Raw genomic sequence first — 1,153,433 nt, 5'->3', positions numbered from 1 at the left:
TAAGGTAACCTCTTTCTTTCATTCTACTCTTCTTATACATTACTCCCCTCCTACCACTCCAAAACCTAGCTATAATGGACTACATGACGCTCCCTCTTTCATCTCATTTTTCTTCCCTAGAAAGTTCTCCCTCCTCATCTTTACCTGTTTAAATTTCTGGCTTTCTTCCCAGCTCAACACAAACTTTACTCTGGTGGCCATTTACAGTTCAGCAGCTGGTCACCCTTTATCCTATAAGATCATTTGTTATCTAGTTCATAAGTATCTTGCATATATCTACACACAAACATAAGCACATTGTATCATTGTGATTATTAAAATTTAAGTTTCTAGAGGGCATGAATTCTTCCTTCTTTAATTTTTTTCATGTCTCAGATTTAGTGTAATGTCTGGCACATGTCCAGGGCCTAATCAGTATTTCTTGATAATTTAAGAATAATTATTATTGTACTACTTACCTCACAAGATCATTGTGAGAATCAAATGAGATAAGGTTTGTAAAATATTTTATACACCTAATCCCAAGTTGGTGAAAAGTTAACAATTCACTAATAATAAAGTAAGTTTAACATTCATCCATCTATCAATCTATAAACATCTCTTATCTACTATGTCAGACACTTTGTTAAGTGTCAACAATAACAGACACAAGAAAGAAAGAAAGAAAGAAAGAAAGAAAGAAAGAAAGAAAGAAAGAAAGAAAGAAAGAAAGAGAGATAAAGAAAGAAAGAGAAAGAAACAAAGGAGAGAAAGAAAGAAAGAAAGAAAGAAAGAAAGAAAGAAAGAAAGAAAGAAAGAAAGAAAGAAAGAAAGAAAGGAAGGAAGGAAGGAAGGAAGGAAGGAAGGAAGGAAGGAAGGAAGGAAGGAAGGAAGGAAGGAAGGAAGGAAGGAAGGAAGGAAGGAAGAGGAAGGAAAATGCTCCTCTCTAAGTAACTTTTATTCTAGCCAGGAGAGATATGTACATATTTAATCTATACAAAATAGATGTAAAAACAATTTGGTGTGATCAAGGAGATGTTAAATTATTACCAACAGGGGTAGCAGTCTTCATGTGGAAGATGACAGTTGATCTTAGTAACTAAGGATTCTAAATAGTAGAAGTGAGGAGGAAGAGCCTATGAGATATTGGGGATAGTCAATTCCAAAAAGAGGATTGATAATATCTAAGGAACAGTACTAACTTTTATTTCCCCTGATTTGTCAATAGAATGAAAACAGAATCAGAATTTTAGACTTGGAAAGAGACGTAGACATCCAATCCAAGGAAGAAATTGAGGCTCATAAAGAGAAAATGAATTTTTCTAGATCACTCCACTAGCCAGCAGATTTGAGATCACAGCTCAGGTTTTCCTGAGTTTTAGTTCAGCTCTCTTCTTAGTATATGATATGGATTATTTCTGTTTTCTTCATATGACTAGACTTAAAAAAATAAATGATACCCAACGGTCCTGAGCCATTCTTTTGGAATTTGAAAAATATGAGGATATAAGCTCAAGAAGAGCTTTTCTATCTTTGTAATTGTCTTCATATGGTATTTCTAGCAAAGCATCACGCATGATTAGATGCTTCATAAATACTTAGGATAAAGATGATACCTAGTCCAGCCATTTGTTAATACAAAATAATGAGAAAGTCAGAGAAGAGAGGCTGAAGGCATTTCTCATTTGAAGTGTGATTCTTCTGCTATTTCAGTTTTTTTTTTTAAATACCTAATTGACATTCTGTCACAGAATTATCCCTAAGTGCTATTGGACATATGAAGAAACAATATGACATTTCTCAGGTTACTAAGGTTTTCTATGAGTGTACCAGAATGCAATATGACCTAGACTAGGAATCAAAAATCCTTGGATTAATCCCCACCTTTTTGTAACTTCATGGTTATGTGATCTTTGACAAGACACTTTAACTAAATAAATGCTATTGTCTTATTTTGCATATGTACATAGATAGATAGATAGATAGATATAGATGGAGAAATAGATACAGAGATATACTATCCACTTTACATATAGTGTTGAAGAAAGCACTTACAATATGGCATATTGTATATGGCAATAGGCTTAGAATCAGGAAAATAGGTTCAAATCCTGCCACTGACATTATGAGATCACTAACTTATGAGATCATGGGAAAGTGATATAACATCTCTGAAATTCAATACCCTTATCTATAAAATAAGGATAAAAAATGTCTCAAGGTTTTTTGTGATGGTCAAATGGGAGAATATACGTAAAGGGATTTGCAAACTTTAAGAAACTGTAGACATAACAGCTATTATTAAATCTCAAAGTATTAAATAAATGTTTCCAGTAAAACACACGCATATACACAGAGAAATATCACAGTTCACATCCTTATTTGTATCTGCAGGACAGAAATATTAATTAGTTTAGAGAAGAAAATTAACAAATCTGAGAGATAGGACCATAATTTAACCAAGGTATCTAAGAGGATTTTTTTATATATACAAAGATTTCTGGAAAACTGTCTGGTTGTTTCAATATCTTGGATTATTTTATTTGCAAGTCCTATAATTGCTGGATTCCTACAAGTGATCCAGCAAACAAGTCTATTGACCTTATATTGCTATAAAAATAAATACAAAAATATGCCAGAAAAACTGTTTGAATTGAGAAACATCAGAGTCGGGGGAATGGAATGGGGAGTGTATGGTTCAGAATAATAGCTCATATAACAAATAAATAAGATAAAGAGGCTGCTCAAACAGATATGTCTGTTCAGTTGTTGCAATTGGGGAAGATGAATGAAGGCTGATTAATTGAACAAGCCCTGGATCAGTTTATTAATAACCATGAGCAGACATAAGAAGAGTGTTTGATACTTTCACTCGTCTTTCAAAAATCTGTTATGTGGTCAAGAGTAGACCCCCTGGAACAAACTCTTCAGGAAACAGCTTTGCCCCAGTTGTTTATCCTCATGCTCAGCACATCAGGAATGAGCACCTTTCTCTTCATCCTGTAGCAGAAGAGCACATCATGAGCCATGAAGGCCAGAAATTTGGCATCTCCTTTCAAGGTGACCTAAATTAAGCAGCAAAGGTGAAGGTAGACAGTTTCCTAGATTTGGAATATTTTGACATGAATGAAGAAACTGACCACAAGTTGAGCAGAGAGTTACTGCTGCTTCTAGGAAAGGTATAAGAGGAGGTACATTTCTCTGTCTCAGGCTACATTCCTTCTTTTGATTAGCATTCTCATCCTGAAATGAAGACTTTGCCAACAGGACAGCTGGCATAAGGGCATTAGAAGGAGATACCTGAGGATGAAGCTCAGCCATTCTTATTTGATGAAGTTTTTGATTACAACAGAATGTTGCTGACTCCCAAGTTCTCTAGTGCAGAGATGAAAACAATTACAGAAATGCTCTGTCAAAGCAGACCAAAAAACTGAATAACTGATTTGGAATAATATTTTCTTATTTCTCTTGTTCTTATCAAGTAATTTTAAAATAAAAGGCAAACTAAATGCTGCATGTTATAAACATAAAAATTGTTTGAATTATTCATATAATTTTACCCAACAATCCCCTTATTGTGCATATATAACAAGGAGCCCAAAGATCAAAGGAAATTTTCCATATAGGAAAAGTTTTGTCCTAGAAAGGAAAAACAAAAACAAAACAAACACTGGAAACAAAATGAGTGTTGATCTTTTGAGAAATGGTTGAACAAAAAGTTGTCAATGAAGGTAATCAAATATTACTGCTCTATAAGACATGAGGAATATGACTAATTTACAGAATTATATGAATACTTGTTTAAAATGATGCAAGAATAATAAAGATAATCAACAGAATATATATGTGTATATACATATGAGTATATATGTGTGTGTATATATCTATATATCTATATCTATATCTATATATCTATATATCTATATCTATATCTATATCTATATATAGATATAGATATAGATATGAGAGAGAGAGAGGGTAATCATGGGTGGGGGGAAACTGGCACTCTGAAATCCCAAAGCACACGTCTCTAACGATTGAGCCAGAACACACATCTCTCTTGAAATCGTCCAGAGAACAGGTCTAGTACTAAGCAGGTTCTATAGGATAGCCTATAAAATAGGTCATCCCCAGTCTAACAGGGCAATGGCTCCTCTAATTGCCCAAATTACAGGCACTGAAAGACAACAGGACCTAGACCAATATTATATCCCATCTTGAGTCCAGATAACTGAAAATGAAGCATATCTTCTCCTGCCCCTTTTCTTTTAGCAGAAAGATAGTGCCCTATCAGTGCAGAATAAGGTAAATATTATCAGAAATTCTTGTCATTTTTATTTTAACTGTACTCTTATAGTAGTATTCTATCGGGGGTAAGTATTGGGATGTGGTAGTGATATGACAAGAAATGATAAAACATATTTTTCTTAGAAAAGCAACATTTAAGAAGATTATTTTTAAATTCTGTTTTCATACTCAAAATCCAATAAACGTAGCACAATGGTACCTCTACAATTTAAAAGTGTTCATGCTTTTCCCAGAGAGTAGATCATTCCTTCATTCAACTCATCTTAGCAAAGCTTTGTAAGACTTAAATGAAACTGAACTTTGTCAAAGAAATGTATGGCTTGATGAAGACTAAATTAAAATAAAGGAAATCTCCTTTTTTTTGAGCATGGTATAAGGAAAACAGTTCTGGTCTTCAAGTCACAGATCACAGAATATCAAAGTTAGAAGTAAAAACTGAGCACCTCTAATGCAATGTGAACCTGTGCAGGTATCCTCTTTACAACATTCTTGACAAGTGGCTATATACTTGCTTGAAACCTCTAGTATTGGAGACCACCTGAACCAGTCCTATCTACTTTGGGGCAGCTCAGCTTCTTAGGAGGAAGTTGCATATACCAAGCATACATTTGTTCTGTGGAACTTTCACTCTATGTTCTTAGGTTAGCTACAACCAAGCATTATAGGCTTAATCTCAGTGTGACAGTCTTTAGAGATTTTGGAGAAGAAATCCTCATTCCCTAGTCATATGAGAAACTGCAAAACAGTTAGTAATGTTATCCCATGCAGTCATAGACCCCAACTTTTCCTGTAAATCTTTGCTATTCAAAAATCAGTTCACAGCTACTCAGCAGAGCAGCAGCCCTTCTTGCTCCACAGCCATCAGCTATAATCCCCATTCCCCATTAACCTCATCAAGGGGTCCTTCAGTTGGCATTTATAGTGGCATTACTTATTCCTTTATGGGAATCTTTCAACATGAAAAAGTGGGGAACCTTGCTAATGAACAAATAAATAAGAACACCCCAAGCTATATTGCTTTAACCAACATAGGACATTTAATCACTAATGCTGCAAAGAACTAAGTTTCAATGAACACTACAAACACAGACTTTGATGCAAAATGTCTGATTAGCCATAGATTTGATGAAGTAATCATACAGTCAGGTGCAAATCATTGGCCTTTCACAGTGGTGAATGATTCAGACAGGCCTAAGGTCCCATTAGAGTACAAAAAGAAGACTGTAAGTTTCTATCCAAAAGAAGTATGTTCTATCATCTTGACTAATATCAAAGAAATTTCAGAAGTTTATTTGGGAACATTATCACAAATGTTCTCATCACATGATCTGCCTACTTCAATGATTCCCAGCTTCAGGCAACCAAAGAAGCTAGAACCATCACTGGACTCAATATGTTCCAGATTATTGATGAGTTAGGTTCTGCTGTTATTGCTTATGGCTTAAACCAAAAAAAAAAAAAGTTGGTACTGAAAGAAATGTGGTGATCTTTGACCTTGGAAGTGGTAATTTTGATGTTTTCATTCTTTCATTGACAATGGCTTCTTTGAAATCAAGTCCAAATCTGGGGACAAATACTTGGGTAGAGAGGACTCTGACACCCACATGGTCAACCATGTCATTGCTAAGTTCAAGCAAAGTACAAGAAGGACATCAGTGAGAACAAGAAGGCTGTCTGCCATCTGCATTTTGCTTGTGAACATGCATCTTGCATTCTCTCTTCCAATACCCAGATCATTACTGAAATTGTTGTTGCTGTGGTTTGATCTTCATTTATGTGTTGGAGGGCTGTATATTCCAAGAATGTGAAGAATTCCTCTAGTTGAATAGGTGTATGAGAAAAAATGTTCCAATGGCCATGAAGGTGGTTGAAACAGGCACTATGGAGTGTTTAAAGATTGGTTAGACTTTGAGACTGAAGATATCAAATTCTATACCTCCATCACCATGCCCATTTTGAAGAGCAGAATATTGTCCTCTTACATGGAACACTGGATCCTATGGAAAAGGCACTAAGAGATGCTGAACTAGATAATTCACAGACGCATAACATTGTCTTGGTGAGTAGTTCCACTGTTATCCCAAATTCAGGATCTTCTGCAGGACTTCTTGAATGTCAAGGAATTCCAAAGGAATTCAATCATGATGAGGCTATGGTCTATGGTGCAGCTGTCCGAGCTGCCATGATGTTTGGAGATAAATCTGAGAATGTGCAGGACTTGTGACTGTTGAATGTCACACTTTCCCTTGGAATTGAAACTGCTGATGGAGTGATGACAGTTTTGATCAAATGCAGTAACACTATACCCACCAGCAGATGCTGACCTTTACTACCTACTCAGAAAACTAGACTAATGTTTATGAGGGTGAAAATGTGCTTGTCAAGTTTGAGCTCCCAGAAATCCTCCTGACCCCAGGCGTATTTCTCAGATTGAAGTAACATTTGCACTGATGCAAATGCCAACCTTAGTGTGTCTGCTGCTGATCAAAGCACAGGCAGGGAGAAAAAGATCAGATCACCTATGGTCATCTGAGCAAAGATATCAAGTGTCAGCTCCAAGAGGCTACAAAATATACAGGTGAAAATGAGAAGCAGAGACAAGATGTCTTCCAAGAATTCTCTTGAAGCTTATGCTTTCAACATGAAGACTATGGCAGAAGACAAGAAACTCCAAGGTAAAACTGGTGATGAAGACAAAGAGAAGATCCTTGACAAATATAATGAAATAACCAACTGATTGGATAAGATCAGATTTCTGAGAAGGAAGAATTTGGCCATCAGCTGAAAGAATGAGAGAAGGTCTGTAACCCCATTATTACTAAGTTGTACCAGAGTGTAAGGGCATTTCAGGAGACATACCTGATAGGTTTCCAGGAGATGGAGCAACCCTATTAGAAGGTGCTTATTCCAGACCCATCACTGAAGAAGTTGACTAAATGCACCAAAAGGAAAAACATTTCACACAGCTTTCTAAAAACTGAATGACTCAAATTTATAGCCAAGGCAGTAGCAGTCTAAAAGTTATACTTAAAGTGCTGTGTAAATCTGCACATTCTGAATACTTTAATGTGTGCAGAGGGAAAGAAGTGAATAACATCACTCTTTATCAGTACTGTAAACAAGCAAAAGTGAAATTTTTGTCCTAGAAAACAAAATCTATTTGAAATTGGCACCATAAAGAAAATCAGTCCATAGTACTAAGCTTGAGTCCATGCTTTGATACTTAATATTTATACAGCCCTCAACAAATCAGTTAACCAGTGTGAACTATAGCTATCTCATCTACATAATGAATATAATGATACTTATATTGTCTATCATGCAGATTCACTGAGAGAAAGTCACTTTGTAAGCTTTAAAATACAGTTGAAATATAAGCTGCAGGAGCTGTTTTCTCAGGACACCTTTTTTCTTTTCATGGAAAGAGTCTTTAGACCTGTTCCATATTCCAGGAAACAGAACAGCAAGTTTAGCTCTCAGGCTCTGAAGTGGTCCTTATTATTATCTTAATATAAAACAATAGAAATACTATTAATTGACATAGCTAGTGTATATTCTATTACAAATATTATCAAATCATTGGCCTAATTTATCAACCTGAAATTATAGGCTGGGCTTTCAAAATGAAGGATCAGACTAACCTCTTTTTCCTAAGGTCCCTTTCACCAAAGTTCCTTTAGGTCTGTGATACTTTTCTCACCACAAGTCATAACAAGAAAAGAAAATTGAATTAAATATGAACATATATACACTTATGCAAACTTGAATTAAAAATATTTTTTCTTTAGATTCAATGATCAACTCAATTAAGGACCACACACCAAAAATATGTCTAATATTTCTTTTCTTAGAATGAAATAAATTTTCCCAAACTTTTAAAAATCAATAACAAATTAATATCAGATTTTATTTAGTATCTGTAAGTGAGGATTGATGAGAAAAAATGTTTACCATTTTCATATCATGGTCTTTTAACAGAGGATTAAAAAATTTTACATGATAAAAGATGAAGGGTGATTTTTGGAGGTCTTAGTGAGGGCAGGAAAGGAAATTGGAAGATGAATTCATTTACGTATTAAATCACTAGCAAATCATTTTTTCTCTTCTTTTTTTTTATTCTTCATTTCCAATCTATAACCTAGTTCTGTTGATTCTACCTCCACAATATCTTTCATCTGGATATTGTTCTGCATTCACACAGTTATAATCCCAGTTCAAAATCTGCCTGAATCACTGCAAAACCCTCCCAGCTGCTTTCCATGCCTCCATTTTCTTCCTTCTCCAACCTATTACAATCCAATCCAATTCAATGTCAACGTAATCATACTAAGGCATAGGTCCGACTATGTTTCCCCTCTTCTCAAAAATGTTCAATGGTTCTATGTCTCTTTTACAATTTAAGAATAAGGTCCAAACTCCTTAGTCTGAAATTTAAGGCCAAATACAGTCTACTTCTAATCTTTTTTTCCAGTTTTTTAATCCTTCTTCTTTGTGTACTCTATATTTTATTTGAACTTAATTATTAATCATTTTCTTAACTCAACATGCTATCTCCTAACCCCTAAAAATTCATCCAAATTATCCTCCACATAAAATGTTCTTCTATTTTTCTTTTTTTAAAATTATCTTCCTTTGGAGTTGGAGCCCAGATGGCAGAGTAGAAGGATGGACAGTAGAAGGATGGACCTGCTCTAGCTCTAAGTCCATTGCTCATAAAATACCTGAAAAGTAGAATGGGCCAAATGGAAAAGGAAGTTCAAAAGCCCACTGAAGGAAATAGTTCTATAAACATTAGTGGAGCAGGTAGAAGCTAATGAATTTATAAGAAACCAAGAAATTACAAAACCAAACAAAAAGAATGAAAAAAATAGAAGACCATGTGAAATATGTCATTGGTAAAACAAGTGATCTGAGAAGTAGATCCAGGAGACATAATTTAAAAATTATTGGTCTACCTGAACACCATGATGAAACAGAGCCTAGACATAATCTTCCATGAAATTATCAAGGAATATTGCCTTGATATTCTACAACCAGAGGGCAAAATAGAAATGGAAAGAATTCACTAATCACCTTCTGATAGAGATTCCAAAAGGAAAATTCCTAGGAATATTGTAGCCAAATTCTGGAGTTCCCAGGTCAAGAAGAAAATAGTACAAGCAGACAGAAAGAAAGAATTCAAATATTATGGAAATACAATCAAGATAACACAGGATTTAGCAGATTCTACATTAAGTGACAAAAGGGCTTAGAATATGGCATTCTGGAGGTCAAAGGAGATAGGATGAAAACCAAGAATCATCTACCCGGCAAAACAGAGTATAATATTTCAGAGGAAGAAATGGAATTTCAATGAAATAGAGGACTTCCAAGCATTATTGTTAAAAAAGACCAGAGCTGAATAGAAAACTTGACTTTCAAATACAAAAGTCAAAAGAAACATGCAAAGATAAACAGCAAAGAGAAGCCTTAAGGTATTCATTAAAGTTGTACTTTTTACATTCCTACATGGAAAGATGTTATTTGTAATTCATGAGACATTTTTCAGTATTAGGGTAGTTAGAGAGATTACATATATATGTGTATATATACATATATGTATATATACACATATATGCATATATGTGTATATATACATATATGTAGTATATATAGATATAAATACATATATGGGTATGGGTATATATGTATGTCTACATTATATATGTGTAGGTATGAATATATATACAAGTGTATGTGTATATGTGTGTGTGTATATATATTTAGATAGATAGATGGATGTTTAGATATACATAGATAGAGGGCACAAAGTAAGCTGAAGATGAAGGGAGAATATCTAAAAAAAATAAAATTTACTGTTGAATAGAATATACCGGGAGTAAAGGAAAGAGAGATGTAGAATATAAAAAATCACCTCACATAAAAGAGAGAAGAAAGATCTTTTACAGTGGAACGGAAGGGGGAGGAGATGAAAGGAGATAATTGAGTCTTATTCTCATGGGATTTGGTTTAAGGAGGAAATGACACATATTCAAGTGAATATGGAAATTTATCTTACCCTGCAGGAAGGCAAGGGGAAGAGGAATAGTAGAGGGAAGATAATAGAAAGGACAGCAAATTGGGGAAAGGGATAATCAGAAACAAACATTATTGTGGGAGGACAGGTCAAGGGAGAAAATAGAATAAATGAACAGCAGTATAGGACAGAGGGGAATGTGGTTAGTCTTTTACCACATAACTATTATGGAAGTGCTTTGTATTGTTACACGTGTATGACCTATATTGAATTGTTTGTTTTCTCAATTAGGGTGGGCAGGGAGAGAGTAAATATGGAACTCAAAGCTTTAAGAATGAATGTTAAAAATTGTTTCAGCATGCAACTGGAAATTAAACTACATAGGCAATGGAGTATAGAAATCTATTCTGCCCTACAGGAAAATAGAGGGGAAGGGGGATTGAAGAAAGGCGGGTAGGACAGAGTGGAGGAAGGAGTGGATGGGGTGCATGCTGTCCTGGGGGGATGAGGTGGGGAGAGATGCAGAGGAAATTTTGAATTCAAATTCTTGTGGAAGTGAACACTAAGAACTAAAAATAAATAAATTATATATTAAAGAATTATCTCCTTTCAGAAATCATATACACTGTCACCCACTCCTTGAAACTTTCCTTGAACTCTCTAGTTAAAAGTATGGTGTCCGTCCTCAAATTAATTTGAAGAACTTTTTATGGATCTCTTCTTTGTCTGCTAACCTTGTCTTATATTTAACTAGATTCATGCCTTACCTTTCTGCATTTGTCATATCAGTAAAAGGTAGATTCCTTAAGGACAGGATTGTATCAATTGTGATTTTTGCCTCAATTTTAAAAGAGTTTGAGGAAAGCTGTCACTACATTGTGTGAATGCCCAGGAGTAAATTTATAGAAGGACATGGATAGTATTCACACTAGAAAGGCAGATATGGATGGGATCTTATTTGCTTCACTGAAGAAAATATGCACACTGATGAGGTCACAAATCAGAGTAGCTCCGCACACAAGACTTTTCACATGGTAGGCACATAATAAATCTTTCTTGGATTTTTGGTGGCATTTCTAGATAGGTTTTAAAATATTGGCAAATATTAAGTACTTCTTTACAGGACCTAAGGAAGATATCACTAAAAGTGGAGAGCTAACGATTTTGATATGGGAAGGCCAACCAGATAGACCCACGTAGGCATTTTATTTCATTGAACACATCTGATGAGTAATTCTTTCTGAAGACCAAAATTGAAGTGGATAATTTCAGTGTGGATGAATCAGCAAAATGAGTCTAGTTATACTTTTTTCCCTTCACCAGTCATGAAGAATATAAGTGGGGAAAATCTAAACCAGTGCAACGAAGCAGCCACTAGTTTTAATGTAACATTTATCACTTGATGAGCTTAAAATTATATTTAAGTACTTTCATGAAGTGAAATAAGCAACTCACACTTTCTTCTTCCTTACAACGATGGCATTTCTTTATGATTTTGCCATAGCTTGCAACAATTAGAAATATATATCATGTAGTTGGTGAGTATTATGCCTACATAAGCTATGTAGATAAAACATAGATATAAATGCACTAGCTCCAAACGGGTCTTTGGGAGATGTCTGAGAATTGCTCACCTATTAGAAAGATGCATGAGGAATAAAGTGGGATCGTACCCATTCTTATTTTATGTAAGTTTATTATCAATGGATACTTAGCCACTCAGGGCAAGAGAGGCTAGTGAAAAGACAGATAATTTGTTTTCTTTCATCAGACCCTTTGTAGATTTTCAATTAAATTAAACTTATTTTATCTTTACTCTGCATATTTCAGGCTGGAAATGCAGTCATCAATTAGAAAAGTAGAATCCTGAGACCTGGGGACACTGAGGGAATCTAAGGGCATCAAAGCAACATTTAAAACTCAAACTAGAAACTTTTCATTACACTTCCCAAGTTTTCTATAAAGCCTTCCTATTTCTAATTTTCTCCCAGACTTTACAAATAGTATTCATGCTACAACACAAACTTGTTTTGCATAATAAACTCACTAAGAGATAACACTCTGAATTTGTGGTCAGAGGACATGGTTTCAACTCCTGTCTTTGCTTCTATATGTTTGATTTTTTCTGAACTAAATTTTCAATCTCTCTATAACAGTTTCCTCATCCATAAAATGAGGGAACTACTTATTGTTGTTCAGTCCTGTCCAACTCTTTATGACCCCATTTTGGATCTTTCTTCACAAAGATATGGGAGTGTCTTGCCATTTCCTTTTTCCAGGTCATATTACAGATGAGGAAACTGATGCAAACAGGGTTCAGTGACTTGTCCAGGATCACACAGCTGGTGTCTGATGCCATATCTGAACCCAGGAGAATATGTCTTCCTGACTACAGGCCCCGCACTCTATGCATTGAGCCACCTGCCTTTGTTCAGCTCTCCCTTACTTAAATCCAATTTATTAGCAAGTCAAGACATCCCTGTGCTGTCCTTTGTCCTCTTTGTCCCCTTTGAGAATGAAGGATGAACAACAACTGTTCTGAGAAATGCACTAAGTGATCTCTAAGGTCCCTCTAGCTCTAAATTCATGACTCCAATCTCTCAATTCTTGCTAAACTTAAAAAAAAAAATCTCTGCAGGGACTGAAAATGTGAAACTATTTTGTGTACAAGAATTTTGAGCAATATGTATATCTCTGGGCTTGATTTTTATGATTCTTCTCGAGAGAAATCTTAAGGACCTCAGAAGTTCAAACCCTACCTGAACACTAACCCCTCTATACAAAGCAATTATTCTAACTCCAATTAAAGACCTTCAGTGACTGTATGAGGATCAATTGAACAAAATAGGGATTTCTAGCCCAAAGAAAAGAAGATTCTGCATTACACAAATGAATTGTGTAAGGAAGAAGAATTATGTTTGTTTTGCTTGGCAAAAAGTATGCATTTCATAGGCACTGACCAACTAACTGTTTCTCCCCAGAGGGCAGGAGAAGTTGAAGAGAGAATAATTTAGATTTGATATTACAAAATACATCCAAATAAATAAAACTATTAAAAGGCAGAATGAAGTGCACATCTCAGAAGGTAGTAGTCACTCTCTCAGCAGAGGAATTCAAGCAGGGGCTTTTCACCTGTTTTATAGTGGGGATTTATTTTCTGAGATATGGGTTAAACTAGAGAGCCACCGAGACCCCTTCTAACTCAGAAATTCTATAACAATATAGTTCTGAGTATCTTCCTTAGTTCTATATCTGATATGCCAGTCCTCTGGGACTTCAGTCTTCTAGGGAGTGGAATTCCCCAGTCTCTATGGCTATTACTGTCATCTGTTGCCAGAACTCAGTCTGCCTGAAATTTCTCTACTACCTATTTTGAGCAAAAGATTCACATGGTCAGACTAGCATTTTAGAAATATCAATTTACCAAATGTGTTGAGGATAACTTGGGGAGAGGAAAGGTTAGAAACAGACAAAATTAGGAAGCTAATAGAATACTCCAAGCAAGAGGCAATATGGACTTGAACTAGGGTAGTGGTTATATATGTGAAGAGAATGACATAATTCTGAGAGATATTATGAAAATAAAATTAAAATGAACTGGTTACTAATTAGGTCTGTGGAGGAGAGAGGGTAAAGCATCGAGAGTGATTCCATGGTTTTGAACTCAGAATAGAAACTTCTGGCATTAAAACTATGTGTATTTACAAAACAGTTTAAAGTGTTTTCTGGTTTTAAATGTGTATAAGTAAAAGTGTTTTAAAGTGTATTTATAAAAAGGTTTAAGTATCTCATATTTTGCACCTCTCCAAAGTGTTGAAACAGGCTATTTTGCCTAACCTTAGTTCTGCCTCAGATGTCAAGAGATTTTAAAGAAAATATCTTTATGCTATCAAGAGGTCAGAGTTTTAAAGAAGAAAAGAAATAGCATGTTATTTTTGGATTCGAAATTTCATGTTATGAAAATTATCAAATATATCTCTGGAGGCCTTTTTATCAAAAATGAAATAGTCTAAAAAATCATATAAAAAATCTCCTTCTTGATCCATAAGTGCGTTTCAGTTTGTCATCAAGTCTGACCATATTTTAGCCTTCCAAATTTTTCAAAGCCACAAATAATTAGATCAGATAGCAAAAATAAATCCCCTTTCTGTCCTGAAATACTTTGGATTAGGAGAGACTTAAGAAAAAGAAAGGGCAATCAATGTGGTGGTTTAACCAACTGGATCTACTTAAAATCTACATATTTCCCCAATAATGAAAATAAGCTCTAATTAATTTTATTAGTGTTGAAGTCAAAATGTTCCTTCTGAGACTAGTCTTGGTGTCATGTGACACATACAGATGTATAGAAACTCCTTCCTCAAAACTCGTTACATATAAGCTCATTTCACATATACAAGAACCACACTTCTGAAGACACACATAATAACCTTTCTTTTGGTTATTCATTGCTCAGTAAGAATTTATTGTTTCTTTTTTGCAACATATTAAGGAGGATACACCTTTTATATAATATACTTCTTCACCTCATGGAGATTAATATTGGAGATATATGGAGATAACATACAAAAAACAAGTAAGTCATACACCTACCAAATCTGTCTCCTCTCTGTCCCTCTGCTTCTTTCTGTCCATTTGTCTTTATGATTTCCCTGTAAACAAACCCCTAAAAATGAATGGCTACATATAAAACTAAGATTCTGACTCTATTACAAATGCAACTCCAAGTTGGACTTTCTATCAGGTAATACTACTGGACTCTACTCAAATTCCAAAGACATGGGCTCAAAAGTGTTTGTTTTTTTAAGCTGGGTAACCACAGCCAAATAACTTCTCTCTGAACCTCAATTCCTTAATTTTTAAAAGGATAAAAATGATAGCAGCAGGAGTGGAGCCAAGATGGCAGAGTAGAAGGATGCACCTCTAGAACTCTCCACACACTGTCCATAAAATACCTGTAAAAATGACTCTAAACAAATTCTAGAGCAGCAAAAGCCACAAAACAACAGAGTGAAAGAGATTTCTGGCCCAAAGGTTATAGCACAGGGTACAGAGTGCAGCCCACTGAGCACAGCTCATGGAGTGTAGTCCAGCCTTGGTTGCATCCTGGCAAGGACAGGACTGGAGCAGGCTTCAAGGCACCACCAATAGCAGCTGTGGTTCCCAGATTCCTCAACTCACAAACCCCCAAAACAGCTTCAAAGACCAGTGAGAAAGCTCTTTCACCTAGGTGAGAAGTGAACTCAGTGGTCTAGCCCTAGCCCCAGGCAGTTGCAGCTTCCATTGTTGGAGGCCTGACCTAAAGGCCCTGGGGGAATTGAGCAGCTGATCTGATTCTCAGCCCTGAGTAGCAGCCTGGGAGTGAGGAAGAGTGCTGGTTGGCATGGTGGAGGCTCTGGAAAGGGAATTCTACTTGTAGGTCATGGGCGGAAAACAGTGCTTGTAGTAGCTCCCAGATCAGAGTGCAGGTCAGGAGAGGAGTAAACTCCTCTCCCTTGATTGTGCTATCCTGGAGGAACTGAGAACTTATAGATCTCCAGAGTATACCCTTCTTTTGACAAAGAACTCAAAAGTCAAGTAACTGGCTGGGAAAATGCCCCCCAAAAGGAAAAAGAATAAGACAATAAAAGGTTACTTTCTTGGTGAACAGGTATTTTCTTTCATCCTTTTGGGTGAGGAAGAACAATATATAGCATCAGAGGAAAATCTAAAAGTCAAGGCTTCTGCATCCAAAACCTCAAAATAAATATGCAGTGGTCTCAGGCTATGAAAAAGCTCAAAAAGGGTTTTGAAAATCAAGTAAGTCAGGTGGAGGAAAAATTGGGAAGAGAAATGAGAGCACTGCAAGAAAATCATGAAAAGTGAGCTAACAGCTTGCTAAAGAAGACCCAAAAAATGCTGAAGAAATCCCTAAAACTCCTCTCCCTTCATTGTGACACTTTGGGGGAACTGAGAACTTACAGGTCCCTAGAGTATACCCTCCTCTTGATAAAGGACTCAAAAGTCAAGTAACTGGCTGGAAAAATGCCAAAAAAGGGGAAGAAATAAGACTATAGAAGGTTACTTTCTTGGTGAAAAGGTATTTTCTTTCATCCTTTTGGATAAGAAAGAACAATGCATACAGTCACAGATCAGCAGCTCAATTCCCCCAGGGACTTGAGGCTGAGGGCTCCAAAAATGGATGCAGCTGCTACTGCCGCCACCACCACCTGGGTCCAGAGCTAGGAGAAGACTCTGCTCCCTTCTCACCAACATGAAAAGGCTTTCTCACTGACTTTTGAAGCTGTCTTTGGAGTTTATGGGTTGAGGTATCTGAGAACCACCACTGCTGCTGGGGATGCCGCACCCAAGGCCTGTTCTGGTCCTGTTCCTGTTGGTGCTGCACATCACCAAAGCTAGGCTGGGCTCCATGAGCTCCACTCCACATCCCCTGCAATAAACCTTCCCTATCTGCCTTCCAGGCTACCATGGGCTACAAATCTCTTTCACTCTGTTGTTTTGTGGCTTCTACTGCTCTAGAATTTGTTTATAGTCATTTTTTACAGGTATTTTAAGGGCTATGGGGGAAGAACTAGAGTATGTGGATCTTTCTACTCCACCATCTTGGCTCTGCCCCTTGTTTTCTAGATTTAATTTGTGGCATATTAATATATTGGTAGAATAATTTTTATTAATTTTCTAATATTTTCTAAGTAATTTTCACATAATATGCATAAGGATATAATTGTATCTTCTCTGTGATAATGCAATTACGGTTTTGTGATTTGGTCTTTTGTCCACTTATTCATTAGGATATAACTTTAAATTGCTCTGCCTCTTTAGTTCTTTTCTTCTTCTTTTCTTGATTACATCTTTATTGCATTACATTTTGTGAAGGATGTGATCAACTGTTGGTTTTTCAGCATTTTTTCATTAGTTCACTATGCTATAACATAATTTCTTAGAAAGTCTCATGGGAATCTATGCATATTCTCTAAGATTCCCATTCAGAAGTCTTTATAAACCTATCAAAATTCAAGGTTTATATCCCATTTTGCTGAAGTTTTTTAATATCCTTCTAATTTATATTTCTGTTGAATTTGCCAATCTAATAGGATTTTAAAATCAATAAAAAAGAAAGAAATATTTTACTATGTAGATCTTTTTTAAAAATCAGGTTTTTTTCTTTGAAAATTTTATTTTTGTTATTTGTTCAAATATATGTATTATGTATACAGTTTAATTTCAAATAGCACTTTTGTCATAATTTCTTTTATCGTCTCTTCACATTTTGATTGGTATTGTATTATCTGTAATAATGATATCCTTGAAGAATAGATATTCTTCTAATCATTCCATTTTCATTTGCATGAAAATCATAGGCTTTTAAACGTATTTCTTGTATAGAATGAATGAATAGATTCTATTTCACAATTCATTTCACAATTACTCAATAAACTCCAGTGGCATCACTTTTTTCTCCAGGAGTCAGGAGAGAAATCTTCTCTTTCCATTCAAAGTCCTTTATAAAATAGGTTAAAGGAAGCCAGAGAGTTCAGTAGTCAGAGTGTAAGAAGAATAGCTGTTCAGGCATAGGGGAAAGCCAGAGAAAATGCCTGGAGCTGAAAGATATAGCACCTTTTCATGAACAGCAGGAATCCAGTTTTCCTGAATTGAAGAGTGCATATTGGGGAGTACAAAATAAAAGCATTGGAAAGATATGAAAGAACTACATCTTTCTGCTCCAGGCATTTTCTCTGACTGTCCCTTAGACCTGGGCAACTAACCTTCCTGTACTCTGACTACTGAACACCATGGCTTCCTTTAAGTCCCAACTAAAATATCACCTTCTAAGGGAAGCTTTTGTAGCTCCTCTAAATTCCAGCACTTTGCTTTTTAAAAAGATATTTCCCAATTATCCTGCATATAACTTTTATATATTTCTTTGCATGTTGTCTCTCCCAGGAGATTGTGAGCTCTTTCAGGGCATGGACTTCCTTTTGCTTCTTTCTGTATCCCTCACACTTAGCACAACTTCTGACACATAGTAGGTACTTCACTGTTTTGTTTACTTATTGATTAGTTGATCCTCAAGTTTTTCCTCTCCAAATATCCAATGCATTTCCAAGTCACATTGACTCTATCTTCATAGTATCTCCAATATTCACATCCTTTTCACTGCTTACATAGTCCTTACTCTTGTTCAGGGCCTCATCATCCCTTGACTGCACTAGTCCAACAGCCTATTTATTGACCTCCTAGATTTCAGTCTCTGTCTGTCCAATCTATCCTCTACATAGTTGTCAAGTTATTCCTTCTAAACTACAGATCAAGCAAGTGGAGCCAAGACGGCAGAGTAACGGCAGGTACTCACCTGAACTCTTGCACAAATTCCTTCAGATACCTCTAAAAAGTAAATCTGAACAAATTTTGGAGTGGTAGAATCCACTGGGAGAAAGAGTGTTGCACATTTGCTCCTAGGACAGCCAAAAATGACTGTAGGAAGGATCTTTTATACCAGAATGGGGGAGTACAGAGTACATAGGCTGCACTAGTGCAGACTCAGCCTTATTAGAGTAGTAGAGGCCCCAGGCAGTCTGAATCACCAACTGCAGTGCCAATTCCCAAACTTCTTAGCATAGGAAGGGAGTCTAGCAGACCTAGATGAGAAAGAAGTGCAGGGTTCATGGCAGCAGAAGCTACTCCTAGAGCTATCAGCCCACAGACTAAATGTTTGAAAGTCACCTACTTTAACTTCTGGGAGTCAAGACAGTGGAATAAACTGTAAGTGCTCTCACACTCCCCTTGTAGAACTTGAAAAACACAGAGAATATTGACCCAAGAAAAATCCTGGAATAGAGGGACCAGCACAAGGAGAACAGCAATCTTTTAGCTTTGGAGGTCAGAGAGATTGATGGGAAGAGTCCTTTGTGCTGTGGCTGAAGGGGACCAGTACAAGATCAGAGGCATCCCAGAAAGCCCTACCACAAGAGACCAGCAAGAGATCCTGAACCCCAAGAGACTGGAGTCAGTAAGTACCAACACCAGGACCCCAGGTGGGCCTTAGCACAGTCAGAGGAATTGGGCAGACTCCAGTACAGATGAGGGTCTGCGAGCCACTGAGCTTGCCCCATGCTCTAGTGCATCCCTAGAGAAGGAGACCTCCAGTGGCCAGACTAACCCTCCTCTACTCCTCATGCCCCAAGCTTCATTGCAACTCTGGGAAAATTTAGAAGACTTCCCTTGGCTTCAGCTGGGGCACATACCAGCCAGTTCAGTACCAAGTAAGCTATAACATTATATAGCTTCTAGCTAAAAGAACCAGGAGCCACAGGATCTAAAACCATTAACTAGGCCCCTAACTCCCAGCACAAGAAACACGGGGCAGAGCCTCCTGTGCCCCAGAAGTAGAGATCCACTTTAAAAGACAGGGAAAAAGCAATCACTATAAGTAAGAAGCAAAATAGAAAAGAAAAGTTCATAGAATCTTATTACTGGGACAGGGAAGATCAAAATCTGAATACAAAAGAGGACAGCATCAACATTATATCCACATCTAAAACCTCAAAAGGGAACATGAACTAATCTCAAGCCCAAATACCATTCTTGGAAGAGCTCAAGAAGAAATTTTAAAAGCCAAATTAAAGAGGTAGAAGAAAAAAATGACAAATGTTTTTTTAAAAAATACTATCATCTCCTTAAGAAGTGAAATTGGGACCCACAACCCACAGAACAGCTACAGGGGAGTAAATCACGGCAAATTCTGCACCCAGAGGCCACGGAATATTGGAGCAAGGGAGATTTCTGTTCCAGAGGGACCTGCAAACCTCTTGCGGGGGGTTCTTCACGCTGCGGACTGGGCGCTGGGACTGGGAGCTGAGGGCAGCCCTGCAGCGGCCGCGGCACCGAGAGGAAAAGATCCCAACAGGCTTCGGGGAAGGGATCTCCAGCGGCCGCACAAGTCCCTCCTCCCACAGGTGATGGGGATCGGTGAGGGAGTCTCTTTGGCGGGTCGAGAAGGGAGTGGGGTGCCCCCATGATTCGGGCCCCCCCAGGAGGTAGAAGCTGAGAGGCGGCTGCAGATAGGGGCTCCCCAAGCGGGCGGGAGCCTGGATCCATTGTGGAAGGTCTGTGCATAAACCCCCTGAGGGAACTGAGCCTGAGAGGTGGCCCTGCCCTGACCTGACCACCTGAACTTAATTCTCACACTGAGTAGCAGCCCTGCCCCCACCAAAAGCCCTAAGGCTGGAAGCAGCATTTGAATCTCAGACCCCAAACACTGGCTGGGAGGATCAGGAGGCGAGGTGGGTGTGAGGAGAATATTCAGAGGTCAAGTCACTGGCTGGGAAAATGCCCAGAAAAGGGAAAAGAAATAAGACTATAGAAGGCTACTTTCTTGGAGAACAGACATTTCCTCCCTTCCTTTCTGATGAGGAAGAACAATGCTTACCATCAGGCAAAGACACAGAAATCAAGGCTTCTGTGTCCCAGCCCACCCAATGGGCTCAGGCCATGGAAGAGCTCAAAAAGAATTTTGAAAATCAAGTTAGAGAGGTGGAGGAAAAACTGGGAAAAGAAATGAGAGAGATGAAAGAAAAGCATGAAAAGCAGATCAGCTCCCTGCTAAAGGAGACCCAAAGAAATGTTGAAGAAATTAACACCTTGAAAACTAGCCTAACTCAATTGGCAAAAGAGGTTCAAAAAGCCAATGAGGAGAAGAATGCTTTCAAAAGCAGAATTAGCCAAATGGAAAAGGAGATTCAAAAGCTCACTGAAGAAAATACTTCTTTCAAAACTAGAATGGCACAGATGGAGGCTAAGGACTTTGCGAGAAAGCATGATATCGCAGAACAAAGAGAGAAGAGTGGAAAAATGGCAGATAATATGAAATATCTCATTGGAAAAACAACTGGCCTGGAAAATAGATTCAGGAGAAACAATTTAAAAATTTTGGGACTACCTGAAAGCCATGATCAAAAGAAGAGCCTAGACATCATCTTCCATGAAATTATCAAGGAAAACTGCCTTCAGATTCTAGAACCAGAGGGCAAAATAAATATTCAAGGAATCCACAGAACACCACCTGAAAGAGATCCAAAAAGAGAAACTCCTAGGAACATTGTGGCCAAATTCCAGAGTTCCCAGGTCAAGGAGAAAATATTGCAAGCAGCTAGAAAGAAACAATTCAAGTATTGTGGAAATAAAATCAGGATAACACAAGATCTAGCAGCCTCTACATTAAGGGATCAAAGGGCATGGAATAGGATATTCCAGAAGTCAAAGGAACTAGGACTAATACCAAGAATCACCTACCCAGCAAAACTGAGTATAATACTTCAGGGGAAAAAAAAATGGTCTTTCAATGAAATAGAGGATTTTCAAGCATTCTTGATGAAAAGACCAGAGCTGAAAAGAAAATTTGACTTTCAAACACAAGAATGAAGAGAACCAGGAAAAGGTGAACAACAAAAAGAAGTCATAAGGGACTTACTAAAGTTGAACTGTTTACATTCCTACATGGAAAGACAATATTTGTAACTCTTGAAACATTCAGTATCTGGGTACTGGGTGGGAGTACACACATACACATGCACACACGCACACATACATAGAGACAGAGTGCACAGAGTGAACTGAAGAGGATGGGATCATATCTTAAAAAAAAATGAAATCAAGCAGTGAGAGAGAAATATATTGGGAGGAGAAAGGGAAAAATGGAATGGGGCAAATTATCTCTCATAAAAGAGGCAAGCAAAAGACTCATTAGTGGAGGGATAAAGAGGGGAGGTGAGAGAAAAACATGAAGTCTACTCTCATCACATTCCACTAAAGGAAAGAATAAAATGCACACTCATTTTGGTAGGAAAACCTATCTCACAATACAGGAAAGTGGGGGACAAGGGGACAAGCAGGGTGGGGGGGATGATAGAAGGGACGGCATGGGGAGGAGAATGCAATTCGAGGTCAACACTCATGGGGAGGGATAGGATCAAAAGAGAATAGAAGTAATGGGGGACAGGATAGGATGGAGGGAAATATAGTTAGTCCTATACAACACAACTATTATGGAAGTCATTTGCAGAACTACACAGATTTGGCCTATATTGAATTGCTTGCCTTCCAAAGGGAAGGGGTGGAGAGGGAGGGAGCTAAAGAAGTTGGAACTCAAAGTGTTAGGATCAACTGTAATGTTCTTACCACTAGGAAATAAGAAATACAGGTAAAGGGGTAAAGAAAGCTATCTGGCCCTACAGGACAAAAGAGAAGACGGAGACAAGGGCAGAGAGGGATGATAGAAGAGAGAGCAGATTGGTCACAGGGGCAATTAGAATGTTTGGGTTTGGGGGGGGGAGGGGAGAAAAGGGGAGAAAATTTTTAACCCAAAATTTTGTGAAAATGAATGTTAAAAGTTAAATAAAAAAAAAAAAAAGAAGTGAAATTGGCCAAATGGATAAGGAGGTACAAAATCTAGCTGGGGAGAATAACTCCTTAAAAAGAATAATTCAACAAATGGAAAAGGAGGTACAAAAGCTCACTGAAGAAAACAATTTGTTGGAGGCTTACTGATTGGAAGTGTTTGTCTAGCCAAGACTCTGGGAAACCACTAAGGAACCCCCTCCCACCCTGCCCCTCCAGCTTTTAAAATTCAGATGTTGGTGCTTCTCCTCTGGTTACTATGGTCAGACAGTTGGATCTGTTTGTTGATCTGTGATGTATGTATTGCTTATGTCAGACATTTGGAAGCATGTTTATTAACCTTTGATTTCTCTGTATTTTCTCTGAACTTCAGGTTGCTGTCTTTTTCCCCTGAACTAAAGTGCTTTTGCTTGATGAAAGTGATCATTGACTCCTCAAAAGTTGCTTTTCCTTTCATAAATGCAGATCTAAGAACCGTGATAGCAGGCCCCCCTGTTATTTCTGGGTATTTACTGTTACATTATGGTGAAAAGGATGGGAAGGGAGAAATAAAAGCACAAATGTTGGTGGGTGGGGAGATAGGATGGAGAGAAAGACACAGATAGTAATCATAACTGTGAATAGAAATGAGATGAATTCTCCCATAAAAGAGAAGCAGATAGCAGAAAGGATTAAAAAATATAATCCTACAATATATTGTTTACAAGTAACGCATTTGAAACAGGGTGTAAGGTGAAAGGCTGGAGTAGAATATACTATGCTTCACTTGAAGTTAAAAAAAAAAAGCAAGTGTAGCTATCGTAATCTGATCCAAAGCAGAAGAAAGAATAGATGTAATCAAAAGAGATAAGAAAAGAAACTATATCCTGCTAAAGGGCATGATAGACAATCAAGTAATATCATTATGAAATATAGATCCAACAAGTGGTATAGCATTCAAATTATTAGAAGGGACTGATAGGAAGAAGTAGGGATCAAAACTATGCTAATGGGAAAACTCAACCTCTTCCTCTCTGAAAGTGATAAGTCGAACCTCAAAATAAACAAGAAAGAATTTAAGGAGGTGATTGGAATTCTGAAAAAGATAGATATGATAGATCTCTGGAGGAAACTGAATGTGGATAAAAAGAAATATACCATTTTCTTAGCAGGACATGACACATACACAAAAAATTGACAATGTACTAGGGCATTAAAAACCTCACAATCCAGTGCAGAAAGGCAGAAATAGTCAATGCATCCCTATCATGATGCAACAAAAATTATAGGAAATAAAGGGTCATGGAAAGATAAACAAAAAATTAATTGGAAACTAAATTATCTAATTGTAAAGAATGAACAGGTCAAACAACAAATCATAGAAGCAATCAATAACTTTGTTCAAGAGAATAATAATAATGAGACAACCTACCAAAACTTATGGGATGCAATAAAAGCAGTCCTTAAAAGAAGCTATATATCTCTGAGTGCTAACATGAATAAAATAGGGAAAGAGGAGATCAATAAATTGGGCATGCAACTTAAAAAGCTAGAAAAAGAACAAATTGAAAATCCCCAATTAAATACTAAGTTAAACACTAAATACTGAAAACCAAAGGAGAGATGAATAATATTGAAATTAAGAAAACTAATGAATTAATTTAAAAAAACTAAGAGAAAATTATAGACCCATTTCCCTAATCAACATAGATGCAAAAATTTTAAATAAAATATTAGCAAAAAGATTGCAGAAACTTATCACAAGAATAATACACTGTTCACGTAGGAATGCAGGGTTGGTTCAATATTAGGAAAACTATCAGCAAAATAGATCATATTAATAACAAAACAAACAGAAACCATATGATTATCTTAATAGATGCATAAAAAGCTTTTGACAAGATAGGATACCCATTCCTATTGGAAATGCTGAAAGGATAGGAATAAATAGAGCCTTCCTTAAAATAATAAGTAGTATTTACCTAAAACCACCAACAACCATTATATGTAAAGAGGATAAACTAGATGCATTTCTAATAAGATCCAAAGTGAAATAAGGATGTCCATTATCACCACTGTTATTCAATATGGTACTAAAAATGTTAGCTTTAGCAATAAGAGAAGAAAAAGAAATACAAGGAATTAGAATAGGCAAAGAAGAAACTAAGTTATCACTCTTTGCAAACAGTATGATGGGCATACTTAGAGAATCCCAGAGAATCAAGTAAAAGACTACTTGAAATAATGAACAATTTTAGCAAAGTTGCAGGATACAAAAATAAACCCACATAAATCATCTGTATTTCTATATGTTACTAACACAGACAAACAACAAGAGATAGAAAGAGAAATTCCATTTAAAGTTACTTTAGACATTATGAAATATTTGGGAATCTACCTGCCAAAACAAAATCAGGGACTATATGAACACAATTATGAAACACTTTTCACACGAATAAAGTCAGATCTAAATAACTGGAAAAAACATCAGTTGCTAGTGGGTAGGACAAACTAATGTAATAAAAATGGCAATTTTATCTACTCAGTGCCATACCAATCAAACTAACAAACAATATTTTATAGAGCTAGAAAAAGTAGTATCAAAATTCAACTTGAAAACAAAAGATCCAGATTATCAAGAGAATTAATGAAAAAAATGCTAGGCAAGATGGCCTAGCCATACCAGATTTTAAATTGTATTATAAAACAGTAATCATCAAAATTACTTGGTAATGGCAAAAAAATAGAGGGGTAGATCAGTGGAACAGGTTAGGTACACAAAACACAGTAATTAATGACTATAGCAATCTATTGTTTGATAAACCCAAAGATCCAGCTTCTGGGAAAAGAACACACTGTTTGAAAACTTCTGGGAAAGCTGGAAAATAGTGTGGTGGAAAAATGGACAAAGACCAATGCCTGACACCGTATACCAGAGTAAAGTCCAAATGAGAACATGATCTAGGAATAAAAGCTGATACTATAAACAAACGAGGGGAACAAGGAATAGTTTATTTGTCAGATTTATGGAGAATGGAGGAATTCGTGATCAAAGAAAAGACAGAAAGCATTATGAAATGCAAAATGGATTACTTTGATTACATTAAATTGAAAAGTTTTTGCACAAAGACAATGCAACCAAGATTAGGAGGGAAGCAGAAAACTGGCAAAATTTTTTACAACTAATATCTATGATAAAAGGTTCATTTCTAAACTATGTAGAGAATTAAGTCAAATATACAAGTCATTCCCCAATTGATAAGTGGTCAAAGGATATGGACAGACAGTTTCCTGGGGAAGAAATTAAAGCTATCTATAGTCATATGAAAAAATGTTCTAAATCATTATTGATTAGAGAGTTGCAAATCAAAACAACTCTGAGGTACCACATCACACCTATCAGATTGACTAATATGACAAAACAGGAAAATGATAAATGTTAGAGAAGATATGGGAGAGTTGGAACACTAATTCGTTGTTGATGGAACTGTGAGCTGGAGCAGTTTGGAACTATGCCCAAAGGGTTATAAAAATGTGCATATCCTTTCACCCAGAAATATTGCTTTTAGGGATATATCCCAAAGAGATCATGACAATGGAAAAAGGACACACATCTACAAAAATATAAATAGCAGTTTTTTTTTGATGGTGGCCAAGAACTGGAAACTGAGGGGATATCCATCAACTGTGGGACTGGTTGAACAAATCATTATATGTGAATATAATGCAATACTATTGTGCTATAAGAAATGAGGAATAGGAAGACTTCAGAAAAACCTGGAAGGACTTATATGAACTAAGGCTAGGTGAAAAGAGCAGAACCAGGACAACATTATACATTGTAACAGTTAGTATGTGAGGACTGATTTGGATAGACTTAGCTCTTAGCAATGCGAGGACCTAAAATATTTTCAGAGTACTCATGATGCAAAATGCCCTCCTTCAGAGAAGGAATTTTGGAGTTGGAATGCAGAATGAAGCAGACCATTTCCTTTTTTCTAATGTTTTTTTTTTCTCATGGTTTTTCCTATTTCCCTATAATTCTTTTATACAACATGACTAATGTGAAAACGTGTTTAGTAGGAATGTATGTGTAGAACCCCATATAAGATTGCATGCCATGTTTGGGAGGGAAGGGGAGAAAATTTAAAACTTATGGAAGTGAATGTTAAAAATTGAAAACAAATAAATTGTAAAATTTGGAAAAAAATTAAAAAATAAACTAGAGATCAGACTCTCCTGCTCAAAAACTTTAATCAGTTCTAGATTGACTCTAGGATATAATATAAACTTTTGAAATTTTTATGTATTAATTTGAAGTTCCTTACAATCTTGCTCCAGAATACCTTTCCAGACTTCCATTCCTTTCCCTTTCATGCATTTTACATCACAACCACGCTAATACACTCGTTGTCCAAATCTAGAATCTATTTCTTACCACTGTGTTTTGGCACAGTCTTCCAACTTCCCTAGTATGCCTGACACTCTGTTGTTCATTACCCAACAATAACTACTTTCTAATATTCTTCAAAATCTTACTGATATTCAAAAGTTGCACATTCTTGCTTCAGGTGTTATAAAGAAAATAAAAAGAAAATGGAGAGAGGAAGGAAAGAATGAAGCAAGGAAATAGAGAATGAAGGAAGACAAAAGAGAAGAAAGAGAAAAAAGAAAATAATTATGAGGGAGAAAAGAAGGAAGAAAAGGAAGAAGGAAGACTCAAAAAGAAGAAAAAAAACAGAAAAAGCAAACATAAGGTAAGAGGCATAATGTAACCTTATACTATGACAGGAGCTAGCAGTGAGGAAGAAAGTGCACAGAAAACGAAGGAAAGAAAAGCTATTGACTAAAAAGGGCAAAGTTATGAGGATGAAGCTCATTTGATGATTGGGGTAAGTAAACCTTAATGTACATTAACAAATGATGATGTAGATCCACCTATGTGTCAAGAGAAAAGTCATCCAAAGAAAGAGGATATATGGACTGTGATTGACTCCCTGCTCAGGCTTCTCAAGGCAGTTATTCTGTCCATCTGATGCTAGCATTAGAGAGGCCACTACCTTTCCTGAATATATATACAGCATATTATTGAGGCAGTGTAGTGGGTAGAGTGCTGGACCTGCAGTCAGGAAGACCTGAGTTCAACTTTAGCCTCAGACACTTACTAGCCATGCAACCCTGGGCAAATCACATAACCTCTCTTGGCATTGGTTTCCTCAGTGGTAAAATGGGGATAAAAGTACCTGACTTTTGTTTTGATGATCAAATGAAATAATATTTTAAAGTGCTTGGGATAGTGTCAGGCATATAGTAGATGCTATATAAATGCTAACTATAATTATTTTTATCATTGTCATTATTATGCATCATTATTATGAGTCACTTCTAATGATTTGTGTGAGGACAAATTACATCAAGATAAATTACCTAAAAAAAAAGAAAAGAAAAAAATAATCCTTGAATTAAACTATGTCTCTGACACAAAGAATTTTGCCTTATAAAATTCAACCCTCCTCCAAATCAGAAAAAAACAATCAATTAGCAATTAAAACATACATTTTAGAATGGTTTTCTAAATGACGTAACCTAACAGGCTTATTGAGCATGATAGAGTGAAGGCCTGGTAGCACAGAAACGAAAAGTGATTTTAAAAATGGAAAGAATCACAGAGCTCTTTTAGTTCAATCAGTACATGAACAAGTATCTAATCCTTGATTTTCGCGTCACTGACAAGTGGTTATCTCACTTCCACTTGAAAGCCTCCAGTTAGGGCACACTTACCACCCCCTGAGGTAACCCACTGTAATTTCAACAGCTGTAATTGCTGGGCAGTGTTCCTTCACAATTTCCCACCTACACCTTTTGACCAAAATGATTATTGCAGTGTTTCTGCTAAATAATAGAACCTAAAAATATTAGATGTATCATAAATAAAATAAACGTAAAAATAGACATAAGCCAATGGCAAAAATGGATCAAGTCGGCCTAATAAGTTCTCCTGCATGTACTAATTTGATCTTCAGAATAAAGTAGATGCTACAAGAATAGTTTTATACAGGAGTCAAGATAGCAAGAAAAAAAGCATTTATGAAACTTTTACCACGTGCCAGGCTCTCTGCCAAATGACTGGAATACAAATATAAGGACATAGGATATTTTCCCTCAAATAACTCATATTCTAGTAGGGGAAGAGAACATGTAAAAGGTAATTGAAGGGAGAGAGTAGTGTGAAAACACCCAGCTTGGGGTCATGGTGCAGAGTGTCATCTAGAGATGTCAGCAGTGCAGCTCTTAAGGTCATGAAGACAAGGTTAGTGTGGACTTCCTCCTTAAATTGGAAGCTCTCAGAAGAATCCAGAAATATAAAGAGGCTGCAAGGACAGCAAGCACTTCCAATGTGAGAAGGAACCAACGAGGAAAGACTCAGAGAGAAGAATTTCTATGATAATCACTAGCATTTATATAGCGCATTTAGGTTTGCAAAGTATTTTACATATGTGAACTTATTTGGTCCTCACAACAATCCCATGAGGTATGCGTTACTATTATCCCTATTTTATTGATGAGGAAACTGAGACTGAGTGTTCTAGAATCTTGCCCAGTGCTACACAGTTTAACAAGTGCTTGAATTAGGATTTGAACTCAATATTGTTGACTTCAAATCCTACACTTTATTTACCATTCCACCTAGTTACCTTAGATTTAATGTTTTAGAGATGGAAAAGAACTTCCAGGTCCTGTAGCCTGACCTCCCTCCTTCACATTTCCAGTTCTGAAAATGGAGACCCAAAGAAGTTAAGCAACTTGTCCACAATTATGCAGTTATCATAAGTCTCAGAAGCATGATTAAGTCACAAGTGTTTTTGATTCCAAGCCTAGAATGTGATCCAAGACATTGTCTGGGATTGTAGCACTGTGATTAGAGGACAGTGACATTTGAAAATGTCACCAATGGCAAATGAAGCTTCTCCTTCTCCTCATCCTTCTTCTACTTCTCCTTTTCCTCCTCCTCCTCACTCTTCTTTCTTATTTTGTCTCATTTCAAAATCATTAGCAATGAGGGAAATAGAAAATAAAATAAAATTTTCATCTGCATCAGACTTCTTTTATTGCATCCTTGGGCAAGAATTTAGTGATGAACATTTCAGAAAAATAGTGATTTCTCTTGGAATGCCTTCTCTTCTCTAATGAGCATTTACTGCAACTCCCTTGAAAGGACATCCAAAAGATCTCATTTTCATGCTGCATTTGCTATGGCTAAATCACTGAGCCAAAGAGGCTGTGTAGGGTAAATTCAAATTTACATAGGAGACGGATAAGCAGATCTACACATCAAAACAAGGTATGTGTAATTAAGAATCTGCCCAAGCTTATTGGAGGAATAACCTAGTAGGGCCAGATATAGTATGTTTTCTAGAAAACAAAAATTTAATCTCTCAGGTTTAGATGGGAGCCAATATTGTCTGCCCTTGGTCAGTTTCTGTGATATATGCTGTCATTTTTCATATTTTAATTCATAAATAATTTCTCTAAGATTGTTTGATTTTTTCCTATGTGCCATATTGAAAATTCAGATACTTGCTGCCAAACAGATATGGAGTGAGGAAGATGAGGAGTCACTTTAAACTATATGACCAAGGAGAGTAACTTTAACCCTTCTGGGCCTTTGTTTCCTTATCTGTAAAATAATATCTAAGGTTGCATAGGACACTAAAATTTATAAAATGTTCTACAATTATCCTCACAACAACCTGGGAGGCAGCTCTTATTATTATCCTCATTTTGGAGATAAGGAAACTGAAGCAGAGAGCAGTTGTCACATAGCTTAGTATCTGAGACTAGATTTCAATTCAATATTCCTGATTCCACTGTAGCACCTACCTAAACTAGATGATATCAGAAGTCTCATTCATCTCTAGATAGTATATCTGACACCTCTGTTTCATTTTCCTGTCTATAAACAAGGGGCAACTATATCAACTCACAAGATTGTTTTGAAACCCAGATGAAGTAACAGAAAATATTTTGCTTACATTAAGCAACTGCTTTTTTAGATAGTCTCACATTCTTAACACTTGGATCTGAACATACACATGCATAACCGAGTCACAGAAAATATACTTTTTTTTACTATGTTCTATTTTAAAAGCATAAAGATAGGATAGTTCTTTATTAGTTTAATGTAAGTAAAGAAAAATAATATGTTATTAATGACAAATATAAACAATTCAGAACAACATAAAGACTTCAATGATCTTCAGTGGTATAATTTCTACTTAATCATACTCTTATTTTCTTAAATATAAATCTCCAACTAATCAGCCTTTCCTGAGTCTGAAGCCCTTCAAGGAATATACATGATGCCAAAGTTTATCACAATTCTTGACACATATTAGGTGTTTAATAAATATTTATTGATTGATTTCCAATATTGAGAGGTTTCGGTGTAGCTCATTCTCCAAAGACCTTTCAATCAGATACAATTTAATGCTATCTCTCTAGGAAGGAAAAAAATTAGTTATGATCTATTTATAATTTCAATGAAAAAGGGTTATGTTGCTATTTATTTTTGGAATAATGTCTTTTAATTGCATTTTTTCCTCAAAATAAGTGACAAAGTATAGCAAAAATAGTTCATGTTACAGTTTACTGTACTTCAGTTACAGTTTACTACCATGGATGTACATTTAGGAAGAAAAAAAGGAATTATAAAGATATTTTTTTTTTCTAATCAGCAGAGACTTTCACAGTTGATTTTCTAACTAATCAAGTTTTATTCTTGCCTGTTGTATGACCTACATTTTTCTGCTTTATCCTCTCACTCTTAATTCTGTTTGCCCCACCCTCCTTCTTGCTTGCTGACATGCTGCATTTGGGGCTGGAGTTTGTGACAGGAAGTAAGGAGAGGAAAGTATATCAGTAGCTGAAAGTGTGTTGGCTCTGTGCTTGAGAGACATGAAGGGATAACACCTTCATTCCTTGCCCAAGTTGTTTGCCAGTGCTGCTAACCAAGATCTATGAAGGGTTCATTGCAGTCAAAATTGATCAAAAGTCTTCTCCTACCTCCAGACAAATCAAGCAATTTTTAATTTACTTCAGGCCATCCAAAAGACTAATGCTACTGAGTTCCTGTTGATGGCTGAACTTGCACACCAGTCTCAATGCCTTGATTGTGACCCTAAGTCCATAGTTCCTGCATTAACACTTGATAATGTCTTCAATGAAAAGTATGACAAACATCTCATGGAAAATGTTGCCCCACTCTTTTGTCTACTGAAGGGATCATTTAATCTGTATATGTTCTAGAAATCGTGGGTCAAATCAATGCTATTTCTGGAGGAATAACTGAAGATTAAAAGAGCGAAGATCCCATCAACTCTTAGTATTACATTTACATTTAGTAGACTTCTGTCTTGTTACTCATTTTCTAATCATTGTATCATATTTATTTACTCTGATTTCATGTGCAAAATACACCTCGTATGAATTTCCAAAATGTGTCTGCTTCTCAGGAAAAAGCAAAAACAAACTTATTGTGTCAAGATCATGTGACTAGAACTGCTTGAAATATAATAGTTCAAAAAAGGGAAAGAGTAGCCATTGGTAGGTGCTCAGAGTTAATTTTAATTGAGTAGATCAGCAAATCCACATGCAACTAGACTATATGTAATTCCACCCAGTAGTAAAGAGACAGCATTGAGGGATTGAAAGTTACTGACTTTTCGGTAACCATAGGGAACCCAGAAATGACTCAGAACTCTGAGTACTCAGCAAAGTAATATTTTTTAACTACCAGGGTGAGTTTAAGACCCATCCATCAGTATTTATCAATGCCACCTTTTGGCTCTAATCAGAGATAAAGGGATAAAGACACCTGAGCTGTCAACAATTCTAGGATCTTTCATTGTGATTGGTTCTGTGTGTGAGTATTCCTCCTGCCTCCCACATAACTCAAATGAATCTCTCATTTGTTAATTATTTGCTCTTTGTAAGAACTATTTACCTCTCATCCCTGGGATCTCCGGATTGCTTTTTGGTTGTCTGACTCCTTATTGTACTCTGCCTTAGTCTAGCAATTAGGGAACCACCAATCTCATAATTGGAAGGTATCTGAGCAGGGACATGATGACTAAGTCTAGACAATATGGGATAGTTGGTCTGGGCCCTGGAAATTTCTGCTCACATTCTGGAAAATTAGGATGGATAATCTTTTACCATTTAAAGAAAGAAGTTCCTCCTTCAAGGACTTATATCAAGAACCCTCTTTAGAAGCATCATCTTCACTAAGCTGATGTTGAAATTTCAAAAGTGTCAGAGTTGGAAGCCCTTTTTTTGTTCTTTTACATTTGATTATCTATTGTTTCCTGTAGGACCGTGATCCTTGCATATTAGAACAGAACTTCCACAGAGAATCAAAAAGACTTGAATGTGAACTATACTTGGCATTTTAGTTTTATAATTATAGAATATTAAAAACTCCATCTAAATAATTGAATTCATATAATTACAACACATTTCAAATTTTCTCACTCAGGTATAGTTATTTCCTTTCCTTTAAAAAGTCCATAAGCAAATTTCCTCAAAAGTATTGTACTTTAAAAAAAAATCCAACATAACATTTTCAGGAAATCAATAATATGCCCTTTCATTTTCATAACAATGGATATTTCAAAATCATTATTAGCACATGAAAAATGACATGGAGAATGCAAGAGTTATCCAAATTATTCAAGCTAAAAACTTTTGTTTGATGCATTCAAATAATTGAGCCAAAATCTCCTTAATCTACTATCATAAATGACTCATTTATAGAATCTTAGGTTTAGAACTGAAAGAGGTATCAGAGGTCTTCAAGATCATCTCCCTTATTTTACATATGAGGACACTGAATCCCAGAGGAATTAAGTGATCTGGCCTCCATCCTTTTCTAAGTCACTTTGTAGGCACTATCAAAACTCAAGGGCTAAAATGGATGTCTACAAATCGGGAAAACATTCATAAAAATGGACTGATTAATCCATATATTTTGCCTGAAAAATGATATAGTTAAGCTAGGAATATGCCTTGAACTAGCAAAACTTGAGACAGGCCACTGGGTGACATGGAACAGAAAAGACAAATGTCAGCATGAACATGCAGCTTGATTGGGAAGAATCATAAGACACGACAAAACAGACCAGATTTTAACGTGCAGATATAGGGCAATTTGGTATATCATGGAATAAGACTCCACACACTAGGTCACAGGGGACATGTGGAGAAACTGCCTTGTAGTAATCTGAGGTATATTTTTTTTTAAAAAGTGAAACAAAAATAAAACAAATAACAACTCAGGCAGATGTGGAGTGGAATACTGGCTTTGTCCTTCACTAACTGTGGGACCTTAGAACATTCAGTCCTCATTTTCCCTTTCAATAAAATCAAGGCCTTGGACAGGATAATCTCAAAAGATCAATACAATAGCACTAAGGGTCAAATCTCTGCTTTGAATATTTATCATTTGTATGACTATAGGCAAGTCAGTTGACCTTTATGAACCTCAATTTCCTCATTTGAAAGATGAGGGCACTGGACTAGATAGACTCTAATATATTATCTAACACTAAATTCATGATTCTCTGACTACCTCCTAATCCTATTGTGAAAATCAAATGAGATAATACATGTAAAGCACTTTGCAAAGCATAAAGCAGTCTCCAAATGCAAGCTGTTGTTTTTCTCATCACTCTCCTGTCTTAGTACAGCATGGTAACCTGATTATGAAAAGATATATGAACGTGGTTGAGTGAGGGCCACATTGATATAGTTAAACACTGCAAATAAGTTGCTGAAGCTTTGGAAGAAAGACAATTGTGATAAAATGGAATAATGCCTATAAAGTGCTTTTGAGTATTACTGTACTACATAAAACTAAGCTATTCTTATCACTAGTGCAAAAAGACACTCATTAATTGATACTGAAAATACAAAAGAAATGGCCTTTTAAATATGAATGTTTGGGTAATGTTGTAAGGAAGAATTACAATTTCCAACTCTTAGAAGTGGAAAGTGTCTAATTAGGATAAGAAGAGCACAGTGTCCAATTGTGTCAGGAAGGCAGGATTTCTGCAGATTGGGCATTAACTTTCCCCAAAACTTTTTCTCAGTGTAGCTTTTTTCTTTGCCTTGTCTTTATTTCAGACATTCCTCAAGCAGTGTTAGATTATATAGATCTTGACTATTCAATAATTAATTTACCTCAAAAACCACCCTGAAGATTACTTTATTTTATCAATGCTTGCAGAAATCAATGTACTAAACCTTTCATTTACCCCTAACCACAACAGCTTATACATTTCACAACACACTCAGAAATTTACTTTATGTTATGAAACCAGGAATATCTCATGAAAAATATGCAATAAAATTTGGGAATAACTATTTCTGGCCACAATTTCTACTTACAGAAACTATAGTGAGTCTAATATGACTTATGAGAGCATTTTAAGAAGGTTTTCTCATCTGGGGGCAAAATTAAATCTCTCATAAATATAAAAAATCTATTTTTCCTTTAGGGTGGTATGACATTCATCCTTGTAGATAACAAAATTGAATTAGTTGATGAAGCATCTCTCAAGTAAGATTATAGCCTTTTTTAAGAGAAAATATTATTAACTGGATTTTGCAGCTCTGGTAATTGAGGCATCATATTCAATGACAATAGGTTGGATCTGCATTCTACTTTTTAGATATATCACAGTGGAAAAGGCTCATCATGAAGTAAATACATTTAACACTTTCCCTCCTGTTAAAATTGACACTGACTGGTTTCCCTTTTACAAGTGGGCCTCTGAAATCTTTTAATGACTAAACAGAAATACTTGTTCATTTGTAAATGAAATTATTTTCCACTAATATTTTATAAGATATGTGCATAGAGTGTAAGGCAGGTATGATATTCAGTACCACTGAAGGGAGAGCTCACTTACCAAAATAAAATCACAGAATAATCAGACCATCCAAAGAAAATACCACGCAATATTTTCTCCAAGAAATTTGCTGATAATTATATCACTTATTGCCAGGCCTAGAGGCCTGTGGGCTACCCGAGTCTTCTTACCTCACCTCCCGAGGTCTTCGGTTGGCCAAACCGGATGCTCGTATGAGAGAAAAGACGTTCCAGAGTCGAACAAGGGTTGAGCTTTATTTCAGGGTCTAGTTACAAGTGCAGGGGATTCTTCCTTAGGAGGGAGAGAGAGAAGGATCTCCCAAGGAGGCAAAGATCTTACAATAAGAGATTGGAAGTAGAAGTACAAGCGGGGAGAGAGGGGGAGGGGAGAGAAGGAGAAGAGGAAAAGCGGAGCCTAGTGTCCTCTTTGGCTCCTCACGTGCTAAGAGAGCTTTCAGGCTTCCCTGATCCTACTTAACTCTCCAGCAGCATAGTTTGCATCTAAATACCGTGCTGTTAGGTAACTAGGTGTGCTCCAATCCGGGACAATCTCGAGGGTGGGGAGATCTCTCTCCCATCACGTTTCTCACGGGAAGAGGCGGAATTACTCGAGATAGCTCGGTTCACCTCGATTCCCTGCCGTTTCCTGGGGGGGTCTCGTGAGAGCTCTAAGATTTAGAAGCTCCCACCTTTACCCGCCTGAGACTGTCCACACGGAATTGAGCTTCCAATCCCAACAACTTATTCTCTTTGTTTGTTTGTTTTCTTGGTGTATGATCTGTCATGTAAATGGGGCATCATGAATTTATTTCTGTAAAAAGAACCAGTCATTTATGGAACTGTGAATTAGTGTAGATATTCTGGAAGGCAATTTGAAACTATACCTAAAACACTATTACACCTTTTGACCCAGCAATACCACTATTTGGTCTATTTCCCAAAGAAATCAAAGAAAGAGGAAAAAGAATCATATGAACCAAAATATTAATCACAACTTTTTTCATGGAAACTAAGGGAGTGGTCATAAATTGGAGAATAGCTGATGAAGTCATAGTATCCATATGTGATGGAATATTACTGCGTTGTAGTGATGATGAAGGAGATGATTTTAGAAAAATCTGGAAAGATTTGCATGAACTGATACAAAGTGAAATGATCAGAACTAGGAGAACCATTAATATAATAGCCAAAAGGCACTAAAGACAAATAAATTTGAAAGACTTAGAAACTTGGATCAATACAGTGGAACTAATAATATTTCTATAAGATTCAGGGTGAAAGATGCTATCTACCTCCAGATAGGGAGGTGATGGATTCAGAGTACTAATTGAAGCATATTTTGGACACACCTTATGCAAGACTTTCTTTTTTCTTGATTATACATATTTAAAACATTTTGTTTTTCTTATTTTCTCTGTGAGTGAGAGAGGGGAAAGTAGAGAGGAGAGAATTCAAAACTGAAAATAAAATAAAACAAAACAATCATCCAACAATATTCAGCACAGGAATAGAAGAAGTATGAAACCTAATAGCTGTCCTTGTACTTGCATTTGACTCCTTGGCTCCTAGTAGGAACTTAATAAATACTTATTTAAAGCCTCATTCCCTTCTTTTCAGAGGTAAAGGACTAGAATATGGAAAATTGCATATACTGCTTGAAATGCAGTTTAGGAGTGCTGGGAACCCCAAAATGTCAATGTCTCCTGGAATGTTTTAAGTCCTTGCATTGCTGAGAAGGGCTAAGTCTACCAGAAAAATTCCTTGCACACTATGGTTGTTGCTGTGTACAAAGTTCTCATCGTACTGCACCTTTCACTTAGCATCAGTCCATATAAGTCCTTCCAGTCCTCTCTGGAGTCTTCCTGTTCATCATTGCTTATTGTACAATAGTATTTCATTACATTCATATATCACATGTTCAGCCATTCCCCAATTGATGGGCATCCCCTTGATTTCCAGTTTTGGGCCACCATAAAGATTGCTGCTATAAATATTTTTGTACATGTGGGACCCTTTCCCATTTTTATGATCTCTTGGGGATACAGTCCTAGAAGCACTATTTCTGAGTCAGAGGGTATGCACATTTTTGTAGCCCTTTGAGCGTAGTTCCAAATTGCTCTCCAGAATGGTTGTATCAGCTCACAGCTCTACCAACAATGAATTATTATTCCAACTCTCCCACATCTTCTCCAACATTTGTCATCTTCCTGTTTTGTCATGTCAGCCAATCAGATAGATGTGATGTGGGATATCAGAATTGTTTTGATTTGCACCTCTCTAATCAATAGTAATTTAGAGCATTTTTTCATATGATTGTAGATAGCTTTAATTTCTTCCTCAGAAAACTGCCTGTTCATATCCTTTGACCATTTATCAGCTGGAGAATAACTTGTATTCTTGTAAATTTGGCTCACTTCTCTATATATTTAAGAAATGAGACCTTTGTCACAGACACTAGTTCCAAAAATTCTTTCCCAGTTTTCTGCTTCCCTCCTAATCTTGGTTATATTGGGTTTGTTTGTGCAAAAACTTTTCAATTTAATGTAATCAAAATTATCCATTTTGTACTTCATAATGTTCTCTGTGTCTTGTTGGGTCATAAATTTCTCCATTCTACATAAATCTGACAAATACACTGTTCCTAGCTCCCCTAATTTGTTTATAGTATCAGTCTTTATAGCTAGATCATGTATCCATTTGGGCTTTATTCTTGTGTACAGTGTCAGGCATTGGTCTATGCCCAGCTTCTGCCACACTGTCATCTAGTTTTCCCAGCAATTTTTGTCAAGCAGTGAGTTCTTATCCCAAAAGCTGAGGTCCTTGGGTTTATCAAACAGTAGATGGCTATATTCATTGACTACTCTGTCTTGAGTACCTAACCTATTTCACTGGTCTACCCCTCTATTTCTTGGCCAATACCAAGAGGTTTTGATGATTACTACTTTATATTAAAATTTGAAATCTGGTAGGGCTAGGACACCTTCCCTAGAATTTCTTTTCATTAGTTCCCTTAATATTCTGGACCTTTTGTTCTTCCAGATGAATTTTGATATTATTTTTTCTACCTCTAGAAAATAATTATCTGGTAGTTTGATTGATAAGGCACAGAATAGACATATTAATTAAGTAGAATTGCCATTTAAGGAATTATTTTCTTAAGTGAGCTTTTGTACCTCCTTTTCCATTTTGCCAATTCTATACTTTAAATTCTTCTCTTCAGTGAACTGTTCTGCTTCTTCTCCTCCCTCTGGCCATTTGTACATTTCTTTTTTCTTCCCAGTTTTTCCTCCACCTCTCTAACTTGATTTTCAAAATCCTTTTTGAGCTCTTCCATGGCCTGAGCCCACTGAATATTTATTTTGGATGTTTGGGATACAGAAGCCTTGACTTTTATGTCTTTCCCTGATGGTAAGCATTGTTCTTCCTCATCCTGAAATGATGGGAGGAGATATCTGTTCACCAAGAAAGTAGCCTTCTATGGTCTTATTTTTTTTCCCTTTTCTGGGCATTTTCCCAGTCAGTTACTTGACTTCTGAGTTTCTTCTCCACACTCACCTAGCCTTCAGTTCTGCCCAGCTAGTGCTTGGGATCTGAGATTCAAATGCTGCTTCCCAGCCTCACGGCTTTCAGCGGGGGCAGGGCTGCTATTCAGTGTGAGATTAAATTCAGGTGCTCAGGTCGGGGCAGGGCCACCACATGGGGCTCAGTTCCTTCAGGGGTTTTATGTGGAGATCTTCAAAAATGGATCTGAGCTCCTGCCTGCTCTGGGAGCCCTTGTCCACTGCTGTCTCTGCTGCTGCCTCCCGAGGGGGCCTGAGTTATAGAGACACTCTGTTCCCCTCTCAGCGAGCTAAAAAGACCCTCTCACTGACCTTTGGTGCCTGTGAGTGGAGTGACCTGTGAGGCAGCTGGAGATTCTGTCCCTGAAACCTGCTCAGATCTGCTCCCCTTGGTGCCTCGTTGCCAAAGCAGGGCTGGGCTTTGCTCTGGGTCCAGGTGTACAACAGACCTTTTGCGTTGGTTTTTCAGGTCTCTCTGGAACAGAAATCTCCTCCACTCCATTGTTCTGTGGCTTCTGCTGCTCCAAAATTTGTTAGGAGTTCTTCTTTACAGATATTTTATGGGCTGTGGGTTCGGAGCTAGCATATGTGTATCTTTCTACTCCCCCATCTTGGCTCCTCCCCCCCATTTTTGTTTTCCAAGAAATCTTTCCCGTCATTGGACTTTTGTACCTCTTTTATCATTTAGCTTTATCTTTTAATGTGTTATTTTCTTCAGTACTTTTTTGTGCCTCCTTTACCAAGCTGTTGACTCTTTTTTCATTATTGTTTTATATAACTTTCATCTTTCCTCCTAATTTTTAATCTACCTCTATTACCGGATTTTTGAAGTTCTTTTTGAGCTGTTTCATGGCCTTAGACCAATTTACATTTTTAATTGAGGCCTTGGATTTAGGAGTTTTGATTTTGTTGTCTTCTTCTGAGTATGTGTTTTGCTTTTCCTTATCTCAGTAACTTTCTATAGTTGGAAATTTTTTTATGTTGTGTGCTCATTTTTCCAGCTTATTTCTTTTTTTATCTTTTCCCTTTTATTTTTATATCATTAATAAATATTAATGGAATAAAAATAATTTTCATAACATAGTACAATAAAACAGATGATTGTACATGAAACTGCAAAACTACTATATTCAACTTGCTATTCATTTCAAATATACAACCAAATTATCATGTAAATTTCTTTTTTTCTCCTTTTTGATTTACTGTCCCCCATCGTGTCCTAGAGATGGCTATCATTAGACACAAATAGGGGAGTGTGTATACAAACACACACACATATGTGTGTGTATGTATATATTGTGTATATATGTGTGTATGTGTATGTATAGTGTATATGTGTATATATATGGTGTGTATGTATGTATATAGTGTGTGTACATATACATACACATACATACTCATATATCTGTGTGTGTAAAATTATTCTATACATCTATGTGTCAGTTGTCTCTGGATGCAGATAACATCTTTCTTCATAGTTAATTTGGGTATTTATAATAGTCAAAATAACTTATTCACTCAAAGCCATTCTTAAAACAATATTTATGTTACTATATAGAATATTCTCTTGGTCCTGCTCATTTTACTTTTCATTACTTCATGCAAGTCTTTTCATATTTTTCTGAGATCAGTGAGCTCATCATTTCTTACAGCACACTAATATTCCATCACAATCATATACCACAACTTGGTCAGCCATTCCCTAATTGATGGGCATTCCTGCCATTTCCAGTTTTTTTGCCACCACAAAGAAAGCTGTTATACACATTTTGGAACACATTAGTTCTTTCCCTTTTTCCCTAATCCCCTTTTGAAATAGACCCAGTAATGGTGTTGCGGGACCATGGATATAGGTAATTTAATAACCCTTTGAGCCTAATACTAGATTACTCTTTAATGTGCTTAGATCAGTTCACAATTACACCAACAAGGAATTACTGTCTCAATATTTCCATATACCCTTCAACATTTGTTGTTTTCCCCTTCAATCATTTTAGCCAATCTGGTAGCTATAAAATGATATCTTAAGGTTGCCTTAATTTGCATTTCTCTAACCAATAAAGATTTGGAGTATTTTTATATGACTACAAATTATTTTGATTTCTTTAACTTCAGCTTATTTCTTGACTTTGAATCTGCTTCAGGGTGGAGGTTGCACTGTTTCAAGCTTCAGGGGTTTTGTGAAGGTGTTTGCAGAGCTACTTCTAAAGACCTGTGACTTTTCCATTCTTCTAAGTTGGTATGATCTAAGGAGAGGTGTTTGTGACTCTTTTGGGTTGTGCTGTGATCTGTGAGTGACCACAAGCACTCTTTTCTGCCATGGAACTGTTGTGTTGATTTCAGCTTCCCTCTAGCTCTGAATTCTTGGGAATGCCTTCTAGGACTGTGACCTGGATCTGCATATGGGCAAAGCAATAGAGTCCTTCTCACATCTCAGAAAAGACACTCCTGTAATCTTCTGACCCGTTGTTCAACCCCCTTGCCATCTGCGAGTTGAGAGCTCTGGAAGCAGCTGTTGCATCTGCTGACTTAATCTGTCCGAAGGCCTGCTCATCATTTGCTGGGGCCAGGTCTACATTGGCACAGCCTGCACAAGACTGTTGTCTACTCTCACCCTGGTGCAACAGATATTTCCTGCTGAATTTCTAAGTTTCCTTTAGCTGAAAAATTGTTTCAACTAGCCTTCTCTGGGTTTTGGAACTCCAGAATTTATTTCAAGGAATTATTTAAAGGTGTTTGGAGGGATGTTGATATGAGGTAAGATGAGTCTCTGTCTTTTCTCTGCCATCTTCCAAAGGATTCTTGTCCACTCTAGAACTGTGACTGTGGTTTCAGCTCCTCTGGGGCTTGCAAACAATGGTGTATTAGTGTTCCTCCTCACCCTTGGATTGTGACCCAGATCCAAACTATGGGCAATGAAACAGCAAAAAGACACCTGTAATTACTTTCTGACCAATTGTCTGATCTCCCTTACTATCTATGGTCTGAGAGATGTGGAAATTGCCACTGCTGCCACTGATTCAGTTGCCCCCAAGTGTTCTGCTGATTTTCTGGTGCAAGGCCTGTGTTAAACTGTGCTCCACTCTCATCCTGGTGCAACAGACCTTTTCAACCAACCTTCTAAGTGATCTTGGACAGGAAAATTGTTTCACTCCATCCTTTTGTTGTTTATGCTGCTCCAGAATTTGTTTTGAGGCATTATGTAAAGTTCAGAGGAGTTTGGGGAAGAGCTCAAGTGAGTTCCTGCCCCACTCTACCAAAAAGGATCTACCTCATGATTTTGATTTAAAAATAATAAACATTTGATTGATTGAATAAGGATCTTACCATCTTGCTGGGAGACAATATTTACACATACAAATCAGCTAGGAAACAAAACAGTATTTCAGAAAATACTAAACTTTGCATGACAGAAAGAATGAACAATAGGAATAAGAGATGTGGGAATGAAAGTATGATAAAAATGGTAATTATATTATTGTTAATTAGATTATCTCTTCATTGACATATGCTGGCAAAGTGTGAAAAAAACTCTAGAAATCCCTAATGGCTTGTTTACACATTGTCAAACACTCAGATATTTTGTATGATCTGAATTTTTATCAGATTTTTTATTTCTGAATGAGATGATTTGGCATCTTGAAGAAAAAGGCGTAATCTTGATGTATTCAACATGATTAGATGTGTAATGCTGTCCTTTACTCTGTATAAGAAATGCATAATGTATAAGAAATAAGAAAGGGTAGGACTTTCAGGATCTTGCCTACATTCACTCCTATTTAGCCACGACATGGTCACAGTATATTGCTTGCACTGAGTCCAAGATGCAAGATTCAAAGCATCATAAATTTAGGTCTCGAAGGAACCTTGTAGCCATCAATTCTATTTTTTATTTCACAGATGAGGAAATGGAATCCTAGAAATGTCAAATGACTTAATCAAAGTTATAAAGGCTGTTGTTGTTGTTGCTCAGTCCTGTCTAACTCTTCTTGACCCCACTTGGCATTTTCTTGGTAAAAAATATTAAAGTGGTTTGCCATTGCCTTCTACAGTCTATTTTACATACAATGAAACTGAGTCAAATTGACTTGCTGAGAGTCACATAGCTAGTGTCTGAGGTCAAGGTTGAACTTAGAAGATCTCTGATTCTTGTCTATTTTCTGGGATTTGGAAGCCCTTTCATTACAGAAGCAGATGAGGGTTGTTTGCCTGATTCACAACAAAATCATAGCCCTCTGTCATCACCAAGTATGCAGGTATTGGTTTAGACATCTAACTTATTTCAGGGTCAATTGACACAAATTTCTTACAATCACATAGTCTATTAGATGCCAATGTTTGCTGTGAGGGTGAATCCATGAGGTTTTATTGTGTTTACATAAGTGGAAAACAGTATTGGTGATGAGGTCATGTGATGCACAAGTCTTCAGCAGTAAATGACCATTGCTATTGCTGTTTCCAACTCCATTCCTCCCTAGGACTCTCTGCCAAGTCTGGTAGTTTGAGCCTACTCTAGCATTAAAATCACCCAGAATTACAAGCTTGTCCTCTTTTGGCACATTGATGATAATGGTCTAGGTCGTCATAAAATTTTTCTTTGACCTCATAAGAGTTCATCATGGTGGGAATATAAACACTGATGATGGTGGCATGGTCTTTACCTGCAAGTGGCAATCACATTGTCATGAACTTGTCATTCACTCCTTTTGGCAGGCATACCAACTTGCTGACTAGATTAGTTTTGATTGTAAAACCTATAGCAGTTTCACAGCACTCCCCTTCACTACAACCACTCCAGAAAAACATGTATCCAGATCCAACTTCAGTCAGCTGACCTTCATTTGCAGCCTTGTTTCACCCAAGGCTATTTGGATGCTATACCTATTGAGTTCTCTTGCAACAAAAGCAGGTTGTCTTTCAAGTCTACTGGGTTTTGTGTTGTCTATAAGTGTGTGCATGTTCCATGTGCTGATGGAATTTGGGTGGAATCATCAAAATGATTTACCAGGGTGTGGCAACTGTGCATGCTGCAGCTTCTTGAAGCCACAGATAAGAGGTGGGTGGAACAGGTGGACACCAAAGGTAGAAAGAGCCCTGAATAGGGCTTGGCAGCTATCACACCAAAAGTACTGATCCTCCCTGAACACACCCTACACCCCAGTACATACATAGAGAGATACACATAACACATATATACATAGATATCAACACTGATATAGATGATATAGATATAGTTAGATATGGATGGAGATATATACATATATGTGTATTTGTATAAATATACATATGTTTTTATGTATTTGTGCATATATTTATATGTGTACATATGTGTATATATTATACATAGTATGTACTATATATGAACATATATGTGAGTAGATATTGATATATGTTTATATCTACATGTATCTATGTGGGTATATATATAATACATATACATACATACATATATAAATGTGAACATTGTATTTCTTATTTGGTCATAAATTCTTCTCTTCTCCTTAGATCTGACAGATAAACTATTCCTTGCCCTCCTAATTTGCTTGTGGTATGACTAAATCATGTGTCCATTTTGACTTTATCTTGGTAAATGGTGTGAGATGCTGGTCTATACCTACTTTCTACTATACTATTTTCCAGTTTTCCAAGAAATTTTTTGTTACATTGTGAGGTTTTATCACAAAAGCTGGAGTCTTTGGGCAGTAGATTATTATAGTAATTGACTACTGTGTCTTGTATCTACACTATTCCATTGATTTCATCCCCTCTATTTCTTAGCCAATACCAAACAGTTTTGGTGATTGCGCTTTTATAATGGAGTTTTAGATCTGGTAGAGCCAGGCCAACTTCCCTTGCATTTTTTCCATTAATTCCTTAATACTCTTGACCTTTTGTTCTTCCAGATTAATTTTCTTGTTTTTTTTTTTTATTGGTACAGCACTGAATGAGTAACTTAGGTAGAACTGTCATTTTTATTATGTTAGATCTTCCTACTCATGAGCAATTGATATTTTTTTCCAATTGTTTGGATTTTACTTTATTTGTGTGAAAAGTATGCTGTGGAAATATTTATATTGTATACAGATTTTTTAATATATAACATTTATTTTTCATTCTCAACATTCACTTCCACAAGAATTTGAATTCAAAATTTTCTCCTCATCTCCTCCCACACCCCACCCCAGGACAGCATGCACCCCATCCATCCCTTCCTCCATTCTGTCCTCCCTTCTATTACCCACCTTTCTCCCATCTCCCTTACCCTCTGTTTTCCTGTAGGGCCAGATAGATTTCTATACTCCATTGCCTATGTAGTTTAATTTCCAGTTGCATGCTAAAACAATTCTTAACATTCATTCTTAAAGCTTTGAGTTCCATATTCTCTCCCTCCCTCCCCACCTACCCACCCTCCTGGCAAAAACAAGCAATTCAATGCAGGTCATACATGTATAAAAATGCAAAGCACTTCCATAAGAGTTATGTTGTAAAAGACTAACCACATTTCTCTTTGTCCTATCCTGCCCTTCATTAATGTTATTCTCTCCCTTGACCTGCCCTCCCACAATAGTGTTTGCTTCTTATTATCACTTTCCCCAATTTTCTGTCCCTTATATTACCTTCCCTCTCCTATCCTCTTCCCCCTTGCCTTCCTGCAGGGTAAAATAGATTTCCATATCCAATGGAGTGTGTATTCTTCTCTCCTTAAGCCAAATCCCATAAGAGTAAGGTTCAATTTTTTCCTTTCATTTCCTCCCTCTTCCCTTCCATTGTAAAAGTTCTTTCTTCCCTCTTTCATGTGAGATGATTTGCTACATTCTACTTCTCCCTTTCTCTTACTCCTAGCTCATTCCATTCAACAATAAATCTTATTTTTTTAGGTATTCTCCCTTCATATTTGGCATACACTATGCCTGCTATTTATGTATATACATATATAATTGCACACATACACACATGTAGATATACATACATACATATATATACATATATATACACACACATACATACATACCCATACTGATCTACACACACATATTCCCTCTAAGTACTCTAATACTGAAAAAGGTCTCATGAGTTACAAATAGCACCTTTCCATGTAGGAATGTAAACAATTCAGCTTTAATGAGTTCCTTAAGGCTTCTCTTCCCTGTTTCCTTTTTCATGTTTCTCTTGATTTTTGTATTTAAAGTCAAATTTTCTATTCAGCTCTGGTCTTTTTAACAAGAATGCTTGGAAATCCTCTATTTCACTGAATGACCATTTTTTTCTCCTGAAGTATTATATTCAGTTTTTCTGGGTAGGTGATTTTTAGTTTTAATCCTATCTCCTTTGACCTCTGGAATACCATATTCCAAGCTCTTTGATCCCTTAGGTAGAAGCTGCTAAATCCTGTGTTATCCTGATTGTATTTCCACAATATTTGGATTCTTTCTTTCTGGCTGCTTGTAGCATTTTCTCCTTGACCAAGTAACTCTGGAATTTGGGTAAAATATTCCTAGGAGTTTTCCTTTTGAGATCTCTTTCAGGAGGTGATCAGTGAATTCTTTCCATTTCTATTTTCTAGTTCTAGAATGTCAAGGCAGTTTTCCTTGACAATTTCTTGGAAGATGATGCTTAGGTTCTTTTTTTTGATCATGCTTTTCAAGTAGACCAATAATTTTTAAGTTATCTCTCCTAGATCTATTTTCCAGGTCCATTGTTTTTCCAATGAGACATTTCACATTGTCTTTTATTTTTTAATTCTTTTGGTTTTGTTTTAAAATTTCTTGCTTTCTCATAAAGTCATTAGCTTCCATCTGCTCCATTCTGATTTTTAAAGAATTATTTTCTTCAATGAACTTTCGAACCTCCTTCTCCATTTGGCCCATTCTACTGTTTGAAACATTTTTCACTTCATTGGCTTTTTGGACCTCTTTTACTTTTTGGGTTAGTCTATTTTTAAAGGTGTTATTTTCTTCATCATTTGTTTGTGTCTTCTTTAGCAAGCTGTTGACTCGCTTTTCATGATTTTCTTGCATTGCTCTCATTTTTCTTCCCAATTTTTGCTACAGCTCTTACTTGATTTTCAAAATCCTTTGTGAGCTCTTCCATGGCTTGAGACCACTGCATATTTTTTTAGAGATTTTGGATGAATAATTCTTGTCTTTGATGTCTTCCCCTGATGGTATGCTTTGTTCTTCCTCATCTTAAAGGATGGAAGAAAATACATTTTCACAAAGAATGTAACTTTCTACAGTCTTATTTTTTCCTTTTTGTGGGCATTTTTCCAGCCAGTTTCTTGACTTTTGAGTCCTTTGTCAAGTAGAGAATATATTACCCTAGGCTTCAGAGATTTTGTGCAGCTGTTCTCTGAGATATCTCTAGGGATCTATAAGTTCTTAGTTCCTCCACGGTATCACAATAAAAAGAGAGGAATTTACTCCTCTCCTGGCCTACATTCTGGTCTGTGAGCAACCACAAGCATTCTTTTCTGCCCTGGACCTGTGAGTAGGATTTCCTCTCCACAGCCACCACCAGCTCCACCATGCCAGCACTCCTCCTCACCCCTGGACTGCCACTCAGAACTGAGACCCAGATTACCTGCTCGATTCCCCCAGGGTCTTTAAACCCAGGGCTCTAAAAGTTGAAGCTACCACTCCCATGGGGCCAGAGCTAGGACTAGAACACACTCCACTCTCACCCAGGTGAAAGGGCTTTCTTACTGACCTTCAAAGCTGTCTTTGGCATTTGCAGGTTGAGAAATCTGGAAACCGCAGGTGCTACTCATGATTCCACACCTTGAAGCCTGCTCCAGTCCTGTCCATGCTGCATGGCCCAAGCTGGTCTGCATTTTGCTCCAAGCCCTGTGTAATAGACTTTTTCTGTCAAGCTGTCTTAAGCTGGAAATCTGTTTCACTCTGTCATTTTGTGGCTTCTGCTGCTCTAGAATTTGTTTAGAGTCATTTTTACAGGTATTTTATTATTATTATTACCATTATTTACAGGTGGGATATGAGGGGAGAGCTACAGTAGGTTCATCCTTCTACTCCACCATCTTGATTCCACCCCCCCATCTACAGATATTTTTATTGGAATTTCTCATCCACTCTCTTGCTGCTGGGCTTTGTTAGTAATATATAGAAATGCTGATAATTTCTGTGGGTTTATTTTATATCTTACAACTTTGCTAAAATTGTTTCAAGTGTTTTTTTCAGTTGATTCTATTAAATTTTTTAACTAGCTACTCAACATGGAAAGAGGGCACCTGTCATGTTCACTGTCTTGAACTATACACTGATAGAGTTTCAGATATAACCCAGTGAAGTAATCATTTTGGCATTTGATATTTGATCATTGTAATTTGTTTTGAAATATAGGCATTCTATATATTTTCAACCAGCAATTTCTTGAGTTGTTCAGTAACTTCCCCCTCTCAACACATTTAACCTTTGCTATTTCCTTCTGTTTATATTCCTATATCAATCTGCAAATAATTGGTCCTTAACCATTTAACATGTTGATCTCAAATTCTATCTCAAATAGTTTCTCTATCTCTCTCTTTTTCTGTCCCTCTTCACACACATATACATTGATGCACATGCACACAAACACATATTTTTGGAGGTACCCCTTAAGATATGTGTTTAAATTGCAGAACATATTTCTTCATTCTTAATATAAGTAGTTGTGTACTGTACTATAATTTATCCATGCAAGGCAATCTTTAAACCTGGAATTTTTTTTTTGTTTTTCTCCAGTAAGGCATATAGATATAGATTTATATACACATATACCTATATACATATATATGTACATATATAGAAATATATACACATATAGATGCACATAATGCATATATATACACAATGCACATACTTATATGTGTGTATATATATACATCCATCTCTAGCTATATCTGTGTCATCTATTTCAATATTGATATCTATGTATAAATGTGATATGTGTTTCTCTCTGTTTATATATGCTTATCTCTCTGCCTGTCTATCTATCTATCTATCTATCTATCTATCTATCTATCTATCTACTTATCTGTGGGATAGAAATGAAGCCAAGTAGGAGGCAGTAGGAGGGAACAATGTAAAAAGTGTTATTTTTGGAGTCAGGACAATTGGTCAATATCTAGCCCTTGCAAGATGTCACAGTATTAATCATAGGGGGAGTTACATGACTACATGGTAAATTAAATTCTAGGGAAAAAACAAACCTTTTCTTCTTACAAGGGTTGGATATTGTCATTCTTTAGTTTTCCAGATGACTTGCTAACTGAACTATTATTCAGACTTATGTATAAGGGTTGAATAACATGAGATGCTCTAGAACAGAGAGGCTGAATATATTCATTTGTCCTGTGGCTTTTAAATTCTGTGCCATTTGATTTTATTGGCTTATTTTCTGTCTTTAAGGCCCTGCATTTAGCCAGCAGTGGGAATTATTTTCACAATTAATTTGTAGCTATATCTATACTGTCAATTTTCTTTCTTTCTCAAGATTTTAGAGAATTTTACAAGTGATTTTTTGTTATTCTTTATGATACCACTATTAGAAAAGATAGGCCACCTTATTACATTTTCATACCACTATTACATTGTGTTGTTTTGTTATATACCCCTAGTTAATTATGAGAACTTATTGTGTAAAACAGAAGTATTGTATTTAAAGAAAAATTTGAAGCATGGCCTCAAGTTGGGAAGCAGAGAGATGAAAGAAAAGGAATCTGCTTCTGAAACAAGTAAGCGATATTACTGTGCAACTTCATTATAATAGTTTTCATATGAGTAATGCCAAACTATCATCTACCCTTTGATTGGATGAGGAAGAAATCATCTCTAAGAAACAGTAATATTTCTCTATCTCTCTCTCTTTCTCTGTGTCTTTGTTTCTCTGTTTCTCTTCATTTATGTGTGTATTATATATATATATATATATATATATATATATATATATATATATATATATATATATGTGTGTGTGTGTGTGTGTGTGTGTGTGTGTGTCTGTGTCTGTGTGTCTGTGTCTGTGTGTATCTATATGTATGTATAAAAATGATCTATTCTCTTCATGTGGAAGAAATAAGAAATTCTGAATTTCTACTATCCTTACATGATGGCTACAATACTTTTTAGTCCTGGGAACTGTCAAAGCCCAATATATATATTTTCAAGCCAGATAACTCCAGGATACTCTTAATCCAAATCAAATTAGGGCTGTGAAAAACAACAGAAGCTCATCATTCTTCCATGTCAAAAATTAAGGCTTCCTTGCTTCAATGCTCCCTCAAGGAAAAGGGCCCCATATTTATTTAGATCAGTATCATCACCACCCATTGTAAAATGTATATTGAAATTCTTAATGCACATTTGGGGGTGGGGGAGGCCAGTCAACACAAAAATTATTAGCTACAGTTGGATTCTTAATCTTGATCTTCCCCTCCTCTGTAACAGCTCTTTCATATCACTTTTATGAGATAATTTACCTTATTCTTCCTCTCCCTTCCACCTTTTCTCAGTGGGTATATTTTTCTTATCCCTTAATTTTATTTTTAATTATCAGCTCATCATAGTCATATCTCTTTCTCACCTCTTTATTTTATTTTATTTTCTATATTATCCTTTCATACTTAATTCACTCCTGTGCCCTCTCTCAATATATATTGCTTCTAACTGCCCTAATAATGATAAAGTTCTTAGGAGTTACAAGTATCATCTTCCCATGTAGTAATGTAAACAGTTTAACCTCGTTTGATTATTTATAATTTCTCTTTATTTGTTTACCATTTTATGCTTCTCTTGAGGCTTGTATTAGAAAGTCAAATTTTCTGTGCAGTTCTGGTCTTTACATCAGGAACTTTGAAAGTGCTCTATTCCATTAAATACTAATTTTCTCCAGGGGATAACAGTTTGGTTTTTTGTTTCTGCAAAGGTGATTCTTAGTTAAAATCCTAGCTCCCTTGCCTTCTGGAATCATATTCCAAGTCATCAGGTTCTTTAACGTAGAAGCTATTACATCTTGCGTTTTCCCGACCATGGCTTCACAATATTTGAATATTTTCTGGCTGTTGGCAATATTTTCTTTTTTTGACCCGGGAGCTCTTGAATTTGGATACAATATTCCTGGGAGTTTTCATTTTGGAATTTCTTTCAGAAGGATATTGGTGAATTATTTTAATTGCTATTTTACACTTTGAATCTAGGATGTCAGAGACTTATTTCCTTTGATTATTTCTTAAACGATGATGTCTAGGCTCTTTTTTTATTATGACTTGTAGTCCAATAATTTTTAAATTATCTCTCCTGGATCAATTTTCTAGGTCAGTTGTTTTTTCAATGAGATAGTTCACACGTCTTCATTTTTTTCATTCTTTTTATTGTGTTTTATTGTTTCTTGATATCTCATGAAGTCATTAGCTTACACTTGCCCAATTCTAAATTTTCAGGAATTATTATCTTCTCCCTTTTGGCCAACTTTGCTTTGGAAGGCATTTGCTTTTTCCAATATTTTTGTGCCTTCTTTACCAAGTTTGTGGCTTTTTTTATGATTATTTCTTTTGCATTACTCTCATTGTTTTTTCCTAATTTTTCACCTACTTTCTACTTTTATTTTTAAAATTCTTTTTTGAGTTCTTCCAGCAATTCTGTTCTGGCTCCAAGACCAATTATCATTTTTTTTTTTTTGTTTGAGACTTGGCATGTAGCAGTTTTGACTTTATTGTCTTCTGATTTTGCATTTTAATATTCCCTGTCACCTGGTAACTTTCTATGGTCAGATTATTTTTTTTATTTGCTGTTTGCTCATTTTTCCACCCAGTTTCTTGATTTTTAATTTTGTGTATAAACTGGGATCTTCTTCTGGGATTGAGAGGGCACTGTCCCTAACTTCAGCTTTATTATACTGCTTTTTGTTCAGAACTAGTTCTGAAGTTCATAATTTTTCAGCTATTCCAAGGTAGTATGATCTAAGGAAAAACAAAGTCACTGCTCTCGTATTCTCCAGTCCTGTCTGTTAGTCACCACAAGCATTCTTCCCTACCCTAGAACTGTGACCAGGGACCCTGCTCTCCTGCCTCCATACTCTCTAGTGAGTACTGCTCATTGTCATCCTGGGATTGTGACCTAAAACCAAAAAAGGTCATGCAAAGGATTCCCTGTAATCTCCTTCTGACCATGTCTCACCCTCTTGTCAACTGTGGGTGAACAGATCTGGAAGCAATCACTGCCAATTAAGTTGTTCCTAAAGCCTGGTACTAGCTTGTTGGGCTGTGGCCTATGATAGCACTGACTATACTGATCCACTCTCACTGCAGTGATGATGGGCCTTTCCTGCTGACTTTCTAAGTTGTCTTTTGCTGGAAAATTGTTTCATCCCATCTTTTTCTTGGTTCTGCTCCTCCAGAATTCATTTTGAGATGTTAAAATTGTTTGGAAGAGAATTTGGGAGAAGGCCAGATGAATTTACAAGTGAATCTTATCAAACATTTAAAGTATAATAAATTCCAATACTATATAGACTATTTGGGAAATTTGGGGAAGGAGTCCTCCCAAATTCTTTTTATGATACAAATATGGGTTGAATACCTATACCAGAAAAGACAAAACAGAGAAAGAAAATTATACAACAATTTCTCTACTGAATATAGATGCAAAAATTTTAACTAATATTTTAGCAAAAAGAATACAGCAACTTACCTTGAGAATAATAAAACATGATCAGGTAGGATTCATACCAGGAACGTAGGACTGGTTCAATGTTAGGAAAACCATTTGCATTATTGATCATATTAACAACAAACCTAACAGAAACCACATGATTATCTCAACAGATGCAGAAAAAGATTTTGACAAAATACAACACCCATTCCTATTAAAAGCACTGGAGAGCATGGGAATAAAGGGAACTTTCCATAAAATAATAAGCAATATCTACCTAAAACCTTCATCAAGCATTATATGCAATGGCGATAAGCTAGATGCATTTCCAATAAGATTAGGGGTGAAACAAGGATGTCCGTTATCACCACTATTATTCAATATGGTACTAGAAATGTTAGCTGTAGCAATTAGACAAGATAGAGAAATTGAAGGAATAAGAATAGGCAAAGAAGAAACTAAGTTATCACTCTTTGTAGATGATATGATGATATACTTAGAGAATACCAGAGATTCAAGTAAAGAACTACTTGAAATAATAAACAACTATGGCAAAGTTGCAGGTTACAGAATAAACCCGCACAAATCTTCTGCATTTCTATACATTACTAACAAAGCCCAACAGCAAGAGATAGAAAGAGAAATCCCATTTAAAGCTAGGGTAGACTATAAAAATTTGGGAGTTTACCTGCCAAAACAAATCCAGGGACCATATGAACAAAATTACGAGATACTTTAAAGCATAAGTAAAGTCAGATGTAAGTAAGTGGATAAACATCAGCTGCTTGTGGGTAGGCCAAGCCAATATAATAAAAATGACAATTCTACCTAAATTAATTTACTTATTTAGTGCCATACCAATCAGACTATCTGATAATTATTTTCTAGAGCTAGAACAAATAATATCACAATTCATCTGGAAAAACAAAAGGTCCAGAATATCAAGGGAACTAATGAAAAGAAATGCTAGGGAAGGTGGTCTAGGTCTACCAGATTTCAAATTGTATTATAAAACAGCAATTATCAAAACCACTTGGTACTGGCTAAGAAACAGAATAGTGGAATAGATTAGGTACCCAAGACATAGTAGTGAATGAATATAGCAATCTACTGTTTGATAAACCGAAGGACCCCAGGTACTGGGATAAGAACTCACTGTTTGACTAAAATCAATGGGAAAGCTGTAAAAAAGTGTGGCACAATCTAGGCAAAGACCAATGCCTGACACCATACACAAGAGTAAAGTCCACATGGGTACATGATATAGGTATAAAGAGTGATACTATAAACAAATTAGTGGAACAAGGAATACTCTATCAGATTTATGGAGAAGGGAAGAATTTTTGACTAAAGAAGAGATAGAAAACATTATGAAGTGCAAAATAGATAATTTTGATTACATTAAACTGAAAAGTTTTTGCTGAACCAAATCCAATGCAATTAAGATTAGGAGGGAAGCAGAAAACTGAGAAAGAATTTTTTGCAACTAGTCTCTGTGATAAAGGCCTCATTTCTAATGTATATAGAGAACTTAGTCAAATGTACAAGAATACAAGTCATTCCCCAATTGATATATGGCCAAAGGATATGAACAGACAACTTTCAGAGGAAGAAATTAAAGATATCTATAGTCACATGAAAAAATGCTCTAAATCAGTATTGATTAGAGAGATGCAAGTCAAAACAACTCTAAGATACCACATCACACCTATCAGATGGGATAACATGACAGAACAGAAATATGATAAATGTTGGAGAACATGTGGGAGAGTTGGAACACTAATTCATTGTTGGTAGAACTGTGAGCTCATCCTACCATTCTGCAGAGCAATTTGGAACTATATCCAAAGGGCTACAAAAATGTGCATACCCTTTGACCCAGTAATACCACTTCCAGGACTGTATCCCCAAGAGATCATAAAAATGGGAAAGGATCCCACATGTACAAAAATATTTATAGCAGCATTCTTTGTGGTGGCCAAAAACTAGAAATCAAGGGGATGCCCATCAATTGAGAAATGGCTGAATAAATTATGTATATAAATGTAATGGAATACTATTGTGCTATAAGAAATGATGAACAGGAAGACTTCAGAGAGGCCTGGAAAGACTTATATGATCCTATGCTGAGTGAAAGGGGAAGAACCAGGAGAACTTTGTACAAAGCAAAAACCACAGTGTGCAAGGACTTTTCTGGTAGACTGAGAACTTCATTGCAATGCAAGGACTTAAAAAATTCCCAATGGTCTTTTAAGGCAAAATGCCTTCCACATCCAGAGAAAGAATCATGGAACTCAATCACAGATTGTAGCAGATCATTTTCTTTTGTATTATATTTTGGTTTGTTATATGATTTCTCCCATTCATTTTAATTCTCCTATATGACTATGGTGAAAATATATTTAATAGGAATATATGTGTAGAACCTATATAAAATTGTATGCCGTCTTGGGGATGGAGGGGGGAGGTGTGGAGGAGTGAGAGGGAGGGAGGGAAAGAAAAAATCTAGGTAGTATGGTAGTGATTGCGGAACATTGAAAATAATAATAAAAATTTAAAAAAAGAAAAAGAATCAACAACCGAGCAAAACTGAGTATAATCCTTCAGAAGAAAAAAAAATGATCATTCAATGCAATAAAGGACTTTCAAGCATTCTTGATGAAAAGACTAGAGGTGAATAGGAAATCTGACTTTCAAATATAAGATTCTAGAGAAGCATAAAAATGTAAACAAAAAAGTGAAATCATAAGGTACTTAATAAAATAAACTGTTTAACATGGGAAGATGACATTTGTAACTCATAGTAACTTTCTCATTATCAGGGCAGTTAGAGGGAGTATATATAGACAAATGGCACAAGCATTAGTTGAATATGAAGGAATGATATGCAAAAATAGGAAAATTAAAGGGTGAGAAAAGGATGTACTAAAAAAATGGAAAGTGAGAAATAAAATGGAGTAAATTATCTCACATAAAGGAGGCAGGAAAAAGTTTTTATAGTAGAGGGTAAGAGAAGGGAGATATCGAGGAGTGAGTGAATTTTACTCTCATCAGAACAGACTCAAAGAGGAAATAATACACACACACACACACACACACACACACACATATGTACTCAGTTGGGTATAGAAATCTATCTTACCCTACATGAAAGTTGGAGAAGAGGATAAGGGAAGCATGGGGGGAGGGGTGATAGAATGGAAGACAAATTGGGGGAGGAGGTAGTCAGAAGCAAAACACTTTTGAGGAGGGACAGAGTGATAGGAGAGAGAGATTAGAATAAATAGTCAGGGGGTGGACAGGATGGAGGGAAATACAGTTAGCAATAGTAACTGTGAAAAGAAAAAATATAAAGCCAGTTTTTCTGATAAAGAACTCATTTCTTCAACAAAGAGAACTAAGTCTAATTTATAAAAATAAAAGCCCTTCCTCAAATGATAAATGATGAAAAAAAAGTGAACAGTTTTAAGATGAATTAATCAAAGTTATTTATAGCCTTATGGAAAAATCTCTAAAACTATTGATTGCAGAAATGCAAATTAAAACAATTCTGAGTTACTCCCAAATGAGAAATGTTGGAGAGGCTGTGGGAAAAATGAGACACTAATGCACCGTTAGTTGAGTCATGAACTGATTCAGCCCTTCTATAGAGTGATAAGGAACTATGCCCATGACTCTAAAGAACTATGCATACCTTTGACTTATCAGTGCCACTACTGAGTCTATATCCCAAAAGAGATTTTTAAAAATGGAAAAGGACCTATACTTCCAAGAGTGTTTGTAGTGGCTCTGCTCTCATGGCTAAGAATTAGAAATTGAGTGGATGTCCATCAATTGGGGAATGACTGAACAAATTGTTGTATGTGATTGCGATGGTATACACACTATTGTGCTATAAGAAATGATAAGCAGGATGCTCTCAGAAAAAAAAAAATCCTGGAAAGACTTACATGAGCTGATGCAAAGTGAAATATGCTGTGTACAAAGTGATAGCAATATTGGAAGATGATCAGCTGTGAATGAATTAGCTATTCTCTGCAATACAATGATCCAAGGCAACTCTGAAGCACTTATAATTAAAAAATGCTATCCATCCCCAGAGAAAGAAGTGATGGTATCTGAATACAGATAAAGCATAATTTATTTGCTTCCTTTATTTTTCTTGAGGGGTTTTTATGTTTTTTTCTCAGCATAACTATTACAGAAATGTTTTGCATGACTACACATATATGACCTATATTGAATTGCTTGCCTTCTCAATGAAGGGGTTTAGGAAGGGAGGAAGGGAGAGAATTTAGAACTCAACATTCTAAAAATGAATGTTTAAAATTGTTTTGTATATGTAACTGTAGAAAATAAAATACCATTTTTCAAAATGAATAAATAACATAATGTGTTCTCTCACTGGGAACAAGGAATCTCAGCTCAAAAGAGAGTGAGACACAGAGAGACTAAGACAGAGACATAGAAAGCATCAAAGAGATAGACAGAGAAGGAAACAGAAAGACATAGATAGGGACACAGAGGGAGTATCAGATCTCATTCAAGGAGAAATTTCTGAATGTCTCTTGTCTAGTAAGCTGGGGATGCACACATAATAGAGGTGCTTGCTCTTCTATATGTCAAGTTCTTTCCAGAGACTTTCTCCATGGCCTTTTGACTGAGTCTAAGTTTTAAAGAACAAATGTTTTTATTAAGGGGGTTTATTCTGTGAAGTTTGGATTCAGTCAAGGGCTGTACTTGAGCACAGAGAGGGCCACTTGTCACCTTGAGACTGAAGCTTCCCCACCTGTGTGATAGTGTTTGACCTGAATTCTAATGCAGGCAGACACAGGTTCAAGTCTACCCTCAAATACTTATAAGTCATTTAACTTCTCTGTGTCTCAGTTACCTCATCTAGGCATAGGAAAGAGACACAGTTTCTTATGGTGATACTAATAGCACTTCTAGAGCTGTGAGTTTCTAATGACATAACATTTGTAAAGTATTTTGTAAACCTTAAAGCTACACATAAATTCTAGCTATTATTATTTAGATGATGTGGTAGGAAAAAAGTCTGAGTTTCAGATTCAGAAAACCTGGGTCCAAATCAAGTCACTTAATGAACCTCAGTTTTCTCATCTGTAAAATGAGGTTGGACTGGATTGGCAACCCCATATGGGGTCACAACCCACAGTTTAAAAATTGCTGATGCCATCACGAATGGAAAATCTTTATGAGGCCCTGGCCTAGATGACTTCAAAAGTACTTTCAGCACTAAATCCATGATCATAAGACATTATAATATAATACCTTCCTCAGTAGAAAGGTTTGCTATGTCCCTCAATACTTAACAATTAACTAGGTGAATTAAAGGGGGCAGAGCTAAGGAAAGCAACCAACTCTCTATCAGCAAAAAGATCTTGGCTATTATTTCAAAGTGCCCTCTTGTGTTAGCTAAGGCACATGACATATAAGGCTAAATGCTTGGCTGACACCTTAAACTCATCTTGGCAACTTAAGTGGATGAGGCATTGGTTGCAGTGCTCCCTTTCATGTCATTTTCATTCACTATTAATTTAATAACTTTATGATCCAAACTCTAGATTGATACAATGAGACAAGACCTTAGTTCTGTATCTTTATGGGCTATTTGTTAATTAAGTTGACCTTTCAAAGCCTTACCTTATAGAGACAGTAAAAGATATTTCACCTATATCTCCAATAGAGATTTAAATAGCTTAAAAATGGTGACAGTCCTTCAAATTCAGAAATGCTCTATTTTAAATCTTACACACTGTTCGTTCTAGTGCCATTATTACTGAAACATTTTTTTAATATTTTATTCCTTCCTAAGGAGATCCAATTCCTCTTTCTCTTTAAGAAAAGAAATAGAAATTCATTACAGTGCTACTCCTAAGATTACTTTAGTGCATTTTTACCTTTATCAGTCTATTGTGAATGTATATGAGAAAACTTTTATGTGAATTAAAATTTGCTAAGAATGTGAATATGTTTATTATTAGAATCACTCTTGTGCTTCTAATTATCCTTTTCTTTCTTTTTATGTTTCTCATTTCTTCTGCTTAGAAGATTATTTGTGCAGAACTTCAAAAAAAATCTGATTAGTGTTTTCTGGGTTCTTTACCTCCCAAGCTCTTAAGCACCCCTCCATCAAACATTTGCTATTTATAGTCAACAGATTTATGTGAGTATTCATATCAAGATCCCAAGGGGAATTGCTATTTCATATTTCTTTCTTCCAAATCAATACAGTAAGAGTATTAACATTTATTTCCTCTATTTTCACTGTAGCTTTGCAGATCAGATTGCACAAAGATATTTTATGTCATGTGATGGAGCCTTGCACCAGTTTCAAGACACATACTTGATCTTTCTCTAATGATTGTGCACAGGTTCATCTCTTCTTATATGAAGCAAAGAAAATATGTGATCATTTCTGTAATATTATGTGAAACGATGTTTAGAACGACTAACAACACTTGCTTGAACTCACATGTTTTCAACACTTTTCATAGTAAAAATATATCTAGATTAAATCTTTTTATCAAAGATTTATCCATCCATCAGGATTTGTAAGTGCCTTCTATGTCTCAAGCACTGTGCTAGTGAAATTCAACGATAACAAAATATTCTGATTCTTTGACATTCTTACATGTTCTTACACTGAAAGGTGTACATCACAAAGTAAAACAGAACAAAATGCCTAAGACAAAGGATATAAAGTTAAAATAAAACAAAGAAAGTTAAAGATCATTCATTTGTCAGGATGTTAGTAGGATAAGGAAAAGGAAATCATAAGGAGGAATTCTAATATATTTTGGGGGAGTGTTCTCCACTCAATTAAAATGATAAGAACATGTAGTCTTAACATAATCATAGACATATTTAATTGGAATGATGCATTAAATATAATTATAAGTTTTATATTAGGATAGAACAAAACTGAAAACAAAGGTTCATGATGTTCAAGATATTTATTATCCTCAAACAGTGTTTATGTACTAGAAATCAGCTAACCTAAGTCTCAGGAATTTAAAGAATATGGGGTCAAGAATGATTTTGGAAATTAGAAGGTAAAATTATAACTGTATGATTTTTTTTGAATAAAAACTTACAACTGCAGTAAGACAAAAGGTTTCACCACACTATGGACTAGTGCTTTCAACTGCAGAATATTTAGTGGAACAGTAATTATACCTTATAACCAGGGCTTAGTTAGAATCACTTTGGGAACTGATTAAGAATACTTAATTCATTGATTCTCAGCATCTTTCTGATAAGTTTCTGATGAGTCCCAGATAAACACATAGACAAATACACACACACACACACACACAAAAGTAAAGCCATCAGTCAGGAGTCATGTTAAGGATGCCAGATTGTTATCAGAAAGTAAAAGATTGGTATTTGACCAAAGTTAGGTACAACAATTAGAAATCAAGGTAAGAAATGTAGGAAATCAGAGCTAGAAAGTCAATGTCAAAAGCATTTGATACCTTTCTAATACTTTCTCCATCACCAACCACCAGGCTTCAAATAGAAATGCAGCCACATTAGTCACTCAATCAATGAGTCTGCAACTGAATTCAACTTCACATCTGGTTTCACTCTCTCTCTATTCAGTTTTCAGATATCCAAGCTCTTAGCTACGGACATTTGCTGTATCGTCAATAGTCAGTACCACAGCACAAGACTCAATATTGCAAAAGATTTCTCCAGAAGAGTGAAAGAATAAAGAGAAAAGGGCATGATTATGTCTGGGCTGAAAACAGAGCTCAGCCTCATAACCTGTATCTCCTTTCCTCCCAGATCTTCAGAGATCCAAATTCCAAATGACGGAAAACATATCTCACTGCAATGACATCAGTGTGGTAGAGCCCTATATTGCTGGACCAGAGAACTAAGGAATAGAGGGAATGGGATAGACCATTGTCGGGGAGAGGGATGTAGTGACATATGACACTCTACTAATCCTGACTCAGAGTCTAACACTGGGGTAAATTCTGCCTTCCAAAAGTCACTTAGGGCTGGGGGAGTGTGAATTGTCCATTTTGGAAAGAAAATGAGGTGCTTTAATAATCAGCCCACAGGGAAACCACCATCAGAGAGAAAGTAAGTAATAGGAGAAAATAATGGGCAAAAAAGATTACTATTATCAAAGATCTAAGGAGAAACAAAATTCAAAGATGTTGAGCCTAATCAGGTAAATTAACAGGGAAAACATTAATAGTAGAAGGAAATATGATCACTGGGTCAAGTAAATAAGTTCAGGCCTCTGTGAATAAATGTTGCGAAAAAAAAAGAAAATAACAATACTTAATAAGTCAGAGGAGCCTGTGGAATCGGAGGAGAACATATATTCCTGAGTGGATCAAAAAAGAAATGGGAATGATAAGGGCAGAATTTATAGCCTGCACAAAAGAAACATTTGCAAGAATAGAAAAACTTGAATCTCTAAGGAAAAGTCTAATCACAGAGACAAAAGAGAGGACAAATTATTGGGAATGTGAGTACTCAGAAGCGAGGGCAGTCTCCAAGAAGTAAAATAAACACATTAAAATAAAACATACTTTCAATTCAAGCAAAACGTATTGACCTTGAAGACAGGTTGCATAGAAACAACCAAAATATAATATAATAAAATAATAAATTTATATATATGTTTCTATATATGTAAATTTCTATCAATATAAATAATAAAATCATAAAAGTATAAATTTATATAAGTTGTAAAATAATAAAAATCTCTCAGAAGAATGTTACAAGTAAAAAAACTAAATACTATAATACAAGAAATAATATAAGAAAACTTGCCAGAATTTCTGAAAATAGAAAAGGAAATGCCAGTGAAAAGAATGCATAGCTTTTCTCCAGAGGAAAAAGAAAAAGTAAAAGAGGAGACACTGTAAACTCCAAGACAAATAGTGATTATATTTAGAAATTTCCATGAAAAATAAAAGATTCTACAAATGATAAGGAGAAATACCTTCAAATACCCAGGAAAGAAAGCTCAAATAACACACTATTCTCTACCCACCAGAAAATGAGAAAGATATAAAGTATTCTGAAGAATAATGCAGCTCAGGATTCAGCCCAGGGTTACCTACCCAGCAAATATGAACTTACCTATAAATGAAAAAATGATATAAAGGTGTAAAAAACATTGTTAGAAAGAATACCATCCCGGAAGAGATTATTTGCCTCACAAACAGCCCAGACAACAGAAATATAGGAGAGGTGAATAAATGTAGAAGCCAAGGAAAACAGAAACAGAGTGACAACATAGAGACCAGTGAGAGGATACACAAGGAGATAAAAGTTAAGGTGGAAGTCAAGTGGAAGAAAGTCAGATGAAGAGGCAAACCTGGGGCATTATGGGCAGAAACTTAAACAATCACCTATGGATCAATCAATGTCTTTTGTAGGACTGCACTATAAAATGTGATGGTGCATGAAAGAGCAAGGGAAATAAGATAGACAGGAGTCTGTGATGTTCTCAGATCGAATTAAGGCCTACAAATAAAGGGAAGATTATCCTTATGGTTTCCCAGAAAGAGTCTATAGGGAAGCAGATGAGGAAAAAAGGGAAGGATTGAAAAGTGGAGGAAAGAGAAAGCCTTTGCTTTCAACATAGGTGGGGAATCTACTGATGAATGTTTCTATAGGTGGAAAATTATATTCTGTGAAGAAATATTGAAAAAAAATGCTGGGAGATTTGGTACTTGAAAAGACCACTGGTCTTGCTTTGAGAGAAGAGTTGGAACTCCTTAGGGAAATGTTACCTAAGAGAGTGGGAGGACATAGACCATGGCAGACAGGGTTGATGTGGGAGTTTCCTCTGACATGTAGTAACTGCTATTTTTCTGGGAGTGATGTATCATGTAAAAGGGGAATCTATGGGTCAAAATGTACAAGGCAGTGACAGAAACTGTCCGGAACAGGAGAGACTAGAATGGATACCTTACAAGTTTTAACTCAATGAAGAACGCAGAGAACAGGGAGGGAATTGATGAGGGCAGGAGTCATAAACCAGGAAAAAAGAGCCTAGTGTAGACAGGGAAAGAAAATAGAAAAGATAGAGAAAGAGTGAGAGAAATCCTCTTTGGAAAGGGGTAAATAAAAGGGTGAAAATCAAAACTAATGAACAGGACTATGTGAACAGGGGAGAGGAAGTGAGAATCTACTTGAGTGTGAAGAAGGAAGAGAATAACCAGATACAAGCAAGCAAGAAAAAAGGTACTAACAAGCAAAACTCTATAGGGAAAACTCTATAGGGAAACAAATGAGAAAGGAGATTGGGAGAAAAGAGAAGAGAACCAAAGAAAATAGGCCAGACTAAAAAAAATTAAGCTAATGTAATTAAAAAGACATCATGTTCTGCTTGCAGTGGAAGAACGAAAGAATTGTAGCTTGATTAAAAATCCAATATTAGAGACAAATGGAGGTAAAAATAAACCTAATGTAACATAATTTTTAAAATTTATTTATTTTAACATGTATTTTTTATTTTGATCTCCATTTTTTTCCCCCTGGAATCTCTCCTTCATTCGCTGAAAAAAAACAAACAATAGGATACTCATTGTATATGTGAAGTGATACAAAACATATTTATATGTTACCTATGTTTCAAGTTTTTTCGGAAGTCTTTTCAAATAGTGAGATCTTATCCCCAAAACCTGGATCTATGGGTTTATCAAACACGAGATCACTGTGGTCATTTACTACTGTGTATTGCGTATCTAATGTGTTCCATGGATTCACTATTCTATTTCTGAGACATTACTGGATTGTTTTGATGATTACCATTTTGTAGTACAATTTGAAATCAGCTAATGCCAGGCCACCTTCCTTTACCTATTTTTCATTGAATTCTTTGATATTCATGACCTTTGGTTTCTCAAGACGAATTTTTAATTGTTTTTTTCTAACTCATGAAATAAGTTTTGGTAGCTTCATTACTATGGCACTAAATAAGCAAATTAATTTAGGTAGAATTGTTATTTTTAATATATTACATCATATTTAATATATAATACATATTATGTTATCTATTTAATGTATTATATTACTATAATATATTAATATATTATATAATTATAAATATATTAATATAATATATAATAATGTTATAACTATATAAATAAAATATATAGTATAATATATAACATATATATTTAATATATTAGTTTGACCTACCCATGAGCAATTATTTTTCCCCAATTTGGATCTATCATAATTTTTGTGAAAAGTGTTTTATAATTGTGTACATATAGTTCCTTTTTATGTAGTCTACAATCATTTTAAATGAAATTTCTCCTTCTATCACTTCCTTCTGATTTTTGTTGGTATTATATAGAAATGCTAATTATACATGTGGGTATAGTTTATATCCTGAAACTTTGTTAATAGGGTTAATTATTTCAACTAGGTTTTTTTAAGTTGATTTTCTTGAATTCTCTAAAAGTATAATCTGTAAAAAGTAATAGTTTTATATCCTCATTGTGTAGTCTTATTTTTTTAATTTTTTCCTCATTGCAAGAGACAGCATTTCTTGTAACAATATTGAGTAGTAATAGGGATAATGGACAACCTTACTTCATCTCTAATCTTATTTGGAAAGCTTCTAGTTTATGTTCATAGCAAATGTTAGCTCTTGGTTTTATTTAGATAGTACTTATCATTTTATGAAAAGTTCCATTTATTCCTAAGTTTTCTAGTATTTTTAATAGGAAAGGTTTTAGTTTGACAAAAGCTTGTTCTGCATTTGTTGATATGTTTACATCATTTTGCTGCTATTGCTATTAATATGGTCAATTATTCTTACAGCTTTTTTTCCCTTATACTGAAGCAGTCTTGTGTTCCTGGTATAAATCCCACCTGGTCATAGTGTATGATCTTTGTGATATATTACTGTAGACTCCTTGCTAGTATTTTAATTTTTTGAATCAATATTAATTAAGGAAATTGATCTATAGACTTCATTTTCTGTTTTTGCTCTCAGTGGTATTGGTATCAATATCATATCGGTGTCATAGAAAGAATTTGGTAGATCTCTTCTTTAATTATTACTGTTTGTAGGTTGTTTCCTTGAGAAGAGGATTGAGAGGTATACTAGTGATAATCATGATGTAAAAAAGAGAAGACTAAGTTATGTTGATAACTTGTCAAATATATGGTAAGGGAGATTCTTTTTTAGTTATGGGTTGAACTATATGGCTATTGAGGTCTCTTCTAACTCTAAAATTCTTATATTCAGTGATTGTTCAATTAAATGTACTCAAGGATTTTCGCCATCCTATTTGTCCTCCACTGGAATCCTTCCAGTGTTTTTCCTATGTTGTGTCAGCTAGAACTAACTTATAATAAAACATCACACACACACACACACACACACACACACACAGACACACACACACACGTTAAAGACACATATTATCCTGAAAAGGAGAAGATATTCCTACAAGTAAGATGGCAATGAACTATGAATAGTGTTTTAGGAATTATGAAATTATCAGTACCTCAATGACCACCAAATCATTTGATTTTACTATTTTCTTTCCATGTTCTAAATGTTTTAAACCACCTTATAGGCCCAGTCTACTAAACAGTAGACAGGAAATATTTATCCTCTAATTTGCTTAAATCACAAAACAGATGAATTATTTTTCTTTCCATTATCATTATTGGTTCCTAAGAAACTATCAACGAAACATCAGAAACATAATGAATACCTCTAATTTCATGATGTTTGAGTTGGAATCTTGTAGTTAAGTTTTCATTATGCAAATTGAGACTGTGACAAAATTATGCAATGCTCTTGAGTGGAAATACTTGTAATGAAAAATCACTTTCCCTCTGATTAAATTAATTAATGAATGTATGCTAATTTTACAGACTTACTAACATGTTTCTATCTTGTACTAGAACCAGAAGGCAGGAGCAAATTGATAAACCTAGGAACATTCGTTTTGAAATGTGATGTCTGTGGCATTAGCATAATTGAGCATCTCCAGCTTAAGTAGTCAGTCAGTTTCTAGGAGAGGGATGTCTTTGTCACAGTGGATTTGAAGTTTCCTTTTTTGGGGGGATGGGGTGGTGACCTACATCTAATTACATTTTTAGTTCAGTGTTCTAAGCATTTTCTTTAAGCTTTCGCACTTGTAATTTTCTCCATAAAAGAATGGTGAAGGAATTCAAAATCATGTATATTAATATGATTTTATTTTTAATGGAAATAATTTTAGTAATATTTTATTTTCCCAATTGCATGTAAAAACTATATACATACATACATACATACATATACATATATATTTAATTTTAGTTCCAAAAGTCTCTTCCTTCCTCAATCTTTCCCTCTCCTTTCCAAATCCTGACATGGTAAGCAATAATGTATAGATTACACATGTGCAGTCATACAAAATATATTTCCATATTACTCACATTGTGAAAGAAAACACAGACCAAAAAAAAACCCACCAAAATGAAAAAAAATAAAAATACTATAATTGGATCTATCACTTCTTTCTCTGATAGAATTTTTCATCATGAATTCTTTGGAAATTTCTTGTATCTTTGCAGCGCAGAAAATAGCTGTCTTTCACAGTTGGTCATTGCTCAATATTGTTGTTACTGTATACAATGTTCTACTGGTTGTGATCACTTCAATTTTTATCAGTTCATGTAAGTCTTTTCAAGTGTTTTCTGAAATCATCCTGCTCTTCATTTCTTATAGTACAATAGTATTTCATTACAATCATATACCACAACTTGTTCAGGCATTACCCAATTGATGGACATCCCCTAATGGATATGATTTTAGAGATCTGAGGATGTTAAATTTAAGGAAGAGAAGACTTGAAGAGATATTCAATTCACGTTAATTCGAAACATTTATTAAACATCTCCTTTGTAAGTGGTGCATTGCTAAGAACTGAGAATATCAAGATTTTTTTTAAAGAAAATAATAATTTCTACTCAAAAGACTCTATCAGAAGGCTAGTGCCAGTGCACAAATAATTCTAATGCAAATCCAATATAGAGGAGGTAAAAAGGAAAATAAGTGTGAACATATATTTATGGTAAGATCAGGGGAAATTTTGTGGATGAAGTCATACACAGGCAGAGCTTTGAAGGTAGAAAAGTTCAACAGAGAGAAATATAAAGACATTTCATTCCAAATATGTGGGGCAGGTCACTCAAATTTGCTTCAGCAAGGTGTAAAGGATAAATTGGAAAGAGGTGCAAACATGCAGGGGAAGACAAGCAGAAGGCTTTTTATAACAGCCCAAGCGGGGGATAACAAGGATCTGAACCAGGATTGTGGCCATATAAGCTAAGTAGTTCTGAGCTTTGATAAGATTTATATTGATTAAGATTCATCATTAAGTCCAGCACCAATATTACGAGCTTCCAAAAAGAAGGGTCTTCAAGGCGACCTAATGAGGAATCAAGTGTTTAGGTTAGAAATGGAGCAGGCCAAAATTTCTACGAAAAGCAGCAGTGAGATGAAGTTTGTATCTATCCCTTCTAATTGCTGTCTTCATGAGATAGGGAATGGAAGAGAAGGAGAGGAGAGAAGAGGAGAGGAGAGGAGAAAAGGAATAGAGGAGAGAAGAGGAGAGGAGAGAAGAGGAGAGAAGAGAAGAGGAGAGAAGAGGAGAGGAGAGGAGAGGAGAGGGGAGGGCAGGGGAGGGCAGGGGAGGGGAGGGGAGGGGAGGACAGGACAGGGTAGGACAGGAGAGGAGAGGGGAGGGGAGAGGAGGGGACGAAAAGAAATTAGAAAGATAGAACTGAAAGGAGTTGAAAACTCTTCAGATCTGGAGGTTCAGCCAGAGACAAGAATCACAAATGACAGATTTTGAGTTTGAACTTCCAGGTAATGATAGTGTTAAAAGTACAACTAAGAAAGTTAGGGGAAGAGCAGGTTTATAGAAGAATAATATGAGTTTAGTTTGCAGAAGAAGGGTTTGAAATATCAGCAGGAAATCTAGCTGGGTTTGTATACCAAGCAGATAAAAGTGAAAGGGAATGGATCTTAGGAGTTAGGTATGAAAATATAGATTTGAGAACTATCTACTTTAACAACTAAGAAATATCATTAAAATTAGTGAGATTGCCAGGGGAGAGAGGATAGGGGAGAGGTCTTAAACAATGAAAGCCTTTGTAAATGTCCGCAGTTAGGGTACAAGAGAAGAAAAGTGAACAGAATTAGAATAAATATTCAGCGGAGAAATGAGAGTAGGTTTTGCAAAGATCAAGAGAGAAGAGGTTACCAAGAAGGAAGGTTTCTTCCTTCCTCAAAACCTAGTGATAAAAAAATGAACAGAAAAGTAAAAACAAAAAAAGAGAGTTAAATAAAATCTATTGGATTTGATCGTTAGTGACTTGGGAAAAAATGGTTTAAGCAGAGTGGTGGAAATTGTAGCTAGTTTGTATGGGACTGAGAATTGAATGTACTATGAAAAATTGGATGCAGAGAATCTATTGACTCAAAATTCTGTTGTGAAATAGAAAGCTGAGATATCTGACTTAAGGCAGTAGCAGGGAGAAAGTTTTCAAGCTCATCAGTATTTTTTCTTTACCGTAAGTTCATAGTTGAACACCACTTCAGATGCAGTCCAATCAGAAAAAGAATACAGGTATATTATCACATCCCTGGTCTTAAACACTATGCCTCTTATCACAAAGTGTGAATTAGCTGCTATATCACACTGTTGACTCATATTGAGTTTGCAGTATACTAAAGTCCTAAGGCCTGCTTATTTTTCAGAAGAACAATTGTATAGCAACTGTTTTTTCATGAAATATTCAAAGGGTTGCCCTCATAGCTAGTGATTTTCTATAATTTTTGTCCCTGCTCCACACCTTGAAGCATCTCTATTCCATCCTTCATCTTGTTGGAGTATATGAGGAAGAGATGCCCCTATCCTTTGCCAAGGTACCCCTCGTACTTCCAGTCTTATTGCCACTGACCTCCCGTCTCCTCAAGAAACTTGTTCCTTTAATCATCCTTTTTTTTAATATCTTCAATGTCTCCTCATCCATGGGCTACATCCCCACAGCCTAACAAGATTTCTGGATAGGTCACTCCCTGATCCAATAGTTCCAGTGGCTCCTTCTAATATCAGATAAAAACTACTCTATTTGGCCTACTAAGCCCCTAGCAATATGGCAGCCGCCTACTTTCTAAGCTTATTGTACATTGCTGTGCTTCACACAAGCTACAATTCAGACTGAGTAACTTGTGAGACCACTGTCCAGTTCAGTCTCTAAGAATCCCTAGTTTCTTTCAAATTTCATATTAGCTCTCAATCCTAATATGAAATCTTGCCTGAAACCCTGAGGTTCAAATACCTCAAATACCAAAATTATCTTTTTTTCTTAAAATTTTGCACATATCTGTACTTCTCACATGTAGTAGAAGAATATAATCTCCTTAAAGGCAGGTATTATTTTATTTTTCTTTTTATTTCATTACTATCTATCACACTTACTAGCACATAAGTTCTATTATCATCATCTACATTGTATAGATAAGAAAACAGATGCTCATAGAGATTAAGTTACTTTTCCAGTATAAGATGCTCATATCTGAGGTGGTATTCAAAGACAGATCTTAAAAGCAACCTGACTTAGTACCTTTCCTTCATCTATAAAATGGAGTGACAATAGCATGTAACCTACAGAATCGTTGTAAGGATCAAACAAGAAATACACAAGTACACTCACACGTACACGTATATATGTGTGTATATACACACAAAAAATGTACTATCTAAATGTTAACTATTTTGTTCTCTTTCCTTTTTTCTCTCTTGCACCTCATAAGTTCCTAAGTGCACAATTATCTCTACTGTTGTGACAATTTCACCAATTGCTTCTGAACACTTCAATTTAAATATCTTTTTTCTCTTTGTTTTTATATTAATTTTTAATTTTCAACATGCACTTTTCAAAGATTTTGAGTTTCATATTTTTCCCCTCCTTCTCCTCCCCCCTCCCCCAAGTAAGTATGCAATCTGATACAGGCTATAGTGTACAATTTTATTAAACATATTTCCACATTAGTCATGTTGTGAAGGAAGAATATGAACAAAAGAGGTAAACCACAAGAAACAGTAAACAAAAAAGAGAAAATAGTATGCCTTGATCTGCATTGAAATTCCAGAATTCCTTCTCTGGATGTGGATAACATTTGCCATCATGATTCTTTTGGAATTGTCTTAGATCATTGTATTGTTGAGGAGAGCTAAGTCTATCAAAGTTGATCCTGCACATTGTTGCTGTCACCAAGTACAATATTCTCCTGGTTCTGCTCACTTCATTCAATATCAGTTCAAGTAAGTTTTTCCAGAATTTTTTTGAAAACTGCCTGCTCATCATTTGTTAGAGAACAATAGTCTCACAGTATATTTATGTATCACAACTTGTCCAGTCATTCCACAATTGATGGGCATCCCCTCAATTTCCAATTCTTGAACACCACAAAAAGAACTGTTATAAATATTTTCACACATGTGGGACTTTTTTCCTTTTTTATAATCTCTCTGCGATGCAGACCTAGAAATGTTTTGACTGGATCAAAGGGTAAGCAGTTTTGTAGCTTTTTGAGTACAGTTAAAAATTGTTCTCCAAAATGGTTGGAACAGTTCTCAACTCCACCAACAATGCATTGGTGTTTGAATTTTCCAATATCTTCTCTGACATTTATCATTTTCCCTTTTTTTTGGTCATATTAGCCAATCTGATAGATATGAGGTGGTTCCTCAGAGTTATTTTAATTTTCATTTGTCTAATCAATAGCATCTTAGACCTTATTTTTATATGACTACAGATAGTTTTACTTTCTTCTGAAAACTGTCTATTCATATCTTTAACCATTTATCAATTGGGGAATGACTTTCATTCTTATAAATTTGACTCAGTTCTCTATATATATTTTTAAAATGATGTCTTTATCAGAGACACTGGCTCCTAGATTTCTGCTTTCTTTCTAATTTTGGTTGTATTGGTTTTGTGTAAAATGCTTCTAATTTAATAAAATCAAAATTATTCATTTTGCATTTCATAATGTTCTCTATCTCTTATTCGGTCATAAATTATTCAATTCTCCATATGAATCCAGATGATAGGTAAACTGCCCCTTACAATCCTAATTAGTTTATAGCATCACCTTTTATATCTAAGTCATATACCCATTTTTACTTGGTATACAGTGTAAGATGTTGGTCTATGCCTAGTTTCTGCCATACCATTTTCTTGGTCAAATAGTGAATTCTTAGTCCAGAAGCTGGATTCTTTGGGTTTATCAAATAGTAGATTGCTATAGTCAATCTCTACTGTGTCTTGTACACCTAATCCACCACTTTGTTTCTTAGTGAGTACCAAGTAGTTTTGAGGATTGCTGCTTTATAACACAGTTTTAGATCTTGCACGACTAGACTACCTCCCCTTGCATTTCTCTTCATTAGTCTCTTTGATATTCTGGACCTTTTATTTTTCCAGATGAATTTTGCTCTAGTCCTGTAAAATATTTTTGGTAGTTTGATTGGTATTGTACCGAATAAGTAAATAAATTTAGGTAGAATTGTGATTTTTATTATATTAACTCAGCATACCTATGAGCAATTGATAATTTTCTAATTATTTAGGTTTGCAATTATTTGTGTGAAAACTGGGGGAAAAATGTGTACATATAGATCCTGGGTTTGTCTTGGCAGGTAGATTCCCAAATATTTTATAGTGTCTACAGTAATGGGATTTTTCTTTCTATCTCTTGCCATTGGATCAATTTAAATATCTTATGGGTATCTCAAACTCAACATGCCTAAAACAAAACTCATTCTTTTCTCTCCTAAACTCTCTTCTCCTCCAAAATTCCCTATTTTGGTTGAGTGTACAACCATCATTCCAGCCATTCATGATTGTAGCTGTAGTCAATGATAATAATAGATGATCTCGCAGACATCCTTTGCTGATTTCTGCTCACACTATTCCCCACTGCCAAGTAGTAGTTAAGTCTTGGTTATTCTACATCCACAATATCTCTCTTATCCTTCTCTCTTCTTATATGACTACCACTTTTAAATCTATTTCCTACTTCGAAAATTCCCCCTCTAATATTCATTCTCCACATAGCTGCCAGTTAGAATTCGTAAAATATATTTCTTATAATATCACTTACCTACATAGAAACCTCAAGTGAAATCCTATTGTTTCTAGAATAAAGATAGATTGTCATTCAAAATCTTCCATCATTTCAGTCAACATGAGAGGCAGCTTGGCATGGTGGAGAGGTCATTGATGTTTATAATCAAGAATACATAGGTCTAAATCCTAATCAAACACTTGCTTATTATATAATCATGGCAAAATCACTTACTTTATCTATGCCTTAGTTAGCTAGAATTATAAAATGAACTATACTTGATACCCTTTAAATTCCCTGCAAGTTCTTTATCTATGATTCAATCTTTGCATACTTATATTACTCACCTTCATATACTTCATATTTGAGTCAAATAGTTCCTCAGACTAAACATTCCATCTTCCTTCTCCCCATCCTTGCATAATGTAATGGTAACTTAAATGAGATCTTTCAGATTCATTAATAGCCCCATGGGACCTGTCTGGATCACATGGAAGTCTGAGTCACATGGAGACTGTCATGGATGAGTTTGCTGAATGGGTGGAACAGGAAGAGGGGGAGGTAGAGCAGAGCTGAGAAGAAGTTAGAGAGCAGTCAGAACTAGAAAGGATGTAGGCTGCTGGCTAGTGTGAGTAAAAGGATTTGTTTGTGATTTTGTTTAAGAGGACCTGCTTGTGATCTGTTTAATGGAATTGGTTTGTGGGAAGCCTAGAGGGGGCGACGGGGTGGAGGGAAGGCTTGGGGATGGTGTTGTTCTCTGTATTGTTATTGTATGTAGGTTTTTGTTTCTATGATGGATTTGGCTTTCTGGTGTCTGAATAAATGTTTTGGTTCTGTCTTCCTTGTGGAGACTCTGTTTTATTTTGTGATTCAGAACTGCACATAGCCACCTTAGGCAAGTGAATATCAAATCAGTGCTATATAAAGTTCCCACAATTCTTCTCACCCCTACCTCTTCAAATCCCTAACTTCCTTTGAAGATCACCTTCTATGCAAAGCCTTTCTTGGTCTTTGTAGATTTTAGCTTTGTGCTTTCTACAATTATCCTATAATTACTTAACCACTTAACTGTTCTACCTTACTCCACTCCCAATAGAATGTAAACTTTTGCAAGCTGATCCTGCTAAGTTTTTGTCTTTATATCCCCTATGGCTAACATAATATATTGGATATATAAAAAACTTAATAAATGTTTGTTGAGTGAAATGAAAATGAAAGAATTGAACTGAACATTCTTGAATTTCAAAATTTAGATGAATACTAGTGGAGATAAGCTAATCTGGAAAAAAATTCAACTCAACATAAATAAAAACCTCCCAACAATTCAAATTGTCCCAAAATATTAAAGATTGGTTTTCCAAGTTATCATTTCACTGTCACTTGACACATTCTAGTAGATTGGACTATATGGTTTCTGAAGTACTTTTCAACTCTGAAATTCTGTGATTCTTTGTGTTGTTTTCAATAATCCTAGAGCCAGCAGTCACATGAATACAAATTAATATGGGGCAGTGACAATTGGGATTTTTCAATCAGGATTGCTGCTGCATTTTTTTTTCTCAGAAGGGACACAAATCTGAATATCATAATTTTTTCTTAGGGAAGGTTCTGACAGAGAAATAAACTTTTTAAATACAGAATAGGGGTATAAACAAAAAGTGACATTTTTGTTAGTCTTGTTAAATTACATATATTTCTTTTAAAAACTTTACATAACAGAATTTTATACAATACTTTTTCTTGTTCTTTGCATATTTAATATCTTTGGTGACAAACTAACACTTTTTTTTTCCTTTTTAAGAAAAACATATGAGATTCAGGAGAGAACTGTGATATTTCAATATTACAGTAGTTAAGAAAATAAAGGACAGACATCAGGGAAGATGTAGAAAGTAGCCCATTCATCTCTTTCTTCTGTGAGTAAGTATAGTGTCATCTCCAGGAAAGAGCACTCAAAGAGAGATGGTATTTTTTTTTTCCATTTCTGACTCTCTCAGTGTGATACTATCCTAAAAAGAGATAGAAGGGACACAAATCAAGATGAACTAGAAAAAAATTTTGTTTGCTTGTTTGTTTTTCCCCTAAGTGCATCAATGATTTTCTAAAATACAAAATTTGTCAGGGAAGATGAAGAAATGTATTAAAAAGAGTTGCAAAATGAAAAGGTGCTGTGATCAATCTGAATGGTTCTTTCACAGATCCCTTATTATCCTATTACTACCTGTAATGTGTACCACTCAATACTAAAAGCCATTCTGGGGAATCAGTCACAGCTTCCAGGTCTTTCCAAGGTTTTCAGGCTTCTGTGATGACTTGGCTATTGGCTCCACCCCCTTTGTAAATTGTGTATCTTATTCCTATATTGTCTAGGATTACTGTAGATTATTAAATTAGATCATATAACTCAGCTTTCATTGATTTTAGGGAAAGTCTTCTCTTTCATGTAGTGCCTGCTGCATTTCATTTCAGATCATAAGTAGCATAGTTCTACAGTGCTGATCTGGAATTGGAAAAATATCAGTTCAAATTTTACCTCAGACATCAACTAGCTGTGTGACCTTAGGTAAATCTCAACTCCTCTTTGTTTAAGTTTCCTTATCTGTAAAATAGGGATAAATATAGCACCCACCTTCCAGGATTATGAAGATCAAATAAAATAACAGGTCAAGCATTTTACAACCTTTAAAACTCTTATGTAAATAGTAGCTCATTATTACAAAAGAATGGCTGTATATAGCTATGTAATTAGACTTCTAAATGAATAAAAGAAGAAAACTTCATTACACCCAGTAGAATTAATGTAACAGATTTGGAAGTTGACACAGGCAATATGATTTAGTGAATAGAATATTGAGTTTAAAGTCCTATCACTTCATCTAATACAACCTCACTATCTTATAGATAAGGAAATGGAAATCTAGATATATGTAAGTTCACATAGTAAGTCATAGAACTGATTTAACAGAGATTCTCTGTCACTAAACCCATTACTCATTCCATTATATCATTCAGGGGAAGTCAGGTCATCTTCAAATAAGATGTCAATGCCCAGTGTCTCCAAATCACAAAAATCAATTCCCTTGACTATTCCCAATATGAAGCCACCAAAGACAAATGTCTAAGGTGTTTCTCTTCAGCACAAAACTCCACAACAAGGGAGTGGACAGCCTATTGTAATGAATTAGGAAGTTGAATGACACTATAGATCTTTCCAAAATAGTAGCTTTAAGTTTTTCAGGCAAGTCAGGGAAGATAATTCCATTAACAGATCTTCATCTCTCTAAGATATACCCCTCCAATTTCATCTCTCTGCCTTTCACATTAGGCAAGTATGAAGGGCAAGTTGCCACTAGCAAACAAGTCTCCATTTTCTCTTATCTTTTCCTTAATAAGACCTTACATTGCCCTGCTCCTGACATGGTTTTCCTTTAAGTTGCCATCACTTAAGACTCATTGATTTCTAGGAGGCAAACAAAACAGATGAATCTATGACAGAAAGTCAATTCACTGCCACGAACAAATATCTACTCGGTACCAGGAAAATGGCACTTCAGTTGACACCTCTGGTATCACATTCATTTTCATCTGCCACAGTATGTTTACTCCACATTTTTAATCCTTATATTACCCATTTTTCTCCTTTACACACAGAAACTAACAAACTGTTAGAGAAGAGGGAAAATAAAGTTTAGTTCTCTTGTTTTCCTTAAGATGAAAACAGATAAAAAGAGAAAGGAGAATAGAAAGATCTTGAACTTGGAGCCAGAAAACCTAGTTTCATGTACAACACTTCTACCCATAAGCTATGTGAACAGTGTCAAGTTAGGTCTCCTCTCTGTGTCTCAGTTTCCTTAAAGGGTAATTCTTATATATCTTCCCTTACAGAATAAAAGGGAATGAAATGCAAAGTACCAGATAAATGTCAAAAAATAAGATAATTAGGATGAAGTTTAAAACTTAACACAATGGTGCTGGTTATTGTCCTTTATTCCTGAAGAGGATCAAAATGGCATCACTACATTAGAAACAAGGTTTAGTGTGTCAGACTGTGGCTGATCTGGCCAATCTGAGCTCGAAAACCTCTACCACATGTCAGGCACAAATAGCCCATATGAATGTAAGCACTTCAGTTTCCTGGCATGGCATTGGTAGACTGTCCTGATTTCACAAATATACTGCAAAGAAATAAGAACAATGGCTCTGTAGACCTTTAGTTTGGTAGGCAGTCTAATACTTCTTCTGTCTCACACTTCCCTTTGGAGATTATCAAACGCTGAGCTAGCTCCGGCAATGTGTGTATTGACTTCATGATCTAGATGGACTTTGCTGGGAGGTATACTACCAAGTTAAGAGAATTTATCTGCATCATTCAAAATTTCTCCATTTCTCCATTTCTCTGTGGATGGCATGGTATGCACTGGTGGAGAACCTGTGTTTTATTGGTGTTGTTAGCCAAATATTGCTACAAGCAAGAGAGAATCAATCCATACTTCATTGTACTTCAGCTTCAGAGGCTGCACAGAGTGCACAATCATCTGTAAACAAAAAATCATGCACTGACTTCCCTTCTACTTTAGTCTTGGCTTGTAGCCTTTTCAAGTTAAATAATTTACTATCAGTTCAATACCTGAACTTGAAACTGTTTGTATCCTTGTTGAAGGCAACTGCTAACATTACTAAAAAAAAAAATCATGCTAAAAAGTATGGGAGCAAACACAAAACTGTACTTCACTCCAAAAATTTACTTCACCAAGAAAGCAAAAGAGTTTTGTCCATTATCCAGAACCCATGCAAGCATGCCATCATGGAACTGGCATACAATATGATGAACTTCTCTGAGCACCCAAATTTTGACATAATTTCCTACAAGTCCTTATGATTAACAGTATCAAAGGCTTTTGTCACATTGGTCTGTACATTGTACAGACCTCTCTTCTGCTCCTGGCATTTATCATGAAGGTATTTGGCAGCAAACACCATATCAACCATTCCTTGGCCTTTTCTGAAGACACTGACTCTCAGGTAGATGATCAACTTCCAGGAGAAGAATCAGTCTATTAACAAGGACTCTAGTAAGGATCTTTCCAGCAATGAATAAGAGAGTCTCCCCTCCATATTGCACAGGACAATCTATTTATTTTGCTTTTAGAGAAATGTATAATGGAAGCATTCTTGAATTCCTGGGGGATAACTTCCTCTTGCCATAAAACTCAGAAAATTTCAGTCAACTTTTGCATGGGCAGTGGACCTCCTACCTTGTAAATATCATCTGGAATAGGATCAGTACCAGATACTTTAACATATGAGAGGAGTTCATCTTCTTCAGTTGGAAATTTGGATAGAGTGGGATTGACTTCAGCATTGATTGATGGTGGTCTGTTGAGAACACTATGGAAGTTTTCAGTCCCTCACTCCAGCATCATGTCCTTATTATCAATCAAAGCAGCTTCATCTGCACTGAACAATTGGGATTCTCCATAGGTCTTTGGCCAATGAATAGCATTTGAGGTAACATAAAAGTGTTTTCTATTGTTGCTATCAGTGTAAAATTAAATTTCGTCTGACTTCTTACTAAGACAAGAATACTGCATCTCTCTAAGTTTAGCTTGTTCTTTACTTTTGATGGAATTAAATGCTTCCTTCTTAGAGAAGGATGCACAATCTGCTGGAAAATCCTATGAAGTGCTTGTTTTGTCTTTCATTTAGCAGCTTCTGAATTTCCCCATCATTTTCATCAAACCACTCTTAATGTTTTCAAATGTTCTGGCCCAGATAAGTAAATGTAGTGGTGCACAACAGATATCTGAAAACTCCCATTCTGCTCCATTGTCACCAATTGTGTATTGGTTCAGCTTTCACTCCAAGTTAGCAAAGAACTGTTCCTGTTCAGAGAAGTGCTCTAGTCTATTGATATTGTCATCTGAAAGTTATCTTGCAAGTTGAGGGGGCGGCAAGGGAGCACTATTTTGTTTAATATGAATATTTAGCTTGAAAAAGATAAGTCTATGATCAGTCCAGCACTCTGGACTACACATTGCCTTCATCACTCTCACATCCTTGTCTGTCACTTCTCTTTACAATGACAAAGTCTATTAAATGTTAATGTTTGCTGCAATGATGCATCATTGCATTTAGGTAATTGCATTTAGGTAAATAGAAAACAATGTTGGTAATGAGAAGGTCATAAGTTTTCAGTAGTAAATTACCATTGCTATTGCTGTTTCCAATTCCATTCCTCCCAAGGACTCCCTGCCATGTCTGGACTTGCATTAAAGTCACCCTGAATTATAAGCTTGTTCTCTTTCAGCACATTAATGATGAAGGTTTTCAGGTCTCAGTATTTTTCTTTGACCTCATCAGAGTTCATCATGTTGCTAGCACATGCACTGATGATAGTGGAGATTGCCATGTGAGAATCAGCAACATGTATATTACTTTTGTTACAAAAACAATTCTGTTGTGGTAATTAGAAAAGTACTGGGTTACAGAGGGAATGGTTTGAAATGGAACTTGGACCTTCTTGAAATATTTTGAGAATTTTTGTTGTTCAGTCTTTTTACTCATGTGCAACTATTCATGACTCCATTTTTGGTTGTCTTGGCAAAGATATTGGACTGGTTTGCCATTTCCTTCTCCATCTCATTTATAGAGAAGAAAACTGAGGCAAACAGAGTCAAGTGACTTGCCCAGGATAATATAACTAGTAAGTATTTGAAGTCAAATTTAAACTTGAGTCTCCCTAACTCCAGGTCTAGTGTTCCTACCTACCTATCCCAATAATACATAAGTGTACCTCTTTTCCTATTTCTACTCCAGCATTTATAATTTTCTTTCTTGTCAGACAATCTGATGGATTTGAGGTGGTATTTGAGAGTTCTTTTAATTTGAAATTCTCTAATTTTAGCAATACAAAGTGTATTTTCATATCTCTTTTGATAGCTTTGATTTCTTCCTCTGACAAGTAAATGTTCATATCCCTTGGCTATTAACCAATTGGAAAATGGTTCTTATTCTCATAAACTTAGTTTGGTTCCATTTATGTTTGAGAAATGAGGTCTTTATCAGAGAAACCAAGACTTTCCCCCAAAATTTCCTGAATTTCTTATCATTTTAGCTGTCTTAGTCTTATTTGTGCAAAAACTTTTTTAATTTTATGTAATCACTGTTTCCCATTTTACCTCCCAGAAAACTTTCTTTCTCTTATTTAGTCATGAACTCTTCCCCTGTCCATAGATATAACATAGAGTTTCTTCCATGGTCTATTAATTTGCATATCATATCATGCTTGATGTCTAAATCATGTACTCATTTTGAGCTTATGTTGGTATTGGATATGAGATGTTGATCTATGCCTGCTTTCTATCAGACTACTTTCCAGTTTTCCCAACAATTTTTATCAAATAAATAATTCTTGTACCAGTAACTGGGAGATATCAGAAGCTTATACAGCTCATCATGACAAATGTGCTGTCATAGACATAACTAAAATATCCCAATACTGCATGCTTGATAATTTGATATACTTGATAACTCAATATGTGGAATCTTAGAACCAAATCACATGAAAGGAGTGTGCTCAGTGAAAATTACACAGTGACAGATATCAAAGGAGTTGCAAAACTTCTTAACTTCTGCAATTATTATAATGACTTATTTTTTGCCCAGTTCTATTCTTTAGGTGACATTTTTATTAGGCACTGAGCAATTGACTTCACAGTGTCATCTGGCATTTGGTGAGTAGATATAGCTCCAACACCAGAAGGTAAAACATCTGTTGGAAGAATCAATCATTAATGTTTATTGTACCACCCAGTGGTCAGCCAGCATGAGCCCTTCATGGACTTGGGTTTGTGTTTCTGGGAGTCATTTTCTGCTAAGGAAATCCAGCATGGATCAAGTTCCTATACCATTAGGAAACAGAGGACCTGTAATGTCAACTCAAGTCTAGATGCTTAGTTACTACTGTGCAAATAGAAACGTTGGCAAACTACACAATAAGCTCAATCTTTGAATTAGAACAGAAAAGAAATTATAAAGACATGAAAAATATTCTCAGCAACCAAGCCAAGGACATCCCTACTTAGAAGAAGCTCTACCCTCCCCCATCACACACAGAATTTATCTGATATCCCAAAACAAACTGAAGAAAACATCTTAGTGCCTTGACAGCAAAGGGGCTCATCAAATAGAGCTCCTAGTCATCCCTAACCCACTAGAAGATTTAAAAAATCTATAGCTAATTCTCCACCTCACTGTTAGTAGTGCCAAAATGATATTCACAGTGTCTATGGTGGCCCTGCACAATTCTGAATCATAAAATAAAATGGACTGTCCACATGGAAAACAGAATTAAAACATTTATTTAGACACCAGAAAGCCAAATTCATCATAATTTATACACAATAACAATAAAGAGGACAACACCATCCCCAAGCCGTCCCCTGCTAGACTTCCCACAAACCAACTCCATTAAACAAAATCACAAGCAAGCTCTTTCACTCACAACCAGTGCTTGCCTGCATTTTCCCTAGCTGTGACTACTCATGACTAACTTATTCTCAGCTCTGCTCTTGTTCTGCGTCTTCCTGTTCCATCCATTCAGCAAACTCTTCCCACCATAGATTCCAGGAGACTCAGACTTCCATGTGACCCAGGCAGGTCACATGGGCCTATTAATGAATATGAAAGCTCTCCCTGTTTAAATTACCACTATACTGTTCCAGAGAAATATTGAAGCTATTGCTTAGTTTTGTTTTTAGAGTGAAATCATAAAAAAAAAAATCTACTAAGTGTATAATCATGACCATGAAATAGAGAACATCATAATAAATTATAGAGAGGGAAAATAATATAAGTGGGTGAAAAATGCCCATTTTCCACACTACGACATGACAAGCAATATTTTTTTATAGTTTCTTTTAAATGGTCATGAGTCTGTGTTTCAAATGACATTAATCTAACTAAAAATATGGAGCCACATTAAGCTGTTTATCTAACTTTAGTTAGCCGTCTGTCAAATCAGTGTGAAATATCACACTATACACAGGTTTGATTGATATTTTGTGTTGTGTACTTAATTCTATGGTTCTTAGGAATGATTATTATTTCAAAGACAGAGGCAAAGGTTTTATCTCTTGAAAACAAACTTCAAAGACTCAGAAATATTTAAGCATATGCTGATTTGGAGATGTCAAACACTTCAAAGATCATTCAAACCTATCAGTTACACCAAAATGTAAAAAAGTCTCAAAATGAAAAACAATGCAAAGACATGACAAAGTACTAACTGGAAAATGGCTTAATTCCTTCTCAGAAAACAAGCAAAATCCTTCAGAGTAACTTTTCAACCAGTTGGTGGGCAATTTAGGATAGACAAGTATGACCTTATTTTAGGAGAAGAAGTAGAAGAAGGGGGAAATCAAATAGAGAGAAATGGGATGGAGTTTTCTGGGGGGATATGTGGAATTGAAGTGACAGGATTTATTTATAAAGTTAGAAAACATAAAGGAAAGGATAAAAAAGAGGAGGTAACCAAATATTTCACAAATGTCAAAAAACTCATTTTCATCTAAGACAGCATGGTTGAAGTAAAGATTAAGGCACAGCTAGAGGTTTCTCTTATCCAAGGCCAACAAATAAAGTTTAGAAGAGGAGATAAGACCATTTACTTTACCTTGCTCTTGTATAGTTAGTAATGTTTTATTTCTCCTTCAATATCTGTGTTGTGTGGTTTCATGATGAAAGAATATTCATTAAATTCTTATGAATTTGATTCTGTCATGCACAAGTAATTTCAGTAAAAGAACATATTAAAAGTTTTTAGATGGAGAAAATTATAAATGTTATTGTTTTTCAATAAATTTAATTATTTTACTTTGTCCCTGTTAATTTGCATATCACACTATACCTAAGAAGGCCTGACTATTTCTCATGTCCGTGGCTTTTGTTCTTTTTTGACCCTCTGAGCCAATAAGAGTAAGTCCCTGATCAAGTTTAACCACTTATCAATTCAGTTTCACTATTTAATCAAGTTTTCAACTCAGTGAGCAGAAGTAGAAAAGCTCTAACTGGGGTCAGGAACCTGTGGCCTTGAGGCCACATGTGGCCTTCTAGGTCCTCAATTGCAGCCCCCTGCTAGCTCTTTTCAGGAAAAATAAAATCTAGAGCGAAAATGTAACTGCCTAATTCCTAAGTTGTACCCCTAGTGGTGGGAAGTTCTTTGCAGAAAAGGAGTCTCCATCATGGTTACTTCTGTTTAGCTGGGACAACTCAATGTTCCTTGTCTCTGGAACACTAAGCTCTCCCCAAAATGAGTCACAGTTACATTTTTATCTTGTAAATATTCATCCTTTTTCAAAGTTTTTCAGTTGGGTTGCAATATAATTGGACATTATAGTCTCTGATGATTTTCACTTTTTCTTAATTGCCTGTGAATTTGATGAGGTACAGACTCTGGGAACCTCTTTTAACTTCCCTTGAATCTTCCCACTTAGTCTGGCCTTTTCATTCTCAAATCTGTTACACTTGATATAGTCTAGCCCTCCATTGTCTGTTAGCTCTGGATGGCCCCACCTGCTTCCCACCCAAGCCCTCCATTATCTCCTGATTGCCTCCAGCTGTTTCCAACCCTTGATCCTCAATTTCACTACTGGACACTCCCATCAAGATCCTCCCAGGATTTTATCTACATTCCAGGCGTACCTCCCCTATCAAGACCATACCTGGGGGACCAGACTACTTGGTGACGCCTGGATTCTTCCCTCAGTCTTTTTCTGTATTTAAGTTCCATCTCACCTCCATGAAGGTGCTCAGATTCCATCCAGCTCAGACTTTGTCTAGCTGAGATTCTATCTGGCCTGCTTTTTAGTACAAAGGTTACAAATGCTTACGCTCGTTAAGAGTCAACCCAGTATGGAGAATCTTAAATAAACTTTGTTTTTCTTTAGCTTTACGAAAGCTTGTGTCGAAATCATTTGAGCAGGACCCAGTGTGTCGTTACTTTCTGATCCCCAGCACTTCAAACCTCAACAAATTCCTTTTCTTCTTTTTTCCCTTAATTTTCACAAAGCATCATACATATGGAATTTCATAACTCTGTCACAAGTGCAATTTAACAAAAGGATAAACTGAGTCAATTCTTTGTGCAAGACTTCATTTATTAACAGGTACATGCAACTTGATAATAAAGGGGTCAATGACCTGCCTCCATTTATGCCAAAAAGACACAGAGTGAGAGCCAACAGGGTCTTTTAAACCAAGTGTTTCTTCCTCCTGATTGGCAAAGGCAAAGCAATCTCATTAGACTTACGTATTAATGAAGAGGTAGGTTAAGAGCTCTCAGCTCCTCCCTATTACTTCATCATTGAGTTGGGGGATGGGGAAGACTAATCCTCAGGTGGTAGTATTAGTCTGCATTTGAGGAAGAGGGCTGGCATTCAGATGTGGTTGATTATGCCTGTGTTGGGCACTTAAGGAATGCTAGTTGCCTCATGAGACTCAGATGTCTCTACCAACCTTGCCTAGAAAAATAAAAAACAGATCAATGAGGTTACCCTGGATTTGGACTGCCTCTAACTTTGATAAAGAAAAAAGAAAGACAAGAGACCTGTCCCCTACAGAGGGCATAGCCCAAGCAGATAAAAAACAGATGCCTTGGGGACTGGAAGTGATCAGGTTACTGGATCATTACCTTCAGAATCTCCTTGGCTTTCAGAAGTGAGGTCTGACAAAATGATAAAAAGGATGGATCACAGGGTAATATTGTGATTAAATGATAAAGTATATAATCTTCCTCAGCTGGAAGATACCTCTCTCAAGATTCTCTTTGGGTTCTAAACTCCAGACTGAGAACTAAAAGTCTTCTTAGTTACACAGAGGTTACTTTAACCTTTGGGCAGTTACATATTCTTGTTTCCTGTTGAAGGGCCTAAGATTTTGTCCCAACTTGCTTTCCCTCTGGCAAGTAGAATAGTTCCCAAGGCTGCAAACCGATTGAGTAGTTTGTAGCTGTATTTTTGTGTTTCTAGTTATATAAATTCCCAGGGTATTTTATACATTGTGTGGTTACTTTTAATGGAATTTCTCTTTCTGTCTTTTCCACTAAGATTTTGTTAATAATATACAGATAGGCTGATGGTTGTTTTGATTAATCCTTTTCATTGAATTTCTAGTGTTTGCTAAGTGAACTCTCATATCTTCTAATCGAGATCATTTGCCTCATTCTTTACTTATGCCTATTCTCTGAATTTATTTTTTCTTGTCTTTTTGTTATATTTAGCTCATCTAGCAAGGCATTAAATAATAAGGGAGACAGCAGGCATCCTTGCTTCGCCTCTCTCATTAGGAAAGCTCACAGGCTTCTTGTATTATAAAAAAAAATACAATAGGTACTTGTTAAAGTTCTTTTATGCCTGGTTTTTTAGTGTTTTAACAAAGATGAATGCTGATTTTTGTCTAAATCTTTTTTCTACTCTGCTAACAAAGAAATATGGTTTTACCACTTCTGTTAATATGATTTGTGATCACTGTAGTTTTCCTAATGTTAAACTATCCTTACATTTCATATATAAATCCAACCAGGTCATAATGGATATTTTAATTATCTCTTTGCTAGTATTTAAATTAAATTAAAACTTTAATATTAATTGAGGATACTATTTTCCAGTTCACATCATAAGAAAGCCCATTGAAGAAACTGGGAATTTCTAGATTAAAGATGAAAAATGTTAAAAGAAATCATAGATGGTTTCAGATATTTGAAGGGATATGCCTTGCAGCATGACTTTGACCTCAGAATGCAGAATTATAAATGGTCAATTCAAGTCAATAAGTATTTCATAAGCACTGATATACTAGATAATACAGTAAATGCTGAGAATACAAATACACACATACACACACACACACACACACACACACACACACACACACACACACACACACAAACAAAGATGGCCCCCAGCCTCAAAGATCTTATACAGTAATGGATGATGGAAATATAACACATTTCAGAAGAGGAATGAATATACCCAAAAAAAAGACTTGTTGGAGCTTCCTTGTGAATGATGCTCTGTGAGAATTAAAAAAGAAAGAAGAGAAATTTAGAGAAAATAAAAATTATTATGAATTATTTTTTTAATGTAAAAAACTATGCTTCAATCTGTATTCAGACTACATCAGTTTTTTCTCTGGGGATGGATGGCATTTTTCATCATTAAGTCCTTCAGAGTTGTCTTAGATTGTAGTATTTGCTGAGAACAGCTAAGTCATCATCTTAAAATATTGTAGGTGATCATCTTAAAATATTGCTGTTACTGTGTACAATATTCTCTTGGTTTTATTCATTTCACTTTGCATCAGTTCATGTAAGTCTTTCCAGGTCTTTGCACAAGCATTTAGCTCATCATTTTTAGAGCACAATAGTATTCCATCATAAGCATATACCACATCTTGTTCAGTCATTCCACTATTGATAGGTATGCCCTCAATTTCCAATTATTTGAGAATAGAAAAGAACTGGAATAAATATTGTTGTCCCTTTGTGTATTTTTCTTCATCCTTTTGGGATATAAATCTAGTAATGGTATTGCTAGGTCAAAGGGTAGGCATAGTATAGTCAATTGGTCATAGTTCCCAATAGTTCTAAACAATGTTTGAATAAGATCACAATATCATGAACAATTCCACACATCCCTTCCATTTGTCATTTTACTTTTCTGTTCTATTAACCAAACCAATAGGTATGAAGTAGTAACTCAGAATTATTTTAATTTGCATTTCTCCAATTAATAATAATTAAATGGATGTAGATAGTTTTGACTACTTCATCTGAAAACTGTTCATATTTTTATTCATTTATCAATTGGTGAATTGTTCATTTCTATAACTTTTATTCATTTCTCTATCTATTTGAGACATGATGCCTTAATCAGAGAAACTTGCTACAATTTTTTTGCAGTTATGATTGCTATTTATCTCCATCCTATTTTTCCCCACCCTCTTTATTCTATTCTCTCTCTCCTCCTTTCACCCTGTCCCTTCTCAAAAATGTTCTGCTTCTGACTACTGCCTCCCCCAATCTGCCCTCTTTTCTATGAGTGCTGACCCCTTTATCTTGTCCTCTTCCCCTCCTAATTTCCTAGAAGGTAAGACAGATTTCTACACTCAACTGAGTGGGTATATTATTCACTCTGAGTCAGTTCTGATGAGAGTAACCAACTTCCTGATCATCCCCTCTAGTGTAAAAACTCTTTCTTGCCTCTTTTATGCAAGATAATTTAATCCATTTTATCCTTCTTTTTTCCTTTCTCCCTGTGCATTCCTTTTTCTCACCCCTTAATTTATTTTTAGATAATATTCCATCATATGTAACTCATACCTATGCCATCTGTCTATATATACTGCTTCTAAATGTCCTAATATTGAGAAAGTTCTTATGAGTTACAAATATCATATTCCTATATTGGAATATTAACAGTTCAACCTTGCTAGGTCCTTTATGATTTTCCTCTCCTATTTAACTTTTTATGCTTCTCTTGAGTCTTGTATATGAAAATCAAATTTCCTATTCAGCTCGGATCTTTTTATCAAGAATGTTTGAAAGTCCTCTATTTAATTGAAAATCTTTTCCTTTCCCTGAAGGATTATACTCAGTTTTTCTGGGTAGTTGATTCTTGGTCATAATCCTAGCTCTTTTACCCTCTGGAATATCATATCTCAAGCCCTCTTATCCTTTAATGTAAAAATTGCTAATTCTTGTGTTATCCCAACTGTGATTCCATGATATTTGAATTGTTTCTTTCTGGTTGTTTGCAGTATTTTCTCTTTGAACTGGGAACTCTATTACTGGGAGTCTTCATTTTGGCATGTCTTTCAGGAGGGGATATGTGGATTCTTTCATTTTCTATTTTTCTCTTTGGTCCTAGTTTTGCTTGATAATTCCTTGCAAGGTGATATGTAGACTCTTTTTTTATCATGGCTTTCAGCAAGTCCAATACTCTCTAAATTATCTCTCCTGGTTTTATTTTCCAGGTCATTTTTTTCCCAATGAAATATTCCATTTGTTATTATCTATTCTTTACATTCTTTTGGTTTTGTTTTATTGTTTCCTGTTGTCTCATAGAGTCATTAGTTTTCATTTGCTCAATTCTAATTTTTCAGAAATTATTTTCTTCAGTGCTTTTTTTGTACCTCTTTTTCCATTTGGCTAATTCTACTTCTTAAGGAGTACTGTTCTTCAGTGAATTTTTGTGCTTTTTTCTACTTGGCCAATTCTGCTTTTCACGGAAATCTCCTCACTGGCTTTTTGGAGCTCTTTTATCATTTGACCTAGTCTGTTAAGGTGCGATTTTCTTTAGTATTTTTTTATGTGTGCATCTTCTTTAGCTGTTAACTTATTTTTCATGATTTTTTTACATCACTCTCATTTCTCTTCCTGATTTTTCCTCCAACTCTCTTACTTCCTTTTTAAAAACTCCTTTGTGAGCCCTACAATGCCCTGAGACCAATTCATTTTTATTTTCTAAATAGTTTTTCTTCTGAGTGTGTGTTTTGATCTTCCTTGTCACCATAGTGATTTCTTATAGCCAGAATTATTTTTCTGTTGTTTGCTCATTTTCCCAGCCTATTTCTTGACTTTTAGCTCTTTACTAAAGTGTGTCTCTGCTTCCAGAGTGGAGAGCACACTGTCTCAAACTTCAGTGGTTTTGTGCAGCTGTTATCAGAGACATTTCTAGGAACCTATAAGTTTTCGATTCTTCCAAGGTGGTATGATCTAAGAAAGTGTAATGTTAATGATCTGTAAGATCTTCCACACCCACTAATAGGCCTCACATGGAGCCCATTAAGGCAAGCTTGCTGGGGGAGACTTGCTTGTAGGAAGGCTTCCAGACCTTTTGGCACTAAGTTGATTAGACACTGGTCAGGAGGGTTGTGGTACCTTCTGGCTCTGAGAAGTGAATATATACTCTGAATTGAGGTTTTGCTTTGGAGGCTTGCTTATGAGAAAGATCTTATGATTCCCTGGTCAAGACTCTGAGTAGCAGTATATTCAGAGCTGCCTAAATGCTCAGATATAAAGGCCCTCTCAATCCAGGGATGTATGTAAAGTGTATAGCAATATTACTTGGAATCAGGCAGTAGTGCCCTGTCTGTTGGTCTTTATTTCTCAACTTGTATTTTCTCTGTATTTTCTCTGAAGTTCAGGGTGCTGACTTTTCTCCTGAACTAGTGAATGTAATTTAAAAAAAAAAAAAAAAAGATTATTGACCCCTTAAACAGCTATCTTTCCTAGTAAAGCTGATCCAAGGACCTCTGCTAGCAGGTCTTCCTAGGTATGGCAGAGTGCTTGCTGTTATGGAAAGGTATGTTTACTCCTCTCTGGCCTGTGCTTTGGTCTGTGAGAGATCACAAGCACTCTTTTCTTCCCTGGAACTATGAGAGGGTCCCCACTGCACTGAAGCTGCAAATTCTGGCATGCTAATATTCCTTCTTATCCTGGGTCTGCCACTCAGGATTCTGACCCATTTCCAAGTATAGGACAAGCAGTAATGTCCTGCCCTCAGTGGCAGCAAAGAGACCCCTGTGACCTTCTTCTTACCAGTTGTCCAACGCTCTTATCATTGGTGGGTTGAAAGCTCTGGAAGCACATGCTGCACCTCCTGGTTTGTTAGGTCAGGAGCTGTTCTGGCATGGTGGGTGCTGGACCATCCGAGACTTTAACCATGGTGTGACCCAATGACCACATTTCCTGCTGATCATCTACACTGTCTTGGGTAAGAAAGTTGTTTCACCTTGACCTTCTGTGGGTTCTTCTGCTACAAAATTTGTTTCAGGGCATTATTTAAAGGTTTTAAGAGGGGTTTAGGGGAGAGCTCTGGTCAGTCCTTCCCTGCCTTTTCTCTGCCATCTTGGCTCTGCCCTTTCTGTTCTTCAAATAAAGCACTCAGTATTACACCCCTGTACCTATATACTGCCCATCCCCTCATTCCTGAAATGCATTCCTTTCTTACCTCTACCTCATAGCTATTACAAATTATTATGCCCAATTTTATTGTAACAAAACCGAAAACTTTGAAAATGGATAAATATAAAATATAAACTATTTAGATTAGCAAAACAAAAAATACAGAATGTAAACAACCTCAAATCAGCAAGAAATACTAAGGAAGTCAAAGAATTCTACCACCCCTCAAAAAATGGGTAAAGATGGATTTACAAATGAATTATATAAAAAGAAAAATTAACACATGCTACATAACCTGTTCACAAAGCAACATTTTTTTGTCTCAGCTTTGCCTACACTTAGTCTTTCAATTAGTTTTTTCTTGTCTTTACTATAGCTAATATTTGACCACTGCATCAAATATTTGTATTTATGTATTTTTTATATTTGTCTTGCATATACCTATGTATATACGTGTTTCTGCTTACACTGTAAACAACTTTTGAGTAGAGATAGCTTCTTTCCATTTGCATCCTGGACTCTTGGCCAAAGCTCTTAGCACATAGGAGACAATTAGTAAATTCCTATTGATTGACTGAATAGGAAAACAAATGGCATCCTTGATTCTCTCTTGATCTTACTAGGATAATTGTTACAGTTTCTCAATAACAAAAAAGAAAATCCAATTTTTAGTTTTAGATACATTTTCAACCACATGAAGAAAATACCATTTATATTCCTATGTTTTAATGTTTTAAAATGAATGTTATATTAAAATTATGTTTAGCATAATTTTAAACATTTGAGTGTTTTTGTTTTCATTTATATAAAACTGTGATTTTTGTTGTGAAAGTTATTTATTGAATTTATTGGGGAAACTAGTTGGTTTGAATGACTTCAGATCTGGCCTTGAGACACTTACTGTCTGTGTGATCCTAGGTATGTCATTCAACTGTGTTTTCCTTGGTCTCCTCATCTGTAAAATATGCTGAAGAAAAAAATGGCAAACTACTCCAGTAGCTTTGCAAAGAAAATCCCAAATGGAGTGACAGAGTCAGATATGACTGAAATAACCGATTAACAGTAACAATTGAATTTATCCCTTTCCTCAGGGACAGTCATGGCATGGGAAGTAGAGAGTCAGTCTCAGAGTCTGGTCCCATCTCTCTCTCTCTCTAATATTCGATTTGCTATCCTAGACAAGTCACTTAACCTCTCAGTGTTCCCAGGTAATTGTTTAAAAAAAAATGCCAAGCAAATGCTCATCTGCGTTGGTAAAAGGTTCTCTTCACCTATAAAAACTCAGGTTTACTTTTTTTAAAAAAGTTATTTTTTTCTCACTGAAAAGCACTTGAATATCATGCCTGAAGTTTGAGTTAGTGACAGAGAAAAGAACTGTCCAAAAAGGAAGTCTGAGTAGCCAGTAGGCCTGTTTCATTTGTTCTAAAGCTGACCCTGATGTGAAGTTGCCTAGATTGACATTTCAAAGACTATTCTGAAATTTGCCCTGAGGCTTCCAGGCCAGTTCTCATTTCTAAATCTATTGAATAGCAGTAAGGGAAAGAAAGGGGTGATAAAGTAGAGGAAATTCTTATAAGTATCTTAGTAGCATAGAATATCTCCTAGCTTGCTTTTTGTAAACACTCTGTCCCTAGACATGATTCCAAGTACTTTTGAAAGTCAAATCAGTGTCAGAAGAGAATTCAAGATACTAGGTCTTAAAAAAAAGAGTTGTTATCTCCACTTGAGAAACAAATATGAAATCATAAATGTACAAAATGATAAACAAAATGTTATTTTCAAAGTATAGATGAACTTTAAATGCATTTCCAAAAACTACAATGGATGAACAAGTTGTGGTATGTGATTATGATGGAATACTTCTGTGCTTTAAGAAATAACGAGATCAACAATTTTAGGAAAAACATGGAAAGACTTGCTTCAAATAATAAAGAACAAAATTATCAGAACCAAGGGAACATTGTACACAGTAACAGCAATATTGTTTTAAGAATGACTTTGACAATTCCATTTAAAGTTGCTATAAACATTATAAATTATTTGGGAATCTACCTGCCAAAACAAATCCTTAAAACTATATGGACACAATTACAAAATACTTCACACAAATAAAGTCAGATTTAAATAATTGGAAAAATATCAATTGCTCATGAGTAGGCCAAGCTAATACAATAAAAATGACAATTCTATCTAAATTAAATTACTTTTTCAGTGACGTACCAATCAAACACCAAAATAAAATTTTATAGAGCTAAGGAAAATAATATAAAAATTCATCTGGAAGAACAAAAGGTTCACAATATACAGGGAATTAATGAAAAGACATGCACTGGAAGGTGGTCTAGCTGTACCAAATGCATATTATAAAGGAACAATCAATCAAAATTACTTGGTACTGGCTGAGAAATAGAGCAATGGATCAGTGGAATAAGATCCAATAGCAAATGACTACTATTTGACAAATCTGACTTGATGTCACTTCATTAGAATGTAATCTTGAAAGTAAGGATTATTTTCTTCTTTTGTATCCTACCACCTAGCACAGTGCTTCTCTATAAGGTAGGAGTTTAATAAATTAATTGAATATCCCTATTTTAGAAATAAGGAAACTGAGGCTGAGTCCAAATGACTTATACATCCTTATTCATCTAATAAGTGTTGGAAATGGAATTTGAATATATGTCTCTCCTAGCTCCAAGTCAGGTGCTCTTGCTCCTTGCTTACTCTCTGGAAGTTATAGGGAGGTAGATTTTATTTCAGCATAGAAAGAACCCTCCACAAAAGTCTGCCTTAAATTTCATGCCATGATGTAAGCGTCACCCCAGGTTTTCAAAAGTAGTGCCAGTAGATCAGAGAATCTAACAATTCTAGCTAAACCACAGTGACAGTATAAGACTGGTTAGAGACTTTGAAGCTATTATCCAAAGATCAGCCAATACAAGATTGACAGATTCATTATGAGGTTGCCTAGTGGGTGAGTATATTTAAGGCAGGGAGGGATGGGTGCAACAGCAACTCTCAAACTCTTTTTAAAAAACACCTGTCATAAAGGGGATATTTGTGTTGTTAAATGTCTACTGAGTAAGTATAGCTGAATATTGGTATAGACTCTGTATGGTCCAAGCAATTATAAGTCTCTTAGGAAGCCAGACCAAGGATTTGATATATCCTCTTATCAGAGGTTGTATTCTCTGTGATGGGTGAGGAAGGCTGGCAAATAAGGAATCAACATGCTCATATTTGCCCATCCTGGTAGGTTATAAGAATTCACAGTATTTCTTTCCAGGTTCTCATTACATATATGGATGCTTGGTGGTCCTTTTCCTAGCCAATGGAGTTTTATTGTGTGGTAAAGAAGAGTTTTCTAGGTAGGTGAGAAGTCAGAAAAAATTGCTGTGTGCAACCAGGTAGAGAGATGGGCAGCAACTGCCCAGTCCTTGCACAGAGCCAATATGTATCAATAAATAGTGAATCTGTTTTGGTGTGTGTCTGTGTATGTGTATATTTCTTCTTTCCTGATATTATTCTAAGAGAGAAATTTCTAAGTGACTGGTAAGTTTGTGAGATTCATGAGAGCCATCACAGAAGTTTCACTAAAATCAAGAACCAATAGTAGAGGTAGCCAAATCCAGTGAAGAGCTTGTGTTGTTGTGTTTGTACTTTGTTCTCAAAGAAGACAATGATGACATGACCTGCAGTTGACTTTGATTTGAGTGAGGAAGGGCTGTGCCAGGTCACCAACCTCACTTTCTTCTCCTGAGCCATCTGAGTCCAATGGCCTAATATTCATCAGGACAGTAGAGATGACCCAGGATGCAATGTGAGACTTTGGCTCTTTCAGGCTAAGGTCTTATTGCATTCTGACTTTGAGTGAGATACACCATTCAATGAATAAGCTTCAAGTTACTGAAGGGATGGTCCCTTTAATTAAAAAAGCAAAACAAAACTGGGAGGGGTGGACTCTCAGGGTTCCTGGGTAAAAGAGAAATAATTATTATTTAGATGTAATAATATAACTAATAACTAAGTGAAGAGCTAGCACAGTAGTCAAATAACTTGTTTGATCCAGCCCATGAAAAGACTGACTTGTCAGCTGATACCCTGAGCTCCTCAGGAGTAAACCCCTCAGAGCAAGGAAGTGACTTATCCTTCAAAGTTAGTGCACCAGAAATTATACTTAATAAGTACTTGGAGGGAGAAAAGTACTCCCAGGGTCAGGACTATCAAGACAATCCTTATCCTTTCATGTGCCCTACATCTATGCATCACTATGCTTGTACTCTGCATTTGAGTCTATCATTCCCAAGGACCAGCACATACAGAAGAAAGAATTTGCTCTCAGTTTCAGGGAGGTTTTTTGTAACTTCCCACTTCAGTAAATATATTTTTGTCAAAGTTAATAAAGTACTACTTATTAATTGATTTGGAGAAACAAACTGGATGTGAACTCATGAGTAATAATTCAAAAAACCGCAAGAGTACTGGAGTAACTTCTAGCCTCCTCTATTTACCTGTAGGTAGCCCTGGCCAAAGGAACCATTATCAACAAACCTCTTAAACTAACAAGGTGAAATCAAAGACTAGATATATCCATCTCAAAATTATTATTTATTCACCTAAGTTTAAGAAAGGAAAAATAAAAGTTAGTCCCAAATCCAGGATCAGGTTTATTTAAGCAGGAAAAGGGATTTCACTGTCCTATGTTCATGTCATGACAGCTGGGGTAGAAGAGAGAGTGAGTTGATCTTCTTCCAACCCTTTTAGGAAATCCCAGAATTATTGTATTAGAAAACACTTCAAAATACACAGGGGAAGGGGGCTGCTTCCACAGGTTTTTTGATCTGCTTCTCAAAAAGGAAAGGCACTTAAATCAAGCACATGTATCATTCAGTTAGTTCAGGGGGAAAAGCACCCTGAATTTCCAAGAAAATACAGAGAAATCAATCAAAATACGTTTCCAAAATGTCTGACCATTAACATACATACATCTTTACCAGAGAGGGAACATCTGGGTTTCTCAAAGCTGGGGGGAGGATGCCTTAGCAACTTCCCAGAGTCCTGTTCTGGCCAAACACTTCCAGTCAGTAAGTTCCAAAGTAAAACCTCACCCTCAGAGTACTTATATACTTTTCAGAGCCAGAGTGCAAAACCCTCTGACCCACTGCCTCAATAGAAAAAACAAAAGGTACATGGGACCCACCTACAAAACAACTCCCCTAAATCAAGCTTCTCTCAATGGGCAGGTCTGTCAGTGGGTGAGGAAGATCTTCTTTTTTCAATCAGAGGCACTTTCGTAAAACAAAAACAACAAAAGATCCTAATTTGTTTGCCATCACAATTACTTGACCACGCTAAAGAGTGCAAAGAAGACATGGGGGCAGTTATTACCTTTTTAAAAAACACTCTCTATTTCATCAACATACCACTCTTGGCTACTATGTCCCCAAAGGGTGTTTCAATGCTGAGTTCCTGAACACAGCCAGAGACTCCAAAATACTCAAGCACTGAACTAGTACCTTTACCTGTTCAACTTTGTTATAATTTTATTATACCTCCCACAGAGTATGGATTATGTAAGTGAAGCATCTTGTAGAAATAAAGCATTATACAAGTATAGGTTATCATATGTAAAAATTATTATATAAAGAAACACTAAAAACAATTAAAATAATCTAAAAATGTAATAGGCTAGCTTATGAAATAGAGTGTTTCCCATCGCTTGAGGTCTTCAGCAGAAGTAAGATGATAACTCGTCTGTAATACTGGAGAGAATTCTTGAATCTGGAAAGGACTTAGAGTTTAGTATGAGTTTTAACATATTTTCAATATTTCACTATAATTCTAAAAATATAATTCTCCAACTTCTTCTGAGTCAGGAGCCAGGGTAGACTCTGACATACTGCTTCCACTCTAACAGGAATGTATCAATTTAATTCAATCAACATTTATTCATCACATACTAAATTCAAAGGCAATCTTTATTACTTGAAGAAATTGCCACTCAAGTAAAGCCTTACTCAAGCCTTTAATTCTATGATCTAAATTGTACAAAAGAAATGATCAAGATACTAATCTCTTTTGTAGTTTTCACGTATATAATATATATTTTAGATATATGTGTGTTTGTACGTAAATATATAAACAAATATATGTACATGTATGCATTTATAATATATAAGCACAAATATTCCTTATAAAACTTTGCTTATTACGTTGGGATTTACCTTTATCTTGCAATCCAATAAAAATCAGTACTACTAGTATTGATTGCTGTTTACACAAATTGGGTTTTACAAACCAGACTCACCTCTAGGGGTTGCTGGTCAAAAATAAGCAGTACATATTGATTTATTTGCATCTGTTTAAAGCACTAAAATAAGCATCTTAACATTTCAGAGTACAATTGGCATTTTAAAAGCATATGATCCACAATATGAGTGAAAAATTACCTAGAATGAGAGCTGAATATCGGGGTTTTCATGGATGATCTTGTAGTCGTGCTCTGTAGAATGAGACGCAAATGATGCAAATTTTAGGTATCCTAAAGCTTTAAGAGGGTATGATCTATATTTTAAGATTCCTTCTATAAATCAAAGGCACTAGTAAATGAAAAGTTGTCTTTCTAGTAGAATCCACTATTTAGATTTAATTATGAAACAAGGCTTTTCAAACCATTTTACAAAGATCAGAAATGTCTCCAAAGTATTAGCAATTTTATGTTATCAAAAATATCATTTATTAAATTAAAAGTTCACCTACAGAGAGGAAATAGGCAGAATTGACTGTTTTCCTTGGTTCTAGTTCAAAATAGATCTAACATTATCTTTAATGTATTAAAAGAGAAACTCTATTCTGTGTAGTCATGTGACCACAAATTCGTCTGCTTTATGTAAAACTAAAACCATGGTTTGTTATACATTTTAAAAACAGTTTTAAAAAACACAATCAGCAATATTCAGAAAATGTGTTTTAGCAAAGCTCAATAAATTTTCTTTCGAAACCTGACAAAATGAGTCTTTTTTGTTTTCTAGCAAGAATTCTCAATAAAACTTTTTGCACCTTGACTCACTATGAATTCATTGTCCAACTAAATGTATTCCTTCAGGACAAAATGTTCTGCAAATAAGACCCTTTTAAAACTCAGACACTACTTCACTTACGTTGAAAGCAATACATGAGAGAAGTAAAAATCAGATCTTTGTTAGCTCTTCAGCACAATTGGCCAGATCATATTTGATGCTCCTTTTCTGAGAGAGGAAGAAAGTGACATCCTTTTCCTTTTCATGGAGAGTATAGCCTCCTATTTAATCAATCTAATATTCAACCTGCTCTACTAGAGTGTGGTAGGGTATTCAAAAGGCCTAGAATACCTGCCTTATTTATCTTCCCAATTTTGGTGGACAGGAGCAACATAAAGTATTATCAGAATTCAGGAATGATTCCTCTATAACAAGGATTCATGGATACAGACAATAAATGGCCATGATTTTTTTTTCAGAGAAAAACCATACCTATGCAAGGCACATGGATGGTATAGTACATTCAACTGTGATCAAAATGGTCATAGGCTTGAAATACAAGAATAACATTGATTCCACTGTTGCATGCATGAATTCCTTCCTGCAAGTATGTGTTCATCCATTGTCAGCATGGGGGCTGATGGGAAGTATAATTTTCCCATCTAGAAGGAGAGACTAAAGGAAGATGAGAGGAGAAGGGGTCCGGGGGCATGGATAAGCAAGTGTCAGCAGCCAGCTGATATAAACTGACAAGTACAATTACCCCAAAATGAACACAGTCATGAGTTAGTTGGAGACTTTAGTGGCTCGAAGATTCATTTAACAAGTGATCTGCCTAGATAGAATTGTTCTGTTTCCCTGACTGTTACTAATACTGGGACTAGTTGAAATATCCTCTTCTCCATTTTCTTTCCCTTCCCTTCCTCATTGCCTCATTGTTGCTTATAGATCTGCCATAGCTTGCTGAAAGTTCTTGCTTTCTTTAAAAGCAGCTTATTTTCTATCTGTACTTTTCATCATAAGTTGTGTCTCCAGATAAAAATAAGGTAATTTTTATTGAATGCTGAGTATTTACCATAAAGAAATCAACCGCACAATGGAGAATTTCAAAAGAGAATTCATGAAACAATCGCCATAGACATGACTGGAAGTCTATGTAGACTCAGTCTCTATTTCTATCTCTGCTTCTCCCTGTACTTTTTTTTCTCTATCCCCCCTCCTCTTTCTCCCTCTCTCCCCTCTCTCTATTAATCATCCCCTCCTTCTCCCCCCAAATACTACCTTCATAGTCAATAAAAAGTCATTTCCTATTGTATATAAAACATTTCATTAGGCACTGCAGGAGATAGTTTAAGTGGGACATATTCCCTAACTCTAATCATATCTAGCATTTTACTAGCAGAACAAGTCATCAAGACAGAAAACTATAAGAGACAATGATGCCTGCTCAATGAATTAAAGAAATATACAAACAAAGTGCTCTGTGAGATCTGAAAAGGATGGTCTGTACCAAGGAGAAAATCAAGGAAAATTTCTTGGAGGAGGTGGTAGTGAGGTGAGTTTAAAAAGCTGGTGTGGTAGGAACTTGGGCTTCTGGAGGTGTAGAAACTTTTGTGGCAACTACTGAAGTTTATTCTTCTCCTATACTCTGAACAGGCCTTTATGGATCCCCTAGCTTAAAGTATAAAAGGATTAGCCTGAGCACAGGAAAAACTGTCAGAAGTCTTCCTTGAGTTCAGTAGGAGAGTTATATTTTTTTTTTCAGATAAACTCCTATCTGACTTTCACCATCATTTATTTGATAAGTTGATATTTTGAACCTAAATATAATTGTTCACATTTGTCCCTGTTGGATTTCATCATTCAATTCAGCCCAATACTGTAGCCTGTCAACATATTTTTAAATCCCTTCTCTACCCTCTAGGATATGATTAGCTATCCCTCACAGCTTTGTATCATCTATAAATTGCATTAGCATATCATCTATGTCTTTTTCTAAGTCACTGATAAAAATGTTTTAACAGCAGAGGATCAAGCCAAATATCCTTGGGACACTCCACTCGAGACTTCTTGCTATACTATGCTTCTAATATCTTAAGAAGCAGCATAATCCAGTAGAAACAGTACTGAATTTGCATTCATAGGAGCTGACTCTACAGCCCCTCTTTGCCGCTTTGTACCCACGTGACCTTGAACAAATCAGCAACATTTCTAGGCTTCAGTATCCTTATATGTAACAGGAGTTGGAAAAATAATCTAAACTCCATTTTTTAGCTCTAAATCTATGACAGCAATAAACATCAAGTTGATACTGGACTATTAAAGTAGAACTTTGGGTTTTGCCATTCAAGCAGGGAACATGGCCTTAAAATGTTCAGTGTGAGTTCAAAAATAACTTATTGAATGAGGGTTTCTTCTTCCAATTGTATGGAAAAATCATGTTTAAACACCCTGAAAAAAAAGACATGGTCATTCCAAAGAATCATTGAAATAAATCCAGAATTATACTAAAAAACAACCTCATATTACAAGCTGAGCATCTTGTTTTAGCATTTGTTATCGCTTAGCAGTGCCTACTGAAATTAGAGCTAGTCAGGCACCAAAGCAGAAATTATGCTTTGAAATATTGACATATTAACAAAAAATGGGACACTCCAAAGTGCTACCTTTATGACATTGCCCTGAACTTCTGCAGAGGAAGCTTTCTAGATTAGAGGGTACAATGAGCACAATTTTCCAAATGGCTGAAGTATATTATCCACATCAGTGGCCACCATTTTCCAAATGGTTGGATATGGAGTGAGAATTTACCCAGAGTGACAACACTATTCTGGCTTTTCTATAACAGCTGGATTTCTTTACTAAAGAGGCACATTTTATATTGCTTTTATCCATGTAATTCAGGGCATTATTACTACTTTTAGGTGTAGGTATTAGACAAAGGTAAGACATTCCTTTTGCTATTCAATTTTCCTCAGATGGTTATTACAGAAGCTAGAATAATAGCCAACATAGAATGTCATTTTGCAATATGCTTCATATGTAATCCTTTATAGCCTTTAGATAATCCTGTAGCCTTTATATCAATCTTGTGAGATAGCTACTATTATTCCCATTTTACAAGTAAATAAACTGAGAATTGGAGAAGTTCAATAACTTATTTAGGATCAAATAGCTAGAAAATATCAAAAGTAGGCTTAGAACCTTTCTTATTTTAAATCCATTTCTTTTTACTAGGTGATCTCACTTTGGTTTTTCCTATACCATGTCGAAGAAGGGTTTTATAGAGGCTAGAACGGAACATCAAATGTTGTTCATATTATAATTCTTTTGCTCTCCACTGGGTCTGTCAGATCATTTCTTTGTCAGGTCAACACTTTAAATAATTCCTATACTTTTTTTTTTTAATAGACCCCTAAAGTTAATCTATCTGACAATAGGGTATGCAGTTTTAAATGACTCGATTTCTCTGATATTCAAAGAAGATATCTTTATTTCCTTTGTGACATCAATGACTATCATCAATTTCATTCATTTCAATCTGTTCCCTTTCACAGAATTAGACCTTTCATTGTAGTAATAAGACCACAGTTCATAGTATCTGAAAACCTGGGTTCAATACTGACAGTAGTGATGTGATCATGTATAAATCAACTTTACCACTCCATGACGTAGTTTCCTTATCTAAAAAATGAAAATAACAATAACATGTATGTGGAACTTAAAAGTTTTCAAAGTACTTTGCCTATATTATCTCATTTGATACTTATATTAACCCTACTAATTAGATGCTGTTATATTCCCCTTTAGAGATGAGATTAGTAAGCCTGAGAGAGATTAAGAGTAAAACAATTAGTAATTTAAGGAAATAATAGTATCTGCATTCCTTATCACACAAGGATGTTATTTAAAATGTATTTTGTATTTTAAAGCACTAGAAGAATGTGAAGTATTACTGGTTTTGTTTTTTACAGGACACAAGTCCAATCATCAGCATTTTCTCTTAACAGGTTGTTTCTGTATCTTCCACTTCAGCTGTTTCACTTGTAACAACCTTGAATCTCTTTGCATTCATCATTGATCACCATCTTTAATAAAGTTCAGTTTCCAAGCATTGATCACTAAGTTTCTTACTAATAGATATATGTTAAGGATCCTAAGCATGGCTGCTTAGCAGAGTAGACAGAGTGATGGAATTGAAATTAGGAAGACATAGGATCAAAATGACAGCTTTAACATTTACTAGCTATATGACTTTGGTCAAATCTTTTCATCTTTTTAAGACTCTGTTTTTTTCATCTTTAAAATGTGGATAATAGAGCCTGTAGTACATACCTCATATATAGAGCTATTGTGAGGTCCAGATGACAATGTATATTGCAGGTTTAGCAAGTCTTAAAGTCTAACAAATGTCAGCTATCTTTACCACTATCATCATCATTAATTATTATCTCCTGGAAAACATTTTTAAACAAAATAATTCCATAAAGCAGATAAGGGTTTCATTTATATTTATAGAAATTTTGACAAACTATTGTCATTCTAAAGCCTCAACATCAAAAATTTTCATGTATAGTAGTGGGCTTAGTCTTAATAAAAATGAATTTTCTCAGAAATTGCCACAACTCCTAAACAAAGTATTACATGTGAAAAAAAAAATCATTTCAACATCACGTAGTAGGAAATATACTCACATACAATAAAACTTGTGTTACCTAATAATATTTTATATTTCTATATTACTCTTGGTTGCTGATGTTCTTCCATAAATGATATCTCAATTACTAGGTGGGTGACTCTAGGCAAATCATTTTAAAATTCTAAGCCTTAGATCCAGTATCTATAAAATAGGGATATGATAATTGTACTATCACACAATGTTATTCTTAAGACAACTCTTGTAAACTTCAAAGTAACAGGCTGAGGTGAGTTGTTAATAATAACATTGTCACACCCTGTAAGGGTACAATGACCTTAAGCACTTTTGTCCCACAGAAGATCTTCAAGAAGAAGTCAGATCAGCATTTAGGGATGCTGTGGCAGGATTCATGATTTGTAGAGGGAATGGACTAGATGAATTGAAATTTTATTTTATTTTATTCTACATAGGGAAGATTTTTCAGATGTGGAAACTGAGATACAGAGCCTATAAGGCATTCAAAGTACACCAAAAAGACAGTTAAAGGCCACCTTGGGCCTGAAACATAGATCCCCTCACTACCAGCCAGGAAGTGATCTTTTAATTATCCGTCCTTCCTTGAATGGAACACAGTTGTGTTGAAAACTGGATTTCTTGGCTGTTGCAAAGGACTTGATTTTTTAAAAATACTACCAAACCTCAGAACTTTAAGAATCTCTACACATATACTCTATGTTATGGAAGTTTTTGGCTAATATGAAAAGTAAAACTTTTAAGGAAATAAGTTGTCCTTTAAAACCTTCCCCCAATATCTTGTATGTAGATGATGATCTGGTTTCAACTTCTCAGCTGTGATGTAATTCTATTTCAAATTTCCAGTCTTGCCACTGGGAACAGAAAACTCAAGCCTGAAAAATCTTTACTTAGGAAGTTGAAATGAAATGATTAAAAAGGATGATAGCTAATATTCCTATAAATGCTAATAAATTAATATTTCTAATATTTGTACAATTGCCAATAATTTCTGCGTCCTTTCTTATTGAAGAACCCATCTATCTGGTCCGTTTAAAAAGTAGTAACTATCAGAAAACAGTCAGGGGAATAATATCATTTCATGACTTCTGCACAAGCTTAAAAGTGAGGTTGGAGGTCTCTGATTCTCAATGGTTGAAGGCTTTGTAAGTCTTAAAGCCTTCCATATTATCATCATCATTATCATTAATTATTACCTCCTTATAGAAGATTTCTCTGGGCAATATGATTTGTAGTATTATTACGCAAAGGTTTTCTCCATTAAACTCTAAGAGGCCCCAGACAGATAAATGTATATAAAAATCATTGCCAACTTTGCTATAGGCAAAGTTCTTCCACAAGCAGAGCCTCCTGCCCAAGCTCTCTTCTAGCAGACACTTTATGTTAATATTCTAAGGATCTGATATTGAATCAGTATGGTTCCTTCTTAGGGCTTTCAATCTTCATGAGGCATTATGACAAAAAGAAAAAAAAAGAAAAGTAAAAAAAATTAAAACACCTGGTAAGTGACGTTATGTACTCATGGCCGTTTTCCATTATATGAGCTAGAGGGATCCTTAGCTATGATGGACAACCTCTTTGTCACAGAATCCAAATTCAAATCCTCTCCAGTTTCTTATGACTGGTATAGTCTTTGAAAACCCGGGGTTTTGTGCTGCAATGAGGCATTCAAAGAAACTTAAGGAAGGTTAGGGAGACCAGATGCCTTGATGCCTGAAATTCCTAGTCACTACTTTTTTTTGCTAAGGCTTTAAATGTTTCTACTAAAATGCAAATATCTTCCTTCAGAGGAAATGCATGAACAGTTAGTCAATCAAATTCTAAGGCTATCATACATAAGGGAGCTATATTTTTATGGATACAGAAGACAAGAAAGTTAGTAACATCAGGACACAGGAGAGTCCTAAGTGAAGTGTCACAGTGTCCTCTACAGGCAATGTGAATCTATTAGGCAAGGAGATACTATAAGAACTTATAAACATTATGGGAGTCATTTTAATCAAATGGACCAAAAAGACAGAAAATTTAGATTCAGGTGATAAGACTATCTCACACATTCCATAGTGCAATTCATTCTTTTGATGAAAAGAGAAATGGGTCAATGTTGCCCTCATCTTCAAAACCAGAAGAGAATAGAGTCTTGTCAAGCATATTGATGAATGAACTTGATTTTGATTGCTAGTAAAAAAAAAAAAAAAAAAAAACACTACTAAAGAGTTGGATAGTGAGTACTTGAAAAAAGGATCACAAAGAGATAATATAGGTTCATCAGTCAAGAACATGTGAGATTATCTTACTTCCATTTTCTTTGGCAATATTTCTAGGTTGAAAAATGCTAAAGATAATGTTAAGTTGATTTTGGAACATATTTGATAAATTGTTTCATGAGATTTTTATCAAATGATCAAAAGATACAGACCAGATGATAATACAATTAAGGAGATTCAGACTTGGTTGAATGGATGAACCAAAGGAATAGCCGTTAATGGTCTAATGTCAGCTAGGAAGTGCAGTGATGTGACAATCAGTGGTTTACCCTGTTCTGTTTACCCCTTTTATCAATAACTTAATATAAGCATTGATGGAATGCTTATTGAATTCTTTGGTGACACAAAGCAGAGAGAAAAGCTACCACATTTAATGACAGAGCAAAGATTTTGCCACTTTAGAATGTTGAGTTCAATATTGTAGAATACAGGAAAATAATGATAAAGTCTTAATACTTAAATTTTAAAAATCAACTACACAATTAAAAGATAAGTTAGACAAAGTGAGACAGCTATTTATCTGAAAGAACATAGTAGAGTTTTCATGGACCTTAACCTAAATATCAGTGAACAGTAGCTGATGAAGGCCAAGAAAGGAACCCCTTTGCTAAGCTCAGTCAAGTTCCAACTGCTCAAACAAACTATCATTAGGCCTATGGGAACCTGGAATACTTGTCCTTTTCCTTTTCCACTCAGTGGTTTCAGTTAACACCAAACTTTTGCTAGCCTAGTTTCTTAATATTGGGGTTATACTGAACTCCTTTTTCTCACACAACCTATACATCCAGATCAATCAGTGTATCAACACCCATTAGGCATTTACTGTATGGCAGGCACTACACATTTGCTGGTAATAAAAAGAAAGGCAAAATATAGTACGTGTTCTCAAGGAGTTTGCAGTCCAATGAGGTAGACAACATACAAAGAACTATATACGAACTACCTATGAGATAAATTGGAAATAATCCCTGACTTACACTTGACTTTGTTGTGAGGGAGGGAGGGCTGTGCAGGTCACCAGCCTCACTTCTCCTCTAGAACCATCTGAATCTAGTGATCAGATATTCATCAGGATGACTGGAGATGACCAAGGATGAGGCGATTGGGGTTAAGCAACTTGCCCAAGGTCATACAGCTAGTGAGTGTCAAGTGTCTGAGGTGAGATTTGAAATCAGATCTTCCTGACTCCTGCACTGGTGCTCTATCCACTATACCACCTAGCTGCCCTGGAAATAATCCATAAAGGGAAAACATTCGAATTTAGGGAGAATTAGGAAAATTTTCCTGTAGAAGGTGACATTTTAGCAAAGACTTAATGAAAGGTAGGAGGCAAAGATGAGAAGGGAAAGCATTTCATATGTAGGGGACAGTTAGTATCCCAGAGTAATCCATATATTGAGTGTCCTATTTGAGAACAACAAGCAGGCCTTGGTTACAGAGACCAGTCAATTTTAGGGTATCCTTGCCTATACACCCATATTTAAGAAATTTAAATGCCTGAAAATCTTCTTAAGAGTCCATCCTGAGTTACCTTTTATTTAGTCTGAATGTTGAACTTGTGGACTGACATGATATTATCATACATCCCTGTGTCCATTTTCTGGACTCAAATCCTAGCTTCCATTTCTCAAACAGAAGTCATCCTAACAAACCTTTTATTCTGTACTTGTTTTGCCCAAGCTTTAATAAAAGCTGAAAAATCAGTGTCATTTTCATCTTTGTCTTGGATTCCTTTAAAAGTGATATTCTATGCTGTTGGGTTTTTTTTTCTTTTTTTCTTTCAATAGTAAGTTACAATGGCAAGAACACTCATTCTTCTTATCTCTTCATACTTTCTACAGAAGATAAAGCATGTCCATTTTCTTCTCTAGACCTTAATTTCTTCCTCTACAAAATCAAGGGGATGATTGAGATGTGCTCTTAAAATTCTTCCAGATGTAAATCTAAATTCCTAATCATATGCAGTTTCCACTCTTGGTCCCTCAGAATACAACAAATTGTCCTTTGCAGTTCTGCAACTACAGAGGAATTCTTCTTGGTCATTTGAAGATTCTCTTCATGAAATGAACCCACTATTTGGCTCCTTTAAGAGAATCCATGCATGTGGAGACCGAAAATGAAAGCTAGTATCTAACATATAGATCATTTACTATACTAATCAATTTACAGATTTTACCTCATTTAATGCTCACAACAACCCTGAGAGGTCTGTGCTATTATTATACCCATTTTTATAGATTAGGAAACAGAAGCTTATTGACTTGACAGAGCTAGTAAGTGTCTGAGGCCAATTTTGAATTCATATCTCTCAACTTCCAGATGAGGTTCTCTATTCACTTGTACCACTTACCTGACCTACCTGTTTATACATTCGTATGAGAAGTTAAAAAAAGATATTAGAACAGGTATTTTAAGAAGCTGCCCTCTCACCCTAGTATATTGCCTTTAGAGTGTATAAATACCTTTATTAGCCACATGTGATAGGAGTGGAAGAGCCATATAGAAAAACTTCTGTACTCTCATCTAGAGATAAAGGCAATTCTTTCTACCTCCAGTACAACAAACATTTCTAAAGTGTCTACTGTCAGAAAACTGTAACAGGTAGAGGAGTAAGGGACAAAAAATGCTTTGCCTTATGTAAGTCTCATGTGGGGTAATATTGCACATAGAGAACTAGAATTCTCAGCTAATTCCCTCACACATATAACAGAATTACATAATATATATTACATATCATCCATGTAATACATAATATCACATGAAAAGTAAAATACAAAGTGCTACATAATGTCCAAAAGAAAAGTTGCTGAAAGAAAGTATATAAATCTGAGCTGTCATTGACTTGGGCTTTAAAAGATGGGTAGCCTTCCTTCTACACTTGACCAATAATTTATTCAAGTAAGAGAATCGAATAGATTAATGATATAAACTTTTCTTTTTTCTCTTTATGCCACTAATGAACTTAAATCAGTCACTTTCTCTTCTTCAGCCTTCACTTTCACATCCTCAAAAAGAAGGGGTCTGATTAAATGATTTCCAAGGTTACACTGAGCTCTAAAATTCCGTGATTCTAACACAAAAAACCGAGTAGCATATGAAAATGAGATTAATTGTTCTTTTCCCATTGTTCAGTTATTAATGTTAAAATCATTTGAGAACTTACTAGAATGCAACACTATAGAGCTGTTAGGAATTCATATTCCCACTCAACACTGGGAAAGATTTGAGACTATCGTAATCTTTGAGGCAGAAATCAGACTTGAATTAATACCAAGAGTTCTTAAAGAGATACATATAATAGCCTGTGAGAGACAGACGGCCGGGAAGTAGTAGGGACTTCAAAAGCTAAACAGCAGTAATGGGGAGAAAACACCCCTAGCCTATACAGGACTTAATAGGCTGAGCCAGAAGGAATTGTTAGTACAAGGGAAACAAGGGAAAGGAGAAACTGAAAGGAAAATCTGAAAAACAAAAGTGAAAGAAGGGCTTAGAGAAGAAAAGGAATCAGTTGAGAAGTGTGATCAATCTCTTACAGACATCTAAGAACAGAAGACTCAGGCTGCTGAATTTCTCAGTTGTATCTATATATATTATCTATATTTTCAAGGTCTGAGGGAAGTTCCAAAAATGTCCTGCTCTCTCCCCTAATTCTCCTACCCCATGACTTTTCAGATATTATAACATACTCTGCTTATCTCTCTTACCTGAATGTTTTTGCCTGATTTTTTGCCTCAGCCACAAAGAAGTTAAAGGTTAAATAGAAATAGACAACAACAACAAAAAATATTAAATTAGGTCAGAGAGCTAAATCTCCGCTTGAATGTGAGTAGTCTTTTTCCTAACTGGGTGTTCTGAGCCAATATGATTATACTACTAACTCTTCATCTGCTATAAACTCCATAAAATAGCCAAAGAGGAGAACAGTTGGTACGTTGGATCATTATATTTGCCCCATAATAGAAACTAATTATGGTAACAAAATGTGGTTATTTCAGTTTCCAGAGTGAAAAGGAATAGGGAGGATAGATCAATGATCAGTGAAAAACTTCTGTCCTAACTATCCTTCCCTTAAACATGGTAGCAAAGACCTGGAAAAGATTCAGCTGTGTTCATATTGAGCAAGAAAAAGGGAGATAAGGAAGCAAATACCATATAGTCGTCTGCACTCTACAGAAATCTACAGGGTTAGATTAACAAAATTATATCATTATTCTATTCATGGGTATTTTATATATTCTAGAGTTTAAATTCATCAAGGAGTATAATTTAACTCAGAGTGCACCGAAGATCTTTCTCCAAAATACACAATTATTTTTAAAAGTGGAGAATATATGTAGAAATAGATAATTAGCCTAATAATGTATTTTAAAATTCATAATTTTGGAAATATTTCATGTTTTAAAGTGAAAAAAATGCAATACAGTTCTAAGTCTTATTTTTCCTCTCTATTTTATTTGTGTAAGCATTTAGAAATATAAAGCTTCTCCTAAGAACCACTTTTGCTGCACCTCCTAAGTTTTGGTATGCTGTCTCATTTTTGTCATTCTCTTCAATGAAATTGTTGATAGTTTCTATGATTTGTTGTTTGACCCACTCATTCTTTAGAATTAGACTATTTAATTTCCAATTAATTTTTAGTCTGTCTTTCCCATGGCCCTTTATTACATGTAATTTTTATTGAATCATGATATGAAAGGATGCCTTTAATATTTCTGCTTTTCATGGCCAATTTTTTTGTGTAGGTGCTATGCACCACTGAGAAAAAGGTATGTTCCTTCCTATCTCCATTCAGTTTTCTCCAGAGATCAACCATATCTAACTTTTCTAAAATTCTATTCATCCCCTTAACATCTTTCTTATTTATTTTGTGGTTAGATTTATCTAGTTCTGAGAGGGGTGAGGAGTTGAGATCCCCCAGTAGTATAGTGTTTTTTGTCTATTTCTTCCTGTAACTCCCTTAATTTTTCCTCTAAGAATATGGATGTTATACTTCTTAGTGCATATATGTTTAGCAATGATATTACTTCATTGTCTATGGTATCTTTTCACAGGATGTAGTTTCCTTCTTTATCGGTTTTAATTAGATTTATTTTTTTTCTTTGTCTGAGATCAAGATTGCTATCCCTGCTGGGTTTTTTTACCTTTATTCTGTATGTTTCTTATAAACAACATACTGTAAGATTGTGGTTTTTAATCTACTCTGCTCTTCACTTCCATTTTATGGGAGAGTTCATCCCAATAACATTCACAGTTAGGATATTATCTATGTCTTTTTCTCTACCTTATTATCCCCTACTCTTGTTTATGCTTTTCCCTTTCCCTTCTCCCTTTCCCTCCTCACTAGAGTTTTGCTTTTGGCCACTGCCTCCCTCAGCCTACCCTCCCTTCTATTAGCAGCCTCCCTTTTCTTCCCCCTTTCCCTCACTACTTCTTCCCTCTCTTCTATCCACCCCTTCCTTTTGTCTTCCCTTTCCCCTCCTACTTCCTAATGGGTAAGTTAGATTTATCTACTTGTTTGCTATTCTCTCTTTGAGTCAAATCTGATGAGAGTAAGGATCAGACAATATTCATCTCCTTCCCTTCTTTCTCTCTACTGTGATAGGTTTTTGTGTCTTTTCATGTGATGTAATTTACCTTTGTCTGCCTCCTCCTTTCCTCTTCTCCCAGAATAATCCCCTTTTACCACTTAGTTAGATTTTTTTTATCATTACATCATAGTTACCTTATATACATCTCCTCTGTCTATGTGTATCTCTTTTAAATGCCCTAATAACAATATAGTTCTCAAGAGTTACAACTGTCATCTTCCCTTGTAGAGATGTAAACAATTTGCCCGTATTAGTAACATGCTGTTGTTGTTTTTTCTTTCCTGTTTACCTTTTCATGCCTCTCTTGAGTCTTGTACTTGAAGATCAAATTTTCTGTTCAACTGTGGTCTTTTCATTGAGATATTTTGGAAGTCCCTTATTTGGTTGAATTTCTATATCCTCCCCTGAAAAATTTTACTCACTTTCACTGAGTAGGTGATCCTTGGTTGTAATCCAAGCTTCTTTACCTTATGGAACATTGTACTCTATATCCTCTCATCTTTTAATGTAGAAGCTGCAAGGTCCTGCATAATACTGACTGTTGTTCCATGATATCTAAATTGTTTCTTTCTGGATATTTGCAACATTTTATCTTTGACCTGGCAATATTGAAATTTGGTAATGATATTCCTTGGTGTTTTCAATTTGGAATCTCTTTCAGGAGGTGAGTGACGGATTCTTTCAATGATTATTTTACCCTCTGGTTCTGAGACCTCAGGGTAGTTTTTGTAGATGATTTCCTGAAAGATGCTATCCAGGTTCTTTTTTATCCTCATGGCTTTCAGGTAGTCCAATAATTTTAAAATTGTTTCTCCTGGATCTATTTTCCAGGTCAGTTGTTTTACCAATAAGGCATTTTATGTTTTCTTCTATTTTTTTCATTTTTTGTTTCTGTTTGACTGACTCAATATCACAGAGAGTCATTAGCTTCCACTTGCCCAATTCTAATTTTTAAAGAATTACTTTCTTCTATTATATTTTGTATCTCCTTTTCCACGTGGCCCATTTTGCTTTTTAAAGAGTTCTCTTCTCTTCAGTGAGAACACCTCATTTTCCATTTCACCAATGCTATTTTTAAGAAGTTGTTTTCTTCAGCATACTTTTTCCCCCAATTTGGCCAAGGGTATTTTTTTTAAGGACTTATTGTCTTCAGTGTCCTTTTCCACCCCATTTGGTCAATTATATTTTTAAGGAGTTGTTTTCTACAGTCTATTTTTGTCCTTCCTTTCCCAAGGTATTGACCCTCTCTTGCATACTGCTCATTTCTTTCTCCCCTTTTTTTCTTCTACCTCTCTTATTTGACTTTCAAAACCCTTCTTAAGCTCTACCAAGAAGGCTTTTTGGACTTGGGACCAGTAGATCTTCCCCTTTGAGGTTTCAGAGGTGAGTATAATGACAATATTGTCTTATTCTGAATGTATGCCTTGATCTTCCCTATTCCCATAATAAGAATCTATGACCATTGTCCATTTCTGATTCTTGGCTATAGTGTTTGCCTTTTTCCTCACTTCAAATTTGAGCTCTCCTTATAGGGCAAAGGGGACACTAACACAGGCTTCTTTTGCTGGGAGTCAAGACCTGGTCACTGACTTTGTGTGATGGGGCCTTAGGTGCCAGCAGCTGGAGGCTGTAGGGATCTGGCAGCTTACCTGGTGCTGAGCTGAGGTCAGCAACATTGGAGCTCTCATGGTGGGGTGGGGAATCTGGCCCCTAGAAGATGTCTGCTCACTCGGGCTTCTTTAAAGCACTGGAAGATTTGGCTGCTCGAGGATGTCTGCCATCCTGGAATTGTACCTCCTAGAGTCATGCTTCCTGGAGTTGTGCTGAAGCACTGGAGATTTTAGCTCCTGGAAGATACCTGCCCACCAGCAGCAGGCGGTGGTTTTCTAAACTGGTGTCTTCCAGTTCCCTTACCTGTGCTAAGGTACTCAGGGGTCCTGGGGGTCCTGGTGTTGGCACTTGCCTACCCCACCACCATGGGGCTCAAGATCTCCCCTTGGTTTGCTGAGGTGGGGTTTGCTGCTGGCTTGCTGGGACATCTCCCATCTTGTACTGCTCCCCCTCCTCCCGTGTGAGAAGGGCCTTCCCCATTAATACCTCAACCTTCATGGGCTACAAGACTATTGTGCCCCATCTTTCTGTTAGCTCAGCTGTTCCAGGGTTCTTCTTGGGGCTATATTTTCTAGATTTTCAGAGGTCACTACGGGCAAGTGAAAGCACCTTACTTCTTACTCTGCTCCAGTTCTAAGTTTGATGACCTATTTTCTCTTTTCCAGTTACCTTGATGTAGTGATAGAAAAGAGATAGTTTCTAAGTGGATTGTAAATATTAATTTAATTGTTGATACTTTAAGTGTTCAATCCCTGTTCAATGACCAGTGAGGAGACATACTGCTTGATAGACTGAAACACATCAATATTAACACTGGCAATATAAATGAAACTAGAAAACATAAATAAAATATGATTAAATGGAATGCAAGTTCATAGGTTCTTCTTGGGATAATAGGTAAAGGGAGCTGCAGTGTTGGTCCCATCATGTGCCCAAAGACAACAAAAAATATAGTTTGAAAATACAGGAAAAAAGCAAAAGGACTGCTAAGAAGATAATTGCAGCTTGCACACAAATAAATATATCAGAAGATTTTTAAAAATACTTTGAAAAATCTAAGTATGCCCTTTCATCCCAGAATCTTTTCCCATGAGATCAGAGAGGTTCTCTGAGGGCATGGCTAGTCTCTCCTGGAAAACAGGGAGTCAGGAAGCACCAGAAGGCCACAGAGTACCTCCCTACCAGGTTGCTAGATGTCGATAACCTTCAATAACTCATGGACATGGTCTTGGTCTTTACCTGAGAGGAGTATGGCCACCAGGGCCCTGTCCAGATGGAACTGTATGGAAAGATGTTGCTGGAAAGACTACAAGAACCTGTCTACCTGGGTGAGGAGACTCCCCCAGCACTGTTATTGTCTCAGTGAATGTTGTGATATGTCTCACATTTGCACCAAGTTATTGTTTGCCAGTTGGAAACCAAAGATTGCTATCCTCTGGGGGCCATAATTTTCTTTGATTCTAGAACAAATAAACTTTCTTTCTGATTAAAATAAAAATGACAATATCCTTTAAAGCAATTGAATATATATTATATATATATTCATATATATATATATATATATATATATATATATATATATATATATATATATATATATATATATATATATATATATATGATTGTCAGGGATTTCAATATGATGGTTGGCATGACCACAAAAAAGGTGGAAAATTGAATATGAGTCAATGGTTTGCAGTTTTCAAAAATCTTATATACTTATATAAGTATAACATAATACTGGCATAACATGAATACTTTCTTCAAAAGGAGATTTTGATAGTACTACACATGGCAAGTATACAATACTTGTAATATCAAACAGAAAAAATTGTTATTATTATTGTTAACTATATGTTAATGCGGAGGAAACAGCAGTTTACTAATGTGACAATCATTTACGAATTATGCATCTATATACAGTCACACTATGAAATAATTGGCACAATGATGAAAAAAAGGACCAAATTGGAAATTAAAAAAAATTGAGAAGGCACTACATAAAATTGTATTTCCTCCCTTTACTCTAGTATGTCCCCTTCTCATGAAGGTGAAACCATCTACAATTCTCATTTTATGTGAGAGGATCATTCTATAGACCCCTATGGAAATATACACAACCCACTCACCTCACTTACCTTAAGTAACAAAGGCATATACAAAATTCTTTCTTTATACAAGTCATAAAATGTATTAAAATGCAGGCATAATATTGTACCATGATAATAAATAGAATTGTAAAATGAAAGGTAAAGTTAATGATAAAGTATGCACAGCACTATACAGTAAAAGTAACATAGGTGTTCAGTATGCTGCCTTTTGCACACCCATTGCAACTAGCCTTTACACCGGTAGTTGAAATTATTGAGATGTTTGGGCAGTGGTTTTCTCTTCTTTTCTCTCATATATCTGACTATAGCAAGCAATATTATCTTCAACAGGTCTTTGAATTTTGAAAAATCTTGAAATATTTGGATAGATCTTTTCAACATAAGAAAAAAAAACATAATACAAATGATGAAAATCTTGTGCCAAGAGTTTCACTGAGACCCTTTTTTGGTTGGACCATGGTTTCAAAGTTTTCTTTTCTTTTTCTGCAATCTTTACAGGCAGCAGTTCAATGAGATCCTCATTCAGAAATCTCATTCAGATTTCTTTCAGAATTGTTAAAGTCAGATTTGGATAATGTGAATTTAAGTAAAGCAACAAACTATCTGTATATTTTCCCTCCATACCATTCCTTCCAAATTATTCTCCACCATCATTCTCAATCTTTTCTCACCCGTAGAAAGTCTTCATTTCACCCTGTTTTCCTCTCAAACTATCATCATATATTGCCATTCCTTTCTTAGACAAATCCTTAAGGAAACAAACCTGTGTGCTCTCTTGATCTCCCTTTCTTATCCTTTCACTCCCTTCTCAAACCCTTATAATGTGATTTAAAACTTTTTCAACCATGAAATTTCTCTCCTCAAAGTCACCTCTTATTGCTTAGTTGCCATCCTATGATATATTTGCCTTTTTTTCCACTGTTTATTCTTATTTACTTCTCTGTAGCATCTGACACTGTTGCCTACCTTTTTTCCTCTCTTCTCTGTTTTTTTTTTTTTGTGACAAGAGCCTTCTCTTGGTTTCTTCTCTGGCAACTTGCTCTCGGTCTTTTATGGCTGCAAATAATCAGCCAACAAGCATTCATTAAGACATAAATATGTGCCAGACACTGAGCTAAGCTCTGGAAAAATGCAAGTAGAAAGACAGTCCCTATTCTCAAGGAGCTTGCATTCTAAAGAGGATAGACAATATGTCAAAGGATGTCAAAAAGATGGGAAAGTACCTGACAGGGGAAGCATGGTAGAGAAAGATTTGTGTACAACCACAGGAGGAATGAGACATGATTGGCCTGGGTGCCCTTCTTAAATGCAGGCTCTTGGAGGAGATATTCAATCAAAGGGAAAAGCCAAAAGCACAAAGATTAACAGGGATGCTGGGGGCTTATCTATATTGTTCCTCTTAAGTTTGTGTTTTCCAATGCTTTGTCCTAGGTCCTTGATTCTCTCTCTACATTTTCAGTTATCTCATCAACCCTGATGTGTTTAAATACTGTCCCTTTGCAAATGACCCCCATATCTGTTCATGCAGCCCTGCATCCAGTCCAAAATCACCAACTGGCTATTGGACATATCAAATTATATATCCTGTTTAGTCATGTTAAATTTAAGATATTCAAAACAAGACACATGTATTTTCCCTCTCCCCCAAGAAATACTTATCCATATTTCTAATTTCTCATTTATTCCCAAAGGTATATTTTTTTGCCCATCACCCAGGTTCACAACCTTGAAGTCATACTTTTTTGATCATTTTCACTCATCTTACCTACCTATTCACTTGCCAAGAGCTCTATTTCTATTTTTACATCTCTCCTACCTGTCCCCTTCTCCTTATTCACACAACCAGAACCCTAGATCAGGTCACTTCTAGAATCCCCATACCTGTAATATCTCAGTCTAAACCTACCTTTCAGTAGATTTAGTTTTCTTCAAAGTTCAACTCAAGCTTCATCTTCTGTAAGAGAATTTTCCAGATTTATCCTTCCCAGGTGTAAGTACCTCCTCTCAAGATTTACCTTGGAGTTGTGAATTTTTAAACAAATTTTGTGTTTACTTATATATGGTCATTGTTTCATCCCAATAGAATATAAGCTCCTTGAAGAATGTAAGAATCTTCTTTTTTGCCTTTCTATCCCTAGCAATTAGCACAGTATATGACATATAGTAGGCATTAAAAAAGATTTTTTAATATACTGTTATAATATACTGCCTTTATTTGCATAATTGTAGTCAATTATCATATAGGACTTACTTAAATGCTTTTAGACTGATTGCATGTATATATGTGTCTATGTGTGTGTGTGTGTGTGTGTGTGTGTGTCCTTTTGGATCTGTCTTCTTCAGTCCAGATAACTTCATCTTTGAATAATTCACATCCATCATTACTCACAGCACAATCAGGTACCACAATTTGTACAGCTGTTCTCTAATTATTGGACACATAATTTGTTTCCAATTTGTGTTATTATAAATAGTGAAGCTAAGAATATTTTTGTATAGATAGGGATTTTTCTCCTTATAATTGCCAACTTAAAGTCTAAATTTCAGAGTAGGATTGCTGTGATGAAAGGTGTAATCAGTTTCATAATATTTCTTGGATAACTTCCTATTGGTTTCCAACAAAATTAGGCCAATTAATAGTTGCAAAACTTTTGAATTGAAGTGACTATTTTTATTATGTCACCACTGAATTAATTTCTGTTTATATGTATGTATGCATGAATACACACATGCGTATACACACACATACATACATAATGTATATATGTGTGAGTATACACATGTGTACACACACACATGTGTGTGTGTGTGTGTGTGTATAAATGAGAAGTATGGTTCTGTGGAAAGAGCCCTAGATTTGGATTCAATGGATCTGAGCTGAAATTCTGCTTCTGTCACTACCTGTGTGATCATGGAAAAATACCTTTACTTCTCTAGGTAGCAATTTCCTTATTTAAAAAATGAGTTAGTCATGCTGTCCTCTAAGATCTCTCTCAGCACTGAACTTGGTTTAAATATTACCTCTGATATATACTGTTTCTTTGAAACTAGGCAAGTAAAATTCTTAGATTACACATTGCAGAAAAAAAATAACTTGCATTAGTAGAATAAATTTCTTGTCTAGGGGATCCATATACTAAGGAAGGGTTTCCTTATACTTTCTTCCTGTGGGTATCAGGAAAAAAATTTAAAAGGAATTTCTTCAAAAGCCATCTTTCTCTCTCTCTCTCTTTTTTTTTTCTAGGCCTGGCACTGGAATAATGTATTACTTAAATGATTAATAGAATTCACTTGGGAATTTATTTGGTATTGAAGTCATTATCTATGGTAATTAATTTGTGGTTTATTGAATTTCTCTTTCTGAAATTGGATTGTTTAGATTTTGTAGTTTCTGTTTTGTTAATCTGGGAATTTTGTGGTTTACAGATGCTTATGTATTTTATATAAATTGACTTAGAAGGTAATTGACTTAATAGTTTTGAATATTTTAATTTTTCATGATTCGTTTTAGTTTTTCTCTCCTTTTGGATTTTGGTAATTTGATTACTCTTTACCTTTACCTTCATAAAATTAGCTAATTTTTCTAAGTATTTCCAAAGAAACTCTCATCCTTATTAAGTTAATTGATCAGATTTTTAATTGTATTTGATAATTTTTATTGTCAAAATATCCTTTTTTTAGAGTTTAGGGATCAGGAATATATTGGTTTGCTAATTTTTAAAAACTATTCTGTTTTTTTTATTTCCATTTTGCTATTACAAGTACAAAGAAATAAAAAAAGCTGAATAAAAATTGAACATTCAAATGCAAGATTCAAGAGAATTATCAAAAGGCAAAGAGGAGAAGGAATCATAAAGGATTCAATAAGATTAAACTGATTACATTAGCACATGAGAAGGTGATATTTATACCTCCTAAGAAAATTATTATTAAGGCAGGTGGAAAGTGTTTGCATTGATAGAGGGCATAAATGTTAACTGGTAATGTTGGGATGATCTCAAAAAATGAAGGAATGAGAAAAAGAGATGTTTTCTGGGAGGGAAAGAAAGAATTAGAAAAAAAACTCACAAAAAAGAAGCACACAAGGAAAAATCTTTTACCAGTAGAGAAAATGGGATTGGACAGGCAACACTTGAACCTCACCCTTATCAGAATTAGTTCAAAGAGGGAAGAATTTATATGCACACTCAACTGAATGTAGACATCTATCTTACCCAACAGGGAAGTAAAAGGAAAGGGGATATGAAAAGGGTGGGAGTTGATAAAACAAAAGGTGGATTAAGGGAGACAGATGCAAAATAGACATAAGAAGGGACAAGGTATAAAGAGAGAGGGAGGGATAAAGAGAATAAAATAGGATGTAGGAAAATACACAGATAGAAATCATAATTGTGAATGTGAATTGGATGAACTCACCTATGAAATAGAAGCAGATAGCAGAATAGATTAGAAAACAAATCAGCAATATCTTGTTTACAAGTGACTCACTTGAAATAGAAAGACACACACAGGTTTAAAATAAGCAAAATCTATTATGCTTCAGCTGAAGTAAAAAGGTAGGAATATTAATTATGAACTCAGACAAACTGAAGCAAAAAACTCCTAATTGAAAGGGATAATCAGGGAAACTATATTTTGCTAAAAGGTATCAGAGTTGGTGAAGGAATATCAAAAAAATTTACAGCAAATTTCTCTGACAAGGCCTTATTTATCAAATATGTAAATTGAGTCAAATTTGTAAAAATAAGATATATTTCCCAATTGATAAATGAACAAGGGATGGGAACAGGCAGTTTTCAGAAGCAGAAGACAAAGCTATCAATAGTCACATTAAAAAATGGTCAAAATCACTATTTATTACAGAAATGCAAATTAAAACAACTATTAAGTACCACCTCACACCTATCAGGAACTACAGTAGCAGCACAAAAGTCAAGATGACTAGCGATGGCCTGGAGACTTCAATTACTCAGTAAGAGAGTGAAGTTGATGACGCCTTACTATAATATTTTATTATTCCTGTGATTTGCTACTTGGTCCATTCATTATTTAGGGTTGGTATCTACCTCTTCTGATTAAATTTCCTTCAGTGATTACTCTTTTCTTAAGGTTACGATCTATAAGAGATAATATGGCATAATGGAAGAAAGCTAACTGTTGAGTCAACCTGGATTCAAGATTCATCTTTGAAATATGACAGTGTGACCTTGAACAAATTCTTTCTGCCCTTAGTGTTATATTGTAGTTAGAGTGTATAGTTGATAGCACACTAAGTCTGGAGTTAGGAAAACTCAAATCTGACCTCAGACACTGAGTAGCTGTAAGATCCTGGGTGAGTCACTTTAACCTCTATTTACCCCAGTTTCCCCAACTGTAAAAAAGGAAAGAACACCCCATAGGGTTATTGTGAAGGTCAGTGAGATAATATTTGTAAAATACACACACTTTCCCACTCTGTAGAATTTATGTCTTTTGCTTTCCCTAGTTTCCTTTTCCTCAAAAGAACTAGCCAATGCTCTGGAACCTTCCTATGAGTTTTTTGATACCACAAAAGTTTTCTAAAAATGCTTTTTAAATTTTCCCCCACAATACCTTTCATGCTGAGAGTTAAGAAAAAGCAAGGCAGGAGGATCTTTTGTATATGTGTGTGTGTGTATGTGTGTGTGTGTGTGTGTGTGTGTCTGTGTGTGTCTGTGTCTGTGTCTGTGTCTGTGTCTGTGTGTGTGTGTGTATGTTCAAAAAATAAGATACTCAAAAAGCACCAACTCTGGGTAAGACATTACACTAGCTAAATATTCACTATACAAGTACTCTCTTCTTATTAGGATAAAACATGACATAGTGGATAGAGTGCTGAATTTTGAGGCAATAAAACCTGTATTCAAACCCCACCCTTCATACCAAGTGTTATATAACTGTGGACACAAAAATTAACTTTTCTGTGCTTCAGTTTCACCATTTCTGAAATGTGGATAGTAATAACTATCACCTTCCTCTGTGGTTTGTGGTATACTCAAATGTTATAATACAGGTGTGTGTTTGTCCTTTGTTGCCAAAGACCATGCCATCAGAGAAATGATGACATGACTTGCACTTGACTTCATTTTGAATGAGGGAGGGCTGTGCAGGTCACCAGCCTCACTTCTCTTCCAAAGCCATCTGAATCCAGTGACCAGATATTCATCAGAATGACTGGAGATGACCTAGGATGAGGCAATTGGGGTTAAGTGAGTAGTAGCCCAAGGTCACACAGCTAGTGAATGTCAAGTGTCTGAGGTGAGATTTGAACTCAGGTCCTCCTGACTCCTGTACTGGTGCTCTCTCCACTGCACCATCTAGCTGCCCCTTTATAATACAGGTAGAATACTTTGCAAATACCAGGCATGCAGAGATAATGGAGGGAAGTTTGATCTATATGCACCTTCTCAGTTGGTTTTTCCCAACCCAGTTTACTAGATTATAAAATTGCAGAATGTAAGAAGCAGATAACAGAGACTAGGGATTGCTAAGGTTTAAAATGAAGTGCAGAGAAGTATGTGTATATATATATATACATATATATATATATATGTATATATATATATATATATATGTATATATATATATATATATACATATATATATATATATATATATACATATATATATATATATTTGCCACTTGTAAGGTTTAAAAAATAAGATCTCTAGGAAATGGTGAAGAACAGAGATAGCTCTGAGGAATATGATATATGGCAGTACAGAAGACATCTATGTCTTTGAGAAAGAATTGATCCCTGCCTTTTAGGGAAAGGGAGATTTCTTTCTCCTTGCCCTCCTGTGATATCTTATGGCATAGCTATTCTTTCATTAAGAGATATTGAACCCAGAAAGCTAGAAGTGTAAGTCAAGAGAAAAAAAGAGATCTTTGAGAAACAGAATAGTGCTATTGAGAGGAACAGTAAGGACAAGGGATCTCAGCTAAGTGATGAAGAGGCTTCACCTAAGGGAAGCAGTGTGAGGACATCATAAGAAAAGAAAGGAATATATTTCTACAGTGCCAGAAATATAAGCTGCCCACAACACATGAGCTTCCTGTGCATATGGCCACTCTTCTCAGTCTTTATACATGTGTGTGTGTGTGGGGGGGTATCCTCGGGTTTGTTTGTTTTGTTTTTTTTTTTTTGATGGGTGCAGAGAATATACTTTGTTACTATTATTTTTCTCTAGTACTGTAATCAATACCTTTACTTTAAACTAATTTTGTCTTGTTGACTGTTAAAGATAAACATGCTGGTAAGGGTTCATGACATATTTCTAGGAACATGGGCTCACAGAATATCTTGAATCTGTGATAGCCATTCCCCAGAAGAACATAAAGGGATCAAAATTGAGGAGTACAACATATGTGTCTTTTATTGTTAACTATCTAAATTTTATTGATCCTTCAAGACCCAACTGAAGTGCTACTTTATCTATGCATTCTCCTGGGATGAACCAAGTTTGATCTCCTCTTAGTGTAATGGAAAGTATCATGCCTTTTGAGTTAAAAGACCTGAATGAGAATGCTAACTTTGTTGATTCCTATCTATATGACTTTGAATAAGTTGTTTCCTCTTCTGGTATTCATTTTTGTCACCTGTAAATGAAGTGTTTGCCTTTTAGTTCAAAATCCTAGGAACCTATGATCTCGCTTTCCTCTGACTTTTTACCAGACATCAGCATGCCTGGAATGCTCTGGCCTTCCACCATGATCTGTTGATTTATATGTATTCCTCCTGTTTTTCTTTGGGATAAGAGTTTTCTCCCTCAGCTACCCTACATGTAATTTGCATATATCTTGTACCTATTTAATACTTTGCACATTGTCTCCCCCAATTAGAATGCTTGAGGATAGAAACTATTTTTTTTTACTTTGTATCTCTACCACTTAGTGTTAGTGTTGATATATTATTGGCTGAGTTTGTGTGGATGTCACATATTGGGGTTGCTTTGATTCCACTCTTAAATATGATTCAATTCATATGTCTGTCCAGAAATAAACTAAATTTGCTTATATTCAATACGTCTGTGTGTGTATATAAAATCACCATGGGGAATCTTCAGTATCCAAATTATATGAAACAAAACAATGAAATCAAGATCATGTGGGAATAGGACAAGGTAGATGTTTCTATTGCTATGTCAGTTTTGGAGTTACCCTGCAGACTGATGACTTCAGCATGTTTACAATTTCCTCTAAAGGCCACCTCTTTTATGAGACTTGGATGAAGGAGAAGCTAGTAACAAAATATATATGAGAAGTTCACAAAAGATGGCTTAATATTTTCTATAACATACAAGACAAGATTCTCAGCTAATAGTCAGGGGAGAGGAAATGATGGAAAATTTGAGCAAGGACAAAAAGGTTTGGAAGAACCACTGTGGAGAGTAGGGTAATGTCTTCATAAGGGAGGTGTGATAGAATTGCCTAGAAGTACTGAAGTCCAGTTGAGGTTGTTTAACATATTGTAGTGGAACCAGTAAGAACACCTGATTTGTTTTCTCTTTCTTTGCTGAACAGTACATATGTAAGAGTGAAGTCAACGAATATTGAAAGTGATGCAAGTCTGAGGCTTGGCAGGGCGTAGTTAGTCATGTGATAAGGAGGCCAGGACTCAAAAGACAGTGTAGAGTTGAACTGATTCATCAAAGGGTCAAAATGGAGAAAAGAAGGAAGATCAACTTGTGTAGCAATACTGGTCTGAAAGATAACTGAAGGGTCAAGGGACTGGCCTTCCAGTCAGAGGGTGATGATTGTGTATTCACAGTTTCTCCTCCCCTAAAAGACTTCCTTCAGTGTTTCAATGCAAGCTCTAGCCAGTTCAATCAAATGAAAGACCAAGTTAGTGCATAAAATTATTCGATGTGATGGTGTGATATAAATGCATGAACATGGTATTTAGGCTAATATATACAGTGTTATATATATTGACCTATCATAAGTGTATTTTTTTTACAAACTGTCATTTAAACATAAATGAATGTAATTTTGTAGATATGTACTAGGTTACGGAAAACAATTGGGAATAGGATATGATAATAGCTCATTTTCATGTGGCAGCTGATGATTTCCAAAGCCCTTTCCTCTTACATTATTGTGTGGTAAGTAGTACAGGTATTAATATCCCAATTTTACAGGAGAGAAAATTAAAGGTCAGAGAAGTTCAAACACTTTATCAGCATCTTACAGTCAATAATTATGAAACCTAGAACACAAACCCAGTCTGTCTTCTAATTTAACTGAATTCTATGCACATGCCCCTGGGCAAGGGCAGGGAGCTTAGATTTGAAATTCTGAATTCCTCAGGTAGGTTATAGAGGTGATACTTATACAAGTAGACCACACTGACTCTGAAGACTGTTTCCATGCTGACAATCAGAGATTATCTAGCATTCTATCTACTCCATGAAACTTTTTCTTAGGTTGTGTTCACAAGTTTCCATGCTAAAAACCCTTATTCAAATTAACAAGTAGAATGTATCACCAAACTATCATCTCTTTACCACAACAAAGGATCAGAGAAGAGCTTTAATGTAGATGGAAACAAATAGGTCAAATCTATTGACCTTCAAAAGTATAGGAGCGTGGGATAGAGTACTGAGGATCTACATGAAAAGTGATTGGAAGATAAATTAGCTTATGATATAAACCATGTGGACACTACTTCTATGTGCAATCCTTGTGCATGATACATTTCTACTTGAAGGAATCCAAAAGTCTAGGTCTGGAAGGCACCCTAGATATCATCTACTGTATGCCTTTCTTTTTACAGATGAGATCATTGAAATCAAAGAATCAGGAGTGTGATACTTGAGATCACAAGGTAGCAGCAGAGTCAGGATGATACTGATTCCAAATTCAGTGTATGTTATACTCTTTCTTCCAGGTTCTCACAAGGTTTGAGTACTCCTGAGAAGTCATGGAAATTCCTGGTATAAAACAGCATGAGCCTTCTGCTGTAGAACTGCTTAAGTCACCATGAAACATTTACAAAACAGTAAGGACTCTGTTCAGCATTGGCTGGTTCCACTACCTTACCTTCTCCCCACTTCCTTTGGGAGGTCTTCCTAAGGTTGCTTATTTCCAAAAGAATTCAACAGATTGCGGCACAGTAGGTTTTGAATTATTAAATTCAGGAAAAGAGGATGCAGAGGAGGGAGCATATTATTACTTAGTGAATCTGACAGATTTGTAAGAAATATAACATAAAGGGAAGTACAAAGTATAAAACTAACTGCACAGTGAAAGATGTGCTTTTAATAAACTACACCCAGTTCTAATATCAAGGGCCTAGAATGCCTTTTGAGTTACTTCAAGCCTGAATATCATACCAAATAGAAATTTTTCTGTATGCATTTGTATAAGCCAGTGGCTAATTTGTACTCCAGTAAAAGACATTTTTATATTGAATTTTCACATTGTGGTTTACTAAAGTGCAAATTAGCAGAATTACTGTACTTAGAGTGGGAAATGAATAGCGCATAAAAGCAAAGTAAACCATGAATAACATTGTATATAGATATAAGTAATATTCAAACACAAAATTTACAAATAATTCCCTTGTATGAGATGAAGGTAGCGTACTACAAGTCTCACTTTGAATCACTGCTCTATCACTTAATGCCTGTATAACCTTGGGCAAGTAACTTCAGCTCTCTGAGCCTCACTTTTCTCATCCCTAAAAGGAAAGAATTAAACTAGATAATCTCTGATTTCCTTTCTAGATCTAAATCTCTGATTCTATTTTATTTTATTTTATTCTGTTAGGTTATGTTGCTATTATACCACATAAAAGGAAAGGCAGAATCAGATAGTGATACAGACTTAGTCTCAAAGTCAGAAAGATGTGTATTCAAGGCCTTTCTCTGACTCCTTATGTCTGTGTGGCCTTAGGGAAGTCACTTCAGCTCTCAATGACCCCAGACAACACTCTAAGACATTATGTTGCCTCAAAGATGTGTTCTAAACTGGTAAAGGGAGTTCCTCATTGAGTTCTCCCTCAATTAAATTCACTTCAAGTCAATAATCATTTATTTTACTTATGCCAATTTATCTACATCAAAGAAATAACACTATTATTTTTTAAAAATGCATAAAAGGAATATCCCTTAATTCAAAATAGGTTATTTATGGAATGTATATCAAAGGAAATTGATAAAAATTTCAAAGGCTATGAAGGCATGAATGAGTTGAGATCTTTTCTGGTAGAGGGTGGTTCTACACTGGTTAGTTCATGGTCCCACTGAAGCACCAAGGAAATATGCTGTTGTGTACTGTTCTGTTCTGTTATACTATGTTGCATTCTTTTAGACCATATTATAACTGTTATTCATATTGCACCATGATGTTATCAAAGGTATTGCTCACAAATACTTATAAAGTAAAAACAATCTATATCAGTTCTACAAAATATGAAAGAGAAAGAAAGAAAAGAAGGAAAAAAGAAAAAGAAAGAAAGAAAGAAAGAAAGAAAGGAAGAAAGAAAGAAAGAAAGAAAGAAAGAAGAAAAGAAAGAAAGTCCATGGTCTGTTACAACAGCTTAAAATCAACATGTTTGATGTATTCGAGATGGCAATCCATATTTGGTTATATAGAAATTGTTATCCACTATACCACTATGACTGAATGGGAGGACAGCTATGTGGCTCAGTGAATAGATTGTTGATCCTGGAGTTAGGAAGACCTGAGTTCATATCTAGCCTCAAACACTTCCTAGCTATGTGACCCTGGGCAAGTCACTTAACTGTTTGCCTCAGTTTCCTCATCTATAAAATGAGAGAAGGAAATGGCAAACTACTCCAATGTCTCTGCCAAAAAAATCCCATGGACAGTATTGGCATGCTATGTTCTATGAGGTCACAAAGTTAGACACAGCAAAATAATTCATTACAATAATAAACCCACTGTTACAAAATGGTGGCAGGATTAAGGACAGGTGTCATTCAAAACCCCAAAGACTCTAAGATTGCTTTTATTAATAGTTATTCATTACATCTTTTCATTTTCACTCATAGGACATAGAATAGAAATGGCTGTGAGAGTTGAAAGTTGAGAGGGTCTTACAAAGGTACGCAACAGACCTTAAGTAAGCATAATATTCCAGTGAGTATATAAAATAATTTTTAAAAGCTATACCATTTATGCAAGGCCAGGACACTGGACTAAGTGATAAGGATTACATATATGTGAGTTTTGCATTAGTGTGAGCTTGGAATGTCCTAATATTGTCAAGAACTTCAGTAGGAATATTGATTCTTTGGTTCTGATGCTTCCAAATTTAGCAATTATATCTGGTATGTTAGCATTGATTGGGAATAACTCTTATCTTATTGGCAGTAATAGCAGAATATTTCAAGCAACAACCTGGAGCAAAAAAAAAAAAATAAACTAGGAGAAAGTCAATCAATGAATGAACTGATCAATCAATCAAAAAAGCACTTTTTATGTACATGCCAGGAATGGCCGGAAAGGGGTGAAATCACAGGAAAGTGAAGTCACAGGGCAGAAGCAATGGTGATCTTGCATAGATGGATCACTATTCCCATAGTAAGAGATGAAAAGGGTGGGCATGGGGAGAGCTGTTGAGACTTGCTGTTATTAATAAAAGATTATAATGATATATAACAAGGATTATACCAGGGTTCATCATGGTGAGGGCATAGATGCTGAAGATGGTAGCATGGGGCTTTTCTGCAAGTGGCGGTCACATTATCTTGAACCTATCATTCATTCTCTTTTTGAGGCATGCAATCTTGTTGGCTACATTGGATCTGACAATGAAACCTGTGACTGTTTCACGGTACTCTTCACCATGGTGGCTACTCCAGGAAAAAAAAAAAAGTATATCCAGTTCTGATTTAAGGAAGTTGGGCTTCATTTCTCAGCCTTGTTTCACTCAGGACTGCCAATTGTTCTCTCACTAAAAGAAGCATTCATCTTCCAAGTCTATTGGATTTCATGTTTTCCATAAATGTATGCAAATTCCACATACTAATGGTGAGTACAATCATCTTCCTATTTTTTATTTTGTTTTGTTTTTGTGTTTCAGTTACAGTCTAGTTTTAATACCTGTTCCAATAAACAGGTCAAGATAAAGCAGACAATATTTAAGGCACTTTTTTTAGCCCCTTCCTCATGCCTAGAAGTAAACAGTAGGGTCCTTAAAAAGACTGATCAGACAGACACCCAGGGGCTGCCAAATCCCACTGATGATTTGGTCTGGTAAGAAGACCTAAGTAACAAACCCAAAACCCTTGGCTGCCTTTGGGCAGGGTTTTGACTCTAGCTCCCGACTACTTTATTACTTACCAGTTTTCACAGGACTTCAAGGTGCATGAAGTAGTCAATGATGGGCCTTGCTTACGAACTTGATTTAAGTGAAGCAAAGTTGTAGAGTTTTCAGCTTCACTCTCTCTTCCAGAGTCATCTATGTGCAATATAAAGACTAAGGTCAGAAAGACTGGCAATAGCTCAGAATGACTTTGTTGTCTGGTTTTTAACCAAGCTCAAAACACTCCAAACACCTGCTTCAGCCACCTTCATGGCCAATGGAACAAAATCTTATCCACCCACTCCATGTGCTTCAGTAGGTATCCCTCTAACTCACTGATGGTTTTGAGGCCTCTTGGCTACCCTCTACCTGGTTTGTTCTCTCTACTGAGACACTCTTACAGGGGTATGACCACAGGGCATGTGTAGCGCCAATATGATATTCACAGGGCCTACTGTAGCCATGAATATGCTGGCGCAATTCTGAATTGCAGAATACAGAAGACTCTCCACGTGGAAGACAGAATCAAAACATTTATTCAGACACCAGAAAGCCAAATCCATTGCAGTAACAAAGAAATCTATACACAATAACAATGCAGAGGACAACACCATCCCCAAGCCTTCCCCCTACTGGGCTTCCCACAAACCAGCTACATTAGACAAATCACAAGCAAACTCCTTTAAACAAAATCACAGACAAGCTCTCTCACTCACACTGTCCAGCTGTCTGTATCCTTCCTAGTTCTGACTATTCTCTGACTAACTTTCTCTCAGCTCTGCTGTAGTTCCCACATGGACCTATTAATGGATGGAAAAGATCTTCCCATTAAGAAGAAAAATTACATTAACAATAAACAAACGTGTATGATAAATAATAGCATGCAAAATCTTGGAGCGAGAGGACAGAGTTAACTAACAATTAGACATCAAAAGTGGATGAATAGTCCTGAAAGAGCTTAACAAAACCTCTCCCCGGAGGCACTGATCCTTCCTGAATATCACTTACAGGCAGTACAAGCATAGCAGCATTGGGGGAAAATGGCATGGTCAGGTGACTTGGGCTGCCTAGATCAAGTGAGTTTTCAACAATCAGCATCTCCCCAGGGTGAGAGCTGAAGGTCTAGGATTAAGTGACTGGAATGGCCACAGCCACAAGAAGGATAACATAAATATGGTAGAGTAGGGTGCCTGTGGCAGTGCGATGTCAGAAAGCATCATGAGCAGATTAAATTGTTCACCTCAAGAATGAAGATGGAGATATTTAACCGTGGCAATTCTCCAGTGCCTAAAGAATGGAAAAATTATCCAGGAAAAATGCTCTGCAAGGGCATTTATTTTTAATTATACAAATGATTTGTATACCTGAGATAAAACTACCCAGATTCTACCTCAATGATTCCAGTCCTTTACTGAGGACAGTCTCAGAAAATTTACCTTTCAGAAATAGACTTCAGAAATCACCAGAAAATACTATCAGTCAATTGTGCCTTCACAGATTCCTGTAGTCTACATATATTATCTATAGAGTTGATAAGGAGAAACACTAGAAAAATCTGAAAAGAATTGATTACCAGATATTGAACAAAAGATCCAAAATGGCCTAATACCTCAAATTAGAGATGCCCTGGGTTTCTTTTTTTTCTTGTTCTTTTTTTCTTTTTTAATTAATTAATTTATCTACATTCTACATCTACATCTACAATAATACATTCATTTCCACAAGATTTTGAGTTTCAAATTTTCTCCCTATCTCTCCCCTCCCCTCCCATAAGACACTATGCATTCTGATTATCCCTTACCCCTATCTGCCCTCCCTTCCATCACACTCCTCCCTTCCCTTATCCTCATCTCCTCTATTTTCTTGTAGGGTAAGATAGATTTCTATACCCCATTACCTGTATTTCTTATTTCCCAGTTGCATGTAAAAACAATTTTTAACATTCATTTTTAAAACTTTGAATTCCAATTTCTCTCCCTTCCTCTTTCCCCACCCATTCCCACTGAGAAGGCAAGCAATTCAATATAGGTTATACATGTGTTGTTGTGCAAAAGCCTTTCATAAAAGTCATGTTGTAAAATACTAACTATATTTCCCTCCATCCTATCTTGCCCCCCATTTCTTCTATTCTCTCTTTTGACCTTGTCCCTCCCCAAAAGTGTTTACTTCTAATTACTCCCTCCTCCCGTTTGCCCTCCCTTCTATCATCCCCCCCATACCACACTTATCCCTTTCTCCTCTGCTTTCCTGTAGTGTAAAATAAATTGTCATACCAAATTGAGTCTGTATCTTATTCCCTCTTTAAGCCAAATGTGATGAGAGTAAGCTTTACTTTTTTCCCTCTCACCTCCCCACTTTCTCCCTCCATTGAAAAAGCTTTTCCTTGCCTCTTTTATGAGAGATAATTTGCCCCATTCCGTGTCTCCCTTTCTCCTCGCAATATATTCCTCTCTCACCCCTTAATTTTACTTTTTTAGACATCATTCCTTCCTATTCAACTCACCCTGTGCCCTCTGTCTGTAAATATAAATATAAATATATATATATGTGTGTGTGTGTGTGTGTGTGTGTGTGTGTGTGTGTGTATAATCCCTCCAACTACCCAAATACTGAGAAAAGTCTCAAGAGTTACAAATATTATCTTTCCAGGTAGGAATATAAACAGTTCAACTTTAGTAAGTCCCTTATGATTTCTCTTTCCTGTTTACCTTTTCATGCTTCTCTTGATTATTGTGTTTGAAAGTGAATTTTCCATTCAGCTCTGGTTTTTTCATCAAGAATGCTTGGAAGTCCTCTATTTCATTGAATGACCTTTTTTTCTTCTGAAGTAGTATACTCAGTTTTACTGGGTAGGTGATTCTTGGTTTTAGTCCTAACTTCTTTGACTTCTGGATTATCATACGCCTAGCCCTTTGATCCCTTAATGTAGAAGTCACTAGATCTTGTGTTATCCTGATTGTATTTCCACAGTACTCAAATTGTTTCTTTCTGATTGCTTGCAATATTTTCTCTTTGACCTGGGAACTCTGGAATTTGGCTACAATATTCCTAGGAGTTTTTCTTTTTGGATCTCTTTCAGGATATGATCTGTGGATTCTTCCAATATTCATTTTACCCTTTGGTTTTAGAATATCAGGGCAGTTTTCTTTGATAATTTCATGAAAGGTGATGTGTAGGTTCTTTTTTTGATCATGGCTTTCAGGTAGTCCATTAGTTTTTAAGTTGTCTCTCCTAGATCTATTTTCCAGGTCAGTTGTTTTTCCAATGAGATATTTCACATTGTCTGCTATTTTTTCACTCCTTGGGTTTTGTTTTATAATTTCTTTATTTTTCATAAAGTCATTAGCTTCCATCTGCTCCATTCTAACCTTTAAGGAATTATTTTCTTCAGTGAGCTTTTGAACCTTCTTTTTCATTTGGCCAATTCTGATTTTCAGGGCATTCTTATCCTCATTGGCTTTTTGGATCTCTTTTGCCATTTGGGTTAATCTAGTTTTAAACTGTTATTTTCTTCAGCATTTTTTTGGGCATCCTTTAGCAAGCAGTTGACTCATTTTCATGATTTTCTTGCATCACCCTCATTTCTCTTCCCAGTTTTTACCCTACTTACTTACTTGATTTTCAAAATCCTTTTTGAGCTTTTCCATGATCTGAGACCAATTCATATTTTTTGGATGCTTTTGATGAAGGAGTTTTGACTTTGTTTTCTTCTGTTTGCATGCTTTGGTCTTCCTTGTCCCCAAAGAAAGATTCTATAGTCTGATTCTTTTTTTCCAGCTTTTGCTCATTTCCCCAGTCATTTGCTTTACTTTTGAACTCTTTGTCAAGGCTGTTCTCTGCTTCCAGTGGGGGTAGGGGAGTGTACTGTCAGCTGCTCAATTCTCCCACAATCTGTGGGCCTAGAAATTCAAAAACAGTTCCTATCTCTGCTCCTGCTGCTGTTGTAGCTGCTGTGGGTTCATCTGCCTCCTTCACCATCTGTTGCCCTGGGGCTCGGCCTGGACCACTCCACTATCCCACACTGGTCCCACAGGTTTTTTCCACTGACCTTCCAATTTGTCCCCAGTGTTTTGGGGTCCTGAAGTCTAGAAATTGCCACAGGTGTGAGAGATTCAGTCTCACCAAGGCCTACTCTGGTCCTGTCTGTGCAGGCTCGGTCCATGCTAGACTGTACCTTGCCCCCTGCATAGTGCAATAGACACTTCCATGGGACCTTCCAGGCTATCTTGGACTGGAGATTTGCTTCACTCCATCATTCTGTGGGGTCTGCAGCTCCAGAATTTGTTTAGAGATATTTCTTACAGGTATTTGACTGGACTTGGGGGCAGCGCTCAAGAAAGTGTGTGCTATTACCAGTGCCCTGGGCTTCTTGTCAGTCAGTCAATCATTTCTATTGCTGAACTATCAAGCTGATTACTACCTAATATGAATAGCAGAAGAAGACAAAGAAAGAAAACTTGTATCTGTCCAATAGAATTATACTGTTAGTATATAACCCAAGGAATGTCAGGAGCAATGACCATATTTCAAAGGTATATAGAAAAGTTTATTGGAAATATGAACTATCTAGAAGTGCTTGTGTACCTTGATGGTCTCATGATATTTAAAAAGTCTTTAGAGGAACATGAGAGAAAACTGATGAAAGCGTTAGATTTGTTAGAAGTTTGTCTGAAGCTATCACTTAACAAGTATAAGACAGAGCTTCTGTCAATTACATAGGAAATAGTATTTCAGCAGGCATTGAGAACTGACTTAGAGAACATACTGTGGAAATATTTACCAGATATTTTTCTCTAGATATCTAGATAACCTATGTTAAGTGAAGACTTTTATAAAAAGAATTTATTGAGTATTATTATAAAATTTATGAAGAATTATTTTAAAACTGGCATGTAGTCTGACTCAGGGATATGTATGTGGTTCGGGGAAATGAAGGGCAAGAAAAGTTAACCTATCCTGGTCTCTTCAAGTCATTTGTAGCTAATTGGTACAAGAAGAATGAACAAACTTTTGAGGACTTAGTCAATTTCCTCTACATGCATATCAGTGTATTTTTATGCAGATCCAATCTAAGTCTATGCCCTGCACATGGACACTGGACAAGAAATTATGGGAGCAGGTTCATACCAGTTGTGGTCAACAGGAACACCTTTGATTTATCAGTAAATAGCTTACAGACCTTGAGACTAACTATCTCATAGTTCTTGGTTTTAAAGTGTATTGTTGTTAAAAAAAATTAACGGGGTGCAATTTCAAGTACAGCATAAAAACAACCCACTGACTTACCTTTTGACCTTTAATCTGGACGCTGCTTACTAGAAGTATGTAACAGCATTAGAAAAATCTAGAAGTTCTGTGTTCTCTCTAGATCAGGAAATAATAGCATAGATGTAAGTACTCTGCCCAGTAGGCAAAAGAAATGTGAGCATATGATGATAACCATATAGGTGATAACCATAAGGAAAATCTGAGATTGAAAACAAGCTGGACTTTGTCACATGACAAGGCAACTGAGACCCTTGGGCTTCCACCAGAACATGTACTAACTGTGTATAAACTTTATTTATTTCCATCAGTTAGTTACTTTTGAACGACTAGTGATAGAAGTAACTACAGGATGAAGGAATACAGTAGATGACACAATCCAAGAAGCAAGGAAATACCTCTCAGGGATATGACTTCCATTTCCAAGAGTGAGGATTCCTTTTGAGAAAAAAGAAGAAATCAAATTCATGCAATAAAACACTAAATTGGACTCTATCTGATTCCACACATGGGATATACATTCCACTACTCTATTCTTATCTTCTTACTAATTAAATATTTTTGAGTCACAGGCATGGCACTGAGGAAAGATGAAGAAACCACCATCCTTGCCTTCAATCAACTTACAGTCTAGTTAATGAGAAGAAAATTCACACCATGTTCATAGTAATAATTCAAGACAGACTATGGCAAATGCCATAATAAGAGATACAACATGCCATGGGAATATAAAGGAGAGAGAAATCTCACTCATTTGTACTGAAAAAGGAAATTTGCCTTCACAGAGAAAGCAGGGGGAAATGGAGGGGAAACTTCCCAAATATTATTAGTAAAGTAATAATGAACTTACTGGACCATTATTCTATTTCATCATATAATATTGAAAGAAAACATGACATAGTCGATGGAGAGCCAGCCTCAGAGTAAGAAAGACCTGAGCTCTTATATATATATATATATATATATATATATATATATATATATATATATATATATATATATATATATTGGCTTAGATAAGAGACTTAATTTCTCAGTGCCTCCATGCAACTCTCTAACACTTCATGCTACAGAACAGTTGTAGATCTGTATCAATGAAGATAATTTCTAGTTCTCTGTACTGGAGAAATAAAAGATCGAGAATTCTCTTAAAGCATGGTAGAGTTTGCTTTGGAGAAAGGAAATAAATGTGTTAATTAAGGGAGAATAAAGGAAATCCTATACCAGTAACCTGAAAGAGTGACCACAACTCCCCAAAGTGAGTACTCTTTCCTGATGGGATTATGTACTTAGGTTACAAAGTGCTTTCTACCCCATTATAGTTATCTCACCTGTTCATTAAATAGTCAAAAAAGATTATCATGTGAAATTCACAGGGGTATTAATATATAAGGAATTGCTGAGGAAAGCAAAAATAGAAGAATGATCTAATGATCTAATGGGATGCTCAGAATGTTCTTTTACAGGAAATGAATCTATAGGCCCAAATAGGACAAACAAGATATAAACCACTGAAAGGAAAAATAGACAGATAGGTATGAATAAGGATGGAGAAATTTTGAAATGTCAGTCAGTTGGTATTTTCAATTATCAAAGTTAATTTGCAAAGCAGACAATGGATTTGGATGCTGTTCTGAATTATAGATGTTATGTTTTCTTTATATGCTACTCTGTTGAGGATAAACCTTGAATTTAATTTTCCATACTAGGAGGGGAGAATTCAAAATCCAAAGGTAGGAGACAAGGAAAAGTGAATTTGTAAGGAAAGATTAAGGAACTAAATGTGTGTGTCACGATCAAATGAAAATTAAGGAGGACAATCAGTGTTGCAAAAGTATTTGATAGAAATCAATATTTAGAATAGAAGGAAATTATTCATAATGAGAAAATGATTATGTATCTGGTATTCTATAAAAAATCCATTTTACAATGAATATCAAAATTTCTAGTAATAGTACAAGAAACTATAAAATTATTAAGCAGTATTTCATAAGTCTCAAAAGCGTTCCTCTAAAGCAGTGACCAATAAAATCTTTTACTTGGTGGGAGACTCATATAAAATCCTCCTCCACATGCTTGTAGTGGAACCTTTGGAAGAGGCTGAATCTGGATAGATTCCCCTCTTCTCCAAGAAGCATTTGTAAAGTGTTTGTTACACGCAGCACAAAAGAAGAAACAATCCTATTCCAAAGAAGTTAATGGTTTGCTGGGAAGATAAAACATTTAAACAGATAAGTAGATACATGAAAATTTGGGAAGAACAAGACCACTCATAACTAAGGGGATCTTTAGTAACTGGTTCAGACTGAGAATTCCAGAACCCCGTTAAGAAAGATAGAACATGCGTAAGGAAGCATACTAGTGGGTATGGGACTTGTTATCCCCCAAGTAGCAACCTTACCCTCTCTAAGATGTTTATTCAGAATAAGTCACAATATAATTTCTATTGGAATGACTTCTTTCTACTTAACTGTTTTTCAAATGTTCACGTGTGAAAATCCTATCCATCCTTTAAGGTCCACTTACATGACACCTTCCCCATAAAATCTTTCCTGACAACCCCACATCTCACTGAGACATTTTTCTCTCTTCTGATCTGTCATGGAACTTTGTTTCACTTGTATGTGCCTATCACATTTTCCTTTGTAGCCCTTATAAGCATTCCTCAGAATTTTCTTCTTCTTGGAAGCACATTCAAGACATGGGATTCACACACTGAAAGTACCTGACATCTCCATGACCTCTCCCTCTGACTGGATAGCTCCTCTCAGATCATTCATTTGAGGAGGGCATCCAGGTCAGCCATGTCTTATTCGTTTGCAAGTTGCACTCTAGATTTTTTCTACCATGCCACACCACCAAATATCTCTTTCACCCTCAATTCTCATTTCATTGTTCTTTTATGTATTGTCTTTTCACCATTAGAATGTAAACTTCTTGAAGGCTATCTTTCTTTCTGCTTCTGTTACTATTCTCAGAACCTACCACAGTGCCTGGTTTAGGTAGGCACATAATAAGTCTTTGTTGACTGACTCACTTAAAGTGTGGTCTGGCTGTGTAGAATTTTCTGTCTATCTAAATATACCTGTTTGACACACTGTGGGACATGGTGAAATCACCCCCTTTCTAACTTTCTTTTTTGTATCATATCTTCCCATATAACTGGCATCACTACCCTTAGTTTTTTTCTACACTATTAAAATTTCTTTTAACAAATGGTGTCTGAACATTTATGCTTTATTCTCAGTATAAAGAAAAGTTCATTTCTATTGGATTTTAAATGTATTAAATAGTGTTGACTATAAAGATGTAGACTATGCAAGGGAGATGAGGATAAAAGGAAACCTGAGACCAATTACCTTAAAATTCACCATGAGTCTAAATTAAACTTCCCTTAAGAGTGCATAAAGTGAAACTTCAAATAAGAAAGGTATTTCAGAAAAAAAAAATTGTTTGGACTTTTCTCTACTTGGGGTTATATACTCTAAAAATGGAATTGGGTTTTTCAAATCTTTTTGCTAGCTGCGTTGACTCACTAGCTATCGAGGTTAGTAATGACTGGAGCTTGAAAACACCAAAATGAGGATGTGATCATTTTATACTGAGTTTTCAAGACTTAAAATAAAATGAATAAGTAGAAGTCCAGTTAAATATACAAAATCTTAAGCCAAAACCACCTAGTTAATAGTTTTTATTTTAGAATCAATAAGTAACATGAAGTTACCTAAGCCCAGAGACATCCAGAAGGAAAATCCCAGCTCAAAATGATTTGTAACATCTGCTTTTCCTTTCCTTTCCTTTCCTTTCCTTTCCTTTCCTTTCCTTTCCTTTCCTTTCCTTTCCTTTCCTTTCCTTTCCTTTCCTTTCCTTTCCTTTCCTTTCCTTTGTCTCCTATTCTTTCCTTTCTTCCCCTTTACTTTTCTTATTTTATTTTCTTTCTTCCTTGCTTTTAAATATATCTAGTTTCTGAGACTGACCTTGAATTCAGGTATTCCTGACTTCAGGTCACTATCCACTGTGACAATGAATATCATGGCTCTGGTTTGTTTGGATCATTATGTGTTAATGAAGTGTCAATTCTCATTGGGTACCATTCCATTTTGCTTAGAATATTAGTAGAACACTGCAAAAAACAAGTTGACTCTATATCTACACACTTTGAAGCACCTATGAAGGCATACAGGAGAATAAAATTAAGTAGTGACAGTGAACATAATTAAGGGTACAAACTTTTTAATGAATGAATTATACCATGATGTCTTTGAATTTGGGATTCCCCCCTACTATAAGATTGGAAGGAGTGACTAAGGAAGAAGTCCAGACAGAGGACACATGTAATCTGTCTCCATAAATTGGATGTGAGAAAAACCCCAGAGCTAAATCTGCAATATCCAACTTAGCAACTTTTATTGATTCCAGAAAAATATCTAGAAAAATCCCTTTGTCTGTGATAGATGACCTCAGATACCATCTCAAGAATCTGTTGTTGGATGGTGTAATCAAAGCAAGTCCATGTATTTTTGCCCACAGTAATGGTGCCTAAGAACAGAAACAGATATACATACATAAACTACCTAACCGAACAAAAAGAAACACAATGGACTAATACACTTTGCCAACAGTTCAAGAAATGCTTGATTGTCTACTATGCATCCAGAGGTTTTCTGTACTAGATTTATTCAGGAGATAGTATTAGACTTCTGTAGTAGAGGAAGATAGGAATTTTCTTCTCTCTGACTAGATTTTACAAGATTGGATGTGTTTCTAAAGACATCTGGGAGAATCTGCCATCTTCTAATGATGAATAGAGAAAGTAATTGGAGACATGAATTATGTGCTAATATTGGTATACCTTGACAACATCATTGCCTTTGGGAAAACTCTAAAAGAACATGAAAAACAACTGAAAAAAAGCATTGAAACAGCTGAAGGAAAATTACCTAAAACTTGCAGTTGACAAGAGCAAGCTTTATAAAGCTCTGTCAAGTATGTTTGTCACGCTGCACCAAAACAAAGTACAAGTACTAACACAGAAGAGTTAAAAGTCCCGCTGATATGGCTACATGTTAATCTAAGGACATTTCTCACACTCTCAATTCTATAATGGAAATCAAATGAGTTCTAATAATGGCATGAGAAGAGGAGGCAATTTACTCTTTAATAAATCCACCAAGTATCCCTGGGTTTTTCCCAACCAAATCCCCTACTCCTGGAAACTATTCCCCTATGTACCACCTACCTTATTAGATTATAGACTTCTTAAAGACAGAAACTATTATTTTTCTTTTTTTTTTGAGTTTTTAATTATAATTTTTCTTTTTTTCTTTTTTTCATTAATTTATTTGTTCTCAGTTTTCTACAATCACTTCCATAAGTCTTAAATTTTCTCCCTCTTCTTCCCTCCTCCCTCCCCAAAATGGCATGCAATCTTATATGGGTTCTACACATACATTCTTATTATACACATTTTCATATTAGTCATGTTGCATAGAAGAATTAAAATGAAGGGAGAAATCATGAGAAAAAACCCAAGTAAAACAAAACAAAACCTAAGAGAAAATATTCTACTTCATTCTGTGTTCCAATTTCATAGTTCTTTCTCTGGATGTGGGTGACAATTTGCCTCAAGGAGACTATTATTATTCTATTTGAATGTAATTGATACTTGGTATGCGATCAATGATTTTTAGTAATCATAAATAATGAAGTCATTGCTATAATTATTGTATGTAATAATAATCATGTAGTCTTAGAGATAGTCATGGAGGCCTGAGTTCACATTTTTCCTCTGATATTTCTCAGACACATGACCCTGAGATAATCTCTTAACTTTGCAGACAACCTTTTCTATTAAGTCCTGGTGTAAAAAAATCCTCTTCTAATAGGAAATATTCCTATACTTTCAAAACAGATTTTTATAGTTCTTGAAGTTTAATAATCTTGGATAATTCTATATAAACCAAGCAGCCTGTATATAAATTGGACATAATTTAGTCCTTCAAGAATGCAGTTTTAGCAGTTTGAGTTGGCCTACTATCTAAATGCATGTTGTAATTCCTGTGTGACTCAATAAATGGTCTTCATTCGTTACAGTGGTTGAAAAAATTCATCTCTCTCTAGCCAGTTAAGTAATGAGTCTCTCCAAGTGTGGATAGGCCCATACTTGAACAGTAGGTATATAGTTCATCTGCAAGTTGATCCTTGAAACTTTGCCAGGTCGTAACAACCTGCCAAATCACTTTTCTAACATAATTTTCAGGAACCCAGATTTATCTCCTGGTATTGATGATGCTGAAGAGTAATTATAACATATAATATATACACATATATACATACAAATACATATAAAATTAATCTTTCCTTCAACACTTACTAGTTATATGACCTTGAATAAGTTGCTTAACTTCTATGAGTTACAGTTTATTCATCTGTAAAATGGTTTTATAATACCTACTCCATAGGTTTGTTGCATCACATGAGATAATGTATATAAAGTCCTTTGCAAACCTTATATATGTGTATATGTATATGTATATATGTAGGTAATTATATATGTATTTGATGTGTCATGTCTTCATAAGTCCATGACAAGCAAACCATCCATTATGCAGTGCTACTTTTGAACAAGGGAGGATGTAAACTAGAAATTGTATGCATTTATTATTTGGAAAGTATATGAAGAACAATTTTTCCAACTCCACTTTTCTCCGTTTCAAATAGGCTTGAGATCACTTCCTTCCTGTGGTTTGTATACCATTTATTTTAGTGTATCTTCATGGCATTTAGATTGTTGCTAATATTTTATATATAAGAATACAAGGCTACTTTATTTCTGTAAAAAAAATAATTTGTAACAATAATTAGGCTGCAAGTAAGAAAAGTAAGAAATGAAGCTCACTAGGTTTTGAAACAATAGTGATTTCCTTTTTTATTATTCTTTGCAATCATTAAAATGACACTAATATCTTGTATTTGTTGAGTACTTTAAATATTCCGAAGCATTTTTATACATGTTACTTCATTTGATCCTCCTAAATTCCTGAGAAGCCCTTATGAGAAGCAGTTTAATACTGAGAATGGTGAGTCATGCCCTGAAACAGGAAGACCTGGGTTTAAGTCCCACCTCTGACATACTAGCTAAGTGACCCTGGGACATTAATCTAACCTCTGTATGCTTGTATTCAACTCTCTGAAACTTTGATTTGCAAAGAACGTATAAAGTACAGTGGGGGTGAGGAGAGTGTCAATGAAATCACAGATCCAAGCCCTATCTTTACCAGTCCTGATAGGCAGGCAGAATATTTTTTATTACTATCCCCACTTTATAAATGAGAAAACTGAGGGTAAACAACTTGCCCATGATTATGCAATAAATTAGGGTCAGAGACAAGATCTGAATATAAACTTTCCTGATTCTAAATCCAATTCTGTGTTCATTGTACCATGCTACCTTTCCCCCTGGATCTATGTTTAGCTAACTCAATTTAATAACACTATTCACCAACTATATTTAACTTTTTAACTAGTGTAAAACCTCACTATAGGATGAATATCACCAAGTATATAAAATGTGAAGGAAACAAGGGCATTCATTTTATAGTGACATTAACAAATAGGGAAAAGTTTGTTAAAAGATCATGTTAGAGATAAATTCAAAGTTTTCTTTAGTATGAAGAATAAAGATAATCTCCATATTTTTTAGGATCTAAAAAAAAGATTTTCTGTTGTATAACATGACCTAATGCTCTTTTTGTGCTTTTTTTTCTGGGGATTAAAATAATCTAAATGTACATTACATAATCTTTACCATTTTGATAGCTAGAATATTATACAAGTGTGAGGTCAAGTGAAGTAGGATTTTTGTTGTTTTTGTTTGAGTATATAATGCCTCTATTTCAATGTGATTAAAGAAGATCTTCCCCACAGATTGATGGGCATGCTCACTGAGAGAAGCTTGATTAGGGGAGTTGTTTTGTAGGAGGGTCCCAAGTACCTTTTGTTTTTTCTACTGAGGCACTGGGTCAGAGGGTTATGCCCTCTGGCTCTGAAAAGTGTATAAATACTCTGAGGGTGAGGTTTTACTTTGGGGTTTACTGACTGGAAGTGTTTGGTCAGAGGAAGACTCTGGGAAGCTGCTTTGAAAACTCAGATGTTGGGGCTTCCCTCTCTGGTAATTGTGGTCAGACAGTTGGACCTGTCTGTTGAATTGTGATGTATGTATTGATTATGATCAGACAGAGGAAGTCATGTCTGTTGATCTTTGATTTCTCTGTATTTTCTCTGAAGATCAGGGTGCTGAGTTTTGCCCTGAATAAACTGAATGATACATGTGCTTGATTAAAGTGATTGCTAACCCCTCAAAAGTTGCCTTTCCTTTTAGAAAAGCAGATCAAATAACCTGTAATAGCAGGCTCCCCTGTGTATGTCTGGGTTCTTACTGTTACAATGTCACCCATATTAGAAATTGTCTATCCATCTGTCTATGTATCTGTCTGTCTCTCTGTTTGTCTGTTTGTTGCAGGCAAGTCAACAACAATTCTAGCTGTTTTGGGGTATTGTTTACTAAAAGAGATACCATACTCAAATCTAGTGTTGTATTGTATTATCAGTATACACTTAATATTGTAGTTGGCCAACTGAATAAATGAACTTTTTAACAGCACAATAAATTCAACAATTGCTAGTATGTGCCAACATTAATACAAACATTGAGGGTTCTGTGTCATTTACGTTTTATAAAATCATTAGGTAGATTTCATTAGTTATAAGACTATAAAGAATAATTGAATTCACCTCATCAGGTGTACATGTTCCTTCCCCTTCAACCCAGATGAAAGTAATTTTCCAATATTTCCAGTCCTTCACCATACCTGCTTCCTCTATCTTAGTTCTTCCATTCACATTTCATTTTTATCAGATAAATTCTCCTTTTAACCTTTTCCTAACCTTAGCCTCAACACATACAAACCAGCCTCCAATTACTTTACCTTAGTAATGATAAATTGTAAGAATATTACTAATAATAATAACTAATAATTGCTACTACTACTAATATTTTCATATATCACAAATAAATAGTTTCACCTCAATCTGTGCCTTATAATTAGTCTTTAATGATTTCCTTATGTTTCTTTTGGCTCATTTATATCAAATTTCCCATTAGGTTCTCGTCTTTTTGTTACAAATATCTGAAAGTCTTTAAATTCATCAAATATCCACAATTTTTTTCATTCAGGATTACACTCAACTTTTCTGGATAAGTTATTCTTTGGTGCAACCCAAGCACCTTTGCTCTTTGAAATATGATGCACAGTCCAAGATGCACAGTCTTTTAGTGTAGAAGCTGCTAAGTCTTATAAATTATTGATTGTTTTTCCATAGTATTTAAATTATTCTTTCTTTGTTGCTTGAAATGTCTTCTCTTTATCCTGGGAATTTTGAAATTTGTCTATGACATTCCTGTAGGTTTTCTTCTTGGGATAGCTTTCAGATGATGATTGGTGAATTCTATTCCTACTTTACCTTCTTGTTCTAGAACTTCAGGGCAATTTTACTTAATAAATCCTTGTAATATTGTATCCAGATTTTTTTTTTTGATCCAAATTTTCAGGAAGTCTGACTTTTTTATATTATCTCTCTTCAATCTTTTTTTCCAGATAAATTGTTTTTCTATTGAGATGTTACAGATTCTCTTCTATTTTTTTTCATCTTGTTAAATCTTGGTGTCTTATAATGTCATTTGATTTCACTTGCCCAATTCTAATTTTTGAGGGGATATTATTTTCCTTCAGATTTTATATCAGTTTTTTTTTTCTAGTTAGGTAAATTTCTTCTCAAAATTTTATTGGATTGCTTTTGTTTGTTGTTTTTTTCCTAATTTTTCCTTGTCCTCTCTTATTTGATTTTTAAACTCCTTTTAAAATTTTCCCAACATTTCTTTTCAGGCATGTGATCCTTTGACATTACTGTTTAGGGTAGGAGTGGATTTTTTTAACCTCACTATTTTCCTCTGAATGTGAACTCAGATCTTTTACACCAAAGATGCTATTAATGCTTGGGTTCTTTTTCCTTTGCTTATTCATTTTTATTTTTAACCTATCTTATTTAATTTAATAATTTAAGGCAATGATGACTGCTTGAACTAAGGTTGTAGCAGTGTGAGTGGAGAGAAAGGGTCACATGAGAAATATTATGAAGATGGAAAAGACAAGATTTACCAAATGATTGGATATGTGGGGTGAGGAGGAATGAGGAGCCCAGAATGAAATCACAAACATAAATCTGGAACCCAGAAATAGGGTATAGTGTATTCAAGAGGGAAAAAAAGGGAGATTGGAAGAGGGATGAGTATGGCAGAAAAATAATGTATTCAGGGTTTTTTTTCCTTTCTTTTTATCCATTCTCCTTAATCTACACATCTTTCCATATCCCTCATTATCCTGTTCCTTCACCCTTTTATTTCTTTATGATTATGGAAGACATTTATACCCTTCTAAATGTATATGTTGTTCCCTCTTTAAGGCAGATCTGATGTGAGTAGAGTTCTAGCACTATCAACTGTCCTTCTTATCTGATTCCTCTATATCATTTCTTCCTTTTAAACCTCATTTTTATGAAATAATTACTTTTTACCTTTTCCTACATCATTTTGCTTTTTAGAATCACATTGTGCTCAACTCTACCCCAATTTTTCCTTTGAGCTACCCAATTACTAATAACAATCTTAGACATCTGGTTTATATTCTCATGCATAAAAACTACTTTGTCCTTATTGAGAATTTTGTAATTACTCTTTGATGTTTACCTTATATTTCTCCTGGATCTTGTATGTCAATTTTTAAAATTAAATTCTGGTCTTTTTGCAACAAAATCTGAAAGTCTACTAATTCACTGAATATCCATTTTTTTCATTTAGAATTATACTTAGCCTTATTGGGCAGGATAGCTATCAAATTCTGTTTTCTTCTCTGAGATTTAATTTATGCCATCAATTGCCTGCTAGATACAACTAGGTTCATTAGTTAGATTTCTTTGTCTTTTTTATAACTAATTTCTTTGTTTTCAGTTTTCAACAATCATTTCCATAAGTTTTAAATTTTCTCTCCCTTCCTCCCCAAAATGGCATGCAAGCTTATATGGGTTCTACATATAGTTTCTTATTAAACACATTTTCACATTAGTCATGTTGCATAGAAGAATTAAAACAAATGGGAGAACCATGAGAAAAGCCAAAGCAAAGCAAAACGTAACAAAAGAGAAAATAGTCTGCTTCTTTCTGCATTCTGACTCTATCGTTCCTTTTCTAAATGTGGATAGCATTTTGCATCATGAGGAAATCTTTTAGGTCCAGGCATTGCTATGAAGGGCTAAATTTATCAGATATAGTCCTCACACGCTGGGCCTGATTACTGACTTTGTGTGCTGTGGCCTCTGGTTCTTTCGGTGATGGGTAACTGCTGTCTCCCTCCCCTTGTTGACCTTGACCAGCCCAGAGATTATGTCCCTGGAAAAAACCCTGGAACAGTTGGAGCAGGAGAAGGGGTAAACAGACTCTCAGCCCGGGAGGCTAGAAAGATTGCTAAGGAGGGTTCCTCTTGCTGTGGTCAAAGGCGACCAGTGCAGGATCAGAGCTGCCCCAGACAGTCCCACCTCAACAAACCAGGTGAAGATCCTGAACGCCAGGGGGGTGAAGCCAGCAACTGTCAACATTAGGACTGCAGGCATGCCTAAGCACCCCAGTGGAATCGGGAAGACACTAGCGCACACAGCTGAGCTTTCCTATGCTCTAGCTCAGCAGATGAGCCTCCCAAACCACCCCTCCCCCACACTTAACAAGCTACCTCCAGCATAACTGCAGGGAAACCCAAAAAGACCTAACGAGCCACTGCTTTCAAACACCAGCCAGCTCAGCACCAGGTAAGCTGCAGCATTTAATTTCTAGCTGAAAGAACCAGAGGCCACAACACAAAAAGCTTCATCACAAGCAGGCTCTCCTAAGCAAAATCACAAACAGTGGCCAAAAACTGGAAATCAAGAGGATGCCCATCAATTGGGGAATGGCTGAATAAACTGTGGTATATGAATGCAATGGAATACTATTGTGCTATAAGAAATGATGAACGGGAAGACTTCAGAGAGGCCTGGAAAGACTTATATGAACTGATACTGAGTGAAAGGAGAAGAATCAGGAGAACTTTGTACACAGCAACAACCACAGTGTGCGAGGACTTTTTCTGGTAGACTTAGAACTTCATTGCAATGCAAGGACATAAAATATTCCCAGTGGTCTCTTAAGGAAAAATGCCTTCCACATCCAGAGAAAGAACTATGGAATTTGATCAAAGAATGTAGCAGATCATTTCTTTTGTATTACATTTTGATTTTAGGATTTCTCCCATTCATTTGAATTCTTCTATGCAACATGACTAAAGCGAAAATGTATTTAATAGGAGTATATGTGTAGAACCTATATAAAATTATATACCGTCTTGGGGAGGGAGAGGGGAGAAAGGGGTAAAGAGGAGGAAGGAGGTGAAAAAAAAAATCTAAGTTATATGGAAGTGATTGTAGCACATGGAAAACAAATAAAATAATCATGATAAAAAGAAAACTATTAAAGCCCTGAGGAATGTTATTGACATTTACATGAATATTGCCTATTTGATAATGAAAAGAAACTGATTTAATGGAATCCAGAAAGCAAAAGAATGTTAGAAAGTCATCTTTTAATCAACAAATAAAAGCAAAAAGCCAAAAGACTAAGCAGATACTGAGGGAAATGTGGCTATAGAACAGAAAAACACAATTCCACAGCATTCAAAAGTATAGGACAGGGGCAGCTAAGTGGCACAATGGATAGAGTACTTTCCCTGGAGTCAGGACAATCTGAGTTAAAATCCAGCCTCAGACACTATGTGACCTATGTGCACCCTGTGCAAGTCCCTTAACCCATTGCCTCTCCTTCCCCTCTACCCTGCAAAAAAAAATGTATTTGAGGGAGGACTGAGAAGCTAAGAAATCTGAAGAGAGAGAAGCAGGGGAAAAGTTCTGGTGATTTATAAAGTTTCAAAAAGTCCAACAGATGAAAAATGTAAATTGACTCAAATCAAAAAACAGTTAATATATTCTTAACATAATGAATGACAGAAAGTTTACATCAAGAGAGGTGACTGAATCTCTAGCTTCTGTGCAAAGTTGGAAAACAGAAATCAGTTAAGATCATAATTGTTTGGCTCAAAATATTTTACTAAATTCCTACTAAAGCACTTTACCAGCTTTCATCTGGCTGTTTTACCAGAAGGCATAAAATGTATTATCCAACAGAGAATACCAATGATTCTTCAGAACATTCCAAATACATGTTCATGTACTTTATGCAATGTATTCATAGCTTATTCGTCTTTTAAAGAAAACCTATAAACAACTACAGACAATAAAAAAAATAAACAAATAATATATTGACGGAGTATGAAAAGCATGGTAAAAGGTCTTGGGATTTTAATTTGGTGAATAATGAGTACGTCACCTAAAGTTACTGTAACATTTATACTGCCTTTATTGATTATGCAAAATCTTTGACTGCATCCTGAAATCATTGTTTATCATGTATCGCAAATATATACAATAGATCCAAGCAAAATGAGAATGCCAGAGTATTTGATGTCCACATGGAAAACTATTTTCTGTTTAAAGTAGCCCACCAACACAAAAATTTCAGTAACAATGGATATAAAACAGCACCTCTTACTGGGAGATCATTAAGACTCCCTATGGTTTTATCTTTTACTAAACCCAATACCATCATTCCTGAATAGGTTAGTATAGCTTTCAAAAAGAAGAGAAAAATGGTACCAAAGCATTTCATTAAGTATTTGATGTACATGTATGATGCTATTTTATGGATTCTTTAAAAATCACATTAAATAGCTACTTCAATTCATGGAGCCTTTCTCCAATGTTAGCAAAATTTGTATGTAATAAGTATAAATTTATTAATATCTGCAAAGGAAGAATAGATACTGAAGGCTTTTAACTTGAATTGGAAGTTCAACAAAATCATCCTAAGAGAACACTTAAAATAGCTCTCCAGGCATTACACTTTGCAGAAAAGGCTAGAAAGACATAGCTCAGGGTGTGTATGTTAAGAGACTAACTGGTGTCCTGAAGATGAAGCTTAATGGGACAAACAGAGTTAAAGAAAATTATCACCTATACAATACTACATATTAACATATATGTTTGTTACATTAAAATATATGGCAGTGTATATTGATTGGTCAATTGTCCTTTGTTCTTGAAGAGGATCAAAATGACATCACTATGTCAGAGTCAATATACAGTGTGTCCAACTGTGGCTGATCACATATGGAAAGTGCACAAACAAAAGTCAAATCAACAAACATAGAGCTCATCAATCCAAGGCTTTTTTAGAAAAATCGACATTTCCCCATTGGAAAGGAGTGAAAGGATGTTCTCATAGTATAGGATAAATAGTATATAAATAAAAATTCAGATAAATACTTTTTGAATAAAGAGATCAAACTTCACAAGAAATAGTAAAGCTGACAAATTATTTGTTCTTCCAGATTTGTGTAATTTACCTGACAAGAGTTAATATCAAAATGGATTTTCTGAAATAGCTAAGACCCAAGATTGGAGTAAAAAACCCCACTGAAGTTGACATCTGTATCAAATTAAACAACAATATGTCTCTAAAGAAATATCCAACAAACATTATCTAGATTTATTTATTAAAAGGTAGAGATTTATGAGAGTGATTCAATATTGAATTTTTGCTTCCAGAAACTATAGCAAATACATCCTTATGAAGCCAAGACAATGACCAATACAATGAAGTGCTGAAAACTGCGTCATGTCACTGAAGTTTGCATGAATTTACCATGTACCAGATACATAGAAAGACACAAATGTATAATTTATACTCACACACATATGTATGCATACATGTATAATGCATCAAACTGTCTATTTTTAATCTCCTAGTTTCGGTCTTGCAAAGAATATTATCTGAGTTGCTTTTCTGATTTCATTAATTTGGGTGCTCTTTCCCACATCTTTATACCTCTGTAAGTGTAACCTTAATATTTCTTGATGTGTCAAGAAAATTCTCTGGGATCCAACCCTCTATTTTCATAGCCAGTGAGACAATATAATCACCTCCATGTCACAATAAAGTATTGGAAGATATTTTTAGTGGAAGAATGGAAAAATTAGTGATTTTTAAAAATGGAATAATGAATGAACAATCTTAGGAAGGAAATAGAAGGTTAAAGCTCTTTTGTTAATTAGTAGTGGAGCTGGGCTGCACTTCCAATTTAGGTAAGATAGGAAGGGAAAGAAAGAAAGGCGGGTGGAGGAAGGAAGCAAGGAAAGAAAGAGAGGAGGGAGATAGATAAGGAGGCAGGAAGAAAGCAACTTAATTGAAGCAACTTGCTCAAGGTCATACTTACTGAGACTAAATTTGAACTCAAGTCTTTCTGAAACCAGTCTCAAAGATCTATCCATTGTACCACCAGTTATTTCTGACCAGTGAAAGAAAGAAATTAAGGATGGCACCTAGCTTACTCACATGTAACACTGGGAGGAGGTTGGTGTCCTTGATAGTAATTGGGAATTTTAGAAGACAGAAATGTTTGGATGAAAAGTATATAATTTCAGCTTTGGATTTATTGAATTTAAGATGTCTACTGGACATCTAGTTTTAGTTGTCCAACAGGCACTTTGAGAAATGAGACTGGAGATCAGAAGTGAGGGTAAGGGCTGGATAAGCAGATTCAACAGAATCAACAGAAGAGAGTTATAATTGAATCCTTGGTAGCTGATGAGATCCCCAAATGTAATAGCACAGAGGGAGAAAGGAGCCCAACATAAATAAGAGGACAATGCAGTGTTGAAGTGGTTCATCAAAGTGTCAATATGGGGAAAGGAGAATAGTGTAGTTAAAGCAAAGATATCCAGGAGTAGAATTTTGTGATTTTCTCCAGATTTGGATCTTTGAAATTGCCATTATTATGCCTATTTATTTTGCTCCTCTTTATCACTTATTTTTGCTCAATACTGAAGGATCTCGATCTCATGTGATTGGCTGTAAATAATTATAAACATATAACAAACTGATAAGCTGTACAGTGAGCACAACATCATTAGTTTTGTTAGAGTGTGTGCCATTCCCTTTGTGGTAAACAATGATGGATTAACAAAAATTAGCACTTATATATTGTTTAAATGATTACAAAATGCTTTATATGTCATCTCATTTGACTCTTTTAGCAACCATAGAAGTAAGCATTTTAATGCATATTTTACAGATGACAGAACAGCACAGAAGAGTGAAGTTAAGCACCTCAGGGTTTTAAATAGCTAAGCCCCATGAAGACTGAGGAAGTCAAGGCTTAGAGATATTGGACTCCCTTTTTGGGGGAACAATGGATTGCCCTCTTCTTCTACTTCCCAGCCCAATAACCAATATGTTTGATTCTAAGCTATTTCAATAGTCCAGGTGAAAGAGTCTGAGGGCCTGAACTAGGGTATCATGCATTACATGTAGAAGTAGCAATAACACAAGTTGGCAACTGATTGGAAATTCGAGGATAGGAGAAGAAAAAGTGAAGATAACACTGTGGATGCAAGCTTGGGTCACTGGAGGGTGAGTGTTTCCTTGACAACAATAGAGAAGTTTGGAAGAGGAATGGGTTTGAGGGAAAAAATAGCAAATGAGATACATGATATAGATTATAATCCATTCATGGTTATTCATCCTGTATGACCCATTTTGTTCCTAAAATAAAAAATTGAGAGTTAGGCTTTTATTTACCAGTTAGTGCCCTGGAATATAAAAAGTGCCCTCCAAGGAGTTCCTACTATAGCTAGGAGGTGATGGGGACAGGGCAGGGATTTAGTGGACAATTATCTCAATGGTACCTGTTGACCTGAAAACTTGGTTAAAGAAAAGGCAACAGGCTAAATGCATACATTTTATGATTTAATTAATTAATCAATTCCCTATTAAAGAAAACGGTAACATAATGCATTATGGAGCCAGAAATGTTCTGGCTACCCAGTGCAGAAATCTTCTGGCTTATATACATTTTGCCGTGAGAAAGGAACTCTCCTAGTTGAACAAATCATAAATTTAGTAAGACAAGACAATTAAAGTAATGTCAGTCAGGCCTTGCGATTCCAGGCTGTGTAAACATATGTCTCGGTGACAAGGAAGGAAATCCCACCACTAGTGAGTGGTAACCTTCCTGCCCTAAACAGATAACTGACATAGGAAAGGGTAAACAATATTCAATAGAAATTACGACCTAAGATGTCTATATTTTCTTTACCATTAATATACCATAACATAGTATATGTAAAGGAAAGTCCTATTATTCAAGATAGTGTCTCAGGTCAAAGGTCTCCCAAAGAATGTAGAGTCAGCTTTGGCTGGCTTTTGCTGACATAGGAAGAGGCATTCTCTGAGTTTGCTTCAGAGAGAAGAAAGAGATTATTCCAAAATTTTATATTAAACATTATCATACCTAAGCAGTTGCCTCTGTGGATGACCATGTACCATAACCTGTATAACCACTGAAAGAGCCAATACCAGCTTCCTAAGATAGAGTTTGGCATGTAGTTAGGATAGATAATGTATATAGCAGTGGGGAACAGCAATAAAATAGTGCTGGGGGACAAAGGTAAGTGTGATTATGTTGGAGAGAAACCTACAAATAATTTTTGGGGAGGGTGGGATTTGATCTACCTTCTCAATCTCTAATTGTTTGATAACTTATCTCTTGGAATCAGGCCAAAGAAATCTTGGTTGAGCAATGACCTGCCCCTACCCACACCCCAGGGTGCTTTGGTACCCACTTAGGAAATGACTGTGCCAGACAATAATCATCTACCTATTCAGTATGAAGTATTTTATTTATTTGTTTGGCATATCAAGAAAGGTGATGAAGATGCCATATTATTCTTTTAACATTGTATGAACCTAGTTTGTGTAGTGAGATATTTTTTAACCCAAAATATACAGGATGTGTAGGTCATGCTGACCCCAGAGACTGCCCATGGGATCCAGAGATTGTGGACCTGTGATAGCTACCAAATTAGGATCTTTTGCTGTTTTTGTTATACTAAAAGTGCCTCTGATTGAATAATGTGATTAAAGAAGACTATCCCCACCCACTGATGGGCCTGCCCATTGAGGAAAGCTTGATTAGGGGAGTTATTTTGTAGGGGGGGTCCCAAGTACCTTTTGTTTTTTCCTACAGAAGGACAGGGCAGAGGGTTATGCCCTCTGGCTCTGAAAAGTGCATAAATACTTTGAGGGTGAGGTTTTACTTTGGGGTTCAGTTTTTGAAAGAAGATCTGTGTGCCAGATGAGACTCTGGGAAGACACTAGGCTTCTCCTCAGCTTTTTGAAAACCCAAATGTTGGGGCTTCCCTCTCTGGTAAAGATGTATGTATGTTAATGATCAGGCAGTTTGGAAGTACTCTTGATTTTTGATTTCTCTGAAATTTTGATTTTGATTTTCTCTGATTGTGCTTGACTAAATTGATTGTTAACCCCTCAAAAGCTGCCTTTACTTTATGAATGTGATAGAAGCCCCTGCCCCCATGTATATTGGGGTGCTTACTGTTACAGGACAACACCCTCATCTGGAGAACTTGTACTTTGGGTTTGCCCAAATTTAATCAATGTTTAGATTTACTTGTTGATATATGTCTCAATCAACCTACATGTCTAATGTAGAAATTGCACCTTTTTGGAAAACTCCCTATGTTCAGGCCACTTACCTGATTGTGTATTTGTACCCTTATCTGAACTCTATTAAATGTAAAACTTACAGAGATGCAGGGGAAGCCAGCTATACCTTTTTCAGTCTCTTCTCTCTGCCTAATGACTTAATAAAATTCTTTCTAAAACCTGTCTATGGTTTGAGTTTGTTCACAACTGACATAAGATGCTAGTATATGGGAATAAAAACACTACTTTGCCTAACTCAATAAAATATTCCAAGAAAAGAACTTTGCAAATTATAAAAGAATAGACACACACATACATGTGTGTATACATATGCACACAATTATATTTGTATATGTGGCCATGTGTGTATCTATGTATATATACACATTTGTGTATATGTGCGTATATAAATATGTATATGTGCATATAGGAATATATATGTGTGCATATATACATACTTATACTACATATAGACATACCATATAGACATATATACTATATGCACTATATCTATTTATCTACACACATAGCTAGGTGGTGCAGTGGATAGACTGCTGGCTCTGGTGTCAGGGAGTCTCATCTTCCTGAGTTCAAATCTTACATCAAACTCTTACTAGCTATGTGACTCTGGACAAGGCATTTAATCCATTTGACTCAGTTTCCTCATCTGTAAAATAAACTAGAGAAGGAAGCAGCAAACCACTGCATTACCTTTGTCAAGAAAACCCCAAATGGGGTCACAAAGAGTCAGAACCAACTGACAATGACTGAATAACGAACATGTATCTATATCTATATATGCTATATGTAGCATATATAGATATAGATATATGTAGATAGATATAGATAGATAGATGTACATGCACCCACACACATATATACACATATATATCCACGTACATATGCATACATATTATATGTATATGTATGTATGTATACATACATGTTCATACAGATACATATATACGTGCATATACATACAGAGCTATTATTAGAAATAATGAAATGATTAAGATTGATTCTGTAATTTTTTTAATTGATCCTATTTAAACTTATTTTTGTCTGTAACTGCTTTTGTCCTGTGATTGCTGAAGTCATGGTCCCCTGTCTCTCAATTTAGCTCAGAATCCAGTTGGCCTGTAATGGGTTAAGTTTAGAAAACCATTTCTCTTCCTAATCACTGTTAAATTAAAGAGAAAATATGAGTTAGAGTTTAGAAGTACAATTCTCTCATAAAAATATTCTAATTCTACGGGAACTGTCATCTCAGCAACACCTGCAAATAACTCCTGCCAAGCAAAGTTTGTCATCCTGCATAACTCAAGTATCTGAGAAACACTGTGGCATTTATGTGCTCTCCTTGAGAAGTGAACCAGCTGACCTTGTTCCATCTTAGCCATTTCACTGACAGTAAAAGGGGTTCTTATCTGATACCTAGGTGACCATGATTCTGCTACTACCAGTTCATGCCATTGCTTTAGGGATGTAACTGGGTTCCATAAAGTCATACAGTGCATTCCTTAGAGAAAGAAAAAGTTGGTGTTTTTGCCTATTTTCCTTAGTGTAACCAATAACGGGCCTCCCCCTCATGATGCTAGACAATTGTATGATTTTTGTTCTACTCTTTGTTCTTATGCTTAAAAAAGTGAGTTGCACCTTCAATTTGAGGTCTATGGCCAGAGTCTGAGTCACTGACCCTTTTTGCTGGCAGGTTGCACACCCCTGTTAATAAAACATCTTGCTGAGAGAAATATGTCTCAGTTTACCTTTCTGTCAAATTTCATTTGGAAAGCAATCTTTTCTTAACTTTCTTTTTAAGTTGCAATTCCATCTAAGTAGGGAACTCTCTGACATGAAAAGTCCCTGAAGTACAACACATTCAAAAAATGCCTGTAACTTATAATCTTAGAGAGATACATGAAACATTAAGGAACTAAATGCCTGCCTCATGGTTGAATGACCAGTACATACCAAAGATAGGAATGAAGCCAAGTCTTCCTGACTTTCAAGGCTAGATCTTTATTCACTCTGCCATTCTGTTTCTTCTTAATAACATTTATAAAATAACAAACTTCTCAATTATTACATTGAAAACAAAAAAAATAAGCTTTCTGTTGTTTTTAAAGGCCACTTTACATGCATAGATGTGTATCATATTATAAAGCATTCTCTTGAAAAAAATAATGGTATAGAAGAAGAAGCATTCATAAAAGTTTTATTCAAAGTATTTCTCACATAGAGATTGATGAATTTCCATAAAAACTAACCATTGTTATATGATTAATAATTAAGAATAAGGATTGCATTTGGAATTTCGTTGACCTATGACAACTGTAGGCTCATGCTTTATCTGGAACTTATAGCCTTAGAAAGCTGACTAAAATACTATACAATATGAACTGTTAATGGTAATGTTTTTCTTCATTCCAGACATGAGACTTCATCCAGGTAGGAAACAGCCCTTGTGAGTACTCCTTGCACTGTGACAGATTCAGTAACTCATCTTAAATCGTGATCTTGAAGAACTGGAGCACTGAGAGATTAATGATTTGTTTTAGAGTTACACAGTCTATATGTTTCAGAATTGGGAGCTGAATCCTTGCCTTTTAACAACTCCAGCCAATACACATGCTACCTCTGATTTTATCATCCAAATTATGAAAAAAAGAGAATTATAATAACAGCAGATAAAAGAATGGATATTTTGTCTTTTTTTTTTTTTATTTCTTTTCCCTAGTGCCTGGCAGGTAGTAGTCATGTAATAAATATTTCTAGGTTAATTGATTGAATAATTAAATTAAGACACATTTACTAAGCACCTACTATTCACAAGGAATTGTCTTAAGTATTAGGAATACAAGGAAGAAAAATGTAAAAATATCTGCCCTCAAGAAACTTACAGGGTAATATGGGGAAGAGTAGAAAGTATGATATGCATGCAAAAATATGTAGAAAACAAAGTAGGATGTGTCTGAGGATAAAAAAAGCCTAGCAAAATGGTATGAGATTTTAGAGAGGAGATCGAGGGGCTGGAGCCAATATGGCAGAGTACAAAGACGCACATATGCTAACTCTCCCCCCACAGCCCATAAAATACCTGTAAAGAAAGACTCTCAACAAATTCTAGAGCAGCAGAAGCCACAGAAGAACAGAGTAGAGGAGATTTCCAAGCCAGGGTGACCTGAAAGGCCAAAGAGAAATGTCTGTTGCACTGGACACAGAGCAGAGCCCAGCCCAGCCTTGGCTACGTGGCATGGCTTGTCTCTGGGAGGAGGATACAAACAGGGCTGGGGGGTGGAATCTCCAGTTGCAGTAGCAGTGGTTTGCACATCCCTCAACCCACAGGCACCAAAGGTCAGTGAGAGAGTTTTTTCAGCTGGCCTAGAAGGGAGCAGGGTGAAGGGCCTTCCCATAGCTCCAGCCTCAGGCAGAGGCCACATTAGGCAGGCAGTGACAGTTCCCACAGCAGCCCCTACAGGAGCCTACATCCATTGTTGGATCATAAAACCCCTGGGGGTACTGAGCAGCTGATTCTTACCTCAACCCTGTGTAGAGGCCCTGCAGCAGCTTATCTTTATCTCACACTGAAGGCAGCCCTGCCCCCTGCAGCTTATCTGAATAAGCCCCCAGTGCTGGCTTGGTGGAACTGGAGTCCAGGTGGTTGTGAAAAGGAAACTCTGCTAAGATTCTGGGCAGAAAATTCTCTACCTGCTCCCAGACCAGTGTACTCATTTGATTGTGGCTCTTGGAAGGAACTGAGATCTTACAAATCCCCAGAGTATACCCTACTCCTGACAAAGAACCCAGTCAAGTAACTGGTTGGGAAAATGTCCAAAAAAGGGAAAAAAATAAGACTATTTGGTGAAGAGATATCTTCTCCCATCCTTTCTGATGAGGAAGAACAATGCTTACCATCAGGGAAAGAATAAAAGTCAAGGCTTCTGCTTCCCAAACATCCAAAATAAATATTCAGTGGTCTCAGGCCATGGGAGAGCTCAAAAAGGATTTTGAAAATCAAGTAAGAGAGGTGGAGGAAAAATTAGGAAAACAAATGAGAGAGATGCAAGAAAATCATGAAAAGCAGGTCAACACCTTGCTAAAGGAGACCCACAAAATGCTGAAGAAAATAACACCTTTAAAAATAGGCTAACTCAATTGGCAAAAGAGGCTCAAAAAGCCAATGAGGACAAGAATGCTTTCAAAAGCAGAATTAGCCAAATGGAAAAGGAGGTTCAAAATCTCACTGAAGAAAATAGTTCTTTCAAAATTTGAATGGAACAGATGGAGGCTAATGACTTTATGAGAAACCAAGAAATCACAAAACAAAACCAAAAGAATGAAAAAATGGAAGACAATGTGAAATATCTCATTGGAAAAACAACTGACCTGGAAAATAGATCCAGGAGAGACAATTTAAAAATTATGGGACTACCTGAAAGCCATGATCAAAAAAAGAGCCTAGACATCATCTTTCATGAAATTATTAAGGAAAACTGTCCTGATATTCTAGAACCAGGGGGCAAAATAAATATTGAAAGAATCCACTAATCACCTCCTGAAAGAGATCCAACCCCCCCTCCCCCCCCAAAAAAAAACCTCCTAGGAACACTGTGGCCAAATTCCAGAGTTTCCAGGTCAAGGAGAAAATATTGCAAGCAGCTAGAAAGAAGCAATTCAAGTATTGTGCAAATACTATCAGGATAACACAAGATCTAGCAGCTCCTACATTAAGGGATAGAAGGGCGTGGAATAGGATATTCCAGAAGTCAAAGGAACTAGGACTAAAACCAAGAATCACCTACCCAGGAAAACTGAGTATAATAATTCAGAGGAAAAAATAATCTTTCAATGAAATAGAGGACTTTCAAGCATTCTTGATGAAAAGACCAGAGTGGAAAAGAAAATTTGCCTTTCAAACTCAAGAATCAGGAGAAGCATGAAAAGGTAAACAGAAAAGAGAAATCATAAGGGACTTACTAAAGTTGAACTGTTTACATTCCTACATGAAAAGACAATATTTGTAACTCTTGAAACTTTTCGCAGTATCTGGGTAGTTGGTGGGATTACACACGCTCACACACACACACACACACACACACACACACATACACACACACACAGAGCACAGGATGAGTCAAATAGGATGGGATCATATCTTTAAAAAAATGAAATTAAGGGGTAAGAGAGAAGTACATTGGGAAGAGAAAGGGAGAAATGGAATGGGGCAAATTATCTCCCATAAAAGAGGCAAGTAAAAGACTTTTCAGTGGATGGAAAAAGGGGGAAGGTGAGAGAGAAAACATGAAGCTTACTCTCATCACATTTGACTAAAGAAAGGAATAAAATGCACACTCATTTTGCTATGAAAACCTATCTTACCATACAGGAAAGTGGGGGAGAAGGGGATAAGCAGGGTAGGGGGGATGATGGAAGGGAAGGTAATGGGAGGAGGGAGCAATTAGAAGTCAACTTTCTTGGGGAGGGACAGGGTCAAAAGAGAGAGTAGAAGAAAGGGGGGGCAGGAGGGGATGTAGGGAAATATAGTTAGTCTTACACAACACAACTATTATGGAAGCCATTTGCTAAACTACAGAGATATGGCCTATATTGAATTGCTTGCCTTCCCAGTGGGGATGGGTGGGAAGAGGGAGGAAGAAAAGTTGGAACTCAAAGTTTTAGGAACAACTGTTGAGTATTGTTCTTACATACTACTAGGAAATGAGAAATACAGGTAATGGGGTATAGAAATTTGTCTTGCCCTACAGGACAAAAAGAGAAGATGGGGATAAGAGAAGGGAGGGATGTTAGAAAGGTGGGTAGATTGGTGATAGGGATAATTAGAATTTTTGGTGTTTGGAGATGGGGGGAGGGGAGAGATGGGAAGAAAATTTGGAACTCAACATTTTGTGAAAATGAATGTTGAAAACTTAAATAAAAAAATAGAGAGGAGATCACTTTAACTTTGGGAAGTGAGGGAAGGGAGGCTTCTGTAGACTAATGAGGTGGTATATAATCTGGCCCTTAAAGAATGGGATTGGCTAAAGCCAAGATGAAGCAACGATGCCAGAAAGTTGTCTGAGCTCCCTCCAGTTTCTCTCTGAAAAAAAAAAACAAAACATTAAATCAAGCCTATAAAAGAATTCTGGAGTGACAGAATCCACAAAAAGACATAATGAAACAATTTTCTTGTCCAAGATAACTGAGAAAGACTTCAGGAAAGGTCTGTTTCACTTAGGTATGAAAGGAATGTAACCCAACACAGGCAGTATCCAGGCAAGCACATGGGGAGCTCTTCGGGACAGCACAGATGAGCATCTGAGGCCTCACAGTCCTGGCTCAACAGGCAAGCAGTACAGCAGGTCTGCTGTGAGGCTTCCAGCTACAGCACAGCAGGTAAACTGCCAGCCTGGAACACAGGGCACAACAGGTATGACTAGCATGAGCTACCCTAGTGAGCAAGCTGCCAGCCCCAGAGACCCTGACACAGAAATCCAGTAACCAAGTCCCTGGCCTTCCATGCACGAAGCTTGGGACAGTACCCCCTGTACCTTAGGAACAGAGCTCACTTGTAAAAAAATTACCAAAAAACAAAATAGAGGCCTGATAATAGAAAGATACTATGGTGACAGGGAAGATCCAAACACAAACTCAAAAGAGGGCAATAATGCCAAAATGCCTAAACATCAAGCCTCAAAGTGGAATATGAATAGGTCACAAGCCCAAACAGTTCTTTTGCAAGAACTCAAAAAGGATTTTTAAAATCGAGGAACAGAGGTGGAAGAAAAGTTGGAAAACAAAATGAGAGTTGTGCAAGAGTGGAAAAAAAAGTCAGCTTGGAAAAGAAAGCACAAAAATTGACTAAACAAAACAACTCTTTGAAAAATAGAATTGGCCAAATTTGGGGAGGGGTAATTTACTGAAGAAAACAACTCCTTTAAAAGTAGAATTGACCTAATAGAAAAGGTGATACGAAAGCTAACTGAAGAAAAGCATTTCTTAAAAATCAGAATTAGGCAAGTAGAAGGTAATGACTCTATGAGACATCAAGAAACAGTCAAAGAAAATCAAAAGAAGAAATATGTAAAATGCCTCACTGAAAAAACAAGTAACCTGGAAAATAGATCCAGGATAGATAATTTAAGACTTATTGGACTACCTGAAAACTATGATCAAAAAAAGATCCTGAACTGCATTTTTCAAGAAATTGTCAAGGAAAGTTGCCCTAAGGTCCTAGAATCAGAGGGCAAAATATTCATAGAAAGAATCTACTAATGGCCTCCTGAAAGAGATTCCTAAGTGAAAATTCCAAGGAATATTGCAGCCAAAGACCAAAACTATCAGGTCAAGGAGAAAAGACTGCAATCAGCCAGAAAGAAATATTTTAAATATCAAGAAATCACAGTCAGGATTATACAAAATTTATCAACTTCTGCATGAAAGAATAAGGGGGCTTTTAAGAAGGCAAAGGAGCTTGGATTACAATAAAAAATCTATGACCTAGCAAAACTGGGCATAGTTTTTCAAGGAAAAATGGATAATTCACCAAAATAGGGGACTTTCAAACTTTCCTGGTGAAAAGACCAGAGCTGAACAGAAAAGTTGATCTTAAAACACAAGACAAAAGGAGCATAAAAGCGAAAACAGGAAAGAAAACAAAACGAAACATGGTATTCAATAAAATTAAACTATACCCCTATGTAGGAAGATGATAATTCTGACTCTTAAGAACCATATGTCTAATAGGGTAGTTAGAAGGAGTATACTTATAGATAGTGTATGAGTGTAAGTTAACTTTGATGGAATGATAAAAATAATTATTAAGGGGTGAAAAAAAGAATTGTACTAGGAGAAAAGGATTGGGGGAGGTAAAATGGGATGAATTATATCACATAAAGAGGCATGAACGACCTATTACAGTAGAGGGAAAGAAGGGATGAGGTGAGCATTGTTTGAAACTTGCTCTCATCAGATTTGATTTAAAGCAAGAATAGCATACAGAATTAGATAAAGAAATACATCTTACCATATATGGAAGTAAAAGGGGAAGGGAGAAGAAAAGGGGAAGAGTGATAGAAGGAAAGAAGAGTGAGGGAGACAGTGGTCAGAAGCAAAACACCAGTGAGGAAGAACAGGGTGAAAGAAGAGAGAAAAAATGTATAAATCAGGAAAAATAGGATGGAGGGAAATACACAGGAGTCATAACTGTGAATGTGAATGGGATGGACATAAAATGGAAGATAGCAAAGTGGATTAAAAACCAGAATCCTACAACATTTTGTTTACAAGAAACACATATGGAGCAGAGAGATATACAGAGAATAAAAGTAAAAGGCTGGAGCAAAACATTTTACACTTCAACTGATGGAAAAAAAAAAACAGGGATAGCAATCTTGATCTCAGACAAAGCAAAAGCAAAAATAGATCTAATTAAAAGTGATAAGGAAGTAAACTACATCTTGCTAAAAAGTACCATAGACAATGAAGCAATATCAATTCTAAATATGTATGCCCTAAGTAGTATAGCATCCAAATTCTTAGAGAAGTTAAATGAACTACAGAAAGAAATAAATGGCAAAACTATACTACTGAGGGACTGAAATCTCCCCTTTTCAGAACTAGATCAATCTAACCACAAAATAAACAAGAAAGAAGTCAAGGAGGTAAATAGAATTTTAGAAAATTTAGATATGATAGACCTCTGGAGAAAATTGAATAGGGATAGAAAGAAATATACATTTTCCCAGTGGCACATGACACCTAGAAAAAAATTGCCTATGTATTAAGGAATAAAATTCTCACATTCAAACGTAGAAAGACAAAAATCCATACTCTACAAATCATGATGCAATAAAAATTACATGTAATAAAGGCTATGGAAAGATAGATTAAAATTTAATTGTAAACAAAATAATCTAATCCTAAAGAATGAGTTAATCAAACAATAAATAATAGAAACAATCAATACATTTACCAAAGAGAATAACAATAATGAGACAACATACCGAATTTTATGGAATGCAGCCAAAGCAGTGCTTAGGGAAAATTTTATATCTGTAAATGTTTACATGAATAAAATAGAGAAAGAGCATATCAATGAGTTGGGCGTGCAATTAAAAAAAGGTAGAAAAAGGAACAAATTAAAAATCCCCAATTAAACACAAAATTAGAAACTCTGAAAATCAAAGGAGGGTTTAACAAAATTGAAAGTCACAAAACAATTGAACTAATAAATAAAAGTGAGTAGTTTTGTGGGAAAAACAATAAAATAGAAAAGTCTTTGGTGAAGTTGATTAAAAAGACAAAAAAGAAAACCAAATTATCATTTGTCAAAAATGAAAAGGATGAGTTCACCACCAGTGAAGAAAAATTAAAGCAATAATTAGGAACTATTCTGCCCAACTGTAAGCCAACAAATTTGAAAATCTAAATGAAATGGATGAATATTTACAAAAAATATAAATTTCTTGGCCTAACAGAAAAGGAAATAAAACATTTAAATAACCTATTTTAGAAAAAAGAAATTGGACAAGCTATCAATGGACTCAACTCCCTAAGAAAAAATTTCCAGTGGCAGATGGATTTTCAAGTGAAATTCTACCAAACATTTAAAGAACAATAATTCCAATACTACATTAACTACTTGTAAATAAAGGTGAAGAAGGATTGCTACCAAATTTGTTTTATGACACAAAGATGGTGCTGATACATAAATCAGGAAGAGCCAAAACAGAGAAAGTTATAGACCAATTTCCCTAACAAATATTAACGCAAAATTAAAAAAAATATATTAGCAAAGTAATTATAGCAAATTATCATGAGAATAATATCCTATGATTAGATGGAATTTATACCAGGAATGCAGGGCTGGTTAATATTTGGAAAACTATTCGTATAATTTACTACATCAATAACAAAACCAGCAGAAATCATCTGATTATTTTACTAGATCCAGAAAAGGTCTTTTGAGAAAATACATCACCCACTATTATTAAAACACTAGGTAACAGAGGAATACATGAAGTTTTCCTTAAAGTAATAAGTAACATTTATCTAAATCCATCAGCAACCATTTTTTGTAAAATGAATAAGGTACAAGCCTTCCTGATAAGACCAGGCATGAAACAAGGATGACCATTATCACCACTACCATTCAATATTGTGCTGTATTGTATTTTATGATAGCATTAATGATAAGAGAAGAAAAATAAATTGAAGAAATTAGAACAGTCTGAAAGGAGTCAAAGCTATCAATCTTTGCAGATGATATGATGGCATACTTACAGAATTCTAGAGAATCCACTAAAAATACTTGAAATATTTAACAATTTTAGTAAAATTGCAGGATACAAAATAAATCTACGCAAATCATCAACATTTTCACAAAAATAATGCCAGATATAAATAACTGGAAAATGACCAGAAAAAACCCAACTACACAACTGGAAAAAATCAATTGTTCATGGATAGGCTGTGATAATATAATAAAAATTATAATTCTACCTAAGTTAATTTACTTATTCAGTACCACACCAATCAAAATACCACAAAATATTTTATAGAACTAGAAAAAATAATAACAAAATTCTTCTGGAAGAACAAAATGTAAACAATATCAGGGAATTCATGAAAAAATGCAAAGGAATTTGGTCTGACTGTATCAGATCTAAAACTGCATTATAAAGCACCAATCATCAAAACTATTTGGTACCAGCTAAGAAATAGTGTAGTGAATCAGTGGAATAGATTAAATTCACAAGACATCTACTGCTTGATAAATCCAAAGACTCAAGCTTCTGGGATAAGAACTCATTGTTTGATAAAAACTGCTAGAAAACTGAAGAACAGTATGATAGAAATTAGACATAGACTGACATCTCACATTATATACCAATATAGGGTCAAAATGGATACATGATTTAGTCATGATACCATAAGCAAACTAGAAGAGCAAGGAATCCTTTAACTGTCAGATGTATGGAGAAGGGAAGAATTTATGACCAAACAAGAGTGAATATTATGAAATGCAAAATGGATAATTTTGATTATATTAAATTAAAAAAAGTTTTTGCACAAAACTAATGCAATCAAAATTAGAAGGGAAACAGAAAGACAAACAATTTTTATAGCAAGTGTCTCTGACAAAGGCCTCATTTCTCAAATACATAGAGAACTAAGTTAAATCTTTAAGAATACAATTCATTCCCCAGTTGATAAGTGGCCAAAGGATATGAACATGCAATTTTCAGATGAAGAAAATAAAGTTATCTATAGTCACATGAAAAAATGCTCTAAATCACTATTATTAGAGAAAAGCAGTTAAAGCATCTGTGAGATACAGCCTCACACCTATGAGACTGACTAAAATGACATAAAGGAAAAATGATAAATGTTGAACATGTTATGGAAAAATTGAACCACTAATGCATTGTTGGTGGAATTTGAACTGTTCCAACCATTCTAGAGAACAATTTGGAGCTATGTCCAAAGGGCAATCAAACTCTGCATACTCTTTGGTCCAGCAATAGAACTATTAGATCCAAAAACATCATAAAAAATGGAAAAAGGACCCACGTACAAAAATATTTATAGAAGCTCTTTCTGTGGTAGTAAAAAATTGGAAATTGAGGGGATGCCTGTCATTTGGGGAATGGCTGAACAAGTTGTGGCACATGAATGTAATTGGAATACTATTGTTCTACAAAAAAATGATGAGTGGGGGGGGCGGTTTCAGGAAAAACCTGGAAAGACTTAAATCAACTGATGCTGAATGAAGTGAGCAGAACCAGGAGAACATTGTTCACAGTAACAACAACAATGTGAAACAATTAGCTATGATTGACTTAGCTTTTCTCTGTGACACAGTGATCCAAGACAATTCTAAAAGACTCATGTAGAAAATGTTACCCACATACAGAGAAAGAAGATCAAAGTACGCTATTTTCACTTTTTTTGTTTTTTTTTTCCTTTTTGTTGTTTCTTCTTTCACAACATGACTATTGTGGAGCTATGTTTACATGATTTCACACATATAACCTACATCAGCTTGCTTGTCAACTTGGGGAGAAGGCATGGAAGAGAGGCAGTGGGAAAAAATTGGGGGATAAAAATTTTATTAAAAATGAATGTTGAAAACTATCTTTACATGTAATTGGAAAAAATGAAATATGAGAAAGAGAGAGGGATGGAGGGAGGGAGAGAGACAGAGAGAACGAGAGACAGAGACAAAGAGAAAATGAGGAAGACTTCAACAGAAGGATCTAGAAGCCAGGGATCCATTCTGAGGATGTCAAAGAAAGCAATGGAGCTTGAAATTAATCCAACAGAATAATATATTAAAATAAAAGGGGAGAGAAATGTTATTACAATAATCATTTTAATAATTATGTAGTTTAAAGAATGTTGGTTTTGAAATAGTCACATATATTTGAATCCGGTCTTTGACGTTTCTTCACTGTGTACCCATATGCAAGTCTTCTCAGCCTTAGTTGCTTCATCTTTTAAATGGAAAAAATACTAATAACTGGAATAACCAACTTCACAGGCTTGTTGTGGAGGTCAAATGATATACTGCATATAAAACATTTTACAAACCTTAAAATACCATAAAATGCCAACTTTTAAGAAACACATTTTTTCTTCCTTCTGTACCACACATTCCATCTCAACTATTGCTGAATATGATGATGCTTAAAAGGAAGATTACAGCCCCATGACTCTTTCTTTAATGGATGTTCTTCTATAACAACTTTCATTTAAAGTACTTTTGCCTTTCTTTCATACAACCTGGGGACTCTAAAATTCTGTCTTTTCCCAGACATAAATGGTTGGTTTGAGTAAATATGTAATTGGTTGGGTATTTATGCTCCCCCCATACAAATTGCCACAGACATCATCTAAGTTAAAATCACTTAGAACTCAAAATTCTCCAGATATTTTGGTCTAACACTGACTGGAAAACAAGAAAGGGGAAAAATATGATTTGGGGGGTGGTGGTGATATTGGCATCATGCGTTTTCCTTAATGTAGCCTTAATGTAGTTCCAGTGCATAAAAATCTATAAAGCTTTCCATCCAATTCTCTTTTTCTTATTGCAATAACTTACTCTTTAGGCAAATAAAACGAGAGTTTAAATTTTAGATTTTGACTGTGCTTGTGGGACCAGTGCCTATGGTTCAGTGTCTTTGGGCAAACAAACTGAACTTACATTCAAAACTTTTAGAGTTTTCAAATTATCATTTTTATGGAGGAGGTTTATTCTTTTGCAAGCATCCTGGGGCATTTGCTTCCATTTGAAGTAAATATAAAATAAAGAATGTCTTTCAGGCTCAGTAGAGCTAGTAAAAGTCACAAAATCTCTGAGCTGGATAGACCCTGAGAGGCCATCTAGTCCAAAGTCTACCTGGCTGAGAGGCCCCTCTCCAATATTCTTAGCAAGTAATAATCCAGCATTTGATTGAATACCATTATTGAAAAGGAAACCACTACCTCTAGAGGCAGTTTTGTACAGCTCTTAATGTCAGGAATGTTTTGTTGTTGTCCTCATTTTTGTTTTGTTTTCTATTCACATCGGCTGAAATCTGCTTCTCTGCAACTTCCCCTGGGACCAAGCAAAGCAAATCTAATTTCTTTTTCTGATGACAGCTCTTCAAAACTTGAAGACAATTCTCAAACTCCCTCTTCAGTCTTCTCTTTTCTAATGTAAACACCCACACCTTCTCTAACCTATCCTGATGTGCCATAATGTTAAGGCACCCCCATCATCTTAGTCACTTTTCTCTGAACACTGTATAGGTTATACATTTCCTACCTAAAACGTATAATACCTCTCCAAACTATCCACAAGAATACCTGTGTGGCAGACACACCCTCATGGCGGCGGTGGCCGCTGTGGAGGCCCGGCTTTGGGATGGTGACGGAGAGCACGAGCCCAGCCACCCATCTTTCCCCTACCCCTCAATGTTGTGCACCCCCTGATGCTTCCCCTACCCCGACCCCAGCAGGGAAGATGATGAAGTATTTCCTAGGGCAGAATGTGCTCTGGAGCTGCTGAGACCAAGTGTTTGCTGCCTTGTGGCAGCGTTACCCAAACCCCTACACCAAGAATGCGCTAACTGAAGACATTTCGCACTGGGAGGTAACTCCTAATCAGAAACTGCTGTCCAGGAGACTTTTAACGAAGACCAACTGGATGGATGCCCCGCTGGGCAAAGCGCTTCTTTTCTACTAACGTAGTGTACATCCTTGAGGACTCTATCATGGACCCACAGAACCAGACCCTGACCACTTTCACCTGGAACATCAACCATGCCTGGCTGATGGTGGTGGAGGGAAGATGTTTTTACTGTGTGAACCCTGAAAACAGTGACTAGACTGAAATCCGACGGGAGGTCTGGGTCTCCTCCAGTTTGTTTGGGGTCTCCAGAGCTGTACAGGAGTTTGGTTTAGCTAGATTTAAAAGTAATGTGACCAAAGTCTTTGAGTAAATCTTGGGCAAACTGCAAGGTGAAGCTTATTCTAAGACACTTGTTGAAACAGCTAAGGAAACTGAGAAGGTGAAGGAAACTACTCTGGCAGCTACTGAGAAGGCCAAGGACTTGGCCAGCAAGGCAGCCACCAAGAAGCAGCAGCACTAACAGCAACACTATATTTAAAGGAGGCACCCTACTGCTTCCCCTGAAACAACAAAAAGGCCCTGCTGCCCTGCCAGATAGCTAGTACCCAAGGCTGAGAGACTCTTGGCAAGACCTGGCATTGGGCCTGGACCCCCAGAGCAGATCATCAACACAATGCAAACCCACACAAAATCCAGTTCTTATCCCATTACCCTCCTAGTGTAAGAGGTGTAATTTATTAATAAAAATCAGTTTTCAGTGCAAAAAAAAAAGAACAATCCATGTATGTTCTAAGCAACCAGGAAAAGCATAATCATACCATCATTTTTCATGTTCCAGACACAATTTCTTTCCTTATGTAGTCTAAAATTTTATCAGCTTTTTTGGTTGCCTTAATTTATTCCCAGCTCTTACACAATTTGTGGTACTCAAATATCTCCAGATCTTTTACAATGAAGTGAATTCTTCTGATTCCATATAGAAGAGATTTGGAAGGAAAATCGAAATAATAGCACTGGATTTGTGTTAGAGGAACTGGATTCAAATCTTGCCTCTGAAAGTAGTTACTTGTGTTAACTTGGCATATTACTTAACTGCTTTCTGACCTATTTGTCAAATGAAGAGATTGGACTAGATGTCCTGGATGGTCATTTCCAATTTTAAAATTGTTACTTTGTTTAAAACTGTATGCTTATCATAGTTAAATATCATTTTATTAGATTAGGTCCAATTTTTTTTGATTCAATCATTTTCGTTTTGTCTAATTCTAAATACACTAAAGTGGTTTGCTTTTTTCCTTCCCAACCATTTTACAGAAGAGAAAACTGAGGTAAACAGGGGTAAGTCATTTGCCCAAACACACAGTATCAGAGGTTGAATTTGTCTTCCTGACTCCAAGTATGATGCACTATTTTCTCTATATTTTTTTTTAGTTTGCATTGTGTTTATTCTATACGTTGTAACATCTGAAATATTACTAGAGTCACTTCTTGACATTTCCCATTATGCTTAATAGTGTTTTTTTTTTTTTCAGGGGGAAAATCTAAAAAACTAGACCTAGCCTTGCATACGTTTGGACTGATTATTTGACTGCCTGGCCTTAATTTCTTCATGTGCTAAATAATAAGGTTAAAGAATCTCAAAGTTTTTTTTCAATGATAAATTTCTTTCTTCTGGAAGATCTAGAAGATGTTTTTCAGTCATGTCTGACTCTGTGTTACTCTGTTTGGGATGTTTTTGGCAAAGATTCTGGAGTGGTTTGCCATTTCCTTCTCTAACTTATTTTACAGATGAAGAAAATGAGGCAAACATGGTTAAATGAATTGACAGTTACATAGTATTCATCTGAGTTCAGATTTGAATTCAAGAAAATTAATCTTTCTGATACCAGGCAGGGCACTCCATCCTCTGGATCATGTAGATGCTCCCTAGATAATTCATAACTGAGCAAACCACAGCTGAACTAATACTAGAAGCTTTCTATTGTCAGTTTCACTGGTAAGTTTTATCAAGACACATAAAGGAACTTCACTGGAAACCTCAAAATTTCAGCATAAGAAACTATAACCAACACTGTACCAGTAGACACACGTAAGCATCACTTATGTTCTGGCAATATTATTTTTCTTTTTTTAATAATTTCTTTTTTTTCCAAATTAATTAATTTATTTCTTTTCAGTTTTCAACAATTCCTTCTGTAAGTTCCAAATTTACTCCCCATCCTTCCCTAAAATGGCATGCAATCTTGTATGGGTTTTATATATACATTCTTATTAAATACATTTTCATATTTGTCATGTTGCATAGAAGAATTAAACAGAATGGGAGAAACCATGAGAAAAACAAAATTAAAAAAAAAACATAACAAAGGAGAAAATAGTATGCTTCATTCTGCATTCTGACTCCATAGTTTTTCTCTGGATATGGACGGAATTTTGTGTTATGAGTCCTTTGGAAATGGTTTAGGTCTTTGCATTGCTGTGAAGGGCTCAGTCTATCAAAAACGGTGCTAGCACACTGTGGCTGTTACTGTGTATAATGTTTTCTATTTCTGCTTACTTTACTCAGTCCATATAAATCAATCCATTTTTTTCTGAAGTCTGCCTAGTCATCATTTCTTATAGCACAATAGCATTCCTTTACATTTATATACCACAACTTGTTCAGTCATTCCCCAAATGATGGGCATCACCTTGATTTCCAATTCTTGGTCATCACAAAAAGAGCTGCCAAATATTTTTTGTACGTGTGGGTCCTTTTCCCATTTTTATGATTTCTTTGGAATACAGCCCTAGAAGCAATATTGCTGGGTCAAAGGGTATGCACATTTATATAGATAGTCTTTTGGCCATAGTTCCAAATTGCTCTCTAGAATGGTTGCATCAGCTCACAGCTCCACCAACTATGAATTACTGTTCTGACTCGAAAATTTTCTCCAACATTTATCATTTTCCAATTATGTCAAGTTAGACAATCTGATAGGTATGATGTGGTAACTCAGAGTTGCTTTGATTTGTATCTCTCTAATCATTATTTATTTAGAGCATTTTTATATGACTTTATATAGCTTTAATTTCTTCTTCTGAAAACTGCCTGGTCATATACTGTGACCATCTATCCCTTGGGGAATGCCTTGGATTTTTGTAAATTTGTCTCTGTTCTCTATAAATTTTAGAAATGAGGCCTTTATCAGAGACACTAGCTCTAAAAATTTTCCTAGTTTTTCTGCTTTCCTACTAATCTTGGTTGTATTGGCTTTGTTTGTACAAAAACTTTTCAATTTAATATAATCAAAGTTATCTCTTGCATTTCATAATTCCTCCATTCTCCATAAATTTGACAAATAAACACTTCCTTGCTCCCCTAGTTTGTTTATACTATCAACCTTTATACCTATATTGTGTATCCTTTTGGATTTTATTTTGGTATATGGTGTTGGGCATTGGTCTATGCCCAGTTTCTGCCACACCATTTTCTAGTTTTCCCAGCAGTTTTTGTCAAACAGTGAGTTCTTATCCCAGAAGTTGGGGTCCTTGGGTTTATCAAACAGTAGACTGCTATAATCTTTGAGTACTGTGTCTTGTGTACCTAACATATTCCACTGATCTACCACTCTATTTCTTAGCCAGTACCAAGTGGTTTCAATGAATGTTGCTTTATAGTACAATTTAAGATCTGGTAGGACCCAGCCACCTTGCCTAGCATTTTTTTTCCCATTAATTCCCTTGATATTCTGAATCTTTTGTTCCTCCAGCTGAATTTTTATATTATTTTTTCTAGCTCTAGAAAATATTTTTTCATAGTTTGATTGGTATGGCACTGAATAAGTAAATTAATTGAGGTAGAATTATCATTTTTTTATATTAGCTCAGCCTACCCATGAGCAACTGATGTTTTTCCAATTATTTAAAACTGCCTTTATTTGTGTGAAAAGTGTTTTGTAATTATGTTCATATAATCCCTGGGTTTGTTTTGACAGGTAGACTCCCAAATATTTCATAGAGTCTACAGTAACTTTAAATGGGATTTCTGTTTCTATCTCTTGTTGTTGGGCTGTGTTAGTAATACGTAGAAATGCAAATGATTTGTGCGGGTTTATTTTGTACCCTGCAACTTTGTTAAAGTTGTTTATTATTGCCAGTAGTTTTTTTTTACTTTATTGTCTAGGATTTTCTAAGTATATCATCATACCATCTGAAAAGAGTGACAACTTCGTTTCTTCTTTGCCAGTTCTAATTCCTTCTCTTTCTTTTTACTTCTCTTATTGCTAAAGCTAACATTTCTATTATTATATTGAATAACAGTGGTGATAATGGGCATACTTGTTTCACCCTGATCTTACAGGAAATACATCTCGCTTATCTCCATTACATATAATGCTTGCTGATATTAGGTAGATATTACTTGTTATTTTAAGGAAGGCTCCATTTATTCCTATGGTCTCCAATATTTTCAATAGGAATGGGTGTTGTATTTTGTCAAAAACTTTTTCTGCGTAATCATATGGTTTCTGTTAGTTTTGGTATTGTTGTGATCGATTTTGCTGATGGTTTTACTAATATTGAATCAGCCCTGCATTCCTGGTATAAATCCTACCTGATCAAAGTGTATTATTCTCATGAAAAGTTGCTGTAATCTTTTTGCTAATACCTTATTTAAAATTTTTGCATCTATATTCATTAGGGAAATGGGTCTATAATTTTCTTTCTGTGTTTTGACTCGTCCCGGTTTAGGTATCAGCACTATATTTGTATCACTAAAAGAATTTGGCATGACTACTCTTTTGCCAGTTTTCCCAAATAGTCTATATAGTATTGGAATCAACTGTTCTTTAAATACTTGATAGAATATGCTTGTAAATCTGGCCCAGGAGATTTTGTCATAGGGAGTTCATTGATGGTTCATTCAATTTCTTTTTCCGAGATAAGATTATTTAAGTATTTTACTTCTTCTGTTAATATGGGCAGTTTATTTTTTGTAAATATTCTTCTATTTCATGTTAATTGTCAAATTTATGGGCATACAGTTGGGCAAAATAAATTCTACTTATTGTTTTAATTTCTTCTTCATTGGAGGTGAATTCACCCTTTCATTTTTGATACTGGTAATTTGGTTTACTTCTTTTTTTTAAATCAAATTGACCAAAGGTTTATCAATTTTATTTTTTTCATAAAACCAGCTCTTAGTTTTATTTATTAGCTCAATAGTTTTCTTAGTTTCTATTTTATTAATCTCTCCTTTGGTTATCAGTATTTCCAATTTGATAGTTGTGTGGATTTTTAATTTGTTCTTTTTCTAGTTTTTTCAGTTGCATGCCCAATTCATTGACTTCATCTCTCTCTATTTTATTCATGTAAGCATTCAGAGGTATAAAACTTCCCCCTAAGAATTGCTTTCACTGCATCCCATAAGTTTTGGTAGGCGTCATTACTGTCATTCTCTCCAACGAAGTTATTGGTTGTTTCTATGATTTGTTGTTTGACCCAATCATTCTTTAGGATTAGATTATTTAATGTCAAATTAATTTTTGATCTATTTTTCCATGGCTCATTATTACCTATAATTTTTATTACATTATAATCTGAAAAAGATGCATTGACTATTTCTGCCTTTCTACACTGGATTGTGAAGTTTTTTATGCCCTAGTAAATGGTAAATTTTAGTTTATGTGCCACGTACCACTGAGAAAAAGATATATTCCTTTCTATCCTCATTCAGTTTTTTCCAGAGGTTTGTCATATCTACCTTTTCCAGAATTCTATTCTCCTCCTTAACTTCTTTCTTGTTTATTTTGAGATTAGATTTATCAAGTTCAGAGAGGGGGAGGTTGAGATCTCCCACTAGTATAGTTTTGCTATTTCTTCCTATAATTCTTTTAACTTTCCTATAAGAATTAGTATGCTATACCACTTGGTGCACATATGTTTAATAATGATATTACTTCATTGTCTCTGGTGCCTTTTAGCAGGATATAGTTTCCTTCCTTATCTCTTTTGATTAGATATATTTTTACTTTTGCTTTATCTAAGATTAGGATTGCTACCCCTGTTTTTGTTTTTTTTTTTTATTTCAGCTGAAATATAATATATTCTACTCCAACATTTTACCTTTACCCTGTGGATATCCCCTTGTTTCAGATGTGTTTCTTGTAAACAACATATAGTAGGATTATGATTTTTTAATCCATTCTGCTATGTGCCTATGTTTTTATGGGAGAATTCATCCTTTTCCCATTCACAGTTATGATTACTATCTGTCTTTCTCTTTTATTTCTCCCTATTTCCTTCCCTTCATCAAGGGTTGTACTTTCTACCACTACCTCCCTCAGTCTTTCTTCCTTTCTATTAGCCTTTCTCTCTTTTCTTTTCCCTTTCCCCTGCTATTGGCTGTAGGGCAAGTTAGATTTCTATACTTAACTGAATATGTTATTCCTTCCTTGAACTAAATCTGATGAGAGTAAAGCTCCAACAATTCTCATCTCCCTGCCTTCTTACCCTCTACAATAATATGTTTTTGTGCTTCTTCATGTAATGTAATTTCCCCTTTTTTGACTCTTCCTTTCCTCTTCTCCCTTTGTACTCCTTAATTAGGCTTTTATCATCACATCAGTTAATTTATACCCATTCCCTCTATGTATATCCCTTTTAAATGTCATAATAAATATACAATTCTCAAGAATAACAAGTATTATCCTCCCATATAGAGATGCAAACAGTTTGTCTATATTAAATAACAAGTTGTTTTTTTTTTCCTGTTTGCCTTGTTATGCTTCTCTTGACTCTTGTATTTGAAGATCACATTTTCTATTGAGCTCTGACTTTTTCATCAGGAAGGTCTGGAAATTCCTTATTTCATTGAATGTCCACCTCCTTGCCTGAAAGATTATGCTCAGTTTTGCTGGGTAACTGATTCTTGGTTGTAGTCCAAGCTCCTTTGCCTTATGGAATATCATATTCCAATCCCTCTGATCTTTTGCTGTAGAAGGTACAAGGTCCTGTATTATCCTGACTGTAGTTCCTTGATATCTGAATTGTTTCTTTCTGGCTGCTTGCCATATTTGCTCCTTGACCTGATAATTCTGGAACTTTGCAACAATATTCCTTGACTTTTTCCATTTGAGATCTCTTTCCAGAGGTGATCAGTGGATTCTTTAGAGAACTATTTCTCCCTCTAGATTTAGGCCCTCAGGGCAGTTTTCCTTGGTGATTTCTTGGAAGATATTGTCCAGGTGTTTTTTTTTCATCATGGCTTTCTCATAGCCTAATAATTCTTAGATTTTTCTCTCCTGGATCTATTTTTCAGGTTGGTTGTTTTTCTGATGAGATATTTTACATTTTTTTCATTCGTTCAATTTTGTTTGACTAATTCTCGATATCACATAGATTCTTCACTTGCACAATTCTAATTTTTAAAGAACTGTTTTCTTTGGTTAGCTATCATGATTCTGTTTCCATTTGTCCCATTATTCCTCATAAGGAGTTATTTTCTCCAGGTAGGATTTGTATCTTCTTATCCATGTGGCCAATTTCAGTTTTTAAGAAGCTGATTGTATTTTTAAAATCATTGTTCCATTTTTCTTCTACCTCCTTATTTGCTTTTTAAAGTCCTTCTTGAGCTCTTCCAGGAATGCTCTTTGTACTTGATACCAGGTCATGTTCCCTTTTGAGGTTTCAGATGTGGGCATAGTTTCAGTGCTGTAATCTTCTGAATTCACATTTTGATCTTCCCTCTCCCTGTAATAAGATTCTATGGTTTTTACTTTTCTGATTTTCTTCTTGCTCATGGTGATTGCCTTTTCCATGGCTCTTAAAATGGATTTCTGCTTCTGGGACACAAGGGGCTCAGTCCCATGTTTCTAGTAGCCTGGTTACTGGCTTTGTATTCTGTGTCCTCTGGTTCTTTCAACTAGAAGCTATATAATGCTGCAGCTTATCTGGTGCTGAACTGGCTGATTTGTGACAAGGCCAAGGCCAGGTGAAGACTCTCTGAGTTTCCCTGAGGTTACACTGAAGCTTGCAGCTTGATTTATGGGGGAGAGGTGGTCTGACAACTGGAGCCCCTCCACTAAGGCTGTGCTAGAGCATGGGAATGCTCAGAGACTGGTGCACTCCATCTGCACTGGTGTCTGTCCAATTTCCCTGGCTTTGCTAAGGCATGCCTAGCATCCTAGTGTTGGCACTTACTGGTTCCATCCCCTGGACTCAGGATCTCCTGCTGGTCTGCTAAGGTGGGGCTTGCTGGGACATCTCTGGTCCTTCAAAGGTCCCCTTCAGCCACAGCAAGAGAGACTAGTCCCATCAATCTCCCCAGCCTCTTGAGCTAAAAGACTGCTGTACCTCTTCTATGGGCTCCACTATCCCAGGATTTTTTCCTAGGGCAATATTCTCTGGGTTTTTCAAGGTCAACAAGGGAGTCTGAGAGCACTTACTGTTTGCTCCTCCATCTTGGTTCCCGGAAGTTCAAGTAAGTGACTTTCAAACATGCAGTCTGTGGCCTGTTAGCCCCAGGAGCAACCACTTTTACTGCCATTTACAGTCAAAGGCTTCTCTCTTACCTAGCTCTAGATGACTCCCTGACTGACAATTTTCAACCAGGATTTTGAAGGGGCTACAAATTATTGCTTCTTAACTTTACAAAAAAAAAATGAACCCATTCAATATGATCTCCTTCTTCTCCCATTCTCTTCATCTCAAAATCCCTTGACATAATCTCCTGGTTTCCCCCAGTCTCTGACAAAGAAACTTCCCTTTTTTACTTGATCTCATCCCCTTTCATCTTCTCCAACCAGACTGCATGTTTGATCAATGCATTACCTCATTAAATCTTTAACCTCTCCCTATTACTGGTTCTTTCATATTGTCATTAAATATGCACAAGTCTCCCCATCCTTAAAGAAATCACACACACACACACACACACACACACACACACACACACACACACACACACACACACACACACACCCCTCTAATTTCTCCTCAAGCCACCACCTGTATTTCTCTTCCCCTTTTCAGCCAAACTCCTTACAAAACTCTCTCTACTTGATGCATGCTTTTTTTCTCTCCCATTATTCAATCTTCAATCTTTTGTAATCTGGTTTCTGACATCATCATGCTACTGAAATTGTTCTTCAAAGTTACCAATGGTCTTTTAATTACTTAATCAGATAGACTTTTCTCACTTTTAATTTTCCTTGACCTGCTGCATGTGATAATATGACCAACTTCTCATTCTGGATACTCTCTCCTCCATGGGTTTTCATGAAACTGTTCTTTCCTAATCTATTGGACCTGCACTTTCTCTGTCATCCATAAGAATGCTTTCAAAAGTTCTATCCTAGGTCCTTTTCTCTTTATATACTCCCTCCCTTAGTAACATCAGCTACTCCCATGGGGTTAATTTTAACTTTTATATGATGATTCTCAATCTCTACTCTGAGCTTAGACTCCACATCAATAATTGGTTACTGAATATTTTAAGCTTTATAATGGTGTCTAGTATTTATGCAACACATTAGGGTTTGCAAAGCACTTAATGTATAATAACTCATCTGATCCTCTGAACCACCCTATGAACTAGATGTTACTATTGTCTCCACTTTACAGAAGAGGAAAGTGGGGCAGAAAAAGATTAAATGACTTGCCAAGAGTAAAGTCAAATAGATTGTATCTGAGGCAGGATTCAAACTCAGGTTTTCCTGACTCCAAGTCCACCGTTCTGTGCACTCCACCAACTCGCTGTCCCTAGGTAGATGTCCTGGAGTCATTTTAAACTCAGTATGTCCAAAATTGAAATCACTCTTTTCCCTCTTAAACTCTCCCTTCCACCAATCTTCCCTATTTCCCAATTTTCCTGATTTTAGGCACCTCTATCCTTCTAGTCCCTCAGGTTTGTTACACTGGCATTATTCTAGACTCATTCTATATTTTATGTCTCTCTTTCATTTCTTTTTTTTTTTTTTGGTTAAACTCCTTGAGAGGACAATCTACAATATATGCCCCCACTTTCTTTCTACTTACTCCCTTCTTAACTTATTGAAATCTGAATTTCAATCTCATCACTCAACAGAAACTATTTTCTCCAAAGTTACTAATGATCTCTTTTTTTTTCCATCAGTAAACTTTTATTAAGTACTGAGTTTGTGCTAAGCACTGTGCTAACCCCTGGGAGTACAAAAAAGAGGCAAAAGTGAGTTCCTGTTCTCTTAAGGAGCTTACAGTCTAATAAGAGTCATAGACAAAGTCTGATGTAGATATTGGAAAGGAACATTTGGGAAAAATAAATGCATTCATCCTCCTTTCAGAAATGCATTCTCTCTTTCCCTCTTCTTTATAGAATCTTTATCTTCTTTCAAAGCTAAGCTCAGGTAACATCACCAAGATGAGATTTTTTTCCTGATCCCCTTGGTATCATCCTTTTCTCAGTCTCGAAATTCTTCTGCATTAACTTGTATTTACTCATTTGTGTATATTTAGTATCTCTTCCTGTTACTTTACTCCCACTTCCCACTCCAACAAAGTAAGCTCCTTGAGAACGGCTGGGATTGCTTTTCTTTTTGTCTTTATATTCCTTGAAAACACCCCATTGCCTTATACATTGTGGGTAATTAATAAAAGTCAAATTGAATTTGATACTTTTGTATCTTGGTACTTTTTCTATGTACCCAGATTATCAAAAAAAAATCATTTCACATATCGATATATAGTTCTCATATCAATACATAGTTCTTTATGAATTGCTGTGCCAAAACAGAAGACTCATAAAAAACCAAAACAATCAATAGGTATTGAACCTCACAGGACAATCAGATGATTTGTCTGTACTCAAAATCTTCCCAGTTTGACAGAGACTACAAGGGCCTACACCTAAAGAATCTAGGGTCAATTTCATAACTTGCTAATCTATGTAGAGACCTGATACTTTGTAGAATTTCTCTACCTCTTTATCCTCTATAACAGATAGGCAATCATAAAATTCAGTTAGTTTTGTCATTTTCCTATATCTGATATTCATTAAAAAATATATGCATATGAATTCTGCCAATGATTTCTTTGGTAGAGAGATTCCTGGTTAGGAAACTACTGTCAAAGCATATCAGAACCTAGTCTTCAACTTAGATTCTTTTAAAAAAAATTTTTTTTTATTTTTCATTTTTAACACAGTTCATATCACATAAAACTATTACAGCTTTTGGTCAGGTGATACTTCTTTTACAGCATTTACAATATAGACCACAAACGAATTTTTTTTAACATTAACCAACTGAGACACAAATAATAATTATGTATGCTAAGTTCACAAGCCCTTGACCTAATTGTCTCCACAATATTTCTAAGAATTAGAGGATCCTAACATATTGTTGTTGGTCTAAAGTCCTAAGCCTAAGAGCTTAATTTTAGACTTAACCTCAGATGTTCTCCTACCAACAATCTATAATTTAATAGATCTGGTATTAAGCTTACAAACCTTTTGACTATAAGAAATTGCCACTAAGAGTAGGGACGTTGCAGAAAAACAATATCTCCCCAACTTCATATCAATTCCAGGCAGAAGTAGATTGTCAACTTGCATTCATTCAGGCTTAAAGTCTGCCAGGTATCAGTGGGGAAATTGAGTCAGGAGAATCCTACCACAGCCCAGGCTGAACATCTGATCTCCCACTCTTCCCATGAGATCACCATTTTCAGTTCACACCAGCATCTCACAAGCTTACTGGCATCATGGATTGAAGGCTCAGACTGTCTTTCCTGAAGTTATCCATACCTGATGTTAGACTCAGAAGAACAGTCAGTTAATAGTCCCATAGCATCTTAAAATAGCAAGTTCCAATAACCAGGTTTCAGATGTGACTATAATTCCACACTGGCTAAGGAACATCTTTTCAGGAAAATCTTAAGTGGCTTACAAGCCTTTCTATACATGTTCTAGTTTGTGATTAAATAACAATCATAAAATCAAATTTATCATTAAAACCTTAACTTTTCCATCAATGCCAAATTTTACCTCAGGTTACCTGCCTCTAGGAAATTTAGACTAAAATTCTTTTCCCCAATCTAAAAATGTCTCTGATTTAGTCTCAGTAATTAATTCAGTCAATTGTTTTAGTACTAATTGTTTTTACATCACTTTGTAACATGTTCAATTTTTCACCCCATCTCTCCCCTCCTCCACCCCCTAATACCTTGAATTCTGATTACCCCTTCCCTCAATGTACCCTCCATTCTATCAGACCCCACTCTTCCCTTATCCCCATCTTCTCTCTTTTCTTGCAGGGCAACATAGATTTCTATGCCCTATTACCTGTGTTTCTTATTTCCTAGTTATATGCAATAATATTTCTCAACATTCATTTCTAATACCTTGAATTCCAACTTCTCTCCCTCCCTCCCTCCCTACACATCCCCACTGAGAAAGCAAGCAATTCAATACAGACTATGTGTCATATTGCGAAAGACTTCCTTAATAATCATGTTGTATAATACTAACTATAGTGTCCTCTATCCTACTCTAACCCCCTATGTTTTTATTCTGTCATTGGACCTTGTCCCTTCCCAAAAGTGCTTATTTCTAGTTACTTCCTTCTCCCATTTGCCCTCCCTTCTATCATTCCTCTCACCCCACTTGTCGTCTACTCCCCTACTTTCCTGTAGTGTAAGATAGATTTTCATACCAAATTCAGTGAGCATGTTTTTCCCTCCCTAAGCCATAGATGGAGAGAGTAGCTTCACTTTTCCCCTCTCCCCTTCTCCCTTTTCTCTTCCATTGAACAAGATTTTTCATATCTCTTTTATGAGTTATAGACTGCCCTATTCCATTTCTCCCTTTCTCCTCCCAGTATTTTTCTCCCTCACCCCTTAATATTTATTTTATTTTATTTTAATTTTTTGTGGATAACATCTCTTTTGATTCAACACAGCCTGTACTCTCTGTCTATGCGTGCGTGTGTGTGTATGTACAATCCCTCTACCTACCCAAATACTGAGAAAAGTCTCAAGAGTTATAAATATCTTTCCATGTAGGAATGTAAATAGTTCAGCTTTAGAAAGTCTTTTATGATTTCTCTTTCCTGTTTACCTTTTCATGCTTCTCTTGACTTGTGTTGAAAAGTCAAATTTTCTATACAGCTCTGGTCTTTTCATCATGAATGCTTGAAAGTCCTCTATATCATTGAATAATCATTCATTCCCTTGAAGTATTATACTCAGTTTTGCTGGGTAGGTGATTCTTGGTTTTAATCCCAGTTCCTTTGACTTCTGGAATATCCTATTCCAAGCCTTTTGATCCCTTAATGTTGAAGCTGCCAGATCCTGTGTTATCCTGATTGTATTTTCACAACACTCAAATTGTTTCTTTCTAACTGCTTGTAGTATTTTCTCCTTGATCTGGGAATTCTGAAATTTGACCATAATATTCTCTGTTCGGGTCTCTTTCAGGAGGGGATTGGTGGATTCTTTCAATATTTATTTTTCCCTCCGGTTCTAGAATATCAGGGCAGTTTTCTTTGATAATTTCATGGAAAATAATGTCTAGGCTCTTTTTTTAATCATGACTTTCAGGTAATCCCATAATTTTTAAATTGTCTCTCCTGGGTCTATTTTCCAGGTCAGTTGTTTTTTCCAATGTGTTCTTTCACATTATCTTCTATTTTTTCAAACTTTTGGTGTTGTTTTTTAACTGCTTGGTTTAATCTCATAGTCATTCATTTCTCTGAACTCAATTCTTTCTTTCAACGAACTATTTTGTTCAGTGAGTTTTTGAACCTTCTCCTCCATTTGGCTAATTCTTCTTTTTAAAGCCTCCTTATCCTCATTGGCTTTTTAGACCTCTTTTTCCAATTGATTTAGCTTTTTTTTAAAGGTTTTATTTTCCTCAGCATTTTTTAAGTTCTGCTTTAGCAAGCTGCTAACTCCCTTCTCAAGCTCTTCTATTGCCTGAGCCAATTTATGTTCCCTTTGGACGCCCTGGAGGCAGGGGCCTTGACTTCCTGTGACAGTATGCCTTGTTCTTCCTCATCTGAAAGGATGGGAGGAGACAATTGTTCACCACAAAAGTAACCTTCTATGATCTTATATTTTTCCCCTTTTTTTTGACATTTTCCCAGCCAGTTACTTGACTTCTGAATCCTTTGTCAAGAGGATGGTCCTATTATCCCTCCTCTCTCCAAGGCCATGTTCAAGACTGAGATTATACTCAGCTACTCAATTTCCTAGGGCTTTGTGTGGGGACAGGGCTGTCATTCAGGGCTGAGGTTTAGATAGCTGCTCCCCACTGCCAGAGGCTTTAAGCTGAGCTTCTTGGACAATGGACCCAGGTTGCTTCCTGGCCACCTTAGCTGCCTGTAGTCTGCTGCTGCTGCTGTTGCTGCTGTGGTCTCTGCCATCACCTGGGGCTATTGAAGGAGGAACCATTTTCTCTTGCCCAGCTGGGAAAGCCCTCCCACAGTGGCCTTTTGAGCTTTCTTTGTCACTTGTGGGTGGAGGGATCTGGGATCCTTCCTGCTGGGAAGTCTGCCCAGGAAGTCTGTTCAGGTCCTGTTCTTCCCAGTGCCAAGTGGCCAGGGCTGGGCTCCATTGTCCCATGAGATAGACCTTTCTTTTCAGCCTTCCAGGTTACCTTTGGCTGGAAACCTCTTTCGCTCTCTTGTTCTATGGCTTCTGCTGCTCTAGAATTTGTTGAGAGTCATTTTTTACAGGTATTTTGTGGGCTGTGGAGGAAGCACTAGAGTATATGTGTCGTTCTACTCTGCCATCTTGGCTCAGTCCCCTTAATGATCTCTCAATTGACAAAGTTAATGACCTTTAAAAAAATCTGCTTTTCTCCTGACCTCTCTGCTGCCTTTGACACTGTTGATTACCCTAATTACTCCTAGATATCCTCTTCTCTCTAGGTTTTCATGACACTGATCTCTCTTGGTTTTTTTTTTCCTATTTATCTGACAACTCCTCTATCTCTTTTGCTGATTCTTCATTAGTATCAAACCAGCTGACATTGAGGGTCTCCCAAGACTCTGTCCTTCTCTTCTTTCTCTGGACTCTTTCTCTTAATGATGTCATCTGTTCCCATGGGTTCAATTATTATTTCTATGTATATAACTCTCAGATCTATTTCTACAAACCTACAAACCCTCTCCTGACCTCCAATCTTGCGTCTCCAACTTCATATTAACCATTTTGAAATGGATGTCCAGTAGATATCTTAAAATCAACATGTCCAAAAAAATACATTTTCTTTTCTCCCAATCCTTTCCCTCTTCCCAACTTCCCTTTTATTGTTAAGGGTAACACATTCCTCCCAAACACCCAGGCTTGCTACTCAGATGTAATCCATTACTTCTCACTCTCTTTCATCCTCCATATCCAATTAGTTGTCAATTTCTGACATTTCTACCTTCTTAACCTCTCTTCTATATGCCCCCTTCCCTCCTTTGATACTACAAAAACCCCAGTGCAAGTCCCTGCCACTTCAAGCCTTGGTTGTTGCAATACCCTAATAGTTGGTCTCCCTCCCTCAAGGCTCCTTTTACTTCAATCCATTCTTCACTCACTTGTCAAATTTTTCTTCCTAAAGTGGAGGTCTGCCCATTATCATCACTCTATTCAATAAACAACAGGGCCTCCCCAATGTCTCTAGTATTAGGTAGAAAATACCATGACTTTTAAAGTCCTTCATAATGTGGGTCCTTCTCATCTTGCCAGATTTCTTATACCTAATTCCTCTCCACATGCTCTGTGATCCAGGGACACCGATCTCTTTGCGGTTCCTCTTGCAGGACATTCCCATTAATGGTAGGCATTTTCATTGACTGTTCTCATACCTATGAATGTTCTCCCTCCTCATGTCTGTCCCCTAGTTTCTCTGGCTTCCTTCAAGTATCACATCTTCTACAAGATGCCTTTCTTCATCCTTCTTAGTACTTTCCCTCTGATATTACCCTCCCTATCTGCAGCTTGTTTATGTATAATTGTTTTCATCTTGTCTCCTCAATTATTCTACGACTTCCTTGAGATCACAGACTCTTCCACCCCCCTTTCCTTGTCTCCTCAGAGGTTAATACAGTGCCTGATGCAACAGAGGTGTTTAAATGCTAGTTGACTGACTCTCCCTCATTGCCATGTTCAATCAATTGCCAAATCTTCTTAGCATCTCTCATATCTGATACTTTCTCTCCATTCTCAGTGCTACTGTCTCAGTTAATGCCCTCAGTGCTTCTTTACCTAGATTATTGCAACAGCCTCCTAATTTTCTTTCCCTTTCTCAAGTGTTTCCATATTCCTTCAAAACAGATCTGACCATCTGACTCCCATATTCAACCAATTGCAAGGGCTTCTCTAGAAAGAAATATTAAGTTGTTTTTAACTGTCAAAGCCTTAAACAATCTGGCTTCAACATGTCTCCTTCCCCTTCCTTATTCTATAATCCAGTCAAATTAATCTTCTTTCTATTCCTTAGAAAAAGTCTTTTGTCTCTTCTTTCTCCATATCTTTGTACTGGTTATCCCCTATGCTGGGAATGTACTTTCTTTTTACCTCTTAGAATCCTTCCCAATGCATCTTATGCAATACCTTCTTCATGAAGCTTTTATCTGATTACCCAACTGTTGTTATCCTACCAGCAATCCACCTTATAATTAATTTTATGTATTTATATTTATTCTCTTTATATTAATTCTATACATACTTAAAATAATTCTTGTTGTCTCTCTCATAGGAATGGAAACTCCTTGTGAGTAGGAATTATTTCACTCTTATATCCTAGAACCTAGTATAATGTTTACTACTGTGAAGGAGCTTACTGTTTTTGATGAATAACATATGACAATTTTAGACATGATAAGAGATTTGGGGAAGCATTATATCTGTTTACAAGTAATCAGAAGATTATCTATATATGAGAGATTAGACCTATTCTACTTGGTACCAAAAGGCAGACTGAGAGCAAGGTTCCAAAGTTACAAAGAGACAGTTTAGTTCATTATTATGAAACGATCTTTCCATAATCACAGGTATCCAAAACAAAAAGAAGCATCTTCCTCAGAAGTCATCAATTCTCCCTTATGGACATTCTCTAATCGAAGACTGGATGGCTATTTGTTCTTCTGGAAATTACTGTTCAAATATACATTGTACAAAATGATCTCTGAAGTAATAACTAGCATTTACATAATGACTATTATGTGCCATGCACTATATTAAGAGCTTTACAAATTTTATCTCATTTGATCTTCATAATAACCAAAGAAGGTACTTGCTATTATTATCCCCATTTCACAGTATAGGAACTGAAGGAAACAGAGATTCAGTGACTTGCTCAAGATCACACCTCTAATTTCTCTGCATTTGACCTCTGGCCTTTCTGACTCCTAGCCTAGCATTCTATCAACCATGCCACTTAGCCTCAAATCCTATTCTGTGGTCTTGGAATTTTGAGACTTAATTGAGAATGCACTGAAGTTGTCTTTATTTATTTAATTTCTTAGGGGAATGAGGTATATAGAAACTAACTTTTGAAAAAAAAGTTACTCAAAAATCTTGCCAGTAATGTTCTTATACAATGTATGAAATAGACAAAAACGTAAGTCATGTACTTCACAAAGAAATCACCACTTGTTCGGTTTCTAGGGCCCATTATAAATATTCTGATTTGCTCAGAGAAAGTGTCAGTATGCTTGGAGCCCCTGAAACTGGAACCGAAATCACAGACTGTTAAAAACCTTGGAGATCATCTATTTCAGTAAACTCATTTTACAGAGGAGCAAACAATTACCCAGGTTGGTGCAGTGACTCACTTAAGTCATGAAGTGATGCAGTAGGGTCATAAAAAGCTTGGGTTAGGAAGGCTATGAGAATTTTAGAAATCAACTAATTTAACTTCCCCTTTGTTATAGATAGGACAATTTAAGGGCAGAAGGGGAAGGGATTTATTCACTGCCACAATTTGGTAGTAGCTCAGCAAGTGTTTGAATCCTATTCTCCAGATCCTTATCCTAGTGATTTCTCCACTGTGCCACAATTGCCTTAAGACCAAACAATAATTTATTCCTTGGAATATTGACTCAATTTCAGTAATATCATGAGCCAGCTGAATATGGACAACAGGATTTACAGCATGATGCAAGGAAGAGGGAGATAGATTTGGTTTCAAGGGATCTGAGTTTGAAAACTGGCTATGTTTTATGCTACCTGAGTAACCTTGGACAAAAAGTTTCACCCCTTTTCAGTTTGATAAGGAACTTAGAGGGAAGTCTCTCCCAATGCTATATCTTTAATCCTAAATTTGCCTAGAATGTAGTCAAAGCATTATTTCCTGAATTTTGATCATTTGATCTGATAATCTCCCAAGAGTAACATATTACACTACAAATAAACCTACATCGAATGGCTTCCGTTGTCTGAGTTACTACTATGGTTGAATCTCTAATAAAGATTTTCTTCTACCTATATCCCTTGATTTAACTTCAAATTAATTGTTAATAGAGTATTCTTTTTCCCCCAGTGACTGATTTTTTTCCTCTGGTTAATGTTATTGTTGGCCATTTTCTCCTTTTTTCCCCCAATTCTTCTTTGTCAGGAAATGGAGTCTGACTGGAATGAGTATTATAGAATCTAAGCACTAAAAAGGCATGTTCAGAAGGGTTTTGGTCACAGGTAGGAATATCTCACTCTTAGACACAGCTAGCTATATGCTGGCTCTCAAGTGTTTTTGGATTCACTTCTTTTTCTGGACTCTCCAGAAAAGAGAAGGGAAATTTGGGTGCAATAAAATCCTGCATGGGAAGAGGGGAACAAAAAAGGGAGAACAATGTATGTTTCTTTTTGTAAAATAAAATAAAATCTAACCAGTGTGGTACTCTTAAGTGCTATTTGTTACAATCTCAAATGAACTCCCAGCTACTCACATACCATGTAGAGCAAAGACAATTTTTAGAAATTAATGCAGCTTGCTGTAGGGTGACTAGGATGATGACAAGATAGTACATGAAGTTAAATTGAAATTGGAGACATTTAGTCTTGTAAAGAAAAGAGATAGGACAGTACTCCTCAGAATTAATAAATCTGTTAAGTGGTAGAGGGTTTGAGCTTGTTCCGTTTCACCATAGAAAGCATAATTAGGAGTAAAGATTAACGGGGCAAATTTTAGCTAAATAAAAAGTATTCCAAAAGCTTTAGTTTTAAGCTTTAATAGAAAAGAAAAAAATAATAAATCTTTGCTAACGATTAAAGCTTTACAAAAGTAGAAACTTTGAAACAGTGAATCACAGTGAAACAGTGATTTCTTCCTAAAGAGTCTTTCTTCAAAGAGGTTAGATGGTCATTTGTTAGCAACGCCATAAAAATATGACTTTTTATGTACTGTTTTGAATAGATGTCCAGTGGAAATGGGAAGAATATTGAATTTATTTTTTAAGATGACCTGGTTTGGAATTCTGGCTTTGCTATTTACTACTGGTGAGACTTTGGGCAAATTGCTGCCTCTGTTTGGTCCTCAGTTTCTCCTCTGTAAAACAAGGTATAGATGGTCTTTTCCAGTTCCAAATCTTATGATTCAAGGATTCTCTTCCAACTCTGCAATTCTATGAGATTTGTTTCAGGTGAGGTGCTGAATAAGTCAGGGACAACATGTGTTCACTAAATGCTGTTTTTCTGAGACTCTTATTTTATTGGGGGGGGGGGGGCGGATCACATAAATGGAAGTGAGAAAAGCACCACCCATCAAAGAAGAAGGATGGAAAAAAAAAAAAACCCCAAAAAACCTGAGCCAATGCTTGCCAGGCAATGGAAGGAGAGGCAGAGGGCCAAGACCAGCAGGTGCAAATTGTAGGAACTCCAGTGAATGAAATCTGGGGAGCACTTAGTACTTTGCAAGGGAGAGATGGCAGCTCCATTTATACACTAAAAAGACAGAATAAGATAGTTTTCCTAGGATGGAGGTGAAATGATAATAAACCTTAACGTGGGCCAGACGCTGGAATATGATTCAGTGTGCAACAAAGTATCTTTATCCTTTTGAAAAGTAGTTCAAAGGGTGTGAAACATTTTCCCAGGGTGGAAGAGGGGCGGCATGGGGAAAAACCCATGGGTAAAAGCAGAAATGTAGCCGCTCTTGGTGGCGAGATGGCTGTAAGAAACTGCGGGGTCTACGCGGACTAAAAGGCTGAGTGGAAAGGAGACAGCAGCACACAGAGCCAACTGAAGGAGCAAACTGAACTTACAGCTGTCCTCCCTTTCGAATTTGTTAATCGCTTTCCTTCAAAGCGCCCAACCTGGTGAGAAGCAGCGTTCATTCGTTCCCCTCCCTGGCTCGGCGCCCCTCCCTTTCTCGAGCCCCCTTGTGCAGGGAGCGTGTCGTGGCCCCTGCTCTTGAGCTGCTCTCATTGGGAGTGCGGAGCTGAGCTCATGGCCTGGCTGAGATCTGCCATCGCCACTGCCTCTGCCGCCACCGCCCGTCTCCAGCTGGTGTGAGCTACGGACCCACTGACTGACGGACTGACAAGCGCCGAGCAGTGGCCGAGCCCGGAGCCGGGGACGCCGCGCTGGGTTGAGCCCGCGGCTGCCCCCGCTCCACTTTGGGATTATTCAATGCCTGATAAAGGAGCGATACAGCCGAGTACCGCGCACAGAGGACCCGAGCTGCATGGGAGGAAATGAGTGTGGCGGAGAAGCAGCCACCCCCCGCACCGCGTGAGCGCCCGGTCACCCTCCTGGTCCCCACTTGGGTAAGTACGAGGCGCTCCCTGGATTGCGCGTCTCAGATGCTGCTTCTGCGGCCATCCAGCTGCATCTACTGCCTTTCGCACCCCGGGATAACTTTCCTCACAAGGAGGAGGAGCAGAGAGCAGAGACTGGGGGTGGGGGGCCTTTGGGGCACCCTTGGGACGGAGCTCAAACAGATTGTGAGAAAAAGTCCTTCCTGCCCAAGCCGTGGGGGGGACTCAACTCTCCTTCCTTCCCTTTTCCTTCATCTCCCATATCTCTAACTCTAAGAGGAACTTCTTGTTTTTACCCATCTATTTAGAAGTGGCGTGGAGGGTTTTGCACGACAGGGCAGTTACTTTAACTGGACGTGAGGAAAATCCTCTTTCCCCCTTCCCCACATCCTCCTAGTAGGAGCATTTAAGGATTTACGTGCAGCTTTTCTTTGGGCTTCTGTCCCAGATTGTAAGGGAGATGTCTCTTCCACCTCCCCCCACCCCTGCCCCCTCCAATCTCGTCTTCAATCTTCTTATCTTGTCCTTCTACACCAATAGACAGCAGTGGCATAGGGGACTTCTGTAAATTTAGGTAAGTGGTTGATCTGAGTTGACAGCTAGCTCCTCAGCTGTCTGTCGTTTGCCAGGGGTTCATCCTTACTCACTGTCCACTACAGCATCTATCCACCCCGCCCCCAGGCCATTCAGTCAAAACTTCTAGTGTTTGTAGATGGTGCACACAGTTGAAAAAGTTCTTGATCACCATAAAGGGGGGGGGGGGAGGGGGAGAGAGAGAGACAGAGAGAGACAGAGAGACAGAGAGAGAGAGAGAGAGAGAGAGAGAGAGAGAGAGAGAGAGAGAGAGAGAGAGAGAGAGAGAGAGAGAGAGAGAGACACAGAGACAGAGAGAGAGACACAGAGACAGAGAGAGAGACAGAGACAGAGAGACAGAGAGAGAGACAGAGAGAACAAGAACGAACGAGAGAGTATACACCATCCCATCAGGTTACAACTAGGCACAAGAAGCTTTCAGAACAGGACGCATGTTTGTATTCATACAGATGAAGTTAGAGCCAACTACTTCAAATACACATTTCCCTGCCCTCCCCCCACCCCTTTACCACCACTACCAAAAGACTAAAAACAGTATAACCATTAATACCTTTTGCCAGCTTTCTCAGAATGGCTGAATGATGTTCCAAAAGGCAATAGGCTTTGGAAAAAAGTGACTGAATTGTCTCCTTTGTGATAATGCATCTATACTTTCATTGTACTTCGGTTCCTAAATGAAGATTCTCACTCTAAAGGCACAAAAATCATAGATGAAAGTTGTCTTGTGTTGAAATATTGCTAGTAAATCTTAAACTTAAGCTTCAGATGAGTTTATTAAAAGTATCTTTTTTTAAAATGAAATTTCCTGTCAATTTGTGGCAGGGTCTATAATCAAAGCTTTTCATATGTTAAAATGAATTTTGTCAAAATAATAGGCTTCTTAATTATAATTTTCATAGAATTATGAATGTTCTACAACCAAAAATTTTCTTTTGAATGATTGTTTAAATTTATAAATTATGACCTGCAATGGTTAAGGATTATATACTTTGTATATCTGTGGGACCCTTTAAAGTATTCTGGTGCAACTCAAATGCTCTTCAAAACCATTAATATTAACATAGGTTTGAAATTATGAACAATGTATCACGTTTACCCAGTTGATGACTTAATTCTTGAAAATTGTTAATATAGAAGATGAATCTGTCACATTTATTCCAAGTACTTTTCAGAATGCTAATGGTTTATCAATCCATTGATTACCTTAATGTATTGAATTTGGTGACTAATACATAGCATTTAAATATATATTCTTGAGATATAGATTGTTACCACAACTAAATTAAGACCAGTTTGAAAGGACAAATAGCAGTTTGGTATATGAAATGACAAATGGGTTATATCACAAGAAACTTTGTGTCAGTATTGGAGACCAAATATCAGACTGGTGGCATATGGGAGATTGAAAGTAAGAAGTCTAAGATTTAATAAATTTATTTTAAAAAATAATGAAATATATGCTGTGATCCTTATTGACATTCAAATGAAACTGGTGAAATATGCTACACTTTCATTATCTAATTATTTGTTTATATTTTAGATAAAGATTCATCACATAGCATATAGCTTTTACTTTTTCAATGTGTGTGTGTGGGGGAGGAGATATACTGATTTTATATATGTATATATAATATTCATCTTTTGAAAGGTAATATAGTATAAGCTACTGAGTGCTGTTTGATTTCTCTTAGAACAGATGACCAAAAGATTAGCCAAAGGTTAATTAATGTTGGAAAGAAACCAATTTTAATATCCACAAGTCTGTGGTTTTCTTAATGATTTGCAATAATATTTAATGGTTTTAGTTAAGGAGAATTCAAATCTTTTATTAACTTCTAAAAACACAAATACATGAGTTAACCCAAACTGCATTTCTAGAGCAGATACTTTATGTAATATGAGATATATTCACAACTTCTGTAGGACCATGTGAATGTGACAAATTTTATGAGGATGTCATGAGTGTTTACTTGTTGATTTTATGTTTTTCCCTTTTGTTCTATTTATAGTATTGCCTCTTATTTTTTACAATTTAAGAGAGTCCTATAGTTCAGATTTCGTTGTTTATTATATTATACATAATATTATTAAAATGCTTATTATATCACTCTGCTAACACATGATCAAATCTGCTTGTCTTCACATCACAAAATCCCATTGCAGTGAACCATTAATACAGTGTGTACTGTGTGTTTTCTGCTATTGATTAGTATTTACAGCACACTTTCTGTTTTTAAATAACAATGCTACTTCAGTCTAGCAAGCTTGAAGCATCAGACTGAGGGAGACAATAACGATCTGTTTCATATGATGGATTTGTAGATTGAAAGGTGAGGGGGGGAATGCTAGGTCATTTGAAATGTACATTTTGCAATATAACCACTTAACCATCTCCTTAGAGGTTGAATTATTATAAGCAGTAAATTAAACACCTAATCTCCCCAAGAATCTTAATCATTCGTTTCATGCTTTCATTATGTGTGCCTCAGCCTTGCTGACTCATCTTTCATTTCAACTGTGGAATTTCTGATCATGGCCATGACATCACAAATAAAACACAGCAAGTACACTTATTTTTGGAAAGGGCAAAATATTCTGTTCTAACAGATGGGGGAAAACAAATCAATGGGGAAAATTTTTAGCAGGTTCTAGTGCAGAAAATCAGCTTATGTTTCATAGAAATTTTGAAATATTAACAAAATAGAGTATATTTCAAACTAAAATATATTAAGCATTTTCTGTGGAAAAGTTTAAAAGTTTATTTTACTTCAAGTTATTTTTTTATAGAGCTATTGCAGCCCAAGAGAGAGGTGGAAGATAATTCACTTTTCTCTATAGAATATCATCATCTATTAAAAGGGTATGCTCCCAAAACACAATTTTCTCACAAAGAATGTAAAAGTAATTAGAATTGGATTAATTCCAGCTTGGGATCTCAGATTCCCAAAGTCCTGGGAAATGCTTATTATATCACACTCCTAACACATGATTAGCACTGTGTAAGTATTAGTTTCTTCAGATATTTTCATTTCCACTTCCATGATTCTGTTTTCTGAAAATTGTTTTAGTTAGGCTTCTCTCTTTCTCTGTCTCTCTGTCTCTGTCTCTCTCTGTCTCTGTCTGTGTGTGTCTCTCTCTCTATACACACATACACACAAACACACACACACACATACACACACGCACATATATGTTAAAGACTGAGAGATAGAAGATTTTCAAGATTGTTTAGAACAAAACCCATAGGAAAATTATTTTAAAAAGTCATGGTGGAAAGAACAGTAAACCAAATAGGAATCAAATACTTAGTGTAACTCATCCAGCTGTGTGACTTCGAGTAAGTAACTTACTTGCTTTAGTTCATAATTTTCTCAGCTGTAAAAGGTCCCTTTCTATGCTACCATTCTGTGAATTTATGCATTCCTATTGAACAAGCGCATTTTTTTTCCATTATTAAGTCACCTGGATAAAGCATTTTTGGATTATGTTAGGTGAACACTAGATGTCACTTTACCCCAGACCATCAGGATTCTTAAATTTTCTAGTATTAAGAATATGAGACCTCATTTACCCCATTATTCTTTCTCTAGCGAATGAAACACTGAGTGAAGTGTCTTCCTTAAAAAAAGGTTTGACAGAGAGCCATGGCAGAGGAATTGATTTTGTGAACATTCTCAGCAATGAAGACCCTCTCCTTTCCTTCTGTGATGACTGTTAACAGATGCATAGGACTCTGGTACTCTTAGCTACACTTGGAGATTTTCCCATATTGGACTGATCATATCATCAGTACTACTGTCTTCAGAGATTTCAACTGAAATGACTCAGGAAGACAGTTTCTAATATCTAAATTGTCAGTGTTTTGTGTGTCACTTTCTTTATATTTTAGACAGGAAGAGAATCAGGGAGAAATAAACGTATCTTTTTACTGACTAAATAAATGATTATTAAAACTGGAATTTCTAAAAGACACAGACTTGAGAATTTCATCATTAGCCTTCATTGTATTCTTTCTCTGTGTGTCTTTTGCATCTGGAAGTTCTCAGAATTGATTCCAGTACTCAAATAGCTACACAGTGTCAGACTAGCAATCCACCAATCACATGTTGAATGTCTCATCTGCTGTGCTTTGATAAGCAGTTAAATTCAGTATAGTAAGTTTTGAATGAAGAATAATATTCAGGGTTGATAGTATCAGTAACATGGAATTTATAATCTAAAAACAATGGTCACGTTAATGTTAGACAACATATTTGTAAAGCCAATCGGCATTATAGGGATGTCAGCATTGATTTTCATATTTTATTTTTTAACATTGTCTTGTGGTTGGATCATAACTTTAAATAGTGTACGAAATATTAAAGATTTAAGCTAACAATAGTGTTCAGTAAAAGCAGCTTCCAGTTAAGCAGCTAGACATTTAAAGGTGAGGAAGTGATAATTAATTATGTAACTTCTTAATGGAAAGTATTTAAATTTAGACTTTCATAGGATTTAGAGCTGAAGGATTCTTGGAGATTGCATATTCTAGACTCTTTATTTTACAGGTAAGGGAGCTGAGGCCCAAATTGGGGAAATGATTTTCTCAGTAACAGGAGTATCAAGTGTCTATGAATCAAACTTAAGACCCCTAACTTTAAATCAGTCTATTTTCTATTATACCCCGTTGTTTCGGGTAGCATACTTTTATAATTGTCTTCACACAGTTTATTTGAATAATTAGATAATTTAATCTCTAAATATTTAATGTTTCTGTTGTGAATGACTTTTTAGTGATTTAAAAAATACTTATTGCAAGTGTATAAGATTGTGAATGATTTTTGTGGGTTTATGTTATATTTTAGAGGCATTATGGCCTATTGGACAACTTGTTGGACTTGAATTTAGAAAGAGAGTTCACATCCTGCCTCTGAGGCTTTCTAGTTGTGTAACCCTGGTTAAGTAACAACCATTAAAGGCCTCTGGCAAATCTCTAAAAGACTAAAGGGCTATAAACTATTATGCTCTATCTTGATGTAGGTTGTTCCCTATACTTACACAATCACAAATCCTTTTTAGATTCACTTTGTGCTATGTTGTAAACTTCCCGAACTTACATATTGTCTCAATTCATCAAATAATTATTAAGCACCTATTTGATAGAATCAGTGTTGCGGACATTAGGGATGTAAATAAAGCCAAAAAGGAAAAAAAAATAAAATACTTATAATAGTTATCTATATTGCCTGTAAACTATCTCCCTGAAGCTTCCCTAATGAAATTTCATTTCCATTGCATACAATCAGCTTTTAATATAATGATTTATATTTAAGTCTCTTGGATTATGAATTATTGTTTTCCATGACAATCTCTTCAGGAGGTTTCCAGCCTTGCAGAAGTAGGATGCCAAGGTGTTGACTTACATTTTGAATTTGGGAGAGAAGAAGAGAATTGTATAGAGTAGGTACTGGACCCCAAGAAAATTCCCAGAAATATCATCTCTACATATTCTACCATAAAAGATTCATCTGAATAAACAGATCCCTTTAAAAAAATGTGAACTTAAAAGAATTAAAGGAGATAATGACTTTTGGTTATTTATTCTTTAACATGAATGCTTTTTCAGATATTTTTAGTATTTAGAGCTGAAAGGAATCTTAGAATCCACCTCGTTCAACTCTGATTTTATAGATGAGGAAAGAGATGACCCATGATGGGGAGAAAGATCATTGAATTTGGAGTCAAAAGACTTGGGTTTAAATTCTGACAGCCACTTGCTGCCTGTTTGACCTTGATTTCAGGTTCCCTCATTTCTAAAATGGGGAGACTGTGGTAAAATATCCTCAAGTGGCCTTTTGAGTTCCAGAAATACTGAGATCTCATGATCAGTCTTTGGTAGTGGAGTGAATTAATGAATGAACCAGGACTAGGAAACCATAGTATCCAAGCTATCAGTTTAGTACTCTTTCTCTTACTGTAGCATGTTGCTTCTTTTGAGCAGGGACCCAAAAGGATATTGAGTGTTCCCAGAGACTTCCATTATTTTTTAAATTAATTTTATTTATTTTCAGTGTTCTACAATCACTACCATATAACTTAGATTTTTTTTCCTCTCCCTCACCCCTACCTCCCGCCTCTCTCCCCTGAGATGGTGTACAATTTATATAGGTTCTACACATACATTCTTATTAAATACATTTTCACTGTAGTCATACTGTGTAGAAGAATTATAATAAATGGGAGAAATCATCTAACAAACCAAAACATAATACACACACAAAAATGATCTGCTACATTCTGTGATTGAATTCCATAGTTCTTTCTTTGGATGTGGAAGGCATTTTGCATTAAAAGACCATTGGGAGGTTTTTTAAGTCCTTGCATTGCAATGAAGTTCCAAGTCTACCAGAAAATACTCTCACACTCTGTGGTCATTGCTGTGGCCAAAATTCTCCTAGTTCTGCTCCTTTCTCTCAGCATCAGATCATATAGAGACTTCAGTTATTTTAAAAAGTTTCTGTGGGTTGGCCCATGTGGCAGCAATTTCTATCTGTCATTTTTCATCTTTTTGTGTGCTAAGGTTCCTGATAACTGATTTCTACTAATCCTGGCTTCTCAGCCTTAGAAAAGCACAGTCAGGAATATACGTGAATCATACAACAGAATATGCTTACTGTAGCAAAGGTGTTCATACTTCAGGGATATTTATTTGTATGTACTTCTCCAGCAAGACTGCTCAGAATCTTTCCACAGTTTCTCATGCTATGCAGTTCATATCTACATCTCTCTTTAAATCTTCTGTAGAAGAGCTGTACACCATGATGAAATCTGGAGTCTGTTCTCTGTGTCTCTTAGTATTTAACGAGAAGCACCACAATTCCTATTTAAGTAATATAGGTTATTAATGTTACTTTATTTCAAGGTAATTTTTACCTGGATTTAAAACATTTTAGCACAGAACTATTTCGGGTAAGAAATATATAGATCATGTGTTCCATAATTATATTAGTTGATGTTTATATGACATTTTAAAGTTTGCAAGCACTTTATGTGTACATTTGATCCTCACATCAATTCTGTGAGACATCAATCAATCTACAAGTATTTATTAAGCACCTACTGCATGCCAGATATTGTTCTAGGTGCTGGGATACAAAAGCAAAGAATGAAACAATTCCTACCAGCAATGAGTTTGTTAGTATTGTCCCTCTTTTATAGATAAAGGAAATGAAGCTCATATAAATCAAGTGGTTTGCTTAGGTGTCATAGCTAATCAGTGCCTGAAGTTGGATTTGAATCCAAGCTTTCCTCCTCTCAAGTATAAATATTCTAGTGTATCCACTCTTTGATATTTTTTTTGTCATCTACTGTAATATAACATAGGACATGACAAGTGTTTAGATTATCCTTATGTCGAGTTAACAAAAATGCCTTAAATATGAAATTATTTTTGCTATATGCTTCAATATTTTGTAGTGGAAATCATTCTCCATTTGGGGTGAGAAAACCTGGATATAAGACCAGGCTCCCACATTTACTTTTGTGACCTTGGGTAAGCCTTTTAAACTTTCTGAGTCTTAGTTTCCTTGTCTATAATAGAGGAATAATGGTATTTGTATAACTCATTTCACAGGGTTGTTGTGAGAAAAGTACATTGCAAATCTGAAAGTGTGATAGGTAACAGTTTTGTGTAATAGAGAAAGTACTGGATTTGGAGTTAAATGATCTGAGTTCGAATGCTTGCTCTTTTATTTACTACCTGAGAGTCCTTGAACCATTCCTTACCTGTAGCCCTCAGTTCCCTCCACAGGCTGTAAAGTGTCAGTGAATGGACTAGATAATCTGCATAATCTCTAAGAACCCTTAAGATTCTAAATTTATGATCTTTTGTTATAGAGATGATTTGTTAGTATTATTTTGGAGTCAGAACTCCAAAATGGACTGTAAATAAAATAATTTTATTTTATAAACAATGAGAAAGGAGAAGCATCCTACTTAAAGGTCATTTCAGTGATAGCAATAAGTGTATTGGGTTTATAGATTCTTATATGAGATATTGGAGATATGACTTCTTAGATCCTAACCTATCGTACACATTTGTATGTGTGTTTGTGGTTGTTGGGCAGTGATTTCAGTCACAGAAGTATCGTTGGAGCCGTATAAGAACCAGAATGGCATGCTTCCTCCAAAGCTAAAGAAAAGAGTGTTTACAAGGAAAAGTTTGACGGGGTCAAAGGCCTTCAAGGGAAAAAAAAGATGAATATTGATTTCAAAAGCACATAAAAGCAATAAGATTTTTTAAATAAGAGGACTGTAATGACCTGTAAAGAGGTAGTTTTGGAAGTAGTGGTGACTGAAGCCAGATTGCAAGAGATTGGTGGTAAGGAAGTGAAGATACTGCCTGCAGACTACTTTTTCAAGGCACAGCTACATGGAGGAGGGTATCAATAGGATATAATATGAGTTTAAGGAAGGCAACCTTAGCATTAGAGAAATCCAACCATATTATACATATATATATGTGTGTGTGTGTATGTATATAGATATATATACATATGAAGAGAAGGAAGCAACAAAAAAGGGGAGATAAATTGCATTATTTTTCTTTTTTTCAAATTTAGGATAATATTTTCCTTTCCCAATTTCTTGTGAAAACAATTTTAGCATTCATTTTTTAAAATTGAGTTCCAAATTCTCTCTCCCTTCCTCCCTTCTCTCCTCCCTCCCTGAGAGGATGAGCAATTTGATATAGATTATATATGTGCAATCATACAAAATATATTTCTGTATTAGTCATGTGAAAGAAAACATAGATCAAAAAAATCCCCATAAAAAAATAAAGGAAGTGAAAAATTGTATGCTTCAATCTGCATTCAGACTCCATCCATTCTTTCTCTGGGGGTCAGTAGCACTTTTAATCATGAATCCTTTGGGATGGTATTAGATCGTTATATTGCTGAGAACAGTTAAATCATTTAAAGTTGATCATCATACAATATTACCGTTAACTCTCTGTATACATTGTTTTCCTGCTTCTGCTCACTCCACTTTGCATCAGTTCATCTACATCTTGCAAGATTTTTCTGAAAACATATTGCTCGTCATTTCTTATGCCACAATAGTATTCCTTAATAATCATATATCACAACTTGTTCAGCCTTTCTCCAATGGATGGCTAACCCCTCAATGTCCAATTCTTTGGACAAAAAGAAAAAACAATCACAAAAAGAACAGCTATACTTTTTTGTACAAATAGGTCGTTTCCTCCTTTTCTATGTTCTTTTTTGGGATCCAGACCTAGTAGTGGTATTGGTGGATCAAACAGTATGCACACATAGTATTAAGAGGTTTGGGTATATTTCCAAAATGCTCTCCAGAGTGCTTGGATCAGTTCACAACTCCACCAACAGTGTATTAGTTTACCAATTTTTCCATGTCCCCTTCAAAATTTATCATTTTCCTTTTCTGTTATATTAGCCAACTTCATCACCATGAAGCAGTACCTCAGAGTTCTTTTAATTAATGATTAATCAATTATAATTTAGAACATTTTTTCACATGATTAGAGATACCTTTTATTTCTTCATCTGAAAACTGCATTTTCATATCTTTTGGCCATTTATCAATTGGGGAATGACTCACATTCCAAAAATTTGACTCAGTTCTCTGTATATTTGAGAAATGAGACCTTTATGAGAGACACTCAAAAGAAATTTTTTTGCACTTTTCTGCTTTTCTTGTAAATTTGGCTGTATTGGTTTTGTTTGTGCAAAACCTTTTAATTTAATATAATCAAAAATTATCCATTTTGCATTTTGAATTGCTCTCTATCCCTTGTTTGGTCATAAATTCTTCCCTTCCTGATATATCTGATAGGTAAACTAGAATGAAATTATATTTTAATTGAGGAAACCACCTGTACATATATAAGTATATGTAAAATATTTGCAAATTAGATATAAGGTGTCCATCAGCAAATTATAAGTGTGATTTTCACCATTGACAAAGGATCAGAGAAGTCAGATGAAAAAGGTTACATAAGGATGGAAATTAATAGTTCTGGAAGGCAATAAGAAGGGAAAATGAAAGACAGAAGCAAATTTCAAAATGGTTGCTTCTGAGGTGATCCAGTCCTTCTCAAAACAGGTCTGAAATTTTTGTAAGTTCATGAACTGGCTAATTCTTCTAAGACAGCTTTTAGAAATTGTCCTAAGAAAGAAAATCACATTCATCCAATTCCCTGACTGATTGTTACAAGGGGATATCTCTACCTTCTATATCTCCTTTCTACCAAAAATTGCTACTATGATGAATAAATGCGTGGTGTTTGCTGTTTTTTTAAAATTAAATCACTTATTATGAAACTAATTTTAAACATAGAAAATATGCTTAAATTGTTCAACATTTTTCTGCCATTAACTATCCATAAGACTTATTCCTTCCATTGCTGTGTTCATTTATAAAATTCTCTTTTTTATTTAATCATAGGCAATTTATGTATTATTCAACAGGTTTTGCTTCATTTACCTAAGATTTAACCAAAGCAACATAGTTTAGTGGAAAATATTGAATTTAGAGTTAGAAGATTTTGGAATTTCACCTCTGAACCAGAGCGATTGTTGATGCATATAAATGATGAAATTAGGAACAGAGTGTAAAGGAAAGTGTACAGGGTGGAAAGAAGGAAATCTAATAGTTGCACCATTAGTCATCTAGCTCTGGGATTTGTTTCTCTAAAAAATTCAGTCCATGTAAAACATTTAGGTAAAACAGATGCAAGTGTGATATATTGTTAGGGACTTGGGTAGTTCCATCAAATGCAAATGCTGATACCAAGAAACATCATAAAAATAACTCATAAATACAGTTAGGGTTCCTGAAGAAAGGAACATATTGTGACACATAAATTAAATGTTTAAACCAATCGTTCAAGCTACAATCATTTATTAAGCATCAGTGTCAGGTATTATGCTAAATACAGGCATATAAAAATAAACAGCCCTGACCTCATGTAGCTTAAATTCTATCAGAGAAAGACATAAAAAAGAGTGGTATGTAAAATATAACCAACATAATGATTTAAATATTGCATTCAATTTATTGACTTATTATTCTGTGTATGGTGATCCTTGAGCTCTTACCACTGTTTCACTTTCAGAAAACAGAGATTTCCTTTCCATAATTGTAGAGTAAGTGAACTTCTACACTGATATCTATTTTCCTTTTCTTTTAGTCTTCTCACTGTTTCCTAACCCCTGCCCCATCTAATCCTTACAGGACTTACCTTATTTCACTGACTGATTTTCAAGACTAAAACATGTATAAATGGATTTCTTTCTAGGATGTAAGCTGATAGTGAACTTAAGGCACCTCCCAATGCAGATTGGTATCCATTTTATTAGAGCATCCTTGAAGACTTAACAGCCACTAGATCCAGAAGGATAAATTTCTAATGGTGGAATATTAGAACTTATAATGGAATGAACTTTATTTAGGTGGGAGAATTTGAGTACAAAAGGAACTTTTATAGCTCCTTTCAAATCATATTCTTTATCAGTAACCTATTTGCAAGGATGACCTTGCCCTGAATGAAAATACTACATTTTCCTAATACTACCCCTTGAATACAAGGCTTCATGATTGATTTTGGAAACATGTTCTATCTTTGAGTAAGTCATTTAGATGAAAACAGAAGTCCTTATTTTTTTTTCCTGGTGTAACTTTAAGCATGGGGCAGTAGCAATACTTAATAAATTTATGAAAGCAATTTTATATAATAAAAAGAGCACCAAATTTGAATTACTGTGACCATGAAAATTTGTAGGATTTAGATACGTGAGAATCTTAGAGATTATCTCATCAAAATGTCTCACTTTGCAATTGAGAAGCCTGAAGCCAATAGAAGGAAGTCTGCTTAGGGTCATACAGCTAATAAATTCTGGAGATGGGATTCAAATCTAGTACCTCTGACTCAATATTCAGAGCCCTTTCTAATGCTATCACATATTTTGCTGAATACACTTGTTCCTTTGTTATTTTTACCCTTGATTGAAAATTGGGGGTAATGTAATGGATTTCAGACCTTGGGAGCATTTGGGATGTTTTATTTCAGAAAAATGTCTATTACTTTATTTTTTCTTGTTTTTTAGTCATGTATTGTATTGCATTTTTTTCCAACAAGATTTTAGTGTACAGTTTTAATTCCAATTCACTGTTTTTTAGTACTCTCAAATGTTAATTTATCTTCCAGTGGATAATTCTGAAGTGACTGTTTCAATCTTGTATTGAATAAATTTAAAAAAAACTAGGAGAAAATTGCAAACAAGGAAGGATTTATATGAAAAAAAATTAAGACTAGTACATTGTGGGATGATACTGGAAAGATTTTTATCCTAACAATACTTCCTAGAAGCTTTGTGCTAAAGAAATAGCAAATAATAATTTTGAGTTTTGTTTCTTTTTTTTTGAAAAAGGAAACTACATTTTTGAAATTCAAACATAACTAAATGTATTATTTTCATTTACAAAATTAAACCCTCATTTCAGTTATGTGTCATGAGACACTGTATAGGTACTGGGTTCCACTACCTGCTTAGCAAACTTGTCTGTAGTCAAAGTCACCAATGCATAGAGGAGAGATTGCTAGACCTAGAATCAGTGGTCTGTTGGTTTGAGTCATGAGTCCAATACATGCAACTGGGACCTTGGGTGAAGTCGCATCTTTATTTTGGGATGTCACTTTCTTAATAAGATGATGGCATCCATCTCACAAGTGTAGTGAAAGAAATGATTTGTGAATCAATAAATCAACACATTATATTAATTGTAAGTACTTACACTCAGAAACCCCCACCTTTCTAATTTTACTCTCTGACACATATTCTTCAATCCAGGGACACTAACCTCCTTGCTGTTTTGTGAACAAACCACTTCATTTTTATGATCTGGGCATTTTCTCTGACTGTGCCTCATGCCTGGAATACTCTCTTATACTCTCAGACTCCCAACATTCATGGGTTCCATTATGTCCCAACTAAAATCCCTTCTCCTACAGGAAGCCTTCCCAAACTGCTCTTAATTCCAGTGCTTTATATCTTTTAATTATTTCCCTAGTTATCATATCTATATATATAGTTATAGAAAGATAGAGAGATATAGATCTCAGTGTGTATATGTGAGTATGTGTATGTGTGTGGTTGTTTACATGTGAATTCCTTGAGAGTTGGGACTGACTTTTGCCTCTTTTTGTATCCCCATTGCTTACCATAGTGCGTTGCATGTAGGAAGTACTTAATAAATGTTTATTGATTGAGAAGCATTATGCTAAACCTTGGGGGATATGAAGAAAAAAGTGAACCAGTCCTTTGCCTCCAAAAATCTCAAGTCTAATGTGAGACTCAACATGTATACACATGAGTACACATGTAGAATTTATACAGAATGAATAGAAGCATGTTCTGGGAAATTGTGACAATCTTTGTGGGGACCCAAAAAAGCATCATAAAGAAGATGGTGCATGAATTGAGTATTGAAAGAAAAGAAGGAAGGATTCTCTAAAATGTAGAAGAGAAGTGAGAGCATGTTCCAGGCATGGAGGATAAGCAGTACACAATTTACTGTTTTCTGGGGGATACCCGCTATGGTTGGAAGCAATGAACTTGAAGTCAAAATGTTTGAGCTCAAACCCAACTTTTGCTACTGACTGACTGGATGACTTTGAGTATGTCTCTTACCTTCTCTTGGCCTCAGTTCCCTCATAAGTTAGAAAAAGATTTATATGTAAGCTGATTTTTTATAAGGTCCTTTCTAGTTCTGCACTTCTATGATTCTATATAATGGCATATACTGTTGAATTATCTGAGACTTTTATAGGTTATGTAAAAGTAAAATATAATTTCTTTCAAACACAGCCCTTGAGCAAAGAGTTTGTTTCTTATTTTGGACCTTGTCCAGGACTGAAGTTATTTATAGGTCTATCTGCCTTGGAAATAAATAAAATCATTTGGTGCCTTAGTCAGATTCATGGAGCAATGGGAGAAAAGGAAATGAGCCTGGATCCAGTTGAGTATGGTGACTTTGGTTTATGCTATTTCCTAGATTCATATTTTGTTGTGTTGGGGGAAAACAGGCATATCAATGTCAGAGAAGACATGAAGTGTCCTTTAAAAGTGTGTCATAGGGCAAAGAGCATATGAATTTCAATCAATATATGTTTTCTTAAATCCAACTCTGAAAAATGAGAACTGTGGAAGCATAGAGAAGTTGAGAAGTATGGAACCCTAGACTAGTCACTAAACCTATTTAAGTGTCAATTTCTTCATCTGTAAAATTGTGATGATACTTATATTACCTATTTTATGAGAGTGATATGAAGAAATGGTCTGTAAAATTTAAAATGTTATGTAAATGGGTGTTATTCTAAGTGAATAGGTGAAAGGTATTAGATTCTCCCATTTTGGGGACTCTCTCCTCCAATAGATCTCCAACAGTATGACTTACTGGGTAAATCTAAGAAAGTTTACTTGAGGCATTTAGAGATTGAGTGACTTGTGCAAGGTCACAAACCTAGCAAGTTTGGCAAGCAGGCTTTGGCTCCAAGCCCAGGATTCTATCCATTAGGCTACATAGTTTCTTCTTCATCATCATCATCATCGATTTGTGGGTTTATAGAATCTTAAAATTCCAAAGTTAAAATCTCACCTTAGAAGTCATGTAGTACAGGTTTTGATCCAATGCAGAAAATCTTTTTTAAGATATGCAGGTAATGTAGGTCATAAATTGATCTAGACTAAATTTAAGTACTGCGTGTAATGGGGAACTCTTTGCCCTAGGAATGTCCCATTCCACTTTGGGATAGTTCAAATAATTTGTAAGTTATTTATCTGATTAAAGTAAGATTTGTTTCCCAATCCATCTTTTACATGATACATATTTTAAAAAAAACCTTTGTGTTTTCACTCCTTCCAAATATTTTCTTTTTTAGCTGACCATCAAATTCCTAATATTTTGTCATATGCCATTTTTTTAAGTTTCCCTAAAATTCCTGTTACTTTCTTCTGGCCAAACTCTGGTTTATGAGTGTCATTATTCATGAGTTTTATACATAAATTAAGACAAGAGTCTATCTGTGCACTGATCAGCATCCTGTTAACTCTTTTGGTACGACTATTTTGATTTTTCAATGTAACTTGTCTTTTTCCTGAAGAGGAGATATTGTACTGTTGACTAAGAATTAGCCTATATTCAATTAAAAACTAAGGTCTCTTTTCCCCCCACATGAGTTTCTGTTAAACCACATTTTCCCCATTTTGTAGCTGTATAGGTGATTTTGTAAAAAAAAATTAAAAGCACATATTCCCTTAATCCTTATTAAGTGTCATCCCATTTGATTTGACCCTTCTTTCCAGTGGGTCAAGATCTTTTAGGATTTGGATTCAGCCGTCTATTGGTTATTCTCTGCAACTTCTTGTCATCTCCAAACTTCATAAGCATTTCTTCTATGTTTTCATTCAAGTCATTGATAAAAATATTGAACAGAAAAGGAACATGAACCTTGTCCAAAGTCAGTAGAGATTGCTTGGGCTGACAGAGTATTTTCAGGTACAGGTATTTAATCAGTTCACATATCCAACTTTTTCTGTTGGTTCTAAGAAGCCATGAGATTGTCAAATTTGTTCCTGATATTTGGGTCAATTGTGTCTTCTGGTCAAGTAATTCTCCAAAGGAAAGAAAATAAATATCCTTTTTTATTCAGTGTTACTTGTGATCAGGTGTAAAAGTATGCATGGTCTTATTAAATCCTAATATTTCTATTGACAAGTTAATGTACGTAAGATCTCCATTACAGAAAGCATGTCCCCTGTAGTGAATTTATGGGAGGACACAGAACAGAGTAGCACAGAATGGACAGGCATGGATAGATTATAATTTGCAGCATTAGAAAACAAAATTCACATTGGTGTGACAGCAATGCTGAAGATTTGGGGTGTTAGAGTGTTATATTATATTTTAGGTACAATATTAATAAATGTCTTTGACTAAATGAAGCTAAAATACCTTTACTGTAATTTCAGAAATCTTTTATTTGTATGTTTTCAGAAGAATCAAACTTGCTTTATTAAACTTGTCTAAAATTAATATACATGAAGTAAAATCTCTATTCTAATGATGTGAACTTAGTGTTCGCAGAAGGATACCTGTTCCATTATAGTGTTCAATCATTCAGCCATAGTAAGAACTTCTTAAATGCTTCAGTGGATCCATGATTACACTGGTGTGGATATTCCCTCTCTTTCTACAAATTCTAATCTATTCACATGTTCCTTTGGTTCTTTTGCAATTTTATGAAAAAGAGTAAAACAATACAGCCATCCATCAATCTCTCACTATAGTTATATGAGCACCTTTTCTGGTTATATAAGTCCTTTTTGTAGGAGGTAACTCAGTTACCTACTTTGGGGAAAACTGTATATCTGAGCCATAGCTAAGTTTCTTTTTAGAATTTTCATGGAATTTTACTCTAAGGTAGAAGAAAGAGTTAGAGAGAGAACCTGTTCCCTGTGAGCAGAGGGTCATAGGATCAAACTTGTATCTCTGTAAGCTCATAGTTCTCTTTGGGGAGGGGGCGGGGAGAGCAGGAGAGTAACACCTGTTGAACCATGGATGATTTCTTGGAATCTCATCTGAGATTTTTGGAAGATGGACTTTCAGTCAGTTCTGTGATTAATACTTTTTTTGGGGGGGAACTCCATAGATCTTTGGGATTCCTTTGAATTTGTTTGATCTTTTTTTTTCCTCTATATACGTAGATTTGTATGTATGTATGTATGTATTTGGACAGCTAGGTGGTATGGTGGATAAAGCACCAGGCCTGAAATTTCAAACCCAGCCTCAGACACCTTCTAGTTGTTTGACCCTGGGCAAGTCACTTAACCCTGTTTGCCTCAATTTCTTCATCTGAAAAATGAGCTTGTGATTTTGCTTCATTTCAGTCTTGTTTGTCTCTATGTGATCTCATTTGGAGCATTCTTGTCAAAAATACTAGAGTGGTTTACCATTGTTATTTCCTATACCTACTGCATTGGTTGGCATATATTAGACATTTTAAAAAATATTTGTTGATTTTTTCCTTTGTGAATTTCTATATTTGCCTCTTTTGAGTGATGCTGGATTAAACTGATAAGTCCAGTGTTCAATATAATTGTCACAATGTCATCTTCCAAAAGGGCAGCTAGGAAGCTAAATGGACAGGTAATGGTCTTGGAATCAGAAGACTGTTCTTCATAAGCTCAAAACCAGCCTCACACATGTATTAGCTGTGTGACCCTAGGCAAGTCACTTAATTCTGTTCGCCTAAGTTCCTCATCTGTAAAATATGCTGGAGAAGGAAAGGACAAATTACTCCAGTACATTTGCCAAGAAAACCCCAAATGGGGTCATGAAGGACATGACTGAAAAATAATCATTCTCTGAAAGGAACATATATAGTATATTCCTCAGAAGACTGGCGAATATCTTTGTTGAACATATATCTACAGTATGCCTTATTTGATGTTTATATTCAATATGTGATTAAAAAGTGTTATTTCATAATAACATCTGTAAAGGAATCTAAACATATGCACAAGTAAGAGAAACTTTAAGGTCCTCGTTCTACCACATAGTCTTTCTTTCCCCCAATCTGCAAACACTATTGCCAAGAATGTATACTTTCTGTATCTCTCAGTGAATTGTGTGGTTCGCTACAGTGAACAATTTCTAAAAACCTTCCTGTGCTTTTTTTCCCCTTATTCATATTCTTCAGTATCAATTTTACTTCCTCCTTAAGGTACTTAGATAATAATCTTATTGTGGAAGTTTCATCATCATTACTGATAAGAATAGATCTCCACAGAAATGTTGATATGCCTCTTCTATTATATATCTTTTCTTTTTCCTTGTCCTCCATCTATATTCATCTGCAATTGCTTTAGGATGACCAAGCTGGCTTATCTGAGTCTCACAACATAGTTTTTTCAGGCTTATTTTCTTCACTGTTGTTTATGACTATTCTGTGAATGATATTGCCTATAAGCTTCTATAATGGTTCACAATGCTTCATAAACAAGTTAGTTTATATTCTGAAGTGATATGGCTGTTGTCATACGTAATGGAATATTGATTGACCAGCAGTTTCTGAATGCTTTTGGCTACTTTGTTATGGTGATAGTTTTATATTAGTTAAACTTGTCCAAAAATGCTAAAAGAGTCAATGCCTTTAATTTTGTCCATTTCTAATTTTTCTCAGGCATCCTCTTGGTTAAACAGGTTGGATTAGAGCTTTGGTACTTAAACAGTGACCCTTTTTTTTTTTTTGAAGTTTGTATTTGCCTTAAAATAGAAATTAGCTGCTTATAGGATCATAGATCTTAGATCTAGATCACAGATCTAGACCTGAAAGGGACACAAGAAATCAATTAATCCAAATCTTTGCATTACAGCTGAGGGAACTGAGGTCCAGGGCAATTAGGTAATTTGCTTAATGTTTCACTCAAATACATTTGTCTCTAGGTCCTCTGATTCCTGAGCTAATCAGAATTCCACTGATTTCACTCTATCACTTTGTCTTTCTAATACAAAGCAGAGTGAGAATCTGTCCAAATTGATCAAATGACAGTGTTCTTTATCTTCTAACTTAAGTTGCTTTCCAGTAGAACAGCATTACTTCCTTCTTGACGTGTTAATGAACTGGATACCAGATATTCTATTATTTCTACCACTTATCTTTGTAGTTGCCCTTTGCTACCTGGAAATTGGTAGTACCCAATATTGTTCCTTATAGTATACTACTAAAAAGACTGAATTTACATAGAAGAAATACAAGAAATATATAACTGGAAACGAGTCATGCTAACGTTTAGCTCTATTTTTTTTCCCTTTTGGGCATAATTCCTGGTTTTGATCTCATGAAGTTAACATTAAAGTACTATAAATGTAATAGACTATATCTTAGTCTGAAATTAAAGTCTTACATGTGATTTATCCTAAATTCTAATTCTTAAAAAAAACCAGATTAATAGTACTAAAAGATAGAAATCCCTAACAATCTCAAAATAGAGGACTAACAAGGAAATAAATCCTTTATATAAACTGACCTGACAATATCAGAAAAAGTCTAATCACACATTGTTACCCATTTCAACCTAATTCTCTGCATTCATCTAGTTGGAAAATGACTGATTCTTTTGTTTGATTGTCCTTAATCTTGTCCTGAATATTCAATTACAAGAACAGTAAGTCTTTTCAGTCAAAGTCAACATAATGAAGTCATTCTTTATGTAGATCAGCAGGCAGGTTGATATAATTAGATTTACCTATTTCCTAAAGAGTAGAACCTTCATATGCTGGGGCTACTTAGCACAATCCAATGAGTTTTATCTCCTTTATCAAATACTGCTCAGGCTCTGTGCTCAGTGATGAGCTAAAATATATTTTTTTTAACATTTCAGACTTTTATGAAAAAAAGTTATAAAAATTAAATTTCATGTAATTTTCAAGTCAAATTTCTATTGGGAGAATATATTTACTTGGGATATGTCAAATTTCCAAGCAGTGTGAACAGCAATTTTGTTTTCCTTTTTTTTCCTATGATTTCTGCAGATGAGATGACAGTTTTGGGTCACTAGGTAGGGAATGGATAAAGAGAAGAGTATGTTAATTCTTTCATTCCGAGGTAACTTTTCTAATATTTAAACCAATTAGTTTCATCTAATTGTTCTCAATTACTCTGGCTATGTTTATTAAGTAAATCCTAATAATGATGGAAATTGTTCAAGCTTTGTTGCTCCTTGTCAATGATAAAAATCAACTTTTATACAGAAGCATCACATTCTCTGAAACCATGCACAATAAACATCTTTCAATGATAAGCCATCAGAATATCACTGATACTGCACCAAAAAAAGGGCATCCTTTATGCCAGTTTTCCCTAACCTTTTCCTAATGAAAAACTGCTGTTGATTTCAGAGAGAGAGAGAGAGAGAGAGAATCTGATAAGTTGTCATATAGATTCCCAGTGAATTTTGATTTAAAGGGAGAAAGGTGTCTCGTGCTCTAAGCAAACATAAGCTATTATGTATCTAATTTAGTGGATATGCACTGTGGCCTGAATTTCATTGAATGTATTGTTGGTTATATAGATAGAAAGTATGATAAAAAAAAAAAGAAGAGGTTTTGGTCTTACCTATGGAATTATTAGGAATAATAAAATTATTACCTATAGAAATTATGGAATTTTTATTTCAAGAGTATTGTTCAATATTTGATACATTTGCTGCTTTCACCCATAATCTTTAAGAGTTGCTATCTAAGATATATAAGAAGGATTTACCCTGCTACTTTCTAAAAGGAGGAAAATGTCAGTGTTGTAACTCTTCATTTTCCATCTGTGACTCTGCTTGGTTTTGACTGCACAGAACATCATGCCTCACCCAGGATATTCCGATCACATGAAATCTCATCACCATGTTGATTAATTCAGTTTTTGATACTCAACACCTTTTCAGTTCCCTCTGTTGCCTCTCCCCTATTATTAGAGGGCTGGGAGGTGGAGCACTAACCTCTTCCCCAAAACTTCCCTTAAAGAGGGCTGGTATAAGGACTTTCCAGATAATTCTCTATTTTCTATCTACAGTTCCACTTGATTTTGACTCCATGGAATATCATGTGTTTGCTGTGGGTACTCCTTGTTCTGCCCTCTCGCTACCAGTTCTCTCTCTCTCTCTCTCTCTCTCTCTCTCTCTCTCTCTCTCTCTCTCTCTCTCTCATCTTACCCCATTTGTTTTTAAACTCCTTGAGGATGGGGGAAGTCTTTCCATTTGTATGCCCAGCACTTAGAACAATACCTGGCACATGGTAGATGCTTAAAGAACATTTGTTGAATTAAATTGGTACATTGTATAAAAGGTCAGGCCTTTTTCAATATTTTGATTAGTTTTGATTAACCATTGTTAATTAACCGTGTGTTGATTAATCACACATACACACAAACATATATATCCCTTGTTTTTTGACTCAGTTGGAGACAGAAAGAATACACTGGGAAATGTAGGTGACAAATATTATCAATAAACGCTTTTTTAAAGTGTTAATAAGTCCTCAAATTTCATCACCCTGTAATCAACCTGGAAATGAGACTCTCCAGTTCTTTTCTTGAGTATTATCAGGATGGATGAGACTATATATGATCCTTTATCCAATGCCCTAATTTGACAGATAAAGAGATCCAAAGTTACATGGGAAAGGAACTTGCCCAGTTTTACAGTAATATTCAGTGCAGACCCAAGATTGGAATCTGAAACTTCAGATTCCAAATATAGCACTTTCATATATACATCTCATAATGAGTACTTTTCTGATAAGAGAAACTAGTTTATGCCTCTTCATTGTTTTCTATTTTTAAGTTCCTGTCCTGCCTTGAAAAAACAAATATTCATTTTTACCCCATCACATGGTGCCTCATTTCTCTTTTTTATTTCCTTGGTGCAGAAACTTGTCAAAGCACTTTTGAAAAGTCCAAATCAATTATATCTGCTGGTTACTTTTTTTCCCCATGTACTTATTTATCCACTTAATGAATACTGGAAAATTAATCAGGCATGGTATTTCCTCATTGCAACAAGTTCACCTTTCCCTTTCTTCCTATCTACTCCATCCTACCCTGTAAAGGAACCTGTTCAGTGGTCCTAGTCTTCATTGTGAATTCCACATGTTTGCCCCTTACAAAAGGGAGTCTTCATTGGCTTCAATTCCTATGAATTCTTGTGGAGTTCTTTTCAATGTAGATAAATCCTATTGGCAATCATTTTGATGACATTAAGCAATCCCATAATAGTCATTTATCTAGCACATTTGTTCAGTAATTCAGTTTCCTTCTTTAGATCTTTCAGCATTCTAGAGTGGCTAGAATCCTAGTAATTTAGCTAAATGTAATTTGTCTGTTAGGCATTTGCCATTATATGATCTGGTGCTTTCTGCTTGGCTGCTTCAAAAGATAATCTATAAACAAGCATTCTTTTAATATTTTCTCCTAGTAAAAATCAAAACAAAGAAATTGTTTTGCTATTATTGAAATAGCTTTGCTATTTTATTCTTAGAATACTTTTTTGCCTTATAATCTTTAAATATATTTTTTTCTACCCAGTGAATATAATATTTCACCACACCACACCAAACCAGGAATCTGTTCAGTTTGTGGCCAAAACATAAATAAAATTTCACTAAAGATTACACAATCTTTATTAGTCGCATACTTCAATTCTTCAAGGATTGTGATTTCTTACATTTAGGTAATGGAGACCACAACCCCTCCATGTCTTAGAAGGAAGTTAGGAGTTACTTTAGCAATTAAAAAAAATTATCACCTGCTACCCAAACATTTGATGATAACATGTTTTAGTTTAAATTGATTGTTCCTTGGATCATGGACTGCATATTTGTTTCCAGACCATTACTTGAAGTCTTTCTATTTGAATAGAACTTACTAGAGTTATTGCTTGGCAGAAGACTCTAACAATCATTTAACCAATAGTCAGTAAGTACATGGTAAAGCTTACTAAATGCTAAGCATATTGGTGATATGAAGAAAAAGCAATAAATAGTTCCTGCCTTCAAGGAGTTTACATTCTAATGAGGAAGATGACGTATATGAATCAGAACATACATGATGAATATAGAGTAGGTGAAAGTTAACCATAGAGCAAAGGGATGATCCTAGCAACTGGGAGAATAGTGATAAGGAAAGGCTTCTTAGAAGAGATGGCACTTGATGTAAGTCTTAAAGGAAGCCAAGAATTCTAAGAGCTAGTGTTTGGGAGAGAGAGAATTTCCTATATGAGAAACAGCCAGTGCAAAGGCACAAGAGATGGAGGGAAAAAAAGAATCTTCTGTTCAACAAACAGTGAGTAAGCCAGTATAGCTGAATGATAGAGTACATAGAGGGGAGTAAAGTGAAAGCAGACTAAAAAAATGAAAAGACAGGAAAGGGCTAGGTTTTAAAGAGCTTCAAACAGAGGTAATAGAAAAATTGGCAAGACTTCAGAGTATTTGTAGGAAGCAAGGAAGGATACAGTAAATATGAAGAAATTGAAGCTTAGTTTTTAAAAAAAAGTGTAAATGATGGCGAAAGGAGTCTTCTGGAAAAGTGGGAAGGGCATAAGTTCAGTGGCACTTGTGGAGCCATTGGCCTATGAAAGCAGAAAAGCCATCTCATCATCAGAGATGGAAGTAGAGTAAAACATCATGGGGGCTGATGTCAGAGGGATTTGAGATTAGGAGGGGAGAAGATGGAGCTCTTAGATAATCATCTCATTTTGGGGGTGGATATCAAAATTTGGCAGGACCTCAGTACAGGAGAGAGAGTTTTGAGGAGGGGAGGGGAACCTTTTAGAATAGTTACTATTACGTATAGTTTTGGAAATCAGTAAGACAGAATTAAGTTTGTCTTACCATAGTGAGGACCTAGTTGAGATTTGCTAGCAGAAATTTATGGTGTATTCAGTCAATAAACCTGGCTCACTTCCCCGTTCCTAGGAAACAATCAATTAGGCCTTTAGTTACATATTAAAATAAAATGTAGCTTATATACTCTGGCTTTTCTCCTTTAGCCATGGTGACTACATCTGTTCCCCAATGTTCCAGGGTACTTTGTAGGATTTGGGAAAAGTTTTCTCCACTGCTATAGGCTCAAGCCCCTACTGGCTGTGTCCTTCCCATTATTAGGGGCCAGTTACTAGGGCCTTCATTTCATTTAATCATTTATTATTAGTATTTTTTTAATAAAGGGATATTTGTTATGAAGATATACCAATAAAAAGTATACAACAAGAAGATTTTTCTCAATACTCAAGGGCGTACTATCACCTCCATCATTTTTAGGGGAGAAGGCTCAAAATAAAGTTCATTTCTGAGATAGTCTTGGTCACCGAATTCATGTGGATATGCAGCTTGGTTACTGAACGAATCTTTCCTTTGGCTTGGGATGCTAAAGCCCATTCATGAAGGTGATCCTTTTCTCCTCGAGGCATCGATGGTATACTGTCTCTGGAACCTAGGTTCTGGAATGCCTGGATGCCATAGCCCTTCCTGATTATTCTTCTTTGTAAGGCTGTACTTCCTTCTCCTAGAAAGGAAAAGAATATAAATGAAAAAGTCCAGAACTAAGGTCTATCTCTCAAGGCAACAAGATTGCAGAGAGTCCTCTGATCCTAAGGCCTTCCCTTTGACCACATAGTCTTTCACCAAAGACTGTAATCAATGGACTCACCAGATGAAGTGAAGAAAGATAAAAAGAGAGGAAAGAAGCCAACAATTGCTTTCTTTTAAATGCCTCCACAGTTAATTAAAGGAACTTCCATTTATTATGTGGTTAGTCAGCTTGAATCAAATGCAGAATGTCTACACATCCTCTACAATCTCTCCAAGATACTGCCATTACAAATGCACGATTCCCTCAGAAGCAAATTTCCTGATATCCTCTATATGAAGAGGTTACATCAACAGAAAAAGCTAAGGGGGGAGGGATCTGCAAATGTTCCCTGTTACTCAGTCCCCAGTTACAAAATATAATTTGCATCTAACGGTAGTCAAAAGAAGTTTAAAAAACACAAATATTTCACATAAATCAACATTCCTTGAGCCTAAATGCAGAACAAATAGATGCACCTTGTGGGACTGCTCTTTATTTTAAATTAGAGAAAAAGAATGTCTTAATTTTTTTTTCTTTTTAATAGATGAGCAGTATCTTTTAACACTATACATTTTTAAGCCCAAAGTGATCACACCCAAATAGCACAGCCTGATCTCAGTGGTTTTCTCAGTAGTTTCTTTTACATAGACTTTTGCTGTAGAAGGAATGATAAAGTTCTTCAAACACTGTATAAATTTCATCAATTATATCTCCAATAATTGTCATTTTATTTCTGTTTTAACACTTCCAGTTATAAGGAAGTGACAAAGAATTCATTACCTAATGAGTTTTTGGATAGCACTTAAAGCATTTGTAATTTCATTTTCACACAGATCTATTAGGAAGTTTCTCTTTTACATTGAACTGAAATCTGGTTCCCTTTACTTTTACCCACTGGCCATTTAGAGGCACTTGGAGTAAATCTAATCTCCCTTCCATGTGATAATTCTTCAAATACTTGAAAGCTATGTTTTCTTTTCTCTAACCTGGACATATGTAGTCTTATTAACTGTTTCTTACTTGACATGGTTTTCAGTTCCGTCACCATCCTGTCTGACATTGTTTAGATTATCCATAGCTCATTATCAATATACTTCTCATTATGGTGGTACCCAGTGCTGAAATCAATATGCAATATGTTCCCTGATCAGCACAGAGTACAATGGAATTATTATCCCTGTTGTTCTGCATATCATACTTCTATTAATGTAACCTGAAATTGAATTTCTCTACTCAAGTCCTCTAATGCTTCATGATGACACAGAAGCCATCCTGGATTTTTGGTGGCTATGTCTGTAAAACATAAACTCTGGCATGCCCAAACAAGTTAGTAAGTCTTTGAACATAGACTGGAAGTTATCATCCAAGTTAAATTTAAAATAAGTCATTACTGTAGGAGTGAACACATTTGTTTTTGGTATGGGAAAAGAGGAAAGCTTACAAAAAACACTTATGAATGTATGGAGGAAGTGAAGACTGTAGTGGTGGGAGATTGCCATGGACAGAACTTGATTAGGTAGCAGATAAAAAAAGCTAGTTTAATGGTGAGGTGGGAGCATGAACACGGAGTTCTTTTTCGTACATTTTCATTTGGAAATGCTAGTGGTATCTTCAGGCAAAGATGATTATTAGTTTGTTGAACATGCACATTTCTTTGAAGAAATGTATCTCTTCACTGATATGTATGAGATTGTGTGAGACTTCCAGATCCAATATCATTCCAGAGGGTTCTCAGTGAGGGTTTCTGAATGGACTGTGTTGCTTATTTAATTGACAGATGTGTGTCTGCTGTATGTATGTGTACACACACACACACATATATACACATATAGATACACTAAGGGCTTCTTCTGATGCCTTTTCATAGCATAAAGTTTGCATTCTGTTTAGTATTTATGAAAATCAAACACACACATATACCCCATAAACACATGTGTAGATGCGTGTGCACACACACACACACACACACACATATACTTTGATGCTCAATAAGCATCCCCCAGAATAAAAATCAATAATTGAATACCATTTTTTGTATATCATTTATAGCACATATACCATATCTTATAAGAAGCCTTTCCTAATCAACTCTTACTTCTATCCCTCAGTTATTAAAACTCATTCCCCTTCATAATTTTTTTAGTTATTTTATGTTTACTTATTTGTGTACATGTTGTATCCATCTAATAAAATGGGGGCAGGAATAATTGTGTTTTTGTTTCTCTATTGCCTAGCACATTGTCTTGGAAGTCAAATCAAGACGTAGTTATTATCAGCAGTCAATCAGTATTTATTAAATAGTAACCACTGTGCTAAATGCAGTGAACGCAAAGAAAGACAAAAAATAGCCTGTACTCTCAAGGAACTTGAACTAGTTTCTTTTTTTAATTAATGTTTAATTGAATTAGATGAACAGTTATAGAACCTTAAATTTGAAAGGGATTTCGGAAGCAAGCCATACCTGAAAAAGAATACACTCTACAACATAGCTACTGTTTCTATGGTCTTTGCTTTGAAGGCTTCTAGTGAAATATAATCCCCTATCTTGCAAAGCAATTCATTCCATTTTGAATAGCTTTGATATAGATTTTTCCTTATGTTAAGCCTAAATCAGCCTTGCTGAAATATCACCTGATGGGGAAGGGGCACAGGAATCTGAAGTCAGCATATCTTTTGTTCACAGTTCACTTAAAATGTGAAATATTATTTATAATCAAATTCAGTTGACTTAGCCATGTGTACTGTCAGAAAGTTGGCTTTGGAAACATCATTAGAAGGCTCGATATAGCTGATGAAAAAGTCAGAATGCTTTTGGCTTCTTCAGAAAACTCATTTTTGTGTGGTGATGAAATCCATTTATTTTGGTAATGTTTGACAACTATTCTGGTGGTTGCCAGTGAGTCAAATATTCCAGTGTTTCAGCAGAGTAAGGTGAGGTTTCAGTGTAGTGTTCAAGTTCCCATAAAATCAGGGATTATTAGAGGCTTGTGAGGGACTTTGAATGCTAGCCTGGCTTTTATTCCCTGACTGAAGGTTCCCTGACCTGTTCTATCAGCAACTGGATAACAAGTTTCATATTTCTTTCTTTCAATATTTGCTTATGTTTATTACCTTGGTATATTTTAGGTTTGTGGGATTGGAGCCCACAATCTCAGTGGGTGCTAAGGATAAATTAAAACTCACCCTAAGCCATGTCTTCCTACCCTGAGAAAGGGGTGGGAGTTGCACTGGAACTTCAGTAATGACCAGAATTCTGTAACTATTTGACTTGTATGGAATCCTATGCAAAAGACAACCTGAATGAAATCTGAGGCTAGATTTTTTTGAATGTTTTTTTCAAAAAACTGGAACAATTACTTTTGCTCTCCACAGTTTTCACTATTTCTTGAGATATAGCTTTAAAAAAACAACAGACTTTATAAAATCCCGTTGTGTTTCAAACACAGCAACCTGACCATACCTTTAAACTCAAATCATTCTGGCTTTCATTGAAAGGCCAATATTATCCTTCAGGAAGAGTCAGACAAGACTGAAATGACTGAACAAGAATAACAACTTCTAACTTCAGGTCCAGCACTCTCTCCCCTATACCTTCTAGGAGTCTCACAATAGACACTATAGATGCCAAGAAAGAAATTCTGCAGCTTTTAAGGAATTCAAAATATTGAGGCTCATTTGTTTCAGGCAGGTAGGTGACAAAGTAAATAGAGCACAGGGTAGTGTGCTCTATCTGTATTCTGTAGTCAGGAATGCCTGAGTTCAAATCTAACTTCAGACACTTACTAGGAGTGTGACCCTGGACAAGTCACTTAACCCTTTTTGCCTCAGTTTCCTCATCTATAAACTGATCCATAAACTGAGTTGGAGAAGGAAATGGCAAACCACTCCTGTATCTTTGCCAAGAAAACTCCAAAAGGAGTTATAAGAAGTTGGACGTGACTGAAAAAATGGTTAAATTACAACACTAAAAAGGAGGCAGGGGATTTTAGATATTCTCAGAGCACATAAATAGACCTACAGAGGTATTTTGGGGGCAGTCAGCTGTGTCATGCAACGGATAGAGTCCCAGTCAGGAAAACTTGTCTTATGGAATTTAAATCTGGTCTCAGACACTTACTACTGTGTGATGCTGGGCAAGTCATTTCCCCCTATTTGCTTCAGGGGCTCATCTTTTACTCTAAATGAGTAAAATGATCTGGAGAAGGAAATGCCAAACTACTCCAGTGTCTTTGCCAAGATAACCCCAAATGGGATCACAAAGAATCAGACATGGCTGAAATGATTGAACAACAAAGATCCCCCAACCCAAGCCTCTATGTCTCACAGCTTAGGTTTTTGATGATGTATAAATAGCAGTTGTTTTCTGTTCTGGTCAGAGAAACTCTAAGGGTCTTCCCTTTTCAGATTCATATTTTTGTGATGATAAATTGGGCCACCTTTTGTCTCAATTCTGACTTATCCCTTAGTCAACGAGTGAGTGTTGCCTCAAACAAACTGGGACTTGGGAAAGATCTTGATTTAGAAAGACCAAGGTCACCCACTGCATCCTGGGTCATTGCCATTCATCTTGGACTTTGAAGACTAATGCAAAGAGTGAGGCTGATGATTTTGTGTATCTCTGCCTCACTTCAGTTCACTAGCAAGTCAAGATATCACCTTGCGATGGTACTGGTCTTTTTTGAGAAGGAAGGATGAACAACATTATACCATTCCTTGGGCATTATTCATTAGCAAGTCAATTAGTTCTATTTCTCTGAAACTTCGTGAGTACTGCAGCAAAGGCACTGTTACCTACTAGTGAGACAACCATTGGGAGTGGAGAGGAAAAGGCAACAACTGGGTCACTCTTGATGAATTCTGTAGAAAGATAGTAATGCTTATTGAATTCAAATGAAATGAATTTAATTGTTAGTGAGATCATGGAACTCTACCTTTATGAGTAATGGACAAATACCCTAAAACAAAGCTGAACTCAAAGACTTTTCATACTGATTTTTTTTGCCCCACTATTAGCCTTTTTACCAACACCATCTCTGTTTGGATCTACCATTCTTCTCCTCATGCTAATAAGGGCCATCATTATAACCATAAGTTATCAAGTATAGTTGAAGTGCATTTATTATATTCTGCTTTTTCTATTAAAATACTTTTCCACATTTGCATCATGATTTGGAAGGGTCTCTGAATTCTTGAAGACAATGTCAGCAAAGCACAGAATTTGTCAGGGCTTATGAAGGATGAAGGACTTTGACTCTAAGCCCAAGACAGACTGTGTGTCTGTTATCTGAAATATAGGCCTAGCTAGGTTTGTAGAGGCTCATTGCCTAGGCTTGCTATGGGATAATATTTTTTTTTTCTACAACCATTCTCACACTTTTAAGTCATAGAGGGAATCTGGTCTACCCTGGAGAGAGAAACCTCTCCATCAAATCTTAGATATTGGAAACAGTGAAGGACCCTGACTAAATTAACAAGATTTCCATCAGAAACTAGTCTTTTGGAAATAATAGTGTATTAGCTTTCACCTTCCAAGTATCATTATTTTAACAATGTGGAACCAGTCCCAATAAGGCAAATGACTTTCCCAATGTCACAATCTGATAAATGATCAAAACCAGAAGGCAGGTTTTCTTCATCCTAGACTAAAATCACCATATTCATAATGCTATTTGAAATGAAAGAGGTAAAATATCTGCAAATTTTCCTTATCCATCCCTGTTCATTGTAAGAAGGTTAAGTAACTATACCCTGACAGCCTTCCCCAGAATGATTCAGATTTCTCTTATCTTCTTAGTAGTTTTATAGACCCTAAAGGACAGATCGTAAAACCTATTGTCAAAATCACTAGTAAGATAAATGCTTTAGCAAATATTATTTTTCACAGTAATGTTTACAGAATATATGTTCTTCCAAGAGATAGCATACCAAAACTATGTGTGATGAAGGAAGAGCAGAGAAATATAAAAAATAATGCGAGTTGCTGCTTACATAGTATGGCATATGGAAGTTAGAATAAAAACCAAGACATTTATTTTGTCTTGCCCAATGAAAGGAAATACCAACCAGTGACTTTGGTAACTATGAATGTACCTTGAATAGATGAAGCTACTGCTGCCAATTATTCAGCTTGGCTTGGGTACACCATAAACAGCTGGGTATAGATTAAAAGGAAAAAAAAAACCATGAAATATACCAGAATTTCATTTGGATCTAGTGTGTAAGTCTGTATTCATTGTGGTATGACTGCAGTGGGAATTAGGTGAAAAATGGATTATGCAACAACTTGTAATGCATTCTGGCAATAGAGAAGCAGTATAGTTATAGTGGCTAATGAGAGTTGTCTTCAAAACCAGAAAGATGTGGGTTCCAGATATACCTCTGACATTTCTTCCAGGGTCCCTATAAAAGATACAAGCAATTGAAGGTACTCTAGTTCAGTACCCATAGCTCATGAGCCCCCACCAACATATATACTTTTACCAGTCAACTAGTAAATTACTTAACTTCTCAATATTTTAGGAAGCTGCATTAATTAAGTCTATCAAAGCCAGAGAAGACATCAACCTGCTTTGATAATAGAAGTTCCTCACCAGGAACTCCTTACATCAATGAAATCACATATTCTATTCTTCTTTCTAACTCCCTGTAAACCTATACTAATACAGTAGAAATCCCATTAGTCTCCAAATCAGAGAAGCTGGATGTAAATCCTGGCTCTGCTGCCTATTCCCTTTGTGACCTTGGAGAAGTCTCTTACCCTCTTTGGGACTCAGTTTCCTTATCTATAAAACTGTTGACTTTGATCTATAGATGACTACTAAGGTTTCTTTCATCCCTAGATATTAGAAATAGACACATCTATGAAAATTTACTATAATAGCAGACTCATTCCCAGATTTGATGGCGTATTTTTAGATTCCATGTAGTCTTGCCACATCAACTACTCTTGGAGTTGTCAGACTTTTAGCTTGTTGCTATTAGAAGGTTTTTCCTCTGAATGGTATTGTTGAAGCTATCGTTAGACTGAGGAGGCTGAGTGTGGTTCTCACTCTATCTGCTGGGTTAGATGCCTTGGGCTGAAGAAAGACAGATTTATGAATGCACTTGGTAATGCCGGTTGCTCGCCAGTTATTATTTTAACAAATGTCAGCTACAGGGATTGGAATACTGTTAGAAGTCTGTTAAAACTAGGATGGCGCTTGGCAACTATGCGTGTGTATGTGTATTTTAGTGACTTTGGTTCCACTGAAAAACTAATTTGTTTTTAAAGTAGAAAATGCATGTCTTTCAATCCCCGTTTTAGAATAGATCACAGAAGCAGAGACACAAGTGTTCAAATATCAGTGGATAAGATTATACCAGTAGAACCCAGGGAGAGGATTTTCAATTTACTCAAGAGTTAAATGCAAAGTCCTTACTTCAAGTAGTCACTCTGCTTTGCTTGCATTTGGTACTAGTTGGTTTTGCTGGAATTTAAGCTTCCAATTCATTTCACAATTTAGTCTCTAGCAAAGAAGTTGGGAGACCATATTAGAATTCATTTCCACAAAATATTCCTAAATTTAATTGTACTCCCTAGTGTGACTTTGTAAAAATGACATCTTAGGAGTTCATGCTCTTCCCATGACAAACTTCACCAGTTTTAAATGTCAAAATGTAATTTCTCTAACTGCCAACGTAGTAAATTTAGCATTGAATTTAAAAGCAGTATCTTACATCAAGGTCACACAGTTTTTAACTTAGAATTTAGCCAAGGAATCCAAGAATTTATTTGATGAAATGGAATAACTTCTTATTCTTCATTCTCTTGCAGATGGGCTTTCCAGTCCAATTCAGCAAACATATATTAAGTATCTATTTTATGGAAAGTACTGTACTGGGTACTGGAAATGACAATAGTCCTTGTCCTTGAGGAGTTTTCATTGTATTAGCTCTATAATATTAAACACTTTGAATTCGTTATAGATCATATGCATATGGGGAAGAGATATAACTAGCAATTTTGCCACTGTGGAAAGCAGCACATGAGCCTTGGAGAAGTAGCCAAAAATATATATTTCATTCATTTGAAAGGAAGGAGGTGGCAGAAACTCCACTGGCCCTGTTAAGAAGAGAATTTACCTGGTCCAGGAAAGAAGTTGTCATCTGATAAGTTACCAATGTAACTAGTCACTCTTGCTAAATATCTGCAAAACCCAGTTGCTTCTCTGCTGATAAAGGATATAAAATGTTAGCATCCCCTTCTAATTTCAGCACCCTTACACAAATTTCAGATTGGTGTCATTGCAGCCCTGGATGGGTGATGGATGTATCATGTGACATGACATGATCCAAATATCAAGAGGTCAGATAACTAGGACTCACTTTTAGAAAAATGGTATCTTCTCACCTTATTATCTTTTACAGCAAAATTACAAAGCCAAAGCAGATTGTTCAAACGATTTGCTGGTGGTTTTGAGAAATGGTTCAACAGAAAGGTGATCATTCAGAATCATGAAAATTGGTGCTAGGACACAGACAAGATCTTGTTTGGCAAATCATCTCTCAAAAATGTAGGAGTGAAAATTTGCAAATGCTTTGAGAGTTGTGGCATCATAACTGAACACATAGAGCTCCTACTCCAAGACTCACTGAGCAAAGAAAATAACTCAGCTGCCATCTCTGAGAATGGGGATGGCTAGCAAAAGTTTGGGAGCCTTAACCTATCATCTTGCTTAATAGTCTGCCTTTTCTGAACAAGTATCTAAATACCAGTGAGTTTCCAATTTTTACAAGTTCTCAGTCTTAGCACTGCCAAGTGGTTGACCTGTATATACTTAACTCTCTGCCGATTTAATGATTTCTTTTATTTGAGTAATGAAGCTGTCATTTATATTTTTTTTAAAAATGAACTCTTCTGGCTTGTCATCAATAGAATGAGCTTGTGATTTGTTCAGAAGCAGTAATAAGTAAATTATAATTCTAATTTTTGGAAGGCATGCTAGAGTTATTTGTATAAATATCTTTTCTCCCTTAGTAGATAATAAGGTCTTTGAGGATGGTAACTAGTTTACTTATTTTTGCATCCCCTAATTCTGAACACACAGTAATACACAAAGACAGTGTAAAACAAATATTTGTTGAATTGAGTTGTTGAACAAACTTTCATTTGGACTCCCATTTTACCAGTGGCATATTTTCTTAAGATGAATGCCAGATTTAGCATGCCTTTAACCATGATAAAAGGGTACAGAACCAACTATCCCAGTTTTGAGTTTAAACACTGATGCTGTGGTATCATTATCAACAGGCTATTGTGATAATATAGCATATGATATTCTACTTAGAATGAGGGGAACAAATCAAGATGAGAAAGCTTGTAAAACATAGTCACACATGAAATTATGTTAAATGAAATTTTGATGGATTTACTGACCCTTACTTTGAACCATTAAATTTGAATATGTACATAATTCAAATTAGATATGAGAACAAGAGGTTGCCAATATATTTTCTATCCTTTATACTGTAATGCTTATTACATATAGAGAAAGACAGATTTTCACTAGCCAAAATAGAGTCCAGGACCAAGTATTTTGTTTGTTTGTTTTTATTTACCTCTTAAAGACAAATTTAAGAAAGGGACAGAGACAAGATAGTGGAGTAGGAGCAGGAACCTGCTTGAGTTCTCCCCCAAACCCCTCAAAATACCTGTAAAATAATGACTCTAAACAAATTATAGAGTGGCAGAAGAAACAGATTTCCAGGCCAAGATAATCTGGAAGGCTGACAGGAAGGGGCTATTGCCCTGAGATTGGAGTGGAATACAGCCCAGCATGGGAACAGAGGAGAAGACCCAGGGTGCTGACTACTAGCAGTTGTAGCAGTTTCCAGGATTCTCAACCCACAGATGCCAAAGACAGCTTCAAAAGTCAGTGGGAAAACTCTCTCACCTGAGTGAGAGAGGAATGGAGTCTAGCCCCAGCTCCAAACCAGGGTTGGCCTGCAGACTGTGAGGGAATTGAAGGGCTGATCTAGGTCACAGTCCTTGGTGGCAGTCCTGGGGCAAAGAGGAGTACTGGCATGGCAGAACTGGTAGCACCTGTGGAGAATGAATCCTGCTTGTAGTTCCAGGGTAGAAAAGAGTGCTTGTAGTTCCTCATAGACCAGAGTGCAGGCCAGGAGAAGAGTAAACACATCTCCTTTGATCATACCACTTCGGAGGAACTGAGAATTTACAGGTCTCTAGAGATATCTCTGAAAACTGCAGCCAAAACACCTGAAATTTGGGGCACTATACCCTCCACTTAACAAAGAGCTCAAAGGTCAAGGAATTGACTGTGAAAATGACCAAATAAGTAAAAATAAGACTGTAGGAAGTTACTTTTTTGGAGAAAATGTATTTTCTTCTGTCCTTGGGTCCAAAGAAGATCAAAGCAAACAACCAGAAGAAGACACCAAGGTCGTGGCTCCTACTTCCAAAGTCTCCAAGAGAATATGAAATTATCTGAGGTCATGGAAGAGCTGAAAAAGGATTTTGAAAGTCAAGTAAGAGAAGTGGAGAAAAAATTGAGAAGAGAAATGAGAACAATACCAGAAAATCATGCAAATTGAGTCAACAGCTCATTAAAGAAGACTCCCCCTGCAAAATGCTAAAGATTGTAACACCTTAAAAATAGATCAACTCAAATGGCAAAAGATATCCAAAAATCCAATGGGGAAAAGAATGCTTTAAAAAGCAGAATTGGCCAAATGGAAAAGGAGATCCAAAAGCTCACTGAAGAAAATAATTCCTTAAAAATTAGAATGGAGCAAGTGGAAGCTAATGACTTTATGAGAAATCAAGAAATTATAAAACAAAGCCAAAAGAATGAAAAAAATAGAAGACAATGTGAAATATCTCATTGCAAAAACCAAAAACTCTCCTGGGAAATAGATCCAGGAGAGATAATTTAAAAATAACTGAACTACTAATAATTGGATCAAAATGAAAAGCACAGATATCATCTTTCAAGAAATTATCAAAGAAAACTGCTCTGATATTCTAAAGCCAGAGAGTAAAATAGAAATTGAAAAAAATCCATTGATGGCCTCTTGAAATAGATCCCAAAAGCATAACTCCTAGGAATATTCCAGAATTCTCCACCTACAGCATCCATAAATATCCTGGTGCAATTCTGAATTGTGAAATACGACATATTTTCCACATCAAAGATAGAACCAAAACATTTGTTCAGACCCCAGAAAGCCAAATCCATCATAGTAACAAAAATCTATACACACTAAGAATGCAGAGGACAAAACCATGCCCAAACCTTCCCCCTGCTAGGCTTCCCACAGATGAGCTCCATTAAACAAAATCACAAACAAGCTCTTTCACTCACACTAGCCAATAACTGCCTGCTTACCTGCATTCTTCCTACCTCTGACTAGACTCTGACCAATTTCCTCTCAACTCTACTCTAGCTCCACCTGTTCCTGTTCCAGCAAACTCCTCCCACAACAAGCTCCATGTGACTCAGACTCATGTGACTCAGGCTTCCATGTGACTTAAGTAGGTCAGATGGGCCTATTAATTGATGAGAAAGATCTTCCTATTAAGAAGCAAAATTACATTAACAATTAGCAAAAATGCATTATCAATACACCAGGTCAAGGAGAAAAGATTACAAAGCACCCATAAAGGAACAATTCAAGTATTGTAGAAACACAGTCAGGATAACACAGGATTTAGTAGCTTCTATAATATTCCAGACGTCAAAGGAGCTAGAATTAAAACAAAGAATCACCTACCCACCAAAATTGAGTATAATACTTCAGGGAAATAAATGGAATTTCAATGAAATACAGGATTTGCAAGTATTCTTGTTGAAAAGACCAGAGGACCAGAGTTGAATAGAAAATTCAACTTTCAAATATAAAAATCAAAAGAAACATGAAAAAGTAAAAAGGAAAGAGAAGTCATAAGTAACTCATTAAAGTTGAACTGTTTATATTCCTACATGGAAAGATGTTATTTGTAACTCATGAGACCTTTCTCAGTATTAGAGTAGTTAGAGGGTATGTACATACATACACACATACTTGTGTGTATTATATATATACACATACATATATACAAACACACATATGCATGTGTGTGTATGTTATATGTGTGTATGTCTATATATATATCTATATGTAGACAGATATCTATATATCTATGTATATATACATCTATATATAGATATCTCCATTTATCTATCTAGATATATCTATCCATCTATCTATCTATCTATCTATCTATCTATCTATCTATCTATCTATCTATCCATCTATCTATCTATCTAAACAGAGGGCACAGGTGAGCTGAATATGACAGGAGAATACCAAAAAAATAAAATTAAGTGTTGAGAGCAATGTACTTAGAGAACGGGTTCATGATAGAAGGGTGGGAAGTTTGGGGGAAAGGGTGGTTGGGGTGCATGCTGTCCTGGGGTGGGGGAAGAGGAGAGATGGGGAAAACATTTGGAATTCAAAATCTTCTGGATGTCAATGTTGAAAAGTGAAAGTAAATTATATTTAAAAAAATAAAGACAAATTTAAGAAAGGCACCAGTGTGAACCAGGAGCATGCAACAGAATGACTTAGTCACATTCTTCAACTTTTTTATTCTGTTTCTAGTTAGTTACAAGCTGATAACCAGAGGATCTTGGATTAAGCTAGCTACTGAAATGAGTTTTGTAGACACAATACTTCTGTAAAGGATAAAATGGTAGTTACAAAAATGTCCAACTTTAAGCAAGATATTTGTTTGGGACAATGGGCTGTGAGCCAATCCTAGACATAGGTGGACAACAGAAATGGCTTAATCTTCATTTGGATTCACTTTTCCTTGCTTTGAGTAAGACTTCACCTTAATAGGTAAAGTCCTTATAGTCCCCTGCACTCCAACAGATGGGAACTAAGATGTTTAAGTGGCCCTGCAGAGAAAAATACGAAAGTGAGGGTAGAAAGAAGACTGGTGACTCCATCCCTAGCAAAGATATCCATTTACAACCAGCAGAGCAAGACCTTTCTGAAAAGATGTGCAAATGCAAACAGATCCAATAGAAAACAGCAGGTGACCTCACCAGAGGATATCATTAACTGTATTATATCAGAATTGTAAGTTGCCTCAGTCACTTGCATTCCCTTCATATAGATAACTTGGCTACTGTAGTTACAAAACATCAGCAAAAGATAGGCATCATCATGCATGTTTTCTGTCTACACATGCTCCTCAAGCACTTGCTTCCTATGCATCATCCCTCATCATACATATTTCTCACATGTGGCATTGTTTTAATTTCCTTGGTTATGAGCATCCTCTGAATAAATGCCTTCCTCACCAAAGCAATGGAAATCATTAAGTGACTGCACATGTATACAAATTTGGAGATCCTTTCTTGCCACCTTATTTGCTGTGTTGTTTGATTAAATAGGATTGCTTGAACTAATGTGTTTCTCTAGCAAGCAGCAAAAATAAACACATTGGTAAGGGCCAATGAGCTATGATGCTGATTGAATACTGAATTGTAGAGTTCTTTCTACCCCTGGAGTTTTGTTAAGGACTCATATAAGAGTAAAGGTGCCTCAGAGACTATAGATATATTTGTGGAATGATGGAGAATGATATTCAGATAAGATGATTGGAAAACAAATCATTACAAACCTATGAAGAAAGAAATGGCAATATCTGTAGACTTTGAAACAAAGATACCTATGCAGGTGTTGTTTGTTTGTTGGGGAAGTGATTACATTTCTTCAATGAAAGGTTGTGGTGGGCTAATCTTTGCTCTCTCTCTCTCCCTCTTCCCTTCCAAAAAAAACCAAAACAGAGCAAAAACAAAAAACAAAACGCTTGAATTTTTAAAAAAATCTGTGTTCTGTGTCTTTTCCCTTCTTGAGGATGGATACTATGTTTTCTCTAAACTTTGAATTTTCTTCAGGATCCAGCACGATATTCTGCACACTCTAGACAATTAATGAAAATTTGTTTTAATGACTTAATGAACTAACAAACATTTATTAAATGACTCTTATAAGGCAACTCTATTTCAAGTGCTAGGGTTACAAATACAAAACTGAGACTGTTTAACTGACTATATATTTACTAGGATGATACAAGATATTCACAGAAAAAATGTAAGGCATAAAGTAGAAATATGCAATAATTATCTTGGCCATTAACAGCTGAGAAAACCAGGCAAATTCTCTTGAAATACGTGTCACTTATACTGAAAACAAAGGAGGAGTTCCAAGAGGCACAATTGAGGAGGGAGAGCATTACACGGATGGGAGGATGGTCTATTCAAACACAGGGAATCAGGAAATGCAGTATCGCATACTGGGAACAGTAAGCTTGCTAGTTTAGCTGGAATGTGGAATGTATGGAAGGAGGGAAAGTAATATATAATTAGCCTGAAAGGTTAGTTGTGTAACAGAGGGATTAGTATCTTTAACCTAAACATAATGAAGAGCTTCTAATGCTTTTTGATGAGAGGAGTGACAGGATGAGGGCTTCGAGAATATCAGTTTGTCAGTTGTGTGAAAGATAAGAAAGGACACAGACTGGGCCACCCACACTGTACAGTGGATAGAGCACTGGCCCTGAAGTCAGGAGGACCTGAATTCAAATCTAGCCTCAAGCACGTACTGTACCCTGAGCTGTGTGACCCTGGGCAAGTCATTTAACCCTGATAGCCTCCTCCCCTCAAAAAGAAAAAAAAGAGTATCTGAGTGTGGAAATATGAATAAGGATGCTATTACAATAGACTGATGATAAAGGTCTGAATAATTTTGGCTCTGCTGTGAATGGAAAAAAAGAGGTGCATAGGACAGCTGCTAAGATTTGTTATCAGTGACATTTAGCAAAGATTGGGTATGGGGGAGTGAATCAGAGAAGTGAGGAAGATGATTCATATTGTGAACCTGGTTGACGGGAAGAATGGTGGTGCCTTTGACAGAAATAGGGAAGTTATAAGGTGGGTTGGTTAGGAGTGGAGGGGGAAGATTATGAGTTCTGTTGTAGATCTATTGAATTTGAAATGCCTAAGGAATATCCAGATGGAGATATCCAGCTAGAACATGGAGATGGAAGGCAGGAGCTTAAGAGAGATAAATGCTAAATATATAAATTTGGGGGCATTGGGACAGAGATGAAAGCTGCATCTTTAGGAGTTTATGTTATTACTGAGAATGTAGAGAAAGAAGAAGGGCCAGAATGTAACCCTAAGGATTAGGAATTTGCAAATGAGGCTGAGAAAAATCAGTTCTACAGATAGGAAGAGAAATACAATTTTACAGAAACTGCTGGGCCTCTCTTTCCCTCCCTTTCCCTCTCACTTTTAACCAGCCTTTAAGATCTACCACAAATTCAGAAAAATTACTTTAATTCAAAGAAAACTAACTGGACATCTTTATGCATCTGCTCTTGCTATATTGATTTAATATGGAGAATGGAAATTTTTTAAATATTAATTTTTGCTTGATTGTTATGTTAAAGCTCACAGTCTACTTTAATCTATAGATTCTTTAGAGAGATTTTAGAGTCATCTGTTCACTTAAAAAAATGAACAAATTGAACAAAGTAAATAAAAATGAATGAATCTCATTGTTACTGTATTTCTGCTGCTCAAATTTATTGGGCCTCATAGTATTACTATTGAGTAAGTTCCTATACTGGACCCTTTCTTGTGTTAATGCTGTCATTGGAGCCCTTGAAATGGGAAGTTTAAGTGAAAGTGCTTTTTATGAGATCATTTTTGTATTTCAATAATTAATCTTCTTCAGGTGGATGACATAACATATCCTGTTCTGTCCTGAAACACCTGTCATACTGTCTTTGACTTTATGGCATAATTAATTAAAATGTTTTCACGTTAATACACATTCCATTTCTTTTGAGGATTACCATGATCCTTCAAGTCACTCAGGTTGAAAACCCCAGTTTCATCCTCACATCCTCAACCTCACTTTCCCCACGTGTCCAGTCAGTTGCCATATCTTATTCTCTCTTTTCATATGAAACCCCTTGTCTCTGCTTTAAGAGCTACCATCCTGGTTCTGGCTTTTATCACTTCTCATCTATATTATTGCAATTAACCTCCTAATTGGTGGCCCTGCCTCATGTCTTTCCCTACTTTATTCTCTGCACAGCTGTCAAAATTGTTTGTTTCCTAAAACACAGGTCTTACTATGTCATCTCCTTATTCATTAAATTCTAGTGACTCTCTATTACCTCTCAGATCAAATGTAAATTACTCTTGAAAGAACGTTTAAGGTTTTTTTGAAATTTTCATCCTTCCTATCTTTCCAGCCTTTCTACACATTACTTCATCAATGAATATTGCAGTCCAGACATACTGGTCTACTTGCCCTTCCTCAACACAGGACAATTCATCTGCCTTCTTCATGTGTTTGACTGGCTTTCCCCCATGTCTTGAATGTTCTATCTGCACACATATTTCTAAGGATTTCTGGTTTCCTCCATGGCTCTCTCAAATCCTGCTTTCTGCAGGAAGTCTTACTTCCCTTAACAGCTAGGGCTTTCCACTCTAGCATTCTCTTCCATCATCATTTTGTCTATTTTTATTCATCTATTTATATACATTTTCTTTCCTCCATTAAAATAAGAACTCTCAATGAATGAAGGGGATGTTTTTGCTTTTTATATGTATCTTCAGCTCTTAGAACTTATTTCTAGCACATTGTAAATGCTTAACAAATGTTGATTGTTGAGTTGATAGTAATGCTTACTATATTTGTTAAATTATATATGGAACTTTAGAGAGTTCTCATACATGTGAAAGAATGTATTTTTTATTTCAAGTAAATAGACAGATGGAATCAGATATAAATTGAGTAGGTTGGAATTACATGATACCTAAGGCCCCTTCCAGCTGTCAATCTTGTGGTTCTAGTTTAGACAGCTCCTAAATAAACCTTCAGTGCACACATTCCTAGACATTCAGCACAACAAAGTTCACTGGCTTTTCTGTGGTTGTTTAGGAGTGTTTCCTGAAGGCATCTGATACTTTTAAAATTGTATCACTTTAAATATTTATAACCCCATCAAACAATTGTTGTTATGAACAGAATAGACATATTGTGATACTTAAAATTCTGTCATCTAGATCTGTATTTGGTAATAGTGCCTCCACCTATCTTAAACTTCATATTTCCTTTTTGGTTCAAAGGCTTGTGCATTTAAATTGAGACAAATCCTTTACCAATCCAGAAAGCTCAATTAAGAATCTCTTTCCTTTAAAGTTAATTCTTAATTACAGACACCAACCTAGTTAAACACTACAAAATAAAATGCATGTGTAGTTGATATAATACACTTAACTTCTAATCTGGTAGCATCCTTTTGTAGGAGAACAGATGAGGATGGATAATGTCGATGTTAAATACCAAATAAGAGGGAAGATTTCCTCAAGTAAAATCATAAGACATCTGATGTTGAATAATTCATAGAAAAATTCTCTGATTCTTAAAGACCAAAATAAAAGATATTGCCATAGGGGAATAAAGTTCTTCAGAGTTACTGGGATTGTGTAAACACTCAATAATCATGTTTGTTAATGTTCACCTTCTGGTCCCCTAATCTCTGCAGAAAACTAAGCAAAGCAAGGTTCTCATAGTTCAGTACATTGGTTCCCTTGGCTATATGATGACTTTGGTGAATGTGAAGTTTTCCTTACTATGATTTTTATGAACTTCAAATACATTTGAGTCATCCTTAGCACATAATATTAGAATGCAAAGGTAGCTTCCTAGGTTAAAGAAAATTATCAAAATTATTAATATGTATTTTTTTAGAAAACATGGAAAGAAAATGACATCATGAGGGAAGTAAATGGAAAACCATGAATTACGTGCTTTCTATATGTAAATCTTGGGGAAACAGAGAAGGAAGGTAGTCCTTGTTCTGTAGTTCACATTCTAATATGGAGACACAACACATAATAAAGGTTTATTGACTGACCAATAGCACACATAGGAATAGCCGATTATTGTGCGGGGGGGATTACGGAGGGTAAGAAGCATTTTGAAGAAACAAAGTTTAATTTGTATTTTAGAAAAAGGCCATAAGACAAAGAGTAGTAGATGAAGAATGCTTTTATGTGGGTGGGGGCAGTTGTGAGTGCACACATACACACACACACACACACAAAGAGGTAGATAGATAACTGAATTTGAATAATAGTACCTAGCATTTTTATAGTTCTTCTTAGGTTTACAGAGTTCTTTATATATGTTCATTTGATCCTCAAAAACAACACTGAAATCAAGGATGCTACTAGTATCTCTGCTTTATATCTCAGACACAGAGAAATTAAGTGACTTGACCAAGGCCATTCAACTAGGGAATGAATGTATGAGTAAATACTTAAACTGGGGTCTTCCTGACTCTGAGTTCTTCATTCTAGCTACTGTGTCACATGATTACTCAATATATGCATAGATAATTCAAAATAATTAATTTCTTCTGTAATCCTATATATTTTAAGATATGCATCGAAACACATTCTGAGAGTCTGTAGACTTTGCCAGATTGGGGTCCATCATTTGGGTTCCCAGAGGAGTCCATATAATGTGTGTTCACATTATAACACTTTGCTATAGAATGATTTTGTAGGCAGGAGTTCTGAGCCTTGGTTTCTTCCTCTGTAATAATGATATATATATATGTTTTATATATGATGTGTATGTGTATGTATATATATATATACTACCTATGTAGTAAATGGTTTATAACCTTAACAGATATTAAATATCTGAGGTATTATTATTATTATTGCTAACATATTCCATTAAATTCTACTTCTAAAGATTCAGAATTATTTAAAATAGACCATGAGTTTTCAAAACCTATGCCAAGAGGGTGCAAAGTCTGGCAGGTCCTATTAAATTGGAAAAGTTTACAGGATGGACCTAGTTGTAGATTTCATATATCATCTAGTACCAGACTCTTTAAGCTTGAATAGGTGCATTTCAGGATTGTCCACCAGGTAATGATTTTTAAAAAATCATAGCTACTTAATTATCTGCCAAGTCATAGAGAGATTACAATTTGTTTTGATACAAGGATTACTCTCACCATTGAAACCACTAAAACCTTGAAGTAATGAAAAAAAATCTGTTCATAATAGAATTAGAAGCAACTAACAATATTTGTAATTAATATTTTTATATATAGTATATTTTTATCAAATTTAAGTATACTAATTATAGTATACCCCATGGCCAGCATTCTTAAGTTCCAGGCTTATGTAGACTAGATATAATCTTAAAGATGACATCTATATATATCTCCCTGGTTTATTTTATTCCCATTCAGACTTTCTTTTCAGAATCTGAGAATATAGTTTGTGTGAAAGTCACAGAAGTTGTGGAAAGTAAGAATGTATGTCATCGTCCTGTGCCTCTAAAAGTAGAGGAAAACCTTTATTTCATTCCATAAAATAATATGAAACAACCTAAAAGATCCATATAAGGCTATAACAGTCAGTGCAATTTGCTTCCCTCTTCACTGAATCCCACTTTTCCTCCCAGGTTTCTATATAAGCTTGTAGCAATACCTTTGGTTTGGATTCATCTAAGAAGGGGAACTGTTGCTACAGAAGCAATCCTATTACATTCTGGTGAATCTCTTCTTCATTCAGGAAATCACATGGCCTCTAGCCTTATGGTCCTATGCTAAGGGCTGCCCCAGATTTTACACATGTCAAAAGAGGTTTAGGGTTGGTAAGAAGAGGAGGGGGAAGGTCTAACACCTAATGGCACATCATGTGATTACTGTCCAAATAACTTCTTATAGAAATGGCAAAGGGCAAATATATTTTGCTTTCACTATTCTGGTTCGGTCTCTTACTGCTCCTCTACCTTGAGGGGAAGAGGTGTCATGCCATGATACATGCATGATTTTCTCCCCAAGAGGCAGCTTCTCTTTCTTTGTGTAGAAAGTGGGTCCCCAACTCTCTAGAAACTCAAAATTGTTCAGGAAATCAGAAATTTTGACTAGATTTCTCAGGAGATAGATCTCTGGACCTGGAGTCAGGACAACCTGAGTTCATATGTGACCTCAGACACATACTCTCTATGAGACCCTGGGCAAGACACGTGAACTCTCTTTACCTCAATTTCCTCATTTATAAAATGAGAATAATAGTGGCACCTACCCTCTTGGGTTATTATGAGGATCAAATAAGACAATATTTATAATTTGTAGCACAGCACCTGGTCCATAACAGGCACTCTCTAAATGTTTATTCCTACTCCCTGCTTTATTATCTCAGAGTGTCATGGGATTGTAAAGCATTAACACTATATCTTGCTGCCATTAGTAAGTGGGAATGTAGGAGGAACTACACCAAGGGCTTGGACTCCCCTCAGAAAGAAATAAACTTGAGGTTCTTAGAGAGACAAATTCATTTCTCATCATAACGGAATCATACAAGTAATTCACAGTAATAGTGTGAGTAACAGATTTCTCCTTTTATTTTATTTTTTTTTTGCACTTCCCTAATATAACTCGTTGAGCAGGTAGGTGGCACAGTAGATAGAAGCTGGAATAGAAGTAAGAACGACTCATCTTCTTGAATCCAAATTCAGCCTCAAACACTTATTAGCTGTGGGACCCTGGGCAAGTCACTTAACCCTGTTTTTCTCAATTTCTTTATCTGTAAAATGAGCTGGAGAAGGAAATAGCAAACCATTCCAGGATCTTTGCCAAGGAAACCCCATATAGGGTCATGAAGAGTCAAACATTACTGAAACAACTGAACAACAATAGACAAACTTGATCCCTTTTAATTTTCTACTTCTGGGAATCCTCAGTCCAGAAACTCTTGACATTCCTCCGGAAGATTGGGTTATAGAAACTCTGTGTCCTTCAGAAGACAGGCTTTCGAAATTCTTGCCACTTGTTCACATGACTCTCTTTTCCATGGGTTCCATCTTTTGGGTATTGAGGTCACAACATTGCCTTCCTTGCTTGGACCAGAAATACTCCTGAGGCCATGTAGTTAAAAGGCCCTCCCCAAATACTACCTCTTAGATTTTGTAAGTCATAAATCTCAAAAATTAATTTATTGCTTGAGGTAGAGATAGAAGCTTAGGACTTCCAACTCTTGATCCTTTGCTTTTTCCTCTATATGGTGATTATCTGTGTACCATGAAGTCATCATGATCTATGGCTAAACTTGCTACTTAGGCTTCTCTGGTTTGTCACTTCTTTTCTGTTCAAATTTCCTGATTCACTTCAGAAGTCAAACTAGCTGTGTTTAAAAGGGAATTGTCGCCACTGCTTTGCTCTTCATTTCCCTTTTGCTTGCTAACTACAGCAAAATGGAACTGTTCCTTCTACAGGGTACTTGTTCCACTTACCTCCCTCTGTATAATTTTCATTCTTAAAGAAAAGAGCCCCTAAAATAGACAGAAGAAAAAAGCAGCAAGATGATGCAGTATGGGGAAAAATAACATCTCAGAAGCAAGGGACAGATTAACAAAGAAACCATTTAATTAAGAAAATCGCAAGGAAGGCATAGTGATTGTGATTAGTGTCTATTACCTTGAAGTAGATACACTATTTCCCTTAGTTTCTCAAATGGACAGGGCAAGGCAGTGAAGAGGGAGGCAGATGGCACAAATGTACATTATTATCTGTATATAGCATCATGAGATCTTGGATCAAGAATTGGAAAGAACCTCAGAGGACATGGAGACCAGCTCCATCATTTTATAGATGAGGAAATTAAGATCCATGGAGAGTAAGTGGCTTACCTGAGGTAAAATAAAATGCTTTCTTACAGGAAAAGAACAGTCCTTCAAAGGTCTGGTTAGTCCTAAAAGGCAGGTCAATAGAGGCAAAATAAATTAGGTTTGCAAGATCATCATCTCTCTTGGATTAAAATAGAAAAAAATGGAGTTAACCAAATTCTCAGTATTTATGTATGAATAGAGCTATCCAAAGACACTTGATACTCCTTAAAAAAAACCCAAATGTGTTTAAGAAAATGGCAGTCTTAGGAAAATTTTGCTGTAGTTAGTACAGACTTTTCTGACCCAATAATTTGTATTTTCTAACAACAACAAAAAAAATTAAAAACAATTTTTAATGAAGGGTTGCACTATGGGTTATTTTTTATTTGTTTTCTCAGATGCCTTTATTCATTTCTTCCCAAAGTAATCACCTCATTTTCTGAAGATAAAAACTATAATGATGTCATTTTGTCAAAAAACTAAAGTGTATAAATTATTTTTATTCTCAGACACGATCTCACTTCTGGGAAAAAAAATCACCCACAGGAAACAAGCCTGCCTCTGATAGAGTAATGGCCACTCCCTGGGTTACTATATCTTGTTTCTATCAGAGAAGATCTAGGAAGACTTATGTACCTACTTTCATTAAACATCAGGTTTATCTGATTTCTTTTCAGATTCAGGCTCTGAATAGGAAGCACTTCAGGCCACAATGCTCTTTGCAATTAAGTTTATTTCCCCTCCTTCAAAATGGAAATGTTTGTGTGTACTTCTGTATTAATATGTTTTATTCAGCATTCCTGATGTTCTCCCAGATGAAATAGAAAAACCAGCGTTTGTCCTTTATGCTGGAGTAGTGCTAACTTTACATCTTGGTCATACAGGCTGACACTGCCCATATTTCTCAGCAGCACAGAGTCACTAGTGACCTATGGTTGTTGTCCAGTTGTTTTTCCAGGCATGTTTCGAAATCATCATGACCCCATTTGGAGTTTTCTTGGAAAAGATACTGGAGTGGTTTGCTATTTCCCGGTTCATTTTACAGATGAGGAAACTAAGGCAAATGGAGTTGTGACCTTTCCAGGATCACAGAGTTGGTAAGCATTTGAGGTCAGATTTTAATTCAGGGAGTGTTTCTGAATCCAAGCCTGGCACTGTATTCACTGCACCCTCTAGCTGCCACTTTGGCTAGTGGTCAGTTACATACTGTTTAATGAGAAGTGTTTATAGGCCTCTAACAAAGATGATTTCATTACCAGTTGTAAGGCAAGGGAAGAATCTTTGCACAAATGGCATACTTTCCTAAATGGAAAATAAATATATGTTTTATTGTTTTGGGTTTTTTTATTGACGTTTGGTAAAGGGCTGACTGATGATGTCTAGTGGATCATCAGGCTTACCTAGGTCCCCTGCTCAGAGGAAGCACCAAGGAATATGGAGACATGCATACCTAGGATGACTTCTTCTGTTCAGTCTCCTAAAATAGAATTGTAGGAGCATAGTTAGATCTGAAAGGAATCATAGACGTCACTTAGTCCAATTGTATCCCTTTATTGAGAGCTAAGTGATAAGCCTGTAATGAAGTTTCTGATAACCAAAGTACTTCTGCCAACCTCTGTATGCATCCTTACTTAACGTGTTCTTAACAGTGCATTCAAAAGGTAACTCGTGTACACTTACCTTAATGCATTTGAAAAAGATTCCAACTCCCCACATCTCCTTCAGTTGGAAACAACTCTGGCCCCAGTTATTAGGGATGTGCAGATCCAATGTCTCTTTCTGGGGAGGTCTAGAGTTGCATTTCTGTTTTTAAGATCTCATATTGAATGAATTCTTCTAGGCAATTTCAGTAATATATCTCTAAAATGAAGGGGATATACTGGAAGATGCAGTGGAAAGAGCAGTGGATTAGTAGTCAGACTACTTGGCTTCTAGTTTCACTTCTGTTACGTACTATTTATGTGACCTTGGACAAACCTCATCAGCTTTATGGGCCTCTCTCTGTCCCCTTACCTGTAAAATTAGGGAGTTGAACTAGAGCATTGTGTTTGTTACAGGCTTTCACAGTCTTGTGAAGTCTATGGAGTTCTCATTATAAAATAAAACCCATTGAATTATAAAGAAAACCAATTATACTGACATGCAGTTATCAAAATATTTTTAAAAATCACAAGTTCACTTCAGGTGAAGAAGCCCTGGACCAGAAGATCTCTGAGACTGGCTCTGTTATTCTGTCCTTTGTTTGATTGTTCTCTGGCTTACAATAGAAGTCTCATTGTGCATTGAATGTCACCCCATTCCTCCAAGCTACTGTGAAAGAAGGACCACAGACCAATCCTGAGCTTGACAAATACTTTTGAATTGTTACATTCCACTTTCACAGTGTTATTTGCTCCCCTAAGCCCTTTCCTAGCTATCTTATTTTCTCCACAACTGATTTTAGGATTAGTAAAGGCATATGCTATTCAAATTTTACTGGAGGGGAAATTCTATTTTGACTCAAAGTAGTTCCTCCAAGGCCACATGGCATCTAAATCGTATGGTTCCTAGCCTAAACATTTTATCATTCCCAGAAAAAAGAAACTGATGCTTTGAACTTTTGCTCTTGTTTATTCAAATTAAAATGAAACAATCTTAGATGCTATGCAGTGTTTTTGAAGGAACCTTAGAAAACTGGGGAAAGCCCACAAAAAACTGGTGACTGATAATTCCATAGATCAGATATATAAAATGATGATGGGGAAGATTTGGAACCATTATCATCCTATGTCATGAATATTAATTTTGGAATAGTGTGCTCACTGACCTGAAGGACCATCCCAGGGTCCAAAAGAAGAAAAAAAATCTTAATTTCAAAGAAAAAAGGAAATCTCTTATGTTGTGATTTTATGGTATTAGCGCTCTTTATAAATTAAGCATCATTATCAAATGCATAAGAGCTTTAATCATTAATTTCACTGACTTTAAAAGTTAGAGCTTAGCAAATTTTGTTGAGCCAAACAACCCTAAATGAAGCTGTCCTCACCAGTATGTACTTAGAATTTCCTCCACTGTGCCACAGAAATGTCTTCAACCTAGACGCTCACACCAGTTCCAGAATTCACTCGTTGGAGGAACTATTTTTCCCTACGTCCTCCCTCTCCTTCTATTTGGATGGCTTCTTTAAGAACCTCCATGTAAGGAGAGTGCTCAAGCCATCCATGTCTAATTCCTGTCTAAACTTCAATCCAAATTCTCCCTACCACTTTTTTCCCCCTTTTAGCTTCCTTCTGAGTGTTTATCTTCCTCCATAGAACTTAGGATCCGAATGTAAGTTCCTTGAAGGTAAATAATGCATGTTTGTTTTTTGTTTTTTATTTGTATTTACAGAATTTAGCATACTGTCTGGCACATAGTACATACTCAATAAACACTTGTTGGCAGATTAACTGGAGTAATGCCATCTGGGTTGTTCAAGATTAATCTGGCAATTATAATTTAGTAGTCTTAGTCTAGGTGAGATATAACAAGAGCCTGAGAAAGAGATATTGGGGAGGAAGACTCAAAAGGACTTTCTGAATATTTGAAGTGAGAGAAGAGAGAAAATAATAGGAGTCAAATACAATTGTGAGGTTTAAGGCATGGATAACTAGGACACTGCCCCCCACTAAATCATTTCCTTGTTATGGCAAAAGGGCTTGTGTATCTTAATGAAATCATGCACTGTGCCTTGCAAGATTACCCAAGACAGATAGGTCATACTGGAGAGTTCTGACAAAAGGTGATGTACTGGAGAAGGAAATCACAAATCACTCCAGTATCTTTACCAAGAAAACCCCATGGACAATACTAAAATATTTTTTTGAAAGATGACATTGGAAGATGAGTCTCTTCCATTGGATGATGTCCAATACCCAACTGGGGAAGAGTGGAAACAACCAAAAATTGCTCCAGTACTAATGAAATGGGTGGGCTAATGGTGAAAGCAAGCTCACCTGTGGATGTGTCTGGTGAAAAGAAATTCTGATGCTGTAAAGATCAATAGTGTATAGGAATCAGAATAAAAAGATCTATGAGCCAAGGTAAACTGAATGTGGTCAAACAGGAGATAGATTAAAAAATGACATTTTGGGTCTTGGCGAACTTAAATGGCTAGGGATGGATGAATTTAATTCAGATAATCACTACATATCCTACTGTGGGCAAGAATCCCTCAGAAAAAATGGAATAGCCCTCATAGTCAATAAAAGGATGAGAAAAGGAGTATTGAGGTATAATAACTGAATGATAATCTATTCAAATCCAAAGAAAACCTTTCAATATAACAGTAGTACAAGTCTGTGCTCCAACCACTGACATCAAAGGGGTCAAAGTTGATCAGTTCTATGAAGAACTACAACATCTTCTAGAAATAATACCTCTTTCCAAAAAAAAATAAAGATGTTGCATTCATCATAGAAGATTCCAGTACTAAAGTAGGAAATCAAAAGATAATTGAAATCACAAACAAAAGTACAGAATAAAGCAGGGCAGAGACTAATAGAGTTTTGTCAAGATAACTCAGTGGTCATAGCAAGCCCTCTTTTTTTTAAAAACCCAAAAGGTAATGCTACATACACATGGATATCACCAGATGATCAATATAGAAATCAGACTGATTATATACTTTGCAGCCAAAGATGGAGAAGTTCTATTCAGTAAGTTAAAACAAGACTTGAAGCTGACTATGGATCAGATCATGTGTTAGTTATTGCAAAATTCATTTGTGAATTGAAATAAATATAGAGAAAACCATCAGACCACATAGGTATGACCTAAGTAACATCACTTGTGAATATGAAGTAGAAGTGATGAACAGATTTAAGGGATTAGATCTGGTAGTAGACTTCCTGAAGAACTATGGACAGTGGTTCATAATATTATACAGGAGGCAGCAACAACAAAAAAAATCCAAAGAAAAAAAGAGCAAGTACACAAAAATGGATGTTTGATGAGGCTTAACAAATAGTTGAGGAAAGAAGGAAAATGAAAAGTAAAGGAGAATGGGAAAGATATACCAAACTGAATGCAGAATTTCAGAGGATAGCAGGAAAGATAAGAAGGTTTTCTTAAATGAGCACTGCAAGGAAATAGAAGAAAATAATATAATGGGAAAGATCTCTTTAAGAAAATTAGAGATATCAAGACAAAATTTCCTGCATAAATGGACATAATAGAAGACAAAAAATGGTAGGGATTTAATAGAAGTAGAAGATGTTAAGGAGAGATGGCAAGAATACACAAAAGAACTATACAAGAAAGAGTTTAACATCACCAATAACCAAAATGGTGTAGTTACAGATACAGAGCCAGAGATACTGGAGAATTAGTCAAGTGGGCCTTAGGAAGCATTACTCACAATAAGACCAGTGGAGGTAAGGGAATTCCAGCTGAGCTATTTAAAACCCTAAAAGATAATGCTGTTAAAGTGCTGCATTCAATAAACCAACAAATTTCAAAAACTCAACAGTGACCACTGGACTGGAAACAGTCAGTTTACTTTCCAGTCCTAAAGAAGGGCAATGCCAAGGAATGTTCAAATTAGTCAAAAATTATATTCATTTCCTATGCCAGCAAGGTTATGCTTAAGATTTTTCAAGCTAAGTTTTAGCAATATGTGAATTGAGAATTAACAGAAGAGTAGGCTGGTTTTCAAAGAGACTGAGGAATTAAAGACCAAATTGCCCATATTTGATAGGTTTTGGAGAAAACAAAGGAGTTCTAGATAAACATCTATTTATTTCATTGACTATACTAAAGGCTTTGATTGTGTGGATCATAACAAAATGTGGCAAGTCCTCAAAGAAATGGGAATACCAGATCATCTTAATTATCTCCTGCGGAAACTTTACGTGGACCAAGAAGCAACAGTTATTACCAAACATGGAACCACTGATTAGGTTAAGATTGGAAAAGGAGTACAAGGCTGTATATTGTCACTTTATTTAACTTATGTGCAGAGAACATCATATGAAATGTCAGGATAGATGAATTAAAAGCCAAAATTAAGGTTGTTGATGCAATCGCAGATATGCAGACAATACTACTCTGTTGGGAAAGTGAAGAGGAATTAAGAAGCCTCTTGATGAGGGTGAAAGAAGAGAGTATAGAAAGTACTTGAAACTTAACCTCACAAAACCCCTAAGATTCTGGCAAGTGGTCTTATCACTTTGTAGAAAACAGAGGGAGAAGAAAGGAAAGTAGTGTAAGATTTTATATTTCTCGACTCAAAGATCACTGCAGATAATGACTGCAGCCATGAATTTAAATACACTTGTTCCTTGGAAGGAAAGCTTTGGTAAATCTGGACAGCGTACTATAAAGCAGAGCTATCACTCTAACCACAAGGGTCCACACAGTCAAAGCTATGGCTTTTTTTTTTCCAGTAGCAATATATAGCTGTGAGAGTTGGACCATAAAGGAAACTGAGCATCACACAATCGTCACTTTCTAATTATGATGCTGGTGGGGACTTCTAAGAGTCTTTTGGACAGCAAGGTGATCAAATTAGTCAATATTTAAAGAAATTAATTGAAGCAATTCACTGGAAAGTTAAATACTGAAGTTGAAGCTTAAATAGTTTAGTCATATAATGAGATGATGGGACTCATTGAAAAAGACTGATGTCTGGAAAGATTGAGGGAAAAAGGAAAAGGGGGAGAAAATGAGATGGATTGATAGTATCATGGAAACAACGGACAGGAACTTCGACTTTAAGGGACAGTGGGGGATAGAATGACCTGGTGTCCTGTGGTCCCTGGAGTGATGAAGAAGCACAAATGACTTAACATCAACAATAAATTGGGACCCACTTCAATCATTTTGAATACCTCTGCTTGAAGCAGTCCCCATCCCTCAAAGTGACTTGTCAGTTTTGTCCTGGGCCAAGTCTTAGAGTTAATTCTGACTCCATAAAGCACACCTGTGCAATTCCCACAAACTTGATTATAAGTTCTATGAGGGCAGAAGCAATGTTCTATACTTCTCTATCCCATGTAATTTCTTGCACAATGCTGGGCATGCAGCAGATAGTCAATTAATATTTTGTGATTGGTTCATTGGTGACAGTTAAGGAAATCTCACTAATTAAAACATTATAGAATGACAGTCAATTAGTGAAATATAGACTATATCTCAGACAACTATATGTGACTTAGGTCACATATCCTGACCTAAGCAATTAATGATGTTTTAAAGAGAAAGCCTTCTGGCTATGATTTAATGAATAGATAACTCATTTTTAATCAGTACCATTTTTATAGAAACAATGAGTATGCTAAGTTCTTTTAAAAGAGTTTGTTTTCTTGAATAGGCTAAAGGTACTCTATTTAATCTTATTTACGTATATAATTTCATTAGCTAATCTTTTTTGTTTGTTTATAGATACTAAAGCATTCCATAAAAAAATAATACAAGTGAAATTCATGAGATCTTAGTGTTTTTCACTGGATTTTAATTAAGCACATTTTGAAATATACAACCTAAATTTTATTTTTTATGTAAAAATCTTCTGTATGATGACCTCATCTAACTAGAACATAGCTAAGAAACAGAAAGGAATAATAAAAAGCTTCTGAGAAGATAAATACTATGCCATAACATGCCAGGCCTAGAGGCCTGTGTGGGCTACCCGAGTCTTCTTACCTCACCTCCGAGGTCTTCGGTTGGCCAAAACCGGATGCTCATATGAGAGAAAGGACGTTCCAGAGTTGAACAAGGGTTGAGCTTTATTTCAGGGTCTAGGTTACAAGTGCAGGGGGGTCTTCCTTAGGAGGAAGAGGGGGAGATTTCCTAAGGAGGCTAAGATCTTAAGGGATTGGAAGTAGAAGTACAAGCGGGGAGAGAGGGGGAGGGGAGAGAGGAAAGAAGAAAGCGGAGCCTACTGTCTTCTTGGCTCCTTACATGCTAAGAGAGCTTTCAGGCTTCCTCAATCCTACTTAACCTTCAGCCACACAGTTTGCATCTCAATACCGTGCTGTTAGATAACAATAGTGTGCCCAGATCCGGGACCATCTCGAGGGCGGGGAGATCTCTCTCCCATCACGTTTCTCACGGGAAGAGGCGGAATTACTCGAGATAGCTCGGTTCACCTCTATTCCCTGCCGTTTCCTGGGAGGGTCTCGTGAGAGCTCTAAGATTTAGAAGCTCCCACCTTTACCCGCCCGAGACTGTCCACACGGATTTGAACTTCCAATCCCAAAAATAACATCTATATTCTATAGCTCAATTAAACTCATAGACGTGTCCGCAGACTGTAATTCACTGCCTGTTCACTTTTACTTTACATGGAGTTTCAGAAGTACTAGCACCTCTAGAGTGAAGGCTCCTCATCCACCTTTGGTGTCTACCTTCACTCACCTCTCACCTGTAGTTCCAAGGAGCTGTAGCATGCACAGTGATCATACCCCACTTAAAAGTGTCTCAGCAAATAGGCTAAACCAGGCATCAAATCTCATGAGTAACAGGGATGTATACCCTAAGCTTGTGAAGATTTCCCCCTTAGAATTGGTAGATAAGAACAATTTGTTTCAATGGCCATGAAGTTGGCTGAAACAGGTGCTGTAAAGTGCTTAGAGCCTGGTTAGATATCGAAGATGTCAAGGTCATCCACTGCATCCCAGGCCATCATAATTGTCTTGATTTTTGTCTTGCCAATAGACTTTGATGACTCTGGAAGAAAGATTGAGGCTGATGACTTTATGCAACTCTGCCTCATGTTCAAGATATCACCTCATGACGACCTCTTCAAAAACAAAGGACAAAATAGCAACATGTAGTTTCAATTATTTTGGTAATAGTTCATGGGATCATTGATTTAAAAATGGAAGTGTTCATAGAAGGCTTTCAGTTCATTTTCCTCATATTATAAATCAGGAAACTGAGTCCCAAAGACATTACATTATTTCTTCAAGGTTTAATAGGAAATAATATTGGAACCCAGGTACTCTAAACACAATCCCAGTATGCTTCTAAGTGCATCCTGATGCCTTATCTTGTTTTTTAACCTACCGCAGATAAGAAGCAGCAAAGTAGAGAGGAAGTGAGAGGGCCTAAAAGAGACTGATACAACAATCATAATTGGAAATGCATATGGCAGTTTAATGGTGAAGAGATTTAAAAAGAAACAAACTGTACAGCACTGGGGAAAGAGGATTAAGAAACATAGAGGCAAACTGCCCCATAGACATCCCATTAACATAACTGTATTATAGTGCAAAACAGTAACTGATGTTTATAATATTGAACTTGAGTCATAAATAAGAGGTTCCATTATGTATGGCATCTTCTTTTTAATAAGGTGAGAAAGAGTGTAATACACATTAGAAAGATCCTTTTTCCTAGCTAGTAAGATTTTGACAGACAATTTGATGTTCTAAAAATAAACCTTCAGCTATATGGTAAAATCCTTATTTAGGTAGATTACTCTGTTATGATTCTAGATAGTTGGAAGTTTGATTGTACAAAGTAATCGTAGAATCACAGAATCTTACAGTTGGAAGGAGGCTTAAAAATGATCTCATGCTATAACCTTTGTGATACAGAAAAGGTGCTATGTTTCTACATTACAACTGATGCAATGTCTCTACATTACACCTGGCATATAATGTAATACATCTTCTTAATAAAATGTATCCAGTGGACAGAAATTCTTTAACTCATGAAGCAGCCCATCCAGCTTTGATAGAGCTCTAAAACTTCAAATAATTTCCTGTGTTAGACCATTGTTTTCCTTTCAACCATTCATTCTAGTTCTGCTCCCAAGTCTCATTTCTAGATAACAACCCTTTAAATATTTGAAGGAAGGGATCACATTCCCCAACCCCAAAGTCTTGCTTCACTTTTTCAACCTATTCCCAGTTCCTTCACTACTTCCTCATTTGGAATGGTTTTAAGTTTACCTCAAGCGTCCTAGGCTCTTTTGAAGATTTTTTTTTTGTGCTTAAAATATGACTTCATTAACTAAACATGACATTCTGTGACCTGTCTAGTATTGAGAAGTAACCTTACCTTTCTTAAAGGTATTTGTTAATTCAGCTAAATATTGCACTAGCATACGTATCACATTGCTGGCATATTTAACTTCGAACAAAGAGATTTGGAAGGGATGTCAAGGGTTATTTTGTTCAACCCATATATGAATAGGAAAACCCCTTTCCCTGTGCTATAACTTAAATGATAAATTATAATCCAGAATGATTACATTTTAATGAATTTTGAGGAGTGGAGGTAGGGAATAGCAATATAAATAGGGTTGTGAGAATAGTGCAACAAAAATGCAAATCAATACAAGAGAAAATAGAATACAATGATTCCATAAAAGGCATTGATCAAACTAGATAGATAGATAGATAGATAGATAGATAGATAGATAGATAGATAGATAGATACATAGATACATAGATAGATAGATAGATAGATAGATAGATAGATAGATAGATAGATAGATAGATAGATAGATAGATATGGATGGATGATAGCCTTTTGAATACAGAAGTGACACTGCAAATCCTCTTTTAGCAAATCGTGGTTGTTGACTTGGGAATTGGGTGTAAAATCCAGTTGCTATGCTTTCATAAGTGAATTTGATTTAAAATTGGGAAAACATAATTTTAACACCCTTTTCTGCAAAAGAGGAATCCTTTTGTTAAATATGACATATTCTTCAAAATATACATTTTCCATATGTCTTCTAAAAAGGAAACAAGTATTTGGAGTTATAATTTTAGTTTTTTTTTTTTTGAATTAAATTTTCAGGTACATAAAGAAACTAAGTGCTGATACTGGCAAAACTAATTGGTATAGATACTTGTGGAATCCTTAGATCAGTTATTTCAGCTAACAGATTAATCCTACATATTTGGTGTATGTTCTGCTGCGCTTCTCAGGAAGACAGAAGCTTTCACTTAGACTGATATTTACATGTCTTCATTCATAGAAAAAAAAAAGAACCATTATTCATTCTAAATATTGTCTTGCCTCTTAGCTAACACCCATATATATATATATATATATATCTGAATATGTATTTTATTCACACATCTAAAATTGTTTTTTTAAACAAAATGACAACAGAAACAAAAAAAAAACACAACTTTTTTTTTGCCAGGTAAATAGGACTAAACTAAAAAGATACCTACAATGTAGTTACCTCAGTCCTCATCTTTCTATTCCTATTTAGTCATAGTCTGAAGGGGGGGGGGGCAAAACAGAGCTTTCCAGCCTATTTATATTCCAAAGCATTTTTTAAATTTTAGAATGAATTCCTCCAAAGAAAGAAAGCATTTATACTCCCCAAAGGAAGTTAGTTCTATTAAAAGACCTAAAGGTTTTTCTTTTGACTACATTCAGAGCTTCATGTGATTTCAATAATAGGATTAGTTAACATGTATGTAATAATTTTAGATTTGCAAATTATTTTACATTCATCTCTATCCTGCAAAATGGGTACTAGAGATATTGAAGCAAATTGAAATGAATTGAAAGCATAAATGAAACAGTGAAGTGGCTTGTCTATGGTCACACAGTTATTGTATTGGAGGTGAGATGCAAACTCAGGTCTCTCCTAAACTCCAAGTTCAGCACCTTTCTCATCGTATTGTGTTGCCTTTATTAAACCTTAATTCTCACTGATACTGTTCTTGCATACCTAAGTCTTTATCCTGAAATATACTCTTGTTGGCATAATTCGGTGATAAATGTTACAGTTTCTGTTTCACAGCCAACATTATTTCATATTTTAAAGATAAACCCTGTTATCTAGCATCAGAAATATTAAAAAGTGATCTGTAAATAGATGTAAACTTTTATTATCTACGCATGCTTTTTTATTAAAGTGGTATTCCAGAATTGATACATTTGCAAATTGAAGTTAACTGAAAATCTTAAGCACCTACTATGTGCCAGACACTGAGATTATACAGAAAAGTGAGATAGTAACTGTTTTCAAGGAATTCACAGTTTAATTGGGGAAACAACATGCAAATAACCAAATACAAACAAAATACACACAAAAAAAATAAATTGAGGGTAGCTTCAAAAGGAAGGCATTGATAGTAAGAACTGGGAAAATCATCTTGCAGAAAATGGGACTTTAGCCGAGACTTGAAGGAAGCCAATGAAAGTAGGAATCATGGCTAAGGAAAGAGAATTTCCCAAGTATGTCCAACAGCCAATTAAAATATCTAGAGTCAAAGGATACAGTGCTTTATAGGAAGAGCAAGCAAGGGGGCCAATATTACTGATGGAGGTGTATGTGGAGAGAGGAATAAGAAGTGAAAGGACTGGAAAGATAGGAAGAGGACAGGGTACAAGGAGTTTTAAAATCAAACAGAGGATTTTATGTTTGATCCTGGAAATGACAAGGAGCTACTGAAATTTATTTTATGGATTTTGAAGTGATACAGTTATACCTGTGCTTTAGGAAGTTTAATTTGGCAGTTCAGTGAAGGATGGATTGGGGTGCTGAGAGAGTTGAAGAAGGGATACCAATCATAAGGTTTTTGCAGTAGTCAAGTTGTGAGGTGATAAGCATCTGCAATGTGTTTGCAAAGTCTGAGAAGAGAAAGGAGCATGAACTAGAGATGTTAAAAAGATATGACTGGACTTGACATTTGGATGAATATGGAAGGGTGGCAGAGTAAAAAGAAGAGGGTGATACCTACGTTGTGAGCCTTGATGACTAGGATTGTGCTACTCTTAATAGTAGTAGGAAAATTGGGTAGAAGGGAGTGTTTGAGAAGAATGTTAATCAGTTCTGTTTTGGATATGTTGAATATAAAATATCTACATGGCTTCCAGTTTGAGATATACAAAAGAAATTTGGAGATGTGAGACTCAAGATCAGGAGACAAATTAGGGCTGGATAAGTAGATCTGAGAGTTAGCTGCATAGATGATAACTGAAACCATGGGAACTGATGAGATCACCAAGTGAAATCCATCATGTAATATTCCTAAAAAGAAGCTGATAGAGGTGATATGTCACATAAATTCAGTAATTAAAAAAATTTGTTTTTATAGTCCTGTAAGTTGTCTTCCATCTCCATAATGATATGCTTCTATGAACTATTTCTGATGCAGATTCTCTTTTCTCAAGTAGACACATATGTGTTTGTGCCCAAAAATTCTTCACCTGTTATTGTTTGGAAGTGAGCTTCTCCTAACTTTTGTTTATTCTTTTAATCAATCAATCAGTCAATCAATCAACATTTACGAAAGGCCTTTGTGCCAGGCATTGTACTAAGTACTAGGGATACAAAAAGAGGCAAAGCTCAATCTCTGAACTTAAAGAGCTTATAGTCTAATGAAAGAGACAACATGCAAATAAATACATACAAAGCAAGCTATATAGAAGATGAAGAGGAAATAATTCAGAGGGAAAACATGAGAATTAAAAGAAGTATGGTAGGACTTTTAGTAAGAGATAGGATTTTAGTTGGGACTTCAAGGAAGTCTCATAGACAGTAGTCAGAGTGGGGGAGAGAGAGTGAGTGCAAACAGAGAAAATGTTCCGAGACAAGAGAAAGAGTGCCTTGATAGAACAGCCAAGAAGCCAGTGTTACTCAATCAAAGATTATGTGGCATGGGATAAGTTGTAAGAAGATTGAAAATGTAGGAAAAGAGCTAGGTTATGAAGAATTTTTAATGCAAATGTGGCATTTTTGGTCCTGGGGGCAATAGGGAGTCACTGAGTAGGGGGTGGTATAATAAGATCTGTGCTTTAGGAAAATCACTTTCTCTGGCAGACAAATTGAGTGTCACTGGGTCAAAGAGTGGAGTGATCTGGGAAATTATACGAATAATGAATGGAGCCAGAAAGCAAATGACTGACTGATCCTTTCCAGGAATGGTCTAAAATTCAGTCTTTCTTTGTAATACTCTCTGCCAAAGCTAGGATTTTGTTAGCTTTACCTTTAAGAAAAGAAGACCTTCTCCATGTCATATTAAGTCAATGAATATATTTCTATCTTGCTGTGTTAAATCAAAACTATCATTTTAAGTATTCTTTGAAATTATAATTTTTAAATTGCCAATTAAAATTGATTTTCAATTTATCAAATAACTTGTTGTTGTTCAATCACTTCATTTGTGTCTCACTTCCTGTGATATCATTTGGGGTTTTCTTGGCAGAGATACTGGAGTGGTTTGCCTTTCCTTCTACAGTTCATTTTACAGATAGAGGAACTAAGGCAAATAGAGTTAAATGATTTGCCCAGGGTCATATAGCTAATAAGTATCAAAAGCCAAATTTGAACTGAGAAAGATTTCTTCCTAACTTTAGGCCTGGCACTCTACACACTGAGCTCCCTAGCTGCCCTTATTCCATAATACCTAACTTTTATACAATGCTTTAAGATTTTCAGAGCACTTTAGAAATGTCATCTAATTTGATCCTCACAAGACCCCTATGTTGAAGATGTTATTATAATCTCTACCATACCAGAAAGGAAATTGAGACATATAGTGACCCCGTGACTTGCCCAGGGTCACAAAGTTAGTGCACTATCTATCTGCTTGTGTAGTATTAGCTCCATTTTTTTGCTCCATTCCATTCCCAAGCCACCACCAAGAGCTCTGTAGGTGGAATTAGGTGTTGACTCAGTTACACTCATTCATCTTTCTGTGCTGGGCAAGGGGAATACAAAGACAAGAATCAAACAATCGCTCCTGATCTCAAGGATCTTACATTTGAGATGAGGGGGAATGACCTGTCTATAGATAAATTAGTCAAGCAATAAGCTTGACTAATGTACCAGCCACTGTGAGAAGCATTAGGGATGACACGACTACAGGGGAATAGTCCCTGCTATAAAGGAACTTAATGTACTCACACTGGCTTTCTTGGAAAGAATGAATCAGTTGCTTGTTTTATGGCTCCAACCACCTTCCTATGATTTCCCAGGCCACAATACCCCTCTATGGAGACCATTTCCTTTGTATGTGTTTTCTTCTATTATAAATAATTATAACTGGTATTTATATAACACTTTAAGGTTTATATTGTGTTTTATATATTGTAACTTATTTCATCCTCTCAACAACCTTGTAGGGTAGAAACTTTTATTTTCCTCATTTTACAGAGGAGGAAACTTAGGAATAGAATGGTTAAAAGATTATGCAACGTCATACAGCTAAGAAGTGGCAAAGGTAGGATTTGAACTCTGGTCTTGGCTTCAAGTCCTCCACTCTCTCTATAATAACACAGTTTCTTGAAGGCACGAACTCTTTTGCTTTGTGTATTTATATTGCCTGTGCCTTACACAATGCCTGGCACATGAGAAGAATTGATAAATACTATTTGTGTATTCATGCAATGTACAAAGAAGTACAGAATATAAACACAATTCATATAGTTTTGGAAATGAGGGTCCTAGCATTTGAGGGGATCCACTAAAGCTTATGAAGAATGTAGTGCCTAAGTTGAGTTCTAAAAAGAACCAAGTATTTTAACAAGATGGAAATAAAGAGGTAGAGAGCCTTTTAGACAAGGGGTGTCAGCTAGCTCAAAATCAGATATAGGAAATGGAATGTCATGTGTGAGGAGCAGCATGTAAGCCATTATGATTGAGTAATAGAGTGCGCTGAGGGCAATGACATGTGGAAAGGGAAGAAAGGGCCAAGTTATTAGTTTTAAATGGGAGATGGTGGATTTGAATTCAATCGGAGAAGTAATAGATACTGGTCAAGTGCTAGAATTTATTGAGTGGAGGGGCGACGTGATGAAACCTGCACTTTAGGAAAATAATTTTGAAAATTGAGTGAATTGAAGTGAGCAGAACCAGGAGAACATTGTACACAGGAAAACACGGTACACAGTAACTGCAACATTATGCGATGAGCAACTATGAAGGACTTAGCTCTTCTTAATAATACAACAATCCAAGACAATTCCAAAAGACTCATAATGGAAAATGCTATCCACCTTCAGAGATAGAATTAATGGAGTGTGAATGCAGAATGAAACATAATATTTTCATTTTTTTTCATGTTTTTCTTTCCCTTTTGTTCTGTTTCTTCTTTCACAACATGACTAATATATGAATTTGTTTCACATGATTGCACATATATACATATGCATGTGTACATGTGTGTATGTATATACACATGCATACCTATGTATGTACACATGTACATATACATCTATTGATACATATGTGTATATATGTGTGTGTGTGTGTATATATATATATATTATATAGAAACAAAACATATTGCCATCTCAGGGAGGAGAGAAAGAAGGGAGGGAGGAAAAAATGGAACTCATTTTTCTAACCTTTCCTTTCTTTCATTTGTTTTTGTTTTTTGTCCTATCATGTGACTAACTTGGAAATGTTTTTGCATAACCACAAATGCATTACCTATATGAAATTGCTTGCCTTCTCAACGCGGGGGAGAAGGAAGAGTAAGGAAGGACTTTTTTTTTTAATTAATGTTAAACATTGAGGTTTTTGTACATGCAATTGAGGAAAACATTAAATAAAACAACAATAAAAAAAAGAAAAATAGGAGAAATGCATATGGAAACAGCCCTCACAGGAACCACAGAGAAGGCAATGGGACCAGGTCAGCAGAGACCAGCAGAGGAAATGAGGAACTGCAGTCAAGGGACCCAAGGTGGGTATCCTGGCTCTACCACTTTAATGAGATAGAAGACCTCAGACAAGTCACTTTACCTCTTGGGAATTCAGTCTTCCTTATAAAAAAAGAAGGGATATAATTGATAACTCCTAAGGTCTCTTTCTAGATTTAAATCTGTAATCCTGGGATCTTAGAATAGGTGATAAAGAGTCAAATTGAGCACAAGCAGACATGCAACCTATATTGAAGGATTTATATTGGAGGGATGGAAAGGAGGCAAGGAGTGTTGGCAAGTCCTAAAGCAGGAGATGTTAATATTTTTTTGTGTCCTGGAACTGTTGAATATTCTGGAGAAGTTGTAATGTTAATGTAATGTTAATGGGAGTTAAAAGATCTTTCCTACCCATTAATAGGCCTCTGATGGAGTCTGTTAAGGGAAGCTTGATTAGGGGCAGCTTGTTTTGTAGGAAGGCCTACACCTTTTGTTTATTGTTAATGAAGCACTGGGTCACAAGGGTCATGATGCCCTCCAGATCTGAAAAGTGTACATATATTCTGAGGTGAGATTTTCCTTTGGGGCTTACTCCTGGGAAGAAGGTTCATGTGCCAGATGAGACTCTGGGTATCTGTTAAGAAGCTCCCCAGGTTTGAAAACCCAGATGTTGGTGCTATGTAATGGTCAGACAGTTGGATCTGTCTGTTGATCTGTGATGTATGTATTGCTTATGGTCAGACAGGTAGAAGTCCTGACTGTTGGTTTTTATTTCTCTGCTTGTGTTTTTTCTGTTTGTATATGAGATTAAAGAAGATTGTTGACCCCTCAAATGTTGCTTTCCTTTTAGAAAAGCAGATCTAGGTGCCTGGGTTAGCAGGCCATCCTGGATGCATCAGGGTACTTACTGCTACAGAAACCTTTGGGCTCCTTCTCAGAATAATAATTTTAAATGCACAAAATAAAATGCATAGGAATACAAAGGAAATTTTTATTATGTTAGATAATCAAGTGTATCATGATGTTAAAATAAGTTCATGTACTATAGCTAAGGATTGCTTTTCTAGAGTATAAAAATTCTGGGAACACATTTTTTTTTAAATGGATTTTTAAATTGCTTTTACATGTAATTGGGAAAAATACTATTTAAAAAGGTTTTAAACTGTAGATTCCATGATCTAAAGATTCCAAATTTATTTCCCTAAATGTAAAATAAAAAAAATAACATGGAGTATATAGAAAGCACATGTGTACAGTAGCAATACCCTACACTGTGTGATACTTTTTTTTGATGAACACAATAGAAAATACAATTTATTGTCCAAAAAAAGAAAGTGAGTGGAGAATGGATTGTATGGACAAAAGACTTTACTTAGAGAGACCTATTAGAAGGGTATTACAATACTCTGGTGAAAGGAAAGAAGTAAATGAACTTAAGTCATGGAGGCAGAGAAAAGAGTAGATGAAGGAGAGATGTTATAGAGGTAGAAATGACAAGGTTTGACAACTGGTTGGATTTGTGGGATGAGGGAAAGTGAGTAATCCAATGCAAAAGATATGCAAAATTAATTCAAGGTCATGTCATGGAAGAAATCATATCATGTACTAACTTTTTTTTTTTTTTCGGATGAATTGCTGTGAAGCCAGATCTTCCCTTACTTTTCACATTCAATTAGGTTTTTTCAACTTCATTGCCAACTGAAATCAACAGAGGAATACACCCAGCATCACATAGAAAGAGTTAAGGATGATGTGCTTATGGCCTCTCTAGGTCATTAGAGGCTAATCTCATCACTATACATAGATTTTATCTCTGTCTTGTCCTATCTGGGTAAGCATTTCATATCTGAAGTTCCATTTAGTTCCCTCATCCTTATCAACACTTTCACTATTATAAAGTTTGTTCTCAAAACACAATTTACTTTGAACAATTTTCCCCCTTATGTTCTGTGTGTTGGTGAACTTTTTAGATTTGAAATGTCCTTGACTGCATAGAAGCCTTTTTCTAGGGCGTGACTCCTCAGTTTTGATGGCTCCTTTCACTTACAGTTGAGGGGGAGTCGTTAAGTGCAGTGAATCTTTATTTCTCATTGACATCATAATGCATACAGTACCACATGCCCTCATTAATGTGTCTGAATGTGTAATAAGCTCTTCATGCTTTCTGCAACATAAAGCTGGCAGAATTTTTGTTCCTTTTTTGAAATAAAGAAGTTTGAAGCTATATTTATTGAATTCCTTTTGATTTTTAAAAAATTCTGTTATTTATGTGCAAAGGTACTTTGTAAGATGCTAGAGAGAAGATAATGATGATGATAATGATGATGATGATGATGATGATGATGATGATGATGATGATGATGATGATGATGATGATAAATGGGGAACCGCAAGGTTGTGCAGTATAATGTTCACTGACTGAGTCTGAGGACCTGGGTTCAAACCTTTATTATGCTTCCTGCTCAGGTGATCTTAGACAAGTCATTTCACTTCTCTGGTCCCTCCTCATAAGTAAAATGAGGAATGTGGACAGGATGGCTTCTGTGATCCTTTCCAACTCTAGATATGTGATTCTGATTTTTTACAAAATGCCTTAAAGTGGACAATATAAATGCCGTATGTTATCTTATTTGAGCCTCACATACATCTTTGAATGTATGGTCTATCAAAAGACGTAGAAATCCCAGACAGTGGGACTGACATAAATAGATACATAGGATCAAAAGAAAAGGGAATGATTGAATGGAAGCAAAAGCCCTGTTTTTCCTAAGCAAAGCATGAGTTGAAGAATTATTACCACATGAAATCACTGTGGTAGAATAGAGCCACTTACGGCTTTTGAGGAGGACCTAAATGCCAGTTTTGTTCCATACGCAAAGATTTTAAAAATCCAACCTTAACAATTGCCAAATGTCTCTCTATACTCTGCTGCTTCTTTCCAATATTAGTGCTGCTTCCTTGTAGGCGCTGCAAGAATCACCTCTTTTTTCTTTAGGTCCTCATAGTTCAATATAGTACTTACCGATCATTGGAAAAAGAGCAAGACCCGAGATAACACAACTCTATTTTTTAATTTAATTCATTTTTAACTCTATTTTTAAAAATCAAACTACCATTTTCTCAAAGTAACATTTGTTTTGCTTTAGAAAAAGATAATCTCAGTTTATCTAAATTTATAACTACTCAAATATCAACCAGTATTTATGCACAAGTTTTGCTGCTTTTGAAGTGGGGAAGCTACCTGAAATGGAATTGACTCGTGGGCATATTATTAAAGAAGTTAGAAGTCATAGTTAACCAAGTTATCTTTTGTTACACCATGACTTAGCTTATGAAAAGTTTTTTAATTTAGGCAATGACTTGAATTATTTTGTCAGAAAATTTGGAGGTATGGAATTTGAAATTCTTTAAAAACTGATGAGAAAAATCACCTTTATTAAAGTAAGTTAAGGGAGTTGGCAAGTTGTTTTGAAGCTTTAGACTATAGTAAAACTTGTCTTTGTTGTGAGAATTAAATAATATATATAAACTATTTTTCAAACCTTTAAGTATTCTATACAGAATGACCATTTTTATTATTATTCTTATTTGGAGTAATTGTTTCACCGATCCTTTTTCTTCTCTGTATACTCACCATAAAAAAAGAAGAAAATCTTTCAGTCATATTGCTCTTGTATGCTCCTCCCTACCCCAGGGAAAAGATTTATTTTGTCTATGTGTGTGCCCTTTTCTTTTTTTTTTCCTTTCTTCTAATCAGGAAGTCTTAATATTGAGTATAGAGAACCAGATGGTGACTTATATTGTTCCATAACTTTAGGGAATTATAGCTGTGTCTCACTTCACAGTCTGTTCCAGGTATGCATTTCTGATGCATATCAAGGATGAGTGCTAATACCTCAAAGACATTATTCAGTTCTCTCAACCATATTAGATATACTCAGGATGTTAAGAGAAGAGAGAGACTCTGGAACATGTTTTTAGAAAATTAGAATTTTTTTCTCTGAAAGACAGAGTGTATTAAGAATTTTCTTTCCAGAAAGTATCTTCTTTAAATGTTATCTCATGCAGGGGTTCTTAACTTTGGGTCTGTGAACACACACACATATACACACATATAAGTTATCTATCTATCTATCTATACATATATATATGTAGGTATATATAGATGGAGATCTATATCTATATATCTCTCTGTATATACTGTAGACCTGAAAGTTTGGTTAAAGGAGGCAAACAGGCTAGGTGATATGTACATCCATATTGTTTATTCCCTTAAAGCTACAGTAGATACATGCTACATGGAGCCAGAACATAAGTTCTGACTGTCTGATGCAAGAATGACTGGCCTTAAATAAGTTTAGAACAATCCCAACTCGGTCTCTATGTCACTGAAATTTATGATCTCTATATTTTTAACTATTCTATGAGAAAGGAATTTTCTTAATTAAAAAAGTAGTTAACACAATAAGATAAGAGAATTGATAGAATGTCAATTGAAATTGCAACCCAGGATATCTGTGTTTTCTTTACCATTAACATATTATAACATAGTATATGTCCATAAAATATTAAGGTAAGGAAAATGTCCCATTATTCATGATAGTGTCTTGGGTTTAATCTCATCTTAATGCCCTTAAACAGAGGAAAAATGTCCTCAGTTAGTCCCATCTGAACTTGTTGACATACGAAGAGGTATTCTGAGTTTACACAGAGAACAAAGAAGCTTTTAGGTTCAGGTTCTTCTTCTGGTTGATTAGTTCAGGCTCTGGCCCTTACTGAGGTTATTAAATTGATATTACATGATTTTAAATTGATATTAAATGATTATCAATACATACATACATACTCGTACATATATACACTATATATATATAAGCATATATGCATACCAATATACATACTTATATATTTCAATTTTATTTGTTTCTGTCATAATCCTATATATTATACTTTGTGCATTTAGAGACAGTCTTCTGAGAAAGGGTCAGTATATAGATTTTACCAGACTGTCAAAGAGATCCATGACACACAAAAAGGTTAAGAAACCCTAATCTGGTAATTGACTGTAATCTTTTCCTCTTTCAGGTCTTTTACATTTGCTAAGGCAAAGGGGGTTTACTTGGATCGTTACATATTGGGAAGCACTCAACTTAACTGTGCACTCAAATTAACTGTGTTAATTTCTTGGAAATAGAATTGTGCACAGTTGCTTCTGGCCTGTTGTGATAAACTCTGTTCCCTTCCTATTGCTAAACTCTGTATAGTTGGTTTTCAAGCTTGAACTCCCATTATAAGCAAAGTGTTCTTGGTGTACCCTCCTCTTCCCTCAACCCCACATTTTTCTCATGTATCTTCCATTTCTCAACCAGAAACCTTAATATCTTCCCAAATTTCCCCCCAGATTAATTCCTGAACTAAGTTTTTTAACGTCCCTTGGGTATATTTATTGCTATACCAGACAGTCCATTTGTCATTGATATTTCAACTACATGACTGGTCTCTTAGCTCTGGAGTCACAAGACCTGTGTTAAATTTCTATCTTTGATCTTAGTTATTTCTGTGGCTTTGGACAAATCACTTATCTCTCTGTGCCACTTTTTCTGCATCTGTAAGATGATAGGGTTGTGTTGAAGAGAGAGATGGGAGAGCTGGTTCAGATGTGAATGAATTCACTTAGACCTTCTCTGCAGATACAACAACAGTGGGCCTGAGAGTTAGCAAGGAGCTAAACAAAGACACTGATCTAGGAAAAGGATCAAGCTTATATAGGATGATTTTAGGGTTTCCTTATGGGGGTAGGAGATCTAGGGTAAGTCTTGTAAGATAAAGAAGTCTGGCATGATAAAGACACAGGATAAGGACAATGAATGACAAAAGATAAGGGAGACAAGGAAATTCCATTCTCCAGGATGGGAGAGGGACAAGGAATTTTATGGTCCAGGATAAGGGGAAGTTTTGTGGTAAGGGGAGACTTTAGGGCTCCTTCCAGTTAGAAAATAAACCAGGGGCTTCACAAAGTCAATCCTTAATATTATTTTTACCTCTTAGGGCACTGTTTGTATCCACATCAGTTGGAGTTGGAGGCCTCTAAGGTCCCTTTAAAACCTAAAGTGATGATTCTGTTTTCCCTTTTAAGTCTCTTCCCTTTGCCAAATACCTCCTGTTCCTTCAACGCTAGTTTGAAATTTTGTAGATAGCCTATGTTTTACAAATCTAGATTATCTCCTTTGATTTTCACAACCATCCTTTGAGGTGGGTGTTATTATTATCTCCATTCTACTGTTGAGAAAACTGGGGTTTTGAGAGAGATTAAATTACTTACCCCAGGTCACCCAGTTACAGTATCTGAAGTGGGATTTAAAACTAGACATTTCTAATTTAAAGCCTAGTAGTCTTCTATCCCCTTCAAAACAGTATTTACTGCTATGGGAATATGGGAAGTTTTACTAGATGAAATGATATCTGAACTAAACACTGAAGAATCAGCAGGATTTCAACACATGAATTAGGAATAAGCATTTATTAAACACCTATTATGCTCCAGATATTGTGCCAGGTGTTGAGGATAAAAAACCAAAACATAAAATCGTCTTTGCTGTCAATGAGGCTGTAGTCTTTCAGGGGATATCACATATATAATGTGATATAAGAATATAATGAGTAAATATATACCAAATTAATAGACATTAATATAAGAAAGTTAGAGACGGGTAATATTATTGTTCTGGAAGTCTAGAAATGATAAATGAAAGATAAAGAACAAATAAATGAATGAATGACTGAATATGAACTGCTACTCTGTCACAATGAGTACAAATAATAAAGTGAAATAAATCCTTCCCATGAGAATGGGAAGGCAATGTGCATATGGGAAAGATAGCCAGGACCTGGAGTTTTAGTCTGGGGAGTCATCAGGATTGTCATGCTCTCTCTAGGAGCAAAGGTAAAATTGATTTGATTGCTTGCCAGGCAGATTATTGGAGGTTCTGGTATAACCCGGTTTACTGGTAAACAGTTAAATGAATGGGAAATATGTTCTGGGATGGACCAGGTTATTGTGGGTAACATGAGGGCTTGAGTTTGTTTTATTTTAATTTATTTAATTTTTAATTTATGGAATATAGTAAACATTCCCATAGCATAGTGTAATAAAAAAAGATGATTGTACATGAAACTCTAAATCTGTTATGTACAACTTGTTATTCCTTTTTAATATATAATAAAGCTATCTTATAAATTTCTTCTTCCCTCCCCCACTCCACCTTAGAGATGGCTACCATTAGAACATTAGATGTAAATGGATGTGTGTATATATGTGTGTGTGTGTGGGGGGGGGGTGTACGTGTATGTGTAAAATTATTCTATATATACTTCTATTTGTTAGTTCTTTTACCTGGAGGCAGATGGCTTCTTTTTTCATATGTCATTTATTTTTTCCGTATTTATAATGGTCGAAATGGCAGTCACTCAAAATCATTCTTAAAACAGTATGGCTATTACTGTATATAATGTTCCCTTGATTATGTTCACTTTGTTCTCCATTTTGTGTAAGTTTTCCATGTCTTTCTAAGTTCAGTAAGCTCATAATTTCTTATAGTACAGTAATATTCCATCACAACTCTATACTACAACTTGTTCAGCCATTTCCCAGTTGATGGCAGTTTCCAGTGTTTTGCCGCCACAAAAAGAGCTGCTGTAAAATATCCCATTCATATTTAGTTGTAATTATCATTTGTGAATTTCCCTCCATCTTGCTTTTTTTCTTTCTCATCTTCTCTTTTTACACTATCCCTATTACCTTGTCTTTGACCCTAACTTTCCCACTCCCCATCCCAGTTACCCCTCTAAAAGTTCCCCCATTCTGCCAATCCCAATCCACAAACCCTACAAAAGTCCCTCCTCTACCCTATCCCTTAGTTTTTTCATCTCTCTAAATGTTCAGAAGATTTCTACACCCTTCCAGAAGTACATGTTGTTTCCTTTTCAAACCAGATGACAGTTAATTTCCAACATTACCAGTCCTCTTCTCCAACCTGTTTCTCCTGTATTACTTTGTCCTCTCACGCACCATTTTTATAATGTAATTGCTGACTTTTATCTTTTCCTAATTTTTTTTAGAATCACCTCATCATACACAATGCAACTCCTATTTTTCTTTCAAACTACCTTAGTAATGACAATTCTAAGAATACTGACAACATTTTTACATATATAATAAGTAAACAGTTTGACCTTAATGAGTACCTTATAGTCTTTAACATTTACCTTATATTTCTTCTGGATCTTTTATATTGAATTTTCCACTGAGTTTTTTTTTTTTTCTGTTACAAACACCTGAAAGTCTTTAAGTTCATCAAATATCTTTTTTTCATTCAGAATTATATTCAACTTTGCTGTGTAAGTTGTTTTTTGGATGCAACCCCAGTTCCTTCATTTTTCAAAATATAATGTTCTAGGACCTATGATCTTGTAGAGCTACTAGGTCTTGGGAAATCTTGAATGTTTTTCTCCACAGTATTTTTTTTCCTTGTTGCTTGCAATATTTTCCCCTTACCCTAGGAGTTTTGAAGTTCAGCTGCAACATTTCTGTAAGTTTTTCTGTTTATAATTCTTTCAGGTGGAAAATGGTAGATTTTCTTTTTCCATTTCTCCTTTACCCTCTTGTTCTAGAACAGACCTGTATAATTTGGCAGTAGGTAGGGTCAGAATTAAAATAGGCAAATTTCTTGGCCACAGATAGGTTTTTAGCAACTCACTTTACAAGTAAAGATATAATTAAGGATTAAACTGTTTTGCAAATAAACCATATTTAAAAAGGGAAATTTCAATTAATATCAATTAATTATAATTTTTACTTAAGATTTTTATTCCTCATGAAGTCATATTAATGTTAAAATTACTTTGTTAAGTGGTATGTTTTAATACATTTTTCAGGTTTTTTTACTGTTTGCATTTAGTTAATGAGGCATATTCTACTTTTTATTAGCAATTGGTGTATCATCAAGTACCCTTCATTGCACTGTCATAATGGGGCAAACATATTCTCAAAAAAAATTTTTTAATTGGACATAATTCAGAAAACTGCCCTGAAATCTAACCTTAGTAGCCGCCTCATTTTCTGAGTTTCCTTTCTTGAAAAACCATTGTTCCCCACTGAGATTTCTCAACAATTTGGATGCTTTAATTTGCTTTTCATTGGTGTCCAATTTGCCTAATTCAAGATATTTTGATTTGAATTGGTGATGAAGATTGTATTCTTTTGAAATGGCTAGCTCTTACTTCTTGGCGAATAAGACACAATATTTAAGTAAACAAATATGTATTTTTCCACTCTGTATTAAACCCCATATGTTCTGATTCAGTCTTCCATTTCATCAGCCATTTTACATTGTCACCCCAAAAACTTTAATGTTAGAACAAAAAATTCTTCACAGCAATTGCTCACATATAAAAAAAATACTGAACAGAGTGTCTGACCTTGGAGTGCCAGAAACTCATGTAACTTGGAGGGCGGTCACAGAGCAAAGGGCATAGTGAGTGTCAGCTATGTGGGTTCATGGTTGCATTCATTTTGTCCTTGTTCAATGCCAGTAACAACCAAAAACACAGCAAAAAGATAAGAATCTTGCCCCTCTCAGACTAGGTACAGACCAACAATGGTTGGTTGTCATGAGTCATTTGGAAAATAGGAAAGAGTGGTAACCCCAAGTTACAGGATGGTCACAGTAGTGACTATTGGAAGGCTGGTTGGTTAAGCAGGGCATGGATTAAACCCTTGTTGCACCTTTATTCTCTTTTATGTCCTCTACATTTTTTGCCAGCCTCCTAAAATCCTTTGGTAAGCTACAAGTGGCCTGTGGGCTGTATATAGTGGAGACCTCTTCAAGACTATTTTCCTTAATAATTTCTTGTAATATTGCATACAGATTCTTTTTTTGATCATAACTTTCAAGTAGCTTAGCAATTCTTATGTTGTCTCTCCCTGATCTTTTCTACACATCGATTGCTTTTCTAATGAGATGTTGGGTTCTCATCTATTTTTTTTCTAGTTTTATTATTTCTTGGTGTGTGATAATGTCATTCATTGTCTCTTACCCAATTCTACTTTTCAAAGAGTTGTTGGCTTCTTTAAGATTTTATAACTCTTTCCACTTTTCATTATTTTCTCGTGTTGCTTTTATTTATTTATTACTAATATTTCCTCAGTCTCTCTTATTTGATTTTTGAATGCTTTTTAAAATTCTTCCAAGAACTCTTTTTGGGTTTGTGACCATTTTATTATACTTTTTGAAGTGAATGGCTTTTTTTTTACTTCACTATCTTCCTTTGAATATGAATCCAGATTTTCTTGTCCGCCAAAGTAGCAATCTATTGTAGGTTTCCTTTATCTTTTTAAAAACATTTTTACTCGTTTTCTTTTTATTTTGATAACATCTTATTATAATAATTAAATTTTAATCCCAAGTTGTGGGTAATGTTGCCCTAGGCCTCAAGTCCTCCTTATTGTTATTTTCTGAATTCTGTCCAGGGTCTCAATTTCAGGGACTCCTTTACTCTCCTTAGCCATAGCTGGGCCCTCAACCATGCTGTTCTGAAAATCTTCTTGCCCACTGCAGTTTGGCACTCACAGGGCATGAACTCACTCCTCCTCACCCACAGCTATAGCTGGGAACACTTCTGCTTAGCACCACTAGGCCTGACTTCCTGAAACAGTGAGGGTGGGAGGCGGGGCGGGGGGGGAGGGCTGTGAGGAGAGCAGGTTGACTTCAACCTTACCCTACTCAGCCGTTCTGTTTCTTAGATGAGTTTATGAGGTAAAAGTTCAAGAGGTGAAAGTTCCTCAGATTATGAGGTGAAAGTTGAGATGACATTTCTTGAGACCTAGTTGGCTTCCTGACAGAGCTGCCCTTGGACCTGCTGTTTTTTGTAGAGGTGTCTACAGTTCACTCAGATCAAACCTCAACCACTAGAGGTCTTGCCTTTTCTAAGATCGTCTCAGGTTAGGAGAACAACTTACTGCTTTACCCTTTATTTTTGCTGCTATAAATTCATTTTGTAGTGTTTTTCTGTCTGTATAGGAAACCTGAAGATTCTGGAAATTTTTAACCTACTCTGCCATCTTCCTAGAATACCACTTTGAGATCAGTCTTAGAGAAAATGAGAGATTGTGTGAGGTGGAATCCGAGGTATTTGCTGATATTGATCTAGTTAAATCTGCAGAGGTAAAAAAATTAAATTCATGTGAGAAGATAAGTTACATGGAGAAATGAGAGAAGAAGGCCTAGGACAGAGACCCACATTCCCATGAGTAGAAAATTGGATATGCATGATTCAGACAAGGAAGCTTTGAGGGTATAGTTGGGTCAGTAAGATGAGAAGCTGAAAAGCAATGTTATGAAAACTCAGGCAGAAGGGAGGATACAGAAAGAGAGATGGTCATTAACAGTGGAAAAAATAGAAAAAAGGTCAGGAGGGGTGAAGATTGGAGAAAAAAAACACAGAATTTAGCAGGTAGGACATTGTTGGCAGCCATGGAGAGAGTTGTTTCAAGTTAAATGGTGAGTTTTGAAGAATAATTGCAAGAGACTGAGAAGTGAAGTAGTTGATGCAGTAAGTGAATGAAAATTGAGCATTTTCTCTAACAGTTTCACTGTGATAAGAGAGAAAAGATATATGACAATGGTTTAAAGGTATGACAAAAATCAAGTAAAGATTTTTTTTAATGTTTATTTATTTATTTTTAGTTTTCAACATTCATTTCCACAAAATTTTGAGTTCCAGATTTTTTCCCCATCTCTCCCTCCCCCCACCCCATAATGCCTTGCATTCTGATTACTCCTTCCCTCAATATGCCCTCCCTTCTGTCACACCCCTTCCTTCCCTTATCCCCATCTTCTCTCTTTTCTTGTAGGGTGAGATAAAGTTCTATACCCCATTACCTGTATTTCTTATTTCTCAGCTGTATGCAAAAACAATTCTCAACGTTCTTTCTTAAAACTTTGAGTTCCAACTTCTCTCCCTTCCTCCCTTCCTACCCATTCCCACTGAGAAGGCAAGGCTATATATATGTAGTTTTGCAAAAGACTTCCATAATCATCATGTTGTGTAATACTAACTATATTTCCCTCCATTCTGTCCTGCCCCCCCCATTTTTTCTATTCTCTCTTTTGACCTTGTCCCTCCCCTAAAGTGTTTACTTCTAATTACTCCCTTCTCCCATTTGCCCTCCCTTATTTCATACCCCTCGCCCCATTTGTCCCCCTTTCCCCTCCTCTCTCACCCCTTAATTTTATTTTTTTAGATATCATCCCTTTTATTCATCTCACCCTGTGCTCTCTATGTGTGTGTGCGTGTGTGTGTGTGTGTGCATGTGTGTGTATAATCTAGCTCTGCTTATTTTAGTTGGTATCAGTTCATCAATTCATTTCTTCCAAGTTTATTCTTCATATTGCCTCTTTCTTTTGGTGCAGTAATTCATTATGTAATAATGTACATTTTACATGACAATTATGTAATAAAATTTGTTTGGATATTATCTAATAAATAAACATTTAATTTGTTTCCAGTTTGTTGCTACTACAAAAATTGATGTTGCAAATATTTTGGTCCATATGAGATCTTTCTGTCTTGATATCTTCGGTGTATGTCCTTTTCTGTGGGATCTTTGGGTCAAAGCATATGAACATTTCAGTCACAGTTCAATCAACAATGTATTAGTAAGCCTATCTCAGCAGCCTTTCTGATGTCATCTATTTCTATTTTTTATCATCTCCGATAATTTTCTGGGAATCAGATAAGATGTCAGGTTTTTTCTTTTTTAATTACATTTCTGTTTTCGTTACTGATTTGGAGCAATCTTTCATATGGTTGTAAATAATACACAATTCTTTTCTGACAGCAATTTGTTTATATCACTTGAAATTTATTCAATGATTTTTTTTAAAAATTTTAGTCCTACATATTTTGCTGTTTCCATATACAGGGTCTTCCAAAAGTCTTAGTATAGCTTTAAGGTATTAAACCTAAAATAGTTATTTAGTTTTAGTATGGAGCCATTTAAATATAAGTGCATGCCTTTATTAGTAGGGGAAACTACTTAAGAATGAATATAAATATGATAAAAATGACTTAGCTATTTAATTTTAATGGTAAAAACTACATTATGTAAAATGCCCTGTGTATCTTAAATATAAGATCCTTTTGAGAGATATTTGATGAAGGGACTTCTCTCTCTAATCAATATGTTCCCTTGTTATGCTAGTCACGTTAATTTTCTTTGTGCAAAAATCTTGTAAATGTCATTTAATTGGAATGGCTTATTTTATATATTGGATTTATTTTATCCCCTTTTGGATTGTGAATTTTCTCCCACAGTACAGTTGTGAAAGATAATTGGTATAGTTCTTTTTAATATTTAAGAATGATGTGAGCTTTCATATCCATTTTCCCCTGTATTTTCAACTTATGTTGGTATATAGTATAAGTTGTTGATCCAAATATAATTTTTATGTAACAGTTTTCCAGTTTTCTCTATTCAGCAGTTCTTCCTCCAAGTAATTTATATTCCTGGTTTTACTGAATACTCTGTTATTGATTTCAGATATTGTTTATTGTTCCTTATCTAGTCTCCTCCACTATTATATTTTTTTTTTGTTTTTACCAGTACAAAATAGTTTTAATGATTTCTGGTTTACCGCATAGTATAAGATCTCATAGTGTAATACCTCATATTTTGCTATTTTATTCTTTAATTATTCTTGACACTTAAGAAGATTTTTTCCCCTTTCTAAATGAATTTAGTTATTACTTTGTCTAGTGCTAGAAAATATCCCCTTGTTAGTTGATTTGTAGAGCATTGTCTATAAGTTAATTTACGTACTATCATTTTATTGAAGCAATCTAACCTGGAACATAAATATCTTTCTAGTTTGTCATTCTTTATCTCTTTAAAGACTATTTTGTAATTATATTTATATGTTTTGAATGTGCCTTGTTATATTGGCTTCTTGATTTGTGATACTTTTTTGCAATTATGATGAAAGGTACTTCTCTTTTTTATTATTTCCTCTGGAGTATCAAAAAAGTTTTCCTAAAATGCTTTTGATTTCTCTGGATTTTGTTTCTGTGTTACTAATCTTTTTAGGTTAGCAGCTAGGTAGTACAGTAGATAGAGCACTCTGCTTGGAATCTCATCTTCCTGAATTCATATCTGATCTCAGACACTTACTAGCTGTGTGACTCTGGGCAAATCTTTTTTTTTTTTTTTTTTGCCTCTATTTTTCATCTGCAAAATGAATGGGAGAAGGAAATGGCAAACAACTCCAGTATCTCTTCTAGAGAAACCCCCAAAATGGGGTCACAAAGAGTTGGACACTTAAGAACAACAAAATTTGCTTGTTTTTGATTGTTTCAATTGATTACGTGGTTTAGTCTTTAAATTTTTCTATGTAAAACATTATTTCACTAACAAATTAATTCACATTCATAGGGAACATCTGTACCAAAGTTGTACCTCATTAAGTCTTAGTACCTGTAGAATCCTTACTCACTCTGTTGTAACTTTCATTTGGACTCCAAAGTCTTTGTAAAGTCAGTAGACATCATGTTCTTCACCATACAGAGTCACATTACCTGAAACTGTTTCATCCTGGCTGTGGCTATCCTTTTATATTTGCTTCTTTCTGTGTTTGGATTCCTCTGTCTCTCTTTGCTTCAGAATGAATGTGTTCTTTTCCACTGATTCAGCTTTTCTAATAAAATGATCAGTTAGGGGAGGAGGAGAGAAATAGTGAGAATGAAACTAGCTTCTCCTAACAAAGTCACTTTGTTTTCAGAAACTTGGCTCAAACAAGAATCTCCAGTTCTCTTCCTTTTTTTTTTTTTTAATAATTAAATTTATTTATTTAACTTCTAACATTCATTTTCACAAAATTTTAGGTTCCAAATTTTCTCCCCTTTTGTCCCCTCCCCCCACTCCAAAACACCAAGCATTCTAATTGCCCCTATCACCAATATGTTCTCTCTTCTAGCATCCCTCTCTGCCCTTGTCTCCATCTCCTCTTTTGTCCTGTAGGGCCAAATAACTTTCTATACCCCTTTACCTGTATTTCTTATTTCCTAGTGGCAAGAACAGTACTCGACAGCTGTTCCTAAAACTTTGGGTTCCAATTTCTTTTCCTCCCTCCCCCCTCTCCCCTTCCCTTTGGAAGGCAAGCAATTCAATATAGGCCAAATCTGTGTAGTTTTGCAAATGACTTCCATAATAGTCGTGTTGTATGAGACTAACTATATTTCCCTCCATCCTATCCTGTCCCCCATTACTTCTATTCTCTTTTGATCCTATCCCTCCCCATGAGTGTCGACCTCAAATTGAACTCTCCTCCCCATGCCCTCCCTTCTCTCATCCCCCCCACCCTGCTTATCCCCTTATCCCCCACTTTCCTGTATTGTGAGATAGGTTTTCCTACCAAAATGAGTGTGCATTTTATTCTTTCCTTTAGTGGAATGTGATGAGAGTAGACTTCATGTTTTTCTCTCACCTCCCCTCTTTATCCCTCCACTAATGAGTCTTTTGCTTGCCGCTTTTATGAGAGATAATTTGCCCCATTCAATTTCTCCCTTTCTCCTCCCAATATATTTCTCTCTCACTGCTTGATTTCATTTTTTTTTTAAAATATGATCCCATCCTCTTCAATTCACTCTGTGCACTCTGTCTCTATGTATGTGTGCGTGTGTGCATGTGTGTGTGTGTAATCCTACCCAGTACCCAGATACTGAAATGTTTCAAGAGTTACAAATATTGTCTTTCCATGTAGGAATGTAAACAGTTCAACTTTAGTAAGTCCCTTATGACTTCTCTTTGCTGTTCACCTTTTCCTGGTTCTCTTCATTCTTGTGTTTGAAAGTCAAATTTTCTTTTCAGCTCTGGTCTTTTCATCAAGAATGCTTGAAAATCCTCTATTTCATTGAAAGACCATTTTTTCCCCTGAAGTATTATACTCAGTTTTGCTGGATAGGTGATTCTTGGTATTAGTCCTAGTTCCTTTGACTTCTGGAATATCCTATTCCATGCCCTTCGATCCCTTAATGTAGAGGCTGCTAGATCTTGTGTTATCCTGATTGTATTTCCACAATACTTGAATTGTTTCTTTCTAGCTGCTTGCAATATTTTCTCCTTGACCTGGGAACTCTGGAATTTGGCCACAATGTTCCTAGGAGTTTCTCTTTTTGGATCTCTTTCAGGCAGTGTTCTGTGAATTCCTTGAATATTTATTTTGCCCTCTGGTTCTAGAATCTCAGGGCAGTTTTCCTTGATAATTTCATGAAAGATGATGTCTAGGCTCTTCTTTTGATCATGGCTTTCAGGTAGTCCCAAAATTTTTAAATTGTCTCTCCTGGATCTATTTTCCAGGTCAGTTGTTTTTCCAATGAGATATTTCACATTATCTTCCATTTTTTTCATTCCTTTGGTTTTGTTTTGTGATTTCTTGGTTTCTTATAAAGTCATTAGCCTCCGTCTGTTCCATTCAAATTTTGAAAGAACTATTTTCTTCAGTGAGCTTTTGAATCTCCTTTTCCATTTGGCTAATTCTGCTTTTGAAAGCATTCTTCTCCACATTGGCTTTTTGAACCTCTTTTGCCAATTGAGTTAGGCTAGTTTTCAAGGTGTTATTTTCTTCAACATTTTTTTGGGTCTCCTTTAGCAGGGAGCTGATCTGCTGTTCATGCTTTGACTTCAAGTCTCTCATTTCTCTTCCCAGCTTTTCCTCTACCTCTCTAACTTGATTTTCAAAATTCTTTTTGAGCTCTTCCATGGCCTGAGCCCATTGGGTGGGCTGGGACACAGAAGCCTTGATTTCTGTGTCTTTGTCTGATGGTAAGCATTGTTCTTCCTCATGAGAAAGGAAGGGAAGAAATGCCTGTTCTCCAAGAAAGTAGCCTTCTATAGTCTTATTTCTTTTCCCTTTTCTGGGCATTTTTCCAGCCAGTGACTTGACCTCTGAATATTCTCCTCACACCCACCTCGCCTCCTGATCCTCCCAGCCAGAGTTTGGGGTCTGAGATTCAAATGCTGCTTCCAGCCTTAGGTCTTTTGGCGGGGGTAGGGCTGCTATTCAATGTGAGATTTAAGTTCAGATGGTCAGGTCAGGGCAGGGCCACCTCTCAGGCTCAGTTCCCTCAGGGGGTTTATGCACAGACCTTCCACAATGGATTCAGGCTCCCTCCCGCTTGGGGATCCCCGGTCTGCAGGCACCTCTCAGCTTCTACCTCCTGGGGGGGCCTGAATTATGGGGGCACCCCACTCCCCTCTCGACCCCCCAAAGAGACTCTCTCATCGACCCCCGTCACCTGTGGGTGGAGGGACTTGTGCGGCCGCTGGAGATCCCGTCCCTGAAGCCTGCTCGGATCTGTTTCTCTTGGTGCCGCAGCCACAGCAGGTCTGGGCTGGGCTCCGCGTCTGCAGCACGACGGACCTTTTGCGAGAGGTTTGCAGGTCCCTCTGTGGGTGGAGGGACCCATGTGGCCACTGGAGATCCTGTCCCTGATGCCCTCTCGGATCTTTTCCTCTCAGTGCCGCGGCCGTGGCAGGGCTGTACTCAGCTCCCAGTCCCGGCGCCGAAGGACCCCCTGCGAGAGGTTTGCAGGTCTCTCCGGAACAGAAATCTCCCTCGCTCCAATGTTCCGTGGCCTCTGGGTACAGAATTCGCCGTGAGTTACTTCCCTGTAGCCGTTCTATGGGTTGTGGGTTCGGAGCTATGTGTATGTGCGTCTTTCTACTCAGCCATCTTGGCCCAGTTCTCTTCTTGAAATACACTACCATTGATATGAACTACTCTTGACTAGGAACTACTGAAATTTTCTACAGGCATAGTTAATATGTTTGGTTAGCCACCCATGATTTTTTTTTCAACTTAACCCAACCAGAGAATTATATATTGATTGTGTTTTAAATATTTGATAGTACACATCTATAATGAATGAAAACCAGGGTATTTTTCCCTTCTGTAGTTACTTAAAACTAGTCCATTCGCATTTTCTGAAATTAGTTTAAAAATCACCATTGCACATACATGTAGTTTGGATACTCTATAAATTTGTAGACAACATAATAAATATTGTTGGCATAAAAATGTAGTGTATATTACAAAAATTATTTTTTATTTCTTCTCTGTTGTGATTTTCATTTAAAGGATTTTTATTTTTTTCCCTCTTTTTAATCAGTTTAGTAAAAGTTTATTGATATTGTTACTTTTTTCAAGAAATCAGCTTTTAATTTTGTTTCTTAATTCTGTAGTCTGCTTTGTTCCATTTCATATATTTCTCTTCTCATTTCCAGGATTCCATTTTTGTGTTTATTTTAGGTTTATTTTTTCTTTACCACTTTTATTATTATAGAGTTAGTGTATTAATCCAATTTTATTTTGTTAAACTCCATTCTCAGAGATATCATTTTTCTCTCAGTACGACTTTTGCTGCATCTCAGAAATTTTGGTATCCTGTCTTATTGTCATCATTTTCTTTCATATAGTTACTTTATGTTTCTACGATTTGTTCTTTGACTCAACCATTATTCAGTATATACTTGTTATATGAGTTAAGGAATGAATGATAGCATTATTTATCTCTTATCATGTGCCAATCACTCTGCTAAATTCTGAGAATATAAAGGCAAAGTTAAAGGTAGCCCTTCTTCTCAAGAAACTTACATGATAATTAGGAAAAACTAAATACATGCATATGGTGTGTGCATATAAACTTATATTTGTTATATATGCATGTGAACATATGTATGTATATGATTGTCATATTTATTATGTGTGTGCATATATACATGTATTTGTACATATATGCATAGATAGATAAATAGATATTAAGTAGTGTGATAAAGGACATTTTAGTAACAAAGTTAGAAAGTTACTGTTACTGGGGTGGTGAATGGGGCCAGTGGGGTGTAGAACTATATAAATCCCATCCAAGTACATTGGGAGAGTTGATTTCATAATCATAAGAGACTTCTTAAAGTTGAACTGTTTATATTCCTACATAGAAGGATGATATTTGTAATTCATGTGACCTTTCTCAGTTTTAGGGTAGTTGGAGGAGTGAGTTGAATATGAAGGGATGATATATAAAAAAATAAAATAAAATTCAGGGGTGGGAGAGGAATGTACCAGAAGAAGCAGAAAGGGAGAAGTAGAATGCCACAAATTATCTCACATAAAAGAGAGAAGAAAAAACGTTAGAGGGGAAGATGGGGGAAGTGAGAAGGAAGGAGTGAATCTTACTCTCATCATATTTGGCTTAAGGAGGGAATAACACACACAGAATTGAGTATGAAAATCTCTTTACCCTACAAAGAAGTAGAGGAGAAGGGGATAAGGGGGAGGGGATGATAAAAGGGAGGGCAAATGGGAGAAGGGGGTTATCAGAAGCAAACACTTTTGAGGAGAGATAGGGTCAAAGGAGAGAATGGAATAAATGGGGGGCATAGGATGGAGAGAAATATAGTTAGTCTTTCACAACATGAGTATTATGGAAGTGTTTTGCATGACTACATATGTACAATCTATATAAAATTGTTTGCCTTCTCAAAGAGGATGACTGGGGAGGGAGAAAGGGAGAGAATGCAGAACTCAAAGTTTTAAAAACAAGTGTTAAAAATTGTTTTTACATGCAAATGAGAAATAAGATATACAGGCAATGGGGTATAGAAATCTATTTTACCCTACAGGAAAATAGAAGATAAGGGGATAAGAGAAGGGGGGATGGTGATAGAAGTTAGAGGAGAATGGGAGATGCAGTAATTAGAATTTACATTGGGGTGGGTTGAGGGGAGAGATAGGGAGAAAATTTGGAACTCAAAATGTTGTGCAAGTGAATGTTGAAAACTAAAATTAAATTAATAGGAATAAAAAAAGAAAAATTGACAATTCATTTTTTCTAGGCATACAGTTCCTTGATTTATAAAATGTTGTTGATAATACTATATCACCTTGTCTCAAAGATAGGAAAAGAGGAAAAGGAAAGAGGAAAGAGGGCTTGTTAAGCCTTAAAGACCAACAGGAATGTCAGGTATCAATAGTTCCTATGATTTTGCAATTAGGAAGTGGCAGAAGGTCCTAAGTTGCATAGGACCTTAGAAATCATCTCTTTCAGTCCTCTTATTTTACGTAGAAAGAAATTGAAGTCTACCACATGGAAGCAAATTACCTCCAGTTATATGACTATTAAGTAGTGCAGCCAAGATTTGAACCCATGTTTCCATGATTATAATGCAGTATTTCTTCAACCAACTTAGCTATGTTTTCTCTTCATCAACTCTTTCTATTTTTTTCTAATATCTTCCTTTAAAGGTCATAGTTTCTTTAAAAACTTGATCATCTTTAGAACTTTTCCTTCTTTGATAGTTATATTTCTAGGATTCAGTGTCTTAGAGCAGGAGTTCTTAACCTATTTTGCCATGAACCTTTCTACTGATTCTTTCTCAGAATAATGATTTTTTTAAAAAAAATCATATTTTAACAAAGTACAAAATTTTAGTTAGAGTTTAGGGAAAATAACTATGATTTTCCCCCTATACAAGTTTACTAACCTTTAGAAATTTGTCCACAGACCCCTTGAAGTTCCATAAACTACTAGTAAAACAACTGTCTTTGATGAACACAAATATGAATGTCAGCATGTTTAATTCTCATCAATTAGAAAGAATTTTTTAAGTCACTGAGAAAGACTATATGAGAAAATAATAATCAAAAGTATAAAAATGAAAATAGTACATATATTGTTTTCAGGAATCAGTGGATTTGGAATCAAAGGAACTGGGTCCAAAATTTTGAATCACCTTAGATAGCTCACTTAATGTCACTGGGTCTTCAGAACCCTCATTGGGAAAATCAGAGAGTTAAATTAAATGATCTCTGATCTCTTCCATCTCTAAATTTATGCACCATCAAGGTTTATCTATCTCTGAAAATATATGAGAAAAAAATGTATTTCTTTAAAAGCAATGAAGGGAAAGCTGGTTCTCCAGTGAGTTATATTGCATTTCACTACTTTTAAAAATAAAAAGTCTACCTTTAAGGTATTTTAGTTGATGTCTTTAAATCATCAAAATACTATTTCATATATTCAAAAATTCCAGTGTTTAGAATGTTTAGTTATACAATTGTATTACTGTTTCTATCAACCAACAAGCAAACACTTATTAAGCACTTACTATGTGCCAAAAGTGACATTTTTTTCATTAAATGATGAATTCTTGTACTTTGATCCTTTCTACTGAAAAGTTAAATTCGCAAAAGACTGCTTTGGAAAATATGAAGTACAGACAACCATTTTTAATATACTCAAATCATGTCACTAAGTTTTATGGATACATTCAAATTGTTGGCAATTACTATGGTTTAATTATTTATAGGCTTATACAAAAGACTAGCTTCAAAGCATTTATGAACACACTCAGATAATAGCTAATGACAAAATTAATAATAAATGTTGACATTTCAAATAATTTTAATGAAAAGCACCCAATACACTGAAGTAAATTTAACCTTTCCCATATTGTTAGTATTCTTTCAGGTGAAATGCTGAATAATTTCTGTAGATTTTCTAAAAGAAGCAAAATAGTTTAAAATTCCTTTCCTTGGTGTCACATTCACTGCCTTATATATGTTGCTTAAATGAAGTAAAATTTATGTAAAAAAGACAAACCTGATTATGTTTTTCATGAGGAAAAATGCCATTGTGGTTTTATGATATTCTTCTGTAACATCTATAGTCACATAATTTTCCTATAGAAGCCTTTCTATAATGCCTCATTATGACTTAGAAGTTATCATTGGTTCTTGAAGGCTCTGCCAATGGAGTGAAAATTGTGACAGATCTTAAATATTAGGAACCTGTGGCCCAGGGATATAAAATGATTCTACCAAAATCGTATATATAAATAACTGGCACATACAACACTCTGGGTGTTCTGATTCTGGTAACAGGGTAGTTGTTTTTGTTTTGTTTTTTTTTTTTTAATAGTAATCTTTAGAAAGAGGTGTATGAGGCAGTAGATGATCATTGCTCACCAACAATTCACTAAAACTTTAAACTTGTGTTCTATTGTGAGGTAAGACTCACTTCATATTCTTCCTCAAGGAGAAGCAGACCTGACTCAGAGATGTGGACTCATCTTGCCCAAGGCTCTGATTCCTAAGAGGTGGAGTTCAGTTTTCCCTTACTTTCTAGCTCGTTGCTCACCATATGGTAATTACAGGGAAATCTTCAAAAGGAATTCCTGCTCATTGTTTCTTCCCAGCACTTCTTGACTCTGCAACTACTCAAGTAATTGTCATTCCAGTTCCTCTGTAAAATATCTAGGAAGACGTACAACATAAGAAGCTACTCTAAGATCTGTTTTAATCCAGTATGCCTGACACATAATTTATTATTCCTTTCCTTTTCAACAGATTCTCTGTGGGCATTGAGAATCATGACACTGGATAGAATTGTTGATTCTGAGGTCCCCAGATACATGCCTAGTCTTCCTGTTATCTTGAGTGGGCTAAATGAACTAATATTTTGTTATCCTTAGAGTTTTAACCTCCACTATTGTTCCTTACTCTATGTCAAGGCCAGATTTTTGTACTCTCCTAAATTCTTGAATTAAATGTCAAGGCCTAGATACTGACCCTCATTGTGTTCAAGGTGGGATACCATTATTTCGGTGAGAAATTCCTCCATTCCAGTCTGGGCGTGACATTTGTGGTTCATGAGAACAAACCCCACAATCTAAAATAGTATTAGAAAGAAATTTGTTAGATCATTTGCTATAAGAAAGTGATCAGTAAAGGAGTGTGCCTTCCTCTCCCCCAATTTCTGGAATTTAAACAAAGGTATGCATACAGGAACCATATATGCATAGTTAAGTATAGCCCACAGGGCAACACCAAATCAAGGAAGATTGAGATGAATCATTCGATGTAAACATTCAGTTTATTTAAATGAAGTCAGAACACAAAGGGAACCTAAAAAAACAAGCTTGGGTGAGAACAAAACAAGACCTTAGAGAGGAGACTCACAAGACTGTTTTGGATGGATCTAGTACCTGAGGGAAGCCAAAATTCCTTGTAGCCATTTCTGGCAATGCTAGAGTTAAAGAGGTCAGGATGACATTTTAGGTGGAAACTGTCTAATCACATAAAGTTGGATTTAAACAATTTAAAAATTCATGTTTTCTGTACAACATAATAAACATTAGTCAATTCTGGCTGGATCTTGGTCTTCTCTCTAACACTGTAGTTACTGGCCAGGAACTGTGTGGGTTCAGGCTCAACCTCTTTCCAAAAGTCCATCCTTAAGTTCATGTCAGCTTTCTTGAGCTGAAACACTCCCTCTCCAGTCCCTCAAAAGGATTATTGTCATTTTATCATGTCTTACTGTAGCCCTGAATTGAAACATCTGACATGTTCAGTCTTTATGTTCTGAAACAATGTGGAGGAACTCACTGATGTTTCTCTTTGTGTTTCCTTTTCCTTTGATTCATATGACCTCATTCTACATCATTCCAGAGGTGATTCTTGGGGGAGCTGGAATTGACTTTGTTTTTACATTTCCATCTTTGCTAGGATGTCATTTTGGTCCTCTTCTAGAATGAAGGACAACAAACATAATTATTAATATCTAAACTATGCTTGCAAAAAATATGTACTTTCAAAAATCAGTCAATAGCACTAATTTTTCCTATATTTAGAATATTGGATAAGTCACTCAGCCTCTCACAGTTTTTGTTTACTCATCCTTTAAATGAATGGTTGGACTTCTAGCAAAGATAAAAATATAAAAATGTCATGTATGACTTTGAGGTGACAGAAGATTTGGGATTACTCTGGGCATAATTCTCCCTATTAAGGAAGAAATGATTGAACAAATTCAATTATTATGCATCTTAGAAGAAAAGTGGCTTTATTTACTTTAAATAATGGACACCAACAAAAGAAAGAATATTTGACATAGCCAAGTATGCACTTCTTTGTGGGAAAGATGATTCTGCAACATTATAGAGAAACAATTTGCAATATCTTTACCAAGATTTCATGACGAGACATTCTGAGAGAAAAGATGATTAAAGTGAATTGAAGAGTCTGAAAAAATGAATTTATGATAGTATAATCATAAACCTGATGGGGAAAGGGGATGGGAAAATTAGCTCAAAGAAACCAATGTGACTGCATAGGGAGTTCTCTGACATCAAACATGAAAACAACATGGAACAAAAGATAGAGGGAAACTTAAGAATAGATAGAAAAGAATGGTTTTAATGTATAAGGTTAGGGTTCACATGTCAATTAGGTAGGATGTGCTGAGGTTGTGAAAAATGCAGAGAGGGAATAAAATGAATTTTTGTGCGTTTATTAAAAGTATATCTTGAGAAGGAAAAATAGTCTACTACTTGTGATAGATAACATAATTTTAAAGCTGATAGAGATAAGATGCATTCTATAAAATTCTGGTTTCATGTCTTTATTTTGGAGTAAAGATAATTGTTATTAAACAAAAAGAAAGCATAGCATTAGCATGTGTTTTAAGAAACTAAAGAGCCATATAGCTGAGGATGTATTAACAAGAAACTTACCTGGCCTAAATCAGTCTGTAAACATTTATTAGCTGCCTACTACATACCAGGCACTATGTTAAATACTACATTAATTTTAGTTTTCAGAACTAAAAAAAATCTATGTATCAGGGTATGCAAAATGTTGGCAATTGTGATTAGAGAATCATTGTCAGTAACTGAGAAATTCAGAATGAAAAAGGTACCAGAAAGCTGAAGAGTGGCAAATGTTGGTTCAATTAAAAAAAAAAAAAACAGGGATAAAGTAGATTCAGAAAATTATAACTTGTTTGATTTCAGTCATCTTCAAAATTCTAAAACATGTTATTAAATAGCATATAAAAACTTAGGAAAGAGATGTTATCAGCAGTCACCATGAACTGTCACTTCATTTCCTCCAAATAATTATTAAATTGGTAGATCAGGTGAATGCCAGAACCAACATGTCTGCTTTTTTCTACGTGGACACTTGACAAAAATTCTGATGGCATTGAAACCAAGATGGAATAATGTTTATTGATTGATCATATTGTTCCTAAGTTGCTTCACAGTTTATTGGTCACTGCTACTCCAAGAGTATGATTAATAGATTGAGTTCAATTTGGAGGCCCCACTAAAATCCTATTATTGTAGCTCATCTTGGAATAAAAGTAAGAGACCTCTGTCCTGCTCAGACCATGTCAAGAGAGTTACAGCAATATGAAGTCTGGTCATTTGAGGGAGGGAATTATTCATGATTAACTTTGTAACTCTCCCAGAATTTTCAATAGTACTTTCCAGCATAAATTCTTAATAATTTATTGAAGGAATGGTCAAATGTATGAACTAGCAAAAGACACTAATGAAAATACTCCTAATTTAATCTCATTGACCCGAAAGCTTCTGCCAGGGATGCAGATTATAATTTACCTATGCAACTTCTGTTCATTTTCTCACCAAACAGGATGTATATCCAATGTATCAGAGGCTTTCTTTACTTTTCCATAAATCATGACATTACCAGTAGAGTTTATTTTTTTTAAAAATCCTAAAAGGTAGTTAGATGGAAATGTTTTGGGCAATTTATTTAGATCTTTGTATAAGTGATTAATGAATTTACTAAAAAAGGTGGCTAGGCAACACAGTAGCTAGGAACTGGAATCATAATTCCAGAGTTTAAATCTAATTTCAGATACTTACTAGCTACGTGAGCCTGTGAATCACTTAAATTCTGTTCATCACAGTTTCATCATATGCAAAACTGTAATAATAATAGAACCTCTTATTATATAAAATATCCTATTATGTTTGTTGTTCATTCATTACTGAAAAGGGAAACATATTGGATTCAGTATAACAAAATGTTGCTTTAGAGAATAGTTTACAGCAAGATGTCTTCCTTTAAGATATTGAGATTGGAAGATGTAAAAATGCTATTCAGTGACTCCCTGATATTATATTATGTTAGGAGACACGTAAAATAAGGGTACGTATCATGCATAAAACAGTGATGTGCATTCAACAAAAGTAGTCATTATTGTGATGGAATAGATCCAGGTTAAAGTCCAGGTTAAGTAGATAGTGAACTTTTCCAGTTTGTCGGTGACTTTGGGTTGACTGAATCAAGCCATAATATATCATAGTACCAACTAGAAGAGATCCGTACCTAATTAAAGAAATTTGGCCTGCCCATCCATACAGGAAATATAAAATATCATCCGATATTTATATGATGAATGAAATTTTCATAGAACTATAGTCTATTTGGGGGAAGCAATTTGCTATAATTGGCAACCATATTGAGTCAGAAGAGAACTGAGTTCAAATTCAGAATAAAATTAAGATTAAATGTGCTAACATAGATTTTTCTCCAAGGTTCCATTTAAGATGGTGACTTTTAACCATCTGTAATGTTAGCTTGTTGGACTTAGGATGTACAAGTTTAGTTTAGTTTTGTTTTTGTAAATGAAATATGTGGAATCTTTATAATTTTGTACCTCAAAATTATAATATATTAGAAGACTGAGAATGGAATGGGATATTGGAATTTTTTCAGAGAAAATATCACACAGTTGGGACTATATTTGCCAGGGTTCAGGGAAATTCATGCAACTGAGTAACAACGTAAGTAATGGAGTTCTACCCTTCTCTAACCCCACAGACCTCAATGAACTATGTGCCTGGTACATTTATCAGATAAGAACAAATCTTAGGTGGGGTTATAGAATCAGTCAATGGACATTATTTAAACAATATTTTCCATAGGCTGAGCTGGAATTCTCTTTTGTGCCATCAAGTTGGGAAAAATGCAATTGCCTAACCAAGTAAGCCACCTGAGACTTTCAGACTTTTTCTAAGTTGCAGAGACATTCCTACATTTCTGTAGTCCAAAGGGATTCATCTCAGCAGTGGAAGCTTACAGATAAGTAGTTTAAAATTCCACTTTGAGTCAAAGGCCCTAGTGGGAACTGTTCTTGAAAAAAGGAAAGTTTCTCCCCATTTTCCCCTATCTGCAGCAATTTTTGGTCACTTTCTGGTCCATTACTGTAATGTCCTGGGCTTTCTGCACTAATTTAAATATCCCAGGCTCCTTTCACTTATTTAAATGTCCGGGGCTCTCTAAGCTAATCCTCCCTCCCTGGGGCTTTGGTTGGAATCTTACCTCAAGATCTACGTCTTTGTCGGTCCTCAGGCATCCCTGGTCCCTCCCGTAGGGGAGGGGAATAACTAGACAGAACACCCGAGTTGGCAGCAGTCCGCTCTTTAATTGTTCATTCACTTTCCCCCGGGATCCCCCCAATGCTCCAGTATATCTTTAGGCACCCGAGCTCCTCCCATGTTCCTCCCCATAGGCAGAGCCTACCCTGTTACTGAGGCGGTCCCAGTACCTCGTAGCTTGCTAGACCAGCTAGCATGCCACGTAGGCAAGTTAACACCTCCAGGTGTCTCTACTTTCCATACAGGAGGCCACGGTCCAGAGCTGGGCCCTAACACATTACCGATATTATTGAAATTTGCAGCTCTTAAGACTGTTTTATAAATAGCTTCTGAAATAGAGACACCCAGGTCCTATTATTTTATTTTGTGTCTTTAAATTTTTCTTCATGTATTTCCTAATGAATCCAGAATTTGTATTTTTTCTGCATAGTATACACTGTTATTTCACACTTTGTTCTTCACATCCCGTAATATTTTCTTTCAATAAAGGAAAATGGTAAGGAGATAGTTAGGTGTCACAACATTGTTTAACCCAATATATATAATTTCAATTCTTGGATAATATCCAACATTCAAATGTTTTCTTTTTCATTTATCCCAGTATCGATTTTGGAACATATTATAAAATGTCTAATATTGCAATACACATATTTTGGCATATCCCCTTTCCATTATTTTCAAATGAGATAGAAATTTAACTTGGCAGGTGCTGGGTGCTATTGCAGCCAACTCTACCGTTTATGTTAGATGTTATTGGGTAGTTTTGTCCTAAATATTTCTTAAGCTTCTAGACTCTGAGGGCTATGGCATTCTTTGATGCTATATCTAGTGATGTGTTTAAAGCACTGACTTATATAATTTTATTTTAAATCATTTTGTCCATTAAAAATTGCAAACTAGCAACTTACTTTCACTATAATTTTGATGACAGCATTAAGTACTTCTTGCTTATAACTAAATGGTTTGTTGTATTTTTCTAAGGAGTACTTGAACAGTGATCAGTGAAGGTCTTGAAAGCTTTAAGAATATCAGTTTCTCAGTCATGATCAGAAAGATCGTAAGTATGTAGAATTGATTCTGTATTTGCTTAGATTTGAATGTGAGTTTTGTCAGTACCTGTGTGATATAGGGTAACACCCACTGAGACTCATTTTCTTCTACTGTAAATTGTAGGGGCCAAGACTAAATGATTTAAAGTGTCTTCTAGCATTTCAACTTTTTAAGCCTGAATTTAAAAAAATCTCCCCAAACAGTACTGGGGGGGAGGGGTGTGTGGTGAGGGGGCAGAGCCAAGATGGTAGAATAGAAGGAAGGACCTGTTAAAGCTCTCCCCCCACAGCCCATAAAATACCTGTAAAAAATGACTCTAAACAAATTCTAGAGTAGCAGAAGCCACAAAACAACAGAGTATAAGAGATTTCCAGTCCAAGGCAGCCTGGAAGGCTAACAGAAAAGGTCTATCACACAGCTCAGACCAGAGCACAGCCCACAGAGCCCAGCCCAATCTTGGCCACGTGGCATTGCAGGGACAGGATAGGAGCAGGCCTCAGGGGGCAGAATCACAGGGAGTAGCTGCAATTCTCAGATTCCTCAATGAACAAATGCCAGAGACAGCTTCAGAGGTCAATGAGAAAGCTCTTTCACCTGAGGGAGAAGTGAAAGCTGTCTAGCCCCAGGAAGCTGCAGTGTCCATTTTTGTAGCCCTCAGCCTAAAGACCCTGAGGAAATCGAATTGCTGATCTGGGTCTCAGCCCTGAGTGGTGGCCCTAGAGTGAGGATGAGCACTGGCTGGCATGGTGGAGGCTCTAGACAGGGAATCTTACTCACAGATCCTGGACAGAAGACTGCTTATGGCTGCACCCAGACCAAAGCGCAGGACTAGAGAGGAGAAAACTCCTCTCCCTTGTTTGTGCCACCTTGGAGGAACTGAGAAATTACAGGTCCCTATAGTATACCACCCTCTTGACAAAGGACTCTAAAGTGAAGTAACTGCCTGCAAAAATGCCCAAAAAAAGGGGAAAAAATAAGACTATAGAAGGTTACTTTCTTGGTGAGCAGGTATTTTCTTCCATCCTTTTAGATGAGGAAGAACAATGCATGCCATCAGAGGAAGACATAAAATTCAAGGTTTCTACATCCAAAACCTCCAAAATAAATATGCAGTGGTCTCAGGCCATGGAAGAGTTCAAAAAGAATTTTGCAAATCAAGTAAGAGAGGTGGAGGAAAAATTGGGAAGAGAAATGAGAGCAATGCAAGAAAATCATGAAAAGTGAGTCAACAGCTTGCTAAAGGAGACCCAAAAAATGCTGAAGAAAAATACACATTTAAAAATAGACTAACTCAAATGGCAAAAGAGGTCCAAAAAGCCAATGAGGAGAAGAAAGCTTTAAAAAGCAGAATTAGCCTAATGGAAAAGGAGGTTCAAAAGTTCACTGAAGAAAATAGTTCTTTAAAAATTAGAATGGAACAGATGGAGGCTAATGACTTTATGAGAAACCAAGAAATCACAAAACAAAATCAACAGAATGAAAAAATAGAAGACAACGTGAAATATCTCTTTGGAAAAACAACTTACCCGAAAAATAGATCCAAGAGAGAAAATTTAAAAATTATGGGACTACCTAAAAGCCATGATAAAAAAAAGAGCCTAGACATAATTTTTCATGAAATTATCAAGGAAAACTGCCCTGATATTCTAAAACCAAAGGGTAAAAGAAATATTGAAAGAATCTACTGATCACCTTGGGAAAGAGATCCAAAAACAAAAACTCCTAGGAATATTGTAGCCAAATTTCAGAGTTCCCAGGTCAAGGAGAAAATATTGCAAGCAGCCAGAAAGAAACAATTCGAGTATTGCGGAAATGCAATCAGGATAACCCAAGATCTAGGAGCTTCTACATTAAAGGATCAAAGGGCTTGGAATATGATATTCCAGAAGTCAAAGGAACTAGAATTAAAACCAAGAATCACCTACCCAGAAAAACTGAGTATAATACTTTAGGGGAAAATTGGTCATTCAGTGAAACAGAAGACTTTGAATCATTCTTGAAGAAAAGACCAGAACTGAATAGAAATGTTGACTTTCAAACACAAGAATCAAGAGAAGCATGAAAAGGTAAACAAGAAAGAGAAATCATAAGGGACTTATTAAAGTTGAACTGTTTACATTCCTACATAGAAAGATAATATTTGTGACTCTTGAAACTTTTTTCAGTGTTTGGGTAGTTGGAAGGATTATACACTCATACACACACACACACACACACACACACACACACGTATGTATAGAGACAGAGGGCACAGGGTGATTTGAATAGAAAGGGATGATATCTCAAAAAATAAAATTAAGGAGTGAGAGAGGAATATATTGGAAGGAGAAAGGGAGACATGGAATGGGGCAAATTATCTCTCATAAAAGAGGCAAGAAAAAGCTTTTTCAATGGAGGGGGAAAGCAGGGAGGTGACAGGGAAAAATTGAAACTTATTCTCATCACATTTGGCTTAAAGAGGGAATAACATGCACACTCCATTTGGTATGACAATGTATCTTACACTAAAGGAAAGTAGGGGAGAGAGGGATAAGTGGGGTATGGGGGGGATGATAGAAAGGATGGCAAATAAGAGGAGGGATTAATGAGAAGTAAACATTTTAGGGGAGGGAGAAGGTCAAAAGAGAGAACAGAAGAAATGGAGGGCAGGATAGGATATAGGGAAATATAGTTAGTCTTTCACAACATGACTATTATGGAAGTCTTTTGCAAAACTACATAACTACAAAACTACATATAGAAATACATAACCTATATTGAAATGCTTGCCTTCTCAGTGGGGATAGGTGGGGAGGGAAGAAGGAAGAGAAGTTGGAACTCAAAGTTTCAGGAATGAAGGTTGAAAACTGTTTTTGCATGGAACTAGAAAATAAGAAATACAGTTAATGGGGTATGGAAATCTATCTTGCCCTACAAGAAAAGAGAGAAGACAGGGATAAGGGAAGGGAGGGGTGTGATAAAAGGGAGGGTATATTGGGGGAAGGGGTAATCAGAATGCATGGTGATTTGACACAGTGGGAGAGGAGAGATGGGGAGAAAATTTGGAACTCAAAATCTTGTGGAAATGAGTGTTGAAAATTAAAAATAAATTAATTAAAATTTAAAAAAATAAAAAAATTTAAAATTCTGTCCACTTTGACCCAATCAAACCTATGTTGGAGCAGGTTATGTTTGTTCTTTTTAAAGAAGTACATTTAAGGTACCCTCCTCTGTGTGTTCAGTATCTGCTAAACAAAGTATCTATTGATATTTAGTAACAAAGTGTGATTATTTTTTATGATTTTAGGTCCTACCTGACCTCTTATGAGAAAGCTGGAGTTGGGCATTATATTAGAGCTGACTTTTCTTTCATCTATCTTTTTAATAACTACCACCTGAGACCCCCTATTGCTGACAGAGAAGTAGAGAGAGAAAAAAAAATCACTCCTCAGGCAAAGTGTGAAGATTTTAATCAGCTTACAGTGATGAGTTTAAATTAATTTTTGGCAGGTCAGTTTTGCTTTCTTAGACAAGGTTCACTGTTTCAAATTTGACAGTGTGGTATGATTGTATCTGTTGCTCAGGCATTCTGTCTAATCCAATAACTGATTAATGTGTCATGATTAATGTATTTCTCAAAATCCCTAGAGACATACCATAGCTAAAAATATCGCAGCTTCCTAAAATAATCTTAACAGAGAAGAAATGTCATTTAGTTATAGTTTGAAATCACTATCATTTTTCTGGGTGATAAATAATTTTCAAAAAAGTAATTGAATCATATGAGATGTTGTAAAGAAGGTCATATTTATTGTCTCAGTTTGTTGACCTTGTAAGAACCAGATTTTTATTTGATAAAGAAAATCAAATAGGGCCTTAGTCTTCATAAATCTGGCCTAGTACACTCTTTATGTCATATGCTGCTTTACTTTTTTTGAATTAAAAAAAATTATCCATAGAGAGGAATTCTTAGTTCATTTTCTCTGCTTCATATTAAGCAGACCACAGTAAAGTATGTTGAACATTGTTACTAATGTCATTTTATTTTTATCATAAGTAAAAATGACTGACATGGAAAGAAAAACCACACTCCTCATATCAGTCATAGTCTAGCAAAACAGATCCATAGATTTGCCATATCACTTCTCACTATGCACTGAGGCTCCATACTTGCTCTGCCGGGAGGTGGGTCATATATTTCATTATTAGTCATGACAGGTCATCGTTTGTTGTTGCATTTGTTAGAGGTTTTTGTACTACTCAATGATAATTTTCTTTGCAATGTTGTTGTGACTGTTCTGGATCTGTTTACTTTAGTCCGCATATTTTTATTAAAGTTTTCAAAGGTTTCTCTAGAACCAGCACATTTGTGGTGTACCAATATCCCATTTATATGTTTCTGCCATAATTTGTTCATCCTTTCCCCCAATTTTACTCTCACACAATTTCTAGTTTCTTGCAGGAAAAAAAAACTATTTTGTATGTTTTTTTTTTCTTTTTCTTTTTGTCTCTTTTGAGTGTATACCTATTAGTGGTATCACAGTATCAAAGGATATGTCTAATTTAGTGGTTCCTTAAACATGTTTCTAAGTTGCTTTCCAGAACGGACCACTTCTCAGCTGTAATAGTCATGCACTGATGTGACTTTGTTGACCCCCTCCAGCAATCATCATTTTATTCCCCCCCCCCCACCTTCTTTGTCATTGTGGCAGATTGTTACTTTGAATATCTCTAATTATTATTGATTTGGGGCATTTTATATGGTCATTGATAATTTGAATTACTTGTTCTGAGAACTGTTTATTTATAAACTTTGATAATTGTTCTATTGGAAAGTTATTGTCACTTTTTTACAGTTCAGAGAAACAGTGAAAATATGTTTTCCAGTTAAGATTTTCCTTTACAATTTTAAATGCATTCATTTTGTTTGTACAAAAAAAAAACCAACCAACTTTTCAATTCTATGCAGTCAAAATTGTCCATTTTAACTTCTGTTATCATCTTTACCTCTTGTGAGGTTATGAATGCTTCCATTGTCTATAATTGTGAAAAGTATTTTCCTCCTTGCACTTCTAGTTTACTGATGTTAACTTTTATAACTAGTCTAAATATAATTTCTGTCAAAATGTTTTCCAGATTTCCTAGCAGCTTTGTTAAGGAGTTTTGCCTTGTTAATAGTTTAGAAGATCTTTGGTTTTCTCAAAACATATGTTAATATATTCAGTTGCTTTACATTCTGTTTACTTAATCTGTGCCAGGGATAGACTTTTATATATTTTTCTTTTTTTAAAAATCAAAACCAAGCACTTTTTGATACTTACTGCTTTGTACTATGCTTTGAGATCCATATTTTTGATACATTTTTTCCCATTATTTCCCTTGAGACTCTTCTCCCTCCAGATGGTCTATTTTAGTTTCTTGCTCTCTAAAGTAATCATTTGATAGTTTGATTCCTATTAAAATTAATTAGCAAAGTAATGTTTTTTTATATCACATTGGCATCATCTAACCTTGAGCAATTCATATCTCTCTTTTGAAAAGAGTTTATTGATATCCCTAAATCATTTACCTATTAGGGACTGGTTCTTGGCTTTAAATATATTTAACAGTTCTCTGGGTATGTCAGATTCTAACCCAGGGGTGGGGAGTCTGCAGCATTGAGGCTGCATACGATCTTCTAGGTGTTTGGGTGCCACCTTTTGATTGAGCCCAGGTTTTACAAAACAAATTCTTTTATTAAGTGAATTTGTTCTATGAAGTTTGGATTCAAAGGGCTAACACTTGAGGACGTGGAAGGCCACAGGTTCCCATTATGAGTAATATTTTATGCAAATATTTTTCTACTTAGCAATTTGTCTTGTAATTGCAGTTACATTGATTTTGGTTGTATAAAAAGTTTGGGATAGAATATACTCAAGATTAATTTTCTTTTTTTTTCAGAAAATTTTGCCTCTATCTTATGTGTAAGAATTTTCCTGGTAACTATAGTCATGAAAGTGATTCCTTTACAATATATTAGTTGCTTTTTATGTGGCAATTTAGTGTGGGCCATGTCAGCATAGACAGGATCAGAGCAGGTCTCAGGGGACAGAATCACTGTCATTTGCAGTGGTTTCCAGATTTCTCAACCCTAAAACATCCAAGACAACTTAGAAGGTCAGTAAGAAAAGTCTGTCAGACTTGTGTGATAGAAGAGCATGTCTGGCCAAGACTCTGAGTGGTGGCGAGTAGCAGTGGCAATGGTTTCTTCCAGATCTCTTGGCCCACAGATGGTGGGGGGATCAATCAGCTGATCAGAGGGAGATTGTAGGGATCTCTTCACTGCTGCTGAGGCAAAACTCTCTTGCTTTGTCTGTGCTTAGATCTGGGTTGGAAGCCTGAGTGGTGGTCCTAGGGTGTGGTAGAACCTGTGGCAGTGATGGAGAAGGAATCTCCCTCACACTCCAAGGCAGAAAAGAGTACTTGAGGTCACTTACATACTAGAGTAGAGATTAGCACAGGAATAAACACTTTTCCTTTGATGTCACCACCTTGGAAGAACTGAAAATTTGCAGGTCTCTAGAAGTATATCTGAAAAGAGCTGCATAAAACCCCTAAAGCTTGGGATAGTACACTGCTCCCCCTCCCCAATGGAAGCAGAGTCCTACCTTGACAAAGAGCTAAAAAGTCAAGTAATTGGCTAGGTAAATGAGCAAAAAGCAGAAAAAAAATCAGACTGTAGAATCTTATTTTGGTAACAAGGCAGATCAAAACACACAACCAGAAGACAACAAAGTCAAAGCTCCCATACACAAAAGAAAATATAAATCTGTCACAGACCATGGAAGAGCTCAAAAAGGATTTTGAAAATCAAGTCAAAGCAGTAGAGGAAAAAATGATAAGAGAAATCAGAGTGATGCAGGAAAATAAAGAAAAATGAGTCAACAACTTGCTAGAGACCCCAAAACATGCTGAAGAAAATAACACCTTAAAAAACAGACTAATCCAAATGGCAAAAGCAGTCCAAAAAGCCAATGAGGATAAGAATGTCTTAAAAAGGAGAAATGGCCAAATGAAAAAGGAGGTCTAAAATGTCACTGAAGAAAATAATTATTTAAAAATTAGAATGGAAACAAATGGCTGAGAAATCAAGAAAGTACAAAATGAAATCAAAAGAATGAAAAACATAGAAGACAATATCTCATTGGAAAAACAATTGACCTAGAAAATGGATCCAGGAGACAGGATTTAAAAATTATTGCACTCCCTGAAAGTCATGATCTAAAAAAGAGCCTAGACGTCATCTTTCAAGAAATTATCAAGGAAAACTGCCCTGATATTCTAGAAGCAGAGGGGAAAATAGAAATAGAAAGAATCCAGTGATCACCTCCTGAAAGAGATCCCAAAAGGAAAACTCCTAGAAATATTGCAGCCAAATTCCAGAGTTCCCAGGTCAAAGAGAAAATATTGCAAGCAGCCAGAAAGAAACAATCCAAGTATTGTGAAACACAATCAAGATAACACAAGACTTAGCAGCTTCTACTTTAAGGGATCAGAGGGCTTGGAGTACGATATTCCAGAGGTCAAAGGAGTACAGTTTATGTCATCAGATGTGTTTTAAGGAGGGAATAACATACACACTTAATTTGGTATGAAAATATATCTTACCCTGTGGGAAAGCAGCAAGAATAAACTGGGGATTAGAGAAGGGAAGGCAAATGGGAGGATGGGATCATCAGAGGCAAACACTTTTGAGGAGGGATAGTGTCAAAGAAAAGAATAGAATAAGTGGGGTGGAATATGTTGAAGAGAAATATAGTTAGTCTTTCACAATATGGCTGTTATGGAAGTGTTTGCATGACCACACATGTATAACCTATATCAAATTACTTGCCTTCTCAATGAGGGTTGGTTGGGAGGGAAGAAGGGAGAGATTATGGAACTCATAGTTTTAAAAATGAGTGTTAAAAATTGTTTTTACATGCAACTGGGAAATAAGACATACAGGAAATGGGGGGGGTAGGAAATCTGTCTTGCCTCAGAAGAAAATAGAAGGGAAGGGTTTAAGAGAAGGGGAAATATGTGATAGAAGGGAGGTCAGATTGGGGGAAAGGGTAATCAGAATGAATGCCGTCTTGGGTAGGGGGAGGGGAGAGATGGAGAGAAAATTTGGAACTCAAAATTTTGTGGAAATGAATGTTGGAAACTAAAAATAAATAATTAATTAAAATTATATTTTTCTGCAACTTAATAAAACAATTAAGATTTATATACTGTTTTAAGGTTTTTAAGGTGGTTTACAAATATTATCTCATTTGATCTTCAGAATAACCTTGACAAGTCACCATTTTATGTCAGTAAAATGAAGAATAGAGAGTTTAAATGTCCTCTCTAAATCATACAACTGGTTATTGTCTAAAAGATTTCGTTTCAGGTCTTCCTAGGCCCAAATCTATCTTCTATCAACTGTGTCACTTATGGGTCTCACTCTGGTTAGATTGACATTTATGAATTTAGAAGTTCTATCATATAGGGTATATTTATTTAGCAATGATATTTCATTTTCAATGATGTCTTTAAGGAAAATGTGGCATTATTTTTTCTCTGTTTATCTAAAATTATTATTTCATCTGCTTTTGGGGGGAATTGCCTGAGGCTTAGTAATTTTTTTTTTGAACTCTTCATTATCTTTCAGTTCACATCTTTGCTTTTAAAATGTATTTTCTGGTATGGAACATATATTTGGATTTTGTTTTCTTGCCCATTTTGCTACATTCTTTTTGTTGGAGAATTTATTTATTTGCATTGACAATAAAAATGTTTAGATTTATATTGATTTGCATCTTTCTATATCTTTTAAGTCAAATTGGATTGCTTAGCTTAGTTTATGTTAATTTTATAGCAGTCGTATCAAACATACTTTCCCTAATTCCTCCATCTTTCCTTGCTTATCTTAATTTTCACAAGTTTACTTAATTTTCTATATTATCTATTGGTTATTTTTTCCTACCATTCTATCTTCTGACCTAGTTAAGAGTGTGCTTCAGAATACTACCTATATCCCAAATATATCCCATTCATATTTATTTATGTGATAATAATTTTGGGAACTTTTTTATGACTAAGATAATTTTTTTCCATCTTAATCATTTCTTTCTCTTAAAGCATCTTAAGAATCCAGCCTTTCATTTCTGACCTATATCTCACATAATCTTTCTTTGAAAGGGGTAAGGACAAAGTCTTTCCTTCTTACATTCATCAATGAGAAGGATCCCATATCTTTCTACTCCTCCCTTACTGATCAATTTTTAAAAATTTGTTAAACATGTTTTAGAAGCATGTTATTCTGATGGTTATCACTCAAAGACATATAATTAATGAAAGAGATAGTGTGACATGGTCACTATGTTTTGTGTATTAAAGAACTTGATCTGATTCCATGGCTTTATTGTATCCAATATGTGGAGTAATCCTTCCTGCCTCATAGTCTGAATGCTGAATGTTCTTAGGGGCCCATTGATCTGTTTCTAAGAATCATGGCCATTGTTTGGAGAAGGGAATGGAGAAAGATCCCCATTTCTCTATTCCACTTCATGTTAATATATTTTGAGTAACCATGGTTATTTTTCCATTCAAGATGTGACATCCTTCCTACTTCCATGAAAGGCTCTATTTCTTTATATATCTAATCCTACCATCCATCATCCCCCACAAAGCATTCTATTCATCTACATACACACATACATATACATATATATACACACATATACATGTATATGCACACACAGACATACATACATCCACAGACACATCCACAGACACATACATTAATTCGTTCTATGGAATATAAATTCAATGATTTCTCCTTCCTTTCCCTTGATTTTATTTTAGCCCCTTAGGACATTAGCCTGTTTAACCTTAACCAATATCATTTTTTTAAATAACATTGTTTTGCCCTAGATTAATTAGGGAGCTGCTGATTTTTTAGTAATTTCTTGTCAAATGACTTAACTGTTGCCTTATTGGAAAATTCATATTTTTTCATTGAAGATTGTGCTATATTTTATAACATATTAATCTACCGTGCATTCTAATTACCTTTGTCACAATATGTTTTTTCCCTTTGATTTCTAGAAGACAAGAAATTGAGTGTATTCAAATTAATTAACTTTGATAGTTACAGATCTTGTTTTTGGATTCTTGTCACATCTGTTTTTGGATGTTGAAATTTTGAAGTTTAACCAGAACATTCCTTTCTGATTAAAGCTCATTTGCTACCAATGAGCTGCTATTACACACAATGACTCATAACAGAGTTTTAAAATTTATAAAGTGTGTTGCAAATATAATTTCATTTTCTATTCACAATAACCCTGGGAAGAATCTATTGCTTTCTCTATTATAAAGATGAAAAAAAAAATTGAGGAAGACAGATGTTAGATGATTTGCTCATGGTCACACAGCTATAAAGTGTCTGAGGCTAGATTTGAACTTATAACATCCCGACTTGAGTTAAAGCATTCCATCCATTGCAACACCTAGAAGTCTTGTAATTAGTATTTTGTCCTCTGCTTTCATTCTTTGTAGACATTTTACTTGTAGTTGCTATTAATGATCCTTCCAGCTCTAATACTCTGCATTTCTGTGATTTAACTACTCCATAAATGCTAACATAAATATACTTTTCCATTATTGAAGGGCTATCGTATAAAAAGAATTAGCTTTGGGTTTTTTTGGTATATTTTTATGGGATGAACTAGGAGCAATGCTTAAGTTTCAAATAGGTAAATTAGATTGTGTCTTCACATCAGTTTAGAAAAATTTAAATATGAAATGTAGCTTTGAAGTTGATGGAGCTTCTCTTCTTGAGGCTTTAAAGAAAAGGCTTGATAAACACTTGTAGCTTATATTATAGCCTTTCATAAAAGCATAATTGATAAAGAAAAGAATAAATATTTTCAGAAGAGTATCTCATTTGTTATCTATAAAATAATCATGTATTTTTATTGAAAAATGTTTTCAAGTTTACACAGTAAACACAGTTTATTGAAGCTATACTTTATATACAATTCTTGTGTACTTACTTTTTGAGATGCATAGCAGTTATCAGAGGAAAAAAATAAGGGTCGCAAGAAAAATGATGATTGAGGAAAACAGCTTATTTAAACTCATGCAAAGCTATTGGCAAAGATCGTAATAGACCAAAGGTAAATAGACATAAGTTCAGCTTCCACTACAAGGCACTACACATAGATTATGGTAAAACACGCCTTCATTTTGCTTTTATGATTCCCTTTTCTTGAATGTAAATTGTCATATTATTGCCTATAAATGACAGGAGATCTGCATTCTTAAAAGAAATAGCTTTGTATGATATTAAAGAATAAATTACCCACTTCCTTGGGCTTACAGGAGAGAGCGGTTCTAAATTTGTCCCTCTAAATGAATGTCTAATGTTATTCAGTTGTTCATTTGCGTCCAATTCTTCATGACCCCTTATAGGGTTTTCTTGACAAAGATATTGTAGTGGTTTGCCATTTCCTTGTCCATTAAATTAAGGCAAAAAGAGGTTCAGTGATTTGCCCAGCGTCACAAGGCTAACAAGTGTCTGAGGCTGGGTTTGACCTTAGGACTTCCTCACTTGAAGCCCAAAAGTATATTCACCGACCCACCTAGCTGCCTGAACTCAACATGTACAATATATAATTTATCATCTGTCCCCCAAAGACTCCTCTCTCCATCTTCCTTATTATTGTGGAACATAACACCAGTCTCCCAGTGACTTATGTTCCTAATTTAGAAGTTAGCCTTGTCTGCTCACTATCTCTCACCACCTCCACCTCACTCCATATCCAAAAGGTTGCCAAGGCCTGTTGATTCACCTTAGCAACATCTCTCAAATAAAATTCTTTCTCTTCTTTAAATCTACCACCATTATCATCTCATGAATGGAATACTGCAGTAGCCTCCTGGTGAATCTGCCTGCCTCAAGTTTCTTCCCACTCAAATCTGTCCTCCATTCAGCTTCCAAATAATTTTTCTAAAGTGCAGATAGAGCCCTATCACCCTCATTAATAAATAAACTCCAGTGACTGCCTATCACATCCAGAATCAAATACAAAATGTTCTTTTGGGTATTCAAAGCCCTTCATAACTTAAATCCCTCCTACCTTTTCAGTCTTTTGACACCTTACTCTCTGCCATGTGCTCTTTGACCGAGTGTCACAGGACTACTTGGTGTTCCACAAATAAGGAACTCATTCAATCTCTCAACTCTGGGTATTTTTTTTCAAACTATCCCCATGCCTGAAATGCTCTCCAACCCCAATTTTACCTACTGATTTCTCTGACTTCCCTAAAGTACCACCTAAAATCCTGTTTTTTACAGAAAGATTTCCCAGCTCCTCTAAATTCTAGTGCCTCCTCTCTGCTAATTGTTTATTTGTTTAATAACTATAAATAATAGTACAAAAACTTAAAAAAATATATTCTGCGATTTCTTTTAAGTTCTAATTGGTCTTGCCTAAGTTAATTTTCAATTATTTATTCCATATTTAATGTTAATATTCATAAATTTTCAATATTTAATGATAATGATATTTAAAGATACTGATGGGAGAAAAATATTTCAATTTTTACAAACTCAGTTTTCAATGAATGTTCAAATATTGTTATTTCTAAGATTTTTCATTTTTCCAGACTTTCCTAATGTATGTCACTGCCCATTGATTCTAATATGTAAATTAACCTTTTGAATTTCAGTTTCATCACATATAATACAAAAATTGGGGGGGGTACAAATAGATCAGGATTTTTTTAGCTTGTTGTCTGTGGATTTCCTAAGAGTCAAGGTGTCCATGAATAGATTTCAGGAGGTCCATGATCTTGATTTAAAAAAAAGAATTTTAAATTGATTTACACTAACATCTACCTGACATTTACCATTTATCTTCATTACATTTTATCTTTTTAGATTTTTTTCCTAATGCATACATGTCATTTTGGATCCTTACTCTGCCATCTTATGTGTTAACTATCCCTCCTGTTGGAGACTTAGATAATTATGCACTAATTCCTTTATCAAAATTATTGATAAAAAGGAAAGCAGAAATATTTATAGTTTAACAAATAAAGGTCTCATATAAAAATGTGTAAAGAACTTCCTTAAATATATGAAAATATGAGTTACCCCCTCCACAAATTAATAGTCATATGATCCAAACAGGCTAATTTCTTCCAATGAAGAAATCAAAATAATTTGTGTTCATATAAAAATAGTCTAACTCATTATTGATTAGAGAAATGTAGATTTAAACAACCTTGAGATAACATTTTACACCTACTAGATTAACTAGAATGATGAAAGGGGAAAGTGACAAATGTTGGACAGGATGTGGAAAAATTGGAATAATAATTCATTGTTGGTGGAATTGTGAACTGATCCAACCATTTTGCAGGGCAATCTGGAATTATGCCAAAAGAGTTATTAAATTACCTATACTCTTTGACCCAGAAATACCACTTTTTGGTCTATTTCCAAAGATGATTAGAAAAAGGAAAAGAACTTGTATATTCTAAAATGTTTATGGGAGTCTTCTTTGTGGAGGCAAAGAACTGGAAATTGCAGGGATGCCATCAATTGGGGAATGGCTGAAAACATTGTAGTATATAATTGTAATGGAATACCATTGTGCTTTAAGAAATGATGAGCTCAATTAATTTAGGAAAAAATATAGAAAGACTTGCACGAAATAATGAAGAGTGAAATGAGCAGAACGAAGCACACATTGTATATGGTAACAGCAACATTGTTTTAAGAGTGTCTTTGAACAAAGTTATTTTGTCTATTATAAATATCCAAATTAGCTATAAAGGACATATGAAGAAAGACACTATCTAATCCAGAGAAAGAACTAATAGAAGTATGTATAAAATAATTTTACACGCACACACACACACACACACACACACACACACACACACACATTTGGGTCTAATGGTAGCGTCTCTAGTGCTAGGGGAGGGAAGAAAATAAAGAAAAATATACATAATAATTTTATTGTATATTTGAAAGGAATAGCAAGTTGTACATAGTAGATTTGTAATTTCATATATAATCTTTTTATTATAATATATTATCGAAATGCTTATTTTATTTCATAAATTTTTAAAATAAAAAATTGAAAAGGAATCTTGTCTTACAAGGCCAATCAGTGATCTTTACTGAGATCAGCTTCCGTACTGAAACATAACCGTTAAAGAACACCCTTTGCATCCAGCCAATCAACCAGTTCAGTCCATTGAATTTTAATTAATTGAGCCCATATCTCTGTACCCTTTTCACCACTTTATCAAATGTTTTGCTAAATATGGGGAAACTACATTTGCAGTATTTTCTTGATCTTCACGTTTGGCAATTATGTAAAAAAAAAAGTATATAAGTGTAATGTGACATGCCCTGTTCATGTTGAAGGCCTTCTGGGTCATTGTCCTCAACTATTCCTTTTCTAGGTATTCCCTGGCTATCTATTTAATTATATGTTCTGAAATTTTGGCAAGAATATAATTCAAGCTCACTAGACCAAAAAATTCAGAGTATTTTCTTTTCCTCTATTTGAAAATCAGGGCACTGACCTCCCTCTAGTCCTATTACCGATAGTAACTCAGCTGTCTAGTCATCTATTGTTTCCATAACCAGCTCTTATATTAATATGTCCCAGGTGCCTTGAACTCATCAGCTAGATATTATTGTACTCTTTTTCCTTATCTTCTGTATCAAGGCCCTCTTAATCATTTCTTGGTTTGTTTAGCTCTTACCAGTCAAAAACTTATTCTTCATGGTTTAGAAAACAGAAACAAGGCAGGATTTTAGTAGTTTTCTTTTCTACCTTTCAGCATTCATCAATTACTTATCTACTCAGAGTGATAGTCTAATCCATGCTTTGATCGTCCTCTTCTCCCACAATGTAGTTTAAAAATAGAATGAAACAAACAAAAAATCTAAAGGTGATATATTATACTCTAATGATACTATGAATTCCCTTCTTGTATCGATTAATTTTTGCTTGAATATTCCCCACATTGCTTCCTTCTTCTGGTCTCCGAATTTATCATATAATTATATCTTCTCTATATACTCCTCTTTTAAAGGGGGGAGCCTTTTCTACTTCCTTTTCAAAATCTGATTTGTTTTCTTTTTGATAAAGCAAAACTTTCTAGTGTCTTCCTGTAGTCATAGTTATCATCCCTCCCAATTTCAATGACACTTATGATGTCAAATTTGCCTACTTTCCATAGGACCTATAGTACACCTTTTTTTGTCTGTAATTTGTTCACTTTCTTATAGACATTAGATGCCATAGGTCTTACTAATGTTTCCTTTCTTAAAGATTTTTTTTTTCTGTAATAAACCAGAAGTTTTCTTCCTGCATTTTAACTTCCTCTATACTAATTTTCTGAATAGGTACATAGGCAGTTTTCTCTGTCCTGCATTACATTTTGATTTTGATTAGATTACCAAGATACCAGTTTAATACAGACTTTTGAGTCCCTGTTCACATGCCTCTCATATTTATTTTTTTAATCCATTATCAAGAAATCCATTCCCCAAGTATTAGCTTCCAGACCAACAGCTTATTTCCCAAATCTGGTTTCTGTTCTATGTCCCTTACCTTTGATGGATGTTAATTGCAAAAATACTGTCTATACCCCATGGTCTTCAGTTTCTTACCTATGATTCTGGCATCATTGACACTTTTTTGGGGAGGCAGAGGTTTCTTCAGGTTCCCATTGTTATCATTAAATTAAAATAGTCATCTGTTCCAATAAATCTTGAGATTTTCTCTCGTCATGTATACATCCCCTTAAAACATAGTGTACCTTTTTATTATATCTGCTGAATAGATGGCTATCTCAGTATCCCTCAATAGGGAATCCGTAACCATTATTTTTCATATCTTCTTCCTCTAACCCTTACTGGATTGTCTCTAGCTAGAGAGAATTTGTGGATATACTTAATTATTCTTTTGAAAGCAAACAGTTGTTTCTTATTCAGAACAGTCTGCTCCCTCATCTTCAGGAAGAATCTTCCATTTGTTTCTTAGTTCCACTTGTTCAGTGGAACATTTTCTTCCTTTCCTTTTCTGATGTTATTCCAACTAGACTCTGGGTCCTTGAAGCATCTTGGGATCCTGCTGCCATTTTGTTTTCACATTGAAGCCATTGTTGTGGTTTTTGTGGTTGTTCCTTTTCTTCTTCTCCTTTTGTTCTTCTCATTCTTCTTGTTCTCCTTGTTCTTTTTCTTATTTTTTTCTTCTTCTTTCTCATCCTGCTGTTTCCTTTCCCCTTCTTCCAGCTTTCTTTGTTCAACTAATCTGCACAAAACTCCTTTTTACTAAGACTCTCAAATAAACTGCCTTGTTGCTACTAATATTCTAGTGTTACAGAACCTAATTTTACTTATTATTGGATTTCTTTTTAGTCAAAATTTTTTTCATTTTTTTCCCACTCATGAAACCATCTTGAAATATCCCAAATCAAATTAACAAAAAGTCTGACATTATTGTTAAAAATTGTGCTTTTCAAATATACATATTTACTTTTGTTTTGTTTATAATGTATAGTAGAGGTGTCAAATGTCTCAATACCTTCTGGCTACAAGCATTCTTCAAAACTCTTTAATCCACTTGAACTAGATTAAAAAGTACTTGGGAAATGTTTAACAAAAAAAAAAATAGAAGTACAATACAACATAATGTTTACTTTAGGTTCACATTTCTCAGTCAACATCCAGCCTAGGTTTCTTTTTGAGTATAACGCTTTTGTATAAGATTCTCTGGCCTCTTTTCTGACATTTGACTTGTATGTTGAAGCATGCAACAATTTCTAATGTAATAACTAGAAAAATCACAACTTATTATTATTGTTACATTTAGCTAACTAGAATTGAAAAAAAAATGATATTTGTCCTATAAATAGGACTAGAGGGAACTGAAATATATACCGAGACATAAGTAAATCATAAGAACTGACGCAAAATTTTTGAATAAATAGTAAGAAATGTAAACAAATGATATTATCTTGTTAGAACTAGACCACAAGCTCATTACTGAAAGGAGGAAATAGCTTGCTCTTTAGAAGGGACGCTCAATTGGTAAGTGAGAGAATTTGGAACTACAACTTCATACTTTTATATGAACTTTAACAAGATGGTTACTCATTCAGTCTGTTTTCTTATCTAAAATTGGGGTATTTGGACTAAGTGACCTTTAATTTTCCTACTAGTTATAACCTTTGGACATTCTGATGAAAGCTTTAGATTCTCTCTCATATTAATTTTTTAAAAGAAAGCAAAATACTTAGCATAGTTAAAGAATCCAATTGTATTAAAATACTTTTATTATTGTCTTTTAAAGTTCCCTAGCTTCGTGTGAAGAACTCCTGCCTAAAAAAATCAAAAACCTCCTCTAAAAGGAATCAAATCATACATTTATTTGCAACTTACAGCCCACTTGACCCAGAACCTTAGACGTTGGAAAAACTTAGGAAATACTTGTTGATTGATTGAAGAAAACTATGTAGAAAAATGAACATATCCTGTAGTGGGTTCAAATTAAAGTAATTAAAAAAAACATAAGTTAAGTTGTCTCAATAAATCCAGTAGTTACAATGATGGGATGGTTTCATATATATGAATTGAAAGTCCTATGAATGAGAATTTTTTCATGTGTTGGCATTCATTTGAAAGGAGGTACTTTGAAGTTTTGTCCATGTGTCCTGCAAGTTTCCCTCACCCCAATAGTTGATTATTAAATGTTTTTGTAATGACCCAATGCCATATTTATTGGATCTATAAAAGCAAAATTATGCAACATTTGTATTTTAATCTGTTTTTGGAGACATATTACAGTCAACTTGTAGATGGGAAGGAATTGTGTGATTTACATAACTACCATTATTCAGTAAATCTGGGAACTTTAAATCACCTATTGGAGTAACTTGCATTGTTCTAAAAGTTCAGCAAGGGATACTAAGACTACGTTTGTTTTATTTAAACACTTTGAGTCTGAGTATATTGGTTAATGCTTATTCAGCTACTCCTACCAAGCTTTTAAAAAGATATTCTAATGTTCTTAAATAGACTTAGAAGCCTTTCAATGGTAGATTCAGAAAAAAACACAAATTGGCTAAGATTGAGTGGAGGAAGGTAGCAAAATATACAGGTGGGAAAATAAGTAAGTAACTGCTTCTAAATTTACATTTATAAATAACACATTTGTGTGTAGGTATATGTATATAAGTATAGTTGTATATATGCACATATACTTAACAATATAAAATAGTTTTAGCTATTCAGTTGATATCCATTTATCACTGAAGTTTAATCACACCATTCATATTGGCCACATAGAGCAAATGAGTTTAAATGGATTTTTGGCCCATCAAGGTCAGTACTTCAGCATCAATTCAGGTCACAAACCCTGTAAGTTTTCTCATCTAGGTTAATTCTTGTCCATATCTGCATTTAGTATGCTAGGTGCTTTCCTCTAGTTCTTTTAATATTTCCCAGATATCAGTGCATGGACTGGTGATCTTATCCCTTGTTCTTCCCAGAGTAGTAGTACTACATTTTCTGATCAAACATGTTCTTGAGTATGCTTTTTATGCAAATTCTTACTTGCCAATAATCATTGGTAATATTCTACAGTCCATGAGTGTCCTGATTGCCATTTGAGTTACATTCATTCATACATACATACAAGTCTTCTGAGATCGTGACATTGATGGACAGGTACACAGTATCATCTTGAAATATATTGTTATTGTGAAAGAAATTTTTGGAGCACTAGAAGCATGTAATTATTATTAAAAGTACTATGTAATTTTGTACTTTTGTTTCAGTCTGATTTCTATTTGAATTCTATACTTAGCTCATTTTCCATCTACAAGTAAAGAAATTCCTTGAAGAACTCAATAAGACTCTCCAAATTAAATCAACTTAAATAAAATAAGCAGGTGATTTGATATTCAGTGAATATAAAAGAGAGACAGGATTAGGAGAAAATAGTGAGAAATATATGGAAAACCGTAAGTCATGAAGAAAGAATGATAGAGACTAGCATTGGGCATTATACATATATTCTTCAAGGCAACAATTGATAGGTACTGGCCATGGCAAGCTATGAATAACATCACAAATATTAAATCAATTATAATCTATGATTTATAATTATACAATTAACAGATAGAAAATACTCATCGTTGGTATGGAATTCATACTTTGGAGCTAAATTTTGCTGAATTCAATCAAATTCTTTCTTCAAAAAATCCACTAATGGTATAAACAATGAGGTCATATATTGGTTTACATAGGTGTCAGTTGTGCAGCAATTGAACCAATGATATGTTGTAGAAAATCATCTTAAAGTCATAGAGCTAGTTCTGCAAGGGAGCTCAATGGCCATCTAATTTCAATGCCTCATTTTACAAATAAAATCTTGGGAACAGATTTGCCTAAGAATACATAGTTAATAAGTGTCATAGTGGGGATTTGGACCCAAATCTTTTTGAGTCTTGAGCCAGTGACTCTTTCTACAGTGTTGTCTCCTCTCTGAAAGGGTACTGATTTTCTCATAATTTCCTAAACTACATATCCAGTGCATGAATGAATCATTCTTTACATTGGTGAGAAAAATAAATATGTGAGTAATTGCTTATGTGTTACTTTGCTATTGTGTTGGTAATTAAAATAACTGAATTTTCCATTCTTTTCTAAATCGTTTCCTCTTTGTGATATCATGAGCTTCAATCTCATAGCTTCTTTATGATTGTGTTGTATTGATCACAGATGTCTTTCATGTGAATTTGATCAGGCCTACCTCCTCTTCACAACTTCATCTTCTTACCTACAATAGATCCTTGGGTATGGAGGCGGTAGAATCCAAATGAGATAGTCCCACTACTTTTGCTGAAAACCATACACAGGCATCCAAAAGCTTGTGGGGTCTGTTGTGGGGTCTGTTCCATTCATGTTTGTTTATTTTCTGACATCCAAAATCACCCAAAATTGCTTTCCCCATGTTCTGACTTATCTGAGTCTCATACTAAGGTTGTCACAGAGTCTTTTTTTTTTTCACAAAATGCTACTTTTTATGCAGGGAAGTAGTGCTCTGTAATTTCTGTCACCCTTTTTAATGATATTTTGTACATGAGTAGGTACTTTGAGTGATACTGTTCTTCCATGCCACATTTATCTGCTTAGCAAGCAAATTAAGTATTGCTAGCCAAGGTAATTTGTGGGTTCTTTAACTGTGTCATTGGGCTTCCTCTTTTCAGTCAGGTAATCTCTGAGAAATGTTAATAACCTGAACCGGTTCCTTTACTTTGGACCATTGTCCACTTTTTGAAGGATTTAGAAATGTCTTAATAGGTCATCGTGGAGCTCCTGCAATTGAATGCTGTGTATTATTTATATTTTTCTGCATTCTATTTAGTTTTTATTTTAATATTTGCTACAGGCAAAAATAATACATTTAATAAGCACCTGTTATGTGCTAGACACTCTTTATGCAAAGGCACTTACTATTCTCAATTATCTTTTATTATATTGAGAAAGGTGACTTGAGTATGTGTGTAATATATGTATATATATATACATATATGTGTGTACATATGTGTATATACACACAATTAAATTCAAGGTAATTACATGCAGATTGCACTAGAATTTAGAAGTGAGGAATCAGCAAATGCTTCATGTAGAAGGTGGTGCTTGAGATGAATTTTGAAGAAATTCAAGGTTTCTAAGCAGTTATTTTACTTGATAGGCACATAGAAACAATCTATTCTGTTGGCTATTGTATCATTATCCAGTTGTTTCTTCTCTGTTAAAGGGTTCTATACTTATTTTTATTTTGCAAATATTTTTGGTGTATATATATATATATATATATACACATATGTACACACACATATACACACAGATACATATACATACCTACATATACATGCATGTATATTTATATGTATGTATGTATATATATGTGTATATATATATATATAATCTCCCTCTTTATGGAGAAACCCTTTATGTATGCCGTTTCTTAGTAATCTGTAATATTTTACCCTCTTTCATTTCTTGATTCCAAGTTTCATTTTTTTCCAACATTTTCCTACCATCCTTCCCTCTGTTCATTTGTATATTGAAATAATGAAGTCATCATATAACAACCTAGCTTGGAAGATATTGTCAGATTCTTGAGGGAGTATCAATATCTTCATGCTCTGCAACAAATTTGTTATGTAAAGTTATCTTCATGTTGGTCTGTTTGCTTACATTTCTTATAAGGATTATAATTTCAGATGATTGTCATCTTAAGAAAGGAAGTTTGTGCTTGATTAAACCAATTTTATCAATTCATTCACTTCTCACAGGAGAAACCAGGAAATATCTTTTCTTCTGTAACTTCCTTATTTCTCCTCGTTTTACTTAGCATAAGAATATTAGTATGACTATGGCCCAGTTCTTCCACTTGCATATGTACAAATGGATCATTAGACAAAGATCACATGAGTGGAACAAATGCAACAATTAATACAGATTTATTAATCACCTACTACATCCCAGACTTTCTGTGCTAGGTTCTGGCAATAATTTTTTAAATGAAAAGTAATCCTCATTTTCAAAGACTACTAATTCCTGAAGAGAATTCCATATATGTAGAATAAATATTAACAAAAGCAGTACCATTTGATGGTATTCACAAAATTTTTATCATATTCTAACATTCCCTTCCATGTGGCATTAGGCAGAAAAGGTTGATGGTGATTTTTGTGTTTTATTGGTAGCTGTGATCCCTAAATTCAGTAATTAATAGCCAATCCCCTGCTAATTAGTCTCTCTGTACTAGTTAGTTCTCAAACAGCAGGTACTGTTTGTTGCCAGGTCTCCATCTGAATTCTTTCCAGCTTCTGCTGTGCTTCTAGGGTTTATATTCAACTGATATAGTCTCTGATGTCACAGGGTGACCTGCAGAGTAGAGTGGTGAACTTGGAGAAGACTTACGGCATTACCATTTTACATGTGAGGAAATTAAGTCACAAAATCTATTCAAAGTAGAAGAGACATGCTTACAATCCAGATCTTTTACCCTTAACAGTATGCCCTTTCTGATAGATCATCCTACCTCCTGTAAATGTTTTAGTTTTGTTAAACCATTAAAATATTACAGTTATCCTATATTAAATATTAACCATAATTATTATAATTTTGTGAGTTAACTGGATATTTTTACTCCTTACTAATTCTCTATGGAACTGACATTTGAAAATATATTGGATGCCTCTGAATTTCAAATGGCAAAATAGTTAACATATTTCTGGAGGGAATCATAATTGTAACCTTTCTCATTATGAAATGTACCAAACATTTTATTAAATTGGATTACAGAATAAAAATATTTGTCATCATGAACTCTAATTAAAGGCAGTGATCTTTTTGCATTTTATTTTATGCAAGTTGCAAGACACTAAATACATATTTATTACAGCTATATTAAAATATTTCATAAAATCTCTCCTTAAGTAATGTATTTAGAAGTAATAAATGAGGTTTTAAGAATAAATGCATTTTAAATGTTCATGTATTTGATTTTTAAATATCTCTAAACCTTTGTTTGCTCTGTTACCCTGACCTGGAATATCTTCTCCTATCCTGTTTATTGAGATATTGTTCTTCCTTCAAAGTCCATTTCAGTTTTCCCCTTCTTTATGACATCTAATAGCTCATTACTGCATCTCCCTGCACTTAACAGCATTTGTTGTCTGTATTAATTTCTCAGTTCTTTGATCCATCACCCTTATCCCAAAAGTCTGGAGAAAATGCTATCTGACCCTATTTAATATGTTTTGTTCCTACTCCATTTGGTTTCAGGCAGGTAGTTCATGCATTTTTTAAAAGCCATTTAATTGAGAGTTAAAACAATAAAATAAAACCCCAGGTTTTTTAGAAAATAAATGGATATTCTTTAGCTATCCTCTTTGAGGAGTCATTGTGGATTTCAGTCTCTTGTGGTTCTAAACAAACATTTTATCCTTGTTCCTCTCAGCAGATAACCACCAGATATGATGGTTTATATGTTTATGAAAACAGACCAAATAGGTCTTCAAAGTCACCAAGGAGGTAGGGACTCTCTCTCTCTCTCTCTCTCTCTCTCCCTCCCTCCCTCTCCCTCTCTCTCTCTCTCTCACTCTCTCCCTCTCTCTCCCCCCCTCCCCCTCCCCCTTCCCCTCTCCCTCACCTTCTCCTTCTCCCTCTCCCTCTCCCCCTCTTTCTTGTCTCTCTCTTTCACCCTTTCCACCTGTTAAAAATCACCATGCCACTATTGATTCTTCACAAATAAATGACCTAGAACTTCTAGGCAATAATGAAAACTGGAAAAAAAAAAGTGTCAGAGATAGTACTTTATTTGTATTTAAAAGTAAAGTTGGGAAATAATTTTTGGCACTAGCCCCACAAGTTGATCTAATGTAGAAGTGAAGTCTTGTATCATCCTTTGTCTCTATCCTTATTTAGGTTTTGGTTGGCTATAAATAATGTACTTCAGAGAAGCTCATTTGGATGCAAATTAAGTGTCTATGGTCTCTCTTTACTAATGTGGATCCTGATTTACCACAAAAGCACTTTTTCAGAGATCTAATCAAACAATATACCAAGTAATAAGGTCAGGAGAGATTAATCAACTCCCCTTTTCTTTTTAAGAAAAATCTTGAAGACCCAGAGGATAGTGACAATCTCTGTACATCTTATGATGTGAATATTTTTTAAAAGTAATAAAAAGGTACATAATGAGGAAACAACTTCTATTTTCTGGTCCTCGATTTCCTCCTCATTCCATAATGAGGAGGTTGTGTCACATGACCCATTTAGAGATCTTGAACTCAATTAGATTTTATTTAAAATATAAGGAACTTGGTAGAATTTTCCAAATTAGAACAAAAAATCTTTTATTGGGAAAACATCCCAAACACCTGGTTAAATTCAAGCAAATAAAAAAATACACAGTTGATGAATGTATTAATGTAATTCCACCAATGTGTATGTTTGTAGGATTCACACTTAATTTGGAGCACACCAAACAAAAAAATATAATCCATCTTGTATTTTTTTAATCAAGATCTGTAATTATATCCATTTAAGGAAATCCAGCATTATAATACTGATATTCATAATATCTAGTGCTTCCAACGTTCCAGACGCTGTACTAAGGATTTTACAATTGTTATCTTATTTAATCCTCACAATACCCCGAGAGGTAATTGCTTATCATTATTGGTCTTGTTATTATTTTCGGATGAGGAAACTGAGACAATGACTTGCCCATGGTCACACAACTAGTAACTGCCTGATGCTGCATTTGGACTCAGATGTTCCTAACTGTCAGCCTGGCACTTTATCAAGTATACCACCTAGCTGTCCAAATCATTCTGCCTTTTCTCTAACCTATAGGATCCTACTTACAGTATGATATAATAGAAAGAACATTGAATTTGGAATTTTAAAATATAGGTTTAAGTCCCATTAATCTCACTTATTTGGACCGCAGGATTCTCCTTTGTAATCTTTAATCATAAGAAATTTCACCAATATTTCGGCATCAGAATTGAACAGAAACTCTCATAGTCTGGGTTTCTATTCAATTCAATACATATAATTATGTGCCAGCAATGTGTCAGACACTGTATTAGCATTGGGGACAAAACGTTTGAAAGAGTTTGGTCTGTGGTGGTACTAGTTAGACCAGTGATGGCCAGGACCAAGGCACTAGACTGACCAGCAGGGCAGGGAAGTCCAGGCATGTAGTATCAAAGAGCTGCAGCACCAGGAACACAATCACATGATCTGGTTCAGGGCAGGAATTTAGATCTCAGAAGCCTTAGGAGGGAATAGCAAAGTGAGATTTGTCTCCAATTCTGGGATGCCACATAATTAAAAAGTAGTATTAGTAGACCCAAATGTTGCAAGGTTGCAAGTAGATAATTACACCAATGCACTGCTATTCAGTCCAGCGTTTTGTGCAACATAATATGTCACTCACTTCCTACCTCAATTTTAAGTCTTTTATGTTGAAAAGAAATAATCTATAAAATCATTCCCCCAAACTGAAAGAAAAGATTAATTTTTTGTCCTGTGTGTATATTTTTGAGGGAGGGAGGGCAGGCATCTGTATGTGTGCATCACTGTGTGAATTAATTGGCTTTCATTCCACTTACATCAGTGTCTTTAAATAAAATCTAAAGTATTGTAAATAAATTTATTTTATATATTTGTTAGACTTTTGGAGAGTATGTTTAATATCTTACACTTTTCAAAAAGATTTAAATAATCTTGAATATTTGTCTTATTTAAATTATTTGTTGGCTATATATCAAGATAATGTAAAACATTTATGCTACTTATTTTGAATACAGAAAATTAGATGCAGCATGGTATAGCAGATACAAAACCAATCTTGGAGCAAGGAAGACCTGAATTGAAGTCTTACTTCTAGCACATACTGATTGTGTGACCCTAGACAAGTCACTTGACCCCTCTGTTTCAGATAATTTACTGACTGGGAGATTTTCTTCACCAGATAGTTCTATTCCCTATCCCTACCTTTCATAATAAATTATGGTTTCTGAACTAACTTCATCATTTTTCATCAAGGCAAAAAAACCGCATATTTAATAAGCCTTTACTTGAAATCAAAAGCCTTTTGATAAAGATCAGCAGTTGAATCCTTTGTTTTGAATGTTATGCATACATATATATGTACATACATATATGTATTTGTGTATCAGTGAGATAGAATGATAAACTTCAGCTACTGACTCAGTGCCTGAGAAGTTATACTGAAAACCACATTTTGTTGTATATTTATCAGCTGTAGAGAATCATTTCATGTTGTGGAATTGATGATAGATGATCTAGTGCTCCACTTGGTATTGTAGTTGTGTCTTTGAGGGGTAAATGGACAAATTCTATAGTTTTATATATTTATTACTATTATAAGCCAAAAATAAAACCATACTAACAAAATTACAATTCTAACCATGAAATTATTTCTTTTTTCTTACAAATTTATTACTTTATCTACTTTATATTCCTTTTAAAATTTTATTTCCAAATCTGTCTTTCCTGATGGAAACCAGAGAGCATCATGTCATATTTGACAGAATATGGTATTTCAATTATTAGACATCAGGAAATGTAGGAAAAGATGGCATTTATGACAGCATGAAATTGATTATATGAATAATTGTCCTTCAAAAAATTCTATGACACTGCAGAAGGAAAATATGCCATTTGGAGGAAAAAATACAAAAAAAGAAGAACACTAAACCTATCATTTGCACAGTATTTGTAACCATAACAAGACATCATTTATGTAAGGGTCATTGATTTAGAGTGAGCATCAGCTTTAGTCACTCAGTAATATCACTGTGTTCTACTCGTACTCTAGCTCACAATCTGACAAGAAAATTACTTTGCCCTTCCTACTAAATTGTTCAAACAAGTAGAAACAGAGTGATCTTTCATTAGCTTAATTTGTCTAGACTTGTATTTATGTCCAAGAGTGAGTAAGGTCCTTTTCAACTAGAATCTACATTTTAGGTCTCTTGGTTCATACATTTCTATAAGCATAAAATAAAATTGTTCTATCTGCATAATTAATATATTTGAATAGCTAAGCCATTGAACAGTCAGTATAGACCAAAGGACTTAAAACTGTCAAAGCATAACACCAGCCTTTTTCAGATGAGGATATTGTACCTCCACAAGGGCAGAGCTGGAATTTAAATACAGGTCTTCTGACTCTAGCTTTCTTTGGTATCTTACTTTAGTCCTTAGCTTTGTACAGTTTAATAGCATATGTCCTTACACTCTTAGTGAAATTTTAAGTCACATTCTATTCATTCACTACTTGTTTTAATTGATAACTTTCAAAGAAATGGACTCAACTCTTGGCATTTATCAAAAAATTATTTTTGAATGTAAAAGATTATTAATTATCTTATTTGCCCTAATTAAAAATGATGAAATTGATTCAGAAATCATAATTTTCTATAGCAGACAGGAATAGTTAATAAATCTGTGATTACAGGAACTGTTTGGTAAAGAAAATCCCTCTACTATTCCTCATTTTTTCCTGAAATTTATAGTGTTAAGGAATTGATAGGAGCATTGAGAGGTCAAATAACTTGCCAAGGGGCACACAGCAAGTATGTGTCAGATGCAAAACTTGGGTTCACATCTTACTGGCTCCAGGACTGGCTCTCTATCTGCTATACCATGCTGCATTTAATTTTTCTGTAAAAGTACTTAAATAATCAAAAATTAGTATCACAGCCAACAGGAATGTTTATTAGGGAGTGTTTTAAAATAATCCATACTTAATTTATTGGTAACACCAAATTGGATAAGGGTTATAATGGATTACAAATCAGGATGTCTTGAAAAGTGAATGGGCATAACCTGCATGGATATATATTACTCTTGTTAAATCATTTCTATAGTGTCTCTTTGTGATGCCATTTTGGTTTTTGTTTGATTGTTTGTTTCTTTGTTTTTGGCAAAGATATTTGACTAGGTCACCATTTCCTTCTCTAGTTCATTTTACAAATGAGAAATTGAGGTAAACAGAGTAAAGTGATTTGCCTAGGGTTACAATGAAATAAGCCTTCCTGATTCTAAGCACAGCATTCTATCCAGTATACCATCTATGGATATGTAACGGGGAAGAATATATATATATATATACAATTGTATAATATATATGATTGTATAATATATATATATAATTGTATAATATATATATAAAATTGTATAATATATATAATTGTATAATATACACACACACATATATATATATATATATATATATATATTGCTAAGGGAGCCTGCAAATTTAGTGGACATTTAGAGTATAAAATAAGATAAATAAAGAAAAATCTACAAAGATTTGAGGCAGGTTCAGCATGACTAATTTTATTGAAATCAAATAAATGGTGTTTCTTGAGTACCTACTTCCACATTATTTACCCAAAGTATTCCCCACTGCTGCACTGCTCCCAAGTTCAGGGTAAATATAAGTAAGAAAGATAATATTTTTTACTATATTGTACTAAAATTTTAGAAGAAAAACTATATAACTTGATGACATGTAGATAGAAATGTGTAAAGTTGCAATTGTGAATGAATTAGATCCAAAACTATAAAGGCCTATGAAAGAAATCTGTCTTATTTTGGTGTGATACAATCATATTGTAAACAAAAAGCTGGAAGTAATGTGAAGAGTTTATTCTCCTCACCCCTTTTAATAACAAAAACAATTTTGCTTTAATCTTTGCATAAGAAGGTATCCTTATCAGATGTAAGTAATTTTATACTTGAAAGAGATAGAAACCACAATTATAAAAGGAACACTGAGAAAATAGCTTCACAAAGGCCCTTATTGAGGGCAAAGATGGTTAGAGTGCTTTTATTTTCCGGCATCTGATTTTCATATGATTGACATGAGGATTTTTAAATTAATATATGGTAAACCCTGACACTTAGAATTGTTTGCCAAATATAGGACAAATGTATAGGGCTTAGTTATTCAAAAAATCAGTAAATACTTATTGTTTATTATATGCCAAGCACCGTGCTAAGTGCTAGGGATACAAAGAAAGGTAAAAAGCAATCCCTGCCCTCAAGGAGATCACAATCTAATTGTGAATCTCCCTCTGAATAGGGAGAAATGGTATCCAGCGTGGAAACATGACAGTCTTGTAGGTGGATGAAAAATTCTGAGATGACTGTCCTGTGTCCCCTCATTAAAACAGAGGCTCTTGGAGGAGCTCATTGATGTCCACACTCAACCCTCTCCAGTAGGATGGAGGAAGGGAGGGACTTGTGGGGAGGGGATATTGAGGAGGTGTGACTTCAAGAGTTAATGCAATCTTCTAGAAAGATTTCTTCCAGAAAGAAACAGAAAATTCTGCAATCCCATCCAGATGAGAAATGAATTTAACTATCAGAAATGAGATGTTTCACTGAAGAGACCCTGATTTGAACCAATCAGGTAGAGTTCACAGCTGAAGCTCAAGAGATCTCAGAAAAAATGAGCTCAAAACTGAGAACTCAAGAAATCTCACAAAAACCAAGATTACAATAGCTCTTATCTCAGGCTAGACATGCAGTTTGATCTAAAAATAAACTTTAGCGATAGAATTACTATTTGATGCTTAAAAGAGCTAAGTGGATTAAGAAAGGCTTTACTTTTCTTTTACTTCCCTTGCCTAAGACATAGAAACTCTAGAAAAGCTCTAGATAGGCCAGGCTTAAGGTTTCTTCTTTTGATGGAAAAGTATAAATATTACCTCAGCATCCTAGAAGATGAGTTGAGCATAGAGTGAAAAACTGGGCTTACAAAGCAGTCTCTCCAATTGTGCAGATTCTCCACAATGCAAGATGGAAAGTAGCCCTAGGACATGTGTTCTGTGCACATGGGCCTGAATTTTAGAACTTAGTCAAGAAGCATTTGTTAGTCATTTACTATGTGTCATATACTGTGTAATTTCTCCTCCCAAGGGCACTGTGTACTTTAGTGGGACAGTGTTTTCTTGATTTATAGGAATAGTATTATCATTATTCTTGATTCACCTTCTCTTTAATAAATATTTTTGATCAAGAGGTTATTGAAATGGAGCCAAGATGGCAAAGCAGAGACAGCAACCCGGCTGAACTCTCCTAAAATTCCTCTCCAAATGACTTTCAAATAAATCATCAAATCTATTTTGAAGCAGCAGGATCAACAAAAGGTTGGAGTGAAACATTTTTCCAGTCTAAGGCAACTTAAAAGGCCATCAGGAGAGGTCTGTCACTCTGGAGTGAAGGTCAGTTTAGAGCATATGTACACAGTGGCATCATACCAGGGTAGGACTTGAAGGAGCCAGCAGCCAGAACAGTAGCTGCTTTGGAAGCTCTCAGTCCAGAAATAGTAAGGTGGTTGTACAATCCATCAAAAAGAGATTACAAGTGACACCTTGCGGGCCCTGGGTATAGCTGGTGTTGATTGGCAACTCTATTGCCCAGAATCAGTTCTGAGTCACAATTTAAAGGCAGAGAGAAACACTTTTGGCCAGGCACAAAGGAACAGCGAGGCTCTGACTACAGATTCAGAACAAAGAAGAGTAGTAGCTCTTATAACTGCAGGGGACCTGAGGCCATTCCTGGGTAGGTAGAGTGACTACACCTCTCCTTGGATCTTACCATATTGGAGGCACTAAGGAAAAAAAAACCCAGAACTAGCTTTGAAAATAGAAACATGAAAAAGCCTGAAACTTTGAGATGTGCTTCTCTATCCCCAGGTGAGCAGAGCCAAACTTCAATATAAAATTCAAAGTCAAGAAATAGACTGGATAAATGAGCAAACAGAAAAATATTGCTTGGCCATAAAAAGTTACTACAATGTCGGGGAAGACTAAGACATGAATTTAGAATCATGTAAAAACAGATATCAACAAAGCCTCAAAGAAAATGCTAATTAGATCAAAGCCCAACAAAAATTTCTGGAAGAGTTAAAGACATGAGTGGTAGTGGAAAACATTGGAAAAGAAATGAGTGTGATGCAAGAAAATTACAAAAATCACTTGGTTAAAGAAGCACAAAAAATACTGAAGAAAATAATTTAAAAAGCAAAATTTGTCTAATGGTAAAAGAGGCACAAAAACTCACAAAGGAAATAATTCCTTAAAAATTAGAACTGGGAGGCGGAGCCAAGATGGCGAAGTAGAAAGATGCACATACACATAGCTCCGAACCCACAAACCACAGAACGGCAGAGGGGACTAACCCAGGGCGAATTCTGCACCCAGAGACCACGGAATATTGGAGCGAGGGAGATTTCTGTTCCGGAGAGACCTGCAAACCTCTCACGGGGGGTCCTTCGCGCCGTGGACAGGGTGCCAGGGCGGGTAGCAGAGAGCAACCATACTGCGGCAGCGACACCGTGAGAAAAAGATCCGAGAGGGCTACGGGACGGGATCTCCAGCGGCCACGCGGGTCCCCCCACCCACAGAGGGACCAGCAAACCTCTCTCAAAAGGTCCATCGCGCTGCAGACGCGGTGCTCAGCCCGGACCTGCGGCGGCGGTGGCAGCCGCGGCTCCGAGAGACACAGCTCTGAGAGGGCTCCGGAGGCGGGATCTTCAGCAGCAGCACGGGCCCCCCCACCAACAGGTGACTGACGGGGGTAGGTGAGAGAGTCTCTTTGGCTGGTTGAGAGGGGAGTGAGGTGCCCCCATGGCTCGGGCCCCCCGCCGGGAGGTGGGGGCTGAGAGGCGGCTGCGGACAGGGGCTCCCCAAACGGATGGGAGCCTGGATCCATTGTGGAAGGTCTGTGCATAAACCCCCTGAGGGAATTGAGCCAGAGAGGCGGCCCTGCCCCTGACCTCAGAACCTGAGCTTAATTTAACACTGAATAACAGCCCTGCCCCCGCCAAAAATCCTAAGGCGGGAAGCAGCATTTGAATCTCAGTCCCCAAACGCTGGCTGGGAGGACCAGGAGGCGAGGTGGGTGTGAGGAGAACATTCAGAGGTCAGGCCACTAGGTGGAGACAATGCCAAGAAAAGGGAAAAGAAATAAAACTATTGAAGGGTACTTTATCGGAGAAAAAACACTTCTTCCCTTCCTTTCTGATGGGGAGGAACAAGGCTTGCCATCAGGCAAAGACACAGAAATCGAGGACTCTGTGTCCCAGCCCACCCAATGGGCTCGGGCCATGGAAGAGCTCAAGAGGAATTTTGAAAATCAAGTTAGAGAGGTGGAGGAAAGACTGGGAAGGGAAATGAGAGGGATAAGGGAGAAGCATGAAAAACAGATCAGCTCCCTGCTAAAGGAGAACCAAAAAAATCTTGAAGAAATTGGCACCTTGAGAACTAGCCTAACTCAGCTGGCAAGGGAGGTGCAAGGGGCCAATGAGGAGAAGAATGCTTTCAAAAGCAGAATTAACCAAATGGAAAAGGAGATTCAAAAGCTCACTGAAGAAAATAGATCTTTCAAATCTGGAATGGTACGGATGGATGCTTTGGACTTTTCGAGAAAGACAGATATCTCAGAACATACCGCGCAGATTCGAAAAATGGAAGATAATGTGAAATATCTTATTGGAAAAACAACTGACCTGGAAAATAGAATCAGGAGAGACAATGTAAAAATTCTGGGACTACCTGAAAACCATGATCAAAAGAAGAGCCTAGACATCATCTTCCATGAAATTATCAAGGAAAACTGCCCTGAGATTCTAGAACCAGAAGGCAAAATAAATATTCAAGGAATCCGCAGAACACCGCATGAAAGAGATCCAAAAAGAGAAACTCCTAGGAGCATTGTGGCCAAATTCCAGAATTCCCAGGTGAAAGAGAAAATATTGCAAGCAGCTAGAAAGAAACAATTCAAGTATTGTGGAAATACAATCAGGATAGTACAAGATCTGGCACCTTCTACATTGAGGGATAGAAGGGAATGGAATAGGATATTCCAGAAGTCAAAGGAACTAGGACTGAAGCCAAGAATCACCTACCCAGCAAAACTGAGTATAATACTTCAGGAGAAAAAATGGTCTTTCAATGAAATAGAAGACTTTCAAATTTTCCTGATGAAAAGACCAGAGCTGGAAAGAAAATTTGACTTTCTAACACAAGAATGAAGAGAACCATGAAAAGGCAAACAGCAAAGAGAAATCATAAGGGACTTATTAGAGTTGAACTGTTTACATTCCTACATGGAAAGACAATATTTATAACTCTTGAAACATTTCAGTATCTGGGCACTGGGTGGGAGTACACACACACACACATGCACACACGTACACATACATAGAGACAGAGTGCACAGAGTGAATTGAAGAGGATGGGATCATATACTAAAAAAAAAAATGAAATCAAGCAGTGAGAGAGAAATATTGGGAGGAGAAAGGGAGAAGTTATATGGGGCAAATTATCTCTCATAAAAGAGGCAAGCAAAAGACTTATTAGTGGTGGGATAAAGAGGGGAGGCAAGAGAAAAACACGAGGTCTACTCTCATCACATTCCACTAAAGGAAAGAATATAATGCACACTCATTTTGATAAGAAAACCTATCTCATAATACAGGAGAGTGGGGGCCAGGGGCACAAGCAGGATGGGGCGGGGGATAGAAGGGAGGGCATGGGGAGGAGAATGCAATACGAGGTCGACACTCATGGGGAGGGAAAGGACCATAAGAAAATAGAAGTAATGGGGGACAGGACAGGATGGAGGGAAATATAGTTAGGCCTATACAACACAACTAGTATGGAAATCATTTGCAAAACTAAACAGATATGGCCTATATTGAACTGCCTGTCTTCCAAGGGGAAGGGGTAGAGAGGGAGGCAGCTAAAGAAGTCGGAACTCAAAGTGTTAGGACCAAATGTAATGTTCTTACCACTGGGTAACAAGAAATACAGGTTAAGGGGTCAAGAAAGCTATCCGGCCCTACAGGACAAAAGAGAAGACGGAGACAAGGGCAGGGAGGGAGGATAGAGGAGAGAGCAGATAGGTCACAGGGGCAATTAGAAAGCTTGGGTCTGGGGGGGGGAGGGGAAAAAAGGGGAGAAAATTTGTAACCCAAAATTGTGTGAAAATAAATGTTAAAAGTTTAATTAAAAAAAAAAAAATTAGAACTGGGCAAGTAGAAGCCAATGACTCCATAAGACATCAAGTTAATAGAAGTTAAATAGAAGTTAATAGAAACATCTAATTTGGTAAAAGGAGAGTACATCAGAGAGGTCTCCAGAGCTCAATGTTTAGTAGTGCAGTAGTATCTGATATCTAAAGTTTATCCCTGTAATCCCCACTTGAGAACTACTGTGACCTTCAGGCAATGTGGATGAGTCAACTCAGTGGAAAAGTGATAGAAGAACCAAAATACAGGGAGAGACTGGTCCAATATTTGTATGGCCAGAACCAAAAACAGTGCCTGAAAAGTACTGGCGCACTAGTTTATAGTAGGGAAATAAGGTACCAATGCAGATTGCTAACATGCACATGGCTATATAAGCTAATAGGAAAAATTAAAGAGTTACATAAGGTCTTAGAGTGACGGTTATTAATAATTAGTGACAGGGAACCATGAAAGTCTTCTTGGAGGACACAGTATTTGAATTGGGCTTTGAAGGATGGAAGAAAGCCCATTTTACTCGTTTAGAGGATTCATCTTAAAATCAGAAAGGCTTGGATTTGTGTCCTGACTCTTCACATATTTCCATGTATGTGAACATGAAAGCATACTTATCCTTTCAGTACTGCTGCAATTCTGTAAGATGAATGGTATCTCTTACAATGAGCAGGGAATTTGATCTTTTCTAGACCTGGTTTTTCTTATCAGAAAATGAGAAGTTGGACTCATGATTATTAAGATCAATCTCAAGTCTAAATTTGTGATCCTGATTCTGTGGTAATAAATTCTCATGTCTGATTTTCTCTTATAGAGGAATTTTATACACTGGGAATTTCCTACACAGATAAAATCATAACTAATAACTAAAAGAAAAAATAATAGGTACTGCAAGGAAGGGAGTATATTCTGGGCATGGAGAAAAATATAGAGAGAGGAAAGAGCATGGTGTTGTTCAGGAGACAAAAAAAAAGATCACTCTAAATGGAATGGAGATTATTTAGAAGTTAATAACATTAGATTAATGCTTCTGAGATAGGTTAGCATCAGATTGTGGGAGGGGGTCATTGAATTCCATTCAGAGGTATATTTTTCTTACTGGACACCAGATAGTCACTAAAGATTTTCAAACAGAAGAGGGATGAAATGTGATCTGTTTACAGGAAAATTTATTCTAGGAGCAGTACCCATGGTAGTTTGGAAGAGGCAAAAGTGGAGAGAAGAGTAAGGATGGATGATAATGAGAGCCTTTAGCAAGCCAGTGGCAGCATATATAAAGAGGATGTAACAGAATTTCAAAATGTGGTAGAGTACTTGGTAACAGTAAAAATGAGTTGAAGAAGAAAGAAGAGCGAGGTACAAACAAAAAAGCAATAGAAAAAAAGGCAAATAGAAGGGGAAAGTCCTCAGAGTATTATTTTATTTTTTATTTTCCTCAATGTGCATTAACATTGAAAGATAAATCCACAGAGGATAAAGAAGTTCTAGTTTCAGTACTCAGAATATTCAGTTGCATAGGTGAGTTTCTTTTAATGAAATGACTGGGGAAAAAATCATGAACCATCCCTCCACATTTTAAGATGATAACTTAGCTTTTAAATTTATTTAAATTAGAGAAAATTTGGATATTGTTGAAACTAATTAGCTGGTTGTTTACCTGTAAGTGTTCTTTATTTTTTATTCAGTTCTTAATCTCCTCGATTCCAAAGTTGCAAAGCTTTCTTTAATTCTTTCATTGTACTATATTTTACTCTGTATCCTTAATTTATTCTACTTGAGCTGGGGGCCAACATCATCATTAAACCTTTGAAATGTTTTTATTCTTGATATTTTGCTTAGAGTCTCACATTCTTTGTTAATGGGAAAATGTTAATATAATCACATTGATATTCCTAGATTTGCCCTTATATTTGACAAGGGGGCTTAGAACCTGATTGTGCAAATCAAGTAATTCTCTTTTCCTGCTCTAGTCCACTTAGGTTTCAGTAATCCTTGCTTATTATAAACTGAAATGTAACTCACAAAAGATAAATCATATAGTAACTTCTCATCTGTAAGTGTAAATTATTATACTAGGTGTTACTGTAATTTAAATATGTATAACATTCACAAGAAAACCATACTGAGATAAATTATGTGCATAGAAATATAATTCTTTAAAATCATATTATCTGAGAACCAAATATAGTCAGAAGTGGAGTGTTTGAATCACTGATATTAGGAGCTGATTTTCCTTGCTAATTCTAATGAATACCAAGTATTAAGGTTATTAGATTTTCTTCCGTTGAAAATGCTGACAAGCATGCCATGACGGATGTGCTGAACATGCTTTGAGAAAGCTGCTATTACTTGCCATAATGAAAGACCAAGTAGCTTGGAGGATCTGATAAAGAGTCATTTCTACTTCTAAAGTTATCCATATGCTTTCAAGGTAATTTCAAAGTCAATCTCATCTCTGAATGCTACAAAATCATTGCATTGAGTTAAGAGGCCCGTTTTAGCTACCAATATGTCCTTATTCTCTCTCGTCAGTTTTGTCATCTGTATATAAAAGAGCTGAACCCTCTATTTATGAATCAACCAAATAACATTTATTAATAATAATAAAACTAGGATTTATATATAGCACTTCAAAGTTTGCAAAGCACTTTGCCTATAGTATCTCATTTGACTTTCACAACAGCTTTGGGAGGGAGATTTTATTATTGTACCCATTTTAGAGATGAGAAAACTGCATCAGACAGAGGCTGTGAGTTGCTCAGTGTCACAGAGCTAATAAGTATCTGAAGCAGGATTTGAATTCATGTATTCCTGACTCTAGATCCTGTGGTCCATCAACTCTGTCACCTTGGTGCCTCTTACTGTATAGGTAAGGCCCTCTCCTAAACAATGGTCATGAAAAGAAAAACCCAAATCACTGCCTGCTCTCAAGGAGTTTACATTGTAATGAGGGGGACAACACGTATATGAAAACTAATAGATAATATCTATGGATCCTACCTTCTCTCAACATTAATAAATAAGAATCCTAGAACTATTTTTTTTTTAATTTACCATTTCTTGTTCTAGTTTTGGGGAAGAGTCTCTTCACAATATAGCCAAAAGCCATGAACTTCCCCCCAGTAGAACATGTCATAAATCGTAGCTGGCTACCCTTATTACTTTCCTAGGCCAGCGATCCTCCAAATGAAAGGATTTGATGGTGTCTGAAAACCCAGGCATAGCTGTTGCTTATCTGGCTCTATGCCTTTCCGTCCAAAGTTAGTATATATGAAATGGTTGTCCTAGCTCATTGTATTGCTGAGAATAGCTGTCATTCAAAGTTTGTCATCAAATAATAATTCTGTTACTGTGCAGAATGTTCTGGTTCTATTCACTTCAATATGCATCAATCAGTTCATGTAAGATTTGCTAAGTTTTTTCTGAAATCATCCTGCATGTCATTTCTTACAGCACAATAATATCCCTTTGCAATCATATTTGTCAGTTTGTTTAGCCATTCCAAAACTGATAGACATCTCTTCGATATTGAATGCTTTAGCTCACTGTGTATTCCTTCTTAGCCGAATGCTGTGTTATTTAAATTCTATGGCATGATATTCAATGTTTAATTTTATTTAATTATTAATTAGTATTTAAATTCTTTCTATTCCCAGAAACTAGCATGGTGACCTGTATCTGGTAGATACTCAAGAAGGGTTTTGAGGAGATGATTCTTTCTTATATTACTGCATATTAGTACATATTATTTTTATCTTTCCAGCTACGTTATACATTCTGTGAAGTAGAAGTCATGTATTTTGCTTTTATACTACTCATAGTACCTAGAACAGTTATTGATTGCAAATAGAGTTGTTATTCATCTACTGACTTGAGCACCTTGTAGAATTTATAGGTTTTTTTGGAAGGGAAACTCCAGTGGAGCTTAGCAGGGAGATTTTCAAGTAATTTAAAAGAAGTGAAAATACCATTTCTGCTTTGGGACTATACAAGATGAATCCCCAAATATCTTTGTTTACAATTCGTCCTACTGGAAGTGGAGGTGCTTTTTATTCTCCAATACTATGCTGGCCGAAAACAATTTTTAACAGGTGGTAAGAAAAACTGGGAAATTTTCCAATAGAGAGCCAGCAGTAGACTATGTTTACTATTGCCTTAGGACCAATCTAGCTAATTTCAAAGGAACTCATCACCAGATATTTGGCAATTTTTTGGTCACTGCAACTCTTAAAACAATTAAATAAATATTGAATAAAAATAATTATTATGGAAATATGTATCAAATATAATTTAATGATGAAAATAAATATTTAGAATTTGTATATGTCAAATTAGAATTTTCATTTAAATTGATAAACCATTCACAAAATGTGTATCATAAATATCTTTACATATAGGATGTAACCTACATACACACATATACATATATATGCATGTGCATAGATATGTACACATATGCATGCATATAAACATATTCACACATATAATACACATGTGTACATATATACATGCAAATTTGTTGCAAATATGCACACACATAAACCTTAGCACATATACACACATGCATGTATATGTATATATAGTATGTTTATGTATACTCATGTATATATGTATGTGTATATACATTCTTTTTTACCTTCCCCCACCCCTCAGAAGGCTACGATAAACTTTAGATATGTTTCTCTAAAGATATATATATATAATGTACATATATATATATAAACATGAACATACATATATAGACATATACTTTCCCAAATATATTCTACTTTTGATCTTTTCTTTATGTTTCTGCATATTTCCTGTTTCCTATCCCTCCTGCCTCCCCTACTTTACTTGTACTCACCAGCCTGCCCTCCTATTACTTGTCTACTTCCTTCCAAAGATCTGTCCCCTATCCTCTCATTCCCAGAAATCCTAACACCCTTCTATACCCTCCTTTACCATATATATACATATATATGTATATGTATATTTATAGATATATAGAGATATATGAAGTTACCTGACATGGCCATCCATCTTTTGCTTGAAGACCTCCATGCTACGGTTACTCAAGTCTACCCATTCCACTTTTGGAGAGCTTTAATTGATAAAAAGTTTGTGAATTTTTTTCCTGACATCAGGATGAATTTTGGCTTTTTGCAATGTCACCCCATCCCTCCTGGTTCTGCTGTCTATTCTGGAGTCAGAACAAATCTAATCCAGTCTTCACAGGACTGCTTTTAGACACAAAGATAATTATTGTGTCTTCCCCCAATATCTTTTCTTCCCCAAATAAATATATTAATTTCCTTCAGCCAATCTTTATATGACATAGATTCCAAATTTAGATCTTGTCCAGTTTATTGATGTCCCTCTTAAAATCTGGCATCGAGAACTGGACAAAATATTACAGAGATGAGCTCTGTTGAATGCAGAATACAGTAGGGCACTTAGCTCCTTGCTTTGGGAAGCTATGCCTCTGTTAAAGAAATTCAAGATTTCATGAGCTTTTTTTGCTCCTATATCACATTTTTTTAAAATTATTGTTCAGTTGTTTTAAGTTGTGTCCAACTCCACGTGACCCAATTTGTGATTTTCTTGGCAAAGATACTGGAGTGGGTAGCATTTCCTTTTTCAGCTCATTTTTCAGATGAGGAAAACTGAGGGAAATTGGGTCAAATGACTTGCCCACAGTCATACAGGTAGTAATTGTCTGAGATTTTAACTCAGTAAGATAAATCTTACTGAATGCAGGCCCATCACTCTATACACTGAGCCACCTAGTTGCCTGCTATATGGTACAATACTGATTCAACTCTCTGATCTTAGAACAATGACTGTCTAACCATAACTCTACTTTGTATTTATGACTGATTTTTTTTGCTTATGTGCAAGACTTTATATTTTCCTCTATTTGATTTCATTTTATTAGGTTCAACCAAATGCTCTAATTTGTAAAGATTTTTTTTTCACCTAATTCTGTCATATACTCTTAACTGTCCCTTCCAGCTTTGTAAAATCCACAAATCTGAATGAGCATGTCATCTATGCCTTCATCCAACACTCTGATAAAAAAAAATGTTAAGCAGAAATGAGCCAAGTCCAGGCCTTTGGGAGTACTCCATTATACAATCCTGGCACACTGAAATTGAACAGCGAATGCTCATTTCTATCTTTATAGGAATAGTGGAAATAATTTATCAATGCTTTGATAAAATAATGGTAAAATATTTTCATAGTATTCTCTTTATCTATTGGGTGATATTTCTTAAAGATAGAAATGAAGTTAGATTGGTATGATCTGTTCTTAATGAAGCCATAATGGTTCTTTTCTAATCAGAGTTTTCCTTTATAAGATGCTCACAAGATATCTCACTAGGAACATGTTCTAGTCAACAATCAAATACAAGTTCATTGACCTATATGTTCCTAATATTGTCCTCTTCCTCTTTTACTTTTTGAAAATCAAGACATTTGCCCTACTCCATCTTTTAATACTTATTAAGTTTAACATGACCTTTCCAGATTTCACTAGCTAAAGTTCAGTAGGCATAAGTATTACCTCTTTTAGAATGTGAAGATATAGTTTATCTGGCTCAGGTAAAGTGAATTCATCAGCTTATCTAAGTACTCTCCTGCGATCTACTTATTTATATTGGACACCAACTCCCACTAGTCATTTTTTAAATTATTTCTAGTGTAAGACAACTAAGTGGCACAATGAATGGAGTGCTGAGCCTGGATTTAGGAAGATCTGAGGTCAAATATGTCCTTAGACTTGAAAATTGTGCCACCATGAACAATTCACAATCTGTGTTTTCCTCAGTTCCTTCATCTGTAACATAGGGATAATAATAGCACACATGCTACATTTAAGTTGAATCCTGTAGGCTTCTTCTTCCCCATTTAATTATTTATGTGGTAACTAGAAATAGAATTTCTCATATCTACTACTACTCCTCTCAGGTGAGCCTGATAATGAAGGAATTTCTACTCTCCTCCAAGTTATAATATTGCCCTTATAATCAACAGTTCAATTCCATGACATCCTCTATGATAGATCTCTTTGTCCTGTTGATTCTCCTTACTTGCTAAAGCCCAAGTTCCTATGCTGTGAAATAGAACTATATAGAGTCATACAACCAAGCTGACTGAATCTATAACAGATTAATATTATCTAGCCTCACTGCAGCAAGAAATTCCTTTTGCTTCCCTTTAATTGATTCCTGTCCTATTTTGCACATGGACTGGAATAGAAGGTAGAAGAAGCATGGCATCCTGGATAGAGATCTGACTGGGGAAGTAGGATTACCTACATTCAAGACTTGCTCCTAACATATACTGACCATATGACCCTGGACCAGTCACTTAACTCTCAGTGTTATATGCAACTCTCTAATATTATAAGTTGCAAAGAAATTGCTGATGTTCCTTGGTAGTAGGAGCATCATCAATTTGCAATTCCTTATGCCCATGCAATCACAGGTTTATTCCCTTTCCTCATTCCAGTTCACCACCTGTGTGTTTTAAACTTTTCTTCCCTCAACATTTCTATACCTCTTATAACCTCCAACAAAATACTACTACGTCCAAGAAAAGAGAGGTCTCTCACCATGAGTTCCCTCTTTTTTCCCCTTCTCTTAATCTCATAACCCCTGGACATCTTCCTCATCTATCTACTCTTTTAGTCTGGTTTATGATAATGTGGTAGCCTTTCTCCTGCCATCCCTGCCTGCCTTCTACAGATTGCCCCCTTGAATCACTCTTTATCTCTCTAAAATTTTAAAATTCTCTCTCTTTACATATTTCTTTGAAACATACCTCATCATAAAGCCACAACAATACCTTCATTAGACCCTACCATTCCCTGAAGCTATCACACTATACTTCTCTCCTTTATATCCAAATGGAAAAAAAAAAAAGAATGTGTGGAACTCTTTGCCTCCATATCCTCTTGTGTTAGCTTGCAAACTGGCTCTTTCCACAGCTGCCAATAATCTTAATTGCCAAAACATTCCCAATGTGCAAGGGTCAAATCTGATGGACGTTTTTTAGTCATTATCCTTATTGGTCTTTCTGTAGCATTTTCTACCTTGAACAAAGCTCAACTGGATAGTCCCTCTTCTCTGGCTTTACATGAAATTACTCTTTGGGTTGTCTTCTTATTTCTTTCTTAGTCTGTCCTCTCCTCAGCTTACAATTCATATGCTACTTCCTACCCAGACTGTCAGAACTACTTTTTTAATATTTCCAATATATTAGTAGACTAAAGAACACATATTTTAAAATGAACATAATCTTGTGGTTAAAGGACCTGTCTTAGCCCTCTTCACTGCCAAAAGACGTCATGGGAATATATTTGTACACAATACATGTATGTATATAGGTATGTATGTGTGTATGTATGTATATATAAACTCTGACATCCATAACCTCTCAGCTTACATGGCCACTGTCCCTTATCTCATGACTTTTTGCCTAGATATTGCAATAGGCTCCTAATTTGTCTCCTTGATTTAAATCTCTCTCCTATTCAGTCCCCCTCCATGTACCTGCCAAAGTTTATATCCTCACATAGCAGTCAGAATATGTCACTTTTCTACTCACCAAATCCCACTGACTCCCCATTACTTCTAGGTTCAAATATGAATTTCTAAAGTTGACTTTTAAAACCTGACTCCAGCCTAGTTTTCTAACCTCTTTATATATTACTCTGTTTCCTGAAATGTCTGGCGTAACCAAACTTGCGTTCATTCTGTGTCTGTTCTCTACATGCATTGGCGCTGGATATCGCATGACTTTGAACTGTTAGAAAATTAAAATAAGCACAAGTCATCACTTGTTTCATCTCTTGGAGCCTGGACTTTCATGGAGAACTATGTTTAAATCCCACTTCTGACACTTATCAGCTATGTGACAATGGGGAAACTGACTTAATTGCCCTGAACTTCAATGTCTTCATCTATAGAATGGGGATAATAATACCTCTAGCATCTATCTCCTAAGGCTTTTGTAAGCTTTAAGTGATATAATGTATGTAAAATGTTTCCCAAAATTTAAATAGCTGCATAAATGTCAGTAGCTATTATTATTATTTTTAGAATGTTCTAATTTTATTCAATAGGATTTAGGTAGAAATAATCCTGTGACAAGTCATTATCCTACCATTATTCTTTCATATTAAGTGTTCACAGACTATAGTATATGAAATAATTGCCTTTAAAAAAAAAGTTGAATAAATGGAACTGGACTTGCAGTGAGGAAGTCCTAGGTTCAAGTTGCTTAATCTCTCTCTTCCTTCATTGCCTTATTTGTAAAATGAAGAGGTTGGAATCAGTAGGCTCTACAGTCTCTGTCAACTCTATTACCCGATGAAAAGTATGAGACCCTATGAAAAGTTCATTTTCTATAGTTTCAGTGAAACTGCCCTCAGTAAAACTCCAGTAACACAGAAAACAACAGAGATCATATACATGGAATGGGAGATCTGGTGCATGGCCAGAGCTCCTGGGATAATATCTATCCACCTGGAGAAATTAAGGAGCTTAGGTCTTTGAGAATAGTGAGGGTATGTAAGGCAAGTGCCTTAGAGAAACTGTGGGGCCTGGGTAGAAAGTTCTGGGCCTTGGAGAGACTGTGAAGCATGCATAAAACTCCTTTAACTGATTGACTTCTGCTGCCCAAAGAAGAAAATCTTGTTTTACTATGGAGGCATTGAAATAGACCTGGCAACCTCAGTCACCTTCTCTTTATCCTTATTGTCTTTTGACTTCAGTTGCTAATGTCTTGGCTCACGGCATCTTGTGAGAGTGCATGTCACTCTGAAAGTTTCAAAAGTTTGAGAGATTAAGCCCCAGAAATCTGTGACTAAGAGTCCAGTCTGGGTTTTGCAGATAGTATAGCATCTATGCCAAAAATAATGCCTGGGACCCTACCCTAGTGGTACCTAAGATGTGGACTCATGAGACGAGTGTGTACTATCTGCACAGGGACTTGGTGAGATCAAGTTGGGTAGGAGCTATGTTTCAAGTCTACACCCTCTGAGGTCCAAGTGGTGTAGGGGAGAGTATGCCTCTTAGGTGCTAGAGAGGAAAAGTTTGTATTTTTGTTGTTGTGATATCTTTGAGGTAAAAATATTTTTTGAAAGTCAGTTGATGACAAATGGTTGAATAGAACTGGAATCCTAATCACTGGCCCACAGCAATGCAGGGAAATCAAGTTAATTGAGACTGTCCAATGGTATTAGAGAGAAAGTCATCTCAAACACTTCCTCAGCATTTCTTGGCAGATATAGCTTATGTCGCACTGAGGGAATGGGGTCAAGATTTATGTTCCACATTACTTTGATCTGTTCTCATATGACTTTTCCAGTCTCATATACTAGTTCTCTATGTTATTTAAAGCTTTTTGTTCCCTATATCATGGTAAATATGAGCTTTTGGTACTTAAGCACAAAAATCTAAGAACATTAGTTTCTACAAACATTGTTCATAAGATTTTATGAATCTATATTATGGTCCAAGAAATTGTGTAGAATAATTTGATGTGTTATAATAGTCTGTTTCCAAAACAATATATTGATCCAGTTCTCCTATATATTTTGAAGGCTTTATTTATGATATGGTGATATTGTTGTCTGTTAGTTCATGAAATATAGGGAGTTTCTGATATACAATTCTAGTATCATTGTTATATATTCAGTAGGTCAGTCAATAATAACAAACATTTTTGAAGTGTTAAAATTTTGCAACTTGAAATATGTGATATAAAGTTTGCAACTTTACTTCATAATCTAACAGGTACTTGTTAATATTGAAAGTCTCACTTTCATAATTTTATGAAAATGGTTATTTGAATATATATTGCTAATTTTTATTGATTTCTTATATTTTACGTAATAATAATGAATGTGTAAGGCATACCTCCCTTTCTTACCTACCAGTTTTGAACTATTTACTTTATGTAACAAAGAAAAAATTATTAATCAAATGCAATTGATTGAATGACAGTGTCTGACAGTGTATGTATAATTCTGCTGCATCATCTCTCACCTTTGTCTCTTTGATGAGATCTCCTTTGAGAATATGGAAATATGTTTATTATCTATTCTTAAGAAACAAGTGTGGTTATTATATCATAATTTGTAAAATTTTAGTGTTTTTATTTACATTATTTTTATCACTTTGTAGATTCATTTTTACAAGTTCTTATAAGCTTCTCCCTATTGGTGTGAGCTCCTTGATATCATGAACTTTTACCTTTCTTTATATCCCCATCACTTAGCACAGTGCCTAGAATGTTGTGGGTGATTTGTAAATATTAATTAACTGATGATTAATTCATATTCCCTCCCCTTTTTTGTTTTTTGCAACACCCCTGTGAAATCATTGGTGTTGGTGTTTCTGACTACAGCACAATAATCAGTTATGTTTTTATACCCCAGACTATTTAGCCATTTCCCTGTCAATTGGCACCTAATTTGTTTCAAGTTCTTTGCTACCAGAAAAGTGCTATTTTCTCTTTTCAAGACTTTCCTTTTGTGTTGGGTCTCCTTAATTCATTTTTAGAATATCTGTATAAAGCTTTAATTTAATAAACATATAATAAATGTTCTTTTGTTTTCTAGTGTTCTTTTTTTCTACTTTTGTCTTCTAGTAAGTTCCATTAAGAATATTAAAAACTTTGATAAGGGAAGAAGGATTTTCTTTTTTTTAAGGGAAGAAATATTTTCATTTATACCCAGACTAAGAGATTGTAACTGTCTAGACTTAGATGAGGACTATCGGGGAAAATTATTTTATTACTTTTCTGTATTGTATTTGAACTTCATTATTCATCCAATTCGATCAGCATTGACAGTGTAAAGAATAGTGGATTTGGAATCGGTCAACATGGAAGAGAGTATGATACCCTTCTACCTTCTAACTAAGATAGACCTTTAAACACACACACACACACACACACACACACACACACACACACACACTTTTCTTATTTACAAGATGGAGAATAAGGATGTCATTTCAACTATCAAAAGCAATAAGTACTTTGTAGATTGTAAAGCAATAATATAAGATTTTAGGTTTTAGGATTTAGAGATAAAGGGAAATATTCTAGGTTTGCTAATAAGTAATTATGGTTCCAATTTGTAATAACAGAATTATTACCTACATTCTTGAAGAAATTGAAGGTACTTGCCACTGTATTAGAATATTGAAAACTACCTTCTTATTCATATGATATTATGCAGGATCAGTGTGTGATTAACAATGAAATAACTTAGTTTTGGTTCAGTAAAATATCCTATTTAACTGGTGAAGACTCAATAAAAAAATTTTGGCAAACTTTAATTGGATAATCTATAATTTACTATAATGAAAATTTTATGAAGCATTGAAGTAATCTTTGTTTACTCGGCTGTAAAAATTTAATTAATTTCACAAATTTCTGATTGTTGTAAAACCTCATTACATTATGAGAAATCCCAAAACTTTAAAAGATAATTTGTAAACTATTAAATGTAACAATTGGTTACTTATGATCATTAATAAATGAAACTATTGGAAATTGAGTATCAATTTTATTACTTTAACATATTTATGATAATGTAGCATAAGCTTTTTATATCTGGTTTTAAGGCTTAGTGCATTTTCCTTAAGATGAGAATGAAAAGAATCATGTAATAGTAGACTCAAGAAGAAGCAGCCTGAGTTAGAGCTACCTGCATCTGAGGAAAGTGGCAGTCTCAGTGGCTTGTTTCACATGTGGGAACCATCCCCAAAGAAGGGGCTCATCATGTCAGATGATTTGAAGAGATTTGTAGCATTTGCCAGACTCCAAAGTATAAATGCTCTCACTGAAAATTTAGTAACTCTCATGAACTATTCTGAGTGAGCTCTAAAACATATCTGATACATATACATATTTCTCTTGTATATATATTTTTAAAAGCACAGCTAACATACCAGAGCTTGTAGTCACAGAGTATTGAGGACCTTGGTTCCAGTTTCAGGGCAGAAAAGTATGCTTGTTGTTGCTTGTAAACCAGAGCATAGATTTGGCCATAACCACAGCTTTCCTTACATCATTCCTCGTTGGAAGATCTGAAAGGTTACAAACCCCTAGACATAGTTTTGAAAGCAGTGGCACACAAAACCTGATCCTTGAAGCAATGCCCCCTCCATACCAGGAGCATTGTCCAATCTTAATATAAATCTAAAAGTCAAATAGTAGCCTAGAAAAAGTGACCAAATACCAACAAGTAAACAAACAAAGAGATCCTGACCATACATGATATCAGGAAAGATTGAAACACAAACTCAAAAGACAACAAATTTAAAACAGCTACATCCAAAGCCTCAAAGAAAAATGTGAATTGGTGTCAGGTCTGAAAGAATTCCTGGGACAGCTCAGAAAGGATTATAAAAATTAAATAGCAGAGGTAGAGCAAAAATAGTAAAAGAAATAATAGTGATACAAAAAAGTCAGGAAAAAAGAGTCAATAGTAAAGCAGGCACAAAAAATACTAAAGAATAACACCTTAAAAAGAGAATAGGACAAATGTCAAAAAAGCACAGAAATACAATGAAGAATGCCTTGGAAAGGAGAATGGACTAAATAGAAAAAAGATGAATGGAAAAATCACAGAAGTAAAAAAAAAACTCCTTAAAACTAGAATTTGCTAAATGGAAAAAGAGAAAGTAATGATCAAAGAAGGAAATCATTATTTAAAAAATAGAATTGGTTGATTGGAAGCTAATAACTTTATGAGACGTAAAGAAACAATAAAACAAAATCAAAAGAATGAAAAAATAGAATTAAATGTGAAATTTCTCATTGGAAAAACAATTGACCTGGAAAAACATATCAAAGTGAGATAATTTAAGAATTATTAGACTACCTGAAAGCCACAATCAAAAAAAGAGCCTAAATATAATCTTTCAAGAAATTATAAAGGAAAACTGTCCTAATATTCTAGAACCAGAGAATAAAATAGAAATGGAAAAAATCTGCTAATTTCCTTCTGAAAGAGATACCAAAATGAAACCTCCCAGGAATATGATAGTCAAATTCAACAGCTCCCAGGTCAATGAGAAAATAATGTAAGTAGCCAAAAACAAACAATTCAAATATCATGGAGCCATAGTCAGGATAACAATATTTAGTAGCTTCTACATTAAAGGTTCAGAGAGCTTGGAATGTGATATTCTGAAAGGCAAAGCAGCTAGGATTATAACCAAGAATCACTTACCTAGCAAAACTGAAGTTAATCTTTCATGGGAAAATGGATATTCAACAAAATAGAAGAGTTTCAAGCATTTCTAATGAAAAGACCAGAAGTGAGTCGAAATTTTGACTTTGAAGCACAAGACTCGAGAGAAGTTGAAAACGATCAACAAGAAAGAGAAAGCATAAAGAATTCAATAAGGTTAAACTGTTTACAATCATACTTGGGAAGATGAAACTTGTAACTCTTAAAAACTTTTTTTTTTCACTTAAGACAGGAGTTTTCATATAGAGAAGGCATGTGTGTGAGTTGAATATGATGGGATAATTGCTAAAAAAGAAATTAAATGATGAGAAACAGAAGCACACTAGGAAAGGGGGAAGTGAGAGGTAGAATGGGGCAAATAATCTCACATAAAAGGCATGAGATTTTTATAGTGGAAGAGAAGCTGGATAGTAGTCCTTGTACCTCAGTCTCTTTGGAATTGACTCAGAAAGGGAATAACTTCTATGCTCAGTTGGGTGTAGAAATCTATCTTCCCTACAAGAAAGTAGGACAAGAAAGGGATGAGAGAAGGAGGGCCATTTGAATCCAGTAGTGATTATCAATAGTAACTGTTGCTGTTTCCCTCCCAGGCTGATGTCTTTCTTTTTCTTGGCCTCACTAAAGGGACCATGCCCTGGCTACTTCTTAAACAGGTCTATTCAGTGAAGGAGCATTGCCTCAGCCTAAATGAGTACCTGCCAAGACCTTGGCCTAAAAGACCCGAGGTCTCCCAGTGCATTCTGGGTCATCTCCAGTCATCCTGATGAATATCTGGTCACTGAATTCAGATGTCTCTGGAGGAGAAGTGAGGCTGGTGACCTGCACAGCCCTCCCTCACTCAAAATAAAGTCAAGTGCAAGTCATGTCTTCATTTCTCTGATGGCATGGTCTTCTTCAGCAATGAAGGATGCACACAAAACTACTACTAGGTCAGCATACCAAAGATATATTTTTTTTAAAAAAAGAAAAAAACCTATGTACAAACATATTCACAGCAGGTCCTTTAGTGGTAGCAAAGAATTGGATATTGAAGGGATGTGTACCAAATGAGGAATGGCTGAAAAAATTGTAGTACATGAATGTGATGGAATACTATTGTGCTATCATAAGGAATGATGAGCAGAAGGATATCAGAAAAAGCTGGGACGATGTACATGAATTGATGCAAAGTGAATTGATAAGAACCAGGAGAATAATGTACACAGTAGCAGCAGTGTTGTGCAATGATCAACTATGAATAACTTAGCTTTTGTCAAGAAGACAATGATCCAAGACAGTTCCAAAGGACTCATGATGAAAGATGCTATCCACATCCAGAGAAAGAACTAATGGATTGTGACTGCAGATCAGAATGTGTTTTGAACAAAAAAAACAAAAAAAAAACTTTTTTCTTTCTTTTGTCTTGTGTTTACTATCACAATATGATTAATATGGAAATATGTTTTGCATGACTGTACACATATCTCAAAATGCTTGCCTTCTCAGTGAGGGGGGGAAGTGAAGGAAGGGAGAGAATATGAAACTCAAAATTTTGTAAAATGTTAAATTATTTGTTCCATTTAATTGTCAAAAAAATAAAATATCAAATAAAAATATTTTGGAGAAAGCTGAAACATAGAACTCCAGATGTTTTATCTTGTTTGCTTTCCTCTAACTCTCCCTGATGCTTTGATGTACTGCATCTGATTCCCAGTCATTTGGAATTTGATTAATTTCACATTGGAGAATTAGGGACTCGGGAAAGTAAATATTCTGCGGCAGCACCTCTAATTTAACATCTCATATAAGAACAATCATGTATAGATAGAAAACTTCCCTATGCCGTTCTGTTTACATAATGAACTACAAATACAAATGTGTGTGTGTGTGTGTGTGTGTGTGTGTGTGTGTGTGTGTGTATCAACTATCATATGAGATGGGTAATGGAAGCCCAGGAAAATTAAAATAAAAAAAAAAAAACCTGTTTGATCTTGGGAGAGTCACTACTCACTTGACTCTAGGTCCTGGATTTTCTGTCACTACATCAAACTGCCTCCCTTCACAACTTAAAATTTCCTGACAGCAATAATGTTAAATGTACTTTGGTATCTGCAAGATGCTAAATCGCAATTTTCTTCCTCAGTTACTTTGAACAATTATTTTACCTGTATAAATAAGTAACATAATTAATCCTGTTTTGATTGACTATATTTTGGTAATGGCTATTGTTTTCTTATGTTTTTAATGGGCAGCCTGGAGTGGAAGAGTGATGAGGTAAATCTTGTTTAAGTAAAGCAAATTAAATATTTTTTAAAAAAAAAGATTCTGAAAGATTTTAAAATTATGTTGGCCTTTTATAATTTTTATTTTAGGATTTATTCTAGGTAAAAATAGGAAAACAATTTAAAAATGTTTTGACATGTTTTCTTACTTTTTATTTTTCTGTCAGCTCAGTCTGAAGCCTTCACTGTAATCTCTGTGAGGGCTGCGTCTGTTTTCATTTTTTATTTTTTTCTTTGTGTCTGTAGTATCTAGGACAAGGGGTCTTTCACAGAGTAGCCACTTTTTGTTCAGTTGTTTCAGTTGTGTATGACACTTTGTGAACTCATTTGGGGTTTTCTTGGCAAAGATATTCAATGGTTTCCTATTTCCTTCTGCATTTCATTTTACAGATGAGGAAACTGAAGCAAACAGGGGTAAGTGAATTGCCCAGGGTCACACAGCTAATGAGATCTGAGGCCAGATTTAAACTCAGGTAAATGAGTTTTTCTGACCACAGGTCAGATACTCTATCCACTGTGCTATAAAGCTGTCCTATAGTGGTCACTTAATATTATTTAAATTGAATGAGAGAAATCCTTGAGTTAATATTATTTAAATTGAATGAAAGTCATTTAGCCTGAAATCTTTGTCATAGCTGAGGAAACTAAGTTGTAGAGATACTAAAACCCTTAAGTGACAGATTCAGGATGATAAGGAAGGTTCTCTGATTCTAAATCCAGAACTCTATCTATCTCTGCTAGGTAGATTTGTCTTTATTTCATAGGGCACAATGTCTTTTTTTTTTCAGCTGTGGAGTGAAAAAACAATATTAGTCCTATCATGAAATATGCAGTATATATAGGGATGGGACTGACAAGGAAACCAATTAGCATAGTAGGATAGGAGATTAAAGTTCGATGATATTCACTTTAACTAGAATGGCAGGTAGAATGGTTTCTTTAGATAAACTAATCCATGTGAATTTTTCTGTTGAGTACTATTTAAAATCATATTCTTCCTAATACAAAAATACTTGTATATTAAATAAGACCTTTTACAAATGATCAGTTCATTGAAAGATGGATGAATCTAAGTATTTTGGGGTTAAGGTGGAGCTTCCAGGGCATCTCATATAAGAACAGTTATGTAGATTTGTATTCACCTACATGGAATAAACCAAATGTTTGAAAATGGCCTGTACTGTTATTTAGAATGTAAATGGAATTAGAGTAAAAATGTTCAATAATTTTGACTGCATGGGTATATGTAAGTGTTTGTGATGTATAATGAGTACTATCTTTTTAAATCTAAAAATAATAAAATACGTTTGATATACTTGTTAAGGAAGATCTGAAATAAAGCAAAATTATCTTAGTTCTGTAAGATAATTCTGAGGCACTTGTTTAGGAAAGTTAGGTCCACTGTTCAAATACTTGGTCCAAGCATGGCAGAGGTTTAATTGAAAATCACTCCAGCATTGTTTTTATGATAATCCAAGGTTATTAATCAGTTTCTCAAGCAGGAGTCTGCTCAGGTAATGGTACTTAACCTGAATGCTGAGTGAGAGACTGTGTGAAGTGGGATTAATACTTTCCCTCCCACATCTTAGGTGCTTTGGGGTCTCAGTTCAAAACTGGTTAATTATTCAGTTTCTACAGAACTCAAAGGGTAGAATAGTACAGAAACAAAGTAAGCCTAAATGTGATATTATGGGATAAAACTTTACTTACCTCCCTCCAACATTGCAAGTGAGAATGATCAGGGATTTTTTTTTTATTTTCTAAGTTGCCTGAGAAGACTGTCAGTAGTTGCAAATAACCTTTTTTGGTTGTTTAGACAGGTTCCTTAAATTAGAGTTCCCATATACTATTGTATGAGTATGTTCTCTTTCACCTTCTCATGATACATTTTGGGATGCTCCCTTTATCTTCCTTCCCTAGTATAGTGCCAATGCAATATTCACAGTGCCTACAGCAGTCATGAATATGGCTACAGATTCTGAATCACAAAATATAACATACTCTCTTCATGGAAGACAGAATCAAACACCAGAAAGCTGAATCCCAGCACCAGAAAGCTAAATCCATCATAGGAACAAAGAAATCCATACACAATAACAATGCCGAGGGCATTACTATCCCCAAGCTTTCCTTCTATTAAATTTCCCACAAACCAGCTCCCTTGAACAAATCAGAAAACAGGCTGTCTTAAAAAGAAGCTCTCCCATTTGTGCTAGTTGCTACGCCAGATACCTGCTCTCTCCCAGTTTTACCAACTTTCTCTCAGTTCTACTCCACCCTTCCTGTTCTACCAGTTCAGCAAGCTCCTCCCACCATGTGATTTAGGTTTCCATGTGACTTAAGTAGCTCACAAGGGCCTATTAATGAATGGGGAAGATTTTCCCATTTAATTTTCCCACTTAATTACCATTACATTCATCCTCAATGTCTTTCACGTTCATTACATAGGTTTGTAGGGCAACTGTTATCAATAGAACTGTAACAGCCATAACAGAAAATAAGCATATAAAACAGTATCTTAGGCAAACTGTTGTTAACAGAACTTTACACCAATATAACAAGGATCACACAAAATAAGCACATAATATGTCAGGGTGGGGCTTGAGCACAAGCAACTCATCATTCCCCACCTCAAAGGAATGGGACCCCAAATCTTGGGGTAATGGATGAAGGTTTCTTCTGTAGCTACTTCCTGCTGAAACTGGATGTAGAGCTGTCCTTGCTCCAAGAAGTCCCATTTGAGGGGTCAATTCTTTAGCTGCCATCCAGATCTTGGGCAACACCAGGTCTAGGGGTGATACATCACAGTCAAGGACAGGGGGTGATATCTGACTTAAGTGATCATCTATAAGTGGAGGTTACTAGGGCTGCAGGAAACAAATCCAGGAAACAAGTTTAACAGACAAAAATAAACAAGGAGAAGGTAAGCAGAAGCAGGGTATATATAGGGTCATCCATGCTTCTGGAGTCCATGAACCCACTATTATTGCCTCATTCGCTGTTGTTTACTATTTCTAATTTGCAGTTTCGGGGTCATCATTCTGGTTAGAGGTATGCTTTTTATAATCTGAGCTAGGGCCTGGCCAATTTCCTATTCTCCCTGCAGGTGGGAAAAACTTGAATACAATGTTTCAGGAGGATCTCTAGGGGCAGTTCTTATTTTCCTGCTCAACCTAATATCAACCTCCTTTTCTCCGTACATTTTGTATAGTTCATTAGTTGGAATGCCATCTGTCCTTCCAAAATCTACTCCTGCTCTCAAAAGAGCAGTAGGCAATTCTTTTCTTGTCAATCTATTCTGACTTTGAATCCTCAGGCTATATAGTCTTCTCTCTCTCTCTCTCTCTCTCTCTCTCTCTCTCTCTCTCTCTCTCGGGAATTTATCTTTTTCTCTGATTCTTACCCTCCAAGATACCAGTGATTCTTCCATTCTTTGGTTGAACCAACTCAAAATATCTGTGATTCTGCTGAGTAGAATCCTCAATTACCTCCCCTAACACTGTGTAGCCTCCCTGATTCTCCTGTTTTTGCCCTAGTATTGGATGTGCTTCTGCCTGAGACGCCTTCCCCTCTTCCTCTGACTTTGCTGTATTTTCCTCCCCCACGGTCTCCTGGCAGTTGTCACCATAGCAAACAATGCTGAATATATGCAAAGGTCGCTTGCTCTTTTAAAGGAGAGTTTGAATGCTATACCATAAAAAGCTTTTCATGCAAACCAGCCAATTCCCTTTCCATCTGAGCTTTCTCTTCTAGCAGCTTGTCTCTCCTTTTACACATAAGGCAATAACTTGTTAGCAAGACCCAGCCTCTCTGACATAGCCCTGACAGTTCTTTCCCTTGTTTTATTGATACTCTTTGCAAACACCTTTCCAAATCTCTCAGTTCTCCTTTCTGTAATCTCAATTCCCAGTTTTCAAAGAGCCCTGTGTTTTCAGACCTTTCTCTTGCTAAGGAAGCATAAGGTAAATCCTCCCGTCATGGGATATTCATTTCTCTCTCTAAAGCATTTCTGCCTCCAAATAGAGGTTTGATATTTCACAATCCCATTCTCATCACCAAATGTAGCATCCATGTGATTTTCACAGTGCCTATGATGGCCATGATTATGTCCTCACAGTTCAGAATCACAAAATATAACAGACTCTCCACATGGAAGACAGAACCAAAACATTTACTCAAACACCAGAAAGCCAAATCCCAACACCAGAAAACCAAATCCATCATAGCAAAAAAGGAATCTATACACAATGACAATACAGGGGGCAATACCAGCCCCAAGCCTTCCCTCTCTTAGGCTTCCCACAAACTAACTCCCTTAAACAAAATCATAAATAAGCTCTCCCACTCACACTGATTGCTGCCCCATCTTCCTGCTTTCTCTCTCTCCCAGTTTTAACTCGTCTGACCAACTTTCAGCACTGCTCTACCTTTCCTATTCTACCCATTCAGAAAGCTCCTCCCACCACATGTGACTTAGGCTTCCATGTTATTTAAGGAGGTCCCATGGGCCTATTAATGAATGGGAAAGATCTTCCCATTTAAATTACCATTGCTCCTAGTTAATCTACTTTTGACATACTGGTGCAGTTTTTAAATTGTCTAATCTAATGGCCTCAATATTCATGTTTGCCAATCTGTGTAATGTTCAGTATTGTTGGTTACCTTCTTTTCTTACATTTTCTCTTCTTTTGAGGTTTTCACAAAACTTTCTCTACTGGTTATTCAAACTATAACACTACTCTTTAGTTCCTTGACCCCCATAAGCAGTTCTAATAATATAATTGATATGATATGATATAAAATGATGTCATATAACAATTATTATTCCATATGATATTATTATTATAATACTAGTTCAGTATATGAATTCAGGTTTATCTTTCTTTTTCATATAAAAGACACTCCATTTCCTATCCTTATGCCTTTGTATTTACTTATTCCATGCTTGGAAAGCTCTACCTCTTTTCTTCCCACTCTTGGATTTCTAGTGCTTTTTAAATATATTTTATTTCATTAATTATTTCACAATCACACACAAAATTTTAATATTCAATTTTCAAAATTTTGAATTGAAAATTATATGCCTCCCTCCAGTCCCTCTTTCCACCTTGAGGAAGCAAGCAATTTGATATCAATTGTGCATGTAAAGTCATGCAAAACATATTTCTATATTAATTGTATTGGAAAAGAAAACTTAGCCAAAAAAAGGAGAAAAATAAAGAAAATTAAAAATACACTTCAATCTGTATTCAGAGAACGAGTTCTCTGTCTGGAGGAGAATAATATTTTTCATTGTGGGTCTTTTGGAATTGTCATTGATAATTTTCTTAGTAAGAGTAGCTAAGTCTTTCATCGGTGATCAGTCTTACAAATTATTGTTAGTATGGGCAAAGTTATTCTGGTCCTGCTCACTTCACTTTGGATCAGTTCATATCAGTCTACCAAATTCTATTTTTCTGAAACCATCCTCCTTATCATTTCTTATGGCTTAATAGTATTACATCACATCCATGTGCTCCAAGTTTTTCACCCATGCCCCAATTAATGAACATTATCTCAATTTTAAATTCTTTGCCACCACACACACACACACAAAAAAAATTCTTTAAATATTTTTGTACATATAGGTTCTTTTCCTTTTTCTTTGAACTCTTTGGGATACAGTCTGGGTTAAAAGGTATGTGCAGCTTTATAGCCCTTTGGGCATAGTTCCAAACCATTCTCAAGAATGATTGGACTATTCCAATATTCCTATTGTATTCACAATTCCACCAACAGTTCACTAGTTTCCCAACTTTTACATATCCCCTCCAGCATTTGTTATTTTCTCTTTCTGTCATATTAACCAATCTGATAGTTGTGAAGTTGTATCTCAGAGGTGTTTTTATTTGCATTTCTCTAATCAGTAGTGATTTAGAACATTTTTTCCTATCTATAGCTTTGATTTCTTCTCAAAATTGTCCTTTTTCCTATGCTTTGAACATTTATCAACTAATAATTGGCTCTTATTTTTAAATTTGTCTCAGTTTTGTTTATATTTGAAAAATTGGGCCTTTATCAGAGAAACTGCGGTTCCCCCTACCCCAGTTTCCTGTTCAAATTTTCTTTGATTAATATTAATATTAATATTGTCTGTACAAAAATTTTAATTTTATTCAGTCAGAATTATCCATTTTACTTCCTGTCATCCTTTTGGTCTCTTGTTTGCTCATAAAGTTTTACCTTATCCATACATATGACAGCTACATTTTGACATTCTTCTATAATTTACTTATGATACCACCCTTTATGTTTTATTGATTGGTCCACTTTGATCATATCTTGATATGTGGTATGAGATGTCATTCTATGTTTAATTTTTTTCAAACAGCTCTCCAGTTTTCCTAGCAATTTTTGTCAATTGGTGAGTTCTTACTCCAAAAGCTTGGATCTTTGAGTTTATCAAACAGTAGATTACTTTATTTCTTTGTATTGTCTACCTAATCTATTCCACTGATCTATCACAGTTTTTCAGCTAGTACCAGGCTGTGTTCATGTTTACCACTTTGTAATATAGTTTAAATCCTGGCACTGCTAGGATGCCTTCCTTCATCTTTTTTTCTTCATTGATTCCAATTATATTCTTGGCCTGTTATTCTTTCAGATTAATTTTGTAGTTATTTTTCTAGCTCTATAAAATAATTCTTTAGTAGTTTGATTGATGTGACATAGAATAAATTAACTTAGAGTTATCATTTTAATTATGTTGAATAGGACTACTCATAAGCAATAAATGGTTCTCAGACTGTTTATATCTGACATTATTTGTATGAAAAGTGGTAATTGTGTTCATATAGTTCCTGGGATTGTCTCAGCAAGTCTCCCAAGTATTATATATTGTCTACAGTTATTTTAAATATAATTTCTCTCTCTTCCTGCTCAGGTTTGTTGATAATATTTAGAAAGGCTAATGATTTAAGTGTTTTTATTTTATATATTGCAATTTTACTAAAGTTGTTCATTGTTTCACATAGTTTTTTTTGAGTTGATTCTCTAGGACTTTCTGGGTATACCATCATGTCTTCTGCAAAGAGTGATAGTTTTTGCTCATTGCTTATTTTTTACCCCTTTAATTTCTTTTTCTTGTCTTATTGATATAGTTTGGACTTCTAATATCATATTGAAAAAATTGTGATAATAGGCATCCTTGTTTTACCACTGATCTTATTAAAAAGACTTTAAGTTTGTTTTCATTATAAATAATGCTTGCTCTTCATTTTAGATAGATAGTACTTATCATTTTAAAAAAGATAATATGTATTCCATGATTTATAGTGTAAGAATAGATGTTATATTTTGTGAATTTTTTTCTGAATCTATTGTTATAATCATATGATTTTTGTTGCTTTGTTTTTGATACAGTAAATTATGCTGATTGTGTTTTTGCATAGTAATGAACCATTTCCACAATCCTGCTATAAATCCGACCTGGTCATAGTGTATGATTTTTGTGATATATTGCTGTAATCTCTTTGTTAGCGTGTTATTTAAAACTTTTTGCATCAATATCCATTCAGAAAATTGGTCTATAATTTTCATTCTCTGTTTTTGTTCCTTCTGGTTTAGGGTATCAAAATCTTATTTGTGTCATGAAAGGAATTTGGTAGGACTCTACCTATTTTTTTTTTCAAATAGTTTGTATAGCATTGAGATTATGTTTCTCCTTAAATGATAGAATTCACTTATCCATCTGGTCTTGGGTGGTTTTGGTAGGGAGCTGATTGATGATTTGTTCAATTTATTTTTCCAAGATAAGGTTATTTAGATATTTTATTTCCTTTTCTGCTAATCTGGGCAGTTTTGTTTTTGTTTTTTGGGTTTGTTTATCTTTTTTTTTTTTTGGTATTTCCCCATTTCATTTGAATCATCAGTTTTGTGGGCATATAATTGGGCAAAATTATTCCTAGTAATTGATTTAATTTCATCTTCATTGTTGGCTCACTCATCATTTTCATTTTGATACTGGTAACTATGTTTCTTTTTAAGTCAAATTAACCAATGCTTTATCTATTTTATTATTTCTTATAAAACCAGTTCCTATTTTTATTAGTTCATTTTTTTAACATTCAGTCTTATTACCTCTTTTGATTTTGATTTTATATTTTGGTGTTTATTACGTTGTTTTTTTGTTTGTGTTTTTAGTAGCATGCCCAATTCATTGATTTTCTCTTTCTTCAATTTATGTATGCAATTAGAGATAAGTATTGGTTAAATTGTATCCTACAAAATTTGGAATGTTTTCTCATTGTTGACATTCTTTTTAGAAAATATTGTTTCTGTTATTTGTTCTTTGACCAATTTTTCTTTAAGGTTAAATTTTTTAGTTTCCTATTAATTTTTAATGTATGTTTCCATCTCTGTTGAATTTCATTTCTATTGCAAGATATTCTGTAAAGGGTTCATTTTATATTTTGGATTTTTTGAATTTGTGAGATTTTATGCCATAATACATCGTCAATTTTTGTGAAGGTGTCATGTATATCTGAGAAAAAGTTATATAAGCATACCTCAAGGATATTGTGGGCTTGTTTCCAGATGACCACAATAAAGTGGACATCACGGTAAAGTTATGTCGTGCCTTATTTTTGGTTTCCTAATCCATATAAGACTGATTCTTCTACTATACTGTAGTCTACTAAGTGTACAATAGTATTATGTCTAAAAATGTACATATATTGATTAAAATAATTCATTGTTTAAAATGCTAATCATCAACTGTGATTTCAGTTGTAATTTTTTACCTAGCAGAGGGTCTTGCCCCTATATTGATGGCTGCTGACTGGTCATGGTAGTGGTTACTGGAGATTGGGGTGGATGTAGCTATTTCTTAAAAAAAACACAGTGAAGTCAGCTGTATCAGTTGACTTTTCCTTTCACTTGAACACTTTGAGGTCATTTTAGGATTATTAATTTGTCTAATTTCAATACTATTGTGTCTCAGGAAAAAAGGGAGGCTAAAGGAGAGGGGGAGAGATAGAGAAATGATAGTTTGGTGTAGCAATCAGAAAGCACACAGTATGTATTAATTAAGTTCACCATCTTATAGAAGCATGGTTCATGACATGCAAAAAATAATTGCAATTGTGAAATCAAATGTCTTTGAAGACAGCTCACCATAATGTAATAATAATGAAAAAATGTAAAAATTATTCAAATGTGATAGAGAGACCTGATGTGAACACATGCTATTAGGGAAATGGTGCCAATAGACTTTGTTGCCGGAGTTGCTATAAACTTTCAATTTGTAAAACAAACAAACAAACAAAAAGTGTAGCTCAATAAGGTGAAGTGAAACAAAATGAGTTATGACTATACCCTTACAATTCCCATTCACTTTTCCTCAGAAGTCTATCATATCTAGCTTTTCTATGATTCTGTTCTTTGTTTAATTTATTTTATTATTAGATTTATCTAATTCTAAATCAAAGAAAGAGAAATTCTAATTCTGAAAGTTGAGGTGCCCCACTAGTACAATTTTCTTATTTCCTCTTGTAATTCATTTAATTTTTGCTTTAAAAATTTAAATGTTATGCCATTTGGTGCATGCAGGTATACATACATACATATACATAATTGATATTGCTTTATTGTCTATGGTTATTTTAAGTAAGATATGATTTCCTTGCTTATCCCTTTTAATTCATTGCTTTTGCTTTGTTGGAGGCCTTGATTTCTGTAATTCCTTTTATTTAACCTTAACTGAAGCATAATATATGCTGCTCTCCCCCCCCCCCCCATTTTTTTTAACTGTGTATCTCTATATTTCTTACAAGATTATATTGTTGATTTCTGGTTTCTAATGCATTGTCCTTTCCACTTCTATTTTATGGGTGAATTCATCCCATTCACATTCACAGTTAGGATTGCTAACTGTATGTTTCCCTCTGTCTTATTTCTCTCTCTCTCTCTCTCTCTCTCTCTCTCTCTCCCTCCCTTTCTCTCTCTCTCTGTCTCTTTCTCTCCCCTGTTCCTCCTCAAAATTCACTTTTGCTTTTAACAAGTGCTTCTTTTATCTGCCCTCCATTTTATCACTTCTGGCTTTCTGCTACCTCCTTCCCCTCCTGCTTCCACATTGGGTAACATGAATTTCTAATATCAATTCCCTAGTCTTAGACATTTTTCTTTCTTTGTGCAGGAAGTGTTGTTGTCACCCTCTTACACCATATCCTCATCCACTGTAAAATCTATTCCTTGCTTATTTCTTTTATGTGAGGCAATTTTCACCATTCTTCCTCTCCCTTTCTTTTTCTCCCAGGGTACCTCTTTTTTTCACCTGTTCATTTTTTACAGCATCCTAACATAATTTACTTACTTCTGCAGGTTAGTTCTATGTAAAATTCTTATAACTGCCCTAATAATGCTGAAGTTCTTAAATGTTACACGTATCATCTCATATGCAGTTAAGAGCCTTATTGAGCCCCTTATGATTTCTTTTCAATATTTTCTTTGTAATGATTGTCTTCAGTCTTGTATTTGAAAGTCAGATTTCCTATTCAGTTCAGATCTTTCCATCAGAAATGCTATAGCAGATGGCAGAGTAAAAGCAGGGACTCACCTGAGCTCTTCCACAAATTCCTTCAGATACTTCTAAAAAGTGAATCTGAACAAATTTTGGAGTGGTAGAATCCATTGGGAGATAGAATGCGGTAGATTAGCACAAATCAAGTAAGAGAGGTGAAGGAAAAATTGAGAAGAGAAATGAGAGCAATGCAAGAAAATCATGAAAAGTAAGTCAGTATTTTGCTAAAGGAGACCCAAAAAAATACTGAAGAAATAACACCTTTAAAAATAGGCTAACTCATTTGGCAAAAGAGGTCTCAAAAGCCAATGAGGAGAAGAATGCTTTAAAAAGCAGAATTAGCCAAATGGAAAAGGAGGTTGAAAAGCTCACTGAAGAAAATAGTTGTTTAAAAATTAGAATGGAGCAAATGGAAGCTAATAACTTTATGAGAAACCAAGAAATTATAAAACAAAAGCCAAGGAATGAAAAAATAGCAGACAATGTGAAATATCTCATTGGAAAAACAACTGATTTGGAAACTATATCGAGGAAGAACAACTTAAAAATTATGGGACTACCTGAAATCAGTGATCAAAAAAAGAGCCTAGACATCGTCTTTCACGAAAGTATCAAGGAAAACTGCCCTGATATTCTAGAACCAGAGGGTAAAATAAATATTAAAAGAACCAATCACCTCTTGAAAGAGATCCAAAAACAAAAACTCCTAGGATTATGGTAGCCAAATTCCAGAGTTCCCAGGTCAAGGAGAAAATATTACAAGCAGCTAAAAAAAACCAGTTTGAATATTGTGGAAATGCAATCAGATAACACAAGATATAGCAGCTTCTACATTAAGGGATTGAAGGGCTTGGAATATGATATCCTAAAAGTAAAAGGAACTAGGATTAAAGCCAAGAATCACCTACCCAGCAAAACTGAGTACAAAACTTAAGGGGAAAAAACACAGAGGGCACCAGGTGAGTTGAATAGGAAGGGATGACATCTAAAAAATAAAATTAAGGAGTGAGAGAGGAATATATTGGGAGGCAAAAGGGAGAAATGGAATGGGGCAATTTATCTCTCATAAAAGAGGCAAGAAAAAGCTTGTTCAGTGAAGGGGAAAAGGGGGAAGGTGAGAGGGAAACAGTGAAGCTTACTGTCATCTCATTTGGCTTAAGGAGGGAATAACATGCACACTCCATTTGGTATGAAAATCTTTCTTACACTACAGAAAAGTAGGGGATAAGGGGATAAGTGGGCTTATGGAGGAGATGATAGAAGGGAGGGAAAATGGGAGGGGGAAGTAATTAGAAGTAAATATTTTTGAGGAAGGCAAGGTCAAAAGAGAGAACAGAATAAATGGGGGTCAGGATACGATGGAAGGAAATATAGTTAGTCTTTCACAATATGACTATTTTAGAAGTCTTTTGTAAAACTACACTATATGTAGCCTATATTAAATTGCTTGCCTTCTCAGTGGGAATGGGTGGGAAGGGAGGAAGGGAGAGAAGTTGGAACTCAAAGTTTTAGGAACAAATATTGAGAATTGTTTTTTGCATGCAACTGGGAAATGAGAAATACAGGTAATGGGGTATATAAATCTATCTTGCCCTACAAGAAAATAAAGAAGATGGGGATAAGGGAAAGGCACAGTGTGATAGAAGGGAGGGCAAATTGAGAGAAGGGGTAATCAGAATCCATGGCGTTTTGGGTGGGGTGAAGGCAGAGATGGGGAGAAAATTTGGAACTCAAAATTTTGTAGAAATGAATGTTGAAAACTAAAAATAAATAAATAAACAAGCAAAAATGAAAAAAATTTAAAAGAAAATTTTAAAAAAGGATATACATAGGTAGAAGGTGTGGGTATAAATTAACTCATGTGATGATAAAAGCCTAATTAAGGGGTACAAAGAGAGAAGAGGAAAGGAAGAGGCAGAAAAGTGTAAATTGCATCACGTGAAGAGACACAGATCTTATTATGGTAGAGGCAAAGATGGGAGGGAAATGAGCATTGTTTGAGCTTTACTCTCATTGGATTTGGCTTAAGGAGGGAACAACATACTTGGTTAAGTATAGAAATCTAACTTACCTACAGGTAGTAGGAGGGGAAAGGGGAAAGAAAAGACAGGGGATAGTTAGAAAGAAGAGAAGATGTAGTAAGGGAAAAGGGAAAGAAAAGGGAGGGGGGCTGATAGAAGGCAGGGAATATTGAGGGAGGCAGTCATCAAAAATAAAACTCTTTGGAGGAGGAGAAGGGAGAAATAAAAACATAAAAAGGAAAGGAAATAGGATGTAGAGAAAGACCCAGATATTAATCATAATTGTGAATGTAAGTGGGAAGAACTCTCCCATAAAATGAAGGCAGATAGCAGAATGGATTATAAACCATAATCCTACTATATGTTGTTTACAAGAAATACATTTGAAACAGGGGGATTCACACAGGGTAAAGGTAAAAGGCTGGAGTAGAATGTATTATGCTTCAGCTAAAGTTAAAAAACAAACAAACAAAAAAACCAGGGGTAGCAGTCCTAATCCCAGAGAAAGCAAAAAATAGATCTGACCAAAAGAGATAAGGAAGGAAACTATATCCTGCTAAAAGACACTATAGATAATGAAGTAATATCATTAGTAAACATATATGCACCAAGTGGTATAGTATCCAAATGCTTACAGAGGTTAAGTGAGTAACCAGAAGAAATAGATAGCAAAACTATACTAATGGGGGACCTCTACCTTCCCCTTTGAATTTGATAAATCTGACCTCAATATAAATAAGAAAGAAGTTAAGGAGGAGAATAGAATTCTGGAAAAGTAGATATGATTGACCTCTGGAGAAAATGAATAGGATAGAGAGGAATATACTTTTTTTTCTCTGTAGTACATGGCATATAAACAAAAACTGACCATGTACTAGGGCATAAAAACATCATAATCCAGTGCAGACAGATAGAAATAGTTAATGCATCCTTTTCAGATCATGATTCAATAAAATTTGTATGTAATAAAGGGCATGGAAAGATAGACCAAAAATTAATTGGAAACTAAATAATCTATTCCTAAAGAATGCGTGAATCAAACAACCAGTCATAGAAACAATCAGTAAGTTCATTCAAGAGAATGACAATAATGAGACTGCCTACCAAAACTTATGGGATGCAACAAAGGCAGTCTTTAGGGGAAGTTTTATATCACTGAATGCTTACATGAATAAAAAAAAAAAAGATCATTGAATTGAGCATGCAGCTGAAAAAACTAGAAAAAGATTAACCATCCCCAATTAAATACCAAATTAGAAATACTGAAAACCAAAAGAGAGACTAATAAAATCAAAATTAAGAAAATGATTGAACTAGTGAATAAAACTAAAAGCTGGTTTTATGAAAAAAACAATAAAATTGATAAACTTTGGTCAACATGATTTTAAAAAAAGAAAGAAAACCAAATTACCAGTATCAAAAATGAAAGGGGTGAATTCACTTCCAATGAAAAGCAAATTAAAAAAATAATTAAAATTATTTTTCCCAACTGTATGCCCATAATTTTATAATCTTAGTAAAATGGATTCATATTTACAAAAATATAAATTTCCTAGATTAACAAAAGAGGAAGTAAAATACTTAACGCCATCTCAGAAACAAGAAATTAAAGAAGTCATCAGTGAACTCCCTAGGAAAAACTCTCCAGGGCCAGATTTACAAACAAATTCTATCCAATATTTAAAGAACAGTTAATTCCAATACTCTATAGACTATTTATGAAAATTAACAGAGTCCTACTAAATTGTGTTTATGATACAAATATGATGGTGATACCTAAATCTGGCAAGAGCCAAAACATAGAAAGAATATTATACACCAGTTTCCCCAATGAATATAGATGCAAAAATTTTAAATAAAGTATTAGCAAAAAAGATTACAGCAATTTAACATGAAAATAATACACTTTGATCAGGTAAGATTTATACCAGAAATGCAGAACTGGTTCATTATTAGGAAAATGATTGACATACTTGATCACATGAACAACAAAACTAACAGAAAACATGATTATCTCAATAGATGCATAAAAAGTCTTCTGACAAAATACAACATGTATTCCTATTGAAAACAATGAAGAACATAAGAATAAATGAGGCCTTTCTTAAAAAAATAAGTATTATCTACTTAAAACCATCAGGAAGCATTATATATAATGGGGATAAGCCAGAGGCATTTCCAATAAGATCACGGTTGAAACAAAGATGTCCATTATCACCACTGTTACTCAATACTGTACTAGAAATGTTAACTTTAGCAATAAGGGAAGAAATAGAAATAGAAGGAATTAGAATAAGAAAAGAAGAAACTAGGTTAGCACTCTTTGCAGAAAATATGATGATATATTTAGAGAATCCTAGAGAGTCAAGTAAAAATAATACTTGAAATAATAAACAGCTTCAGAGAAGTTGTGGGATACAAAATAAACCCACATAAATCACCTACATTTGTGTAAGTTACTAACAAAGTCCCATAGCAAGATACAGACAGAGAAATCCCAGTTAAAATTTCTGTAGACACTATAAAATATTTTGCAGTCTACCTGCCAGACAAACCCAGGGACTACATGAACACAACTACAAAACACTTTGCACAGATAAGGTCAAATCTAAATAATTGGAAAAACATCAGTTACTCATGGGAAGACCAAGCTAATATAATAAAAAGGACAATTCTACCTGAATTAGTTTACTTATTCAGTGCCATACCAGTCAAACTACCAAAAATTATTTTACAGAGGTAAAAACAATAATATCAAAATTCAACTGGAAGAACAAAAAATACATAATATCAGGGGGATTATTGAAAAAAATGCTAGGGAAGGTGGTCTTAAACTGTATTACAAAGCAGCAATCAGCAAAACCACTTTGTCCTAGCTAAGAAACAGAGGGGTAGATCAGTGGAATGGGTTAGGTATACGCAACAAAATAGTCAATGACTAAATCAGTTTACCATTTGATAAACCCAAGGATCCCAGCTTCTGGGAGAAGAATTCACTTTTTGACAAAAACTGCTAAGAAAACTGGAAAATAGTGTGATGGAAACACTTGATGCTGTATACCAGAATAAATTCCAAATGAGTATGTGATCTACGTATAAAGGCTGATACTATAAACAAATCAGGGGAGCAAGGAAGAATTTATTTGTCAGATTTATGGAGAATGGAGGAATTTATGACCAAACAATAGATGGAGAACACTATGATATGCAAAATGGATAATTTTGATTACATTAAATTGAAAAGTTTTTGCACAAACAAACCAGATGCAAACATGATTAGGAGGGAAGCAGAAAACGGGGAAAGAATTTTTATGACTAGTGTCTCTGATAAAGGCCTTATTTCTAAAATATATAGAGAGCTGAGACAAATTTGCAAAAATACAAGCCATTTCCCAATGAATACATGGTCAAAGGATATGAACAAGCAGTTTTCAGAAGAAAAAATTAAAGCTATCTATAGTCATATGAAAAAGTGTTCTAAATCGCTATTGATTAGAGAGATGCAAATTGAAACAACTCAAGAAGCAGCACATCACACCTGTCGGGTTGGCTAACATTGCAAAACAGGCAAAAGATAAATGTTGGAGAAGAATTGAGAGAGTTGGAACGCTAATTTGTTATTGGTGGAGCTGTAAACTGATTAACCATTTTGGAGAGCAATTTGGAACTATGCCTAAAGGACTATAAAAATGTGTATACCCTTTGACTCAGCAATACCACTTTTGGGGGGCAGCTAGGTGGTACAGTGGATAGAACACCAGTGCAGGGTCAGGAGCACCTGAATTCAAATCTCACCTCAGACATTTGACACTCACTAGCTATATGACCTTGAGCAAGTCACTTAACCTCAATTGCCTCATCCTGGGTCATCTCCAGTCATCCGGATGAATGGATTCCGGATGAATGGTCACTGGATTCAGATGGCTCTGGAGGAGAAGTGAGGTTGGTGACCTGCACAGCCCTCCCTCACTCAAAAGAAAATCAAATGCAAGTCATGTCATCATTTCTCTGATGGCATGGTCTTCTTCAACAACAAAGGATGAACACACACCACTTCTAGGGCTGTATCCCAAAGAGATCATAATAATGGGGAAAGGACGCATATGTACAAAAATATTTGTAGCAGCTCTTCTTGTGGTGGCCAAGAACTAGAAATCAAGGGGATACCCATTAATTGAGGAATGGCTGAATAAGTTGTGGTATATGAATGTAATGGAGCACTATTGTGCTATAAGAAATGACAAACAGGCAGACTTCAGAAAAACCTGGAAAAATTTATATGAACTCGTGCTGAGAGAAGAGAGCAGAACCAGGAAAAATTTATACACAGTAACAGAAACAGTGTGTGAGGACTGTTTTTGATATACCTAACCTTCACAGCAGTTCAAGAACCTCAAACATTTCCGAAGGATTCATTATGCAAAATGCCATCCACATCCAGAGAAAGAATTATGGAGTCAGAATGCAGAATAAAGCAGACTATTTTCTCTTTTGTTATGTTCTATTGTTTTCATAGTTTGTCCCATTCATTTTAATTCTTCCATGCAATATGACTTATGTGAAAATGTGTTTACTAAGAATGTATGTGTAGAGCCCATATAAGGTTGCATACAGTCGGGGAGGGAGGGGGAGAAAATTTAAAACTTATGGAAGTAATTGTTAAAAAATTAAAACAAATAAGTTAATAAATTTGGGGAAAATAGAAATGCTTTAAAGCCCTCTATTTCATTAAATATCCATTTCCTTTTGATGTTTTGGTGTGAATGTTATTCTTCTTGTAATCATAGTTCCTTTCCCTTCTGGAATATCATATTTCATGCTCTCCCTTTCTTTAATGTGGTAGTTGCTAAGTCTCCTGTGATCCTGACTGTAGCTCCATAGCGTTTGAATGGTTTCTTTCTCATTGCCTGAAATATTTTCTCTTTGACCTGAGGGTTCTGAGATTTGATAGAATACTCCTAGGAGTTTTCATTTTGTCCTCTTTTTCAAATGATGATTATTGCATTCTTTCAATTTTTATTTTATGCTCTGGTTCTAGTACGTCAGGGAAGTTTTCCTTCATAATTTCTTGAAATGTAATATCTAAGCTCTTTCATTGATCATTGCTTTCAGGTACATCAATAGTTCTTAAATTGTCTTCAATCTATTTTGTAGGTCAATTGGTTTTTTTCCAATGAAATATTTCATATTTTCTCTTTTTTCATTCATTTGACTTTGTTTTATTGCTTCTTGATTTGTCATAAAGTTATTAGCTTCAAGCTTTCCAATTCTAATTTTAAATTAATTTTCTTCAGTAAAGTTTTGTACCTCTTTTTTTCCATTTGGCCAATTCTGTTTTTTTTTTAATTCTCTAATTTTATTTTATTTTAAAATTAGTTAATTTATTTTTAATGTTCAACATTCAGTTCCACAAGTTTTGAGTTTTCAGTTTTCTCCACCTCCCTCCTCTCCCCACCCAAGACGGTATGCCATATGATATAGTCTGTACATAGACATTCATAATAAACATATTTTCACATTAGTCATGTTGTAAAGATGGCATGAACCATGAGAAAGAAGAAACGAGAGAGAGAGAGAGAGAGAGAGAGAGAGAGAGAGAGAGAGAGAGAGAGAGAGAGAGAGAGAGAGAGAGAGAGCGCAAATAGTAGGGTTAGATTTGCATTCAGACTCCATAGTTTTTCTCTGGATGTAAATAGCGTTTTCCATCATGAGCCTTTTAGAGTTGTCTTAGAACCCTGCATTGCTGTGAAGAACTAAGTCGATCAAAGTTAGTCATTGCACAATGTGGCTACCAAATCTTTTTAAGGAGAATTATTTTCATCCGTGATTTTTTGTAGCAGTTTGTTTCCATTTGACTAGTTTTGATTTTCTAAGGTGTTATTTTCTTAACTATTTTTTGTTCTTTTTTAACAAGTATGCTCTTTTCATAATTACCTTCCCTTTACTCTTATTTATATAATTAATTTCTCCTCTAAAACATTCATTTGATTTTGAAAATCATTTTTAACTCTTCTGGAATCTTATTGGGGTTATGTTTAATTCATTTTTTTGTGGTTTTGCTTGTAGCTGTTTTGACTTTATTATCTTCTTTTGAGTTTGTGTCTTGATCTTCCCTTTCATCATAGCTTTTTATGAACTGCTTCTTTGTTTTCTTTTTTTTGGTTGCTCATTTTTTCACCCTATTTCTTAAATTTGAACTTTATGTTAAAGTTGAGGTTTTTCTTCCAGTGTTGAGAGGAAAGGGTAAATCTTAAGACTCAGGTATTCTCATACTGCTGGTTTTTTTAGGTTTGAAAGTTTTCAGTGCTTTCAAAATGGTGTAACATGGTGATGTGCTCTTCTGGTCTGCATGCCATTCCTTACTCAGGAAGGACTCCTAATCACTTTGGATTGAAATTGATATTTTTTCTCAAGGCCCCTGTTCCTTTGGGAATGGAAATTATACTGTTCCTCAGTTTCCCTAAACTCTTGGAACTAGAAGGTATTCTGCTCTTCAAGAGCCCTGCTGTCTTGTGACCGGAAGTGATACCTTTCCTCAGTGTCATTAATCTCTTGTGACCAAAAGTGAAATTGCTCCACAGGATTCCCACACCCTGTTAACTAAGAGTATTCCTCTTTGTTCTTGAACTATGACACAGAAGTGGTTATAAAAAAATGGATTTGCCAAAGAGTTTCTGGTCCTCTATTCCATGCTAGCACAGATGTTCCTGTAATCTCTTTCTGATCAGTTCCCAGGTTCAATTACCTTGTCTGGCTTGAGATTTCCGAAAGCTGCTGCTGCTTCTGTCATCACCACCTAGGCCCACCACTGGTATTTCATCCACATGGACTCTAGGTCCATCCTTCTCCCCTGTCCCCCACCCCCACAACCCACATCTTTTTTTCAAATATTCTAAGTTCTTATGAATGTCACCCTCTGACCTTTTTTGGTGACTCTGACACTCTAACATTTGACTTGAGGCATAATTTTTAAGTTATTTGAAAGAGAATGTTGGGAGAGCATAGATGAGTGCTTATTCTACTTTGCTATCTGGGCTCCACCACCAGAAATCTATTAGATTCCTTGTTTTCTTTCAAGATTTAATTCGTGCTATCTTCTTCATTAAGCCTTCCCTGATTTCAGCTTGCAGTGCTTTGTCTTCAACTGCAGCTACTTTTAAACCCAGTTTTGTGTGTATATATGTGAGTGTGGGTGTGTTTTAATAACCTTTTATGGGCATGCTCTCTCTGCTCCTTGAATGTAATCTCCTTGATAACAAGGACTGTTATTTTATTTTTGCTTCCCCAGTGCATGTAGTTAGGACTTAATGCATACTTCTTAAGTGACTTTTGGATTTTAAAAAATGTACAATTGCAACAGATATAAACCGTTTTAAGTCTTTGTGGGGTAACTTTAGCCATAGAGTCTTAAGTATAAAATCTAAGAGGAAGAGACCTTTTGTGTTATCCCATATAGTCCTATTTTAAAATGTAATACACAGACTGGTAAAACAAATGCTCATTGTGTAGTGGTGTAGATTACTCGCTCATCATAGGAAGATACATGGCACCACTTTCTTTGTTTCCCTTTTAATATTTTACTTCTTTCCAATTACATACAAAAACAATATCGACATTTATTTTTAATATGAATTCAAAATTCTCTCCTACCTAACCCCCCATCCCATGTCATTGAGAAAGCAACCACTTGAACATAGATTACACATGTACAAAATTCATTTCATATTAGCCACGTTGCAAAAGAAAATGCAAAACCAAAAACCAAAACAAAACAAGAAAAATAGAGAAAGGTTTTTTGTTTTTTTTTTGAAGTATGCCTTGATATGTGTTCAGACTCCTTTAGGTCTTTCTCTAGTGTTAGGCAGCATTTTTTATCGTAAGACCTTCAAAATTATTTTGGATCATTGTACTACTGATAATAGCTAAGTCATTCACAGCTGATCAACACAGAATATTTCTGTTATTGTGCACAATATTCTCCTGATTCTTCTCACTTCACTTTGCATCAGTTCACATAAGTCTATCCTGGAACCACAGGGTGCCCCCTCCCCTATAGGCTCTAGTGTGCTAGTGTTCCTCCTTGCCCTGGGACTGCGTCCCTGAACTGAATATGGGCAATGCAATGGAGGTCTGTGCTGGTGCCAGAAAAGGGAACCCTCTAATCTTCTGACAAGTCGTCTCAACCTCTGTGGGCTTAGATCTCCAGAAACCACTGACACATCCTCAAGGCCTACTTCTGGTGTGTTGGGGCTTGGCCTGCACTGGACTGCTTCCCACTCTCACCCTGAGTAGACAGACCTTTCCTGATTCTCTTTTAAGTTGTCTAGGGCTGGAAAATTATTTCATGCTGTCTTTTTTGTTGTTGTGTTGCTCCAGAATTTATTTTTAGACATTATTTTTAAGTTGTTTGGGGGGTATTTGAGAGAGCTCAGGGGAGTCCCTACCTTTACTCTGCCATCTTGGCTTTGCCCCTCGCATGGTCTCACTTTCTATGATAGTAACGGGGATAAGAAGCATATATTACCTACCAACATATATTACAGATTATCTATACTTCAGTTATCTCAGTGATTTCATTATTGTGGATACATTTTTCACTGATGAAAATAAAATGTTCTATGATAGTTGGAAGAAAGTCTTCAATAATTTTTCCCCCTATCAAATCAGTTCTCCTGTCTCTAACTTAGTAATGAATTTTTTTTCCATACAATTCAATCTTTGGGAGAAAGATACCATTTAAAACCAGGACTGCCATTGAAGTTTTTCCAACTTAGTAGGTTCTGGCAGGGGACCTATTGTAATACATAATCAGCACTTTAGAGAGTTCAAAAAGAAAGCACTAATATTAGTCTGATGGGGAAGATAATTTCCTATAAGTGAGATCAAAGAAGCCTGCCTAAAGCAGGATGCACTTAATATAGATTTTGCAGGATGAGTATGAATTCAGTAGGTTAAATGGAGAAGAGAAGGAATGGATGTTAGGCATTGGTAACAGGCTTAGCAAAGGAATGGACATATAGAGTATATATTCAAGGAGGCCAAAAGCAGCACATTGTTGCTGGAATAAAGTGGAATTATATTAGACTAGAATGGTAAAATATCATTGTATATTAGAAGGATTTGAATGGCTTTACTAAGCAAGCAATTATTAGCCACTGAAGATTTTTACATAAAATGGTTTATATTGGCAAAGGTAGGAAGGATAGTTTGAGAGTAAAGAACATAACTCCTACTAGGCATCTGTTACAGTATGAATATACAGTATGAATAAGTTAGGAATATATATACATATATGTACATATATGTATATATATAAGGCTTTAGTATACGCAAGGCTCTGTGCTAAGCAAGGCAGAGAAAAAAGTCTTTGGTCTCAAAGAGATAGCATTCTAATGGGTCAACACATACAGGAGGATTCCAGCCGCATATGTAATTGCAAAGCCTAGTGGGTACAGGAGTAAAGCAGATCATAATGTGTCATCTTTAGTGTCATATATATTAAGAAAAATCTATTTGTTTTCTGATGTTAAATCATTTGACAGTGTCCAGAACTTTCATACTGAAAAAAGTCTTTCCTGCTTTTTAAGTAGAAGGTGGAGGAGGCCTGATCGGATTACAGTTAGTGGAAATGTAACCAGGATGATGAAGTATCACAAAATGATGCTAGTTGAGAATCTATCAAAAGAAAATGGAAAAAAATGGAGAAGCAAAGACTTAGGAATTAGGGTTCTTTTGCTTGTTCTATAATGGCAATGGGAAGAAGTCAAAAAGAAATTATTAGGTAAAGAAATCTTTCTTGACAAAAGTTTTCAAAGGTACTGTCTTGAGAAGTGGTTTCTCTCTATTTGTTGTTAAAGTAAATGCTAGATAGACATTTGTCTTGTTTTTTGAGGAGAAAATTCTTGCTTAGGCATGGGTTTGACCAGCAGACCTACATTCATTCACTCGTTTCTAACTGCATTTCTACAATTTTGAGAAGAAATCAACAGGACTTAATATTGATGAGGAAACTAAAGTCTTGTCACATTGCTTGTTAGTTTCAGAGCCAGGACTGGAATCCAGATCCCTAGTCTCTTATTTCTCCACTAATCCATCCTAATCTATACATTCAGTCATATTCTATGTTAGCTTTCCTCCCTCTTCCCTAGCCAAAGCCATTTTTCTCATGTTGTCTCATTCCTCTAGTGTTTTTTCACTTGTTTATAACTCAGAGTGGTCAAGATGACCATTTATAGTCTTCAGGATATATTGATTTGTTTATTACATATTACTCACAGAGATTTGGGGAATGGTTGTATCATGATCCAGTTTAAAAAATGATAAATGATCACCACCCAGTTTCTGATTTTTTTTAATAACTGCATGCATTTCAGAACTTGCCTGCCATCTCTTAGAATATGGGAAGAAAACATTCCAATTTTCCTGTAATGATTTCCCTCCAGATTTATAAGGGAAATGTAGGCTGCTTTGTGGTACATTAAAATTCATTGTATTTCAAGGTCCTTTTATCCCTTGGCATTTGAAGTAGGGTTCACAGGTATCCCATGACTAATACCAAGTCAGATTTAACTGTCAATACATTTAGGGACTCTGTGGTTCACTACATTTTAGCATTAGTTCCCCAAAGTAGGTAACATTCTCTTCAAGGTAAACTGAAATCTTGCTGCATAATCCACTATTCTGTGATTCCTAGTTAGAATATAAAGAGAAATTTGAGCTAACTACATTATGCCAATTTGGATTAGGACAACATTTGGAAGATAGATTATGAATGGAATATACATTTTGAAATATTAAAAGAAGTTATGAACGTCAGTGTAAATAATCAACATACAAGGGCATACATTTACCTCATTAGGGAAATGGTAGAATGTTGCACATTTATAGGATCAATGATAATTTTTCTAAAAACAAAAGTAACAACTGAAATTACCATAGGTCTTTAAAGCTTACAAAGTTATTAGTCTCTCAATGATCCTACGTAGTTGACAGTACAAACTTTTTTTTTCAGTTTGCATATAAGGAAATTGAGGCTTGAAGACTATTTTCAAAGTCCTAGGCCTTCCTCTGGACAATGCATGATTCTCTCAGAGAGAGAATCAGTGTCACTGAAGAGCCAGTAACTTTGGGCTGTTGTAACTGTGTCAAAGTCTTTTTTATAAGAATGAAATTTCTACTCTCAGGATAAATAGAGTGTTGGGCCTGAAGTCTGGAAGACCTGAGCTCAAATCCAGCTTGAGACATTTACTGGAAATATGACCATAGGCAATTCAGCTAAACCCTATTTGCCTCAGTTTCTTCAACTGTTAAATAAGAATGATAATAGTGCCTACTTCATAGGATTGTTATGAGGATCAAATGAGATAGTATTCATAAAGTGATAGGTATGGTTCCTGGGACATAATAAGTATTTTATACATGCTATTATTGTTGTGGTGGTGGTTGAATCCTATAAGTCTATGAAATATGAAATAATGTTGAAATCAAGAAAGAATTTATATTGGAGTTATCTGAAAGTGTAATTCACCTATGAACTGAGGCAAAGTGAAGTAAACAGAGTTAAGAAAATAATATGTAGTACTCATTGACTACAACAATGTAAGTGAAAAGAATAACCACAAAATAAGCAAAAAATAATGTTGCAAAAGTACAAAGGAGAAGTTTGGCCCCCAGTAAATGACATGAGAAGAAAGCTCCCTCCACTCTTGAAGAAATAACAGTGTGGATTACTTGCCTCCTTTTTGTGTAAAGTTGGATTCTTTTTCTCCAATGCATAGATTAGTTTTTGCTATTTTTTCCCTTTTTTTCTTGCTTCAATTCTTAAAAAAAAAATTGATGGCTTCCTGTGAGAGGAATGGGAAAGGAATAGAGCAGCAAATCTAGGTGATATAAAACAAAAATATATAATTAAAAATCTGCTTTTCTTAAGTGCACTGAGTTATTTTGGGGACTATTTGGGTTCTCCCTTACAGGCAAAGGTTATATAACCATTTGTATAAGATGAATTCATCAGCTAGTTAATAAAACATTTATTAAGCACCCACTTTGTAACAGGCACTTCGCTAGGAACTGAGAAACAAATGCAATGAATGAAATAATCTTTACTCCTAAGAAGATCATGTTCTGATGGAAGATAAGAAATATACATACATATGTACATAAATACATATACTCACATACACATATACATATATGTATGCATATGTGTGTATATATGTACATGTGCGTATACACACATATCAAGCAATAGGTATGTATTTTGGCAACTAGGTCCTGCACTAAATAGAGTAGTAGAGTCGGATTCAGAAAGGCTTGAATTCAAATCCTTAGCCTTTCAGACTGAATTCTCTACTCTATTAAATGGCAATAATGATAGCACTTGCCTATCACGGTTGTTATGAGATTCCAGTGAAATGATATTACATATTTATAAATAATATGCCAACTGACGTAGCTACATTTAAAATGCTATATAAACTCTATTTATTTTATCAAGCATCTATGAAGTGCCAGGTCCTGTTCTAGACCCTGGGAATAGAAATAGAAAGAATAAAACAATCCCTACTTGCAATGAACTTTCACTATAATGGAAGATAGAAGTGCATATTAAAATATACAGAGCACTAATTAGTATAAAATTAATAAATAGTTGTATACACATACATACAATGTAGTTAAAGGAACAAGTACTAAGGGAGTGAGGAAACTGACATGTGGGGAAATTGGGAATGACTTTATTATGCTCGAGCTGCATCTTAAAGGCAGAAAAGGACTGCTTTGTGAGGTAGAGGCAATAAAGGAATAAATTCCAGGCATGAAGAATGGTGTCATAATTGTAAATTTTATATTAGTAGCTATTAAAGTTTAATATTAAAGTTATAATGGTATTGTAGTATCATTTCAGTCATGAGTGACTCTTTGTGACTCCGTTGGGGATTTTCTTGGCAAAGGTACCAGAGTCCTTTGTCATTTTCATCTTCAGCTCTTTTACCAGATGGGAAAACGGAGGCTTGACTGGGTCACCAAAAAAAATTATTTGCCTGGCTCATACAGCTAGCAATTGTTGGAGGCTGGATTTGAACTCATGCAGATGAGTCTTCCTGATAACATGTCTGGTGCTCTAGCCATTGTGCCATCTAACTGCACAGTTATAATGATGAGACTCCACAATGGAGATGTTAAAGTTAAGTGGTTCTAATGCCTATAAAAGCATATGGGCAGACAATCTGTGTCAGGCAGATAAGATCTATAACTTTTTGATTGTTGATTGTCAGACCTAGTCCTCTCTTCAGCTACCTTAGATAGCTAATATGAGAACCGTTCCATCCCCTACATGTGGTCTCTGTAAAAATAAAAATTCCCCCTACCCAAGCTTTACCCAAGCTTGGTATTGATAGGTGACACCAAGAACTTTTTTAGTACATCAGAGTCTAATTAAGAATGGCCCTTCTCACATCTGGCACCAATTACCTGTTCTCAATCAAATTCAATGCTTAGGGTATAAAATTGTGCCACCTAAATTACAACTTTAAGTGTGTTTCTTCCCTGATGCATTTCTCTCCCTCTCAGATTGCTTAAGTTTCTTGCATCTATGGAAAGGTACTTCCATTTATATTCACATATGGTGTTTATATGATTTGTTTACCTGCTTACTATGGTGCATAATCATTAAGCCTGCCATTGTATTATATTCCAAAGTATTTTTTTCTAGAAAATCCGATATTTGCTTCAACCTAAGCAGTGAAACCAAATCAAGCAGATGGCCAGTAAAAGAAGAATGGAGGAGTATCATGAGTGAAGAACTTAAAGAGAAAAGTAATCTGATTATATAATACAAACTGGATACAGAACGAGACAGCAGGGCAGGGGGGAGACAGGGAAAGGGGAGGGAGGGGAAGAGAGAGAAAGAGAGGGAGGGAGGAAGGGAAGGAGGGAGGGAGAGAGAGAGAGGGAAAGAGAGAGAGAGAGAGAGAAGAGAGAGAGAGAGAGAGAGAGAGAGAGAGAGAGAGAGAGAGAGAGAGAGAGAGAGAGAGAATATAAAGAAATATTAAAGTAGGTAAATACCAGGAATTTGGGAGAGATTGTACCAGACAGAAGGTAGATGGGGGACTGACCAGGAAGGGAGAGAAAGGTGCTTCAGTAAAGAGAGGCATTCTATGAAGAGAGCATCTTTATCTTCAGGTATAGCTTGACTAAAGTTCTTTTCTTCCAATTTTAAATTTCTGTAATAGAAAAAAAAGTTTTTGTTTTTCTTTTTTACTTTCCAGATTGATGGAAAGCAACTTCCTTGTTTTGATCAATCAACATGTTCCCATATATGGGCAGGCTTTATGATATAACTGAATATAGGTTTAGGAACATGATTAAATGAAGTTTCTAGTTCAAGCCAAAATAAACTTGAAATTGTAAGCTTCTTACAGGCTACTGAGAAATGTTTCTTGGAAACATTAAAATAGATGAAAGGCAGATGAGCCAAAATACATTATCGTATTTCACTCCATTTCTTTTTGGTAAATTCTACTTTTTATTTTTTTTAATTTGCAATTAGATTACACTAAAACTTAATGATTCAGGCAGTTCTAAAAATATATTTCCCTGAAAAATGGCTTATTCAACTTGGAGTAATATCAATTTCTAATTTAATATTTCTGTCCATTCATTAGATAAGCTTTTCTAGATCTCTGTAATTTTTAACATTTTCCCCTCCCCCAATTATTTTTTTTATTTATACATCTATGCACATGGTATTTCCTCATATAAAATGTAAGTTCACTAAAAGCAAGAAATTGTTAGTTGTCTTAGTCTAGTTTCTACTTAATTGTGGATAGTTGACAAAGATTTAGAAATTTACAGAATTGTTAGTGATAGAAATAACCTTGAACGTTAGTCATTTCATTGAATCCTCTCATTTTTCACGTGAGAAAATTGAGCCTTAATGAGGTACCGTGATTTGTCAGTGTAACATAGCACATAAGTGACCTATCTGAAACTGAAATCCATGTTTCCTGCAGCAGTAGCAAGACATGTCCTACAACAGGATCCCATATAATCTACTGTATGTCCTTTATGTAAACCTTTCCACCTGCGTATATGACAGATGGTAGAAGATTCTTTATTATAGATATACAGTCCATAAAAGGAAGTTATAATTGCAGATCTCATTTAAAATGACGTCTTTTATATAGCAAAAGAAATGTATTGTTATGTTGTTCTTACATAGAGTAAGTTTCCATGGCATGAGCTCCATGGATATTGTTATAAATGAGGCCACCACTCATATTAGTTGATACCATAAGTGACTTGAATTCAGTGATTTTTTTTAATTACCAAATCTTTATCTTAGGTTTTGAAAGTTTTACTTTCATTTTCAAAAATTAAAATGATTTAATTTAAGATCTCACCTTCATCAAGCAGTTAACATATCCCTATTGCAATATGATACTTTGGGAAACATAGGTCCATTAAGTGCAGATTTTATGAATTCTCTTCTAAGTTTATTCTTTCCCAATGATCCCTGTCTTCTGATGACATTGCTGCCTTCTTCCTGGAGATGACATCTGTGTTCGGAAATAAATATCTTCCCAATTTACAACACTTGTAAATCCATATAAACCGCTGAGGGGTGGATATAAAAGCTTCATGTACTTCAGTTTAGAAAGCAGGTTTGAGCACTTATAAGCAGCTATACCATTTCATCTTAAATGGGACTTTTTGGAATCAAAAATTTCCTATTTAGAAAATTTAAAGAGTTGTTTTGACATATTGAAAAGCAATGCCTGACTAACTGACATTAGAGTCTAAGTAGCACTGTGCAGTGACTCATTTCTGTTTTCATGTATGTAATGGCCTTTTAATCTAAAACTTGTGAGTGCAGCAAGTTTTTCCCCACAATCATTTTGCTCATAATTGGATTTTATTTTAAAATATAATGTGAAAAGGCAGATAACTGTTTTATGTATAATGCTGAAATATCATTACTCTATGAAAACCTGAGTTATTCAAATGTGTTGCATTTCAATTAAGTGGTTTGTGATCTCTGAAGTACAATGTGTTTTCAGCTTTCTGTTTTGCAGTAATGGAAAACATCCAATAATATATACTAGCCACAACTATCATTTTTATTGTCTTTCTAACTATATGGTAGATGACGTATTGATGCCAGTTTCTGGTGCGTGCGTGCGTGTGTGTGTGTGTGTGTGTGTGTGTGTGTGTGTATTTTTCTTATTTCATTGTTTTTCAGTCCCTTCAGTAGGACAAACTGAAATGCTTCATGTCAGACAATTTTGTAGTAGATATGTAGTGGATATTTATTTTGTTAAAAGATTTCAACTAGGACCAAAAAATTTAATCCTCAAAATAAAAAAGGAAGCTGATCCATAACACTTTTGTTCATAATTTTAAAAAAAAGGAATACCTTACTCTTATGGCTTATCAGCAGATATCTTGTTTTATGGATTTTTTGCTAATGGAAAATTATCTCTCAGTCTACTTATCTTAGAATATAAGAATTAAAAGAATACATAGAATTTAAGTTAATCTCTTAGATTTTTCATCAGAAATGCTCATTTTGTTTATATTGAGTAAAATCTGGACAAGCTGTTCATAAATCTCATTGGCCATTTTCAGATTAAGAATCCTGAAATCCAACCATCCTCAGTCTTGTAGAGGTAAACTAACTACTCCAGTATAGCACGTTGGTCATTTGTTCATTTAGCTATAATAAGCGTTTACTAAGTTCTTAACTTTCAAGGTGCTGTACTAGGCACCAGAGACAAAAAGACAAAAGGGAATAGCTCTTATCCCTCAAGAAGCTTACCTTCCAATTAACAAAACTATATATATATATATATATATATATATATATATATATATATATATATATATATATATATATATATATATATATATATATACTTGCAGACATGTATATATAAATAATTAGAAACAGACATATCTAACTCAAATTATTTTCTTCATAATTAAAAATGTAAACTTTACTACTATTGAAGCTTATGAGAATATGCTATGATAGGTAGGTCTATCTATCAATCACTCTATCAAATCATCAATAAATCAATAGATAGATAAAATTGTATATTCCTATATCTCTGTAGATAAATAAGTATCTGCAAAATGGATATGATATACTTGGGGAGAAGATCCTAGCAGCTAAGTAGAACAGAGAAAGTTCTCAAACAGAAGGGAGAGTTTGAGCTGTACTTGAAAAGAAGAAATTGTGAAGGGGGTTTGGGAGTTCGTTACAGTTAAGGGAAAAAGTGGGTACAAACTCATGGTGGTAAGAGAAATGGAATGTTGTGTGTGAGGAATGAAAAGCTGGGATAAGAAAGACGTTGTAAGAAACAATGAGCTCGATGATCTTAGAAAAATCATGGATAGACTTGCACAAAATAAAAGCAGAACCAAGAGATAGCAATATTATTTTAAGAAGAACTTTGAGTGAATAAAGTCAATTTGATTACTATTCCCAAATTAGTCACAAAGGACATGTGAAAGAAGATACTATCTAGAGAAAAACTGATAAACTGAATTATGTATGGAATGATTTTTTATATGCATGTGTATATGTATATGCATATGTATGTCTATATATATATATATATATATGCATACATATTTGCCTCCAGTAGTAGCCATCATTAAGGAGAGTGAGAAAGGAAGAAAAAAAGAGAAAAAAAGAAATTTATATGATAACTTTATTATGTATTTAAAAGGAAAAGTAGTTGCACATACAAATTCTATGAGATAACTAACCTCCAGGGCTATTTCTATCACTAACAATTCTGTAAATTTCTAAACCTTTGTCAAATATTCCACAATCAAGTAGAAACTAACTAAAACAACTAACAATTTCTTGCTTTTAGTAAACTTACATTTTATATGAGGAAATAGCATGTGCGTAGATGTATAAATAAAAAATAATAATTTGAGGAGGAGAGAATGTTAAAAAAAATACAGAGATCTGGAAAATAGCAAGTTACACATAGAGATTGTGCAGTCATTTTTTTTATTATTATTCTATGTTATGGACATGCTTATTTTATTCTGTAAATTAAAAAATTTTAAAAGACCAGTTTGTCTAAACCATAGAGAGTGTAAAGTGGAACAGCATGGTAAGTTTGGAAGGTATGATGCACTGAGAGTGTGAAAAACTTTAAATGCCAACAGAAGAAATAATATTCATTTCTTAAGATAATGGAGAGTAAGAGTTTATTGAGTTAAAAGGTGACAGACTCATGCTAGAAAAAAATCACTTTGGTGGCTGTGCAGAAGATGATTTGAAGTGGAAGGGTCTGAAGCAAGGAGACCAATTAGGTATACCTTATAATAGTCCAAGTAAGAAGTGATGAAGGTCTGCAGTAGGGAGGTGGCACCATGTAAGTTATTAGAAAGAAATAGATGTGACAAATGTTTTGCCAGTAGAGAAAAATAATATTTGATGGATTATAGGCTGTGTATTAGAAGTTAAATATGAAGCCAAGAATACAAACCTGAGTGAATAAAAGGATGATGTTACCCTAAGGAAAAAATATAGAAATTCAGAGCACAGGTCAGTTGTAGATAATGAGTTCTACTTTGGTTATTTTTTGTTGATATAGGATAGCCAGTTTGAAATGTCAGAGAGGCAATTGTAAGGTAATATTGGAATTTAAAAAGGTGACTAGGCTCCTCTATGTACACAGCCACATTCGTAGAAGATGTATAAGGGAATCTGATGCATAAAACTGACATTTTACCCTATTGCACCTGATGAGGTCACCGGTGGGAGCCTGACAGCCTATAGATATAAATGAGACAAGTCCATAGAACGGAACCTTGGGATATACCCAGAGTTAGGAGGTATGTTATGAATGATGATTCAGTAAAGGAGGCTAAAATGGAGCAGACAGGTAGGAGGAAAACAAAAAGAGAAAAGGAAATCCAGAAAAACCCAGAAAGGAGACAGTACACACAAAAAAGGTGGCCAACAATACCAAATGATGCAGAGTGATCCAAAAAGGATGAATAAATTTAAAGATTATTGGTAACTTTGAGAACAGTTTTAGTTAAATGATAAAGTTGAAGACTAAATCACCAAGGATTTAGAAGAGAACTACATGAGCATATGCTATTAGTGAGGATAGCTTTTGAAAGTTATTTGACTGAGAAATGAAGTGATATAGAACAGTAGCTTTTAGGGATGGTAGAGTATAGAGATTTTTAAAAATTTATTTATTTTTATAGAGGTGACTTAGAGATGTTTCACGTAAGAGGAAAGGACCCAGTAGAGAGAGAATGATAGTGGGGGCAATCTGCCGTACAAGATGTTCTATGAAGTTTTTTAAATTAAATTTTATTTTGTTCAATCAGGAAAAATCAACCTCTCCTTTCTATATTTCTCAGAAATGAGAATGAAAGGAAAAAAACCCTACTAGAAGCATGTATACTCAAAGAAATGTCTGCATTATATACACATCTATGTATATTCATATATACATAACATATTCTGTGTACCTTTACACTCTGAGTCTTTCATATCTCTATCAGGAAGCAAGTAATATGGTTCATCATTAGTCCTCAGGAATTGTGGTTGGTGACTACCCTGATCAAAGTTCCTAAGTGTTTTGAAGTTGTTTGTCTTTACAATATTGTCATAATAAATTGTTCTGGTTCTGTTCACTTCACTCTGCATTATACCATATAAGTCTTTCTTGGCTACTCTACAATAATCCCTGTCATCATTTCTTATACCACAAAAGTGCCCCATCAAATTTAGATACCATAACTTCCTCAGCATTCCCCAATTGATGAGCATCCCTTGAAATTCTAATTCTTTGTCACTTCACAAAGAGCTATAAATATTTTTGTATATTATTTGAGTTCATTTTGCTTAGGATTAATTCTTCCTTTATTTTACCTTTCATTCTTCCTTTGTCCTCCTCTTTTTTACCTTCTACATCCCTGTTGAGTGAAATGTATTTCATTCATACCCAATCTTGTATATATATTCACCTCTCTTTTGATCAAGTTAGAAGACAATTAGGTTCAATTATCAGCCAGTCCTCCACCTCTTCCTCCTTGTTTTTACAGATTTCTGCTTGTGCTGCTTGATTATGTGAAGCAAATGGTTCAATGGAAAGAAAATAGTGTATTTGATACTGGAAGGCTTGGGTTTAATTCCTAATCGGCTATTTGTGAACCAGAGAGTGTTTACAGAACTACTGTAGGCGATCCTGTTTTGAGTTCATGACATATAAATCAGTTGAATGAACTCGATAGGTTTAGCCTGGAGAAAAGACTGGAGCTGGGGAGGAAAGCATGATAAGTGCATTCATGTATTTGAAGGGTGAGGAAAAGAGATTACATTATCCCCAGAAGAAAGAACCAGCAGTTAACAGGTGGAGTTTTCAGAAAGGCAAAGAGGCTAATCTAGGCTGGATATTAGGAAAACTTCTTTAGCAATGACGACTATAAATGCAGATCAAATCATTTTTTAAACTCTAATTTTCTTGGGGTTTTTTTGGTCTGTGTTTTCTTTCATAACTAATATGGAAATATTTTTTTGCATGACTTCACATATATAACAACAAATTACTTGCTTTCTCAAGGAGAGGGAAGAAAGGGAAAGGGAGAGAACTTAGAGCTCTAAATTTTAAAAAGTGAAAAAAGTTGTGTTTATGTGTAATTGGAATAATAAAATAATATATGAGTCTTGAAAAACATTTTGAAAATAAACAATGACAGCTATGTAACAGTGGAATAAGTTGCTTCAAGGTTATGGACTCCCCCTATTTGGAAGTCTCTAAGTAGAGGCTGGATGAACAGTTTATTGAGTATATCATAATAAAGATTCTTAGTTTCTTTTTAGCTTTCAATTTCATGATTCTGTGACTAAAGTACAGATAAAACACTCCATGCCTACGCCTATAATAGTTGCTACTCGCTCATACATGTTGCCTTGACTCTTTAAGTTCCACAGACTTTCAGTCTTGATGTCAAACTTATTAATCCATCCATTATGGCTACAGTACCTTTTTGTTTCTCTACCCTTGACCAAATTTTTGATTGACTTACTGAACTTTGTGTTTTCCAGAGTTCTTACCCATGCTCCATTGATCAATACCTTCTGTACATATTTTTTTCTATCTTATCCTACAAAGTGCACTACTTTTTCCAAGCAAATTCCTTCTTGACTAATTGCTTCCTTCCAAGTCCCTCTCATTCCCCTTCTAAATCTGGCCTACTCTTTGTGCCGATTTTAAATCATAATCTCTTCTAATCTCCTTCATTATTTTTGTACTTTGTCCTATACTCAAGTCTTGTTTTCATTGAACTCTTCTTGCTTGCATGACCTTCCATGTTCCTGCTCTTGACTACATTTCAGAATTTGAACGTTGCCACAGAGTCAGCATGTAACACTTACACGTAGTCCATTTTTAATTCACAAAGAACTTTCGTCAATATTTTGATGATGATAAGCAGATTTTTCTGACAGAAATATGAATCCTCCTCTTGTTTCTGGCACCAAACAAAAATAATGAGATAATATAACAGGTTTTAAGCCTTACAATTAATGTTAAAGATGACATTGAAGTAGAAGAAAGGTTTGAAAAGATGTGGGAGGCAAAAAAAAAAAAAAACAGTAACTAAAAAGGCTAAAAGGCATGAATGACAGTGTAGGCAGCTGAATAATTTAACTATGCAGCTCTTCACTTTTCTCTTTGACTTTTCATGTTGATTTTGCTATAAAAATGTAGCTTTATGTCATAGCTTTGAGTGCAGAGTCACATCGAATTGATTAATTTCTGAATTTTTCATCCCTATTCTGTGCACTTAGATTTTATTTAGTTTCTGTTTGTTGACTGTAAGGAAGATTGGTGGATTTTCTGTGAGGAGTGTTATTAATTTCTAATTAGATTGGTGGATAGAAGAAAGAATCCCTTGAGAAACTAATCTATCGCATAAAAATTATGGAAGAATCCATATTTTAATCCCATGCCCTATCCCCCTACAGTATAGGCTACTTTTTTTCCTTTAAAAAACGTGGGGACCATCCTCCAAAAGTTCAAACTGTTTACATGGCATTCTGATCTCCTGAATACAACAAAATAGCAATAAAGAGTTCCAAATGCCTGCTCTAATTCTTAGATGATAGACCACAATAGGCAATCCAGGCAACGGAACTTCATTCAGCTGCATCAATTCAAAGTATCCTCAATGACTTTCCTTATTGAATATCCTCTTCCTATATATTTTGTTGACTGTTGAATGACTAATTAATTTATGAGAATGGTGAGCCCTTTAACCATCAGACTGAATACTCTTACCTAGAAAAAGATAAAAATCTTCCCTACGATCTCACTAAAGTGGCCTCAATTCTGTGTGATCTTTTCAGAGAAGAAAGTTACTTGGGCACAGAAGTTACTACCTTTGTCATATGGCATTCTTATCTCTTATACTTGTGGTTCTAAAATTAATCACTTGTTTGGCATTAAGTTGCATTTGTATGCTAAACTCTACGGCTTGGCCACTTTTGAGTTATCCCTATCTTTAGCCAGAGATTTTTGCAATTTAATCTTGTATTGATAGAAACAATTATCTGTCTTACTGGACTCATTCAAACCTTCCATGCGCTGAACAGAATAACAGAGTGGTATGGCTGGCATAGTCTTTAAAGATTATCAAGACATGACTTCATTATTTTATAGATGAAGAAAATGTTGTGAATTGTCCAGGGTCACATAGCTAATAAGTGGCAACCCTCTGTTTTCTTTAGCCCTTCCCAGTGCATTTTCCTTGTACTATATTTCTTTGATGGCATGGTCTTCTTCAGCAATGAAGGATGAACACACACACACACACACACACACACACACACACGCGCCCACGCACGCACACACATACACACACAATTTCTTCTTCCAAAGGATTTTGAATGCCAGGCTAAGGATTTGTGGCATTAGGCAGTAGAGAAGAATGGGAGTTTTTAAAGGAAAGAATGATATGAAGAAAATGAAAGATTTTTTATATGATTTTCTTATAAAGGATAGATTAGTAAAAAAAAAAAAAAGAAATATTAGTATAATTTTAGTATGCTTGAGGAGATGCAGTGATGAATTCAGTTTTGGATATGCTGAAATTTATCATTGTTCCAAGACTCACTTTACTGGGTTCCATATTAGCACAGTTGACAGTGCTGTTACAGAATTGTTGGGTACATAGGGAGTAACGTTAGATATGATAGAGTTTACATGAAATAGTCATTGACCACAGAAGCTAACATACATACATATATATACATATATATGTACATATGTAAATATATATACGTATATATATAAATTTTAATTATAGGAAATCTTGAGTACTATATACTGAGACTTAAAGGGGATGGTAATGTTCACTGGTAAAAGGAGTATCTCACTGATTAAATTACAGATCCTTGAAAATTTTATCTGAAGTTCATTTACTTTGTCCACTTAGTATAAATTTGTGACAGAATTCCACAAACTTTTCTTCTCTGAATGATTTCACTGCTGTTTCTTTTTTTTTTTTTATGTGGTTCCTGTTAAACTGAACGACCCTTACCTCATAAAATAGAGATAAACTGAATAATCCAACCCATTGAAAATGCCACATGAATACTTCCTGGTCACTAAAATATAAAACTAAATATCAAGTACATATCAATATAAGCAACAGCTGCTTTTAGATATTGGCTATTTATTAGGATGGCATCTTTTGATATGAAGAGAGAGTGTCACTACTTTCCCTTTCACTTGAGTGCTAATGATGCTGCCTTTGTTTGAAGAATAGAGTGAAATGGTACAAAGTCCTATAATTAAAATTGACCTGGGTTCAAATCTGGTCCTTTATACTTACAAACTAGTTGTGTGATGATCAGAAAGTTACTTAACCCTTACATGTCTTAATTTCTATATATGTAAAATGGAGATAGCAATGTTTGTGATCCTTACCTCATAGACTGTTGACAGGACACAATAAGATAATATTTGTAAAAGCATCTTGCAAATCTCAAAGCAGTCAGGTATTTTCATAACTGTGAAATAAGCAGATAAATGAAAGAAGTGAATAGTAAGTCTTCACCTAAGTATCTTCATCTGAGTATCACCTATGCAAAGTGGGAAAATTAGATTAATAACAGTGCCAGTAATATAAACATTACTTTTTCCCCATTTGAATCAAACACAATATCATTTAACAAAATGTAATTTAGATTTTGTTTTACTCTTAATAGAGAGATGCATAGAAGCTAGAGCGATTGTTAGGAACTTAAAAGTTATAACTACATTTATTAGTGACAAGCAAAGTTTAGACTTTAACTGAAAAGAAATGAGCATTCCTTCCGTATGCTGGTGTCATGGAGTAGGATGGTAGTCAGAGTGGGAGACAGCTGCCATGAGTCATGATTTCTGCATATGAACATACCTGTGGATGAATGATCTGTTTATTCTTCTTTGAGTATTATCATGTCATCTATGGTGATTAGAAGTGCATATAGGAGATTTTTTTCCTTGTAAATTATGAAACTAGATATCATCATTAATCCACCTACAGTAAGTACACTGATGCATATTTTTACCAAAAAAGTAGGTGGTGACATTATCAAATACTGCGTGTACTATGTGGGTAGATTGATAGATTTCATGAATTTTCAAAGCAAGGACATTGTTAATGAGAAAGTATTTTTTTAAATTAATGTGAGCATTGAAAATCAGCTTCAACAGAAGCATTTCCTGGACATCTTCCATCTTAGAATCTCTGGAGGTACAATGGACATCAAAAGGCGTCAAGTTCAAAAAGGTCCCAAATGTGAATCTCTTCAACACCATAACTGACAGATTGTCAACCATTCCTCTCCTAGACTTCCAGTGATGTGGAGCTCATTATCTTGTGAAGCAGTTCATTCCAGTTTTAGACAGCTCCAGTCATTTGATTATTTCTTAGATGGAGCTATAACCCTAAATCTTTTTAACTTCTACCTGTTCTAGTTCCACCCTGTGGGGTCAAGCAGAACAAGTTAATCCTGTTTCCATATTTTGTTGTTGGTGATTTAATCATTTTTCAGTTGTGTCCAACTCTTCATGACCCCTTTTGGAGTTTTCTTGGCAAAAATATTAGAGTAGTTTGCATTTCCTTTTTTAGCTCATATTACTGATGGGGAAATTGAGGTAAACAAGGTTAAGTGATTTGTCCATGGTCACACAGCTATTAAGTATCTGAGACTAGATTTGGCCTCATGAAGAAGAGTCTTCCTAACTCCATGCCCAGTATTATATCCACTGTACCACCTGGCTGCCTCACATAACAGAACTTTAAAATAACGTCAGTTACTACAAACCCCCTCCACATTTATTCATTTCTTATCTAGGCCAAATAACACTATTTCCTTCAAGTGATCTTCATACTACATGGTTTTAAGTACCCTGACTATCCTGGTTGCCATTTTTGGAAGCATGTGGTTTTTCAGTGTTCTTTCTAAAATTTAGTGTACAAATCTAATCTCAGTAGTATAGATGCTATATGTTCTAACTTTTAATTTGAAGCAACCATTTAAGCCTTATAAGAATTGGGACAGTATTTCTTTCTTTTTTCAATTACACCTTTTCATTTCCCTCAATTTTTTTAAATTAAATTTGTTTTCCATCATCAAATATTTTTCTCTCTCCTGCTTCCTTCCCGTACCTCACTGGAAGAGAAAAGAAAAATAAAAGTCTTCCACAAATAAGCATGGTCAAACAAAAATAGTTTCTGTTCTGTCTATGTCCAAAAAAGATTTGTTTCATTCTGTATATCAGTCCATCACTTCTGTCAGGAGGTGGGTAACATGTTTCCTCCTTAATCCTCTGGAATCAAAAGTTTGTTCCCCCATCACTGATGTTATAGTAAAAGTATTTTTGGTTCTAATCACTTAACTCTTTATCAGTTCATATAAACCTTCCTATTTCTTTAATTCTTGCAACGTAATATTATTACTTATATTAATATATCATGACTTATTCAACCATTTGTCAATTAGACACTAATTTTAGTTTTTCATTCTTTGCCACCACAACAAAAGACCTACAAATATGTTTCAAAAAATAAAGGACCATTCTCTCTTTCTTTCATTTCTTTGGGGTATAGACCTGTTAACTTTCTTTGCTGGGTCAAAGAGTTTGCACAGTTCATTGACTTTGAGGACATGATTACAAATTGCTTTCCTGAATGATAGTTTTATTTCACAGTTCCACCAAGAATGGAACAAATTCCCTGTTTTATTGAATCCCTTTCAACATTTGTCATTTTTCCTCAATTTTGCCAATCTTTTTCAATGTGAGATGGGAACTTTAAGTTGCTTTAATTTTCATTTCTGAATTTTTAATGACTTGGGCCATTTTTTATGTGCCTAATTGGAACTTGGGTTCTCTCAGCTTTTCACATATAAGGAAGAGTGTCTTACCAGTCACATCTGTATTTTATAGTACTTTCAGCATGTAGTTATTCTGAGAGTGTCAGCTTGATCTCACTAAGTGCAACTATGTACTCTTTTACCACCTCCTAAATTATTTGGCATTTCATTTTCTTGAATGTTAATTTTGTTCTATACTTCTAGTCTGAAAATCAAGCTCCATGTTAGAGAAATAGATGAAGCCAAACAAGAATGATATGCTTTTGTCTTTCTGCTGTCAGTTTTCATCATCCCATTCACCGTCAGCACCTGTCCTGTCTCTTCTTTGTTCTTCCTTTTAATGCACCCTCCCAAATATAATTTTACTTTTTGTTCTTAATTGTGTTTGTTTCCTTACTTTGGTTTATTGGGTTTTCATTTTCCTGATAGTATTATTACAAAAACATGTCTTTTTAAAAAATTCTGCTTCTGTGCCTTTTACTTTCACCTGTCATTTGCATATATTAAAAAAAATCTGAGCTGGTTGTTGGTTCTATGTATGATCACATATGTCTTTTTAAAGAGCACCCCTTTACCTTTTCTTCCTCAATAAAATCATTTTTAGTTTTGTCATCACAATTTCACTTATAAGATTTTTTTCCTTTCCCTATTGGTTTTCCCTACAGAATCTCAGTACCTGAGATTCTACCTGTCCTTCAGACTCTGTGATCTATTCTTTTTAAGGTTATTGTATGAGAGACTCTGTCCTGATACTTCCATTTCTTCTAATTCACTTTTGTATTCTGGCTTCTAACCTGTTTATTCTTCTAAATGTTTCAAATTATTGAGGTTCTCCTAATTGTCAAATCAGGATCTTTTCTTCTCATACTCTTTCAGTTTTGTAGACTTTCAACTTTTTCCACTCTATAGCATCCAACATCATCAGCATTTTTCTCGTTTTGTATGCTGTCTTCTCTGGGTTTATATTCCACTATGCACTCCTGATTTTCCTTTTATAGTCTTATCACAGAATCATAGAATCTAAATGTTGGGGGGGATTTCAGCAACAATACAGTGCTACTCACACCTAAAATCAATTTCCACTATGCCATACCTGAAAAGTGGTGGACCCTTGTTTGAAAACTTCCAAGGAAAGGGGATCTTTTGTGGCAGCCCATTTTACTTGTCAGCAGTTCTAAATGTAAAGAAGGTTTTCTTGACATCACATTTGAATTTTCTGCTTTGTGACATTCAATCTTTGCTCCTGATTCTGTCATCCAGAGCCAAACAATACAAAGCTGATAGTTTTTCCAGTTGAAAGTACTTCAAATACCTAAACATGATTATCATTTCCTCATGCTGTTTCCCCAGTTTCTTCAATGATTCCTCATATGACATGAACTTAAGATGTCTCCCACTACTCTATTTGCCACCATCTGGTACATATATATGACAAGGGCAGAGATTAGGGGAACCATGACTTTTTATTCTTGGAAGCTCTGCCTCTGAGTAAAGCTCAAAATCATGATTTTTGTTTTGACCTCAAGATCATGCTTTTGACTCATTAAGCTTATTATCCATTAATAATAATCTCAGGTTCTTTTTTTCGCCGTCAAATTGCTGTTCCTCACATTTTGTGGTTGCAATTTTTTTTTTTGCCCATTGAACTTCATCTTATATGATTTTATTAGCTGACTGATCTCACCAAGATATTTTTGGGTCCTAGATGTCATCAAGTGTGTTTGAAATCCTCCTTTTAGCTTAGCATCTTCTATTAATTCATTGTCTATATCTCTATCTGCTTTCTTAATACAAACATATAATGGCAAAAGGCCAAGAAGAAATCCCTGGTTTTCTCCACAGGAGTCTTTCTGCCAAACTGTCATTGAACCATTAATACACAATTCCTTCCTTCTGCTATTCCAAAAAGTTATGAATCCTTGCAACCGTATTATTTTTAGTCCATATCTCTCCATCTTCTCTGTAAGAATTCTGTGAGATATTTCATCGTAAGTTTTGTTAAAATGTTGGTAGGTAAATTATATTGTCATATTTGTTTTTATCAACTAATTCAGTAACACTGCCAAAAAGTGAAAATAAGTTGAGTTCACTACGACTTATTCTTAATGAAGTCATAAGGGCTCTTTTTAATCACTGCTTCCCTTTCTAGTTTTTTACCAATGGTCCCCTTAATGATCTGTTCTAAGTATTTACTGAGGATTGAAGTAAAACTCAGTGGCCTATAGCTTGCAAATTGCAGTCTCCCTTTTCCTGAAAACAAGGACAATATTTGTCCTTCTACAATCTTGGGGGTGCCACACCCCTTTTCTGTGATATTTCAGATGTTACTTATAATCATATTGGTAGTTCTTTCACTTCCTCAGACTAAATATCATTTAGACCAGGTGACTTGAATTCATCAAAGGCAAATTGGAGTTTTCTTACTATCTTCATACTTATATTGGGTATCATCTACCCAGTAGGCATTTCCATCTGTTAGTAAAAACTAACATCACTTGTGCTCCACAAATCCAAATCTATGGCAATCCTTGTCATTTCTATTTTTTACAACTCCTATATACATATATGTGTATATATATATATATGTATATATATATATATATGTATATTCTCTTCTCTACACATACAGCAGCCACGCTAGTGCAGTCCCTCATATATAGTCTATTGCACACACACACGCACACACATACACTAGTCTAGCTTCCACTCAGCTGCCAAAATAATTTTCCTAAAGTATGGTCTGACCATCTCACCCCCATCTATTGGCTCTTCATTGCTTCCACAATATAAAATAAAAATACTTTGTTTGGTATTTAAACATCTTCACAATCTGGCACCTTTTAATTTCCCAAAGGTCTTCTTATGCTTTACTCACATCCATTTACCCTATAACATAGCTACACTGTGCTACTTGCTGTTTCTTGAATATGACATTTTTATGACCTTTGGCAAGATACTTAATCTCCTTGGTCTTCATTTAGATATTCCCTAAAATTACGTGGTTGCATTCTGATGTTCCATCCTGCCCCAAATCTATGAACGTATGATTTGCCCTCCTTGATCTCAAGTTACCGTTTTTCCCTTCTGAAACCTCAGTTCTGTTTCTTTTAGGAAATCATTATCCTAAACAACTTGGAAATTGGAAAGATGCTCCTCAAGTACCTTCATATTCCTTTCCATGAGAAGATCAGGCTGTACCTAGAACAAAGAAAAGTCACTTGTCACATGACAGAAATCTGAATGAACGTCGCAGATTCAATTCAAATCTCTATATACTTTCCTCTAATCTGCATACTGATTGAGCATCCCTCAGTCCCATTTGCTAGAACTTCATTCAAATACTCTAACATGAGTATATCAAAGTTTATGCCTTGACCAGTCTTCTTTCTATCATTTATCTGTTTTCTTGGTAACTTTTTTTCGCCTTTTATCACTTGAATTATCTCTGCATAAATCTCTTCCAAATCTATTTACCTAGCCCTAGTTTCTCTGTTCAGCTCTCATCCTGAATCACCAATTACCTATTGAATATTTCTAACTGAATGTGTTATAGGCATCTCAAACTCAACATGTCCAAGAAAGAAACTCATTATCTTTTCTCCCATTCTCACCTAAACTTCACTATTTTCTGCGGAGGGTACTAGTTACCAGATCTGTAAACAGATCATTATCCTTTGCTCCTCATTCTCACTCATCACATATAAACCAACTCTGGTCAATTCTTTGAATTCAGGGGTTCCCAAATGGTGTGCTAGATTGTAAAGTTATGTGGTAAATTTTTGACTAGCTATGCTGAGAATTATATGGAACTTATATTTACAGTTGAATTCATATGTCTCTTGATTTTCCTGTGCTATCACCAAAAATGTTACAGAACTGCTTTGCAACATTTTTTATGTATGCCCCCCCTCTCTCCACTGTCATGACCACCACCTCTTGCCTGAGTTATTTCAATGGTCATTTAATTAGATTCCCTGCTTCAAGTTTCTCTATCCAACCTGTTCTCCACACAGCTGCCCATGTGTAATTAATTCACAAAGTACAGGTATGCCCATACCACTTCCCTAAATCAATAACCTGCAGCGTTTCCCAGATTAAATTCAGATGACGCTTTTTAGCATTTAAAACCACAACATTGTGGCTCCAACTTACTTTCCAAGCCTTATCTAAAGTGCTCTTCCTTTCCTTACTGAATCTGGCATTCCTTTTCCATCCTATGCCTCTTAATATGGAGGTTTCCTACTTTTGGAATTCCCTCCCTCTTCATTTCTGTTTCTTTGAATCCCTAATTTCCTTCAGAACTTACCTCCTACACAAAAACTCTCATGATCCCCGGGCGTCACTACCTCTGCTCCCAAATTACCTTGCATTTATCTTGTATATATTTTTATGTGTATATATCTTTGTATCTCTAGGGTTAGACACATAAATAGGCACCTACTATCTTCTCATTGTTTGATTTGCAATTAAAAAATAATTGAGTACAATAAGTAAATTAGTTTTGCTTTCCCTGTCAGTTGTATAAGAGTAAAAATAGTTTCATCTTCTTTCTTGCCTTACAGTTGAATATAAAAAAAGCATAAGCAATATAGGAGGGTGATTTTATTTTTAAATTCTACAACTCAAAAAGCATTTGGGAAAATATTTTAAGTACAGAAAATCTTAGTCAAAGATTCGTTTACTCTTTTTCCTTCCTTAAGAGATTCATTCTTTTTTCTAGCACTTCCCACGTATGTGTGTGTATGTGTAGTTAATTAACATGCGTACATAGTCAAGTTATTCTGCTCTTGACATATACTGGATTTTTTTACAACTTGCCTTGAGGCTACTTAATTTTAATGCTGTTTGATACAGAAGCAACGGTAATGGCTAACATGTATGTGGTACTTTAAGGTTTGCAAAGCATTTTCCAAAAATAATCTCATTTAATGGTTTTATCTTAACAATGTTGAGAGGTAGCAATTCTGATTATCCTCATTAAACAGATGAGGAAACTGAGCCAACTGTCTTTAAACTTACTTACAGATAAAACTCACATAGTTATTTTATCTGAGATGAGATTGGAACTCAGGGTCTTCCTGACTCAAAAGTCCAACATTCTATCCATGAAGTAAAAAAAAAAAAATGTTGATTCAGTGGAAGGAAAATTGGCACTGAAACTACAGGATCTGAGTTAGAAATATCAGTTTTATGCTTTATTTGTTTGGAAGAAAGCATTTCTCACTGGGACACAGGTTGTTCATTCATAAATTAGAGACAGTAATAATTGTATTTCCTAGAGCACTTGCATAGTTTGTGAAGGTAGAGCCCTGTGTGCCCTCCATCCCTATGGGGCCCACCCAACTTCATAGCTTCTTTCCATGCCTAACATTGAATAAATACCCTTCCTCAAAGGCAGCTGACATTTGGGGGTGGAGAAACCACAGGAAAGAAGCTAGTGCAGACATAGTTTCTACTTCAGGGAGTTTATTTGGCAGGAGAAATGTTTGGAGTTGACCTACAAAACAGTCCACCTACAAAACAGACATGAAAGGAAAGATCCAGAGGCTTTTCATGTTTCATCTCTAGCAGATGAAAAGCAAAGATTCATTTTGCATCAAAGCCAGTGTAACTGGATAGACACTCCTGTCAATATTGTACAATCCACAGCCCATGGTTCCAACCGTCCCCCCCACCTCCACCAGAGACTTTATTCTCACATGGACTACGTCCTAACCTAGTAGGCTGACCCAAATGAAGTCAGCTCTGATTTTTCTCTTTGGCTCATTGCCCTCACTTTCATTTTTTTGGGGGGGGGAGGGGAATCTTCACAATAATGTTTAGTTACAACACATCTGTAGGTATCTCCAGATGTGAATAACAGAGCCTCAGATCCCACAAATCTCTCAAATATACAATATGAATATAGAGAATAGTATTTTATTTCAGCTCCACAGAGAATTCAGCATAAGGTTCCAAAGACAGGTGCCAATGAACACATACAGAAACATAAAAACATTGAAATAACCAGTGAAGCAATCTGGAACTCCCCTTAGGAGACAGAAACAATCTTTGTGACTGCTAAGCAAATGTTACTTCTTCTTGAACTTGTACTATCCAAGAACTCACTGTTATTGATCTCCAAGTACTAAGCTTCTCCTTGTGTGGAATTTCTTCCTCGTCTAAGGAGTATATTGTACCAGGAAACCTTTTTTAACAGAAAGACTGGTGCTTGAATCTCAATCTTAGTAATTCTCAATTTCTTAAGACTTCTAAAACTATGCAATTGGTATTTCATATTCTGGTATTTATATTTCATAGGATTATTTATCCTTGTGAGCTTTTTGTTCAGTTTTTGGTTTTGTAGGGCTTTGAAAAGGCATACTTCCATGCATAGGTAGCTATCTAAAAACCTTGTGTAATCACTTAGTACATGTATTATGAGAATCCTTGGGTATATTTCAAAAATTCTGAATATCGTTTGAGGTAATCACCTGAGATGTTAATTTAATTTTTATTCAAGGGAATTTACTCCTTTTCAGTTCTCATTCGAGAGAAGTTGAAAGACATTTTTCCATATATTCGTTGATTATCTATAGTTTGGTATTGGCCACTGTTATATAGTACTATTTGCCATAACAGAAATTTCTGTCAGAAGTAACTAAGTTGTTTTTGTGGCTGGACTTTACATTTTAGTTATGATTTCAAAAGCTGTCCGAGTTATTGGATATTTTTAAAATTCAAAAAGCACAAAGGAATCTGATAGCACAGCTAATGGATGCCAACGATTGATGTTATTCAAGTCTTTAAATTAACATCAGATTAGCTGAGCTTGAAATTCCCTGGAACATGTCTCTAAGCCTATTATTAAGTTATTGTGGTTGCTTCTCAGTGATGTGCGGATGCACAGATGCCTTTGTCTTTTACCATTGGAGAGAATAATGACCGTAATCAAACGGCATTTGTTACTTTTTTATTTACGAGTTTTCGTTGATGTCCTTTCCTCCTGGTGAGCTTTTTTTCCCTAGGACTCATTCCCATTTTCTTATGTTTCCTAACTGTCTTCACATTCAAAAACAATAAAGCAACCACATGTTTGTATTGCCTCTTAAAAGTAATTTTTCCTCTGCTTGTCTTTGTGTCACATACTAAACTCTGGTTAATGTTATAGATTTATGTGCTGCTCTTTTCATAAAATTAGGAAAGATATAGTGTTGCAGACTGAAATTTCTGTTTCTTGCTAAGAGTAGACTTCCTTTTCCAGGTTCTACCTTCAGTTACACTGGAATTGGGTGACAAATCCACATGATTTAAATCTGGAAGGATTGACCTTAGAGACAATCAAGTTCTAACTCATTGTTTTATAGAGAAGGAAACAGAGACTAGAGTGGGAAAATTACTTGCCAAAGTCAGACATAGTAGAGAGCAGAAGGAGGACTCAAACCCAGGTCTTCTAACTCCAAATTTTAGTAGAAGCTAAAGTTCTGTTTATTGACAGTGATTTCTAATTTTCTTTGCTTGAAGATAGTATGATGGATCAAATTATATTTCTCAGTTTTAAAGAAGGAAACAAAAAATTAAAATGTAAAACAAATTTTGTCAAAGAATATTATATATTGTTCTCTGGCAAAATGCTCCTTATTTCAAGGTTACTCTAAAGTGAGTAAATATACTTAAAGTTTTTGAGTATGAAAATTGAAGGAAATGAGTACCATGAATAAGTACCATACATGTAATGTACTAAAATATATGAAGAGAGAACTTGGTAAATGAAAGAGGTATATTTATTTTATGGCTGGTTCAATTATTTGTAATGTGGAATTTGAAATTCCTTTCCTTTTCCTCCTTAGAGGTCAGTTGTTTATTTACTTATCCCTCTTTATATTTGACTTAAAAATTGGTAAGTATATAGAGAGACCAGAGATATATTATTAAAGTCTCTGATGGGTCTGGAGATCTACAATACCCCCACTTTAAAAGGATATCTATGATAGAAACAGAAACCTGGTTTGTTATTTTTATATAATATTCTATAAAAATGTATGCATCTGATATCACCTGCAAAATCGGGATAATTTCACAGATTCTGTCTTACAAAGGATATCACAGGTCATTTAGCATACATTTATAGTATTTAGAGTTAGAAGGAATTATAGAGATGTTTCCCTTTCACCCATTTTAGAAATGAGAAAATTGAGGCCTAGAGAAGTGATATAAATAACATGTTCTGATTTTATATATCTATATTTATCTATATAAATCTACTCATTTTTGTCTTCCCATTTACTTTATAGGTTTTCATATAATATGGTATGATATAATGTAATGTGTGTGTTCATCCTTCGTTGCCAAGGAAGACCATGCCATCAGAGAAATAATGACATGATTTGCGCTTGACTTTGTTTTGAGTGAGGGAGGGCTGTGCAGGTCACCAGCCTGACTTCTCCTCCAGAGCCATCTGAATCCAGGGACCAGATGTTCCTCAGGATGACTAGACATGACCCAGGATGAGGCAATTGGGGTTAAGTGACTTGCCCAAGGTCACACAGCTAGTGAGTGTCAAGTATCTGAGGTGAGATTTGAACTCAGGTCCTCCTGACTCCTGCATTGGTGCTCTATCCACTGTACCACCTAGCTGCCCCATGATGATATAATATGACATAATGTAATCAATATATAACATATTTTATAATATATATTATTTATGTATGTCTCTTGCTTCCCTGTTTTTCAATCTCATTTTTCTTCAACACCTGAAATCCCACTCCCTCCCCAAAATAGTTTAAATATTTCAAGTCCCAGGTCATATACTTTTTTATCCATATAGCTCTCTCTATCTCCTGCCTCAAACCAGAAATCAGTCCTCCCACCATTGTTTGCAAACCATCCAGCCACCTACCCTACATATCTTGCTACACACCATTCCTCTGTCTTTCCTCTTCCCACTTGCAACAGAAGGGAAAACAAAACTTTAGTTTTGGGGGGAGTTCATGCGCTTGGCTTTGGAATCCTTCTTTTGGAACTACGCTATTTGCATTAGTGAGCAAATACATGGAAACTCAACCAGCCTGCTATTTTCATTAGTAACCAGACCAGAATCTGCTTTACTCCCGGTCCTGTTTCCTGTATTACCCATCTGCTGCTATTTAGGCATTACTTCCCAGTCCACCTCTCCTTTCTGTGTTTTGCTCTGGGCTTCATGATAAAGCCAATACTTCCATATTAACATTTTTCCTTAGAAAAGGTGACAGTTGACTGCCTTAGGAATCGTATTAGAATGTGAGCTCCTTGAGGGTAGGGAATTTCTCAGATCTGTGTGTCCTCAGTGCTTAATGCTTGCTGATAATTCGGTGGCACAGTGGATAGAGTGGTAGGCCTGTATTCAGGAAGATGCTGAGTTCAAATGCAGCCTCAGACACTCACCAGCTGCGTGACCAAGACAAATTATTTAACCTCCGTTACCCTCAGTTTCCTTAAAGGTAACTTGGGAAAAATAAAACACCTATTTCCCAGGATTGCTCCAAAAAATCAAAATGCTTGGGTTAGAGTCTGGCACAAATTTACTGTTTATTCCACCATTCATTTACCTATGCTTAATAATAATAAGAAACCTTGGGAACTTATTCAACAGTATGTCAACAAAAAAGCATTGAATAAAAGGCTGGGTTTTAAGATAGAGATATAAAACCAAGTAGTTGCTATCAGAAATTAAAGGAAGCTCATCCTTAAGGAACACAAATTCACTTATGGGAACACCAGTGCAATACCCACAGCAACTCTGGATGTGCATGTGTATTTCCAGGATAAATTCACAAAAAAAATAAATAATAAAATAAACTGTCTTCCTCCAAGACAAAACCAAGACATTTATTCAAACACCAAATGGCTAAATCCATCATAGTAACAAAGAAATCTATACACATTTCAGTGCAAGGAGCATAGCCATTCCCAGGTTCTTTCAGATCTCCTCACAAACAAGCTTCCTTAGACAAAATCACTCCTTCTCTCACTCCCTCTAGCTACTCTGCTCTGCCTTCTCTCTGTCTCAGCTCCATCTCACTCTCTCTCTCTCTCACTGCACCCTTCCTGCTCCACCCCTTCAGCAAGATCACCCCACCATTGGCTCCCTGTGACTTAGGCTGTGGTCTGGGCCAAAGCTCAAAGCAGGTCACCTAGGCCTAATAAGGGGCAGGGAAGATCTTCAAATTCCCTTACCATTATACTGATCAATACAGATTTTGCAAAGAAGTAATAGATGATATTTATAACAATCTTTAAAGTGCACGTAAAAGAAATCAGCATTTTACAGACAAGGAAACTGAGGGTCAGAGAGGTTAAAAGAATTCCCTCATGGTGCATAGCTAGGAAGAGTCAACTCATGCGGTCCTTTGTTCATAGCCCTCTTATGCTCATTTAGCTTTCACTTTGTATTATTCCAAAGTCCTGCATGCCTGAATACTCTCCCTCTTCTGTGACGGCTGACCTTCCTGGTTCCCTTTAAAGTCCAACTAAAATCCCATCTTTTAAAGGAAACCTTTCTCCAACCACTCTTAATTTTAGTGGCTTCCTTCTTTTAATTATTGCCTATTTGTCCTGAATTTGCATGTTGTCTCTCCCCCACTAGATTCTAATGTCCTTGAAGGCAGGGACTAATTTTTGCTTCTTATTGTTTGGCACAGTTCTTGGCACATTTAATAAATGTTTATTGAATGATTCCCCTGCAAGCCTCATTCATTCAATGATCACTTCCTTCAGAGGTCAGATTATAGTCCTCTTTGTTTTCTTCTCAGAACCCAGTACTCTATCTCCAGACTCACTGGCCATTCTCCACACCTGGAATGCTTTGCTTCCTCATCTCCACCTCCTGGCTTCCTTCAACTTTCCAGTAAATTTCCACTTTCTGCAGAAAGCCTTTCTCAGGTCTTCTTGATCTTAGTTTCTTCTTTTTCAGACTTCCTCTATTTAATCCTACATATGTCTTGCTTGTATATAGTTTTTTTTAAATTTTATTTTAAATTTATGGAATAAAACAAGAATTTCCATAACAAAGTACAATAAAAAAGATTATTGCATATGAAACTGCAAAACTACTCTACACAACTTGCTATTCCTTTCAAATATACAACAAAATTATCACACAGATTTCTTTTTTCTTCCCTTCCCCCACTGTTTTGGAAATGGCTACCATTAGACACCAATAGGTGAGTGTGTGTGAGTGTATATGTGTGCATAAAATTATTTTATACTTTTATCAATTCTTTCTCCATAAGCAGCTAGTGTCATTCTTCATATGTCCTTTATACTCAATTTTATATTCAAAATTACTTATTCACTCAAAGTTTTTCTTTAAACACTGTTGCTATTACTGTATATAATGTACTCTTGGTTTTACTCACTTCTGTTCACTTACTCTTCATTATTTCTTGTCTTTCCATGATTTTCTGAAAGCACTGAGCTCATCATTTCTTATAGCACAGTAGTATCCCATCACAATCATATGCCTTTCCCCAACTGATGGGCATACCTACAACTTCTAGTTCGTTTGTCACCACAAATAGAACTTCCATAAACATCTTAGTACATATGAGTCCTTTGCTGTTTTCCTGATTATCTTTGAAAACAGAGCAAGTAGAGGAAGAGTATAGGTAGTTTAATAATTCTTTGGGCATAATTCAGATTCCTCTCTGAAATGATTGGATCATTCTATCAACAATGAATTACTGTCCCAATTTTTCCCCTCCGATATTTGTCACTTTCCCCTTCCATCATTTTAGCCAAATCTTGTAGATTTAAAATGATGCCTCATGCTTCTTTTAAATGGCATTTCTCTATATTTAGAGCCTTTTTATATATGACTATAAATTATTTTGATATCTTCATTGGAAAACCATCTGTTCATATCCTTTGACCGTTTATCAGTTGTGAAATTGCTTGTATTCTTATAGATTTGATAAAGTTCTTTATATATTTTAGATAGGAGACCTTTATCGATGAACCATCTATAGAATTCCACCCCCTCCCAAATGTTCTGCCTTCCTTCTAATCTTGGCTACATTTGTATAAAACCTTTTTTGTTTAGTGTAATCAAAGTTAACCATTTTGCATCTAACTTTGCCATCTATCTCTTGTTTATTCATAAATTCTTCACCCATCTATAAGTCTGATAAGTACCATGTTCCATATTCTTCTAATTTTCTTGCAAAATCTTTCTTTATATCTAGGTCGTGTATTCATCTTAATCTTATCTTGGTAAATGATGTAGGATATTGATCTTTGCTCAGCTTCTACCATACTCCTTGGCTTTCCCAACAATCTTTACCAAGTAATGAATTATCTCAAAATCTTCTTTATACTAGTCATATACATGATTATTGTGCTTATTTGCTGCTCTAAATTCTATGCCTATTCTATTCCGTTGATCTACCTTTCTGCTTTGTTTTGTTTTTTGTTTTGTCTTTCCCATTAGAGAGTTAGCTCAGTGAGAGCTGAGACTGTTTTTTCTCTGTCTTTTTAAATTCCCCAACACTTAGCACACGGCCTGACACATAGTAGGTAATTAATAAATGCTAGTTGCCTTAGTGATTGACACAATGACTTTCATATGACAGACACACTAACTTTCATTCAAAGTTAAATAAAATTATCTTAATACATGAGTAACATCAAATTTTAAAAACTGGAAGTGGTTTTAGAGATTATTTTATTAGGTACCATCATTATGTCCATGAGAAATGTACTTACTGTCTCAACCACTTCCTGTGATAGCTCGATGGCTCTGCCATTATGTCATCCCAACATAATGAAATTAATCAACATGGTCAGAAACTGACTATGAGATCTACTGGGTCGATTTAATCCGAAAGGATTTTTAAAGTATCTCTCTTAAGATGAGAATTCATCTTTTAAATATGTTTGTATCTTTCTGAATGTCCAGCACAATGCTTTAAATACACTAGGTGAGAGGTGTCAAACACAGAGCCCACCACATCCCAAGTATAATCCAAACCAGATTAAATATAATTAGGAAAATAAATTATGACAAGATATAGATAATGTTAATGTGATTTTTCTAAGGCACCCACAGCCATGCCTACATACAATTTAGTGGCTTGTTTTTCTCTTTATTAAGTTTGACCCTGCTGTGTTATATATTAGTAAATATTTGAATAGTTGGGTAATAAATTCTAATCATAATAATAAACACACATTTATGTGACAATGCATTATTGCATTGTTAAAATGATTTTTCCTTCTAGAAGAGCTTTCAGATGGGGCAGAGGAAAGTATCACATAAATGATGATGCTGATAATGAGAATAATACACATTGATACCATTCTTGAAGATTTACAAAAGGCTTTTCTCACAACTGTCCTGTGAGGATAGATAAGGCAAGGTGTATAATCTTCAATTTACAAACGATGAGACTGAAACTTAGAGAGGATAGGTGACTTAACTGAGGTTATGCAGGACTAAGAGATGTATTATACATTATTCTCATAAAAACCCTGTGATGCAGATAAGATTTGCTGAGCCTGTTTGATAGATGAAAAGCCTGAGACTTGTTGAAGAACTTCAGTGATTCACAAAAAGTCACAAAAGTAGCCAAACCAGACCCGAACCGAGGGTCTTCTTATTCCAAGTCCAACCTTGTTTCTGCCATATGCAATGCATTTATGCATATATGACTGAAGCAATTTCATCTCTTCTTTCTGATAGGCTGCCCTCCCTTGTGACCTTAATCACACCTTGATTCTCATTCAGACAAAAGTGCTGGATTTAGAATCTAAGAACCACGTTCAAATTCTCAGTCTGCCAACTTCTAGATATTTGCAAGTCACTAAATTATGATGGGTCTAAGAAGTCCCCATCTGTAAACTAAGGGAGTATAACTAGAATATCTTTCAGTTTTTCCTGTTTGCTTTTTCTTTCGATCTGTGTTCCTTCCTTTCTTTCTTTCTGTCATTCTTTTTTTCATGCCCTCTTCCCCTCCCTTGCCTTCCTTTCTCTTTTCATTCTCTAGATCTCTATCCTGCACAGACTGGATGTACAAGTACCACTCATGGGTCATTTCTCAGTGATAATCCACAGGAAAATTTAAACCTTTTTTCTTTCTGTCTTAGGTCAGTTTACCTCTCCTTTGACAACCTGGTGTCAGGCTTCTTCCCAGAACCTTTCCATATTAATGCTAGATATAGTAAAAAACCCCTATTAACTTTTTTTTCCTACCATAGCTCAGAACTTACTGACTCAAGTGATTTGCCAGTCTCAGCCTCTTCAGCATTAATTTAACGATGAACAGTAAATTAACACATTTACTTGAAATCAGAACACACTCAGTATCTGGTGTATTTCTGTCTTTCATAATCATCTGGATAACTGTCAGATAATTTTTTAAAAGTGCTAAAGAAAAGGCAACATTTGTGCTTGGACTGATTTTTTTTCATCATTTTGGGCTTTTTATTTTTTCTTTTCTACCACATTTTCAAAAGCATATACCTTATTTTAAAACAGTACCCATGACAAAGTGTTCTGACAGATCCTTAAGCCCACAGTCTTCTTTAACACAAATGCATATTCTGAAAGTTTCCATGAAAGATGCAGTACAGAACTTAAATGTTTTTGCTTTCTACCTTGAGAGACACTTAAGGATGACAATAATCAATCATATCTAATTAGCTAGTGACAAATGGTTCTTAGAGTAATTAAAGAAGACATCAATGCTTACTTTCTAATGATTAAGATCATGTAGATTAAGAACCAGCTGTTAATCATTTTTGTTGCAAGGCTAATGACATTAACAGAAAATGCCAACATTTTACCTTAGGGTTTATTTTTAACAAAGCAATGAGCTGAAAAACTGATTTTAGTGATAGAAATTTACATTTTTAGAGGTTGAATTTGTAATAGCTTTCTAAAATACAGATGCCTATTTAGCACAACCATTAAATCAACTGCATTATTATGAGGGAAGGAATTTGATAAAATAGTTTAAAGGTTAGTACATAGAGTATCACTGTAAATCCTTATGTCTAATTATACCATATTTAGTCAAGCTGGCTTGTTTTATTTTAAGTTGTTCTTGAGCATATATTTTTAAAATGCAACTTTGTGCTTCCATGAAAAGTATTATTATAGAACTTCATTAAATGGGAAAATGCAAAAGATGCTAAAAATGAAGAAAGAAGATCCTGCAAATTATATATTCTAGAAAATAGGAAAAATAGTCAGAAAATATTTTCTTTGAAAATAATCATTTCTTCTTTCTGTTTCCCTAATCATATATGTCTTATCCTTTGAATCACAACTCCATGATATTCTTTTGTCTGAAAACTTCTTAGGTACACATTGAGAGAAATAGGTGAATTGTCAGAGTATTTATTCAGATATAATCTAAGTAAAAGCATACAGAGAAGATATTCTTAACCCACAGATATATGAGTACCTTTAAACAATATCACCATATCTATGCCAAAGGGAGAAGAAAACATAAACATGACAAACACTCCATTGGTCTCCTTTCTAGAAGGTAAGAACATCAATACGCATACACACACATAGAGACATACACACACACACACACAAATAAATGATAGATAATTAAGATAGAACTATATGATAGACATAGATACTGAAAATTATCTTTACATATAATTGAATAAGAAAATGGAATCCTGAAATCTTTCCAACAAAGTTAGCGGTGAAACAAGGATATCCATTGTCAACACTTTTCTATTTGCCAAAGTACTAGAAATGCTGACTATAGAAGTAAGGCAATGCAAAGGAAATTGAGAAAATAGCCATGGTAAAGAAGAAACATACATATCTCTTTTTGCAGGTGATGTGATGGTATACTTAAAGAATGAAAGAAGTCAATGAAAAGTTAATTGAAAGAACTTAAGGAAATTTTCAGGATTTCTAATAAATCCATTCAAATTATCAGCGTTTCTATATAATATTAATAAAATGTATCAAGAAGAAATAGATCTTATTTTAAGTTACTACAGAATATATAAAATAATTGAAATACCACCTTCCAAGATACAATACAGGAATTACATAAATACAACTAAAAAGAACTATTTGCAGATGTAGTAGTATTTTGTCTGTTTATTTTTGGAGCATGTACAGTTAGGTGATCTGAATATGCTCAGCAAAGACCCTGTTGCACAGATATAATGTCAGACATAAATAATTGGGGGGGGGGGAAATTAATTGCCCATGGATAGGGTGAGCCAATATGATAAAATGGCAATATTTATAAAATAGCTTTCTTATTCAAATCAAAATATCAAAGGATTACTTCATAAACATAGAAAAATAATATTGAAATTCATATAGAGGGGCAAAATGTTTTAGAATCACAAGAGAAATAAGGAAAATAAATGGAAAGGAATGGACTATAATGGTGCTAGTTTTCAAACTATACTTAAAAGCCATAATTATAAAAACAATTTAGTGCTAATAAAAATAGATCAACTTGTAGAAGAGATTAAGTACACAATTAGAAGATGGATCTATTTCCCTAGTATTCAGTAAATGCAATACTTCTTTATCAAATATAAACAGAACATAATTCTTAGGGAGTGGAATAACTAACTATTCAGATAAGGCCTTACTGTAGTATTTGACAAAGTTTGCTTGGAAAATTGAACAGTACAAAAAAAAAATAGACTGACCTCTCATACCTTATGCAAATATTAGGTTCATATAGATACATGACTTAAATAAAAAGTTTGCAACATAAATAAATTATAGAGTACAAAAATATTTATAGCAGCTCTTTTTGTGGTGGCCAAAAACTGGAAATCAAGGGGAGGCCCATCAATTGGGGAATGGCTGAATAAATTGTGGTATATGAATGTAATAGAATATTATTGTGCTGTAAGAAATGATGAACAGGAAGACTTCAGAGAGGCCTGGAAGGATTTATATGAACTGATGCTAGGTGAAAGGAGCAGAACCAGGAGAACTTTGAACACAGCAACAACCACAGTGTATGAAGAATTTTTCTGGTAGACTTAGTCCACGCCAATGTAAGGACCTAAATAATTCCCAAATGGACTCTTGAGGCAAAATGTCTTTCACATCCAGAGAAAGAACTATAGAATTGGATTGAAGAATGAAACAGACCATTTTCTCTTGTGTTATGTTTTATTTTGTTTTATTTTGTGGTTTCCCCTATTCATTTTAATTCTTCTATGCAATATGACTAAGGTGAAAATGTATTTAATATGAATGTATGTGTAGAACTGATAGAAGATTGCACGCTGTCTCAGGAAGAAAGGGAGAAGAGAGGAGGAAAGGAGGAGGAGGGAGGGGAAAAAAAATCTAAGATATATGGAAGTGATTGTAGAAAGCTGAAAACAAATAAAATAATTTAAAATAAATAAATAAATTAGAGAAACATGGAAGCACACTTATCAAATGGAAAACTTATCAAATCTATAGATTATTTTAAAAAGTCATGGAAAGACTTAGATGAACTGAAGCAGAGTGAAGGGAGCAGAACCAGAAGAGGTATATACAATATGATATTTATATTTTAGAAATAATCAATTTGGTTAACTTATAAATCGATGAAGAATGAAGTGAGCATAACTGGGAGAATGTCATGCAAGAAAACAATACAATAAGAACCAAGCTTTGAAAGTTGTAAGAACTATTTATACTAATACTTCTAATAAAAAAATTATCATGAAGTAAAGGAATATTGGAGTTCTTGAGTAAAGAAGTGGAATACTTGTAGATGATGACCAGATCAAGTGTTTGACCTCCCCTGTGTGTAGCAGAGATAAAGTGGAGAAGTATGCTGTAACTGACAAGAAAACTTCTCTGACTCTTCCATCATGCTCTAGGAAGCTCATTATTGGAAAATTCTCATTGTCTTGCAAGATTCCATCAACCTAAGTATTCCCCTTCATCACCACCCTCTGTCCATCTGATTAGAAGGTAGAGCCCTGATTAAAAAAAAAAACAAAAAACAAAACCCCAAACAGTCCTTCTTTTAAAGAGGGATCTCAGCTCAGTACATTTCATTTCCTTCCTGGCTTCATACTTCTCTCATATTTCCACCATACTCTTGTTCGTGGGGAATATTTTCACATATATTCAGTTTCATTTTGTTTATTGTCTTCTACTATTAGATGATAATTTCTTTAAGAACCAAGATTGTCTTTTTTTTTTTAATTTTATCCCCATTGCTTAGCAATGGTACTTAATAAATATTTATCGACCTACCAGTAAGGAGGTCAATGAAGGAGCATGACATGGGAGAAAGTTTAACAAATATTGGAAAGGATGAGTAGGAATAGATTCAGTGTGTTCTCTGAGGAGCCAAGTCGCAGGGAGCACCAGAAAAATAGGAAATATAGAGAAGGGTTCTAAAATGAAAATGTAAACTGAATGTCTTGAAAGTCTTCTTACAAATTCAGGTTTTAATATTTTAGAGAGATTCTTTCTTCATGTCCTGGACTATCTGAATCACTTTTATTGTCTTATACTTTTAGTAATAGACAATTTCTGATATTTTCAATGTATGTGCAATCTATTTTTAAAGTTGGCACAATCATACTGTTAAAAAAATTTAATGACACTGCTTAAATTTTAAACCTTAAAATGCACTAAGACTTTTGGGACCCTCTACATATTAAGGCTGTTTCCTTAATAATGATTCCAGAGTGAATTCACATCTAAATTCTCTCATAATTGTTTATTTCTCATTGTCTCTTGTGTCTATCAAGACAACATGCAAATTTTGATCTACTACCTTTATTTTACAATAAGAGAAAGTAAAAATGACACAAATTAAAAAAAACTAAAATTCATTCTCATTTATCTGGGTCTCTTTTCTGCCATTATTTTTATACAAATAGTAAGTTTTCATATCTACATAGAGGTCATATTCTTAGATGGATGACGTTTTAATGGAGCTATATTTTGCACATTAAGTGAAGTTTGACTTCCCTTCTATATTAGGTACTCAAGTCTTCAACTTCTCCCTGTTTTTGTTCATTAAAAGAGCTGTATTGTGTCCCCCAAAGGAATATATATTCTGTTCTTTCATCATGACATATTAGGATACTTCTTTTTTTTTAGATGGTTGTTTGGGTTTTCTTTTTAAGCTAGTGTTAGATCATCGGCAAAGGCAATTTTTGCTATTTTTTTCAAGTGAAATAATGTGAATTTGGTGTTCATTAAAAAAGAGAATAAGAAATAGAAACAATTTTTCATAAAGTTGTCATTGACAGCTGAAAACTAGTGTGTTTACAAAGTATTTTAAAAGTCTTGTTTCTCCCTAGGTTTTTTTCATTATCATGAATTTTTCCAACAAAATATTTTTTTCTTATTAATACTTTCCCATGGGGCTGAATACTTGGGTCAAGGATAAATTTACCATATAATATAGAAAAATAAAGAATAGATGTAATTGCAAGTCAATGCTTTTTGGTTTTTGGGTTTTTTTGCCACCTGTGATCTAACAAAGAAGCCTCTTTGTGCCATTGTCTAGAAGTCATGAGATCTGAGCTTTAATCCTGTCTTTGTCAGTGATTTGCTTTGTGACCTTGGGGAAGTCTTTTCATCTATTGGAACTTCTAATTTCTTAATATATAAAATGAAAGAATTGGACTGGAAAAGTCATTAGTTTGTGAGCAGTGCTACTATTGGTATAAATAGCCTACAATATCTGCTATGTTTTGTATTTTCAGATTTCCTTAACCAGAGTCCCCCTTCTCTTAGTCTAAACTTTCTACATGTCTACATAGAGATTTATATAGAGAGTGGTGTTTACCAAGAGGAGAAGCTTTAGAAGAGTTTAGAAAATAACTAGGAAAAGGGTAACAGAGAGGCAGATGTGATATGTGGTAGCTAAGAATGAGGAAACAAAGTAGAGGAGAGGAGGTGCTAACTTACCCAAGTTTGAGGTAACCCAAAGTGGAGGCCATCAGTTGGCAATTCTTTTCTTTTCCTACTTTTTCTTCAGTCATTTCAGTCATGTCTTGCTCAGTGACCCCATTTGAGACTTTCTTGGCAAAGATACTGAAGTGGTTTGCTATTTCCTTCTCCTGCTCATTTTGCAGATGAGAAACGGAGGCAAAAACGGTTTAAGGGACTTGCCCAGGGTTACACAGTCTGAGGCCAGTTATGAACTCAGGAAGATGAATCTTCTTGACTTAAGGGCTCCCCCACCTCCACCCTTTGCTTCTACTTTGCAACAGTCTTAGAGGACTTGGATGGTGATATGCCTGTTCTAATTATGTCTTCCTAGTTTTCTTTTTGTCCATGAAAACTTTTACCTCTCATTTATTCATTTAATTTTCAGAACTCATAATTTTCCATCTCCTTAATTTTCTCCTGAGAAGTTCTCTCTTCATCTCCTTTTTAACTTCCCTTCTTAACTCCTTTCCCCCATTCATAGAGCCATCACTCTAGAATCTCGTTTCTATCCATATTATTTTCACCTGAGCTGTTTCAGTATCCTCTTAATTATTCTGCTTGCCTCAAGTATCTCCCCTCTCCAATCCATCCTCCACATAGCTGCCAAAATTATTTTTCCCTAAAATGCAAGTTTTTCCACATCATTGCTCTACTTAGTAAAATCCAATGTCTTCCTATAACCTCTGGGAACAAATATAATTTCCTTTGTTTGGTGTTTAAAGCACTCAACAACCTGGTACCTTCTTAACTTTCCAGTCTTCTTATACATTACCCCTTTCCATGAACTCTCTGGTTTAGTCATATTGACTGTTTGTTGTTCCTTAAACATGGCATTATATTACCTCTCTAAAAGCCCTTGTTCCAGTTGCTCTTCATATGAGAGCCCCTGTTTTCCTGTGTTCAACCCAGGCACCTCTTTCTACCTAAAGTCTTTCCACAACCACAACTGCTTTCCCAGTCAAGGTTACTTTGTCCTGCTTTGGTTTAGATAAATACCTGTCCATATGCATGCTTATTCCCCTTTTGTAATATAAGCACCTCCATAGCATTATTATCTTTGAATCCTTAGAGTTTATCACAATGTCTGGAATGTAAAAGTGCCTAATAAATGATTGATCAATACGTGCTAGGGATGCTTCATCACTCCTTGGAAGCTCCAAGATCATGATTAGTGGGGATGCAATGTATTATCTGTTACCTCTTATCCCCAGGAGGCATCCTGTAACTGACAAAAAGAGCTCTGGTTCTTGAATAAGATGTCCAGAGTTCAAATCCTGTCTTCAATATTTACTTGCTACCTACCTGGACATTGGCAGGCTGCTTAATTGGCTGGGTCTGAGCTTCTTCAACTGTTAGAGGTGGGCATTGGACTTGATGTTCTCAGAGGTTCTGTGCAAATATATTTCAGTGGTCCTATGATCTATACTTTGAGATTTTTTTCATTCTAATTCTTTGAGGGGATTAGGGACACAAAAAAGGAGTAGTAGAGTCTCTTCTCTAGGAGAGGTCAGCTATCAAGTGAGAAAGGAAAGTCTTATCTGTGGCACCTAGAGGCATGTGTCTATTCTATGTAGTCATAATTGTGGAGACCTTCTAGTCAGAGAAGCAATGAAAAATGCATAGATATGCATAATAATAAAGGGATTCTTATTGATCTAAGTACTCCCAGGGAGGTTTTTTTTTTTTTTCCTGTATCAGAAGATCAAGGAAAGAATAATGGTCTTGGCTCTTTTCCTCTGATGACAGCTCGAAGTTTCTTGGATATGTGCTTTCCATTAGATGTCAACAAATTAATACCAGCTCAGATTCTGGCAGAGGGGAAATAATTATAAATATTCAAACATTTTAGCATGAGAAAAGAAGACCTCAGTTATTAAAATAGTTACATATAAATGTTCATATACTTGTATACAGAAGATAGTCATTTACATTGAAAAGAAAGGATGATGTTTGAGTTTAAAAACACATAGAAAAAGCATTTATATTTGAGCACATCAAAGAGTAGCAATCCCATATTAGATGCTAAGATATGAATCTGTGAAGTCTTGGACACAGCTAATCAATAGTGGAGGTGGGACATGAACATAGATATCTTGATTCAATGTCTTTCTCTTTCATCCACATCAAATAACTTCCATAAATAAAATCAACAGAGTGACAAATATGAGCCTGAAATAATGAGAGAAAAGTCAACATGATAATATATTAATGCAGTCTTATTATCCTTAAGCGTATGTATCTGTTGGTTTGTATGCCTATTAAGCATGTATATATACCCAATATGCGTTTTGTTGTTTTTTCATATTTAAATGCTCCTCTTGGTTTCTTTTACTACAAGCTAAGGATTTTTCTATGTTTTTATCTCCACCACCACACCACTCCCAAGGAAGGGTCTTCCAGGCCTACTTTAATGAACAGATAAAATTAATTTGTATAGAATATCATTCAATTGAAAATGAACAAATTTGATGATGGAAGAATGGTGAAGATAGAGCACAGGAATTGGAGTCCTGATATGGGTTTGAATCCTGCTTTAGTAACTTTAACCACAAGCAGATCATTTAATCTCTCCACATTTCAGTTTTCTAATCCATAGCAAGAAGGACTTGATGGTCAGCTTTGTCCGGATCTGAATTTATGATTTTATGAATTTAATTCTTTTCAGTGAATTAAAAGATTTATCAAAGAGCTTGTTATACTATAATTTGTTTAATAAATCTCTAAAGATTCAAAGGCAACCTTCAATCTGCTTGAATTTGCATGATTGTAATCCAGAAATAGCCAACGCAAAACAATAAAATTCCCAGCCCTCACGGTTGACTTCAGAAATGATCTGGTTCAACCCAAATTAGAAAAGGGACTTGCTCTACAAAATATTTCATTCTTGGTCAGTTCTAATTTTATTAGGAGAGTCTTAATATTAAAGTCAAATAAGGCTTTTTTTGCAAGTCCTATCCCCTTCATTTTTTCCCCAGGGCCAAGAAGAAGAATACAACCTTCTTCCATATGACTTGAATATAGCTATTCATGGTTTATTATTGTTATTAGTATTATCATAAAACAATAATATTATTAATCTTAGTATTATGATAATACAATCTAGGTTGGGGCAGTGGAGAGAGCACCAGGCATGGTGTCAGAAAGATTCATCTTCTCAAGTTCAGATCTGTCCTCAGACACTTACTAGCTATGTAACCCTGGGCAAGTCACTTAATTTTGTTCATCTCAGTTTCCTCATCTGTAAAATAATCTGAAAAAGGAAATGGCAAACTGCTCCAGTATCCTGGCCAAGGAAACTCCTAGTGGGGTCACAAAGAATCAGAGATGACTGAAAAAGGACTGACTGAATGATGACAAAATATAATTATATCTACTTTTATTTATTTATTTATTATTGTTGCCATTCCACAGAAAAAGAACCTGATGTGCATACAGTTGAAGTAACTTGCCACTACTCACACAAATAATTAATGTCAAAAGTGTAACTCAAAGCTAAGATTTTTTCACTTTGTCTGCATCATTATATAGGTATACTATGGTTTTATAGTACATGTATGCTAAACAAAAAATAAGTGCTTTCTCATAGAAAATATCATTTTGAGTTTACATTGCTTCATATATATAATAGATATATCTATCTATCTATATCTTTATGTGTGTATATATATATATATATATACATATGGAGAGAGAGAGAGAGAGAGAGAGAGAGAGAGAGAGAGAGAAAGAGAGAGAATGCCAAATAGAGAAATTTGTAGAGTTAATCATGAACCATTGTAATTTAATGAGTATGACAATGATGTGATCTTTAGGAACTTTACTTTGGCAGCTATGGAAAAGCTGGCTTAGAGAGAGGAGAGACACGAAGCAGAGAGAATAATTAGGAAGTCATTGCAGTAGTCCAGGGAAAAGAGGATGAGCATCTGTCTGGATTTCTCCTCACTCACTGTACACAGGAAAAGGAGGTGGTGAGAAAAACATTTTTTTAAATCTTAAAACACAAAATATATTCATAAGGATAAAAAGCAATTTGATCTGTACCTGTTACTTCATTGGTGTATGGGGAAACTCGGTGTGAAAATTTTGTACCTTGAAATCTTATAGAGAATTACTTAGTGCCCTAGAAGGCTAACTTGCCCATGTTCACAAAGCTAGTATGTGTGTCAGAGGCAGGACTTCAACTCAAATTTTCCTAACTCCTAGAAATTCTTTTTATCCACTATTATTCACATAACTCTCAAGACCAAAAATGATAATAAAAGATGACGAACTCTAGAAACTCTGAATAAAAAATCTTCTATCCTAAAGCCACTATCAATGATGAACAGGAAGATAACTAATTAATCTGTAATGCATACATATATAGTAAAGGTATCTATAACCAAAGCTGAAGTCATTACCTGTATACATCAGATTAAAGTCAATTCCTCTCTAGCTGAAGCTCTAACTGAAGAAGAGATTTTGATTGCAGTTTGGCTCCTCTTGTGGCAAAGTGCCCGGTGCTGATTCTATTCCAGTTGAGATTTCCAAGACATTGCCTATACAAAAGCTAACTGAAATTTTCTAGATTACATAGCAAAATGAAGTTATCCCCCAGGAGTTCAAGGATTCTTCCATTGTCCATCTGTATAAAAGGAAAACAGGTTGTCCTGTAATAATTACAGGACTAAGAGAGAGATTAGTCATTGCTGGCAAGACTTTTTTTTTCCAGAATCTTCATTCAAAGCTGATTGTTCACCTGGAATATAGTCATCTATCTGAGAGCCAGTTTGGCTTCAGAATGGGCCAGGGGAAAGGTTGATATGGTGCTTGCTACCTGAAATTTCTGTGGCTGAGCAGAGGTCTGTGCACAAGGTTTTTCAATATAATGAAGGCATTTGATACTGTCAGTCATGAGGTTTTGTGGAAGATCATGGAAAACTTTGGTTGCTTGGATATGTTTTTCAGTATTGTATGCTAGTTTCATGATGGTATGTTTGTATGGATTCTGCATGATATGTGATTTTCTTGTGCCTTCCCAGTCACCAGCAGAGTAAAGGAGGTCTGTGTACTTTTTTATTTTTTTAGCATGATAGGCTTTTTAGCATGATATTTTTAGCAATACTTTGACACCTTTAATGAGAAAAATAATAGCATCAAGGTCAGCTACTACACTAATGGTAAATTATTTGACTTGAGAAGTCTACAAGCCAAGACTAAAGCAGAGGGAGAGTTGATGCATGACTCGCTCCCTCCTGGCCCTAGATGATTTTGCACTTAAGGCAGTCTATGAGACTGTGTGTGATACAACAGAGTATGAAATGATTCTCTGTCTCTTGTGCTAATTTCAGCCTGACAATTAACACCAAGAACACAGAAAATACATACATGGAATCATTGGTTACAGCAAATAGAGAAATGTTAAATGTTGCGGATAAGTTCATTTATTTTTGCAGTATACTTTCCAGGGAGGTATGCATAGATGATGAGGATGATACACATAGTATCGTGCCCTCTATGAGCTAAGCAGAATTGAAGTAGCTAAAAAAATTGATGAGATGTACAAATTTTGAGAAATCCACAATCCAAATATTCATGTAGGCTATTTGTGCCCAAACTGTGATATCTGTGCCCTTTGAGTTTTTATTGGCCTAATCAGCCACAGTGACACACACTCTACCTTGACTCCAACAAAGTAATATCATTTTGGTCCTCTTGGAGAATAAATGACAACCAGCCAACTTAGCTACTTAGTTACTTAGATAATTAGGGACTTAGGTACTTATGAACTTAGAAATTAGGTACTTACAATTAGGTGATTAAGTATATAGATACTTTATTAATTATACATTTGTCTTCAAACTGACTTGAACCAGTTTTAAACCAGCTTGAAACCAAGTGAACCTGTCTAAACTGGATTGACTTGGTTTGAACTGTCCTAAGCTGGTTCAAACTAGTTTGAACCTAATTGAATCTATCCCAGTGTTTCTAAAACAAATTAAACTGATTTTAGCTGGTTTAAATTTAATTGAACTTTCCTAAACCAGATTTCATCAATTCAATTTAAGCCTATTTGAACTGATTCAAGCATAAGTACTTAAGTATGTTGGTACTGAAATAATCACATCCTTCCATAATTACTAACAAATGTATCTAGATATTTACATACTTTTAATTAGGTAATTGAATCCTCTTGCAATTGGGCATTTAGGTGATTAAGTAATATTTTCCTTGGTTATTTAATTAAATAGGCACTTATGTTGGTGGGTCCTTGCAATTAGATAATTAAATATATGGTTACAATAGTTACCGCTTATTTAACTTTGCCCTCTCTTTAACCATTCTGAAATAGTTTGTACTGATATGAACTGGTTTAGACTAGTTTGAAGCAATTAAAACAAGTTTGAACCTGTTGAAACCAGTCTGAATCAGACTGAATGAGTTTCAATCAATCTGAACAGGTCTAAACTGGTAAATTGGTATAAACTTGACTGCATCCCTTTGAACAAGATTTAATCTAATTGATTTTTTTTTTTAACATAGGTACTTAAGTATCTCGGTTCTTGGGCAATGAGATAAAAAAAGTAATTAGGTATTCCTATGTTTAGTACTTAGACAATCAGATAATTAGGGACTTAGGTACTTATAATCATATAATCAGATAATTTTGTTTTTAAGTAGTTATGTGATTTATTAATTATTTACTTAGGCACTTGAGTACCTAGGGACTTATTATTTGACATAATTTGATTCTTAAGTAATTAGGTAATAAGTTAAATGTACTGGTTCTGAGGTGATCATATCATTTGACAATTAGGTATTTAGGCATATATTTAATTAGGTATTTGTGTAATTAGATGATTAATTTACTTCATCCCTTAGGCATTTAGTCCCTTAGGTACTTATTCATTTGGCTACTTAGGTAGATAGGGACTTAGGTGCTTTTAGTTAGTTTCTCAGGTTATTTGTTACTATTGATTATCTATCTCTGTAAAGGTAAAGGGAATAGATTGTCCTGAGACAATCACAGGGGTTCTCTCTCTTAGTCATTGCTGGCAAAATTCTTGCTAGAGCCCTCCTTAATAGACTGATTCTTCACCTGGAAGATGGTCATATGTTTGAGAGCCAGTGTGGCTACAGAAGGTGATTGCTGCCCGACAAGACCAGGAGAAATGCCAGGAGCAGAACAGAGTTCTGTATACAAGGATTGTAGATGTGACCAAGGCCTTTCACACTGTTAGTCATGAGGGCTTATGGAAAATTATGTAAAAATTTGGTTGCCCAGAGAAGTTCATCGATATTGTACATCAATTTCATGATGGCATGTTTGCCTGGGTTCTGGATAGTGGACAATGCTCTTGTGCCTTCCCAGTCACCAGTAGAGTAGAACAAGATTATACGCTTGCTCCCATGGTTTTTAGCATGATGTTTTCAGCCATGTTGTCAAATGTTTTCAATGAAGATGAACACGGCATCAAGGTCAACTACTGTACTGATGGTAAGTTCTTCAATTTGAAAAGGCTGCAAGCCAAGACCAAAGTGGAGGGAGTGTTGGTGCATGACTTTCTGTTTGCAAATGATTGTGCACTCAATGCAGTCTCTGAATCTGAGATGCAACAAAGTATAGACCAATGCTCTGCTGCCTGTGCTCAATTTGGCCTAATAATTAACACCAAGAAAACCCAGGTGCTTTCTGCCGCCATCACAGCATCCATATGTGGAACCATTGGTTACAACAAATGGAGAAGTTTTGAATGCTGTGGATAAGTTCACTTACCTTGGTAGTGTACTTTCCAGGGATATACACATGGACAATGAGGGTGACGCACACATTGCCAGAGCTAGCTTAGTGTTTGGGAGGCTCTGAAGAAAAGCTTGGGAGAGAAGAGGTATTAGAGTGACCACCAAGCTGAAGATCTGCAGAGCCGTTGTGCTGACCTCATTGTTGTATGCCTGTGAAACATGGACAGTCTACCAGTGTCATGCCAAGAAACTGAATCACTTCCATCTGAACTGTCTTAGGAAGATTCTGAGGATCACCTGGCAGGATAAGGTACCAGACGTTGAAGTACTTGCTTGAGGTGAACTACCAAGTATTCAAACAGTGCTTCAGAGAGTGCAACTCTGATGGGCTGGCCATGTTGTTCAAATGAAAAATGTATGCTGGCCAAAAGGGCTATTTTATGGAGAACTCACATGGGGCAGGTGATCACATGGAGGTCAGAAGAAGCAATACAAGGACACTCTCAAGGTCCCTCTCGAACTTTGGATTCGACTGCGCAACATGGGAGACACTGGCACAGGGCTGCTCAGCATGGCATGTCCATATCAGAAAAGTTGCTGTGCTCTATGAGCAAAGCAGAATTGAGACAGCAGGAAGGAAACATAGGATGTGCAAATTTGGAGTAACCACCCCTAATATTCACACAGACTCTTTGTGCCCAGTCTGTGGTAGAGCATTGTGAGCTCCTATTGGCCTGATCAGCCATAGTAGGGACACACTGAAACTTCACTTTATCATGGTGATGTCATTTTGGTCCTCATCTAGAGCAAAGTACAACTAATTATGTATTTAAGTGATTAGGTATTGTAAATGGTTTATTAGATACTTAGATACTTAAGACAAAAGGTGTTTAGATATTTATTCAAAGATAGTAACTACTCAGTCAAGTGGGTTGTTAGGTACATAAGCATTTAGAATTGAGCTACTTTCAGCCATCATAAAGTACTTGTTTAGTGTACTTTATGATGGCTGAAAGTAGTTCAATTCTTTTAATGTGATGGCTTGTAGAAAATCATATTTGTTTTGTTATTGAGCTGAAAATGTATGTAACCATTCATCTCTTCTAAGTCATAACTAAAGATCATATTATCATGTTTCATTTACTTACATACTCTTTGATACCTAAAAACATAAAACTCAATTCTGTGAGTGAAAATTAGCTACTGACTGTCAAAAGCTAGTGCTTTTAAAAGATTTTCTTTTTAAAAATTGTTTGGAGTTAGCTTCCTGCTTTAAAAAATGCAGGAGACAAATGATGTCCATTTGAAGCAAGCTTCTGAGAAGTATTCTCTAAAAACTGACGTCATTTTGTTTTTATTTATTTGATCTTTTTCCTTGATTCTAAAGAAAAAATGAGGAGAAAGGGACATGTGTTTCTTTTTTTTTCATCCATTGTTGCTTTCCCTGTTTGAGTGAAAAATGTTGTCTGACTGAGATCAGATTTCTATGTGACAGTGATGCTACTGTTCTTTGTGGGGAAAATATAGCTTTCTGTTTTTTTTAGTTTCAAAGAATTTGTAGGTGAATTAACCCCATGATAGTTTTAATTTTAATTTTGACTTAAAAGGCATTCAGGCATCATTTTCATAACAAAACATCTCAATAACTAAACAACATGCACATCTCTATCCATCCATCTATACATCCATCTATCTATCTATCTATCTATCTATCTATCTATCTATCTATCTATCTATCTATCTGTCTGTCTGTCTTTCTGTCTACATGTATGTATGTTTGCACCCTGTCAACTTTAAAAATAAGTTAACATTTAATATATGTTGTTAACCAGTGGCATGGTGTTAAATTCTGATACCTCATCATTTTTCCCAAAGCTGTCACTTTTTTAGGGAAAAGGAAAACTTTATTCCTTAATTTAAAATAAAAAACTATGGAAAAACAGTATCTTCTTTCCTTTGTGAACTCCTCAAAGAGGACCATGACATCAAGATGATGACATGACTTGCAGTTGACTTTGATTTGAGTGAGGGAGGGCTGTGCAAGATCACCAACCTCATTCTCTTCTCCTGAGCCATCTGGGTTCAGTGGCCTGATATTCATCAGGATGGCTGGAGATGGCCCAGGATGCAATGTAAAACCCTGGCCCTTTCAGGCTAAGGTCTTTTCACATTCTCACTTTGAGTGAGATACACCCTTTCAATGAATAGGCTTCTTTAAGTAGTTACTCAAGGGATGGTAGTAAACAATTGTTAAAGCTAGGTAATAAATGAGGCAAAGAATGATCTCTTTAACCTAATTAAAAATAAAATCTGGGAGGGCAAGACGCTCAGGGTTTCTGGGCAAAACAGAAACAATTGCTATTTATAATCCCTTTGAGCCAATCAGGACGCAAGCAATGACCAAATTCTGCTTGGCCTGGGAACTATTGACCAATCAGTGAGACTCAGAGTGATTTGGGTTTTAAGGCATGAACCTTAAGAAAAAAAAAATCTAACCCATAAAGCCTGGGTATCAAAATTTACATTCTTTTGGGTAAAGCACCCAAAGGTAAGGGTATGATACCTCTATGTGGACAGAAGAGAAGAGATAAGTAGAGTCATGTTATGTTAAGTCACCATAACAAGGAAAAACAAGGGTAGAGGTGTTGTAGGTAGCTTCCTATGACTAAGCAAGTGATTGTACAATTTGCAATTCACAGCTCTGAGGCCTGCTATCAGAACTTGTAATGACTACCCATAAGAGTCATGTCAAACTGATTAATACTAATTGTAATAAATTAGGGGTCCAATAAATCCCACCCTCAGTGGGATTCTTGAAACATTCTTGAAATGTTTTATTTTTAAAAAGTTTTATTTAACTTTAATGTGTTTAAAGTTTTATTTAATTCCCACCCCTTTCATGTAAGGTCCTGCCTATTCTACCTCTGTATTTTTTTATTCCCACTTACACTCCCCAACTTCACTCCACAGGTATAAGCTTGTATTTTCACTTGCCTGGAAAAAGTATCCTAACTGCATTTCCTACCTCTAGACTCTACTTTACTTCACATAGTAGGTATACAAGACACAGTGACTAATTTGGAAGTGTTGCACAGCTTCATATGTATAATAGGTATCATATTTCTTACTTCCTTAATGGGTGGGGGTGGAGGGAAGAAAACAACTTGGAATTGGCAATGAAAATATTTTTTTAAAATAAAAATAAAGGTATCTTTTCTTGGATAATGACATTAAATGCCCAAAACAAATTAAACATTATTATAGTAAGGGTAGAGCAGGATTCAGCTCAACTTAACTCATAAGAACAGACTGTTGTTAAGCTTTCAGTGGGAGAATTTCAACTGGCAAATGCTACAAGTCAGAGCTTAATTTTTTTTTTTAATTGTTTAGTCTTAAGAAAGTGATGGAGGAAATGTTAATAATGCAGGTTAAATTTAAAAGTTTGTTGTGTGTGTCATTTGTTAAATGTCTACCAGCATACCAATAGATATCCTTGTCCTATTAACTTAGTGATCAAGGTTAATGAGATGTGAGAAGACTCTCCCACCTCTCACCTTACAGAGGTTGGAGGTCCAAAGTTGTGATGCATTCCATATTTTTCATATTTTTATAAATAGTTTTCGGATTTTTTCTTAAAATACTGTTCATTATATGAGATGGGATGTTATATAGGAAAAGAAGAAGTAAAACTGGGAGAAATTGTGGTCATGTAAAAATGAAGGATATTAAAAATCAAGGGATGGTAGTAAACAATTGTTAAAGCTAGGTAATACATGAGTTTTTAAATGGGATAGTGATGGGATAGAAATAAAGAGACGATCCTAATTAGACTATTAGGTAATTACATGGGGCTACTAGAATCTCTGTATACTGTGATCTTCTTTAGTAGTATGCACCGTACAGTTTATAGGCATTGTACAGTTTATAGGCATTGTATAGTGACATATGTGAATGGTATTGAAATCTAATATGTATATATGTAGAGAGAGATGTATGTGTGTATATATATATGTGTGTGTATATGTATGTGTATGTATTTTAGTGATAGATTAGGAAACATATGAGATTAGGAAACAGTGAATGAATTAAATTTTCTCTATGCTCTATGTACAAGTGAACTTAAAGGGTAAACATAAAGAGCTGATATTTCACTTAAGATTATTGTTTTTTGTCAACAAATAAGGGAAAGTTATGTCACTTTATATTATGGTTGTTATCTTTAGCAGTAGTTATAGGATTTAATAAAAGTAGAATATGACACATTTTGATCTTAATGCTAGAGGGTTTAATTACATTTACTATGAAAATTAGCTTTAGACAAGAAAACATTGGATAAACTATTTGTTAATAATTACTTCCCAGCTACTTTAACCCTAAGCATGAGTTAACTGATAGTAACAGAGGAATTACATGAAGAGAGAGTTACTCAGACCATATTCTATCAAAATGAATTTCTAGCAATTTTATGAAAATTGATTATTCAGCAGAGTAATAAAGGAAAGCGAAATCATAATTTCACAAAATCTCAGAGTTGAAAGGGACCTCAGATGCCATCTATTCTAACCCATTGTTGGAAAGAAAAAAAAAATATCTCTAAAACATGCCTAAAAAGAGATCTTCAGCATTTGCTGAGAGACCTTCAGTAAAGAGGAACTTACTACTTTACCATTTTTTATACAGCTCTTATTGTTAGGAGATTTTTTTCTTGATGTCAAGCCTAATTTTTTTCTTTACAATTTCTATCATTAATCAATGTCCCTCTGGCACCAAGTGGGATATCTCAAATCCCTCTTAATCATAACAACCCTTTCAATACTTTAAGACAGATGTCAGATCCATTCTAAGTCTTCTTCAGGGTAAACATTTATAGTTTCTTCTTCCTCATTTGGTGATCTCGAGACCCTTGACTATCCTAGTTGCCTTCCTTTTGGATAATCTCCGGCTTATCGATGTTATTCCTAAAATGCAGGGCTAAGAACAGAACACAGTAATCCAAATCATAGTATCACAACCTTGGAGGCAGAAGAGACCTTACAGGAATATTACTCTGTGACATTACAACTCAGTTTCCTTATCTGTAAAATATGGTAAGTTTCGTAAGGTGATCTTTAATTTTCTTGCATTTTTTGGAAGCAATTCTCTATGAATTGTGTGATCTATAAAGAAGAAGAACTGTAAGAAGATATCTGGCATAGAGTCAAATATTTTTACTGTGTTAGCAAATGAAGAATTAAACTCAGTCTTCAAGTTAAGTACTTAAAGCAATTTGGCTGTGATCATTAAAACTGATTAACATCTAGTCGACTGAGTTCTACTTTCCAAAAATTTCTATTTGGGGGTCATCACCAGATTTGATGGTGCATGATTATGCAGAGTTGATGAAATTAGCAAGTAAATGAAGAGAAGAGTCAGAGTCTCTTACTAATTTCTTTGGAAGTAGGAATTTAAAATTAATATTCATATTCCAAATAGTTATTTTTAATGGAAACCTAGAAATTGGAGGTTATTAAATGGTCCGACTAAGAGACTGAGATGCTCATTTTCTGGAAAATTTATTGGGTGAACACACAGCTTAGCCAATAACAAAAAAACCTTTGCCCAGTTTTTTAAAAACTCTTTCATACATGTTTCTGATGGTGCTCTCATTTATATCAGGATTTTTTTCTGAATAATAATTTTCTGAAACAATAATTTGCTTGAAGTTGGAGCCTGTTGATACCCACTCATATCCCCCTATTGTTCCTTCAGTGATTCTCAAATTCAGTTCTTCAGAGATAGTAGTTTTTTAATATTCACATGTGTGAAATATCACCAGAAAAATATTAACGTATCTTTAAAGTATGGACTTTTAATGCAAGGAGAACTTAGGATCATTCATGCCCCATCCCCCATGCAATTTCTCAAAGGTGATAGGGTCTACTTTCATATTCATAATAAATTCTGGGCTCAATTTATTGTCCATTTGCAGTATTCATGAGATAGATAGGTAGGTAGAAAGAAAGATGAGTTTCTAGGTTGTCTGTGAAACTGAAGATAATGATTTGTGCAATATTCAAGCTCTGATTCTAAATGTATTGGGGGTTTTTTAGTAGGTGAAAGTGCTGCTTTAGAAATTACATACAAAAGATATGTAATTTTATTTTTGTCCAAGTAAACAACTCCTGATGGTGGAACATACTCTACCAATGCAAATGATATAATGTATTTATAACATAGTATATAAACTGAAGAGAACTGTTTAGGGACTTGAACATCTACCAAATGTTAGAAGTGGGATTTGAATTCAGATTGGTCTGACTCTAAGCCTAGGGCACTATCCACTAGACTGCATTGCTAAGTATTATTTAAATTAAATAGCCATCATTTCGCACAAGAATAAGTATGCAATGTCATGCTGCCATACATGACAAAATGTAATTTTCAGATAAAATATTGATTCTATGGGGAATTTTCCAGGTTCAAAATCAGGGCTTTATTCAATACGGTGTGACATTCTCTTTTTACTTCCTGAACTGGCCATATAATATAGTTCTCAGTGGTTAAGAAAGTAAAACAGTGATCTCAGGGTGCTGGGTATGGACATCTTAGATAATAGAGAAGTCACAGGTCCTGTGACTGAGGATTTGATGGAGTTTCAAGAATTGGCTCTGCTATCTTTCATTTTCTTCTCCATTGTAAAAACTTCTTTGTATATTTTATGTAAGATTATTTCCCTCAGTTTTCTCCCCTTCCCATTCTCCTAGTACATCCATTAGTCTCTGCCTCACATTTTTGTTTTGAGATCATCCCAACAAAATATTCTGATAACCATGTCTTCTAAGTTACCTTCTGCTTACTTCTTGGAGCAGTTGGGAGGTAACTAACCTGAGCTTTCCATTTTTATGGCTTGCTTTTTTCATAGTTAAATCTTGTTTTTTGTTTTTGTTTTTTTAACCTGCATGTGTTCAGTGCTTCCTAAGTGTTATGATCTGGATTGCTGTCTGCCTGGCTATTGCCCTCCTGGTCAGTGCTGTGCTGCTTAAACTGGTAAAGCCCCTTGCTCCCTTAACATAAAAACTGTGCCTCTCCTCTACAGACTGCAATTGTACCCAGTTAGGGCCCTTACTCCCTCAAAACCACAATCACTCCATTCCTCCCTGGAACTGCAACATTAAACTTCATGATGGTATAACAGTAAGCACCCCAATATACAACAGGGGGACCTACTATCACAGGTTCTTAGATTTGCATTCATAAAAGGAAAGAAACTTTCAAGGGGTTAACAATCACTTTAATCAAGCACATGTATCAGTCCTTTAACCAAGTACAGATGTCATTCAGTTAGTTCAGGAAGTCTGTACCCTGAATTTCAAAGAAAATACAGAGAAATCAAAAGAACAACAGACATGGCTTCCTCTGCCTGAATTCAACAGACAATTGAACACCAACTATCTGATCATAGTTACCAGACAGGGAAGCACGACATTTGGGTTCTCAAATCTGGGAGGCTCCTTTAGCAGCTTTCCAGAGTCCTCATCTGGAACTCAAACTTTCTTACCAAAAACTAAGCCCCCAACATAAAACCTCAACTTGGAGTAATTATACCTTTTTTAGAACAATAGGGCATCACAACCCTTTGACCCAGTGCCTCAATAGAAAAAACAAAAGGTACTTGGACCCTTCTACAAAACAACTTCAAATCAAGCTTTCCACAATGGGCAGGCCCATTCATGGGTGGGAAAGTTCTTTAATCATATTAAAATAATTAACAATACAAATTGTTTCTAGTTAAAGAAACAGTTGTTTCTGTATTTTACTCCTTGTAAAGACTCTTGATAGATACAGGCAAGATTCAAAAGGTCCTCTTTTGATTGCCATCACAGATGGACATGATAAAGAGTATCCATTCCTATACCCAATGTTGTCATAGAAGTCTGCCTGTAATTAGCATTTCTCTCTCTCTCTCTCTCTCTCTCTCTCTCTCTCTCTCTCTCTCTCTCTCTCTCTCTCTCTCTGTCTCCCTCCCTTTCTCCCCCCTCTCTCCCCCGCCTCTCTCTCCTCCCCCCTGGCTACAAAAAATTACTTGTAAATTTTCTTGATTATCCTGATCAGAATTAAGTCTGATATACTTTTAAAGTTGTTTAGAGAGGTGTAATGGGAGAACTTGACAAAATTGCTGATTTCACTCTGCCATCTTGGATTTACTCTTTTGTATTTCATGGTAGACTTAGATCTCTAGCCTTTAGAAATCCATTTTTTTTCCTCTATCTCAGTTTCTTCCACTGTAAAATGAAGGGGTTTGACTAGGTGATAACTAAAGTTCCTTCTAGCTCTGACATTTTATAATTTTAATTTCTGTTATGCTTTCTGGACTTTACCTATGATTTTGTCCATCTAGGGAACTCCCTGTGAAGAATCTTCTTTTTGAAATAGATATCAGTTAAGTATTACAGTAGGCATAGTGCTGAATTTCGTTCAAGAAAAAATCTGAATTCAAATCCTGCCTCAGAAACTTATTAGTTGTGTGGCCTTGGACAATGCTCTGACTCAGTTTTCTCATATTTAAAATGGGAATAATAGCATCTACTTCCCATAGTTTCTATGAGGATAAAATATAACATATATAAAAACCCTTAAGAAACCTTAAAACACCATATAAATGAGGATGATGGCAATGATGGCTCTTTACAAGTGCTCTACAACTTATCTAACTGGGTTATTGAGAGATACTGTGATCAGAGAGGGTGACTTAAACTCAGGGTTCTTCACTCAGAGGCCAACTCTCCATAAGGAGAAGGGAGAAGGAAGAAGGAGAAAGCTAGACTGAAATTAAAATACACAGAAAAAAATATTGTTTGTGGAATTTGAATGACCTGATTGTTTTTAATTATAACACATTAAGAATGTGGGTAATTGTCTTCAAAGCTCATTAGTGGATTTCATTAGGAATCCTAATTCTATTTAAATCTTATTGAATAGAAGACATTCTATTATTTTATGGGTGTGTGCAATTTAAAACTTCAGAAAGAGGATATTAATAATCTTATAGCATATTTTTCAGTGAAAGATTTTTAAAAAGAAGTTTGTTACTTATCAACTCTTTTATTTGCATTTTTACTTTGTCTCTGCAGACTAAAACGGGTATTGCACTGTTGTATGATGAAGGGTCTGAAAATGCTTTTGACATCCGATTGAAACTTACAAAAGAGGTACTCACAATTCAAAAACAAGATGTCATCTGTGTTAGTGGAAGCAATCACAGTGCAAATGTAAGTGCTTCTCTATTTCTTTGTGCCTAATGATACATTTGAATGTCTATGAGAATTCTAAGAAAATAGAACAATACTCAATTTAACTGTTTAATTGAAGCATGCCACTGCTTGTTGAAATGAATTTAATTTTTATAAATATAATGAAAAAGACCCATATTTTTGCAATATATTTACTTTTGCTTAAAATATCCCAATCTACTGTGCTTGATTGTCATTAAATGGTAGTTTTCGATTAATAATAGAAATAGCTTAGAAAAAGTTATACGTTTAGATGTCTTTATTGTTTTGTTCTGTTTTTTTGTTCATTTTTTGCTTTCTCACCCTGAGATTTTATATGTAAGATATTACTTGAAACAGTAATAAATTGAAATTTAGTATATTTTGCTTCAAATTTATAGAAATGTATCAATTAGTAAATAAACATTTATAAATATATTAATATAACAACTATTATATGTTGGGCACTGTGCTAACCTCTATGGATACAAAAAAAAAAAAAACAACCCAAAAAATCCCTCCTCTCAAGGAGATCACAATTGAGTAAGAGTAGCAACAACCAAATGCATATGTAAAAACAAGCTCTATATGTGATATGTAGAAAACAATTGGGAGATGGAAAGCACTAGAATCTTAAAGTTTAGAAAAGTCATCAATTGTAAGATGGGATATTACTTTGACTTAAAGAAGCCAGGGATGGCTATAGGCAGAGAAAAGGAGAGAGAACGTTCTAGGCATGGGGAACATCCAGAGAAAATACCCAGAGTCAGGATATAGAGAATCTTGTTCATGGAATAGCATGAAGGCTAGCATTACTGGATCAAAAATATGTGGAGGGGAATTAGGTATAAGAAAACTAAAAAAGTAGGAGGTGAGTTGACTTTGATGAGCTTTAATGACATATAGAAGATTTTATCTTTGATCTTGGAGGTGATATATAGAACCACTTTTTCCTGAAGTGATTTTTTGAGGGGGCTAAAGGGAGGATGAATTAAAGTGGGAAGAGACTTGAGGCAGGCAATTCCACTAGCATATATTTGCAGTGGTCCACGTATGAAGTGAGGTGGCAGTATCAAAGGAGAAAATTGGGAATATTCGATTAATATTACAAAACTAAAATCAACAGCCTTTCAGCAACAGATTGGATGTAGGGGATGGTTAAGAAGAATTGAGGATGATGCCAAGGTTTTGAACCTTGAGGGACTGGAAAGATGTTGTTGCTCTCTGTAGTAATAGGGAAGTAGAGTATACATAGAGTGAAGAATTTAGGGAGAAAGATAATAAATTCTATTTTTGACGTGTTTAATTTAAGATCTCTATTGGAGATCCAGTTTGAGATGTCTTAAACATAGATGGAGATGTAAGATTAGAGATCAACAGAGATGTGTGGATAGGATTTGTAGATTTGAGGACTGCCAGCATAGAGATGGTAATTGAATCCATGGGAGATGTTATGATCACCAATTGAAGTAATATAGAGGGAGAAGAGAAGAGGATCCAGGACAGAACCTTGGTGGACACTTAGTGAACTTAAGGGCATGTTTTAGATGAAAATCCAACAAAGGAGACGGAGTAATATTCAGATAGATGGGAGGAGAACTGGGAGTGATGTCCAGAAAAGCTAGAGAGAAGAGAGTATCCAGGAGGAGAAGGTGATCAAAGGCTGTAGAGAAGTCAAGGAGAATAGCGTCCATTTAATATTGTATCAGTAAGCACCACAACATACACAGTAGGGAGCTGCTACCACAGATTCTGCATTCATAAAAAGAAAGGCAACTTTAATCAAGCACACATATCATTCCTTCAGCCAAACACATATATCATTCACCTAGTTCAGGGGAGTCAGCACCCTGGAACTTCAAAGACAATACAGAGAATCAAAGATCAGCAGACATGGCTTCCTCTGCCTGACCATCAGCAGACAGATTCAACCGTCTGGCCTTAGTTACCATAGAGGGAAGCAGTGACATCTGGGTTTTTCAAGCCAGGGGACTCCTTTAACGGCTTCCCAGAGTCCTTGTCTGGCCAAAAAAGTACTTCCAATAAGCCTCAAAGTGAAACCTCATCCTCAGAATATATTTATACCTTTTTTAGAGCCAGAGGGCATCCCAACCCTTGAGAACCAGTGCCTCATTACAAAAGTTATGGGTCTTCCTACAAATCTTCCCTAATCAAACTCCCTTTAATGGACAGGCCCATTAATGGATGGGGAAGATCTTTAATCACATTAACAATACAAATAGATATATTGTTTCTAATTAAATGAGCTCTTGTTTTTGTGCTTTACTCCTAGTAAAGACTCTTGGTTGTTAAAGGTAAGATTCAGACAGAGGTATTTGATGATACCAAAATAAAAATAGCAAACGATTCCACTTGGCTGGCCATCACAGATATCACAACTAAGAGATCATTAGTAACTTTGGAGAGAAAAATTTTAATGAAATATTTAGGATTTAAGCCAAAATGTAAGGGTTGGAGTAGAGAGTAAGAGAAGAGAAAGTGTAGGCTCCTATTGCAGATGACCTTTTCACAGACTGTAACTACAAAAAATAAGAAGATAGAGATTGATATTGATATAGATAGATATTATCTAGATAATATATGATATTATGATATAGATATGCTATGATATGATGTGATATATAGATATGATATGATATATAGATATGATAATATGATATAGATAGATATCTATCTATATCAATATCAATCTCTATCTCTCTATAAGAATGATAACAGAAATGGAAAGATCATATGATGTGTTTTTGAGAATGGGAAGGATATGTGTATGTTTGTAGGTAGCATGGAAGGAGCTAGTGGAAAGGAGAGATTAAAAAAAAGATAGAGTGAGAATGACAGAAGGGACAACATATTAGTGAAGATGGAAAGGAATGGGTTCACTTGAATAGGTAAATAAGTTAGCCTTGATAGGGAGTAAGGCATCATGTGAGAGAATTTTGAAGGAGGAGATAATGGCAGAAGGTATATGAGTGATATGAGATGAGGACGGGAAGAAAAGAAAGAACTCATGGTGAATGGCCTCAATTTTTTTTCAACAAATTATGGGGAAAGGTTCTCAGCTTAGAGGGTGAGGGAAGAAGAAGCTATGGGAGGCTTGAGGAGGGATGAAAAGATTTAGAAAAGCTACTGTGGAGAGTGGGATAATGAGTTGATGAGGGCAACAAAGTAGAATTGGCTAACATCAGTGAAGTTCCAGTAAATGCTGTGTAACAAATCTGTAGGGGACACAGGTCAGTCACATAATTTTCTCTACCTTTGTTCAGCAGCACATGTGTATGAATGAAGGCAGTGAATGGCAGGAGTGATCCAAGGTTGAAGCTTGGCAGAGCACAAGTGGCAAAATGATAAAGGGCAAGGCATTCAGGAGGAGATGGAAGCGTAGAGTTGAATTGTTTTATCAAGGAGTCAAGATGGAAAAAAGAAAATGGAGTGGCTAGGGAGATGGTCTTGGAGAGAATTGAGAAGCTCAGGGATTGGATATCACAGTAGGATCTGATGAGGAGAAAGAGGTGGAAAACTAATTGGTTATAGGAAGATAAGAGGATTTCAGAATTCTTGAACTTTAAGGTTGTACATTTTTGGGTGATGGGAAGATCAAAGGTATGACCATCTTTGTGTATGGCTAAGTTTGTGTGGAGTAGTAGTTCATGAGAATTGAGTAGGCTAAGGAACTGGGTGGTTAGTGTTTGAAGGTAAATCAATATGCATGTTGAAGTCTACCAGTGTGAGGGCAAGAGATGAGGAGAGTGCTATTTTGAGACATGTATTGAGCTCATTGAAGAAGAAAGGGAAATTACCTGGAGATCTGATAATAGCTACCAAGATTATAATTGGGCAATAGAAATGAATTACATGAACCTCAAAGGAGAAAAAAAATATTGAGTGAAGAAGAGAGGGAGAGAACCTGGATGTGTGGCAATTGGGAACAAGTATTCTAATTTCCACACTTTGACCAGGTGAGAGGTCAGTTGATGTTGTGTAACAGAAATAAGTCAAAATGCAGCAGTACTAGAAAGGGTAGTTGGTGGTACTGTGTCATTAGAGGTAAACTGGGTTTCTGTAAGTGGTAGAGGATGAATGAGGTGGGAGAGGAAAAGATTTAGTATGAAGAGAAGTTTGTTGTCTATAGAACTGGCATCTGAGAGGCACCACAGTGGGTGGTGTTTGGTTGGAACATTGGGGTTGGAGGGTTGAGATGAAAAGAGTAAAAATTCTTATGGGACAGTATAGAGAATAGGGTTTGAATGATGAACCAGAATGTTTCAAAATCACTAGGATGTGTAGGGTATGAGGGAATGAGTATTCATCAGTGAGGGGGGGGGGGGCACTATCCTCTTCTCAAAGGAGGCTAGAAATTGAAGTGGAAACAAGCCCACAAAATATCATGTAATTTATATTCCAAGTATAGATTTTGGAATCTATATTGGATATCACATCCAGTAAGAAAAAGCAAAACAAAAATTAATATCATATACTATTCATATGCCTGTGTAAACACTATTTTACTTAGAATTAACTTCCTTTGTATTCTTTCCCCTCTTCTTTATAATTAACTTCCTCTTCTATCATAAGTAAAAGATAGTGAATGATGCATATTGTAATCCTTCATTTATCTATTGCTGTAAGTTTTTTAAGCCCTATGACATGAGGTAGTATTATCTCTTTTACAGATAGGGGAACTGAAGCAGAGAAATGCTTTGTTCACACTTGCACAGTGTCAGAGGTAGAACTAACTCCTCTATATGGTTGACAACCAAGTCCAGTTAGTTCATTCTCTATACCAAAATTTCTCAGAGCTTAAATGAAAAACAATCATTAACTTACTTGCTTTTAGAAAATATGTCCCACCTTGGAGGTTTTCACAAATTTAACAGCAAATGTGTTAGAATACAGTTGGGGCCCAATTAGTTAGACTAATTAATCCTGGCAATTGGTCTCATTATTCTAATTCACACTGCATATTTCCATTAGGTTGGAACCAATTACTGTAATTACAACTTCAAATAGTGTGAATTCTACTGCCTGTGACCATTCCATGGGATTCATTGTTCATACTATTTAGGTGTTAAACTGTTTTCTTATTTGTTTTGTACTTTAAATCGGGGATCCAAAACACGGAAAACCAATGTTTTGTTTTGCTTTTTTTTAGTTCACTAAAGGAATATTTAAAAGGAACATAAATGTTGCCTCAGCTTTAGTAGCTAAACTTTATTCAGAAGCGGTACCTTAGCTACACAAGAGATAATCTTTCTTACCGGATAATTACACACTTTCTCATAAGTAGACTTTAAGTGTTCCTAGTTGTGTTCTAAACCAACAGCTCTTGGCTTTTTTTTTTTAGTATGGTTCAGTGGAAATGCTAGATTTGTAATCAGATTATTTAAATTCAAATCTCAGTTCTACAACAGCAATTTTTTTTAAACTTTAATTGAATCATTGGACTGTATTTTCATCATATGTAATCTGAAGGGGCTAAACAAGTTATTCTATAAGGTTAGACCTTTCAGCTCTAAGTTCTACGTAAGAACAAGTTTACAAATCAATCCTTGCTCTACCTTTTCCTATTTGTGTGAACTTTTGCAAAATTTTAGGTCTCTCTGAATCTTAAGTTTGAATTCAGATTGAAGATGATAAGTCTGATATACTTTGTTTCATAAGATTTTTGAAGCAGTTTGTAAACCTCCAAGGGCTATAGAAATATTAGAAATGATTATGATGATTCTGACAATTAATGGTATCCTATCTAGGCTTCAGTTTAATCAGATGTAAAATAATATGAGCTCCTTCAGGGAAGGGACTGTTTTTGCTTTTTCTTTGTATAAGGAAGGGTTTACATCCTACCACCAATTAATATCAAGTACAAAAGGCCCAAACAAGAAGTAATTTAAAGCTAGTTAATGCAGTAATTAAATCAATCTGTGAAGGAATCTTAAGGCAACTGTCTTCAGGAAGGATAGAATCCATCATTTTGTCTACCTTTATCTCTCTTTCTGTCTTTTGTTCTCTCAGGAAAATGGAGAGGGAGGGAGGGAGAAGGAGGGAGAGAGAGAGAGAGAGAGAGAGAGAGAGAGAGAGAGAGAGAGAGAGAGAGAGAGAGAGAGAGAGAGAGACATTGAGGGAGAGAGAGAGAGATTGAAGGAGAGAGCGAGATAGAGAGAGTAAGAGAGACAGAGAGAGAGACTGAAAGAGAGTGGTTTGTTTTCACAGTAGCAGGGTCCCTGGAACAGCAGTCACTAACTAACAGTTGCATCCACATCAGGATCTGAAAGACACCAAGAACAAATTGTATACAATGACAAAAGACTATATATAAGAGATTGTTGCTCCTTGAAGCTGAGAGAAATGCCAGTTCTGGACTCTAGAAAAATAGACTTGGAGCCATCTAAGAGGAACTTCATAAGTACTCTACAAAGGGAGAAGATAACTCCTAGCAACCAGAATTTGGGAATTATCCCTCTGTTACATATTCTCTCCGCAGTGTTCCTCTCTACCCTTTCTACTTTAACGTCACTACCTGAAAGACACATAATTTATATGATCAAGGAGAAAGCATTACAGAGTTTGATGGAGAGAGAAATGTTTGTTTTGTCTTTTTTTCCCTCTAGAAACTATCCTTACTATGCTTCCTAAATAGTTTTTATAAAATCTAATTGAGTTTGGCTAATGGTTAATAGGATGCACGCACTGGTTGGGGCTCAAGAATAAATACTATAAACTCCAGCAATGCTTGGGATTACCTGTAGAACCCTGTGAAAGTAGTACCAACCGCTTTCCAGAGATCCAGTCATCCATCCCCAAAGAAAAAAGGAAAGTAGCCTTGTTGAAGCTGTTAGTCCTAGAACTTAGCTCACATATTGCCTGGCACATAGTAAGTGTTTAATAAATTCTTCTGGTTTACCTATTTATTTGGCACTTCTGAGCACTTGTTTAGAAGATAAATCTTTAGAAGATATATCAAACCCCCAAGTCAGTAGATAAACTTCTGGCTATAAAGTCTAGGTGTCTTGATTCTTTATTGAAAATATTTAATCATGCTGTGGAATATAGATTTACAAAATGTGTCTTGAAATGTAAATGGGTGAGTAAATAGGTGACACCCCCCCCCCACTAACATACATGCACACACACGCACACACACACACACACACACAAACCGACTTTAACTACAGTTCTTATTATAGATGTAATTAAGACCCCTTTACAAAAGGGATGGAAGTGAAACCAGGTGAACCCATTTCCATTATCAATATTGTTGAATGCTCCAGGAGCTCCCTTCTATTCTTCAGTGGTTTTGGCTAAGTTTCAACCCATTAACTATGTTTGCTCTTCATGTATGTCATGAAGCTGAAGTAATAATCCTCTTGGACATAATCTGGTTATGAAAACAAGTAGATCAGATATTAGGTAAGGGGAACAGAGGAAAACTCAGCATCATGGAAATCAAAGTTGATAGGACCTAAATTCTCATTTAGTCCAACCCTCCCATTTTATATATATGAGAAAACTGAGATCCAAATTAGTGAATCCATGATTATTGTTATACAACTGGTAAGTTATAGAACTGATGTTCAATTATATATCTACTTATTTCAATGCCCTCCCTTTTATTGTTTTTCCATCTAACTGGCATCTGAGACCGACTATATGATGTGTCCCACTATTATAGACATGAGTTCCTTGGGAGCATAGCTTGTCTTGCTTTACTTTTTTGTATTCTGAGCACTTATCACAATATGTTGCATGTAGTAAGCACTTAATAAATGCTTTTTCATTCGGTCGTTTGTGTATGTTACCAGTCTTCTGTATAAATATAGCTGATTTTTGAATTTAATATTTTTGTTAATCTTAGATCTGATGTGAAGTCTTATTGACATCATTTTTAGTATTTGAGACCTTACTTAAAACATGTGAATCTGTTATAATATATTTTAAGTATTCTGGAGATAAAATGACTGACCCTACTCCAAGTACATTTTTAAACAAATGACAGGCAGGACAATCTATACCAACAGGAATGTATTACAGAATCCCAGGAGTGAAAGGGGCATTAATGGTAAACTTCTCATTTTACAGATGATGATACTGAGGCTCAGAAATATAGAGGAATGTAGGTGTATTTACCTCCTCAGGTTATATATCAAATCAGCGGCAGATATATCACTCAAAAACAACTCTTATTGGCACAATCATACATACTCAGTGATTCATAAATGCGTGTTGATTATTCCATTATTTAGAAGTCATTTGACTACAACTCCAGAGTTTGATCTACTGTATCACAAATATTTCTAAGATTTTAGTTGGTAACCTAAATGAGATAGGAGGCAGTATGATTGAGGCAGATAAAATCATGACTGCCATCCCACACTAGGCCTCTGGGGAGGCACCCATCTAGAACCCACATTTAGAAATCCCATGAATGAGTAGTGCATCCAGGCCACTGGCCATGACCCTTATCTTTGGATCCGCTACCATCATCCAGATGAGCATGCCCAGTGGAGAAATGCCTCCAGTAGAAATACCTTAGTTACAATCAAAGCATTAAGATACTCTGAGGGACAGAAATAAGACAGAATGAACAAGGCTATTCAGACTACAATTACTAACTCTTTCTGCTGTTAGACCCCTATTGAGATGGCTATGCAGACCCTAAAATCCTGTGAATAGCAGTGCTTCTCCTAAGTCGACATCCTTGCTACTAGCCATGCCTTTTCCCCTGTCCTCCAAGGAAATAAGGCCAATGAATAGAGGGCCCAAGCACTTATCTTTAAAACAGCTGAAGCTTCCTTCCCGTTCAGTAGTCATAGATTCAAAAAAACTGAAAAGCAAAGTTCTTAACATCAAAGTCCTTGACAGTATCAAATGTTCAAGCATTAGAAACAGATATAACTTTTTAAATCATAATGACACTAAATAAGATATATCTTTATGTCAACCATATCTCCCCTCTATATTGTAACCAAAGTTGAGCCTTGCTACCATCTCTGTCCCCTGTATTGTACTATAGATTTCATCTAACCTATTAGAGAGATTCTTGTGAACAGTTATCTGACCTGTATGTCTGTCTGTCTATCTATCTATCTTTTATTAGCAGGGTTTTCTACTTGACAATATTATTTTTTTTCATTCTTGAATTCATGTATCCATTTATTCCTCAAGCTCAGGCATCTTCCCAGATTTTCTTCCATTAGTAAGTTTCTTAGGGGACAAGATTCACTCTAATCATGTTGCTTCTTAGATTCCTACCTAGATTTAGCCTATCCTAATTCCTACTTTGAGATTTGGTTTGCTGAGCACCAGTAGCTTTAAGGTAGTTAAAATGTGTTCCTTCTAAAAGCAAGTCACTTTACCATCCTAAAGATGACCCAACATTCAAGGAGTTCATCTAAAATCACTTCATTCTGTGATATGTAGGAACTGAATCAATCAATCAACCCTCTAATTATATCTTTGTGCCAAGACACCAGATTTACAATTTAAGATGGCATTCCTAATAGTCTGCTTTGCTTCTTATCTCTCATATTTTAGGAGTTCTTATTGAGATTGGAAAAGTAATTCATAGTGGTATCTAGCCCTTTCTGTCTAGAAGATGAAAAGGTTTGGAATATTTTATCTTCCTTAACAGAAGATAACACCAATGAACTTGAAAATAGCAAAATATAACTCAAGTAAACTCAAATCCATTTACATGTATATGATGCATAGATATGGCTTGTTCATTTCAAAAACTATTCTGTGATTCTCTTGTTAGCCTTCTCATGTTATGTGATCAAACTTCATGATGATCTAGATAGACAGACAGACAGACAGATAGATAGATAGATAGATTTGATTTCCAGAAGCATCACCTAATAATAAAATCTTATGTACATTTGCATTTCAGTTTGCACAAGGAGCAGGTTTCCTCTATGTCATTTGTTTTTCTGGTAGTACAGAGCAAAAGAGTCTTTTTTTTTCTTAATTTTTATTAGAAATACTTCCTCTTCCTCCTAACTACTGTGCCTATTGAAAAGTGAAAAATGATTTTTTTAGAAAATGAAAGCATAACAAACATGCATTGTTAAATCAAATTACACACAGACACACGCACATACACAAATATGTATTTGTGATTTGGATATATGTTAACTGTGTGCGTGCATATGTTATATATGTGCATATATGTGCATGTATACACATAAATGTGTATATATGTCTGCATGTATGTGCAGATACATGTATGTGTGTCCAATGACAAACTACAGCTCCACAGGGAAAATAAGACATCTCTCTCTCTGTCCCTCCCTGTCTGTCTCTGTCTCACTCTCCTCCTATATATAGTTATATATCCTAGTATGCATAACTATATGTGTATTATATAGAGTATGCATATGTGTATGTATATATAATGTGTATATATCATATATCATTATACTAAATAGTTGTTAGTTTGATTAGCTATATATCCAAAATTATCTTTCTTTTAAAATTATGACCTTAATTTAATCATGAATGAAAATAAAAATAATGTCAGTTGAGAACTGCTTTCTCTAAAAGGCAATAAATTTGAATCTTTACCTGATTTCAGGCCATAACTATGGCTGTCATAGAAGATTTTTTTAAATCAATTATTAGCAATTCATATTTGCCTAATTTCTAATTACATACTCCTGTCCCTTTGGATCTATCTGGTAATTTCAGAATGTTCTAAAAAGATTCTACTGTCTTCTACTGCAATTACAAGTGCTCAAAACTTATTTTTGATTTCATAATTTAGTTTGACTATTAATAATAAGTAGTAGCAATAATAAGAGACTACTGTTGTTAATATGCAGCTAGAAAAATGACCAACTTGGATAAGGCCAAAGAGGGTAATGCTTTTTGCCAATCCTTGTGCTTCATGCGTTCTTAACATTTTAACTCAGGACACTTAAGTGGTTCAATGAATAGAGTATGAGCCCTGGAAAGAGGGGAACCAGAGTTCTAATCTGGCCTCAGACACGACGCTGTGTGACCTTGGGCAAGTCACTTAACCCAAATGCCTAACCTTCCCCCTCCAAAACAAAAAAGATTTTAACTACATTCATTGCTCTGAGATTTCTTGCCTTTGAATAGGGGGTTTGGGCTTCCCAGTTTTTCCTTCTGTCATTAACCTATAACTCCTAGCCAGATTCCCTTCAGATCTAACCTAGAGTCCCCTGCTCTTCAAATCAGAAAGTAAAACATATTCTTAGTATAAAACAGAAATCAGGTATGGATCAGGTAGTTTGTTCCCATATAGGAAAAAGGAACATCAAACAGTAAATGTTCATAGGATACTTTGAGTTGAATTTACTAACTGCTCAGCAGTAGTATAATTCAGAAGCATCTTTGAGAGAGAGAGAGAGGTTTTGTGCAGCTATTAATTAGTCATTTTACACTTTACTTCTTCTAAGCATGGTGAAATCAAATACCTAGTAGGATCTTTCCACTGTCCTTGCTGTCCCTCAAATGCTAACTCTTTCCTTACTGCCAGTTCATTCCTACTGCTGCAATACCTTCAATGACACTGCTGGTCTGTCTGTCTGTCTGTCTGTCTGTCTGTCTGTCTGTCTGTCTCTCTCTCTCTCTCTCTCTCTCTCTCTCTCTCTCTCTCTCTCTCTCTCTCTCTCTCTCTCTCCCTCTCTCTCTCTCTCTCTCTTTTGTGTGTGAATACTCATAGGCATTCCGAGATCTTTTGCTGCCCCCTACGTTGGTGCTAGAGAAGAGGAAACAAAAAGAGAGGCAAAGAATCTGAGAGCTTTTGGTATAGCCTAGGTAATTTAGTCAATGCTTAATTTGGAGAAGGACTCCCCAGAGAACTCTTGCTCCACCATCACACCAAATTAGGGATGAACCCTTCTTTTCTCCACCTCTATGCGGAATAATATCTTGTCTTCACTATAGTTCCTCTCAGAAACTGCCTCTTTTCCTTCCTTGATGTGTCACTCTGGGTCATCAACTGTTTTGGGTCAGCAAACAGTGGAAAAAAACTTAACCTAGTCATTAGTCAAATGTAACTAAAGTAAGGAGAGTATATCTATTTATATTCGTTTCCATTTGGTCTCTAGTAGTCTGGCAGATAAGAGTTGTGTATGTGACAAAGATGGGAATTTTGATTGGAACTGACATAGGCTTGACTGGAACCATTCTCTGGATGCTATATATTGAAGTGATTCATGAACATATCTATAAACCAGTACTTTATTAATCTGTGGGCAATTATCCCTGATTTCATGAGTTTCAGTTGTAGCTCAATTTTTTGGTGATAGGCTTTGGGTCACAAGACTTATATAGGCTGGTGGCCAGATGAGAATATTTAACAGGGCCAGTTTTTAAGCCTTTCTAGATTGGCAGGACCTGTCAGAGTTTGTGTTTTATTGTTACAGCTTTTTGCAACCTATGGCCATCATTAGTCCATGACACATATAGAAGATTTTAATTAAATAATCTAAACATAATGCCACTTAAGTGTTTGTTGAATGCTGAACAAAGATTACTAAAATCACTCATTTAGTTAAAATCTTTAAAACTTATAATACTTCATGTCCCAAGAAAGGAATTCAAATCATTTACAAAGTCCTATCACTTAATCATAATATTTTCATTAAGATAATAAGTAAATCAACAACAAAAAAAACCATAGTGTACATGCCAGAACTATGTTAGGTTCTTGAAATACAAAGACAAAAAAAACAGTGCAACCCTTCAAAAAAACACTTATATTTAATATAGGGGGAGTAGTAAGGAGAAGTTGCATGTAAATTACTAAAAAAATAAAAAGTAAAAATATCTTCAGATCTGTAGCCTAAATATATATTCTATTTGCAAAAAGGGAGAAGCAAAGACAGAAAATTGAAGTGATTGTTCACTTATATACAAAGAAAAATTAACTAAAATAGAAACCTTTTGAGGCTTAGAATAAATTATCTTCATATGTAGGATGATAGCAGCTGACACTCATATAATGCTTTAAGATTTTTCAGGTACTTTAGGTACATAATCTCTTAATCCTCTAAACAGTTCTATGTTATCCATGCTACTGCTATAATTAGCCTATTTTAAAACCGAGGAAACAGGTTTGATGAAGGTAAATGACTTGCCAAAAGCCACACAACTAACTTCAAAAACAGTAGTCATATTTTCCTGTATTCCAAGTCTAGTATTCTTTTTGGAATACTAGACTTTCTGCAATACATTTCCTAATTATACACTTATAGAATAGTGAAGTGAAGACATTCTAGAACAGCAGAAGCCACAAAATGATAGAGTGAAAGAGATTTCCAGCCCAAGACAGCCTGGAAGGCCAACAGGAAATGTCTATCCCATCAAGCTCAGAGTGGACCTCAGCCCAGGCTGGGTCCCATGGACAGGATTCAGGGCACAGAATCACAGGTAGCAGCTGCAGTTCCCTGATTACTCAACCCACAAATGCCAAAGATAACTTCAAAGGTCAGTGACAAAGCTCTTTCACCTAGCCCTGGCCCCAGGGCAGTAGCAGTCACTGTAGCAACATCCACTTTTGGAGCCCTCCTCCTAAAGACCCTGGGAGAATTGAGCTACCCATCTGGATCTCAGTCCTGAGGGGTGGTCCTGGGGTGAAGAGGAACACTGGTGTGATGGAGCTGGTGGAGGCCCTAGAGAGGGAAACTGCCAAGCCTAGAGGCCTGTATTGGGCTACCCGAGTCTTTCTTACCTGTCCCAGGTCTTCGGTTGGCCAAACCGGATAAACGTATGAGAGAAAGGACGTTCCAGAGTCAAACAGGGGTTGAGCTTTATTACAGGGTCTGGGTTACAAGTGCAGGGGAGTCTTCCTTAGGAGGAAGAGGGGGAGATTTCCTAAGGAGGCTAAGCTTAAGGGATTGGAAGTAGAAGTACAAGCGGGGAGAGAGGGGGAGGGGAGAGAGGAAAGAAAAGAAGCGGAGCCCTACTTTTCTCTTTGGCTCCACACGTGCTAAGAGAGAGCTTTCTGGCTTCCTCAATCCTACTTAATCTTCAGCCACACAGTTTGCATCTCAATACCGTGCTGTTAGGTAACTAGGTGTGCTCCAATCCGGGACGACCTCGAGGGCAGGGAGACTCCACCCATCACGTATCTCCCGGGGAGAGGCGGAAATACCCGAGCTAGCCGAGCTAGCTCAGTCTGACCTTCTCGAACCCCGCTGTTCATGGAGGGCCTCGTAAGACTCTAAGATTTAGAAGTCCCACTTTTACCCGCCCGAGACCATCCACACGGAATTGAGCTTCCAGTCCCAACAGGAAACCTACTTGACAGATCCTGGCCAGAAAAACTTGTGGTTGCTCCCAGACCAGAGGGCAGGCTAGGGGAGGAATAAAGTCCTCTCTCTTGATTCTGCCACCTTGGGGGAACTAAGAACTTAGACTTCCCTACAGTATACCCTCCACTTGACAAAGGACTCAGAAGTCAAGTAACTGGCTGGGAAAATGCCCCCAAATGGCTAAAAAAATGAGACTATAGAAGGTTACTTTCTTGGTGAAAAGATATTTTCTTTCCATCCTTTCCAATGAGGAACAACAAACCATACTATCAGAGGAAGACATATACGTCAAGGTTTCTACATCTAAAACCTCCAAAACAATTTGAAATTCTCAGGCAATGGAAGAGCTCAAAAAGAATATTGAAAATCAAGTAAGAGAGGTGGAGGAAAAAATGGGAAGAGAAGTGAGAGCAATGCAAGAAAATCATGAATAGCAAGTCAACATCTTGCTAAAGGAGACCCAAAAAAATGCTGAAGAAAATAACACCTTTAAAAATAGACTAACCCAAATGACAAAAAAGGTCACAAAAGCCAATGAAGAAAAGAATTTTTTAAAAAGCAGAATTAGCCAAATGGAAAAGGAGGTTCAAAAGTTCACTGAAGAAAATAGTTGTTTAAAAATTAGAATGGAGCGGGTGGAAGCTACTGACTTTATGAGAAATCAAGAAATTACAAAACAAAACCAAAAGAATGAAAAAAATAGAAGACAATGTAAAATATCATATTGGAAAAAAGAGCTGATCTTGAAAATAGATCCAGGGGAGACAAATAAAAAATTATGATACTACCTGAAATTCATGATCAGAAAAAGAGCCTAGACAGCATTTTTCATGAAATTATTGCCCTGATATTCTAGAACCAAAAGGTAAAATAAATATTGAAAGAATCCACTGATCTCCTGAAAGAGATATGAAAAGAAAAACTCCTAGGAATATTGTAGCCAAATTCCAGAGTTCCAAGGTCAAGGAGAAAATATTGCAAGCAGCCAGAAAGAAACAATTTGAGTATTGTGGAAATACAATCAGGATAACACAAGATCTAACAGCTCTACATTAAGGGATTGAGGGCTTGGAATATGATATTCCAGAAATCAAAGGAACTAGGATTAAAACCAAGAATTACCTACCCAGAAAAACTGAGTATAATACTTCAGGGGAAAAAATGGTCATTCAGTGAAATAGAGGACTTTCAGGCATTCTTGATGAAAAGACCAGAGCTGAATAGAAAATTTGACTTTCAAACACAGGAATCAAGAGAAGCATGAAAAGATAAACAGGAAAGAGAAATCATAAGGGACTTACTAAAGCTGAACTGTTTACATTCCTACATGGAAAGATAATATTTGTAACTCTTGAAACTCTTCTCAGTATTTGGGTAGTTGGAGGGATGATAGATAGATAGATAGATAGATAGATAGATAGATAGATAGATAGATAGATAGATAGATAGATAGAGGGCACGGGATGAGTAGAATAGGAAGGAATGATATCTAAAAAAATAAAATTAAGGAGTGAGAGAGGAATATATTGGGAGGAGAAAGGGAGACCTGGAATGGGGCAAATTATCTCTCACAAAAGAGACAAGGAAAAGCTTTTTCAATGGAAGGGAAAAAGGGTGAGGTGAGAGGGAAAAAGTGAAGCTTACTCTCATCACATTTGGCTTAAGGAGGGAATAATATGCACACTCAATTTCACAGGAAAATCTATCTTATACTATGGGAAAGTAGCAGATAAGGGGATAAGTGGGCTTATGGGAGGGATGATAGGGAGGGCAAATGGGAGGACAGAGTAATTAGAAGTACACACTTTTGGGGAGAACAAGGTCAAAAGATAGAATAGAATAAATGGGGCCCAGGATAGAATGGAGGGAAATATAGTTAGTCTTTAACAACATGACTGTTAAGGAAATCTTTTGCATAACTACACATGTATATCCTATATTGAATTGCCTGCTTTTTCAGTGGGGATAGGTTGGGAGGGAGAAAGGGAGACAAATGGCACTCAGAGTTTTAGGAGTGAATGTTAAGAATTGTTTTTGCATGCAACTGGGAAATAAGAAATACAGGTAATGGGGTATAGACATCTATCTTGCCCTACAAGAAAAGAGAAGATGAGGATAAGGGATGAGAGGGGTGTGATAGAAGGGGGAGGGGCAGATTGGGGGAATGGTTAATCAGAATGCACAGTGTTGAGGTGGGGGGAGGGGAGAGATGGGGAGAAAATTTGAAACTCAAAATGTTGTGGAAATGAACGTTGAAAACTAAGAAATAAGTATATTTTAAAAATAAATAAATAAATTCAGGTTTTCCTGAAAAAAAAAAAGAATTCTGAAGTAAAGAGAAATTAAGAAGTTTCTTGATGAGCATGGTAGAGGGAAGTACAAACGCTAACTTGAAGCTTAACCTAAGAAAACCCTAAAATCTTGACAATTTATCTCATTACTTCCTGACAAATAGAGAGAGAAGAAACAGAAGTAACATCGAATTTTATATTATTGGACTCAAAGATCACTGCAGATGGTGACTAGCAGTCATGACAAATCTGGACAGCATACTAAAAAGCAGAGACATCACCTTGCTGTCAAATGTCTATATAATCAAAACTATGTTGTTGCTGTTGTTGTTTTCCAGTAATAATGTAGGGCTGAGAGAATTGAACTACAAGACTGAGTGCCACAGAATTGATACTTTGAAATTGTAATGCTAGAAAAAACTTTTAAAGTCCCTTGGACAGCAAGGAGATCAAATAAATCAATATTGAAATAAATTAATTCAGGCTATTCACTGAAGGATCAAATACTGAAGCTGAAGCTTAAATACTTTGTTGTATAATGAGAAGACAGGATGCATTAGAAAAGACACTGATATTGAGAAAGATTGAAGACAAAAGATGAAGGGGCTGACAGAGGCTGAGATGGATAATAGTGTCATGGAAACAATGAACATGAATGTAAAGGCTTTAAGTGGTGGTGTAGTATAGAAAAGCCTGGTATGCTATCATCCATGAGGTCATGAAGAATCAAACACAGCCGAATGACTGAACAAGACACTAGTAGATAAATAAAATTCTGTAAATTGAGGGTCTCTAGATTTTGGTAAAGCATTTGATGTAGTGTCTCATGTTATACTTATGGAACAGATGGAAGGTGTGAACTGAATTATAAAGTCAGTTGGATTTGAAATTTGCTGAAAGACCAAGGACTGAGATTACTAATGAAAATAGATTAATTTCATTTTCAGAGAGTTGAATATAGGGAATGCCCCAATATTTTGTCCTTTGCTGTGTAATGTTCAATATTTTATTAATACTATTCAAAATTGTATGCAATACTTAGAAAATTTAGAGTATACAAAGTGAGGAGAGATAGCTTACATGTTTAACAACAAAAAAGGATCTCAACAGACTAGACCTCTGAGCTAAATTTAATGAGATAGAATGTAATACAGGCATATTTAAAGTCTTCTATAAGGTTACATAATAAACCATACAAGTATATGGTAGAGTAGATATATCTAAATTACAGTTTCTGTGAAAAAGAACAATGATTTTAACTTACTGCAAACTTAGTATGAATCATCACATTGCCTCCATCTCCTAATCTATAAAATGCACTGGAGAAGGAAATGGTGACACTCTAGCACAAAGGGTTAAGTGACTGTATCACCCAGGCAATATTCATGGCACCAAGGATGACTATAAATATGTCAGCATAGTTCATAATTTCAAAGTATAACAGATTGCATATAGAAGGCAGAAGAAAAAAACATTTGAAAACACCAGCAAAAACACCAGAAAGTCAAATCCATCACAATAGCCAACAAACCAATACACATTATCACTGCAGAGGACAAAGCCATCCTCAAGTGTACACCCTCCACCCTCCTACTGGAGTGTTCCCACAAACACTCATGAGCCTAGCTGTCCACCTCCTCTCTCTCCCTCAGTTCTAATTCCTCTGACAAAATTTCCTCTCAGCTCTGTTCCAGGTCCACCTCTTCCTGTTCCAATCCTTTCTGCTCCACTGCTTTCTTGACTTGATTCATGTGACTCAGACTTCCATGTGACTTAAGCTGGTCAAATGGGCCTATTAATGAATGGAAAGTGTCTTCCCAATTAAATTACCATTACAGTTGGCCCCAAGATCTTCCATATTCATTGCATAGGTTGGGGGGCAACGGGTACCAACAGAATTATAACACAGATAACATAAAATAAGCATATAAAACAATATCTTAGGCAACTGGTGTCAGCAGAATTTTACAACAATACTACATGGATCACACAAAATAAGCACATAGAACATTATCTTAGAGTGGCGCTTGAGCACAAGCACACCATCATATCTCCCTTGAGTGAATGGGGTCCAAAATCTTGGGGTAAAGGGCAAAGGTCTCTTCTTCCATAGCTACTTCCTGCTGCGATTGGATGTATAGTTGTCCTTGCCCCAAGAGGTCCTATTTGAGGGATCATTTCTTTAGCTGGTATCCAGAGCTCAGTCAATGCCAGGTCCAGGGGTGACACATCACTGTCATGGACAAGGGGTGACATTCATCTTAAGCAATCAGGCATCTGCAACTGGTACTAGCCTGCAAAAAACCAAATCTTACAAACAAGGTAAACAGATAAAAAACAAAAAGAAGCATGGATATGATAATCAGAAGCAGGGTAGTTATAGGGTCAGTTATGCTTCTAGAGTACATGAATCCACTATCATAGCCCCATTCACTGTTGTTTACTGTTTTCTAATTTGCAGTTTGGGGTCATCATTCTGGCTAAAGGTATACTTTCTTTAATCTGAACTGGTGCCTATTCTCCCTACCAGTGTGACAAATTTGTATACAATGTTTCAGGAGGATCCCTAGGGGCAGTTCTTACTTCTCTATTCGGTCTAATATCAAATTTCTTTTCTTGATACATTGTATATAGTTTATTAGTTGGAATACCACATATACTTCTAAAATCTACCCCTGCTCTCAATAGAGCAGTAAACAGTTATTTCCTTCTCAATTGTATTGCCAAGGTAATACTCACCTCACTGGTGGTGACTATGAATATGCAGTTCACAACCACAAAATATAAAAGACTCTCCATATAGAAGGCAGAAGAAAAACCTTTATTTAGACATCAGAAAGCCAAATCCCAGAACCAGAAAGCAAAATCTGTAGTGGTGACCAAGAAGTTAATAAATATGATCACTGCAGGGAGCAAAGCCATTCCCAAGCCACCCCTCCTCAGCCAGGGCCTTCTCACAAGCAAACACTCACCAGCCTGAGACTTGCCGCGCCTGCTGCCTGTGTCCTCTCTCCTCTCACAGTCTGTGCTCACTCCCTTCCTTCTGGTTCTGCTCCACTCTTCCTATTCTGCCTGTTCAGCAAGCTTCTCCCACCACATGTAACTTAGGCATCCACGTGATTTAAGTAAATCATATGGGCCTATTAATGAATGAAAAAGATCTTTCTATTTAAATTACAATCACAGCACTCTATTCTGACTTTGAATCCACTGGCTATTTACTCTTCTCTTTTGAGGAAATTTGTCTTTTCCCAAGTTCCCTAAGTCACTTAAATGTGAAATCTTGTCTAGCACCTCTGAAAGACAGTTCCCTATTTCCCCAATTATTAGAGTCAAAACTAGGTGCTTGTAAGCAAGAGGAGCCATCTTCACTATCTATTATATCCCTATGGGAAACTGCTAAGGTGGTATCATGGTATACATCTGCATTTCCAAGCATTATGGCAGTCTTCATGACTTCCTCCTTTAATTTTTTTATACAGTCCCTAAGTGACTAAGGGTCTGTCTCCACTAAGCCACATAGAATCTGTAGGATATTGCTACTGTATCCTTCAGTAGTCAAAGCCATCAGGTTAGTTGTATTGTTACCTCCTTGCATATTGTAATCTCTAAAGATTTACTGTACAAAATATTCTGACTGAAAGCTATAAATTTCAAGAAATCCCCACCATCTATAGATACTCCTCCAGCTCCTGCATCACTGATTCTCACTATCCAAGATATTAATGATTCTCCCATCCTTTGGGTGAACCAAAAGATCTGTGAGCTCCTACTGAGTAAAATCCTCAATTATCTCCTTAAACACTGCGTTGTCTGCTTGGTTCTCCTGCTTTTGCCTTAGTATGTGGCTAGCTTTGGGTTTAGAAGTCTCCCCTGAAACATTGTTTCATTTTCCAACTCTGACTTAGTTACATTTTCTTCCCATGCATTCTCATCACTGTCATTGTCATAACAGGGCTGGGTCTGTACAAAGTTTGTATGCATTCTTCTTTTGCCAATCTTCTGCTTCTTCTCAGCTAAATGAACAGCTTTTTCTTCCACCTGAGGTACCCCAGTTTTCTCTTTTAAGGGAGAACCTGAACACTTAGAATCCCCATGCAAATTAGTTAACTCTCTCCATCTGAATTTTTTCCTTCAGCAACTTATCTCTGCTTTTACACATGAATAGTAACCTGTTAATAAAATCCAGCCTCTCCTATATACCCGTGCCAGCTCTTTCCCTGGTCTTATGGATATTCCTTGTAGACACCTTTCCAAGCCTCTAGATTCCCCCTACGGTAACATTGCTTCCCAGTTTTCACAGGGTCCAGTGCTTTTAGCCCATTACATTGTTAGGGGGGAATACAGTAAATCCTCCCATTCTGGAGTATCCATTTCTTCCTCTAAATCCTTTCTGCCTGCAAATAGAGATTTTATACTCTGTTTTCCTATTGGTAACACCAAAAGTATAGCCCAGGCAATATTCACAGCACTGAGGGCGACCATGAATTTGCAGACATAGTTTGGAAATAGACTCTCCATATATAAGGCAGAAGAAAAGCATTTATTCAGATACCAGAAAGTCAAATCTCAAAACCCAAAAGCCAAATCCATCATAGTAGCCAATAAGTGAATACACATTATCACTGCAAGGGACAAAGCCATTCCCAAGCCTTCCCACCCCTGCTGGGGTCTTCGCACAAGCAAACGTTTATGAGCCTAGCTGTCTGCCTTTTCTCTCTCCCTCAGTTCTGACTGCTCTGACCAAATTTCCTCTCAGTTCAACTCCAGCTCCTCCTCTTCCTGTTCCACTCTTCCTGCTCCACCCCTTTCTATTCCATGTGACTTGACTCATGTGACTCAGTCTTCCATGCAACTTAATTAGGTCACCTTGGCCTACTAATAAATAAGAAAGATCTTCCCATTTAAATTATCATTACAGTGACTTGTCCAGAAGCACACAACCAGTAAATGTTTGAGACCAGATTTGAACTCAAAAAGATGAGTCTTCTTGATTCCAAGCCCAGTGATCTATCCACTGATCACCTAACTGCCCTTATGGGTATCAAATATGGAAAAAAATCATATCATTAACAATTAGAGAAATGCAAATTAAAGAAATCCTAAGGTTCTACCTTATATTCATAAAATTGATAACAGATATTGGAAGGGCTATAGAAAAACTGGCCCATTAATGTAAAATGAAGCTGCAAATATGTTCAACCATTCTGAAAGGCATTTTGGAACTATACTCTCAAAAATTACCAAACTACAAATGCACTTTGATCATACATAAATGTATTTATACCCTTTTGTGGTGGCAAAGAATTTGAAACTAAGGAGATACTTATCCCCTGGGGGATAATTGAATAATTTCTGATATGTGAATGTAATGGAATAATATTAGGTTGTAAGAAATGATAACAGGGGTGTTTTCAAAGTAAACAGGGAAGACTTTTAGGAGTTATATAGAATAAAGTAGAAAGAATAAAGATCATTTACACAATAGGAAACACTTAAAACAAAGAAATTTAAATGTCTTAACTCTTCAAGGCAATGACCAATTTTGATTCAGTAAAGTGAATGTTGAAATACATTATTCCAAAAAGAGAGGTGATGGATTCAAGGTGTCAGATATGATAGACATTTTTTGATACTGCTAATGTGAACATTTTTTTTGCTTGTGCATATTCATTATAAGAATTTTCTTTTTTTTTCTTTTTTTAATGGGAGGGGGTGGAAGGGAGAGAAAATCAATTTTTACTTATTTCAAAATATGACCTTCACTTAACTGACTATGTCTACTATTTATATGCTCTATAAATATCACCTATTATTTGGTTTGGTGATTTAAAGGCATTTCATAATTGCCCATGAAAATATCACTCAACAAATGTATTTGTGGATATATGTATTTATAAATATATATGTACATAGGTGTATATCATGTTATTTTTATGCTTTTCACTATATCCATCCATCTCTCTCTCTCTCTCTCTCTCTCTCTCTCTCTCACTCTCTCTCTCTCTCTCTCTCTCTCTCTCTCTCTCTCTCTCTCTCTCTCTCTCTCTCTCTCTTATCTGTCTACCTCCTAAACACTCAGGATGTTGCAAAGTGGTTAAACTTACTTCATTTGATGTGTATAGCAACCCTATGAAATAGCTATAGGAATAATTATTATCCCCATATTACAGATGGAAAAACTGACTCTGGAAGAATTTGATGACTTCTCTTCACATCTAGCAGTTTTGAAACCATGAAAGTCCTATATAAATGTTAAAAATCATTAGTTATTGTTGTTGCTTTTAACTAGGAATATGTGTTCTTAAGAACTACTCTATAAATCACCTTTGATTTTTGTGGATTTTTTTTTTTTGTGATGTGAGAGAAAATAATAAAAGTAGTTCTAATCTTCAGGATTAGTGAAATAGTTAGTATGTAAAGCCTTTATTTAAGAACTTGTTATCTGCCAGGCCCAGTGATGTGTTGGGGATAAAATATAAGTCAAGCTCCCTCATTCTGCAGAAAAGGAACTTCAGCCTCAGAGGTTAAGTGAATTGACAAGGAACACAGTGGCTGTTTAGTAAGTAACAATCATAAATTGTGTCTAGATCTTTTGATTCTAAATCCAGTGTAATGTCTTTAAAAAACAATATTTATATCATTCGTCTACGTTTACATTGCCCAGATTTGCCCCTTAAAACCCTAATACTCCACCTTCCCAGACAGCCATCCCATATAACAAATAATTTTTAAAAGACAAAAAAAAAAAAATGGAAAGAAGAGGAGAAAAAAATTGCAAAGCTGAGCAGTGCAATGAGAAAAATCTGAAAATATAGACAATGTTTTACATCTTCCATTTCTTCAAAGTAGTGGACAGAATTGTATTGTAGTCTTCTTTGGGACCAGCCTTCTTCATAATTTTGTAACTATTTTTTTTAAAAATTGATTAAGAGAAGGGCAGTTTAATTTAATTAATTGAGATAAAAGAAGAAAACAAAGAAAAGGAAATTAGATAACTCTATAAAAGGAAGAAAGTAAAAGGTACTAATATTTTTTTGAAATATCCAAAACTTGGGAAAGGGTATAAAACTGTAAGGGGACATGATTGAGGGTCAGGGTAAAAAAAAATATGGAAATAACCTTAAAGTAGATAAAGAAAAATTAATTATAGATATGAAGTATTGTAAGTAAGGGGTACCAAAAATCATAATTCAAAAAAATAGAGGAAAATATTAATTTATTTATCAATTTTAAATGTGAATTTATTGAACATTCCAATAATGCGAAAACATAGTTGTTAAGAAAACAGAAACCTACAATATATTGCTTACAAGAAACATATCTAAAATTCAAATCATAGAATAAAAATAAGACTTCACTGTAATTTATTATGCATCAGGTGAATACAAGGCAATAGTTTCAATCATGCTATTGCAGAAAACAAAAAAAAATCACAATACAGAGATAAAAATAATGAATAACCTTATGCAGAAGAGAAGAATAATTAACAAAGCAAAACCAGTATTCAGCATATTTATTCCAAATACCATTGTATCTGAATTCATAAAGGAAAATATTACTGAATTATGAAAAGATCGAGACAATAGCAAAACAAGAATGGGAGAATTGAGTATCTTAGTGCTCTTTCTATTACATTTCATTATTTCTTGGAAGTCTTGGTTTGATATTTTTATTTTTATCATTTCAACATATTTCCACTTTGACAACACTTTGGGGAATGAAATAATTCAAAAAGTACCGAGACTTTACATGCAAATTTCTCTTTGTGTAAAGGATGACTCACATAAAAGTATACTTATTTTCTTCATTCTTAACTATATGAAGTTTTCATAGGATGTAAGATTCAATAGCATTCTACTTTGAGAAACAAAAGTTTGACTTCCAAAAAGAACCAAATCAAAACATTGGAATTCCTAATATTAGAGTTGCTTTAATTGTAAAAGTTCAAAGTCAAAGTTGGTTTCAAATTCTTTTTTGGGGGGGGAAGGGAGATTTTACATAAAATGTTCAAAATTGGCAAAAAGAAATCACATATGCCATAATTACCATCACTTCTTTAGACTTAACCATTTAAAAATTATATAAGTAATGGTTTTATTACGGGAATTGTTCTGTGAAGTTTGGATTCAGTCAAAGGTTCACACTTGAGAACCTAGAGAGCCACATGTGACCTTGAGGCTGCAGGTTCCCCACCCCCGGTTTTGGATATCCCCAGATAGTATGTGAAACATTTCCTACAAAAGTAGCAATAAGCATTTCATAGCTTACATAAGTGTGTTCTCCAAATGTTATTGCAGACTATATGCTTTAAAAAAAATGAAAGAAAATGGTGAATACATTTTGGGTAGAAAGTTTTGGGGATTTGTGGTTTACTGTCATGTAGAAGTTTGAAAAAAGTCATTTACTCAGAGACTACATTAACAACAACAAAAAAAAACTTTAGAATAACATAGACTAGAAGAGCAGAATCAAGTGTTCTGATAAGGGATGTAATGTTCCTACTAACCTCTGTAGTGTCCTATCACAACTGTGCACACATTTTGTTTTGTTTTCCAAATAGCTGAAAAATCTGTATTACCAAGCCATAGATTTTAGCACAACACGTACTCAAGGATCTTCATTGGATCTGTGTTATTTAGGGAAATTCATATTATTCCATTATCAATAAACTTTTTTTGTGATGTTGAAACATCTTTTTGTTTGTCTTTCACGATATTACCATCTGTCACCATCACAGGCAAATTGATATAATTGCTATTTCTCATGCACAGTGTTTAATCTCCTGTCTCTATGCCTTTGTAAAGTCTTTGTCCATTTTTTGGAACTACTATCTTCCTTCAAGGGTAAGCTCAAATGCCTTTTCCTATAAGAGGTCTTTCCAGAGTAGTTTAATCTGTTAGTGGAATATTCTGCACATATTTTGTATTTACTAATATATGTACTTTCAGTGGGATGTAAGCTTCTTGAGGGTCAAAACTCTTCATTTTTACTTTATACCTGTTAGTTAAAGTAGCAGTTAATATTTGTTGATATTTCATTCATTTGTCTGAATATACCTCTAATTTTATTGATGTAACAATCTCCCTGTGAGGAAACTTTTACCTATTCAAATGGCTAGATATTATTTTATTTATCGTCTAAGAGATTTATCTATGTGGATTGAAAAGATTAGTTACTTTTGCTGGATCACATAGCTAGTATGTGTCAAAGGTAAGCCTTCAACTCAGATCTTCCTAAATTTGAGGCCAATTCTCTATCCATCTGGTACAAAAATGCCTGGCATATACTTGATGATTAATGAATCCCTGTTGAATCAACTTGTCAACTTTTACTTGTAATTTTCCTTCTCCTTTTTTCTCCTCCTCAGCTTCCTTTGCTTAATCTTCTCCTCCCCCTCTTCCTCCTTCTATTAAGATCCTTTTACTCAGGATCTTGATGAAGGATTAGCACAAGGGTGGGGAACCTGTAGCACTAGACCACCACCCCATGAGGGCAGATTTTTTAATATCCTCCTAAACTGTTTTGAGCTAAACTACTGATTTACCCCTAACTTTTAAATTATTTCTGCAACTCTAAAATATATTTTGAGTCATTGTTTTAAATTAATTTTGAGGAAATTTGGAAAAGCCATGTAATTTCCTACCTTATTCTACCTTCTTCCCACAATTGCCTCCAGGGTAGTATATTCAGAAATTAAAAAAATATATATCTGACTAGAATATGGATTGCAGTAGGGAGAGACAATGCAGGAAAACAGGAGGCTATTGAAATAAGCAAAGAGAGAAGTGATAACAGACTGAAATGATGTCAATGGATGTGTGAGTTGAGAAAAGTGAATGAAATGCTATAACAGTAGATGGAACAAGATTTGAAAACATTTGAATACATTGGATGAGTGAGTGAAAGTAAAATATCAAGAATGACTCCCAAGTTATAGAACTGAGTGACTGGGAGAATGGAAGTTTCCTTTAAAGTAATGATGGGAGAGGATTCTGGGAAGATGGTAGAGCAGATCAGAACATTTCAAGGTCTCAAGATTTTCCTCCACAAAAGAGATAAAATAATGCCTCATAGCAAAAATAGAGGGTGAAAAGAAATAAGAGTAGGGGCAAAATAGGGATCCTCCTGGGACAATCTTAGAAGATCTGAAGAAAAATCCCAGGACAGAAGTTTCCTCCCTGTGAAGAATAAACATCTTCTATCTAGGGACCACATAAAGAATAAGTGGCAAGCCCTGGGGTTAGTGATGAGACTAGGTTAGTGATGAGTTAGAGGCTGCCTAGGCCCCAGCCACAGGAACTTTTACCATTGGTACAGTGAGGGGAATTGGGCATCTGAGCTGGGGAAGATCTAGGGATCCTCTGCTGACAAAGAATGCCAGACACAGCTGTGCTGTGGAGATGCCATGGGGGCAAGAAAGAACTAGCATAGGCCTGATGAATACAGAAGCATTGGGATGGGAAATTGCTGACTACAGGTGCTTACTTACAATAGGCTGGAGGTCTTACTGTGAGGTTAGGGTCAGAGGGGAGAACTGAAGAGGATCAGAGGCCAGAGGTATCATTCCCCCATACCCCCAGAATAGAAGGATTATAGAAACTAAATTACTACAAAACAAAATGCACAAGCAAAGTAAAAAGAATCTAACCATAGAGAGCTACTATAGGAGTAGAAAACACTAGGGCTTGTCTTTAGAGGATACTGAAGCAAAGAAACCCTCTTCTACCCCCAAAAGTAATGTCAAATGGTCACCTGCCCAAAAATATATTATTCATTGAAGAACTTAAAAAAGATTTTAAAAATCAAATGAGATATATTTAGGAAAGACTAAAAAGAAAAGTGAGAATAATCCAATAAAAACAAGAAGATAATGAGAGGAAAGTCAACCAATTAGAGAAGGAGATTCAGAATGTTAAGGAATAAAATGACTCCTTGCAAATCAGAATAGGACAAGGCAAAGCCAGAGAAGTTAAAAAAGATCAAGAAATTATATTTATATATATCTATATATCTATATATAATATGTACACATACACACATATATACACATATATATGTGTGCATATATGTATATATATGCACAACATATGTGTATATGTATATATAAACACACATATATATGTGTGTATATATAAGTATGTGTATATATAAAGAATGCAAAAATAGAAAAGAACAAGATACATAAGAAAAACAACTGATCTGGAGAACAGATCAAGAGAAAACATAAGAATAATTGGACTACCTGAAAGCTATGACCAAAAAAAAAAAAGAATTTTGATAAAATAATACAAGTAATAATTAAAGAAAATTGTCATGAAGCATTAGAACAAGGAGGGAAAGTACAAATAGAAAATATACACTGATTATTACCTGAAAGAGATCCTATGGGGAAAACTTACAGTAATAATATGTTCAAATTCTGAAATCCCCAGCTCAAGAATAAAATGTTAAGAGCTTCAAGAAAAAAAACAATGTATATTTGTGGAGATACCACAGCTATAATCACATAAGACCTAGCCGTGGTGACACAGGTCTTGGAACATTATACATCAAAGACCAAAAGAAGTGGGCCCCAGCAGAGCTAAATGTAATTCTGAATGAAAAAAAATGGAAATTTAGTGAATTGTCAGACTTTCAGGACTTTGTTTAAAAAAAAAAACTGAACTTCTTAGGAGATTTGACATACAAGATCCAAGAGAAATATAAGTAACATATTAATGACCAATTACAGCAGATTCAATAAGGATAGACTACCTTTTATGTGTGTAAAGTCTATGTCTAAGATTATTAGTAATTAAGTAACTTTTAAGAAAGATTGAGGTAGACTTAAATATGATATGAAAGTAAAATCTTTCAAGAGCAGCTAAAAGAGTAATTAACATATAAATGATATGCTAGAGGAAGAAGCAATACAGAGAAATTAGATGGGGGAGGGGGTCTGATAGTTCTGGTATCCTATTTTCATTGGGAATGGGTTCAAGAAGGAAAAAGGCATCTAGAAGAGTATAAAAATCTTCTAAATACAGAAATAAATAAAACTAATAAATAAATAAAATAAATAAAAAAATTGGATAGGGAAGAGAAAAGGATAAAGGAGGGATTTTTAGAGGGGAGAGTGAATGAATAGATCAAAGGGGTGTACAAAAAGGTATTTTGATTTATGGGAACGGGAGGATAAGTGAGGGGTTGCTGTAAGGGGTAGATTAAGTTAAAGGAGGGCCAGGTAGCAAGTATAAGTAAAATAGAGGAGTTAGGAGAGATAGGAAAAAAGAGTTACATACAAACATAAAACAAAGATTAGGAATAGAATCTCGTAAGGAAAGTATATTTATATATGTATGTATGTATGTGGATATATGCATATATTAGTATTTATATATAAAGATATCCAAGCATAATTGTAGGCTGGGGGGAAGGGAGGAGGGAGGAATGAAAGGAAAAAAAAGTAAAAAGTGTATAGCAAAGAACAAAACAAAACCTTCAAGGAAGCAAAGAAAAAATGGACAGCTTTTGACATAAGGTACAGTATTTAATATATAGGCTTTCTTGAAATGGAAAGTTATTGCTATACGTTCTGAATCCTCTTCTATGTTTTGCTGTGCACATGACATGTTTTTTCCTTATTTCATATATATATATATTTTATGTAAGTTCAATTTTTAAGCTTATGTTTCCTTTTTCTTATGTATTTAAGTTTTAATATTTGTCTAAAATTTAAAAAAAAAGATTTTTTGAAGTGATGATGAAGTTGGGCAGCAGAGAAGATTGGGAGGGCAGGAAATAAGATTTTTTATTTTGATATGTTTGAGGTACCTTAAGATATACCATTTAAAATGTCCAAAAAAGGAGTTGGAGATGTGTAAGTTGATCTCAGAGGTGATATGAAGGCTGAATCTATGGATCCAGAAATCAACTGCAAAGTGATGAAAATTAAACCCATGGCAGTTGATGAGATCACCAAGTGAGAGAATGTAGAGTAAAAATGGAGGTATACGTACCACACAGCCTTAGGGAACATCTACAGTGTACATGATGTAGATTGAAAGGAGACTGTAAGAGCAAAAAGAGAAATCAGTGCTGCTAAAATCCAAAGTGGACAGAGAATCTACAAAGAAATGATCAATACTACCTATCAATTGTTGCAGAGAGATCAAGAATGGTATTTGGAAAGGTCATTAAATTTAACAACTAACACATCACATCAGAAGGTAGTTTTAGTTAAATAATAAGTTAAAAACCCAGATTACCCAGTGTTTAGGAGAAGTAGAGGTACTGAGTGCAGTTAGTAAAAGACATGAAATTCATGGTATAACAGCCAGAGAGATGGTAGAACAGTGAGATTTTTTTTTAATTAAGAGAGATATGGGCACTTCTGTAAGCAGTAGGTGAGAAGCCAGTTGATAGGGAACAATTAAGTATATAAGAGTGAAAATGCAGTCTGCTGTAAAAGACAGGAGGGGATTGGGGTAGGTCCACCTTGTCTTTCAAGAACAGAGTAAAAGAAGAGATAATTGAGGAAGACCTCAGATTGACTTGAGATGAAGAAGAGAGAAGAGAAGGGTTTTCCCAGGGAATAACTATAATAGTTAAGAGGAAATAGGGCAAAGTCTTCAGCTAAGAGAGTTGGGAAAGAAGGTGCTGTGGGAGGCTTGAGGGAAAAATGAGAAGTCTTAAAAGAGTCACTGTGGAGAGTGGTTTAGTGAGTGAGTTAAGAAGGAAAGTCATATTTACTGCAGGAAAGACCTGGTTGAAATAAGATACATACATTTGTGGTGGACCTAGTGGGAATACTTTTCTGATTTCCTCCAATTTCATTCAGCAATTCATGAATGTGAGTGAAGGAGGTAGATGAAAAGAGTAATTGGAGTTTAACATGGTCTGGTTGGCATTAGACAAGGGAGCAAGAGATTAGAATGTGTAGTTGACTTGGTTGACCAAGTGGTCAAGATAGCAAAGAAAAGAGATTTTAGGTTTTGCAGGAGTTATGACCTGGGAGAACAAAAAGGTATATAGCAAATAGATGCCACAGTGAATGAGGATGAAGGACAGTTTTAACCGTCATAAGTATAGGGAAGAACAGAATGATCAAAGATTTAGTTAGATCATTGTATCTCAGAAAACATAAACATTAAAGTGGAACACTTGTCTTTCAAAATCAAGAGTCTGGCCATATCTGTGTGTAGTTAAGGCTTATTAGAAGAATAGTTGATTATGGCTATTGAGTAGATTGAGGAACTGGGAAGTTAGGGTGTCTGAGGGGACTATCAATAATGTATGTTGAAGTCTCCTTGTATGAGTGTAGGGAATGGGATACAAAGAAAGACTGAACCAAACACTGTACTCATTGAAAGTGGAAAGATAATGCTCTGAAGGTCTATAGGTAATAACCACCAGAAAACTGATAAGCCTTAACAAGGAGACAGACCAGTCTGTTCTTCAGAGTCTAAAGAAGGTGAAGAGATATTGGGGGCTAATATCAAGGGGTCCAGAAATGAGAGTTCTGTGCAAATAATATCAGTTTTCGTAGTGAAGTCTGACCTGTAATCCTGAACAAAGAAGGGAAGGGGTACTCAATAAGTGGGGGAGTTAAAAGGATAAACTTTTCAGTTAGGGGCTTCCCTACTATCTCAGTAAAGCTCTTCTTTTCTTTTAGGTTTTCTGATTACATTAGAGAGAAAGCTTTAATTAGGTAATCAGGTAGTAATACCCTTTACAACTTGTTTATGCACATTTAAGTTAGTCTTTAGGCCCCACAGCAACCATAAAGTGGGAGTGGGAGAGCACACAGTGTTATAGGAGGCATCAAATGCTCAAACTGTCAATCTGAAATTCATGAAATATTAATAGGGTTCCTGAAACTTCAGGTATTACTGAAAAATGATAGTCTGCGTAATTGCACAAAACTAACCAGTTTTATTTGTAAACTTAAATGGATTTTTTTTCAGCAATGCAATCTGCTTGTCAGTAATCAATTTGAAATTGAGTTTAGATGTGAGATTTCAACTATATTGTTATGATGTAGTTTTATATTTGTGGAGATAAGATATATGAAAGAATAATACATGACAGGTAAGAAGTCAATCCAAGTTTGAGAACTAATACATTGAGTGGCAAAATAAGAAATCTCACAGGTGTATCAAAGATATTTTTCTGTCAGATGAAAGAGATACATTGAGGATAAAGATGTGATCTGCCTTTTGAAGACCAGCTCTGCTTCACAGTATTGATTGATAGTCCACAGACAAATGAATGATATAGTATCCTTTTATAGTAATATTAGGAGGGTATATATGTGTACATGCCTAAAATGACAAAATGTAGTTTTTGATTGAGTGATGGCCAGCATTTTCATAAAGGTCTTGTCTCAAAAATTTGTGAGCAAAAAACTGTATTCAGTTCCAGTGGAATTGTTGGATAATTCATATAGGATCTGGAATTAATTCCCTAAAAACTTTTTTCTTTGGCATTTCATATCTTCAAATATTAATTCTGCGCAAATGATGTATGTTCAGATGAGGTCTGGCAATGTAGGGAAGGAAAAAGAAACTAATTCCAGTAATTGAAAACATAGAAAACTTTAAAAAAAATCACCAAAGACCAATGAAATGAGCATGTTTTTCCTCTTCTTCCTAAAATGAAGTCTTGTTTAGAGAGGGAGCCTTGTCTGAAGTCTCTAGGTGGTGATAACTTCACATTGATAATTTTAAGAGCCAAGGATATTTACCAATGTTTGTTTCTTTCTCAGTACTACTTAGAGTATGTTTAATATAGAATATTTATTGAATGCACTTAGCTCTACAACACTTAATGAATTAATAGCTTTCATCTTGGGTTTCATTTGGAAAATTGTGCAGTTTTTTCAATGAGAGGCTCATTTCCCCTTCCCTACACAGACTTCATTCGTGGGATGCTATTTAACTACAAATCCTAAAACATTGTCATCTTCATAAAACCAAAATTTACAAGGAGTAAATGGAGAGGTGTATGGTAGGTATAAGTAGACTATCACTTATTATCAATAATTCAGAGACCAGAATAAAAAAAAATCATCTGAGAACTCTGGTGGGCTTTCCATGCTGTGAGAATGAAGGATAACAAATAGATAACTGCAGTGGCTACCCTTATTCTCACAAAATGTTGCAAGATCCAGAGAAAGTTCCATAGGACAACTGGTAAGATTCTGTGTTCTTAGTAAATGCTTCTTTGAATTGAACTTATTTGAAAGTCTCAAAGACCCAAAGCTCACATTGTCTAAAAATTGGAAGGGTGTTCTGAAGCCAAACAACCAGTTCTCTCCCTAACACTGCTAACAAATAGCCATTTGGGCTCTGCATGAAGCTCTTTCAGTTGGGAGAATCTACTACCTGCAGAAACAACCTATTCTACTTTGGGACACTAACTAGCTTAGAGATGAGTAGGCTTAGAGAGACTTGGATGAAACATTATAGTTTTTGAAGGAACATAATAGTGAGAAAGGATATTTCTTTCATTTGGCCCCAGATAGAAGAGGTAGGCACAATGGATGGAAATCATAGAAAAGTAGATTTATTTCAATTTGAGTGGGAAAATACAATTTCCAATCAGTTAGGGCTGTCCCAAAGTGGAATAAGTTGATTCTGTGACCTTTGTCTTTGGGATTTTTAAATCAATTCAATTCCGATAAATATTTTATTAATCACTTGTAATATATAAGGCATTGATACTAGAGTCAGAAAGACAAAAATAAAATAATACTTGCCCTCAAAGAACTTATTATAATTTTTGAACTTCCTGTACAAGATCTTGATAAATGTGTCATCTTTATTTTGGAGGACAAAATCATTTCTTAAACTATTAAACAACATGTAAACATGTACTATGATACTGTGTGAAATGACCCCCTCTAATAAAATTAGAGTCTTGACCAGGGGAGTAAAAAGGAAAGATATGTATTCAGCTTTCTCGAGAAAGGGCACTCCCACCTGTGCTCAAGATGGTGATAGCTGAGAAGGGTGAGGGTGTGCCCTGCACAGCAGTTTTTATAGACCCTGACCACAATACCCCCACCCTAATCCCCTTCTCTTAGCCTGTGGCTGAGCCTTGAGTGTACAATCTATCCATGGAAAATCTACCCCAGCAACAAGAAATAAGTGTGCAAGAATAATTTTTAGAGAAGGGGGGGTAAGGGAGTGAGAACTTCTGTTCAAGGACTGTCATATAACATGGAGTAATGTCTAGGAAAGGAGATAAGGGAGTGAGTAAAGGCAGTCTGGGAGTAAGCAAAAGCAGTTTCTGTCAAGGACTATCTTGTAGCACAAAAAGAATTTTAAGAAAAAAAAATACCAGACCCTCTGTTGTTCAGTTTCTCAGGGCCAGGTGAGACAAACAGGGCTGACGCAAGGGGCCCCTGAGAGGTTTTCACTGAATATACCTGTTCTACTCCCTGAGGGGTCTTTACTAAATATACCTGTTCCACTCAATCACTCCTTTTTTAAAAAAAATAGGAAAGATATTTATTTCTCAATTAAAGACTCCTCATACCATTCCTGGTATACTTCAAAATACCTGCAGCAAAGCAAAGAAAAGGTATAACAACTAACAAGAGCAATAAACCCACAACAGTCCTTTCTGTCATGAATGGGTCTGTCCCTTCTTCAAATTTTAAGGTTTCAGGATCTTGTGATGCCACAGTCCACTGGGTTGGAGTTACCTCTAGTCCCTTCACTGACACTGATTGATGCACTGACAAATTCCAAGGCACGGGATTGGGGAGTGGGAGTGGAGAAAGGGCGGCAGTCCCCTTCGTGAGATTTCACTAAGGAGTCAATAACAAGCTCCTGTACTTACATAAATCTACTAAATAATCATTGTTAGCACAGTACATATCACATCATAAAATAATTCTGGCTTTTGGTCATGTAATGCTTCTTCAAACAGTCTTCAGCGTGGCATCTCAGCATCTTCTTTCCTTTGTCTTCTTGTAGAAATTCAGATGTCCACTTTCCTACAAAATTGACCTTAATACAATTTTAGATGACCATTCCTAAGCTTTACACACTTATCACTCTTACAGAATCAAAATTGGAATTTTGACCAATTGTCATGTTTAAGAAATTCACATTAATCAACTGAGACAAAATAATAACCATGTATGCTAACCTCCCAAGCCCTTGACCTGATTGTCTCCATACTATTACTAAGAATTAAAGGACCCTAACTTATTGCTGTTGGTCTAAAATCCTAAGCCTAATAGCTTAATTTTTGGACTTAACCTCAGGTGTTCCCCTACCAACAATCTACTGTTTAATTGATCTGGTATTATGCTTACAAAACTTTTGATTATAGGAAATTGCCATTAAGAGTAGGGACATTTCAGGGGAACATCTCCTTAACTTCATGTCTGTCCCGGGCAGAAGTAGATTGTCAACTGGCAGCAAGCCAGGCTTAAAATCTTCCAGGTGTCAGTGGGGAAATTGAGTCAGGAAAATTCTACCTCAGCCCAGGCTGAACAGTCATTTATTTCCCCAACCTTCCAATGAGATCACCTTTGTAGTTCATACCAGCATCTCACAGGCTCACTGGCATCATGAATCAATGGTTCAGATGGTCTTTCTTGCTATCCACCCCTGGAATTAGACTCAGAAGAACAGTCAGTTAACAGTCCCATAAATCTTAACATATCAAGCTCCAGTAATCAGTTTCAGATATGAATATAATTTCACATAGGCTAAGGAACATCTTTCAAAGCAAGTCTTAAGTAGCTTGCATGCCTTTCTATACATGATCTAATTTCTGATTAAATAACAATCAAAGTCTAATTTACTATTGAAACCATGTTATTGCTCTAAATTTACATCTGTTTCCCAAGCTTCTTTGTACCTTTATGACCCTACTTAGTCTAAAAGAATGAACTACACATATGGCAAGTTCAAACACTAACTTCAGCTTATGTTCATGAAATGAATTCAAATCAAAACAGAAACATTTAATTTTTCATTAATGCCAAACATTACCAGAGGTTACCTGCCTCTAAGAAACTACACAAATTATTTTTCCCTAATTAAAGATGTCTCTGATTTAATCTCAGTAATTTGATTTAGTCAATTGTTTTAATACCAATTGCTTTTACATCATTTTGTAATAGATAAAGACTTTATTCCCAGTTGGGACTTTTGTCCCTTACTCCAAAGGAGTTTTAGTCCCATTTATCTAATAGGGCACTGGAAAATGTCACCTAGAAAGCTACTTAAATTTCTCTACTTGATCTGGCTCTCTAGAGGCCCATAAACTCTTCCATGCCATTATGCCCAAATGTCTGTTCTATTTTCCATCTTTAATCCTATCAATCCAAATCTCCAGGTTACTGGCCACTCTCATCAAGATCATCCCTGGAACACCCAGATCACCTGGAGCCACCCCCAGATTCCTTCCTCAGATAAGATAGCAAACTTTGAACTTCTTTAGCTGAAACAAGGTTTGGTCCCAATGTGTCACTATTTTTAGGTCACAAGCGCCCCCAACCACAACAATTCTACATAATTACAGCTAACTTTAAATCCCAGTCTTGCCCTATGGAACAATGATAAAACATTCCATTTATACTTTGGTTTCCTTTCTTTTATCTAATTATTCCTGTAGCATTCAGAAAGAATGTCCCATTCACACCAGAGAACCCATCTACCAATTAATTGAAAATAGCAAGATTCCACTACTTGCCTTTTGCTTACATCTTAAACTATCTGCTTTGATTATAGAAACATATCATGAAGATGAAAAGCAAGAACTCAATTAGATATCAACTCCACTTTATATCCAGACTCAGAAATAGTCAATCACTAGAGATCATTTCTTTATATATTCAAATTCTCACCAAAGCAAGTTCTTTATACTATCTCCTCAGCTGTTGGGGCTATACTTAGGTTTTAGCATTAAAATTATAAACAGCAAACTTACAATTTTCATAAGTGATAACCAAATTGTTTTAGCTGTGAACATGAACAATAAAATTTGGATGACATCAATTGCATTTTCATATCATATAAAAATTTATTGAGAGAAGGCTGGGCTGTCTTACTAAGTGCAGATAGCAACTGGCTGGCTTCTCCATCCAGACCCATCCACCTTCACCATCTATGTGCTGGACCTAGATACTTCCAGGCTGTAATTTTTCTACTAGAAGCAGGCACTTCCCTCAGGGGAAAAAGGCCTGAGGGCCCTGTGGGGATAGGGAGTCCCTCTCTTGTGAGGGAGGGGCTGGGGAATGCTGCATGGACCAGAATAAACTGCAAGGACTAGGGATCAGGATGGCATGGAAAAGATCCACTGAGGAAGAGTAGGGGTGAAAGGGGAGATTCCCCAGAGAGTGCCATGGGAGTGAGGCCTGAGGCCTAAGCAGGTGTCACCTCAGGAGGAGGGGCTGCAGAGGATCACACCTCAATAAGACCTGTGGCTCAGCCAGGGGAGGGGGAGAGGATCAAAGTCAGTTGACTCTGATTGCTCTTTTGGGAGGGAAGTTCTAACTATGAGCATCTCAAAATCTCTCCTGAGAACATGATTCTGAGAGCTGGACAAAGGCCATTATGTACGAAACTTCTACCCATTTTCCTTCTAGGCTTACAGTACAGTTCTAACTGTAAGAGACTATTTATTTTTAAAGTCCCAAAAATGGGCCATGCTTCATGGCCCTCTAGGTGATTTTGAGGCCAAACAGTGTTGCAAAAGAACACGAACTGTTTCTTTTTAAGTCCTTTAAAGAAACTAATTTTTTCCCAATTTTGTAAAAGTTGAATTTTTGGGAACTGAACAAATTAACTCACAAATGCAAATTGGATAGGCCTTCCAAAAGTCATATGAAAGATTTTACAAAGCATTTCTTCATACAAAAAAAAAATCTTCCTCTTTTAAGAACAGTTTACAATTTATCACAAGGCCCTCATGAACCTAACTGGCAAAAACTGCAGAAGATCTAAAAACCAAGACCTTTGCATATTTGCCCATAAGCTTCCTTTTACAAACATACTTTTGTAAATGCTTGATTCGTAAAAAAAACAATTTTAGTTAAAACTTCCTTCTTAACAGCAGAAATAAACTTTTTAACATACGTAATACATCCTTAGATGGAACATCCTTGAATATCACACCCATATATAAAAGTGTATTTTTCTAAGGATTCTCAGTTTCTCAATAGGAATTATACAACATAGAAGCTCTTACACAGAATTCGTAACAGCTTCTTTTAACCAATTCATCATTAATTTAACAATACCATTTTTAATATAACAACATTTAGATTTATTTAAAAATTTAAAACTATTTAAAAGTTTACTTAAAACTTTAAAAAAAGTTATTAACCCATTCAGGTGAATGCATTTCCATGTCACCTTGCATAGTGATTCATCTTTTTGCCACCACATGGGCACACTCTTATCACCTGATCGGATAGAGTCATAGCCAATTTGATTGAGCAATTAATTATCAAATAAAGTTACATGATTTTTCTGTCTCCTTAAAATACTTCCTCATATCCTCACTACTTATTGAAACAATCTGAAACTAACTCATCCAGAACTATTCAAACCTTATCTGCCTTTTGTATTTTCAACCGAATCTCTATTCGTCTTTCCAAATCTCTCAATCCCATTACTCAGATTATCTAATTTCCCTTTACATTTTAATTGTAAGAAAAGATAGCTCATAGATTATTGCTTTTTATTTAAATTCAATCTAAATAACCTTTCTCCTTGTTTTCTGAAAAAGTTTAAAATTATGTTAACTTAAAAAGTGCCTAAGTTAACTGTCTTTAGCCTAGGTAAAAGAGATCTTATCTGAACCAAGGTTAACTAAGTGGGCTTGGCTTACCCTCCAAGCAGGGAACTTGGACACTTAATAATTCATTGAATTGTAACAATAGCCAATCATAATAATTGTCTGTCAGTTTTCTAATCAAGTTACAAATTTTCATTTTCTCAACATATTCAAATCTTCTGAACTGATATGGGGAAGGGAGTAGCTGAAAGCACACAGGCCCATTGTTCCCCCATCTCCTGTTTTTCTTTTCACCATTCTGCTTTCTTTTCTGCCTTTACTCAGACTACCTCTATTCTCCTTTATATTTCAAATTAAAAAATAAAATGCTTAACAATTTTGTCCTACCCCAAACCTTAAAAACTAGAGGGAGTTAAATGCCTAACAATTTACATACCAAGAGAGCCACATTTCCTCCGCTCCCCCTGTGCAAAAATAAATAAATAAAATAAAACCCTTTTTCCTCATCCTAAAATGATCACTTAAAAAAAAAAAATAGAAAAACCTCTTATTATTTATTTATTTCTTTGCCACTTTAAACCCATTGTCTGATATCAGATACATTGACTTAATTTGAACATAAAGTACCAACTTTAGCTTCAAGACCTAACTAAACCCAAATTCAAAACTCTCAGCCCTACTTCTAAGGTTCCTGCTTGAGACTTTTTGCTAATCTTACATTTACTTCCATCATACTTTAACAAATTCTAACCTATCTTAAACATTAAATTAAGAGTGACACATTTCACCTATTCACAGTTCCAAATATGTCCAGAATGAATTCAATTATCTTTCTGTTGTGTCCCATTACACAAAAATTTCTCCTTTGGGTGAGGCAGGACATGTTTAAATGTTGATTAGCCTGCCTGTCTTTGGTCTGAGAGAAAAAGATATATTCCCTCCCTCCCTGTCCCTCTGCTCTGAGAGGGTTGAAGAGAAGTAACATGAATTTCAGGGACAGTCCAGCTCAGCCTTTCTGCTCTTGCTGGGTGGCTGGCTAAATTTACAACCTTACAAAGTGTCAGATAAAACAGAGACACAGACTTTCATTCACACAGAAATATCAACACAACATATACAGACAAAACATTTAACAAAATAGGAGTGTACATATAGGTTTAAATTTTTGGCAAACCCAGTCCTCAAAGGATCCGTACTTTGGCCAGAAGACATGACCTGAGTGCCTGCCCAGGCTAAACAATTCTTAATCACTTTCTTCTTATCTTTTCCCTTATACTTTGTTAGTTCATTCCAATTACTAAGTCAAGACTCGAGGAGTATCAGCTGGCATATGAAATAACTTGTCACCACTCTCCTTAGAATTAGTCTTCCCCATCTTTATGGACTCTGCTTAGGTGGGAGGCACCTACCCAAACCTTATGGATTCTAACTGCTTAGGTGGGAGGCAAATTCAGGAGCTCAATGGTCTTGGCTAGGCAATCTTTATGGACTCTAACCACTTAGGGTGCCAAGTCTCCCAGATCTTGCTTACCTGGGTGGATTTGTATGCACAAACTCATGTGATCTAGTTGGTTTCACTTTGATCTGGTGACCTTGATGACATCTTCATTACCTCTGGAGTTCCACTGTTTCATTTTTACTGAGTCAAGGACTGTCTTTGTGACTTACCATTCTCAAGGAGGATTCCTCAGTCACCAGGCTCATGAGCCACCAGGAAAGCTGGTATAGCACCTGCCCCTGAGTTGGTACCAGAAAAATTCCAAGGGAAAGAGAAGCTTCCTGACCAATGCACCAAAACTATGTGGGACAACCCCTTGATGAAATTAGAGTCTTGACCAAAGGAGTGAAAAGGAAAGATATTTATTCAGCTTTCTCCAGAAAGGGCACTCCTGCCTGTGCTCAAGATGGCGATGGCTGAGAAGGGCAAGAGTGTGCCCTGCACCTCAGTTTTTATAGACCCTGACCAAAATACCCCCACCCTAATCCCCTTCCACAGCCCCCATTGGCTGAGCCTTGAGGGTATAATCTAACCATGGAAAATCTACCCCAGCAATAAGAAATAAATCTACAAGAATAATTTTTAGAAAAAGGGGGGTGTAAGGGAGTGAGCAACTTCTGTTCAAGGACTGTCATGTAACATGGAGTAATGTCTAGGAAAGGAGATAAGGGAGTAAGTAAAGGGGGTAAGCAAAAGCAGTCTCTGTCAAGGACTGTCTCATAGCACAAAAAGAATTTTAAGAAAAAAAAAAGAAGAATCTGTATTGTTTGGTTTTTCAGGGCCATATGAGACAAACAGGGTTCACATAAGGGACCACTGAGAGGTTTTCACTAAATATACCTATTCTACTCCTTGAGGGATCTTTACTAAATATACCTGTTCCACTCAATACATCTGTAAGGTTTTTCTTGATCATTAAATGTCATGAGAACTATATAAGTGTTCTACTGACCACCAGTCCTAGAGAACAACTGGCATGCCTTTACACATGCTGCCCATAATTGTCCACCCTGAAAATTTAATTACCAGAAGGTGAACACACATTGATGACATATTTTTTCCCCTGAGACTATGTAGTCACTTCCTCATATTGATAGTGTTATTATTGTGAAGTTGTTCCTACTCTTTACTACTGATATTAGTTCAAAAGGCAGCTTCACTTAGAGAATATCAATAATTTTCAGATTTAGTCAAAATATAGAACACCTGATCAATCCACAACCTCCTTAACTGACAATCTCACCTGTCAAGGACTTGGAAGTAAAAGAGAGTTGATTGAGCACCTAATTCAAGCAAAAATAATGTTTGCACTTATCTTATAGAAGAGGTCCTCTTGCCTTCACTCATACTGTGTTTTCTCATATTTTGTAAACATTTTCATGACTTTGTATCTCCTTTAAAGGCCAGTAATAGGGAAGTAGAAGTTTATAAGGGAGTGGAAGGTAAGGTCATATTAGAGGCAGGCATTCTGTACTGAGTGATCATCATTATTGTGATAGGGATAGAGGAGTAAGAAAACGTAAGAACATTAGGTACCAGAACTTTTTTTTTTTTTTTTGGAGAGGGGAAGTCAAAGAAATGGTGGTAAGTGACTTCCCCAAGGTCACACAGTAAGTATCAAGTGTCTGAGGCTAGATTTGAACTGAGATCCTCCTGACTCAAGGGCCAAGGATATAGTCACTGTGTCACCTAACTTCCCCAAGAATATTTTTTTAAAAAAATTATAATTGTGGTGCTTTATTGTTGAGTAGGAGTTCTTAACCTAGTATGAACTTGTATATAGGTGTTTTTTTTTTCTCAAAAGTATTTTGATAACAAATTGATTTCCTTTGTAATTTTATACATTTTATTTTATGTATTTAAAAACATTTTGAGATTGGGTCCATAAGTTCCACTAGATTGCTAAGCATGTCCATGGTATAAAATGTTAGGAACTTCTTGTGCAGAGAGAGAAGAGAATATGGCTAAGGACTGAATACATATTATGGATTTTTGAATGGAATGAGAAGCTGACAAAGTAAACAGAGAAGGAAAAGCTAGAAACATCAAAGAAGTAGGGGAACTGTAGAGACTGAGGTGGGAGAGAGCATTCCTTAGGATGTGAGACCAACAGTCTCATAAGCAAAGTAGATCCAAAAAACAAAAATGAAGGCTACAAAAATTTCTATTGGATTGGCAATTAAATCATCAGTAACTTTATGGAGAATAGTTTAATTTGAGTTATAGTAACTGCAATCAGAATGTAAAGTTTGGAGGAATAAGTGATAGTAAATGGAGAAACAGAACTCTTTCAAGGTGTCTAGCAATAGAGAGGAGAGATGTAATGATGGGCCAAATGGTGAACAAAGGTCAAAGAAAGTTTTTAGGATATTTTGTCTCGGTGGCACATCCCTAAATAGTTACTTCACTATTTTGATTATCTTGAAATGTATCTGTACATGTATAGTCATTATAAACTGCATACACATTATGTATCCATATTCTAGTGTTGTATTTTAAAATAAATTTATTTTTTTTACAATTTTTTAAAGCACAGAACTGTTACACTTCGCAGACAACCTATCGGGGGCTTGGGCCTAAGTATTAAGGTATGTTTTTTTCTCCACTTCTCTTATTTCCTTCTGAAATTACTCATGTGAATGGCAAACAATGTGAGTTAGTGTTTTATTCTGATCAATGTGTTTTCCAGGGAGGTGCTGAACACAAGGTACCTGTCGTCATCTCAAAAATATTCAAAGATCAAGCAGGTAAAAGAACTCCCTACAAAAAAATTGTATTGCATGTTGTTATAGTATTTGAGGACCAAATTTAGGGTACAGCTGAAAGTGAGCTATAGTCAGAGGGTCTGGGTCTGAGTCCTACTCTTCTAATTACTATTGGTGGTCCCTCGGGCAAGTTTATATAACTCCTTTTGTTTCCAGTTTCATTGTATGGAAAAATGGAAAAATTTAACTAAGTGAACCATAATGTCCTGTATTACTCATTTTAAACCTATAATCCTTTAGAATTCTACATATTTAGTACATTCTAGGACATTCAGTTGCATTATCTTGTTTTAAAAATTATTATTTTGCTCTGTTTTCCTTATTTAAATTGATTTTAAAGCCCCACACAATGATGTATAAAACATGTTCTGGTCCAGTTCTCTTATCTCATTTATTTTTTTAGTTACAATGATAAAATGAACCAGTCATTAGGAGTCATTGATATCTCAAAAGATAACTGTATGTAAAAAAGAATAGATGCAATAAAATTGCTTTAAAACACTATATAAATTTGCACAAATCTTGAAATAGAGCTACTTATATTAAACATCTCCCATCAAACAAAAGAGAAGTAAACATATGAGCATTTCACTGGTAGTATCCTCTCTGGGGAGTGGAAAGTATAGAAGGTTAAGTATATACATTTTGTTCATATGGGAATATGGGTATCTTTAGAATAAGGAAATTCACTTTCCATAATCGTAAGGCTTGGCCACAAATCAAATGAAGAATGACTTTTGGTGGTCACACTCTGTATGATTAAACTTTAAAAAGGTGTATCATTTCTTCACCTTGGTCAGCCTTTTCAAACCTTTAGATAACTTCCCTTGCCTTCTATTCAATCTTTGAACACTTTTATTTCCTCTTATTCCCTTGGGGACAGATCTCTGGTCTCTTTTGTAGATCTACTGTTATCTATTAGTCATATCATTTAATACACTTAGTCTCCTAAATAGTAACCATCACATACATTCTTTTAAGCTGGGAGGACATATATAAACTCATTTTATTGACTGAAATTGCCAGGAGGCATACTGAAAAATAGCATAATAACATTAACATAATTAGGAGAATATTTGACAGAAAGAAAGTGGAAGACATGATAGTGAAAGAACCCTAATAGATATAGTTAATGCCAAAGGGGCCAATGACTAATTTACTGTCCAGCTCCTCTGAGGGCTTATCATTATATGGATAATCAATCTCACTGCAACAGTCATTATCCCTTTGGACACCAATCTCACATATCATTTTGTTCCTAAAGATTCCATTCTCATTTTCTGCCCTTGGCAGAAGCCCATAGGGAGACAGGCTGAATTTAATTTTCTTTTATATAGTATCCTTTGACTATTCCTACTCAGATATACCTTAAGGAACTGGTCTATTTCCTTCTACAAAGCTCCTTTTCTTCCAAAGAAACCCATCCTCCCAAGAGAATTAACCTGTAGAATAATCTCAACCAGAAAGAGTAAATACAATCTGCTATGGATTTACTAAAGAAATAAGATAATTCCCAGAACATCCACAAGTGAAGGAGAGAAGGAGAGGACTATTTTAATGCAGGTTATCTGTGAAACTATGATTAGAGGGATATAAAAGGAAGCTGATAATAGATTTTAGATTATCTTTTGAATAATTGCAAATATTTTTACCAGGAGGAAGTGGGAGGTCATGTATTTTTAGTTTATATTATTTTATATAAATCAGTGTGTGAATGCTTGTCTTCATGATTTTTATATATTCATGGGGAGGAAAAGTATTTAAGTGTTTTAATACTGTTCTATAATACAGTCCTGCTTCAGTGTGGCTAAACTGAGATGATGTAAGTAATGTGTTTTACAAATAATTAAATATTACATAATTGTTTAGTTCTGTATTAATAATAAATAATAAAATTTATTGTTATTACTACTGTTACTATTTCCAACCAAAGGTACATGTTTTGGAACATTATTATAGATGGTACCTAAATAATATGCATTTGTCTTTGAGGAGGGGTTAAAAAAAAACTCAACCTCATGTAAACTTTAGAACAGACAGGATTATATTTAATCAGGGATTTAGAACTAATGAGGATATAAACACAGCTGTTATCTATACTCATGGGGAAAGGTGATTCTCTTCTAGGCTATTGCACTTCTTTTTTGTAGTTTCAGAAAACTGATAGGAGTTGGAGAATTTAAAAATAATCTAATAACAATGGGAAAAAATAAGTTTTGTGAACAGATAATAATTCAATTATCATTAATCAATTAAGTCCTAAAATTTAGAGAATGTAGCTTGGGCAAGAGGGCGTAGAACTGGAATCTGAGGGTATGAGCAGGTTTCAATTTCCAGTGGTTCAGAATAGACAAAAATATGGTAAAAATATTCAGGTAGAGTTTGATTAAGGCACAAGAAAATGTTAAGAACAGAATTTCACACAGGAAATAGAGGAATTATTTCTCAGTATCCAATGAAAAGTTGGGCAATTCACTCTAGGAAAAAAAATGAATACCCCTCACTTATAATCAGGCTTCTTTAACATTCACACATGGTTAATATGATTAAATTTGACAAAAGCATTTTTATTGCATATTTCAAGGGTTAATAAGTTGAAAATTAAATTAATAGGCTGTACAGAAAGATATCACTGAATGAAGATTTCCAGGTCAATAGAATAGAAATTCTGCAGAACAAAATAAATCAATAGAACTAGTTATGTTTAATCATTTCAGTGCTGCTATAAACCCTCTACTTGACTGATAAATATTTGAAAAATACTTTTTCAAAGAATGTTATATGTCCTTAATTTTTTTTTGGAGCAAAGGTTTTCAGTTCCTCATTTATATGAGCTGCTGAATTTCTGGATTTGAACTGGAAAATATAATAAAAGGCGTTGAATAGAAAGAGAAAAGGGGAATGATATGAGCAACCAGTTAAAGTCTTGACATTTTTGAATTTCATGCTGAATTGGAATAAAAAATTCATTTCATCTTTAGTTAAGTAAGTGAAGTAAGGAAACTACAGCCAATATTCTGGCTCATGCCAGAATAACCATATTTCCCTTATTGACAGGCTTATTATACTGATAAATCAGGAGAATACTGTCAGTGTGTTTGGTGTTGATTTTAGCATTTGAGAGGCTCTTCCTTATTATTCTTATAGGAAAGATAGAGAAATTTGTGGTAGACAGGATTCAAACTTGTTAATTTCAGCACATATGGTAATATTTAATCATTTACTGAAAATGAGGAAGATATCAAGTAAAGTGCATCAGGGTTCTGTGATAGCATTTTTTCCAGTGACTTCTATAGAAGCATTAGTACATTCCATAGAAGATTCGTACATTTGTAACTGAAAAAGACATTTGAGGAAATGCATTTGACAGAAGAAGAAACTGAAGCACATAAGTTTAGACTTCTAAAGCAAGAAGGAACTTCAGAAAGTCTAGTCCCACCTTGTCATTGACAGATGAAGATCAGATGACATGCTTATAAAATTTGCAGATGACACAAAATGAAAAAGGATAACAAATACACCAGATTTCCTAATCCTGATGCAAAAATTTTTGTTACATGAGAGAACATTGGGTCAGACTGAATATGATGAAATTAATTAGGGACAAATGTGAAGTCTTTCTCTAGGATTCAAAAAAAATATTTCCTGGGTACAAAATAGGGATGAAAGGCTTGACAAGAGCTCATCTGGAAAATATCTGTGGAGTTTTAGTTCACCTTATGCTCAATTTGCTTTGCTATGGATTATAAAATAGATTGACAGTGGATAGATAGGAAATTTTGGAGTCAGAAAGACATAGCCTTGCCTGTGACACAATCAAATTGTAAGACCCTGGGTAAGTATTTAATCTTTTAGTGTTTCAGACTACTCTCTAAGACTCTTAAGCAACAGTACAGCCATTGAACTGCAAAGGTACAGGCAGATCCCATAAAAGGAGTTCCTTTTTTTTAAATGCTTCATCAACAGAGTAAGAAATTAGGATTAAGCCTTCTGAGATTTCTTCCAGATCTAGAAGTAGGAGCTTAAGTGCTTCATTTTCATTATCTGTAAAATGAGGGAGTTCACTTAACAGGAATTCCTTCTAGGTGCAGTTCTTAAAGTATAATCCAGAGACCCTAAAGGGTCCCACAAATCATTTCAGGGCATCTATAAGGTCAAAACTATTTCTGTAATATTGTGATTTTAATTTCTTTTAAAAATTTTAAATATGTACCACATCACACCTATCAGATTGGCTAACATAACAGAACAGGAAGATGATAAATGTTGGAAAGGATGTGGGAGAGTTGGAACACTAATTCATTGTTGGTGGAGCTGTAAGCTGATCCAACCATTCTGGAGAGCAATTTGAAACTATGCTCAAAGGGCTACAAAAATATGCATACCCTTTGACCCAGCAATATCGCTTCTTGGACTGTATCCCCAAGAGATCATAAAAATGGGAAAGGATCCCACATGTACAAAAATATTTATAGCAGCTCTCTTTGTGGTGGTCAAACACTGGAAATCAAAGGGATGCCTATCAACTGGGGAATGGCTGAATAAATTATGGTATATGAATGTGATGGAATACAATTGTGCTATAAAACATAATGAACAGGAGGACTTCAGAGAGGCCTGGAAAGACTTATATGATCTGATTCTGAGTGAAAGGAGCAGAACCAGGAGAACTTTGTGCACAGCAACCATCACAGTGTGAGAGTTTTTCTGGTAGACTTGGAACTTCATTGCAATGTAAGGACTTGAAAAAAATTCCCAATGGTCTTTTAAGGCAAAATGCCTTCCACATCCAGAGAAAGAACTGTGGAATTCAATTGCAGAATGTAGCAGACCATTTTCTTTTGTATTACGTTTTTGATTTGTTATATGATTTCTCCCATTCATATTAATTCTTCTACACAGCATGACTATAGTGAAAACATATTTAATAGGAATGTATATGTAGAACCTATATAAAATTATATGCTGTCTTGGGAAGGGAGGGAGGAGGTAGGGGGAAAAATCTAAGTTATATGGTAGTGATTGTAGAACACCGAAAATAAATAAAATTAAAAGCAATCAAGGTAACTATATTTAAGACCAAAATGTGTCAAACTGTATGATTATCTTAATAGATGCAGAAAAAGCCTTTGAAAATGTTTTAAATATGTGTATATATACATCTATGAGTATATATATGTATATACACACACACACACACGCACACACACACAGACACAGAGTTGGTTATTGTCCTTCATTCTTGAAGAGGACCAAAATGGCATCACTATGCTAGAGTCAAGTTACAATATGTTTTACTATGACTGATCAGACCAATAAGAGCTCTGGATGTTCTATCTCAGATAGGGCACAAATTGTCCATATGAATATTTGGGTAGATTCTCTAAATTTGCATGTCTTGTGTTCCTTTTGAGCTACATGTATTCCATATTTTATTTATAATTCATTTTATCATCTGTGAATATTGTATTCTACCACTGCCCCCAAATGAAATATGAACTCCTTAAAAGAGGAACAATCTCTCCTTTTTTCTACTCTACTCTATAGCAGAAGGCTTGGCACATGATATATGACTGATAAATGCTTGTTTATTGATTAATTGCTTCAGAGGACTATGTTCAGAAAAACCTGGAGAATGGCATAGAGTCATGTGAAAAACACTTGAAGGAAAATTCCAGGAGAGAAAAGACTGAGAGGAATGACTGAATGAATAAACATCTATTAAGCACATATTATGATCAAACATTTTAATAAATTTTAGAGATACAAAGTTTTAAAAAATGAGACTCCCTACTTTCAAGAAGCTCACATTCTAATACAAGAAGATAACTTCTATATAGAATAGTATTTAAAAGCAAGATGTCTGTGGTTCTTAAAGTTTTTCACCAAGATGGATATTAAGGACCAGTGAGCCTGACAATTCAAAAAGGGCAGATGACAATATTATGAGCTCATCCCTATGCCTACCAGGAGTACACTTTGCTTAGCATCTCACTATTGAATGGGAGGTTGAGTATTCATTCATCATGAGCTTTACCTCCTATGATTATAGATGATCTGGCAGTGTCCAAGTGAGACTTGGACTTTAAAAACCTCCCAAACCTTCAGATAAGCCAACAAAGACAGGGATATGATAACTACATTCCAACTGTAATTTATAGAGAAAAGAATAATTTGTACCCTCTCTGGGGGATTTAAGCCCAGGCCATTTACCTCCATCAGATCACCACCCCCAACCATGAAAGGACTTGTAAACTCATGCCTTGTGGAAATTTTAAGTATCTACTTGCAGTCAGTGTCCAAAAAGTATCTTCCCTGTCCAGGTAATGGCAACAGTGCCACGTGGGGTTCTCTTTTCCATAATGCCCATATTTTCCAGTTGTATAAGTACTGTATTGACTCTGCCTTGTGTGTCCCATAACTATGGAAATTTTAGACATTTGACTTTTTAAAGTTTATGTCTTAAGTGTCCCAAGGGAACATTATTATTAGGTTAAATTAAGCCCCGTGAATTGGAACAACATTAAAGATCTAGAAGGAGGAAAATGGATTAACTTGGAGGAGAATAGCACCTATAGAATAGTATATTGGAAGAAGAAAGAAACCAGGAATGCAGTTCAAATGAATATGACTAAATATAGCACAGAAGAAAACAAGGCATCCGGGAGAAGAAACAAGGAAAATGTAGAGAATACACTCAAATGCAAAGTCTCAGCACACCTCTTACCAAAGTTCTATGAGATGCTTCCTATGGAGTCTTTAATACCAGCCTTCTGTATGCCAACCTAGAGTATAAAGAAAAATCAGTTGCCAAAAGAAACATGCAGTTTCCCTGCACCAATATTCCAAATTGTTATACTCTACATACATTGCCTCCACTTCCTCTCCTTTTATTCAGTTCTTGAACCCATGAACTATGGTTTTAGACTTCATGACTCAAAAAAAATTATTTTGTATGAAGTAAGAGTGGTCTTTTAATTGCCAAACCCAACTACTTTTTCTGAGCTTTCATTCTTAACCTTTGCATCATTTTGGCACTTTTAATCATTCTCTTTCTTGTTACTCTCTTCTGTGGGTCTTTATGACGTTACTATTTTTTGATTTTCATCTCATCTGTCTATCTGATCCTTCTCTGTGTAAAATGCACTCTTCCTTTAAGATAAATGAAAGAAGTTAGTTATGAAAGGGATGGGAAAAGTATCTTGTTTAATGGAAGTGATCTATATCATCAAAAGATATGATATTACCACTGTTTATAGATGAAAATGCTGATAACTTCCAGGAGCAGATAAAAAAAAAAACTCTTTCAATATACATTGCTCATAAATATGGAAAATATAGCTTTCAAGTATAATTTGTACAGTCTCAGGGATGAAATACCTATAATTTAAAGCATAAAGATACAAATCTCTTTGTGAAGTACATAGAATGATGCCTTGCTAATGGAGAGAGAAATAGTTCAGTGTTACAAAGAAACAGAGTAAGATCTCTCATTTATTAAGTATGCACACACACACACACACACACACACACACACACACATACACACACACACACTCACACTGTTTAGATGACACCAAAACAATAGATGACCATATTAAAAACTTCAAAGCTGCAAAGCATTAATGTGTGTCAACTAAATCACATATGAATGTTAATAGACAACTTTGTGGCTCTAAATTAAAAGTGAATTCTTGTAATTCAGAGAGCTCTCATTTAGCCATTGGAAGGGAAGGAATACTAAAGTATCTATAGAGAGATATAGGTTCTGCTAAAGTCTTGCTCTTTTCTGCCACCTCTGGTTTAAAAAAGCAAAGCAAAGGGGACTTTGCAGTTGCTTTGATATTCTTGTGAATTGGATTGAAAATTGGCTGTGTTGACATGATCTTCATTTGGATTTGACACCACATCTTAGAAACTGCATAATTGGCTACTCTGGTTTGTGACCTGAGAAAAAGTCAGTTTGAGATGTGCAGTTCTCTTGCTTAAAGAGAACTGCCATTCATGTTAAAAACTAACATTTTCAAAATACTCTTTCAAGGTGTTAATTAAAAGAACTTATAAATATTATATTTGAGCCGAGAGGAGAAGAGGATTTTTCTAACTTAAGGAAAGGTGGTGAGAATCAACAAACAGCAGAGAAGCAGTTTGATGTGATGCTGATGTCCCAGAAGGGATCAATAAACATTAAAATCTATAGCCAAAAGGTTCTAACTCTAAGCAGATGGTTTATTTTTTCTCCAGAAACTGACTGAAAGCTCAAAAGTTAGTGAAGTTGTAGGTGAAATGTATTTTTCCCATAACCAAATTGCTCCAATGATCATGAGAGAGTTTGAATATAATTGTGTTAGTGATCTAGATCTGGAACTTAGACCAGTTGACCGACTAGTGTGAGAACAAATGTGTGTGTGTATGTGTACGTTCCAACATTTGGGGGATATTTTTAGGCTCACATTTGTCTCTAATGTCACCATAGCCTACATTCCCTGTGTTCCATAATTATCCTTTGAAAGATTATCATCCATGTCAGCTCTGTCTGTCCTACATTCTCTTTTCTCCATACTCTTTCATTGAAGACCTCATTTTTTCCCATAAGTCCAGTTATCTATGTGTAGATCACTCTTGGTTCTAGTCTTTCTCTTTAGTTCCTAAATTGCATCAAAAATTGTCTATTGAACATTTCTAATAAAATATCTCTGAATATGGGAAATATGCCTCCTTTATTAACACTGAATTTAAATGCATTCAAAAATTATTTTGTCTCACTTTAAGAAGGATCTTCTTGGTAATCTGATGCATGTAGGACAAAATCTATGCAGTTCCTCTTGCACACTACTGACAAAGGGATGTTTCAAAAGAACCATGTCACTACCCTTCTCACGAAGCTGTAATGGTTCCTCTAGAAAAAAATAAAATAAAAATAAAATTAAAACTCCTCTGTTTAATATTTAAAGTATTTACTATGCTTCTAGATTATTGAAGAGTTATTACACATTATTCCCTTTCACATATAATATTAAATAAGTAAAACTGCAAAACACTAACACAGAAGTAAAGGTAGATAAATAATTTAAAAGATATGGTGGAGACTTGTCAATATAATAAGAATGATAAAATAGATTTTGTCCTATATGCATCAGATTACCAAGAAGATCCTTCTTAAAGTGAGACAAAATAATTTTTGAATGCATTTAAAGTTCAGTGTTAATAAAGGAGGCATATTTCCCATATTCAGATTATGTTATAAAGCTACAGTCATAAAAATTATTTGGTACTCATTAAACACTAAAAAAGTACTTCACTACAACTTACTATGGTTTCAAGGAACAAAAAAAGCATAAATAAATTATTAAGAAATATATGTTTGTGTGTATGCAAGTATATGTATGTATATGTGTGTATTTTTGAAAGGAATTACAGGAAAAATCAAAAGGCAGTTTTGAAAAAATTAGGTTTAGACCAAATTTGCTTCCATATATCACAATAAAAAGTTATACCATTTAAAATGAGAAGAGAACAAGATCAGTCACCCTTACAATAGTGGTCAATGGAAAGTACTTAAATAATGTGTAGAAGAGGTTAAACAGAATAAAATTATAATTCTGGATTGTACAAAATTATTTAAAAGCTTTTACACAATTCAAATCAATATAGATATAATTAGAAAAAAGTAATAAAATAAAAAACTTTGTATCAGCTATCACCAGTAAAAGTCTTACATCCGAAATATATAGTGTATTGACCAGTCTGTAACACTAAGCTCTTCTTCAAAAGATGAATGGTCTGAGGATATGAACATCACTTTTAAAAAAAAGTATAAACTATAAATGGCTTCAAGAAAACATGTCATATCACTAAGAGAAATGAAAATTAAAAGATTTCAGAGTTTTCGCATCATATCATGTATATTGGCAAAAATGACAAAAATGGAAGCAGTTAGCTTAGGAGGGATTTTGAGAGAATAAGCACACTAATGCACTTTTGACATTTGTGAAGAGTTTTAGCCATTCCGAATATCAGTTTGTAATTATGCAAGGAAAGTTACTCTACTAGCTCTACACTTTAACCAGGATATCCAAGTAATAGGCATATGCCTAAAAGAATCCAAAGACAGAAACAATGAGAACACAGAAATATGGAGTGGCTGACAAAACTATGACATGGATACAGTAAAATATTTAATATAATAAAATACAGACATAATCAAATGTAATTTTGCAGCAAGAGATGCCAAATATGAAGAATTCAGAGAAATATCAATGATTTGTTTAGGCTCATTTGCTGCAAAATTTCCCTACTAAGAGACCTGACATAAAGACAAAAGGCATAGATAAAACATATTATAAAATTGGTTATGATGTTATCACATTGTCTTTGATGAATATTTTGCTATTCATAATTCTGCAGGATTTCGCAAAAGCACTATGTTATCTAGTGAATCTAAATAAAAGTGATATTAGGAGAACTGGAGTATTACTTTTTTTTTTCTTTTCTACTGAACCCTACCACTTTAATGACTGCTGGAAAATGTTTCAGTACTCCAATTATATAAGGTTGGTTGCTAGCATGTTTCCACTATTTCTTAAAGATGTTGACAGATTCTCAGAACTGGAAGGAATGTCAGAGAGCAGCCAATCCAACCTGCACCTACCCAGAAATGTCCTTTACATCATCTCTGACAGGTTGTCATTCATAGATTAATTCTAGGGATGAGAGGAATCTGCTACCTATCTCTGGAGGCAAACCATTCCATTCATGGACAACTCTAACTTTTAGGAAGTTTTTCCTTATATTGAATTAAAATTTATCTCTTTGCAAATTTTATCCAGTCTGGATAGAATTCAAATTCTATCCACACAAGACAAGATTTATCTTCCTCTACCTAATAATCCTTCAAATTACTTGAAGAGAGTTGTCATGTCTGTTGTTATTCTCTGGTTAAATTCCACCTGTAAGTTATAGCTTGTAGTCTGTGTCTCCCCACTCACATCTACCACCTTAGTTCAGGTCCTTACCACCTCCTGCCTGGTGTGTTATAGCAGCCTCTTTTTGGGTCTCCATACTTACAATTTCTCCCCTTACCAGAACCACCAGAATAATCTCCTAACGTACAAGTCTGACTATAATTTCTACAATTCTTAATTTTTAGTTACTCTATACTTCCTCTGGGATAAAATACAAACTTCTCAATTTTCGTTTGAAGACCTTTATAGTCTTGTTCTTGTTTACATGTCTTGAATTATTTCTCATGAACCTTTGTATTCTAGGTAAACTCCCCAAATCTGATCATTATGTTTCCACTTCTTTGCCTCTAAAAAGGTTATTCCCAATATCTGAAATATACTCATTCCTCACTTATGCCTATTGAATCTTTTGCTTCATTCTAGCTTCCCCTTACATTCCATCTCATGCGGTGAACCTTTTTTGTTCCACCTACTTGTTAATGGTTTCTCCCTCTTCCTCAAATTAATACGCCCTACTGTTCCAATATCATATTAGCCCCTGGAGCACAGGGAATGTTTTCATTTTGCCTTTGTGTCCCTAGTGACTAGTATAGTACCTTTTGAACAGCAAGTACTTAGTAAATGCACATTGGATACAATTGGATTAGTTTGGATAGCTTCTCCCTACCCTCTCCTCCAAATTGGCATCATTATTAAAGATATCCAGTGTCTTCAACAAGCACACAGGTACTATGAATTCTTTCTCCCTCAGTATTGCAATTCATTGTTCTGTTCATATTCTAACTTTCCAATATACTTATAAAAATATGGCAAATTCACACAATAGTTAAGCTATAATCTGACTAGAGTAAAGGGCAGTCAAAACATCATCTACCTTATTCTGCACACAAGCCAAAATTAACCAAGTGAGAAGTCAGTCTCCCCAAAATAGAATATATATATCTATATCTATATATCTATATTTATATCTATATATATATATAAATGTGTGTATACATACACATATAGATATACATGCATACGTATGTATGTATGTATCATGGAAGAGAGCAAATTTAGCCAAGTGAGGAAAACTCTGTCATTTATTTCTGTAATTTACAGAATTAAGGTGACACATTTTCATCCTTTTTCCAAAATGGTCTTACTTGGATTTAAAAGAAGACATTTTTTTCCCTTTCTTTCTCCTAAGGAACGTTAAACTTGAGTTATTTTCCAATTAAAGGATCATGGATGTGTGTTCTTCTTTCCTGTAGCCAATGTAGCTTGAGCTAGACTGCTGAATTTTATGTAAGCTTTCATATAAGTGGTCAGCCTTTTGAATGTTCTTGGCTTGGGAGTTTTGTCACTGACAAAATACATTTAATGCTTAATGTAAGGCATTTCAGTTGTACTCAGTAAATCCCAAATGTTCAGAAGACAAGTATTTGTGTTCATCAAGGCATTATACAAGATTTGTCTTAGGAATGGTAGAGGATTATACACATACATATACATGCATACATATGTGTATATATGTATACACATATATGTATACACATATGCATATATGCATACTGTTATGGTTTAAACCCAGGGATGCCAAAAGCTGTTGAGGTTTATGATGTATTATAGAATTATCTCAAAGAATTCCAAGTCAGACCACCTCTAATCCAAGTATAGGCATTTACTGAGATTGATGTCTCTCATGAAGCAGGTTAAGTTTCAAGAGGACCCAGCTACTTCAGAGAAAGCCAGATGGATTTTTATAAGGTAAAGATGCAATTACATAAAAGAAATTTACATAGAATATAGGAATATGATTAATATTAAAAAGACAAGATGAGTTTGTTAAGGGATTAGGTCATAGAGGAGGGGTCCCATCTCTGGTTTGGTGGTTAAACATTCTGGCCATGCTGCCCTCCAATTAGCTAGCTTTTGTAGTCTTGTCTGGTCAAGATAGATAGTTGGGTATTGTGGTCCTGTCTTGGGCTAGATGGATGATGTGATTGTGATTGAGTACAAGAACACAGCTGTTTCTGTGAGAACAGGTCTGGGGTCATGGCTGGGTAGAGGCAGTGGCTGGGTTCCCATGCCTGCTGTTTCTGGGAGAACTGTGAGTTTCAGGGACGCACCTGTTGTTCTAGTGAGTAGTTAGGCATATATGAAGACAAAAAGACTTTGGCAAGGGGGAGAGGGTTGGTAGGTACAGTGGACCTGTAATGAAATTAGACTTTTGAGATTGGGTGACAACTCTATTAGGACTCTATCCCGTACTATGTATGTGTGGATACACACATACATAAGCATATATTGTGTATATACATTGTATATATATATATATATATATATATATATATATATATATATATATATATATATATATATATATATATATATATATATATATACAAAGTCTCCATTATTAAAAATCTTCATTATCTCTTCTCAGCCAATAAGAGTGGATCAAATATATATCCTAATTAACGTCAGTTGCCATGTTTATTTGGAAAGTAGAATTGGAAGACATTGTGAATGGAGTGCTGGTGTTGTAGTCACACATCCTATAATAATTATGTGATGACTGAAAATGTAACTACTCCTTAACTTTTTGATCCTCAGGTCAGTTATTAAATTATAGATAGGCTATCATCTGCACTAGCAAAGGACAGCCCACACCAGAAGTTCCCTCAACATTTTGTGTGTTCATCCCTCATTGCCAAAGAAGACCATGCCATCAGAGAAATGATGACATGACTTCCACTTGACTTTGTTTTGAGAGAGGGAGGGCTGTGCAGGTCACCAGCCTCACTTCTCCTTCATAGGCATCTGAATCCACCGACCAGATATTCATTAGGATGACTGGCGATGACCCAGGATGAGGCAACTGGGGTTAAGTGACTTGCCCAAGGTCACACAGCTAGTGAGTGTCAAGCATCTGAGGTGAGATTTCAACTCAGGTCCTCTTGACTCTTGCACTAGTGCTCTATTCACTGTGCCACCTAGCTGCCACAATTCCCTCAACAACAAAATTGCAGATCTTTAAAATATTGATATATATAATGTTTATGTCAGATTAATGGTGAATTGGAGAAAGAGTTAAAGAACCCCCCCTCCCCATTAATAGGCCTCAATAACTTTTGTTAATTTCTGTTGAGCCACTGGATCAAAGAATCATGCCCTCTGGCTCTGAAAAGTGTATAAATACTCTGAGGTGAGGTTTTACTTTGGGGCTTACTCATTGGAAGTGTTTGTTTGGCCAGATGAGACTCTGGGTGGCTGATAAGGCACCCCCAGCTTTGAAAACCCAGATATTGGTGTTTCTCTCTCTGATAAATATGTATGTATGTAAAGGTCAGACAGTTGGATCTGTCTGTTGTTCTGTGATGTATGTATTGCTTATGGTCAGACAGTTGGAAGCCCTGTCTCTTGGTCTTTATTTCTCTGGTTGTATTTTCTCTGAAATTCAGGGTGTGTTGACTTTTTCCCCTAACCTAAGTGAATGATATATGTGCTTGATTAAAGTAGATTGTTGACCCCTCAAAAGTTGTATTCCTTTTAGAAAAGCAGATCTAAGAACCTGTACAGCAGGTCCTTCTGTGTATGTAATGGTCCTTGCTGGTACAATGTATTTTACTCTTATCTCAAACGGAAAATTAAGTCAATGAATAAACAGATTTTATATTTTGAGAGCTCTACTGTTATTTTTGTTGATATTTTACAAAACTTTATGGCATGAATATGATCTCAGAATGGTTTAATACACTCCCCCAGATTTAATGTTTCAAGTCTCAAAAAAATAACCACCTTTGGTAACTCACAGAATTTACCTAGGTTCTTTGAAAGGCCATTCCTCAAATTGGTCAACACAAATGCTTCTGCTTATTACTTTAAGCTGGTCTGTTACAGTAGCTTCACTACATATTAGCATCCCTACTGTCATTTCTACCTTCATCATTTTCCTATTCTTATTGCATTCAATTCTAATCATTTTAAATATTTTCATTACTTTTTATGACTGACATATATAACGTTTTATGTAACTGACACCAAACCCTCCATAGTCTTGGCATTCCCTTCCTCAAACAATTATAGTTAAGTAAAACAAATCAATACATGGACTATGTTTGAAAAGTTATAACTCAATCCTCACCTCTATCTCACCACCTTTGTACTGAGAGATGGGAAATATGCTTCACCTCCAGGCTTCTGAAGACATAATTTGTCACTCTATTGATTAGATCTCTGAAGTCTTTCATTATTTTCCTTTTGTGTTAGTGTAGTCATCATTTTTACTGTTCCCATTTATTTTGCTCTTTCCAATTTCCATAAAATTTACTCAAGTTTCTCTGAATCCAGAATGTTTCTCATTTCTTTTTTAATTCATTTCCATAAGTCTTAAAATTTTTCCACTTCCTTCTCCCCTCCCTCCCTGAGATGGCTTGCAATCTTATATGGGTTCTATATGTACATTCTTATTAAACACATTTTCAAATTAGTTATGTTGCACAGAAAAATTAAAAAGAATGGGAGAAAACATACAAAAAATGAAACCAAACCAAAACAAAACACAAGAGAAAATAGTCTGCTTCATTCTGTGTTCCGATTCCATAGTTCTTTCTCAGGATGTGGGTAGTATTTTGCCTCGAGTCTTTTGGGAATGTTTTAGGGCATGTTCCTCATTTCTTATCCCACAATAATCAGATATTTTTAATTTGAGATCAATAGACTTCTTCTATATCTTTGTATAGATTTCAGGTGATCAATGAACTTGTGTGTGTATGTGCATGTATATTCCCAAATATTCCCTGTAAATATTCCTTAAATATTGCCAGAGGGGAAGTTTCCCCTCTGTCTTTGACTTCCTTGGGATTAGTGGTGTTATAAATGGTTCAAAGGGTATATTTAATTACTACTTGTTTTCCAGAAAGGTGGGAGCAGTTCACAGCTCCAGGAATAGTGCACTCACACTGGACTAACCTACATAAAGCAACATCTTGATTGGGTTCCTTTCTTCTTCTTAAATCTTCAGTATTTCCCTACCTTCTAACTACCAAAAAACAATAGTCCAAAATGTATAATCATAGGGAGAATCACATGCCTTCAACACTGTATTCACCACTAATAGTCAAAAAACATGAATAATTTAAAGCAAAGGAATATATTGAAGTGTATTAGCAAAAACATAAAGTATCAAAATGCATTTCAAGGAGAGTCAACTCAAACCTCTAATGTTGCAGCAATGCTAATTTCTTTTCCCTGCTCCAACTGACCTTGACTTCTAGCCTTTTCTAGCTGTTGCCCCCTGGAAACTACTAGATGTTGAGTCATTCTCTCCTGCTGAATGTAAATTTTAATTGCAACCAGCTTCTAATTCAAGTGAAATTCTCAGTGAGGATGTCACTAAGCTTTTTCAGGAGGGGACTTTGAGGGTTTTGCATTTGAAGTGGGATATAGCAGAAGAATCCTATGGTCTTTCTTCTCCCTGGGGAATGCTACTCCAGGAAGTCTCCCTCCACAAGCCCCAGGGCTTATTAGAACTCTTGAACTCAGAAACTGTTGAAATTGGAGTTACCAATAGGCAACTCTCAAATTTGGCCCAGAAATTTTCTTTCTCACTTAGAATGCTAGACTTTTGATTCTAAGGAATTCATAATTTCCCCTCCTCTGTAGAAGTCTAAGGTTCAGGAAGTAATGCTTTTGAATTCCTTTCTCAGACTTTATGCAAGCAAATGACTCCTATAGTCACCTACTTCTGCTAGAAGGCATTATTATTTTTGATGGAGTATTGGGGTAGGAAGAAAGCTCATCCCCCCCTCCACCTTTGCTATACTTTAAAAAAGGGGCAAGGAAATAAAAGTAAAGAAAGAGTCTTTAAGAGTTAACATTGCCAAAGGAGTGAAACCAGCTTGATTCTTTGTAAGCTTTTAGAGAAATTAACTGGTCCTTGGTTAGTCATTTATTACAAACGTCTTTTAGCATATCAGTTGCTTTCATCCAAAAGCCAATATCACACAATCTCTTCAATTTGAGAGAGGAATTTCCTCACTTTAATTAATCAACAAGCAATGGAATCCACATTCTTTACAAATATCTTATTATAGTTTTACCCAGGTTTGAAGTAAAGAACGCTGCCAATTGTATTCTCTTCCCTTATTTGGAATCAAAACATTTGCACATATAGGTTATTTTCCTTTTTTCTTTCAATCTCTGTTGGATACAGACCTAGTAGTTGTATTAGGGGATAGAAGGGTATACATGGATTTATAGCTGTTTGTGTATAGTTCCAAATTGATCTACAGAATTAATGGGTTATTAATTTATTTTCAGTTTTCAACATTCATTTCCACAAAATTTCGAATTTCTAATTCACTCCGCATCTCCCCTCTATCTCTACCCCAGGACAGAGTGTATTCTGATTATCCTTTCCTCCAATCCGCCCTCCCTTCTATCACCACCACCCCCTTATCCCCTTCGCTTCTACTTTCCTGTAGGGCAAGATAGATTTCTATAACCCATTGCCTAAATATCTTATTTTCTAGTTGCATGTAAAAACAATGTTCAACATTCATTTTTAAAGCTTTGAGTTCCACATTCTCTCCCTTCCTCCCTTCCCATCCACCTTCATTGAGAAGGCAAGCAATTTGATATAGGTTATACCTGTGTAGTCTTGCAAAACACTTCCATAACAGTCATGCTGTGAAAGACTAATGATATTTCCCTCTATCCTGCCCCACCCTCCATTTATTCTATTGTCTCCTTTGACCTGTCCCTCTATCAAAGTATTTGCTTTTGATTACTCCTTCCCCCAATCTGCTTTCCCTTTTATTGTGCTCCCTCTTATTCCCTTCCCAGCTGCTTTCCTGTAGGTTAAGATAAACTTCCTTACCCAATTAAGCATGTGTGTGTGTGTATGTATGTATGTATGTATGTTATTCCCCCTGAAGCCAAATTTGATGAAAGGCTCACTTATTCCCTCTCATCTTCCCCTTCTTCCCCTCCATTTTAAAAGTTCTTTTTCTTTTTTGGATATCGTCCCTTCGTATTCAGCTTACCCTGTGCCCTCTCTCTGTCCTGTCTGTCTGTCTGTCTGTCTCTATGTGTGTGTGTCTCTGTCTCTCCCCATCCATATACATATATACATATATGCATACATACACATACATATATGTGTGTATATACCTGCACACATAAATATGTATATATGAAAGGTGTCAGGAGTTACAAATATCATCTTTCCATGTAGGAATATAAACAATTCAACTTTAATACGTCCCTTATCATTTCTCTTTCCTGTTTACCTTTTCATGCATCTCTTGATTCTTGTATTTGAAAGTCAGATTTTTCTATTGAGCTCTAGTCTTGTCAACAAGAATGCTTGGAAGTCCTCTGTTTCATTGAAGTTCCATTTTTTTCCCTTGAAGTATGATTCTCAGTTTTGCTGGATAGGTGATTCTTGGTTTTAATCCTATCTCCTTTGACCTCTGAAATATCATATTCCAAACCTTAGTGTAGAAGCTCCTAAATCTTGTGTTATCCTGATTTTATTTCCAAACTACTTGAATTATTTTTCTCTGTGTGTAATATTTTCTTTTTGACCTGGGAACTCTGGAATTTGGCAACAATATTCGTAGGAGTTTTCCTTTTGGGATCTCTTTTAAGAGGAGATTGGTGGATTCTTTCAATTTCTATTTTACCCTCTGGTTCTAGAATATCTGAGCAGTTTTCCATGATAATTTCTTGAAAGATGATATCTAGGCTCTTTTTTTTATCATGGCTTTCAAGTAGTCCAATAATTTTTAAAATATCTCTCTTTGACCCATTTTCCAGGTCAGTTGTTTTTCCAATGAGATACTTCACATTGTCTTCTTTTTTTTTCATGCTTTTGGTTTTGTTTTATAATTTCTTGATTTATCATAAAATAATTAACTTCCATTTGCTCCATTCTAATTTTAATTTCAGTTGAATAGTATATCTATTGTCTTCAACCTCCCTCAAAGTTAGAGGTGTTCCAAGAATCCCTTGCTTCTAAGGAGACTATATGGGAGACAAAGAGGAAAGTATGATCATTTTGAAAGATCATAAGATCATAAGTTTAGAATTGGAGATGATTTTCGCGATTATCTAGATCAGTCTTCTAATTTTCCAAGTGAGATCACTAAGGTCAACTTGCCTAATATCATATAACTTGTGGGTAGCAGAGCTAGAAATTAGAACCCAATCCCCTGATTTTAAATCCAGTGCTCTTTACCCCAGTGCTGGTGCTGCTTAGATCTGACATTGTTTTCTCTGCAAAGAAAAATATCCTTTTGCCATTGATGACAAAACAAATATGACTGAAGGGGAATTTCTATGAAAGATAAGTAAAGAGATAGTAAGGGACCACTAGGTGCCCTTCATAAATGAGAGGGAGGTAAGAGGATGAAATAAAAGGAGAAGGACAAAGAGGAAAACGAGAAGGAGGAGGAGGAGAAAGAAGAAGATGATGAAGAAGAAGAACAAGGACTTTAGAAAACTACTTGTGGTGGCTAATGATCAAATTTGTGTTGTTATGCTATGAATGATGATAAGTTATCTTTTTCAGTTTTTAATTCTCAGTGCAGAATGATAGTAGTGGAACATACTTAATAAATGAAGAAGAGTTATTTACCTTTTCTTTTCTTCAGGAGTTCCAGTCTTTTCCTTCTTATTTGTCCTTCCTGTGGTCCAGTGTGTGTGTGTGTGTGTGTGTGTGTGTGTGTGTGTGTGTGTGTGTGTGTGTATGTGTGTGTGTGTGTATGTGTGTGTGTGTGTAAGATAATGAAAAGTGGATTGAATTTGAAATAGGAAGTGTTCAAATCCTGATTCTTTTACTTCTGGACCATCTTGAATAAATCACTGCACCTCTCTATAACTCAGTGTCCTTATCCATAAAATATGGAGGTTGAACTAGATTTTCAATAAGTGATCTTCTGTTTCTAAATATGTGATCTTGTGTTCTCACTTCTGGTATTTTTAACCTATAATTGTTAGCTAGTATCCCTCATCAAAAAGAAATTAATTTTTGTTTGGTTTTTTTTAGTTACATCAATATATAGACTTCTGGGTAGGTGATCCATATAGACCAGCATCTAATTCATTCAGTTTATTAAAATTGTTCCCTATTATGTTAACCTTCTTCAATATTCATTGCATTCACAATTATTGTCTCTCTTTTATACCAGAACCTGGTAAATAACCTTTGAGTCGAGATTTCCTGCACAAAATATAGGTTAAAAACTATCCCTCTTCTGAAAGACAACCCTCACATTTCTTTCTAACTATGATATCCTATATGAATTCTATCATGTTTTGTAAGTTCTGAGCTTTAACAGAAGGCTCCTTTACATTTATTTCACTAATAAAGTTTCCTGGTAATATTTAGTCTTCAGTACCTGCTAACATTTAAGTTTTGGTCAGAAGTTTCCCACTCATATTTCTAGAATGTTATGCATTTAAATTCTTTAGATTTAGGTAAGCCATGAAGTACAATTAAAGATTTCCCCTGGTACATTATCTCTAAGTTTTACTTTATTTGTTTTCATTTTTAATATTTCATTGTAATATCTTCATTTAATATCTTTCCATTTTTGTACCTTATTAATGGAGCAAGGAGAGTCCCAATAATACAATTATCAGGAAAGAATTGGAGATTCTAAGTATCTTATTCTTTCCTTGAACTTTAAATATTTCACATATTTGTCCCATTTGTTGTCACATTTTTCAACTCAATGGGCTTTTATCTACAGTATCAATCGTATTCCTATGCTATTGAACTTAACAATTCTGTCTGGTATAGTACATATTTCCCCTCTTTTGTGTAAAGGGAGGAGTCTTTTGAATTTAAAATGAAATACAACTAAACAGGTCTATATGACAATTAATTATTGAACTAAAGAGCAGAGATTAATTTAACCAGAATCATTCTCCCCTGGAGGTTCTAGAAGACATGAAAGCTCTCTGTCTGCTTAGGTTAATTTAAGAATAGCTCTTGCAGAAATTTTGTAAGGATAACCTATTGAGCATTTCCTGTACAGGTTGAGTACGAAAGGTGGGAGTATAGAATTCTGATTTATCGATTAAATATCCCTTACCATACTTCCAAAAACAAAGGAAGGTCATTATTCTGATATCTTGATGGAGCTGAAATGGTTAATAATTTGAAAAACAAAATGGAATACATTTGAAAGAAGCAAAATTTCTTACCTTTTAATAACAGTGGCCAATAAACATTTTAACCACTCAGAATATGGAAATAAAGGAAAACTAAAACCAAGAATCCAGGTCACATAATAAAAACATGGCATCTAAAACTTGTACTAAGAACATGCAATGAACCAAAATTTATACTTTAATTTTACTGAAGTGCTAACTTGTACATGCAGTTTTCAGGGTGCTGTAGGCTATAGCTTTCTATTGCTAGGGATGAGGAAATCTGGAGTAATCTGATGGGGAAGTTTCTATGTGTTGAAGACATCTAGAATTCTGACCATTGACTTGGAGTTGTGAGCTAGAAACACTCTGATTAGGCTAACTTAGGGTGGTGGTAGTGGTGGTATCAGTATATAGTTCCCTGACATGGGATAATTGATAGAGGAATATGCCTGAAATCTTTCATTTCTCTGATTTCCGACACAGTTGATAAGGTGGATAGCAGTGGCAAGAGCCCAGAAATCAGTTAGGCCCAAACAAGAGTTTGAAATGGAGTGGAACTTAACTCTGGAACAGAGTGCCAAATCAGAAACTGAGGCTAGAGATATGAATAAATTGAGGAAGAGACTGAAAACTACAAAAAAAAAAAAATACTATGGTTCCATAGATGCTGCTACAGAGGTGTGTGTGTTCTTCCTTCATTGCTGAAGAAAACCATGCCATCAGAGAAATGATGACATGACTTGCACTTGACTTTTGAGTGAGTAAGGGCTGTGCAGGTCACCAGCCTCACTTCTCCTCCAGAATCATTTGAATCCAGTGACCAGATATTCATCAGGATGACTGGAGATGACCCAAGATGAGGCAATTGAGGTTAAGTGACTTGCCCAAGGTCACACAGCTAGTGAGTGTCAAGTGTCTGAGGTGAGATTTGAACTCAGGTCCTCCTGACTCCTGCACTGGTGCTGTATCCACTGCACCACCTAGCTGCCCCTGCTGCAGAGGTAAATGCAGCAGAAAAGATTAACTCCACAATAAATATAAGCAAAGAGTAAGAAGAAAATGGTTTGACAATGAGGACTGCTGGAATGCCTGGAACAAATGAAGCTAGAGGGAGGCAGAGCCAAGATGGCAGAATAGAAGGATGGACTTGTGGAAGCTCTTCCCCCTTATCCCATAAAATACCTGTAAAAAATGACTCTGTACAAATTGTAGATCAGCAGAAGCCATAAAACAACAGAGTGAAAGAGATTTCCAGCCCAAGACAGCTTTCAAGGCTGACAGGAAAGGCTACTGCATTGGTCTGGGGTGGAGTGTTGCCCAGCCTTACCCACACTGCACAGCATGAACAGGACTGGAGCAGGCTTTAGGGCCCAGACTCAAGGGGAGCAGCTGTGATTCACAGATTTCTCAACCCACAAACTCTAAAGATAACTTCAAAGGTCAGTAAGAAAGGTCTTTCACCTGGGTGAGAGGGGAGTGTGGTCCTGCCCCCCCTCTCCACCCCAGGGCAGGGGCAGCCACTGCTGCAGCAGCTTCCACTTTTGGAGCCCTGGCCTAAATACCCTGGGGGAATTGAGCAGTTGATCTAGGTCTCAGCTCTGAGGGCTTGTCTAGGGGAAAGGAAGAGTGCTGGTGTGGTAGAGCTGGTGGTTTCTGTGGAGAGGAAATCCTACGTATAGATCCTGGGCAGATAAGAAGGCTTCTGATTGCTCACAGACCAGTGAGCAGGCCAAGAGAGGAGTAAATTCCTCTCCCTTGTTTGTCCCAACTTACAGGTCCTTGGGTATACCCTCCACTTGTCAAAGGACTTAAAAGGCAAGTAACTGACTGGGACGATGCCCAAAGAAGGGGGAAAAATAATGATTTTGAAAATCAAGTAATAGAGGTGGAGAAAAAATTGGGAAGAGAAATGAGAGTGATGCAAGAAAATCATGAAAATGGCATCAATAACTTGCTAAAGGAGACTCAAAAAAATGCTGAAGAAAATAACACCTTTAAAAATAGACTAACCCAAATGGCAAAAGAGGTCCCAAAAGCCAATGAGGAGAAGAATGCTTTAAAAAGCAGAATTGGCCACATGAAAAAGGAGGATCAAAAGCTCATTGAAGAAAATAGTTCTTTAAAAATTAGAATGGAGCAGATGTAAGCCAGTAACTTCATGAGAAACCAAGAAATTACAAAACAAAACCAAAAGAATAAAAAAATAAATGACAGTGTCAAATATCTCATTGAAAACACAACTGACCTGGAAAATAGATCTAGGAGAGACAATTTAAAAATTACTGGTCTACCTGAAAGCCATGAACAGAGAAAAGAGCCTAGACATCATCTTCTAAGAAATTATCAAGGAAAACTTCCATGACATTCTAGAGCCAGAGGATAAAATAGAAATGGAAAGAATTCACCAATCACCTCTTGAAAGAGATCCCAAAAGGAAAACTCCTAGGAATATTATAGCCAAATTCTAGAGTTCCTAGGTCAAGGAGAAAATAATGCAAGCAGCCAGAAAGAAAGAATTCAAATATTGTGAAAATACAATCAGGATAACACAGAATTTAGCAGCTTCCATACGAAGGGATCAAAGGGCTTGGAATATGATATTCCAGAGGTCAAAGGAGATAGAATTAAAACTAAGAATCACTTACCCAGCAAAACTGAGTATAATACTTCAGAGGACTTCCAAGCATTCTTGTTGAAAAGACCAGAGCTGAATAGAAAATTTGACTTTCAAACACAAGAATCAAGAGAAACATGACAAGATAAATAGGAAGGAGCAGCCTTAAGAAACTCATTAAAGTTGAGGTATTTATATATTCCTACATGGAAAGATGTTATTTGTAACTCTTGAGACCTTTTTCAGTAGGGTAGTTAGAGGGAATATATAGATGTAGGTGTGTGGATAGGTATGTCTATGTATATTATATACATGTAGGTATGTATCTGTACATGGGTGTACATATGTCTATGTATATATGCATATATATGTATGTATGTGTATATATACTTCTTCTCATGGGATTTGACTTAAGGAGGGAAGAACAGACTCTGTTGAATATGGAAATCTATTTTACCCTGCAGGAAGACAATGGGGAAGGGGATAGGAGAGGGAAGATAATAGAAGACACAGCAAATTGGGGAAAAGGATAATCAGAAGCAAACACTATTGTGGGAGGACAGATCAAGAGAGAGAATGGAATAAATGAAGAGCAGGATAGGACAGAGGGAAATGTGGTCAGTCTTTTACAACATAACTATTATGGAAGTACTTTGCATTGTTACACATATATGACATATGTTGAATTGCTTGTTTTCTCAATTACAGTCAGTAGGGAGGGAGGGAGAGAATATGGAACTCAAAGCTTTAAGAATGTATGTTAAAAATTGTTTTAACATGCAACTAGAAACTAAGCTATACAGCAAAGTAGCATAGAAATCTGTTTTGTACTACAGGAAAATAGAGGGGAAAGGGAATGGAAGAAGAGTGGGTAATAGAAGAGAAGACAGACTGGAGGAAGGGGTGGATAATGTGCATGCTGTCCTGGGGTGGGAGTGGGGAGAGATGGGGAGAAAATTTTGAATTCAAATTCTTATGAAAGTGAATGGTAAGTACTGAAAAATAAATAAATTATATATGAATAAAAAACAAATAAAGCTAGAGATGGAAATATAGTAATAATTTTGAAGAAAAATAGAAGAGAAAGGAACACCTTGGACTGAAAGATGGAAATCCTTACCCAAATAGCTGGCCCACTGAAAATTATAAGGAGTGAACAGAATTCAGTAATTCCAGCAGACAATAAAATAATGTTAGAATAAAATGAAAACATTAGGGAGAAAGCAAATTTAAGACATGATGTGTTAATGCAAATTGTTTAAATAACATGTCCAGGAGAGGCCATTTGTGGATTATTAGATTCTCTGGAAATCAGAACCAAAACAAAAAAAAAAACCATGCATACTATAGTTCAAGATATTATAATGAAAGTTGACCAGATCTATTATAACTAGGGAGCTAAGGAGAAAAAGAGAGCCAGAGACAGAGAGACGGAGACAGAGAGAGAGACAGAGAGAGAGACAGAGAGAGAGACAGATGGAGACAGAGAGAGAATATCCACCAGTACTTATCTAAAAGAAACCTGAAAACTGAAAATTCTCAGGAATGCCATTGCCAAAATGAAGACCTTCTGAGTCAAAGGAAAAAAAAATTATAATAAACAGAATAGAAAGATTTGAAACATGAAAAAAGTATGTCAGGATCCCACAAGATTGAGAGAAAATGTCATAATACTACATTTTAAGTGGCAAAGGATAAAGGCTTGAAACCAATAATAAGTTACTCATTAAGGATCAAAATAATCATACAGATAAGGAAATTTAGAATGACAGAAGACTTCTAAATTTTCTTAATGAATGGTACCTGAACTAGGTAAAAATTTTGAAATGCAAAATGAAGAAAATCCTAGAAAGATAAATACAATGGGGCCATATTCAGAGGGGTTTATATTCTAACTGCAGAGAATAAAAACAGGAGTCCTTTCAGAATTAGAATGTCTTCAAAGTTCACCATATATGCTAAATTAGAAACTCTAGGCTTGAAGATTATTTTCTTCCATTGTCTTGTGAAAAGAACAAAAATAGAATGGGGAAGAAATGAGCTAGGGAAGAAAGGCAGAAATGTTTGGAAGTTATTGCTTCTCACTTTTCGGAGTTCCCAAGAAAAAAGGATGTAAGCTGTAGAATATTTATATAGAAATATATTAAACTCAGTGGGGGAATAGGCATGAACAAGGAGAAAAGACAGAAAGGATTTAAGAGAAATGGTAGATACTACTTGGGTCTGTATCCCAAAGAGATAAAAATCAGAAAGGAAAAGGATCTACGTGTACAAAAATATTTATAGCAACTCTTTTAGTGGTGACAAATAATTGGAAATGGAGATATCCACCACCTGAGGAATGCCTGAACAACTTGTTGTATACGATTGTGATGGAATACTGTTGCGTTTTAAGAAATGATGAGCAGGATGCTCTCAGAAAAATGTGGAGAGATTTATATGAACTGATGCAAAGTGAAATGAGCAGAACCAAGAGAATATTGTCCACAGTAATTGCAATATTTTATGATGATCTACTATAAATAGCTTAGTTAGTCTCAACAATACAATAACCCAAGACAATTCTGTTACACTTATGATGAAAGATGCTGTCCATCTCCAGAGGAGGAATTTGTGGAGCCCAAATGCAGATCAAAGATACTTTTTCTTCACTTTGTTTATTTTTCTTGTGTTTTTTTTCACAGAATGACTTACATGGAAATGTATTTTGCATGACTATACATATAGTGTAGTACCACACTGTGTCAAATTGCTTGCCTTCTCAATTGGAGGAAGGAAGGAAAAAAATTTGGAACTCAAAATTTGAAAAAAAAGTATGTTAAAGTTGTTTTTATTTGTAATCAGGAAAAATAAAATATTAAATAAGACTTATTTTTAAAAAGAGAAATAGTAGAATGATAGAGGGAATACAGCAAATTAAGACACTCTAAATTTGAGTGGTGGATTAGAAAAATGGGATTAAAAGGAATTAAAGAAAGCATAAGAAGAAATTATGCAGAACTGGCCAAGGTGAAAAGAATGTGACAGTAAATAAGAAACAAATCATTTCAGTTACAGCTTACTATGTTTTATCACACATTCCTTCTCTCTTACAACCTCATTTTTCTTTCTAAATAAAAGTATAGAGTTAAAATGGAAAAAAAAAATACTGTCTGGGGACATAATGGAGGGAAACACACTATAAATAATTGTAACTTTGAATGTGAATAGTTTAAACTTATCTTTCAAATTAAAGATAGCACAATGGATTTGGTAATTGAAATAATCAGCACATTGTTTCCAAATAGCAAATAAAAATATAATGATACAACAAGTTAAGATGATGGACAGTAGCAGAATTTATTATGCTTCAGTCAAACTCAACAGAGTAAGTGTAGAAATGATGATCTCAAACAATGAAACAACAAAAAAAGGTTTCATTAAAAAATATAAAAATGGAAACTTCATTGAGTTTAAAGTTAACAAAGGCAATGAAATAATATCAAAACTGTTCTGTACTGAATGACATAAAATTAAAATATACAAAGGCAAACTTAAGAAACTTATATTGAGAAACAAAAGAATTATAATAATTGAAGAACTCATTGTGCCATATTTTTTAAATTAGCTTACTTACTTTTAGTTTTCAGCATTTATTTCCACAAGTTTTTGAGTTCCAAGAGTTCTCCCCATCTCTCCCCTTTGCCAATCCCAAGAGATCATGGATTCTGATTACTCCTTTCCCCAGTCTGCCCTCCTTTCTATCACACCTCTTTCTTCTCTCTTCCCTTTTCTTCTATTTTCTTGTAGGCCAATATAGATTTCTATATCTCATTTCCTGTGTATCTTATTTCCCAATTGCATGTAAAAGCAATTTTTACCATTCATTTTTAAAACTTTGAGTTCCAGCTTCTCTCCCTTCTTCCCTCCACACTCATCTCCACTGAGAAGGCATGCAGTTTAATGGAGATTATACACGTGTAGTCATGCAAAAGACTTCCATAACAGTCATGATATGAAAGACTAACTATATTTCTCTCCATCCTATCTTACTCCCCATTTATTCTATACTCTCTTTTGACCCTATATCTCCTCAGAAGTATATACTTCTAATTACCCTCTCCTCCCATTTGTCCTCCCTTCTGTCATCCCTCCCCCCAGATTATCCCCTTTCCCTCTACTTAGCTGTAGTGTAAGATGGATTTCCATACCAAATTAAGAGTGTGTGTTATTCCTTCCTTAAGCCACTTCCAATGAGAGTAAGTTCACTCTTTCCCTCTCACGTCCTGCCTCTGCCCCTCCATTGAAAAAGCTTTTTCTTGCCTCTTTTATGTGATGAAAATTTGGCACATTTTATTTCTCCTTTTCTCCTCCCAATATCTTCCTCTCTCACACCTTAATTTTTTTTTATATATCATCGCTTCATATTCAACTCAACCTGTGCCCTCTTGTCTATATTTATATAATCCCTCTAACTACTGTAATACTGAGAAAAGTCTCAAGAGTTACAAATATGATCTTTCCCTGTAGGAATATAAGGAGTTCAACTTTAGTAAGTCCTTTATGATTTCTCTTTTTGGTTTACCTTTTCATGCTTCTCTTAATTCTTGTATTTGAAAGTCAAATTTTCTATTCAGTTCTTGTCTTTTCATCAAGAATGCTTGAAAGTCCTCTATTTCATTGAATGACCATTTCTTCCCCTAGAGTCAGTTTTGTTCCTTTGACCTCTGGAATGTTGTATTCCAAGCCCTCCAGTCCTTTAATGTAGAAGCTGCTAGATCTTGTGTTATCCACGATACTCAAATTGTTTCTTTCTGGCTGCTTGGAATATTTTCTCCTTGACCTGGGAGCTCTGGAATTTGTCTACAATATCCCTAGGAGTTTTCCTTTTGGGATCTTTTTCAGGAAGTAATCTGTGGATTCTTTCAATATCTATTTTACCCTCTGGTTCTAGAATATCAGGGCAATTTTCTTTGATAATTTCTTGAAAGATAATGTCTAGGCTGTTTTTTTTGATAATGGCTTTCAGGCAGTCCACTATTTTTTAAATTGTTTCTTCTGTATTTATTTTCCAGGTCAGTTGTTTTTCCAATGAGATATTTCATGTTGCTAATTTTTTTCCATCCTTTGGTTTTGTTTTATAATTTCTTGATTTTTCATACAGTCATTTGCTTCCATCTACTCCATTCTAATCTTTAAGGAATTATTTTCTTCAGTGAGGTTTTGGACCTTCTTTCCATCTGGCTAATTCTGCTTTTTAAGGCATTCTTCTCATTGATTTTTGAATCTCTTTTGCCATTTGGGTTAGTCTATTTTTAAGATGTTACTTTCTTCAACATTTTTGGATCCCCTTTAGCAAGCAGTTGACTCATTTTTCATTATTTTCTTGTGTCACTCTGATTTCTCTTCCCAACTTTTGCTCTACTTAAAGAAAGATTCTGTAGTTTGGTTATTTTTCCAGTTTTTCTCCTTTCCCCAGCCATTTATTTCATTTTTGAACTCTGTCAATGTAGTTCTCTGCTTCCAGTGGTGGGTAGTGGGTGTACTGTCAGTCATTCAATTTGTGGGTGTAGAGCTCCAGAAACATCTGTTGCCTCTGCCTCTGCTGTGGCTGCTGTGGGGTACTCCTCCATCCCCTCTGCCACTCTGGGGCTGTGGCTGGACCACTCTACTCCATCACACAGATTCCACAGAATTTTTCCACTGACTTTCCAATTTGTCCTTGGTATTTTGGGGTTGTGAAGTCTGGCAATCACCACAGGTGCCAGATTCAGTCCCCCTGAGGCCTCCTCATGTCTGTGCCAGAATGGCTCATATGGGACTGGGCTCTGCTCCCCAGCACTGTGCAATAGTTCTTTATTAGAGTTGTATAAACAATGGTAGTTTTTTTAAAAATATAATTTTCCCTTTGGATCCTTTAGGATAAGATATAATGAAAGGACAAACTGTTAGTCTTTTTTATGAGCACTGACCACCAACACTTAAAATGCCTCAAACCAATAATAATAGAGTTAACAAAATTCCAAGTAAAATAAAAGTTTCCTATATATTATGATCTGTTGTTTGTATTATTTTAAAGTTAAATGGCAAGAGAGTTACACCACAATATATGCAGTAATACAATCCACAAGCATTCATTAAGTACTTGCTGTGTGCCAGTCACTGTGCTCAGTGCCAGTGTTACAAAGAAAGAGAAAAGACAGTCCCTGCCTGTGAGGAGGACACAGTTCAATGTGTACGTGGTGGGTAGGGGAGGACCATGGTAAACAACTGCATACAAACAAGTTATATATGGAATAAATGGAGCATTATCTCAGAGAAGACACCAAGATTAAGAAGGATTGTGAAGGCTTTTATTGAGAATGTAGGAAGGGGAAATAAACATATAGGAATTGCGAGCTAAAGTAGACTGTGATTTATGGTGTGGATTTCTGGTATTGTCAACAATATTTGTTTTTGCTTCATAACATTAAATTTTAAAATGTTGCTGTGCCTACTATGACTTTCCAGATCTGAGGCGACGGGGGAGAGGTTGAGGTGCCAATTAAAATATGATTATCTAGAAATAAATGAGTTCTAGTTGAATATGCAGGTATTACCAAAGAGTGTTTGCCAGAAAATATATCTTTCCATAAAAGTTAGATATCATAGGTGGCTGATAATTACTGAATGGAAATAGAATGTCCATATTGCTAGGGTGTCTGTAGCACTATTATAAAATTTGACTATGGACTAGGGCATAAAAGAAATAAACAGTGAAGAAAAGGATAAATGTTGAACACATCCTTTAATTACCACACTTTAATAGAATTTGTAATCAATATAGAACTTTTTTTTAAAACTTCAAACTTAGCAACTAAATAATTTAATTTTAAAGAATTGGTGAATGAAGGAACAAATCATAAGAAAAAAAGATTTAATTAAAGAAAACTGCAAGAATTACAAAGTTGTCCTGAGTACTTGAAACTTTTTAGTACTAAATTCTTATCTCTTTTTAATAGTTAAAGGGCTTTATATTCTATTCTACTGTCTTTTTACTTATTTTGTTGAATATTTCCCAATTACATTTTTACATGTAATATTTTATTTCTTTCAATTACATGTTAAAACAGTTTTAACTTTTTTTTTAAGTTTTGAATTACAAATTCTATCCCTCCCTCCCTGGCTTGCTAAGATGGTAAGCAATCTGATATAGATTATACATATGCAATCATGTAAAATGCTTCCATATTAGTTATTTTGTACAAAAAGACTCAAATGAAGGAATAAAAGTGAAAATAGCATGCTTTAGTCTGTATTCCAATAGTATCCATTCTTTCTCTGAAGTCAGATAGCATGCTTCATTATGAATCCTTTGGGATAGTCTTCGATCGTTTTATTCCTGAGAATGAGTTATTTATAATTCTTCATCATAAAATATTGCTGTTACTGTGTAAAACATTCTGGTTTCCAGTTGTTTTTTTTCTGAAATTATCCTGCTTGTTATTTCTTATAGCATAATAATATTCTATCACAATCATATGTCACAGACATATTCACCAGTTGTTGGGCATCCTCCCAATTTTCAATTCTTAACCAAAAAAGAGTTGCTATAAATATTTTTGCACAAAGTGATCCCCCACCCCCATGCACTTTTTTGATGCCTTTCGGATGCAGTTTTAGTAGAGGTATTGATGGATCAAAGCATTTGCATTGTTTGATAGCTTTGGGCATAGTTCCAATTTGCTCTCCAGAATAGTTGGATTAGTTCACAACTCTACCAACAGTGAATTAATGTTCCAGTTTTCCCACATTCCCTCCAACATTTTTTATTATTTTATTAAATTGTATTTTTTATTTATGGAATAAAACAAGCATTTCCATAATATAGTTCAATAAAAAAAAGATGATGACATCCCTGCAATTTCCAGTTCTTCACCATCACAAATTGAGCTTTCTCTTTTTGTTTTATTAGCCAGTCTCATAGGTGTTAGGAATAACTAACAGTTATTTTAATTTGAATTTCTCTAATCAATAGTGATTTAGAACATTTTTTCATATAGCTATAGATAGCTCTGATTTCTTTGTCAGAAAATTCCCTGTTTCTGTATTTTAAACAACTATCAATTGGATAATAACTTGTATTTTTATAAATTTGACTCAGTTCTCCATATATTTAAGAAAGAGGCCTTTAGCAGAGACACTTATTACAAATCCCCCCCACTAGTTTTCTGCTTTCCTTTTAATTTTTGTTACATTGGTTTTGTTTGTGCAAAAGTTTTTTAATTTTGTATAATCAGAATTATTTATGTTCCACTTTGTAATGTTTTCTATACTTTTCTTTGGTCCTAAATTCTTTCCTTTCCATAGATCTGAGAAATAAACTCTCCCATGCTCTCCTAATTTGCTTATGGAATCACCTTTTATGTGCAAATCATGTATCCATTTTGACTTTATCATACCTACAGTATGTGTGTGTGTGTGTGTTTGTGTGTGTTCATCCTTCATTGCTGAAGATCATGCCATCAAAGAAATGATGACATGACTTGCACTTGACTTTGTTTTGAATGAGGGAGGACTGTGCAGGTCACCAGCTTCACTTTTCCTCCAGAGTCATCTGAATCTAGTAACCAGATATTCATCAGGATGACTGAAGATGACCCAGGATGGGGCTGGGGTTAAGTGACTTGCACAAGGTCACACAGCTAGTGAGTGTCAAGTGTCTGAGGTGAGATTTGAACTCAGGTCCTCCTGACTCCTGCACTGGTGCTCTATCCACTGCACCACCTAGCTGCCCCCCATACATACAGTATGAGATGTTGGTCTATACCTATTTTTTGTGACACTGTTTTCCAGTTTTCCCAGAAGTTTTTGTCAAATAATGAGTTTTTTGTAGCAAAAACTTGGATCTTTTGGTTTATTTTACAATAGATTACTATGGTCATTTGCTGTAACATAATATGTACCTAATCTATTCCACTCATCGACCACTCTATTTATTAGCCAGCACTAGATTGTTTTGATAGTAAAACTCATATCTAAATACTTTCAGTGACAAAAGAGAGAAGTAAAAAACAAATAAATTGAATATCAACTGAAGAAAATCTCTAGAATAGATAAAAAGTTATAAAATCTCTACTAAACATTAAAATAGAAATTCCAAAACTAAAATATAAGCAATTGAAACAAAGAAAAATATCAAAAGAATAAACATAGTTGATGCTTTTTAGGAAAAAAAAAGCTAATAAGGCGTAAACTTTATTTAATCTGTTTTTAAAGAATAAAAATAATTGCCAATATTGACATTTTAAAATACTCAAGAAATAAAGGAAATTATTAGAGAATATTTGCACAATTGTGTGAATAAATACTAAGCAGTTAAATGAAATGGATGATGTATAGTAATAAAATTATGAAACACTTAGAATAACAAACTAAAAACAGAAAACAACTCAATCTTGGACAGCAAAATTTTGAAAAAAAAAGTTTGCAAAAACTAAAAAAAAATATATCCTACATAAAGCTTTCTCTAGATAGGTATAATCTTGATAGATAAACCAGGAGGAAACAAAAAAAAATAGAAAATTGTAGATGAAAATCCCTCCTGAACTATATTGCAAAACATTTGTGAAAATTAGATAACAACCTGCTAAAAAGATTATATACTCTTATCTGGTTTGATTGATATTAAGATCACAGATATAGTTTAATATTAGTAAAACTACTGAATGCATCATTTAAAACAACAAAAATAATAAGATTATGACAATGACTGAAAGAAAATCTTTTGAAAAATGTCCTATGATGCCAAGCCTAGAGGCCTGTATTGGGCTACCCGAGTCTTTCTTACCTGTCCAGGTCTTCGGCTGGCCACGCCGGATGCACATATGAGAGAAAGGACGTTCCAGAGTCAAACAGGGGTTGAGCTTTATTACAGGGTTTCGGTTACAAGTGCAGGGGGTCTTCTTTCTTAGGACGAAGAGGGGGAGATTTCCTAAGAAGGCTAAGCTTAAGGGAATGGAAGTAGAAGTACAAGCGGGGGAGAGAGGGGGAGGGGAGAGAGGAAAGAAAAGAAGCGGAGCCCTACTTTTCTCTTTGGCTCCACACGTGCTAAGAGCGCTTTTAGGCTTCCTGAATCCTACTTAATCTTCAGCCACACAGTTTGCATCTCAATACCGTGCTGTTAGGTAACTAGGTGTGCTCCAATCCGGGACGACCTCGAGGGCAGGGAGACTCCACCCATCAGGTATCTCTGGGGGAGAGGCGGAAATACCCGAGCTAGCTGAGCTAGCTCGGTCTGACCTTCTCGAACCCCCGCTGTTCATGGAGGGCCTCGTAAGACTCTAAGATTTAGAAGTCCCACTTTTACCTGCCCGAGACTGTCCACACGGAATTGAGCTTCCAGTCCCAACACTATGACACCTATTTCTGTTAAAAATCTTTATGAAGAATACAAATAATTTTACCTTAAGTATGAAAAAAAATTCATCTAAAACCAAGAGCCTGCATTATTTGTAATGGAGAAGAGCTAGAGACCTTTCCAATAAATCAGAGCTGTTCATTGTCTCTATTATTATTTGATACAGTTCTAGAAATGTGAGAATATGGAAAAGAAATTAAAAACACTTCAGTGAAAACTAAATAAAATTATTCACTTTAAATATCATATGATGTTCTAATTAGAGAATCTACAGATTCAAATAAAGTTATAGAAAAAAATAGCTCCAGTGAAGTAATAGAATATAAACCAAACACACAAAATCATAAGCTTTTCTGTAAATTAACCCAAAAGAAGGACACAGAAACATAAATTCCATTCATGATCACCATATTACTGTTGTTGAGTCTTGTCTCATTCCTCATAACCCCAGGGACCATAGCATGCCACTACTTTCCATGGAATTTTCTTGGCAAGGATACTGAAATGATTTGCCATTTCTTTCTCCATGCACAGATGTAGGTTAAGTGATTTGTCCAAGGTCACACAGCTAATAAATGTCTGAGGTTGGATTTGAACTCAAATCCTCCTGATACCAGTCCCACTTTCAATCCACTGAGACATCTAGCTGCCACATGGCTAGGTGTATAATCACCATACAGTGTCTATAATACATACTTACTCAAGACACAAATTGGAATTACATTAATGAAAGTACAAAATATTCCACAGAAATAAAAGAAGACAAGTAATTGAAATGGAATTAATTGTTCATGATTTGGATTCTGATCATATAAAAAACAAAAATACTACCTAGATTGATTTGTGGGTTCATTACTATTCCAATGAAACTATACAAGATCACTGAATAAAGCTAGATAGAATTATAATGAAATTCATATGTAGAAAAAAAGCGTCAAGTATCACAAAGAAATGGGGTAAAAAGTATTAGGAGCTAGCAGTACCAGATCTAAAATTTTCCTATAAATCAGTCATGATTAAACACATTTGTTATTTGTTAAATAAATATAAATGTTAAATACACACACACACACCAAAGTTTTACTTATAAAAGAAATTATATACATGATTCATATTTAGCTCCTATTATTTTGCAAGTGTTTTAAAGTGGTAAAAAAGCAAGGTTTTATATAAAGCCTAAGGGAGTAAAATCATTTGCCTTATTGGTATTGGGGATGAACTGTGGGAAGTAAGTTGAGACTTCCTGGAGGTTTAGGCATTTGGGATTCGAGTTGGGCATTAAAGGATCTCTTTCTTATAACTAGTGTATCATTTTCCAACTGGGCTTCATTCCCTGCAAAGGATATGGCCTCAGCAAACCATACTGGGTTTATTTAGTTCTACATTCCATAGATAATTTGAAATACTGCTTTAGTAGAATATTATTCCCATTATTATAGGATCACAGAATTTAGAGCTTGAAGTGATCCTAGGGTTTATTTATTCCAACCTTCTTATTTTACACTTTAGTGAATTAAGCGACTTAGGTTCATTTTTTTTCTTGGAAAAGGAAGTCTACTTCAGTCCATCAAATTTCTGGAATGTACACAAGTAAAATAAAATTGTTTCTGATTTTTAGTGTTTGCATGATTTGTAATTTTATAAACTAAGATTAAGCACAGGTAGAAAGAAAATAGATAGATAGATAGATAGATAGATAGATAGATAGATAGATAGATAGATAGACAGACAGACAGATATTAATTCTTGCCCTTGTATAATTTACATACCATGATGCCCATGCCTAGAATGGGTTTCTTTCTTACTTCCACTTCAAATCCCCACCTTATTCACAAGATTATACTAAAGAGCTATATCCCCATGCTTTTTCTTACCTGTTAGTCTTGCATTTGCTTATTATGTGTACATGTTGTTTTCTTTGATGAAGTGCAAGATCTTTGGGAGAAAGAAATCTTTTGTTTTTCTCTTTGTATTCCCAGAAGGTTAGCCAGTACTTGAATCATAGTAGAGGCTTATTAAATGCTGATTGACTGATTCAGGTAGGATAGATATATGTGGGAAGAATAAGAAATATGTCTTGAATGATATAATGTTCAAATCTGAGCTAGCAGAAAAGAGATGACAGATGTGTGTAATCAATGTTTAAAATGAATTAAATCTAATGTCAAAGATATATGGTGCATTTGAAGGTTATTAAATTTTAAACCTGGAGAACTAGGGGTTTGTTTTATTATATTATTTGCTGTGTAATCATAAAGCCAGAATTGTTTTAAAAATAATTTGAATAACTACAAACTTATTTACCTTAAGATTTCCATAAATAATTTGTGTATTTGCTTTATAAACTTCTCCATAGAAAATGTAATATCTTCCCTTATAAATAATTCTATTGGCTTTTTCCCCCAAGATACGTCTTTCTTCTGTAATTTGTTTGTTCAATATAAAGAAAAGTCCCTTTTTCTTTCTCCAAAAATATGTCCAGAGAAAGAATACCAGTAAAATAAAAAAGTTTTTTTAATCAGTTTTCTTTACAAAGCTCTCGAGGGAGAACTCATTCTCCATTCCCTTTGTAACTTTAAAAACATTTTACTTTCATTCATTCTGGTGGCTTTTTAAAATAGTAAATTGCAAAAACTTTAAGGAATTTAAAATAACTACTCAAAATTGGGAAATGTCATGAATACTATATTTCTAATTCAGACACTACTTTCCATATTCTGACAAAAGTCATTGACATTAATTTCTATGTTGAGGACAGGTAAGAGACCAGTTAACAATCACCAGAGAAAATAGTCCATAACAAAAGATTTGCGTAAATTTATATCATAGACTGTCAAAGCATCTTATGATAGAAACAATCTCTTAATTCATTACTTTTGCTGAATATCTTTATCATTCTACAATTATGCTTATCAATAGATAATGCTATGTTTTTGGTGACTATATATTTATCCTAGAACCCCACAATGACCTTTTCAATGACTGAAAATATTCTTCATTGGAATTAAATTCATATCTTAGAATGTATACCAGTTAGGAATATCATGAGGTAATTTACTTAGATCATGCCAAGAGTAGGGAAATTATTGAAAAAATCCTTTAAGTGAAAAAAACTAATTTTCTACATGCTGGTTATTTATGTAGTACACATATTTGCATATGCTATATCAGAAACATAAATAGTAAGAATTATGTTATTCTTAGAAGTAGTGTGGCACATTATTGAATAGAGAGGTCATCCTGTAGCCGGGGAGCCAGGAAGACCTGGGTTCAAATCTGCCTCTAACAAGTACTGAATGTGTGTTCCTCGGCAAGTAGCTTAAATTTTCTTTTAGGCAGCCTTCTAATTAAACAAGTTCTTAAGACCTTGGGTACTAAAAGTTTAAAAAAAAACAACTATATTTTGGTAACCATTTCCATGTAATTAATTTTCTTTGTAATCTCATATTTATTTTATGTATGTATTAAAATAAAATAAAGCACTATTTTTAGAGAAGGCCTATGAATTTTATCAGACTAACAAAGGGGTCTCTAAACTTCTATAAAGGTTAAAGAGCCTGTGGCCTAAGACTAAGTTACTGAGAAATTCTAGCTTGTTTTGGTAGGGGAGTTTCCTCACCTGGGAGTCCCTTAAACTAATGAAATGACAGGCCTTCTCCCTATCCCTGATGTGAATTATTGTTATTATTGTTCATGAACCTCTGCTGCTATGAAGTGATTCCTTTTTTTTTGTCTACTTGCTTATAAACCATATCTCTACCTATCTGGTTGTACTAGGAAGCAACGTCAAGCTTCTCAGACTTGTGTTTGAAAATTTCATTTTTCCCCTCTTCTATCAAATTGGGAAAACATTTATAGAGTCCTGTCATGTCTCTCCCTTTCTCCAAGATTTTTCAAATATCACCACAGTGATTCCATACTCCCAATCTTTAAATCATTTCAACTTCCTTGGAATTACTTTGATTAAGCAAATTCTTGCTACATATTCGTGTTCCATACTTCCAGATCTGAACATCATTTTCCTAGATTGTGCAAAAAGGAGCAAAAGTAGAATTGAATAATCCAGTTTTTATTTCATCATCTGAATAATATTGTTGGTCATTTAGTATGCCATTTCTTTTTTCTTGACAACTGAAATAGCTCTTTTTCATTAACTTCAATATTTTTTTAAAAACTTCAGCTTATTGTCAGCAAGTGCCTTACTGCATGGAGTTTGGAGGGGGCCTCAAAGAAACTTCAGTTCAAATTTTCCTTCACATTCTTATTTAGACGTGTTATCTCCTGTAATTCACTGAACCTCTTCCAGACTTAGTTTCTTTAATCTAAAATAGGAGTAATAATAGCTATCTCACAGAATTGTTGAGAGGTGCAATTCAAATCAATTAATCTTCATCTACTCAATAGGCTTCTTAAAATCTGATGAACCAAATCAAACACAGTGATCCAGATGTGATCTGAGCAGCAGTCCTAAAGCTTCTTTGCTTCTGGACACTATAGACCTGAGTTCAAATCCTGCCTAAATTATGATCCTAGACAAGTCACTTGCCGCTCCCAATATCAGCTTTCTCATCTATAAAGTACAAATATAGCACCTACCTCACAGGGTTATTGTGAGAACCAAAGAGACAGTGGATGTTAAGTGCATGGCAGATCTTAAATCAGAGTATGTACCTCTTATGTACCTCTTACTGAATACTACAATTACTCACTACTGCTGCTACGTATTACAATTAGCTAATATTGGGAGCAGAGCCAAGATGGCAGAGTAGGCAGACGCATATACTCTAGCTCTTCCCCCACAACCCATAAAATATCTGTAAAAATGACTCTAAACAAATTCTAGAGCAGCAGAACCAAAAAATGACAGAGGGAAAGAGATTTCCAGCCCAAGGTAGCCTGGAAAGCCAACAAGAAAGGTCTATCGCACAGGGTACTGGAGCAGAGTGCAGCCCACAGAGCCCAGCCCATCCTTGAGGGAAGGGGTAATCAGAATACAAGGTGTTATGTGGGGAGGGGAGAGATGGGGACTCAAAATTTTGTGGAAATGAATGTCAAAAACTAAAAATAAACAAACATTTTAAAAAATACAAAAAACTCCAACTAGCTAGTATTAAAATGTGCTTTAATTTTTCTAATAATATTCTTATAGAACTGTACCACTTTTGTGTACAACATTAGAGAAATGTCCTTGATTCTATCCTTTGTCCTTTTTAATTTGTGATCAGTGCTATTTAATGAACTCTTGTTGCCACTGGGTCAGTAATTTTGGACACCCCTACCTTTTCTTCTTCATCAGAACAATTTCTGTTGCCATTTTCAGAAATGTCATTATATTTCTTTAATCTATTTTTTGAGTCTCAAGTACCTATATTTTCTTGGATCACTTTATATTTGTTCTAAAATATAGAGTGCACATAAAGCTGTACCCCGAGTTGCCCTCCTCATCATTCATAAACTCAAAGATGACATAGTCACTGCTTACTAATGATCTCATCCTGTCCAAAGCCCTTCTTCCTTATAATTGGCTTATAATTGACTAAATACATGAACCATCACTCATGAATGAGGTGCTGTCCCAGAAAAATGAAAGTGGCAATTCCCCTTATTTTCTTTGCCTTTACTCCCTTGTGGGGGCAGTGAGTATCAACTCACTATTCTATCTCTATCTGACCCTAATCCAAACTCACACATGTACACTCCAGATATTTTTGGATATCTTACTGTTTAATCACCACTCTTGTGCATTAACGTCCCCTACCCCAGTTCTATTCTTTCTGTCTCTTCTTTTGAGGAGAGTAACCAAATTGGGGTCACCAGGTGGTACAGTGGATAGAGGAGTGGGTCTGGAGACAAGAAGACTCATCTTCCTGAGTTTAATTCTGGCCTCAGAAACTTACCATCTATGTGGCTGTGGGCAAGTCATTAAATTTGTTTGCCTTAATTTCCTCATCTGTAAAATGAGCTGGAGAAGGAAATGCAAGAAAACCTCAAATGGATTTGAGTTGGACAGAACTGAAAAATTATTCAGCAGCACCAAATCTGTAGTATCATTGCTTATGGAAATGCTGTGATAATCATAACCCTATGTGTCTAATCATCATTTCTGTTACTCCTCAAAAAAGAAAAAATTCCTTCTCTTGGTCCACCAATCTCTTATAGACGTCCTTCTGCTTCTGTTATGTCAGGTTTTTGATGGGAAGGACTTCCTTAATTTTGTATTTTTATCCTAAGTGCTTGATATTTTGCCTGGCATATAAAAGGTGCTTTAAAACATTTTCTTATTCATTCATTCATTATTATTCTTTCTCTTTCATACCTGCTTCTCTCTTTGATATCTGATTTAGAAATTATGTTAAGGGAGTTTTAACTCTTCTCTTCCATTTTCAGTCTAAATATTTGTAGCAAAATAAAAAATCTTCCACACAAGTATATTCTGTATACATAGTCTTCCCTGGATATCAAGATTATCCTTCATTTAAAATAAACTCTATTCCAGAAAGCAAACTCTCATTGTCCAAGACGATATTTCTAGTCAGTCACCTAGTTTGGTGGCTACAACATCAATATGCTCCATACTATGACAAACATATAAATGTTATTTTGACTGTCAAAAGACAAAGAGTTCAGGAGTTTGGAGGTGATAATACTGGCATATTCTGACTGAGTCAAACCAAATATAGAATATTCTCTTCATTTTTTTGCATGATAAACTTTGGAGTTGACATGGGCAATATGAAAATTGTATAGAGAATGGCAATCAGAAGGTTATGAGGACTGAATGAAGACTATGCTTTATGAATACTAGTTTAAGGAACTTGGAATATTTGTTATGGATAAGAGAAGTTTTGAGAGGTATTGTAGCATGATGGCTAGAGAGCTGACCTCAGTGTCAGAAAGAATGACGTTTATGTTCCACCTCTGAAACATATTGGCTGTGTGACTTTGGGCAAATATATGAATATAAGTAATTAAAACCAGATAGAGTTTGTTATTTAAGTTCTTAAGGCTTGAGAAGCTTTAGGAAGCTCTCCATCATGGCCAAGAAAAAATAAGCCAAGAAGGTAGCACAACTCAACTCTAGAAACTGCTGACTCCATACCCCTCAGTAGTGAGTTTCTGATTCTCATCTTCTCCCTTCTTCCTGGGCACAGCAATGAAGAAACATCTAGGAAATGTGACTATGAATTCCTCCTGGTAGCACTTTTAGTTAGTTATACTTGGTTACTTCTTATAATTCTGTAAAATAAGGGAATCTGTTCCTCCATCAGTCAATAGTCAGTTTCAGACGAGGGAAACAAACCTGTTCTAAAGTACCAATAGCAACATATTGGTTTGTTGGGTCAAGAAGACAGCGTCCTTTACTTGTGTTCCTGAAGAAGGTATGGATATGTTTGCCATTTTGATGCTTCCTTTACTCAGCTTATTAAAGTACTGAAAGTCATAGCTTCTAGGATTCTCTTTAGGTTGTCCCTTCATATTAAAGTTATAGAGTTATCTACATGAAAGAGTGGAGGATCATGTGTGTGTGTGTGTGTGTGTGTGTGTGTGTGTGTTCATCTTATGTTGCTGAAGAAGACCATGCCATCAGAGAAATAATGATGTGACTTGCATTTGATTTTGTTTTGAGTGAGACTTGCATTTGACTTTGTTTTGAGTGAGGGAGTGCTGTGCAGGTCACCAGCCTCACTTCTCCTTCAGAGCCATCTGAACCCGATGACCAGATAGTCATCAGGATGACTGGAGATGACCCAGGATGAGGCAATTGGGGTTAAATCACACAGCTAGTGAGTGTCAAGGGTCTGAGGTGAGATTTGGACTCAGGTTTTCCTGCCTCCTGCACTGGTGTTCTATCCACTGCACCACCTAGCTGCTGATCATGTGAAGAACCATGACAAAGAATATACTTGCAGGAGTCTGGTGTTCTTGAGCAACTCTCCTCATGTCTCAGGTCCTGCTGCATTGCGTGTTTGCCCAGTCATGTCTTGCACACTGGACTATCAAGTGAGTTAGAATTCTTAGGCAAAGAAAATGCTCTCACCTTGAGGAAACCATTTTCTAAGGTTCCCTGCAGCGGAAGTCAAAGACCTTGAAAATTTAGCATATATATGGCACTTAAAGGTTTTCAGAAAAGATACACATGAACAACAATTTGGGCAAAACAGTAGAACAATTCTTTCAATTTCAGTAACTGTTGAAGTAGATAGTCTCAGTTCAGTTTGACTTCCCGTGAATATTTCTGTAGCAAATTCACCTTTCAGTGCATCCCTAGTTCTGTAGCAGAAAGTTCTTGCTTCTTAAGACTTCTTCCTGCATTAACTAGATCCACTTAGCCCACTGATCAGTGATTTATTGGGAATGAAATAACCCCATGCAACACCTTAGTGAAAATGAACAGAAATTTACATGATGCTGAAAAATTCCAAAGTCTCTGATGTACATTTCCCATATAAGTGGGATAGAACAGTGACTGGTAAATTCAGGTAAGGAAGCACTAAAGCCGTTATTCCAGTCTGACAACCCTTCATTAATGATTATTCTTTGTATCTTCAAAAGTCATTCAAAAGTGGCCACATTTACCATGCTATATTAGGTCTATGGCATTTCCCTGATCTGGTCAAATAACACTGTCTAAAAAAAAGAAATGAAGTTAGTCTTGGATGACCTACATTTGTCACATTTGTATCACAATTACACTTTCAGTGAACACTTTTTAAATGTCTTTTTTCTACAGTTACTTTTGTTACTTGTTTTTACATCACAATAATTTTTGACAATTATATCTGCAATAATTTTTACTGTCCACAGACTTAAGCCCATTCCTTTAAAGAAGTAAAACATTTGATCAAAGATAACCAATTCAGCTAATGCATCTGAGAATTTATATAATATTCTACCCATGTAGTCCTCCTGCCTCTATATCAGAAGGAGGGAGGTATGTTTATGATGGTTTTCCTGAATATTCATTTAAAAAATTCTCAGATTTTGTCTTCCTCTTAATAACCTTTTAATTTTCCTTCATTGTATATATTTTCATTGCCTATATTTTTTTCTCCTTCTACCTATTTAATTGTTCATTAGTCTATAAAAAACTTCCCATGAGGAAATTCCCTGAATTCCTCATATGCATTTTTTTCTTAATGTAGAATATTATTCCACAGATAAATGTATGTGGAAGATTTTTAAACCATTCCCAAATTGATTGACACCTATTTATTTGCAGTTCTTAACCCAAAAAGTGGTGTTATGTGTAAGATATTGTTTAGGTTTTTTCAGTCATATCTGACTACTTCATGATCCCATTTGGGTTTTTTTTTCTTTTTTTTCAAGTTTATTTTTTTAAAATCAAAGTACCATAGTCTGCCAAAACCCAAACAGTATTTTTTTTGATAAAGTTATTGAAGTGGCTTGTCATTTACTTCTCCAGTTCATTTTACAGATGTGAAAACTGAGACAAGCAGGATTACAAGCAGGACTTGCCTGAGTCCCACAGCTAGTAAGTGTCAGAAGCCAGATTTGAATTCAGGAAAAGGAGTCTTCCTGACTCCAAGCCCAGGAATCTATCCACTGCACCACCTTCTTTTTATTTGTTGATCACCTTGTGGTCTCTGCCTTGTATTAGGAAGACTGAGTCAAAGAATATGACCAGCCTGATAACTTTTCTTGTTATCCAGAAGAACTAGAGCTGGAGGTGGGGAACCTGTAGCGTTGAGAACACATGTGGCCCTCGATGTCCTCAAATGTGGTCCTCTGACTGAATCCAAATTTAACAGAACAAATCCCCTTAACAAAAGGATTTGTTGTGTAAAACTTGGACCTTCCAAAGACCTGGAGGGTCACATGGGGCCTCAAGGCCTCAGGTCCTCCCATACCCTGATAGATCATTCACAACTCTACCAATGCGACATTAGTATGCCTGGTTTCTTGAAGTCTTTACAACATTTATTATTCTCATATTTTGTTCATCTATGTTAACTTGCATGATGTGATCTGAAACCTAAGAATTCATTTTAATTTGCATTTATTTTATTATAACTATTTTGGCAAAAGTTTTCATAATGTCATGGGTATGTGTCAATTCTTTGGGAAATTGTACATATACCATGGCCATTCATTTACTAGTAAAACTTTTTTGGTTTTATATATAGCTGTTAATTCCTTCTATACAGCTTGGATTTCAGACTTTTAACCATGATATTTGGTGCAAAGGTTTTTCTCCATTTGACAATTTCTTGTATTCCATCTGCATTAATTTTGTTCCTATCAGTTACATTTCTAAATACTCACAAGCTACTGTGCAGTAGAGTAAAAGAGTTGGTATGTATAAAAGGGGTCATGTACCAGTAAAAAAGAAAATGTGCTTAATATTAATTGTAGAAAAAAAATCTTCTGGAAATCATTAAATAAGAGAAGAAATCCTGCTTAGAGGCGAAAGAATTAGTTTCCTGGAAAATTTCTCTCATCACCCACAGTTGATTAATAATGACTAAACTCAGAAATAAAGAATCCTGAACAGCTATCATAATTGGGATGCATTATGAAAATGATAGCGATGCTTTCCATAGTCCATTTAGTAATTTTTTTTATTTTCAATGTATCAAGTTTAAATCTATAACCTGAAAGAATTCACATAGATTATCCATATAATTTGTTCTTATCTGATTTGTGTTAAAAATAATAAAAATGATTTATGTAATAAAGAAAATATGTAATTTTATTATATGTCTTCCAATTTAAGTTCTAAGTATTATATACAGTGGTATAGCATAAAATAATATAGCATATAATATAATAGTGTATAGCATAGTGTAGCTTACTATAATATAATGTATTATAATATTAATATAACATGACATAATACAATACATAACACAGCGGAACATACCAGAACTGAACTGAACAGAATAAACATGACGTAACAAAAAGAAATATCACAAAGAACATTCCATCAAACAACAAATTGGAATATTGTACTTAAATTTTGCAATAGAATGGATAGTTTAATTTCAGTGTTCCTAACTATCTTACCTGTGATTCTAGGCGTCGTAAAGTTTAGATTTAGCTTTTTTCAAATGTATTTACTGTCTCTGTATTTGAACGAAATGAAAAATGACAGAACGGTTCCAAGCTATGGCCATATTTAAACAGTGTGGCAAACCAATTTTCTTTGTAGTGCTTGAGAAAACTTAAACAATTAAAAATTGTTACAGCAGTGTATCTAAAATTGATTTTTTAAAGTGGTTCCTTAAAATGAATTTATGATTGTCTGACTTCTAGAACCTTAGAGTCTAGCTTTGCCAAGGTCATGCTACCTTACAGCTTTTAATAATATTAATAAATACAGCTTACATATGTGAACCATGTGGTTTTGGGGGCTTAGAACAGTTTAGATCTGAGAAGAAAGGAGGGCCATAGATGTGTCATGATGAAAAAGATTTGTTTTCCGTTTTCCCTTATGTGGAGGAAACTAATGGGGCATGCAGTGATTTGCAGTTCGATAGGGATATGAGTAGAATTTAGGTGCTTTGAATAATACTCTGGTAGTAGCTTCAAGAAAAACTTCAATACTAGTTTATGTCAGTTGACATACAGTACTGTCAGTTGACAGTACAGGTGACTTAGCCTGGTAGTTGTTTTGAATAACAGGAAACATGAAAGCAAAGTCAGGGGTTGTTGTATGGGTGCTTTGTTTTGCTTATATGTTCTCATGAGACTAGAAATATGAGTAAGAGAGGTCTTCACAAAATTACTTTCTATTTTGGATTGGCAAGAGTGAGAGACTGAGTATGTGTCAGTATAACTAGGAAGCTTGGGAGCCAGAGCAGTGCATTGGAGACTGGGAGGGAATATTAGTGCAGCTGTGGCATCATTGTAGGAGCAGGGGCTCTTAATGTTTTTGTGTGTTAGAGACCCTTTTGCCAGTCTAATGGAGCTTATGGAGTCACTTTCAATATATTGTTGCCCCCTAGGTCCTCAAGTGTGGCCCTTTCACTGAATCCAAACAAATCATATCTAAACTCTAGGTGAAGAACATGGATCATTTCAGTGAAAACCAATTACTCCTTCCATGCTGGCTGTTGTGCAGAAATCAGTAATTTTTCTCTCCTGGGCAGGCCTGACTTAGACTGGTACTCTCCTAATGAAATGAGAAAATCATAAGTCATTATATGGTTAATAGGAGGAGGTTTTGCAAGGCAAGGAATGGTGACATATTTGCTCTTGAAACATCCTCCAAGTATGAGGGGCACCAGATCTATATGGGTGGGCCATTTCATGCACTTAGGTTACCAAGAAATCTAATCAATGACACCAAAGTCTACCATGATGCTCCATCTAGGAAGGTGCAGCCTAAGTACTGGCCTCTTTATGTTTTTGAGATATCTTTGTCAATATCCAGGGAAAACGTAGCCTAACTCATATTGCTGAGATATGGGAGGGTGAGAACTCAGGTACATAGTGGTTCTGTTATAATCTCCTTTGTGATTTTCACAAATAATGGAAGAGTCTGAGATGTGTCTGACTGTTTAATTTTCAGATCAAGCATTTACTTCAGAAATTGACAAATACTACAAATCAGAGCTTGACTTACTGTTTGATAGTGATAGATATAGAGAGGGAAAAGTCATTAATAATGTATATATATGTATATTTATACATATATATGTGTGTATATATGAAACACTTTTAATCTTCTGCATTATATATAATGTATAAGTGTGTATATATATTAATATATATACACACACATATATGTATATGTGTATATGTGTGTATAATATAAGTAATCCCCCCCAAGAGAGCTGGTTGTTAAATATTTATTGGAATATCCTCTCTTTTCTGGGATGGTCACTTGGTACAGCAAATAGAATGAGGGATCTCTGTGAATGAGCAGCTTTAAAATGAGGAGACAGTGTTTCCTCCTGCTTAGGTAGTCTCTATGAATGGGACTGGATCTGTGGTTTTGTGATTATACTTGTATAGAAAACACTAATGAAGAAATTCCCTCTTCCAGTTTAAGTCAATGACTTCTCTGTAACTTTCAGCCTTAGAGAGCTGAGTACTCCAAGGACTAGCAGTAATTCTCAAGTGTAAATGACCTCCTCTTCTTAACTAAGATATTAAGAATGCCTATCCCTGACTGTGAGTCCCTTTAATGGAAAAGGATAGCCTATAATGAGACTACCAGAGATTAAAGTCTGAATTCTATGCATTCTTTGGTTTCCTTCACACAGAAACTCAACAGTGTGCTGCAAACTCATCACTAAATGTCAGACTAGGTGTGAGACTCTGGAATCAGTAAGAGAATTTCATCATTAAAAGTTTAACTTGCTCTGAGAGGAGGCTTAAATATCTTAATGAAGATTATTGTTGAGAGTTTGACTGCAGAGCAATAAAATCACTTGGCAGGACACTTTTTTCTCAAATAAGCTGTATATAGATGATAATATCATAGGCCAATTCTGCCCTCCACAGAGATACTCACTAGTGATTTATAGAGATTTACTTACATTACTTATATTATCCTACTTGATCCTCACAACAACCCTGTGAGGAGTTCTTTTATTTCCATTTTATGGAGGAGAAAACTGAGGCTGAGAAAAATGAGGAAACTTGCCCAAGGTTACACAGCTAGGTAGTGGCAGAGCTAGCATTCAAATGTAGGTCTCTCTTTAAGTCAATGTGATTACTAAAATTAACTATTTTTTCATTTTATCATTATATTATATTATAATCATATATTATCATTATATATATATAGATTATGTTATGTTTTCTTCCCCAAGGGAATTTAAATTTAAATTTAAGCAAAAGTTATTATCCAATACATCTTGTAGAAATTAGAAGTGCAAAACTGACACAGTCTTATCAAAAATTTAAAGTGACAACAAAATTTGAACAATTCCTGAAAGTTTGGCAGAAAAACATAGTAAGTGCAAATGCATTTGCAAAATGAAAGCTTCTCTTTATCTGAAAGAGATGAGTCAAATCTATTGATTAGTGTATAACAATTAGACAAATATTTTTAGCTAGATTCATTTATGAATCAGTTTAATTTTAATAGATACCTAGTATTTTTGAAATGTTATAATATAGATTCAAAATACTTTAAAAATTATTTTACTTTTAAGATACTGTTGAAATATGAGTGAGAATTCAACATAGAAGACTTTTGAAATTATCAAGTAATTAAACACGCATGTGTTGTGATGCACATGCAACCAAATTTATTGAAAAAATTGAGATGAAGATAATCAATGTCTTTATAATGCTACAATGTATACAAAGTTATCTTTCTTTTCTTAAGGAAAAGCATGTCAAAAGCAACCAATGAAAAGGAAAAAAAAGATCACTTTCACATTTTGTGTACATATACACAGTATCCCTTAAATTATAAGGGTTCTTTGCCATTTTTTTGTATCATGGTCCACTTTATCAGCCTAGTGAAACCTACAGGGCCCTTCTCTAAATAATGGCTTTAAGTGCATAAAATAAAATATATAGCATTCATAGAAAACTAGTGATATTGAAATATAGTTAACACAGTATCTTTAAAAAATAAAAACAAGTTCAAGGTTAAGAACTCCTACCTTAAAATATACAGAGGTCTTCACTTGTGAGGAGGGAAACGTTAAGTGGAAATAACACAAAATGGAATAAATTCACAATGGAATATTTTAAACATTCCAATATACCCCTTTAATTAAAGCAACACTTATGCATTTCTTTGTGGAAGAAAGGGGAAAAAATGTTAAATAGCTTCAAGAATTCCTGTTTTGCTCTTTGTGACAGCTGAATGAAAAATGTGAATCAGAATTTCCACATAATTTAATGAAATCCTTCATTAGTATGAAGTGACATTTGTGTTTCATATTAAACAAGTCATTTGTGCCTGGAAAGTAACTTTTAATTTGCTTAAAATTGGTACCAGTCTATTTAGTTTTGCTTTGTGATTGCTGATTGCTAGAGTACTGGCATTTTCACAAGAAAAGCCGTTTCAATTGACTGCTATAAACAGTATATTTAAAACAATTGCCTTAAGAAAATATGTTCTAATTAAAAAAAAAAATCTCTCTTAACACTTGACACTTTTGTAACCCCACAGCTGACCAAACAGGAATGTTATTTATAGGAGATGCAGTAATACAGGTCAGTGTGTTTTGAATTCAGTCTTCAAAGTTGTATCATGTATTTGTATTTTAATTCATGTGTATCAATTTTTCACTCATATATCCTAATCTGTCATCTATCTAGGTTAATGGCATTAATGTAGAAAACGCAACCCATGAGGAAGTGGTAAGTTCCATACATTTCTTGTTTTCCATCTTTTAGCATGCATTGTGTCATGTTTTTATTTGGATTCCTTGTTAAGAAAGTTATAAAAGCTAGTTGGGGCAGGGAATTGTCCTGTGTAATTGACTGGTTTGTGGAGAATCTTTTAGTGTGAAATCTTATCTTTCAGAGAGTGAAAATTGGCCCATTCTATTGGAATTTGTGGTATTAGGAGCAATCATTTACCTGACCCATGTAATAAAAAAGGTCCTGCTGCGTTCAGTCAAAGCCTACTACATTTTGATTAATGCTACTATGCCATTTTGAGAATTAAGGAATTTAATGTTTCTTCAATGAATAAGCCATTAGATTTGGAAAAGAATGCTAGCATAATGATTTTTTTTTCTAATTGAAGCCCTCTGATTAAACATGAAATCAGAGGTCTTGTTCTTCAGTTTTCCATCCAAGTGTTGCTCTCTCTGTCAGGTATGATGCTAAATGCGGGAATTCCAATGAGTTAAAAAATGTCTCTACCCTCAAGGAACTTTCATTCTATTAACAACCACTTATCAAGCATGGTCTAGGCCCATGAAATTTCTGTAGGTAATAATTGACCTCTCCAAGTCTCAAATCCCTAATCTATAAAAAGACTGGGTCTCACTAGGTGAAATCTAGATATGCAAGCTATTTTAGAAAATATAAATGGTATTAGCTAGTGAATGCTTCAATAAGAGGGAAAAGTGAAAAAGTGGTTACTAAAATAGCTTTTGCTTAGTTTCGTATTGCAAACTGCAGTGTTTTCATCCAGATCCAGATCAGTAATGTTGTCACCAATGGTGCTAATGAAACAAGTTTTCCAATTTCTAAAAGTTTTCTTCCGTATGTCTCCTTCTTGAGGTCAGTGATTTCAGAGTCCTTGGAAATTGTGAATGTTGCACATCTTAATAATTCATGAAGTAATACAAGTACCATCAAATTCATTCATCCAGAAAAAGGAAATTGCTTTACGAGGCGATCAGTAACCCTTTACAGCTGAACTGGCCCAGTACTAGAGACTAAGAATTTCCCTGCCCATTTGTTTTCTGAACAAAGTACAAAATATAATTCTTGTATATGTATACCAACTATCAGGGTCATAGGAATTTAGAGGTGGAAATGATTTTTGAGAACATCTAATCCAAGTTCACTTACTGTAAAATTGAAGAAACTGATCTCAGAGATTTTGCGTAACTTGGCTGAAGTTGCATAGGTACTAAGAACTGGGATTCATGCCAGTATTATAGAACTTCAGAGTTAGAAGAAACCTCAGAGGCAATCCTGAAACTATCTAAGAATCTCCCCTACAACAATCTCCTCTAAATCTCTTTCTTCTTTAATATGAGGGGATTTGCCTTGATGACTTCCAAGGCACCTCCACATCTACATCTATGTCTATGTCTATGTCTGTTTCTATGCCCAGTATTATGATGTTCATTGAGAAGGAACCCACAACCACTCCATGAAATCCAATCTATGTTTGTATGCCCTAATTGGTAGAATCTCTTTTTTTTTCCTTATATCAACCTAAAAATCATTCCCTTTGAAAAATCATAATCATTTTAAACCTTCTTCCAATTGCTAATGCTTCAGATACACACCTCTTCTGCTGGCTAAACATCTGCCTTCAGGTCCTAATGTTCCTTTGTATATGAATTCTAGACCATTCACTATTGTGGTTGACCTCCACTTTATAAATGTTTTCTTTTAAATGAGGCATCCAGAACTGAACTCGATAATGCTGATTGGATCTGGCTATGACAGAATACTACCATACTTAAACCTCCTAAGTCTTAGATATTGTATCTCTCCTAATGCAGGGTAAGAAGCAACTAGGTGACACAGCAGATAGAGTGCCAGACTAGGAGTTAGGAAAACATCTTCCTGAGTTCAAATCTGGTCTCAGACACTAGCTGTGTAACGCTAGGCAAACCATTTGACCCTTTTATCTTGGTTTCCTGATCTATAAATTGAGCTGGAGAAGGAAATGACAAACCACTCTAATATCTTTGCCAAGAAAACCCCAAATAGGGTCATAAAGAGCAGGACATAATCAAAAATGAAAAACAATAACAACAATGCAGGCTAAGTTTGTATTCAATATCTAGATTTTCATATCATGATGTTGACTCACACTGAGTATGCATTTCATTGAAATCCTCAAAGTTCAGATAGATTGCCTCTTAGCTATACGTCTCCTATTTTTTTTACTTACTACATTGATTTTTTTTACTTTAGTACTCTTGCTTCAAATCCAGTGTTCTGCCATTTGAAACCTGTTGCTTCCCATACACTTAAGAAAGAACTGAATCCACCACAAACATATTTCTGTATACATATTTAAGATACTTCAGCATTCCTGAATCTTTTGAATTATATGCAAACAAAAGTAATTTCAGAGTTACACAGATCTTATGGTACTTTACAAAAATATGAAGTTATTACATGTTTGAAGACAATATTATCCTTTAGTTTTTTATGTCTGTGGGAACAGGGAAATGTGTGGTTTTTGATGCCATTGTCAGGGTCAACCTCATGTTCATTGTCATCTCATAATTATCCCACTGTATCCTACCGACCATCATCCCCACTTTACCCTTTGTCCTTCAGATGTCTTTCTGAAACCTGAGTATTGGCAACAAGTAGAGAGGGATGAGCTGCTTGATAGAATAGAATTTTAGGCCTGAGAAATAAAGTGTGTACCTTCTCATCTAATCCCTGTATTTAAAAACTAGAAGAAACTATGGGTCACATTCCATGGAGTGCTGTAGGTGGCATTCAAACCTTGCCTCAGACATTATGTGATCCTAGGCAAGTTATTTAACTTCTCTCAAGTTCAATTTCCTTATCTATAAAATGAGCATAATAATAGAACTTACCTTGCAGGGTTGTTGTTAGGATCAAATGAAATAATATGAAAAATATGCTTTGCAAACCTTCAAACACTATATAAATGCCAGCTGGAGAGGAATGGATTTGCCCAAGTTCGGATGGTTAGTTTGTGTCAGAACCACTAACAGAATCCAGGTTTCTTGAATCCTATTCCATTTTCTTTTAGTACACAGCATAGGATCCTGGGAAAGGCTGGGGAATTACTTAATGTTTGATTATTGCTTTTTAATCCATTGTGGAATTATGCTTTCATACTAACCTATTAGAAGACAGCTTGATATATTGTACAGACTGCTGGACTTTTATAGTGAGGAAACCTGGGTTCTTATACTTTCTCTGAAACTAAATGTATACTTGGATTCAGTTATCTGTGCTTATTTTTGTACTAAATAACTTATTTTAATCTTTTACTTATATAAAGGCATGGAGCTTTATTGAATATTTAGATAATACAAAGCTGGAAGGGATTGCTAATACCTTGGATGACATGATCAGGATACAAAACAATGCTGACTGCTTCTATCATTGGGACTTAGTTTAATAACCTGAAACTAAGTAGAGAAAAAAAGTGTCTAGCTGTTGAATTTTAACATTCAGCTTTAGAATTGTAAGATAGGGGAGGCATGGTTATAGAGCACTTTGTCCAGAAAAAAGATCTGGAGGGTTGGATTGATGACCAGCTGAAACTGAGAGAAATGTGTGGCATAAATCCTTTATGGCAGCTTGGAAGCTAATGAAATTTTGGGCTACATTCAGAGAACAAGGGGGTGATGGTCTATCTACTCTCTCTTAAACTCTTTCATAAGAAGCAGTAGTTATATAACTGAGAGTGCCTACAAATGACACTGTATGCAACATTCTGCCCTTTAAGTTATTCCTCAGTGCTGAGAGGAATACAAGTAGAGAATTGAAGGGGAAGAATATTTCTCAGAGTAAAATTGGACATGACAGCTAATCAGTTTTTCTTTCTTAGAATCTTTTCCATTGACATCATTTTATATTTTATATATTTCATACTTTTGTCTTGCTTTTTGCATTTTATATCAGTTCTCCAAATGTTGCCTGATTCTCAGATTTCCTCATATTCATTATTTCTTGTTATTGTCCAACTGATGATCAGTAACTTCAATTCCAGTTATTTCTATTAATATTTGGAAAAAAATTATTGATATCTTTTGTTTTAATATTGCATAAATATCCTCATTTACTTTTCTGTTTTTCCTCCCAGATGGCCATCCCATATAACAAAGATTATTTTTTACAAAGAAAAATAGGAAGAGAAAAAAATTACCTAAACCAGGCAACACATTGAAAAAAAATAAAATATATAAATGTTCCATAGTTGTGGACTTCCCCCACTTCAGAGGTTTGGAAGAAAGTATCTTCTTGTATCTGTCTCTTCTTTGAGCCATGGATACCAGACCACAAATGAGTGGATGAACTTGTTCTTCCAGTCCCAGGGGGTGCTGTTAAAGAAGGTACAGAGTGAGCAAGTTAGGTAATGGCGTTCTCTATTGTTAATTCATAATATTATCAATATTTTTGGTGTCTTGGCCTATAGAGACAGTTTTAATTGCTTCACCAAAAGTATAATTACTATTTTGTGAAGTCCTCAAGAGTTAGGGAGTACATAAGAAAATGTCTATGCCTCCATTTTGTTGAAAACATGATCCAGCTTCTATCAGTCTTTTGTTTTATGTTGAACCTTTCTTGTTTTTGATTTCCCTACAGTACAGATCCAGAAGGTACATTAGATCAAAGGTTATGAACACTATGGCCAATTCTCTTTCCTAATTCCACGTTGTTTTCCAAAGTTGTCAGACTAGTTCATAGACCAATCCACCAAGAGCAAATAAGGAAATATATTTCTGCAATGTCTTCAAAAATGACCATTTTCATTTTTTTGTTTTTTTTCCAAATTGTTACATGTGAATACAACTTCAGAATTGTTTTGATTTTAATTTCTCTTTGTATTATTGGTTTTAAATATTTTCAAATGGTCATTTGTGACTTTTCAATTCATATTTTATGAACTGTTCATCTCTTACCATTTATCCATTTGGAAAATGACTCAGTAATAAACTTTTATGTCCTCTTAGAAAATGAATTTTACTGATATAAATGCAGTGTCCCCTGCCCCACATTAATAAGCCCATTTTTTTATTCTCACAATACTGATCTTGTTGATGAAAAAGCTTTTATAAAAAGTAATATCCTCATAATTATCTTACATCTTTTATGATCACCTCTATCTCTTGTATAAAAGTATTGCCCATACTCATAGTTATAAAATATAGACCTTCCTGTTCTCTGTCTCTATACCTCCATCTCTACCTGGTTTTTCTCTATACTTGAAATGATTTGAGTTTTTGTTTTCACATTGTGTAGTTTTTAGAGCTTATTGTTCTATATAATTTAAGATACTGCTCCAAATATAATTTCTTCCAGGTGTTTTCTAGCTTTCCTAATTATTCTTATTGAAGAAGGGCATCCTTCCCACAGTTTTTTCTTTGTTGGGGTTTATCAGAGAGTGAAATCCTGTTTGATTTTTTTCTGTTCCTTATCTAGGCTGTTTCATTGATCTACTCTTTTATATTTTATTTTATACAAAAATGTCTTATTTACTGCAATTTATAGTTTGGAGAAAAAAAATTATGCTATGCCCCCATTCATTCCTCCTGTTGTCCCCATAACATCCCTTGAAATTCTAGAACTTTTATTCCCCCAAATGAACTCTATATTTTGTCTACTTCTTTAAAGCAACTTAATTCAATTCAATTAAAAAAAACACTTATTAAGTAGGACTTATTAAAGACCTACTATATGCAGTGATACCAAGCAAAATGATCACTGTGCATGCAAAACAAAAATAATACTGTCCTTCCTTTCAAATGGCTTGTATCCTCTTGGAGATAATATGTGCAGATATGCATAAATACAAATTATATACATTTCCCTGACAAGGAAATTGGCATAGAATCACATCTGGAAATAAATTTATGTAGCATTATTATTTTGCCAAGCCCAGACTGTGAATTGGAAATTCTCCCCAGTTAGTTATGTCTTCTTTTGTTTCTATAAGGAGAGCTTCATACTTATTTTTGTTGTATTATTGTTGTTTTTAATAGCAGCTAGGTGACTCAGAGGATAAACAAGTTTGCAGCCTAGAGTCAGGAAGATCTGAGTTCAAATCCAGCCTCACATACTTACTAGCTGTGTGACCCTGGGCAAGTCACTTAACTTCTGTTTGCCTTAATCCACTAGAGAAGGAAATGGCAAACCACTTTAATATGTTTGGCAAGAAATCCCCAAGGATAGCATTGTTATGCTCCAGTCCATGGGGTCATGAAGAGTCAGAAAAAACTGATTGACTAAACAACAAATTGTTTTTATAAAACTTCTGAGTCTGTCTGGTAGGTTAGATGCCAGCATTTTGTGTGTATTATGGTTATTTTTGGTGGATTTTTTAAACCTATCATTCCCCAGAGCTTTTGTTAGTATTGTTTTGAACTTGAAATGAATTTTGCTGATTTTCCCTGTATGCTTCCACTATTCTAAGGCCATTAGTTGCCTGAATTACTTTTTTCTACAAACTTTTATGGTCTTTTAAAAAAAATTACTATCATGCTATCTACAAATAGGGTAATATATTCTTACTTTTACACCTGTAATTATATGATTTTTAGTATTTCTATTGTTAGTTTTTTCATAGTTAGATCATATAAAAATTGGGAAATAGAATATCCTTGCTTTACCCTTGTTTATTTTAGGAAAATTTACAGGGTTTATCCATTTCATATATTGTATTTTAGATTTATGATTTGATCATATAAAAAGACTGCCCTTTCATATCTATGCTTTTTAGGTTTTAAAAAATAAATGCCTGATATATTTTGTCCATCTTTTTCATTAGTTTTATATTTATATTTTGTTTTTTGTTTTATGGATGATTGATTATACTGATTATTTTTCTAATGTTGAACATAACTATACAACCCTATTATGAATCCAACTGGATCATAGTAAAATGTTTTCTAAATATATTTTTATAGCCTTCTTCCTATGATTTCACTTAAGATTTTCAAAAGAATATTCATTAGTAAAATTACTGTACAGATTTTTCTCTACCTTATCTTTTCCTGGTTAAGACATTAAGACTATCTTTGTGTTATAAAGAGTTTTGTAGAGTATTTTTGTCTATATTTTTTAAAAATAATTTGTGCAGAATAGGTATGATGTTTTATTGAGACATTAATATTTTCCCTTTTAATGGTAATTATAACTGTCCAAAGAAATACTTTTTCGCAAAGTTGTCTTTGAATATTTACTATACTGATGGACAAGAGAGAAAAATGATGGTCCAAGAAAAGTGGAACTATTTGATAAATCATGCTTGCAAGAATACATTTTGAATCAGGTTTTAAAGTCCGCAATGATAAAGAACATTAGCATGACAAGGTAGCACAATAAAGATAATCTGTAATGTACCTCATTTCCATTACTCTCAATGAATGGTTTAGAATTAATTAGTGATGGTTGAGGCACTGATAGATTATAACTCTAAACTAAACAAAATGAATGTAAATATTTTCTATTAAAATTGGAGTTTATATAAAAATTAATATTTGAGTTAATGTACAGAAAATATATAAAACATATAGTATTAAGCTTAAGATCATTTAACTTTTTGATCTTTTATTTTTATTGCGAATCAGTGAATCATAAAATCTTAGCATGTTTGAATTGACCTCAGAGGCTATTTAGTCCACCATGTATTTTATCAAGAATATTAAAATTTTTCTGACAAGTGTTCATTTAATTTCTACTTAAAAACCTAATATGAAAAAAAATGTTGAAATTTGTGTAATAGCTGTTGCCCACTGTTATGATGAATAAGTATTTACACAATAGAATATAGATACTGTAGTAATGTTTTTTTTCCTCTCAACTTCAAGAAGTCTATGCCATAGTGAACATGAATGCATAGTATACACTCCTTCGATTACTTCTGACATACTCATCACTTAATGGCTCAGACAATTCTCTACGACAATATGAAACAAACAAGTTGCCAGTCCTCATACTTGAAGGAAGTGGCCATTATAGAAGTTCCCATACTGATAAAATCACAGTTCTATCTTTTCCTCACCCAAACAAAACAAAACAAAATTTCAGAGACTTTATTTTTCTCCTTGATGACTTACTCAAAGTTGCCTCTTTTTCACTGAGCCAATAAGACTAGCATAAATTGTCTCACTTGCATAATTTCTTGTTGTAGAAAACCAAGAGTCTTAGAAAATTTGATAATGTGAATGTTTAATCTCTCTTAAAGTTTTAATCCAGTGTTTCTTCATTGCAGGGAGCTAAATCTGGGTTCTTAAAAGCTCTCAAAAACAGTTCCACCTCTGCTTTATGAGCCTAATGACTAACTGACTGTTTTTTGAGGGAAAGCCTTTCTCAATGGGGGAAGTGGTTAATAGTTCTTAACTACAAGTGGAGAATAGCTCATAAATAGAAAGAGATGGATCTTTCAATTTAAAAAAGTATACTAGGTCATAACTGGATTGTGATTGGCATCAGTTGGGGGAAATACTCACAATGATTATATAAACTATAGAAATAAATTCTAGAAAAGAATGAGGCACAGAATAATGTCAATCTTATTTAGTGGAGATATTCCAGGGCAAAATTTAAATAGAGACAGGGACAAACTAAACTAAAAGTGAGAGAATGTGGCCAGGACAGTGATAATAAATTGAATTAGTTGAAAAATAAATCAACAAATATTTCTTGCATGCTACTTTTGATGCCATGATGTAAAGTTGACTCTGGGTTCCAAAAGAATATGCCAATGGAGTATGCATGCTTGCAGTAGTATCGAAGGTTCAAAATTCATCCTATAACATACTGAACCTGTACCCTGACCACTTCCAAATGATTAACCTCTGAGTTACTTACTTTGGCATGCATGAAAAGCAATCCAATTACAGTCTGTCAAGATCATCTCATCTCATCCCCTCAATTTGCATATGAGGTAACTTAGGTGTAGTAAGGTTAAATGACTTGTCCAAAGTTACTCAGTTAATAATTATCAGAGACAAATTCCAAATTAAGCTCCACTGACTCCAAATTCACCACTCTACTGTATCGTATTGAAACTACAATGTATTTAAGAAATAGTGAATACCTTAGGAAGAGATATCAAAAGTTATCTGTTCTAGCCACCTGAAGCATGAATTATGTTTTCAGCATCACCATTTAGTGGCTGTCTAACCTCTTCTTTTAGAAAACTGTGTATAAGGAACACATTATGTTTTTTTATGTATAAATAGACCTCTATACATGAGCCAAAAGTTGATATAGGCTACTAATCTGAGTTAAGGATGGAATCTGATTATATGAGAGCTTTAATGGTAAACTAGGGAATCAAAAAAAGAGGTAGAGCTAGTATTTTATACTTTCCATACATTGTATGATATGTTAAAATCCTTGTGAATTGATATAATCAAATACTTATATTTGTTCTTTAAAAAGACCTTTCTTGAATTCCCCCAGGTTATCAGTTCCCATCCCACCCTATTGAAATTGTTGTATTTTATTGTGGATGTGGATGTGTATTAGTGTGTGTGTGTGTGTGTGTGTGTGTGTGTGTGTGTGTGTGAATGAGTGACTCCTCTGATGACTTATTTGTGAACATATATTATGGCATCACCAAAGTAGGATATACATTTTTTGAGGTCAAGGAACACTAAACTCAGAGGATACCTGAATTCTTATCATAGTTAGGTCATTAAATCACTTTGTCTCTTCATAGGAGTCTATTTTGTCTTTAATTTGCTCATCTATAAAATGTGAAATTTGGACCAAATGATTCCTTCCAACGGTCAAAATCTATAAAATTACATATCAACAGTGAAAAAAAGTTTTACTTTCTAATGATAGAATTGAAAGGACTTTATGAACATTATAAACATCATAAGAATATTTCAATTTGGCACTGATGATAAGATATTTCTATGGTACTTATGAAGTTCTTTTCTCATAACTTTTTAAAAACAGGTTGTATCTTATTTTTCCAAATTTAAACCTGAGTAAAATGAGACTCATACCTGAGGCAGAAAACTTACCCATTATCATTAGGATCACCTAAGTAATAAGTCTAGGAACTGTTATGGTAACAACTCTCCTCCTGCACCCTTCATTTATAGCCTATGGCTAGGGTTTCCAGTTATATTCTCCAATATTTGAGTCTTCGGAGAATAATCAACATACATGGACATATATAGTATATATTTTGACATGTTTTTATTTCAAGGCCTTCCACAATTAGACTGAAATTCGCTTTCCCTACAAAAGCTCCTTTCTTCATTCAATTATTCCCCTAAATAAATCCTTAAAGATAGATTATTTGAATTTTATTGGTGCATTCTTAAATGTATTGCATTAGTGGTAGGAAAAATATATGAATGGTTTCTCTTCTTACTATATTTTTGTATTTTTTAGAACTTTGCAGTTTTCTTTAAACTCACATCAGTGATAGTAGACAGTATAACATCTTCTGATTGCTAAAGAAATCTGAAATATAAAAATCTTCTGGGAATAGAAAAGGTAAGAAGAATATCAGCATCCAGTTAGATATTTTAGAAACATAAACATATTTGAGAAAAATTTTGACTCTCTGTATATCAGTATATTTCCCAGAGTTCATTATTCCCTGAAAGAGAACAAGAATTTTGGACTCCAGCTTCATTAAAATTATATGTGTGTACTTACACACACACACACACAAATACACATACACATACATACACTTCTTTTTTTATTTTGGAAATGAATGTTTTGTAGTCTGATTTCAAAGGTTCACCTGAACTTCTAATAGTGGTTTTGGTATAACCTTGAATGAAAAAGTAAGTTTTACTGGTGAAAACTTCCTTTCCAATCTACATTACTCCAGTCTCTGTATTTTCTTTCGTTAACATTGTTTTTTCTTTCATGAGAATATTTAGTAATTTCTTTAAGAAATTCTATATTCTCTCAAATTTAAGAAGTCTCTGCCATATAGTACATAAATCAATAATAAACACTCCTTCTGCCAGTTCTCTCTGAAGGTCTTTACTTGTTTTCTGAAGATCAATTAGGCTGTTTGCCACCTGTTCTTGATGCTATTTTTCATGTTTAAATCATACTTTCCTTTGTATTTTGGCTGAGGCTAATCTTTTTCCTTATGGGCTTGAATGCTCCTTCCCTCAAACCAATACATTCTATGATACCCTATATAATCATTGAAATGGCATTTTTAAATGTTACAGCTTTTAAACATTTTTGTCGAATAATATTCATTCTTTTTAAAATTTAATTAATTTACTTGTTTTCAGTTTTCAACAATCACTTCCATAAGTTTTAAATTTTCTGCTCCTTGCTCCCTGAGATGACATGCAATCTTATATGGGTTCCACACATGCATTCTTATTAAACACATTTTCATATTAGTCATGTTGCATAGAAGAATCAAAACAAATGGGAGAAAAACTGAACCAAAACATAACACAAGAGAAAATAGTCTGCTTCATACTATGTTCTGATTCCATAGTTCTTTCTCTGGATGTGGATGGCATTTTGCATCGAGTCCTTTGGGAATGTTTTAGGTCCTTGCATTGCTGTAAAGGGCTAAGTCTATCAGAAATAGTCTTTGAACACTGTGGCTATTACTGTGTTTAATGTTCTAGTTCTGCTCATTTCACTCAGCATCAGTTCACATTAGTCTTTCCAGTCTTTCTGAAATCTGCCTGTTCATCCTTTCCTCTAGCACATTAGTTTTCCACTACATTCATATACCACAACTTGTTCAGCCATTCCCCAGTTGATGGGCATTCCCTCGATTTCCAGTTCTTGGCCACCACAAAAAGAGCTGCTATAAATATTTTTGTGCATGTGGTGCCTTTTCCCATTTTTATGATCTCTTGAGGATACAGCTCTAGAACCGATATTTCTGGGTATTCTTTTAAAAAAATCACAATATTAAAAACTCAACAAAGAAGAACAATGAAACATGTGAATGTACTTAGGGCACTGTCTGATATAGATCGAGTACCTGAGAAATGTTTGTTGATTGAATTATCGGACTAGCCTTACCTTCTAAACTTTGTGGTTTCAGTCATACATTTCTTTGAACCTGTAATTCTATGTCTGTAACCTCTGTCCTTGGAAATTATGCTCATCCATCAAGTTTCATATCTTGTTTCATTTCTTACTTAAAGTGGCTACTGAGTTTCCCACAAAAAGAGATGTTACTTTCCTGTGATCTCACAAAGCAACTTGTCTTTATATTTTTAATCAGTCAGTAAACATCTATTAAGTGCCTACTATATGCCAGGCACTCTTTTAAGTGTTGAGGATGTAAAGAATTGTAAAAGACATCCTTGACTTTGAGAAGAGCCAGAGAAACACCAAGAGTCGAGAGATGGAGTGCCTTGCTTGAAGAACAGCAAGAAGATGTTGTGATGAGCCTTGTAAGTAAGGTGTGAAAGGATTAGAACAGCAGGGGAGGGCATATTACGAATGGCTATGAATACTAAATAGAAATATTATAATTTGATTCTGGAGCTGATGGGACACAGTTGTGTCCCAGTTACTATTCATAATTTTAGTACAGATTAAATAATATTCCAAAAAGCAAGGAGTTTTTTAATGTTCTTATGTTGTGTTATGTTAAATAAAATACAACAAAACCTAATTTATGACTCCTTTCTTTCACCCAAACTTCTTTTTAAATTTCTACCTCTGGTTCACTTCAAGGCATATTTTTTATGAGCTCTGTAAGTAGTGTGTCTATCACTTACCAAATTATCCTCTCAAAATTTTATAAATGGTAGAATGAAATGGTAAGTAGTTCCCTGACTAGAAGGAGGAAATCCAGAAAGACTATTTCTGACTTTGGGTTGCCATATAAGTAGTAGGCAGGGAAGTTTCAAAAAGTTCTAGAAAGAAAAGAAAACATAATGGAGAAATGAATCTCCTAAATGTATCCACCTTGAATACTGATGCCTAAGTGCCTACTTCAGTTTAATAATATGTGTAAGGCAACAGCCATCTCATACTTACCCCAATAGTTGAATGCTCAACCAGTCACAAGAGGAATCTTGGGGAAAATGTGAGATCCTCTAATACTAATCTTTCCATAATTTTTAGAGACCTAGATAATTTGATTCCCAGCTCTTGTGTGTATTAGTTCAATAAGACTGTAGGCTCAGTCCCCAACTAGCTGGAAAAACTTGCCCTCTTCCCTTACTGCTATATTTCAATTCATTCACAGGTACATAGTGTTAAGGAGTCTATTACATAAGCATGACAAATCACATTTATTTATATTCCACCACAAAAGTGAAAGAAAAGAAGAAACATAATACAATAACAGTTATCAAACCTAAGGAGCCTTTTATTCATCTATAGGTATAGCTGAAGATCAGGTTCCTACACTCAAAATTCTCCATTGACCTACTACCTCCAGAAATAGCAGTCCTCTTCCCCAAACTGTCATTTGTTTTTTCTGTTCATAGTATCCTGGAACATCAATATTCAACTGAGGAGATTCAAAGCCTGGGGGCACTAATTCCTCCTTCATTTCCTTTTTCTCTTTCCCATCTTGGTCACTAATTTGAACTAAAGTTCCACTGTCTCATTATTTCCTGCCATGTCTAGTTCATCGTCAGTTGCTCTTCCAGAGTGTTACTGCTAGTAAAACAATAGAGTAGACTAAAAAGGCAGTTCCAAATGTAGAGAGTAATCTAAGCATCTACTATAAGTCATGTACTATATAGGTAGAAGTGAGAAAAATAAAATATTTCCTACTCATAATGAGGGTAGCAAGGTGGTGCAAAGGATAGAGTGCAGAACCTGAAGCAAGGAAGACATGAGTTCAAATTTGACCACAGATGCTTACTTATGGTGTGACTCTGGATAAGCCATTTAACCCTGTTGGCCTCAGTTTTCCTCATCTGTAATATGAACTGGAGAAGGAAATGGCAAACCACTCCACTATTTTTGCCAAGAAAACCCTTAATGGGATCAAGAAGAGTATATACTGCTGAAACAACATTAACAACTACTCTCATAATGAACTATTGATATAGTTCAGATATAAGTTCTGAATATTCCTTATGCTAACTAAGGTGTTCCTTAAGTCCTGTTCTTTTAAGTTTTTCTTCTTCAGAGAGCTTTGTGTAATGGAATCTTTACAAGTATTGGGTGGGCTTTGATAGACTGACTTCTAAACATTTTATGAGTTTTGTAGTTATTTTGAATGGGATTTTCCTTTATATTACTGCTTCTTGGAAATTGTTGTTATTATAGGGGAATGCAATTATTTTGTGCATTTATTTATTTTGTATCAGACAACTTTGTTGAAATCTTAATTGGCTTCTTTTTTGATTATCTAGGTTTTTATAGAATTTCCTAGCATTTCATCAGCATATAGGGATAGTTTTGTTTCTGCTTTGCCTATCTTACTCATTTAATTTCTTTCTTTTTTATTGCTATTGCTAGCATGTCTAGAAATATATCAAATATTTTAACTCTTGTTAATTAGGAATGCTTATAACTTATCCCTATTGCATACAATGCTTACCTTTTGTTTTGGATACATGCTTTTAAAAATATTTTTAAATATCCTTCTAAGCTTATACTCTTGGTTATATTCTTAAACTATTTGTTTACTTGCTATTAAAGCATAAATCAGTGTTCTACTTTGCCAATTGCATTTTTGTTTGTATCTAATGAGAAAAAGTCTGTAGTGTGGGAATATTTTTTATATATTTTGATTTTTTTCTTAATATCTTATAATACTTTCATTCCTATTACAAATCCAAATTGGAAAAAACTCAGTTATTTTATATGAATTGCTGTAGTATGTTTGACAGGAATATATTTTAAAATTTCAAATAAATATTCATTATTTATATTAGTTTATAGTTCTCATTTTTTTTCTTTCCCTGTTATAGTTTTTGGAGTCATATTTATCTTGTAAGAGGAGATTAATAAAATTTTTTCTTCCTCAGGTTTTTGAGAATAATTTTGGTAGTATTGATATTAATTAGTTTTATCAGGTTAATAGAGTTACTCTGTAAGTCCAACATGACTTAGAATATCCTCCTTTCTCTGGCAGTTCTTTAAACATCTCACAAACATCATATAGATGTCACAAAACACCACATCAGTGCTATGCTAATTATATAACAATAAGCCTGCCAATGTCACACAACCCCCACGTCAATGTCATACCAATTATATATCAAGTTCATATTAATGTTAGTCATCATACAATCATCATTCCAATTTTATCCTGATTACCTGCCACAATCATGCCAGTATTGAATATCACATAAACATTCACACTAATGTCATGAAAGTTACATTCCAATATCACAGCCAAAGTAAAAATCACACCAAATTCATGCAAACATCACATTGATGACATGCCAATATTATATCAATAGGAATAACTCAGATTTCAATATTATTTGTTTTCAGTACTTCATTTTCCCTTTGTTACACTTTCTGATAGATTTGTCCAATTCGTATAGAGAAACATTAAGCATTCTGCTATTCTCTTACTGTCTCTTTCTTCTTGAAATTCATTTTTTCCGTTATGGATTTAGATACGATGACATTTGAAAGATATAAATTCAATATTGATTATGACCTCTTTTTTTCCTTTCAGTAATTTCCTTGTTTATCTCTGTTCATGTTGTGAATTTTTATTTTTGCTTTCTCTAATTCATAATTACCTTTGTTTTCTTTATATTTACTTGATGGATAGTAAATTTTATTCTAGCCTCTCATTCTTATTTAAGAATGTTTTCATTTTTAGATGCGTTGTTTTCAAATAGGCAGTTTTAGAGTTTTGTTTTCTTAGCCAATCTGTGACTTTTTATTTTTTTTTCATTTTATGAGATTGTTCGATTTATTCACGTTTAAATAATGACAGTTAGCTTTCTGCTTTCCTTCATTTTCTTTTGGAGTTTTTTTTTTTCTGAATTAAGATTATTTTTTTTTTGTGATCTTTCTTGCAAGTATTTTTTTTGCAGTATAGTTTAAGACAATCCTTTTCTCACATGCACCTCCCTTATGAGTCAATACTTGCTCTATTTTTTAGAATTTTACTTAACTTATTGATTTATTTTATTTAATTATATGGTTCTTTGATCTTTTTTTACCTCAACTTTCCCCCTCTTAAGAAGTGAAATGTTGTTGTTTTTCCCCCGGAAATTTCTCCTCCAGCACAGTATATTCTGTTTGTTAAGAATCCTCTCCCCATCTCCACACTTACCTTTTCTACATCTCTGTCTAAGAAATATTTTTGCCTTTTCTTTTCATTAATTCTCATCCTTTTGATTGATGAAGAATTATAATTAGTAAGCCTAATAAGAGCCAAGCTGATTAGTTTATGTTTGATCCTAGAAGCAAGAGAAAGTCACTGGAATTTCTTGGGCTGGGAAGTGACATAATCAGGTCTATGTCTTAGGAACACTACAGTGGCAGCAATGTGATGAATGAATTGGGAATGGGGGAGCGAGATTTGAGGTGGGGAGAATAGTAAGATCATATTCCTAAAACTGGAAAGGAACACAGAGACCATTTATTCGAACCTCTTCATTTTGTAGTTGAGGAAACTTAGGCCCAGGCTAAGTGACTTGCCCAAGGTTACAGAGATAGTACATGATAAACTGAGGTTCACACCAAGGCCCTCTTTCTCCAAACCGTGTTCTTTCCATTGCTTAGCATTATTTACTAATGTGTAGACTGTTGCAGTAGCACAGTGAAGAGGATATGAGAGTCTGAACTAGGGCATCAGACATGTGAGGGAAGGGAGAGGAAAGGATACAAGGGATGTTACAGAGGTAGAATTTATAGGACTTTGTAAAGTATTCCCAAACCTTTTCCTGTCAGGTAGAAATATATTGGAATATTAGAAATATATTGGAAAAGAATGAGCAAGCATGGCTCTCATGATAGAAATTGATCCCCAATTTAATTCCAAGAATAGTAAGAGCACTCATCACTGCACTTGGTGAATTCAAATCCTCTGGCCCTCATGAATCACATTCTTGGGAGTTGAATAGGCTGCTAGATTTGATTTTTGAGTTGTCATCATTAATGTCTAAAAGATTATGAAGAATGGAAGAGATACTAAAGGGATGGAGTTGGGGGAAAGGCTACTTTGCTTTTTTAAAAAAGAAGACAATAAAACTTGCAAACTATGACCCAGAGAGTTTGATTCGATATTAAAGCTGTCTAAAAATAGACTGTGCTACATATGAAAATGTTGAAGTCTTCCTCAAGGAAGGTCTTCAGGACAAATTGGATAACCATTCTTCTAGTACAGTTTTATGGTACTTTTTGTGTTATAGTCTCCTTCCAATTATGACTCCAATTTTGAATATTTACTGATTAATTTGATTGAATAGTTTCACTGTCCTTAGAGAAAGACTAGATTCTTCCATTTCAGTCAACCCCAGAATCCACATGGTATTGGGACTAAGATCAAGGTTGACAAGATGCTATGGCTATAAGCCTTCCATGTTGCAGGCTCTATTCCAACCAAGGTTTTCTCCTCTGGGAAGGATGGTCCCTAGTGAGCTGTAGAAAAACGGATAGATACAGTGTGTGAGAAACAAGAGATGGTTCATAAGGAGGAAAAAAATCAGTTATCAAATTATCAAAGATGAAAAAATAAAATAAACAATATATTGGATGAAAGAAAAATTCCAAATTCTTAAAGAATGGGTTGATAATGCAGTTGTACAGGAAGTGAAACCAGGAAATATAAATTGAGTTCATGTGATATTTCAGGCAATTAGTATCTCAAAAAGCTTGATCTCCTGTAAAGTTCAAATAGAATGTGACACATTGTAGTGAATTTGCAAATATGTATCTAAGGCCTGGTTTAATGTACCATTCCTCTTGTTTATCTGAATGAGCTTCAGCTATAAGCAGCTCCAAGAAGCCATTAATGTTTCCAAGCTGTGTCCTGGCTGTGGTGGTCACCTTCTTCCTTATAAGAAACTTTTGAAATCCAAAATTCCATTTCTGAATTAGAATTTAATAAAATATGTCTTAAAATAGCATAGCTAACTTCTAAAAGAATTACATACAGTTTTTTATACTGTCTGTGACATCAATAATAAAATTTAAGAATGTAAAAAAAAATGTCATGGAAAATATACAAACATACTGTCCAAAGAAGGAAATCATAGATCATTATCCAGAAAGAATGGAAATCAACAGAAGGGAAAAAAATAGACAACAAAACAAAAGTTAAAAAAAACTGCACAGCACAGACATCCTATATATTCATACGCTAAATTATAATTATCTTTATAAAGATTATTCTCAAAAATAGATCATTGTTAATGTTTGTTCATTATATTGTAAGGATATGAAATACCCAAAGTCAAATGAAGATAATAGAGCCCTGATTGTCATCTTGAAGGAAGAAGGAAAGTCAATTAGATGGATTATTCTTATATTTTAATCATCTAAAAGAAAAACTGGGAAATGAATCAGTGACCTTATTCACAAAAGAGGAGGGAAAAATGAATAAGCTGGCTACACATTATTTTCTGGACTTTCTTTCTAAAGTTACAAAAGGCAAATGAATGCCAGTTCAAAGAAAAATAAGAAGCTAGAAGGAAGTAATTTTTCAATTCTGACCTCTATGACATTAATCAAATCAGTGAGAGCACAGAAAATTATACAGTAATCAATGTAGGGCTTGATGTGTACTTTAAAGATTGTAGAATTTTATCATCATATAAGCTAGAGGTAACTTTAGAGAACACTTTGCTTGGTACAATCTCTATCCTGTAGCAAGGCCTCAAATAATGTTTGAGTATATCATCTACTCCCAACCCCTTATTTTTTTGCAACAAAAATTAAATCATGCAGAAGATAAGGAATTCATGATTATTCAGCTATTTAGTGGTTAATCCTTCTATCATATAGGACAATGTATAGAAAGCATCTAGGTTTCCATACTTCAATGGATCCCTGTTCTTATTGGTGAATTAGTTCATTGATTGGGTTAGTTCCTGCTCACCATTGCCCTCAACGATGCAGAGTGCAATTCATCTATTCCTTCCCCTCATGTGTGACTCTCACCCATAATCTTCAGTAAATCTGCAATCAGGAGAGCACCTAGCATATTTAGGGCCTCCTCCTAGATATCTGTGTTACCTTTGCTTAGTCAATTCACCTGAGACCCAGCTTCATCTTCTGTAAAATGAGCAGGCTATACTTGTGTCTGAGTCCACTTCAAGTTCTAGATCAAAGATCCTAATATTATGTGGATACAAGTAGATGACATGAGCTTTCTATCAGCTAGAAGAAGCCTCATGGAGTGGGAATATTACTTTTTTCAGCAAGTCAGCAAGCATTTAGTGTTCACTATATGCCAAACAGTGGGAAAATAGGAGAGAGGTAGAGACAGAGACAGAGAGACACACACATAGAGAGAAAGAGAAAGCAAAAGAAGAGGAAAGAGATACAGAGAGATTTGGTGACACAGAGATAGAAAGAGACAAGACAGAGCAAGAGAGAAGATGAAGGTAATCTCAAAGGAAAATGAAAGGCAAAGGAAATAGCAGCGGAAGCTGGGAAAGGCCTCCTATGGAATGTTATATTTAAACTGAGTCTTAAAGGAATCCGGGGGGAGAAAAGAGGTAAAGGAGAGGAGGCAAACATTTTGTATGAGAAGGACAGCTAATATAAAAGCAGAGATGGGAAATGAAACTTAAAATAATTCAGGGTAGGTAGCTCATGTTTAGAGTACATGAAAAGTAAGGTGGAAAGAAACAGTGAAGGTGGGAAGTGGGCAGGAAATGCAGAGCTTTAATGTCAAATCAATTTGTGTCCTTTTGGTAAAAAGTTACTGAAATTCATTGAGCAGAAGATTGACCTTGTCAATCTCAAATTGGTGCTAAGTGGAGGATGGATTGGAATGGGAAAGAGAACAGATGCATGGAAACCAGTAAGAAGGTTATTTTAGTAGCACAAAAATGTCCCCCCAAATAAAAACAATATGAAAGTGACATTGGATTATTTAGAGCTTCTACTAAGCTAACTTACTCTCTGTTTTCAATCCACACTCAGGAGTCACTGACAGCATCTGGTTTGTGGGGGTTCCTGCCTAGTCTTCTATAGTGATATTTCATTATGATCCCTTTTTCATCCACAAGAGGCAACAGTGTCTCTGCTCAGATATGAAGGAAAGGTATAGAAATTGGTTGTGGTAGATGGGAGAGGAAGTGGGAGAAATGACAGTAGGACAAGCTAGTCAGGGGGGAAACTCTGCTAAAGAAGAGAGCACGTCAAGAATAGCCTGGTGAAACATAGGCAAAGAGAAAATCCGTCTAAAAATATAAGTGCAAAGGACCAAAGAGTAAAGAGGGAAGCTAGAAACTGGGGCTAGGAATATGAGTCAAATAATTTGAAAGTTCATACATCCAATGGTAAAAGACTAGGTAAAAAAGAAGCTTATGAGTTGATAAAGTAACATATTTTCATAAAAAAACAATAGGCCAGTTGGATCAAAAGTCAAAATGATGGCAAAACACAATGAACTGGTAATGTATCAAAAACAGAAAATTAACTATACTTCTCAGATCAAAAAACATTCTCTAGATTTCCCAGAGTTAAAATGCCAGAATGATTGAAGATATAAGTATTTCTATGAAAGGAAGATATTAGGAATGAAATCATGTTAGAAATAAGAGCACTTAATGCAGAAATGAGAAAAATGGCAACATAGAACTTAGAAAACACTGTGGATATTCTGTGCCAAAAAAATGTAGAGGATCTGAAAGAGGAAATAATATATTTGGAAAACATAAAAAGTACTTCTTATGTAGACTTTTATTTGGATAAATATGTCCATAATACCTAAATCAAGGAACAATAATGTAATCTGTAGATGAATATCACTAATGAATAACATTTGAAAGAAATTTAAATATAATCCTAGCAAAAAAAAATGTACAATATATTTATATATATAATGCTATAGTATTTTGGGTGTGTGTGTGTGTATTTAGATGCAACGTCACTGTTATCAAATTGGATATTTATCAAGGGTGTGTAAATATTAGGAAAACAACTAACATAATTAGTGATATTTAATTATTATATATGTAAATATATTAATAGATGAAGAGAAAGCATTTCGCACAACAGCACTATACTCATTTATGCTAAAAATGCCTAAAAGCGTAGATATTAGAAAAAATTAGTGTGATAAAAAGTAAATATTTAAATCTAAAAAGCTTGCATCATTTGTAGTGGGGAAATACTAGTTATATTCCCAGTGAAACAAGTGTAAAGTAAGCATATGCTCTGTCCACAATTATTTGACATTATTTTAGATGTTTTAGGTATAGCAATAAAACAAGGGACTAAAATTAAAGGTATTGACATTGTCAAAGAAGAAGCAAATCTATGTCTCTTTTCAGATGTTAGGCTTCGAGAATGGAAATATAATTTCATTGATAGAGGGAATTCAAAAATGAGGAAGCTCCCTACACCAATGTATGTCTGCATATTCTCCTCAACTTAAAGTTACAGAAATTTGCCTACAGCACTCAATAGTTAAGTAACTTTCACAGGTTCATACATGTCATATATGTCAGAAGTATGACTTGAACCTAGGTTTTTCATGGATTCAAGGTCATATTTTTTAACTACACTATGCTACTTACTGGCAGAAGAAAATTTAGCATATTTGTTGAGAACAAGCACCAAAACGTAAAAATGTTTTTTTAAGATTATTAAGTGGCTTCAGCAAGGGAGAAAGCCTGAAAAAGTTGTGATTCCCCCTCTGGTTTCTGTAATGATCAAGTTTTCTATATTAGTTTTTTAAAACTCCAGTAAGAAATAGTAGAAAAGGAATTTTCATTCAAAGTAACTACAAAATTCACAAAATATGAGTCAATCTACTAAGATCCACAATCAAGATTTATATAAACTTATTTGCCAAGCACATTTTAAAGATAGAAAGGGAGCTTAAATAATAACAAAATTGTTACTATCCATACCATAATAATGATATTTACTGCATTAATTATAAATTAGATAATACTATATTGAAAACCATGAACAACCTAATGAAAGATTATTACAAATCCTAAAAATGAATGCAGATGAAAATAATAAATAATGAATGCAAATCAATACCTCACAGTTAGCAAATTGGTTAAAATATAAAAGATATAAGTAGTTTCTTTTGAGGAACCATAAAAACACAGACAAATGGCAAGGCAATTAATTTGTCCAACTGTAGAGGAAAGCAGCTTGCAATTAACAAAAAATCAAGACTCTTTGACCCAGAAATTCTATGGTTAAGCATATACTCCAAGAAGGCAAAAAAAGGAGAAGGGACACACATAAACAAAATATTCATAGCTTATTTTTGGTGGTAATAGGAAAATTAAAACAAAGGTTACAACTTTTTACATTTCAAAAGTTATGTGACATGAAGCAGCATCAATAAAAGTAAAATAAATTAATTAAATACACTAAGCCAAAAAGTCAAAAGAATGTTTAGACAGGAGGATGTTTGAAAAAAAGTCTAAGGGTTGTTGTGGACTTCAAAATTATTTTCTGAAGTGTAATTTTATGCTAGAAGAAATATGGCTCCATTAAAAGAGTCAGCTTCTGAGGACAAGAAGCCAATAGTTCTGTACACTGTACTTGTGACATTTTATCTGGAGTTCAGTTCTGGACTCCACATTTTAAGAAGGATATTGCTAAGAATACATTTAAAAATGTCCAAAAAAGGGTAATCAAGATTGTAAAAGGCCTTAAATCCAGCTCAAATGTGTAAATGTCATTGGAAAGATTTGAGATATTTAGTCTAGAGAATAAACTATTTGGGATGGACATGATAGGTGTGATTATTTGAAGGATCCTTGTGTAGAAGACAGATTAGATTTCTCTTTGGTCCTAGGAGACAGAACCATAAGCTAAGGTAGAAATGTCAAAAAAGTGAATTTAGGAATGATGTCAGGAAAAGCTTCCTAGTAATTGGAGCTCTCCAGAAGTTTAATAGGGAAACTAGGTGGCACAGTGCATAGAGTACTGGGTGTGAAGTCAGGAAGATTCATCTTCATGAGTTCAAATCTGGCCTCAGATACTAATTGTGTGACCATGGACAAGTCGCTCAATCTTGTTAGCCTGAGTTTCTTATCCACAAAATGATTTGGAGAAGGAAATGGCAAACCACTTTTTGCCAAGAAAATCCCAAATAGGGTAACAAAGAGTTAGACATGACCAAAGCAACTAAACTACAACAAAAATGCAGTGGGCAGTCTTGAGAGCTGATGAATTTTCCCTTCTTGGAAGTCTGTATACAGAGTTTGGGTGACAATTTGTCACTTTTTAGTGAGGATTTCTTATAGGCATGAGTTGTATAGGCTGTTGGCTGTTGAGATCCCTTTGAACTCAAAAGTCTATGATTCTAAAATTCTCATTAGTTATTACTCATCTGTTTTATAGCACTGTGCATTTGAAAAAGATTTCTAAGATATATATTTCAGGAGCTGTGGTTATTCCCTTTATCAATATTGATCATAAATTCTTCTTATTACAATGGACAGACTGTGATTTATGGTAGCGAACAAGGAAAAAAAATCTAGTCAGAGTAATAGACCTTTTCATCCAAGCTAGGCTAGTCCTCAGGCAACAGATTCTAATTGTCCCTGACCTGTACATTAAGCTCCTTCAGGTTGTTAGGATATGCCAGAAACTGTTCAGAGCTTTTAGGTACCCAGGATTACCTCCTTATCTGCCAGGCCTAGAGGCCTGAGGGCTACCCGAGTCTTACCTTAACTGTCCCAGGTCTTCGGTTGGCCAAACCGGATAAACATATGAGAGAAGAGACTTTCCAGAGTCAAACAAGGGTTAGGCTTTATTCAGGGTCCTGGTTACATGTGCAGGGGGAACTCTTCCTTAGGAGGGAGAAAGAAGTCTCCCAAGGAGGCAAAGATCTTACAGTAAGAGATTGGAAGCAGAAGTGTAAGTGGAGAGAGAGGGGGAGGGGAGAGCGAAGAGAGGAAAAACGGAGCCTTCTGTCCTGTCAGGGCCCCTCCGCGCTAAGAGTGCCTTCAGGCTTTCCTGACCCTAATTAAGCTCTCCGGCCCGTGTAGTTTGCACCTGAATACCGTGCCCGTTAGATAACAATAGGTGTGCCCAGATCCGGGACAGTCTCGAGGGCGGGGATGCTCCTCCCATCACGTTTCTCACGGGAAGGGGCGGAAATACACGAGATAGCTCGGTCTCACTCCTCGATTCCCTGCTGTTTTCTGGGGGGCCTCATGAGAACTCTAAGATTTAGAAGTTCCCACCTTTACCTGCCCGAGACTGTCTACATGGAATTGAGCTTCCACCCCCAACACTTATCCTTATTGTACTTCAAGAAAAGACTTTAGTATGAGCTGGGGCTCTTCTTCTATCATATATTATGTTGAAATATAATAAACTAAAATGCCCTCTCTGCATAACCTCATACAATGTAAAATGATATTGCACTTGGGTTTTATTGCACAACGTAAAGTAATATTGCATCATTCTGATCGGACCTGATAATAACTTTATGAGGCAAAAAATTTGAAAGGGTATTTTTTTGGGGGGGAGAGAACTTCTAAATGCTTAACTAATATATTTTCCCATGATCTCTTTTTATATTGCCACAACATAAGAAATGATAATGATCCTTTTCCTTGAACAAATAAGGTTCCCTTTCCATTCATTTGTTAAAAGTAAAAAGGCTGTTTCTGTCACTTATAAATGACGGTCATGTTTAAAAGGAAAAAAAAAACCAAAGTGAACAGTTTGGTGCCCTGGTGCTAAGGCAAAGGAGACTGAGCTGGCATTACCACCTTGTCAATTTGTATTATGGATTACATATCACAAAAATCATTGCAGTCAAATTTCTTAGAAAAAATCATTTAATTAAATGTACTATAAGTATATCATTAATAAAACTGCCCTTCACTGACTTGGTATACTCCAGAGACAGCCTAATGATTGACTCTGTCACTAAGAGAACTGACTAGAATTGAAAGGGTATCAAGATGATTATTGATGAAGAAATAGATTCTCCTGGCTGAAATTAATGCACCTGTATTTTAGTAACTGCATTTTTAATTACAGAAGATTGAGGAATATATTTAAGGATTTTCTTTAAAAATCACAACACTAACAACAACACAAGTTGATAAACAGTAGATAATGCCTTTGAGTACTGTTGATCTGGTGCAATGGAAAGAACACTGGATGTAGTACAAGAAAACCTGGCTTCAAGCCCTACCACTGACTGGGGAATACATCCTACATCCCTTCTTGGAGTCTGTTCATCTCCTAAAATTGCTGTGAGGAAGCTTTATAAGTCTTACCAAATTATGCAAATGTGCGGCATTAAGTGCTATTTAAATGCCAGTGACTAATTATTATTAATTCAATGATTTGGATAAAATCATCAATAAGTAAACAGTTATTTAAGCCAATGTTTTTTTAAGTGCTGGAAAATGCTGATTTATTTATGAACACATAGTTTTTATTCTATTAAGTATAAATGTTGCTTTGAAAATATTTTAATATTCAAAGATGAATTATCTAGTTTGTGGATTAACTATGTTACTTGATATTTCTGTTCCTTCTGTTGCTGAGAGGATATTTTGAGAATTTCAAAAATATTAGAGAAAGAGATCAGGAGGGGGCAGAGAGAAAGAGACAGAGAGAGTGGGGGAAAGGATGAGTGGGAGAGAGACAAAAATACAGAAATAAAGATAGACGGGAGACAGATGAGAGAGATGCAGAGAGATACAGAGAGACACAGACAGAGACAGACACAGAGAGATAGAGACAGAGACAGACACAGACACAGAGAGTTTGATTTGTAATCCAGTCAATTTGGCTTCAAACCTTAGGATTATAGAGCTATACCTGGAAGGGATCTCAGAACTTCTCTATTTCAATGCATGTTTTAAAAATTAAATAAATTCATTTTCAGGGAGATGAAACATCTTACCTAAATTCACACAGGTAAGTATTAGGTCTTGTGAACCCAGTTTTGCTGGTCCCAGTACCAGTGCGTTCTTTTTAGTGTAACACATTGAATTCTTTTTGGCAAAAAAATGCTTTAAAAAAGCCCATGTAGAAAAGAAAATAGTAAATGAAAGTAATGTTAAACAGAGATAGGAAAATAATACATACAGTAACTCAATGCAAATGGAAAGAGGCACCTTTGAAAGAAAGACTTAATAACTCTGATCAAGGAAGTGGCTACCAAAGATTTCCCTCTCTTCTAAAAATAAGTATATAACACCTACATTCCTACCTTATAGGATTATTGTGAGGACAGTGCTTTAAAAACTAGAAAGTGACACAGAAATGTGAAAACCAAAAGAGCCAACTGTCATAATGTTAGTTTCCAGTACCCTATTACATTTTCAAAAACATAATGCATATCTTCAACATTTTATCTTAAATATAGATAAATGAAAATGATTCAAGAAGAACATAGAATGATTGTGATAAAGGGAACAGAATAAAGGAAAATAGATAATACTGAATTTTCAGTGATTAATCAAATACTGTATAGATTATATGACACTGATGATTTTGATAATTCCAGTGTAAGTTATTAGGTTCAAAAATATGGGAATACTCAAAGACTGAAATAAAAGATTCTCTCTTAGCATTCCTCAGAGTCAGTATATATCTAAAAAGAGAAAATGTTCAAGGTTCGGGATAAAGATTATAACCTCAAATGTATTGGATAGCATGATACTCTTTTTGCATGTATCACTGGCTTCATTAAAATTCAGAACCTATTCATGGGTGTAAAAGGAAAATTGGAAAATATCATACAGCTGTTTGTGTATTTAGAGACATTCTCAGTCAGAGGCAGTTTTCATACTTGCATTAAAAAGTATAGAATGAATACAAGCATTGATCAGGAAAACTGGAAGAATAAAAGATGCGACATCCTTTCATGGCCTTAGTCTCTTTAGGGCTGTTGTGTTTAAAGGAGGAATGAAATCCAAGTAAGCCAGTCTCTCTAAGTGGCACATTAGTGCTTCAGAGAAGTAAAACCCAGTATCATATCTCTTTAATTGACAAATAATTTCTTTCCAAGATTGTTGGAATAATACATAAGAGTGATGCAAATGACTTAGGATCCTGAGATGAAATTATCATGTCCTAATGCTCGGCACATTTTCGAAGCCTATGAAAGGTGGTTGCACCAGAGGTACTTAATGTTTGTTTTGATGTAATGGAAAAGAATTTGCCTTAAGACAAACTTCTTTAAGAGGAGTTAGGTGTCTCAGTGGATAGAGTACCAAGCCTAGAACCAGAAGCCTAGAACCAGAAGGACTCCTCTTCCTGAGTTCAAATCTGATCTCAGACAATTGCTACCTGTGTAACCCAGAGCAAGTCACTGAATCCTGTTTGTCTCATTTTTCACCTGTAAAATGAACTGGAGAAGGAAATGACAAACCATTCCATTAGCTTTGCCAAGAAAACTGCAAGTAGAGTAATGAGGAGTTGGGCCTGGCTGAAACAGCTAAACAACAACAAAATCGTTAAATTCTCATCACTCCATACAGGACAGTTGGTAGGGAGGTTTTCAAGTTTATTTTATTATCCAGTCAGTTGTGATGTTGATCCATTAGATAAACTTTTCCCAAGCACAAATTCAGATGGAGGTCAAGGTCTGATAACAAACTCAAGGAACACTGCCATAAAGAGATCCATTGTTTTAGTATGTTTTGATGCTTTCCACTACAACTGTAAAAAAGTTAATTTGCTTTGAAGTAAAATAATAATTTTATAGGTTATAATTTCTAGACTTTGGTAATGAAATGTCACTCTACATGAGGAAGGAATGCAAAGCACAAAATTTCTATTTTGTGCTTCCCTAAAAGCTTAGCATTTGAATGCGTTAGTTAGTTTTCAAATAAACTTACTTTTAAGAAATTAGTTAACTAAATAGTTATTTTTCTGTCTCAGTAAAGCACATGGAGGCAACCTGATTTTTTTATTGAATTTAAATAATTATTGAGATTGCTTGGTACATTGACTCCCAAATATTTATACATATGTTATTTTTGAATGGCATGTCTTTCTTTTATTGTCCTTTTGATTTGCTGTTATTATGTAGAAATGATTTTCAAGAAATTTTATTTTGTAGCCTGCAATATTGTGGAAGCTATTGCCAAAATTGTTTTTGTTTACTTGTTTCCTGATATTTTGTAAATTATTTTATTGGCAAAATAGTTATAGAGTTGTCTTCCCTTAATCAATGAGAGACTGATGTACCTTTAATTGTTTCTTGTCTTATTGCTACTGCTAGCATTTCTAAAACTATCAAATAATAGGGAAAACGGGTAATCGTGACTTTATTCCTATATTTATTAGGAAAGTTTCTATTGTTTTTTTCCATTGTATATAATTATAGTTTGGGGTTTTAGATATTTTTTGTGGATGATTAGTCTTAGCTTTTCAAAATATTTGATACTAAGTCACATCTTGTGCCCCTTTGTTTTTTAAGAATATATCACTCTAACTTGTTTATGTAATATTTAGTGAGTAACAAGTAGTCTCATGCTATTAAAATTTCTTTTATTTGTATTTGAAAGTTTTTTTCTGACTCATTGCAGAATACATTACTTATCATTGGGATAATTATGTCCTGTACATTTTGAAGCTTTAATATTTTTAAATGTTATAATATTTGTCATTCCTGGAGATAATCTCCTGAATCTTTTGATCAGCGCTCTGTTTTCTATATTTAGAAGTTTTGAGCAATTTTCTTGTATTACTTCTGGCATTATGATGTTTAGGGTTGTTTGTTTTGTTTATCATTTGACTTTTGCTTTTTTCACACTATATAAACCTATGCCTATTTTAGAGTTAGAAACAAACCACAAAAGGCTGTTTTCTGGTTCTGGGGCCCTGGTCTTTGCTTTAGACTCTTTATTCCCCATCCTTATCATTAATCAAATGGCATGCTGTCAGAGAAAAGTTGTTTTTTTAATAGAAGCATCAATGTATAGTGCTATTTTTAAGTAGATAATAGGTATTACATTTGTATTCAAATGTGGATAAAATCTTACATGATCTTGAGAAGCATTCCCTTCCAGCTTATACAACTTTTCTCAATCCCTTGATCTTTCTTTTAAACTTAACAAATTTCCATTAGCATAACTGGAATATGTTGAAATAAAAGCAGGAGGTTTGTAAGAAATAAGGCACATATTAATGAGTATTTTTGGTGGAGGAACTAAAATTGGCTGTGCCTTTATAGAAGAGAAATCGAGATAAAAGTCTACAAAAGAACACTAGGCTAATAGTCAGGAGACCTGGATTCAGATCCTAGCTCTGCAAATAACTCATTGGAGATTGAGTGAGAAGTGTAATAATGCTTGATTCTTCCTCTTATTATTAAGTTTGATTAGAGGATGTTTAGATTCCCTTACGTCTAATATAATTTGAAAATCAATAAAGGTAGTAAGATAGCAGGAATTTCAAAGCTAAGGATCCACTATTATGACATTGAGTCTAATGTAAGGATCTATTGGAGGGATTCAGTTTTTCTTAGAGTAGAATAAATTTTATATGAATTTGAAACATCATAAATTGCTCTCTAACATCTGACTGTGATAGAGCTGAAAAACAAATACTTATGAGGTTACATATACAATTTAGTTTCATGGTACTGAGCAGCCTCATTTCAGTATACTAAGGAAGAGTCCAGTGTACATTTTAATCTCTTTTTTTTCTGACTAAATAAAAACTCATTTTAGTGGCTGGATTTATTTGGATCACAAAGGAAGTAGAACATGCAACATGGAAACTAGTGGTATTAAAAATTACCATTATTTAGCAGAAGTAGCTGTAAGAAATAAAATTGCTAAGTAGAAGACTATCTTTTCACATAATTAAATTATCCTGTATATATTATCTGTTATATATTAAGTAGTTGTTATATTCTTGACAATAGTGAGAAAAGAAAATATGAATAAAACATAATTCCTTCCCTCAAGGAAGGTGATAACTATGAATATTTTAATAGTTTATAGTTATAAAATGTTTAGTAATTTGTAAGTTCATCAAATGCGATAATAAATGTAAAGTGATTACTGTAGTGCTTGACACATACTATATGCTATATAAATTTTAGCTTCTATTAATTATTATTATAAAAAACTGTGGGGTAGTTAGTACAATTATCAGTGTAGATGAATTTTGCAGATGAATAAGATAACGTTCAGAGATGGTAACTGATATGACAAATGTGACATTGCACCTCTAAGTCTAGTGTCCATTCTCTTAGCCAATGGTCTACAAACATCACTGATCATGAACTTCTAGGAATAATTGTTACTTTGCCCCCCAATTATTTCTGTTAAATGTGTAGGGATGATGTGTGGCTCTTTTCAACTGAGCTGCTGTGGCTGTGGATTGTGGTTAAGCTACTATTGTCCTAAGAGGGTATCAGTGGGCTTAGTGATGAAAAGAGAAAGGTTTAAAGTGTGCAGAGGGGTGCAAAGAGGTGTACTGAGGAATTAGGAGTTAGGACGACAATAGCTGAATGATAAGTGTGATCATGTGAGAGACAAACCCCATAATTGGCTACCAGATATCAGAAGGGAGGCAAAGAAGTGACCTTTTCGGAGTTGTTAACTGATCCAACTATTCTAAAGAACAATTTGCAACTATGTCCAAAAGATAATCGAACTGTGCATACCCTATGATCCAGAAATACCACACTAGATCTATATTCCAAGGTGATCAGAAAAAAAGTTGAAAGGACCTACTTGTACTAAAAAATATGCATAGCAGTGCTTTTGTGGTGGCAAATAATAGAAATTGAGGGAATGTGCCTTAATTGGGGAATGGCTAAACAAGTTGTGGTATATTAATGTAATGGAACACTATTGCGCTGTAAGAAATGATGAATAGGAGGATTTCAGAAAAACCTGGACTTACAAAAACTGATGCTGAATGAAATGAGCAGAGGAAGAACATTGTTCACAATAACAGCAGCAATGTACAAAACTCAGATACGATTGACTTAGGTCTTCTCAGCAACACAATGATTCAAGACAATTGCAAAAGAATAATGATGGAAAATGCTGTCTACATCCAGAGAAAAACTATAGAAACTGAATGCCAAGAGAAATATACTATTTTCACTTTTTTTGTTTTGTGACTTTTCCCTTTTGTTCTATTTCTTCTTTCAAAACATGACTATTGTGGAAATATTTACATGATTGCACATGTATAACATATATCACATTCCTTGCAGTCTTGGGGAGGGGAATTTGGAGAGATGGAAGGAGAAAAAAAATTGAAAGTAAAAATCTTACAAAAATAAATGTTTAAACTGTCTTTACATGGAATTTAAAAAATACTATTTACAAAAAAAGTGACACCTTTTTTTTCTACCCTCTGATTTGCTGATCATCTACTCTTTCATAGTATATGACAGCCCCCTTAGGAGTTTTTGGAGACGTCAGCTCTGTATCACATTGCCTTACTAGTATAAGAGTAAAAACAGAGATCCAAATGACTGTGATACAAATTTGAGAAGTGAATTTGGAGAGAGATGATAGGGAATTAAATCACTGTTCTGCTCCTTGTTACTTGAGTAACTTTTGGCAAAACTGTTATCCTTGGTGGGTCTTAGTTTTCCCACCTCTAAAAGAGAAGGTAGATTAAATGATCTTTAAGATCCTCTTTTTGTATGTTATAGGCATAGCAACTTAGAATCACAGATTTAAAGATAGAAAAAAGGACAAGTCCATGCCCCTTATTTTATCATTGAGGAAACAGATATGGAGATGTTAGCTTACTCAGTGTCACACAGCTTGTCCTAATATATTTTTTTTCTTAAGTTTCTTTGATGTGAGAGTTGACTCTCATAGTCATCCTTCTCTTAGTTCAGGTTCAATGTTGTAAGGAAATATGCTTAGAAATCATTGAACAGTTAACAAAATCAGGGTTATTTTGCCCTAACACAGGCAGGATATACATCAAGGATACAGTGGCAATTAGTTTTTCTTGACACAGCCTTATTCTTATCAATATATCCATCAAGTCATCAGAGCAGAATATAGTAAAAATTATGATAACTTGCATATTCTTCAGAAAGTTGCCACATTTGAACGGTCACATTAGCCTGTGGTAAAGACTTTTTATACCTTTAGGTGTATAGGAAGCTGCATAATGGAAGGCCACTAAGATCTTGGAGAAAGTTTTGGAAAGCTAATCCCTGTGGATTAACAAAGGAGAAGGGGCTTGTACTTTCCCTTGTTGTAGATGGGAGTGGTGTTGGAGGGGAATAAACTGCATAAAGGAAATGTTAGTAAATATCAGTCCTCTCACAATTTGTGAGTTATGAATAAAAGATGCTCCTAAAGAACATGAATAAAGGAGATATATTTATGTGGACAGGACTTTTCATACCTCTCTCCATTACATTTTTGTGCTATACTGGAGTGGTTTGCCCTTTCTTTCTCCAACTCATTTTACAAATGAAGAAACTGAGGCAAACGGATTAAATGACTTGCCCAGGGTTACAAAGCTAGTAAGTATCTGAGATAAGATTTGAATTCACCAAGATGAGTATTTCTGACTCTAGGTCAAGTACTCTATCCACTGTGTGACTTAACTGACCAACTCTCTTAGTGATGCATTATTCTTTTTTTGCCACTTTGCTCTTAAAATATTTAGTGCCCATTATATAAGGCATTTCTCTAAAATTACTAACAGAAATATTCTTAAAAACAATTTTGAAAGTTTGCCAAACTCACAAAAAATTTTCAAAGATGACAGTATAAAAACAGTTGATGCTACAGTGTTGGAAAAAAGCACATTTAGATACTATTGGTGAAGCTATGAATAGGTTGAAAAGCTTTTGTAAAAAAAAATTGAAATTATGCTAAAAAATTATGAAAATCCACATACACTTTGACTCACAGATTTCATTATTTGGCATCTAAAGCAGGAAAATCAAAGATAAACAGAAATACATCAAAATGTTTAAACAATACTTTTTTTGTAGTAGCAAAGAACTTCAATCAATGTAGCTCTAATGAGTGGGGGATAGATAAAGAAACTGGTTCAAAAATGAAAAAGAAGATGAATGTTCTGTAAGAAATGATGAATACAAGTCATAACTAGAAGAATGAGAAGACTTATATGAGATAATTCAAAATGAACTAAGCATAAAAATTATTAAGGTGTAACATATAAGTATATATGTATACATATATATACATATAAAATTACTTCAACAATGTAACAAAAAATGAAAATCAATTATGTTTGCCATCTTAAACAGAGATGTGCAAAAATACCTTCTTCTTTTCTTTTGAAAGCTAAGGGGCACCATGGATGGGGAATATTGCAGATTTCACTGAACTTGATTAATATGTTCATCTCTTCAGCTACATTTCTCTTCTTTTATTCACTACAAAAAATGGTTCTCTAGGGGAAGAAGAAATATATATTGAGATGTGAAAGTGATGTAAAAATAAAAGATACCAGTAAGTTATCTTTATTTTTTTATATATTTTTTATTTTTTAATGTTTAACAATCACTGCCATACAATTGAGATTTTATCCCCCCCACACCTACCCCCACTACCCCCCTCCCTCCCCACGACTGCATACAATTCTGTATAGATTCTACATATACTTTCCTATTGAGTATATTTTCACTATAGTCATGCTATGTAGTCAGACTAGAATAAATGAAAGAAATCATATAACAAATCAAAACATGATACACAAACACATACACATACACAAACATGATCTGCTACATTTTGTGAATGACTTCCATATTTCTTTCTCTGAGTGTGGAAGGCATTTTGCCTTGAGAACCACCATTGGGATTTTTTTTTTTTATAAGAAGTTCTTGGGTTATTACAAAATTCCAAGTCTACCAGAAAAAACTCTCGCACACTGTGGTCGTTGCTGTGCACAAAGTTCTCCTGGTTCTGCTCCTTTCACTCAGCATCAGGTCATATAAGTCCTTCCAGGCCTCTCTGAAGTCTTCTTGTTCATCATTTCTTATGGCACAATAGTACTCCATTACATTCATATGCCATAATTTATTCAGCCATTCCCCAATTGATGGACATCCCCTTGACTTCCAGTTTTTGGCAACTACATAGAGTGCTGCTATAAATATTTTTGTATATGTGGGACCCTTTCCCATTTTTATGATCTCTTGGGGATATAGTCCTAGTAGCGATATTGCTGGGTCAAAGGGTATGCACATTTTTGTAGCCCTTTGGGCATAGTTCCAAATTGCTCTCCAGAATGGTTGGATGTGCTCGCAGCTCCACCAACAATGAATTAGTGTTCCAACTCTCCCACATCCTCTCCAGCATTTATCATTTTCTTGTTCTGTCATGTTTGCCAATCTTATAGGTGTGATGTGGTACCTCAGAGTTGTTTTGATTTGCATCTCTCTAATCAATAGTGATTTAGAGTATTTTTTCATATGATTATAGATAGCTTTAATTTCTTCCTCTGAAAATTGCCTGTTCATATCCTTTGACCATTTATCAATTGGGGAACCAATAAGTTGTCTTTAAAAGAAAATCCAGGGGTACAGCCAAGATGGGGAGTAAATGGACAGACCTGGAGAAATCCTACCCCCACAACCCATAAAATACTTATAAAAAATGACTCTAAACAAATTCTAGAGCAGCAGAAGCCACAAAATGACAGAGTCAGAGATTTCCAGCCCAAGAAAGCCTAGAAGGCCGACAGGAAAGGTCTATTGCACCCAGGCTCAGGGTGGAGTGCAGCCCCCAGAGTGCAGCCCAGCCTTGGCCATGTGATGCAGCAGGGACAGGACTGGAGCAGGATTCAGGACCCACAGTCCCTGGCAGCAGCTGCAGTTCTCAGATTACTCAAACCACAAATGGCAAAGACAGCTTCAAAGATCAATAAGAAAGTTCTTTCACCTGGGTGAGAAGGGAGCAGAGTTTTGCCCTGTGCCCAAGTGGCCCCAGGTGGTTGCAGTATCCATTTCTGGAGCCCTTGGCCTAAAAACTCTGGGGGAATCAAGCCACTGATCTGAATCTCAGCCCTGAGAGGCTGTTCCTGGGGTGAGGAGGATCATTGGCTAATGTAGACTCTGGAGAGTGAATCCTGCTCACAGTTCCTGGGCAGAAAAGTTTGTGGTTGCTCCCAGACCAGAGTGCAGGCCAGGAGAGGAATAAACACCTTTCCCTTGACTGTGCCACCTTGGAGGAACTGAGAACTTACAGGTTCCTAGAGTATACCCTCCACCTGACAAAGGATTCAAAAGTCAAGTAACTAGGTGAGAAAATGCCCACAAGGTAGGAAAAATTAAACTACAGAAGGTTACTTCCTTGGTGAACAGATATTTTCTTCCATCCTTTTGGATGAGGAAGAACAATGCATACCATCAGAGGAAGACGTAAAAGTTAAGACTTCTACATCCAAAACCTCCAAAATAAATATGTGGTGGTTTCAGACCATGGAAGAGCTCAAAAGAGATTTTGAAAATCAATTAAGAGAGGTGGAGGAAAAATTGGGAAGAGAAATGAGAGCAATGCAAGAAAATCATGAAAAGCGTGTCAACAGCTTGCTAAAGGAGAGCCAAAAAAAAAAAAAAAAAAAAACCACTGAAGAAAATAACACCTTTAAAAATAGACTAACTCAATTGGTAAAAGAGATCCCAAAAGCAATGAGGAGAAGAATGCTTTAAAAAGCAGAATTAGCCAAATGGAAAAGGAGGTTCAAAAGCTCACTGAAGAAAATAGTTCTTTAAAAATTAGAATAGAGCAGATGGAAGCTAAAGACTTTATGAGAAACCAAGAACTTACAAAATAAAACCAAAAGAATTAAAAAATGGAAGACAATGTGAAATATTTTATTGCAAAAACAACTGACCTGGAAAATAGATCCAGGAGAGACAATTTAAAAATTCTGGAACTACCTGAAAGCCGTGATCAAAAAAAGAGCCTGGACATCATCTTTCAAGAAATTATCAAGGAAAACTGCCCTGATATTCTAGAATCAGAAAGTAAAGTAAATATTGAAAGAATCTACTGAAAGAGATTCAAAACGAAAAACTCCTAGGAATATTGTAGCCAAATTCAAGAGTTCCCAGGTCAAGGAGAAAATATTGCAAGGAGCTAAAAAGAAACAATTTGAGTATTGTGGAAATACAATCAGGATAACACAAGATCTAGCAGCTTCTGCCTTAAGGGATCTAAGGGCTTGGAATATGATATTCCAGAAGTCAAAGGAACTAGAATTAAAACCAAGAATCACCTACCCAGCAAAATTGAGTATAATATTTCAGGGGGGAAAATGATCATTCAATGAAATAGAGGACTTTCAAGCATTCTTGATGAAAAGACCAGACCTGAATACAAAATTTGACTTTCAAACAACAATCAAGAGAAGCATGAAAAGCTAAACTGAAAAGAGAAATTATAAGGGACTTACTAAAGGTGAACTGTTTACATTCCTACATGGAAAGATAATATTTGTAACTCTTGAAACTTTTTTCAGTATTTGGGTAGTTGGAGGAATTATACACACACACACACACATATACACACACACTCACACTCACACACACATATAGACAGAGGGCACAGAGTGAGTTGAATAGGAATGGATGATAGCTAAAAAAATAAAATTAAGAGGTGAGAGAGGAATGTATTAGGAGGAGAAAGAGAGAAATGGAATGGGGCAAATTATCTCTCATAAAAGGGACAAAAAAAGCTTTTTCAATGGAGAAGAAAAGGGGGGGGAAGTGAGAGGCAAAAAGTCAAGCTTTCTCTCATCACATTTGGCTTAAGGAGGCATCAACACGCACACTTAATTTCATATGAAAATCTATCTTACACTACAGGAAAGTACGGGAGAAGGGAATAGGTGGGGTGGGGGGAATGATAGAAGGGAGGGCAAATGGGAGGAGGGAGCAATTACAAGTAAACACTTTAGGAAAGGGACAAGGTCAAAAGAGAGAATAGAATAAATGGGGGGCAGGAAAGAATGGAGGGAAATATAGTTAGTCTTTTATAACATGACTATTATGGAAGTCTTTTGCAAAGCTATACATATATAGCCTGTATTGAATTGCTTGCCTTCTCAGTGGGTGGGGAGAGAGGAAGAGAGAGAAGTTGGAACTCAAAATTTTAGGAACGAATGTCTAGAATTGTTTTTATATGCAACTGGGAAATAAGAAATACAGTTAATGAGGTTTAGAAATCTATCTTTCCCTACAAGAAAAGAAAAAATATGGGGATAAGGGAAGGGAGAGGGGGAAGGTGTAATCAACATGCACAGTGTCTTGGTGTGGAGGAAAGGAGAGAGCATGAGAAAATTTGGAATTCAAAATCTTGTGGAAATGAATGCTGAAAATTAAATATAAATTAATTTTAGAAAAAATAAAGTCACTTAAAAAAAAAGAAACTCCATCATGGTGCCTCCATCCTTTAACTCAGAGTAGCAATATTTTAGTTTAGCTAATTTTTTTTAATCCTATACTCTTTATGAGTATACTTGTTTTGAGTGATTCTTCTGTGATTTATAAGGTTACTTTTTTATTATTATGTCATGAAGTATCCCATGTGCATTGAAATGTTTATATTATCACATCATGGTTCTAATCAGCATTATCTACTTTATAGCTTGGTGGTAGTATCAGTCTCTATTGATTGTTTGTGTTTGTAAATAAGATTCCATGATTTGTATGTTATGAAAAAAGAATTGCCTAAAAATGAATCTGTCCAAACCAGCTTGAAATAGTTTTAATCACACTTTTGGATAACCATTCTAGGCCTCTCTTTCCCCACTTGTAAAAAAAAAAAAAAAAGATTGTTTTGATGGTATACTTAGAAAATCTTAGGGATTTAACTAAAAAGCTAGTAGAAACATAAATTTTAGCAAAACAACAGGATATAAAATAATCCCACATAAATCATCAGTATTTCTATATATTGTTAAGAGATGTAGTAACAGATACCCCACTTAATTACCATACACAGCTAAAGTACCTGGGAGTATAACCTACGAAGACAAACCCAGGAATTACATGAATGTAATTATAAAACATTTTTATACAAATAAAGTCAGATTTTTAAAAATAAGAGAAATACTAATTGTTCAGAGTTTGGCAGAGCCAATATAATAAAAAATGACAATTCTATCTCAATTAATTTACTCATTAAATGTCATCCCAATTAAATCAGCATGAAATATTTTATTGACCTAGAAAAATAACTAAATTACTTTGGAAGAACAAAAGTTCAAAAATATCAAGGGAAGTAAGGAAAAAAATGCAAAGCAATAAAGTTTAGTAATACCAATTCTTAAACTTTATTATAAAGCGGTAAATATCAAAGGTGTATGGTACTGGCTAAGAAATCAAGAGGCAGATCAGTGGAATAGGGTTGATATACAATGTACATTACTAAATGATTACAGTAAGTTTTTATTTAAGAAATGTACAGCTTTAGGGAGAAAAATTAGCTGTTTGGTAAAAAATTGTTGGGAAAACTGGGAAGCAGTCTGGTAAAAATTGGATATGGACAAATGTCATATACCTTTACTAACATAAGGTAAAAATGAATATATGATCTAGATATAAAGGAATATAACATAAGTAAATTCAAAGAATGTAGAACTTATTGCCTATCACATTTATTTATAGGAGAATAACTTAAGAATAAATAAGAGATAACATTGTAAAATATAAAGTCAATAATTTTGATTACATTAAATTTAAAAAGATTTCATGTAAATAAAGCCTATGTAGCTAAGATGAAAAGAAAAGCATAAAATTTAGGAAAGAATTATAGACAGAAGTCTCATATCTCAAATATGTAGAGAAACTTTTTTGAAATTTATAAGAATATGAATCATTCCCCAGTTGATAAATGATCAAAGGATATGAATAGGCAGTCTTTTTGTGAAGAAATCAAATCATGTGAAAAAAATCTCTAAACCATTATTTATTAAATACAAATTCAAACAACTTTAGTGTATCATCTCACACTTATCAGATTGACTAAAAATAAAAGGGGAAAATAGCAAATGTTTTGGGGAATGTGTAAAAATTGGGACACTAATTCACTATTGGTAGAATGATAAACTGATTCACCCTTTTGGAAAGAAATTTGGAAGTATGACCAAAGAGTTATTAAACTAGTATGTCCTTTGATCCAGCAATACTACTAAATTTCCTAAGGTGATCAAAGAAAAGGAAAATAATTTGTATGTTCTAAAATATTCATGGCATCTCTCAGTGTAGTGGCAAAGAACTCAAAATTGAGAGGAAGCACATCAGTTGGGGAAATGGCTGAACAAGTTGTGGTATATGATTGTGATGGAATACTATTGTGCTGTAAGAAGTGGTGACCAAGTTGGTTTTATTTATAAAAGATAGAAAGACTTGAATGAAATAATGAAGAGTGAAATGAATAGAGCTACAAGAATATTGCATATAGTAATGGCAATATTTTTCAAAGATTAAGTGTAAACAACTAAGTTCTGAGTATTATAAAAACTTAAATGAATTAAGGACCCCCTGTGAAGGAAGATGTTATCCAACTCCAGAGAAAGAAATGATAAATAGAATTATGCATAGTGTGGTTTTGTGTGTGTGTGTGTGTGTGTGTGTGTGTGTGTATGTGTGTGTGTGTTGGTGGCCCTCTCTATTTCAGGGAAGAGAGAGTGGGAGGGAAAAGTTTGAAACTTAAAAAGAAAGAAAAACAAATTTAATTTAATTTTTAAAAAGATGGCCTTGAAAGCAATATCCTTTAAGAAGCATTTTGCACTGAATTCTGTGTCCTCATATTAGGAATGCATATCTGGGTTGACCTATCTTCAAAGCAATGTACTACTTTATTTGTACTAAGGAAAATAAGGAAATAGAAAGGCAAACTCAAAGAGAAAAAAGCATCATGGCCTAGGCTGATACTCTGTAGTAGATGGTAAACATAAAGAATTAATCATGAAATCTGAAGAAAAGTAAGATTTCCTTCCATTTTTCTTGAGCTAAGACTTAGCCTTATGTCTGTTTGCGTGATAATTTCTCAAAATGTCAAACATTTCACCATTTACATGTTTATAGCACAGAAGTATATGCTAAACATTTTGCTTATATACATAAATATATTTTAAAACCATGTGTAAATTATTTGAGTATGAGCTGCCATTTTTGGTTATTGATATCATAGATAATTTGTCATAATAGGATTGAAGTATATTTTTCTTTAAGAAAAATTTTTCTTGGAAAGTGAGAGCCACAAATAAATTTGTCATTCTTCCATCCATAGGAAGATGAATTTGATGATTTGTGGTGAATTTTCTTTCATTTAGCCAAAAATTTTGGAGCATTTAATTGTAATATGTAGTACATATTTTAAAAATATTTTAAAAGAGATTCTACAATGTTACTTCAACCTAGCAAACATCACTAATAAGAAAATATAAAGTGGTACTAGAAATGAGTGTAAGAAAATTATACCTTGATTTTTTTTTTAACCTTACCTATATGGACTGAGAAAAGCAGGCAACAAAATGCCTAAAATTCACATTATCTTTCAGGACATTCTAGGATAAGTTATTATCCTAGATGAATGAGAAATGCCAAAAACATTTATTGGTTGAATCCAAATCTATTAATCATTTCATTTTCATAAAAAATGCAGCTTTATAATTTTACATATGGGAATATTCTTATTTTAATTTAGAGCTTCTGTTTATATCTAAAACTTTCATTAGAATGGTAATTAGCATACACACCACAAATTATTAGAAAATATGTTATGATTGCCATACAAATCTCATCTCCAGTCGTAGTGCCAATGTAAACAGAGTTTGGAATTATACATTCATCATTCATTTAAACAATTCATTGTATCATCATTTACAAGTCGAAATGATGTTGACTCACTTAAATGCTTTTTTCATGATTCAAGATGCTTCAGTTGGAACTTCTAAAATTTTATTTTATTTTAAATTTGTATAAAACAACATTAGGTGGAAACTGTGAAGACTTTTTGCAATTTTTAGATAAAAACATCAAAATTATTTATAGTCATAAATATGCTAAATCATTGTTAATTAGAGAAATACAAATTAAAATAACATTGAGGTATCATTTTACACATATCAGGGCGACTCAAATGATTGATGCAGAAATTGACAAATGTTGGAAGGGATGCAGAAAAATTGGTACACTAATTCATTATTAGTAGGATTGTGAATTGATCCAACCAGTTTGTAGAGCAATCTGTAAGTGTGCTCAGAGGATTATTAAAGTGCCTTTTACACGCAGCAATATAATTGCTGTCTATTTCCAAAAAATGATTAGGGGAAAAGGAAAAGAACCTCTGTGTTCTAACCTATTTATAGCAGCTCTCTTTGTGGTGGCAAAGAATTGGAAATTGCAGGGATGTCCATCAATTGGGACACAGCTGAACAAGTTGTGGTCCGTGATTGTGATGGAATACTACTATGCTATAAGAAATGAGCTCAACATGAGTAGACTTTCACAAAATAATGAAGAGCAAAATTAGTAGAACCAAAAGAATGTTTTATACAGCAAAAGCAATATTATCTTAAGAACAGCTTTGACCAAATACATCATTTCGACTATTATAAATACCCAAATTAACTTCAAAGGATATATGAAGGAAAATGCTATTTCCATCCAGAGAAAGAACTGATCAATAAAAGTACATATAGAATGATTTTATACATGCTGTATACATGATTTTATACATTTTATACACATGCATACATATCACATGTGTATAAATACACATTTGCATCTAATGGTAGTCATTTCTAATGTAGGGAGGGGGAAGGAAAAAAATTTGCAAAATAGGTTTATATTTAAAACAAACATTAACTTCTATACAATAGATTGTCAGTTTCATGTGCAATCAACTTTTTTTAAAAAAAATTATACTATGCTATGGAAATACTTGTTTTATTGAATAAATCAAAAATTAAGTTAAAAACTTTTAAAAATGAAAATTTCAGTTAGTCACCGGTTATTCAGTACAGGATGCCATATAACTGATTGTTTTTCACTACTTTGTTGTGAGGACATACTATAAAATATAAATTAGTGGATATTTAATTTATACTCAAAAGAGAGTTCACTGGGAGATATGTACAGGGTTGTTAACTGAACAAATACAGTAAATTCTGCCTCTTGTTGCTACTGGCTTATTTCCTTATTAAGGCTTTATTAGGGCTTACATGCATTCTGGGGTAGGGATGAGTTTAGAGGCTACTAAAATTGTAGAAATTTTCTTTTTAGTCACTTCAGCATGAACTGAGGACTAGATTTGGACTGGTTTCCCTTCTCTCAGTTTCAAACTGTGTATTTAGGCTTAGTCTAAAATCATGCTAAACAACTGTATTATTTAATAGTAGCTTTATATAATAGAAATGTCAATAAGAATTTAAAGAAACATGCATCTACTTGTAGGCCTTGATGACTAAAGGAAAAGGAAGTTGGATACCTAACTCTCTCCCTTTTTCATGATGTCTTTATGGGTAAAAGGGAAAGGAGGTTTTCCCCAGGAAGAAATTTAGGGTTGAGTTGGGGAATGAAGGAACAAAAAGGCTGTGGGTTGACTTGAATTTCATTGTCCACTGCAACTGTTACTTCCCAGTCAGTTGAAGTCTCCCTTTGCTAGACCATTCTATCATGTTTCTACCATCTTCATACATGCTTTGCCATAAGACCTCAGATCTGTTTGCTGTCTCTGTTTTCTGTCACAGGAACAGGATTCAGTCCTTCAGTTCACTGAAAGAGAAACAAAAGGGACCAGTTTGGATCAGAGTCCCCCTTTTTTTTCTATCTGAATGACTTGTCTGTTGAAGGAATTTCCTTCTAATATCAGAAATCCCCATACTTGGGAAATTCTTTAATGTCTACCCTATTCCTTTGCCAATACTCTGTAAAATCTCCATGTTGGGAGGTGAAGAGGTGAAAATAAATGCGTATTGATTTATTGATTTTTTTAAAGATAAATTGTAATATCTGGAATTACTTATTTTAGGATCCCAATTATATGAATTATACATAAACTATGTAGATAAATTATGGTTAAAATCAGAAAAGAAACATTCATTCTGTAAATTATAATGTATAGGAAAGGAATATTACTGACTCAGAAAAAAAGTGTTTTTATGTCTAGAGCTTTTTAGAATAAAAAATTATATATTCAGTAAATATGTATAATACCTAGAATTTATTGAAGACCTTACAAAATAGATTTAGAATGGGAGTGGATCCGAGACATCCTCTAATCCAATATTCTCATTTTATAGATGAGGACTCTGAGGCCTAAATAAGTCGACGCTTACTTGAGGTCACATGTGTAGTAACTGTAATAACTGGAATTGGACTCCACATGCTTTCTCTGTTGTACCTCATCATTCCCCTTACCTAATAATAAAAACTTTTATAAGGAAATTTGAAACAGATTAAAGCTAATTTAATAATGGCATCAATAAGTCAATCAGTAAGTATTTAATAAATGCCTACTTTGGGTCAGCCACTGTGTCAAGTAATGGGAAGATAAAGACAAAATCGAATTGGTCTCTGCCATCAAGGAGGGATTCCAGGAGGCAGAGAGTTAAGAAAGGAAACTATCTCAGGCTTGAAGAAAATAGGGAAACGGTATCATCAGCAGTGGTAGATTACAAGAGGCAATAATCATATTAGCTCTATAAATTTCTGTGGATATAGCCTTAAATGTAACCTTCAATATTGTCCAGTGCAACTCGTCTTTAAGGGTAAGCATGATGTGGTTCCTATTGACTAATAGTCAGGTAATGCCAATACTGAGTAATGATGATCAAATTTTTTCTTTTGTAATTAGCATTATAGTTTTTGTCATTTATGGAGGCTGCAGTGAGCCTGCTTTTATGTCTGAAATAATATTCAAATGATATTTGCAAATATAACATTTACAGATTGAACTTTACTTAGGTAACCCTTCATATCAAAGTCCTTTTCTGATCCTACAGTTTGTTAGTTTTCTTTCCCTTCTCCAATTTTCTTGTAATTATATATTTTTTCATCATTTTGCAATAATGGAACATAAGCTTCTTGAGATCATGACTTTCCTTTATTTTAGTCCCAGTGCTATGTATATAGTTTAATAAATGCTGAATTTCATTGAATTTATTTTGGGGAGAATCATTCTGTCATTATGAATTCCATCTGAGCTTTCTAAGGTCTCAACCTTCCAAAGGTAATTATCAACCTCAAATGAGCGGGAGGAAGACTAGATATAAGTTTATGTGATTGGTCCTTTTGTGGTGGTAAAGTAGCTCTTCTTTGTCACACCGACAGGTACATCTATTACGAAATGCTGGCGATGAAGTTACCATCACTGTTCAGTATTTCAGGGAAGCTCCATCGTTTCTGAAGCTCCCATTAGGTAAGAAGAAAAGGGGAAAACTCAAGGATGAAGGTAGAATTCCCTTCCTTCCTGCCAAATTTATCCACGTGGAGTAGCACTGACAGGAATATAAATCTTTTATGAAGCTAAATATTGAAAAGAAAGAATTTGTTTTGATACTTTATCAATGTAGTATTCTATATTCTTAAGATGCACCACATTTTTAAACTATCCTGTGACTATCCTTCTAAATTTAACTAGTAGCAAATACGCCCCTTTTTTTCCTTTTCTTAGGATTGCCAATGATATCTACATGCATTCCCTCTTCATTCCAGTTACCCTCTAAGCCAAAACGGTTGATGAGTTTATGACTCTGGGCTCTGAGTTTTTTCTTCTAATCTATATGGATATTTCTTATGCTTACACAGATTGAAACATGCCCATACCTTAATAGATTATTTAATGAAATCTGTGACTAAAATCATTAATAATTATATAGTAAGCAACTTCTTTGTGTTAGGTACTGTAGTAAGCACTGGGGATATAGAAAAGGTACTTAAAACAAACCCTGCTTTCAAGGAGCCCACAATCTAATGGGGGAGGGGAACAATATATATTCAATGATTATCTTGCTATGTATGTGATCTTTCTCTAGCCAACTTTTCTTCTGGGGCCACATCATGCTGTGATCATGACCATGAGTTCTTGCAGGCTATATTTGGTCCTACAGCTCTGAAGGCTAACTCTGGCAACCCCTACAAAGCTGAAAGGACTTGTAATACAATATATAGTGAGACGTTGTGCCTATCACCTAGGCTTCATCTGAGAAAACTATAGAAAGGCTAAACATGGTAGGTTGGTCAGAGCTGATAATATTTTGTGCCATAGCAATTCCTAAAAGCTGACAACAAAGGGCTAGAGGTCTGGTGCTCCATAATAATGAAGGAAATAACCACTGCTCCTTTGTCCTGGAAAAATTAAAATTTATAAGTAGAAAATTGCTTATACCCCAGTTTTGTACATCAGACCAATTTAGTAGATTTATTTTTCTCTGAAAAATGATATTGGTGCAATGCTTAAAAAATTAGTAAAACTCAGCAATTTTTTTTTTCCAAAATGCCATTACTTACCTAGGTAAAATAGCAGAAGTAGTTGATTAAGAAATTAAGTAACATGTATATTTGAAAACAAAGTAAAAGATGAGCTGATTCAATGTTCTAAAGTTTTTGAAAGTAGATGAAATTCCTTGGCATAGAAAAATTCCTTAATTAATAAAAGCAGGGGGAAGCAAATTATCATAATGTTCAGTTTAGAATAAAAAGAAAAAAATTGTATAGAAAAGTGGGAGTGATGAAAAAAACTATGTCATAAAGAGTTGAAATGCTTATGGCCCAGATGTCGACAAATGAAGTACATTTTCATCTAATTTGTTTAAATTAATACAATTAAGTTAATATGAATGATTTAAATTAATGCAATACAATGTTTTGATATAAAATGATACATTAAATTATATTACAGAATGTATTTAAATTAATAAAATACGTAGATGTAAACAGAGCTCAAAAAGGACAGTGGTAAAAATAGAAGGGAAGAAAACATTTAAGTATCTGATAAAAGAGACAGAATTTCATAGAAGTAAGAAAAGGGGGAAGGAATCATGGCTCATAATTTGTATAGAAGTAGATGATATATCCTTTGACACAAGTACGTGGTTTGTTAGAAAGAGAGGTCAATTTGGAGTCAGAATACCTAGGTTTAGGGCTTTTGAGGTGATTGATAATCTTACTACTAAACCGATAGAATGGTATTTGAAAAACAAGAAATCCAATACAAATGTTAAAAAATAAAGACATTTGAGATGTTTGTGTCCTCTTAAACATAATACTGATGCATCCCCTTTAAACTTGTAAAGGTTCCCTTGACTTTAAGAAAATTGAACACAACTTCATCTACAGAAATAATTATCATTTGTCTAGTTTTAGTGGAACTCTTGAAAGGCTGGGTGAGCAAAAATGATTTATTATTAAGAATTAGAAATTATATTAAGGAAAAATTTTAAAGACTTTGGTAACTATAAATGTTGGACTGTTTTTTAAGTTCATAAATATTTAAAGCAGTAAATAATATAATTTAGTGAGTTAATATACTTTCAGGAATCATTTCTCTGGAATATCACTTGATATATTAATAATCTAGATTGAAAGTGTAGGAGAAAATCTAAAAGGTCATAAGATCATAGATTTAGAGCTAAAAGAAATCTCAGAGGCCATATAATCTGACCCACTCATTTTACAGATAAAAAAAGTGAGTTCCAGGAGGAACAGGTATCGATTGATTAATTAACCATCAATGTGCCCAAGGTCGCATAGGTAGTGAGCATCACACAAAGGACTTGAATCTTTGACTTCTTATTCCCGTGTTCTTTCCATTGTGTTATGTTTCCTTCCTAAGATAATATCAAGTGTGTTTGTGTATGTATGAATTTTAAAATATTGTGTTAAATCGATCAGTCAGCAAGCATTTACTATGTGTCAAGATAATTTGGGTGTGGAGAGAAAAGAAGTCATGGAATTATTTTTGTAGGGAAAATGATATTCTTAGGGGTTTCTCAGGCTCCTTCTGGAAGAAAAAAAATGCCATGAGACTTTGGAGCGGGGAGGGTGGGATGGAAGGGAGTAGGATTTATGGGTGAGAAGATTTGCTTTGCTGTCCCTAGCTCCATGAGGTGACCTAGCATAAAGAAGTATGCTTTGGGGTGTGGATAGGATTGCACAGCCTTTTGGAATCTTTTCCCATAGCTTTGGTGATCAGGAAGTAGGCCAAGACAAGCAATCATTAAAATGAGGAGTGTTGGAAGGAATCAAAGCTTATTATACCACTAGAATGAATACCATTTCTAAAAGTATAATTAAAAGTTGAAATTTGAAGAGCAATATTGAAGTGAGGGAATAGTTGCTGCTTAGGGATTTACATAACTATGACATCAATCAGAACCAATACTGGGGTTCTGTTCTGTTCTGTTCTTAGAATATAATACCTTCAGAAGTTTTAATGCTACAATCTTACAGGCCTCATGAAACTTTCTGATACCTTTTTTTCATTTTTATGTCTTTAGGATCCCTTTAAAATTCTTTGAGTTACTGGTTATGTTGGTAGCTGAGAAACTAGTAAATTCCTTTGTTTGCATTCCCGGTATGATTTGAAGTTTTCCAAGCTTTATTTTAAAGTTTCCATATTCCCAAGGTCTGTTATACAAGTGGATGAGAATGTGGGAAAAAAATGAACATGAATCACATGAAAGGCGTACTGGCTTATCATCTGTCATCATTAATAAATGAATACAACTAGTCCATGTTATTCATTCTGAGTACTCAGAATTATTCTTTAGCCTTAAATTTTATGATGCTTCTCAATCTCATAATTGCCAATTTATTTATTTGGTTCTACCATGCCCACCAAAGTGATATGCATTCAAGAGGTCCTAAGCACAGTGCTCTCAGTATTATACTCTTTCCAGGGAACTGAGTTTTTGTTGCAGTAGTAAATGAGAGAAAGAACTGAATGAGAATGAGCAAAATGAGAGGAAATGAGGGAAAGAACCACACTTAGAATCGGAAAGGACTCCTTAGAGTTTATCTATCCCTCATTTGGGATATCTTTGGTATGAGGGACAGATGTCTAGTTAAAGTCAAGAACAATGCATAAGATAGTAAAGGGCTCTGATTCAAATTCCGCATCTGATACTCAGAATTTCGTTATCTTCAACTGTAAAATGGTGCTAATTGTACAATATACCTAACACAGTTATGAGAAAGTGCTTCACAAAACTCAAAACTCTATATAAATGCTATTATTATGCTCCCATATTACATAAGTCCTCAGAATTAAATGACAGCTAGCTTAAAGCCCAATGATTAAAAGTCTGACGATATGACCTATGGTTTAGTAGGTAAAGCTGCTTCTGCCCCAGTCATCCTGACCTTAACCCTTCCTTGGTAGGGAAAGTGAAGCATTCTTAGGATAACTAGTTATCTAGAATCTAGGGCAGACTGCCTTTGTGGAAGAATGATAACTAAGCAACAGAAATGACTGTTAGCAGGAGATGTAAGACTGGAAGATTTAGAACTGAAAGGAATCTTAGGGAAGATTTAGTCCATCCCCTCATTCTACAGATGATAAAAATAAGAGCCAAAAAGGAGAAATGACTTGCCTGTCAACATATAGGTATAGCCTTGGCCACATTATGGGTCAGTTCTAGCTTGAACAATCACAAACACTATAGTCCAGCATACAGGGCCAGTATCAGTAATTCAGGCAAATGAATATCTTCTGGACAATTCTAAATAAATTGTGTTTATTTTTGTTCCAGAAGAACTCAAAAGAGTGTGTGTATGTGTGTGTGTGTGTGTGTGTGTGTGTGTGTGTGTGAACTGACTTGGAAGTCTAGCTGTAGAAATCTAGAAGGCATACAATTAGAGTAGTCGCGGGAAAATTTAAGAAACTGTAAAAAAGATAGATCTGCCTCACTGAGGAAAACGCCCAGATCCATTGTTTTTAAAGTCTGACATCAAAATAGAGTGGGCAGGTGGGTGGCACAGTGGATAGAGTGCCAGGCCTGAATTCAAATCCAATCCTAGAAATGTACTAGTTATGGGACCCTGGACAGGTCACTTAACCCTGCTTTCTTCACAGTTTCTTCACTGTAAAATGAGCTAAAGAAGGAAATGGCAAACCACTCTAATATCTTTGCCAAAAAATTTTAAAAACCTGAAAGAGTTGGACACAACTGAAACTACTAAACAACCACAAAAGCACAGGACAACTGACTAGCCATTGAGTTTGTGTCAATACATTTTCAGTGCAGACTTGTTTGATCCTCAATTAGGAGTTTCCTATAAGCACTGATACTTACCAAGGTAATGTGTTTTATATTTTTCACAAGTTTATTCTGATGTTAATGAAAGCAATCCATTCTGTGTCACAAAAATAATGCTGTCCTGGTGAGACAATACCTTAGGCACTTAATCTTTTTGATCTGATAATATTTATAGAATCATATATAAAAGGACTTAATAGCCATTTCACCAAATCCTCGAGTTTTATAAAGGAGGAAACCGGAGGCCATAGAAGTGAAGGGACTCACCTAAAGTAATATCTATATTGTATCAGAGTTGGAATCTGTATTCAAATGTTTTGACTCAAAAAATTCAACATTCTTTTCATTGTTGTTTAGTAATGTAGTCTTTATGACTTCAAAATTTTAAGCTCTACTAAGAAGTTATTTTATACCAAGTCAAACCTCTGAATTCATTTATTGTTTGAGAAGTTTCTGAAAGAAATGATCATTACCCTTATTCACCAGTTCAGAGAGAGATGAACTAAACTTAAGAACACACACATGACTGGTCAAATTTGACAATAGCATGGCTACTCATTAATTTATCCCTTCATGTAGCTGCATTTATTGAATGTTATCTGTAGGCACACAATTGCATTTGACCCTGGATGTGCCTGGAGTGGGAGTGGAGGAATGCAAAGGACTTAAAAGGAAAAGAGATGAAGCAAAATCTAAACTGGAAAAGAGGTAGTGCACATGCAACCTGATACCTGAAGTACTTTTGTCACTAATGTTCCAAAAGTAGTATTAGGTTGGTCAAATAAGAATTTTTTGGAGGAGATGAATTTTAAAACATGTTTTTGATGGATATAGAAAAGGGATGCAGTACAAAGACATTAAATAATGCTGGCTATTTTAATTATATTTTTTCAGATATGAGTTGAGGGGATAGGGATGGGAGGAATCAGTCCTTTCAGATGCTGTCAACTTATCTTTTACCAGTGAAGTCCTAGAGCCAAGGCTCGTCGATGACATTTTACTCCACGTGATTGGTCCTCAACATTTCATATGTCCTTTCAGGCTCTCAGATTCTCAATAGTAACTTCTCAGTAGCACTCAGAGAATCTCAGATTGTCAGAGTTAGAAAAGAGCCTAAAAGACATCTAATACAAATCATAACTGACTGAGTAGCCACTTCCAAAAACCTACATACCCCAATGGAAACATGCCACATCCTTAAATTCAAACCCTAAGAAATTAGTGCCCCTCTCCTCAGACTACTCTCTTTCCAGACTATGAGCTCTACTTGTAGTCTAATCTCCACAACTATTAACATGGAAGAACTCTCTGTAGATAAGGGGACCATTTGCTCCCTCCAGGGACAAGCAAGCAACCTCTCTCAAAGGAGAGACAGGAGGTGAAAGGAGTGTTTTGGTTTTGTTCAGTTGTGTTCGACTCTTTGTGAACCCATGGGCTATAGCATGCCAGGTTCTTGTAGCCTTTACTGTGTCTCAAAATCTGTCCAAGCTTATGGTTGTTGCTTCCGTGACATCATCTATCCATCTCTTCCTCTGCCTTCCCCTTTTCCTTTCATTTTTTTTCCAATATCAAGGTCTTTTCCAATGAATCCTGTCTTTCATTATGTAACCAAAGTATTTAAGCATCAGCTTCAGTTTTTGACCTTCCAGTGAATCATCTGAATGAATTTCTTTAAGTATTAATTGATTTGATCTCCTTGCTGTCCAAGTGATTCTCTAAAGTCTCTTTCAGCACCACAACTCAAAAGCTTCGATTCTGTGGCATGCAGCTTTCCTTTTAATCCAACTCTTATAGTGATACATTACCACTGGAAAAGACAGCAACAGCAATATAGCTTTGACTATACAAACCTTTAGCAAGATGATGTCTCTGCTTCTTCATATGCTGTCCAGATTAGCCATGAGCTTTCCTTCCAAGGAGCAAGCATCTTTCAATTTCATGGCTGTAGTCAATGTCTGCTGTGATCTTTGAGACCAAGAATATAAAATCTGACACTGCTTCCATTTCTTTTCCTTCTGTTTGCTAGGGAGTGCTAGAACTAATTGCTGAGATCTTTGTTTTAATTTGGTTTTTGTTGTTATTTGTTTTTTTTGTGTTAAGCTTCATGTCAGCTTTTACATTCTCCTCTTTCACCCTCATCTTGTGCTAGGAGAGTTAATCTACTACCACTGATTCATTCATCATCTTCCATGGACAGCACCCTGAGTCCAATAGTTACTGTGAAGCAGTGATGTTCATATCCTTAGCCCTACTTCTCTGAGAATGACACCCCCTTCCATTCCCTAGGTCATTGATCCTGCTCCTAGCCCAGTGCTCAAAGCCATTACCAAGTGAATCTCTTGAAGATATGACCAAGTTAGTACTTATGGAAAGTAACCACATGTATTGAAGACTCAGTCTGTGGCACAGCCAAATATCTGCAATCAGAAATTGTATTAAATAGGAGTCATTACCATATGCTTCCTTCTGTACCCTCAGAGCCAATGAGCCTTTCTTCTGGCTTGAAGCTTAAACTTTAGGTTCAGATATTAGCACTTTGAGAGTGGGAACTGCCTCAATTCAAGGGACTGTTTAATATTCATTCATTCATTCATTCATTCATTCATTTATTCATTTATCCATTTATTCATCCACCAACATCCCAGGGAGTGTAGTTGTAGGGCCTAGATTCAGAAAATGTTAGAGATGTGTAACAGAATGGTGAAATTAACCCTGGATTTCAAATTAGAAGACTTGGGTTTGGATCTCATCTCTTTTATTACCAATTATGTCACGCTGAGCACGTTCAATTTCTTCATCTTTAATATAAGGCAATAGGACTACTTTATCAACAAATTCTTTTTCTTTCACTTTTTATTTTATGATTCGTGGTGCCCAAATAATCCACAAAGCATATAATTAGCATAATAAAGAACTGATATCAATTTGTCTTTTGTTGTGGAATAACGTTTTTATTTGGAGAATTGATATTATGTTTTGCCCATATTTCAATATTACTCTTTGCTTTTTCATACTATAGGTTAGCAATAATTTTCTCTCCTCTCGTTTTCAGGGTCCCCAGGACCATCCAGTGATCACAGCAGTGGGGCCTCTTCACCTCTCTTTGATAGTGGTTTACATTTAAATGGAAACTCCACCAACACAGTAAGCATGCTCATTGTCATGAGCTTTATTTTTAACTAGTTCATTCAACAAAACATGCATTAAGTATCTACTACATCAGAATACTGTTTTCTTCTGGGGAGATTCAAAGATGAAGCAGGTAACAGAATGCAAAGGGATACAGGAGAGAGAGGCAAATAACTATGGTTTAAAAATATAGAGTATATTAAGTGCACAACATGAATAAATCTGAGATGGAAAGGAAAGTTCACTTCTAGCTGAGAGGTTATAAAAGTAAGACTTCTTGGAAAACTCAGTTTCTGCATCTGTAAAAAGATGAAAATGAACTTTTTCTTTATTTTGGTAAATATTTCCCAATTTCATTTTAATCTGGTTCAGGCTGCACTTAGGTGTTTTAAAGCATATTTATTTGACACCTCTGAACTATATGACTTTAAATTCCTTTGAAGTTCTAAATCTATTATCCTTTGAACTAAATATTTAGGAATAAATAGAATTTCCACAGGTAGATTGTGGGAAGAAGGAATTCAGGGGGAAAATGGAATTCTAATTGTAGGAAACAACTTGAGCAAACATATAGAAGTGGGAAAACACAGAAACAGTATTTTTAACAGTAAAAATATCCAAAAAAAACCCCCAATAGATGAAAATACCTGTTTTTTAAAGCAAAATTTCAACATCCAGTCCAGAGAGCAAGCTAGAGACCATGGGCCAAAAATGGCCAACCATTTTTTTTGCCAACTTATAAGTACAGAAACAAGATACAAGCTCTATCTGGACTGCAGGCTACAGCTTGCTGAGGACTGATCTTGTTTCCTGACCTATATAGTATATTGGGCTAACCTATTCTCAAGAGAGAAAACTTGATACAATATTGATTTAAAAAGCAATCCTGTTGGTATTTGCTTCTATATTTATTAATTTTCCATACCACTGCACTTTGAAGCTGAGTTGATAAATCAGCGATACTACACTAAGCTCAGCAGTTATGGACCTATAGAGTCAGGTAAAGCTACTCAGATTTCATCCAGAATGTGTTAAATGAACTTATCTGATTTTATCCAAGTCCAATGAGACCTGCTGGTCAAAGATATTTCTAGACATTCTTTGGTGCATGATTTGAAAATGCCTTTGGAAGTATGAATATGAAATAATTAGTGTAATTTTCATTTCCCTCTAAGACAGATAGAAGCAGGATAAAATTGGGGAGTAAGCAAAATTTGTATTGATATCAATCCATGTTACTCTTCAGGGCTTGGCACCCTTTCTAGTACCTAACCCATGTGTAATTCCCAGAAGGGCTCCTCAGCTACCCTATGATGTTAATTGTGAATTCATCCATCTCAAAAGCATGAGAAATGTTTTGGATCATGATTCTCTCCCCAGAAAAATAAATACAGGCAACTATCTACTTAATCTGCATTTAAGGTCTTAAAGAAAAAAGGATAATGATCTAAATTTTTTTTTTGCTAAAATATTGTAGGTTTCCTAAATATAGAAGCATAGAATCTCAGGGCTATGATGGACCTTAGAGGTGATTTAGCCCAATTCCCTTATTTTACACCTTATTAAAAAGGTGACTATTCCAAAAATAGCTAGTTAATGATAAAAAGGAAATGAGTGGTAAGCATCATTAAAGTATTTATTTTGAATATTATTTGTGACTCTTTGTGCTATATAAAATTAGTTATTATTATTATTAGTAGTAGTAGCAGTCGTGCTGGTGGAAATAGTAGTTTTTTCAGTCTTGTCATACTCTCTATGACCCCATTTGAGGTTTTCTTGGACACTGGAGTGGTTTCCTTCTCCAGCTCCTTTTATAGATAATAAAACTTAGGTAAAGAAGGAAAAGTGACTTTCCCAGGATCACATATCTAGTAAACGTCTGAAGCCAGATTTGAACTCAGGAAGATGAATCTTCATGACTGTCGGCCCAGCTCCCTATCCTCTGTGCTACAGCAACAGCAGTAGCACCAATAACAATATTTTAAACAAGTTATCATCTAATCAACGTTAGATAATAAGAATAGTATCAGAGGCTTCAGCTTTTGGAGTGAAATTAGAGATTATTTAATACAACTAATTTGTCCCATATATGAGGAAACTGACCCAAAGAAAGGCTAAAGAGCTTGTTCCTGATCACACTGGGAAAAAGCAAGAGAATTGACATTTGAGCTACATTCTTTGACTTCAAAGCCATTGCTCTTATTGCTATAACAAAGACCTATTATAAGAGGCTCATAAACTTGCATTTTAAAAGCAACATCTAATATCATTAGTCAACTAAGAGACCAAGCACCAATTAGTATATTAAATTCAAGAACCAGAGCTAGCAGCTTTCAGACTCGAGTTTGCTACCATGTCTATCCCAAACAACCACTTCACCTTACTGATGTTATTTTAGGAGGGAAAGGTAAATTAAGGGGAAAATTCAGAAGTGTAACTGCTCCTCTCTAGCTCTGTGATGACCAGCAAATAATAAAATTCCTTTGGGACTCTAAAATGAGAGGGTTGGAGTAGTTTAATCCCTAAAGTCCTTTTCACCTTCTCTAAGATAATATGAAAAGTAATAAACAGGTAACCAGCTGCCTTGATGCCTCTCCTCAAGCATCCTTCCAGAGATTCCTTCTGGATTGTTGGCTCCATGTTGAAAGAAACAACCAATCTAAAGTCTGTTCACTAGCACACATATAGCAGTGCTCTGCATGAAATTGACTCATTAACAGGTTCATTGTTTTCTATCTCTAATAATTCTTTCAAGTGACAGCACTTTAGATAGTATTAGCATTGTCACTAAATCCAGTTGTTTAGTTCATTGATCCAAGGTATTCACCACATGAGGTATGAGTTTCATAAAGAAAAGAAGCAAGCCAAATATGTATAATAAAGGAGATATAAGACAAAGCCTCTGTACTCTTATGCTTTCTTCTCTTTTAAATATTTGCCTCCTTAATCTCCCCACCACCACCACCATATATCATTTACCACCATACATATCCAAATTGTACAACTTTATTTTTGAAAGGTGAAGTGTGGATGGGCCATCTTTCTTTTTTCTCTAAAGAAGGTCTAAAATACTATAATTCACTCCTTCCCCCACACCCAAAAAATAATAGGTCTTGATGAGTCCTATTATTTGACCAAATGTATAAACTTAAAGAATTAGCACAATCTCTGGATTGGAGAATGAATCACATTCCCACTATGCAGCTGTTTCCCCTTTGTTAAACTGTACAGTCATAAATACACTCAAAACTGCCAAAAGTAAAGCATCAATTTTAATCTCACAGGAGTTGAGCCAGGGGATGATTGTACGATTTTCATAACTGCTTGGAAATCAAAATTTCAGTTTTCTTGCATTTTGTGACCTTTGAGAATCAGCTCCATTTGGAGCCTCTGCTTTCAAAAGATTTTTTACCCCTATTTGAGACTACAGACTTGCTTTCAAAGAAAGGCATTTTGTGTTTTTAGAGTGCATTAGACCTCTTCACTTTCTTGTCATAGTGGTCCCCAGTTATGTCCAATATACATGATTAGATGGCAACTATAGATCTTTGGGGCCATCAAACCTCTGTGGAAAAAAGGTGGCATATTTTCTGCCCAATGATTGTTGTTGAGAACTGAGCTCACAGATTAGTGAGTTCAGAGTAGATGGAATGATAGTAATGTATTTTAAGCGCATTTGAGAGAGAGCTGCTGAAAAATGTTTCTACATTTGCTTTTGGTATATTATGCTGAAATTTATAGAAAAGGGTAACAATAGTTGATCTCTAAAATCCCTAACAACCCAGGGATTTTATTAAAAATATCACCTTGTTTCTGCTTAATATATGTACATTATAAAACTAAGTTCATAAAAAAATACAGATTAAGCTCTCTGTATATACTTAATATAATCCTAATTACAATACACATTACTATCCACCATAATTTTAATGGCTAGGAAGTAAAAAATAATAGTAATAATTGTGCATTTGCCCTTCCTGGAATTGCTTAAATATCCCATGTACCTTTCTACAAATGTTTTTATTCTGTTCCGTTCAACTGATTTAACATTTATTCCTCATATTGGACTTGGTGCTAAGAATACAAACATATTCATTTGTATACATATACATACATATATTACTCTCTCTCTCTCTCTCTCTCTCTCTCTCTCTCTCTCTCTTTCTCTCTCTCTCTCTCTCTCTCTCTCTCTCTCTCTCTCTCTATATATATATATATATATATATATATATATATCAGTGCTTTGCAAACCTCAGAGAGCTATATAAATACTACGTACAGGTGTGTGTATAAATGTACATATACATATATAAAATACACATATACTAAGTATATAAGTGCTATGTACAGGCATAGATAAACATTTATAAAACAGACATATACATAGCATTTATATAGCTCTCTAAGGTTTGCAAGCATTTACATGTTAGCTTATTTGATATTATGTATCTTTACGAATACATATGTATCTTTATGAATATATGTTTGTGTCTATATCAGACTTTGTTCTCAGTGAGGTCAGTGTATAATATAGGGAAGAAGTGTGATGGCAGGCAGAGTAGGATCTTTTGCTGTTTTTGTTTTAGTATAATCAAGCTGCCTCTGAATAATATGATTAAAGCAGATCTTCCCCACCCATTAATATGCCTAGGAAGATTAGTAGGAAGGCCCACACCTTTTGTTAATGAGGCACTGGTTCTCAAGGGTTGTAATGCCTTCTGGCTCTAAAAAATGTATAAATACTCTGAGGGTGAGGTTTTACTTTGGGTTTACTGACTGGAAATGTTTTGCTTGGCCAGATGAGACTGTGGGAAGCCACTAAGGAACCCCCCTTGGCTTTGAAAACCCAAATGTTGGTGCTTCCCTCTCTGGTAACTATGGTCAGACAATTGGATCTGTCTGTTGGTCTATGATGTATGTATTGCATATGTCAGACATTTGGAAGGATGTCTGTTGACCTTTGATTTCTTTGGATTTTCTCTGAAGTTCAGGGTGCTGACCTTTTTTCCCTGAACTAAATGAATGATATATGTGCTTGATTAAGGTGATTGTTGACCCCTCAAACATTGCCTTTCCTTTTATAAATACAGATCTAAGAACCTGTGATAGCAGGTCCCCCTGTGTATATTAGGGTGCTTACTGTTACAAGAAGCAAGTAGAAATATAACTATATTACTAGTGAGAGAATGAGTAGAAAGGAGTGGTCAGGCAAAGTACTACTAGAGGGTTAAGAGATGGTAAGGGATCACTTTTACCTGGAGAGATCATGGGAACTGAACAAAGGTTTGAAGAAAGAGAGGAATTGCAATAGATGACCACTGGTCAGTCTAGGAGCATTTATTAAGTGCTTACTATGTGCCAGATACCATGCTAAGCTGATGAATTGGTAATACAAACACCAACAAAGAAAGAAAATCCTTGTCCTCAAAGAGTATTAATTCTAATAGGGAAGACAACAGTTATAATTTTAATAATAACAATAGTGATGTTGATGATGATGATTGCTGGCATTTATATAAGCACCTATTATGTGACAGACACTGTGCTAAGTGCCTTGGTAATATTATCTCATTTTATCTCCACAACAGCTGAGGAAATTGAGGCATACAAATGTTAAGTGCCTTGTCCAGGATCACATGGCTAGTGTCTGATGCTGGATTTGAACTCAGGTCTTTATGACTCTGGGCTCAGTGCTACAGAGCAGTTTGGCCTTGTGGGAAATGAAGAGGTAACTGGCCTGGATGTCCTCCTTAAATAGAAGTTCTCAGAGGAACCCTCTGTCCTTTAGCCATACAGAAGGCCTACTGGCAGAAACTACTTCCAGTTGTGAGTTCCAGGACTCTGGGGCTAAAGTAATCTTCCAGGATGAAGAATTTTCTGGAGTATAATTGAATGGTCAAGAATATTGAAGGCTGATAAGAAATGAAACATTGGTGAGGTTCCATTCCAGATGTAGAGTGTTGTGGTGGACAAAGAGATGATATGGTGGGCAAAGATCTTATCAGAAATGATAATACAAAAATAGATAAACTATTTTGCTAAGTTCTAAAATATATGAAGTGCTTTATGTATGTATGAAATAAAACTGGGCAAGCAGGTTTGATTCAAATTGTGAAGAACACTGAATGCCAGAGTAAATTTAGTCAGTGCAGGACAACTGAATTGTTTGTGTAGAGGAGTGACATCATTATATGCTTGCTTGGGAAACATTATGAAGGATGGTTTATAGAGCAAGAACATTGCCGATAGGAAGACCAGTTAGAAGAATATTGTAATAGCCTAAGTATGACAATAGAATGAAAGATCGAACTCTGCTACAGAAATACAAAGATAGGGACAAATGTGAAAGAAATGGCAAGAATATGCATTTTAAGATTGTAGAACTTGTTGGTGAGTAGAACAGTAGAGAGGGGCAATCCAAAAGATGACTCAAAGCATATAAATCCAAGAGACCAGGAGGATGATTTTATCTGACAAGCATGTCCCTGACATGTATTAATTAGTAGTGTAACCATAGGAAAATCTTTTCACCTCTGTCAAGATCAGTTTCCTCATCTGAAATTGAGATATTATTGCCAATAGTCATTACTTCAAAGGACTGTGAGAATCAAATGAGCTAATGCAGTGTCCTGTAAATGCCAGTAAATAATAATAACAGAAATAGAGAATTTAGAGGGAAAGATGTATGTTCAGTTTTGACATGTGAAGTTTAGAGTTGTTGAGGTTCAGGGGCATCCCAGAATGTTGAGGTTCATGGTGTATGTCTTGAAAGAATTCACTTAGACTGTCTCCAAATCTAGTAATTGCATTTATTGTGGGTAGCACAATACACCAAGCATCCTCCTTCACCCCTTAGAGGAGGCACAATGTAAAGGAGATCTCAGCTTAAAGGGAGGCAGGTCATTTATGGAGACAGCAGCTCCTTAAGAGAGATAGCTCCACCAGGGAAGGGGGCAGCCCCCCAAATTAGATGAGGCAGCCCAGGAGAAAAGGTGAGGTCATGAATTTCTCATAAGAGTGATGGTAAGGAAATGTTAGCCAAGGTATTTAAAAGTACAAGTTTGGAGTTTGGGGAAGAAGTGTGGGTAGAGATCTAGGTTTTTAAGCTATCCACAGTGAATTGATAATTGAAGTCTTAGAAGTATAAGATTGTGAAAAGAAAAAAAAAGAAGGCTTAATTTAGAATTTTGGAGAACATCCATCTTTAAGGAGTAAAAGAAGATGAAAAGCAATAAAGATAGAGTTGTCTGAAAAATTAGAGGAAAACCATGAGAGTATAAAGTTAGTGACTGGTACATAATAGTAGCAAGTTCTGAACTGATATAGATAGATGGAATAATTATAGAAGAATGTGCAATTACTATACTAGTGGCAGAAGGAGGATCTGAAAATGGCAGACAAATGAGCAACTTTTTTCTGAACTAAAATGTTCTGCAGGGCATATTCTTAGGCTGTGAAGGGATAATGAATATAACATTTTAAAGGCAAAATGAAAATATAATGATTTCAAAAATGAGAAAATATGCTTTAAGATGAAGTTTGAAACAGTTGTGAATACATGCAATTGCATAAGATTATCTGAAAACATAAACTAATGCCTAAGTTCCTTCCCTAGACAATCATTCATTCATATTATTGTCAAGGGCACTATCAGCCTCCCAGGTTCTCAGGCTCAGAATGTAGGGGTCATCTTTGACTCTTCATTATCTCAGTCCCCATATCAACCTTTGCTAAGGCCTGTCAATTTTACCTTTGTATCATCTCTAGCATATGCCCTATTCTCTCCTCTTACACTGCTACCATCCTCATGCAAAATCTCATCATCTGTTGTATATTCCAGTAATACGCTGGTTTGGTTTCCAGGTACAGGTCTCTCTTTATTCCAGTCCATCCTCCACTCAGCAATGCAGGTTTAACCATGTCACACTCATATTCCCACTAAAGACACTCAAGTGGTACCCTGTCACTACCATGATCAAATGTAAAATCCTCTCTTTGGTCATAAAGTACTTCATAAAGTTCCATCCTCTACTTTCCAGTCTTTCACCTTATGCCCTCCCATGTATTCTGTGATCTAGGGATGGTGACTTTTGGCTATTCCTCAAACTAGATACTCCATCCTGGCATTTTTACTGGCTATTTCCCATGTGGAGAAGAATGTTCTCACCCCTTACCTCTATCTCCTGATTTCCTGGCTTCTTTTAAATTGCAACTAAAATCCCTCCTTTTATAAACAGTCTCTTCCAATCCATCTTCATATTAGTACTTTCCCTTTGTTTATTTCCGATTATTCCTGGATATGGCTTTTTGTATGTAGTTGTTTTCCTATTCTCTCCCCCTTAGACTGTGAGCTCCATGAGAGCAGACTGTCTTTTATCTTTTATTTTTTTATCATAAGTGCTTAACCCAGTCCTGGCACCTGGTAGTCCCCTAATAAATGTGTAATGACTACTCTACTGAATGAAATTGGCATTAATTTATGACTTATTGATTGTTGTCATCACTAACTATCAACATTTACTATTGCTTAAAGAAAAGCAAAAATAATAGAGTGAGCACCAGAAGAGTGTTGACAGAAGCTTGGAACATTGCGAGGCTACTGGTCTACTTTCTGTCTCTCATGCATGGCAGATAGAGACCAAAGCAAAATATACATATCCTTCAAGTTATAGTCTAGTTGCAGAAGACAGCATGTACATATATTTGTATATGCAAAACATAAACAAGGTAATTTATATGGGAACAGGTTACTACTAAGTGGTGAGAATCAGGAAAGGTTTCATGTGGAAGGTACTGCTTTAAGATACTTTCAGAAAAACCTAGGAGAACATATATGTACTTATGCAAATTGAAATTAGTAGAACCAGGGCAACACTGTACACAGTAACAGTAATATTGTACAATGATCTATTGTGAACATGAAAGACGTGGCTCTTCTCAGCAACACAATGGTCCAAGACAATCACATAGGACTTATAATGGAAAATGTCATCTACCTCCAAAGAAAGAACAGGTAGAGTCTGAATGCAAACTGAAGCATACATTAAAAAAAAATTCTTATTTTTCATGGGTGTTTTTTGTCCACATTTTCTTTTGCAACATGTTTAATATGGAGATGTTTTGCGTGAATACACATGTATAATCTGTATCAAACTTCTTGCCTTCTCAAGGGAAATAAATTGGAATTCAATTTCTTAAATGAATGTTAATATTTTTGTTTACATGTAATTGAGGAAAATAAAATAAGTAAATAAAAGTGTTTTTTAAAAAAGAAAGAAGATACCACTTTTGCTGAACCTTGAAGGAAACTGGTAATTTTAAGAGATAGAAATTGAGGAAGGAGTATGTCCCAGGCATGTAGGACAGTCAGTAAAAAGGAGGAACAGTAAAAGTCTAGGTTGTCCAGGCCATAATGTACTGTGTGTTATGGGAAGTAATGTGTAATAAACCTATAAAGGTCATATGAGTCCAGACTATGAAGATATTTAAATGCCAAATCAAAAAAAGTATATTGACTCAATATAAATAAGGATTACTAGAGTTTTTGACCATTAGTATAATTAGAGTCATGCTTTAGGGAAATGCCTTTGACAGCTATGTGGAGAATGGATTGGAAGGTAGAGAGACTTGAGAAATGGAACCTAATTAAGAGTCTATTGAAGTAGTCCAAAGTGAGAGATGAGGAGATGACACAAGAAGTGATACACTGAATAGAGCACTTGGGCCTTCAGTCGGTAAGATCTGAGTTCATGTCTTCACACACTAATTAGCCATGTGAGCCTAGGCAACTCAGATAATCTCTATCTGCCTCATTTTGTTCATCTGTAAAAATGAGGATAATAATAGCACCTGCTTCCCAGGGTTATTGTGAGATTGAATGAGATCATATTTGTAAAAGTACTTGGCACAGTGTCCAGAACATAATAGGTACTATACAAATGCTTATTCTTTCCTTCCCAATAAAGTGTGTGTGGGGTGAGGGTGGGGGGTTCTGCAAATGTGGAGAATGGGAATGAGGAAAGAGAAATTGTGGATTTAGAAAAATTATTTGGGAAATGATTGAATATCTAAGGTGAGTGAGAGTGAAGAGATGAAGATGAAAATAAGGATTGAGCAAACCAGAGGGTGGAGACAAGATGGCAGGGAAAAAGCAGGGACCTCCCTGAGTTCTCCCCCAAAGTCCTCCAAATACCTGTAAAAAATGACTCTAGAGCTATAGAACTTATCAAATGACAGAGTGAAACAAATCTCCAGCCCAAAACAACCTGCAAAGTCAATAGGAAAGGTCTTTCACACCTGGCAGAGAATAGAGCACAGTTCTCCTTAGGCTACACCTGTACAAACAGGCAGGCCTCAGGGTACTGAACCAGTGGCAGCTGTGACAGTTTCCAGACTTCTCAACCCAAAAATGTCAAAAAGAAGTCAGTGGGAAAACTCTGTGGGACCTGGGTGAAAGAGGACCAAACAGTATGGCTCAGTCTGACCCTAGCTCCAGGGCAGTGAAGGTGGTGGCAATGGTGGGCAGCAGCAGCAGAGGCTGCTTCCCAAGCTCTGAGCCCACAGATGGTGGTGGATGGAACAGCTGATACAGAATCCCTGAATCCTGGGACAGTACAACAATCCCCACCCTCACCTCCTCTGGAAGCAGAGTTCTACCTTGACAAAGAGTTAGAAAGTCAAGCGTTTGGCTGAGAAGATGAATACACATTGTCAAAGAACTATAGAATCTTACTTTGGTGACAAGGAAGATCAGGGCATACAACCAGAGAAGGACAGCAGAGTCAAAGCTCCTATATCAAAAACCTCCAAGAGGAATACGAATTGGTTGTAGACCATGGAGGAGCTCAAAAAAGGAATCTGAAAATCAATTAAGAGGCATAGTCAAGATGGTGGAGTAGAAGGACAGACCTGTAGAAGCTCTCCCCCCACAGCCCATAAAATACCTGTAAAAAATGACTTTAAACAAATTCTAGAGCAGCAGACGCCACAAAACAACAGAGTGAATGAGATTTCCAGCCCAAGGCAGCCTAGAAATCTGACAGGAAAGGTCTGGCACACTGGGTTTGGAAGCTTGCAGCCCACAGCCTTGGCTGCATGGCACAGAAAGGACTGGGACAAACTTTAGGGTGTGAAATCATGGGCAGCTGCAGTTCCCAGATTCCTCAATCCACAAATGCCAAAGACAGCTTCAAAGGGCAATGAGAAATCTCTTTCACCTGGGTGAGAAGGGAGCAGGGTCCTGCTCTAACGCCACCACCCAGAAGGCCTCAGGCAGTGGCAGCATCCATTTTAGGGGCCCTCAGCCTAAAGACCCTGGGGGAATATATTTAAGGGGAAAAAAATGGACATTCGGTGAAATAGAGGAGTTTCAAGCACTCTTGATGAAAAGACCAGAGCTAAATAGAAAATGTGGCTTTTAGACATAACAATCAAGAGAAGCATGAAAAAGTAAACAGGAAAGAGAAATCATGATGGACTTATTAAATTTGAATTGTTTACATTCCTATATGGAAAAATGATATTTGTAACTCCTGAGACCTTTCTCAGTATTAGGGTAGTTGTAGAAAATAGATAGATAGATAGATAGATAGATAGATAGATAGATAGATAGATAGATAGATAGATAGATAATTGCACAGGGTGAGTTGAATATGATGTGATGATATCTAAAAATAAAATTAAGGGATGAGCAACAAACATATGGGGAGGAGAAAGAGAGAGATAGAATTGGGTAAATTATCTCACATTAAAGAGGCAAGATAAAGGTTTTACAATGGAGGGGAAGAGAGGGAAGGTGAGAAGAAATGAGTGAACCTGACTCTCACTGGATCTGGCTTAAGGAGGGAATAATATACATACTCAATGGTGTATCTTACCCTACAGGAAAGTAGGGGGTAAAGAGATAAGAGTGGGGATGATAAAAGTGAAGGCAGATTGGGAGAGGGGGTGGTCAGAAGCAAACATTTTAGAAAAGGGACAGGATTAAAGGAGAAAATAGGATAATTGGGGATGGGATAAGATGGAGGGAAATATAGTTAATCTTTCACAGCATTGACTATTATGGAGGTGTTTTGCATAACTACACGTGTATAACCTATATTATTGAATTGCTTGAATTGTTTGCCTTCTCGTTGGGAGTGGGTGAAGAGGGAAGAAGGGAGAGATTTTGGAACTCAGTTTTAAAAACAAATGTTCAAAAGATGTTTTACATGCAAGAGGAAAATAAGATACACAGGCAATGGTGTACAGAAATTATCTTGCCCTTCAAGAAAGTAATGGGAAAGAAGATAAGGGCAGGGGGTGATAAAAGGGAGAGCAGACTGCAAGAAGAGGTCGTCAGAATGCATGCCATCTCAAGGTGGGGGGGAAGATGGGGAGAAAATTTGGAACTCAAAATCTTGTGGAGGTTGAAAACTAAAAATAAATCAATTTAAATCTTAAAAAAAAGAAAATGAGGATTGAGAACCTGGATAAGGCGAAAAATGTTAGTGCTCTCAGCAAAAATAGGGAAATTTAGACCATTAGGGGGAAGAGCCAAGATGGCGGAGTAGAAAGATATACATATGCTAGCTCCGAACCCACAGCCCATAAAATACCTATAAAGAAGAACTCCCAACAAATTCAGGAGCAGCAGAAGCCTCAGAACAACAGAGCAGAGGAGATTTCTATTCCAGAGAGACCTGAAAAACTGACACCAAAGGTCTGTCACTCACTGGACCTGGAGCAGAGCCCAGCCCTGCCTTGGCCGCACAGCACCAAGAGGAGCAGATCTGAGCAGGCTTCAGGGACGGAATCTCCAGTGGCCGTGCAGGTCGCCCCACTCACAGGCACTAAAAGTCAGTGAGAGAGTCTTTTCAGCTCACTGAGAGGGGAACAGGGTGCCCCCATAGCTCAGGCCCCCTCGGGAGGCAGCAGCAGAGGCAGCAGCAGACAAGGGCTCCCAAAGCAGGCAGGAGCTCGAATCCATTGTTGAAGGTCTCTACATAAACCCCCTGAAGGAACTGAGCCCTGTGAGGCGGCCCTGCCCTGACCCAAGCACCTGAACTTAATCTCCCACTCAATAGGAGCCCCACCTCCCCCCAAAAGCCCTGAGGCTGGGAAGCAGCATTTGAATCTCAGACCCCATCCCTGGCTGGGCAGATCTGGTGGTGAGGTGGTTGTGGAGAGGAACCTCAGAGGTCAAGTAACTGGCTGGGAAAATGCCCAAAAAAGGGAAAAAAAAATAAGACCATAGAAAGTTACATTCTTGGTGAACAGGTATCTCCTCCCATCCTTTTGGATGAGGAAGAACAATGCTTACCATCAGGGAAAGACATAGAAATCAAGGCTTCTGTATCCCAAACATCCAAAATAAATATTCAATGGGGTCAGGCCATGGAAGAGCTCAAAAAGGATTTTGAAAATCAAGTTAGATAGGTGGAGGAAAAACCTGGAAGAGAAATGAGAGAGATGCAAGAAAAGCATGAAAAGCAGGTCAACACCTTGCTAAAGGAGACCCAAAAAAATGCTGAAGAAAATAACACCTTGAAAAATAGGCTAACTCAATTGGCAAAAGAGGTTCAAAAAGCCAATGAGGAGAAGAATGCTTTAAAAAGCAGAATTAGCCAAATGGAAAAGGAGGTTCAAAAGCTCACTGAAGAAAATAGTTCTTTCAAAATTAGAAAGGAACAGATGGAGGCTAATGACTTTATGAGAAACCAAGAAATCACAAAACAAAACCAAAAGAATGAAAAATTGGAAGACAATGTGAAATATCTTACTGGAAAAACAACTGACCTGGAAAATAGATCCAGGAGAGACAATTTAAAAATTATGGGCCTACCTGAAAGCCATGCTCAAAAAAAGAGCCTAGACATCATCTTTCAAGAAATTATCAAGAAAAACTGCCCTGATATTCTGGAACCAGAGGACAAAATAAGCATTCAAGGAATCCACCGATCACTGCCTGAAAGAGATCCAAAAGGAGAAACTCCTGGGAAATTTAAAAGAAGGGTGGGTTATGCGCGAAAGGTAATGAATTTAGTTTTGTACATTTTGAATGTGAGGTAATTTTAGGGCATCTAACTGGAATTCTCAAGTAGGCATCTGGTAATATGGAGCTTGGAAGAGATTGGGCTGGGTACGTATAGAGGAAGACATCACCATGGATATGTTAATTAAATCAATGTCAGCTGATGAAGTCCTTGTGAGATGTTAGAGAAAAACAAGAGAAAAATATTCAGGGTAGAACCTTAGCGTACACTCAAAGTAATGGGCATGTTATCAATGATGATCCAGCAAAGTAAGCTTAGCAGTCAGCAGGAAAATCAAGGTAGTACAGTCTGACAAAACCAAAAAAAGAAAGTACGTAGGAGATCAGTAGTTTCAATATTAACAGAGATATAAAGAAGGAATAATATTAAAGACTTCACAGTAACAAGTCCCTGCTTCCTAAACTCATTTGCTCTTTCTCCCCTCCATAAATGCCAGTGTGGACTGAACAGTATTGAAAAACCTGAAAGATTCAATTATGTCCAGTATTGTCATCATCATCTTTGCTTCTTCTTTTTTTCTGGTTCATAAAGTACATATATAGTAGAAAAAACCCCACTGGCATGGGAATCAGGACAACTCAGTTCTAATCCTTAAACTGTACAACTTTAGGCATATATTCAAACACCCTACTATCTAGTCTTGAAAATGAGGCATTAGCAAATGATAATCATTAATGTCCCATCTGTGATGCTAAGTTAACCCGTGCAATTGATAGAAAGAAAAGTACCATATTTCACCACATAATCATTACACCAATGTTTTTTTGCAATAAAAAAATGGAGTGTGACCATTATATGAAGCTTTAAAAAAATTGTGCAGTATTACCTAATAATATGTTACTCTACTGTATCACTAGCATATGAACTGTATAGTTTAGATAGCAGAGGATAATGCAAGTCTTATCATATCACATGACTTATCCATGACAGTTTCACCTGTCTGCCTGCTCCCCTGGCACCTATGGCTCTTCATTGGATTGAGTAACAATACCATTAATACTGCCTCACTCTAAACAAACCATACAAGTTGGCTTTTAGAAATATACTGATATGTTTATTTGCTGAGAATTCTAAACTCACGGTTCACAATACATGAGAGATAAATGCATAACCATATGGTACTGGTGAATAGATTGTTGCTCTGTTTACCTTTTAAGCAACATGATGAACAGAATTATGTCGTAACAATTACAAAAGGAAAGGTTACAAACCAATGTTTGAACTAAAAAACAGGATCCAATGATTATGTGGTGGTGACGATTATGCAGTGAAATATGGTAAGATTTAAACCATGTGCCCAGGAGTTTTGCACTTACCCTTCCTACTGCATATAAACAATGAGACTTTTAACCAAAAGAATGAGAGCAGGGTGGGATTTTCAGGACTGGCACATGAGAATGAATATAAACCAAGAAAGTCAGGAAAGGAAAAAATGACAGTCTTCCACTGTGCTGAATGAAAAGTTTGTGAAGATAGCCAGAAGGAATAAAAACAGATATTTCTAAGGGACCTTAATGACTACATTAAAAAGTGTGTGTGTGTGATGTAGGGACTTCAGAGTAAGGAGTATAGTTGGATTACAAATTTGACTGTTTTGAATTTTTAAAACAAAGAGACAAAAGCAACTTGAATCAATAATTTGTGCACAAAACAAGCAGACGAAGAAAAAATAAAGTTAAGAAAATTGAAGTACTTGAAACTTTCCATTAAATTGCTTTCATTTCAATTAGTAGTGTCTCAGAAGAAAGGACATTGGTTTCAGAGTCAAAAAACTGGTACATTAATTTCTACTTAACCACAGACCTCAGCTATATTACCTTGGCCAGGTCATTTAAGCCATAGCTTCCAGATATGAAAATGGATACAGTAATACCTGCACTACATCTCTCAAAGATTTTATGAGGAATGGATTTGGGGATCCATGTCCACCCCCAATGGATAGATTTCAGGGAGTGTATGAAATTAGATATGGAGGAATATCTTTATTTTCACTAACCTGTAAGTAAAAGATCATCATTCCCTTCAAATATTTTAAAGTATTATTCTGAGAAGGGATCTATAGGCTTCTCTAGACTACCTAAAAGGTTCATGACATTTTAAAAATCAATAAACTTTTATTAAGTACCTAATATATTCCAGGCACTGTGCTAAGCACTGGGGCAACAAGAAAGCAAAAAAACACTCTCTCCCCTCAAGAAGCATGGTAAGACCTGCCCTTTAAGAGACTCGCTTTCATGACTAACTGGAGAATGAATTGGAGTAGAGAAAGAGTTGGAGGCCGACCCACCAGCAGGATCTTACCGTAGTCCAGGCAACAAATTGGATAAGGGAGAAGAGAGACAGTGAAGAGTTCGGGTTGACTTTTAGTTTTTGAGGCTAAGGAACTAGAAGTATGCTGCTGCTATCTACAATAAAGGGAAGAAGGTAGGAGAGGTGAGACTTTAGGGGGAAAGATACTAAGTTGCTACTCTAAGCTTCTCCAGTTTGGAACAGTATATACTATAACTTGTATTCCATTGTTAAGGTTAAATGATGAGTCTCTTGAAGTGATTACATTATTTCAATATACATTGCACAATACCACTGAATTAGAAATATTTACTGCATATTATTTAATTTTAACTTCATTTAGTACAAATTTGAATGCATGTGACCACTTCAGGGAATTAACATTTCCCACATATAGGAGTTAGTTGTACTTTGAGAACCTGGATACATACTAAGGTATCAGAATAGGTAATGTACTTATTATCTATTACCATTAACTGCGTGCACAAATAAGGTAATGTATATATAAATTAGAGTTCTTTCTATTGCAAAAAATACAACCCAAGAACTATAGGTTATGTTTTAAATATCACCTGCTACTAAGAGTTATTCCTGTCTTATAGGTGGAGTAAAGAATAGAAAGTTCCATTATTGTTTTATAACTTATAGTACAGTCTTGGTTTCACAACTGTCCCAATGTACTTCTGAGGCACTCATGAAAAGTCAAAAACAAGGACCCTAGTCCAAGGTAGAGAGAATCACTAAAGTTTGTAGGTGCAGGGGTTAAGGGATTCTTTCTGAGTAAAGACCAGAACAAAGACCAGGAGAGCAGTGACCATATCGCTCCCAGGGTAACACCACCTTGGAAGCACTGAAATTCACAGACCCCCAGAACCAACTTGGAACAGCCTCTGTTAAAAAGCTAGGGACAGTGCCAGCTCAGCTCCAGGTGAGCAGATCCCAACTTTAACAGAAAGTTCAAAGTAAAAAAAATAAACTGGAAAAGTGAGCAAATAACTTAAAAAATAACTTGACCACATAAAACTGCTGTGGTGGTAGGGAGGACCAAGACACAATCTCAGAAGAAGGCAGCAATGTAAAAACAAATACAAGCAAAGCCTTGTGGTTTTCAAAGAAAAAAAATATATATATATATGCATCTATATACATATGACAGAAAACCAACATGAATTCTTGGAAGAGTTGAAGAGAAAGCTAAATGGTAGAGAGAAAAAATGTAAAAAGAATTTATAGTAATTCAAGAAAATTTTGAAAAAAACAGAATTAATAAATTAGTTTTTAAAAGGCACAAAAATACTGAAGAAAATAATAGCTTAGGAAAATAATTCACTAAATGGTAAACGAGGAACAAAAATTCAGTGAAGAACTCCTTAAAAAGCAGAATTGGCTAAATGAAAAAAAGTGAAATAAAAATTCATTGAACAAAATGATTCCTTAAAAATTAGAATTGGACAAAAGGAAGCTAGTGACATCAATGAACAATATGAGACATCAAGGAAAAATAAAGTCAAAATAAGGGTAAACTAGAAGAAAAATGTTAAATATCAGAAAAATAATTGATCTGGAAAATAGATTAAGGACAGATAACTTAATAATTATTGAACAACCTAAAAACCATGATAAAAAAAGCTTAGACATAATGTTTCAAGAAATTATAAAGCTACCTTGATATCTTAGATATTAAAGGTAAAATAGAAATTTAAAGTTCACCTCCTAAAAGTTATCTCAAAATGAAAACTCTCAGGAATATTATAACCAAATTTTAGAGCTGCCAGGTCAAGGAAAAAATATTGCAAGCAACTAAAAAACAAAGAACATTCAAACCTCCTCATGGAGCCACAATCAGAATAACATAAGATTTAGCAGCTTGTAAATTAAAGAAGTACAGGACTTGAAATATGATGTCCTTGATGGAAAAAAGAACTAAAATTACAACCAAGAATAACCTACCCAGCATATCCGAGTATAATCCTGCAGAGGGAAAATGGATATTTAATGAAATAGAGGACTTTCAGGCATTCCTCATGAAAATACCAAAATTGAATAGAAAATCTGACATGTAGCCACGACTCAAGAAAAGCATGAAAACGTAACCATCAAAGAGAAATCATAAGGGACTCAATAAAGTTAAACTGTTTACATTCTTACATCTTACAGATGATAGATGTAACTCCTTTGAATTTTACCATTATTAATGCAATTAGAATTATTCTAAATAGACAGAGGGTATGGGTATGTGTCAAATATGTTGGGATGATCTCCCAAAAAAGGAGTGAGAAAAAGGAATTAATAGGGAAATACGGGAAGGGAGAAGAATCGGACAAATATCTCATATAAAAGAGGCATAGAAGGAAGAGTTGTTACAGTGGAGGGGGAAATGGAGAAGGGAGGGATTGGAGTCAATGCTTGAACTTCAGTTAAAATTGGTTCAAATTAGGAAGAATGTATATACATACTTAGTCAGGTATAGAAACTGATCTTACCCAACAAGGAGGTAGAAATAGAAGGGGATAAGAGAAAGGAAAAGTTGATAAAAGGAAGGGGAGATTAAGGGAGGTAGCCATCAGAAACAAGACACTTGAGAAAGAACAAGGTAAAAAGGGAGAGAAAGGTAACTAGGAAGAAGGGCTATAAGACATGATAGGAGTGGAAGAGTTTCAGAAAGAAAATGAAGTGATGCAAAGTGAAGTGAACACAAGAAGGAGATTGTTGTACACAGTAACAATGTTGTAAAAATGATCAGCTGTGAAAGACTTAACTACTCTGACCAATACAATGAAGCAAGACAATTCTGAAGGACTAATGATGTCAAAATGCTATCCAAATCCAGAGAGAATTGATGAACTCTGAGAGTAAATTGAAATATAATTTTTCACTTTATTTTTATTATTTCTTGTGATATGGCTGATTTCATATTATATGATTTCACATGTATAACTGATTATGCAATATGATTATTGATTAAACAGTGTGATTATTGCTTGCCTTCTCAATGAATGGGGCAAGGGCTGGAAGAAGGAAATGAGTTTGGAATTCAAAATTAAAACAAAGAATGGTAATAAATAATAAAGAAATGCTAAATTTCACTTAGAAGTTAGTGAAAAGTAAGATGTAATTATCCCCCTTCCAAATTCATAGACTCTCTAAAATCTATTCTTCCATTATTAGAGAAATGCATGGACCCCAAGTTAAGAACCTATGACTTAAATTATAACTTGATAGATGAGGCCACTGGTGGCATAATGGATAGAATCCTGGTCCTACAGTCAGAAATACTTGAGTTCAAATCCAGCCTCAGACACTTACTATTTAAGTGATACTAAGCAAGTCATATAACCTTTGTTTGACTCAATTTCCTCAACTATAAAATTAAGGGTAATAACAACATCTATTTTGCAAGATTGTTGGCATGATTAAAAGAGGTAATATTTGTAAAAGATGTTTTTGTGAAACATAATTATGTGCTATGTGAATGCTTATTCCTTTTATTCTGACCTTTTCCTTCATCTGAGGGCAAAATTAGCAAAATTAGCAGAAGCTTGTAATCAGGATTAACCTCAGGATTGCAAATTTTTCACCATGGAAATTTTCAAAGATTGTTTAACCAAAACAGAGTTTGAGAACAATGCCTATGGAGGGAGACTGATGTAACTTCTGTTGCTTGAAGTATCACAGTGAATTACAGAATGAAAGGAGACCCAAGGAAGTCATATGACCCAATCGCCTACTTTTTGGTCACTGATTAGATTTTTAGCTTCATTTTCCAGAATTGAGACTCTATAATCCCACTGATGAATCTAACCTAATATTTTCTGTCTCACCTATATGCAATTGACAAATTATTTGCATTGGTAATAGAGCTAATGATTTAATAGATCAGGGGCACCAAAATCGTGTGATTTTGGAGCAGTATACCCTGGAAATCATTTGGTCTAACATTCATTCTATAGATATGGAAACTGGGACCTATAGATGAGGCAATAATTATAGCCCCAATGGTGACTAAGAATGTGCCAGCGTAATTCTGAATGGCAAAATATAACAGACTCTCCATACAGAAGGCAGAAGAAAAACATTTATCCAGACACCAGACCTCTCTGTCTATCATAGTAATCAAGAAATCTATACTCAACAACAATGCAGAGGGCAACACCATCCCCAAGCCTTCCCCCTGCTAGGGCCTTCCCACAAACCAGCTCCCTTAAACAAATCACCAACAGGCTCTCCCACTCATGCTAGTCACTGCCTTTCCCAGCTCTGACTGCTGTCTGTTCTACTTCCTCTCAGCTCTGCTCTATCTCAGCATCTTCCTGTTCCCCCTTCCTGCTCCACCCCTTCCTATTCCATGTGACTTAGACTCATATGATTCAGATTTCCATGTAACTTAGGCAGGTCACATGAGCCTATTAGTGGATGGGAAACATCTTCCCATGAAGGAGCAAAATTACATTAACAATAACCAAAAATGCATTATCAACACAATAGAAAGGAAGTAGCTTACGGTTAAACAACTAGTTGGTAGTAGAACCATGACTTAAACCCATATCTTCTAGTGTCCAATGTACTATCCTTTCTATCATAAATATATTCAATAATCTTTGTATGTTAATGTTTCTCTGTAAACATATTTGTTTTTTAAATATAAGTTGAAGCCAGAGTTGAGTTAACAAAGAGGTGATGTACTTTGTCCTGGTTAGATCACATCTATGTGATGATATGTATGTGATATGTTCAGCTCTAGGTAACACATTCAGAAAGCTTCTATCTCTGATAGATCTCTTCTTGAAAATTTCTAATATTGTTTTTCAGAAAATAGTCTAAAAGTTCTCAATAAACAAACTCCTATAAATTATCTTTGTGTTTGTGAGCATGTGTCTGTGTCTGTGTTCTATGCATAGTTTCTTAGTTCACCTTTTGAACTGATTTGATAGACTCTCAGCGAATAAAGTTTCAGTGTTTCAAGTATCTGTGACCTAATAAATGTGGCTATTCCTTTTAGTTATCCATATTGCGGGCCATCCATGCTTTCTTAACCTTTGCTATTTTTTTGTCCTTATCTGAATGAATGACTAAGAATTTAGTAAGCATTTAATTTATTATTAATTATTTATTAAGATTTATTAATATGACAAAGACTGATACCATTCTGAAAATATGCAATGGATGATCACTATCCCTTCCTCTCTCTGCTTTCCCCTCTCTCCCTCTCACTGCCCCTCCTCCTTCTGTCTGTATCTCTGTCTCTGAGTGTCTCTCTTTCTCTATGTATTTGTCTGTCTTTTTTTCTTTCTCTCTCCCCCTCTCTCTTTTTTTTGGTAAATTGGGGTTTTCATTGTATTGTTAATTATAATTGATTTCTCTTTTCCATTCTTCCTACATAACCAGCTCATTTTCTGTTCATACAAATCTTCAATAGCATTTATGTCACTTTTCAAATTCAAGGAATATTTTGCCTAAAATAGGAAGACAGCAAACTGAATGTTTTCATCAAAAAAAATCTCTAAAATATTTAAACTGAAATTATTGCTTATATTTCTCTTTTGAATATGTAAAAATGCAGTGCTAAAAAAGTGCTAATAAAATGAAAATGTGTCAAATTTTTAGACTGTAAAATATTCTTTAATTTGACCACTGTTAAAATATTTCAGATTGACAACTTTCTCCAATTACTTTTGAACTTTAGCGCTATTCATTGAACTTTTCCTAGAGTAACAGCTCATTGGAGAGGAAGCAACAACAATAGAAGAAAAAATCCACTACTACCACCACGAGATGATAAGGAATAAACCTAGATAAATATCTACAAATGTGACACTTTTAGAGAATATACAGGAAGGTTGTTTTTGCAAGGCTTAGTCTATTTTTTTATTTTTTCCATTAAGGTGTATCTTTACACCTTTTTTATTTGGCTACTGAATAACTTCAGTAGCTTTGTCTGATAGGTCATTTCACATTTATTTGTAATGCTATATGTGTGTGTTTTAATATTTCTGTTCATGATGAGGTTTTAAATAGATTTCTGTCTCTAAACCGATTTTATCCTCAAGTGAAAGTGAAAATGGTGGTATGATACAAGCAGATGGCATTATTATTGTAAGAAGAGTACAATTTGTCATTCTCTGCTATATACTCAAATGGGGATGTATGATTTCTTATTCTTTTGGCCATGAGTTACTTTAAAAGAAAATTGCACCTAGAAATGAAGTCTAAAGATGCTTTAAAAATATATCTTAATATTGGTTCATTTAAAACAAAAGCACTGTGACAAAAGTGACTCATAGAAATTTCACACTGACTAAAATAATTATTTTCAGCCATTTGGGAAAGCTCTCTCTTTCTTGAACTGACCAGATGTAAGACAAATACAGATATCTAGCTTTTAGCACATGGAGACAAAGTATACCATCTCAGTGTCAAAGGCTCTACCCACTTTCTGGCATCCAAAAATTATGCAGGAGCCTTAGGGGAGAGTCAATACATACTAATTTTTATTGAAATTTTTAAGTAAAATCCCAATGAGATTTTCACATGGATTAAAAACTATAAATACTAAAATGGTCTCTAGTTAAAAGTATTAACTTGGGTATTAAAAACTGATGTCTTCTTAATCTTCAAAATAATTCATTAAAATTTAAATACTTGAATTGGCTTGTTCCTGTTACTGTGAATTATCCATTTCATTGCTCTCCCCATCCCTGCCTTAACATAGAACATAGCCACATACACATTATCTCATATAGGCCTCACTATCCCATATAACATTCAATTCAGTGAAAAAACTTCATATTATGATAGTTGACTTCTAGTATTGGAAAGGCTATCATATGAAAAGGTATTAGACTTATTCTACTTAGAGAGAAAAACTAAATCTGTAGTGTAGAAATTATAAGAAGGAAGACTTTTGATCAATAAAAAGACAAACTTAAAACAATTGGAATATATCTAAAAATAAAACAGGCTTGCTTTGGGGATAATGATTTTCAGTAACTACAGGCTTTCAAATAGAAGCTGTATGGTACGTTTGGTAACTTAATCAAAAAAACATTTATTAAGTGCCCACTATATGCTAGGTACTGGTGACATGATTTTTCATTGGATTAAATTTAGATATTATGAACTATAATATCTTTTCCAAGCTGATACTTCTGTGGTTCTATAATTCTATGGCAAGTAGAAATCCTTACATAAAAACTAATTTGGTCATAACTGTTCATCAATACAACCATTGGTATTTATGCTTATACATAAGAATTGTTTTGAAAAATAATACCTACACTTCAATGAATCTGTGATCTCACTGATGTGGTGTAGCTCCAATTTGATATTCACAGCACCCATGGTGGCCATGAATATCCCGACACAATTCTGAGTTGCAAAATACAACAAGCTCTCCACGTGGAAGACAGAACTGAAACATTTATTCAGACACCAGAAAACCAATCCATCATAGTAACAAAAATCTATATACAATAGTAATGCAGAAAACAACACCATCCCCTGCTAGACTTCCCACAAACCAACTCCATTGGACAAATCACAAACAGGCTCCCCTTAAACAAAAATCACACACTGTCTCCCTTAAACAAAATGCCCTTCTCACACTCATAGTCAGCTGTGAATTTGTCTGTATCCTTCAGTTCTGGATATTCTCTCACTAATTTTCTTTCAGCTCTGCTCTAGCTCTACCTCTTCCTGTTCCACCATTCCTGTTCCACCCATTCAGCAAACTCCTTCCACCACAGACTCCATGTGACTCCAACTTCCTTGTGACCCAGGCAGGTCATATGGGCCTATTAATGGATGGGAAAGATCTTCCCATTAGGAAGCAAAGTAACAATAAGCAAAAATACATTATTAATACATGTGGTACTTCCTCCAATGTATTGACCATAGTTGAGCCACAGTCTCAACCAATTTTTTTCAGTTCCTAATTATATCCTTCCATAAATCCCAACGCTGATGTCCACCTAGTCCACAGATAGATAGACTTTTTTCTTAATTTTTTTTATTATTCAGTGGAACAAATGAGATAATACTTCAAAGCATTTATACAATGCATAGAACCTAGTAGATAACTTAATAAATGCTTGTTCCTTCCTCTTCCAACAGTGCAACATTTGGATTGGCCATCTTTTATCCTTTGCTTTCCTTATATAGCTTTTCAGCTTTCCTTTCTGAACATCCACTTCTAAGATAATGTCCCTTCCATCTCACACCAAGGTCCTTCTCTATTGCCTCCCTTTGGTGTGAATGGGACTCTGGACCCTCAAAGGCACTGTAAGCAGGACAGAAACTCTAGCAAGCTATTGCTAAAAGTAAAGTTGTAAAGAAGTAAGCTACTGTAGCAGTGAGGTTAGGGGTGGGAAGAGTGATGGATTATTATGTCTATTGTCTCAAGACTGACCTAGTTATATTCCTGGAGGATCAGATCAAGTTGGCTGAGTGGTTATTAGTTTTGTTGGTCACAGCAACTCTCAAAGACTATTGATTAAGTTAGAAAAAAGTTATTACCTGCATTGGGAGAGGAAATAACCTTACCAACAAGCTTTCAGATACTTCAAATATCTCTTTAGGCTATTTCTTGCATGCAAATAATAAGTTGCTTAAATGGTTGTTTCCATTGAATTACTCCCAATGTTGAGAGCTTTACCCATTTGAAAATGACACCATTAATGGCATAAAGCCCTGTGCAGTTATGGCACCTTCTCAGAGAGATCTATTGATAATTAAAAGAATTTGAACAAAACATTCTGCAAAGGAAAATGATAGTTGGTGAAGAAATACAATTGCCTAGACTATGACATATGGTCAAATGGACAATCTAATAAGTTCACCAGAATATATTACATAATACACACGTTTGTTTATGGATAGATAGCTTGATGGATAGAGAGAGAGAGAGAGAGAGAGAGAGAGAGAGAGAGAGAGAGAGAGAGAGAGAGAGAGATAGGTATGGAGGTGAAGTCAAGATGGTAGAGTAAGAGGAAACAGGACAGCATAGCCTCTCACTAAACTTTATCCAAAATGTTCTAGAAAACACAACAGGCAACATTCTTTTTGGGAAAGACAAGAAAATCATAAGAAGTCATTTTTTTCCAGCCTAGATTCTTTAGGAACACAGAGAAATCAGCAGATTCTGGAGACAGGGTCTGAATGAATAGGAAAAAAACAACAGGATATACCTCATAGGAAAAACAGCTAAACTGGAAAATGGATGGGAAAGATGATGTAAGACTCCTTGGACTACTTGAAAGCCATGAATTAAAAAAAAAAAATAAAAACTAGATGTCATATTTCAAGAAACCTTAAAAGAAAACTCTCCAAATCTCTTAGAACCAGAAGACAAAGTGGAATTTGAAGTTATTCACTCATCACCTCCTGAAGGAAAATAGGTTTCCAATAAAGGATAATTACCCCCAGCAGATCTTAGAAGACTCCTACAGGGGAAAAAAAAAGATCTTCAAAGAAATAGACGACTTCCAAGAATTCCTAATGAAAAGACGAGAGCTTATTGGAAACCTTGAAATAGAAACACAGGAGTCAAGTATAAAAATGTAAACAAGAGTGAACAATCAAAAGGGATTAAATAAGGATAAATTGTTTGCATTCTACTCTGGGGAGATGGTACCTATAACCCTCAAAACTCTATCATCATCAAGGATCGTAGAAGGAGTCTAGATACATAGCCTGGAAGTGATTTGTTATGTTTTGATGATCTCAAAGGAAAAATGGAAAGGGTAGGGAAGAGGGACATCCTGAATGAAGGAGAAAAGAAAAGGAAGGATGGTGAAAGTTATGTCACATAAATGAGGTACACAAAGGAGAAGTTGTACAATAAGGAGAAGGCAATAGACTGGTTGGAGTGGGTGACACTTGAATTTCACTTTCATCTAATCTGGTAAAAGAGGAAACCAAGCATATTGACACATACAGTAAGGTACAGAAATATATCTCACCCAACATGGAAAGAGGAGGGAAAGTGGATAAGAGAAAGAGAAGGGAAATAGGAGTGCAGATTAGAGGAGAAGCAAAACAAACTCTTAAAGAGGGTATATAGTCAGTCACTGAGAATGTACAATGACTTGAATACAGAATTATATAAGGAGAAAAAAGTGGGCTAGATTGGAATGTAAATTCATAAATGTGATCAAACTACCAGAGAAGAATAAAGCAAAGAAAGAGGACTATAGATAAATATTGTTAGAGAAGATGGAAAAAATTTAAATAAAATTATTACCAAAAGAGTATAGAAATATCTAGGAAAAAAACAAACAAATCTCATCAATATGAACACGTTGGATTTATACTAAGGATGCAAAGATGGTTAAATATTACAAAAACTGTATAATCCAATACATTAAAAAAAAACAAACCAATGACACATGATTATATCAATAGATGGAGAAAAGACCTTTGGAAACACAATACACATTTGTGCTAAAAATGAAAACTTGTAAAAGGCACTGAATACTTTTTGCATTTTAATATTTTTATTCTGAACTTGAATGTCAAAAAAAGAAGGCATTTCCATACACAAAACAGAACAGAAAAAACATGATTATATTTAAAACTGCTCATCTGTTATATACAACTTACTTTTTTTTAAATAGCATATAGTAAATTCAACATATTACTTTAAGAGATGTCATACTTGTCATTTTATTCTGAACTTCACTCTGTTATCTGCATTTAAAAATACTTCAATAACCCTTTTCATTCTTTTGTTTTGTTGGCAACACTATCACTGATTTTCATTTCCTACCAATTTCCCACCCCCTGCCATTGCAAATGCAAAACAAACAAAAACCAAGCCCACATTCCTTGTAACAAATAACCGTAATCATGCAAAATAGCTCAATAGGTTTGTCATGTTCAAATGCTTCATTCTGCAATTGAAATCTGCCGCACTTCCCATGGAGGCGAGTAGTGTTCTTCATCACCATTAGACCTTTGCAGTCATGGTCTGTTACAGATTGCATTGATCAGAGTTCAAAAATTTTCAAAGTTGTCTTTTTTTTTACAATGTTGTTCCTGTTAAATTTTTTTCCTAATTCTTCTTACTTCACTCAGCATCAGTCCATACATATTATCTCTGAAAACGATGTAAGCTTCTTGGGAATAAGACTTTTCTTTTTCTTTTCCTCTCTGTCTCTGTCTGTCTCTGTTTCTCTCTCTCTCTCTCTCTCTCTCTCTCTCTCTCTCTCTCTCTCTCTCTCTCTCTCTCTCTCTCTCTCTGTGTCTCTCTCTCTGTCTCTTTCTCTCTCTGTTTTTCTTTTATCTCCAGTATTTAACTCAGTGCCTGCACATGGTCGTGCTTTATAAATCTTTACCAAATGATTGATGTTATTTGAAATAGTTCTAGAAATTGGAATCTGACAAAAAAAAAAGAATTAAGATTATAAATATTTTCAAAAAGAGGCCTACTCATCCTAATTTACAGATGATTTTTTCCTTTGCTTAGCTTCAGAGAATTAGCTAAAAAAATCAAATAATGATTTCAGGTAAGTGGCCATATATAAACATTTTTTAAAAAAATTCATCAACACATATGTGCGTTTGTGTGCAATATTGATGATTTTATAAATAGTGTTTACTTATAGATATATAATAAAGCTCTTTCCATAGAAAATTATAGAAAAAATAATAAAGTCCATTCTAAATAACTACAATATTCCTAAAATAACTGGGAATCAGCATATCAACCCATATTCAAGTTTTAAATATAATTATAAAATTCTGCATAAAGGAAGATAAATAATTGGAGGGATAATATATTGCTCATGGTTGAGTTATAGTGATATAAAAAAAGGAAAGGAGACAAAAGTCTAGAATATCAAAAGAAATAGTGAAAAGAAAGATTAGTGAAGGGAGCAACAGAGAAGAAAGTCAGTGTTAACAATGAGCATTTTAATATATCCAATTTTCTGCTTCTTCATAGTGTAGTAAAGACTGTATGTTTAATTTTGAAGAGAGAGAGATGTTGTCCCACTGAGTTTCAGCTTGGCAAAGAACAGGTAGACTGACCTTAGAGAAAGAACTTTCTGATAGTTTAGTAATTCATATGTTACTGCTGTCTCTGGCCTAGCACAGTGCCCTAAGTGTATTTGTTAGTAGGTGCTAACGTGACTTCCTTTGACCAATACTACAATTGTCCTGCCAATAATTCCTTCCAATCACTGTCCACACGCACACGTCCACTCCAGTATTGGTGAACTTACACTATTATAGCATTATGGCCTATTATAGCACTAACCAGTTCTTTTTATGATTGAATTCCTTCCTTTCCAATATATTATCACAAACCTAAATAAAATGCATGGTGTCTAGAAACAGAAAAGACTAAAAATAAAGAAGTCTTTACTTTCATTCTAGTATAACTAGTTGTTTGTGACTATGGACAAGTCACAACTTCTATGAGGGTTAATTTCTTTAACTGTAAAATGGGCATAAAAATGTCAGTATGGTGATGTTTGTTAAAAATAAAAAAGTGAACTTTCATAACTGAAAAATGACATAGTACCACATAATATAGTAACTCGTAACAATAAAATATTTCCAATAGTAATTGAAATAAGAATAGTTATTTTTTGTAAAATAAAATTATATAAATTTCAAAAAAAAACTAAAGAAAATGTGTCAAAAACTACATCTTTACCGAGTATCAAATCATTAGGTTTTTTAGTTTTGTGTGAATATATCAAGAATTAATATTTAAAATATATCATTTCAAATCATTTGTCTTATGTTTGGAATTTTTGTTTCATTTTGGTTTTGTTTAAAACTGAGTTGGCAAATAGAGTTTCCTCTCTGTGGGAAATGATGTGCTGCCTTTTCAGCTATTATTGCTAGTTATTGCATATCTATCTAAAGGTTTTTAAAGTTTTGTATTCTATAAACAAAACGTTGCTAATACTAGAAGGTCAGAACTCTGGTACAAGTAGGAAATTATTACAATTGAATGTTGTACCCTTTATAAAAATTATTTAAATAACTGTGTCACTGTGTACATTTTTCTGTTATTTTCCTTTTTTAAATAATTAATTTATTTTCTCAGCTTTCACTTTCACAAAATTTTTAATTTCAAATTATCTTCCCATCTCCCCAATCCCCCAACTCCAGGGTAACGTATTCTGATTACTCTTTCCTCCAATCTGCCCTTCCTTCCGTCAACCCCACCCCTTGTCCCCTTCCCTTCCATTTTCCTATAGGGCAAGATAAATTTCTATACTCCATTGCCTATATATCTTATTTCCTCATTGCATGTAAAAACAACTTTTAACATTCATTTTTAAAGCTTTGAGTTCCACATTCTCTCCCTTCACCCCTTCCCATCCACCATCATTGAGAAGGCAAACAATTCAATATACGTTATGCATGTGTGGCCATGCAAAACACTTCCATAACAGTAATATTTGTGAAGGACGAACTATATTTTCCTCTGTCCTGTTCTGCCCTTCATTTATTCTATTCTCTCCTTTGACCCGTCCCTTTACCAAAATGTTTGCTTCTGATCGCCACTTCCCTCAATCTGCCATCCCTTCTATTATCCCTCCCTCTTTTCCCTGTCCTCCCTACTTTCCTGTAGCATAAGATAAACTTGCATATACAACTGAGTGTGTATGTTATTCCCTCCTGAAGCCAAATCTGATGAAAAGAAGGCTCACTTATTCCCTCTCATCTTCTCCTTCTTCCCCTCTATCGTAAAGATGTGAGATAATTTACTACATTTTACCTCTCCCTTTCTCTTTCTCCTAGTACATTCTTCTGAACACTTAATTTTTTTTTTTTTTTAGTCATCATCCCTTCATATTCAGGTGACCCTGTGCCATCTCTTTCTCACTCTCTCTCTGTTTCTCTCTCTCTCTGTTTCTCTCTCTCTCTCTGTGTCTCTCTCTCTCTCTCTCTCTCTCTCTCTCTCTCTCTCTCTCTGTTTCTCTCTCTCTCTCTCTCTGTTTCTCTCTCTCTCTAGATATATATATGTACATATACATATATTCATATACTATATAGGCATATATGCATATGTACACACATACACATATATTCCCTCCAGCTATTCTAATACTGAGAAAGGTCTCATGAGTTACAAATATCATCTTTCCATGTATGAATGTAAACAGTTCAATTGTAATAAGTGCCTTATGATTGCTCTTTTCAGCCCCCTAAGGCCTGCTGCAGCTCTGTCCAGGTGGCCATGCCAAACTGTGCTCTGCTCTCAGTCTGGTGTAATAGACCCTTCCTGTCAATCTTGCAGATAGTGTTGGGCTGGAATTTATTTCAGTCTTTCATTTTGTGGCCTCTGCTGCTCTAGAATTTGTGTAGAGTAATTTTCTACCAGTTTTTTGAAGGATTTAGGGGGAGAGCTCTAGCAGGTCCTTGCTTCTACTCCCCCATCCTGACTCTACCTGTTATTTTCTTAAGACTAAATGCACACTTTTCTTTGATAATTAATTTAGGGGTAAGTGTTATATTTTTTGCAGGGAAGAAATCATAGACCATTGATAAATGTGCTAACTTGGATTAAGGAAAAGTTTGAACCCAAAGTTTCTTAAAACAATTTCTCATTACAATATGTATCTTTCCAATATTTTATTTTCCATTATATTTATCCAGAATACTATATATCATAATGCAATTTCTATGAATGCATAAAAGTTTGACACTACATTATAGCCCTAAGGGTCTCTTCTATTTTACCGACAAAGCCCTTAAAGGGTAAGCCTAAGTAAGACCAATTCACATGGAATGCAGAAATGCATTGTTAAGTCTTTGAGATGAAATGATCAATTCTCTCTTACTAAAGCTCTTCAGAAAAATGAATGTATGACCATATATCAGTCATTTAACATGGAGCCTTTGTGTTCAACTTTAAGTTTGACTATACAGCCTTTGAGGTCACTTCTTATGATTTTGTTTAGGTCCCCTATCCTAATCAAAGCCTTTTCTAATCTCTTCTTCCTTTCCCTCAATTATTAGCACACTTCTTATTTATTTATTTATTTATTTATATTTAGTTTTCAGCATTCATCTCCACGACATTTTTTAGTTCTAAGTATTCTCCCCATCTCTCCCCTCCCCCCACCCCAAGACACCGTGCATTCTGAATGCCCATTCCCCCAATCTGCCCTCCCTTCTGTCACATACCTCTGTTCCCTTATCACAATCTTCTGTCTTTTCTTGTAGGACAAGATAGATTTCTATACCCCATTACCTATATTTCTTATTTCCCAGTTGCATGTAAAAACAATTTTTAATATTTGTTTTTTAAAACTTTGAGTTCCAACTTCTCTCCCTTCCTCCCTCCCTCCCCATTCCCACTGAGAAGGCAAGCAATTCAATATAGATTATACATGTGTAGTTATGCAAAAACCTTTCATAAAAGCCATATTGTGAAACACTATTTCCCTCCATCCTATCCTGCCCCCCATTAATTCTACTCTCTCTTTTGACCTTGTCCCTCCCCAAAAGTGTTTACTTCTAATTACTTCTTCCTCCCATTTACCCACCCTTCTATCATTCCCCACACCCCACTTATCCCCTTCTCCCCTACTTTCCTATAGTGTAAGATAGATTTTCATACCAAATTGAGTATGCATGTCATTCCCTCCTTGAGCCAAATGTAATGAGTAAGCTTCACTTTTTCCCTCTAAACTCCCTTTTTCCATTGAAAAAGCTTTTTCTTGCCTCTTTTATGAGCCATAATTTGCCTCATTCCATTTCTCCCTTTCTCCTCCCAATTTATTCCTCTTTCACCCCTTAATTTTATTTTTTTAGATGTCCCTTCCTATTCAACTCACCCTGTACCTTCTGTCTATGTGTGTGTGTGTGTGTGTGTGTGTGTGTATGTATGTATGTGTGTGTATAATCCCTCCAACTAATCAAATACTGAGAAAAGTTTCAAGAGTTAAAAATATTATCTTTACATGTAGGAATGTAAAAGTTCAGCTTTAGTTGATTTCTCTTTCCTGTTTACCTGTTCATACTTCTATTAATTCTTGTGTTTGAAAGTCAAATTTTCTATTCAGCTCTGGTCTTTTCATCCAAAATGCTTGAAAGTTCTCTATTTCATTGAATAACCATTTTTTTCTCCTGAAGTATTATACTCATTTTTGCTAGATAGGTTATTCTTGGTTTTAATCCTGGTTCTTTTGACTTCTGGAATATGATATTCTAAGACCTTCCGTCCATTAATGTAGAACCTGCTAGATCTTGTGTTATCTTGATTGTGTTTCCACAATACTTGAACTGTTTCATTCTGGCTGTTCACAATATTTTCTCCTTAACCTAGGAACTCTGGAATTTGGTTACAATATTCCTAGGAGTTTTTCTTTTGAGATCTCTTTCAGGAGGTCATTGGTGAATTCTTTAGAGATTAATTTTACTCTCTGGTTCTAGAATATCAGGGCAGTTTTCCTTGATAATTTCATGAAAGATAATGTCTAGGCTCTTTTTTTGATTATGGCTTTCTGGTTGCCCCATAATTTTTAAATTGTCTCTCCTGGATCTATTTCCCAAGTCATTTGTTTTTCCAGTGAGATATTTCACACTCTTCAATTTTTTCATTCTTTTGGTTTTGTTTTGTAATTTCTTGGTTTCTCATAATGTCATTAGCTTCCATCTGCTCCATTCTAGTTTTTAAAGAACTATTTTCTTCAATAAGCTTTTGAACCTCCTTTTCCATTTGGCAAATTCTGCTTTTTAAAGCATTCTTCTCCTCATTGGCAAAAGGAACTCTTTTGCTGATTGACTTGTTCTATTTTTAAAGGTATTATTTTTTCAGTCTACTTTAGCAAGCTGTTGACTTGCTTTTCATGATTTTCTTGCATCATTCTCATTTCTCTTCCCAATTTTTCCTCCACCTCTCTTACTTGATTTTCAAAATTCTTTTTGAGCTCTTCCATGGCCTGAGACCATTGCATATTTATTTTGGAGGTTTTGCATGTAGAAACCTTGACTTTTATGTCTTCCTCTGATGGTATGTGTTGTTCTACCTCATCTGAAAGAATGGAAGAAAATACCTGTTCACCAAAAAAGTAACCTTCTCTAGTCTTATTTTTTTCCCTTTTTTGGGCATTTCCCCAGCCTGTTACTTGACTTTTGAGTCCTTTGTCAGGTGGAGGGTTTACTTTAGGGACATGTAAGTTCTCAGCTCCTCCAACGTGGCACAATCAATGTAGAGGGGTTTGTGCCTCCCCTGGCCTGTGCTCTGGTCTGGGAGCAACCATGAGCACTCTTTTCTTCCCAGGATCTGTGAATAGAATTCCCTCTCCAGAGCCTCCACCAGCTCCACCAGGCCAGATCTCCTCCTTACCTCAGGACTGCCACTCAGGGCTGAGACCCAGATCAGTGGCTCAATTCCCCCAGGGTATTTAGGCTGAGGGCTCTAAAAATGGATGCTGTTGCTGCCTCTACCTGGAGCCAGAGCTTGGGGAAGACCCTGCTCCATTCTCACCCAGGTTAAAGAGCTTTCTCACTGACCTTTGAAACTGCCTTTGGTGTTTGTGGGTTGAATAAGCTAGGAACCACAGCTGCTGCCTTGGATCCCTAGCCCCAGCCTTCTCCAGTCCTATCCATGCCACACTGGCAGCCAAGCCTGCACTGTGCTCTGCTCCGAGCCTGGTGTGCTAGACCTTTCTTGTTGACCTTCCAGGCTGTCTTGGGCTGAAAATCTCTTTCACTCTGTCATTTTGTGGCTTCTGCTGCTGTAGAATTTGTTTTGGGTCATTTTTACAAGTATTTTATGGTGTATGGGGGGAGAGCTAGAGCAGGTGCATCTTTCTACTTTGCCATCTTGGCTCCATCCACCACTCTTCTTCTTAGTATTGTGTTGATGCTGTGATTCATTCACATCAGTCATGTCAGTCTTGTCTGAATCTTTGTGATCCCATTTAGGGGTTTTCTTGGCAAAGATACTGGAGTGATTTCCCATTTCCTTCTCTTGCTCATTTGACAGATAAGGAACTGAGGTAGACTGGGTTAAGTGACTTGCCCAGGATCACATAGCTAGTAAGTGTTTGAGGCCAGATTTGAACTCAGGAAAGTAAGTCTTCCTGACTGCAGACTGGGCACTCTATGCACCATACCACCTATCTGCCTATTTAATATATACTTTGTATTTATTTGTATGCATGTTGAATCTCCCCACCATTTCCTTCATCCATGATCCTGTAGTAAAACTGAAATTAAAACAAAATTAGGAATCTTTTGATGAGGAAAGATTGCACTGATATGGGAAAAATATTTTAATTTAATTTATGTTTTACATTTATTAAGCAAATATCATATATATACATATGTGTATAAAGGTACAGAGAAAATATAAAGGGATACACATGAATAAAAATAGTTTCACAAGTATAAGATTGGAAGAGATATTTACACGTAATTGGTTCTGAAAAAAAAAGTTGAGGAGATGGGTTAAATATCAATTTGCTATATACGTACACATATATTCACACACACACATACTCAAAAAACATATACAAAATAAATATGAGATAATTTACCCAAGGGTGGTTGCAGGGTGAAAGCATTATCATCTGGTTGGGATCAGGAAAGGCCTCATTGTATTGATAAGGTGTTCAGGCCTCACCTTGACCACAATAGGAGAGTGGCTTCCTTCGAGTGGGGTATTGGCATTGTATCCAAGACTCCTGTTCCTACCTCTGGTCAGTAGATATGGATGTAAGGGATACAATAGGAGGGAAATTTCCTCCCATTGAGGCACAATATTCAAGTCCTTAGCCCTCATTCTTTTCTGTGAAGGCAGAAAGTCCGTCTCATTTAGGTTAGCCTGACAAGGGTCCTAATCTTGGTCCTGGCCTTTGACTTAAGGATCTAGACAGAAAGGAAGAGTTTCCTATCACTGGGGCATAGGGTTCAAACTAACCCCTTGCCCTATCTGGTTAAGGTATCAAGTTCTCCCCATGCTGGCATGACTGTCAAAAGTTCTCATCCCACTCTCAGTCAATGATTCATGAATTAAGAGAGAAGGAATTCCCTAGTACTGAAGCATGAATTCAGTGACACATCCCTTTCTTTCTCTGGCAAAAGTGGAGGATGGTGATAAGTCTACTTTTCCCACCCTCTCTATTCAGTTATAACTTCCAAAAAACTTAGTTCAGCTTTATTCAGCAACTCGTACACTAAGAGGAAGTACCAATGTGCTAAGCTTAGCTTATTACCATCAAACTGGTTCAGTTTGATGCTGACAGGAACAGCTCCAGCAGTCATTACCAGGGACTTTATTAGTGTTGTATTGACATCTGACATTGCTAGAAGTTGATAGTAGATATCAACAAAGAGGTTCAGGAATTAAAACCTTTAAGAAGAAATGGGAAGGGGAGAGAGGCGGAAGAAGGAAGAGAGTGGGGGAAAGGTTCTACTTAACAAACAAGATAATACCTATGGGAAGGAAGAACTGATCTCTGGCCATCAGATGAACATAAAATACAACTATGCTGTCAAACAGCTGGCAATGATTACTCTACTGATAATGGATTTGAATGGAATTTTTATAGGAATGTTCAAGAACATTTCCCAGAGTATCTGTATGGTGGCATGACCTATTTAGGATAATCAAAAATGTTTTCAATGTTTAGACCTTGGGTATCTCAAGTAGTTGAACTCATCTCCCAAGTGAAGACCCACCTAGTTGTTGACCTTGGTCATCTCAACAATGATGTCTCTATGTCAAGAAACAAGGTAGGAGATGGTCTTTTTGTTCAGAATACCAAATTAAAACTGCATCACAAGTCAGAGTTACAGCATGGACCTCAGGTCATAAAACAGAGTCTAAGAAAAATTAAAGGATCACAGAGCAGTGAATACTTATACTACATTCATCTGGAAAGGGATATAAAACTTGATGATTGATATTTACCAAAAGTGCTTATCACCATCATGAAGGTCCAGTTATTGAACATGTATCAAAGGATTCTCTATTGAGAATGAAGTCTTCCTGATGTTCCAATTTTCAGAGAATATTTTGCTGGTGGCATCAAGATCCATGATCTTTCAGAGCTTTCTGAATGAGACTCATAGCCATTCCAAAGAATTTAAAAAGTAATTGTTTTAGGAAAATCTTTCAATGATTGAACTTCTCCCTGAAACAGAGACCTAACTTTTTAATAACATTATTTTTCTATTAATAATGTATGACTGCAAGTAATAAAATATTCTAATCTTTGAAGGATTGAAATTATATTTCACCCAAAAGGCAATAGATACAACATGGGCATGAACAGGTGCAAAACATTACAAGATATACAGTATGAGTGCTATAAATGACATAATCCAAGAAATGAGTGACCAGAATAAAAAGATACAATAGTCTTATATCAAGATAGAGGAATAACTGATGGATAACATACAACTTCCACTGGTACCCACACATAGTTAAGAAAATGAAAGCCTCAGTATATTGGATGAATCTTCTATGTTGAATGTATGAGAGTATATACTTGAAAGCTGAACAAAATATACTTGCCTGTATAGGTTACTATCTGCATTTTTGGAAACAATAGTCACATTACTGAGAACACAGACCCATTGGAGTATGATCTTTTCTGGTAAAATTCTTCCTATATAAGACATTATATACTTCCCTGCCACCCTCAGGAGGGGTGTCACTATAAATTACTTTGTAGATAAATGATAGATAGATAGACAGATAGATAGATAGATAGATAGATAGATAGATAGATAGGTAGATAGATGATAGATAGATAGATAGATAGATAGATAGATAGATAGATAGATACACACACACATACACACACACACACACACACACACATATATATATAATATATGCACATAGTACTTTTCTGTCATACAGTGATCCCCTTGAGATAAATCTCTTGTTTATCCCCTCTAATAAATGTTACTCTAAGGATCTGAGGTAAACAGAACTCTTTTCCTCCTTTAGTGAATGGCCCCAGATCATTATACTATTTGCGTTACTATATCTGCTTTTTGTAGTTCTATCTCTTTACTCACTAATATTTGTTTTATAATGTTGTTTCAGTAACTAATTCATAAAGTTTTCATACAGCCCATAACTTCCCTTTCTACTGTGCTGCTTCAAATCTCTCGATCAGGCAACTAGAACTAGTTTTACTCAAATTCTGTGTATAAGAAGAATAAATCAAACCCAGCATCTTAAGGGACTATTCTGAAAATGAAGTGCATAAAAGTTGTGCATGGACCTTATGAGACCTACTTTAACAGCTTGCCAGTTATTTTCTTTTTATTAATTTTTTTCATTGTTTTTACTTGAATGTTCTTAGCTGCCTTGGATTATAATGAAGCTGTATTATAAGTGATTTCCAGATAAGTAATAATAGTGATAATAATGATAGTAATAATGTCTAGCATTTATATAGCACTTTGAGATTTGCAAAGTGATTTAAATATGATAACTCATCTGATCCTTACAACAACCCTGTAAAATATGTCCTGTTATTATTTTCTCCTTTGTACAGATGAAGAAACAGAAACAGGGAAGGTAATTGGTTTGCCTTGGATTTTATAGATGGCAAATTAGAATTCAAACTCAGGTTTTTCTGATTCCAACTTCCACACTCTATCCTCTTGCACCACCTATCTGCCTAGACTAGGTAGAATTACCTTGGATAAATGAAGTGTTATATTGTGAAAGTGGTTCAGAATGTAAGGTCACATCACTGGCATGGTGAAAAAAACAAACAGAGAGAAAAAAATTGATGTGTATCAAAGCTCTAGGAACTAAGAGTATTATTTCTAAAGAGTTTTTAGGACAGCATGAATGAAGAATATAGTTTTTGAGTAGGTGCAAAATGTCGGCCTTGTTTACAATTTCTGTACTGTTACAATGACACATCTACTAATATTTCAAGCAAGTTTGGAACAATGCTAGTTTTGTGACGCTTTGTCAATATACCTGTTTAAAAGGGGGAAAAAGTTTTGTAACACACAAGAACTCTATGAGGCAATGAATCCCAGATCTGCTGTACAGGACTTGGGATACCTGCAGTTTTAAAATCATTTTGGTTAGAGTGGAAGCATGCTTAGATATCCTTTATTCCAGACTCTAAATACAGGTATTCTGACTGATTCTAAATCCCTAGTGCTTTCCACTATGTCATATTGCTCATCAGTGTATGTTATGATGTTCTCAAAAATTCCTTATCATCAAATTTAATTTTAATTTACTTTCATTTAAAAACTTATGTGTGACTTTGATATAATTGAAAGGAAGAAAAGACATTATGAAAAAGGGCATTCCAGAACTCCACAAAGTTTGAGAACCTTCAAATCATAGAATGTCAAAGCCAGAAGGAACCTGATATCTAATCCCCATCTTCATAACTTTGCCCACATTATAAAAGAGGAAACGAACTGAATTCCCTATCAATTTTACTTACTCAGGATCCCATGGTCCAAATTAAAGTCAGAGATGACTAACCATTATGTAAAACCTTCTCTCTAAATCTATGTTTCATTTTGAAGTATATTATATTTTCTTTCAGACCTAAGATTGTAATCGTTATCTATCGATTCTGAATGACTTACTTGTTAAATCCTTTCCTATATTTCAATTAAGTAAACATATTGTAGATATTAATTTTATTAGAATCTTGATGTGATTTCTGACAGTTGGTATAAATTATAAGGATCAAAGTGGACTGTGCTCTCTCTTGTAATTTTCTTGTAAAGAACTAAAAGTGGACAGCAGTTGAAACACCTAATTTACCTGGGTTTTGTACATCAGTTGTACTGAAGTCATGAAAAACTGGCAGCTACAGCCTACTATGTTTTGGTTCAGCTGGTGGCCTCATGCCACATTATTTCTACAAGTTATTAAGCTATTGGTGGTGTTAGTGTTTTATATTTTTTGGCTGATTTCAAAGGAACAAAGTTTTATTTTTTTCCCCTGGTTACCTCTCCATTCTCAAGAAGAGGTAGAATCTGTTGAAACAGACTGAAAAAAATAGTTAGGTATCTTACTGTGTAAGAAATGAAAATTCCTTTTCCTCGCTTTGAATTGTTTCTTTTATAAAATGAACTAGTTGGAATATAAGCCTGTACAAATACTAAGGTCTTTGATGCCTTTTTCATGTAACATTAACAACAGAAATAATCAGCTCCCCCAAATATATTACTACTACCTAGCATGTTGTTTTCCTTTGACTAAGAAACTATTTGGTATTGATTTTAATTGTGACTCTTTTATTCCTTGTTCACATGTCCCTGATGGAATTTAGCTGCTAAGTGCCATGGTTCCTAACTTAGATCCTTTGGTGGTTTTGCAGAAACTTAGCAAGTTGATAAAGCAAAAGATAAGGAAAGTTATTATTGAAGGACCTATCTCTTCTTTTCTCTTACCTATACTCCTATTTATAATGTATGGGAGTGGATTTGCCTCTTCTATAGAAAACTGGAGTTTTCTTCCCATCATATTGAGAAAGCCAGCTCTTTTCTTCATTCCCTCAAACAATTGGGATTTGTAGATACTGAAGTGGAAGCATTTTTTTTTTTACTTTATAGCTATTGGCCGATTGAGCTTATATATGTAAGAACATCTGATTTATAAATCAGTAAAAAAAACTAGAAAAATGAGTGAGTGAATGTTAGCCTTTTTGCTGCATGTATTTATATACTATTCTTTAAGGTTTGGTTAATAGCTCAGAAGTGGTAACAGTTAAGAGCTGACTTAAAATATTCAGGTTATGGACAATCTTAATGATATTTTTTGTTTCCTGTCCCTGTTGTCTTATTCTCAATTCTAGGAAATGTGAAATAAAATGTTTTACAGGCTATAGTCAAGGGGAAGTCTCCATTTCTAAGCAATGAATAATAAATTTGCAAGACTAGTCGTGGGGTGAGCTAGGCTTATTTCTCCCTCCCTTCCCCCATCTCCTTCATTATTTGCTTCCTTTAATACCCTTCCCCAGCCTATTATAATTGTTCTAAAATTCCAAAACATAGAGATATAAGAACAACAAATAGTACTTGGTGTGCCCAACAATCGTTGCTGTTGAATATCTGAGAATTAAGGAAAATACTAAAATATCTCCAGTACACATCAGAGATGGAATACTTTCTGTACATGAAGGAAAAACTCAGAAGCTATCACATTAATTCCATCCTCTGACATGGGCCTGTATACCATACTTCACGGGAGCTGGGTGTCCTGAAGAGAGAAAATTTGGGTTGTCCTTTTACACAGGGAAGCTCTGGGAGAGTCAGAATCTATGTTCTGAGTTTCACTATCTGTGGTTATGTTGACTACAAATATTCCTCAATAATAATTTACAAGATATCTTTTATTTCTTTGGTGTGGCCTTTGGCAAACCAAAGACCTGTTGAGAATTCATTTGTGTCTAAGCAGCATGGAAAATGTACAAGGAAGTCTGATGACTTCTCCTATCTCTAAATGTGCTTATAAAATCCCAAACTTACATCATTTCTCCAGGGTTGTAACACTGAATGGAACCTCATGTTTTGTTTTCCTTTCTTCAAAATAGGATTGAACGATAGTTTTCTTACAGAAGTTGCATCACTACAACTTGTGAAAATTTCTCCCGTAGGTAGAAGTAGGATGGGAAAATCGACCCCATCTTATCTCCTTAGTGTTCTATCAGTTGTCCTAATCCCAGATCTTCTAGTAACTATGAAGTCCATAAGAAATGAGAAGGATTTATTTATCATCAACTTTTTAACTGTTAAACATCCTCCCAATGAGGTGGAATGGAGCTAGACAGGTTTGAGTATTGTTCTGAATTTTTCTTTGTTTCATGAATTGCTATGGTTAAAATGTTCATGTTAAGATTTGTTGACTAGTCATCTAATATAGAGACTCTAGGTACTTAGCTGGGCTAGTCCTCAGACATCAGACACAGTCTGTCATCAGACCTGTATTCAAAACTTCTTCAAGTTTGATAAGATCTGACACAGTTTACACTTCTATGACAATTTCTCATGAAGCATGGTCCCCTCGATACTACAAGGGGATCCAATTTGTGGAAGAACGTAGAGAGAAAGTGCTATGGCAAATTATAGTAAGGTTCTCTTCCTCTAACATAAAGAATAAGTAAATGTGGATACTAATTCAAAATCTTTAGATATTTAAAATATTTAAATAATTTGTAGATATTTAAAATTATTTCTACAAATTACTCTAATCAAAGGTAGATTTTTCAAACTAGAACGGCTAAAATAAATAATACTTCTGGTTAGTTTTAGTTTATATTTGAAATTATGATCTCCCAATACAACTGTGACTGAAAAAAGTAGCCTCAACAGAAAGGATTGTCTTCACTTGCATTATATAAACTAGCTTCTGTTCATTTTCTATGGCTTGATATTTTCATGAAAAAATAATTATTTGAAGTAATTATAGATTTTCATTTATTCAATAAATATGAATACTTATATATTTATACATATTGGTATATATATAGGTAATATACCTGCATATGCATGTATTACATACATATATATGTATATATATATATGAATATCTTTGTGTTTACTGAGTTCTTGCTCTGTATAAGACTCAGTTGTAGGGGCTGAGGAAACCAAAAAGATAAATAAAAAATAACTCTAATTCTACAGTCTTCCTACAGTTATCTTGTTCCACTTAATATTCAAGAATCATGCTGTAAATACTCATTATTGTCCTGGATTGTCATCCAAAGTATATGAAATTAGCCTTTTCAATGGTAAGACATGAATGGTGAAAATGATCTACATTTCAGCAGTGAAAAAATGTCACCTTATTGCCTAGATGCTTTGTTTTCAAATCCCACAATTCATGTATGAGTTCTTTTTTTCCTCTACAGTGAAATAATTTTGACAGCTATTTAGTGTTTTTGCTGTAATGATTTGAAATGGTTCATCAAGTTGAAGGGTTCAGTCTGTGATTACTAGAATTTCTCTTTGTATTTTGTGTGGTAAATATCTGTTGTGCCACCATCCTTTATGTTTATGTAGAATAAGATATCCACTGTATAAAATAATTTTCATGTAAAAAAACTGCACAAAATATTAATCAATACAACAATAATTTTATAAGTAGACACTTATAGTAGACCAAGTCTTCAAGTTTTTCGATTCTTTTTGGCTTCCTTCCTCACTTACCCATATCCATTCTCTCCTCCATCCTATTGCTTCTTATTCCCTCTCCACACACACACCTCTCCATCACCAAATTCTTTCATTTCTACCTCTTTGTACCTCTGCCAGGACCTTCTCTTTCCCTATGTCTAAGACCCCTCTTATAAATCTAAGGTAGATTTTTCTAACCAGGACAACTAAAATAAATAATCTAATTAGTTTTAGTTTATATTTGAAATTATGATCCCTCAAAATAATCAGTGACTGAAAAAAATTCCCTCAACAGTAAAAAGGATTGAAGAATAGTTTTCTTATAGAAGTTGCATCACTACAACTGTTCACTTCTATTATATAAACTAGCTTCTATTAATTTTCTATGACTTGATATTTTCATGAATTTACTTTCAATAAAAGCATATAAGTAGTCACTCAAAATTTGAGAACTGAATTTTAAAGACCTTGAAATAATTCCATTTCTTGCTTCAGTATAATTAATATGGTCTAATAATCATAATTATGTAGAACATTATTTTTAGATTATAGACCCATTCCGTATATATGGCTCATTCTGAACTGATAGACTGTGATTATTGATTTTCATTTATTCTGTACAGGCACCATCATCACCTTCCTCGCCCATAGCTAATGAACCAAAATATGAGAAGCGCTGGCTAGACACCTTATCAGTTCCTCTCTCTATGGCTCGAATCTCAAGGTACAAAGCTGGAACAGATAAATTAAGGTGTGTAATCATCATGTTGAAGGGAAAGAGTTAATGAATTGCATTTAATTTTTATGATAAGCATACATAAAAATTTATTTATAACCTCCACCTATTTCATTTAGTTACTATAAAATTTCTTGCTTACTATATTTTGTTATTGTTTTAAATATTCCAGAAATATTCAATAATGGTTTCCTATATTCAGGAAAACTACAAAGGGAAAAAAATGAAAATGTAGAAAATAAAGGACCTGTCAAAATATTGATGAAAAAATTTATTTATATCTTGTGGTTGCTTGGCTCATGTCATCTATACCTACTGGAAAAGAAAACACCATTTCTCGATTTAGCATAGAGAGATAGTTGGTTTAGGAGTGAGCAGACTTGCTTTCTAGTATTAGAACTAGCTTACCACCTGGAAATCTCTAAAATTGGGGAGGGGGGCGGAGACATTGAAAGAGCTGACAGAGTTGGACTTGATGATCTCTAAGGTTTATTCTAGATTTAACAATGATTGCTGGCATGTAATACTACTGTTATTCCTTTGGATAGTTTGGATGTTTTCTTGATTTTTCAATAATCCATGTATGGCTACTTCCTTCAATTACAAAGATCTAAACCCCTGAATACCTTAGTACATGGTTCTCATGAATTGCTGTGGCCAGTCTACTAATGATGAATCTCATTTGACAGACTGGCAGCATCTCACTGCGCCCACACATGAAGCCTTTAAAGACTGTTAGAACCTGACAGAGTTTATCTTCTATTGACATAGTGTTTAACAACCCACGGTCAAATCAACACCTGAGGTATCAGAGAAGAGCTTTAGTAAAAGGATCTCTGTTTAGATTTGCCTTGGTTAAGTTGTTGGCTGATGGGTAGAATGTCACCTCTTCCTGAGGATGATAGTAGAGATTTTCTTCTTGGTATAACTCAGGAAAAAAAAATATGAAAAGGATTTTCAGAGTCAGCAGCTATTCTGACTGTTGCCCACAGGGGAATAATTTTCTCTTCCATGAACGTAAGCTCAACTTTCAGAGTAAGAATACAGGCAGAGAAAGAAAAAAGATATATTTTCCCCAAGGCCCAGCCTCTGTCACAGAGCAAAGATTCAATCTGGCAATATCTTCCATTTCTGCTCTTATTATAAGAATTAGAATATATGTGATGGTTAGGATGAAGTGGTAAGGGGAAAATAAGTCATACAATAGATAAAGTGCTGAATCATGTTCCAAAAAAATGTATTAGCTGAATAATCCTGCTCAAGTCATCTAACCCCTCAGACTTGGCTTGCTCCATTATAAAATGAGATTAATAATAATAACTCCTACTTCACAAGATAGTTGTGAAGATCGAATATATAAGTATGTAGCTCTTCTTTCAAAAATTAAAGAGTTGCTTAATTGATGGTTATAAAGATTATTGTTATTGTTGTGTTTTCCAGATGTTTGTAACAGAAAGTGAAGGAAAATAAATTTTTTCAGTATAGATTTTTAAATGTAAGGCTATGTAACAGAAATATGTCTACTCGTTTATGTATATACATATATGGGTACTTTGTGTGTCTTTTGGTAAACAGGAGAATATATAAAGGTACATATAATATAGTCATCATCATTTATAGCTGCTACCTTAGAATCAAGAGATCTGAGCTCGTCCCTAGCATTTTCCCTAACTAGACACTGACCTTGGTGAAGCTACTTAACTTCATCTCTTCAATTGGGGGTAGGAGGGAGCAAACAAAGTGTTAGTTGACTGAAGTCCCTTACATATATAATCTGCCTGTTTATCTCAAATAACAATCAATTAATAATAATTTATTAAGTGCCCTCTGTGCCAGGCATTATGCTAGGCTCTGAGGATACAAATGTAAAAATGAGTTTACATTCTAAAGGAGAGAAAACAAGTACATGTGTACAGAATAAATGTAAAGTAAGTCAATCCAAGGTAGTTACTTATAAATGTTTAGTGAAGGGGAAGGTACTAGAAGTTAGGGCAACCAGGACATTTGTCATGTAAAAGATGGTGATTGAATTACATCTTAAAGGAAAAGAGAGGTTTTTTATGAAGGATCAGGGAGCAGACAATCTCTTCAAACCATGGGGAATGAGCATTGCAAAGGTGTGGAAATGGGAGATGGAGATTCATTTGTGAGAAAATAGCAAGAAAGCCAGTTTGGCTGGATCACAGAATATGGGAAGAAGAGTAATGGACAATGAGGCTGGGAAAATAGGGAACAAGAAAGAGGCACTGTGCTAATCACTTTATGAATGTTATCTCATTTGATCCTCACAAAAACCTTGGGAGGTAGGAGCTGTTATTATCCCCATTTTATACTTGAGAAAATTGAGGAAAGCAACTTGTGACTTGCCCAAGGTCACACACCTATTAAATGTCTGAGATCATCTTGAACTTGGGTCTTCTTGACTCCAGACCCAAAGCTCTATCCACTACACCATGCTTCTGTCTCTAAATAGATTGGGACTAGATCATGAAAGCCTTTAAAACCTAAACTGAGGGCATTATATTTGATCCCACATACAATAACAAGCCTCTAGATTTGGTTGAGAAAATAAGTGACACAGTTATATTTAAGGAAAAGCGTCTTGTAATCTGTGGAGAGGATAGACAGGAAAGAATTAGATAATCTGAGGCAAGAAGAACAGTTAGAAAGATGTTTTGATAATCTAGTTCAAGAATGAGGAATGACTTGAACTAAGATGGTTGCTCTGTGCACAGGGAGACACATTTATATGTTTGAAATATTATGGCAATCCAGTTGATAAGATTTGGCAACCAATTGAACATGTATGATGAGGGTAAGTGAGGAATCAGTCAGTCAGTCAACTAGCATTTGGGAAGAGCCTACTATGTGCCAGCTAAGTTGGAAGGAAAGAAAGGGAGGAAAAAGAAAAAAAAGGAGCATGGGAGTGAAGGTGCAGGAGCTGAAGTGAAAGAGCTTCGCATATTTTAAAGTACAAAATAATAATGCTGGAGATGGAAATTTGGAGAAAAAAAGAAAGAAAAAAGAATTTAAAATGCCTGCTCAGAAGGAGCTTACAGTTTAAAGGGAAGATAGCATGCAGACAATGTTGGGATATGAACCTGAAAGAGATAATGAATTTTGGAACATGGAAGGAGTTGGGGGAGGAAGAGAATGAGTTTTGTTCTGGCCACATTGACTTCAGGATGTTTTAGGGCATCCAAATGGAAACATACAATAGGTAATAGATGATGTGGTCACTGAATCTCATAGAAGAAATAGGGACTGAGTACGTAGTTCCATAGTTACTCCCATAAAAATGATAATTAACACATGGGAGCTAATGAAATCACGTGTATATGAATCTAGAGAGGGTCCAGGACAAAGCCTTAGGGAGCAGGTAGAGTTAGGGGGCATGATATGCATGATGAGCTAGCAAAGTAGCCTGAGGATGACCAGTCAGACAGGTAAGAGCAGAAAACAAAGAGAGAAAAGCCTATCTTAGAGAAGGAGGGTGGTAAGCAATGTCAAATGCAGCAGGAATGTCAAGGACTGAAAAATGATCATAAAATTTAGAAGAAATTATCTCTGAAGAGAGAAGAGTCAAATGACTGATAAAGTTGGTAGGGATTCAAGAGCAGAGGGACACGTGAAGTTCAATTGGTTAATAGTTAATAGTCCACATTGAAAAGGGGGAAAAGTGAAGTTATATGAGCTTTTGTGGCCAAAGTACTGAGGGGTGGCGGGATCATAGGTCAAGAAGGACAAAGAATAGGTCTATAGCAGAAGAGATGCTCTGAAAGATCATAGTCCATGTAATGCACATGGAGAAATGGAATTCAGCTAGAGGGCATAAGAGTATAGAGTGCTGAACTGGGAGTCAGGAAGACCTAAGTTCAAATTTGCCCTCTGATACTGACTAGCTGTGTGGCCCTGGGACAGTTACAACCTCTGCCTGTCCCAGTGTGTTCATATGAAGAATGGAGATAGTAATAGCACCCATCTCCCAGAGTTATTGGGAGGATACAAAAATTAGAAAGTATCTATAAAGTACCTTGCAAACCTTAAAGAATTATATAAATGCTAATTATTTTATTATTGAAATTTAAGACCAAATAGAATATCTGAGTTTTTTTTAAAGAAGGTAGAAGACACTTTTGGGAAAGATAAGATACATTAATCCAAAAGCACAAACAAAAATAAAAGGTTTAATATAATATAAATAAGAAAGTAATTGAAAATGCCCCTATGATAAATGTAATAATTAGCAATTATGTAATGCTACAAAATCTGCAAAGCTTTTTGTTTTTATGTGGCATCTCTTCTGATCCTCACAATACCCCATGAAGTATTAGCCCCACTTTAAAGGTGATGAAACTGAGGCTGAAAAGAGGCTAAATGACTTACCCAGTGTAAAATGTCCCTGAAGTATCTAAGGCAGCATTGATTTTAGGTCTTTCTGACTACAAGTCACATTATGTATGACACTACCTTGTGGTATTTGATTAAATATTTTATTACCTGATAATCCTCTGAGTTAGTCTGGTATTCCAAAATTGAATTTGAAAGAATGTAGAACTTGTAGTCAAAGAACTTTACATTAAAATCCAACTCTGCCACTAACTGTCTGTGTTATGTTAGCCTCCCTTGGCTTAAGTTTCTGCAACAGTAAAATGAGTTGATTACAGTAGATGATTTCTCAGGCTTCTTCCAGCTCTAGTTATAAGAGCATCATCTTATTTTATATATTGCAACAGAAATAGTCAGTCATCTTGGTAGGACTTTCCAAAACTTCTCTTCTTGAATAGCCATCAAGAACCCAGCACCAGTTCCATAAACAAAGGAGTCTTGGGTTAAGGATATTACTTACAATAATAACATATTTAACCCAAAAGCCCTCCAGGAAAGAATAATGCTTTCATCATCATAACCTTTAGAAGAAGAAGAAAAGTCTAGGTTCATCAGAAACAAGGTAATAGAGCTTTCAGATTATAATGTCAGATTTGACAAAGATATGTCAATTCTCCTCTGATGTACTTCTCATAGTTTATTTGAAATGAATAGGCTATTGTGAAAAATAGAGTTTCTACCTTTATTGAGCAGGTTTCTGTCTTTTTGCCAGCTAAAGTACAAAAGAGGTGGGATCCCAGTCACATGAGTTTAAAGATTAATACTTTTCATTTGTCACCAGTTGTGCCCTATTCTCCCACTGCCAAAATGCCTGCAGGACACAAGATGAAATGTCACCTACACTAGCCTGGAAGTGATGGGACTCTCTTGTAATTATTAACTAAATGTAGATTTTACTTGCTATTTTGAGGTTCTGAAAATATCTCAAGACTTATTTTTATTCCTCAAGATTGAAGACTTTGACCTATTAAGCCATCCATAAAGCCATCATTAAGATAAATGCAGTGTGTCTACAAAGAATTAAATAGAAAGCAAGGGGATAGTTTATTGTCTGGGCTATTTACCTCCCCTAGTCATTCTTATTGCATTAGAAAAGCTAGTTGGCAGACTGACAATTTCCTGACTTTCCAAAAGGCAGCAATATTTTTAAATCTCATGAATGTAAACATAGCTTAAAAGCTTTGCTGACCTCTATTTCACAATTTCGGGGAGGGTTTTTAGCATTTGCAGAATGGAAACACAAAGGAGAAATATAAAACATAAAGAAACAAACATCTGACTTCAGATATGGCATTATTGTAAATCACTTATATTGTTTGCATGTGCTAAAATAACATTAGTAACACAAAGAGCTGCTTGCAGGCTGAAACTACATATTGACTATATCACCAAGGTCAGTTTTTTCTCTTAGGTTTTATAACATAAGGAGAAGCACAAATCAACCAGGTCTAAGCAGGCTGAACTGTGAAACTCTGGTTATTTATCTTTTGAAGGCATGAAAAGTGATGTAGGTGTACTGAGGAGCCTAAGAAGATGGTTTATATAAAACCTAGTCTGTGCCCAAATTTATTTTGAAACAGATTTTTAATTATGACTTGTTTTATATCATCTACATTTCCTAATGTATTTTTCAAAAGGAATAATTATTTAAATGCTTCTTATAGCACCTTTAGATTTGCAAAATACCTTGTATGTTACCTGATTCAATCATCTGAAGAAGAAAATAAATCAGCAACATAAAAGCAAAGCATTAACAATGTCGGAAATTATATACTGCCTGTTAGGTGTTGAGCCTCACTTCTACAAAAGATGAAAATTCTTTCTTTGGGCCGTGCTTGGTCTTTATAATTTGACAACAGTCCATTTTGAATGCTTTTTACTTTGAGTTCTTTTCCTTAACATCGTTGTAGTAAATTTGTACAATGCCTTCCTATTTGTGCTTCACTTTGCATGATTCATTATTTCTTTCCATGCTTTTCTATAAATAACTCGTGCAAGTTTTTTACAACAGAGTAATTTTCCTTTACATTCGTGTTTGACGATTTATTGATTCTATAGTCAATGGTCATCTTCTTTGGTTCTAGTTCTTTGCTACCAAAAAAATAAATCCTACCATAAATATTTTGGAGGGTATAGGAACTTTATTTTTATCATTTATTTTTAATTTATTTTTAATCATTGATCTCTTTGTGGGGTCTCTTGGTCAAAGTATGTTTGCATTTTAATTTCTTTCTTTGACTCATTCCAAACTGTTTTTCAAAATGATTCTAATAATCAAATGCATCAAAAATGCATCATTGTGCCTATCTTTTTCAGTCTGTATAAAACTGACATTTTTTTTCTTTTATCATCTTTGCCAAGTTGCCAGGTCTGAGGCAGAGCCTTAGTTATTTTGCTTTGCAAATATCTTATTATTAGTGATCTAAAATATTTGTTTATATGGATGCAAAGGTTAGTAATCCTTCATTTGAAAACTGTTTATATTCTTTGATCATTTTTCAAGGAGGGAAATGTCTTTTGGTCATACATATTAATGCTACTTCTATACATATCTTGGATATTAAACCCTAATCAGAGATGTGTGATATAAAGATTTTTCTCCCAGGTAACCACTTTCCTTCCCACTCTAGTTGATTAATTTTTTTCATGCAAATGCTTTCATGTAAAACTTATTATTTTTTTGTGATTTTTTTAAATCACTTGTTTAGTTAAAAGTTCACTTTCTCCCCTCTGTGAAAAGAATATAGTCTTCTATTTTTTTAGTGATATGATCTTTAATGTTTAGGTCAAATGTCTATTTTGAATTTATTGTGGAAAATGATATAAAATTTTCTAAGCCTAATTTCCAACACATTGTTTTTCTATTTTTCTAACAGTTCTTATCAAACAGAAGCTCTTTCCTCATTAACTTAATGTTTTCATGTTATTAAATTTTAGATGATGAAGAATTATCTGATTCTTCCAAATAACATATTTTCCTTTAATCCAAATTTCTATATTTAGTCATTTCCAAATGGTTATGATTGTATCTTTATAATGTATTTTGAAGTCCAGAAGTACTATCTGACCTTTGTTCTTATCTTTTAATTATATTAATTGACATTCTTTTTTTAACTCAAGATGAGGGTTATTATTTTTTCTGTATCTATGAAATATCCCTTTCATAGTTTGAGTGCTGTTCCATTAAATAAATAAATTAACTTTAGAAATATTGTCACTTTTATTATATTATCATGATACAGCCATGAATACTGAATATTTGTCCAGCACTTGAGCAATCATTTATTTCTTTAAAGAGCATTTTGTAATAATACCTCTAAAAGGGTTGATTGTAGTTTAGTATATTGACACATGAATACTTTATGAATTTTGCCGTTATTTTGAATGGAATCTCCTTTTTTGATATTACCTGCTGAGTTTCAATTTTAGTATATGAGAATACCATTTTTTTTTTTGCATTTTGAAGGATACAACTCAACTAAAGTTATTTATTATCTATGTCTTTTTTTGCACATATCCTAAGATTTTCCAAGTGATATGTATAATTGGTCAAAAGAGATAGTTTTGTTTCCTCTTTGACAGTCTTCATATGTTTAATTTCTTTCTTTTGTCTTGTTGCTGTTGCTAGAATTTCTAGAAAAAATATCTAAAAATACTTGGGAAAGCAGACATGCTTGCTTTACACCTGTATTTCCTGGGAAAGTTTCTTTATTCCTTATCATAAAAAATGTAGCTTCTTTTTTGACAGATATCATATCATCCTTAAAAAGATCCCTCTTTGCCTATAATTTACAGCACATTTACTAAAAATGAGTGTTGTCCTTTTTCAAAGGATTTTTCCTCAGTCTTTTGTGACATTCTTGTAGCTTTGGTTTTTTCCTGATGTTGAACCATTTTTGTACCTTTGATATAAACCTAATTCTGGATGCTTTTGTGGATAATTTATTTTACTCTTTTTGTAAGATCTTATAGAAATCATGGTTAATCAATATTTTTCTTTTTTTATCATTCCCTAGTTTATTTATTAGAACTTCATTTATCTCATGAGTTTGACAGAATGCTTTCTTAATATTTAGGAATAATTTATGCAACATAAATAATTGAATTAGCTGTCAAAGAGCTACCAAAAGAGTGTATGGTGGGAGGAACAAATCTTGCTACAAATGGGCTTATGGGACAATTATATAAACTTTTAGAGAATAATGAGAACAAGTTTATTACATATTTCCTGTTGTTTCTCTTATCCTACTTCCTCTCAGAATCTATTATTTGTGTTTGGAAAGACATTAAAATAGGTCATGTAGTCTAATGGAAAGTGCACTGATCTAAAGATCTGTCTTCCAATCATAGCTGTACCACTTGCTAGCTGTGTAAACTTAGGCAAATAATTTCACACTTCTTAGTTTCATGTTCCAAAAAGTTTAATTCAGACCAGCTGCATTGAGAGGCCTTGGGTCAAAAATGAGGTTTATGAGTTTCTTATTGAATTCATCCCTAGTCAGATTACATCTGGAGTCTTGCGTTCAGTTTTAGATACCATGTTTTAGGAAGACTCCATTGAAAAAATATTTATGCTTTCCAGGGAGTGTAAGCTGGATGCAGTGAAACGAAACTGCATGAGTCCTGAGTTCTGAACAGAATTCTGGAGACATGAAATACCTTTCCCAAAATAGCACAGCAAATTAGTAATAGAGCCAGGCCTAGAAGAAAGCCTATACTCATGGTTGTCAGATTTTTTCCCATTTTTTGTAACCTCATCATTATCTTTTGGAGTTCACCTTTTTTAAGGTTTTCCTTTTCTTTTTTATTTGGTGATCTGTACATACTGTTTTTCTAGATGGGCTGTGTAGGACTTAATAGGAATAGACATGTGGTATATAAACATTTTTTCTATACAAGATCATACATTAAAAATATCATCTTATATTCTTTTTTGTTGCAAAAATGTTTTACTTTAAAGATATAAATCTTTATATCTTTAATATAAAAATATTTTATATCTTTATCTTTTACATTTATATCTTTTACATCTATAGTTTTTGTATCTTTATATCTTTAATATAAAAATATTTATTATTTATATTTTACTCTACTGAATCAAAATTGCAAACTTTTGAATGTTCACTATTGTAACAACTGTAAATCTTCCTGGAAGCATGTAAAATGTCATTTTTTGGTAAAATTATAGAATCTGTATGTTAATGAGATGATAGTGAGATAGTTCTCTACAATATTATGAATAGTGGGTAGCAAATATCTCTGGAGTTAAACCCAAAAGACCTGCATTCAAATACAGTCTCTGATTTCTATATGACTTCGACCACTTTTCTTAATCTCTTTGAGATGCAGTTTCCTCATGTGTAAAAGAGTGGTTCTTTCCAATACTAAAAAAAATCTAAGTTTCCTTTAAAAGCTAAAAAATTCTATGATCCTGGTACTAAGAACTTTTAGTATACATAAATACATACACATACATTCATATTTGTGCACATATGTATGTACACACATGTGCACACAACAGGGTTCCAAAATACAGTTTTAAATGATTAAAACATACACCCACACACACTATGTATGTATATATATATACACACATACATACATATATACATACATACATATGTACATACACCTATATTTCCATAGAAATACATGAGTCATATGAATATGTTCAACCCATATTTATTAAGAACCAACTACTTGCAAAGGAATTGATCTAGGAGTTAAGTGAGACATCAAGATAAATGACATATTCCCTATCGTAATGCTTAGAGTATAGTAGTGGGGAATAAAATGCACACAGAGTAATTAGGATGCTATATCTTGAGTGTATTAGAGAGGTTAAAAAAACAAGCTATACAACTTTTGATAAAGGAAATACGTTTGAGGTTTAGGATAAGGGAAGATAGCATTTGAACTCATTTTAAAGATGATTAGAATATACCATGAAGAGATGTTAGGGAGGACATTCCATGAGCAAGAAACAAAGTTAACAAGGAAAGAGGAAAATAAGTATGGGGCATGTTCATAAAACAATGAGAAAGTTTATTTGAAAAGAACCAAGAGTTCTTTAGCTGGTGTCCAAAAACATATCTTAATATTTTATAAGTAGATTTCAACATAAATGATTTCCTTTGCAATCCTCTATGTTTTATTTAACACATTTAAGCACATTATTCTGAGGAGAGTCCCATCAGCTGCACCAGACTATCAAAGAGGTCCATCACACACACACACACACACACACACACACACACGCATGCACGCATGCACACACACATATACAAATAAAATTAAGAATCCTTGGTCTAGGTTATAAAGTATTTAATGGGGATTATGGATAATAAAGATAGAAAGATAGGATGATCACAGATTGTAAAAGACTTTGAATGCCGGACTAAGGAATCTGAATATTTTTCCATAGATACTCAGGAAAATTAGAATGTTTGAACAATCGAATGATAAAATCAGAACTGCACATCAAGAATCCTGCTAACGTATAAAGGATGGTTTATTGTGGGGAGGCCCTGGGCATAAGAAGACTTGATAAGAGTATATTGTTATTAGAGTCCAGAACTTCTTCGCTGGTAGTGCTGAGAATAGAAAGGAGAGGTGAGATGGATCAGGTAGTAGTAAAGTAAGTGTTTAATCATACCTGACAGCTCTGTATCTTATGGTCATCATTCTCCCATTAAGAAATTGAGTGGAATTAAGGCAGTTTCTAAAACAGAGATTGTTTCTATTAAGCATATTTTGTTAAGCAACAAAAGTGTTTTATTTATATTTCAGTAGGCTAAATATCATCCCCAAAACTCTGTGTTCGTGAGATATGATGCAGATTTGAAGTAGCTAAGTGTCATACTGGATAGAGAGTTAAGCCTGGATTCAAGAAGACGAGTTCAAGTGTGACCTCAACCAATTAGTAGTTATGTGACTTTGGGTATAAATTTTATCTGCCTGAACTTTAAAATAGGTAATCGTACCTACTTTTTAAGAATTGTGAGAGGATCAAATGAGATAATATTTCTAAAGTATGTAACAGAGTACCTGGTACATAGATGGTGTTTACCTCACTATATGTCTTGGGAAATCCATTTCTCTCTGTCTGAATTTCTGTATCTCTAATTGTGGAAATGATGAGGAGATCTGGGCTAAAACTGGTGTCAAACTTCTTTGCATTACTGATTAAGAACACTACATTAATATTTTCTGTATTGTGTTTTCACTAATTTTGTTGAATATTTCCCAGTTATTTTGGGGCCATACTGAAGAGTGTTCTGAGCTATATGTTTGACAATTATGGTTAAATAATATTATAATTAGATGAATTTGGAACTGGATGAGTGGCAAGATCCAATGAGAAATCATTAACGGCTTGGTAACAAATAGATCTTAAATGGAGTACCCACTGGAATCTGTTTTTGTTCCTATGACATTACTATTTGCATAACTGACTTAAGTAAAAGCACAAATGTCACACTTAACAAATCTGTAGATGACACAAAGTTTGAAGGAAGAGCTAACTCCCTGAATGGTGGGATCCAGGAAGATCTTGACAGGTTAGAACATTGAATTGAACCTAATAAGGTGAAATATAATGAGGATAAATATAAAGTCTTACATTTGAATTTTTAAAAATCACCTGTATGACTTTAAGAGAGACCAGTTATGAACAGAAAATAATTTGTCCAGGAAAAAAATCTAGGAGTTTCAGTGAATTTCAATCTCAGTATTACTAAATAATATAATCTGGAAGTCAAAAATGCTAATGTGATTTGAGGTTACATTAAATAATAGTTTCCAGGAATAAAGAGATGAGAACTCTAGTTTTTATAACCTAGTAAGTTATATTTTGTTCATTTCTGTGGCTCATCAGTTATGAAAAATAGATCATACCTAAAGGAGAAACCACAGTGAAGAACCTCACATTCATGCTGTATTCAGATAGTTGAAGGAAATGGTCATGATTTGTAAAGAGAAGAAAAAAAAACGGGCAATTAGGGACAGGATAAGTGCCTTTATGTGTTTGGAAGGAACCACATGAGAAGGGGATTAGAATTATTCACTTTGTCCCAGAGAGTAAACTGGAATGTGTGATTGTGAGTGATAAGGAAGTAAATTTAGGGTTGTTGTGACATAAAACTTTTTTTAAATTCTTCAATGAATTCTTTTTGGGCAGGTGACCATTTCACATTACTCTCAGGAGTAGAGGAGGTTTTCTTTGCTTCAATATCCTCCTTCAAAGATGAACCCTGGCCTTCTCCATTCTCATCGTAGCTCTCTATGGTTGGATTCTTTCTTGCTTACCTGTGTATTTTTTTGATAATAATTTAGTTTTCATAATCACCTCTGGCCTCCGACCCTCTTCAGTTCTCCCCTCTGACCTTTTACTCAAAACAAATTTCTATCGTCCTGTAGGTGGCCCCAGCCAGGGGCTTTTTGTCCCAATATTTCTGCATTCACTGGGCATGTGCTGGTTCTTTCACACCCCACTACTCTCCACATCACAGCAAGATCTGGCATTCCTTGTCAGCAGAGGTTCCCTAGATCTTTCCCAGGTCAGACTCCCAACTCCAGTCACTTTCCTGGGAACAAAAGTTCCTCTGCCTGGGGCTGAAGCAGCCTCTCAAACTAACTAACCCCAGAGCTTGCAACTAGTTGTTTAAGCAGCTTGCTACTAGTTGTTAAATGGTACATAGCCTGGAGGTATTTATGCTTCACAGGGAGTATTACTCTTCGTAGGATTTTTCTTCAGGTCTTCTACTTTTGTCTGAAGAGAACTCCTATTGTGCCCCTATTCTTATTTGATTCACAGCTCTAGGTTTGCCCATAAGCTCTGTTTAATATCTTTTATTATTATTTTTTTTCAATTTTCTACAATCACTTCCATAAGTCTTAGATTTTCTCCCACTCCTTCCCCCCTCTCCCCTCCCTTACCCTTCCTTCTCCCTCTTTCCCTGACATGTCATGCAATGTTATATGGGTTCAACACACACATTCTTATTAAACACATTGGTCATGTTGCACAGAAGAATTAAAATGAATGAGAGAAACTGTGAGAAAAATCGTAACAAAACAAAACACAAGAGAAAATATTCTGCTTCATTCTGTGATCCAATTCCATAGTTCTTTCTCTGAATGTGGATGGCATTTTGCCTCTAGAGTCCATTGGGAATGCTTTAGGTCCTTGCATTGCTGTAAAGGGCTAAGTTTCCCAGAACAATTCCTCAAACACTGTGGTTGCTACTGTGTACAGTGTTCTCCTGGTTCTGCTCCTTTCACTCAGCATCAGTTCATATAAGTCCTTCCAGACCTCTCTGAAGTCCTCTTGTTTGTCATTTCTTATAGTATAATAGTATTCCATTACATTCATATACCACAACTTGCTTAGCCATTCCCCAGTTGATGAGCATTCCTGTTTATATCTTTTGGTGAAGAAAATCTTCAGAGCTTGAAATTTTCTGACCTACTCCTCCATATTCCTGGAATCTTCTCCATATAAAATTTACAAATAATTTTAGGAGTCTAAAATTAGAATGTATTGCCTTGAGAGCTGGATTCTTCCTGATTTAGATGTCTTCTAATAAATACCCATGTATTTAGAAAGCATTGTTGATATTTCCATGTACAGGTTAGACAAGGAAGCCACTAAGCTCAACTCAGAAATTCTATGATTCATGTGTATGTGTGTGAGGAGGAAAAGATTTTATATATATATATATATATATATATATATATATATATATATATATATATATATATATATGTATGTATGTATTTCCTTTAAAAGTGTGAGTCTAATTCAAGTCTTTCCATAAATACTGCAGGAAAACTGCAGTGTAGTACAATGGAGATCAAATTGTACTTAGTATTTCTTACTAAGTGCAACCTGGCCCCCATATTATACAACCACATATGCCCACATTTGTATTTTTATGGTGTTTCTTATCCAAGTTTTACAATTCAATTTAAATCAACAGATATTTATTAAACACCCACTATGTGCAAGTTGTTGATAAAATTTATGTCGATCTTCTCCATCTGATGTTGGAAGTATTTTGCTTTTATCCTCTTATTTTTTTAAATATTCTTCATGACCACTTCAAGTTAAGATGACCAAGTGTCCATGAAATTATGTTTATTGCCCTTTGGCACAGGATGAAACCAACTATGCCAACATCTTTATTTGCCTCTCTAAGAGGAACCCATGGACCATCATTTCATTGAGCTGAGATTTCTTATATGTCTACTGGTTCCAATTATAGTGATTATATCCCCTCTGTTATCCAGGTCTGTACCTGGCCTTGTCCCCAAAACTATTGGTTTACCAAGTATTATCATACATATTATTAATATCATTTCCATGGCATGTCACATAAGTGTAAAGTAGGATCTCCTCTCCCCTAACCTCACAAGGAGTTTCCTCCAGGGGAATTACGAGTAGACATTGTTGAAAGTATAGATTTGGGGATGATGTATAAAGAGTTAATTGTTTTCTACAATGTTTTTTTTCTGTGACTGATTGCTATGGAACAAATTTTGTAGTTTTGAAATTAAAAAAAATAAAAACTGAAACATCATATCCCATAAATTAATTGTATTTCCCCCTTTTCTTTAAACCAAAAGTTAAAAATCATGTCCCACCCCACTAAAGAAATTCTTGGTTAATGCAAACCTAACTATTGTTTCTTCCTTTTCTAAAAACTGAGGAAACATCCTTGGCTATCACTTTCCTTAGGAAATATCAATAGCAACATTTTCTTTCATATGGAATATTTATTTTCTAAATAAGATTAAACTTTCTCTTGAGACCTTCTTTGGTTTCTGCAGTAAAATAATACTTTTGGGAAACATGTTTGGAGTTTTCACTTGGTGTATCAAATGGAAATTTATCAATGCAAAATTATTCATTTATATCTCTATGGATTATTCATTTTGACTATAAGAGGTGAGTACTGAAAGATACTGCAAAGGCAGAGCTGTTGGGTATGAAGATATTTTCTTATTATCTAAGCATAAAAGATTCATCAAAACTCTTCTTTTTTTTCTGATTTTTCATTGCTTGGCATGTGAAGGTTTAACATGCTACCAAATGCTTGGAATGATAGCAAAATATGGGGAAAAAATTAAGTTGAAAAAATTGTGCCGTTGCACATAAGGGGTAAAAAATATTTTATACACCTATGTATTACTATCATTTCTCCAAAGTACTTACCTTTGTCAAATTTGAAACAAATTTGTCTTTAATTCAATACCCAAAAAAGAGGAGTATATGTATGTATGAGCTTTAGTTTGCAACATGAAAATAACTGTCTATTTACAAACTCAATCAGTTTTACTCACCTGGATTCGACCTTGTAGTTCTACAAATATTATCAACCTCTGAATTTCTCCTTTTCAAACATTTTCTTTCAATGATAGTCTGTCCCAAATAATATTTATTAATTCATAATCTCAAAGTTTTCAATTCACTACTCAATATCTTCAAGAGTCAGTTTCAGTTTCAAAGAATTTCATAGTTGCGAGTGATTTCTGAAGTGATTTAGCAACAGCTATAGCTGTATAGAGTTTGTTGCTTCAATATACATGAAAAATGGATATCCAGCATTTCCTTTAATACATCTAGTAAGAAAGAACTCATTCTCTTCCATGATAGTCCCTTACTCTTCTAGATACTGATGACTTCTAGGAAATTTCTCTCACATTAAGTATAAATGTGTTTCCTTGAAACCTCAACCTATTGATTCTAGAGCTGTTGTCTAGAGCCAGGCAGCATGACAAAACTTCACATACTTTAAAAGAATTAGCAGTAACTTCCTCCCCAACTCCCTTCTTCAAAACAAACATTTCAAATATCTTCAGGCATTTCTTCATTTGGTATGAACTTGAGACCCTTAAGAATAGTGGTTATCATCCTTTGGTCACACTCAAGCTTACCTAAAGTGCTAGAACCTGGCAGTGGCTAGAACTGAATACGATACTCTGGATGTGGTCCAGCTAAAAAAGCTTACTATGGGAATATTTCCTTTTTTTTTTTAAACTTGACTTTCTAAATGAAACTTAAGAAGATATTAACATTTTTTGTGCATTATAACACACCATTCATGAACTCACAGAAACACAGAATTTGAGAATAAAAAGATCTTCAGTGGCTAGCCAGTCTAACCCATACCCAACATGAATAATTACTCCAATACACCTAACAAATGGTAGTGCCAGAAGACCTTTACTGAGGCCCATGCTTAAACCCATTTTCTTTCTAGATAGTGCTTGAAGTTCTCTAGCATACCTACTTTTGTTCAAACTACCATCTAAATGCACAAATACTTATTGATTGAACATAAAGCACAAAATAAAATTCATGACATAATGAACACACTAAAGAACGAAGAGAAGAGAGAATTCTGAGTAGCATCTTTATGCTCTCAAATTTTTAAATAATATTTCATTTTCCTAATTACAGGTGAAAATAATTTTTAGCATTCTTCTTTTTAAGTTTTGAATTCCAAATTATCTCTCTATTTCCATCAGTTCCTGCCTTTCTGAGATCCTAAATAATTACATATGAATTACACATGTGCAATCATGCAAAACGTAGTTTTATATTAGTCATGTTGTGAAGGAAAACACAGAAAAAGTAAAGTAAAAAATAGTATATTTTAATCTGTATTCAGACTGCCAGCTGTTTCTCTAGAGCTGGATAGCATTTTTCATCATGAGTCCTTCGGAACTATCTTAGGTCATTGTATTCCTGAGAATAACTAAGAAGTTTATAGTTGATCATCATTCATTATTAATGTTACTGTGTACAATGTGCTCCTGGTTTTGCTCACTTCATTTTGTATCACTTCATGTAAGTACAAGTTTTTTTTTCTCTAAAATCATGCTTGTCATTTCTTATAGCAAAATAGCATTCCATTACAATAATATACCACAAGCTGTTCAGTCATTCCCCAGTTGATGGGGATCCCCTCAATTTCCAGTTCTCTGTCGCCATCAAAAGAGCTGCTATAAATATATTTGTATAAATAGGTCTTTTTACATTTTTTTAAATTTCATTTTATTTTTTTACCTCTTTGGGATAGAGTCCTAGGAATGCTATTGCTGGGCCAAAGGCTATGCATGGTTTTATAGAACTTTGGGCAAATTTCTAGATTGTTCTACAGAATGGTTGGATCAGTTCATAACTGTACCAACAGTGCATTATTGTCTGAATTTTCCTATTATCACCTGCAACATTTATTTTTTTCCTTTTCTGTTATATTACCCAGTCTTATATATGTTCCCCAGAATTGGTGCATTTTTCATTTTTCTAATCAATAGTGATTTAGAACAACTTTTTTTAAGTGACTATAGACAGTTTTGATTTCTTCATCTGAAAACTGCCTATTTGTGTCTTTTGACCACGTGTCAATTGGAAAATGACTTGTATTCATATAAATTTGACTCAGTTTCTCATATATTTAAGAAATGATACCTTTATAAAAAAAGAAACATTTGCTGTAAAAATTGTTTCCCATCTTTCTCCTTTCCTTCTAATCATGTTTGCGTAAGTTTTGTTTGTGTAAAATGTTTTTTAATTGAATATAATCAAGCATTCATTTTACATCTTTTTATGCTCTTTGTCTCTTATGTCCTTCCCTTCTCTGTAGATCTGACAGGTAAATTATTCCTTGCTCTTCTAAATTTTTTATGTTATCACCCATTATATCTAAATCATGTACCTATTTTTAGCTTATCTTGGTATGTAGTGTAAGATATTAGACTATACCTAGTTTCTGCCATACTACGTTTCAGTCTTCCCACAGTTTTATTTTTGTCAAATAGAGAGTTCTTGTTGCAAAAACTTTGGTCTTTGGGTTTATAAACTCTAGATGGCTATGGACATTTACTACTGTATATTGTATACCTCAACTATTCTACTGACCTTCCTCTCTGTTACTTAGTTAATATTAAATTGTTTTGATGATTACTACTTTATTAATACAGTTGGACATCTAAAACGCTTAGGATACTTTGCATTTTATTTTTATTAATTCCCTTTATATTTTTGAATTTTTGTTCTCTAGATAAATTTTATTATTTTTTCTAGTTCTATAAAATAATTTTTGTAGCTTGATTGCTATGGCACTGAATAAGTAAATTAATTTAGCTAAAATTCTCATTTTTATTTTATTGGCTCACCTTATACATGAGCAATTGATATTTTTCCAGTTGTATAGATCTGACTTTATTAGGCTGTTCATATAATTCCTAGTTTGTCTTGGTAGACCCCTAAATATTTATTATTTTCTACACTTGTTTTAAATGGCATCATATTTATGTCATAAAAGAAATTCAATAAGACTCCTTTGCCTATTTTTTTCAAATAGTTTATGTAGTATTGGAGTTAATTGTTCTTTAAATGTTTGCTAAAATTCACTTGTGAATTCATGGGAGTCCATCACTGGCTTGTTCAATTTCTTTTCTAGGATAGAATTACTTAAATATTTTATTGTCTCTTCGGTGAATCTGATAAATTTATGTTAAATATATTTAATATATAAACACGTTAAATGTAAATATTGATTCATTTCACTTAGATTGTCATTTATTGGCATATAATTGGGCAAAATAGCTCCTAATAATTGCTTTAATCTCTTTGTTGGTAGTAAATTTACCCTTTTCAGTTTTGATACCTTAATTTTTTTTTTATCAAATTAACCAGTGGTTTATCTTTTCAATATTTGAATTGTTTCTTTCTGGCTGATAGCAGTATTTTTCTTGACCTCAGAACCCTGGCTATGATATTCCTGGGAGATTTAATTTGGGGATCTTTTGTAGGAGATGATCAGTGGATTCCTTCAATTTCTATTTATACTCTAGTTCTTGGATATCAGAGCAGTTTCCTTGTTAATTTCTCGAAATATAATGTCTAGGTTTTTTAAATCACTTTCAGGTAGTTGAATAATATTTAAATTATCTCTCCTAGATTTTCCAGGTCAGTTGCTCTTTCAATGAGATATTTCACATTTTCTTTTTTTTTTCTTCTTTAGATTTTGCATTATTGTTTCTTGGTTGTCTGATAGAGTGATTAACTTCCACTTACCCAATCTAATTTTTAGGGATTTTTGTCTCCTTTGGCCAATTCTACTTTTTTTGGAAGAAGTTGGGGTTAAGTGACTTGTCCAAGGTCACATAACTAGTAAGTGTCAAGTGTCTGAAGCCAGGGCTAGTGTGCTATTCACTGCACCACTTACCTGCCCCAATAATTCTACTTTTTAAGAAGCTGTTTTCTGCAGTTAATTTTTTTTCATCCTTTTCCATTCTAATGCTTCCTTTTCCAAGCTGCTGAGTCTTTTTTCATGATCCTCATACATCACTGTCATTTCTCCCTCAATTTTCTCATTCACTTTCAATTTTCTCTTCTGCCTCTCTAATTTGTTTTTTAAAATCCTTTTCAAGCTCTTCTTACGGTTTTTTTTGGTGGTGGTGGGGAATTGAGATCAATTCAGATTTTTCTTAGAGTCTTTGGATATAGCAGTTTTGCCATTGGTGTCCTCTTCTGAGTTTGTGTTTTGATCTTTGTCACCATAGTAGCTTTCTATTGCCAGGTTCTTTTTTGTTTGTTTGTTTGTTTTTTGCTAATTTCCAGCTTCTTTTCAAACTTTTCATTTTAATATAAAGTTTGGTTCTGCTCGTGGTCTGGAGGGGGCACTATCATAATCTTGCTCTAGGCATATAGGGCCTCTCTACTGGCCTGATGCATGGGGAGCTTGCTGTCTGTCTACTGCATCCAGAGCACAGGGTCTTGCCACTGACCTGCTCTCAGCCAGGGCTCATGATTTTGCTCCTGGATTGCTTGGGTACAACCTGCTGCTGCCTTACCTGAAGCCACTGGATTGCACTGGATTGCATTTGCCTTTTACTTGAGTGAGACAGACCTTTATCGTTGACCTTTTAAGTTGTCTTGACCTGGAAAATTATTTCACCTTGTCCTTTTGTTTGTTTTGTCACTCTAGAATTCTTTTTGAGGTTTACTTTATAGTTGTATAGAGATGAATTTGGAACTCACCTAAGCTGTCTCCAAAACCCTTAAAAAACCTTTAAATAATGTCTCAAACAAAATTCTGGAGTAGCAGAAGCCACAAAAGGATGGGGTTAAACAATTTTGCAGTCCAAGACAAATTTCAGAGTTTGCAGGAAAGGTCTATTGCACCAGAGTGAGAATGAAGCACAGGCCAATGCAAGCTGTTCCCCAGAAAAAAAACAGCAGTAGGGCTTCAGGACAACTGAATCAGTTGCTACCGTAGTAGTTCCTGGACCTGTCACCTCACAGAAGGTAAAGGGATAATACAGCTGGTTAGAAAGAGACTACAAGAGTCCTTTTTCTAGCGCAGATGGCAGGATTCTGCTGCATTGCCTATAATTAGATCTGGGTCTCAGTCCCAGGGCAAAGAAGGGCACCAGAACACCAGAGATTGCAGGCACAGGGGAGCTGGAACCCTGGTCAGAGTTCTATGATGAAGAGTGTTTTTGGTTGTTCACAGAACAGTACTTTTGGTTGCTCATAGATCAGTGCTTTGGTTGCTCACACATCAGGAGAGTAGTAAACACACTTCTCCCTATATCATAGCCTCTTAGAAAAATTAAACTTACAGGTGCCCAGAATTTTCTCAAAAAAAAAAAGTTGCACAAAAAATCCTGGAGCTTATGGTAGTGCCCTCTCCACTCCAGAAGCAAAGCCTCACTTCAAGATATGTTTAAGAGTCAAGAAATAAGCTGGGAAAATAAGCAAACAACAGAAAAAGATCTTAACTATAGCAGGTTACTATGGTGAGGAGGAAGATCAAAGCACAAGCTGCAGAGAAGATAAAAAAATCAAAACTGCTACATCTAAAGCCTCAAAAAATGTACATGAATTGGTCTCAGGCCATGGAAGAGCTCAGTCTAAAATCAAGTACGAGAGGTAGAGGAAAAAATTGTGAAGAGAAATGGGAGTGATGAAAGAAAATCATGAAAAAAAAGAACTAAAAGACTGGTAAAGGAGAAACAAAACAATCCTGAAGAAAATAATAACTTAAGAAAGAATAGAGGAAATGTTAAAAGAGGCACAAAAATCCAATTAAGAGAACTCCTTAAAAAGCAGAATTGGTCAAATGGAAAAGGAGATACAAAAAGTCACTGAAGAAAATAATCCCTTAAAAATTAGAATTGGCAAGTGGAAGCTAAGGACTTTATGAGACATCAAAAAGCAATAAAACAAATGAAAAATATTTTTAAAATGTGAAATATCTCAATAGAAAAAAAACTGACCTTGAAAATACATCCAGGAGAGATAATTTCAGAATTATTCAACTAGTTGAAAACCATGATGAAAGAGAGCCTAGATCTCATCTTTCAAGAAAACATCAGAACCAGAGGACAAAATAGAAATTTCACCTACTGAAAGAGATCTGAAAATGAAACCTCCCAGAAACGTTATAGCCAAATTACAGAACTCCCAGGTCAAAGAGGAAATATTGCAAGCATCCAGAAAGAAACAATTCAAATATGAAACCACTGTCAGGATAACCCAAGATAAAGCAGCTTCTACAGAAAGTACCAGAGGGCTTGGAATATGATAATCCAGATGACAAAAGAACTAGGATTAGAACTAAGAATCACCCAACAAAACTGATTACAGTTGGGGGGGAGGGGTGGATATTCAATAAAATAGAGGACTTTCAAGCATTCCTGAGGGAAAAAAAGATCAGGTCTGAATAGAAAATCTGACGTTCAAATACAAGATGCAAAACAAGCATGAAAAGGTAAACAGGAAAAAATAAAACAAGGGATTCAAAAAGGTTGGACTGTTTATGTTCCTACATGGGTAAATGAATTTGTAACTCCTAAAATATTTCTTATTATTAGGGCAATTGGAAGGAGTATACATAGACACATAGCACAGGTGTGACTTGAATATGATGGGATGATTACCTTAAAAAATAGAACTAAGGACTGAGAAATCAATGCATTGAGAAAAGAACAAAGAGCAGTAGAATGGGATAAATTATCTGACATAAAAGAGACACAAAAGAACTTTTGTGGCAGCACATTAACCTTAACTTTAATGGGAATTAGCTCAAACACGAAATAAAATAGATTCTCAATAGGGTATAGAAATGTATTTTTTCATTAAGGAAAATAGGACAGGAAGGGGAAAAAAGGAGAGAGGCTAGTAGAAGGGAGGGCAGATTGATGAAAGTAAAAGTCAGAAACAAAACATTTTGAGAATGGACAGAATGAAAGGAGAGAGAGATAGAGAGGAGGATAAATAAGGGGGAAATGGGATGGAGGGAAATACATCATAACCATAACTGTTAAAAAAATTATAGCAAGTTTCTCTGATAAAGACCTCATTTCTCAAATATGCAGAGAACTGAGTCAAATTTATAGAAATAAGGTCCATTTTTCAATTGGTAAATAATCAGAGGATCTGGATAGGAAGTTTTCAGATGAAGTAATAAAGGCTATTTATGGTTATATTAAAATAATATAAATCAGTATTAATTAGAGAAAAGCAAATTATTAAAAAAAAAAAACAACTCTGAGCTCCCAACTCACACATAAGATTGGCTAACATGACAGAAAGGGAAATCACAAATGTTGAAGGGGAGATGGGAAAACTTGGTCACTATAGCCCTATTAGTGAAGTTGTATTTTGATTCAACCATTCTGTAGAGAAATTTGCAACTATGCTAAAAAAGGCCTTTAAAACTATTCAGACTCTCTGTTTCAGCAACCACTACTAAATCTGCATCCTAATCAGATAAAAAAGAAAAAAATGTACAAAAATATTTATAGCAACTATTTTATTGGTGGCAAAGAATTGGAAACTGGGGGGATATCCACCATTTAGGGACTGGCTGGACAAGCTGTTATATATGATTGTGAAAGAATACTCTTGTATTTTAATAGACAACAAGCAAGAAAGACTTACATGAACTGATGCAAAGTGAAATCAGCAGAACCAGGAGAATATTGTACATAGTAACAGCAATATTGTACAATGATTGGCTGGGAATGACTTGACTATTCTCAACAATGCAGTGATCCAAGACAATTTTCAGGGACTTCTGATGAAAAATGCCATCCATCTCCACGAATGGAGTCTGAATATAGATTGAAGCATTATTTTTCTTTGCTTTATATTTCTGGGGGGAGAGAGGCTGTCTTCTTTCTTTTTTTAATAGTATTTTATTTTTTCCAATTACATAGAAAGAAAATTTTTAACATTCATTTTTTATAAAATTTTTAGTTTCAAATTTCCTCCCTTTTTCAATTCACCCCAAGACAATAAAAAATGTGACATAAGTTGTATATGTGCTATCATGCAAAACATTCCCATATTGGTTATGTTGTGAAAGAAGAAAAAATTTCCAGAAAAAAAATCTAGTTCGCAAAAAGAAAAATTCACAAAAAAATAAAGTGAAAATTATGCTTTAATCTGCATTTGGATAGCATTTTCCATCATGAGTCTTTTGGAATTGTCTTGGATCACTGTTTTGCTGAGAATAGGCTAAGTGAATTATAGTTGGTCATCACATACTGTTGCTGTTGCTGTGTACAATGTTTTTTTTTCTGGTTCTGCTCACTTCACTCAGCATCAGTTCATGTAAGCCTTTTCAGGTTGTTCTGCAATCTGCCTATTCATCATTTCTTATAACACAACAGTGTTCCATTGTATTAATACACCACAACTTCTTCAGTCATTTCCCAATTGATGGGGTAACCTAATTTCCATTTCTTTGCCACTACAAAAAGAACTGCTACAAATATTTCTTTTTCTTCACAAAATAACTAACATGGAAATATGTTTTGCATGACTGCACATATATAACATATCAAACTGCTTGAAATCTAAATGAAGAGGAAGGGAAGGGAGAAGAGAGAATCTGGAATTCTATTTTTTTTTAATGTTGAAAACTGTTTTTACATGTAATTGGGAAAAACAAAATATTAAGTTAAAAAATATTGGACTTGGTTATTTGAAATTCAGAAAGTATTACCATTCTGTGCAAGCACACAGAACCTCAACGATATTGTTCCTTTTCACAGTCCCTTCAAACATTAGTAATTGCTTAAATGTGACAGTTTCTTTTTTGTTTCTTTATATTCACTTAATATTTTATTTTACCCCAGTTACATGTAAAATAATTTTTAACATTCATTTTTAAAACTTTGAGTTCCAAATTCTCTCCCTTCATTCCTCCCCTCTCGCCCCTCCCCCGTGCTTTGAAAAGGCAAGCAATTCGATATAGGTTATACATGTGTAGTCATGCAAAACATTTCCATAATAGTCATGTTGTGAAAGAAAACATAGACCACCCCCAAAAAAACCCTCAAGAAATACAAAGAAAATTAGAAAATATGTTTGAATCTGTATTCAGACACTATCAGTTCTATCTCTGGGGATGGATAGTGTTTTTCATCATGAGCCGTTCAGAGTTTTCTTAGATCATTGTATTGCTGAGAATAGCTAAGTCAGTCACAGCTTCATAACACAGTATTGCTGTTACTTTGTACACATTACATTTCACTTTGCATCAGCTTATGAAAGTCTTTCCATATTTTTCTAAGAATATCCTGTTCATCATTTCTTATAACACAGTGATATTCCATCAGAATCACATGCTACAATTTGTTCAGTCATTCCTCAGTTGATGGATATCCCTTCAATTTCCAGTGCTTTGACACCAGAAAAGGGCTGCTATAAATATTTTGTACATATAGGTCCTTTTCTTTTTTGCTTTTTTTATCTCTTTTGGGGTTAAATTAATAGTTTCCAGAGAAAAGTATGTTTATCTCCACTAAAAGGTACTGAGAACTTTATGCATAGTTTCTTTCTAATTCTAAAAGTTTAAGAATAAGACATAAAGACAAGTTGAAAGGAAAAAGTAGAATGAAGTTTCACATATTATTGTTTTATCTTTACTTGAGATACCTAATTATGTGCCTCCATAGAATAAACATAGCACTCCATTGTTAACAGTAGTATATTTTAAGAAAAAAGATGGGCATGATTTAAGCTCCAAAAATAACATGAAGTCTGTATTCACTGATGGAGAAGCCAGCAGGGAACACAATAGTCTAGTAAATATTTTCTTCACTAGAGATAAATTTTTGGCTTGTTCAGATATGTACTAGGCAGTGCAATATTCAGTACCACATTAGGTAACAAGGTTCTCTTAACATTTGCCACATTCCCTGAAATCTTGCTGAATCCCTTTTGGTTATATCATCCCCTTGCTGTTTCAGGAGTATTCTTTGGATATGTTCAGGTTATGGTGACATAATCATCCTTCTTTCCCTGTTTCTCTGACTCTGTTAATAATTGACCTGAAATTAAACTGACTCCCAAAGTGGATGTCCAATACTTAGGAAGGAATCATTGGACTATACAAGCAAATCTTGAACTATACAGGCTAACCACAGGACCTAGCATGCTTCATTCTTTCATATTCTCTCTCTCTCTCTCTCTCTCTCTCTCTCTCTCTCTCTCTCTCTCTCTCTCTCTCTCTCTCTCTCTCTCTCTCTCTCCCTCTCTCCCCCCTCCACATATATATCTACATGTACCTATACATATGTACATATATGTACACATGTGTATATACATATATACATCAGGAATAATTACCGACACTGAGACTGTGATTTCAGTAGCATAGAGAACTCCCAGATAAGGAAACTCCCTCTACCAATTCGGGTGCTCACCTCCTCTTCAGCTTATAGTCAGAGTATTTTCTAGAGCACTGAGAAGACAAGTGGCTGGCCCAAAGTCACAAGTCATTATGTGTCATAGCACTTGAAGCCAGGTTTTCAAGCCTCCAAGGCCAGCTCTCTATCTACTACTTCGTTTTCATGTTGTTTCCTCCTAATAGAATGTAATATCTTTAAGATTAAAGAATATTCATTTTTGTCTTTATATCCCCACACCTAACATAGTGACTGACATCTTACAGGCACTTAGTAAATGCTTACAGAATGATTGATTTAACATATTGTTGTTGTTGCTTTTACCCTTTGAGTTGTTTCTCTTCGTATCATTTTGTGTAGATTTGCTGTCTACTTCTAAGAAGGAAGTATCCATGTAGGGTTATGCTTAGAAGGTTCCATAGCAATTGTTCAGAAAAATCGCATCTCTTGATAGGCAGGGTCAGGTAAGATAGAATGAATGCTGAACTTAGACGTCATGGAGAGTTATTTCCCAATCAAGTCTCAGACACTGACCGCTACATGATAGGACAAATCATATTATTTCTCTGAACCTTAGTTTCTTCATGTATGAATTAGAAATAGTACTATCTACCTCTGATTCAGTACAATGTCACAGATCTATTGTGAGGAGAAAAAGAAGATAATATATTTAAAGCATTTTGTAAAACTTGAAACATTGTCTAAAGATCAGTTATGGTTATGTCAATGTAGCACTGAATAACTTTTTTAAGTGTTTTATTCAGTTGACACATATTTTTTGCCAAGGTAGTCCTTAAGTTCAAATATATGCTTGTTAAAATAGATGAGCAAAAATATTCATTAGCTATCCAACAAGTTGGGCATTTAGACCAAGCTTTTATGGATTTTATACTAATATGGATTCTTAATTAATAAGAGAGAACAACTGAAGAATTAGTTGCCTAAATATATTTGTCACTTGGAGAGATATAGTTATTTGTAAATCAATAGTTTCAGATCAGAGGTACCCTTTGTAAGGATAAATAAAAAGTTCATTCAAGATTCTCCTATCCTATGTCACCCCACACATGTTTCATATGCTGGGTCAGCAGTTATTCACCTTAGTCACTGGTGGAAATGTCAATAATGCTTCAAAGATATTGAATAGTTTCTATAATGGAAAGGAAAAGCCTATAAGGATATTCTAGACAAAACATCACATTGTAGGCTGAGTAATATGTACTTTGGAAAAGACATAAAATGCAAAAATTTGAGAACATAGATGCCAAAATACCACAGACAGACTTTGTGATGAATATGTTCTTGTTTCATTTTTTTCTTTATCCCCTTCGGCTACAAAGTAAAATATTCCAGTCTACTGTCTGAAATGGAATTTTTAAGACAAATTATGTTGGAGCTAACAAATATGATTCTGGTTAATTCAGATGACATATGAATCATTTAGAGGTAAATTTTTAGTAGTTTACAGTATATGTGCATGCACACATGTATATATGTGTGTAAGAAGATTGATTTGTACCTCAGTTGTAACTAACAGTATTCCTCACCTGGATAGTTGTATCAGGTGAGATACTCTTATCAAGTGAAAACTCTTTGAATTTTAGAATCAATTAACCAAATGTGTAAATTCAATGTGAACAATTCCTGTACACCTCTATGGAATTAATCAATCAAATAATGTATAAATTATGTAAGAAGAATCCTTTGAGCCATTGGAAGAAAGCAGATGAGGGGATATATTGGGATTGGTTGAAAGACTTAGTCACACCTCTGGGTCAAGCTATATCAGAGAAGGGAATCAAGCAGGAAAGCAATTAAGCTTTGCTTGTACTTTGAGGAGCCAGATCCTTGAGATTATAACTATACAGACATGGCTAAAGGGTGGGGAGAATAAGGGAAACAAACTCAGTCACAGTGTCTTGTTGCTTCTGCTGCTGCTGCTGTTGCTGCTGCTACTACACGTGATGAAAGAGGAAGACACTAGAATAGTAGCATACCATGCATCCAGTTAGAAAATAAGAGAGGAGAAATGACATAGTAAAGAAAGACAGGTTCAGGAATCATGTCCTGTTCTAGGTGGAGAAAGGGGTGTATACATATACATGTGTGCATGTTTATCATATATATGTATGTACATATATATGTTTAACAATAGTCAAATTAAAGTATCTTGTTTAAAGAAATATCATAGCTGTTAAAGTTAGAGACTTGTTTTCACATTTGATCTTTTCAACAACTCCCTGAGATAGGCACTATAGCCATTATTATCCTTATTTTATAGATGAGGAAAATGGGACTCAGGTAAGCCAAATGATTCACCTATGCTCTTACCCATTCAATCAATTTACATGCATTTAGTAAGTGCCGTATATCAAGCCCAATACCAAGTGCAAAGGTAAATGCATCATTGTAAAGTATTAGAGACGAGATTTGAAATTTTGGTTTTCCTGATTCCAAGTCCATTCTACAGCACTCCACCATATAGCCACCTATCAGTAAGCAGTTATTAAGCCCTTATATAGCAGACAGGGGCAGCTCAGTGACACAGTGAATGGTGTTTGGGGTCTATATTCAGAAAAATTCCTCTTCCTAAGTTCAAGTCTGGCCTCAGACACTTACTAGTTATATGACCCTGGGCAATTTAATTAACACTGTTTGCCTCAGTTTCCTCATCTGAAAGTGAGCTGGAGAAAGAAATAGCAAATCACTCCAGTATCTTTGCAAAAACAAAAATGGGGTCACAAAGAGTTGGGCATGACTGAAAAATTACTGAACACCAAACTAACAGGCACTATTCTAAGTGCTAGGAATATAATAAAGGCAACAATAGTTCTTTTTTTGAAGGGACACACATCCTAGTAAGGAGACAATGTATATAAATCAGAACATATAAAGGAAATACAGAGTAGAAGGAGGGTAACCTTGGAAAGGAAGACATTTAATTGCTGTGGAAGATCTGAGTTCAAATCCTTCCTCTGAAGATTACAAGCTGTGGGACCATGGAAGAGGATTTGAACTTCTCTACTCCAATTTCCCAAAAATGGAGAAGGGAAACCATAATAGCATCTGCTTTGTCATATATACATCTCTGAGCATGTCCTAGTTCACTAAGTAACTCATAAATAAGCTCTTTGAGAGCCATTTTTCATTTTTAACTCTTCTATACTTTGTAAAATATTTTACACATGATGAGCACTGAATAAATGTTTGTGGAAATGTTTAAAATTGAATATGTGAATCTATCTAGCCTTCAGTTTCATGATTTAATGATGGGACTTTGTGATGGGGATATGTCCTGGTTGATTCTTTGATCCAAGTCTAGCTCTCTCTCCATTATATCATGTTGTCTGTGTACTTCACTTCTGTGAGTCCCTGTTGCAGACCTGGTAATGAGCCTCTTCATACTGAGGCTGATCTCCACATGAAATGAAAAGAATCCATCACTACAACCATACCTGAAGCTTTTCTGTACGGTTATGATCTGCTTGATCTTGGACCATTGAAGCATCAGAGGAGGACTTTAACTCATTTAATCTTCACAACAACCCTATATAATAGCTCCTGCAAGTGTTATTACCCCCATTTGACAGATGAGGACATATGCAGTTAGAGATGAAATGACTTGCCAGGGTAACACAATCAATTAGTGATGAAACTGAGATTCAGATTTAAGTTGCTGAATGCCTCCCAGCCATATTCTCTTGCAATCTGCTATAGCAAGCTATTTTCTCATTGCAATAAGTATTGTCCCCTTCTAAGGAAAATATGAACACATACAAAGCTGAGGGTTCATTCCATTTATCCACATTGCTGTCTTGAAATTTATTCAGGTTCTTATGAAATGGTTCAATTCAATAGGCACTTTCTAAACACCTACCAGGTATAGAATATTGTTCTGTATACAAGGGAAGATGATAATTTCAAAAGGGGGATGAAAATTTGCCTTCAGAGGATTTACCAAATATAAGGGGTATATGACATATACACAAATCACCATAATGGAATATTATTAAGCACCAGACAGTCTCTGATTAGGGGATTAGGAAGTATCATGGAACAGGTGGCATTTGAGATGACACCTGAAACATGAGTATGACTTTGGTAAATGTAATTTTGGGTAAAGGGTATGTCCAGTGCAGAGAACCAAATGTACAATCACGTGGAGATTAGAAGGCTCAGATTGTCTAGTAGGGACAGTGAGGAGTCCAGTTTGGCCTGAGTATATAATGAATTACTACAAAGTAGGATGGGGCAGTTAGGTGGTACAATGGATAGAGGACCAGGCCTGATATCAGGAATACCAGAGTTCAAATCTGATCTCAGACACTTACTAACTATGTAACACTGGCAAGTCACTTAACCCTCTTTACCTTGGTTTCCTCATCTGTAAAAAGAGCTGAAGAAGGAAATGGCAAACCACTCTAGTATCTTTGCCAAGAAAACCCCAAATGGGGTCACAAAGACTCTGAAATGACTGAACAAGAAGAAATTGTATGCAAAATAGCTGGGCAGATAAATTAACCCAGTTTATGAAAGGATTTGAATGCTGCATTGGGACATTTAGTTTTCATTTATTAGATAATAGAGAAACATAGCCATTGCAAGTTTTTGAGTTGAAGAGAAAAATGGACAGATTTATATAGAAAAATAATCTAGTATCAGGATATCATGTGCACTGGAGAAGAGTAAAATGCAGGTGAATGGAATTTCAACTATAAGATGGAAAAGGATACCTGATATAAACATAAAATGGTTTGTATACCAATTTTTCTTAAAGTCTGCAGCTTCTATAGAGTTATAAAAAGAGGAGTTTTAATCAAGGCCATTCAGATCTAAAGTTATGGAAAATGATTGGCATCTGCATGACCTTAGACATGTGATTTTCTTTAGTAGAAAGTTCTAAAATATGTTGGGACTTTTAAAAATCATCTCTATCAGTGGTGAAAAAGACTCTCATCCTATTTAAAACTCTGGACTGTTTCCTGTCCATGTTATAAAGTGGGAAAATGACTGAGTCTGGAGTTATAGGAACTAAATCGGAATCCCTACTTTGCCCCTTACTAATTGTATGATGAGGGAAATGGCACTTAACCTCTGGGCTTCAGTTTCTTCATCTATAAATTGAAGAATAAAATGAAAAATAAATAAACTTGGTGATATCTAAGATTCCTCCCTGTTTAGATATATGACTCTAAGTTCACAAATAGGAGTCCTTTTATCTTCAAAAATATAACCAAAAAAAGTATATCCTACCATTGTTTTAAGTAATTGTTTCATCTTGTGCTAGTTTTTGCTTGTAAAACATTAGGATTTGAATTGTTATGTAATTCAAAGACATCAAAATGTCCGTTTTTATTTTAACATCTACTTGGAGATATTTTAAATTTTATTAGTTTCCTGGAAATTAGCCTGAATCCTGAATTAATCAATAAACAAGTATTTAATGGTATCTAGACACTGTGCTCAGTATGCAAGTACACTGAAAAAATGAAACAATACCTATTCACATGAGATCTGCATTCTAGCTGTAAAGAAAATATCTACTTATATAACTGCACACAGAATAAAATATGAAAGGGAAGAAGCACAAAAAATAAAAGTTGTTAAATATAAGAAATTTTGAGAAAGAGGCACTAGCAGTTGGGAATGGAATAAGAGAAGCTTCATGTGAATAAAAGGAAAAGAAGTATTTGGCCACATGAAGGTACAAAAAAAAAGATGTGTTTCAGGCACAGAGAACAGTCGTTGCAGACAAGGAGACAAGAGATAGAGGCTTATCGGAAAAACAGAAAGAAGACTAGTTTGGCTATTCTGAATGAGTAATTAATGTCTGTCCTCTGAGTCTGGAAAGATAGGTTTAAGTGATATTGTGAAAGACATCCAAAGCTAAAGAGAGGAGTTTCTATGTCATCCTACTAATGATAGGTATCTACTGGAGTTTATGGAGTAGGAAATGGCATGATCATATCTGTTTTCCAGGGAAAAACCCTTTGGCAGCAGTATGGAGGATGGATAGAAGTGGGGAGAGACTTAAATCAGACCAATTAGGAGGTAGTTGCAATAACGTAGATGAGTAGTGATGAAAATTTGTACTAAAGTAGTCACTGTGTGAGTAGAAAAAAAGAGGTCAGATGTAATAAATTTGAAGGTAGAAATAGCAAGATTTGACAGCTGATTAAGCATGTGGAATGAAGGTAAGTATGGATTCAAGGATAATTCCAAGGTTATAAATCTGGGAGATTAGAAGAATGGTGGTACCTTTGACAGAAACAGGGAAGTCTGGCATCTTCCAGATAGGATTTGGAGGGAAAGATACTGAGTTCTATTTTGAGGATGAGTTCTATGTGTCTGGTTAATGCTGTATTGACATTTAGTAAGGAGAAACTGGATAGAGATGACAAGCCCATACAAGTTGTTTTAAGTCACTGAAAGTTTGAGGTCAAGGACAGAGAAAGAGAGTGGGGGGGGAGGTCTAAGATCAATTTTTGAGACATAACTGCATTCAAATGGTTTGATATGGGTAGTGAACAAACAAAGGTGATTAAGAGGGAATGGTCAGACAAGTAGGAAAAGAATCAGGAGTTAGTATGATCTTAAAAGCCCAAAGAGGAAGGAAAGGGGGGGGGGTCATTTTGATTAAATAAAGCAGATAGACTGAGGAAAAATAGGAATTTTCTTAAAGTGAGAAAGAATTGGATTTGGCAATGAAGACATCATAAGTATATTGTGTGCTATATGACAATAGAGTACGTGGGGATGAGGAAGAGTTATTCAAGGGTATGGCTAATGTTTGGGTGTACTGTCAGATCTGGAGCTAGAATAAATTTATATTTTCAATTTGTCCTCATGAATGTCACCTTGGTTAAATTAATATTCTTTCATTTTTTATCTTAAGAAGTAAAATAAAAAAGCAGATTTCATAGGTGACTTTATCATTACAAAATTAGGTAACTTTATTATTGTATAATCTATTCTCTCCTATCATGATATTCCTACATCACTATAAAGAGAGAGACAATTAGGGTCATCAGTTATATATATACACACATACATACACACATACATATATGTTATATATACATACATTGTTATATATACGTATATGTTCTATATAACATGGATTCAAATCCCGGGTCTTGCTTCTTACTATTTATGCTAATTTCAGCAATTCTCATCCCCTCTTTAGGCCTCAGTTTTCTTACCTATTAAATAAATTGTTTGGACTCAATGATTACTAAAGCCGCTCCTACGTCCAGGTCCTTTTATGTCTAAATCTGTGTACCTTGCATACCTTTCTTCAGCTCCCATCATAAATATTCTCTCATAAATCAAAAATTGATCTTTGCAAAAAAAAAAATGACTTGCTGTTTAGAAGCAAACTACTTACAAAAAAAAAAAAAAAGAATACTTTCTCTGCTTTCATCTTAGTAAGATCTCAGTTCAGGCAGCCCTGGTGTGTAGGAAATGTTCTTTTGCTTCCTGTACCATGTCTGCTTTTAGTGCTCTAATTTGTAAGCTGGCTGGAGACTGATTAGCTTCATTTCAGTTACTTAATTACTGACAGAACAGGAGTTGGGCTCAGTTTGGAGTGAACATGCTGAGTATTTCCTTTTCAGCTATGAACATAGTGAAAGGAAGGAAAAGGCACTGTATTGAGAGTCATAAGGTCTGTGTTAATGTTAATAATAATAAATAATATTTATGGAACTTTAATGTTGGCAAAGTGCTTTACAAAATATATTGCCTAATTTTATCCTCACAACTTTGGGAGGTATTTTCTTCATCTATATGATAGGGAAACTGAGGCAGACAGAGGTTAAGTAATTTGACAGAGTCACACAGCTAGTGAGTGCCTGAGGATGGATTTGAAGTCAGATTTTGGTGACATTGAGTGCAATGTTCTACCTGCTGAACCACCTAACTACCTCTGGTTTGAAAACAGAGACTAATATCTTCACTAGTAGTTGGACAAGATGACCTTTTAGATCTTTTTTACCTTTAAATTCTAGGATCTTAAAGCTAAACCCTAGTCCACCATTCCTAATTACTTAGTGTGGCTACTGGCAACTACTCTGTTGGGTTAAAGATCGTGCTTTAAGAAAGACCCTGCCAGCTCAGTACCAACATGCTCACATCTGAATGTCACCCTGTATTTCATAGTCAGTGAAAACCTAATAGAGTATTTGAAGGTTGAGCTATACTTTGAAAAATTCAATTCCAGTATTGATTAAATGCCTATTCTGTGAAGCCAGTAAATGGCTGGAATCAAATAATCAGACCAGAGAAGAGAGCATTCCAAATAGAAAGAGAAAGAATGAGTATACCCTTCCTGAGAAATTGTGTTTAGTGGTAAGTTCTTGAAGTCAGAAGACCTAAGTTGAGTGCCTAACTCAGATCTTACTTATTTCTGCCATACTGGCCAAATCATAACTTTCCTGAAAATTAATTTTCTCATCTATAAAAAGGCTTAACTTACAAGGGTGCTATAATAAAAATACTTTATCAACCTGTCTTCTTGGTTATCTCCTTTTCACTCATCTTACATATCCAATCAGATGTCAAATCTTATCCTTCTTGTCTCCACAATATACCTTGTATACTTCATTTTATTTATGTATCTTCCTCTGTAGTACTGGCACTTATGACCTCTCCCTAAACTATTGCACTGATCTTGGTTTTGGTCTCAAGTCTTTCTCCCATCCATGCAATCCTCCATATGACCACCAAAGTACAGGTCTGACTGTATATCTCCCACTGCCCCTCACTCAAATAACTATAGTGCCTCCATATTACCACTAGAATCTAGCATAAGTTCCTTTGTTTGCTATTTGCAGCCTTCACTCCTTTCCATTCACTCCACTTCCTAACCCCTGTCCCCTAGCTCTATCGGCCTACTCTTCCTCAACCAAAATCCTCCTCCTATGTGTGTATCTTTGACCTGTCCATCTCCTTCATCAGGAATGTCTGTGGTCCTGGCCTCTGCCTCATGTAATCCCTTATTTCCCTAAGGACTTCCCAACTTTGATGTGAAACTTTTCAGAATACATCCCCCTTCCCAAACTATTCTGTGTTCATTTTGTATATGTTGTGTACCCATGTATAGATGTATTTTTTGTCCTCCCTTTTAGATTCTAAGTTCCTTGAAGGTGTGAGCTGTTTCACTTTTGTCATTGAATTATCTCCAACTGTACCCAGTGGTGTATAGCATATCCTTAATAAATGCTTTTTCATTGGTTGATTGATTGCTTTAAAATGTATTTGTATTACTTTTCTTAAATTTTGTTGTTACTAGGTGAATACAGATTCCTTTTGAGCCTCAGATAAAAAGGATTGGCTTTTCAAGGAATGGCTGACAGAGGAGCAAGCTTATAGTTCAATAACATGAGCTTTTTCAATAAAAATATAAAAAATTATTAAGATAAAACACATGTCACAAACTCCTCCTTTTTTAAAAAAGACATAATATCACAGCTGGTTGTTCTTGTTGAGTCATTTCATTCAAGTCAGAATCTTTATGACCCCATTTGGGGTTTTCTTGGCAATGATTGTACAGTGGTTTGTCATTTCTTTCTACAGATCATTTTACAAATGAGGAAACTGAGGCAAAGAGAGTTAAGTGACTTGTCCAGGGTCACACAGCTAGTGCCAGAGGTCAGATTTGAACTTTGCAGGACAAGTCTTCCTAACCCCAGGCCCAGAAATATAGCTAATGTGCCACCTAGCTATCCTGTAGCACAGTTGGAGCAAGAACTAAGAGAAATAAACACTTCTCAAATCTGGATTAGGAGGATTAACAACAGTTTCATATTGGAACTAGGGTCAGAAAGTCTGAGATAAAATTTCAGCTCTACTGCTTAACTACCTGTATCAAAGTAGGCAAGCAACTTTGCTTCCCTGGTTCTCAGTTCCCTCTTACGTACAATAGGGAAGTTTGGATTAGTTCACTTTTGAGGAACCTTCTATAAACTTCTAAAATTTGCATCTTCTAGAAAATTATTGGTAATTTTACTGGTTAAACTTCAACAAAATGTAAAATAAACATCCTGAGTTTTCTCAGATTCTTCATTCAAGAACTAAATTTTCAAATAATTAGCACTATTTTATATGGAATAGATAGATAAGTGTGGTCCAGATATTTAAATATAGCACTCATTGGCAGCATACCTAGTTATGAACTAAGGTTAGCCCACCTTTTGCATATATTAGGAGGCAGGTCATGTTGGCATCATCGGCATTCTACTAACAGAGTGGGCATAGGGTTGAGGAAGGGAAAGGATGGGTCCAGGCTGATTCAAGAGAGATATCAGCCTAGAATTATAGCTAGCTACTTCCCATCAAATATTTCTAGCCCAGAGATGCAATACATTTAGAAAAAGAAAAAGCGGTATCCTGATTACATTCACTGGGAAGAGGGAACCATAGATTACACTCAGCAGTTTAGCTTCTTCCTACCAGTCACTGGTTACACAAAAGACGATCAAAACTAGCAAGTAAATCTCTTTTAAAAAGCAGCAGACATAAATTTGGACATGTTCTGCAGTTTAGAGTATACCAAAATAAATAAGAGTAAATGAATTCTTCAGGTGGAAGCAAGATCTCAGTTCAAACCCATAAAACAGAAAATGAACAGTCTCACCAACAGGAATGTAGAATTCAAAGTCCTGGAAGTCAGGGCACATGATGGGTTCAGCTTCTCTGCATATCTGAGGATACAGGGGACCCTTTCAAAAGTTATGTTCATTCTCTCTCCCTTTCCCTCTCCCTCTTCCTCTCCCTCTCCCTCTCTCTCCTTCTCCCTCCCTCCCTCCTTTCTTTCTCTTCTACCTTTCTTTATCTTCTTTCCCAAAGTGTGTCCAATAAACTGAACCTTTTACACTTTGTCCCAGTAACTGTTCTCTCTGCCAGTCATAAGTCACATTTTCCTCTGCTCATGCAAGTCGTAGACTGGGTGTTACATTTAATTCAAATTTTCATAAATACTGTATTTATATTATTTAACTGAAGGCTGATTTTTATTGCTTAAAAACATATGTATATATAAAATTATCACTCCTAGTTTATTCATTTCTAAGAAGTCAGCATCTCATTCTCAATTTGGAATTTTTGAGTTTTCAAATACAGAATATTGCATCTTTCTCTTCGAGTCACACACACACACATACACACACCAAACTAATTCTCTCTCTGTGTGTAAATATGTGTATATATGTATGTGTACATATATATGATGAACATATATATACATACATATATATGTATATATTCATCATGTGGCTATTCCCTCCACGAGTGCAGATTTCAACCTCTCAGTCATTTAGTAAAAGTTTTTCATATAACAGAAAAATTCATCTTATTGTTATCAACTTGGTGTTGAACCTCTCTGAACTTAAATACTCACATATTAGATGATAGACAAGGTCTGTCACCAGACCCATTCTCAGAATATATCCACCTGAACATATCCATGCACACTGATCTAGCCTTCAAGTACTCCCAAAGTCTGCTGTGTTCCGAAATACCATTTAAAAAGTATGTATGTTATTGCTGTTCCCAAGTGTTTTTCCATTCCCTTTATTGACTAATATCACTCAATTCTTTCAAAACTGTTTGCTTGTTTTCCTCTCCTTCTTCTATCCCATAATCAAGACACACATAACAACAGATAACCTAGCTCCCACTTGACTAAAAATTCTGGGCCATAAAATGAGAAATCTGTCCCTTCTCCTTTCCCACTGCTCACAATTTCATAGCTTTCTTGCCTATTATCTCTTCCTTCCACTCTCTCTGCCTAATAAAGGAAATCTTTCAACCTATATCTTAAATTTCATTACTTTTCTATCCCTTCAGAATTTTTCTGCCTTCTCTCTTAGGCATCTTTAATCTTTCCCTCTCCTTGGAATTCTTTCCATGTGTCTAAAAATATGTGCAGTTCCTCACAACCCTAAAAGCAAACAAACAAAATTCCCCTTGAATTTTGTTCCCAATTTAGCCACAACTTCCCTCCCCACTCTCTTTTTTATTGCTAACCTTTCTGGAAAAAAGGGTTTCCTGTGCAAATTCCAACAAGGTTATGCTTAAGATTCTGTAAGTTAAGACTTTAGTAATACATGAACTGAGAATTACCAGAACAGGCTGATTTTTGCAGAGTCAAAGAAACTAAAGACCAAATTCTCAACATTTCCTGAAGCATGGAGAAAACAAGGGAGTTCCATTAAAAAATACCTACTTCTACTTCATTGACTATACTAAAGCCTTTGTCTGTGTGGATCACAATAAAATGTAGCAAGTCCTTAGAGATGAGAGTGTCAGATCATCTTGTCAACTGAGGAAACTGTATGTGGACCAAGAAAGAATAGTTAGAATAGAACAAGGAACTGATTGGTTTTAAGATTGGAAAAGGAATATGACAAGGCTGTATGTTGTCAGCTTATTTATTTATCTTGTATGCAGAGTATGTCATGTGAAAAGCCAGGCTGGATAAATCAAAAGCTGGAATTAAGGTTGCTGGAAAAAAATATCAACAATTTCAGATATGCAGACATTATTGTTCTGGTGGCAGTAAGTGAAGATACTTAGTTGCTCTTGACAGTGGTGAAAGAGGAGGAGAATGCAAATGCTGGCTTCAAACTTAACCTAAAATAAACTAAGATCTTGACAACTGGTTCCATTATTTTCTGGCAAATAGAGGAAGAAGAAATGGAAAAAGGACGAGGTTTAATGTTTTGGGGCTAAAAGATCACTTTATACAGCAACTGCAAAATGAAATCAAAAGATGCCTACTCCTTGGAAGGAAAGCTACAGCAAATCTGGATAGCACACTAAAAAGCAGAGGCATCACTTTGCCAACAAAAGACTTTATAGTCAAAGCTATGGTTTTTCTAGTAGCAATGTGTGGCTATGAGAGTTGGACTATAGGGAAATCTGAGCGCTGCAGAATCAATGCTTTCAAACTGTGGTCCTGGGAAATACTTCTGAGTCCACTGGACAGGAAGGAGATCAAATCAGTCAATACTTAAAGAAATTAAATCAGACCATGCACTGGAAGGTCAAATACTGAAATTAAACCTTAAATACTTTGGCTCCATAAAGAGAAGATGGGACTCGTTGGAAAAGACCCTGATGTTGTGAAAGATTGAAGGCAACGGGAGGAGACAGCAGAGAATGAGATAGATAGTATCATAGAAACAATGAACCTGAATTGGACAGATTTTGAAAAATAGATGAGTACAAAGGGTCTGGTAAGTCATGGTCCATGGGGTTAGGAAGAGTCAGATACAAGTGAATGACTGGACAACAGTAATAGGCCTTATGCTTCCAGTTTCTCAATATCTGCTCTTTCCCTTGTCCCTTGCATTCTTCTTAACCCTCTAGCATATTGAAACTTCTTCAGTCAATAAGCTCATCCTCCCCAGAAAGTGTTTATGAGGTAGTGTTTGAAGTGTTGGACCCAGCCAGTCTCCTGGATTATTCATACAGCCAGTTAGTCAGCCAAATGCTTATTTATTAATCGCTTGCTATAGGCTATGCTCTGTACAAAGCATGAGGCAGAAATAACCCTTTCCCTAAGTAGGTATTTTTACATGTCTGTATATGTATAGGTATAGAGTAGATGGAAATAAATGTGACAGGAAAGTATTAAGAGCTGGAAGACCTGGAAAAGTCTCCTGCAGAAGGTAAAATTTGGGCTGAATCTTGAAGGAAGGCGAGGGGACAAAGAGGTGCAGATTGGGACAGAGAGCACAGCCAATTGAAAGGCAAGGAGATAGGAGGGAGATTTTTCTATAAAATAATAGCAAGTAGGTCCCTCCAACTAGTACATAGATAGGAGTAAAATATAAGAAGACTCAGAAGGTGGGGAGTGGAAGGTTACAAAGAGTTTTGACTGCCAAAGCCTTTTATTTTTGATGCCAGAGGTAATCTCCGAGTTTTATTGGGGTGGGAGTATGATGTGGACAGACCTGTACTTTAGAAAGATTAATTTAATGGGAATGAAGGAGAGATATGTGTCAGAAAGACCAATTAAAATCATTGGAATACTCCAGATGAGGGATGGTTAGAGCTTGAACTAGGGTGCTAGCTTTGTGAATCAAGTCAACTAGCATTTATTGAGAGCTGACTATATTTCAATAACTGTGTTAAGTGTTAGGGATACAAATAAAAGAAAAAAAATGGACAAAAAAAGGAAAAAAAGGCCCTATACTCAAGAGGTTTATATCATAGTGGGGGAGGGGGTAAAAGCAGGGAGGGGTAAGGAATGTATCCAAACAAGGCGTGTTGGCAAAATCAAGAGAATGGAGGATGGTGGATCCACGTTTTTCCTCAAAATAGAGACCTGAGGAGGAACTCTCCAATGGAAGAAGGCCACAGAAGCAGAGGGGGAAGGCACTTAAACATGGTGGCAAAATTTTGAGAGTTTATTAGTTTAGAGGAAATGAGCAGGGAAAATGTTGTGAAGGTAGAAATGACAGTATTTGGCAATACAGACTGACTGTGGAGTGAGAATGGGAAGTTAAGTGTGGCATAGAAATTAAGAGCCTGCATAGGTGAGAAAATAATGCTGCTCTTGATAATAATTTGGACAATTGAAAAAGAAGATAATTTGGGTAGGGGAGAAATATAGTGGCTTCTACTTTGGTTATACTGAGTCTGACATTCATGTCTGATATGTTATTCGAGATGTATAAAATGCAGGGACTGATGAGGACTTATAGCAGAAGAGAGGTTAGGAATGGATATATACATCTGTGAATCATGTGGATAGGGATGATCATTTTGATAGCATGGGAGCTAATGACATCACTAACAGATAAAAGGGGGATGAAATAGAGGGAAAGAAAAACAAACCCAGCATATAGCTTCAGGGGACACTCATGGTTAGTGGACATAATATGAAAGAACTAGTAAAGGACACATTAAGGAACCATCAAGAAGGTAAAAGGAGGAAGCAATGTCATGAAAACCTGGAAAAGAGAATATGCCCAGGAGGAAATGTGAACAAGGTTGTTACTTTGCAGAAAGGTCAATAAGAATGAGGATAAAGAAAAAGATGTTAGATTTGGCAATTTAGAGATTATTGGTAACTTTGGATCAATTATGATCTCATCAGATCCAATGGATTCAATTGATGTTTCTGTGATGTGCTCTTAATTCCCACATCTACTTCTCCAGCCCAAACCTCCCTGCTGACCTCTTCTTATATCTCATACTGCTTTTAAAACATATCAAAATGGATGTCTTGTAGATATCATATACTCAATATGTCCAAAACAGAACTCATTCTTTCCCTCAAACACTTCCCTTCTTCTTAATTATCCTAACACTGTTGAGGACACCACTGTTGAGGTTTAAACACAGGGACATCAAAAACTGTAGTGGTTTAAACCCAGGAATACCAAAAACTGTTAAGGTTTCATGATGTGTTGTGGTGGAACCATCGCAAAGACTTCAAAGTCAGACCACTTGTAATCCAAGTATAGGCATTTATCGAACTTGACGTCTCTCATGAAGCAGGCTAAATTCCAAGAGGAACTAGCAACTTCAGAGAGAGGAAGACGAATTTTTATAGGGTAAATATGTCATTACATAACAGAAATTTACATAGAATATAGAAATATGATTAATGTTAAAAAGACAGGAGGAGTTTGGTAAGGGATTAGGCAATGTAGGAGGGGTCCAATCTTTGGTTTAATGATTAAACATTCTGGCCATGCTGCCCTCCAATTGGCTAGTATTATGGTCCTGTCTGGTTAAGCAAGATAGTTAGGTATTGAGGTCCTGTCTTAGGCTAGCTGATTGATGTGATTGTGATTGACTACAAGTACACACCTGTTTCAATGGGAATGGATCTGAGGGTCATGGCTGGGTAGAGGCAGTGGCTGGGTTCCCATGCCTGCTGTTTCTGTGGGAATTATGAGTTTCAGGGACACACCTGTTGTTCTAGTGAGCAGTGAGGCATATATAAAGAAGTTAGGACATGGAGGGGGGCAGCTAGGTAAGTACAGTGGGCCTGTCATGAAGTCATCCTTAACTCTCTCTCTCTCTCTCTCTCTCACACACACACATACACACACACACACATTATTGAATCTATTGCAAAGTCCTGCTGATTTTATCTTTATAATATATCTGATATAAGTTTCCTTTCTTCCTCTTATACTACCAGAAACCTGGTGCAGAACCTCATCACCTCATGACTGGACTATTTCAAAAGCCTCCTGGTTGGTCTCCTTACCAAAAATTTCTCTCCATCCCAGTTCATCCTCTTCTTAACTATCAAAGTGATTTTCCTCCAGGGCAAGTCTAGCTATGTTTTACATCCCATCCCCCACAACTCAATATCACCTCCAGCTTCAAATATAAAATCCTTTTTGGCATCCAAAGCCCTTCATAAACAGTCCCCCCAAAAAAACTTCCCTGTCTTTCTTCATCTTGTGCCTCACACATACACATACTCCTTGATCAAGTGACACTGACTTCCTTGCTGTTCCTCAAACAATGCAATACATCTCTCCATTCCAAGCATTTCAGTAGTTGTACCCCATGAATGGAAAGCTCTTCCTAATCAATTCTGCCTCCTGACTTCTCTGACCCAGCTAAAGTTCCATCTTCTGCAAGAAGCCTATCCTAATCCATCTTAATTCTAATGCCTGCCTTCTGTTGATTATTTCCAATTTCTCTAGTATATAGCTTTTTTGTACATGGTTGTTTGCATGTTGTCTCCCATATTACACTGTGAGTACTTTAAGAGCAAAGGCTGTCTTTTCTTTATAACCTCAGCATTTAGTGCAGTACCTATATACAGTAAGTATTCAACATTTTTTTTATTGACTGAGTGACTTTGGAGAGATGAATGGTGAATTACAGTCAAAAACCTAGTTACAAAGGGTTCAAAAGATAGTTTAGAGAATTGGAGACACCTAATAATAGACAGCTTTCTCAAGGAGTTTATCTGGGAAGGGGACAAAAATATGGGATAATAGCCAATGAAGAGGGCCAGATTAATGGAAATCTTTTGTTTGTTGTATTTGTATTTTGTAAGAACTGAAGAGATATGTTTTAGGGAGCAGAAAGGATCCTACAATTGTGAGCAATTAATGATAAAGTTATCTATGGGGATGTACAAGTAAATGTTTAAATGAATCTCTCCCCAAAATGTATACAAAATACACTTTTAAGATTAATCTGCCTCCTTATCATTTTCTCCATCACATTTTTAAGTCTAGTCAATGAATAAAATAATAAATCAATTACTGATTTGTATTTTTGGCCAGTTTCCAAGGTATGGATGGTTGCACAGAAACATTTCACAATCAGCTCATTGCCAGTGTGAGTTGGATCCAGCATAACCTTGGTATCAAATTTTTAAGTGATTTTTAATTTTTTTTGGACTAGTATTGCCCTTGGTTTCTCTGTCTAATTAGTGGGGAGATCAGATATTTGCTGAGTATTTCTGAAATTTGATAGCATTCTCTCTGTGGTGACTCAGCTAAATCAGATATAATCAGTTCAATTCTGTTTTTAAAAAAATAATCTCTATGGAAGTGATTGTTGAACACTGAAAATAAATAAAAGAAGAAGAAAAGAAAAAAATACACTTGAACTTCTGAGATCCAAGATGATAGAGTAAGCAGCAACTCACTGTAACTCTGCCATACTCAGTGCCCCCAAACTATTCCTGCAATAGCACAACCGGCAAAAAGGTGAGTGAAATAATATTCTAGCCCAAGAAACTTAGAAGATCTTAAGAAAGGTCCATCTCAGTCAAGTAAAGGGGGAGCATAGTCCAGGACAGCAAGCAACCCAGCAAAATAGCAGAAGGCTCTACCTTAGCAAACAAGAGGGAGATATTGATCCCCAGTGTGGTGGAGCAAGCAAATGCCAACACAAGGACCACCCCATGTGCAATAGCACAGCCAGGGGATCAGGCAGACTCCAATTCTGAGAACCACCACTTCCTTCAGTGCCTCCCTGGGGAAACAGGCATCCTCTAACAGCCAGACCTCCATGTACTTTAAGCACAGTACAGAGGAAATAGGCATCCTCCAGTGGCCAGGCTTCCATGTACTTCAGTATAGCCCTGAGGAAATGCATAAACACCCCACCCAAACTCAACACATGCCAGATACCATCACTAAGACCCCAGCTCAGCACCAGATAAGCTGCCAGACCTCTACAGCCTCCTGCAGCACCAGCAAACCCCCATACCACTACCTCAGGGTGGCACCAGACTCAAAGGGGCCTCAAGGCAGCAGTAGCACAATGACAGGTAAACAGCCAGGTCCTGTAACCACTGGCACAAGAACTCTGGTACAGTGCCCCTTCCACCTCTGGAGTGGAGCTGAAATTTAATAGAAAGGAAAAAATCCAAAAAATAAACAAAACCCACCACCAGCAATAACAACAAAAAAGAATCTAACCATAGAAAGTTGTTATGGTGACAGGGAATACCAAGAAACAAACTCAGAAAAGGATAACAATATCAAAACACCTATGGACAAAACCCCAAAGACAAACAGGAAGTGATTCCAAGTCCAGAAAGAATTCCTGAAAGAGATCAAAAGGAGCTTAAAATCAGAGAGATAGAAAAAAATAGGAAAAGAAATGAGAGGGATGCAAGAGAATTATGAAAAAAAAGAGTCAACAGCTTGGAAAACTGCTGAAAAAGTAGAATTGTCCAAGTGAAAAGGGAGAGACAAAAATCCATTGAAGAAAACAGCTCCTTAAAGAGTACAATTGACCAAATAGAAAAGAAAGTACAAAAGCTAACTGAAGAAAACAACCCCTTAAAAGTTACAGTTGGGCAAGTGGAAGCTAATGACTCTATGAGACATGAAGAAGCAATCAAACAAATTCAAAAGAATGAAAAAAAAAGAAAATGTAAAATATATCATGGCAAATACAACTGACTGAGACAATATCAGAATCATTAAACTACCTGAAAACCATAATCAAAATGAGGACTTGGATAGCCTATTTCAAGAAATTATCAAGGAAAACTGCCCTTATGTCCTGGAACCAGAGGGCAAAAATAAGCATTGAAGGATCCACCGATCACTTCAGGGAAGGTGATCCCAAAATAAAAATTCCAAGGAACATAATAGCAAAATTTCAAAGCAATCAGATAGAGGAAAAAATATTGTAATTTTTTCGGTAAAAAATATTGAAAGAACCAGTTCAAATATCAGGGAGTCATAATCAGGATTACACAGGACTTAGCAGATGCAACATTAAGGATTGGAGATTATGAAACATGATATTCCAGAAGGCAAAGAAGAAAGAACTACAGTCAAGAATCACCTACACAGCAAAATTAAGTATAATATTGGAAGGGAAAAAATGGTCATTCAATGAAATATAGGACTTCAAACTTTCATAAGGAGAATATCAGAACTAAACAAAAAATGTGTCCTGTAACACGAAAATCTAAGAGAAGGATAAATAAGTAAAAAGGGAAAAGAAAACAAGGGATTTTATAGAACTAAACTATTTACACACCTACATGGGGAGATGATACTTGTACTTCTTAAAATTATATCACTAATAGTACAGCTAGAAGGAATATACAGAGGCAGAGGTAATGGGTATACTGTGAATTTGAGGGAATGACAAAAAGATTAAGGGATGAGAAAGAAGAATACAATGGGAGTAGAAGGAAGGGAGATTTTGAAAGGGATAAATTATTTCATATGAAGAGGCATGAAAGACCAATTACAGTGGAGGGGACAATGGGAGGGTCAACAGTGGGCATCACTTGAACCTTACTCTCATAAGTATTGGCTCAAAGAGGAAATCATATACACAATCAGTTGAATATAGAAATCAGTCTTACCTGACAGTGAAAAAGGAAGAGAGTAGTCCAAGTATGTGGTGGCAGGGGGTGGAGAAAGGGAGATGGCAGAAGGGAAGGCAGATCAGGGGAGGTGGTAGACAGAAGTAAAATGCGGGTGAGGAGGAAAAGGGTAAAAGGAGAAAGAGGACAGACAGGAGGAAGAATAGGATGGAGGGAAATACACAGGTAGTAATCACAATTGTAATGTGAATGAGAAGAAGATAGCAGTGTGAATTGAAAAACAGAATTCTACAATATGTTCTTCACAAGAAACACACGAAGCAGAGAGACACACACAGAGTAAAGGTAAGGGGATGGAGTAAAATCTATTTTGCTTCAGCTGAAGTTAAAAAAAAAAAGCAGGCGATCCTGATCTCTGACAAAGTAAATGCAAAAATAAACTTAATTAAAGGAAACTACATCTTACTCAAAGTTAGCATAGACAATGAAACAATATCAATACTAAACACCTTTGGATCAAATGGTGTAGCATTCAGATTCTTAAAGGAGAAGTTAAATGACTTAAAGGTAGAACTAGATAGCAAAGCTATACTAGTGGGGGACCTCAGCTGTCCCATCTCAGAACTAAAAAATCCAACCAAAAGTAAAGAAGAAAGAAGTTAAAAAGAGGAATAGAAGTTTAGAAAAATTAGATATGACAGACCTTTGGCATGTTTTAAACAAATTGGAAGGGCAAGGAATATTCTACCTGTCATCTATGAGGAGAAGAATTCATGACCAAACAAGGGATAGAGAGCACTACAAAATGTAAAATAGATAATTTTGATTATAATAAATTAAAAAAACTTTTATACAAACAAAATCAGTGCAAGTGAGATTAAAAGGAAAGAAGAAAAATGGGAATCTTTGTAGCAAGTGTCTGATAAAGGCCTCATTTCTCAAATATAGAGAATTGAATCAAATTTACAAGAACACAAGCCATTCCCCAATTGATAAGCTGTCAAAGCATATGAACAGGCACTTTTCACATGAAGAAAACAAAACTGTCAATAGGCAATTGAAGAAGTGCTCTAAATCACTTTTGATTAGAGAAATGCAAATTAAATCAACTCTGAGGGACTACCTTACACCTGTCATATTGGCTAATATGACAGAAAAGCAAAATGATAGATGCTGGACAAGATGTGGAAAAATTGGGACACTGATGAACTGTTGGTGGAGTTATGAAGTGATCAAACTCTTCTAGAGAGCAATTTGGAACTAAGCCCAAAGGACAACCAAATCGGGCATACCCTTGGATCCAGCAGTACCACTACTAGGTCTGTTTTCCAAAAAGACAATAAAGAAGGGAAAAGGACCTACATGTGCAAAAAAATATTTATAGCAGCCCTTTTTGTGATGGCAAAATATTGGAAACTGAAGGGATGCCTATCAATTGGGAAATGGTTGAACAAACTATGATATATGAATGAAATGGAATACTATGGTACAATAAGAAATGATGAACAGGTAAATTTCAAAAACCTGGAAAGATTTGTATGAACTCATGCAAAGTGAAATGAGCAGAACCAGGAAAACATTGTATACAATATCAACAACATTGTGTGATGATCAGCTATAAATGACTCAGTTCTTTTCTGTAGCACAATGATCCAAAACAAGTACAAAGGACTCATGAAGAAAAATATTATCCATAACCACATAAAGAATGGTTGAACTCTAAATGCAAATCAGAATGTATTTTTTTCACTTATTTTATTCTTTCTCATGTTTTTTTCCTTTTGATCTTTTTTTATGCTTTCACAACTGTGACTAATATGGAAATACTTTTACATGATAGCACATGTATAAACTTTGTCAAACTGTCTACCATTTTCAGAAGTGGGAAAGGGAGAGAAGGAGAAAAATTTGGAACTCAAAATCTTGTAGAAATGAATGCTAAAATTTTTCTTGACATGTATCTGGGGAAAAATTAAATACTATTAAAAAAGTAAAGTCTTTGGAAAAGTTAAAATAAACATCACACTTTTCATACATGAAAGTTTGTTCATGCAAGCTATTTTGGACCTGTCATAATGAAAAATTATATTTTTTTTCATTTAACATTTATTCTCATTTAACATTAATCTTTCCTTTTCCCTAGCTAGTCAATCAGTTGATTATTTGACTACATTTATAAACCTTGTTCTGAAATGACTTCCTGTGTCAGAAACCAGTTATTTTCAGACTGTAGAAGCCTCTACATAATAAAAAAAGACTATTGCCAGAGTATCAATTTATATGCTCCTAATAAAGATCATAGGGAAAATGGTGATGTAGATTTATAGAATTTGAAATCTGGAAGGAAACAAAGATCCAATTGATCCAAACTTTTCATTTTCCAGACAAAAGCTAGACCTCAGAGAAAAGATACTTGCCTAAGTTTATAAAGCGAGCTAGACAGAATCATAGAATTTTCAGAATAGAAGTGATATTTCTTTAGGGGATTCAGATATGGTCTGAGTTCAAAGACCTTCATAATTCTGCTTGCTGTCAAAAAAAAATCAAAGAATCACAAATTAAACATGTTGACTACAATTTATACAAGCCTACCTCTCCTTTGTGCTCGTCTTCTAGGTTCTTCTAAAAATTCACCAAAGGGGATTCACCAAAAATACTATGGACCTCCCTTGCTTCCTTCCAATGCCATGAGAGTATTGGTGGAGCACTCTCTATCCATTTGTCATCTCTAACCTTATTCTTGCCTAGATAAGTTTTATAGATCATCCATGCAAATGCATGTTGAAATCTGGGCAAGAGATTTTTTTTTTATCTGCTTATTCTTCCCTATGGAAATGAAGAGATCAAATTATCTTGAGTGATTACAGATTTCTTCTAGGAGGCTCTGTAATGTTCTGGGATTTGATCCAATCAGCAAATCATTATCCTCAAAGACGACTATCTAGAAGATAGTCCAGAGGGAATAGTGCCTTAACCTGGAATTTATGCTGGATGTCCTGTTTTACAGCAGCAAATATATTTGACAAGTATATGCTTTTCTCATACCTCACCTAATATTTATTCTCAGGTCATGTTAACAGGCTTATTTTTGCTACTACATCTTCCCAACAATCCTGAATGATCTCAATGTCTCCGTAGAAGGCACATTGCGGTAAAAAAAAACAAAAAAACAAAAAAACCCTGTAAATCTGCATTTTGTTTTGTCATTTTTTCCATAACCAAGTACAACAGTATCTTATATTATTGCTCTCTTTCAATTAAATGTGAATTGGTAAAATGTAGTCCATTGTCAAACTTATGGACTTTCCCCTTTCTGATTTTTTTTTCCTTTTAAAATGAAAATGTATCCTATATCATTACTCACAATTTGTAAGGGAATTTCAGGTGTCAACTGTGAAATAGAACTATTTCTTTTTTGTTGTTGTTGTTGGAGGAAGAGGGGTGAAACAGCTATAGAAGATGTATATGCGTTCATTCATGCTAAAGGAGAAACATGAGGTGTTAATTAGTGAACTGCTCAAGCATAGCACAATACTGGACCCTTAATAAGTGTTTGTTGATTGATTGATGGGTTGGGTAATATCAAAAAGTCATTACGTAGTAATTATATTTTAAGTACCTAAGTGGAAACTATTGTGGAAATACCATTTTCCTAAGTAAAATAATCTTACTGGCTATAGCTTTTTGTTTGTTTGTTTGTTTTTTACCATCTCATGGGTTTTTATTGGTTTGTTTTGTAAAGTTAAGGCATTTGGACCACTGAGTCATTATTCTCACTTTTATTGGACAAAATGTGGTGTGGGAAAGCAAGAACTGACTTGGTCATGTTTTGGGTGTTTATATTTAAATACATCATTCTCTACTTTCTTAACTGTCGGAAGGGGCATATAAGAATATTTCTTTTTCTCTGACAGATGGTGTCAGTAATGAATTAGAATGGGGTTTTTGTTTGTTTTTATAGCTGGTCTTTTGTTTTGTTTCAACTGCTGTTGAAGCAGTTCACTTTCTTTTAGTATTTTTGCTTAATCCAATTTAGCATTTTCACATTTCACAAATGATGGCAGTGATCCAACTTTCAATTAGCTTACATTAATGGGTGCTAATGGGTACTTATTCTGAAAACAAGATGTTGATTAAAATCAGTCAATATTTATTAAACTCGATGTATGCAGAATATTTTACTGTATGCTAATAGAAAGCACTAGTCCTTTTTGAAGAATAATTCAAGCTCTCTACTGAGCTCTTGATAAACTCACAACAGCAATTTCTTATTTATTAATGCTGTGTTTGTAGAGAGAAGTTACAAAAATAAAATGAATCTGTCTACTTACTACCATATGTAGAATAATTCCTCCTATAAAATCAGGCCAAAAGCCCTTTGGGTCTCTCTTGGCCAATCAAAGAAAAATATTACTAATTTAGGAAGCATGACAGATTAACATGACCTCCTCCCTCCACTCTGCACCTCTTCTATGACATCTCAGGTACCTAGTGCTCCCTGGTTTTTCAAACTATCCAGACCTGACCTCTCTAGAAAATGTCCCATACTCCAGAATTGTCCCTTCTACTTTCTTTTCTATACTTTTAACTCAAAGCATAATATCAGATGTGAAGAAAGCAGTGGATAATCTAATTATAATAATTCTCTAAGGTGTGAATGAGTAGTGTGTTTTTTCTCTTTTACATTTGAACTTAAATTTTCAAAGGGGACTTCGTTAACTGAAATCATTGTCTTAATTGGGGAATACTGGGGAGATATTTTTGAGCTACAGGACCTTTCCTGATAATACCTTATCTTTCCTGTGCTGTTCGTGTCCGAGACTATAATCATTACCAGCAGAGCTGTGTCAGGAGGGAGAATGGCTGGCAACTTAAACACAGGATAGGAAGGAATGTATGGCTTCGATAAAAATAAAAATATGGAAATTCAAAAATATAGGTAGAATAAGATAAAAGTGCAGTTCCTTGGCACTCTGTCTCATTTCTCTATCAGAAGTGAACTCTCAGGTTAGAATTCTGTCACTGTAACCACACACATAACTCCTTTTGGCTTACACTTGTCACTCTAAATCAGACCCTGCCTTATTACCAGGAGCTAGGATTGTCCTTTTCCACCCTAGTATTCACCTAAACCTGTGGTGGAGAACCATGACCTCATGGCCACATGTTGCCCATTAGGTCCTCAAGTGTGGCCCTTTGACTTAATCCTGACTTCACAGAACAGGGATCCCATGACCTGAACCTTGTCTGATAACTCTCCACCCTCCACCCTTAGCATTCCAGAACAAGGGTAACATTTAGTTACCCCACTTTCAAAAAGCTAAAACCTGTAATATGAACAAAATTGCTAACAATTTTCAGGGAATTGAATAGCAACATTTATTTATTTTAATTATATATTACCTTAATGAACATGCAACAACATGAATTATCCTTTTATACTCTTGCTGGACTTGTGTAGTATTACTAATATAATCCATAATTAATAATCAGTTGTAAAGAGAAGTCACCAAGGTGAATTTAAACCTACATCTAACATTCCATTACATAAATATGAACGAGTGTTACCCTTCTTTTGTAGAAATTCTCAGTACTACATAGTCAGTCTACTAGTTTGTAAGCTCTTTGAGCGCAGAGATTTTTTTCCCCTTCTTCTGTCCCCCGTACTTAGCTCAGTGCTTGACACATCATAGGCACTTAATAGATGTTCAGTAAATTTAATTAAATAGATAAATAATATCTATGAAAAATGAAAATTTACTTGACTTACTCCTCCTTTTGCAGAGACTGTCATCCCAAAACAGAATGCCTTGAAAGGAAATGTTTCAGTCCTAATGATATTTTATTACATATCCTGGTTATTTTTTTATTCCACAGAAATCTGTCTAAAAAAGGAAATAGGGAAAGTATTTTCCCATTATCGAAAAGCCATGACAAAGATATTTGTATTCCATATCTGTGTTGAGCTATCACCCTGAGAAACACTGTCTCTTCTTGTTTCTGTCCCTGTCACTCTGTATCGAAGGAAATTGTGTAGTGTTTTCTTTGCAAATAGGGAGAGGAGAGAGGAGAACCAAGTTCTGGACTGGAAACCAGGGGGAAATTCAATTAAAAAAACACGTATCAAAAACCTATAATGGGACATAGCTTTTAGAAACATTGTTTCTTTTGATTTATATCCATGTAATAGCCACTGTATATAAATAAATAATTTTATTATGGATCAAGTAAACTATTATTGGGAAGAGGAAAATTGTGGTTCAGCTTGCTGGATATGTCCTTCATCCCTCCCTCATATGCATTGACAAACACTTCAAAGTGTTCAGATTCTTGGATTTCATCAATGTGCATAGTACTTCCCCCAACGTCTCTATAATGTGATATTCCTAGGATCTGTGACTTAAAAACAGTTCATCTCCTATCAGCCAATCTAGAGCTGAGTTTCTCTGCACATAATGAGGTGACAATTATGTGGTCTATTGCTAGAATCCAGTTTTAAACACTTTCAGCTTAGTAGGAGCTGCCAGAAGCTAGTGTCTGCACTCCCTTGGTATAGCCTGCAAACTTCCAGGATCATGTCTGTGCCACATTGAATTCCAAGAGGAAGATTTTAGTAGATGAACAATAATAATAAGTATTTATTACATTATGGCTTCATTTCAAGGACTATGCATTGCAAAAAACTGTTAAAACATGGTCCCTGCTGGTAATTATTATCCCTGAGGAGACTGAGGCTAGTGGGTTGCTTCATTTCGGAAGCTCTGAGCTGCAATGGGCTGGACCAATAGGTGTCTCCACTAAGTGTGACACATACATACTGCCCATCTTGGAATGGGGTGGGGGATTCCTGCTTCCAAGAATCTAGAGAAGGGGAGAATAGACCCAGATTAAAAACAGAGTAGATCAAAGATCCTATGCCACTCCTGAGCAAATTAGAAAGACCTAGTCTTGAAAAAAAAATTACTTCCCTAAAATACTTTTCATTTAGCCTTTATAACCCCTTCAATTCAAATACATGAAACATTAATGCCCTAAAGACCCACTGATAATTTCAAAACACATGCTATGGAGTGAAAAAAAAAGGAACTCTTATAAAGGCTTCAGGAGGAAAAGGAACCAATGGCATATGTTTGGGAACAGGTAGGAGGAGGTTTTATAAACTGCATGCCTCCTCCTAGTACTACTAGGAATTGAAGTATTTCTTTTCATTTACTTATTTCCTGTAGAGAACTTGGATCATAGAAGCAGAGATTTAGAGTGAGCAGTAACATTAAAGGTGACTCTCAGAGATGTCAAATGTCAACCATGATTCTTATTTAAGTATGCATTTTATCTGAAGCAATAGGAAGTATTCATGTAATATTATATTATCATAGATTTTTACCTTATTTTCTTATATATACTTTAGAATCACAGCAAATCATAGGAAACAGAGGTAGAAGAACCCTGAAAGATCATATACTACAACCCCTGCTCATATTCTACAACCCTGTGATAGGATGTATTGATAAATTCTGAGTCCATGGATCATAGAATCAATCATATATTTAGAGTTGGAAGGATATTAGAGGTCATCTAGTCTAATCCCCTCATTTTTACAAATGAAGAAGCTGAAAACCAGAAAGTTTAATCCACTTCCCACAGACCAATTAATGGATAATGGAAGCAAGATTTGAACCCATGTCCTCTGACTGGAGAGAGTGAGTTTTTAATTGTACCACATTGCAAATTAATGACAGGCCCAAGGGTCATATAGGTAGTATATAGCAGAAGACTATAGATTTTTTCATTCCAAATCTAGCCCTCCCTGATGTAAGCAGTCTCTTTACTCCTCCCAAATTGAGTGTGTACCCTACTTCCTATAATATCTTTTCCAAACCTTATCTCCTCTTGTCAAGCTTACCACACTTCAGCCGTATTAGCTGAAGAATTTAACTCATACTTTCTGGAGAAACTTGACCTTGTGTCCCCTTCTCCACATCTTAAACCTTTTTGCAATATACTAAAATACATATCCTATTAACTCTACTCTGGTCTCTGAAGAAGAGATGGCCCTCCTCCCCATCAAAGATAACTCCTACGCACAAAACTGCTTTCATCACACACCCCTCTATCTACTCCAAAAAGTTATTTCCCTAACTATCTATTCTCCAATCTTTAATCTCTTTGCATAAAAATCTCTATTGATTTTTCTTCTCTACTATCTACAAAGATACCTAAGTGTTTCCCATCCTGAAAAAATGATATCTTATTATAGTCTCTATAATCCCTTCAAGTTATGCCCCTTTTCTCAAGCTCCTTGAAAAAGTTGTCGTCTCATTGCCTTCATTTCTTACTCTCCTCTAAATGCTGACTTGCAATCTAACTTTTCACTTCATCCCTCAACTAAAGTTGCTTTCTCTCATTTTGCTAATGACCTCTTAATTGCCAAATCTACTGAACTTTTCTCAATCATCATCTTTTTTGACCTCTCTGTAGCACTTGATTTTGTTTACCCCCTTCTCCTGCTGGATATGTTCCCCTTTTAGGTTTTCATGACACTAGTCTAAGCTCCTACCTTTCTAAATATTTATGCTCAGTGTTTTTTATTGGTTCATCATCCAAACCATCTGTACCATCCATACCTAAGCTCTCACTGTATTCTAACATTTTGTCTTAAGCCCTCTTTTCTCTATTCTCTCAAATGGTGACCCCATCAGCTCACAAGATTTCAATTACTATCTCTGTGTCAATACCTCCTGGATCTATTTTATCCAGCCCCAGTTTCTTCCCTGCATTTCAGTACTTCATCTCCACCTGCTAATTGGGCAATTCAAACAATTGTATTGTATGAATGTCAAAGTTAATTTATCTGTCAAATATAAAAGTCAATATAGTCTGAGACAGCTAAAGGCAATGAAAAGAGTGCTGAGTGTGGACCTAGAAGCACCTGAATTCAAATCCAGACTCAGAAGCTCACTACCTGTGTGACCCTGGGTAAATTACTTAATATCTATGTATCTCGGTTTCCCAGATGTAAGATGGGGATAATAATAGCAGAATTAAATAGAGAATCACATTAAATAATATTTGTAAAATGATTAGCACAGTATGTCACATGGTAGGTGCTCACCAAATGTTTGTCTTTCCTGCATTCAAAACAAACACATATTTTCCCCAAAAATACATCCTTCTACTGACTTCCCTATTTCTTTTGAGGTCACTAAAATCCTACCTGTACCGGTGTCATATTTGACTTCTCATTCTTACCTCCCATATCCAGTCAGTTGCCAAATCTAATGAATACTTCCTCCACAAAATTTTCCACATCTGTCCCCTTCTCTCCATTCACATGGTCACCATCCTAGTTCATATTCTCAGCTTCACTAGCCTGAGCTAGTGCAATAGTTTTCTAATTGTACCCCACTCCCATGACTCAAGTATCTCCCCACTTTAATTTAACCTCCCTATAAAACTTCCAAGTGACTTTTCTAAAGCATAGGTATGAGCATTTCACCTCCCTACTCAATGAAATTCAGTGATTTCCTATAATTATTAGAATCAATATAAATCCCTCCTTTTAACATTTAACAATTTTCACAACCAGGCCAGAACTTAGCTTTCTTAATAGATGATACTCCCCTCTATGCATGCTATGATCCAGCTAAACTTCCATTCTTGCTGTTCCTTAAATGCAAAACACCAACTTCCTGTCTGGACTGTTGCTTGGACAGTCCCCCATACCTGACCTTCCTTCTTCATCTCAATCTCTTCAAATTCTTTTACTTCAAGACTCAACAAAAGTACATGTAGACAAGCCCTTTCCTGGTGATCCAGCTAGTATTGCCTTCCTTCAAGGTTACTATTAAAAAATGTTTTATCTTTTTTTTTTTTAAATAACTATGTGTGTACATGTTATCTCCCTTGTCACCAATCTGGGATGATTTACCATTTTTCTATGTAGGGTCCATTTTGTCTTTGTATCCCCAGATTCTCACATAGTCATTAACACATAGTAGGAATTTAAGAAGAGGTTACTGATTTATCAGTTGATTTTCCACTATTTCAAAATGAGACAAGAAAGCAAATCTTGTCTTGGAAACCTTTTCTATCCCTTCTCCCCCAGCCAATTTGGTCTCTCCCTGCCCCGAGGATGAGCCTATGTTGTGATCTGGTAACTCTTAGTTAATCTTTGCTGACTTTTAGCTGATATTAAATTGAATGCTACTACTCCTTTTCCTACAACTGAGTTTCTCTTTACCTTTTAAATGTCAATTCAAATAGTATCTTTTACTAAAGCCCACCCTGGTTAGCACTGGTCAGTAATAACCATGATGATGATGATGATGACAGATAAATATTTAACACTTTGTCTTGTAATTTTTCACAACCACTCAGTGAGGCAAGTTCCTTGGGCTATTTTATCCCTCTTTTATAGATGACAAAATGGAAGTTTAGAGATGATAGTAATAAACAAGCAACTGATCAATATTAATATCTGCTGCATATCAGGAACTATGCTAAGTGCAAAAGAAAATCCTTGATCTAAAGGAGCTCGCAGTCTAATGGGAAAGACAACATACAAACAACAAACTATATACAGGATGAATAGGAAAGGCTTTTTGTAAAATGTGGAATTTTAGATGGGATGTGAAAGAAGCCAAGCAAACCAGGAAGCAGAGATGAGAGGGGAAAACATTCAAGGCAGGAGGGAATACCAGTGATGATGCCCCAAATCAGGAGATGTAGAGTCTTCTTTGGGGAACAGGAAAGGATCCAGTGTCATTTGCTCACAGATTATAGTGGAGAGGGGACTGTGACTGTGAGATATAAGAAGACTGGAAAATTAGGTAGAAAGAAGTTCATTAAGTGCTTTGGATTTCAAATAGAGCCTTTTATATTTAATTCTGGAAATGATAAGGTGTTGATAAAGTTTATTGAGTGGTATATGGTTAGACCTGCACTTTAGGAAGATCACTTTGACAACTGAGTGAAGGGTGGGCTGAAGTGAAGAAGAGACTTGTAGCAGGGAAAACAAACTTTAAACTATTTCAATAACCTCTGTATGAGGTAATGAGGACTTAGAACAGGATAGTGGCATTATCAGAGGAGAGAAGCAGGCATATTTGAGAAATAATCTGAGGGTAATATTGACAAGTTTTGACAACTGATTGGACATAGAAGATGATAAAAAGTGAGGAGTTGAAAATGATACCTAACTTAAGAGCCTAAATGACTCGACAGCAATAGGAAAGTTAGGAAGAAGACTTTAGGGAAAAGATAATGAGTTGAGTTTTGGATATGTTGAGCTTAAGATCATCTTCAGCAATGGTGTCAAGCAAAAAGAGAAACACGTGGGTCACATGTTGAATTAAAAGAACCACAAATCAACATTATTTATGTTGTATTGGATTTTTATTTATTTTATTAGACATTCTCAATTACATTTTCATCTTATTCAGGCTGCATTCTAGTGTTTTGTGTCCCCATGTTTGACATCTTTGATCAACAGAGAATCCATTTTAAGATATCTAAAAGGCAGTTTGAGATAAAAGAATAGAGATCAAGAAAGAAATTAGGGCTGGACAAATAGACCTGAGTCTTAGGCATCAAGATATTAATTGAATCCATGGGAGCTAATAACATCAAAAGGTGAAATAGTATAAAAGGAGAAGAAAAGAAGGTCCAGGACAGAGCCCTATACTATGCCCACAGTTAGTGGGAAGTGAAGATGGAGCAAAGGAGACAGAGAAAGAGTAGTATCTATGTCTTTTTATAATTTCATGAAAACTTAGAGAGAAGAAGAGGAGAAGAGGGTGATCGCCAGTGTCAAAGGCTGAAGACAGTTCAAGAAGGATGATAATTAAGCAAAGGTCATTAGATTTGGCAATTAAGAGATTGTTAGTAGCTATGGAACAAGCATTGTTGGTTGAAGGATGAGGTCAGTAGCCAAACTAGAGAATGAAGATGTTAAAGAGAGTAAAATGTGTGGAAGAGTCCAATGTAGAGGTCCTTCCCAAGGAGTTTAGTCACAAAAGAGAGGAGATATGGGACAACTGCCAGTTGACTGATTAATAAACTGAGGATTTTTTAAGGGTGAAGGAATACATACCCATATTTATAGGCATTAAGAAAGTAACCAGCAGACAGGGAGAGACTGAAGATAAGTGAGAGATTAGGGATGATAGAAGGTAAAATCTGCCAGAGAACTACTATATGAATGCTTTAGTCAGACCCAAACCAAGATCAAGAGTTTACAGAGCTCAGGCCAGAGGAGTATTAATCAGGATTTGCCCTGGATCAGATCACTTTGGGAGCACAGAAAGCTTGCAGATTTCCATCTTATCCCAGAGATCTTAGAATAATGCAATATTCAGTATTCAAAGAAAAAAAAATAACAAGGATCAGCAGCAGGATTAGCCCAGACTTTAGAAGTATAGCAGAATCCGTCTATAGCATCAGGTTCACATTTAGGAAATGGGATCCGAGAGTGATGCTTTATTTGACCTCCTGAATCAAGTGAAAGCAAATACTTGGGTGGAGGAATTTACAGGAAATTGGTACTCAGCAAGCTGGTACAAACAAGAGCTTTATTCTTGTATTGTGCAGTGTGCAGATGAAAAAAGTGTACACACACACACACACACACACACACACAATATGACAACATAAAAAGACATGGATTTATCTCAACAGAAGCAAGAAACTCACCCAGTGCAAGAGAGATTTACTGGGGAGAAAACACACTCCAAGTAAGGATTCAAGTGGTAAGGATTCAAGCCCTAAAAATAGACTTGGCGAAGGACAGGTGTTTGGTGTCTCAGTGCCAAATGTGAAAAAGAGGCATTATTTGTTAGATTCAGATGTGGTGAAGAAGTTCTTGGAGTCATTTATCAATGCTAGTCTTGATTGAGTCTCAGGTAGGAGGAATTTCATTATCAGGGCCAGAAGTCGGGAAGGGGTCTAAATTACTACATATGGCAGCACAAGAGGAATGACTCAGAGACTGCTACAATTGGTGAGGAATTTTATTTGTTCAAAAGTTACTAGCATTAACTGCTTGAAACAGTTAACATAGGCGAGAACAATGAAAAAGTGCAACTCTGTATATCTTTACCTATATGCTTTATAGGTAGTAAGATCACTTAGCTTAAGTGACTCCATTTTAGAGCCTTATCTTTATAACTATAACATCAAGCAATATAAATTATAATTTTCACCATTATCACAAACAGACAAAGAAAAAAACTCTGCCATAATGAACTGTTGTGGAGGCAAGGGATGGTTAAGGTGCAGACACAGGTGAAAATAACTATAAAACATCTCCAATCATTGCCTAAGAGAAGAACATAGCTTAGGCTTAAACTCAACTAGACTTACTGGAAGACATGAAGCAAGACTGTCCTTAAAGAGAAAAAACATTTTTTCTTATGAATGGAATGAGAACTGTTGAGGAAAAAAAATGAAAAAGTAATGAGAGATTTGGAAGAAAGAATTGAAAATGAAATTAATTACTTGACACAAGAAGTTCAAATTTTGCCCAAGCAAAACTCTCTGCAAATTTTCGTGGACCAAGTAGAAGCCAAAGACACAAAAAGAAATATTAAATCAAAGTAAAAAAACTAAATAAATTTAAAAGAAAAAAATCAGAAGAAAATATAAGGTCTCTCCTCACAAAAACAACTGATTTGGACAAGTTGATCAAGAAAAAAAATGGAAAGTCATTATACTATCTGAATGCCTTGAACATAAAAGAACATCCTGTTTCAAGAAAACTTAAAAAATAAAATTGCCCCAAGAATGCATAGCCAAGAGAATGAAGTAGAAGGAACACAGTAGCAGAACTCTTCCAACATTCCCCTCCAAATAACTTAAAAATAATGTGTCAAATAGAATTCTGTAGTGGCATAGCCAACAAAAGATCAGTGTGAGACATTTTCCCATTCCATTACCCACATATTCAAAAGACATTTAGAGCAGTCCTTTTGGTGGTGGTAATTAAGTGGAAAATGAGGGGATGTCCATCACTTGGGGAATGGCTAAACAAGTTGTGGTATGTGAATGTAATGGAACACTATTGTTCTATCAGAAATGATGAGGAAGCAGGTTTCAGAAAAAACCTGGAAAGATTTACATGAACAGATGCTGAGGATATAAGGAGAACCAGGAGAACATTGTACATAGAAACAGCATCATTGTGAGATGACTAACTTTGATAGACTTAGCTCATCTCAGCATTACAATAATCCAAGACAATGCCAAAAGATTCATGATGGAAAATGCTGTCCACATCCAGAGAAAGAACATTGGAGTCTGAATATAGATCATAGTATACTACTTTTTCTTTTTTGTTGTTGTTTTATATCTCATAGCTGGGGCAGCTAGGTGGTACAGTGGATAGAGCACCAGTGCAGGAGGCAGGAGGACCTGAGTTCAAATCTCACCTCAGACACTTGACGCTCACTAGCTGTGTGACCTTGGGCAGGTCACTTAACCCCAGTTGCCTCATCCTGGGTCATCTCCAGTCATCCTGATGAATATCTGGTCACTGGATTCAGATGACTCTGGAGGAGAAGTGAGACTGGTGACCTGCACAGCCCTCCCTTACTCAAAACAAAGTCAAGCGCAAGTCATGTCATCATTTCTCTGATGGCATGGTCTTCTTTGGCAACAAAGGATGAACACACCTCTCATAGCTATTCCCGTTTGTTCTGATCCTTCACTTACAAATTGACTGATGTGGAAATATGTTTAATATTATTATACGCATATAGCCTATATCAGATTGCTTACTGTCTTGGGAAGGGGGAAGGGGAAAGAAGGAGGGAGAAAAAAATGGGTCCTCAAAATCTTATAGAAGTGAATGTTGAAAATGGTATTCACTTACAATTTGGAAAAACACTATTAAATGGGAGAAAGAAATTAAAATATTTTTCAAAAGAAAATCACTGTAGCAAAAATAATTTTGATAACATATAGAAGATAAAGATAGAAGAAAGTCAGTCTGACATCTTTTCAACTCCATGGACCATTATTAACAAAATCTGGAGCTTCCTGATCCAAGCAGCCAGGAAGAAAGGATTAAAGTACTGAAAAGCCATAATCAGGATTACACACAATTTAACAGCCACCACAACAAAAGATAAGAGAACTTAGAATATGATACTCCATAAAGCAAATGATACAAACTTACAGCCCAGAATATCTTACCCAACAAATCTGAGTATAATTCTACAGGGGAAAAAATGAACCTTTAAAGGAATGGGATGACTTCTATGCATTCCTGATAAAAACACCAGAGCTCCAAAGAAACTATGAAGTTCAAGCATAGGCATAAAGAGAAATATAAAAAAGTTCCCCTGGATGAATAATGATAAAAGTTTAAACAAGAGTAAATTGCTTACATTCAAATATGGAGAAGATATACAAGTGTATCCTCTGAAAACTTTCGGCATTTGGGTTCATAGAATGAGTGCAAGAAAGGACGGCCTGGGAGTAGTTCTGCTTTGTAAATAAAGAATAAAAAATTTAAAAAGAGCAATAAACTGTGGTTTGGGGGTGAGGAAAAGGAAAGTTAGGATAAATTATCACATATGATCAGGGTGCACAAGAAGACATCTCTACAAATAAGGAGGGGTGTGGGAAAGGTGGCTGTTCAAAAGAAAGAATAGGTACGTACACAGAGGTGGGTATAGAAATGTATTTCAATCAGTAGGTAAAATGGAGAGAAAGAAAAGAAGAAAGAGGGAATTAGAAGGGGGTAGATTAAGAGAGGAATTAGTTTTGAGCAATATTTATAGCTTCTTTTGAGATGGGAAAAAATGAGAATCTGAGATAAATTGGAGAATGGATGAGCAAATTATGGTATGTAAATGTGATGGAAATCTATTTTCCTTAATTTTTATCTTCATAATAACCAAACCAGATCCCAGAGGAAAAATTATGAAATGCACTACCTACCTACCTTCTAACAGAGAGATAAAGGGCTCAGAATGTAGAAAAAGACAATTATTTTTTGACATTACTAATGTGGAAATTTGCTGGACTATACACATTTGTAATGGGTTTTGTTTTTCTTGTATTCTAAATTGGGGTAGATTTGGGGTGGGAGAGTACAAAGGAAGATCTTGGATGATTAAAACAAATAAAATGTTTTTTAATGTATGATGTAATGGTTAGCTTCTTCTGATGTGTAAGTTTCATCATCTGTAAAATGGATTTGTGATGATATTTGTGATATGTACATTACAAGGTTGTGAAGAAATTTCTTACAAATTCTACGTTTCATATTAAAGTAAGCTATTATTTATTTTCATTTTAACTACCTGTTTCATGCTGAGGAGCTTCCATGTTCAATAGACCTATTCTAAAGACAAGATAATAATATTTGAAAAAATTAACTAAAATTCAGATTTCATTTTTTCTTGGAAATAATGTATGGAAATTGCTTTAATAGCAGTTTAGTTTGTGAAGGGAGGAGTGTGACTTCATGGATAAAATGCTGAAGAATTAGAAAGTTTCTCTTTTTGTCCCTAAATTGCTTGGGCTGATTTGGGTTATTTGCTAGCCATGCAAGAGCTATCTCAAATTGCTGAATGTATGTACATGATTTTGTGATTCTATATATCTCAAGTGATGTGTAGGAATGACTTTGATATATGTCATCATCATGTTGTTAGCAGATTTAAAGGTTATAATAAATGGACTTTGAATGAATTATTACTGGTGGTATTATAAAGAGATAACATCAAAATTTCTACAAGATAAAGTTATTACCTTTGTGAATTCTAGTTTTTATTATATAAGAAATGACTCTTGATGGAGAGGGATTTAAAAGTTTTTAAGTTAATTCTAACAGATAGTTAACCAAATCATTTAAATATGTCAGGTTTGTGAGCACAATCTCTCTACTATGTGACTGTACAGAATAATACTTTTTGAAAGTTTAAGTGTAAATGTAGTTTAAAAAAGCCCTCGTTGAATTTCAAATGTCTTTGCTTTGTTTTTCTTTTTATTCCATGCAAAAGAGTAGTGCAGAAGTCTCTCAGATAGTACAGGAGCAGAGACATAGCATTATATTCTTCCGTCTTCCTGCAGATCTAATGCCTTTGAAGTGCTAGCCCTGGATGGAGTCAGTACGGGCATCATTCAGTTTTATACATCCCAGGAGAGTGCTGATTGGCTAAGAGCAGTATCAGCTAACATTGGCGATTTGACACTTCAAAATGTAGGTATATACATTTTTCCCAACCTTGCTACTTTTGCATTGTCATATTCAATCATTCACAGGAGCAATATTGTCACTAATTAGTCTTTAGTCAACTTGCTGTATTTCAGAGCCTTCCTAAAATACCTAATAAAACTTATGAATGAAAAACAGTCATCCAGATTTTTTCAACTATTTCTTACTTTGCAATTGCTTTATATCTCTTTATACTTTATACTTTCACATCAGTTGTTTCATTTGATCCCCACAAAATGCTATGGAGTAGTCAGTGTAAGTATTATTATCCTTATTTAAAGGAACTAGACAGAGGTAAGGGACAGTAGTAACTTGGAATTAAAGATCAGCTCTTTTGATTTCTCATTTAGTATCTTTTAGTGTAGTGTAGTGCATTCTACTACTGAAGCCAGTTTTCAAATATTCAGATGAAGGATATTTTTCCTATCCACCTAGATACTTTTTAATTTTGTAAAATTAAGTATTAATTATGAGGCAACATGGCACAATAGTAAGAGGATTTGATTTTGAATCAGGAAACCTGAGTTTGAATTTGGATTCTGACACTGAGTAACTATGGGAAAAGCTTTCCAGGATCCACAGTGAAAGTTTCCTCAGAAAACCAAGCTTAAAAACCAAACAAACAAACAAAAAAAGTCTGCCTTGTAGTTACAAATGTTTGTTTTGCTATTTGTGAATAAGTTTTTGGTACATGAATTCTTCTAGACTCTAGAGACTTCGGGAACTTCAGTGTGTATAATACATATCTATGTTATATTTTAAAAGAAATCTATTGATTAACAAACATGTATTATGTATCTACTATATACCAGGCACTGTGTTGAGTGCTAAGGATAATTCTTTTAAAAAAATGAGCTCTCCCAAGAGGCTTACATTGTAACAGCAGAGGCAAGTATATGTAGATGTGTATATATGTGTGTGAGTATGTGTTTCTGTACACACCTAAAATGCATATCCTCATAAACACATATATGTATGTACACATAGACATAGCCATATGTGTACACACGGTTGTGCACATAAATTTGGAGAGGTGGATGTGTGTGTACATACATTTGTGTGTATACAAATACGTAGCTCTGGATGTCCCCCATACCTCCTCCACTCTAACTGTCGACTTCCTTGGTTTCCTTTAAATCCCAAGTGGAATTCCACCTTCTACAGGAAGCTTTCCCCACCCCTTAATTCCCATGTATCCTGTACATAGTTTGCTTTGTGTGTATTTGTTCTCCATGATGTTATTCCTAGGAGATTGTAAGATCTTTGAGGGAAAGGACTATCACCTCTTTTTGTATCCCCAGTGCTTAGACTCACGTACATCAGTCTTGGAATTGTTCTTTCTCAACTACAACAAACGTATCAAGTCTTCTGTTTTCCTCCTCTTTCCTCTTTAATTGTGCCACATCTTAGAATCATAGGAAGATAATAATAGTTCACATTTAAATGTTATATTAAGGTTAACAAAGCACTTTATATATGCTAACTTATTTGAGCCTCACTACAGCCCTGTGAGAAAAGTATTATTACTATCCCCATTTTACAGATAAAGAAACTGAGACACAAAGAATTTATACGACTTGCCCAGAGTCACACAGATGATAAGTGTCTGAGGCGATTTAACACAGATCTTCCTGATTAAAAGCTTCATTCTGTACAGTTGTTACGTAGCTGCTAGATCAGAACTGTGACCTGAAAAGGATATTAAAGGCCACCTTGTCCAAGCTCCTCATTTTACAGAAGAAGCGCTAAGGTCAAGAAAAATTAAGAGACTTGCCCAATGTTATATAAATAATATTTGGCAGAGCTAGGATTTGAACCCAGGTCTTCTGTCTACAAATCTAGTATTCTTTCCCATGTCTTCATGATCCTAATCTTAGATGAAACTTTTGTCTTCTAAAGGAAGCATTCTGGAGAACTAATGACTTAATATTCAAAGCTATAATACTGGTGAGAATTGAAAATTATGAAAATTTATTGGAGAAAGAAAACAATGAAATACTCTTGGAACCAGGAAATTGATATGGTATTCTAATCTATAAATGTGAAATTGGTCTTTCTCTCAACTAAATAGGCCAGTGCAACCTCCATCATGTTATTCATTCTCGAATATAATATTTTGGACTCCAAAACCTTTTAGTATTTATGAAGAAACAAAAACAGGTTGAGATACCTGGATAATATTTACCAAAATGCAATTGCCGAGTAGAGATCTTCAACTTGAATAGGCATTCAGCATATTGTTCTTTCAAAAGCAGATTCTACTGTAGAACTGGATTTTTTTCTTCCTATTTCTCTTTAGAAATAAAATCCTTATAATCTTGAATTTTTTTAAAAAAGCAATATTAACAATAATAGTAATGACAATTCTTTACTATTTACAAATCACTCTCTTTACAACACCCATGAGACATAAATAATGTAATAATTGTGAGTCTTGTTTTAAAATTCAAAGGGACAGTCTTGGAGTAGCAAATAAATGACCTCGAATTCAGAAAGACCTGGTTTCAAGTCGTTCCTCTGACACATGCTAGCTTCATGATTTTCAGCAAGCCACTAACCCTCTCGGTGCTCTAGACAACTTTGAATGAATAATCTGCAGAGAAGGTGCCACTTTGCATTGATAGCATGAGATTCCTCATCTGGGAGTTCCCCATATCAGTCAAACTCAAAGAATTTATTTTTTTCAACAAATACATGTTATATAAATTTAATGTTAAACATACTTTTTAAAAAATATGTTTGTTTTTGCAGCTGTTTGGTTTGAAATAAATGTTCTGAAGTATACGTGGATGGATGGATCAAATAGAATCCCCAGCTGTGTATTTGATTCAATGTATTGCCCATCCTAAGATCCTTAATGTGAAACAAGTATTCTTTAGATAAATACTTTAGGATCAAAGAGTTTAATGACTGAAAGAAGCAGTGGATACCCTCCAGAAGCCACCATATGCCCCACCCCCCACCCCCATTTTATAAATGAATTACTTTTAGGCAGACCCAAGAAGTGAAATTCACACAAGTAGCAAAAGGAAGAAATAAATCAGAATTCAAGACTTCTGAATCTAAATTCAGCATCTCTGACATGCCCCTGTAAGTCTTACGTGCTGATAAGCCTTTATATTTTTTTTAATGCATCTTCCTTTAGATTATTTGAAAGAATCATGGAGTAGTGCAGCTAAAAGGAGCTAAGAAGACTGTGCAAAGACCTCTTCATGCAATCCCCGCATTTTACAAATGAGGAAACTAGAGAAGCAAGATGATATTTTTCATAATATTGACTGATTACAGTAACCCTAGGAGTCAGGTGGTTCCAACATGATTACCCCTGTTTGATATTGGTGGCAGAGAAATCTGCTGGTCTATAGTTTCATTCAGATTGAACTTCTACTTTCTTAAGAGTCTCTTAATTACATTTTTATGGCTGTTCTCATTATCAGAATTGTTTGAATCAATTTATGACAACTTGTTGAACAGTTCTATGGTTTAAAAAGAAATATACCACAAAAAACAAAACTTTGTCCAAGGGCATTTTATGTTGCTAATTAATTTCAACTGTCAAATAGACAGCCTGAAAAATTAGAGCATTAACATTCTTGTTAAACTAACTCTTCACTTCTTTCTCCAGATGAAAATGGCAAATAAATGCTGTTCTCCTTGTGACCAGGTAGGATTTTTGTTTATCATTTTAATAGTGGGATAGATCTCTATATGCTAAAGCTTTTCTCACCTTGAAAGGTGCATTATGTTTGTGAATTGGGAAGCCACTACAGTGTAAAAGACTTTAGCACAGTGGGGAAGACTTTCTTTTAACCTTGATTTAGGTATTCATTTGTAGAGCAAGCAATTTGTTGGGAATCCCTTAAGCGGGTTTTCTATCTTGTTTGGAAAATGAGAATACACTAAAACCTTATGTTGACATGGATCTTAAGGTTATAAGACAGCATTAAAACAAGACTTCCTTAGTAGTAAAACCCCTTTATATATGATATTCAGAAAACAAAAAATGCTTTGCCTAAAGCAATATGTAAATATCTGTTTTTGTGGCTGCTATTCTTTATTTTTTTAATTTTTTTTTCCCCTGGGAGAGAGGAACAGATGTAGGACTGGACCTGTAATTTCGTTAGTGTAGTGTATGTTCTTCCTGTGAGGAACTCTGTCCATCTGTGCCCTACTCATTTGGAATTTATAGTTGTAGTGAATTGCCTAGGACATTGAGAAGTTTAGTGACTTGCTCAGAATTACAGAACTAGTATATTTCAGAGGCAAGACTTAAAACCCAGTTCTTCCTGGCTCCAAAACACATCATCTGTCAACTTTGCTGCACTGCTTATCATCACCATCATCGTCGTTGTCATCATCATCATCATAATTGTTGTTGAGTTAGGTTGGATTTAAGCCTATAGTGATATGTTTTAAATCAAGACTATTGTGAAGAGTTTGTTGTAAGGAGAAGGATGTTTATGAGTTTATAAAGTACCTAGTTCTGTTAGGAAGGGTGCTTTGTCTTATGAAACCTGCTTTGGTTTCTCTTTAAGATAGCAAGTAAGCTGTTCTCAGAATTTGATTGGTCAGAAGACAAGGTTTCTTTGTCATCAAAGACATAAAGAGCCCAACTCACAGGAAATTTATTCTTCTTAGGTTTGACAAAGTTTCAATTACTTTGTGGGACATGTTATTGATCCAGCTTTCTTGCCTGACCAATACAGAGAGAGAAGGTAGCAATGTCTATTTTTTAGAAAATTTTATCCTTTTAATATTATTGTCAATAATTTTAAATTTAAATTTAAATTCATGAATGTTTTATAATGTTTTAGGCTTGAAGCTGAATCCCTGGACTGGCCTGAGCTAAGCCTTGTCCAGAACATTCATCTTTAAAAAGAAAAGTAGATACATAAATGTGCGGTCATATTTTTTTATAGAATGATACATGTAACAGGAATATAGTTTCCTAATGCATATATCTGACCGTGTCACTCTCCTGTTCAGAAATTTCAGTGTCCATTTATTAACTTTATCATAACTTTGTTTTGAAAGCTCTCCACAATCTGGATCCAGTCTATCCCTTCCTACTTTCCCTTCCCTTTTTTCTTCCTTAAGTACTCTTTGAGGAAAATCATCCCCACACTTTTCATTCATGCAAGTCAGTCAGTCAATCAATAGTCATCAAGCATTTATGCTTAGTTCTTGGGATGCAAAGAAAGGCAAAAATATTTTCCGTTCTCTCAAAGAACCCACATTCTAATAGGAGGCTATCTACCATGCTTGAATTTCATTGGCTCCTCAGCTCTGTATTTCACAACTCCTATACTCCTCAAAAGTTCAGTAGAGGTGTCACTTCCTTCATGTAGCCTCCCCCATGCTTCTTTAGCTGAAAGTGTTCCCTCCCTCTTGGAATTTTCCTAGAACACTTGGTCTAGATCTCTCCTCTATCACTAGCATGACTTTGTATTGTCTATATATTACCATACCTCCTAGAGTTGAATGCCATCTCCTTGAGGGCAGGGAATATAATTTTTAAATATATCACCATTGTGTTGCACAGTGCCTTGTATGTAGTAAGCACTTAATAAATGCTTTTTGATTGTCAAATTTAACTCTTTTGTTCTATCAGTGCTGGCGATATAACAATCACCTCATACATATTATTATGTATTATACCAGGTTTTATTTGTGCATAATTGTGTTCAGAGGGTAGAGAAACAGGATGTTTTCACCGACAATATAATCTGAATATAATCATAATATTATAATATATAATTATAATATGTAAGAACCAATTTAATGGATTTTCATTATAATGCTTTATATTATTTACTTGGGGTTTATTTCAAATGACATTACATAATGTTATTTGTTTAATATAAATTCATATTCTGATGCTTCATCCTGGAGTAGAATGATGCAGACCTCTTGAAGATTATATCAGTGGAGTGCAAGCTCTGTTTAGTTTTATCATGCTAGAAAGGCTTCTAGTACAAGTCCAGTGATGATGGAATGGCCTTTTTGTCTCATAGAACATTGGTGTCAAACTCCAATAGAAACAGGGGCCATTAAAATGTACATAAGGATCCCTGCAGGTTACATGTTGATTTAGAAAGCCAAATGTTAACATTACTTGTTTTATTATATTTCTATTTATTTTATTAAATATTTTCTTATTATACTTTAATCTAATTCAGTCCATTCTTGGAAATGTTGTGCACCATATGTTAGACACCTCTGTCCTAGAAAAGTGCAAATGCCAATCAGTGAGGCACATCACTATCTTTGCTGCTGCAACCTACTCTTCTGAAGTGAAAAATACATGAAATTTAGAAGAAGAATAAATGATTATGCATCATAAAAATCTCTAATTATTTTAATGGGATCATCAAGAATGAAAAAAATCCTTTATTTTATTGATGTAGGTATTTTCTAACACATATAGATTGTAAGATTTGCACTATTTATTGCCCCTACTTACATGCTTGTGTAGCCTCCACAGTGTATCATCTAGTGGCCAGCCATCTAAGTGATGAGATACTCCCAAATTATCTGGGCTTGTCTTAGGTAACAGACACGCAATCCATCAGAAATAAGAGTATTTTTTCCTAAAGCTTAGGTTTGCCTGTATCTTTATCCCCAACACCCCTACTCACATACCCTATTTCTCAATAAATTCCTGTAACTCCATGTTACTTTCACAATCAGATATAAAACCCTGCATTTGACTTTTGGAGAACATCTTCATGACATGGAAGCTTACTACCTTTCTAGTCTTCATAAGTATTTTACTCACCCACCTCTCCAACACACTCTACCATCCATACCCTGGCCTACTGGCTATTATAATATACAGTTCTCCATCCCCCACTTCTGTGCTTTTGAATTGGCTGTGCCCTATTATCCCACCTTCACTTTTTATGTTCCCTGTCTTCATCAAGACACATCTCTAATCCTACTTCTATAGATCTTCCCCAGTCCCAGGGCTGCTAGTGCCTTCCTCCCTGAGCTTATCTTCCATTTACTCTTTATCTCTTGTATGTAACTAGTTATTTACATATTGTCTCCCTGATTAGAATGTGATCTCCTTGAGTATATAGAGGGTTTTTTCCTTTTTCTGTATTTCCAGTGCTTAACTTGCCACAAAGTGCTTAATAAACGCATGTTAGTCACATGATTGATGGCTGTGCCTCATCTCATCCCTCTTTCTCAATCTCATTTCATGGCTTATTGTCTATTCCATGTCATCTCTACCAAAGTTCTTTCCTAGACCTTCTTTTCTCTTCCCTCTATAACTTTTCTCCTTATCAATTCCCATGATGTCTCTTCAAGAGACTTCCTACACTCAACATTTTTACAATTGAACTCGTAATTTTCACTCTGAAACCATCCCTTCTTTCAAACTTCTGTTTTTGTTAAACACACATAAAGTTTCCCAGGTTTATAATTTGAGCATTATCCTGGATTCCTCACTATCCCTTATGCCACATAACCAACTTGTTGCCAAATATTTCTGTTTTCACTTTTATGTAGATATCTCACATCCATGCCCTTCACTCTACTAATAGATTGACTGGAGTTCAGAATTTCATCACCACCTGCTTACATCAATAAAGTAATTTTTATTTGGTTTACCTGCCTCAAGTTTCTGCCTACTCTATTCTGTCTACCAGTGTTGCCAAAGTGATTACTCTTAAATACATGTCTAAGGACATGATTCCCCTACTCCATCAACTCTAATGGCTTACAAGTTTTTATTTGGTGCTTTCAACCCTGGCACAAAAGTTGCTTAATGATATTTACTAAATATTTTCTATTTCCTCTAGAGCCAAATATAAATTCTTCCATTTTATTTTTAAAGCCTTTCACAATCCGGGTCCAGAACTTATCAGTCTCATTGGATATTATTTCCTTACTAGCTCTCTGTGATCCAGGAAAAGTGGACTTCTTTCCATTTCTCACATAGAATACTTGATTTCCTGCCTCAAATGAGATGATATTTGTAAAGTATTTAGCATAGTGCCTAGAACATAGCAAGTGTGTGATGAATACTTATTCCCTTTCCCTTCCCCTTTATACCTCCAGGCATAAGTGTACCACTTTCATTATCTCCAACTAATAGAGTATCTCCTATCAATTAAATAATACTGTAATTTAATAAACATTTATTAAACACCAATAATATGTCAGGCATTGTGCTAAGTGCTATAAAAACAAATTAGAAAAAGAAAGGTAACCCTCATCCTCAAAGAGTTAAAAAGTAAAAATAAAAGATTCTAAGCCTTAGAATCTAATGGGTGATGGCAACACAAAGAAGGAAGCTGGAAAGGTGGAAGAGGGACCACCCATGGGCACCTATCCCCCAAACACTATGGTTTACAGGGTTCAAGCCAAGCAGAGCTGGAGATGGAAAGTGCATAGTTTTCTGGAAAGTCCAGGTCCTAGTCATTTTTAAATGAAAGCTTTGGGAGGAGTTTAGTGTCACACCCTCCAGCCATGCAATCAGAGAGGAGAGAATGCTGAGGGAGTTGGGAAAGTGCGGAGTATCAGTTAACACCCTGGTGAGATTTTAGGTAAGCAACATATCCTGGGTGGGGCATCACATTTAAATTCAAACCAAGCAGAGCTCCAGATGGAAAGTGAAAATTCATCTGCTACCATCTTCTGCATAAAGTCTTTCCAGATCCCTGCACCTTCTGATTTTCTCTCTCTCAAACTGTCTGGTATTTACTACTTTGTAAATATTCTTGTTCATTCACTTTATTTATGCTACATATGCTTGTGTCCCATATTAGAATTTAAATTCATTAACTAGTTATATTGTTTAATTCATTGTATGCGCATCAATACTTAGTATAATTCCTAGCACACAGTAGGTGCTAATAAATTACTAATGAATAATTGATTGATTAGTTTTCAAGAATCTAGTGCCCCCTCCATATCACTGTGTGAAAACTTAGTAGGACTTTAGCAGCACCATCTAGTATTGAAATTCTTGAATTTGATTATTTTGACTTCCATTGGACTGTAAGGTTTACAAAATATTTTCATCACAACCCTATAAGCATTTCATTACATATATATCCTGAAATAGAGTCAGAGAGTGGAATACATGGAATAAATATTGTAGTTCAGGTTAAGAACACATCTCCACATACCATGTCTAGTTTTCTTTTATTATTTCACATGCCCTGTCAATTTGTGAGAGAAATATGAAGCTTATGTATAACCTCTTATTTGGAATGTGTCACTCCTAGGATATCTATGAAGAAACAAGATATTTATCCTACAGTGACAGGACATTGGCACTCAGTTGCTGCTAGTTCACTAATAACGGCCCATTATAAAACTTTCTTTATGGTCACATTGATTTATACTTGTAAATGCACCTATTTTTTTCAATAGCTATGAGACCAGTCTATCTGATAGAAGATATTATTTTTAAAAAATGCCCAATTTTCTGGAAAGTATCCAAGCAAAACTTCTTTGTTCTCAAGAGGTCTTTCCTATATTTGATTTTTGAAAATACTAACAAGTTATTAATTGAAAAATGTTTACTCAACCCCAATTATTTAAGCCACTACTTTCCTGTAAAATAAATATTGTTCCAATATGATTCAAAATAGTATCATTTGAAAATTATTATACTATTTTCGGAGTTTTTAGCTCTTCAGTTAATTCTGTTGGGGAAGATGACAATTTGACATTACTCTCTATGGTAGAGGAGGGTTTCTTTGCTTCAGTATCCTCCTCTGAAGATGAACCCCTGTCTTCTGTATTGCCATACTAGCTCTTTATTGTGGGACACTTTCTGCTTTGTATAGTTTTTATAATCACCTCGAGTCCTCGGGTATGGTGGAATGGTGCCTCTGGCCTCAGATCCTCCTCCGTTCTCCCTTCTAACTTTCAACTCAAACCAAGATCAACCTCCTTTAAGTGCTCACAGCCAGAGAAATCTTGCCCCATTGCTTCTGCATCTACCTGGCATGTGCTGGTTCCTTCACACCCGCAAAGCCGATGTTCCTTAGATCTTCCGCAGCTCAGACATCCAATTCCACTCGCTGTGCTAGGGGTAAAAGTTCCTGTGGCTGGGGCTGAGGCAGCTTCCAAACCCACCTAACCCCAGGGTTTGCTGTCTAGCCTGGAGGTGTTTATTCTTCAACAGGAAGAAATCTCATCCAGGGATTTTTCTTCAGATCTTCTCTGATTGTCCCAGGAGGACCCCTATTCTGCCCCTACTCTTACTTATTTTCACCGTTCTATGTTTGCTCTGAGGCATTATTTTATCTCTTTTGTGGAGGAAAATCTTGAAACCTTGAAATTTTCTCACCTACTTCACCATCTTCCAAGAATCTTCTTGCGAAACATTTTAAGGAAGGATAAAATGAAAGGAAATAGAGAAGGATAGATAGGGGAAAACATCATGGAGAGAAACACGCAGTAATCATAATTGTGAATGTGAGTGGGATGAGTTTTTATTGTTCATTCTTTCTCAGCCATGTCTAATTTCTTGTGATCCGCTTTGGGATTTTCTTAACAAAGGTACTGTAGTAGTTTGCCATTTCCTTATGTAGCTCATTTTACAAAAGCAGAAACTGAGGCAAATAGTTAAAGACTTCCCAGAATCATGCATCTAGTAAGTATCTCAAGCCATATTTTAACTCAGGAATATGAATATTCCTGACTCTAACCCTGGCAGTCAATGCACTGTACCACCTAGTTCCCCCCTGAATAGGATGATCTCACCCATAAAATGAAAGCAGAGAGCAGAGTAGATTAAAAATATGAATCCTACAATATATTGTTTAGAAGAAACACACTTGAAGCAGTGAGACACACACACAATCTGTTATGCTTCAGCTGAAATAAAATAAAAAGCAGGGCAATCATGATCTCAGACAAAACAAAATTTTAAAAAATAAATCTAATTGAATTAGATAATCAGGCCAATGACATTCTAACTAAAAGGTACTACAGGTAATGAAGTAAAATCAGTACTAAATATATATGTATCAAGTGGTATAACATCCAAATTCTTAAAGAAGTTAAATGAGATACAGGATGAAATAATCAATGAAAATAAAGTAGTAGGGGACCCTAACTTTCCCCCTCTCAGAGTAAGATAAATCTAACCAAAACAAAACAAGAAAGAAATTAAAGGAATAAATAGAATTTTAGAAAAGTTAGATATAATAGAGCTCTGAAGAAAATTACAGGGAATAAAAAGGAATATACGTTTTAAAAATTTATTCATTTTCAGTTTTCAACATTCACTTCCACAAAATTTTGAATTTCAAATTTTCTCTCCATCTCCCTTCTCCCTCCACCCCAGGACAGCAGGTATTCTGATTACCCTTTCCTCCAATCTGCCCTCCCTTCTATAACCTCCCTTTATCTCCTTCCCTTCTATTTTCCTATAGGGAAAGATAGATTTCTATACCTGATTGCCTATTTTCTAGTTACATGTAAAAACAATTTTAACATTAATTTTTAAAGCTTTGTGTTCCAGCCCTCCCCTCCCCACCCACCCTCACTGAGAAAGCAAGCAGTTTGATATAGGTTATGCTCATGTAGTCATGCAAAACACTTCCATAACAATCATGTTGTGAAAGACTAACTATATTTCCTTCTCTCCTGTCCTGAGCTCCATTTATTCTATTCTCTTCTTTGACCTGTCAGTCTACCAAAGTGTTTGCTTCCAGTTACCCCTTCCCCCAATCTGCCATTTCTTCTGTTATCCCCCTTCTCTTATTCCCTTCCCCGTTACTGTTCTGTAGGATAAGATATACTACCATACCCAGTTGAGTGTGTATGTTGCTCCATTCTGAAGCCAAATCTGAGGAAAAGAAGGCTCACTTAATTCCTTGTACCTTCCCTGTCTTCCCCTCCATTGTAAAAGCTCTTTTTTGCCTCTTTAATGTGAGATGATTTACTACATTCTACCTCCCCCCTTCTCTTTCTCCTAGTACACTCCTCTCAAAACTTAATTTTCTTTGTTGGATATCATTATATTTAGCTTCATATTCAGCTCACCCTGTGTCCTCTATCTCTGTCTCTCTCTGTGTCTCTTTCTCTGTCTCTCTCTCTCTCTGTGTATATTTTATATGTACAAACACATATATAGGTATGCATATATACTTACATATGTATGTATGTATGTATATGTGTATATCTGTGTGTCTGTATGTTCATCCTTCATTGCTGAAGAAGATCATCCCATCAGAGAAATGATGACATGACTTGCACTTGACTTTGGTTTTTTTAGTGAGGGAGGGCTGTGCAGGTCACCAACCTCACTTCTCCTCCAGAGCCATCTGAATCCAGTGACCAGATATTCATCAGGATGACTGGAGGTGACCCAGGATAAGGCAGTTGGGGTTAAGTGACTTGCCCAAGGTCCACACAGCTAGTGAGTGTCAAGTGTCTGAGGTGAGATTTGAACTCAGGTCCTCCTGACTCCTATACTGGTGCTCTACTCACTGCACCACTTAGCTGCCCCATCTGTGTGTATAAATATACATGTTATATATACATATACATGCATATATGCATGTGTGTGTGTGTGTGTGTGTATATATTCCCTCTAACTATCCTAATACTGAGAAAGGTCTCATGAGTTACAAATATCATTTTTCCATGTAGGAATATAAACAGTTTAACTTTAATAAGTCCCTTATGGTTTCCTCTTTCCTGTTTACCTTCTCATGTTTCTCTTGATTCTTGTATTTGAAAGCCAAATTTTCTGTTCATCTCTGGTCTTTTCAACAAGAATGCTTGGAAGTCCTCTGTTTCATTTAAGTTCCACTTTTTCCCTTTATTATACTTGGTTTTGCTAGGTAGGTCATTCTTGGTTTTAATCCTAGCTCCTTTGACCTCTGGAATATCATATCTCAAGCCCTATGATCCTTTAGTATAGACACTGCTAAATCTTGTGTTATCCTGATTATATTTCCTCAGTACTTGAATTGTTTCATTCTGGCTGCTTATAATACATTGTCCTTTACCTGGGAACTCTGGAATTTGACTACAGTGTTACAAAGAGTTTTCCTTTTGAGATCTTTCAGGAGGTGATTGCTGGATTCTTTCCATTTCTATTTTACCCTTTTGTTCTAAAGTATCAAAGTAGTTTTCTCTGATAATTTCTTGAAAGATGGTTTCTAGGCTCTTTTTTTGATCATGGCTTTCAGGTAATTCCATAATTTTTAGATTATCTCTCCTGGATTCATTTTTCAGGTCACTTGTTTTTCCATTGAGATACTGCACAGTCTTCCCTCTTTTTTCATTCTTTCAGATTTGTTTTGTAACTTCTTGATTCCTCATAAAGTCATTAGCTTCCATTTGCTCCATTCTAGTTTTAAAGGAATTATTTTGTTCAGTTTTGGACTTTTTCCATTTTGCCCATTCTGCTTTTTAAGGCATTCTTCTCCTCATTGGCTTTTTTGGATCTCCTTTGCCATTTGGTTAGTCTAATTTCAAAGGCCTTATTTTCTTCAGCATTTTGGAGTGTTTCTTTTAGCAAGCTGTTGACTCATTTTTCATTATTTTCTTGCATGACTCTCATTTCTCTTCCCAATTTTTCCTCTACTTCTCTTACTTGATTTTAAAAATCTTTTTTGACCTTTTTCATGGCCTGAGACCAATTCATATTTTTCTTGGAGGCTTTGGATGCAGGAGCTTTGGTTTTGTTGCCTTCTTCTGGTTGAATGTTTTGATATTCCTCATCATTAATGATGTAAGAAAATACTTCTTCATTGAGAAAGTAAGAATCTATAGTCTTTTTCTTTTTCTTCCTTTGCTCATTTTCCCAATCAATTACTCAACTTTTGAGGTCTTTGTTAAGTGCAGGGCTCCAGAAGCAGCCTCCACTTCAGTAGTGGCTGCTGCTGCCCTGGGGCTGGGTCCAGGGCCAGACCACACTCCCCATTCAGCTAGGTGAGTGACCCTTCCCTCTCATCTTCAAAGCTGTCTTTCACATTTGTGGGTTGAAAAGTTTGGGAACTGCAGCAGCCACCAGTGATTCAGTCCTCTAAGGCCTGCTTCAGATCAGTTCCTCTAGGCATGGCCCATGCTTAACTGGGTTCTGCTCCCAGCCCAGTGTGATAGACCCTTCCTGTTAACCTTCCATATTGTCTTGGGCTAGAAATTTGCTTTAGTCTGTCGTTTTGTGGCTTCTACTGATCTAGAATTTGTTTAGAGTCATTTTTATAGGTTTTTTGGGTGGGTTTGAGGGGAGAACTCTAGCAGGTCTCTGCTTCTACTCTGTCATGTTGACTCCACCCCAGAATATGCCTTTTTCTCAGTGGTACATAAAACCTACGCAAAAATTCACCATATATTAAGGCATTAAAACCTCATAGCCAAATGCAGAAACTAGAAATATTAAATGCATCCTTTTCAGATCATTGGGCAATAAAAATTAGTTCCATAAAAGGCCGTGGAAAAGTATAGATTGAAAATGATTTTGGAACAAACTATTCTAATCCTAAAAAATGAGTGAGTCAAAGAAAAAAATCATAGAAACAATAAAAAAAAATTCATCTAGGAAAATGAAAACAATAAGATAATAAACATACCAAATTTTGAGGGATACATTCAAAGCCAAACTCAGGGGAAGTATATATCTCTAAACACTTCTTGTTATTTAGCAGTTTTGAATTTATTTCCAACTTTTCATGAGCCCATTTTTGAGTTTTCTTGGGAAAGATACTAGAGTGGTTTGCCATTTTCTTCTCCAGATAATTTTATAGATAAGGAACTGAGATAATCAGGGTTAAGCTGCTTGCCTAGGGTCACACAGTTAGCAAATGTCTGAGACCATATTTGAACTCAAGAAGATGAGTCTTCTTGATTCAATGCACCACCTAGCTGCCTAACCGCTTACAACAATACAATAGAGAAATAGCAGATTAATTTATTGGTGATAGGATTTAAAAAAAAAAAAACTTGAAAAAAGAACAAATTAAAAATCTCTAATTAAACAACAAATTGGAAATTCTAAAACTCAAAGGTGAGAGTATTAAAAATTGAGAGTAAGGAAACTATTAAACTAATTTAAACAAAACTTAACTGGCTTCATAAAAAAATACAATAAACTATTTGTTAATTTGATTTAAAGAAGGAAGAAAACCAAATTCCCAGTACCCAAAATGCAAAGGGTGAATTAACCATCAGTGAAAATGAAATTAAGGAAATTAGAAGCTTATTTTGCCTAATTATATGTTAATACATCTAATAATCTAAGTGAAATAGATGAATATTTATAAAAATATGAATTTTCCAGATTAACATGGGAGGAACACAACTATGTTTTAGAAAAAGAAATTGAACAAACCATCAATGTGCTCCTTAAAAAAATAATAATAATCCTCAGGATAAAAATGGATTCACAAGTGAATTCTACGAAACATTTAAAGAACACTTTATTCCAATGCTATGAAAACTATTTTGGAAAAAAAAACAGGCAAAAAAGGAATCTTATCTAATTCCTTTTACAACACAGATATGGTTACCTAAACCAAGATACCTCAACTAAGAACAGGAACAAAGAAAACCACATGGAATGACATTATAGCAATATGTCACAAAGATTTTCATATGCTATGACCAGGTGTGATTTCAGCCAGGAATGTTGAGGTTTTTCAATATTACGAGAATTATCATCAAAACTGAGCATCTCAATAACAAAATCAAATATAATTATCTCAATAGATAAAGAAAAGTCTTTTGACAAAATGCAACACACGTTTCTATTAAAAACATAGTCCATCAGAATAAATGAAGCTTTCCTTAAAATGGTAAGTAGTATGTATCTAAAACCATCAGCAAGTATACTTGTAAAGGGAATAATCTGGAAGATATCACAATAAGATCAGGAGTGAAGCACTGATAACCAGTATCACCACTATTATTCAATATTATACTAGAAATCCTAGCCATAGCTATAAGAGAAAAAAATTAGCTGATGGAATTAGAATAGACACTGAGAAAACATAAGTATAACTCTCTGCAGATGACATAATGTTATAATTGGAGCATCCTAGAGAATCAAATGAAAAACTAGTTGAAATAATTAACACCTTCAAGCAAAGATGCAGGATATAAAATGAACACATATAAACCATCAACAGTTTTATATATTATCAACAAAGTACAGTAGCAAGAGATAAAAAGAGAAATTCCATTTAAAATAACTGTAGATAATATAAACTATTGGGGAACCTACCTACCAACATAAACCCTGGAACTATATGAACACAATTACAAAACACTTCACAAAAATAGAGATCTAAATTGGAAAAGTATTATTTGTTCATGGGCAGGCTCAGGTAATATGATAAAAATGACAATTGTACCTAAATTAATCTATTTACTCAGTGTCATACGGATCAAACTACATTTTTTACAGAAATAAAAAAAAATGATGCCAAAATTCATCTGGAAGAAAAAAATAGTTTAGAATATCAAAAATACAATGGGAAAAAATGTTAAGAGTGGTGGCCTATCAATACCACATCTCAAACTCTATTACAAAGTGTTAACTATCAAAACAATCTAGTACTGGTTAAGAAATAGAATGGTGAATCACTGGAATAAGATACACAAAACACAGTATTAAATGACCATAGTAATTTTGTATTTGATAAGTGCAAAGATCCAAACTTTTGAGATAAAAACTCACTCTTTGACAAAACCTGATAGGAAAATTGAAGAGTAGGCTGGCAGAAATGAGTTATAAACCAGTATATTACTATATAACAAGATAATATCAAAAATAGGTATGTCATTTAAACATAAAGCATTATACCATAAGCAAATTGGGGGAACATGGAATATTTAACCTGTCAGATCTATGGCTAAAAGAAGAATTTATGATGAAACAAGAAGTAGAGAACATTATCAGATGTAAAAGAGTAATTTTGATTACATTAAGTTAAAAAGAGTTTGTGTAAACAAAACCAGTGCATCCAATATTAGAAGGAAAACATTAAAGTGGGAGGAGGTCAGGGAGTTACAACAATTCTTTCTGATTAAACCCTAATTTCTCAAATATATAGAAAACTGAGTCAAATGTTTAATACAAGTCATTCTGGAATTAATAAATGGTCAAAGATGTTAATATGCAGTTTTCAGATGAAGAAATTGAAGTTTTCAATAGTCATATAAAATACTCTAATCATTGTTGTTGATTGTAGAAACGCACGTTAAAATAACTCTCATGCATCACCTCATGTCTTTCAAGTTGGCTAATATGACAGAAAAGGCAAGTGACAAATGTTGAAAGGAACTTGGGAAAATTGAGTCATGAATGGTGGAATTGTAAACGGATCCAACCATTCTGAAGGGCAATTTAGAACTACACCCAAAGGGTATAAAACTGTACATACCCTTTGACCCTGCAATACCACTACTGGGTGTTTATCCTAAAGAGATTCTTTTTAAGAGGGAAAGAACTTAATTGTACAAAAATGTTGATATTAGCTTTTTGTATTGACAAAGAATTGAAAATTAAAGAGATGTCCATCACTTTGGGAATGGCTGAACTAGTTGTATATGATTGTGATGGAAGATTATTGTGCTGTAAGAAATGATGAGGAGGATAGTTTCAGAAAAGCCTGGGAAGACATATATGAGCTCATGCAAACTGTAATGAGCAAAACCAGGAGAACATTGTACACATAACAACAACAATGTATGGTGATCTACTGTGAATAACAGTGATTCTCTACAATATATTAATCTCAGACAGTTCTGAAGGACTCATGATGAAAATACAATACAACTACAGAGAAGGAACTGATAGAGTTTGAGTATAGATCAAAGCAGACTTTTTAAATTTTCTTGGTGTTTTTAGGGGTCTGTTTTTTCCACAATATGACTATTATTAAAATATATTTTGCATGACAATACATGTATAACATATATCAATTTCCTTGACTTCTCATTGATGGGATTTTGGTGAGAGGGAGAGAATATGGAACTTAAAAATAATTTAAATGAATGTTAAAATTTTTTACATGTATTTGGAAAAATAATAAAATATTTGAAAAAGAAATCAATGTTTTGTATTGCATTTAACAGACACAATTTTCATGCATATGTGTATATATAGGGTATTCATAGGCCCAGACAAAAGTTCATGCAGAGATGTATATTTCATCCTTATTTAAAGCACTGTAGCTAACAGAGAAAAATATTTGAATACAATAAATGAAAACGTTAGAGAATGATGACAATGACCTGAATCCCACCTCTTCAAAATCTGCCTAACAAAAGTAACATTGAGATCCTAATGCATGGAGTTTAAGTAACATTTAGGTAATAGGTTAGAAGCAGAGTAACCAGAGCTAAATCTAATTCCAATGAGGATTGGAAGGCTGCCATAATTTCTCCTTTCAAAGAACTAATTTCACCCAACCAGCCTTACCAGAAAATTATCAGCTGCCCTGCTTGTGAAAAAGCAATGTCTTTGTCCCCTGCTCCTCCTTAGCAATGAATAATTTATTTAAGTCAGTATATAATTTGTCAACCTCTGAGAGACATGAGGTGCCTTAAAATGTTAAGAGAAATAATCACAGAATCTCCAAGATATGATGAAATTCAGAAATTATTTAGCCCAATTAAAACCTGAACAGATTATCTGTTGATAAAGGATCATAGAGCTAATAAATTTCATTTAGCGGGAAGCCATTATCTTCTTAGCTATTCCATTTTACATTTTAAATGATTTTTTATTACAAGAAACCTGAATTTGGCTCTTTCAGGTTTCCATCTTGGAATTAGACTCTCTATGGCCAAGCAGAATAAGTCTTCACATGACAGTCTTTCATATAGTTAGAGACAGCTAGCATATCCCTAAAGTATTTTCTTCTTCAAGCTAAACATCTCCAGTTCCTTTATTCAATCCTTATATGGCACAATGTATACCATCCTGGTTGCCCTCTACTAGGCATTTTTCCCATTCTTCAGTGACTTTCATATATTTTGATGAATCTAACCAAACAGTATTCCAGTTGTGAGTTGTGAGTTGCCCAGAGAAAGGGAGTTATTCCTTTTAGGAAAACAAAGGTTCAGTCATTTTCAATGGTGTTGGACTCTTTGTGGCTTTGGGGTTTTCTTGGCAAAGATGCTGAAGTGTCTTGCCATTTCTTTCTCCAGCTCGGTTTACAGATGCGCAAACTGAGGCAAATGGAATTAAGTGACTTGCTTAGAGCCACACAACTAGTAAGTGTCTCAGGCAAGATTTGAACTCAGGAAGATGAGTCTTTCTGACTCCAGACCCAGTACTCTATCTACTGTGCCACCTAACTACTCTATTTTTTTCAGAAGGGGATTCCCTGGTAAAACTGTAGACTTGATAGAACAATAGATTTTATTGATTCATGTTTTTAGAGCTTTCCAAAAGCAGTCAAAAGCTAAGTGAGACTAAGCCATTGCTTAGATATAATGGGAGAATCCTCTGTGAAAAGTAATATAAATGAGTTGGAAATGATCTGTTGTATGTTATATATATTATGTGTGTTATGTATATATATATGTATATATATACATATACATGTATATATATACATATATATATATATACATATACATGTATATTCTCATTCCTGTATAGGTAATATCCATTCCCTATATTCCCTTTCCTATGTAAGAATATAGGGAATATATATTAGGGAATATGTGTGTATATAACATATATATGAATATATATTCCCTTTCCATTTCTAGGTAAAAACCTGTACATGTTCATATGCCCAGACAAAATTATTCCTATAATTAAATTCATGCAGAGGTGTACTTTTCATCCTTATTTAAGGCACTGTGGCTAACAGTGAAAAATATTTGAATATAATAAATGAAAATGTTAGAGAATGATGACAACCTGAATCCCACCGCTTCTCATTTTACAGTTAAGTAAACTAGCCTAAGAGTGGTGGAAGGATCCATCCAAGGTCACATAGCTGTTTAGCAAAAGACCTGAGGCTTGAATATAGGTCGACTGACTATAAATCTGGTACTGCTCCTATAACCTACCTCCCCTAATCCTCAACTGATTTATTAAAAGATACAGATATTTTTCAAAACTTTTTTTTCTCAGAATTGAATGACTTGACTAAGGCCACTCAGGAAATTAATAGGTAGCATAATGATATTCAAACTGTAATGTTTTGATTGCAAATATCATGGACTTGCCACTACAACAATTGCTAATCTTTTTTAATTAAAAGGCACAGCTGCTACTACTTGGACTGTTGAAACTTTACGTGGAATAGCACTGGAAGAATAGATTTCTGTTACTGAGATAAGATTAAGTTGACTGTTATAAAATTATATAATGAGTTTCAATTGAAACCTCAGAAGTTTAATAACATACCTAAAATGTTAAAAGTCAACTCAAGTCAGCAGGCATTTATTGCATGTTTCCTACATGCTAAGCCCTATTCTAAGTACCCAAAATATTAAATGTACAAAAATAGTTCTTTTGCTCAAAATTTGAAAGTGACCAGGTTAGAGACTTTCATATAGTGCAAGCTTCATTTAGTGTTGCATTAACCCATTTTCCCTACGTTTACAACTCCTGCAGCTTTTTTAAAGCAAAGTTTTGCTGTGTACGTAATTACTTACATTACATTTAACAGACAAAGTATGAGAAAGGAAGGACTAATAGAATAGCTCTATGGCCTGAGGACATGGAGCATAAACCCAACCATCAAATTAACTCAATTTTAAAAGTAAAGTATGGGTTTTTTTCAAAGCCCAGGGGCTTTCACCAATATAGGTGACCATCTATGGAAAAACTCGAACTTACTTGCTTTGCTATATCATGGAGACGACAGGGTGTTTTTCAGTCATTCAGTCATATGTGATATTTTGTGACTCTCTGAGGCATAGCACACCAATGCTGTCCATGGAGTTTTCTTGACAAAGACGGAATGGTTTGCCATTTCCTTCTGATCTAACATAAATAGCTTCAACCCGATGGAAGACATTTAATAGTTTGTTATTCTGTGAAGGTATTGATACCAACTTGGTATACTTCAAGATCTCAAAGGATCTGTGATTTAATAAGTGTAGGTTTTCCCTTCACTGATAAAGGCAACATTGGTACCCATCTACCCATGCTTGATCAAGGACTTTTGCATTATCTACAAGCATGACATCCACCCCCCAAAAAATAAGTTGTCTCCTGGTGGCTAAATTTCAGAGGAAAGAAGCATATGTAGCATTTTGAGAAGCCTGCTCGATAGGCATAGATTTGGAAACTTGGAATCTCCTCCATGTCATCATGAGATATCAGATCAAAGGATTTTAGTGGACTAGTTTTGTGGTCTGGATTAAAATTTAAAAATTAGTGACTTTCTGCAACATGCTTTTCTTTTCTTCCCCTCCCCAGGGCAAGCAAACAAACAAACCAAAAGAGTCACCAATCTTGCCTCATCAATTGGGTTGGGTAAAGTACCTATTCCAGTGACTTCACTGTTCAGATTCTATCCCATTCTGTAAATTTGAAAAAGCCATAGAAGCAGCTGCTTTATTTTCTCATCTTCCAAATGGGTATAACAGTTCTGACAGTAATTACATCTTTTCTCTCTAAAGATAGCAGAAAGATTTAGCTTCTGAGCAATAAATTCTATATACTGGCAATCCCAAAGGAATAGAAGTAGAGTAAGAGTGGAGGAAATGAAGGTTCTCAGAGAAAACACAAGCAGTGGGAAGGAACAAAGTAGAATGTAGCAGATTAATAAAAAAAAAAAAGGAAACTGCCATGGTTAAAAATTAAAGATGTCCTCATTTCTTATGGACAATTATGTTCTTATGGAACAATTTAATTTTATTTGAGGAAAGTTTCTTAGGTCCTAAGAAACTTTCCTCAAATAAAATTAAATTAAAATAATAGCACCAAATAGAGATCTGTTCACTTCCTTATGCTAAGAAATCATCTAAAAATTGCTATCAGCTCTAGTCTTCTCTAAGGAAAGTAAAGCCCAAGTAATGAAGGCAATGAATTTATAACTAGCTATTCTGGCTGATTCAGTCCTACAGATGTAGTTTCCCTATAAATGGCCTCAGGAAAGATAAATGAAAATGTTCTTCTTTATTATCATGGTAGATGTCTTTTTAATTTAGTTATGAGGATACAATCAAGTAACTGTTCATAACGTTATAATGTACATTTGCTAGAAAGCTGTAATAAGCAATTACAAAAATCTATAAAGTAAGAGATGAAATTAGAGTCATTTAATATTATTTATTAACTAGGTACATAGGAGAGAATTCCTAAAGTAGCTAATGTATCCAATAATACTAAAGCTATTACTGAATCTTTACTAATTGTATTCAAGACAATCATATTAAGTATATAATTTAATTAAATGTACATCCAACTAATAGAAAATTCAGATTATTAAATTTTATACTATAGAAGAAAACACACACGAATTGTATAGGATGCATAGATTATTTGTCATCTGCACTGTTGGAGAGAGTAATCATGCTGATAAGAGAGATCTCAGATCCCTTGCAGTATAAATTATATTGTTGTTTCTGTGTGAGAAGTATAGCTGCGTCCCCCAAAAAATGATTCTATACAATTTTCCAACCCAATAGCTATGTGAAATAAAAATATATTATAAAACTCCTCTATTTATCTGCTGGTGACCTGAAATTGTCAGAGGACCCATGCATTGTTGCCTATTCTGTTATTTCCCTTTTATAGACATGGTTCATAAGCATACAAAAAAGAAACATCACAGTTTACATCTGTGTGGGTCACCAGCTTTTGATTTTCAGGGCTTTCCTCTCCCCTCTCCCCCGTACTCATACACACTTTGAGTAACCCATTGGTTACAAGGGAAGATCATGGAAATTACAGGAAACATTAAGGTGCTGCCAGGGGTGCATACAAGTCAAAATCATAGCTATATATGTGTAAAGTGATACCTTGTCATATAGGGAAGCTGTAATATTGATTATGTTAATGAGAGTTAAAGATCTTTCCCACTCATTAATGGGCTTGTCCATGAAGGGAAGTTTGATTAGGGGAGATTTGTTTTGTAGGAAGGCCCACACCTTTTGTTAATTTCTAATGAGGCACTGGTTCTCAAGGGTTGTGATGCCCTCCAGCTCTGAAAAGTGTATATATACTCTGAGGTGAGGTTTTGTTTTGGGGTTTACTCTTTGGAAGTATTTGTTTGGCCAGATGAGACTCTGGGTAGCTGCTAAGGAGCCCTCCCCACACCCACACCCCTGCTTTGAAAACCCAGATGTTGATGCTTCTCTCTCTGGTATCTATCTATCTATCTATCTATCTATCTATCTATCTATATGTGTGTGTATATGTATGATATATATCTATCTGTTGATCTGCTAAGGTCGGACAGTTGGAAACCCTATCTGTTGGTCTTTATTTCCCAGCTTGTATTTCCTCTGAAGTTCAAGGTGCTGGCTTTTTCCCCTGAACTAAGTGAATGATATATGTGCCTGAAGAAAGTAGATTGTTGACCCCTCAAAGGTTGCTTTCCTTTCAGAAAAGCAGATCTATATAGCAGGCCTTCCTGTGTATGTTAGGGTCCTTGCTGCTATAGAACCAAAGGAATACTAGGGAGCCTGAGGGTTATACTGATGCCCAGGAAATATTTAAGGCATAATAAGGAATGACTCAAGGACATTTGATGGATCATCTGTGTAAGATCTGTAATAGCTAGCATTTTCAAAATGCTTTAAGATTTTTCAAAGTGTTTTGTATGTTAGCTCATTTGGTCACAATGACCCTATGAGGTAGGTGCTATTATTGTTCCTATTTTAAAATTAAAGAAAAATGAGAAAGAAGTTAAATGACCTTCCCAAGATCATGCAGCTGTAGTGTCTGAAGCAGAAGTTATAGAAATATTTGGACACAGGGTGAAAATGCTTGCACTTTATTATATGGCCTCATTGACATATTGGTATGTACTTTGTCCCTCAATCTAGAAGACTCAAAGTATTCCCTATTGACTAGTGTCAACACAGTCTGAAATTTCTGAGAGAGCCCCAAAGTCAAGAATTATTTGTTGAGTTGTGGTAATTTGGAAAAAAAGTATATTTTAAACATTTCATTACAAAAATAACAAAATAATCTGCCTGTCTGAAGACATAATTTGGAAAATATATAAGCCACAGGAATTCCTCATGTGTGTGCATAAGGCTACACTTATGAAAGAATATCAATAAACTCCAAGGTTTCTAACATTAAGCTTATGTGCCTTATGTTTGAGTCACTTTCTAATACAAGGTTCCTTTGCCTTCATCCCTCTTTTTTGGTTTCTGTTGGGCTTTTTTTTAAAGAAATGTCCCAAGATAATGGAGACTTTTACCTTTCAATTCAATTCAACACACCTTATTTAAGCATCTACAAAACTAGAAAGAATTGTACTAGATTCTAAGAATAGAAAAAAAAAAGTGTGTCTCTCTTTGTGTATTTTCCAGCCCCTAAGGAGTTTACAACTTCAGAGGGAGGGTAAGATATTTACAGAGATGCAAAAATTCAAGCATCAAATCCTTAAATTCCTGATCCTTGAGGTGGCACAGTAGATAGAGCATTGGAATTCCAATCCTCCCTTACTAGCTGCATAACACTAAATAAGATACGTTATCTCTCTTGGCCTTCATTTCTTCATATGTAAAATGAAGTTAGTAATAGCATCTACCTCATAGGATTGTTGTGAGGCTCAAATGAGACAGAATATGTAATGTACTTTGCAAACCTTAAAGCTCTCTATAAATGTTAGTGGCAGCTATTTTTGTTCTTGTTAATGGTTTGGTTCTTGTTATGCATTGCCTTAAACTCAAATGAAGAATCACATGCAGTTGGAAGATCAGAGGAGGCAGCCCCAAAGATGGGCTTTAAGGAAGAATTAAAACATCAATGTAAAGAAATAGGGGAAAATCTAAGTCTGTTCCAGGAACAGTGGTGCAGGGAGAAAGATGGAATCAGGGACACAAAGCCATCCAATTTGACTGACTCAGCAAATGAGTATATAAAAGGCTATCCTGGAGAAAAAGGCTAGAGCAGTCAGTTGGAGATGGATATCTATGAATGCCAATCTAAAGGGTTCATATTTTGCCGAGTAACCATGAGTAAAACAATGAAGGATTTTGAATAGAGAGATGATACCACAAAATTACATTGGCTGTGGTCTGAGAGATGCAAGGGAGCAGGATATGGATGTTATTAATGAAGAAGGAGAAGGAAAGAGATTAACTATTTGTCTAGCTCCTACTACGTGCCAGAAATGGTTCTAAACCCTTTTACAAATATATTATTTGATCTTCACAATAACCCTTCAAGTTAGCTATTATTATTTTTATAATATTGAGGAAACTAAGACAAACAGAGGTTAAATGACTTGCCCAGGATTCCACAGCTAGTGAATGACTGAGACCAGATGTAAACTCAGGTCTTTCTGACTCAAAGTCCAGCTCTCCAAGAATTGTGGCACTTTTAGCCTCTACATTCACCAGTTAGGGCTTTGATGAAATGCAGATCAAAGGAAACATGCTTAGAGGGTTTGCCAACTTCCAAAAAATTCACAAAGGGGTTGACAGTCTTAGAAGGAAATTGAAAAGAAGTCCCCAAAAAGAATTATTTTTCCCTCAACTCTAGGTGAGCACTGAATTATCCAAAAGTTGGGATAAAAGGAGGGAGAAGAAGAAAGGTCAAAAAGGAGGGAGAATAAAAGGACAGATTAAAGGGAGCATGCTTCAAATCAGTGAAACTTTCATTTCAGTGATTACTTAAAACCTAGAAATATGCTGGCATTACACCCATTGCTAAAAAAGCAGTAGCACCTCCTACTTTATTAGTTTGATGTCAAAGGGACCTTTGGGGGCTCACCTGTGCCCCCATTGGATTTAAGTATACAGGTTTTACCATGTTACTCTTCTGATCAGAAACCTCTATACCTCTAGAAAAAAATTCAAAATCCTTAGACTGATATTTAAGGTGCTCCAAAATCTGCTTTTTGACTTATTTCATATTAATTTCTTTTCACATTCTATATGTTAGCTAAACTGACTGCCTCCCAAAATTATCATGCCTTTTCCTACCACCATGTTTTAGCATAAGCATGCCCTAGGCCTGGAATACACTCACTCTTCACTCATTCTTATCAGAATACTCTCTTCCTTAAAACCTAAGCCTCAATATTCTCTCTTTTTTGAAGCCTTCGCTGATCACCATTAAATAAAAATGATTTTATGCTTCTCAAATTTTCCCAGGTCAAGTACACAGAGAACTTCTTTGCTTTATCTTACCCTTGTCACCCTGTGCCTTGTAGTATATAAACAAACCTAAGTGAGTCACATAATTTTCTGAGTCCATTTCCTCATCTGTATTTATTTCAGCATTTAGAATTCCATAATTGTTGGTTTTTGAGTATGTAGTGAAGGTATGAATATCATTCATCAGAATAAATGATTTCTTGCCTCATTGTTGGCACTAATCAATAAATAGCAACTTACTGCTAAAACAAAAGCAGATTATATGAATCTATTTATTAGGCACGTGAAAATCCTACCTAGCTTTTACTTTATTACCAGAAAAATAACTTTAATTTATTATATCACAGCTTAAACACTTCAGAAATTAATATTCTCATCTTGGTTCTGCTTTGGACACTTTGTCTCTGGTGTAATTCACTGGTAGATCACACAACTTATTAACACCTGTACATCCTCCCAAATGGACGACTACATTCCCTTTTTATAATTGTGTCTGTGTAATGTTAATTAGAGTTAAAAATCTTCCCCACCCATTAATAGGCCCCAGATGCGTTTTGTTAGTTTCTATTGAGGCACTGGGTCACAAAGGTCATTCCCTCCAGCTCTGAAAGGTATATTTATACTCTGAGGTGAGATTTTACTTTGGGGCTTACTCTTTGGAAGAAGGTTCATGTGCCAGATAAGACTCTGGGGAGCCATTAAGAAGCCCTCCAGCTTTGACAACCCAGGTGTTGGTGCTTCCCTCTCTGGTAACAATGTTTCCCTCTCTGGTAACAATGTATCTATGTAATGGTCAGACAGTTGAGTCTGTCTGTTGATTTGTGATGTATGTATTGCTTATGGTCAGACAGTTGGAAGGCATGTCTGTTGGTCTTTATTTCTCTGCTTGTATTTTCTCTGTTGGTGAATGTAATTAAAGTAGCTCATTGACCCCTCAAAAGTTGCTTTCCTTTTAGAAAAGCAGATCTGAGAACCTGCACAGCAGACCCTCCTGTGTATGTCAGGGTCCTTGCTTCTACAATCTGTGATCTCCATTCTGAGTAAAGGTCTTACTTCTACACCTCCCACATCTACATTCATACCATTTGTACCATAATGTAACACTTTTCTGTTACATTTATATACTGTATAGGTATATTCATAACAGTCTTAGATGGTAAGCTCCAAAGGAGTATGGAACCAAATTGTATTATTCCTATTTTTAAATTATGTAACACTGTCATTGTGTTGCACAGTGGATGGAGTACTGATTTTGTCATCCTGAGTATGAATTTGCCATCCATCTAACACTTCATAACTGTGAACAAGTCACTAAATATCTTGGTGCCCTAGACAACTATTTAAGATTATAAACTAAATCAAAGAAGGGTTACTAGAATGAATCACAAAGTAATCACATGACAAAATCATAGGTACTTATGTATTAGAAAATAAGTATTCAGTGGGGATAAGGGAAAAAAGAATTAGAAAATGGGGACGTATCTAAGAAATATGGAACTTACAATGCTTTCCCAATCATAATACCTGTCAGAATCTAAATATCATATTCTGGCATTCCAAGAGGACCAGCTTTATCATTTTAGTTATACACAAACATGAAGATTTGTATCCCCCTAGAACTTCTCACCAATGGAAACTTTAGTGCTGTAATCAGTGATGTCACTGACATGGTGAAATTATAAGTTTGGATAGATGGGTTGTCTCATCAATTACTGCTATAATTCGAGTTCCGCCTCTTCTCTACCAAGTTGACAATCTGAGTAGGGACTTGATAGAATCTTAGTCAATAGAACATGAAAGCAAATTTCTCAGGAGAAATACCCTCCTTACTTTGCCTGTCGGTGACTGGCAAATAAATAGTGGCCCAAGCTTAGGACATGGGCAGCATTTAAATCTAAACCCCTGCCAGACTTGAAATCTGGAAGGCACAGAAAAAATATTACAATAAAAATAAGAAGAATTTCCCAACACCTTCCATAGTATATAAACTAAGACATGCCTATCCTCACTATAATTAGAAGAAAAACAACTACATCTGAATGTTTTGGTGTACTTAAAAATTAGTTATATGACACAATGACAGTTTATTATTGTTCTTCTTGAAGCATTACATACCAGTCATCAACACATCAACTCACAATAAAAATACAATCCTGTCAGAGAACAGAATAATAAAATGAGTAGGATAAGAAGCCAGTGAGTCTTCACAAATGCCTGGTTTTCCTGTAACATAGTTCAGCTCATTAAGTTTTATAACTTGGTATTACAGAAAGAAATCACTTGCTATTAACTGTGCTGTCTTAGAGTCCTTCTTAACCATGATTTAGTTTGGAAAATCTTGACAAGGTATTTTTCATGTAATATACAAATGTATATACATATCTGTGTGTAAAATTCATTTTTAAAGTGATCATAGACTAGAAAGAGATTTTTCTCATTTCCCATTACTTTTCTTTATACCTAATGTATCTTCATATACTTGAGACATATTTCTAAGACAAAAAGAAATTATTTAACTTATTCATTTTCAATATATGAAGTTAAGAATTCAACATGATTTCAGTGATTCTGATCTTAAAATAAGTCTTCCTTTAAATAATAGACTACAGCACTGTCCTCTTATGGGACAGATCAAAATATAGAATGCATTAATTCAGTATTTTTATGACTTAAACAGCTGCTCATTTGAATCCCACTTCAAGGCATAAAATAATATCTGTTCAAATTGTAATAGCATAAATCCTCTTTCTCTTTCTCTCTTCCTTTCTCTCTTTGTCTCTGTCTCTGTCTCTGTCTCTGTCTCTGTCTCTCTCTCTCTCTCACACACACACACACACACACACACACACTCTGTCTCTGTGTCTCTCTACATACATATATACACACACATACATATATAATATACATACATACACATATACATATATGTAATGTATGTGCACACATATGTATATAAGAGAATAGATCTGTATACACACACAAACTAAATAGTACAAATATGCTGTGATTTTTACTGTGCTTTGTAAAATCTATTGTTTTGTTATTAATAAAAGCATAGGCATATAGTAATTTTTTGAATAATTTAATATATCTGTAATCTCATTAATATCTTGCCCTAAGTTCTAATTGGTGAACTAGCTCCTTTTCTTATCCAGTCCAGAACGTAAGTTCTGATGGCAGGTACTGTATTACTTGTTTGTATTTGTATTTCTAGCACTTAGCACAATGACAGGAACATAATAAATCTTTAATAAATATGTTCAGCCATTTATTCTTTCATAGCTACACCTTTCAATGTCTGTCATTTGGTTAACTCTTACAAAAATCCATGAGCTACCCCTTTCAAGGCCTATCATAGATTAATTTCCCATATACGATCAGCCCATTTCCTTTATGATTAAGCATCCTTCAAATAAAGTCCTTACTGCTTCTTTCAACTACTTGTTGTGACACATCTGAATTAAAAAATAAAGAGCTTAGTCTAACGATTAACTATCCATATGTTTCAAGAATATCTACTTTTTATATCAGAGAGGAAAAAATCATAGAATCATAAACTTAGAGCTTAAAGGCAACTCAAAGGTCATTTAGTCCAAACAAACCTCCTTCTCACCCCCCCCCCATTATTTCTTTCTCTCAAAATTTTCTACTCTTCCTAACTTTCCATTTACTACCCAAGGTACCACCATCCTCCCAGTTGCCCAGCTTCCCAACATAGTCATCCTTAATTTCTCATACTCCCTCATTTCTAGTATCTCATCAACTGTCAAGTCCTCTCACTTCTGCCTTCAAAACATCTCTCTCCTTCTATCTAAAACCACCACCTTGATGCAAGCCTTCATCACGTCATGCCTAGACTGGTGTCTGTACTCCAAATCTCTCCATTCCAGTTCATACTCCAGTTAGGCAATTAACATTTATGAAGAACCTAGTTTGTGCCAGTCACTGTGCTAAGGACTAGGAATATAAAGAAAGGCAAAAGACAGTCACTGCTCTTAAGGAACTTAATGGGGGAAATAACATATAAACACCTATGTACAAACAAAATATATGCAGGATAAGTTGGTAACAGTCAACAGAGGCATAGCACTAGACATAAAGGAGATCATGAAAGATTGCCTATAAAAGGTGAGATTTCAACTAGGGCTTGAGAGAAAGAAAGCATTCCAGGAATTGAAGACAACCAGAGAAATTGTCTGAAGTCAGAGGATAGAGTGCCTTGTTCAAGGAATGGCAAGAAATCCAGTTACACTAGATTAAAGAGTATATAAGAGAGTGTAAGGTCTAAGACACCTGGAAAGGGGGGAGTGGGGAAAAGTAATTAAGAATTTGAAACTCCAAATAGAAGATTTTATATTTGCTACTGAAGGTGATAGAGATGCATTGTAATTTATTAAATGGATGATATCATCAGACTGATTCTTTAAGAAGTTCACTTTGACAACTGAGTATGGGATGGACTGAAATAGGAAGAAACTTGTGGCAGGGAAACTGACCAGTAGGTTATTGCAATAGCCCAGACATGAGGTGATGAAGATATGACTAGGGTTATGGCAAAGTCTTTGGAGAGATGTAGCCATGTAGAATAGATGTTATAAAGGTAAAATCAAGAGGTCTTGTCAATAGATTGGCTATAAAGGATGAAAAAAAAGTGTCTTGAGGATGGCACCCAGGATGCATACCTGGATGACTGGGAGTTTGGTGGTACTCTTAAAAATAATAGAGAAGTGAGGAAGAGGGAATGTATTAGGAGCAAAATAATGAGTTCAGTTTTCGACATGATAAGTTTAAGTTTTATGAAACATCTAGTTCTAGGTGTCCAATAGGAAGCTAGAGATGAGGCTAGAAGTCAGCAGAGAGGTTATGGCTACATAAGTAGATTTTAGAATGATCAGCAAGGAAATGAAAATTGATATAATGGGACTGATAAGATCAACATGGGAAATAGAGGGCCTGAGATACTCACAGTTATTAAGGCTTGATCTTAAAAAAGTGTCTGAAAAAGAGTCTGAGGAGGAGTGTCCAGACAGATAGGAGGGGAATCAGGAGAGAATAGCGTCATGGCAACATAGAAGGAAAAAATGTGTCTAGGAGAAGAAGGAGATCAGCAGTGTCAATGCCTGTAGAGAGGTCAAGATGGAGGAGAATTGAGAAAAAGCCATTAGATTTAGAAACTAAGTGATCATTAGCAATTGGAGAGTAAGGTTTTGTTTGGTTTGGCTGGAATAATTAAGTTGGAAGAGACTATTAAGAATTGAGAGTGAAAATAAAGTAAGTAGAAGCACTGATTGGAAATGACTTTTTAAAGAGTTTATCCACAAAAGGCAAGAGATGTGATATGTTAGTATGGATAGATGAATCAAATGAGTTGTTTTTTTTCCAGAATCAAGGAGACATGAACATGTTTGCAGGCAGAGTATAATGGCAAACAAAGTAGTATCTTTTGTTGTTTTTGTTTTAGACAATCAAATACCTCTGATAGAATCTTACCTTTGAAAAGTAGGGTTTTTTTGTTTTTTGTTGTTTTTGTTTTAGTTGTTTTTGTTTTTTGTTTTAGAAAATCAAGTGTCTCTTATTGAATTTTGCCTTTGATTAGTCAAAAGTCTTTAACTAGAAACGTATGTATGTATGTATATATGTATGTATGTATAGTAGAGAGTTTTAACTAATCAGACATGAGCAAGTGGGATCTAACCAATCAGGCACATGTGGGCTCTAGCCAATTAGATAATGACTAGAATTGTATATAAAGAGAACCAGAGCTGAGAGAAGCAGAAGTGAAGAGAGAGAACTTTGAAGCCAGCATTGAGAGGAAGACTTCTAATAGTGGAGAAGAAGACCTCTGAGAGCCCTGTCAGGTGATCCGTGTTGATTTCCTAGAGAGAAATCTTTTCTCTTGGTCTTTATGAGTGCATTGAGATAATGGTAATGGTGGTATGTGTTAGTATTATTGTTTCCCTGCTGAGCTGTTGTTCCAGAGACAGAAGCTGCAGAGTGGAGCAGTCCCCATGAGCTGCAACATGGAGCAGGAAAAGAGAGCTGCCTAGGTGTGGATCCAGGCAAGAGTCAGGAGTGGTCAGCCCACAGAGCAAGAGCCATGGGACTTGGAAGCCAACTTTGAGTTAAGATGAAAGAGAACTTTACTTGGACAATTGAAATTGATTAAGAAGATTGTTCTTACAGTGACCTAGGGTGGATGGTGTGGTACTTTGAAAAAAGACTTTTACTTGGATGTAATATGTTTTACTAAAGGATGCTGCTATTGTTACTTGGATACTTGATATTGATTGAATGATGTGTTTTACTTAAGGATGTTGCTATGAATATCATGCTTTACTTTATTGAACAATGCCTAGGTTGTTGCTGAATGAATAGAGAGTTCATTACACTATACAATTAGAACCTTGAAATCGTTCACTGCAGCAGTCCTTAGGTATGCTGCCTGTGATTGGCTTTACAAGTAGGAAAGAGGCCACTAAACATGAAGAAATTGAAGATAAGTAAGACCATGAAAATAATAGTTGCTACAGTCTTCTAGAGAAGAGTGGATAGAATTGGATCTCTTGTGCATGGAGAAGGATTTGTTTTGGCAAAGAGATGTACTACTTGATTATTTGAAACAGGTAAAGGAGGAGACAATGGCAGAAAGTATCTGAGTTATGTGATAGGAGGAGGTGAGAAACTCTTTGCTAATGGCCCCAAATTTTTCATTAAAATATGAGATTATTGGACACTAATGTAGTTGATGAAACTGTGAACTGATCCAACCACTTTGGAGAACACTCTGGAATTATGCTGAGTTATAAAACTGCGTGTACCCTTTGGCCCACAATACCATGATTAGGTCTAATTTCTCAAGGTGATCCTGAAAAAAGGAGAAGAACCTATGTGTTCTAAAATATTTATGGTATTTCTTTGTAGTAGTAAAGGGGATGCCCTAAATTGGGGGATGGCTAAATAAGTTGTGATATATGATGGAATATTGTGATGGAATACTGCTATGCCATAGGAAATGATGAGCTAGTTGATTTTAGAAAAAATATGGACTCACATGAAATAATGAAGAGTGAAATGAACAGAAGCAAGAGAATGCTATATATTGTAACTGCAGTATTTTTGAAGAATAACTTTAAATGACTGAGTTATTTTGAGTATTATAAATATTCAAACTAACTACAAAGGGAGATGCTATCCACCTCCAGGGAAAGAACTGATAAATAGAAGAAAAGTATGCTTAATATGGTTTTAATTTGTGTCAAATGGTGACTTTCTTTAGTTTGGGGTGAGGAGGGAGGCAGGGAGTTCATAACTTAAAATGTAACAAAAAAGAAATCTAAAAATATGATTAAGGTTCTCAATTAAGAGGAGGGGGGAGAGCATGAGATGTTTAAAGAGGGTTGAAAAGATCTGAAAAAGTCACCATAGTGGAGGAGATAAGTGAATTAGTCCAAGAAAGAGCAAAATCAGCAATATAGTAAAGCGGCCAGGGAATCAGGAAGAAAAGAAAATAGAGTTGAACTGGTTCACCAAGGGGACAATATGGGGAATGGAGGAGAGTGTAGATAGTGCTTGGAGGAATAACCTAGAAAAGGACTGAAGTATTGTGGGACTGAGGACCACAGTGTGGTTGGAGAATTTGGGGGTTTTTTGAGGCAGAGGGAGAGTTGGAATAACAATAAATTATCATTGGATGCAAGGACATTTCAGAGTTCATGAATATTGAAATAGTTCATTTATTGATGATGGCAAAATCAAGGATATGAACATCTTTGTGTTTGATTGAGGTAAAGAGTAGGTTATGTAAAATGAGTAAATTGAAGAACCGGGAGGTTAATGTATTTCAGAGAGTATCAGTGAATATATTGAAGTTTCCCATGTATAACAACGTTAGGGCAGAATCTGAAGAGGAGAGGACAGTGAGCCAGGTTTCAAACTCATTGAGGAAAGATGAATAGTGTCCTGAAGTTCAATACAACAGTTATGAGAACTTTTATTGAGTGATAGATAAGGATGTAGTGAACCTCAAAGGAGGAGAGGTTACTGAGAAATGGAATATTCCAACTCCTTCACCTTGATCAATGAGTTAGGAGGAATAAATGAAAACTGTAACCAAAACAGGGAAGGTGGGTCAGGAAGACTGTGTCATTTAGGAGGGAGCCATGTCTCCTGAGAGCCAGAAAATGGGAGAAGTGGTAAAGGAAAAGATATAATATGAAAGTCAAGTTTGCTATCTATAGATCAGGCATTCCAGAGAGCACAAGGGAAGAGGTGTACAGTTTTAGAAGGGTATATATGGAGGTGGGGGTGAAATTGCATTGAGGGGAATGAGAATAAGAGATCAGGCAGTGGGAGATCGAAGACCAGGTTTGAATGATGAAAGCCAGGCATTCAGAATCACTGAAATGGAGAGTATATGACCAGATAGATGAATGAGTTTAGATTGGTTTTTATTGTCCATTGGGTTTAGACTCAGTTATATAGTTCAGGCTAGGGGAGAAGTTTTGAGAGATGAAGGAATTGTGTCACTCCCCCTCCTCAAGGTAAGAAACAAGGCAGATGGGATGGTATTTCTCTTCTTCCCTGGAAGGGAGGAGACTGGTACTTAATAGAATGATGGTTCTCCTCATGCTAAGGGAGACCAGACACCAGGAAGGAGATCTGATGTGATGGAATGGTATTTTCTCTTTTCACTTCAAAGTAGAAGACTGGTGTGCAATGGAATGGCATTTTTCCTCTTCTCAAGGGAGGCAGGAGAACCAATTCAGTTTCACTCAGCTACCAAACTGATATTCCTAAAGGTGAAGTCTGATCGTGTCATCCAACTATTCAATGATCTTTAGTTAGCATCCTATAACTTTCAGAATCAAATATAAAAATGATCTCTTCATTTAAAGCCCTTTATAATCTCTCCCCTTCCTAGCTCTTCAGTTTCCTCATATTCCATGTATTCCATGTATTCCTCCATTCCATGTACTCAACAATCCAGTGACACTAACCTCCTTGCTGTTTCTTGCAGAGGACATTCCATCCCTCAACTCTGCTGTACCCTCATGCTTAAAATTTTCTCTTTCCTCATCTCTGTCTCCTGGCTTCCTTTAAGTCTCAGCTGAAGTCCCATCAAGAAGCCTATTTCTATTCTACCTTAATCTTAGTTCCTTCCCTCTGATATTATTCCTCATTTATATTATCCATATATTATTTGTGCAGAGATATTTGCATGTTAACTTCCCCATTAGAGACCACTAAGTAGTTCACTGTATCTAGCACTGGATCTAGTGTAAGGAAAACTGGAGTTCAAATATAAATTTCTAGCTCTGTGACCCTGTGCAAGTCACTTAACCTCTATCTGCCTCAGTTTCCCCAACTGTAAAATGCCAATGATAATAACACTGGTTTCATGAAAGTAGTTATAGGGACCCAATAAGATGATGTTTGCAAAGTCCTGAAAACAATGCCTTGTACATAGTAGGCACTTAAATTTTTTTCTTCCTTTTTTCCTTCCTTCCTGCTTCATTTTTTCTTTCCTTCCTTCCTCTTTCCTTTTTACCTTTCTTCCTTCTTTCCTTCTTCCTTCCTTCTTGCCTACTTCCTCCCCTTAGACTATGAGCTTCTTGAAATCAGGAAATTTCAGGACTTTTTTGTATTTGGTTTTACCTTTCTTTGTATCCTAAGCTCTTAGTGTACTACCTGGAAGTTATTGGGGGCTTTATAGGTCACCATAAGGACTATCTTGTCCTGTTCTCTACTCAATGCATGAGTCTACTCCATTACATGTTAATGGCACAATTTTCTTTCCAGCAAAGGATTCACAGGATCTTGAGTACTGACCAATGCAGTGTTGTAGTATTTGGAATCCCATTCAATAAAACTAAAATGATATATCAAGGGGATTTGTGAATGAGTGCTAGCCAGCATATGGGCATTATTAATTTTGAGTTCACAGTAAGCTTGTGAAATTATCAAAATGCCTTGGATAAACTGAAATTTTTTTTTAAAAATAGGCAAGAATTCAACATGTGTCTTCATAGAGTGCCATCAATTTACAAATCTGTGCTACTAGTTTGGTCCATTTTTGCATACTTACTATGAAATAATGCAGGTGACATAAAAGATGGGGACAGGAGATACCAGTAGTATCAATTTGGACTGTTGTTCTAATTATCAGAAAAGAAGGAGAATGAAGACAGAAATCCTGTGTAAATAACAATAACTAACACATATATGACATCAGTTTTTGCACAGTGATTTACGTTATCTCATTTTGTTCTTACAATTACCTTGGGTGACAGGTGCTATTTTTATCCCCATTTTAGAGATGAAGAAACTGAACCAAAGATAGCCGAATTAACTTGCTTATCTAGTAAGTGTGTGAGGCATAATTTGAGCTCAGGTTTTGTGACTCCTAGTCTAGCACTCTATGCAATGTGCCATCTACGTACCACCTAGCTACCTATCTTCCCTATATTATTTCTGCTACTTCCAATGGTTCCATGGTTCCTAGTTGAACCATGATTATGATTACTAATAAATATAGGAAAGTAGAAAGAGAAGTGAAGAAAACTGTACATACAATTGTTTTCTTTACATTTTTACCTTCTATGTCAAGTCTGATGGTCTTCAAGTTTGCCAACACTTTTTAAGATTTGGAATTGAATTAAAATCAATAATCACTTATTTAACAGTATATGTAAGGCATTGCACTAGGCATATGAAAATGTATATGTATATATATAGATATAGACATATATATATGAAATGTTCTTTTAATATTTTTCTTTATTAGTTAACATATCTTTAATAAAGTTCTCTTCTGAAGCTTCATTGTGGTAAGGAAATGACCCTCCTATCTTAAAGGCTTTGCCAAGATACAAACTCGGATAAATCCTACCAAGCTGGAATGATTTTGACTACAGCCCCAGAAATGGATTATACATCTGTTTATGGAGGGAAATTTTAGCTAGGTTTGCAGAGGCTCTCCATAATATTGACCTCAGTGTGGTAACAGTTTTTGACCATAGAATTCTTTAAGATCAGATACCAAATCAGATAGGAGGTGTGACCTATGTTAATGGCCAGAGTGCCACATTGAAGAAGAAATTATGGATTTTCTAAGTGTAAAAATATAAGCCTCCTTTCAATGCCAAAATGTGCTGATATGTTATCATCCAGTAGCATGTTAATAATACAACTGATCTAACAAACTATAAACTATGTTATCATCCAGTAATATATTAATAATACATCTGATCTAACAAACTCTTTAAATTTACAAATAACATAACACATTATCTCATCTGAGCCTCATAATCCTATGAGGTTTGTACTACAAATTTTGTCTCATTTTACAAATTAAAAAAAAAATGAGGCTCAAAGAGTTTATATAAATTGTCTGAGGTCACACAAGTTAGTGAAATTCAGGCTTGCATCTAGAAGTCTTTTGATTCTAAGTTTAGTACTTTTTTCTTATCCATGTCATTGAAAGTCAAATATATTCCCAAATGAAATCATAGTGGATATGTTTATATATGCATACGTACATCTGTGTGTGGTGCATGTATGTTACATTCACAATATATATTATATTACATTATATTTATATGTGTATATTACATATATGATATTTAGAAATCATTGATATTTCTTTGAAATTTCAGGAAACATTTTAAATTTAGTTTTTATAATACAAATTATTACTGTTATTTCATTACCTGTGCTTATTGTATTTAAGGATGGCCCATTCAATACCAATGAAAAACTTATTATGTAATCAGTTAAAAATAATTTTTTGACTTACTATAGAGTCATATTAGGAATGATGGCACTGGAATCCTATTTAATCTCAGCATAATTATACTCTAAAGGCAAAGAGTAATCAAATTTACCTTGTTTCAGACCTTCTCCATGACTAACTGCAAACTTAAAATGTAAATGGTTACCTTAGAAACCATGGGAAGAAATCTCAAGAGCAAAATCTTTTCTCACCATGTCTCTAGCTGGTGCTGATAGAATCTGACACAAATTATGTTAACCTTTATATGGGAAAATCCAATGTAATCGATAAAGGAAACCTAGACTTTTCAGGTATTGCATCACAGTTATTAGTGAAAGCAAAGTCTTGAACTATAGATGTGTACCTCAAGACTATATACCTTTATAAGGATATAAAATTTTGATTGGAAAATTGAGCTAAATTATTCAGTCTCTGAAATGAATCTATTTTTGAGTGTGTAACAATTGCTTAGGGACAACTTGATAATTTTTGCTATTTTTGCTCCTTTGACCGTATTCTGATATTGAGGCTTGATTTTTAATTTTCCAAGGTTTTCCTCTGCAGGTTGTACATATGGGGTGGGTAAATGAAAGGCCCCAGGGAATTGACTCATCTCCACCCTACAAACACAAGTTCCTGGCCCTGAAAGGTTCATCCTTCTACATTTTCAGCACTCCACCGGTAAGAATACATTTGAATTCAGTAAGGAATGGATTGTTGATGCGTTTGCTTGTACTAGAAGCAATGATCAGATCATTGGAGGGGAAGGCATGATTCCAGCTAAATCAGCAGTTGGCTTCTCTTTTATAGATGTCCCAAAATGAACTCACTACTTTTTAGCAGACTGGCCTCATTGATGAACAATTCTATTTCCTTATTTTGCCCAGTGAAATTAAATGTGATCTCCTTACTCTCACTACAGAAAATTAATAGAAAATCATTTTAATGTAAAACATGGTACTGGAATTTGGAAAAAAATATAGTGACTCAAGGAACTACCTATATGATAAAGAAATTGTTCCTCTGTAAGACAAACTTTCAAATTTAACCCATGCTTCTAGTTTCTGAAAATTCTAACCAGTCATCTTTTTAAAAAATTTGCCAGTATGGAGCTATGTAATTTAATCCCCATAGGAGAGACTGACATTCGTACTCTGTGCATTTTAAATTATCCAAATACTTGTCAGGTCTCCCATTTTTCAAAGACCAATGCAGTCTCAGCATGTTGAGCAAGGCTATTCCATTTATTATGAAATGAAAAGGAGTCACAAAGAGGGGTAGGACAAGAAGTAATTGTCAAAGTTGTCACAAGTCTGGACTACATATTCAAGGTAGCTTTAACGGGCTACCATACCCCTCCTCCTCTGTTAACTCCTTAACAGCAGCTTGGCAATATTAAATGGTTGAGTAAATAAGTTATTAAAGGAAACAATTTCATAGAAGTTGAGACCGAATCTGAAATTTCCCTGACTATCCAGTTTTCATCTTGAGCTGAAGGATTTGTGATCATGCTATAGGCAACATTACATAGACTGTGCCTATATCTTAAAATATAGATGATATTTTTACAATGAGGAGTTGTACATACAAAGAAGTCAATAACATGCTAATAGATTTTTGTATAACCCAAGGTTGTTTAAAATATTGAGAATTTTTTATGCTCAATAGATTGGGACAAATTCATTTCTTTAAAAAGAATATCATCCAAGGACTATCTATCACCTGGCAACTATTAAGATACACTGCCCTATTGAAGCAATAGAAAACAAGAAAAAGTTGATTTTTTTTAATCTACAGGTAACCTTGATAGATTCAATTCATGCTATCTGATGAAGCAAAGGTAGACATTAAGTATGATTTATGCATTTGAGACAGTAGCCATCAACAACCAACACTTATTGATCTCAGAGCACCTCATGCATTACCATTAGGGAATGAAAATAACCATGCAACAATTCAGCACTTAATTTGAAATTGTGAAAAAAAAATGAAGAAAAAGCTTGCACACATTTAGATATCTAGCTCAAAGCATTAAAATTAAAAGGCTTCATGAGTGAAATTTGGATTTTGTTTCCCCAATCTCTTCAAAGATGGAAATAACGTTGCAAGAAATAGATGCTGTAGATACCTGAAACAACAAATTAAAAAAAATATGTCTGGAAACTTACTTCTTCCTTCTTTTCTGAAAGTTGTAATGTAATTTTTTATGTAAGGACTTTACTTTATCTGTATGTTATTAATCAGTGAGAAATTACTTCCATCATTTATCAAAATTCTACACTAATACAAGTAATTTCATATTTCTAGATGATTCCAACTTCACTGTGAGAAAATATAGCATTCTGGGTTTTCCACCATAACTTGCCAAGACAAATAACAAAACCTTTTTTTCTTTGTGAATGCCATGTCTTGCTTGTTTACTTTAAAACTCAGTGACCAATTTTCTTTGTATTAATCTATATAGTTAACACTGTGTCTTGCAAATAGAGTACCCTACCAAAAGCATGCAGACTTAGACTAGAATAGCACTTTGTATTATTAGTAATATCCAGTTTAGAAAATTAATACATATTCATACCTCTCCATTAAAGAAAAATAAGTAAAGAATTGGAATCAATACAATGATCAGGTAGAGTAGAACTATTATGTAGTTACCATATGTATATAAGGCAAATGATTCAGGCATTTAGAAATGTATTCCTCTCTCATTTGCCTTTACAAGCATGAGATTGGCCTTTTTCTGTCATTTCTCTTTATGATTTTGTCCAGGCAATCTATTTATTACAGATAACTCAGTAGTCCATGCAATATCCTCAGCAAATAGACACTAAAAAAATCTGCTTAATTAAATGAACCAAAATCACAGTTCATATATCTACAACTCCTTAAGTATTACAAACTTCCCTTGCAGCAAACTGTGAAATGAATAATACATATTATATAAAACGAACTTTTGTGTATTTCTAGAATTTAAAACCAGGGTATGGGGAAAGGCTGAAGGCTCTTAATTTGTGATTTTCAAATCATATTATCTTCTTGAATTGTTTTCAAAAGAAATTTAAACAGGTTCTGATACTTAACTCCCTGTGTATTCCTTTAGGCAAGTCACTTCTCAGGGTGCCTCATTTTTCTTCTCTGTAAAATGAAAAAGTTTGATCAGATAATATTTAAGGTCCCTTTCAGCTCTAATATCTATTATGATCCTTCAAATTCCCATCTGAAATTTCTCTATTGATCCACTGCAGCAGGGAGCATGCTAGCCCCTTGAAAAGTCAGTATATCACAATAAATCTCCCATTTTCTGGGCCCACTTTCCATCTGGAGAAAATGTGGCCAATTTTCCATTTATTGAGGCAGCATGGAGTACTGGGTAGCATGCTAGACTTGGTGTCAGATAGACGCAGGTTCAAATCCCACTTCAGACACTTTGCTGTGTAATCTTGGGCAATTCATCTAATTTCAGTTTCTTCCACTTTAAAATAAGGAAGATGTTGAACTCGGTGTCCTCCAAAGGTCTCTGTAAGTATAGATCTATGATCCTATGAATTTAATAAAGCAATTTAATTTTCCTAGAACTACCTACTGAATTTTCATATGAACTCATCACTTCAACTTCTTAGACCTCAGCATGGTCAGAATTCTGGCAACTCTGGAAATAGTTTCTTCAAATCATTTGAAATTAGGCAACACTTTGGAAGTGAGGGGAGATGGGATGTATTCATAACATACCTGCAGAAATCAAGGCATTTCTAGGAAATTACTTTGTCTTCAAATAAAATAAATAATTTAATTAACAAGTTACATATAAGAATTTAATACTCAGTAAAGTAAAATCTGCTAAATGAATTTTTGTTTTCTCTTTTTTGTTTGTTTGTTTTTGTTTTAAAATTTCTTTTAACCAAACACAGAGTGGATCTAAGGGTAAAAGATTGAGAGCTAGAAAGGGCCTTAGAGAGCTAGTCAAAGCCCTTGTTTTTATAGACAAGGAAACTGAGGCCAAGAAAGGTTAAGCAAATTGCCCAAGGTTATACCGCTGTATGGCTAAGCTGGAGTGAAACTCCTGATCTAAATGCCTAAGCACACTGCTGCTCCAGTGATGCATGTTGCAATCTGTAAATCACAACCAGGAGATTGTGTATAGCTTGTTTGTTTGTTTTTCACACTATTTCTAAAAAAAAAAAAAAAGGTTTACATAATTAATCCCAAGGATGAAAGTACATAAAATTCTATGGCCTTTCACAAAAGATACTTATTTTAATAGGGTAATGTAGAGTTCACAGATAGAGATGACAGAATATAGATAATGTGAAAGTTCTTATAAATATATTCTATGTACAATGATATAGCTAATACAACATCAATATCCTTCTGTTTCATATTAATAGGACAAAAAAACTAAGTGCTTTCAAGAAAAAAAAATTCACATTGGTATAATATTTTAAGATTTATAAAGCACTCTCAACAATCCTCTGTGGTAACTATAGTAATTGTTATTTTTGATATTTCATACAAAAAAAGTGAAGTTCAGAAAAGCTGAATGACTTACCCAGGGTCATATAGGAAGTAATTGTAAGAGTCACAACTTAAATCCAGTCCTTCTGACTCAAAATTTAACACTATTTCCACCCCCTCAGGTTGTCTCTAAATGAGAGCAATCTAAACTTATAAGAAATATTAACTCACGATGTACTATATGATCATGAACATGGCAATACACTGTATCATATAATTCAGCAAAATAATCATTTTCATAATGTTACTAGAAGGCCAGAAACTGACCATGTCTCACTCCAATGCTGCCCAATTATAAGGAAGGTAGTGGATGTAGTTTGATATAATGTGGAAAGAACATTGACTTGAGAAGCAGTGGGCTCAGAAATGAATCCTAATTCTGCTACTTGATATAACCTCCCTCAGCCTTAGTTTCTCTCTGCAAAATGAGGGGTTGGACTGAATTAGAAGTTTGCTACTAGATCTTATAATCTTAAAATGAAGACATGGGTAGTGGTAAAGTTAGGATTAGGTCTGCCTTTACTTGCATTTGGTATGTCAATATCATTATGGACATTAACTGATGATACATTTCTACTGTTAACTAAGAGAAAACAATTAAAAATAAATATTTTACGCTGAATGATAAATTGAACAACTATTTTCACAATTAAATACTTTCTGATGAAATTTAGGCTTTTGCAAAAAGTACTTGTAATTGACTATATATCCTTTTGATATATAAAAGAATAGTAAATAAATTTGATTTCCATTAATGTTATTTATGCTGTTATTAGCCAATTTTCTTTCTTAAATTGTCTGTAATTTATAGTAATTATGATTAGTACTGGAACAGTTTTAGAACATAGTTATAATCAAATGCTAGCGGGAGAAAATTCTTTTGTAAGTTATTCTTCCACAGATATAATTCACCAGCTCTATTCCTTATCTCCTACCCTACAGGGCAATGAAAAGTCAAGGATATGGGAATAACTAGAAAACATATCAAACTTATTATATATGTTATCTTGTTGAGTTGGATACTCATTACAATGATGCTGTTCACTATGCCACCCTCTCCTGTGGAAATATTATGTGTACCTTCTTATTTGTCCACCACAAGAGCTCACCTAGGATGCTTGCCTTCTCTCAAAATCACTAACAGTAGATCCCTGTAATACCATTGTGATATTCATAGCACCTAAAGTAGCCATGAATATCCCAGAAAAATTCTGATTCACAAAATACAACAGACTCTCCACATGGAAGACAGAACCAAAACATTTATTCAGACACCAGAAAGCCAAATCCATCATAGTAACAAAGACATCTACACACAATAACAGTGCAGAGGGCAACACCAGCCTCAAGCCTTCCCTCTATTAGGCTTCCCACAAACCAGCTCCATTAAACAAATTACAAACAGGCTCCCTTAAACAAAATGCCTTTCTCTCACTCACAGCCAGCTCTGGGCTTGCCTGCTTCCTTCGGTTCTGACTGCTCTCATGACTAACTGCCTCTCAGGTCTGCTCCAGCTCTGCCTCTTCCTGTTCACCCTTCCTGCACCACCCCTTTCCTGTTCCATGTGACTTAGACTCATATGACTCAGGCTTCCATGTAACTTAAGCAGGTCACATAGGCCTATTAATGAATGGGAAAGATCTTGCCATTTAAATTACCATTACAATCCCATAGACTACTCACTAGTTATCCCTTACTCTTACTGCAGAACCAGACCATGTTCTTTTTTTAATTATATATTTTCTTGATGACATCTTACATTCAAGCATATACATACTCATATCTATCATGAACCTATTTCTATTACCTTCTGAGCTATAGTCATTTTAACTCTATGAAAACTATTTTTCAATGACTTATAGCTAAACCATATTACCAGTAAAGTAAAGGTATTAAAAAGATGGGAATTTTCTTTAGGGAGAAGTTTGGGATAATGAGCAGATTTTCCAGTTGCCAGACATAATCCAACCCACTTTTTTCCTGTTTAATTCTTGGCTTGATTGATTTTTGATTTGCTCTCAATCTAAGATATTCAAATTTATGTATGAGCTCTAACCAACTATATTTGGAATGAGTATTCATCCACTTATTTTTTCCTATGTAATTGGTTCAGCCAAAGTTTTAGATGGTTATGAATCATGCCCAAGAGGCTCTGCAGTTTATTAGGGCTTAGCATATGTAACACAATGTCATCTAAAAATGAAAGCACTTAGAAGATTACGCAGTCTAGAGGGATTCCTTCTCAAACTTGGAATCTGTGCTTGACAAAGGCATTTCTATTGCCTTTTCTATTTCTTTTTCTTCAAGTATCTTATGATTGAATTATTTCTAAATGCGCTTTAAGTCATCTAGCCTCCAGTATGGATATCCACTGTGTGTACTTAGGCTGATTCAGATTTTTTTTCCCAACTTTGTTTACTTTAGATTCAATTCTACCACCTCAATAAATTTATCTGGGACTCTTGATGTTAGAATTCAAGTGTGGCATTTCTATATGGTGAAAAAAGTTTGGTACAAAAATATCTGCAGGTCTTTTACACTTTTCTGTTTGTTGTTCCCTCTCATTTCTATATTTATACATTCTCAGATTGACCTTATCTAATTGTGTCTCTCACTAAGATTTCTTCAAACTCAGTTTTTTTCCCATTGCTTATCATGGTTTAAGAAGATGATACTACTCTTCTTTATCTTTCACTACACCCCTGGGTGTCTGAGCAGCCTTTTAAGGATCGCACTGCTCACCTCCTGGTGTGAGGAAGGGGGCTAGAAAGTGCCCTAAACATTGTCTGCTTATCCAACCCTGGCCTGATTACCACAGGCAGGTGGGGAATTCCACTATGCAGTTGAAACATAAAAACGAAAACAAAAAAACTTAGGATGTGCAAATTTGGGATATCCACCCCAAATTCTGTGCCCAACCTGTGGTAGAGCATTCTGAGTTCATATTGGTCTGATCAACCACAGTCACACACACTGAAATTTCACTTTATCATGATGATGTCACTTTGGTCCTCTTCAAAGATGAAGGACAACAAACAAACAACCAACAAACCCTTATCTTTAAGGTTTTACAAATTATTTTATATCTTAAACTGTATAATTGAATGCCCTCTCCCTCTCCTTTTCTCCCTCACATCTTCCTTCCCTTTCTCCCTCCTCTTCTCTTCTTTTGGCAAGCAAATTTGATGTTTATAACTAGGCTTCTTATCTCTATGTTATAACGGTAGATAACATTTATGTAGCACTTAAAGTTTCCAAAATATTTTGCATATGTTATCTCATTTGGTCCTCACAATGACCCTGAGAGAAAGATACTATTATTATTCCTATTTTACAGTTGAGGAAACTAAGGATAATTGAGGTTAAATGGTATGTTTAGGGTCATACAGCTATGGGACTGTCAGAGGCAGGATTTTAACACAGGTGTTCCTAGTTCCAATCTTCTGTCTAGTCTGTCATGTAGCTGATTTATGGCAGTTGATTTATATACTATATATATAATATATATTTGTATTTACGATATATATATGATTTATGTACTTTTATATATGTATTATAAATATATTTACATATTTATAAACTTCCATGTGAAATTATTATAACCTGTGTCTTTCTCCTTTGTTTCATCCACAACCCATTTGCCATCATTATCAATCTTCTTAACTTGGTCAAAACTGAATTGCTCCAATTATGAACTATACCTTTTATTCTGAATTTTATTCTTCTAGTTTCATACTAATTTTGATCTTTGCTTTAACATGTCAGTCATCTGACTGTACACAGACAAATAATTTAGGAATTACTACCTCATCAGTAATACTATTTCTTTTTTGTTAAAATAGAATCAGTTTCTTTTTGTGTATTATTTTTCAGCTCTGGCTATATCCAGGGACTTTCAATTGTTTCTCAAAGAAAGCATCCATGATAAATAAAGCACGAGGCTTTAGTGTAACATATAGATCTTTTTTCTCTCTCATTCCTTAACCCTGATCCACAGTTTCTGTTACATTTCTCATAATTGTCAAATACTCCTATCATTGTGCTGAAGTCATCAATCCCATGAAACAATTTCTTATTCATTTAGGGCACGTGATGAAACCAAACCTGACCAGTGCCTCTGCTTTTATCTCCAAGAGGAAGCTTTTGGTTCACACGAAAGTACACAGACTCTGCAGACTTTTAACTTTGGTTCAAATCCTGATTTTGATGCTTATTATTTATGTCCCATGAGCAATTGATGCAAATTCTCTGGACCTTAGTTTCCTCATCTTATAAAATCAGTGGTTTGACTAGATACTTTCTAAGGTCTCTTCCAGCTCAAGACATGTGAACCTGTGATCCACACTTTCATTTCATAAGTAATTTCCTCCTTTCTCCTATATTTATTGTGTATGCAGATTGATATGTATCAGTTTTTAGTCTAGACATATGTCCATTAGTTGTGCATTGGACAATGTTCTTACATTTAGCATATGAACCACTAGGTTAACATTTATAGATGGTCAAATGTCTGTGTAATGGTATCTTCAGTTCCCTCTTCTACCATTCCTTCAATATCACTACAGAGTGAAAGGGGGCCACCAAGAATTAAGGACTAGTTTGTATTTTTTTTTTCAGTTCATATGTTATGACCAAAGAATTCATCAACCAGGAGTCAACATACTAGTGATGAATTTCTCCATACTTAGCTGGGCTCATAATCAGAAGTTAGAATCTCTATTGCCAACGTTGTACTCAAAGCCCTTCCAACACAATACAACTTCCAAGAGCTTATACTTCACTGACACAGACTTTGAAAGCAGAGAGTCACCTCCACATCATAATGAAACAATGGAATAGAACTTTGTGTTTGCAACATAAACAAAATTTAACTCGCATGAAATTTGATTAATCATCTTCCCCTCTTAGCATGAATTTATTCAGTGTATCAAGTTTACTTCTGGAAATTAGCTGGAAGTTTGTGGTTATGCCATTGCCAGTAAGGTAGAAGTTCCTTTTAGGCCATAATAATCCTAGTCAGACAAGCAATTCTAATTCTAAACATTCATTCCTAGGTAATTTGGTTGTTCACATAGATACAGTTTGTATAATTTATATGAAATTCAATTTCAGAATAAGCATTATTAGACACAAAATAAGTGCATTTCCTTTAGTGATTGTAATGATAATTTAAATGGGAAGATCTTTCCCGTCATTAATAGACCCATGTGACCTGCTTAAATCACATAAAAGCGTAAGTCACATGTGATGGGAGGAGCTTGCTGAATAGGCAGAGCAGGAAGAGTGGAACAGAACTAGGAGAAAGCTGATAAGAGGAGTTAGGGTAGAAGAGAGAGGTTGCAGGGAGGCAGGCACAGCTGGTCATGTGAGTGTTTATGGGAAGACCCCAGTGTGGGGTAGGAGTGGGAGGGAGGCTTGGGAATGGCTTTGTACCTCTGCAGTGATAATGTGTATTGTCTTCTTGGTTATTATGATGGATTTGGCTTTATAGTTTTGGGATTTGGCTTTCTGGTGTCTGAATAAATGTTTTCTTCTGCCTTCTAAATGAAGTGTCTGTTATACTTTGCAATTCATATTCATAGTTGCCCTCGGTGCTGTGAATATTGCCTTGACAATACAATTCTTCCTAGTACTTAAGTTAAATACTAAAAATTTGTTTAAAGCTTACTTGCTTGTGGGAAAAAAATCACAAAAAAATAGCATTACAACTTTCTTTGGTTGTTCATTTGTATTTTGTGTAGTCATAAGACTGTTCTCTGTCCACATTCATCTTTTTAAAAAAATTTACTGAATATCTAACAAATTAGAATCAAAATTAATAGATATGTTGCTTTTATTTCATAGGATGCATTCCTATTTGATACCATAGTCCACCATGACATGTGCTTAGGATATCTGAGTCAAAAGGGACTTCAGAAGTGATCTAGGCTAATTTCTTATCTAGATATCAGTCTAGCTACAAAGTTAAAATAATAACTATGAACACTGATTGTAATTTTTTTTACTAAATCCTTTATTGGGTTGTCTCTTCCATGTTATATTAGGGTGTACATGAAAAATGATACTTGTGTTTTACTTCAGAACATTGAATTTGAGAGTCAGGTACTTAAGTCTGGAGACTCAAAACATGGAAGTTTAGATGTCATATACTAGGCTTTTATTATCCTTTTCTTTTTTAACCTGTCCCCTCCTCAAGTCTGTTTTGCTTCTGACCACTACCTCCCTTAATATGTTCTACCTCTTATTACCCTATCCACCATTCTCCGAGTCTAGTCCCCTCCACCTTTGCTGTATAAGATTAATGCCTATGCTTAACTGTGTGTGTGTGTGTCTTCCCTCCCTCCCATTTCTCCCAGTATATCTGTCTTTCTCACATTTCCATTTTCCTGTTGAGATCATCCTAGCAAAATAAACTGTCATGCCCCCTAAATAGATGCTAACAACCCTAAGGATGTTTAAGTTCTGAGGGGTTACATGCACCATATTCCCATTTAGGAATATAAACAATTTAATCTCATTAAATTCCCTTTCATTTTCCCCTCTTCTTTACCTCCCTCAGGTATCCTTCTCTTAAGTCTTCTGTTTAAGTGTCAGATTTTTATTCAATTCTGGTCTTTTCATCAGAAGTGTTTGGAAGTCCTCTATTTGATTTCATGTCCATTTTTCCTCTGAGGGATTTGTACTCCAAGCTCTTGTTACTTCCAGAACATTGTATGCTAAACTTTCCCTTCCTTTAGCATGATAGCTGCTAAATCTTTTGTGATTCTGTCTGTGGCTTCTTAAATGGCTTCTTTCTGGCTACTTAGAATATTTCCTTTACCTGGAAAATCTGGAATTTGGTGATAATATTCCTGGGAGTTTTCATTTTGGGATCTCTTTAAGGAAGTGATCAGTGAATTCTTTCCATTTCTATTTTGCCTACTAGTTATAAGATATCTGGGAATATTTCTTGAAATACGATGCCTAGGTTCTTTTTTATTGTGGATTTCCAGTACTCCAATAATTCTTAAATGATCTTTCCTTTCATTATTCTAAACATCAGTTGTTTTGCCTATGAGATAACTTCACTTTTTTTCCTATTTTCTTTTTTTTCTCTGTTCTTTGTTTCTTGATGCACCATGGAGTCAATAGCTTCTACTTAACCAATTCTAAATTTTACGAAATTAATTTCTTCTGTGTATGAATGTATGTCTTCTAACCACTTTTTCCAATTTTGTTTTTAAGGAGTTATTTTCTTCAGTATTTTTGTGTTTCTTGTGGTTGTTGTTCATTTTTCAATCATGTCTAACTCTTTATAACCTCATTTGTGATTTTTTTGGCAAAGATACTGGAGTACTTTGCCATTTCCTTCCCCAGCTGATTTTATATATGAAGAAACGGAGGCAAACAGGACTAAATGATTTGCCCATGGTTCTACAGCTAGTAAGTGTATGAGGCCAAAATTGAATTCAGGTAGATGAGTCTTCTTGACCCTACACCTAACACTCTACCTATTGCACCACTTAGCTTTTAACAAGTATTAACTTTATTTTCATAAATTTTTTGTATTGTTCTCATTTCTTTTCCCAGTTTCCCTCTATCACTATTTGCTTTTTAAAATCATTTTTGCTCTTTTTTTTTCTTTAAGTCTTCTGGAAATTCTTGTTGTGCTTGTATCCAATGAGCATTTTTTGAGGTTTTGCTTGAAGGTGTTTCAAAATCATTATCTTCTGATATCTTCCCTGTCACCATAATAGTTGTGTTTGTTTGTTTTACAGTCAGATTCTTTTTTGTTGTTTACTCATTTACCCACCCCATTTCTTGCCTTTAGAATTTATTTTAGAGTTTGCCTCCACTCACTTAGGGGAAGGAGGATGGACTGACTGTCTCAAGCTTCAGACTACTATTTTCACAGCTAATTCTGTAGGCCTGTAAATTCTCATGGTTTCCACAATAGTGTAATCAGGGGAGGGGTGTGGTCACTACTCTTTTCATCTACACTCTAGTCCTTCCCCTGGTTAAGACCCCCGCTCCCTGACAACTACAACTCCTCTCCACCCTGGAGCTACAACCTTCTCTCACTAGGGTCATTGTTCCCTTGTGAACCCCAGTTCCACCCTTAACTACCTACAACTGGATAATAGACAATGGAGTTGCCAAATAGTTCTTGATCCTGTACCCAGTGCTGGCAAGGAATTCCCTGTAATCTCTTTCTGACAAGGTCTTCAATCTCCTTACCATATCTGAGCATTTAGCACTAACAGTACTCCTCTTGCTTTTACTGCTGCTTCGACCACTACTGCTACCTTCAAGGCCCACTGCCAGTGTTTCTGGATGCTATGCTCACTGTGGATCCAGCCATTTCCCAACCCAGTGTCACTGGCTTCCTTTCTGTCCTTCTAAACTCTCCCAGACTGGAAAAATGACTAACTCTGAATTATCATTGGTTATACCACTTAGAATTTGATTTTACATGCATTTAAAAAGTTGTTTCGGGGAAATGTTGAGAAAGTTCAACAAAAATGTTCCCTTTACTTAATTGTCTTTTCTCTGCCCTCAAGTCTTTACTATCATATATAAGTGCTTGAGGAGATATATAATCTCTCTCCTTCCTCTCAGATATAGTTTATACGTGTAAAATCTGGAGATTTCCAACAGACCCTAAGAGGAATGGGATAGCAGCCTTGTGCTTTGTAGTGAATAGAATGCTGGACTTAAAAGATTTGGGATCAGATTCTAGCTCAGATGTTTACTTTTCTGGACAACCATGGAAAATTACTTCTCTCTGCATTCTCTCTGCTTCTTCTTCTGTAAAGTGGAGAAAATAGCATTTATCTCAAAGAGTTGTTTGTAAGGGCAAAAATAATGTACAAATGCTTTAAAATACTTTAAATGCCCTTTGAACATCTGCATTGTTGTTATAATTCAGATAATTGGCCTTTACATAATCCAGACTGGCTTACACTTGAATTACTAGGACATTGCATACCTCCCTTACTAGTAAATAAAGGATCTCATCAATAAGTATATGTCTTATTTAGTAATCTGTGCCAAAGGAGATTTAACTACCTCCCTTGGCATTCTACTTCAGAGTTTCACAGTCTCAATTGCCGGGAATTCTTCTGAGTATTGTAGTAGTATCTAGAAAAAAATGTTTTCAGAAATCACTGAATCTACAAAAAAATATAATGATGTACCCCCTTCCATAGTTAGAAAAAGCACAAGATACAGATTTATGGACTAAGAGCTTGAAGAGTACTTGGATACCATCTCGTCATATGACTGCAGAATCTAGAGTTGTAAAGGAACTTTGGAGATCATTTACTCCAACAAGAATTCTTTTTAGAATTTGTAAATCAGGGCCTAAAATAATAAGTAATTTTCTGAAGGATATAAAGCTAACAAATAGCAATCCTAGAACCTGAGTCTAGATTTGTTGACTTCAAATCAAATTCTCTTTCCACTATGCCATTCTATTCCTTAGAAAAACCATTAATTAGATATGAGCTAAGTATTAAATAGAAGTAAGAGTAGAAAAGTCAGAATAAATTTTCTGTAGTTATTGTAAGTTAAAAGTTTTTGCCATTTTTGTGTCTTGAATCACTGAAATTCAGATATCCATTACCCCCAGTAATGTATAATAGTCATGAGAAGTGATCACATTTTAATATCTGTAATATATACATGACTCTTATGAAGCTTCTCCTAAGTCACTATAAAAAAATGGTAGCTCTTGTTACAGTATGATGATCTATTATTTATTATTGGTATAGAAATCTCTTGGAGGTATGAAGTAAATGTTGGGTGGGTAAAACACCCTCTAGTTTGGTCTTGAAGCTTCAGAATTCTATAAAGTCATAGAACCATAGTTATATAACTAAAATGAACCTCAGAGGTTATCTTCTTCCTCACTTATTCTACAAATGAGCAAATTGAGGGAAAAAAGGAAGTCAAATGGCTTGCTCAAAGGCACACAAGTGGCCTTGCTATCTTATCTGCTTCTGTACTCTTTGGACCCATGGCCGTGGCACCACCTTGACTTCTAAAGCTTTCGACATACTGGATCTTGTCATTTGCCCTGCAGCAGAACAATCCTAATATTTTGCCTCCTATTAGAATGTGAGCATTTTGACAGCAGGAAATATCTCACTTTTTCTATGTATAAGCCAAAATATCCTAACATGTTTAGCCCATAGTTAAATGCTTGATAAATACTTCTCAGTAATTAATTATTCAGTTATGCTTATATGGTTTCATAAGTTGCAAAGGTCATAAAATGTATTAACCAGTGGCCAACCTCTGTTGATGGGTTTCTTCATATTTTGAGACTGGTCTTCAAAAAAAAGAATATATTACAATGCCCATGCTCAGTTCCTAAATTTAATGAAAAGACAGTCCACAGGCTATACTTTTCTGACATAGCTATCAAGAATTCAAGGTCAACAGGAGATCAATATACCTCCTCTGAATTATTAGAGGAGGACCCCCAAGAGAAAACAAGTCTTCAGATTAATCTGCTTCTGAAAAGAGCCTAGATAACAAGCCTTATCACAGGTTCCCAGACTTTTGTTGGTTCTGCTAATACGTCCACACACTTAGGACAATTACTCTTCATAGTGCATGTGGACCAGTGGGACTTCATGATGGAAAGCCATTCTCCATAGAAGTCTTGCAAGTCACCTGTGCCTTAAGCCACTCACAGAGACCCTAATATTAGGCAGGACACACACAAACAGAAGAAAAAAAAGGTCATTCATGATACAGTAGTCATGTCCTTTTTATAATCTTTGTATATAGCAACCTTTCAAACCTTGCCCAGATCAGCCCCAAAAGTACTACAGCAGAAAATCTGAGGAAGGTAAGACCTGGAGAAGATAAGTAACAATGGGTAGAATTCATCTGTAACAAAGCCACTATGAACCATTGTGATGGAAGAGGGAGTAACAGGTATAGAGAGAAGAATCAATATGAAATCAGATGAGAAGGACAAGAGAGAAGAGGCTTGAAAAAGTACCTTTTAACTGCTAATGTCCTTTGGTGGTTAAGTTTTTAATACTCCTGTCACTTAAATAAAGTGTTACAAATGCTTTAAAAAATGCTTGTTTTTGTTGCTTAGAAAGTCATTTTGAAAAGGTCATTTGGAGTCAAATATATTTTTAAATATGAATATATCAAAGAAATCAGAAAAAAACTCAATAATTTGGGATCAAATTTATAAGGATTAGTTGACAGTCAGAAGCTCAACTTAATTCTTTTTTTAAAAAAATGAGTGGGGGAGGGGCAGAGCCAAGATGGTAGAGTACAAGGATGGACCGATAGAAGCTCTCAACCCACAGTCCATAAAATACCTGTAAAAAATGACTCTGAACAAATTCTAGAGCAGCAGAAGCCACAAAACAACAGAGTGAAAGAGATGTCCAGACCAAGACAGCCTGGAAGACTGACAGGATGGGTCTCTCACACGAATCTCAGAGCAGAATGTAGCCCAAGCAGGGCAGCTCAGCCTTGGCCACATGGTATGGCACAGAGAGGACCAGAGCAGGCTTCAGGGCATGGAATCATCCAGATTTCTTACCCCACAAATGCCAAAGACAGCTTCAAAGGTCACTGAGAAAGCTCTTTCACCTGGGTGAGAAGGGAACACAGTCTGGCCCCAGGCCCCAGGGCAACAGCAGCCCCTGTGTGGCATCATCCATTTTTAAAACCCTCAGTCTAAAAACCCTGGAGGAATTGAGCAGCTGATCTGGTTCTCAGCCCTGAGTGGTGGTCCTGGAGTGAGGAGGAACATTGGCTGGTGGAGTTGGTGGAGGTTCTGGAGAGGAAATTCTACTCACAGATCCTGGACAGAAAAGCTTGTGATTGCTCCTAGACCAGAGTATAGGCCAAGAGAGGAGTAAAATCTTCTTCCATGATTGTGCCACTTTGGAGGAACTGAGAACTTACAGGTCCCTAGAGTATACCCTCTTCTTAACCAAGGACTCAAAAGTTAAGTAAATGACTGGGAAAATGCTCAAAAAAAGGGAAAAAATAAGACTATAGAAGGTTACTTTCTTGGTGAACAGATATTTTCTTCCATCCTTTCAGATGAGGAAGAACAATGCATACCATCACAGGAAGACAAAAAAGGCAAGGCTTCTACATCCAAAACCTCCAAAATAAATATGCAATGGTCTCAGGCCATGGAAGAGATCAAAAAGGATTTTGAAAATCAAGTAAGAAAAGTGGAGGAAAAATTGGGAAGAGAAATGAGGGTGATGCAAGAAAATTATGAGAAACGAGTCAACAGTTTGCAAAAGGAGACCCAAAAAATGCTGAAGAAAATAACACCTTTAAAAATAGACTAACTCAAATGACAAAAGAAGTCCAAAAAACCAGTGAGGAGAAGAATGCTTTAAAAAGCAGAATTAGCCAAATGGAAAAGGAGGTTCAAATGTTCCCTGAAGGAAATAGTTCTTTAAAAATTAGAATGGAATAGATGGAAGCTAATGCTTTATGAGAAACCAAGATATTATGAAACAAAACCAAAAGAATGAAAAAACAGAAGACAGTGTGAAATATTTCATTGGAAAAACAACTGACTTGGAAAATAGATCCTGGAGAGAAAATTTTAAAATTATGGGTCTACCTGAAAGCCATGATGAAAAAAGAGCTTAGACATCATCTTTCTTGAAATTATCAAGGAAAACTGCCCTCATATTATAGAACCAGGGGGTAAAATAAATATTGAAAGAATCCACTGATCACCTCCCGAAAGAGATCCCAAAAGGAAAACTCCTAGGAATATTGTAGCAAAATTCCAGAGTTCCCAGGTCAAGGAGAAAATATTGCAAGCAACCAGAAGGAAACAATTTGAGTATTGTTTACAGGATAACACAAGATCTAGCAGCCTTTACATTAAGGGATTGTAGGGCTTGGAATATGATATTCCAGAAGTCAAAGGAACTAGGATTAAAATCAAGAATCACCTACCCAGAAAAGCTGAGTGTAGTACTTCAGGGGAAAAAATGGTCATTCAATGAAATAGAGGACTTTGAGGTATTCTTGATGAAACGACCAGAGCTAGATAGAAAATCTGACATTGAAACACAAGAATCAAGAGAAGCATGAAAAGCTAAACAGGAAAGAGAAATTTTAAGGACTTGCTAAAGTTGAACTGTTTACATTCCTACATGGAAAGATAATATTTGAAATTCTTGAAACTTTTCTCAGGATTTGGGTAGTTGGAGGGATTGTATATACATACACACACACACATACACACACACACAGAGGGCACAGGGTGAGTTGAATAGGAAGAGATGATATCTATAAAAATAAAATTAAGGGGTGAGAGAAGGTTATATAGGGAGGAGAAAGGGAGAAATGGAATGGTGCAAATTATCTCATAAAAGAGGCAAGAAGAAGCTTTTTCAGTGGAGGGGAAAAGGGGGGAAGTGAGAGAGAAAAAGTGAAATTTTCATAACAGTTGACTTAAGGAGGGAACATGCTCACTCAGTTTGGTATTAAAACCTATCTTACACTACAGGAAAGTAGGAGAGAAGGGGATAAGTGGGGTGTAGTGGGATGATAGAAAGGAGGGCAAATGGGAGGAGGGAGTAATTAGAAGTAAACACTTTAGGGAAGTGACAAGATCAAAAGAGAGAATAGAATAAATAGGGGGCAGGATAAGATGGAGGGAAATGTAGTTAGTCTTTCACAACATGACTGTTATGGAAGTCTTTTGCAAAACTACAGATATATAGCCTATACTGAATTGCTTGCCTTCTCAGTGGGGATGGGTGGGGAGGGAGGAAGGGAGAGAAGTTGGAACTCAAAGTTTTAGGAATGGATGTTGAGAACTGTTTTTGCATGCAACTGGGAAATAAGAAATACAGGTAATGGGGTACAGAAATCTATCTTGCCCTACAAGAAAAGAGAGAAGATGAGGCTAAGGGAAGAGAGGGTGTGATAGAAGGGAGGGCAGACTGGGGGAAGGAGTAATCAGAATGAACAATGTTTGGGGATGGGGGAGGGGAGAGATGGGGAGAAAATTTGGAACTCAAAATCTTGTGGAAATGAATGTTGAAAACTAAAAATTAATAAATAAATTTTTAAAAATGAGTGAAATAGAAGAATATTGTTAGAGTTCCCATGTTTCCTTTTCCTGCAACATATTAACGATTATGTTTACAGGGAACAGTATTTTTTCTTAGGTTTTTCGTAGTTATCTTCACAATGCAGGAAGTGTCATCAGGATCACTTATTTCTTTACTGACAAAGCAGGTCATCAGTGTAGTTATTCTAATTAGTCACTAATTATTTATGGATCACCATTTCAGACTCTTAGATGGGGTCTAATACAAGTCATATCATGTCACTTCGATCAAAAATGCACCATTTCCTATTGCTTTTGAGATAAAATGCAAACTATTTTATTTAAATCCCTGTCCAAGTGGGGTTCCACCTCCCCTTCAGGATTTACTTCCTATTACTCCTCTTCCTAGATCCTACAAGCCCAAATGACCTAGCAGCTAATTTCTGACCTTGACATTCCATCTCTGTTCTCACACATTTGCCCAGATTATTTCCCTTCTAACACTCTTCTAATTTCCATGTCTTAGAATACTTAGTTTTCTTTGTGGATCATTCCATGTGCCACTTCTTATGAGAAGCTTTTCCTTGTCCCCTAAATGTTAATGAAAGTTTTCCACCTCAGATGATCTTATGTTTATTTATCTTTGGCATATATCCTAAAAATAAATAAATCCCTCAGAATAATGTTAGATCCTTGAGGTAAAAAATTGTTTCAGTTCTGTGTCTATATCTCCAGGTCCTTGCATAATTCCCTGCTCTTAGTAGATTCTTAAAAAAAAAAGTTTAATAATCCTCCTGAATTAGCCAAAGATCAAGAAAAGCCAGGAACAATTGCTCAAAGCAGTTCCTAAATTGCCAAAACTCCATTCTAACTTTTTGCATGGTCAGATGTTAGTCAAGATTTTTTAAAAGCTTGGAAGGTATAAATCAACCATAATTTGAGAATGTATTGTTTTATTTCACAGGAAGATACTACACATAAAAATATTTTTTTTGGAAATACTGGCTTCCCTCCCTATTTATTTATATAATCCTATATAAATAGAATTTTTTTGTTGTTGTTGGTTTCTAGTTTACAAGAGATAATCAGAAACATAATCCTCCAGAAATTCAATGTTTTCAAACTTCATTAAAATGTGTTAAAATAACAACCAGAAAATCAAATTTACAGTGTATTAAAGAATTAAAAACATATAAATTATGCAACAGTTGCCAATGTATGCAGGAAAATATGAGAAGTAATTTTTAACACCAATTAAGCAATCACAGCCTATCGGATTTTGTTGTTTACCTAGAAGAAAATTACTCAAGTGAAAGTTTGTTGATTGAAGAGATATTCAAACATTATAAAACTAGTGTTAACATAGAGCAGGGCTTCCTATCTTTATTGTGTGTCATGAAACCCTTTGACAATCCAGTAAAGTCTGTGGATCCCTTCTTAGAATAATATTTTAAATGTATAAAATAAAATTAATTGGTTTACAAAGGAAATGAATCATGTTGAAGAATAATTACCAGCATATTTGTTAAAAAAAAAAAAAAAAAAGCTCAAGAAACCCTGGGTTAAGAAACCATGCCCCTAAGATTATAGTTTTGCTGGGAGTAATCATCGGAATAAGATAATAACAAAAGATGTTTTGATAACTTATTTGATAATTTTAAACAGCTCTAGTTTTCACAGGTTATTGAAATTAATTGATCTTATATGAAAAATATGCACATATATATTGCATTTTAAGAAAATAATAAAGGGATGGTCTTTTGAATCTTTTATTCTTAATGATTATGTTTATTGATTCATGCTACCTCTACAAGATTTGAGGTATTAGCACATTGTTTTCTATTATTTTGTTCCCACAATGACCATCAGTGAAGTGATCCTAAGGAGCATGATCCCATGGTTGATTGTATAGTATTTCAGATGATACAAAATCATTTATCAGATCAAGGTTTTAGGCTTTTGGAGTAAGAACATGTATAAGGTGTAAGTTGCTCCTCCCCTTCTTTTTCTATTTGTCATCACAAATGTATCTCACTTTCCAATAGCTGTTTTCCTTAAAAAAGCTTGCTGTACAATTCATTATATCTTCCAAGACTTGTGGCTAAGACAGAACATTAATTTCCAAAGTGAAGAACCCCTCTGTGATATGAATTATGGCCTAATCCATCTTTTCTGTTACTTTTATCATCCCACTTAATAATAGGTTTTCTTAAACCAGGGCATTTTTTACAGATTCTAAAATATATACCATTGTACTTTAGATCTTCCTTTCTTGCTCTACAGTCACACTGGAAACACAGTTCAGACTCAGTTCCATTACTGGATTATTGCCTTTGCCAGGATAGACAGACACAGCACCCTACAGTCCTGCTTCTAATCTAGCTCATACAACTAACTTCCAGGGAAGCAATTCCTATGGAGAAGGAGCCAGGCATCCCCACAAGCCACCAACAAATTACCACCCAAAAGGGAAGTAGGCCAGCCTGTCAGAAGCAGTAAGGCTCCCCAAGGGAGAAATACAAAGCTGGATGTGCCAAGCAAGCCAGATCACCACCATCACCTAGTCCATCATCTCCGTATTCATTGCTATAGAGACAGTTCAGGACTCTAAACCCAAAAGCCTTGAAAAAATAGCAATGTTTCATCATCTTCATCATCCTAGGAAGTAATCCCTGTGGAGATTCAGAATCCTGACTACCACAAATATTACAGCCACAGCTACCAGGGATCTAACAAAAGTAATTTCTTGCAACCAAAGTACTTGGCACTAACAATTGATTCAACTTTAGAAACTGATACAATTTAATCAGTAGAAATGACATTAAAGATATTAAATAACATCTGTTTTGCACTCTAAGATCCATGGAACTTTTCCATCTGACTTGCAGCTGAAACCTTGTAATATGTGTTGTCTCCTCCACTAGAATGTGAGCTCTCTTAAGAGTAAGAATTGCCTTATTTTTTCAATTTATCCCCCCAGTGCTTCATGTAGTCCTTTGCACAGAGCAAGCACTTAATAAACAGTTGAGTTTTTTCATTCATTTATAGAGACAATGACCTTTTGTTGGTCTATGTATTTTTGTCATGTATATTGATAGAAGCAATTTTCTCAGGATGTGACTTCCTTCCAAAGCCATCTTTTGGATATTTTCATTTGGATTTCTTGATCACTGACCATACAAAACTTGTTTGTTGAATACTTTTGTCTTTTACCTATATCAATTTGCTTTTGGCTAGTTTTCTGGGCCTTAAATAATTCTGATTTAATTTTTGTTGAATATCATTTTATTACAAAAATAAATGTTCTTGTCTTTTGAGTCAGACACTAAAAATAAAATAATATAATAATGACTACAATACCTTAAATATAAATCCTCACCTGGGAATCAGATGACTTATTGTCACACTTTTTCCCTACCTAGTTTTCACAGTTTTAACTATAAAGTATAGACCAAAAAGGAACCCTAAATGATACATTAAATGTTTCTTATGGTAAAATGTTGCCTCAGGAACAAACATATGCTTTTAGTTCGTTTTTGACATTTCTGAAGAATAAGATTATTCTTAGCTTGACACCATTACAGATAAATATGGAAGTCATACTGATAGCGTATTAAAAGAGATTAGGTTTATCAGCACTGAAAACACACAGACATTCTGTTACCACATGTGGGTTGTTCATCCATTTTATATAATTAATATTATACCATTAATATATACCATATCTGGTCTTACACATTTATTCAATCAATCAATAAGAATTTTTTTAATACACTGTATAAGGTGATATGGAAAATGGAGAGTGGCATAAAGTCTTTGACTTCAAGGAGATTTTTATGGGGTTGGGGTATCATGCTAGATACTTAAAAAGTCAGTTTGTGATTCAAGCCAACTTGGATAAATGTCAAATGAATGATACAGACAGTACTGTGCTCTTGGCTTTAGGGAAGAGAAGATTCTCTTAAGGCTGAGGTGATCAGAGACATCTTTGTCAAGGAGTTGGATATTAAACCTTGAAAAATGGGTAAGACTACATTAATTGAAGGAAAAGGCAGAGAACTGAGTAATGTATTCTTTCACAACTATCGGAAAAAAAAACCATAATCTACCTGTATTAAAACCAAACTTCCTTTCTCCCTTTCTCCCTCTCTCTCTCTCACACACACGTGCATATGTATGTATGTACATATGTATACACATGTATACTGTATGTATAGGTATATGTATGTGTATATACCTACATATAGATATACATATACACACGTGTGTGAGAGAGACAGAGGGGAAGAAGAGAGAAAGAGAAAGAGGAAGAGGAAGGGGAAGGGGAAGAGAGAGAAAGAAAGAGAGAGAGGGAGAGAGTTAGGTAGCACAGGAGAGTGCTGGGCCTGATGTTAGGACACATTTTTCTGAGTTTAAAACTGGCCTCAGATGCTAGCTCTGTGACCCTGAACAAGTCACTTAAACTTGTTTACCTCAGTTTTCTAATCTGTAAAATGAACTAGAGAAGGAAAAGCAAAACCAATCTAGTGTCTTTGCCAAGGAAGCCCCAAACAGGGTCACTAAAAAATCAGACACAGTTGAATAACTATGGAGATATATATATATATATGCATATGTATATATATATATGTATATATGTGTATATATATATGTGTGTGTGTATATGTGTGTGTGTTTACATAATATGCATATATTAGAGTGATAATAGACAGATATTTTAATTTTCCTGTCTGCAAACTGTTCAAGGTTTACTCTGTTTTTGTAGCCATCTCTTTGAAGACTCTGTGAGCAGCAATTATAACCCTAAGCACTTGGAAACCAAGTGCTTTAATAGTTTTTGCATGGAAGAAGGATTAACTTTGCTCTGCTTGGCCCCAGAGGGCAGAACTAAAATCAATGGGTAAAGGTTGCTGAGGTGGTTTCTGCTGAACGTAAAGAAAACCTTTTAAACAGTTAAAGATCTCCCAAAGTGGAATGGGATGCCTTAGAAAGTTGCTCATTCCCCTTTATTGGAAATCTCCAAACAAAAAGGGAATTCTTGTTCAGGTATGTGTGAGATTTGATGGTCTCTAAAGTCCCTTCCAATTCTATGATTGTATGAATCAGAGGACAACATTAGAAGTATGTAGAGTGAGAAGGATCGAACATTGATCAGTTCAGATACAGGGAGAGGACTACATCTTGTCACGATGAAGATACTGAGAACAACTGAAAATGTCAAGTTACCAGGTTATTAATGTAACCTAAATGACATTCTGTGCTTTGCCTGTACTAAGTAGTCCTCCATATATTAAGAGACTGCTAAAGATGTACCTCAAATGGTGCGGAAAGAACAGTGTAGTAATAAAGGAGAGGCTATGAGTGATGTTCATTTTGTGGTGAGGAAGATGAAAAAGCAAAGGAAAAAAGACAGAGAGAAAATAGGTATCCTAACCATGATTTCTGAAGTGAAGCCATTATATGTGACTGTGATCTGTAAACACATTTGCAATTCTTAAGATTCTCTTCACACAGATAGATATTTACGAAAAAAATACAGCTCTAGTTATATTAATATATAAAGCACTTTGCTGTAATGATGTAAGTAATCCTGTGAACATAACAGCAACAGAAGCTATAAAAATTCAAAAGGGGGGTTGCTTTTGGAATCAAAGAAAGAACAATAACTGGGTCAGTTTCCAGGATCATAATAGAAATTACTGTAAGTACAGAAAGGCAGTTTTATTAGAGGCTGCATCTGTTACTAACCAAAGGTCTCAGAAGATGTACTGCTTCCTCCAAAATTTTTATTCTTGGAGTTCTTTAAACTATTAATAACTAATGTTAATTTTAACTTCTCTGGCTTTAATTTCATATATATTTTAAAAAGTAAATAAATAACATACCAGTTACCTGTTGATGACTATTCTTTACTTCATGCTTATGGTTTGGTTTAGTCTATTTTTTTTATCAGAATCTGCGAGTCAACTGTAGAACCAATTAAATGTTAAATGACAATATGTTAAGTATAGTTTTTGTTTACATTGTTCACTTAAAGTTGGAAGAACATTTAGGAAAATTTAATGGCTTTAGAGTTTCAGCTTTTGTATGTGGCTAGAATTTTATTTAATAAGAAATTTACTACAGGATGAAACAAATTGATTAAATTTCTTGCACGTGGTGATTTTGATACTTGAAAGATATAATGGAGTGAACTTTTGATTATCCTTTGTGATAGAAGATTAAGAGTAACATAGATAACATGACAAATCATCTAAATTTGGTATAGAACTCCTCCAGTCCTTACACAAGTAAATTCATTTCTTTTAATCAATCAAGTAAATTTTTTAAGGTAGTTGATTGGTCAAATTGGCTGATTGTTTCTGTGATTGAACTATAGATTTAGTTGGGTCCAAAATAATTATTAATGCAGGTAGACAGAGGATTAATAATTGAAAGAGAACTTAAAGATCATATAAACCAAACCTTTTATTTTACAAAGGGTGAAAATGAGGCCTGGGGAGGTTGTAAACTGCCCAATATCTAATAGGTAACAGAAGTAGTATTTTGAACTGAGAGCCACATAGGGTTATAGGATAATTAGAGGTTATGTAGTTGAATGATCCTCATGATGAAGTAAACTGAGGCAGAGAAAGTGACTTGAGCAAGTTCACAATGGTATCAATTGGCACAATCAGGATAAGAACTCAGGTCCTTTGACTCCAAATCTGGTATTCTTTATACGATGTCATGCTTTTCCAAGTACTAATACACTAATGCCTTTCTATGATTGGTCATAATCCCTCTTAATTTGACTCCTTGAGAAGATCTCAAGTCACAGAGGATTACTCATAGAGCTATATATTAATTCTTGGATCAAAGATTTTTCTGCTTTACATCTAATAAACTGAGTATATTTTGAAGATATCTATAATTTTACTTTTAAAATAAATAGATGTGTTTAGTAACTGATATAGAATATGTAAGTTAGTATTGCCACCTAAGTAGTGATTATTTGATATTTCATTGACATAGAAACATTAACTTTCATTTTATATCTACAGATGATCTACATTATCAGACCAATAGAGGAAAGCATCTATTTACATGTGCATATTCTCTTTCTTACAGGTGAGTACGTTAGACTGGGTACGAGCTGAAAAAATCTATAACCTCTGTGAGGTACTATTTAAAGTTCACAAGGTAAGTATACTCTGGAAATGAGACATTTTCAAGTAAGCAAGAGAGTTTGGGGTTTCAGTTAATAGTGGGGAAAGCCAAATGCTTTGTCTTTCAGATATATCCTTGAATTCAATAAGAAATTTAAAACATTCTAGATACCATCATAATCCCTACAGATTTATATCTATGCTAGTCAAGACTGATGTGTAGTTACTGGTGGCTTTTATTATCAGAAGATATCATACCAATGATATAAATGCCATTTTATCCATGGCATTGAAATCAAATATTCAAAGTCATCTGATTTAGTGTGGATAATTTCAAACTAGTTAATCTCTTGCTGCACAAATCAAATTTTAACTGTTCCTATTAAAATGCCTTTATTATGGGCTCTCTGTCATATCCTAACAAGACCTGTCAATGGAAGGGAACATATCTACAAAATACGTGGCATTATTTTAGATTATTTATCTTTTTTGGAAAAGTTAAGCTGTGTAATATGGAAGCAAAGTTAGGTAAGTTGGGACAATTGGAAAAATAAGACTATTCCTTTGAGGAAAATTGTTTCATCAGAAAGTCAGATCTCAAATTTATAAAAATCACAAATTAAAACATAACATTATATACGAGGAGTTTTGAACAGTGGATCTGAAATGAAAGAATTTCAAATAACATAAAAACTTCAAAACCATTTTATTCAATTTAGAACATTTATGGTTCTTAGTTGGTAACTAGTGTATCTTAATATACACTTAAATAGCATAGCCACTTTGCTATGGGCTGAGAATTTTTTAGAAAAAGATAGCTCTTATCTAGCCTTAAGGAGATTATATTCAACTGAAAGACTACAACATAGTCACAGATAATTAAATGCAAGAGATAGATTGATAGATAGAGAGACAGACAGAGAAAGACAGATAGTAAATCCAAAGTAATAGCGGAGGGGTCGCAACTGGGAAAGTCAGAAAAGTCTCTTGAAAGAGGTGATCTTCAGCTGATCCTTGAAGAGACAGTATATGCTTAAGTACAAAGGTAGGAGATGGAATGTCATGTCTACAGGGCCAAGGATAATAAGCATTTATAAAGCGCTTACTGTGTGCCAAACATTGCACTAAGCAATTTAATATCTCATTTGATCCTCACAACAACCCCATGAGACAGATGATATTATTTCCCCTTTTCACTACTAAGGAAACTTAGGCAAACAGAGGTTTAAGTGACTTAACCAGAGTAATATAGCTAGTAAGTGTATTTGTACTCAGTTCTTTCTAGGATCAGCCCTTTATCAAATGTGTCACAAGCTACCAGAACAGTAAGTAGACTAATTTAACTGGAGCATCAAGTGCGTGGAGGGAAGATGTGTGATACCTCTGGAAAGAAAGCGTGGAGCCAGATTGTGAAGCACTTTAAGTGATTAAAAGAGGTATTTGTATCTTATCCCAGAGGATACAGGAGAGCCACTGAAATTTCTTGGAGGGAAAAAGATAGTCAAAGGTGTGCTTCATGAATAAAGCTAAATGCTAAAATGTGACTCTCAGACTTCAATATAATACTTAAGATGTGGTCTAAAGCAGAGTATATTTGATAGACAGATTAAACATGCAGATAGATAAGTAGATATAGAGACCAATTATTAAGCACATGCTTTATGTGCCAGGTACTATGCTAAGCGTTGGAATACAGATAAAAGCAAATGAGATGGGTCTTACCTTCAAGGAACTCAGATTTTAATAGGGAAAAACAATAAAGGAGAGTTGGAAGTGGGGGAAGGATAAAGAGGTAAGAGGTGTAGGAGAGTAAGTCTCCAGTCAGGTAAAAAGGCCCTAGGGCAAAGGCTTCAGCAGGGTTGGGAAAGTAGTTTGTAAGGAGAAGTCCAAAAAGGGAATTGAGATGTGAATGAGATGACCCACCTATCACACTCACAGTGTTTTACATCAAGCCTTTTCCAACCCCTCTTAATTCTGGTACCTTTCAGTTTTTATTTCTTATGTATCATTTAATGCTTGCCTTGTATATATTTGTTTGCATATTGTCTTTCCCACCAGACTGTGAGCTCCTTGAGGGCAGCCTGTTTTTTGCCTCTTTTTGCATCCTCAGCATTTAGTACAGTGACTGACACATAGTAAGCTCTTAATAAATGCTTATTGAATGAATGAATATGTCAGACTCTTCCTGACTTTTCTTTCCTCATCACAAGTGTTGTGTTACTGAAAGCTTCTCAGAGTGCACTCAAGGTCTCTCAATATGTAATCAGTCATAAGTTTGGGAACATAAGTTAGCATCTCTAACAACACCTTCTAAACCTATTCATTTTGCCTGTTTCAAATGTCGTAGGATCTTTTTTAGAAACTAAACCACCAGGCAAAAATCCATTTTTGTCTAGCATCACTTGTAAGTTTGAGGTTGATTCTCTCCCATCTTTAATTTTTCTAACATGAAGTTAATTTCTATTTCAGGAATTAGAATAAATGCATATACAAAATAACAGACTGTTACTTTTCTGCTTCAATTTTTCTTTATGATCTGTGTTCATAATCCCCCTTCCACAATTAATATCTATCAATGTTTAGTCCAGAAACAAGTGTGAAGAAATTATTTTTTTCTCAGTGGTGTTCTTTTCTCCCTAGAGGTAATTTTTCTTCCACCTATTAAAATTATGTCTATACCAAATTTCTACATCAGCCATGAAATTGATGAGAAAATTACATCAATCAGTGTCTTGATTGCAGTCGTGACTTAAATTATGAACATCATCTAAATAGTGTCTCTAAGACATACCGTTTTAATGATGAAGTGGAATGCAGTCTAAGTAACTTAATTTCCCCACCAAAAAGAAAAATAAATTTGTGTTTAACTTCTTTCAGGTAAAGTAAAACCATCCATAATCTTTCTAAATCATATTTTTTCTATTAAAACTAATGAAATGGAAACATTTGTTAGTTAATGAATTTTCTTTGTATTCAATTCAACAAACACAAATCTATTTCTGTGTGTAAGGCACTGTTCTGTATGCTGGGGATACAAAGGTAAAACTAACAGTCCTGCCTTTGAGGAACTGATTTTCTATATGTAAATACATACATGCCCATGTTATTTTAAACTGGACTTCTTAATTCATCAGGAAAGGAACCTATTTGGGGGTGGGGGGAAAGAGAGGGAGAGAATCTATCTCCCAGAACAGCCAGAAAAACACATGCTCTCTATATTCTTAGAGAGTCAACAGGGGAGAGTAAGGTCAAGTGACTCAGGGTCACATAGCCAGAAGGTCAGAAACTAGCTCTCTCTCTCCTTATACTCAAACACAATACATGCATACATAGAGAAGGAAGGAGTGATGGGAGAGAGAACAAGAACAAGAAGGAGGATGAAAGAAGGGAGGGAAGAGGAGAAAAGAGAGGAAATGAGAGGAAGAGGGGAGAAAGAGGGAAGAAAGGAGAATAGATAAGAATATAGTTATAGATATCTCACATTCTTAAAAACAATTAAATCATAGGTCATATATGTGTGTATATATGTTATGTGTTTGTATGAATATGCATGTATATGTATAGTGTTGTATGTAATATATATACACGTATGTACATGTGTGTGTGTTTGTGTATGTTTTCCCTATATAATGGGCGATGGAAAGAGGGAAGGACTTGGAGTCAAGGGATTTGGGTTTGAATCCTGACTCCAGTGCATTCTAGGCTTATTCCCATGTACGATTCCCATTTTTCCCCAAGCTTTGGTTTCTTCATCTGAACAGTAAGAATAATAATGACTACATTACCTCCCTCACAGGTTTGTATTCTTACATAAAAAAGCAACTACTTATTTCAGTACAATGATCTGTATTTCCCATCAGTCCGATCAACATGTGAGACCTTTCTCCACTGATGTAGATAATAATCTCTATTGTTAGGTTACATTTAAGGATTTTACTGTGTTATTCATGGATATCTGAGTGTGAGGTATAATAAAATACTAATACATAAATTTGTTTTATATATCATATGTTGTTACATATCATATTTATCACATGTATAAATGCATATGTGCTTATATACTATATAATAAAAAGAAGACTGACCTAGAAGTCTAGGTCCTGTGCCTAATTCTTTTACTTATTCACTTTGTGAACTTAAGCAAGTGACTTCAATTCTCTGCTTGTTAGGTTGTTTTGTTTGTTTGTTTTCCTCTCTCTAAAATAAAGAGGTTTTGTTAAATGACAAATAAAGTCCTTTCTCATTCTGTATTCTAATATTTACCTCCTAAGGTCCTCTCAAGCTCAAACATTTTATTTGCTCTGTGTTAAGGTCCCTTCTAACTCTGATATTTTGTACATCTTCCATATCTAAGACACCTTTCTGTGTTCTTAGGTCCTCCCCAGCAATTAAAACAAACAAATAAACTTTTATTCTATGTTTTTCAGCTCTGGCTCGCTGATGACTACTGGTTACAAGCAAACTTTTATCTAGGTCTTCACCAGGACTATGACCTGGAAGACCAACGGCCATATTGCTTCAGTGTCATGGTTGGACAGGGAAAAAGTCATTTTTTCAATGTAGAGCTAGGGAGCGAGCTAGCTGTGTGGGAAAAATCATTCCAAAGAGCCATTTTCATGGAAGTTCAAAGGACAGGGGTAAGTAATATATATTCTTTATTAGTAACCTTTGACCCTTAATAGCCAAAATAGGAAATCACTAAGTCATATATGTTAGATGTTAAAAAATAGTTTTCTTTGTTCTAACAAAGTTCAGTTTTTTTCTGATAACAAAATATTGTTAACAATGTAAGTGTTGGTTAATCCATGGCGGTCATGCTGAGTAATATGTGTGATACCATGGATTACCAGAGAAGTAAAAAGTGAGGAGGAAATATTTAATTTTCATAGTTGGAAAATGACCCATGCTTTTATTGCTATACTTTTGAATTGATGTCCAGTAATGATCTGCTCTTTGAATACAGCCTGAAGTGATGGGTTTGCCTTACATATTGTATGGCAAATTATCTGGACATTCAATTTTCTAGAATATCATTTTCCTTTCTGTTCTGCATAATGATCCAAAAGAATTTTTTTAATTCCCATATTTGTCAGGTGTGGTTGTTTTGTTTTTTTTTTTCCTTACTGATGACAGGAAATAAGTCACATACAATTTCTCATGGAAAGCCTTTGAATTGATAACAAAGAATGTATTAGACTATACTATCAAAAATAATAAAACCCCTTTCAAGAAGGATATGGATCACCAGAAATAAAAATATAACAGTGCATAAATGAATCAAATATATCATAGAAGAGATTGCATTTTTCACAAACAAAAATGGAATAGTTTTTCCCCAACCTTGTGCATTACATCATGGACATGATAAGCATGCTGTAAACCAAGTATTAGTTGTATCTTTCAATGAACTTTTTGAATTCTAATTTATGTCCCATATTTGATTTACTACTCAGGCATGTTGATATACAGATGGAGGTTGAAATAATTTTACATTAGAGGATGGAAGCATAGTGAAACCTGTTTTGTTAATATAAAGGGCAAGTTAGCACAGTGCTTGGCACATAGTAAGTACTTAATGAATGTTTATTGACTGGCTGGTGGGACTTTGTAGTTACAAGAGAAAGGTTCCAATCCCACCCACAACATATCAAGTGACAGTGGAAAGTCACTCAACTTCTTTGAGCCTCAGTTTTCTTATCCATAAACTAGGGACAAATGTACCCCCTGATAGAACTGTGGAATTCCCATGAATTTCTCTACATGAAAATCAGTACAAACCTTAAAGCTTGTACTTTCTGTATATGAAAGTCTATACACTTTGACTGGTATTTTTGTGGGTATAGTGAGATAAAAGTAGGATCATTCCTGTGAATGGCTAAGGTGAAGAATAATCCCTATCTTACAAGCTGTACACTCAAATGTGATAGTGTATATAAAGTGGCCTATAAGCCCTAAAGCTTTATATAAATGCCAGCCTTCATTATTTTTAGCTAGCTATTCCCCACCTATTTTTTCTATTGTGCATAATTTGAACAATTCTCCAGTAACTATTGTAGCATTCTCCTGAGTCTAAGCTTAGTTAAGTAGAATTGAGATAATAGCAGTGAAATTGACATAACTTTGTTCCTGAGGGCATTCAGTTAAATTAGTTATTAGCAATAATGGTAGCAATTGCCTCAATACCTTACCTTTACATAGTGCTTACTGGTTACAAAGCATGGATGTGTGTGTGTGTGTGTACTTACATGCATTCTTGCATTTATGTTTACTTATTTATATATGTACGTGTACATAATCTCAATTAATTCTCACTTTTGAGAGATATTACCTAGCACTGTACTGAGTTCTAGGGAGACAAATAGAACATCAAGATTGTCCTTGATCTGAAAGAGCTCACACTCTACTTAGGGGAGACAACACATATAGGAAATTTGTGGTGGAAAGGCTCAGAGGTCTTTGGAGTTCAGCCACAGACTAGGTGTCAAGGCCTAATAGTCCTTAGGAAACACCAGCAAGTCAGATGTCAACACACAGAGTTCCAGAGGTTATGGCAGAAGAGTAAGACAACTGTTGTATCCCTATTTTACAGATAAAAAAAACTGAGACCCAGAAAAATTGTGATTTTCATAATTATTATAAGACAGAAAAAGAACTGAAGTCTAAGTCTTCTGATTACAAGTCAAGCATTCATCCTATAATAACACATTAATCATTAACTCTATTCCTAACATTATATAAAAGTAAGGAATACAAAACTAATGGTTCTTGATCTCAAGTATTTTATACCCTAATTTCAGGGACAAAATATAAATTAAATTTATTTCAACAAATATTTACTAAGTATGTACTATGCTTAAGGCACTAAAGTATATGAATGTACAAATCAGTTTAGATTTACAATGACTTATAAAACTGTGTTAGTAAGTCTTCATTACTGTTTTACAAATTTCGTCAGGAACTGCTAAGATGTGGTATAAAGGAATAATTACAGTCGAACAGGCATTTTGGGGGGGTGGGGGAATATAAAATTTGAGTCATATTTTGAAGGTGATTTTTTTAAAGTCAGGTTTTGAATTCTGAGGAAGGTGATGTGAATTGCTAGAGCTGAAGAGAGAAGGCATTTCAGGCAGGAACTTCCAAGGGCCGTTGTTTCAAAATGCCTGAGCTAAGCCTTCCAAGATAGACAAATCTCCATTCCTATCTTGAAGCTGTGTAGAGATAAAGACTATACAACCTCACTTGAGTATATTCTAGTATGAACACAGCCTGTAAAAGATTGTCTTGAACATCACTTTTTTTACAATTTCTTAAACAGTGTAACCAAGCACCACCATTAAAGATGTGAGCCCCATTGTGTCATTATTCAGTTGATCACTTGTTTATAAGATTTTTTTCCTGTGGAATTAACCATCAACTGCGATGCCATTTCCCCTAGCATCATGTTTTCATGGTCACAATTAGCAATGTTAGGTTAGGGAAACTACATTTTAACACCTTCATAGTCATAAAGTCATTCCTTATGTTTAAGTGTTCTAGGAGGGGCCATAATGCATTGGAAAGGATACTAGAATTTAAATCAGGACATCAATCAATGAAACAACCAAACATTTATCAATCTTACCTTTTATAGGGAGGAGACAATATGAATATGTAGAAATACTTGCAGGAAGGGACCAAGGCATTGATAACTTGGGGTAACTGGAAAGACCTCATATAGGTTGTAGGAGTTGGACTTAGAACCTAGAAGGAAATTGGGGACTGTAAAAGAAGTTGTTTGAAGTTCTAGGTTTTTGAATTTTTTTTCTCCATACATTACAATTACAATACAAAGGTTTTTTTTTTTCTGCATACATACAATTATAATACAAAAATTCATGCTGTCATGGTCCTTGACTTTAAGGACCCTATATTCTCTTGGGTACAGGGTTAGAATATGTATGCAGAGAAGCATATTACAAATCAAAGACTGAAAAGCCTTGAAAGTGATCCAGGAAAATTGTTGCAGATAATTTGTGTGTATGTTTGTCCTTCGTTACCAAAGAAGATCATGCCATCAGAGAAATGATGACATGGCTTGCACTTGACTTTGTTTTGAGTGAGGGAGGGCTGTGCAGGTCACCAACCTCACTTCTCCAGAGCCATCTGAATCCAGTGACCAGATATTCATCAGGATGACTGGAGATGACCCAGGATGAGGCAATTGGGGTTAAGTGACTTGCTCAAGATCACACAGGTAGTGAGTGTCAAGTGCCTGAGGCGAGATTTGAACTCAGGTCCTTCTGACTCCTGAACTTGTGCTCTATCCACTGCACCACCTAGTTGCCTACAGATAATCTGAGAATAAAGTGAACACTCTAAATGAGGGTGGGACCTCCAGGCCACAGGTTTCCCACCTCTGCTCTAAACTATAGAAAGTAGGTTAGAATAAATGGGTAGAGAATCGCTGGAGTATTCAAAAAAAAGTTTCTGGAAGACACTGGCATTTGAATTTTAGCTTCTAGGCTAAGTAGTATTTGGATAAGGAGAATAGAGGGAAGACAGCCATCTAAGTGAGAAGTAATAAAAGTAATAAATTTGAAGGGGGTATTAGTGAAAGATCTTAAAATTCAGATTTGATACATGGGTCATAGAAGCTAATGTAGATTATTGAACAAAGAAGTAAAATGATGAAAATGGTGATTGCTAAAACACTTTGGTCAGTCAGTCCATAAGGATTTGTTAAGCATTCATTCTTATACTATACAACAATGTAAATGGAAAGGTCAAAAAAAACAAAAACAAAAAATGTCTGAAACTGAATGTTGTGGAATTATAATGATCAAGTTTGTCCTTTAAGAAGAGATAAGAAAATATACCTTTCTCCTTTACTTGCAGAGCTAAGTGACTAGGGTGTGAAATATTGCTTATATGATCAGATTTAATTGATTTGTTGGTCAGTTTTGAATTAATTTTATTGCCTTTTAAAATTTGTTATTGTCAAAAAAATAACACACAAGGTAGGGAAATGGGGCGTATATATTCAGAAATGAAGGTGATATAAAAAGTACAAATAATTATAAAACTAAACAATTTCCATAAAATATTTTTTTAAAGAAAAAAAGGTAAGAACCTGGGTACCAAACCTGTTCTATACTGACTGTAGGGGCCAGTATATTTCACTACCAACAGCAGGCTATGCCTTCCGATTAAATAAACTCAGCTGGTGGCTCAGAACACTCTTCTCTATGAACTGTCAAAGAATCACCTGAAGAAAAGTGTAGAAATCTCATAATTAAGAAAAAGAAAAGAAATTAGAGATATGAAGATCAATTCTGTTTAAAGTGTGCTTGAATTGAACTCAAAAGATCTTATTTAAATCCAGACACTGAAATATACTCTGCTGTATGTCATGAAACTTCTGTGGCTCAGTATCCTTGTTGTACAATGATGGAGCTGGACTAGTCAGAAGTTTCAGAACTCACTGCCCATGGCAGTCGATGGTCTTTCAGAACTCACGAGTGCTGCCTGAACCAGGTTAAAATGTAATTGGGAAACATTTGACAAAATTAACAAAGACAATAGAATGTAAATCATGTTGCTCTGTGATTTTCTAAGTCAGTATGTACCTCACAAGGATTAGTGTTTTTTATTTTGATACCACCGATCTGTGAGCCTGTGAGTGAGTCATGAGTAGTGGTCCAGTAGTAGTGAGTGAGTGACATCTAGGCATGAGGAATCCCATGTGGAATATGGGATGAAAGCCAATATTATGGCAGTGGTTTTGACACCACTGATCTGTGAGCCTGTGAGTGAGTCGTGAGTAGTGGTCCAGTAGTAGTGAGTGAGTAAAATCTAGGCATGAGGAATCCCATGTGGAATATGGGATGAAAGCCAATATTATGGCAGTGGTTATAAAAGTTAATAGAACCAAGAGAAATTGTACAGAAATAATAGTGAAGGTCACATGTGTGTATAACCGTAGTTTTAAAAGTTTCACAATTTACTTATTCCATTTTCACTATAACTTTGAGGCATTATCTATTTATAGTTTACCCTTAAGTAGAATCTAAACTTCTTGACGGCAGGTTTTCATTTTGCTTTTTTATCCCCAGTGTCTAGTATAGTATTTTGTATACACTGGGCAATCAATAAATGTTTGTTGGATTCGGTTAGATTGTTTTTTTTTTTCCAACTAAAAGCATTCTCTCCTTTTTTGTTGCTGTTGTGGAGTCAATTCAGCCGTGTTCAACTCTTCATGACTCCATTTGGGGTTTTCTTGGCAAAAATACCGGAGTGGTTTGACATTTTATTTTCCAGCTCATTTTACAGATGAAGTAACTAAGGCAAAAAGGATAAGTGACTTGCCCAGGGTCACATAGTTAGTAAGAGTGTGAGACCAGATTTGTACTCACAAAGGAGAGTCTTCCTGACTCCAGAACCAGCACTCTAACCTCTTCCCTCTCTACCTCCTAGCTGCCCCTCTCTCTTTCCTTTATTTTCTGAGAATATTTTGTTTAGATTTCCGCTTTGTTCCTATATAATTTTATCATTTGTTATGCTGATTTGGGAAACATGTCTTAGCTTACTATTAGACTGTAAGCTAAGTGTTACCAGAAATTGTCTTTGTATTCCCAGCACATAGCACTATGCCTGCAAGTAATAAGTACTGAATGAATGTTGAAGTGAATTAAAATACTCAAACTCAATATTGCATTCCCATTAATTATATCATTTTTAAAAAAATTTTCAGTATCTCTTCCAGGGATTTGCTATTAAATCTGTGCTCTAAGGATTTAATGTCAAAAATAAGACAGTAGCTCCAGGGAGCCGAATATTCATCTTAGGTAATTTCCTAATGAGTCCCTGCCCTGTGAAAGCCTTCTTCACATCAGCATAGAATGCCACTGATCATGATGATACTTCTAAAGGAAATGTATTAATTATCTTAGCATTGTTAAATCACCCAGGCAAGGGTGATGCCATGTGTGTGGCAGTGTTAGATTCACTGTTTATCCAATGTTTTGGGTAAAGGCAGATTCAGATCATTTGAATTCAATTGGACAAGCATTTATTATTGTAGTGAAGAGAGAACTGAGAAAGATAGGATGTTTCAACAAACCCCACACAGTCCTTACCTCGTAGAATTTACAGTCAGGTAGGGGAATAAGATAGTTCATGTTAATAAAGAACAGTATATAATAGGTCCTTTAGAAAGGTACCAAAAAAATTAGAAAAGAGAGTGCCTAGTTTTATGAGAAGTAAAACCTCAATTAACTGAAAACCCACCCAAGCAGAGCCTTCAATTGACTTACGTTTTGCTGCCTCCCATTTTAAGGGAAGATGATAAACGATAAGAAAACTAACTCATATCTTGGATGTAATCAAAAAACCCATTTCTAGGTCATTCCTTGTAGTTACACTAAGTTAAACACTCAAGCTGTTCCCATATACTTTCTCCAGCTACTTAGGAGGCTGTGAGAATTGATGATCAGAACTGAGGAATCTGAGGCATAGCTAGATACTCAATCACTGAGTAATAAAAAAAATTATAAGAAATAAGAATAATAAAATAAGAGCTAACATTGATATATCACTTTAAAGGTTTTTTTTTTTTTTACTTTTTTACATTTTAAAGGTTTTGGGTTTTTTTGTTTACTATTTACTCATTTTATCATCACAACAACCCTATTGGGTAAGGGCTATAATTATCCTCATTTTGTAGTTAAAGAAATTGAGACTAAGAAAGGTTAAGTGACTTACCCAGGATCACAAAGCTTGTAAGTGTTGGAGTGGAATATGGGATGATTTTATGGATGCAATATATGAGATATTTTTCATGCCCAATTGAAGAAGTTTTTATTAAGTATCTACTATGTAACAGGCACTGTATAAGACACTGAAAATATAAGTGCAAAAAAAGAAAAAAAATCCTTTCTTGCAATCCTTCTCACTTTTCCAACAGCTTATCCTCTCTATCAATCCCACTCTCTCACTTATCTTCAATCTTTCTCTGTCAACTGATTCCCCAGTGTTCACAAAATGCCCATGAATACCTCATCTTCAAAATGCCCTCACTTGATCCTTCCATCACTGCTACCTACCTGTCATCCCATATCTCTCCTTCCTTTTGTGGGTAAACTCCTTGAAAAGGTCCTACAACAGATGATTCCACTTATTTCCTCTCACTTGTCTTAAATCTCTATAGTCTTCCTTCTGACCTCATCATTCAATCAAAACTTGTCTCTCTGATTTTCCTAACAATCTTAACCACCAAACCTAATGGCATTTTCTCATTCATCAACCTTCTTGGCCTCTTTAATATTCTCTTTTCTCTAGGTTTTCATAACACAGTTCTATCTTTCTAACTGCTTCCCAGTTTTCTTTGCTGGATCTTCATCTAGATCAATGAGCTGTTCTCCCTCTCTATTACTTTACTTAGTGACCTCATCAGCATCCATAACTTCAATGATCATCTCTATGTTGATAAATCTCAGATCCACGTAAGCAGCCCTCATCTCTCTGCCAACTCCTAGTCTCACGTCTCTAAGTGTCTATTGGATATCTGGACCTGAATGTCTCATAGACATCTTAAACTCGGCATTTCCAAAACTGACCTCATTATCTTTCCTCCAAAACCCTCCCTTCTTCCTAACTTCCCTTTTACTGTTAAGGATACCATCATCCTCCTACTTATTCAGGCTAGCAATCTAGGTATCATCAACTTTCCCTCTCTCTCACCTCCCATAGCCAATCTATTGCTAAGTTCCATTTAATTTTACCTTCACAGCATCATTGGTATAATCTCCCTTCTCTTCTCTGACAGCACTTCAACCTAGGGAGAGGCCTTCATGCCTTGCCATCCTTGACAAGAGGCTGCTGTTTGTTCTGCCTTCCACAAGCCTATTTATGCTCCAGTCCATCTTCCACTCCACACAGCTAGGTGGGGTAGAGAATAGCTACCATTAGGAAGTCCTGAGTTAAATTCCAGTCTCAGGCACTGACTAGCATTGTAACTCTGGAAAGTGACTAAATTTCTATCTCCCTCAGTTTCCTCTATGTAAAAGGGGGATAGAAACATCACCTACTTTACAAGGTAGCTGTGAGGATCAAATTAAATGTTACTTTTAAATACTTTGCAAACCTTAAAGTACTATTTAAATGGTAGCATAGAACCCATAGTAGGTATTTACATAGCAAATACATAGTAGGTATTTAATAAATGTCTGTTTTCTGAATGGCTGAAGAACTTACATTCTAATGAAGGAGATAACAAATATCTATCTAAGTATATACAATACAATTATAAAAAGGAATAAATGCAAATGCATATAAAGTAAATACAGTAGTTGGGGAGGAAGCTCATTAGTAAATTGGAGAAACAGGAAAGGTTTTATGCAGAAGGTGGTGCTAGAACTACATTCTTTAAGGAAGAGAGGAATTCCCTGAGGTGAAAGTAAGCAGGTAATACATTCCAGTCATACACTGCAGTTAGTGCTGACAGGAAATGGAGTATTGTGTGTGTGGAACAGTGAAAAGATTAGTTTTACTGGCTTGAGGTGGGGTTGGGGTAAGGATAAAAAAAGAAGTTGGGTCCAGTTGGGTTGTGAAAGATATTAAAAGTTTAACAAAAGAATTAATTTTTTGTCCTAGAAGCAATAGATTTGAGTAGGTGACCTAGTCAGGTATGTGACTGAGGAAAATCGTTTTGGTAGCATTGTGTAGCAGTTTCAAGAAGACTCTTGAGGCAATTAGGAGACTTGCAATAATCTAGGTGAAAGCTGATGAGAGCCCAAAATAGAACGGTACACCTATTTGCATGGAGAGAATGGGCCAGATGCGATAGTAATTGTAGAGGCAGCTAAAGCAAAAGTTGGCACCTGATCAGTTATCTAGGATGAAGGAGAGTGGGAAAGCAAGGATAATGAGAAGTTTGCAAATTTGGAAGATTGGAAAGATGATAAACTAGTGGAGTTTGGAAGAGGAAATCAGTGTAAAGTCATTTAAAGTCCAGAAGACCTGGGAAACTAGAATTTCTTCATACTTTTGGCCCAGCTTTGTATACACCAGATGCGAACTCTCAACTGTCAGTGAATTAGTATAGTCTTTGAAGGTATTGTAGTACCTTTTAAAAAAAGACCACAGGATTTAGAATCAAAAGATATAAATTTTGGGAAAGCAGATGTTGAAGGATTCAGGATCCCATAGCTAAAATGCTACAGAGAAAGCCAGTAGGAAAGGGATGGGAGATACTTTATTAAATTTATTGATTTTTGCTTAAAATGTTTTATTATATATTAAAAGATTTTATTTATTCATCCATTCATATTCAAGAATGAAATTCTCAATACAAAGGGAAGCAATTGGAATGAGGAGGAAAAATGGGATTTGTCTGAAGATATCAAGGAATTTATCTAACAACTGAGATTCAAAAGAAAAAGGTGATGAAAGCAAGGCTAGGGAACAGAAAATGAAAATAGAAGAATAGTATTTTCCTATAAAGGCAACATCCAGAATGATAAATATCAAAATGATTGGAAACTGACTAGGGAAGCTACAGACAATCAAAAAGTCTCTTGAGCTATATTGATAGAAAAAGGATAAAAGAAGATATAGGATCTCTACTTGCAAAAAGAATCCATACTGAGAGAAGATAAAACAAATCAATCCTTCTGTTGCTTCTGTTTTCTCTTCAAAACACAATGAGAGAGACAGACCAAGACACAGATGTGTACACACAACAGGCATCTAAAAAGTTAAGTTGAAGGAAGTGGCATATGAGCTAAACCTTGATGTACAGAAGGTTTGCAGTCAGGAGTTAGTGTTTCGTGTGTCAAAGAATATATAGGCCACTGTCCGTAGATGATTGAGTAGGTAGAAGGGAAAAGTATAAGAAGACTAGAATTGAAGGAAGGGGTAAGCTGGTGAAGGACTTCATATTTAATTTTAGAGGCAATAGGGATCCACTGTTTTTATTGTGTAAGGAGGTGATATGGTCAGATCTGTACTTTAAGAAGACTACTTTAACAACTAAGTTGAGGATAGACTGAAAAGGGAAGAGACAAGAAGACCAGCCAACAGGCTATTTGAGTAGCCTCCAACCCTGAGGTGAGGGGGATCTTGGGGGTGGCAATATGAGTGTAGAGAATGGTGCTGTGAATGTAGAAAAGTCTTGGTTTCAATAACAAAATACTTTATTTATTGAATATTTTTAATAACAAGAGAAAAAGAAAATATGTAGCTCTTTAAGAAATAGAAAGTGGCTTAAAGGATAGAAACTAAAGGATAAAAATGAAAGAGGAGCAAACAAATGAGACAACATTCAGTCATGTTGATGGAAATTCCTCATGTCATCATCATCATGATGTTTACTATCATTATTGCTATTAATAATAATATAAATTATTTACATATGCCATCTTATACTCATAGCAACCCTGTTAGTTGGATGATATGATTTATCCCCATTTTACATAGGAGAAAACTGAGGCTGAGAGGCTAAGTGACATTAGTGTCAGAGGCAGGTTTTGAACCTTGGTCTTCTAGGTCTTCCTTACTACATATATATGTATACACACACTCATATATGCACATACATACATATAAACTCATGTATACATATGCATACAGATACATATATACATGTACATACATATATACACATATGTGTGTGTCTATATATATATATTAGACACACACACTCAGTTGGGTATGGAAATCTGTTTTCTATAGCATAATACATAGAATCATACTCTACCATTCATCACAAAATTCATCACAACACTCAACACATATATATTCAATTCACCAAATATTTGTTCAGTTCTTACCAAAATCATAGCATAATATATAAGGCATTATGAATTTTAAAAAAAGATGTTACCCAGTTCTCTTCCTTGGGGAATTTGCATTCTACTTGGGAAAGTGGGGCATTAACAAGTAAATACAGGATTATGCAAAGTAGAATGATAGAGGCAAAGGAGACATCCAACACAAATTGTATTGGACAATTTCAGTCAAAAGACAACATTTTCATCTAGAGGCATGAAGAAGAATTTCTTAAAGAAGGTGGCACCTGAAATAAACTATGGAGTAAGGAAGGTTCTCATCATGTAGAGGTGACAGTGTAGTATATCTCTGCCATGGAAAATGGTTTTTTGTTGACTTATTGAAGCTTTTATATAACTTATATCTTCTACTATACCTACACCCAAGTTGCTTCCATTTAATAAATCACATAATCTTATCTAGGTGTATGAAATACATGTCTTAAATTGCTAATATGTACTTACATTTATCCGATGAAAAATTACATCTCTTCCCTCCCTATTCTATATTATTCATCTGTTTAGACTTCAGCTCTTCACAAGGCATCATCTACAAGAAAGGCACAATAGAAAACAGAAAAACTATCCAGTTAAATAAAGAAAGCATTCAGTAAGGGCCCTCCAAAAGAACTTTTATTTAACAGATCATAAAGAATAGTTATGAAGAAAATTAACAAAATCATTCAAGGCTGGCTATACCTTACTATGAAACCATGATAAATAAAGTGAAGAATATACTCCTGGAGGCTCAGGAGTTTCTTTGCTGCATAATGATTCCTTGGAGGAGTGTGAATGACTGAACAAAGGAAGGAAGAAATAGAGCTCAAAAACAAAGTCTGGGATAAGGGTGACTAAGGATGTATATTAATGGACCATTACATCAGTGGAAAATTTCCCTAGAATTGAAAATCCAACTGGAAGGCTGGTGAGAAATATTCTTTCATTGTCTTGTACAGGTACATATTTTTTTTGCTTGAAACAAGATTGTAAATCAACTTTCTCCTTAGAATTGATCTGAGAATAGGGGAATCATATCTGCCTTTAATGTGGCTAAATATGGTCTTTATAGTGTTTTACTTAGTAAGTAACAGCCCCAGTTATTTATGTTTATTCTAATGATTCTCCTACTTTGGGATCAGCCAGTAACCCAAAGTTGCCTTATAGATTTGCCTGGTGATGTGCTAAAGAATAGGAAGTACACATCCAGAAAGAAAGGAAACTCATTTCTCTTGGATGATCCTCTAACATACAAACTCTTCTTCCTAGTATTCTCAGTTAACTAACCTTTCTCCTGTTACTGTCATTCTCATTCTGTAAACTTCAGCCAAATTAGATTACATGCCCTTCACATTTTTCAGCTCTTCCCAAGCTATTAGCTCTTCTCACTTAATTCCTATGCATCATTAAAAACCCATTTCAAATATCATCTCCTCCATAAAGTCTTCCCTGCTGTCCCAGCAAAAAGGTGATCTATTCTCCCTCTGAATTCCCATAGTATTTTGTAACACATTACACTTTCACTTTCTAACTTGAATTTTAAGCCAGTTCATCAGTGAACCAGCACTTATTAAGCCTACTGTGTGCCAGGTACTGTGTGCTATGCACTCAGGCTTCAAAGAAAAGTCAAAAGAAGAAAAAAAAAAAAGCTAACCACTACATTCTTTTTTAATTTAGGGCCTAAATTTAACATCTAGAAGCCAATCTGCTGACAATCTCTCCATACTCAAATGAGTTGGTACTTTACTGAAATCATTCTCCAATCTTTTCTAATATTAAAGGCTTCTAGAGCTTACACCCTAATGATGCAGACTTTGAGAATTATCTTCACACTAATTAAGGCATCAGAGTAACACTTTGTTTATGTACTATCTTTCTTATGAAACTGCAGTTTAATGTGGATAAGGACTCTGTTTTATCCATCTTAGACTTAGAAAAAACTAAATCCGGAAAAAAACAGAAACTATTTAATCAAACTCATTAATAGAGGCGGTCTAGGTGAACAATTAAAAGGCTTTCTTCAAGTCATAAAGTTTTTAAATAAAGGCAGAGATTTTAACTTGGGTATTTTGACTGAAGCCCTGTGCTTTTGCTGTTCTAAGCTTATACCATGTTGTCTTTTTCTCCATACTAAATTGTCCTATATGTGATGGAAGGATGAGTAGATGATTGGATACGTGAAATATATATACCAAATAGATGAAACCTAGATGTGAATAGTTCTTTGATCTACAGATTATTTTAAAAAATCACTTTGCGCTAAATCTGTTACCCCAATGAATCAGCCTTTTGTTCTAGCTTAATGAGCCTCCTTTGCCTTATGCATACAGTAGTCTCTGACACTTGGTGATAAGCTTACATTATTCAGAAATAATAATGATTATCATATTTTGTAGTATCTCGTTTATCGGGAGTGTTGAGAAATGAACTATTCCACATGACAAAATTTTCTATTTAATTTGCCTTTAAACTCAAAGCTTTAAAAAATTGAATGTGGGTAGAAATCTTTTCACAATGTATCATATACTCCCATTTTTATAACCAGGGCATACTGAGGAAAAAAAGAAAACATGAATATATTTTTAATGTCTCAAGATAATTATAAGAATTGGTTATTATGCTTTCCTGCCTTTCATGTGTCTTCAAGGAGTGGCAAGGTATATGGGGCTATTTGCCACTAAAATATGTTAGAGTATAGGAATGTCTCTTCTCAATGGCAGCACCTGCCTTGAACGAGCCATAGAAGGAGTAAAATCTCTACTTCAGCCACCAGATGGTGCCCCGAGCTCAAGATGCTCTAGCTCCCCTTCAGTTTCTATCTTACACATGTACATATGATGGATGCCTGTCTGAAACCCTGAATGAGCATCTAAGTCCCACCCACACACCTTTTCCATTCTTTTTGAATATCTGCCTGGGTTTACTTTGTGTTATTTAGGCTAGGGATTAAAATACAAAAAACGATCATATAATTTTTGATTCATATCTCCAATTTCTTAGATTCTTATCTCTTTCCCATCTTCACATGATCCAAAGGAACACATATACATTTCTTATAGATTTTACTACTTTTACTGAATGGAACACGGAGTGAAAGCATAGCAAAATTCCTGGGAGGTTATTCAAGTACCACTTCTATCAAGATCTAAACTCTTCCCTCCTCAGCTCTATTCACATTAGGGTCTGAGTTCCCAACTTCAGTTTTGGCAAGGAAAGCAGTGCTCCCAAAGGCCACATACCAAGGAGGTTAATGAAGACCCTACATGAGTATTAGAATAGTAAAGAGGGGAAAGGAGCAGGTTCATCACATGGAAGGTGACAATCCCTAGTTCAGCTTCCAATAGAAATAGCATCTGTTTCCTTGATGATCACTAAACATTCTCTACTTCATTGATCATTAGGAAGTCTCTTTGGAGTTTTCAGCATCAATATTTGTTGTCTTTTTGGTTGGTCCCTATGACTTCATACAACAAATTAACTGCATATTCAATATCACAAGCCAGTCCATCTTTCCTGTACATCTTCAATGAATCACAGAATTTTAGGAGTTGGAAGGGATTCCAGGGACCATCTAGTTCAACCCATAATGAGAAACAATAACAACAAAAAACTCCCTACTATCAGCTGCCAAGCAAAGTGACATCCATTTTGTTTGATGAATGCTTGGCATTCAAAGCCATTCGCAGCCTGCCCCTCTCTTTCACTTGATTCCCCTTCATATACTCTGTAATCTAGTGACACTGACCTCCTTGTTAGTCCTTCTAGAATAGTCCATCTATAGACCACACATTTTTACTAACTATTCTCTATGTCAGGAATTCTCCCCCTGCTCATTTCTGCCTCCTGACTTCCTTGGATTCTTTAAAAAATCCCATCTTCTACAATAAGCCTTTCCTGATCTCTTTCAATTCCAACACCTTCCTTCTGTGATTATTTCCAACTTTTCCAGTGTATATCTTGTTTGTACATAAGTGTTTTTATGTTGCCTCCCCAATGAGATTGTGAGGTATTTAAAAATAGGGACTGTCTTTTGCCTTTGTTTATATCCCCAGTGCTTAGCATAGGGGCAGCTAGGTGGTGCAGTGGATAGAGCACCAGTGCACGAGTCAGGAGAACCTGAGTTCTAATCTCACTTCAGACACTTGACACTCACTAGCTGTGTGACCTTGGGCAAGTCACTTATCCCCAATTGCCTCATCCTGGATCATCTCCAGTCATCCTGATGAATATCTGGTCACTGGATTCAGATGGCTCTGGAGGAGAAGTGAGACTGATGACCTGCACAGCCCTCCCTCACTCAAAACAAAGTCAAGTGCAAGTCATGTCATTATGTCTCTGATGGCATGGTCTTCTTTGGCAACAAGGAGAACACGAGCACACACACACACACACACACATGCACACACACACACACACACACACACACAGCTTAGCGTAGTGCCTGATATATAGTAGGTACTTAATAACTACTTATTGACTGATGAGCTCCAGTGAGATAAACTCATTCTCTCCCAAGGCAGTCCATTCCACTTTTGGATAGCTCTGATTTATATGATCACAGATTTAGATTTAGACCTTAGAAAGACCTTAGAATTCATCTTATTCAATTCTCTCATTTTACCTGTGAGGGAAATGTGATCCAGCAAAATGAAGTGACTTATCTGAAGTCACACAAGAGATAGAGTTGACATTTCAATTCAAATTTTTTTTGACTGCAGACCTAATGTTCTTTCCACTTTGAAATGATGTTTTGAGAATTTTTAAACTCCAGGTCTCTCCAAGGGTTCTTAACCTGAGGTCCATAAGTCCCAGAATACATTTCAGGAGGTCTGTGAAGTTGAATAGAGAAAAAAAATACATCTTCATTTCAATATAATTGTTTTATTTTGTAATCATGATTTTAATTTTACGCATTCAAAATATTATTTTGAGAAGGGATCTGTACATCTCAGCAGACTCCCAAAGTGGTCACTCACACAGAAACAGACATGAATACATTAAGGATCTCTGCTTTACAACAATTTTAGTGGGGTTTTTAAAATTTATTTCCTATAGCTGTACAAGTTACAGAAAATTCCCATACCTTTGGGACTTTCACAGGGGAATATAAGAAAAAAAGTAGATCCACCAGAGCACAAATTACAGTCAAATAGTCCCAAACTACTATACCCTTTGAGATTGGAGTTTGCTTTATAGTTTCAAGACTCTCAAACCCACAACTCACCTCCCCCAGTCTCCATTCACTCCTCCTTGATCCTGTAATTTGCTGTTTTAATCATCTTTTGAGTGGCAAACTAGGTAACAAAACCCAAAACTTATTGGACAGGCTGTATGATATAACAAAGAGAGCCCTTCCCCAAACCAGGGAACCTAGGTTTGAAGATAAGCTCTGACATTGATATGTGATATGACTGCGTGACCTTGGATCCTATGATTCAGAGCTATCCAAAAGTGGAATAGGATGTTTTGGAAGGTAATGAATCTCCCCTCCTTTGGAACTCAGAATCCTAATCACCTACATCCTAAATCTGTATTCTCAAGGATAATTTAGAAATAATGATAACTCAAAGTTGTTTAATTCAAAGCAGCTACAATTCAATTGGTGTTGGGGCTCTCTAAACCTGTGCCAGTTGGAATGCATTCATAATTTGGGTAGGGAAGCAATTGAGACTGTTGTTATTGATAAAAAAATGCATTACCACTAGTAGCCAACCTTGGATGACAAAACAAGCTTTGTTGATCTTTAATAAATTTTTTTTTCTCACATAGCAATTCATCATCCGAAGCCTTTCTAGTTTGGAAGGGTCTTCCAGAGACTATACTTCACTAGCCTAACTTTCAGGAATCCAGGGTCACACCAAGAGAGGGACACAAATTTGAGTAGTCAAATATATTCAAGATTCTGGAGACTAAAAGAGGAAAAATGACCTTTTAGTGGAGAAAGTTCTCTGCACAATCAGTGTAACCCCTGAGTTAACAATATGCTTCTCTAGTAGTTTGCAATGAACTGACATGATAACCTTGGATAAGTCATTTAATCTTTTTTGAATTATTAGTTTACATAAAAATGTAGCTACTATTTTCTGTCTTTGAGTAGTATTATAAACTTTAATGAATTGATGTTTAGAAAGCACTTTCAGATAAAAGGTACAGAATATAATTACTTTGAATGATTAAAACAATTTCCAGATAAATGCTTAAGGAAACCAGACTGAGGTTATCCATAAAACCCCTGCTAATGTTAATGGGAGTTCTGATAATATTTTGTATGGTACTTTGAAAATATGTTCTATTGTTTGTCCTAGAGGAAAAAAAAAAAGAAAAAGCTCCTAATATAAATTCAGCAAGATATTAAATAGTACCTAGATTAGAATAGATTTATGGGATCATTAAAAGGTAATTACTGATTTGTTATCCAAAGCATAGTTTAATTACACAATTAAGTTTTAGATTGCCTTCATTACATACAGAAAACTTATTGCAATTTTAATTTACCTAGTCACTTTGGTTTTTTGAGTTTTTTTTTTTAATATAGCTTTTGAGCTAGGTTTGTTTTGAAGTTAATGCCATCAATGTAATTAATGTGATTAAAGAGACAACATGGTAAAAATAGTGGCTCTGGATTCAGAAGGTTTGGATTAAAATTCTGCACTAAAACTGCTTATGTGACTTTAAGCTAATCAAACACAACCTTAGTTTTATCGTTTTTAAAGAACGGGGATTCAATTAGATGGCCTTTGAGGTCTTTTGCTGTTCTACATCTATGATCCTTTATATATTTTACTTAAAAAGCTTATTTTCAAAAATACAATAGCAATCAATTGACTTTTTAAAATTTGGAATTTTATTAATTGAGAACTTGGGAAACAAAAATTAGTTCTTAAATCATCTTACCATTTATACCTTTAGATCTCTCATAGGAAAAAAAAATTGCACATGGTCACCAAGGCATTTTAGTATCACTTTAGAATTTCTTAATTATGACTATTAAAATTTGTTATTTTTCATTCACTTGACATGCCTTCAGTGCAATTCACTTCAACAAGTATCATTTTTGCCTAGGCACAGTGCTAGACGCTAAGGATACAAAGACTAAAGGGATGATAAGCACTGTCCTCAAGAGGCTTACATGGGGGACTGAGGTGGGGGGTGTTGAAGGAATACAACATTTACACAGATCAATAAACACAAGTTAATTTAAGGAGGAAAAGAGGGTACTAAACCTAAGAGTATGTGAGAAGAGTCCATATAGGATGTGATGCCTGATTTGAGCTTTGAATAAAAGTAAAGATTCAAAGAAATGGATCACATGTTTAAAATTTTAATTTATTTAAATTTTATTTTATGGAATAAAACAGATACTTCCATAACAGTATAATAAAAATATAATTGCACATGAAACTGCAAATCCATTATGTACAACTTGCTATTCTTTTTAAATATATAATAAAGTTATCATGAATTTTTTTTTCTTTTTTTCTTTCCTCCCTCCCCACCCACCCATAACCTAGAGGCTACCATTACACACAAGTGTGTGTGTGTGTGTGTGTGTGTGTGTGTGTGTGTGTGTGTGTAAAATCATTATATATATTTCTATGGATCATATTTCAGGCATGAGTGATAGCTGTTGCAAAAGCATAGGGATATGAAATTAAATATTAAATTTGGGATAGAATTTGTTGGCTAGTTTGGCTGAATGAGAGATTATAATATGAAAGTAGTGAGGAGTTTGTATTTTAACTCTCAAGTAATAGCCACGGGAGTTTCATGAGCAAAGGAATAACGTGGTTAAACCTGTTTTTTAGAACTGTCACTTTGACTGCTGTGTGGATAATGGATTGAAAAAGGAGACGCTCAAAGCAGAGAGACCAATTAAAAGGTTAAAGGTCTAAGCAAGAGGTGATGAAGACCTAAGAAGAGCAAAGAGGACAGATTCCAAATATACTGAGAAGGGAGAACTGAAAAGATTTGACAATTGATTGTACAAGGGGAATTGCAGATTAAAGGGACAAAGACAGTTTCAGGATCCCAAACCTGAGTGAATGAAAGGATAATGCCATCCTCAGCAGGAATAGAGAAGTTTAGAGGGGGGAAATTTCTTTCTTTTATTATTGCTTAGTTGATTAGTTGTGTTCACCTTTTCATGACCCATTTTGGGATTATCTTGGCAAAGACATTGGAGTGATTTGACATTTCCTTCTCTAGCTCATTTTACAGATGAGTTAACTGAGGCAAACAGAGTTAAGTGACTTGCCCATGGTCACAGCTAATAACGTCTTAGGCCTGATTTGAACTCAGGTCCTCCTGACTCCAGGGCTGTAAATCTATCAACTGTGTTACCCATGAAACTATTGAACCAGGTTATATTCACAAATGATAAAATATTCTTATAAATTCTTTTGTAAGTATGAAAAAAACTTTAGGAGAGTTTCTGTGCTTAGTTTTCTTCTAATTAGTGTTTGGCTCCAGTTCAAATTTAATGGGGTACTATATCAGTTTTTACAAAAGCTAATCATTACTTTGCATATTTATGTTTACCGAGATACTGAGAATACCGATGCTAAGAGTGTTATGCTCTTTGGAGAATTATATGCATTCATCTAAGTCACATTTATTAATATTTTATGTTTTTTGGATATTCATATGAACTTTTAACAATTGCACGGTCCCTTCTAGTTCTAAAAAAGTGACAGTCATGGTGATATTCATCAACATCATTACGTCATCTTGGGACATTATTTATTGCTTCATTCAATTAGTAAATTTTAAGTGACCCTAGGAATGCTAAGTCTCAGAAATGGAAGGGACCTTAAAGATTTCTTAGTCCACCAATCAAACAGAAGCATCACTTTATTCCATATCTACTGTTCATAGTTTCAACTCTATTGAATAAGATGCCCTTCATGCTGCTAACCAAGCCCTTCCTAACACCACCTCCCTCTGTCTCCTTTCCCCTCTGATAGGAGGGCTGGAATATAGAGTACCAAACTCTTCCCTCCTTTATTGTGGGCAGACACTGAAGTATCAGATCACCCCACTGTGGATCTGCTCTGCCTCTTTTCTACTGCGTGGAACAAGATGCCCCTTGACTTTCTCTCCAACCCCCCCACCTGTCCTTCCTCCTTTTTTGTGTTGTCTGGGGTTTGGTGAGCAAAACAGTAGGGCAGATGGCAAGTCCTGGAGGACCTTAAGAAGCAGTGTCAAAGCAGATGATAAAAGTCTAGTCATCCTGCAGCACATTGCTTGGCACATAGTAGGCAACTAATAAATGTTGATTGATTGATTGATCGATCTTGCCAGAATGCTTAAAACCAATGAGTCTCAGTATGAACTGGGTTGACCATGTGGTGTTTAGTCTTCCCATATAGCCAAAAATTGAGGGTAAGCCTGAATGTGAGAAAGGTGCAAAGTAGACAAGGGAGTCTGGATATTCTCAGAGTTTTCTGGGGAAACTGAAAGGGGCCACCAAATTATGTCTGACTCATCATCATGATAAAAAAAACTCTCTCTTACCTTTCACTTGATGGAACCATGTATTATTTGTATGGTTGTTCTTTGGGGAAATTAGAATAATGAGTTATTCTTCAAGAATAGGCTAATTTCATTTACTTTTCTCATAGGAATACTAAACTGGTAGATCAGGGGATGTTTTAGATATTGTTTATCAAGGTTTTCAGCAGAGGATTTGACAAAGTCTTTTGTTATAATTTTAGAAACCAGATGAAGAGATTTGGTGGATTGTGATGCAGTTTGGAAAATTTAGAAATAGTTGAATGGCTAGACTCAAGGCAATATGATTAATGGATTGATGTCAGCGTGAAGCGAGTTCTAGTAGATTATGCCAGGGATCTTTTCTAAGCTATTCAACATATTTTCAATGATTTAAATCAGAGGTTTCGAAACTTATTTGACCTAACACCCCCTTTTCAAAAAGAAATTACTCAGTGTCCCCTTGGAAATCTACTTTCTTTAACTTACCTTTTTTTTAAGTTTGCATCATTTCAAAAATATATATATATTTTTAAAATGACCTATCTTCAACATAATAATTTATTGTAAATTTGTGGTGTTTTTCCTGCATTTAAATTTTGGTGATGCAGTATTGTGTTATTTAACCATACAATATCCTATTGTAAACCAGTCATTACATACACATATTCCTGCCATGCATGCTGGACTTCCCAACAATATGCGACATGGTCACCTGTCAATACTTGCTTGTTGACATCCATCAGCAGACTTGACCACTGCTCAGTTATAACTTGTATTTTGTGTATTTATTTGGAAAATAGTGTAGTCACCATGACTCTAACTCTGTTACACAACAGATAAAACAAGTACAAAAGTTTTTTTCAAAATTTTCTAATCTTGTCCTCTTTAATTATGCTTCTACCATCCCGTTAGTTTTATTCAATACCCCCAGTTGCACCTGAGGCTATTACTGTGCCTCTAAATCCTTCCAGAACCCCTGGGGGTGGTACCACCCACTTTGGGAACCTCTGAATAGTGACTATGCCAAGTCTATATAGATATTTAGAAGCTTCCACAGATGAGGCATACTGGCCAAGGATGTTAAAATCAAAAAGCTTTTTTGTAGGGTGCTTTTAGATTGTACAAACAAAAGCTTCTGGCTTTCCTTGACACAACCAGAAATCTGAGATGTATGAGTGTAAGTAGATGAGCAGACCACAGTGTGTCTGGAGAGACAGAAGAAATGAATTTCTGTACTGTCAGACTTAGGTCAATAGAAGGGAATCTAGGTCCTGGATAAGATGATCTTCAGGCCATCACAAGGGGAACAGGAATCTATGATCTGTTTAGAAGCAACCTCTTGTCCTGGTTTCTAAGTTGTGCCTGTCTACCATTGCTTTCATTATATATCAGTCTTCTCTCCCACACAACAAGTGTCTCTCTTGCTTAGCTCACATATCCAGTCATTTGCCAGATCTTAGTGTTTCCATCTCTACAATATCTTTTTCATTTGCCTTTCCCTCTATTCACATATCCACCAGTCTAGTTTAAGGCTTCTGTCCCTGCACCCTGGAGTGATACATAGCATCATGATTGGTCTCTTTCCCTTAGGTCTCTCCTATATTCAATCCATCTTTGTCACAATTGTCAAAGTGATTTTTTTAAAGCTCAAATCTGACTTCTTTACTCCCCTACACAATAAATTACAGTAACTTTCTATTACTTCTTGGTTCTATCAGTCGAACAAAACTTGAAACTGCGGGGGTGGGGGGGGGGTGAAGCTTAAATGAAGCCTAATAAGTCATATGGAAGGGGAGAGATCCCGAATTGGTGGCCCACTCACTCCAAGACTGTAAATTTTACATTATATAAAGTTTAAACAAAGCCACAAGGAAACAACAGCTAATTGACCAGCACAGAGGCAGTTTCCAAATAAGATACAAAGGTTGTTTGAGATATATAATGGAAGGAAACTCCTTACATTCTTTGTATCCTTGGTCAGATTCCTGGAAGGATTTTTGGGGGTCAGCATGACCTGGGCATCAGCATTAAAAATATCTGGTCTCTAAGCAACAAGTCTGATCTCTCAACCATGCAGAGCTAGGTCCAAACAATGTAATAAAGTTTTCCCACAGATCAAATATAAACTCTTCTGTTTGATATTTAAACCCTTCACAACAAGCCCCAACTTAACTTCAGAATTTTGTTATTCTCTTCTTTCTGTACTAGACTGATGTTTGTTGATTGTTTGATTGACTGCACTCTCTGGTCCATATAAATTGGCCTTTCTTCCTATTCCACGTACGTGGCATTCTTTCTCCCATCTCTGTGCCTTTTTCCTGCCTGTTACCTAAGCCTGAAATGTACTGTCTCCTCACCTCTGCATCTTAAAATCTTCTATTTTCTTCAAGATTTATGAAGAAATTATCACTTTATACATTAAAATTTTCTGGGTATCCCCTCCTACTTCAATTTCTCAAAAGATCACTTTGTATTTATTTTATTTGCATTTTGTATGTATTTATGTACACTTTGTCTCCCCGTTAAAGAATCAAGTCCCATGAGGTAAAGACTATTTCATTTTTTGTTTTTTGTTGTATTTCTAGGGCCTATCATGATAAATGGTATGTAATAAGTGCTTGTACTATTTAATTGATTTGTTTATTGGAGGACCCATCCAGTCTGATGAGAGCACAGATACATTTAAGTGTTTGAATACTTGAGAGATCCCCCTAGATAATTTCTAACATATACAAATTTAGTTGAATTCCTAAATTCTTGAAAAAAGTTGTAAAAAGAATCAGAGAAATATTTGAAAAATGATTAAAAAGAGATGTGAAAAACACTTTTTAGGGGGCACAGATTCAAGTACTTGAATAATAACTCACCATGAAGTATTTATTTGGCAAGTGGCATCAAAACAAAACAACTTTTAAAAAATTTACTCCAAAAAAGAGTATCTAGGTCAACATTTTCTTTATAGAGATATCCATCTCTTGTTTCCTGGAAAAATGCCTGAAATTTGTTTGAAGTGATAAGCACTTTTAGCTTTAAAAAGGCACATTTTCCAAATTTGTTAATCTTTTCCATTATGAAAACTCTTTATCTGTAATATGCAACATATCAGATATTTTCAAAAATAAAAATAATCTTCAAGGCAAATATGACATTAAAAGGATTTTAATTTTTTTAAAAAATCGTCACCATATACCTCTTTTCTCCCACTTAGGGATTTTTTTTTTTTTTAAGAAAAGAGAAGGGTAAAATATAGTTCATAAAAATTAATCAACACATCCATCAAAACCAAAGATATGTGCAGTATTCCATACCCATACATCTATAGTTTCCTCTCTCCTTTTACTTGAGAGGGAAGTGGATTTTATGTTCTTCTAAATCAAGCTTGATCATTCTAATTATACAGCTTATTCATTTGGTTTGATTGTAGTCCTTTCCATTTGCATTTCTGCAGTCATTGTGTACAGTACTTCATTTCACGTAAGCCATTCTGCACCTCCCTGTGTTCTTTATTTTCATGAAGATGCAGTTATATACTATTATACCCATGTACTACAATCTATTTAACCCTTTCCCAATCCATGGACCTCTACTTACTTTTTAGTTCTTTGCTGCTACAAAATAAGTGCTACTATTAATACTTTGGTGTATATAGTCTTCCTTTCTATCTTTGATCTTACTGACATACATGCCAAATAGTAGGATCTCTTGAACAAAATATGTGGATACTTCATTGTCTTAGCATAATTCCAAATTGCTTTCCAGAATGGTTGAATGAACTCACAGCTTCATGAGCAGTGTCCTTATCTTTCCACATTTCCTCCAACAATGAATATCCCCTTTATGGCATCTTCACCAATTTGATGTATATGAGGTGACACCTCAGAGTTATTTTCATTTGCTTTTCTCTATTATTGAGCAGGGGTAATGTTTAATATGTTTGAATTCTCCTTTTGAAAAGTTTGTTCTTGTTTCTTGACCAGTTATTCATAGGGGAATGGCTTTTAGTTTCTTATATTTGTGTTCCCTACATGTCTTATATATCAAACAAGGTGGCATTTTAACAATGAGTGACAAAATAACTTTTTTCTTGAAAAAAATTCATACTGTGGAGGAAGAATTTGAAAACAGTCTATCCTTATGTTGCCCAAAACAACTTATGGAATCTATAAATAATCTTATATGTGAATACTTTAAAGAAACTTGAAAAAAATTCTGTAATTTATGTTAAACCCTTTCAAATGAAAGTTCAGAGGATTTAGAATTATTTTTAATACAATTTTTTAATGATACGCTTTATGTTAGAAAGAATAACTGATATTGGAGAAGACAGAAATTGACTAGTTACATTTCATCTTCACCAAAATAATTAGTAGAAGAGATTAAAAAATGAGCACCATGATTTAGCAAATATAACCAATATTATACTTTTTCCCTTAAAGCAATATACACATATGTATATTTATGAAATATGTCTGCCAAGGCAGAAAACTGAATGTCAAAATTAACTTAATTCTGGATCACATGTATACAGATAAAGACTATTTTTATCTTTGTCACCTCAGTGTTGAGAACAGTATCCAGTATGTGGTTGTTGTTGTTATTGGCTGCTGCTGCTGCTGCTAAGTTGTTAAAGTCATGTCCAAATCTTTGTGACCCCATTTGGGGTTTTCTTGGCAAAGATACAAGAATGGCTTGCTATTTCCTTCTCCAACTCATTTTATAGATGAAGAAACTGAGGCAAACAGGGTTAAATGCTTGCCCAAGGTCACAGGGATAGTAAGTGTCGGTGGCCAGTTTTGAACTCAGAAAGTGTCCTTGAATCCAGATCCAGCACTCTATCCACTACGCCACCTAGGTGCCCATTTGACAAGTAGCAAGTATTTAATACAAGGCCAATTGATTTTATTGATACAGAGAATGTTCAAGTGAAGGAACTCTCTAACAATGCTGGTGAGCATGAACTTTAAATTGTAGAGAGTTGTCTAAAGTCTGGAGAGGTTGACTTGTCCAGGATTACACAGCAACTAGTTTAGAGGCAAGACTTAAACCCAGGCATTCCTATCTTCAAGGGTGGATCTCTATCCACTGTGCAGAGTTGCCTTTTGTACATTTTATACATTTGTACAATTGTACAAATTATATATGGTACAACTTATACATTTGGGAAATGCTCAAAAATATCTTACTTAGAAGGGTACACCATCCAACAAGTTTGGTGTCCACTTCTCTAGATCAGTGCTTCTTAAACCATGGGTAGAGACCTCATATAGGGAGACATAACTGAATGTGGGGGTAATAAAAAATTTGCCAACAGTAAAAGGTTTTTGAATGTACAATGACCAAAACTTAATTCAAAATCAAACATGTAATGAGCCCAAGGTGTTTTTTTGGCAGCACTTGTCTGTGTTGTATCATGCAACTTCACTGCAGCCTTGATTCTGAACACACAACATGCTCACTTTACACTGCACATGCCATCACATCATGCAACAATAACAAATACTTCCAGAAATACCTCAGCTCAGACTAAAAACTATTGTGCATTATGACTTGCAGTGTTTTTACTGTATATACAAAATTATTAAATGAATTTTGATTTGCAATGAAGACAGAATTTCCCATGATATCTGAAATGTCCCTAAACATACTTCTGCCATTTTGTCCTATGTATTTATGTGAAGCAGCATTCTCAGCATTGACAATTATAAAATCGAAATATCAATTAACTCTAAAAAACATTGAAGATGCTCTAGGTCCTGCAGTATCAAATACTCCTCCAAGATTTAATTCTTTACATAAAAATAAACAAGCCCACCCATCATATGCAAACTTGCTTTCATCTTTAATAAATGGTAAAATTGTATGTATACCAAAGAATTGTTTTAAAATATTTTTAATGACTTGTTATCAGTAAATGTTTGATTTTTATAACTATTTTATATACCTATACAAAAACTCTCTCAGGCAAAAAAGGGTCACAAATAGAAAAAATTTAAGATTCCCTACTCCAAACCATCTGCCTTTAGCTGATACAGTTTTAGAATGAATTTTCAAAAGCAAGAACAATGTGATTTATAGTCCCCAAAAAGCTAATATTATCTTAGGCTGCAGTCATAGAAGCATTTGTCCATAAAGAAGAAGATGATACATCTGGGACAATATATATGGTATGTTGATTTTTCAGTCCAGTAAGTTTCCCATATACTTTTTTATTATGTGAAATATAATTTGACCATGCCTCCTCCATCCTGCATTTGTAAATGTGATTACACCAGTCAGTCAATAAACATTTATTAAGCACTTAGATTGTGATAGGTGCTGTGCTAATTGATGGGAATACTATAAAAAGACAAAACAGACCCTGCCCTCAAGGAGTTCATAGTCTAATAGAGAAGATAACATACAAACATCTATATACAAACTATGTGTATGTGGGTGAATATGTGTATGTGTATGTATATATATATACATATATAATATACACATCTATACATATACACATACTTGTATATGTGTGTGTGTGATAATCTCAAAGAAAAACTTGGAGAAGGTGGGATTTTAACAGAAGGAAGCCAGAGAAGCCAAGAGGCTGATTCAAAGAGGGGGAGCTTTCCATGCAAGAACAGCCAGGGAAAAGGCCCAGAGTCAGGAGTGTCTTATTAGAGGAAGAAGAAGAACAACATTTTTAAGCCTTTATATTTAGCTTTTTGGTTGTTATCCTTTGCTCTCAAACAGAATTAAAATGACATCATTATGCTAGAGGCAAGTGATCAGACCAATAGGAGCTTGGAATGCTCTATCACAGGTCTGGCACAAATAGACCTTGTGAACATATGGGGCAGATTCTCTAAATTTTCATTTACTATATTTCTTTTGACCTACTTCAGTTCTGCTTTGCTCATAGAGCACAGCACCTTCTCTGATGTGGGCACATCCTGCTGAGTGGTCCCGTGCCAGTGTCTCCCACATCACACGGTCAATTCCAAAGGTCTTAAGAGAGACCTTGAGAGTGTCCTTGTATCCCTTCTTCTGACCACCATGTGAATGCTTGCCCTGTGTGAGTTCTCCCTAAAATAGTCTTTTTGGAAAGCATATGTTTTACATTCATGTTTTACATTTACATGTAAAACATACATGTTTTACATTTTACATTTTACATGACCAGCCCTTCCAAGTTGCACTCTCTGAAGTAAAGTTTGAATACTTGGGAGCTTAGTTCAAGAAGGGATCTCAGTGTCTAGTATCTTATCATTCCAGGTGATCCTCAGAATCTTCCTAAGACAAATCAAATGGAAGCAATAAAGTTTAGCTTTATAACCATGAGTTGAATCCAAAGTATTCTGTCATCCCTATGTGAAAGACATAGCACTCAATTAGCCCTTTTAGATAACACATGAGGAAGGTGGATAGAAAATTTTTAGAGGAAAAAGCAAGTTTTCAAAGACTCATTTAGGAAGAAGATTGAAAGTAAGTCTTTTTAGTTCTACTGTATGGAAAAAGAAAACTTTTTCTCCAGGTCATTGACATATTTAGTGTTAGAAGGTAGAGGTGGGGAAAGCCTGGGACCAAACACATTCCTGCTGTGGGTGTAGTCACCAAACTATATGCTACAACCTCTCAGCCTTAGCTGGACTCACTGGAATCATATATTTGAATTCAAAGAATTCTTCATGGAGCTATGGAATGAATAGCTGAATGAACATAGATAGATAGATAGATAGATAGATAGATAGATAGATAGATAGATAGATAGACAGACAGATAGATAGATAGGTAGGTAGATAGGTAGATAGATGATAGATGGATAGATAGATAGATAAAGTATATAGATATTTATATGTGCGTACATGTGTGTGTTTGTGTGTGTGTATAATGTACTCTAGTATACTTAATCAGGGAGCTACTGTTAGCAGACTCCTTAATGAGGTTCACCTTTATAGTTCTGTTAACAACAGTAATCATTTATTAGATTAAGTAAGACCCTTTACTTTGTCAGCCATTTAAAATCTGGACTGAACTTGAAAACTATTTAGAAATTCAGGAGCTGTACAGTTGATAGATGCTTGAAAGTCCAGGCATTATCTCTTATGGAAGTCAATAAAAAGTGATAACTAAGTTTATCAGTTCAAGCAAACAAATGATTAAACTTCACAAGAGAAGTGGAAATGTGACCTTTATAGTCATGAAGTTGAAGGTTTTTGTACCGTTTGTAGACATTAGACCAAGTTCAGTCTTTCCTCATTTTTGCATATTTTCTTCAGTTTTCAAAGGGTACTTAGCTAAGCTGGTACTCAGACCCTCTTTCCTAGGATATTTTAAAGTCTCTCTAGCTTCATAGGTTCTACTAGCATAAGAGCCCTACTCCCCTAGCCTTTAAGAACTGAGGGTCACCTCCATAACAGGCAGAGGAACCAGAATAGGACTTAGGAGAATTTTGTATTTATAGCTATCTGTGTACACATATGATATACAGATGCAGATACCAATAGATAGCAAGTAAAAACAAGTAGACAATCAGGATGCTCTCTCCTCATGCTGCAAGATCACAACTCTTAAACTCACATTTCTTCACTTTCCCCCTGTTGCTACAACCCTTTCCTCCTTACTAGAGAGGCTGAAGAACTCCTCACAGATCCTTCTTTTAAGGAAGGCATCCAGGGCAATCGTCTCATGATTTCCCTCCTGGCTCATTGCTTTGTATTTGAACATTCCCTTCAGCTGAGTACCTTCCTCCCCTCCTACTTTTCAGCTTCACTGTAAGATTATAAACTTCCTTGATAGCAGAGACTTCCTTTTCCTTTCTTTGTAGTCTCAGCACATAGTAGGTGCTTAATACATTTTTATCGACTTTTACTGTTAAACATTATGTTGCTGTTGGGATTTTTTTTAGTGAATTTAGTGAAAAAACATTTTCATCAGATCATAATAGCTCCTATCTCCCAATGTTGTTGTGAGGATCAAATGAAATCATATTTCTCACTTAATAGGCAATTAATAAATATCTGTTTATCCTTTTCCTTTCTTTCCATTAATACAGCCAACACCTTCAGTACTTCATCACCTCTAGATTCTTAAATCTACCTCCTAATTGGTCTTCTGGTGTCAAATATCTCTCCACTTCTATCCATCTATATCTTTCAAAGAGATCTTTTTAAGGACAGATCTGATTGTCATTCTCCCACCCAGTCATCTCCAGTGGCTTATTTTGTATTCATCTTCCTCCTCCACCTCCATGTAAAACAACTCCCTGAAAGTCCAGATTCGTTTATTCTTTACTTATATCCTCAACACAAAACACAGTACTTGGCACACAGAAGGTGCTAAATACGTATTTGTTGATTAATTGGTATGCAGCTTCAGAGGAGAATGAAAATCAGATGAGGGGTGGTCCAGCAGAGGCCGGATATTCACCCCTACATAAAGTTGACTGCAAATGATTGCCTTTTCCAATACTGGAGAAAAGCAGATAAAATATTTAGGTTAGAATGCTGAGACTGCTATTTGAATAGAAATGCATACAAGGACCTGAAGGGTTTTATTGACAAGATAAAATACTTCTTTGTAGAGGGTACTCATTGTAATTTGTCATTTTGGCCCATGGCAAATTACATTTCTTTTTCATTCTAATGGTTTGACAGGTAAAGCTCATAACTTATCAAGCAAGCAACTTCCTGCAGTGTGCTGCTTGAGCCAGAATCGACTGCTATTGTGCTGAAAGTAATGGGCCTTCTGGATTCTGTTCTCAATCAGTCAACAAGGATTATGGAGTACCTATTAGTCTTTTCAAGTCTAACACTGAGGTAGGCACCTTGGGGGTTCAAGAAAAGTATACAGTATTTTCTCTTTCTCTATATATAACTTGGAGGACTTGTGGTTTTATTAATAAGCAATTAGACAAGAGTACAAAAGCACATACAATAAAGTGCTCAATTGTGTGATATTTTTAATAACAAGAGTTCAGAGATGAGGGAGATCAATTAAAGTCAGGGAAGAATTTTATCAGTAATGTGGGGCACGGTCTTCATCTTGACCTCTGATGGTTTCTTAAGTTATCTTAAATTTTTTCCAAACTTTTAAAAGCCTCTTATGAATTAGACTTATCAAAGAAACATTTCTCTTTGAACTTGAATATTGACAGCTTAGTAACATATTATGTTCTATGTACATTTCTCCTACTGGCAAGGAGATCAATTGTTTCCTGATGGGGCTATTTCTGGACTCCTATGGCCTCCTTGTTGTGGCAATTATTTAACAATTTTAAAACTTCCATAAGAAATGGTATTGATTGGTGGCAATGTTCATTTTCTCCTTGATATCAGGTTCGTATTGTAATTACATGAAGCATATTTTCATTTTAAGATTTCTTTTAGTTTGCTATTGATTTTTATCTTTGCTCATGTAACAGACTCTAGAGCTTACTCTCCCAACCCCCTACTTGCTCCTGAAAGCTGAGACTCCAGAGCTCTGCTACTACTTTTTCCTTCCTCAAGTCTCTAGGGCCCTGAAAGGTTTTTACTAAGTAGAATACTAGGGAAGGGGAACTAGGCACGAAAAGGGGCTTATACCTTTATATGGCCCCAAAACACTTTACAAATATTGTCTCATTTTATCCTCACAACCCTGCAACCTAAGTGCTTTTATCATTACCATTCTTCAGTTGAGGAAACTGAGGCAGACAGCAATGAAGCAACTTACCCAAGGTCACATAGCTAATAAAGTACCTGAGCCTGAATTTGAACTCAGGTCTTCCTGACTCAAGGCCCAGCACTGTATCTACAGTGCCACCTAATTACTTCCTAGTAAGAACCTAATGAGAACAGTCACTATAAAACACTACCACCCCTCAAAAAAATAAAAGTACCACATTTTCTCAACAGTATATGTATGGAGTCCAAGGGAAAGTGAACTCAAGATGAGAAAATACATGTGGCCAAGGCATAATTCACAACTTGTGTGCCAAGCCTAGAGGCCTGTATTGGGCTACCCGAGTCTTTCTTACCTGTCCAGGTCTTCGGCTGGCCACGCCGGATGCACGTATGAGAGAAAGGACGTTCCAGAGTCAAACAGGGGTTGAGCTTTATTACAGGGTTTCGGTTACAAGTGCAGGGGGTCTTCTTTCTTAGGACGAAGAGGGGGAGATTTCCTAAGAAGGCTAAGCTTAAGGGAATGGAAGTAGAAGTACAAGCGGGGGGAGAGGGGAAGGGGAGAGAGGAAAGAAAAGAAGCGGAGCCCTCCTTTTCTCTTTGGCTCCACACGTGCTAAGCGAGCTTTTAGGCTTCCTCAATCCTACTTAATCTTCAGCCACACAGTTTGCATCTCAATACCATGCTGTTAGGTAACTAGGTGTGCTCCAATCCGGGACGACCTCGAGGGCAGGGAGACTCCACCCATCAGGTATCTCCGGGGGAGAGGCGGAAATACCCGAGCTAGCCGAGCTAGCTTGGTCTGACCTTCTCGAACCCCCGCTGTTCATGGAGGGCCTCGTAAGACTCTAAGATTTAGAAGTCCCACTTTTACCTGCCCGAGACTGTCCACACGGAATTGAGCTTCCAGTCCCAACACTTGTGGTTGCCAGAAATACTTTAGTTCCTTTCATTGGGATATCTATGTGTTTCTCTTTATTTATGATATAGCTTTTCTGCTGAACTTTCCGTACAGTATGGAATCTGCCTTTTCCTATCACATTCAGGGTGCTCTTGTCTCCTAATACAAATGTTATCAGCTGTTTCAGGGATGTTACAAAGATGGCAATGAAAAGTCTAAAACCCTACAGACTCTTTGAAGTCCATAATATTCTCTTTTGGCCAAAATGGAATGTTACAAGGATGACAATTGTGTGTGTCAGACAATCACCTCAAATAATGCCGGAGTCAGGGTTTGAGTACAGAAAGGGCTTTTTATTCTTTTTCCAGAAGAAAGTTCCTCAGGTGCTCAAGTAGCAGTAGTTGGGTTAGTGTGCAAGTCCACTACCCCCCTCCTTATCTGTTTCCTCATTGACTGAGTACTCCAGATGTACAATCTCACCACCTCACCAGAAAGCTACTTGCCAGTAGCACTACCCAGGCTGATGTGATTTTTGGGAAATGGAGACTTACTAGGGGCTACTGAGACTTAAGATGACATGTAGAAACTTAACAAAAAGGGGAAAAAATCCTTCTAGTCTTCAACTGAGGAAGCTACACCTCAGGCCATCTCCCACACAACAAAAAGTCCAAAACCCTCCAGACCCTTTAGCATTCTCTTTCCACCAAGATGGGAGGGGAGGAAACTAAAGCTGAAGTCAAAGTGCTCTCCTCCTCTCCCTCCAAGCTATTACTTTCCCTGGGCCTCCATCACTAATTATGCTAGAAGATAGAATGTTTCAGTTCTGCACTGGATAGTTATTTTATATTTGGCCAAGTTTCTGCAACCAGTACAAACATCTGTTCAGGGAAGTGTCACTCCAGTTCATCCAGTGGTTTCCAAAGATTTCTAAATTGATCAAGAATGTTTCCCACTCTTAGTCTTAAGAGTACATTTGACTGGCTCAACAGAGTGATGCTCATCTAGTAAGAAATAGTAGTGTAGCATTCTGACACTTTAAATATCAGGATGTGATTTTATTCATTGATTCAATTGACTCCCATCCTTGCATTCCAACTAGTCAATATTCTGAATGTGGGCCAGCTAGTTGGTACAGTGGATAGAGCACCAGTGCAAGAGTCAGGAGGACCTGAGTTCAAATCTCACCTCAGACACTTGACACTCACTAGCTGTGTGACCTTGGGCAAGTCACTTAACCCCTATTGCCTTATCCTGGGTCATTTCCAGTCATCCTGAGGAGTATCTGGTCACTGGATCCAGATGGTTCTGGAGGAGAAGTGAGGCTGGTGACCTGACAGCCCTCCCTCACTCAAAACAAAGTCAAGTGCAAGTCATGTCATTATTTCTCTGATGGCTTGGTCTTCTTCAGCAACGAAGTACAAACACACACACATTCTGAATGTACACAACTTATTTGGAAGTGACTTTCACATTAACAACCAGTCATTTTAGATCTGTTAAGATAGACCTAGATAGATTCTGTTTTATGTGGTATTATTTAATTCTTATTGTGTCTAGGAACTCAGTCTGTCTCTCTTTCTCTGGAGGGGAAAATAATTCTTCATAAGAGGAAGGGATGGAAATAGGTATTTATTAAGTACCAACTATGTGTCAGGCTTTACAAATCTTATATCATTTTGTTGAGGTCTGGTGTGCTTGACACCCCAAAATACAGACACACGATGCCCTGAGACAAATCGGGTTATGCTGTATGAATTCGATTTAAGACTTCTTCCAGCCAGAGTAAAACAAAGTTTATTAAACATTCACCATGTTGGGTTGACTCTTAAGGAGCCTAACCATTTGTGATTCTTGTATTGACAAGAGGATCAGAAAGAATCTCAGCTAGACAGAGTGTGAGTTGAATTCAATCTGAGCACCTTCTTGGAGGGGAGATGGAATTTATATGCAGGAAGTCTGTGGGAAATATCTAGAGGTGGTCTAGTAGTCTGGGAGGAGGGTCTAAGGAGAATCTTGATGAGACTGGGGGTGATCAAGAGTGGAAAACTGCTGGAGGCAATTGGGAGGGGTTGGGTGGGAAGCTGGTTAAGGGTAATAGATTTGAGTATGAAAAGTCAGATTAAATAGGGGAGCTGAAGAAATTTTCCGAAGTCTGCACCCCATCAGTTTGATACTCTCAATAACCTTGTGAGGCAGGTGCTGTTATTATCCCCATTCTACAGTTGGAGCAGACAGAAGTTAAGAGACTCCCTTAGGGTCACACAGCAAGTAAAGTATTTTTAAAACTTGGGGACTAGGCTTCTGAGTACTCTTTAAACTTCTGTCTTTTCTCATTTCCTAATTCAGAGCTGTATTTACAACCTATTTTTCACTACCACACTGTCCCTCACACCCTCTATCTTCAGCTCACTTACACGTTGAAATCATGGAGAATTCAAATTGCTGTCAGCTGTGGTTGGATGGTTTTGTAAACTCTTTGTAGAACTTCTCTTCTCCATGCCCTGCAGCAGAGGTGGGCCCGTATATTGCAGTAATCTTCACAGTGTTATTGATGTTTTATTTTTATTTTTGTTTATGCTCATAAACACTGAAAGATGAGGTGACCATGAAATGTTTCTTCCTGCCTTTGGGTACTCAAAGAAAGCAACTCCTTTATTTTCCTCTACAAGAAGATCATGTGAACCGTCATTCCATTTAGCTTCAACTTCCTTATTATCTTCTAATACAAATATTTACACAGTTCAGTTCCTCCAGACCTAGCATTCTATCTACTACAACATCTAGCTGCCATGATAGAATACAGCCATCTTGTTATCAATATTCAATGGGAAAGCTTGCGTGCTAAATTGGTACCCATGGAATACCCATTAAATGATTTAGATGAAGTCTGCCTGTCCAATGGGTAATTTTTCTTTTATGGAGGAAATAAACCAGAGGCATACAAGATGAAAAGATTTGAGTGGCTTATGACTTACAGCTGTAGAAGTGTATCCACATCCGTGAAATCACAGATCCGTAGGAGTCTAGGAAACGTTCTATATTAAGTGCGACTTGGGTTATCAGCCTTGGTGAAGAATCCAGAAGAATACAAACTGTGCCTGAGCCACTAAAGAATGTAGTTTCCTCCAGACAGCAAAGCAAGTCTACAAACATTTGTTAAGCTCTTACAGTGTAGCAGATGCAGTACTAAATGCCAGAGATACAAGCACAAACACAAAGAAAGACAGTCCTTGTCCTCAAGGATTCTTCATGATCCAGAAAGACAGTACAGTAAAAGGAATTGAAAAGGTGGGGAAAAGAGTGGAGAAGGTGTCTGCCATTTGTAAAGTTAGGAGCAGTTGGGAATGGGAGTAAAGATTGACTGGCCTGGCTCCTCCTCAAATGGAGACCCTAGGATGAACTTGCCAATGGAAAAGAGGGTTAGCATGGCAGAGGGTTGTTTAAGAAAAGAGGCCTTCAGGCACTCCCTCCAAGGTGAGATGTAGCAGAGGAATTGTGTAGAAGTCCAGAAAGATAGAAGCATAGTCAGGAGTAGAGTAAGAATTGCAAAATGTAATCTCTTGGAGGGCAAAAATAAATTCACTTTTGTCTTTATATCTTCCACATCCGACAGTACCAGAAACAAAGTAGGTACTCATTGATTGAGGATATAACCTTCTTGCTGCATTATTTGCCAAGAAGGTCACAAAATGTTGCCCCATTTTTTTCTTGCTGCCAATCAGGCAGCTGCCACCATGAAGGTTACAAGGAAGGCAAGAAACAAAGGGATAAAGGACAAGTTTGCAATTCATCCCTATAATTGGTTAAATGAGGTTTTGTGGACTAGTCTAACAGAGTGTCCTATACGTATTTCCCCTACTCAGTCAACTCCAGTGATTTGCTATTGTCTCTAGGATAACATAGACATTCGTCTGTTTAGCTTTGAAAGCCCCACGTAACCTGGCCCTAACTTATCTTTCCAGCTTCATTGGACATTATTCCATTCATCCTGTATTTCCACATTTTTTACATTAGTTATCTCTGTGTCTGAAATGCATTCCCTCCTTACCTCTGCCTCATACCTTTGATATGAGTAGATAGAGGGCTGGTGCTGGAGTCAGGAAAACCTGAGTTTAAATTTAGCCTCAGTCACTTGCTAACTGTTTTAAGTCTGAATAAGTCATGTTTTTGCTGTCTGCCTCAGTTTCCTCAGCTGTAAAATGGGGATAATAACAATAACTACTTTATAGGGTTGTTATGAGGATGATAATATTTGTAAAATAAAAAAGTGCTTCATACAACACCTGGCACATAGTAGGCACTTTTAAATGCTTACTCCCTTCCCTTCCTACTGTCCCTGTCTTCCTTAAAATGCAACTCCATCTTCTGCATGAAGTCTTTCTTGATTCCCCACACTACTGGTGTCCATCCTCCCGAACTGCCTTGTATTTAAACGCTTTGTATAGATTTGTATTTTCAGACTTCATATTTGTACCATATGATTTTTTATGCATACTTCTTGTCTGCCCCATTAAAATGTAAGCTCCTTATGAGATGGGATTGTGTATCTCCAGCACTTGGGGCAGCGCTGGCCACATAGAAGCAGCTTAATAAGTACTTCTTAATTGACTGATTGATCGATATGCCAGTGTTTCAATGGAAGTATTGTATAGCTGTAAATAATTATGTATACTATATATCTCTCTAGGCTCTTAATAAACCTAGTAGTAACCCAAATACATTAGACATTGTATAAATATTTCTTGAATGAAAATCCAAATTATTTATATGTTGGAGAAAATTCTTAGCTACTTATATTTTTTTTAACAAGGTCTGTGATATCACTAGTATGGATAACTCCCAATGGGGAAATTCCCTCTATCCATTCAGACCAGTACTTGCTCTGCAATTTATTAGCTTAGAGAATTGCCTGGGCACCCCAAGAGGTTAAGTGAATTGCTCAGGGTCACACAGACAGTGTCAGAGACAGGACTTACTCTCATGTTGTCCTGACTCAGACTGCTTCTCATGGCACTCCACTTTAGTCTGATGATCAGTGAATTTGCAATCAGTTACTAAGTGACAACTATGTGCCCTTCCCTGGCAATACAAAGGCAAAAAAATGAAGCAGTCCTTGCCTCAAGGAGCATAGAATCTAGTAAGAGAGATACATTTACATAAATATTAGAAATAAATTGTTTTAACAAATGTGGATCTTTTTAATGACTCATTTCTCTGAGTCCCAGAAATATATAAGCCTTTCCCTTCATCTTGGTCCAAATTAGATCTGTAAATCATAAAATTTTAGGTGGGCTTCAAGGGATACTCTAGTCCAACCCTGTACTCAAATCAAATCCTCTTTAAAGCATCTCCCCAAAGTGGTCTTCCAGCTCTACTTGAACAGCCCCAGTAATGATGAACCTCTCCCTATGGTATGCTATTTCATTTTGTGATTGCTTCAATAATTAGGAAGATTTTTTTTTTCTATACGTAATGCTAAAATTTGTCTCCTTATCAGTTTTCCCCACTGGTACAAATTCTGCTATCTGGGGCCAAACAAAACAAGCCCAATCACTTGTCCATCTGACTTGGGGGTAATAAGCCCATATGACTCACCAAGAATAGAGTTAGATTTGCCAGGGAGGCTTGTATACTTTAAAAAAGGCTTTGGTTATTTGTTTTTAGCACAACAATATACATATCTATAATTATTACTGCCTTGTTAGTCTTTCACAGAGGCTATTAGCATTTTTCCCTTGAGAATTTATTTTTGTTCACTGTTTGTAAAGTTACTTACATTTTTTCTTTTATAAACATGCTTCCTTTAGAAAGTAACTACACCATGCTTTTGAAGTCAAAAATATATACAGTATATTTAGGATGCCATATTCTTGAACTGTCAGATGTCAAGCTGAGCTCAATGGCATCTGTGTTGCATTCCCCCCTCCAAAAAAAAATGCTTCCAAGCTGATGTAGAATCTGTATCCTTATGATCTTGTCAAGCATAACTCATTATAATTCTCCTGCCCTTCCAAAAGCACATCAAACTCATTGGAATATTTTTCCATCCTTTCTATCAGATAAAAACTGTTCACTTCAATGTCACTTTCCATTCTTCACCTCATACACAGTTTTTTACTACAAATACATTTGACAAAATCCAAATGGAATGTTTGTGTTTTCTTGTGATATCAATATTTGTATTTATTACCGTGAAAATAAGCTTTACCTTCTATTTCTCACACAAATGCACTTTACTGCCAAGGACTTCCCTATATCTTTTCTCATTTACCTTTATAAATGGAGTTGGAAACAAGTAGATACTAAGTGACAGAAAAGGTCACATAGTGCATTAGTAACAGAGCAGAAACAAGAAGTTCCCATCTTCCTAGTCACCTGGCTCAAAATATGAGACATTTTTTCCTTCCCCCTTCCAAATCATCCACATTCAATCCCTTGTTGAGTTCCCTTGATTCTATTTCCAGACATGCCTTCTTGAGCCATCCATTTCTCTCCATTTGGATTGCTACTGCCCTTGTTTAGGCTTTCATCACATTTCACATGGATTATTTTAAAAGTTTAATATAATAATCTAACTGATCTCCCTGACTTCTTCTCCTCATTCTCACCCATACTTTTCAAAGATGCCAAAATAATCTTCCTTGTGCATAGCTCTGAATACACTGCTCTTATGATCACAAATTTTCATTGGCTTCTTAATGCTTATAGAACAAATAATAAATGATTTAGCCTGCCATTCAGGATCCTACCTGGCTCCAACCTATCTTTCAAGGTTTATTTACTCTCCTTCGTGCAATCTTCATTCTACCTATATTGGAATACTTATTGTCTCTTTCCTCAGCACTTTGCAGAAGCTCTTAGTTATCCCTAGAACTCATTTCCTCTCCATTTTTACTTCTTGAAATCTTTTTCCACCTTTAAGGTTCAGCTTAGATGCCACATCTTCCAGGAAATGTTCCCTCATTTCCCCAATTGACTTTTCCCCCTCTCTCTCCTCAAATTTTCCTGTGCCCCATTACACCCTACTTACAGTACAAGTAAGTACAATCTATGTCCCATTTCTTGCCTGTAAGAAGGGCAATATTTTTCATCTTTGTATCTCCAATGTTTAGCACAATACCTTGCACATAGAAGGCATTTTAAAAATACTTATCAAATCCAAATTTGCAAAGTTTTAGAACATTAAACTTCATCCATTCTTTATCTACCTGCTACCCAGGAATTTTTAAAAAATCTCTAGAAGATATTCTTAGAAAGAAGAAGAGTGATATTCTCCACACCTGTCAGCAAAGTGTGTGACTGCAGATACAGTTGGCTCTGCTGTAGAACCTTACAGGCAAAAGACTCACTATTCTCTTTCTATATTGTTATGAAGAATTTAAGGTTGATTAATGTATGTTAGCATATAATTTTCATAATGATTTTTATATTAATTAGAAAATAGATCACAGATCTATGGTTATTGATGTCCTCTAAATTGCCTTTTAAAAATATTATCTGTATTTTTGGTTGTTAAAAAAAAATGGTTACTACTATCCTTTCCTTTCAGATATCTTGAGATTCAGTCCCTCAATACTTTCAAAATTTTTTTGCCTCCAGGCAACAGATTTTTTTCTGTGTATACTTGGCACGGTCTAGTTTTTATACCTGAATTCATTTTCCAATTGTGTTTCATTTCCATTGCCTCACATGAGGGCAGGGACTGGAATTTTTGTTTTATTTTGTTGTTATATCCCTGACACTTTTCAGTGACTTTCCATTTTTGTTTCCTTTCATTTTATTTTTCTGGTCTGTACTTGTGACTTCATAGGTTTATGGATCTCCACATACTAAATACCAACTGCTCTGCAACTTTCGTCATAGGGAGCTAACTAGGGCACCAAGACACTAATTAACCCAGTATCACAGTCAGTGTGTGTCAGAGATGGGACTTGCACTCCTACCATGCTAGTGCTGAGTCCAGTTCTCTGTCCACTACTACCATGCTGCCTCTCACATATATATATATACCTTCACTTTGTAGGTACTTAATAGGTATATATTGAAATGAATTATCTTGGCTCTTTTTCACCTTTTTATTCAGCTCCAAATGACTGCTTTAGCTGCCCAGCATCATGGTTGATAAAGTAATAACCAGTCTATGAATCTCTGAGTAACCAAATTCTCATTCACTTTTAATTTTAATTTTAGGAAAAGATTCCTAAATCTTTTTTTTCACTTTATATAAACCTTCCTCCTTAATTCAAAGTACTCATATTGCTAAATCTCAACCTGAAAATTCCTGGAAAACTGGAAAACTTGAAATTCAACGGGCATAAAACAAGAAATATCTGTATCTATATATATAGAAATAGATATATTTGTTTGCCCTCAAACCTGACCCCTCCTAACTTCTCTGTGTTTGTTAGAGGCACCACTCATTCACCCATGTTAGAAATCTATATATTAGTAGGGTATGGAAGAAAGAATACTAACTCTAGAAATGGGGAACCTAGATTCAAACCTGACCTCTGACACATACTTGGAATAGCTCTAAAGTATGATTTGATCACCAAGACATTATCATTTTACAATCTCCAAGGCTGTAATTCTGAGATGTTGTATACCAGAACTACTTTGGGATATAACTCTCTCTCTCTCTCTCTCTCTCTCTCCCCCCCTCCTCCCTCTCTTTTAAAGTTTCGTTGATAAGTTTTTTGTTTTTCCATAAAAATATAATTTTGATTGAAAATTTTATTCCTTCTTTGCAAAAAAAATATCCCTAAAAACAAAAAACACGTAAATATAACGTGATAAAAATATCTTGAAATTATTATTCTAGCATCAACTCTTTTGTTTTTAACTTTTGGTATAGTCAAAATTTGATAATATCACATCTAGTTAAAAGTTCTTTTGAGTTCTTGTGGCTATTATGACTTTTTCAAATGAAGTTTATGCTACCATCCTGTCCTTTTTCAAGAGATTTCCTCATCTGTACAATGATGGCCACTGGGGTTCCTTCCAGTTATTCATCTACAACCTACGTGTAATCTTTGACTCTTTCTTCTCCCTCACCTCCCACATTCATTCAACTGCCAATTTTATTTCTATTATCTCTGTCCATTTTCTTTTTTTAGTTCCTGTGCTATGACCCCAGGCACCTGAATAACAGCCTTCTCAAACTTCCAGTCATCTTGAATATGCACAAATATAATTGTCATTTCACTGATAAAAAAACCTTCAGTGATGTCTCATGGCCTATTGAATACAGGTCAGACTCTTTAATATGACTTCAAGACATTGCGCATGCTATCACTGCCTTTCTGACTTTATCTTTCTATCTTATTTCCTATTATTCCTCCTCAAATGTATCTCAGCCAAATTTGACTCTCATCTCTTCTAGAACTGTAGTGCCTTTTAGTATCTGTGCCTTTCCTCACAATATTTCCTTTTTCTGGAATTATTTTCTTTTCCCCATCTCTGCAACCAGGTGGCACAGTGCTGGATAGAGTACTAGATCTAGGGTCAAGATGATCTCCGTTCAAATCCAGCCTCAGGTACTTATAAGCTTTGTGACTCTGGGAAAATCACTTAAAGTCTCTGTGTGTCACTTTCATCGTATGTAAAATGGAGATAAAAATAGCACCACATCTCAAGATTTTTGTGAAGATAAAATATTAGTAAAGTACTATGAAAACCTTGAAGTGCTATATAAACATTAACTATTCTTGTTAGGAAGGAAGGATGGAGGAAGGGAGGAGTGATGGAGGGAAGGGAGAAAGAAGGAAAGAAAAGAAGGAGGGAAGGAAACAAGGAAAAAGGAAAAGAAGGAAAGAAGGAGGAAGGAAGGGAAGAAAGAAAAGAAACAAGTTTTAAGTGCCTAAATGTTCCAGGTACTGGATCAATATTATTTCATTTCATCCTCACAATAACCCTGTGAGATATGGACTATTATTATCCTCATTTTATTGTTGAGGAAACTGAGGCAAGCATGTTATGTGACTTTTCCAGGGTCACAGAACTAATGTCTAAAGCCAAATTTAAACTCAGATCATTCTGGTTTCAGACCCAATACTGTATCCACTGTACCATCTAGATGTTGATGATGGGGTGGTGATATTGATCATGATGATGAACCTTAGTTTGCCTTCAGGGTCCAAAACCAAAACAAACAAACAAACAAAATGGCTGTTTATCCTATTACAATCTTCTCTGATTCCATTAGTCAGTAATTGGCTTTCCAAGAACCAGTCCAGTTTAGAAGAGATTAGTTCCTTAACCATTGGCTTGGCCACTTGATGATGAATTCCCTGGTCATGGTAACACATGAAACAAAGGAAAATTCAAAATGGCTCTTAGTCCTTTGTGGGCTTTTTCTGTTTTCACAGTGATAGTGGTAGAATGGCAGTAAAGGGAGAAGAGGTAAAAAATGCTAAGAGTTACAAAGTTTTGAGACAGTTTATAAACTTTAACTTGGCCTTTGGTGCTCAAAGCATGACAGCATTGTCCAGTTGCCAATGAGAGAATATGTTATTGGAAGAACTGAATTTTTGAACCCTGAAATACTTCTTACCATTATCAAAACTCAAAGGTGTGTGTGTGTGTGTGTGTGTGTGTGTGTGTGTGTGTGTGTGTATGAAACTTGTAGATAAATGAAAGGATTTTTTGCAGGTTTTTCTTAGAGTGACAAAGGAATTGATGGTATTGGTTTTTATCTTGTGCCAACAGGCAACAAGAAACATCATTTCATGGAACACTGATCTTATCATATTGCAGTGTCAATGATAAATACTTGTTAAAAAATGACTACCATGAAAAATAATTGTAACATACAAAAATGTTAGTGGCAGAGCATGAAAAACTTGGAAAATGCCACAAAGAACTCAATAAGACTCTCAATATTGAATGTGTCTGTTTTGATATTTGTTGACTGCTGTAAATATGGGAATAAGTGAGAATGGGCAGAAAACATGGTTCAGGAAAAAGTAATGAGAGAGGCCAAAGATTAACCAGAAGCCTTATGGTTATGTACCCTCTGGATATTTCCCAGAAAGAGACGGATTATAGCAAGGCCATTCATTTCTGTAAAATCATTATAGTTTAATTTAATTAGATTGTGATGTTAAGGGCACCAGTTGTAATGTTTCTATTTCTGTAACTTAATTTATTCCAGGGCTTAAGTCAATCCTTCAATTAACATTCTCATCATAGGAAGAACAGGACCAAATTAGATTTTTATTAATTGTCCATGATTTTAGTTTCTTTTTAAGCCACTGAATTTGACTAATAATGACAAAGAAAAAAATATGTACTTAATTTAATCTGAAAATCATGAGTCCCATGATTTCTCCAGTGTTGCCTCTTCAGGCTTATGTTTGCTATTTGTCATCTAGATTTCTCCTAAGTATACAAGTCTCCAAACAATTATTCTTTTGGTTTGCGATTCTTTTTAAAAAAATGAAGGAATTTATTCACTAATTTAAGGTAGCTCAAATTTTTCCCTTTAATTTCCTAAAGACTATGCCCACAAAAAAACAGCAGATAGTTATGAAGTAAAAGTAACTTATTCCAATGTTTCCTAATATTGCACTGTTTTGTTTCATGGAAAAGTATGATGATTCTTTTTTTCTAAGGACTTTGATTCTCATTTGGATTTATTGATTAAATTTTTGTTGTCGTTGTTAGGTTATTTCAGTTATGTCTGACTCCCTGTGGCCCCTTTTGGGGTGTTCTTAGCAATGAAACTAGAGTAGTTTGGTATTTCCTTTTCTATCTCATTTTACAGATGAGGTAACTGAGTCAAACAGGTTAAATGACTTGCCTAAGATCACACAGCTAGCAAGTGTCTAAGGCCAGATTTGAACTCAGGAAAATGAGTCTTCCTAACTTTTAGCTCCAGAACTTCATCCATTGTGCCACCTACCTGTCCTAGTCAACATTTACCAAACATTTATTATTGTTCTACCATGTCCAATGTATTGCAATAGCTACATCCTAGAGGAATGGATAAAGAAATCATAGTTCCAGCCCTCAATTACTTTACAATCTTGGAATTCCGTATCATTTATGACGATAGATGGTAAGAAACATTTACTGTAATAGTGCTTCCTTTTCCTTTTTTTTTTTTCTAGAGAGGAATATTTATTTGACTACATATTCTGATTCCTGTTTTCCCTCTGAAAATGTAAAATTCATAGACATCATTTAACAGATTTTAAGCTTCAAAAGAAATCAGTTTCAGAATGTCAATTATTATGATTTAGATTATTTTTCTTTAAACATAGTTTGTTAAATTAAATTATGATTTCAAGTTTTTTACTTTACTTTAAATCACCTAAGTAGAATTCATGGTTCCAGAAGAAATATAAATTTGGTAGAGCCTGTAGGAAAAAATAATTCCTGCATACCAGTCAATTTAATCACATTATAATAATATACAGGTGTTATCACTTTAATTCCTGTGTCTCTAATCTTTGCTCATACTCTGTCTCCCATTTGTAATACCTCTTTTCCTCCTCGCTGCTCTTCCAAATTTTACACATCCTTCAAGGCCCATGTCCTTTCCATTCAATAGATGCCTATGCCACACATTTTGGTGTATATATGTATGTATGTATATATGTATGTATGTGTATATATATATATATATATATATATATATATATATATATATATATATATATATATATATATATATATATACACATATAAACTTAAACTGTAGCATGTGAGGCAGCCACACCTTAGTAAATCCCTCTCAGCAGATGGGCTAAACCAGCTTTAGGGCAACCAACAAGCCTCAAACCGGTTGGTGAGTTAGAGAGATGTCTTCCTGAAGCCTTCTCCCCAGGCAGAATGAGCAAATGAGAACAATTTGTTCCAATGGCCAAAGAGGTGGCTGAGGGAGGCACTGTGCAATGCTTATAGCTTGGTCAGACGCTGAATATACCAAAGTCATCCCCTGATTCCTGGGCTCTAGCTAGTCATCCTGACTTTTATCTTGCCCCCGAACTTCAATGACTTAGGAAGAAAGAAGGTAGCTGACAATTCTGTGCAATTCTGCCTCACTTCAATCCAATTCATAGGCAAGCAAGGCATAACTCCTTGATGTCATTGGTCAGCTTTGAAAATGAAGGACTGACAACAAGATCTAGAGCTGCAAAATACCATGGCCATCATCCATTTCAAGAAAAAGTACTACAGCAGAAAAAATTCAAGTATCAAGCAGCCACAGTCAGAATCAGCCAGGCGTTGGCAGCTCTGCTGCTATCTCTATAGCACCAGACTTTGCCATCCACCCTCCCATGGAACTCTCTATGCCACTAGACCTTAACATCTTCCTTGATACTGCATCCTAAGAATCTCTGAGCTTTGCCATCCTTCACCTGAACCTTACTCTTTGTATCGAAATGAAATGGCCTTGAGATCAGAGACTATCATTTTTATCATTTTACTTCGTGGCAGTCTTTGGTCCATAGCAAATCCTTAATCATTCATTCACTCACTCATTTAGGCAAAAAGATAGTGCAGATTTAGTGCAGATAGTGAGAGTTTTGGTAGAGTAATGTTCTCCTTAAGCTGTTGGTCCAGTAATCCCTTCAGTTCCTCTCTGAGACATGACTGGTAGAGCCTCCAGAAAAGAGTTCCACTATCCCCACTGGTCCTCACTGAGAATTTAGCATATAAATGACTAGACTATTCCCCTTTCCATAGCCTAAGAGCTGAGCTATGTGGTTCTTCATGGTGGTGCTTGCTGCATTCAAAATTTAAACCAAGTGATGAGATGAAGTTGATCGATGGTCTTTCAAAAATCATTCTGTAGAATCTCCCATCTTCAGCTGGAACAGTCTATTTCTGAGTGATGTGCTCCTCCCCCAAGAGCAATACAAGCAGATAAACAAAAACTAGCACACATCACGAGACAAAGATTATTGAACATTGCATAAGTGAAATGCAATGCATTTTTACATGCACACCTTGTCCCCCAAGACTCTCTCAAAACATCTTCCTAGAGGTTGTAGAAAGGGAATACAAGTAGAGGGGTGTTTGTTCTCTGAGCCTCAGTTGTTATAAAGTGAAGTCAAAGGGAAAATGGTACAAATGGGCTTTTTGCCCTTCCGTGACAGCAGCCAGTAGGATTTCCTTAAGCTAAAGGCCCTGCTGATCTAAATTCAGTTCAGCTGTACTGATCTCCACCATCTGGATTTGAAGGTTGTGTGCATTTAGGGAGGTTTGGTTGTGCCACCTCCTTTTGTGTTGAGCAGCAGCAGTCATCTTGTGGCTCATGCATCTACAATGCCAAAGTTAGCTACTATTTGTCCCAATCCCTCACTTGGCAAGCAGAATCCCGTATCTCTGTGTTTCAGCCTGATCACAGTAGCTTATCTACATGATAACTAATAAGTCTTTCCCAAGGTCAGTGGAATAAAGAAAAGGGAACCCTACTTCTGGATTTCTACACATAGCTCTCCCTGATGTTTCACAGTTCTATTTTCCCCACTGCTGGAACTCCTGGGTTCCCTCAGCTTCTCACAGAGATGGAATGACCCTGTAGGAACATTGATTATATATGGAAATAACATTATTTGTTCATCTTAATATGAGACTGAGCAGCAGAATATTTCATAAATTCAAAATCTCAGAGGTTCAGATTTGGATTTTAATGCTAATCTAGTTCAGCCACTATCAGAAATATACTCTTCACTGCAACATACACTACAAGTGGTCATCCAAACTCTTTCTGAAGACCTCCAATGAAGGGAAACTCATTATTATCCCCTGAGGCAGGCTATTCCACTTTGGTACATTCTGTTAGTAATATATTTTTTTCCCTGATGTCAGGCCTAAGGTGTCTCTGTACCTTCCATCCATTATTGCTCATTTGTACTTCAGGAGAAAAACAAAACAAGTCTAATCTGTCCTCCACCTGTAGGTGTTCAAGTCCTTGAAGACAGTTATCTTGATTCCCACTTCCCCAAAGTCATCTCTTCTCTGGGTTAAACACTCTTAGTTACCTTAATTAAAACTTCCATGCTGTTAACTCAAGGTCAGTCCATTTGATTGTCTTCATCTAGACTTTCCCCACTTATTCTAACTAAAATATGATGCCAGAACTATTCAGTATTCAAGATGTGTTGACCAAGTCAGAGTAATCCAAAATTACAAAGTCCCAGGAGGAGAATCTTACTCTAATGATAATAATGATGATAAGTATTTCTATAAAACTTACTATGTGAGAGGAACTATTATGCACTTTTAAATCATTAACTCATCTGATGCTCACAACCATAGAAGGTAGGTGCTGTTTTTATCCCATTTTACAGTTGAGAAAACCTAGGAAAACAAAGGTTAAAGGACTTGCCCAGGTTCACACAGGTGGCAAGTATCTGAGGGTAGATTTGAGCTCAGGGTTTTCCTGTTTCCAGTCCTAGTCTCTAGTTTCCAGTTTCCAGTCTCTATCCACTGAGCCACTACTGTAACAGTATGTTATTTGTGTTTGTCTTTCATTGCCAAAGAAGATTGTGCCATCAGAGAAATAATGACATGACTTGCACTTGACTTTGATTTTGAGTGAGGGAGGGCTGCGCAGGTCACCAGCCTCACTTCTCCAGAGCCATCTGAATCCAGGGACCATATACTCATCAGAATGACTGGAGATGACCCAGGATGAGGCAGTTGGGGTTAAGTGACTTGACCAAGGTCACACAGCTAGTGAGTGTCAAGTGTCTGAGGTGAGATTTGAACTCAGGTCCTCCTGACTTCTGCGCTGGTGCTCTATCACTGCACCACCTAGCTGCCTTGTATGTTATTTAATTCAATGATCAATATACTACACTTGCTCCTAGTTTGAATATCCCATTAGGTTGTAAGCTTCGTGAGGGCAGGGATTGTCTTTTGCCTCTTTTTCTCTTCCTATCATTCAGGACAGTGCTTGGCATGTAATAAGAACTTAATAAATGTTTATTAACTGATTGCTGTCTTTGTGATCCAATACAAATTGTTCTGTTTGAAATGTCAAGCTCTTTACAATTTGATTCCAACCAAGCTTTCCTGGCTTATTACACATCTGTCCCTTTCATGAATTCTAAGATCCATCCAAACTGGCACTCCTGTCCATATTTTTACAGTATTTGTCTCCTCATACTTAAAGTGTACTTCCTGCTTACTCTCCCCATCTAGAATCCCTTTTTTCATCAATGACCAGTTGCTACATGAAAACTTTCCTGACCTCGCTGGCTTCTAGTGCCATTTCTTCCCTCGAAAATTACCATGCAATTTTTCTATGCATTTTATGCTTGTTTTACATGTATTACCTACTCCAAGACAATATTGTCTCAGAAAATGTTTCTCTGTTTTAACTTTGTATCCCTACAATTTCTATACCCCATTGCCTGTATGTCCTATTTCCCAGTTGCATGTAAAAACAATTTTAAACATTTGTTCTTAAAACTTTGAGTTCCAACTACTTTCCCTTCCTCCCTTCCCACCCATCCCTACTGAGAAGTCAAACAATTCAGTATAGGTTATACATGTATAGTTATGCAAAACATTTCTGTAACAGTCATATTGTGAAAGACTAGCTATATTTCCATCCATCCTATCCTGCCCCTCATTTATTCTATTCTCTCTCTTGACCATATTCTTCTTCAAAAGTGTTTACTTCTAATTACCCCCTCCTCCCATTTGCCCTCCCTTCTATCATCACACACACACACACACACACACACACACACACTTAACCCCTTTCCCCCTACTTTTCTGTAGTACAAGAAAGATTTTCATACCAAATTAAGTGTGCAAGTTATTCCTTCCTTAAGCCAAATGCAATGAAAGTAAGGTTCACTATTTCCCTCTCACCTTCCCTACTTCCCCTCCATTGAAAAAACTTTTTCTTGCCTCTTTTATGTGAGATAATTTGCCCCATTCTATTTCTCCCTTTCTCTTTCCAGTATATTCCTCTCTCATCCCTTAATTTTATTTTTTTAGATATCATCCCTACCTATTAAAGTCACCCTATGCCCTCTCTCTCTCTCTCTCTCTCTCTCTCTCTCTCTCTCTCTCTCTCTCTCTCTTCCTCTCTCTCCTAATACTGAGAAAGGTCTCAAGAATTACAAATATGATTTTTCCGTGTAGGAATGTAAACAGTTCAATTTTACTAAGTCTCTTAAGATTTCTCTGTCCTGTTTATCTTTTCATGCTTCTCTTGATTCTTGTGTTTGAAAGTCAGATTTTCTATTCAGCTCTGGTTGTTTCAGCAAGAATGCTTGAAAGTCCTCTATTTCATTGAATGACCATTTTCTTCAGTTTTGCTGGGTAAGTGATTCTTGGTTTTAATTCTAGTTCGTTTGACCTCTGCAACATCATATTCCAAGCCCTGTGATACTTTAATATAAAAGCTGCTATATTTGTGTTATCCTGATTGTATTTCCACAATACACAAATTGTTTCTTTCTGGCTGTTTGCAATATTTTCTCCTTGACCTGGGAGCTTTGAGATTTGGCTACAATATTCCTGGGAGTTTTTCTTTTGGGATCTTTTTCAAGAGGAGATTGGTGGGTTCTTTCAAAATCTATTTTACCCTCTGATTCTAGAATATCAGAACAGTTTTCCTTGATAATTTCTTGAAAGATGATGCCCAGGCTCTTTTTGTGATCATGGCTTTCAGATACTCCAGTAATTTTAAGATTGTCTCTCCTGGATCTATTTTCCAGGTCAGTAGTTTTTTCCAAAGAGATAGTTCACATTGTCTGCTATTTTTTTTTCATTCCCATCGGCTTTGTTTTATAATTTCTTAATTTTTCATGAAGTCATTAGCTTCCATCTGTTCCATTCTAATCTTTAATAAATTATTTTCTTCAGTGAGCTTCTGAACTTCCTTTCCTATCTGGCCAATTCTGCTTTTCAGGATATTCTTCTCCTCCTTGGTTTTTTGGATCTCTTTTGCCATTTGGGTTAGTCTATTTTTAAAAGTGTTATTTTCTTCAGCATTTTAGGGGGGTCTCCTTTAGCAAGCTGTTGACTCACTTTTCGTGATTTTCTTGAATCAATTTCTTTTTTTAAAATTTATTTAACTTTTAACATTCATTTTCACAAAATTTTGGGTTCCGAATTTTCTCCCCATTTGTCCCCTCCCCCCACCCCAAAACACCGAGCATTCTGATTGCCCCTATCACCAGTCTGCCCTCTCTTCTATCATCCCTCCCTTCCCTTGGCCCCATCTTCTCTTTTGTCCTGTAGGGCCAGGTAATTTTCTATACCCATTACTTGTATTTCTTATTTCCTAGTAGCAAGAACAGTACTCGACAGTTGTTCCTAAAACTTTGAGTTCCAACTTCTTTTCATCCCTCCCTCCCCACCCATTCCCTTTGGGAAGGCAAGCAATTCACTATAGGGCATATCTGTGTAGTTTTGCAAATGACTTCCATAATATTCGTGTTGTATAAGACTAACTATATTTCTCTCCATCTTATCCTGCCCCCATTGCTTCTATTCTCTCTTTTGATCCTGTCCCTGCCCAAAAGTGTTGACTTCAAATTGCTCCCTTTTCCCATTGCCCTCCCTTCCATCATCCCCCCACCCTGCTTATCCCCTTCTCCCCCACTTTCCTGTGTTGTAAGATAGGTTTTCATACCAAAATGAGTGTGCATTTTATTCCTTCCTTTAGTGGAATGTGATGAGAGTAAACTTCATGTTTTTCTCTCACCTCTCCTCTTTTTCCCTCCACTAAAAAGTCTTTTGCCTGTCTCTTTTATGAGAGATAATTTGCCCCATTCCATTTCTCCCTTTCTCCCAATATATTTCTCTCTCACCCCTTAATTTCATTTTTTTTAAGATATGATCCCATCCTATTCCATTCACTCTGTTCTCTCTGTCTCTGTGTATGTGTGTATGTGTGTGTGTGTATGTGTATGTAATCCCAACTACCCAGATACTGAAAAGTTTCAAGAGTTACAAATCTTGTCTTTCCATGTAGGAATGTAAACAGTTCAACTTTAGTAAAGTCCCTTATGACTTCTCTTTGCTGTTTTCTTTTGCATGCTTCTTTTCATTCTTGTGCTTGAAAGTCAAATTTTCTTTTCAGCTCTGGTATTTTCATCAAGAATGCTTGAAACTCCTCTATTTCATTGAAAGACCAATTTTTTCCCCTGAAATATTATACTCAGTTTTGCTGGGTAGGTGATTCTTGGTTTTAGTCCTAGTTCCTTTGACTTCTGGAATATCATATTCCACACCCTTTGATCCCTTAATGTAGAAGCTGCTAGATCTTGTGTTATCCTGATTGTATTTCCACAATACTTGAATTGCTTCTTTCTAGCTGCTTGAAATATTTTCTCCTTGACCAGGGAACTTTGGAATTTGGCCACAATGTTCCTAGGAGTTTCTCTTTTTGGATCTCTTTCAGGTGGTGATTGGTGGATTCCTTTAATACTTATTTTGCCCTCTGGTTCTAGAATCTCAGGGCAGTTTTCCTTGATAATTTCATGAAAGATGATGTCTAGGCTCTTTTTTTGATCATGGCTTTCAGGTAGGCCCATAATTTTTAAATTGTCTCTCCTGGATCTATTTTCTAGGTCAGTTATTTTTCCAATGAGATATTTCACATTATCTTCCATTTTTTCATTCTTTTGGTTTTGTTTTGTGATTTCTTGGTTTCTCATAAAGTCATTAGCCTCCATCTGTTCCATTCTAATTTTGAAAGAACTATTTTCTTCAGTGAGCTTTTGAAGCTCCTTTTCCATTTGGCTAATTCTGCTTTTGAAAGCATTCTTCTCCTCATTGGCTTTTTGAACCTCTTTTGCCATTTGAGTTACCCTATTTTTCAAGGTGTTATTTTCTTCAGCATTTTTTGGGGTCTCCTTTAGCAAGGTGTTGACCTGCTTTTCATGCTTTTCTTGCATCTCTCTCATTTCTCTTCCCAGTTTTTCCTCTACCTCTCTAACTTGATTTTCAAAATCCTTTCTGAGCTCTTCCATGACCTGAGACCAATTAGTATTTTTCTTGAAGGTTTTGGATGTAGGAGCTTTGAGTTTGTTGTCTTCTGTGTGTACACTTTGGTCTTCTTTGTCACCAAAGTAAAATTCTGTAGTCTGATTCTTTTTTCTGGTTTTTCCTCATTTTCCCAGTTATTTATTTGACTTTTGAGCTCTTTGTCAGATCGTTCTCTGCTTCCAGTGGCGATATTGTGTGTGCTGTCAGTTGCTCGATCCCCCCACAATCTGTGGACCTAGAGCTCCAGAAACAGTCACTGTGCTGCTGCCCCTGCCCCTTCCCCTGTTCCTGCTGCTGCTACCCCAGGCTCTTCCTCCAGACTCCTCCACCCCCTCCACAGCCCTGGGGCCCTACCATTCTGCTCTTTCATACAGGTCTGACAGTATTTTTTTCCACTTACCTTCCAAATTGTCCTCATTGTTTTGGGGTCATGAAGTCTGGAAACCAACACAGGTGCCCAAGATTCATTCCCCCCAAGGCCTGCTCAGGTTCCATCAGTGCAGGCATGACCCACACTGGACTGAGCTCTGTTCCCAGCATGGCACAATAGACACTTCCTGGGTTAGAGATTTGCTTCACTCCCACATTCTGTGGGTTCCACAGCTCCAGAATTTGTTTAGAGTCATTTTTTACAGGTATTTGACTGGGTTTGAGGAAAGAGCACTAGCAAGTCTGTGCTGTTACTCTGCCATCTTGGCTCTGCCCCCCAAAATATCTTACATACAGGAAATTCTCAATCAGTGTTTGTTGGTTGATTCATTGATCTAAGCCAGTGTGATCTCAAGGTCCCTCTGTGTCTTGAGACTCTTTTAGGGTGTCCTCATAGACAAAATTATTTTCATAATAACATTAAGACATTTAAATTTTTAATGTGATACAGATAGCTATAACAATATTAACAATATTAACAAAAGTGTTGTAGTATATGGGGGGTGTTCATGGAAGAACAGCACCTCTAGTAGAAATAGTTGCCAAGTCCTTTTTATAGCTATTCATCCACCTTTGGTGTCTACACAGCACCCATCTCTATGGCTCCAAGAAACTGTAGCATTTACAGTGGTCACACTATGGCAAAACCTTATCATGTGAGGGGCTAAGGTAGGGTAATTGAGGGTAATCAATAGGCCTCAATCCATTGCATGGGTTAGGGGGATGTCTATCCCAAACATGTAAAGACTTCCCCTAGGCAGAATAGTCAGCTTTTCTCCTTAGGTTCATAGGTTTAAGGGTCCTCAGAGGTCAGATACCAAAAACCCCTCATTTTATAAATGAAAAAACTTAAACTGAGAAGGGTTGTGATTTGCTTCTTCATCTACCTGGAATACCAGTCCCTCAACCACCTGTCCACATCTGACTCTTCCTTCAAATCCCAGCTCAAGTTTTAGATCATACACCAAAACTTTTCTTTCTTTTTTAAACAAATATAATGGTGGTGGGGTGGGATGGTATTATAGATTGCTACACATGGAGTGAGCAAAACTTAGTCTGACTTTTACTAGCCATGTGACCCTGGGCAAGTCACTTAACTTGTCTCCTTCAATTTCCTTAGCTATAAAGTGGCAGTCTCCCAGGATTGTTCTAAAGGTCAAAGTAGATAAAGCATTTGCAAACTTTGAAGCATTATATAATTGCTAGCTATCATTTTCATCATCATGATGAAAGTTTTCACCTCTAAACTTCTTTAGTACTTATTATCTCCATCACTCCTTTGTGAATATATGAGCTTATATTATGTTACTTTTTTGACATACATGTTAGAAGGCCATGCTTTCTTACTTGAATTTGAAGAATGTTATATGTGCCTTGTCTCATCAGTAGGTTCTAATTCCCAGGGATGTGAGGAATGTATGCTATATATGCTTTCTTGTGTTATCACTACTTAACAGTATGCACTTTCACACAGTAGTATTTCTATAAACATTCTCTGAAGATGTTCCATACATGACATCTATAGCTATGGATTTCATTTATAAGCGAAAGAGGATGATTTATCACCCGTTACTAATTATTAAAAGACATTTGAAGTCATGGTAATTTTAAGAACAGAATATGATCTGAATCACACACCCTATTTTATTATCTCATTTCCTAAATGTCTTTCCTTCATAATTGTTTCTATGCTCCCAAGTTGAAAAGTTTGTTGTCTTAAGAGCTCTTTTATTAAATTTTGGGTTTTTTTTTATTAACCTTTAAAATTGGCAGATGGTACAGTAGGTTTATATCTTTCCTGTGAAGCATAATGAAAGGAGTTAATCCCTGCCAGTGACCACTATTCAATTCAACAATTATTTATTGAATCTTTACTATCAAACATTTATCCAAGGACATAAATCATGCTACTAGGGATCGTTCACCTGTCAATATAAATTAAGCATGTATTAAAAAATTCACACTCATATAATACTTAAAAATGTATAAAATCTCTTTCCTTCCAAAAAAATCCTATAAAATAGGTATCATAAGTGTTATTTCTATTTTATAGTTAAAGAAAAATAGGCAAACAATGGAGCTTAGGATTATGAGTATTCTGGTAAATGTTTAATAGCAGCTCTCAAAGAAATATACACACATATGTGTATATATATATATCTACAATGTACTTTTAAGTTTAATCTTCATTATTCACATTTTCCATCATTTTCTTAAGTTTATATAATTAGAAAAACAATAAATAAAGACTTTATTTATGGAGTTTGCAATTTCCAAAATAAAAATTTGGTGGTTGGCTCTAAGCTGGCTCTCCTACCATGAGCCCTACTAGTCATAGGCTCATAGCTCTAAAATAGGAAGAGACCTAGATTTTTAGCCACAGTCATATAAATATTAAATATCAGAATAAAGATTTGAACTTGTTATACCTTACTCCAAACCCTATGCACTTTCACTATGATAACATTTCATTCATTCATTCATTCATTCATTCGTTCATTCATTCATTCATTCATTTATCCATATATTGAAAGAGACAGTGTAGCATAATCTAGAGTCAGAAGAATGGAGTTCTACTTTTCCTTTTTTGCTACTAACTAACTAAGTAGCTGCATGACCTTTGGGAACTGGAACTGTGAGACCACTGGGTTGACACTATTGCTAATCACCTTAATGAGAGCATCAGGTCTCTCATTCAGAGGCTGTTTGTAGTCAGTTTTTAAGAGCAGTAAAGGCCCTTCACAGAGTTGTTGGGATGAAAGCATTTTGTAAACTCTGATTTTGTGTTTATAACTCAGTAATTGGCACAGTGCAGCAAATATAAAGAACAATGTTATTTACATAAGATAGTCCTAGACAGATGAGAGAGATATGAAAGAATTGCTTCTTGCCCTTGAAGTCTTTATATCCCAGACGTAAAGATGAGAGATGTTCCCACAGGCAGCAAATAGGAGCAGTCAAAGGCAGCATAGGATGGGGTACCATAATGGGAAAAAAAGATGATGCTAGCTAAAGTGGACAACAATGTGCCCAAGAATAAGTAATGCCTTAGACTTCATTTTACAAATCAAACAACAAAGGTCACAAGAAGGGAAGTGGTCTAAATTGTCAGAATCTAGCCTTTAAGTGTCCAATTTTGTTTTGCTGTCCAGTCATTTTTCAGTCATATCTGACTCTTTGCATCCCCATTTGGGGTTTTCTTGGCAATGATACTTGAGTGGTTTGCCATTTCTTTCTCCAGCTCATTTTACAGATGAGGAAACTGAGGCAAACAGGGTTAAGTGACTTGCCTAGGGTCACATAACTAGTAATTGTCTGAGGTCAGATTTAAGCTCAGGAAGATGAATCTTCCTGACTCCAGAGCCAGCACCCTATCCACTGTGCCACCTAGTTGACTCTTAAGGGCCAGAATAGGTGTATAAACCTTTCCTGTAAGCCTTTCTTTGGAGCCCACACTGATGATTTTAGTCAATGGCAAGTTCAGTATACCCGAACACTGTGATATGGAAGCTAAGAAACTTAATATGATCTTAGGCTTCATTGAGAGATTTAGTTTCCAGAAACAAAATATGCCCTGGTCAGGGCATTACATCACGAGTATCATACTCAATTCTGGTACCACATTTTAGGTGAGACATCAGTAAGTGTCTAGAAGATGACAAATACAATAGAGAAAAGCTTCAGATTCATGCCGTATGAGGACTGTTTGGATAAACTTGAAATGTTTAGTCTGAAGAACAACAGATGTAGGACTCAGGAGCAGGGACTGGCAGTGAGACACCAGAAGTGCAATGGACCATCTTTCTGACCTGGGTTCTTTCCACTGAATAACATTGTCACTTTTTTTAGTCTCAGTGCCTAGCAAAATACCTAAAAGAACAGGTGCTCCCTCTGACTTTAAAGATGCTGATGATGACAGCAATTAATTGGAGCTCAATTTATTACAGTGGTATGTCTTATCATTCACGTGTCCACTTTTCTGTATTTCTATAGCATAATGTTTATCAGGGAAAAACGCAATGGAGCAAACGTAAAGCACAATCGCAACATAAATTGCTCTTCTTAGCCCTGTCATTCTAGGTTCGCAGTTTTTTCTTAGTTATTTAAGGGTATTATCACTTCAGGCTCATTCATTAATAAACTGTGTTGTGTTTTGTTTTATATTTGCTCTTTACTTCTCCTAACTGTGTAAATGCTTATTCCCTTGAGCATTCTACCATTTGAAGGGGTTCCATTAGCATCGAGCAACACACAGCACAAGGTACAATTTGTGCTTTCCTAGCAAATTATCTGGAAATAAATCATCCTTCTTTAAGAAAAGTCTCTGGTTTGAAGCTTTACTGTGGAATTTCATTATTTACCAAAAAGACTACAGAATATACCCTTCCCCAAATGGTCCTCCAGTAATTAAAGTTGGAGATAAACATTGTGTGTTCCTCATACTTAAAATTCAAACACCATACACAGCAAATAATCTCGCCTCTACCTAAACAATTTATGATGGAGCACTTCACTTTCTAATGTCTCCTGGGGTGAATATTCTCATTATGCACCATGTCAACTCAGAGAGCCCCAGGGGATGGTTTAAACTATAGTGGTCATCGTTCTCTTGATATTAAAGGTATTTTCTGCTTCTACTTTTCCCCTGAGAAGAAATAGAATAATGAGGGCTGATTTGTGTTGTTTTACTTAATACACTAAAAATTAGATTCCTACTTACACATTCCAAATTTCCAACTGAATTTAATGCTTTTATCTCTCTTAAACCTGGGAAGTGGAAGATAGAAAATAGAATGTAATTAATTGCTTGGTTCCTGCAACAAAGCCTAAATATTACAGGATTCAAAATGGTATATATTCATATTGAATACAAAGTCTCAAAGCAAACATTTAATTAAATGTCACATGGCAAGAGGAAAATATACCATTTCTTTTTTGTATGATTCCTGGTATTTGGGGTATTTATGTTACAAGATGTATGGATTGTCTGACAATTTGAAATGTGACTACCACAAAAGAGTACCACAACTTAGAGTCATAACTTAGAAGACTGGCATTTTAATGCCAGACCTAAATTTCTTCACTTATAAAATGAAGGATTTAGATGAAATGCCCTCTATGTTTCTTGCCAACTTCGTATTATGTGATTCTGGAATACTTCAATATTTTGAAGTTCTGATCCTGTCAATATGCATAATCTGGCTACAAATATAGCTAAGAACTTTTCTGTGTCATAGTCAATGGTCTTGATGAGTGATGGCCAAAAAATTCTTCAACTTCTTTTCATTCTGGTAATGACTCTGTCTGAACTTAGCTAGACTGGTCCTCCTATGATAGACATATAGTTTACCTTCAGAACAGCCCTCAAAGTCTTGGTAGGCTCCAATGGAGCTTGTGCCCCAATGTCATAGTCTTTAAAAACCATCACCTCCATATTACAATGAGAAATGACTAATCACTGGCCCACATTTAATGTTGGCATAATCCAAATTAACTATATCAGAATTTAAGGGTAGATCCTGAAAACTTGATCTGGTAGTTCTAGATTGCTATCACCACCATTTCTCCCCTTCCAACCACCCCAGCACAAGATTTTCTGGAAGTTCTAGTATGAAGATAAGCATACCTTCTTTACTAAAGGGCTTGTATCAACACATGTAATATATAAGTGTGGTTCATAATTAATTTGAAGAAAATCCAGAAGTTGCTAGAAAATAGGTTTAGCAGACTGAAAGATTAACATGAATTAACACTGACATAGCAACACAAAACTGCCCAAGCTATCATAGCTTCCTTTGAGAGAATTTTGTCAAGAATAAGGAAGGTTATCATTCTTCAATATTATTCAAGCCATGTTTGCCTGGGGTACTGTGGCCAATTCTGGATATCACAATTTTGAAAGGACATTAGCAAACTAGAGGGCTTTCAGAAGAGGACAACTAGACTGGCTAGGGAATTAGAAATAATATCATAGGAGGTTCAGTTGAAAGAAGTTGGAATATTTAACCACACACACACTCACACACACACACTCACACACACACACACACACACACACACACACACACACACACACATAGCATATTAGGGAATGGATAGCTATCTTCAAGGATTTAAAGGGCTCATATTTGAATGAGGGATTAGACTTGCCTGACTTGATCCAAGATCACAGAGCTAAAAAAGACTGGAATTTACAGGGAGGTAAATTTAGTTTTGATGAAAGAGAAAAATATCCTAAAAAAATTGTTGTTTGGTCATTTTAGTCATATCCAACTCTTTGTGATCCCATCTCCCAGAGATACTAGGATGGCTTGCCATTTCCTTCTCCAATTCATTTACTATAATAACTCTAATAATTAGAGTTATTCCAAAATGGAATATGCTGCTTTAAACAATTGTAGGTTTCCCTTCACTAAAGATCTTCAAGTGAAGGCTAGATTCTACATCAAGGGACAGAATCACTATGAAGTTTTTTGTACCCGATCTGAATCATGGAACGTCAGTTTGAATGGAACTTAAAGAAAATCAGTCCTACCCTCTTATTTTTAGATGAGGAAATTGAAGTCCATAGAAGGGAACAGATTTTCTCAAGGTTACACAACTAGTAGAAGGCAGAAATGGGATGAGATTCCAGATCTTCTGAATCCCAGGCCACTGAGCTTTCAATATTCTATTATAATTATATACTACTATAAGCTAGTAAATAGTTTGAGAAACTAACAATATATAGTGTTCAAAAATATTTCTTGAATAAATCCATTTCCCTTTATCCTTTCTGTCTCTCTGTCTCACTGTCTCTGTTTCTCCCTCTCTAATTCTCTGTCTTTTTTCTGTCTCTGTCTATCTATCTATCTCCTCTCCATTTCTCTCTCCCTCCCTCCTCACTCCTTCTCACCTTCTTCTCTTTCCCTCTCTCCCTTCTCTCTGTCTCTGTTAAACTCTCTCTGTCTCTGTCTCTGTCTCTCTTTCTCTGTGTCTCTCTGTCTCTCTGTCTCTCTGTCTCTCTGTCTCTCTCTCTCTCTCTCTCTCTCTCTCTCTCTCTCTCTCTCTCTCTCTCTCTCTCTCTCTCTCTCTCCCCTTGCTTCCTCTATCCTCCCCTCACTACTTCATAGGTAATGTGTTAGTTAACACTGCTGTCTCCCCAGAATATTCAAAGATTTTTCCAAATTCTCCATATCTCGTTCTAGGAGGACCAAAGAAAATAAACAAAGAAATCAAAGAAAAGTAGTTTACTTTGGATGGCAGTATACTAGATTTGAAGTCAGTAGACCTGAATTTGAGACTTGGCTTTGCTATTTTATTCCTTCTGTAACTCAAATTTCCTCACCTATTTAGTGAAGATAATATCTGAAGTGTGCTTTGCACAGTTACTGAGGAGAAAGTTCTTTGTAAACATTGAAGTGCTTATAGAAATGGGACCATTTGTTACTGGTAACTAATTTTGAGTCTTGATGTTGATGTGTCCTGTGTTGTTATGAATCACTCTGTTTATTTGAGCCTGCTATTTAAGGGATTTTTAAGGGTCTGTAGCATTTTCTTTTTCTGTCACTCTTTTTTTTCTCCTTCTTTTCATCATATAACCTTTATTTCTCTGTGAGCTATTCTGTTTTCTGCTGAAGAAAGCATTGGACTATTGGGACTCATTGACCTCCAATAAAAAATAAAAAGTCAAACTACTCAACAGCTCTTAATGTTAGTCAGCACTTTTTGACCTGAGAATAAATGGGTTGCTACCTTGGGATGTAGATATTTTGGAAAAACCATTGAATAACAATGACTTACATTTTTATACTGATTTTAGAGTTTGGCTATTTTTCTACAGCACTTTACAGTTTACAAAGTTCTCTACATACCATAGCTCTGCAATGCAGGCAGTGCAAGAGTTATTATTTGGGTGTCAGTTTCCTCATTTATGGAATAATGAATCTAGCCATCTCTCTGAGGACCCTTTGAGCTCTAAATCCTATAATCTCCCATCATATGAATGAGGAATCTAAAGCTTGGTGATTTTCCCAGGCTTTTCAAATGTTCAGTGTCAGAACAAAGGCACAAACCAAAGTCTTCCCATGTCTAGAATCTTGCTACTGTGCTATACTGGTTACAAAGCTTTGTGTGCTCAGGTGACCTTCCAAATAGCCCTGTAAGGTAGGTAAGTAAGTAACCTAAATATTCATATTCCCATTTTGTAGGTGAGGAAACTAAAGTTCAGCGAGGTGAATTTCCTTGTACAAAGTCCTAATTTAAATAACACAGCAGGAATTTGAGCTCAGGAGATTAGCTCCCTAATTTGAGCCTCTTGCTGTTATACCCTGCTACAAATATTAATGGATCCAGCAATACATTTTATATGTGTATGTTCACATTGTGCATATGTATGTAGATGTATGCATAATTTCTTTCTGTCCAGATCCCATTATTACATCCACATAAGAAATTCTGGTTGTGGAAACTCCCTCCACTGATATAGATGAGCAGCTCATCTGTAATTTATACTCTTGCAAAGTTGCTTCAGCACTGAGGGGTTAAGTCTCCTGCCCATGTACACATACTAGTATGTGCCAGAGGTAAGATTTAAGTTTAGGCTTTCCTGACTCCAGAGCTATCCTCCATCCTCCACTATTCTACCTCTTAGCAAAAAAAAAAAAAAAAAAAAAAAAAAAAAAATCCTCCCCATTATTAACAATAAATATTTTTTCATAGTTCTCTAAAGTTTACAAAGTAGTTTTATTGCCACAGAGACATGAGAAAGAGAGGGAAAGGGGAAGGGAATAAACATTTATATAGCACCTATGTGTCATCTTGTTGAGTCATTTAAGTTATGTCTGACTCGTCGTGACCCTATTTGAAGTTTTCTTGGCAAAGATACTGGAGCAGTTTGTCATTTCCTTTTCCAGCTTATTTTACAGATGAGAAAACTGAGGCAGATAGGGTTAAGTGACTTGCCCAGTAAGTATCTGAGGCCAAATTGGAACTCAAGAAGTTGAGTCTTCCTAATTCCAAGCACTATGCTAAGTGCTTTTCAAAAGTTATATAATTTGATCTTCACAACTCTGCAAGGTGCTATTATGCTCATTTTGCAGATGAGGAAACAGAGACAAACAGATTAAATGATACACAGTTAAGATGTGTCTGAGGCCGGATTTGAACTCCCTGACTCCAGGCCCAACACCCTATCCACTATGCCACTTAACTACCTCAAAACTGATTCCCAGGCCAGTACTTTTTTGATGATATTATACCATGCTTCTTCCCTTTCAACAAGTCATTTCTAATTCAATTCAACAAACATGCTCTGAGCACCTACTACACGCAATGCACAGTGGGAATCCTATGATAAAAATAAGAAAAGTCCTTGCCATTAAGGTGCTAACATTTTAGAAGGGCATGCAACTGAGTCACAGGTAAGTACTTACAAAATGATTTGAGGGGAGAACATGTACTAACTGGGGAAACTGGAGAAGTTTTAACAGAACACGTGGAAACAGATCTGAACTTTGAAGAAAGATAGAGGCAAAAATGAGAAAGTAGTACCTTTCACACATGGGGGCTAGATAACATGTGCAAGGCAAAGAAAGGGAAGATGCAATGTCATGCGCATGGAAGAGCTAATAAGCCAGGCTGTTGATATGTAGCCTATGAAGGGGAAGAAATGAAATGGAGCTGGGTAGTTTCCATTCTTAAAACATATTGGTAAATGTTTTATGATATTTTTTTAAAAATAACATTTTTTGTCATCCTGTATAAATGTGTGTTAAAAGGTAAAGTTTAACAAATTTGAGATTATTTGACTGCTCTTTAATCTCATATTTTCCATTGTGCTATAATATATGTCATAGCCAACTAACCTGTAGGCAGCTATTTTCGTCTCTGTTTCTCCTGATTTTCTTGCCTCTCCTCATTTCTTATTTTCTATCTAGCATTCTTAGATCAAGGCTTGAAATATTTAAAGAAATTTTGATTGGACTGGAATCGAACCCCCAGGAAACTTTGATTAGAGATTAAATGGACAGTGAACAGTAGGAAGCTAAAAAGCAGAGCTGTGTGATGCCTTACCTATAGAGCTGCTCCATTTTTATATTCAGAATTTTTATGAGAGAGAGAGACAGAGAGAGAGAGACAGAGAGAGACAGAGAGAGAGAGACAGAGAGAGAGAGGGAGAGAGAGATTTTATATTGACCTTTCCATTATTTCACAATGGGGAAATAGAATCGTTGTATTTAGAGCCAAAAACCTCAGAATTAATCTAGTTCAGCTCCCTCATTTCACAGAGAAGACAACTGAGGCTCAATGAAGGGCAGTGACTTGCCTAAGATCACACAGTAGTAATAACAGCATAAATACCTATAGTACTTTAAGGTTTACAAGAAACTTTTCTCCTAATAACCCTGTGACAGAAATAAACCTCAGAAGTGACATTCAAACCCAACTCCTCTGACAACAAATGCAATGCTCTTTTAACAGCCCTCTGTGAATTAAGATCTTACAATGATAAAAGGCAGCTAGGTGACACAGTGGATAGAGCACCAATGCAGGAGTCAGGATGACCTGAGTTCAAATCTTACCTCAGACACTTGACAATCACTAGCTGTGTGACCTTGGGCAAGTCACTTAACCCCAATTGCCTCATCCTGGGTCATCTCCAGTCATCTTGATGAATATCTGATACCTGGATTCAGATGGCTCTGGAGGAGAAGTGAGACTGGTGACCTGCACAGCCCTCACTCACTCAAAACAAAGTCAAGGGCAAGTCATGTCATTATTTGTCTGATGGCATGGTCTTCTTCGGCAATGAAGGATGAACACACATATACAGTGATAAATATTTCTGTGTAAGATACTTAAAATGCTTTTCCACATTGGTAAAGATACATGCTTTCTTACTGTAAAGATGCTTTGTGATCCAACCTCCTATCTTCACAGCACCTCAGACAGTTAGGTAGCATAAAATACCCTTTATTACACTGTAGTTAGGCAACATGAAATAATGGCTAGTAAGCGGTTTAAATACTGAGAACACCCAACACACACACAGTGACCCTGGGCAAAGCACATAACCTCTCAGTGCACTGGACAATTTTCCAAGGCAGTAGTTTTCAAACTTTTTGGTTTCAGAATCTCTTTACAATTTTAAAAATTATTAAGGACCCTGTCTATATATATTATATTTACTATATTAGAAATTAAAATAAATTTTAAATATTGATTCATTTAAAATAATAATAAACTTATTCTATGTTAAAATGACATTTTTTTATGAAAAAAATTTTCCAAAGAAAAAATAGTAAGGAGTGGCTTTGTATTATAAAATTTTGCATGTCTTTCATAGGTGACTTTATAGAAGACAATAGTATTCTTGTATCTCTCATGTCTACTTCTAAAATTAATCTGTTCTAATATGTTTTAGTTTAAGTAAATGAAGAAATTTCACCTCATACTAATATGAAGTTGAAAAAGGGTAAGGAGGATTTCAATAGGTAAACAATGTTTTAGTATTATTTTGGAAAATAGTTTTAGGATACAGCCTCTAAAAACATCTCACAGAACCCTCCCCAAATGCTCAACGATCACTTTTATGAGAACCTTTGATCAAAGACTATAAATTGCAGAGAATGAGTTGACTTGGATAGGAAAAGAGAATTTCTCTAACTGAGAGTTTCCCATATCAGAGAAATTGCCCTTATCCATATGCCATAAATGAGGAAATTCAAGTTCAAAGAAGGTGAGTAAGTTGTAGAATAAAACATAGTTTATTAAATATCAGAGTTGGGATTTTAAACCAGTTCCACTGTTCTTCCATCACTCTGCCAAAGTCATTATTCTATTTGTTATGAGACCTGTGAAAGCCAGTTAGTTCATATCCAAATTGGCTAATCAGTCTTATGCAAATAAAAGAGAAAAATTTCCTTCCAAGTTTAAAAAGCCATGAAGATAATCAAATAAATTATTATCAGCCTTTTTAAAGCTAAATTATTTTTATTCACGTCTTTAATCTTAAGCCTACTGTTACTAAATTCAAATGTATTTTTTATTTGTATTAAATACCCACTTCATTCTAAATTCACTGTTACTGAATTAAAGTAGTATTTTTGTGATATAATATCAGTGAAAGAATTGTACATGAAACTTCTCTAAGCCTGGCCATGTCTCTTATAACAATTTGCGAATAAGCCATATATTTGAAAACTGACTTTTTTTTACATTAAGAACATTTTTTTTTCCAGTCACTTACTAGGATGAAAGTGATATCTAAAGAATTTTGAAGATAAGCCTAGAATGGAGGCATAATGGAGAAATAATAAGTGAAGGGAAGAGACAGACTTCAAAAATGTGTTTGTGTATGTGTGTGTGTGTGTCTGTGTCTGTGTCTGTGTGTATGTGTGTGTGTGCTGGAATTCTCTGTGAAAAACAGAGTAGCTACTTATATCATGACTTGCCCAATGATTATTTGACGCTTTATTTTTTTTCTAGCTTTAAATAGTAGTTTATTTTTCCCAATTACACATCAAGACAGTTTTTACCATTCATTTTTATAAGATTTTGAGTTCCAAATTTTTCTCCCTGTCTCCCTCCCACCCATCCCCTCATCCTAAAATGGTAGGCAATTTGATATAGATTATACATGTGCCATCATATAAAACACATTTCCATATTAGTTACAGTTGTGAAAGAAGAAAGAGATCAAAAGAAAAAAGCACAAAAAAGAATAAAATAAGTGAAAAAAATGTTTTGATTGGCATTCAGAGTCCATCAGTTCTTTATCTGGGAGTCAATAGCATTTTTCTTCATGAGTCTTTTGTACTTGTCTAGGATCATTGTGTTGCTGAGACAAGCTAAGTCATTCATAGTTGATCATTCACAGTGCTGCTGATACTGTGTATAATGTTTTTCTAGCTCTTCTTATTTCCTCCCTGCATCAGTTTGTACAAGTCTTTCCAGGTTTTTCTGAAATCTGCCTGTTTGTCATTTCTTATTTCACAGTAGTATTCCATTACATTCATATACCACAGCTGGATGAGCCATTTCTCAAATGATGAGCATCTCCTCAATTTCTAATATTTTGCCATCACGAAAAGGGCTACTATAAATATATTTACACATTTAGGTCCTTTTCCCTTTTTTATGATCTCTTTGGGATATAGACGTAGTAGTATTGCTGGATCAAAGGGTAGGACTGTTTGGTTGCTCTGTGGGCATAGTTCCAAATTGCTCTCCAGAGTTGTTAGATCAGTATACAACTCCACTAACAGTGCATTTATGCACCAGTTTCCCTACAACCTTTCCAACATATATCATTTTCTTTTTTTGTCATATTAGCCAATATGATAGGTGTGAGGTGGTAACACAGAATTGTTTTAATTTGCATTTCTCAAATCAACAGTGATTTAGAACACTTCTTCATATGTCAATAGATTTAATTAGGTCTATTTTTTGCTCTTGCTTTGATAAGAATTGCTACCCCTGCTTTTTTTTTTTTTTTTACTTCAGCAGAGGCATGATAGATTCTGCTTCAGCCCCTTTCCTTTCCTATGTATGTGTTTCCCTGATTCATGTGTTTCTAATAAGCAACATTTTGTAGGATTCTGTTTTTTTTAACCACTGTGCTATCCACTTCTGTTTTATGGGAGAGTTCATTCCATTCACATTCACACTTGTGATTGCTAACCATGTATTTCTCTCTATCCTATTTTTCTTCCTGTTTGTCCTTTCTCTCCTTTCACCCTTTTATCCTCAGTAATAGTGTTTTGCTTCTATCTACCTCCTTCCCCAATCTGCCCTCTCTTCTGTCAGCCCTCCTCCCTTTATTTAATCTCCTCCACTCCAGGTTTTCTGTTAAGTAATATAGATTTCTATATTCAACAGGTAGTGTATATTATTCCCTCTTTGAGCCAATACTGATAAGAGTAAGGTTCAAGCGATACACTTCACCCACCCTCCCATCTTCCCTTCCACTGTAATACATCCTTCACATATCTTCATGTAAAATAATTTCCCCCATTCTATCTCTCCCTTTCTTCTACAACCAGTATACTCCTCTTTCTCATCCCTTAGTTATTTTTTATGTTGTTCCCTCAAATTTGCCTCATACTTATGCCCTCTCTCTATGTATATTCCTTCTAGCTGTAGTATTAGAGGTTCAATTCTGAAAAAAATTACAAGTATTGTCTTCCTATGTAGGAATATAAACAGTTTGATTCCATTGAATCCCTTATTTTTCTTTTACCTTTTAAGACTTTTCTTGAATCTTGATATTGGAGATCAAATTTTGTTGTTCTGTTCTTAATTTCCCCAAATATGTGATTCTTGGTTGTAGTCCTAGCTCCTCTGCCTTCCAGAATATCATGATCCATGACCTTCAAAAATTTAATATTTATAAGGGCAAGTAGGATCTTTTGCTGTTTTTATTTTAGTAAAATGAAGAAGTATAATGCCTCTGATTGAATCTTGCCTTTATCAACCAAGAGTCTTTAGTGGAAGTAAAGTGTAGAAATAAGAGTTTTAACTAGAAAGAGTATTTATGTATTTGTATTGTTAATGTGATTAAAGATCTTCCTCACCCATTAATGGACAATTAATGGGAGTTTGATTAGGGAGGATTTGTAGGAAGGCCCACACCTTTTGCTAACAAATGACTTGTTCTCAAGGGATGGGATGCCCTCTGACTCTAAAAAGAGTATAAATACCCTGAGGATGAGGTTTTACTTTGGGGCTTAGTTTTTGGAGGAAGCTTGGTGTGCCAGATGAGACTCTGGGAAGCCACTAAGCAGGTCTCTAACTTTGAAAACCCAGATGTTAGTGCTTCCCTCTCTTGCAACTATGATCAGACAGTTAGACCTGTCTGTTGATTTGTGATATATACGTATTGCTTGTGTCAGACACTTTGAAAGTGCTGTCTTTTGATTTCCTGAACTAAGTGAATGATATATGTGCTTAATTAAAGTAGATTGTTAACTCCTCAAAATTTACCTGTCCTTTTAGAAAAGCAGATCAAAGAACCTGTGATAGCAGGCTCCCTTGTGTATATAGGGATGCTTACTGATACAATGTTGCAGCTGCTAAGTCCACTATCATCCTGGTTGCAGCTCCCTGATGTTTGAACTGTTTCTTTCTGGTTATCTGAAGTTATCTGGTTATTATTTGCTTAACCTGATAATTCTGTTAACTTACCTATAATGTTCCTTGGAATTTTTATCTTGGGATTCCTTGAGTGAGGTGTTTGGTGGATTCTTTCAATGTCTATTTAGGTCTCTAGTTCCTGGATATTGGGGCATTTTTCCTTGATAATTTCTTGAAAGATTCTGTCCAGATCCTCCTTTTGATTATAGCTTTCAGGTGGGCCAGTGATTCTAATATTGTCTCTCCTGGATCTATTGTCTGGGTCAGTTGTTTTTCCCATAAGGTGTTTTATTTTCTTCCATTTTTTTTTATTCTTTTGAATTTGTTTGATTCTTGATGTCATAGAGCTATTAGCTCCCCCACACCAATTCTAACTTTGAAGGAGATGTTTTCCTCAGTTACCTTTTATGCTTCCTTTTCTATCGGCCAGTTGTACTTTTTATGGAGTTGCTCTCTTCAGTGGATTTTTGTGTCTCCTTTTCCATTTGACCAATTCTACTTCTTAAGCACTTTTCCACACAATTGACTCTTTTTTCATAATTCTCTTTAATCCCTCTCATTTCTTTCCCTAATTTTTCCTTTACCTTTCTTATCTGATTTTTAAGCTCCTTTTTGAGCTCTTCTATGAGTTCTTAATGAGGTTAAGACCACTTCCCATTCTTTCCTTGGGGTTTGACCCATAGATGTTTTGAGAGTTTGTATCTTGATATCTCCTGTCACCATAATGACTTCCTATGGTCTGATTATTTTTGGCTTTTGCTCATCTTTTTTAGCTTTTTTTCTTTTTTTTTTTTTTTTAAGTTTGAGATCTGCCACTAGTGTGGAAGGTGGATTGTCTCAAGATTCTTATGCCATTGGTTACAGACCCTGGCTGTTTACTTGGTGCTTCTTTAATGTTGCCCTGAGGTCTATGGGGGACCCTTGAGTCCAGTGCTATGTTAAGGGTTAGCAGGGGGGGAGGGGGTGGTGGCACTGCTCGAGCCTATAGAGGTCAAGCAGCTTATCTGGTGCTGAGCCAGGGTCCTACTGTTGGTGTCTAGTGTGTTCTGAGGCCAGTAGGGTGTTTCTGCATTTCCGTTGTGCTACTGAAGCACTTGGTGATCTGGTGACTGAAGGCTGTATCTTTGCCTAGGGCTATGCTAAAGCACTGTGGCAGTTCTTAGAGCTGGAGTCTGCCCATTCCTTGGCTATGCTGAGGTATGTGGGAGGTTCTGGTGTTGGTGTTTGCCTGCTCCACCACACTGAGGCTCAGAATCTCCCACTGGTTTGCTGAGGTGGGAGCTTGCTCCTGGCTTCCTAGGATGCTTCCTGTCCTGGGCTACATTCCTTTTTTACCCAAGCGAGAAAAACTTTTTTTCTTTTTATGCCAATATTCTAAATTTCTTGGGTCAAAAGATTGTTTCACAACATTTTTTGCTGATTCTCCCATTCCAGGATTTGTTATAGGGTACTAGTTCATGGTTATTTGGTAGTGAATATGGGATAGCTACAGTGATTTGCTGCTTACCCAGCCGTCTTGGCTCCTGGAAGTTCCCCCATTTAATGCTTTAAAAGACAAAGAAAACTAAAAGACTAACTACTGTTTTAAATCTGACTCTCACCAATGAGAAGAAATTGGTTGCTAAGGTACAATGATTAAAACTTTGGGATAGAGTGATCACTTCATCTTAATTTCTGGTAGAGAAGAAGAAGAAGAAAATAAGGCACAGTCTGGTATTTATCCTAGATTTATGGAAAGTCAATTTCAAAGGATTCAAAGAAAAGACAAGTAGGATCCAATGGATCAAAATTTTACAGGGGAATTCAGTTCAGAAGGAGTTTGAAGTCCTCAGGAGTGAAATTCTAAAGAAACAAGGAGAGAAGATTTTCATGAAGAAGTAAAAAGACAATGTCTAAAGAGGCTAAACTCAAGGCACAGGGAACTCAGCATTCATTATCACATTAGTTAAATGGAGAACTAAATTTAATTAAATTGAGAGAAAGAAGAGGATCAAAGAAAGGATGGGAGAACTGTTTAGAGCTGGATATGTCAATGACAACAGGTCCAAGGGAAGGAAGAATTTCCAGTTATTTTCCACCTATTTTCTTTCCCAAAGGAAATGATCTATCTTTACCTCTATATTCATCTTGGATTTCCATTTATTATACAGTTGTTCTAGTTAACAGATCATTTTGAAAAGCTGTAGACAATGTAATAGGTACTGCAGGACTATAAGCAAAGAAGATGATTCCTCCATTTATTAAAAGAGGAAAGAGAATGGAATCTGCAAACCATAGGCCAGTCTGCTTGACTTTGCATCTTGGCCCAGTTCTAGAATATGTTATTAAGATCTTGCATGGGCTGTAATGTTTTGCTGAGCTGGTGAACAGGCAGGGTAGGAGGCCAGTCACTTTTAACCATCCCTATCTTTTTGTGTTCTGAGTTGCTCTTTCTCTTCTGAATGACTTTCTCTCCAATCATTCCTTTGGACACAGCCCATTAGGAGTACCTTTTTTCCTCAAACCAAGCCCAGGAAAATAATGGTAAATGCCCTGGCTCAATACTAGTCCATCAAATTATATCTAACACAACTCTCAATATTGAGCTCCTAGCCAAATAAGCCAGAGACTGAGCTTTAGAAAATATTGCAATTTTAGATACATCTCTCTCCTTTCCTGGGACTGGAATCACCTCTATCCCCTGGGAGTGAATGATTAACAGTTTTTAACACATTTGTTGGATTTGGAGACAAAGTCAACATTCAAGTTTAACACACTTATAAGAACAAAGATAAGTCTTTCTTGGTGCCTAAGATGGAAGTATGAGACTAAGAAATGCTCACCTGTCCTCTCAAGAAAATATATTTTTTTAAATCATTAGGCTTTGTGCACCACTCTAGTAGTCCTCTAGGGTGTCTGCACTTCCAGATGATTCCCTTCTCTCTGCTCTGTGTGGCCTTCACTCTTTGTTTCTCTTTCTCTCAAGTCCAAAGGATGGAAAGGACTAGCTAATGAGTCGTATCATCTCCTTTCTGGACAAAATTATCTGGAAAATAGATGAAGGGAACAGTGAGAGAAGTATCCTGAAACCAGTAGTCATCTATCCTTAGATATTCTTGACCAGACTTGGGTTAAGAGAAGCCAGTACAGCCCTACAAAGGGATGGCTGGTTAACACCTAGAAAAGGAATTGGAAAACTTAATAGGTCAGCATGACTTCATCAGAAACCAGATTAATTTATTTCCTGGTTTGAAAGTAAAAATATAATAATAAGTAGATGATGGGGTTGTACACTGAGGGCAAACTGTACCTATAGTTGTGCAAAACATTGACAAAGTCTTACTATATTTTTGTTGATAGGCTAGAGACAGATAGCTGATTAGTTATACAGTTAGAAGGATTCAGAAATGGTGAAAAAACAGAAGTTAAAAGTGCTAATTAATGGATTGATGACAAGCTGGAATGAAGTCTCCAGTGGTGTACCCCAAAAAATCTGTGCTTCCCCTTGAGCTGTTTAATATTTTTATCAGTTACTTGGATAAATACCAAAATGGCATGCTATATTTATCAGATTTTTCAGAAGAAACAAATTCAGGAATGATAGTTAACATATTTTTTGGTAGAATGAGAATCTGCACTTGAATTAAAAAATTGCACTTCACAGGTAGAAGATGGGAGCGTTGTGACTATATAATTGTTTATCTAAAAAGGTTCTGCAATTTTTAATGGTTTACAAAGTTCAATGTAATTCAGCATTATGATACAGCAACCAAAAAATGGAATGAAAGAAAAGGTTGCCTTGAGAAGCATGTCGAGAACTAAGGAGGCAATAATACCACCATCTTTTGCCTTGGTCATGCTAATTGGAAATATGATGTTCAGTTCTGGCCACCACATTTTAAATAGGACATTGATAGAGTAAAAGGCACAGGATAGTAACAAGGATGAAGAAAGTTCTGAAGAGCATGCCAAAACAATGTTAATTAAAGGAAGTCAGGATGTTATCAGGATGAAAAATTCCTGATGACCTTTTCCGTCTTCTTTGATGGATCCTCCTTCAGATCATACCCTCAAATTCCAGAAGCCTCTCTGGGTTCTGTCTTGAATCTTCTTCTCATCTCCTTCCAGATTACTTTGCTTGGTGATTTCATCAATTCCTATAGATTTATTTATCACCTCTATGTTGATGATTCTCAAATCTTCCTTTTTTTTAGTCTCTTTGCTGATCTCCAGTCTCATATCTCCAACTGCCTTTCAGACATTTCAAATTGGATGTCCAGTAAACATCTTAAACTCCCCATGTCTAAAACAGAACTTACTATCTTTCTCCCTAAACTGTCCCCCTCTCCTACCTTCCCTATTTTAGAGAAGGTAGCACCATCTCAGTTCATCAGGCTCACAACTTAGGGTTGGTCTTGGATACCTCACTATCTCTCAGTATCACCATCACGACCCCTCCAAATCCAAGCTGTTGCTGAGTCCTGTCAAGTTCAACTTTGTAATCTTTCTCCAATACATCCTCTTATCTACTCTGAAGTGGCCACTACTCTAGAATAGGCCTTAATATATCACACCTCGATTATTGTAGTAGCCTGGTCATGGGTCTGCCAACTTCACATCACTTTCCATTCCAGTCCACCCTCCATTTCGTCATTAAACTGAATTTCCTAAAAGACAAGTCTAATCATGTCACCCCCTCTTCCTCAATAAACTTCAGTGGCTTCCCCTTGCCTCCAGAAGCAAATACAAAATGCTCTGTTTGGCATTTAAAACCTTTCATAATCAAGTACCTTCCTACCTTTTCAGTCTTATTATGCTACTTACCTCACTGGCTTCCTTTAAGTCCCAGGTAAAATCCAAACTTCTATAGGAAGCCTTCCCCACAGTTTCTTAATTCTAGTGCCTTCTCACTGATAATTATTTTCTATTTATCCAATATGTATAGCTTGCTCTGTGTCTGTGTGCATGTGTGCATTTTCATGTTGTCTCCTCTTTTAGATTGAGGGTAGAGACTGACTGACTGTCTTTTGCCTCTTTCTGCCACTTTAGCACAGTGCCCAGTACACAGTGGGTGCTTTATAAATATTTATTAACTGATCAAGTGATTGATGTTTAGCTTCAAGAACTGACTTAACAAGAGAGGGGCAGAAAGCATGTCTTCATTTATTTGAGGGGCTTTCACATAGAAAATGAACTACATTTTTCCCCTACTTGCTCAAGAAGATAGAACTAGAAGTGGTAGTTTGTCAGCAAAAAATTCCTAACAATGGAAGCTATCTAAAATTAGAATGGTTTGTATCAGGCTATAGTGTATACTTTCACATAGGAATTTTCCCAAGGAAAGGCTAGATGATCATTTGTTATAGATATTATAAAGGAGGTTTTTATGCATTTATCTGAGATTCTTTTGAACTTTCTTGTTCAAAGAATCTAAGTATTAGAGGGCAAGCTTAACTATCTTTTTCATCATCTATCATACTGATCCTAATAAAGTATGGGAGCCTGTGGCAGTGACCTGAGATCTCAAAGGTTATGTCAACAGCATGAGTTCTAGCAGTTGTCAAGTTTGAAATAACACTAGCAGCAACAATAGTATGAAACATATTTAAGGTTTACAGTTTGTAAAGTGCTTTCCTTGGGTCATGTCTTTGGATAAACCAGACTCTGTCATTCCCTTAAGTTGTCGTCCTGTCACTATTCCCTTTCTCAGCCAAACAGGAAAAAGTCATCTACACTAGTTGCCTCCAACTCAACTGCAATTGCAATCAGTGATCTCTTAATTGTCATATCTAATTAGCTTTAGACAGTCCGCTTCTGTCTGGGCTTATGTAACATTTGATGTCATTGACACCCTCTCCTCCTAGAGACTCTTTTCTAAGAGTTTTCTTGACACTGATTCTCATTGTTTTTCTCCTACATATTGATTCTTCTCAGTCTTTTCGTATGTCTCATTAGCCATATCACACCCCATCACTTTATCTGTTACCAAGGCTCTCTCCAAGATCCTTTTTTCTTCCTACTCTCTTGGTGACTTCATCAGCTCCTATGGCTTTAAGTATCACCTCGATGCAGATAGATCCAACTCTAGTCTTTTGCCCTTAGCTTTGGTCCTGAATCACCAACTTCTTGTATATTTCAAACTAGTTATCACAGAGACATCTCAAATGCAACAAGTCCAAAACAGATTTTTTAAAATGTTTTACTCTTAGTCCATATCTTTTCCAGATTTCTTTATTTTTTAAAGGTATCACCTTTTTCCAATATTTCAGCTTCTTAACCTTATGATCCCAACATCATCTCCAACTCTCCTCTCTCCATTTCCCTGCATATTTAATCATTTATCAAATTTTGTGGGTCTACCTTCATCTCATTTCTAAAAAATCTTATCCCTTCCATCTACTTAAACACCTGAGAATTTAGTTCATGCTCCCATATGCACTCTGAAGGAGAGAGTGAGACTGATGACTTTACCCAGCTCTGCCTCACTTAAATCCAATTCACTTGCAAGTGAAGGGATCACTCTCCTGGTGTCTTTGGTACTCTTCAAGAATGAAGGATGAACACCAACAACAACTTTTATAGGTACTTGTTTCCCCAATAGAACTTAAGTTCCTTATGAGTGGAAATTATTCCATTTTTTTTTTTATAGATCCCTTAGTGCTGTGACTGGCACATTGTTAGGTGCTTCATAATGTTGATTGTTATTTGGATTGCTTATTAATTGATTTGAAATCAGTAAATCAGTGTGATGTGATAGAAAAGTTTTAAGTACAGATCCACTTATGTATTCATATGTCTGTTGCCTAAGGACTATCCTAGAAATACTGGGAGAGGCTCATTATGAAACTGGTTGCAAGGACTTGAAATTTTCATCCACTTTTTACAAAAGTATCAACTAAAATGTGAAAGATCTATGATTTTCATTGGTGTAATTTCCACATGTGGAAATTATAAATCCTTGGACCATTAGTGATGGGCAAGAGGAAGGAGGACATTACACCAATCGATAAGAAGGTGCCACAAAATCAATGGGAGGGTATTAAAAACAGAAACAGACTTCTTTTGCTGCATACTTATGTTTAGAGTTGGTACTTTTTACTTATTATGAGTTACTTCCAGTTTAGCATGTCCTTTAAGATACTGAGATCCTTAGATCCCTAAGCTTTTACCTCCCGGATAAGGTAAATTTATTAATTTTGAATGGCTTGAATTTTTAAACTGTCTTGAATTAAAAAAAAACAGAAAAATATATTTAAACTTAAAATTTTACTAAGACTTTTGAGATTCCCTGTCTGTATGCAGATTCATATATGTTATATATACACCCACTTATGTGCCTAGTTTTGTTTTTTCTTTCACATAGAATATATTGGGTTTATGAACAAATTAAAATATATCATTCAATATTTGTTTTTTCTCTGGATCTTTATTCAACAATTTTAAAATATTTTACATCCAATTAAAATCTTAGGAAATTGATTACTAATGTGAAAGAATTATCTTGAATTCTTGACACCTGGGAGAACATCCAAATAATTCTTAGCAATTTTTACTTTACATATTTTTAACTGAGTTTTCAAAGAAAACAAAACTTTAAAAGTATTTTCTATATTTCATCAAAATATGTACAAAATACAGAAAAGCATCCCAAGTATAAGAGACAAACCAAAAATTTTCAGAAAACCCAGTCTTTCTTGCAAAGTTTGAAGGTATCTGTAAATTTTAAGCTCTTAAAGAATGGGGTAAAGGCTTACATAATAGGAGGGTAGAAATCATTTAATTACTTCATGTGTATGCTGAAGAAGCTCTGACTTGGGAAGAAAGTATATTTTAGTAAATATCAACATTTATAGTATGACTCTTTAGTAACTGTAATAGCATCACACCGAACAACACAAGTCATTAAACAGAGATATATTAAATATTGAGACCAAATTCTAAAACTGCACATGATGAAGTACTATCTGTTCCTGAGAAGATATTGATTGAGGCAGGGCAGAAGATGGGATTTTGTGTAGCAAAGAAACACTGTAAGCTAAAGTCTATTCTTTTCTTCTCTCCTCATCCTAAACCCTTTTAGAGATTATACAAATACGACTATATGCAAAGTGCAACCTTTCACCATGAGCTTTCTCTTGTTACCCTCTATATAAGAACCTAGATGAGCTATTATTACTGAATAACAGTAATTGTGATTTGCTATCAGCCTGCATAATTTGAAATATTAAATTAAGTCAGACTTTAATGAGTGTTGCATACTACTTACTGAATCAATATAAAATATGTAGTTATTTAGTAATATTTTTATTCCTTCCATGTTGATACTCTAGTTATTTAGAGTCTCCAGATCTCATGATGTAAAAATTTTAGTCCTCATGTACCTTTTTTTGCATTTTGTAGTAATTTTATTTTTAAATCTACTTTTTTTGCTTTTTTGCATCATCATAGTTTTCCACAGTATATCTCCCCCATCCCCTTCCAGAGTTATCCCATATAATAAAAAATATTTTTCTTAAGAAAAAGAAAAACAACCAACAGGACTTTTTAACACATTGCAAAGTCTGAAAGCATGCAACATGCAGTACCTGTGGACCTCTTACTTTAGCAAATGGAGGGCTGGGAAGTGTCATTCCCTAGCTCTTCTTTTCAGTCAGGCCTCATCTTTATAATTTCACACACTCATGGACTTTCAAAGAGTATTGGAAAGTCATTTATGAACTGTGAACTCTTCTCACAGTGTTGTCCAAGTTTGTCACACCATGGCTCATGTCCACAAAAGAAGAAAAGAATAACAAGGGGGAAGGAAAGGGAAGGAAAGGAAAGGGAAGGGAAGGGAAGGGAAGGGAAGGGAAGGGAAGGGAAGGGAAGGGAAGGGAAGGAAAGGAAAGGAAAGGAAAGGAAAGGAAAGGAAAGGAAAGGAAAGGAAAGGAAAGGAAAGGAAAGGAAAGGAAAGGAAAGGAAAGGAAAGGAAAGGAAAGGAAAGGAAAGGAAAGGAAAGGGAGGGGAGGGGAGAAGAGGGGAGGGAAGGGGGGAGGGAAGGGAGGAGGGAAAGGAGGAAGGGAGGGAGGGAGTGAAGAAGGAAAGGAGAGAAAGAAGAGAGGAGGAACAACTCAGCAAAACCAAGCAACCTATCAATTATCTAAGACAATAAAGGCAATATTTCACACCCTTAATCTCTCACTTTTACAGAGAGAGAAGGAAGAAATTTTTTTTCAGTTCTTCTCTGAGGAAAACCTTGGTCATTATAATCACACAATGTTCAGTTACTGTTGTTTTTATTTTTTCTGTTGTTCTTTCCATTTATATTGTGTCATTGTGGATATTGTTTTCATGGTTGAAAAACACTCCTGATGGTATTCTTTTTTATAGTACTACTGTACCTTCTTTAAGCTGAGCATCACTGAGATTTGTGGTATTTGTAAAATGAACAGGTTCACAGATCTTTCAGATGAGTGAGAGCCCACATGGAAACTACTCCACTGATTGGTGGCAACTTCAGCATGGACCTCATTTTTTTATTTTATCATATGGCCATCAACCTATCCCTAACATAGGGAAGACTAGTGAGAGAAGTGAGAATTAAGAGAGTCTCCTTCATGCAACTTATCATCACTGTCCCACCCAGAATGCATCCTAAGAAGAGGGGAAATAAGTTTCTCTGGGCATTCTCACTTCAAGTTCCATGCCCTCAAAGTATTCCCTGACTTTCTATACCAACATTAATTTGCTTAGATGCTACAGGGCACATAGAAAATTGAATTGTACTCAGTAGGACATTACCTGCAATACTCAGGATGGTTCATTGACAGTCATGTGGAAAATAAAGCCAGTTTTCATGTATTTACATCAGTAAGCAAATAACACCAACTAATCTAGGTTGTATGGAGGGGTATCTCAGTGTGATGGCATGGCTTCTTCCCTGGAGGTGTCATTATTAGGGACTGCTGGTACTTCAGAGTTTTTCTCTGAGATGGGTATCTATCTAGAACACTGTGGGACTTTTTTATCTGCAGTTGCCCTTTAGGGCTTCTTAGGCTAGTTCTCCAACCTGCACAGGCCAATGGGCAGCCTACTAGAGGTTCCTACTCTACCAGAAACACAGATGACAGAATTTCTCTCTCTCTGTCTCTGTCTCTGTCTCTGTCTCTGTCTCTGTCTCTCTCTCTCTCTCTTTCTCTCTCTCTTTCTCTCTCTCTTTCTCTCTCTCCCTCTCTCCCTCCCCCCCACCTCCTTCCATCCTGCCCTTGCTCATCAGTGTAACACTCACAAGATCTAGATTGGGATGCATGTGGATATGGCAGGAGTGGAATTCTTTAGGGCATCAGATATTCCCTGAAATTCCTTTTTCTGTAAACCAAAAAGTTGCCTCGCTATAATTTACCCATCCCCAGGGTTGGGAAGAGGATGTTGCGAATCACTCAACTTTGGAAAAACTCTAGCCTGAATTATATACATCATTAGTCAGACTGTTTTTCAGGTCAGATTGATAGCTGATTTATGGATATACCAGCACCCAGGCCCTGTGGCAGGTTGTTTCCAACCTGCTTTTCCTGTGTCCATGACTCCCTGAGGTACTTGTGTTACAGGTTTGCAAGTATCTCTTTAGCCACTCATTCACACCTAAGGTGAAAGGCTCAGTGTTGGGTCAGACTATTTTGTTGCTATGTGTCTAAGTCACAAGGAACCTCATCAAAGCCTGTGCAGATTTCAAATACTAGGATTTATTTGACCTAGAGTCAAAAAGACACATTTCAACCAAAATGGACTCCCAATATTTCTACCTGTATGTGTGACCTAGGTTTTCCTTCTGTCTCACTCTGCATTGCTAGTTTGTATGTCATTTCTTTCCTTGGCTTTTACTTCTAGAATTAAAGTCTAGAATTGTGTTATTATATTAGAATTAATAATGGTTTTAAAAACATATTTTCTGAAAATTAATACTTTTTTTTCTAGTCAAAAACATATATGTGCAGCTGGCAAGGAGAAGCATTGTGCTTCACAGTGGATTTTGCCTTGGGATTCACATGTTTTGACAGTAAAACAAAGGTAAGTTGTCAAAGAGTTCAATACGGTGTGTGTATGTATGTGTGTGTGCAGAAATTCTAATTTTTAATAACCAATTCTTGAACTGGAATACACACAAGTATGCATTTAAAACAAACACATATTGATTTGGGGTTGAGAGAGTCAAGGTGAGACATTTAAAATATTAGTCCATAGTTTAATATATGTACCACCTTAGGTAATATAGAGTACAGTTATTATAGTTGAATAACAAGGGAATTGTTCAAGGTCTAACCCAGTTGTAAAGCTCAAAAAGATATGGGGCCACAAATCCATACATAAGGATCTCTGATGACTGCATATTGACTTAGTTTTAAAATGTAATATTATCTGTTTTTTATATTTTTAGCTATTTTGTTAAATATTTCCCAATTACATTTTAATCTGGTTCAGCCTGTACTGGGAGTGTTTGGGCTTTCATGTGGCCATGTCTGACACCTCTACCTCTGGTCTTGAGCTTGAGTGAAGAATGCCACAAAGGAGTCGAGTGGACAGAATTTAGCTACTTAGGGAAACTGCTGACAGAGGTACATTTCTTCCTATGCTTGTACCCATTAACATTCAATGAACACACTTTGAAAGAAAATATATTCATTTTTAGACTCACTGTCTGAGAATCCCAAGTATTTGCAAGGAAAAATAACATTTCCTATTTGATATGCTTGAGGTAAGGAACAGAGTCAGTTTCTTGTTGAAATTGATCTTTTGGACCAATATCTTCACCCCCTTAAATTTACCATTTGTTTAAGAGCCATTAGAATATAATTTCATGAATTAAATTGTAAGCTCCTTAAAGGGTTGTCTTTTACATCTTTTTTGTTTTTCTAGAATTTAGCACAGTGCCTGGAATTTAATGGGTGCTTAATAAAGATTTATTGATTGATTGAACAGATGTTATCTATCTATGAAGATCTGTTTTTACATGTATATGGAAAACTTAATGTAAGTAAGTAGCATATATGGAAAACTTACTTAATGTAAGTAAGTAGCATACTATGATGGATGGACCATTGTCTATGAAATGAGAAGACCTGGGTTGAAACTTACTTTTGCTACTTACTACCTCTATAACATCAGGCAAGTTACTTTACCCTCCCTGAGCCTCAGTTTCCCCATCTATAAAATAAAAGAGTTAGAGTAGATAATTTTCAAGGTACCTCTCAATAAGAACTTGACCTTTGGTAGTATGCTACTATTACTTACCATTATCATGCTTATTGTAATGTGAGTAACCCCCGATATGATTTCACTGACCTATTGCTCTAAATTGCCTTTTTGAAATATTTTAGTACTGGGTTACTGGATTAGCAAATCCGAAGGAAAGGGAAAACTGTCAATCAGTTTAGGTTTTGCAGGCACCTTTTCAAGTTCAGTTCTTTAAAAACATCCTCTTCTGAATATTAAGTAACCAATGCAAACAGTTTTTAAACATTTATAACAAGGTCTCTTTTCCCCACTTCTCTTGAGACTCGTATATGAAGAATAGATCATCTACTTAGCTTGCATTAGTCAATGAGTTGTACAGAGACCCATTTTCCATGCCTATTAGTATCTCAACCAAGAATACATTTGTGTTTATCTAAGAAGTCCTAAACATTTTAGAAAAATTTTTATTATAGGCTGTTGATATTCTGGATTATCTTTATATAATAGATCAAGTTCTGATCATTAATCCATAGTGATCTTATCCATAAATGTGAGGCCCAAATTTATCACAACTGGCAGACAAATATAATCTCAGAAGTAAAAGGCAGCATGGTGTAATGGTAAGAGCACTGAATTTGGAGTCAGATATATAGATATAGATATATTTGAACTTTAGGGTTTTTTTTTTCCTTTTTCTGTGTAATCCTTCCCTTAGCCTCAGTTTCCTCATTTTAAAAAAAAAGAGACAGAGCAAGATTCGATAATCTCTAATTTCCCTTCTAGTTATACTGTCTGCTTTACAGCGTTAGAATTTTGTAACAAAACGAAGAAATTTTGACTTTGAACATGAAGGGATTTGAAAAATCTGGAACCTTCAAAATTGAAAGAATCCAGATGTGTTACAACTTTATAGAACTTTTTGATATTCCTGACTCCATGTGACTTGAAATTATTCTTAAGAGCAAAATTAAGTTATGATCTAGCTATCTGTCGACCTAAAGAGTGTAATGTCTCCTTTTATAACCTGATCCATTTATTTTACTTGTAGGTACTTTCTTATCCCTTATCATTCAACAGGGGATTTAAGTGCCCATTGCTTATTTTCTGTCTCAAGTATTTTACCTCTGGAAGACCAAATTGACATTTACAAAGCTTCAATATAAAACCAGTTGAATGGAATGTACCTAATATCCACCTAACATGTTCAAGATCATCCTCTACCACTTAGCCAAATAGAGAAATCTATTGAATGTGTTGTTCATTAAGTCATTTCAGTTGTGTCTTACTCTCTATGATACCATTTTGGAGTATTCTTGCAAAGATACTAAAATGTTTTTCATTTCCTTCTCCAATTCATTTTACAGAGGGAAATGTGCTCAGGGTCACATTACTAGTAAATATCTGAAGCTGGATTTGAAATCATAAAGATGAGTCTTCCTGATTTCAATCCTAATGCTCTATCCACTGTAACATCTAGCTTGCCCTGTGTTCAGTGTAAGCAACAGTAAATATCTCTATGCTGCTCAATATCCTATTTACCGATCTTTAGAACAAAGTATGGAAATCAGTGCATATACCAGAAAAATTATTTGAGAAGTCCATCCTTGTGCCTGCAGTGATCCTCTAATTCTTCAGTGTTTCTACCTGTGGTTTCTTCCAGTTGATGTAACTTCTTATCTCTTTGAGCTTAAATTCTCAACCACTGTCTCTCTAATTCTCTATCTGCATACCAAAATTTCTAGAGGCCCCCTACCATTTTAGACTGCTCCTCTGGACACCTTATGCTCATTTAGCATTGCCTACAACACAAAAAAGAGGAATTTAGGACTAACTCTACACAAAAATTCTCAATAACTAAAGCTGTTCAAGAACAGAATGAGTAGTCTTTTGAGCAATATATTATCTGATATATGGGAAGAAAAGAACATAATTACTGGCTGTGTAATTTAATCCTACCCAGGACACTGTGTTGATGAGATCATCTCTTTCATCTCTAAGAATGTGAAAGTTGTTCTCTGCTAAAAATCTTTACTGAATCCAAAATAATTGGTAGAACCCCGTCATGAGCTGCTCCTCCCAACTTAGCTTTGCACTCATGAGTTGTATGAGCATGAGCCTGTCATGATTATGACAAATATTTCTGGGTTCTGTGAGTAACGCTATGGATCTTCATTTCTAGCATGAAAGCTCCTGAGCCACAACCAGAGCATTTTCTCTTAACAAAAAGCCAGCAGACACAATTGACTCTTAGCAAAAGCATTTACTAAGAGGGCATAATAAAAATAGAAACTGGAAAATATTCTTCCTTCAAACCTAGGGTGAACTTAGAGTACAGTGGTGATAAAAAATAATGTAAATACATATGAAGATATATGAATAGCAAAGGTAGCTCACAGGGCCGTGCTTTATTGAGTCCACATGTAGCAACCCTTGTAGTGTCTGCTCGGTAGGTTGCTGGCTTCCAAGATTCCTCCTTTTACCTTGACTCTTTTCTCTACTGCCAAGGGTCCTGCTCCTTGACATTCCCCTTCTAAAGCTACATAGCTAATGGGAGAGGTAGGAGAAAGAAACTCCCTCCTTACCCCTTCCCCAAAGACAGTACCAAGTCTATAATCTGTTTCACTCTAAAATTTATGGAAATAATATAATTCTTGCATATTATATATGTATATATATATATATATATAATTCTTAACTATTTAAATCCCCCCAAAACATGGTTAACTTGATATTAATTGCTCTCTTCTTGACTTGGGGAGAGTTTTGTATTTCATAAAGTGATCACCCTTGTATCTATGTTTTTGCAGTTAGTTTAATATCTCCTTAACACCTTAGAACTATGAACTAGGCTTTCTGAGCTGGGGTTTTGAACAAAAAGCAACTTCCCTATTATGGTTGAGCTGAATGTTTTACTACTGCCAAGTTTTTCAAAATGCTCTTCGGGGGCATATGAGTTGGCCTAGATAATCTCTGAAGAGCCATCCAATTCTGAGGTTCTATCTGTGAACTCTTATGAATGTCTCTCCTCCTCCTCCTCCTCCTCCTTCTTCTTCTTCTCCAACTTCTTCTCCTCTTCCTCTTCTTCTTCTCCAACTTCTTCTTCTCCTCCTCCTCCTCCTGCTCCATTATCTTTTACCTTTCACCTCTTACATTTTACAGTATCTGGCTTGAAAGATCTAGGTGGACATTTTTCTTCTTCCATCATTTTCAAATTTAAGCCTTCTTGGTGATATTTACAATATTCCTTGTTAGGTGCTGTACATCCCTAGCCAATGCATCTGTAATTTCTATTCTGTGAACCGTAGTGCACAAATCTAAATCCCATTTTCATGTCATTTGTGTAATCAGTCAATCAACAAACATTACTAGGTATCTAGTGTGTGTCAGGAATTATGCTGCTTAAGCTGTGGTCTGAAGGAAGCTAGGATTTCTAAGAGGACTGAAAGAAGCAGAGAAGTGAATTCTATGTATGAAAAGAGAGTATACAAAGTTACTTATACCCCTAAGGTCTTCAACTTCTTACCTAAGGCTAAATAATCTCTCTTTCATGCTTTCTTTATTCTTTTTAAAATAATCTTTAGCAATGCTTGCGCCATTATTGTTGGCAGTACCATTGTTTCCATATGAAGCCCCAGGAGTGAACAAATAATATTTACATTTAGCACATATCTCAGGAGGATCTTGGGATGGGGATCAGGGGTGGGGAACATTGTTCTGTGAAGTTTGGATTCAGTCAAGGTCTGCACCTGAGAACATGGAGAGCCACCTGTGGCCTCAAGGCCACAAGAACACATCTGTCCTAGATAGAGGCCCTGAAAAGACAACATTTTTTTTTGTGCCCCTTAACACATTTATATTAAAATAATATATTGTTGTTCGGTCATTTCAGTTGAATCTGACTCTCCCGGACTCTATTGGGGTTTTCTTGGCAAAGATACTGAAGAGGTTTGCCATTTCCTTCTCCAGCTCATTTTATAGATGAGGATACTGAGGCAAACAGGGTTAAGTGATTGCCCAGGATCATGCAGCTTGGAAGTACTTGAGCCTCAATCTGAACACATGAAGATTAGTCTCCTAACTCCAGGTCCAACACTCTATCCACTGTGCTACCTAGCTGTCCCCAAGTTATATAATGTATATATTATATACGTAAAATATATACTTTGCATATGTGTATTTAAAACCTACTGAATTTTCATATGAATATCCATAGCCATATTTCTGAATTCTTAGTTTCCAAGACTCTCACCAGATACATTTTGCAAGACTGATATAATTTTGTTTTACATTTATTTAATATTTCATCCTTTGAATCCATTTCCTTTAAAATGTCTAGGCATCCATTATACATTCACCAATATAGATTGTTTCATTAATTATAATAATGACTTTCTATTAAAATGTTAACCCAATGTCTTATCATGGCATTTAGATAACATGTGTAAAGAGCTTTGCACACCATAAAATGCTGTGTAAATATGATTATTTTTATTGTCCTAGATTCATGAAGCCAAAGTCAGAGAATTGCAATCACTAAGACCTGACAATAGGCTGCGTGTATATTATCCATGGTCTGTCCTAGAGGGCAAAGAGGCTCATTGCCAGAAGTCTGATCACTAAAGAGTAGTAGTAGTAGTTACAGGCGTCATCATAGTAACAGTAGCAGTTGTAACAGTAACCGCAACAATAACAACATTTACATAATGCTTAAGTAGCAACAGAAATGTGCCAGGCACTGTGCTAAATGCTGTTTTGTTTTTTTTTTATTTTACAAATACTATTTCATTTAATTCTTATAAGTGACCTTGAAAAGTTATTATCCCCATTTTACAGATGAGAAAACTGAGTCAGACAAAGGTTATATGATTTATCCAAGGTCACACAACTATTTAATATTTCAATCCAGATTTGAATTCAAATCTTTCTGACTCCAAGGACCATGCTCCACTGTACACCTACCTAGCTGCTCCAAATTATTATTAAAATTGATAAAATGTATTTTTTGTGGCATTCTGGATTTATGGCCAATATAATTGATTAATTTTTGCATATGACTAGGAAATGGTGGAGCCAAAATGTGAAGTTAGATCTTTTAGTTCCAATTCTAAGTCCAAATCTAGTTCTATTTTTATGACCTCAGGTGGCATTCATAAATTGAGACATCATTATGCTATTTAGTGTTTCTGTAGAATTGAAAGGGTATCTCTTCCATCAGTGTCCATCCCTATCAAAAAATAATTCATGGGTGAGATTTTTAGAAAGGAAACATTTCTTTTATTTTGCTTATTGGTGAGTAAATTGTCAATATGCCCCACCTGAACATGCACTTCCATGAAGCTAAATCATCTCTTATCACTCAGCTCATGAATTAACCAATATAATAAGCGTACAATTAGAATGTGGGCAGCCAGCATGTACAAGTGTCTTTCAGTTTGATCATATTTTATTGTCTTCCCAAACCATATAATGTACTCACTGCTTGACCTGAAAATTACCAGTCATTATTCTCAGTGGCTATTCTCCATTTCTTAGAACTGTAATGATCCACATAGCATAACTTATATAAGCAGACCTTTTTACTTTGTGTTGCCTGGCAGCGGTATGATTACATCTGTGTTAAAATGACATGGTGGCTCCAAAGATATCAATCCTAGATCATCCTGTCTATTACGTTGTGTAAGCACTGTATTTATTTACAGTTATTGTCAGTTACTTATATTATTTTCAATATTTAACATCCAAGCACACACACCCACTCTCATGTTCTCAACCTTTTAAAATTGTATCTTTAAAGGGGGTGCTATATTTGAACCCCTCTCAATCTACCCCTCTGTCACAATCAAACTTAAACCAAGCATAATTGAAGTTTAAAGAACGGTGGGTTGCATTAATACTGTAGTGCTGATTTAGTAAGCCAATTGGAAAAAAGTTTTTATACATCAGATATTACCAGATTTGTTATGATCTTATGATGTAGGGTTACAGGGATATGCAAAAGGGAGCTTATTAGATATCTGTAGTCATCCATATCACAGATCAGCAGAGGAAATCAAACTTAATAGGCCATGTTCAAACTAGAAAAGGAATGTTCATTCCAAACCTCATACTCATTTTTAAGTCTCTAAAGGGCATGTTTAGTCTTACGCTGGGGACTAAAGTTATTATGCCTTGGTAAGCAAAGAAAATTCTGTCAAGAGATTAGATTAATGCTTTCTAAAATTGAATGCACAGTTGTGTTAAGTATCCCTAATGGAGTTGCTCCTAAAAGCTGAGCTCATTTACATAAGCTTTAACGGATCCCTAAAGTAGTTTGTATGACCTTGGCCAAGTCATCTGTAAAATGGGGATAAAAGCACTTGCAATACTGAACTAAGCATATTGAGACAACAAATTTGTATACCTCAAAGAATTATAAAACATGAGGTTATTATTATTCATAACATAGAATCATAGACACTTAGAGCTAGGAGGAACACTTAGAAGTCATCCTTCCAATACTCCAGGATTTATATTTTCTCAAAGGTTTTTCCTTTTTTCTATAAGTAGAGGTTTGATTTTAAGTGATTTACATGGAACCTATACTCTTCAATTTTTGCATATGAAGCATAACCTTTACAAAGTCCCCAATAGCCTTTAGAATGTTAAAATACCTTAGTTTAATGGGCATTTATAAATAAATAGATCAAAAGGTGCCAACACAAATTAAAATGCCCAATCCACCACTTACATTGCCTTTCCATGCTTCCAAAGCATTGACACAAAGGGAAAAATATGGAAGTTATCTAAAAATAGAGTCTTTCAATATTAAAAGAATCATAGCTTGGTTTAAAAATAATGCAGCTATTTTGTACTGGACTTTTCAGCAATGCAGGGGGAAGTATTTGTTATAATTTTAAAAACTATAATTTGGGCTATCTTTTATGAAATAAATAATCATTAAGTTTTTATTTTCTATGTCTTTGTAAAAATTAAAGGAGTAAACATTTATAGTGCATGTTTCATCATTAAGTACTTTGATAAATGTTAGGTTATTTTTGCAGCACTGCAATGAAGCAGTATTATCTACATTTTTCAACTTAGTCCAGGGGAAACTAAGGCTAAATGATTTGCCCAAGGCCACAGATGGAGTTGGTGTCAGTCAGGATCAAAATTTTTCATTCTATTTGCCCTCCATTAGACCATGTCTTCTATACTGGAGCAATAACAGAGTATTATATGAGAAATTTTTTCCAGGCAAAGAAGTGACTTTTCCTGAAGTTTTCAGTACTAAAAAACAAGATCCAGTGAGGGAGAGAGACAGGCAGGCAGGCAGAGGGACAGAGACAGAGAGAAAGAGAGATAGAGAGGAGGGGAAGGAGAGAAAAGAAGAAGAAGGAGGAGGAGGAGAAGAAAGAAGAAGAAGAAGAAGAAGAAGAAGAAGAAGAAGGAGAAGAAGAAGAAAGAGATGATGGAGGAAGAGGGGGAGAGAGATGGAGAGGAGGAAAGAAGGGAGGGAGGAAAAAGGGGAATAGAGGGGTTATAATCAGAGAAGAGAAAACTGCAGAATCAGACGTACTTATTTCTTTAACTCATGTGTGTGCAGTGAGGAAGAAATGAAATTTTTAGAAGTATGCTGTGTATAATATAGTTTGTAAATATAAAATATATCGTCTTGAATTTATACTTAAGTAGCATATTCAACTTATTTACATTGTTTTGAATAATTACAGTAAATTTCAATGACAAATTACTAATTAATGTCATTCCTTTACAGAATGTTCTCTGGAGGTTTAAATTCTCTCAGCTTAAGGGATCCTCGGATGATGGGAAAACTCGAGTAAAGCTGCTATTTCAGAATCTAGACACCAAACAAATTGAGATGAAGGTAGGGAATGTAGCTTATCTCTCACAACCAATACCACAAAGTTTCTCATTTCATTGGCAAAGAGATGACCATTGCATACGTTATAAAATAAATCTATGCACCAGCACTTTCCCTAAAATTCAGGAACCAGATCACAAAGGACATGATGAACAAAGGAAACGATAAAAAATGTTTTATCAATCTAAATTTTGTTCAGTTATACATCAGTTTCATGACCCAAGATGATCAGCTTTCTTTCAAATTTTCAGGTATCTTCTAATTGTAGTGTTTTTTAAAAAAATATATTACATGTAGAAATGCAATATTTCTGTATATTCTATAGTCCTAAGAGAAAGTTTATGTAGAAATGGATGGCTGTGACTGTTACAAATAAAATAAATTAAGACAATATATGCTGATCAAACATCATATTTTGTCAAGACATGACCCACAAAATGTGCTATTTTATAATAAATTTATTCTAAACAGTTTTGGTTTAGATGTAGATTAGAAATGAAAATAAGGAATAACAAACATCAGAGTAGTATATAAAAGTTATAAAATGAAACACCAAAAAAAAAAAAATGGGATCCCTGCTTTGTTGAACTTTGCATCTTTATTTATGCATATATACATTAGCCAAAGAAATGAGAGGTATATGAGACATCATTTTTAAATGTTAGACTGGGTTGCCACGTAGAGATGTCATGAGTGACCAGCTGGTCAATAATGATCAGCAGCATTCTGGAAGTTCCTACTCTCTCAGATTATAAAAACAGCTAGTGTGTTCCCTGTTTGCTTATCAGGTCCAATTCTCCAAAAACACAAAGTCCTATTTGAGAGCTTGTTAAAGTTGCATTTGCTTTTTTAAGGCCTCAAGTTGTGATTTATCTTTGATATTTTTGATAAGATACTCTAGTAGTCTAAGGTGGTAAGTGTATTTTTCAGCAATGTCTATTGTTCTAGAGAGTTACCTTCTATACTGGAAGTATCTGGCCTATGGGAATGTGCTTTAATAGGGTTTATCTCTTTGAGTATATTAGCAGATTATGTATTTTATATATTCACCCTATTCTCAGTTACTTGGTATAATAGAAGGAATGATGACATAACAATTTTTGTAAATCCAAAATTTGGCTTGCAAACATTATTTTTACATCATTAGAATTTCCTTTCAAGTTGTATTTTTCTTAAATTAGCATTAATTTGCATTGTTAGCTACTAGGGTGTGTTATTGGGGGTGGAGGAGGAATGTGACCTACAATTGTTTCTTAGCAAACAACCTAGGAAGTAAAGTGCCATATCTTCACAAATTAAACTACCAAACCAAGAGCTGGTTGTACCTGAGAATTATTTTTAAATGTAATATATACCAGGAGACACCATTACAAACTCAAGTTTTACATTCCTTGTTAGAAAGAATAACTAATAAATGAAATGAACAGAGTCACTGCTTTTCATAATAATTTCTAGAACATAAGTATAATAGGTATGAGAAGGGAGAACAATGGAAATGAATTTTTAAATAAGCGATAAGAGAATTTGACATGTCTTCTGGAAATAATATGGGGTTTTTGGTAGTCTGGAAATAAAATTGTTTTCTTTAAACCTCAGTTTAAAGTACTGGTTAATTAGATTTTTTTGTTGTTCATTAAGAAAGATCCTCCAATTCCCTTTTATTTCAGTCTTTGTGATGGAAAAAAGTCCATTTTTCTACTATAGGGTACCTAGTGAAGGTTGTTGAATCTTGGGTGTTAGAGGATATTGGACTTCAGGGTCCATATTTTAAGTATTAATATTAATGGAGTTCTGTCAATTTAGGTGATTATTAGTGACCTCAGGATATGTAGTGTAGAATCTTATAAAAATAAATGAATACTTACTCATAGCTAGAGAAGGGTATTCAATAAATATAGGCACTGAGGACATCTTGAGTTAGTTTAGCTGAGTGAAGCTCTCTTGCCTGTTACCCATTATGATCCACCAATCAATTACCAGGGGGCTCCTGGAATTCCTTGTTGCTGCTTTGTACTTAGGAGTTGAGGAAATAGCATCAAAACTTTTAGTCCCCTGACTCAACCAAGTTTCAACTTATGTCTCAATACCTTTTTAAGGAAAAGCTAACTCAACTTGCATTGGGATAAGGATTCAGATACTGCTTATACCACACTTGGTCAGGAGACACCTGAGCTTGAATCCTGTCTCTCACACTTATCAGCAAGATGACTATGTTCAATCTACTTTGTCCTTGCTGGGCCTTAGTTACTTCATCCATAAAATGTGAGTAATATTACTCACAGTGCTTCACTGAGCCGTTTTGAGGAAGAATTGAAATAATGTTTTGCAAATTTAAAGTTCTTTATAAAGTATGATTTTAGATAAGTCAGGGACAGATTAGCAGGGCTAAAGTTCTAAAAGGGCATCTAGATGGAATAGTGAGTATAATGCCAGGCCTGGAGTCAGGAAGATCTGAGTTCAAATATGGCCTCAGATACATTACTAGCTGTTTGACTCTGGGCACGTCACTCAACTCTGTTGTTAATTTCTTCATCTGTAAAATGAACTGGAGAAGGAAAGGGCAAACCACTCCAGTACCTTTGCCAAGAAAACCCCAAAAAGGTTGTTATGAAGAGTTGGACATGACTGAAACAGGGCAACCACAATAATAACAATAGAAGCAAACTTCTTAGAAAGGAGGAAAGGATGAATCAGAATATAGCTAAAAGTAACATCAAACACTTCCCCTAAAAATATTTCAGTGTTTTTGAAAGGAAAAGTGGACCCTCTATGTTATTTTTAAAATAATTACCTTCACTTTTGTGGCTAGATTAAATACACAAATGCCTGACACCCTTGTATTTACACACGACCACAAAATATTGTTTAGCCTGCAAAAGGAAAGACCAGTTCAGTAGATGAAAATTCATGTAGTTAAATGAGACAATCACGTGGAGTTTTCACTTGCTCCGGTTGTGATGATAATTTCTATGGAAAAATAATTTCTTTACCATGGAAGAAAAAGATTAGTATGAGACTTTGAATATAGGTAGTTGAGAATTGAACTTGGTTGCAAGAGTAGATTAAAAACTGATTGAGAACTTGAAAGAGTAGAAGTAATTTGGCATGTTTCTGAAGCTGAAGACTCTGTGCTAAACTTCATCAGCAAAGAGCCTTGAGACCCACAGCATTTATTATTGATAGGAGTGAAGCTGCTCTGCAGCAGTGAAGACTGTCAAGGAGCCAGATGGTGCAGAGAGGGAGGGACACCAAGACAAAATGTCATCAAACAGAAAATTTCAGATCCCCTGTGTACATGACTGAAGGAACACAGAATGTTCCTTAGAGTAGATAGTACAGACCAAGAAGTCAGGGGGTAAAGAATTAAAAAGAAATTTATGAAATGGGGTCTCTTATCCTTGACACACTCCCTTCCCTCAAAAACAAAATCTACTTCTGCAATAATTTGGTCTCTTGTATGTACTTGAAGATGTTGGAACAAAACAGTTTACTTGAACCTTCTCAATAGGTTGTCAAATGGAGATTATCAACAGTGCAAGAAGGCAGTCTTCCTTATAAAAAGTGGACATGATGCCTTTGGTTTTGCTTCTGTGCTAGCTTTATGGCTGTGTCTGTACAATCAAAGGACTGGTTGTACAGAGCACTGAACCATTCAAAACGTTTCCACTGAATTAGCTTCTTCAGTCAATGGCAGTCAACCCAACTGAGTAACATTGTAATTTTCTTAGGAGATTAGGGACCGTCACACAAGATCTCTTATGACCTTCTTTACTGACAGCAATTTTTAGAATGTTTAAAGTGTGCAAAGGCCTTAAAGAAATGTAGGACTACTTCAAGGGAAAAAAATCAAACACCTACTAACTGCTTTTCTTTCTTTAATCAGACCTGTGATTTCATCAATGTAGGGAGCACCTGGTTAGCAGCTTCCCTTACCAAAGTAGATCAGCAAAGAAAATGGCATATATATGTGTGTATATGTGTATATATATATGTATGTATATGTATACATCTTGAATGAATGAATACCACTAAAATCCTCTCTCTTGTAGCATAACCATACTTCATTGTGTTAGACTCCAAGGACCTAACTTCAAATCCTAACCCTGTTACTTATGTCATTTGGCCTTTCTAAGCCTCATTTTCCTCCTTTGCAAAGTGAAAGATTTGTACTTTATTATCTCTAAGACCCTATATAGGTCTGATCCTATAATTCTAGTAAGTAATTTGTACATTGAGCAAAAGATTAGCACATGTTATCAGTTAAGATGTTCCCATCTGAAACTTGAACCCACCCCAGATTCCCTATATGTGAGAGTTAGCTTATAAGAATTGAAATACAGTAAAATGCTCTTGACTATATAGTCAGATTTTCAATGACCTTTTAACACAGGCTCACCCAAGAGACTAAGCAGAAGGTTTGCAGATATTTTTGTGATATATCCATGACTACAAATGTTTCATTGTTTTCAATGTCAAAGACTTCTAGCAGCACAGCCAGGCACCTGATACTCTGCCCTACCCCCAAGTACACAAACAATACAGGAGAAGCTATCCAGGAACATCAGACCACTTCCGCCATATTGCTTTGCCATGACAAAATCTCTCCTGGCGCACTTTTCTTCAAAGATAAGCAGCTTTACAGGATGATAAAAAGAACAAATTTATCCCAGCACCAGCCTAGGATTGTCTTCTGTGTCTCTGCCTCTGTTTCTTTCTGTTTGTCTCTGCCTCTTTCTCTGTGTGTCTCTGTCTCTGTTTCTGCCTGTCTCTCTCTCTATCTCTCTCTGTATGACTCTATCTTTCTCTGTGTGCATGTCCTTCTCTCTGTCTGTCTTTGTCTCTGCTTCACTGTCTGTCTCTGTGTATGTGTCTGTCTCTTTCTGTCTGTCTCTGTCCGCGTGTGTGTCTCTCTCTCTTTTTCTCTTACACACACACACAAGCACACACACACATGCACACAGGTCATGGGCTAGTAGGTTTTTTTTTATTATGGTAACAGATGGAAGATTTGGAAGAATACTCTTTTCTGTTTTGATTTTATTTCTTCATTGAATAAAAACTTTCCTTTCCCCAACTTGCTAAATATTTGTTAGTAACTACTATCAGTAAGGTCTGAGCTATTTGATTTTTAAATTAGTTAACAGAAGCATTATTTCCTAAGAACCAGATATTTTGGTATCCCAGAGAACACAATCAATTGGAGGAATTAATTTTTGCTTCTTTTAGTCTGATATCCTGGAAATGCTTCATTTGAATGTTTTAAACAAGTTAATTTACAGAATTCGGTAGTACAGTTACTAAATGCCTTGTGTCTCACTAAGTGAAAGTTCTTAATTCCCCTTGAGATGTAACTAAGTGAATAATCCATTCAGGATGAATAAAACCAAGTGCATTTAAAGAGGCATATTTAGTTACTTTTCTGAGGTGGATGATTTCTCCTATAGAGCCTTTTATCTGATGTATTCTCAACATTCTCACTTTTGTAGCCAGTGAATAGTGAGATGGCATATTACTTCTAGTAAACTTGGCTACATCTTCTCACATGAGCCTATACCAATCACCTCCCACCTCCCCTCTTTCACTTCTCTGATTTCTCTTGCATGTGTCTATTATCATTTTCATGTTTCACCCCTCTGATAAGGCTAATTCTCTAGTATAAAACCTTCAGTGGCTCCCCATTGCCTCCTAAATAGAAGATGAAGCCCTGATTTTAGAATTTGAGGCCTCCATAATCCAGCTGCCACCTAGATGAGCCTTATATTACTCTCTATAATATGTTTTATATTCCAGCCAAACTAGAATATTCTTATAAACCTGGCACCCCCTAGCCCTATGTCTATTTTGTATTATCCCTTCTCTGTCCCTGAAGTAGACTCACCTCCCTATGAACATTGCATCTGACAATGAACACAAAGCCCAACTCATGTACCCCTGTATCCATGAAGCCTTCTCTCTCTTTTAATGTACAAGCAAAAATGATCTTTCTTTCCTTTAATTTTTTAGTGTTTTATCTGGACCTCTTTTGTCCTTACCTGATTTTTACTTATATCACAGTTACCTTTGTACATGTCTTCTTCCCATGAGTTTATAGACTTCTTGAGGTCATACTCAACGAATCTATTCTTGTAACTCCAATACTTAGCAAAGAACCCTAAACATACTAGGTGTTGAATCAGTACTTCTTTAATGAACAGAACAGAAGGTCTTATTGACTGCAGTTGGAATTTCCTATCCATTGCACCACCTGGTTGCCTCAATTTACATTAGTAAAGATTAAAGTTATGAAGGTGTCACTTTAAGATTTATGTCAGGAAAAGTTTGCTAATAATTAGAGAGCTACTCAAAAGTAGAATGAGTAGCTCTAAGAGATGGTGGTTCCTTATCTTTGGAAGTCTTCAAGTAAAGGTTGGCTGAAATTTGTCAGTTTTTTTTTAGAGAGAATTCCTTGACTCTGTGGGTTAGACTAGATGACTAATAATGCCCCATATAATTGTAAAATTTTGTGATTTAATGAATGAATTCATTATTGAATGTATGAATGAGGTTAAGTCAGTGTGTGTGTGTGTATGTGTGTGTGTCTGTGTGTGCGTGTGTGTGTGATGGAACTAATTCTATGGAATTAGCAAGCCATATTGGGGTAAACTTCTCTATGTATGAAATGTTCCCATTCACCTTTCCTCCTGTTTTATAAAGAGAACTAGAGTTACCATTACAGGAGAAAACACACTGACTCAAGAATGTGAGACGTTCAAATCTCACCTATGATGTGTGACTTTAGGCAAGTTACTTAACTGACTTGGGTCTTATTTGCCTCACCTATAAAATGAGGAACCTCAACTAGATGGCTTCTGAGGACCCTTTTGGCACTACATCTGGGAAGTATGGTCCTGCGGTAATGGTGTGTGGCATAGAGGTTGAATACTGTCTCCTGAGGTGTTCAGTGTACAACCAGGAAATAGCATTAAAGAAGTCTGTGTTAGGAAATCAGAGACACAGGTTCTAGTTTCAGCTCTGTCACTGACTTTATGGGTGACCTTGAACAAGTTTTTTTTTCAAATGAAGGAGTTGTTCTAGAAGGCATCTAAGTTCTTCACCAGTTCTAATAATCCATATGATCTATTTCCATAAATTCAAAACTATTAACATATAAGCCCCAAACAAGCATAGAGGCTTGTCAGTTAATGTGTTTTCCCTGAGTATTTGCAGGAAGTCAAGTGCAGATTTATGAGATGTATTAATGTAAATGGAACATTTAGAAACTATCACTTAAAACATGTTCCATTTCTGTCAGATCTGGCTAAAGAAATCTACCACCTTAACAATTTAAAATTCAATATGCTATCTAGAGTTCAATTTATATAGAGGTTTAGGGGAAGGTTTGGACCAAGTGCAAAATGTTTGCACTGGACAAGTTACCCATTGGAAATATTTTATTCTGTATGATAAAAATGCTGGTTGATGAGCTAGCAAACACCAAGGACTTAGAGAAAGGTAGATTTGCTTAATTGGTGATCTTTAGTTTTATTTCTCATTATCTCTTCTCAGTGACCATTTTATATCCTGAGTAATTTAACTAATAATGAAAAGATATTCATTTAACTCAGTAATTTAGTTATACATTATATTTACCTACGTAACATATTTATTTACATAAATTATATATTTAGATATATTAATTCAATAAGCATTTCAATTCATTAAACATCTTTGGTGCCTACTATGCACCAGGAACTGTGCTAAGTATTTTTGTATATATGCAGTATGAGTGTGTGTGTCCAATCACTTAGTTGTGGCACACAGTTAGATGGACAGTCCATTTTTTTTGCATATAGGCTTTGTACATATATATATATAACATATACGTGTGTATGTATATGCATAGATATAGATATAGATCTATGTTGATACTTTTTTGTGATGTTTCCTTTAAAATAATGCTTATTCTGTGATTCACCATAGACCATCCCAATTCCTTGGGAACATAGGGAGGACAATAGAAGTAAAAATAGGGTTTATTATTCCTTTTTCACAGTGATTTAACAGGGGAAGATTATTTTTTTGTTCAACTTCTCAAAGCATATTATTCAGCATAAATATTATACATAATGACCTTATAATTACATTCACAAGAGCCAAAGATTCTGGCACCATGATTATAAAATATTTATTTTCATTGTGTCCCAAGCACTTAAATCTAAACTTGAACTACCCCATTAACAAAAAGAATTTTAAAAAAGCTTTTTTTGCCTTTTCCTAAATTTTCCTTCAAGCTAAAAGGAAGACTTGTTCCATCTAATAAATGAAAAGATTGAGACATTATAAGGGATATTTTATGTTGTAAGCCAGTGGATATCACGGGGGAAATAGAACAATATGGTTGAGCATCAATGATGTCGAATGATATTAACTTAAATTTAAGATGACAGCAACATAACTGTTTCAGTTTGAGAGATTGTTTTTGAAAAAAAAACTTCATAGAACACTTTTTTGTGTGTCATTCTAAATGAATTTCCTCAGAACTACAGTATACAATAGTTACTCTGATATTATTGCCTGAACCCAAGTCAAAGGAGTTTGTTGGCAGTCACCACTATGTCAGCATGCATACTTCCAGATTATTGTGCCCATGAGATAGACTGCCATCTTTAAGTCTGGCTAAAGTCCTTCCATTATATGCTTTCGGGGAGGAGGGGAGGGATTCTCCTTAAGGGATCAAATTTTCCTTATTTGATCTTTATCGGAAAGATAGACATACTTCGGAAATTTTGAATTTAATTTATTTAAGGGTTTCTGAATTATAGGATGAAAATGAATATGCTTATTTTACTTGTCTTTTCTACATGCATTCTTGGTAGCAATATTGAAACTTAAAATTTTATGTATAGCCTACATCAGATTGCACTTTGTCTTGGGGGGGGGGGGGGGGAGAAAATTTAAAACTCAGAATCTTATTGAAGTAAATGTTGAAAACTAAAAGTAAATAATATATATGTATGTATGAGTGAAAAAAACTTAAAATTTTGCATATAGTATACTAATTATGAGTCATACTATCTCCACACATTTCTTAATGAAAAAAAGTAATTTTAAGGTTCAACATGCACCATATCCATCCAAGATCTTCAAGAAATGTTCTACAAAAGGTTTCCCTTCAACCACTTCAAAAAAATAAACAAAAACAGATTGGTACTGTATTTACGTTAAGTCTCTCCAAAGGATCATGTTTGTCTCTGCCCACTACAACATTCCAGAGAAGTCATCACTCAGCTTCTACTTGAAGTCCTCTAACGAGAGGGAACCCGTTATCTCCTGAGACAGCTCATTCCACATTTTGACAACTAATTATTAGAACATATTTTTCCCTTACTTCAGGCTTAACCTGGTCTCTGCAATTTTCACCCATTTTTCTCTTCATTCACATTAGCCTCAAGCAGAATAAGTCTAATTTCTCCTCTATAAGACAACTCTTTAAGTATTTGAACATAGCTATGATACACCTTCTGAGTTTTTATTCTACTAAATCTACCTTTTTTTCAAGTAATATAAGGACTTAAGTCCTTCTCCTTTCTAGTTTCTGACCTCTGTACACCCTCTAACTATTACTCATAGTTGGCTTTGTCTAATAGTATTAAACCTTTAAGCATGTCAAACCCTTCTAAGTCAAACCTACATCAGTGTAAAAGAAATTTTACCATCCACATGTGAAAAACAAAATGGATTTTTAAAAAATATCACAGCGATAACATGCAGTTAGATGGACAAAGTAGTTTGTATTTAGCCTTTGTCTTGCATAAGCAGTATAGATGGATGATGAGTTAGACCCAAAATTGCATAGGGAATAGACAAATTGAGTCATTTTTGAGTAATTATGCAGTTTTTGGATGATTCTTAATTGTACAATCCTCCTGCCCCCAAAGCAATGACTTCAATACCAGTCAGTGTTCTCCTGGCAATTCTGTTTGGCTATGAAACACAATACTATGGTCTCAGAGGAATCAAAATTACTAATAACTCAAAAAGGAATAGAAAGCTATATGATGGGTAAGACAGCTTTTAAGTGAGAAGTGGCAGAGTTGATGACAGCTATATGGTGAGTCAGTTATATAATAAAAACAAAAGAGAACAACAGATAGACAAACTGACTGATACATTGGTACACTGGAAATTAGAGGGGTGGGGGTAGAGAAATGGCTCCAGTAGTTAGAGGATCCATGGATGTGGGAATCCTCAGGATAAAAAAAACATGGTGGGATTTCATTTTTCATCATGTCATTGATATGAAGCCACAGATCTAGCAAATTTTACAAGCAGGCAAAAAAACCAAAACATTCCACACACACACACACACACACACACACACACACACATACATACACACACACAATTTTCAGAAAAAAACCTGATGCTTATTGTTTTAAGCATGAGAGTTTTTTTAAAAATAATTCTTGAGAAAACTATTTCTTAAATATATCCATGCTTTTTTTCTCCATACATAGTCTATAAAGAATGGCTTAAGCATTCAAGGTCCACATCCTATATATATATATTTCTGTACTTACCTTCAATTGGCTATATTCAGTGGCTGTTGAAGAATATGAGCCTGTTTTCCTTACTCTGAAGGATCCCAGAATATTTTGTTTTTAAAAATCTTTAGTTGGCCATTTAAAATGCACATTTTGTCCCTTGATTGTCAGCTGTCTTTTCTCATTGATTTTCAATGCTTTTTATCTTATTTTACATATGATTCTGTGATAACCAGAGTATGCCTTCAGCTCTTCTTTTTAAGCAAATCACATGAATTTTGACAGATTTCTTCCTCATCATTACCTTGATTTTTTAAAAAAATTAAAATTATCATATCTATGCTTGAGACTATATCTGGTATTTGAGTTTGAGAAAAATATTAGCACTAAGTAAATGAAACATATATTCTATGACTTGATGTATTACTCTAGAAAGCAAAATAAATGTAATTGTAAAAGAAGTTGTTTTTCTTTTCCATTTTTCCCAGCTATATCACATTCTCAGAACCATCATTGTTACCATGTAGACAAAGCCAGAGGCACAGGTATTCCAGGAAGATGATTGGTCCAGTAATTAGATTCTATTGAGTTAGATATGTTATCTTCCTAGATCTGCAGCTTCTGTAAACATCCTCTATCTGCAATGTAGTTAAATGAGTGGTTCATAAGGGATGGAAATATTAAGAGAGGGAGGAAAAACTGAGGCATGAATGGGTAGTATGTAATGCACTTTGTTTAGAGAAGGTAAGCTGAGGAACTTGCAAGTACATGACTAAAAGACATAATCGAAAAAGGTTAGGAAGACGTAGAGCTTTGTTAAATACTGAAGATTTAAAGATGTTTTAGTGAGTTAGAAGATATCCTAAAACTGGAGAAAATACAAGACTCAAACCTAAACAAAGAAAAAAAAACCTCATATTTTAATTTAATGATTTGAGGAGTTAATGTAGTGGTACAACTAGTACAGAATTAGACCCGAAATTAAGAAGATCTTGGTTCAAATCCCATCTCTGTCATGTACTAGCTCTATGACCTTAGGAACGTCAAGGTTGGCTTCTAATCTTTAAAATGAGGATAATACTGGGTATCTCTCTCCTAGGCTTGTCATGAGAATGAAATAAAATTATATATATATACAAGACATAGTACAAATTTCAGCTAGTAATGGTGGTTGTCATGGTGGTAGGAGGAGGAAGAAGAAGAAAAGAAGTAGTAGTAGTAATACTAGTAGTACTAGTAGTAGTAGCAGTAGGATGGTGGTAGTGATAGTGGTAGTAGAGTATATAGAATAGAATGCAGTGTATGAGGTGTTTAAGGGGGACTAGCACCTCTGGTGTGAAACCTTTTTCAAGATTTCTCATCCACCGTTGCTGTCTACCTGACATTTACCTCTCACTTGTGGCTCCAAGTAACTATAACATACACGGGCACCACAACTCGGTAAACCCTCTCAACAGACGGGCTAAATCAGGTTGAAGGTAACCAACTAGACTGGAAGTGAGTTAGGTGGATGTCTGCCCAAAGCATGCAAAGGCTTCCTCTTGTGGAATGGGCAGATGAGAACAATGTGTTCCAGTGCATGAAGGCAACTGAATCAGGCACTGTGGAATACCTGTATTTGTCCTTCATTTTCAAAGAGGACCATGACATCAAGGAAATGATGACATGACTTGCAGTTGACTGATTTGAGTGAGGGAGGGCAGTTCACGATCACTAGCCTCACTTTCTCTTCCAGAGCCATCTAGGTCCAGTGACCAGATATTCATCAAGATGACTGGAGATGCCCCATGGTGCAATGGGAGACCTTGCCCCTTTTAGGCTAAGGCATTTTTGTGGAACACTTAGAGCCTGGTCAAACATTGAAGATGCCAAGATCATCTACTGCATTCTGGAACATCACCAGTTGTTTTGACTTTTTTCTTGCCACTGGACTTTGATGGTTCTGGAAAAGAGAGAGAAGCTTATAACTTTGTACAACTCTGCCTCACTTAAATCCAATTACATATAAGTCAAGATATCACCCGGTGATGTCATTGGTCCTCTTTGAAACTGAAGGACAAAAAAAAGACAACATTATATAGAATACAGAATTTGGAGTCAGGGCACCTAGATTTGAATACAAATTCTGTTTCACATGAGCTATGTGAGTTTGAGAAATTTACTGCCCTGCTTTAGTCCTTAGTTCTCTCATCTGTAAGTAGGATGAACTCTGTAACCTCTACAGTCCCTTCCAATTCTAAAACATAGGATTACAGAATTTTAAGCTGCTTATTAAAGGAGAAAAGTGACTCACAAAGACATTATGCTCTGATGTTATTAGAAAAAAAATAATGATAGTATATAAAAACAGACTATTGGCTTGGAATTTAGATGAACAATCAAGTTAATAAGTAGTCTGTTTATGAAATGCTGCTGTCAAACTGTCGTGACATGAATCATTCAGATAATAGCACATTTTCAATATTAATTAAAGGGGTGTAGCTCCTCTACAATTCCAATCACATTTCTTCTTTGCATTGTCTAAAGCTAATTATATTGTTAGGATTTAATAATGTTAACTAACAATGCATCATCATCCATAGCATGTTTCAAAGATGTAGAATCATCTCTGCCAAATTTTAATCCTTGTAATCGAAACAGGAAAGTGTTTGAAGTAAAGTTATTCAAAGAAACCATTGACTTGCCATCAGAAGACAAGTATATATTTAATATAGGAATACATTCATTTATATACCATTTAGTGTGATCAAATAGTACTTTGATTACAAGAACAAGACTTTTTTAAAATACAATCATTTTTCTTTGGTAAAGAGATAACATCTTTCTCAGTTAATTAAATTATTTATTCAATATCTGCTATATACAAGGGTGCTGGAGATACAAAGAATCAAACGAAAATCAGTTCCCAGCCTTACCCTACTTATGTTCTACTAAGGCAAAGGTGTCAGACACACTACAAATTGAAGCCTGTTGCCTATAACACTCACACTGCAGTAGAAGCAGATTGAAATGTAACTAGGGAATATTTCACAAAATAAATTAAAAATACAGTAAAACATAGATGGCATTTATTTTTTCAAAAATAGATAAATCTAAAGAAATAAGTCATTTTAAAACTAAGTCAATATGCAGGCAGCAGGAATCCTTGTGTGGATTACTGGTCCCCTTTCTAGTTAAGGGTCTTCTCTGCATATTTGACCCACTTCAACCACCCTCTGACCCTAGATGTGCTCTCCTTTCTGGTTTGTCAGGACAGTGGTCCACCTGAATTCATCACCTTTCTACCTCATCTATCCATTTATTCTTAGTGTCCTTTGCTGGATCATCATCCATGTCACACTTTTTAAGAGGGAGGGGAGGGGAGTTACCTTAAGGCATGTCCGAAGCAGGGGTGGGGAACCTATGTACTTGAGGGCACACCTCCAAGGTCCTCAAGTTCAGCACTTTATCTGAATTTAAACTTCAAGAATAAACCCCCTTAATAAAAGAATTTGCTTTATGAATCTTGGACTCAGTCAAAGTATTCCATCCAAGGACCTAGATGGCCACACGTGGCCTGGAGGTCTCAGGTTCCCCACCCCCTAGAATTTCTAATCTTCTCTCTCTCAAAGTTCTCAGAGAAAATACAGACATTGTTAGATTCAAATTCTCTTAAATTCCTAGAGGGTAACCCTTTTAAGAGGAAATATAATCATCCTCCTTACCTATACTCCCTGTGTTTCAGTTTCACCATCTGTAAAATGGAAATAATAATGACACCTACCTCACAAGATTGTTGTGAGAATCAAATAAGTTAATATATAAAATATGTTGTTAATCAAGAAACTTTAAGATGCTACATAAAGGACAGTTGTCATCACCATTATTATTATTTTTCTAGCCTTTGGTGCTCACTGATTTTCCTATTCACACAGTCAACCCTTTATAATGGAAGTGCATGATATTTAAGTATAACCAGCCCCTCACAATAATAACACTTCTTAAAAGTAACCGTGCAGTTAACAGTAAGGCACAGGGAATAATAATATCAGAAGTACTCAAATAATAAGATACATCGTCATCCACACAAAAACTAGAGATACTTTCCCCCAATGCACTTAGTATATGTGAGCGAGAGTGGGTACCCACAGTAACTTGGCAGAATAATTTCGGTAAGAAAACCAATGTTCTTAAGGCAAAAAAATGAGGTGCTAAAGGATTTTTTTATGTCATTGATCCATTCAAGGAACATATGCACTCCACAGTAAGCTTCTCTGCTTACTGCTTCTGTGTTCGTCCTTACGGTTCTTTAGCTGGGCAAATCCTCTTCCCTTCTAAACTAGAATGTCACATTTACCAGGTATTTCAATTTACAATCACCCTTAAAAGGTCATTTAGAAAATGTGATCCAGAGCAGGGCTTCTTAAACTTTTTCCACTTCATTGTCTTCAGCTCTTCTTAAACTATGGGTCACAACCCCAAATGGGTTTCTGGACTCCAGGGAACCACAGAACTCCCAAGACGGGTTATCTCTGAGACAAGCCCACCCAGATATTGTCTAATTAGAACAGAGCTCACAGCAACACAGCTTAGAATGAATTATTAAGCAAGAAAAATGGAAACTTGTCAGTTCACCAGGATACTAAGTAGCTGCAGTCTGGATTCACTTCTACTTCTCCATTTCAAGCCAGAAGTGGCATAAGAGGAAGACAGACATGTGAGAAACGTCACCCGTGTTCAGCTCTAGGGGACCCTGAAGAACAATCATTCTGAATGAAGCTTTTTGATAATTAAATCAATTTTTTTCTCCAACCAATCAGGCATTACTTAATTGAAATTTTCTGTCAACTGCTTCTAGCAGCTTTTTCAACACTCTTCTTTTTAATTCTTTTTTTTACTTGACTTCCTATAGCATTTCCTGGGCTGTGCTGTTCTTCCAGTTCCCTTCTCTTCAGTGGCTTAAATGAGAATCTCCTGATTTCTCAGTCTTACCTTTCAACTCTCACTGTGAAATTGAAAAGGTTTTTTGCCTTAGGTTCCAAATGTTTATATGATTTCTATTTTTTAAAGTTTCACCCTCTTTAATCAACTAGCTATATGTAAAATGAGTCAAAGTACCGTAATCATCTGCAGCTGTAAGTCCTCAACATGGTCCAGTATGTCACTCTGTGTTCTTGAAGCTGTGTTACTTCATACTCATACCTTTACATTTTAAAAGAAATACAAGTTCTTTCTCTGCTTCTATAAAGCACAAAGTTGTTCACATACAAGTGGGGCATTATTCAACTTCCATTGAAAGGTGATTTGAGCAATTAGATTTAGGCTACCATTCATTTTCAGTCCAAAATGCCAGAAAGAGCATTTGAACGTTCCCTTTCATTACACATATATTTTTCTACTCCCTTGAGGTATTAAAATCTTTTTCCAAAACAGCAGCAATATCTTACATCATTTAACAGTTAATATAACTCATTTACTTCATATCAAAATACTTTTTTTGCTCCTTTTATTACTAAACCGTGCCATACAAAGGGAACAGTATTTTAAAAGGACAAGACATTCATCTATATATGTTGGGGTTAGTACCTCCATTAGAATGTAAGCTCCTTCAGGACAGGGAGACTTTTGTCTTTCTATCTCTTCCCATGTCTAGCACAGAGCCTGGTGTATAGTGAGAGTTTAATAAATTCTTGTTCTACTCTAGTTATTTTCCAGAGAAGAAAATTTAGGTCCAGAGAAGCTAAGTAAATTGGTTCTGTGGAAAAGACTGAATCTGAAATCAGAAGCCATTGGTTTGAATTTTGGCTCTATTACTTATTAAATATATTAACTTGCGAAAATCACCTAAACTCTAATTCTCAGTTTTCTCAACTGTAAAATGATAGGGTTGAATTAGAGTGTCTCTAAATTCCCTTCTGACCCTTAATGTATGATCCTATAAAATCCTGCCTGTGTCACCCTGGGCAAGTCACTTAACCTTTCTAAGTTTCAGTCCATTTGTAAAATGAGGGAGATTGAACTATATGACCTTTAAGGTTAATTCTACCTTCATAGCTATGTCATTCCCAAGGCCAGTGAAGTAGAAAGTAAATCAGGATTAGAAACTTGGCTTCTGACTGCAAATGTTATTTTTTTCCCCACTAGTCTGTCATGTAGTGATGATTTCAAGAGACTTCAAATTATCCAACTGTGTACATCATTCCACATGTGAAATGTTTAAGGGAAACTTCCTATGATTTTGTCATATCCCATCCCCAACTTTTTAAAATATAGAATATATTATTATGCATTTGGGTAATAGGATTCTTAAAGAGCTTTTCTTTTATGGGTAATAAACCTTGTTAAAGACCCAATAAGTACAATTCACAAATGTTCATGTCTGATATTGAGCCACTTTGAGATTCAGTAGAAGAAATGAGGAAGAATCTGTTATTAGTATTTTTATTTTCAACTTGAGGTATTCTTTTCTGAAGCGTGCACCAAAATTTGAGGAATATAGCAGCCCTCTCTTTAGTGTACTTCAGAATTTCAGCTGTTAAGAGAAAAAATTTTAAAGGACATTTTTCCTTTCCCTTCCACGAACAAAGTTATACCCTTGTCTCGTACATTAGAAAGTCTGCTGTTCTTAGATGATGAAAAGAAGGATCAAGAAATAGGAAAGAACAGCTAGGAATGAGACACAATTCCCCCCAGAACAGTGATCCTAACAAATTCCCAAGGCACAGCATCTCATCACTTTGATGCTCATTTTTCTTCCTCTTTTTTGCTTCCTCCCTCCATTTCTACTATCTTTTCTCTCCAACTCCTCCCTCTTCCTAATTCATTCTTCTTAATCCTTTCTTCCTCCTCTTTTCCTTGAATGCTGTCTATCTATAGCATCTCCTCCAGGACCACTTTTCCAGCTCCCACTTCCAAAAGCAAACTCGTATACACTTAATTCTTTCAGGGTTCTAAGGGTAATCATGGCCAGAGGGCAAATTCATAACCCCTATTGCTTTCTTGAGTCCATAACCAGTGTTTTTCCATGATGCAAAAGGTAACATTCGAAGCTGTTTCTTTTCTCTGGTTGTTACCTTACCATTTCCTTCTCTGTCTCTTCTTGTCCATGACATATCTTCTAAGTTATTGGGTAGAGTTTCAGGTGACCCTCTGTTTGTTCTCAGTATGTCTTTCTGCTTTAAGTTGAATATTTTTTCTTGTATTGGTTCCTTCTCTCCAATTTTATAATCACTGGGGGATGGAAGAGTGAAATATTTCCTTTAAACTCATCTCCTCCACCTTAACACCTTTAGATTATAAGAGTCTGTCTCATCAAGGACTTCCAAGCTTATTGGACTCTACTATTAGATTGAGCTCACTTCTGGACTTACTATTCCTTTCATATGTAACCCAAATATATGACTTGAACCAATAATAAAGTATTGTCACATGGCATCATCTGCCATTCTTCTACCAACAAAATGTCCTTTGATATTTTTGAAATGATCAAAGGTTTGTCAATACATACAAAGTTACAGGATAATTCCTTAATAACTAGTTTGTTAATTGGAATCCCACCACTATATATCCAATTAACCAACATTTATTAAGTGCCTGCTATGTGCCAGGCACCATACTAAGCACTGAAAATACAAAACGAGGCAAAAGACAGTCCCTGCCCTCAAGGAGCTTAGAATTTAATGAATGGGACAACCTGCACATAGCAGATCTATAGAGGATAAATGTTGCTGTTTCCTACCCAGCCTGATGTCTTTCTTTTCTTGACCTCATTAAAAGGGCCATGCCCTAGCTACTTCTATTCAATGAATGGACATTGCCTCACCCTAAGTGAGTGCCTGCAAAGACCTTGGCCTAAAGGGCCCAAGGTCTCCCAGTACATCCTGGGTCATCTCCAGTCATCCTAAGGAATATCAGGTCTCTGGATTCATATGGCTCTGGAGGAAAAGTGAGGCTGGTGACCTGCATAGCCCTCCCTCACTCAAAACAAAGTCAAGTGCAAGTCATGTCATCATTTCTCTGATGGCATGGTCTTCTTCAGCATAGAGATTATAATGAAATCCATGAAAACTGATGAGATCACCAGTGAAACAGAATAAAGGGAAAACGGTTCAGGACAGAACATTCAGGTGTACCTAAGGTTGGAGGTCATGATCTGGAGGAGAAATCAGCAAAGGAGACAGAGGAGAGGTCAGATAGGTAAGAGGAAAACCAGGAGAGAATGGTATCCCAAAATCTAGAGAGAAGAGAGTAGAGAGAGAGAGAGAGAGAGAGAGAGAGAGAGAGAGAGAGAGAGAGAGAGAGAGAGAGAGAGAGACAGAGACAGAGACAGAGACAGAGAGACAGAGACAGAGAGAGACAGAGAGACAGAGAGACAGAGAGAAACAGAGACAGAGAGACAGAGAGAGACAGAGAGAGAGAGAGAGAGAGAGAGAGAGAGAGAGATCAACAAGCTGAAGACAAGATCAAGGAGAATAAGGACTGAGAAAAGACTATTGGATTTGGCAACCAATAGATCATTAGTAACTTTAGAGAGCAGTCTCAGTGAAATGAAGAGGTCAGAAGCCAGATTGTAAGAGGCCAAGAAAAGGGCAGCTAGTGTAGGTGATTTTTTCCAGTTTGGTTGAGTGAGTTGATAAGGGAGGTAATTGTAGGATTGCCTAGCAACAGTGAGGGTCCAGTTGATATTATGTAACATAAATTTGCTAGTCAGAACAGTTGTGTGATTTTCTCTACCTTCCTTCAGCAGCACAGATGTAGACCTGAAGGCAAAGGAGTGACTGAAGCCTGAGTGAGGCCTGGCTGGGCATACTCGGCAATACCATAAGGAGGCTGGAGATTCTAGAGAGGAAGACAATATAGAGTTTAATTTGTTCACGAAGGATTTGAGATGGGGAGGAGAATGGCTAATGGAAGAGAAACATACTGAGAGAGAACTGAAGGGTCATAGGATTAGAGGTCACAGTGCCAATAAAGAATAAGTTTATGTAAGGGAAGGTAGAAGGAAAGGAGAAAAGCTTAAACATTCTCATCACTATTACAGTTCAAAACTCTTCCTTCCTTCCTTCCTTATGTCCAACCATACAAGTACAGTATACCTGAATGACCATTTGTCTCATTATCAATATCATGCCAGCTAACTGTGGGCATAATACAAAGCTCTATTTAGAAGTCTTCTTTCCCTTTCATGTAGTGATTGTATTAGCACCCACATGAGTTGAATTATCATCTCTATGAAGATATCTCCATATCTAGATTCATAGTTCTACAAGGAGTATGAAACCTGCATCCTGGAGGCCACATGTGGACAGAATTCAAACTTCATAGAACAAAACCCCTTAATAAAAGGATTTGTTCTATAAAACTTGGACTCAGTCAAAGGCCACCCACAAGGACCTAGAAGGCCACATGTGACCTCTAGGCTGCAGGTTCCCCATCCCTACAGCTCTCTCTCCTAAAGTTCCAGTGTTACATTATCAGTTACCCGTTGGTTATTTTGAACTAAATTTCCCATAGTTACCCCAAACTCAGCATGTTCAAACTAGAAATCAATATCTTTCCTCCCAAATCCACCCTTCTTCTGAACTTGCCTGATGTGGTTGAAGACACACCATCCTTCCATTCTGCTTCACAATTTCAGTGTGATCTTCAGATTTTCTCTCTCCCTAATTCCACAGGCATACAATCTTTCTGTCTCTAGTATATCTACCACACACCACCTTCTGTCTACTCACTGAACAGTTCAAGGCCTGTTAACCTCTGATGTGTATTGGCAATAGCTTCCTATTGATTTTCCTTACCACAGATTATCTTGTCCCTACTTCAAGCCATCCTCCACAGTTGCCAAAATGATTTTTCTAAATCACTCATCTCATTTTATCACCTAATACTCAACTCAGTGAAGTCCAGTACCTTCCTATTACCTCTAGAATCAAATGTAGACTCCTGTTTGGAATTTTAAGCTCTTTCCAACCTCACCAATTTCTCTATTTCCAGTCTTCTTAAATATCTCCTTTGACGCACTCAAGGCTTACTGGATTATTTGCTATTTTTCACACTTACACTCCATCTTCCATTTCCACGCCTTTGTACTAGCTGTCCCTAAGCATGAAATGTTCTTCCTCCTCATGTCTGCCTCTTAGAATCCCTGATTTTCTTTAACACTTAGCTGAAGCGCAACCTTCTACAGGCCTTTCCCAGTCCTCTGTCTTGTTTTCGCTTTTCCTTTCAACCCTTATGAGTACATATCGCATCCACCATTAAAATATAAGGTCTTTGAATACAGGATCATTGGGTTTTTTTCTGCTTTTACTTCGTATCTCTAGCCCTTAGCATAATTTGGCATATAATTGGTGCTTAATAGATTCTTATTTGATCAATTAATTCTTGGTGTTCAATTTAACTTGTTTCAGTATGACAGGCTGTGAGATGTAGCTTTAATCTTTACCTCATAGTCTGCCATACTGTTTTCATATTGATAACAAATTGATCCAAATAAAAGACCTTTTTTACATTTTCTACATTCATAGAAGTCTAAGTATAACATATTTGCTACCTAAAGCCTCTCCACATGAAAACCCTACATGCAGTTCAGAGTCTTTGCATAGGTCTTAAAGCACAGAAGGTAACAAAGTGCTTTCCCAATGGCCTGTGGGTTATCCTATACTTCATGCACTTAAATGGCTCAAAAGAAATAGAGCAACAGTGGCCTGGCCCCTCTTCTACCCTTGCCAAAAAATGCTGCTTTTGTCCTGACATGGAATTTGCCTGGCATAGTGAAGTAGAGTTAGTAGAGCAGAAAGAAAATATATACCCAAAGAACTTGGGTTTGAATTCTGACTCCATTATCTTACTACATGCATGACGCTGGTCACAACTTATGCAACCTCATTTCTCTTCTCTCTAAAGTAAGGGGATGGGCAGTTCATCTTTCCCCCTTCCAACCCTAAATCCTATGTTTCCTAGTCCATTGCTAGCTATATGGATACTATGATCAAGAATTTAATACTTGTTTATTTACTAACTCACTCAGTGGTATCTCACAGTATATAGCTAGCCTCCACCAAGGCCTTCACCAGGATATCAGGTGGTTGAAATATAGCTAAGTGTCATTGTCTTCACACTAATGTATCTCAATGATTCACTGGGTTTCACTGTCTCATTTCTAATCCCTCTCCTTCCCATTTCTTTGCCTTTCTCATTCTGATACAAAGTCATGTACAGCACCACTTCCTTCTGAATCAAAGGTCAAACTGAGGATAATAATTGTGCTTGTAGAAACATGAATCATTCCTGATAGGAATGAGCTGTTAAATCTGGTTTTCACTGGTAGATATAAAAGGATATAAAATACTTCAATTTAATGATAAGGCTGTAAAGTAAAGTAAGAATTAATAATGCCTCCAACTCAGTCTATGTTTCATCCCAGTGTGGAGGTGACTCTAATTTCTCAAAAGTTATACCGTAATTGGTATGTTCTACCAAACTAGAAAGGTTTTGAATGTAGACCAGTGATAAACTGTATGTCTGTTGTCTAAAGAACAATACACCTAATTTTTTAGAGGGTATCCACCAGGTTGTCCAAAGAGTGATAAATTTATTGTCACAACAATTCTCAGAGATCATATAGGAAGTCACCTGAACTGTGTTCTTCAGAAGAGTACCCATGATTACAAAAGTATGGCTCATGCATGAGCAGAGAGGAGCCATATCATAGTATCACTGGCTTACTCCTCAAATCTGCTTTTAACTCATTTAGTTAAGCCTCTAAGAATGTAGGTGGTCTCTAACATACATCCCATGAGGTACAATTCCTTCTAGTGTGGATTATGAGCCCCCTACCATGTTTTTCCCATTAACAATCAGCCAGTATACTTAATTAGCTTTTAACAAAGGTACTTACAAATAAGGCATAGTAAAAAGAGTTGATACAAAACATTTTCTCCAGTGGCCCGAGGCATTCTTCCCTACGTGCATACATCATATTCATGGTAAAAATGGGCTCAGACTTAGAGTACAATAGAAATGAGGCTTATGTATAGGATACACATATGACAGATGGGTAACACAATCCTGATAATAGAAATCCTTCCTCTTTGCATGAAGTTGCTTTTGCAGTTACTCCTGGGCACAGCTCTCCTCACAGCTAGTTACTCAATTAAAATCCCAAGATGTGCTGCTCATTTATTAAGTCCATAGATGACATTGCTAGAAGAGGTCGCAATCTCTGGTGCTGCCTCCTTTATCATGTGACTTACTACATCCTCCTCTCCTCTGCATGTGTCTCATTCTTTCCTAGAGGTACTGTGTCCTATTGTTCTGGTGGTTCCTATGAATTGGTCAGTGGGGAATGAGAAGAAGCAGGGACATCAGAAAATTCCATCTGTGTGATTCTCTTCCCCAAGATCAATTACCTCTCATGGGCTTAGTTCCTACTCCATTTTGGACTCCAACTATCAAATAGCCAACTTCCTGAACTGACTGGATGTTTTTTATAGGTTAGACCAAAGGACATGACTGAGTCCATCCAATCACAAAGTATTTCCTATGCACTCTCATTTGCCTTGATCTCATAGGGGAAAAAAATAAAACAACCTATAATGCTTTCTAATTGATTACTGCTTTATCCCTACATTATAGTGGTATAATAATAGAAAAAAGTCAACATCAAATTTACACTTTGTGACTACTTTCTAAATCCATTGAGTGACTGATTATCTATTTTAGGTCTGGGGGAAGTAAGGAAAGCAGCGAGAAGAAGCCATCACCTGTAATTAAGTGACATTGGCCTCCTTGTTATTCCTCACACACGACACTCCATCTCCCAAATCTGAGAATGTTCGCTGGTTGTTCCCATGCCTAGGCTTCTTTTCCATCCTCTTCTCTGTTTTCCCAGGCTTCGAGTCTCCCCTTTTTATAAAAAGCCTTTCCTAGTCCTCATTCATTTTCATCCCTTCATTCAGAAACTATCTGTAATTTATCCTAGATGTATTTTCTTCATATATAGTCATTTGCAAGTTGTCTATCCCATTGTACTTTGAGCTCCTTGATAACAGGACTGGTTTTGTTTTTGGGGCGTGTGTGTCTGTCTCTCTGTCTGTCTGTCTGTCTGTGTCTGTGTCTGTGGATGTGTATGTATTTGTGTTGCCTTGTTTTGTATCCCCAGCACTTAACAGAGCATCTGTCACATATTAGCTATTTAATAAATACTTACCTGACTGACAAGACACTTCCTCATTTACACTTAACACCTTGTGATTACACTCAAGATTTTCTCTAATTATAATGAGGTAAAGGTGAAACCTTCTCCCTTAAAATACAAAAAGTACAAAAATAAACCTACTGAAGTACAAAAAAATAGATTAACAGATAAAGATTAAGATTATGAGAAATGATAATGTGACATTTACTGACTGTGCCACCACAGTCAAATAAATTAACTTCTCTGAACCTTACTTTTCTTTCTGTAAAATAAGAATAACGATAGCACCTGCCTCAGCAAATTGTCATGAGGTCAGACAAGGTAATGTTCTATTTATAGTGTTTTGTCAATCTTGAAGCACTATAAAAATTATTTTTCATTATTATTATATAACGCAATGGCTTTTTTTGTATGTTTTGTAGAAATGCTTTGTAAAAAATGAATGGATGTCTTCCCTAACCTATGTTTTAGAGAGGTAACTATGACCCCTAGAAAATCTCCATTCTTTAAAAACAATCTACTAGAACTTAATCTAAAGCCATTTAGATCCTATTTACACATTTAGTCTGGTTCACCGTGGGTTTTAGTTTACTCATTGGTAAAATCAAAAATTTGGACTAGACAATATTGATAACTGACCATTGCAAAGCAGATTATTGTGCAAAGATTTTTTTTTCAAAATTATGTTCTTTGAGGTTACATAAACTGATAAGGATCTTTTGAGTTCTAGATCTTATGCTACTATTATCTCTTGGGGGGGAGAGACAGAAGGGTTAATGGGTTAACTGTATCATTGTGAAAAGAAATATTTCCTTTTTTGTCTCAAATTTACCTCTTCAATTTAATTCCTACTTTCTATACCACCTACTGTGAGATTTTGTGAGCAATGGTATTCTCACACTGTTCATGCTCTTCATAGTTTTATTGATTTTGATCAGAACTTTTTTCACTTAAAATTTTTCCTCATGGAAGAGTGCTAATCTGTAAAGATATCATTATAGTTCTGCTGAGAAACCTAATTTTCCTGTGTTTGAATGCTCACAAAGGAAAGAGATTGGGGAGGGAGGGAGAGGGAGAGGAAGAGGGAGAGACAGAGAGAGAGAAAGAGACAGAGAGACAGAGAGACAGAGACAGAGACAGAGAGACAGAGAGAATTGTTTAGAAAGAGTGGGTACTTATATAAGTGATTAAGAAATACTGTTTTTAGTATACAACATAACTAAAGGTCTTTTCTTAGCTTCTGACTTCTGAGGTAAAGAAGAGACAAATGGAAGAAAATTGATTGAAAAAATTATGATATGATTTTATCCATACTCAGAGATTTATGAATTTCAAATATATGTTGTCTACATGTATATGTAGATGTAGATACATATGAATTAAACGTTATCATTTCCTATCTGGTATAAATAACTCTAATGGAAACCTAAAGAAAGGTGAAAAGCTGGTATCATGATTTTAGATTAAGCTCCAAGACTGACAGGGCCAACCAGAGTTAAACAATGTTGTAGTAGGAGGCAGTCAAACTGTCCTGACTGGGTAACTAAAGAGCCCTTCTCACAACTGAGGAAAACCATCAGAAGTGGAAATATCCATTGTGCAAAACCAGAAACCCCAAGAGGGAGCTCAGTTGAAGAGAACAAGGGATAGAAGTTGGAATTAGAAGAACAGGTAGAAGTATAGCCAGGACATAGGCCATGGATTGTGGAACTTAGATAGGCAAGCCAGAGCACAGCCAAGCTGGACCAAGCAGAAACACAAATTAAAAAGAAGTCAGGGTAGAAGACTGGGCAGAGTTAGTATACATGTACGCTTGCCAAGCATTCATCACAGAGATAAATTTGTTTGTTCAATTTCATTCATTCAGAAAGCATAAATTATGTACTTCCTATGTGCACCAGGCTGTGCCAGTCATGCGAAAGCAGAGATTAAAAATGCCATATCCCCAACCTCAAAGAGCTTACATTTTATTAGGAAAATAAATATATAAATACAAATATAACCAAAGTACATGGTGAAGAAGGCAGAGGAAAAATCAAACAAAAGAATTCCAGGAAAATGATGGAAGAGAAATCATTGTCAGGGAATGAGAGAAGGCTATGGTCACAGAAAAACTGACAACCACGAAGGGAGAGACAAAAAAGAAGACTTTTGCAATTACACGGAGGAGAGAGACAAATCTAATTTGGGGAACAGGTAACAATTTAGTTTAGAAAGAATGTAGTATATCTTAGTCAGTCAATAAATATTTTTTTAAGTCCCTGCACTGGGCTAACCACTGGAGATAAAAATACAAATAAAAACAGATAGTCCCTTTCTTCAGACTAGTAGGAATCAAACGTATAAAGGCGAATCATGTGAAATAAAACTGGAAAGGTATGCTGATGCCAGATATAGGTGAACCTTCTAGGTGGCTCAGTAGATAAAGCACCAGGCCTGGAGTCAGGAAGACTCACCTTCTTGAGTTTAAATCTGGCCTCAGACACTTACTAGCTGTGTGACGCTGGGCAAGTCATTTAATCTAGTTTGTCTTAAGTTTCCTAATCTTTAAAATGATCCACAGAAGTGGCAAACCACTCCAGTATCTTTGCCAAGAAAACTCCAAATGAGGTCACAGAGAGATGTACATGATTGGAATGATCACAAGACAACAAACGGATTTGTCATTTCATTCTCAAGGCAATAGGGAGGCAATAAAGGTTTTTGAACAAAGTAGTGACATGGTCACGTTTGTTCCTTAGTGGGATTACTCAGGTGACAGTATAAAGGATGGGTTGGAAAGGGGAGAAACTTAAGATAGGGAAATCAATGAGGCTATTACAAAGGTCTAGATGAGGCCTGAACAAGGATCTTAGCTTGACCTTGTTTTCAGAGATTCAAAAGGTGTTGAAGAGACAGAATTGAAAATATTGGTCAGTTGATTGAATATTGGAAATGGAATGGTATATTAGGGTAGAGCTGTTCATTAAGAAATTAGAAATACAGGAAGAAGTTAGAGATGAAAATTAAAATTTAGAAGTCATCTGTTTATTGAAAATTAACAAGTAGGAATAAGTTTGTTGCTCAGCTTGGCTTATGCGTCTAATTAGAATCTGAGTATGAGAAGGAGTCAGTAACTTTTCTATCTCCCACATGGATGACTTTGTGAGAGACATCCATTGTCTATGATGGTAATGATATCTAAGAAGGTCCTAAGATGGTTACCATCTTGTAGTATAGGAGGATCTAGCAGTTTCAATTTCTGCGGCTTCCCTATCTAGACAATCCCCTTCATTTGATTAGAGATATACATTCTTTGGCACATCTTGACAAGCAGGTATACTTTCCTTACACTGCAGTTTTTGTTATACAATTTTTTTTTTTGAAAAAAATTGGTTTTATACCACCTATACTTCCCATTGAATCCCTACTACCTCCTAGAGAGCCATCTCAGAGAATTAAACATTTTATAAAAAGAAAAAGCATTTAGTAAAACTAACCAATACATCAAATGAGTCTCTCTAGCATTCTACACAGCATTCTACACATATTGTCCCACCTTTGCAAAAAAAGAAAAAAAAAGTCAGAGGAGGAGCTTTCCCCTGTATTTTCTTTGGGCCAAGTGTTGTCTTGATAATTTTACAGCATTCAGTTTTGGTTGTTTTGTTACTGTTGCTCTTCTTGTATTAATTTTATGTTTGGCTTCCCTGTTTCTTCTATTTCTCTTGTAGTTTGTACAAATTTCCCCATGCTTTTCTATTTTCATAATATTCATCATTTCTTATGGCATAGTAGTATCCCAATACATTCATGTACTACAACTTGTTCAGACCATTCTCCAGCTAATGGGGTCTACTTTATTTTCAGTTCTTAGTCACTAAAAAGGTGCTACTTTGCATATTTTGAATGTATCTAAAGCATCTTTTTTTTGTCTTTGAGCTCCTTGTGATATATGCCTGACAGTGTGATCTCTTGGTCAAAGGATGTAACTATTTCATTCATTTATTCACATAATTCCATTCTCCTTAGATTCTTAAATGACCAGAAACAGGGTCTTTTGGTGACAAAAAAAGAAAAAGAAAGGAGAGGGGAAAGGGGAAAGAAATTAGTTACTTGAATAAAGACCTGTGCCACTTGAGACGAGTAATAATGTGAATAGATCTTATTCAGCCAATTGAGAATTTAAGTAAGAAAATGAATATAATGAAGTGATGTCAGGTTTTCATCTAGGGTGATTATGCATGAATGAATTATCTCTTTCATTTTCTCATGTAGACATATTCCTTCTCATTTCTGTTTTTCAACATTCAAGTAGAATTCTGTATCATTCATTCTTTTTTTTAAATTAGGACAAGTTTAAGTATTGTTTATTTCTGTTCAGAACTTGGCAATTTCTAAATAAAATATTTACATGAGGAAAAAGAAACATAGCCTTACTCCATCTCCAAGCCATCACTTTCCTAGTATATGTTGAAGTGACTCTGGACTATCATAAGTTGCAAGGATTATATATTGTGAAAACAACTTTGCGAGGAGCAAGCATTCATCTTTAAAATATATGTCTCTAGAGACAAGGGAAGCAGGTGAAAGTGATAGATGCTGAGCTGTTTGGAAAAGTCAAATTTTTAAGCATTCTGGCAAAGTAATAATGCTGAGCTTTAGTATAAATAAAATTTATGAAGTTATAATTCCATTATTTGCTGAAGGGGAAAAGGTGGTTTTAAAATGTGAGCCAAAGAAACAACTGAGTAGATTTTATGGCCTAAAGCAGACAGTATCAGAAGTGGTAAATTGTAGAATGTAACCTTTAAAGGTTACAAAAAAGCACTTTCTTTGGGAAAGTTTGTCCTCTCTGGTGTAGCTGAATGAAAAAATAATAATTGACCCATGTAAATTGAAAATAAAATTGGAAAAGGAGAATGTATATCATAAATATATGTATTTTGTTCACACACCTAGGATCAGACCTTGTGAACTTTTATCAGTTCACCGATAAACTATCTCACTCTTAACTGATCTTTCTACCCTACCTTTCTTAACTGATCTTTCTACCCTACCTTTCTAACCCTAAATGTGCTTTCTACCCACCCCTCCCCAGTCCATCCATGGTGAAAGCAAACCTAAAATCACAGATGGCTAAAGCTGCAAAGAATCTAGAGACCATCTTGCTCAATCCCTAGATTACAGAAAGTAATTTCTCTAAGGTCACAAAGCATGGTAATGGCACATCCAGCAACAGAAGTCAGATCTCCTGATTTCCTGTCACGGTTTTTTCCCCCCACTGTACCTACCCAAAGCTTTGTGTAGAATTCAGAGAGAGAGATAAAATGAAGAAACAGAGTAAAATCTGCAACTTCTAAAAGGCATAGGCTATGAGAGTACTAAAAACCCCAAATATCTGTGGGACCACCACGGGTTTAGCCTCTTCCTTGTTCCAGATTCTTGAAAAATGGAAAGGTTTTGTCAAGGTTAGTGACTTTGAACCAAGGATGATGTAACACCAAACACAAAGTTTCCTTTTGAAATAGTTTCCTAAACACATAATTGGAGGAGAAATTGAAGTCTCCCTACATGAGCATTTCCTCTCAGCTGTACTCATGACTGCATTACCATGTTCTAGTCATCTAAGCTCATTTATTGTCATCTTTGGTTCTTCCTCTTTCTTTCTTGTCTTCAGTATTTTCCCATCTTCTGACTTCTCTGTTATTATCTATGAGTATGCCCATGTCTTTCCCATTTTTGAAAACTCCAACTTGATCCACATTAACCAGCATCGTATATTTTTCCTCCCCTCCTTAGCTAAACTCTTTGAAAAAGTTTTCCATACTTAATGCCTCTACTTCCTCTCTTCACGATCCTTTCTGACCTCTCAGCAATCTAGCTTATAATCTACTGACTTCATCTTCAAACTGAAATTGTCCTCTCCAAAAGGACCTATCAAAACTGATAATTTTTTTCTCAATCCTTTTTCCCTCTTGGATTCTCTAGCATTTGTCACTGTTGATCACCTTTTACTTTTGAACATGCTGTCTTCTTTGGGTATTTGTGACATTGATTTTTCTTGATTATGCTCCTGTCTATCTCATTTGTCTCATTTGCTTGCTTTTCATCCCTAGAACAACCATTAATCATGTATGTGCCCAAGGGTCTGTACTGGGCTGTTTTCTCTCTTCCCTCTATACCATCTCACTTGTTGATCTCTTCCGTACCCATGATTCAATTATCATCTCAATGAACATGATTCCTAGATTTCTCTATCCAGTCTAAGCACCTCTCCCTCTTGAGCACCAGTCCTGCAATAACTTCTTGGATATCTTGAAATTGTCCTATATGCATCTCAAATTCAATATATCCAAAACTGAGCACATCATCTTTTCTTCCAAACCTTCTCCTCCTCCAAATTCCTTATGACTCTTTAAGGAACCACCACCCTCCTAGTCACCCAGGCTTACAACTTTGGTGTCATCCTCAACTCCTCACTCCCACTCCACATATGCACTTTATTGCCAAATGGTATTATTTTTCCTTTCCTCATATAGGATCCTTTCTTTCCATGTACTCAGCCATGGCCCTAAATCAGACTCTCATCAGTTCCAACCTGGACTAATGTAACAGCCATATAATTGATCTCCCTACATCTAGTCTCCCCTCTAATTCAACCTTGATTCAGCTGCCAAAGTGATTTTCCTAAAGCATATGTCTGACTGAGTCACCCTGCAGCTAAATGAACTCCAGTGGATTATTATTACTTCCAGGATCAAATGTAATAATCGCTGGTACATACCATTCTTTATCTACTATCTTTCCTGTATGCCTGCCTACATTAGTTCAAGTCACCTCCCAATACCTAGAATTGCACTTCCTTTCCAAGTCAGCCTTTTAGAAGACTCTGCTAAGATTCATCTCTTCATTAAACCTAGTAGATTCATGTACATATGGGTGCAGATACACACACATGCACATCCTTGTTAGCTTTTCTCCCTCCTCAAATTACCTTATATTAAATTATCTGTTTATCTTAGTACTTGTTTTATTCCCCTCGCTCACCATTAAATATTAACTTCTTGGGATCAGGGACTGTTTGATTTTATCTTTAGTATTCCCAGTGCCTATTAATAAATGTTTGCTGGATCAAATTGATCTTATCATTTTTTGAAAGTCCATAATAAATTACATATATGTAAAAACATTTTAAAGGAACCATTCAAGGCTAGGATCTACCACTAATGTGTTGTGTGACCTTTTACAATTTACATAAACTCTTTCGGACCCAATTTCCTAGATTACAAAAGAGCTGTGATAATATGCTCTCTCACAGCCTCCCTTCTCCCTTCTGTTGCTCAATCCTTCTCGAACTTTTAGGAATATTTTTATAATAAAATGATATGAAAGTGTTTGAAAAAAGTTAAAAGTACCATATAACAACAGACTCATTTTTATCATGATAGTTAATTAAAAATACATGTAAAATGAAACCTGAGACATGATTGAGAATTTTCCCCTAAAACACAGGGGTCCTTTTAAGTAGGGAATAAAGCTAAAATAGCCAGAAGTGCCAGGCCAGGTACAGACAAAGGGTAGGGATCTTAGAGAAAAGACATCTGGGATGGGAGATAAAGGAGATCCTAAGAGCCCACACTCAGGAGTAGGAGTAAGACTAGGAGTAGCAATATATTCATTTAAAGCTTTAAAGTTAATCAAGCATTTTCACATTCATCATCACATTTGATCCCCTTAATCACCCTATGAGATAAGTAGGGCATGTGTTTTTATCATTTTAATGATGAGGAAGCTGAGACTCGGTAAAGTAAAACATCTTACCCAAGACCTTAAGATCAGTTTTTCTGGCAGTCTAACCCCTGATTTTACAAATGAGAAAAATGAGGCCCAGAGGTCCAGAAAGGTCAAGTAACTCCCTGACGTTCACATGATAAGTGGCAAGGGTTGGAACTGAATCCAAATGTCTTGATGGCTAGCCTAGGGCTTTTTCAGATAATAATATAAGAGCTAACGCGTATAGCACTATCTGCCATACGCTGTGCTAAGTGCTTGACAATTATTTTCTTATTTGACCCTTACAACAGCCCTGGGAGGTAGGTGCTATTGTTATCCCCTTTTTATAGCTGAGGTAACTGAGGCAGGCAGAAGTTAAGTGACTTGCCCAAATTCATACAGCTAGTAAGTGTGTGAGGCCAAATTTGAATGCAGGTCTTCCTAACTTCAGGCCCAGAGCTCTATCCACCATACCACTCCTTCAACGCTCTGCAGAGAGAATCGTCTAGGTCTCCAGTGTCTAGAAGCGCCACAGTATATGCACATGTCATTTCATCTCAATCATCGTAATTGGTGTTTGTATTTGCAATTTTCCAAAGCAAATTGCACACGATATCCATCTATTCCATTTGTTCAATAAATATCCTCCAGAGAAAGAATATGTATCACTTCTATTCTGGCATCCTTGTTTTGGGGCCTTGTACAGGAAACCTGATGTATGAGTAATGATTTGTGCCCCTTGCCTTAAAACTGAACATGTTATGGCTGAGGGCAGCAATTTTCTCTATTGGTATTTCTTTTCTATTTATTTTTTCTTATGCCTTACAAAGGGTCATTAGATACCAATTAGGGAAAATCCAAAATCTTCTGATAGCTATAATTCATCAGAAGTGCCAATCACCTTCACAGCTTTTTTTTTTCATTTTGGTGACAAATGTATAGCAATTTGTGCACTGAGATGGAAATATGGATAGTGCATTAAAGAAATGTGATTTCAAGTGGAGAAGATTTATTGAGGACATGTGGGTAATATTAACATTGATATGTTGATCGAAAGTGTCACTTTTATGATAGATAGAGACTACTTAAAGCTAAGAAGTGTGAAAGGAGAAATATTTTCACAACTTATGACTGACCTTATAATTCATATTTTGTAAGAGCAGATAGGAGCTTACTTAAACTTTTCCTTAATTAGAGAAAAGTTCCATTGTCTCAAAACATCCAAGTGGTAAATAATGCGAAGTTGTATATCATGTTGAAAATGAATATCCTAGGCCATGTTTAGTAGGAACAGATTTGGTAGGAAATTAGATTTCACGTACAAATATACTGGGGGGAAAAACAATCTGAATAATATAGCTCAGTGAGGTGTGATGGAAAGAGCACTGAACTTGGGAGTCAGGGGAGGAGAGGTAGCATGGGCAAAAGTGAGTGGGGCCAATGCAAATTCTGATTGCCTCTGGAAATGGAATTTTTCCAGTCTAATGACTTTAGAATACTATTTTCAAGGCTGTGTGCAGATGGTGAAGACTAGGTCCAATCCATTCCCTAAGGCGTGAAGAATTAGAATACAGTTACAAATGAGGGAGGCTATTGACCTTCAACAGGAAGAAGGTTTTTAATTGTTTAGGCTATAAGTGAACAAATCACACTGCATTTAGCAGGTCAGCATTTGAAGGAATGGCCATTAGAAACAAGTTTCCTTTATATTGTTAAATTTAAACTTGCATCTTCTACACTTTTATTGTTTATAATTTTTTTCCACATTCTGCACACACACACACACACACACATACACACACAGAGCCATGTGACCATGGACAAGTCATTTAACCTTGTTTGCCTCAGTTTCCACATCTGTAAAATTCACTGGAGAAGGAAATGGCAAATAACTCCAGTATCTTTGCCAAGAAAACGCCCAGTGGAGTCATGAAGAGTTGGACATGAGTGAAATGAGTGAATAACAACAGATAGACAGACAGACAGATAGATCTGTGTGTGTGTGTGTGTGTGTGTGTGTGTGTGTGTGTGTGTGTGTGTAGTAGCCCAAACCACGTTACGTTAAAGAGAATACGTTAAAGAGAATCATAGAATTTCAGTTAGGAAGGCATCATAAAGATCATTTCATCCAACCCACTAATTTAGCATATGGAAAAGCTGAGGCCCAAAGATAGTAGATTCCCTTGTCACCACATATGGTGCCCTCTTCTTCCCTTAGCTTAGGATCTAGCTAGGTTTTTAAACAATATAAGCAAACCACCAGCTCACATGTAATCCACCATGACTCCAAGAGCTATTTTCAGTCACATGTAGTCAAATAATAGTTAATAAATCTTTATTCAATGCCTACAATATGCCAGGTATATGGCTATTCAAGAAGGTCTAGCACATCTGATGTGAGGGCTTTCGGAGCCTTTTTTGGGACTACTCATCCACCTTAGTTATCCACCTGGCGCTCAACTCCCACCTGTGGCTCTAAGAAATTGTAGCATGAGCAGCATCCAAACTCTAGTAAACTATCTTGACAGATGGACTGGATCAGGTTGAAAGTAACCAATGATTCATAAAACTGTTGGTAAATTAGGGGGGTGTCTAACCTAAGCAAATGAAGACTTCCCCTGGTGGAATGAGCAGATGAGAACAATTTGTTCCAGTGACCATGAAGCAAGTGTTGTGGAGTGCTTAGAGCTTGGTCAGACCCTGAAGATGAGAGGTCATCCACTACTTCCTGGGCCATGTCTAGTCATCTTGACTTTTGACTTGCCTTTGGGCTTTGATGAAATAGAGTGAGGGGACAGCAAGGTGGCACAGTGAATACAGCACTGGCTCTGGAGTCAGGAGGACCTGAGTTCAAATCTGGCCTCAAACACTTGACACTTACTAGCTGTGTGATCTTGGTCAAGTCATTTAACCCCAATTGCCTTGCCTTCCCCCCTCCCAAAAAGAAAGAAAATAGAGCAAGGCTGACAACTTTGTACACTTAAATTTATTATGTAATTGGTCTTCTTTGAAAAGGAAGGATGAAGAACAACAATGTGCCAGGGGACACAAATGTAAACAAGTCCCTGCCCTCAAAGAGCCCACAAATTAATAGTGGAAGACAAGACAGAAAAGAAAACTGAAGAGAAGTAGAATGGTAGGGTTGGGGGGAAAGGTGCCTGCCTTTGGGAGCATATGGAGAAGTCAAAGAAATTCAAAAGAAGTGCAGCCAGATGGGAAATGAGAAGATGTCTGAGAATGAAAACACAGCCCTTGACAACTTTCATTGGTGCAGTTGGTTTTCTCCTCCCTAAGTCTAATCTTTCTGGTGTGTTACTATGTAATTTCATTTATTTTATTTCAGGCTCCTACTTTAATTCAATGAGGAGGTTTTCAATTCTAACTCTGCTAGTCTAGAGTAAATCAGTATTCCCAACTCCTTGAAATCTGTGATTTTTTTTTTAATTGCGATTTTTCATCATCTGACAGTATGATTTCATTGATGTGGTAAATTCCCTGAGTGGGAATTCCATCCAGTGGTATATGTGTGAAGCTTTTCTGTAACATGTAGTATTTTATAGTAGCATGGGGGTACTGAAAGGTTAAGTGTCAGAGATACTTGGCACAGATGTGGCAGAGGCTAGTGTTTCTGATGCCAAGTTCAGGCTTCTATCTATGGAACCATATTTCCTCTGTCTTCAACAACCTTTATCTTGGTAAGAATCCTAATTTGTCTGCATAACTTTGATGTTCCAAGAAATTTGTCAATCCAAGAAGCTTTGGTTTCCCAATACTAACCATTTAATTTAGGCCTATGTTCAGAATACATGAAGTTTTAATAAAGTTATACACTAGGTCTAATGCTTTATTCTAGAATTAAAAGATGTTTTTGTTTGGTTTAGTGTCATTTGTTTAAATTAGAAGCCCCACCCTTTGTCTTGAAGCAGCAGTCATCACAAAGAAGTAGGAAAGAAGGGAAGGAAGCATGCGGAGTTGCAAATGAAGGTGAAGGTGAAGGTACTGGGAAACATATGCTAGTTGGACCATTATCACAACTACCATCTGCCTTTTCTGCCAAATAGGCTTTTTGAGGTTTCATGTTTCAATCCATGTTGAAAGATCAAAAATTTCTGCTGCTATTAGATGGCAGGAATTATGCATATGCCAAAAAGATAGTTTGGCTTTCCTTATTATCAGAATAATGGAGAATGTATACATCTAAAAATGCCCACAAAACATTTAAAGCAGCTTGCATGTATGTCATCCAACAAGAAAATACCCATGAATGCTGGGAACTGAAGCCAGTAATCCAGGAGTAATCCAGCTATGTTTACATATAACTCACATTAACTTTGGCTTTCCCTTGGAGATCAAATAATCAGTAAGCAAGCATTTTTAGTTACTGTGTCCTGCACTATGCTGTTTGATAGGGGTACAAATATAAAAATGAAAAAGTCCTTGCCCTCAGAAACTTGCATTCTGTCAAGAAAGATAACATGTAGACATATAGATATATGTGAAATAGAGGCTAAACCGAAGATGATTTTGTTAGGGAGGCCACTGGCAGTTGGGATAAATTGAAAAAATCTTCATGTAAAAGATGGCGATTAAGGTAAGTCTTTGTAGAAACTAGGGATTCTAAGAAGCAGAAGTGAGGAGGAAATATGTACCAGTCATGAGGGACAACCAGCTCAAATATATGGAGATAAGTGAGATAGATAGATATATAGATAGATAGATAGATGGATAGATAGATAGATAGATAGATAGATATATGCATGTATATATTTGGAAATGGAAATCCAGTTTGGCAAGAATATGGATTGCCTGAAAGTAAATAAAATTTAATAATATAAAATATAATAAATATATAACATATTAATATATTATATAATATAATAAAGATGGAAAGATAATCTGGGGCCAGGCTGTGAAGGGCTTTAAAGGTCAAGCAGAGGAATTTGTACTTGATCTTAGAGGCAACAAGGAATCAATGGAATATGTTGAGCAAGAAAGTGACATGGTCAAATTTATGCTTCAGAAAAATTGATAGATTCAGTTGAGGATAAAATAAGTCAAAGAGCCCAGTTAGAGTTTTGTTCTGCAATGGTCCAAACAAGACATGATGAGGGCCTGAATTAACATGTTGACTAGGTAAGGTAAGAAAGAGATGGATGCAAAGGGTGCTGCATTAGTAGAAATGACAAGACTTGGCAACCGAGTGGCTGTCTCTAAAGTGATAATATTATGCAATTAACTATGTTAAGAGAAACTAGTCCTTCTGAATCATGCCTTTATTTCCTGATGAAGGCAGCAGGAGCCAGGGTGCCTTCCATTATCTCCAAATGACTTCCAGCTCTCACTGTGCCTGTCTAATCTCGAGCCTCAAATGAGAAGAGGATCATGACTGTCGTCTTATTGCTCCTGTCTTCCATCTCCTCCTGATGCTCATGTATTATGAGGGAACACAGCTAGGTGCCAGCACAAGGCATTTCACCTTTTACTGCCACCTGATCTCTGCCAACCCCACCCTCTCAATGTGGAGAACTTCCTATGTAAACAGGAGCAAATTTCCTAACTTTTGTGCTACACTTGTCCTTTGAGGGAAGAGGAAAGTTGGTAAGGAACAGGATTCCTAGCTCCTGTTGTGCAGTTTTAATTTCTCTCTGTTCTTGTGCCATCTCCTGCCTAATCCTCAGCTTTTGGAGGGAAGAGGAATAGTGAAATGGCACCTCCCATCAGACCATTTACCATGTCTCCCATCTTGTTCTGTCTTTATTCCTGCCTGATTAACACTTTGCTCTGGGAAGATGAGTGACACCTTCCATTCAATAATGGTTATTCTTTCACCTGGTCATTTCTTAAACATCCCAGTGATTCTGAACTGCTGTAGGTCAATATCCAAACCGTATTCCCCATCCCCCACCTTCTGATTCCTTATTCCCATCCCCCTCAACCCTAGGATACCAAATTCCCAAACTACCTTTAAACTGTGTCCCCAGGAATGCCTTTTCCATAGGCAACAAACTTCCCTTTGATCTAAATCTTTTCCTTTCATCTTCTAAAAATTAGCAAAACCTGGCTGCCTCATGATGACAGAATCCCTGACTATATTTTTCAGTATTGGCTGTATATTCATTCATTCTCTTCAGCTCACTGGTGAACGTGAACGAAATGAAAAACTCTGCTACTCATTGACACTTCCAGGTTTTCTCTCTACCTCCTTCACTCAGTAATCTCTTCACCTATGAGGACCATGTTATTCATATCTACCACCCATTCACAATTCTGGTCACTATTATCTACAGATCTCCAGATCACTACCCTCCTTCCTTAATTAGTTTGGTACCTGGCTCACAATTTTTCTTTCCTTCCCAACTCCTGCCCTCATACTAGAAAAATTCAATATACAATGCTGACTTTTCTCAGATGTTCTAACCACTCATTTCCTCAATCTATTCAATTCCCATGATCTATTCCATACCCTTGAACTTGATATTATCCACAAATATGCCGCCTGTTCAATAATCCTGAAATGTTCTTATCTGATCATAGTCTGTTGGCTTTTCATCTCTCCCTCTGCCTGCCTTTATTAAATTCTACTTTTCATCCATATGTAGACCTCCAGTCCATCAAACCCTCAATTCTGTACCAAACCATCATCCCTCATCCCTTCTACCATACTTCTAACAAGTGGTTATGCAGCCTTTTCCTGAAGTTGTCTTAAGTCAGCTCATTCCACATTTGATAACCCTGGGAAGATTGTATGATAGGGTAAAGGTGAAGGCTTACATTCTGAGCTTTAAGCCCAGCTTCCTATTTAGAGTTAACAGCTAGGTGGTGTGATAGGTACGGTGTTATAGCAGCAAGCACCCTGATGCATCCAGGATGGCCTGCCAGCACAGGTTTCTAAAAGGAAAGCAACTTTGAGGGGTCAACTTCTTTAATCACATATACCAACAGAGAAAACACAAGCAGAGAAATAAAGACCAACAAACAGGGCTTCTCTCTGACCATAAGCAATACATACATCACAGATCAACAGACAGATCCAATGTAAGACCATTACATACATACGTAGTTACCAGAGAGAGAAGCACCAACATCTGGGTTTTCAAAGCCAGGGGGCTCCTTAATGGCTACCCAGAGTCTCATCTGGGACATGAACCTTCTTCCAGAGAGTAAGTCCCAAAGTACCACCTCACCTCAGAGTATATATACACTTTTCAGAGCCAGAGGGAATCATGACTCTGACCCAGTGCCTCATTAGAAATTAACAAAAGGTATGTACCTTCCTACAAAACAAGCTTCCCCTAATTAAGCTTCCCTTACTGGGCTCCATGTGAGGCCTGTTAATGGGTGGGGAAGATCTTTAACTGTCATTAACATTACAAATGTTGAACTTTAAGTTAAGAAGATTTGAGTCAAATCTTGCCTTTGATACATAATAGTAGCACGTACCTAAACCTCTCAGCCTCACTGATCTCTTCTATAAAATGGGCATAATAATATTATCTACTTTACATGATTATTTTGAGAATAGTAAAGTACTTTGCAAACCTTAAAATATCATATAAATGTTAGTTTTTATTACTATGAGGCAGCTATGTGGTACAATGGATAGAGTGCTGACCATGGAGTTAGGAAGACTTGAGTTACGATCCCACCTCAAATAATTAGTAGCTGTGTGACACTGAACAAGTAGTTTAACCTCTCTCAGTCTTGGAGTCTGATTAATGAAAAGATTGGAGCTGATGACTTCTAAGTTTCCTTACAGCTCTAGATCTATGATTCTGTGACCATTGAGAAATACCAGTTTGAGGAAACACTGATAAAAGAGCCCAATGTATTTTCTATTTGAATGATACAACTCTTAGTCCCCTGGAGTCTTTGATGGGAAAAGAGAATTCTAGCTTGATTGCTTAGTAAGTATATTTAAAACCATTTGCCTTTTTAAAATATTCTTGGATCATGTCACCCCTCAACAGTTTGTTACATGCAGCTATAAACCTAATTGTAATCATAAAATCATTTGTAAAAGGATTTCAGATGCTTTCACAAAAAATTTCTCTTTTTTGATAAATGGAATACTGTGGACATTGAAGTACTGAATCACTGCATGCCAATTAAAGCTTTCAGGTTATATTGTGTTTTTTGTGACCTTCTCATTTTTGTGCATTTAGGTAAGACATGGTCCCTGCCTTCTGGGAGATCAAAATCTTATAAAACACCTGGGCCATTGTTTTTCACATGGAATATTGCTCTGGCAGATTTCTATCATTCTGTACTTCTGCTATGTCATTATTTCCACTTAATTATTTCCATTTAACAGTAGTGCCCAAGATCACAGAGTAAGTTAGTGGCAGAGTCAAGACTAGAACCCAAATAACTTGACTTCCAGCTTAGCAGTTTTCGTGCAGGATACTGAGGCAGAAGCCTTTAATATTCACATCCAAAGATTTCTTCAGTATTAAAATAGATCTTTCAGTCTACAACCCCAATACATTTTCACCTGAGAAACTCTGAGGCTTCACAGTAATAATCATCTACAGTTTGTTCAGTCAATATTCTAATCAGAAGTCAAAAATAGGCCTTTGATCTTTACTTAGCCATAAAACGGTAACACAAGGCATCATTACTAACACCATGTGTTCAGACAATAATGAACCTGAAACAGCAGGACTTTGAAATTCAGGTGGATTCCAATTGTTCTGAGTAACAGTTTCCAATGTTTCTGAATAATCTTTGTCTTGTTCCAGGGAATATTCTTAGACTGTTACTTAAGACAATTTTCTCCACCTCTTTTTTTGTCCTTGAGTACAGAGTTTCCATTTGGGAGTCTATTGTATATTTTCTACATTTCGAGTGGCTTGTATGTAATATTATTGCCACCTAAACACCACTGAAAAGGCATTGATATAATCAAATAAGCCTTTCTGCAGAAAACTGTGTTGAAATAGACACAAAGCTTAGCTAGGGAGTGCATATGCTTATAAAGTTAACAAAAACAGCTATAAGTGGGGCAGTGGCTGAATTGTTGGAGTTGGAGTTGGGAAGATCTCAGTTCCAATCCTGCCTCAGATGATTTCCTTGCTGTGTGACCCTAGGCAAGTTACTGAGCTTCCCAGAGACTCAATTTCCTCATCCCTAAAATGGAGAAAATAACAGCACCTGCCTCACAGGGTTCCTGCAAAAATCAAATGAGATAACATATGTAAAGTGCTTTGCAAATGTTAAAAGTGCTATATATTCTTATGATTAAGTTTGCCAAGGAACATAGAGTTAGAGCTATAAGGGATCTTAAAGTCTATCAAGTCCAAAGTTTTCATGTTGTAAGTAAGGAAACTGAGGCCCAGAATGGTGAAATGAGATATTATAGCTAATAGTATTAAATATATCAGTTCAGTTTATAAATTCATTGTGTTCTGATTTCAGTTGTGTTACTCTTATGGTCTTCAGAAAAGGGCAATTTCCATTATAGAGGTGCTGAACCTCAGATCCTGTAGCTTAAAGGTTATAAAAGATATTTCCTCCTTGCCAGGGTTGTTGTTGTGTTCATCCTTCATTGCCAAAGAAGACCATGCCATCAGAGAAATGATGACATGACTTGCACTTGACTTTGTTTTGAGTGGGGGAGGGCTGTGCAGGTCACCAGCCTCACTTCTCCTCCAGAGCCATCTGGATCCAGTGACCTGATATTCATCAGGATGACTGGAGATGGTCCCAGGATGCACTAGGAGACCTTGGCCCCTTAAGGTCCAGGCCTATTTGGTACTCACTTAGGGTGAGGTAACACCCATTCAGTGAATAGGTCTGTTTAAGAAGTAGTCAGGGGATGGCCTCTTTAAGATAGAATTTAACGTAGATGGTACATGAATACCATCCAGATATGAATGAACACCCCAGATCCAGATTATACTGGGAGTGATTAGGCCAGAAGCAATTTTTTCAATTTGTCCACACCCATTATTCTTCTTCCTTGGCCTAATTGATTTATTGAATAATAAATATTTACAGCTCTGGCACTGTGCTAAGTACTGAGGATGTGAAAAGAAGTAAAAGACATTCCTGCCATCAAGGAGCTTATGATCTAATGGGAAAGGTAGCATGAAAAACAAGGTATATACATAGGATAAATAGTAAGTATTTAACAGAGGGAAGGCACTAGTATTAAGAGGGCTTGGGGAAAGCTTGAAGTAAAAGAATTTTAATTGAGACTTAAAAGAAACCAGAGAGATAAGTAGGTAGGGCAGAGGTGAGACAGCATCCCAGGCCAGAGAGAATTCCCAGAAGCAAGAGACAGAGAATCTGTTGTTTGTGAAACAGTCAGGAGGCCAGTGTCACTGGGTCAGACTACCGGGTGAGAGGAAGTGTAGTGTCAATGCAATATTCACAGCCTGGCACAATTCTAAATCATGAAATATACAAGAGACTGTCCACATCGAAGACATTCAGACACCAGAAAACCAAATCCATCATAGTAACAAAAATCTATACACAGTAACAATGCAGAGAACAACACCAGCCCCAAGTCATCCCTCTGTTAGGCTTCTCACAAACCAGCTCCATTAGACAAACCATGAACAAGCTCTTTCACTCACGCTAGCCAGCAGCCTGCTCACCTGAACCTTCCTAGCTCTGACTACTCTGTAGACTAACTTCCTCTCAACTCTGCTCTAGCTCCACCTCTTCCTGTTTCATCCATTCAGCAAACTCCTTCCATCACAGGTTCCATGTGATTCATGTTACTCTGGCTTCCATGTGACCAAGGCAGATCACACAGGCCTATTAATGAAAGAGAAAGTTCTTCCCATTTTAAATTACCCTTATACTAAGGTGTAAGAAGATTGGAAAGTTAGGAGGAAGCAAAAATTATAAAGGGCTTTGAATGCCACACAATATTTTGTATTTAATCCCAGAGGCAATAGGGAGACACTGGAGTTTGTTGAATAGTAGAGTGATACGGTCAGACCCGCACTTAATGAAAATCACTTTGGTAACTGAATAGAAGACAGATTGGAGTGGGGAGAGACTTGAGGAAGGCTGACCCATCAATAGGCTATTCTAATAGTCTGGGTGTGTGGGAATGAGGGACTGCACCAGAGCCATGGCAGCATCAGAGGAGAGAAAGGGGGATATTTGAGAGAGATTGCAAATGTGAAATCTACAGGTCTTGGCAACAGGTTGGATATGGGTATTGAGAGATAATGAGGAGTCCGGGTAACTCATAGGTTGTTAGCCTGAGTGACTGGGACAATGATGCAATAAGGATGGAAGGAGGGGAGGGTTTGGAGAAAAGATGAGTTCTATTGTGGACAGGGTGAGTTGAAGACATCTGCCATACATAAAGCACCACCTCTGTGAAGACTTCATAGACTTCTTAAGGAGCTAAAGTTAAAAGGAACAACAGAGGTCACCAGATTCACCATCTTCATCACCTTGTAGATGAGAAAGTTGAGTCTCAGGGAGCTTAGATGACTTTGCCAAGGCACTATACACACACACACACACACACATACACACACACATGTGTACACACGTGTGTGTGTGTATTCATTACAATATGATTTGAGGATCGAGATAGCTTGAAGGATACAGAGACTCAGGATATGTAGAATGTAAGCTCCCTGAGGGTACTGATGCAGTTTTTTGTCTTTATATACTTAGCATGTACCACAGTAAGAGATCCCTCTTAGGTGCTTAGTAAGTATTTGCAGTTATTGCATAGGATTGCTACATATTACAATCTAGCATTACTCAAATGACAATGCAAGGCATCAAAAATAACTCTGGGCAACAAGGTGGCACAGTGAATGGAATGGGAGACTTGGAGTCAGGAACACTTCACTTCAAATCTCTGCCTCAAATATTTGACCCTGGGTAAGTCACTTAATCTTGGGTTTCACAAGCTCCATGTCCAATGAGATCATATGTACAAAGTGCTTTTCAAACCTTCAGGTGCTACATAAATGGTTGCTAGGTTGTTGTAAACTCTAGTTCTCTGGCTCTCAAATACCAGCACAATTCAGAGTTCTGCTTAGATTGGTAGAAAACTTAAATTGCTGACACATAGATTCCAAAAAACAAGTTATTTTGATGGTTTCCATTCATCAGAGTTTTCTACTTCCTATTAGTAAACCCACTTGTCTCCCCCTGGCACATGGACATAACTTTTAAAGGCACTGATTGTTTTACGCTGGGTTCTTAGTTTGTTTGGTTGTTATTGTTTTCCCTTTATATTCTAATGAGTAAATTTATTCTTTTTTTTTTCTTACAGGAACTTGAATTCCAGGACCTGACAGCTATTTTACATTGTATACACTCCTTTATTGCTGCGAAAGTAGCATTGGTAGATCCCATGTTTATAGACAGCCAGAGTATTGCAAGAAGATACATGTATAGCAACTGAAAATTGCTTCTGTCGAGTGATTACTGAAAATTAAATTATTTTCTTAAGAAATTAACTCTTTCCTGAACAATATTGCAACTTTGTGTGATTTTATAATGTCTATAGTTGTGATACCAATAAAATATGTAACTAGTTTCCAAATTTGGGTCATACTTGTTAAACTTGACAGTTTAGAACATGTTTGTTCAGGGAAATCAGCTTGTTGTATGTAATGTAAATCAGAATTCCCAAATTAAATGATCCATAGCATTTCTACTACCATTTTTACAAGAAATATGGGACACCAAGGGATTTTACCACCCCTTTTGGGATGATTCATCAGTCATATGAATGGAAGGACAGGGGGTCCTACCATTTTGTTTTCTCTTAAGAGGTAAGAGGCTAGTTTAGTCTGCTGGTCTTGCTTTTGTGAGAGATGATATAAGGGAGAGGAGATGCTGAAATAGAATTCCTACAATGTAGGTTCTTCGCAATATTATTTTTTTATTTTTTTCTTCTCAAAAGAGAAATCCAGTGTTTTTTTTCTTTGTTTTCCTTAGTTTTGTTTGGTTGTGTTTTTGTCTTTTAATTAAAAAGCACTTTAATGGAGTCAGTTGTATTTTCCTTTCAGGAAAAAAAATGATGCCATTTCTAAGGGCATGGTGCATGTTTCTCAAAACCATACACGCACTGCAAGGAAAAAAGAAATAAAACCATAAAATTTAGACAGTGCAAGAGTTCTCAGCAAGTAAATCTCAGGATCTTGTTGTCATTAGGGTGTAGATGAGCTGATAGCAGAAGAAATAGTATGCCAAGGCAATTTGTGTTTACTACAACCCAGTAGATTCAAGTCTCTGTATGTATCTGATATTGAGGAAAGAATAGAAATGTTTTTATTGGAGCAGAAATATTTCTAATTAATATTTTAATAGCACTTTCATTAAAAAAGTTTTCCCAAAACATATGCATGGTTTCTTTAAAAAAAATTCCTGATGAAATATTATATGTTATATGACTAAAATCTTAAAATAAGATACTGTAGAGGAAATGATGCTTGTATAGTCCCAGGAAACTTTTAACTATATGATCATTTATCCTCTTTTTCCAACCCAGATTTTCCATTAATATTAACCTTAAAAGGAACTAGAACAGTTATGAAATGTTCAAAGGCCTAGAAGATTGAAAGAAGAATATTGTTTTCCCATAGTTTTTTTTTTTATTTCTAGTTTAGTCCCCCAAACCAAAAATTATCTTTGACTTTATTCTTTTCTTTGAAAAAAATTTTAGAAAATAAGATTATAATTCCATAGGTAAGAAGAAAAGATTAAGGAATTTTGGTGGTTGTATTTAATTTTGAGAAATTTTTTCCATTTAAAAATTTTTCCTTGGCCAAATTTGGTAGAGAAAAATAAATATGGAAATAAATATAATTGTAATAAAAAGTTTATTTCCTACATGGGGAAATGTGCCTGAAATTAATACAATTATGGCACTAAATAAGACTTTAAAGATTATCTGGTGCAACTATCCCTTTTAAAGGTAAGAGGATCCAGATCAGAGACCAATTCTCCAAGATTACATAGGCAGCAGTAGAAGAGCCAGGAGCATGAACCAGGTTTCTTGATTCTCATAGTTTTGAGATTTAAAACTGGATTTTAGATGTCAGCTAGTCAACTTTCCTTGTTTTACAGATGAGGAAACTGAGGCCCAGGGATTAACTGACCAGTGCAAAGTCACAGAGAGAGTGAACAGCAGAGACAGGATGAAAATTCAGGTTCTCTGAACTATAAAACCAGTCAATTTTCTTCCAAACTGCACACAATCAATGTCTTTTGTTCTTCATTCAGTACAACTTCCGCTAACAGCAACCATTACAATAGCAATGATGATGATGATGGTGATGCTATGATGAATGGTATTTTATAGCATTTTTAAGGTTTTCAATGGGTTTTTATATATGTTATCTAAAGCAATCCTCACAATAGCCCTGTTAGGTGGATGCTATTATCTTCCTTTACAAATGTAAATCCTGAGGTCCAGAGAGGTTAAGTGACTAGCCCAGAGTCACACAGTATCTGAGGCAGGTTTCAAACTCAGGTTTTACGTTGTGCGTTTCTAGTAGGAGCTCATATTTGTCTGTTTCAAACATGATGTAACAAGACAGAACAAATGTTAAAGAATTCCCAGCTTTTATTTTTTATGGAGAAGACACAAGCCTCAGGTCTTACCACATAAAATGGTTATTTTCTTGTAATTATAAAGTAGAGATGCAGCACCATTTTTTTCCTTCACATGGGAATTAGAGACCATTTGGATGTGTTATTTTATTTTATTTCTTTTTTTTTCATTTTTTAGCATTTCAGGATTATGAAAAAAAACAATCTATTGTGATAAAAGTTTTTCAATACTCAAGATGCCATGATTTGGTTAATTCAAAATAAGAACACAACAATTCTGACTTGATTGATGCTCTTTGAAGGTGCTGTGGCCAATTAATAAATACATGTACATATATATGTAATATATATGTATGCATATATGTATGTAAATGTCACATTGTGGCAATCCCAGCAATGAGCCTCTCCAAACTTAAGCCAGTAGTAGCCTGGGCTTTATCATAAGCCCTTCACTCAACCTGAGTTCAAATGCAGCCTCAGATCCTCCCAAGCTATGTGACTCTGAGCAAGTAATTTAACCTCTATCTGCCTTAGTTTTCTCAAGTGTAAAAAGGAGATAATAATGGCACTTACATCAAAGGGTTATCTGGGCGGCTAAGTGGCACAGTAAATAGAACACAGCTTGGAGTCAGAATGACTCATCTTTCTGGATTTCAAATCCGACTTCAGACATATACTAGCTGCGTGACCCTGAGTACATCACTTAACTCTGTTTGCCTTAGTTCCTCCTCTGTAAAATGAGCTGGAAACAGAAATGGCAAACCACCAAGAAAATCCCAAAGAAGGTCATGAAGACGTGAACCTGACTGAAATAACGAAAGAACAGCAGCATGAAGGGTTACTGTGAGGATCAAATGAGATAATATTTATAAGGTGCTTAGCACACTGCTGAATACACAGTAGGCATTATATAAATGTTCCTTAAAAAAAGGATGCTTTCCAACTCAGTGGGACTTCCCAGAACATTTACTTTCCTGGTACAACCTTCAGGAATCTATGGTCACTTCCACCCCACAATGAGGTGCAATAAAATAAAACAATTTTTTTTTAAGTGAGGGTAGTTAATTAAATTTGAAATATTCCATTTCAGATCAAAATCTTGTAAAGAGAAAAAGTATTCTTCTGTCTTAGATATACATAGTTGCTGCTATGTGATAAATATCAATCACAACATTATACTAAAGCATTCAACATTATACTCATTAATTCAATAAATACAAATCAGTCAACAGGAGGCTAGATGGCTCAGTGGATAGAGTAATGGAACTGAAATCAGGAAGCTCTGATTTCAAATCTGATCTCAGACCCTTCCTAGCTGTGTGACCCTGGGCAAGTCATTTGCCTAAATTTCTTCATCTGTAAAATGGGGATAATCATTGCATTTACCTCCCAGGGTTGTTGTGAACATCAAATGAGAATCTATAAAGTGCTTACTTAGCACAGTGTCTGGCACACAGTAAGCACTATATAAATGTTAGATTTTTAAAATTATAATTATTATTCTCTATCAAATACCTATGAAGGACAAAACCTAGGTACTTAGGAAACATAAATATAATTAAAACATAGTTTTCCTCCTTTAAAGAGTGCTTGAGTTTACAAGAAAAATTAATAATACTCACAATGATTTTATATGTTATGTCATTTGATCTTCACAACAAACCTATAAGGCAGGTACTATCATTAGTTCTTTTTTATAGGTGGGAAAACAGAAACCAACAGAGGGTAAGAGACTTGCTCAAGGTTACTCAACTAGTATGTATCTGAGGCAGGATTTGAACTCAGATCATCCACTGTGTTTTTTTTCTACTCTGTCATCTAATTGTGTCACATAAAGGAAATAAATATACCCAGACAAATCTGAAGCAAATCATTAGAATGATAGATTTATGTATAATAGAGATGCAAATCACTCCCAGAATAAAGGAGGAAAATATTCATTTCATCTGTGAGGGTTAGGGAAGGTTTCATGGAGAAAAGCTTGTTCTATATGTGCATTCAGTATGGGAAGCCCTGGAATGCTCTAGAGACCATAATTTATCCCAATCAATAGCCAAACATTCTATTGTCATTTCTGAGAGTTTCAATTGTAGGGAGTGTAGGGAGTGGAAGGTCTATTTTAGAACTGGATAAGAAAAGGCCCATCTACATCTTCCCCCAGCCTAGTTGAAGCAATGATGAAATTAAATAATCATGATAAGGAAAAAAAAAAGGATTGAGGGATTTAAATTTTAGAAAGCTCAGGTTAGACGCTATCACAGCTCATGAAAGATGCCTCATGCCAAGGAATGGAATTTGGTTTAAATAATAAAACTTCTAAAAAGAAGGAGAATGCAGACAATGGGCTGAGATGGCAGATAGTCAAAGCCAAGCTAGGCATAATGCTAATGAGGATGGTGTCGGCAGGAAGAAGTTAAAAGCATCAGGAGTCATATTAAATGATCCCAGTACATTTCTCTTACTCTGAAAGCTCCATCGAGCCATCCAGCTTTTAAAAATCTATTGTTTTAACAATCTTGAAGTATATCTCAGTGTAACAGCACAGTACTACTGAGCCAGCCCATTCCCTCCCATTGTAAAATCTCTGTCCTGGGCTCAAGAGTGTATTAATAATAACTTAACACTAGAGAACTGGTCCTCAAGCATCCCCCTCAATTCGGGACCTATATGTGTGAACTGTATTCAATCCTGGAATAGTCTGTTCCCTCAAAAGAGGGGTGGACAGGAATGTGCTGGTCAGTGTTTAACAATGAGCTCTCCAAAAACTAGAAGTATTTTTTTTATTTGTATTATTCAGTTTTTTAAGTCAAGACAATCAACAAAATAAGAAATCAAGCACCATGATTTCAGAGGCATAAATACTGACATTAAAGTTTTAAAGCTTAGGCTTGACTCATGTCAAAAGTTTACTCAGAAGGGAGTAAAAAAGATACTTAATGTACAATGGAAATCGGGAATAGGATTGTTATTCATTTTCTGCACACACAAAAAAGGGAAGAAATGTCAAAAAACACAAAAGACTCACAAATGTGTATTGACAGAGACTTAAATATGAAACAGTGACATAACTATTATGCTCTCTTAGGAAATTGATATTTAAAATGTCTAAACATGAAACCCCCTGTGACTGCTAAATTTCTATTTCACCTCCACCTCAACTCTGTACCTTCCAACCATGTATCCAATGTACCTCCAGGCATATGTCTTGAGGCAGTAATGGCAGGAGACTGGGTTTCTCCTGACACATCTGGCTTGTCTTCCCCAAGAAATGCTTCAGTGGCTATTAGGAGCACCTCTCAAAGACAGAATAAAATGAGTAACTCAGGAAACACCCCCCCCCAAAAAAAAACTCCCAAGACAGTCACTCTTAAAAACATCTCTCTGGATCACTCTTCAGGCACCTGTGCTCAGTGATAGCAGAAGTGGCAGTCAAAGACTCTTGACTCTGACTCAGGCAACACTCAAGTTTGGATTAGCTGCAACTCCTGGTGGAGAGGAAGGAATTTCACCCATTGTGGGAAGTATCAGAGGGCAAGAGTTATCTGTCAATTGTTCCACATAGTCAAAGAAGGAAGAATGCTAAAGAGTGGAATAACTCCTCTGTAGGTTAATTGAATGGTTGGCTCTTTCTATTCCAAGGGCCATTCCTGTTTCATACCTCTTCTTCCTGAGGCCATGGTGGGCACCAAGGGATCGCTGTGTATCCCAAAGTGCCAAATCTCTCAGGATTGTGTACACATTTTCCTGGAAGTGACTGGAGTACAGGTCATTTGTTCCTTGGGAAGTACCCCATCCAGAACACCTATCACTATTGGCGGTCAGAGCCCAGGACTTTCCCCACATTCTCTATGAAACGATTATTGTTATATGAATAAACAATTCATCAGTTGCTCAAGAAGTTTGTATTGCATTGTATTCCAATGATACAAAACTCTGAAGTATTCTAAAAGGGCGAAGATTCTCTTATAGGTAGCTTTCCTTTTTACCAAATGGTAACTTCAACAAAGATAACTGAACAACTCACATTTTATATCACTTTTAAAATATGCAAGCTTCTTTCTTTTTCACAAATAAATGAGATCTGTAGTACTTAAGTACTGTTATCCCCATTTTATGAATAAAGATACTGAAGGTCAGAGTGATAAATGACCTCTTTGTGGCTATGTAACCAGTAAGTATTGGTCCTGAATATGTGCATGGATACAGACACACACACACACACACACACACACACACACACACACACACACACACACAAAATATATCCAGCAACTGTTCTTCAAAAATTATCAAGATTTCTCCCATCCTTAATGACTCCTAATCACCCTAGCAGCTGGACTCAGTTGGGAAGCTTGAATGTCATCATTGTATAATAAATGCTCACTAATTAATCAATTAATCTAAATAAGGTTTTCTTATCATCTTTTTTTAATATCATAGATTCCTTTGTCAATCTGCTAAAATCAATAGATTCTGTAGAATTGCAATTTCTTAAGATTCAATTTTTAAAGGAAATGCTAAATAGTGAAAATAAAGACATATTTTTCCTCTCCAAGTTCATGAAACCCCTTTCATTTCCCTTGACTCCACATTAAGAATCTCTAACCTAAAAGATGTTTATCAGATTATACAGAGTAAAGAATTCAGCTTGTGTAGAGTCTTTGGAACCCCATCAGGGAGTTCTTTTTTTTAGCCTGTATTATATGCTAAAGGAGTTAATATGGATATTAAATAAACTATTAAAATAATTTTAAAAAAAGAATTGTCAGCATACCTATCTCTGTCAACATACCTACCTAACTATGGACGTTTGTTCTTTTCCTTGTATCTGACAGAAGAATGGATATGAGAGTAACTTTTAAAGTGTCCCTATCAGTTCCTTAAATGTGCTATGGGAGTTATAATAAAAACCCAGTAGGGCAAAGATAATCAATGATACTTACTGGTGTAAACACCAGATTTGGAGTCAAGATAGCTGGACTCTCATTTTTATTCTTCCACTAACTCTGAGCTTTGAAATAACTCTTAGTTACTCTTCTAGTTCCTCATCTATAAAGCAGTGATAATATCGGACCTCCATGTTCTCATAGGGGCATTGAAAGAATTAAGACCATGATCAAGAAGCTTCACCGTGTCCCACTGAAGCTTTTAGTCATATCAGAAATTACTGCAATAATACAGTCTCAGCCTAGCATGCCATAAAATCTAGAGGATCTCTTTATCACTGTGATTGTGCATTTCCCCTCACCAATGTATGTCACGATCTGTTTATGTGTTAGAAGAGTTTTCATGAGTCTCTAGGACTTAAAAAATCATCATCCGGTGGGCAGTATTCTGGGCTAGACTCCTCCATATTGAATTAGGTGGACCTTCAGATGATAGACACCCAATCTATCACCATATTCACATTCAGTCTTTCCAGCATGATAGAACCTATCAATGTTTGTGATCTATTGGCATAGCTTTTAAACACCTAGAGTCATCTCTGTACCATAAATGAAACCATTAATATTGGACTTTAGGAGAGGGATAAACTGGAGAGAGTCCACAGTGGAGTAAAGAAAATAATGAAGGGTGTCAAGATGAAAAACATTTGTAGGAAGTGGGGATGATTACTCTGGAAAAAAGACTTGGGACAGACATAATCGCTATTTTCATGCTTTTAAAGAAATGTTGCATGAATAGAATTACACTTGTTCTGTTTATCCCTGGAGGACCAGACAATAAACAGTTGTTGGAAGCTGAAGAGAGGCAAATTGGGATTTGAAGTAAAGAAAAACTACCTGACAATAATTAGAGCCATCCAAAAATGGAATGGGTTGTATCTAGAGATTATGGGTTCTTCCTTATGGGAAATATGCAAGCAGAGTATGGATAACCACTTACTTTTCCAATACAAGGAATGATTATGTGTTTACCTCAAAAGTCCCTTCCAACTCTCAAGATTCTGAGTCCCAGATTAAGATTTTGTGTAAGGATGTGAAAGCTGAAGGGGTGTAAACACTCTGTTAGCAAAGTTATGCAGATCATGAATGGGACCCCAGAAGAGTGGATTGATACATCCCTTTCAACAATAGTGACATAATTGCTTTAATTATAAGGAATCAGCAGCAGCAGCAACCACAACAGCACTAGGCACTGGCATCAGGAAGAACTAAGTGCAAATCCAGTGTCAGACCTATATTAGCATGTGATCCTGGGCAAGCCAATTAATCTCTTCCTGCCTTAGTTTCCTCTACTATAAAATGGGGATCATAATGGTACCTTCCTCTCAAGGTTGTTGTGAAGATCAATTGAGAAAATATTTGTAAAACATTCAGCACAATATCTGGCACATAATAGGTGCTGTTTAAATACTTAGGGCCTTCTCCTCCACCAACCCCATTATCTAATTACTGAATATGGAATTAATATGGATAATTCAGTCAGAGACAGCATTTGGAAAGTAATGGTGTTTTCATTAGTTGCACATATACAGGCTGAGTTAGGGGGGAATCAATTAATCAACTGGCATTTATTATGGACCTACTATGTGCTAAGGAAAAGACTGAGAGGGTGACAGAATGCGTCCACATAATTTAAAGAAAGTATTAACTTCAAAGGAGTCAGGAAGTAAAGGCTAAATAAAAGATTTGAGAAACTCAGTTTGTTTCACTTGAAGAAGAAACTTGAGGGAATGGGAAGGGGAATGGTCAATAATAGTTTTCTTCCAGTATTTTTGAAGGACTCTCAGGGAGAAAAAGAACCAAATATATCCTGTTTGGCACCATAGGATAGCAGAAGTGAACATTACAAACAGATGACTTTAATATTAATGTAAAAAATATCATTTTAGCAGTTAGAATGATCCAAATGTGGATGGAGCTGCCTCAGGACATGGTAGATTTTCCCTCACTGGAGATGTGTGAGCAGAGTCTCAATGATTCCATGTCTGGGACACTTCAGGTCAAGTAGAGGCTGGATAAGAAGGCCTTCGAGGTCTCTTCCACTTACAAGTTTCTGCATTTCTATGATAGTTTTCAATTTATTACATAATTTCACAAAACTTGGATGTGAGTAATAGGAGAGGCACATTTAAAATAGTTTCTGAGATCACTCAACTCTAAGGCTTTGTTTTGTTTGGTTTTTTGTGAATACAATGACCCTACAAGGTAAACATTGTAAGTATTATTATTCCCATGCCACAGAAGAGGAAACTAAAACTCAAAGAGGCTCCAATGACTGGCCCACAGTCACACAACTAGGAAGTGCCGGAGCTGAAATTGGAACCCATTGTTCCAAATCAAATATTCATTTCTCTATGCCAGACTGTCTTATATTCAGACAGTGAAAGTTCTAATGATGAAAAATATATCAAAATCCATAATTAATACCTGGATTTAAAATATCAAAATTAATCTAAACAGGAATACAAAGGACAGTTAGATAAATAGATAGGTACTAAAAATGTGTACTTCAATCTAAAATTCAGAATGCATACTATGCAAATGAGATCTATCAGGGCCTTCTCTAGTCACAGGATCAAGACCTTGAGATCCACCTTTCAGCTTCCAGATGTACCCTGGCCCAGAGCCTTCTCTTACTGTCATACCTAGCAGCCGGCCAGAGGAGAGAACAGAGGTACTTAGCATGTCATTCCTTACACATTCTCCATTTCATGTTCTGAACTCCTGTTTCTGCAAATGCACAAACTCCATTCCTCATTCCCAACATCCTTGCTCCTATCCATCTCAACCCAACCCTACTTCCTCTATATCACACTCCAAGTCATTGTACTCTTTCCACTGTAACCTCTGGAATGCCTGCTCTGTAATTAAACGTATTTGCATCTTAAAACTCTTCCTTTTTTTCTCCTATTTTATGGCACTCACTGAGATCTGAATTCCTCCTCATGACTCTACTTCCCTACCACCCCTTCTTTTATTGGTTACACTTTCCCTCATAATTCAAACTGGGATTTGGAATTCTCTTTGCTTTCCATTGCCAAATTTAGGCTCTAAATCTAAGCTCTTTTGTCATTACACAGCAATTCCTCCTTTAAGTTTCAAATTATCTACATTTTTCATCCCATCAAAATCCTAGTGGCATTTATCTATCAACCTCCATAATATTCTTCTTTCCTTGAATCATTTAGTGCCTGGTTCACAATATTTCTCTTTATCCCATGAAATCCTTACCTTTTATTAATCAATCTTTCTGTATGTTTTAGGATCCCTTGTCCTATTCTTTATCCTCACCATGATCTCTATGACTTCTGCCTCGTAGTTCTTCCTGAGGCCCTCACCTTTACATGTCTTACATTCCTCTCTTTTTCCTATCTCAATCCTGGGGTGAACAAGTCAACTCTACGCTACGCTCTTCTCTTAAATTCTTCACTCTCTTGTCTTTGGATCAGTGGATCTAATCTTGTCAATTCTGGATTATTCTTTCTGTGTGTTTCCTTTGCTTCTATTTGTATTACTATATAGAGCTGGAAGAAAGCAAAACATATAGATTGAATCCACAACAAATTTATGTTATCTAATTTCAAGTGGGTCTTCATTGTAACGCAATTATTGCACTTTTTCCCAGTTGATTCACTGTCCCACTTTCCATGAAGCAGCTGTTTCAAACTTCCTTATTTCTCCTCAAACCACCCATAACTTCCCCTCCTCCCAAACTCTCTACTGAGCTTTCTCCTATGTGAAAAAATTGAAACCATTTGCTGAGTTCTCCCTGTGTGTGTGCTCACATGTGTGCGAGTCTCTATCTCTGTTTCTATCTCTCTGTCTCTGTCTCTCGCTCTAACTTTCCCTCCCTCCCCTCCCCTCTTCGTTTCACATCACTCAGACACCTCTCCCTCTCCTGTTACAATCTCTTCCTTCACTCCAGTTTTACATGGAAAGGTGGTCCTTCTCCTTCCAAAGCAAACTACTTACACCCTTGACATTGTCTTTTCCCTTATATGCCCTCACCATCATCCCTACTTTCTTTAATTTCTTCCATTCTATTGACTTTTTTCCTGCTACCTACAGGTAGCAGGATATAACCATGTCTCCCTGATCCTTAAAAAAAAACCTCACTCTATGCTATTATCCCATATCTCTCTACTTCTGAACTCAACCTGAGAAAGTTATGCCCATTAGATGTCTCCACTTATTCTCCTTTCACTCTCTTTTAAACAAACCCTCTTTAATCTGGATTCCAATCTCAACTGGCTTCCTTCAAGATTCATCTCAAATCCCACCTAATTCAAGAGATCTTTCATGATTCACTCAACAGCTAGTGACGTCCCTCTGTAATTACCCTCATCTGTTCTGCATTAAATGTTGTATACCAGTTAGAAGGTGGGCTCCTTACAGACAGAAGATTTTTTGTTTGTTTTGTTTTGTTTTCCTTTCTTTGTATTCCCAGGGTGTAGTTCAGTGTCTGCCACATAGTAAATGCTTCACAAATGCTTTTTGGTGGTTTATTGATTGATTACCTTTTAAATGAGGAGATAAAGATATGTGGTATATTTTTCTATGTGGGACAAATTTGTGAAAATCTGTTTTGGCTTTGTATGGCCCTTTGGGTATGTCTGACAAAGTAAGCGTTTGGACAGAGCTTTAAATTATATTGATTAAGCAAACTTAAAAAGATATGATTTTCCTTTTTATTTTTCCTCACGACAAATTTTAACTAACTTTAGTTAAAACCCCCTCCCACCCACCTCTCAAAAAAGTTAAAATAAAGTCATTTTTTTCTAAAGCCAAATTTTTCACCGTAATATTTATAACTCAGACAAAATCAAAATCTCACAAAGGTCTTGGGACATATTCTGCTCATTTCTGACTAGACTTTTAAAACTTTTCTTTAGGTTTAACTCCGTCTAAAAGTCTTTTGATAGAATTCTCTCATAGTTGGAAAGCAACAAAACTTTACCCCTTAATTTCAGTGCCTAAGGGCACTAAGGAGATAGGCTACTGAACTTTCCTTTGTATTAATCTATTTAAGACATCATGGTTGTTTGAAAGCAAAACAAAGTGATCCAGAGGTGTAGATTTCAGCTGAATTCAAATGTGTTAACTCATGCATGGAAATTTTCTGGTTGGATAATTCTGTAATACTAAAAGATTTGCCCAGGTCAGAAGTCAGGTACCCCATAAGTAGCAGGGTCAGGATTTTAACCTAGGCCTCCCACTGCTAAATAAAGTATTCTCTTTACTATATTACACTCTCTGAACAGACAATCATATCAGAGTTGAAAGGCACCATACAGTTCATTTAGCCCAAACCCCTCATTCCATATATAGGGAAACTGAGACTCAGAGAGTAATTTATTCAAGGTCACTGAGCTAGCTATTAATAGAGCCAGGCCAAGATTCAAGGTATTTTATATCTTAGTTCAATTTACTTCCTATTATACACTCACTTCTACATAATAGCATCTTTTATAGTAATACGTAATAATATACAACTTTTTTAAAAAAGGGCAAAGCTGTCCAACAATTATTCAACAAATGTTACTATGGATCTACTTTGCACAAAGCACTCTTTTAAATACTGGTTATGTTCTGTTTGGAATCATATAACACCGAAGGACATTTTAGAAAAAGGATAGAATAAAATACACTAATGTTATGGAGAGATTGTGTGAACAAATCATAGCTCAGATTTCTCACTTGTTTGATGACCAATACAGGAAAGAAAGCTCTCTGGTCTCATTTTCACACTGGCAGCTAATGCTGGGCACCCTATAATGGAGATTTTTTTATATGAAAGCTAGAGAACAAATCAATGCTACTTGATTGGTCAGCCAAGGGAAGTTTTAAGCTATGCATTAGGGAGATTCTTCCTTCACTTGCCTTGAACAAACATGCTATGAAGAGATATTTCATGTTATTCCTACAATGTCAATTACTGCTTACAAATCAATCTAAGTTGTAAGTCTTTGGCATGTCTAAAAACTTTATCTATAAATCAAGGTGGGTTTTTTTGTTTTTTTGCTTTCCATAGTTCTTTGCTTCCTTTCCATAAAAGACCAATAGCCAGATTAACACAGAGTTTATTCTATCTCTGTCTCTGTCTCTGTCTCTCTGTTTCTCTCTCTATCTCTTTCTCCCCCATTAGGATAAAGAAGAAACGCTGGAAAAGAATGCTAAAGTTTTCCAGCAACCATTCAGTGGTATTTTCCACAGTCCTTGACCACAGCAATTTAGCACAGTGACTGGCATATAATAGAGGTTTAATAAATGTTTACTGACTGACTTGAAGGAAAATTATACCCATCTTTCTAGGCAGATTCATCCTCCATTCTTTTGTTAATAATAAATAAGAGGTGACAATTGCATAGAGTTTAAAATGCATTGTCTCGTTTGGTCTTAACAAAAATCCTGTTTTGCTTATTAGTCCAAGCATTAGAATCTTTGGATCTAGGAAGGGACCTGTGAGAGAGAGACCCTCTCATTTTACAAATAAACTGATACCAGGAGAAGATAAGTCACTTGTCCAACCTCACACTGGTTGTGGGTGGATTGGAATCCAGGTCTCTCATTCTCCAAATGCAATATTCTTTCTATTACACCCCAATTGTAATACCCATTTTACAGAGAAGTAAACTTGAGGTTCAAGACACACCGTGTTGCCTCATTTAATGTTATAAAATATTGATGGGCTTATTCAGAGATGTTTAGTTCTAGAGACTTGATCTCCTGGTGATGATTTTTTTTTAAGAATGGCAATTCAAAACTTTCTGCTATGATCTGGATAGGATTCTTTTTGTTATCATAATGGAACCACTGAAAAATATAATGCCTGTTGAACATTTTAGGTAAAACCTATAGTGGCCACTTTTCTAACAGCCGTGTATTCTAGCCTAGCAGTGAAGAAATGGAGCCCCAATTTATTAATTAATCAATTAATTAAGAAAATCTTCCCATGCCTTATTTCTCTAGATGTTTTAGTTCAGTCCCTTTCTGAAAGTATGGTCAGCTAGATGGAGTAGTGGATAGAGTGCTGGGCCTGGAGTCAGAAAGACTCGTCTTCCTAAGTTCATATCTGGCCTCATATACTTACTAGTTATGTGACCCCAGACATGTCACTTAACCCTTTTTGCCTCAGTTTCCTGGAAAAGGAAATGGCAAATCACTCTAGCATCTTTGCCAAGAAAACTCCAAGTGGGGTCAAGAGTCAGAAATGGCAGAACAGCATCTAAAAGCAGTTCCAGTAAACGCTGGTCTTATACGATTTAAAGCAATCAGAGCTTTAAATGAATTTTGATTACCATTAGTAAATATGCTAAACTTTAAAGAAAAATTTCCTTTTCCAAAAATCTGAAACTTTAATTTTAATCAAACTTGTAAAATAGTTTATTTGGTAAATCAATGCATGAATTTTCAAGTAGATCACTGGCACTGATAATTGACTATTTAAAATTTCATACAAAGACAAGTGTGGTTCTATTGAAATAAGATCTTTCTCTATAGATTTTTTCTGAGATTTTATGAGTCTAAACAAGAAAAATATGCAGGTACCACAGCTCTCTTTTTGATAACCTGTCATAGTTTTATGAAAAACATTTTCTATAAGTCAACAAGAAGGCAGATTCAAGGTGATTGAAGGTGTTGCTAGACTTTTAAGTAAAATCCTTCTCTTACTGAGGCTCAACAGCAGAGTGGAGATTTTACCTGGTGGCATTAGAAAAATGACATCTGACCCCCTTGTTCTATGAATAGGGATTTTCTTGGGCTTCACAACAGCTTAAAATGGACCCAGGCAGATTTGGAAGCAGAATAGGTTTGGTCAAAACAAATCAGGTCATTCCTCTGTATTCTCAGTTTGGATCTGTGTCCAAAAGAATGGATGAAATCAGTGTAAGCTGGGCTGCCAAAGGCATTTTTTGCTTTAGTCTGAGTGATAGCCTTCCACAATTTTGTCAGTGTCCAAGGGTTTAGACCAAGTTTCAGGAAAAACAATTTTACTTAGAGCATCAAGGGGAGGAACTCTTTCAGCTTAATTTGGCATTGGGCAAATATTTTATCTTCTTTGACTTCAAATTCAAAATATAAGGTAAAATGTATAATATTTTTAAATGAAAAATGCTTCTAATTGCTATTAATTTATGTTTATTACAAAGATCATGATTGTTATCATATATATTCTTTCAAGTACATTTATTCATACTCTTCTGAATGAGTTATTTTGGTTGCTGTGGCCACAGGTAAGCTGCATTTGATATAACCTAAGACTTATAGCTTTACTTGGCTACTTTGCAAATTGCACATTGCCCATAATACACAGATCTCAAAACACCTCATAATGTCCATTATAAACAGCAGACATTTATATATGTGCTTTAAGATTTGCAAAATGTTTTACAAACATTTTCTCATTTGATCCTCACAACAATCCTTTGAGGTAGGTGCTACTCTTATCACCATTTTGGAAATGAAGAAGCTGAAACAGACTTGCCAAGCATTATACAGTTAGTGATTGTCTGAGACTGGATTTGAATGCAGCCTTCCTGCCTCCAGGGCCAGTATTTTCTCTGCTGCCCCACCCTGGGAAGTAATATGAACAATTCACATTTCTATGGCTCTTTAATGGCTGCTAGGTAAGATAACCAGTTGAGGAAGTTAGATAGCAAAAGAGGTAGAGTGCAACTTCTATAGATCTTAGACTGAGTTCCTTGAAGACAGGGACTGTCTTTTGCCTCTATTTGTATATCATTTTTTTAGTCATTGTTCAGTCGTGTCTGATTCTTCGTGATCAATTTTGGGATTTTCCTGGAGTGGTTTGTCATTTTCTTCCCCAGTGGATTGAGGTGAACAGAGATTAAATGACTTGCCCAGGGTCCCACAGCTAATAAGTGTCTGAGTTCAGATTTGAAGTCAAGTCTTCATGACTCCAGGTTTAGTACACTATCTACTGAACCATTTAGCTGCTTCCCTAACACTTAGCAAGATGCTCAGCACATAGTAGGTACTTAATAAATGTTTATTGATTGTTACCTGAGTGACCAGAATTCAAATCTTACTTTAGACTTTAATAATTGTGCCACCTTGGGCAAGTTACTAGATCTCTCTAATCTGGTTTCCTTATCTGTGAAAACAGGGATAACAATAGCATCTACTTCAGAAGATAATGGCGAAGTGCAGGGGGAGAGAGAGAGAGAGAGAGAGAGAGAGAGAGAGAGAGAGAGAGAGAGAGAGAGAGAGAGAGAGAGAGACAGAGAGAGAGAGACAGAGAGAGAGACAGAGACAGAGACAGAGACAGAGACAGAGACAGAGAGAGAGAGAACTTTTCAAATCTTAAAACACCAGATAAATGCTAGCTATTATTACTATTGTTTTCCTCACAAAAACACTATGAAGAAGATAATATAAATATTATTATCCTTAGTATACAGACTGTAAAAAAAAATCTTCAGAGATGTTACATGAATTTTCTTGGCCACACAGGTAGACAACGTGGGGATTGAGATCTGAATTTTGATCTGACTGATTCTGGTTCTTTCCACTATACCATGCTGTGGCTGACTTACACTGGCAAGATTAGTTTAAGGAAATCGAAGAAACAAGGGTTCAGAAGAATTTTAAGAATACAGGAAACTCTCCACAAATATGAACTTGTTGACTAACTAAAAAACATTATTATGTGTCTGGATCTCATGACTCCTGAATAAGAGGTTCCCTTAACTATGGAAAAGAGAAAGGGGTGCTGAAAGTTATGCTGACTCAGTTACCTACTCTCCGCAGCTCTGCTTATCAAAGTTGGAGAAGGCTGGGGTGGGAGAAGACAGTAAGGCTGCTGCTTTTGTAGCACCTGCTCTTTGTCATTTTGCCCCTATCTACAAATTGTCAGGTTTTTTCTAACTTGGGAAGGAGCTGAGGTCTAAGAGCCCAGCTTCTTTTGCTAAAGTGGACCTATGGGGATTATTTTTAAATTGCCTATAAAATCTGCCCCATCTTGAAGCCGTTGCTAATTTCCAGTGATGTTGCTACCTTGATGTACTTATAACATCTTTTTAATTCTTTTTATCCTATTTTGCCTCATTAATCAGATAGAAAGTCCAAGTGAAGAATTTTCCTTTCAACAAAAGTATAGAAGGTTGTGCTGGTAAATATTATATAATATTATATCCTGAAAAAAGTGTGTACTCATACATTTTAATCTGTTATTAATATTTCTCCATCACTTTTGAAAATCTAGACAATGAACCACAAAATAAATTGAGACCTGATTTGTAGGATTTGGCTATTTCTGAGGTACAAATTCTCACAGTGAAAATTTAACAATGTTTCTTAAGTACAGGTTTAAACTAATGCCGATGTTCTCTCGGGCTCAACTGACCCTGAATTTTGTTTAACCCTACGGTGTTATTCTGGCTCTAAGACTTTAGGAAGTTCAATTCTTTCTCTAGTATCACATGCAACATGGGGGACACAAAGACAGACACACAAGGAAAGTCACCCAGGTAACTAGAACTGAGTTACTAGGACATGATGGAGACTCACCTGGCTCTCTCATTTTCCTTCCTTTCCAGAAAGCTTACCCCCCTTCCCCCCACTAAAATAGGCAAGTCTCATCACCAGCCCAGAGGTTAGTCTTCTTCCTGCTTTTATCTTTTTTAATTTTTTTTAACATGTATCCTTTGAGTGAGAAAAAGGTTAGCACCACCCTTTGGGCTATTGACAATACCTAACTGACTCCTAGCTCTCATCAGTCAACTGTTCTGCTTCTCAGATTATGGTTGGATACATGGAGATTTTAGAACGTCCCAGGAGTCTCTTTCAAGACCTCTTAATCCAACATTCTAATGCAATTAGCCCAACACCATCATCTCACTGAGAAGCAAAGGTCAGATTAGTCTTCTTCTAAACTCTTTGCCACATTGGGCCATCGTGGTTCATTCTCTGAGATCTGATCTGGTGATCTAGTTAATCCAACTTCAATTTGCTCCTTGGCTATCCCTGAATCCTCCAGTTTTCTATACACTTGGAAATATGTTTGGGTCTGACTTTGACCCTAAACAAGAGGGTTTCCCAAATGACCTCACTAATGACCACCTGAAGCACAAGTTTATTTTCTGTTCACTGGGAGCAGTTGTTGGAATGAATAGAAATTCTGAGAATACCCAAAGATATTTGGCAAGTAGAGACTGATTAATTTCTGCTTTTAATTACTTAAGATAATAATAATTCACATTTACATATTACATATTTAAATTTTACAGAGTGCTTTCATTCACAGCAACCCTATGAAGTAGGTAATACAAATAGTATTATTTCTATTTGCATAGTGGGAAACTGTGACTCAAAAATGTTGGGTGACATAGTTGGGTCACACTAAGATTTCCTGATTCCAAGTCCACTTCTCTTTCAATGCTGCCCCATTATTACCATGTGGCTTAGAGTATCATACTAAAATGCAAATGGATTATTATCTATTGGCAGGACTTAATTGAACTATTTGACATTAACTTTTGAAATCTTGAACTTCTGGGAAAAACAAAACAAATTCAGGTTTATTGCAGTGAAATCAAAATTCACAAATGAGATTAAACTCGACAGTGTGAAAGTTTGCTGAAGGCATGGGTGTCTTTCTTACAGCAGCTGTAGAATTATACCTAATGCTTACCCAACATAATTCACATCTGGTCTTATAACAAATCTCAGTGTCAATGAACAGATGTCTGTGAACCAGGAGAGATTATAGGGAAAACTTAGAGGCATGGGATATGTATCATCTAAGCCAGAAATACCCTCAGACACCTTAGGAGATTGCTATTAGATGCCACTGTTAAATACTTATTTTATTATGGTAATATATTATACCTCTCCTAGGGAGAGTCCCCTGCAAATAGCTCTCTTGAGGTCCATAACAAAATACCACATTCTCTTCCTGCATCCCCTCCAACTCTCCTCACTGCAACGAATTTTTTTTTTAACTTAATCAAAGGGAGGATATTCACACCATAAAAGGTCCTTGAAAAACTGAATGTTGTTTCTTAAATATATTTCCATTTCATAAGATATAATCCCCATTCTAAAGAAATACTTCCAACTCTCTATTCAGTCAGCATGGGAGGCCTATAAGGAAGATATTCAAGGGGACAGTGAGCCTTTCAAATGGCCCTTCATTCAAAACTACTCCATTTTATCCGTCTCTACCAGTCACCACTCTGTTGAGAGCAATAACAGCTACGTACATTCCATTACACTTAAATGTTTGCAAATCACTTATCCAACCAGGACCTTGTGAGCTACATACTAACAGTATTGCTACCTGCATGGAAGGCATAAAAAAGTGAAGCCACTTCCTTGGACACAGGACAGGGGCACAGGTGAAAAAATGTGTGGGGGAGTTAGGACTTGAAATTATGTCTTTTGACTTCAAATTGAATGCTCTTTCACCAGAACACAGTAAGAACAAAGGCCCTAAAACTGAAAGTAGGAAGAAACATAATTTTCATTTTTTATGTAGATACCACAAAATGTCACAGTGCTACACTACATAGGAGAGATATTAAATTTGACTTTACAAAAGGTTAAGCAGAAGAATTTTTGTTCATTGATCTATTTGAGAAAGATGCAAAAGTTAATTTTGCCAATGAGTGTTTAATTTATTTTAAAATGCCATTACAGCAGCTGAAAGCATACTAATGAGAATAAATATGGCCATGTTTCTCATGGTCACTGTCAGGGAATGAATATGACTTTGGTTTCTGGAAAAGATCTGGGATATATTGCTAAAGATGTGTTTTGGCCATTTATAAAGGAAAGAGGTGAACACTGGAAGCTAATATGGCTTCATTAAGAATAAATCATGAGAAACTAGTCTTATTTCCTATTTTCACGACTTTACTAGACTAATAGAATGTCATAGATAGCATACTTGAATTTCAGCAAAGTATTTTGATTTTGTTTTTTTCATTTGAATAATATTTTATTTTTCCCAGTTCCATGTAGAGATAAACTTTACATTCATTTTTTAAAATTTTGAATTCCAAACTTTCTTCTTCCCTCAGGTTAGCTCTGATAACAAATGACCAAAGAGTCCCAGATTTGCAACCAGTATTAACCCCCAAAATACCAAGGAACTCACACAGCTTAAAAGCAAAAAGCTTTCTTTATTTCATTGCAGGATAGGAATTAGACACGTCAGGGCCTCCTCCAGTGGAAGACCCAAAGTAGTGAGGCTAAACCTTGATTTATATTGTGTCTGAGTCTGTTGGTGCTTGCCCAAGCTCAGGAACTGTAGCAGAATTCATCTAGAAGGTGTGTGCAAAGGATTGTTATTTTTCTAAGCTCAGGGCACACCTTGCTCACTAGGCCTCAGCTATGGAAAACAGGGTGTCTCCTAATAGTAAAAGGGGAGGAGTAAAAAGAGAGGGATGGTCTTAGATCCTGACACTCACTTCACCCCTTCCTAAAACAGTTAGCAATTTGATATAGATTTTACATGTTCAGCAAAGTATTTTGACAGTCTCTCATCTTATCCTTGTAGAAAAAAGTTGGAGAGATCTGAGCTAAAGGCAATAAATCTAGGTGTATTCACATTTACTTAAATGACTTTAACCCAAAAGTTGTCATTAAGAGGTCAATGCTACCTTAAAAGATTCAAGTGGAATGTCCCAGGGATCTACCTTTGGATGAATATTGGTTAAACATTTGTATCAGTGAACAGGATAAAAGTCCTGATTGGCTTATTCTTCCCAGAACCTCCACTTTAACCAAAGTACCCAAACCAACCATACATGACTCAGGAGTGCCAGAGCCATCTTGGAAAGTCTCAAGAGTAAATTGTTAAATTTTCAGTAAGGGCATTTTCACCTCAGAAATCAGCAAACACTGCAAATCAAGGTTTGATTTTTAATAGCACTGATTGTCTAAGAAAGTGGAAAAAATGTTAATGTTATAGATTGAATTTATTAGACAGCTGGTTGTTGAACATTGATCAGTATAACCTTGCCTTTATTCCTCTCCATGCTCCATGTATAATGCCACAGAAGCCTCCTCACCCTGGAAGTATATTGAGCCCTGGCAACCCCTTCTTCTCTGGCTGGTTCCTCCTGGAACCTCTATTTTAAGAAAAAAAAATGCTTGGGCAAACCATACCCTCATTCCTCTACAGTCTCCAGCTCTGACACACTGGACTTGCTCTATCATGACCCATAATGAGTATCTTTTCCTCTGTATCCCCACTCTCTTCAGCTTCCTTTTATGTGTTTTATTCCATTAGAAGCTCCTTGAGGGCAAGGACTGTCATTTTTATCTGCTCCCATTTGTTTTCTTTGCACTTTGCACAGTGTTTGACACATAGTGAATGTTTAATAAATGCTTGCTGACTTGACTTAACCTATCCAATCTGCAAATAAAAAGAAGCTGGAAAGAATAGCTAGCACATTAAATGCCAGGTTTGATCCAAAAGGACTTCAGCAGGAAAGATGAATGGGATGACTCTAAGAAGATAAATTATGATCGATATAAAAGTCCTTTGGATCAAAAAACCAATTGCACAGACACTGAATGGGGTAGTAGACGACTAGACAACCATCCTGATTCTGGGGAAAATGCCTGCTGGCATCAGTGGTCCCAAATTCAATATGACTGGATAGAGTAAAGAAAACAAGGGTAGTTTTAGGACACTTCAAAGTGAGGCCAGGTATCCAGAACTACAGAGATTCCATCTTCACCATATTATGCCCAAGTCAGGCCACAGCTGGAGTGTGCACAATAGTTCTAAGTGTGACATTTTAAAAAAGGCATTGATAAACTTCTGGGTCACTAGGTAGTGAATCAGAAATAGAATCACAATGATGTGAGTTCACATGTGACCTCAGACATGAACTGTGTGAGCCTAAGCAATAACCTTGTTTTCCTCAACTTCCTCATCTGTAAAATGAGCTCGAAATGACAGAACACTCCAGTATCCTTGCCAAGAAAACCCTAAACAAGGTTACAGACATTACTAAAAAAACAACTAAACAATAATTGATAAACTGAAGCATATGTAGAGGAGACCCACCTGGAGGGTAAGATGTCTGCAAACTATTCCACATGTGGATCAGTTGAAAGAACTAGGGGATATTTAGTGGGAAGAGACGGAAAGGAGAAGGTGAATAGTGTCTACTATGTGCCAGGCATCATGTTAAGTACCTTTTCGAATATTTAATTTTATCCTCACAACAATGCTGAGATATAATTATCCTCATTTTACAAGTAAGGAAACTGAGGCAAGCAGAGGTTAAGTGATTGGCCCAGAGTTGCACAGCTAGTAAGTATTTGAGGCCAATTTTCAGTGAGGTCTTCCTGACTCAGGGCTCGGTGTATATCCACTACATTACTAGGGCAGAAAAGAAAGGACTTGGGATGAATAGAAGCGCTATTTTCAAGTAGTTGAAGGTCTATCTTGTGCCAGAGGAATTAGACTGATTCTTTTTTGTGCTAGAGGACAAAACTAGAAGCAATGGATAGTGGAGGGACAAGTTTGACTTCATATAATGAAGACGTTCCTAGTTTTCTAAATATAGACTGGGCTGTCAGGAAGAAATGAATTCCTTATAACAGGAAGTCTTCAAACGGAGACTTTATACCCTGCAGACATGGGTGTTACAGAAGAGATTCCTGTTCAGGTAAGAGTTAGGCAAAGTGACCTGTATGGTTTCTTCCAATTCTTTGATTCTATACCTTAATTGTAGCATTTGACATTTATAATAGCCTGAGATACTGGCATTAATAATAATAGTGTTTATTAACACTATTATTAATAGCAGTTACTATGTTCCAGTAACTATACTAAGTGCTTTATAAATATTTCATTTGATCTTCACAACAACTCTAGGAAGTAGATGCTATTATTATAACCATTTTACAGTGGAGTGAACTGAGACAGAAAGATTAAGTGACTTACCCAAGGTCGCTTGAGGCAGGATATGAACTCAAGTTATCCTGATTCGAGGCTCTGCACCACCTGGATGCATTCATTTTGTCTCGATTTGTCTACATGTTCCATTCTTGGCTGAATTTTCTTACTTTGAAAGTTCACTCTCACCCTGTGGTCTCTTTCTCTGCCTGACTGATTTCTCCCAGAACCTCTATTTTAAGGAAAGTGCCCAGGCCAATTATATCTTCATTTCTACTCACATCCCTCTCCTGACTCCCAGACTTCCTCTGCCAGGTCCCTGCACAGGTACCTTCTCTACCCCTCCTCCCTTTTCAGCTCCCTTTTATTCATCCCCAATTGGAATGTCATCTCTTTGAGGACAGGGATTATTTTTCTTTTTACTTGTATTTTTATTCTCAGTACATAGTGTTATGCCTACCATATACTTAATAAATAAATGCTTGTTGACTTAATGACTTGTCTTAGTTTCTAGTTGAGTGTGGATGGCTAGAGAAGTTTGCTAAGAACTTAAGGTAATTTTAGGATAATGTAACCAATATATTTGGAGTTTATAGCATCTGAAGCACAGCCTACCACTACAAAATTAAAACAGGCTGTAGTTGATCCAGTTTTATTCTATCTCATTTACAGAGAGGGTGACTCAAGAAATAACTGTATTCCCCTTCCCAAAGAAAGATATTGGATATTTCTACTTATTCATTAAAGAGATTCTGCAAACTCTTCTAGAAATCAGGCAGTGATCGTTGTTAGAAGTCTTTGAGGCAGTCAATTCAAAGTTATTTTTCTTCTAATAAATGTCATCTGAGAATATAAATACAAATAAACTTGAAAGAAATGAAATTTTTACAAACCTAGACAATTGGTCTTGACAATCAATCTAAAGACTAAGGCCACATTTTTCAGTGTAGCCTAGTGGATTCTCCCTGAACATATAGACCTGCGTTAATTTAAATTTGCAAAGTGGAATACTTATGCTACCTCATTTTCATCTACCATGTTGCATTTCTGGGCACTTCTACAGTTGAGTCATGCCTAAGTTTTCATATTTTCACTTTGCTAATAAATAGATCTGGGGAAATGTCCTTGAGAGAGTAAATAATTGAGACACAAAAGAATATTGAAATAACAATAGCATCAGCCATATTCCCAAAGGAATACAAATTCTTTCCAAGTTTCTTTATACCTCCAACTGGTAGTAATTTTCTACTTTAGGTATTCTAAGCTGTGACTCTGGTGACAAAAGCCTGGTCTTACCCTCTTTAGTATAGTGTATTATATATAAAGGGTAGAGTCTGTGGCTAAGATTACCTGCTTCTCCTGTTTATTTCTATCTACGTGGTCATCCTCCTTCTTTCCCTGTAGTTCCCTATCTTATCAAGGCTGTACAAGTCTCCAGCTTTTCTATAACATGCCTGTTACTCCTGTGTCAGGGGGAAAACACAACAAACAACAGAAATAAAAATAACCTTGCTACTTGGTTATTTTACTTGAGGAAAGGAAAGGATTTGTCTTTTCTCCTTTCCTGCAAACTCCCTCAGCCTCCCTTTCCCTCTGATTGGAGGGCCCAGGATCACATAGTGATCACATAGTAAGGGTCTGAGGCAAGATTCAAACTCAAGTCTTCCCAACTCCAGGTCTAGCACTCTACTGTACTATCTAGTTTTGTCCCCAAAATACATTTCCCACATCTTAAACACACACACACACACACACACACACACACACATCCTTTCTAAATTCCTTTTAGGTGTTGTCTTTCTCCCATTAGATTATAAACTCCTTGAGGGCAGGCATAGTCTCTTTTTCTCATTTCTATCTCTAGTGCCCAGAGAATAGTAGATGCCTAATAAATGTTTATTGAATTGAACTGAATACTTGGTGGGGAAAATGTAATGTCTATATAACACACAGTGGGCCTTTCTCTCACTCCCCCACTTTCTCTCTAGGGTGTAGTCCCCAAATTCTGGAGTTCTAGATTCTGAGGAGTTGCTAAGACTCTAACTTTCCAGTATCTCTATGATATCTCCACTGTTAAGTAGAAAACCTAAAAGAGAAAACTGTCATGTTCTTCTATCCAGATTTTTGGCCAAACATTTTATCAGGTCACTCACATAGAACTCTATCCCTACCAAATCAATAAACCTCCATATTAATTGCTCCATTAAATAAATAAATAAAGCCTCCATTCATTTCATGATCAAATATAAAATGCTCTGTTTTTAAACATCCCTTTACCACCTAGTCCTTTTCTACCTTTTTATGCCTTTACTGCCTTCCTCATGCTCTATGATCCAGGGACACTGGCCTTGCTTTTTCCCCCACATTACATTCAGATTCTCTACTCTGAACCTTTTACTGGCTTTCACTTACTTCTAGAACGATATCTCACCTCACTTCTGCCTTCTGGCTGCGTTAGTTTCCTGCAAGACTCATCTCACATCCTACCTTCTGCCAGAGGTCTTTCCTGGTTCCTCCACTGCTAGTGCCTTCCCTCTGAGATGAACTCTCATTTCAGCTGTCTATATTTTATATGTACTTAGTACGCTTGCTTTTGTTGAGGTTTTTTCTATGTTTTCTTCTCCATTGGAATGAATTTCTTGATGTCTAGGACCACATTTTCTTCTTTGCTTGTATTCCCAGCATTTTGTACAGTGCTGGCCCATAATAAGTACTTAATATATGCTTGTTGACTGACTGATTAAATCTTGTTAGCAGGTATTTCAACCACCCAGAACACATATTTGTCCACTTCTAGATCAAGGTAGACATTTATGCAGTGATCATATCCAAGATTTTATGCACCCAGAATATGTTCAAACCCAAACCTTTGAGAAATTCCATTAATGTCATATCATGATTAACATCAATTGCAAAATGCCTCCTCAATAATGAAATCCTTTATGTCCATCATGTCAGTCATTATGTCAGCATTGGAGGCACAGCGAATGTTACTTGAAAAGTTAAAGGGAAATGACTTCAGGTAAGTAGATAACAAATGCTACTGTATACCTCTAAAGAAGTTCTTGAAATAGCACAATGCATATGTTGCCACTGTAGAAATGAAAAGTCTGCACAGCAATTTGGACAGTGTGCTGGGTAGTATATAAAGGCATGGATAGTTGTAGAACTGAAGAAAAGAAAAAAAGAGAAGCTGTGAAGGCAGAGCCATTGATGGGTTTCAGTAAAGGGAGCAGCATAGGATAGTGGGAAGACCAGTGAATTCAAGTATGAAGACTTGGGTTCAAACCTTGACATTGAGACTAATTACTGTGTGACTTTGAGCAAGTTAGTGGACTTCTCTGTGCTTCTGTTTCTTAATCCATATAATAAGATGTTTGGATTCTATAACTTCCAAAGTGCCTTCCAGCTCCAAGTTTATGATTTTCTGAAGAAATGCAATACATGTCCAGTGGCTTTACTGTCACAATTTAACACGTTTATTGAGTGATAACTATGGGCATTGTGCCAAGCACTGAGAGAATATTCAAAGGACTAGTCTCCAGCCTCAAGGACTTACCATCTGGAAGTTTACACATTTTGACACAAATAAGAATACCATGGATAGAAGCATTTACAAACTGGAAAGAACAACGTTAAAGGGGCCACAGAGAAAATACTTAGTAAAATGAAGCATGCATTATCTGTTATGAAATCAAAGAAGTGGTCCCTGGATTATTTTCAGCTCTTCCCTACAATGAGAATTTCACCAGTCTAATATTAGCAACCCTTGGCTGTAGATGTCAACAGAAGGTTGAAGATGACAAAGTTGACTATGTTGTTAGCAGCCAGAGAAATATACCTTGAACCCCAAACCTTATGTAGAGCTGCACATATGGCCCTACTTTACTTGAACAAAGACCATATGTTTGAGCTCTGTCTCCTACTGCTCAATCTCAGAGCTAGCATTATGTGCCATATGGAGAAGAGAGAGGCTGCCTATCTGTGATGTGTGGTGATCCACAGACAGTCACGTAATATCAGCCTCATTTAGCTCTATCAACTTCAGGAAATGAGTCCTCACCCAAATTAGACTTGGATCAACTTTTCTGAAAACCAAATACCTCAGCATATTCTCTTTGATATGCCTAGACTTACAAATACCACTCGAGGAACTCTCCACTTCTCTGACAGGCTATTTTCTTAACAGTATAACTGCAGCTACTAAAGAAATGAAGAACAAAATCTCCTCAAATAATAATACTGAGCACTTGTAGAGTGCTCTTACTAAGGACTTTGAAGTACTTCAAAGATGTTGGTAAATGAATAGTGAGTGGTCAGGCAAGTGAAGGACTCACTCTCATGATGAAAGGAAAGAGAAGAAAAGTGATTTTCCCAAAACTAGGTCATGCTGACAGAAACCATACTTTAGTGTCTCATGCTGTAGTGAGTTCTGTTCCTAGTAAAGTGAAAGCCATCAAGATAAATCATGAAACGGCAACTCATGAGTTGTAGCTTTTCATTGTTTCTGTTCAAATAATTGTTTTTATGCAAATACTCATCATATAAAAAGAGCAAGGACACAAATTCCTTAAAGCACTGAGGAAATAGGTACTTTACTTTCTATATTATAATATTCCCACTATGTGAACCGTAGGCCAGCTAGATTTCAATTCATGGCAAAATTCTAGAACAATTTATTAAAAGGGTGAGATGTTAATTTCTAGAAAAGGAAGTAGTGATCACAAAGAGCATTAAGGATAAGACAGGAAGATTGACTTCATATTCCTTCAGAACAAGGTTAGTAGGTCACAGAGGAATGCTACAGATATATTTGTGTAACCTGAAAGCCAAATTCATTCCCATAAGCCTATGCATTGTTGGGCTATGATTATTTGATACTCCGTGCCTGTGTGAGGTGCAGAATTGGTGAGAGCTTAGGAGAGGAAAGATTCTAGTTGTCTGGAATCTAGTTTCAAGAGAGAGCATATATGGTTCCAGTTTCTCTTTAAGGAAAACTTTTTCTCCTTATTGAGGGAAAGACTTTATGAAAAATTAAACACACATATATATATGTGTGTGTGTATATTATATATGTATACATTTACACATGCACATATATATATATATATGCATGCTATATACATATACATGTCTAGACCCTTTAATCCTTCTTCCCAACTTATTACACTAAAGACTTGAGGAAATTCCTCCTTGGGTGAGATCAAGGAAGAGTTGTACTAGAGTCAGTCCAAACAAGCTCATGAGAGCTGGTTGTTAAATTTTCAGTGTGAGTATTTATGCATCAGAAAATAGCAAATGTTACAAATCAGGACTTGCTTGATTGCTTTATTAATTATCTAGATGAGAAAATGAGGGAGAAAATATTTGTAATGTGTTATCATTCAGTCCTTTTCCAGTTGTGTCTGACTCTTCATGACCCCACTTCATGAGTTTTCTTGGCAAAGATACTCCAATGATTTGCCATGTCCTTCTCCAGCTCATTTTACAGATGAGAAAACTGAGGTAAAAGGGCTAAGGGAGTCGCCCAGAGTCACACAGTTACTAACTGTCTGAGGGCTTGTGCTCCAGGGCTTGTGCTCTATTTACTGTACCACCTAGCTGCCCCAATTTTAATGTAGATTAAACTTAAAAGTATGTTGTACATACTTTCCTTTTCCCCTGGAGTTGGTTATTACATCTTTGCTAGGATACTCCCAGATCAGGGACTGTGTGTATGTGTGTGTGTGTGCCTCACTGAGCTACATTATTCCTAGTGGGAAAACTTATATACACTGTGGACTATCTGATATATTCTAATTGGTATAATTTCTCTGATTTATGCTTGCTCTTGCCTTGGACAAAAAAGATGCTTTTGCTATCCATTGCCCGAGATGGTCTTTGTGTAATTGGCATTTGTTGGGAAAGGAATCACGTCTTTGAATGTATGACTTAGGTCACTCTTCCATTGAAGAGATAGAGCTTTTCTGGTGAAAGAGATTAAAAAGTGTGGGTTAGGAAAACCATGTAGTTAAGAGGATTTGAAATTCAACATGATCCTTTGAAAATTACATTGTGTAGTACTTGATTCAGTATTTCAATGAACATGTGGTCTCAGTGATATGTGATGCAGCTCTTTCTTCTAATGCTGATAGACTGATAAAGCACTTATTAAACACTAAAAGGACTGGAATTTAGGAATCTCTCCAAGAACCAAACTGCATCAACTGACAATACACCTTTTTTTTTACCTATAAGGTGAAGAAAATAGAGATAGTAGGATGCAATTTTTTTTTATTTCAAAGCAAAATTATGTCTGCTTGTAATTATTTGTGAAGCTAAGAGAAATCATGGTGAATTACAGTAAAATTATTTTTTTAATTGCATCATTTGAGGCACCTATTTCCTTCTTGTGTTTAAGTACTTACTCTGTGCCAGGTATTAAGTACTAGGGATGTATAAATACAAGAAAAAGACAGCCCTTGAATTCAAGGAGCTTATATTCTAAATACAGTTAGTGCAAGTACTTCCTCAAATGGCAGTTCCAGGGAGAAAATCACCAATTAGTGGTCATTAGAAGTCATAGTGGTAAATGTGTTTCCAGTACAAGAAGGTCACTGGGGTACAGGTGGAGAAGTAGACTCAGGAGTCAGAGCTCAAACTCGATGTTCCCTAGACATCCTAAAAGCCTGTCCAAAACTGAAACTCATCTTTTCCCACAAGCCTTCTTCTTCTTAACTTCCCTATTGCTGTTGAGGGCATCACCATCACCCCTCGTCACTTAAGCTTGCAAACCTACATGTCGTCCTTGACTCTTCACTCTTACCTCTTCCCCATATCCAGTCTTGCCTATTGATTTTGCCTTTGGTAATGTCTCCCATATACCCCTTTTCTCCTCTTACATAGTCAGCATTCTGATGCAGACCTTGATCATCTCACTCCTGGACTATGGCAATAGCCTACTGGTTGATTGGTCTGACACGTCTATCCCTTTGGCAGTCTATGCTTCACTAAGCTATCAAAATTTTTCTTCTTCACAGATCTGACCATAACACATCCCCCAGTCATGCATTAAATAAACTCCAGTGATTCCTCCGCAATAAAATATAAATTATTTGACATTCAAAACTCTTCATAATCCTCATGACCTTCGTGCTGTCTTTCACTTTCCAGTCTTACATCCCATCACATACCGTTGCACTCCAATCATACTGATTTCCTGGTTGTTACTCATCATATAACTCCAGGTATTTTCTGGCTGTCTCATTTACTGGCTGCATCTCCACCTTATGGTTTTCCTCAAGTCTAGGCTAAAATCTTACCTTCTATATGAAGTCTTTCTCAGTCTCCATTCTAGTGCCTTCCCTCTATTGATTGATTTCAATTTATCCTGTATATACCGTGTTTATACATAGTTGCTTGCATGTTGTCTCCCCCATTAAAGTGTAAACTCCTTGAGAACAGACTGGCTTTTTTGTATCTTCAGAAATGACCATCATGTCTTTTCATCCTGTGGAATTCTCATCTACGTCTTTTATCTTCTCTACATAGAGAACGAATGGAAATCGTAAATAGTAACTTTCTCTTTTGGCTAGCAACCCTGGGGGTCTTCCCCTCCTAGTTTGATTTTTTTTAAATTAAAGTGGCTATCCCCTGACTCACTTCATAAAGAGGCCTATTTACTGACTGGGCATTACCTCACTCAAAGTGAGAACCTGAAAAGACCTTAGCCTAAAGGGGCCAGGGTCTCCCATTGCATCCTGGGTCATCTCCAGTCTTCCTGATGAATATCAGGCCACTGGACCAACATGTCTCTGGAGAAGAAAGTGAGGCTGGTAACCTTGTACCACCCTCCCTCACTCAAATCAAAGTCAACTGCAAGTCATGTCATCATTCCCTGATGTCATGGACCTCTTCAAGAATGAAAGACAAACACAACAACCCAATGTAAGAAAAGGCTTGCCCTGGTTGCTTTTCATGGGTTTTTCTGCTTTTTGTTTTTAAATATATATACCAGTGAAATAGCTAGTCTCATAGAATTGAATGGCATTGAATTCAACATCGCAAAATACTAGATATAAAAACATTTAAAATTTGGAAATAATTCTATACACCTTGTTTGAATTTAGAACTTTCTGGGGAAGTTTTGAGTGGGAGAAAATTGAGTGACTTAATATCTATCATGAAAGAAAGAAAAAAAAACTAGGGAAATCAAAACTTTTATACACACACACACACATATATGTGTATATATATACGTATGTATGCATATATATATATACACAAATATATATACATACACACATATACACATACACATATACACACACATATTCCCTTGGAACTAGAAGATAAATTAACAATGGACCTACCTTTAAAGTTTAATTCAATTTAATTCAATACAACAATTAGTTTCTTTTTTTTGCAAGGGCAGGAGCTAGCCACTGAGGATATAAGGATACAAAGACGAAAACAGTAACTACACAGTTTTCCTAATTTCCTTTAAGACCAAGCTCGAATCTTATTTTGTCCATTTTGTTATTTTGCCTTACCTAGCTCCCAGCAATTGGTGCCTTCTCATCTGAGTTTACCTTCTTTCTAGACTGTGTACATCCTGTACACCACTTAGTTTTTTATATATGGTCTCCCATGAGATTGAGAATTCCTTGAAAATATATGGCTTACCTTTCTTTGAATTTCTGGTGCTTAGCACAGTTGTTAGCACATGGTAAGTTTTAAGAACGCTTTGACTAATAAACTTTCAAAAATAGCCAGTGTAGCATATTCAAGGACCTTCCTGAAACCTTGGTTTGAGCATTTGGAGAGCAAATTTTTCATCTTCTTTTCTTTTCTTTATCTCTCTGTTCTCTTTATACCTTATTCAACCTCTCCTCTCCTCTCCTCCTCCCCCTAACAAGTCACAAAAGCAAAACTGACCTAGAAGTGTTAAAAAAAAAAAGTCCCAAAGAGCTACCCTTAAGAGTAGAGAAGAAAAGCTGCTTAGAGGCTGGCAACTTTTTCCCCAAGGTTAAATTTCCCCCTTCCCACCCACATGGACACAAAATTCTCCTATGAAAGTTGTCCATCTGCTAAATCTTTTCTTCCAGAACCCAGGGATTCATAAAATCAGTGATTTAAATCAAGAAGGGACTTTAGAAGTCATCTAATCCAAGTCCCTCATTTTATAGAAGAGAGAAACTAAGGCCAAGAAATTTAAATGACTTGCCTAAGATAACACAACAGAGGTGGGATTTTAACTGAGGTCCTCTGATTCCAAGACTGTCATTCTTTTGACTAGAGTAACCATGCTGCTTCAAGTTAGAAGGAGGTGTATATCTGATCTTTTCTTGTGTCTACTCAGCTCCAACACCCTGGGTACCTCCCATCTAAACTGTTACCAAAAACAAGATTTGGAGATAGGAACCACAATTGGTCCTAAATCTTTAAACTTTTGTATAGCAGAAGAGTTGGGCAAAAGTTGTATGTAGGGAGATGGAGAAGAGGGGAAAAAACATGCCTACTTCAGCTTCTTTACTCTAGGCTCCTTAGAGCCTAAGACCTTAGTCACCCTTATTCTGGCCAGTGCTGGCATGGCACTTCTACCTTGGTGTAATTGAAGCTTTATTGTCCCAGGACATAAAGTCCCTGGAAATAATGGTCACTGAGGGACAGGGACAGGAAGGGTCATCTAATTGGCACTGGAAGCAACTGCCATAAACTTACACTGCCACTGGTCTCCACAACCAGAGAGGAAGGAATTACTCAAAAGGTAGAGGCACAAAATTTGGAGTGACCCAAAAAATCTTTTTTTACTCTCCTGCCCTTCTAGGCTGAATCATCAAGTAATGTAAACACCTGCTCCCTTCTTATCTTGTTAGAGGAATCTGGCTAGAAATAACTGAATGAACTGATCAAAAGAACATTCAGTAATAGCTTTATGTCAACTTTGAGGAATGTCTAGAGGAGCAGCCCTGGTAAGCTATCCTCTGGGGGGTTTAACAATTTAAACCAATGGCTTATATGAAAGCACAGAAGGTATGCTTCCAAATATGTTTATCACAAAGATAGGAGGGACAGTTAATATATTCAGTGACAGTTGGGACCCTGTCAACATTCTTGACAAGTTGGAACATTGTGATGATTCAAATGAAGATGGAATTTATCGGAGATAGAAGTACAATTTTTCACTTAAGTTCCAAAAAATAGCTTCACAAGCATAAGATAGGAGGGTCATGTTTATATAACGGTATATCTTAAAAATTCCAGGAAGTTTAGTTGTCTGAACATTTAGTTTAATTCAGTTGTGTGACATAATTGCCAAAATAGCTAATGCAATTTTAGATTGAAGTAAGAAAAGCATAGTATCCAAGACAAGGGAGCTGATTGCTAAACGCTACCCTAGTTGTATCACAGCTGGGGAATTTTGCTCAGATATATGTGCTATATTTTAGGAAGGACATTGATAAGTTGGAAAGTATCTAAAGGAGGGTCACTAGGATGACAAATGGCCTCAATGATATGCTTTAAAAGGATTAGCTGAAGTACCTATGAATATAATCCTGAAAGAGGAAGTGTGAGTCTGGAGATAGGGGCATGGTACCTCTTTTCATAGGGGAACCAATTAAGACTTTTGAGTAAAAGAATGATGGCCAGAGCAGAGCATTAAGAAGTTAATTTTTGACAGATGTGCTAAATATGGATTGGAGAAAGAGAGTATGTCTACACAAAATCATCACTGGTTTGACTGAACTTATCAGTTATTTTTATTTTTAATATAAAATTCATTTATTTATTTTTAGTTTTCAGCATTCGTTTCTGTAAGTTTTTGAGTTTTGAATTTTCTCCTCCATCCTCTGCTTCCCCCTCCCTAAGACAGCACGTAATCTGATATAGGCTCTACATATACATTCATATTAAACCTATTTTCACATTAGTCATGATGTAAAGAAAAATTAGAACTAATGGGAGGAACCACAGGAAAGAAGAAATAAAATTAAACAACAAAAGAAAAGGAGAGCAAATAGTACACTTCCATCCACATTCAGACTCCAAAGTTCTTTCTCTGGATATGTATAGCATTTTCCATCATGAGTCTTTTGGAATTGTCTTAGGTTCTTGCATTGCTGAGAAGAGATAAATCTAAGTCAGTCATGTCACAATGTGACAGTTACTGTGTACAGTGTTCTCCTGGTTCTGTTCATCTCACTCAGCATCAGTTCATATAAGTCTTTGCAGGTTTTTCTGAATTCTGCCTGCTTATCATTTCTTATAATACAATAGTATTCCATTACATTCATATGCCACAACTTGTTTAGCCATTTTCCAATTGATGAACATTACCTCAATTTCCAGTTCTTGGCCACCACAAAAAAAGTTCTGATCAACATTTTTGTATATATGAGTTCATTTCCCATTTTTATGATCTCTTTGGGATGAAGACGTAGAAGTGGTATTGCCAGGTCAAAGGATATGCATAATTTTATAGCCCCTTGGGCATAGTTCCAAATTGCTCTCCAGAATAGTTGGATCAGTTCACAACTCCATCATCAATGCGTTAATGTTCCAATTTTCCCACATCTCCAATATTTGTCATTTTTCTATTTTGTCATGTTAGCCACTCTGATAAGTGTGATGTGTTACCTTGGAGTCATTTTGATTTGCATTTCTCTAATCAACAGTGATTTAGAGTATTTTTTCATATACAGATAGCTTTCATTTCTTGCTCTGTAAACAGTTTATTCATATCCTTTGACCATTTGTCAATTGGGGAATGACTTGTATTCTTATAAATTCAACTCAATTCTCTCTATATTTTTTAGAAATGAAGACTTTATCTGAGACACTAGTTGTAAAAATTATTTCCAAGTTTTCTGCTTCCCTTCTAAGTCCTCATTGCATTGACTTTGTGCAAAAAAGTTTGAATTTAATATCAGGATTGCTACCCCTGCTTTTTTTTTTTTTTTTTTTTTTTTACTTCAGCTGAAGCGTAATATAACCTGCTCCAACTTTTTAATCTTTACTCTGTGGGTATTCCCCTGCTTCGAATGTGTTTCTTGTAAACAACATATTATAGGAGTATGATTCTTAATCCACTCTGATATCCTCTTCTGTTCTATGGGAGAGTTCATTTCATTCACATTCATACTTATGATTACTGTCTGTATCTTCCTCTCCATCCTATTCCCCCCACCCCTGCCAATTTATGCTTTTCTCTCTCCTTTCTCCCTTTCCTCCCCACTAGAGTTTTGCTTTAGACCGCCACCTCCTTCAGTCTGGCCTCCCTTCTATCCAACCTCTTCTATTTCTTTCTTTTCCCTTTCCCTTCTACTTCCTATAGGGTAAGTTAGATTTCTATACCTAATGGATTATGTTATTCCCTCTTTAAACCAAATATGACAAGAGTAAGCTTCAAATAATGCTCATAATGTTTTTTTTTTTTTGGAATAAGTTTTTGTGCCTTTTCATGCGATATAATTTAACCATTTCTTCTTCTCCCAGTGCAATTCCTTTTCATCACTTAATTAGACTTTTTTTATCATCACATCAAAGTCAACTTATAACCATGCCCTCTGTCTATGTACAGCCATTTTAAATGGAGTTGATTGGTTGCTTGGTAGGTTGTTGTCCTTCACCTTTGAAGAGGACCAAAGTAAAATTTCAATGTGTCCGACTGTGACTGATCAGACCAATATGAGCTCGGAATGCTCTACCACAGGTTGGGCACAGATCCTCTGTATGCATATTTAGGGTGGATATCCCAAATTTGTGCATCCTGCATTTACTTTATGCTGTCTCAATTCTGCTTTGCTCAAAGAGCACAGCACCTTTTCTTATGAAGGCACGCCATGCTGAGTGTTCCTGTGCCAGTGTCTCCCATGTTGCACAGTCAAATCCAAAGTTCTTGAGAGAGACCTTGAAAGTGTCCTTGTATCATTTCTTCTGGACACCATGTGATTGCCTGCCCCATGCAAGTTCTCCATAAAACAGTCATTTTGGCAAGCGTACATTTGGCATTCAAACAACATGATCAGCCCATTAAAGCTGCGCTCTCTACAGCATAGTTTGAATACTAGACAGTTCTGCTCAAGCAAGGACTTCAATGTCTGGTACCTTATCCTGCCAGGTGATCTTCAGAATCTTCCTAAGACAGTTCAGATGGAAGCGATTCAGTTTCCTGGCATGGCGCTGGTAGACTGTCCATGTTTCACAAGCATATAACAATGAGGGCAGCACAACGGCTCTGTAGACCTTCAGTCTGGTAGTCAGTCTAATACCTCTTCTCTCCCAAACCTTTCTTCGGAGCCTCCCAAACACTGAACTAGCTCTGGCAATGCTTGCATCAACCTCATTGTCAATATGTACATCCATGGAAAGTACACTACCCAAGGTAAGTGAACTTATCCATAGCATTTAAAACTTCTCCATTTGTTGTAACCAATGATTTCATGTATGGATGGTGTGGTGGTGGCTGATGGAGGACCTGTGTTTTCTTGGTGTTAATTATTAGGCCAAAATTAGCACAGGCAACAGGGAATTGATCCACACTTTGTTGCATCTCAGCTTCAGAAGCTGCATTGAGTGCACAATCATCTGCAAACAGAAAATCATGCACTAACACTCCCTTCACTTTTGTCTTGGCTTGTTACCTCTTCAAATTGAAGAACTTACCATCAGTACAGTAGTTAACCTTGATGCCGTGTTCATCCTCATTGAAAGCATGGGAGCAAGCATACAACCCTGTTTCATTCCATTCATGACCGGGAATGCACAAGAGCTTTGTCCATTATTCAGAACCCAGGCAAACATGTCATCATGAAACTGACATACAATATTCATGAACTTCTTTGGGCAACCAAATTTTGACTTAATTTTCCATAAGCCCTCATGACTAATAGTGTCAAAGGCCTTGGTCATATCTACAAATGTTGTGCACAGACCTCTGTTCTGCTCTTGGTGCTTTGCCACATGAAACGAGCCCAATGGCCTTCAAAATCTCTTCTTCAGCTGGAAGTTCAGCTAAGAAAAGATTGACTTCAACCTGAGGTAGACGGTCAATGGCCTCAGCATTGATTGATGATGGCCTGTTGAGAACACTATGGAAGTGTTCAGCTCATCTCTCTAGGATCATGTCCTTATCACTAATCAACGTGGCTCCATCAACGCTAAGTAGTTGTGATGCACCATAGGTTTGTGGTCCACAAATAGCTTTCAGGGAATCACAAAAGTACTTTGTATTGTTACTATCAGCACAAAGCTGAATTTCATCTGCCTTCTTACTGAGCCAGGAATCCTGCATCTCTTTAAATGGAGTAAAATTCCCTAGAGAATAGCTCAAAGAAGGGGGGCAAGCATTCTATTTTAGGTCTAAGACCCTTAAAATGAGCTTGTTCTAAAACAGATGTGTATGTCAGGATAAACAAATAGAGAAAGAAGAAAATATGAATTATAGGATGGGCATGATATTTCCTTAGGCTACCAGTACTAAATTAAACTGGATAAATACTGTCAGTGTTAATGTCAAAGTTCATATCATTAAAAACCAAAACTAGACAAAAACCTAGGAAACTAAAGGATGTAGTTTACATATTTATGATCTTAGGGAGAATTCATAAATATAAAAAAAAGACAGAAGAGATCACAGAAGACAAAACAAAAAAAATTTTCTTTTGATTTTTAAAATTTGAGTGGACAAAATCAATGGAAATAAAATAAGAAAAGAAATTGTCAATTGGGAAAAAAAATTTATATCAGCAGCACCAGAAGTATCATTCTATTTATCTAATATATATATATGTCCAATTATATTTTCTTTTCTTTGACATTATTCCCATTGTATGAATTGTACTTTTAAGAAGATTGCTCAAATTATTTTATATCTTTATTGTTCATATTAACCTTCTTCAATGCTGCTTATGCTAGTATTAATTTTTTGTGTTCTACAAAATTTCTGGGACCTTGCCACTCAGGGATGTAATAGAAATGGTACCTTTGTCCTGAAGAGTAGACTAGACTTTTAAAGGAGTGAAGAAGTCATTTGACTTTCTAGCTGCCTGAGGTATAAAAGGCCCAGCCCATGGAGAGTTGTCACCACTTTTACTGGAGCTCCTTTCCTCATCTACCATATCTGATTGCCATTCATGGCAAGGTGGGGAGAGATAATGTTGGGGGTGGGGCTGGAGAAAGATCCTTGAAGGAAATAATGTTTTATCTGAGTCAGTATCCTATTTTAACTATAGAAAGTATATTCTTTTAGTCTTCTCTTCTCAGTAAAATTGTTTTAAGGGTCCACAGTGACTCATTGCTTTCGAATTTCCAAACTTGAATTGCTAGGTTGGTCTAAATTAGACATGGTCAAGAATAGTTCTTTGGTTTAAAATTCTCCTACCTTGCCCCTATCATTATAGATCTTAAAGTTGTAAAGGGATATAAAGAAATCATCTGGTTTTGTTTTCTGCCTTCAGTGAAGTAAGGTATTGATAGAATCCTAATAAAGCTGTCCCCAGTTCTGATATTCTAACTTCCTTACGTGCCTTACTGAAGAGCGGTCCTGTCCTGATTTAACCACACAATCTGGCCATAACCACACCATTAACCCCCAGATTCAATCATAGGTCTAGTTGAACACCAAGTCCACTGCTCCCAACTAGCCACTGCCGCCAGACTCAATACAACCTTTGTCCCTACCTAGCCACAGCCACCCCCTCCCCTGCCCCAACGCAATATCCTAAATTCCTCATGTATGCCTCACTGCCTCACTAGAACAGCAGGTGTGTCCATGTGATGAAACCCCAGCCACTGACTCTAACTAGCTACTGCCCCAAGACCCATTCCTCACAATCCTCACAGAAACAATAGGTATGTTCTTGTACTCAACCACAGCCACATCTGTCTAATCTCAGACAGGACCACAATAACCAGCCAATCAGAATGCAGCACCACCGGGATGCCTGAGCAGGATGTGGAACCCAAAACAGTAGAAGGGACTTTCCCTAAGTAGGCATCTGCACAGTAATAGCAAATGCTGTCCTTTAGGTGAACTTATGACATAGAGAGGCTTATTATAATATCATTATCATACATACGTGCTCCCCTGAGTGAATTTTTCTGTATGCATTGTGAGTAATCACATGCTCAGTTCCACTGAGGCTGAGACTCCTCCCTATTACCTAATCCCTTGACAAACCCTTCCTGTCTTTTTAATATTCATAATTTCTTTTGTGTAATCAGTTTCATTACACTATAAAATTTCTTATTGTGTGTTACTGAAGTTGCCAGTTTCCTCCACTTCTGATAGGTGTCAATCTCAATAAATGCTTCAGCTTGTATTGGAAATGATCCAGTCTGTGAATTCATTCCAGACGACCCTCACAACACATCATGAAACCTCAGCAGCATTATTTTTCCCATTTTATAGAAACAGTAGCTGACACCCAGAAAGGATAAATAATTCACCCAAAGTCACACAGCTAGTCAGTAGTGGAGGAGAAACTCCTGCCTCTCAATCTAGGGACTGATTGATTACAGTAGATAAAGAACCACATTACCCTCTCTGCCACATATTGACTGAGTGACCCTAGACAAACTAATTTCTTAATACCCCTAAGTAAAATTCTAATATATGGTACTGAGTAAAGAGCTATCTTGATTAGTAGGGGCGGGCTTTCCACACTCATAGTTCCCTACACCAATAAAATCACAGGCCAGGGTTAAAATATGCAAATAAATCATTAAAAAAAATTAATATAAAAAAAGATAGAGCTCCTTTCCTACTAAAGTTTTATTTATCTCTAAGTTAACAGTTGTTGAAAATATACTTGTAAACCCATGAATGCTCAGGGGGTAAATGGATATCTAGTTAGGTCCTAAGAAACAGATTTATCAGAGATCAGAAAAAGATTTAATACTATTACAATTCCTTGCTGGAAAAATGAAAGTCATGGTGTTTTAAATTAAAGGTTAGAATAAATAAAATAAACACAATATTTTAATTATATCATGGCTATTTTTCTGAATCTTTTTACAATACCTTTTCCCATTTCTACTAAGGCAGGAATATAAGAGTGTTGTCAAGAATATTCTATCTTAGTATGAAATGACAATGAGCAAATAGAGATTCTAAGAGGTCAAAGAAATGAAATATAAAGACAAGAGAAGATGAATCAGGGGTGCTTTAAAAATCTCTGAGTCTCATCTTTGTTTAACCTCATCATACCTAAAACTCAACTTCCAGAGGAAAATAGGTAGGTTGAGCAGGTGAACTGATCTCATATTCTGCAGATAAATTCTGTGCCCAATCCAGTTTTCTGGATGAAATACTAATCAACAGCCTCCAAAACTGACATAAACACAGTTCTCTGATAAATGTCATGGGCAAAAATATTCCTTATAAAATCAACATTCAGAGTATTTAAATTTAATAAGAATGTAGTGGACACAGGAAGCTGATAAAGACATCACTACTCAATTGATTCCCCTTATTCATTCTGTTTATTTAATCATAGAAAGTAAGAGACATGGAACAGACAATGAGGTATTAAGATTTCAAACAAAGTTTGAAGAAAGGTTTATACTCTGTTACCCCATTATGAACACTGAAGTTTTTCAGAACAAATTTGATGGCAAGAGAGGACAACTTGTCGTTACCTAGGATAAGATTAACTACACAAATTCATAGGCTCTGTTAAAGGCATAGTTGAAATTTATACAGGGTGTCCCAAAAGTCTTCACTTAACCCAGCCTAAATCCTTGAAGGTCATCTTTTATCGTGATTTAAAGTTTGCAAAGGGTTTTATAAATATTATCTCATTTTAGTTACGTTACAACATGGTGTGATAGGTATGTATGTAATACAGTTATTATTATGTCAATTCTCTACATGAGAAAACAGATATTCTAGGAAGCCAATTGACTTGCCCAGAGTCACACAACTAGTAGAGCTGGAGACTGCTTTTGAACCATGTCTTCTTGACAAGAAGCTCATCACTCCACCACCCTGCTTCTCAATGAAACCTCAACTGACAGATCAATTGGCTATCAGACTTCAACCACTAGAGAAAGACTACATAGAAAGCTTTGTCAGTCCTTAGAAGTAGCTGAGAACATGTAATTTAATCGAAATTTAAAAGATACATTTTTGGCTGATAGTTTGCTCATCTATGAATTAAGCACTGTTGTGACATTATATACAACAATAATAAGCAGATTATCTGGCATTCACATATCATCTTAAGGTTGCAAAATGCTTTACAGATATCTCATTTGGGCTTCATAACAACCCTGGGAGGTAGATAGTGTAGGTATTATCCCTCCCTCAGGAGGTAACTGAGGCATAGAGAGGTTGAGTAGTGTGCCCCAGGTCATGAACCTAGAGTAAGAGGTGGAATTTAAATATAGGCTTTCCTAAATTCCAAAATGGGAACACTATGCCATGCAAACTTGAGAGTCATAGATAATTGCCAGCTAGAAGGCTTGAACATAATCCAAGACCAGCGTTTGAAACTCATATATTTCCTGCATCTAGTTAGCCCTGCAGAGAATGCTATTTTCAGAGCAATGACTATGTGATGTATGTTCTCTATTAAAGTACAGCCTCTTATCCTGCCTTTTTTTTTTCTTCTTAGGGCTTAGTTTGTCTTACTGAAACTGCAGACCATGGCGGGCAAAGTTCAGGGAGAATGCCTCATCAAGTAATGAATTTGTTCTTAAGAAACAATTAACTTTCCTAGTTTCTGACTACTCAGACTATCTATGTAAGACATTACCTTGAGGGCCTTCTCTATTCAGAGCAATTTTTAGTGTCCATCTTGATCTGTGTACACTATCTCCAGAGTGTTGCTAATGCCCCAGAGTGGGTGATATTATTTTACTGAAGGAAAGCATAACCTCATTCAATGCTGAGTGCACTGAGGAAGATCATTGGAATCCATTATTCATGGCATGTTTTGAAAATGAAATATCCGTAGTGATTTTGCATCCAAAGAAATGCTTCTTCCCAGCCATGGGAATTAAAAGAAGGCTTTGTGATAGCAAACCAGACTGCAAGTACTCTGAGCAGAAAATCATTCATTCACACAGTTTCATAATTGTGGATGTTTGGAAGAGGTCCCATAGATATCATGTGCTCCTCAAAGCAATAGCGTGACAGTTTAAAATAATAGGGATCCCTCTGCTAAATTTGAAGATTCTAAATAAAGATGAAGAATTAAGACTGGAATTAATAAAAGAAAATGCTTAGGAGAATGGAAAGAATATCATTTTTTGAAACTGACAACTTAATTTGATTTCTGGCCCCAGCACTTATCATCCGTGGTGCCCTAGGCAAGTCATGACTGTTCTAGGAGCATGAGTTTCATCATATGTAAAATGGAGGCAATTATGCATCTTTCCCACAAGATTGTTGAAAACCAGAGTTAATATATATATATTTTTTTTTTTAGTGCTTTCAACTGGGCTTAATCACACGTTGGTTGTTCTGCTTTTTAAGAAGCTTTTGTCATCATCAAATGAGCCAATATTCATTTATTAAATACTTACAATGTTCTAGGTTGGGGGTAGGGAACCTGTGCCCTTAAGACCACATGTGGCCCTCTAGGTCCTCAAGTGTAGCCCTTTGATTGAATCCAAACTTCACAAAACAAATCCCCTTAATAAAAGGATTTGTTCTGTAAATCTTGGACTTAGTCAAAAGGCCTCACCCAAGGACCCAGAAAGTCACTTGTGGCGTCCAAGCTGCAGCCCACTCCTGTGCCAGGCACTGTACCAAGTGCTAGGGGACAAACACAGGTATAACAATCCCTGCCCAGAAGCACTCACTATCCAATGGAGGAGGTATCATTGAAACATCTATGTATACTATATACGGAGTAAATAGGTACTAATCGAGGGCAACCTTTCAGAAGGGGTATGTTTCATTCTTGCTTCCTTTTTAATCCCTCGTTCTCCTAAAACCCAAAGTAGTGACCAAGAAGAGAGAAAAGGGCAAGATTTATAGCAGGGATATTGTCTAGGTTATGGAAGGAGGTCAAGGAAGAAAAGGGACTTCTCAGTTGTTTCTTTTTTCTAAATTCAAGTTCTGTCTAGCTTTCAATTTTAATCAATCAATTAAATCAGTAAAAATTTTTGCCATCATCATTACGATTGCTGCTGTTACTGCTTTACAATCTATTAACGTATTTCAAGGGATTCAGATTTCATTTAGAGCTGCCAAATCTTAGGTGATTCCAAGTCATTTGTTCCTTGACCATGTCACCTATGCAAAATCTGTGGTTTTATATATATTCAGACATCTGTTGCCTATTGTATATCTGTAAGTGTAGATGGAGAGTAACTCTTCTATATCACATATAGAATATAGACCATCCAGAAATGTTTGTTCTGACTGGCCACACCCCATCTAATCTCCCTCACCCAAATATATACTCATTGATCCAAAATACCAGGCCTTGCCTCTTTCTCCAGTCAGGGATCCTTGCTGTGCAGTTGTCCTCCGGATCCCTTTGACCATCCACTAGGTTCCATTTGGGGCCTAGATCTGCTCCCTCCCCATCAAAACATACGCATACGTGCAAAGTATATAAGTTTGTTGTTGTCCAGACACTTTCAGTCATTTGGGGTTTTCTTGGCAAAGATACTGAAGTAGTACATCATTCCTTCTCCAGCTCATTTTATAGATAAGGAGCTGAGGCAAACAGGATTAAATGAGCTACCCAGAGTCACACATCTAGTGAGTGTCTGAGGGCAGATGTGATCTCTGGAAGAAGAGTCTTCCTGACTCCAGGCCTACACTCTATCCAGGGAGCCAACTAGCTGCCCCTGAAACGTAAAGATGATTACAGCATAAATGAGGTCCTGGGAAGTGACTGCTAGTTGAACAGAGGGAATATATCTGCTACACAATCAATACTGGGTGGGTAGAAAGGGTCCAATATTTCTATTTTGGCTTATTCATGTGCACTGTCTCCTTTTGTTTCCACAAACAATTAAGACTTGTTTGCTTTGATAAATTTCCATGTGCAGTCAACTTCTTTTTTCCCCTTAGGAGATAAAAATTTGTTTTACTGATTATTGACATCTACTCAACTCTCCTTACTTTCCACAATGACTGAAGTAAGGTGAGGCTAGCTGACGCACAGAAGGCATGAGTGTCTAAATTCTCCCCTGTAGCTGTCTGTCTGACTTGATTTTAGTCTCTGTCTTTCTGCTTCTCTCTGACACAAACAGACATGTGTGCACAAACTCTAACAAATAAGTAAAGCTATGATATTAAATCATGAGCTTTTCAGAAACATGTCAAAACTAACATGGATATGAAATTATGAAACTTCACAATTTTGTAGTCATGCCTTGTTATTTTACTGTATCACAAGTCAACACCCACTTTCTGTACTACCAACCCTATTCATCTTGTGTGTGTGCACATATGTGCGAATCCATCTGCAAACACAAGACTTTTAAACCCTAGGAGAGTAATATAATAATATTTTCAAAATGACTATATTCAATATCCAGCTCAATCATTATTAGGAAAAAATAACATAATTAGTAGTATCCAAAAGTATAACAAGTTGCTTTTAGATTTAGTGGGTTCTCTTATGCTGGAGGACTTCAGAGTCAAGACTGGCTGGAGAGCAGAGATGATTGTCATGGTACTGGTCAGACTGAGGCAGCTAGATGACTCAGTGGATAGCGCGCTGGACCTGGAATCAGGAAGTCCTGAGTTCAAATAACGCCTCAGACACTTACAAGCTGTGTGATCTCTGGGCAAGCCACATAATGTCTGTTTGCCTTAATCCACTGAAGAAAGAAATTGTAAAACAATATCTGATATCTTTTCCAAGAAAACCCTATGGCCAATATTGGCATGTTACAGTCCACTGGGTCAAGAAGAGTCAGATACAACTGAACGACAACAAATCAAACTATGTAGATATTTTCTGTGATCATTTTTGACTGAGATTGTCACTCTCTGATTGTACAGATGAAAATTATTTGACTATCTGATTAACTTATTATTCCACATTTGATAAATATTCTACCCAACTATTTTTATAAGTGAGATTACTGGAGGAAATGGGGCAGCAAGGAGGGGGAAGGTGTGGAAAACCAAACCTTGCTCTAAATAGCTTCTACTGAATAGTTTAATCTTATTTGTGATTTCCTTTCAAATGTGCCTTTGGCAAAGAACCCCCTTCATGTTCTCTGAAGAATATAAGTGAGAATGTGATTCCCTTCATCTTAGTAAAACTGATGCATGGTAACACTGCAAGTGTGAATTTATTCAGAATTTGCATCATTAGGAAGTATCCATACCTTACTTGGATACAGTGTGACTACTTCATGTCTTGACAAGTCAAGTATTGATAGCAGAATATGAATAAGGTCTCTTTTAAATGTTTATTTTGCCTTGAGCTACATTTGAAGTTATACATATTTATTTTCTCCCTGGTCTAGGGGCTGGGTTGACGCCTTAGGCAGTTTTATACTCCTTATACCTCTTTATGCCTTCAGAGGGATAGTATGCTGGATTTGGAGTCAGGAAAATCTGGGTCAGATTCAGTCTCTGACACCTTCTAGCTGTGTGACTCTGAAGAGGTCACTTGACCTCTCAGTACCTCCAGACAGCTCCCTAGGTAGGGCTTGCTCTCTAAATCATGGGTGTATCACCATCAGTATTAGTGGAGGGAATGGCTTGTGCTGGAGAAATCATAGATCCTGCATTCATTCAAATGTGCCAGGTTAGGGGTGAAGAGCACTTATTATTACCACAAAATGTTAGAGGCTGTAGGGGGGCCTGGGGTAATAACCTGTGCACATAAACATTGTGAGTCCCTGGAGTCGTCGGGTTGGGGGTTGGGGGTAGGTGTCTATTCTCGGATTTAAAAAGTAGTAAGCAATGATTTGGAGTCAGATGACCTCAGCTTAAATTCTGCCTCTTCCACTTATTACTTGTATGACAAACTCTCCTGGCCTGAAATTCCTCCTGTATAAAAGGAGGATATGAAACTATACGACATCTAGTCATCTCTCTATCTTTTATGAGGCAGAGTTGTAACTCTCAGTAGCTCAAGAGGATCATAGATAAGATATCCTTTAAGGCAGATATATGTCATTATCTTCCCAGGATTTTTGGTACATGGCTCTGAAATATTTTCTTCTCTCCAGTCCAAAATAGTCCCACACTCTGGAAAGTAGGGACATTTTTTTTCTTTTGGTCACATCATAGCATCATAGTGACTGTCGAGTGGGATTAGAGCTATATTCTGGAAGCTGAGTCTTCACAGGCTTTGTAGATGTGCCTCTTTTGAGTCACATCCTGAAAAAAAGGAGGAACAGGTAGGGTCAGGGGACAGACTGACAAGGAGCAGGCAGAGATCTCCTCTATCTGTCATGGTGGTCTCTCTCTGAGCATAAGTTCTTCTGCTTTCTCGGGGAGGGTTTGGGTTTTATTGTTGTTTTAATTTTCATTGGCTTTTTGTTTGTTTTTTTTAGGTTTGGATTTTTTTTTTTTTTTTGGTGGGAGAATGGGAGGCTACAGAGTTACAGAGCAGGAGTAGGGAAAGAGAGGCCAGTACTACTCAAAAAAGTTTACATGAATGTTTTTTGGAAATGCAGATTTCTTTCAGAATAAGTAGTCAAAATTGCATAATGTGAATTTGAATAAAACAACAGTTGTGTAGTACTTCCAATGTGCATGGCTCTGTGTTAAGTGCTTTATAATTATCTCTTTGATCCTCATAATAACTCTGGGAGACATTATGATTCCCATTTTACAGATGAGGAAACTGAGGCAGATAGAGATTAAGTGACTTATCCAAAGTCACACATCTTTTAGCTGTATGTCACACATCTATTAAGTATGTGAACTCAGGTCTTCCTAATTCCTAATTCCAGACCCAGTACTCTCCATTGCATCACCTAGCTGCCCAGTTTGATTATGAAAAGATGCAGAAAAAAATGTTTGTGCCTAAAAAACTTAAAAGCCATGTGTAAAGAAAAAAGCCATGCTGACTAAAATGTAAGCTACAGACTGATAGGAGGACTGAGTAGAGAGTTGAGAGGACCTGTGTGAGGACACAGAAAAGATGGAGACTGCAGGGCATTGTGGTTCCTGAGTTCATTTTTTTTTTTAACTTTTTAGAGCTTGAAGATCTAAAGCTCACACTGTGACAAATCAAATAACTGTTGGAGGCTATAGGATAATTACAGACTGTTGGTTTCATAATTAACAGAAAGGTGGGCTCTGAGTTTTACCTAAAAAGAGAAAGATGAGTCAATGAGCTCCAGGAAACCCTGATTTGAACCATGCTCAAGGACTTCTAAAACCTAGCATGAGTGGGAATTGTAAAGAATGCAGGAGGAGCTGAGTGGGAACAGACTAATAGGAATCATTAAGTCATAGGAAGGCTTTATGGAAACCCAAGAGTTACTGATTGACTGGTCAAAAATTGAAGTTCATTGGAAAGTAGCTGAATTCTGACTGTTGCCCTTCAGCTCCATCTACAGTTTCAGAGATGTGAAACATCTCAAAAGAGCCTGGTTGCTCTTTTCTACCCCTACTGTCTTTTAAGAGGGAAAAGCAGAAGAAAAATAGGTTGGGACCAGGTTTTCCAGGGTATTGAATGTTAAGGGGAGTTTATATTTGATCCTAGAAACAATAGAGAGCCATTGGATTTTATTAAGTTTGGGAATGACATTATCAGAACTATGCTTAAGGAAAATCCCTATTGCTTTAACAGCTATGTGGAAGATGGATTAGAATGGGGTTATATGGTTTGTCCTTCATTCTTAAAGAGGATCATGACATGAGAGGATGGTATGACTTGCAACTGAATTTGATTTGAGTGAGGGAGGGTTGTGCAAAGTCACCAGCCTCACATTCTCCTCCAGAGGTGTCTGAGTCCAGTGATCAGATACCAATCAGGATGACTGGAGATGACCCAGGATGCAGTGAAAGTCCACTGAAATATTTTATGTGAGATCTGATTTGGGATATGAACTAAGGTGGTATTTGAGTAAGAAATCTGTTAAGTGTTGTAAAAACAAAATATATTAATAAAACATTCAAAGTTCAATACAACCTTTTCAGTTACTCCCCATCTCCTGTTCCTTTTCAATATGAGCCAGAGGTGGGGCATCAGCAACTAAGTGCTTCTTAGAGATTTCACAGCTCTCAAACAGTAAATTTCACTAAAGACCAACAGTAAATCATCTAACTTCAATGATATCAGCTTTTCATCAGCCAAATTGGAGGTTTCAAAAAACTGGAAACTCAGAGGTAAGGATGAATAATTTGTGGCATATTACTGTGACAGAATACTATGGTGCTGTAAGAAATAAGGAAATAGAGGTTCCAAAAAGACCTGGAAAGACTTAGGAACTTATACAGAGGGAAGTAAGCAGAACCAGAAGAATAGTTTAGACTATAAGATCAGTCTTATAAAACAGAACAGTTTTGAGGAAATTTATAACTGGTGAAGAATGAAAAGGAGAGGTGGGGTTGGATGGAAGAGATATTGTGGAAGCACAAATGTAAAGACTTGGCAACTGGTTGGATGTGTGGGGTGAGGAAGAATGAGAAGTTGAACATAACATAAAAGTCACAAACCTCAGATAATAGAACAATGGTGGTGTTTCCAAAGAAATGGGCAACTTCTGAAGAAGGCTGGGTTTGGAGAGGAAACGTAATGAGTTCAGTTGGGGATATGCTGAGTTTGTGATTTCTCTAGGACATGCAAATTGAAATGTCCGAGAGAGACAGAGAGAGAGAGAGAGAGAGAGAGAGAGAGAGAGAGAGAGAGAGAGAGAGAGAGAGAGAGAGAGAGACAGAGACAGAGAGACAGAGAGACAGAGAAACAGAGAGAGACAGAGAGACAGAGACAGAGAGACAGAGACAGAGAGACAGAGAGACAGAGATAGAGACAGAGAGAGATAGAGAGAGACAGAGAGAGAGAGAGATGTCTGGAAAACTGCTAAGACTGAATTATAGATGAGATGCTTAGTCAATTCAATTAACCAAGTATTTAAGTGCTCATTATGTTCTAGATGCTGTACTAAGTGTGGAGGACAGAAAGATAAAAGTGAAACATTCACTGTTTTCAAAGTGCTTACATTTTACTGTGGAAAAGAAAGAGAGAGACAGACAGAGACAGACAGACAGAGGATGGATAGATAGATAGATAGATAGATAGATAGATAGATAGATAGATAGATGATAGATAGATAGATAGATAGATAGATAGATAGATAGATAGATAGATAGATAGATGATAGATAGATGATAGATAGATCCAACGTATATTTTGGATGAGATGTGTGATTTCACTGGTATGGGGAATTCCCTAGGTGGTGGTCCCTCATCTGTACCTTTAAAATTTTACAAAATTCATTGGTGCCACTGAGAGCTTGAGTGACTTGCCCAGGGTAAGACAGCCAATATGCATCAGAGGCAGGGTTTGAACCTAAATCTTCCTTGCTCCAAGGCCAGATCTTTATCCACAGTAATAAACTGCCTTTATATATAAAATGTGTAAAGCGTAAATACAAAATGACTTTGAGATGTGAGGAAGGGTGAGAAGATCTACAAAGGCTTCTTATAGGAATTACAACTGAGCTTTACTCTGAAGAAAAGAGGAGTTCTGAGAGGCAGAGGTGAGGAAGGAGTGTATTCCAGACATGGATAAACTGCAAAGGCAGAGAGGCAGGTGATTGTTTATGGGAGAGAGAAAGTAGGCCAGTTTGATTGAAATAAAGAATATAGGAAGGGAATCAATAAGAGCTCACCGTAGAAAGAAAGGCTAGAGTCAGAGTACAAGGGTATGTTGTGTTTGAGTTTTCATTTCATCCTTAACGGATTAGCAGGTTTCTGTAAGAGCAGAAGATTCCGCATTAGCAGTTACCCCATCTGAGTGACATCACAGAATTAGAACAAAAAGAAACTTTTCAATAAGAACTTTCTTTCTGACCTCAGGTCTTCCTGATTCTAGGCCAGTACTCTGTCTACTGTGCAACCTCACTGCCCTGTTATGTTAAAAAAAAATGTGAATCTATTGTAAATGTACAGTGTGAATTACCAAATCCAGTTCTGGAACAACTGCGAAATTCCAAAAGGTCTTTTGGGAGATTAAAAAAAATCCAAGAACTTCACCGCTGTACAGTAGGAAACTAGGTAGTGTAGTGGATAAAGCACTGAACCTGTAGTTAAGAAGACCCAAGTTCAAATTCTGCTTGAAATGCTCATTAACTATGGCCACAGGCAAATCACAACCTTTCTCAGCCTCTGTTCCCTAATTTATAAAATGGGGGCAACAATAGCCCTTCTCTCACAAGAATCTAATGAATTAACATTTGTAAAATGTTTACAAACCTTAAAGCATTACATAAGTGCTTTCATTATTAATAGTTTTTTAATAACTATTTTTTCTTGTGATTTTTTCTTGTCTACTTTTATCTAATTTCAGACTTGTATACATATATGTTCATATACAAACTTATAAGACACACATATGTGTATATGTACCTGTGCATGTATATATTACATACATACTGTGTGTATATGTGTGTGTGTGTGCACACGCACACAGGTGTCCCACAAGCCTCAGTGCAATTTTAAAGTATTGAAGTTAATAAAAATGGGGCAGCTAGGTGTCACAGTGGAGAGAGTATCAGGCCTGTAGACAGGAAGACTCATCTTTCTAAGTTCCTGAGTTCTAAGTTACCAGCTGTGTGACCCTGGACAAGTCACTTAACCCTGTTTGCCTCAATTTCTTCATCTGTAAAATGAGCTGGAGAAAGAAATGGCAAACCACTCCAGTATATCTGCCAACAAAATCCTAAATTGGGTCACAGAGCGTAAGATAAGGAATACCTTGGATTCAAAGAGAAGGGACTTAAGTTTGAATCACAGTTCTACTAGTTACTGTGGGCAAAACTCACAATCAATTTTCTCTTCTCAGTCTCAGTTTCCTAATTTGTAAAATGATATATAAATGATTTAACTACCCTATAGCTCTAAACAATATGATAATATCTCAGCATCTGCTTTAAGGTTCACAAATGCCTTCCTCACAACAACCCTATGACATAGGAAATGTAAGTTCCATTATCCTCATTTTACATATAGAGAAACTGAGGCTCAGGGAAAGTGGCATTTCCAAAGTTATATAGCTAGTAGCAACAGTGGTGGGAGCAGAACAGCATCCTTTTCTCCCCTTTGCCATGAAACCACTTCTTTCCACTCTTGAAGACCAGCTCAAAAGCTTCTGGTGAGGTTTGGTGTAACCTTGTCCATAATCCAGTCAAAGTCATGTTATGTCCCATCTCTTCCCAGGCTAAAAGATGTGAGTCCTTAGTGAGGGTGTAAAGAACTGCCTCCCCTGCCCTCCTCCACCAGAGTCATTCTTCTGAATCAAAGATCCCTGTACCTGAATAGGTGGTGGAGCCAAGACTAAAACCCACATATCCTGATGCCAAATTCAGTGCTTTCTCTATTATACCCAACTTCCTCATTCATATAAGAGAAGAGAAAACTCAAATAGAGGTCTCTACCCTGCCTTGGGCTGTTTTTGTATGTGTGTCAGAGCTATTCTTATGAAATGGGTCACTAGCGTTCTCACTACTCAGCACTCCAAATTGCAGGGCACCCAGCTGAGTAAGCATTGCCATCCCAATAGTTGTGTCATGGTTCTATGGCTACATACAAGTCAAGAATCTAAAAATTATCCCAGTATGAGCCATGATTATGTAAACTGGACATGCTCCCCTTTGCTTTATCTGGTTTCAGCTTATTGGTCCTCCTAACATTTGCCTTCATTGTTTATACAAAATGAAATAAAAGGATTTATACTGACCTAAGGAAAACTTTTAAGATTAGAACATAAATTTAGAATTGGAAGGGAACTCAGAAGCCATATAGTTTGATCTCTTCACTTTACAGATGAGTAAACAAAGGCTCAAATGAGTTTAAGTGACTTGTCTAAAGTCACACAGGAAAACAGCGCAAGAGATGAGTTCTGGCTGCTTGTCACCTACCCATTGATGGCTCCTACACTGGGAAGGAGGTTCACCCAAATTACTTCTAAAGCCATATCTGCCACTAAGATTGAATAATGGATTGATTGCTGAAAAATCCACAATTGTTGGCAGTATGGGAAAAGAAAGAATGATACAGTTGGGAAAACATGTCCTGGTTTATTTCCTCATAGAGTAGTGTCATAGAAGCAAAAGTTTTTAAACTAAAATGGACCTCAGAGAACATGTATAGCCGCTCATGTAAAAAATAAGGAAACTGAGGCTCAGATATCTTAAATGACTCATCCTCACTTATACACAATTCCTGTCTAGATTTGATTCAGACCAATACCCTGGTAGTTTGACTTTGATACTGGAACAAAAGGAGACCTTCATAGGTCATTCAACAGTTAACAAAAGTAGATTTAATTAACCATAGAAACAGAAGAATACTCAAAAAAGCTAGGTTTGAAAACACCATGAGTTGATTCAGCTGAGTGAAGCTCTTGTCTGAGTTACTCATTATGATCTACCACATAAGCACCAGAGAAGATAGCTGGAACTCTTTGTGGGCATTTTGTACTGGGGAACCAAGAAGAAATGATAACAGTCTTAGCCCTTTATTCACCAAATCTCGAGGATGGACTCAATCCTTATTAAGGAGGAAAAAAAAAACACTAGCCTGCATTGTTTTCAGGAGTTAGGACACTTACTTCCCCCATACACACCTGGTAAACTGTCTGTGATGCTAACTAGTGTTCTTTGTACTCTAAATAAATTACTATATCCTTCCTACTTCTCACCTCCACTAAGAAGGAAGCTGGGAATTATGAATATTCTGGGTGTTCATATTTTAAAATTTGGAATATCATCACTATAGGGCTAATAATAAAGTCATTCTAAAAAACTGAATGTGAAAACTTTGAAAAATTTAATGCATTTGCAGAATATGTAAATGATTTTGTTTTAATAGAATAATTTGGTTTCCAAGTATCTAGAACTACATGATACCTAGAAGGGAAATGTGTGTCACCGACTACTTAGAAGCCAATTGTCTACTTTACATTAGACATGAATAATATTTATTCCTTCCATAAAGAGCTAGAGAAGAGCATGCCCTTTTTCTTTTTCCAGAAATCTTCAGTATGGAAAGTACCTGACAATGATATCTCTGTCTTTTCTTGGTTCCTTATGTTTAGTATGTTACTTTAAGTAGCACCAGAAATAATTACTTTGTTCAGAATAAAGTCTGAATAATGGAGCTGCTAGAACCAGAAAGGACCACAGAGATCATTGAGACCAACCCCCTTTGGTTACAGATGTGAGAACTAAAGAAAAGGCAGAATTACTGCCAATTCTTTGGGGCTTTTGATTTTCTTGGCCCACTTTAACATCATCATTGATGCACTCACTTTCAATGATTCCCAATCCACAGTACTGCTTCTCTCAATTCCCACTACATTTACCTTGGTCAGGTCTTAATGACCTCTCTACTCTTACAATCACCTTCTAACCAATCAACAAGCATTTATTAAGCACCTATTATGTGCCAGACCTTGTGCTACATACTAAAGATGCATAAAGAAAAAGTGAAATAATTTCTGGTCTCAAAGAAGTTACATTCTGTCATGGAATGCAACATGTAGATGAGCACATGTTCTCTCCCTCCCTCTCTCTGTCTGTCTCTCTCATATACACACACATGTGTGTATGTATATATATATATATAACTATATATCTATACATATGTATAGGCACATATGTATAGATACATATGTGCCTATACATATGTATAGATATATAGTTATGTATATATACACACAATACACACATACACAAATAGATTTCTATAAATACAAGGTCATTATAGGATGTGAAGTTTATGTCTCTTTGTGGATGATGAAATAGATAAATTCAGTAATATTTATAAAACTGGGCATATCTTCTAAACATCTCCCCCCAAAAAAGACCTGCTTGACAATTTCCACTTTTCAAATCGTCTTTTAGCCTGTACAAACGACAAAAGACAAAGACATTTTAAGTCAAGTTTATACTTCTTTCAAGATTGTTCTTTGTTCAGTTTCCAAGTATATGTACATTGTAAAGCATAAAACGTAGACATAAACTTATGGAAATCATTATTATCTTTACTTTAAAGGACCACTATAATATTCCTTAGTGTTTTTAAAAGTAACACTGGATTAGTACAAAGATTAAAATGTAAAATTAATCTAAATTCACCCCCAAAAATCTATGAGAATGTGTTATATCCAAATATGTCACATTCCAAATGTGAAACATCCTCAGTAGGGTACCTTCCTTCTTCACACAAGGTTAGGACTAATCAAAAGTAAACTTTAAAAGATTTGTAAGGTGAAAGTGAAAAGCATTGTATTATTTCTGCTTTATGAAAAATAGAATTTATGCTGGGAGGGAACTTAGAGATCAAAGATTTAGATCTGGAAAAGAATGTAAAGGCCATCTATTTCAACTCTTTCATTTTATATATGAAAAAACTTAGACCCAAAGGAGACAAGTGATAAGCAATAAGTGGCAGAACGGGGATTCCAACCTAGGTCCCTGAATACCAAATCAAGTACAGTTTTCATGGTTCAAACATCATCGGCTGCAATCCCTGCATTTTACAGTGAGATGCAATACCTTTCCTCAAGCCATATCTTTAAGTAGTAGAGTTAGAATTCAAACCTAGGTCTAATGACACAAAGTGCCATATTCTGCTGACTATACAATGGCTTGAGGTATTTTTGTTTTGTTTTCAGTAGTTTTTGATCATGCCTGGTTAACTACTCATTTTTGACTCCAGAGAAGAGACTGGATCAGCAGAATCATGTTTTGAAACGTGCTAAAAGACTCTAGGTTTGACCAAGTGATCCTTCAGATCCATCTGAGCATACTAAGTGGGTACCCTGCTTGAGCAGTTTGACGTCAAAAGGTAAAAGCTGATCTTGTGCTGCCATTTAAATGCTACTTGACCATAGGTTTCAAATATGCTAGGGGTTACTGCATGTAACAACTTTATGTTGTTATATTAACCCATAAAACAATGAAGCGGTGAAAAATAGAACAGCATTCTAATTGTGTGACACCAGTGAACTTTTTCATAGACCAGTGGAGTGTGAAAGAATCATGTAGATTTTTAGTCTGTTAACAGACTTTCATTGACTGTTGACCTTCTAAATGTAAAATATTTGTCCAATGACTAACAAGTGGACATATTTCTGGAAGACCTAAGTCAGACCAATCTTGACATTCTTGATATAAACAAATGTGACAAGAGCAAGGGTCATCAGTTTGAATGCTTATGCTGGTGTCCTTTCTTTGACAAGTAAAATTCAGGGAGTCTCTGAGCATGTTTGGGGGTTCACCTGTGGTGACATTTTGGAAGAAGATGGATAAAAGTCACATAGTTTGGAGGCCATTTTGTTAGAATTAGTTGATTATTTTAGCCAATTCAGTTAATAGTTAAAGGGATTAAACTTTCTAAACTGACCTATTACTTTATTTAAAGGATGATCAAATTGACTGTTGTGTGGGTAAATTTAGTAATATATGAACTTCCTTGAGTTTTATGATTTTTTCCATAACTCTAATACATTTCTTCCAAGTACAATTGATTTTTCTCTGAGCACATCTTCCAGGTATCTTATTCCTCTATTAAGATCATATTTTTCATTATTTTCAAAGGACATGGAGACACATCAAAGAACTTTGCCTCTCACCTTCCTTTTTTTCAACCTCAATGGTATGAATTTGAAACCATTTTTATCAACAAACAAAACTAGCCAGTCTCTCAAAATCAACATTTTTAATGACACAGAGAGGTACACATGAAATTTGTCATTTATTTCTTAAAGAGACTAGAATTCAAAAGGTCAGAATAGACATTTGCTTGCTTTCTTGAACCCCACCTGTACACATACACACACACACACACACACACACACACACACACACACACACACACACACATTGATCTTTCAAAGTCCAAACAGTCCCAAAACACTTCATTTTTAAAAAATAGGTATAGTTTCCATACTCCTGATAGAAGATAGCAGATAGAAGTTAAAGTTAGTGGAAATGCCCTCAACATTGTACTTAACTAATGAATTGAAGAAAAGCAGCTCTGAACAAAATAGTAAAGGTGTTCAGAGGGGCTAAAGAAGTTTAAGACAAAACCTGAAATTTTATTTCCAAAAAATCAATTTGAATCACATACTGACTCTTTGATTTGACTGTGATGGCTCTACTTACCTCATAAGACATGGATTATGAGAAAATTGCTTTCTGTCAAAGAAAAAAAGTCAAGACTAACACTATCCTATGAATTTTTATGTTCAAATCAGTAACAGTTTTTCTTTAATATAACATTAATCTAATATCAAAACATTTCAAACTTAAACAGTGAGATGTCCAAAGAGAGATCATCTCCCAGACCTTTTGACATGTCTCTGCCCCAAGACGATTTCAATAACAATTATAGGGATCTTGAATAAGGAAAAGATACCACAAAATACAGTTTGAGTTAAGATGTAAGAATAATTGAGTAACCAAGTTACACAAACCACTACATTTCTAGGACAAACCAAGGTTCTTCCACTGATATCTTAATTTTTTCCCAAGAGAGAAAGATGGTTCCTAACACCAATGCTTCAGATAGATTGTGAAGCAATGATGTAAAGACAAGAGTAGCTCTGCTTTAAAAGGTTGAGTGCCTCTTTTAATCCACTTCCCCCTCCCAAAAATCCTCTTTTGTCATCTACATTTTTAAGAATTTTGGAAAAGGTTTCAGTTAAATATATATTGTCTCAATATTTTCAGTATGACTAAGAATGGTATTTTTATTTACTTATTTTTAGTTTTCAACATTCACTTCCATAAAGATTTTGAATTTCAAATTTTCTCCCCCTCTCTCCCCTACCCTACTCCAAGATAGCATGTGATTTGATATAAGCTCTACATATACATTCATACTGAACCTGTTTTCATATTAATCATGTTGTAAAGAAGAATTAGAATCAATGGGAGAAACCATGAGAAAGAAGAAACACAAAGACAGAAAGAAAAGAGATAGAGAGCAAATAATATGCTTCAATCTGTATTCAGACTCCATAGTTCTTTTTCTGGATGTAGACAGCATTTTGCATCATGAATCCTTTGGAGCTACCTTGGATCCTTGCATTGCTAAGAAGAGATAAGTCTGTCAAAGTTAGTCATTGCACATTGTGACTGTGTGCAATGTTCTCCTGGTTCCGTTCACTTCATTCACCGTCAGTTCATTCAAGTCTTTCCAAGTTTTTCTAAAGTCTGCCTGCTCATCATATCTTATTGCACAATAGTATCCCATTACATTCATATACCGTAACTTGTTCAGTCATTCCCCAATTGATGGGAATTCCCTCAATTTCCAATTCTTTGCTACCACAGAAAGAGCTGGCATAAATATTTTTGTATAGGTGGGTCCTTTTTCCATTTGTATGATCTTTTGGGATAGAGCCCTAGAAGTGGTATTGCTAGATCAAGTGATATGCACATTTGTATAGCCCTTTGAGCATAGTACCAACTTGCTCTCCAGAATGGTTGAATCAGTTCACAACTCCATCACCAATGCATTAGTGTCCCAATTTTTCCACATCTTCTCCAGTATAAAAATGTTTTTTTTCTAAATATGCTTCCATATTTGTAAACCCTAAAGCACTATATCTTAGAATCATAGGATTATAAATCAGAAGTAACATTACAGGTCGTCAGATCCAACTCAGTGACTTCATAGCTAAGGAAATTGAGGCTGAGAAAAGCTGAATTGACTTGCCCAACGTCATCCAATTAGTAAGGAGCAGAGCTAGAACTACTTCTACAGTGTTACTTTATTGCTTAATATAAGGTAATATTCTAGATCTTTTTTTAGGGGGGTTAGATCTTGATTTAACTGGTATCTGGAACCCACAATGAGGAAACTCCCATTATTAATTCAGATGAGTAACTATTCTGTGACTTAAAGGTTGAGAGTTAAAAATTTCTTATTACATGGGGTCAATTTGTATGTTGTAATCCATGGTAAAAGAAGGTGTCATCTTTCCATTTCAGGATTTGAGGCAGACACAAAAACAAGAAAAAATTTGGGCAATCAATCAGATTAATTCCCCAATCAATAAGGTAGAGTATTAAGGCCATGTCTCTACCTGGTTTTGATTTTAGAAAGGTATAGTTTTTAGTGCCTGCTCTGTCATAACTAAGTATGAAAAAACCATTGGCAAGTCATTCATTCTCTCACATTTAAGTAAGAAGTCTAAACTAGCTGATCCTTAAGGTCCATTTCTATTCTAAATCTAGGGATCACAGGATCATAGATGTAGAGCTGAAAGGGACATTGGAGGTCTGAGACACAGGAAACCGAAATGACTTGTTCAAGGTCAAAACATAATAAGCATTAGAGGTAGAATTTGAATTCAGGTCCCTTGACTTTAGAATCAATGTTCTTGCCACTATATCAATTTGTCAAGAAAAACACTGTGTTCCCTCCCAACTCTAAGGTTCTGTGATTACTAAAATCTTGAATTTATGTGAACTGTGATTTATATTATGGCCCTCCACTAAGATCATGGTAGCATAGAGATGCCCCTGGGTCCCAGAGGGCTATGCTAAAAATACATAAAATCTGATAGGCCCTACAAAACTAGAAAACCTTCACAGGTGGCCTCAGTAACAGAGACCTGTGTGCCAGATATCTAAATGCTGGCCTATCTACATCCAACAAGGCTTATAAGCTAAAAAGCTGGCCACTGAGAGATGAATTGTTTTGGCTGCAGTAACTCATGAAACCATCTGTTTAGGGTGGAGGGGTTGTGACCAGCGTTGGCGGAGGGAGTGCCTACATGAAGGAAATCGCAGCTCTCCTGAAGCAATGAAGCATCTATTCTGATGTTCCTTTGTGTCTTCCCACAAATTGCTTCTCCTTTTTTCCCTTTGGTGATTATTCCCAACAATCTGCATTACTGAAGTCCTTTAACGTTATGCTCTGTGCACTTGAACAAAGGAGAATGTATTCTCATTATAATGCTTTTCATGTTTTAGAGGTTTCTGTTGTTTTATACAAAATCATTTTAACCTCTAAACATAGGCAGGCTGTAATATTACAAAATTAAGATGAATGCTTCTAAATTATTCTCCTATTTATGTATGTACACAAAAAGTCACATAAAAGTTTTTGTAAAAGCTGTTTAAATTTCCAAAAAAAATCATGCCCTAGGAAGTGTATGGTATAAGTTTCTTGCAGAGAGTATTTTTAAAATTATTATTGAAATTGATTGATTAATCAATGAACATTTATTAAATGCCTGTACAATATTCCAAGCATGATACAAGGTATTAGGAATGCAAAGATAACACCCCAAGAGCCCTTCCCAAAGAAGTTTATGACATATCTTGAGAAATAGGCTATGTGTTGCAAAAACGTACACATGTATGTAATGAAGGACAAACAAGTGCTACCCTTCACCCCAATACCACCCCACCCCCCAAGCTAGAGCACACCCTGTGGAGCTCTGAGCATGTACTTAGGGCAGGTGCTTAATACATAAATATAGATATACCTATATGTACATATAGGTATAGCTATATATATCTATATCTATATTTATATCTATATATATTAGAACTCCAATGCAAGGTGTTTGGACAGGCACTTGAAATGACTATGTTTAACCCTCTCAACAACCTCCAAGAACTTCCCAGAATTTAGAGAATGGATAAATGTACCAAATTTATATGAGCTGTTTTACTAAGTAGAGCAAACATTGAGCTGGGGAACAGAAAGGGGGAGAGGATGTGGATTGGGTAAACAATATGTTGCTTGGTCTTACCCAGGCTTATTATATATGCCATACTTAATTTGATGTCATATTAGAAGAGGAAGACTTTTTTTCACAGAACCTCTCTCTCTTCAATCATATGAAATGGGAAATTCTGAAGTAAATATGACTAATGGTATCCTTTCCATCGTTAAGACAATAATTCTGGGGTTAATTTTTATGTGATAAAAGAGTTTTAAATGAGGATTATTCATAAGACTGGAGGATCAAGGCCTATGATTCATTCTATTAAAATCTTTCCATGCTTGGGCCTAATTTGCAGTGGCAAACTTTTGGAAGTACAATGCAGAAGGAGTATCCTCATGTTTACTTAAAACAATGAACACAAAACATTGGTGAACTAATTTGCATACCTTTTTAGACTCAAATCTGTCACAATTTTATTTACTATAACACCAATCTAAAATCTAACATTTTAACAGTTATCTAATAATCTTATTTTCTCTCTATCCAAAACTGTACTTAGGAGGCAACTTGGTCAACTGGTGTCTATGAACTTAAACATATAAATATAAGTGTACATCTGTCTATTTATTGATAATAGCATTTCAGTATTATTAGTTTTCTTTGCAATTCTGTGTATCTTATTTTATGTATTTGAAAGCAGTATGCTGAAAAAGGGCACATAAGATTTACCAGACTGCCAGAGGGGCCCATGACACAAGAAAGATTAGGAAACCATAATCTATTAAACTAAAGTGGCTTCAGAATTGGGAAACTTTAGATTAGAATCCAAATTCTGACGCACAGTGACCCCCAACAATTCCCTCAACCTCTCTTTACCCCCAGGAAACTCTCCCCCATTCTAAGTCACAAAGCAGCTGCTGCTTTACATTGGTATAGATTTCCTCACCAGAAATTTCCTTAATCAGTGAAATCACATCTGAACACCCACTCAACCCCCCAAAAAACCAATTCCTTACAGTGAGAGGAGTCACTGGGTAGAAATTGAAGAACCAAATACAAACATGGAAATATAGAATCTAAAAGTTGGAAAGGTTAACAGAGGATAGTGGATAGAGTGAATGAGGGACTTTATGTCAATAAGTGAAGAAATATTTATTAAATGCTCACTATGTGCTAGGCACTATCCTAAGTGCTGGAGATACAAAAGAAGTCAAAGACAATCCCTGTTCTTAAGGAGCTCACAAGTTAATGGGGGAGACAGCATACAAACAACCATGTAAAAGCAAGTTATATGTCAGATAAATGGCAAATAATCAACAATCAACAAAGTGAAGGGACTAGCTTTTAAAAAAAAAATTTAGTTTATTTATTTGTTTTCAGTTTTCAACAATTACTTCCATAAGTCGTAAACTGTCTCCTCCTCACTTCCACCCTTCCTCCCCTTTCCTCCTCAAGATGGCATGCCATCTTATATGGGCTCCACACATACATTCTTATTAACCACATATTCACATTGGTCATGTTGCATAGAAGAATAAAAATGAATGGGAGAAACCATGAGAAAAACCAAACCAAACCAAAACATAACACAAGAGAAAATAGTCTGCTTCATTCTGCATTCCGACTCCATAGCTCTTTCTCTGGATGTGGATGGCATTTTGCCTCAAGAGTCCTTTGGGAATGTTTTAGGTCCTTGCATTGCTGTGAAGGGCAAAGTCTATCAAAACTCACACACTGTGGCTATTACTGTGTACAATGTTCTCCTGGTTCATTTCATTTCATTCAGCATCAGTTAATATAAGTCTGAAGGGACAAACTTTAAGGCGGATTGAGAAAGCCTTCCTGTAGAAAGCAGGATGTTGGTTGAAACTTAAAGGAAGTCACAGAAGTCATGAGACAAAGATGAGGAGGGAGAACATTCCAGGCCTGGAGACAACCAGAGTTGACCTAAATTGAAAGAGGGAGTTTCTTATTTGATCAATAGAAGGAGGCTATCTTTATTTAAGGTGGCAGTAAGTGTAAGATGACTGAAAAAGAAGGAAAGACAGGTTAATAAGGGCTTTCAACACCAAACTCGGGATTTTACATTTCATCCTGGAGGTAACTGGGAGCCACTGAGTTTTACTGAATAAGAGTAGGTTGCTAGAGGGACATGTGCTTTAGGAAGCTCACTGATGGCTGAGTTGAGGTTGGATTAGAGTAAGAAGAGGCTTGTTGTGGGTAAACCAACCCACAGACTATAGCAGTAGTCCAAGCATGAGGTGAGAAGGGTATGCACTAAGGTGGCAATTCAATATTGATGGTCCTATGAACTCCTCTTGGCTAATATTTTTTTTATAAAGCCCACAATCTTTGAAAATATATGTGCTAAAGTGGATAGAGTGCCTGTGAAATAAGATTCCAGATGTCTTTGAATTGCTGCAGAAAATTAGGCCAATTACTGAATCATCCTATGCCTGCCTTTCACCAAGTAGAATAAATTCCGAGTGCTTCTCATAAATTCTAATTTGTCTAAAATCCAAGCAACCAGAAAGCACAAATAGCTGATATTTGTTTTGTACAGTTTATCCACTGCCTTTTATGATAAATAAACAAGATAATGAAATAATATTGACAGTTCAAATTTGCCATTTACAAAATGTTTTCCTCAGAATTCTGGTAGGCAGGTGGTGCAAGGTTCGTTATCCATTTTGGGGAAATTTTAGTATATTATTGATGTAAGGTGCTCCTCTTAAAAAAAAAAAAAGAAAAGAAAAGAAAGCTCCCTCTACCAATCAAGTCACATTGGTAAGTAAGTAATGTGCTGATGATGACTTAGCCAGTATGTGTCAGAGGTAGGACCTGATGACAGGTATCATCACCCCAAGGCCAGCTCTCTATCCAGTATGTTGCACTGCCTTTCATTCCTATTTTATTGTTGAAAAAAAACTGAGAAAGAGGTAGAACTTATTCTCCCATCAAGGTCTCAAATCCAACTTGAATTCTCTTTCTATGTAATCACAAATTTATATTGTAACTGTTTAAAAATTGTCTTATGTTTTTATTCAGTTTTATTTTATTTTCAGTTCCAAATTCTCAACTTCCTCCCTTCCCTTACCAAATGAAAAGAAAAGCAAAACTCATTACAAATGTATATAGTCATTCAAAACAAATTCCTGAACCATACATGTCCAAAAAAAAAAGAAAGAAAGGAAAAATATCCTTCAATCTACATTCTTAAGTCCACCACTTCTCTATGTAGAAGAGGAAAGCATATTTCATAATGAGTCCTTTACAACTGTGGTTGGTCATGGTGTTGATCACAGTCACTAAGTCTTTCAGAGATGACTGTCTTTATGATATTGTGGTTGTGTGAATTGTTCCCGATTTTGCTCAGTTTTCTTTGCATCAGTTCATATAAGTCTCTTCAGGTTTCTCTGAAACAATGCCCACCATGCTTTCTTACAGCACAATAGTATTCCACCACATTTTCATACTTGTTCAGGCACTCTCCAACTGATGGGCATCTCCTCAATTAACAATTCTTCGCTATCATAACAAGGCTGCTGCATTTTTGTAGATAAATCCTTTTCCTCCTTCTCTGATCTTTTTAGAGGTATGCTTCTCTTGTCTCCTATGTTTGCATATCAGATTTTTTACCCAGCTCTAGTATTTTCATCAAGCATGCTTTGAAGAACTTTATTTTGTTAAAGGCTCATCCCCTAACTCTCCTGTAGGATTATACTCAGTTTTGCTGGGTAGGTAATTCTTGGTTGTAAAGGATCTAGACTTTCCAAAACTTATTTGGTCTACCACCCCTATTTTTAAAAAAATTTCTCAGTGCCTCCCACCTCACCCAGAAATCTATTTTCTTTAACCCTTTAAGTTTTTTTGAACCTGCCTCATTTCAAACTACTACTGTGCCACCCTCCAACTCCCATTGTTCCAGCAGCCCCCAGGGTATTCCAAACTGTTTTTTTCAATGTGGTGGCTGCTAAATTTTGTGTGATCTTGACTGTGGCTCCTCAGTACTTGAATGTTTCTTTCTGGCTACTTGGAATATTTCCTCCTTAACCCAGGAGCTCTGGATTTCGACTATAACATACGTGAGAACTTTTGCTTGGGAGTTTCAGAAGGTGACCAACGGATTCTTTCCAACTTCTACTCTGCTCTCTGGTTCTAAGATATTTGATTTCATGGTTTCTTAAAGTACAATGTTTAGGTTATTTGTTTTTATTCCTGGATTTTTAAATAAACTCTCCTTGATCTGTTTTCCAGGTTAGTTGTTTTTTTTTTCAATTTTCTTCTATTTTTCAACTTTTCTTCTATTTTTTAAGACTTTTGACTTTGCTTTATATCTTGATGCAGCATAGTGTCATTAACTTCCATTTGACCAATTCTAATTTTCAAGGAATTATTTTCTTTGGTAAGTTTTTTTGAATTCTTTTCCCGTGCTTTTGAGCCTCTTTTCATATCTTTCTTCCATAATTCTCATTTGTTTTTCCCCTAAATCATCTTTAGCTTTGTCTTTCCTTCTTAAAAAAATTCTTCTAGGAATTCTTGTTGGATTTGTGTGTAAGCTACATTTTTTTTGGATGCAGATGTTTTCAAGTAATTCTTTTCCTTTTTCAAGTCTTAAACTTCCTGTTACAATAGTATCTCTTTATTGTGGAGGTTTTTTTTAATTTACTGATTCTTCTAGTCTACTTCTTGATGTCAGGCTTTTATGATATATATCCCCACTCCTGGGAATATCTGGCCTGTGCTTCTATCCTTTTAAATCCTTCTGTTGCTTTCACAGCTTAGTCTGGGAACCTGCAAGTTTTCAGTGTTCCCAAAGAGGAAGAGATCTGTTCACTGCCTTCATAGTCAGCTCTTCAATTATCTGACCCATGTTTGAGTCTGTTGGTTTGTGCCTAGTTAAGAGTTTTAGCAGACTATTACTAGACTCAGTCACTATTAACCCACAAGGTGATTCTGCAGGTATGGAGCAACTAAATTGGCAACTACTTTTTCATCTGGGACTCCTGCTCTAGTTATTCCAGTGCAGGCTTAGATGCTGGGCTACAGGCTACACCTGAGTTTCTTCTATGCTCTTGGGTTCAGAGGCCTACAGCTAGATTTTCAGAACTTGCTCCTTATTCAGTACACAGGTAGGGCCCCTGCTCTTTACAGATCTTTCCCATCCTGAATCTATGACCAGAACATAGGTAATGGGTGACACAGATGCCAGATGGCACCCATTTCTACACCTAGTACTAATTATGAGATCTCATAGGATCTCTTTCTGCCCTAATACTCTGTCTCACTCCTTTCTGTACCTAGATCTCAGAATGCTCCTGACCAGCCTCCATTACCACCTCTCCGAAGCTGCCCTGGACTGGAAAAAAAATGCTTCACTGTGACTTTTTCTTGGCTTTCCCAATCCGAATGTGGACTTGTGTTTTCTCTAGATCATTGTAGAGAATGGATAGCTACAAGCTAAGCTCTCTCTACTATTGCTTCTTCTCTCTCTACTATTTTGACTCATTGAATCATTTTTAAACAACTCTTCCATTCAGTGAGTCCTTTACTCTAATTTAATGACCCTTCCCTAGAGTTACCTTTCTTCCTTCAGTTCAAGCCTTTCTTTCTGCCTTGTCCAGATCTAGAACCCAAGGGCATTATTTCTCTTCAAAACCTTTAAGATGTCTAGGGCAGCGTATCCAGAAGGATCAGGTTGACTGAGGTCTATTTCCTTCTGAATGAAATGTTTCACCTGTCCTAGGTCTCCATTCAGTGCTGCTGTCCAGATCCCTTTCTTGAAGTCCATCTCTTCCAGGATTTTCTGGGCATGGCACTCTGGTAAAAGTAACAGATGGTGTCCCCACTGGTCTAGGGTGCCACCAACTCCTCAGGAGGCAGTTCACCCTGAGCGAGCTACCAAGAAGCCCTGGGGGAGGAAAGACTATTACAACTTCTAATAAAGGATATGCTGTGGTGTTTTTTTTTTACTCTAATTATGTTTTTATTTTTAGTTGATTAATTTTATTCTATTTGTAATATAAAATAAAGTGAGCATTTTCCTTTTATGGGTTTAAAATTTTTAATATTAATTGTTTTTAAAAATTATTATTTTTATTCTGTACATAGCATCAAAAATAAACAGTTCCATATACAAAATAGTAGGGGAAAATGTTTATCAAAGCACAAATCTTTTCATAAGAAAGGCTTTCATGAAACTTTCAATGCTTTCCAGCCTGTGTTTTCTTCTAATGTTCTTTATCTTCTGGACATTTAAAAATGCTTCAGTGATCCTCTTTTGTTTCTTTTTTGTTTTGAAGAGACAACCCTGTCTTTATCCCTCTCTCTATCCTATCTCCGACCACTCAAACTAAAACAAATAAAACCATCGACATAATTAGTAAAACAAATTCCTATATTGCCCGTAATTGAAAGTGTATGTCTTATTAGGTATCCTGAGTGCTTCTCTTAGGAAACAGGTAGCATAATCTGTCACCTGTCCTCTAAAATTGCTATTTCTCATTCCATTAGAAAGCTTTAGAATTTCAAAGTCGCTTTCTTTAATATGCTGATATTATTGCATTAACTGTTCTCTGGATTCTGCTTACTTCAAATAGTCTCAGTTCATTCAAATCTTTCTAGGCTTCTCTCGAACTGTCCCTTTCATCATTTCTTATTATGTAGTCAATGCTTTTCAAATGGATATGAACTCCTTAGTTTCCAGTTCTCTTCTATAACAAAGAATTTGTGGAAAAATTCTTATACTTATGTTTTCTTTTCCTATCTTTGGAAAAATCTCTTTGGGGTACAGATCTTGTACTTGATTGTTTCCTCAAAGTGTGTTCACAATTGGATGACTTTGAGGGCATAGGAACATATTTCCAAATTGTCTCTCAGAATATTTGGACTGATTAAAAATTCTACCAATGATGGTTAAAAAGTGTTCTTATTTTCCTCATGGTCCCTCCAACATTTGTCATTTTCTTTTCCAGTAAGCTTGACAATTTCAAGGGAATGAGATGGAAAATCAGTTGTTTTGCTTGGTATTTTTCTAGTTATTTGTTATTTAGAGCATTTCTTATAAGGCTTATGATAGATTTTATTTTTGTCTTTGAGAATTTCTTGTGCATATCCTATGATTATCTATTTGGGAATGGTTCTTTTCTTATATATTTGAAACAATTTCTTATAGATATAAAACACCTAACCTTTATCAAAGGATCTTGCAATAAACCTTTTTTATCCCAATTAACCCATATCCCTTTTAATTTTAAGTCCATGAGGTTTTGAGCAATTAACGTCTCTCCACCAATGAAGATCTATATGTATCTAAAAAGTGTCTTGTAGTTTTGGGTTGCTTTCCCCCATACAGTTCTGACATATCTATGTAGGTATATAAATATTTTTAAATCCTACAGTCACATGGAATAATTTTTTTTCTAACCCTTGTAGGTTATGTTGATAATATATAGAAGGTTAATACTTTGGGTGAGTTTATTTTACATTCTACTTGCTTGCCTATTATTATTTCAATCAAATTTTAGTTAACTCTCAAGATTTCTCTAAATAGGATATCAAATCATCTTCAAATATAGTAATTTTGTTTTCTCTGTGTCTTTGCTTATTCCTTCAATTGCTTTTGCTGGAGTTAGCATTTTAAGAACTGCATTAAATATTAATAGTGAGAACAGATATCTTTGCTTTAGAAGTGATCTTATTCTAATAGCCCATTATATATAATACTGGCTCTTTCTCTTATGCAGATTCTATTAACTATGTTAGGTAAAGGTCCATATATTCTCAGGCTGTTAGTGGTTTTTAACAGAACTGGGTATTGTATTTTTTCCATAAAAAGCATTTGCAGCATTTATTGATATAATCGTGATTTTTATTATTTCTGTTTTTTTTTTTTAGCATGGCCTATTACATTTATAGTTTTCTTAATCTGAAACAACCTTGCAATACTGGTATTGATGTGACCTCATCATAGTTTACAGTGTTTGTGATATTTTGCTGTAACCTCTTTTTCTATTTTATTTAAAATTCTTGGTCAATATTCATTAGAGATATTGAGCTATAGGTTTCTTTCTCTTATCTCTTTCTAGTTTAGCTATATAGAAAATATTTGTATTCTAGAAGAAATTTTGTAAAATACCTTCTTTTCCTGTTTTTGTGGACAGTTTATATAATACTAGAACTGTTGGGTTTTTGAGGATGCTAAGGGCAAACAAATCCAAAAAATATTGATGAATAGTAAAACAACACAAAGCAAAGAAGATTATCTTTTGTGTCTATATAAATCACCAAGAATGGTATTAGTCTTCCATTTTGGTGAATCCTTGAACATTGTCTGTCATGTTTTAAATGTGCTGATCTCCACTGTCTGACATATAGTAAGACCTTATTAAATGCTTGTTAACTGTTTGATTGAATGGCATGGCCTTGGAAGACAAAAGAGCTCTGTTATTTTTAATAGTTTGGCAAATAAATGCTTTACTCTTAGGAATGTTGAAAAGCTAATTTTTTTTTTTTAAATCCATCTCCAAGTAGTTAGGTAGGTGAATGAAAACAGAATTTAGAATGAGACATAAAAGGTAATAATAGAACTAGAGAAGCAGAATGATTATAGTCAGACAAAGGAGAAGTTAAGGGAAATCTGAATAAATTTAAATGAAAATTGTAGAACCTTAGTTTGGAATGTAATCAGGAGCCACTGAAGGTTTTTAAATATCTACCTGTTGGTTATAGAGGAAGATTTATCTTCTATAGATACTTAGGAAAGATGAGAGAGAAGATAAAGTCATTCAAAGATTTAATGGTTCCCTCTCCTCTGAAGCTGGCTTAATTTCTGTATTATAGCAGAAAAAGCATTAGATATGAAGTCAGGGAATACAAGTTCAAATTATGTTTCTAGTACCTCTTGTTGACAAGACTGGTCAAGTCACCCAACCTTCTCATCTGTAAAATGAAGTAGTTATATTAGATGGCCTAAAGGTCATTTCAGCTCTATGTTTGATCCTATACTCCAATGACTCTGAGGTTCCTTCCAGTTCCAAAATTTATGATCTAGATGGTCATTTTCAAGTAGTACTGTTTTGATTATTGGATACTTTTTATCTTTACATCTGTAATAAAACAGTTCTTTTTCACCAACCATCATATTCCTGAATATTTTTGAATATGAAGAAAAAACAGACAACACTTTTCCAAAAGCCCTGCATTGCTACTATCTAGTGAAAAGGAAAAGAGGGAGATGTTGCATAACTATGTGATTATCTTTGAAAGTAACCATGTTCATAAGTAAAGGAGTTTTCCTTGCTTAAAAAAGGGAGAGTGGAAATGGCATTAAGTGGGAACAGAAAGATCTTGGATAACAATGAATGGAAGGAGGAGAATGCCATTTGTTTAAATTTCTTCATTTTGGAATCCCTGTTGTTTGGGCAGCCAGAGCAGTTGGGGGCCAAACGCAGGGAGCAACTTACCCTCTTATGTGCTGTGTAGGCTCTATAAGGAGCTCAGTCATCCATCAGAGGAACTGCAAGGGGCAACTGCTGCTCAGGTCACAGCCCTTCATGCCTACTTTGTTTTTAATTTTAAAAATCTCATTTGGTCTGTGGCTCAGTAAGTTTAGAGGGCTATTCCCTCACTTAAGTAGGAAAGCAAAGATGGAAATTCAGCTGAATAAACCAGTTGGAGACCATAATAATGAGATACTTTAAAAAAAAAAAAGTTTGTACAGCAACTTAGACATAGAACCTGGAAAAGGAGGCATCAGAATCATCTGTGAGCTATCTTCAGTATACTTTTGGAGAAAACACAGTCTCCTAAGGCTGTATAAATGTGTTTACTTCAGTTCAATAAACACTTACTAAGCACCTACTGTGTGCAGCCCAGATTGCACACAGGGTGGTGGGTGAGGGTTCAAAAACTCAAATAAGATCATAGCATACCATATATAAAGCTACAACAATAATAATACATGATAGGTGCATTTAAGAAGTGGATTGCTGCAGGAGGTAGTATTTGAGCTAGATTTGAAAAGAAGGATGGGAATTCATCCGGTGAAGAAAAGGAAAGGAAACTTTCTACCTAGGTACAACATACGATGTAAGGAAAAGTATCAGCACTAAAATCTTTTTAATTGGGCTCTAATTTGTCATAAACACCTATTGACACACAACTAATTTTTTAGACTAATGATTTTTTTTTGCCTAATGTACCTAAAAGTAGCAAAATTATACTTTAAAACTATTTATGATAGAGGTTTTTCTTAAAGAATGTATACTTGGCTCCCCAAAAGTATGAATTATAATGTTTCCCTGTGCCATTTCCTTCCTCTAAAAATGCTATCTTTTTTTTTCCACAGTGGTCTGGAAGATAGCTGTCATCTGCCTTTCTGAGCTGTGAAAAGATTGAATTGGAGTATATATTTTGTGGCTTTCTGTAGTCCTCCACAAACATTCTGCTCTTATATCTCATCATGAAATGGAGGTGACCTTGGATTCTGAAGGCTAAATCAAAAGAACTGAAGCTAGTAAGGATTTAAGTATAGTCCTCAAGAAAGTCTATTTTCTGACTGAGGACCAGCCTACATAAGTATGGAGAAGCTCATTTCCAATGACCGATAGTTATAGAATAATTTGACCATGGAAGCCCACATAATGGGAAAAAACAAAAAGCAAAATAGTGTTCATTTCTGTGCCTTTCACTTCTTCAGTGGTGTTCAACACTGAGAGAAAAGGAGATAAAGTCTGTTAATAATTTAAACGTTTTCAGACTACAGACATTAACTTAACTCTTAGAACTTTAAATGTGAATTATTGTCCAATGAGTCAATATATTGCCAGAGGAACTGAATCACATAAATATTGACATTCTTGACAAATGAAACGAGACATAAGGAAATTAATGCTAAATGGAATGATCATTCCCAGATTTTCCTTGGAAAGGAGAGTGGTAGTTGATAGAGTTGGCACATGCACAATGGCAAGAGGAAGCATAATTTTATAGAGTATTTGGTAATCTTCCCCTATGGAGCTTATCATAAGTATCAGCAAATGTTTAGCATGCAACAGCTATTCCAGGAAACAAGATCATGAAATCCAAACAAAAATAAATTGATGTTAGGGACTTTATTATGGTGTTAAGAGTGTAAGTGGATGATGAAAAATACATTGAACAAACTTGTTCAAGTCTAAGACGTAAAAAATGACAGAGGTGTGTAGACTCACCAGAAATCTTACAGTGTTATATATAATGAAGACTCTCTTCAAGAAGAGAATTAGAAGAATTAGAAAAGACCTTGGACTTGGCTAATAACCAACAAAGTTATATAAAATGAAAATAAATGTATCTTAACACACAGTAAATGATTTGTTACTGATGATGGAACAATTGCCTTCTGTCAGATCATTGACTTGCCAGAGCAAAAGTTAAAATCCATACCAAATTAGATGAAAAATTGAGATTACTAATAACAATACTAATAGCTATAATTTATATAGTGCTTACTATGTGCCAGACACATAGTATTATTTTATTTGATCTTTATGACAACCTTGGAAAGTAGGTGCTATTATTGTCCCTATTTTACAGATGGGGAAATTGAGGCAAACAGAGATTAAGTGATTTCCCCAGGGTCACAAAAGTTTATGTTACACACAAATTGCAAGAGCTCCAATGTGAATTAGTCAAATAAGTTATTGATATTGAAAATGGGAAATTGAATAAATAAAAGATATTGATAGGATTTCTCAACATTTCCTAAGGCTATTTAGCTTCTATAAGTCAAATGCCTCAATAAGATGGTGAAAGACCCCAGAAATTGTTGCAATTGACTAAAATTCAATGTCTTTCATAAGTATAAACTTATAGTGTTCAAGGTCAACTATATTTTAGAATATAAACACCTTTGAAAGAAATTGTGGAGGGAGAAGATGGAAATTACAGGTTATATTTTATAACAAAATAGCAAAGAAGCTAAAAGAAAAACAAGTCATCACAATTTTTAGTGTGAAGTTTAACGAAGATAGATGACTCAAGAGTAGTGGTGGATGAATCTGGAAGGGCAAAAGACAGTTTGGTCAGTATTGTTATTGAAATGTCTTTTCTTCTTTGTTGGTAATGGAGCTACCACATTTGGATGCTGATATTTTAGACTTGAATATTTTAAAATAGTGAATAAAAATGCATGCTCTTTATGCCTTTTGGTAAATTTTGTGACTGAAGATGTGGATGATAGTAAAAATTTATTTGCCAAAGTCAGTTTACCTATAACTATACCTTTGATACTTGTGAAGGTCATTCTTATAAAGATTTTATAGGTACATGAGTTGGGAGTTAATGATTTCCACTTAACAGTATTGTTCTATAATACAATCATGATTTCTTCATAATTCATTGATTTTTTTTTCTTTTCAATCTTGAAGGCCTATGCCTCAGTTCTTTCAAAATTCTGTGACTCCCAGCACAGATTCCATTGATGTAGACTTGGTCTAAGCACTTTCTACTTTCATCTACTTTAATGAAATTTCAGCTTCTGCACATGCAATACATCAGAGACTAAGCTCATAGAATTACTAATTTAAGTCTAGAAAGGACCATTAAAACCATGCAGTCCAACTCCCTCATTTTGTAAATGAGGAAACAAGCTCAGAGAGTTTAGGGACTTGCTCATGGCCACACAGCTACTATTGGGAGAGGCAAGATGTATACTTAAGTTTACCCAACTACCAACTAGTAGATAGCAAGCTATCTATGAGACATTCTCTCACAGAATGAACTGAATTAATCTAAATCTAAATCTAAAGATACATTCCCATTGTCAGAGTTCATGTGATACCATGAAAACTTATGCATCAATACTGGATATTTTATCATCAATTAACAAATAAATACTGATAGAACATGTAGTAGGCAGGATATAGAATAGTAAACAGGCAAACTAAAGAAGTTTTTAAAAAATTAGTTATATCTTCAAATAACTTACAGTGTGGTTACAGAAATAAAACTGTCATAAAATGTTTGAAGATAATAAAAACAAACTACTGGTTCCAAAGTAGTGCTTGATCCAAGAAGAATTCAGTATTGGATTCAAGAGTCTGAGAAAGCTTGCAAAAGGTGACACTTGAAGTGAACCTTTAAGGAATGGTAGGACTTCTATAGGTGGAAAGGAAGCTGACAGGCATCCAAGGTAGGGAACTAGCATGGGCAGAGACATAGTGATAGAAATAACCTTGGGATCCACATGGGATTTGCCTTAGACCATCTGATCAGAGTAGCCCTTAGGGATTGGGAAATAATTGAAAAGAAAGTTAGGTAAGAAAGATGAGACCCGATTATGGTTATAGAACCAAGGAACTGCTAAACTTGAAAGGCCTTTGGAGACCATCTTAAATTGAGAAAGGTGCTCCAAAAGTGGTCTAAACACAACTATATCCTCCCTTGCTCTGGGAGCTGGATTCCTATTAATGTGTGCCCCTAGCACAGTCTATGATATAAATTATAGACAAGTGGAAGGAGTTTTCACTGTAGGATTTTTCACCTGGACCAAAAAAAAAAAATTGAAACAAAAACAAACCAAACTCATACATACAATTCAGTTCTTTTGGGATCCAGGAATTTTCAACAAAATAAATTCTATATTTTGAGATAAAAGCTTCAGAGATCATCTCATCTAAATCTCTCATATGACAGATGAGAAAAACTGAGGCTTGTGAGATTAAAATGACTTGTTTAGGGGCATAGAGGTAGCAAGTAGCAGAACTGAAAACTGAGGTTAGGTCTTCTGCCTCTAAATCCAGTGATTTATCTATGATTTTACTTTCTCCATAAAATCAGGTCATTTTGAATCTAGATCAGATTATGAGAACCACATAAAGGAGTTTAGCCTTCATCCTATGGGCAAATGGTATTTGAGCTTGAAATACAGAGTACTGTGTCCAAAGAAATCCTTGATTTAAGTTAGTAATATACAATCTGAATTAGTAGATAAATTATATGGGAAAAGGTTTGTTGTTATCTTCTATAGCTATACAGTCATAGCAATAAATGTTGACTTACTTGCTAATTCCTAAGATGATGACACTTTGATCTGAGATAGTAGCAGGAAAACAAAAGTCTGAAAGACATTTTGAAGGAGAAAAAAAATTTGTATATGATATCACTAAAACTGGAATCTAGAGTTCTATTAGGGTTCATCAAGGGTCTGGGATGGACATGGGGGAAAGACAATCAATGTGTAAGAGACTTGGATCAGATAATTTCAAGCAAAACAAATTCTTTAGTACTTTGTGCTGATTTACTTTTCTGGGAAAATGTGACATAACAGGATTAGAAGGAGAGAAAAAAACTTAAAACTCTTAACCTTGAATTTTGATGGACTGAATTTGCTTATAATGCTAAACCAAGTTGTAGAATGGATTAAAATGCAATTTATTTTTTCTGCATACAATAAACAATTGAAACATGGAGATAGATTACTTGGGAGGGGGTGGAGCCAACATTGCAGAGTAGAAAGACACACCTGTAGAAGCTCCCCACCATAGCCTATAAAACACCTGTAAAAAATGACCTTAAACAAACTCTAGAGCAGCAGAAGCCACAAAACAACAGAGTGAAAGAGATTTCCAGTCCAAGACATCCTGGAAGGCTGACAGGAAAGGTCTCTTGCACTAGGTGTGGAGTAGAGCGCAGCCCAGCATGGATTGTGTGGCGTGGCAGGGGCAAGACCTGGAACAGGCTTCAGGGCTTCAGGGAACCACCAGCAGCAGTAGTTCCCAGATTGCTCAACCCACAAATACCAAAGACAGCTTCAAAGGTCAGTAAAAAAACTCCTTCACCCAGGAGAAGGGAACATGGTCTGGACCTCTGGCAGCAGCCACTCCAGAGGCAGCATCCATTTTTGGAGCCCTCCAACTAAAACCCCTGGGGGAATTGAGTTGCTGATTTGAATCTCTGATCTGAAATGGACGTTGGATCAAGAGGAGTGCTGGTGTGGTGGAGCTGGAGGCAGTTGTGGAGAGAGAATGCTACTCCTAGATTCTAGGCAGAAAAGTTTTTGTTTGTGCCCAGACCAGTGTGTAGGCCAGGAGAGGAGTAAACTCCTCTTTCTTCATTGAGTCACCTTGGAGGAACTGAAAACTTACACGTTCCCAGAATATACCCTCCTCTTGAAAAAGGACTCAAAAGTCAAGTAAGTGACTGGGAAAATGCCCAAAAAAGAGAAAAAAAATAAGACTATAGAAGGTTATTTTCTTGGTGAAGGGGTATTTTCTTCCATCTTTTCAGAGGAGGAAGAACAATGCATACTGCCAGAGGAAGTCAAGGTTTCTGCATCCAAAACCTCCCAAATAGATATGCAATGGTCTCAGGCCATGGAAGAGCTCAAAAAGGAGAAAGTAAGAGAGGTAGAGGAAAAATTGGGAAGAGAAATGAGAATGATGCAAGAAAATCATGAAAAGCGAGTCAAAAGCTTGCTAAAGGAGACCCCAAAAATGCTGAAGAAAATAACACCTTTGAAAATAGGCTAACTCAATTGACAAAAGAGGTCCAAAAAGCCAATGAGGAGAAGAATGATTTAAAAAGCAGAAATAGAAAAATGGAAAATGAGGTTCAAAAACTCACTGAAGAAACTAGTTCTTTAAAAATTAGAATGGAGGGGGGCGGAGCCAAGATGGCAGAGTAGAAAGATGCACATACACATAGCTCTGAACCCACAACCCACAGAACGGCTAGAGGGGATCAACTCACGGTGAATTCTGCACCCAGAGGCCACGGAATATTGGAGCGAGGGAGATTTCTGTTCCGGAGAGACCTGCAATCCTCTTGCGGGGGGTCCTTGGCGCTGCGGACTGGGCGCTGGGACTGGGAGCTGAGTGCAGCCCTGCAGCGGCCGCGACACCATGAGGAAAAGATCCGAGCGGGCTATGGAGACGGGATCTCCAGAGGCGGCACAAGCCCCCCCACCCACAGGTGACGAGGGTCGGTGAGAGAGTCTCTTTGGTGGGTAGAGAGGAGTGTGGGGTGCCCCATGGCTCGGGGTCCCCCCAGGAGATAGAAGCTGAGAGGCGGCTGCAGACAGGGGCTCCCCAAGGGGGCGGGAGCCTGAATCCATTGTGGAAGGTCTGTGCATAAACCCCCTGAGGGAACTGTGCCTGAGAGGCGGCCCTGCCCCGACCTGACCATCTGAACTTAATTCTCACACTGAATAGCAGCCCTGCCCCCGCCAAAAGCCCTAAGGCGGGAAGCAGCATTTGAATCTCAGTCCCCAAAGGCTGGCTGGGAGGATCAGGAGGTAAGGTGGGTGTGAGGAGAATATTCAGAGGTCAAGCCACTGGCTGGGGAGAATGCCCAGAAAAGGGAAAAGAAATAAGACTATTGAAGGGTACTTTCTTGGAGAAAAGACACTTCCTCCCTTCCTTTCTGATGAGGAAGAACAATGCTTACCATCAGGCAAAGACACAGAAATCAAGGATTCTGTGCCCCAGCCCACCCAATGGGCTCAGGCCATGGAAGAGCTCAAAAAGAATTTTGAAAATCAAGTTAGAGAGGTAGAGGAAAAACTGGGAAGAGAAATGAGAGGGATGAAAGAGAAGCATGAAAAGCAGATCAGCCCCCTGCTAAAGGAGAACCAAAAAAATGTTGAAGAAATTGACACCTTGAAAACTAGCCTAACTCAATTGGCAAAAGAGGTTCAAAAGGCCAATGAGGAGAAGAATGCTTTCAAAAGCAGAATTAGCCAAATGGAAAAGGAGATTCAAAAGCTCACTGAAGAAAATAGATCTTTCAAAACTGGAATGGTACAGATGGATGCTAAGGACTTTATGAGAAAGACAGATACCACAGAACATAGCAAGAAGATTCGAAAAATGGAAGATAATGTGAAATATCTTGTTGGAAAAACAACTGACCTGGAAAATAGAATCAGGAGAGACAATGTAAAAATTCTGGGACTACCTGAAAACCATGATCAAAAGAAGAGCCTAGACATCATCTTCCATGAAATTATCAAGGAAAACTGCCCTGAGATTCTAGAACCAGAGGGCAAAATAAATATTGAAGGAATCCGCAGAATAACACATGAAAGAGATCCAAAAAGAGAAACTCCTAGGAACATTGTGGCCATATTCCAGAATTCCCAGGTGAAAGAGAAAATATTGCAAGCAGCTAGAAAGAAACAATTCAAGTATTGTGGAAATACAATCAGGATAACACAAGATCTAGCACCCTCTACATTAAGGGATTGAAGGGAATGGAATAGGATATTCCAGAAGTCAAAGGAACTAGGAGTAAAACCAAGAATCACTTACCCAGCAAAACTGAGTATAATACTTCAGGAGAAAAAATGGTCTTTCAATGAAATAGAGGATTTTCAAATTTTCTTGATGAAAAGACCAGAGCTGAAAAGAAAATTTGACTTTCTAACACAAGAATGAAGAGAACCATGAAAAGGTGAACAGCAAAGAGAAGCCATAAGGGACTTACTAAAGTTGAACTGTTTACATTCCTACATGGAAAGACAATATTTGTAACTCTTGAAACATTTCAGTATCTGGGTACTGGGTGGGAGTACATACACACACATGCACACACGCACACATACATAAAGACAGAGTGCACAGAGTGATTTGAAGAGGATGGGATCATATCTTAAAAAAAAAATGAAATCAAGCAGTGAGAGAGAAATATTGGGAGGAGAAAGGGAGAAGTTGAATGGGGCAAATTATCTCTCATAAAAGAGGCAAGCAAAAGACTTATTAGTGGAGGGACAAAGAGGGGAGGCAAGAGAAAAACATGAGGTCTACTCTCATCACATTCCATGAAAGGAAAGAATAAAATGCACACTCATTTTGATAGGAAAACCTATCTCATAATACAGGAGAGTGGGGGACAGAGGCACAAGCAGGGTGGGGGGGAGGATGGAGGGGAGGGCATGGGGAGGAGAATGCAATCCGAGGTCAACACTCATGGGGAGGGAAAGGATCGTAAGAGAATAGAAGTAATGGGGGACAGGATAGGATGGAGGGAAATATAGTTAGTCCTATACAACACAACTAGTATGGAAATCATTTGCAAAACTACACAGATTTGGCCTATATTGAATTGCTTGTCTTCCAAGGGGAAGGGGTGGAGACGGAGGGAGCTAAAGAAGTTGGAACTCAAAGTGTTAGGATCAAATGTAATGTTCTTACCACTGGGAAATAAGAACTACAGGTTAAGGGGTTAAGAAAGCTATCTGGCCCTATAGGACAAAAGAGAAGACGGAGACAAGGGCAGGGAGGGAGGATAGAGGAGAGAGCAAATTGGTCACAGGGGCAACTAGAATGCTTGGGTTTGGGGGGGGAGGGGAGAAAAGGGGAGAAAATTTGTAACCCAAAATTTTGTGAAAATAAATGTTAAAAGTTAAATAAAAAAAAAGAAAAAAAATTAGAATGGAGCAGATGGAAGCTAATGACTTTATGAGAAACCATGAAATTGCAAAACAAAACCAAAAGAATGAAAAAATAGAGGATAATGTGAAATATCTCATTGGAAAACAACAGACCTAGAAAACAGATCCAGGAGAGATAATTTAAAAATTATGGGACTACTTGAAAGCCATGAGCAAAAAAAAAGAGCCTAGACATCACCTTTCATGAAATTATCAAGGAAATTATAGACTAGATAGTCTGATAGTCTAGAACCAGAGGGCAAAGTAAATATTGAAAGAATCCACTGATCACCTCCTGAAAGAGATCCAAAAAGAGAAACTCCTAAGAATATTGTAGCCAAATTCCAGAGTTTCCAGGTCAAGGAGAAAATATTGCAAGAAGCTAGAAAGAAACAATTCGAGTATTGTGGAAATACAAACAGGATAGTGCAAGATCTAACAGCTTGAGATCAAAGGGCTTGGAATATGATATTCCTGGAGTCAAAGGAATTAGGATTAAAACCAAAAATCACCTACCCAGAAAAACTGAGTATAATACTTCAGGGGAAAAATGGTCATTCAATGAAATGGAGGACTTTCAAGCACTCTTGATGAAAAGACCAGAGCTGAATAGAAAATTTGACTTTCAAACACAAGAATCAAGAGAAGCATGAAAAGGTAAACAGGAAAGAGAAATTATGAGGAACTTTCTAAAGTTGATCTGTTTACATTCCTACATGGAAAAATAATATTTGTAACTCTTGAGAGTTTTCTCTGTACTTGGGTAGTTGGAGGGATTATACATACACACACACACACACACACACACACACACACACACACACACACCTATGTATATATGCACAGTTGAATAAGAAGAGATGATATCTTAAAAAAATAAAATTAAGCAGTGAGAGACAGATATATTGGGAGGAGAAAGGGAGAAATGGAATTGGGCAAATTATCTCTCATAGAGGAGGCAAGAAAAAGCTTTTTCAGTGGAGGAGAAAAGGGAGGAGGTGAGAGGGAAAAAGTGAAGCTTACTCTCTTCTCATTTGGCTTAAGGAGGGAATAATATGCTCACTCAATTTGGTATGAAAATCTTTCTTACACTACAGGAAAATAGGGGAAAAGGGGACAAGTGAGGTGGGAGGGATGATAGAGGGGAGGGCAAATAGGTGGAGGAAGTAATTAGAAGTAAACACTTTTGGAGAGAGACAAGGTCAAAAGAGATAATAGAACAAGGAGGGGGCAGGATAGGATGGAGGGAAATATAAGTAGTCTCACAACATGACTATTATGGAAGTCTTTTGCAAAACTACAGATATATAGCCTATATTGAATTGCTTGCCTTCTCTGTGGGGATGGGTGGGGAGGGAGAAAGGGGAGAAGTTGGAACTCAAAGTTTTAAGAACGAATGTTGAGAATTGCTTTTGCATACAACTGGGAAATAAGAAAGACAGGTAATGGGGTATCGAAATCTATTTTGCTCTACAAGAAAAGAGAGAAGATGGGGATAAGGGAAGGAAGGGGTGTGATAGAAAGGAGGGCATAATGAGGGAAGAGGTAATCAGAATGCACAGTGTTATGGAGTGCGGGAGAGGAGAGATGGGGAGAAAATTTGGAACTCAATATTTTGTGGAAATGAATGTTGAAAACTAAAAATAAATAAATATAAAAAAGAAACAGAGATACATACAAAATTAAAATGAGAAGTTGGAATAAAATTTATTTTTCAGAAGAATACTCAGAAGTCAGGACTGTGAGTATGATTTCACAAACAGTAAAAATAGACATTGTTGAGACAGATAGTCAAAGAAACTACAGTACATCATGCTTATCCCTCCTCCCACACTTTGCAATCCAGCCAAACTGGACTTCTGTCTGTTTCTCATAGAGAGTAATTCAATTCCTGTCCCTTTAAAAATCTAATAAATCAAGGCAGAAATATAAAACATGGCCTTTATATAGTTTATGCAAAAATAGTAACCAATAAAGGAAATATGAACAAAATACAAAGAGTTAAAAGAAAACTAAACTTTGTGGTATAAATTAGGCCAAAAAATAAACTGCAAAACAATACAAACACATTAAAAAGATTATCTGTGAAACAATAGAAGAAAATATACTATGGTCCACAGGGTCAAGAAGAGTCAGACATGACAAAATGACTGAAGAACAACAAAGACCAGGAAAAGAAATTAAGGGAATATGTGTAGGCAAAGAACAGAGGCAAAGATAATGTGATAATTTACTTAGAGATTATAGAAAAATCAATGCAAATTTAACAGAGAAATTAACTTTCTCAAAGTAGGAGGATATGAAATAAATCCACAAAAATCACCAGCCTTTCTCTACGCTCTATGTGTCATTATTGTCTCCTCCCCGCCCCCCTTCCAATATCCCATCAGTGGTAAAATTCTATAATTTCTATCTTAATAGCATCTCTCAAATATATCCCCTTCTGTCCTCTGACACTTCCACCACTGTGATGTGGATCCTTAGCACCTCACATGTAGAACATTGCAATCGCCTTTGGGATGTTCTCCCTGCCTTGAGGCAACTCCAGTTATTCCTCCACTCAGCTCTCAATCAGTCAGTCATTAATAAGTGTTTAATAACTGCTTACTATTTGCCATGCATTGTGCTAAGCACTGGGGATGTTTAAAGATGCTCCCTGCACTGAAAGAGCTCACAATGTAATGTCAAAATGATATTCCTATGAATTGATTAAACCCTTCTAGAAGACAATGTGTATGAATAGAATAAAAAGTAGATTATATTATATTATTTATAGCCTTTGACTCAATCATACTGCTACTGGTTTGTTTGTTTTTTTGAGGACCCAAATGTCAGCCAATACACACACACACACACACACACACATATATATATATACACGTAAATATATATGTTTGTATATATATACATGTACATGTGTGTATGTGTGTATACATATATACATACATACAGATATAATCAAAAGTCTAGAGACCAATGATATATCCAGTGGTTCATTGAAAATGACTAGACAAATTGTGGCAGATAAATAGAATATCACTGTACTATAAAGAATAATGAACATGAAGAATTCTAAGGAACATTAGATAATGTATGAAATGGCACAAAGTGAAGAAAGCAGGGCCAAAAGAAAGATATAAATAAAAGGCAATAAAACTCACGTCAAATTTAATGGACAGTTTGGGTACCAAATTAAGAAAGTTCAACCACACATCTTTCTATTCTGTTAGCAAGAATTTAACTAGGGGAGTAGAAAGTGAAACATATCATTCTGATAGGCAGGCTAGCTTAACAGTTTTCTGGGAATATACTTTGTCAACTGGGTATTTACTTACTAAGGGGGATGACTGCTTCATCATATTAGTAAAAATAGATGCGTAGCTGGTCAGTAGTGTCAAATACAGCTAAGAAGTAAAGAAGGAAGACTGCAAGAAATTAGGAAGGAGAATTAGGCAGTAACAGCCATGGATGTAACTAGTTTTATTATTGTTCAGTCATTCTGTGATGTTCGACTCTTTGTGACCCCATGGAAAACAGAATTCTCTAGTGAATTATCATATCATTTTTACCTCTGTTCTTTGCCTATGTGTATTTCCTTAATTTCTTTTTTTTTTGTCTTCATTGCTATTAAGCTGTTCAATCATGTCTGACTCTTCTTGACCCTGTGGACCATAGCATGTTTTCTTCTATTGTTTCCATGTTAATCTCTTTAATGTGTCTTGGCAAAGATACAGGAGTGGTGTGCCATTTCCTTCTCCAAGGCAACTAATTATCTGACTGCAAAATAAGCAGGAATGGACAGTGGCTAGAAGCAGTATCAGGATCAAGCAAGATGCTTGTTACTGTTATTTACTTGTGTGTTTTTTTGAAGACCAGGACACTTGAGCATGTCTGAAAGAAGATATTTTTTAAAAATATTACAGTGTTGATGGACCCAGCTAATGTAACAGTAGTAGAAAAAGCAGATACACTAATGAATAATTTCAGATTTTTTTTCAGTTAAGTCTCATTATAGGAATATACTTCATTTACACAGTTCCCATGGCACCTATGACTTAGACAAGGGAAATTTAGGGAATTGCTTGTGGAACACAGGCGCTAAATGGCCTGCTTAGAGCCACTCCGCTAACTGTCAGAGGTGGAATTTGAACCTGTCTTTGTAACTCGAAGGCTAACCCATTTTGCCTATATCACATGGCCTTCAATGAAAAAGAAAACATAACTGATAATGAAATTTTATCTTCAACATAGCATTAATAGTCTTAGGGGGAAGGGAATAAGCATTTATTAAGACTCTGCTTTGTGCCAGACACTGTGCTAAGCATTTTACAAATATTATCTCATTTGATCCTCACAACAATCCTGCAGTTATTATCCCCATTTTATAGTTGAGGAAACTGAAGAAAACAGGTTAAGTGACTTGTTCAGGGTCATACAACTCATGTCTGAAGTCACGTTTGACCTCAGTTGTTCCTGACTCCATCTCCAGTGATTTATTCATTGGGCCACCTAGTTACCTCTACTTACATGTACTTGGATATCATTTTTCCAATTATTTATCAAATATTAATACCCAAAGTGGTCCATAAAGTACACAAATGGAACCAAAGATAAACTTCAAAGCTGTAGTATGCACAAGGTTGTTGGTGTTCCCTCTTAAAACATGAATCAGCTTCTTTCCACTACCTAGCAAACCTAGTTATTTAATATTTTCCTATTTTTCATCTTTCTGAATCTGTTCTGTGTCTGTTCTAAATGCCATCTAATTGCCTAGCACAGTCTAAAGCCTATCCAACTACTTATCCCAGTCTGAACAATAAGCATTCCTCATCCACTTGGTTTTGTCCATCTTGGTGAGCTCTATTATTTATAGATTTCATTTTCTAAGTCCTGCAATACTACAGGTTGCAGATTAGGTGCTGGTCTGCATTAGTAGGAAAAGCTCCCTCGTTGGGAGTTACCTATAGGAAAGAAATCATCCCATTATGTCCCAATGTCAAGTTCTACAGTGTTCCAGGACTCGACGTAAACAAAGTATCCATTAACGAATAGGGACATGTGAAGGATTTCATCATTCTTAGGGGATCCCTCTTCAATTTAGACTTAGAACTGGAAGCCCCCCATGCTTTTGGCACAGTTTTTGACAAGCCCATATCTTCTCGTTTTATGTCTTGCTTCATATAAGTAATCAGAGAATCATTAAGCAGTTATCTTTCTTATATCTTTCATAGAACTCTGTAGGATTTTGATATATATGTTAAAGCCACCTTGTTGGAAACCATGAAGGTGGGGCTTTTCTTTACTTAGTGAAATCCCTTTTTTGTACACAAGCAATAAGCACATGTAGAATCTCAGATTCTCTCCACCAGTGGTCAAACTCAAATATAATAGGGGTTATACATAAATATACAAAACATACAAATCCATAAATATACATAAATATATAAAAATGTACATAAGGATCCCTGCAGGCCACATATTGCCTTAGAAAGCCTTACATGTTTATATTATCCTTTTTTTTAGTCTAAAATACCAACGCATTAAAATCAGATAGGCACTCCATTTTAATCTGGTTCAGCTATACTCAGGAGTGTTGTGGGTCTGTGGGCAGTATCTCTGACACCTCTCTCTGCTCTGCATATTTTCAGTCAGTGAACTATGGTTTAATGCAGAACCACCATTTATAAAAGTTTCTTCTTTCTTTTCCTGTCTTCATCAAGAATATATCGAATGTATGGAGATTTTTCTCATACAAATTTTGTAGCTGTGGAAAAATAAGCATATAGGTCAGTAGTTATTAACATTTTCTTAGCAATCTTTGGGAATAATATAGGTATGACATTGTATCTAATCTTTCACTATTCTTCCTGGGCTCTTTCCAACTATTTAACAATTAATTCTTCAACACCCTCAAAATTGTGCCTTGTTAGCTTTAATTAGATGTGATTTTATTGGTGGAAAGAGTTTCCTATGAGGAACTTTCTCTCCCAATGAGAAGTATTACCTTCTTGCAACTTATAGAGAGTTGTGATGGTTACATAACCAGTAGATGGCAGAGATATATTTTCCTGATTGACAAGATGGGCTGGCATGTGCAGTGAAGGGCAGTGAATAGACGAGCCATGCCTCATTGCAGGATGCTGACTTATTTCTGGTGAACCAGTTGTTTCTGTCTTAGAACTTTGGTATAATACAATAAATCCTGGGTGGTCCACTGAGGTTCTCTGTGGTAGGGGAAGGAGAGCACTGTGGCACTGCCCTAACTCAAAAAGAGATCTAGCTTCCTCTTTCTGTCTCTGTCTTTTCCTGTATCTTTTCTTCATCTATTCTCAGTGCATGGCTTAGAACTCCATCCCTCCAGGACTTACCCACAAAGTGTGGAAGAAGACTCTAAGTGAGTCAATTTGGCCCTATTGTCTATGTGATTAAAGGCAAACTTCTTAACCTGGAAATTAACATCCTCCACCGTTTGGCTCCAATTTTCTTTTTCCCATTATATTCTTTCATATACCCCAGAGTCCTGCTAAATTGGACTATCTCCATCCTCAACTTACTGTGCCATCCTTAGCTTTTGTGTTTTCAAAAGGTAGTCCTGCATCACTACACATATATTCCTTCCCCATCTCTCAGTTTCAGAATCTCTTGCTTCAAGACTCAACTCAGCTGTTGCTTTCTCTCCACCTTTCCCTATTCCTCCCAGCTGAAAGTGTCCTCTTTGTCCTCAAAATTTCCTAAAGCACTATCTTGGTCTCTTCTTTTCCTCTACCACACCTCAGCTTCTATTATATTACTTAACTGTGCTCACATTTCTGTTTCTCCACAGCAGAATGTAGGTCCTTAAGGAATTGAAACTGTCATTAAAAAGGGAAAAACAACTTTATATCTCCAACATCTGGGGAGGAGATGGTGCTATAAAGAATTTAAAAAAAGAAGGAATGTTTGGAATAGTTGCTGAGGGGATTAGAAAAGAGAATCAGTCAGAAAGAGTAAAAATGATCGGTTCTTGCACAATAGAATGTGAGTCTGTTACTAAGTTCACTTTTGGAAAGCCCTGGAGTTTACAATCTACTGGCCCAGTCTTTAAAGATACAGTCATTTTTTTTTTTTTGCCACATTGCACACCATGTCACCATGAACAAGTCTCTTTCCTTCTCTGAAAATGACTTTCTTCATCTGTAAATCAGGGCAGTGCTTCAAGATTGCTGTAAAACATTAAAATGCTTTGGAAGAGAAGGTTTATGGGGCAACTTTAACCAATAAGTGTTAAAAAACAAACACTCAGATACATATTCAATGACAAACGCAAACTCATCAAATCATCATAATAGTTAGCATTTGTAGAATACTTTCCAAAATTTCTCATTTGATCCTCATAATAAGAAATAACAATAACTAGCATTTATGTATAAAGCATTTATATAGGGTTTTAAAGTTTACAAAGAATTTTAGAAATATCTCATTTTATCCTCATAACAACCCTAGGAAGTAGGTCCTATTATTATCCCTAGATGGGGAAACTGAGGCAAACAGCAGTTAGATGACTTGCCCAAGATCACACAGCTAGTATTTGAGGCTGGACTTGAACTCAGGTCTTCCTGACTCTAGGCCCAGAACTTTATCTATTGCAACACTTAGCTTTCTCTGATCAATGAAAGTGGCAAGATGGGTATTATTAGCCCAATTTGAAGATGAGGAAAATAAGGGCCAATAAGTTCACATATTGCCCAGGGCTACACAACTATTCCCTTTTTGCTTTGTAACTTCAATGCCTAGCATGGCATCTGATACATCATTGGCGCTGAATAAATGCCTATTGATTGGTCAATTGATTAGTAACTATCCCAGGAATGGGAACAGGGTCTGATGGAAACAGTGTTTGAACCCAAATCTTCTGACTCTGAACAAGGGCTCTTTTCATTTTACCACATGGCTGTGTATTTAGTAAGAAAATTTTAATTAAGAGTATCTGCAAGTTTTTGCACTGGGGCTGCATATTAATCATGAACCTTTCTACTCCTTAAAAAGGGAGATAATGAATGTAATGAAGATTAGTCTAGAATTAATTGGGTTGGCCAAAGAAAATGGATAAGTTAGCTTTCTCTACTAAACAACAGATAACTTCAGCATTCATAGAAAATTAACATCTAGGTGGGGAAAAGCTTATTGAACTGAATGTGAAAGCTTTGATTTTTCCCTGAGTAAAAATAATTATCCTCTTTTAAACTAAAATAAATAAATCCCACTAAGTAAGAGGTTTTAAGCTTCCAATGCTAATAGAGGTAGAAATAGCTTGTCATTATGAGTTCACTGTCTATCTTGAAAGAAAGGCTAGAAAGTGTTTGATATTTGTCCAATTTACATGCTGGGAGATACAACCTTGGCCTCAATAAACAATTCCTATTTATTAAGCTCTCCCTAAATCACAGAAGCTAATGATCTTTTTCTGCTGTAAGGTTCTATCTTTGCAACTATGTTGGAGATAGGGAAATAGGTGAACATATGCTCATGAAATAAAATTTTTAGAATGTGACCCTATCCTCTGTGTGTATGTGTGGTACTAGGAACAAAGTATATAAGGATTTGCTTTTAGTTTATGATAGTAAGAGGTGGAAGGAACTTTAGAGATCCTCTAGCCTGGCCCTCTCAATTCACAAAATTGGAAATTGAGGACACTGAGAAGTGACTTTGCCCATTCTCAGTCAGTTAATTGGTGACAGAATCAGGATTCAAAACAAGGCCTCTGAGCCCCAGTACAGATATTTTTCCAGTAGACTACATTAACCTGACTTGTTGCACATGTCTGTAAAATAAAAGCATCAAAAATAGGAAATTAACCTATCAGTGAGAGATATCTTCAGCGAACATTATCCCAAAGCCCCCTTCTAAAAAAGTAGTAATTGGGAGAAAGGTATCATATAATAACGGAAAGTTTGAGCTGGAAGGGGTCCTCTATTGGACTGCAAAGAGGGAGCCACTCTGTGAACCTAAAGATGTATCATCAGCCAATCATAAAATGGAAAGATGATCCATAGTACACAATTGTAGCTCTCATCTCCAAAGCAACTGCACATACTCATATCCCTTGTTGTTGTGTCATATCAGACTTTTTATGACCCCATTTGGGGTTTTCCTGGCAAAATATTGGAGTGTTGCCATTCATTTCCTTCTCTAGCTCATTTTGTAGATGAGGAAACTAAGGCAAACAGGGTTAAGTGATTTGCATAGAGTCACATAGCTAGTAAGTATCTGAGCCAGATTTGAACTCAGGAAGACTCATCTTCCAGACTCTAGGCACAGTACTCTATCCACTGCACCGCCTAACTACAACCCCAGTTGGTCTCCTTGCCTCAAATCTCTCATCTTTCTAATCCATTCGCTCTATAGTTACTAAAGTGATTTTCCTGTCAGTGCTCCACTTAGTTAATTCTAGAGGTTGCCTATGGACTCTAGGATCAAATATCACTTCATCTTTATCTTATTTTTTTAATTCTATTTTTTGTTTTCTTATAATGTATACAATTTTGTATATAATGTATATAATTTTCAGTATAGTTGGGATAGGGATAAGGATTGAACCTGTGATTTCACTGGTATAAGAGATGCCCAAATAATGATACTGCCTCTACCAATGCAGGTGGGCTCCTTTATTGCAACTTATAATGACAGAAGTGTTCCCAGAATACTGAGACGTTAAGGATTTTGGCCAAGCTCACACATACAAAATGTATAAAACTTTAGCTCAGGCCTATCCTACTTTAAGAGCGGATCTCTATCTACTATACTACACTGCCTCTCAACTAGTACACATGGATAATTTATAAATAGTACATAAAGACATGGTGGGATGATAGACACTCAAAAATTTTTACTAATGGCTTCACAATCAAAAAAGGTTTGCATATCATTTTAATTTCAGTCTCCTCATTTTACAGAGGAAGAAGCAGCCTCAGAGAAGAAAAGTGTCTGATCCAAGGTTACATAGATAACAAAAATTAAAGCCAAGCACTTGAAAGTAGATCCATTAATCTGTGGTACAAATAAAGTCCATGTCTGAATGTCAGATAAATAGGAAATCAAGGAGAGATATAAGTGAGAAGTAATTCTCTGAAAGTCAAGACCAACATCAGAAAAAAAAATTGTGCCAGTGTCTAGATTGGGGTACACAAAGTGCTGGAACAGGAACTGGGCTACAAGGTAGGTAAAAGATGGGTGTATTAAGAGTAAAGAAGATAATAAGCACAGTAGCATAGTGTAGAAAGTGTTAGACTTGATGGCAGAACACCAAGGCTGGGTTCCCGATCCTAGCTTTCACGTTCATTAGTTATGATTCTGAGCAAATCACTTCCCCTCCTATCATCAGTTTCCTTATCTGGAAAAAAAGATGACAATATTTGCACTATATACATCCTAAGTTGTTTTTGTTTTTAACCATAAATTGTCATGGAAGTTTAAGTTTTATTACCTGTATTTTTCAGAGCCAGCTGAGAAAAAGCAAAATGATTTGCTTAGGCTACTCAGTCAGTAAGCAGCTTGAAATGGATCTTAAAACAGCACTTCTGATTCTCCAGCCCAGGGATCTGTTAGCCACCTTTAACTGCTTCTTGCTTGTGGGCTCCATCTAATACCTTGTTTGTGACTAGATAGAGTAGACATAGAAAACTGACACAAATACTAAAATATTACCCAAGTATTTTTTGTCAAAGAGCCCCAAACCACCCTCTTTCCTAACAGCTTGAATGTGCATTAGAGCAGAGCACTGGTTTATATGGTCAGTAGTTCAGTCTCAGGGAAGCACTTGGAGTTCACATTTCAGGAGAATTACAGCCCGCAATAAAGTACAGAACGGTGTGAGATCGGTGCCTCTGCTGGGAGGAGAAAAAAAAGGTCAGACTGTAAGACTTTTTTGCTTTTCATTTTGTTGGAGATATGTATCATTGAAACTCATGAAGTTGGTCTAAAAAGAACCATGATTTGCGTTGGTTGGTGAATGTTAATTCCTTGCCTCAGTAAAGTTGACGTGATGATTGTTCCATTTGAAATGGTAATAAGGCTCAAATTTGAAGAGGTTTGTTAATTTAAACTTATGTTGATCCATAGGAAAAAAATGTTGAAATGAATTCTCATCAGGATGGATTTGTTAGGACTGATGTGTTTTAATATTGGTGAAATAGGGGTACCAGTCAGTTAAGGATATGGACTACTAATTAAATCCATTGTGTTTCATTCTTATGGGTACAATTTCTAGGAAAAATATGATACCATGGAAAGAAAATGTAGCTAGGGAACAAGAGTCTTAGATTCAAGTGTCAGCTCTGACACTCTCTGTATAATCACAGTGAAGGCACTTTTTCTCTCTGGACCTCAGTTTCCTTGTCTGTAAAATAAGAGAGTTAGAATAGAATAGATAATTTTCCCAGTTCCATAATATATGTTCCATCTATGTCAATTTAACTTACCTATTATGATGCTATATCTTCCAAAGAATCAAATTGTGACCCAAAGGTCAGTGAGAGATGGAAGGTGAGTGTCAATTGATGACAACATGTTATCAATAGTTAAATATATTCAAGAAGTGATGTAAAAGATAACATCAAGGTAAATAATGATCAAAACAGGAAGTTGTCTGGTCATGTAGTGAGATCAATAAGTAACAGAAGGATAGCCCAAGTGCTATACCCATGCCAATGAGATGCTAAAGGACATAAAAGAAGAACCTTATGTCCTGAGTGGAGTCTTCTAGAAAGGCATTATGGAAGAATATAGGCAAAACATCTTATAAGATGAGAAGGCATAAAATTGTAACTCATATAGATGGGATGATAGATCAACTATAGGATTGTTAGAAGATAACCTTAGAGTCAGAGCTTAAGAAAAGGTTAAAGTCCATTTAGTCCCCTCCCTTCATTTTACAGATGAGGAAACTGAGGCCCAGAGAAGTCAAGTAAATGATATAAAATCTTACAGATAGTAAATAGCAGGGCAAGGATTTATACCCAGCTCTAATCCTAAAGTCAAGTGTTCAACCAGAGTGCCTCCTATAATACAGTAAGTAGAAGTAGAAAGAGCTCTGAATTGGATGTCCAATAGCCTAGGATTGAGTGTCAAATACTGCAGTGAAGTAAAACATGATGAATAATGAAGAAAGAAAAGTGGTGGTGGGGAGGCAGCTCGTGGATTTGATGGTTAGGAGACAGCAGTATCAACAGAGTAGTGGGATTGCCAAGGATTGAGGAGCTAATGGAAAGTGAAGAAATAGAGGTATCAGAGATCTGTAACTCTTTCAAGAAGTTTAACAGTAAAGTGGAGAAAAGAGAGGAGACAGTACTTGGTTAGAATAAAACAGTCAACATATTTTTTAAGGATTAGGGAGACCTGAAGCTATTTTGAGGTAGATGGGAAGTAGTAATGTGACAAGGGAGAATTTAGAGATTCATGTATGAGAAGGAATGTTTATTAACTAGAACAAGGTCCTGGGACAGAAAGCAGGGGATGAGAACAACAGCAAAGAACCCGAGATGTGCCTTAGGGATAGATAGTATGATTATCCCTTTTTCTGGGATTGCAGAAAGGAAATGAGAGTGGGTAATGATGAATCTGAAAAAGTGGATCTGAATTCCAGCACTTCTGCCAATTAGCTCTGCAACCTTTGGCAACTCATTTTGTGCCTTAATTTCCCCAACTGTAAAATGAGAAAATCAGATTAGATGATAGCTAAACTTCCTTTATCTCCATTAATCTACAAAATCATAACTCTCAACTCTGCCATTTACTAGCTATAGTGAACTTTTTTCTATAAAATTGCTAGGACAGATTATGATACAACACTCACTGCAAAATAAAAAAAGTTAAGCACTTCAATAACTGTCATTTATGAGTTTCATTTGGCCTATATATCTATAACCTATAAGGTATATTGTGTGACATAGGCACAGAATGGGATGTTTGGTCATCAACACCACAATGATTGCCCTTTACAGAGTATCTAGAAAGAAGCATAATACAACACATAGCATAGCGAAAGAGTGAGTAACTAAAAGTCAGGAAGACCTAGTTTTCAAATCCTACCTTTGACATTCAGCCAATAGATGACACTAGGTGACAAGCATGACCTCTAAGCTTTAGGATGCTCCTTTTGACTTGTATGCTGTAAGCTACAATAGATTGTCATCTGTATGAGTGGAAGGAGTTCCTATACCAACAATTCTGATAAATACCCCTCACTAAAAACTACCAAGCCTAATATGATCATGGATTTTAAAACCAGTAGGGATGCAGTATAGTACAATGGGAAAAGAGTTTGCTTTGGTGTCAAAGGATCTAGGATCAAGTTCATTTTCTGCCACTTATTATTATTATTACGCAAAAACATGCCAATGTTTTCATTTACCTCTCATTTTTCTTACTGGTAAACTAAGACTAGACTAGATGACCTCTGAAGTTCCCTCTTACTATAAACTTATGATTCCCTCCATGATCTAGCCTCAAACATCCATTTTACAGAGAAGGAAACTGAGGTCCAGAAGTTAGAACTAAATCTAGTTTTTCTACTATGCCAACCTTCCCTTTCTTTATTCCGAAGGCATCATTGTTCAGTAGATACATGGGAATGGCAGCTTATTCATGTTAGATTTATGGTGATCTAATGAGTGTTGATTGAAGCCTCTAAAAGAGGACTTGTTCTTTTTCTTGGATGTTTTCTTCTCTTTAGAATGAAAGTTTATGTTGTGTTGGGGATATCAATCATAGTAGCCTGCACTGAAGTTCTCTTCTCTTTTATCCAGAAAAGCACCAACTTCTTTTGGGGTAAGTAATAAATAAAACACAACCTTCCTTTTTTATTTTTAACATCTGCATTGGTGTAAAACTGGAAAACCATACTATTAGTGCTTGCCAGGTAAATTAACAATTCTTTAGTATATTTTAATATAAGACATTTGTTGTCATTGGAGGCAGCTACGTGGCACAGTTAATAGAGTTCTGGGCCTGTAGTCAGGAAAACCTGAGTTCAGATTCAACTTCTGATACTTATTAATTTGTGTGATCCTGGATGCATCACTTAACCCATGTGGCTCAGTTTCCTCAATTGTAAAAAGAAGATAATAATAACACTTACCTCAAATGGTTGTTAAGAGAACCAAATAAGATAATATTTGTAAAATGCTAAGCACAGAGCCTGGCACATAGTAGGTGCTATATAAATGCTTATTATCTTGTTTCCTCCCTCCCTCATTAAGTACTGATCATTTCCTAAGAAAGCATTGAAAAACATGTCATTTTAAAATGGAAAACTCCCTCTAGTGAACAACTTGTTCTTATAGTTGATGGTATGTTAAGAGAATCACAGGTTGCCAAAGCTAGGAAAAAAAATTCTTAGAGATCATCAACCTCTCCAAGCCTAAAATGAGGGCGTTAAAGTAGATGATCTCAAATGTCCCTTCTGGCTCTAAATCTGTGATACTAGGATTTAATCTAACCATTTTATTACAGAGAAGGAAACTGAGGTCTGTTGAAGGGAAGTGTCTTAGACAAGTTGACGGAACTTGTCAGTTACAAGTTAGTTTGTCATTTCTCATCTGTAACATGGGGATTATATCAGCACCTACCTCCCAGAGTTGTTGTGAGAATCAAATGAGATAATTAAATGTTTGTAAAAAGTACAGTGCAGTGCCTGGCACATAGTAGGCAGTATATAAAAGTTAGCTATTACTGTAATTAGCAGTAGAGTCAATTGAACCCAGAGCTTCTGACTCAGGGCAAGATTTGATGAAATTCGTGGCTTTATTATGAATGTGGTTTTGTGTCTCTCTCTCCTTTGCGATTCATTCTGGGAAATTAGGCTGCCTGAGATTTTGTAATTACTCCATTTTTCTAATCAAATGAGGCTAAATGGAGATATTAAGGAAGAAAATAGGCAAACGTTCCTCTGATTAAACTGTTTTTTCAAACATGAGATTGTTGTGCAGGTTTTACTCTTAGTACTCCTACAGGCATGATACCCTGGAATTGAGGAGCCCTATCAGTGCAGAGCTCCAGCACCAGATGCTGACAGAAAACGTAGTTCTCTATTGTGTTTCAGGCTTCAGTGAATTGGTAGGACTGGCCAAGTTATCCAGAATGAATCTGCCATAACTTCACCCAGGTCATGCCACATGGGGAAAAAAATCTCAGTGACATTTACCATAGAATTGCTAAATCCTTTGGAGAGCCTAGCTGACTTTAGATGAAAAGGTGAACAATTCAAACAAATTAGCTAATTTGTCATGAAATAACAAGGAAAATGATAGAAGTCTTTAGTTTATGGGTCATTGTTAGTTTTGAAACAAATTTGGTTTAAAAAAGTTAACCTGCATTAAACAGGTTAAATTCTAATTTTTTATTGGATCATACACATGCCAATGACAATATATCTTTTAAAAGGGCAGGATTTGATCATATAATTTCATCTTGTGATATTTTTAATCAATTAAAGTTAACAAAGAATGAAATAGTCTTGAACTATTGTATGTGTGTTCCAGAGTTAAAATATGACAAGATGTGAACATAAACAGGACAACAGGGCAAGAAATCTGAGAGTGGAGGCTAGTATAAAATTGAATTTTATAACTAGAGGTTTGAGATTGGAGAGGAAGTAAAGTGAAATTGGAGCAGGAGTGATAATTTAGAATCATATTTAAGGGTAGCAGGACAAGAGCTCATAGAGGAAAGTGAGTCGATTTAAGAGGGACAAGGCATAGGGTGACGTGGAATAATAGTAGGCCATGATCTAATCAAGGGATTTTGAAGTTTTTGATCATGGAAAAGGAGCACTTGTGGATCCTGGTGTTATCATGTGGCGACGTTCACACAGGTTTATTTAACTTTAGCTGAAAGGGAATGAGGCACTGGACTGTAAAACCCAGCTTAGTAATGAACTATCCCAACAAAGATGGAGAATCAGTCAAGAATAATTTGCAGAGACCAGAAGGAAGCTTTTATTTTTAGGGATTAGATAGCAAGGAAACAGAGGTACTGCATTCTGAGCCCTGCTAACACAAGGGGAATTATTTTAAGTTGCACCCATTCCTAAGAACTCACTTTTGATAAGAAATATTTTACTTTGAAGTGAAACTTTTTTTTTCCATGCATGACCATTTATTAAGTGTCTACTGTATACCAGGAAATGTGGAGGAATAGGGCCATAGTGTGGACAAAAGTTGCTGTTAAATCATTCAGTCGTATCTGACTATGACCCCAGTTGAGGTTTTCTTGGCAAAGATTTGGAGTGGTTTGGCATTCTCTTCTCCAGTAGATTAAAGCAAACAGACGTTGTGACTTACCCAGGGTCACACAGCTGGTGAGTGTCTCAGGACAGATTTGAACTTAGGTCTTCCTGACTCCGGACCCACTACTCTATCCACTAAGCCAGCTAACTGCCTAGAAAAAGGTACTACTTTAACTTATCTATAATCATTTTTACTTCCTTAGGCCTTGAAATTTATTTAAATGTCCTTGTTTCTGCATATGGATGTTTGTTAAAATTGGAATTAGCTCATTTAATTTTCTCAAATATGAGTCATTTACGTTCACAAAAGAGAATTTAGTAGCCAGAAAAAAAGAGTATGTACATTTGCCTTTTGGGGCTTCAATTTTCTCCTTTGTAAAAAGAGAGGGTTAGACCCACACATTGTCCATCAATTGTTTTCCCTCGATCTCGGTGTTTGGTGGGCTGAGCATTTTCTTCCCAGTCACACACATTTCTCTAGTAATCTCCTTTACAGATCTCTGCATAATTCCCTCTTAGAACATATAGCAGCCTTCTTGTGCTCAGTGTGCGTCTCTCTGTGAGTCATTTTTTACTTCATTCTCAGTAGTCTGTCACGGCTGATTGGAATCAATCAGTCAGTCAACACATATTTAATAAGCATTTGCCACATGTAAACTACTGGGCTAGGCCCTGTAGATAAAAAGACCTTGAAGAACTTATACTCCATTGGAGGAGACAGCACATGCACATATAAGTATATGAAATATAAACAAATGGGGTAATAATGAAAAGATAGATGATATATAGATAGATAAAAAGACAGCACACAGACAGACAGACAGACAGACAGATGGATAGATAGACAGGGAGATAGAAAGATAGATAGATAGATAGATAGATAGATAGATAGATAGATAGATAGATAGATAGATAGATAGGTAGGTAGAGATTATATAGGTAAAGGATTTATTTTTTGTTACGTACCGGGCACTGTTAAGTGCTTGGGATACATAAAGAAGAAAAAAGCCAGGCCCAAGTAGCTTATATTCTAATGAGGGAAGACAACACGTAAAAGGGAAGCTAGAAAGGGGGTGGGAGTGGGAAGAAATAGATGAAGAAATAGAGAAGTACCCATGGTGAGTTGAACCTAGAGTGAAAAGAGTATTGACTAGGACCCCTCACGAAATTATCATTCAGACCAGGAAAACAACAATTAAGAGAATGAACCACCCAATAAATAGCTCATTGTAGGGGAGAAGGGAGAAACAGGCAACTGCAAGTTTGGGAAAGGCTTCATGTAGAATGTGATTTGACCTGAGCTTTGGATGAATGGGGGGAAATGAGTTTAAAAATCATTTATGAAGTGCTTATTACTATATGCCAGATATCATACTAGATACCACTACAAGAAAACAAGACAGTGCTTGCCCCCAAGGATTCTATATAGAAGCATTCCAGGCACAGGGACTGTGCAAAGGATGCCATGGCAGACATAATGTTGGGTGTGAAGAATCTTAAGAAGATCAGTTTGGTAGGACTAAAACAACTATAAAGGAAAATATGTTTTCAGGGTGAAAAGGTAGGTTAGAGTCAGTTTGTGGAGGATTTTACAAATGAAATGAGAAATGCATGTTTGATCCTAGAGGGTATGAAAAATCCGGTGGTGTTTATTGAATATCCTTTAAGGGTATTTTCAAATTATCCTGTTTATATCTTGTTTCTACATATCTTGTTTTCATGTTCACTCTCTCAAATAGATTGGAAGTTCCTTGAATAAAAGGACTATTTTTGTCTATCTTTGTATCCCCAGAGTTCAATACAGTGTCAGGAACATAGTATGTTCTCCAAGGTACAACTTAACTTGAACAAGAAATTTATATTTGTTGGACCTGCACTTTAGGCAATTACTTGGGTAGTTTTGCGGGTGAAATATTGGAGAGGGAAAAGAACTTGAGGCCTACTTTCCAACTAGGAGGTACCTGCAAGAGTCCAAGTGAGAGGTGCCAGGGAATTGAAGCAAAATTGTGATCCTGTGAGTGGAGAGAAGTGGAAGGATGGGGGAAATGTGACTGTCAACAGAATGGACCTTTGTTCAGGGGACAAGTTCTGGATTCTTTAAAAAACTTTGTGATTTCCCAAAGGCCGTGCGGCCTGCTCTCCTGTTCAGTTCTGGTCTCCTCATACAAATAGTTTTAATGAAATAGTTAGCTTGAAACAGCTAGCTTATCGGAATGTATTTTTTAAATTAACTAGAAAACTTGTATCAATTCTGAGTTGATTTTTTTCCAAAAAAATATATATGGCATAAGATAAAATACATAAATTGTGTTCCAGAGGCATTCAGTGAACATGAACCATAGATGCTGGATAACTTGAGTAAAGCCAAACATGACACTAGATTTATTACATTGCCATTTGCAGAAAAGGACACAGGATTTGGATTCAGAAAAACTGGGTTCCAATTCTGCTTTGTCGTTTATTCTTTGTGTGGCATTGCTGGAGCTCTTTCTTCATCTTGCCTTCACTTTCCTATTCTGTAAATTAAATGGTAAGATAGGGGGAGGGAGTTATAAGAGCTACAAGATCTCTTTTAGTTCTAAATTCTATATTTCTATTAGTATTATTGTTGCACTAACAATTACTTACATTTTGATTGTTTTAATTTTTTTCTCCTTTTCAGGAGGAATTGAAAAATCTCGTGTTACCAGTAATGTGGAAGAAAGTATGTATATGGTAGATAATGTACTGTACAATACAATGAAGAGGTAAGTTGGCTCACATATTACAGTAATTTTGATTGGTTAGACAGACCATTATTCATGTTCATAAACATGCTGTTATTTTCAGATGTCTCCATGAACTCTTTGTAATAGGTAAAGAGTCAAAAAACAAGGTTGGTTTGAGGAATGTTGAATTTGATATACCAATGGGATATCTAGATGAAAACTGCCAATAGATAATTGCATCCTGGCAGAGTGGTGATTATTGGAGATAGAGATATGAGTATCCATTACAAAAATGTGATAGATGAAATAATGAAAATGGATTAGATGATTAAAGGTGATTATATATATTAAGAAATGCAGGCCAGTTTTGGAACCTTAAATGTAGTCAAAATAAGGAGAAAGAATATCAAAAGAAGCAGAAAATAAGTAGTGAGAAAGGAGAAGAGCCAAAAGAATGTAATGTATAATCTTGAATGTCTAGAAGATAGATCTGGTCAATGAAAATTTAGTGTTGATAATAATTCCTGCATATAATACTTTAAAGTTTATGCAGTATTTTCCCTATAACCCTGTGGATTAAGTATTTGCAAGCATGATTATGCCCAGTTTAGAGATGAAGAGACTTAGGTTCAGAGAAGTTCATAGAATCAGAAATCACAACTTCAGAGCTGGAGGGAACTTTAAAGATCATGTAGTTCAATTCCCATGTTTTACAAGTAAGAAAACAGAGTTCTGAAAAGATGAATATGATGTAGGCTATACATGTAGTAAATGGCAGAGTGGGAATGTAAATACAAATCCAGGGCTGTAATGCATGCCAGATTTGAGACTCAAATTCAGTTTACTCCTGGTATCAAGTCTACTGTTTTATCCACTGAGAATGAAAACAAGATTAGAAGGGACTGGGGAGAAAGTCAGTGGAAAGTAAATAAAAACATTGGTTGTTGACAGCTTCTTCAAGAAGAAAGACAGAAGTAGAAACTTTATGGGGTAAATGGCTCAAAAAATCTTGTTTATTTGTTCATTTTATTGCAGAGGTCTGGATATATTTATAAGAAAACAGAAAAGAATCAGGGAAAGAGGAGGAGAACTTGATAATGCATGAGACAGTGGGTTAACTCCTAGGTTCTGGATATGCGCATGATTTATGGCAAACCGATCCAGTATATTGTCCAAGAAAACCCCAGATAGGATTATGAAGAGTCTGGCATGTCTGAAATGACTGAACAACAAATGGTTTGTTCAGAATTTTAGCAGAAGTTTTGAGAAACATTTTGCTGTTATTCTGGACAAGGTGCAGAGATGTGAGTAGTAAAGTTATGTCTATCTGAAAATAGTTAAATATTTAGACCTTAATAATACTCATTAATAGATAGTAGAGTTGAAAGGTGATCTGTGTTGACATGAAGCTGTGTAACATCTTTATCAATGAGGTGGTCAAAGGCGTACACATATACATATATATTTATAAAATTTACAGATGATAGAAAACTGGAAAGAACAGTTTAGACATTGGATGACAAAGAATCCAAAAATACTTAAAGTCCAGAACATTGTGTCAAGTTGCAAAAAAAGAAAAATAATTAATAAAGATAACTGCAGAGTGTTCTGAAGCTAGGTTTTACCAGCTCAAGAGAGCCAATTGTTTAATTTTCAGTGTATTTGCTTTGGAAATCAGCAAATATTACAAATAAAGGTTTGATTTATTGTTTTATTGATTGTCTCTAGACTTTAGGAAGTGAAAGAGTTGCTAATAACACAGATTAAACATCTGTGACCTGAATTTTCAGAGACTTGGACATTAAGCATATACATGTATAACTGTATAGTTTTAAACTTTGGCTTCTTAAAATTGATTTCAAAAATACAAGATAGAAGAGGCATGACTGGACTGAAGTTGGTCTAACAGACTATATGTTCAAATCCATCAATGTTGTATTTTGAATGTTTGGAAAGAGAAGAAAATCTAGATTTGCTATCTTATCAGTATGGACATTCTTCCCACTGACCTGGGTAATCAACTCATTAGTAATTTATCATCTTATATAATTGTCCAGCAGCAGTTAGAGATGATTTAGTGACTTGTCACTGACCAAAAATGGCTAATTCAATCTTGTACTCTATTATGAGAGGCTTGGTATCCATGACTAGAGAAGAGGTTATTCCACAGTGTTCAAACCACATATGGAGTACATTAGACAATAATGATTATTAAGAAGTTCAGATCTAGGTGTCACGTTTTAAGAAGGACATTGACAGAAACAGAAATGGAAAGTGATGAGAGGGGAACTATTTGGATGGTGAAAGGCCTTGAGATCATGCCATATATTTACTGGTTGAAGAAATTGGGCATGTTCAGCATGGGGGCAAGGAGGAGAAAGACTTAAGAAGGACAATATGTTTTCAAGTATTTGATTGTCTCAAACTTCTTACCTTCATCCAAAAAAAAATAATGGAAGCTTCTGAGAGATGAATATAAGTTTGATTCAAAGAAAGATTTTTTTAAATTATGGTTATATTAAAGCAGAATAAATTACCTCAAAAATATGATACTCTCACTGGAAGTTTTTAAGCAAGATGGATGACCACTTGACTTGTCAAATATGTTGTAAAAGGAATTCCTATTCAGTCATGAGTTGGTCAAGATCAATTCCAAAACTCCTTGCAACTCTGAGTCTTGGATTTTGAGAGGCAAGAAAGTATGGAATGAAAATCCCATGTAAAAAAGATTAGTTGTAGGAAGAATGAAGAATTCTCATGTACCACTTTATGATTTATAAAAGACTTTCCTCACAATAGCACTGTGAAGTAAGTAGCACAAATATTAATACTTCTGTTTCATGAATGATAAAAATAATGCTCAAAGAAATAAACTGGCTTCCCCAGAGGTATACAACTATTTGCTGAAGTCGAGAATCAAACTCGGGGCTTTAATCTCTCCACATTTAGGACTTTTTCTACTACACTGTGGAAACCTACTCTTTATATAGGAGAGGATTAAAAGCATAGACAATGCTCAATAAATTCTTGATAGCTAGTTGATAAATGTGAGAAAAGGACATAAACATCTATGTAGCACCTACTTTGTGCCAAACACTATAGGAAGCACTTTACAAATATTATCTCATTTGATCCTCACAACATCCATAGAAGGGGGGTGTTTTTATCATCCTCATTTTACAGTTGAGGAAATTGGTAATCAGAGTTTAAGTGACTTGCTCAGGGACGCAAAGCTAGTAAGTGTCTGAGGCTGGATTTGGACTCAGATATTTTTGATTCCAGGTCCAGGGTCAACTATAAGTATTTGGTAGGAAGAGTGGTAGTATATTTTGACAGCCCAAGATTAAATATCTAAACTATAGCATTTCAATACAGAGACAGATATTTTCATCAATATTTAGTTTTTAAGAATTTTTCCAACGTTAGGATTGTATTATTTTTTAAAACATACTTTTATTTTCTATCATGGTGGTCTCAAATTTTTTTTACTTCTTTCACACTATGTTTTATGACTATTAAAATTGAATATGGACCCATATGGGAGATACCATATATGGTAGCTAGGTGACATAATGGGTTGAATGCTGTGCCTGAAGTCAGGAAGATCCAAGTTCAAAACTGGCCTCAGATAGTAGCTCTGTGTCCATGGGAAAGTCACTTAACTTATTACCTCAGTTTCCTCAACTGTAAAATGGGGGTGATAACAGGCATCTATTCCCCAGAGTAATTGATGGATCAAAGGAGATAATATTTGTAAAGCACTTAGCACAGTGCCTAGCCCATAGTAGGTGCTATATAAATGTAGCTGTTGTTGCTATGAAGGTGATAAGTAAAAATGTGAAGAAACTGAAATTTGTGTAACCAGCATGGAGACTTCCTAGCTGAATCCTGGCAACCCGAGAGTAATGTATGTTCTTTAAGTGTAGTAAGAGAATGAGACTGAAGATAGTCAGTCCCCAAATGATTGGAAACCAAAACAAACCCAGAAAAATGGAAAGTCAATTCAACTTGAAAGTTCAGATTTGTCCATTATATGCTGATGGATTCATGATTTAATCCATGTGGGTATATCCTCCCCAGGTGTGATCTTGACCCACCTAGGTGACTTGTGTTTATATCTTCCCTAAATCCACCTCAGAGGAAGTTTCCAATATGCCTGAGGACTTCTTCTAAGTCCTTTAAATATTACATGGGTACCAATGCAATCCTCAAGCTATCCATCTGTTACTTTACTCTCACTACATGAAAACAAGTCTGTCAACTCTTTTATTTACCTCTCTGAGGACATCCTAGGAACCATCCTTCCATCTAACTTCAATTTTTTTCTGCCTTTTGGTGTCATTTATTGTGAGAATGTCAATATGGAAGTGATTCAGGTCATTCAATAGTGTATTAGACAAGGATCTCACATTTAGAGTAGCAAGAATTAAATGAATGTTTGTAAATGGTCTGGGCAATTCATAGCACCCTTTACCTCCTTTTTAGTCACTCAATCATTACAGCTGAAGTGGAAGGGGCCCACAAGGGACTGAAAATCATTTCTCTTTTTTTCCTTTTATACATAGTATCAAGGCCAAAGAATTCCCTTTCTAATAGTGAAAAGCCGCTTGTATTTAAGTAAACTGACAGTATCGTTGCTGGGATTGTATTTGAAAACAACAGTTTGAAAGAAACTTCAAGGACTAACCATCCACAAGCATAATCTTTAAGAGACTCACATTTTACTTTTTGCTAATTTTTTATACTTTTGTATTTAATTTTATTAGTGTTTCATTAATAATTTGGGGTGTTTTTCATAGATCTTAAACCTCTATATAAATGTGAGCTTTTATTATTATAGAATGCATGTGATGACACAATTGAGCCTTCTTCAGTGGTCAACATTACACTGGATGAGTAGTAAAGGTTAATTTTTGTGGAAATGACAAATGAGAGAGTTCAACTATCATACTAGAAAAGATACCAAAAGAACGGGTAAATTTGATCACTGCCATCAGACTAGAAATTGTAATTTAGAATCACAACACAGTGTTGTGGAAAGAGTTCAAGACTTGTCAGGGAAAGCTGGATTTAAATCCCAACTGGATATTCAATATATGTGTGACTTTAGGTAATTTAGGCTCTTTGAGAATCTTTTTTTTTTTAAATCATCTGTAAAATTGGTGTTTGGTTAGAAGATCTCTTAAGCCCTCTTCTATGATTCTGTCACCTTGTAAAACCTACTTATTCAAATTTATCTATAAACTTGACTCACACAGTTGTTCATGTAGACTCAAACTAAAGTCACATCTGATTTTCCCTATTTCAATATTGAGAAAATTAAGAATGTACTGTATGACTAAATATAGTGAGTTTAGATTCAGAGAACCTGAGACTGAAGTCTAATTCCAACTGCTTAGTACATATGTGGTCTGGGGAAAATTATTCACCTTTGCTGGGCCTTGGTTTCCTCATCTGTAAAATGAGAAAATTGAAATAAAGAATCTCTAAGGTCTCTTCTGGTCAAAATCTGATGACCTCTAAACTTAGGTGACATTGAGATAGCTTATCAGCAAAATGGTGTCCTACTTAACTAACCTTACTAAGAGGCAAGGAAATTACATCATTGATTTTCAGATCTTCTAAAGCCTCTTGTTGATCTGCACAATATCATTACCTGATACTTGGTTGATTGATTGCTTAGGTAGATGGTAGGAAAAGAGACATATATTGCCTCATTCTTTATTATTAGATAGTAAAATAGGGGGAAAAGAAGAGACTTGATTTATCCAGGGTTATTGGTCAAGCTGACAATAAGGATGGTGATCTTTATAGGAACTTCTTAAGAATTCAGTTCCTGAGATGGTAAGCTAACTAGATTTAATAATCAAAATTCAAGATTTTTCTGTCCTCCTGCTTATTTATACTAATGTTTAGCAATTAATACTAATTAATACAATAGCAATTAATACTAATTGGTATTAATTCATTCATTTTCTCTTTGCTTTGGAAAACATGCGATTAGTGATTGAGTTGCCCAGTAAAGGAATTACTTAGTAATTGCCAGACTCTTCAAGTAATTACGAACTCATTAACATTTTGAGAAGTAAAGGAAATACAAAGTAAGGCTTTCCAAGATGATGGTGTTACTAGGTAAATGGTTTAAGGTACCTTGTACCCAGCTCCCAATCCTACTGCCCACATTTCTCACAATCTTGGTCATCTTCATGAATGGTGGCAGTTATTACTGATAAATCCACAGTAATTGTCAACAGTCAAAATAATCACATTGGCCATTTCAAGCAACAGTTCCGTTAGACTTAATTCTGTTAAGACCAGAGGTTAGAATCAGGAGGGATATATAGAGCCTGCCATGAAGAAAATTTAGACTCTATGTTGGCGGGCAGGGGAAAATGTATTTCTTGATGATTAGAACAGTCCAAAAATGCAATAACCTGCCTCAGGAGGTAGTCAATTCCTTTAGTGGAACTCTTCAAGCAATAGCTTTATTATCATCTGTCATGTATATTGCAGGGTAATCCTCTAGATATGGATTTGATAAAATGGCTGAAGTCCCTTATAACTCTAAAATTGTATGATTCAGCATGACTTTGCGCAACTTACTTTTTCTTTCTGTACCTCAGTTCTCTCATTTATAAAATGTAGGGGTTGGACTAGATGACCTTTAAGGTTTATTCCAGTTTCAAATCTATAATCCCACTTCTAAGAGGCAATATGTTTCAATAACTCTTGGTGTATAGAGATCCAGTACTATATAGGGTTAATGAGTAGTTGGGATGGCTTGGAGTGAGTGACATACATGTTATCATCAAGTATAAAAGCAAACATAAACAGCCAACATAAAGTTAGTGATACCACAGCAGCAGGACTATCTATACATTGTATTTTGTTGTCTAGGGGCAGTTAGGTGGTGCAGTGGATAGAGCCCCAATGCAGGAGTCAGGAGGACCTGAGTTCAAATCTCACCTCAGAAATTTGACACTCACTAGCTGTGTGACCTTGGGCAAGTCACTTAACCCCAATTGTCTCATCCTGGGTAATCTCCAGTCATCCTGAGGAATATCTGGTCACTGGACTCAGATGGCTCTGGAGGAGAAGTGAGGCTGGCGACCTGCAAAGCCCTCCCTCACTCAAAATAAAATCAAGTCATGTCATTATTTCTCTGATGGCATGGTCTTCTTCGGCAATGAAGGACAAACGCATTTTGTTGTCCAGTTATTTCAGTCACACCCAACTCTTTGTAACCCATTTAGGGCTTTCTTGGCAAAGATAATGGAGTTGTTTGCCATTTGCTTGTCCAACTCATTTTACAGATGAGAAAACTGAGGCAAACAGGGTTAAGTGACTTGCCACAGCTAGTAGTTGTTGAAGGCCAGATTTGAGCTCAGATCTTCCTGACTCTAGGCCTGCTGCTCTATTCACTGAGCCATTCAACTGCTCTTTATACTCATACAGGATTAATTTAGTTTTACTATTTAAGAGAGACAGGTTATAGAGCAGAAAGAGCCTGAAGAACTGGATTGAAGTCTGAGCTCTGATTATTTCTAGCACTACCTCTGTAGGCAAGTCATTTCACCTCTGTGAAATTCAGCTTCCTCACCTGCAACATGGGAATAAGAACTACCCTAACTACCTGATAGGATTACTGTGAAGAAGGAGCTCTGTAAAACACAAAGTGCTACAGAAATGGGAAATCATTTTTAATAACCACATCAGTGATAACAGCTCTCTTACCTGATGGTTTAACCCCCAAGGTCTAAAAACCTGGAGGCTAGTTTGACCTAATGGAAAGAATGTTGATTCTGGAGTTAAAAAACTTGATCCTGAGTTCTCTGGGTATCCTTGTACAAATCTCTTAACTTCTCTGTTAACTTCTCGTTTTTCCCATCTCTAGAGGAAATGATATTTGTACTAACTCAGAGAAATGTTTTAAAGAAAATAAATTGTAAACCTTAAAGGATTATAAGAATGTAATTATCATTACTATGATATTTTTTGTTAAATTGTTCTTTGAAATAAAAGTATCATATCATCCTCATTGTGGCACCTTATTAATGTGGAACAATGTTGTTAAAAACACTTTTTATGATATTATTCCTTTAGAGAAAGTTAAAGGCAGGCATATCTGATTTCAAGTTCTTTGCTCTTTAGGAGATAATAGGATCAAAGATCTTGAGGAGGGGCTCTTAATCTGAAGTCGGTGAACTTTTTAAAAAATATTTTGATAACACAATTGGTTTTGTTTCTAATCCTATATATTTCCTTCTTACATTTAAAAAATATATTATTCTAATAAAAGTGCTACAGGTTTCTCCAGACTGCCAAAGGGATCTATGACATAAGCAGTTGAGAATCTCTGAATTTTATAACTTACCAAGACCTCACAAACCACCTAGTTCAACCACCTCATTTTTAAAATATTTCTTATCCTGAATTCAATTAACAACAGAAAATATTTTTACACAAAGAAGAACAAAGAATGGGATTCATGTGAAATCAAATCTCTATTATGTATGGATCATTTTTAAGTTAAATTTTATTTGAAGCTGCAAATCTCTCCTTCCCACATTGTCCTCCCATCGAGAAAGCACAAAAAAAACCAAAACCCACTAAAAATGTATAGTCAAGTAAAACAAATTCCCACCTTATCTGTGTGTATGTATGTGGTCTGTGTATATACATATGCATACACATGCATGTGTGTATGCGTGTATACATAAGTATAGGTATAGGTAGCCTTATTAGGAGATGAGTAGCATGATTCACTAAGAGTGTCCTAGAATCGTAGTTAGTCATTGTGATCAGTTACTAAAACTTTCAAAACTATTTGTATTTTACACTACTAATGTTATTGTGTAGATCATTCTCCTGGTTCTGCTCATTTCATCTTAGAGCAGATCATGCATGTGTTCCCAGAATTCTTCAAAACCATCCCCTTCAATTTCAACAGAAAAATAGTATTACATTATATTCATGCACTGCAGTTTTTTAAGCTATTCCAATTGATGGGAATCCTCTTAGTTTCCAATCCTTTTCACTGAAGGAAAAAAAACTTCTATAAATATTTTTTATAGATATGAATCCTTTTCCAAATTCTTTGGGGGTATAGATATAATAGTTATAATGCTAGATGAAAAGGTATGCCCAGATTAATAGTTTTTGGCATGGTTTCAAATTGCTTTCCAGAATGACTGGACTAGTTCATAGCTCTACCAGTACTGTATTAATGAATCTTTTTTCCCCCACAGTCCCGCCAGCACTTGTCATTTTCCTTTTTTTTTTTTTTTTTTTTTGAGGGGTGAAGGAGACAACTCTGCCATTCTCATGGGTGTGAAATTCTATCCCTGAGTTTTTTCAGTTTGCCTTTCTCTAGTCATTAATGTTTTAGAACATTTGTATATGGCTGTTAATCACTTTTGAACAACTAAGTGGAGCAATAAATAGAGTGCTGGACCTGGAGTCAGGAATACCTGAGTTCAAATCCAGCCTCAGATGCTTACTACCTTTTTGATCCTGGGCAAGTCACTTAAACCTGTTTGCCTCAGTTGCCTCATCTGTAAAATCAGCTAGAAAAGACAATGAGAAACTACTCCTGTATTGTTGCCAAGAAAATAATAAATGTGGTCACAAAGAATAGGACACAACTCAAAAGACTAAACAACATTAATAACTTGCATTTTTTTCTCTGAAAATTCCTATTTTTATGAATAAGCCTATTCATAAAAATTGTGAATTGCCTCATGTCATTTGAGAAATATTTCTTATTCTTATTACTTTAAGACAATTTTCTATATTTCTTAGAAATGAGATCTTTGCCAGAAAAAAAATTTTCTGCAAATATTTCCTTCCCATTTTCCTGCTTCTCTTCTAATCTTTGCCACATTAGTTTTATTTGTGCAAAAACATTTTAATGATATGTTATCAAAATTATCCATTTTACCTCCTATGAACTTCTTTATCTCTCCTTTTAATCATCAACTCTTTCATATATCTGACAGGTATGTCTTTCATACTCCTTTAATTTTTTAAAAATTATTTTTAAATCATGTATGCATTTGTAGCTTGTTTTGGTATATATGATGTGATGTTGTTCTATGCCTAGTTTCTTTCAGATTTCTTTCCAGTTTTCTGGAAATTTGTCAAAAAGTGAGTTGTTGCCTCAATAGGTCCCATCTTTGGGTTTATCAAACACTAGGCTTTTGGGTGTGTTTTGCTTTTCTTTGGAAGTAATAAATTCAGTATGTTATTTTCAAAGCTTTTACATTTCCTTACATTTCCTTATGAATTTCTTTAGTTTTGTTTTATGTATTTTTTAAAAAGTTTCAGTAAATCTCTTCCTTTCCTTTTGTTCATTGATGACCTTGTAACTTAGAGGTATCAAAATCACTGAGCTCTTGTGGGTCCTGCAAACTCTAGAGTTCAGTTGAACTAGATTACAATGTAATTGAGACATGTTTAACAAAATAATTAAAAATACAATACAACATAGGTAATGTTAATTTATGGTTTTCTAAATCAATATGGAGTTAGAATTTCTATTAGAGTTTGATATCACTACTATAGCTAATACCCCTCTTCCTCCAGATCTTTCACAGTCCCATAAAGAAAAAGACAATGCTCATAGTAAAGTTATGCACAGTCAAGCAAAACAACATACAGAATTAGCTATACGTCATTTTGTACACAGTGAATTGATGAATTTGAATCCATTGTTCTTTTGTCAGAAAAGGAGTAAAATGCTTTCTCATTAGATCTCTAGAGTCATGGCTGGTCATTGCGTTGATTAGAGTTCTTAATAAACCCCATCATTCTGTAGAAAACAGATACCCGAGGGACTAAGTGATTTGCCCAAGGTTACACAAGCACTATAGCTAGGCAGAGTAACCAGATCTTCAGACTCCAGAGCCAAGGCCTTTTTCATTCTGCCTTACACTGGTGATTTGCTTCCATATAAGAATTTGTTCACATGTTTTTTGTGTGACTGTGGCCACTAGGGACTGAGGCAAAAATAACAAAGTATTCAGAGTTCATATTTGACTTCTAGTGCCCTGCAACTACCCTTTCTGGCCCAGATACTGGAGGTCTTTGAGATGGGTTATGACTATCCAAACTTCCCAGTGCAGTATTCAGACTAGGTTAGCCTTGCTCTAAGTGCACTATATATATATATATATATATATATATATATATATATATATATATATATATATATATATATATATATATATATATATATATATATATATATATCATATATTTATCAAAATTATGATTCTTTTCCTCCCCACTCCTAAGTCCAGAATAAAAACAAATAAACAAAAGACAAGAATAGAACTCCCTTTCCCTCCCTGGAGTGATCTTAGATAGGAGAGAAATTCAATTAAATATATTTATTTACTGATGAGTTTTTTTTAAAAGGAAAGATCATGAAGCTCAAGTGGTAAGACAGACTTCATGAAGCAAACTTGAACTAGGTGTTGAAGGGTGGGTAGGACTGAACTGAACAGGGAAGAAGGCAGTCCAGGAGGGGTAATGGTAAAACAAACAGTACTTTTCTTTCATTAAGATAACATACAATAATCTTAGTTTAATGAGACTCTAGACTCACTCAGAGTGAAGGAAGTTGTATTATTCCCTCAGGGTTCTAGAGTCACTCCTGAAGGCTTAGGTTGATTATAATCTAATGGCTATTATTTAATCATTATATACACATATACACATGTATACATGTACATATATACATGTATGTACACATAAATTTATATGTGTATTCATGTATCTTGAACCCTCACTTCAATGTGTTTTCCTCAACTATAAATTTCTAGTAGTTAGTACTCAGTTTGATTTAATCAAATGACTTCAACTAGTTTTTATAAAAACATATTTACTGCAAACATATAGTAAGAACATAAGCATTAGCATACACTTCTAAGAAAAATATAGGGCGTACTGTTCCCCAGTCTTGGGGTAAGTAAACTCAAACTTAACACAGTTTCTACAAAGCATTCACCCCACCAAGTTCATTTTCAAATGCACTGTGATGAATTTATCACTTCCATTTTATAAATGTGGCTCAGAGAAAGTGACCTGCTTAATGTCACTCAGCTAGCATGTGGTGAAGGCAAGACCAGAATCCTCAGCCTCTCTTTCTTAGTTTGCTATTTTTTACACCATGCTAGAGGTGTCATATGATCAAGAAACTGCAAGAAGCTATTCCAGTGGAACTAAGTATTGCTGTGGGCACTTTCACCTATTCCAACAGTAAAAGTCCAGAGCTGAATTCTCGTAGACTATGACTGCTGTATCTTCTCATAGAGCCTCTTTAGGGCATGGCTTTTCCTCTGGTCCCTACCTTTATTCTTTTTGCCCCTTATTCCTTCACTGAAGCCTAGAGATTGCTTACGGCTCCTTTATTTGGTCAGTCACATTTTACCAAGATGAACTTGCTTTTAGCCTAGAGGCAAAATAGTGGTCCTCAGGTCTATGTGAATTCTGTTCTCTGCTCTTTTGTAGAGCTTAAGAATGTAGGTTATTAATAAATCATCACAATGTAGCTCTTGAATCTCCAAGCCAAGATGAAAATTCTGACTTTTTGGACAGAATATAGCTTCCTCAGTGCTCATTATGTTTGTTTATTCAGCCTGGCCACTGCCATATCCCCATTATCACTCTCTTTAGGCAACTGAAGACATACAGGTCAAACACACACACACACACACACACACACACACACACACACACACATACACATTCAACCAATCAATCTTACCGTTATTTGGAAAAAGTAAGTTTTAAGATACTAGCAATCAATTATCATTTAAATGCCTACTATGCACCAGACACTATACAGTAACCTAAGGATATAAATAAAACGAATGAATAAAACAATCTCTACTCACAAAGAGTTTATATTCTAATTTGGGAGACAGCAAGAGTATATGTATAGGTGCATATGTATGTATACATACAGAATAAATACACAATACTTTACAGGATAGTTTGGAAAGTGGACACTAGAATTTAGGGGGTTGATAAGAAAAGGTTTCCTATAGAAGATGATTTCTGAACCATGTCTTAAAGACATGGATATGGCATATGGAATGTTATAAAATGTTATATAAGGCCCCAGAGAGGGCAGTTTGGCTGGATCACAATGCTTCAAGGGAAGTAATACACAACTGAAGTTGGAAAAACAGGTTGGAAAACATTGAAAGTAGAAAAAAGTACTTTAAAAGTGCTAGGAAGAATAATAAAATGCCTGCTAGCACACATAGCTACAATGAAAAAAAAAATTAAGAAGGATTTAAAATATTTTCTCACTTCTATATAGATCTTATAGGGGGTCAGCATTCTCAAGGCCCCATCCGATCATAAAACAGATGATGCCCTGAGTTTAGCCTTCCATGTTTGGCATGAATACTGCAAGAGGTCCTCAGAGACCTGATCACCATACATATGCCACAATTTTCCTTGTTTTTTCTCTGACACAGCCCAGCTCTCATCAGGCCCAGACTTAGTTTCTTTGGTGAGATAGTGTGGTAGTTCAGTGTCTTCCTGCTGAGAATATTAATGCCTTTCTTTTAAGGGAGAGTCTCAATCTTTTTCTTACACCCATCAATTAATATGAATCTTGTCTAAATGGACTGATATACTGGCAAGGAACAAAAGAAGGTGTGTTTGAATAGTGTAGTCTCAACAATTACATGAAGACTGGTTCCAGCAGCAGTTACCATTAGTGATCCTTATTGTATCAAGAAATTAATAAACCAAGTTTATAGCCAAACAATAAAAGCATTGTAGTGTCACTAACTACTTTTTACAAGAAAGTGTTATAAATTATTTAGGACTGAAATAAATTACTAGGGAGTAAGGGAGGACTGAGGATTAGAAAAGAGGAGTTAAAACCTAAAGAAATGAAAACCAGTAATTGGTAGTCAATATTGTGAGATACATAGCTTCTGGGATTAGGTAAATGAGAGTTTCACTATACTCAGCTCTCAGAAGACCTCATATGGAAATACTCTGTTCAGTTCTGGGCACCATGATTTAAGAAAGACAGTAATCAGTTGTAAGAAGGCATCTCAAATAGTGAATGATCTTGAGTTCATGTCATATGACAATCAGTTGAAGGAGTAGGTGTTTGACTTAGAGGAAAGATGACTCAGAGAGGACAAGAGGGCTTTCGTCAAGGATTTGAAAGGTTGTCATCTGGAAGAACTAAACTCATTATGTTTGGGCAGGAAGGGGGCAGGGGGAAGATGAAGAACAATGGGTGGGAGTCATTAGGATTCAAAGTTATGTGGAAAATGGCAACAATGACTTCCTAACAATGAGAAGCAGGATGAACTGCCTCAAAAGGTGGTAAATTGGGGGAGGAGCCAAGATGGCGGAGTAGAAAGATACACATATGCTAGCTCCAAACCCACAGCCCATAAATTACCTGTAAAGAAGAACTCCCAACAAATTCTGGAGCAGCAGAAGCCAAAGAACAACAGAGTGGAGGAGATTCCTGTTCCAGTGAGGCCTGAAAAACCATCGCTAAAGGTCTGTTGAGCACTGTACCTGGAACAGAGCCCAGCCCTGCTTTGGTGGCGCAGCACCGAGAGGAACGTATCCGAGCAGGCTTCAAGGACAGAATCTCCAGCAGCCATGCAGGTCCCTCCACCCACAGGTGACAAGGGTTGGTGAGAGAGTCTTTTTGGGTGGCCTAGAGGGGGGGTGGGTTGCCCCCATGGCTCGAGCCCCCTTGGGAGGCAGCAGCAAGGGCAGCAGCAGACAAAGGCTCCCAAAGCAGGCAGGAGCTCGGATCCATTGTTGAAGGTCTCTGCATAAACCTCCTGAGGGAACTGAGCCCCGTGTGGTGGCCCTGCCCCCACCTGAGCACCTGAACTTAATCTCACACTGAACAGCAGCCCTGCACCTGCCCAAAGCCCTGAGGCTGGGAAGCAGCATTTGAATCTCAGGCCCCAAGCTCTGGCTGGGTGGATCTGGAGGCCAGGTGGATGTGAACAGGAAGCTAAGAAGTCAAGTCACTGACTGGGAAAATGCCCAGAAAAGGGAAAAAAATAAGACCATAGAAGGTTATTTTCTTGGTGAACAGGTATCTCCTCCCTTCCTTTTTGATGAAGAAGAACAATGCTTACCATCAGGGAAAGACACAGAAGTCAAGGCTTCTGTATCCCAAACATCCAAAAGAAATATTCCATGGGCTCAGGCCATGGAAGAGCTCAAAAGGGATTTTGAAAATCAAGTTAGAGAGGTGGAGGAAAAACTGGTTAGAGTAATGAGAGAGATGCAAGAAAAGCATGAAAAGCAGGTCAACACCCTGCTAAAGGAGACCCAAAAAAATGCTGGAGAAAATAACACCTTGAAAAATAAGCTAACTCAATTGGCAAAAGAGGTTCAAAAAGCCAATGAGGAGAAGAATGCTTTCAAAAGCAGAATTAGCCAAATGGAAAAGGAGGTTCAAAAGCTCACTGAAGAAAATAGTTCTTTCAAAATTAGAATGGAACAGATGGAGGCCAATGACTTTATGAGAAACCAAGAAATCACAAAACAAAACCAAAAGAATGAAAAAATGGAAGATAATGTGGAATACCTCATTGGAAAAACAACTGACCTGGAAAATAGATCCAGGAGAGACAATTTAAAAATTATGGGACTACCTGAAAGCCATGATCAAAAAAAGAGCCTAGACATCATCTTTCATGAAATTATCAAGGAAAACTGCTCTGAGATTCTAGAAGCAGAGGGCAAAATAAGTATTCAAGGAATCCACCTATCACTGCCTGAAAAAGATCCAAAAAGAGAAACTCCTAGGAACATTGTGGCCAAATTCCAGAGTTCCCTGGTCAAGGAGAAAATATTACAAGCAGCTAGAAAGAAACAATTCAAGTATTGTGAAAGTACAATCAGGATAACACAAGATCTAGCAGCTTCTACATTAAAGGATCATAGGGCGTGGAATAGGATATTCCAGAAGTCAAAGGAACTAGGACTAAAACCAAGAATCACCTACCCAGCAAAACTGAGTATAATACTTCAGGGGAAAAATTGGTCTTTCAATGAAATAGAGGACTTTCAAGCATTCTTGATAAAAAGACCAGAGCTGAAAAGAAAATTTGACTTTCAAACACAAGAATGAAGAGAAGCATGAAAAGGTAAACAGCAAAGAGAAGTCATAAGGGACTTACTAAAGTTGAACTGTTTATATTCCTACATGGAAAGACAAGATTTGTAACTCTTGAAACTTTTGAGTATTTGAGTAGTTATTGGGATTACACACACACACACACACAGCACAGAGTTAATTGAAGAGGATGGGATCGTATCTTAAAAAATTGAAATTAAGCAGAGAGAGAGAAATACATTGGGAGGAGAAAGGGAGAAATGGAATGGAGCAAATTATCTCTCATAAAAGAAGCAAGCAAAAGACTTTTTAGTGGATAGAAAAAGAAGGGAGGTGAGAAAAAAACATGAAGTTTACTCTCATCACATTCCACTAAAGGAAGGAATAAAATGCACACTCATTTTGGTGTGAAAACCTATCTCACAATACAGGAAAGTGGGGGAGAAGGGGTTAAACAGGGTGGGGGGGGATGATGGAAGGGAGGGCAATGGGAGGAGGGAGCAATTTGAAGTCAGCTCTTGGGGAGGGACAGGGTCTAAAGAGAGAATAGAAGCAATGGGAGGCAGAATAGGATGGAGGGAAATATAGTTAGTCTTACAGAACACGACTATTATGGAAGTCATTTGCAAAACTACACAGATATGGCCTATATTGAATTGCTTGCCTTCCAAAGGGAATGGGTGGGGAGGGAGGGATGAAGAGAAGTTGGAACTCAAAGTTTTAGGAACAACAGTTGAGTATTGTTCTTGCATACAACTAGGAAGTACGAAATACAGGCAATGGGGTATAGAAAGTTACCTGGCCCTACAGGACAAAAGAGAAGATGGGGACAAGGGAAGGGAGGGATGATAGAAGAGAGGGCAGATTGGTGATAGGGGCAATTAGAATGCTTGGTGTTCTGGGGTGGGGGGAGGAGACAAATGGGGAGAAAATTTGGAACCCAAAATTTTGTGAAAATGAATCTTAAAAGTTAAATAAATTAATAATTTAAAAAAGGTGGTAAATTCCCGCTTCTTTGAATGTCTTCAAGTACCAACTGTATGACCACTTGGATATATTGTAGCAAAGGAATCCCTTTGTATAGTACTGAACAAGATGGCTATTGAGGTCCCTTCCAAATCTCAAATTCTTAGTTCTAGGATATTGCCATCTGTTTCTGTTGCCAGGAAGTGAACTTGTCCTCTGAATCTGTAATTCAGAAGTAGCAAGGCTAGAAGCCCAAAAATGAGAAAGAGAAAAAAATAAAGGGAAAGATGGCAAAGCAAGGCTGAAACAGGGAAAAGAAACATTCTTTTTCTCAACCACTTGAAAAGCCCAGACCTAAGAGAAAAGATTATGGGAGAACCACTGGATGTCAGTGCTTAAAGAGACTTGGAACTCATCTAAGTCAGTTTGTTCATTTTACAGAGGAAAGTGAGAAACTTAAAAGGGAATTAATTTGCCCAAGGTCAAATGGCTTCTCAGTGGCAGGATAGATGAGTGATGGGATGGAGAGCCTCTTGCAATACTGAATTTTTCCAGTTGGTATTTAGTTCTATGGCTTCCTTTAAATTTTTGTCTACATACATAATGTGATTTCATTACTGTTCCTTTCCCTTCCCTTCTGTTTCCTTTGCTTCCCTTCCTTTCCATTCCATTCTATTGCCTTCCATTCCCTACCCTTCCCTTCTACAATCAAAAATCAAACCTCTACCTTGTCTTTCCTTTTTTTTTTTTTTAATTGACAAACCTGGGATCTTTTTGTCCTTTTCCGCTATGAGGCAAAATAGTCAATCTTCCTTATTTGATTAGACATGTATGTCTCAAACATTTATTAAGTACCAACTCTACACAGAACATTGCCCTTGGGGCCAGGGAAGGTATAGAATTTGGAGAAGGGATGGTCCCTGCTCTCATAGATCCTTATATCTGAATGATGAGACACTTAGAGAAATAACTATAATACAATATAACAATTTGGTTTGGGCTCGTGATTTTATTAGTATAGGGAATTTCTGGCATAGAAACTCTCCAGTGATGAAGATGAGCAATTTGTCTGTAGTTTATAGTCTTTGCTTTTGTTAAAATGTGCCTTTATCTGTGAGATAATGTGTATTGCTCACACACTTGGCCTATGTTGTAGGCCACACTTGAACCCAGGCCTTCCTTAGGGCTGGGAGAGATAAAAAATTGTAGATAACATATAGTCCCTTTCATTTAGGGGCATACATTCTAATGAGAGGGTGAGATATGACACAGATGACATTAAGATGTGATATTGACACAACCTAAGACACAATCTGTTTAATGCCACTCTCCTTTTCAATAAATCTTAACGTGAAAAGAAAAAGCTCAAATTAAGAAGGTCACAAGTGTGCAGAAATTGTAATGTGAAAGTACCAAATGTTCTTATTTGCTTAAGTGTTTAAAATCTCCTGGGGCTCCCATCCTTCCAGCCATAAATCTACTCCTTCCCAAGTGTTCAGCAAGAGTTTCCAGGGCACTGTGATTTACTGTGAGTTCCATTATTTATTCAGACTCAAGTATTTGTGCTGTGACATCGTTTGTGGTTGTTCACCGTTAGCTTTAAAGTGCTCTGGTGGTCTGTATAGGTGGCACATGGCAAAGCAAGGAAGCATTATTATTGAGTAAAAATGATGCTGTGGGACAGTCTGCCATTACTGAAAGATCTAAGGTATTAATGTGGACGTGAATTTGATGCATGCCCTGCTCCACAAGGCCTACACATTCAGACCCCTGTGCTAGCTATGATCAAACGTCCAGAATTTGGCTTTCAGAATCAGGGGTTGTTTTCCTCCCAGTCAGAGACCATGTTAGTTTTGTCTGAATACCATGTCTGTGCATCTTCCTGGTGAGATCTTCAAATGGTTAGGAAGTGCTGGCCTCGGGGACAGAGAAGGATCAGAATTCAGAATGTGAACATGAAGTTTCTAGATATTTAAAATTTGGATTTTAAAGCCCTCCCCAAGATTGTTGTAATAGCAATTTAAGATTCTCACACTATAAACAAAATGATTCATTTTAGCAAAACCACTAGAATATGATACTGAGACTCTGAAAAAACATTCTTGGAATAAAAGAATGCTTTCCCAATGTGCTTTGCAGGATTCCACCTTTCCCATGTATAACTAATGTAATAGCTATGTATTAACAAGGCAGCATAACTTAGCAAATCAGAAGCTAATATAGTCAGGAAGTCCACAATTCAATCCTGCCTTTGACACATTCTGAGTGTGACCCTGAATAAGTCACTTAAATTCTGAGTCACAGTTAATTCTGTAAGTTTCTGAGCAGATACTGATCTATTTTGGTAGAAGGAATTTCCCCAGAAGTTCTATATACCAATGAAATCACAGATCCAATCCAAAAAATAATAATAGAAACTACTCAAGGAGCCCAAATGTATACCAGCAGCACATTGTAGTAGATGGAATGCTGGATTTGGACTAAGAAAGTCCTGGATTGAAATGCTATCTCTCACACTCACTCACTCTGACTCCTTGAGGGAAGGCGGGTTATAAACTCCTTGAAGAAAGGTAGATTATAAGCTCTTTGAGGTAAGGAGCTGTTTTCATTTTTGTCTTTTTGTCTGTGTTGCCTACATTATATTATTTATATTACATTATACATGATATTATATAATACATATATAATATATAAATAATATATAATATAATATATAATACATTATAATATAATATATAATATATAATACATTATATTACATTATAGTTACTTAATAAATGCTTTCAGAGTCAAATTAAATACTTATCAAAGTCACTTAATTCTCTGATCCTTAGTTTCTTCATCTGTAAAATGGAAAAATAAAACCCAACAGCACCTACCTCACAGGCCATTGCCAGTATCAAATGAGATAATATCTGTAAAGAACTTTGCAAAAGTGTTACATACATATAAATTAAGCTAAAAGCCTATATGTTTGCTTTTAACTTTATTTTAATAAGCTTTTACTGATATATACTTTTGCATTACCATAGCTTTCCTCAATATCACTTCTCCCATAGATTCATCCTATTTCATTAACCAATACTATTTTTAAAGATAAAAAGAAAAAAGGGAAAATGTATTTAAAAAGCTGAAGATAAAAGCAATGCACAACTCCTTTGGATCTCAAAATGGTAGGATGGGAGTGTCTTCTCTTATCTCTTTGTTCTTTATATATTTGCAACATTCACTTTTGATTTTTTTGTGGTTATTTCTATTGTAATCAATGTGTATATTGTTATCTTGGCTGTGTTTATGTTACCCTGCATCAGTTCATGTAGACCTATCCATGCTTCTCTTTATTCATTGCCTTTGTCATTTCTTATAGCACGTTAATATTCCATTACATTATGTCTCATAATTTGTTTACCTATTCCTTAATCAATAGACATCAATTTTGTTTCCAATTCTTTGCATTCACAAAAAAAAGTGCTGCTACAAATATTTTGGGATACCAATTAATCAATAAACATTTGTTATGTTCCTATTGTATGCCAGACACTATGCTAAGTGCTGGAGATATTTTTTAAAAAGGCAAAAGACAGTCCCTACCCTCAAGAAGCTTACCATCTAATGGGGGATATAACATGAAAACAAATATATACAGAGCAAACTATAAAGAGGATAAATAGGAAATGATTAACAGAAGGTAGACACTGGAATTAAGAGGGGTAGGGAAAGGCTTCATGTAGACAGTGAGATTTTATTTGGGACTTTAAGGAACCAAGGAGGTCAGTAGTCAAAACAGAGGAGAGAAAGAATTATAGGCATGGCAGACAGCCAGAGAAGAAGTAGAGAACAGACAAATGGAATTTCCTGCTCATGGAACAACCAGGATGCCAGTGTCACTAGATTGAAAAGTACATATTGAAGAGTAAGGTATAAAAAATTGGAAAGGTAAGGGGGCTAGGTTATGAAGGACACTGAATATGAAATGGAGCATTATGTATTGCTCCCTTGAGGCAATACTACTACTACAATTTGTAGACTCTGAGGAGGTGTGGTGGTGACAAGTTCAGACCCTTGCTTTGCAAAAAATCACTTTAATGGCTGAAGGAGGATGGATTGGAACTAGGTGAGACTTCAGGCAAAGAGACTCATCATGAGGCTATCAAAATAATGAAGGCCTGAGGTGATGAGGACCTGTACTAGAGTGGTGGCAATGTCACAGCAGAGAAAGTGGCATACTAAAAAGATGTTGAAAAGAGTGAGATCATAGATTTTGGAAATAATTTGAATATGGAGGAGGGAGGTGAGAGATAGTGGGGAATCCAGGATGATTCCTAGGTTGCAAGCCTGAGGGACTGGGAGGATGGTGTTGCCCTCTACAGTAATAGAAAGCTTTATATGGGACTATCTTCTTATTAATGGCCTCCTTGGAATGAACCAAGCAATGGAATCTCTGGGTCAAAAGGGTGTGGACATTTTAGTAATTTTTTTTGGATAATTCCAAAGTGTTTTACAAAATGATTATAATGATTCACAGCTCCAACAACAACATGCTAGTGTGCCTATCTTTTCACAGTTCCTACACTGATAATTCTTATCTCTTGTAATCACCAATTTTCCCTCTGTTAGGCTTCCCAAAAACCAGCTCCCTTAAACAAAATCACAAACGAGCTCTCTCATTCACACTAGTTGATTCTGATTGCTTTCTGACTAACCTCCTCCCTGATCTGCTCTAGCTGTGCCCCTTCCTGTTCCACCCCTTCGTCTTCCATGTGACTTGGCTCATGTGACTCAGGCTTCCATGTGAGTTAAGCAGGTCACATGGGTCTATTAATGGATGGGGAAGATCTTCCCATTAAGAAGCAAAATTACATTAACAATAAGCAAAAATACATTATCGATACAGGTGTACATGTACACATATACATATATTATTTTGTCTTTGAGTTACATAGGTCTATGAATGTATATGAACATGTGTACATATTAATTTTGTTCTTTTTGTCATATATATGTACATATAAATATATGTGTTACGCACATATTTGTATGTGTGTGTATATATATCTGTGGGTTTGGGGGTTTTATGAATATACACATGTGTATGGATATACACATGTGCATCATGGGTGTTTTCAAAAAGGAAAAATTTCCATGTGTGAATACACAGAGACCTATGCATATATACATGCACATACATACATATATATAGATGTATATGCATATACATCAATATGTAACCAAAAGACAAAAGTCATTCCTCAATAAAACGCTCAAAAGAATATAAACAAAATATGTATATGTGTGTATATCTATTTATATTTGTCTCTTCCTATATATGTAGATATATCTATATTTATCTTTCTATACTTAGAGTTTATCCATCTTGAATACCAAACTTTTATTAGAGAAGAATTTTTCCTGATTTTTCCAGATTTTACTAGGTTACTAAGAATAATTTTGAAGTAAATTGATAAGTGGGAACAACTAGGTGGTGAAATGGATAGAGTGCTAGCTCAGAGTCCTGAAAATTTATCTTCCTGAGTTCAAATATGGCTTCAGACACAAGGTGTGTGACTCTGAGCAAGTCACTTGGCCCTGTTGACTTTAGTTTCTTCATCTGCAAAATTAGCGAGAGAAGGAAATGGCAAACCAGTCCAGTATCTTTGCCCAGAAAGTCCCAAATGGCTTCATGAAAAGTTGGACATGACTGAAAGAACTGAACAACAACAAAAGTTAGTGTTTCCTCATACTCTTCAGAATTGTAATACACACACACATATGTATACACATATTTTTACAGTATTTTGATAACATGAAAAACTGATTTAAGGAACATAATTTTTAAAATATGTAATAATTTTACAACTGGATAAAAGGGGGAGGCACATATATGTTTAGAAATTTTCCTTAATTTTATAGTTCTCTTTATATGAGAATGCTTCTTACTTTTGAAATCCTCCTCTTTGAGATATTTTGAAAATCGATCCCTTGTATGCCTTTGAACTTTTTTTGCCTCTAGCACAAGTTTCTTCTATATATTGAGTCAGAGGGTAAAGAAATTGAGAAGTTCCACAAATAACTTTACAGATCCTCTAATCCATGGCAACATATGTCTTGACATTCATTGAACTTATTACAAGAAGTAAGTTAAAGGATGACAAAAATTGATGTTTGTTTAATGAGAATTTATTAGATACTGATTGGATTCAGAGTACTGTACTGGAATGGTTACTGGGGGAAATATGAAGTTTAGTAAACCCTTGTTATCATGAACATTTCAGTCTTGTAGAAAATATGTTGGAGAAATATTCAATCTCTTGCGAGGGTAAAGGTCCCTCAACAACAGTCTTATTTACCGAGCTGGTAACAGGTGCAGCATAAAGTTTAATCTCCTTAGTAGTTCCCTTTGCATCAAGTTCATGAATATGGGAACTGGTGGTAGAGAGTGTTCCAGCTATATTAGCTTCACTAGGACAGGTGGTCTACATTGTGTTATGATCAGTCACTCTGCCAGGCAAAACATTATCCATGCCAATTTCACTAACAACAGTAGGACTGGTGGCAGAAAATGTTATGTTCTCTCTTTTTTGCAATTAAAGGACTACTAACAACCAAGTCTTCATTTATATGGTGTAAGATTTCATAAGAATGACTTCAGTTGTCTTTTTTGCATTATTTGCCTCTTCATTTGATTGAATGAACAGTTGACTTGAATAGGCATGCTCAGGATCATGAAGCGAAAGGGACTAAAGACTGGTAGTCCATTCACGTTGGAACAGTATGAACTGGAAGACACTGGTCGCAATGAGAATTAAACTACACCATCCCCTAAAAACAATCAATAAACATTTATTACATGTATAGTATGTCCCAGGTGCTGGGCTAAGCTATATCTTAGCAGTTAGGAAATAATTCATTACCAATGCAGCTGTGACAGCCCATTGGATTGATAGAGCAAAGATCAAGTAAATGCCATTTTTTTTTTTTTTGGTGGAGTACTGGGTGGAGATAAGAAAGCACCACATACAACTTCTCCAGCTTCATTGTAACCTGTTTAAATAAGTTTTAACTACAAAAAGTGGGAAATGGACATAAATTACAACATTGATTCTGATTATCTCCCTTTCCTAGACAAATTTCAACGATTATAGTTATTGCAATAGTTAGAAACCACATAAACCAACAAATGTATGACATTTGGGGCAAGAAATAAAATATTGTAGCCACAGTAAATGCCACTTTAGAATATAAGCTCAGTTATACAATACTAGGCAGTAGGATGAAAAAAAATTGTATGTGATAGTACTTCAAAAAAAGTACTTTAAAAAATACCAAAGTATAGTTTGAGGAGCTATTCAGCTAAGACAGATGATACTGAGCATTTACCAGTAAAGCTGGAAGGAAGATACCAAATAGACATGAAGATGCACATTTTAGAAAGAATATAGTCTCATTAACCATGATAGTGGAGCCATTGGTTTTGGATGCTACCACTTCAGTAGAACAAGTGGAAAAGATAAACCTAAGAAAAGTGACTGCTCTCAGTCCTCTACTTTCTACATTAGTAAACCTTAGACTCATCATTTTACTATGCTAAACTTCACTGTGTTCATTTAAAAAAAAATAGAGGTCAGACTCCATTAGTCCCAAGATATTTGAGAAAGGGGAAGATAACAAAAGAATGGAGATCAAATACTACAAATCTACAAAAATTGACTTCAAAGACATCAACCATCATTGACCTTTATGTCTGTTTTGTCATCTCTAGAAAATGTTTATGTGAATAGTTTATGCACATATTAAGAATATACTTGGTGAGACAATGAGAAGAAAAAATTTTCTGTATCAGGCCAGTCATGCAACTGACCAGGGCGTAGAGAACATAAATTCTACTGTGACTATTATTTGATTTTTTTAAAAATATTTTTTAAAGAGATCTTTTCTACTTGATAAATTTCAATGCTGTGAAATATTTTTTTCTCCAAAATAAAGTTTACAACAATAGAATATTTTAACAAAATAATGTAGTATGGCAGAAAGAGTTGCAGGATTTAGAGTCAAGACCTAGGTTCAAATATTGTCTCTAATACTTATTAGCTGTTCATATAATAATGGACACCCACTTCTTTGAACTTTGATTTTCTCATCAGCAAAACAGGCAAGTATTTTTTACACTGGGGGCAGCTAGGTGGTGCAGTGAATAGTGTGCCAGGCATGGAGTCTGAAAGACAACTTCTTCCTGAGTTCAAATCCGGCCTCAAACACTTACTACCTGTGTGACCTTGGGCAAGTCTTAACCCTGTTTACCTCCGATTCTTCTGTAAAATGAGCTGTGGAAGGAAGTGGCAAACTACTCCAATATCTTTCCCAAGAAAATCTCAGGGGTCATGAAAAGCCCAACACAATTTAAATGACTGAACATACTACAATACCTCCCAGAGTTTTGTGGGGAAAGTACTTTGTAAAATTTAAGGCAGCATAGAAATATGAGTTATTATACTAATTTTTCATTGATTATAATTCTTTTTTGTTTATTTATTTAATTTTTATTTATTATTTTTAGCCCTCTTCTCCAACCTGGGAAATAGGATGTATGACTCTTTGTCATTATGTGTCATGCCAATGAAAAAGCACTTCTTAAGTACTTAATATATGCCAGATATTGCTAAGCACTGGTAACCAAAGATAAGAAAAAGTAAAGCTCATATTCTAATTGTAGATACAACATGAAAATAACTAAATACCCAGAAAATATGTCTAGCACAGTGGTTTGATAGACACCACTAGGACTGCTGATCTTTGTCCTCAGGATTTTCCATGGGTTCGTTACTCTGAAGGTCCTTCCTAACAGGAAGCAAAGAAGTAAGAAAAGGTACCCACTGTGGTCTATTCTCTCATGTCATTTGCTTAAGTCTCCTCCCCATTCCTTTAATTGTTCAGAACGAGTAACTAGTACCCTAGTTGAATTTACTCATTTAACATCAATTAACTTTTACAAAGGAATAATTATTTCAAAGATATCACAAAAATAAAATGTACATTTTCCCCAGTGCTTCCTGTGCATACTATCTTCGTGTGTAGGGAAGTAGGGTCACAACTTACCTCAGTTCCTACATAACACTGGTCCCCACCAAGTTCACATATAGATGTGATGTGACTCCCTTACCCATGTCTTAACAATGGATTCCGTTCCTGAAGGTCACTCTCAAAGGTGGTTCTTTGTTTCTTGGGCCATAGACACTACCCTGGCTTCAAAATCCTGCCTAGGCTCAGATTCCCACAGTTTGCTATTCTGACCTCTTACAGAGAACCACAAAATCAGCTAGCTTTCCCCCAAAACCAATGAAGGGCAGAGAACTAATAGAGGAGACCAAAGGACCATTTTAAATGCCTCCATGTGCAATCAAAGGACCTTATCTTTAACATGTGACTAACAAACTGGAATCAATTACAGAAGTCTACCCAGTCTCTTCAAGGTTCATCATCATGACTCTCCCTGAAAGAGCTCCCCCAGGACCTCCACGTGAAGTGATAGCATCTAAAAACTCTACACACATGCCATCTCACCATTATAGAATAATTATAATTATTTGAGAAGATAATACACAAACATCATTGAGACACTTGCTATTTTATATTTCACTGTCACTGAATAAAGCTTGAGCAACACCAAGTGTTTCTTACTTTCTGGTGGATTTTCCTTCTGTTCATGATTCTAACCCTCTCAGCTGGTCTGCTACTATCTGTCACTAGTTACCCCAGCTACTCTGGAAGCCAATATTCTGCTGTTTGCCTGTCTGAAAAGATAGAAGAGGCCAGAGGCCTTTCAAAACCTCACCAGACAACTTAACAAAACAAAGAAGATGCAAATAGGAGATGGCTCACCCCAGACAAAGACTTGCCTAAGAGATATACTCAGGCTCAATTAGGGGGGAAAAACATTCCTCCACTGGACTCTAGAGCTCATAAAGTCATCCTGACATCTTGGGTCCAACAGAAAGGAAAGACCTGAGGATCAGAGGTAGGTCCTTTAGTATATCAATGAAATTCCAGCTCAGGATCCAATTAAAAGTAATCTCATTGCGGACAAGAAGAAAGAATATATTTCTCACCTGCTCTGAATGAGGAAGGGATGCTTTCTATTAGGCATCTCCAAGGAATACTATATTCTTCTCCTGGTTAAAACATCAGCTGGCTTTGGTAAATCCCTGGTGTGCATTTAGCAGTTTTATTGTCTACATTCCCAATTCAGAATTGTCCTCTGGGGTTCCCCAGAGGTTTAACAATGTTCTTGTCTAGTGCATTATAACAAAATGTCTTAGAACAGCCCTTGTTACACCACTCTACATTTACAAGCAGAAATCACAATTACCACCAAAAACAGTTCTGCAAGTTCACCAAACAAATGACATTTCATACAACATATCTAAGAAGAGCCTTGATCAACTCAAGGAAAATGGAAAATAAAATGGAAATGGGAAAAAATATATGCAACCAACAAAAGGGAATATAGAGAAAATGGAAAGCTGATGAACTATTATCTGAACTGAACTTTCAACAAACGTAGAGTTCTCCCTAAAAGGAACTGTGATTAGGGATCAAGGGGACATCCCCTTCTCATCCTCAAGTAAATAACTAAACTTTCCTGGGTGAAAACTTTTCCATGGTTCTCTCAGTGTCTAGGGCCATCCAACTAGCATGGGGATAAAAATCTCTATGGATGTCTTTCTATAAAAGGCACATCAAAATTTCTCCAAGTCACCATACTTTAAGTGATTCCCTTAATCATTCAGGCAATTTTTTAGGTGCATACACAAGTAATATTAAATTTCTCCTAGTGGATCTCTGCCCCAACAAGGGCATTCTGAGATCAGAAGGCTCAATATAAAGAAAAAAGAAAAAAAGATAAAACAGGGTCAAATAATTACTAAGAGTGGAGCTCACAAACGGGATTAAGTCACTCAGGTCACTGAAATAAGTTCCTCAAAAGAGAAGTCCTCCTTTAGTATTCAAGTTTTTATTAAAATCAGCCCCTTGAAAGTAATAGATGATGTCCCACATCTAATGATATTATGAAGTTCTTCTCCTCCAACCCACACTCAAACTACCATATCAGGGTCTTAGAGCTTAGTTGGCTCTACTTAGAGTTTTAGGTTAACCCTGATGACTGGAGTAGGGAGTGGGGATGAAGGTTCTCAAAAGTTATCACTGTCAAACCTAATTTATTGTATTCTTCCCTTACATGTCAATCATCAATTAATATTTACCTAATATCATCTGACCATTTATTAGCCTCCAGTATCATTTTGATCAGTTGGTATCTCCTTGTTAACACTAATAACTAATTAACAACAATTTACTTCTACAAAGTGATATTTACTAAGAAGTTATAGCAGGAACTAAAGTTTATTATCCCCCATGAATTGGAGCACATTCTCCCCTTGACATTTTGACCTTTAGGAAAAGTGGGCTCAAACTTAAAGTAGTATCTACAAAGCATGGTCCCACCAAATTTACTTCTTGGTGTGTTAGAGATACAGGAAATACTGCTTCTCAGCTGTTAGATTCATTCATTTTGTGGCTGAGTCAATCAAGTTGCTTTTCAAGGCTGCACTGACTCATCATGCTTAGCTGCTGTCATCATCCACAGACTCTGTTATTCAGTTTGAATGGCTTTTCCAACCTTTTAAACTTCAAAAGGTCACCAAGTGGTTCCTTCTGTCTCTGATAGGCATTCACCTAATTATGAAAGAACAAACACAAAAAGGCAAAGAACCCAAATTGACATTTGTTCATGGCCATGTGTTGACCTACATAGGAGAATAAGCCTGAGACCCACCCATCAGGCCCTGTAAGACCCTTTTTGCTCTTGGAACCTTTCATATGCCCATTTTCTCCTAGACCAGTAGCCAATTAAAAGGTTTTTCATCACCACAAAATTAGCTGACAGAAAACAGTCACAGAGTACTTTTTGCACACTCTGAAGTAGGGGAAAGGGCCATTGATTGTTCACTATCACACCTTTCTAGCTGCAAATTCCTCTACCCTTCTCATGGGTAGGCTCCAAGTAAAACAGATTGTACATGCTCAAATGACTGGGCCACCATTGCCTCAATGTCCTTGCACTGCATCATATAGCTTCTGCACAACCAGCATAGTTTTCAAGAAACCAGGATCAAAGTGGGACTTCAGTGATTAAATGTTTTAAACTCAGTATCCAAAAACTGAAATATTAGTTCCTTACCAACTCACCTCAACTATATGGCAACCTATCTATCTGAAACATAGCCAAGAAGTAGAAAGATTTTAAAAAGAACTCTGAGAAGTCTGATAAATTTCACAAAGCCCATCTTTTTAAAGATCCTATGCTTGGCACATAGGTCCTTGTAGGTCACCTGTTTGCTTTTATTTTACACACTATCTTAGCTACTTATTTTTCTGGTTTCTCAACCTACAGCAGATTAAAAACAGTAAATTTGAAGTATGTATGTTTGGGCAATGTATTTGAGCTTAGGCTAATGAGAAACAAAGGAACTGGGATTAGTGAACAGTAGTAGCTAACAAGGGAAGGAGACACATATGTTAAAAACAGACACATTTATTAATTATGGCAGTCTGTAGCACAACATGATATTCACCGCATCCATGGTGGGCACAAATATCATGGTGCAACTCTGAATCACAACATACAACAGACTCTCCAACTGGAAGAGAGAACCAAAACATTTATTCAGACACCAGAAAACCAAAGCTGTCATAGCAACAAAAATCTATGCACAATAACAATGCAGAGGACAACACCATCCCCAAGCCTTCCCTCTGTTAGGCTTCCCACAAATCAGCTCCATTAAACAGATCACAAGGAGGCTTCCCTTAAATAAAATGCCCTTCTCACACTCACAGCCAGCTGCTGGGTTGTCTGCATCCTTCAGTTCTGTCTTCCTCTCAGCTCTGCTCTAGCCCCGCCTCTTCCTGTTTCATCCATTCTGCAAACTCCTCCCACCACAGGCTCCATGTGACTCAGACTCAAGTGACTCAGGCTTCCATGTGAACCGGGAAGGTCACATGGGCCTGTTAATAGATGGAAAAGATCGTCCCATTAAGAAGCAAAATTACCTTAACAATAAGCAAAAGGACACTATCAATACACAGTCTAGATAACGTAGTATCAGAACAAACTTCCACAGATGTCTCATTTAGCCCTGAGGCTTCTCCTGCATTGTATCAGAGTGTAAAAATCAATGTACATGTTGAAGAGGTAAAGGGAAGGCAATAAGCATTTATTAAGTGCCTCCTATGTGACTGTCACTACGCTAAGCACTATTCAGATATTATCTTAATTGACAGAAACATCTCATCAGGAAAAAGTGTCATTGTCAATTCATTCTGTTGAAAATGGACAATATGAGGTACACTTTAGAGAGATATCCATCCAAAATAATTAAAGGGAAAAGTATACACCTTAGTGTTTAAAAAAGGACTGAATCCTTCTCTGCTATTGGAAATCTCCAATATCTAGAAAAAAATTTATTTCATGAGAAATTATTCCTAGATAGCTATGGTTTTACTGAACTATTTTGTTTCTTGGTTGAATAGGATTCTAGCCTCATTGGATTTAGAGCTAGTAGGGAAACCTGAGGAATCTTTGTAGCCTAGCCATTTTATACAGAAGGAAACTGAGGCCCAAAGAGGTGAGAAAATGCCCAAGCTAACACAGCTGGTTTGTGGCAGAGTTGAAGCCAGAACAATTATCTTCATCCACATGATGCCCAAACATCCAGTCATTTCTCCCAGTTATGTCACTGAGTTCAGTCGGCCAGCCAAACATCATTGGTTTCATGGTGGCAAATAGCCAGTCTTGATTTTTTTTTATCCAAGTAGACTGAAGGTTTTAGAATCACATAAACACAAACAAATTCTCCAGCCACAAATTAGAAAACAAACAAACAAAAAAACCTGTTTTAAACAAATCATGGGTGTATACACAGGGAGAATATAATGTGCCTTTCAAAACATGTGGCCAATTTAATGATTCCTTTTGTACACAATAGATTTCTGACTGCCAAGTGTCATGAACAATATTATGTCATTAAAAAGAAGTGATAAACCTGCTCCAAGAGGCAAGAGATTGAATCCTAATTGTCTTCTATTTATGTCTTGGCAATGTAACCCCAGACAAATTACTTGTCTTTTCTTGTCCTTAGTTATTTCACCTATAAAATGAGTGATAATAATTCTATTTCTTCCTAATGTCATAGTCTATACCAGGTGCTGTTAACTTGAGGTCCCTTTCAACTCAGATAAATTTTAATTGGCAGGTACTCCGTGGATACTTGTAGATTAGAGCTTTCTCACAACCTACATAATTTGCTCTTTCTCTCTTCTGTAACCCCTATTCATGGAATTTCTTTAAAAGTTTATAGCCTCAGAGCCTTGTGTCATATTCAGGCATTAGGACCAAGAAGTACTAGCTAGACATCCTGGGATGTGGAAAATTGATTTCAGTGCTGCCAAAAAGAGTACAAATGCTTCAAAGTTCACTAAATATTGCTGCTTACTCTGTCCCACTGGAATCTGAGAAACAGAATTTTTTTTTTTTTTAATACAAAGGCTATGGACAGTACAGGAATTAACATTTTTCATCACTGCTTTGAGTTTTGGCCTAAAAGATATCTTACATGTTAATGTGGGTACACTGAGATTTTTCTGTAACAAATACGCTTTTAAATACCTCAAAATAATAATATTTAAAAATAATAACTACTTTTTAAGGTATTAAATTTTCAAAGCACTTCTTCCATATTATTTCATTTGATTCTTAGTAATGAGAACTTTTTCACCTAAATAAGGTAGAGTGACAGGCCTGGAGTCGAGAAGATAACTTCCTGAGTTCAAATCCAGTCTCAGACACTCACAATCAGTGTGACCCCTGGGCAAGTTACTTGATCCTGTTTACTTCAGTTTCTTCATTTGGAAAATGAAGTGGACAAGGAATGGCAAACCACTCCATTATCTTTGCCAAAAAAACCCCAAATGTGGGGTCATGAAGAGACAAACATGACTGAACCCCAAATAACAACTGGCCATTTCAAGTGGCTTCCTCTATCAAGTCACCTCTAGCCATGATCTATTTTATTACTCTATTAGTGTCTTTCCACCAGCCACCTAGCTACTGTTGGCATAACCTCTGTGCTACCATTCCCAACCCATTTCCAGTCCTAGAACCAGAATCAAATCCATACTTCCATCCCTACTGTCAATCTACTCAGACTGACAAACCCTTGGCTCCCCTTTGACTCCACTTACCTGTTTTCAGTAATTTTCAAACCAAAGTACTCCCCACCTCCTTGTGTATTGTTTCTCCTTCTAAAAACTGTAAGTTCCTTGGGGATGAGGGCTTTCTTTTCTATTATTTTTTATATCCTCAGGCCTTAGCACGGGGCTGGACAGTAATGTTTACTAGGTATTTTCATGTATTTGTTCATTCATCTACAGAAGCAGACTACTGATAAAAAAAAAAAAAAGGAAGTTCTGGGATGATTATGAAATAGTATGTAGCCTATAGGAAACAGTCCTGTTTTCAAATGATGAGTGTGTTCAATTTGAGTTTTCTAGCATAAACCTACATCTAGCCACATTGTGAAACATTTTTTTCTTCAACAAAATGTGCTCCATTTATGCTGAATTTTGTGTACAGAGAATGGATTAGGAATAAAGTGAGGAGATCATGCAAGTAAAAATTACCAGATAAAATCAACATAATTTGCAAAAGGTAAAATGGCAAACCCATGACCGGCATAGAAAACATTTGTGGTTTACAGATCTTTTCTAATCAAGTTGTTCAGAGGGGCTGTATAATAAGGCAATAAAGTGGAAAAGAAAAGAATGTGGAGTCTTAAAAAACCAAGACTCAAATCTTAGCATTTCCAATTAGAGTTATGACTAGTTGGTTAACTATAAGCTCTTTAAGGACAAGGGTTGTTTTGTTTCTGTCTTTGTATCCTTAATCCTCTATCTAATGCGTTTCATAAGATAGGCAACAAATAAATGTTTTCTTGGATAAGTGAAATTACAATCCACCTCTCTGGGCCTCAGGTTTTTTTTTTAATATGGTAATAATAAGCATATAACTGAATTTTCACGATTATTGTCAGAATCAGATGAGATGATGGATGTGAAAGTGTCTTATAAGCATAAAGGCCTAGACAATTGTGAATTATTCTTTACAACTGAGGTCACTTAATATTATTAGGCATTTTCTCCATAGAAGAAATTAAATGATTACAGGTGAAGGGTAGTTCTGAAAAGATAGTTTAGACTATTTCTACACAAGTTCAGTGAATGATAACTTTTGGTTCTTTTAATTTTTTTATTTTAAAGATCTTTAGAATTTTATTTTCTCCATTTACATGCAAAAACAATTTTCAACATTTGTTTTTAAAATTTTGAGTTCCAAATTCTTTCCCTCCCTCTCTACCTCCTCATTGAGAAGACAATTTGATATAGGTCACACATGTGTAGTCATGCAAAACATATTTCCATATTAGTCATGTCATAAAAGAAACCATAAACCAAAATTAAATACCCAAGAAAAATAATGAAAGTAAAAAAAATGTTTAAATCTGCATTCAGACTCTTCAGTTCTTTCTCTGGATGGATAACATTTTTCATCATAAGTCCTTCAAAGCTGTCTTAGATCATTACATTGTTGAGAATAGCTAAGTCACTCATAGTTGATCACCTTATAATATTATTGTTACTGTGTATAATTTTCTCCTGGTTCTACTCATTTCACTTTGCATCAGATCATGTAAGTCTTTCCAGGTTTTTCTGAAAGCATCCTGCTCATCATTTCCTATAGCACTATAATATTGCATCACAATCATATACCACAACCTGTTCAGTCATTCCTCAATTGATGAGCACCCCTCAGTTTCCAAATCATTGCCACCAGAAAAAGAGCTGCTATAAGTATTTTTGCACATGTGGGTCCTTTTTCCCATTTTTATGATCTCCTTGGGATACAGCATCAGGGACAGAAAAGCCAACTGAAGCTCAGAAAGCCATAATTGAAAATGGAACTGGATTTTCCTTGTCATTCTTTCCTTCTCCAGGGACTAGGACAAAAAGCAACCAATTCACATCATCCACCAGGATGATGTTAGTATGACTACAGTCAGGGTTTTGTTGTTTAGTTTTGTTTTTTCTGCTCCTGCTGATTTCCCCAAAGCCGAAAGTCTATGGGGAAAATGCTTCTCAGATTTTCTGCCTCTAATCTTTCTCTGGATCCCTGTAACTGCAATTCCTGTGAATCAGATCTACCCATAAGATGGTCAAAGAGTAGGGAAGGAAACCAATAGGAAAAATTGTAATCAATTAATTTGGTGGTTGTCTTGTCATTCATTTCATTTACTAATATTTTCTTTTCCATTGGGTATACATTGCATAGGGCAAATAGTGTAGTATAGTAAATGGAATGCAGAAAAAGAAGTTAAGAAACACAGTTTCCAGTCCTGGATCCAATGCCTTTGAGCTATGTCATCTTTGACAACTTTATAAGACCAAGGAAACATGAGCTAGAAATGACAATAGAGATAGATTAATTACCACTCATAATCTCTCAAAATGATGCTCAGAAAAGCCAACTAATAGAATTAGAATCCAAACTCAAATTGTCATGTTTAATATGGCACACTAATTTCTCTAGATTCCTCTTCTGCAAAATAAGAAATCTGGTCTATCTGATCTCTGTGATCCTTTCATTCTTGATTCTTAGCAATTCCTTCAAAAACAAATGGCTTGCTAGCTTTTGTTTTTCCATCATCTTCATTTCTACAAATATGTGCTAGTTTTTTTGTTTGCTTGCTTGCTTTTTTTTTGGCCATTCTTCAATTAACAACCATATACTTTATTTCAGTTCTTTGCTACTCTAAAAAAGTATTTCTTTAAATTTCTTGATAAACAGGATACTTTTCTTTTGTCATGCAAGAAAATCTGCTGTTTACAATTTAGAATACAAGGCAGTAAAATTCTTTATTCTGTAAATCTGTTATTGGCAAAGGGAAGTATCAGTTGCCACAAATAGAAGTGTGACAATCAGGGACAAATGAGCTTTGAATGCTTGACATTTCCTCCAGGTATTTATAGTACCTAGAAAACACCAGTGATGTCAGCTTCTCAACTTGTCAGCCACTGTCCTTGGGAGCAGTTCTTAATGTTTCACAAAATGAGACACAAACTTTCTAATCTGGTAGTCTGCCATTGGTCCAAGCAGCCCAAGACAAATCAAAATTCATCTCTGTTTGACCTTGCCCAAGAATTAGGATAAAGAAAGGCAAAGTACTGGGGCTATATGTGACTACCAATTAAGTACTGAAATACAGGTTTATTCTAAAATTCCATTACTTATGTCGAGAAAGAGAAAATAATGTTCCCTCTCCTACTTTGCCACCATACTTCTTATATTTTAACTATTTGGAGTGACACCTACCAACAAGATCTCTTAGTGAAATGTTATGAATATTTTAAAACTTTCTTAACACAATTCCAAATTGCTTTCTAGAATGTTTGGAAGGATTCACAACTTCACCAAGGCTATATCTGCATACCTGACTTCCCATAGCTCCTCCAACATTGATTAGTTCTCTTTTGTCATCTCTGTCATTTTACTGGATGCAAAGTGAATCCATGGGATTTTTTTAGTTTTGCACTTCTATTTTTATTTTCATTTATAATCTTTATTTTGTGGTCAGGTTATACTTTAGGCCACAATGTTCTGCGTCACTTGAAATCCGGTCACTTAATGTCACTGAAGAGGCTAATTATTTTTGTGTTTCTTCTGTGTTCTGCAGGAACCTCAAAAAGAGGGAACTAAATTCCCTTGCTCAACTCTTCTCCTTCTCTAAATTGCCAGAGAGAACAAGCCGAGATGTTTCCAGAGCAGTAGAAATAATGGAGACTTCAATCCAATCGGTCAAAGAAAAAGTTTCCCTGAAGCACAAGAACTCTTGGCATCCAACTGGTAAATATGACTTCTCTTTTTCATCTCCTCCCTTCCTCCCTGCCTCCCACAAACCCCATGACTTTTCAACAATGAACAAGGAGAAGCAGCAGGGTCACCTTTCAAATGAAAGTTCTCTTGGTTTCATCTGGCAGGGTGTTTTCTTATTTGGCTCCAGGCAAAAATACAGTTCATCCCTGACTATTCAGTCAGTAGAAAAGTGCCAGTTCTTAGAAAATACTTATAAAACAATCACTATATTTTTTATTTTTTGTGTGCCCAGGGAAAGAACCTTCTGCAATTTCAGTTATGTCCTGAGCCAATGCTTGACAATTTGAATAGCCTACCTTGCTGAATCAAAAGCAATCACAAACATGAGGAACAAACAATATGGCTGGTGTGCCAGCTAACCACTAACATCTCAGTATGAAAAAAAACCTGTTCAGGTTTCAGAGACGTCAATTCTCTTTCAGGGAATCAGGTTTTGTGGCTCCCGAACTGAGAGGTTTAGAAGATTGCGATTTTGTATATACCTCTCCACAAAGCCCCAGGTTTATGCAATCCTTAGCTAGAAGCATATTGTTTTTATAGTCATATGTGAAATCAGATGAAAACTGACTTATTTCCAAAAACCTTTAGCCTTCGGGAAGGGGACTGTTAGGAAAGAAAGGAACAGAATCCCTCAGAAAAAGAGTTCCCTAGGTAATAAAAAGTTATGGTTAAGTGATTTTTCTCAAGTAGTCAAAGGTTAATCTAAAACTGTTTTTGTTATCCCTACAGAAAATATTTCTTACATGAATGAATTAATGAAAAAAAAACAGTTGCTTATATGTTTATTTTACTTCTTATTGCCAGATACTATGCTAGGCACTGAGGGTACAATTTCCAAAATAAAACAACCCCTGACCTCCAGGACTTCTCATTCTAATAGGAGACTACACATTTAAGACAAAGATAACCAGCAGAGGCAGTGTTGGGCTGGACAGTTATAGGGATTGTGAATGCAGTGATAGTAGAATGAAATGCTCTTTTCATTCACAATAGAAGTCTTGATGTGTTTACTGTTCTCAAAGTGAGCTGGAAAGTGGGAGGGAGGTAGTACTCCCTTTCACGAAAGGTTCAGATGGCAAAGTTCCCAGATAAGCTTAGGCTTACCATCAGGAGATGGAGGTCCCAGTTAAATGAGAATCGTGGTCTGGGGTCAGCTAGATATAGTGGGTTAAATGAATGTTCACTCATCAATAAGGGCAGATAACTCCCAAGGGTGAGATTTCAAAGCTGAGTGGATCAGCTAGGGAGGGAAGAAGGCAGTTGTCTCTGGAGGTCAAAGATATTAATCAACTTTCCTCTCTAAGTTAATTAAATCATTGAAACTTTGATCAAGGACATTGAAAATTGGGTGATTATTTTATGAATGATTTTTAGGAAAAGATGCCTCTTTACTATGCTAAAGATTTTGGGATAAATTATACTTTTACCACCTCTTTCCTATAGGAAAACTTCCCTAATTCCCTAGTCAGATTGCTATTCAGTCATTTTTTTTAGTTGTGTCTGACTCTTTGTGATCCCATTTGAAGTTTTCTTGGCAAAGATAATGGAGTGGTTTATCATTTATTTCTCCAGTTCATTTTTCAGATTTAAGAACTCAGGCAAACAAGTTTAAGTGACTTGCCCAGGATTATGCAACTAGCAAGTGTCTGAGGCAGGATTTGAACTCCAGAACAATCCTCCTGATTCCAGGTTTAGAACTCTGTCCATTGTACCATCTAGCTGCCCTAGTCAGAGATTACTTTCCCTTCATTTGACTTAGGCTCACATTTTGTATCTAACTTGAGCTTTTATATTATATTCTATCTTGCACTGTAGTTATTTTAGAGCACTACATATCTATCTCTCTGTTATATTCTGCTAGATCATAAACTTCCAGGAGGCAAGAAATTTGCAATATACCTAAACTTTGGGTATGAATGCAGATTATGCGTGACCATATGCATTCAGACCAACATCATAGTTACTTTGCTCCAGAAACAGACTGTCATACTGGAAAAAGGAGTGTAGTGTGAATTCTCCTTACACATGGCATTACATCTCCTATTTTCATGGTTAAATTGTAGGACTAATCAAAGACACTTCTATTTGTAATGTAAATGTCTTCTTTGGGCATTTTTAAAAATTTGTCTTCCTCTTTAGAATATATGCTCCTTGAGGTCTGTTTTTACCTTTCTTTGTATCCCCAGTGTTTAGCACAGTGCCTACTAGATCACAGCAAGCACTTAACAAATGTCCATTGACTGACAGGTTTTTATTCAGGCAGTAAACAAAGATATTGGTGAAGTTTTTTCCATCCCGAGATCAAGGCTGCAAGAAATGTCACTTTATGGGACATTTGGTCATTTCATTTTACAGACTCACAAAGAGTAAAACCAAGCAAACCACCATGAAGATAATTGTAATTTATGATTCAATACCCTTCGCAGAGGATGAAGATGTAGAGAAAAAAATTTATGACATCTTTGACAAAACCTTCCAGACTAAATCACTGTATATCTTCTTATCAGTTTCAGTGCAAAGGCTGTCACAGGGGAGTACAGCAACAACAAAAAGTGATGAAAGATAGAGCTTGATACTGAGAGATGAAAGAAGTCAGAGGCTTTTAGACTACTAAGAATCGTCATAACTATAAGTCAAGGATGCCTTCTTCAAAAAGAGAGTGGAAGGCTCTGAATTTGGCAAATAGCAAGAGATGTCATAAAATGAACTTGAATTGATCTTAGCACTCAAGAAATGACTGCTTGCTACTAACATTACAATTATTTCACAGAGTTCCGTATGCGTCAGATCTCAACGAATTAAAGCCAATGTCAAAGTCAACACCAAATTAGAAGTTACTATTTGCAACTATAACAACTCCTAACAAACCAATTTAAATGTTTTTGACTCTAAAAACTAGGGAAAGGATAGAAGTAAAAACTGCCTCTGGGCAGCACCATTTGTGAGAGTTTACTTAATGTAAGCAATCTCCCCGATACAGATGCCAAAGAGCTACAAACTGTTGCAACCAATCAGTACTTGATCTCCATGCCAAATGGAAAAATTTCAGAGCCAAGAGCAATACTGATTTAGAATACAAGATAATTTGCAAAATATAGCAAAAAAGTGCAAGAAAGATAAATTGTATTGTTCTCACTACAGGTGACTAGATATACAAAATGGTTTCACTTGGGTTTTCAGAGCTACAAAAAGATTTCATCTTTTGTTTGTTACCTGTACAGAAAGTCAAATATATAACCAAATTAATTGACCAGAAACATTTTGTTACCGTTATGCTCAGACAAATGCTGGCACTACAGCGAGCAATTGTGAGAAAGGTGGATGAGACAGGCTAGTTCAGTTGGAGATAGCTTCAGAGCCACTGTTATTGGTATGCATAGATCATGATGGCAAGCAGGTGATATGTTACTGGGGTTATTTAAGCAAAAAAACTGGGTGATCTGAGTCAGTGGATTTATTTAGGGAAACCTACTTACATGCCTTGGAGATATAAGTGAGCCTCCAGGAATGGGGAAAAGTACCAGTATGTTATTTAAATTTCCAAGAAGTTTGGAGGGACCAAAGAAAATAGCCAAGGGCAGAGTATATGTATCTATCAGGCACTGCTCTGGTGTCTGGTATTTTGTGACAGTGTTTGTTCCTATCCTTACATAGAGGAAGGTCAATGTAATGGTAAGGACTGAGCCTGATGAAAAGGCTTCTCAAACACAGCCCCAGCTGAATTTCTGATACAGCAGTAGTTTTGAAATTCTGCCTCATCCCCTTTAGGCCACAATGAGAAACTATTAAGTGTTAGAAAACTATGAGGTCTGGGTAATCATCTGCACCAACTGTTCCTTCGTAGAACATTAGTTGGTAGAACTGCAATTCTCTAATTGGGCTAGTTTGTCCTCCTCTAGTGGAAAAGATAATGGTCAAATCTCCTAGATGATAGATCTGGCAGTTCTTAATGTAATAATGTGAATATTTGTAAATGAAGAGATTTCTGAAGCCCTTTAAAGTACCCCCCACAAGGATCAGGTGTAATATGTGAAACCATGTCTTTAACAGATGTTCTGCCAGCTGACTTATTGAGCACCATTGCCAAAGTTTCTGGATGCTTGCCTTACATGTCGCCACCCAAATGTCCAAATTCTTGCTTAGCAAACAAGTACAGGCTCATTACAGGAGCCTGCAACAACAGGTAATTAATATTTACTTTCTTATTTTTCTCAACCTTTGATTTTATTATGGACAGTTCATCATAGGCAATTCAGGTACTATAAGATACAAAATGCCATCCCCAATCACTTTGGAGGTAAATACTACTAAGAGTATATAGCTCTATTCCTCAAAAAGTAGAAAGAATATCTACTCTCTTACTAAAAGAAAAAAAAGAAAAATCTTCAATAGCTCCTTGTTATCTACACTATAACATATAAACAACATAGCCAAGGACTCAAGGCTCTCTGTCATTTGATTTCAATCTATCTCTCCAAGCTTATCTATCACATCTATCCCAGGTGAATTTTCATCCCATTCAAACTATTTTACTTTGTATTAACTCATTAGACTTTATATGGTTCTATTTTCATGTTTTTGCTTGTATCATTCTCTCTGCCTAAATGTTCATTCCCTCCATCTCTATGCATTGGAAAATGACCAATTTCTCAAGGTCCAGGTAGCCCTTTCAATGAAGTCTTCTCTTATTACCATGAAGAAAAGTCATAGGACTCACAATATCTTAGAATCGTGGAATCAGGTATCATGGAGTTCACTGTCCTCCTCCATTGTATAAATGAGAAAACAGGCCAAGATAGGTAAACTGATTTTCCTAAGATCTCAATTGATAGCAAGTAGTAAAACTGGGTTTTAAAACAATTCATCAGACTCCAACTCCAATATTCTGACCTTTAAATTATGTTGTGATTTCAACCTCCTCTGAAATCTTACTACACTTATTGTCTGAAGTACTTCTATCCTATCCTGCATTGTATATGTTTCTTTGATTATTTTGTGAATCCTTAAAGTCAGACACTATATCTTAGGCTCACAAGGAGAAAGTGAGGCTGGTGACCTTGCACAGCCCTCCCTCACTCAAAACAAAGTCAAGTGCAAGTCATGTCATCATTTCTCTGATGGCATGGTCTTCTTCAGCAATGAAGGAGGAACACAACACTATATCTTATTTATCCTAGTATTCCACATAGCACCCAATAGAATATTGTGTGAATGGTAGACACAAATAATATTTGTGGAATGAATGAATGACTAAAATACATAGAGGTAGCATGTTATATGTATGTATGTGTCTGTGTATATATATATATATATATACATATATAATTACAAATATGTATATATGTTATAGGATTTGTTATATTTTTATTGCTAAGTTTTTTAGTAGAATTGCAGCTTATAAGTTATATCTTAGAAACAAAGTAAGAATATATTTCTTGCAACTATTTATCATTCCCTTTCACAATGTTGTACCTGAGTGCTTCATGATGATGTGTAGGTGACCCTTTGTTCTTGAAGGCATGCAATTTGAGTACAAGCTTTGCCAGTCAAACCTAGTCAGAAAAGATTTTGAGTACATTCTTGGCAACACACTGATTTTGCTTTCTGAGGACCAGTCTGGCAAAGCACAAAGAAACATCATTAGTAAGCTGGCCACTTGGTGATGTTTTTTAACCACAGCAACCCATTTAAATATTGGCTTAATTCACCACTCACATGAATACCTTTCTTGTCCATTATCCCAGTCGTTACTTCTCACCTGGACTACTATCATAGCCTACAAACCAAGCTCCCTGCTCACCTAGCTCCTCTTTTAAACCATCCTACACACAACTGACAAAATAGCCTTTCTAAGACAGAGATATGATATAGTAGAATGCTATAATCTCAAGGATAAAATATGTGTGGGATACTAGAAGCACTACTGGAAGTAGTATGGCTAATGACTTGTACTGCTCCTTATCCTATATCTTGGCATTGTGCTTGACCTAGGTTCAGTTCTGGAGGAGGGAACACTACTTATTAAAGGGACTAGGTTCTGATTTCTCAGGAACTCTTGCTTGAGTTCAGAGCCCAAACCTGGAATCCCAGGTATGAGACTAATTATAGCTTGAGTTATAGTTTGTGTCTAGGACTCCCTAAAGGAAAAAATAAAAGAGATACCTAGTGCACAATATGAATCAGGTTTGGGACAGGTTGTTTATTTCTACACAGAAATACTAAACCTAGAAAAATCATAGTGTGCTTTAATGGAATGATTAATGGGAGATTAAGGAAATAATAGGAATCCAGGGAGGCAAGATGGCTGAATAACAGTTCAAAGAAGCACAACTGAGCTCTCAATACAACTTCTCCGCAAATATCTAAAAATCATAATAGCCCAGTGCAGGTAAGGAAATCCAGCAAAAGAGATAAAGGGAATTCATAGACCCATACGAGGAAGCTATGAACATTTGTAGAATTCAGGAATAAGAGCCAACTAGCATTTTTGTCACTAATTTCCCAGTTACAGGCAGTAAATCCATGGCTAACTGGAAAGGATACTTGTGCCTAAGATGAGGAGTGGACAAGGGTCCCAGACTTCATACGGAATAAAGTGAAAATTTATAAATAAACAATAGCTAAGTGGCTTTGATTCCCAGGAGCAGAGGAGGGTGTCATTTCCAGACTCTAACCTAGTCTGAAGCCTACAGTGGAAAAGCTAAGGCAGCAAACCCAAACAAAAGAAGATTCTATAGTTCTATTATTGAACCTTTGCAGCTTGTTTATAGTGGCCAAATCCAATAGCAGTCTACTGGAATTCTACCTGAAGTAAAGGCAAAACTGTATTGATTAACTCCAAAAGGAAATTGGGTCTTGGCAGAGCTAAGATTAGGGAGGCAGTGATCATACTTGCCCTGGATCAGACCACTTGGGTACTGATGAAACCTTACAGGTCTTCAACCTGACCTTCCCCTGAGATCCTAGAATGAAACAATAATCAATATGCCAAGAAAGCAGAGTAGACATTCTCCCCAAAAGTACATAGGTACTGTGTCTAACACAAATTAAGAAGTCCAACAATGGGCTGAGAGAATTAGAAACGACATTTTAAAAGACATTATCACCTAAAGACCTTTTATAGTGATAGGAACATTCAAGATACAACCCCAGTAGAAGAGAATGACTCCAGTATATAAACAAGTGAAACCACAGAGGTAATCAGAAATTGGGCATGAGTTCAACTAGAATTCCTAATAGAGATGAAGCAAGAATTTTTTAAAAGAGTTAAAATAGTTTTCTAAATTAAATGACAAATAAAGGATAAAGAATCAGGAGACATTTGAATCTCTTATCTGTATTGGTCAAAGGCGAGGGAAAATACACACATATTTTGGTTTAGAAACAAGTTTCAAGGAGTGGAGTCAAGATGATAGAATAAAGGCAAAGACTCACCTTAATTCTCCCAAATTCCCGGCCTATAAAATCATGCCTCAAAGAATTCTGGAATGAAAAACCAAACAAAAAGACAAGGTGAAACTATTTTCTAGCTCAAGACAATTTAGAAAGTTGACAAGAAAGATCTCTCTCTCACTGGGGTAAGGCTGAAGTATGGTCTAATGCAGGCTGCATCCAGGCAGGTATGCAAGTTTCAGGCCCTGGGGGTGATAGAATTGGCAGCTATGGCTTCTAAACTCTCAGCCCACAAATGCTAAGGGGATTGGATGACTGGTCAAAAGGATATTACAGGGGACCCTTTGCTGGAACTGGATGCAAGACTGTGTTGCATTACCCATACACAGTTCTGCAGGGTGAGCAGAAGTACTAGCACACTAAAGCATGTGGCCATGATGGGGATGAGAGTGGAGAAGGTGGACCATAATTACAATTTTAGGGAGGAAAAGAGTGCTTGTATTCATACACAAGCCAGGACAATAGTTTCTAAAACTCTCCCAGGATCATATCACCTTGACACAGTACCTCACCAGCCCCAAGTGAGCAGACCCCAACTTTAACATAAAGTTCAAAGTCAGGAAATAGTCTGAGAGTGACAAAAAAAAGAATTTGACCATAAAAAGCTACCATGGTAGGAAGGAAGACCAAGAAATAAACTTAGGATAAGACAAAGTTTCAGCTACCCCCCAAAAAAGCCTCAAAACTGCTAACTGAATCCAAACCCAACAAGAATTCCTATAAGAATTAAAGAAAAACATAAGAGTGATGGAGGAAAAAATGGAGGGGAAAAATGAGTGTATTGTTAGAAAGTTATGAAAAAAAATTAACAACCTGGTAAAAGAAGGACAGAAAATGCTGAAGAAAATAACACCTAAAAACCAAATTTGGCCAAATGGCAAAGGAGATACAAAAAAATCACTAAAGAAAAGAACTTTAAAAGAAGTACAAACCTCACTGAAGAAAATAATTCCTTAAAAATTTGGCAAGAGGAAGCCAATGGCTCCATGAGACATCAAGAAATAATAAAAACAAGTTCAAAAGCATGAACAAAATAAAGGAAAATGTAAAATATGTTATTGGAAAAACAAATGAGCTAGAAAATAAAACTGCAAGAGATAATTTAAGAATAATCAAACTATGTATAACCCATAATCAAAGAAAGAGCCTAAACATTGTATTTCAAGACATCATCAAGGGAACATGCTCATATATCTTAGATCAAGAAAGTTTAGTAGAAGTTGAAAGAATCTGCTTGTCACCTCCTAAAAGAGATCCTAAAATGAAAAATACTCTCAGGAATGTTATAGCCAAATTCAAGAATGTCTTGGTCAAAGAGAAAATATGTCAAGCAGCCAGAAAGAAAAAATTCAAATATCATGGAGCCACAGTCAGGATTATGCATGTTTTAATGGTTTAGTGTTAAAGGAACAGAGGACTTAGAATAAGACATTTAGAAAAAGAAAGGACTAGAACTGCAATCAAGAATAACCTACCTAACAAAACTGAGTATAATCCTCCAGGAGGGGATAGCCATTTAATGAAATAGATGACTTTCAAGAATTCTTAATATTAAAAAAAAACCAGAGCTGAATAAAAAAATTGACATTCATAAATAAGACTCAAATATAAAAAAAATAAACAAGAAATTTTAAGGGGCCTTGTAAGGTTAAACTTTTTAAATTTCTATATGGCAAGATGACATATGTAACTGCTAAGAACTTTATCATTATTAGGGATATTAAAAGGAGTTTATGTAAATGGAGAGCATGGGTGCAAGTTGTTTATGTTGGAATGCTCTCCAAAAAAAATGAAGAGGGTGATAATGAGCAATGCACTAGGAGAGGGGGGAAGGGAAAGCTAGAATGGGGCAATTTTCTCACATGAAAAAGGCACTTAAGGGAGAACTTTTACAACAAAAGAAAAAATGGAGGTGAAGTGAGGGTGGGATAGTGGGCAATGCTTGAACTTCACTCTCATCAGAACTGGTTCAAAGAGAGAAGAATATCTATACATACTCAACTGGGTGTAGAAACATATCTTGCCCAATAGGGACATAGGTGGGGAAGAAACTAAGAGAAAAGATGGATGCCATAAGGGATAATGGATTAAGGGAGGCAGTGGTTAGAAACCAAACAGACTTTTGTTAGGGACAGGATAAAAAAGAGGGAGAAGAAAAAGAAGAAGATAGGATAGAGGGAAGAACACAATTAGTAATCATAACTGTAAATGGAAATGGGATGAGCTCACCCACAAAACAGAAACACACAACAGCAAGGATTAAAAATCATAATCCAACAATATGTTGTTTACAAGAGATACACTTGAAATAGAAAGACACACATGAAGAGTCAAAATTAAAGCCTGGAGCGGAAACTAATATACATTAGATGAAGGTAAAAAAAAAGGAAGGGGTAGCAGTCATGATCTCAGACAAAGCAAATGATAGACCTCATTAAGAGAGATAATCAAGGAAACTCCATTATACTAAAAGGTACCACAGATGACACAGTAATATCAAAAATTTTCACAGCAAGTTTCTCTGATAAAGACCTCATTTTTCAAATATATACTGAGTATAGAAGTGAGTCAAATTGATAGAAATAAGAGCCATTTCCCAAATGATAAAGGGTCAAAGGATGGGGCGGTTTTCAGAATAAGAAATCAAAAATCTCTATAGTCTTATGAAGAAATACTCTAAATTATTATTGATTAGAGGTATCACCTCACATCTATCAGAAACAACAAATGTTGGAGGGAATAGGGGAAAATACGTCAACTAATGAACTGCTGGTGCAGTAGTGAACTAGTCCTTCCACAATGGAGAACAATTTGGAACTATGTTCAAAGGGCTATTAAACTATGCACACCCTTTGACCTAGCAATACCTACTGTCTCTACCCAAAGAAATCAAAGGGGAAAAAAGACATATTACAAAACGTATTTATATCAGTTCTTTGAAAGAACTGCAAATCAAAGGGATGCTCGTCAATTGGGGAATGGAAGCACAAGTAGTGGTATATGATTTATGATGGAGTATTATTGTGCTCAAAGAAATGATGAGATGAGGTGACTTCAGAAAAAACGCATGGCAAGAGTTATATGAACTGATGCAAAGTGAAGTGAAAAGAACTTAGAGATCATTCTGCACAGTAACAGCAACATTTCAATGATAATCAATTGTGAAAGACCTCACTACTCTGATGAATACCATGATCCAGGATAATTCCAAAGGAATCATGATGAAGAAATGCTACATGCCTCGCAAGTTAGAACTGATGAATTCTGAATGCAAATTAAAGTATAATTTTCTTGCTTTATTTCTCTGTCTTTTTTGAAAGATGACTAATATAGAAATATGCTTTGCATAATTTCACATTGATAGCAATTTCATAATTTGCATAATTTCACAATTGATAGCATATTGCTTGTCTTCTCCTTGAGTAAGAGAGGGTGTAGGAGGGTGGAAGAGAATTTGGAAAATTTTGAAGAGAAAAGAATGTTAAAAATAAATTAATACTATATTAAAGTGTTAAAGAAAGAAAGAACAAAACCAAATTACTAGCAACAAAGATGGAAAAAGTGTCACAATCAATGAAGAAGAAACAAAATAAATTAGTAGGAACTATTTTACCTAAACATATACCAATAAAATTAATAACCTAAATAAAACAGATAAATATTTCCTAAAAATATAACCTCCCAGATTAGCAGAAGAAAAATAGAGAACAATATAATTTTAGGGGAAAAATAAATAAACCATAATAAATGAATGCCCAAGGGGAGAGTGGGGAAGGATCAGTTGAACTTACAAGAAAATTCTATAAAACATTTAAAGGAAAAAGACACAATCTAACATTATATAAACTCTTTAAAAAATAGGAAAAGTAGTGGTCCTACCAAATTCCTTCTATAATTAAAAAAAATGATTCTGAAACTTAAATGATAGAAAGTAAAAAGTAAGAAGCTACAGATATGTTAAATGAATATTGATGTGAAAATTTGAACTAGATATTAATAAAGAAACTGCAATAACACATTACAAACATTAAATATTATGAATAGGTTCAATTTGTACTAGAAATACAGAACCAATTCAACATTAAGGAACTATAAATTTAATTGACCATATTAATAATAACAACAAAAATCAGATTATAATACCAATAGAAATATAAAAGGTTTTTGATAAGATATAACATGATTCTGTTGTTTTTTAATTGAAATCATATTAATAGATCTTTCCTTAATGTGTTAAGCAGCATCTATCTAAAACTAAGACCCAGCATTATCTGTTATTGGGCTAAACTAGGAGCCTTTCCAATAAGATGAGGGGCAAAGGAAAGATTTCCATTATGACCTTTATTATTCACTATTAGGGCTAGACATGACATCTATAGAAGCAAGAGAAGAAAAAGAAATTTAGGGGGAAATCACAGGCAACGAGGAAACAAAATTATTGCTTTTTGCAAATAATATGATGGCTTATTTAGTGAGTCATAGTCAACCAAAAATCTAAGTGAAACAACAGCTTCAGGAATATAGCAGAATATGAAATAAACCTCAATAAATCATTAGGATTTCTGTATATTATAAACAAAATCCATCATAAAGACATAGAAAGATTAATTTTACATTAACTACAGAAATTATGAAATACTCAGCAGCCTACATGCCTACATGTAGACACTATATGAACACTACTACAAAATTTTCTTTATATAAAGACAGATCTAAATAACTGCAGGAAATTAATTACTCATGGGCAGACTGAGTTAATCTAATAAAAATTATAATATTGCAGAAATTAATGTACTGATTTTGTACCATTCCAATCATATTAATGAAAGATTACTTTATAGAATTGCTAAAATTATTTTTAAGAATTCATCTGGAAACATAAAATATCAAGAATCTGAAGTGAAATAATGAAAAAAGTGGGAATAAAGGGGTTCTGGAAGTACCAGATCTCAAATACAAAGTAGTTGGGATCAAAGCAATTTGTTACTGGTTAAGAAAATAAGAGATGTCAATGGACAGATTAGGTGTGCAATATACTGAAGCAAGTAAACACAGTATCCCAACCTTTAATAAAACCCAAAGACTATTACTATTGGAGCAAGAACAAACTATTCAAAAAAACTGTTGGGAGACCTGGAAAATAGTCCAGTAGAAACTAGGTCTAGAACAACATCTCGCACTGCATATCAAAAAATGTTACGAAAATATACATGAAGGATGATTTCATAAGCAAATTTAGAGAAGCAAGAAAGAAAGTACTCATCAAACCTAGTGTTAGAAAAGAGTTCACGATCACAGAGGAAACAGAGAAGATCACAGAAGTTAAAATGTATAATTTTATTTATAGAAAATTTTAAAAGTTTTATACCTGAAATCAATGCAGCTAAAATTGGAAGAGATGCAAGGAAATAAAAAAATGCAACAATTTTCTCTGAGTGAGGTGTGTGTGTGTGTGTGTGTATGTGTGTGTGTGTGTGTGTGTGTGTGTGTGTGTGTGTAAAGACAGAGACAGAGAGAGACAGAGACACAAAGAGAGATGGTCAATGTAGGAATCTGTTTTGACTATCCACGCTTATCACAGAAATTTTATTTTTCTGACTTTCTCAATAGGAGGATGGAAAGGAGAAAAGGTAGATTTTTCTTTGATTCCCCAGTTATTAAAGCTCTCTTTCTTCTTAAATTATATTATATTTACCCATATCTGTGTTCAGTCCCATTTTAGAATACAAAATGCTTAAGGATAGGAATTTTCCATTAGTTTTTGTATCCATTACATTAGCATAGGACATGGCATATAATATATGCTTAATAAATACTGGTTGAATTGAAACAAGAGTATGAAGGCTGAGAAGATTCCATGGAGTGTATCTCCTAGATAACTCGTATTTATCATGTTATCACTTTAGATCCATGAATTAGCATATTGAATTTTTTTCTTTCTATGGCTGTGACAGTAGCAACATTAATGATAGCTAACTCTCACATATTTTTTTTAATGTTTTCAGCGCATTTTACAAACATCTCATTTGAGCCTCAAAAAACCCTTTGGATAAAGCACCGAATCTGAAGTCAAAAAGACTCGTCTTCCTGAGTTCAAATTTGGCCTCAGACATTTACCAGTTGCGTGACTGTGGCCAAGTCACTTAATCCTATTTGCTAGAGAAGGAAATGGCAAAACCCCTCCAATATTTTAGGCAAAAAGTCCCAAATGGGATCATAGAGTCAAACATGACTGAAATGACTGAACAACAACAACACATATATTATTATACCCATTTTACAAAAGAAGAAACTCAGGACCAATCAGTGAAGTAAAGTGACTCTCCTAGAAGTTAAGCACATGGTCACATACCTAGAGTGTAAGAGGCAAGATATGAACACAGATTTTCCTAACTCTGAATTCAACACCATGCTAAATTCACTGAATGTAATACCTCACTGAACAAGCAACTCTCTAAGAGTAAAATTTGAAGAGGAGTTGCTGATCTGTCCTGGTAGACATAATTTCCACATCTGGGAGTTTTCTATGCCCATGAAATCATAGGTCCAAGTCCTTATTCCTATTCTTCCTACTTTATGATAGTCATTGTTAATAGGCTACAAAAGCACTTAAGGAGCTAATGGGCCATCTCTCTACCACATGTTTACAGACATATACAAAATTCATGTTTCTATGTGTATACACACACACAAAGTAACTGTGGGAACAGGGTAGCAATAAGATTTGTGGATAGTAAGGAAAGTGTCTCATATGAGGAGACCTTTAAGGGATGCTAATGTTTCCGAAAGTTGGAAATGAGGGGAAGGCGCATTAATGCATATGTATGCACACATGCACACACTTTTGAGTTCATTAATGTTTTTTTTTGCTACTCTATGACTCACAGAGAGATTTGGGCCACAGGATTCTAAATATTTGTTCTATTAGGGAAAAATAACTTTTATTTTGAGAGTTTGATTTTGTTCCCTAAGTACTGCCCCAGAATTCAAGGACTGGTGGACAGTTGTCTGAACTTGAACTTACTAACCATTGTCATCTAACATGATAAGTTAACTGTTCATTTTAGTTCAGCAGAATTTGACTACGTTATATTTCCCAAGACTGAATCCCATGGCCACAGTTTCTGTGTGACACTGACTTAAGATGCAATAATTTCAGGAAGCTGAGTTTCTCAAGGAGGTGTTTAAAACTCAGGTTTCTCCATTGATAACTTCTGAGCCAAATCTGTCTTTAAAATGGACTTTCCTTTCTTGTCAAATTTTTATTTATGGCTTCTCTCCTCCCTGAAGGATATATTAATGAGGATTTGGGACTTTATTGATGAAGCTGTTAGAAAAATCATGACATGATTAACTTGTGATTTTAACAATCAACACCCCATCCCCCTGCCTTTCAGTATGTTGAAATGTAATAAGTGTACAACATTACCATAATGGCAAATTGACAATCGGCAAATGAAACTCAGGAACAAAAGTAGAGATTTTCAAAGCAGAAATACAATAAGTTGGTTAAGAGATCACAAAAAAGCAAAAGAAATGAATGGAAATGATATAGCTTAATCTCCTACAGAGAAATAAACAGACCTAGAGAGAGTAAAGGACTTTCCTAGGTCTCTCTGCTTCCAGCCAACCAACTCTCTGAAATCCCTAAAGTAAGCTACTTATCAGTAAAAAAAAAAAAAAAAGTCCCTGGTCCCATCCTTATTCCTAGTTCCCATTTTCTTCCCTTATATCCCTAATCTCAATAGAATTCAATGCATTCTTCATCAAAATCCCTAAGTAAGAGATCATGTCTGCCATCCATACCCCCTACCCCCAGCACCATTGCTCTTTTTACCTGTGCTATTTCTAGAAATATAAACTGCCCCTCTTCTTTAAAAACAATCTTTACAAACCAAAATCACAATCATATCTGGATCTAATTGCTGAATATGGAATCATATTTTATGTTCATTTTCCTTATGCTGGTGATTCGGCTTTTCCAAAGCCATTGGCAAGAACCATGGAATAGTCATGCATGCAATATCTTCACTCATCTTGTCAAATTCTTTAAGTACCCATCAGGCTATTACTGTATGATCAGTGCTCCCCCCTCTCTGTCCTTTGATATAAGATTCTCCTTACTATGAAAGAAATGCTCCAGGGTGCAGGACCATCCAATCACCTGAGACTCCCTTTTATTTTTAATTACCCTTCTCTCAATTCAACCACAAGAACAATGGCCTGCTTCTAAACTAATCCTTTTTACCAATGTCAAAAATTCTGGGTAGGTCAGGAGTAGCTCAGACCAGTCCAATGAAATAATACAAAGACTGAAAAACATTTAAACAACTTTGGACAATAAAATTTAATAAAAATTATTTAATTTATAAAAGGAAATTGTAAAATTTCAATAACTAGCTGAAAGATGTTGATCCCCTCTACCTCAGCAGGCATGATGTCATTGACAGCAATGCTGGGTAAGAAAAATGTTCCATACCGGAGTGGAAATTGGGTTACACTTTTAGCACTTCACCATAGATTTGGATTCTTATGCCACAAGAAGCAAGGAAGCAAAGTCTATCATTCAAACCCTAGTTCCCCGAACCAATCAAATCCAGATGAAAGTATTCCTGTTACCTTAAAGTGAAATCATTCCACTCATTATAAATCAGATGCCTCTCCTACCAAACCAAGCTAAAAACAAGCAAACAAACCACTATATTTAGTGGGTATGCTAAGCACAGCGACTGAGAAATAGTAGGCACTTAATGAATGTTTGTTCATTGATCAACTGGCTAATAAGAAATTATTGATTGTTTTTCAGTGGTGGAGTGTGTCATGGTTTAATACAATGGTTCCTTTGACTGTGGTTCATAGAATTAGATTTTGAAGGCAGGAAGACCACTTAAGTTGGTATTCTAAGAATGCCATCAAGAAGTAATGAATGCATGAACTAGTATGATGGCTAAGGAAATGGAAAAGATAAGACTGATATAAAACATATTCCAGATGAGTGGGATAGGTTTAGTGAAGACTTCTCAGATTGTAGTTCTTCTCCCAGGGGTGAGGTAAGACAGAGAGGCTCAAGGTTACTATATTTTTAGAACAGAATAATTCCATATAAGGATATAAAACTGTGTAGTACATTAGGGTCTCAATGATTGGATAAAGTTTACCTAATTCTTCAATGTCTTCATTTCAAAAGGGAGTGGTTAGATTTTGTGTCTAGAATGTAAGATCATATTCTCAGCTAATGAGAATAATGGTCAGTGGGGGGGGAGGGACTTGCGTTAGAGTCTATATAAATCACTGCCTTTTCTTTGTCTTTGGCTTTCCTACTCCAGGTGAACTGCTGTAGGATTGTCCAGATTCTTGAGAATTGAATAAATCTCTTTTCTGTCATCACTTTGAGAGGCCTCTGAGTAATTGATTTATGTAGAGACCTGAGCCATCCCACACACAGACACAGAATCACTGTCCTGAAATAGTACCTGACATTCCCTTTTCGTAGATCTATCTTACGAGTTATTGGTTCTCCACAAGTGCCCAATTCAAATAAAAATGTGTTTATCTAAAGAGGATTACACTTCAAGCCATCAGAGCCTATTCTCACAAGATCCTAGATTAATTGACCAAGTTGACTAATAGAAAAAGAAAATTACATTCAGGAAACAAGGAAAACTTGATTATGGGAAAAAAGGGAGTGAAAGTCTAGATTACTTGCTACTATTGGGGAGAAGCCTAAGTGGGGAAAATAAACTAGCATAAGACTTGAAACCAGGATGGAATGACTGAGGTGTTGCCCCCGGGGGCTTTTTGAAATATAGAAACAATTAGACTTAGCAAGAAAGCAATCAAAATAAGAAGCTACCTGAACCTCAGGTGAAAATCTGCCCTACCCTGAGCTTCCCCTTCCCCATGAATTTATCTCCCAGTAAAGCAGTGGCTTGAATGTTGAGCCTGGAGTCAGGAAGACTTATCTTCTTGGATTCAAATCTGACCTCAGACACTTACTAGCCGGGTGACCTTAGCCAGTCATGTAACCCTGTTTCCTTAGTTTACACATCTGTAAAATTAGCTGGAGAAAGAAAAGGCAAACCATTCCAACACCTTTGGCAGGAAAACCCCAAATGGAGTCACAAAGTGTCAGATATGACTCACCAACAAGAACAAATCACAATATTTTCATACTGTCCAATGAAGTTTGCCCCTCTGTACCATCCTATACACACTCAACTGAATTGCCTCAGGCTTAAAAATTTTTTAGTTGTATCTGAGACTAGATGCCCTGAGGGAGAAAGGTGAAAAGAACATATAAGGAGGAAAAAGTACAACCATGGGATGTGTCAGTGAAGACAAGCATTACCTCTTCTCTATTCTACCAATGGTGGGTCCTCCCGAAAAATGTGCTGGTAAATATTTAAGAACCAGTTCCCTGAAAAAAAAAAAATGCATGCAGGACACACTTAAGTCTAATTAGCATTATTAACATTTTCTCCATTACTTTCTAAAGTCTAGATCTACAAAATAATAAATCAAGCCTTGATTTGTAGCAAGAGCTGATTTCTGAGGTGTAAATGCTTACACTGAGAATTATGCAGTTGGAAAGCCAGACCAAACTGGCTCTTACCTAAAAAATTACCAATTTCAACCTGAGTCCCTTAGTTATCACAACTCAGTTTTAACTATAAACTGTTTTAAAGGTATTTCATTGTCTAATTCCAATAATTTCTTTTGAGAACTGCAACACATCACTTTTGTTGACAGATTGATTTTTGATGTGAATGATTTTTTAAATATTCCTCTTTTTAATACCTATGGCAAAGCAAAAAGTAAGTGATGGACTCTAATCAATTCTAACCCTGTTGTTTTCTTATATCTTTATTTGATGGATAAAAAGAACAAATTAAAAAACCATCTAGACCCTGACACAGACATATCTCATTAGTATACTCAGTTTTCTAATAATCCAACTTGCCAAATGTAAATCCAATATAAAAATGCAGATAAATTTGAACCAGCCCTGCAAATTCTAAGCAATTAATTCAAAATGCTAGTATCTTTAAGGATTATCATCTCTGTATTGAACAGTTTACCTGAGGGGTGTGTGTGAATGGGTGTTTGAACAGCTCGTATTTTACAAAGACTTCTACATAAAAAGAAATTACAAATCCCTAACTGAAAAGTAGAATATAAGTTTAAGTACTGTCCATGTAATCCCAAATCTACTTAGGATCTGAAATTCATTTTGATTCAACAAATATATTACTAATGATCTCTTAATTAGCCAATTTAATGGTCTTTTTTCAATCCTCATTCTTCTTAACCTCTCTGCGGCCTCTCACTCTGTAAATCATCCTCTTCTCCTTGATACTGTCTTCTCTCTAGTCTTTCCTGACACTTCTCTTTCCCTCTCTACTTACCTGATTACTCCTCTTTGTCCTTCATTGGATCTTCATCTGTGTCATGCCTGCTAATAGGGGAATCTAAGAGGGCCCAGTCCTGGGCCCATTTCTCTTCTCCCTCTACATTATTTTACTTGGCGGTCTCATAAGCTTCCATGGATTCTATCTCTGTGCTTATCAGATTTACGTATCAAGCCCTAACCTCTCAATTCATTTTCAGACTCACTCTCCAAATGCACATACACATGTTAAATTAGATGTCTGGGAGGCATCTTAAATTTAATATGCTCAGAACTAAACTCTTTATCTTTACACCCAAACTCTCCTCTTTTTCTAATTTCTCTATTGCTATTGAAGTGCCCACCACCCAGGCTTCCAAAATAAGTGTCATTTCTCAATTCCTAACTCTTTCTCCATATCTAATTAGTGGTCAAGTCTTATCATTTTTATCTTTGGAAAATCTATTGTATATACCCTCTTCTCTCTTCTGAAACTGCCACCTGAGGCAGCCCTTCATTACCTTGTACCTGGACTATTGCATTAGTTAACCTTTCTCGTTGAAGTCTCTCATCACTCCAATATATCCTACACTCAGCTGCCAAATTGATCTTCCTAAAATGTGGATCTGAACGTATCACCCCCTCTATTCAATCAACTCCAGTGGTTCCCTATTCATCAATATTGTTATTGTTGTTCAGTCATTTAAGACATGTCTGAATTTGGCAAAGATACTGGATTGGTTTTCCATTTCCTTCTACAGCTCATTTTATAGATAAGGAACTGATGCAATTAGAGTTAAGTGATTTGCCTAGGGTCATATAACTAGTACGTGTTTGAGGCAAGGTTTGAACTCAGGAAGATGAGTCTTCCTGACTTCAGACATGGCACTCTATCCACTGTGACACTTACCTGCCCCTAGTCATCAAATGAAGTATTTATAAAGTGATTAGAACAATGCCTAGCACACAGTAGATTCTTAATAAATTCTTGATTCCTCCCACTCCCTTCCCTATTACATCCAGGATCTAATATAGCATTTCTATTTGAGAAAAGCAGAAAACTAGGAAAGCATTTTTACAACTAGTATCTGTTATAAAGGCTTCATTTCTAAAATATATAGAGAACTGAATCAAATTTACAAGGATACAAGTCATTCCCCAATTAATAAATGCTCAAAGGATATAAACAGAAAGTTTTCAGAGGAAGAAATTAAAGCTATCTATAGTCATACAAAAAATTTCTCTAAATCGCTATTGATCAGAGAGAGGCAAATCAAAACAGCTCTGAGGTACCACATCTAGCCTATCAGATTGGCTAACATGACAAAACAGGAAAATGATAAATGTTGGAGAAGATGTGGTAAAGTTGGAATACTAATTCATTGTTAAGTGGAGATGTGATCTGATCCCACCATTCTGGAGAACAATTTGGAACTATGCCCAAAGAACTATAAAAATGTGCCTACCTTTTAACCCAGAAATATCAATTCTAGACCTGTGTCCTAAAAAGATCATAAAAATGGGAAAATGACCCACGTGTACAAAAATATTTGTAGCATCTTTCTTTGTGGTGGCCAAGAACTGGAAATCAAGGGGATGTCCATCAATTGGGGAATGGCTGAACAAGTTGTGGTATATGAATGTAATGGAATACAATTGTGCAATAAGAAATGATGAATAGGCAGACTTCAGAAAAACCTGAAAAGATTTATATGAAATGATACTGAGTGAACCAAACCAGAAGAACATTATACACAGTAACAGCCACAGTCTGTGATGACTCATTTTGATAGACTTAGACCTTCTTAGCAATGCAAGGACCTAAAACAATTCCAAAGGACTCACGATGAAAAATGCCATCCACATCTAGAGAAAAAACTATGGAGCATAAATACATAGTGAATTATTCTATATCCTTTTTTGTTTTGTTTTGTCTTTCTCATGGTTTCTCCCATCCGTTATAATTCCTCTATATAACATTACTAATGTAAAATACGTTTAATAGAAATGTATATGTAGAGCCTATATCAGATTGCAGGCCATCTTGGGGAGAGAGGGGGGAGTGAGGGGGAAAAATTCAAAACTTACAAAAGTGAATGTTAAAAACTAAAAATAAATAACAAAAAAAAAGAAATTTATATGCTCAAAAAATTTCTGTTTGAACTGATTGAGCATGAATGGAGATTGAAACAACTTTTTTTTAACTTTGTTTTTTTCTTTGGTCGGCATTCTCTTTTACAACATGTATAATATGGGAATGTTTTTTTATGCCTATTCATGCATAATCTACATCAAATTGCTTGCCTTCTGAAGGAGGGGAAAGAGGAGAGAATGTGGAACTCAAATTTTTTTAAAAGAATGTTAATTTTGTTTACATGTAACTTAAAAAGTAAAATAAAATTAAATGGACAAATAAAATAAAGGTAGTCCACAAGAATTTATTAAAGCTTACTATATGCTAAGCACTAGGAACATTGGTTGGTTGTTGTCCTTCATTTTCGAAGAGGACCAAAATGACATCACCATGATCAAGGAAAATTTCAGTGTGTCCAACTGTGGCTGATCAGACCAATAAGAGCTTGGAATGCTCTGCCACAGGTTGGACATTGATAGTCCATATGAATTTTGGGGGTGGGTCCTCCAAAATTGCATATCCTATATTTACTTTGTGCTATCTCAATTCTGCTTTGCTTATAGAGCACAGCACCCTTTCTGATGTGGGAAGGCTGTGCTGAATGGTCCTGTGCCAGTGTCTCCCATGTTGCAGTCAAATACAAAGCTCTTGAAAGAGACCTTGAGAGTGTACTTGTAGGAATATAATTACTAGCCAAAAGAATCATACTCTCTACCCTCAAGGATTTTACATCTACTGAGATGAAAGGAAACTGAAATTGGAGAGATGAAATGAGAAATGACATTGTGTCAAGCCTGGTCACCCTCCTTCAATGAAAGTTCTAGGAGGAGGCATCCAATCACAGAGAGAGGCCATGAAGTAGGGGTGTGAATTCCACAACTGGAAAAGTCTTCCAGAATGAAGTGTTTTCTGATTTGTAATAGATAAATCAAGACTGTAGTCTGGTGAGAAATGAAGAAATGACAGTGCAAAATTGGCATAGGGGATTGTCTTCATGCATACACAGAGACGGGTGATGACATATCATGTTGAATTTGAGAAACTATTAGCAATCTAGTTTGGAATATAGAGCATCTGATGGGGAGCATGAGTGGAGGTCAAGGTCATCTGAAGTAAAGTCAAAAAGTGTAAGTTATAACAAACTGAGAAGTTTGCATTTTAACCTAGAAGTCATGGGAAGCTACTAAAGAGGTTTGAGCAGAAGTCGGGTATAGTCAGACCTTTGCCTTAGGAAGATTATTTTGTCTGGGCGTGATCCCTGCTCCTGGAGATGCTGAGGTTGGTAGAACACTTGAGAGTGGGAGTCTTCAGCTACAGTAGGACTAAAGCCCAATCAAGTGTCTACACTAAGTCCAACACTAATATGGCGAGTTTCCAGTGGAGACTTCCCATTCAGCTCAGATCAGCAAAACTGAGCAGGTTCAAGCTTCTATACAATGACTGGGCCTGTGAGTGGCTATTATATTTCTAGCCAGTCAAGTGAGATAGGGAGAAAAAAAAAGAATTATTTTACCAGATGTATGAAGGATGAATTGGAATTGGGAGGGTAAAAACAAGGAAACAAGGTATTAACTGTATGGATAAAAAATTAAATTATTATTCAGATGTTTCCAGCGACCTGGATGTCTAATGTTATATAGCCAAATATGTAGTGTTAGGTATGCATAGCTTTAGACGTTACCTTTTTTCCCTTTTTTTACCCTTAGCATTAGTGTTGACCTCCTTGAAATAATCTGTTCATTTATTTCCATCTGGACTAAGTACGCTTGGCTTGTAGGCAATGTTCATGCATTTCAGGCTAAATAACTTGATGTAAAAGGAGGATTTACAGAGCCCTGTAGATGTAACTTGGTGTGAGATAAATGGTACTTTGAAATCAGAAGGAAACATTAGGACATAATTCAGCAAAATCTGAACTTGTGTTAGGGAAGTGTATTTAGATGGTTGGGGGTAGTTGCTGGCAAAGTGAAGTGGCCTGAAGGAATATAATTTGGCCTTTCATCCATTTCTTACATAAAATATATGGATAGTCATGATGTTCTATAAATAAGAATTTCAAAGCCTTCTGAAAATATTGAATATTGGACAAAATGTATGTCAATATTAGATAAGATCTCTCCATTTTCAAAGAGGCTTTAAAACATTCCTTCATGTCTATAGATGAAATAGTGTCTTTCACCAGTCTTTCTAATTGACTACTTTTCAATTCTAGTGGGCATGACTGGAGACCCAATAAATAAAGAGTCCTGAACTTACACACCAAAATCATTATTGCCAAGAGTTACTGCTTTCTTAGAAGCTGAGTTCATTCTTTCATGTTGTTTAGGTCTTAATCAAGAAAGGCAGCATGATGTACTGGAAATGACACTGGACTTGGAGATATATGGGACCTGAGTTTGAATCTTACCTTTGACATTTACATTAACTACTGTTATTGTTTCACCTTGAACAATTCACTTAAGTTCTCAGTTTCAGTTACTCCTCTAAAATGAAGTAGTCAAGTAAAATGTTCTCTCCCTGCTTCAAGTCTCTTACCATTCCAAACCATATTTCACTCAGCTTCCACAACTGACCATCTCACTCCCCATGCAATAAAATCCATTGATTTTTTTTAATTCCCGAGATCTTCTTGGTATTTAAATCTCTTTAACCCTGACTCCTTCCCACCTTTCCAGTCTTTTTTTAAACTTTAGTCCAACTATGCATTCCACAACCCAGTTACACTGAACTTCTTGTTCCTTATAAATAATGCTCTTCCTTCTAACTCTGTGTCGTATGCCACAAGTCCCTTCTTACCTTCTATTTTTCTTGGCTTTCTTCAAGACTTTTATGAAAATCCATCTTCTATAGAAGCCCCTCCTTTCCCAGTTGTCCCCTCAACCTAATTCCCTCAGCAATTCATTTTCACTTTTATGTACATAGCCATAATACATAGTTTCTCTTATTAGAATGTGAACACTTTGAGACCAGAGACTGTTTTTGTTTTTCTTTGTATCCTTAACACCGTGCTTGATAAGTACTTAAAATATAGTAAATACTTAAAAAGTGCTTGTTGGCTGACTTACAGACTGACTGACCTTCCAGATCTAATATTGGTTAAATCCAGTTGATTCTATTTTGGTGTAATAAATCACATTCTTAGGCTTGACCAAAAATAGTGTGAATTGTAATTTCATATATGTGTGTATATATACACATACATTATACATATATACATATACATGCATATATATACACACAAACATAAATGTGTTCATGTGAAATTGGAGTCCATACTACTTTGTCCACACAGAACTAGGGTAAGATGATGGGGCTTTTATAATCTCCTTGATAGTTGTGAGTACTTCATTTTAATCTTTGTATTTTCACTACCTATCACAATGGTATTGTTGTTGAGATAAAAATAATAGTATTTGACAACTGATATCAATTTTTGGAATGAGTGAGTATGAAAAATAAAGGATGATACTGAGAATTTGAGTGAAATGAATAGGTGAATGTTGGTACTCTCAATAGCAATAAAGACATTGGAAGAGGGCTTTACTTTGGGAAATTGAGTTTGAGATGCCCATAAGATATCAAGTTCAAAATAGACAGTTCATGATATGAGCATGTAATTAAGGAGAGAAATTGGAGCTAGATATGTAGATTTCAGTGTCATCTGCATAGAGAAGATAGTTGAAATGTGTATGGTCTCCTAGTGATAGAGTATAAAGGGAAAAGGGAAGAGGGGTCCAGGACAGAATCTTGGGAGCTATCATAGTTAGTAGCTATAGTATGGATGGAGATCCAGCAAAGGAGAGTGAGAAAGATTAATGAGACAGGTAGGAGAGCTAAGATCAATGTTAAAAAACCCAAATAGGAGAGAAAATCCAGGAGGTGGTCAGCAATTTCAGATGCTATAGAGAAGTCAAAGAGGATGGTGATTAAGAAAAAGGCATTAGTCTTGGCATTTAAAAGATCAATGCTAACTTTGCAGATTTCAGTTCAGTTCATTGTGAGACTAGAGTCCAGATTGAAAGGTCTACTTAACAATAATGTTTAACTTTTTGAGTTGGTAGAGAACATTGGTTTTAAGTTTCCTGTGGTGTAGAGAGCATTAAGGACAAACTTTTCTCATCTCTCAGCTAGTCTCCAGTCAAATAGGAAATTTTTGAATTTTCTGTCCTGATGTTTCACTTAGAATTCAGAATATCACAGGGACTCGACAACTGCTCCTTGAGAAAAATGGAGGAGTGTTTCAAAATAAATCATGGGTAACTAGGATCAGATACACCACCCTAGACATCTGTCTCTTCTCTAAGACACTCTCAGCTTTGTGACCATTTTCTCCAAAGCTGCTGTTCATCCAAATCTAATAATAAAGATAGAAACACATTCATTTAGTCTATAAACCAATTCAGAACAGCTATGGGATCTTAATCTAACAGTGGTGAGGTGGTATGGGTCTATGTCAGTGAGTAGGGGAGTAGGGATTTTAGTGTCAAGAAGGGGAACATTGGAGTTTTTCTGCTCAATCAGTGAATATTCTTTTCCAATATCTTAATTTCCTTAGTAAGACCTGGTTGGTGTTGAACAAGGTAGCATTGCTTTCCAATTGGGGAGAGGATGGAGTACAGTAGAAACAGTGATCCATGTGGAAAAAAGGACCAGGGTTCTAATCTTAGTGCTGCTATAATACCTGTGACATTTGGCAAATAACTTTACCTCTCTTGATCAGTTTCCTCATTTACAAAATTAAGGAAATTTGACCAGATGACCTCTGGAGTCCCTCCAAGTTCAGGGAACCTCATGAAATGTCTCTCTTCAAAGAAGCACCTCAAGCTCTGGCTTCTACACTAAGCTTTTCCCAATTCTCCCTTCCTGAAATGTCATTGTCTCTTTCCTTTATTTTGTTACATTTAACTAGCTTATGCTTATTTTGTATTTATTCCATTTATATATGTGTATGTGGTATCCTACAACAGAATGTGAGTTCTTTGAGAGTAGAGCATGTAATTCTGTGTACAGTATCACCTCATATAGTAGTAGGAACGTAGCAGGCACATAAAAAATATGTTCATCAATAGAGTGATCCAAGAATTTAGAGCTGGGAAGGAATTTAGGACATAGAATTTCAAAGCAGAAATGCACCTAAAATCACAGACATGTTAGAACTGGAAGATGAACTGGCCCAGAGGTCATCTAATACAACTCTTTCCATTGACAGATGGGGAAGTGACTTGAGTAAGGTCATACAGATAGTGACAGGATTTCAAAGCCAATGTTCTTTCTAATTCCCCTAACTAGTAGACTAATGTCTTCTCCTCCAAATTTACCTTCCATCTATTCTGTGTATCTCCCTTATTAGAATGTAAGTTAATTGAGTGTAGGGGTTGTTTTAGGTTTTGTTTTGTTTTGTTTTTATTTATATCCCCAGTCCTTAGGCAACAGGCAGTAGGATGATAAAAAGGGAATAAGCATTTTCGTAGTACCTACTATTGGCCAGCACTGTGCTGGGAACTCAAATATTATCTCAATTGATCTTCACAACAACCCTGTAAGATAGAAGCTATTATTATCCCCATTTTCCAGTCAAGGAAGGGGCACCTAGGTGGCACAGTAGGCAGAGTGACCAGCCTGAGGTTAGGAAGACTCATGTTCCTGAATTCAAATTTGGCCTCAGTCTCTAAGTTATGTCACCCTGGGCAAGTCACTTAACCCTCTTTGCCCCAGTCTCCTCATCTATGAAATGACCTGGAGAAAGAAATGGCAAACCACTCCAGTATCTACCAAGAAAACCCCAGACTGGGTAACAAAGAGTTGGATGCAACTGAAAAATGACTGAACAACAGTCGAGGGAAAGTGAGCCTAACAGAGGTTAAGATATTTGCCCACATGACTAGTAAGTAGCTGAAGTCAGACTGGAACTCAGGTCTTCCTGACTCCAGGTGCAGTACTCTCTTGAGTTCACCATCTAGCTGTCTCTGGCATACAGTAAGGACTTAATAAATGCCTCTTGCTTCTTCTATCCAACCTGTGCCCCACTGCTGTGTCACAAATTGTTCAAATTCATTTCGACTAAGGGAACATGCATGTCAAATCCCCAGTTTATATATCAAAAAGTAGCAAGAAAAATTTAAAAAACTAGAGTTAGTTTAAAATCAACTTCCCAAATTAAAATAACATAATGTATTCAATAATTAGGCTTTATTTGTCTAGTCCTTACTCAAGATATTAAATGAGGAATGAGCCCAAGGGGGTTGATATGATTTGGTTAGTTCCTACAGCAGGAGAAAGAGGGGGAGGGGGCAGAATGCAAAGCAAAATAGCTTGTGTGACCAAAAAGAGAACCAGAAGTTTAAACTCCTATATCCATCTTCATCTAACCTATTTATGATGGGAACATTGAAATGCACCCTGGAGTCTCCTTACTCTGCATCAGTGCATTTGTAACAGGCTTTAGTTTCCTTTGTCACCAGCGGCTAAAACTTCATAAGCACCAACATTCTGAAACTATTCAAGTAAGTCAATAGTCCTGGAAGTGCTGACAAATTCCTGGATAAATCCCATGTGTCATAAGCATGTCCTAGGTTAGGATAAAGGCGACCCAGCCATAGATTAACACATGGCCTCACTCTGCCCGTTAGTTGTTTTCCTAGATCTGTGATTTCATTGATTTAAGAAAATGCCCTGAGAAAACTCCATCCACAAATGCAGATCAGCAACTGTTCTGCACCTTATAGTCTCAGGCGCTTGGCTGGAGTATTGAGAAGTCAAGTCAACAAGCATTTGTTAAGCACTTCCTATGTTCCAGGCACTATGCTCATCTAGCCCCCTCCTACTTTTCCAGTGTTCTTATATCTTATTTATATGGCACATTTTCCTCTCTGCAGTGACATTGGATTCCTGTCTAGACAAACAAGACACTCCATCTCTCAACTCCAGGTATTTTTTCTGGTTGTTCCCAGTGCTGGAACGGTCTCTGTCTTCATCTCTACTGATTGACTTCCCTAGCTTTCTTCAAGTTCAAACTCCTTCAATATCACTGTCTCTTTCTCGAATTACATTGAATTTAACAGACATATTTATTTATTTTGTATTTATTCTGCTTGCATTTACATATGTTCGTGTGGTATCTCACGAGAGAATATAAATTCTTTGAAAGTAGAGTTTGATTCTTTGTATATCGCTGAGTATACAGGACATATCAGAGGCATAAAAAAAAATTTAGTGATTGATGATCCCATGATTTAGAACTAGGAAGGAATTTAAAAGACAGAGTGATCCAACATTTTTCAGGAAGTCTTTCTCAGGCCTTAATTCTAGTACATTCCCTCTTTTTATTTCCTGTATTTTCCTTTGTATATATTTGTTTGTGTGTTGGGCTCCCCCACCCATTAGATTGCCATCTCCTTGAGAGGGACTGCCTTTAGCCTTTTTTTTTTTTACTCTCAGGAGTTAGCACAGTGACTGACACATAGTAAATACTTAAATATTTGCATGCTCCTTGTTTCCATGACAATATATATCCATCTCATCCTCTGCCATTCCCTTTTCTTTTTGCCTTCAATCTTTCCCAACATCAGGGCATTTTCCAATGAGTCTCATCTTTTAATTTGTGGGCAAAGTATTTAAGCTTCAGCATTTGACCTTCCAGTGAATACTTGAATTAAATTCTTTAAGTATTGACTGATTTGTTCTCCTTACTGTCCAGGAGATCATAATTATTTAACTAGATAAATTCCCTCTGAAAATGAGCTGCAACTATCTTCATTCAATCCAACTGAATTTAGGGAAATCAGTTTGGGTTACTGTTGGGTTACAGGGGAGGGGATGTATTTGTGGGAAATACATAAGATGAAGCCCACTAATAATAATAGATCACATGTTATAGTGTCTTCAGATTCATGAAGGGCTTTCTGTATATTATGCCCTTTTTTTTTTTTTTGATAGATCTGAGTCAGTCAGGTGATGAAATGAATAGAATTCTTAATCAGGAAGACATGAGTTGTGGGACCCTGGTCAAATCACTTAATCTCTGCCTGTCTCAGTTTCAGGAATGATAATGGCACCTACCTCCCAGGGTTACTGAGAGGGTATCCTCACAATAACCCTGGGAGGTAGGTGTCATTATGAAATTATGAAATCATATTTGTAAATTATTTTATAAACCTTAAAATACTAGATAAGTGCTATCTAATGTCATCATTATTATTATCCTCACAATAATTCTGAGAGGTAAGTAATACAGGTATAACTATCCCCATTTCATAGATAAAGAAACCAAGTCTCAGAGTGTTTAAGGAATTTATCATGATCTTATAGTTGGTATAAGAGGCAAGATTTGAACCCAGGTCTTTCTTGACCTAATCTATTTCTCTATCTACTATGCCATAGAGATTAATTTGCTAATGGATTTGTTGTGAAAATTAGATACTACAAAAATATTAGTTTGCATTCAAAGAGTATTTTATAGTTAAAAAGTGTAAGCATATACATTATCCTCTCTGATTCTCACAACTATTCTGGGAGGTTGGCAGTACAAAAATTACTACCCCCATCTCACAAATGAGGAGCCAGAAGCTGAGAGGTTAAGACATCACACAGTTACAGCGTCAGAGGCAGATCATGGTCAGAAGCCTGAAGCCCCTAGGTGGCACGGCATGGTAATTGGACTCAGGAAGACCTGAGTTCAAATCCAACCGCAGACACTAACTAGTAGTATGAACCTGGGCAAGTAACTTACCTAGTGTCTAACAGTTTCCCATCTATAAAATGGAATAAAAATAGCAGCTACTTTACAGGACTGTTATGAAAAACACACACACATTCATATATGTTAGCTATTATTAATTATAACTCAAAGTCTTATGTTACTTCCCCCTCACTTCTTTTAGAGTTTGTAGTTTCTTAGTGAATTACTAAAATATAAAAGCCAATCAGGAGGGGAAAAAATTGGCTAAGCACTCAAATTAACATTTCATTATTTTTAATTGAGTGAAATAGTGCCTTTCCCATGAGCAGCACTTTATGCAATTCCAATAAAGACAAATCAACTGTAACAGCTTTGAATGCTTTATTAAGACGGCTCCAACCTTCAAGCGTGGACCTAGTGCTATTAATTAACTACATTATTGTCCCATCTAGTTTTGCAAATTGAGCCACTGTGGTGTACTGAAGATCTAACGGAGTAGTAATAATATAATTATTCCCAGCTTTGAGTCCTCCCAGACACATGCCATTGTGGACCTGAAGTAACATCACTTTCCACCATTGAGCTATTCAAGTACAGTAGACATGAGGATATGAGTTCTGAGATGAGTTAAGATGCTTTCCCTTGGAGTTATGCACCATATGAGATCATCAACACATTTGGGAATGGAAGGAACCCAAACTTATTCCATCACCAGAAGGGTTTCAAATGAATCTTTCTTGCAATTGCCCTCTTAGGTATTATTCCTCCTCCCATGAAGATTTCCCTAATTCCTGCTGGTTAATAACAAGCTTGCCTTTTGAATCTTCCATAGCACATTGTTTTATTAGAATCATGCAATAGTAGAAAGACCTCAGAAGACATCGATTACAACCAAAATGGGGGAGGCGGATATGTACTACATGTAATATTTAGGACAGGTAGAAATACAGGCTCTGCTTGAACTCTTCCATTGAAGAGGGCAGTCAGCTAGTAAATATTTATTAGGTCCCTACTGTGTGCTAAGCTGAAGCTAAGAAACTGGGGCTGCAAAGAAAAGTAAAAGGCAATCCACTCACTGTCAAATGGACTATGAGGTTCCACTGTTTCTTGAAGTAGTCCATTCCACTTTTGGATATTTCAATTTGTCATGCAGATTTTTTCCTTACATCAGGCTTAAATTTTCCTCTTTTTAACTTTTACCCAATTCTCCTCATTACTGAATTTATCACATAACATGATGTATTACCATACCTATCTGCTTGTATATCTTATTCCCCTGGAGAACTAGAAGTTCCCTGAAGTCAGGTACTACTACATCACAGTGATACTCTGAATCTCCTCTAATGCTCAGCAAAGGGTTTAACAACCATTTTTAAATGTCTATTTAATTGCACATTACATTTATAATATTCATTGTTCATATTATAAATGATCACAAATTTGATTCTGCGGATAAAATTATTACAAATATATGTATTCTGTTGATTAAGTAGGGCTTAAACTTAAAGACATTTGGCTATTAATTTAGGTTATCAATTGTACCCTAACTTTTTGAAACATTAGTCTTAAAACATTCCATAATTAAAGCTTTCCAAGAATTCAAATGTGCTACCCTAAACAGTCCAAATGAGTATAATACTGGTTTATGCTTCAATTCTCCCAAAATACAACACTGAAATCACCTTCTCACTCAAAAATCTTCAGTCATCCCTCATTACCTACTGAATAACATTTAAACTTCTTATCCTAGCATTCAGGGCCTTCATGATTTTGATCCTACCAAGTTTTTTAAACTCATCTCTCTTTCAAACATATTATGCTCCAACCAAACTGGGATGTTCAATGTTCCTAAAACATACCTTGAGCCTTCCTATCTCCTCCATACCTTTGTTCAAATAGTTAACACTACCTCTAATACCATGCTCCTTTCCTTCTTTGGCTAATTCCTACATAGAGGCATCTGGATGGCACAATGGGTAGAATGCTGACCCTGACATCAGGAAAATCTGAGTCCAACTTCTGACTCAGATTCTTACTAGCAGTGTGTTACTGGGCAAGTCACTTAAACTCTGCCTTCCTCAGTTTCTTAATCAGTGAAGTGATAATAATAGCACCTATCTCCTAGAGTTATTGTGAGGATGAAATGAGATCACATACACACACACATGTAGATGTTTACATGTTTACATCTACATGTGTGTGTATACTTGATAAACTTTTTTCAAAATCAAGTTTGAATATTATGTGCCACATAAAGCCTATCTCTGCCATATTTCCCTTCCCCAAAACCAGAAATCATCTCTTTTTTCCACTGAATTTTTACCACTCTTATAACTTTATTTGTGCTTGAAATTCTTATCCAGAAATACTAAGTATACTACAAATTAATGTTACATGATCTCAACAGAATTGTCAATAAGGCAATATAATCCTTTTACATTTCCCTAAACCATCCACTACCCCATTCACCACAGCAATTTTTCCAAAGTTTTCCATCTCTCTTCAGATTTCCCATGACTCTCCTCTCACAGCTCTCAACTGAGAATCTAGCTTTCTATTCCTCTGAAAAAGAGAGGTAATTCACTGAGAGTTCACCCTTCTCCCTTGCTCTTTATTTCAGATCACTCAAATACCTTCTACCAATACTTCCTCTTTCACCTGTTTCCTTGTCAAGGAAAACCCCTCTTCATGCCCAAATGATCTTATTCCAGCTCATCATCTCCAACAGATTGGCATTCTATTATCCCAGCCTATCAATGATCTTCAATTTCTCCTCATCTACTGGCTAGTTGCCTCCTTCCTACAAACATACCCATGTTTCCCCATCCTCAAAAGAATCTTCATTTGATACCCCCACTTGCTTCTTCTATATCTTTCCTCCTTCTGTGTATGTGTGCATTAAAATCCTTGAGAAGAGCATCTGTAATTGATGCCTCCACTTCCTTTAACCATCTTATTAACACTGCATTCTTGACTTCTCACCTCATCCTTCAAATGAAACTTTTCACTCCAAAGTTAACAATGATCTTCCTTAACTGATGGTCAAAGTATATGAATAGGCAGTTTACAGTGAAAGAATTTCAAGATATCAATAGCTATATGAGAAAATGCTCTAAATTACTAATAAACAGAAAAATACAAATTAAGAAAACTCTCAGGTAACACCTCATACCCATCAGAATGGCCAAGTTAGCAAAAAAAGAAAAAAGAAAATTACAAAAGTTGGAGAGGTTAGGGAAAACAGTTACTTTAATGCACTGTTAGTGAGGCTGCAAATTTCTCCAACCATTCCGGAAAAAATTTTGGAAGTATGCCCAAAAAACAAACTTCATACCCTCTGATCCAGCAAGACTGCTAATTGACCTACACCTCCAAAAAGATCAAAGAAAGAGGAAAAGGACCCATCTGTACAGAAATATTTATAGTAGCTCTTTTTGATGTAGCCAGCGGGAATTGAGGATGCCAACAAAATGGGCAATTGTTGAACAAGTAATGGGATACTATTGTTATGAGAAATCATGAAGGGAATAGTATCAGGAAAACCTGGGAAGAATTTTATGAACTGATGCAAAGTGAATTGAGCAGAACAAGGAGAAAGTTTTGTCCAATAACATTTTAAGATAATAAACTTTGAAAGAGTAACTCTGATCAACATAGTGACCAACCCTTATTCCAAAAACCTCATGATCTAATGGCCTTTTCCCAGTCCTCATCCTTCTTGACTTCTCTGAAGCCTTTGTCATTGTCAATCACTTTTTTTTCCCCTTCTCTCTAGGCATTGCTTTCTCCTGGTTATTCTCCTATCTGTATGATTACTCATTCTCAGTCTCTGTTGTTGGATATTCATCCAGGTCATGCATGTGGGTGGCCCCTAAATTTCTATCCTGGGCCTTCTTCTTTTTATTCTCTACGCTTTATCACTTGACATTCTCATCAGTTTCCATTATTTCACCTATCATCTCTATGCAAATGGTTCTCAGATTAACCTCCCTCTTGACCTCCAGTTTTGCATCTCTGATTTCAAACTGGATGTCCAATATGTCTAAAACAACTCATTTCATTTCCCTTAAAACTCTCCTCTCTTCCTAACTTTGCTATCACTGATGAGGCCACCACCACCCTCTCAGTAACTCAAGGATCACCTATGGTATCATCCCATGGCTCTTCATTCTTTCATACACACCCCATATCCAATAAATTGCCAAAGTCTATTGTTTCTACCTTTGTGATATCTCTCAAATATGCCCCTTTTTCTCTAGCATTGTCACCTCTCTAGTACAGGCCCTCATCAAATTGCACTTGGATTATTCCAGTAGCTTACTGGTTGGTTTCCCTGGTGCAAATCTCTTCTCATTCCAATCTGTCTTTCACACAGCTGTCAAATTTATCATATATGAAAATGTCACTCCCCTCCCCATTCAATCAATTCTGATGGCTCCCTATCCTTCAAGGATTAACTATAAAGTCTTCTTTTAAAAGGCTTTTAAATATCTTCATGTCCTGCAACCCAATTACCTTTCCAGTTTCTTATACTTTATTCCCTAACATGTATTCTTCTTTCCAGTGATATTGGTCTCTTCACTGTTTTTTGTAGAAGACACTCCAACTCTCAGTTCTGCCTGTTTTCCTTGCCTGGCCTCTGTGTCCAGAATTCTCTCTCTTCTCATCTTTTATTCCTAGTTTTTCTGGATCCCTTTTAGTCTCTAATAAGATTCCACCTTCTATAAGAAACTTCTCCCAGTCCTCAATTTTAGTGCCTTCCCTCTTAGATTATTTCCATTTTGCTCTGCATATATCATTAGTGCTTGTATGTTGTCTTCTCCATTAGGCTGAACTTCTTGAGAGTAGGGACTGTTTTTGCCTTTCTTTGTATCTCTAGCATTCAGCACAATACTGGATATAGTAGGCACTTAATAACTTATTATTGACTTATCTTCCCATATATGCTGGAAACTCAAAGTGCATTAACTGCTTCTTACTCTTTGTATTCTTCTATACTAACTAACTTTGTGTCTTTTACTCAGTGGACACTTAATCTCTTCAATAAAAAATTTTGGATATATGTCTAACATTATCTCTAGACAGAACCTCTCTAACACATTTCCAGATAGGAATGTCTGAAACAGGATATGGAAACTGCAATGCATCAGGAACCCTACCTAATATTATTATATAAAAGAAGACTGGTCAAAATAAATATCGGCTAAAGAAAGAATCAAGAGGTGGAAGAGGTTTCAGAGACCATCTTGTCTAATTGAATAAGAATCCCTTCTGTAGCATTGAATGAATTTCAGAATTTGAGAGTTGGAAGGGACCTCACTGATCACCTAATCCAACTCATGCAGCAAAGAATTCTCACTATAACATACTTAATGAGTAGTCATCCAGCCTCTGCATGAAGACCTCCAAGTAAGGGGAACCTTCTTGCTGGCAAGAAAGCAACATCCAGAGAGCTTTTACAACATGGGCATGGGAAAAGGAGAAGTGTTTGCATTTTATATATTGATGTCAATTGCATTCGAGTTGCTAGGAGCTACCTCTTCAGTTGTCATAAGCACACAAAGTTGTTACCTGAAGCAGTGGAGCTGAACTAAATCAAAGGGATAGTTCTATCCATAACACTTTTATCATGCTTCTCATACATTTTGTTTTTGCTTCTCAAAAACCTTCAAGTGTGTTTTTTGTTTTGTTTTGTTTTGTTTTGTTTTGTTTTTATTTTCCACAGAGACAATCCCAGATGGGGAGCTGCCAACACAGCTCTGGCTCGATGGCTCCCACCAATCTACGAAGATGGAGTTAGTCAACCAAGAGGCTGGGATCCCAACTTCCTTTACAATGAATTTCCACTGCCAAAGGTTTGTACATCATGATGCCATGGAAATTAAGCTGGCATATATTTTTCCCATAGCACTTACGCAGTTCTTTTGGCCTTCAAAAGCAGAACAGTGTCATATACTTCCTTGATATTTAGTAGAAATGACATTGTACAAGTACGGACATTCATGTGGCCTCTGAACGATAGATGAATAAATTGCCCTAATGGAGAAGGACCATCTGGCCCACTATCCTCATTTCAAGTTGTAAATGATCCCCAGAAAGGTGGGAGGGATATTCCCAAAGCCACATATTGAATCATATGAAAAATAATGACTAATTCCTGGGTCTTTTGACTCCTCCTGAACGATCTTTCCCAAATCTCAAAACAATGGTATTTCATAATTATAATGAATTAAATCCCTCTGTATAATTGTAGGTGAGGATGGGAAAAGAGATGTTCAATGAAAAAGAGAAATGTTTATTTGCTGGAGGAGGGGGAGAGAAGCATTAAAACAGTTGACAGGGTTAAATTGAATAGCTGGTTAATTCTCTTTAAAAATTATGGATTTTTCCCTTAATTAACAGGCAAACTGTAGCACCAACACAATATTTACAGGTATCCCTGCACAATTCTGAATTGCAACATACCACAGACTCTCCACATGGAAGACAGAACTACAACATTTATACAGATACCAGGAAGCCAAATTCATCATAATTTCTACACCATAACAATGCATCCCCAAGCCTTCCCCCACAAGGTTTCCCACAAACCAGCTCCATTAAACAAATCACAAACATGCTCTTTCACTCACACTAGACAACTGCCTGCTAGCCTGCATCCTTCCTACCTCTGACTGCTCTCATGAATAACTTCCTCTCAGCTCTGCTCTAGCTCTGCCTTTTTCTGTTCCCCCCCATCAGCAAACTTCTCCCTCCACAGATTCATGTGACTCAGGCTTCTATGTGATGATGGGCAGGTCACATGGGCCTATTAATGAAAGGGAAAGATATTCCCATTTAAATTACCATTACAGTTACCTAGGGAAATTGACCAGTTATTTCAGCATACCTGAACACCTTGTTGATTTCCATTTACAAGGAATTTCCTTGAGCACATTTTATGTGATCCTTTTAAAAAATTAATTAGAAGTAGGACACTGAAATCAATATAAACAACTAAAGTGACTTTGTTACTGCTTACCTTTAATGTCATTCCATGAAGTGGCATAGCATTTTTTGTGTCACTTTAATTTCCCATCCGTCAGGATTCTTTGCCCAGTCTCATTCAACCTTATGCACTCTGTTAGGGGAAAGAAAGATAGAGAGATAGATATAAATATACATGCATATACACACACACATATATATGTATAGACACATGCACAAAAATGTATACATACATGTCTCCATACATGCATACCTATAGACATATGTATATATTTGTGTGTGTGAATACATATATAAAGATGTATATCAACTAAATATATAATAATTTAGGCAATAAGGAAATACTAATAATTAGGAGAACTAGGAATCATAGTTTGCAATAGTTTCAGAAGTACCCATATAAATGAAATCAGAGATACACTAAGTATTGAATTATTATGCAGTTAGAGAGAATGAAGCATGACATGGTAGACAGGGAGCTGTCCTTACCGTAAAGAGGTCCCATGTTGAAGTCTTGTCTCCAACACTCATTTTCTGTGTGAGTCAGGGAAAGTCATTTAACCCCTCAATGCTCTAGGCAACTTTCGAAAACTATAAATTTCAGAGAAAATGACCATCAACATCAGTAAAAAGAGGTTTCTTCACCTGGAACTTCACTATAGCAATGAAATCATAGGTGGGGTTTTAAAAAAGTGTAATACTAAATCAAATGAGAAATCAAACTGAATTTAATATCTTATATAAAAGTCATGAAATTCTTCCTTACCCACAAAGAAGTCTCAAATTTATTGTAAGCTCTCTGAAGTGATAACTGGTTCATTTTCTGTCTTTATATCCCAACATCTAGCGCCATTTCTTTCATATTACACAGTATTTAATGTTTGCTAAATTGAATTTGAATGACAATACTCAATCTGTTGTCACATTGCTGAACTTAAACAGTTAAACTTTAGCTGCTCCAAGCTGAAAACAACTAGTGTTGGAGAAGATCACTGTAGAGACTTTTTTTTTCACACAGTGAAGAGGAGAACACAATATCTAAATTTGCAGAGCCATGCTTTCATCTTCATCAAATACTTGGTTTAAGCCTTAACAATGAAATTCACAATACACTAAGCAATATGTGACTTTTGAGAAACTTGCTTTAACTATCAATTATCTACTGGTGCATATATCTGAATGTAAAAGAATATTAATCATAGAAATACCTATGATGTTTGACCAGATAATTTCTTGAGGTTATTTCCAGCTTTAAAGTTGATGCTTCTGTATGTAAATCCAGTGGAATGTAAAGTACTTGAGTACAAAGTCTGTTTTCATTTTTGTCTTTGCATATCCAAGGTCTTATATAGTACCTGGAATATATTAGGCCTTTACTAAATACTTAATGAATTCCATAAAATCAGATATTTAAAAAATTGTAAACCTAGATAGGAAAAGCATAGCTCAAGTATCTTTCAATGTGAATTATAATCCATGTACTTAGTATTAAACGATCACCAAAATGTCTTCTGGAATGTCAAATGGAAGGATCACACTGCTAGGTTGTCCTCCACCTACATAGAGTTTGGTGAGGTATAAGCAGAGGAAGAAATATCCCCGGGAAAGAATCCCTAATCTAACACCTTACCATTACAGTCACATACTACTTAGAGAATTCCTGTCCAAAAATGGCAGCCTTTTTTCTGTCTACCATCTCTCCTTCTTAACAACTGAGCAACTTGTGAAAAGTTAAGAACTGACATTCCTAGCAAACTAACTTTTCCCCCCAGGTCCGAGAAGTAACAAGAAAAATCATCCATGCATCAAATGAGGCTGTGACGGAGGATGACCTGTACACAGATCTCCTGATGGTGTGGGGACAATACATAGCTCATGACATTGCATTCACACCCCAGAGTACCAGTAGAGCCAGCTTCTGGGAAGGAATTGACTGCCAAAGGACATGTGAAAGCCAAAATCCCTGCTACCCCATACAGGTAGGCTTTTACCAGATGGTTTTGAAAGTTCTTGTTCAAACAAATGCAAAGCTGGTGGTGGATCAAAACCCTTCTGTCTGACATCCCTGAAATGCAAAACACCTTTATGTTGTATGGGCAGTCAAAATTCTCTTGGCTCATGAGCTAAGCCAGAAATTTGAGAAACTCTTTCTACTAGCTGGCTCAGATGTCTGGCACTATCTCCCCACTCATTCATATTTTGGCCACACAGTGTACAAGAAGAAAACTGTGTTAAAAGAAAAATCACTAAGTACATTTGAGAGGGGAAGCAAGACATGGTGAGATAATAATTATTGGACTTAGAATCAAGAGACCTATATATTCAAATTTTCTGTCTTATCTCAGAAAAACCATTGACCTCCCTGAATCTGTAAATGAGGGATAATAATATTCTCACTACTTCATTGAGTTAATATTAAAAAAACACCATACAAACCACAAAATGCCATATGCTGTTATGAGCTGCTCCCATGAAAAGTAGGGTAAACTGTCTCATGCAGCATGACCTCCTCCCAACCATTGACTGGTGGCAAATCATCAGGGGAGGTCAATCTGATATGTATGAGTGGGAAGATTAGTCAATAGAATAATAAGTAGATGAAGTATTAAAGTATAGCACCTGGAGCACTGCTTCTCAAATGTAGGGCCTCTAGGTTTATGTACTCTGTGGGATTTTGCTTCCAGTCAAAATTCTGAAGCTAGAGTAACTGCAAGTTGCTAAAGAACACAATTCAGCAAAATCAAAGACATTTAATGAGATAGTATAGTAAGAAAAGTGGCAATAGAATAATACCCCCTTGGTATCTTAATTTATTTTCCTTTCAATCTGACCCCTCACTTCTTGACCTCCAGGATTGCAGACCTCATTGTTGGGTAGATTCTCTTTGAACTCTCATGGAACTTGAGTTGGAAAACTTCCATGACATGCAATTATATTTGTCCTCATATCCCTTGTGTCTAATCAATCCAAACAGCCTCTCAAAATCCTGGTTTTTTCTTTGGAGTGGCTGCCTCTGCCCATATGCCCAATCTTTCAAATCCATGTGGGATATACATTCTGTACATCATGCTAGGAGCTGGGCTTCTCAGCATTAACCACTTGAACTCACCTTGCTAATTTTTAGCGCTCACCTAAGGGCTTATCACTCTTTATCCTTGCCAGTATTTCTTTTCTAAATCACCAAAGGACTCAAGCTCATACTTCATAATGATATCATCTGCCATAGCTAAATGAAAAATTTCAGTTAATTTAATACCTTTTGTGGGCCATAATACCTGTTATGGGCCCTGAGTTTTCCTTTCCTTTCTTTTCTTTCCCTACACTTTCCCTACACCACAAGATACAGCTCAGGTATCACATTCTATTGACTTGCTTTCTTCATTGCCCAAGTTGTTGATGACCTTGAAATACTATGTATTATTTTGAATTTGAATAATATTTGAATTAATTGTATAATTGGTGTGTCCCTCCCAGAAGAATGTAATATCCTAGAGGTCAGGGAGTGTTTGATTTCTGTCTTTTTATTCCCAGCACTTATTCTTTACCTTATGCCAGAAGGTGCTAAGTAAATATTTGTTGATTTGATATAATCTTCTCAGGTTACAGCAAGGCCATTTTCTAGTCTGCTGTCTAGAAAGCCTCTCCAAAATAAGGACAAGCTGACTATTCTTTAATCCTAGACAGAGATTATTAGCTACTACCTAATCAATGCCAAGCCTAGGTTCCTAAGGTTAAAATTACCTTTTCTTTTAACCCCAGTGCCTTCATTTAAGTTCCCACACAGCAACATTATGTGAGATTTTATATATATATATAGATATAGATAAAGATATAGATATAGATATATATGTGTGTGTGTGTATTAGTATATATATCTGTATATACACACATATATATATGCATATATGTATGCATGTATATTTATACATATATATGCATATATATACATACATACTATTGTCAATATATATGTGTATACATGCTTTATAGCAGCTGGGCTAGAGCAGGCTGAGGGTAACTGATGGACCCACAAACCCATCAGTGAGTTAGGGAGGTATTTACCCCAAGCATGTGAAGATTTCCCCTAGTGGAATGGGCAGGTGAGAACAGTTTGTTCCAACAGAAATGAAGGTAGCTGAAGCAAGTACTCTGAGACATTTAGAGCCTGGCAGACATCGAAGACATCAAGGTCATCCACTGCATCCCAGACCAATTTCAGTTATCCTGACCTTTGCCTTGCCACCAGACTTCGATGACTGGCAGAAAGCAAGAGGCTGATGACTTTGTCCAACTCTGCCTCACTTATAACCCAGTGATATCACTTTAAACTCCATGATGTCAATGGTCCTCTTCCAAAAGGAAGGGATAATTAACAACAGCAGCTAGGTAAGGCAATTTGAAGATAAAATAGAAGATAGGGAAGGTGAAGAGCCTAGGCTCTGGGTTATTATTTGCAACCTATTTCAACCACATTTCTGCTTTTACTTTATCTATCATCAGTACTGTCCAGACCCCAGGTTTGGCGCTTATTTTATCGAGGAAAAAACCTTCAGTCTTCTCAAAAGAATGTAGCCTGGCAGTATCGACTTTTGTCCAACATAAATTCTTTAGGTAATTACACTATTCATTACCAGAAACTGGAAAGTATTTGGCAGTGAGGTAACAGAAAGAAGGTCGTGTTGGAGTTAGAAGACTTAGGTTTTTAATGTTGCTCTTTCTCTTAGTAGGCTTGTATTTATGTCCAAGTCATGAGACCTCACTGAACCAAGAAAGAGGATGGCAGTACTTACAACTGTTTACTTCAAAAAGAGGAAATCATTTTGTGAGCTAAGTAGTAGGAGAAAGAGGATGAAAAATGCCAATAGTCTTCAAGAAAGGAATATGGTAACAACCATCCCATGGGAATCCAGCATGTTTCCTACCCATTCTCCTCCCAAAGGATAGTTCAGTGACCTAAAGGCCATGTACTTTGAAGATGTAATCACAATTGAAAAAATGAATCAATAACTTCTGATTTCACAATATGAAAAGAATTACTTTTGTCCATGAATCTTTACTGAACATTTTTTCATGTGAGGATGAAACCCTATTATTCAACTGTTGTTTGTCTTTTATTGTTATTGTTAGGGTTTGGGGTTGATTGTTGGTGTTTTTCCCTACTTTTAAATTTTGAATCCCAGAGAAAGAACAGAACAATGAAAACATCCTATAAATAATTCAGTTGCCAAACTGTCACTCAAGGCAAGGTTTCCTGCTGTCCTCAGGGCCAACAAAGATTTTTCCATTAGTTAGGTGAAACTTTAGAACCAGTGTGTGATTAGCTCTCTCCCATGCCTGAGAAAACTGTATTTGTGATGCTGATATCTGTAGCCCAGAGATACTTTGTTGGGAGAAAGGGAGTAAATTTTAGGTCCTGGGGGAGTAAGGTTCCACAGTGGGTCTGTAATAACACTACCAACTCACATTAAATAGCACTTTAAGAATTGAAAAGTATTTTAAGTATATTATTTCATTTCAACCTTGTAAGATAAGTGCTATTATTCTCCTTATTTTACAGAGGAAACAGAGTCAGATACTTTCAAGCATCACATAGGATATAAGGAAAGGAGGAGAGAGATAACAAACATTTATTAAGCTCCTGCTATATGCCAGGCATTGTGTTGAGTGAGTTTTACAGACATTATCTTATTTGGTTCTCACAATCACCCTGTAAGAGAGATGTTATTATGATTCACTTTTCACAGTTGAGGAAACTGAGGCAGAGCTAAGTGACTTGCCCAGCTAGTAAGTATCTAAGGCTAGATTAGAACCCAGGTCTTCCTGACTCTAGGAGCAGCACATTATTGTGCCACCTATCTGCCTCTGAGGTGATATTTGACCCCAGTCCTTGACTCAAAGTCCAACACTTACCCAACATTACCCTACACTGCCCTGGCAGAGGCAGATCCAATAGATCCTATGGACTATACTTCCTTTCAGGAATATGAGTTGGTTTTACATGGATTGCTTTCATGAACTGACTCAACTGCTTAAAACCTACGCAGTTCCTTATAGGAAACATTTAGTTCTCAGTGGGAGAAGAGCACAGAAAATTAATTAATGGTGAAATCTTATTACTGAGTTCTCAGCATTTACTAGTCATTCTTGGTCACTTTTCATCATATAACTTGCCAGCTGCAGTCAACTCACACTTAAGATTCTTTAAGATACCTTAAACATGTAGAGTTTTTACTTCGTTTTTTAATTCCTGGGACTAGCAAATTTCAGGAGATGATGTGAGTTGAGGTTTAAATTTAAAGTTCTGAACACAATATAATCCCAGATTCGGAAAACAGTCCTCTTTTATGTTCCCCCAGATTGAATATGAGCATTAAGAATTTTTCGGGTTCTGAAGACACATATCCTACACATTCTTTAAGGTGGCCTCCAATACCATGTCCTCCATAAAGTGTATCCTGTCTCCCCTGGTAAAAATAAAGTACTATGATCAGTGGAGGTGGTATATCAGTGGAGGGGAAGGCTAAAGTTTGTTCTAAAGTGCTTAGGAAGATGCTAAGGCAGGTAATGGAGCAGAGCACTAGACTAGAAGTTAGAAGAGATCTGGGTTCAAGTCCTTATTTAATAATTTATTAGCTGTGTAACCATAAGCAAATCACTTAAACTCCCTTTTCAGTTTGTTTATCCATAAAATGGGAATAATAATAGCACTTGCCCTACTTATCTCACTGGGCTATTGGTAGAGAAGGCTTTTATAAACCTTAAGATACAATCTTTTCACCTCTCATTATTAAAATCTCTCCAAGGAGTTAAGTTTCTGATAATAGGCTGCAGCTACTAGGGCAGTGATTCAATTTTCTGGGCCTCAGTTTTCTCATCTATAAAATGAGGAGGATGGTTTCCATGGTGCCCCTTCCAACTCTAAATCTATGATTCTCTCCTGATGAAGTGAAACACAGTACTGTCACATTTAGAATAGGAAATCTCTGCTCTGCATATAACATTTATATTTCTAGTTTTGTTTCTTAACTAGTTTAAAAAAGACAAAGCAGCTCTACCTTCCCTCAGCTCTCTCCTAATAAAATGGAGATGCTGAAAACTAACTTTGCTGAGTTCTTTGTGGCCTGAAATGTGTGGCCATCATAGGGCTGGTATTCAACCAATTAATATAAGATCAATGGGCGAAATCATCCCTTCCCAGACATGGAAGATGTTCCCTTGGAACTCAAAACCATTTACCCCTCTTACGTTCTTGCCACTAATATCTCTCTGAAGCATGTAGCCTTGGCATATCACTGAGGTGACTCACCATGCCTCATTACATGGGCACACGGTGATACATTGCAGGAGTTCAGAAATAATGGCGTTTCAGAAAACCACTGCTGCTATGCAGCTCCCCATTAAATGGAGTCCATTGGTGTTAGAAGCACAGAACATCAGGACTGAAGGGAATTTTTGTGTCATACTGTGAGTAATAGGAGAAACAGGCATTGGTTTTTAAAGATAATTTTAGTTGCATTTGGAGCATCCCCCAGGTGCTCGTTACCAGAGCACACTGTGGCTCCTCTTAGGAGATATGTCTTAAATTAATATACATACTTTCAATGTAATAAATAATTTTTGACAGTTAGGGAATTCAACAAATATTTATATAATATAATAAATTTTATACAGTATAAAATGTGATGCATATATTTTACAAATAACAGTATTTATAAATAATTGTGGAAGAAAATGGCAAATTACTCTAGTATCTTTCCCAAGAAAACTTCAGATGGAGTCACAAAGAGTCAGACATGACTGAAATGACTGAATAACAACAAAATATAATATGTATGTACATAAATATAATTAATATGTATGTACAATAAATAATATGATACAATAAATATAATCAATGTTTATTTAGGATCACCACACAGATTTAGACTGGAAGAGACCTTAAAGTCTCAGAGGTCACTTCACCTCATTTACAGATGAGGAAACTGAGACCCAGAGAGATTAAAATGACTTGAACAAGTCACTGTGCTAGTTGATGGGCTTACAAGGATGAAAATTGACAGTCATTCCCTGAGCTCAAGAACTTGGTGTGTTGGGAGAGGAAGGGAATGGGACATGTACATAAAGAAATGAGACTTGGAGTCAGGAAGACCTGGTTCCAATCCTGCCTTAAATTATCTGTGTGACCTTAAGATCTATAAAGTGAGGGGGTAGGACTAAGGCCCTTAGCCTCTAAAATCCCTTCCAGATATAAATCTCTCATTGTGTTGCTCTATCAACACAAGAGAGATCCAGACAAGTGTTCTAGTAAGGAAAGCTCACTTTCAGCCACATCTGAGGAAGTGAGGAGGAAATCAGGAAAGTCTTTCCCTGAGCTAGATTTTGAAGGAAGAAATGAATTTCAACAGAAGATGAAAAAGGAATATTTTACTTGTAGAGAGGACAGCCTACACAAAGAAAAAAAATGAAGCATAAGGAAGGAAACAGGAAAATTTTAATAGTCTCGTGGAGCATGTGAAAAATATTGGAATGAAATAAGACTGGGGAGATGTCAATACTAGTACAAGCACAAGTCAAGGAGATGGATGAGGACAGAGACCAACAAAGGGGATAGGTGACAGAGAGGAACCCCTAAAAAAATAGTAAATAGTATTATACAATTTAGATCTGAAAGAGATATGAGATTCTCTAATCCAGCACCTATTTCTGAACAAAGAAACCCAAATTCCACTTGTAAGTGACTTGTTCAAAGTCTCACAGAAGAACTAGGGTCCCTTGACTCCACATCCTGTATTCTTCCCATTACATTATACTGTCTTTTATCTTCCTTCAAATCAGATGTGCCCAGGAAATTGTAAACAGAGTTGAATCCATTCTTTCATGCAGCTTCCTGCCAATGAAACATTATCAGTTGGAATGGAATGCCTGCCTTTCTACCGTTCATCTCCAGCCTGTGGCACTGGGGATCAAGGAAGCCTCTTTGGAAATCTATCCAGATCAAACCCAAGGCAACAAATGAACAGCTTAACATCCTTCCTTGATGCTTCCACAGTTTATAGCAGCTCCCCTGCAATAGAAAAGAAGTTGCGGAACTTGACTAGCGAGGAAGGCTTGCTTCAAGTTAACACAGTCTATGTGGATGGAGGCAGAGAGTATTTACCTTTTGTGACTCAAGTCCCTTCAGCCTGTGCACAAGCTCCAAACACAGAGGAGTCTGAAAGAATCGAGTGCTTTTTGGCTGGGGACAGCAGGGCCAGTGAAGTGATCTCCCTGGCTGCCATACACACCCTTTGGCTCAGAGAACACAATCGCCTGGCCAAAAACCTAAAGATACTGAATGCCCATTGGAGTTCTGAAACCATTTATCAAGAGGCCCGAAAGATTGTGGGGGCTCTGCATCAGGTATGTCCCTCCACACACTGAGTTTATGACCCTATCTATACCTTTGTTCTGTCACCGCTTTGCATTTACTGTCCTCATTTTAAGAGCTTTGGGTTCTTTTTTTGGGGGGGGTGGAGAGACAAGGAGAAGTATTTAATATCTATTTCTGCCATTAGAGAGTGACAGGTGTTGAGACTTTGAGTAAGAAAACATTTGTATGTAGCCCTGGGATAAACTACCTTCTGTAAAACAAATGGAATGAGCTGGATGATTTCTAAGGTCTCATAGCTCTAAATTCTATAATGCTGTGTCATTTACATTATCTGGGACTCAGTTCTCTCATCTATAAAATGAGGGGACATCAAAGATCCCAAAGTTCTAGTGCTAGACTTTTCATGGGAGAGACCTTAACACTGAATTGAAATCATAACAATAAATGTGGGGCAATTATGTAAAAATAACAATTTCTTAATGATACTCTAAAAATCTATCTTCTACTGGTCTCTTATTTTTCCTTTTTGAACCCCAGAACTGCCACTTAGGTTCCTGAGGATAACATTTGATTGCACTCTCTGTCAATGTACTTATCCTTTCCTTGGTGGGTCCTCTTCTATACTAAGTAATTCCAACCTTTCCCCCTTTAAGTGTCAATTTGAAAGGATGTTTCTGCTTTCCTTTTCATTCTTAATAAAAAGGATCAAAATAATGAACTTTCTATGCCTAGCTTTCTAATGGTGACCAGATATGTTACCTCTTGTTGGTGACCTGAGATGCCTAAGATAGACTTAATGTCTACCTCTACCCTCAGTTTAATAGGCTGGAGGTTAATTGTTCCAGAAGGAGCAATGAGTTTCCTCAGTTATCTCTAATAGGTATAATGTAGTCATCAGACATTTAAATAAACTGATATTATATCTTTTGAAATGATCAAATCATTCACCCAGTACAGGTGATGATACTTTGAAAATAGGCTCATAGAACACAGCCTTAGTTGAATGTGGTTTTCTATTTTTATAAAAAGGATTATATTACATATTAAGAATTGAGTCTCCTGATGACACTTAGGGTAATTGGGTTGAATCAGGGATGCAGTATTGTACAGGAAAACACAAACTTTGGAGCCTTAGTTTGGATTTCTAGATTTGCCACATGAGCAATTAACCTCCATTTCTTCACCTGCAAAAAGATTTCCTTGCCTATAAAAAAAATACTGGTTATACTACCTATTTCAAAGGGATGTTTTGAAAATCCAATAAGCTACTGTATGAGAAAGCCCCTAGTAAGCCTAAAAATTAAAATTGCTATGTGTACTAGTTGTTATTATGTGAGTAATATGTGTAGTAGTCTTATCTGGAGTAAATAAATTAGTGAATCTATAACACTAATCTTTTTGGAACTAGAAAGGATGTTAAAAGTCATTTAGCTCAATTATCTCATTTTACAAATAAGAAAAACTGAGTTTTAGAGATTTAGTAATTTGTCCAAAGTCGCATCTAAATATTGGCAGAACCTCAGATATGAAAACAGTGAAGGAACTTGGGAAGGAGTTACATAAATTTTAAATATTTAAATATAATATGAACATTTAGGCTTTGGGTTGTTTTCAAAACTAGATGATTTCTAAGATTCCTTATAGTTCTTACAATTTATGATACTAATGTTATCCACATGAAGATATTGTAACAGTGTTTCACATTTTCAAATGTGAGAACATCATAGCTTTTTGTTCCTTTCTCCTCTTACACATAAAAGCTTGTTCTTATTAAATTTTCAGGTCTTTTCCTTCCTTTAGCTATTTGAAATGTCTTTTTTAATAGCCATTAGATTAATATGTTTTGTTTGGCTAGCATATTTGTTATAAGAAATTTATTTATTTTTATTTTTTTTCCTTCAGTTGAGTTGACGGAAGGCAGAAAATAGATTTCTATTATTTTTTTTAAACTAGAGAGGGGGAAGTGCACCAGACATGAAATAATGTACTTACTTTCAGATGAGTTCACTACATAATGCTACAAATCTGGGTGACCAAAATAATGAAGTTACCTTGTCAGAAATAGGGAAGTTAGGAAGAGGGAAGAGTTTAGAGAGAAAGATAATGAATTCTGGTAAGCATAATATCATATTGTCTTAAAGATTCCAATATAATGGTAAAATGTTAGAAAAAGGAGAATTAACTATAAAATTTGCAAAGAGGAAATGTGATTGTGAAATCACAGGTAAAGAATAAAAAATAGAATACAATGTAGAAAATACCTGGAAGAATTAAAGAGAGTGGTAAAGGAAAATTTCACTGGGAGAAGAAAGGAGACTGATGCAAGAAAATTATAAAAAAAGAATTAATAGCTTGGCAAAAGAGGCACAAAAATATTGAAGAAAATTTTTAAAAAACTTTTAAAGCAGAATTAGAATAATGGTTAAAGGGGCACAAAAATTAATTAAAGAACCCCTTAAAAAGCACAATTGAGCCAATGGAAAGAGAGGTACAAAAGCTCACTGAAGAAAATAATACCTTAAAAATTAAAATTGGGCTAATGACTCCATGAGACATCAAGAAACAATAAAACAAAGTACAAAGAATGAAAAGTAGAAAAAAATGCAAAAATTCTCATCAGAGAAACAACTGACCAGGAAAATAGATAGAGGAGAGACAATTTAAGAATAACTGGACAACCTGAAAGCCATGATAAAAAAAAAAAAGTTAGGCTTAATAATTGAAGACATTATAAGGGAAAAGTGTTCTGATATCTCAAATTCATAAAGTAGAATAGAAATATAAAGAATCCATCAATCACATCCTGAAAGGGATCCTAAAATGAAAATTCCATAGAATGTTATAGCCAAATTCCAGAGCTCCCAAGTTAATTAGAAAATAATTCAAACAGCCAGAAAGAAACAATTCAGATATCATGGGCCAACACTAAATCACATGATTTAGTGCCTTCCACATTAAAGGAAAAGGGAGCTTAGAATATGATATTCTGGAGGGTAAAGGAAGTAGGATTACAACCAAGAATAGCCTACCCAGAGAAACTGAATATAATCCTTCTGGGGTGAAAATGGATATTTAATGAAATAGAGGACTTTCAAGCATTCCTTGTGAAAAGACTAGAACTGGATAGAAAACTTGACATTCAAACAGAAGACTCAAGAAAAGCCAAAAAAGGTAAACATGAAAGAATAATCATTATTGCCTCAATGATAGAAAGCTGATACATATAACTCCTAAGAAACTTATCAATATTAGGACAGTTAGAAAGACTCTACATAGAGAGAGGACAGTACTATAAATCTATTATGTCAGAATAGTCTCAAAATAAAATGAAGGGGGGAGAAAGAAAGATGCATTAGAAGAAGGGTAAAGAGTCACACATAAAAGATGAACATAAGGAAGAGCTTTTATAGTGGAGGAAAAGACAGGGAAGGTGGTGGGCAATGCTTGAACCTCAGTTTCATTGGAATTCGTTTAAATGGGGAAGTAGAATTAGAGAGTGGAAATGTGCTTTGTGTAATTTCACGGGTATATCAATATCATTTGCTAGCCTTCTCATTGGGTGGGTGAAGGGTGGGAAAGAGGGACAGAATTTGGAATTACAATTTTAAGAGAAAACATGTATTAAATAAATTTATACGCTTAAAAAGAAAAATTGAAGGGTTTGAACATCGTAGTTGCCTGCATTTAGATCTAGAAAGGACATTAGAAATCAGCTAGTCCAAATGCCACTCATTTTCTAGATGACCATCTGAGATGCATAGCTGTTTAGTGATTTGCTTAAGGTCCTAAAACTGAGGTTCAAAGCTCGATTCCTTTATTCCAAATTCAGTGTTCTTTTCACAGTACTATACTGGCTCGGATAATGTCAAAAGTCTCTTCCATCTCTAGAGTCTATGGCTTGTTTATTTTTCTTTTCACATAAGATCAACCAGTCAGTTAATAAACATTTATTAACCACCTACTATATGTCTGGCATTAGGCCAAGCACTGGGGATACAAAGAAAGCCAAAAGACAGCCTGTGCTCTCAAGGATCAGTTTAACGTGAGATTCAATATGAAAACAAATATGTCAAATCAAGATATATGAAGGATGAATTGGAAAATATCATTGGAGCAAAGTCACCAACATCAAAGAGGATCAGAAAAGCTTTTTGAAGAAGATGAGGTTATAACTGGGACTGGAAAGAAACCAGGGAAGCCAAGAGTCAGAGTGAGAGAATTCTAGGTAAGGGGAGCAGCCAGTGAAAAGTACAGGAGTCTAGGGTTGGAATGTCTTGTAGAAGGAATAGAAAAGAGGCCAGTGTCACTGAATCACAGAATCTGGGGTTCTGAGAGGTGAATTAAAGTGCTTACTGGAAAGATAGGAGGGGAACAGGCTATGAAGTGTTTTGAATTATTGAATAGATGGTTTTATGTTTGATGCTGGAAGTAAAAGAGAGCCACTAGATTTGATTGAATTTTAAGTGACATGTATCACATATGATGTGATTATAAGTTGAACATAGGCTTAAAGTTAGAAAAGAATTTACACACCATCTAGTTAAATGTCTTCATTTTACAGATCAAGAAATGAACTCTATGGAAGTAAATAAATGCCCAAATTCACAGAAGTAGCAAGTAGAAGAATTGTATTGGAAGCCCCATCCTTTGACCCAAACCTAGTATTCAGATGAGGTTTAACATCCCTTTCAGCTCCAATTAATTGGGATGTTTTTGCACATTTTAACAAAATAGCTTATTTTATTTTTATTTTAACAAGTTTATTTCATTTTAGCAAAATAACAAAATGGGCTAACATATGTTTCAGACTAGATGGTGAAGAAAAGTAGTGAAACAGTAAAACATTCTTTTTCCAAACTCTATCAAGGTCAAACATGGAAGATGAAATCCAGATATAGTGTAATTATTTAAAAGAGCATTAGCTGGCTATTTGCAAATGGCTGACTTTGGGGATTAGTGGTGCTATGTCAACCTTTAATACCATATTCACTCTGACTTTCTTTTGTCACAATGTGCTTGTTGCCCTCCTCTGGGACAGGAAGTTAAATCCCTGGTACACTAGAAATGGAAGAGTTGTCACAAACCAAGTTTACACTTGATCTCAACATTGGCTCATTGTCCTAGATTTAAATGGGTTGTCTGTTTCCCTTCCATTTCAATGAGATGAAACCAATAAGAATCAAATGAGAATATTAAAAACTAAAATGCTGCTGCTCTTGCTATGAAGGTAAAAAAACACATTAATGTTATTGGGAGATTAAAGGGAAGCTCAAAATGTTTGCCCTTATAAATTGTATTCCATCATCCTGTGTGAGTAAGCATCTATATTACAAAGTCGCAACAGCTAGTTTATGATCTGGGAAACCCACCGGACTTATGAGATGGGCAGCATATGGGTGGGGTGGGGTTAGGACTGTGGACATTTGCACAAAGCCAGCTTTGGATGGGTTGTGCTATACAAAATAGAATCAATGTCACCATCTAAAAATTTCTGTGATATCAATCAACAAGCAAATGTTTCTTAATTACCTACTATGTATGTGCCAGGCACTGTACTAGGCTCTGAGGTTAGAAATACCATAAATGAACCAATCCTTCTTGCAAGGAATTACTGGAGATTATAAATACCAGGAATCTAGAACAAAAATAGAGCGATTGTTTTATTTAGACCAGGCAACTGGTTTTATTACTGTAAAGAACACCTGGAGAGAAATCTTGGAAAGTTGCTGGGGTATCTTGAGAGTTAAATAACCTGAGGTTACACAGCCAATATATGCCAGAGGTATAACTTGAACCCAGGTCTTCCTGATTCTGAGATTCTATACATACTATACCACATTGCCTTTCATTAACTTTTTTGAACCTGTCAAAATCACTAAGTTCAGTTGGTTTTTTAATCCTATTTTTTTCAGTCCACAAAGATTGGCTTTGTGCTTCAGTGAAAGTGTCTTACAAAAGATTTGAGACATTTCACGGGAGATCCATTTTCTAAGCTCAGATTTAAAGCTGAAAGGGAACATAGAGACAAGAAGTAACTTGCCCAGTGTGACACAGCTAGGAAATTCCTAATAGGGCAGCTAGGTGGTACAGTGGATAGAGTGCCAGACTTGGAGTCAAGAAGATCGAAGTTCAAATGTGCCCTCAGACATTTAGTAGCTGTGTGACCCTGGGCAAGTCATCTAACCTCTACTTAGCTTAATCCACTGGAGGAGGAATTCCAGTATCTTTTTCTCAAGAAAACCTGAAATGTAGTCACAGAGTCAGACGTGACTAAAACTATGGAACAAGTCTCCAAGTACAGCACTCTATTCATGCACCCACTCTAGAGGGGAGTTTTCACAATGATGTGAGTGAGTGTGTCTGTGTGTGTGTGTGTGTGTGTGTGTGTGTGTGTTTTCCAATGGCACCAAGTGAAATGAGGCATCAATGTTGCATAGTGGATAGAGTGTTGGTCCTGGAGTCAGGAAGACCTGTGTTCAAATCTAGACTCATACGCTTACTAGCTGCATGATCTTGGGCAAGTGACTTAACCTCTACCTCATTTTAACCTTTGCCTCAGTTTCCTCACCTATAAAATGAAGATAATAATAGTCCCATGGGTACTGCAAGGCTCAAATGAGATAATATTTTAAGGCATTTAGCACATTGCCTAGCTCTAGCACATGGTAGCTGTTTAAATAAATATTTCTTCTCTTCCCCATGGCTTTTTTGGCTTGCTTTTTTAGCTATATAGGCAGACCTGCAGTGGGATGATTCTACTGGGATAAGAATTAAAAAAAACTGTCACATAGGTACTTGAAGAAAGATTTGAGTACATCCATGAGCTCAATGAGCATTGATATTTTTCCCACCAGTAGACAACACAAGTTATCCACGTAGCTCATCCAACCTATATGACTTTTAGACAAGTCCTTCCGTAATCTTCCAATAGAAAACTTATCCAATGCCCTAAAGACTCTTCTCTGGAGCTTTTAAGAATTCATGGATAACAGGGCTATCTATAGACAGACACTTCCCATTTGATTATTATCTCCTCTGTTGCTACATTATTGGACCACTGCTTTCTCTGCTCATATAGGTCCTTGATGCTTTATGTCATTTCTTACATGTAATCCATCACAATAACATCCTATAGTTTAGTTATACCAAAGTTACCTCTACCGAGTTATATCTTTCCATTGCTCTTTGGTTTCTCTGTTCTCGTGACACTTCTGAAAGTGCTGTCTTAAGATTTTCAATCATTTAGCAATACCTCAAGAAGAATGATGGTTTAAAAAAAAGAAAAGAAACCATGGGGTTTTTGGTAAAGAGCCTCTTGGGATTATAGAAAGCACTATAGTTTCCCAAATTAGAGCCATCCTATTATCTTCCATGTGTTCAGTTCTGGACCCAGATCATTATTAATCTGAAGTGTTCATCCAAGATATCTAGTTATCAAGGAATTAAGTCAACAGGCTGGTATCCACCCGTGTCATAACTTAGGCACTATTTAGTCTTCAATCACTTGTTCTTTTCTGAAGGATCACTAAGTCTCATTTCTCTTGAGCAGCCTTTGATCTCAAAGAGGAGGACTCATGATATTCCAGGATTCAATGCATTTAGTACAAACTTCATAGCATCCACAAACCAGAACTGGAAAACATCTGTTGGGAATTTATCATCCATTTGGAATTTGTCCAAGGATGTCCTAGGAGACAATGGTTAAACCTTCAATTTATGTATATATTCCTAATTCCTAACATACTATGGTCCAGCAAAACTAGCCTTCTCTCTATTCTCCACACAATGCACTATTCTCTTCTCCATACTTTTGCATTGACAATTTCCAGTGTCAGTCTCACTCTGCCTGGAATTCATTTTCTTCTCAGTTTCTCCTTTTAAAATTCATCACTTTATTCAATACTCAGACCTATTACCACTTTCAACATCAAAATTTTCCTGATCCTCAACTGGTATTGTCCTTTTTACCTAACTACATTGTAATTAACTGCTATATATTTAAATTTATTCTTTGTGTACTTATGTATGTACATGGCTTCTCAGACAGAATGTAAGCTCGATCACAACAACAATCATTTTCACTTTTTTGCTTTGTCATCATAGTGTCTAAAACACAGCAGATGCTGAATAAATTCTTGTCTGTTTACTTTTTAAAAATTTTACATTCATGTGTAATCTCTCTTCTATTGCTTCATGGCAATTAAAGAAAAATTTTTAAATAAACATAAATAGTCCAATAAAATATATTCCCACATTGGTTATGCACAAAATGCTTGCCTAATGAATGCATTTTGATTGATTGAGATATAGATAAATGTAGATATACATGCATATACATATAAAATATATATATATTCAAGAACATATATTTTTGTTCTTCACTTGATATTGATAGACAGAGACTCATTGAACATAGATTTCAGTACTGATTTATTTATGGAGGAATTTTATAACATTTAAGCATATGCATGGGAGGCATCTTATTAGAGATTTTAAACCTGGGTTTTAAACCTGAGTCAAATGAGTTTTTATGATCTATAAGCAAAAAGTATGTTGGGGTCTTATGTGAGTTACACAGTCAATTACTGATGAAAATGTATTCTGGTATAGAGAATAGTCTATTAAAGTTAGCCTGTTGCCTTTTCATATTCTCATCAAGAATATTTTAATATATTCATAGACCATAAGATTTACGGAGATAAGAAAGTTGGCACATTGTAGCTGCTGATTTTTTGTCAAGTTAAATGACAATTTTAAAATATTACTATCTATAACCACTTTCATTCTTTTGGAATGCTCCCCTTTGAAAATTCATGGAAATAAACCCTGGAGTGACTCCAGGTGCTTACTTTATTTATATTTCTGTATATATTTATGTAACAGAAACTTTGGATCAACTCTTATGAATAGTCCTTACTGGGTGATAATCCCTGTATCTACCACCTACTGACAATTTTTCTTTATGCATTTCTATCCTTGATTTAAAAGTAACCAAGAGATATGCTCTGGTATTTTCACATTAATTACCAAACTTGCAAATATTTCTCTCATTATTGAATTGATTTATTTTGAGTCATCACCCCAGGTTATTAAATATGAATTGCTAAATAAACAGGAAAAGGAATCATTTTTTCCAATTAGCTTTCACTTCTCTCTCTCTGTTATACACACACACACACACACACACACACACACACACACACACACACACATATGTATATACCAAACCCTGTAACCTACAAAATTAAAAAAAAACTTTAAAATTACTATAGGATATATAATTTATTTATTATAACAAACAATAAAACAAAGATATAATTACTTACAATGTATTCGTTGCGAATAAGATTACAACCAAATTTACCTTTACATGTTATTTCAAAGGCTGTTTTCTCCTCAATTCTAGAAGCACAGTCCTACTGTTCAGCTTTCTCAGGATAGCATCCAGACTTTCAAGAATTTTCTTTATCATATTTCTTTGCAAGTTAAAAGTTAAAATAGTTGTCTCAGAAGAGAAGTTCCTTCATTACATTTCTTTTTTCTTCTCCTCAGTCTTCCTTCACATGCAACAGGTAAATCTCTCAAAAAAATCAGTGTCTATAATATCTGTGAAAGAGGTTATTGAAGCTGGTGTTAGGCTTACATAAGTACAGATTTTCTCCTCTTGTAGAATATAGGATTCTTGAGGCTAGCATCTTTGTATCCCCAGCACAGGGTCTTGTATAAAATAGGCACTTAATTAATGTTTGTTGATTGTGTATCTACTTGGTAAAATTTAGCTAGTCTTCTTAATTTCACCTTCTAATTTCTAAGTACGAATTTTATTGTCTTTCTTCTTCTTGAAAATATTCAGTACAGAGTAGTGATTGGTAGGCCTGAGTGAGGGCATAGCTTGACAGGGACCTGGCACTGTCCAGTGCTGAGGGGAGAGGCTTAGAGAGGTCAGACCTGGAACCTGCTCTTTTGAGGGTCAGTCTCTTCTTCCTCTCCAGCAGTTGAAGTTGATCACACCCTTCCAGCTCCACTTCAATCCTGAGCATTTCCAGATATGGAGATTAATCATCAATTTCTCTTGATTTGGGCCATTTTTTGAATTTTTTAAATTTAATATCATTTTCTTATATCGTTACTGAAGAATGCTAGAAGAACACTATTTCTAAGGTCTGACAGCTGATTTTGCATTTATGTCCCTTTGTGTAGGACTCATTGACTGTCCATTAGCAACTGGAAAGAACTGCAGAGAAATTGTAGAGACCATCCTCCCTTCTCCCCCTACTCTTCAGCTAGCCTCCAGACAATGCAAGTTACACCGAGCTTGCTACCCCATTTGCGAGATCCTTTATCTCTAGCCCACATTTTTTAAGGTCCTTTCCTAATCTAGAAAGTAGCGGATGTACTGCTTCTCCATGATGATGAGAGGTTAGGGCACCCCTGTTCACAACTATTTAGATAGTAATGTCTGCTAGAATGCCTGTCCCTGTATTGAGCAGATTCACAGGCAGCACAAGACCAATATTTTATTTCTTCCGTTCTGTTCACCCTTTGTTTCATGGTTGATTCAAGGAATTGCAGTTGGATACATACTTTTTTTTTTTTTTGGAAGATGTGTTTCCAAATAAGCCAAGCAGAGTAAGAATTCTGAAAACACCTGAAGGCATTTTTTTGATACATGGAATGATAACCTTAATTACAGTCCCTTACTAGAAGAGCAGGCAACTATGTGGCTTGGTAGATTGAGAGCTGGGCCTGGAGTCAGGAAGAATCATCTTCCTAAATTCAAATCTGACATTAGACATTTATTAGCTTTGTGAACCTGGACAAGTCTCTTAATCATGTTTGCCTCAGTTTCCTCATCTGTAAAGTGAGCTGGAGAAGGAAATGGCAAACCACTCCAGTATCTTTGCCAAGAAAATGCCAAATGCGGTCATGAAGAGTGTGTCACTACTGAACAACAACCTGAAGTGACCAGAAGGCTTTGCACGGTGCAAAGGCTAGCTCCTGAGAGGCTAAGACAGCAGTTCTGAGTGTGAAATGCACCTGGGAAGGAAGGATTCCAAAGAAACATCCTCTGGGACACTTTTACTCTGTTTCAAAAGTGTGGACACACTTGATGTTTTACAGTTTTATTTTGTTTTTATTCAGAAGCATTTTATGCACAGCTTAGTCAACCTCTCCAACAGTTTGCCCATATTTCTTCACTTGACCAATATTTACAATGGTACTGAATGTATAATCTATTGGAGGGAAAAAACCCTGAAAGAGACATTTATTGCTCGTTCTGTAACAAGTGCAAGTCTCCTTTTGTGATAAAGTATAAGGCAGGCATTTTTCTTAGTCATGTTCTTTGATAGAAGAGACTGGTGTTCATGGATGTTTCAGAGAAGGCAAAATCAAAACGAGTTCATTCTCTCTCACTGGGAAAAAAAGGTGTCTGTGTCCACTTCTTTGGTAAAAAGTATAAACTCATTAGTCTGACGTTCAAGGTCTTCTGCAATTTGGTGTTAGCTTCCTTTTCTAGTCTATTGTCATTCTATTCCCTTCCACAGAGCTTAACTGCCTTCTGTGTTCCAGTCAAATTACATTACTCTCTTTCTATGGAATACACACTTCATTTTCCCATATTTCTGCCTGTGCTCACGCTATTTCCCTTTGTCATGAATGCCCTCCCTCCCCTTTTCCATAGCAACCCCCAATCAATAATGATCTTTTAATCTTTGGATTTTTATAGCACTTCATTCTGCACTTTTTTGCTTCATGTATTGTTGTATATTAATCATATTATATTATATCATGTTATATCATGCTATGTCATGTTATATCACATTATATTCTCATATTATATTATATGCAACTGTTATATCCTCTATTAAGCTTGCAGTTCCATAAACATAAAGATTGTGCTTCATCTAAACTTTGGGATGCAGTAGGGATGAAGTAGGGATAGAATAAATGTTACTGAATTGTACAGGAAATTGAGTTGAGAGAAAGAACACTGTACCTCTCCAAATGAACAAGTTGTTTTGTTGATCTTTTTTCCCCATAAAATTTCCTGTGTTCCTCTAGTAAGACCAGAATGAGCCAATGATTCAATCCTCTCAGTGGAAAAAAAATCAATCAGTGTGCTAAAGACATTTTTCACTCTTCATCCTATTGCTAGAGCATCACCTTCTGCTGATACATCCTTGACTGATTGTTATAAATGTCATGAGGAGTATATTTTTTTAGTTGTATGGGCTTAAAAAATGCTTACTGTTCTCCCACATAAATGGTACAATGAGTTGTTTGGCTAAAAAGTTAGCAAATTGTTTCTTGCAATTAGTAGATTCTCTCTGAAAGAATCCATCCTTTTTGCAAGAAAGGGGCCACCTTGGTTGTCTGATTTCCATATTTTTCAATGACATTACTGTGGTTCCCCCTTCACTTTCCTACATAAAGGGATGATCCACTATTGATTCATTCTTTGCAGAACTGAATGTCTACAAGGCATAATAACTTCATCTGCAGCCAGGGCAGTTAGGGACTGAAGGCAACAGGAAAAAGGTGGTTTCTTTTCTTGCATTCAGGAAAGCTTTTAGATGTGGCTTGCCAACAAACCCCTCAAGACAATGTGTCTGATTTTTAGAGGTGAAAAAAACAACTCTCTAATCATGGAGGTTGAACCCCATGATTAAGGACCAATTATGTAATGACAAACATAAAACAATCTGGTATCTGGCACAGCCAAGGTTCCCTACTTAAAAGTAAATAGAATGTGACTTTTTTCTTTATATTTTCTGGAGCTAAACTCTGACATGAGAAATATAAGATTTTTGCATCTTGTTTTTTTTTTTGAAAGGTTACACTAAATCAGAAAAAATTAGATTGAGAGTAGTTGAGTATTATGAAAAAATAGACCTTCTGCATTGATTTATTTTAGTATATACGTGATTTTTTTCTCTTTTATTAACCTGACAACAATTCTACTTATTCTATGCCCAAGACGACGTGAGATACTAGCATTGAGTATGTGGGGGTTCTAAATCTGTTATTTCATTGATGTTCATTACTTCCCTCATTGGAAGCAATTGTTCATTGGAATTAGTTTCTTCCATACAGCTACTAAATTTAATTTGATTTTACATTTTCTCCAGTATTTAATTTTTTTAAAAAAATTCAAACTATGGTGATTAATATAGGAAACTTGTAGATGAAGAAATTCCCTTTATAATGCAGATGAACACCTCAGTAAGTTGTCAGGAGGCCTGAAAACACATGATTTTAAGGGCAATAGAGACATTTTGAGAACCCTAAACAAAACAGAGGCAATACGATGTAGCAGATAGATAATCAAGCCCCCTTAGAGTCAAGAACATCTGGATTAAAGTCCTGCCTCTGACACATGTGTGGATAGGTCACTGACGCAGACCACTGGGTCTAAAATTATAAAGTATAAAGAGCTGCCAGTCTGCATCAGTGGAGGAGCTTTTGCACAATGAGAGTTCTCCAGAAAGGTCTAGGCCTCTCCGCTTACCTCAAAAAACAAAAAAATGGATGAAGAATTATATAGGTATCGAGTGCTAGCATCCTTCTCCCTTTACCAATTGCTTACATGAAGTATGCAGGGGCAGCAGGTGGTACAGTGGATAGAGCACCAGTGCAGGAGTCAGGAGGACCTGAGTTCAAATCTCACCTCAGACACTTGACACTCACTAGCTGTGTGACCTTGGGCAAGTCACTTAACCTCAATTGCCTCATCTTGGGTCATCTCCAGTCATCCTGATGAATATCTGGTCACTGGATTCAAATGATTCTGGAGGAGAAGTGAGGCTGGTGACCTGCACAGCCCTTACTCACTCAAAAGTCAAGTGCAAGTCATGTCATCATTTCTCTGATGGCATGGTCTTCTTCAGCAACGGACAAGCACACACACACACACACACACACACACACACACACACTCGAAGTATGTCTACCAGAGAAGACTGGAAGGAGCACAACTGTATCTACATTATATTACATGGGACTGGTAACTAGCAGAATCTGCTGACAAATTTTCTAGGTGGGAATTCTAAGATAAAGAAGTGAAAAACAAATCCCCTCAAATGACCCTACATATGAACCGAATCTCTGATGCAAAGATTACATTTTTATGCCATGGTCTTCACTACCAAAATGAAAAATCTTAGCATTTCTCCAAGTTTATGGGGAAGCAAGTCACCTCACCTCCATCAAACTAAATTATATCAGTAAAAGGAGAATGATAGAAATAATAACACTCTAGTACTTGACGATTTACATAGAACTCTATCTATTTACAACTGAGTGCCAGGCCTGGAAGCAGGAAGACCCATCTTCCTGAGCTTAAATCTGACCTCAGACACCATCAGTGTAACCCTGGGCAAGTGATTTAATCTTCTTTGCCTCAGTTTACTCATCTGTAAAGTGAAATGAAAGAAATGGCAAAGCACTCTAGTACCCTTGTCAAGAAAATCTCAAATGGGATCACAAAGAGTTGGACCCAACTTATAAATGACTCATCATCACTATCTACTCGCAACAATCATATGGGTGTGACTGCAAAGTTTTCTTATTTTCTATATAAGAAAATTGAGGTACAGAGAGGTTGTGACCTGCCTGGGGTCAAATATGTAATAAATGTCAAAGGCAGGAATCAAACTCATGTCTCCTGTGTCACTCTTTACAACACTCTAGGCTGCTTTCTCTGTTTGCAAAGCACTTTTCTCACTACAAAACTCTAAAGTAATACAATCATTGTTATCCTCATAATCTGTTACTATCTCAAGGCACTATGGTTCAGGAGAGCATTTCTGAATTCATTTCCTGTTGGTGACCTTTTAGACACAATGAAGTAGATCAAGAGAAATTTAGTGGAAAGATTTTGAGGAAATACCCTTAAATTAGTCTTTACCTTTAGGCTGGTAACCTCATGGAGTGATTGGATTTAGAGTTGAAAAAAAGTCTGAGATCAACTAAACCAATACCTTTATTTTATAGAGGAGAAAACTGAGGCCCGGGGAAAAGAAATTGTTTGCCAAAATTTTGATTTTGCTTGTAGTATCTAGCTAGTTACATATCTACCAAGTATTTATTAACCATCAACTAACTATGAGTAAGACATAACGACTAGTGTTGGGCATACAAAGCAGTTTCTGTATTCAAGCAGTTTACTTTCTATCAGAGGAAAAATCATTTCTGCTGCTAAGAATATACAAAGTAAATGCCATGCAATTTTGGCAGAGGGGGGCCCTGGCATCTGGAGGCGTTGGAAAAGGCCTTACAAAAAGGTATTGTTTGAGTTGAGTTTTGAAAGAAGTAAGAGATTCAAAACCAAGCTTTAAACAGGAGTTCTTACTACAAATTCAGTACATTTTCCAGTTCAATCCAATTTGATTTGACAGGCATTTGTTGACCACCTAATTATACTTTGTTAAACATTGAGGTTTTAAAGAGAAAAATAAAGCAGACTCTGCCCTCAAGAAAATTACTTTATACTGGTGGGAATCACTATGTACACCCTGACTCTCATGATGATTTTTTAACTCAGTACTTGACAATTTGTGCTTAATATTCTGCTAATATTCAAAAGAAATGTTTCCAAGGTGACATGTACCATGCAATATCTGTCCAAGCCTCGTTCTTTCTGGGTCTTGAATTTTATAACATAACAGGGCCACCATTCTTTCTTTTCGTGTCAGATTGAGCAGCCTGTTCATTTCACTCCCTTTTTCTTTAGGTGATTACCCTCCGTGATTATATTCCCAAGATCCTTGGACCTGTGGCTTTTGAGCAATACATTGGCCCATACAAAGGCTATGATCCCACCGTGAATCCAACAATATCCAACATATTTTCCACAGCAGCTTTTCGCTTTGGCCATGCAACTATCCACCCAGTGGTAAGAAGGCTTGATGCAGGATTCCAGGATCACCCAGATCTCCCAAAATTACATTTGCATGAGGCTTTCTTTAGTCCATGGAGGATCATTAAGGAAGGTGAGTTGTTTTTTGCCTTTGCTTTGTGGGTGCGTTCTTCTAATGTTTCATCAATCATACCTAATTTCATTCTAATATCTTAGAAGAACATTAGTTAAAATTTATTTCTAATTTAGGTGACGATATCGTCCAAAGAATTACCATTTTGTGAAAGGAAATTGTATTTATTCCATAGCTTTGTGAAAACACCTGCTTTTCATTAGAACCAACTTGCCACCTGAATTTTGTCTTTTTGAATAAATAGGATGCACAATTCCAAATGCAGGTTGATTGCAAAGTATGCAACTCATCTTCATTTTGGCATTCTTTAGACCAAAATCTCTATTTAATTTTAGGATGCCATAATGTCATTTTCTCCATTACCAATTTTTTAACTCAATAGTTATATCTACCACCATATGGCATTTGCTAAGTGAGTAGGTTATAATTCTGAATGAATTTTTTGAGATACTTTAATTCATATGTTAGGTTGTTCCCCAGTCAATTGCGAGTATGTATTCATTGTTCAATATCTATTTTCTCTCCTAAAGTCCTATTCATGGAAAAACATCTCTTAGGCTTTGACAATTTGAACATAAATGTCTCAAAAAAAAAATGGTCTTCAGGAAATGATGTTTTTTGTTTTTGGAGTTGTTTTTTTTTTAACCACAGCTATTTATGAAGACTATCTACACTAAGAAAGAGTTCTTTCTATACTGGTGAAGCAATTATTCATACTAATGAAACCACAGAACCTTAAAGTATTAATAATAAATAGAAATAAATAAAACCTCCTTCATTACTACTTCCTTTTGGAGGGTGAATTCTTTCAGTTCTATGCTCCTCCCAGAGTTTTGTTTTTTTTTTTTTTTGGGGGGGGGGGCTTGTCTCTAAGAGGTCCTCGGACAAACTGAAGAGGAGATACTTCCTAAGTGGATGAAAGGGGAATCATACTGTATGCTAAAGATCCATCACATCCCCTAACTGGGATGTTCTAAATAATACTATCTAGTAGAAGTAGTAGTAGTAGTAGTAGTAGTAGTAGTAGTAGTAGTAGTAGTAGTAGTAGTAGCAGTAGTAGTAATAGCAGCAGCAACAGTAGGAGTAGGAAAATTTTTTTTAAAACCTCACTATTAATTCTTCAAGGTGTCCAAACTGTTTTCCTCTCAATATACTAATAAAGTAGTTATTGGATATTTTGTTATGCCTGTGTAGGAAGAAACTAAGGTTCAGAGAGACAAAACTTGCCAAAGGTGTTGAGCTTGAGGGGAAGACAACTGACTGCCTATGAGAGTCTAACTAACAAATAGCTATTCATTCTTCTTAGTCATCCATTGATTGTACACTAAGAACGCCAGTTAATAACTGATGGCTAAAGATCTGGCAAACTGGGTACCTGGACATAACTTTGATCATGTTTCTTACTTGATCAAAAAGCTTCAGTGACTTTCTATTGTATCAAAAAGCTTCAGTGACTTTCTATTGTATCTGGAAAAAATATAGACCCCCCCCCCCAGTTTGGTATTTCAAGTCCTTCTCAATCTGGATTGAACCTATCTTTTCATATTGTTTTCACATTATTTCCCCTTACATATTCTATGTTCTAGTCAAACTAATGTATTTAGAGGGAGGTAAGTAGTGCAATGGATAGGGTATTGGGCCTAGAGCCAGGAAGACCTGAGTTCAAATCCAGTTTCAGATACTTGCTAAGGGACCCTGGACAAGTCATTGACCTCTTTCTGCCTCAGTTTCCTCAACTGTAAAATGAGAATAATAATAGCAGCTACCTCTCAGAATTTTTCTCTGTCTCTGTTCCCTATTCCAGCAGTAGGGTACCTGTGGCCTTGGCCTTGAAGCCACATGTGGCCTTCTAGGTCCTTGGGTGTGGCCTTCTGACTGAGTCCAAGTTTTACAGAACAAATCCTTTCATTAAAGGGATTTGTTCGATGAAGTTTAGATTCAGTCAAATGGCTGTGCTTAAGGACCTAGAAGGCCACACGTCACCTCAAGGTCACAGGTTGCCCATCCCTGCCCTATCTCTTTTCATCTCTCTTTTGGAATCTCTAACTCCCTGCAAGGCTTATCCTGAGTTCCATCCCTTTCAAGAAGTCTTTCCTGATCCCTTTCCCCAAATGTTATTCACCTTTTTTCCACTTCAAACTATTTTGTCTTTATATTTTTTCTCCATCTGGAGAAATGCATGCTCCTTGAAGGCAGGGAGTATTCCACTTTTGTCTTTGTCTCCCCAATGCTTTGCACAGTCCCCGGCACATAGTGCTCCCTTAACAAATTCTTAATCAATTGAATTATTGAGAAGATGGATTTTTTTCATGTAATTCATCCATCAAAAGAGAAAGAACATTTGTCAGTCTAGGACTGAGAGGATGAATTTGTCATTGTGGTTGCTCAGGTACTAGGTGCTTTTTGTTCAGAAAAGACAGAGAAAGTGAGGCTCAGGAATCATGTGAGATAGTGGTGAGTTTTGGAATGATCCATGACATTCCTTTTTCAGTCCTTTGGGCTCAAAACTCTGATGATGGTCCTTCTATTATCTGCTAAAGGTAAAATTATTTACTGTACTTTCTATAATACTTTCTACATGGAGAACAGAGAAGGCTACTATTTTACAACACTTTGCTATGCCATAGATTTGCTTTAGCCATGTATTAAAAATCAACTCCCCATAAACAATGAAAGAGAATGTAGGAAGAATCACAAGACTAGGTAGGTGATGTGGGGTCTAAGTTTTCTCATTACAAAGGATGGGACAAGCATAGTATAGCGGAAAGAGCCCTAGCTCTTAGATCAAAGAAACTGGGTACACATCCCACCTGGGATTCTTTCTGCCTGTGGGACATTTGACAAGCCACTTCACCTCCCTTGGCCGCAGTTTCTTTACCTGGAAAATGAGGGGACTGGACTAAGTAAACTCTGATGTGTCTTTTGGCTCCATATTTAAGATTTTATGATCCTTAATCACTTTCTCTGTAAAATGATTTTGAAGTCCAATTCAATTCCACAAATAGTTAATATTTCTGAAGGATTCAGTATATTCTAGGTCCTGTGCTAGTTACTAGGACTAACAACACAGGCCCTGCCCTCAAGAATCTTCTAATCAAAGGTATGAAACCTTTACTAAGTAAGCACCAGGAACAGGTAAGATGTGATCAGACCAAATGAAGAATGTGGATAAAATGCTATAAGAAATTTGAAGAAAGGGAGATTACTCTCAGTTTGGTGCAGCAAAGAGTGTTTGTTACATTTGAACTGAGCCCAGTCAGTTCATAAGTCATAAATAACCTCTCATATCCAAATAGCACCATTCAATCTTCTACTTTTTTAGAGTTTTAGAGTTTCAGAATGGAAAGGTATCAGTTCACAGATACCTAGTCCAACTCCCTCATTTTAAAGATGAGGAAACTGAGGTTCACCAAGGTAAAGTCATTTGGATGAAATCACCAAGGACATGTAATATCGAAGGAATTCCATTAAACTTGGATCCTCAGGGTGTCTTCATATCTTAGCAGCCATATCTCTGTCAGCAATAATTAGTCTAGGGTCTGAAATGTTACTTTGCCTAGAAATTTCCATTGAAATCATTTCTTTTCCTCTCCATCCCCAATATTTCAAGGTGGCTTGGATCCTGTGATAAGAGGCCTTCTGGCAAGCCCAGCAAAACTGCAGACTCAGGGACAAATGATGAATGAAGAAGTGACTGAAAAGCTCTTCGTATTATCTAATAATGACACTTCGGATTTAGCATCATTTGATCTGCAGAGAGGGAGGGATCATGGCCTGCCAGGTCTGTGATTAGTTTCTGAATTTTATTTTGCAAATGAAACACATAGATATGATTTCTAACTTGTTAAAAAATTTATATTTTCTTAGAGTTACTGATCCAAACTAGAATGTGTCTGAAAACATATTGACAAGTATGACAAATTTCTCCTTATTTCACTTGCCCTGAACTATATCATATACTTTGTCCAAAAAAGATTCCTCTAACCAATCACTAAAATTTTGGCACCTGGAACAACAAGAGTGAAACATCCCCACAAATCAACTTTGAAATTCATAATATAAAAGTAATACAAATGGTAATTAAAATCACTTCAGTTGAGCAGGAGTGAGGATTGCATACACAGAAGTTCATAGATGGTCATCATTATTTAGACTCTCAATTGTGCTCAATTCTGATCACTTCCAATTTTAATTATTCTTGCCTATAAAGTGCTAAGGTCTTTGATAGTAACCAGTGGCAAGATGGTGCAGTGGATAGGGGCCTAGAGTCAGAAAGACCTGAGTTCAAATATGGCTTCAGACACTTACTATACTAAGCCAAGTCATTTAACCCCATTTTCCTCAGTGTCTTCATCTGTAAAATGAGTTGGAAAAGAAAATTACAAGCCATTCCAGTGTCTTTGCCAAGAAAACTCCTAATGGGGTCACAAAGAATTGGACACAAATGAGCAACAAATAATGTGTTTTGATGATGCTGGATAAGCACATCTGCTAAATTTTTGCCCTAAAATTCTTGGTTTCCTGCCAATCACACATCTGTTTCCAGTTTTTGATTCATAGATTTAGAGCTGGAAAAAAACCTTAAAGATCATCCATTCCAACCCTCCCCTTCATTTTGAACAATGAAGAAACAGAGGCCCATGGAGATAAAATGACTTGCCCAATGTCACAGGTAACATTTAGCACAGCCAGGATTTAAACCCAGGTTCTCTGATTCTAAATCCATTGGTTTTCCCCTACTCTACCAAACTGCTTCTTTCCCATAGGAAAACAACAGGATGAAGCCTACTTGCTATCAAGGCATAATTTAACTTATAAACAAGAATTTTAGAAGGGACATTGACAGACTTGGACACTTTCAGATGAGGGTACAAAGTTTATAGACCATGTTGATTGTTGGAGAATATGGGAATGTTTAGCTTAGAGGAAAGAAAACTTGGAGGAAATATAATAGTCTTCAAATACTTCATAGTAATTAAATTTGAAAGAAGGATTCTTTTGTGTCAACTTGACCCAGACAATTCTTCACATCATCCATCCACCCTGGACAACATTTTGGGATATCTTGACATCTGTTCTGCCATGATGTACATACACTTCTTCTTGGAATCACTTTCCCTCCCACTTTCCACTGCTTAATCCCATCCAAATTACCATTGCTTCTACAAAGAACATGATAATTGTCACCCCTATAATTCCACTTAACATTTTTGTTGCTCATTAGACAAAAACTTCCTTCCCAGGCTACCATTCTCTTATATACACTGCCTACCTTTTTTTTAGAATATAAGCACCTGGAGGGCAGGAAATGACCTGCTTTTGTCTTTGTATTCCAGGCACCTGTGTCTAGAATGTGGAAGGTACTTGATAAATGTTTTTACATGCACTCATTAATTCAATAGATTTGCTTTGCTTAGTCCCACAAGGAAGAGCTAGGGTTATGTATCAAGTCCATCCTAAGTTCTAGAACTGACCTTTAGGTTTTTGTCCTTGGTGGAATTCCTGCATTGGATCTCTGAGGTCTCTTCTAACTCTGAATTTCTATGATTTTCTTATAAAGTCTGTATAATATGGGTTAGAAATGTCATTTGAGAATAAAGTGCACAGAAAAGACCAAAAGTGTTATTTTCACACGTACAAACACATCATATTTAAGTTCTGCAATTGTTAATATCATTCTGTGTCCTTCCTTTGTGTATCGTATTTAAAGTATTTTTGCTAGAATCATAACACGCTTCTGAGGTTAGTTGTGTCATAAAAGAATCTGCAATTTCCATGATACACAAATGGGAAAAAGGAGAAAGGGCTTCTGCGCATCTGTGTAGGGCAGCCTACAATGTGCAATTCTGCTCTGTTACTTCCAAGTCTTTTTTCACATCATTTATCTTCCCCTGATTATTGTTCCCTCCCTATCCCAGTTACTGAAACTAAATACGCACTTTAAGGTCCAGCTCAAATAAAACTTTATTCATGAAATTTACCTTGGTTATCCCAGTCCACCATGGTCTTTGCCTCCTCTTAACTCACCTCACATATTTGCATGTGCCCTTGAAATAGCTTATACAATTCCTCCTATTAATAGATGTCTGTGTATATGAATAATATGTTTTGTTTTAATTCACTACCTCCTCCTTGTCACCTTTAAAAACCCTTCCCTTTCTTCAAAGCCCAACTCAAATGTTATCCTTTTCATAAAACCTATCCCAATGCCTCCAGATAAGTTTTCTACCTTTCCTCAATTTTTTAGAGAGTACTTTATCTGGATCTCTCCTTTCCTTGTAAGATTCTCAACCCTATATTTCCATATTGTATATTTTCCCTTTTGTCTAGCCCTTATTTTTAGCTTGAAGGAGAAAGTCCTTCCATGTTACCTCCTGTGCTTTGAAAACTTTCTTCCCCTCTGATCAACAAGATGTTTCTTCTTCAACATTCAAGCAATTCCTAAAATCCAGTTTTCCCCTGCTATCCCAAACTAATAGGAAGAAATATGATTTTCTCAACATACACCTAAGTGCAAAATACCTGCTAACAGCAGGCTCCTAACTTACTATCCCAAAATACTTGTGTTTTTGGTTTGAATAGACTAGAAATAACAATGTTCGAATAAAGGTCCTAGTAAATGTCAGAGGTGAAACTTGAACTTAGGCCCTCCTGGTTTTAAGGGAACTCTCCATCTAGTAATCCATGTTGAGTAACTTTGGGAAAGTCACTTAGTCTCACAATATTTTACAATACTTTCTAAGACTCTAAACTGCAAAGGAATTGTCTGCCTACTCTAGTAGAGATAGCTTCTTTATCTGTGAATTCAATATAGTAATGAAATCATATCTAATCCCATTTGTACTATAGGTCACACTTTTTAATAAACCTGGCCTTTATAAAATTTGAGTATAGTTTATAATCATACCTACAGCACAACCTAAATGACACAGCACATACAGAATTAATAAGAAGGTACCAGCAATGATGATAAAAATGATTTTTAAAAAAATTATTGGAATTGAAAGAAAAATTTTAAAAGGTTCATAATGAATATTTTATGCGATAATTATGTTTTTCAGTATATAATTATATGTTTTTAATTTTCAAAAAGATACAATTTTTGAGTACAGCCTCTATTTGGAGGCTATTATATCCAGACTAATATGATATTCACTTGTTTTTGCTGAACTTTTTTTACGTTATTCACTTGTCTCTATCTCCCTTTAACGTCTATTTGTATTTTTTATCATAAACTGCCACAAAGAAGCAATTATTTACAATTTCTTTTGTATAGACCATAGAAACACAAAAACTAACACTAAGTAAATGATTTGCGAATGTGACATAAATCCAGCCAAACGTTTTGCTCTACAGTTGTAATGCTCAGATCGAGTAGTCCTTTTACGATTCCTATGACTCATTAAGATCGTTAACTTCTATATTACAATTATATTGAACTATTTTAGGCACTTCAAGGCATCCAGTAGTCAAAAGGCTATTTTACTTGATAATGACTGTATGTCTATTGAAAAGATTAAGTTGATAAATTTGCTTCAGCATTACTAGACAAAAAGGTAAAATAAAATCCTTAAATGTATTTTCATATCTGTAGGTTATAATGACTGGAGAGAATTCTGTGGCTTGCAGAGACTGGAGAATCAAACTGATCTGTACACTACTATAGCCAACAAGAGTATAGTTGACAAGATCATGGAATTATACAAGCATCCTAATAATATTGATGTCTGGCTAGGTGGCCTCGCTGAAAACTTTCTTCCAGATGCCAAAACTGGTCCACTATTTGCATGCATAATAGGAAGGCAAATGAAGGCACTGAGAGAAGGCGATTGGTATGTGTTCTGTATGTTATTATGATCACTTATGAGCCATGTTATCTACTTGTTTTCCAAAAGAGTCATCACAGAAGGAACAGACTATGTATTTTACCCAGAAAACACTAAGTTCAGCAACTCATGGTCTGTCCTTAAGAGTTCAAATGTCATTTTAACTGGTCCTCAGATAATTGGAATATTTATAAATTTTTGATGGTGGAATCAATTATGTGTTATATATTTGCTTCCTGTCTATAAGCCTATGAGCTATAACCTAGTCATAGACTTTCTTCTTAGTACTGGGAAGTCTTTCTCATTCATACTCTATGTGTTTTCTATCTCCTTCTCATAGGCTTTCTTACCCCACACGTAGAGGGAGTATAGGTATCATACAAGTAACACACACATGCTCTCCTTTTTATTTTCCCTCATGTTCCCCTCCTACATGCACTTCCCTCATCTCCATCCTTTTAAAGTCAGTCATTTCAAGTCTGACATCTACTTTAGCCAGAGGGAGATGGGAAATTCAAAACCTCTTTGTTTCAGTTTTCTAAATCTATAATCTCCATCTTTCAAAGAAAGGAGATAAAAAAATAATGAATAGATGATTAATTAAGCACAAAGAGAACAATAGCAAATGGCTTTGGTTTTGTTTTCTTTTTAATAAGCCCTTTGAATCCGCCCTCAGTGTGTCTGTAATGGATTCATTCAAGCATGCTTATATTCTCACAATAGAGAATTCCCAAGATATACAGAAATAAACCCCAAATAGAAAATTAACTAAGTAGATATAATGTTCTTGTTATTGGGCAATTATGCCTTAAATATTTTGTGAAATATGTCCCATTTAAAATAGTTACATCAATCAACCGATTAATCAATAAACGTATTTTTCACCATGGATCAATTAGATGCAAGGGATACAAACCTTCAAAGGGCTTACATCCTATCAAATGATCCAACATGGTTACATTATAAGGTAGATTATATATGCAATGTATGCAGTATATACATATACGTGTGTATGTATGTATATAAATATGTATACATACATATACACATATACATATATATACATATACATATACTGCAAGCTAGCAGTAGCAAGCATAACATGACAGAGGATAAAGAAGTCTTCCTCAAGGAGGTGATTCCTGAAATGAATGTTGAAGGAGGATAGAAATTCTGAGAGGTAGAAATAAAGGAGTGAATTCCAGGGATGGGGAATAATCTGTGCAAAAGCATATATAAAGCTCCTCCTACTGCTGCTACCCTTCCCCTCTGTTTTGAGGAGCAGACTTTAGGACTAAGTCATCAAGACGGTAAGGAATGTGGCTCAACAACAGCAAAATACTGGTGAAAATCAGAAGGAAAAGGAAATAGGGATATGTGAAATAGACACAAGGACAATGGTAACTGTCCCTTACACATGCTGAATGCTGATTCCACTATGAACTGTGATGATCTATAGCCAGACAAGCTCAGAGTTCATTTTCAGTGAACAGTTGAATTAAGAGCCTCTTAATTCTCCCAAGTTCCTGTGAGAGTGTGCTGAGAAGATCTCTCTGGAAAGTCCTGGGTCTGCATCTGAAGGGCAATCCTACAAAAAATAGTAGACCAGCATTCTAGGGAAATCATGGCTGGCTTGGCTTACTCAAGGGAAGACTTCAACTGTATATTCTAGAAATCCTGGAACCTGATCAGTCCCACATCTGGTTAACTTTGGGGAATTAGGAGAGGATTTTTCCTGTAATTGTTTTATGTCGTTGTTCAGTTGTTCAGTGACGTCTGACTCTGTGACTAGAAGGACCTGACATGCTATGGTCCATGAGGACCCCCTTCAGTATTTCACATTCCAGTAGACAGTCTGAATGAATTTCTTTAAGTATTAACTGATGTGATCTCCTTACTATCCAAGAGACTTTCAAAAGTCTTCTCTGGCACCACAGTTTGAAATCATAAATTGTGCATGTTAAGCTTTCCTTATAGTCCAACTCTTACAGCCATTCATTACTAATGGAATAATCAATCATAGCTTGGATTATATGAACCTCTGTCAGAAAGGTGATATCTCTGCTTTTTAATAAAAAGTCCGGATTTCCCATAGCTTTCTTTTCAAGGAGCAAGCATGTTTTAATTTCATGACTGCAATCACCATCTACAGTGATCTTTGAGCCAAAGAACAGAAAGTCTGACACTGCTTCCATTTCTTCTCCCTCTGTTTGCCAGGAAGTGATGGGACCAGTTGTCAAGATCTTGGTTGTTGGATTGTTTTGTTTACATATACATACATACATACATACATATATATATATATATATATATATATATATATATATATATATATATATATATATAAAACTTCAAGTCAGTTTTTACACTTTCCATTTTCACCCTCATCAAAAGGCTTCTTAATTCTTCACTTTCTGCCATCAGAATGTATCATCCACTGCCAGGCCTAGAGGCCTGAGGGCTACCTGAGTCTTACCTTACCTGTCCCAGGTCTTCGGTTGGCCAAACCGGATAAACGTATGAGAGAAGAGACTTTCCGGAGTCGAACAAGGGTTAGGCTTTATTCAGGGTCCTGGTTACATGTGCAGGGGGAACTCTTCCTTAGGAGGGAGAGAGAAGTCTCCCAAGGAGGCAAAGATCTTACAGTAAGAGATTGGAAGCAGAAGTGTAAGTGGGGAGAGAGGGGGAGGGGAGAGCGAAGAGAGGAAAAACGGAGCCTTCTGTCCTGTCAGGGCCCCTCCACGCTAAGAGCGCCTTCAGGCTTTCCTGACCCTAATTAAGTTCTCCGGCCGTGTAGTTTGCACCTGAATACTGTGCCTGTTAGATAACAATAGGTGTGCCCAGATCCGGGACAGTCTCGAGGGCGGGGATGCTCCTCCCATCACGTTTCTCACGGGAAGAGGCGGAAATACACGAGATAGCTCGGTCTCACTCCTCGATTCCCTGGTGTTTCATGGGGGGCCTCATGAGAACTCTAAGATTTAGAAGTTCCCACCTTTACCCGCCCGAGACTGTCCACATGGAATTGAGCTTCCATCCCCAACAATCCATATATTTGAGATTGTTTGATATTTCTCCTGGAAACCTTAATTTGAGCTTTTGATTCAGCCAGGTTGGCATTTCACATGATGTACTCTGCATATGAGCTAAATAAATAAGGTGACAATATACAATCATGTCATATTCCTTTTTCAAACTTAAACCAAAGAGTTGTTCCATGTTTGTTTCTAACTTCCATGTTTGTTTGTTGCTTCTTAGACCACATATGTACCAGATCAAGCAAAATGATCTGGTATTTCTGTTTCTTTGAGGACTGGCCACCTTTTGTTATGATCTGCACAGACAAAGTCTTTAGCGTAGTCAATGAAATAGAAGTTGATTTTTTTTCTAGAACTCCCTTGTTTTTGTTTTCATTTCTTCATAATGCAGAGAATGCTGGCCATTTGGGCTCTAGTTCCTCTAGAACTAGAATTATTTTATAGATGGTCACATACTTTACTGTGCTCTTTGTTTAATTATTGATTCTATACTAGAAGTAAAATGGTGCATATAAAATTCCCACACATGTTTTAGTTTCAGTAGAAAACCAACTCTATTATGTCAAGGCTATCTGGCTAGATCTTAAGGAAATATGAAAGTTCAGAGGGAGATGGGGTTAGCTAGTGAGTCTGCTCTCAGAGCAAATTTTGATTGACTAGATCCACAAATCCTTCTACCCCTAGGGCAGAGGTGGGGAACCTGCTGCTTAGAGGACATGTATGGCCTTCTAGGCTGCCCTTTGACTGAATCCAAACTTCACAGAACAAATCTTCTTAAGAGAATTTGTTCTATAAAACTTGGACTTAGTCAAAAAGCCACACTGAAGGACCTAGAGGGCCACATCTGGCCTCCAGCAGATTCCCCATCTCTGCCCTAGGGAGTCAGGAGTACTTTTCCTAATGATCAAGTCGCTGATAAGGCATGGAAAATATCTGATTATGTGGTAAAAAATACTCTATAGTCCCAACTCAATACTTGTATATGTGAGGGTGAGCATATGGGGTGAGCATCTGGCGATTAGCGCCACCTGGTGGTTTAACACAGAGTGATGAATTCTGAGACTAGCCAACAGTCTAGTTTGACTGGAACATAGAATTCTTACAGGCCAGTAGTATAAAAAAGACTAGAAAAGTAGGTAAGAGTCATATAGTGAAGATCCTCAAAGACTAGGCTGAGGCGTATTTGTTTTATACTAGCAGTAAAGGGAAGATACTGGAGATTTTAGAGTTAAAGAGGACAGAGAAGATGTGACAATCAAATCTACACCTTAGGAAGATTTGGGGCAGAAAGTGGATGGGAATGGGGGTGTGACAAGGAACAATACTGAAAGCAGGAAATTATAGTAATCTATATGAGAACTGATGAGAGCCTGAAACAAAATAGTAGACAACTAAGAAGAAAGAAGGTGACAAATGTGAAATATAGAGGTAGAATTGACAACATATTGGGATATAAGAGAAAAAGGAAGAGTCAGTATAACTCTGGAGTCTTGACCCTGATTGACTAGAAGGATTGTGCTTCCTCAGACCAAAAGAGGAAGCTTGAAGGGGGAACAGGTTTGTGATGGCGGTTGGAAGAAAATGAAGCCCATTTTGGATATGTCAACTCTGAGATGCCAATTGTGCATCTATAGTAGATAGCTGATATAGGATTAGACTTCAGTAAAGAGATTAGAAATAGATATAAAAAACTGGGAGTCATCTGTAAAAGGATGATACTTGTACCCATGGCAACACTTGAGATAACTGATAGAGACTGTAGATAGAGGAGAGGGTCCATTACAGAACCCTAAGGGACCCCCAAATTAAAGTTTCAGGGATATAAATACTGATCTAACAAATATAGAAATATGAAGAGGAAAAAAAAGAGATCTATGTTTAGAGTTTAGAAGACCTGGGATCAAGTCCTACTTTCTCCACTTATTAGCTATATGACCTTAGGCAAGTCACTTAACTTTTCTTGGCTTTAATTTCTTTTCTTCCTTCCTTCCTTCCTTCCTTCCTTCCTTCCTTCCTTCCTTCCTTCCTTCCTTCCTTCCTTCTTTCCTTCCTTCCTTCCTTCTTTCCTACTTTTTACAAAATTAAGAGATTGAACTACATGACCTAGTAACTCTTCTAGCTCTAAATTCTATGACTCTAAGACTACCTTTAATCCCTACCCCACACCCTGTCAATTGTTTTTATGAACTTATTTAAATGATCACATTCTAGATGTTGCAAATCACTTACTTGTGTGTCTGGCATATAATGACAATAAGAAGCTCTCTCACTCTGATCTATGAATTGTGTTTCAACTCTGCAGTTGCAAACCTCATCCTGAGATGCTTGCATAGCGTGGGGAGGCACTAATTAAACAAACAGCATTGTCCTGTCACCTGGGTTTTATCGCACATGCATTGCATTGCCTTTTGTGTAGGCTCATCTTCTGTCCAGCAAAGAAGGGGAAAGGAATCCTGGAGTGACTTCAGAAATTTCTCGTTGGTAGCATTTATAATTGAGTTTCTCCCACATGCTAACAACACATGAGCTTGATCAGTGTCTTCTTCTTATTTTTTTCTCTGTTTGAAAACCGTACTATGTGTTATAGATATCTCTTTCCAGCTGAGAAAGAAGAAAAAGGTAATCATATTGAATTTTAATTATAATGAAAACCATTCATGGATAATATTTATTTTCAGGATTATTTGGGCAATCTAAGAGATCTTAATATTTTGAAAGAGAAGGAAATTCACTTATTTCAAATGGATCATTCAATATTTAGCAAACATTCATCAATCACCTACTATATTCAAACACTGAATTAGGTCCTAGAGGAGGGAATATAATTAATAATTAAGACAGGGTTCCTATGTAGGCAGCTGAGGATGCTGTGAATACATAGTCAGGCCTGATGTCAGGAAGACTCATCTTCCTGAGTGCAAATCTGGCCTCAGACACTTACTACCTGTGTGACCCTGGGTAAGTCACTCAACCCTGTTTGCCTCAGTGCTCATCTGTAAAATGAGATGGAGAAGGAAATACCAAACCACTACAGTGTCTTTGCAAAGAAAACTCCAAAAAGGGTCACCAAGAGTCAGATACGACTGAAATGACTCAACCTCAACAGCCCTGTGTCAAAGAGGCTTAAAATATGGAACAGATACTAATACCTGTAATAATGCCTGTAAATCAAAGAGAATAAATATAATTTCAGAAAAGAAACAGGAAGTGCTATTGGAAATCCTAATATACTCAGAGTATGGGAGAGTGAGGGAGGAAAGGGGACATTTTAAAATAGTGCAACCATTTTATTTCAATACCAGAAGAAAAAGCTGAATTATGTTCCTAAACTTCTGAATTAAATTTTTATTTAAAGAAATAAAACATTGCAATCAAAGTAGGTAGGAAGGCCAAAATTTTGGCTTAAAAATACAATGCTTATTTTTTGGACACATTTTTAGGAATTTTTAGCTCTTCATTTCATCAGAAGCCTATAAAGTCATTCTGAGAGATTCTGCTGCTTGCCCCAGAGGGCAATGGTTAGAATTACAAGGAGGCTATCTCAAAGGTCCATTCCAATGCTTCCCCTTGGTGTAGAAGTGACCTTGGGGCAGAGTGTATCCTTTTCAAAGACTACTATAGCTAAATATAGAGAATTAAGGGCTACCCCTTAAGAAGGAACTATTTGACCATGAAATGAAGGGAGAAAAATATTAAATGGCCCTTAATCCTCTGTGGTACTTTAATTTCTGTAATTATGATGTGACAATGATGAGAAAGGGGAAAGAAAAGGTCAAGAATTGTCCAGTTTCTAGGCCATCTCTATACATATTTTCTTGGCTATCAGCATTTTACACGTCAGACCTTTGTCCAATGACCACCAAATGGGCAAAAGAACTGGAGAAAATTAATTGTTTTAGTCTATATTCTCATTGAAAGAATTCTCTGCCTGGGGCCTATAAATGTGAAAAAAAAAATTGATAACTGCATTTCAATATAAGTGGTTTCCTTCACAATCTTATGTATTTATTTTATGCATTTAAAATCATCATTCTGAAAAGGGATTCATGGACCTCATAAATGTGCCAAAGGCGTCTGCAACATATACATAGAAAAAATAGTTTAACAATTTCTGCTATAAAGAAAACCAAAAGATAAAAGGAAATGGTAGGCAAATGGACAGATGATTCATAGATTCACCTTGCAGGGGTAAATAAAGAGCTTGGAAGAGTTAATTTTCTTCTGTGCATCAAAAAGCAAAAAGAAAAACAATATCACTCCATAGGACATTTGGTCATCTTGTATTGCAGTACACAGGGTAAATATTTGCAAAAAGACCATTTTGAAAATGCTTGTAACTTATGCAGCAATATCTGTTGTGGAGAATAAAAAGAAAGGAATTCTATTAAGAAATCAATAAGAATCTCTGAATTAAATCAGTGTATACTGCGATACTGTTGACTCCACTGCAAAGGTGGAAATCATGGAGGTTAGTAAAAATACAGATCAGGAACAAGGAATGAGATAAAGCAAAGACTTCAAAGCCTTGTGCCTGAATATCACAAATACTTTCTTCAGCAAGAAAATTAGGAGGTACTGACATGGCAAGTATTGAATGATATCACATAAAAAACGCAATTGGTTATATTTTAACAGGTGGGGAATTATTTTACCAATGTGGGATCCTAAAAAAAAAAAGTTCTCTGTATATAGTCAGAAAATTTGCTCAGATAATTAGTAAAATCTGGAATAATTATTAAAACGGAAAAATGGTTAAAGTTAAAAGTAACCCATCGACCTTAATGCTATTAGTCCCTAAAAAAGATACAGATGAAATATATCTAGATAGATAGACAGATAGACAGATAGACAGATAGACAGATAGATAGACAGATAGATGATAGATAGATAGATAGATAGATAGATAGATAGATAGATAGATAGATATAGTTTGCATGTCACCTCCATTTTAATTACGAGCTCCTTAAGGACAGAGATTATTTTTGCTTTTCTTTGTAACCTCCATGTCTAGCACATAGCAGTCACTTAATAAATGTTTGTTGACTTAACATCAACACCAATTAAAATAGTTTGATGCTGAAGTTTAACTACTATGAATCCAGTAACCTAACTAGGAAACCAAAATCACCCAGAGACTGTCATATTTAACAAGCAGTTATTTTCCATGCAGAAAGGCACAATAGTCAAAGGAAAAAATAGTCTTGGAAAACAATTCCCTTATAAATTCTATAGAGAAGGATGATAGAATATTATAAGTAACATCATCCCCCCCCAAAAAAATGGAGAAAAGAAGTGTTATTAAACCTAGCAGGTTTTTGCAATAGTCTAGGTATGAGTTGATCAGTGCTTATACCAGGATATCTATGTGAGTGAAGAGGAGGCCTGTGTGGGAGATGTTGTAAAGACAGAAAATGACAAGACTTATCAACAGATTGAATATATGGGATGAAGACAAGGATGATGAAGTTGAGAGAATGTTGGTACCCTTGATAATAATAGCGAAGTTTGTAAGAGGGAAGGGATTTGAGTTAAAAAATAATGACTTCTCTTTAGGAAATGTTGAGTTTGTGATGCCTATGGGGCAGCCAATTCTAGATGTTCAAGAGACAGTTGGTATTATAAGTTTAGAAGTCAGGAAGATGAGAACCAGGAGAGAGCAGATTTAAAACCTTTAAGAAAAGAGACATCTATGAGAAGAGACTGATTGACAATATGTAAAAAGTCTAAAGTGATCAAGAAGGATGAGGATTGAGAATGAAGGTATCAGTGATAACTTTAGTGAGAGCAATTCAAGTTGATTGACAAGACAAGACACTATGTTGTAGAGGGTTTTGAACTGAGGGAGACAAGAAGTGGGGGTACAATGGCTCAGTGGGTACAGCCCTGGACTTGGAATCAGGAAGACCTGAGTTCAAATCTAGCCTCCATACTAACTGTGTGACCCCAGGCAAGTCACTTAACCTCCGTTTCTCTCAGTTTCTTCATCTATAAAGTGGGGATATAAATAGCACCTACTTCTTAGAGTTGTGAGTGCCAAGTGAGATTATAATTATAAATCACTTAACACAACACTTGGCACATAGTAAGCATTATATTAATATTACATATTTGCTATTACTGTTGTAGCTAGATTTGTCAAGGAGTTTAACCATGAGAGAACATAGATGCGAGCATGATAGCTAGCAGAAATATCCAGAAGAAAAGAGTAAGGCCTCTAGCATGGTCAGTGGACTTTCCTGTTGAGAGTATATGAAAGGATATAAACAAGATTGAGAGAGGAAGGGCAGAAATGGATGAGTTGTCATTTGAATCATTAAACGGATGACCCACATCAAAGAGATCATAAATTCATGTGAACATTTGAGAGTAAGGAAAGGCTTTCTATTTAAAAGTAGAATCAGGCAGCTCAGTGGTACAATGGATGGAGCAGGGAGCCTGGAGTCAGAAAGATGAATCATCCTGAGTTCAAATCCAACCTCAGATACTTATTGGCTGTGTGACCCTGGACAAGTCACTTAATCCTGAGTGTCTCTATATTTTCATCTGTAAAATGAGCCGGATGTGGCAAAAGGACTCCAGTATCTTTTGCCAAGAAAACCCCAAATGGAGATACAAAGAGTCAGAAGTGACTAAACAACAAAATGATAAAAATAGACTCATTAGCCTTTAAAGGTAGTGGGGTTCCCCTTCATTGGAAGTCTTTGAGCAAAGTCAAGTATGATCACGTGCTGGGTGTGTTGTATGCAGAGGGGTTGTTTGTTCAGGTAAAAGTTGGATTGTCTTCTTCCTCAGAATCCCAGAAGTTCTGTGATTTTGTAGTTGTTTGATCCTCTACTTCTTTAGCCAGTATTTCTTAGGCTGTGCCTTGGAGCCTCTAACTATTCATTTGTTTACTCCATCCCAGATATCGACTAACTTCACCCATAATAAATGACAGGAATAACTCACTTTAACAAGCTCCAAGGTGCATACCAAATGCCCCACAGCCCTCTAGACACTGAGCAAAAAGAAAAACCACACAGGGAACATCAATACTCAAGCATTTATTCTAAAATTGCCTTCTCCATCTCTTTAGGTTTTGGTGGGAAAACAAGCATGTATTTACCGAAGCTCAGAGGCGTGAACTGGAGAAACATTCTTTATCCAGGCTAATCTGTGATAACACAGGCCTCACTGCAGTACCGGCCGATGCCTTTCAGCTTGGGAGGTTTCCTCACGATTTTAAGTCATGTGAAGACACACCAGGCATCAATTTAGATGCATGGAAGGAAGCTTTTCATCAAGGTACATTTATGTCTTTCTTTTATTAGGTTACAGGAACTAGAATTAATCTTCTGAGGCATAACTTCTTTAAGGAAGCAGATAATAAAGTCATGTTTGTGGAAGGAACTTTAATGATTTGTCTCTTATCCCCCAGAGCTCAGCGCAGTGCCTGACACCTGGTAGACCCTAAATAAATGCTAGTTGACTTACTGACTGACTAGTTCAAACAAATTTTGTTTCATGAATATTTTGTGTTTGCCTACTACGTTTCCATCATGTTGCTAGGTATTTGGGGAGAATATAAATGTTTTATTTTAAATGAAATCTAGGTTTCCTCTGGAATAAGGAACTCCCTTCACACATGCCCATCCTTAACTGTTGTGGTTTGCAAGTTACAGTCTTGGCAAACTTACTGAGGTACTGGGAGGTTATATTGACTTGCCTGGGGTCACCCAGTAAGTACTGACCATAGGGCTTCGTGACTTCACGATACCTCTATCCACTACCCCATAGCACTTCAATATAAAAGTCAACTTTGCAAAGTGCGTCTCTCAACAGATCTGTGAGGTGTATGGTACAGGCATTATCACCCCCATTTTACAGGTGGAGAACCGAAGAGTCAGAAATATGAAATACCTAGTCTATAGTTAGACAACTATTAATCAATAAATAGTTGTTAAATGCTAACTATTTGCAAGGTTTTATGCCAGTAAATAACAGAAACAGGGTTTAACCTCAGGTCTTCCTTACTCCAAGGTTAGCACTTATTCTATACTTTCTGGTTACAAAGCAACTATGTTATCACAAACGATCCTCACAAGAAATCCATGGGTATTATTATCCTCATTTTTAAAATGAGAAACCTGAGGCTCATGGGTTAAATCTTTGCTTAAAGTCATTCAGAAGAGTTGAAATACAAACCCAGGTCTTCTGATTCAAAGTCCTACATGCTATTCAATCAGTAGATACTGCTGCCTCCCTGCCTTCAAGTTTATCATCTAAGTTGGGCAGTTTAAATTTATGCACATTCTGCCTTATGTAATTTAAATGCTACATGAGTAGTAAAAAGTACTCTTAAAACTCCTCTGACATGGAGATCATCTCAGGCTGGGCAAAAGGTTTCCTAGAAGAGGTTATATCTCTAATTGAACCTAAAGAATGCTTAGAATTTTCCAAAGGAGTAAGCCTAAAGAGGGAGACACTTTAAGAAGAGGAATTTAGATTACAACCCAAAATTCTGGTTACCCATACAAAATAATTATGGGAAATGAAGTCAGAAGGAATTTGAAAAGAGAGAAATAAGCTATATTATGGGGATTTGAAAAACAAAATAAAAAATTCAGGCACATTGGGTTATAGCACATTTTAATTTACATGGATTTGAATGTGACCATCAGCTCAAAGATCACCCTGGATTTTCTTAAACTGAGAGAGAAAAGAGAGTGGCATCATGAATGGTGAACTGGATCTGAAGTCTGAAAACCTGGGTCTGAATCCTAGTTCTGGCTGTCACTGAGCCCTTCTTAGACAGTAGTCTTGTAAACTACAAAATGAGGAGCTTGAATTAGATGATCTTTAAGGTCCCTTCCAGCTCCAATCTGATTCTCTGTCAAGATGGGAAGGCTTTGAGTACAATCCCAGAAATGGCTTCTATGTTTACTCAATATTCCAGCCTCAATTAGTCCAGAGAGGCTCATCACCAGATGTTTGACCATTAGGCCACAGACTTTCATGCCTCAATCACTCAGAGACCATTTTCAAAAGTATAGCAAAGTAGTAATCTCCCTCAGTGGAGGAGATAGTCATACCATGATCTTATAAATGTTAACATATTGAATAAACCACAATCCCTAAAAGCCTGACATAGTGTAATCTATTATGTGACTTAGTTTATCATTTCATTGAACTCAACATTGGTGTGATGAATAGGTTATTCCATGTTTCTGATTTGTTCATTCTATATGTCTGGCACCCAGTTGATACAAAAAATAAGAGTGCTGAGGCCGGAGTCAAGGGCATCTGAGTTCAAATCCAGCCTCAGATACTTATTAGCTATGTGAGCCTAGATAAGTCATTTAACATATATCTGTCTCCATTTCCTCAACTATAATATGGGGACAATAGCAGCATCTACCTCACAGGGTTGTCATAAGGATAGAGATCATGTTTGTAAAGTGGTGGCACAGTGTTGTTGTTGAGTCATTTCAATGGTGTCTGACTCTTCATGACCTATTTTGGGGTTTCCTCGGCAAAGACACTAGAGCGGTCTGCCATTTCCTTCTCTGACTCATTTGACAGATGTGGAACTGGAGCAAACAGGGTGAAGTGACTTGCCACAGCTAGTAAGTGTCTGAGGCCAAATGTGAACTCATGAAAATGAGTTCCTGATTCCCAACCCAGTGCTCTACTCACTGTGCCACCTATGTGCCCACTTGGCATATAGTAGGTGCTTAATAAATGTTGGTTCCCTTCCTCCCACCCCCTTTTTCTAACCTCTGTGGCTTTTCAATTAATTATAGTGGGGACATGCAGCTTCCCAGATAAGGTGGATGATGGTGATTTTGTGTCTTGTTCTGAATCTGGAAAATATGTCATAGTTTATTCCTGCCATCATGGCTATCAACTTCAAGGACGAGAACAACTCACCTGCACAGAGACAGGCTGGGACTCCCCACCACCAATCTGCAAAGGTAGGTATCCAAGGAGTAACCCCTTCAGTAAGCATTTTTGAAAAGTAAAAACATGGATTTCTTTATTGATCGAGCCAGGGATATTTTCTTTAGGAATAAGTGAATCAATGAATAGCAATTCAATTTAACCCAACAAGCATTTATTTCAGTGCCTACTATGTTCTAGTCACCATGAAGACAAAATAAAATAGCCTCCACCCTCAGAGAAGTTATATTGTTTTTGTTTTGGGGAGAGGGAGACACCTTGTACACATACATAAGTAAATAAAGATGGGTCCTAAGTAATTTCTTGAAGAGGTCTAATATGAAAAGCAATTTATTAACAATAGATCAGAGAAGGGTGGAGAAGGGTTCGATAGAGACTAGAATGTCAGGGAGTGGTGGTCAGGGAAAAGAGCTTTAGCCTAGGCCTCAGAGTTCAGACGTCTTTAGTAGATAGGGCAGTAAATTGTCATGCTCTTTTGGAGATGAAAAGCCAATATCAATTTGATTATTGTTGAAAAATATGAAGAAACGCTGAGGTTGGAAGAAGTTAGTCAATCAGCGTAAGTCAGAGGCTTGACTTGAGCTCAGCTCTCCAGGTCTTTGAAGTCAATGTTTCCTCTAACCCTAGTTTAACTATTTCAAAACATTCATCCCTGTAGCTAAATAAGATTCATTTAAACACAAAAACTTCAAACTGTACATTTATAGTTGGTCAAACATGGCGGATAGTAAGAACAAGACAGCAACATTTGATAAATGTTTAGCGTGTTCAAAAGACCTACATTACAAGTTAGGAGAGAAATAAACTTTAGCTACAGGTAGCCTGTGTCGTCATGTAACCTTGCAGTCTAGAATAGCAATAGAACAGGTAGCCAAAATGCAACAAATATCCTGTTGAACAACATGAACCTAAGATGTTTGTCATATTTTGCTTATTTCTTATGCATATAAATGAACAGTAGAGAGGGAGAATGCTCTCTTTTAGCAACAAGATATTTGCTTCCCACAGAAAAAACTGAAACTCTATCATGGAGTCATTAGAGCAAAATGGAGAGACCCATACTGGACATCTGTCACTGCTGTCATTTGTTGTTCCTTCTCAAAGAGGACCATGATGTCAGGAAGATGATGCTATGACTTGTAAGTGAATTAGATTACAGTGAGGCAGCGCTGTGCAAAGTTACCAGCCTTACTCTCTTTATCTGGGCCCAATGGTAAGATATAGATCAGGATGATTAGAGATGGCCCCAGATGCAGTGGGTGACCTGGGACTTTTCAGGTTGTCTTTCCCAGGTCTCAGTTTGTCTGAGGCAATGCCTATCCAGTGATTAAAGCGAGGTAAGAAATGAGGCAAAGAGTGGCCTCTTTTACCTAGTCACTACCATTCTTGGACCTTTATAAGTCTATCAAAAGGAACTGCTGAAGCCCAGATACTCCTAGTTAAAAAACAAAAACAAATAAAAAAATCTGTTAAAGTCCCACTTAAATGGGCCTGCTAGCTTTCTCCCATTCATGACTGTTCATCTCCCTCCTCCATTCATTGGTACAGGTTCTTCTCCATGTCTGCAATACAACTTATCACCTTTTCATCACAGTATCAGTAGCTTCTTTCAAAGCACAACTCCTGAACTGCTTCTTAACACTAGGGTTTTCCTGGTGCTTCCCCTCCTCACATCTGATGACCACCTTCCTCCACAGTTATCAGCACTCTCTCCCTCTTGAAATTATTTTGCATTACTTTGCATAAGCTTCCTTGTTTACTTATTGCTTAAGACACTCAGATTCCTGGTTGACTGCACAAGTTACAGAGAGGCAAATTTAGGCTTTATATCAAGGATAACTTCCTGTCAGTTAGAGCTGTCTCAAAGTAGAATGGGATACTTCAGGAGCCAGTGGGTCTTCAGATCAAGGCAAAAATGGTACCTTAAGAATGCTGAAGTGATGATTCTCAGCTATAAGAAGATTGAACTGTCTGGTCTCTGAGGTCCTTCCCATTCTGAGATTCCAGGACTCCCTGATTGTCTATTCTGCTCACTTCATAGGGTTGTTGATAGGATTAAATGAGATAATGAATGCCAAAGCTCTTTGAAAACTACCATCTGATTTTTTCCTAGGGGCAATAGAAAGTCTTCTCAGAAACATGTACACATTCTATCAAGTTATCTACATGCTTAGATAAACTCTTTGAAATTCTGAAGGACTGTAATGCCATTATTAAAGGGAAAAATAAACTCCTGGAAAGAGCAGCTCAGAAATACTTTATGATTACAGTAAATTAATTTGAACCCAAAGTGATAAAACAGATTTTCAGTGAAGCTAGCTTATCAGTAATTCTATGACAGCAGAACAGAAAGCCTACTGACTTAATTGAGTATTTGATTCAGAAAAATCAAATGAGATTTCTTGTTCTTTTCTCTTTTCAAATCCTATTCACGTACTCAAACTCACCCACGTACAAATCTGGTGGTAGTGAAAAAAATCTAGTAAATGAACTGTAATAAGTATTTTCAAGAACTTCAAGGTGGTGAAATCAAAATGAATCCAAACTTACAACTGCACAATGAGGATTGTCAAGATGTACAGTACTATGATTGTAAACAAATGATTCTTAAGGAAAGGGTCTTAAGGAAAACAAGTCTTTCGAACAATAATCTTTTTTATTTAGTGCTTACTGTGCACCTAGCTTAAAAAACCATTCAAGAAATAGGGAACAAACAGTTTTGTTTTGTTTTTAATTTATGTGGGTGGTTCTTTATATTATGTGTCACTCCTTTAAAACTATAGACCAATATGATTAGATAAGGAGCAACATTGTGTAGTAAGGTACTGGATTTTGAAACAGAAATATCTAGCCTGGGTTGAAACTGTAACTTTCAGACTTACTAGCTATGTGACTATGAATATGCCATTTCTCTGAGCCTTAGGAAAATGATCCAAAATTATAAACTATAAAGATTGTGTTTCTGATGGAATGTATTCTCACATCTAAAATTATAGATCTTTGAACTTGATTAAGTGGGCAGAATTTACATCTTCAGGGAAAATGGCACATGAGTTTGGGGAAGAAAGTCTTCCAACATTTTTCCTTCTTCCCTTTTGTATATATCATGCACCATTGGAGATATCTAGTTTTGTTATTGTTGGGTCATTTCAGTTATGCCCAACTTTTCATGACCATTTTTGGGGTTATCTTGGAAAAGATACTAGAGCAGTTTTGCCACAGCCTTATCTAGCCTATTTTGCAGATGAGGAATCAACGCAAACAAGGTTAAATGACTTGCCCAGCTAGTAAGTGTCTGAGGAAGGATTTGAATTCATGAAAATGACTCTTCCTGATTCCAAGCTGAGTGCTCTATCCACTGCACCAGGTAGCTGTCCGGAGATATCTAGAAAGGTGATCAAGATAATATACAACTAAAGATGTATATGGCTAATTATCCTGGAAAATGTAGATTTGAATGTATATTTGATAGCATCACAGATTTAGAGTTATGTTATAGAAAAGGTGAATTTGAGATGCCTGCAGAACAAATTGGAAATATACAATAAGCAGTTAGGAATATGGATTGGAGTTTTGGAAGGTAACTAGTTAAGAATATAAATATGAGTCATCAGCATAGGCATGATAATTAAATCCATGTAACATGATTAGGTCACCAAAAGATGGTGTGCATAGAGGAAGAAGAGAAGGACCAAAATGACATCATTATGTTGGGGTCAAGGTGCAATGTGTCTGACTGGCTGATCAGACCAATATGAGCTCAGAAGGTCTACCATAGTTTGGGCACAAATAGCCCGTGTGAATATCTGAAGGAGAGATGCCTCTAAATCTGTGCATGTCACATTTCTTTTGAGCTACTGCAATTCTGTTTTGCTCATATAGCACCTTCTTTGATGCCAGCACGCCATGCTAGGCAGTCCTGTGCCAATGTCTCCAATGTCTCAGAACTGATTCCAAAATTCTGCAAAAAGACCTTGAGAGGGTGCTTGTATCGCTTCTTTTGATCTCCATGTGAGTGCTTGCCTTGTGTGAGTTCTCTATAAGGTAGCTTTTTAGGCAAACATACATTTGACATTCGACCAATGTGGCCAGCCCATAGGAGTTGTGTGCTTTGTTGAAATGCTTGGTAGTTCAGCTGGAGAAAAGATCTCAGTATTCAGTACCTTATCTTGCCAGGTGATCTTCAGAATCTTCCTAAGACAATTCAAATGGTAGCAATTCAATTTCCTGGCATGACCCTAGTGTACTGTCCATGTTTCATAGACATACAACAAGGAGGTCAACATGAGTCAGGTACTAAACTTGGGTGCTTGTAGATAACAGCCAACAGGACTGAATTGAGAGCAAATTTAAATGAGCCTCACTGGAGGAGAACTTGCTCAATAATTACAAAAATAAGTCTGGAAATGGTCATGGGGAATGAGAAGTCTTATGATTCCCCCTACAGGACTAGCATGTGCATGAGAGAAAATACATCCATCACTGGAAAGTATAGTCATGGATACAATGTCATGGAGGGAATAAGCATTATTGTTGTTGCTGCGGGGGTGGGGTTTTGTTTTGTTTTTTTATTTTTGTAAGTGTCAAAAAATTAAAATAGTACAAAAAAAGAGGTACAAAGTGAAAGGAAGTTTGTTAATATAGAATGGAAATTCTAGAAATCTTCATGGAAGTGGTATAAAACACTGGTGGGATAGGTTTGAGATGGATAAGAATGAGAGTGGGCAGTGAGGAAAGGAGAAGTGAGTTGTATATTTAGATAGCTTAGAATTCAGCATGACTTGGATTGGGAGAGTAAGAGGAAGGTGAGAATTAACTAATCACAGGGGAAAAGTCTTGGAAGAGTCTTGTTCTGGCCACATATCTATTCACAGGTGCCACACATCCACTTTGTGGCCCTTTGGTTTGGCTGCTTTTCAGCATCCCCTTAGAGGTGTAAGGGGGGGTAGCGATGCTGGACTTCCATAGAGTGGTCCTATAGTCAGTGCTCAGCACAGTTCCTCAGGACTTAGCACAGTATCTGACACATAGTAAGAACTTAATAAATTTTTTATGGATTGATTGCACAAGGCCTCCCCTGCACCTGTCTTCCCCTCAGTAGGGTGGGAGCAGTCTGACTGCATCCAGCTACAGCTGGATGGTCACTGATCCTGGTTGTACCCATCCTCTGTTCAGTTATTAGAGGACAGACTAGCTACCCTGGTACTTCTTTGGGTAGTCATGCAGGTCAACTGAACCCCAGGCTGTCTTGTGTTTGCCTTGATGTTATATTAGTGATCTGGATCTGCTCTGAGTGGTCATGCAGTCTGGTTGCATCTGACTTCCTCTCAATCTCCCCTCTAAGTCTGTAAATTATAAGGGAGTTGCCTATCTGCATTGGTGAAGGGAATTCTCAAAATTAATGTGATCTTGGATCTAAACTTTAAAAATAGACAATGTAAAACTAGTTTTTTCTTTAATGACTTCCAATGGCCACTGTGTCATTTTCACAGACATTAATGAATGTGAAGATCAAATGAACTCTCCGTGTGATGCCTCTGCTAAGTGCATAAACATCAAAGGCGGTTACCAATGTGTTTGCACAGACCCATATGAATTAGGAGAGGATGAAAGGACCTGTATAGGTAAGACTTGTAATGAATGTTGGTTGGCCCTGAGGCTTTTGAATTTCTGTAGCTGCAAGTGTTTTCTCCCTGATATGACCTCATAGTACTTTATGCTCCTCTTGGGAAATTGGGATCATTGAATTATAGGCTTTAGAGATAGAAGGGACCTGAATAGTCATCTAATCCAATCCTTCATTTTCTAGATGGGGATGCTGAAGCTCACTCCGCTGGAGTCAGCAGAATATCTGTATTTGAAACTAAGTCTATTAACTCCAAATTTAATATTTTTTATACCACACAACATGCCTATGTTATATTATTTTCATGTCTCTTATACTTAGCTGTGTACATATTTTGTCTTTTCCCTACTAGACTATAAACTCTCTGAAGGCATAGATCATATATTATAAATCTTTCTATCACCTTCAGTACTTAGTACTAAGCATTCCTTATAGTAGGTTCTCAATAAATGTTTGTTGAATGAATAAGCAAATGAATTCTTCAATACTCAGATCTCATTTATCAATGTTCTATACATACCTACATCCATGCTAAAAGGGCACAGTATAAAAGAACACTTTAGAAGTTCAAATAAGTCAAAAGACTTTTCTATTTGGTTTGAACCAGAAATAAATCATGTTTTTGTAGCTATTTTACCTTCCTAATTATATTATTTTCAGGTTAATTAGTTTTCATCCCCTGAATGCATAAGGGCAAGAACTGTCTTTTACTTCCTTTAAATCCCCAATGTTTAACACAGTGCCTGGCACTTAGTAGGTGCTTTAAAATATTTATTGACTGACTGGCCACTTGGGAGTTGGCTAAAAGAATCCGGATGTGGTAGAAAATCAGCCCAAGATTAAACCTGAGCTATGGAGAAGCTGCAGAAGAAACAGCTTGATACTTATTACTGAGTATTTACTATGTTACAAAAATATAAAAGTTTTGTGTAAAACTCAACTTAAAAGTAAAAGTTTTAATGGCCAGTTTGGATTTTTTTATATCACAATAACTTTCCAATTCCCCTAGCACGGAGTTCTCCGTTGTAACGAAGAAATAACAGTATTGCTAAACCAAATGCACCTGGAGTTTACCATGCCTCTACCTGTCTTCCGGAATTACATTTGATCATTGCAGTCAATATGTGTTCAACTGCTTTTTAGTGTTGTGTTCTCTTAAATTATTATAGCATTTTATCTATTGTTTCCATGATTCTGTTTTCTTCACTCGGTAACATTTTCTAGAAGTATCTCAAAGCTTCTTTAAATTCTGAATACTGGTCCTTTTTTATGGTGGAATGTTCTATTCCATTTGTAAGGGACTTAGCTTCTGAAAGCTCAGAACTTAATCAAAGACAGTAATAAGGTGTATAACTGCGAAAAGGTAATAAGACCTAGAGTTCCCTTAATTTAGTACAAAGGAGTTCGTTGAGTGAATTGAAGGTAGTCTGGTCACCGGCTGAAGCAAGTCTTAGAGTTTTCTAGGTAAGGAAGTACATAGTGGTGCACTTGGAATCAAGAAAAACTGTATTTAAATCTGGCCTGGCTGTGTGACCCTGGGAATGTCACTTAACCTCTGTCTTTCTCAGTTTTCTTAACAGTAAAATGGGGATAATAATAGCACCAGCCTCCCAGGGAACGATAATAGTACCTACTTTCTAGACTGGTGAAAACCAAATGAGATAATACTTGTAAAGTACTTAACACAGTAACTGGCAAATAGTAGGCACTTAATAAATGCTTCCTGAGTAACTGGCCATATTCCCAGGAACCCTTCCAAGATTGTCAAAATGTTCAAGAAGTTTCAAAGTTCCAGATTCCAGGCCTAGATCAGCTTTGTAGAATATGACCCATGCACATATATGAAAGTACAGTTGGGAGTTCCAAGGACTGTGTTATTTAGCAAAAGGGTTGCTTACTCAGTAGGAGCTATTCAGTTCAAAAGTGTTCGAGACACAGTTGAGGCAGAGTAGATGAAGGCAGAAAGAGGCAAAAAAAAAAATAATCACAAAAGAGAGAATCAATAAAACTTGGCAAATTATTTTGTATGAGCCATTAAGAATATGGAAAAGTCAAGAATGATTCCCCTGGTTGCAGAGAAAAGAGCAAGTTGTAGATTCAAGAGAGAACTACCCCTTTGAATGAGAAGCAATAGGTGTTCCCTACATGTGTGCCTTACTACCAAGGTTTAAGGGGGAAATGTTTTATAGCTATGGTTTTACTATGCCATTTTAGTAAACGTCATTGTTTTGAGCTAATTATGTCTATTGGCTGACTGTTCATGGAAAGTACACTGTTGGGGGCTGGATTATTCCCCTAGCTTAGCACTCATAAGATGGGTACTGATATGAATAACTTCTACTCCCCTGAATTCTAAGATTCTACTGTGGGTCTGTACACTCACCACAATATTTCATGAGCCCTCACCTACTTACTTTCCTTAACAGTCAGCCAACTATAGTCTCCGTGGAAAACTGGGGACAGATTTGGAACACATTGGTGGTGAAGCACACATATAGGGACTAAATATGGTCAAAGCAACTCATGCCTCTGTTACTGAGGAGCTTCTATATCCTTCCTGACCTCATGGAGCTTTATACATATTCCCTCTGGACTCAACATTTCTCTTTCATGAGTATGTCATTCAGCTTGGACAAAAACACCAAAAGGGGAAATGTACTGTCACATATGAGGAACAACAAGTAGGTCAGTTTGTCTAGAGCATAAAGTGTGTGAAAAAGAATAATGTGTGGTATTTCTGAAAAGGTAGGTTAAAGCCAGATTATTAAGGTCTTTAAATAACAGATAGAAGATTTTTCTACTTTGCCCTGGAAGTAATCAGGAGCCAATGGAGCTTTGTGAGTAGGGGATAACATGGTCAGATCTGTGCTTTAGGAATGTCAGTTTACTACCTGTGCGGAATACAGAACTGAGAAGTAGTAGTGGGTTTGGATGAAAAGATGAGTTCTGTTTTAGATGATTGTTGAACCCAGTCAACACGGAGAATTAATGAGTCTATGCAGAGTAAACATGTAGAGAAAGAAAATGATCCCAAACTCAGCAGGCTTCTATATAGTTCTTCATCATTAGATAAATAAAATTGCTTATCTATTCCCAGTTTTTCATTGGTACATCACTTATTGAAGTCTAAGAAGAGGGCATAGGCAAGCACATTAAATATGTCCCAAATTTTCCAATAAAATTCTGATATAAAGTATCCCAGCTTCTCATCCTCATAAAGCATGTCCTATGTTTCAGGAATAGAGTACATCAAATCAATGAGTACATTAAAAGTATTGATACCACAAAAGATTGAGCCACAATTGAAGGAAAATTACAGCCTGATGAAACATGGCAATCATTCATGAAAACAGGCAGGCAGGTCCATATTGTATACTATCTATAGCCAAACATATCACACATATGCATTTCATGGGGAGAATGTATTAGCAATAGTCGATAGATTGTAGTGGATAGTATAGTGGACTGTAGTGACTAGTTCCAGTATGTCTAGTAAGGACAAACAACAAAATGATTTTGTTGATTTGTTTTTTGTTTTGTTTATTTGTTTGTTTGTTTTTAAAGCCCACAGTAATGTAGCAGAAAAGCAAAGGTGATCACCTACAATCTGAGATAAAGATAGAGGATGTTTCCAGATACCATTTTCTTTAATCATGTTGACTGTAGTTCAAAGTCATTTAAAGTATATTCAAACTTAATAATAAATTCTTACTGAAAAAAAAATCAAGGGAAAATAGCCATATGTTCTGAGTTGGGGTTCACAAAATAAGATAGACTTATTTTTATAAATACTATGCCTTCATGCTGAATAACAGCTCCCTTTGTGTCTGCCAATCTTTGTTTATTTCCTCCTTCAAAACGTGTCTCCAAATTCATCTTCTCCACTTTTTCTCTACCTGGTATCATCATAGCACTCTGTACTATACTGTATTGTATAAATTTGAAGTTCTTTAAATAGTGCCCTGTAAGTCACAGGGTGATATAGCTTCACAGGAGAAAACACCTCTATCTCCTTCAAATCAGAATTGAAGGTGACCCAAAAGTCAATGAACAGATCAACATAAGTAGGTTGCAACACACTGTCGACGATAATTTGCTTGTGACAGCAGTGTGGCATAGTGAATAGAGTGTTAGATTTGGAACTTAGATTGAATTACCACATCTGTAGCCTCCTATTTATGTGGCTTTTCACTTAAACTCTCTGAAAGGCAACTGCCTGTGACTAAAAGTTACAGGAAGGTTCTGATCTGTGTCATAGATATTACAAGTAAACTTGACATGACTGGTGTGTAAGAAATGATATCAAAGATATCCATCAGGAAATATGTGATCAGAAAAAGATGGAAGATAGTCATATTTTGAGAATGAGAGATAACATGAACAGCCTGACTCCTGCAAAGATGTTAATAGAATGCTAAAAGGCCAAAAGACTATGTAGAATGAAGCTTCTATGGGAAGATGCATGGGCAGATATAGATGCAAATAGCACATGATGGGAAACCATGAATGAAGAGTTTACAATCTACATCACTGGTGGGAGTACCTACATCAGTGAAAACATGGACCCTCTGAAGTTTTATATTAATTAGACACTTGATTTAATTATAAACTGATAGCAAGGACTATATATTTTTCAACTTTTGAATCTCCTCCCTCTCAGCACCAAGAATAGCTCTTTACACAGTATGGGTGGCCAATAAATGCTTTTTGATTGACTATTAGTAGTAATAGAATGACAGAGAGAGCACAAACACACTGTGAGTGAAATGTAGAATGTAATGTAACATAATCAGGTGTAATTAGACATTAGTCATGCATGTAGAGATTAATTGAAAAAGGAAAAAGGAGACTTGAGTATGTGAATGCAGTAATACCATTCCTGATTTAATCAGGCAGTAGTAAAGCCCATTGTATATTAATTATGGATTTTGTCATCTGGAATAAAGCCATACAATTGCATAAATTCTGCTCATTGGTTTCTTGTAAGCTTCCTCCACCCAACAGCCCTTGAAAATGAACTTAAAATATTTTAATTAAAAAAAAAAAACTTTCCTGGATTTAGCCAGATTTGAATGTGATAGGTATATGAGCTTTAGAATTGTATGTATCCAATTTCATACCAGAGTAATGGATATTTATATACATGTGCTTGAGTTAGTCAAGTTCAGGATATTAATGAACAAAGACACAGCCTCACCCACCTTGAATTAATCAATCAATAAATACTTATTACATGCCTACCATGACCTTGAACTTCGTGAATTTGCAGTTTGAATATTTCCTTGAAGCTACTTCACCAGGGTATTAGCTAGCTTATCAATAGGTTATAAACCACTTACGAGCAAAAGTTTCCTATTTTTCTCCTCTTTTACTTATATCCTTCTGCTTCCACCTACAGATTTAGGCACTTAGTTGCAGTCAACAAATGGTGGTAGAAGTGGAAACGCTAAAAGCAGACAGTAGTTAATCTTTGGGTTGATGATGTTTCCAGCACTAGAGACATTATTCCAAAGACCCCAGTAAAGAGATTCACCTGTTGGAGTATTGGAGAAAGTCCTGTGTTATCCATTCCACCAACTCTTCACTGAAGTGGTTAATGAGGTTGGCTAACTATTGCCTCCAGGATAAAATAAAAGCTTTTCTGGTTCACATTCAAAGCTCTTCATAATGTATTCCTTTCTGTCCTTTTCAGTCTTCCTATATTTTGTTTATCCTTGTGTACTCTACGATCCAACTACAATGGGATCATTTGTTCCTTGCACATGATGTTCCATCTCCACAGTTCATACCTTTGTATTAGCTAGCCCCCATGCTCTGTCTCCTAACCTGTGCTACTTAGCTTTTCCAGGTTCCTTCAAGACTAAGCTTAACCCACAGCTTTTATCTCAAGATCATGGAGACTACACCTAAACTAGAGAGAATTACTTTCTGAAGAAAAATTCTTGTTCTTGGAAGAATTTAGACCATGGCTCTTCTAGCCAAGAATGGCCTAGACTATGATAATGCAGGAGACGGGAGATCACACAACAGCTTTGAACTCTCTCAGTTCTCTGGTACAGCACAGACCCATAGAAGAACATGATCAAAGAAGCCAACCAGGAGTTGGCAATATCCAAGCACCCCCTGCTCCAAGGAGGCTCTTGGGAGCATTTTTCCCAAAATAACTTTGTCATTTTCAACAAGACAAACTGGGAGCTCTCCCAGATGTTGCTCACAGGCCCCAATGCCCCCATTGCTACAAGGTCGGAAACTTTATGTACACTGTCCCAGACTTAAAGCTGTGTCCTCAGCATGGTAGTTTCTAGCCTAGCAAGGAGAAAGGAATTCTGTCAGACTGATACTGGCTGGAAACTGGTCCTGTGTTTTAGAGTTCTAGGGAAGAGCCTCTTCCTTCATTCCTCTGTGAAGACACGGGTCAAGAAGTATCCTCTTCTCAATTCAAAGAAGATTCTCTAGTTGAAAACATCCCTGATTATGTAAAATAGAAGCTACTGAATCCCCTAAAGCAGAGTTATTGAACTCTAGAAGCAGGTCCAAGTCACAGCCTAGAACCAGAATAAAATGTAATTGGAAAATGCTAGGCAAAATAAATAAAAATACAATACAACATAGATAATGTTAATTTGTGGTTTGTTAAGTCAATCTGTGGCCCTCAACAATCAGTTTCTATTTGAGTTTGACACCACTGCCCCAAAGGACTTTGTTTCTGTACTGTGAGCCTATCTCCCAGGTCCATCCTGACAGGATGGTGTCATCAGAATGTGTGCTCTGACTTGTAGGAGTTGATCCCCTTTCAAACAAATAAATGTTTCTCAGTCATGACTTGAGCCTCTGCTACAATGGAAAACTGAGGACCACTTCAACTTCTATCTAAATATTCAGTTATTACAAAAGTAACAGCAATAAACTAAGCAAACCATAGAATACTCAAAAAAGAGCATCTAATTGGAAGAGAAAAAGAAATTAAATAAATATTAGAAAATTCTTAACAACTATTTCCCACATTTGGAATTAAGTTCCACTTTGTTCAAACACAGCCTGTGGATGGATAATCTGAAAGAGGACAGTATCCAAGCAGCCATGGATGATAAAGGTGAATGCCTGAGCTCTTTGTAGTCAGGTTTCAGAAACCAATCCAGCAAGACTGGCCTTGTTAAAGTCTGGTAAAGTTAGGGACATAGCCTACTTATTACATTGGCTCAAATACATAGGCTACCTTCCTAAAATAAGATCTGTACAATCTTAGCTAACTCAGAGAGAAGGTGATCTCATCCAAGTCCTTCATTTTATAGATGAGGAAACTGAGTCCCTGAATTAAATAAGGTCATACAGCTAAGAAATATCTTGAGCCTGGGCTAGAACTCAGGTGTTTTTTATTCTAGGTCTCTTCCCATTTCCATTGTCTTTGAAAGAAGAGAAACACATACAGTCAAACAATGAACAATAGTTATACAAATTTATTAACAAATGTATAGGTTTGCCAACAAATGATATTTTTTTCTCAACAGTAACTCAAATAGGTAGCTGAAGTATGGAGAAATTAGAATTTGTGTCAATGGAAGACATAGTGACTGATAAAATCTATTGAAGAAGTCTTAACATTTTTTCTGTCATTTCAAATAAAGAGATTTTTTTCTTTCATACCATAAAAGACTCAGTTCAAATTCCACATTCTATTGGAAGTCTTTTCTAGCACCCATGCCTGAGATAATCCCCTTCTGCTTTGAGATGACCTTCCATCTATTCTGTATATATCTTATATGTAATTCTTTATTTGCATGTTGTCTCTTCCATCACTATGTGATCTCCTGAAGGGAGAAGACTTTTTTTGCCTTTCTTTGTATTCCTGGTATCCAGAACAATGCCTGGCACAAAGTTAGTGTTTAATGAATGTTTCTTGACTGAGTGACTTGAATTGTCAAGTTTGCCTCTACATTGATGACAGCATTAATATAAGGAAGATATTCTCATAAATATGACCCTTTCCTTCTCAGTAAGCTGCCTGAAGCCCAGAACCAGTATGGCTATCATGTGAGGAGGCAGTATGATAAAGTGGAAATTGACCTTTAAGTCAGAAGATCTGACTGAAACCTGGCTCCCCTACTTACTACCTGTATGACCTTGGGGATGTAATTTAATATATCTGAGACTCAATTTCCTCATCTTTAAAATGGAGTTGGATTAAATAACCTTGAAGTTTAGCTCCCTTTAGCTTTAGATCCAAAATTCTATGAAGTGGTTAGCAAATGACAAACCACCATGTTCTATTTTTCCTCCATTTACTCCTCCAGAGATGATAATAAAGCCTATTAAGGGTATATTAAAAGTTTCAGAGTGGATTTTAAAATTTATTGGATTAGATATAAAGTCTCATTCAAGTCCTTCATTTTAGAGATGAGAAAACTGAGGCTCAGAAAGATGTCATTTGCCCAATATCACACAATTAGTAATTAACAGAGCCAGGATCTTCTGGTGTCAGACATAAGTTCTTTCAATAAAGCCCCAACTATAATCCCTGCACTGCACTATTCATCAAGGGAACACCTCTACCAAAATCATAGAGATAAGGCCTTTGATGTAAGCACAGATAGGCCAAAATTAGAACCCTATTTCCCAGACTTATATTTGTCCACAAGAAACTTCATTTTTATCAGATTCTTTTCAGATCATAAGACTCTTAGAATACCTGCCCAGTAAACTGCTGTTGAATACTTAAAGATCATAACCTATATTTATATAAAAAATATTTTACAATATTAGATCTTACAAAAAAATCCTGTGAGATAGCTGGTATTATTATCATCATTTCATAGATGAGGAAATTAATACCCTGAGATACTGTCACCTGCCCAGTATTACACAACTAGCAAGGGTCTGAGATAAGATTCGTACTTTAATCTTCCTGATTTTTTTTCGAAATACTTTCACATTTTGTTCTTCACAATATCCCTGTGAGGTAGCAAGGATAGATTCGGAATAATCAAAAGAATATTCTAAACGGAAGGACTCTGCTGCTTACTAGCTATGGATATCATGTGCCTTTCTAGGCGTCAGTTTCCTCTTTTGTAAAGTGAGGGAATTAAACTAGTATTCTCTGAGATCTCTTTTGCTCTGAATCCTATGATGCTGAACCATCAACTATGCTATCTGTAAGCTATGAACCTCTCTGCCCTCTGCTTACTTTCTTTTACTGCTGATCTTTCCTTTCCCATTCTATTTTTCTCCTATCCTACTCTGATTTCTTGCTCTTCAGGTTAGCAATTTCTTCTCTCCCTTTCTTTTTTTGTTTGGGTCTGCTTACTCACCATTTTCCTACACTATTTACTTTCCAGTTTTTCCCTGAATAGCTCTCAGTTCTCTCTCCTTTCCTTCCAGTTTTATGTTATCTTATTCTCAGGTTTTATTCATATTTCTGCTCCATTTGAAATTTTTTCACTCTCTTTACTCAGAATCAGACTATCAATCTACATTATTGACAACAATATGCCTGTCTCCTCCCGACCTCCTCCTCCCAGCCCCAACTCCAATCAATCCTCACATGGAAACATCTATAGAAAACTACAGCTTTTGAGGTCAGGTAAAAATTCTACATGTTTTCAAAAATAGTTATTCAAATACAAATGAGGGGCAGACTGGAAACAGTGCTGTGTATATTATTATAGATTGACATACTATAGACCTATTCTTTTGATTTTTTACTTCAGACCTAATAAAATCAGAATCTTTCTAAGGTGAATTGAAAAGAATGTTAGCCAACAGTCCAATACCTCTGTCACTGTAGCCTGGGAAAGCTTTGAACAGATTTTGAGCAACGGCTTTTCACTTCATTAATTGACTGCAAGAAGCCTTGAACTATAAAATTCTAGTGGTTTTTACAAACATCATTAAAGGCTCATAGGTCAAGAGTTGCCAGGAATCTTAAAAATCATCTAGTTCAACTTTCTTCTTTTACAAATGAGGAAACTGAGTTATAGAGAAGTTAAGTTACTTGCCCAAAGTCAAACAGTAACAATAATTATGTTTTAAGGTTTGCCACATTTTTTTTCTCCTCACAAGCATCCTGAGAAGGAAGTATTGCATGAATTATTAACCCCATTTTATAGGTCAGTCAATCAGACAAAAAAACTTTTATTCATTGGTTACTGTGTACAAATGTTATTATATCCATTGTACCGATGAGAAAACTGAGTCAGAGATCAGTGACTTGACCAAGGGTCTGTGCAGAGCACTGGAGAGGCAAAGAAAGGCGAAAACTGCCTATGCCCTTCATCAGTTCACATTCTAATGGAGGATATAACATGTAAATAACTTGATACGTGTAAATTTTAGTGTGAATGCTTGTTAGTCTTAGGGAAAGGCACTAGTACCTTGGAGAAATGAGAAAGGTCTCCTACAAAAGATGTTATTTGAGCTGCCTTGAGGAAAATCAGACAAATTAAGAGGAGGAGATGAGGGTCAGAATGTTCTAGACATGGGTGACAGCCTGTGATCTTATCAGAAACAGAAGACAGAGTACAGTGTGTAATACCCAGCAAGTGAGCCAAGACCAAAAGTGTATGTAGAGAGAAGGAAAGTGTAGGAAGACTGGAAAAGTAAGAAAGGGTTACATTATGAAGAGTTTTAAATACCAAGCAGAGCATTTTTTATTTCACCCTTTATGCAGTAGAGATCCTCTGGTGCTCACTGATGAGGGGAGGTAACTTAGTTACACCTACACTTTAGACAAATCACTTTGCCAACTGAAGGGGGAAGTAGATTGGAATTGGGAGAGACTTGAAGCAGAGAGACCAATTAGAAGGTCATCAGATAATGCAGGCAAGAGGTGCTGAGGGCCTGGCTACTGTGTGAGCAGAGAAAAAGGGATTTAGAGGAAAGATGCTATAAAGGTAGAAACAAGATTGGTGTAGGTTGAATATGTTTGAGGAGTCGAGGATGACACAGAGGTTGTGGACTTGGGTGACCAGAGGATAGTAGTGCCCTTAAAAGTGGTCAAGTTGTTCAAAAGAGGCAAAGCTTGGGTGTGATAGTGAATTCTGTTTGGGGCATATTGTATTTAAGATGCTTACAGGGTATCTGGTCTGCAAGTATCATCATACCCATTGTATAAATGAGAAAACTGAATCACAGTTCAGTGACTTGATCAAAGTTAAATAGTAAAACAATGTCACATATTTATTAGAGTACAATGTTTGAAAAGTATCCTCCTTTTAGAGATGAAGAAAATGAGGCAGGCAGAGGTCACATGATTTATCCAAGGTTACATAACTACTAAGTGTCAGTCAGGCTTTGAAAATTAAAGTCTTTCTGACTCCAAGTGCATCCCTTTGTAAACTGAATTTGTTAGTTGTCCAACTCTTCATGACTCCATTTGGGGTTTTCTTGGCAAAGGTACTGGTATAATATGCCATTTCCTTCTCCAGCTCATTTTACAGATGAGGAAACCTAGGCAAACAGGGTTAAGTGACTTGCCCAGGGGAAAGGAAGGCGGGAGGAGGAGAGAAGTTGGGGGGGGGGGGGGAGGGCGGAGCATGACATAGCCAGTAAGTATCTGAGGCCAGATCTGAACTCAGGAACAAAAGCCAGGCCCAGCACTCTATCCACTGTGCCTAGCTGAAAATTGATCTTTCCCGCTTGGTTTTTCTCCAAGTAAAACATCAGAGACATGATTTGAATCCAGGTCAACTGGGTATCATCCAGCAAGTTCTTTACTCACTAAACCACTAGTACCTTTATATGCACTGCTTTACTTTCTTGTTTTACTTTTTATCTTTAACTAAACACTGATTCCATAAGGACATTTCATAATCAAATATGGAATAACTGCTTCAGTCCAAGGAAATGTCACATTTCACCCACTCAACAAACATTTCCCTGACAGGGTTGGTGGGAGCTGCCAAAGCCTTCTGTTGAAGGAAGTGACTTCTCCAGTGAATCCAGCCTGCTCTTTACCAGTATGCTTCATGTTTCAGTTTATTTTAAGTTGGCCCAAGGATTCATTGAGTCATCCTCACCCTGAGTGGGAGGAATACCATTGACTATTTTGAGAGAGGAAATCATATACATTCTAAGCTGCCTTTGAGCTTAGAATGATTAATGTTGTTTGCTACTATATACTTTCTTCCTGTTATTCTAACATATTAGAGACAAGGAATTAAATGTATTCAAGTCAATACAATAAAAATTTATTGTTTTTTTTTAAGCTATGTACAAGGAACTGTATTAGATGCTGTGGCTACAAAGGCAATAGAGTCTCCTTAGGTAGCATGAGGGGGGAAGATACAACAAGTAGAAAAGTAAAGAACTACAAAGTAATTTCAAGGGAGAGAGAGTGCAAATAACGTAGTATTTGCCAAATGGCTTCCTAGAGGACCTAACATCTAAACTCTATTTCCTTAAATAGAGATGCTAATTAAGGAGTTCTGGCAACTCAGTACCCAGAATTATAAATGCCATCTCTCTCTGTTAATTCCTTCCCCCAAAAAAGTTTTCTTGCATTTATTGCATATATCTTCATTAATTGATATTTATACCTTGGTTTTGTATGTTCTGTTTTCTCTTAAAAAGTAAACTCCTTGAGAAAAAGGACAATTTTTCATATTTGTCTTTGTATCCCCAGGGTCTAGAATAATATCAAGCTTATTATTAATTCAATCTCCAAATTCAAACCAAAGAGAGAAGCATTTTGACAGAGCACTTGGATCTGGAATCAGGAAGACCTGAGCTCAAATTTGACCTCACATACTTTCTAGCTGTATGACCCTGGGAGAGTCACTTAACCTAGTTTGCCTCAGTTTCCTCATATGTAAAAATCAGCTAGAGAAGAAAATGGCATACCACTCCAATATATTTGTCATAAAAATCCCAAATGGAGTCACAGTCAGCCATGACTGAAAGGACTGAACAACACCAACAGCTAATTAATGATTTCCCATTTCTCTTGCATATAGTGTACTTTGTATATATTTGTTTGCATCCTTTCCCCCATTAGATTGCCCTCCTAGAAGGCAGGAATAGTCTTTTACCTCTTTTTGCATTCCCAGCACTTAGCACAGTACTTGACACATAGCAGGTGCTTAATAGGGGTTTATTTGACTGAATTGAATTGTTCCAAACACCATGCCTTAATTTGAACGACACTAACCTCCAAATGCTTGGTGGTCATTAGCTTTAATCTAATTAAGATGGACCAGGACACTTCCAGTTCTAAAATGATGATGTTATCTGCCCAAATAATACTCTCAGATAATATTTTCCAGTCAAATTGTTGATTTGTATGCAAGGGGAAGTTTCCATACCAGAAGTTCTCTAAACCAATGAAATCACAGGTGCAAACAAACAGAAAAGTCATCCAGATCAACCTTATTTTTACAGATGTAGAAACCGAGAACCAGAGAAGTTAAATGACTTGCTCATCAAAATTGGGAGCCATCTTACTACATAGAGAATCTATGGGAAATTTAATTGTACCATCAGAGCTCAAAGAGACCTTGGTATCCATCTAACATAACCATCTCATTTTACAGATCAGAAGAGGCTCAGAGCAATGAAGGGATCTGCCCAAGGTCACATTGCTATTAAGTGGCAGAAACAAAGTTCTCTGAATTCATGTCAATGCCCTCCCTCCATTGAACCACAGTGTCTTTAAAGATCTCTGAATGAGGGTAATGATGCTGACCTCCTACCCATTTGTAGCTGTACCCAAGTACTCTAGTCAGTTCAGTGGATCAAATTCTGCTTCCTGTCTATTTGAAAACAGATTCCTGACTCTTCATAGCTCTATGAATCAGTCTTTGGGTCATTTTATCTGAGTTACTTGGTACTGTGATCAGAGACCACTAAACACATTTTTCCTTGGACATCTGTTCTGCAGCTTAATTCAACTCACCTAGTAATCTTAAAGCAGGTTCCTGGATATCTTCTTAACAAAAACAACCACACAGCTACATGCCATTAAGATGCAGCCACTTTCTTCAGTTCATCAAATCTTTTATATAAAGCCTCAGATGTTTTGTTTTATTTCAAATTCTAGTCCCAGATTCAACAGAACTAATTCTGTGACCTTGGACAAGTCACTTCTCATTTCAGGGCATCAGTTCCCCTTTTCTGTAAAACTAAGGTTTTATATTAGATTAAGTATCTCAAAATTCAGATTATGGGTTAGAATAGGACTATTGCAGTTCCTCTTCACACACCTGAGTATATTAGTATGGTATGATTGAAAGAACATCGGATTCAGAATAAATTAGATCTAGATTCATAGCCCACTCTGATACCACTTGTGTACTCGATAAATTAATTGATTTTGTGGATCCTTAGTTTCTTGAATTGTTAAATGAGAAAGTACAACTAGATCACATAAGAGCCCTTCAAGTTCTACATCCTATGATTCTAGAATTCTTTTGTTGAGGGGAATAAGTAATTAACAGATCTTGGTGAAGAGAGACAAAGCTATAAATTGTAACATCTAATTTGATATACTGAAAATCTAATCCATTTGGGCACGATAATGGAAAGAATATTGAATTTGGAAAGATAGGACCTGGGTTTAAATCCTAACCCTCTCATTTCTTACTTTACTCGAGTCAAGTCACATGAAAAATGATATGGTTGGGCTAGATAATCTCAAAAATCCTTTCTAGATCTAAATCCATCATATTATTCCCCTTATAATAATGTGGATTGCAATCTCTCCATGATTTGTCATATGAGACTTTTGTTCATGTACTTCTATAAATCCTCCACAAGGTTTTGGATAGTTAGGGCAAGCTGTTTTTGAGAGATTTTAGACAGATAGACTTAGACAGACAGACATAGAAATAGATATTTTAAGAAGCTCTACAATTATCCAGGGCTTGATGCAACCAGAACAATGAAAATAGAAAACAGGTCTTCACCTACAGGAAATACGTCTTTATTATTTACACTATTCTCCACGGCAGGAGCAAGCATCTTTAGTAAACCTTGTGATATACTTTGCTTAATAAATCAGGGAGTTATCAAATAGTCATTTTTGTTGCTCCATCTTTTAAGAAATTGTATATGATTTTTGACATTTGAGTTGGAGACTACTTATAGGAATGAAGCCTTCAAGTGGTGTTTTGATCCATCTAATTCACTACATCTTATAGTCAACAAACCATAAGCCCAATGTGTAGTCTTTATACCTTTCAGACAATTATGTGACCGTAAAGATGTGAGCTATTGTAGAATGTCATTTACAAAGGTCTGTCTATTTTCTTACTATACCTTTTTAAGAATAACCTTGATATTTGTACAGGTTATTCTAATAAAGATTTTGTGGAGATAGAAAGGTAGTCATATGTGTTGGTAGCTATTGACATTTTCTTAATTGTCTTTTTAAATAGTAATGTCATTCATGATTTTATTTTATCTGTAATATCACAGTGTAGACAGTGGGTTAGAACAAAAAGAGCACTGGCTCTGAAGTCAAAGGCTCACATCATACCTGATACTTTCTACCAATGTGGTCATGGGTGAGTCAATTAATCTTCAGGGACATCAGTTTTTCTTCAATTGTAAAATGAAGTGCTTGTACTAGATGATATCTAAGGTCCCTTCTGGCTCTAGACCTGTGGTCTCATTTTCTAGAATGTTTTCAATTTCATTTTTGTGTGATGTTATTCGTTTGCAAGATGTAACTCTTTTTTACCTCTACTTGGAGAAAGTATTCATGACTTACAGGAGCAAGGATTTTCTCTAATCTACATGCCTTTGAGTTATTTCTTAGTCTTTTACAGTTTCTTCTTTCTGTTTTCACCTGTGATCTTCTTTTCCTTGAAGGAATTGAATATTAAAGTATATGTGCATTTAGTTTGGGTTTATCAAGTTCTTTAGAGAGTTACTTTACCTCCTCATCCTCTGTAACAGATGTCAGTTCAATTATTGTGATCATCTTGGCAGACTTTTTGCAAATGCTTCTCATGAGCCCTGAAATAGAAGAGGCTGTGTCCCATGAAATGATATCTATTGTTACCTTTGGACAAACAATAAAAACCCATTCTACCAACTCACTTATTTACCTCTCCAAGGAAAATCTATGAGGCATCTTTCCATTTATATTTTGGTTTTATTGACAATTAGAATGTAAAAGTTGATGTGATTCAGTGCCTCTAACAGTAGATGCATTTGTTGGTCACTGGACAGTGAGGGTAAGAATTAGAATTTAGGAGGGTAAGAATTAAGTTAATGTTTATAGATGGTCTAAAAACTGTGTGATTCTGTGTGTGCAAATAGGTAAGTGCTATAAAGTTATTTAGGCAACTTAAATTAGAGACCACTGGACTAACATCATTTTCAATATCACTTCCAGACAGGAAATTCTATAATTCTATGATAGCAAACTCTCCTGACCAAAGGCCCTCCTGTCTGCTCCAATGGAATGACTGCTCAGGACATGTTTTGCCACTCTGAAAAGTGTTAATCATATTGATCTTTAGAATTTGTCTCAACATGGATATTGATCATCCCTGAGATGCACCTGCTCTCTCATTACAACATAGTAGATTCTAACTTAATCATTAAAAGCTTTAATATTCTGAGAGTTTTTAAAGTCACATTTATATTTCATTGCCTTATCCTGTAGGGCAAGAGGAAGGTTGTGTGCTTTTAAGTGAAACAGCAAAAAGGATCAGCCTCATCCTGAATTTAAGTTTGATCTTGGCATCCTCTAACTTCCACATTGGAGCAGCTAGGTGATGCACTGGATAAGAGTTTGGAGTCAGGAAGACTTGAGTTCAAGTCTGTATCATACTAGTTGTGTGACCCTAGGCAAGTCATTTAACCCTATTTGCTTCACTTCCCTCATCTGTAAAATTGGCTAAGAAGGAAATGACAACTCCAGTATCTTTGCCTAGACAACCTCAACGGGGGTCACAAAGAATCAGACTCAAATAAAATGACCGAACAACAAGAAAAAATTTCCCCATCAAGGACTGGACCTTGGTCTTTGTCTCTGACCCTTCCCCAAGCTGACTCTCTCTTGTTCACCTCTACTAAGGTTTAAGTTGATCTAATTATCCTGCAAAGCAATTTGGAGTCATGCAAGAAAACTATTCATAAGCTTTGAACAACACATCCCATCACTGCAAATATACTGCAAAAGAGGTAAAAGACAAAGAAGCCCAGTATATAACAAAACATTCATAATGGTAGTTTCTGTGTTTGTAGAGGATCTAGAAAAATATTAGGTGCCTGTTGTTTTGGGAATCACTGGACAAATAGGGGCATATTAATGGCACAGAATATTATTCTACTCTTAGAAAGAACACATTCAGATTCAGAGAATTCAGAAAAATATGTAGAGACATATGAACTGATACAAAATGATAGAAGAACTAGGAAACCAATGGACCCACTGATTGCACTAGTACTTGAAAATATTAAAACAAAAGTTGTATAATTATACTGACCGATACTAGCCCTAGAGAGGAAATGAGGAAATGGATTTCTCACTTCTCCACTGAAGGAGAGGGTACACTATTGGCACCAAAACAAAATGTATCTTCATTATGATGCCAGTTAATTTTGTTCATTTTTTGCTATTATTATAAGGGAAGTCACAGTGGTGAATAGGAAGAAATAGGGCTGTATCCTGAATGGATCATGATTGTAAGAACTGGGAAGAGCCTCTCTTTTACCTCTATTTTATATCCCCAGTACTTATTATAATGCTTGGCACATAGTTGGTGCCTAATAAATGTTTATTGATTGATTTATCTTAAGGCAAAAGGCATGGATAAAACTTTCATTTTTAAAAAGAATAAATTAAGAATGAATGATGGTACCATTTCCATCCCTGAAAAACAACAATTACTTTTACAACTATGTTAAAAGAGGCAAAAAATAAAAAAAGTCAATTCACAGTAACAAAGACAAAGAGGAAGGATCTCATTGAGGTAGCCCAATGACTCCATCCTACCCATTAATAGGTAGCTGCAGCCAAATAAGGAAAGAACATGTACTTAGGGCCCAAGAAACTGGAGGATGGTAGGAAAGAATTGGGTTCATTGGCTCTCATCCAGAAATATCTTTTTCCTCCATTTGAATAAATAACTGCTCTAATTTATGCCCTGTAAGCGTCGCTACTTAGCACTCTTGTCCTTGGGCTATTACACCCAGGGAGCTTTAGTAGTAGTAAGGAGTGTTGTTGTGACTTTTTATTAAACGCCATGGGAACTCATGGTAAGTTTGCTAATGAATCTGTGAGCTACAGTGAGAATACAGCTTGACTTCTTCCCAAACTCGTATGTTTATCCTTTAAAAAAAATGAACAGCTGGAACATTAAAATGACTGAGATTTTGTATCAGTGCTGCTCATGGTGATTTTTAAATTGTTAGAGTATTTTGCAACCTTGCAGGGATTTCAATCTTCTAAGTAAAGTGCTCTTAACATTTTGAAGATTTCCAGTTCATTATAACTACTCTTCTACTCCATGTTCGTAAGTTCACAGGATCATGAATCATATTGATTTAGATGCAAAATGGACCTTAAAAACCATCTAGTCCAAGGTCCTCATTTTACAGGCAAGGAAGTTGAGTCTTGAAGAAGTTAAGTGACTTGCTCAAGATCACACAGGTAGTAGTTAGAAGTCACACGACTGGAACCACTACTTTGACTCAAAATCTAGATCTTTTTCTCCTATATCATCCTGTATATTGAGGAGATCAGTGGGCTCAGGAGTCAAAAGATTTGACTTCAAGTTCCCATTCTGCATTTTTAAGCCAATGCAACCATGGGCAACTCACTTTTATTATCTAAGATTCAGTTTCCTCATCAGCAAAATGGGGTAGTTAACATTTGCATACACCACAAGGATAATGCGAGGAAAGATTATATAAAACTTAAAGAATGAGGTAAATATGAGGTATATGGACCAAGGTGAGAAGGGGACAGGAATGGTAAAACAAAGTTTTACTTTGTCTCTAAGTGTCTCTCCTATATTCTAGTGTTATATTTTTGAAGTCTGAAATTATCATATGTTGGATAATAATCAGCTTCTTATGAACCAGGTCCACGTTATATATTTCTTTTTAACCTGTACAATGTCTTGCATAAAATAAGCATCTGATAAGTAAAACGTTTTTAGCTGTGAGAACTTCAGCAATTTTTACAAATATCTGTGGGTAGTTAGAAAAAATGGATTTGGAAAGAAAGAAAAACAATATTTTTGCCCCCAAAAAAGGTGATCAAGAGAACATCAGAAACTACAGACCTATGCCCTTACTTGCTCACCTTATAAAATTTTTAGAAGAATTATTTAAGCATGTATCAAAAATATGAAAAAAATAATAGGAAATCATTTTACAAATGCCTCTCAATAGCTAACAAGTCATCTTTAGAGTGACACAATTGACTATAAGGTGTAGAGAAATAAGATTCCCTATTGCCTATGGTGTTTTTTTAGGGAGAAAAAGCATTCAGTGGCTCCCTGTTACCTTTAATATTAAATATAATGTCCCCAATATGGCATTTAAAGCTTTTTATAGTTCTTTTTCTTAATAATAATAGCTTATTTAACACCTTAAAGTTTGCAAAGCACTTTGCAAATATTATCTTTATCCTCATAACAACCCTGGGAAGTAGATGCTATTATTATCTCCGTTTTATACTGGAAGCACTGAGGCAGAAAGAGATTGGTTGATTTGTCTAGAGTCACACTTAGCAAGTCTTATGTCTGAGGCTGGATTTGAACTCAAGTCTAGGCCTGAAATGCACATCATGTTCATCTCAGCCTCTTGGAATCCTTGGCTTCCTTCACAACATATCTCCACATCACCTTCCACAAGAGGTCTGCCATTTCTCTCAGGTACAGAGCTTTCTCCTCTAACATTATTTTCCATCTGCTTTGGATGTATCATTCATGTATCTATTGATTGATTTATTGTCTCTCCCTTTGGAATCAGAGTTCCTTGAGAGGAAGGGACAAGTTTTTACCTTTCTTTGGCTTCCCAGTGAATAGATCAGTGTTTGGCTCCTAATAAATGTTTAATAAATATTTTTTGACTCATTGACTAGTAAAGAAAAATGAAACCTTAAATATTCTCCTCCATCACAACATCTCTCATACATATGATATGATAATATAACATTCCTTGATAATAAAAAATAGAAATAATTCTATACCTCTAGCTTGTCATTATTAGCATCAATTAAATCAGAAAAGAGTAAGATATTTCCTCTCCAGAGGGTTGGCCATTGTCATGTTGAGCAAGATCCAAAAAACAGAGGGATTTTTTATGGTAAGATCTTCCAGGCATTCCTATTTGCGAATGATATTGTATTTGCTTAATGCTCCCAGAACATTCCAGAGCCTTCTTAAGAAAAGTCATTAATTACTTAAAAGAAAACAATCTAACAGCCCATTTGGGAAAATCTAAATGGATAAAAACAAATGTCTATTTTTCAGACGATGACACAGTTAGAATTACAGTCCATTGGATGAATTCATCACTACGTTTATTTGGAACAGGCACGGAAATAGAAAATGAGTTGAGCCCAGAGTTAAATAAGAGGAAGAAGTGGGATAAATTGCTTTTGGGAAATTGTTCAGTGTTTTTGATGCCCTCAAGATACTCCATGGTGACAAAACTTCACTTTTTTTAATATAAAAACTCTTAACAAAATTTTATTATTGAAAATATTGACTCACCGTGTTACCAAAGAATCAAAATTGTAGTTGACTCCTTGGGCAAAGGACTGATGCAAATTGGATACATGTTGGTTCTAGCCTATTGCCAGTAATGACCTATATACAAGAAGTGAGGAAATGGAGATCATCAAAGAAAAGAACAGTTAAAAATAGAGGCAATAGGATATTGTTGAAACAGATTTGTATTTGTCATGAGATTAACTTTAGAGGTGGGAAAAACATTAGAGAACATCTAGTTCAATCCTTTCACTTAAGAGGAGAAAACTGAGGCGCAGAAGCTCAATATTCTCACCTAGTATCACACAGGTAGTAAGTGGCAGATCTGGAATCTGAACTCAAGATATATGACTGCTTATCCATTGCTTTTTCTGCCATACTACGCTGCCTCTTTCAGGGATCCATATTCAGAATCTGGCTCCGCTATTTACTACCTGTGTGACCCTGGGCAAGTTACTTGACCTCTGGGCCTCACTTTTCTAATCTATAAAATGAGGAGTTTGAACTTGATGACCTTGAGGTGCTGTTCAGCTCTGGCTCATTAACCCCTATGATGAGGAAACTCTGTAACTGCAAATCACAGATACATAGCTCATGTGTTGCATCGGTCACCCCCAAATACAAAAAGCCCTAGAGGAAAACCTCCTTCATGTCAGGCAGCTCCTCTACAGAAGGTCTCTGGGAGAAGATGTCCAAGAATTGCACAAGAGAAGGAGACAGGGATGAGTTGTGATATATACTAACAGGAGGAACACCCACTTTGATGTGATCATAACTCCAGGGGAGCATTGGTATATTAAGTACAACAGGGTGAACTAGAAACCTTAACATGAGGACCTCATATCTATTAATGAGACCTGGTGGGGATAGCATCCAGAACTATTTAGCTAAGTAACATAATAGTTAAAAGGCTGGTGAAATAGCAGTCTATATTTAGAAAATATGCTTCTATTAAAAATTCAGTAATGGAGAAGGGGAATATCATATAGAAGATTTGGGAAAGAATTGTTTGGGGTGTACCCAGAAAAAACACAGCACAGAGCTTTTTATTAAGTTGATTTTTTTTTTCTTTATGAGGAGAAAATTGTGTCTAACAAGGTCTGTTGCATAAGGCTAATTGACTATCCATTATGTTGGCTCTACTTCCTCATTTTCCTTTTCATTGCCTCTTGTCACTTTTTATTAAAGAAAGCAACTTAAGTTTCATGAATTATTGAGGTCTTACTTCCTAGGTGCCCAGGACTGTGTTGGTCATGTACGTTGAAGTCATTTTTCTTAGTTCCTGCTTCAATTCTTCGAGGACCTATGATTTCACAATGTGGATAATCTCTGCATGAACACAGATCATAAAAAAACACAGAAGTACTCTTCATGAATTGCCTAGCCCTAAACATTCACCCCCATACACATCCCTCTGCAACCACTCTAATTAAAACTTAGCTAGCCTAGTCTCCAGATCACAGATCGTATTTCAAAACCTGGCATCACCTTCATTTCACAAAGAGCAATTAGAGGGCTTTACTGAGAAATAAAATTTCAAAGTGACTCAGTGCTTAAATTTACAGTTATACAAAAAGGTGGGACAAGAACTGAGATCTGCACTCAAAGCCACCGTAGTTTCAACTCATCAACTAGTCAGTTCAATTTATTAAGCATTTTATTAAGTTTATGATACATAAGAGCTTTAAGACATTGAGGCTTTCAATAGTGACAAAAATACAATATTACCTGTCCTCAAGGTGCTTATATTCTACTGGCCATGCTATGTTGAATTAAATTATACCGCTGTGTCACTCAGTTCTTTTCTGTAATAAAATCATAATCACTTAGCCTATAGCTTGGAGAACTGCTTCAATACTATCTTAATGGTTTTCGCTCTAGGGCTCTTTTATTATGGCAAAGATTCTTAGTAAATTTGTAAAATATTCTTCAGAAATATTTAATTTTCAGTGTGTTGCTTCTGTGGAAAAGAAAATCCAATTGTATTGATATTTTGATACTTTCACTTATACAATCCTCTTGCCTTGTATTTAAGGCTTGCTTTTTATTTATTTTTCTTCTCTCTGCATAATTCTGTTCACCAGATTCAATACTCTGTATCAAGGATACTCAGCACAGCTTCCAGTGATGTGATAAGATTTCCACCTGCTTTAGGCAGAAAGAAATTGACCTTGCTCCAATACATGTCATCGAACTGTTTACAAGATTGCCAAAGTACTGTAGTGTGGGACAGAGCAAATACTAACAAGTAATACCCATCTAGTTTACACTGTAACTTAATCAAGAGGAAGGGCTCAGGCAGCACTAATACTCAGAGGTCCCCAAATTTTATAAACAAAATTGACCCCAGGTATAGATAAGAGACAAGACTATCCTAACTTCGTCACAAAGGATAAGTCAAAATTGTCTTTTTCAATATACCAAAAAAAAGTGGAATTGTGGGAAATTGGTGGCATGTCAGAACTTCAAAGAGCTCTGATTCCCCCCAAAACATCCTAGTATGTTTTTTTTTTTTAACATGCACCAAAAGAAAACCAAAGAAAAGCAGTGGTGAGCTCTTCCCTCCAGTCCATGACTAGAAAAGAAAGTTCATCAGATTCTCAAGGAAACTCTGAAGGGAGAAGAAAGAAAAGTGTATAGTAAAGCAGCATGGATCCAGAGCTGGAGACAGAGTCAGATCACTGCTCATTACAGGGTCCAGGCATCCCAAGTAAAGCACAACAGGAACACCAGCTAGGAAGCGCTATATTCAAGCAATCTTCACTTGAAAGATGGCAGGAGAGAGGGCCAGAAAAACTCCTGGACCACAGCTAAACAGCCAGGGAGTTGGCAGCAAGAGCCATAGTAGGAGAAAAGGCCAATACAAACAACATCTGGTTGGGGCTTGTCAGGCTCACAATAAAGAATGGTGCCAATTCTGGACTCAGAACAGTGCAAGAAGGAGACAGAGAAGAGGTCAAGGCCAAAACCCAAATCAAGTCACTAGACTGAGCTGAAACCCAGGAATTCCTGCAGAATTCCTACATAAACTTATTTTAGCCAAATAATGCCTGCCTACCTCATGCAAGTGTATTAGAGAGAGCTAAGTCTAATCCAAGCACAAAGCCCCAATCCAGAAATAAAGGCTTGAAGATATGTGCTACAGAAGAAAATGCTGAACTGGAGAAGCGGATTCCTGTCAAGCAAGACTACCTGCTATGCCTAGATCTTGTCCTGAGCTGTGACTCTTCACCTTTGCTATCATAATTTCCTCTACCTGGAGTGCCCTCCCAAATCCACCATCCATCTTTCAAAACCAAATTCAAAGACTATATCTCTCAGGAAGTTTTCCATGATTTTCCCAGTCAAAAATAATCTTTCTCTCTTCTAAAATCCCCATGTGATTTATGTCATTCATTCTTTTTTTTTTATTTCTGGGTCCCTTTCAGATTTAGATTCATGATCTTACTTTCATATTCAAATACTTATTCTAAGATTGTGTTTGCATACCTCCCCTAGTGAAATTAAAGACAATATGGTAAAATGAATAGCATGCTAAACTTGGAGTAAGGAAAATCTGAATTCAAATTCTACATTTACCACTTGTTAGCTGTATGACTATAATAGGCAAGTCATGTAACCTCTCTGAGCCTCCACAACTCATTTGTAAAATGGGGATAATGTGTGCTCTTTATTTCTTAGGGTTACTATGAGGTTCAAATAAATGATATATTTATAAGACATTTTACAAACTTTATAGTGTTATATAAATACTAGACTGTAAGTCCAAAAAGTATAGGAAAGTTGCCCTTTTCTTTTGTTTCGTCTCTGCCCCCAATCCTCTAAACAAAATAAGTATCCAATAAAAATAAGTTAAATGAGTAAATAGATTCTTGTGATGGTTGCTATTAACAGCTCTGACACACAAGTGTTAAGAGACTTCCTCCTTCACCAAAGCCCTCTGCTTTGTTCTCACATTTTAGATTCTGGAAGACTCCCCAAGGGATCATTAGTATCCATCATTTTGGGTGCCATCATGATCATCGGCTTGATGGTGCTCACCTGGATGGCGATTTGCAGATGGTAAATATCCTCTTTCTTCCATTGTTAGTTTGAACAGGAGGTAATTTCTCTCTCCATTGGAATATGTCATTAATTAAATCCCTTTGTTTCTCTGCATCCAGTAGATTACAGGGACCACAGACTCATTTCTGTGCCAAGCTATTTTGTACAACCTATTACACATTCATTCCCTTCATTATGTGGGAAATGGAAGTGTGAGTGGTCATTAGCACAACTTCAGTGGATCCACAGAACTAGACTATTGAAATGCTGTCTTGTTGGAATAAAAATGTTGAGCAGAGGTCCCCAGAAAAGAAAGATCATTAGCAAATTGAAAGTTAAGGGATGTTGAGTATGTGGAAAGACAAAGTATAGTTTAAGAAGACCAGAAAGGTAGGAAGGAGCCAGGTTATGATGGGCCTTCAAAGGCAAACAGAAGATTTTATATTTGACCCTGGAGGTAATAAGGAGCGAATGAAGTTTGTTAAATAACGATATGATATAATGAGATTTGTGTTTTAGGAAGTTCAATTTGACTGCTGAGTGAAAAATGTGTTCGAGTGGGGAGAGACCAACCAGAAGGCTACTGTAGTAGTCTAAGTGTGAGATAACAGGGGTCCGGACCAAAGTGTCTGTAATATCAGAGGAGAAAAGGAGATATACACCAGAGATGTTATAAAAGTAGAAACAACAGGAATTAACAACTTATTAGGTATGAAGGAAGTGAGAAAGAGTTAAGAGCTGAGCATGACACCTAGGTTCCAAGCCTGGATGATGGGGAGTGGGGGGAAGGGGAAAGGGAGGAAACTCTTGAAAGTAATAAAGAAGTTAGGAAGTGGGGAGAGTTTGGTGAGAAAAGATAATGAGTTCAGTCTTAGACATGTTGAATTCAAATGTCTATGGGACATCTAGTTAAAGATGTCCATTAGACAGTTGGAGATGCAAGATTGGAGATCAGAAGAGAAGTTAGGACTAGATAAGCATATTGGAGAGTCCTCTTCATAGAGATGATCATTGAAACCATGGGATCTTATGAGATCACCAAGAGAAATTGTATAGAGGGAAAAGAGGAATCAGGAGAGAGCCTTTGGAGAGTCTTACAACTGGGAACTGTCATGTGGATGAAGATCCATCAAAGGAGACAAAAGGGAGAGGTCAGATAGATAGGAGGAGAACCAGGAGAGAAAAGGCATTAGTTCAAATGAGGACAGATGAATGTCTGCTCTCAGGTGGTGGCTATGTGAGTGGAGAGAAGAAGACATATCATAAAGAAATGACAATTTTTTAGCAATGGATTGGATTTTACAGGATCTTGTACCTGACTGAGAGATGTCAGAAAGCAGGGAGTAAGGCTATATAAGGAAGAAGGATAAATCAAGAATAAATTCAAAATCATAAAACTATGTACCTGGGAGCATGGTAATGTCCTCAATGGAGTTAGGGAAGTTTGGAAGGAGGACAGGAGTAGTAGAGAAAATAGTGTATTCTCTTTTGGACATATCAAGTTTGAGATGCCAATGAGATATCCAGGTAGACCATTACAATGGTCTGTTCTAAATTAAGGACTGTATTTCACAAGAAGTATTTGGGCTGGATACATACATTTGAGCTGTGTATGTGTACTTCCGTAAGCGCACGTGTGTATGTGTGTGTGTATGTGTGTGTGTGCATGATCTACATAGAGATGGTAATCAAATCCACACGACCATGTGAAATCATATGTCTAAGCTTCAATTTCTTCACTTGTAACATGAGGTGGTTTGATTGGAGAATCTCTAAGTTTTCACTCCCCATTTAGCTTTTTAGTATTCTATAATTATAAATATGATATAAATGTAAACTCTTATTATCATTCTGTTCCCTACATCTGAAAAGACTGCCTATGGTCTCAATATCCTCCAACACTTTATTCAAGATCCATCTCTTCAATGAAGTCTTTCATGACTACTGTAGCTACGAAGATCTTTTCCTTCATTTAATTCCTATACTACTTATTGTTTATACATACACCATAATACTTGATCATACACTGTATTGAATTTGTTTTTGCTGTAGTTGCCATGTACATTTCATTTCCCCAATCCAATTCTAAACTCGTAAGAGCAAGAGATACCTCCCATTTCAGTATGCATTAGGTATTATTGATAATTATTAAGCTTTTATTAAGTATTTATTATGTGCAAGGAATTGTATTGGGTTCCTGGTATCCAAAGATGAAAGATGACATAATCTCTTCCCTCAAGCAATTTATCTTGTATTAGGAGTAATCAGTTATGAATACAAGTAAACTAGGACACAAAGTGAAATATGGCGTGTGAAAAGGTGAGAGGGAAATAAAATGATAGATGGTTTTAAAGTAAGGAGAGAAATCCCTTGAAGAGTTTCAGGTGAGAAAGAGGGATCTCTTTGCCCTTTACTCATTTTCACCTCCACTTCTCTATATATTCTCAACATACTGGTCGTACAGTGATGTCTAATAGATATTTTTTTAATATGATCTGACATGAGGCCTTGGATAATTGTATTTTTTGAAGAAAAGTATCTGAGGATGCTTAAAGCTCATAACTTCTTTTAAAAAGAATTTTCAGAAGATCTATGGGTGGTAAGTTTTTAATGAAAAAAAGTTTTTGGTGAAATAAATGAAATAAAAATCCAAACTGTAGAAAAGGGAGAGAAATATATTTGGAAACACAAGCTTAAAAGTTGCAAAAGACTTTTATTTTATTAAATCCTACTCCCTCATTTTACCAAAGAGAAAACTGAAACCCAAAGAGGCAAGGTGAATTGTATAGGTCACAGAGGTAATAAGGGGCAAGGATAAGGTTTGAACTTAGGTCCTCTAATATCAGAACCTATATTCATTCCACTGCACTAAAGTTAGCTTGAAATTGATGTTGTTTCAAATTGTATACTAAAGAGTTGATATGGTAATATGTGAAATAATCGTACATCTGAAAGATTCTGAGAGATCATAGTTCAACCCTTTCATTTTACAAACTAGGAAAAGTCCAAAGATAGAAAATGACTTGCCCAAAGTATAATAATAACAGTAGTTGAGATTCAAATGAAAACTCTGTTCATTCCAAACCTAGGCTTCTTTCCTCTACAGTAGTTTGTCATATTCTCCTTTGTCCTGCTCCTGGACTGATATATCTATGGGAATGTGCTAAGTAAGCTTCATTAGCCAGAGAGGAGTAAGAATGATTTTTCATTTGCAATGGAGTCTTCTTGTCTGTCATCTTGTTTCCATTTTGGTCCAGACCTAATACTTTCAGGACTATAGGTCAATGAAGGTGAACATTTTTCAGGGAATAGCAGACACTCGGTATAACTTCAACTGAAAATGATGAGGAAGTCAGTGAGAGATGAGCTTCAAACATGAGCTTCAGAGAGTACTTGTGATTAAGTAGAGCTGGATGGTACAGAGATATTCTATTGCTGCTTTGAATCCACTCATACTGGATTTAGTCTAGGTTTTCCCAAATGAAGTGTCTCTAGTATTAGGTATTCAGGTAAATTTTTTGTTTATTTTAAGATTCATTTAACATTCAAAATTTACCAGCTTCAAAGAATCAGAATAATCTAGTAGAGTTTAAATGCTTTGAGGGTGGATATTGCTTCACTATTATCTTTGGACCGCCAGTTGGCACATAGTAATCTTCTCTTTGATAGAGTGCTTGAATCACCCCTAACCAACCACAAAACACATGAAGTAATATACATATATGAATATACATTATTATATAGACCCTAAGCAAAAATAAAAAATCAGCATCATTGTAAAACTTATACCTACTAAAAGCAATCATGAAAGATAGAGCTTATCCTAATTGATCCTTGATAGCTTTGTGTTTGGTGTACTCTCCCTACTCTAGACAGTACAAAAAGTCTAATGAATTTTTTCCAGGGTTCCACTATGAAGTAAGGATCAGTGGAAGAGCTTAGAGAAGGTGGTAGCAATAAGGTAGAGGAAGGAGCTAGAGTTAGCAGGGAAGAAAAGTAAACCAAATCTCTCTTGGGAGAAAAGTAAGGGTTGGGGGCTCATGAAGGCATGCACCTACTTCACAAGGCTCTTCTGAGGATAAAATAAGATAATGTATACAAAGTGCTTTGCAAACCTTAAAGGATTAAATTAATACTGTATAGTATTTTGAGGAGGAGATTGTGTCAGGTGATGTCTTCATCTTTTCCAACTCTAAATCTATTATCTTATTTTTTTTTTTTTACAAAATAATAAGCATTTGAATGACCTGAGAAGGCTATCATGAACTTTCCATAAAATTAAGTGTCCAGGAAAAGAAGACTATCAATTTAACAGATATTTTCTGAGCACCTGAATATATGCTATTAGCAAAGATATCAGATCCATTCTACAAGCATCTGTAGAGCTCTACTTTGCACTTCAGGGGATAAAAAGATAAATAAAATACAGTCTTCTGGGAGTTTGCAGTCTATTTGCAACATATTCCTGAGATTGATAGGTTTCTCCTTGCATTTGTAAGTCTACTTAGATCCTTTTAGCACACAGTGCATGTTTAGTAAGATTAAAAATGTACAATATTGGGACTATACCTCAAGGAGACAATGGACAACAAGAAAAGGAAGGAAGGAGGAAAGGAAGGAAAAGGAGGGAAGGAAGGGAGGAAGAAAGGAAAAAAAGGAAGGAAGGGAGGGAGGGAGGAAGGAAGGAAAGAAATTAACATTTATTAAGTACCTATTGTGTTCCAAGTGCTATGCTAAGTGCTTTATAAGTATTATCTCATTTGATTCTAACAAAAACCCTGATAGGCAGGTGCTATTATTATCATCATTTTACAAGTAACAAAACAATGTCAGACAGAGATTCCATGACTTGCCCACACAGCTAGTAAGGGTCTGACCCAGGTTTTGAGCACACATCTTCCTGATTCCAGACTCAGAGTCCTATCTAATGCACCACTTAACTGAAAAGATTCTTCATGCATAAAAACATGCATAACATTGTTATTGGTGATCATAAAAAGATGGGAAAAAATACATGCTCAATTTTTAGGAAATGGTTTAGTGCATTCTGGACTGTCTGGCTCAGAACAGTCCAGTGGTTCTGTCTCAAGACTGAAATACAACAGAACACTGAGGAATCATAAAAATAATAAAAATATATATATTAAAAAATCAAAATGGTTAACATTACTAAAAATATGTGATTCTTCCCTCTTTTTATGACTAAGCAGCAAAGATAGATCAAAGGATATTCCACCAAGTAGTAGGAATTTTACTATACCTCAATTACAATGATTCTCTATAGACTAGGCTTTTTATTCCCCTCATCTTCAGGACCAACCAAATCCCAAGGATGATAGCTTTGCCTCCTGAAAGGGAAACCCTTTCAGCCTATGTAAAATAAGTGCTAGTTCCACTATATCTGGTGTATGAATGCCATCAATTAGAACTGTACCATAAAGAGTAATGAATGTAGACAGGTCAGAGAATCATGGCAAGACTTGTATGCATTGACATATAGTGAAGAAATCAGAGTCAAAAGAACAATATACGCAGTCACTAAAACAATGTAAATAAAAGGCTACATTTAAAGGTAGCAACGCTCCTATTCAACTCGACAATGTTGGCATCTTCTTACCAAAGTTAAGCATACTTTCTGCTGTCAGCAATCATAAACTAAAAAAGTGAAAGTGACATGTGACATTAATCACAATCATATTACTAGGTGATTTGCTTAACTGTTTTCACAGAATGTACTTTCTAGAGAAGGGTTTGGGGAGGTATTTATTGGAAAGTGTCTGTTGTATTAAAATAAAATGTATCAATAAATTCCAGAAAAAAATATGATTGGGGTGGAAATTTCTGGGTAAAAAGACCAAATATATGTCTTCCTTGTACATTCCATTTGTGATCTTTTTTTTGTTATCTATTTTTACCAAGAGGCTCTAAGTATTTTTCTGTTTTTTATTCCCAAAGAATCATTTATTAGGAACCTCTGGAACTGATTTTGAAAAGTCAAGGAGGCTTTTAGTCAAGTCATTTCTCCTCTTTGGGCCTCAGTTTTCTTTTTTATGAAATGAGCAAGTTTGAACCAGATGATGTCAAAGGTCCTATCAAATTCTAAATCCTATGCTATAGATTTATTCTTTCACTCTCTCCCCTTCCACAGAAACACACTGCTATTTGGCCAGGAGAATGATGAAACCTACTCCCCTGCCAGCTCTTGGCTGTGAAAGCTATTCTGATTTCCCAGGTTAATCCAACCATGCTAATTCAACCACATACTGCAATAATGCGGACATGTTCCTTGAGCATTGGATCACAGCAGGTGATGTTGTTTCAAGGTCCCCAGTTTGGAATCCTGCCCTCACTATTCATATATGCAAGTTCCTTGCTGAGGGTCCATCTGGTGCAATGGCCACCCGCCCATTCATTTCAAGGAGGGTTGGGTGCCAACCCAGGTCAGAGTATATATTATCATTAGCATCTTGTTTGGAATTGTAAAGATGGAAAACTCAAACTGGTTATTTTGTAGACTCAAAGAAGAAAAGAATAATTATTTGAGCTGAAAGAAAACATAATAATTTTAGTCCAATACTTTCACTTATAAAAGGAAGGAAAATGAGATCCAGTGAAGGGAACTGCCCAAGATCAGATAGCTAGAAAGTAGCATGGCAGGGATTTGAACAACTTTCTGGAAGTCTTTCAGCTTCATTAAACCAGAGACTGTCTCAGAGGTGAGAGAAGTTACCGATTAGGTTTAAGGTTTCGAACCCCACATGTTTAGAAAAATTGAGTCATATAGTGTAGGCCACCTCACCTATTTAGCTTTTTAGAATCCCTGGCTCATAGCTTCCATAGCCTTTCACTGATCTCAGCCAGGATAAGCACTGCTTTGAAGAAGCCCATATGTTCTGGCAATCCATTCACGGCTATTATTCCATTTACAATTCATTTGATTTTACTGCTACTATGTGGTAAGCTCTGAACTAGGAACTGTGGTTCCAAAGGCAAAAAGACACAAACTCTGCCTTCAAGGAGTTTGCATTCAATTAAGAGAATTCACTCAATACAATTTAGCAAAGTAAATATTAAATCTATACTAAATAAACAGAAAATAATTTTGAAGGTCTGTATCTGAGGGAATCAAGGAAGTCCTTGAGCTGATCTTAGAAGGAAGGTAGATAGGAGCTCCAAGGGGTGAGGAAATAGCATTGCAGGCATGAGGGACTACCTAAACACGGCCTTGAGGCAAGAGTTGAAATGCTATGAAAAGGACGGCAAATAAGCCAGTTTGGCTTGAAGATGCAGTGCTTGGGAGAGGTAATGTGACATGAAAAGACCCAAAATAGTCCCTGTTCACAAGCAGTTCACTGTCAAATGAAGAGGTAACACAAAAACAACTATATTCGAACAAGATACATTCAGGATAAATTTGGGTAATCTCAGATAGAAGGCACTACTAAGATTAAGAAGCCCTGGGAAAGATTTCTGGTAAAAGGAGGCACTTTAACTGGGACTTCAAAGAAGCCAGGAAAACTAGGAAATGGAGATGCGGGAGAGTTTTCCAGGCAGGGGGAGAAACCAGTGAAAACTCTTGGAGTTGGGAGATGGAGTGCCATGTGCAAGCAGCAATAAGGAGGCCAGTTATATGTGGAGGAGAGGAAGGTATAAGAAGGTTATTAAGGCTATTAAGGGCTTTGAAAATCAAATGTAGGATTTTACATTTGGTCCTAGGGAGGAAACCCTCCTTCCTTCACGTTATAACCACTGACCATTACTCTGTCCTGACTGCAGCCACAGCCATCTTCATGGCTCTTCTGCTTTATCTTCTCCTTGATAGGATATCATTTACCTGAAGCTAAAATATGACACTTCTCCAGTTAGACTTTCCATGTTCACCAGTTCACAATGTTAGCACCATGACTCATCCTCTTTCTCCACATGGCTCTTGATTTCTTGCTTCCTCTTTCCAGGACTTGGGTCTCTTCTCTCATCATGAATGATGTTCTACACCCAAGTGTCTGTTGTTGTTTAGTTGTTTCCAACTTGTCATAACTGCATTTTGGTGTTTTCTTGACAAAGATCCTGGAATGGTTTGTCATTTCCTTCTCCAGCTCATCTTACAGATGAAGGAACTGAGGCAAACAAGGTTAAGTGACTTGTCCAGGATCACACAGCTAGCAAGTGTCTGAGAACAGATTTGAACTCATGAAGATGAGTATTTCTGATTCCCAGCCCAGTATTGTATCCACAGCACCACCTAGCTGCCTCAAGCACGAGTCTCCTGGCAAATAAAATTCTGGTCAGATAACTTTGCATCTGCCTCACTGATCCTTGGTCAATATAGACTTGCCATCTACGGCGCCTTCAAGTCATTTGTTCTGTGAAGCAATACCACTTAGAATCTTCTACCATTTTCCTGATAATATTTTTGGATTGTTTGCATTTGTTTGTTGACTTTCTCTATGTGGTAAGATCAAGTGTTCCATAACTGAGTATGTGTGGAGGCTCTTTAGGCCTTCTGGTTTTGGTAATTACATCAGTTGAAGTTCCACAAGAAACAACAACCAGCATTAGTATCTCTACCTTTAGCAGTTTCCTTTTTTCCATCATCAATATTTATTCAAGTAAATTTGAGTGGATCACCTACAAGTGAATGTAGCAGCTTTACTTTTATCCTACAGTAATTGATTCTTGAGACAGATGCAGGCAGGCAAGGAAAAGAAGTCAGAGCTTGGCTATGTGGGCTTCTGAGAGATGCAGTCTCTAACAGAAATTGTTTTTCTTCCTACCTTGGAGAGGTAGCAAGCTCAGAGATAGTCACACAGACAACTGTGGAAGCATGAGTAATGGTATGGTCTTTGAGCATTCTGGGAGTGTGGGAACTGAGAAAGAAGTAGATAGATGAATAGCTGGATGCAGCAATAATGTTTCAGCTAAACAAGGAGAAGGAAACACAGCCAAACTAACAGACTAAAGACTAGAGGGTATTCCATTGAAATACAGCAGCCTGCAGGACTATGACCTGAGCCCCAGGCACAATAGCTTATGGGACATGACAATTACGATTTCTTTCAGCAGCCAAAGTGGGATCATGAATGTAGACTTTCAATTTAGGAAGAGCTTATTGTATTTCTACATTAAAGAGAGTTTATGTATTTATCTCTCCTTTGTTCATTTCAGACAAGTAAGGTTCATCTGATGCTCACTACCCCCCTACTTAATCTATGTATTTTCTTCTCACATACCCCAACTCTGAGAAATAACAAGTTTCTCCCCCTTTTCCCTTCCAACACTATTATATCTTCCTTTTACTCCCTACCTTTCTCTTTCTCCTCTTAAAACTATCAGAACAATGATCATATACCAACAAGGACCTCTGTTTTTTTCTTATTATATTCCTTCAACACTCTTTGAAGACATGAAGGTCTGAAGGAATAATTTTTTCCTACTCATTAGAATCTTAGCACTGCATCATTATAGAGTTCTTTCCAATTGGTCAAATGAATTTATCTTTGGGATTTCTCTGAACTCATCCAAGCTTTTTCTCAGCTCTTGTCTTTTCACCAAAAATGCTTGAAAATCTTCCGCTAAAGTTCCATTTTCCCTTCTGTACAATTATTCTCTTCTTTGTAGAGTAAGTTGTTCTATATTTTTTGCCTCTTGGAATATTTTATTCAAGATTTCCTTTGGCTTTTATTAAAAGTTTCCAATTCTTGATGCTTGCAGTTTTGTTTGTTTTTGACATGGCAGCTCTGGATTTTGGTTATGACATTTCTAGGACTTTAGGAGTTCCTTTCAGAAGGTGAATAATGGAATTTTTCTATCTTTGCCTCACTCTGATACTAATATGTCTACATACTTTTTCTATATGAATTCTTGAAATCTAGTGTCTAAGATTTGAGGAGTTTTTTTAAATCATGATTTTCAGGAAGTGAATGATTTTTTACATTATTCTTCCTGGACTCATTTTCCAGTTCAGCTGCTTTTATATCAAGTAGATTACATTTCCTATTTTTTCAATCCTTTGGGTTTTTTTCCCCTAATATTCCTTGCTGCCTCATGAAGTCATGCCTTCTGATTTGTGTATTTCAATTTTTAGATATTCCATTTCTTGGATAAAGCTAACCACTTTCTCTTCTAAGCTATTTAATTTCATTCAAATTACTCATTCAGGGGCTTCTTTCACATTTTGTCTTCTAATTAATGGTAGAATCCTTGTGGATAATCTTTTTTTTTTTGGTTTTGAGTTTTTGATTGAAGTTTAGTGTTAGATACATTTGCCTTTGATTTGTTCATCTCTCCAACTTTGTTCTTGAATTAGGGCTTTAGGTCAGGATCAGGTTCAACTCCCTATTATACTTTTGGTTGGGGTGCTGGATTCCCTCTGGTCTCGCTAGAATCCTTTGGTTCTTGAATTGGCCTCCACTTCCTAGGGAGCAGTCCTTCTTGTTCCAGCCCTCCTGAAACTTTACGGCTCAAATCACTAGATATACAAGGCTCTCTCTGAAATCTCAGTATCAAGTATTAAGGGACTTAGACCACTTGGGTCTGAGCTATCTAGGACTCACCTGGCTGATTTAAACCACTCTGGTTGCTGGTTGAAACCCACTATGGTTCCTAAGATCCATTTTCAAGATCCCCACCCTAAGGTTTTCTTTTTTTTATTTTATTATTTTTTTTTAGCATTTAAAAAAATGAGTTATAAATTCTCTTCCTCTCTCTAGCCCCTCACCCACTCACTGAGAAGGTAAACAATTATACATGAGAAATCACACAAAACATACTCCCAAATTATCCATGTCACAAAAAAGGCAAGAAAAATAAAGGGAAAATTCTACTTCAATTTCCACTCATAGTTCCTCAGTTCTCTCTCTGGAAGTAGATATTTTTCATCATGGGTCCTTCAGAATTATCTTTGATCATCGTATTGTAGCTAAGTCTTTCACAGTGAATCATCATTACAATATTGCTTTACTGCTTTCAATGATCTCTCATATGGTTCTGCTCACTTCACTTTACTTCAGTTCATGTAGATTTTCCTGGGTTTTTCTGAAGACATCCTTCATGATTTCTTATAGAACCATAGTATTCCATCATAATCATATAAGATGACTAGGCACCCTGGGGTTTTCTGACCACCCTGGGACTTTTTCAGGGGAGCCTTAACTCTTGTTTTCTCTGAACATAGAGTGGTACAGACTTCAGTAGTCTCTGGTCCTGCTGGGAGGCTACTCTGCACTGGTATTAGCTTTGCTGAGAAGAGTTAGGGAGATTGAGTATTTTTTTGTGAAGTTCAGAAGACACATAGAGTGGATTCTCATTGGATTTCTTGATTCTTATTGGATCTAGTGCAAACTTCAATGTTTCAAGAGTGAGCTGGGCACCCTAGCTCCTATTCAGACAGACAGCTTGGCAGGAAATCCTCTACCCATCATCTTACAGATGAGAGAACTGAGGTGATAAGTCTTTTACCCATCATACAGCTTGTAAGTATTAAATAGGGGCACTAGAGGATGGAGTGGCTAAGAGCCAAGCCTCTATTTAGGAAGCCTCATCTTCCTGAGTTCAAATCTGACCTTAGACACTTATTAGCTGTGTGCCCCTGGGCAAGACATTTAACCCTGTTTGACTCAGTTCCTTACCCATAAAATGAACTGGAGAAGGAAATAGAAAATCTTTCCAGAATTTACAAAGATTTGCAAGAAAACCCCAAATAGGGTCAAAAAGATTCTGACACATCTGAAAACCACTGAAAAACAAAACCTCTGATTCCAAATTTGTTGTACTCTTTCCACTGTATGATTTAATCAAAATGTTTTCATACAACATTGCTAGCAATAGTTAAAGATTTCATAGCTACTAATTTGAACTATACGGGAGTAATTACCAGTTATTCTTCTGAATTGACAGGATCCAAATTATAAGGCACTTATGATTTGAGTTTGGTACTTCAACTAGTAATAGCTAGAGTATCACTAGAGGATTTGTAAGCTGAAACTTCAAGACCAAGTAATGTAAACATTTTTCTAATTCAACCAAAGGCATCATTGTGTACCCTGAGGCCAAAGCAAAGATAACCAAAACAGGTACACAACAATGATGAACATAGTTTCTCCCTGTACAAATCTGACTCAATCTCAGATTGTGGCTCTCTCTGCCCCATCACTTCAATGACAGCTCCCTGTTCAATTTCCTTTTCGTTCTGTGACATACAAGCAGTCATTTTTTCCTCCATTTTCAAACTGTGTTCTTGCCTCAGGGATATCAGAAAAATTGATTTTGATTTAGACATGGCTAAAATGTGAGCAGAAGCAGTCATTCTAGGGACAGACTAGGAGACCAAGTTTTTAGTGTCCCAAGCCAGGCATATAGGCATCGTTTCAGTTGTCAAATAAGAGAAACCTTAATACTGTTTCAGCTGCCTCTGGAAGATTTTGTATTATCTAACCAGTCTATCTGTTGATAGACTGAGAAATCAGCAACCTTGATGTCTATATAGAAATAAAGTATAAAAGCCAGATCCAAGAGAATAAGGTTGGTGAAGAGCTGGCCGACTGTTCACTGAAGACACTTGAAAGGTCATCATATAAATAAGTGTATTAAAGTCATTCAGTATAGTAGTCAGCTTTGGAAGAAGACTTGGGTTCAAGTCCTATCTCTGATACTTACTGGCTGTGTTACCCTGGGTAAGTCACTTAAGCTCACAGTGTTCCAGAAAAGTTTATAAGATAATAAGTTGCATAACTGTCAGGCAACACTGACACTGTTCTAAGTGCCAATCTGCCAATTAAATCATATTTGTGGATCACCCCCAAAAAAGTACTTTAATGAGTTATAAAACAAAGTGCATAATGAGGTCTTTAGGAGAAGGTTTTTACTTCCTAGGACATGAAGAAAGAAAGGTTTCATGGTGGGCTTTAAAGGATGGGTAAGAATTAGGTAAAGAAAGAGAGGGAGGATATTCCAGCAATAAGGAAGAGCTAGACAAAAGCACAGAGGCACTAGAGCAGAGGATACATTGGAAGAGTGGGAGGGACCAAAGTGAGGGGATTGGAAGGTGAGCAAAGAAATGGAATGTTTGGTGGGGGGCAATAGTTAGTATTCCAATTTGCATGTAGCAATAAAAGCACACAAAAAGGAATAATGTGAACCAAGACTGGAAGGAAAAGATGGAGCTAGATTGTGAAAGGCTGCAGTGTGTGTTTAACCCAGATGATAACAAACCACTGAAAGATTTTGCAGAGGGAAGTGATAATCAAGTCTGTTCTTCAAGATAATTATTTTGGTAGCTGGATAGAGAAATTTGGAGAAGGGAGAGATTATAAGCAGAGTCAGTAAGAATGTTATTTAAATAGTAAGGCTAAGAAGTGATGAGGACCTGAACTAGGGGGGGTGGCAATGTAAAGAAAGAAAAGACAATAGATTCAAGAGACATTAGGGATGTAGAATTAACAGGACTTAGCAACTGATTGGGCTATGTGGAGATGTCCACGACTCCAAGATTATAAACTGATAACAAGAGGTTGGTATCTTCTATAGGAGTAGAGAAGTTTGGAGAAGGAATGGAATTAGAGGGGAGATAAGTTCTACTTTGGAAATGTTTAAATTTGAGATGTCAATGGAATATCCACATGGAGGAATCCAGGAGGCAGTGTAGGACTGAGGTGCAGGACAAGTATTAAGACTGAATATATACACAAGTAATTGTAGCTTGGAATGTGAATGGGATGAATTTACCCATAAAACAGAAATGGATAGCAGATTAAAAGTTTGAATTTAGCAATGTGTTGCTTTTAGGAAACATTATAAAAATGATACATGCAAAGTCAAAATAAAAGGGAGGAATAGAAATTATTATGTTAAAAAAGCAGGAATAGTAATCATGATCTCAGACAAATTTAAAATAGATTTAATGAAAAGTGAGAAACAGAGAAACCACAATGCATCAGAAATACAATTCAGTATCATTTTAGACCATTTAAAATACTTAGACAGTAAAATTACCTGCACATATACTTGCCAATACAGACACAGGAAATACATGGACATAAAAATAAAACATTTTTTATACAAATAAACTCAAATCTAAATAAGTGAAATAAGGTTAGGTAAAGCCAATATAATTTTTAAAATTATAATTTTACTTAACTAGCCTGTTTATTCAATGTCATCCCAATTAAATTGCTAAAAAATTTACTCAATTAGAAAAAAATAATAACAAAGTTCATCTGGAAAAGCAAAAAAGTCAGGAACTTCAAAGAAACCAGGAAAAAAGATGCAAAGGAAATAGATTCAGCAGTATCAGAACTTAAACTATATTATTTAAATTATATTATTATATTATGTCATATATCATTTATATTATATTATATTAGTATAAAAAGAATAATTGTGATTATTTTTAAATTAAATTTTTCTTGTATAAATATAACCCATATAGGCAAGAATAGAAGGATTGCAAAAAATGGGGGAGGGGAAATCTTTCATAGACAATCTCTCAGTAGGATGTGATTGGGTTGGACTATTTCTGTGGTATAGGAAATGACGAGTTGGCTGATTTAGAAAAACATGGAAAGGCTGTGAGGGAAGATGCTTTCCATCTTCAGAGAAACATATGAAAAGTGAAATAAGCTTATATGTGTATGGCTGTATACGTTTATACGTGTATTTTTATAGATATCTATATGTTTATGTGTGTATATATGCATATATATAAATTAAACTTGGATATATATGTGTGTGTATATATATATGTATCTAAGCTTAATAGCCTTCTTCAGGTAGGGGAGGGGAATAAAATAAGGAATCAAAGAAAAACTGGGCAGCTTTGAAAACAAATATGTAGCATTTATTATATAAGTTTTATAACTTTATTATACGTTTTCTTGAAATGGAAATGTATTGTCTTGTATTGAATCTTCTCTAATGGCCTGCTGCGTACATAGCATTTTTTGCTTTTCTCATCTTTCACTTGTTTCAAATTTTTAAAAATTATCAATAAGTGGATATATAGATATAAGTATATAGATGAGTCATCTTCAGAGAAATGAACATTGAACCCTTGAAAGCTGATAAGATGACAAATGAGGAAAGCGTATAAAAAGAGGATTCAGGACAAAGTCTTGGAGGACATCCAAGCTTAGGTTAGGAGAGATATGTTTCAAAGAAAACTAAAAAAAGAAATGCTCCAACAGGTAGAGTGAAGATCAGGAAAATATAGTATTATGGAAGTTAATATGAAGCAGGCTATTGAGGGGAAGGTGATATTGAAAGGTATCAAAAGTTGTCAATAGATTAAAGAGCATGAGAATTGAGAGAAGTCATCCTATTTAGATGTTAAGGTATTATTGATACCATTTAAGAGAGAAGTTTCAGTAGAGAAATATATTCTGTAGTAAGATTTAAAGTGGTTGTGAAATATAGGAATCAAGCGAATGGAGTGACAGTAATTCTAGGAATTTGGGAATGAAAGGAAAGAGAAATAGAAGAAAATAACTTGAGGATAAGTGGAGTCTATTAATTTGTTTTTAAGGATGAGGGATATTTTAGTACTAGAGATATCTGCATAGGTTTCTAGACACATGGGAAGAAGACAGGCAAAAGGAAGTTATTGAAAGCACTTGATAGAATGGGGTGACTACAGGAGCAAGGTCCTGAAGGACATGAGGAATGGATTCAAGAATCCAAGTAATATGAAAGTAGGTCACCTACTGTAAATGGAGAGAATGAGGAGAGGAAAATAGAAGAAAATGAAACAATGGCTACATATAATGAAGAGGTAAGAGTAAAATGGAATCGCCAAAAGGCAGTAAGGGTCCAATTAAAACTATATACCAAGAATTTGCAGTGGATAGAATCAGATTAATTAATTTTTCAATTCTCTGAGATTCCTTTCAATCTCTAATTATACAGTCCTATGCATCTTTGATCCCATGAATCCCATTTCAGGTTTCTGGTTGTATATCTGATTGGTTCAAATTCAAGTCATCTGTTGTAAGGTAACTTATTCATCCTACTTAACGCCTTCCATACCTTCACCTCCTTTGCCCCAGATTCTGAGAAAGAGATGGTTAACCCTTCTATTTTTTTCCTTTGATCCTATTCTTTCTATCATCCTATCTGGGACATTGTCCCCCCCTTTTATCTTTCTCTCTCTCTCATCATATTCAATCACTTCCCATTTACTAGATCCTTTCCTGATAACTAGAGTAACTTTTCTATAACTGGAGTAGATGTTAAATTATCTTGAGAAATTGAAGAGAGAGCCTCAGGAAGTTCTCTTTAGTTGGTGTTAGTATTTTTAGTTAAGTAGGAACTATGTCTCTTGTTCTAAGTATGATGAGAAGCCTCATTTTAGTAGGGAGAAGATGAACTTCGAAGTCAGGAAGACCTGGGCTGAAGATCTACCTTTGAAACATCTCAGTTGTGTGACCTGGACAAGTCACTTAACCTCTAAATAATTCAAGGCTGTACTCTAAGATTATAAAATAGAGCTGAAGAGCTAATCTGTATTGGGAGAAGGTCTTTTTTTTTAAATCAGGAGTTTTGATAACAATGAAATCACAAATCCAGTCTCTACAAGCACCACTACCACCATCACTACCTCCTAAGAAAGAATGAAAAAACTAGGCTACCTTCTATAAACATGTGGGTACAGGAGTAGGGTTAATTAGTACAGGAAAGAATAAAAACATTGAAACAATGGCTATGCAGAATCAATAAGGCTAAGTAGGAAGATTGCCAAGTAGCAGTGATAGCCCAAATAAAGATGTGCACCATGAGTTCATGGTAGATAAAACTGGCAGGCTCCATTTACTCCTTCACTCCAAATTCTTCACCTTACCATTGCCAACTCCTCTACTTCCCAGTGTCTCCTATCATCTTCCAAAGATTGTCTCCACCATCATCCCACCTCTCTGTTTAATCTTCCATATCCCCCTATCCACTGGTTCCCTCAAATCTCTCCCATACTTAAAAAAAAATCTTTACTGGATTACATCATCCCAGCTAGTCATTATTCTATTTTTTTCTGTCCCTTTTCTCAGTTAAACTTGTTGAAAAAGTCATCCAGGATGCTAAGTGATAGTTCTTCTCCTCTCACTCTCTTCTTTAATCCTTTACATTCTGGCCTCAGATCCCACTACTCAACTGAAACTGCTTTCTTGCAAGTTATTAATGACTTCTTAGTCACCTGATCTGCCCATTGGACATTTCAATATGAATATTCCATAGACATCTCAAACTGAACTCATCAAAAGTAGAACTTATCTTTCCTTCCAAACCACCCATTTCAAAAATTTAGCAGTTGTTGAGGTTGAAGGCGCCTCCATCCTTCTGGTCTTCCAGACTCTCAACTTTGCTGTCATCTTCAGCTTCTCAGTCTTCCTCATTCCACCTATCCAGTCAGTGGATTTTTCTATCTCCATATCTCACAAATACGTCCCATCCTTTCCATTCACACATTACCATTCTATTTCAATCTCTTGTCATCTCTTGACTTGCTAGTCTCCTATTTGGTCTCCCTATTCAAACCAATCTTTCAAAGTGATTTTCCTTAAGAGTAGATCTAGTCGTGTCCCTCTCCTACTCAATAAATGCAGTAACTACCTAGGACTTCTAGGTATATAATACATAAACCCTTACATATGGCATTTAAATGTCTTTACAATTTGACCCCTTTCCAGACTTCTTACATATCACTTTTCTACAAGTATTTTGAAATCCAGGCATGTTCTGAACATGACACTCCATCCTTATCTTCATGTCTTTGTACTAGCTCTCTTAATTTTTTTGTTTGTCTTGCATCATATATTTCTTATATCCAAGCCTAAAATGTACTCTTTCTTTACCTCTGCCTTTTAAAATCTCTGGCTTTCTTCAAAACTCAAACACCCATGGCATATTGGTATACCTAATTCCTCAAGTATATGTGCACTACTCATGACTACCTTATTTTCCTTTTGAACATATTATGTATACACTTAAATATGCACATGCTATCTCCCTTTTTATAATATAAACTCCCTAAGGCCAAGGGATATTTCAATTGTGTCTTTGTATCTTCAATATTTAGCACATCTGGTCATGGTGAGCAATTAACAAAGACATTGTTTAATTTATCAATCTTCAAATCTACCTTCTCCATCACCTCTTCCATATTCATCACATGTCATGTTTTTTTTTCAATATCTCTTTTCTTCATTCACATGGCCACAATGTTATGATCCTCTCTCATCTAAAATATTATAATAGCCTCCCAATTAGCTTCCCTGTGTCAACTCTTTGCCAACTATAATTCATGCTCCACATAACTGCCAGCATGTCCTTTTTATCCCAGTTCTGGTTGCCATATTTTATTTTTTTTCCTTTAAATTAATTTATTTCATTTTAGTTTTCAACATTCACTTCCATAAGCTTTTGAGTTTTAAATTTTCTATGCCTCTCTCCCCTCACCCCTCCCCAAGATGATATGCAATCTGAAAAAGGCCCTACATATACATTCTTATTAAACATATTTTCACATTAGTCATGTTGTAAAGTAGTATTAGAATGAATGGCAGAAGTCACAAGCAAGAAAAAACAAAAAAAGAGAGAGCAAATAGTATGCTTTGATCTTCATTAAGACTCCATAGTCCTTTCTCTGGATGTGAATAGCATTTTCCATCATGAGTCTTTTGGAGTTATCTTAGATCCTTGCATTGCTGAGAAGAGCTAAGTCTATCAAAGTTAGTCATGGAACAATGTGGTTGTTACTGTATACAATGGTCTCTTGTTTCTGCTCATTTCACTCAGCATCAGTTCTTTAAAGTCTTTGAACATTTTTCTGAAATCTACTTGCTCATCATTTCTTATAGCACAATAGTATTCCATTACATTCATATACCACAACTTGTTCAACCATTCCCCAGCTGATGGCCATCCCTTCAATTTCCAATTCTTGACCACCACAAAAATAGCTGCTGTAAATATTTTTGTATATGTGGGTTCTTTTCCCATTTGTATGATTTCTTTGGGATACAGCCCTAAAAGTGGTATTGCTAGGTCAAAGGATATTTAAATTTTTATAGCCCACTTGGTATAGTTCAGTGGTTGGATCAGTTCACACCTCCAACAATCCAGTATGACATTCTTAAAACCCAGATCTAACCATGTCACTTCCCTGCTTGATAAACTTCAGTGGTTCCTTATTGCTTCTAGAATCAAATACAAATACCTCTGTTTGTCATTTAAAGCTGCTCACCACATAGCTCCAACCTACTTTTCCAAGCTTATTATACATTATTATATAATATATCATATGATACATGATATATAATATATTAAGTAATATATTATATATTTCCAAGCTTATTATACATTATTATATAATATCTCATATGAAATATATTATATAATAGCTGAGATATTATACACTATATAATGTATATTCTATATATATTATATATAATGCTATTATACATTATTTCCATTTATATTCTATAGTTCGGTCATCTTTCTCACATAACATTACACATCAAGTCTTGTACTTTTGAACAAATCATCCTCCATGCCTGTGATTCAAACCATTCTCACCTCTACCTCATGAAAACCCTCAAGTCTCAGATCAAAGGCCTTCTCTTACAGGAATCTCATCTTAATTCATCACTGCCTACATTGAATTACCCTAGAGACTACTCTCTATTTACTGTGAATAGATCACATTTTGCATTTACTTAGCTGTGTGCATGCCATTTCCCTCTGATAGAATGAAAACTCCCTGAAGGCAGGATCAATTCTATTTTTACCTCTAGATCCCCATCTGGCACATAGAAAATGACTAATTTCCTGAAAGAATGATTGACTGCCTCAGGAGGAACTCTCACCAAAGTTCTTTAGATAAATGTTGAATGATCATTTGTCAAATGTATTGTGGAGGTTCTTTACAGGATATGGGATGGACCAAAGGATCATAGAGATCCCTCCAAATTCTCAATTTCTCTAATTCTATGGTTTCGTTTTCTTGCTATTCATATTGTCAACAACTGAGGTATTTGAACTTTTTTGTCCTTGTGATTTCATATATGAACTGGGAATTTCTCTATAATTTATAAACTTAGAATTTTTTGAGTATTAGAAAATTAAGCAACTCATTCAGGGTCACATAGCTTGTTGTTGGGCCTGAACCCAGGTCTTCCTGATTCTTAGGGACACTCTCTAAAATTTTACTGTCATGTTTCTCCTTTTAATTACTTCCATTCCACTGATGAATCCTTCCTTGTCATCTTCTTGACATGATTATTGTGCATAGTGTAATAAGGCTAAGAAAGCACTTTATAGCAACCCTATGTGGAACAGCACAATATCGTTATCCACATTATATAGATAAGAAAACTGAGGTTCAGATTTCTCTTTTACTTGCCCCATGTAATAATATAGCATATAATTGTTGCACCCAGGCTTTGAATCTACCATAAATCTCTTGACTTTAAAACTAACCAGTAGTCTTTTCCACAAAACCATGCTTAACAAGGCCTTTTTCCAAGTCCTCCTTGGATGTAAAGAAGGAATGATATAATCAAGCAGATTATAAGCATCCTTTCCATGATTTCTACCCATCCCCACACTGAAGACAGCGTTCCACATACATTTTGTTATCTCCTATATTATCCCTTTGACAAAGACTTGCAAAGTACCATGTGCTAAGTTTGAAAAGCAGCCAGGGAAGAATGTATTTCCAGGAGAATCTTAACCAGAATGAAGCAATCAGGGTGACTTAGAAAGAAAACAAGATTTTCATTACAATCCTGATACCTCATTACCACAACTCTTTCTGAGGTACTGTAGTTCCTTGAAAAGGCTATTACAGAAAAGTCCAAAAGAAGAGGAAATATGATCATTGAAGTTTGGCTATATATATATAAATTGTACAATCATTTTCCCTTAGGATTTTTGATATCCCAAAAGGAAATTAATCAATAAACATTTAATAGGTGCCTACTATGTGTCAGGCACTGTGCTAAGGGATGGGGATACAAAGGGGCAAAAGATAGTTCCTGCTCTCAAAAAGTTTCCAATCTAATGGGAGAGACAATAAGCAAACATGCAAATAAATATGAGCAAACAAGCTATCTATGTGTATTCATATATACATATATATACACATATATATGTGTACATATGTATATGATAAATATAAAATAATTAACAGAGGGAAGGCACCAGATTTAAGAGAGGTAGGGAAAGGTTTCCTGTAAAAGATGGCTTGAGGGTAGCCTGTACCCCAAGGGTATTACTAAACTCTCCACTATTTCTTGTCTATTGCTGGAACTTAAAGGTGAAATTGCACAGGAATTAGGCAGGCAGATTAGACATGTAAAGCAATAAGCATTTCATGGGAGTATTTTAATTTACTAGGGAAGACTTTCACCATATACTGGAAAAAGCACTGGTTCTGGAGACTGAGGACCTAAATTCAAATCCCTTTTATGACATTTATTACCCATTTGATCTCAGTCAAATCACTTAACCCAGACTTCAGTTACCTCTTCTAAAACTTGAAAAGGCTGGACTGTGAGATCTCTCCTACCTCTAGAGCCATGATCCTGTAATTATAAAAGACACTTGTAGCTTATGTCTTAACAGGGGTAACCTAAAATCCCATGTAAAGAGGACAAGGGAAACAGGTACAAATGTATCACAATCATTAGTGGCATAGAATGTACTTGGTCTTGAAGCAGGATACATAAGCTCTGAGTGTTCATTTGATAATCTTCAGGTCAAAGCAAGGGGTCCAAGGGGTTCAATGAGCCAATGAAAGATGCCCCCTGGCTTTAACACTCAGGTTTTATATCAGGTTCTCATCATTCCCCCTTAGTTCAATGTGTCCCCACAAGAATCACTGATTTGGTAGGGAAAGGTAGTGCCTCGCACTGGTACATTGACTTGGTCTGCCACCACTGATGTCACATACAGGGAGGTACAAATTGATATTGGAAGTATGCAACTTGGGAGGTCGCAGGCCCAAGAGATTCCAGAAAAGGGAGGGTGTGCTAGGCAGTAGAAAAGGATGCATCTAGATAGACAGAAAAAGCTTAGTGTAAGAAAGTCAAGGCCCAGAAAACAACAAAGACTTTTTTAGAAAATCCCTACTTTGCAAAATAAGATTGATTTAAATTTACCTTTAAAATATAAAGTTTAAAAATACGAAAACTCCAGGATTTTTTCCCTATGGGATTGAGGAGGGATGTGTTACAAAGTCAAATAAAAAGAAAGTTGTTATTACTCTAATCAATAATATTGTTGGCCTTGGTAAAACATACAGTAATCAGGTGGTTGACTGAACCTTCAGAACATTTATTTTAGTTTGTCAAGTCATGCTCTCCCACTTTTGTCCTTGGATTTATGCTTCTGTAAAAAAGTCACTGGAGAGAAGACCTACTGTGAATAACCTAAGATATTTTGACATACAAATCATTAGAATATTGTTTCCAAAATCTTTATTTTCCTAATGACATTAAAGATGTTCTTTCACATCCTTTTCTTTCTAATATTGTCATTATGAACTCCAATAACTTTCTATTAAAAATAAAAATGTCATTTCTCTAACTTACTTCAAACCACCAGAAATCCTATTAGTTTGAGGATTCTGGATTCAGGAATTTTAATATGTTTTGTAAGGATTGACATAAACTATCATAGGCCAGCAAAGTCAATAGTTAATATTCTTTGTGGAGAGACTACAGATGTTAAAGACATTAGAACTCTTTCACGCTAACGTACTATGGATCTAATATATTAATACTCAGGTGTATTTATAGTTTTAAAAAGGATTAATGAGAAAGCTCAATGCTTAACACAGAGAGATGAATTGTTAGTGGAAGATGTTTAGGAACTATTATGACTCCCATGTTACACAGAATATAGGTTTTCAGAGCTCAAAAAGACTTTAGGGAGCATCAAGGGCAACCTCTTCATTTAATAGTTGACCAAATTGACTTCTAGAGAGCTGAAGTGATTTGCTCAAGGTAAGTAATAACAACCAAAAAAGACAAATGAGGCTCTCTCTTTGATGGAATCAGAGGATCTGAAAAATCATTGAAAAAGAGAGCCTTGGAAACAGAGCAAGAAGGAATCTAAAGCATTTTATGTCAAATATCTGAAGATTCCTCTATCCGCAGACATCTCTAGGACCTATCCCATAGAAAAGGATAGGGTATCCTCTACAAAGTAAAAAAGTATATCTGAAACAGGTCTAATTCTGGAATGACTGTCCCATTTAGATCTGTCATCCAGGGCAAGATACTAAGTAGTGATTATGGCATACCATATACAAATAAAAAGTCTGACTATTGGTCTCATATTTCACCATCCAAGCTACCTTATAGGTCTTGACAGCTCAAAAAGTTTTCTGGGCACCAATCTAGAAAGTACTGTCTAAGAGAATAAGAGGAACCATGGAATGAAAGTACTGACAAGCCCTCTTGCTCAGAAACTCAATAAAAGAATGTATGACCTTTTCATTCCTACTTTCTGTCTTCACTATTTTCAGGCAGCATCAATATCAACATCTTATGGAAAACCCAGGTGCCTAGGAACCTTTATAATGAGGATAAATCTGTTTGCCTCCAGCAGTCCTTGGCCAAAAAAAAAAAAAATGGGTCACTGTATTTATTGTCAGCTCCAATGGAGGTGACATGAGATGATTTTGATGGAAACATATGGAGAAAAATGTCCCAGCTTCCCTTTTTTTCCCCTAATGCCAGCTTCACAGTAGCCACTTGTTTTCCTGTAGTCTTTCATTCTAGGTTATTTCAGACATACTCTTCTGATTACTCAATCCCTCAAAGCCCTTGTGCAGATATGGCTTTCTCATTTGTAAACTCTAAAATTGTTCCCTTTGTGATGTTTGAAAATGTTGATTCTAGTACTAAAAACAACAAAACCTCTATTCAATTCTATTCAACCCTCAAAAGAATTGATTTAGCACTTACTCATGTAGGACAAGGTGCTAGCTACTGAAGGTACAAAGACAGAAACAGAAGAGTCTCTATTCTGAAAGTTACCTTTTCCTGAAGAAATATTACGTATACTTTAACACCCAGTCTATGTAAAACAAGTCAGATTTCCAAAGGGAGAGAATATTAACCACTGAGAGGACCAGGAAAGGCCTTACTATTGAAGGAAGTTCAAGTTTCTATAAGGCAGAGGTAAAGAGAAAATACATTTCCAACCTAGGAGACACCCCTGTATATTCCATCAGAAGATGAAATGTTGTGAAGGGGCAATGACTGACAGAGAAAGGTGAGAAAGACAGGTGCAAAACAGACTGTGGAATACCTTAAATGCATTCTCATAGATTCAGGATTTTGTGTTTTATCCTCGAGGCAACAGTGAGACATTGAAAATATTTAAGCAGAGAAGTAACAGATTAGACCTGTCTCTTAGATTTTGCAGTTGTATGGAGAAAGATAGATTGGACAGGGAAGCAAGCACATTTTACTAAAATTGAGGTACACACACACACACACACACACACACACACACACACACACTCACTCACTCCCCTGATTGATCAGTTTAGTGACCCTGTCAAAAAAACTGGTTAATCTGCCTGAGAACATATCACCTTCTTTGTGGTTGCCAATTCCTTTTCTAATTACCACCTTTTTGATAGTATATCCTAGAATTTTGCTGGGAATCAAACTGATTGCACTATAGTTCCTAGACCCTATTACTGTCAATTTCTTCTCTCTATCATTACCTTCCTTTTTTTTTAATAGGCAAACAAGGCCATTTTTTGCTTCATTTCTTACCCAAACTTAAATCAGTGTTGCCTCAGACAAACTGAGACCTGGGAAAGATCTTAGAAGACATATAAATTCTTGAAATGGGGCTTAGGAAAACCATGCATTGGGACTCAAATGCAGCTATTTGACTATGTCTTAAACCCAAATCATTCTGGGTCTCACTGATTGGCCAATAACAGCCCCAACCCAAGTCTCACTTGATCATACTTTGGGTTTTGTCGGCTCAGAATGAGTGTGAACATTTTTGTAAAAATTTCTATTCTGACCAGAAACCCTGAGGGTCTTCCCCTCCCAGATTGATTTTTTTTTTTTTTTTGAGAAGATAAAAAGGACTTTTTTTTTTTTTTGCCTCATTTCTTAACTAGCCTTAATCACCTACATCTGTGTTATCTCAGGAAAAAAACTGGGACCTGAGAGAGATCTCAACTTAAAAAAGCCAAGATCTCCCACTCCATTGGGGGCCACCTCCAGTCTTTCTGATCTGTGTTTTGAACACTGGACACAGATGGCTCTGCAGGAGAGAATGAGGCTGATGACTTTGCACAGTCCTGCCTCACTAAAATCGAATTCACTTGAAAGTCAAGGCTTCACTTTCCTGATGTAATTGGTCCTCTTTCAGAACAAAGGACAAACAACAGCCTTCACTTTACACTGCACATATCTTGTTGATACACAATTATTTGTACACTGTCTCCCTCCTCCCTTCCCCCCCAAATGTGAGTTCCTTGAGGCAATATTTTACCTTTCTTTGTATCTCTAGTGCTTAGCCTAATACTAAGCATATGGTAATCTAGAAAGCACCTCATAAATGATTGCTGACTGACTGACTCTTCTTTCCTTGAAAACCAGGACAGTATGTTGTCTTTCTCTACTTCTGCTCTATTTCTCCATGATCATTCAAATATTACCGACAGATTAGCAACCACATCCACCAATATTCAAAGTTGCAGTTCATCTGGCTCAGATCAACTTGTGCTCATCAAGGATGACTAAATGCTCTTACCATCCTTTTAAGCAATGTCACTTTTAACTCTCTAGTCCCATTTTTGTCCTGTCCTTTCAAACCCAAAAGTGATTCTTCCTGGCAAAGAAAACTAGCAAAATAAAAATTCAGCAGCTCTACCTTCTTGCTACTACTAGTTATTCTTGTTCCATCCAAAATGAGCAGTGGTTCTATATTTTCTTTGATCATTCTCTTTTCCCTGATAGAGATTTTTTTTTTACCTTATTATTGTCCTTAGCTTTTATCACCAGTCTCAGGTTATTTTGAACTTTAGCACTCCTGACATTATTTCTGCAGGCTCATGCCAAGTTTTCTTACTCATTGTCTGCCTTTTCCTCAATCTTCTATATGTATCTATTATAAAATCTAGGTATTAAATCCGATCTCTAAAATCTTTTCTAGGTTTAATTCTGCTATGTACAAATATCTATTCTTTGTGTTACAAGGGATTAAAAACTAATGAAAAAGATATAAACCTTGCCCTCATGGAGCCTCCAGTCCAGTGGGGGATGTGACATGTATACAAATAGTTATGAAAGTACTTACATGATAAATTCATAGAAGCTTTACCTACTCTTTTTACTTTAGACTTGGTCTGTGGTCATTTCTGGGTTTGTTTTTAATAAGGAAGAAAAAGGAAGGAAAGAACAAACAAAGGAAGGAAGGAAGGAAGGAAGGAAGGAAGGAAGGAAGGAAGGAAGGAAGGAAGGAAGGAAGGAAGGAAGAAGGAAGGAAGGAAGAAAAGGGGGAAAAGCATTTAAGGAGCACATATTCAAAGATTTATTGTTCCTAAATGTCTCTTCTTTTGACTTAGGTTTTTGGGTACTGAGAACTTCCAATGAGCTATTTCATGTAAAATTATATAAATAGGGTTTTACTCTTGTGTTGACCAGGTCTCTTCTGAGTCCCATCATTTCAGATCAATCCACAAGCATTTATTAAGAATCTACTAAGCACCAACTACCATGTTAGGCACTAAGGATATAAAGACATAAATAAAATTGTCCTTGATGTCACAGGTCTCTTAATTTGGATCTCATCACTATGCCCAAAGGGCTACCTTTGATCCAGCAATATCACTACTAGATCTGTATCCCAAAGAGATCATAAAAGAGGAAAAGAATACACTGGTACAAAAATATTTATAGAGGCTCTTTTTGTGGTGACAAAGAATTGGAAATTGAGAGGATGCTCATCAATTGGGGAATGACTGAACAAGCTGTGGTTTACGTATGTAATTGAATACTATTATTCTATAAGAAATGATGAGCAGGCAGATTTCTGAAAAACCTGGAAAGACTTACATGAACTGATGCTGAGTGAAGTGAGCAGAACTAGGAGAACATTGTACACGGGAACAGCAGCATTGTGCGATGACCACCTTTGATAGACTTAGCTCTTCTCAGCAATGCAATGATCTAAGACAATTCCAAGGGACTCATGAAGGAAAATGCTGTCCACATCCAGAGAAAGAACCATGAAGTCTTAATGCAGATTGAAGCATATTATTTTTTCTTTTTTTTCTTTTTCATGGTTTTTCCCTTTTGTTCTGATTCTTCTTTTACAACATGACTAAAGTGGAAATCTGTTTTTAAAACATTGGTTCTCAACATAATTTAAGATATAGTACGTATCATAGCCTCACCATGGAACATTGGAATATGACTCTTGTATTTTCCATAAAAGGAACTTCAGCTCCAAGGAATGTATCCAGTCAAAGACAGATACAGAGCAAGTTTTATTTATCCCCAATAGAAAAATAATTTAAAGAACTCATTCCTGAGTCCATAAACAATTAAAACAACTCTCTTCTTCATTCTGCAGGACATCAAGCAACCTATTTTTTTCTGTTTGACTCCATTTTCCTTCAGTATTTGCATAGTCCATATTACTCATAGTACCAATAGAGATAGATCCACAGTAATCCTATGTGTACTAGGTTTCCTGTTATATTGACCTATCAACTTCTTTGGGGTTGTGCTTATGGTGTGGCCTGCAAGCACTTCCATTCTCTCTCAGCTCTCACCGGGTTCCACTCTTTTTGTTTCTGTCTGGTGACAGCTCCTTTTGCCTCAGATTGAGCAAGTGGGGTTTAGGGGTTGGCACATGGCACCTACAGATACAGAGATATCTCTCCCCTATTGGTCTGTCTTCCAACTCCTCTTCATTCTGTGCTTTCATCTGCTACTCAGGCCTCAATAATTTTGACTTCCTGGAGGAACTGGGTATCTGTGTAGGCTTTTTTTTTCCAGGATAAGTCCTTGTCTGCAGCTTCTCTCATGTGAACCTGACACCCCTTTAAATCAAAGTATTGTAGTATTGTAGCTGACCAGGAAGGAGCACCTGGGGGAAGGGAGAGGAGAGGGCCATAAGAGGGCTGTCGCAACTGGGTTTAACTCCCCACCACGATCTTTCCTACCTACCGCAGGTCCAGGGTCTGCCTCTCCCCCTGACTGGGTGTTATTCACTCCCTTCCTACAGTTTTCCTATGTCATCTTGGCCCAAACCTAGGAAATATTCACTCACATACCCCACCCTCCCAGGTATTCTTATCCCCTCAACCTCAAACCCAGGAGGTACTCAAGACTGAGTGAACTTCCTGCCAACGTTGGCTTCAGAAGATGAGACATGGGCCTTTTCCCTGCTTTGGGTGGATGCCAGACTGGGAATTCTTTGCTTCTTGCCCCATAAATCAAAATACTCCATAGGCACGAACTAGCAGGACTCTTCCCAATCCAGGAGCAGAATAAGCTAGTGCTAGTTTACAATAGGAACCCAATGTCACCTTCCGGCAGAATATAGATGAAAGTGTGGTGGCTGCCCTTAGCCCTCTGGGCATTGCGGACATCATTGTGGCCATAGTGGGAAAAGAAGCAGAGTGATTCCATCTTTTTCTCAGCCCAATAGTAAAAGGAAGACTAGCCATCAGCCTAACAACTCCTTGTCCAATCAGCACCAGGCAAACACCCACAGCTCTGAAATGGTAATAGAGGCCCTCTCTGAGCAAGTGCAGAAAACAGTTGAGTCTTCCATTCAGCTGGATGAGAATCCACTATTTCAAGGACAATGTCTGGTAACTGTTCAAGAGGATATGATTGCTGAACGTACTTGTTTTTGAAAGACATGGATTCTTCCATAGATGAATTTCACTTCTTCAGACTCCCTTCAGAATCAAATGGTCCAAACTCCATGGGCCATTCTCCAGAGGGGCCTACAGGGTTCAAAGAAGCTGCATCATATCTACATCTTCCACCAGTACCAGATCCCTGACTTGATCAAATCCCTCTCCCAGATGTTGTCCATAGGTTTCTCCGATCAGGGTGATTGGTTCACCATTCTCCTTCAGACCAAGAGCTATGACATTGGGGCCACTCTCAATGCCATCTAGTATTCCCAGCATCCACCTGATCCATAAGAGATTCCTGCTTAAAACTTTCTCTAACCTCACCTTCCTGTAACTGCATGACCTAAGTCATCTGTGCCAGCTTCTCTGGGAGTTCATTTTTGTGAAGGTTTCTGTGTTCAGTCAGGAGAAGTGGTATCAATTCTCTTTTTGCTTAGAACGTTGTGAGCATCAGAGACACAATTCCAAGGTGGGGAGGCAGGAAACAAAGGATGATAGAACTAGTTCACCTCTGATATCCCTCCACTGCTTGATGAAGAAACAATTTTGCAACTAGGAGGGCATGAAGGCAAAGTAAAGGATGAATTTTCCTAGTGCTTTTTTTTTCTCTTTCTTCCCTTAGTTCTGGTGTAAGAGAGCTGTACCAGTTCATGTCAGTTATCTCGAGTGTTATTCCCTTTTCACCTCTGTAAACATTCTGCAGTTAAACTTGTAAAGCACTAGTGTTGCTTTCTTTTGGCAGAAAAAAAATTGCCAAATCCAACAACGTTTCTTCAATAAACATTTGCCCAACCTTAAAAAAAAAAATCATTGCATTGTAGACTAAAGGTGATAGGAACCTTAGACAACATTTAACCTAAGCCCCTCACTTTACAGATGAGAGCCTAAGGCCTAGATAACCACACCTAAGGGTTTCCAGTATATCAAAGACTTTGGGACTCTGAGCCAATGCCAGGACAAAGACCTGGACCAAGCAGTGGAGCAGTGAGAATACAAGACAAGAAGAATCCATGCCTCATCCAGGGGATTCATACTTTGTCATCCACAGAGACATTGATGAGAAAGGACCTGTTCTCTATCCATGTTAAATACTTTGCAATTGAAAAGTGCTACACAAATGAGTTGTTGATATTATTACAGGTTAGGTGCGGAAAATGTCATTTTTATTCAGAAACTTCATTTCCCAAATAAATGAGTTTAACTCTTTTCTTTGTAGTTCCTCCAGTTAAAAACTTACTACTAATTTTTTTTTTTTCTAAAAATGCCGGTGATAACAGGAGGACATTCTGAAAGTGAATGTTAGAATTTACCTTTTAAAACTGAGATGGTGCTCTGATGGCAATAGACAGTGCTCCTATTCATAGACTGATTTTTTTTTTTTTTTTTTTGTAAATTGCCCCTTTCCTGTGTAATTCACATAAAAATAAAACTCATTAACATGGGCTATTTAGCATGGAATGAGTTCTAATCCTTTGTGATGGTAACTCTCTGGGTGGAATCTATCCCCCAGCATGGGGGCCTGGGGAAGAAGGGAAATGACTGGTGGTCATTAGAGAACTCAGAGCCCTTTTTGGAAATGATGGGGTGAGAGATTCTAGTGAGCCGGCCAAATTTCAACTCTGGTAATTACATCCTCCTACTATTTAAATTCCCCTTGTGATTTCAGTTGGCTAAGTTATCCAGTTTCCATCTCATAAAAACATGTAATATTGCTCATTCCAAACAGCTCTGACATTATGCCTCTCAAAAGAAGCCGAATTTGAGTGACATGGCACATACATGCTGAGAGTGTTTGTAGACTCCTAAGAGTAAAAGGTCATATGAAAATAGATCAAGACCTTGAAGTAACCTTGGAAATCATTTACTGCCACCCTTTCATTTCATTTCGTTTCATTTTGGGATTTTAAAGTGACCATTGAATTCTTTCTTTTTTTCATATTGCCCTCTGAAAACCTAGGCAGTTTTAATTTATAACTTCCTAAAGAATGATATCCAAGCTTTTGTTTTTTTCATGCTTTTTAAATTGCCTAATGATTCTGAGATTTTTTCTCCTTGATCTACTTTCCAGATCAGTTGTTTTTAATTACATAGATATAGATATTATATATCACATTTTCTTCTGTTTTTTTCTAATTTTTTAAATTTTGTTTTAACATTTCTTATTATCTCATGGAGTCATTGCTTTATCTGACCCATTCTAATTTTCAGAAATTTCAACTCTTTATAAAGTTTACTATCATCTATTCTCAAGTACTGCCATTCTTTTCTCCCTACCTAAGCCATTTTGTATCTTGTTTCATTTTTTCTAGGTACTCTTAATAGTCCTTGGGGCCAGAACCTATTGTTTCCGAGGCTTTCCTCAGACTTGAGGATTTATTGTTCTTTCTGGGTATACCACTTGAGCTTCTCTCAGTCCAAAGTATTTCTTTGTTGTGTTTAGATTTTTTTTTCTATTTACTCATATCTCAAATCTCAATTTCTGGATTGGATTTTTATGTCAGTACCTGCAATATTCTTGGATTAGGTGGGAAGGTCTTGTTTGATCCTGAATTCAATGACTAAGACTAGGTCCCACATTCTACGAGAATTGTCAGTCATTTTCTCCTATGGTATTTCAGGCCCAGGCTCTGGGATGCTAGATTGGACACCAGCTGGTCCATCCCTTTTACACCATGTGGTTCAAACATTATGGAACATGTTGAACACTGCTCTAGCCCTGTCTTCCCCTGTGGCTAGACCTCTTGAGTGACCTTGTGCTGGATGCTGCTCTGACTCTATCTCTTGCTATGGGAAATGCTACTTCACATTTCTCCTTCACCTACTCTGACTTATCTCAGGATTTCTGCAGGATTTTTTTGGATATCCCATAGAAGAGTTTATAAACTGAATTTCTTTGTTTCTCTTCATCACTGATACTTTTGGTTCATTTTTTAAGAGCTTAATGTGATGTTTGTCAATCAGTCAACAAGCTTTTGGGGTCTGGGCTCCTCCTTATATGACTCCATCTTTTCATAATTCTCTCCCCTTTATTTTAGAAATGAGGAAACTGATTCACTTGCCCAAGGTAACATTGGTAATAAATTACAGAGAAGAATTCAAACTTGGGCCATCTGACTTCAAATTCAACTCAATAATTAAGGAAGGAAACAGGTGACTGTGAAAAATACACTCATCTGAGAGTCAGAAGATCCTGGTTTTTCTCACTTCTCCTAATATGTGATAGTTGGGCAGCCATTCAACCTTCCTAAGCCTTGGTTTCTTCATCTTTAAAAAGAAGGGATTGGACTAAAGAGCCTCTAAGATATTCTCTAGTTCTAGATTTATGTTCCTATATTACAGTGCTATTATGTTCTGGGCACAGTAAAGGTCACTGAATATTCTTCAGTAGAGGATTAATTTGGTTACATCTTTGGATTAAGAACAGAACTTTGTCAGATGTATAGAGGATGAATAGGAAAGGGAAGATCAATTAGGAAGTTGTCATAATGGTCCAAACAAGAAGAGTTAAGGTTCTGAGCTAGGGTGGTAGCCATGTGAGTAGAGAGAGTAGAGAGAAGGGGTCTGATGACAGAAATATTATGGAGGCAGAATCAAAGGAAATTGGTTATTGATTGAATCCAGATGTGAGGAAGAGTGAGAGACTAGTCTGAGCTTACAATCTTGATGACTAAAAGGACAGTGTTACCCTTAACATTAAACACAGAAATTTTAGAAAGGAATTTCTTTGAAGACAAAAATAATGAATTCTACAGATATAACAAATAAGACTCAAAAACAGTCACACATGGTATCATAGCATTCCTTAAACCCAAGGGCATCAATTATTGGGGTAAAGACTCCCTATTTAATAAAAAACTACTAGGAAAACTTGGAAGCAGTCTGATAGAAATTAAATTTATAACATCTTATAACATATATCAAACATATGACATTAATATACAATGATGTATAATTTTTTAAAATTAAAGAACAAAGAAAGGAGATATCTTTTACAACTATAACTAGAGGCATAATTTTTAGTAAAACAAATAATGTATTCTGATTACATAAAATTGGAACAGTTTTATTTAAGAAAAAGAAATACAATCAGAATTAGAAGGTAAGCTACCTATTATTTTTACTCTCTCCCCCTTAAACCTTAGCTTCAATCCATGAAACTGTGCTTAGTCTCTGCATGCCTCCTTCCTCTTGGTAGACAAGTGATGGGTTAAAAGTAAAAAATGAAACATATAGTCTCAAACATGGTCAATATGTTGATCTCTTTCACTCAACTGTACTTACTTATTAGAGACAAAGGGGTTTCTATGGGAGAAACTAGTTAAGTAGTAATAGAGATGCCAAAAAAGGTCACCAATAAAACATTTTAATAAAAAATGAGTTCTGCTTTGTATATGTTTCATTAAGGATATCTATGGGAAATCCAGTTAGAGATGTCCGATAGGCAATTGGCAACATAGACTGGAGCTCAATTAAAACAAAAAACACTTAAGACTAGATGTAGCAATCACCATAGGAATCACCTGCATAGAGATGAAAATTTTACCCACAGCACCAGATGAAATCACTGAGAGATAAAACTCTAGAGAAAAGAGAAGAGGGCCCAGAACTAGAACTCTATGGATTACCTACATTTAGAATACAGAACACGTAGTATGATGCTGCAAAAGCAGCAGTCACTTAGTTAGGAAAAGACTCAGGAGAACATAGTGTCTAAAAGCACAGAAGAAAGAGAATGTGGTCAACAGTGTCAGAAGCCACAGAAAAGTCAAGAGGGATGAAGACAGAGAAAATTCCATTGGGTTCAACAGTAAGATCACTGGTAACCTCGAAGGGGACAGTATAAATTGAGTGGCAGAAGCAGAAGCCAGATTGGAAGGATCTGAGAAGTGGCTAAAAGGTGAGGAAGTGGAAGCAATGAAGTGTAGAAAGCTTATTTTTCCTAGTTTTTTGGCAGCGAAAGGAAGATGAAATATAAGATGATAGCTTGTAGGAATGGCAAGGTCCAGTAAAGTTTTTGGGGGTTTTTTGTTTTGTTTTGTTTTTAAGATGAAGGAAGTCTGGGCATGTGGAATCCCTGGTTTCCTTCAAAGCTTAATTCATCTATCCACTTCAACCTAAGGCCTTTCCTAATCCCTCTAGCTGCCAGTGCCTCCCTCCAAAAAATGATTATAACCCCATCCCAAACCCCTGAGAAACAGAGCTTCACTTCCCAGCAATCCCCCTTGAATCTCCTCATAATGCTAAAGCCATCAAAGGTAGTTCAAACCTGATCACATTTCCTAGATGAATAATATTTAAGGGAGCAGAGAGATATGCTTCTAGCCAGATACCTCCCCTCCCTGAGGAAAACAGAACAGATTCCAAAGCAGGTACAACTTCTTGTTTCCCCTCCTGGCAGGAATAAAAGTCCCCTTTGGAGAAGGGTTGAAAGAGAACAAGCTAGAGATGCCTATTCTGCCTTCTTTTGGTACATACATCAACAGGGTTTTGCCCACACTGCCAAGAACTAAAGTTTTCTATCTCTTGCCAACTCTATCCTGCCCCTCACATAGGACAGGACCTTCCTTCCCACCAATAGGAAAGAATCTCCTACCAAAGGGCTTTGGGACAGGAGTCACATTACCAGGTATTTATTTTTTAAATTTTTTTGCGTATACATATATATGTTAACCCTTACAGAATATAAAGTCCTTGAGGGCAGAGATAGTTTTGATTTTGACTTTATATCACCAGCACCTGACAGTGCCTAGCATATTGTAGGTGATTAATAAGTGGTTATAGATGTTGTTTGTAAGCAATAAGAAAGAAGTCAACAGATTGAGAGAGATTGAAAATTATAAAGAAAAAAGAGACAATTGAAGGGGAAAGCTCACAGAGGAGATGGGAGGAAACGGGATCAAGGATACATGTAGGGTGACTGGCTTTGGTAAGAAGGACCACATCTTGCTCCAAGATTTAAGCAAAGGAGGAGATGATGAGGGAAGATGTTTAAGAAATTTGAGGTACAAAATTGTGGAGGAAAGGAAATGTCTTGCTGATAGTCTCAATGTTTTGAGAAGAAATATAAGGTCCTTTCCTGAGAGGGAAGGTGAGAGATAATGTGGATGGCTTAAGGAGAAAATAAACAGTTTTGGAACCAACACAGTGGGAGTGTAAGAGACAATCAATTAAGCAAAAGTCAGAGAGTTACAACAGTGAGGGCCCAGTTGAGCTCAGATAACATCTAGACAAAAGAGTCCTGGATTTGGAATCTTTAAAATCTGAGTTCAAATTCTTCTGTGCTACTTATTTTCTGTGGGACATTAACAAATACATCTCTTAACATTGTGCATTAGTTTGCTCCTCTGTAACAATCCTGCCTTATCCCCCACAGAGAAAGCCATCTCTTATGACTAGGAATAAAAACAAGAAAAAGAAACAGTTCTAAAAAACTAGTCAGGGCATCAGACAAATCCCACCATATCTAATGTTCCATACCTCGAGTCCCCCACCTCAGTAACAAGAGGAGGGAGATGTATTCTCATGTCTCTTCTGCAGGGACAAATCTGGTCATTATAATTACACAACGTGCAGGTTCTATTTTCAGTTTCCATTTATGCTTGTTGAGGTCATCGTTATGTGCACTGTTTTCCTGATTCTTGCTTACTTCACTTTTCATCAATTCATCTATCTTCCTTTACTTCCCTGTGGTCTTCAAAGTCATCATACTTTTAGTGCAATAATATTTCAATACATTCATGTGACACAGTTTGTTTAACCATTCTTTTAGTTGATGAACATATACTTTCTTTCCAATGGAACAATTTTAGTTTACCTGAGTACTTTTAAAAAATAAAGTTCCTCACTTTCTAAATTCTCTACATGAGGAAACAACCAAAAAAAGTTAGATATCGCATAAGAAAACTGTTCTCTGAACTAAACCGCAAACCACATTAATCAGATATAATTTTAGCAAAGATTCTGAATGGGTCGTGTCTGGCACAAAAGAAGCTAGACTAGACAACTCACTGTCCCCCATTCTCATATCATTGTTATGACCTTGACCAGAGACTATTATGCAGCATCAGAAAAGCTGCAAGCAAAGGAGAGTTTTACGTACAGAGATGGAGGAGAAAAAATCCATTTCAGAGGTTCCTGCATCATTAACCTTTCCTTCTTGATCAAATAGCATGTGCCAGGAGTAGAGAGACAGTGAAGCAGACCTAGTCAGGGAAGGGATGCTCGAGGAGACACTGCACAGTGACAACTGGATGTCAGATTCCTAAATGAGCATGGCAGCTTCCCATGTCATCTGTCAAGAGCTCGGCCCAGTCTTCAGTATTTAGCTCTATTCAGAGTTATGGCTGCTGTGGATAAGAGAAACACTTAATGGGTGCTGTCTACACTACTCCAAGCAACCAGATCTGCAAAACAGAAAAGGGAGATTAATTGCAATACTTCTTGGGCCATTAGGGAAAAAAAAAAGTAGACTTGCTCCAGGATAGAGATGCTAAAAGTCAGGAAGAGTCTGAAAAAAATATATAGGTCATCTGGTTATCTGTATTAGAGTAGATGACTTCCATGAAATTCTATTAATTCAATTTTTCCTATTCTGTTGCAGTTATCTTTCTGTTTAGGTTTCCTTCTTTTGAATAGCAACAGAATTGTCAGTGTTGTGTTTTATTCATATTAAAATGGGAGAAAATGGGAAACATTACCTAAATTATTCCAAGTATGAAAAAGTTGACTATATTAGGCCACAGTACTGAGTTTGAACAGTTTATTTTAATAAATGGTCTATCCAATTTGAATGTTGAAAAGATATCTTGAGAAGATAAGGGAAAAACATACGAAAATGTAGGTGACTGTGTGGTGAAACCACCTGTTGAGAGAGCCTTGTCAAGAATTGCCTGCCTTATGAGTTTTACTGACCAAGAATCCTGTTTCTGGATAACAAGTTTATATATATGTATATAGCTAACACTGGGTCTCTGAAAAATCTGAGAACTTTGTTCTGGAGGTCCTTGTTCCTTTTAATAGTTTCAGTGCGGGCTATATAAGACAATTAATTTTGCAAATTGTAGCCCACGCCCCAACTAAAGTAAAACTCTCCATTTATAGATGAGGCCAACCACAAATCCAATAGCAAACATTTCACTGAGACATAAAATTAATGTGAATTTTAAAAAGGAATAAAATATTAGATTCTCTGTCCCCATATACAAATCAGTGTCACCTCATGTTTCCAATGGAATGCAATCCATTCTTCCCATTTTAGGGAGAGGGGTATCTGATCATGTGATTTCATTGATGAAGGGAATTCTCAAGTAAATAACACGTCCACTATCCTTTGCTCCTCCTTAATCCCTATTAATACCCTGGGCAGCTAGGTGGTGCAGTCAGGAGAACCTGAGTTCAAATCTCACCTCAGACACTTGACACTCACTAGCTGTGTGACCTTGGGCAAGTCACTTAACCCAAATTGCCTCATCCTGGGTCATCTCCAGTCCTCCTGATGAATATCTGGTCACTGGATTCAGATGGCTCTGGAGGAGAAGTGAGGCTGGTGACCTGCACAGCCCTCCCTCACTCAAAACAAATTCAAGTGCTAGTCATGTCATCATTTCCCTGATGGCATGGTCTTCTTTGGCAATGAAGGACGAACACAGTATCCTAAAAACAGTATTAATCCCCTAGCATATCAGAAGAAAACATTCCAAGCGGTAAATCTTTAGGGTTCACTGTTTTCTACCTCATATAGTTTTACAGAAGTCTCTCAAGCCAGGCTAGTATATGCTGAAACTTCTCTGCTTAGTTCCAGTTTTATAGAGATTAAGATGGACTCTTGGGTTTGAGGATTACCATGGCCCTGCTGTTCTACATAACACTCCAGCTTCCTCACTGAACATGCTTGCATCTTGCACCTTGATCTCTGCTGACTACAACTTCACAGAATCCCAAAATTTTAGATCTGGAAGGGACCTGAGAAATCAGCAAGTCTAATCAACATCTAAAAAGAGTTTCCCATTGCAGCCTACTAAACATGTAGTCTTTCAGTCTGCTTGAAAACATAAAGTGAGGCCGAACTCACTACCTCCCAAGAAAGCCCACTGGACTTTGAGAGAGTTTTAATTATTAGGAAGTTTTTCCCAATATCAAATCTAAATTGGCCCTTTTTCCAACTTACAGCCAGTATTCCCAGTTCTGCCCTGTGAGGCCTAATCCCTCCTCCCACATGACACTTTTTCAAATTCTTGAGAACAGTCATAATAGCCAGGCTTCTCACTTTCAGACTAGACATGCTCACTTTCTTCAATCAGTCCTCCTAGGTCATAGATTCAAAAGCCTTACCCACTTCTTTTAGTGTTCACCTAATCTATATTTTTCTAAAATGTATGTGGAACTAAATACAACTCTCCAGATATTGGAGGCTAGGTGGCACAGTGATAGAGAGGTAGGCCTGGAGGCAAAAAGACCTGATATAAAGTCTTGCCTCAGACAATTCCTAGCTGTGTGACCCTGGGCAGAGAAAACAAAAGAAACATGAGAAAGAACAACTCTGTCTTCTGTTGGCAGTTATGGTCCTATACATCCCAAATATGTACTGAACTCCGATGAGTGAGCATCTTTTGCCACAACTGGCTTGGGACTAGGCCTCCAAGCTACTCCCCAGCAATATCCAAACTAGGCCATGGAGAAGGCAGTGCTCCTTCCTTTTTACTACTTCCCTTTTATGTGTTGCCTTACACCCACTTGAATGGAACCTCCTTGGGGACAGGTACTGAGTCTTGCTTGCTTATTTCCTTCCCCTTCTGTTCCCAGGTTAATACTGTCTGATACCTAGTAAGCACTTAATAAGCCTTCTCTCTCCCTTTCTCTCTTCCCTTCTTTTTCTCTTTTTCTTCCCCCTCTTTCTCCTTCTTTCTTTGATCTTCCTTTTTCCCATAACTTTCCTTTCCTACCTTAGCTATTTATGTGCTTTAATCCTCTTGGCATGAGTCTTCCTGAATTGTGCCTTGCCTTTGAATTTTTCCTGTTACCTTCCCTTGCTTCCAACTTCTGTACTTAGTTTTTATAAATCCAAGTTGTTTGTTGTCTTTCCTATGAACTCACTTTGGCATCTTCAGACAATTCCCATTATTCCTCATTGACAGAACTGTTTTACTTTTATATCACAAGAATTTTATTCTTGAGAATTTCCAATCCTTCCTGGGCTGACTTTCACTGAAGAATTTTAGTCCATGGGTGTAATAGCAAGGACCCTAACATACACGAGAGAGTCTGCTGTACAGGTTCTTAGATCTGTTTTCAAAAAGGAAAGCAATTTTTAAGGGGTAAACAATCACTTTAATGAATCACATATATCATTCACTTAGTTGGAGGAGAAAAGTCAGCACCCTGAATTTCAGAGAAAATACAGAGAAATAAAGACCAACAGCCAGGGCTTCCAACTGCCTGACCCAAAGCAATACATACATCACAAATCGACAGACAGATGCAACTGTCTAACCATTACACACATACATAGCTACTAGAGAGAGAAACATCCACATCTGGGTTTTCAAAGCTGGGGAGCTCCTTAACAGCTACCCAGAGTCTCCTCTGACCAAATAAACATTTCCAATAAGTAAGCCCCAAACCGAAACTTCACGTCAGAGTATATATATGTATATATATATATACATATATGTATATATATATATATATATATATATATATATATATATATATACCTCACCTCAGAGTGTGTGTGTATATATATATCTAGATATAGATCTAGATATATATACATACATACAGTTTTCAGAGCCAGAGGGCATCACAACCCTTGAAAACCAGTGCCTCATTAGAATTAACAAAAGATGTGGGCTTTCATAACAAATCTCACCTAATCAAACTTCCTTTAATGGGCAGGCCCATTAATGGGTAGGGAAGATCTTTAACTCTCATTAACATAATTAACATTACAATGGGACATTCCTATCTTCCTCTGAACCCCTTGAAACAAACCATCCCAAAATGCAAGGTGGTAATGAGTTTGTCAGACTACCCCTGGCTTTCCTCTCCTTATTTTTCACATATTAAAAGTAGTATTCATTTTCTTCCAAAGATCCCATAATTTCTTCACCAGCACTCTTTTCTCACCTATCAGTGAGTGTTGGGATTGGAAGTTCAAATCCGTGTGGATGGTCTCGGGAGGGTAAAAGTGAGACTTCTAAATCTTAGAGTCTTACGAGGCCCTCCATGAACAGCGGGGATTCGAGAAGGTCAGACTGAGCTAGCTCGGCTAGCTCGGGTATTTCCGCCTCTCCCCGGGAGATACGTGATGGGTGGAGTCTCCCTGCCCTCGAGGTCGTCCCGGATCTGGGCACACTATTGTTATCTAACAGCACGGTATTCAGATGCAAACTGTGTGGCTGAAGGTTAAGTAGGATTGAGGAAGCCTGAAAGCTCTCTTAGCACGTGAGGAGCCAAGAGGACAGTAGGCTCCGCTTTCTTCTTTCCTCTCTCCCCTCCCCCTCTCTCCCCGCTTGTACTTCTACTTCCAATCCCTTAAGATCTTAGCCTCCTTAGGAAATCTCCCCCTCTTCCTCCTAAGGAAGACCCCCTGCACTTGTAACCTAGACCCTGAAATAAAGCTCAACCCTTGTTCGACTCTGGAACGTCCTTTCTCTCATATGAGCATCTGGTTTTGGCCAACCAAAGACCTTGGAGGTGAGGTAAGAAGACTCGGGTAGCCCACACAGGCCTCTAGGCCTGGCAAGTGAGAGAATCATATGCAGAATAGATTTTCCTCTTATTGGACACTCTATTTCTTGAAGGACAAAATTATCAAGAAAGGTCAAAAAGTTATTTGCTATTTGTTTGTATTGGAGAGAAACCTCCAACTGTTCTCAGATAATTAACCATCTTTCTCCCTCTCCATCACTATTATATTATGTCTCTATGCCAAGTTTTGATATTCCTTGAGCTTCTCATCTATTTTTTTCTCCTGGCCAAGTGTATTCTAGTATATGTCAATGGAATAATTGCTTCTGTTTCTTCCTCCTTTGATCTTTACCTAAATACTTTCTATCAGGCTTCTTTCATCTATTTCTTTACTTTCCTCATATGAGTAAACTTTTTTGACATAATACTAGACCACTCCGCAACCCCTTTTACCTATCTCATTTCTTATCAATGTGTCATACCCATACAGAGCCGCATTCAAGTCCCAGGTCTCATGTCCCCCAAATTCAGTGATACATAAGAGGTCAAATTTGAATGTCTAGGTTAGGACTTCTGGCAGCTCCATTTTTAAAACTTTTTGCTTTTCAGAATACTCCCCCAATGATGCCGCTCTTTAGTATTCTTAGTAATATAGTCCATGAAATTTCCCTTAGTGTCTGATGCTTTCTGAACACCAAGCACTATGGGAAATGAAGTTCTAAGAACTTTGTCTTCAGTCATAACCCTGATAGCTGCAAACAACCATGAAAGAAATTAGATAATTTTTTTAAAAAAAGAAGGTTCAAACAATATGTTATGAGAAATTTAAGGACAAAGATATTATTTGGGATAGGGAGATCAGGGAAAGTTTCACGAGAGAGGTAGCACCTTTCTCCTTGTCCTTTCCTCTGCCAGAGAAATCTAAGGATTATAGAATCATTACTCAAAGAGATTTTAGAGGTCACTAATTCCAAACCCTTCATTTTACATATTATATAACTGGGTTCTAAAAGGACTGAGAGACTTATCCAAGATCTCACAGGTATTAAATGGAAGAGCCAAGATTTGAAATCAAATCCTTCAAGTCCATATACAACACTTTCCATTATATCACTCTTTGTCAAAATAAACATTATTTTTGTTAGACATCTTTGAATGGTTATTGTGCTTTTTCATAAATTCAGCATGTTCAGTTCTGGATATCAAATAAGAGGAAGATCTAACACTTTGAATTCCACAATTGACATATGGATCACATTTGACAAATATGCAACATTCCATACTACAGTTTCTCAATTCACTACATAGAGACTTTCATTGTTAAGTTCTTTGGGTGTTAAGACTGATCACTACAATTCATCAGATTTTGAATGCCTTTTTTAAAATTATTGTAGGTGAGATATGGATATATTGGTTTATTGTTTTTTTCTGATTCTGCTTACTTTACTCTGCATTGATTCATAAGAATCTTCCTTTACTTCTCTGAATTCCTCATATTTATAATGGCATGACATAATAGTAAAAATAGTATTTTATATATATACATATATAATGTTTTATGCAATGCATGTTAAAGCAAATTTTTAGCATTTTTAAAAAGTTTTTAAGTTCTAAATTCTATAACTCTCTCTCTTTCTCTCATTTCACCCCTCCCTTAGATGGTAAGCAATATAATATAGTTTATACATGTGCAATCATTTAAATATTTCCATATTACTCATTTTGTAATTTGAAGATTCAAATAAAAAAAAGAAAGAAGGAAACAAAAAAAGAAAGATACAAAGAAAGAAAGCTAAAAATAGTATGTATTTAGACAGCATCAATTTTCTCTCTAGGCATAGATAGAATGCTTCATCATGAGACCTTTGGGATTTTCTTGGATCATTGTATTGCTGAGAATAGTTGTCACATAGTTCTTCATCATGCACTATTGCTGTTACTATGTACAATGTTCTCCTGGTTCTGCTCACTTCACTTTGCATCAGTTCTTCTAAGTCTTTCCAGGTTTTTCTGAAATCATTCTGCTTGTCTTCTGATAGTACAATAATATTCCATCACAACCTTATACCACAATTTGTTTAGCCATTCCGCAATTGATGGGCATCCCCTTGAATTCCAACTCAGCCACCGCAAAAAAGGGCTACTATAAATATTTTTGTACAAATAGGTTCTTTCCCCCTTTCTAGGTCTTTGGGATATAGATCTAGCAGTGCTACTGCTGGATCAAAGGGTGTGTAGTTTTATAGCCCTTTGGGTATAGTTCCGAATTATTCTCCAGACTGCTTGGATCAGTTCATAACTCCACTAACAGTATATGTGTCCCAGTTTTCCCACATTACCTGCAACATTAATCATCTTCTTTTTTTTGTCATATTAGCCAATCTGATAAGTATGAGGTATAAAAAAAGCATTATATCTTCATTTATTATAGATTTCTTTTTGCCAGTTCTCAATCCATGGACCATTTTGTTTTGTTTTGTCTATTAATATGTTTTTTACATGAAAACTTTCTGTCTTTGTTCTTGGGATATAAGTCCAGCTACTAGCAATAGTTCAACTAAGTGATTTTATTGTATATTTATAAATCATTTCCCAGAACAATTGGAACCATTGACAATTCCATCCTCAGTATAATAATGTGTTTCCCCTGGTCCCTCCAACATTAACTATTTCTGTCTTTTCTCATCTTTGCCATTTTGATGGAGAAGCAGAAGAAAGAGGAGTAGATTTATAGTCAAGGCTCCTGGTTATAATCCTGGTTCTCCTACTTACTACATGTGTAACCTTGTGAAAATCAGTTAATGGCAATGTGCTTCAGTTCCTCATCTGTACAATGATGGAATTTTCCTAGATGTTCTCAGTAGTCCCTCCCAGCTCTGTGTCCTTGATCCGATAAGCAGTCTAAGATGAAACCTCAGAATTGTTTTAATTTTTATTTCTTATTAATAGTGATTTGAATAGTTTTTTCATTTAATTATTAATAGTTTACAATTCTTCTTTTGAAAGATATTTGTTTATATTTTTTTTCCTTCCCTTCCCTCCCTCCTCCTCCCCGGCCCTGCCCCATAGGGCAATCTGTGACTTCTTTTAGATGACAAGATAAAAGACATAAGAGTTGATGGAAGAGGGGATTGGAAGAGAGAAAAACTTGGATGGTGGCCCCTTTGCTATCTATTCATATGAAAAAAAACATTGTTGGCATAACCAGGACTACTGATGGAAACAGTGCACCATGTTTTCTCCTCCTATTTTATATATAAACACTGAAACCTGACAGAGACTCATTGTATTATTTTATCTGTCAAGTGATATATAATAGTGATAAATCACTGTGGGTGTGCATCTTTCGGCCAGCTCCAGAGCCACACAAGCCAAGGTGCTGCTTGGAGCATCCTTCACATTCTGAGAGGAAGGATGGTGCCACACCTGTCTCTGAGCTCATTTGTATGGGTGACCCATTTATACCATCCACACATCGATGCATAATCCTCAAGTAGCCATATTAAAAGTGGCAATCCATTCCTGGGGCTTTCAAAAGGCCTTTTGATTTCCCTGTTTCTTACCTTTATGAAACATTACTGTGTAACGCCATTTTCATTTTGTTTTTAGAATTGACTTGATCATTTCTGTTCTACTGCAGAAACTTTCTGCTATGGATCATTAGTAACAACCATTTAAAAGGATCTAAAAGAAAGCCAGACTAGAAAAATCCATCCTCTCTTCAAATTTCTGTGCAGGGTCTTCACGTTTGCAAAACTGCATTACTTAAGGATTTTTCTACTGTAGTTTTCTCGTAAATTCTTTTAAATTTTAATTATATCAACCATCATCATCTATTTATGAGGCCTTACCAAGCACTTTCCTCAGAACTCCTACATGAGTATTATTAAACTCATTTTAAGGAAGACGAAAACTGAGGCTAAGTGAATAGGTCCTCATGGCTACACGGGACAGCCAAGATTCCAAGTGTTCCTTCCGCTATACCACATTGCCTTTCATTCTTAATCAACTCAGCTATTTCCTATCAATTGTTCCCTCAATGTCAAGCTATTTGTTTTACCTGTAATTGATTTCAAAGTTATTCATACAGTATGGCTAATCACCAGTAGGAGGTAATTATATAAGAATCTTCATGAATTCTGATTTTCATACTAAATTAGTCTTGATTCATATGAACCTAATCATTTACTGAGTTTATTTCATTCGTCGATGTGTGTAATCTCATAAATGAAACCAGGATTCATAGATAGAGATTTTAAAGATCAGTTCTCATCCTAGAAAACTAGGATTCAAAAAAACTGATATTTCTATAACACTTTAAAGCTTGCAAAGGGCTTTGTAAATATGATCTCATTTGATCCTCATAGAAAAGCTAGAAGTACTCATATACAATGCCAGACATGATTATCCCCATTTTACAGATAAGGAAATAGAGGCTTAGAGACATTGGGAATGTGTATGTATTGGTCCTTTGTTGCCCAAGAAGACCTTTGTTTTGAGTGAGGGAGGGCTGTGCAGGTCACCAGCCTCACTTCTCCTCCAGAGCCATCTGAATCCAGTGACCAGATATTCATCAGGATGACTGGAGATGACCCAGGATGAGGGTTAAGTGACTTGCCCAAGGTCACACAGGTCGTAAGTGTCAAGTGTCTGAGGTGAGATTTGAACTCAGGTCCTCCTGACTCCTGCGCTGGTGTTCTATCCACTGCACCACCTAGCTGCCCTTATTGGGAATGAGCTACAGAGAAAATAGTACTAGATCTCACATCAAGGGATCTGGGTGAAAATCTTGCCTCTGGCACTTAATAAGAATCAAGAAGCATTTAGTAAGTAGCCACCAGGTGACTGGCGTTATTAGGCACTCAGGAGAAAGACAGAAAGGAAATAACTCTTGCTCTGTCTCAGAGTCGAGATTCTATCAGGGAAACAACATGTACCTATGTAAGCATTACAGAATAAATACAAAGTGCTTAGCACTCGTAGTAAGTGTTTAACAGTGTTTATAACCTTTCTACCTACCTACTACAGCCATCAGAAAAGACACAATAGTTGCAAACAAAATACATCTAATCAAGTAGTACAGAAAATTAAGTGACAAGAAAATACCCTGAGAAATAGACTTTCCCATAAGTTACTATACCATCAGTGTTAATGTGTAATACTGAGAAAATACTTGATCACATGTAGAGAACATGTAGCCAGGAAACATGTGAAGAGGCAACATAAAGGAAACATGATCTGGGAATATGACTATTTAGGGCCACTTTCACCTCTGGTGCTATAGAGTATTTGGTGTCCACTGGTGATTTAATGGTGCTACTTAATGGTGCCGGCCTTGTATCTCTGCTTGATGCTGAATATTGAATCTCTATTAGGGATCCCATCTCCATTTCCTGCTGGGAGTCATATCTCTACTGAGCACCAAGTCTCCTCTCTGAGTACTGGTCTTTAGGTATAAAGTTGGCTGAGCTGCTCTCTGCTACAGTCTGCTGCAGTGTGACTCATTTAACTCTATTACCTCTACCAGTCCCAACATAAGAACAGGACGATAACCACACAGGATGATAATCCAGCTCTGCAGTTGATAAGAAGCCCTCAGGCTAGGATTAAGTCCCTTCTTATAACTAACTCTTCTGGCCCTCCAAGTGTTTGTTCCAGCCACCTATGTGATCTTGAATTAGAAAATCCTTTTTCCTTCCTGTCAAATCCGTGGTTGTTAAGCTATGTATCCTCAAACCATGTCCAGGACTCCACAAAATCACAAAGGAGCTTTGTGGGAAAAGGACACCCTAATAGCTAGAATTTCCATAGCATTTAAGGTTCTCAAAGCTCTTTAGAAATGTGACTTCATCTGATACTTACAACAAGCCTGTGAGATAGGCGATGTCATTAGCCCTATATTTCAGATGAGGAAACTGAGCCCAAGAGAAGTTAAATGATTTGCTCAGGTTCACATAGCTAGTAAGTGTCTGAAAGAGAATTTAAAACTCAGGTCTTCCTGATGCCTAGTCAAGTGCTCTGACCACTGGGCTAACTACTCTATATAAAATTCCTGGCTTCCATATAAATCTAGGAGCAAAAATAAAAGGAGAAGGCAGTAAGACTATAGAGCTCTGCAGAAGAGCCCTTGTTCCAAATTCCTGACAGTATGACGCATTCCTGCCAACAACACAGCCACTGGTCTTTACTTAGAATAGCTTCCATCTACAGTTGCAAAGGATTCCTTCTATTCCAATATCCAATAACACTGGTTTCCTTGCTGTTCTTTGAACAAGCAATTTCACCTACTGATTGTGGACATTTTCACTGGCTCTTCCCATGACTGGAATACAAAGATAATATTTGTAAAATACTTGGCATAGTGTATATCACACTGTAGGCACTTAATAAATGTTGTCTTCTTTCTTTTCTTTTCTTCTTTTTTCCTTCCTTTTTCTCTTCCTTCTTATTACTTCCTTTTTCTTCCTTATGTGCTTTTTCTTCCTTCATTCCTTCCTTCTTTCTATTCATCTCTGTCTCCTTGCTTCTGACTTTCTACAGGAATCTATTCCCAATTTCCCTCAATTCTCGTATCTCCTATTAATTATTTTCAATTTATCTTGTGTTTATCTTTTTGTCCATAATTATTTGCATGCTGCCTCCCCCATTAGATTGTTGATTCCTCAAGAGTAGAAACTCTTTTTGCTTTTCTTTCTATCCTGAATGCTTAGCACAGAAGCAGGCATATATTAAGCACTTAATGAGGTTTTATTGACTTGACTTGACTTGACTTTCAGTAATCTGTGCCCACACTGAGTTGTTTTTCAGTTGTGTCAGATTCTTCGTGACCCCATTTGGAGTTTTCTTGGCAAATATACTGGAGTGATTTCTCTATATCTTTCTCCAGCTCATTTTACAGTTGGGGAACTGTGGCAGTCCGGGTTAAGTGGCTTGTCCAGGGTCAAGTAAGCGTCTGAGGCCAGATTTGAATTCAGAGAGAGCAGTCTTCCTGACTCCATGCCTGACACTCTATCTGCTGCACCTACTAGCTCCCCACTTGTGCCCATAGCAGCACTGAGATGTGTAATAGTGGAACAGTTCACTTGGAGCCAAGAAGATCTGGGATTTGATCTTGCCTTAGATGCCTAGCAGCTCTGTGACTCTGGGCATGGTATTTCATTTCTTTCAGTCCCTTTTTTCTCCTTTGGAAAAGGGAGAAAATAATAGTACCTATCACTCAGGGTTGTTGCAAAGGTCAAATGAGAGTATATATATATATATAAAGTGTTTTGCAAACCTTAAAACACTATGTAAATGCTCATTATTGGTACAGTGTCTAATGCTAAACCTTTTACAGGGGAAACCACTTAGTAAATAAGTCAGTTTTGATTTGATTTAATGAGGCTAATAGATGAGGGTAAAAGCAATAGCTTAGATGGGTGGTACAATATACCTACCTTTATTTTCAGCAGAGGGTGGGCATTTTCCCCCTTCAGTATATGACAGGCCGGCCTGCCTCCAACCCCATGTATGAAATTACACCAATTTCCATCAGAGCTGTTTGACCCCCAGTGTAAATTACTCCAGCACGCACCTGCCTGCCTGATAGGCAAATCAAGCAGAATCACTCTGGAAGCTTCTTAAACCCTGATTAATGGGAATTACATGCACATGGGAGAAAAATAGGCTGCTGAAGATGGAGATAGAATCTTCCCCCCTGGTCTGTGGTGACTTACCCTCTGCCTCTTGCTGGTTACAAGAAAATTAACTCAAAACCAATCCCTCAAATTAGGAGTGAAAAAGCAGGCTTGAAACATCCCTGCTTCTGTTTTTTTGGTTCTGACCCAAGGCAATTTAATTTCAAATTGGGATGTCTGTCTGGCTCTGCTTACCCTTCCTAATGCAAATATGTCAGCAAGTAGTTTCTTCTGAAAATTCAGCTTGCCTGACAGAAGCAAAGCAAACTCTCAGGGAAAAAAAGATTTCCAACTTAGGGCTCCTTGTAGTCTCTTCTGACTCCTGCTCACTCCCTCAAGGAACCCACTCTGGATATGTCACTCAATGGGAATAGGAAAGGTGATCTGAGACAGCACTAACATCCAAGAGTGTTAACTATTGTTGGCTACAGCTTCCTCACAGCCAAACAAGGATACCTGTTGGAAATACATTTCATGGCCAATAGATTTTGGAAAGACTGTTTGGTATGAAAAAAATAGGAGGAAAGGGTGCAAGCGTTCCCTGCATGATACGTGACTATCTTTCTTGTGAGGTACTCAGTGTCCATCTGACCCTTTAAAAATCAAATTCACCCCACAGGCAAATCACAAAGAAGAAATTTGGACATATAGTAGTAATCATACAGAAAAAAAGGAAATTAGTCTTCAGACTAGATATTTTACAGGTGATTCCCTCCCTGAAGGAGCCTTAGTCATTATTTGCATGAGGGGAAAAAATCCCATTAAATATGAAGTTTAGAAAGCTTGAGCAATAAAGATATTTTTAAAAATCTTTTCTTGGTTATTAGAAATACCAGGCACATAGCCTTTTAAAAATCCAATCATCCAAGCAACATTTATAAAATGTGGTGCCAAGAATGCAAAAAGATATTAGTTCAGGACCCAGCCCTGACACTAGCAGTGTCATTTTAGCCAAGGCTCATACTCTCTGAGTCTTACTGTCTTCATCTCAATTCAAATAAATATAAGTTTATCATAAACTTGATATGAACAAGATATGTGCTAAGTGCAAGGGATAGAAAGAAAAATTTACAAAGCAGTCCCTGCCCTCAATGTGCTTTCATTCTCTTGCAAGCATCCCTTTTACTGGCAGGAATAATTATATTCACAGTATCTATTCCACAGATTTTCTGCAAGGATCAAATGAGAAGCTATTTTTAAAGCTCGTATGCTCATGAATTATTACTATTCATAGTTTTTATTAGTGTCTCGTAGACACCAATAAACTCTACTAAATAAACCTCTACTAAAATTCTACTCAGTCCTACTTATGCATTGTGGTACAAAAGCAACCCTATGAAGGATTAAGGTACCTATAAACCAGACATGACTCAAATCAACCTCACACATATCAGATTGGCAAAGTTTACCAAAAAAGGGGGGATGACAAATATTGGACGTGCTATGGGGAAACTGGAACATTAATGCCTTGCTGGTACAACTATGAACTGGTCCAACCATTCTGGAAAGCAATCTGAAACTATGCCCCAAAAGTTACTAAACTGCATACTCCTCGACCCAGAAATCAGATTACTACACCTATACCCTGAATTGATTTTTTTTAAAAAAGAGGAAAAAGATCTATATGTACAAAAATATTACAACAGCTTTTTGTCATGGCAGACTAAAGAGGTACCCATCAATTGGGAAATTTCTGACCAAAATATGGTATATGAATATAATGGAATAGTATTATGTTATATGAAATTATGAAAGGGACAAAACCTAGGAAAATTTGCATGAAGTAAACAGAACCATAAATCATAAAATAATTTTTGTAATAACAGCAACATTGAAAAAAGGGACAAAATTGAGATACTTAGGATCTTGATGAAGACAACTAACCCTCACATTAGAGGACCAATGATAAGAAAGTTTACTAACTTGCTAATTGACAGAGGTGAAAGACTCAACATGGGGAAAGAAATGCATTTCTGAATATTGTCAACATGGGGGTTTGTTTCGTTTGACTATTTTTTTTAGTCCAATGGGGTGGAAATATATGTTCATTAATTTTTTTTCATTTAAATAAATTGTAGTTAAAACATTGTAGTACAATGCAAAGTGACTGGATTTGGCATTGGAAGATCAAGGTTCAAATATCTGCTCTGATATTTACCAGATATATGACATGGAACTAGTTATTTAATCTCTCCTGATCTCATTCCTTGTCTGTAAAATCAGGGGCTTAGATTAAGGATTCTGGGGGATCCTTCCAGCTCCAGATTCACAATCATACTCAAATTCTACATGATAATTCCCTCTTCAAAAGTCTTACAACAATTGCCAAATAGTCATAATTTAGGAGATTCATGATGTCAAAAGCAATCTTAGATTATATTGATAATCTAAGGCTATAGATCAACATAACGGAAACATGGAATTTAAGATTTGGAAGGTATATTAAAAGCTATCTAATCCAACCTCCATGATTTTATAGACAGAGGAATGAAGGTTCACTCCTTTAAAAAATGAAAAATCTCAGATGAGAACCCATATTTCTTGATATGTAGTCTTGTGTTCTGCTTCCTCTCTTATTGTTTCAATAAGCTTCTTTTGAAAGAATATTATTTTCAAATTATATTTTCTTTAATAAAAGATCCAGACACACAAAAATGTACAAGTTAGAGGAGACAACATTTGTGAGGCTTCAATATTTCATTTCCAACTGCAGCATTTAAAAAAAAGCCAAATTTGGTATGCACACTTCGGCAAACACTTTATACTTTCTGATGATAATAATCAAATACATGGTTATCAACAGGACATATTCTGATATAGAAACAACTCAGACAAATGTTGAAAAAAATGGAAAGAGAGCTGCTAAAATGGGATGCAAAAAATGTCATGAACTGAAGATCTCACAACCTGAAGTCATAGCTCAGCCAGTTGCTAAGGTAGGATAAATAACTGTCTTCATTAAAAGATTTCATGAACTGTCAATTATTTCCAATATCAAATAGCCCTTTCTAAAAGACTTTAATTGTCAGTTTAATGGTTTAAGGATCTATTTCTGTTTAAATTTGGATTACATTCATTTTATTCTTTTCTTTCAGATATCTAACTCATATATATTTTTTCAGGAAGGTCAAATTGTAAAAGAAAAAAAAGTATTTTCTCCAAATAGTAAATAGGTTGAGATCTATTAATTGGGAGTAAGAAACTATGCCTTTTGTATCTAGAATTTGTTGGGTCTTAGAAAATTGTTGGGGACATTTTAATCTTGATTTTTAACATCTCTGATATTGGCTACCATGACTGGTTTAGACAGAAAAGGGAAGACATGTAAATTGTTTGATTTTTCAAAAAATAGACTAACAAAATTCATGGTGTTAAAAAGATGTCAGGGAGTAGGTGGGGAGGGATAAAATCGCAATTGTATGGCAGTGATTGTTAAACATTACAAAATTAAAAAAAAAAAAGATATCAGACATGCTTTCCTCTGTTTTCATTTTCTGTAACATGACCAAAGTTGTTTTGTTAAAGAGTCATTTTTAAAGGTTACACAAAAAATGAAAGATCTAGTCCAATTTCTGACACTAAACACTGGTAGAGAGGTCATAGTAGTAGGAATTGGGAGAATGTTAAACATACAATGGAAAGTTTGCACAAGAAATTAATTTAACCTAGGTAAATTACTAACCCAATTCCATCCCTCTGCAAAATATAATCTTGATTTCTACTCCCTTTTGGACTTCTTTGTCCCTTCCGAAATACCTGAAATTAAACAGAAAGCAAAGTCCCTGTTTGTCTACAGGCAAAAAAAATAGCTGCTTCGTTCACCATTCCAAAGGTCACATTCACATCCAAAGGCAGTATAGAGCTATTCTGGTGGGGAACCAGGAAATATAAGGAATTATTTGTCGTCACTATGTCTACAAGTTTCAATTGAATGTTAATTCTTTCCTTTAGGATCCTGTCAGTGGCCCTCAGATCTTACTCAGCATGTGAGACAACAGTTTGGAAGGTGGGCATGAACAACTCTACTATTCTCTGCAACTATTACAAAGCCAAGGAAGACATGCTTCCCTCTTCAAAAGTCTTACAACAAGCCCTAAAAAATTTAAAAATCAATGAACATAAGGACCTTGGTCTGACCACATGGGCTACCCTTTAGAAAAAATAACTTCTATTTCTAACTTGTTTGGCATTCTGTAAATTGTGCTGATACTGGAGTGGTTAAGAGTTTTGATATTAACATTTGTGGAGAAATCTTCATAGGAGAATGACCATATTGAATGGCAATAGGCCTAGTATTACCAGATGGCATAAATAGGACAGACATACATGAAAAATAAATGTTTCCAAATGGTTTCATGCTTCAAAAAAATCAAAGGCCCTCATCTTAAATGAAAACCCAATACCATGTTTTACTTAATGCAGAAAAACTGAATAAATACCTTACATGTGTATGTACAAGTAATATTTCCAAACTCTGTCATATACATTAGAAGATTTTACCCTCCTGTGTTTTTACTACACTTTGATAGGTCTGAGATTTCACTTATATAGATATTCCCTTTCCATCACATGGAGATCATAGCTCATCCATGCCCTTTCAACCTATGCAATTCTCATCCATAATTCCTATGAATCTTGTACAGAGAATCTGACCAACTTGCTAAGAATCTAGATCTTTGGGTCTCTTAGTATTTCCTGAGTTCTATCATAACACAAGAACCACTAACCCTCATTTGACATGACTGTGATTTTGATATCATGTTTTAGTGATTTGTCTAGCTCAAATCCTTTAATTATAACAAGAAACATCAGGAGTCATACAAAATATGAAGCATGCTGAAAGCTACCTTTCATGGTTCCAGTACACCACGTAGAAGCTTTGAATGCCCTTCTTCTGGTTATGTGTACTTTGTCCCAGAGAAATGTGCATTGTGAGGTGATGAAGAGTCTCCTTTATTGGCAGCAGAGCTAAAAAGCAGATGGCACTGTGGATGTACAAAAGGGAATAGCCTACCTTCCAGTCTTTCTCTTGGATCTGACTCTCCTGTTTGGAAAATAGTGTGCTCTGTCTGTAAACTCTCATGAAAGGGAAGGAAGGGCTAAAAGGATGGAGTGTGCTCATTCCCTCCCCTACCCTACCATTGTCCACTGCATGGAGCGGGTGGGGTCAGCTAGGCAAACTTGCCCAGGCTCCTAACTTCTTTTGTTGAGTAGGTGACCAAACTTGGTTCTTGCGGTAGACTTGTTCAAGTATTGCCTGAGGAAGCCTGTGGATCCTTTTTCAGAATAAATGTTTCTTAAATGCATAAAATAAAATACACAACATTACAAAGGAAATCAATTTATATGGAAATACAACTGATATCAGAACATGTTTAAAAACAAATACATAGACCCCCAAGAACCCTTGCTTTAAAGGATCAAATGAAATCATGTATGTAAACTTTAAATCTCTCCAAATGTGAGTCATTGTCAACTATTATATTGTTTTAGCAAAGACCCCATAAAATTCTGTGAACAAAACAGGCTGGTATTATCATTCCTATTTGAAAAATGAGGAACTGTTCAGAGAAGATTGGTTACTCACCTAACATCACAGAGTCAACTATCATATTTCTTATTTTTTTGCATGTACAATCCAATTTTTAAAGGTAATGTCTCTTCTCCCATAATTCTACATTATCCTGTGCTTTTAAATGAAGCAGCTAAGTGGCTTATTAAGCTGAGCCTGGAGTCAGAAAGGTCTGAGTTCAAATCTTGCCTCAGACACTTACTAGCTTTGTGACCCTGGGCAAGTGACTTAAGATCTATTTTCTTTAACCCACTGGAGAAGAAAATGATAAACTACTCCAGTATCTTTGCTAAAAACAAATAAATTTAATTTTTAAAAAAAAAACAACATAATGGGATCATGAAGAGTAAGACGTGACTCAACAACAACAAAATCTTTTAAATAGTAAAAATAATAGCAAATATTCATATAGCGTTTTGATGCTTGCCAAGCATTTTATCACATTTGAACCTCATAGAAACATTGTGAAGTGGATTTTATCATGTTCTCCACTTTTATGGATGAGAAAACAAAGTCTGGGAGAGGTTAGGTGACTTGCCCAGTATAATATAGATAACAAGTATCTGGGGCAGGACTTGAACTCAGATCTTCCTGACTCCAAGTCCAACAATATTCACTGTGTCATCTAGCTGCCTCTACAATAATAATTATTAATACGTAATTCATCCAAAAATTA

The 1,153,433-nt window shown here is 35.8% G+C and overlaps 2 protein-coding genes and 4 pseudogenes across 5 annotated transcripts; all 6 read left to right on the top strand.

Annotated features, from left to right (window-relative positions):
- Window positions 1-2,733: 2,733 nt before the first annotated feature.
- Window positions 2,734-3,413, top strand: LOC140518973 (intraflagellar transport-associated protein pseudogene; annotated as a pseudogene).
- Window positions 3,414-5,039: 1,626 nt separating this feature from the next.
- LOC140518965 (heat shock cognate 71 kDa protein-like) lies at window positions 5,040-7,182 on the top strand (annotated as a pseudogene).
- Window positions 7,183-163,512: 156,330 nt separating this feature from the next.
- LOC140527642 (PRELI domain-containing protein 1, mitochondrial-like) lies at window positions 163,513-164,158 on the top strand (annotated as a pseudogene).
- Window positions 164,159-183,652: 19,494 nt separating this feature from the next.
- Window positions 183,653-852,649, top strand: SNTG2 (syntrophin gamma 2). Of its 4 annotated transcripts, none has more exons than XM_072634327.1 (17): window positions 183,653-184,331; window positions 401,756-401,893; window positions 444,263-444,314; window positions 444,416-444,473; window positions 493,697-493,740; window positions 493,846-493,887; window positions 538,232-538,319; window positions 546,212-546,303; window positions 589,325-589,452; window positions 652,409-652,538; window positions 656,179-656,217; window positions 691,126-691,242; window positions 716,237-716,308; window positions 720,702-720,911; window positions 799,551-799,643; window positions 808,561-808,671; window positions 852,377-852,649. In XM_072634327.1, exons 2-17 carry the CDS (start codon window positions 401,856-401,858, stop codon window positions 852,506-852,508), a joined length of 1,446 nt encoding a protein of 481 aa, XP_072490428.1. In that variant the 5' UTR covers window positions 183,653-184,331; window positions 401,756-401,855; the 3' UTR covers window positions 852,509-852,649. The 4 variants fall into 4 exon arrangements, with proteins under 4 accessions (XP_072490428.1, XP_072490426.1, XP_072490427.1 ...); XM_072634325.1 differs by having other exon boundaries at window positions 444,258-444,314; XM_072634326.1 differs by lacking the exon at window positions 716,237-716,308 and having other exon boundaries at window positions 444,258-444,314.
- Window positions 852,650-973,467: 120,818 nt separating this feature from the next.
- On the top strand, window positions 973,468-1,152,708 carry TPO (thyroid peroxidase). Its single transcript, XM_072631561.1, has 15 exons — window positions 973,468-973,514; window positions 985,489-985,757; window positions 989,838-989,970; window positions 1,021,162-1,021,291; window positions 1,024,196-1,024,402; window positions 1,031,307-1,031,822; window positions 1,047,527-1,047,785; window positions 1,051,396-1,051,566; window positions 1,055,380-1,055,617; window positions 1,065,725-1,065,933; window positions 1,068,432-1,068,602; window positions 1,074,081-1,074,212; window positions 1,098,843-1,098,942; window positions 1,149,989-1,150,121; window positions 1,151,137-1,152,708. The coding sequence occupies exons 1-15, from the start codon at window positions 973,468-973,470 to the stop codon at window positions 1,151,173-1,151,175; spliced, it is 2,754 nt and encodes a 917-aa protein (XP_072487662.1). The 3' UTR covers window positions 1,151,176-1,152,708.
- Window positions 1,127,301-1,128,112, top strand: LOC140529752 (sequestosome-1 pseudogene; annotated as a pseudogene).
- Window positions 1,152,709-1,153,433: the final 725 nt, after the last annotated feature.

The sequence above is a fragment of the Notamacropus eugenii genome, chromosome 1 (assembly GCF_028372415.1).
Source record: "Notamacropus eugenii isolate mMacEug1 chromosome 1, mMacEug1.pri_v2, whole genome shotgun sequence".
Classification (NCBI taxonomy): Eukaryota; Metazoa; Chordata; class Mammalia; order Diprotodontia; family Macropodidae; genus Notamacropus; species Notamacropus eugenii.
The sequence above is the reverse complement of the archived record's forward strand: the minus strand, read 5'-3'. Positions and strand labels throughout refer to the sequence as shown.

What these genes read in the sequence shown, in the direction of transcription:
- SNTG2 (XM_072634325.1), top strand. Translation starts at nt 184,260, where the DNA reads ATGAGTGTGGCGGAGAAGCAGCCACCCCCCGCACCGCGTGAGCGCCCG. An exon ending in GAAGCAATCACAGTGCAAAT is followed by an intron (nt 401,894 to 444,257) that starts GTAAGTGCTTCT and finishes AATTTTTTAAAG; the next exon opens with CACAGAACTGTTACACTTCG. An exon ending in GCTTGGGCCTAAGTATTAAG is followed by an intron (nt 444,315 to 444,415) that starts GTATGTTTTTTT and finishes TGTGTTTTCCAG; the next exon opens with GGAGGTGCTGAACACAAGGT.
- TPO (XM_072631561.1), top strand. Translation starts at nt 973,468, where the DNA reads ATGAAGCGAAAGGGACTAAAGACTGGTAGTCCATTCACGTTGGAACA. An exon ending in TTGTGGGGGCTCTGCATCAG is followed by an intron (nt 1,031,823 to 1,047,526) that starts GTATGTCCCTCC and finishes CTTTTTCTTTAG; the next exon opens with GTGATTACCCTCCGTGATTA. An exon ending in TAGCTCAGCCAGTTGCTAAG is followed by an intron (nt 1,150,122 to 1,151,136) that starts GTAGGATAAATA and finishes TCTTTCCTTTAG; the next exon opens with GATCCTGTCAGTGGCCCTCA.